Genomic DNA, 1,040,081 nt, shown 5'->3' with positions numbered 1-1,040,081 from the left:
CTGGAGTTCCTCTGTTATTTGGGTGCACATTATTACTCCTGGAGGCTCCAACATCATGGCCGCCTGTGAGCTGCTATGCACCTGTCACAGGACCCCATGTGTTTTAATGGACACATATATTTTATATATATATAATTTAGGATCTGGCACACCATGGACCAGTTTCCTATACACATCATAATATAGCAAATCTGTAATTATAGAGTTAATAGATTGTTTTGTTATTTTAAGTTGTAGTTATATGGGGTGCTACAGTCAGGAGAACCACAACAGCTTGATGTAGTGGTTATGGTGTCTATAGCATGTTCTTCCCAGCTTTTCAGTGTAAACCTTGCCTTTTCAAGATAAGGCAGTGTTTACATTGCTGCCTAGTAACATCACTAGTGGCAGTCACCCAGATGGCCTCTAGAGGTGCTTCCTGTGTCAGTGGTGCACAATGGGCAGCACTGGCATTATGTCAACACGCTCGGCATGGAGGTGCTGCACGTTCCTCATAGAGAGAATAATTTTTTCAATGCATGTCTATGAGGAGATGCTGATTGGCACAGCGTGGCGTTTTGCCACGCATACGCAATTGCCTCCCAATGCTTTCCTTTCGGAAAACATTGGATTGGCTGAGATCATCGCCGAGACTGGCGTGAGGGGAAAAGGGCAATTAAAATCACCTTTAATCTCTGGAGAGAGGGGTACCACCGACCTAATGCTGCATTCCAGCTCTATAGTGTCAGGAATACATGTACAAATAATAATTTTTCCAAATAAAATATTTTGGTCTAAATTTTGCAATTTGGTTTTGAGTTCAATACAATTCAAGCAGCTGGCTTTTGTCTCTGTTAGTAAAGATAAATGGGGGAGAGAGGGGGGGCAGTGTAAGCATCCATAGGCCAACATGAGCTGCACACATTAAAGGAACCTGCATCACTCTCAGAGAAAACCATTCGCCACACAGACAGGTTTATTGAGACAGTTGCTTCACTCAGCAGACTTTTATTTTTTTTTTTTAAGTGTAAATATTATTTATTTTTCTCGATTTTTACCATCTTTTTCATTCTTATGCTTTCCACACCCACTCCAGAGGGTATATTTAATTTAGCAATCAGTGTCGTATCCCTAGGAAGGCTGGAAAAGCACATTGAGCATTGCCTGTCAGATTTAGTCATGTGCTTTTGGAAGATCTCCACCTTGCAGCATCCTGACAGGGAGTATGATAAGTGTGATTATGCAGAGCAGGCGGTCGGTTCCTCTATCCTGTTGCTGCACAATAATGCCCTGTTTCTGTCATTAGTGGACTGGTTTTGATACCGGAGAAACTGACGGAAGCCAAGCACAGAGAGATGGACACAGGTTTCTTCAGGAAGGAAGAGATTCTTTATTCGGTTCACCGATCGGGACTCAGAGGGACTAATGTCACCAAAATACAACAAGATCTGAGCCCCGGACAATAGTGTAGGTTCCTTATATAGGCATGTAACTCCACCCATAATTAGCTCCACCCACACATACTCTTACCCAATCAATCGAACAAGAACTAACTTCCTGTTTGACCGCATGGCTTGCCCAGCACAATGGAGGAGGGGAATACTGCATCCGGTATTCTCGCACATGCTCCGTACACTACTGATCGTATCTTTGCCACGTGCAACCAACCAACCGATACACCAGTATATGCACGTACACATGCCACGTGGTAATCTCGGCCTACTAAATTAATTTTTACCGAGATTCCACCACATTCCCCCCTTTGATGCCTGTGATATTTTCACAATTACAGAGGCATCACTTATCCTTAGTTTGCATATACCTCAGGTTGCCATGAACCAGACCAGACTTTGCGATTAATGATATGAATCCCTCAACATTCCTCTTCCTGCACTGGTTCTCCCTGATTTAGAGCCTCATATCTATATATGGCCATTATCTGTGCAGCAGCCTTTCTCTCTGCTATATTTTCTATGATGCTCTGCACAGACCTAATTACCAAAGGAACAAGACATGGTAGGAGAAGACACAGCATTAAGATTAACATTACTCCACCTACATATGCCTTAAGTCCTCCAAACTGCTCATACCAATTACCAAACCAACTACTTGGATTATACCCTTTCCATATCTGAGTAGGCACATGCGCTAGTTTAACCATATGGCTAGTAAGCTCAGCTATTGCTTGCCCTTCATCATCTATTTGAAGACAGCAATTGCTTAGGTTAAACTTCCCACATACACCTCCCTCTACTGCCAATAGATAATCCAAAGCTAATCTATTTTGGTAAACGGCTGTCCTCATCCTAGTATTATGCTTCGCTAGGAGATTGAGCGCTTGTGATGTCTCATTGGTAATTATCTCAACCACTGCCTGTAACCTTATAATGCGGTTGAGCATATATATTGGGGTTCTATATCCGAAAGTACCATCCTCTGCCCAAGTGGCTGGCCCATAATAATCTATAATACACTGGGGAAGCCATTCATTATCTTCCCAGGTACCTATCTCTAGGGGTCCCCTTTTCTTCCTATGATTCACATCATACACTTTAACTCCCAAAGTCTCTCCTGTTTCAATAGGCAACAAGAAGAAGGATGGTTTGAGCATACCTAACACACATGCCCCTTCCCAGTCCTGTGGTAACTCCGAATAGGCCTTCTTACCACAGATCCAGTACAAATTTGCTGGGGCTTTCCAACTAGATGTGATAGATAGATCAAACCACACGTCCTTTAAATTGGCATAACTTGCAAACGGGTTAGGTGGTTCTGAGACATTTGAAGCCGACCACCAGGTTGTATTCTTTGTACTATCATCATCAGCTTTTTGCCCTAGACAAGTTAGTTCTCCTACAGATGTGTTAAACATTATTCCTTTTCTTGCTATGCAAACATAACCTATGATGGAGGTCTTTAATCGCCACTCAGATTTACCTCTAACACTCATTTGATAATCGGCTTGTGAAGATATTATTTGTTCAATTGTCTCAGAACCGGACATTACCTCCTTTGCTTCCCAGGGCCATTGGTCTCCCATGTTAGTACCTCCACACACATAGCAGTTGGTCACATTAAGACTACCAGCAATACTCTCAGCTAGATCAATAAACAGGTTTTTAGCATTATGGGGGATCTTGTTTTCTACACTCATCTCTTCATAAAAAGAATGGAAAACCTGATGAGTTTGGGATGCTACGGTATCGGTCTCTATTCCTATAAATAATATTGTCCCAGGATCTAAACCCGTCCCATATATCTGGAACCCAAATAAGTTCCCAAACCTATCTATGAATTGTTCAGGATTATTAATAAGTATATGGACTGGGTTACACTCCATAGACTTACAATATGGTTTGGTAGGCAACTTGGTAACAATCATATCCTTATCTACTGTCTGTCCCCAAGTTGCCCACCCCACACAAGACCAATATGGGCAATAATTATACTCCTTATCTGGGCATTTTGGACTTACATACTTATTTTTACTACTGGGACAAATATACTTATCATTAGACCCATACGTTCTCTCCCATTTAAGATCCCCACATACATTCCACGGTTTTCTACCACTCAATATCGCCTTACATGCATCAAATAGCAGAACACCCGAAGAATGTACGGTTTCTAATACTGTTTTATTTATTAGGGTCCCCTGTGGATCTCCATTCCGGAGGGTCAACCAAATTGTACGGGGTTGATACTCTGGATTGAAGCACTTAGGTTCTCCTACTCCTAAATGGCATACACTATATTCTATACCTAAGTATCTACACCTAGACACATATCCTTTACATTCATATTGTGAATGCCAAATTAGGGTCTGGGAAATATGATTACCTGTTATAGTAGTCTTAATGCAAACCTCACAGCTAGGTGTGTCGGTACCTCTACCTTCCTGAATATTAAAAAACACAAAAATACACATTATCAAAAACACTTCTTTCGACGTCTTCATCCTCAGTCTTCGTCTGTGCGATGGCACCTCAGCTTCCAGGATGTAAGGGCTGCAAGGAATGGAGTTCTGCTCTTCCCTTCACAGAGGTCCCTTCGAGACACCCTGGCTATGACACGTGGGTAAGTGGTAAGGCTTTATTATGGCCGTCAAAAAAACACTCACTTGCTGATCTCTTTAAACACACTTGTAATCCCAATATCTTCTCGTCACTCCGACTGAGTCGTGCGCTTTAACCGGATCTTGCAGGGATTCTCTGGATCTGGTGTAACTTGCCAAGAATCTACTGCTGCTGGTTTAACCCTGGAGTGGTGAATCCACAGAGTCACTTCAGCCACCTTTATTGCTGTAGGGGTAGACAAAAGAACAACATAAGGACCCCTCCACTTAGGCCCTAACGGTATACTGTTCCACTCTTTAATCCACACTTGATCTCCTGGATGATAGCTATGAACAGGGGGATAAATATTCACAGGTACAATATCTTATGCTGTCCCCTATTAACTAAAACTTCCTACCCCTGGAATTTCCGACATACTCCTGTTCTAAGACTGGTGAAGTGTACTCATGTTATGTTCTTGCTTGTTATAACTTTGTATCACTAACATTGCGTAGACACCCAAATAGCCTGGAATATCTCGCAGGGGACTCCGGCAAAAGCTCTACGAAAGCCCTACCACCTTGACTGTACTAGGGGTTAACAAGTTATGTATAAGCAGCAGTGCGTATATGGCACACGTAATATCTTATGAAGTCTCCTATTAACTAAATCTTCCTACCCTGGAATTTCTGATGTACACCCGTTATAAGTTTGGTGAACTGTACTCATGTCATGTTTTTACTTGCTATGGTTGTAATACCTCTTGCTATGCTATCCAAAATAAAATAAAAATAAAGATTGTCAAAAAAAAAAAAAAAAATATTCACAGGTAATCTATCTTGTACCCATTTCTGTACCTCCTCCATAGTTTTACCCAACTCTACAACCTGCTGCCGGGTAATTCCTTCTCCCAACTGACTCAAATCCTCCCTTAAGTTACCAAGTACGGGAGGTGGACGCCCATACATGATTTCAAAAGGTGAGAGACCCATTCTTCTGGTAGGTGTACTACGAATACGTAACAGAGCTATGGGCAAAAGAGCATTCCACTTAAGCTGAGTCTCTTGACACATCTTTGCCAATTGGTTCTTAATAGTTCTGTTCATCCTTTCTACTTTACCAGAGCTCTGAGGTCTATATGCTGTATGAAGCTTCCACTTAATACCAAGCATATGAGTCAGTTGTTGTAGGCAATGGTGAACAAAGGCTGGACCATTATCCGATCCTATAGAGGATGGTAGTCCATATCGGGGTATTATTTCTTGCAATAGGAATCGTACAACTTCTCCTGCTTTCTCTGTGCGAGTAGGACATGCTTCTACCCAACCTGAATAGGTACACACAACTACTAGTAGGTAGCGATGTCCACCAGATTTGGGCATTACTGTATAGTCTATTTGAAGATCGGACATAGGGAGTCCCCCCATATACTGGACTCCCGGTGGTTTCACTGGTCCTTGCCTTGCATTATTCTTAGTACATATTACACATCTTCGTACAATGGCTTGAGTCAAGTTGGACAATCTTGCTATGTAGAAATGTTTTCTGAGAGATTCTTCCATACTATCTCTTCCAGAATGTGTCCCGTTGTGATAGTTCTGGACAATTTCTACAGCTAGTGATGCTGGAATGACTATTCTTCCATCTTCTAACTGATACCATTTGTTCTCCAGGTACTTCCCAGTTTCAGTCTTTAACCACTCTTCTTCTTGAGCTGTATAAACTGGAGTCCATTGAGACAGTGGAGTCAGTATAAGAGCAGCTATATGTTCCACATACTCCTGTCTTCCTGATTCAGCGGCACGCTTAGCTGCATTATCTGCCATCCGATTTCCTTTGGTTACGTCACCATCACCTTTCAGATGCGCCCGACAATGTATAATACCAACTTCTTTCGGTTCCCTCTGAATTCAATAGTCCTCTTTCTTTATATAAAGCTCCGTGGGCATGAGTGGTTAAAAATGCATACTTGGAGTCCGTGTAGATGTTCACTCTTAAACCTTCAGCCAATTGTAACGCTCGTGTTAGTGCAATTAGTTCTGCCTTCTGTGCCGATGTTCCTTTTGACAGTGGCCGAGCTTCTATCACCTTGTCTATGGTTGTTACTGCATATCCTGCATAGCGAATCCCTTCTTTCACATAACTACTGCCGTCCGTATAGTACTGGACATCAGGGTTCTGGATGGGAAAGTCACGAAGATCTGGTCTACTTGAGAATACTTCATCCATCACCTCCAGGCAATCGTGTTGACTTTCAGTAGGTTGTGGCAAAAGGGTAACTGGATTTAAGGTATTAACAGTCTCTAAATGCACTCTTGGGTTTTCACACAACATAGCTTGATACTTAGTCATGCGGCTGTTACTAAACCAATGATTGCCTTTATAGTCTAGCAACGTTTGTACTGCGTGCGGGACTCGCACATAGAGTTCTTGACCCAGAGTGAGTTTATCGGCTTCAGCTACCAGCAGGGCGGCGGCAGCTACGGCTCTTAGACAAGGTGGAAGACCACTGGCCACTGCATCCAGTTGTTTGGACATATATGCAACAGGTCGTTGCCATGATCCCAAGTACTGTGTCAATACTCCCACAGCCATTCTTCTTTGCTCGTGTACATATAAGTAGAATGGGCGTGTATGATCAGGTAGACCTAATGCTGGGGCACTCATCAAAGCCTTCTTCACATCTTCAAATGCCTTTTGCTGTTCAGGGGTCCATAGGAAGGGATCGTGTTCTGTACCTTTTATAGCTGCGTAAAGAGGTTTCGCCAATATCGCATAACTGGGAATCCATATCCTACAGAAGCCTGCTGCCCCCAAGAATTCCCGCACTTGTCTTCTATTCTTGGGTATTTGTATTTGGCATACAGCTTCCTTTCTCTCTGGCCCCATTATTCTTTGACCTTCAGAGATATGGAATCCCAGATACTTGACAGTTGGCTGACACAACTGAGCTTTCTTCCCGGACACCTTGTATCCTGCCTTCCAGAGAATGTGTAGTAGATCATGTGTTGCTTGCTGACATATTTCTCTTGTAACTGCCGCTATCAACAAATCATCTACATATTGCAATAGTACACACTCTCCTGGGATGGACTTGAAGTCCAGTAAGTCTTGACTTAAAGCTGATCCAAATAGGGTAGGTGAATTTTTAAACCCTTGGGGCAGTCTTGTCCAAGTCATCTGGCGTTTCAAGCCTGTTACAGCATTTTCCCATTGGAATGCGAAGATACACTGGCTTTCCGCAGCAATTCGAAGGCAAAAGAAGGCATCTTTGAGATCTAAGACGGTGAAATAGGTAGCCCTGCCCGGAATTAAAGCAAGCAGGTTATATGGATTGGGCACAACTGGATGTATACTTACGACCGCATCATTGACTGCTCTCAAGTCCTGCACAGGGCGATACTCATCTGTACCGGGCTTTTGAACAGGCAGCAATGGGGTGTTCCAGGGGGAAGTACAGAATTTTAGGATACCATACCATATGAACTTATCCAAATACGATTGTATATTCTTCTTGGCCTTTTGTGGGATATGATATTGCCTTAAGCTCACTGGATAGACCCCAAGTTTCAGTTCGATTCGAATTGGTGGGATATTGCGAGCAAGTCCTGGTGGGTTGTTCTCTGCCCACACTCCTGGTATATTGAACAAGGATTCATCACTCTTAGGGTTTTGGCTAGTCAACGCTGTATAAAGTCGCCACTCTTCTTCCTTTGGTACAGATATTGTCATTATACCTGAAGGTCCATTGAACTTTAAAGATGTTGTTCCATTTGGTAGGAACGTTATCTGCGCTTGTAGTTTTGACAACAAATCACGTCCTAGCAGTTGGACTGGACATTCAGGCATATAAAGGAATTGATGTTTCACTACGTGGCCTCCCAAGGTACAGAGTCGACTTTTAAGAACCGGTTTAGCAGCCCTCCTTCCAGTTGCTCCTATTACAGTGATGGTTCTTCCAGATGGAGGAGCAACTAAGTCAGTCACCACCGAATGTTCAGCACCAGTATCGATCATGAACGCACTCCTTTTTCCCCCTATTGATACATCGACCATAGGCTCCACTCGGCCAAGGGGGATGGAGCCCGGTCGGTATCAATAGTCCTCCATGACCGTGTCAGCCAATCCTACAAAGTCCCTATCTTCTCTATCGCGGGGTCTCTGCGCTGCTGGATAATACCTGTCTTCTCTAACCCTTCCTCTATAGCTACCATTATTCCCTCCAGGACCTCCTCTAACTCTCGCTCTGCCTCTATAATTACCATATCCTGCCCTAGGTCTGTCTTTCTCATACTGTTCCCTCTGTGGACACTCACTTCTCCAATGCAAAAAAAAGAGGTCTCACACCTTAGATGGTGTCCCTGTTCCACGCAGAGAGGTGGGCCTAACGGGCCTGAAGAATATGCGCAGTGGGTGACTCCCTCCCTCCGGCCTTCCCCGATCAGACCACCAATGGGGAAACTGTCCTCCGGTGGTCCCTCAGACTGGCTGGACACTGTTATGTACTACAATGGGGACCCTGGGTCTTTCGCCAACACTGTACAGGGACTGCCCCCCGCCTTGCATTCTCCCCCCACTTATTTTTTCTTCCCACCCTGTTCCGAACAGAATGGGTGGTGACACCGACCCCTTTGGAGGGATCCGGGGCAGAGTAAAGAACGCACAGGTCTGGACACACTTCACCAGGGCTTTGGGTGGGGGCATTCGGCTCCAGGACACTGGAACCAGGGGAAACTCCCTCCGACGGAGAGCCGGTGGACATGTGGATTGGCACCGAAGGGACAAGGTCGTAAGCTGACTCAGAAATACTCTAAGGGACTGGGCTATGGGCGCACCCACTGACTGGCGCTAGCACCTGGCAAAGAGGAGTCCGATGATGGCACACAGGGAGGCATGGGGCGGGAGGGACCTGACCGGGGGAAGATCCTTTGGCGGGCACCGTCACCTCTGGGGGCTCCCTGGGCTGCAGGCCCTGGGACCCCTATGGGCGAGGGCAGGAAGCAGCTCCCCGGGGGGCGATGGGAATTTTCCTACCGGGTTGGGAGCAGGAACCTGGGGACCACTAGGGGATGAGTAAGGAGATGCACCCTGATTTGCTCTCCTCTCACCTACATCATAGGTAAACCACGAGAGATTGCCCTAGACTGGGAAGGATGGAGGAAGGGGGAAGGGGAGAGTCGGGGGAGAGGAAACCCACCGGACGAGGGACCAGGAGGGTTGGGCACACCACACTAAATAGGTCAAGTTTTGCAAAACCAATGAATTCTTAAAGGATCACTATAGGGTCAGGAACACAAACATGTATTCCTGACCCTATAGTGTTAAAACCCCCATCTAGCCACCCTGAGCCCCTCATGCCTCCCTAAATAAAGAAATCTTACTGAATTCAAGCCTGAAGCTGTAACTCTGCATGCTTTTAGACTCAGAAAAAAAAACAAGCAGCTGACATCATCAGAAGTGGTAGCCTGATCCAATCACAATGCTTCCCCATGGGATTGGCTGAGACTGACAAAGAGGCAGATCAGGGGCAGAGCCAGAATGATTCAAACACAGCCCTGGCCAATCAGCATCTCCTCATAGAATTGGATTGGATCAATAAATCTCTATGAGGAAAGTTCAGTGTCTGCATGCAGAGGGAGAAGACACTGAATGTTTGGATGCATATTAGGCAGCCATGACCCAGGAAGGATCAGGGCCGGCGCTACCTGTTAGGCAGACTAGGCAGCTGCCTAGGGCGCCCCTTGGGAAGGGGCGCCTCCAGGAGCTCCGGCCCCCCTCATGCTGCAGCCGCCCGAGCGCTCTGCAGAGAGCCTCAGGCGGCTGCAGCTTTGCCCGGGCTGGTGCGTCCATGAGGGCGCACCGCCCGGGCGCAGCATGAGGAGAGGGACTAACAGGAGGGAAGCGCTCAGCGCTCCCTCCTGTCACTCCCTCACTGTAGCGTGGCCGAGCCCTGTATGGTCCGCGGGTACAGGGAGCATCTGTCTCCTGTTGCCGGCCGGACTAACAGGAAATGCACACTGAGTGTGCACTTCCTTTTAGTCCGGCCGGGTACAGGAAACAAAAGCTCCCTGTACCCTCGGACCATACAGAGCTCGGCCACGCTACAACAGAGGTGGGGGGAGAAAGAGAGTGGGGAGGAGGGAGGGAGGGGGGAGAAAGAGAGTGGGGAGGAGGGAGGGGGGAGAAAGAGAGTGGGGAGGAGGTGGGGGGGGAAAGAGAGTGGGGAGGAGGGAGGGGGGAGAAAGAGAGTGTGGGAGGAGGGAGGGGGAGAAAGAGAGTGTGGGAGGAGGGAGGGGGAGAAAGAGAGTGTGGGAGGAGGGAGGGGGAGAAAGAGAGTGGGTAGGAGGGAGGGGGGAGAAAGAGAGTGGGGAGGAGGGAGGGGGAGAAAGAGAGTAGGGAGGGGGGAGAAAGAGAGTGGGGAGGGAGGGGGAGAAAGAGAGTGGGGAGGGGGAGAAAGAGAGTGGGGAGGGGGAGAAAGAGAGTGGGGAGGGAGGGAGGGGGGACAAAGAGAGTGACAAGGGAGGGAGGGGGGAGAAAGAGAGTGACAAGGGAGGGAGGGGGGAAAGAGAGTTACAAGGGAGGGAGGGAGGGGGAAAGAGAGTGACAAGGGAGGGAGGGGGGAAAGAGAGTGACAAGGGAGAGAGGGAGGGGGAAAGAGAGTGACAAGGGAGGGAGGGAGGGGGGGGAAGAGAGTGACAAGGGAGGGAGGGAGGGGGAAAGAGAGTGACAAGGGAGGGGGGGAGAAAGAGAATGACAAGGGAGGGGGGAGAAAGAAAGTGACAAGGGAGGGAGGGGGGCAGAAAGAGAGTGACAAGGGAGGGAGGGAGGGGGGGGAAAGAGAGTGACAAGGGAGGGAGGGGGGAGAAAGAGAGTGACAAGGGAGGGAGGGGGAGAAAGAGATTGACATCCATCACACACACACACACACACAATCATGCAACCCTTACACACACAGAAACACACAATGCATTCCTTACACACACTCAATGTACCCCTTACAGACGCACACACTGCATCCCGTACATACACAGAAACACACCTTGCAACCCTTACACATACAAACACAGATTCACACAATGCATTACTTACACACATATCAGGACATCCCCTACACACTCCACCCCCTGTGAACAAACTCATTGGTGGAACATAAAGGTGGACCCTGAGCTGTGTAAAGGACACCCAAAAAAGGGAGCTGCTTCCGTTCTCCCAGAACATTGATTTTTGTGACCACAGTTACAAACAGCCTCCAGAGATCCTGTTCTACACCAGACCAGTGGTGCCAGACTGCAGCTAGAGCCCATCATCATCCTCATCTGGTTGTAAGTAGGCAATCTAGTATATTATTCGTGGCACTAATCTCTAATTTACCTCACATTAAAGAAACACTATAGTCCCCAGAACCACTGCAGCTTAATGTTGTGTTTCTGGTGCCTATAGCCTGTCCCTGCAGGCCTTTTAATGTAAACACGGCGGCACTGCAGCACTGGCGTTAGTTAACATGGCAGATCATATGGGTGGGGCATTGTGATGTCACATGGGGGGGCGGCAAACTTTGCTTTTGCCTAGGGCGGCAAAAATCCTTGCACTGGCCCTGGGAAAGATCTCTAACAGCTATCTGAGGAGTAGCCAGTGAAGTTATCACTAGGCTGTAATGTCTCCCACACAAAACAAGATGATCCCTCACCTGTGCCTGGGAGATAATTGAGTCAGGAACTATACTAAACTCAATTATCTCCAGGCACAGAAAACATACATTTTAACAACCTCCCAAAAGTACCCCCAAAACACATGGAAACCTCACAAAAGTCACATCCCCTTATATCCCTGATCTGGGGAACAAACATATCCATAAATCACCCAGATTGGTTCAGGGGTTCGGGATTTCCATGGAAGTCATAGTTTTGACCGACCGTGCACATGGTCCTATGCCCAAAACAGTTCCAGGGAATTAGGGCTAACAGTCAGTCTCTCTTTCTGGAGTACAAAAGTACATAAATCACAAAGTTTTTAAAGGGCCCATGGTCTTTTGGCAGGAGGCTGGCCAGCAGGCCACTCCAAAAGCACCTCCCACTCCAAGAGCCCATGGCGAGGTTATGTGGGAGGTGCGGGCAGACAGGAAGATGGCAAGTTGGGTGGTGAGAAATCAGGGGAGGACAGATAAATTTGCGTGTCATCTGCATAGAAACTGGAAGCCGAAGGAGCTGATGAGTTTACCAAGGGATGCAGTGTAGATTGAGAACAATAGGTGACCAAGGACAGACCCTTGGGGAACACCAACAGAGAGGGATTGGGGAGAAGAGGCAGAGCTTGAGAAACACCTGAATGAGCGCCGGGAGAGGTAGGAAGAGCACCAGGAGAGAGCGGTATCTCGTAGACCGAGATTAAGGAGGATGAGAAGAAGCTGTTGATGATCAACAGTGTCAAAAGCAGCAGAAAGGTCGAGGAGAATTAGGATAGAGTAGTGACCAAGTGATTTTGCAGTCATAAGATCATTGAATAGTTTAGTCACAGCTGTTTCAATAGAGTGACGAGCGCCGGATCCAGATTGAAGCAGGTCAAGCAGATAGTTGGATTCTACGAAGTCTGTCAATCTCGCATACACAACTCTCTCAGGGATCTTGGAGAAAAACAAAAGTAGCGAGATAGGGCGGCAGTTGGACGAGGAGTTAGGGTCAAGGTTGAGCTTTTTCAGAATCGGGGTTACGGTTGCATGTTTGAAGGGTAGAGAAAATGTGCCAGAGGAGAGGGAGAGATTGAAAGATTTAGTGAGAGGCAGAGCAAGAGAAGTAGACAAAGTGCAGATGAGATACGAGTGAATAGGATTGAGGGAACAGGTGGTGAGGCGGGAGGAACGCAGCAGAGCAGAAACCTCTTCTGCTGTAACGGGGTAAATGAGCATAGGACAGCTGAGGGAGTGTGGTTAGGGCAAAAGTTTGTTGTGGATGGAGAGAGATGAGAGATCTCTTCGCTGATTGTTAAAATCTCAGTAAAGTAAGTTGCAAAGTTTGTGGCGGTCAAGTTGGTAGGAGGTGGAGGCACGACACGGCGCAGAAGAGAGTTAAAAGCATGAAACGGTCGTTTGGGCTCGCGCGAGATAGTACTTTTGAGTGTATTGAAATAGTTTTCTTTTAAAGAGGAAAGAGCCAGATTGCAGGAGAGCAGCATAAACTTATAGTGGAGGAAGTCAGACGCAGAGTGAGACTTTACCCAGCAGCGTTCAGCAGTTCTGGAACATTTTGGGAGGTATTGGGTCAGCCAGGGTTGTAATTGGGGGGCGCTTAGTGGGTTTAAGTGTAGGAGGTGCCATGATGTCTAGATGAGAGGAGAGAGTGGAGTTGTAGAGGGAGGTTGCAGTGCAGTGTCTTATAATCAAGATAATCTTTTAATCAACCCAATCGATACCCAAGGCCGGCACTTCCAGTTACCTGGGAGCACTTCTGGCAAACCTGTAACTGTAATGGTGTCTTGGTTTGTTTGGGCAATGGGGGTGCCCAGTCAGACCCAAAAGTAACGGATGGCAAAACTGGCCAAATGTCCAGAGACCCAATAAAATTCATGATGCAGGCTGGGAACCAGCGGCCACGGCGCTGTTATTACACACCGTGCTGAATTAGATCTTTTGGCTGCTGGCGCCTGGTGCACTCACACTGACCACAACATATCCCATTCAATTGGGCAAGGTGCGTGCACATCGTCCACGCGCACCGCTCCCTGCCCTGTGTGTGTGGGAAGATGTGAAAGGGATGGACCAATGAAGGAAGTGGAGCAGGGCGGCAGACCGGGGAACCTACAAGATCTCTCCCAATAGGCCATTCACTGGAGCACTTTGAACGCCAGCTGCAGTTATGCTGACACAATAATCTTGTCAATGCCAAACTGGGGATTATTCTCTAAACAGCTTGCGGTGAGTGCCATGAATGTCTGCATGCCAGTGAGCTTGTCTGTGTGTCAGTATGAGCTTGTGTATAGTGAGTTTGTCTGTGTGTCAGTATGAGCTTGTGTATAGTGAGTTTGTCTGTGTGTCAGTATGAGCTTGTGTATAGTGAGTCTGTCTGTGTGTCAGTATGAGCTTGTGTATAGTGAGCTTGTCTGTGCGTCAGTGTGAGCTTGTGTATAGTGAGCTTGTTAGTGTGAGCTTGTGTATAGTGAGCTTGTCTGTATATGTCAATGTGAGCTTGTGTATATATATCCTCTATGAGGAGCATTGGATAGGACCATCATCCTGTTGAAATGGCTCCAGGATGACATCACTCGAGGTGGAGGTCGCGGCAGTGGCGAGGAAGACTCAGCACTGGAGAAAGCACAACTAATTTTTTTTATTTTTATTATTTTGTTTTATAACTGCATACAGGTGGGACCTAAATTACAAGGGGCATTATCTGTAGCATTGTGAATACAGATAACACTAAGGCTACAATGTTCCTTTAACAGTTTTACTTCTTCAGGTAAGCTAGTGCCTGGGACCTCCTCAAACCATAAAAGCTTTCATTCTGGTTAAGTTCTTATGCTAGAGTGGTCCTTTCACGAGAGAGAGAGAGAGAGAGAGAGAGAGAGAGAGAGAGAGTGTTCGTTCCAATAGCAACACTGATCATGTCTGCTGAGAGTGTCCCCAATCCCAGTACTTTTTGTGTCTGCTGAAAATGTGTCCTCTGGTCCCAGTGCTGTGTGTCACTGCTGACAATGTGTCCCCAATAGCAGCACTGTCAGTGTCTGCTGAAGTTTGCTGCCAGACTATCCAACGTATAGTTCTGTTATTGCCTTGTCCTATACCCTCAAATCTTTTTCTGTGCTGACAATTGTAATAATTTTTAATTTTACCATAATTCTGTATCAGATCATGAATACTGTAAACAATTAAACTTATAGAGAACAAAAAAGTAAGGTGCAAGAGAGTACTGAGAACGGACAACAGCTCCATTACAAAAAGAACCAGATACATTTGCATATCAGACAGCTCCCACCTAAAAGGGCGGAACATATCCAAAATGCAGGCCTTCTCTCTTGCACAAGAGATACAGCAACACCAGACGATTGTTTTAGCCTTGTTAGGCCTTGTCAGTGAGGTATAACCGATATCCCTCTAGGCACTGTGAGCAAGGGGTCCATATCTGGATTACACTTTAAACTGTGCCTAGACGGGTTTCAGCTACACCACACTGACGAGGCTCTATGCTTCGGAATATGTTCTCTCTGTAATCGCACAAGTGAACAAAAATAATTTTGAGACCTGAGGTAAGCTAAAGGTAAGCCAAAAGGTAAGCTACTGAGTTCCTCTAAGATTTTGCCCATTCTCACAGTGCTCATATTCTTTGTTTTTGTTTTAATTAAACTTGTACTTTCACCTAATCTGTCACAAAGAGCTCAGCGTAAATACAATGCGAGTTTCCTATTGCAACTTGATTGCATATTTCGGCGCTAATGGGCGCAACTACGAGAACGGACAACAGCAAATCATCTTGTGTTCTGAGAAGAAATCTAGAGAAGGGAGACAAAGTAAGTGGAAAGTCCCCTCCGGGTGACAAGTTACTGTCCTTCTGCATGGGCAAAGAACCACTCAAGTGAAGAAGACCGTCAGGAGGCAACAGCAGATAGATACTGGATTCTTCTGCTACCCTCTGCGGGAGAAGGACTTGGTCTGTCTGAGCCCCCAAGTCCATAGATCAGTGAAATCGATTCTCGTGCGGGTCTGGGGTTGGAGCGGTACCCTATCATGCTGCTGCTGGTGCTTTGAAACCCCCACGCACTTCTCTGAGTATAATCTGAGCTTCCCAACAATAGATGTTGGCTGATTTTAATTTTAATCCTGTTTCTTGAGAATCCTCACAGTTTATATCAGATGCCCTTTTAATTTACCTTGCTAATATGTAAATAGGTTTCTTCTTTTTTTATATTTTACATCAAGTACTGCGGTTATGTACTAGCCTATTGTACTAGTCCAGTGGTATTTTCACTTTCATAGTTGCCTAGCATGCGTCATTGCATTATTCCCTGGCTTGTACTCATCATGTCTAGATCGCATTATGTTTAGCTTGTATCCAGCGTACAGACATGTAGGGCCAGCCTGATTACATTCTATTAAACAACAATGAGATGTCTCATGCCATGCCCATTTAACATGCCGCGTGTTTTGTATAACGCATTTCTTCTTTGTCTACCATGTGCTGGTATTCTTTTTCAAATGTTATCTGCCCAAATCTCAATAAAAACTACGATTGGAAGATTTTAAAAAAGCATTTGCAGTTGTAAAATGATTTCCCATTCCGCAATAGTAATACAATAAAACTAGAATATGTCCTGTAAAAAATATATATATTTTTTTAAATTGCAGTTTCCCTTATCTTTAGTAATACATAAATATATGTTGTAACAATGACTGCCATCAGAAATTTTGGGGCCCCACACACAGCTCAAGATCTGGGCCCCCCTGCTTCATACCAGTGGAAAGGTAGGGGGAGAATGCATTCTCTGAAGGTGCGGTGGCATGGTGTGGATCCCTGGCTACCTATTTACTGCAGAAGGGGCCCAGAAATACCATCCTCACTTTCAAGCTGATCCTCTCACTGTAACTCTCGCGATTTAGAGAGAGAGGATCAGCTTAAAAGTGAAGATGGGATTTCTGGGACCCCTTTGCAGTGTATAGGAAGCCAATAATCACTACATATATGTGCGCATAGAAAATGTGGGGCCCGGGACTCCCAGAGCAGTCCTGGTCCCCCCTCCCCCGGTCCGCCAGTCCATGACAATTGTTATGGTTGTCATTCCCTGATGGCGGCCCTGGTTGTAACTTTTTCAGTGTCTGAGGGGTACCACTCACATTGTGTTGCATTGTGCTTGTGTCACATCTCTGGCACTCACTGGGTCAAACAAATGCAATATAACGTTTTTTTGTTTGTTTGTTTGTTTATTATTTTACATCCATTCTGATATTTTAAGTCGACTAGATAAGAAGATGGGGTTTCCAAAGAAGTGGAGTTATACTCCATATGTCACGATTCCGGGAACCCAACACGCTAACAGACACACACACACACAGAAAAGATGCCGTACCGGACCTTAGAGTGGCCGGGCTAAGCACCCACAGAATAGTCAGGAGACAAGCCGAGTCAGGGGAACCAGAAAACAGGATAACGATAAACAAGCCGAGGTCAAAGGGTAGGAGAAAGTCACAGAGTCAGATTAACAAGCCAGAGAGTACGTAACCAGAAATCACAAGTTCAGAATCAATACTATACAGCAAAGACCACAACAGAGCAGGGAGGAACAGGAAAGGTGAGTATAAATACCCTAGGTTAAATTCTGATTGGATAACTTCCAATCAGAATTAACAATCACACGTGGGAGATATCTAAGCCTCCCACTGTGATTGTGGTACTGTTGCTTTAACGCCGGGTCACTCACGTGACCCCGGCGTTTGAATAAATCAACGACCTTCCAGCGTGCAGCGTTATACATGCTGCCGCTGGGAGGCGTGACGGATGCGAGCGGTGAGCGGCGGAGAGGAGACGCCGCTCGCCGACAGGTAGGAGGAGGGGAGACCACGGGCGGCGATGGACTGAGGGTGAGTGCTGCGAGCTGCGAGCAGCCTTCCCTACTAGCCGCCCGCGGACCCCTGACACCATAGGTGGAGTCTGGTGCTCTACCATCTTAAAACTTTTACCAAACAACAACTTACATAACACACGCTTTCTCTCTCATAGCGAACATGTTCTATTGTGGTAACATATTAAAAAATATGTACATAAGCTATCACAAATCTTGACTATCTAAGCGGCGTGAGATAAGCTTACTGTTCAAAAGCTTGGTTCTGGGCTTTATATTTTGTTCTGTTTTTTTTATTTTTTTTTTATTTTCTTTAAAAAGTAAAAGTAAATTGCCCACATCTTGCTGACATACAACAATTATTTATTAGAAAAAAAATAAAGTAGATGTACATTAAATTGCTCATATGGTAACCGCTGCCTTTTTATCTCCTGGTGCAATGCTCCGGAGCTTGGGGGGATGGAGGTTCCTATAGTTTTGTCTAGATGCCAAAACTCTTAAGTATAATATTTTCCCCTTAGTACCAAAAGAATGTGTATTACAATCCATACTGTAAAGCAGAATTGAGATTTTAATGATCCGCATACCCTCTGGCCCGTGCAGCTTCCAATAATCATAGCGGGTCTCACTCAATAAACTATAAACTCTGTTTGAAATACAAGAGGTCTTCAGTTTTTTCACCTTTTCTAGTTAAACCTCCACAGTTATCATATGTTTTCATGTATTTTTGGAAACCAGTATAAGTGAAGATGTGTGTGTTTGATCTATTAAACTCTGTAGACATTTTCCTGTTGGAGGCATATGGATAATTTCATGCCTGCAGCTAAATTAGTTTTTCTTGACTCTTATTCTTCCATTCTATGTTTTTTCTTTATTTCTACAATTCTAGTTTACATTTTTGATGCCATTGTGTTTTGGACATAGCTACCTTGCAAGTTCGAGAATAATATTACTAAATAGTTTATGATGAAGACAGCACTGTGAACATTAGTTATGGGGGGAAAAGTCATTCGGCTGTATCTCAATCAATGGGGGTTATTTATGTTTTATGTGTGAGTCTTATAATGCATACATAGATTGCAGGGTATGGAGTCTGAATCTGAATTAAAACTTGTATTCTGAAACTATGGGTTCCTGCAAGGGTGACCTACTAAGTTGGCTGACAATTTATTGACTTCAGTGGGCCATGTGACTGACGATTTGTCAATTCTAATTCTGAAAAGTCTTATCGAGAAATAACTAACATAATTTCGGTCGAATAGCTAAGCTGAGAAAATATTAGCTTTATCAATATAGTGACAGTACCATTCAGCTGACCTGCAGATGGAAAGTTAACAGAAGTTCCTGCTTAGGAACGTCTGGCTCTCTGGCGTTAGTAATGAAGGTTGAGAGTGGCATCCAGCACTCTGTAGTAGTTATAGTGCTTGGAGTATTCCTTTAAAGTGGCTCTGTCACCATCCAATGTTGCTCCCCTGGATGTCCAATGGCCGTGGGGTGCACAGGAAGGTGAGTTATACTTACCTGAACTTTTCCCTTATGGATATCGCTATGGACGTGGATAGGAGCTAACGTCAGTACTTACTCTTGTGCATGCAAGACCGTGAGATCCTCCATAGACATTTCCTCTATCCCCTCATCTGTCACTAGTTACATCTGAGAGAAATTAAAAAACCTGACAAAAGTAGCTCTTGCTTTTGTCAAGTTTTGTCCCTATGTTGTCTGAGTATATATTTTGACTACGTTGAAATTTCAGTGAAAGTCCAAAACAGTCCATGTATTTCTTTTTATACTTATGAAATATTAATTTTGGGGTGGTGACATTTAGGTACATGGTTGAGTAGATACATAGAAGTGAATTCAACTTTGTACAATCCAGGCGTTAGTGAATGTTTGTCACAGTTTGATAGATACAGATACCTCTCTGGGTCCCTTATTTAAACTGTGGTGGAAGAATTAGCCACGAATATTGTGGCCAGTCAGAGGCCGACGTGTGCGGGAAATGCAAGACGTAGAGGACAATCAATCATACTGCCTAAGACAGTGCCTACATGGAGTCCAAAAGTTCCACCCAATTGGAGGATGGGCTGATAATAATGAGTGCGTAATTGGCGTGCCTGAAAGGAATACAGACACTAACTAAACTATGTGAGATTAGATGTATAGCCTACAATGCTGCACACCCAGTAGGAAACCCAAAAAGATTATATGACAATATGAATATCATAACCATACCTAAGGAGAACAATGGAGTTTATCTAAACCAATTATCAACTAAACATTACACTTGCTAGAAAGCAAACAATAAAGATGAGATTATATGTAGATGACCAATGGTATTTATTCTGAATACAGAGCAAGTCTAAGTAAAGATGGTACAATCGTTTATGGAAGATAGTAAAAATCAGCGAATCTGAATATAAATATATGCACTATATTTACACCAAGTTCGCTATGTATTGTCAATCATCTTTTATGTAGGACTGATGTATAACAAAGTGTTACACAGTGTTGAACTAAACATGATGCCAGTTTGCATGGACAGCCTTAATGAAGAATATGGTTAAAACATAATATTTAATCAGTATAAGTAAACCCTACGTATTATAAAACCCTTGATAAAAAAAACAAAAAAAACAATCATATACTATATGTAAAGCTGGAGGTGAAATGAATAATCTAGAGTTGTATTCTAGAGTTATAATCTATATAAATGAACTAGAAAGACTGTAACAAAGCATGCTGAATGATCTAAGCCAGGCGTAGGCAACCTTCAGTACTCCAAATGTTTTGGACTGCATCTGCCATGATGCTTTGCCAGTATTGTAGCTGTATAAATATAATGGAAGATGTAGTCCACATCTGGAGTGCCGAAGGTTGCCTAACCCTGATCTAAGCACTGATATCTAGCAAACCTATGTTTAGTGAGTGAGTGAGTGAGTGTGCTGGATCTTGTATGTTGTTTTCAATTGGCGGCCCCAGCAGTACCCTTATAATGTATGCATGTTCAGGTAAGTGCGGCCCTCTGATTTCTTATGGAAGATAAACAGCAGTGGAAACACCTGAATATAAGAGGTTTGTCTGGTGACATAAACATGGCCAAACTTACACGTTTACGACTATGTCGATATTTTGCAGAATTATTTCCTTGAAAACAAGCAAATGGAATGTTTCCCATAACATGCCACCTAGATGGCACGTTATGCTTACTGAAACCTCAAAATCCTTCAAACTTAGCAACAAGCGACCTCCTCATGAAATTCAAGACTCCCCATAAGTTTGAATGGATAGACCTAACTTTTTGTTCAGATTTATCTGGAGGAGATTCCTTGGCTCTCTTACGCTATCTTAGTTTCTTCTCATGGCCAGCGATACGTTTGGGTGTTCTACAATCATGGATCATCAAACACCATGGGAGAGAGCTACTGCCCTTGGGAAGCTAGGACTTGGACCCATTGAGACATCCTTAACTGTTCAGCAAACGTGTAGTCTTTATATCAGTGACTAGTGGTTTCTGGAAGAGTAGATAGGTCCTCTACTGGTTGGTAATCCTAGAGTATAAACGTGGCTTCATGGATTACATTTTCACACTGCAAAATAAAGAAAAAAGAAAAAACAACAAAAATGCTTAAACACGATTCTGGTAGTGAAGTGGTTAACTTGACCAAGTTGCCTTATTGTAATGTTATTCTTTTTCTCATAATAAAACAAAAAAACACATATATTCTGACATGTTTACGCTCTTACGATTGCGTGCTATATGTATGTAGAATTGTTACTTCTCTATTTTGTGACTATTATAAGTATACTGTCATGCATGTGTCAAAACATGTCAAAAATAAAGAATTTGTTTAAAACTAAATATCTTTTGCTGAATAATTCCTGGGTCTGTTACTGGAATTTACAGCCATTGAGCAAATACATAAATCAATAAATAATCAAATTAAATGGCAGGTCCCCTATTTACCCACTGACTTCAAATCATAGCAAATAGGGATCCAAATAGCAACATTTCGGCTAATATAGCTGTTTCGGAGAAATGCTTCAACTCTGCTATAGCCACAACTAATTATTTTAGCCTAAATTCTGCTGTTCAGATTCCAGTTTGTTAGAAATCAGAGCTTTGCAAGTAATCCTATTCTGTGAGAGCAGGCACTGGGCAACAATGATGTTAAATAGTCTCATTCTTTTACACACATGGACATTACAAAGAAGAGAACTTCCCTTCCACCAGTAACAGTCTGTACCCTAGTATTTTCTAAACATTGCTCCAATAGAAGCCATTTCTGAACATATGTGATTAGTATTTAAGTTCCCTGGTATGTTCAAGAGATAGACAGACAGACGGACAGATTAAATACACTATTTTATACCACTTTTCAGGTTCAGTTTGTCTTCTTGATTAACCCCTTAAGGACCAAACTTCTGGAATAAAATGGAATCATGACATGTCACACACGTCATGTGTCCTTAAGGGGTTAAAAGTTTTTTTTAAAAGCTTGATACATAGATACCTAAGAATGCAAGACTAACCATCGTCCTCTGATCTCTTGATTAAAACTTGGCTTTGCATTATAAAAATCTCTCTCCTTTTTTTTTTTCTAACCTTTAATTACTAACATGAAATGTTCTTTTTTTTTTTCCATTTTAGATGATAATTGCTATTATTAGGCCCTTGACGGCTGTTACAATGAATCAACGGTTTTATATTGTATCTTACTTTATATTCTATGTGAACAGTGAAAGGAAAAAGTAATTATAGTGTATATAAAAAAATGTCAGTTTCCAGATGTGTTTTCCTCTCTTCATAGGAGAGCTCTTTAGATCATTCCTGTGACTGCACATTCCACGACTGCCGAATAATTGCTTTAAATGTGTGCGTTACACACTCTTATCTTCTCCCCCTCTTGGTCATATTTAATGCTATAGAGGGACATGATCTGTGTGTTTAACCACTCCCTCGCCTCACATGGAATAAGGAAGAAGCTAATATTGACTTCGCCCTGAGTTTTAAGAGGGTCTTATGGACCTCAAGTAGATATACACATAAATATATTTGATCACGTGGGGCTCCGACCTCCTCAAGTTTGTCACGCCATCCTCCCCCCCCCCCCCTAGGCTCTTCTGCAGACATTTCTGATGCTGTGGCTCTGCCTCTTTTTACGACGCAACGTCAGAGCACCAACTTTATCAAAACAAAATGTCTTCATTGCCAACACCAACTTTCCTTTTAGGGGTGTGGCTATCGAGTAAACGTCCCAAACCTATAATTACTCTGGTTTGCATTGGCTCAGTGCCCTGTTGTGGTTTCCTTGTGATACCGATAGCATGTTGCTTATCTGTGTTTTCCCACTTATCCATATAGCCTGATTACTCTGGCCTCTGTACTTCTTGAACCAGCTTGACTTTTTAATGCTGTGTTTTCTGTAATCCCTGACCATGGCTTGCTCTCCTTGACTTCGGTGTTAAGCCCGGCCACTCTAAGGTTTGGTAATACGCTACTATCCTTTGTTTTGTGTAGCGGAGCGGCAGGGGTTAATCCAAGGGCTCTCCGCTGGTACTCAGGATTCCTCATACAGAAGGCAGGACACACAGCATAATTCCCATTCCCAAGGACCACACGACACATAGCCTGGGAGTCAACTGACTATTATTATTCACAGCTCCAGGAGTTAACTGTCAACTTTTAAATGTTCTGCAATGCAGTAATAGCAAGACATACACAAGGGAAAACCATCACAGTACATATTGGAGACACAAAATATAAAACCAAACCTCTGAATACTCAGGGGACATGGCACTTAGTGGCGATGTCCCGCCACATTTTGCTCATGATAAGAATAGCATGTAGGCAGGGCCGGCCTTAGGGGTGTGCGAGCTGTGCGGCCGCACAGGGCGCCATGGTGCAGGGGGCGCCCTGCGGCCGCATAGCTCACACGGCATGTCTGTTAGCCGCAATGCTAACAAGGCATTTGCCTTGGGCGGCATTTTCCAGGGGGCGGCAAAAAAAGCCGCCCCCAAATGCCCAAGGCAAATGTCTTGTTAGCCTTGCGGCTAACAGACATGCCGGGCTGCTGGGCGGTCGGGCGGCGCTGGCGGGCGGCTGGCGAGGGAGCACTTCCTCTGAGCTGTCTGCTCAGCTCCCTCGCGCGCCGCAGAGTGAGGCTGGGAGCCGGAATATGACGTCATATTCCGGCTCCCAGCCTCACTGTGCGGCGCGCGAGGGAGCTGAGCATACAGCTCAGAGAAAGTGCTCCCTCGCCAGCCGCCCGCCAGCGCCGCCCAGCAGCCACTGGACCACCAGGGAAAAAAGATGACCCCCCCCCAGCATTCCCAAAGGTAAGGAGGCTGGGGGGGGGTGTCTAAATAAATTTGAAAAAATGTGTTAATGTGGGTGAGTGTGTGTGTATGTTAGTGTGTGTGTGTGTATGTTAGTGTGTGTCTATGTCTGTTAGTGTGTGTATGTTAGTGTGTGTCTGTGTATGTTAGTGTGTGTCTGTGTCTGTTAGTGTGTGTCTGTGAGTGTGTTTGTCTGTTAGTGAGTGTGTGTGTCTGACTGTGTGTGTGTGGCTGTCTGCCTGTGTGTGTGTGACTGTTTGCCTATGTTTGTGTGTGTGTGTGTGTTTGTGTGTGTGTGTGACTGCGCGTGTGTGTGTGTGACTGCGCGTGTGTGTGTGTGACTGTCTGCGTGTGTGTGTGTGTGACTGTCTGCCAGTGTGTGTGTGTGTGTGTGTGTGTGTGTGACTGTGTGTGTGTGGCTGTCTGACAGTGTGTGTGTGACTGTGTGTGTGTGTGTGGCTGTTTGCCTCTGTGTGTTTGGCTGTCTGCCTGTGTGTTTGTGTGTGGCTGTGTGTGTGGCTGTCTGCCTGTGTGTGTGTGTGGCTGTCTGCCTGTGTGTGTGTGTGTGTTTGTGTGTAACTGCCTATGTGTGACTGTCTGGGCAGACTAGATGGGCCGAATGGTTCTTATCTGCCGTCACAATCTATGTCTGTGTGTGTGTTTGTGTGTGGCTGTCTGTGTATGACTGCCTGAGTGTGTTTGTGTGTGTGTGTGTGTGTGTGTGTGTGTGTATGGCTGTCTGCCTGCCTGTGTGTGTGTGTGTGTGTGACAGGGTGTGTGGGAAGGGGTAAGGAGTGGGGGGGGGGCGCTGTGAAGATTTTTTGCACAGGGCGCCCAAATGCCTAATGCCGGCCCTGCATGTAGGGTTTGCATACTTACATTGAAGCCTACGATCTGATACTTAAAACATTAGCTTAGGGCCAACAGTATCTCAATTAGAGTAGGCCTAATTAACATGGATAGAACTGGCCAGGCTCCATTTCTGGACTCAGAGAGCTCTTACATTGTATCTGCAGGTATAAGTACATTGACATACAGGAGCCTACAGCATCAGTATGGACACATAGAGGCATGTCTGAAAAGATCAATTAAATATCAAGAACCATAATTTTGGCCCAAAATCACAGGCAAACAATATGCTCTGATACCATCTATGAAACATAAACTGTTAATCAACTTTGAAAATTATATAGCAGCAAATACAACTAATATATTTATAGGGAATTAAATTCCTACAATTCGTAAAGAGTCCAAAATATAGAGAAGTTTTGAAAAACATTTTATTATGCTAGACCTCAGCACGGTACATTGAATGGATTTAACATTTTCTTTCTCTGTGGTTTTTGTTTTTTTCTATGAGCTAACAAAACCTATCATACAATAATACATATTTAAAGGGATTCTATAGCAAAGTTGTATTCCTTACACAAAGTTGTATTCCTTATATATAGTTCCCTCTAGTACCTCTATAATTCCTTACTCTATATTTCCCTCTAGCCATCTGACTGAGGGGGGTCTAATGTGCATATGCTACAAGCACATTAGGCCCTCCCTATAGGAAAGCATTGCTTCAGTGCTTTCCTATGGGGATTTCCTTGATGCTGGGTGTCAACATGCAGAGTGTGAAGATGTCTAGCGTCAGTTAGGTGACAAAAGTCAGCTAGCCACCTGGAAGTGCCTTTAGTATCTGTCTGATTGGCAGCCACTAGAGGCTGTCTTAATCCTGCAATGTAATTAGAGATTATTCTAGCTTTAGTGACTGAATAATCTAAATTTTATTAACGACAGGAGGCTTCATATTTGCTTTATCTTTCTTTACTGAACCTCCCAGCAGCAAAGGAACAGTTAACAGTAATGTAAAAAGTTCAACCAATCAGATAGTATAACAGTATTATATGATGTCATCAAACTCCTCCCATATCCTCTTTCTTGATGTGGTCGATGAAATGTCTGTGTCAACCGTGTAAACTGTAACGATGAACTGCGGACTAAGTTGGAGTCCTGAAGTAGTCAACATGTGGAATCTTCAGCGTGCTTGAAGGAGCCGTATATACAAAGGTAGGTATTTTTCACACTAAGGGAATAGAGAAAAGACGTGAGAGTATAGGTTCTCATACTAGGTGAATGCAATTTATGGCATGTATGTTAAGAACAAATTGTAGTTACTCTTTAAATATAATATTGAATATTTCAAACACTAGATTAGAAGTGTTATGGCGTGAACCTATGACAGATGGTGTATAAAGTGTGTGTAACCAGTAGACTGGAATGCATAGTAACTTACCTGGGCGGGTGTTAGAAAGTGAAAATAAAGAAGGGGGGGGAAATATTCGCCTCCTGTCGTTAATTAAATTTAGATTATTCAGTCACTAAAGCTAGAATAATCCCTAATTTTATGGCAAGACAGGAGGCTTCATATTTGCTGTTTTAACGCTCCTATATGATAGAAGATGCAGCATGTGTCATAGGTTTGGAATAAAATGTACGGAATGTGGACTCTCTGGACCAATCTGCAGATGACAAAATGTCTGAGAGGGAGCTCCCGGCGTGAAAAGGCTGAGGATGCGGCTGCTCCTCTGACTGAATATGCGCCAAAATTTGAGTCAATGCCTGCTTGCGCTAGTATCCATCTGATCCATCGTGCGACGGTGGGTGCGGATACCGGTTTGTGTGGTTTTACATAAGACACGAGGAGGGGTCCCGTAGTGGGGCGTAGAGTGGTGGTGGCATCTAAATAATGCCTTATGCAGAGTGCCGCGCAGAGTGACTGTCTATTAGGAAAGTAAGGTAGAATATGGAGGAAGAATTAGTTTTGTTCGTCTGGTGATGTGAAACTTAACGCCTTCAGGCGAGAAGACTACTGCGTGGGGATCAAATGCTCGGATATCCGATTCTCTACGGAAGGATACCAGGCATAGAAGTAAGGCCAGTTGGCCGAAAGTTGACGTAGCGACAAATTTTCATTAGCGGTCCAGGATTCTAAAAGGGAAAAGACTTGAGTGATATCCCAGAAACAGGAGTATTTAGGAAGAGGGGGTCTGGCTAACCTGATCCCTCGTAAAAGTCTACAGACTGAAGGATGTTTCCCTATTGACGCATTGTCAATGGGATTATGGGCCGCAGAGATAGTGGATCTATAGACATTAATTGATCGATAGGATTTACCTTGATCAAATAGGGTAGAGAGAAAATTTAGGATGATCGTCAGAGGTGCTGAAAAGGGATCGGTGTCCCTTTCCAAACACCAGCTGACCCATGTCTTCCATGCAGCGATGTAATCTCGACTAGTGCCTGGGGCCCAGGAGTCCCATAGGAGAGCCTGAGTTGTCTCCTAAAGTCCTGAGACGTTCCAAGATCTCCTGAAACGGTCCAAGCTACAAGCTGGAGCCGGTCCTGAAGGGCGAGTGGGTGAAAGAGCCCTGTTGGGTTCCTGAGGATGTCGGGTGATCGAGGTAGAAGAAATGGATAGTTCACTGATAATTCTAACAGGGTTGGAAACCAAGTCTGGGTTCTCCTTAGTGGAGTGACAATGACTATCGTCACTATTAGGGCTTTGACCCGGTAGAGGGTGCGTTGGATCATGGAGAAAGGTGGGAACGCATAGGCTCCTGTCTCCGGCCAAGGATGTAGAAAGGCGTCGACTGCCCATGACTGGGGTCTGGGAGCCAGCTGATAAAGGCTTCCGTCTGGCGGTTCAGACGGGATGCAAACAGGTCCAGTGTAAGGGGCCCGCGAAGGCAATGAATTTGGTGGAACACGCGAGGGTCTTATTGCCAGTCGCTTACATCCCTCCAATGGCGAGAGAGACAATCCGTGACTAGGTTGTCCGTGCCCGGAAGATATTCCGCTCTGATAGATAAGTTCCGTTCTAGACAGAATTGGTAAAGATCTTTGATCAGATCGGATAGTAGCTTGGATCGGGAGCCTCCTAACCGATTCACATAGTGCACTGCAGAGACGTTGTCCATGCGCAGTACTAGTGAACAGTTGAAACAGTCTTTCGCGAAACTGCGAATTGCGAAAGATCCTGTAATCAATTCCAAACAATTGATGTGCAGTGCTTGTTCGGATGGGGACCAAAGTCCCCCTGTGGACCCTTGGGCGCATGTGGCGCCCCATCCCAGGAGACTGGCATCAGATTCCAGAATGAAATCTGGTTGTGATCCGAAGATGGCTTTGCCATTCCAGGCTTCCATATTGTGAAGCCACCAGTGAAGTTCTATACGAACTTCGTCTGTCAGTTGGATGTACTGATCGTAGGAGGTGGAACGGTGTAGGTAGTATGTCTTGAGCCGTTGCATGGCTCGGTAGTGTAAAGGTCCTGGGTAAATGGCTTGGATAGAGGCAGACAGTAGGCCTATAGTATGGGCCAGATCGCGTAAGCGAATCTGATGGGTTGATAACAATTTGCGAATGTCTTGTGCCATTATCAGGATGTCATCCAAATATATGATGGATCGAATCCCCTGTGATCGGAGTAGCACCATCACTGGTTTCATCAGTTTTGTGAAACATCATGGTGCGGAGCATAGTCCGAACGGGAGGCATGTGAATTGCCAGATTTCCTCTTGCCAGAGGAATTGAAGGAAAGCTAGATGGTTGCGAGCAATAGGAACTGTGAGGTATGCGTCTTTGAGATTGAAGCTGGAGAACCTCTCCCACGCAAAGGAGGTCCCTGAGTAGATGGATGCCCTCCATCTTGAAGTGGCGATACCTGACAAAGTGATTCAGGTTTTTTTAAGTTGATAATTGGGCGTAGGTCTCCAGTTTTTTGTGGCCAAAAAAAAAAATGTTGTTTAGAAAAGTATGCGGGAAAGGGGATTTCTCTATTGGCCCTTTTTTTTACTAGCTTGCGCAGTTCGATTTGTAGTGTCAGGTTGTCTGCTGCAGACATCTGTAGTGGTGTAGGTGGGGTGTCCTGGAAGGGGTGGAAAGGAAATATATTTGAACCCTTGGACTGTGTGTAGGATCCATAGATCCTGAGAAAATAATTCCCACTGTTGGAAAAACTGGTTAATCGACCTGCTATAGGTACATTGAAAGAAGGGAGATTTATTACCTGGAGCAGCTCTTCCGCGTAGGGAGGCAGATCCACGTCCCCGGATAGACCCTCTATTAGTGAATAGTTGCCTGTGGTAGGGTCGGGGTTGTCCCGATTGCCAATAGTTTTCAGAGGGGCGAGGCCTGTAGCCTGTGAAGGCGATTCTGCTGTTAGTTCGGCCTCCATAACGTCCAGCTCTCCCAGAAAAACAGCCTGACTGAGAACGAAAAACCCTGCGCAAGGAGGATTGGGCCTTATTTAGGGTTGTGAACACCGCTACATGTTTGGAAAGGTCTTTCATGAACGAGTCCCCAAACAGTAATCCATTGCCTCTGGTCCCAGTTCTCGGGAGCTCAGATCGGCTAATTTTGCATCCAGTTTGTACAGTGCCGCCTAGCGTCTCTCGGTGGTCATGGCCACATTAGCGTTGCCTAGTAAGCATAAGGCTCTCTGGGCCCACTCTCTAACTGTGTTTGGGTCAAATCTGGCGTGAGAGCTACCTTGTTTGGAATGGTTGGTCGAGGGCACTCGGCTCTGAGTTTTGCCCTAATTTCTTTGTCCAGTGGTTTGCATAACCACATTTTATAAAAGTTGGAAATGTGCTCTGGTGGAGCCCATTCTGCCGACCATGGGTGTCTGATGACCCTGGGGTCAAATAAAGGGACACCCGAAGCATCCAGAAGGATGTCTGAATCGGGTCCTTTTGATTAGGTAGTATAGCATCTAGATCTTTATGTGTGAGAAAGGTTTCCTTGACAAATTCCGATGGGGTATCCCCTAGCGCATTCGCCGAGGGGTCCTCATCAGAATATCCAAGGAAATAATCGTCAACCCCGTCTAACGTGTGGGATGTAGACCCTCTAAGGGGTTAAAGTTAGCTTGAACGGGGCGAGTGGCAATCAATTGGGACTTGGCAGGAGCCTTGCCCTTGCCCGCAGACCTACTCTCCCCTTTCCAGGGGCGTTTGCGTGTAACCTCCTGATCCGAGGGTTGAGAGTCCTCGGAATCAGAGAATTGACGTGCAGTAGGGGTGACTTCGGCCGAAGTCTTCTCATGAAAGGCTGCTAATGCCTTGGGGATGGAATCTGCAATGGTTGAAACCAACCAGGCTCTGAGTACCTGGGATATAGCGGGCTCATTATTGTCAGACATGGTATGTCTTAGAGCGGTTGCCAAACAGTTAAGTATATTAATTTGAAAGAATGGAGTTGAATGGGGTTCACCCAAAATTATTTCAGAGTATAGATGGGGGTCACCCAAAATATTTGTGTAGTTTAATACGTAGGCGGCACTCAATATTTAGTGGGGTTGTCCACTAAAATATACACAAGTGGGTTGTACCACTATGATAGTAAACAGTGGGGTTAACCACTTAATTATAACCATAGACAGTGGGGTTCACCACTGAGTAGTAATAAAGTGTTGTATCACTTAATTATAGTGTATTTGTATAAGGGGATCACCCTTAACAGTAATATTGGTGTTAAAACACCTTAAGAATTGATATTAAAGTGTTGTATCACTTTAATTATAGTGCATTTGTATAAGGGGGTCTGTGTTCTGCAGGGGGATCCTGCCTGGAGTTACTATGGGTCAGCCAATAGGCTGACACATAGTAACTCTGATCGCAGTGACAGGCTGTCACTGCGATCAGATCGCAGGGAGAGGCTGTCTCTGCATTCAGATCGCAGTGACAGCCTCTCACTGCGATCATACTCTGCAGATCGCGGTCACTGACCGCAGGGGGACTGCCTGGGGGGCCAGGCATGTCCCCCGACCGCGATCTGCAGATTAAAAATGCCGCGGCTCCATGTGTCAGCCGATTTTAAAATCGGCTGACACATGGTAAATACCGATCGCAGTGACAGCCTGTCACTGCGATCGGAAGCTGCAGACCGCGGTCCCCAGGCACAGGGGGGCTGCCTGGGGGGCCAGGCATGCCCCCCGACCGCGATCTGCAGCGGCCATGTGCCGCCGGCCACGTGGGGGGTAAGACCGCCCAGGACGTACTATGCCGTCCTGCGGCGTTTAGAGTCGCCCAAATAAGGACGGCATAGTACGTCCTGCGGTCTTAAGGGGTTAAAGGTTAAATGATACAGCAATATAATTGGAGTAGACTCACCTGGGAGGCAAGCAGCAAAGAAAGAGGATATGGGAGGAGTTTGATGACATCATATAATACTGTTATACTATCTGATTGGTTGAACTTTTTGCATTACTGTTAACTGTTCCTTTGCTGCTGGGAGGTTCAGTAAAGAAAGATAAAGCAAATATGAAGCCTCCTGTCTTGCCATAAAATTAATGCAGTTTCTCAAACACTGCAATGATTTACATTGCAGAACTAAGGGGGGCCGAGACACTGCGCTCAGACCACTTCAAAGAGCTGAAGTAGTTTAGGTGCCTATAGCGTCCTTGTACAACAAGTACACATAAAGCTGGATGAGAGCAATAGATTTAGTAGTTCAGTGATAGCTTGCACACTGACATTGCTGCAACGCTGCATTATGATGACATCGCGTGGTCTGGGCACAGTGGTTCTTTAACCTTGCAATTTAAAACATCGCCATTTAGTAGATACAGCAATGCTTACATTGCAGAGTTTCAGTACATCTCTGGTGGCCACAAATGCTCTTTTCATCCCCAATGTTCCTTTCTGAGAATCATTGGATTGGATGAGAAGAAGACTCTTAGTAATGTTGCGGATGGTTGATCAAGCAGCAGCAGGGACTGGATCTCGGTGCTGGAAAAAAAGTGAGTAAAACACTTTTTTCCAATTTTGAAGTTAGATCTGGAGGGGGAGAAGTTAAGTGCAGAGAACACCCATAGCGTTAGGAGTACACGTTTGTACTCTTAGCTCTATAGTGTTCCTTTAAGTAGGTAGCATTGCGCAGAGTATTTTAGTTCAACCCGTCTGAATCCCCTGTCTCCTAAAGACCAACATCAACCCTCCATTACTGGTACAGAAAACATGTGTTGTAAAATGTTTCTGTTATTAACTAACCTCAGAATAAATATTTTTTTTTTAATTATTTATCCATCAAATCATATACATTGTTCTATGTATCAGAATTTTCTCATATGCGTGGGGGGGAAGAAGGGGTGCTTGTAATTTTTCTGGGGAATGCCTTCAATTCAAACAACATCACACATGTGTGTTCATTTTCTGTGAATAATGATCTCTGAGAATTGGACTGTATGTAGCTCATAACAGCATTTAGTCATTTATGAAGTGCTATAATTATTTGTTTGCATTTTTTTGCATTTACAATTAATCATATTGTGCTTTGCTGGGAGGATTGATATAGTTAAACAGACATTTATCTAGGTTACAAACTTCCTACAAATTTTGGTCACAATGATATAGAGTCTGTAGTCTGAGAAAATGTCTGTCAGTCTATCTGTCTGATTGTCATTATCTGATTGTCATTGTAAAGCACCCACTACCATCCTGTCCATCATATGCCTATTTTATTTGTAAGAAGCATTGTGTGCCCCCTTCAATAACAGCTTGTTGTGGGGAATAGTCAACTAGTTTGCAAAATGTAACCAGGAGCTCAAAAAGAAAAGGAAACATTCTGAACTTGGTTCTTTGAGTGTATTGTCGACTGAAGAAAGAGCTAACTGTTGAGTGAATAATCTCCAGCTCTTGCTAATGAGCGTAACAATTGTAATATTACTCACAAACACACACAACTGTAATGGTCATCTATCGAGCATCACACAATATATTTTGCATGGAGCTATATGCATTTGTGGAGAGGGGCTTATTCTATAACCCCACTTCCAATCCAACAGGAGGTTATGAAATTATCTGCAGAAAACTAAAGTAGGAATATCTGTATTTATTGTACACGTATGGTGTCTGCAGTGCATTGAACCCACAACTAAGTGTTTACAAATGTGTGAAATGTATTGGTTATTTTTCCATTTGCCAATGCAATTACGAAGTGTTTAAATGGACTCTCTAAGCCAGCATTTCCCAATTGGTGTTCCGCGGAACCCTGAGGTTCCGCAAGAACACAATTGGGGTTCAGCCGTAATTTCGCATAACAAAATGGCCACCGCGATTTGATTGTTTAACAGGGGCCCGGTCGGGTGCCGCGACCCCTTATGAACACGACCAGGCCCCTGTTGCATCAGCCGGCTGGGAGGAAATTAACACGAGGGTGGCACTGATGTATGTCAGATTGTGTGTGTATGTGCCAGTGTGTGCATGTGTCACTGTGTGTGTGCATCTGTGTGTGTTTATGTGCCAGTGTGTATCAGTGTGTTTTCATGTGCCAATGTGCATGTGTGTGTCAGTGTATATCTGCGTGTCAAGGTCTGTGCATGTGTCAAGGTGTGTATATTTGTGTCTGCGTGTATATGTCAGTGTGTATATGAATGTGTGTGTATGTGTCAATGTTTTTATATGTGTGTCTGTTTGTTAACTTGTTTGTGTATGTATGTACGTGGCAGTATATGTGCATACATCCCAGCAATCAAACACCAACACAACATGCAAACACACTCCTGCAAACACAAACATTACATACAAAAACCCCTGGATTCAAATTTATATACAAACACTCAAACACTAATACTACACACAAATGTACATCCGCATTTAAAAGCCAACATTACATACAAACATACCCCTGCACGCAAATGCAAATATTACATAAAAACACACCCCTGTATCAAAACACTAACATTATATACAAATACCAACTGTACACACAAAAGTACACCTGCCCCTAACTACTAATATCTGTTTACTATCTGCGCTACGGCGCCAAAAATCTTTTGGGGGTTCCATGTCGTTAGCGCATTATGTCAAAGGGTTCCACTGGAAAAATTAATTGGGAACCTCTGCTCTAAGCTATATACATTTTTTTTTTTTTTTTTTTAAGGATTTAATTGAGTTTTCTAAACATTCCAAAGATATTATGGAATAGTTTATTTGATTTCAGAAATGCAAAAGTATAATTTATAATACAACCTAGTGTTTTGATTCAAAATGGAATGATAAGACCTTTGTAGATAAGGAATAAAACAGCGTTTACTATAAGACTGCAATATGTGAACAATGTAGTTAACGTGTCTGAAAGCTACTTGCCTTTCTCTTACATCCAAATAAATCAAATATCATGTCAATGTCAGCAGAGATGCTCTGGGCGCCAAAAGAATCCTGTTATTTTATCAAACCGCTCAAAAATACTCTGATATAAAATGAGCACCCAAAAACTCTGTCATAGATACCAGTACTTTATGCTGTAGTGGTTATGGTGATTAGCATGCCTTTTTAGCAAGAGCCAAATATAGTCAATAAAAAAAAAAACAGGCGTTTCTGACTCTATGAACTCCCGCTTTATAAACTCCCACCTTCATGAACTTTTTCCTGGATGCGCCACCATTTTGTTTTAGCGCCGTTTTGTAGCGGTCCGTGGATCAGGACTGAGGAGCATGCTTTGGAGCACAAACTGTCACGATTCGGGGAACCCAACACGCTAACACACACACAGACACACACAGAAAAGTGTGCATTACCGGTCCTTAGAGTGGCCGGGCTAAGCACACACAGAATAGTCAGGAGACAAGCCGAGTAAGGGGAACCAGAAAACAGAATAACGAGAAACAAGCCGAGGTCAAAGGGTAGGAGAAAGTCACAAAGTCAGTATAACAAGCCAGAGAGTACGTAACCAGAAAACACACGTTCAGAATCAATACCATAAAGCAAAGACCACAACAGGGCAGGGAGGAACAGGAAAGGTAAGTATTTAAACCATCAGGTTAATTCTGATTGGATAATTTCCAATCAGAATTAACAATCACACGTGGGAGATATCTAAACCTCCCACTGTGATTGAGGCACTGTGCCTTTAATGCCGGGTCAGGTGACTGACCCCGGCGTGACATATCTTGGACAGTCTTCCAGCGTGCAGCGTCATGCATGCTGCCGCTGGGGGGCGAGGAGGAAGACGCGGGCGGCATCCGAGGCTGGAGGGATGCCGCTCGCCGAACCCACGTGGAGAAGGGGACCGCGGACGGCTGGAGGGTGAGTGCAGCCGCCCGCGGGATCCTGACATTACCCCCCCCTCGAAGACTGCCCAGAGGGCGGGAAGCAGAAGGCTTCAAAGGAAACCGGGCATGAAAGGAGTGGACCAAAGAGGGAGCATGCAAATCAGAGCACGAAACCCAAGATCGCTCCTCAGGGCCGTACCCCTTCCAATCCACCAGATATTGCAGCCGACCCCTAGAAACACGAGAGTCGAGAAGGGCAGCCACTTCGTACACATCACTGGGGACAGCGCGAGGGGAAACAGGCCGCCCGAGGGGACGAGAGAACCGGTTGCAAAGCAAGGGCTTCAAAAGCGAAACGTGAAACGTGTTCGGAATGCGCATGGAAGAGGGCAAGTCCAGGGAGTAGGAAACGGGGTTAACCCTACGTAACACCTTGTAGGGACCAAGGAACCTGGGAGCGAACTTCATCGAGGGAACCTTGAGGCGGAGGTTCCTAGAGGACAACCATACCCTATCACCCGGAACATAGGAAGGGGCCGCACCCCTATGGCGATCAGCAAACTTCTTCTGAACAGCCGCTGAACGGGACAGCGCAACATGGACCTGATCCCACATCTTCCGCAAAGAGGCGAGGTGCTGGTCCAAAGCGGGCATTCCCTTGTCGGAGAACGCACCGGGAAGGACGGAAGGCCGAAACCCATAAGCAACCTCAAAAGGACTTAAGCCAGTAGACGAATGAGACACCGTATTCCTGGCAAATTCAGCCCACGGAAGGAGGCGAGACCAGTCATCCTGGTGCGCATTAGTGAAGCAGCGCAAATACAATTCCACAGACTGATTAGCACGTTCGGCTGCACCATTAGATTGCGGGTGATAGGAGGAAGTAAACGACAAGGAGACCCCCATCTCAGCACAAAAACCCCTCCAAAACCGAGAGACGAATTGAGGACCCCTGTCAGATACAATATCCTCAGGTACCCCATGCAAGCGGAACACTTCCTTGGCAAACACCTGAGCAAGCTGAATCGCAGAAGGCAGTTTCTTAAGCGGAATAAAGTGCGCCATTTTAGAGAACCTATCCGTCACAGTTAATATCACTGTCTGACCATCGGAAGGAGGAAGGTCTACAATAAAATCCATGGATAAGTGGGTCCATGGTTTCTTGTGTATCGATAGAGGCATCAGGAGACCCTGGGGTCTCACATTAGGGGACTTACACTGCGTACAGACCCGACAAGCCTGCACAAAATCCACTACGTCTCGCTTGAGTGAAGGCCACCAGAACTGTTGAAGGAGGCCCTTATACGTCTTGGTAACCCCCGGATGACCAGCAGTTTTGGCTGTGTGAAATAAAGTTAATAACTTCTTTCTGTCATTCACTTTAACGTATAGTCTGCCAACAGGCGTCTCAGGGGGTGCTTGAGTTTGGTATGTCTTAATATTATCAAGAACAAGAGACGAAACAACCAAACGGGTAGCAGCTATTATCTGTAACGAGTATATACCCCTACACGCAGGATCCAGCCTAACAGAAGACAGTACAGAGGAGAGATACGTCTACCGGACCTTAGAGTGGCCGGACTCGACGTAATAGGATAAAACAGAGTCAGGAACGATCCGAGGTCAAGGGCACAAAGAGACAGCGTAAACGAAAACTAGCCGGGGACTGGTACACAGGAATCAGCAAGCCGGCAAACAGTACAGAATAGGATAAAGCGAAAACGAAGTCAGAATACAAAGCCAAGGTCAAATACGGAGAAACACAACTGAACACAACAAGCACTAAAGGGAACTGTAGCAGAAACCACGATAGGGCAACGAACTAAGGGAAAAGGGTAAGTATAAGTAGCCTTCAAACTAATGTGATTGGCTCCTGTCACTTCCCCTCCCCCAACAGGTAAGTGTATGGGGTGATTGGCATGACAGGAGCCAATGGGAGCCTTTTTGCAATTTAGGCTCCCACTGTCTCTTTAAGAGCGCGCCCGAGATTCGCGGCGCGCTCTTAGCTGCAGGCGGGACACGTGACCGCTTCTCGCGGTCACTGCCCGCCTTCCTGTCTGAACAGTCGGACGAGCCGCGCGCGGCTCGTGCAGCCGCAGGACCGCGCGCGGCTTGAAGAGAGGACCGCGTCCGGCCCCCGGATAAGGTAAGTACCGCTACAGTACCCCCCCCTGAGGACACGCCCTCCGGGCGGGCAGGACCAGGCCTGGCAGGAAAACGCGAATGGAAAGAACGTACAAGGCGGGGAGCATGAACAGCATCCGCAGAAATCCAACTGCGCTCCTCAGGCCCATAACCCTTCCAATGTACCAAGTACTGAAGCCGACCCCTAAGAAAACGAGAGTCAATAACAGCAGATACTTCGAACTCCTCATGACCCTCCACAGAGACAGGAGGGGGAGGGGGAGTATGCCGGGTATAGCGGTTGCGTACGTAAGGCTTCAACAAAGAGGTGTGAAATACATTGGGTATACGCAGATTCTTAGGCAGACCCAAGGCATAAGAAACGGGATTAACCTTATGTATAATGCGATAAGGACCAATGAAGCGGGGAGCCAATTTCATAGAAGGCACCCGGAGGCGAATATTCCGTGTGGAAAGCAAAACCCTGTCCCCCACAACATAGGAAGGAGCCGCTCTGCGATGCTTGTCAGCCTGAGCCTTCTGGCGGGCAGCAGAGTCCACCAAAGAACGCTGAACCTGCTCCCAAGTATTACGCAAACCAGCCAAATGCTCATCCAGAACTGGCATGCCCTGAGAGGAGAATGCAGCCGGAAGAACAACGGGATGCTGGCCATAGACAACGTAAAAAGGGCTTTTGCGGAGTCTGCCGGACTGCCGACATCCCTGAGTGCCCACAGCACCGCAGTGTTCCTGGTTGCACGGCCGGAGCAGGCCTGGAGGGGAACAGAGGGGGACTGATGCACCGGGGGTGATAGAGAGACCTTGCGACGACAGACTGGCTTGGCCAGTAGAGGCACCCTTGGCATTAGCGTACCATAGGACACAGCAGAGAGCAGCCTGTGCAGCTCCAACCTACTTTGCCAGGCACTACTGGGCCACCTCCAGCGGAGAGACTCAATCATTGCAGATTTACGGGTCCACTTCACCTGAGCCCTGTCCCAAGCAAGGAATGAATGAAACAACAAAGGACAGATAAGGATGAAGGGACTGTTTTATGATTTGCCTAAGTAACTGTTCTATACGTAAATTTGGTTTTTACTTGCTTTGCCTATTCGATACAAGTTGGTCATTACTACGGTAGCTTAAAATACTAAAGGAATAAATAGTTTATGCTATAATGCCCCAAGGGGCCAATGATTGCTGCTGTCTATTGCTGCATACACAATTCCTGCCAGCTACATGACAACCGAATAGCTTTGCTATACATTAAGCCAGGCTATCACAATGTGTCCTACATGTTTGTAGCTTTAACTGTACTGCTTATATTCTACCTGACCATGCACTGACTTATTTTAATAATGCATGACCTTTGCGATGCCTAAACTTAAACAGCCTATGTATACATAATATATGTGAATAAGTGCATACAATGACCCACACGCCTCTACGCAGGCAACCGCATGCTAGTCAGATGAAACCATAATAAGTTTGCCTCATGCCAACTACAATTTTAAAACGCACGCCTCAACGTAGGCGTCTAACCGCATCGACTGTACTACACTTGAAACTAATATACAGTTAATGCTTTTTCATACGCTGTCATACTAAGAACATATTGCCTCCCTTTTATCAGCACTATAGGCTTAGGTTATTTTCTGTTATGTAGTTAAATAACACGCCATACCATGATTCTTGGCGCACATGATTGCCTTCACTGACTATGTTATGCTATACAAGATATGATACATCTGCTTCTGCGTAAGCGACCAAATGTTTGCACCTTTATTTGCCGAAGTATATGCCCCTGCGTGGGCAACTACTAGCTTTACCACAAACCAGTTTGATATATGCGTTTATATTGTGAAATCAATAAAGATATATTCAAAACAATATTATAAAAAGGGGAAATTTGGGGCGGAGCTTGAACTCTGAGCTGAGCGGACGCGTGCTGTATGAGCTCCCGACCGATAGATGGGTTTTTTCGGGGAATAACCCAGTAATCTCCCAGCGACTGATGCCACACTGGGCTAAATAGTCAGGATACACGACGACGAACCGGCAGGTACCTTTTTCAAAAGCCTACGGTACCGCTAACCGCGGCTGCAAGTTGAGGCCTGCAGACGGCTAGGGGGGGGGAAGGGCGGCCGACTTCCCCGCCGACTGGTGCGTCCAGCAGATACATTCTACTCCTACCCCCCCCCCCCCCATGACCGGTGGGGGTTATCCCGGTCCCCGCTGGCCGTCACCCCGAAGCCTCTCTGGAAATAGAGTCATCGCACGCGGCGGAGCCGCGCCCTTGATGGCGGCCCGGCGGCACACCACAGCAATGGACACAAGCACCAAGCCAGCCACTTGGCCCCTGAATGCTTTCGATCGGCAGTGTCAGAGCTTCTGGGCGATACTATGCAACCGAGGTCTAACCCTCAAACAAGCGGTGAGAACGGTAGCCCCCTGGGTCCGCCCGGTCACCCGGCGCCGATACTATGGGCCTCTTCCTCAAATCCCCAAAATGGCCACCCAGCAATGCAGAACACAGCGACCGACAAAACGGCCAGGGGAACCACAAGGCACTCATGCCGACGCTCAAACCCATTGCAACTGGAACATCGAACTAACTCAACAAACGTGTACCTTACAGGAAACTAGAAAGGCGGGAAAGAAGAGACTGACAACCCGACACAAATCTCGACTCAGCAGACCCAGACCAGCGATGAGTCCTCTTACCCCCAAACAGGGACTCTGCAGTCTCACCACACTCCGGAAGACCTGCACCCACCATGTGAAGAACCCACACAAAAGACCGCGGAGACATACAGCGGAATCTTGCAGAGCTCCCACAGCACCTCCGAGAACTCATCCTCAAGTAATTGACCTGCCTCACACACCGATGACGAAAGCGGCTCAGAACCAGACACCTCTTCCAACTACAACACTCCTGCACAAGCGGGGTATAGGCTGAACTGACCACACCAACAAGGCACCAGACCCCCCACTGCGGGATGCAGGCAGGTCGGGGGAAGGGTACACAAGCCCTACACACTCGCACTGAGACTCTCTCACGCAGACACCGTTGATCTAGTTGCCTAAAACGCACTCCTAACATGGCTTTGGACAGCTCCTTTATAATGTGTTATATTCATTTATATACTGACCAGTGCACTGTTTTACAAATATGGTTCACTCATATAGCCAGCGTGTAGCCTAATATAAAGTGCTTGCTTACTGTTACCCACTCATGTGGACTGCCTCCCCTACTCCCACTCAGATAATATAAACATGTAAAACTACCTAACAATAGCTAGTAAATAACCACAAGCTTGTTTTATTACTAACAACACAGCATGTCTTAACTTAGCCTGTGGCTGGAATAGCATGTTAAATCATACTCACGTTTCACTTTTAGTATGCCTATTTACGCTAGCATGTTATGATCTAAAAACAATGTTTAACAGCCTGTAATTTTCGTGATTATACAAACCATAATATAAAATGAGGCTATGTGATATTCAGGGATGATGTAAATCGCACTGTATTATACCCGTACTGTACAACACTTTATCGTCTCCCTTTTTCTATTCTGTACCCTATATAATTTTATGCCTCAATAAAAAAGAGATTGACAAAAAAAAAAAAAAAAAAAAAAAGGGCTTTTGCCGGAAGAATCATGAGTGGCATTATTCCGAGCAAATTCAGCCCAAGGAAGCAGGTCAGACCAATTGTCCTGATGGTGAGACACAAAACAACGGAGGTACTGCTCAAGAGACTGGTTGGCACGTTCAGCAGCTCCATTAGACTGGGGATGGTAAGCGGAAGAAAATGAGAGGGAAATACCCATCTCCGAACAAAAGGCTTTCCAGAACCTGGAAATAAATTGGCTACCCCTATCGGATACAATAGATAAGGGAATACCATGTAATCGAAACACTTCTCTAGCGAAGATAAGAGCCAATTCCTTGGAAGTGGGCAACTTGCGAAGAGACACAAAGTGAGCCATTTTGGAAAACCGATCTACTATCATTAGGATGACTGTGTTACCATTCGAAGGGGGTAATTCAACAATAAAATCCATTGATAGATTAGACCAAGGTCTCTCGGGAACGGGCAATGGATGCAACAGCCCACAAGGAACTCTACGAGAGGTTTTCATACATGCACAAGTAGTACAAGCACTTATATAGTCAGTAACATCCTTACGTAAGGTATCCCACCAGAAATACCGAGAAACGGCTGACACTGTTTTGGAAATACCAGGATGTCCAGCAGTCTTAGTATCGTGATAAAGTGACAGAATATCCCGTCTCTCGGGAATGTCAACGAACAATTTATCATTAGGCCTCTCGCTGGGTGCCATGCCTTGTTTCGCTTGTATGGCCTGCAAGAGGGACGAGGAAATAGACAATATAGTAGTTGCTATTATCCTGTCTGGGGGAATGACAGGAGTGACATCAATCTCCTGTTTGTCAATAGTCTCGAATTGTCTGGACAGAGCGTCCGCTTTGGTGTTCCGGTCACCTGGCCTATAGGTGATTATATAATTAAAATGAGACAAGAACAGTGACCACCTAGCCTGCCTTGAAGACAATCTTTTAGCTTCGCTAAGGTAGGATAGGTTCTTATGATCTGTAAATATGAGAATAGGATCCTTAGTTCCTTCTAGCAAATGTCTCCATTCTTTGAGTGCTAAAATGATAGCAAGGAGTTCGCGATTACCCACATCATAATTCCTCTCTGCCTTGGACATTTGTTTAGAAAAGAAGCCACAAGGATGCAATGGCTTGTCAGGAGACTCTCTTTGGGATAAGACAGCACCTACCCCTATATCGGAAGCATCAACCTCAAGTATATATGGCAATGAGGGGACAGGATGCTGTAAAATAGGGGCAGAGGCGAACGTAGTTTTAAGAAAGTCAAAAGCCTGAAGTGCCTCAGTAGACCAGACACGTGTATTGCCATCCTTTTTAGTCATACGAGTAATAGGCGCTACTATAGACGAAAAACCTTTGATAAAACGTCTATAATAATTAGAGAAACCCAGAAAACGCTGGATGGCTTTCAGACCTTGCGGCAGAGGCCATTCTATGACTGCAGCGAGCTTCTGGGGATCCATCCGAAAACCCTCGGCGGAAATCAAATACCCTAAAAACTGGACCTCGGACTGGTCGAATAGACATTTTTCTAATTTGCAATAAAGACCATTAGCAAGAAGGGTCTTCAGAACTGTTGTAACATGTCTGTGATGAGCGTGAATGTCAGTAGAATATATTAAAATGTCATCCAAGTACACAATAACAAATGAGTGAATAAAGTCCCTTAAGACATCATTAATAAATTCTTGGAACACTGCTGGGGCATTGCAAAGCCCAAATGGCATGACGGTATACTCATAATGACCTGACCGAGTGTTAAAGGCTGTCTTCCATTCGTGGTCCTTTTTAATACGTATCAAATTGTATGCTCCTCTAAGATCTAATTTGGTGAATACCGTAGCATGTTTGAGCCTGTCAAACAATTCTGTTATTAGAGGTATAGGGTAAGCATTTTTGATGGTGATCTTGTTAAGACCTCTATAATCAATGCAAGGTCTTAAATCACCTTCTTTCTTTGATACAAAGAAGAACCCCGCTCCAGCCGGAGAAGAGGATCTTCTAATAAATCCCTTGTCTAATGACTCTTTAATGTACTCCTCCATGACACGGTTTTCTTGAACCGATAGGGGGTACACCCTGCCCTTAGGAGGTATAGTACCAGGCAACAAATCAATAGCACAATCGTAGGGTCTGTGAGGCGGTAATTTGTCAGCCTCTCTTTTATCAAAGACAGTCTTTAAAGTTAAATACTGAGAGGGTATTGTCGTAGATAAAGGAGGAACAGTAGGAACGTTAATAGAATTCACAGGCGTGACTTCAATAGTACATGACTCATGGCAGGCTTCACTCCATGATTTTATCTGCCCTGTCTCCCAGTCAAAAATGGGATTGTGGGCACGTAACCATGGATACCCTAACACCAACTGTGAAGAGGGAGAGGTGATGACCTGGAACCGAATGGTTTCATAGTGTAGAACCCCTGTGTACATGTGTAGCGGTGCAGTCTCGTGAGTAACAACAGGAGATATCAATGGTCTACCATCTATGGCCTCAACGGCCAAGGGTATCTCCTTCTCTCTGATGGGAATATTGTTTCTCTTTACAAAACCAGAGTCTATAAAGTTCTCGGCTGCCCCAGAATCAACCAGGGCGTCTATGTTTTCAACTATACAACTCTCTCCCATATGTAAAGAAACAGGGAGAAGCAGTCGGTTAGGAGGCAATGTAGGAGACTTAGAAATCACACCCAAGGCCAGTCCCCTATAAGGTCTTAGGTGCGAGAGTTTTCCGGGAGCAGAGGACACTCCTTTACCATATGGTCTCTCTTACCACAATATAGGCAGAGTCCCTCCCTTCTCCTATGTAATTTCTCAGTATCTGAGAGTTTGGCAACCCCTAATTGCATAGGTTCCTCTTCAGATACTTTAACACTCTCCGGTATATTAACTCTGGGTTGAATAGGTGTAACAAAACGTCTATTCCTGTTCTTAGTATAGAGCCTGTCACGAATCCTATTATCTATATCGATGAGGTAGTCAATAAGGTCCTCTAAGGCAATAGGAAGCTCCTTAGCTGCTACCTCATCCAATATAGAGTCTGATAAACCTTCCATGAAGGCCGTAGTTAACCCATTATTGGTCCAATCGACCTGTGAGGCAAGGGTACGAAACTGTATAGCGTAATCAGCCACAGACCTAGAACCCTGTTTAACCCTCATTAATGCTCTAGCGGCATTCTTAGACCTTTTCATAGTATCAAAAGTTCTGCGAAAAGCTGTTAGGAAACTGTGAAAGTTATGCACCATAGGTCCATTAGCCTCCCAAATAGGGTTTGCCCATTCAAGTGCTTTGTCGGTAAGTTGGTGCATAAAGAACCCAACTTTAGACCTCTCTGTGGGAAATGAACGTGGATACATTTCAAAATGAAACTCTATTTGGTTAATGAACCCTCTGCATGTCTTAGAATCCCCTCCATACCTAGGAGGAGGCGTTAAATGTGCTGTAGCGTTAGGCATAGTCGATGCTTCAGGAAGCAGGGGTGCAGGAGGGTTAGGTGCGGTTGCTGGAATGGTTCTAGCTAAGAGCGTCTGGAGAGCCTGAGCTATTTGATCCATACGGTGATCCTGCTCTACAAATCTAGCCTCATGGGTCGCCATCTGTTGAGCTAAATCTGCGGGGTCCATGGCCCTATCGTAATGTAACGAGTATATACCCCTACACGCAGGATCCAGCCTAACAGAAGACAGTACAGAGGAGAGATACGTCTACCGGACCTTAGAGTGGCCGGACTCGACGTAATAGGATAAAACAGAGTCAGGAACGATCCGAGGTCAAGGGCACAAAGAGACAGCGTAAACGAAAACTAGCCGGGGACTGGTACACAGGAATCAGCAAGCCGGCAAACAGTACAGAATAGGATAAAGCGAAAACGAAGTCAGAATACAAAGCCAAGGTCAAATACGGAGAAACACAACTGAACACAACAAGCACTAAAGGGAACTGTAGCAGAAACCACGATAGGGCAACGAACTAAGGGAAAAGGGTAAGTATAAGTAGCCTTCAAACTAATGTGATTGGCTCCTGTCACTTCCACTCCCCCAACAGGTAAGTGTATGGGGTGATTGGCATGACAGGAGCCAATGGGAGCCTTTTTGCAATTTAGGCTCCCACTGTCTCTTTAAGAGCGCGCCCGAGATTCGCGGCGCGCTCTTAGCTGCAGGCGGGACACGTGACCGCTTCTCGCGGTCACTGCCCGCCTTCCTGTCTGAACAGTCGGACGAGCCGCGCGCGGCTCGTGCAGCCGCAGGACCGCGCGCGGCTTGAAGAGAGGACCGCGTCCGGCCCCCGGATAAGGTAAGTACCGCTACATTATCTGAGACGCAGGTACAATAGGTTCAGGGGTCGGGTTAACAGATTCTAGAGGTTCATACTGTCGAGAGATAGCGTCAGCTTTGGCATTACGGCAACCAGGTCTATAGGTAATCACGTATTGGAAGCGTGAAAGAAATAGAGACCATCTAGCCTGCCGGGCGGACAACCTTCTAGCATCAGCTATATAGGAGAGGTTCTTATGATCTGTTATAACCATAACTTTGTGTCTAGAACCCTCTAATAAGTACCTCCATTCCTTAAAAGCTAACACAATAGCTAATAGTTCCCTGTTCCCAACATCGTAATTCTTTTCCGGATCAGATAACCTTTTAGAAAAGGGATGGAGGGGTTCGTCATACGATGACCTCTGTGACAGTACTGCTCCCACGCCTGATTCAGAAGCGTCCACTTCCATAACAAAGGGAAGAGAAGGATCAGGGTGGCGTAGTACTGGAGCAGAGGCAAATGCCTTCTTGAGAGTGTCGAAGGCCTTAAGGGCTTCAGGAGTCCAAACCCTAGGGTGTAGACCTTTCTTAGTCAGCTTCGTTATAGGGGAGATAAGTGGTGAAAAGTTTCTTATAAATTTCCTGTAATAGTTGGCAAATCCTATAAAACGCTGGATAGCCTTAAGACCTTGGGGAAGCGGCCAGGATAGTATGGCTTCTAATTTAGCAGGATCCATACTGAAACCCTGTTCGGAAATTATATATCCTAGAAATTGCACCGAGGTCTGATCGAACAAACATTTTTCTAATTTACAATAAAGTCCGTTCTGTAATAACCTTTTAAGCACCATCCTAACATGATTATGATGTGTCTGCAAATCAGGGGAATATACAAGGATGTCGTCAAGGTACACCACGGCACAGACATGTAATAGATCCGTGAGGACATCGTTTATGAGGTCCTGAAACACAGCGGGAGCATTACACAGTCCAAAAGGCATGACTAGATACTCGTAATGTCCGCTACGTGTATTGAATGCTGTTTTCCACTCATCATTCTCCTTTATACGAACAAGGTTATAAGCCCCCCTGAGGTCTAATTTAGTGAAGTACTTAGAACCTTTGACCCGGTCAAACAACTCCGTGATGAGGGGAATAGGGTAGGCATTTTTAATCGTTATATTGTTCAGGCCTCTGTAGTCTATACAAGGCCGTAGGTCACCCTCCTTTTTGGCAACGAAAAAGAAACCAGCCCCAGCAGGAGAGGAGGACCTTCTGATAAAACCTTTACATAAGGCTTCCTGTATGTACTCCTCCATTACCTGGTTCTCTTTTTCAGAAAGAGGGTATACCTTACCCCTAGGCGGCATAGTACCAGGTAAGAGGTTTATGGCACAATCATATTCACGGTGCGGGGGTAGTTTATCTGCCTCCCTTTTTTCAAACACCTTAGCTAGGTCTGCATACACAGGAGGAACATAAACAGAAAGTGGTTTGGCTGTGGGTACATTAAGCAAGCCAACAGGACAAACACGAGTCATACATTCCCTTTGACAAGATTTCCCCCAGGAGAGAACCTCCAAACAACCCCAATCAATCATCGGATTGTGTTTAACCAACCAGGGGAAGCCCAAAACGACAGAGGCTGTAGGGGAGTTGATTATTTGAAAGGACAATCTTTCCTTGTGCAAGGCACCCACAGACATAACCAGTTCTTTGGTCTCATGGGTCACCAGAGGTTTCTCCAGTGGTCTACCGTCTATGGCCTCCACAGCCAAGGGAGTGACCTTTTGGATCAGAGTCAAAGATGCGGTTTTAGCAAAACTCTCATCCATAAGATTGTCAGCAGCCCCTGAATCTATCAAGGCTTTGGTAATCACGGTAGTATTACCAACAAAAAGGGTAACCGTAATAAACGGTCTAGTAATGGGGACGTGAGGGGTAAACGACATAACACCCGAGGTCGACCCCTCTATAGGCCTTGGGTGCTGCAGTTTTCCCCGCAATTCAGGGCAGGTTCTTAGAAGATGTCCCCTTTTCCCACAGTAAAGGCATAACCCTTCCCTTCTTCGGTATGATTTTTCTACCTCAGTTAACCCAGTAACACCCAATTGCAAGGTTTCAGGGGGAGGTTGGCTAGAAGGGGGTAATGCCAGTAACGCAGTACTGGGTAAAGCAGGTAACATCTGTGTATACATACGCCTCTGACTACGTCTCTCTCTAATACGATTATCAATACGGATGATATAATCTATAAGATCATCCAGAAGGACAGGTAATTCCCTGGACGCTATTTCGTCCAGGATGTAAGCAGCCAAACCCTCCTGAAAGGCTGTAACGAGGGCATCATTATTCCAAACCACCTCAGCTGCTAGAGTGCGGAATTCGATAGTGTAATCCGCTACAGATCTGTTAACCTGTCGGACCCTAAGCAGAGCTTTGCCAGCAGAAGCAACCCTACCGGGTTGATCAAATGTGCGTTTAAATGCGGTCAAAAAGTCTGCAAAGGACATTGGGGAAGCATTCTCCCACATGGGATTAGCCCATGCTAAAGCTCTCCCTGACAAGTGGTTTATCAAAAAGGCAATTTTAGTTCTGTCAGTGGGATAGGAACGTGGATTCATTACCAAATGGATGTCAATTTGATTGAGGAAACCACGACACAAAGCTGGGTCACCACTATAGCGCTGTGGCGGTGTCATATGGACTACATGAGCAGGAACGGGTACTGGAGTGGCAATGGGTTCGGGCACAGCAGCAGCCACCTCCTGGACGGCAGGCTGCAAGTGTGCAGTACGAGCCAGTATGGTCTGTAAGGCTTGAGCAAACCGATCCATACGGTGGTCCAAGCCATCCATTCTAGCCTCCTGATTAACTAAAAGCTGGGGTATGTCAGCAGGTTCCATTATGGCCCTGTTGTAATGTCACGATTCGGGGAACCCAACACGCTAACACACACACAGACACACACAGAAAAGTGTGCATTACCGGTCCTTAGAGTGGCCGGCACTGTGCCTTTAATGCCGGGTCAGGTGACTGACCCCGGCGTGACATATCTTGGACAGTCTTCCAGCGTGCAGCGTCATGCATGCTGCCGCTGGGGGGGCGTGGAGGAAGACGCGGGCGGCATCCGAGGCTGGAGGGATGCCGCTCGCCGAACCCACGTGGAGAAGGGGACCGCGGACGGCTGGAGGGTGAGTGCCGCGATCGGACTGCAGCCTCCCCTTGCAGCCGCCCGCGGGATCCTGACACAAACAAGAAGAGAAGAAGAAGAATTTGTGGCCAGGAGTAGACAAGAAGAGAGAAGAGGATCAGAAATGCAGTTCCTGAAGATAAAGGGAAGTCTAAAAACGGGTTTACACTGTACTGTAGTCTTCCTGCGCTTTCGTGGGCATACCTGTAATATTATTGCACTGTGTACTATTGAGTAGAGATTTTACTTGATTTGTCTGTGTGTGTCTGACATTGCTGTCTGTGGGTGTGGGTGTTCGCCATTGTTTTGGCAGGCTGTAAAAAAGCTGTAAAAAAAATAAAAGATGGAAACGAAAAGTGATGAAGGAGAGGGGGAAACTGGTAAAGAAGAAAGTGAGTAAGGAGGTCCTAAGAGATATGTCAAAAGGTGGACTGGGCAGTGTCCCCATTAACCAATTAAGGACACATGACATGTGTGACATGTCAGGATTCCCTTTTATTCCAGAAGTTTGGTCCTTACGGGGTTAAATAAGTGCAGCATGTCTCTTCATTTAGGAGGATGATGATTGATGATAATTTGATGAAGATTTCAGTATGGAATGTATTCCTTTAACGTTCCTACGACATATATGTATTTTTTATGCTTTCATTTTGTATTTGTACTTGAGATTTTAGGTTTTCAATGGTAAAAGTTGTTGGTCAAGAACAGAACCCATGTTTATTACATTGCGGTGTATGGGAAATTAGTTCTCACTTGATGAACTCTCACTTTATGAACTAGGCTTTCGAACCTATTAGTTCGTAAATAGCATACAAGATCGAGCGTACTCACTCATTCACTAAGCAGCAATTTCAATGCTCGAGGAATGTAAAAGTTTTTTGTTGTTTTTTTAAAACACCTAAGGCAAAATGATGGGGTTTTAATTACAGTATATGATAATACATTGCATAAGGCAATGTCAGTGTACCCCATTCTTGGCAGGTCCTACTCTAGCAATCTAATGTCTGCTCTTATGAGATTAATACATTCTTCCTCTTGGACTCTCTGCAGTGCAGGGTTAAATAGGGCCCTGGAATGAGGCACCTGTGACAGGGATGGGTGCAATATTTATATATATATATATATATTTTATTTTTTATTTTTTTTTACAGATTGTAATGTATACAGTTTGTTATATGTATGTTTTCGTGATTACTGAAAATATGGCACATTTTTTAAAAATCTTCTAGACTGCTCAGTGTCTGTCTATTGGTTCTACATTGCTTCTGATAGTTGTTATACTTGACTTGGCTTGTCTATTTCTTGTAATGTAATCCTGGCTCCCATGACCTCCGCTCTACCTTGAGTACTCTTTATTCTTTTTTTTAATTCTTTTTTCTTTTTATTCTGTTGTTTTAACTCTTTATTCTGTTTTATTCTTTAAGGTCTTTAGCATTAAATTATGTCGTTTTCTTTTGTTATACTCGTTTCTCATCTACACAGCGGGTTGGATTTCTGTCTTGACCCTGACACAATTTGTCATAGCTACAGAACCAATAGGGTATCTCCATAGACAAAGTATTGTTCCAACCACAATGCCGTCTGACTGGGTGAAAGTACAAACATGGTCTGAATCCTTTTCTATAGGTTAATGTCACAGTATTAGCTTAAAGAGGGAATAATTGTAATTAAAATGACAGTCGAAATGACTCGGATATATTTAGCTGAGCTGTAAGACACATTCATGTAATTAGGGTAAGAAACAGAGAGTAGCATTCAGATACTTAAAATAAATTGTGCACACATTGCAATTTTTTATTAAAACCATCAGTTTTAGTCTTTATCCACGAAGATCTTATCATTTTCAATTTTTGTTTAATGAAAACACTTGGTTGTATTACAAATTAAACTTTTGACTGGAAAAGGTCAAACGAACAAACTATTCCAAAAAATATTCAGAATGTTTTGTAAAATCAAGTTAATCTTTGCCAAAAGCTCAAATATATTTATAGTCGATTCCCCTGGTGAATGTGTACTTCTGGTAGTTCTAACTAACAGTATATTAATGTAAATATGCATGTTTGCTTTGCATATTCTTAGCAGAACCTGGGAGTTCTTCACCTGGATTCTTAGAGAATTTTCCGTAATAAATACTACTGCAAATAATGATATAACAAATGTATTTTTATATACATTTTATTTTTCCCTGAAGGAAACTCAAATTAGGGATATTATTAAGTTCTGGATATGCCTCTGAATTGCAAAAGATAATATTTATAGATAGGTGAATTTTGCCCCAAACTGCGATTCAGTTATTTAAGATAAACCTAGAATATATAACTGATTCAGATAAATTCTATCTGCTGATTAATACGTCCAGGATGGATGGTAAGCTACAGGACTATGTACTCGAGATTAACCTTTACCACATCACAAATAGGATGAAGAAATTGATTGGGTAGACTAAATGGTCTGAATGGTTCTTATTTGCCATCACATTCTATGTTTCTTTGTTCTATGTTTCTAAAAAGGGAAGGCTGGCCTCCTAGTTATTGTGGGTCCAAAAGAACCATATGAATAAGAGGGCACAGTCTGATATTGGAATTTGTAAGACTGAAGGACCCTTACTCAGCGTTAAACCATTCAAAAACAGTTTAACACGGACGCAAGAGGAGCCCAGGCATCATAACCACTTTCATGAGCTATGTCTCTATAACATGGCCAAAACGAATACAATACAGAAGGGGGGCAAAGCCAACTGAGTTGGGTCCATCAGATTCTCCATATTTTATGCAGTTCTACATATAATTTCACATTTCTCAATATTTCTTTTGTCTCTACAAGTTATGCAAAGAAAGAAAAAGAAGTAAAAGGGTGGTAGACTTCGTGGTATTGCAGATATTGGACTGTGATTCACCTGGCAGGGTGGAGAAGAGAGACCCAGTATGTCTTCCTCATCCAGCAGCTATTTATTTAATACTTTATATGAGGTGTCACTCATCAGGCCAATTTTGCAACCATCATCTGCAGATTAATCTTTATTACCAAAAAGTAAGGGGGGACCTACAAAACCCACTTGTAGAAATAAGCAAATTATTTCACTCAGACATACTGGTCTTTCAGGATCTTCAATATTTGTTTGAAGGACAATCGCTTCTCAACCCCCTTCACCCAATATGGCAAAGAACATCATTTGTTTGAGACATTATCTAAAGCTGGTTACTCGGACTCATTAAACATTTTACACATTTACTAATTGTTCAACAAAATGGTACTTCAGTTTATTGGACAGACTCCAAAGAGGCAATGGCCTTTTTTTGACAATTGTTATTCCCAAAAGATCTGCAACGTGTTCATGATACCAAGGTTACTCACAAACCCACATATGGGATCTATCAAATATAATACCATTTCTCCCCACTACTTCCCATAAAGGATTGCTTGCCTCAACCAAATACCTTTATTTGGGGATTCAGTCCACTTAAATTTGCATTTTTTGTCTTACATTATATATATATATATCATACTTTGTTGGCTCCAGGAAGTATTCTCAATTCTCAATATTGAAAATGGACACAAATATTATTTCTTTGGGGGGGCGGAGCCGAGCAACAGAACTGGTCGGACGCAAGGTCGATGGGCTCCGGCCACACCAGCGCTAAGACGGCGAATTTGACCGACATTAACACCCAGAAATGCATCCACAATGTCCCCACTCACCATGGGCCACAAAATAAAAAAACAGAAACCGGACAAACCCAGGTCTGGCATGAATATAGGAGACCTCCTCCGGCAGGCACATGGCGCATATGGGCTGCCGAACTCGAGGACTTCACGGATTTCTTTAGAGGATCTGCACCTGAACAAGGGTATCAACGGGATACTACCTCCACCAAAGCCACAGCCAGCCCCCAAAACCCATAGAAGCCGAACCAGGGATGCTCAGAGAGATGCTGGGCAGCCTGCAGAACACACTGCAGGCAGACATGGCTATGCTCTGCACTGACCTCACTGGTCTGGTTCAGCCGCCTAGGAGCAGCGGAGAAATCTGTGGATCAGCACACGCAAACCATTGCAGACCTCAAACTATTAAGAAACATCAAGCACAAACAGAGCAGCGGTTTGCCATGCTTGAAGAAATGAGGCGCCACAACAATCTCAAGGTTAGAGAGGTGCCAGAGGGGATCCCCACGGCGGAGCTCCCACACTTCATAAAGCGGATAATGGGAGCAATATTGGCCCCCAAACAGGCCAAAGGAGTAAACTTTGACTGGATTTTCCGTTTACCAAAACCCCGGACAGCACCTGAATCAGCCCCTAGAGACCTGGTGGTGAGATTTTGCAACAGCACTGACAAACAAACAGTGCTTCCATATTGATAAAGCCATTACAGGCGAAATGCGTTTATGGACATTTATATTGTGTATTTTATTTATTAAAGATTTTTTTGGTCACTTTTTCGAGTGCCAATAATCTTTTTATACACTCTACTTTTACCTGGCAATTTCTACCTCTGGACTCCAAGCAATCCTTGGTGGGGATTATTCCACCTACGCTATCGTCAAGGAGCAGTCAGCCTGCTCCATCCTTGTGAGTACCATTTTATTTATTTTTATTTCTACATTATTTTATACAGAGAACACTATTGGTTGTGTCTTTTTATTCTCTTTGAGTGGCATTTACCCCTGAAGAAAAGAGAGCTGCATCATATCCTACAAGCGGGGATCAACACCGCTGTACGCTTTCCACACTAGAGCTAGTTATAGCTCTATTAAATATGAGTGCAATATTATTCTTTCTATATCATCTGTTATACTCTAGTGAACATATTACACTATTTTGGTCATCTGTTTTATCTTTTCATATCATTGGATCCACCTGAGGAAGGACAGCGAGGACATTGTTCCTGATTCACCATTGTATACACTATCCTACTTAAGGAAGATCTATTCAGCTAAGACTTATTTTATTTGGACTTTCTCTTTTATTTGGACTAATTTTACTTGTTGATTCTATTTATTTATTGGTTTTATCTGGCGCAGCTTTTACTTTTTACTGTTTTCAAACAGTGCTTTCTGCCCTCAAAGGGAATACACCTTACTCGTTTGAAAAAACAACCCTATCATTCTATGCAGACCTCTCAGGAGACACCCTACAGTGAACACACATGCAACCACTCTTCTCAAAACCCACAGCATACAGTATAGGTGGTGTTAACCAAGAGCACTACAGGTTGTGCATGGGGAGACTACCCACTCTATCTCCAACCTCCAAGAAGCAAAAGCACTCCTGAGCAAGCTGGGCCTACCAGAAGATTCCTTGCCTCCACCTAGACCAAGGGGCACAAACCCGTAAACGCCCAGCTGGGCCGGCAAAGGTCGTACCATTTGTGCCGCAGAGAGCCTTGCTGGAAAACTACACTGCAGCTCCTACCTGAATTAAGGGGACTGACACATAACATCAAGCCTGCTCTCAGGCTCCCAGGACTGACACCAATGGTGGTTCGAAGTTGATTTATTATTTATAATTTTGCTGATGCCTTTTCATTTTATTAAATGTTATTCCCAAAGATCCAACTGCTAGTATGTACCCTGGCCATTGGCTAGACTCTCTTTACCCACCGACCCCCACTCCTTCACTTGATTCCGAGCCACAACCTTGTCTAGCAGAGCCTAGGGGTGCAACCAAGCCCACACTGAAGGCCGGTAAACCTGAGCTTTTCCTCTTGGCTGAGATAAACTTTAACCGACTTTAACCGATAACCGGAACCTTAGCACAGTGAGGCCGATTAGGTACTTTAATGAGCCGTAAGCTTTTCAACCCTTGTACGCCTCACATTATACTCTTATAGTAACAAACGGCCCTCCTGCAACTACATGTCTCATACAATCTTTTTAAATGACTATCTGCAGACTGCAGTCCCTAAAGACATTAGCTACGCTCTACAATAACTGAACCCAAGGCCGGTTCTCAGCATGTCCCCACCAGTTTTAGTAATAGGCCATCATATAAATAAATCCCTCTGCTCATAGGCCTCATACGCAGGATGTCATGAATGGTGACTATGTTTTTCTTTACTATTGTTGCTTTAAAACAGCTGTATGTCCTAAACTTTACGCGCTTGCCCTCTCACACCCGTGAGTGGTGCAAAAATAAAGAACTATAAAAATATATATACCGTATATATATTATTTCCTTTTATTCTGCACTGCTAACACCTGCTCTAATTTACACAAGATAGTCACTCTTATCCCACAATGATGAGGAAAGACATTGTAGACCATTCCACTTGTAACCGTAAGGAAATGATGGTCTACAATGTCTTTCCTCGTCATTGTGGCTATAAAGGAAGGGGGAGATATCATAGTTGCAAATGAAGAAAGATGTGCTTGAGGTACAGTGGATGCAGAGTTGTGAAGGTGGGAATGGTCATTGCCGAGTTATGGGGATGATTATGATGGCTTCCAAGTTATGAGGAGGGAAATGATGAGTTTGCAGGACTACGTGTGGTCTAGGGCAGCTTGCATTTTAATTGACTGCCAATAATGGCCATCGGCCAGGTGTTGCTCTGGATGGTTTTCACTTTAGCTGCTGGAAGGTCAGATCTTTCAAAACAGAAATGAGAAGCCACACAAATGTAGGACCATCCAGGTGCCACTAGCCCCAGGTAAGACTGTGCGCCCACAGCAATCCAAACAAGTAACAGACTACGCAAAAAAACTTAGATGACATCCAACGTAGTTTTATTGAGATGCAAAAAGCAACATGTAGGCTCACAGAAGTCTTTTTCAAGCCTTTTGAGTTTGAAAAAAGCTTATATCCGCCAAAATGTTGCTTTTTACATCTCAAGAGAGCTCACTTGGACTTCATCTAATTTTATGCTCGGTCTGTTTCTTTAAGTTATAATGGGAGATCCAAAAATGGCATCACTTCCTTACTTTCATTGAGCATTTTTTTTTTTGAGCCAACTAGGATGTGGGGAAAATGCCCGGGCTATTCATCAGAACCACATGTAATGGCACAAAATATTTCTGCACATACATCACAGTTAGAAAGAATGTATTAGCTTTTCAGAAACGATAAAAAGAATCTGCCAGAATAATTTGGGGTATGAAATACAAAACAGGGGGATAAGAAATTTTCATCAACTTTTATTACTGAATTAACGAGTTTACATGAAAATGTCTCTTTGTTTATTATTTTGTAATGCATAAATATAAATGAATAATTCTTTCATTCAGAAGCACCACTTATCTAATCAAAGAATGGCTGAAGTCTGCACAGAGCATGCGCATAACATCAGGATTCGTCAACACAAGCTGTTAGCTACCTCCATGTTATTCAGTCTGAGAAGCAGCACTTCTAAACAAAAAGAGGTTTGATGATGGGCCAACCATAAAGAACAAGTGTAAAAAATAAATCATCTGACTTGTAAAAAGCAGGTTTAATATCTGTTATGTACAAAGACTTATAAACACAAACATTTGCAGTACTGAGCAAGTTAAAATATAGATAGATAGATAGATAGATAGATAGATAGATAATAGATAGATAGATAGATAGATAGATAGATAGATAATGGATAGATAGACAGACAGACAGATAGATAGATAGATAGACAGACAGACATATAGATAGATAGATAATAGATAGATAGATAGATAGATAGACAGACAGACAGACAGACAGACAGATAGATAGATAGATAGATAGACAGACAGACAGACAGACAGATAGATAGATAGATAGATAGATAGATAGATAATAGATAGATAGATAGATAGATAGATAGATAGATAGATAGATAATAGATAGATAGATAGATAGATAGATAGACAGACAGACAGACAGATAGATAGATAGATAGATAGACAGACAGACATATAGATAGATAGATAGATAGATAGATAGATAGATAGATAGACAGACAGACAGACAGACAGACAGATAGATAGATAGATAGACAGACAGACATATAGATAGATAGATAATAGATAGATAGATAGATAGATAGACAGACAGACAGACAGACAGACAGACAGATAGATAGATAGATAGATAGACAGACAGACAGACAGACAGACAGATAGATAGATAGATAGACAGACAGACAGACAGACAGATAGATAGATAGATAGATAGATAGATAGATAGACAGACAGACAGACAGACAGATAGATAGATAGATAGATAGATAATAGATAGATAGATAGATAGATAGATAGATAGATAATATAAAATCTGTGTATGTATATATATATATATATGTAAAAAACAGATAAAATTCATATCTTTTAATAACTTGAGAAAGGGTTCTCCCGAAAGCTTGTCATTAAAAATTCTGTTAGTCCAATAAAAAAGGTATTACAAGATACAAATTTTATCTGTTTTTTACATCTACATCACTGGACTAATACGGCTACAATCTCTACTTACGGTATATATATAAGATATATAAGATGCCAAAATACCAGAGTATTGCAGTATGCAATGATACCTCTTTTATTGGACTAACATAATATTTCAAAGACAAGAGATTTTTCCTCTCTTCCTCGGGTCTGAAGCAATACTGAGTTTAACACTTAAAACAATTGATGTTCAAAGCGATAAGAAACCGCGACCCCTGCCAATAGAGAGATTATCCCTATATAATTCCTTTACTCTAGCTAAAACAACCTGCTTTGCTCCGACCATCCCCTACACCCTTACTTTTGCTCCTACTCTCTTCCCCTACCCTCTCTCTTCTTCTTCCTTTCAATGATCTGTGTCTCACTCTTTCCATATCTCTGTACTCTGACTCACTGAGATTTTTCTACTAATAAAACTCATAGAGACCAGGTTACTGCATAGTCCATTCTCAAATTACTTGGCAATCATCTTCCGGTAATGTACAGCGAATTTTTGCTTACACAATCCCCACTGATGCGACCAAAAGAACCCTAATATTAGCTGAATATATAAACACCCGGGGTACATGACGTATGATGTGTAATCCCAATATGTACCTCTGGTTCAACCACTCTAATGTCACTCATTTAAAATTGTAACATGTATCATTATGCATGTTTACCTTTAACCGTTATAACCTATTGTCAAACTGTTTGTTATGATGACACCTGCTATCTGTGATTAAATAAAGAATGAAAAAAAAAGCTGATGTTAGAGAAGGGGGCGGGGGACGGGGGGGGGGGGGTGAGTGGGGTGTCATAAATAGCAGAATATCTGTATATATAAATATATGTAAAATCTGTTTATATAATGGTATCAAATCAGAATGACTAGTTATGTCTTGGGGCACATAGTCCTTGCGTGTCCCTTTAATTTCATTTAAAATAAAGTGATAATGTCATTGATATACAGACATTGGCGGGTAATGTGTGCCAAACAGCCAATAGAGAGGAACAACCTAAATCGCAATTGTCTTATGGGTCGGAATGGATGCAAGGCCAGAAGATGTCACGTTTTAAAAAACATAAAAAATTTGAAATATTTCTGTACAGCACAAAGGTATTTTGTAATTCTGAAAAAAAAAATGAAAAGTCTTAGTCCAATTTTTTTTTTTTTTTTATGAGGGCACATAACATGCATAATCAATAAAGAGAACGTGTTCAGGATAAAAAAAAATGTAAATCAGTTATTTAAAATTAAGAAGAGAATTCTTGTTGGAATCTGTACATTTTTGAAGGTTCTCATTTTTATTGGTGTGTGGTTAGCAGAAACTGCTGAGAGAGAAACAAATTCTTGATTTTAAATATTTATTCATAAACTATATCGCCATTTAATGATTACAGAGAATTGCCTAGAGTATACATTTCATTGAGCAATTTGCTTTATTTTGATGCTGCTCGATAGTCAAATCCTTTACCCAGTCACATGCCGACAATGATATTTGACATATCTTTGATTGATCAACCACAAACTTGCCACTGAACTCCAATTCTGCTACTCAAATCCAGAGAACTTTAAATATTTAGCAGATGGAATGGGTAGAATTCATTCTTTTTTGCATCAATCATATACGCAAAGCACTGACTCAGAGTTAGCTAAATTTCTTTGGTTCGTTTTCAGTTGACTCAGTATATAAACATGCATAAATTAGGTGAATTGTTGGAAGCAGGGTCAACAAATAAAGGTACTGAGACAATATCCTTTTCACATAAAAAGAGATATATCTGATGTCACATTTTCCAAATAGATTTCCAAATAGATTTAAGTTAACACCAGGGGGTGAGCTAGTAAGGGTTAGTCACTATTTTCATCTTAGAGTACGGACAAAAACACTTCGTAGAATTCTCAATGGGGTCCTTACAATTCTGGACCTCTGTAAGGTCAGTGCAAGAACTTTGTTCCAGAATGTTTATCCCAAGTCGTGTAGCTGAGTTGATCGGAATCAAAATAAAGACAGATCAGGAAAACTATACAGATCTTTTTTTTTTTTTTGTAAATTCTTTATTATGACGAACAGGTGAGTACAGAAACACACATAATCATACACCACAACAGTGTATATACGGTAAGTCAGTTCGTAAATCAACATCAAAAATAAGCATTATTGTCTTCTGATCATCTAATATGCAGCAAGCGTCATATGGCTGTTAAACAACCAATAAAGCGTAGGCAATATGAGCAAATTTAACAATTGAACGAATATAGATAGATGCATCTTTAAAAGCTAAAACAGTTCCAGTAACATCAATAACCACTCAAGTAAAGCTAAACAATGGGATATCTCAGAGCCCCCGTTCCGTGGCCCCTCCAGGTGACCCGGTATATAAACCTAATAGCCGAGAGAGTAGGTAATAGCTACAGTCACAGACATGGTTAGGTGTGACATATATGGCTGAGGGACCCTGCGCAAACTATACAGATCTTTGGAAGATTCCTGTCTGCCAGTCAGTAAGCAATGGGCTTCGGGTATTAGTGTAGAATGCAAGTATTTATCTTGCTATATTTGGGCTGACAAATACTAAAGCCATTGGTGCTGCATAAAAGTAGTAGGTAGGTATTTGAGTGCAGGGCTTTTTTCCGCGTGTTTTTTAAAAATGCATTTTTATTACAAAGGCGTGTTTTACTGCGGCGGTGCGGCCTGCCACCCCATGTGTGCCCTGATAAAAGTTAATAATAAATTCACCTTCCTATCTCATTAGAGCTTTTTTCCTTCAAGCTGACAGCAGCCATGTGAATTGTTAGTGTAGGACTCTTTGACTTTGGAAGATGAGCTAACACTTCAGTGGTCAATGTGCAGAGGGATTGGTTATAGTGCGCAGGTAACTTTTTTATATAAATAGATATTTGGGCTGATAAATACTACAGAAATTGCTCACGCCCAAGAGTGATAGGAGTTTTTAGTGCAGGGCTTATTTCTGTGTGTTTTTGCTTTTGTATTGCACAATCATGTTACAGTGCTACCGCCCACATTGTGTGTGCAATATTAAAGGTTAATTAGTGTTGTAGGATTCATAAGAATACCCCTTTATATCTCTTTAGAGATTTTGCTGTTTGGCTGAAAGCAGCGAGGTCCATTGCTTTTCAGACTAAAAATGAAAATGGCAATATATAGTGTAGTAGATGCGTGCGTGTATGTTATACACTGAAGTCACTAACACAATAGGATTACTGTAGAAGATGAAGCAGAGAGGTATGTGGGTAATAATGGCAACAAGTAAAGTATGGTTTAATTTCTTCTTTACTGCCAATACCTGACACACCAGCTGTGTTTTTGGGAGTCATTGCTTTCGTGCCCTCACTGTCAGTGAGTCTCCGTGGTTTTTATATTGTGGTGTAATGTAGAGATTGTGTGCAAGAATGTAACTGTTTGTTAACACGTTTCGGTTATTCAGAATGAATAAGGCAATGGCCTCCACCCAGATCCTTTAAACATACAATATCAGGGGCTCAATAACAACAACGCGGGCCAATCTTTTCCTTGTCAGGCATTTAATCTGTAGATATTATTACAGTTACACATTCAGAGATTAAAAACACATTTCGTTCACACTAATGAAAAGCCAATTTTATTTTAATGTCATTGGAGCATTTGATAACACGCCCAAATCAATACTTAATGAGATTAATAACCTTTTATTATCAGTTTCATGATAGAAAAGAAGGCTGATTATCTGAGTTAAACACGTGATTGACACAATACCATTCTGGGATATAGTCTGCGAACTACCCTGAGCATCGGAGGTTTAAAACTCCCTCAGTGTTATTAACTAATGTGGGAATTGCTAGGTATTCAAAGTGAATTTCAAATTTAAGGCAAAAGTAGCCTCACTGACTGCCTAGTTGGCTGACTGAATGACCATGCTAGTTACAAAGTTCCCTTTATAGTGCACTGTGTGCAGTCTTTCAAGGGTTAGCCTAGTTGGCTGACTGAATGACCATGCTAGTTACAAAGTTCCCTAATAGTGCACTGTGTTCAGTCTTTCAAGGGTTAATAGTTAATGCTAATATCAAGGTGTTTTGACAGTTCTTATAACTCTCAGGAGGATAGTCTTAGCTATGAATTATCAGGAATTGCAATTTTAGGCTCTACATTAGAAATGGAAAAATAATCTCCTTTTTAAGAAGTTGATATAACTTGACTTACTCCTGTTTTAAGACGAGCTTGAAATACTTGTGTTTGCTTACATAGTATAATTAATTACTGGAAGTCTATGTGTGTGTGTGTGTGTGTGTGTGTGTGTGAGGGTGCTGTGTGTGGGTGCAGTATGTGTGTGAGGTGTGCAATATGTGTATGAGGGTGTTGTGTGTGTGGGTGTTGTGTGTGGGTGGGTGTGGGTACAGTATGTGTGAGGTGTGCAGTGTGTGTGTTTGTGCGTGGTGTGCACTGCAGTGAGTGTGTGAGGGTGCTGTGTGAGGTGTGCAGTGTGTGTGTGGGTGTTGTGTGTGGGTGGGTGTGGGTACAGTGTGTGTGTGTGTGTGTGTGTGTGTGTGGTGTGCACTGCAGTGTGTGTGTGAGGGTGCTGTGTGAGGTGTGCAGTGTGTGTGTGTGTGTGTGTGGTCAATTCCTGGTAATTCACTGTTCAGTGAATAACTCATAATTCTTCCCTTATTAACTCTAAAATATTTCCCAATTCAGTGAAAATCCCTAGCAGGTTATTTACTAAACTGGAATTTATGGGGAATTTCACCATCCAGCTGAGTAATTTTTCACCTGTTACTTTGGCCTACAAAATGTACATTCACCTTTCCCCAACTCTCTTTTAGACGCAGTGCGGCTATTTTAGCCCAACTTCCCCAACTCTTTCTGCTGTTCAATACAAATCAGTTTAGTGATTAAATCACTGCATGGTTTTATAAGTTAAACTGGAAAGTTTGAAAAACTGACAAAGTAACTAAAACAATCTATATCCATTGTTGCCGGGGTTTTTCTTTAAATTATACGTAAGTTAAAGTTCGGGTAGACAATACTGGGGGTTTTCAGAATAATTCCACCTTCTTGCCACATATGGGGGTTTTTTTTTCTACCACAATGAAACTTGCAAATTTGCAAAACCTTTATCCTGGAAATTCAACACACTGATATATTAATTAAATGTGCGTTACCGAAAATGACCGGTAGGTGGAGCTGTAACTCTTCGGACTTTTATCTTGTGTGCTATGTGTGTCAGTGCACTCTGCAGCTCTGCATGTAGTATGTGTTCAGTTACCTAGCACAGTGCTCTCACTGTCAGCCTCCTGCAGAGCTGGCTGCCTCACTCAGCATTCATACCCCCTCTAAATAGCTGTGCCCTTTGCTGCAGAATGAATGGGCATTAACAGGGGGAATTACCTAGTGCCCATCAGTAGCCAGGGGAGGCTGGGGCAAGCTGGGATCACTTGCAGTAAATAATACAAGTAGCTAGACCCTTAATAGAACAGGACAGGAATCCAGGGACTGACATTTGCAAAGATAGCACTTTTATTTCAGGACTGATTGTGTGCTTTTAAACCTCTCTGGTCAGTTGTGGGGCAACTGGTTTGTTTTGTTGAAATGAAGCCAAACACCTGGCATGGAACATTAACCCACACACTGGCAAAGGGCAATTAGCTTTCTGTTTCTCGTTGTTTCAGAATGGGTTTAAAGAAAACTAAAGTCTTTTGTGGGAACATGTTGTTTTATTCTCACACTTTCTGATTATATTATTTTTGGTACAGAAACTATAAATTATGAGGACTGCAATTCCCATTATGCTAATCCAGCTAAATAGAGTTTGCGTGTTGTGAGGTGAGTTGGTAAGCATGTATAAGCATGTAATATGTTGTGAGTGAGAAGGTAAGATTTTTTTTGTGGTGAATAGGTAGGCATGTTGTGTGGTGAGTGAGTGAGTGGGTAGGTAGGCATGTTGTGTGGTGGAATGGGTAGATGGGTGCATGTTGGTTGAGAGAGTGAGTGAGTGAGTGAGTGAGTGAGTGAGTGAGTGAGTGAGTGAGTGGGTAGGCAGGTAGGCATGTTGTGTGGTGAGATGGTAGGTAGGTAGGTATGTTGTGATGTGAGTGAGTGAGTGAGTGGGTAGGTAAGCATGTTGTGAGGTGAGTGAGTGAGTGGGTAGGTAGGCATATTGTGAGGTGAGTGGGTAGGTAGGCATATTGTGAGGTAAGTGGGTAGGCAGGCATATTGTGAGGTGAGTGGGTAGGTAGGCATGTTGTGAGGTGAGTGAGTGTGTAGGTAGGCATATTGTGAGGTGAGTGGGAAGGTAGGCATGTTGTGAGGTGAGTGAGTGGGTAGGTAGGCATATTGTGAGGTGAGTGAGTACCCATGCTATTAGTTATGGGATCTGGGAGCTCATGATAAGCATGGCAAGAGATAAAATTAATGTAATTACTTTGAGATTAAAAGAAAACTCCCATTCTGTCTTCAAAGAGTCTTATCTCGTGTTTGCCAGTTTCCACTCCCAGGAGCACACATTCTAAATATCCCATGTAATGCTTATGGAGGTTGCTACAGATGTCTGCATACAGATTGCTATAATACCTTCATGAACATGGCGAATATTTACTAAGCAGCGACTTGTAGAGTGACAGCTCATTTGCAAACTGTAGGCTAAATTGCTGAACAGGAATAAAAATGTGTTCAATTCATAAAAAGCTGCATTTATTTTTACATTTTGTTTGTTTAACTCCTGCAATCTGCATTCTGTGAATAGAAAGACCCTCTATCGCCTGTGACCCAGAATGTAATCATTATATAGGGACCTATTCACTAAATGGTGATGTGTGGAAACCTAAGAATCAGCTTTCTAGACCAACATAGGATTCTGGAGGAAAAAACATTTTAATTCTATTGAAAGATCCCTCTCTAATAATGTGTAAGAGTAATATGTAAGTTACCTAATTGTGCTGTTTAGCAATGAAACCCCATTTAGTTTATAGCACAGACAGAGATAGGGAGAGCCAGGCAGCTGGTCACTAATAGAAGCTGATAACCTGTTTGTGTTAGGATAATAGAGCAGGGTTTGAAAAGATTGTCAGTTTGTGAAGAGTTGAGGATTTTTGTTTCCTAATTTGGCTGTTTAAGGTTACATTGCCTTCAATTCCCAACTCTCTGTTTAGTAAATAAACCAACCATCTCCTCAACATTCCAATAACCAGACACTGTCTTTCCAAGGGCTGGAGAGTAAAATAGATTTTAAAGGGTCTCATCTAAAATCACCCAGTGACATTTCTCTCTTATCGCCTCTCCTCCTCTGATTGACATAGTGAGCATTTTGACTAATTTCAGGTGAATTCTCCCCAGATGGCTGCTCTGTAGGTAACACTCAGTAGAAACTCCCTGGTCTCAAACTGGGGTTCTCCTGCTAGCAGTCAGCCACCTGCTGGACAGCCCTGCCAACCTTTAGGCACTGCAGTGTTTGCAGACTGAGTTCAGTCCCCATGCTGCCCAGGAAGACTAGAGGCAAGCTGTGCATCATGGGGATTGTAGTCAGCAAAACTCTGCAATGTACTGTAATGTAACAGTTACTGTAAAACTACGCTGAGTCGGTATTTACTAAGGTTTGCTGGGATAAATTAGTGCATTATTACCACATATCGGCTGAGGGGTTTTTGTCTTTTTTTTGTCCTGAACAATAAGCTGTTACAAGTTATTGTTGCATCAATATAAAGCAGATTCGTCATTTAAACTTGCTGGATGTTTTCAGGTAAAAAATATAAATAAATATCTTATATATTCTGTATGTTTGTCTCTAGGCGGTAAAAAAAAAAAAAAGGTTGCAATGTTCGTTTCTATAGGCGTATGTGATTTTTCTGGATTTTCCAAATGAATGTTAGCAGTGTTTTATTAAATGTGATCATATAAATAGAAGCCTATACTTGTTCGGGATAAAGATAAATATTGGATGCATTCTCCTATAAAGAGCTCATCTTCTATTTACACATTTTGCAAGAACTACCAGAGTTCCAATGTACTATTACCTCGACTGTTACAAATAGTCATCGAACACTATGGATCTATTCTCTAAACTGTGCAAAATGAGGAAGAAAAATGAAAAATAAACCTCAGCCTTGGGCACTTATTTTACCCTAAACACCTGAATCTCACCTGTCTTCCCACTAATAACTGTTTATTGAATAGACACCCATGCGCACAGGTAACTTGCTTGTGTAACAGAAATGCACTGTGTGCCTCTAGGCAGGGACTATGAGGGGTACGCAATATGCTAATCTCGATAAGCCATCGCTTTCAATGAAAGGAAGCAGTTTGATGATAGTAATGTATCCAGTTTAACACCCAGTTTATTCTACAGATTAACCCATCCCAATCATGGCAAAGCTTGGCACTAAATTGCCCAGGAGCTTAGCCATCCTTTAGGGGTATAATAGTAATATAATAATAGCCTGTATCTTTGTAACATCATTGTACAGCCTAATAGGGCAATGTTTTATTGTGTATGTAATAAAGTGAGATCATAGCTGTAATGTAATATATATGTTCTAATAACATTAAGGGTAGCTGAGAGTAGTGTGAGTTGCAGTCCACAAACCCTTGGGGTGTAATATTTAGCCATGGATGAATTATATAACACAGGGTAGTGACAGTATACAGAGAGGTAACTTCTCATCGGAGTTAGAAAACTTAACTTTTTTTTTATCCCTCATCAGGCACAGCCATATTTCCAGTGGTTCTAATTCCCCATATATTTAAGACATTATGTCTGACTTTACCTTGAAATGTGAGTAAGTGGAGCCTTGTAACGCGAGGGATCATCCTTGGCCCCTGCTGTGTGGGGTCTGCAGACTGGAGTGTAGTAAATAAAATGCAATTATTAGCTCTGCAGCGAGATATAGTGTATGAATTATGACCCTGGAGAGACCCTGTGCTTTGGATGGAGAACATGTGTGTTTGTGATCATATGGGACAGAAGTAATCACTAAATTTTTTTTACAAAAAATACCCTGTGTGTGGTCCTTATCAGGAGATACCAGCTGTGAACCTCGGTTATATCTCCACTTATATACAGTATGTACAGCCACTTACCGGGGGTGCAAGGTGTCTGCTGTGGGTCTCGTGTTTATATATGTAAGGAAATAGTAAGATAATATATATTATACACATGGGTACACGCAGGCTGAGAGCATTTACAAGCACAATACACATATGATTTTGTGTATAAAATTTGAGGACATTTAATTTAACTTGAAATTTAACCTAAATAGGAAATGAATACATTTGTATTTTTTTATTTAGGTAATTTTTTTTTTATTTTCTTTATAAAGCTGATCTTGCTCTGGTCATGGGTAGAATGTCAGATTTGGGAATCACAATGATCAAGGTGTTTAATCCAGGCAGCTCATGGCTGTCCTTGTACGCAGATCCCAAAACAAATGCACTCTGCTTTAAAGCCCACATTCCCTGAGCCTTTGATCTCTCAATATTTTGTGCCGAACAAAAATCAGAGATCATATAACATAAATCCCACCTTTCATGTAGCATCCCTTCCACACAGGAGAGGATTTGCAGGCATGTAACATTTGCCCTCTATATAAAGAATGGGGCAGGAAAAAAAAAAAGGAACAAAAAAATATAAAAATTAAACTGATAGGTTTTACCAAAACATTACTATTTTATTATATATTTTTTGCAGAACATGATTGTGTAAAATAACATTTAGACCTGATCCCAACACAGACCTATCTCCTCTCAAGCCCCCAAACCAAGCTTGGTTTACCCACGATCTGTTCTTTTAAATCTCAGCCTTGGTTATACTACAACCTAGAAATCCAATATTCCATCCTGATTTAACCCTTTCAGGGACAGATGCCCCCCCTCTGGCATACAAACTGTTAAATTAACCCCATGCTCCCCAGAACTTTGCAAAAATTAACACACAGGAAAAAAAAAGGCCAAAACAAATGATTCTTACAAATGAGCCACTTTAGATTCATCGTGTATTATAATTGAGTCAAAATGCTGAAACTCATTGAATTCTAACTGAATAAATAAAAGCAGACACTTGGCTATAGCCCCAAATATATGTATAGGAAATGTTATCTGAAAGGGAAGCCTCTTGAGGCTTTGTAATATGGTGGATGTGTTTTTTTATAGAATTACGCTGCGGTAACAAAGTGGCTGCCTAATATTTACTAATATAAATAAGTCGGTGGATTCGAAATACACGAATGTATCAAGTGGGAGATGGGCGGGTGAATGTGCAGATCAGAAGTTAGTTCATTGTATTTTGCAAGTAATCAATTCTGTTCTTTTATATGATAACATTTTTTTTTTATTATATTTATGTTTTTATTGCAAGGACCATGTTTTTGCAAAAAAAAAAAAAGTGCAATGTCATATTAAGAAGAATCACACAGGGAACTTTGTCCCTATTCATTCCTTCACTTATAGAGATGGAATAGCGCTGACACTGTCAGTAGCGCTGCTCTGATAATCATTTGAAAAGCACGATGCAAAAAAAAAATTGAAATTCAACAAAAATTCATACTTTTTTACGTTTACTCTGGATTGAGTGGAGAGTGGATTTTGTAAAAGTGATGCTAATGGTTGATTTTTTTTATTATTTATTTTAATCCTTATGTATAAATTTATTTTTTTCGTACTTGAAAAAATGTCAATAAAACATTAACGGAAGAGAAAAAAATAAAACATTTCGTTTAAACAAAAAACTTTAGCTAACATAATTAACACCAGTTTGATTAAAATTCGTTATTATAGCTATTAGCTTGTTTGTTTATATAATGTAAAATCTTTTTTGTATCTGCACCTACCTGTGTAATTATATCAAATATTTCCTGGGAGTGTGTACACGAAAATGATTGTTAATTGGTGTTTTCATTTTATAATTAAACAAAAGACTATTTCGACTTTATAATTCTTAATTAAATTAAAGGATTTGGCACCTTGATATTATATGAAACTAATTTTATTATGTTAAACTATGGTATTTTCAAACATTTGGAAGATTTTTAATATAGAAAGTAAGCCTAAAAGTTTCATAATATGTATCAGACTATGCGAAGTAAATATTGATGTAATTTTTGTCAATAAATGTAAGTGTCTGTGTACATTTTTTCTGTTAGTGATCAATGGATGAGCACATACAGCGTGTGATATCTCAAACAAACAAAATCTCTCACTTTCATCATTGTAACATTAACTTGCAACAAAATAACTTCTAATAACCCATTAGGAGTATGTAATAAACATTGATTGATATGCTCAAATAACCCTAGAAAAGTCGATATTTTTTTTGTTACTTTTGGTGTCATGTTAAACCAATTCAGAGAAATTCACTAAAATGAGAATTTAAAGTGAATTTCATATTTAAGGCCAAAGTAGCAGATTCTTTTTAAGCATAATTGATTCAGAGAATTTTTCCAATTCAACTATTTTGACTTTAAATTTGAAATTCACTTTCAATTAATTTTGAATGCTAACTTTAGCGATTAACCCTGAATTGTGTCTACAAGTGAATTGATGTTGAAGTCAATGCGTGGGTCTGGGTAAAAGGACAGTTAGCTGTGCAACAATTTGGGATTACTACTTGCTATCATGATGCCTTGGCTGCATAGCCTGTAATTGCTACAGGATTTCTATCAGTTAAAATGATGATACATTTAATTAGAAGCTGTGTTCATCAGTTCTAAATCAGGATAAGATGACCCAATTATTGCAATCTGTCAAATCAAAGGTGGGATGTTATGTTACCAATACAAATGACAGTAGTGTAAAATGAAATATTTCATCTAATTCATCATATTGCTGTCCTTGTGCTTTGTATCAATCCGTTATGAGCAGTGCTTGTAGCCTGGAATTAGACATTTAAACCATTTAAATAACATGAGTCATGATCTGAGACAGCAATTAATGAATTGCATTTTACATACAGTGCATTGCTGTAAATGTAAAATGACTGTAAATCAGATATCTTCAAAGGTCTCCTAGCAATTGTAATCGTGTGTCATCTATATCCAAGATAATGATTAAGATTTGCACAATAGAAAAATGTACATGCTTGCAATCAATAGCACATTTATGTGATTATACACCAAAAAAAAAGGTTAAAAAAAATTCTTAAAAAATGTACAGACCTCAAGGATAATGTTTAGAGTCCAATAAGTGTACAGTAATTCCGTAAACTGCACTTCATAAAACATTCTTCTGTAAATACATTCCCTCTGCAGTTATTACAGTTGGCATGGCACAAAATTAGTTATAAATAGCCTCAGCCAGCCAAGAAGTGATCATTCCTTTTAGAAAAATTGGAGATTTATGTTTTACCAACAGGGAGGTGTATTATCCTATGCAAAGGCAACTTTGGATTTTTTAGGGTGTAACAAAAAAAAAAAGGAAAAAAAGCGGTTCCTTTAAGACCCAGTTGCTATCCAAACAGAAGTAAACAGAATGATCCATTAGAGATGCTGCTGAGTGGAAGGGGCGTGGCTGCATGATTGCACTGGGCGGGGATAGAACGTTACTACTGCTAACGTTCCATGTGTGGGTGGGGCCAGGAGAGATGTTTGCAGCTGGAGGGCGGGGTTAAGGCTTTGCAAGGCAGTGAGGGCTGAAATGTGATGGATCTTATAGGCTGTTTCTCAGACTTGCAGCAAACTTTTCAGGAGTGAAAGCAGTGAAGTGGGGACAAGGAGCAGAGAGAGGGCTGCAAGCCCTGCCACCCATAGGACTTTCCTTCCAATCAGTGCCCCTGCAGACCTACAGCAGGATGAGTCCTGAGGCTGGGACACACTGGGGAAAGCTTTGCTGAGATTATATGGTGGAAACAATTGTGTGGATCTAATGAAAGAACAGAGAGGATTTGGATCCTTGGTTGAACTTTTGGATTGAGGCTGCAAGGACCCAGCTCCTGTACTAGGTGAGTGTGCAGTACCCAGAGCTCAGGGAGACCTTTACCCAGCCTGGAGCTACTTTTTTGGGGGGCAGAGGGGCTGCAGGGCCTGTTTGATTCTGCAGGAAAAGTTCCTGGTAATATCTCACTTCGTATTACTTGTTGCAATCACAGACACAGTTTCACTTCGAACTTTATTACCAAAACAAGCTTTCTGATACATATTCACTCAAACTGAAAATAACAAAGAAGAAAGGCATAGGTGATCACTAAATACCCACATTGCATAATATATTGAAGGTTAAAATATGTTGTATTTTTTCAATAATATAATTAACAGTCGTTCTAATTATAACATTTATTGATGCTATATCATCGTGGGGGGGAGAGGGGTAAGTACCAAACAGGGAAAAGGTTAAACCCTGGATTTGGTAGGTCTAGATAGATAGATAGATAGATCGATAGATATATTATACTGCATGGAAAACAGGAAGGGTAGGGAGAGGGTTAGACACCAGGTAGGTGGGTGTGAATAACAGATGGGCCCTGTGGCTTTGCACTCCCAACACAGAATGAGAATCCTGATCAAATTATCTCTTTATTTGGATGTGTTAAGGAGCTGTCTGCTGGGTTTCCAAATTTTACCAGGGATAATTAGTAGGGGTGCAGTGAAATCCAGTGCAGAAATGGAATCTTAATAGCTAACCCACAAAGAAATGTAAATCTCACTGTGGACGGTACAACTGGCTGCTGTTTTCCTTATATTGATTCTAATGACTCAGGTTAAGGACACATGACATGTGTGACATGTCATGATTCCCTTTTATTCCAGAAGTTTGGTATTTAAGGGGTTAAGGCTTGTCATACAATTAAAGTGACCATGCCCTTTCTCCATTGATTTAATATTTCTTAGACATGTGTCCATCGCGTTGTACAGATGTTGTTACTAAAATAATCTTCTAGTCTGTTCATCAAATCCAAATTCTGTCTGTCTCTCTTTAAATCTACTGTCAGACTCCAGAAAATTGTAATTCTAGATTAAAATTTGTTTTACGGTTTAAAAAACTCCAAAACTTCTCCTAGACATAACACTGATTGGAGATTGCTGTTTGGAGAGAATTCGAATATCACTTAAATAATACAATATCTCTCATATAGTCAGCTGATATATAGCCACAAATGAACAACGCTGTTTGAAACCGTACATAGCTGTGCATAAGCTTCTTGTGTAAAACATTTTAGTATTTTGGAAAATACAATTTAGTACATTTTAAAGTTTCGGTTTTAGGGTAAAATCTCTGTACTTCCTTCGTGTAACTGAGCCTGTAGTAGTATTTGTACACATATAATTAATAGGCTTAATAAGTGGCATGAAACTCAGGGATGTGGATTTTTAAAAATATATATTCTTGGGGCGCTGGGAGTGTGATTTGGGGTTTGCTTCTAAATGTCACTAGCTGTTTGTATGTCGTTTGTGGTGTTTTTTATTTTATTTTTTTTTTAACGGCACCAAAACCTGTGTTTTTAATATCTAAGTATCATAGAGAATAGGGCATTGGGCTGACGTATTACAAACACGAGTCTTTTTTATTTTTATTTGTACTTTAAAGCATTTTATTTTTTAACAACTGAAACAGACGTAAAACACGAGTTATTTTTCTGATAACTATTTATTTTTTTCTAAGACTGCAAACGTTTACTCTTTTTATACTTTGTAATAATGATCTATTTGAAGGAAAATCCCCACTGATCTCTTGGGAATCAGAATCCTTAATAGTGTATATAGAATTCATAACGCGTTGGAGTAAATTCACTAAACAGCGAGTTTTACTGCGATGACAGCTGATTGGCAGAAACATCAAAAACATGTTTCGAATTCTGTCATTCCCCCCCAACTTATTAAAAGTCCATTGTCCACCCAATATTCCCTAAACAATTAGGTTTAATTTAATTGGGCCAGATTTAATTTTATCTACGGTATAATTAAAGAAATTAACTATCCTGTCTAAATACAGTGTGTCCTAAATGGCTTCAGTCCAATATACTATGGTGGTGGCCATTCAGCTACCTAGACAGGTGGATACATACATACATTGTAATCAGAACGTTGGGTTCGTATACATGTATGGATACATTGTATGCAGTCACACTGAGATATACTATATAATGACTCTATCTCAAAAGGCTTGATACAAGCATGTACACAGCCCCAAATCATGCAATGGGATTAAATAGCCATAGGTATTATATTATGATACAGGTAAGTGACAGGCAGATTAGAGGGTCTCTGGGTGACCTGACAAGTGATCAGGGCTTGGGGACTCTATTAACCCCTTAAGGACACATGACATGTGTGACATGTCATGATTCCCTTTTATTCCAGAAGTTTGGTCCTTAAGGGGTTAAAGAGCTCATGTTCTGGTCTTGGTTCAGTGGTCTCAGTGAAATCTACTGACTGTCACATAACCCCCCCTCCCTCCTCTTTAATTCGGCAACATTAACTGCAAATACAATTGTACCGCGCTACTGTACACGTTGGTGCTATAATTATTTAAACTAATACAAACAGTATTTTATTACAAGTAAAAAATATAGAAAACAAAACAACGTTCTCTGTTTTTCTCTTGACGTGACATTTGTAATGCAACCCACTAAATATTTGTAAGTGCACAGCGCTGTGTACACGTATAGTGGGACATAAACAGGACAGGTTGGTGGAAGAATGAACACATTGCGTGGCGGTATTTTAAATTTAAAAAATAATACATATTGAAATAGAGATATTACATCTACCTGAATGACACTGAGAACAAGACACACAGACCTGTCCCAGTTATGTATCCTTAATTAATACAAAACAATAAAGTACCATAGACATGTTTTCTCATTTACAATCTCCTGTTTTATTTAATAAGACTTTAATGATATTTTCGTATCCTGCTATTTAGCCAGATATGTCTTTACATATAATGTTCATCGAACATTTATTATACTGTTCTACAGATGCGATCATTTTCTATATTATTGAATAGGAAATATTATTATTATTATTATTATTATTATTATTATTATCAGTGTAATTAAACAGAAATCATGTTAAAAGCCTCTTGTCATAAAACCTGTTGGATTCAGAATATCACACAGTTTGTTTTATGATCTTTGTTTAGAAACTTCCTCCTGCTTAAATAAACACATTCAAATAAAAATGTAAAATCTATGTAAATTGGTAAAAGCAAAAATAAGAAATGTAGACATTTTATAGCTGCCGGATGCATAAGGCACAATTAAAAAAAAAATTAAAATAAAACAAATATCATAATAATTAATTATGTACATTTATATAAATTGGCTAGTAACATTCATGTATACATAAATCACCACAGGTAATAATGTTATATATTACACACCAGTAACATAATATAACGTTCTGGACAGTTCCATAAATAATCACATTATTATATGCATGCTATATTGTATGAGACTGGATATTGCATGCTTTGACAGTGCTGCAGTGTAATATATATATTATTACACGGCTTGGCAGTATTAATGTCAGACCACGCTCTATGATGGAATTATTTAAGCGATTGTTACCAAACGTGGCATTTAATATATTATTTGAGAAACAAGCATGAATTCAAATAAATTGACTTTTCACGTATTTTACTTGAATACTAGAAATCTAATCACGTGAAAACCGATAACAACAAATGTTGCAAGTACTGCAATGATTATAAAAACGATTAGACATTCTATCGATATAATACCATATATTATTGCACTACCTGGGATCTATTATACAATATATTGTACTTTACATACAATGTTGTACTATTGTTTTATTGAACTGTTAGCTTGCAATATAAATCTGTATTGGCAGTATATGTAGAACAAATATTGTAGCTGTGTTTTGTAGTTACTATTTATATTTGTGGATCACAGTCTCCGTTATATTGTCGTTTTGTTAGTTAGTAGCAGTTATTTTTCTTAAATAGTTGGGGGATTTAAATGATGGATTTGAACATATTGTAAATAGATAAAATAATTAAATTGGAGGGATGGGGGGGGAGGTGTCAATTTAGAAAAGTTGGGGATTTTAACCACGTTTGCTGTTCTCAGCATAACTTTCTGTTAAGTGAAAAGGCCTGATGTCTGTCTGCCCTTGGTGGGTCATTAAGGGACCCGATTTCCCTGGGTACACTCCGTGCCCCTTGTGGAGTGCTCAGGGGGATTGTGTGTTTTTCTGGCTGTTTGAGTCTGATCTGTCATTTAAAGAACATTAACATGATTGACCCGGTGAGCTCAGATTCCATCGCAGAATTACCCCTATTAGCCCAATTTATTGTCCCCAATTCCCAGAAAATGTGCCATGTCCTCTCCTATGGGGTCTCCCCAGGCTGCTATCTGGCGTCAGTGTCCCCTGGATGTCACATCTGGGCAGATGTTCCAGGTCTTTGATTGTCCCTCCTGGGTGGCCACCTGGAAAGGAGCTGGGTGTAAAGTGGATTTGGTTAGAACCTGCAGAGTGAGGGAAGTGTCACTTTTCTCTCCTGTTTTTGTATTGATTAAGTACTTACCATTTTCTTTTTTCTTTTTTCTTTTTTTTTTTTTGTGTAAAAACAAATAACCTGACCCTGATTTGGATAAATAATTCTCACCTCTCTAGTGTAAGATCGTTAATTAACTGTATCCAAACTTCACTAGTAAATGGTTTATTCCCCCCGAGCCCGGACAATCCACATACAGACCTTCTAATGGCACCCAGGGGCCATGGACTGTCAAAGAAACACAGCAACATCTCCTTAACCCCTTCACCCCCAGGCCCCTCCAATTCTCTGTGTTTAACATACAAAGTATGGGAGCCTGGACTGCTGACAAGTCCTAACAGTGTGTGGAATGAACACCAGTATGTACCAATCACATGCCATGAAACAGATTCTTACACATCACTGACTGTGTGTACAAAGTGAAAGTAACAAGTCTGGCTGTAGTCCATCTAACATGGCTCTAGCCATTAGCACAGCTACTAGTTCTAGTTACAGCAGGGGGGAGCAGTTAAAGAGTTTATTCATTATATGAGTGTTTGGCCTAATGCAGCCCCCCCCCCCTCTCATTTATGCTGGGGAGGGGGGTAGCTTTTGTTTCTAATTTTCCCAGAGGTGAAGACTTTTGCAAACCAGTGTTCCTAATAGCAGAACTCCCAATTATTAGAGCCAACTACATTCTCCCCACGTCTTGAATCACTTTGCCTTGGCTCTTACAATGCATTGAGGAAATGAGATGCACATTGTCAGTAAGCACAATTTTATTTTTATTTTCCCCATAGGCATTTCTTATTCTGTCGGCTGTGGATCAGTTCCAGGAGGTGAAGGTGCTGTGACTGGATCAGGTTGGGAAGATGGGAAGTAAAGCTCTCCCAGCTCCAATTCCCCTGCACCCTTCCCTGCAACTCACCAACTACTCCTTCCTGCAGGCGGTGAACACCTTCCCTGCAGCTGTGGACCATCTGCAAGGACTCTATGGGCTCAGTGCTGTGCAGACCATGCACATGAACCATTGGACTTTGGGATATCCCAACATGCATGGCATCACCAGGTCCACCATCACTGAAATGGCTGCAGCCCAGGGCCTCATGGATGCACGCTTCTCCTTCCCAGCTTTGCCCTTTGCCACCCATCTCTTCCACCCCAAGCAAGGAACCATAGCCCATGTCATCCCAGCCCTGCACAAAGACAGACCCAGGTTTGACTTTGCCAACTTGGCCATTGCTGCCACCCAGGAGGACCCACCCAAGATAGGTGACCTCTCCAAACTGAGTCCAGGTTTTGGGAGTCCCATCTCAGAGATCAGCAAGTTGTCCCCAGACAGAAAACCTTCCAGAGGGAGGTTACCTTCTAAGACTAAAAAAGAATTTATCTGCAAGTTTTGTGGGAGGCATTTTACCAAGTCCTACAACTTACTCATTCATGAAAGGACCCACACAGATGAAAGGCCTTACACATGTGACATATGCCACAAAGCCTTCAGAAGACAAGACCATCTCAGGGACCACAGGTAGTTATTGTCACATATCTGTACAAAAAAAACCACTATTTAACAGATAAGTGCCAAATTAGTGAAAGTGTGTAGCGCTAAAAAGTGGATTACTTACTCCCAACTTATTGGGGATATAGTAGTTGTAAATGGCTGTATAAGAACAAAAGGGAAAAGTATATAGTGCAACACTGTTAAATTAAAAGTGGAAATATATATTCCAAATCGGAAGCACTCACATGGTTTAGAGCCTATTATGGATTGGCTCTAATCACTTGCGCCGTTGTGCACTTAAGGTGGCACACACCTTTTAGGTCCACGTGTAAGATGTTCCTCAAAAGCATGTAAAACAAAGAGGTAGGGGGGAGACAGGGAGAATTGCCCTGGTGCAGAAATCCTTAATCAGGTAAGGTATAGTGTAAACACATATAGATGGCTTCTCACCTTAAAAAGAGCCTATCACTTGGCTCTTAAGTGTATAAGCAGATGAGTCCAGTTCTAGGGTGACTCTACCCTTCTTTAAGCAGGATAAACGGTCCACCAAAGTGTAGATTCAATAAAATTTATATTTATTCCATTAGTGTAAAACTTTAAAAAATAGATTGCAATACATACACAGTGGTGATAAGTCCAAAGTCCAAAGTCCAAAACGCGTTTCGCCGATTCTGTTCGGCTTTTTCAATTGGTGTCACATATCTGTCACTGCAATAGCTTTATATTTATTTATTTAACTCGGTTTTAAAACCCAACACCAACCTCTTGGGAGATACTCACTAATCAGCAAATGATAGTTAGAGATCCCACCTGGCACCTGCAGACTTTGTAACTATATAAAATAGTCCATTTGGAAGAAATGTCTGTCCTGTCTAGTAGGAAGGATGTGTTTAAATTGTGCTGTCTCTGCACGTGTTTCTCCAGTCACCACACTTCGCTATTTTGTGAATAGAGATCCCTGTGCAAACATTGCACTCACAGATTATTCTGCCTTTTATGATGGCGAGTTGGTAGTAAATGATTAAATAATATTAGTGTGAGGAAGGGTTTAAACTGGCTGACAAGGACCTGGCTCGGAGTGTTTGAATGTCTGGGGTCTATGTACTAAAGTATCGTTTCTCACCTTAGTAGATAGATTAGGAAGGGGAGAGAATTCTCTCTGCAGACCCGTAAATGGTCTGCCTGGTCGCTATAAAGAACACACACACACACACACACACACACACACACACACACACACACACACACACACACACACACACACACACACACACACACACACACACACACACACACACACACACACACTCTCCCTCTCTCCCTCTCTCCCTCTCTCCCTCTCTCCCTCTCTCCCTCTCTCCCTCTCTCCCTCTCTCCCTCTCTCCCTCTCTCCCTCTCCTCCCCACAAATAAATAAAAAAAAAAAAAAAAAAAGCATATCTCTTTTACTGAACTGTACACACAGATGAATCCACCCTTCTTTATTTTTTGCTATCACATATTTTGTCACCGTCCGGAATCTGGGTAACAATTTATTATTAGACCTTGCTAATTTGGGAGCTATTTGGCAGGCAGTAATCCTGATCCTGTTTAACTCTTGCAGTTGCTTAGGCAGTTTCCATTCTGTTGAGTTGGTGTTCTGTGTGTAAGGTTGTCTGTCCAGAGTCAGTCTCTGTTTGTGCTATCACAGAACAGTAGGTGGACACCACTTACAGGACATGTAGGTTATATCTAATTGGTGCCGTTTGGTAAATGGACAAAGCTGCTGCTTGTTACCTGGGAGGGGGGACCTCAACTCCCATCATGCTAAGACACTAAAACACAATTTATTTAGTGGGTTGACTAAGCATGATAAGAATTACAATCCAAGGACTACCTGCCTTGGGGACAGTCAATTCAGTAGGATGTCTGACAGTTGTGGGAGTTGGATTGCCAGAGAGGGACAGACTATCCATGGCATGAAATGAAATGATTTCCAGGACCTCCTGAGATCATGGATTGTGTGAAGGTCGCTGTTTTATGCAGTTGAAGTGCCAGATAGAAGCAGGACAATAAATAATGTTTACCTGACACACTAGTGCAATCTAATCATTGCTGGAGAGGGGGCAATCACACTGTGATCAATATTACTAAACTCTTTTCATGTCAATCTGTCTGGTTAACCATACACAGAGTGACACTCTCTCAACCTGTGAGTGTGTCTCATTCTCTCTCTATGTATCCCTCGTGATGACCATATAGCAATCTATTCCTGTGACTGATATCTATTACCTGTTTTTTTTATTTCCAGGTACATCCATTCCAAAGAGAAGCCTTTCAAATGTCAGGAGTGTGGGAAAGGATTTTGTCAGTCCAGGACCCTGGCTGTACATAAGACCTTACACATGCAGGTGAGATGGTTATACACACAAACACATAACATACCTGACCATTTAACAGACACAGTGAATGTATCTCAGTATTTAGATAAAGTGACTGAATTAATTTCTCTAAAACCAAATCTATTACTCTATTCATACACTATATTATTTAGTGTCTTACCACTATTGACACGCACTCACAAATGGATACTGTGTTTCAAGGTTTTAATTGCAATTTGCTGCTCTAAGCCTATATGTAAAAAAAAAAAATGTATTAATAATAAAACAAATAGATTAAAATGTTTAAAAAATATAATAAAAATATAGGAGTGTGATTTTATCATCTCTTCTTCTGGCTTAACCAAATTAACACTGAGAATTAAAAAAAATAAAAAAATAAAATATATATTAAATAGATTGGAAAATATAAACAGTAAAATGTGTTTTGTATAACAATTAAAACAAAAAATTATTCTACTCTGCATTTTAAATTGTAGTTTTATTTATCCCCATTTTTAGGAGCTGTTGCAATAGTTTATTTTAAATATAATAAATGCAGACAATTAATATAACATAGATTATGCAAATGCTCTATTTTTATAGGGAAGGATATATTTTGTGGAATATACAGAATTTTGTATTTCAATGTTACAGTACCAGGAAAAGGGTCACAATATAATATTCTGGTCTCATGTATTTCCCCATCCGAGAATACTAAATAAAATCAGCCTATTTTTGAGATTATTTGAATGTTTTTCCTGTGTCTCATGTTGTCTGATATAGACCAAAGAAAAAATATATAGGACAAGGAGAGACGGTGTGAAGGATTAATCCTTTGCTTCCTTCAAATCTGCACAGGAATCACCCCACAAATGCCCCACATGTGGAAGGACATTTAATCAGAGAAGTAATCTGAAAACTCACCTTCTTACCCATACAGACATCAAGCCCTTCAATTGTGAGCAGTGCGGCAAAGTATTCAGGAGAAATTGCGACCTCCGGAGGCACAGTCTGACTCACAGCCCCAGGCAAGACTTCTAGAACCGGGCCCAGGTCCATCAAAGGGTTAATATCCATGGACTTACTTTAAAGGACTTCACAGACAAAGCACGAGAACTGAAGCCTACCCTTGCATCATCTTGTAAAAAAAAAATATATATATATATTTTTTTTTCTTAAAAAAAAAAAAAGACAACAAAACAACCAAAAAAGCTCATTTTAGAGCTTGTGTAAATAATGTTATTATTTTTCTATTATTATGTCCAGTGTTGGTGCACAATGGTACAGAATTTTTGAAAAGAAAGGTACATTGGAAAAGTGTATTTTAAGTAATAAAATCATGCGGTTTTTGTTTCTTTTTCAAATATATATTTATTCACATTATTTCTGGTCCTCTCGATTTTTTTTTTTGCTTGGCATATATATATTTTAAATAAGGGAATGTATTTATTATTATATATTGTATGAACAATTGCTTTTAGGAAGTTTGTCTTTTTAGCCCTGTGTGTACTGGCTGGTGTTCAAAAGGTTAAAGGATTATTTATCTAGATAAACTTGCTCTTTTATGGCAACTGGTTCATTGTTAAAACACCTTAACCATTTGTGTGATGGAAGACTGGACAATACTCTCAGATACAAAACTCATTATAGAGATGTGTGTCTAAATTCTGGGGGAACGTTCTAAAAGAGGAGCAACAAGTAGGAACGTTCTATTGTTGCCATGGTGACTGCTCCACGTTTAGAACGTTGACACCGACTTGCTCTTTGCCCAGTGTTTGGGCTGAATTAACTTTTACAAAATTTAAAGGGATATTTCTAACCTACATGTTTCTAATCAACGAGGAAGAATGGGTCTATATTAACTTGTGATAAAAGTGGCATAAATTAGCAGCAGAAGAAATACGATTTTTTTTATATATTTGTTTACTCATCACTAAATATAACGGTTTAAATTGTTTCAAAACAAAAATTGTGCAACACTATCTTGCACTATTGTACACTATGATCCACGACACCACGCTATTCACTCCTACTGTGCACTATAATGCTCTGTCTAATAGAAATAAAAAAATATATATAAAAATTGGGGCATATTCACTAAATTACAGCAAACGTAGAGTTAAAAACTGAATTACAAAATTAGGGTCGAAATGTAAAAATTTTACAGTCCCACTGTAGACAGATTTTGTCTAGAATAGCCTGGATTTTGCTATTCTGTTGAAATTTCACCATTATTATTATTATTATTATTATTATCTATTATTTATAAAGTGCCAACAAATTCACAGCTAAGTGAATGCACTCTAGTTATTCTTTTTGTGTGTGTGTGTTTTTTTTAGCAGTCCCCCTTTCTCCTTAGTTAGAATTTAAGAAGGATCATAGAACAAGCATGTTATGTATTAATTGCACATGAAGCAGGTTTTCAGTCTAATAGCTAGTTATCATACATACCTAACTAACCACAGCTCTATATTACAGGGCCTGATTACCAAAGGCCATATCTGCAAACTGTGTACATAGACAGACAGATGCAGGATTCCTTGTTGTAATCTAGAATATATCAAGGTATCAATAAGGAAGGTTTTTCCTTTTGCCCCAGAGCCTTCTTATTTAATGAGTATTGCTCATTAATGCTCAGATGGTGCCTTTAAGGTGTTTTCCATAGTCACAGACATGGCTAAAAATAAATATCTATTTGACTCCAGAGGCCACATACCTTTTAAAGGAACAATATTGAGTTTTATTATTGTGCACCCCCGTCCCCCTGTTTAAAGAGTCACTGGATACCGCCAGTATGGAGTAATGACAGTAATAGTGGAGTATAATATTTATTTATTTTTAAATAAATTCCCAGCACTTTGGTGATTTAACCGAGTAAGTTTTGTACAGTAATTGGTACCATAACAAGTACCAAGATGAAAAAAGTATTTCAAAACAGATCTAAAAAGGAAAATGAATGTAGATTTATAATCCCAGTGCGGGCCCCCAGTATTCCTCGATATAGAAGGTGGCATTTGTTAACCCCCCTGTGCTATGCTGGGACATGCAAGTAGCCATGTGTCCTTCCATACATCAATCGGGAAACAGTAAAAGCTCCCATGCTCCTTATTTACCCCCTTATTTACCATCTATTTTCTTCCAAAGGGCAGGATGATAAATCCTGATGTATGTGACATGCTGTCTCTATAATGCACAATAATAATATTTGGGTTTGCATAAATCAGTAGTGAGTTTTATTGTATTGGTCTCAACCTACAGTACTCATTAATTGTCTATATAAGGAAAAAAATATAAATGGGGGATGCAAACAACTCCAGCCTACAGTGTCCTTTATATAATTTGAGATAGAGGTGTATATAACCCAGCTAATGTCCACAATAAATGCAGGTGTTTGCAAAACAACGACAACAGGCATTTAACAAGAAAACTGTAGAGCGTAACTTCTCATTGGGTAGTAAAGAATTCTTGATCGGTTGCAGTTTCCTGATAAAAGATCTTTAACCCCTTAAGGACACATGACGTGTGACATGTCATGATTCCTTTTTATTCCAGAAGTTTGGTCCTTAAGGGGTTAACCAAGGTTCTAAAACTCTTGTAAGAGGCACAAATCATCACAATAACCTTTCTGATCACAGGAGATGTCAGGTGTCTGTTATCAGATTAACAATATCATGCGGTTATCAGATCGTCTCAAGGCTCTCTGCCAAGGACTCCTGGAATTATGCTATAGGTCTTTTATCTCCAGTCTTTGAACAGAGTCACGAAGAACTCCAACTAATACTCGGCTCGGCTCACTACAAACAAATATCAATATTTGGATTACTAAGCAGGCATTTGGCCTTAAAACCTCTGAAGTTTTTATAAAAAATAAATAAAAAAAATCTATGTATTGCTTTTCAGTTTGGTAAAATCCCAACCTAATCAAAACATAATGATTAGACAAAGAGTAGACTTTTGTGGGGGTTCCTGCGGTCATACGGGATCTTCCATACACCCCATTTTACATTCATTTTCATGAGTGCTAATGTGCAACACTGATAACTACTACTCAGTGTATTGTTTATATTGTCTTGAGTCACTATGTACCGTCCCTTGGATTTCTTTCAAACCATTTAGATATACTTTGACAAAAAACAGGACACTACTTGTACCCCAAGACAATGTCCGCCTTGACTGCATTGATAATGCTGGTTTTACACTTCCACAGTATAAACAGTAACTTCTTCCAGCCTGGACAGCATTGATAGGCAAAGAGTGCTGGGCTACCTTGCCCTCAGCACTGTACGGGTTAGAATACCAAAACAAAAAATCAGGAATAACGCGGAAGTGTTTATCTCACATTATCAGTTTGGCTGAGGACAGGGTAGATCTATAGAAATGAAGCAATTGGTAAACCAAGCCACTTCAGGGATAATAGACAAATCATTTCAGAAAAAATCAAACTGTATGGACGTTCTAGGTACTACAACCATTTAATCTCATTGAAATTGTTATAGTGCCTGGAGGTCTCTGGTGCCATCTCTCTGCTCATTGTTAAACTGGTTGTGAACAGCTTAATGCTACATGAGGTTTTGCTGTAGCCAACAGCCCCGGTCCCTGTGCTGCTCAGGTTACTGAGGCTACATTGGCCCAAGTAGCATTGGATAACTGTGATTGGCTAAGAGTGTCAGATGATCACTCTCAGTCTATTACAGCTGCCAATTGCTGGTATGGACCAGTATGGCTAACGAAGAGTAATCTTGACCCAAGCTCTCCCTCCAGTGAGGGCCAGGCTGTGAGCCCCTGGGCACCCATCTTTTTTAGTGTTATATCATTATAAATAATACAAGAATTGCAGTTCAATCAATTAACACACTATTCATTTTATATCCAGATTGTTGCTGATCTAGGCCATTACCTTCAAAGCTTACCAAGATCACTTGCTCTTCATTGGCCTGTTATTCTGAGTGTACCTTGATGGTTTGGGAAGTGTAAGAGGATTGGTCTTTGTTGGTGTATGTTTATTGACAACACTTCTGTCGTGTGTTCAGAGTCGGGACAATCCGGGGACACAAGGCATATGATTGGGATGAGCCGTGTAGCCCAAGAATGGTTACTTCTTTATTCCCATCTGTATAAAATGTAAAAAGCAAGGAAGGACATACAACACTGAAATGGGAAAATAATCTGGAAATTGCAGGAAAGATAGAAAGTGCTGGGACACTCTCAGAGGCCACAAATTTACACTGAAAGTACACAAGAACATAACAAAGAAAATGAACTGGAAGAAGAATGTTGGAGTGCAATGACTGGCTGTAGGGAATAGCCTTATATGGAAGAATGGAATAAACAAGGAGGGTGATAGGGGGGCAGGGCCGGACCGCCATGGCCGGCTATATCTGCTTCTGTACCTCACCTATTGCCATAAAAAGCTTAATTAATAATATGCTCAGCGATGATATTTGCTGGTTTGCCTCACACTCCACTACCTGCCATCACCCAGTGGCACCATTGTTCACCACCGTGTCAGTATATATCTTGATAATACCTACTGCTCATGTAACTCCTTACTGACTAGGATGCTTTCTTATTTTACGATAATCTTTACTCTACTTTGGCATTTAAATGTCATGTTTAACAGCTTGTTATACCTTTTTTTTTTTTTTTTTAAAGTGCAGTATTTTCGACAAATATTAAGCCTTTTTACTCTTGATCATAATCTTGATGTCATGTTTCTATACGCTTGTACTATTATCACTGCACGAAAAAATAAAGAATTATACATTTTTTTTTTTAAATGGGGAGGGTGATAAACACATTTCAGGGGAAAAAAAAACTATTTACTGTTAACTATCATTCTCCAATTTTATCCCCATGAATTGTGAAGGAATTAAACAGCTCTGCCAGTATCGAAGGCTATAAATCCGATAAAGTAGGATTGTTCCTTCCATTTTTGGGGGGGCAAATGATGCAGAGTAATGGCTTATTACACTCTGTTTGCTTTGTTTATCATATTATCTTTGCTCCCAGTGAAATAAAAAGCCCCCCGGGTATTTTTTTATTTTCTTTCACATTATGTTAAAGAATTGATTGTACTTGATACAGTTTATGAGTTATTACTGTCATCATTTCAGATTTTTCTGGATTGTTATTGGGCGATTGAACCTAAAATATATGGTAAAATATTTTTAAATGTCCCATTTCTATTGACAGTGGTCTTGCTCTGTTTTAAGGGGTCTAGATGTACTGTACTTAATTAGCGTTTAGCACAGGATTCCTAACGTGTAACCGGTGGATTTCTTTCATTTACACTATTTTTTTCTTTGGTAATTTGTTCTAGATTTTCCACATTGGTTCTCAAATCACCATAACTCACCATTTAGTGAACAGGCCCCCAAAGACTGCTAAATAGAACACTGTCAAATCGATCAAGAGTTCAATAAATATTTAAGGGAAACTATACATCATACACACACAAATGGTATAACAGAGAGTAGAAGTGTTGCGAAACACATAAATTAAATCGTTTGGGGTAGAATTCCAAGAGATATGTAATCTGGACATAACTCATAAATTTAGCATTAAACTACTTTGATCTTTAAGGCAAATGAATTCTAGTAAATCTGCGACTGCTTAATGACCGCGTGGCAGTGAACACAAGGAGTGTGAGAAGATAAGGTATCTGGTCAAGAAATGTCAGTTTCTGTCTGCGCATTGATTTACAAATCCACGCAATACTAGGTTTAGTCAACAAGATAATTGCCAATAATGGCAGACTGATTGAGAATTTCTACATTTGGTGTATGGATGTCCAATCCCCTGTAATTCCTGCAAATTACAAGTAGCAAAAAATGTGCTCAGAGAGTTTTTTTGCACTTTGTCAACTTTGGCGTAAAAGTTAGCATTTCCCCCCGTCAATTCTCACTTCAGTGGAAAAACCTTTTTGGGTTCATTCACAAAGAGCAAACTGTGTGTCAATTTTGTTTTGTTTGAATTAATGGGTTGTCTTGTTTTACCTATTTACAGCGCTGCAGAATACGTTGGTGCTATATAACTAATTATCATTGTAACTTTTGTCAACAGAGAACAGAATTGTAAAATGTGGACAAAAAATGCTGATATGGATCAAGTCTCCAACTCCGCTCTAATCACAACTTATCTATTTTAAGTTAAACTTGTTTTGCTTCACTAACGTTTGCACCAAAGTTTATTATTGTCACACAAATATATGTATTTTATTTGAATTTTCTATGACAGCATTTTCAAGGGTTTTCTCTATGATCATTTAGTTTGCAACTCCATACATGGCCACTAGAGGCATCTGGTTTAATATAGAGTCATTGACATATGGATATATGTGATATATGGGTCATTCAATGAGTCTTCATTCACATATTTTTTTTTTTTTTTTTTTTTTTAGAGTCATTGCAGTAATAACAACATATTATGTGAAGTGCATATGAACTAAACTTTTACAGTAGATTAACATACATCACATAACAGAGCAGACTCATTTTTATATTTTGTTAGCTAAGGGACCCAGGTTCTCCTACAACATGTCCGAGTAGCTTGTATCTGGGGATTTGCGGATGACGGGCTTTATGCGTTTTGTGGCTGATTAGCATGTCGCCATTAAACTTAGGCTTAACCCCTTAAGGACCAAACTTCTGGAATAAAAGGGAATCATGACATGTCACACATGTCATGTGTCCTTGAGGGGTTAAAGGGACCCTGCAGGCACCCAGACCACTTCTGCCCAGTGGAGTGGTCTGGGTGCCAACTCCCACTACCCTTAACCCGGCAAGTGTAATTATTGCAGTTTTTTATAAACTGCAATAATTACCTTGCAGGGTTAACTCCACCTCTAGTGGCTGTCTACTAGACAGGCACTAGAGGGAACTTCCTGCTCTATAGCACAGATTATCTGTGCTAGAGCTTCGCTGGACGTCCTCACGCTGTGTGAGGACCTCCAGCGTCGCTCAAATCCCCATAGGAAAGCATTGAAATTCATTTTCAATGCTTTCCTATGGGGAGACCTAAAGCGCATGCGCGTTAGGTCTCCTCGGCCGGTGGGCGGGATCAGTCTCGCCAACTGGCCGACGGAATAAGAAGGAGGAGCGGTGCGGAGGAGGAGACAGCGACGAGGGACATCGTCGCTGCCTCAGGTAAGTGACTGAAGGGGTTTTCACCCCTTCAGTAACTGGGGATTGGGGGGTGGGAGGGAGAGGGAACCTCCAGTGCCAGGAAAACAAATTTTTTTCCTGGCACTGGAGATTCCCTTTAAGTAAGGCAGCTATGTGGTGTTATATAAGCTGTGAAATCTTCGAAAGCTCTGGGATAGTGCTGGTAAGGATAAGCGCCTATGTGGAAGGCCTTTGTCATGGGCTGAGCGTGCGTTAGCTGACTGGCAACTAAGAACAGTGCTTTTGCGCGCACTATGTAGGGGTACAGGGATATGCTGAACTAGGGCTTCTTCGTAAGCCTACAGAACCAGGTTAACTGGCTTGAGGGACCTCCGCCACCTCAGGGTATGTCTAGATATGTCCCGGTAAAATTCCAGCTGTGCCCCTTCTAATAAAATCATGGGAGAGCCCCTGACTGCCCCCATAATCAACCCACGGTCAGAGTCTCGTGTCTCCTGGGCCGAGTTAGTCACTTTAGTGAGCCTGAAGCACAAATCCGCCACCAGTTGTTTCACCTGCTTGGGCAAGTAACCTCCGGCAGTAGAGGGGTAGATCGGTTCCCGAGACTGTCTCCGGCACTTCCCATATTCTCAAGTTACATGCCCTAGTCCGGTCCTCCATGCTAATTATCTGTGCTTGTTGGTTAGCGCTTTGTTTCTGTAGTGCTCCATAGCGGACTGTGCAAGCTTCGAGACCTCCATGCGTTCCTCCACAGCTTGCATGCGGTTCGTGAGTGTGGACACTGTTTCGCAGACTGAAGCCAGACTGAAGCCATGTCCACATTGAACATGGCCTTCGTCTCTTTCATGTTGATGGCCTTCGTCTCTTTCATCTTTTTCGTCTTGATGTCGGCTTTTGAGGAGGGAGCAATGTCCTCTGACTCTGACAGTGTTTGTGGCACTGTGCGCCGCCTGGGTAGAGGGGAGAGATCGGCTGTAATGCTGTCTTCGTCCGAGGACAGTGAGGTATAGGCCTCCGTGGGTGCCATCTTAGCTGGTTCAGGCCTGCAGGGTGGTGTGCAGGAAAGTCACGATATCTCAGGAACTCGAGCCCGGGTCTAAATGCTGTTTTTTATTTTTCTTCCCCATTGCAAAGGGAATCCGGCTGATGCTTTCCGAGCCCAGTGATGGGGCCGAAGTCAGTTAATAAGCTGGTTTATCAGGTCTGGTGTGCAGAGCTGCCTCGATATGCGTTCAGCTCGTGGAGGCGATGGTTCCGCCTCCTTCATTCACATATTTTTGTTTTACTGTTTATTTTTTTTATAAAATATTTTACCAGTAAGGATACATTGAGATTTCTGTTGTTTTCAAGTATGTCCTGGCTCCAAAATACAATAGGGTACAATGTTAAAAAAAATTAAATAATACAATATACAATATATATACATGCACACATATATAAATGTAACACATAACAGGTAATAAATATATTCAACCATGACAGGTGCATTTTGTATTGAGGTATAATTTGCCATAGATCTCTTAAAAGAGTTTAGATTGAATGAAGATTTGACTGTATCCCTGAGGTTATTCCATAATTGTGGTACCCTGTAGGAAAATGAGGATCGATACACTTTATTTTTGTATTGCGATATCCTATAGTAATCCGAATATCCAGGGTACAGGACGTTCACCTTGCAATTTTGGCAGCCATTGCACTTTAATTCAGCCTGATGTACAAGCAATGAAAGTGTCACGAAAAACACATAATATTCGTTAAGGTAAGTTAAATCACCCCCTTTAAGATGCAAACATTTCAGTTGAGCTTCTGAAGTTTTCTGCTTTTAAGGAATTATTATAACCGTGGACAGAAACAAATGAAATATAATTAAATTAATTGGGTGACTAACTCAATTAACATAGGCCTCATAGCTTTCTGGGTGTTTTCCTTCGGGCTGTTTAACACACTGAATGCTCTCAGACTGCCTTGGGATATTTACATCTCGCTTAATGAGACACAATCTACTTCCATAGACTCACTTCATTGCCTGGCTACAAAAGTACTTCAGCCACTGAGCCACCTACATACTAGGGGCAATGTGCATGTCATTTTGCTCTATACATCCCACCCTCTATGCTCTTACCTCTCAATCTGAGGGGTTTACATTTCTGTTCCCAAAATAAATCTGCACATATTGTCATGATCTTGTTTTCTGGGACTTAGTGTTCTATAGAAGAATACTGACACCAACCTGTAACTTCAATAATTAAAGCACAGATTATGGGATGAACTCAGCAGTGTTATGGAATGTTAAGTGAGCATTGTGATTGGCAGAATTTCTTAGTTTGGTCAGCACTTACGATACAATGGGGGCGTTACAGCAAATGCAAGAGATTGAAATGTGATCATGGCTTATCAGTGGCTAACTAGTTTGTGACATCACACCTCTTCCACTTCCAGAACCACCAATATAAAAATGGCTAGACGAGTAATGCGGGCTGTTTAACATTTACAAATGGTGAGGCTTGGAAATGGGGGGTAAAAGAATCGGAAAATAAGATAGAAAATGGAAAAGTGAGGAGTTGAAGAAAATTTAATTATGATTAAGAAGAGGGAAATAAAATGGAGTTATGGGGTTAGAATGAAGGTAGCTGGATTAGAATGAAGGTAGCTGTGGCTGTTTATTTAATTAGGGCCGGGGTTTAGGCATAAACAAGAGTGGGCCTTCAGTAGGAGTTATAGAGTTTTGCCTTGGACTCAAGCCCCAGGTCATTATTTGATGTAGCTACACCCCTTCTATACACGATTATGTCCCCCTAGTCTCCTTGCTGGTTTAAGAAATGGAAGTCTACCAGAGTTTAATAAGGTGCTTAGTGATCTATTCTCAAACTGCTTGCAACAGCCGCAGCACCTGAGAATTCTGCTTGGTGGATCCCCTATTAAACATAAATCTCTAAAATTCCCACAGTTACAATTAGCTATATATTCATCGCGTTCAATGGAACCTCTGCTCAGGAGGTCAATTTTAGGAATTTTTCCAAGTCTAGAAATGCCAGTGCTTTGCCCTCAGTATCAACTCTTTACAAGGGGCCCAAATCTCACATGGAATAATGTTACAAGATGAAATCCTCACAGAGGTTATTGTGTGGCCTATCAGGGTAATTCGGCCCTGCTTACATTGCCCTGCTAACATACTGGCGTTATTAGGTGCTAGAGGATTAACCCTATGTGTGGAGTCACTTAACTTTAATCTTATTACAAGTCTGAGGGGCGGTTGACTAAGAAGGTAATAAAATAGGAAGGAGTTGCATCCTTGATGAAAATAAATTAAGAAAGTATCTTGGGGACGTTTACAGCCACATTAAACTCAATTCAAACCATTATCAAGAAGCGCTGGTAGTACGTTACTTTATATTTTATACACTGCTTTGCTTATAGTATATACAATGGAGTTTGGAATGTTGAGGGTCAATAAGAGATCTGGAGGACAGGAAATGAGCGAATTGGCTACCCCATTAACTCATGTAAATATAAGGGAAAGGCCAGGAGAGAAAACAGCAATAGTTCTGGATAAGAACTGTTCATTCTGTCGTAGTTTTCAGATATCTCCTCCCACAGTGTACACCATGTATACTACAAAATGCCACATAAATACATTGAAATTCAGTTTAATTTTTTTACCGTATAATCAAAACAAAAAATAGCATCAAGAGCCCATTTCAGAGGCTACTAAATTTAAAATGTTATTATGATTATCTAAATATTACATTATAACATTTATTCTACTGTTTTTATTATCATATATATTTGCCAGTTACCGAATTAAAGTGGGTCTGCCATGAGAAAATGACCTTGCCTCGTCAAATAGTGCTATACTAAATATCCATCAAACAGGGGAAGTCCCTTGAGTGCTATGGAATATGGACAGGGCCGGATTAACAGGGGGACTGATGGAGCTGCAGCTCCAGGCCCAGGCCCAGGCCCATGGAATAGGCACATTGATTAAACATTTTTTTACACACTACTCTTAGGGTTGCCAGGTATTTCTCATGTATTTCTTACGGTTGCCAGATATTTCTTAGATATTTGAGGCTGCCTATCCGGTGCCGGTATTGCAGTAAAACTGGCAATACTCTCTGTCTCCGTATAAACAGAGATTATTCTGCAATACCAGCGCCGGCCAGTCGCTGTTTGTGCGGAGAGAGGCAGGGATAAGAAGTTACAGCATCTCCCTCCCTGCCTCTCTCTACACACTGATCCACGGGGGAGCAGCTCTTCACAGAGAGTCCAAACAGCAGCTCCGAGCCTGCGAGACATGGGGACAGTGAGAGACTTGGGGATGCTGAGACATTGGGGCACTGGGAGACATAGGGACACTGGGGAACATGGGAACCCTGAGACACTAGGTGTAACGGTTACATTTATTGATATGGAGCACAACCAGGGCCGGCGCGTCCATAAGGCGGCACAGGCGGCCGCCTTAGGGCGCACCGGCTCTGGGGGCGCAAAATTCCAGTGACCGGCAGGAGGGAAGTGCTCCCTCCTGCCTGGTCACCTCCTGGATCCCCGGAGCGGCTCCCTCGCTCGCCTTTTGCTGATGCCGCGGGAGCCGGAATATGACGTCATATTCCGGCTCCCTGTCAGGGTACCTGAAGCCTCTACCTCTGAGAGAGGTAGAGACTTAGAAGTTTATCCGTCCGGACGGCATGTCTCCTCGGCCCCTCGCGGTTCACTCGGTCTTGCTAACGCCGGCCGCGAGGGAGTCACTTCCTTTTATAGCAGGAGGACCGGAGGTCGACGTCATGACGCCAAACCGGAACATTCTGTCACTCAAATCTCGGGAGATGAATCAGGACTCGCCGGAGGCGTGTCTTCTCTCCCTAGCCAGGATACTTAACAGTGGCTCTCTCATTTACTCATTGCCCTGTCGTGGTTCTAGTCCGCCTAGTCACACAGTGCTTTGTTATTCTCTTGCCTTTTGGTTCTGATCCGGCTTTGGTATTTACTCTCCTGTCTTTCTGTTATCCTTGACCCGGCTTGTCTCTCGCTTACCTGTCTTCTCGTTCCCTCGACCTCGGCTTGTCTCTGACCATTCTATCGTAGTTATACGTTAAGTCCGGCCATTCTAAGGACCGGTATACGTATCTGCTACTCTTTGTACTCTGCGTGTTGGATCCCTGACCCGATCCTGACCTTACGACAGGGCCATGGATCCTGCAGGTACAAATTGTCAGCTTGGTTCTCCTGATCCTAGGTTTGACGCCATGGATCATAGGATGGATCAGATGGCTCTAGCACTACAGGCGCTGCTATCTCGTCCTATTAATCCACCTGAGGAGATGCGTAATATGTCTGCTTCTTCTGTGGGTTCAGGGCTAGAGGTAGCTACTGTAGGTGCTTCTTCCCGAGTTACCCCACCTGTACGTTATGCTGGTTCTCCTGAGAGGTGTCGTGGCTTTTTGAACCAGATCAGTATTCATTTCGAGCTACAGCCCCGTTCATACCCTACTGATAGGGCAAAAGTGGGATTTATTATTACCTTACTCATTGAGAAAGCTCTGAGATGGGCTAATCCGTTGTGGGAGAATGATAATCCATTAGTCTATAACTATAATGCCTTTGTAGCTGCTTTTAAAAGAACTTTTGATCCCCCTGGCAGGAGGGTCAATGCAGCCAGGTTACTGTTGCGCCTTAGACAAGACAACCAAACACTTGTGGATTACGCACTAGAGTTCAGGTCTTTGGCGGCAGAGGTAAAATGGAATGAACAGGCCTATATAGACGTATTTTTAAATGGATTATCCGATGTAATACTTGATGAGGTAGCGACAAGAGAGCTTCCCGAGAATCTGGAGGACTTAATTTCCTTTATCTCTCGTATTGACGAACGTCTAAGGGAGAGGCAGAATACTCGAGATAGAACCGATAAATCTTCCTTTAGACTAGCACCATCATTTCAAATTTCTGAAACCAAAACTCCACAGGTTCCAGAACCTATGCAGTTAGGCCTTACTCGTCTCTCAGAGGAGGAGAGACAGTACAGGAGAAGGGAGGGACTGTGTATGTATTGTGGGGCCAGAGGTCATGTACGTTTGAGCTGTCCCAGTCGTCCGGGAAATGCTCGCACCTAAGTTTCTCTAGAGGACAGACCTTGGGTGTTTCGATTTTGTCCTCTACTCATAACTACAAAGAACATAGACTCCTATTACCGGTCTCTTTAACTTGGGAAAAGGGAACTTTAGAGACTATGGCATTGATAGACTCTGGCGCTGCTGAGAGTTTTATCGACCAAAAGTTTCTCACCAAACACACTATCCCATCCCAGTTAAGGAAGACACCCTTGGCTGTTGAGGCCATTGATGGTAGACCTTTAGTTGAGCCTGTGATTCTCCGGGAGACCACACCTCTTTACTTAACTACTGGTATTCTACACAAGGAGGAAATATCCCTACTACTCATTTCATCTCCTTCTGTTCCCATAGTCCTGGGATACTCCTGGCTTAAGAGACATAACCCCGTTATAGATTGGAGATCAGGGGAAATAGTTTCGTGGGGTCAGGATTGTCAAGAGAATTGTTTAAAGAAAGTGTCACCTCTTTGTAGTGTCAACTCACTTAATAACGCTACCGACTCTACCAAAGTACAGATACCGTCCTTGTATCAAGATTTAAAGGCAGTATTTGACAAAGGAAAGGCTGATACCTTACCACCACATAGGCCTTTTGATTGCAAAATTAATTTACTTTCTGGTACTATGCCCCCCAGGGGTCATGTATACCCTTTGTCTACGAATGAAAACTTAGTTCTAGAGGAGTATATTCGTGAAAACCTAGACAAGGGGTTCATTAGAAGATCCTCCTCTCCTGCTGGGGCTGGATTTTTTTTTGTTAAAAAGAAGGATGGTTCTTTAAGACCCTGCATTGACTACCGGGGTCTTAACAAGATTACCATTAGAAATGTATATCCGATTCCCTTGATCACCGAGCTTTTTGATCGATTAAAAAGTTCTAAGATTTTCACTAAGTTAGACCTTAGAGGTGCTTATAATTTGGTGAGAATTCACGACGGAGACGAGTGGAAAACTGCATTCAATACTCGATATGGGCACTATGAGTATACTGTAATGCCTTTTGGTCTCTGCAATGCCCCGGCGGTATTTCAGGACCTTATTAATGAGGTTCTTAGGGAGTTTCAAGATGACTGTGTGATTGTATACCTTGATGATATACTTATACATTCCAGGGATATTGAAACTCACCACGGACAAGTCAGAAGGGTTTTACACAAACTTCTTCAGCATGGCTTATACTGCAAACTAGAGAAATGCAGCTTTGACCAATCCCAAACTACCTTTCTTGGTTATGTGATTTCTGGGGAGGGGTTTGAAATGGATCCGGAGAAGCTCCAATCCATATTAGATTGGTCTTTACCTAAGGGTCTCAAGGCTATCCAGAGATTTATTGGTTTCTCCAATTACTACAGACGTTTCATTAAGGGATACTCCTCTATCATTGCTCCCATCACCAATATGACCAAACAAGGGGCTGATACTAAGAATTGGTCTACTGAAGCACTTCTGGCTTTTAAGACACTCAAGGAGCTGTTTGCTTCCGCACCAATTTTAGTTCACCCTGATACTACACTACCTTTCCTACTCGAAGTTGACGCTTCTGAGACAGGTATAGGTGCTGTTCTGTCCCAAAGGTTGGGTGTAGATAAACCATTACATCCTTGTGGATACTTTTCCCAAAAATTGTCAGGTACTGAAAGCAGATATGATATTGGTGACAGGGAACTTCTAGCGGTTATAATGGCCTTGAAGGAGTGGAGACATTTGTTGGAGGGTACTTTGCATCCTGTTACGATTTTGACAGATCATAAAAACTTATCCTATATTGGAGAGGCTAAACGACTATCATCTAGACAGGCTCGTTGGTCCATATTTCTCACTCACTTCAACTACGTACTCACTTATAGGCCAGGTTCTAAGAATTCTAAAGCCGATGCCTTATCTCGCCAATATGAACCTGCTGCCGTATCTGAGCCGGTTTTGTCCTCTATAGTACCCAAGTGTAACATTATCGCTAACACTACTCTCAAAGTCCATTCTCCGCTACTTGATCAGATAAGGAGCTTGCAGCATCTGGCACCTAGACTGACTCCGGCTTCCAGACTTTTCGTTCCTCCTGAACTCCAATTGGAGCTCTTACAGTGTCTTCACGAGAGTAAGGTGGCTGGTCATCCGGGTGTTCGCAAGACGTATTCTTTGATCTCCAAGGATTTCTGGTGGCCTTCGTTACGGAAGGATATTAAGGATTTTATCGGAGTTTGTGAGGTCTGTACTAGAACTAAACTACCGCATTCGCTTCCTTGTGGCCTTCTACAACCTCTGGAAATTCCTGACAAACCTTGGTCCTGTGTGGCAATGGACTTTATTGTGGATTTGCCTGTTTCTAAAAGGCACACTGTTATCCTCACCGTAGTCGATAGGTTTACCAAGATGGCACATTTCGTACCTTTGCCTAAACTCCCGACTTCTCCTGAATTGGCGGAGATCTTTGCTAAAGAGATTTTTCGCTTACATGGGATTCCTTCGGAGATCACTTCTGATAGAGGCTCCCAATTTGTTTCACGTTTTTGGAGATCGTTCTGTTCTCAATTAGGCATCAAATTAAATTTTTCGTCCGCCTATCATCCTCAGTCTAACGGAGCTGCCGAACGAACCAACCAGAAGATTGAGCAATACTTACGTTGTTTTGTTTCCGAACACCAGGACGATTGGGTCGGTTTGATTCCTTGGGCGGAGTTTGCGCACAACAATCTCGTTTGTGACTCTACGCATTCAAGCCCCTTCTTCATGAACTATGGCTTTCATCCATCTATTCTTCCTTCGGTTTCTCCTTCCCAAGGAGTGCCGTCGGTTGATGTCCATGTGGCCAATTTGAGGAAGTTGTGGGATCAGACTCGACAGATTCTTCTACACAATTCTATACTGGTTAAGAAACATGCTGACAAACGTAGAAGGGCGGCTCCGAATTTTGTTCCAGGCGATAGAGTTTGGTTGAGTACTAGGAATATTCGCCTTAAAGTTCCTTCCATGAAATTCGCTCCTCGTTATATTGGTCCCTACAGGATCTTGACTCGAATTAACCCAGTGGCGTATCGTTTAGCTCTCCCGGCTACTTTACGCATCCCGAACTCCTTTCACGTGTCATTGCTGAAACCTCTAATCTGTAACAGATTCTCCTCCACAATCGCCCCTCCGCGCCCTGTTCAGGTGGAGGGTCAGGAGGAGTATGAGGTTAACTCCATTATTGATTCTCGTGTCTCCCGGGGGAGAGTACAATATTTGGTTGACTGGAAGGGTTATGGTCCTGAGGAGAGGAGTTGGGTACCACAAGAGGATGTTCATGCTCCTCGCCTTCGCAGGGCATTTCACTCCCGCTTTCCATCTCGCCCCGGCTCCTTCCGCCCGGTGGGCGTATCTGAGAGGGGGGGTACTGTCAGGGTACCTGAAGCCTCTACCTCTGAGAGAGGTAGAGACTTAGAAGTTTAGCCGTCCGGACGGCATGTCTCCTCGGCCCCTCGCGGTTCACTCGGTCTTGCTAACGCCGGCCGCGAGGGAGTCACTTCCTTTTATAGCAGGAGGACCGGAGGTCGACGTCATGACGCCAACCCGGAACATTCTGTCACTCAAATCTCGGGAGACGAATCAGGACTCGCCGGAGGCGTGTCTTCTCTCCCTAGCCAGGATACTTAACAGTGGCTCTCTCATTTACTCATTGCCCTGTCGTGGTTCTAGTCCGCCTAGTCACACAGTGCTTTGTTATTCTCTTGCCTTTTGGTTCTGATCCGGCTTTGGTATTTACTCTCCTGTCTTTCTGTTATCCTTGACCCGGCTTGTCTCTCGCTTACCTGTCTTCTCGTTCCCTCGACCTCGGCTTGTCTCTGACCATTCTATCGTAGTTATACGTTAAGTCCGGCCATTCTAAGGACCGGTATACGTATCTGCTACTCTTTGTACTCTGCGTGTTGGATCCCTGACCCGATCCTGACACTCCCACGGCATCAGAAAACAGCCTGCGAGGGAGCCGGTCAGAGAGATGAGAGAGCTCCCTCGCCGCCTCCTAATTCAGTTCAGCCGCACGCCTCCCAGCAGTCCCACTGGACCACCAATGAGAGACCCACGCCAGCTCTCCAGGTAGGGAGGCTGGGTGGGACATTTAAATTTAATTTAGATTATTAATTACTGTGTGTGTATGCATGTGAGTGTGAGTGTGTATGTCAGTGTGTATGTGTGTCTGTGAGTTTGTGTGTGTCTGTCAGTGTGTGTGTGAGTGTGTGTGTCTGTCAGTGTGTGTGTGTGAGTGAGTGAGTGTGTGTGTGTCTGTCAGTGTGTGTGTGCATGTGAGTATGTGTGTCTGTCAGTGTGTGTGTAAGTGTGTCTATGAGTTTGTGTGTGAGTGAGTGAGTGTGTCTGTCGGTGTGTGTGAGTGTGTATGTCAGTGTGTGTGTGCGCATGTGAGTATGTATGTCTGTCAGTGTGTGTGTGTTCGAGTATGTGTCTGTGAGTTTGTGTGTGAGTATGTCTTTTTCTGTATGCCTGTCTGTATGTATGTATCTATCTGTATGACGGTATGCCTCTGTATGAATGTATGTGTCCGTATGCCTGTATGTCTTGTACGTATGTTTCCGTATGTCTCTGTATGCATGTATGTAACTGGATGTATGTTTGTCTCTGAATGTCTGTATATATGTCTCTGTATGCATGTATGTAACTGTATGCCTTTATGTCTCTGTATGTACGTATGTGTGTGTCTGTGTGTCTCTGTATGCCTGTATGTCTTTGTATGCATGTTTCTGTATGTATGTATGTGTCTGTATGACGGTATGCCTCTGTATGCATGTATGTGTCTGTATGCCTGTCTATATGTATGTGTCTGTATGACGTTATGTCTCTGTATGCATGCATGTATCTGTATGTGTGTATGTCTTTGTATGCCTGTATGTATGTATGTATGTGTCTGCATGCCTGTATGTCTCTGTATGTATGTTTCTTTATGCCTGTATGTATGTGCCTGAATGTCTTTGTATGTATGTTTCTGTATGCCTGTCTGTATGTATGTGTCTGTATGACGGTATGCCTCTGTATGCATGTATGTCTTTATATGCATGTATGTCTCTAACTGTATGTGTCTGTATGTCTCTGTATGATTATTGCTGTCTTTGTATGACAGTGTACCTGTATGACTTTGACTGTGTGACTGAAAAATGATGCCTGTGGCTTGGGAGGAAAGACACACAGGTGAAGATGCATTTTTTTTTTTTTAATGAGGGTTGGGGGCGCCAAAATGCATCTTCGCCTGTGTAACTAAAAATCCTAGCACCGGCCCTGAGCACAACTGCAGATCTCTTAGGACTTAGATTGTTGATTAGGATACTTAGAGAATAGAATAGGAACTGTGTATTCAATTATGGAAAATACAGGTACTGTATCTTTAATTACTTCGCTGTTTGTTTAAATGGAATAAGCAGCTTCTGACATACATGCAATCTAGCACATTGGAGTTTGCAAGTTTTAAGGAAACGGAGGAAGTTAGAAATTAAGTTGAAGCAGGAGTGATTCGTTTTGGAGTTAGAGATAGCAGGCCTGAGAGCAGCTGTAGCATGAATGCTTAGCGGACTTGAGAGCAGGCTGTAGCAGGAATGCTTAGCGGGCTTGAGAGCAGTTAAGCTCCTATTACAAATATAACAATTGACTTAGCTTCCAAGGGTGAAAAATCAGGTTCCCGGAGTTCTCCTCCGGGGAGGGAGGTTTCTCAAACAGGATGAGGAAAGTCCAGATACTAGCCGTGGTCGAGGAGAGGAGAAGGAGGGTAAGTAGATTTCCAGTCCGGTTCGGTACACAAGTAGAGGTTGCAGAGAATCTTTAGCCGGTTTGATATCGCGGTAACGCTGTTCAATAATCCAGCGTCTTGTATCTGGCGCGGTCGCATTATGTAGCGTGGGGAGACCGCGTCAGAGAAGGGGTGTGGCTAAACTCCGTCAACCCGGAAGAGACAAGGAATTACTGGTAGTTAAGGCATGACACTACGCACACAGACACTAGTGTCCCCTAGTGTCCTAGTGACATCGGAACACTTTGAGACACAGGGACACAGACTCTAAGGGACACTGGGAGACATGGGGAAACAAACACTAGGGGACACTGGGTGACATGGGGACACTGAGACACTAGAGGACACAGAGACATGGGGACACTGAGAGACACAGGGACATGGGGTGTCTCCATGTCTCCCAGCCAGTGTCCCTAATATCTCAGTATCCCAATGTCTCCCAGTGTCCCTGGTGTCTCTCAATGTCCGTAGTGTGCCAGTGTCCCTAGCGTCTCAGTGTTTCCTAGTCTCCCAGTGTCTCAGTGTCCCAATATCTCCCACTGTCCCCATGTCTCCTAGTGTCTCAGTGTCCCCTAATATAAAAGAAAAAATCTCAGGCACTCACTGTGATAGATTTAAGCAGGTTTATTGGACACCACAATGTTTTGACCTGTACCCAGGTCTTTATCAAGTCTCCAGTGTCCCCTATGTATCACAGTGTCCCCTGTGTATCAGAGTGTCTCAGTGCTCCATGTCTCCCAGTGTCCCTGGTGTCTCTCAGTGTCTCAGTGTCCCCTAGTCTCTCAGACTCCCTTAGTCTCCCAGTGTCCCCATGTCTCACAGTGCCCCCAAGTGTCTCAGTGTCCACTAGTATAAAAGAAAAAATCTCAGGCACTCACTGTGATAGATTTAAGCAGGTTTATTGGACACCGCAACATTTTGACCTGTATCCAGGTCTTTATCAAGTCTACAGTGTGCCCTATGTATCAAAGTGTCTCAGTGCCCCCTCATGTCTCAAAGTCACCCAGTATACCCATGTCTCCATGTCTCCCAGTGTCCCCATGAGTCTCAGTGTTCCCAGGTCTCCCAGTGTTCCCTAGTATCTCAGTGTCCCAATGTCTCTCAATGTCCCCTAGTGTCCTAGTGACATGGGGACACTGGGATACATGGGGACACGGATATGCCTCCATTTTTGTGTATGTTTGCCCCTTTCGGCAGTTCTTATTATGTGATTTGTGTCTGTGGCCCACCCTTTTACCCCATCCGTAGACTTCCTGCTTTACTGGAAACTGCTGTTAGGGGGTACGGGCTTACTTGAAAGATGAAAGCGTGAGGTTAGCATACGGTATGTGTGTTCTCATGGCTGCTGGAGTTTCCCTCCAGCACCATCTCCATCAAATACATGACGCTTAGGAGGTAGTACTGTTTTAGTGTTTTTGGTCAATAAGATTTTGTAATTAGGTCCATCATAATTATCAGCACCAGGCCCACTGGGCTCTTAATCTGGCCCTGAATACGGACACTATCGGGACTGACAGTTATTCAACAATCTTAGTTTAGGTAATGCACCTACAACAAAGGACCCCAACAAGTACACTATGAAAGAGGAACTTCTGTGGAATGGACACCCTTATTTAAAACACTGAAAAATCTCCTATAACTTGTGTAAACCTTTTTATTTTTTCTTGTGATACTTTGTTTTCTTTTTAAATTGTGTTACAGATCTACCAATTATATCATAATCCAGTTCAGACAAGGCACAACCAGGGCAAACATTGCAAATGAAGAGGAGGAACATAAACATTGTTTATTCTATCTGTATGCAGACTTCCTGGTGCAAAGGACAGAGTTTATAACAATGATTGACAGGGAACTAATATGGCGGAGCCCGGTAGCAGGATAAAGTCTGCGGATTTCTACATTTGATTTAAACGTTCACAACTCAGGAACACATTTAAATATAGGGAGGGATAAGTGAACATAATATTAAAAACTCAGCAATATGATAGTTCCTACTGGGACAGGTATTTACAAAGTTCATGTATTTGATTTAATCGAATCTATTCTTTAAGTATTGTAAGGTCTATTTCAAATCACTGCACGTTGTATTTAAATTCCAATATGCTTATGTACTTGAGTTCTGAAAAGCGCTAGATTAAATACTTATGCCTCGTTTCCACTGAGCGGATCGGTTCGGGTTGGTACAGTTTGGAAGGTTTAGAATGGACCAGCCCATTCTGGTGAGCGTTTCCACTGCAGGTCAGACCTTCAAGGCCATGCGGGGTTTAGAAAAAATGCTCTTCCTGTCCACCAATCAATGGATTGTATAGTAGTTCCGCCCTAACCGAACCGTTCCATTTTCTTTGGCCTTACATCTGAAGCAGGACCCTGAATGAATTGGTACGGTTCGCTTGTATGGATCACTTTCATAATGGAAACACCCAAAATAGCGAACCGTACCGAACTGAACCGAACCGATCCGCTCAGTGGAAACAAGGCATTAGTATTTAATTGAATCCTTTGTTGATGTAAGATGTCGATTATCATCCAATACTACTACTTGCACAAGTAAAACTTATTATTATTATTGCTATTTATATAGCGCCAACAGATTCCGTAGCGCTTTACAATATTATGAGAGGGGATTTAACTATAAATAGGACAATTACAAATAAACTTACGGAAACAATAGGTTGAAGAGGACCCTGCTCAATCGAGCTTACATTCTATAGGAGGTGGGGTGTAAAACACATTAGGACAGGAATTAAAAACTTGACTTGAATCTATATATATATACACAGATAAAGCTACTGAATAAAAACGTGGCATTTTCAGACAGCGACATTTAACCCTGTAGTTGTGGAATGTACAAGATATCAATATCTCAATTCCGTGGGTTCCTTGAGATAAAAAGTGTTTCATTGGCACATTTGAATTAAAAAGGAAGATGCCCCAATCTACCATGTTAAACAGAAAGTCAGATATCAGTGGCGTCACACGTTGAAAGGACTGATGAACATGATCCAGGCAGTCGGTATATGGTGAAAATTTTTTTTAAATATATAAATGGGCTCTGGTTTAAAATGCAAATTTGCCTTGAGATTCCTTTATACCTATTTGTATTTTCTTATATTAGTTTATTTGGGTTGGGATTGTTACATTGCTTCCAGTCTTGACATATTCTTGACCTGTTTATTCCTATATGATATACATTGGCACAGTTGTATCCTATGTGTACAAAGCCTAACAAACTACATATTAAAAAAAATAGATATAAAATCTATATACAAAGATTTGAACCTTCATGTACATACTATTGGCATACTGGGCATTCAACACCATCAGACATTTCATTAAATCTCCGTCCCTGTATAGTGGAACTATGTTTTGCTAAATTATCATTAGCATTTATACAGTGCCAACTTATTTCGCAATGCTTCACTATTACAGAAAGAGAGTATCTAGAGGTGAAGAAGACCCTGATCAAATAAACTAACAATCTATGAGGATTAGAGGCAGGTAGATATATATATATCTCATTAAGTACCTTGCCAGGAGACACTAACTGGTAAGGTAGACAGAAATTTCACTATGCTGGGAATATTATTTTGAAATTATAGAAACATAGAATTCGACGGCAGATAAGAACCATTCGTCCGATCTAGTCTGCCCAATTTAGTAAAATACTTTTATTAGTCCCTGGCCTTATCTTATATATGAGAGTTTCAGTCGACAAGCCCCTGTAAAAAGTTTGGTAAATCTGAAATAGAAATTTAAAATATTGATAGCGCTTCAAACTGCCCCATAAAGAACCAAATAATTTCTATGTCAAGAATAAAATTTCATCCCCCCCGAAAAGAGGAAGCTTATATCTACAATAAAATAAAATGTAAATGTTTTTAGTAAACATTTTAACTGTTTTAGAGTTGAAGATGCACGTTCGTTATCCTTTCAACCAGAACTAAAAATATTAAGCCCTACGCTCCTAGACAGGCCTAGAAGTTATTTACCACTGCAAGCCAGGTCGGTCCAGGCCACACTCACCAGGTCTGAATTCGGACTTAGCAAATGGCCAGTGGAGAGTTGAAATTATGAGCCCTGCTTTACATAAAATGTTATATTATAGCAAAGCTTAGAAAGAAAATAGCATTAGAATTAATTAATCAGAGTTAGTTACCTTCAATTAAAAAAAAAGAAAAGCGGGGGGCGGGCCTGACAGCCAAGATGGCTGGTCGCACATCCTAAGAGCTCTTGCAACAACCGGAATAAATTAGCTAAAACCGAATGATATATTCATGTTAGTGGCACAAGGGGACCGGAAACGGACGCAGAGCAACATGCCAAACAAAACGGTACCAGTCCGGCTCCGGGGCACCGCCGAAAAACCTCTACCAGCCATGCGAGCTCACAAACGAGAGCCCACTACAGCCCTGCTACCCCCCCCCTCTGGACCGGCGGGGGACATCCCGGTCCTCGCTGGGGATGATTACCCCCATACCACCACCTGATCAAGCAACGAAACCCTCAGCCAAACGGGACAAACAGGGCCTAGCCAAGATGGCGGCTCAGTCGCAGCCTCAGACCAAGCAACCGTTTATTAAGCCACCCAAGTACACATTGGAGTTTGTTGGCCAGCTAAGCACCTACCTGTTGGCGAAGCTTAAATCCCGAAGACGGATCTACAAGCTGGCGCTGAAGGAAGTGTTGGCGTGGATCCGGCCGGCTACCCGGCGCCACTTGCAGGGAAACCCACCCTGTACCTCCCGAGCGGCCCCGCGACGGAGACGAAGCCGAAGCTCATCATGGCGGGAACCGGCGCCGGGGCCCTTGAATAGCGGCACTCACGACCCCAAGCTCCAGAAGAGGACCCGCCGGCGCACCCGACCGACCGACCACTCGGCGATTCTAACAACCCTCAACCAGCAAAGCGCAACCCCGCACGGGGATACGCACAAAGCCCGCTGCGACGTTAACCAGGAAGCGAGGATGTCTGCAGGGGGGCGAAACCAGCGGAAAGACCTTCCACAGCCCACAGGAGAGGGAACCCCAATGGGGCTCATACCCTGCCACGCAAGCAAAGCCACTAGACAAGGCATCGGGTGACGCGAACCGGACCGATACACTCAGAGGCCCACGGCCTGAGGCCCTGTTCGAGACGCGGGGATCATTACCTCACTCAGCCGGAGATATAAAGTATCTCAGTGGCCACTTCACCAAGGATTGTGGACTATGGATAAGCAAAGTTAACCATACACACGGACTCAGCAAGACCTTACAAGTTATCTTGACGCATCTTAGACCCACGCAGCAGTCACCCTGCTCGCCTGGACTGTCTCTCCCTCAAAGTCAGAGGCCCTCAGATTAACCTAGCCCGGTTAGGAAGCACCCACTAGGCTCTTATTGTCAGGGTACCTGACATTACGACAGGGCCAATGGATCCTGCAAGTACAAACAGTCAGCTGGCTGCTCCTGATCCTAGGTTTGAAGCCATGGATCACAGAATGGATCAGATGGCGCTTGCGCTACAGGCTCTATTAGCTTGTGCCAATAACCCACCAGAGGAGATACGTAATACCCCTGTTTCTCCTGTCGGTTCAGGTCTAGAGGTAGCCACAGTGGGTGCTTCTTCTCGCATTACCCCCCCAGTACGCTATGGTGGGGCTCCTGAGAAGTGTCGTGGTTTTTTAAACCAAATTAGTATCCACTTTGAATTGCAACCTCGCTCTTATCCTACAGATATGGCAAAAGTAGGATTTATTATCACCCCACTCATAGAGAAAGCTCTGAGATGGGCCAACCCACTATGGGAGAATGATAACCCATTAGTTTATAACTATAACGCATTTGTAGCTGCTTTTAGAAGAACATTTGACCCTCCAGGTAGAAAGGTTAATGCAGCCAGATTACTGTTGCGCCTGAGACAGGAGAACCGAACACTGGTGGATTATGCACTAGAGTTCAGGTCTCTGGCGGCAGAAATCAAGTGGAATGAGCAGGCGTATATGGATGTATTTTTGAATGGCCTATCTGATGTAATCCTTGATGAGGTTGCTACCAGAGAACTCCCTGAGAATTTAGAGGATTTAATTTCGTTCATCTCTCGTATAGATGAACGTCTAAGAGAGAGACAGAACACTCGAGAGAGGAACCAGAGACCTTCTTTTAGGTTAGCTCCCGCTTTTCCAAGTCCTGACTCCACGATATCTTTGCTTACTGAACCTATGCAGATAGGGTATACCCGCCTCTCTGAGGAGGAAAGACAGCACAGGAGAAGAGAGGGTTTGTGTATGTATTGTGGAGCCAAGGGTCATTTACTCTCGAACTGTTCTAACCGCCCGGGAAACGCTCGCACCTAAGTCTCTCTAGAGGACAGGCCTTGGGTGTTTCTATTTTGTCCTCTACTCCTAATTATAAAGATCACAGGCTTCTGCTACCAGTTTCCTTAACTTGGGGGAAGGAAGTAGTAAGGGCTATGGCATTGATAGATTCCGGTGCTGCTGAGAATTTTATCGACCAAGCCTTTGCTAGTAAGAACAATTTCCCATCCCAGCTAACGGAGACACCTTTGGCCGTTGAGGCCATAGATGGTAGACCACTACTAGACCCTGTTATCTTTCGTGAGACCATACCCATTGAGTTAAATGTTGGTATCCTACACGTGGAGAATTTATCTCTTATGCTCATTTCGTCTCCTTCCGTTCCCATAGTTCTGGGGTACCCATGGTTGAAAAAACATAACCCTATTATCGATTGGGAGTTAGGAGAGATACTCTCGTGGGGCCAGGGCTGCCAGGATCGGTGTTTGTGCAAGGTTTCTCCATTAGCTAATATTAACATACCGGAGAATCCTACTCAGTCCACAGAAAGACAAATACCAGACCTTTACCTAGACTTAAGGGCAGTGTTTGACAAGAAGAATGCCGATTCTTTGCCTCCACACAGGTCATTTGACTGTAAGATTAAGCTTCTACCCGGCACTATGCCCCCGAGGGGCCATGTATATCCTTTGTCTGTTCAGGAAAACTCTGTTCTAGAGGAGTATATTCGGGAGAATTTAGAAAAGGGATTCATCAGGAGGTCTTCTTCTCCGGCCGGGGCTGGGTTCTTTTTCATTAAGAAGAAGGATGGCACGCTGAGACCTTGCATCGATTATCGAGGCTTGAATAAAATAACTGTCAGAAATGCCTATCCTATCCCACTGATTACCGAGTTATTTGATCGTCTTAAGGGCTCCAAAATCTTCACCAAGTTAGATCTCAGAGGGGCTTACAATTTGGTGAGAATCCAGCAAGGTCACGAATGGATGACGGCATTCAATACCCGGTATGGCCATTACGAATACACTGTTATGCCATTTGGACTATGCAATGCTCCTGCAGTATTTCAAGATTTGATTAATGAGGTACTTAGGGAGTTTCAGCACGATTGTGTTATTGTTTACCTGGACGACATACTAATACACTCTAAGGAGATTGAGACTCACCATAGACAGGTCAGAAAGGTATTACACAAGCTGCTGCAACATGGTCTATATTGCAAATTGGAGAAGTGCAGTTTTGATCAGTCTCAGGTAGACTTTCTTGGATACGTGATTTCTGGGGAAGGTTTTAAAATGGATCCTGTAAAACTCCAATCTATTTTAGACTGGCCCTTGCCCAAAGGACTCAAGGCTATCCAAAGGTTTATTGGTTTTTCCAACTACTATAGGCGCTTCATTAAAGGATACTCCTCTATCATTGCGCCTATTACCAATATGACCAAACAAGGGGCTGATACTAAGTTCTGGTCTAAGGAAGCTCTCGGTGCTTTCAAGACTCTCAAGGAACTTTTTGCCTTGGCTCCCATTCTAGTCCATCCTGATACGACTCTGCCTTTCTTGCTCGAGGTCGATGCCTCTGAGACAGCAGTTGGGGCTGTTCTGTCTCAAAGGTTAGGGGTGGATAAACCGTTACACCCTTGTGGTTTCTTCTCTAAGAAATTTTCTGGGCCTGAGAGCAGATATGACATCGGGGAGAGGGAACTGTTAGCAGTCATTAAAGCCTTAAAGGAGTGGAGACATTTGTTGGAGGGGACCCTACACCCTATTACGATTTTGACGGACCACAAAAACTTGTCCTATATTGGGGAGGCTAAGCGCTTATCCTCTAGACAAGCTCGTTGGTCCTTATTCCTGACTCACTTCAATTATGTACTGACTTACAGACCTGGTTCTAAAAACTCTAAAGCCGATGCATTATCTCGCCAATATGAACCTTCTACTGTACCTGAACCAGTTCTTTCTTCTATAGTTCCGAAATGCAATATCATTGCTAATACGAATCTCAGGATTCATTCTCCATTACTGGCCGAGATCATTAAGTTGCAACATCTAGCACCTAAACAGACTCCTGCGGGCCGTCATTTCGTTCCTCCTGCTCTTCAACTGGAACTTTTACAGTGTTTACATAATAGCAAGATGGCGGGACATCCTGGTATTCGCAAAACTTACGCGTTGATCTCTAAGGACTTCTGGTGGCCTGCTTTACGGAGGGATATTGAGGAGTTCATCGCTGCATGTGAAGTTTGTACTAAAACCAAACAACCCCATGCGCTTCCATGTGGATTCCTGCACCCCTTGGAGGTTCCAGAGAAACCATGGTCCTGTTTGGCCATGGTCTTTATTGTCGATCTACCTATCTCTAAAAGACAGACTGTTATCCTCACCGGAAGTTGTGGGATCAAACTCGACAAATCCTTGTGCACAACTCTATGTTGGTCAAGAAACACGCTGATAAACGTAGAAGGGCGGCTCCGGTCTTTGTTCCAGGTGATAGGGTATGGCTGAGCACGAGGAACATGCGTTTAAAAGTGCCCTCCATGAAGTTCGCTCCTCGTTATATTGGACCCTACAGGGTGCTGACCCGTATCAATCCAGTTGCGTATCGTTTAGCTCTTCCTAGTACCTTACGCGTCCCGAACTCGTTTCACGTTTCATTGCTGAAACCACTCATATGTAACAGATTTTCCTCCACAATAGCCCCTCCTCGCTCCGTTCAGGTGGAGGGTCAGGAGGAGTATGAGGTTAACTCTATTATTGATTCTCGAATCTCCCGGGGGAGAGTACAATATCTGGTTGATTGGAAGGGATATGGTCCTGAGGAGAGGAGTTGGGTACCTCAGGAGGATGTTCATGCTCCCCGTCTCCGCAGGGCGTATCACTCTCGCTTCCCATCTCGTCCTGGTTCATTCCGCCCGGTGGGCGTATCTGAGAGGGGGGGTACTGTCAGGGTACCTGTGGTCTCTACCTCCGAAAGAGGTAGAGACTTAGCTGTTCCTCCATCCAGACGGTCTCATGGCTCCCTTCCCCGCGGTCTATCCGGTCATGCTAGGCCGGCCGCAAGGGAGTGACTGCCTTTTACAGCATCTAGGCAGGAAGTAGTCATCAGGACACTCCCCCGGAACGACCTGTCAGTCAATTGCTGCAGGACCAATCAGGACGCCTCGGAGGCGTGGTTACTGCTCTGAACAGGGTATTTAACAGAGCTTCTTTCATTAGCTCATTGCCCTGTCGTGGTTCTAGCTTGTTCTAGTCACTCAGTGCTTGTGTATTCTATTATCCCTTTTGGTTTTGACCCGGCTTGTTTACCTTACTCTGCTTATCTCTGTTACCCTTGATTCAGCTTGTCTCTCGCTTACCTGTCTTCTGTTACCCTCGACCTCGGCTTGTCTTTGACCATTCTATACTGTACTACTTACGTTAGTCCGGCCATTCTAAGGTCCGGTATACGTATCTGGCTACTGTTTGTACTCTGCGTGTTGGATCCCTGTCCCGATCCTGACACTTATTAAGCCACATTTTAATGAGTTTTCGGTTGTAATGTTTCCGTAGGGGTCCCTTATCTTTATTATCTTTGCCACAGAACTTGGCCTCACAGGGAATTTACAATTTGCAGTTCACAATAATTTTGCTAGCATATTATCATAGCCTGCAATAAAGTAACCTGATACCCCAGATTAACTAAGCTAGTGTGCCATATATGTGATAGAACCGATTTGTTTAAGCTTGTGTACCACCTATCTACTTACCCTCTCATGCACTGTTACAAGCATGTTACTAGCTATTTCAACGCATACACAAGAGAAAGTTCCTCTACCCAAGCAAGCTGTAAGCATACGGCCTCTTGTACCGTGCCAATATAATTGCAAACAACTTAGACACATCACCCTAAAATACTCGACTGTCTTAAGCCTTGTTTATCACTGTTTATAGCATATCTTGACTCACTCATGGTCCTCTCGTGACCTAGCACTGTTATACTATTCTTAATGCCTTTTAGCTTACCTACATACTGCACTAAATGAATGGAACACTCTTTTGTGCTGCATATTCAGCAGTTCGTTTTACACCAGCGTGTTTACATTTTGCTCTTCTTAGTATAGCATATCGTGTAAGTGTGCTTAACATTCTCGCCATCACAATATACGCAATTGAAAGCCTGTGCTCGCTGTTGTGGCGCTACAGGTCGTTATGTTATATGATATTATACACATGAAAAAGAAAGAATTAAAAAAAAAAAAAAAGCAGCTTCACTTACGCTAATTTAATTTGGACCCACTCCCTAATTTGTACAACGATGCAACAGGTGACTTGTGTTTTGCAATTTCTTTTGAACATCATAGTGCATAGACATATTTGGCTTATATGTGCAGGCATATGACATGTGGTATCACTCATCAGATCCAAATAGAACAAGTTCAACAAACTTGTTACATCACCTGGAAATTCTTAGCAAGTTTTAGCGATGACATTAAATAGCGGAGATCTATGACCTAACCCACACTTTCCTAAATATGTAGTTCACAAGGGAAGCATTTCAATATCCAATAGATGGCAGGCTTTTTTTCATGGTTAACACTCAATTAAAAATGGAAAATGAGGTGTTTCGTTAAACTTAAATGCATTTTGTACGTCAGTTTATTATTCCTACTAAGCTAATTTAAATAAAACAATAAAAAAAAAAAACAATGCTTCTAACTTCTAGATGTGCTCGGTGACATATTTTTAGTTTGTGGAATTTTTGAAGAATATCATATTTCTAATAATACTTTAATTACAGCTGTTCGGAAAATGTTGGCTCATTACAATTTAACTAATAACAAATTATATTTTCATTAGTTTGCCTTCGTTTAAAATCATATTCTTGCATGAAAGACCGAGTTATTATTTTTCTTTTTTTTTTTTCCTGCGTTTTATAAAGTAAGCCTTGTGGCAAGCCGGTCTTATAATCATTTATTAAAATAAACTAGTACGCATGAAAAAAAGCTTTATATTTATAGTTTAATCAAAATTACATTTGTTCTAAATGCTGCGCTTTAACCATCGGACTTTTTTTTTAGATTTCTTTAGGCAAACGTACAAAGAAAATTTCTTTCGAAAATAACAATTTATTTTGTGACTAATACTACATCTGCAGCAAAATGACAAAAAGAAAATACAGTGTAAAAAAAATATAAAATAAAATCCTCATGTATTAATAGTGTTGATAACTTTTTATTATTTTTTTAAACATAACATTTTGCATATAACCTCCCTTTCCTGGCGATAATGTATGTAAAATATAAGCTCTCTTTTAAGCTTTTTAACTTATAAACACAGTAATTAAAATAACGAAAATCCTATAATATAATTTTTCAAAGTAGTGCAGATTTTTTTTTTTTATTATATTGTTGGTGATAAAGATAATAAAACTAAATAGTGATTAAGTTAATTAAATGTACAAGAGGAAAATACAAATAAAAATACACTATATAAATACATTATTTTTCCATCCTAAAATTTGAACGCGTGGAAACATGTTTCTTGTAGCTGAATCATTTAATATGCCATGGTGTGCAAAATTTGTATATTTTTTATATTTTATAATATATACTATACAGAAAACCCATGATGATCTTAATTACCATTTTCTGTCAACAATTAATCTCTTTGATATTAAGTGTGTTTTTATGTAAACTTTTGCCGAGATACAATTAGAAGAAAAACGTAACGTTAAAAAAAACAAAAGCTCATTTGTATTACTCTTCAATATTTTTCTCTCCATTACTTTCTGTTGTATAATTTCACTGTATAACTGTAAAACACTGCACAATATGTTGACGCTACATAATTTCAATAGTAATCCGAGATCAATTCATCCAGCAAATGGACACCTAAGCCAAGCTTCCCCAAACTCCGGCCCTCCAGATGTTGCTGAACTACAACTCCCATGGTTCTCAGCCTACCTATTTAATTCATAGAATTAGTTGTAGTTCAGCAACATCTCTAGGGCCGGAGTTTGGGGAAGCCTGATCATACGTTTTAAGAACGTTGGCTGTGTTTTAGGTATATAAAATTTTGCAGTACATAAAAATAGTTATGCATTCAGAAAACAAAAGTTTACTAATTTTCTAATTGCTGATCTTAACTTTATTTGTACTTAGTGATGGCAAACTTGAAATCATTAAGGTTGACAGAGCATTATGGGACATGTAGTTTAGAAACGTTGTTAGTCTTCAATGCTTGAAGTGATTTATATAACTTTTAGCACTAAGAACTTAAACTCTAGGGAACCATTATGAATATTAGTTGTAGGTGTAGCTTATTAAGGTCATATTCTGTAACGTGTTTTCACCGAGACTTGTTATTATGTGAACGCCTCTTGTGTAAAGTCTCATCCTGCCAGGAATAGCTAGGAAAGTGCTGGTCTTACCCCCATGAGAAGCATGAATGGAAGGATACTTACTTCACTGGTGACCAATCATTCGGGCTTGCTGTGTGTCAGTTCTGGGATCCATAAATGCGTCTAAACATAACATTTATTGTACAGACTGAACAGCGAATGTTCACTTATGAAATACATTTAAAAAAAAAAATCTTGGTCAGGATAGCTGTGTAAATCCTTTCTATGTGACAGAGTGGAAAAAAATACTTTAATAGCTTTTTCCTTTTTTATGTGTAGTTAAAAAAGTTCAGTAGGCAAATAAGAGATTAATTGCTTCTAGAAACTAGATTAATACAGTGATTGGCATTATAAAAAATATATACATAACTAACTAATACAAATAAGAAAAAACTGTTGCAACAGTAGCTACAAGAAAATGATTTACACTAACTGTAGAAGAAAATAAAATAAATAAAAATTCGTAGGTTAAGGGGGGCGGAGTCTGACCACCAAGCAAGGCAGACATGTCTGGCAAGAGCTCCTGCCTGGCGAGCCGAACCCGGGACGAAAGCGACAGCTATGCAGCCCAAAGTCCTCCGGGGGTGTGCCACCCACGTCGGGGGTTCCCCCCGGAACCGAAAGACACCACCCGGGGGTCCGTCGGAGCCGGGAGCACTGACATCCACAAGCGGCCTACTGGGACCAGAGCCGGGGGGAGGCGGCCGCTCTCCTCGGCTCGGGGGCCCTTAAGAGACCTCAACCCAGCAAACCCCCCCCCCCTCTGGACCGGTGGGGGTCATCCCGGTCCCCCCTGGATACATATAGCTGACCAAAGAGATGGGCCAGCTACAAGGCATACAGGGGTTCCAGGACACCGGGCCAAAACCAAAATGGCTGCCCAGCGTGGTCCTAACAAGCAGAGAACCCGCATACAACCACCAACAACACCCCTGGGGTTTTTTGACCGGCTCTGTGCAAACCTCAGGGATGCACTACTGAGCAGAGGGGCAACATACCTCCAGGCTGAACGGACGGTGACCTCATGGATCAGACCCACAGCAAGACGCAGGCACTATAGGCACTTACCTCACGAATCCAAAGGGGCCACACGGCGGAGCAGGTACCTGAGATCCTCAAGGCGGGAACGGGCGCCGTGCTCTATGGGCTCACGCTTCCACTCACTGGCAAACAAGAGCGGAACCACCAAACAAGCGACGCACACAAGCACCTCACCCGACCAAAACTGCGACACTCACTACCGCATAACCCGACGCCTTACAGCCAACGCTGCAAAACTGGAGGCCGAGCGGCCGCTCACCCCACGGAGCGCGACTGGAGCCGACTCACAAAGCGGAATCACCTTCCCCAAGAGCCACGAGGCTACCTGTCCCAGCGCACAAGACCTACCTTCGCTGGGCATAGGCTGAACTGCCCATCATGCTGCCTCACAGTTATTTCGGGCCTGGACTGCTACGAACGTCTGCTACAGCAGTATACCCGGACTCAGACGCCTAACACAGGTTAATTGCGGGCTATGCCCCTATGCCATTCACTATTTTCATAGGCTATATGCCCTCCCTAGGGAGCATTTGGGATGCCCCAAGACTTTAATCGACCTAAAGCTGATTGTTCCTATGCAATGCCCTATAAATAGACTTAAATGGCCAGCAGTATACCACACTAAGATTTATTTTTCATGAAGAAATGCCATTATTAATGTACAGGACTGCAATGCTATGTTAGAATTGTCCCAGAAGGTCAGACCAGCACCACTGTATAATTACTCAGGGAGAGTCAGTCCGCTTAGCGTATGCATTATGCATAGTATATGCAAGTGGCATGACATAGTATGACACTAATAATAAATTTTCGATCCTGTAAGCTTGCGCGCGCATGCATCCACTAAGTAACATGTATAGCCTGCCAGCTCTGTGTATTCAGTCAGCTTTCTAGCAGCATGCTTGCCAGCATCTTGTACCTCATCTGTTGATCTTGGTAATACTCAAACCACTTAATAATGCACGGTTGCAAATCTTAACAGGTCTCAGGGACCCACTGTTTGCTAATGTCTGTTAATCCTGATACATAACTCTACCTACTTATATCTTGTCTCAAGCGTTGAATACTCCTTTAAGCTACAGCTCATACAGCTGACCTCTCATAATAATATAAAAATGTGCAAACTTGCCTATGTACCCCAATGTTATTTTTGTCATTTAAACGTGTGTGGAATGCCGTCGGGGTACCACATATGCACTGTTATACCTTCATGCACAACAAAATAAAGAATTAAAAAAAAAAAAAAAAATTCGTAGGTTAAGCCACATTCGTATACTTTTTGGGAAAATGTGAGATTATTTTTATTTTTTTCGATTTGGCTATTTTGGATTCAAATTGCCATTCTGTGGTCAAATCGTGACAATTCCCATGATTATTCACAAAACCATGACTTGTTGTGAATTGACTAGTGGAGTCCAAATTTTAGAATAGTATGGCTGAATTGGAATCCTTGGTGAGATGACGTCCCACAGTTTGAAGCCCCATAGTCTATAATCTTTTCTCATCGGTTCAGCTATTTTAGTTTAAAATCTGCAATTCCTTGGTCAAATCCCAAACTAATTAGAAACTAACTTTGAAGAGTTGATGAAGTGAACCATGGCATGTAAAATTCTAATAAACGGAGCCCATCACGGTCACACCATGTATACTTTTCAAATATACAAACTACAAATGCTTTGAATGCTCGTATATATAAAAAAATACACCAAAAACAGTATTCACCTAGCTTTACTCATTCTTCGGTCAATATGACAGTAGCCAAGAAGGGTGATATGAGCATCTTTCTGTAGGCTCACTACTTTGCAGTGATTTCTGGTTGTCAATGATCACCCCTCCCCCCCCCCCCAACATGCAAGCCAGAGGGCAACAAATAGTAGTTGAATATCAGAGACAATTCATAACCAGAATAACACACCATAGGTCAAAAAACGCATTGTTGGGTGACAGACACCACAACAGGAAATTGAAGAGTGGTCAGAACGGCCATAAATAGTCCTAGTTAGGCTACCATTGGCCAGCATAAAAAATTACACCAGAATGTTCACAACCTGCATTGCTTGATTGATGCGGATTGGCTCGGCATCAAAATATGACACGGTCTTGGAGTGTACAACTAGAGTGCCAGTGGAGGTGTTCCTCTTCATTATTGATGTCAAAACGCTGCTAAGCATCAGTGCACTCAGTAATGATAGCATAATAATTACGCAGTAATGACACACACTATCTAGAAGGCACTGGAGCCATGACTCTGGTAAAGTTTAAAGATTGTGGGGCACTAGATTGTACCCAAGAAATTTGGCTCGTCCTCCTGATGCTTTCATCCAATGACAACCCATGAAGACAAGACAATAAGAAGGCCCGTCTTACAGGGCATCATCCAGGATCTGACAGCCCACTGCAGAGCCAAGGGACGACATCAGAAATCCTTTTCCTGGACAAACAAAACGTGCCTGAATGGTCTCTAACCAGAAAATTATGAATTTTGCTCTATCAAACATACCACCGATCTTGACTATATGTTTTTTTTCTTTCTGCAGTATCTCCAGCCATTGATAAGAATTGAGGAAGAATCCACTAAAGTAATCACGTTATGGACACACAGTATTAGTTCTTAAAACACTAATAGATTTGTTTTGGGACTGGGGGAGAGGCACTGCCATATGGCCCTATGGACTAGCCACTACTGATACTGTGTTGAAGTCACCGAATAGGTGTATTGCTGTAGTAAGCACGTGCCAGCCATTATGTGGGATGCACTATGTCTCTATGCCTTTGTTCATACGGATAAACACGTGCTCTTATTTGGCACACATACTGAGAAATCTATGTACTATGGAAGAACAGGACTGGGCAACAAGTTATATCAAGGAAGAAGTTTTAATTTTCACAAGCTTTAATCAAGACCACATATTAGCTGGTGAGTTCCATGGTGCTTGTCGTGCACAATTTGCATAATTTGAGAAGATGGAAAATGTGAACCACATTAAATATTTAATAAAACTAACCATAATGCTGATTATTTTGTTATTACTTATACTGGTCCCTTGTCCTCCCTAGGTTTATGTCTCGCTTCACAGTTGGCCTGATTGTCAGACGTTAGTTATAAGAGCTCTATGTGAGTCATTCTGTCTGCTTTACAAACGTTGAGCAGTAACTTGGTGGCTGAGTAAAACGGAATATCAATGAACTCGATATAAAACCATACAGAAATAATTTCAAAATATGCAACAACATTGACAGGGGTGTAAATGGGAGCTCAGTGTACCACGCAGGATGACAGCGTAAGACTGGGAGTATCAGTGACAGAAAACTGGCATCGTAATGTTACATATCGACTCTTTCAATGGCAAGGCAATACTTTGGGATCAAAATAAAGCTGTCATACAGATACACTTAATCAAGAATGTCTCTTGAAGCAATCAATACATAATTTATTAGAAAATTTAAAAATGTTATTGCAATGTTTGCCTATAGGTGTGTTGATGCTGCGGCTGCAAACCTTGGTTTGATCAGAGTTATCCAAATGTCCCTAGGCCTTTCTAGCTCCATAACTTATGCACTTTATTCTGAGAATTCCGTGATGGGTAAGTGAGGATCATATTGCTTTTTGATTTATGCAAACATCTAGACGTTTGTTAGCAAATTTGTCCAAACAATGTATAGATTAAACACACTCTTTTATAATGTAAAATAATGTTCTGTGTACTCCTGATAGGGTTTATATTTTTGGGGCCTGTTTCATCGGGTATACGATGAGGAACATCGGATCAGATAAACTCAATTTAATGCAATTAGTTCTATTTGTCTTGCATCATGGTCACTGTTCTCTCCTCCGTCCATATTTCTTCCTTAAACTTGCCTTTTTATTTAGTGTTTCCGTAAAATGTTGGAATATGACGGGATTGTTATGTCATCTGGTTTTCTCCTGATCTCATGCTTGTCTTGTATACCTGTTTTAAAGAATTAAAAACAAAGACGTGAACATGGTTTTACAGTTGTTTATTTTAAAAAGAGTTATGACGCTCATATAAACTTTTTTGGGGGGTTGGGTATATGTTTTACAGTTATTACATTTACGATGAGAGTATTAAGATTCATATAGAGTGTTTAGTAGCCTGGGATTAGATGACCATTAATGAGAATATACAGTGATGGATTATTTTTATGTTGTTGACCTAAGACATTTTTTTATTTTTTTTTTATTTTTTTTTAGTTTAACATCAAATATAATGAACTGGAAATCAAACAGCAAAAAGTCATGGTACTGTATCCTTCCTATGACTAAACAGCAAGATAGGAAAATAATAAATCCGCTATTATTATTTTTTTTTTTCCATTGTTATTTTTATTGAAAAATAGTTTTCCATTGTATTATACAAATGACAAAATTAGTGTAATTTTATACAAGACAGGACAAGTGTAACATTAACAAAACATGTAACCTGCATTTATTACAGCTTTATGATCATAAGTTAAAGATAATTCCCAAACTAATCAGCTGAGAATATCTTAATAAAAAGATAAATTCTCTCTCATATAGCTATGATCAGTATAAGTATAAGTGAAAACAAGTGAAAATTAGTGAGGGCTGTGGTCGGTCCAAACATCAAAAAAAAAAAAAAAATGATTCATTTATTTTCCAAAATTCGAATCCAATTAGTATAATGGTCTTGTCTGTTTATAAGAAATACGGAGGAAAGTGGTAAATCTTTTTCCATTCGAAATTGGTATAAGATTTGGTTAACAAGCTGACACCTCTGGAAAGGAAGATGTGACTTCCATTGTCTTGCTATTATTATTTTTACCGCCAGAAAGCAATGGTTTGTGAGACACTTGGAAGAGGTGGAGGAAAGTTTCCAGTTTAGATGTAGCAATGTGTCCGGACCTTTTTTAATTGTAATATTAAATAAACATTTAAGTATTTCAAAGGACCATCCGCTATTATTTTTAATTCACTACTGTTCAGTCATCTGAAAATCAGTGGATTCTCCCTTCCAAATACTTACATAGTATCCCATAATCTCTTAGAGTAAAATATTCACTAATTTGGGTGAGTGAAAAAAATTAAGCCAAGATAGAATGGACTTCGAAAAGATTTAAACTCTACTGAAGAAATTACAGTTACTTTGTCGATACATCACTCGTCCTCTAAGAAGACAAACAATTAAAATTTAGCAGAAGTGATGGTAGTTAAATCAGATAAGGGAAAATCCCACAAGTTTTATGGGATATATGGTAAAGAAAAATCATTTTGGAAGAAAAATGTTTATCGTAAATTACGGACATATAGATTTGTCAATTATCGCGCCATGATTTAATACAAGTCTATGGTTTATGTTTCCCAAATGCATCAATAAGCATATCTCATTAAAAAAAAAAAAAAAACATGGTCACCCTGACATACAATTTAAATTCAATAACGGATTATATAAGGGATATGTTCCTTTAATCTTAGAAATAACCTGTTTTCATTATTCCGTGCTCAAGGTGAATCTGGTAACGAGAATGCATCAGGAATATTGCTCATAAAATTAATAATTAATTACATTTATATTTTGAAAAAAAAAACGCACAAATATTTTAGCATAGGGAAGCTGTACAATCCTTCCTTTCTGAAAACATATGCAATCTATTGACCGAGAACAATTGCGAAGGGTCTCTCAGTAATAACTTACATGGCATGGCATGTCTAATCAACTTCAAAATAATTTCGAAAAAGGAAGGAGACAATATTAAACAGACCAAACAATGTCTTTTGTTTTACCAAGTGTTCTGTTCAATAGGTCATTGTAGTATGCGCCATAATTGGAACCAAATTGCACACTAATGTGATTTAAAAGACAATGTGAAAGAAAAGGAAGTGCTGAATGAAGGGTGATATGAAAGGAAGGAAGTGCTGTGATAAAGGGTGATATGAAATGAAGTTCTGTAATAAAGGGTAATATGAAAAAAGGAAGTGCTGTGTTAGAGGTTGATATGAAGAAAAGGACATGCTGTGTTGGAGGGTGATATAAAAGGAAGGAAGTGTTGTGTTAGAGGGTGACATGTAAGGAAGTGCTGTGTTAGAGGGTGACATGTAAGGAAGTGCTGTGTTAGAGGGTGACATGTAAGGAAGTGCTGTGTTAGAGGGTGACATGGAAGGATGTGTTGTGTTAGAGGGTGACATGAAGGAAGTGCTGTGTTAGATGGAGACATGGAAGGAAGGAAGTGTTGTGTTAGAGGGTGACATGGAAGGATGTGCTGTGTTAGAGGGTGATATGGAAGGAAGTGATATGGGTGATATGGAAGGAAGAAAGTGTTGTGTTAGAGGGTGACATGGAAGGAAGTGCTGTGTTAGAAGGTGATATGGAAGGATGTGCTGTGTTAGAAGATGACATGGAAGGAAGGAAGGAAGTGTTGTGTTAGAAGGTGACATGGAAGGAAGTGCTGCGTTAGAAGGTGATATGGAAGGATGCGCTGTGTTAAAAGGTGACATGGAAGGAAGGAAGTGTTGTGTTAGAGGGTGACATGGAAGGAAGTGCTGTGTTAGAGGGTGACATGAAGGAAGTGTTGTGTTAGAGGGTGACATGAAAGGAAGTGCTGTGTTAGAGGGTGACATGAAGGAAGTGTTGTGTTAGAGGGTGACATGGAAGGAAGTGTTGTGTTAGAGGGTGACATGAAGGAAGTGTTGTGTTAGAGGGTGACATGGAAGGAAGTGTTGTGTTAGAGGGTGACATGGAAGGACGTATTGTGTTAGAAGGTGACATGGAAGGATGTGGTGTGCTGGAGGGTGATATGGAAGGAAGGAAGTGTTTAGTTAGAGGGTGACATGGAAGGAAGAAAGTGCTGTGTCAGAGGGTGACCTGGAAGGAAGTGCTGTGACAGCTACATTTCTCTCTAGGTTGTCTGTTCCTGTGCTCATTTGGACCCCTTTGTGTTTTCTTTGTTTGATCTTGACTTTAGTAGCTAATTAGTTGCAAAAGCGACCCTTGGCAATCTCTTAAATAATTATTCAGACATTTCTTTGAAATTTTACTTTACTGCCAGCTGTTTGCAGTGAACAAATAAAATAAAATAAAAAAACAATTGAAATAGCGCAAGCCAACGAATGCTTCAAGTGGTTTCCCCAAATTCAACTGAAAATGCAACTAATGACTTCTCCAGTCTCAAAACTATTCAACCCCTTCACGGCTAGCATCTTTATAACTTAGTAGAGCATCATTTTGCTGTTATGACCTGCTGCAAACAAGATCCATAGCCAGATACCTGCTTCGGGCAGCGTTCCTGAGGAATCTTAGCCGATTGCTAATGAGGAATGGCCTTCAGTTCAGTAATATTCCTAGTTTTGCGCACTGCATCCGACTTCTACAAATCCCACCAGAGATTTTCTATGGGGTTCAAGTCAGATGACTGTGTTTCCTGCTACCAAGCCTTGGTGGAATTTGAGGTATGCTTGTTGGAAGGTCCAATGATGCCCAAGCTTCAGCTTCCTCACAGACGGCATGACGTTTACTCCTAGGATTTCCTGATACTTCAATAAACTCATCTCGCCCTCCACACGCTGCAGGTTTCCAGTGCCAGAGGATGCAAAGCAGCCCCAGAGTTTTCTTTTCAGCGTATTGAAATTAGAATTTGTTGTGTTGAGTTGTTTCAATTTCCTTTTTTTTATTTGTTCATTGCAAACAGCTGAAGGTCTGTAAAGTTTGACAATATACCTGATTTTTAATAAGAGTTGAATAGTTATGATTACAACTGTAGGTGTAAATTGCAATTACCTATAGCAACCACTGGAGGCATTGGTTCACCAAAACATGTTCCTCACAGCTGAGAATATTCTTTTCATTAGTTTGCAGCAAACCAGTCTGTTAACATCGAGGCATTAGGGTTTTTCACTAAAGTGTGAATTGATGGGAATTCAAAAAGTATTCAAAGAGAATTCCAATGGTCAGGCCAATATGGCCAAACTGGGAAAATACTTCAAAGACTATCTTTGAATTCCTGATAATCCACATTTTAGTAAAGAACCTTGTAAGACTTTATTCCATCCACACACAAAATGTGCCACACTTAATACAAGACAGGGCTTTATTCATATTGTCATTGCAGTGAGTACACTGATCAGCCACAACATTAAAACCGCTGACAGGTGAAGTGAATAACATTGATTATATTGTTACAATGGCACCAATCAAGGATATATAGGCAGCAAGTGAACAATCAGTTCTTGAATTTCATGTGTTAGAAGCAGGAAAAGGGGGCATGCAAAAAGATCTGAGTGACTTTAACAAGGGCCAAATAGTGATGACTAGATGACTGGGTCGGGACATCTCCAAAACGGTAAGCCTTGTGGGGTGTTCCAGGTATGCAGTGGTTAGTACTAACCAAAAGTGGTGCAAGGAAGGACAACCGGGGAACCAGCATCCAGGCCATGGGCGCCAAGGCTCATTGATGCACGTGTGGAGCGACAGCTGGCCCGTCTGGTTTAATCACATAGAAGAGCTATGGAGTATGGAGCCGCATAGCCACAGACCTCTCAGAGTGCCCATGATGACCCTGTCCACTGTCGAAAGCACCTTCAATGTGGACATGAGCATCAAAACTGGATCATGGAGTAATGGAAGAAGGTTGCCTGGTCTGAAGAATCATGTTTTATTTTAGATCAGATGTGCATCGTTTACTTGGGAAAGATATAGCAGCAGGATGCACTATGGAAAGAAGGCAGGCCAATAGAGGCAGTGTTACGCTCTGGACAATGTTCTGTTGGAATCCTTGGGTCCAGTCATTCATGTGGATTTTACTTTGACACATATCACCTTCCTAGAGTAATGCACCCTGACACACTGCAAACATTGTTCAGGAATGGTTTGAGCAACATGAGAAAGAGATCACGGCGTTGCCTTGGCCTCCAAATTCCCCAGATCTCAATCCAATTGAGCATCTATGGGATGTGCTGGAACAACAAATCCCATCCATGGAGGCCCCACCTTGCAACTTGCAGAACTTAAAAAAATCTGCTACCAATAGGACACATTCAGAGGTCTTGTGGAGTCGATGCCTTGACGAATCAGAGCTGTTTTGGCAGCACAAAGGGGACCCACATAATATTAGGCAGGTGGTTTTAATGTTGTGTCTGATGAGTGTATATTGTTAATTCTGTATATTTTTTCTGCATTGCTTCATTGCCCTATAATGGAACTCCACCTGTCACCAATACTGTTGCCGCACATGTGTGTTATATTCTCAGTGCTTTTTTAGGAAAAACATATGATTGGACCAGAAATCATCATATTTGATGATCTCACAGTGGGAAGAGCAGCAGCGGAGCACAGTGTGTCCAGGGATTGGATTACAGATGAGTTTAATGTTTTGTTTTGTTTTCAAAAGGGAGAAGGGTGAACTCTCATTCAAGTTTTTAAATAATATCTTAATTTTTAAAGTTAAAGTGTTCATTTTATAGGAATAATAATATAAGGCTTATTCACTAAAGACCAAATTATAGGAAAGAGTGCTATTAGAGTGCTAATTTAGGCCAGCACTAAGGGACACTTACTTGGATGATCTCAGGTATGTATGTGCTAAGTTAACCATTTTTACTACCATAATGTAGTTATGTAGTTATTATTACAATTAATTGGAAAATGTTTTTTTTTCTTTATGTAAATGGTAAACACTAACCGGTGGATGGTATCACAGCCCTAAGTGGATGGTATCACAGCCCTAAGTGGAGGCAGACGTAGCGTACAAACATTAAAAGCAGGAACGGACCATAGGCTGGACCAGAGGTGGATCATAGACCAAACATCTACAGGCAGTTGGGTGTTATCAATTTCTTTTTACCAACAAGCATTGAAACAAGCCCCGTATTTTTCCCTGCCCCTCCTGTCAATTTGGCTGTGTGTACAGCTTTAATTTGTCTTAATTTGTCTTCGAAGTGCATGTCTTTAAAAAACAAAGTTGAACTAAGATGCTGTATGTGCTTGCAGAGGTCTGATGAATCTATTAAGGTGGTAAATGGCAGACGTTCAATGATGCACTCCAAGCAAGTATGAATAGAGCATCCTAACTGGCACAAGATACACTGCTGGAAATTTAATTGGAAAATCTAATAAATGACATCTGTCCCTCTGAGATGTGCCACTGAATTTCATGCAGGCTTCTTGCTGGACAGAGGAAACATCCCGTGCCAGAACAGGGCAGCTTAGAGACATCTCATAACCTAAAATGTCACTTTGACATGCTAGAATTGGCAATTGCACCAGGGTTACCGAAAGTTGTTTTCCGATGCTAAAAAGCACTTGTAAATCAACACCAGCACTAAGAACAGTTTTATGTCTATTTAAATAATCCTGGTTTACTACTTAATGTGCATGTGTAATGTTAAAGGAACTAAATGTGGACCCGCCAGTGGGCTCTACAGAGAGCTGTGATTGGGATAGAAATCTAATTTTGTTTCTGTGTTTCTCAAAAGAGAATAACAAGAAATGCACTTTTTTTTCTAATGTTCTCATGATTATTGAATACTAATGAATTATACTAAAAAACATTGCATAGGGATTTATATACTGAATGATAAATTATAGCGGATTAAATATGGAATTGTGACATGGAGGCGAAAGAATCTCATCTGGAAAAATTCACCTATTTGGCTACAGCAGCAATCTGGCTGTTTTATTAAGAATTTTGCAACTTAACAGGATAAACACTTATTCTAATTCCTTTACAGTGCCAGAGAAGGGAGCCATGAATCACAAATTGTTCGAAAATTTGGGTTTGATACTGAATTGTAAAATCTTGTCATTGTGAAATCTTCATTGTTAGGCAATTTATGGTATGCATTTCCTATGGTTGGTTGATCCGTCTGTGTGTGTCTGTCTGTATGTGTGTCAGTCTGTCTATCTGTTTATCCTCCACAGGCAATTTCCTAGTTAGCAAAAGAAGGGATGGGATCTGGGAGGAGGCGCACAGCCCCCCTGTCGGCACTTCAGCCAATGCATGCATGACATGTTCTGTGGTCTCCCCGTCACCATTCCTTACATATCCGTGAGGGGTGCAAGCTGAAAGTAATTTGTAATGCCTTTTTAAGATCAAAATTAAGAAAATGACGTTTCTTACTTTTGATTTTTTGGTCTGGCAGGTAGCTCCCTAATTTGGTATCAATAAATGTGGCAAACCCACATAGGGAATATGTTACAAAACTGCACAAAGATCAACGTTTAGAAAAATCTATTTTCTTGATTGAGGTCTTTCAACTGTTTAGTAGAGAGCTCCCTAATTTGGTATCCTCATATTTGGCAATCCCACATAAAGATACCAAATTAGGTATCAATCTACTATTATTACCTTCATTTTTTAGCTATATAGGAAGGTGACCCTTAATCCATTTACGGACATTTCATTCAGCCCTCATGCAGAAAAAGGTTGCCGAACACGCAGGGCCGGATTAACATAGGGGCTGATGGAGCTGCAGCTCCAGGCCCAGGCCCATGGAATAGGCCCATTGATTTAAAAAAAAAAAAAAAAAAAATTTTTTTTTTTTACTTTTTTTTTTTTTTACACACTACTCTTAGGGATTCCACCTGCCTTTTATTTTATTGGCACAGCCAGTATTTGAGGCTGCCTGGCTGGTTCCAATATTACAGTGATACTGGCAATACAAATGCTGGTATTTTTCTCAGTATAAACAAGAGATTACTATGCAATACCAGCACTGGCCAGTAGGGGTCGCTGTGTATGGAGAGAGGCAGGGATAGGAAGTTCCAGCATACCCCTCCCTGCCTATCTCTAATCACTGATTTGCAGGGGAGCAGCTACAGAGAGTCCAGACAGCAGCTCCCACCCTGCAGAGACAGCCTACAGCTCAGGGAAGTAAGGGATGGGGGGGGGGGGGAAAGGCTGCAAGGAGACATACACTGAGACACTAAGGGACATTGGGAGACATTATGACACAGAGACACATGGGGACACAGAGTCCCCATGTCTCTCAGTGTCCCCATGTCTCCCAGCCAGTGTCCCTGGCGTCTCAGTGACCCCTAGTCTCCCAGTGCCCCCAGTCTGCCAGTGTCTCATTGTCCCCATGTCTCCTAGTGCCTCCATGTCTCCCAGTGCCTCAAGTGTCTCAATGTCCCCATGTCTCCAAGCTAGTGTCCCTAGTGTCTGTGGCCCTGATGTCTCAGTGTCCCCATGTCTCCCAGTGCCCCCATGTCTCAATGTCCCCATGTCCCCCAGCCAGTGTCTCTAGTGTCTGTGTCCCTGGTGTCTGTGTCCCCATGTCTTCAAGTATCCCCTATTTTCCCAGTGTCTCCATGTGTCCCAGCCAGAGTCCCCTAGTCTCCCAGTGTCACTGGTGTCTCCGTGTCCCTAGGTCCCCCCGTGTCCCCAGGTCTCCCCGTCTTCCTAGTGTCCTAGTGACATGGGGACCCTGGGATACATGGGGACACAGGGAGACATGGGGCATTGAGACACTGTGATACATAGGATCACTAGGAGACCTGGGGACATGACACTAGGGACACTGGGAGACATGGGGCACTGAGACACTGATACATAAGAACACTGAGACCTGGAGTAATCGACACATGGGGGCACTGGGAGACATAGGGGCACTGGGAGGTATCCATCTATACAGCAGAATCAAACTAAGTAGTTTTTTTTGGTGATTTTACAGCATTTTCTCTTATGTCACTCCTTGTGATTTACATCATGTGATGTCACCCATACATAGTTAATTATGCAAATTAGCAAGGCCGGTATGTTTTTCCAAGAAAGGTGGCAACCCTAACTACTTTTCACATACTCTTACTTAAGTATGGAAACTTAAGAGGGATGCATGGGAACAAAACTTGTGTGGACTGGCTGACAATGAATATAGTTAAAGGGACACTATAGTCACCAGAACAACTATAATTTATTGAATTTGTTCTGTTGAGTAGAATCATTACCGACAGGCTATTTGCTGTAAACACTGTCTTTTCAGAGATGCAGTGTTTACATTACAGCCTAGTGATAACTTCACTGGCCACTCCTTAGATGGCTGTTAGAGATTCTTCCTGGGTCATGGCTGCCTAAAATGCATCCAAACATTCAGTATCTCCTCCCTCTGCATGCAGACACTGAACTTTCCTCATAGAGATTCATTGATTCAATTCATCTCTATGAGAAGATGCTGATTGGCCAGGGCTGTGTTTGAATCATGCTGGCTCTGCCCCTGATCTGCCTCTTTGTCAGTCTCAGCCAATCCTATGGTGAAGCACTGTGATTGGATCAGGCCACCACTTCTAATGATGTCAGCAGACTGCTTGTTTTTCTGAGTCTAACAGCATGCAGAGTTACAGCTTCAGGCTTGAATACAATAAGATTTTGCTATATTAATGGAGGCATGAGGGGCCCAGGGGGGCTAGATGGTGGTGTTAACACTATAGGGTCGGGGCGGGGCCTAGCAGCCAAGATGGCCGGACGTGTGCTTTGAGAGCTCCGACATTAAATAATGCAGAAACGCTTATTCTAAACGACTCAACAAAGCCTTTAGCACACGAGGTCTGGAAAACGGAAAGGCACCGTATACAGTGCAGGATGATCCTAATTCCGAGCAGAAACGACACGGGTACGCCTGTACCGGCCACGCGGACTAAAAGGGAGCGGGAGCTGAAGCCAGGGAGGGGCGGCCGACCTCCCGGCTCAGTACCTGGTCACCAGCATGAGAAATTCAAGACCCTGCTACCCCCCCCTCTGGACCGGCGGGGGATATCCCGGTCCACGCTGGGAACAACCATCCCAGCAACGCTGCCCGATAAAACACCAAAGTCTACAGCAAAGCAGGACTCACGAGGCTCAAAAAAGATGGCGGCACCAACGCGCCCAGCGACAAAGCACACACTGTATAAGCCTCCCAAGCACACAATCGAGTTCTTTAACAAACTCTGTACTTACCTCTGGACGAGGTTTCACAGCCAAGAGCAGTCCTTCCGGCTAAGGAGGAGAGAAGCGGTGGCATGGATCAGACCGGCAATCAGGCGACAGATGGGCAGAAACTCCCCACGAACCTCCAGAGAGAGGCCCCAGAGGCAACGCCGGACATCAGCATGGCGGGAACCAAAGCAATGTCCCCCAGGTGCCAACACATGCACCAACACTCACCAGGGCGAGATCCCCATGCAAGCCCGACCCGCCCACCACTCGGCGGTCCCAGTAACCCAGGACCAGCGGAGAACAACCCCACATCTACAGGCACACACAGTCGGCAGCGACGCTCCCCAAGAAGCGGCACGGATCTCTACTGGTGAGAGATACAAGAGCAGGGCCCCTCCACGATCCGCTGGAGAAAGAAGCTCACTGGGGCATCAAGCCTACCCGCAAACACAGCCTGCCAGCCCAACATCCAGAGCCGGCATCGGCTGAACAAATCAACCTACGCCAGGAACTGGCCGCTACCCTGACAACCAGAAAGTAGACAGGACATTATCCCCACCAAAACGTTTATACCCACTGCATATATCACTGATAACTGCATGACAATATTAATGCCTTAAGAGTTTTTAGATAGACTGCTACTGGCCAACTTCATGCCAAATAGCCTATATGTCTGACAGCTTACAGGTTGTCCTGATCCCGAGTTCAACCAAGTCTTATCAGCAAAGTTTTTTTTTTTTTTTTTTTTTTCTTGTTTGTTTTCCTTTTCCTTTTTTTTTTTTTTATTTTTAGTTTAATCGTAGGTAGCCATGCATGCCCTATTGACGCCCCACACTCATTCTGTAATTACAGCACATAGGACAGACATGGTAAGCATGTAAATCAGCAACTTATGTACATGCGGAGTCACAAATCTGTTATCAAACATGTCTCACCTAAACTTCCACATCTTCTATTTTAGCTGAGCCTAGGAATTATCATCTCACAAAAATGACAGTTTGTAATCCTATATTAGTGCCTCATACGCTGTAAAGTTTACCTGGCACATAAGATTAGCTCTAGATATAATTTAACATGTTCATAGATTCACTTATTTTAAACACTGTTATCGCTAGTCTTTTCGATATGTTTAACGTGTGCCTACTGCCATCTCATTATCTGATATACCGTGTTTTTGCTTGTTTATTACTCTTGAAAAAAAAAAAAATGTGCATTTGTTCTTAATTGCCACAGACATATGTCTTTTGAAATGCCTGTAATTATTATCGTGGCATAGTAAACTTGCCTGTCAAGCTTTTGCACAACTAAAATAAAGAATTAAAAAAAAAAAAAAAAAAAAAAAAAACACTATAGGGTCATGAATTTATGTTTGTGTTCCTGACCCTATAGTGATCCTTTAAGGTAATGCAGACTTTGGTCTCTCTAACACTGTGGCATGTTCCCTTTCACTACATACAGCTTTTCTCTGTCCCAGACTATATAACAGGAGCTTCTACCTGCTAGTAAGAAGGTAAGGAGACAAGTGGACCAGCGAGTGCTAGGGGACAGTCCCTAGAAAGCGTTGAGCGAGCGCATCATTAGATGCATTTATGCCAAGCTCGGGTGCTGTCTGCATAGTATGCCCTTAGTTGGCCAGCTGCATGATTGGCAGGCAGCCTGACATGCATTCATGCCAGGCTGGCCTAATTCTTTGGGCAGACATGTCCTCTTTTTGGGCATGTTCGACCCTTTTGGCAGGTTACGTGGTTTGTGTCAGTGGCACACCCTTTTACTGTGCCCATTGACTTCCTGCTTGACTGGACACTGCTGTTAGGGGTTATGGATTTGCTTGAAAGATGAAAACATAAATTAGTGAGAGATTAGCCTAGGGTATGTGTTTTCTTATAGCTGCTGTTTTCTTTCTCTCCAGCACCATCTCCATCAGATACATGACGCTTGGGAGTGTTTTACTGTTTTTGGTCGATATGATCCTGTAATTAGGCCCATCATAATTGTCAGCACCAGGCCCACTGGGCTCTTAATCTGGCCCTGCGAACACGGCCCTAAGCTGAATAATTCAGTCAGGCCAACCGAATAGTGAGCCAGAGAGTTGTGGACATTTAGAATTAAGTTCCACAGCAAACAGCCTAGAACACTAAGAGAGAAAGACAGGGCTACGGAATCTGATGGCGCTATATAAACAATAAAATAATAATAAAAATAATAATAGAAGTTGGAGTCCCTTTGGAATTACTTAACCCTCTTTCAAGGTTGACAGTCTGACTGTCTCAGCCAATTAATAATGTCCAAAATTGATATGCTGATGTAGACGTAGATGTGTATGAACTTCTGCTTTACCAGAAGGACCATGAGCTCCTAAAAAAGTGAGGTAGGTGTCAAACTGTTCAATATTATTATTATCGCCATTTATATAGCGCCAACAGATTCCGTAGCGCTTTACAATATTAGGAGAGGGGATTTAACTATAAATAGGACAATTACAAGAAAACTTACAGGAATAATAGGTTGAAGAGGACCATGCTCAAATGAGCTTACAGTCTATAGAAAACATATACATGGCGTCCTCACCTGGGTCAGGGCCAGGGGACTCCAGGCACCATAACCACTACAGTGCAAGGTAGTGGTTATGGTGATTCATATATATTACTTTAAATACAAGGCCGTCTATTGCTTCTCCTTCCCCTGAACTCCGTTGCTCTTTATGTTTCTTTTCACCATATCATTTTTATACAATTACTTTATGTTTATCATTTTGCGTTGTTACTTTGTTAGTTCACCTATTCTGGTTTCTGTGGCTCAATCAGCAGCACAACATTCTTCACTGCAGGGAAGGGATTTAATGTAAAGGCTGCTGACATCCCTTAATGGTATGCTGAAAAAAAAGACAAAGAAGAACAAGACTTGGATTTCACAGGTTAAACAGCTAAGTTATTCTGTGGTCAGAATAATAATACGAAAACCTCTGTTTTTCTTTCTCCTTCGTTTTCAGAGTCAAAGGCTTCTCCATTACACCATTTTATACATTGTTCTTCCCTCTAAAATTACATTTTCCATTTAACAGGCTCATAATCATATTCTCGGGATTACTGCCTTAATGCACAGGCTTTGGGATGTATATTTTATTTGCAGATTATATTACTATGGTTTCAGTTGGTGAAAGGATCATCATTTTCAATATATTATTTAATGGGATACATTTACTGAGCCTTGTTGCATAAATTCTGATATAAACTCAGCGTGACTTTAGTATATATATATATGTATACATACATACTGCATTGACCTAAGCATGCATACATTAATAAGTTATAAGGGTGCTGCTGGGGATTTAGTTGTATTATTATTTTTTTTTATTATTATTTTATTATTTATATAGCGCCAGCAAATTCCGTAGCACTGTGCAATGGGTACTATATGATCATACGTTGCGTAAGCCTGCCATGACATCAACATACACCATTTTTGGCATGTCCTATCCTAGCAACCTAATTCCTGTTCTTATGAGATTAACCCACTTTTAATAAACTTTTCAAATTATTTATTATTCTTTTGAACACTATTTTTATATATTTTTTTTATATATGATATATGTGACGGTAGTCACCATCACGGCGAACATAAGATGGACACTTCAATTAGATCCCTGGATGACTCTTATGTTTATGTCACCCTGTGCCCATTGTAGGTGCAGGGTGTGTGTATTGTATGTGTATTATGTATGTATTGTTAATTGTTTGTGTGCGCTCCTGTCCTGATGATGTTTGTTACAAACTAGGTGGATTTGGCTATGGAGCCTGTATAGCGCCCTCTGTTGGTAGCAACCGTTATATGCACTACCTGAATAGCAAAGCTTGTTAATTTGCATATTAGGGTAGATTTGCCTATTGCTAATTCTGCAGGCAGGAGATATATTTTGTGTTAATTATTGTCTTCCCCACCCCCTTAGAAATAAGTCATTGTGTTATAATAAGTTGCTGTGTGTTGTCTGTTATGATTTGGTTATTTGTATTTTATTGAAATTGTCACAGCAATCTAAGTGTAATGAACATATGGGCTAGTCTCGAGTAAATACAGTATTGCATGTCAGTTCAACTTGGAATTGACTGTCCTGTGTGGAGTCTACAGATCTGGTGGCTGTTTGCACAAGCCATTAACCCTGGGATCCACAAGTACCTTTGTAGAGGCAATAGCTATCACTTTAAGCAAAGCTGCAGAGGAAAAGGCAGGTGCAAGATTTAGGCTAAATAGCTTAGCAGTGGCTCAACCTGAGTTTAATTTATTTTTCTAGATTCATTGATTCTGCATAAATAGCTGATTGAAATACGTTATCCAACGTCACTGCGTGACTATTTTAGACTAAGGTTTGCACTTTGGTTTTAAATTCACAACATGTTGATGTTTAATGAATAACTGCCTATATCTTACAAGATGATACATCTCTGCTTTGTTCCTTGGTTTTCAATGCCATATTTGTTACATTCATCGATTCGAAATCTTGTACGAGTTTAACCCTGCAATCACACCATATTTTATGTCACAGCAGTAATGAGCAGTAAACGAAACAAATATATATTTTGCTCACTGGGTAGTGGGGTGTAGTGTGCATTTTATTACCTACAAACTAATGTTATCTTATCATTTTTTTATGGACATTCTTTATTTTTCTGCTGTGATCATCCGATAATTTTGAACAAACCTTTCATATCTAATGTTATCATTTAATATAAAATTTCTCAGGAAAAAAAGGTGATAAAGTGATGTGTTTTCTCTTGGCTTTAAAATCTCTTAAACTGGGGGGCGGAGCCTGGGACTGAACCCGACCAGACGCCATCTCCATCGGCTCCCGCCTATAACGAGGAAAACCGTCATAAACGCCTCGCCAACCCGTTTCACGTATAAGCCACGACCATTAACAGACCCGGGGCACAGAGAGGAACAGGCGGATGCCCTTCTTTCAGCCCCCAAAGACCGGGAAGGCCAAGCGCCAAACCAAGGCCTACCTCCAGCCGTCCCTCCGCTCCCTGGAGACATACCTCGAAAGCTACCGGGGATATAACGAACCGGGAGTCGAAGAGGTGAGCGCTGCGGTACCCGTCCACACACCCGCAACGATGAAACGCCGCACACAGAAGGGACAGCAACACCCAATGGTAGAACAACCCGATATCGGGGAAATGCTGCAGCGCCAGACACAACCCAAGATGGCCGCGGAGGAGGCCTCCCCCGCACTAATGCGGCCTATACAGCCAGTCCAAGCCCCGGCTACGCACAGCACTGAGCTACCAGTCCTCAAAGCTATAGGGGAGCACAACCTGGCCACCAAACTAGACCTCCAACTCTGGATGCATGAGCTCCAAGAATTGATAGCCAAAGACATAGGAAACATCAAAGCAGAGGTACGCCAAAACACTGACAAAATAAGCACAGTGGAAGAGATAGTAACAACGACCAGGAGTGAGGTGACCCAGCTTAAAGAAGCAGTATCCACATTGCAAGCGGCCCACCAGGCACTAGCGGTGCAGGTCTCCAATCAAGGAGATCGTCTGCGCCGCAACCACATAAAGCTCCGCGGAGTACCCGCGACAGTCACACAGGCCGAACTCCCTCACTTCCTCAGGAGGCTCCTGACCACTATCTTAACACCAACAGCAGCCCGGAAAATCACACTAGAGAGCTCATACCGACTACCAGCTGGACCCAACTCACCGCCCGCAGAAGCACGAGACATCATCCTGTGCTGCACCACGACACAGGACAGAATTGCCATAATGTCAGCGGTGAAAGGCAAGACACCCCTGGCGTTCGGGAACGCACAACTACTTTTCTTTCAAGACCTGACCAGAGCAACGCTGCAGTGGCGGAAAACAATGTATGACCTGACCAGCCGCCTGAGAACGGCAGGAATACCATACCGCTGGGGGGCACCCAGAGTTTTAACGCTCACCCACAATGGCAACTCGTACAGAGCCACATCGGAGACCGAAATCCCCGCAATCTTAACTGCATTGGGACTCACAGAATTACCCAAGACTGGAGCCATGAACAACCCATCTCAGATGGGAGATCCGGCCACGACAAGCTCATTCACGCCTCGAACCCATGGAGGCACAACCACAGCGCCCTGACAGGGACTGCACAAATCAGATGGCCACAGTTGATACAGCACCTTGGGACTCAGAGACAGACGGAGGGCGCTGACATGTTATCCATGTTAGATACCACATATATCTTTGAGATGTTGTTTGTTTTTGTTTTTGATGGGATTTTTCTTTATTGTCCATGTTGATACCTGTTCTCATGCCGTAGAAAACATGGAAGGGTTCACCAGCCAACACGTAACAATCTCCACGTTAATCCCCCCCCCCCACAAGCCCCCTTGGGTTAGGGGCACCCAACACCACGTAACAGAACACCAGACTAACACCAATTTTCACAAAGCGCGGCGACACTTAGCTTCTACTAGAGCACATAGGCGAAAGCTACCTTCCCCGCAACACACACCACAAAAGTTGTATACAAACAGGCAAGGTCTCCGGAAGCACGTAACAGCCATGGGGCAACAAGCCAACGCGAGCAACACCTAGAGCTAACAAAAGGGTAGCGCGCGCTAACACACGTACCAATAATGTACCGCAACTTGTTAAAGAAATTACAAAATGTGTGCAAACCAGTGTGACGAGTTAAATAATCTGTCTTGTACCATATACCATGCTTCACCTCTGTCACTGCTTTTGAATTGTTGACATGCACCTTTAAAATAAAGAATGTAAAAAAAAAATCTCTTAAACTGAACATTGAATTAAAAAAAATGAAATAGACTCCGCACCAGTGTGAAAAAAAGACTAAGCATCAAAGAGGATAATGTTAATTTCTCTCAGGTGACAGGCTCACGTTATTCTGCTATAACATTCACTTACTTTTGTGAATCACATGAAGGATATACCAATTCTGGAACACCCACCTTTCGCTGTCTATCAACGTCAACTGGATGAAGAATTCTCATATACTGGAATCTGTATCTTTAGAGTTCTCTTGCGGTTCTAGTAGGATTACAAGATCACACATTAAATTGGTGGAAAATATCCTAACGATAAAAAAAAAATAAAAAAAAAAAAATTAACCCCTGACGCTTTTATTCGATATGTGGCAGAATTTATTTTCTGTGACTTTTACGAATTCATTTAACAGAAATTTTCTGTGCCATTGTACAGTTAGTATAAGTCTAAATTAACATGCTTTTCTTAAGTGTGTTTTGTAGAATGAATATGCTATAAGAATAGGTCACTGACCTTATTATACATTTGAGGAATGGGTTGATAAGTTAATAACATTTTACATAATTTAAGTCTGTGTCAAATGAAGCTAAAAATCACAGATCGAACAAATTAGAGAGAGAAAGTGAATATTGTGTAATATATGTAATATTACACAATATGTGTTTTTTCAGCAATGAATTAAGGGAAATATAAACAGTATAGGATTAATGTTATGTTAGCTGGCCTACGTTTGCGTTGATCAGTTTCTCTACTTTGATGTCACGCTGTGTCAGTCTTTCCTGGTCTGAGGTTCAATTAAATGCTTCTTTTTGCAAAGTATTGTTGACCTTGGGCACATGCACGGTGAGGACTCTGACCCACCAATCAGCCTTTTCTAATAGAGAAGCATTGAATCCAGGGGTCAAGTCCTGGGGAATAAAGTGTGGGAACTCACCCAAGATTACCCCCCCTCCCAAAAAAATAATAATATAAACTTGTGTATATATATATATATATATATATATATATATACGCGTGCACACACTGACAGGTGCACACACACAGATACTCAGACACACACACACACACAGACACACACACTCACAGACACACACAGACACTCAAAGACACACACATACACTCACAGACACACACACACACACATACACTCACAGACACACAAATACACTCAGACACTCACACACACACACTCAGAAACACACTCACAGACACACACATAAACTCACAGATACACACATACTCAGACATACACACACACACTCACAAATTATAATTTTTTTAATTAAAAAATGTCCACCCAGCCTCCCTACCTGGAGAGTTGGTGTGGACCTGTCCCTGGGGTCCAGTGGGGCGAGCGCCTGTCTCCATATCAGACGCGGCGAGGGAGCTGTGTCCTCTCTGCTCCCTCTTGCTGCGCGGGCTGTCTACTGATGCAGGGAGCCGGAATATGACATCATATTCCCGCCCGGCATCAGCAAACGGTGTGCGGCGAGAGAGAGCAGAGAGAACACAGCTCCCTCACCGCATCTGATATGGAGACAGGTGCCCACCAGTGGGGTCCATCAGGCCACCTCTTGTGCCCCCCCATGACAGGGGGGACACGGGGGGTATTTGGGGGCAGCATTTTTTGCCGCCCCCTGAGTGCCTGCAGGAACAGCGGGAACGGCTTTCCTGCTGTAAAAAAGTGCAGAAACGCTGTGCCCACGCGTTCCTGCAGGACTTGAGCCCTGATTGAATCCCTATTTTTTTCTTGTATATTCCTTACTCCCTTGTGTGTCTCCTAACCCCTCTGATCCCTTGTGTGTATCTAAACCACAATTTCCCTTTATGTCTCTTCACTCTGTTTTTTGTCTCTTAAACCCCTTAACCCTTGTGTGTCTCTTACCCCTTCTTTACTCTATATGTGTCTCTTACTCCTTCCTTACCCCATGTGTGGCTTTTAACCTTCTTCACCCCTTATATATCTCTGAGTCACATTGTATTCATCTGAATCTCCCTTACTCCTTCTGTGTCTGTTAATCCCCACCTATCAATATAGCAGTGTGCCTGCATGAGATCACATTTCAGGATCTTCACGTTCCTCCACCCCGTCTGCAGGGAGCTCTGAGTAATGTGCAAAAAGTGGTTAGAAAAGCGGGGAAATGACGTTTAGTCTATGTCTTCTCCATTCACCACGTTGCTTGCAGCTCCCTCTCCGACTGGATAGAAGAACATGAAGATCCCTTACTGTAGTCACTCTACAATTGGTGAAAGCACATAAATGGGGTGCTCTGTACACCACTCTCCCACCTTGGGTGAACTGCGACACCTCCTGAAAGGGTGAAAAATGAAGTACGTGACTACTGTAAATGGACAAGACTATATTATTGGAAATAGCAATTGTTAAATGTCAGCTTAAAAGGAAAACCTGTTACAGACCATCAAAGAAATAACTTTTTTTTTTTTAATTCTTTATTTTTGTTGTGCAGATGAACACAATATATCAACAGACGCTACAACAGCGTATTTCAGGTTTCATAAAAGTTTGACAGTGGCATAGTAATTCGCACAATTTTTATGTTTTACATGAGGTTGGCAGAGTAGGATTAAATATAATAAAATAAAATAAAGATGTTAGTTGCTTAACATTGCTAGATCACCTATGCTAGAGAAGGTATAGTATGAACACGTTTTGAAGCAGAGCAGTATCTAGTTATAAGCTAATGCATAGAAACGTTATGCTGTGAGTGTTAAGGCTAGGAGGCATCGTTTTATTGTCATATTGCCTATATTGTTGAGTAACATCACTATTCACTATTTACTATTCACTATTCTCTCTAGGCGTGATTGCCCTGTGGTACAACAGATCATTCTGTGATCTAGCTGGATATGTGTGAGCATAAAACAAATGACATATATAGTAACAGCTTAATGTCTCTGCAGGGGAAGTGCTGGATGTTTGGGCTAGAGCGTCCATTTTATCCGATGCCCCTTGCTGGGAGACGGCTTGCGTCTGTTGGGAGCGTTAAACAATTTTGGTGCAGAGAGGGGCAAGGGTTAATAATAACAGAACATTAGTTCTAGCCTGTACGGCGAGCTCATGCTGCTTCTCCGCATGTGGGTCTGCAAGAGCCCTGTCCGTCTCGGGTGCAGTCCGCCCTGTTCAGCTGATGCCGGCTCTGGAGGCCTGTCTTGTGGGCCAAGGACAATGGCGTATGATGGTAGCAGCGGCCAGATAAAAGCAATCTGGGCCAATCCCCAGGCCCCTGGTCTGGGTGAGGGCCAGCATTGTGTAGCCGTGGACTCGGGGGTTCATGGAGTCCAAGTCCTTCCCTGTAGGGGAATAGTAGGAGGTCCTGGTGGGGTTTCTCTGCAGGTGGTGACGGGACTTCCGACGGCGTGGGTGATGCCGCTGGGTTGATTCCTTAAGGGTCCTCGGCCTAGATGGTCCTAATTTAAGTGTGGCAGGCTTTTGAGTAGAGGCTTTGCCCGGAGGTGTCCCACTCTTATGGGCCTCCTTTGTTTGCTGAGGAGATGGTGTAGGCGAGTGGGTTGCAATTGTAGCCCAAAAGCGGTCAAAAATGTCTTCCAGCCGCCGTAGCGATTGCTCCAAAGAGTAGTGCCTGTTCAGTGGAGGCTGTGCTTGCCTGAGTGCAGGAGGTGATTTCTCGTCCGCCATCTTCGGAGAGTGGGTTACAGGCAGGGCTGACTCTGGTGTGAAGTGGAGCTGTCTGCTGAGGTACCTGTGCAGGCTAGTGGGACTGGGATAACCCCCCGCCGGTCCGGGGGGGCTCTATTAAGGAGAGGTCTCTGAGGGCTCAATGCGGCAGAGCGGGAGAGCGGCCGCCTCCCCGTCTGACCGACCGGAATCCACTGGACAGGTAGTCTTTGGGAGCTCTGTGGAAGCGATCAGTAGACTCCTAGGGTTGTTAGGGGGTAATCAGTCCCCAGGTCAGGCAGATTGGAGTGTTGGGAGGTCCCGTTCCAGGTTAGGAGCTCTTGCGATGTGCATCCGGCGGCCATGCTAGTCAGGCCCCGCCCCCCAAATAAAATAACTTTTAACCTCTGGTTGCAGAAATACATGTTGATGGTTGCTGAATAAGCAATATCGTGTTTATCTGATGTAATCTTGCTGTAACTTCTGTCTATAAATATGTTTGCCTGACCATTAATACACTGGTAGAAGCCCAATGTGAAACACATTGTCTGTTTATCACTGAGAGGCTCTCCCCAAACGTTCGGTCCAAAAGTGAGGTGCATGGAATGCTTTGCCCAGCAGTGTATAATGACCCTAACACCTCCCCACCCCCCTTTGTACTCTACTGTTCCAATGGAATGTTTTTGGTTGAAATCCATGTGCAGCCGTAGAAGGTGAGTGAGGAGTTTGAGATCTGTAGACCACTAAAGAACTGAGTATTAAAGGGACATTATAGGCACCCATACCACTTAACCTCAGTGAAGTGGTCTGGGTGCCATGTTCCCCCTATTATAACCCTGCAATGTAAAACATAGCCTAAATGGTGAGTAGGACACTATAACATTAGGAATACACATTTGTATTTCTAGTGCTATATTGTTCCTTTAATTATCAGAAACAACTAACAGACACTTCAAGTTTTCTTTGCCGACAATTCCCATAACACTCTGCAAACCCAAGGCCAACATTAGTAGAGTTGAGCGGACACCTGGATGTTCGGGTTAGCTGGGTTCAGCCGAACTTCGGCAATAAGTTTGAGTTCGGGACTTGAACTTGACCCGAACTTGACCCCGAACCCCATTGAAGTCAATGGGGACCTGAACTTTTGGGCACTAAAATGGCTCTAAAAAAGTCCTGGAAAGGGCTAGAGGGCTGCAAAAGGAAGTAAAATGGGGGTAAGAGTAGGACAAGTGACTCCCCCCCCCCCGGCCCCCAACCCTGCGCGGCAGGTGGGGGCCCTACATAACAACAAGGGGGGGGACTTACCCATGGCCCCCACCCCTAAGCAGTGGGTGGGGGCCTGAAATAAGAATGAGGGGGGCCTACTGTCCTCCCCCCGGCCCCCACCCCTGCGCAACAGGTGGGGGCCCTAAATAACAATGAGGGGGTGACCTACTGTCCTCCCCTTGGCTCCCACCCCTGAGCGGTGGGTGGGGGCCCTAAATAAGAATGAGGGGGGAAACCTACTGTCCTCCCCCCAGCCCCCACCCCTGAGCGGTGGGTGGAGGCCCTAAATAAGAATGGGGGGGACCTACTGTCCTCCCCCCGGCCCCCACCCCTGAGGTGGGGGCCCTAAATAACAATGAGGGGAGGGGACCTATGGTCCTCCCCCCGCCTCCACCCCTGAGCGGTGGGTGGGGACCCTAAATAAGAATGAGGGGGGGGGACCTACTGTCCTCCCCCCTGGCTCCCACCCTTGCGCGGCGGGTGGGAGCCCTAAATAACAATGAGGGGGGACCTACTGTCCTCCCCCTGGCCCCCACCCCTGCGCGGCGGGTAGGGGCCCTACATAACAATGAGGGGGGGACACCTACGGTCCTCCCCCCAGCCCCCACCCCTGAGCGGTGGGTGGGGGCCCTAAATAAGGGGGGGGGACCTACTGTCCTCATCTGGACCCCATCCCTGCGCGGCAGGTGGGGGCCCTAAATAACAATGAGGGGGGGGGGACCTACTGTCCTCTCCCCCATGCCCCCACCCCTGAGCAGTGGGTGGAGGCCCTAAATAACAATGAGGGGGGGATCTACTGTCCTCTCCCCGGCTCCCACCCCTGAGCAACGGGTGGGGGCCCTAAATGAAAATTCCCCCCCCTTCCAAGGTGACTAGGGGTCCCCAAGCCCCTAGTCACCCCCCCACCCAAATAAAAGTTATCCCCTACCTACCCCCCTCACCCTAAAAATAGTGAGGGGGGAATAAATTATTTAACCTGTAAATAAAAAGAAAACTTACCATTTGATGTCTTCTTTCTTCTAAAATCTTCATTTTTCAGCCCCAAAAGAGGCCACATAAAAAAACCTAATACCCGTCAAATTTAAAATAAAATAAAAATTCCGAGCGCAAAAAATCCAGACGAAAAAGAAAAAAACCTGACGCAAAAAAAAAAATCCATCTTCACCCATGGAGGGCTCCGCGCAGACTGAGCTCTGCAGGGCGGGGGAAGGCTTGCCCCGCCCTGCACTTAGACTAAGAACACTCTGATTGGTTGGTTTAAGCCAATCAGAGTGCTCTTTGTCATTTTACACAGGTGGGAAAGTTCTTTGGAATTTTCCCACCCTGTGTAATTTGACTCATATCACTCTGATTGGTGGGCTTGAAATCCATCCAATCAGAGTGCTCGGTGTCATTTTACACAGCGTGGGAAAGTTCCAAAGAACTTTCCCATGCTGTGTAAAATGACACAGAGCACTCTGATTGGTTAGATTCCAAGTCCACGAGCCTAATTGCAGGGCAGGGCAAAGCTTTATAAGCCTTCCCCCGCCCTGCAGAGCTCAGTCTACGCGGAACCCATCATGTGTGAAGATGGATTATTTTTTTTAGCGTCGGGTTTTTTCCTTTTTCGGCGGGTTATTTATTTTGCGCTCGGATTTTTTATTTTATTTTAAGTTCGACGGGTATTATGGTTTTTTATTTGGCCTTTTTGGGGGCTGAAAAATGAAGAATTTAGAAGAAAGAAGAAATCAAATGGTAAGTTTTATTTACAGGTTAGTTATTTTATTCCCCCCTCACTATTTTTAGGGTGAGGGGGGTAGGTAGGGGATAACTTTTATTTGGGTGGGGGGGTGACTAGGGGCTTGGGTGGGGGGATGACTAGTCACCTTGGAAGGGGGGGGATTTTCATTTAGGGCCCCCACCCGTTGCTCAGGGCCGGGGGGAGGACAGTAGGTCCCCCCTCATTGTTATGTAGGGCCCCACCTGCCGTGCAGGGGTGGGGGCCGTGGGGTAGGACAGTAGGTCCCCCCCTCATTCTTACTTAGGGCCTCCACCCACCGCACCGGGTTGGGGGCCGGGGGGGTAGGATGCACAGGGGTGGGGGCTGAGGGGTAGGATAATAGGTCCCCCCCCTCATTTTACTTTAGGACCCCCACGGGTCCAATAGGTTTTTATTTTTAAAAATTTTTTAATTAAACACTGGCTGCTCACTGTTTACTAGACATGTTTAATGAGAGTTCATGTGACTCCAGCTTATATAGAGGCTGGGTCACATGCTGCACTGGCCAATCACAGCCATGCCATTAGTAGGCATGGCTGTGATGGCTTCTAAGGGCACAAGAGTCAAACGCTTATTGATTGGCTGCCCTGTAGCTTTTCAAAACGCGCCATTAAATCGCCGAACACCGAACTCGAACCCGAACTGTTACTGAAATGTCCGGGCTCAGGTTCGGGGTCAAAAAATCGTAATGTTCGGTAAGTTCGGGTTCGCTCAACTCTAAACATTAGACATTCCTCAGAGAATACAGAAAATTCAGGCCATTTTTCTCATGAATTAATGTCTCCTGCTTCTTATTTGCTCGTTCCGTATCATGCACTATTCATATTTCAACACTTTCTTTTTGTTAGCATATATTTTAAATGGTAACAATCACGCTAAAGCTTTTCGTAGCATTTTTATTCAACACCCGTCAGGTACAATCAAAGATGCTACTTTTTATGTAAATTTCCACCGCTAGACATGGGAGTAGATCCATATTTTATTTCCCGTGTCAGCCGCTATGAAAGTATGATGGATGAAACCTAAGAAATAGCTAAGACAGAAGATAATTTTGGACCATGTGTTCACTCTAAATGTTGGTTGCCGCATACCAAACGACCTGTTAAGTAATGCAGAAGTTTGTGACCTGCATTTGACAGTAATCTCAAGGCAGCCGGTACCAATCCAACAGAAGCGATTTGGCTTTTGGAAAATACACAGGCTGCTTAGCCTCCAAAGAAGAATGCCTGGACTGGAATTCTTAGCCTTAGTCTACATGAACTTTTACAGCAAACAGCAGGGGAGTCAGTTTTCAAACGGGCTGGTGTAATATGTCACTTTGTAGGAATTTTGGATGCTGTGCAACTACTTAGCTCCATTGGAGGTTTTAGGCCCTAATCAAGCTAAACTATTGATTGACGCCCAAGAGACTGATGTTCACAGTATGACAGCCTGCAAGGAATTAGCTGAATGGTAAATATACTTTATGGCCTATAAAAAAAAAAGTATTTGTACTAAGAAAAGCATATGATTATTAATGATAACAATAATAATTAAAATGTCTTTAGCTTTGTGATTTATACGTGTAAGACCGCAGTATTGGAATTTAGCAGAAATCATATATATATATTTATAACCAGAATAGTAAAAAAAGAAAACGCCTTGTAATAGTATTTTTAAAAAAAAACTTAAGAATAAAAATAAAGGGATTTTGGTAATTTTGAAAAAAAATAAATAAAAATAAAAATATTTTAGGCCAATACTGCGGAGTTTGGAATGATTATCATCCAGATAGCCTTAATTCATTATTGTCCCATTGATTCTATTTAAAAAAAAAATAAAATAAATCGAAATGTGCTACTACTACATTTGCCCTTTACATTTAGTTACCATGTTATAAAAAAAAAAAAAAAGTGCACAACGCAAAATATGTATGACTTACGTATACTTCACTTATGGCTGTATGAATATCTCATGTCTATTTTGTTCATCTCATGCACTACCAAATTAAAGAATTTCAAAATAAAAATAAAAAAATAAAACAAATCTAAATGTGGTTAGGAGCACTGACAGTAAAGTGATTTATCTTTTGCATTTTTAACCCCTTGCAGCTCGGGTGAATCAACGAGGTTTGATAAACAAAGTTAAAAGTGCAAATGCGATATAAAATATTCTTCGTCATCTAAATACAAACAGGTATGCAACTGACTACAGCTTAATTGTAGTAGTTGTGGTGCAAAGAGACTTTGAGTAAACACCCTCTGTTTTATGTCAAACTGTTTTCAAATATTTTAAAATATAAAAACGGGGTTTTCCTTGCACCCAAAGCCCAGACTCTGCTGCTACTGAGGTTACTAAATGTATTTTTTATGTGTAAACCATTAAGTTGTCACTGCATTAAAGTGCGACACACAGAACATGTCACATGCTTCTGCATTTTTTTCACGAGTGTCGGCATTTTAGATAAATAATTTGACAAATCTTTGCCTAATTAAATTAGGCGCCTAATTGATTGCGAAGAAAAAAATACGAGTTATGTGACCTTTCTTTGTGTATTTAAGTGGATTTTTTTTCTCTTCAAAAGAAATTATTCTTACAGTTTAAAGAATGACCTAGACGTGGAGTGACATAGGAGTCAGACCAGGCCTGTCTGTGAGAACAGCAAAAAGAAGTGTGCTCATTGGAAAAACACTTACATTTCTGGCTACAAAATCTGTGAGGGAAACATAATTGTGAGCGAAAAATTGTGTACCGTGAAAATCACATGCACAAATCATTGCTAGACATGTACCTGTGTTTCTGTATATAAATACTTTCAAATCTACCCCCAGCCGAAAATCCTTTAAGAGATCCCTCTCTACATATCTCAAAACAGAAATAGCCTGTAATCATGGCTAATTATATTTCTTACCCGTTCTTTGTTAATTTTATATATGTGTTGTGTACTAATATTATTTTGTATTTTTAATAGAATATTGTACCCTATTGTAACAATGAAGTGTTTGTAAGCCCAGAACATACCAGAAAATGAGAGAAATCTCAACGTATCCTTCCTGGTAAAACATTTTATAAATAAATAAATATACCAATACGTAGATATGTAAATATTAGTAGTGTAAATAGATTGTAAACTCATGGGCTGTCTTTCATAGTTCATTGTAGGTGCAGGCAGGGACGTTTTAGCCGCGAGGCAAACAAGGCATTTGATTTAGGCGTCATTTTCCAGTGGGCGGCAAAAAAAGCCACCCCCAAATGCCCAAGGCAAATGTCTTGTTAGCCTTGCGGCTAACAGACATGCCGGCGGGCTGCTGGGTGGTCAGGCGGCGCTGGCGGGTGGCGCTGGCGAGGGAGCACTTCCTCTGAGCTGTCTGCTCAGCTCCCTTGCGCGCCGCAGAGTGAGGCTGGGAGGCGGAGCCGGAATATAATGTCATATTCCGGCTCCGCCTCCCAGCCTCACTCTGCGGCGCGCGAGGAGCTGAGCAGACAGCTCAGAGGAAGTGCTCCCTTGCCAGCCGCCCGCCAGCGCCGCCCGACCTCCCAGCAGCAACTGGACAACCAGGGAGAAAGATGACCCCCCCCAGCATTCCCAAAGGTAAGGAGGCTGGGGGGGTTAAATTAAAACAAGAAGTGTTAATGTGAGTGAGTGTGTGTCTGTTAGTGAGTGTCAGTGTGTGTGTGTCTGTTAGTGAGTGTGTGTGTGTCTGTTAGTGAGTGTGTGTGTGTGTGTCTGTTAGTGTGTGTGTGTGTCTGTTAAAGTGTGTGTGTGTGTGTGTGTGTCTGTTAGTGTGTGTGTGTTTCTGTTAGTGTATGCGTATCTGTCAGTGAATGTGTGTGTGTGTGTATTTAGAAGGCGGGGTGGGGGGAAGGGGTGGTGTGGGGAGGGGGAGGGGGGTGCCTGAGTTTTGTCTTGCCTAGGGCCAGTGGTGTATCCTGGTTTTGTGCTGCCCTAGGCAGGACAAAACTCAGGCACCCCCCCCCCGCGCCACCCCCACCCAACCTTTACCCCGTCCCGCATTCTAAATACACACACACACATTCACTGACAGATACGCATACACTCGCTAACAGACACACTCGCACTCAGTAACAGACACACTCGCACTCAGTAACAGACACACTCGCACTCAGTAACAGACACACTCGCACTCAGTAACAGACACACTCGCACTCAGTAACAGACACACTCACACTCAGTAACAGACACACTCACACAGTAACAGACACACACACTCAGTAACAGACACACTCACACTCAGTAACAGACACGCACTAACAGACACGCACTCAGTACCTAGCAGACACAAACTAGCAGACACACACACTCACTAACATACACACAGTCAGACACACACACACTTCACAGGCAAACACACTAACAGACACACACACTCAGTAACAGACACACTCACACTCAGTAACAGACACAAACTAGCAGACACACACACTCACTAACATACACACACACACACACAGGCAAACACACCAACAGACACACACACTCACTAACAGACACACACACTCACTAACAGACACACACACTCACTAACAGACACACACACACACACACACACTCACCCTCACTAACAGACACACACTCACTAACAGACACACACTCACTAACAGACACACATTCACTAACAGACACACACACACACTCACACTCACTAACAGACACTCACACTCACTCACTCACTCACATTAACACTTTTTTTTATTTTTTTTTTTTTACTTCAACCCCCCCCCAGCCTCCTTACCTTTGGGAATGCTGGGGGGGGCGCATCTTTTTTCCCTGGTGGTCCAGTGGCTGCTGGGCTGCTGCTGGGCGGTCGGGCGGCGCTCTTGGGCGGCTGGCGAGGGAGCACTTCATCTGAGCTGTCTGCTCAGCTCCCTCGCGCGCCGCACAGTGAGGCTGGGAGGCGGAGCCGGAATATGACGTCATATTCCGGCTCCCAGCCTCACTGTGCGGCGCGCGAGGGAGCTGAGCAGACAGCTCAGATGAAGTGCTCCCTCGCCAGCCGCCCAAGAGCGCCGCCCGACCGCCCAGCAGCAGCCCAGCATGTCTGTTAGCCGCAAGGCTAACAAGACATTTGCCTTGGGCGTTTGGGGGGCGGCTTTTTTTGCCGCCCCCTAGAAAATGCCGCCCAAGGCAAATGCCTTGTTTGCCTTGCGGCTAATACGCCCCTGCCTAGGGCAGCACAAAACCAGGATACACCACTGGGTGCAGGCATTGAATTGAAGCCCAGGGCAGATTTATCAAATTTTTTGTAACAGTGTACCCAATTATAGTTTATAGAGTTCTTTTTGCTCCATTTGTAGATTTCGAACAAGTGTGCCATATAGAACTGAATGAACTAGAAATGAATAAGGCATACAAAAGGAGAAGACTCATTTTCCACCCACATAACTGTCTGTCAATCCATTTGTCCATCTATGCATTTGTCCGTCCATCCATTCACAGAACTGATTGGTGTTGCAATCTTGAACAGCGAGCCAGCCATCACATGAGATATTCGTGTAATTAAACGCACAGTCTGAGGTGTGCCTCAAAAGCACTATGAGTATTATACATATGAATCCTACATTATTTATTCATGATCATGTTTATTGATGCATTTATTCATGTCATGTTCAAGTGTCAAACTGCAGTGATTAAATCCTGTCCTAGTTTCTCATTCGGGTTACGATCTGGGCTTTGAGTGCAGCATTCTAAGGAATTCCTGTACGTATTCTAACACTGGAGCAGATCCCTATTTATTATTATTATTTTATTATTTATATAGCGCCTGCAAATTCCATAGCGCTGTACAGTGGATCAAAATATATAATTGATCCCTAAGTTGCAGCTTGAAGCTTTTAATTTGCGTTTATTGTCTGTCTGGAAGATGGCTGTTGACCCAACCCTTTTGGAGAATGAGTCACATTTTCATCTAGAATTGATGCGCGTTTGGATTAACCCCTTAAGGACACATGACATGTGTGACAAGTCATGATTCCCTTTTATTCCAGAAGTTTGGTCCTTAAGGGGTTAAACCAACTGGTCGTCCAGCATGACCAGTTGGCTTTTCTTCTTAAAACTTTGCCGAATTTGCAAAGAACCCTGAAGGTGACATCGTCGCTGCAGGTCCAGTGGCCAGGGGGAGAAGTAAAGGTGGGTTTTACTTACCTGAACCTGCCGTTCATGGGTGCTGCCATCTTCTCTTGGCGGGTCTGCTTTAGAGTCAGGAGCCAACGTCACTGCTGTACTTCATTAACGTCTATTGAGGATCCCACCAGACCGCAGGATCCTCCAAAGACATAGCCAATTCCCTGCAGCCATCACTGGTGGCGGCTGGGTGGATTGACACTTCTAGACAGCGGTAGTTCTGCCCTGTGTCTACAAGTGTTAGGTGTAGGAAATATATAGTCCCTACTTTGTTGCAGTATATCTCTTCTTTGGGTTGGAATTTCAAGTCTATCTTTATGGAATACTAATGTTTCAGGGTTGGGGGGGGGGGAGGGGGGAAGGGGCCGGGGTGACATTGCCGCTTGTGACTCCCACCAATCTTGTACAAGCTGGACATTTTATGTCTTGCCAGTTCACTGAGATTAGGGGTCGTAGCTTGCTCAGTGTCATTGTTAGCTACACAGTGCAATACTTATCTACAAACTTGATTTGAAAGATCGTAAGCTCATTTGACCAGGGCCTTCTTTACCTCTTGTCTTTTGTGTTAATATTTACATGTCAATTGCCTGCTGTCAATATAATTTATCCCCATTTGAAGGGAAATATGGTGGCGCTATAGAAATAATAATCTGCCTAATAGGAAGATTATGTAGTACATGTGTGTCAGACGATTTACACACAGCTATGAGTTTAATCACTACACCACAAAGTGTGGAGAACTAACAAGGGCATCGAAAATATAAAAATATCCAAAAACACTCCCCAACTCAATGCAACAATTTTTTTCAATTCAGTTCTGTTATTTTGGTCTAATATTTGCAAATCACTCAACAATTCCCTAAATTCCCTGGATTACTGAAAAACTGGATCTCTGAGTTTTCTTGTACTAAAATGTGTGTGTGTGTGTGTATGTATGTAAATATATCTACACATATACACAATCATTAACACAGACTGGCCTGCTATGTCTGGGCCTCACAGGTGAAAGGGTTCAACGTAGACATGTAAGAAGTGTAATTGAAAAATGCTGTTTCCAGCCTTCCAATCACTATTTATAGGTATTTTTTCTGCATGGAGGGCATATGTTACCGTGTGCACAGTTACGCACATTTCCTGTGCTAATTTTGGGAATATAATGATAGTGACTGTGAAATTTGAATTGTAACTAGGGTGTTGCGAATATTTATTTTTTTCAGTTTCGTACCTTTTGAGTATTCACGAGCAAGTAACAAACCAAGACCATGTCTGTATCAAAAATCAGGAGTTGTAAAACGTAAAAAAGTTAAATAACACAAATAGAATACTTGTTATATATATATATATATATATATATATATAAAAAAAACGTAATTATTATAAAACGCATTATATATTTCTCCTTAGTTATTATTACATATTCTGTACCCTGTCCAAGTATAGTGCACACACTATACAAGTCTCCATGTACACGTACAGCTTTGAAAACAATTGGAGCATTAGGATAGGCTGGGTCATTTCCTGGTTTGGTAAAAGGTCACTGCAGAAGATGTACACCTTAGAAATGTGCAGTAAATGTGAAAACTTCAAATGTATCATTCTTATTTTATATTTTTTTCTTTGCATTATATAGATCAGCATTTCTTTTTTGCCACAAATCCTATTTATATACACTTTTCTTTGTTGCTTGTCAACGCATTGTGTAAATATAATGATAGTGACTCTTTCTTTGACTCTATGCAGTTAATATAAAATGAAGTTTGCAGTGTTGAAAAATTAAAACATCTTTTAGTGGATTCTTCACAGTTTTATTAGGGTCGCCAAGCACTGGAGGAAGCAATGCATCTACAGCAAACAATGTAGTGTGGGTTATTGTCTAGTGCTTGATAAATGCCATCTACCTATAACCGCTAAAGAATTACCATTAAAGGGATACTATAGTCACCAGAACAAGAACAGCTTATTGCACCTGGTGAGTATCATCGTATCCTTTTTGCTGTAAACACTGTCTTTTCAGAGAAAATGCAGTGTTTACATTACAGCCTAGTGATAACTTTACTGGACACTCCTCAGATGGATACTAGAGACACTTACTGGGGCAGTGCACTTCCATTCAGTGTCTCCACCCTGTGCATGCAGACACTGAACTTTCCTCATAGAGATGCATTGATTGAATGCATATCTACAAGGAGATGCTGATTGGCCAGGGCTGTGTTTAACTTGTGCTGGCTCTGCCCCTGATCTGCCTCCTTGAAAAGCTCAGCCAATCCAATTTTTTCCCATGGAAAAGCATTGTGATTGGCTCAGATCAACACATCTGATGATGTCAGCCAAGGAGGTAGATCAGGGTCAGAACCAGCAGCAGCAGCAGACTGGAATACAAGTAAGATTTTACCATATTTAGAAGATAAGTGGGGCCTTGGGGGTCTAGATGGTGTTATTAACACTGTAGGGTCATTAATACATATTTGTGTTCCTCACCCTTTAGTGTTCTTTTAACAATGGATTGGGATCTAGAATGGGTCTAGAATGGGTCAATATGTCAGTTTAAAGAACCAGATACAGACTTAGAATTAAAAATGAGGACAACTACAGCTGTAGTATTCTTTTAAGCTTTGCATAGCTTAAACATTGTAAGGGAGTTTTTTCTTCTAAAACAAATATAGGCAAGGGTGGGAAGCACTGTATTCATGCTTCAATGCAATCTATAATTTGTGTGTGGGCTTTCATACACCAGATATACTGCCTGACAATTTTATTATAGGATAACACTAGTTACACTCTTGTTCTTTGTAACTGTAAAGTGTAATAATTTTTTTTCCCCATGTGCACGCTATTTAAGTGAATGCACTGTTTTGTAGAAATAAAAGGTTTTGTTCTGTAAAAAAAATGGATTATCTCACAAATGTACAGGATATATAACATGGTTAAACACTTTGTTGTTATTATGATTTCCCTTTGCTATAACTCGAATGTATCTTGTTTCATGTGGACGGGAAAGAACCAAGGAAGGGATTGGATGAAGATGTGCACCAGAAATACACGGGATTTGGGTCGTATCGTTGTTAAAATCTGATACGAGAAGGTAACAGGTAATTTGCATAATTGTGGAAATTAATACTTCAGATGACTCTATAATGCAGTCGAGCAGGTTATCTTTCAATTGTGTTTTGAAATCTGCCTAAATATTTTGGCACTTTATCCATGGAGCTTGTGATGTTAGGACCTCTAAAAAACAATAGACAAAAGGTTCCAAGACCAACCATGTAAGATTGAACAGGAGTCATAGGCATCAGTGTCCTCTGGCATTGGCAGGGTTTGGACTTTCTTGAGGCAACTTCTGTGGTGTAAAGTAGGAGTTCTGAAGGATAATGTGGTATATAGATTGCTAGTATCATTCATGACTGCTGAAAGTGAATAGCTTGTGAAAATGATTTAGAGTACACAAGCAGGCGCTGTATTGGCTTGAGGGTCACCAATGGACCAAAGGAGACGTTCCACAATTTTATAGACTCTATTTACTAATTAATTTGAAGGTTTCAGTTGCACACTCCATATGGAAGAAATCTGAGTTTTGTCCACTTTTTAGCAAACTAGCACCTGAGTTGAAAATATAGCGCCTTTCTAATCACACCCCAATTTCTAAGCTTCGGGGACTATGATAGATATCTAAAATACATTTTTTTAAATTGTTAATTGTTGACCAACTGTAATATTCCAAGAAAATCCTCAACTGAATCTCTCAATCAAGCATAGAATGTCTGACAATTAGATGAATATATTGGTTCTCTTGGTCTCCTAAGCATGCCCTTGTGTGATTATCAATATACGTTAAGTATATTAATATTATTGTTATATTAATAAGGTCGTTATAATTTGCTTGAACATTAATCTACTTGTCGTGCCACTATTCATGTAAGTAGCAAATGTACTAATCTAACCCACTGGTTGAACCTACTGAGATTGAAAGCCTACTGATTGCATTTCAGTACATACCACACGAAAATATGAAAAATGCATCAGAACCAGCACATACTGAGGCCGAAATATCCCAGATGCTGGAGGCATCTGACAAACGTTTTAGGAGTGGCAGTCCACAACAGTTGCTGCACTCTAATGTTGTGTATTCTTCTGCTGAGAAATAATCAGGTATATTACTGCTCAGAGATTTATTATAATAAACTAGAAACATATGGCCGAATTTCCTCCCAGATGTGGGCAGACAAGGAAGGGAGGAGCAAAGGTCATCCAGAGAAATAATTCTCCTAAGGTGCACATTTCAGCTGCTTGCTTTGGCATTGGTGATATTTAACCCCCTGTTTGCTGGTGAGAGGTAGGCAAAAGCACTTGCAACGGAACTAAGTGTAATTTCTCCACAACCACATAACTGAATGAGTTAAATACTGCAGTAGAATGATCAATAAGAAATTACTCTAATAAAATCCTACGCACGCCTGTTTGTCATCTAATGCAAAAAAGAACTATTGTGGCCACCTAGGTAACTGCTTGAAGTATAACTCACATCTGTAGATAAAAATGGTACTCTGGACAGGATGGGGACTGAGATATGTATCCATCTGATGAAATAAAATTGGAGGTGGTTACTGGTGAGTGTATTTAATGGTTTATTTGTTTTTTATTTATTATTGCTATTTATAAAGCGCCAACAGATTCCGCAGCGCTGTACAATTAGTGGAGAAACGTACAATATACACAGACAAATACAAGAGGTAAGAGAGCCCTGCCCGTAAGCTGATATCTAGCCATTGGAGTTCTTTTATACAAAGTGCTTGGCTAGATGGCCCGTGAGCTTACAATCTAAAGGATACCATGGGGATTTGAGACAAGAGGTAGCAGGGTTGCACATTAATAGATGACAAATACAATTATCACATAAAATCCATAATTTGTCACATAGCAAGCAAAGCATTCAAACAAACTGAGTAGAAACAAAATAAACAGCATCTGAATGCCTCATACACTATTAAAAAGAGAATACATATGGCTATTATCTGCTGACATGGATAAACCGCTTAGAAACCTGTAAAGGATTGCTGATCTCTACATGTTTAATAAATTGTAGAAAAAAAAGGGACAGAAAAAGCAAATAATTGCGGAATTACAAATTAAGTATGCAAATAATATCTTGAATTTACTTATTTTATGAATGTTTCACCTTGTATCAAAATAAGGGAGGAACAAATAAGCTGCTTGTTCGGTAACATATAAATAGATCAAGTAATATATATACATATAAAGTGTTTTACTAAGAAGAATATTTGTTTGAGATATCCCTTATTTTCAAGTTTGCCAGATCATAAATAACCCTTAGAAGTTGCTACAGGTAGTATGGTGCAAGGGGGGTCAAGCCAACTCCAGTTTCAGCAAGTTACCACAATTTTTATAGACCCATATTATTATTAATAATAAAATATTTTACCAGGAAGGATACATTGAGATTTCTCTTGTTTTCAAGTATGTCCTGGGTCCACAAAACATTGCATTGTTACATTAGGTTACAATAAAATACAAAAACAATATTAATACACAATATATACAAAATTTAACATAGAACAGGTAGGAAATATATAATCAACCATGACACATGCATTCTGTTTTTTGAGGTATGTAGAGAGGGATCTCTTAAAGGACTTTAGGCTTGGGGAAGATTTTAAATTGTGCGGGAGGTCGTTCCATAATTGCGGTGCTTTGAAGGAGAAGGAGGATCGGGCCGCTTTCTTTTTGTATTGAGGTAGACTAAATAAAGCGCTGGTACTGGATCGGAGGTTATAGGAGGTGGGAACAGCCGGGGAGAGCATTCTGACACTTACCATGTCCTACAAGTAGGATGTATTGAGAGTTTGCAGTTGCTAGCTTGCTTTTTCTTATTTACACCTGTGAATAAACCAGGTGAAATTTAAGTCAGATAGCAACAGTGGTAATAATTATTATCTAGCATAGAAACTAGATATTACATACACACTGAAGCAAATTAAATTGAATTGTGAAAACGGAGGGCAAAATAGAGAATGTTTCTAAATCAGATATTCTGCCCTACATTTTCCAATTCAGTTTTCCACTCAATACAGTTCAATGATTAGTGAGTAAATACTTTCAATTGTTTGTTCTATGTACCTACATTTACAAGGAGAAAAGGAAAATAAGTGATGATTGTACAATAAAACTATTCATTTTTTACATCTCTGTAATGTATTTGATGATTGTAAGGCCACATTATTTTAGTGTTTAAATAAATTGGTCTGCCAATAAACCTCCATATGGTCATTTCTAGAAAAAGGTTAAACAAACTAAAAATCAGTGGATGCCCCGTGTTGTGAATGTTCCCCTGAGAATCAAGGTTCACTTCAGCTTCTGAACAAATGTTTTCAGGGAAGAGGCACTCTTAGACCTCCATTAAACAAGAGGTTTGACAAATATTTCTACTACGTGTCGTTTTTCTTTAAGCATTTCAATACTGATATAGTTTTTTTCATCTCAGTTAGACTAGTACGGTAGAACACATACTGGAAAATGCAACACATGAATAAAAATGATCACAATAAGGTACTGTGCTTATTAGACAGAGCTTTACTATCTTACTTTTGTCAGTTAAATACAAGATAAAGTATAAAAATATAACCATCTATGAAAAAGAGAGAAATTTAAGATACAAGAAACATTGTACATAGGACAATGACTCCTCAGTCCCCTTGAAAGTAGGCACCTTTGGACCTCACACAGTTCTCCCAGCGTCTCTTCCACTGTTCAAAACACCCTGCAAAATCCTTTATTTTAATCGCCATCAGCTGCCTTGTCGTATATACCTGAATCTCATCGACCGACTAAAATCTCTTCAATTTCAAAGGCGATTTTAGTTTGGGGACAGCCAGAAGTCACTGGGCACCACATCTGGGCTGTAGGTGGATCTAAGTCACCAGGGTGATTTTATTTGCGCTGCACTCATTGCAACGTCACCAAATAGCCTTTTGAATCATTCAAATAGTTTCCGAGGAGGAATAATCAAGCTTAACGCAAAATTTGATGCAGTTTCTCAATCAGTCATTTTGAATGGGACATACTCAACGTTCTAGTGCCCCCAATGACTAGTACAGTGAAGTTGTCATTGTTTACGCATGCTCATTCCAGTCCACTCTCCTTAACTGCCAGGTAACATGGATGTTGCTCAAACCGTTCTCCTTATATTAACAATGGCTGAACTTTTTCCAGACAGTATTCGTAGGTGGCTAGAGTAGGACCTGAAAAAAATATGTGGTCAACCCCACCGTAAAAGACTTCACACATTATTCCGCAATTCACGACAGGTACTCCCGCATCGATTACCTCTTTATCAGACAAATGGGGTTGACACGACTGATCTCGGCCAAAATAGAACCCGCCACATGGTCTGACCACGGCCCCGTGGTGGTGGAACTCGAGTCACCACTCTTTCGACCATCCACATGGACGTGGAGACTCAACGAGACTCTGCTCATGGATCCTGGCACTCGGGAGCAGGTTTCCCAAGCCCTGACACACTACTTCCAAGACAACGGGTCCCCGGACGTCTCTCCGATTTCGATATGGGAAGCCCATAAGAGCGTCATTCGGGGCACACTTATACGCATAGCCACTCATAAGAAACGGGCAGCGATAATGGAGATGGCTGATCTCTACAGACGTATTACGGAGCTGGAATCCCAACATAAAAGATCACATCTTCTAGAGACATATCGGGACCTGATGCAAACTAGGCGACAATTACGGGAGCTCCTTCTGAAACGCCATCACCGCTCACTACAGCGCTCTAAGGCGTTTTTTTACACCCACGCTAATAAGGGGGGTCGGTTCCTTGCACGTCTGCTGAGGGGCCAGACGCCCCACACTCAAGTTCGCAGGCTACGCCTCTCCTCGGGCGAGGTCTCTGGCCTACCGGCGGATATCGCGGGAATTCAAGTCGTTTTACCGCTCACTATATAATCTGGATGCGGAGACACCGCAAGCACACTCTGCAACGACCATGGCTCATACATGGGACCACCTCCGTGCCACGATCGGACCGACAATCTCACCGTATACAGCTACCGACCTAGAGGCCCAGATCACAGAGGAGGAACTGGCAGCGACATTAAAGGCGACCAAGAGAGGGAAGGCACCTGTCCCGGACGGCTTCTCCGCAGGCTATTATAAAGCGTTTGCACCAATACTCCTACCGTGGCTCACGAAAGCCCTTAATGCGATTGCTGACGGGGGTCGCTTTGGCGACGAATCCCTAGCGGCTACCATAACTGTTCTTCCTAAACCCGGAAAGGACCCGACGCTATGTGGTAGCTACCGTCCGATCTCGCTGTTGAACGTCGACACGAAGCTCTTCGCAAAAGCGCTCGCGACCAGACTCCAATCTACTCTCCCCTCCCTCATACACAAGGATCAGACGGGATTCATACCAGGCAGGGAGGCGAGAGACAGCACGCTTCGTCTCTTCGCGATACAACACCAGGCGAGGAGAACACGACAACCCCTTCTCCTGATTTCCACAGATGCCGAGAAGGCGTTTGACCGTGTGAAATGGCCCTATATGTTCGCCACACTCGGCCAGATGGGATTGGGACACAGGTTCCTAGCGATGATCCGGGCCCTATACGATAAACCGCGGGCCACGGTACGAGTCAACGGAGCGCTTACCGGAGATTTTGAGATGTCCAATGGAACGAGACAGGGGTGCCCGCTATCCCCGCTGCTTTTTGCTATGTCACTGGAACCCTTCCTTCAGAAGATACGCCAACACCCAGACATCAGTGGCTTCCAGTGGTTGGGCACGACACATAAGGTGGCCGCATATGCGGACGATCTCCTATTCTATGTAACGAGCCCCCGAATTGCGATGCCCTGCTTGCTGTTGGAATTCGAGATATTTGGGTCGATCTCAGGCTTTAAACTCAACCTATCGAAATGTGAAGTGCTGAATGTGTCTCTGCCTGAGGGTGAATACGCGGCCCTGGAGTCACTGTTCCCATTCAGGTGGTGCTTTCAAAAGATGAAATACCTTGGGATCTGGATTACTCCAAACCCCAACGACCTTTATCGACACAATTTTGCTCCCCTACTGAAGAAGGTAGTATCGGACTTGGACAGATGGGCGCATCCACACATTTCATGGCATGGGCGAGTAGCCGTTCTAAAGATGAACATCCTACCGCGGCTGCTTTACCCGTTCCAGACTATACCACTGGCCCTACTGACCACCTTCTTTTCAGTTCTAAAATCCGCGGTCATACGATACGTCTGGAGGGGGGAGAGGGCGAGACTTCGACACGACCTACTCTGTCTCCCCAGACACCGTGGCGGCCTAGCATTGCCTGACTTCAGGAAGTACCACCAAGCCACGGCTTTGCAGCGTATAATTGAATGGCACGCAGTACCTCAGCGAAAGCAATGGGTTTCATTGACACGGAACGACCCTGACACCCCCGTGCAACCAACTATCTGGGGAGGAGGTACTAGAAAAACAATGAGGACGGCCGGGGAGGGAATACTGGAACAAACGCTATATACATGGAACTCCATGAGAGAGGCCCTCCACATCTCACCTACGCCTAGCCCGATGCTTTCCATCACACACAACAAGGGAATAGGGGGCGGATTCCCGCAAACGACGTGGCCTTCTATGGAAGGACGTGATTACATACCCATACACACAATCCTACAAAACGGGTCGATACGACCCCTGGACACCCTCCTGGAAGGACAACCCCAGACGCCGTTAGCAACACTCCGTTACCTACAGGTGAGGCATTACCATGATAGTATGCGGGACAAAGAACGATTACACAGGGCACGCACGTGGTTTGAGGACTGCTGCGAGAGGAACACCATCATGGACAATGCTATTTCCATACTCTACCAACACCTCCTGACAGGACATCTGACAATGAATACAATGTTTCGCAGACAATGGGAGGAATGGTTGGAAACAACCTTTACCCCACAACAATGGGACAAGGCACTCCTGTGGCAACACAAGAGCTCGGTCAGCTCACAATACCAAGAAACCAACTACAAGCTGATAGCCTCCTGGTACAGGACCCCGGTCCTATTACACAGAATCTTCCCAACTGTTGCTCCAACGTGCTGGAGATGTCAGAGGTCTAGAGGGACGATAATGCATATTTGGTGGGAGTGCAGCGAAATAACTCCATTCTGGAATCTGATCAAACATCGAATCACAGATATTCTAGGCGACATACCGGATTGGTTGGCCGCTTTGGCCCTCCTACATATTTCACAGATGTCGCTGTCCTCCTATAAAAAGTCTATCCTTCGACATCTTCTGAACGCGGCTAAGTCGCTCATCCCGCTATACTGGAAACGGACGGAGGTGCCCAGCGAAGAGGAATGAATCCGCAAAGTGGAAGACATCCAAGGTGCAGAGGCACTGCAGGCATCCCTACAGGACAGAGGCGGCAAACATGCCGAGCGGTGGTATCCATGGTTTGTCTTCATATCACGTAATACACGGGGCTAGGTCGGTGAACCGATGACACACGCGGGGATGCTGGACATCCCGTGGTGAGGCCAATGTATGCTTCCCGACGCTAACCCCCCACCATCATCCTCCATACGACTGACGAACCCCTGCTTCCCCTCCACATTCTCTCCCCTGACTGCTTCTCCACACAACCGTTATTGAGCGGCTGATCGACCGAATAGACCCTAACACGCACATCCGATCAACACCGAGGGCTCTGAACGTACATACCCAAACAATCCTGAAACCACCCTATAATAGGCAGGAGGCTACCCACTCACTCTCATAGGACACTCTAGCCTGTAACCATGTACCCTATTGGGGTAGAACCTGAGACATTCTGGACACCCCTTACCCCCTCTCCCCCTCTCCCTCCCCGTGCCTCCCTCTCTCCCCCCCTCCTTCCCTTCTTGTACCCCCTCTCTATCTTTACCCGCTTGGATTCCCACTCTTACAATAGGAACTCTAACACACCTCCACGCGACCCATGCATACGGAGGCATGACGAGGCGACTCCGATTGCCGGACAAGTATTTGCTACGCTCTACGCGTATTTCTTATGCCGTAAAGGGCGATACCTTTAGAGATAAATCATCTGAGCTTACAGAGAACCCTACAATGGTACTTTTCTCTAAAATCTCGACTGGGTAGTCGATGTTTTGTGGCTGATTATTGCTTAATGATGCTATGTAACGCACTGTATTGATTCCCACTTTGTTTAAGAATGATGTTGCACCCTTTCTTTCATTCTGTACCCACATGCTTTCCTGACCTAATAAATACCAGATTTGAGAAAAAAATATGTGGTACATTGGTGTTGTGACAGGCTTGTGCAGTGTATTATCATATATTGTAAGTAACCCCCCATTATTTTTGTCTAAGTCAAATGTTTTTTTAAGTATTACATTCTATGAATTTTGAAGTTGCTGTTTAGTGAGTGAGCTGGTTCGTGTGTGTATCTATCTATATATACACATACACACCCCGCACGTATGTATGACTGAAACTGTCCACTCACCCACTAGCATAGGATAGAAGAAAAGCTCTCAAGAAAGACTCTAAGTATACCATGAGTCCCTTCCGTCCACGTGGATTTGTGTGCTGTTTGGAAGCAGCAGTTTATTATAACAGTAGCAGGTTTGTCTTCTTCTCCCGTCCAATGGTCTTTTTACCCACAATTGGAAGTGCCTAGCACTAGCACAGTTGATAAACAGAGAGGGGCATCAACCCTTTTAACCTCTGCACTGCTTGGCTTTGCTTTACATTAACATCCCACTTATCCTGCTGGAGAAGCCAGGATGTGGCACGAGCACAAGGTGGTACCCAAGGAAGTTGTAAGACCGTACGAAAACAGTTTGAAATCTTCCTCTGTGTCTTCGCCATGTTTCCCAAGACACATCACTTTTTACATAAAAAGTGCTACCCTGTAGGGTTTGTAATTAAATCATTAATAGAGACTTTTCATTCAGGATTCTACTTGGATTAATGAACTGATTCCTTTCTGCAGCATACCCATATCACATAGCTACAGATAGAGAAGCACTTTTCTTGTGCAGTCCATCCAGTCCAGACTCCTGGAGGTGACATGGCCGCTATGAGTGTGGTGGGATGGTGGAGAGTAAATGCTAGATATAAATAGCTTACTCCTGGCTTTTCATCTGCAGGGAGCTCACTTCACTAGTCTGGCTCAGTACAACACTGCTGCTATGGACAATCCATAGTCAAACTTCCATGGTGAGCAATGGCTGTGGAAATTGACTTGAGACCCTGAGGCAAAAACAGCCCTTACTGTGTCCGATGATACTGATCTTTCAATATAATTCTATTTCGGTCAACATACATATTTCATTAAGATTTTATATTTATAGAATACTCATGAACTGACAGAGAAGTTTTAGAGTGTTCATCACTAAAGTGTGGCTTTAACGTGAACCACAAATTTTACACCAAATCAGCAGAATTGGAAAAATAATAGAGAACTAGAAAAGCTACAATTTCTGGGGAAATTGTGTGAAGTGTTCTTGCCTCCACCAGTAGTCTACAACTGGAGTGGGCGGAGTAACTATTATTTATTTATATAGCACATTTAATTGCAACGTTGTTGCCCAAAGTGCTTTACAGTTACATTAAAACATACATTTATAAAAACATTAGCAGGTGTACAAAAGGCCCTGTCTATGACATCACTTGCTGCTGCAGCCTGGCACAGGTCAGAGTATTTTGGCGGTTGCCATATTCAAACGGTCGTATTTTAAAAACTATACATCCTACATTGAAGAGCTTTATATTGTGAGAATCACAAGACCCAGACCTACATTTTGATGAATAGTATGTCTCTGAAGTATTAAAAATGAAGAAACAAAAGAGTTATCAGTCAGAGAATGAACTCTGACCAAAAAACTGAAGAAGGGTTACAGGGGTAGTATAGGGCTTAACCCTCTATATGTAGAAAATAAACAGAGAAAAGGAAGTGAGAAAAGTTCCCCGTGAAAAACGGAGCTCTTAGCCTCACGACCGCTACCCCAAATATACAATGTCAATTGAAAATAACAAAAACTTTAATAAAACACAAATAATATCCCACTAACACACCTAGTATATCACCCAAAAAAAGTGAGGGTTAAAACAATGAAACCATACGACTGCAATGTTATAGTTTCAAGACAGTGCGGCAGAAAGCCTCATGGGGTAAAGACAGCAACAGCCTTCACATAGATGCAGTTTGTTACTAAAGCAATGAAACAAAATTGCAATAGTGAGGAAACAAAGTTGCTGGTAACAACCTCCCACCGAGCTGCAGCCTATGGACCAGAGAAGAGAACAATGAATTCCCCAATTCCAAGCTGTTCTTGGTTTCCCTATACCTTCCGATAATCCTGAGGAATATATGCTTATTCGTTATCAATGAAAAAATTCATGGTCTATCTAAAGCAATCAGAGGATAATAAATCGAAAGGATAGTGAGATAAAAAATAGTAGAGGAAAATAAAGTATGAAAACAATGGCTGAGTCTAAACAGAGCTAAACAGAAGGCTACATCGCCATAAATGCTCCTAATTCAGAGTCATAGTAATCATTCTATTATCTCTCAAATACTGCGAGGTTTTCATGCAAGCTGTCAAGGCAGTAGACAAAAGTTATATCCAGATACAGGATGTTTCAGAAAGCAGTGGATCAAGCTGCTCAGTAAATCAGGCTGCCCAACGCGCGTTTCGGCGGTCTAACCGCCTTTCTCAAGGGCCAATCGTGTATACTGAGCCTCCCCTTGTTTCCCTTAAATACCCAAAGTTCCCTACCTGTTCCGGAGGGGGCGGGGGTCCCTAAGTGGCCGCTAGCCGAGTGTGCTTAATTACGGCTTGCGGTGTGCGCATGTCCGTGCTTAGGTCTTGGCGCATGCGCGAGAACTTTAATTTATTTCTTTGTGGATACTCATCCGGGCATGCGCCCAGACTTTGTCTCCCGACTTTCGATTATCCCACTAAGCCGATACACCCAACCATGTCCAAGTGTCAGCGCATGCGCAAAGACTTCATTATGCGCGTGCGCGCGGACATAGTCGTCGAGTAGAACAATCGATCCCTTAAAGGGGGCATATCCGCTTCAAGTAGAAAGCGGGTCAGCCCTATACGAGGGATTACTTTTGAAAATCTTACAGGGACTTTACTTCTGGTATCGTCCACCAGAAGTACACAAATAAGGGAGGAGGGGCTTTTTCAGTTTCTGATCCATAATGAATTACGTGGCAATAGAGACATACATTAAAATAGTTCAATCAAAAAGTTATACATTAGATTAATATGTACATTAAAAGAGTGGTATATATGCTGAAGGTAAGGCATGGTTCAAAAGAGGACCTGCTTAGTTGGTCCCCATTCAAAAAGGTAATGAGACAAAATACTTATCAAATAAATGGGGCAAAGGAAAAGCCCTCATTAAGGCCACCAGGTTGGAGTGTTTTTAACCTAGCAGTAAACCAAAATGTTTAAATGTCTATCTGTTCCTGTCCAAATCAATAAAATAAATTGCGTATATACGCTGAAGTAATTAAGTCTGACACACAAGGTTCAGGTTAAAATAACTTCGAGAAAATTTATTGGCAAGTGATTAAAAAGCGGACGCGCAGGTCCTTTTAAGAGACATTTTACGTCATCATTGATTATTAGAATATCAGCAAATAAACATCATTAATTGGATTAATTGTTAAGTGTCGGGATTAGTGTCCACCTATCAATCTTATTAATTGGCTTAAAAACTAAGTGGTTAGTCCCGTGTCCACCCACCAAGAGGTGGGATTGTTCTGGACACGGGTGGGGGACAAGGGGTCTTGAGCGTCATTTTACACGGTCGGTGATCTCAGGCCTCGTGGCCAGGTGCAAGGTCTCTTATGAATAGAACATTTCATTACTACTGTGTTCTCATGGCCTTCAAACTATACTATGTTGCAAATCTAAGGAAAAGTCAGCAATTTCTGTGTTAATCATGTCTTTATAGAAAATACAGTCTTTGTTCTATTGTATTAGATGTGCTGGGAAATTCTGTCATGTAAGGTAGTTTTAAAATGAAGAAGTCAGGTTAGGAGGACAAAATGGAGTATTGAAGAAGTCAGGTTAGGAGGACAAAATGGAGGATTGTCACAGTATGAAGTTAAAATGGAGTTAGTGCAATAATTGAATACAAGTACAATAAGGTTTTTTAAATAATCCCACATCAGTCCCCCCTATGAAATGTTAGATTCTAAGAGATAAAACTTTATTAAGTTAGTACCAGGAAGACGTGTTAACCCAAAGGCACAGAAACCCCGTGGCCGCTAGCTTGGTGTTAATGCAAAGTGCAAGACTGTCCCTAGATCTGACCCTTATAGGCTAACTCATCCGTCAGTATGGCTCTCGAACACTTCACACCCACGGGTATCCCATGGCAGCTAACCCACCACTTCTCCACACGGGGCCTTTACCATTCACTGACAGATGCTGTCCCTGAGCTAGTCCCTTCCTAGAATTCCTGCACTTTATCAACAAAAGGGATTGTTTGCAGCGGCAGACAGGGTGAGTTGATGTCTTGGAAATCTTGGTCATCAACTTCGAGATGGGTGAAAGTGGGTGCCGCTTGGTCAACAGTCTTCATGAGGGATTTTCTCAGACATGGGAGGATACAACAAAAGAGAAGAGCAAAGATAAAAAGAAAAATTAGTATAGCCATACCAATATGCATTAAAGCCTTTTGCCATCCTGTCATCCAACCAAACCATCTTTCCCAGGGATCTTGTATCCCAGAATTCCTTTTCAACTCTATAGACAGGTCATTTAATTTCTCTATGGCTAATGTAACTTTACCATTAGGGCCTGTGTTTTCTGGGATATAGGTACAACATGTCAAGGTGTCGGGCAAAATTTTACAAACCCCTCCTTTTTCGGCTAAGATCATATCTAGGGCCATTCTATTCTGGAAAGCCATTTGGGATGTGGCCTGCAATTGTTCGGCCAATCCCTGGAGGGCGTCTCTGGTATAATTAACAAAACGCTGTTGATTATAATAAATGTAATTTATCCAATTTAAATTCTTGTTTGTGGTAACTATGGCAAAAAGTGATTCAAATCCTGCAGCAACTTCATCTCTTGCTTTAAATTCATTGGGTACCCCCCTAGGCACCCCAATAGCATCAATATAAACATGAGGATCAAAACTTCCTTTCACTGGGGCGTCACGCTTAACCTTAGTGTGTCTGGACTCATGGGTGACGAGGTGTGTGTCAGAGATGATATGTATAGGCATAATAGCTTTAGCCAAAGTACACTCCCCCCACCACTCCTTGTCCATTCTGGATCTCAGCTGTAAATCCCCACACAACCAGTAGATGTCCCCTAATGACCTGGTGTGAAACTGCAACAAGTTCATAGAGACACTCCTGTAGGTAGCACAATACCCCTTAGAGAAGTTACCCAAGAATTTACCAATTCCATCATAATTAGCATAACAAGTGTAATTACCTTTATACACGGTAATACCATCTGGGGGTTTGACATCCTTGGTTAGGAGAGGATACTCCTTTGTCCATGCAATACATATGGACCTGTTAAAATCATAGTGATAGGCAAAAAGGCTTAAAACACATTCCTCTATATCTACTGGCAGGATTAGAGGTACAGTACCCAGGTGAGGCCGGGCACCACCACACACATAGCATGCAGTCTTATTATGCTTATTAGCATTATATTTCATCCATTCTAACCATAAATTTACATCATTAAAACCTGTTTCAGCGGCCATGGTATCTTCAAAGGTGGGGTTTGCAATGGCCATCATGTCTTGAAAGGTCTGGATATGAGGTTTTAATGGGTTAGGGACCATATGGGTGGCCCCTTGCCACTCAGAAGAGTTGCACATATCTTTTAAGAAGAAATGCCCTAATTTACGGTAGGAACCCTTTTTCCAATACATTCCCATCACATACTGGTCTGCATCCGTTGGGCTTGGATGCTCAATGTTAAGGATTAATTTCATTGGTGTACCCCCCCCAGGCTTTCTCAAAGTCATTCTCTGGAGAAGGGATCTACCTTGATCATCTACTTTAGATAAGGCACTTTTTGGTTTGTAACCCCAGGCAGGCCCGGCATTCCATCCCGCCGCCCCCCAATGATTACAATTGTGCCCCCATTGTTTGTCAACTACACAAACATATGGATCTTTTGAATGGGGGATATCTCGGTAAATACTCTGGATTTGTGATGTGGGGAACGGGCATTCTACAATATCACAATAGTCAAAGGTGTAAGTAGCCACATGGGTGCATGATGAATTATACCAGAAGGTATACCCACTAATATCTTTGGTGATGGCTACTTGTTGGGCCTTTATAAGGCTGATTAAGGAGAAGGTGTACCAGAGGTACATGCTTGTGCGGTATCTGCTTCCTCAGGGGCTGGAGATTTCTTGCAGTGGGAAGCGTGGATCCAATTTGGCCTACCGGCCAGTTTGACGGAGGTTGCGGTAATCAGGAGAACTTGGAATGGACCGTCAAATCTTGGTTCCAGGGTGTTTTTCCGCACAAATTTCTTGACCAGAACCCAATCTCCGGGAAGCAGGTTATGGGTACCTGTATCCAATTCGGGATCTGGAATTGAAGAGAAAACTTGGGCATGTATTTTGTTTAAGGCACTTGCAAGTTCAGTTACATAATCTACTAAAACATCTGATTGGAGCTGTAACTGTTGCGGATAGTAACAACCTAGTCTGGGTGCTGTCCCAAATAGAATTTCATATGGGGACAGTGAATGCTTCCCTCTAGGTGTGTGCCTAACACTAAACAAAGCTATTGACAGGCTTTCTGGCCAGGGCATCTTGGTTTCTTGTGACATTTTTAACATTCTGGCTTTTAGAGTGCCATTCATGCGCTCTACTTTACCACTACTTTGTGGGTGGTAAGGGGTGTGGAAGGCTAGGGTCACCCCTAGAGCAGTCCAAATTTCTTTAGTCACTGTTGCTGTGAAGGCTGGGCCTTGATCACTTTCAATGACTTCTGGGAGTCCAAACCTACATACTATCTCTGTAAGTAGGCGTCTTGCGGTTGTTTTTGCAGTGATATTGGCCACTGGGTAGGCCTCTGGCCATCCTGAGAACATGTCCACTATGACTAGTGCATATTCATGGGGCCCACTCTTGGGCATTTGGATGTGGTCAATTTGAATTCGCTGGAAGGGGTACATGGGCTTTGCCAGGTGTTTTGCAGGCACCTTGATTGGTCTCCCTGGATTGCATTTTGCACAAATGACACAGGCCTTACAGAAGCTGCTAATCAATGTTGTGATTCCGGGTGCTTCATAATACTTCTGTATGAGGGCGGCCATCAATTCCTTTGACAGGTGTGCAGGCCCATGTGCCCATTGGACAACTGCTGGGCATAGATTTTTTGGAAGACAAAATTTGAAGTTGTTGTAATATACTCCGTCCTTTTGGACGGCTCCTTTCGTTTTCCATTTTTGGATTTCTTCAGGAGTGACGGCAGCTTGCTGTTCTCGCAAAATTCGCAAGTCAGTAGGAAGAGTTTGCAGAGCAAAGATAGGGACTTCTTCTTCTTCTTGTCCGGACACTTCTTCATCTACTTCCTGCAGATCCCTGGCTGCTAGCTTAGCAGCCTGGTCAGCCAAATGGTTGCCCCTTGCTTCATCTGTGTCCAATTTCCCATGGGCCTTTACCTTCAAAACGGACACTTCTTCAGGGAGTAGGAGGGCATCCATTAGCTCCTTGATTGCAGTACTATGTTTGACTGGTGTACCGGCGGTGGTAAGAAATCCTCTTGTCTTCCAAATTAGGCCGAAGTCATGTGCCACACCCAGAGCATATCTTGAATCTGTATAGATGTTGGCACGTTTTCCTTCGGAAATTTTGCATGCTGAGGTCAGAGCCTGTAATTCAGCTTCTTGCGCAGACATTGCTGGCGGTAAGGATGATGATTTGATAACTTCGTCTGTTGTGGTTACGGCATATCCTGTATGATATCTTCCTTCTTCATCGGCATATCTTGAGCCGTCCACAAACAGGGTAAAATCTGGATCTTGTAATGGATTCTCATGCACAGTTGGTAGGTGCACTGTCTCCATCTTCATCTGTTCAAAACAGTCATGAGGTGTTTCGGGGTCATAATCATTCACTATGACCAGATCTTGAAATTCCTTTTCTAGGAAGTGGCGTGGCCATGCTTCCAGAAGGTCAGTTGTTGGGTATTTGACAATACCATTCTCCTGTAGCTGTTCTTCATCCATGGTGGCCCATAGCTTTGCCATGGGCCCAAGATCATTCCATGATCTTGTCTTCAATTTGGTAACAGGAATATGCGGGATAGCAGTATCCCAATGGCGGTAGAGGTAGTTAAGTTGTTGAGGTAGTTGGATAAAGACCATGCTATTGCCTTCAGAGTCACAATAGAAATCTTGAGCAGTGAGCTTCACATCAGTCCAGTGGTAAAGCTCATCTTCATAGCAAGGTTCGGGAGTAATGTCTGGTTTGTACCACATGGTACAGAAGGCGTAATCTGGGCCTTCACAGAGAGGCTTCTCATCTTCATAAAATGTTAAATGTGGATGCATGACTTTCTTGATACATCCACAAAGTAGGTAAATGTAGGTTTCATCTGTGATAAATCCATAATAGGTACCCCCCTCAGGGAGTGGAAGAAGAGTGGATGGGTTAAGAACTTGACATCTTTGGATGGAAATGTTGTCAGGTAGAAGAAGATGGCACTGGAGGCGTAGGTGTCTGGCTGGAGACACGTGCTTGAGCTGGACTTGGTTGATGATGGCAGAAATGTCATGAGGAGCCAAAACAACCAGAGGGTGGCCAAGGACCAGGTCTGAGGTTCTTTCTATGAGCTCTCTTGCAGCAAAAACAGCCCTGAGACAGGAAGGAGTCCCTCTGGCCACAATGTCCAGTTGACATGAGAAATATCCAATAGGCCTCTGGCGGCCTCTTAAGTCATTAGTTTGGGTGAGAACTCCTGTTGCGTGGCCTTGTCTTTCAGAGACAAATAACTTGAAAGGTTTTGAGTAGTCAGGTAGGCCCAAGGCAGGAGCAGAAGCAATGGCACGTTTGAGAGCATTGAAATTGTCCAGAGCTTCATTAGGCAAACAGAAAGGGTCAGACTTAAGTGCGTCATAGAGAGGCTGCATGAGCAGGGAGGCTTCTGGGATCCATGCTCTGCAGTAGGAAATGAGGCCTAGAAAGGCATGGAGAGACTTTGAAGTCCTTGGGGTTGGAATATCCAGTACAGCTCTCACCCGGTCCCGGGTAAGATGTCTGGTACCTTGAGATAGGCAATGTCCAAGGAAAATTACTGAGGGTTGGCAGAACTGTAGCTTGATGAGCGAAGCTTTGCATCCTTGTTCTGCCAAATAACAAAGCAGACTAATTGAGCACTTTTCAGTAGTGGGTATATCATCTCCACAGAGCAGCAGATCATCCACATACTGGAGCAGAATAACTTCTGGGTGCTCAGCTTGCCATGGGTCAAGGATGGTGGCCATGGCCTTTGCAAATTGGCTTGGTGAATTTTGTGCCCCTTGGGGCATGACAGTCCAGGTATATTGTTGCATTTCATGGGTGAAAGCGAACAGGTATTGGCAGGATGGGTCCAGTGGAACACTGAAAAAAGCATTTGCTAGGTCAATGACTGTGAAAAATTTTGCGGATGGTGGGACTCCAGAGAGCAGAGTATGGGGATTTGGTACAAGAGGGGTGTCCAGGACGGTAGCTTCATTAACAGCACGGAGATCCTGAACCATCCTGTACTTCTCAGGCTCACCTTTTGGAGTTTTCTTTTTCACAGGGAATAATGGGGTGTTGCATTCAGATTTACATTTCACTAGAGCACCCTTTTCTAAGAGTGCCTTGATGTGGGTAGAAATGGCAGCAGCCTGTGCTGGTTTTAATGGATATTGTGGTTTTCTTGGTAATTTAGCTCCTGGAATAAGCTTTACCACCACAGGGGGAACATTTAGGTGACCTATGTCCTCTGGGCCTGAGGACCATAACTTGGCGGGCACCTGTGTTTTTAATGCCTCTGGGAAATTGGACCTTAATTCTGCTGCTTTCTCACGGGGCTTTTCTAAATGCAGCATTAGAGGCAAGGAGCACAAGGCTGAGGTGTCTGATTCAGATAGGGGTGTGGACATTTCTACCTGCCCATCCGGGGTGAAGGTGATAGATGCTTGCAGGCGTGAGAGAACATCAGCACCTAACAGGTTAATTGGGCATGTGGAGGATACCACAAAGCGAGCTAGCAGGCTGGAGCCAACTCGGAGTGGAGTTGTTAAAGGGCTATGTCTCGGCTGGCCATCCACTCCAACACAAGAGACATCAATATTTGACAAAAAGGATGGGTCTGGCAGGTCTTGCTCTCGCAGAACACTACGGGCTGCACCTGTGTCAACTAGGAATGTGGTAGGGTGGCCTTCAATGGGCAAAGTCACTGTGGCAAGTGGCCCCCCCTTATCCCCTGTAGACACTGCCATTACAGGGGTTACAGACACAGGCTTGCCAATTTCCTAATCATCGGGTTCTTCAATTATCGGAACCTCTTTCTCGGCTTTGGGGGCCGGGGCAGGCCTGGATGGTTTTCTTGGCTCTCTCTTGGGTTCTGGGCAGTCACTTTTAAAATGTCCTTTGGCTTTACAATTAAAGCAGAAACCATCCTCTGGTTTGGTGCCCCTGGGGACAGGGGTACTGCGTGATACCATAAGAGGGGCAGAGCTTGGCCTTCTGGGGGTCTGGGCAGATTCTAAGCCCCTAGCAACCAAAAGTAGGGTATCCAGGGGAACAACCTTATATTCAGGGCGTGCAGCAATGATTCCCTTGCGTATAGAGTCTTTAACACCTTGGACAAACGCACCTGACAGCATTTGTGAATGAATCTTGTCAGTAAGATCAAACCCCAAATCTGTAAACATTTGATACAGTCTTGCATGAAACCTTTCCACTGATTCTCCTTTATCTTGAATAACATCAGTAAGGCCAGCAGCCTGATCTGCAAGTTTGTCCTTAGCCCATTCTCTCAATTGGGTGCAAAAAGTTACTCCAGAGGGGTAATCAACATCGCTGCTGAGCAGATCTGTACTGAGGTGTCGGGCCATGCTTGGCCAATATGCATCCCCTGCTTTAATAGCACAAATGCTCAGTAGATCACGCCATGCGGCTGAATAAGTCTTTTGAATTTGAACTATCCCTCGGTAGAAGGGCATAGGCTGTTTTTCTGGGTCAGGGAGTGATTTCATTAGAGCACTAGCTTGAGTGGGATTGAAAGCAACATATTTAGGAGGGGCCCGTTCTCCCCGACCCTTGTGGCCGAAGGGATCATCGATAGAACGATGAGTTGGGGCTCCTGCAGCAAGCTCCGATGAGACATGGGACACCCTGTCCATCTCGTCATCATCGAATTCTATGATATTGGCTCTCCTGCGCGGTGCAGGACCCGCATGAGGTGAAAGGATCGGTGGTTGGGATTGAGCCCCAGATGCAGGGGTGGCTAGCGAGTCATAACCTGGGGACAGGTAGTCACGGGGGATTACCGGCATCAGGGCTGAACTGGGGGCCGCCATATTGGAGGCGGGGAAAGGAGTTGCTTCAGGATTAAGGGAAGAAGCGGCGGCCATGTTTGATATGGGCACTTCCGGGGCAGACTGAGCCGGACTGGGCATGACCGGAACTTGGGGAGTGGCTTGGGGAAAGGGAGGGTAACCAGGGTAGGGCAGGGCCATGGGATATGGGAAGGGGTAGGGCCAGGCAGGGGAGGGCAAAAGAGTAGGGTGGGCAGGTACGGTTAAGGAGGTAGGATATTGGACTGGGGCGGAGCTGGTTATGGGAGGAGTCAGGACGGGATTAGTGGGGATGGATGCAGAAAGAGGAGTAGCAGTAAGGGAAGGAGGGGTAGTTAGTTGGGCGGGTGCTGATGGAAGGGGATTAACCATGGAGAGGGATTGCAGGGAGGAGGTGGCAGATGAGATGTTAGGAATAGGCATAGAAGGGAGCGTGGGGATGGCTGAGGATGATGGGACCGTTAGAGAAGGGGAAGGGGTAAAGAAAGATCCGTCAGAATTCAGGACCGGGCAGACAGGGGAGGTGATGGGATGGGATTCGGGAGGATTGGGAGTGGGGAACATGGTCAGCTGGCTATCACCTATGGCTGACTGAACCTTGGGGATAGACATCCCCTGGGCGCCATTTTGGGGCGCTGGCTGAGGGTAAACCCCAGCAACACAATTTTTATGATACACAAACAATTTCACACCTTTGTGATTTATCTCTTCCTCAACCCAACCTTCTAACTGAATAGCCTTCGCCACTCTGTACCATGCTTCAGCAGTCTTTAATAAATCATTATCTGTAAGCTTGCCTTTCATTTCTGCTAGTAACTTGCGCCAACTTTCTGGTTGCAATCTTCCACATGTCGGTACAGCAATTTTACATACTTTTGCAATCTTTTCAACACCTTTAACCATCTCTTCACCCTCTCTGTTCTCTACTAAATCACATGCTAACCAGCCCTTACTGGGCTTATCTAAATCCTGTCCCATAGTCCCTTTACCCCTATACCAGCGTCCTAGATATAGAGAGAGAGAAGGAAAATTGAACAGGAACGTCTACAATGCTCGACTGCCACCTGAGAATCGTGGGACTTTCCCAGGTGCGTCTTCCCAAAACGTAGACTAGTCACTGAATCCGCCTACCCGGGGTGGTAGACACGGATTGGAGCGAGGTGAGAAGTGTGTGACCAATCACTTCTCTTTTAAGAGGAATGGGAGTGGATAGTATAATAATATAGAAAGTGTAGGAAAGATGAAAGGCAAGGAAAAATCCTTAGAGACAGACACAGGAGTACATGAGACTCCTCATTAAACAAACAAGACAACAATACAGTTGAAATACAGTGCATGCATCACAGTTCAAATAAAACCAACAGTAATTCCTTTCCTTTACTCGTGTGCTTACTCCAAAGTCACCTCCCTCAATCCCGTAGTATCTTACTACCAACGGCCAAGGATAACAGCTAACACCGGTCCGAAATCCATATGCCTCCCTCGACACAGCAGCCCACTAATAGTGTCTGCGCTACCCTCACCCCTGTAGTGCCCCTATAAAAACCCACTTTATAAGTCCCACTACTCCGTGGTGATGAAGACAGCAATGCCTGCCCGAATTCACACACCACAAAAATAAAAAAAATTGGAATAGCTCCAGCTCAGCGCTCAAAGCTGGAGGGTACCACCACTCTGCAAGCAGAGTAACGTGCACAGAGAAGCTAGCTAGGCTATCAAAGTGACACAAGAAGGATCCCCAGGAAACTATGAGTCTACACAATCTCCACAGATCCAACACACCTCTTTTTCCCTACAGCCCCAGCCACGAGGCTCCTAAAAGAGTTAAACAGGAAAAGATGACCCCCAGGAACACATCCACAGGTCAACCCCCCTTTTTCCCTACAACCACAGCACCGTGGTTCCTAAAAGGGGTAAAACAGGCAACAGAAGACCCAGGCAAATCCCCTCAGGTCCACCCCCCTTTATCCCAAAAGGGGTAAAATACAAACAGATAGACAGATATACTGAAGACCCAGGCAAGTCCCCTCAGGTCCACCCCCCTTTATCCCAAAAAGGGGAAAACAAGCAAGACAGAACCCCAGGCAAATCCCCTGCAGGTCCACCCCCCTTTATCCCAAAAAGGGGAAAACAAGCAAGACAGAACCCCAGGCAAATCCCCTGCAGGTCCACCCCCCCTTTATCTCAAAATGGGGAAACAGGCAAACAATTCAAACACACCCAGGCAACAGATAGACTAAAATGCAGGTAAACAAATGAGTAACGAGACACCGGGCAAGATATTACCTGTCTTTGATGTCCTCCCGGGAAGCAGTCACAGACACGTGGACGGGTCAATCAAAGGGGCCGGAACATACCGGTGGCTCTGCAGAAGTCTCTACCGTGTACCTGGAGGTGATCAATCTCCTTTCCTTCCCCCTGGATTCCTCCGTCCACCCTTGTCTTCCTTAGGACGGCTCACCGGCCGGACATAGCCCGATGCCCCACGTTGGGCGCCAAGTTGTTATGGTACTTTTTAGCAGTAAACCAAAATGTTTAAATGTCTATCTGTTCCTGTCCAAATCAATAAAATAAATTGCGTATATACGCTGAAGTAATTAAGTCTGACACACAAGGTTCAGGTTAAAATAACTTCGAGAAAATTTATTGGCAAGTGATTAAAAAGCGGACGCGCAGGTCCTTTTAAGAGACATTTTACGTCATCATTGATTATTAGAATATCAGCAAATAAACATCATTAATTGGATTAATTGTTAAGTGTCGGGATTAGTGTCCACCTATCAATCTTATTAATTGGCTTAAAAACTAAGTGGTTAGTCCCGTGTCCACCCACCAAGAGGTGGGATTGTTCTGGACACGGGTGGGGGACAAGGGGTCTTGAGCGTCATTTTACACGGTCGGTGATCTCAGGCCTCGTGGCCAGGTGCAAGGTCTCTTATGAATAGAACATTTCATTACTACTGTGTTCTCATGGCCTTCAAACTATACTATGTTGCAAATCTAAGGAAAAGTCAGCAATTTCTGTGTTAATCATGTCTTTATAGAAAATACAGTCTTTGTTCTATTGTATTAGATGTGCTGGGAAATTCTGTCATGTAAGGTAGTTTTAAAATGAAGAAGTCAGGTTAGGAGGACAAAATGGAGTATTGAAGAAGTCAGGTTAGGAGGACAAAATGGAGGATTGTCACAGTATGAAGTTAAAATGGAGTTAGTGCAATAATTGAATACAAGTACAATAAGGTTTTTTAAATAATCCCACATCATATCCATTTGGATTCTCTCTGCCTCAGGATTCTGTCAAAATCCCCACGTCTCTGGTTCCTCTTAACCAGTCCTCTTAACCTCTTAACAAAGCAATTTTGTTTCATTGCTTTAGTAACAAACTGCATCTATGTGAAGGCTGTTGCTGTCTTTACCCCATGAGGCTTTCTGCCGCACTGTCTTGAAACTATAACATTGCAGTCGTATGGTTTCATTGTTTTAACCCTCACTTTTTTTGGGTGATATACTAGGTGTGTTAGTGGGATATTATTTGTGTTTTATTAAAGTTTTTGTTATTGACATTGTATATTTGGGGTAGCGGTCGTGAGACTAAGAGCTCCGTTTTTCACGGGGAACTTTTCTCACTTCCTTTTCTCTGTTTATTAAAAATGAAGGCACAGTTGCAGTTTAGAAATTGCCCTTCAAATGTGAGCTTTGCAGAGTGGAGTTTCAATGAATGTCAATGGACGGCGTGAGTTGCAAACAAATGGTCATATTGTGAAAACTATTCGGACTATGGCTTAGCCGTGGACATTTTTAGTGACAGCAGGGATAGCTGAACGTTTTGATATAAGATTTGTGTAGGTGGGCTTGAAAATGAGGGAGTGGTGGCAGTTTAGAAATCATGTCCTGATTTTTCAGCTTTTGCCAGCTCCCACTCTAGCTTTGAACATTTTGCCATTCATTCCTATGGGACCAATTTTGCCTCGAGAACGACGATATTCCGTGAACCATTCGTCGAAACGTGCCACAGAGTAATAGCACACCAAACGGGAACGATCCGCACGTTTTGGTATATTTTTGTCTATGTAGTGTAAAAACTGTGGGAGGAGTTAGGGTGGCAAATTTGGCTATAATAAGAATAAAAAAGAAGAACAGTTTATGCAAGCCACATATCTTGCGAGAAGCAGGTATATGGGCTGCAAGGTGTCTGGAAATCGTTTAGTAGTCAAAAAATAATAATAGGTGATAATGATATCCCCTTAGGTCAAAGAGATGATATCTTTAAGGATAGATAGAATAAATACTAATTCTTCCCCAATAGTATCCATATAGAGTCTATCTTGGTATATCGTATAACCAATAAACTGAGCTTTATTGTGTCAGGCTCAAAGGAGGTCCTTACTAGATATACTGACTCGTAAATTGAACAGGGAGGAAGAAATGATGCAAATTTGCCACTTGTTCTAGAGTTGCCAGAGTATATATCTCTATATGTGGAAGCAGATGTATATGCAAAAATATATGCCTCTATGGTTAACAATAAAGCCGATTAGGGCGTGCATAAACGGAGTGCATACATATGCTATATACGTTCCACCTCGGACCTAGAGTATTTGGCTGTATATATAAAGAAAGCGTATAAAGTAAAAGGATATTGTGGATATCGTGATGCTTAGAGTGCCCACGGCATATCCATATAGAGAGTAGCAATACTAAAGAAAAGATATATATACAGATATGGTCCCTTAGGTTGCTAAATTAATAATGCAAGGTACTATGCAATATATTATTTACAAAGGCAACACATTCTCTAAAGTCTATGAGTCTGCTTAATCAGACATCCTCAAGTGGCAAAAGTTGCTAATGTCTATCGATACCCAACATAAAAAAAGAAAAACATAAGTGCCAAAATTATAATATCATACTGTGAATCAGTGCAGAAGAAGTGTATACTGTCTATAAATAAGACAGACAAAAACGCCTGACGCGCGTTTCAGTGCTGTAGCAAGCACCTTCGTCAGAGGCAAATGAGCTGCTGCTCCAAATGTCGAATATATACCCTGTGTGTGTATGCCGCCAACCAATGGATTTCCTCTATCATTATGGGGCGTGAACATTTTTCGGCGCGAATTGCGCTGCCCTATCATTACGGGAAATACGAAGAGGGGAGGCGGAGTATGTAAATTACGTAACATACAGTGGGTCCCTCCCATTTTTCTCCGTGATCGTAGCCCAATATGGGCTGTCTTCTACCACGTTATTGGCATTTGCCGAGATGTGGATTAGATTATGTATGCATATGGGAGGTGCAGCTGTATTTTTATATATATATCTATGGTATTAGCGAATAAGATTTAATCCGTTCTGGGTATCAAGTTACATCCAGGTATATGTGTATTGAACCAGCTTCATGTAGTCAATAGAAAAGTTATTATGTTTGGCAAACTTGTCATAACTATATATATTTCAACTATACCTGGAAAATAGTAACTATGTATCCATACCACAGCCTATATTGTAGGGGTAATTATGTACTTTATAAGGGAGCAGACAGTAGAAACAAAAACGAAAAACAAGAACCTAGGGGGATATAGTGAGACCACGGTAAATGGATCAAATAGAGTAGAGAATAAAATAAAAAATAATAATAATGATAAATCATATGTTTAGGGACTACTTTTATAAATTAAGATATCTGAGTCATGTAGTGCAAGGAATTATATACAGTGTCTAAGAATTTCCTAATATCGGAACATATATATATTTTGATGTATGGATTTTCTAGTCAGAGATGAATGGTGTGAATGAGAATCCCTCATTCAAACCCATTGGTGAAAGGGTTTTTAGTTTGTAGATCCATATACTCTCTCTTTGTAAGAGTTTTTTATCTAGATCACCCCCCCTCAGTCCGAGGGTGACTTTTTCAATTCCACAAAAGCGTATGTTTTGTGCAGAGCCTCCATGATGGATTTTTAGGTGTTTTGAAATGGGGGTATCGGCTAGTCTCCTGGGATTTACTGATGTAACATGTTCTCTTATCCTTAATTTAAATGCCCGTATGGTCTTGCCCACGTACATTTTTTTACAGGAACATGTAAGTAAATATATTAGTCCAGTGGTTTGGCAGTTAAAGAAGGTTTTGATCTCAAACTCATTGATGTTCATAGAGTCAGAGATTTTTTTAGACTTACGTAGTATGAAGCTACATGCTTTGCACCTACCGCACATCAATGAGTTTGAGATCAAAACCTTCTCTACAAACTAAAAACCCTTTCACCAATGGGTTTGAATGAGGGATTCTCATTCACACCATTCATCTCTGACTAGAAAATCCATACATCAAAATATATATATGTTCCGATATTAGGAAATTCTTAGACACTGTATATAATTCCTTGCACTACATGACTCAGATATCTTAATTTATAAAAGTAGTCCCTAAACATATGATTTATCATTATTATTATTTTTTATTTTATTCTCTACTCTATTTGATCCATTTACCGTGGTCTCACTATATCCCCCTAGGTTCTTGTTTTTCGTTTTTGTTTCTACTGTCTGCTCCCTTATAAAGTACATAATTACCCCTACAATATAGGCTGTGGTATGGATACATAGTTACTATTTTCCAGGTATAGTTGAAATATATATAGTTATGACAAGTTTGCCAAACATAATAACTTTTCTATTGACTACATGAAGCTGGTTCAATACACATATACCTGGATGTAACTTGATACCCAGAACGGATTAAATCTTATTCGCTAATACCATAGATATATATATAAAAATACAGCTGCACCTCCCATATGCATACATAATCTAATCCACATCTCGGCAAATGCCAATAACGTGGTAGAAGACAGCCCATATTGGGCTACGATCACGGAGAAAAATGGGAGGGACCCACTGTATGTTACGTAATTTACATACTCCGCCTCCCCTCTTCGTATTTCCCGTAATGATAGGGCAGCGCAATTCGCGCCGAAAAATGTTCACGCCCCATAATGATAGAGGAAATCCATTGGTTGGCGGCATACACACACAGGGTATATATTCGACATTTGGAGCAGCAGCTCATTTGCCTCTGACGAAGGTGCTTGCTACAGCACTGAAACGCGCGTCAGGCGTTTTTGTCTGTCTTATTTATAGACAGTATACACTTCTTCTGCACTGATTCACAGTATGATATTATAATTTTGGCACTTATGTTTTTCTTTTTTTATGTTGGGTATCGATAGACATTAGCAACTTTTGCCACTTGAGGATGTCTGATTAAGCAGACTCATAGACTTTAGAGAATGTGTTGCCTTTGTAAATAATATATTGCATAGTACCTTGCATTATTAATTTAGCAACCTAAGGGACCATATCTGTATATATATCTTTTCTTTAGTATTGCTACTCTCTATATGGATATGCCGTGGGCACTCTAAGCATCACGATATCCACAATATCCTTTTACTTTATACGCTTTCTTTATATATACAGCCAAATACTCTAGGTCCGAGGTGGAACGTATATAGCATATGTATGCACTCCGTTTATGCACGCCCTAATCGGCTTTATTGTTAACCATAGAGGCATATATTTTTGCATATACATCTGCTTCCACATATAGAGATATATACTCTGGCAACTCTAGAACAAGTGGCAAATTTGCATCATTTCTTCCTCCCTGTTCAATTTACGAGTCAGTATATCTAGTAAGGACCTCCTTTGAGCCTGACACAATAAAGCTCAGTTTATTGGTTATACGATATACCAAGATAGACTCTATATGGATACTATTGGGGAAGAATTAGTATTTATTCTATCTATCCTTAAAGATATCATCTCTTTGACCTAAGGGGATATCATTATCACCTATTATTATTTTTTGACTACTAAACGATTTCCAGACACCTTGCAGCCCATATACCTGCTTCTCGCAAGATATGTGGCTTGCATAAACTGTTCTTCTTTTTTGTATACAATCCGGGGTTAAGCCCCTTGAGACCCCTGGAGTCTCCAATAGGTACTATACAAGTACATTGACACCGGTAGAGCCAATTTTGTTAGGCACTACATGGTAGAAGTTTACTTGTTACATATTTGTTTTTGTTATAATAAGAATAATAATAATATATATGTGAGATAACATTAAGTGGTCTTGCTATGCAAGAACACTTAATTACAGTTTTAGCTATTTTGGCGTAAAATCGAAAGCCACTTGAATTCCCAAATATCCACATTATAGCAAATAATCCTGCCTGGAGTCTATTCATTTAACAACTCGGCTTTAGCCACAGCTTGGACATTTGAGAAAACTTTAACAAGATAGCGGCACAGCATGTAAAAGAACTTAATGGAAAAAAATAAGATATCTGGAGAATGAGTATCCTTGTAGTGCAGATTTATTACAATATTAGAGACATGGCATGCCCACCATAATAAACAACAGTGATAAGAATTGCAGCTAACACATCTCTGCACTGAGCATCAAAAAACCTGGGAAGTTGGGGGGGGGCAGCGAATAATAATAAAAAAAAAAAAAAAAAACTAAAATGGGAACTGACCGCGTTTCCACGTTTTACTATACTTTTGCCCTTTTACGCAACCCATTTTAATTATTATTATTATTTTTTTTTTTTAAACAAATCTTATTTTCCCTTATTTGCGTACTTTTTTGTGTGTGGTTATTTTAGTATACATTGTTTATTTTTTGATTTTCAGTTACAAATGTTTGCATTATCAACCCTGATACATTCCTAGAAGTTATTGTTCGGTGTCAGCTATAGTTACAGACTGTCTGTTTTATCCTGAGGGTAACAATTCACAGTATTGGTATGAAAAGTCAAAAATTCACATTTTTCCTTAAAATGCCCAAACTGAAGGCAGGTCCCCCCCCCTCGTTTTATGGCAGTTTTATGGAACTATAACTCCCGTGATGCTTTGCAGGTTTCAGAAAGCTGCAGTCCTATATCAGTCCGTGCTGCAATGCTCCCTCTCGGTCCCCTCGCCACGGCCACTATGACAGGACCCCGGTACCGGCGCCACCAGCTGTTACCGAGCGACTCGCAACCGGATACGCTGACTTCCGGTAAAGGGGGTGAGTGTTGTTGACATGACGTCACGTCCTGCTCTGCCTGGCACACCCGGAAGTGTCGATCTGGTTCCCACGCTGCAGTGGCATCTGCACAGGAGGAGGAGGTGGCGGCTGGATCCTGATGGGGAGCTGTCTGTGTAAGTCTCACACTCACACTCACACTCACACTCACTGCAGCCCCCCAGCACCCAGGGTCCCCAAACAGGGGGCAGCCAGGCCATATACTGACTGTGACAGGCACCCCATGGAGTCAGCCAGCTGCAGGACATATATAATATAGAAATAGTGCCATCATTTATAATTCATGTTTCTGCCCAGGGTCCCCAAACAGGGGGCAGCCAGGCCATATACTGACTGTGACAGGCACCCCATGGAGTCAGCCAGCTGCAGGACATATATAATATAGAAATAGTGTCATCATTTATAATTCATGTTTCTGCCCAGGGTCCCCATACAGGGGGCAGCCAGGCCATATACTGACTGTGACAGGCACCCCATGGAGTCAGCCAGCTGCAGGACATATATAATATAGAAATAGTGCCATCATTTATAATTCATGTTTCTGCTCAGGGTGCCCATACAGGGGCAGCCAGGCCATATACTGACTGTGACAGGCACCCCATGGAGTCAGCCAGCTGCAGGACATATATAATATAGAAATAGTGTCATCATTTATAATTCATGTTTCTGCCCAGGGTCCCCATATAGGGGCAGCCAGGCCATATACTGACTGTGACAGGCACCCCATGGAGTCAGCCAGCTGCAGGACATATATAATATAGAAATAGTGTCATCATTTATAATTCATGTTTTTGCCCAGGGTCCCCATATAGGGGGCAGCCAGGCCATATACTGACTGTGACAGGCACCCCATGGAGTCAGCCAGCTGCAGGACATATATAATATAGAAATAGTGTCATCATTTATAATTCATGTTTCTGCCCAGGGTCCCCCATACAGAGGGCAGCCAGGCCATATACTGACTGTGACAGGCTCCCCATGGAGTCAGCCAGCTACAGGACATATATAATATAGAAATAGTGTCATCATTTATAATTCATGTTTCTGCCCAGGGTCCCCATACAGGGGGCAGCCAGGCCATATACTGACTGTGACAGGCTCCCCATGGAGTCAGCCAGCTGCAGGACATATAGAATATAGAAATAGTGTCGAAGCGAAGCAGACGCGGGCGCCATGAGCTCCTGCTCGACAAGCATTAAACGGGGACAAAAAGACAGCAACGACAACGGCAGACACGAATGGATGCACTACCCATGCTGGGGAAGCACCACTGAAGCGGCAGACACAACCCCGAGGCCCGTCGGCCAAGGGGGTGCTGGAAACCATATGCGGCCTACTCGTGCCGAAGCAAGGGCGGGAAAGCCGCTCGCCCCTGCCCAGACAAAACCAGGCACACACACCAGCACTCTACCCCCCCCCCCCGCCTTTTGACCGGCGGGGGTCATCCCGGTCCTCACGGGAAAGCCACACCACGGCGGACGGCAATCTCACAGGCCTCACTGCCCGCGAGGAAAAAGTGCTGCCAGGACCCTACCAAGATGGCGGCTCGGCGGCAACCTGACTCAAGACCCTCACACAAGCCCAGGCCAACGACAAGGCCCATGGAGGCTTTTGACGAACGTTGCAGGAGCTTCTGGACTCTGCTATGTCGCGGGGGACTCACCCTCAGGCAAGCGGTGAAAACGGTGGCCCCCTGGATCCGCCCTGTGACCCGGCGCCGACACTATGGGGCCCTGCCACGCACTCCAAGAGCATACGCTCGGCGATGTAACCGCCAGCATCTGCTTGGGCGGACGGGTAAGCTGACTCAAAGCACCCGACATGCTTACACCCCGACGGCCCCTGAGAACCTTGGCCAGCAAGACGCCGCCCCGCATATGGGACCACACAAAGCCTACCATGACGCTGACCTAGACACGGAGAGACTGCACACCGGCGGGCGGGACCGACGGAGAACCCAGCTACGACCCGCCAGGGAGGGAATCCCGAGGAGGCACCTACCATGCCGCGCAGGCAAATCCAGCACGCACCAGCAACTGCATGAACTGTCCACACATGGAGGCTTGCTGCCCAGCAGGGGGATAGGCTGACGGATCGCTTAACGGGGCTGGCATACCAGGCTACCTGCCACTACAGATAGCTCTTCACTACAAGTGATGCATGGCTGTGTTACCCGTTTGTCTCTGCCACCTGTTGAAATGTACATGTTTTTGCTAGCTCAAGCTCTGGGTTATATTAATTTAGACCTACTGTTAGTATTTACAATGCAGTCCTCCCACCTATGCACAATTAAGGCTAACAGGGCTGTCGTTTTTAGCGTAGTTCAGCGTGCTTAAAATCTTTTTCTTCAAAAATCTCTAGCGAAACGAACAGATTGATGCAAGCGCTTATGTTTAGACAATGCTGGAAATATTTAGGTTAAATGCATTTATGTTATATCGCTCGCAAATCACACAATTGTAACCTCAAGCGCCAGCAGCATTATTATAAGCGACTTTACTTTGTCTATATAAGCAAACTTTTAAGCATTTCTTGGGCACATATGCACTAGTTAAGAGTTGTATCTAGCGTCTTAAACCGCAATGCTTGTATTATTCCTTAGCTATTGACCTAGCTCATGCACAAACTAATCCTGCTTGCAGGCTTTACTTACATTTAAAATCGTAAGCTCCAACGCTGCACTACTTAAGCATGATAAAATAATAATATAAACTGGGCCACAAAATACACTATTGTCACAAAGAGAATAGAAAAGTCAGAATATAACATCATAATCTGTTTACTCTACGTGTTTGCAATGTTATTCTTGTTAAATTTTATACCACTTTAAAAAGTGCACTGTATTTCTCATGCCATGCCCTTCTATGTCAATTGACGGTTGGCTGTAACTATTGTGGCGCAGCAAGCCAGACTGTAATTTCATGCTCAAACAAAAATAAAGAATTTAAAAAAAAAAAAAAAAGAAATAGTGTCATCATTTATAATTCATGTTTCTGCCCAGGGTCCCCATACAGGGGGCAGCCAGGCCATATACTGACTGTGACAGGCTCCCCATGGAGTCAGCCAGCTGCAGGACATATATAATATAGAAATAGTGCCATCATTTATAATTCATGTTTCTGCTCAGGGTCCCCATACAGGGGCAGCCAGGCCATATACTGACCGTGACAGGCTCCCCATGGAGTCAGCCAGCTGCAGGACATATATAATATAGAAATAGTGTCATCATTTATAATTCATGTTTCTGCCCAGGGTCCCCATACAGGGGGCAGCCAGGCCATATACTGACTGTGACAGGCTCCCCATGGAGTCAGCCAGCTGCAGGACATATATAATATAGAAATAGTGTCATCATTTATAATTCATGTTTCTGCCCAGGGTCCCCATATAGGGGGCAGCCAGGCCATATACTGACTGTGACAGGCACCCCATGGAGTCAGCCAGCTGCAGGACATATATAATATAGAAATAGTGCCATCATTTATAATTCATGTTTCTGCCCAGGGTCCCCATACAGGGGGCAGCCAGGCCATATACTGACTGTGACCGGCACCCCATGGAGTCAGCCAGCTGCAGGACATATATAATATAGAAATAGTGTCATCATTTATAATTCATGTTTCTGCCCAGGGTCCCCATACAGGGGGCAGCCAGGCCATATACTGACTGTGACAGGCACCCCATGGAGTCAGCCAGCTGCAGGACATATATAATATAGAAATAGTGTCATCATTTATAATTCATGTTTCTGCCCAGGGTCCCCATACAGGGGGCAGCCAGGCCATATACTGACTGTGACAGGCTCCCCATGGAGTCAGCCAGCTGCAGGACATATATAATATAGAAATAGTGTCATCATTTATAATTCATGTTTCTGCCCAGGGTCCCCATACAGGGGCAGCCAGGCCATATACTGACTGTGACAGGCACCCCATGGAGTCAGCCAGCTGCAGGACATATATAATATAGAAATAGTGTCATCATTTATAATTCATGTTTCTGCCCAGGGTCCCCATACAGGGGCAGCCAGGCCATATACTGACTGTGACAGGCTCCCCATGGAGTCAGCCAGCTGCAGGACATATATAATCTAGAAATAGTGTCATCATTTATAATTCATGTTTCTGCCCAGGGTCCCCCATACAGAGGGCAGCCAGGCCATATACTGACTGTGACAGGCTCCCCATGGAGTCAGCCAGCTGCAGGACATATATAATATAGAAATAGTGTCATCATTTATAATTCATGTTTCTGCCCAGGGTCCCCATACAGGGGGCAGCCAGGCCATATACTGACTGTGACAGGCACCCCATGGAGTCAGCCAGTTGCAGGACATATATAATATAGAAATAGTGTCATCATTTATAATTTATGTTTCTGCCCAGGGTCCCCATACAGGGGGCAGCCAGGCCATATACTGACTGTGACAGGCACCCCATGGAGTCAGCCAGCTGCAGGACATATATAATATAGAAATAGTGTCATCATTTATAATTCATGTTTCTGCCCAGGGTCCCCATACAGGGGCAGCCAGGCCATATACTGACTGTGACAGGCTCCCCATGGAGTCAGCCAGCTGCAGGACATATATAATATAGAAATAGTGTCATCATTTATAATTCATGTTTCTGCCCAGGGTCCCCATACAGGGGGCAGCCAGGCCATATACTGACTGTGACAGGCTCCCCATGGAGTCAGCCAGCTGCAGGACATATATAATATAGAAATAGTGTCATCATTTATAATTCATGTTTCTGCCCAGGGTCCCCATACAGGGGCAGCCAGGCCATATACTGACTGTGACAGGCACCCCATGGAGTCAGCCAGCTGCAGGACATATATAATATAGAAATAGTGTCATCATTTATAATTCATGTTTCTGCCCAGGGTCCCCATACAGGGGGCAGCCAGGTCATATACTGACTGTGACAGTGCATTAGAATAAGACTTTATTAATGTAATCATATTTCATAGGTACTCGTGTTTATATCTACTCAAATCTGTGTCTTATATGTGCCCATAGACTGCATTCCCATCTGTACTTTTCCTGTGTGGTCTTCATATCTACACACATACACCCACAACAGTATTTATTTACTTATTTGTGTGTTTCCATTGACTCTTTCCTTGTGGTCCATGGTTTTATTATTGTATAGAAACCTGTATTTCCTGTGTATGTGTATACTGTTTTTATCTGTAATTTCTTACGTCATCTTGCCTATATTGTATGTTTGTGCATTGTATGGGAAAATAAACATTCCAGTACCATATTATAACCAAGGAAAATGGTTCTGGTACTATCCATTATTGTCTCTTGTCTTTATTTAACGTTTTTCAGGTACAAAGTATTGGCCAGTAGCTCAGAAAATACACCTGAGCATTAATGTGATCACATAACCTTCTTCATGCTATAATACCTTTTAGTACTTTTTTTCCTCAGAAGAATTCATTGATATGCTTTTTCCCAACAAGAAAATGTCATCTGTTTATGTTGCATGTTCATGGTTGTAATGGACATACCAGGCAAGCTCCCCTTTGACCATTGCGGCATTGACTGGTTGTAACATAAAACATACAATGCATTAGTACGGAACTGGCTAAGTTGCAAATACAGTTCCAGAGTTCCAGTGTTGGCCTGATCTTCATTCTATTATTGTTTCGTATACATTTAAATTGGAACATTGCAGTCCGTTGTTTAAAGTGTCATGCAGAGTAGATTGTACCCTTCTAAAATGCAGCATTGACTTTATATCTTAATTGATATCCTGGTCTCTACAATTTTTTTTTCAGTATTGTGCAATTTTCCATTTTGTAAATACTGTGCAGCTCTTGTTTCCACCACAATCTTCTCTTAAATTTTCTAAAAGTTAGAGGGGAAATCTATGCACTGGATTAAAAATACACCTTTACTTTAGATAAGGTGGGAGCAGTGTTCTCATTCTGTTCTAATCAAAATTATACGAAACTTCACTTTGTATTGAAAACCATTCATAACATGGTAAAATAAAAGATACGCCTTTAGCAAGTATCAATATTTAAGTTGGTTGATCCATGTTCAGAAAAGCCTGCAGATTCTGCATTCTGCACCTTCATTTTATAAACAAATAAAACCACTTGGATAGATAGATAGATTTTATCCCCCCCCTTTTTTTAACCCAAATAAGCAATCAAACCTTAATAATAACTTATCCTAATGCATTGCACTTGGCACAGAGTACAGTGATTCCAATTTTATTTATAATGGTATATTACAGAAAACTCTCTCCTTTTTACACAAACATAAAACAGCCTTTGTTGGATACAATAAATAAATATCCCTTCAGTCGTCTGCAGGTGTGTTTATTTAATCTCCGGTGACATTTTTACTATATGACTTAACATACTTGAATGTTTATAGAATTGCGTGTGACTCACAGAGAGTTGGATCGTTGAAAATCTTTCGTGAAGTGAACATATTGAAAACATGCATTTTAGTACAGACTTCACTCATATGGTATCGACTGTGTAAATAAGCATCTGTGTGTTTTGCTGCATAAACATCCTGTGTGTGTGTGTGTCTTATATAGCATCATTAAGAATGATACTTGTTTTGATTATCTTTACGCATAGATTAGATTTTCTTTACTAACGTATTCAGCAATGTATCATTTCGTTGTTTACAGTACAGGTTGCTCTCCACCTGCCGTCATATCAAATCCCTTGTGATGCTTTGCCAGCCTGTAACTTAGCAAAGCACCATGGAAGGTGCGGGATAAAGGATTTCTGGTGGTAATTTTTTTTCTTATCTTCCTAGGCTTAAAGAGAAGACTGACATTGTGATAATTCCATCATGTTGGAGTCCTATGTGACTCCAATCTTAATGAGCTATGTGAATCGCTACATTAAAAATTTGAAGCCTTCAGACTTACAGCTTTCACTCTGGGGAGGAGATGTGGTTCTCAGCAAACTTGAATTAAAATTAGATGTTCTTGAACAGGTAAATAATCTTACAATGTATTATTCATGTTTTCTAATTCATTGATTTTCATTCTCTAGCACAGGGCTTCCCAAACTTTTATGGCCCAAGACCCACTTTTCAAAATGGTAATTTTTCGAGACCCACTTGCTTTTAATGCATATTTTAAAAAGTGAACACCATGACAATCAGCTTTAGAGGCATGCAATTGGCACACCATAGCAATCCGCTTTAGATGTACACCATGGCAATTGCTTTTAGAGGCAGAAATCTGGCACACCATGGCAAACAGCTTAAGAGGCATACAATTGGCACACTATAGCAATCTGCTTTAGAGGCATACAGTTGGCATACCATGGCAATCAGCTTTAGAGGCTATAAATTGGCAAACCATGGCAATCAGCTTTACAGGCATACAATTGGAACATTATGGCAGCTTTAGATGTATAAAATTGGCACACCGTGGCAATCAGCTTTAGATGCATAAAATTGGTACATTATGGCAATCAGTTTTAGAGGCACACAGTTGGCATACCATGGCAATCAGTTTTAGAGGCTTACAATTGGCACACCATGGCAATCAGCTTTACAGGCATACAATTGGAACATTATGGCAGCTTTAGATGCATGAAATTGGTACATTATGGCAATCAGTTTTAGATGTATAAACTTGGCACATCATGGCAACTTTAGGTGCATAAAATTGGCACACCAGTGCAATCAGTTTTAGAGGCTTACAATTGGCACACTATGGCATCCAGGTTTAGAGGCATACAATTGGCACACCATGGCAATCAGTTTTAGAGGCTTACAATTGGTACATCATGGCAATCAGTTTTAGAGGCATACAATTGGAACATCAGGGCAGTTTTAAATACATAAACTTGGCACACCATGGCAATCAGCTTTAGATGCATAAACTTGGCATATCATGGCAATCACTTTTAGATGCATAAACTTGGCACTCCGTGGCAATCAGCTTTAAAAGCATACAATTGGCACACCATGGCAATCAGCTTTAGATGCATAAAATTGGCATATCATGGCAGTGTTAGAGGCATAATTTGGCATATCATGGCAGTTTTAGATGCATAATGTTGATATATCATGGAGTTTTAGAGGCAGAAACTTTGCACATCATGGCAATCAGTTTTAGAGGCATACAACTGCTTACTCACAGACAGTCAGAATCAGACGTTGTGTCCTGCTCATCCAGGCACCTCACATTGATTATCCCAGTGGTGGAACTAATGTAGAGAGGGCCCTGGTGCAAGTATGCTTTCTGGGGCCCCTCTAGTGCAAGTGTGGCCAAAAGGTAGATCTCCATCTGTCGGAGAACTTCAACAATGCTATGCCAGCTGGGAATCTACCATTTGCCCATCGTTGCAGGGTTATATTTGTGAGCAGTGTTTGAGCGTTTAAATGTAAGCATGTTTGTGTATTAAAAGACCACTGTAGTGCCAGGAAAACAAACTTGTTTTCCTGGCACTAAAGTGCACCGAGGGAGCACCCACCCTCAGGGTCCCATTCCCGCCGGGCTGAAGGGAGAGGAAGGGGGTTAAAAACGCCCCTTTCTCCAGCGCCGGGCTCCCTCAGCGCTGGGGACTCTCCTTCTCCTTTGGCCGTCATCGGCTGAATGCGCATACGCAGCAAGAGCCGTGCGCGCATTTAGCCAGTCCATAGGAAAGCATTCAATGCTTTCCTATGGACGCTGGCGTCTTCTCACTGTGAACATCACAGTAAGAAGCGCTAAAGCGCCTCTAGCAGCTGTCAATGAGTCAGCCACTAGAGGCTGGATTAACCCATTTGTAAACAAAGCAATTTATCTGAAACTGCTATGTTTACAGCAGGCAGGGTTAATCCTAGATGGACCTGGCACCCAGACCACTTCATTAAGCTGAAGTGGTCTGGGTGCCTATAGTGGTCCTTTAAGTATGTGTGTGCATGTATGGGAGTATTTGTATGTACTGTTGCCATTGGAATGTAGTGGTGTACTTGTTTGTAATGTTTGCGTCTGAATGCAGGGGTGTTTGAATGTAGTGCTGGACTTTAAATGCAGGTGTGCTTTTTGTGTGTAGTGTTGTTGTTTGAATGAAGGGGTGTTTGTATATCATTTTAGTGTTTTAATACATGGGTGTGTTTGTGTGTAATGTTTGCCTTTGATTGCTGTGCGTGTGTAGTGGATGCAGTGTGTGTAATGGATGCAGTGTGTGTTTATTGTGTATATAAAATATACATATACACAATGTGTGTTTGGATGTAAGCATGTTTTTTGCATGGAGTATGTGTGCAGTGTATACACATACAGAGACACACAAATACACATACTGACACAGCGATACACACACAATACACACACTTATTTTCCTACACACAGATACACATACACTCATGTAAACAGATACACACTGACACAAAGGAGACTCAGATACACATACACGCAGAGACAGGTGAGGGTGACCGTGTGGTAGGGAGTGTGTGTGCAGGTAACAGTGTAGGGGGGCAGGGTGAAAAAGGGTTACAGTGGGCGGCGGGCAGGGGCAGAAAGTGTTACAGTGGGTGGGCAGGGGGAGAAAGGGCTACAGTGCAGGGGGCAGGGGGAGAAAGGGCTACAGTGCAGGGGGCAGGGGGAGAAAGGGTTACAGTGTAGGGTCAGGGGGAGAAAGGGCTACAGTGTAGGGGGCAGGGGGAGAAAGGGATACAGTGGGGGGCAGAGGGAGAGAGGGCTACAGTGGAGGGCATGGGGAGAGAGGGCTACAGTGGGGGCGGACAGGAAGAAAATGGGTTATGATGGGGGAGCAGGGAGAAAATGGGTTACAGTGGGGGAGCAGGGAGAGCAGGCATTACAGTGGGGGGGGGCAGGGAGAGCAGGGGTTACAGTGGGGAGAGGGGGACAGGGAGTGAAGGGGTTACAGTGGGGAGAGGGGGCAGGGAGTGAAGGGGTTACAGTGTGGGGGTGCAGGGAGAGCAGGGGTTACAGTGGGGAGAGGGGTCAGGGAGTGAAGGGGTTACAGTGGGGAGAGGAGGGCAGGGAGTGAAGGGGTTACAGTGTGGGGAGGGGGGCAGGGAGTGAAGGGGTTACAGTGTGGGGAGAGGGGGCAGGGAGTGAAGGGGTTACAGTGGGAGAGGGGGCAGGGAGTGAAGGGGTTACAGTGTGGGGGTGCAGGGAGAGCAGGGGTTACAGTGGGGAGAGGGGTCAGGGAGTGAAGGGGTTACAGTGGGGAGAGGAGGGCAGGGAGTGAAGGGGTTACAGTGTGGGGAGGGGGGCAGGGAGTGAAGGGGTTACAGTGTGGGGAGGGAGGCAGGGAGTGAAGGGGTTACAGTGTGGGGAGGGGGGCAGGGAGTGAAGGGGTTACAGTGTGGGGAGGGGGCAGGGAGTGAAGGGGTTACAGTGTGGGGAGGGGGCAGGGAGTGAAGGGGTTACAGTGTGGGGAGGGGGCAGGGAGTGAAGGGGTTACAGTGTGGGGTGGGGGCAGGGAGTGAAGGGGTTACAGTGTGGGGAGGGGGCTGGGAGTGAAGGGGTTACAGTGTGGGGAGGGGGCAGGGAGTGAAGGGGTTACCGTGTGGGGAGGGGGGCAGGGAGTGAAGGGGTTACAGTGTGGGGAGGGGGCAGGGAGTGAAGGGGTTACAGTGTGGGGAGGGGGGCAGGGAGTGAAGGGGTTACAGTGTGGGGAGGGGCAGGGAGTGAAGGGGTTACAGTGTGGGGAGGGGGCAGGGAGTGAAGGGGTTACAGTGTGGGGAGGCGGCAGGGAGTGAAGGGGTTAGTGTGAGGAGGGGGCAGGGAGAAAATAATTTACAATGGGTAGCTGTGTCCTACCTTCCTTTAATTCCCTGGTGGTCCAGTGTCTCCCTGGTGGTCCGGTGGGGTAACTCTCCTGTCTCGGCTCCGCTGGGTGCAGTGTAATAAAAGTCTTGCGAGCTCCCTGAGTGTTGCCATGGTAACGCTCTGGGAGCTCGCGAGACTTCTATCATACAGTCTGCAGCCTGACTAGCCGGCGGCCCTGGATGTGTGGGTCACCGCGACCCACTGGGAACCGCTGCTCTAGCACTTTATTTCTTAATCCTTTCAGTAGAAGTATCCCTATCTATCTGGGAAAAAATCTTTAGTACCCCAGTTCCTATCTGTAGGAAAGTACATTCTGTTAGTTGAATGGCGCGGAAAAACTCAGGCAATTCTATTTAAAGGTACATTCCAAGCACCGTAATTGCTACAACCTGCTGTAGTGGTTATAGTTTGTCAAAGTGTTTTTGCACGGTTTGTCCTGTCTTCTCAAGCTGTAAAAGCCAAATGTCAGTTTTGTGCAAGATAGGAGCTTGTTTTATTAGCTGAGAGAGCCCAGCTGACACGCTCAGCCATTGAATAATAATAATCTCCACTATATTTACACTGTTGTATTGAGATTATTAAATGCCAGCCTACCCCACTACCAGTAATGCTGGCTTTTACTGGTACTGGGGAAATTGCCTGGGGTTCATCGCAGCACCCACAAACATTCTGGAGTGGAAGAAAGGGGTAAAGAGATGCTTCTTTCCTAATGCTGAGGTGAGCCGCTCACATTATGGTCTTTAGACAAGGTTACAATGATTGGTTATTAGACGGTGGATGATTATGATACCTTTGCATCTAACTTGTTTGTATTTATACAGAACTGTGTAATAGGCAAACTCATCATACAATTATTTGGTAATGTAACAAGCTAAGACAGTAAGCAAACTATGTAGATGTTGACAGAGTAAGCTTACTGCAGGATATATAGGTCTCTATAAAGATGTGCTTATGTCTTGTTTTATAAGAATAAACAAATCAGATCGGTACTTACATTTGTAACCCTCATGAATTCAGCATTTATATATCTGCAGCTGATAGTGGCTATAATTAAGTGATTGTGTTAAACTTACAATGAGGTGAAGAGTGGATTACTTTTTGGACACTTGATATTACCTTTCAAAACAAGATGTATTACAAAACTACACAATGATTTTTACATCCCAGGTGTTCCTCTCATGGCTTTCCCTGTCACCCCAGTGCTCCCATTTTAGAAGTAAAATGTTCCTCTTGTCACTTTTGCTATGGTTTCACTCAGAGCTCACAATTTAAATATTTTCACTAGCCATTGGCAAGTGAAAATTTAGCCCTGTTAGTCGAAATTGTCAGGCTAGCAGCGTAGGACTTTAGCTTTGGTCTCAATAGCATTTATTGCTCAAAATAATGAACAAGCAGATAAAGGTGATAATTACCAAATTCCAATATCTCTGTTTGGTCATGCCAAGAAAAGACAACTCAGATACTGAAAACAAACAAACTTTATTTAGCTGTGTGTCCGTCATTAAAGGGACACTCCACTGTCCACATATAAATACAAAACACTGTTTAGTAGATATACCCAAAATAAAAACGTACATGCATTTAATTATGCATTTTTTCATTTGAATTCTATCTAAAATCAGCTTGCAAAACCTGCAGTTCTCTTGTATGCTGCCTTTGCAAACCCTCCTCTTCTAACCCTGCCCAAACTTTATGTGATTGTCCAGTCACAGCCTTTCCAATGCAGCTCAATGAGAAGTATTTGCAAGGCAGGTGCTCTCTGCAATTGCTGCCTCTTGAGTTCAGTGCAAATAAGCTAACCGAACCAGGAAGTAATAAGACCTGTTGTCTTCTCCAAAAGCCAGGGGGGTGTAACCAGTATAATTTATAAAAGTGTCATTATGAAAAAATAGCACACATTCTTCTCACACACAAATCTTTTCAACAAGCTAAAGTGTTTTAGGGGGTCTATAGTGTCCCTTTAACATGCAATATAAATGCTTTGTCCCAACTAAGGAGCTCAGACCTGTGTTTCACCCACAGCCCAAACAAAGCCACTTAATATGCAAAGAAGTGGAACTTCACCCTCAATCATGATAATTGATATTTGACTTTGAAGTGCAGTATAACCATGCAGTAAGAAAAGTGCAAAATATACAAACTATTATTTCAAGGTGCAAAATACTAAAGTGCCCTATTAATTAAGGGTCGTGTCATTTAAAAAAATGAAGTGCCCAATTTTGTTTTATATTAAAGCGCATACAAAAATTCAGTACTCCTAAAACCATTTATAACACATTATGCATTATTAATTTATGTCATAGTATTGTTTTACTAATATTCCTAACACTGCCTTAATATATTGCAAAACTAGAAAAAAAATGCAGAGGCGAGCTACAAAATTAGTAAGGGGAATGGAAAACCCTAGTAATTAGGAAAGGCTAGAAAAACTGGATTTGTTTTCGGAAAAAAGGCATCTCACAGGGCAGCTTACATGATAGCACTATACAAATATATACAGGGTCAGTGCAAGCTACTATGTGCTTACCTGTTCATTGGCAGCAATGTACATCAGACATTGAGATTTGAAGAAAGGCTCTTTTGCTTATAGCAGAGGAAAGGGTTCTTTACATTAAGGACAATAAAGATTTGTAGTTCTCTTCCAAAGGAAATTATCAGATTCTATAGATCATCTAAAAATGCTTTTTTGCCTAAACATATTATTCAAGGATATTCTTATAATCCTTTTATATAATTAGATTGTAGTCCCTATTCTTACCGCAGGGCTCGAATGAATTGAATTCCCTCCTCCAAAGTAACTCTCTTTTCTTTAATATTTTGACTCGAGCAAGCGATATGCTCAAATATTTGAACGCAATTAAGTACTTTTGGTACAGGTAGATTAATCTTCCTTATTCTAGTGATAGATATGTGGCATTGTACCAGTTTATTGAAAATTCATTGCAAAATGTAGCATGTTGATTTAGCACAGTCTGCAGATTCACACGCATAAGTGATGAATATCCTGCTTCCTTACCTTTTGTGTGCAGGACTGTCGCTACCCTGGGGTCCAATGGGAACTGGCTGGCCAAGGCTGATGGGACTCTAAGGTTCCAGGCTTCCCTTCCCCCTTGTGTGTGTGTGTGTTTTGTGTGTGTGTGCGTGCCTACTCCTGCCTCTCCGCACAGCTCTCAACAAGTTGGAAGGAAGTGACCTGAATTCACTTCCTCCCAGCAGCCCATGGGGGGGTAATTAATGCTTTAACAGGTCCAGTCCAGTGTGCTATGAAAGGGCCGCAGGTCCCGACCCCTGATCTAAGAACAGGTCAAAGTTGTGAGCTCCACAGGCAGTGTGCTTAACAGCCCTAGTTTACACTAACCTAACTTAGTGTACAATTACTTACAGCTGTTTTTGCGTGGCTGCTGTGCACTCCTTGCCTATCTACATCCATTTATAGCAACGTGGTAAACTGTTCGGGGTTTTATGTAACAGTGCATGTTTGTGTCTTGCCTTTCCATCCATGTGTCAGTGTGCAGTGCAGGCTCCTAGTGACAGTAAACAGATTGTCAAAGCAATGGCAGCAGAAAGCTTTGGAGCCTGACCATTGAGCTTAGTTCGCTGGAACTAGTCTGACTGAGGCAGGGATAGATTTAAACTTTTAAAATATTTCAGATAAGGTAGTAGACATAACATTTTAATAAGGATTATGCTGTACTGGAGCCAAAGTAAATGTCTTTACAGGATTCAATGAATTACACTCAATTCCCATTTTTAGAATGGGATGGCTCAATGTTCCATACCTTGTATATTTTTTATTATGAAATTACTGTAACGGAACAAAGTTCAAACCCATAATTGCCTCTGTTTAACCCCTTAAGGACCTCATGTCCTGCAATTCAGAGTTTTTAATGGCATGGCTTTAAACTACCAGCAGCGTTGGATACCAGCTGGTTAGACCCTGTCCAGCGTTAATCACATTATAGAAAGGGGATATTTAGAGGTAAGAAGGCCTGCTCAAAGGAGCTTACAATCTATAGAGTATTTTGAGGTAGGTGGATTTATAGTGTTGGGTGTCTTGGCCAAGGACACTTACTGGTAATGTGGTTTGGGTTTCCCAGTTCTTATAAAGTGACATTACCACTGATATATCTCTCTCATGCTGTTATTACACAATAGAGGGCCCTCAGTGTTTTTTTCCCTGCCACTTTAGTTTACCTGCCCCGTAAGTCTGAAATAAAGAAGATTACTTACATTTAATTCTTGTCCATGTCTGCTGTTCTGCTCCTGGTAAAGTTCATCTTTAGTAATGATCACAGCCAATCCAATGCTTCTCTACAGAGGAACATTGGAGGGGGGTCCACTGGTCATGCAAAGCTTTTGCCGGACTGCACCAATCAGCATTTTATCATAAAGATGCCTTATTCTTGAGTGTGAAGGCGAATAAAGTGGTATTGTAATGATTACACAAACATAACAGGAAGCAGTCATTAGAAGTGCCCTACATTGCCTTTTCATAGCAAAGGCAGGATTTTAAAAAGAGTGACTGCCAGTCTCTTTGCACTAAAACCACTACATAAAGTTGTAGTGGTTTTGGTTGATAGTGTCCCTTTAAGATCTAGTGGTTTTGGTGTTCGAAGGGTCCTTTTAAGTTTTAGAACAGAATATGCGTATTTAGTTTCTTTAGATTTCTGATTCTTTAAAAGTGCTTTGTGAGTTATCAGAGCAGTCGAGTATTAAATGGCCCAAAATAGCTGATTTGAATAATGGGGGGAAAAAGGATGTTTAGGTTTTTTAATGCACAAAATGATTTGTTTGTTTGAAGAGAGAGTGTGTTTTTCAGATTCTAATCTGGCATTGGATATCATTTCTGTTAGGAATTGAAGTTACCATTCACATTTCTAAGTGGACACATACACGAACTGCGAATCCACGTACCATGGACAAAGCTTGGCTCCGAGTCGGTGGTGATAACCATCAATACCATGGAATGTATCTTGAAACTGAAAGATGGCGGGCAGGTAAGCTCTGTAAACTAGCCTTTTTCATTTTTTTTTTGTTTGTAAATCTTTCTTTTATTGATGCAAATAGGTATACGTTACTGAAAGAAGAAAAGGAGTTAGTGCGTACAAAGAAAACACAATGTCATCACATAGCTAATCATAAATCTCCTAGGTTGTCTGCCTCTTTTATACTATTTGAAAGTGACAGAGGAAAGGTAACAACGGTAAAGGAAAAACATGTGAGGGGTATCGATCTCGGTATGTCTTTGAACTGGCTTGTTTTTCCCCTAGAATTATGTTCCCCAGGCTTAGAGGGGAAGGTAATGGGGTGTGAAAGTTTAAGGTTCGAAGGCACCTTGTGCCCTTTGTAAAGCGTGCGGCCTGTGATTCCCTTTGCATTTAGCTTTTAAGAAACATTGGGTGGGCCATCTATACTGTTCAGCTTGCCTTTGGGGTGTAAGTGCAATATCATCCACTCTGGCAACAAGGTAATTTATGGGCTGGTATGTGCCTCTGTGTAGGTGGGCGCGGATGTCACCCGCTTGTCACGTATGCTTTAAGAGGTTGCCATTAATACCCGATTGAGAAGTGTTACAGATGTTATGATGAATATGTTGTGGGTCCTATCTTAAGCACAGAAAGGGGGGGGGGGGCACGTGGGCACATGATGCCCCATCCTAGGACTATTAAGTGCTAAAATACGAACATCAATTCCCTTAACGTGGAACATAAAAACATAATAAAGAAATAGAGTAATGCCAATTAAACTAAATAGGTATGACTGGTTTAGGACTCAGTCCAGTGTTGTTGTGCTCCCATCTGGGTGTCTGTCCCAGTAGTAGCCGATATCTGCTACTGCTCGTGGAGTGAATGGCACTGCTTTGGAAATATCCCAGGAGCAACTCGGTCCTTCCCCCGGGTCTTTGGTCGATGGGAGGCCCACTTTTCGGAGGAATGTGGCGGCTTCTTCTGCAGAGGTGAGTTGGTAGGAACGCCCGTCCTTGGTAGCCAGCAAGGTGCGTGAGGGTCCCCATTTATAGGAGGTTTCTGCGGAATGTAGGGTTTCAGTGACCTGTAGCAGTGACCGTCTTCAGGCGAGAGTGAAGCAACACAGGTCTTGTAAGAAGTGAGCTTGCATTTCTTTAAATGGATACGGTGTTTTATTCTTCACCACCTCCTGGACTGTGGATCTGTCTCGTTGTGTGTGTGTGTGGCCCCGGCCAGAACCCTGTTGGATTTGGTAAGTCGGAAGAAATTGTTCAGCTGGATGCTTTTTGCGGCCCGGTGAGGTAACAATGAGGCCATGAGGCGACGTATAAAATGCGGTAATTCGTTATCATCAACTGTTTACACAATTCCCCTAATCTTGAGGTTATTGCACCTCTGTGAGTCTTCCAAAGTATTTAATCTGACCTGAACTGCCTTATTTCCTGCCTGTAGTTGGTGGATCAACTCCTTGCTATTTTTCTGGTGGTGTGCCATAGTGGAGACTGTTTCTTCAGTTGCTCGCACTCTTATTGTAATGTCCTCTCTAATTATGTTAAGGTCAGCATCAAAAAAGGCCCTGATGTTCATAAGTGCCTTGATGTCTCCTCTTGTGGCTGGTGCTGTTAAATCCTCTGTTTGTGGAGTGGTTACTAACCCCTTTGTATGGGGAATATCGTCAGGAGCATCCATCACCTCCTCTGAGGAGGTATAGGGGGACTCCGAAAACTATGTAATAGTCATCGGATCAACTGATCACCTTTAGAAAGCCTATTATGGACTATAAGTGCTTGGTGAATATCAAGAGAATTTGCTACAGATAGTTCTCCAGCTTGTCTTCTTAGAAAATACAGAACATGTGGAATAATTTCCTATAGTTGCTGTGATTATTCTCAGCTGAGAGCAAAAGTCTTGGGAATTTAGGAATAGAGTGCACAAGGTAATTTCAATCAGGCACCAATACACTGCTGATTAATATAATATAATAATGTTATAGTTGCAGTGTACCCTTCTTTACGAAGCTCTGTTGTGTTTTCCAAGCAGGAGCAGTTGGAAAGGAAGTATCTGTTAGATCTATGCATAAGTTAGTTTCTGACAGTTCGTCTCAATCAAATTCCTTATAATTCACATCCCATTGAATTGATGTCATGAATTTTATCTGTGGAGTCTTATTCATTAAGTGTAAGAATCCCGCATGATCGATTCGTCTGGCTTTGAATTAAAAGGACTTTGAAATCATTTTTTGCACAGGTGTAGTACATGTTACAATTTAATGTAAGATGGTCAAAATATAAATGATGGCAGCTTCATAAGTGCTAGAGAGGGGTAAGCATTTATTTAATAACTTAGTGCAATGCAATACATGATATACATTTTTTAAATTTATTTTTTCCCGATTTGTCAAGAGATGAATTTCAATTTCTTTTTGTGTGATTTTTTTTATTTATTTTTTGCAAACTTGGATATCATCAACTATCATTAACTCAGTCGGAAATGTCCAAATTTAAATTCATCAACTCTTGTGTGAGTATGTTTTTTTTTTTTTTTAAATTCTTTTTTACTTAAGGTTGAGGAACTTTTCCTACCTTAACGACGATGGGGAAATGTGAGAGTTTAATTAAATTGTTTCTGCTATTACTACTGCGCAGAAAAGTAACACACACTATAAATTACATATTCATTGTATCGGGAACTGTTAATTGTAAATGTGAATCTCATGATTGCTTCTTTTGTGCATGCATATAGATTGTAGAGAGCAAAAAACGGGTCGCAAGAGTATTCTGAGAACGGACAGCAGCTGAAATAGCCTGCCCTTTGGTGGGTCCCCGCTCAGAACTCAAGCTGGTTTTAGCTCATCTTGTGACATTACAGAGAGAACATATCTGAAGCATATCAGACTGGTCCCACCCATATGGGCAGTCCAGATCCGAAATGCCAGCAAGTTCTCTCTGCACGAGAGATACAGCAACCCCAGACGATCGTTTCAGCCTTGTTAGGCATCATCAGTGAGGCATAGCTGATATCTCTCTAGGCACTGTGAGCAAGGGGTCCACGTCTGGATTACCCTTTAAACTTCTGCAGAGCAAAAAACGGGTCGCAAGAGTATTCTGAGAACGGACAGCAGCTGAAATAGCCTGCCCTTCGGTGGGTCCCCGCTCAGAACTCAAGCTGGTTTTAGCTCATCTTGTGCCATTACAGAGAGAACATATCTGAAGCATATCAGACTGGTCCCACCCATATTCCCTTTCAACCCATTTTTTGCTCTCCACAAGTTTAAAGGGATAATCCAGACGTGGATCCCTTGCTCACGGTTCCTACGGAGATATCAGCTATGCCTCACTGATGATGCCTAACAAGGCTGAAACGATCGTCTGGGGTTGCTGTGTCTCTTGTGCAGAGGGAACTTGCTGGCATTTTGGATCTGGACTGCCCGTATGGGTGGGACCAGTCTGATATGTTTCAGAGATGCGTGGATCTGGCAGAAATCTTCCTCAATGTGCCTTTATCTGCACGAACCCATCTGTGCTCTGAATCAGCCACAAATCTCTTAATAGTGCGACGATCACGCTTTTTCGTGAAGTTTTCGTGAAATATCTAATGTTTTCATAACTTGTCCAAGGCATTGAACTATTTCACTCTTTTTGGCAGCAGAGAGATCCTTTTTCTTCCCCATATTGCATGAAAATGGTGCTCTGCTTAATAATGTGGAACACCCTCCTTTAGTAGTTTTTTCCTTAAATTGGGCTCACCTGGCAATCTAATTATCACAGGTGTCCGAGATTGTTTTCAGTGATCAAAAGAGCCCTGAGACACAATGCCATCCATGTTTAAGAGCTAATGGCAAATTATCAAAAATGAAAAATGAATGTCTGTGAAACATTTCCCTTTTCCGTATCCCCACTTTATTTTCCCTGTTCCTTGCTTGTTATAGCTGTAGCAGAGGTATGACATGTTATCAATATAATGTGGGCATACTGTGTCGTACGGATGCGAACAGACTAGGCAATATTACTGCATGATGTGGTTTAAATAGAGTATCGTCTGTGTTAATATGTGGGAGCCATTCCCTCACTTGCTGCTGTGGGCCCCTCAGGCCGTCCATCTTCCACCAATTCTCCCTAAGTCAGATCCAACCTACCAGCGTGGCGTTCTGTGGCACTGTGGGCACTCAGAGTCTGAATCAATCCATTAGACCTCCCCCTCCAAGAGTCCATGCTCTGACCGTCTCCTGCAGCTCCCCAGCACCACATATGCTTCCGTGAAGTGTTTGTACCCACTTGCCCCACTGAGTGCTGGCCACATACTTGGGACTGGGGCACCCTCCTCACGGCGACCGGTGTACCGGAAAGGTCAGTGCGTTACTGTCCCACTGGACTCACGGTGTTGGGGAATGATTTCCTCTGGGCCACCCCCTAACCCAAAGGCAGGGTGTAACGGCACCACAAGTATAAAAGGGGTTAACGCCGTTTTGGAGATATTCCCTTTCCAGATACAAAGGCAGCTACCGAATACACCAATCCGCCGAACAGGAAAACCATACAAATAAAGCCCCCCAAGTACGAGACGAAGCTCCGTATTGAGGGTCAAGCAGTGATCTGGTTTAATGGGGCTACCTAATGAAAATGAGACAAGGTGCTCCCTTGACAAAGGCTTTTCAGCCGAAACGTTGTTTTTTTTTTTGATTGACTCTGTCCCTGCTTCTCACTGATTTTGGTATGGTTTTTTGCATTTTTTATATGTCTGGGTTTTGTTTATACTTAGTATTATAATGGTCTGTTTGCATGATATTTCTTTCATTTATATAGCACGCATTGTGTGTTTATATGTGTCTTAATACATATGCTTTTTTGGTAAATGCTTTATCATAGCATGACTTTGTATTTCTGTGGATAATATTTAAAGAGACAGACCTAGAGTATATACCCATGTAATAAAGTTTTTTCATATATATAAAGATTTTTGGTTGTGCTCCTTACTCTATTTACATTAATGGGGCTACCTGCCCGGTATTTATGCAGGTCTTCCACCAGGTGGACACTCCCCTAGGTGACCTGGTGGAAAACTGTGACAAAAAGTTACAGTAGCCAATCACAAGAGTATAGGTATAAACACTCCCCCTTAAGCCTTACAGAACCCTCCTCTCTATACTGGAGATAATCGGGAAGTAACTCAATTATCTCCGAGGATAGAGCATAACCTCCATTTTAATAGAGACAATAAAAAGACATAAAAATATACAATGGTAAAACTACCGAATGAAACATGCATGTTCAACGTATCCCCAGATAGCTTAGATCTGAGCGCACATTATTACCGAATGGCGCTCAGATCACATACATACAGTTCAATTGCCATGGAGCCAAAGTAAAAGTATGAATGGGCTCCATGGGATAGCTATCTGAGGTGACTCCATTCGTGAGGAAAAGTACCGAATGGGCCGGCGTCCGTATGCTGGAGGAAGAGAAGAAGGGAGGTCGGCGGCTTCAGCGGTGTTCGTGAGAAAATAGTTTCCGTTTTCAGTTCCATGAAATCGTCGACGAACACTGCTGGGCATTCAGACGTCCAAGATGGCCGCCGCCTCGTGTTCGTTCATACGAATGACGACCACCCAGCCGACATTCAACCATTAGGAAGTGTCTGCAGTTAACCACAACGTTCTGATAGGGCCAAGAGGTTAACAAGCAGCACACTTCCCTACTGGGTGGGCGACTGTTCGGCAGTTCTTTCGGTGAAAGGGGAATAACGTAGGGGCTGTACGGACAGGGAAATAGCCGAAAAAACTGATGAATGAAGGGAAAATAAAAGTAATTCACAGACAGATGGGTCTGTCACACAGGGTCCATGACTTCTCCAGGAGGCTGTATGCCCAGGAGTTCTTCCGCAGGATGCAGCCATCTGGATCCCCAGAGCAGTGTAAGAGTGCTTCCTCGCAATAAGGTATATTCCCCTCCATGGCAGTGTCCATGTCTGCTAGCGGGCTGTTCCTCGGGCAGCCTTTACAAGTTCAGATGACCGGCGTGGAACTAACGCGGGAGCTCCCGACACAGTGTGAGCTGTCGCCATGTGGCCGGGATAACCCCCGCCGGACAAGGGGTAAGGGGGGCAAGGCCGTGCCCCAAGCCGGGTATCACTCCATATGTGACGACATCCCTCGTGAGGTGTCCGTCCCCAGCCCTGATGTCTCATTGAGCCGTGACCCTGTGTCATCGGGTTCCACTCAGCGGCCGCATGAGTGCAGGCTTGTGGCGGCTATTAGGCCGAGAGTTGCGGTTTCAGCTCATCTGGTGTGCAATAAGCTTCTTTCAGGTATCGGATTGAAGCTGGGGTTATTCTCCGTATAATGGCATTGGAGAATCTGACTTTGGAGCAGTTGGTACCATCATTTTATGGCATTTCCAAGGGCTTAGAACTGGAGCCAGAGCAGACGGCCTCCAGTCAGCTTGGCGGCCCGGCCCCGCCACCGGCAAATATAATTTGTACCAAAGTGATAAATGATGATTTACGCCTTTCTGCAGTGGTTCTCAAGCATTGAGTTGAGAAGGTACACTAGGGGTGGCCTCAGCCGCGTATGGCTACTATTCGAGGCTGGCACTGCTTCATGGCACCCTAAAAAACAACTGGGATCTATTTTGTGGCCACCACTGGGGTAAACCATTACTTAGGTCTACGAATGTTCAGGTTGAATAGTTGGAACAAATACAAATCAATCTTAATCCCCCCCAATACTCCATACAAAAATACATAGCCTAGAGAGGAATTGCTATGGTTATATTAGAATGGGAATACTATAGCATGAGGTTATCATGAATACATGAACACATGCCAACAATAATAGTTAAACGTATAATATGGCAGCCTAATTAGATCGTATTGCACTCACTCTTCAACTAATATCTGGTATTGGATGTTGAATGGTCTCCTGTTATCAGATATTCTGTTCCCATGGAACATGGGTTTTAGACATTCTTAAATATATTAACTTAAATGGGTCATATGTCACCTGTTTTGGGGGCTTTCAGACATCTCAGCTGACATTCAGACAAGTTATTGGGTAGTATATGCTGTTCTGGAGAGTAACCTCTGGATATTTGCCAATTTATATGTTAATGGCACGTGAATTGATTATACTCTGCAGAATTTTGTACAGGGAGATTCTCTTCCCACTGATTTGTGACTGTTGTAAAATGGTTTGTGTGAGAACACACATTTGTGTTTAAAAACAAAACAAAAAAAAACATGACTTTCCTTTTTGAAAGACAGCAGGCAATTCCCCAAAAAAGGCTTAACCTGTTTCACGACCCAGAGCAGATAGCAAAATTAAGCAAAGTCTGGCTAAAAGGCCGTTAGCAAGTTCCGATTCATGAATTACACCTGAGTGTTCTATAAACTCACTTTACCACCAAAAGATAATCGTAGTGGAATATCTGGTGTTCAAGTGCTCCCATGTTTTTGTTTTTTTAAAAGTAACAGTGCTGCACCGCATTATATGTTGGAATCTATTGTTGTACTTCAAAATAGGGTATTAGTCCAAATTGTTGACACAATTTATTATTTTATAAAAAGGGTCATATAAGTCAAATTGTATACTAAAAAGATAAAAATTAAAAAAAAAAAAATTCTTAAAGGTTTATTAATTATTATTTTTTCTCAATAATTTTCAGGGGACATTAATTTGTTTGCAATCATTTAAGCAATAGTTAAACTCCCCCAACTAAAATAAAAATCAGCTATAAGGCTGGTAAGGTGTAATCTCAAACATAAAAATGCATGTAGTATACACAAAAAAAAAAAAACCCATCAAGGTGCACATACAATTAAAAGTGAAGTAAAATCTGAACTTAACGAAAATTCAGACTAGGAGACTATATGATTTACAAAAGACCCATTTAATATAGAATGGCTTAGAGGGAAATGTCTAACCCACTTTTCAGTGCTTTAAAAAATCCTATTATAAGGTTAAAGGAACACTCTGTGCAACATTACAAGTTCATCAGAATGACGTTGTTATGGTTCCAGGAGGACCCCAGCCGTGGCTTACCTTAAGGGGTTAAACTGTTAAAACAAAAGTGTTGAATCTGGTGCCCAGTTGCTCTGACAAACTATTTCTGCCACAGTCCAAGGCTTGAAGCCTCAGACTTGGAGCCATTGAAAGCGTCCACCTGTGTATATATATATTTCTCCAGCTGTTTTATGAACGGGGAGCTGCTAATAGGCTGAGAGTATCTGCTGCTCCTAGTCCGAGGTTTGTTAAATTAAGATTAGGACTGCAGCAGAAATAGCAGGGCAGAGAAATCGGGCGCTGGGTTCAAAACTTTGGGGATAAATCGTTTGTTAATGGTATTGCTTATTAAGTTCCTTCTCTGAATTGAGACCCCATGGTTGCCTTGTCTGAAGTGTAACGTTCCAGTTGCGTCTCATATTAAGTTGTTTCCTGTATGTGGATTGATATTGGAATGGAAGAATAAAGAGTTGATCAGACCAATTAGAGAAACACTATAGCTTTTACTAAAAACAGCAATGTTTTACATTGCAGGGTACACACTCACACTCACACTCACTCTCGCCTTGATATACACCAACACCTGCCATGTCCCAGGAGAGGCGATTAATAGGGCTGTGGCACTCTTTGGTGGCCTATGGAATCTAGCGGAGAGCACCCTTTTTCTGCATGCTGCAAAAGGTGAGACTGCTTCAGGTCTTCTATCAAATGAAACACCCTGACGTACAGCAACAGAAGGATGTGTTGTGATATAACGTCTTCCCAGTAATGCCACTTGGTAGGCACAGCACTGTGGCATGCTTCTCTGCTACAGGAGCGTGCAGGGGCAGTCTCCTTCCTTGCAGTTCATGGGCGCAGGAATAGATCTCCTGTTTTTCCATTCAGACAGGGTAATAATTCTTTACTTATTTGTGACACCATGACAACCTTGCACTGGGAATATGTCACCTCCTGGTGTTTCTTGTTTATATATGATTATATTTGGAAATGACATAATCTCTATGAAGTAGACATCACCTTGTACAAAATATGTGTTGTGAAAAGGCCAGGAGTACATATTATTAGGTGTCTGAGCAGGCATTCCTTGTTCATTCACCCCACCCTTCACCTTTTCATACAATTCTACATACTGGTATGTAAAACATTCCTAATAAGGTTAGGGAGTAGCAGAACTAAATCTTAATTGTCTGTTAATTGGTATTACATTGGAATGTTATTCTAAATACCGTAATACTTGCTCATTATGCCCTTTGTGCCAAGTTATTCACAGCTTCTGTAATGAACATGATTAACTGATTCTGTGATGTAAACTATTCTCAATGAGAACAGTTAAAAAAACAAACAAAAAAATAAAACCAATTTTTTTTTAGATGTGTGTATATATATATATATATATTTTTTACTTGTCAGGAGATCAATTTCTTTTCACCTGATTTTTGGCAAGCTATGTTATCATCATTTCTCATTTTAACTATTTGTTAACTGATCCATAGTGACTGATCGAAAATGTCAAAATTTAAATTCATCACCTCCCTTTTCTTTTCTATTTGTTTTTATTTTTTTTATTTTTTATTTTTTTGTTTGTTTGTTTTAAACCTTGTTTATTTTTTTAAGGTTGAGTAACTTTTCCTACTACAATAAGCGTGTGGAAATTTAGAAGTGGTCAAAAATTGAGTTATTACCACTGCTCACAAATGTAATAATTCTGTTAACATAATTCTAGACAGTAAGTTTCATTCTTATTAACAGACACAAATAAGTTGCATTCTGTGGTCGTTACATGCTGATAGAGAATATTGATGTTAGGCAGGGACTCCTATTTACACTGTACAGATTGATCATGATCTATGGACAAAGTAGCGGACCAACATTGTTTCTGAACTGAGTGATACATTTTATACTATCTGCTGAATGCTGCACATTCACTGATTCCAAGACGCATATTGACGTACAGAAGTTGCACAATAGTCTGGCTCTGTCGTTGTAGGGAAAAGCTATACCTCCATTAACTTGACAACCTTTTAATGTATTATCCCACCTGGCCATCATATTAACTACATTGTACATTGCAAGCTGGATGAATGATGTCAGTGAACAGTAACCGGCGAATATTTGCAACACGTCCACATGTTTGAGTTTCTATTTAAAGATCTAAGATTTGGGATAATCTCCATTGATTGCATTGCACTATATTTTGGGAGTGTTTTGGAAAGTTTATTGCTTTCTGTTGCAACTTTTTATGATCCCCCTGCTCCCCCCCCCCCCCTTTTTATATCAAAATATTTTGTTTGTTTTAGGTTTTTATTTTCTTTTAGTACAATGCACATATGGTCGCATACATTTTATACATCCGTTTTAGATTAGACTTTTGATAAATGTTTTTTTTCCCCCACTTCTGTAATACTGTTTTGCACAATGTTCCCATAGAAAGAACTGCACATGTTTTCATATTTAAATATTGATTCGTATTAATCATGGTAGACCGGAGTGCCATTTTTTTTTTATTCCTCTCTCCTTTCAGCAGATAGCATAATATTCAACATTTAGATCTCTTCTCGAACACTCATAAGGCATCAAATCTCAGGTGGATTGCACATGAATGGAAACATTCTAGAACGCTGTTGTGACAGCTGTGAGCAGAAACAGACTCTATGTATTAATGACAACTGTCGAAGTGTGTTCCCTCTTGGAAAATGAGGTCTATAGGTCATCGGTTGGGTAAAATAATAACCATCCGTAAACTTTTTTAAAGTAGGGCGTTCTCACTGATTAACCTGTTGGGTGTTAATACAGTCTCTGCAGAATTTCCCAAATGTATACAGTTGTGTTATGCTAACATTTGAATGATGTATCAGGCGCTGCTAGTGGGTCCGCACCTATTTTGGGTTATGGGCACAATCCTAACAGTATTTTTATGCATGTGTTCGTAATTGATTAATTAAAAAAATGATAAGGATACTCCTGCTTTTCAGTGCTAAGAAGTTAGCGAGCACATACATCAGCTCCGCTTAGTGTATTTTCTCACTTTAGAAACTGTATTTGAGTACCTGTATTTGTATTCAAGGTATATGCCCTTTAAGAGACTTTGTAGGTGATTGGCATTATATGTAGATGGGGCAGATATATCTGTTTCTACTGCAAATCTAGCTTTTATTGTGGCTATAATACCGAATTCTCGCAGTAGAATTCTAAAATATACATTTATGTTTATATGTGTATGAGCACACAGAGTTAAACTCCGGGAACCACAGAAAGACCTCTAAAATGCTTACTGTTGGAATAAACTTATTGTTATGTGCATACCTTGCAATCGAGTAGGCTTCAGAGGAACAATCCCATTTTTATAGTCCTACCCTACTATTGTTTGTTACCCGGTGTGTCACATCGGTGACCACCAGGGAAATATCCCCAAAAAGCACAGCACAAGCACATCAGTAGAAGCTATCACACTGCGCAAAGAGGAGAGGCTTCAAAGCCTTGAACCCATGCCAGAGCACTTTAGAAGGAATCCACACTAGGCTGCCCACAGTGGGGATGGTTTGAGAAACTGTTAGTCAGCCAGGCATGTACACATGCCAGACTTACATGCCGCCTTTCTGTGTGACATTCCCCCTTTGCTAGGCATGTACATTCTATTTCAGGGCAAGCCCGCCTATCACCTGCCCCTCATCCCTACCTCCCTGTGTTTGGAGATTTGTTCTCCATCCTCATTTTTATGTTTGCTGTGCTGATTAGATCATCCCTTTTAAATATAAGATTCTTTTAGATTTGACATAAGACCAGAAAGATGTGTGAACTCAGCAGCTGGCCGTAAGTCTCAGTACTCTCACTAACCCATACTGGAAGGCTTGGCCGCTTTTATGGACCAATAATTTTTGGTAGATTAGTTCATGGTTGGAGAAACATGCCTTATTCTTAATTTGGAATTTGGGGGGGGCACACTTTGGAATCGTTCGGTTGTTTAGTAACAGACAAAACCATAAAACAAATAAAGACTTTCCAGGCCAATAAACATATCTTAAATCTTTAGAGATGTAGATTATTTGCTGAAAAACGGAATAAGCTATTTCACACCGCCAAAGCTCTACATGTGGAAATAAATGATGCGCCTAAAATCTGTGTTCATGAAGCAAGACCAGCAGAGCGTCACCTACCATAGAAATATATTGTTTTACGTTTTATTTCATTGTGCATGCATTAAGAACAAATATTGTCACAAAGTGTATGCGTATATTTACATGCCAACTTGCCCAAATTGTCAACTGGACTTGTGGCACCTCTTTTCAGCATATGTCTGTGTCAGAGATGGAAAAAGGTGGGGAATATGGGCCCATCACTACATGCATGCTAGATGCAATCAATGGAGATGCACTTTTTCGCTCATTGAAGTGGTCTGGGTACAGTGTTCCAGGCCCCTTAACCGTGCAGTGGTAATTATTGCATGTTTTAATAAACTACAATTATTACCTTTTGAGGGTAAACTTCACCTCTTGTCTACCAGCCAGCCACTAGAGCGACTTTTGGTCACCTAACTGATACTGGACGTCCTCCCTCTCTGCATGAGGACATCCATAGTCACCCGAAACCCCATAGGAAAGCATTATAAAATGTGACTGAAGATAACTCGGAACATCATCTAATGGCAATTCTACAGGGAGCCTCCAGAGGCGAAAAAAGATGAAATAGTACCCGAGTCGTACATTGTGATAGGCTTCCCCTATTAGGAAAGTTCTGATGCGAGCACCGCGCATGTGAGTTAAATCCCCCCTAGGTGGCGTCTGCGGGGGAGGAGCAGAGGTGGAGCCAGGATGCTGGATCCAGGTGACAGAAGTGTTTTTTTGGGGGTTTTTTTTTTGTAACCTCTTGGAGGGGCACGAGCTGGTGGGAGGGCACTTCAGGGTGCTATAGTGCCAGGAAAACAACCTTCATGGCACTATAGTTTTCCTTTAATATTGGGGGTGTCATTATTTAGCATTATGTGCCATTGCAAATCAGGGGTACAGATTCCGCATTCTGACCTTGGCAATGAGTTCCCAGTCTGCTCATGGCTGACAGGGTTAAATATTTATTCTATTTGTTATAACTGTTAAAAGTAAATGGTATATAGAGATTTACAGCGTCTGCCTCACTCTTTTGGCTAACACTGAGTAACCCTATCACAATTTACAACTCTGGTACTATTTCATCTTTTCGCCTTTGGAGGCTCCCTGCAGAATTGCCATTAAATGATGTTCCGAGTTATCTTCAGTCACATTGGCTCCGTGTCAAGGTAACAATTTTTCACTCATTTCTTCCAAGCTATTTTTGGTATAAACTCAGAAACTGTTATGCGGGATTCCCAAACTGAATTAAACCATATTTTAACCTCTTTTCAGATAATCACGCTCGTAAATACAGTAACATTTGTGGGTATTATAGCACATTTAGCACAGTTCACATAATTCCTAGGTGGCTAGTAAACCGTGCTACAAGTGCAATTATAAAATAAAGGAAACGTTCGGAGTGACTCTTGTTTAGATTGGATAATAATTCGCTGCTTATTCGTGCCGTTGTAAGAGTCTTTGCCAAAATATGTTCTAAAGAAAAGTTAACTGATAAAATACTTTCCTTGAGATGTGGTTTTAAGTGCCTCCTGGGAAATAAATCTATGGTTCCTTTTTATCTGAATGGCTGTATTTCTATATTTTGACAGAATTTTGGCATCTGCTGTGTTTAAAATATCTAGTAAACAGGTAACTCAGGCAGAAGATTTTACTGCCACTAAGTTGATGGGGGGCGAATCTTTTTTATTTTAATTTTTTTAATTTTTTTTTATTTTTTATTTCACTTTCTCGTTATATCTGTTTGAAATGCAGTATTGACTTCCTATCTCCTTACAGGAAAATTTTAACTTTTGTGTTTGGTTCACCATACGCCCATCTCTAAGGATTTATAAACCGAAAGATTCTCCAACTCGACTAGCTATTTTATCTAACGTTATACAAATCAGAATTTAGTGGATAAACCCCTATGATTTTTTTATTTTATTTTTTTAATGTTAGAATTGAAGTTTTTACACCTAAAACATTTGTTTTCAATTTTCTCATAGTGCTAAATAAATGTAAGTTCATTGTCTGTTTGGTTGTGCACACTTGTCAATAAAAGCTACATATTATTATTATTTTTATTTTTATATAGCGCCAACAAATTCCGTAGCACTTTATTCATTAAAGTGGGAATTCAGAGTTTAAATTATGGGCCAAAGCTAACTAGAAACATAGCTACGGTAATTTGGAAAACGTTCCTAATCTGCTTATTTCGCCTAAAAATATGCCATTTAATTTGAATTTATTTTCAGTTCTCAAGCATTCACACTTTTGGGAATAACTCTGAAATTAATTTGAAAATATTCCACGCTTTACATGTAATCTGCTATTACTCTCCAGTTCTGTGTACACCAGTAAAATACAGTGTAATAAGGTAATGTTCACTGGTTTGATGAAAATCCCGTAGTGCAGGAGATAGGGAGGTGAAGTGATAAAATATTTATTGTACTAAAGGAACTCAACACTTTTTTTTCGTAGCAGTTTCACACCTCTTCATCGGAATCTAAGCTTACAGAAGGCATTTGCAGAAGATTACAGAAGATGACTCTGTTACCCTCAAGTAGTGTCTATAAACCAAAAGCATAGCCAGTTCTGACTGTAAAAACATGGTCTTATTGTATTCCTTTTTTTCTATGACTCCTTACTGGATCATGGAATGTGCGTTTTTGGTGCTTTGGGGCCTGAGAATTGAACAACACTTTCTGTTTGTCTTTGTGCTTGTCTTGTTGGTGACACGAGCAGGTGCTAGTGGTCTTGTATGGGTGGTAAAGCTGCACTTTGCTAACATGTGATTTAGATGCCACCTCCGTTATTCTACCATGTGTTTTCAGTGTAGCTTTCTCCAGGACTTGTCTATAGAGCTGTAGAAGTTGGACAGGTCATTGCCAAATCTTCCTATGGAAGTACTATGATATGTATGCATGTCCTTCTCGCTGCCTGTCTGTGTCTCTGCGTAGTTCCACAATCTTTGATAGATGTTCAATGGCCGTTACATGTGAGTGAAGAATTTATGGACATGTGAAACAAAGAATTATGGCCCGGTATGGTCTCAGAATAGCTACATTATTTCTTTCTTTTACCTCCTAATCCACAGGTTCAACATTCTGCTGTGTGTCATGTTATTCCCTCTGGCCTTTGTCTTTATTCAGGTTTTCATTTTATATATGCACTCCTGAAGTATAAAGTAATGAGAATTAATTGGAATAAAACGCTGTTTCCATTATTACTAGAGGAGGTTTCGAGGATTATTATAACGTTACAAATCTGGATCCATCACTTAAGCATCATGAGGAATTGTCAGTGTTAAAATATGCATCTAGACATTATATAAAGCACAGGGAACTTCATTTTCATGGATTACCCAACATATTGCTTTGTTCCCTTTTTCTTTCAGTATTTGTTTTTTAAACCAAACGGGCTGCAGCGTTCTATAACTAGATTGTTCTTTGTCCCAAACATTTCTGCGTTTGAGTGTTTGCGTTGTGTGTAGGGGAACCATGGAAGAGTAATTCGGAATCCAAGGCTAGCCAAATTTCTGCACAAAATAAATGTGTAGATTGTGCAATCTTCATGTTTAAACTACTTGAGCATTTTGTTGAAATGGCCAATTCCTGCTCATCGTGATCTTCATTTAATTGTTTACATACTTCCCTTTATGACAAAATAAATTAATTGAAAACATCGTTTCACGCTTACTCTAGGAAACCATTTTCTTCTCAGTGTGGATCTTTAGAATGTACCTTAGATTAGCAATTTTGGAGTGGTGTGCATGGCTTTTATCTGACAAATATGGTGCTTGTCGATACCATAAAATAGCTGAGAGTTCTTTTGGAGAGACCTAAAGCCACACTCTAAGATAAAATGATTACCATGCAAATGCTCTGCATCTTCCTGCAACTTTTTTTTTTTTATGTTTGACAGCCCTGGAGGGGAATTAATCAGCTGGTCTAATCTCCTCCTGGCTATCAGTATCCTGGTGCCTGGTTCTCAGGAAATCCAAGTCTCAAACATAAATGGGTTCTAGTGTTTGGGCTTCATATGGACAGTAGTCAGGGTAAAAATAAAACACTCCATTCAGAATTTATCCCATCAAATAAAGTGCAAGAAGCCTTGCCCTGCTAGACTACTTAGTGAGACTCTTGCAAGTTTTTCTGGTTTTACAATCATACCAATATTATAAACAACACAACTACCATAAAAGAAGAATAGAATAAAAACAAAAGAGAATAAATTCTGTCCTGTCATTACATTATTCCTATCTATTTAGTGCTATATACTGTATTTTACCATTATGTTATGTTCACTTTGAGCATCATTTCTTTGTCTTTCTTTTTACTAGGCATCAGTCAATTAAAAAACATACAGGCTTTTGGTTACCTGACTTTTAATTAATGTTTTAAAGCCTAGGTTTCATATAATATGTGTTCTACACAACCGGCTCTGCCCCGAATGTCCAAGACCAAGTGTTCCCCATATTTGTAGAATTAACTTTGGCCTTCTCCCAACTCTTCTCTGGCTCTTTCCGACACCGTGCTCCATATTTCTCAAAACACTAACACGAATCTGATAAGAGTTTTATATAGAAACTCACCATTTTATTGGACTCACGACATTGAATACTTAAAAATGGAACTTGCACTAATACAGCCCTGATATATAGATTTTATTAATTTATTTTAATAAAAATACCTAAGTCTCAATATAAAAAAACAAACAAAAAAACAACCTATCTCCATAAGAAGCATTGGCCTGGAAATTCTCTTGAAAATATTTGATTGGACAATGCCTTGCACTAAAGAGGGAAGTAAGTGCTTGGCAAAATGGGGGTCCATTTCACTAGCTGCAGAGGCAAGTTCGGCAGTTAATTAGATAAAAAGATAAACTTTTAGGGTTTAGTAAATATTTGTGCAAATGTTAGTTATTGCATATTTTGTTCTTTGCAGTAATTATATTCATTTAAAAGAAATCTGTGCATTTATGGACCGTTTCCCTTTAAGTTAGTATCGTTCCTATGCAATGCCTGAGCACATGTTTTTGATAAAAGTATATAGCAATACGAGCGGTTAATGGGAGGATATCCCTTTTTAGGTTGATCCACGCTCTACTTTGATGTGGAATCAGATTGGGATTTAATGTTGGGTGCATTGATAACCCATATATTTTAGAACACGTGAATCTGGAGATACAAAGAGCACTGAGTAGGTGAGGCGATAGTGTACATAAAAGAGAAATGTATTTATTACATATAGTGGGCATGATTTCAAAAGTTCACAAGGCAGGCCAAAGTGATCTCTAAAATCATAGTTGTTTCCAAACACATTGAAATGTTTTAAGGCTATGCTTTAGGTGTACTAACAGAATGTCTTCAATGATACATCCCATATTCTGCTATAGTAAATCTGTTCCGAATTGCTCGTTTCTGTAAAGGAACACTCTAAACATAACCTCTTATAACCCCCCAAAATAGGTCTACCAAACCGTAAAACTTTAAAACTTGAGATCTTGAATTTCATCCCAAACTTGATTTTGTCAAACCGGTATCTAATCTTCGATTACTGTGGCTTTATAAAGTTTGGTTGGTTTAGATCTGGTGATAGTATAGGTATTCAGCAGGAAGCTCTCTTACGAAGTCTTGGGACTATACATCTCATGATTAGCAACCCTATCAAAAGAGAAGGACTGTGTCTGTGGCTGAATGATAATCAAACGATTTATTGTTTAATAACTTGAAATTTCAGTTGGCTACCACTAATTTGATCACTTTTTTACTTTATATCTTTATTATTTTAGTCCTATTCTAGTGCATTTCATTGTGAAAAACATACTGATACAAATATAGGTTTGTCACTCTATTCAGTGGAACATGCTTCAAGTGTACAAGTGATTTGAAATGATGCGTATTGATGATCAGCCAGCATGCTTTTGAATTTTTATAAGCCAGGGACACAAAAAAAAAAAAAAAAAAGGAAAAAAGTTTTTTCATTTTTTAAAAAATGTTTAAACATATTTTTGAGCTACAAAAAGGCAGGTCACCTGATCTTTACAGAATTATAAAGATATCCTGCTCGGTGTTTCGGCTCCCGTCTCCAGCTGCAGATTTTCGTTTGGCAACGGTGACCTCACAGCAGCCCAAACATCCAATAGGAACTCCCAGGTTGCCAACTACTCATAGATTTAGGGCGGAGGTGGGAAAAAAATTGATATCTGAATCCTTACTGGGATTTTCTTCTGGGTGTAATGGGAAAATCCTTTAATACAATGGATTTTCCCTTTGTAAGAATAACTGTCATTTAAATGCTCATTTGTGATCCCTATTATTGATGCGCTGACTCTGGGTGGGCCAGGCATGGAAATAAATGGGAATTGTCCATCAATAAATTATAACTAGACCGCGAGGTTGGGATTTAAAGGCTGAATGTTATTCATGTTCTGTTGAAGCTTCAGTTTTGGTATCGTCACCCAGACGACTACACAATCCCATCTGTATGACTGCAAAAGTTATCCTATGTCTTCAATTTAAACTAAGATGCATTCTTTTTGCGTTACACACTAAATGCTCCCTCTGCTTCTCTGTTTGGCATTATATAAGACGATTAGAAGATGTGTCCAAATATTTCTCCTTTTCCCACACTCGTATCTTTTTCCCCAGTTACTTTTTAAATCTTGTTTTCTTCACCAAGTTGACCTGGTTTTGACCTTTTTTTTTTTTTTTTTTTACTTATGCATGTGGTTTTATTGTGCAGTCGAACATTCGAAAAAGCTTATTTTTTTATCTCAGGCTCTTCTCTTGATATAGATACGTATATATTTTTATTTTTTATTTTTTTTGGTTCTTTTTTTTTTTAAATTTGTGCTATCATTGTTACCTGGAAGTAACATAACGGGTTGTTCATAGACTTTGAAATTCCCTGCACCTTTATTTATGTATTTGTATATACTTTAATTGGCCCATCCTGATGTGATTAGGTTGTTTGAGAATAAACGAGTGCTTTACTTTTCTTGTCAATTTGAATATGTGAGATGGAACTGCGTATTTACTTACAAAACTTGCCATTGCTGCGTTCAAGATGTTTCCATATGTTTATTCTCCCTTTTCATAAACTTTCAGTATGCGTGTTTTACGTATCTATGCCTGTAAAGAAAAAAAGAAAAAATATCTCAGAGACAACAGAAAAAAAAAACGATAATAAAACAAACAAAGAATTTGGAGGGGGAAAAAAAACCCAACAAAACGCAGTGGAACAAGGCTACCATAGATTTTTATTCATGAATTATTTATGAATTAAAAATTGTATTTTCTTTAAAAAGCAAAAAACTTAAGGAAACCACCTTGATTTGTGATTTATATCAAATTGGCTCATTATATTAAAAAATGTTTTTTGTGAAATTTAAACTTATTCTGAGAGTCTGTTATACTAACTTGATAAGGATAGCCTTACTCTATGGGGGAGCCTGTCACATGAAATAGGGAGTGTGTTACAGCATGAACTCTGCATACTGCCTCTGCGTAACGCAGGGATAGGGTACATATAACACGTGTGAAAGGTTATTCACTAAACGCCAAGTTTTAGAAAATTTTATCAGAATGGTGAAATAGTGGTTAAAATATGCAAACTGTGGATGTAACTGAGTTGAATGTTTTTGTTGTTTTTTTCTGTTAGTTTAGCATTCAGATTTGATTGTCTAAAATTCAGTATTTAGTACATAACATCGTTGTTGCTAAACTGGTTCAGTATAAGAGGAATCACAAGAGACAATCTATTTATCAGGCGAAACCACTATCATATCAATGTCATAAATTAATAGTGCATGTGGGGGCTAAAATACTAGCACTTGCAAGATGGAAACCATCCTAAAACGCAAAAATGTTGCTGGTAATCCACATTAAAACCTTTGAATATTTCTGCATATAGCAGACCAAATGGCAGATTTTGTAGGTGAATCTGTACAAAGTGCCAATATAACTTTTGCAGGCAAAAACATGTTGTTGTGTTTTTATTTTTTCTATTTTATTAATTTTGATGAGTTTTAATGTTTTCAATCTTAAAGGAACACTATAGTCACCTAAATTACTTTAGCTAAACAAAGCAGTTTTAGTGTATAGATCATTCCCCTGCAATTTCACTGCTCAATTCACTGTCATTTAGGAGTTAAATCACTTTGTTTCTGTTTATGCAGCCCTAGCCACACCTCCCCCGGCTATGATTGACAGAGCCTGCATGAAAAAAAACTGGTTTCACTTTCAAACAGATGTAATTTACCTTAAATAATTGTATCTCAATCTCTAAATTGAACTTTAATCACATACAGGAGGCTCTTGCAGGATCTAGCAAGCTATTAACATAGCAGGGGATAAGAAAATCTTAATTAAACAGAACTTGCAATAAAGAAAGCCTAAATAGGGCTCTCTTTACAGGAAGTGTTTATGGAAGGCTGTGCAAGTCACACGCAGGGAGGTGTGACTAGGGTTCATAAACAAAGGGATTTAACGCCTAAATGGCAGAGGATTGAGCAGTGAGGCTGCAGGGGCATGTTCTATACACCAAAACTGCTTCATTAACCCCTTAAGACCAGAGGGCGTACAATTACGCCTTATTTTAAGCGGCTCTAAACGCCTCCGGGCGTAATTGTACGCCCTCCGGTCTTTTCTTACTTACCCGGTCGCCGGCGATCCCACGCCGGCAATCACGGTTGGGGGGACTCCCAAGGAGCCCCCCGCGGCACATCCGTCCTCTTCCAACCCCCCCCCCCCACCCCGGCCATGGCCGGGATAGCTGGCTCAGGCATTGCCAGCAGGGGGACTAACTGTAATGACAGTTAGTCCCCCTGCTGGCTGGAAATAAAATTAATCAGTGTAGAAAAAATAAAATAATATACTTAGATTATATATATATATATATATATATATATATATATATATATATATAAATAAAAATAAATATATATACACACATACACTGTCTAGGTGTATTTTACTATTAATATATATATAATTATATATATATATTAATATCAAATTACACGTAGACTGATACTGATTAAATATATATATAATTTTTGTTATATATTTATATATATATACCGTCTATACTCGAGTATAAGCCGAGTTTTGCAGCACATTTTTTGTGCTGAAAAAACCCAACTCGGCTTATACTCGAGTCAGAGTCTGTATTATGGCAATTTGCATTGCCATAATACAGACTGGGGGGGAGAGGGGGGCTGGCAGAGCTGTACATTGAGACTTACACTGGGAGCTGACAGAGGGAGCTGCACAGACCGCGCAGAGGAGGAGAGAGTTGACAGGAGCTGCAGAACAGGTAAGTACAGCTCTGCCAGCCCCCCTCTCCCCCCCACTGAACTACCAATCCCATTGGACCACCAGGGAAGGAGCCCCCCTCCCTGCTATGTATCAAGCAGGGAGGGGGGACGAAAAAAAAATATAATTAAAAAAAAAAAAATTAATAAAATAATTAATAATATATCAAAATGCCAACCCCCACCAACACATACACAAACACACACTGCATCACACACACACTCACACTTCATTCATATACACACACTGCACTCACACACACTGCACTCATACACACACACTGCACTCATACACACACACTGCACTCATACACACACACTGCACTCATACACACACACTGCACTCATACTCACACACACTGCACTCATACTCACACGCACTGCACTCATACACGCACTGCACTCATACACGCACTGCACTCATACACGCACTGCACTCATACACGCACTGCACTCATACACGCACTGCACTCATACACGCACTGCACTCATACACGCACTGCACTCATACACGCACTGCACTCACACACTGCACTCATACACACACACTGCATTCATTATATACACACACTGGAAATAAATATTCAATTAATATATACGCACACACACTGCACTCATACGCACACACACTGCACTCATACGCGCACACACACTGCACTCATACGCACACACACTGCACTCATACGCGCACACACACTGCACTCATACACACACACACACTGCACTCGCATTCACACACACGCACTGCACTCACACGCACTGCACTCACACGCACTGCACTCACACGCACTGCACTCACACGCACTGCACTCACACGCACTGCACTCACACGCACTCATACGCACACCTTGCACTCATACGCACACCTTGCACTCATACGCACACCTTGCACTCATACGCACACCTTGCACTCATACGCACACCTTGCACTCATACGCACACCTTGCACTCATACGCACACCTTGCACTCATACGCACACCTTGCACTCATACGCACACCTTGCACTCATACGCACACCTTGCACTCATACGCACACCTTGCACTCATACGCACACCTTGCACTCATACGCACACCTTGCACTCATACGCACACCTTGCACTCATACGCACACCTTGCACTCATACGCACACCTTGCACTCATACGCACACCTTGCACTCATACGCACACCTTGCACTCATACGCACACCTTGCACTCATACGCACACCTTGCACTCATACGCACACCTTGCACTCATACGCACACCTTGCACTCATACGCACACCTTGCACTCATACGCACACCTTGCACTCATACGCACACCTTGCACTCATACGCACACACTGCATTCATTTTATACACACACTGTAAATAAATATTCAATTAATATAATTTTTTTAGGATCTAATTTTATTTAGAAATTTACCAGTAGCTGCTGCATTTCCCACCCTAGTCTTATACTCGAGTCAATAAGTTTTCCCATTTTTTGGGGGTAAAATTAGGGGCTTATATTCGGGTCGGCTTATACTCGAGTATATGGTATATATTTATATATAATATAAAAAAATATGTAAATACGTAAAAAAATAAAATTAAAAATAAAAAAAATATATAGATGTGTGTTATTTCGTTCTAACTGTATTGTGATATTAATATATATATATATTTATATCAAAATACACGTAGAACGAAATAATATATATATCTATATACATAAATATATACTTATATATATATACCTATATATAAATAAAAATATTACAAAAAAATTATATATATGTGTGTATATGTGTATATATATATATATATGTATATACACATATGTATATATACATATATTAATGCTACACATATATTTATGTAATATTTTTACATAATTAGGTATCCTAATTAATTACAATTAGTGGGACCTGCCTGACAACCCATGCCGAAAGTATAGGGAATTTAATTTGCTAGCACTATATTTAACCTTATAACTTTCCAAGACACCATAAAACCTGTACATGGGGGGGTACTGTTTTACACCGGAGACTTCGCTGAACACAAATATTAGTGTTTCAAAACAGTAAACTGTATTACAACGATGATGATATCGCCAGTAAAAGTGACTTTTTTTCACGCACAAACAGCACTTACACGGACGATATTATTGCTGTGATACTTATTACTGTTTTGAAACACAAATATTTGTGTTCAGCGAAGTCTCCCGAGTACAACAGTACCCCCCCATGTACAGGTTTTATGGTGTTTTCAAAAGTTACAGCGTCAAATATAAGGCTTGTGTTTAATTTTTTTCACATTAAAATTCGCCAGATTGCTTACGTTGCCTTTGTGACCCTATGGTAGCCCAAGAATGAAAATTACCCCTATGATGGCATACCATTTGCAATAGTAGACAACCCAAGGTATTGCAAATGGGGTATGTCCAGTCTTTTTTAGTAGCCACTTAGTCACAAACACTGGCCAAAATTGGCGTTTTTTGCATGTCACACACAAACAGTTACTAACGCTAACTTTGGCCATTGTCTGTGACCAAATGGCTACTAAAAAAGACTGGACATACCCCATTTGCAATACCTTGGGTTGTCTACTATTGCAAATGGTATGCCATTATGGGTGTAAATTTAATTTCTGGGCTACTATACAGTCTCAAAGGCAACGTAACCAATCTGGCAAATTTCAATTTCAAATGTAACGTGCTATATTTGACCCTGTAACTTCCCAAGACACCATAAAACCTGTACATAGGAGGTACTGTTTTACACGTGAGACTTTGCTTTTACTGCAATTAAATACACATATTTGTATTCAGCAAACCGTATTATGACATTGGCAGTTAAAATGTAATGAAGAACTAAAAAAAATATTTTTTTTTTTATTTTCTCCCATTTTTTTCATATTAAATTATGTTTCATAGCTAAATATTTGATATTAAATGAAAGCCCTATTTTCCCTGAATAAAATGATATATAATAAGGGGGGGGGGGTGCGTTTAATATGAAAGAGGTGAATTACAGTTGGACAGACATATAGCGCAAATGCCAGGTTTTGTTTACGTTTTGTTCTAGTTCACAACGTGTACATTTGGCTCAGTCCTTAAGGGCTTAAGCTAAAGTTGTTCAGGTGACTATAGTGTCCCTTTACAAAATTGGGATGGAAATGTCAGGAATTATACAGAAAATGGAGCCCACTAAAATTTTGTTTGTGTTAAAAATGCAAAAAAACTATTATAAATGCTAACTTTGGCCAGTGTTTGTGACGAAGTGGCTGCTGAAAAAGACTAAACATACCCCATTTGCAATACCTTGGGTTGTCTTCTTTTGCAAATGGTATGCCATCATTGGGGTAATTCTCATTCCTGGGCTACCATACGCTCTCAAAGGCAACATAACCAATCTGTCAAATTTCAATGTGAAAAAACTGAAAACCAAGCCTTATATTTGACCTGTAACTTTCAAAAACACTATAAAACCTGTTTCAAAACTGTAAAACGTATCACAACAATATCATCAGTGAAAGTGCCGTTTGTGTGTGAAAAATGTGAAAAACTTTTCCTGACAATATCATCGCTGTGATATGTTTCACTGTTTTGAAACACTAATATTTGTGTTCTGCAAAGTCTACCGAGTAAAACAGCACTCCTCCCCTCCCCCCCATGTACATGTTTTAGGGCGTTATGGAAAGTTACAGGGTTAAACACAGTGCTAGCAAATTAAATTCTCTGGACTTTCAGCCTGGGTTGTCAGGTAGGTCCCTCAAATTGCAATCAATAATTACTTAATTATGTAAAAATATTACATAAATATGCAGGTAAAATTTAAATATATTTATATATTTGAAGTCTAAGTGTATATTTATTACATTATTTATAGATCTATATATATATATATATATATATATATACACACACATATATATTTCGTATTGTTTCTATTTACTTATATATACATAGATATATATATATATATAATTTCATTCTAAATGTATTTTGACATATATATATATATATATATATAAATATATATTAATATCAAAATAGAGTTTGAATAAAATTATATATATATATATATATATATATATTGTTATTCTATATATTTTATGTATGTAATTTTACTGTGTATTTTTATATTAATATATTAATTAAAAAAATGCACTTAGTATGATGATGTTATTTAATATATATATATTTATATATTTTATTTACTCCTGCAGGCAGCACTAAGGATGCCTATTCTGGCCGTGTGACCGCTCCTTTAGAGCGATCTTGATGTAGATTAATTTAGAAATAAACAAATATGTTTAAATGTCTATCTGTTCCTGTCCAAATCTGAGATGATTAAATTGCGTATACGCAGAAGTAAGCTCACACTGACACATGGAGTTCAGGTTAAAAGCACTTCAGAAAATTTAATGCCATCTGGTTGGAAAACAGTTATGCAGACCTTTTTAAAGGCAAAATGACATCATCATTGAATATCAGATAATAACAAATAAACATCATTAATTGGATTAAATGTTATGTGACTATATCAGTGTCCACCCATCAATATTATTAATTGGCTCAGGGGTTTGAGTGACTAGCTGGGTGTCCTCCCACCGGGAGGTGGTATTGTTCTGGACAAGGGTGTGGACAGAAGGCTCAGGCGCCATTTTTCCCAGCATGAGTTTTACTCGGTGGAAAGGGGGGCTTGAGCGTCATTTTACACAGTCAGTGATGTCAGGTCTTGTGGTCAGGTGCAAGGTTCTTTTATGAATAGAACATTTCATTAGTACAGTGTTCTCATGGCCTTGGCTCTGGCCTTGGTTATACTTTGTTGCATGTTACAGGAGATTCAATAATTCCGGAGTCAGCTATGTCTTTATAGAAAATACAGTCTCTGTTCATTGTATTAAATGTACTGGGAAATTCTGCCATGTAATGTAGTTTAAGATGGAGAATCTGTCAGGTAATGAGGACAAAATGGAGGGTTTGTCACAGTGTGAGGTTAAAATGGAGTTAGTACAATAATTCAGTACAAGTTCAATAAAGATTTTTAATAATTCTACATCAGTCTCATGGCCCACAGGGGCCTAATTTGCAGAGGGGGGACTGTCTGGGCTGTCAAATAGTCCGCCCTGACCGGGAGGAATACTGATCACCGGCGGGGGAACGGCGGCGATCGGGTAAGTACTAAGGACTGCAAGGACTTACTAGGTACAACCGCTGTCCTTAAGGTCCGTTTTTGTCGGACGTACCTAGTACGTCCTTGCTCGGGTCGGGGTTAATGTCTAAACCGTTGGCAACAAAAGTGAGTACACCCCTAAGTGGAAATGTTCAAATTGGGCCCAAAGTGTCAATATTTTGTGTGGCCACCATTATTTTCTAGCACTGCCTTGACCCTCGTGGGCATGGAGTTCACCAGAGCTTCACAGGTTGCCACTGGAGTCCTCTTCAACTCCTCCATGACAACATCACAGAGCTGGTGGACCTTCCGTTTGAGGATGCCTCACAGATACTCAATAGGGTTTATGTCTGGAGACATGCTTGGCCAATCCATCACCTTTACCTTCAGCTTTTTAAGCAAGGTAGTGGCTGTCTTGGAGGTGTGTTTGGGGTCATTATCATGTTGAAATACTGCACTGTGGCTCAGTCTCCGACGGGAGGGGATCATTCTCTGCTTCAGTATGTCACAGTACATGTTGGCATTCATGGTTCCCTCAATAAAGTGTAGTTCCCCAGTGTTGACAGCACTCATGCAGGCTCAGACCATGACACTCCCACAACCATGCTTGACTGTAGGCAAGACACACTTGTCTTTGTACTCCTCACCTGGTTGCCGCCACACACACTTGTCACCATCTGAACCAAATACATTTATCTTGGTCTCATCAGACCACAGGACATGGTTCCAATAATCCATGTCCTTAGTCTGCTTGTCTTCAGCAAACTTTTTGCTGGCTTTCTTGTGAAGAGGCTTCCTACTGGGACGATTTGATGCATTGTGCGGTGTATGCCTGAGCACTGACAGGCTGACCCCCCAGCCCTTCAACCTCTGCAGCAATGCTGGGAGCACTCATACGTCTATTTCCAATGGCAACCTCTGGATATGGTGCTGAGCATGTGCACTCATCTTCTTTGGTCGACCATGGCGAGGCCTGTTCTGAGTGAAACCTGTCCTTTGAAACCGCTGTATGGTCTTGCAGCAGCTCGGTTTCAGGGTCTTGGCAATTTCTTATAGGGTAGGCCATCTCTATGTAGAGCACAAATTTTTTTTTTTTTTTTTTCATATCCTCGGTTCTTTGCCATGAGGTGCCATGTTGAACTTCAAGTGACCAGTGTGAGAGAGTGTGAGAGTGATAACACCAAATTTAATACAACTGCTCTCCATTCACACCTGAGACCTAATGAATCACATGATAGTCGGGAGGGAAAATGGCTAATTCTGCCAAATTTGTACATTTCCATTTAGGGGTGTACTCACTTTTGTTGCCAACGGTTTAGATATTAATAGCTGTGTGTTGAGTTATTTTGAGAGGGACAGCAAATTTACACTGTTATACAGGCTGTACACTTACTACTTTACATTGTAGCAGAGTGTCATTTCCTCAGTGTTGCCACATGAAAAGACGTAATAAATATTTACAAAAATGTGAGGGGTGTACTCCCTTTTGTGAGATACTGTATATAGATTGATACAGGATTGGCAATCTCATTTAACCCCTTAAGGACCAAACTTCTGGAATAAAAGGGAATCATGACGTGTCACACACGTCATGTGTCCTTAAGGGGTTAAGCACATAGGAACTTGTAAAATGTTTATATTTTTGGGGCGCGCGCAAATATACATATATAACATTTTGTAGATCAAAACATTGACATGACTGTGTTTTTTTTTGTTGTTTTTTAAAATTAATTTTAAATGAACACTACTTTTTTCTTTTGCACGAGATCCGTGATTTCCCATATTCACTTTGTATTGTGGAGTGTATATTGTTTAATTTGGAGTACCTGGGCATGAGACATTGAAACAATATAGTTGAGAGTTAGTGTCATTGCATCACTGGTTTATAGATATATATAGTTCTTTGTATAGTGAGAGAGTGTGTGTGTATGTGTATATAAATATGAAGAAATTTAGAAGAAAAAGAAAACACTTCTGTTGAAAGATTATTTGGGGGAGGGAAATTTTCCACTTTTAAAATGTTGTTATAGTACATATTTTTCGATTTTGAATAAAAAGCGGCTTTCACGTTTCTATAAATGTTGCTTGTTTAATTTGTTTTTATTATCAAATAAATATATATATATGGATGTAGAATTAAAACTGCTAGATTCTTGCTAGGAGAGTGTCATGGGATTTGAAGTCCAAAACACCTGTAAATGGGGGACATCACAAATGCTACGCTTGCCAGATGGTGTAGCTCCTCAAGCAATTCCTGTTTTTTCATTTTTGAAACCCACCAAAAGAGTTTCAGCTGAGCAAACCTTGTCTGTACCTGTCTAGTTCATTACAGAGCAAAGCTGGAACACTTCTAGTTGGCTTGTTCGGAGTCTATGGAGCTCTCCCTACATGGCGACCTGGAAGGGAGAGGTGGCCGATCTCCATCCTTGGGGTGAGAGTGGGCAGAAGAGTCAAGTGCCCATTTTGCATTTGTAAGATGTAAATAAAGTACTGTCTTGTATCAAATGGCTCCTCTAGGTGTGGAAATAGCCATCACGTGTGAAGTTCACTTCTCTCAGCCATATGTAAAGATGTTCTATGTTTTTCTTAAACTTGTGAAGTTATTCAATTCTTCATCTTTAATTTGCTCATCTCACTGCCCCTTACTGATCATGGCATGTGAAGCTGTCTGTATTCTGAAGTCTACAAATGTTTAGGGACTTGGAGAGGTCAGTCAGCCTTTTATCCATTATGTTGAGTAATAATCTCTAGTTCCGCATTACTTAAAAACTAGTGAAAGCTGAATGTAGCAGTTTGATGGATTACCAAATCTCAAGCCCCATCAACTGGGCAAGTGCTGACTTTTTCGCATAATAAGGGCAATGCTATACCCATTGGTCACTCATGGGGTTGAAGCAGGTGTTCTACTTTTCAGACCCTTTTCTTTTGATCATTTCTCCTGTCACTTCCCAACTTCTGTTCTGGGCTCCCAAGAGGAACTGCGGGTCATACATCATCTTCTGCCATTTTACATCAAGGGTTTTCACATTTGAAACTCCTTTTGATATGCAAATCTATACACTTGACCAATTCTTGTTACTCAAAGATTGGTAACTGCTACCATGTGGGATGGGGTACGGCATGGATCCTCTTTAAAACAGCTCTTATTGCTATCAATAGGATCAGTGTGATATTGTCTAAATGTTAGGGCATTATGACAGCTTTCCAAGAGGAACATTTAGCTTCCTTTGTATCACAGGAACACCAAACTGATTTGCAAAGGTATAGTCTAACAGTAAAAAGTTACTTGAATATGCAATTTAATAGCAACCTTGTTTGCAAATCCCCCCTCTCCCCAATGGTGACAGCGTGGCTGGTTGTCCTGTTGCTGGGAGTGGGGTGGTCTCTACATCAGTGACTGGATGATCCTCCATAGATAAAGCTAATATCTCTGCTGCCATCACTGGTGACGGCTAGGAGATTGACACTTCTAGATGTCGGCGGCTCCACCCAGTGTGTAAAAGTGTCAAGGAAAGGAAAAATACGAAGACAAATAGTCCCTAATTTATAGTATATCTTTTGACTGGGTTGGAATTTCAATGAAATTTTAAAACAGTCAGTATATTTTTTTGGGGGGTAGGGGGAACAGGGGCGGGGCGCATTGCCCCTTTAATAATTTAGTTTGGAAATCTGAATTTGAAATAACTATTTGTTTTGATATTATAACTGTGTAATATTAGTTAAACAGACTTGAAATGTTAAGATAACAATATCAAATTCTGAGTATAGCTTCAGTACAATATGTAGCATAATATTCAAATGCATATTTGTGTTGTAAATCATTTTTATTCAGGTTTCAACCGGAAACCGTTCAATAATAAATGCAACAAACTTTTAAAACAGAGAAAGGGGGAGGGGGAGCGGTCACAGCAAAAAGGACAAAGGGTGTGGGGGAAAATACCAGGTGCAATGCATATTGCTTTACTATAAATTACACGGTCCTGTAGGTAGTTCAGAGCGAAGGGTCATGAATGGGATCACTGGGCAACTGGCTGACCCACAGGTGGTGGACGGGCAAATATTTAATCGTACTGCGCTTTCTGATTTTTATTTATATATTTTTGGCATTTGTTATGTGAAAAAAAATCCATATTTTTATTGACTGTTCAAAGCTTGGCAGCTTTCCAAGAGTGTGATGGAAGTTGCAGGTGGAGGGCAACTTTGTTGAGCTGAACATTTTAACTCTTTCAGAACTAGTAACAATCTTTGCAGTCATCACAATTTGGTCCACATTCTTCCTACGCCATCATGATGTCCTGAAAATCAGCCTTTCTATAGAGACTTACTGTAACATAGAAACTTAGAATGTGACGGTACTTAAGAACTATTCGGCCCATCTAATATGCCCAATTTAACTCAATAATGAATGCTTTCCATGCTCACATAGGGTCAACCATATTTCATAGGTTCACCAGGCTAAAAATATATAGTAAAGAATGTTATTTGGATGTTATACCAGATGTATTTTGTATTGTAGGTTTAATATTATTGCATTTATTTCATATGTCAGCGGGCGGTATAGAACTTCCCTGCCGTTCCTCCAATTGCATTCGCGATCCTGGGATCTGCCTGGGAGCTCAGGCAGACCCCCTTTGCCCCATCTGCCACTCCCCAGCCATGTCACTGCGGGCTCATGCAGTGCCTGTAAGGCCTGCCTAAGCTCTCAGGCTGCCCCCCTCATGCCTGTAAAGATGTTAGTAAAATGTATTAAACAGTTTATAAATTAAATAAAAAGTACTTGGATTATATATATACAGGGAGTGCAGAATTATTAGGCAAATTAGTATTTTGACCACATCATCCTCTTTATGCATGTTGTCTTACTCCAAGCTGTATAGGCTCGAAAGCCTACTACCAATTAAGCATATTAGGTGATGTGCATCTCTGTAATGAGAAGGGGTGTGGTCTAATGACATCAACACCCTATATCAGGTGTGCATAATTATTAGGCAACTTCCTTTCCTTTGGCTAAATGGGTCAAAAGAAGGACTTGACAGGCTCAGAAAAGTCAAAAATAGTGAGATATCTTGCAGAGGGATGCAGCACTCTTAAAATTGCAAAGCTTCTGAAGCGTGATCATCGAACAATCAAGCGTTTCATTCAAAATAGTCAACAGGGTCGCAAGAAGCATGTGGAGAAACCAAGGCGCAAAATAACTGCCCATGAACTGAGAAAAGTCAAGCGTGCAGCTGCCAAGATGCCACTTGCCACCAGTTTGGCCATATTTCAGAGCTGCAACATCACTGGAGTGCCCAAAAGCACAAGGTGTGCAATACTCAGAGACATGGCCAAGGTAAGAAAGGCTGAAAGACGACCACCACTGAACAAGACACACAAGCTGAAACGTCAAGACTGGGCCAAGAAATATCTCAAGACTGATTTTTCTAAGGTTTTATGGACTGATGAAATGAGTGAGTCTTGATGGGCCAGATGGATGGATTGGTAAAGGGCAGAGAGCTCCAGTCCGACTCAGACGCCAGCAAGGTGGAGGTGGAGTACTGGTTTGGGCTGGTATCATCAAAGATGAGCTTGTGGGGCCTTTTCGGGTTGAGGATGGAGTCAAGCTCAACTCCCAGTCCTACTGCCAGTTTCTGGAAGACACCTTCTTCAAGCAGTGGTACAGGAAGAAGTCTGCATCCTTCAAGAAAAACATGATTTTCATGCAGGACAATGCTCCATCACACGCGTCCAAGTACTCCACAGCGTGGCTGGCAAGAAAGGGTATAAAAGAAGAAAATCTAATGACATGGCCTCCTTGTTCACCTGATCTGAACCCCATTGAGAACCTGTGGTCCATCATCAAATGTGAGATTTACAAGGAGGGAAAACAGTACACCTCTCTGAACAGTGTCTGGGAGGCTGTGGTTGCTGCTGCACGCAATGTTGATGGTGAACAGATCAAAACACTGACAGAATCCATGGATGGCAGGCTTTTGAGTGTCATTGCAAAGAAAGGTGGCTATATTGGTCACTGATTTGTTTTTGTTATGTTTTTGAATGTCAGAAATGTATATTTGTGAATGTTGAGATGTTATATTGGTTTCACTGGTAAAAATAAATAATTGAAATGGGTATATATTTGTTTTTTGTTAAGTTGCCTAATAATTATGCACAGTAATAGTCACCTGCACACACAGATATCCCCCTAAAATAGCTATAACTAAAAACAAACTAAAAACTACTTCCAAAACTATTCAGCTTTGATATTAATGAGTTTTTTGGGTTCATTGAGAACATGGTTGTTGTTCAATAATAAAATTAATCCTCAAAAATACAACTTGCCTAATAATTCTGCACTCCCTGTATACATATACACACACAAAAGTGTAGAGCTTTGCACTCTCCTTGCATATCAAAAATTATTATACACCTTGCCTGGGTGCTACCCGCGTTCAGTATATATGAAAAATAAAGTAAGGGGTGCATGCACAGGTCTTGTATTAGCGTATAAGTGATTTAATAGAACAAACAAATTCAGTTACATCTGTGCAAATTAATCAATGTTTCGACCCCTACGGGTCTTTTTCGATATATATATATATATATATATATATATATATATATATATATATCTTCTGGTCTCAAGTCAGAGTAGCATATCTGAACAGAGCATACAATGGTAAAGGATAAGAACAGCTTCATGTCGGTGGATCAGTCGGAGTGATTTGTTTACAGTGACTGGCGTGTGTCCACGTGGCTTTTCTTTCTAGTTTCACGGAGGTAGCTGTAGTCAGGAGCACTTGGAATGGGCCGTCAAAGCGTTGTTCAAGTCCTTCCCTCACATGCCTCTTTATCACCACCAAATCCCCAGGCTGCAGTTTGTGAGTTGCAGAGTCTGGATCTGTAATGGAATCACTGTAATGGAAGACTTGTTTATGCACCCTGCCTAATCTTTGGTGTAGGGCCTGTACATAGGCAGTCATCTGGAGGGTCTGGAGAAAATAAAGGCCTGTCTTTGTGGCACATTCATACAGGATCTCAAAAAGGGATAGGCCATGTTTGGAATTGGGGGTGAATCTTATAGAAGAGAGTGCTAGGGGAAGGCATTCAGTCCAGGTCTTCCTTGTTTCTTGCATGGCTTTTGTAATCTTTTTCTTTAAGGTGCAATTTGTCCTTTCTACTTTCCCACTACTCTGGGGGTGATAGGGAGTGTGGAAGGCCTGACTGATCCCTAAGGCTTTCATAATTTCTTGCTTTATTTCCCCAGTGAAATGGCTATCTCTGTCATTTTCAATCACTTCAGGTACTCCATATCTACATACCAGTTCCTTCAGAAGCTTACTTGCTGTGACCTTTGTTGTGTCTTTCAACACTGGGTAGGCCTCAGGCCAACCTGAAAAGTAATCAATGCACACCAACACATATTCATACACTCCTACCGTAGGCAGTTGAATGTAGTCTATCTGCAGTCTTTGAAAGGATAAAGTGGCCTTGGTGTATGCTTACTTTGTGTTTTGACAGCCTGTCCTGGATTGTTTATAGCACAAATCATGCAAGCTTGGGGTGTGTTTAGCAGCTACAACAGTAAATCTGGGTGTTACCCAATGGGTGTTTACTATGCGGTTCATGTGCATCTTGAATAGATGTGTAGGTCCATGGGGCATCATGGTGTACAACACTCGTGGCAAACACAGTCTTTTACCTTTCCTCCACATTCTGTCATCATCAGGTTCTGCATCTTGTTTCTTCCAGAGGTCATGTTCTTCATTGCTTGCCTTTCTTTGTAAGCTCAGCAGGATATTGTAGTCAACGGCGTCATCTGTGAGAACAACTTGCAGGGAGGTATAACCTGTAGAAGGATGTACTTGGATTGCTGCTTGCTTGGCAGCTTCGTCTGCTTTGTGGTTTTCTCTTGTAATTTTATCTGTGATCTTCACGTGAGCTGCCACCTTGATGATGCATACTTGAGTGGGTAGCAGGATAGCGTCCATAAGTGCACACACGGCTTCAGAGTTCTTGATTGGAGTTCCTGCTGAGGTGAGAAAATCACAAGCCCGCCATATTGGGCCAAAATCATGGGCTATACCGAAGGCATTGTGAGAGTCTGTGCAAATATTAGCAGTCTTACCAGAGGCCATTTTACACGTTTCAGCGAGTGCCTTCACCTCCGCCTCCTGTGCAGAGCAATGAGGAGCAAGTGGTTCAGCGGGCCTATTCTGCAATTTGGCCAATTATAACAATTTCAACAGGGTATGTCATTCGTCATATTTTGAACCTTAGAATAAAGCCATTTAGACCCTATTTCTTCAGTGCTTAAGTTTATAGTATTATTTTATTTTTGCATTTTTTACATGCACATTGCAATTTAGCGATTTATTTCATAAACTTGATATATGCTACTCTAATAAAAATCACTAGATTGTGCTCATCTATATCTCCTGATATAGTTCTAATATATTTTTAGCTTTTTTAGATGCCATTTTTTTCAGTGTTTTAATCATTTGTATTTAGAAATTTTACATATATAAAGTATTTTTTATAATTTTGTTATATTCTCATATTTCCCATTCAAATAAAATTATCTTAACTGTTCGTTCTCTCTCTCTCTCTTTATATATCTATAATCTCGTGAGTGCATCAATACCCACTTTGCAGAGGAACAATCTTAAACCCAGTCTAAACCAAACCCTAATTCTAAACCATATCCTAAATCTAATACAACATAACCTTAATCCTAACCCATGCCCTAACTTTAACCTTAATTTTAGGATTCCTTCTGCTGCTGTCAGCAGAGGGGCTCCCTGGCTGGCCCTAATCCTAATCTGTACCCTAATCTGAATCTAATCCCAGTCCTAAAATTTATTCTGAGCCCATCTTAAATGTAAACCTAATAATAAACTGAATACTAAACCTAATATTTATCGTAGACCTGATCTTAATCCCTAATCATAATCCCAAAGGTTTTCATCTGCTAATATCTGTACTGATATATAAATATAAAACAGATTGGTATGTTGCTTCCATCTATTGGCTATTTTCAGTATGACAGCTTTATATCTTTTACATTGGATATAGTATGCGGATTCAAATCAGTGGATTTAAAGAGCTGATCAAAAGAGTTCAGCTGATCAAAAAAGTTTGGGGCTACAAAAATGGAAAGCTGCAGGTATCTACCGATGCCAGAGCAGGTAAACCCTGCTCACACTACATTGTAACATTTGAATTTTAAATCCCCATTTAAATTCTTAATTGCAGTCCCAAGTTTGAACTCTGCAAATAGTGCATAGGTCAGTCTTGGACCACTAATTTTGGCCCAACTCATAGAGGGAACCCCCAGCTATCAAGATACCTGGGGTTCCTTGGTATCCCCTGCTGGTATTTTTACTGTCATGCAATGCAGGGCTTTAATGCCCAGTGACAGGAGAGACCATCTATGCTGTAAAAATCAGTTATGTGGTTCTTATGTGGTTAAAGATGATTAAATAATTTCGAGTTTTGCTTATAAATGTTTAATAGAAGTTGTACAATACATTTCTCATCTTTTCCTCCTGACATAGTAGTCATTCCCAATTTTATGAATCAAAATAAGTCTGATGAAGTGTGTTATGCACGTTTTTGCATCTATATTTGACTTTTTTTTATTTGTTTTGTTTTTTTCCCCTTCCTTTCTTTCTATAAAATCCAACGCTGCCCTTTGAATAATATTTGGCTTTCGGTCCATTTAAGAATCACATCTTTAGATTAGTGGGCTAAAGGGATTTAGTGTCACAAATGCCAAATTATAACCCTCTATGTTAAAACAACATTAAAGCTCCTCATAGCTGGTACGAACGATCTTAAAGCGGACTTTAGTGGTCTCCAAAGCTTATGTATAACAACATCCTCAAAGAATTTTCATGCTGATCCAATAAAAGCGATCACAACTTGCACACAGTTAACTTGTTATGCTTTCTGTGCTATTGAGGTAGCTCCAAAAAATCTTTTCCACTATTTAGTGTTCAGTGGGGAGATCTGGGAAAAGCGAGAGGTCGAAAAGACATAGGCGAAAGCCTTGTTTTTTTTCCCTTTCCCTGTTGCTTCTCAATCTTTTACATCTGGTCATAAAATCTGTTCAAGACTCACAGCTTATCCTTCATTCTCATTAGTTTAAATCAAGCCATGCCAAAAATCAGTCAGGGAGTGCTACCCTTTACATCTATATCCATCTGTAAGCTAACGAGAAGGCCCTTAAAACACCTGAGTATTGGAGACCCAGAGGGCTTTCTTTGTTTGTATTTATTTTTCAGTGTGGTTTAGTAGGTAAGCTGTCCCATATTTCCTGTGGTTATTACCTCTGCAGTCCTTGTTGTGTTTACAGGTGCAGATTGGTTGGGGCTTGGGGTATTACCACGTTTGTGAGAACAGATTACACAACGCACATATTTCAAGTTTCGATTTTGGTTGTTTGATAAATAAACATTGTTTAACCTTTTTGTGCAATGGTTAGGTGCTCATTTACGAGGAGAGAAGTTGGCGTCTTTTAAAATAAGGGTATCCGATTTTCATTTTATTTTATTACAGTTTTGTAATAATAGAACGCTGGAACTTTATGGACATTTTTAATATTTTATTTTCTGGAGTTTATATAAACTGTGCAACTTGACAACCCCCAGCGCATGCATATTTTGGGAAACAAAATGTTTCTTGTTCTGGATACGGTCAGATCTCCGTTAGGGGAGCTGCTTGCTACTTGTTTAGTATTTTAACCATTACTTCTATTTAAAAATAAATAATTTCCAAAATGTTAAAGTTCACAATTTGATAGCCCTACTGCTATATATTATGATATACAATTATTATATGTTCATTTCCCAGTTTTATTTTCTAATTATATTTAAAAAAAAAAAAAAAAAAAAAAAAAGGTAATGGCAGGAATTTTCACGTTTGGATATTCACTTTGGACATAATTTGGGAAAGGAATATAAGCAATACACAGTACATTAAAGTACAAACTTTCTCGTGTATTTTTCTTTTGGGTGTAATATTTTGCCTATCCCTTTATGCATTCCAGACTTATTTTCTGCTTGGATATATCATTTAATATATACTTAACATGAAATGCATGTGTTTTTGTGATGGGATCGTGTAACGTATTGAAAGTATATCTGTGTAAAAATCACACTGCATTTGCATCGCGGCTTTTTCCTGGATGCATGTCTGAGCCCAGCCTGTATATACACCCTTTAACCTTTTGTCATTATTCTTTGTCTAATTTCTGAAAGAATGAACAAATGTTCCTTTTAGACATAAGGTTATCTGGAGTGGGAAACGAGATAAAATAAATATATATAGATTTTTTTGACAGGGAATTGTTTAAATGGCTCTTAACCTCTAACCGGTTTGGGAAATTGTTGTATAACATACAATGTAATAACTTTCGCTTTCTAGAATCCTGAAACTTGAGCTTCATGTAGTGGTTACATTGCCAGGAGTTCCCTGGTGCCATTCTACAGTAAGTAGCGGTTTAGTCTGCGCAGGATACCTGGGTTTCGCCAGGTGTCAAAGCAGCATTTGCTGCGTCCCCTCGTCTCCAGCAGGAGAAGTCAGAGGTTGCTGTATCGAACAAAGCAGGACCGCACTCGCTGGTGGAGAGTGTCAGCAGAGCGCGTTCAGACAACTGTCTCGCTTTGCTGTATAGAGTAATCTGGCTTCTCCTAGTTGAGAAGACCTTATGCAGCGAATGTTGCGCAGGCACCAGGTGGGACGCAGGTAAGTTTTCAAACTTTACTAAAATGGTTTGACATCTTACTATAGGATTTTGGCACAATAGTCACTATAGCAGACTGTAGTGGGTATGATGCGTGGAGTGTTCCATTATTAATAATGGCACCTGCATCACCTAGGCGGCAGATTGAAATGAATAGCCTGAGTCTGTCCGTTCTCCTCCTCGCACAGTAACTGCTACTATATGATGTATTGCTTATGGTGATTTAAGTGTTAAATTATTGTAAAACATGCAATAGTTCTGTATGTTAAAGGTGCTGAAGTAAAGAACTTTACTTTGGCTTCAGAAAGAGTAGCTTAAATCAGCTCTGTTACTCCCCCGCCCCTCAAAAAACAACAACCAAACAATGAGCATTTCATAAAGATAAAATATTTCTGAAATTCTCATAAAGACTGTGTTGGAATTTCATTAAAATGCCCTGAGAGATAGGGGCTACTTTGTCTTCTGAATGTTTCCTACGCTTGACAAAAAGATTGAGCTACTGCAGTCAAACGTTGTCGAGCCCTCTGGGGGATGAAAGGCTCTTGGAGTGCGAATGAACCGCATTGGTGTCGGCCACTGGCAGAAAGTTATCCTGGCGTAGATGGCGGCGCCTGTGATGGTCAGGTTCAGGAAAGTAAAAATTACCTTCCCCTGCACACTTGTGCCACCAGAGTGCAATAGGAGCAGTCACCAACCTGGGTCTTTGCAAAATATTACAAGACCCCAGAAGGTGACAAAGCGGCTTTAAAGGAACACTGGGTGGGTTATATTTGCCGATACAACATGAATCCCATAGTAATAGTCATATCACACCCGTGTGTTCAAGCCATTTTAGCCTGTTCCATTCAATGCATTTAAATGCCAACATCATATAAAAAGTACTATTTACGATTTGTGTAATTACCACTTGATATAACGGTATTTTTTCCCCTTTGATTTAACATAGCTACTTTCCCTTTAACCTGACCTGGTTATTATTATAATTAATTCCTTTTTTCTACCAGTATGGCTAAAAATATATCCCTCTGCGTGTAATATTTCCTTCGTCTTAATTGCTAATTTTGTAAAGCCCTCTAGAAAAATAATGCGGTGTGAGAACTACTAGATAAATACATTTTCCAGATAAATTACAATACGATTGTTTTCATTTGTAAGTATGTCCTGGAAAGAAGACAATATTCCACAAAACTGTCACAAAAATGTGCAATTGAACAATCCGAATAGACAGAATAGGTTGATGTGAAATACGTACGTTGGTGTAAGTTTCAGTTTCATTTATCTCAGAGCGGAGTGTATTTGTAGTGTTTTTGTTCTATGAATAGTTTAAAATGATAACATAGAATGGATGATTACACAGCAACGTTGCAGAACCATTGCACATCATTAATTCATGGATACTTTCATTTTAAAGATGTTTGTGGTGGATTATATTTTTTATCGTTTATTGGAGGCTATCTGAGCAGCATCAGAAATGCTGTCCCTTACAAGAAACTGTGGGGTAAAGGTTATCCATTATTGTCCTATATAGTATGTCAGTTTTGTCATACAGGTAAATGCAGGAAGTACTTGGCACAATATACAGTATACAAAGAAAGTGATTCGTAAAAAATTGCAAAACAACCCTTGTGGCTATCAAACGGGGAAAGTAATATAAAATATAAATACCCCAATATAGGAGGTGCAAAAAGACTCCTCAATGTCTTTGATATCGAAAATATAAAACACTAAAAAGCACAACCTAAAAGGTACAAAGGGAGACCAATAGTGCAGACTGAAAATTCAAAACACATAAATATAAAAAAACTAAAATACACTCACAAACAAACGTAAAAAGTAGGCAGGGTATAATCGGTCTTCTTCGAATGCTTCTTCCCTTCTCAGTGTGGAAACAGATGCTTAAAGTGAAGCACAAAGACAGACCATAGTGTAAAACTGTATAATATTGAAGATAAAGCTTTATTGGACACACTTACAAAATAATGGTAGTAAAAAGGCCCTTCAACTCAAACTCGATGTCTTCCACCAAAGGAACGATATCATCATCCAAAATTTCAAAGACACCAAAGATGAAGGGGTCCACAGTTTAAAAATTAATACAAATAAAACAAAGCTTGCCACCCAGACCGATTATACCCTGCCTACTTTTTACGTTTGTTTGTGAGTGTATTTTAGTTTTTTATATTTGTGTGTTGAATTTTCAGTCTGCACTATTGGTCTCCCTTTGTACCTTTTAGATTGTGCTTTTTAGTGTTTTATACTTGGCACAATATAAACTGCAGATAGAGAGACATTCCACCAGGACCAGCCACGAGTACTAGGGATCAGAGTTCTCACATTTTTTTTTTTAAATTCTTTATTTATTCCAGTACAAGACATCACAAGCACTACATGTACAGTAACATAGGATTCTGAATTAACAAGCGTGTACACTGTGATCATTACATGTTACAGTAGCAAAAAGAGTGAACAGGCAAGGTCTCACAAATCCCACAACCAGAGACCGCTAGTTGCATTTATGTCTCTAGCTTTCCAAGTAGGTCATAACTCTATGGAAGCTTGGATATCCCGCCTGGTTTTTAAGACTATATAAAACAGTAAACAGATAACATATGATTAAAGACGGCCGCTCACGTGTTGCAGAGAGAAGAAAAGGAGTAACACGACAGAGCTTAGTACGCAAGCGTACTATCTTTCCCATGACTCTATCGTCATACATTTGTATTTCCATTATGTGCGGTCTGGCCATAAAAATAAGGAACTAAGAGATGGAAAAAGAGAGAAAGAATGGAGGAAGTGCCCCGATAGTCCGAGGTCACAGAGAAGAGGGTAGAGGGAGAAGGGGAGGGGGGGGGTGTGTGTCTGAGGAGTGTTGCCCTATAAAAAGGCGTCATGGGGAGTGTGCTACCCGTTCGCCGCTGTCTCCCATAGGAGTTTGTAATGTCCCTCCCCGTGGGCCAGGTCGAGGTAATGCAATACACCACCTTTCTCAAAGGTCCCTAGAGGTAAGTTTGGATGCCCTAATCCATCCTGCCTGTCTCAGTCGCTTGCAGGGCTATTTGTCCAGGGGCTCCAAATTTTATCAGATTTCTTCATTGTCCCCCTGACCTGCGCCGTCAGCTTATCCATCAGGAAAGTATCTTTTATTTTTTGTTTTACCATCGCTATCGTAGGGGTTTCCCTCTGCAGCCATACCTGCGCTAGGGCTCTTCTAGCCGCCAGATTTATCTTTTGGACAAGGGTTTGTTCCGTTTTTGTTCAACCGTCCATGGATCTGGACAACAGAAACACCCATGGGTCTAGCTTCACCTCTCTACCGAGAACTTCTCGCTGCAAAGCAGCAATCCGTTTCCAATAGGTCTGTGCCTCCAGACATTCCCACTACATGTGTATATACGTACCCTTGTGACCGCAGCCTCTCCAACACAGGTCCGTCGGGTTTTTACCCATACAGCGTCACTGGGGTGGTGTACCACCAAAATAATGTCTTATAGGATTGTTCCTGCAAGGAGACGCACACTGAAGATTTAGCTGCAGCCTCCCATATATCTTGCCATTCTATTCCCTCCAAAACCTCATTAAGATCTGCTTCCCACTGATTTGTATATGTAATATCTCCCCATTCTAGTGTGTGTGCACTCAGGTGAGAATACAAACAGGAAATTAGCCCATTTGGGAATTGTTCCTTCTTGCACATCCTTTCTAAAAACGTTTATTGTGTCAGCGCGGCCGTTTTGATCCCGGGGTCTCGGGCAAAATCTCTAAGCTGCAGATACCGGAAGTAATCAAAGGGACGTAGTGGAGCCCTGCTTTTTAGTGCATCAAACGTGATAAAGATGCAGTTTTCAAACATTTTGCACAGTCTTTGCAGTCCCGAGTTCTCAATACCTTTGAAATCTCGGGGACACATGCCCGGGAGAAATGCTTTGTTTCTTAAGAATGGGGTCATGGGCGATGGATCGGAGGTCAGTCCGTATTTAAGGGCGGCAGCATCCCAAACTTTAAGGGACTTGCGTATCGCTGGGCATACCACTTGATCAATTGGTCTTTGTTCCTTAGGAGTCCACATAAGGAACTGTGGCATGTCTGGGCCCATCATGGAGGATTCCAGATCCACCCACCTCCTCTCTTCTGGGGGAGAGTGCCATAGTGCGATTTGGGCCAATTGAGCCACCACGTCATAAAAATAAAGGTTTGGAAGGCCAAGGCCCCCCCTATCCGTAGCTCTATAAAGGACATTATAGGAAATCCTATGCCTTTTATTCTGCCAGATGAACTTCCCTATAGCCTGTTGAAGCGGACCCAAGGTGGACTTGCTCAAGTGGACCGGAAGAGCTTGGAACAAGAATAGTATCCTAGGCAGCACATTCATTTTTACTGAATGTATTCTTCCGATCCACGAGATCGGTTTGTCCACCCATTTCTCCATGTCGTTTATCAACTGTCTAATCAGTGGGACATAATTTTGCTGATAAAGTTGAGAGGGGTCCGCCGTCAACCAAATGCCTAAGTATTTAATCTGGTCTTTCGCTATTCGTATGTGATAGGTCCTCCCTATATACGCTGTGTCTTCTTCTGTCATACCTATGGGGATTGCGCTTGATTTGTGTAAATTAACTTTATAACCAGCCACCTCGCCGTATTCCGTCAGAATCCCAGTCAGAGCTGCCATAGAAGCCCTCGGATCTGTTAACGTCAGCAATACGTTGTCGGCGAAACCCGAGATAACATATTGCGTGTCCCCCACAGAGATACCCTTAACATCTGGGGCTTCCCGTATAGCTTGCATGAGGGGTTCCAGCGAAAGTACAAACAGCAGCGGTGACCAAGACCAAGGGCAACCTTGTCTCGTACCATTACTCAGATGGAACGGTACGATTCGTGCTCCTGAAATCAGGAGTAAGGGAGACATCCACGTGATCCGACCAGGTTATGGATCCCACCCTGGATTCCGATACCCTGGGAACAGTTAGGGAGTTTACTAGAAAAAGGTCTATTCTTGAATACGTATCGTGTGGTGGCGAATAAAACGTACAGTCGTTATCGTCTGGGTGCTGAGCCCTCCATATGTCTATCAGACTAGATTGTTGCATGACTGTGTGCAATAATTTATCTTGCCCACCCCTTCTGTGCAATCGTGGGACTCCCCTACATGGCCCCCTATCCATTGCCGGGGATGGTGCTGCATTAAAATCCCCCCTACAATAACTATGCCGTGTGGTAGCGAGTTTACTATGTGAGTCAGCTCCGTCCAGAATTCTCTGGATGGATCGTTAGGCGCGAATAGATAAAGGATATGTATAGTGTGAGAATGCAAGGACCCTGACACCAATACGTAGCGTCCACCCGGATCCGCACTGACCTTGCTGACCCTGATTGGGCATCTTTGATGTATGAGGATAGCTACTCCATTCCTCTTATTGAGAGCTCTGGCCTCATACGAGGTTCGGAATATTTGGTCTTTAAGGGCAAACTTTGCTGATTTCGACAAGTGCGTCTCCTGCAGGAAGGCTATGTCTGGGTTCATGCGTTTTAGTTCCCTAAACATGAGCCGTCTCTTTTTAGGGGCGTTTAGGCCCTTAACATTAAGGGATAATAGTTTCACAGGCATGTCTTATCCTGTACGATATCGCTATATATAAACATACCGTCATATCTGTTTGTAGTCATAATGCTCAGAGCAAAAAGTATCAAAATGTAAATATAAAAAAAGAAAAATATAAAATACAAAATAGTTCCAATGATTTTCTGGAGATAAGATAGGTATAGTCACTTAATTCCGCTGTGGGGGTGGGTACTTTTGTTGTAGTAGTTCCCACCTTCTCGTGATATGAAAAACACAAAGTAGAAGGACTAATCGTGCGGAGTGTATACACTTAGTGTGATAGTATTAAAAAAATATTTGTTACACTCACATTTAGGTGAGCTATAGCCAGCTCAGGGTTTGTAGGCATATAGCGGTATAATCCCCGCTTACAGGATATATTGGTGCTTGTCCACCAAGGGGTTCGTCCAAATCTCAGGAGAAGAGGGAGATAAAAACAGCAGATAGTGCTCTCTGATGGTATTTAAAGGTGGTGAATATAATGAAATAAAATATACTCACAAATAAAGTGCAGGTCACACTGCACTTGAGAAATAGCGTTAGTGGTATAATCCTCACTTCAGGATATTCAGTATAAAAATGCCAGGAAAGAATAAAATAAATAATAATAATAGTGTATAAAAAATGATTTGGTACAAGTATCTAACCAAAAATCATTTATTTTTAAATAACACAATATTAAAAACCATTAACGCGTTTCACCGCTGGGGCTTTATCAAAAATGGAATAACATAAAACCTGGCACATAAAGGTTTTATGTTATTCCATTTTTGATAAAGCCCCAGCGGTGAAACGCGTTAATGGTTTTTAATATTGTGTTATTTAAAAATAAATGATTTTTGGTTAGATACTTGTACCAAATCATTTTTTATACACTATTATTATAATTTATTTTATTCTTTCCTGGCATATTTATACTGAATATCCTGAAGTGGGGATTATACCACTAACGCTATTTCTCAAGTGCAGTGTGACCTGCACTTTATTTGTGAGTATATTTTATCTCATTTTATTCACCACCTTTAAATACCATCAGAGAGCACTATCTGCTGTTTTTATCTCCCTCTTCTCCTGAGATTTGGACAAACCCCTTGGAGGACAAGCACCAATATATCCTGTAAGCGGGGATTATACCGCTATATGCCAACAAACCCTGAGCTGGCTATAGCTCACCTAAATGTGAGTGTAACAAATATATTTTTAATACTATCACACTAAGTGTATACACTCCGCACGATTAGTCCTTCTACTTTGTGTTTTTCATATCACGAGAAGGTGGGAACTACTACAACAAAAGTACCCACCCCCACAGCGGAATTAAGTGACTATACCTATCTTATCTCCAGAAAATCATTGGAACTATTTTGTATTTTATATTTTTCATTTTTTATATTTACATTTTGATACTTTTTATTCTAAGTTTTATTTTATTTATTTATTTATTATTTTTGGCGCAACCTTTTTTCTCTTTTTACTGTGTATCTGTTATTTAGAGGGTTAGAGGGTTACCCTCTAAAAGGTCGCTGCCTGTTCATTATATTATTAGCGCTAACCTTACCTTTTTTTTATAATGCTCAGAGCGCCCTCCGACTCGGCCCCCCCCCCCCCCCCAGAGGAGATATATGAGGGATAGGGGTAATAGGGAAAAAGGGTATAAAGAGTTTAGAGGAGAAGAGAAGAATTGAACAGAACATTTTGTACAAAAATCGCCTGGTCTTGCCTGTAGCCAGGCGTATTTGGGGTAAATGTCCCGTCACCCCCAGAACGTCAAGAGCCCTGGGATGTTAGGGACATGGACCAGCCAATAAAAGCACTACTTGAGTGCCGACTGAAGCTTAATAAGAAAAAACACATTGCACCCTGTACAACTACGCAGGGTATTAAGGGCAGCCCTATAAGAATTTACGAGTCAGGATTCCTAATAGCTGGGGATAGACTGCTATGTACAGTTCACTATATACGTCTATAATTTATTTTGTTGTTGCTGTTTTTTTTTCCTTTTCTACCCCCCCCCTTTTTTTTTTCTTGTTTTTTAAAAACAAAATAAAGTGAGTCTGGGAACAGGAAATAGAAAACCTGTCACAAATACACTTGTACATAATAAGCAAACATATAAAGATTAAGGCAACGTATATGAATGAATAGGATTTGACGGCCACCGGTGTGGAGGGGCGTCCCCTGGGGCCCCCTAAGGCTGGTTATATGAGAGCCAAGGGGCAGGAGGGGGAAGGCCGCACCACGCCATCCTACCAAAGGAATCCTAGTTGCTTTTGTTCGGGGTCGGCTCTGGTTCCCCCCTCCCATGGGCGGACGAAAGAGCCAACCCCAGCTACCGGGCCGCCGCCGCACCCCCCCCCCCCCGCCCGCTCCGCTCGTGGATCCGACTAAAAGGGATTCCGCCATGCAGCCCACCCTCTCCGGGTATCTAGCTGGCTAGGTGAGGAGCTCAGCTCAGGGCCTAACCGTCATAGCGAGCTTAAACATTCCCCCCTCCTAACGACAGTTACAACGCTACCACTCAGGCTCCCCCCTATCCCAACTTTGACCTATGCAAACAAAAATCAGAGCATTAAAGTGGTACAAAAATATATACAGTGTGATGCATACTAGTAGCCATAAACATCCCCCCCCCCCCCTGTAAATACGGAGACCAAATAAACAGTTTCCCAAGCGGGGGGTCGATGCCTCAAGGCGAGGGATCCCATAACCCACCTCATAGCGCCATTGGGGTGAAAAAGTGACCGCCGGTCCCGATCCCCCCTCATTCCTGAAACCCCGCAACCCAAAAAACAAAAGACAATACCGCCCTAACCCGCTGCACACAAGAGGAAGAGAGAGGGAGCGAAACTTAAACAAAAATGGAAAACATCGGCAAAACAGCCCTAACCCACCAGTGCCCGAGAGCTTTCCGTGCAGCTCCAACGGCTGCTCCCAATCAGAGCATCCCATGAGGTGGGCTTCAGAACCAGCCATCCCATCCGCATCCTACGTACCCCCCCAGGAGCGACAGCAACCGAGATCTCCTGCCCGCCGTCCACCGACGGATCCCTGTCAGCCATCCTCAATGGGCCTCATTCTCCCGCCACATACCACTCGCGAGGGAGGGGACAAAGCACCTCCGCGGCCGGGGGAAGCTCAGTCATCTCGACCGGGTCCTGTATACCCAGACTCCTCAGGAATTCCACAGGGTCTCCATCCGCGTAGAGGGTTTTAGTGCGTCCATCTTTGAATGCCAGCAACCGGAATGGAAAGCCTCAGGCGTACTCCACGCCATGTTTCTGCAGGAGGCCCGTCACCGGGCGCCACAGCCTCCGTTTTTGGAGGGTAGCAGGTGTCAGGTCTTGAAATAAGGTAAGTTCCTCTCCGCCATACCTGATCGGGCCTTCCCTGCTACGCTTCATGAGGGCTTCCTTCGTCCGGTAAAAGAGGAACTTGATGATAACGTCCCTCGGGCGGGTATCATTTGCTCGTTTCGCCCTGAGAGCTCTGTGCGCTCTCTCTATGTGCCATTGGTGATCCAGCACGTCGGGTAGCAATGGCTTGAGGATCTTGGTTACCACTTCCATCAGCGGTCCTTCTCCTTCCTGTTTAGGTAAACCCCGAAGCCTGATATTATTCCGCCGGGATCTATTCCCAAGGTCATCCAAGGCAGACTCCACAGTGGTTAATCTGGAGGACAGCCGGTTGATCTGGGCCGTGGACTCCACACGCTGCTCGAGCACCGCCGTCCTCACGCCCAAGGCCTGGATTTCAGCCTTAACCTCATGGGTGTTCCTGGTAATTTAGAGTTCTCACATTTTTGTAATTATTACAGATCAATTCTGACATAACTCCTTGAACTGAGCCCATTATTTACAAATCCTATGCGTGGGAAGTTTACTCGGCTAGGTATAGATTTAATCTATACATTGTGTTGGCAAAAATAGCTTGCAAATGTATAGTTAAAAATAATAATTATCTAAACATAACGGATTTATACAAACTCTCCGGACACCATAACAACTTCATCTCTTTTGCAAATGGTGAAACCCCTTTAAGGCAAGACTTCATTATGGTGCATGGAATGTTCCTTTAAAACGCCCTCAGTTCTAAACATGGCTTCTTGGACAGATTGGAGTGACCATGCACACCGCTGCAACATATACACTACAATTCCTAATGTGCAGGATCCAGAGGCTCATTTGGTGGTGAGATGATCGCACTTATAGTCCTATACAGTACCTTAAAGGGTTACTCCTTTTTCATTAAATAAAAAAAATGTATAATGCCCTTTAAAAGAAGTTATAAACTCGCCTCGCTGATTTTCACACCCTTATTGTCGTCACTGCTTCCCTCATCAAGCAGCGGTTGGATCTTTCGCACTGGATTAGTAGGCATGTGTCCACTCCGAACTTGCAGGGGGAGGGAGGAAAAGGGCATTCAATATTGCAAGGAGGCGGGGAGGGAGGGCACATTGTGGAGCGTAATTAGCGCAGGCACAAAAGTGCAACTATCTCTGTGCAGCGATTCAAGCAGACGTGGTCATGGTGATTGGAGTAACCTTTAAGGTTAAGACTTGGCAATAGAGCACATAATGGTCAAAGATATAAAATACCAAATCATTTTTTGCAGATTGGCTAACTCAATCTCGGGATTAAATGTCATTCTCTTTAAGTGACACAAGGTCATGTTAATCACGGCATGTGTGCTTTTAATAAGATTAAACTGCTGTGGTCTGCCTTGCTGTTAGGCTGCACATTAGATTATACGTATATTGGTTTTTACACCTGTATTATTATAAATATTCTAATGTGTTTTTCTTTGGCTTGCTCTCAGGTCCTTCATCTGTGGTGGGTGGTATTGGGTTGTGAAATATTGAAAAATACTTCTAAGGCTCTGATCATGCTATTAGAGCAGAGAGCCATCTTGTTTATGTAAGTCTGTATTTAGCTTTAATTAGACTTTTAACTTTTTAAGAACATGCTATCCCTTTGCTTCTTCCCATCTCCCACTCTCTCATAATTATTTTCCCAATGTACTTTGTACTAGAATCTATAAATCCCATGAAGTGTTTTGTCTATTAAATATCTGATACCCCTGTTTGTTTATGTAAATATTTCACCAGCTACTATACTTTGTGATCAACATTGTTCCTGCTCTGTCTGTCCCAGGAGCTTTGTTGCAGCTGTACCACAGGAACTGTGAAGGAACTAAGTGCATTGTGGGATTTATTCTCCGCACATTGGAATGTTTGCTTTTGTGTATTTTAAATGTTTTAGTCTGCTGCACGTTCCTACAAATCCTAATGTTCTAATTCCTAGTCCAATTGTTTAAATATGACTGGATTGGCCTTTAATTCCACTTTTATTGTGTGGACGATAGTGTCAGAGCGCCTCTTCAATTTATTTTCATTTTTATGGCGCGGTTTTAAGTTACAGTGACGAACATTAGCTTGGCATAGCTTGCCATTCAAGTGGCTTTATTCTTTAATTAGCAGTTTAGCCCTTGTGATTAAGGCTTCCTGAATCCTCGTTCAAAACATTGCAATTACTTACAACCTTTACCAAGTTGGATCATTCACAGGGGAACAAAGGAGTTTGATGAAGCTACATCTATGGATCTTCAAAGAGCAGCTCACTGGGCTGACATCCATTCACAAGGCCTTCTAAAGGCATTTAGAATAAATATATTTCAAGAAATGTCTAAAATATAATTGGTGTTCCTTTTCCTTTTTCATTTTCTCATGTATATTGTCATCTGGTGTGAGCCAGATTTATGGGACTGCAGTAGTTTTACTGCGTTTTGGCTTTGCTATTTTTTAATGACATCACCTTGATGTATATTCAGTATGTGATTTCAGTTGGTCCCAGTGTTAAATATTTTCATAATTATGCTAGTTTTGGCAGTTCACTTGGAACTTTTTCACATCTCTTTAATGAACATGTTTTACCTCTGGGCTTATGAGACAAGTGCAAGTTTGAAAAATTAATAGTGCAGTTTTAATGTTAAGATTACACAGAAACGTATAAACACAGAAGCGCTTTTTTCTTTTTTTCTAACACGGGTGGTGGAGGGCTGGGAGCTGTTACAGGATACATGTTCCCCTGGGACATGTCCGTAGTGCTGGTCTCTTAATTAAATTGTGACGCTGCCTTCAAAAAACATTTGCATTCCACTTCAATATTTTTTTAAATATGAGGAATTGTTTATCCAAAACTAACTAGGATTTCCATTTTCTTAGTTTAACACCATACATTCTAAGGAGGCCAATAAACATGGGTGCTATCCAGAAGTCAAGTTTAAAATATGTTTTGTTTTCTAGATTAAGTGTAGGTGCTTTATTATTTTAGCAAGCATGTGATGCTTAACAGTGCTGTGTCAGGCAACTGTGATAACTGTCAACTAGACAAATTAAAGGTTATCACAATAATTGGAGTCTTCAGTTGATAAAAGGGGCTTTTGAGAGAGTTTTTATAATCTTAACTTAAAGAGGAAGAAAAACATATAACATGTTCAAGCGCTATATAAATAATAAAATAATAATAACTTGGTTATTTTGATTATTGTACAGTTATATATGAAAATAAAAACAAACTGTAAAATGTAGTTGTAAATGAAGTTTTACTATTTTTTTTTAAATTCTTTATTTTTTTCGCAGTTTACTTGTGATAGACATTGTGTATGACATATTCAATAAAAGTTTTACTATTTTATCACTAGTGTACATGCTGTAGTCTTATCGCGTCCACTAGTTTACACTGATCTAGTGTGGCTTTTGTTTATCTCAGTAGTAATGTGGCTCAATTGATTAATGCTACAACTCCATGACTTGCTTGTACCCATCACCTATCTTACGACCGGTGTTGGCAATTTTTGGCACTCCAAATGTTGTGGACTACTTGTCCCATGATGCCCTTACAGACATCCTGACGGTAAAGCATTAGGGGAGATGTAGTCCACCATATCTGGAGTGCTGAAGGTCGCCTACTCGTATCTTGGGACCTTCTTTACTGACAAAGCTCCTTGAGTTCACTTTGTTTTTTAGTTTTTTTTTTTATTGAAGCCACTTCTATAGTGCCAGTTTACCTTTTGGTTCCTCCTTAGCAGACCTATGGCTCCCAAATTTAACCAGTTTCCGTGATCCCATCATAGCGGGACTAAGAAACATTGCTTTCTATAATTGGTCGTATATGTAAAATTTTTATAATCCTTAATTTTGTAGCGAGTTGGTAATGGTTATCACCATTTTTAAGTATACAGGGGATATGTATGAAGTAACACCCAACAAAATGTATAACGTTAACCTTAAAATAACTCCGTACTCTGGTACCAAACAAAATAGAGGCAAGAGGAAGAGTTAAAATGGTATTAAAAACCATAATGGCAATCATACTTGAAACTGTAATCAATAACCAATAATTGTAATTGGGGTGAATTGATCGATTCGCAGGCACCAAAGTGGGTAAGCGTGTCGTATTATGTATCAAAGATAATCAGAAAAGTAAACATGAAATAATTAATAAATCCAAAATTAAAGAGAAAAACAACATTGTTATAGGGGACATGACTCTGCTTCCTTAATTGGGGCCAGCTACCAAATGGTAAAGGCAGCTATTAAAGCTAAATGGGAAATATGAGCAACGCAAAAATGACCATGAATCAATTTGACATGTCTCCTCGTCAGTCATTGGGGTCAGCATATTGGTAACGTCCCCCCAGGTGAGCCAAGGCCTTAACCGAGCAAGGCACCCGGTCCAGAGAAAGTCCCAGTGCTTTAAGAAAGGCCGGTGGAGTCTGCTGCCTGGACTAGCTTGTGCAAAGTCCCATCTTTAGTGACCTGCAGGGTTTCACCGTATTTTTTAATAACTTAAAATGAACATATTTATTAGAAGACATTTTCATGCACAGCCATGATTTATAGAAGTGTAGATTAGTTAAAGGTTAATTTGAGCATTTAAACTATGGATAAAGGTGCTTGAGTGATTAAGACCATGTGAGCATCAAGTGCGCCAAGAATCACATCGAGTGATATATTGAGAGAACTCTGCGGTTGCTGATACTGTATCAGCTGGTCGACTTTACTCTAGATGTGTTGCTGTATGGCTATTTTCACAGATCTTGCATGTGTTTTTCAAGATTAGGCTGTGCATGACTTACAGGCAGAGTTTAACCCTGGTATTGTTTGTTTTGTGTCTGGTCTGTTTGTGTTAGTTCTACCGAGATCCTCTTTTAATTTAAACTGTGAAATGAGATAATTAGCGTGTAGACCCTGCTCTTCTCATTGATGGCTATTCAGACACTACAAGTAAGTGTTGTGTTTAACTGGGATGAATTTGTCCCTTTGCAGTAGAACTCCTACCAATTGTGATCACAAATGAATGCTCCTTTCCATTGTGGCTAGTCATGAGAAAACACTGTTAATCAAAACAAAAAAACAAAGCAAATTATCTGGTGAGAAAATTGTATGGAACACATGCAATAAATCCCCCACCGGCAATTTTTTTCATTTTTCTTCTATTTTCATGTTATACATGTTGTATGTGTACTTTAATGTGCAAAACATACCCCAATATTTTAGGACCACGATCTGAGCAGTGAGGCTGCAGGGGGCCTGATCTATACACCAAAACTGCTTCATTAAGCTATTTTGGTGCCTATAGTGTCCCTTTAATGTTCTGTATAAAACAGTAAACTAAAACATTCAGTTCCAAAGTTATCTAATATGATAACTAACATTGCCAGTGAGATCTGGAACTATTGCAACTTCACATTAAAAAAATCCCAAACAATTTTAAATAGTTGGAAAAAGTGGTATTTTTTTCTGCAACACAGGTTCTACTTGTAAACTTTTTGGGACTTATAAGCCCATAAACGACACCAATTCAATCAATGGATTTCCTTCTGTTCCCTCATTTTGATACTGGCTTAGTCTAATGATGAGTGGCTACTGTCCATAGTTTAGTAAACAAACATAAATTTTACCAATGAAATTATGAGCATGTAGCCTCTATTGTTACTCTGCTCAGTAGTTGATACTAACACCTATTGTATATGGAAGATTTTTTTCATTTAATGAGTCATTTGAAATGTGCTGTGCACCTATGGACAATGGACCTATACTAGCGTATAGTGTACCTATAAATGTTTGGAGCTTATTGAAGCATTTTAAGAGCCATTGACACTGTATCAAATCTGTGTAAATAAATATAAATCGTAGTAATCGGTATAAAGTGGGTTCTGGCATGCAGTAAATTGTCAGCAGCTTCCTCAGGCTATTCTACATTAATACTCTTCAAGTAATTTACCAATGCTCTGCAGACACCAACAGGGTTCTGGTAAACAGACTCCGATGCTTGTTTATCTGTTTGGTGACCTCTCTGCTTCTCTTACAATCCAACAGTTTCTTATTCCATGAAATGTCTTTAATTAACCCTGTGAGAATAGGGCCACTGGGAAGCTATGGGAGATTATTAGCGAACAAATTCTGAGAGTGTGCTGATAAAGGTGGATTGAGTTTCTTCAATTTATTTTGATAGCCCTGAGTTTTTACCCCCCACTCTTTAACCTCACGACCCCTAATAAACACCTATTGGGCCATTCATTCATTCTACACTGTCAGCTTACCAAGCTTGCTGAATTTACAACCAAATTGTGAGCATGTAGTCTCTGCCTTTTTTTGGAAGGAACACACTCTTTCTTGCGCTGTACGAGTAAGAAAGAGATTTTCTCGGCACATCGTTGTAATGAATTGTAAGAAATTGGAATTAATACAATTTGATTTTCTAAATATCTTGCCAACTGAAATAATGCGCTAATGGGTTAAAGAAACACAAATTAACAAATTCCATAACCTGTTGGTCCTTGTTTCAAAGTCATCTATTTTGATGGCTTCAGTTCGCTCTGATGCTTCTCATTGAGGTCACATGATGCATGCACAGAGAAGCATTGAACACTTACAGCATCACGCTTCTTACTTCGTGAGCTAAAACTAATTGTTTTGGAAGTCGTCCTGGTGATTGTCTGTCTGAAGAAACAGCACAGTCTTCATTTGCAAAGCTGAAGGGGCAATGTCTATGAAGATGAAGAGAATGTGGTGCTTAATACAATATATCAATAATATCAATAATAAAGTTGCATTAATTAATCATTTAGGTATTAAACATATGTTGGATCATACTTCATTATGTTGACTTATTGATTAGGTAAGGGCTCTCCATATGGGGCGGTTTGCCCTTGGGATACCTTGTGTATTGGAAATTGAAAGTGCACAGACTAGACCGTTAACTCTTCACGGTGCAGGCTGTAGCTCCTCTCTAGATCATGCTATCTAATACCTGGATATAGTATAGGACGCTTTCAGATTGCAGAGGAGAACTATGGTTTGTGTTTTGATAAAATGATATTTGGTGTGAATGTGTCACAAAGTTCCGCAGCGATAATGTAAAAAAAAGAAGTGTCTATCACAAAATGTCACAGCACTAAATTTTGGGATTTATTGCGCCCTCTCTCGTATAAAAAAAATAATAATAATAATTCTGTGTATAACTTACCCTTTTGCAAGCATTTAAATTGTCGTGTCTAACAGTTGTAACCTCTGCACTAGTATAAATTGCTGCTTATTTATTATTAGATTGTAAATTGTATAATTAGTGACTGTCCCCTCTTATCCTGATCATGTTTGTGGAATGTGCGCAATATTCCTTAATTGGAACACTCAGACAGTAGTGACGGGGCACAGTCTGTTGGGACATATTCAGTCTTGACTTGTGTGCTGTTTTTGGGGTTTCCTTGCTTCTTCTTACTTGTGGGCTTTCAGTGATTATGTTATTTCTTTATATTTTGTTTTAAAGAAAGTACACAGCCACATCTCGCACCCTATGTTTTCTTTGTGGCTCGTTTCTTGTTTAATTAGATTATTTTCACGCTTTTTCAACCATTTGGAGTAAGCAGAATTTGGTCACTCTGATCCTTATCAGTTACTAAACAAATAACTTCCAAAAGCATATAATTTAGGGCTGACAGTTTTTTGGTTTTTTTTTTTGTCTTAAAGTTGTTCTTTTTTTTTTTTTTGCAATCTTTATTTATAAGTTTACATACACAACAAGAGAGAACGGGATCAACAAAACAAAACAAAAATGAATGCTAGATTAGAACAAGCAGCAAAGCTATTGTGTATATATATATTTTTTATTTAAAAACTTAAAAAAAAAAATGCATTCTATTTGTATTTGTATACAAACAAAAATACAATACAAAGGTAACCAGTGTAGAGATTTCCATTGCAGCATCTAAAATCATAAACTTGTTTAAGTAAAACAATCATTATTATTATTTTTTTATTTTTTTTTTATCATTATACCAATCCTGAAATGTCAGTACTTTGTAACAGAATCTGTTGTGACAGTTATCTTCACAGATACACTGCATCAAAAGATTAAAGGGAATCAATGTGGATTAAAAATCTCATTACAAATAAATACCTCGCAAACATCAAAAACAAGTTTCGTATTGACTAGGTCTCTGTCACCAAAAAATAAACGTTCTTTTCGGTTTCTATATAACTCCATGTGTCTGAATCTTTTCATTTTTGCCGTGAGTGCTCTCGTTTTCATAAAATACACAAAGAAATTCAGGGGCTACTTTTCTTTATGTATAGTAGTTAAAGGACCACTCTAGTGCCAGGAAAGCATACTCGTTTTCCTGGCACTAGAGTGCCCTGAGGGTGCCCCCACCCTCAGGGACCCCCTCCCGCCCGGCTCTGGAAAGGGGAAAAGGGTTAAAACTTACCTTTTTCCAGCGCTGGGCGGAGAGCTCTCCTCCTCCTCTCCGCCTCCGTTCCTCCCCGTCGGCTGAATGCGCACGCGCGGCAAGAGCTGCGCGCGCATTCAGCCGGTCGCATAGGAAAGCATTCATAATGCTTTCCTATGGACGCTTGCGTGCTCTCACTGTGATTTTCACAGTGAGAATCACGCAAGCGCCTCTAGCGGCTGTCAGTGAGACAGCCACTAGAGGAAAAAGGGGAAGGCTTAACTAATTGATAAACATAGCCGTTTCTCTGAAACTGCTATGTTTATAAAAAAATTAGTTAACCCTAGCTGGACCTGGCACCCATACCACTTCATTAAGCTGAAGTGGTCTGGGTGCCTAGAGTGGTCCTTTAACTTGACAAGAGGCAGAGCTTAAAGCAAGCTTCTGTTTCAGTTGCCAATCAGGTTTGCCCACAATCCTATGGAGATTTTGAGGACGCTGGGATTACTCTGCGTATAACTTTTGTTATTATTATTTATATAGCGCCATCAGATTCCGTAGCGCTGTACAATGGGTGTGTTGAGTGTCATACCAATTCATCATAATCTTATATACATATATATATATTTTAAATTCTTTACTTTCATAGTACAAGGGAAGGCATACAGGCTTGTAATGCCACAACAGCAATGACAAGCTTATTGCAAATGCAGAGACATATGCAGTGTCATGGAGTAAGAAGAAGATGTGTTAGGGATGGGATGCTACTGGTCCAAACCACAGACTCGAGGGCGAGGAGAACGACTGCCTCTCCCCGTCTCCGTCCCCGGTAGGCCGCAGCTAGATTTATCCGGCTCCCGAGGGTTGACGGATAGCTTGCCCGAGATTTTCTGACCTTGTGTGGGCACAGGATTGGACGTGTCAGTGGTAAAGCTGACATACTCTATTTTTGAGCAATTCTGCAAGAGCTTCAGTGCCATAAGTCTAGTCGGCTTGAAGGTCGGGCTCTGCGTCTGTCCGTCCGTCCCCCTACCCCCCACCCCCCCAGCCTATTTAGAGCATACAGAGTTTTGAGGTGGTAAAATCAACATTTTGGACTAGACCTGGTCCATAAAGGACAGCTGTAAGAACTTTTCCCAAGATACCATAAACTTAATGTTTGAGGTTGAGTCCCGAGCATCAGCAATTGATAAAGAGTCAACATACTCTGAGCCAAGGGTTTGACTTAAAGCAGTTTAGTTCAGGTGTCAAAGGTTCCTACTAAGAAGGCCTGTGGAGAGAGAGAGCGAACTAGTACAGTTGATAGAACAAGAACTGTAACAGTATAGTAGGTTACCCTGGATTGTATCTGGTAGGCAGCAGGTCATTATCCGAACCAGGGTCCTCACAAAGAATGTTGGAACACTGTCTAGGAATCTGAAGACCCACTGGGGTCAATATAAACAATATAAAGTGTTTTTACTGTTAAAATATTAAATATTTATTTGTCTCCGTAATCATGATGTCTGTTTGCTTTGGATTTTACAGGAGGATCTTGAAAGCTCTGGTTCAAGTTCAACCAGCCGTAGCAATACAGAGAGTGTCAAATCCCAAATCAGACCACGGAAGATTCAGCAAGCAGCTCCGACTGACCCAGATCTGCCACCAGGTAGCTTTTCTATACCTGTTTTAGAGTTTATTTACAGCATAGTACCTACACCTATTTATTTATAGTATGACAGCTGGAGATTTTAGTACCCCTTTAATATACCTTGCATAGGCATGCGCAGGGGATGTGCCAGGTGTACCTAGGCACACCCTAATGCAGGGCCAGACGTCGTTCAGCTAAATTTGTATTTTGTAAAAAAAAAAAATGTTTTTGTATTTTTGCAGTGCATAAGATTAGTACAGACAGAGTTGAGGTACCCCAATGGCATTCCTCAGGCATAGCATCACTTATTACAATTGGGGTAATAGATAAAACATGCACAATTTTATAATAATATAAACAGGAGAGATAGCTGCAGGGCTGTATAAGGCACTATGTGTGCACTGCGACCAGAGTCGGGGGATTGTCCACCTCCCCCAGACACCAGGCTACGAGGTGCGCTAGGCCGCATGGTCGGATTGCGGGACCTCCCCAGCTATCGTCAAGATTCAGGAATCACTATGTGCACGCTTGGAGGGTAGTGCTGCGGTCTCTCGTGGCCCCTATTGGGGCAGTAGTTAGAGGTTCAGGCTGCTTTTTTGTCTCCAAGTGTTGGAGCTGTTAGAGAGCACGTCTTGCCATCTTGGTGGTCAAGTCCCGCTCCCAAATTTGTATTTTTTTTTTTTTTAATCAAAGTTCAGATAGTAATTTCTTCATCCTAATGTAATCTGCTATCCATGCTCGTGATAGCTTGTAAGCAATATGTTTGAAGAAATAGAGGGTGGTAAGTGAAATAGTTGTCATGATATCACTAGAAATTAAATGCTTTTCCTGTCCTTCTTTAGTTTTCATTTTATTTATTTATTAGTTTTATTTATTGTGAAAAAGAAAAAACAAACCCATTAAAGGAAAACTCCAGTGCCAGGAAAACAATCAGTTTTGCTTTCCTTTGAGGAAATGAGCGACGCTGGAGGTCCTCACACAGCGTGAGGACGTCCAGCGACTCATGTGTCAGGAAGTGACAGTCTAGTCTAGTAGACAGCCACTAGAGGTAGAGTTAACTCAGCAAGGTAATTATTGCAGTTAATAAAAAACTGCAATAATTACACTTGCAGGGTTAAGAGTAGTGGGAGTTGGCACCCAGACCACCTGTAAAATATGTAGTTTCTTCAGATTTATTTTCGATCCTGATGCTAATACTCTTAAATGGGCTGCAGACTTATGGGTACTTTTCTGGAGAAATAGATCACTAATTTTTAAATCCTTTGCAATAGAACGGAAATATTTTTTTGCAAAGCCATTTCCTTACTGCATATATTTTTAGCGAATCTGTATTCACTCATCACTGCAGACTGTACTTTCTATGTGTTTCTCTGTCAATATGAAATCATAACTTCCCTCATTTTATAGAGCTATACAATCTTAAAAGGTCACTCCAAGTCCTATCATTTATTTTGTAAAATAATGAATAATGCCCTATTGAGTGTTTTTCTGTAGGACACCTCTCCCCTTCTGATCACATGAAATTTTATTTTTTTTTAGAGAAGGTTTCTTTACTGTTATTCAGTGCCAGGTGAAGCTCCCATGACTTCTTACGCCCCACATCTGTTTCGGGATAGAGAGGGGACTTACAAGTCTCCCCGTGCAGGCAGAAAATCACATTATGTCTGTTGCCAGCCATGAGTGCTGATGACAGACGTGTTTTATGCACAAAATTGACATTGGCAGCCTGGAACAGAGTCCTGGATTGCCAATGTAACGTGGGCTGGTAGTGGAACTTACCCGCGGCACAAATATACTAATTACTCTGGATGTGCAGTTTTTCAAGTTTAAACACTGCACATTCAGACTCCTACCACCATCACTACTTAAAAAAGCAGAAGTGGTCATGGTGGTTGGAGTAACCCTTTAAAAAATAAGTTACAAATCTTTGTAATATCCAGAGTATACGATAAGACTTTGTTTAGGTGCAAATTCACCTTTGGGACATTTTTACCGAAAAGTTTGTGTTCACAGTTAGCCAAGGTAATCACAAACCTTGTCTATGGCGTCATTCTCTTTGTTCGTATTAAGCCACTTTAACGTGTGCCACTTTCTCCATATAAAGAGGTTTGCACAGTGTAGCACATTTGAAGAGTGCTGTCACAGCCTGGGTTCCATTCTCTAGACCAGCATTGGAGCTGGTTTCATAGCCACCTTCCCCTGTCCTAATGTTTACTTTCTTAAATTTTCCTCTGCAGGAGTCTCATTTTTCTTTTGCTCCTGTTCACCTCTCTCTGTAACCCTCAGTAGGTTGACATTAGGGCTAAAGGGCAGACGTGGTTGCTGAGAAGGTCACAGTAAGTTGGAGAATTGTAAGTGGGATGTTTTATTATTGACAGCTCCCACCAGGCCCTCTGCATTCCATCATGCTTTCTAACTCAGAGGAGAGATTCCTCCACACTGCTCCTTGAGATGATGTTTATTATGCTTTAACGCTGCCATAACAGCTTGACGATGATGGAATAATAGAGATATGTGTGAAAAATAGGTCCTCGGGGATGTGCTGCTCTGTTTGCATGTGATTTATTAAAGGTCCTAATTGAACTATATTATGATGTGAGCGGCTAATTCTCTTTCAGCCTGCAGCTGTCCTAGCATTAATTGTTTAATGGGAATCTGTTATCAACATTAGTAATCATTATGTGTAGTCACAGTTTCATAGTATAATTTTCCATTTATGATCGATGCTATTTTGTAATTAGTTTTGTGATTTGAACTTTTTTTCTGTTCTTGGATGTTGGATCTCACTGTACAGTTTGCACTTATCTCCCCTGCCCTGTGTATAGTCTGATTATGGTCAACAAGTGGAGCTCCTTTGCAGCTTTGTGTTATTATATTAAAAACAATTACGAGGTTTTGGGTTTATGTGACCCGTGTGCTCAGATGTTTCGTGGGGTTAGTGGACTCTCCTAAATGTACCCAAAAAATGACACCTTACAGGCCACCTGAATACATTGCTTTTGGCTCCATAGTGTTTCTCAAACATTTTGGAAAATAGTATGTACATTTGCAGTAAAAATTATGGGCTGTAAAATAAAACTGACACCAGTATGGTAAGTATTTGCAATCATGGACCTGGAAACCAACTATTGGATTTAAATCCTTTATACTTTAAAGGAAAACTCCAGTGCCAGGAAAACAATCCATTTTCCTGGCACTGGAGGTACCCTCTCCCTCCCACCCCCCAATCCCCGGTTACTGAAGGGGTGAAAACCCCTTCAGTCAAATACCTGAGGCAGCGACGGTGTCCCTCGTCGCAGTCTCCTCCTCCGCGCCGCTCCTCCTACTGTCTCCGTCGGCCAGTGGGCGAGACTGATCCCGCCCACCGGCCGAGGTGACCTAATGCGCATGCGCAGCAATGCCGCGCTTGCGCATTAGCGCTCCCCATAGGAAAGCATTGAAAAAGATTTTCAATGCTTACCTATGAGGAAATGAGCGACGCTGGAGGTCCTCACACAGCGTGAGGACGTCCAGCGACGCTCTAGCAAAGAAAATCTGTGCTATGATTCAGGAAGTGACCTCTAGTGGCTGTCTAATAGACATGGCATCTAATAGACAGCCACTAGAGGGGGAGTTAACCCTGCAAGGTAATTATTGCAGTTTATAAAAAAACTGCAATAATTACTGTTGCAGGGTTAAGAGTAGTGGAAGTTGGCACCCAGACCACTCCAATGAGCAGCAGTGGTCTGGGTGCCTGGAGTGTCCCTTTAACGACGGTTGATTAGAAACTGATTTAGTTGGATTCACCACCTGTCTCTTTATGTATTGTTTCCATACGTTTATACGTTTATTCTGTAAAAAAGGAAGTAGAAGTATAGATCATCAGGGTGTTACAGTGGATGTGATCTACTTGGATTTTACCAAGGGGTTTGATATGGTTCCTCACGATAGGTTAGTAGAGTTCAATTTCAAAGAAATTGGTTTAGATGAAAATTCTTGTTCCCACGTAGAACATTGGCTTAAAATTAGTTATCATTAATAGTACATTTTCAAGCTGGACAAAAGTGGTAAGTGGCATCCCTCTGGGTTCTGTACTGGGATTTATTATATTTAAAGGAACACTATAGTCACCTAAATTACTTTAGCTAAATAAAGCAGTTTTAGTGTATAGATCATTCCCCTGCAATTTCACTGCTCAATTCACTGTCATTTAGGAGTTAAAATCACTTTTTCTGTTTATGCAGCCCTAGCCACACCTCCCCTGGCTTTGATTGACAGAGCCTGCATGAAAAAAAACTGGTTTCACTTTCAAACAGATGTAATTTACCTTAAATAATTGTATCTCTATCTCCAAATTAAACTTTAATCGCATAAAGGAGGCTCTTGCAGGGTCTAGCAAACTATTAACATAGCAGGGGATAAGAAAATCTTAATTAAACAGAACTTGCAATAAAGAAAGCCTAAATAGGGCTCTCTTTACAGGAAGTGTTTATGGAAGGCTGTGCAAGTCACATGCAGGGAGGTGTGACTAGGGTTCATAAACAAAGGTATTTAACTCCTAAATGGCAGAGGATTGAGCAGTGAGGCTGCAGGGGCATGTTCTATACACCAAAACTGCTTCATTAAGCTAAAGTTGTTCAGGTGACTATAGTGTCCCTTTAAATTTAAGTAAGTAGCAGGTTGTAAATTCTAGTTTCTCTTTAAGATGATCAAGCATCACTTGCACACATCTAAGCATCGAACACAATTTTGCAGCCAGGCATTAAAGAGCTATTAGACTTGTGATTAAACTGTAGAATTAATAAAATAAACTAAAAGCTTAGAACACCATGAAGTGTAATAGTTGGTCACTGGGTAGCCATTAGGGCAGATACACCAAGTAGAGGTGCTCAAGAGGAGAGACACGTAAAGAGCAGATCGAACTGCAGCAGGACAGTCCATGTGGCAGGAGCAACAAGGCAGGGCTATATCCCATACTGTCAGGTCGAGGGGCCCCAGGTTAGTAGCCTGTTCAGCCGATGCCCATTGTGTTCAGGGAGATAGAGAAGATAGCTGGTCCGTGCGATGGTATTCTCCTGTGTTGTGGCTGCGTAATATCGGCTGCATTTAGCCTCAGGAGCAGACCTTCCGGCTTGTCCGTTTGTACGCCACTGGCCTTGCTGAGCGGGAACCCTCAGAGTGCCCGATTTGGTATCAGATGCTTTGGGTCATGCGTGGAAGATCTCTGTATGTGCCGAGGCCCAGACAAGTGGTGTCTGTTAGTGGGTCTGCGTCCCGTCAGTTGGGGTGCCCTCTTCTCTCGCCTCATTGTGGTCAGTGGTTTGACGTTGCGATTTGGTGCAGGTTTAGATTTAAGTGAAGCAGTGAGCAGTCGAGAGGCATCTGTGACTGCTTGTTTCTGTGCTAGCTTAGCCCATAGTTGTGCCCAGAAGTGGTCAAAGGCTTTTGCTATGCGGTCCACGTGGGGGGCCTGGTAGTCAGGGCTCTGTGTAGCCGCCATCTCTACTTTGAGCATGTGGCCCTGTAGATTTTGTTGCTTGGCACCTGTAGGCGCTTTACCCCGGGCCATTCACTCACAGACACCCAGTGGGGACTGGGATAACCCCACCGGTCCAGAGGGGGTGGGAAGGGGGGGGGGAGGGGGATAGGAGTCCAACTCAGTCGGTTGGTGAGTATAGTGTTGGGAAAAGCAGCTGCCTCCAACTCTAGTAAGCCGCAGTGCAGTATTCCGGTCTCCCGGCCAACACGGACTCGAGTGAGGTACCCCCGACCTGCTTAGTGCACCCCAGTGAGTATTTTGGCTAGTGAGCCGCTGATAGTACACCAAAATCCACAGTTTAGGCAGGAGCTCGTGCTGCCCGCGTCTGCACTGCTCGGAGTCTAGGCTCCACCCCCCGAAGAATTGTTTTTTTAGGCTAAATCAATGCACATAATTTAGGTAGCAGCTAGAACATAAAACACTAGTATAGCTCAAAGCATTATGATTTCTAATTGTTTCGGTTACCCCTGCAAATACAGGGACAATTAAATCTCCAAAACATGACAAATACAGAAAGCATTCTGAATTGCAAAATCACTATTAATTTCTTAAAGAAACGTTCCATTGACAAAAGACAAATGGGAAAAAAAAAACAGCAGATAAACTCCAATACTATATTTCTGCATGTTTCATTGGAGGTAAATCTAAAAACATGTTGCAAAAGCTGAAGATCTCTTGTCTGCAGCCTTTGCAATCCCCCCTCTCCTTGTCGAATTTTGGTTGAATTTAGATGTTTCCTTCAAAAACAAATTGTACATGTCTAATAAAACAATTTTTATAATACTTGACTATTTTCCTTTAAATTCACGGATCCCTTTTATGAATATATTTTTTTTTCTGAGCAGATGTAAGCAGTGTAATGTGATTCTACTTTTTCTATAATTGCCTTACATGGACTTATATTTATGTTAAATTTGTATAAAATTAATACCCCTAACCCTCCTTATTGCTGTCATGATTACTGTTCATTACTTGGCAAATGAAGGTTCACAATTAGAATACAAAGGTCACTATTTTATATTTTTGTATAAGATGTTTGTGACAGACCCATCCGTATGGACTAAAAATACTGTGTTCGTCTGTTTTGCCGTTTGCATGAATTCCCCCATTCGTATGCCTGGATTAAGGGAATGCATTTGTTTGCCGACTGAAACTACCGAACGGACCGCCACCCAGGAGAGAAGTGTGCAGCTAGTTAACCTATTGATCCCAATTAGAACGTTGAGGTTAACCGCAGCCACTTCTCAATTAAGACTGAAGACAGGGTGGTCGTCGTTCGTATGTCGACCACGAGGCGGCGGCCATTTTAACTATGCGAAAGCCCATCGGTGTTCGATGATTATTTCATGGAACTCAAAACGGACACTTTTTCAACCGAACACCGCTGAAGCCATCGACCTCCCCTTCTCAATCGACAGAAGTATACGAATACCGGCCATTCGGGAGATTTAACAACACGAATGGACTTAACCCAGATAGACATCCCATGGAGTCGATCGCATACCGAAGAGCTATAACCGACTTTGACTCCATGGCGATTGAACTATGCATATGGGATCTGAGCGCTATTCGCCAATAATATGCACTCAGATCCAGGCTATCTGGGGATGTGTTATACAAATGCAATATGTTCGGCAGTTATAAAGTTATAGATTTTAATGTGTTTTATAACTTTGAGTTAAAATGGCGATGTGCCTCTGCTCGGGGAGATAATTGAATTATCTCCCGAGCAGAGGGTAGGAAACTGTGATGCATGTTGGGAATATTGTGGGGATGTAAGCCTGAAATGTCCCCATGTCCTTCTGTTATTCCAGTCTCCCATTTGGTCCCCTAGGGGAGTGTCCACCAAGTGGGAGACCTGCATAAATACGGGCAGGTAGCCCACAGTAAGTTCAGTTTGTGTTTTACCCTCAAAGCGGAGCTTGGTCTCGTTATTGGGGGGATTTTATTACCGGCGACTAGAGACTGCTTATTGGGATTATGTGCCGCTTGGAACCTAAGTGGCGATTCGTATGTTTGGAGCTCAAGAAGGGAGAGAGCCGTACAGGTACCGTTCGGGAGTTTGGAGTGTTCCCTAGCTGGCGGTTCGCATGGTTATACTGTATACGCTACCAGACCACATTATTGCGACCGGGGAGCATTCACTAAACGGCGGTTTGTGCATTTATTACTGGAGGTACCGTAACAATGTTCTTTTCAAAATCTACAGAAATCATCATTCAAGTCGATGGGAATGTTTTTTATTAGATAAATCATGCCCACATCAAATTGTAATCATTTGATAAGCTTCTACAAGACAATGAAATTGTGACCACTGTAGCAATCTTTTGCCATTCTAGAACAACCTACTGTGACTCATGCATTGTCAATGTGGAGTGGTTAGTGATCTCATTAGAAGTCATTTATTATTCCACAATTAGGATGTACGCCAGAATATTACTGCTTTCTACCTTAAAAAGCCACAATTTATTTCTAGCAGAAGTCTTGCCTCCTCCTCCATTTTCTTTCTTTTTTTTTTTGTGAATCTGTTTTATTGGTGTAACAGGAGAAGAAAGGCACAACTATACATACATATTCGTTAGTATGGACTCGCAGGTCCCAATTGCACGGTATAGAGTAAGGTTGCATTCAGATAGAATGGAATAGTCAACACATTAAATTTATACATAGTATTTAAGAATTTGGTAAAGCATACGTAGTACTGTAAGCATCACGTGACAGTGAATGATGTCATCGGTTTTCTTTTGCGATGGTCCGTACCTCAAGAGGCCAATTTTTAATACACAATATGTCTAGGGGGTACCAGTGGAGTTTCACCTGAGGCGTAGTAAGGAGTGGTGCCGTAGTGGGACATGAGTTAGACCGGGTATAACCGGACTATGCATGTGTGCGTGTGTGAGAACGGTCATAAAGTTCGGTGTCGGTCTATTGACCGTGTCGGCCACTCATTTGTCCGGTGTGCGAAGGTCCCTAGGTTGTCAAGAAGGGTCTCATAGGTAGTGGAGTGGGGTAAATAAGGTGCCCACTGTTTGTTTTCCTAATGTTTGGTCTTTACCGATGTGATGGTGTATCATTACAGCTAGTGTGTCCGAGTGATGTGTACTTAATAGTTTAATCCTCAGATAAAAAGCTTGAATAGGTGGATAGAGAGAGAAGAGTAGTTGGAAAAGAGCGTTAGAATAGAAGAACCGCCCCCAGGTCTGGGTGCAGGTGGGTCAGTAAGTGTAGGAAGGGTAGGAGTAGGTAAGTCCCGCTGGGCCAGGAGTTCCTTTTCGCGTCCTTAACGGTTATATGAAATAAATGTGAACCATGGCCGCCAGAGCTCCGAATGTCTGTCCCCCCTACCAAGCAGCTAGGCCCGAATTGCTTCAGCTCCCTGAATATCCTCTGCTCTACGGATCCATTCCTCCAATTTGGGGGTCTCATTCTTCTTCCAATATTGCGGGATCAATGCTTTGGCCGCATTGAGTAGGTGGCGCAGGATCGATTTTTTATTTATTTATTTTTTTTGTACCCAGCAAGTGACATTGTGGAGACATGCAAAAGGGACAGCGCTGCCGTCCATTCCGTTGTCTCCCCCAAGATGTCTACTATCTTGTTTCTGATCATGTCCCAGTAAGGGACTATGAGGCGACAATCCCACCAAATATGCAGGAATGTGCCCCTTTCCTCCAGGCATCTCCAGCACGTTGGGGGCGTCGTTGGAAAGATCCTATGAAGCAGTACGGGTGTCCGGTACCATAGTGTTAGCAGTTTATAATTTGTCTCCTGGTATTGAGTGCTGATGGAGCTCTTATGTTGCCAGAAGAGTGCGGCGTCCCATTGCTGTGATGTAAAGGAGGTGTCTAATAACGTCTCCCATTGTCTATGGAAAACATTATTCTCTGCCAAGTGTCCCGTCAGCAGATGTTGGTAGAGGGTGGAAATATTGTGTCTCAGTGATGAACCTCTCTCGCATCTCCTTTCGAACCATGTGAGGTCCCTGTGTAGGTTTTCCCTGTTGCGTTCGTTGTCATAGAAGTGTTTTACTTGAATATAGCGTAGCGTGAGTAGTGGTGTACGGGGCGAGTCGCCTAGCAGGGTGTCCAAGGATCTCAGGGCCCCATTACGCAGAACCGTGGAGATAGGAACATGGGTGCGGCCCTCTGCAAATGGCCGCGCTTGTGGTGGGAAGCCTCCGCCTATCGCCGGGTTGTGGGTGATGGGGAGTAGGGGACTGGGTGTGGGCGAAATATGCGGTAGGTTTCTCATGAATTTCCAGCTGATGAGTGTTTGTGTTACAATGCCGTCCGGATCGTCCTTGTCAGCGACCGGGGGGGTACCCGCCCATATAGCGCAGTTCAGGTGTGCTTCTTGCCCATCTCTGGTCAGAATCGCCCACTGTTTCTGGTGTGTGTTCGCATGCCATTCCAGGATGCGTTGGAGGACCGTGGCCTGGTGGTATTTTTTAAAGTCCGGTAATGCTAGTCCCCCGCGACATCGTGGTAAGCAAAGTAGATCGTGTCGGAGCCTCGACCTCTCCCCTTTCCAGACATAGCGGATAACTGCCGATCTTAGTGTGGCGAAGAAGTGTGCGGGCACAGCCCCTCCATTTTCTTGTTTTATATCTTTGGGGAGCTAAATGGACTCCAAGTGTGGTAGCCACCTGCTTAAGAAGAAAAATATATTCTAAAAAATTTCAGAGAGAAAGCAGGCACTGAGACTGTCCATACATTTGGTAAGTATTTTACAAATGGTCACAGCAAATTATGTGTATAACTATGATGTGCAACCACTCTTCTTGTGGCACAAAAGCAGTTCTAAGACCAATGCTGCTTTAAAGGGTGTCATCTTTATTAAGTTTTGCCTTGTTTTTCTTAACTCACGTTCCCTTTAAATGTAAAGGTTTGCGTACCTATCTACGCTCATGGAGGCACGTTTTTAATTCTATTTTTTTTTTTAAAGCTTTAGTGATCTGAGCTCCGTTCATAACCCCAGCAGTTTCATGGAAGCAGTATTTATTAGTTGTGTCTTCACCTTGGAAGTGATTGCCAGGGCTTTGGTGGTCCTGTCATTAGTGCAGCTGTTTTAGAGCAATCTCAAGGTAACACGTAGCTGGGTTAGTTATCATTGCCTTCATTGTCTGTTTATTTAGCCTCTAGTACCCCCTACTGCAAAAACAAATAGAACCCAAGGGCACAACATTATATCACTGTTAAAATGCTGCCCTTTTAAGATGCAAAATGTGTGTATGTGTGCATGTATATATGTGTGTATGTATGTATATATATATATATATATATATATATAATATTTCTGTGTGTTTATTATTTATTACTGGCATTTATTAACAATACAATATAAACAGAGCGATACAAACTGTAAATGGCCGGGCCTTTGAGCTTACAATCTAAAGTGTGTTCTCTATATAGAATGTATGTGTGTATTACAAATGTATATAGACATAGATATGTACATTTCCTGGTCTGCCTGAGATTGGTGAGAGTTACATGTAACATCTGTTATTTGTGGGTACTCCCCTTAATTCAGCCCCTCTCCTTTTAGTTTTTTCTTCGAGAGACTGTGCTGGGGAGATTTGAGTCTGTCACCTAGTTCCTGTCCCTCATATCCAGCTTTTCAGAGAGACTGGATTTGTGATTGCAATGGCTGTCTGCTGATGTTCCTCTCACTAATATCTGTGCTTTACAGCAGAGCTCAGAATTTTAAGCCCTTAACAACTAGAAGGTCCTAACAGTTACTCGTCACTGCCAGTCTGGAGGGTCCAATGCATACTCAAAAGAGGGTGAATTCTGCTCACTATGGCTGTTTTTTTTTTTTTCTTTTCTTTTTTACTCATCACTGGGTAGTGGGTGAGTGGGCATTTTGAGCAATGCTATTGAATTTGAAAGTGTGATCTGCCTATCGAAATAAAGAGCAGGTCATGTAAAATAAATCAATACACATCACATTGTGTATTAAATAAATCTGAATTTAGTATTCCCGATCACTGACTTTCTGCTGCCCTTTGCCTTAAGGTCATCAACATTTTTCTTGTGATGCTGTTTATTCTACGTCTATATTTGCAATCCGTTGTTAATTACTTCCTGCATAGCAGCATGAATATAGGGCATTAAGTAGGAGCCCATATCACAGACGTAATACATTACCATTGCGTACTTAATGTCAAGTCTCGTCGGTTGTAGCACTGTCAGAGCAGGCTAAATGAAGCCTATAATTGATGACAAATCAATACAGTTCTATGTATTGCAAATACAGCCCAGCTTTCGGAACACTGCTTTTATCCTGCACTTATTAATTGATGTCCTTTAACTTCTGTTGGTTTTATGCCTACGAGGACCAGAGCCTATAATATAGGTACTGGGTACAGTGCATCAGTGTCCATGTGGATGGCACATGCCTGCTTTCTGGAAGTATAATTTGGAGCCCTCAAAACCAGTTCTCCATAGAGTGATCCAATTTTAAAGGATTAATATTGTTAAATCTAAACTATTTATTTTTGTTTGTTTGTTCAAGGTATACTACATGTAATAAAGACAGACATGACCATAAGACAGCGAAGTGCAGTTTGAAATGAGGTTAATAGTTGATAAATTGCACGCTCGGGCTGCGTCTGTTAAGGGGGACACTACCCACAGGTGGAGAGTATTCAAATCCTGGAACTGGAAACCTTTAAAATTCGGAGTCCAGAAAGTGTATTTGTTAAATGATGCCTTCTTATTTAGAAAAAAATAATAAAAATGTAAACAAGTAATAGTATCCAGAGTCAATCGCGGGTGTGTCTATTAAAACCACAACAAAAACACACAATTAAATCGAAAAGCAGAGTACAGACTGATCACCAAAATTTTAATTTTGATGTACCCAGGATGCTCTAATTTCTCGAGAACTGCATTCTGAGGGATTGATATCCACATGGGATAAAAGTTAAATATTCACCATTGTTTTTGTCAAGTGAGACCCAATACAGGGCTTGATAAGGCATGTTTCTCATAACTAAACATAAATATATACGGTATATATTTTTCTTACTGTTGTTTAGTAAAGATCAAAAGATCTCCTTTGATTGAGCCCAAAGGTCTGCAAAAGAGAGCCCTCTACTGACTTTGTTATTGCAGCTCGCAGAGACAGCTTGCTTCATCTCATTGTCTAGGCATGGGAGTAGCACTGGGAGGAGAAGGAGGAATAATGAAATCCATTTCCATTGTGTAGTGTGTATGTTTGAATATGTGTGTGCTTGTCTCTGAGCGAGTGTCTAGTTATGTGTGAACCTTCTTTTTTTTCCTGGTCCTAATGGGATGATATTGGGATGAGTAAGACAGGGACAAAGGGAAATAAAGGGATGTGGTGCCATAGCATATTGTGCTGCACAGTTTTTGGTGGTTGCAAATCTTAAGGATTGTAGAGCAAGATTAAATTATGAAAAAAAACACAAAAAAACAATGGCTATGTTTTCAAGTATTTACATTAGATAATGCGGATTTTGGTGGAAATGATAGAACAATTGTTAACCAAACTTAATTGCGCATGAGAACCCTTCCACTGTATAGAATTAACTGGAGGTTATAAACTGAAAGAATTGCGATCTAAGTAATCCATGTAATCAGGTAGTGTGCCCGTCATGTTACCCTGCATCTACAAGTGCCAGCTTAGCTTTGCGTTGTCTTTTTGTGCCGAGGTCCTTACATATTTTGTGTTCCTGGAACTTGCCCCTTTCACTTAGGACAGGCAATCACTAAAGGACTGTGCAAACAGAAATCCAGCTGTGGGGACAGGCCTACCAATAAATTTTCTTCCTGCGATTTTCCCACCCATTTCAATAGTCATCCATTGGGGAAAAACTGAAGCAAAGTTGGAAAGAAACTGTAAAATAAAACACGCAGCACTTCCTAAATCACAGCTAATGTTTTGGACAGGAACAGTTTCTGTGCTACTTGAGTGAAATTTGTAGAATTTGCGAGCAGCAATGCACGGACATTGTATTTATGGAATCTGGCTTTAGCCAAAGATATCTTATTTATTTTGATGGATAACGCACAACACTTTTCCTTTCTATGTTTGTTATACGTCCTGTTAATTTGCTCAACATTTTCTCCCAATTGAGGAGAATTGTGCCATTGTTAAACAAATTATGAAATGTTCTTTGTGTGTGTGTGTGTGTGTGTGTGTGTTGAGTGTGTATATGTACAGCTTTGTTATTAAAACATTAGGGGGGTCATTAATTGCCATATAAACTATTTTTGTTGCACCTCCCCCCCCCCACCAATGTTTCTCCTGGTATTTAAAGTTTAACAGGATACTTTTGTCCCAATAATTCACATGACATCACTGTCTTTGCCTTGCGGCAGTCATATATGCACTCTGTCAAAGGCTTCAATAGATACATATCCTCTAGACAAATATTTTTGTGTGATTAAAGGACCCCTGGACTCCACACACAAGTCCTCTGCCTCTTGACTTGCCATCTACAATCACTTGCTTAGAATCTGGGCATTCACTTTAAGTATGTCCTGTGTCTATGATGGATTACGTACACACCCGCACACTTGTTCTCCTTATCTTCCTCCACTCCTTTTTAGTCTTAACTAAACTCTTTAAAAGCCCAAGTAACTGGGTTTTTCGAGAAACTGGTTTTGTCGTACTATGCCCGTGAAAGTCTTGTTGGAGATTTATTATAAGAAAGCAATTAATAGACTATCCTATATGTGACGTAGCACTTCTCAGTATGTTGTTTGGTTTTATACGTCAAACATAAATAAAGTTATCCTGGTTGTTTCTCTGTGTGAATATGAATAAGGAATTTCTCTCTTTTCTCTCCTGTATTCTTCAAATTCAGATTCCACACATTCATTACGTTCTTTCACTGACTTCAAAAATCAATATCTTTGACATTTTGTGATGTTTCTTTGATCTCGTTCGAAAAGGGTGCATGATTTGGCAACATACATATCAGCAGTTTCCTTGGCACACTTTTTAACTAATCATTTTTCACCTGCACTTTTATTAGGGACAGTTATATGGGGTAACTGAATCCCTATTTCTGTCTCATATAATTCTCCCTGCAGGTCCATGATTGTTGCACAATCATGGACCTGTGGTGGACTTGCTCCCCGACTCCCCCATTTCTCACCATGGTCCTTGATCTCAAGCATTTACTCTGTCGTTTATAGCTCTGTGCATCATGTGGCTGTTTAAAATCTGAATTACTTTATTCAATGAATCTCTCTAATCCAAGCTACAAAAGACGGATATCTAGAGTTCCAAGCCTAGTACCAAACCTCGTTACGACAAATGAAGTAAATTTTCCAATATAGCTGTGTGCACTCCTTTCAAGACTCCTTCAAGAATGTATGTGATTTCCCAAACAGTCTTATCTTCCTACAGAGTATCCCTCTCCTCTTTCCTGTCTCTCACCCTCACTCTTTTATTAACCCCCGCCCCCCACAACCCAAATATTTGCAATTTCTTCCAACTTTTATCATTATTATATTATTTCTTTCATCATTTCTTTCTTTCCACAGTCATTACTAACCGACTTCCTATTTAGTACTTAGGGTGTTTTATCCCTCAATAAAATGTATGTTGCCAAATAATATATAAACTGATGTTTATCACTTTTTATTGTTCTATGACTTTTTTTTTTTAAATCGCCATAATCAATGTAATCTTTGCATTGTCTGAAACTGCTATCTAAAAAGTTAAAGCTGAATATAATATTCCAATTCATTTTATTACTTTGTAGCGACATATGATGCAGTGTATGTTTATATAATAGTGCTTATGCAGTACTGTATACAACAGATTATTCTACAATAGTTACTGCTGCTATATCGTTTGATCTTTATAGAACTCTGGTTATTCTGAGACTGATACAGCACGACAATACACGTCCTATATATTGTACATATCATTTTATAAGCATACAGTCTGGTGAAGTACATAACTTACCTCCCAACATTTCAAATGGACAAACAGGGACACTTTAGGTTCAGGGGTGTAAGTGGGGTGTGACCAGGCGCGAGGCTTTTATGAGAAATTTTAGGTGACTTGAGAATAACAATTTATGCAACTAAACTGTAATTTAGAACAAGAACGATGTATCTTATTTACAGACTGATTTCTAAACACTTTTATTGTAGTTTAAAGGCACAATACTGTGAGTATACTCAGACACACCAACAATATGGAGCTCCTAGAAAAGAGAGACATTATGAGAGTAAACAGGGGTGGTATTAGGGCCCTAAATAGGGATACAGTACTTGCAACGTTTGACATAAGAATATTTGCTGCGCAAAGTCCGAGTTTTGTATTAATGGAATCAAGAGGAATTTTTTTTTTTCGTCAACCAATAAACCTCCTTACTAGTATGATGCAATGATTAGGTTCTGTTTATCAGTGCCACTGTTTGATATTCTCTTAACTGTCTTTGGCAAATCGATTTTATAAAGGGCAGTAAAACGGATTCATTTTCTTTTTTTTTTTTTAAACTATCTTACATCATAGTAATAAGGGAAGGTGAAGGGATATCTTATAGTTGTGATTTTGTACTTTGCAACTGATCGAGTGATGTCTATTGATTTTATGGTCTTAACTGTTACAGAACAAAAAATGTCCCTGTCTACACTAGAATTTAACTGTTTTTATAATCCTACTGTGAACGGGGACATGCCATGCCGTTACCAGTGGCTGTTGGAAGTACTGTTTGTGTCTGTACATTACATATTTGTGCCTGTCTACCATTTAGATATCTTAAATAGGTTATGTAGTGTATGTGTAAAATTTTGATAAGAAACAAAATAAAAAATAAATGAATTGATCAAAAGTACATTATTCAATGTTGCCAGTGTTTTAGAAGCAGGAACACCCCTCCTCCCCCCTTTCCAAATTGCAACTCCAACTGTCCCTTTAATAATAATTATTCTAATGATGATGATGATGATAATTCTGTGTTTGGTAAACCTAGCCAAAAATCACAATATGTCTAAGAGAGGATATTTTCCTTTGCTATGGTGGAAAGGAAAATCAGTAACATTTCACATCTGCTCGATGCAGTTATCTGTTTATTTCTGTGCCCTAATTGCAGCAGCTAATAGTGCTTAATACTTTCCTTATACAGGAAAAATATGAAGATAGGCTGGATAACATTTCTTTCCTGAGCTTCATTGATGAGCTCTTTACCCCTTTTCTGAGAAAGAATGAAGGAGTGTGTTGTTCGCCGGACGATACGGCTGAGCACATTCAAATAGTCTTCTTCCCTTTGGATTAGCAGGTGCTGGCTCAGTGAGAAGCTAGATATTTTATGGTTCCAATAGATCAGTTTTGATGATTATTCATTTCAGTTGATTAGATAATTAAATCAGGAAATTTTATGGGGTAAGGTGTCCCGTGGCTGCTTGTTTAGATAAACCTGCATTTATTAATTAATACAATATGTATGCGATTTCAGAAAGGATTTTGTAAATCTGTACGTGTTCATCTTTAAATATTTAATCTGCAAACATGCATATATGCAGCGGTTTCTATTTTAGGCTTACAATTTGAAGATGAAAACTGTTCTAAATCTGCATGCATTTCCATTGTTTACAAATTAAATGTACGTTCTTTTAAATCACATTTTTGATCTCTGTTCTTTTTAGGTATTAATTGTCTAGTCAATGAAGACATTGATAAATTAAACCTAAAACATTGTCTTTCTTTTTGTAAAGCACAAACAATAAACTTGGATGAATTTTACCTTTTTGGCAAAAAAAACCCAACAAAACAGGCTAATGTTTTATAACCGGAAAATCCTTTCATATTAGAAAAATGTAAAAGCCCAATAAACTTCTTCTTGTAGGTTATGTCCAAAGCTTGATTCGACGTGTCGTCAACAACGTGAACATTGTAGTGAACAACCTTATCTTAAAATATGTGGAAGATGATATCGTTCTGTCTGTCAATATCACTTGTGCAGAGTGTTACACAGTGGATGAATTTTGGGACAGGGCATTCATGGACATTTTGGGTGAGAAGATGCTCCCTCTTTTATATTGCTTACTTATGTAGCCTCTTTTTATCTTAAACTTGCATATTCTGATTGTTCTGATCATTTGCACTGCACTTTTTTTAATGTAGATAATAGGATTGTAATCTGAAACCGGTCGTTAAAATATAATATCCCCAATTGGTTATTGAAATCACTTATTAGGGTATAACATGAGAAACAGGGCCAGTTGTTGCTGTTCTGCAACTCCCATGACACTGAGCCACACATTTGGTTCCCTTTGTAACCGCGACAGATGAAAGACGCACTTTGCCCTGCCCATGTGTAGTCTGTGATTTCTTAAGGATGGCCTTTAGACCAGAAATGACCTCCAGTTGCTACGGTAGCAGATAGAAAAATAAATATGGTGAGTCAGTCATTTAAAGGAGATTATTTCTAATAACCAAAATATTGTTCTAAAGGATATACTTTCTTGTTTTATATTTAGAGTTTCAGTTGCTCTTTGCACAGTTGTTTTATTTTTCCATTTGTTTCTGACACAGCTAACTTAAATCAATTAACTTTTTGTTTTGTGTTTTAGCCACTGAACTGGTCCTCAGGAAAGTTATTAACTTTTCAGACTGCACAGTTTGCCTTGATAAAAGAAACGCCAGCGGTAAGATTGAATTTTACCAGGATCCACTGCTGTACAAGTGCTCCTTCCGAACCCGATTGCACTTTACTTACGACAGTCTTAACTCTAAAATGCCATCGGTGATTAAGGTAAGTTCTGGAAGGTTCGAATTGTTTGTGTAAGTGTTGAAATCTGTGTATTGCAGATCATCTTCAAACAGAAGCCACCATTTTACAGACATCCTAATCTTTATAAAATAAAACCTGTATCTGTGTTCTTCCGTATCACATAAGTAAGGTAATTGATGTTTTTTATTTTTTCATTTTATTTAAAACAGATGAAAGTCTCACATGATGTTGCAGTTCCCTTAAATGATTTTTTGTGCCTTCTAAAATTAGCTGTCTAAATGGAAGAGGAGGAAGTAAAATCAATTTGGCTTAATCAGTTAGCAAGATTATTAAAGACACTCTAGGTAATTGAACCACTACATATTAATGTAGTAGATCTAGGGCAAAGAGACTGTTGTTCCCGGCTGTCCAGTGTAAACGCTTCCTTTTCAGAGAAAAGTAGTATTTACATTGCTGTTTAACACTACCAATAATGTCTGCTAATCTGACCGCCGCTCAGGGCCAGCGCCAATGTTAGGCGAACTAGGCATTCGCCTAGGGCGCCGGCCTGCTGGGGGCGCCCACCGGGATGTTTCCTGGTGGGCTCACCCTGTCTGGGGCCGCAGCGCTGGGAGAGCGGCTCTTGAGCCGCCCCCAGTGCCGGGCTGCTCCTCAAGGTGCCCAAAGGTGGGGGTGCCGAGAGGAGCCCTGTCACAGGGGGGCCAGGAGGCAGGTGCTGGCAGGCGACAAGGGAGGCTGTTCTTGCAACTCCTCCCTCGCGCGCCCTCTGTGATGCCGGGAGCCGGAATATGATGTCATTCCGGCCCCGGCATACTAAATAAACAGCATGCTGGAGGAGTGAGGAGCTGCTTCACACTGGACCCCAGGGAGGTGAGTGTTTGATTGTCGGTGAGTGAGTGACTGTATGTATGTCAGTAAGTGTGTGACTGTCTGTCAGTGAGTGTGTGACTGTCAGTGAGTGTGTGACTGTCTGTCAGTGAGTGTGTGACTGTCAGTGAGTGTGTGACTGTCTGTCATCGAGTGTGTGACTGTCTGTCATCGAGTGTGTGACTGTGTGTCATCGAGTGTGTGACTGTGTGTCATCGAGTGTGTGACGGTCTGTCAGCGAGTGTGTGACGGTCTGTCAGCGAGTGTGTGACGGTCTGTCAGCGAGTGTGTGACGGTCTGTCAGCGAGTGTGTGACGGTCTGTCAGCGAGTGTGTGACGGTCTGTCAGCGAGTGTGTGACGGTCTGTCAGCGAGTGTGTGACGGTCTGTCAGCGAGTGTGTGACGGTCTGTCAGCGAGTGTGTGACGGTCTGTCAGCGAGTGTGTGACGGTCTGTCAGCGAGTGTGTGACTGTCTGTCAGCGAGTGTGTGACTGTCTGTCAGCGAGTGTGTGACTGTCTGTCAGCGATAGTGTGTCTGTCAGCGAGTGTGTGACTGTCAGCGAGTGTGTGACTGTCAGCGAGTGTGTGACTGTCAGCGAGTGTGTGACTATCAGCGAGTGTGTGACTGTCAACGAGTGTGTGGCTGCCTGTCAGCGAGTGTGTGGCTGCCTGTCAGCGAGTGTGTGGCTGCCTGTCAGCGAGTGTGTGGCTGCCTGTCAGCGAGTGTGTGGCTGCCTGTCAGCGAGTGTGTGGCTGCCTGTCAGCGAGTGTGTGGCTGCCTGTCAGCGAGTGTGTGGCTGCCTGTCAGCGAGTGTGTGGCTGTCTGTCAGCGAGTGGCTCTCTGTCAGCGAGTGGCTCTCTGTCAGCGAGTGGCTCTCTGTCAGCGAGTGGCTCTCTGTCAGCGAGTGGCTGTCTGTCAGCGAGTGGCTGTCTGTCAGCGAGTGGCTGTCTGTCTGTCGGCGAGTGTCTGTCTGTCGGCGAGTGTCTGTCTGTCGGCGAGTGTCTGTCTGTCGGCGAGTGGCTGTCTGTCTGTCGGCGAGTGGCTGTCTGTCTGTCGGCGAGTGGCTGTCTGTCTGTCGGCGAGTGGCTGTCTGTCTGTCGGCGAGTGGCTGTCTGTCGGCGAGTGGCTGTCTGTCGGCGAGTGGCTGTCTGTCGGCGAGTGGCTGTCTGTCTGTCGGCGAGTGGCTGTCTGTCTGTCGGCGAGTGGCTGTCTGTCTGTCGGCGAGTGGCTGTCTGTCTGTCGGCGAGTGGCTGTCTGTCTGTCGGCGAGTGGCTGTCTGTCTGTCGGCGAGTGGCTGTCTGACTGTCGGCGAGTGGCTGTCTGTCTGTCGGCGAGTGGCTGGCTGTCTGTCTGTCGGCGAGTGGCTGGCTGTCTGTCTGTCGGCGAGTGGCTGTCTGTCTGTCTGTCGGCGAGTGGCTGTCTGTCTGTCTGTCGGCGAGTGGCTGTCTGTCTGTCGGCGAGTGGCTGTCTGTCTGTCGGCGAGTGGCTGTCTGTCTGTCGGCGAGTGGCTGTCTGTCTGTCGGCGAGTGGCTGTCTGTCTGTCGGCGAGTGGCTGTCTGTCTGTCGGCGAGTGGCTGTCTGTCTGTCGGCGAGTGGCTGTCTGTCTGTCGGCGAGTGGCTGTCTGTCTGTCGGCGAGTGGCTGTCTGTCTGTCAGTGAGTGGCTGTCTGTCTGTCTGTCAGTGAGTGGCTGTCTGCCTGTTTGTCAGTGGCTGTCTGTCTGTCTGTCAGTGAGTGGCTGTCTGTCTGTCAGTGAGTGGCTGTCTGTCTGTCAGTGAGTGGCTGTCTGTCTGTCAGTGAGTGGCTGTCTGTCTGTCAGTGAGTGGCTGTCTGTCTGTCAGTGAGTGGCTGTCTGTCTGTCAGTGAGTGGCTGTCTGTCTGTCTGTCTGTCTGTGAGTGGCTGTCTGTCTGTCAGTGAGTGTCTGTCTGTCTGTCAGTGAGTGGCTGTCTGTCTGTCAGTGGCTGTCTGTCTGTCTGTCAGTGAGTGGCTGTCTGTCTGTCAGTGAGTGGCTGTCTGTCTGTCAGTGAGTGGCTGGCTGTCTGTCTGTCAGTGAGTGGCTGTCTGTCTGTCTGTCAGTGAGTGTGTGGCTGTCTGTCTGTCAGTGAGTGTGTGACTGTCTCAGTGAGTGTGTGACTGTCTCAGTGAGTGTGTGACTGTCTCAGTGAGTGTGTGACTGTCTCAGTGAGTGTGTGACTGTCTCAGTGAGTGTGTGGCTGTCTCAGTGAGTGTGTGGCTGTCTCAGTGAGTGTGTGACTGTCTCAGTGAGTGTGTGACTGTCTCAGTGAGTGTGTGACTGTCTCAGTGAGTGTGTGACTGTCTGTGAGTGAGTGTATGTTTTTCTGTCAGTGTGTGTGTGTTTTTCTGTCAGTGTGTGTGTGTCTGCTAGTAAGTGGGTCGGTGTTTGTCAGTGAGTGTGTGTGTCTGTCAGTGAGTGAGTGACATGAGGGGGCGGTAAAATGGATCTTTGTCTAGGGCGGCAGAAATCTTTGCACCGGCCCTGCTGCCACTACAAGAGCTTCCTTGGTGCGATCTGCAGGCTTCTGCATGGAGATGCTGAATGCTCGATTTAAAAATGCACTTAGTCAGTGCTTCTCTATGAGGAGATTCTGATTGGCAGAGCCCGACGATTGCTGCACCTGCACACTAGCCTTCCAATGCTTCCCTTCGCAAATTGGATTGGCTGAGATCATCACTAATGATGATTTCAGCCAGAGGAGCTACGGCCATGGTGAGATCAGTGCTTCAGCGGTAATAAGATGAGTAAAACGCAAGTTTTTTTTTAATATTACGTCTGAGGTGGGCCTGAATCTAACTAGTTAGTATAACACTCTGTCCCGCAATCTCCATATTGTGAATGCTGAAGTTACTCCTCCCCTTTAGCAATATAAATTTTGGCCATATTTGTATTGGCTGATATTGTCAGCAGGCACACTGAGCTAATCATTGCCTTCCTCTACTCTATTAGCCTACTTGCACCATAACCACTGCCGTGAACTGTAGTGGTTATGGAGCTTAGCGTGTCCCTTTAAATAGGGACAGTCTTGACTGGGATATATTTTTGAATCCAACACATAAAAGCTGTGATTATTTGTGTTATTTAGTATTTTTCACATATACTTCCATTCTGTATATTTTTAACCAAACGGATGACAAATTATGCAGTACTGTATATGGCTGATTATACCACAATAGTTACTGTTGGTGTACTGCTTGATGATGCATATCTTTCTAAATATCATTATACACAGAATGGCCGCATTATATTTTAGTCCATATAGTTTTATGAACATACAGTCAGTCTGGTGAAGTACATAATAATGTTGAGAAAGAAAAGACAAAAATTAGAGGCAAAAATATACTGCAGTATCCGTAAAAATAAACATCAAAACAGAATGAAATAAAAAAAAATCAAAGCAGATATATTCACCTCTGTGTAGCAAGTTCTAAAGCCGCTATCGCTCCAAATAGTGGCATAAATAGTACAAACCAATAAGTGAGGAACAGGATAACCACAAACTAGAATATTAGATGCACCTCAGTGCTGTGGCTTTAATAAAAATGTTTCGGGTCACAGACCATATCAATGTACAGTGTATGATGTTGGCTGCACAAGTTTTAAGTCGTGAAAATTAGCGTCTCCCAGTGCTGTTCTCATGGAATCAATAAGGCTACAAAAAGGCAATTGTTTTATATTTTTATTTCTCATCTGTTAAATTTCTATTCCTTTTCCGAGTACAAAGCTTCTTGCAGCAATGTTTTATATAACAGGCACATTTCATACATTTTTTATATCTCTCACAATGTATCTTATGTAAACACTCTTTGTATGAAGGCATTATTTATTTTGTAAACCTTTTGCAGTGTTATATGATATTTTATAGTTATATGATGTATGGCATTTTTGAGATCTGTTAGAGGGAAGATTTTTTTTTTTCTTCATGCCTTGATGATTGTGTAATCTTCCCCCTTTTTCTCAGGTTGCCCTTATAATTACCCTCGGATATTCTGTGACTGCGTGACTGAACACCTTTTTTTTGTTTTTGTTTCCTGCAGATCCACACAATGGTTGATAGTTTGAAGCTTTCTCTAACTGACCAGCAACTCCCTATGTTCATCCGCATTATGCAGCTGGGAATTGCCCTGTATTACGGAGAAATAGGAAACACGAAGGAAGAGGCAGAGGATCCACCCAGTAACCCTAAGGATACAGTAGTTAACATGCCTGGTAAGTGCCACTATTCTGAAAGAATAACGATAGTGATTGCACTAGTGTTTAATCACTAAATCGGAGCCCTGCAGGTTTGGAAATTAATTGATTTGGAAGGTTAGCGTATCAGTACGTGCTATCTGGCCAACATGCAGTTTTGTTTAATATCAAAGTCAGCATTTAGCGTAACAATGTAGGCCTAATAGTGCCTTGCTGATGGAGAGGTGTACACGCGCTGAGGTTTAGAGAGAGGCTTGCACGCCCTGGTCTGTCTGGAAACAAAACACAACCAGCATTTATTTGGCTTACACTTACACTGGAGATTTCCCATTTATGATGCTACAAAGTAAAACCTTTGTTTCAATAGGTAGGCCAGCTTTGCTTACCATGAGTATATACGGTGTGTGTGTGTGTGTGTGTATATATATATATATATATATATATATATATATATATATATATATATATATATATATATATATATATATATATATATATATATATATATATATTTATTTAGTGAGCATAGATCAATGGACTCCTAACCAATCAAGGCAGTCCACAAGGCATACCTACAGTTCACGTTTTAGCAGTATCTCTATTGGAACAGAATTTGAAAATGTCTGAAACTGTACTGTGGGTGGGCCTCAATGGCTTGGTTGGGAACCACTGATATAGATTGCTAAAATTTCTGATGTGTGTCTTTCAATTTCAGGTAATTTGTCTGTTCACACTTGGCAGATTAGGCTTGTCTATAGGGGCAGTGGGGCAGTGCACAGCCAGTTTTTATATGGCAAAAAATTGTATTTGCAGTAGTTTATAAACACTAAGATTCTTTTTCTGGAAGGGAGGGTGGTAAGTCAATAAAAAAAGAGAAAGAAAAGTGTCTCTATAATTCTGTAATAGGTTTCAGGTCTGCAGGGCCCCTCTCCCATCGTTGGTAGCTGTTTGGAGAAGCTTTCTTGAGAGCATCTCGCCATTTTAACAAAATGGGGCTGGTTTGAAATCTTTTCTGTTTCAGCAGGTTTTTCTCCTATCTAGTTCCTTTAAGAAGGAATTTCCACTGGTTTGCCATTTTTGTGCAGCAGAGCCAGCTGACCATGAGTGAAGGCATGCTATTTGTCTCTCTATTGAGAAGCCATTATTGGCTCATAGCACCAGGGGGTGGGGTTACAGTGAACACAGGAGAGGGGAACAAGAAGCCATCTTGGAAGTAACATAGAGAGAAAACACAGCCGTTTCTGGCCCCTGACCACTATCAGAACTGCCGGGGTCGCAGCTGCGACCAGGCCCGTCACTCCAGGTGGCCCGGCCGCCCTTCAAACCCCGGGGACCGCGTTGCCCGCCGAGATTGTGGTGCGGCCCCCGGCCACACGGAACAATCGTCGTGGCCGCATTGAAGGGGCCCATCGGATGGCCCATGCTCCCCAATCTCTTGGGGCCATACGATGGCAATGAATTGCCTTGGGCCCGGTCAGCGCTGGGGCACTTTAAGAGCATGACCGGGCCCCAGTGATGACGTCAGAGCGCCCGCTGGCGCTGGGAGGAAGCCTTCACTTCCTCCCAGCTAAGAGAACCGCGTGGGTGGAGAGCGCCGGGGAGGAGAGGTGGAATTGTTGCACTGGGGCCCTTTAGTTTCTGGTTATGCCTGTGCCCCTGACATATGAAAGTGTATATTACCTTTTTCTCTCCCCCAATAATCCCAGTGACTTCATGAGGTCTGCCATTTCTGACACAGAGCACTGTGCTGCCTGTCACTAATAGTTTTAATAACTCCTACTGCCCATAACCACCTACTTCTTTAAAGTGCTCAGTCACTGCACAGCTGAGGCAGTCATGCTGTGACTAGTTGAAAGGTTGTGAAGCTTCAAACTGCAGGACTGGGGCTGTGACTCTGAGGACTGATCTGACCACTAAAGATCAGATCATGTGAGGGATAGCTAAGAGAGGGCTAGGAAGATAGACAGATGAGATAGAGATGGAGCATTATACACAGACATGTACTGAGTTATTATCCCTGTATTGTGGCTCTGTGTAATCCATCAGAGTGATTCTGGCTGTGAGGGATAGTTATATTATCTACTTATATTATCTCAGCTCTGTGTGATATTTCTCTGTATTTTACTCGGCTCTGCATGTTGTATAGGTAGCTAGGTAGTCTACCCAGCTCAGTGTATTGTATAGGTATCGTTGTGTTACAGCTATGGGTATTGTATCCTTATTTTTTCCTTAGCTCTGTTAGTGGTATGATTATCTCAATGTATTTTACAGGTACCTTTATGTTGTGCCAAGATTGTTATATTGTATGAGAATCTCTGCATTTTGCTCAACTCTGTAGTGTAGGAGTATCTCTGTACTATACAGGGAGAAGTAACATTGGGGATTGGGTCTGGCGTCCAAATATCTTAAAACTTCACCAGCTGCCACTGACCAGCGCCTAAGCAGTTGTAGGTCCGGGGTTATCCAACAGTTTCTAGGGTGGACCATAGATATTTTGGAATAATGTGTTTTTTTTAAGCTGATCCAACTAAAACTATGATGTAACAGAATAAAGGGCATCGACTTGTAGGAAAGTCCTTTTGGGTCACACCTGTTCTATGGACTCTGTTCTTTGACAACCTTTTTCCAGACCATTCACTAGACACACAAAATGGCTTTGTAATCCTACAGTCATGTCTATTATCACTTAATGAATCATTGAATTGATCAAAAGATAGCATTCAAAATTAAACTTTGCGGTAAATCATTATTATCGTCTACTGAAACCTCAGAGTTTCAATCTTTTGTATTTTAAATGATCACAGGCGAAATGTAACTTTGAACTAAGTTTCAGCTCTGTAAAAATCAGAGCCAAAGAGAGGGGATGGACAATGAGCATCTGTTTTTAACAACTTGCAGATAACGATTGTCATATATGACAGTCGCAATTACAGAATGTAATTGACTGCTGACATGGTTTTTAGAGTTAAATGTTTCAAATGTTCTGTAACCCTTGATTTACTGCAATAGAAAACACCTTGTAGCATTTCCATATCATATAGGTTTATGGAATTGCATTCATTATATCTGTCATCTATAATAGTGTACTACATCTGTAAAAAATAATTAATATGAAAGGAAAAACATTGCCGTAGTGACATTAAACACCGTTTTCCTCCCAATTCTCCACTTAGTGTGTAGATATAGATGAACAAATGTCTGTTGACATCAGTAGAATCCTTTAACTCCTTCGCCTCCGAGTTATTTAAAAAAAAAAAAAGCACTACATTTATTTGAAAACGTGGTGTAAATGCAAAACATATAAACTTAGGACAAAGTAGCAATTTTGTGTATTGTATACTGTTTGGGTATAGGTAAGAAAAAAAAAAATTTGTGTCATTTTTTTATTTTTAAAGGGATACTATAAGTGCCAGGAATACAAAGCTGTATTCCTGGCACTATAGCTCCCACTGCCTACCACCTCCCTTGCACGCCCTGAGGTGGTAAATAAGGGGTTAAAAACCCTTGCTTTATCCCAGCGTCGATGTCCCTCTGTGCTGGGTCACGGCTCACCTCCTCCTCTGTCCTGCGATGAGCGGGTGCTTATGCGCGGTAAATGCCGCACGTGCATTAGGCCCCCATAGGAAAGCATTGAAACAATGCTTTCCTATGGTGAAAAATCTGGCGCTGGATATCTTCACACAAAATGTGAGGACGTCCATCGTCAGATACTGGACCAAAGGTCTGTTTGATGCAGGAAGTGCCTCTAGTGGCCGTCTGGTAGAGAGACACTGATGGCAGATTTAGATCTGCAATGTAAACATTATAGTTTGTCTGGAACTGCAATGATTTACATTGCAGCACTAAGTGCAAAAGGGACACTGCACCCAGACCGCTTTAATGAGCTGAAGTGGTCTGGGTGCTTTTATAGTGTACCTTTAATGTGTTAATTATTTACATAAGTATTTTGGAAGTATGTTTATGATAAACCATTCTTGTTGCACATAGTAGGTATAGCAATAAATAAATAATTTCTGGACTTACGACGAGAACGTATGATCTGCAGTCTGCAATGATTCTCTACCATAGAGGATTGGAGGTTGTGGGAGTTCCTTATTATTCTCTAATTTGTGAATGTGGAAAGTATCCAACCGGATCAGACTCATTGCTGACAGCTACTTAAATTGATAAAAAAATGTTTTACAGGGACACTAACTATGGTTTTTTCTTGCAAAAAGAAGTCTTTTGGTATTGTTCTTTATTTGTTGTTCAATTGTTATATCATATATACCAATATAAATCCTTCAGAACATCTTCATTAGACAGTTCTTCGTGTCATAAGGGTGCCTATAGCACCGGAAAACCACTTGTCACTACAGTAAGTAGTGGGCAGTTACCTGGCGATCGCAGAATATTAGATTCATTCTACACATGACGACCCAGTGTAAGAAATGAAAACTCATGTTACATGAGAAATGTTTTGATGTCATATTCAGTAACCTAAAACAACATCTGAACTTCTGCTGCCTCACTTATTACTTAATTTGAAATGCCTTATTTTTTTTTTTTTTTATTTTTTTTTTTACAATGTACTATAAAATGTGAAATTCATAATAACAGAAATAATTCATCGAAATAAGGGAGTAAAGGCTATCTTGTGATATTTTAACAGGAACAGAAACCAAACCAAATATTGGTATTGAAATTACACTCATTTGTGGGCTTCCTGGAGTAAGCAAGTAGATTGACATGTCTGACTGAATGTGTATATTTCTTGCTGTCACAGGCTTGTGTTTTCACACAGACCACAGGGATTAAGTCTATAAACTGCAAATCGTTTTGTGATCGTGTGGTGGGCTTCTCGCTGATCAGGCTATGTCATACAGAAAGCGACAGACACCATGACATCAGATAAGGGGGCTCGGTACATTTCTCTCCCTTTCAGCAACCTGGGCAAAATTTGTTCTGTTCATAATTCTGCATTAACATATTATTAAAATGTAACGTGATGTCAAATTGTAATGCACAAACAATTATATTTCCCAATATGTTTAAGAATATATTTTTGGGAAACCCTAAACAATATTGCTGTCGTCTATGCATACAGCGTACACTAGGAGTTTTTGGTTTCATAATGACTGAATTACTTTAGAAGAATTAAAGATTTGTTCAAAAATCTGTGACTGCAGCTGAATTGGAACGTTTTTAATTTATGCTAGAATTGGTTACATTTTGGTTTTCAATTCACAATAATAAGTTGTTTAGTAAATAAACCCTTGTATTTTTATATGTATTGACCAAGGGTTTTTAACGCCTAGATCATTACTTAATATTCGGCCCCCGTGCAATTTTATTGGTTTACCAGTGGTTGGGACAGGCGCGTCATATTCATCACACTCTAGGCAACTGTTCTCGTTATATTTATTACACTTGCACACCACTAAAAATGTTGTTTCGTCCTAACCGAATTGTGTCAGTTTCTGAAGTAGCCTTTGGATGAAAACTGGGCATCATTTTCATTTTAGAATTTCGGATGAATGGAATCTGAACCATGCCACGGCTGCCTTCTGTTGTTTTTTAGCAGATAACTCCCTAAATTGGGAGAAATGAACTAAAATAAATGAACTAAGAAGGATGACATTTCTTCCAACAAGCAATTTCTTCTTTGTTTTATTTGTTGTATTTAACAATTCGTCTTTCGAACGAATTGCTGAAACTTCAGCCGAAAAAGTGCTTGTCTAAAAATGAATGCCCAAATCTAATATTTATTGACCTGCAATGCTTTCCTCATTTCACTGAGCAGCTAGATGACATAGGAAAGAGTGAATTCAGAATTTAGAATAAAACATATTGAATAATGGGCCAATGAGCTAAATTTACAGTTGAATAAGTCATGGAGCTAATTTGGGTCCCTGACAACAAATGTTGAAGAACCCCAGGAATACACAGTGCATCCACCTCTAATAGAACAAGCAGTGTAGGGCTTATTATTATTTTATTATTTATATAGCGCCATCAGATTCCGTAGCGCTGTACAATGGGCTTACAGTCTAGAGGGAGTGGGGTATAGTGATACAAAGGGTAAAAGTAGGGGTACGAAGTAGGTTGTTACAAAAGTATTCACTGAGGGCTTAGTAGGTAATTTTTGACAGTTGCAGGAGAGGAGTCATGGAGGGTGGGGGATAAAAACCTGCTAACAGTTTAATTGATATGCTTTCTTGAAGGAGTGAGTTTTCAATGATTATTTGAATGAGTGGAGACTGGGTGAAAGTCTTGATAATGAATCAATGGTCATGGTAATACAGAGGAAGATTTTTTTTTTTATTTGGTTAATTTTAATGTATGTTTATGCTTCAGCATACAAATTAAAATTAAGCAAACAAACAAAAAACAGCATTACTTTTGTTATAGGGGTCTGTAATAATTTTCATGGACTGTGGCTTTAAAATTTTAAATTTAAGATGATGGTAATCATTTTTTAACTTGTTTTCCCTTTTTGGGTCAGTTAATATGCCAAGCATACATATGCAGTTTATTTTTTATTTTTAAACACATCCATTGCATCAGTATTAAATAACATCTGGTGCCCAGTAGCCTCTCTTCCTTTGCAATTTTTTATATAACATATATAACATATGCCTCTATCATTTCTCAGGGATTCTAAGAAAATCTTCAAAGTGCTTTTTTTTGCAGGCAGACACAGTTTATCACAGCATATGGGGTGAGGGGCTGCAACAGGCATTATTTTTTATTTTATAATTCACTCCTCCCCCGTCTCTTTTTGTTTTCTTTTGGCATAACATTGCCATTTCAAAATTAGATTCTAAAAATAGCAGTCCTGGTATCTGGATCAAATTTAGCATCCAAATTGATTTTCCTGATTTATAGAGAGTCAACATTTTCTGCAACACTGTACAACGGGTTCATGAGACAAACAAATAAATTAAACAGCACATAGTTACGTTCTAATATAAGCTGAAGTCTCTGAAGTCCCATTCACACATCTCTGACTCTGCTGTCAATCCAAAAGAAGCAATCTTCTTAACTTTGCAATGGGAGTCCGATTTCTGCTTGGATCAACATTCACCAACTCTCAAAATATTATCCAGATGCTAATTGAAAAATCTTACATAATCTGATAAACACCAGTTTGATTTACAGGAAGAGGAGGTAGCGAGGGTCCAGCCCAAACAAACACCTTTTCTTCTTCTTTTTTTAATCTTTTTTGATAGATATATGGATGGATAGATAGATATATATTTTTTTTACACATTTGATTTTTATTTCTAATATATTTGTAAATACACAGCCAAATACAATACAACATAAAAACAGTCATGTGTATATGTATAAAAAACATTTTACTCCCCTTTACTCCATTTACTTTGCCACATATTCATATATGAAAGTTAAACATTACATCACAAGTCAACATTTAATAATATGAAATTACTCTTAATTATAATTATTTTTTTTTTGTCCCTGCGAGGGAAACGAGTGTGTCTAGGACTTCAACAGATCGTATTACAAATCAACTCATCTTGTAGTATTTAGAGAGAGAGCAAAAACAAAGGGAAGGGTGCGCCTTTAATGTAAATATTTTGTACAAATAAAATAGTTTGGTCCAAATAACTTCACACTAGTCCAGAATAATAAAGTCCACAATAGTAAGGAAAATTTCTGTAGAGCAACGGTGACTCGTCACGGATGCAGACTTGCAATTTCAGTGGGACATATGGAAAAGAAGCAGAAAAACGGAAATCCAATGGTGCAGTAGGTAAATATACTTGGATATAAAGAATTATAAGTAGGTACTACTCACAATTTCCAGAGCTACAATCCAGCTCTGGTATGAAATGTGTGAAGTGGGGGGCGGAGCCAGGCTACTGAGCAGACCAGAAGCATGCTACATGAGCTCCTGTGTTTGAGATCTCAAAAGTGGCAAATATAGTGAACCAAAGGGAAATCCAGATACAACACGAGAAGCTGATTGTTCCTGACTCACTGGCGGTTCCGAAGATACCTCTCGTGGGCCGACCCGCCGCTGTTAAAACGAGACACGAGGCTTTGCGGCCTACCAACTACAGCTTTAATCAGTGGTGGGATACCCGACCTGAGTTGCCCCCCCCCCTTTGGACCGGTGGGGGTTATCCCGGTCCCCCCAAGCTTGCCCCGTACACCCGCACAGTGACTGGCAGACTGATACAGGCCACCCAAGATGGAGGTAGAGAGCTCGACACGGAGGCACAAGCTGCACAGCTCAGAAGGGATCGGACCGAATCCGGTGGACCTCATGGTCCAACGCCTAAACAAAGCATTCCAGAAACTTTGGGACAAGCTGGAAGCTCGGATGGCCACCCAGCAGACCCCACAAAGGAGAAGAACAGGAAACCGTGAAAACCGCAGAGGTCGAGGGCCACCACTGGGCAAGGAGATACAAAGAAACACAGAACAGCCTAACTCAGAACCGCGTGGACTGCGGGCCCCCCCGACCACAACCACAAAGCAACGACCGCGACAGCGGAGGCCAGGCGTCCACAGGGGACCGCAGAACGTCCGGGACCCCAACAACCCCCTAACGAGCAAACAAACATCACAGCAAAGTGCACCCCTACCTCAGGCTGGCGGCGCCCGCAAGAAGGCTCCTAAAACAAAACGAAATCATCTGCGGAGGCTGCACTGCTGGCTGGGAACACGGGCTTCAGACCGATGTCCTACCCGCCACTACTGTGGAGCGCAGAGCCCCATTACAACAACGTCCACCCTAAGCCACAAGAAGAGTTCCACGCAACCACCTGTGAACCGCCTCCCAGGCAAGCGGTGGCCAGGCATCATGTCACCAAGTGAGTGGGTAGCCCCCCAGCGCGTTACCCTCATATTGGACAGCTCTATACGCCGAGAGGGCATAGGCTGAAAGAGTCAATTTGACGGGACACTGTCATTGCTGGTAACAACCCACAGCCCAGACACTCACCTCGCAGTATGTGTACCTATAGAACTGTAAACTACTTCACTCATCTAGCCTTACCTGCAGGTTATTAGCTTTACCTAGCATGTTGACAGGCTATCCTGTGACAGGCCATCCACCCCACCATCTATCTTATTATATTTTGCACCTACACATGTATGTGTTTAGCCAGAGATTAGCCCTGCACAGCCCTATTGGCGTTACCTATTTTGATTAGATACAACATGCTTATACCTACACCATGGGATTGCTGAGCAGTATAATATTTCACAGATTACACCAAGCATGCATGACACATCATAGCGAACCACTCGACAGAACTTAAACGTTTATCCTAAGCTAGTTCAAAACGATTCAACCGTTAATTTAAACAAAAAACTTGTTGTTGCGGTCACCGGCCCGCCGAGCCTCACGGTCGTGCCCGACCGGCACGACCGCTCCGACTACACGAGCTTACCTGCTCGTCGGCGAGCCGGGAACCGCGCACGTAGTTCTTCCGGGCATCGCGCCCAGATCCAAGATGGCGCCGACCGCGTGGTCGCGTCTATTGCTAGCCCCGCCCCCGAGAATTATACCAACGTGTGCGTGACGTCACGACGTCAACGCACACGCACGTTTTGGGGTCAGAGGTCGCCCTCTGACCAATCATAGCCTAGAGAGGGGTATTTAAACCCCTAGCTTTCCCCATTACTTTGCCATGTCGTGGTTTCAGTTTCCTGGTTTCCTGAAAGTGCTATTCTCGTGTTTCTGATTTCCTGGTATCCTGATCCTTGGCGTTTCCCTGGTTATTCTGATCTCTGGTTTCCCTGACTTGGCTTGTTTAATCGGTATTGAGTATTTTCTGGCTTCCTTGACCTCGGCTTTCCCTTTGACCATTCTCTGTCTCTAGCGTATTAGTCCGGCCATTCTAAGGACCGGTTTACGCTCTTTCCTATTATTTTCCTTTTCTTACTTATGTATATGTTTACATAGTTTCTGCGTGCTGGACCACATTACTAGTCGTGACACTTGTGCAATGTTACCAATAACCCACTGTTATCAATGTCATTGAATAAGCAGGAGGACTGCCGTTGGGGTACCACCTGCATGTCTGTCAAAATCATATGCACTGCAAAAAAAAAAAATAAAAAAAAAAAAAAAAAAGAAATGTGTGAAGTGGAATGATCCCCACTCAAGGATACATGGAGTATAACTTGAAATTCAATAATCCAGCAATGGTTCCAGCCGAAAATAAAAAGAATAAAATATATAGTGCTCACTGTATCTTACTGTAGTAGAAGAATAAAAAGTATGAAATGTACTCACAATATATTGAGCAGGCTTTACTGCTCGATGTATAGCGTATGGGTGGTATAATCCCCACCTGCGGATTCTTTTGGCGTCTCTTAGGATGATGAAAAACAATGTTGTCAGGCTTAAGGATAAAATAATATAAGTAATACAATAAAATAGGAAAGGAATATGGCAACCAAAATATTTAGAGCCAAAATTCCTTTATTATAAGAAAATATAGTACATTTTCTACTTGAAGAAGCCTGTTGTAGGCGAAACGCGTCTAGAAAAAGTTTTTAATAAGTCTATATTTTGTTATAATAAAGGAATATTGGCTCTAAATATTTTGGTTGCCATATTCCTTTCCTATTTTATTGTATTACTTATATTATTTTATCCTTAAGCCTGACAACATTGTTTTTCATCATCCTAAGAGACGCCAAAAGAATCCTTAGGTGGGAATTATACCACCCATACGCTATACATCGAGCAGTAAAGCCTGCTCAATATATTGTGAGTACATTTCATACTTTTTATTCTTCTACTACAGTAAGATACAGTGAGCACTATATATTTTATTCTTTTTATTTTCGGCTGGAACCATTGCTGGATTATTGAATTTCAAGTTATACTCCATGTATCCTTGAGTGGGGATCATTCCACTTCACACATTTCATACCAGAGCTGGATTGTAGCTCTGGAAATTGTGAGTAGTACCTACTTATAATTCTTTATATCCAAGTATATTTACCTACTGCACCATTGGATTTCCGTTTTTCTGCTTCTTTTCCATATGTCCCACTGAAATTGCAAGTCTGCATCCGTGACGAGTCACTGCTGCTCTACAGGAATTTTCCTTACTATTGTGGACTTTATTATTCTGGACTAGTGTGAAGTTATTTGGACCATACTATTTTATTTGTACAAAATATTTATATTAAAGGCTTCCCTTTGTTTTTGCTCTATCTCTAATTATCTATAGGGGGTTAGAGGGTACTCCCTTTTCTGTAGGTGTGCTGCCTGTACAATATATTTACTCCTCAATTTTGTGGCATTTTAGCGCTGATACTACTTTGACTTTTTTCATCTTGTAGTATTGTAGTCAGGAGGTTAGATTTAATAGTTTATATCTGTTCTATTTTGCTTAACAATTCTTTCAACCTTTTCTTAGATACTGTTGTAATACCCATTTCAATCTTTATTGGGCAGACCAGCTGTTACCTAAATAAGTCCCAACATGGGACCATAGGGGATTTCTAGTATCTTGCCACTAGTAACTTTGCAGCCATTAATATATGAATAGCTAGAACAGAAAATTGACCAAAAATGTGATATATATTGTAGCGGAGCCGTAGTTCAAGCAGGGGCCTTCTCTCTGCTGGATCACCAAAGAGTAAAATCGGGAACAAGAAAACACCAAGTAGATATCCCACTTCCTCTCAAGCAACTGGACGACACACAGTTCTGAAAGTACAACTGGTTTTATTCCTGCCATACACTTGGTCTCTGTGACTCTGTCCTCTCGTGGTTTTCCTCTTATCTCTCCCAACGCTCATTCAGTGTCTCCTTTTCTAATGATACCTCCTCCCCTTGCCCTGTCTCAGTTGGCGTTCCCCAAGGCTCCGTCCTTGGTCCCCTTCTATTTTCTCTTTATACTGCCTCTCTTGGCAAACTTATTACCTCTTTTGGATTTCACTACCACCTGTACGCTGATGACACCCAGCTATATCTCTCCTCCCCGGACCTCTCCCCTGCCGTCCTGCAACGTGTCACTGCTTGCCTTTCTTCCATCTCTGACTGGATGTCCTCCCGCTTTCTGAAACTCAATCTCTCAAAAACTGAGCTCCTTGTCTTTCCTCCTCCTAATACTGATCCTCCTCTTTCGCTCTCCCTCCAAGTTTGTGGTACCAACATCAGTCCATCCTTGCAAGCGCGCTGTCTTGGCGTCATACTTGACTCTGGTCTCACCTTTGAGCCTCACATCCAGCATGTTGCCAAATCCTGTAGATTCCATCTTAAAAACATAGCCCGCATCCGCCCCTTTCTTGCACCAGATACTACCAAGGAGCTTGTCCATGCTCTAGTAATTTCCCGCATGGATTATTGTAACCCTCTCCTGATTGGTCTCCCCAATAGCCGTACTGCACCCTTACAGTCCGTAATGAATGCTGCTGCTAGATTGATTTTCCTCTCTAGTCGTTTCTCTCACACCTCACCCCTCTGCCAGTCCTTACATTGGCTTCCTGTATGCTATAGGAGTCAATTCAAGGTACTAACTCACACCTATAAAGCACTGAACAACTCTAGCCCCTCTTATATCTCCTCACAGATCCATAGGTATGTCCCTTCTCGGTCTCTCCGTTCTGCCCGTGACCACCTCCTGTCCGTTGTCCGCACTCGTACGGCCAACTCGCGCTTGCAGGACTTCTCGCGGGCGGCTCCCTTCCTATGGAATAGCCTGCCTACCGCCATCAGACTCTCCCCTAGTCTTGCATCTTTTAAGAAGTGCCTTAAAACCCATCTCTTTAGGAAAGCTTATGGCCTCCAAGACTAACCCTTACCTCACATACCTGTCTCTTGCCCTCTCCTAAAGGGCAGCCCACCTTATTTGATTGTAAATTCCTGTCCTAATGTGTTTTACACCCCACCTCCTATAGAATGTAAGCTCGTTTGAGCAGGGTCCTCTTCAACCTATTGTTCCTGTAAGTTTATTTGTAATTGTCCTATTTATAGTTAAATCCCCCTCTCATAATATTGTAAAGCGCTACGGAATCTGTTGGCGCTATATAAATGGCAATAATAAATAAATAATACATCGCCCCCTAGCATGGGGTTTCTCAGTCTCAAATACAGGGCTTTTCTTCCCACGATCCTCTCTGCCTGAGAAATAATTGCGTGAGAAAAGGCTATAACTTAATTATCTCTCAGGTACAGAAAAATCTACAATATCTTAAAACATCCCAAAAATCCATTTTAATTACCTCAGAACCCCATGAAAGTCATACCACCGAATAGCTTGGATCTGCGCGTCACATCTCTAACATCTGTCAGAAATATTTAATGACATCTTTGATAGTCCGTTTGACACTAAATACCATTTATGCATAAGCTTGTATTGTACTTCTGATAAATTGAGACAATGTACCGTATATACTCGAGTATAAGTCGAGTTTTTCGGCACATTTTTTGTGCTGAGAAACCTCCACTCGACTTATACTCGAGTCAATGTCTGTATTATGGCAAATTACATTGCCATAATACAGACCAGGACTGCCGGGCTCATTACAAGCCCGGCGGTCCTTTTGGGGGCTGGCAGCGAGCTGTAACTTACCTTTCCTGCAGCTCCGGTCAGCTCCACTGTAAGTATTGCGAGAGCCGTGGCAACGCTCCGCGCGAGAGTTACAGTGGAGCTGACCGGCACGGAGGAGAAGGGAGCTGACAAGAGCTGCAGGAAAGGTAAGTTACAGCTTCCTGCCAGGCCCCCTCCTACGCAGCCCATGCCACTGGACCACCAGGGAATGAGAGCTCCCTGGCCATGTATCAAGCAAGGAGGGGGGACAAAAAAAATATAAATAAAAATGTCAATAATATTAAAATTAAAAATGTCAATACTATTAAAATAAAATTAAAGTGTAATGATATTAAAAAAAATTAAAATTAAAATAATAATAAAAAAATAAATAAGAAAAATGTCCACCCCCACCAAGGTTACACACTCTGCATCACATACACATACACACACACACTGCATCACATATACACACACACTGCATTTCATACACACACACACACTGCATTCATTATATACACACACTACACAAACACACACACACGCTGCATTCATTATATACACACACTGTCAATAAATATTCAATTAATATAATTTTTGGGGGATCTAATTTTATTTAGAAATTTACCAGTAGCTGCTGCATTTCCCACCCTAGTCTTATACTCGAGTCAATACGTTTTTTGGGGGGTAAAATTAGGGGTCCGACTTATATTCGGGTCGACTTATACTCTAGTATATATAGGGCCGTCTTTAACGCGGGGCAAACGGGGCAACTGCCCCGGGCCCAGTTACTCCTGGGGGGCCCAAAACATCTGCCCCGTGGCCCCGCCGCCCATAGCCTGCATAAGAAAAATTTCCTTCCCTACCCTTGGGCCCGCGGTGCTTGTATTGCGGCTGCACCAGGGCCCATACTCTAAGGGGGCTCACCGGGTGGCCAATACACTTAGGGCCACCCGGTGAGCACTTTTCAGCAGGGGCCCGGTCAGATGCTGTGGCCTTTAACAGCACGACCGGGCCTCCTGCTTTACAGCAGCCTGGGAGGAAGTGACCTCCACGAGTCACTTCCTCCCTCAGAGATGATGAGCTGCGCGGGAGGGAGGCTGAGCCAGGAGGCAGCGAGGAGGGGGACTGGGCAAAGAGAGCCAGTCCCCAACTCCCAACCACCCAAGGCAGCACACTGAACCCCAGGGAAGATAGGAAACTGGAGGGGGGCTTTACAGTTTGCCCATGTGTATGTCAGTATGTGTGTGTTTATGTCTGTCAGTAGGTGTGTGTGTGTCTGTCTGTGTGTGTCAGTCTGTCTGTCACTAGGTCTGTGATTGTGTCTGTCAATAGGTCTGTTTGTGTGTGTCAGTCAGTCTGTGTGTGTGTCAGTCTGTGTGTGTGTGTGTGTGTGTCTGTCTGTCACTAGGTCTGTGTGTGTGTGTGTCACTAGGTCTGTGTTTGTGTCTGTCAGTTAGTCTGTGTGTGTGTGTGTGTGTGTCACTAGGTCTGTGTTTGTGTCTGTCAATAGGTATGTGTGTGTCAGTTTGTCTGTGTGCCTGTCAGTAGGTCTGTGTGTGTGTCTGTCAGTAGGTCTGTCTGTGTGTGCCAGTATGTCTGCCTGGGTATCAGTATGTCTGTGTGTGTGCCACTATGTCTGTCTGTGTGTGTCTGTCAGTAGGTCTGTGTGTGTGTGTGTCTGTGAATGTATGTCAGTATGTCTCAGTATGTGTCTGTCAGCATGTCTGTGTCGGTGTCCATATGTCAGTATGTATGTATGTATGTATGTATGTATGTATGTGTCAGTTTGTCTATATGTGTCTGTATATCTGTGTGTCTGTATGTGTATCAGTGTGTATCTGTATGCTGTCTTTGTGTGTTTCGGTGTGTCTGTGTATCTGCATGTGTGTATATGTGTCTGTATATCTACATGTGTGCCAGTGTGTATATTTGTGTGTCTGCATGTGTTTCAGTGCGTGTGTGTGTATATATATCCATGTGTGTGTATATGTGCATACATCTCAGCATTCACACACTAACACTACATACAAATACACCCCTGCATTCAAACTCCAACACTACGTACAAACACATGTCTGTGTTACACACCAAAATTATATGTAAACACACCCCTGCATTCAAAAACCAACACTACACATAAATACATGCATGCAAGTACGCCAACACCACATACATGCATATTCCATACAAAAACCTGTTTACATTCAAACACATAAAAACAGCTTAGTGCTAAACACAAACCTTCAAACATGGGTAAATGGTAGAGCCCCAATGCAATCCTTGAGTTGCACGACAGATGGGGAACTACCTTTTAATCACCCATTGGGAGGCTCCAAAAAATTCTTGCACCTCTCTACTAGGTCTGCCACTGCGTTGGGATGGAGGACGTGATTGCACACCTGGGGAGAGGGTACCAGGGGGCCCAAGAAAATGCTTTGCCCAGGGTCCAATCAATATTAAAGACGGCCCTGAGTATATACGGTATATTCTTGAAAACCATAGGTGGGGAACTTTTCTATTCATCATAGTTTATATTAATATTTATATTCCTTTCCCATTTGTTAATAGTGGGATGGATAGAATTTTCTGGATCTTTTGCATATAAGTCTAAACATCTTGACACCAATTTTTTTAATAATGTTTTTGTCTAATATTTTTTCAATTTTTACTTGTTTGTTGTATTTATCTTTGAACAGATACTCATTAAGATATCATTTTACCCTTATATAGGTACACATTTCTTTACTATCAATATTATATTCCATCCTTATATACGGTAGTTGTAATCTTTGATTTTACAATTTTTTTTATCATGTCATCGATTATCATAATACCAGAACTAGTCAATTTCTGTATATTTAAGTCCATTATGTTGTTAGTTAATTGACTTATGGGTTGGTCCATATGTTCCAGATCGTTAAAATAATGATAATGTTTTTATCATTATTTAACCAGAATAAGGTGCATGTTTGGCTTTTTGCGTTATCAGATTGAGTAATAATTGCGTGTGCAATATTGCACGCTTTCCATGTTTGTTTTAACCGAGGAATCTTTTGTGATATTTGAGTGCCGTCTATGTCTCCAACTATGAAGCGTATTTGACTTTTTTCTAATATCTTATAGAACGCTGAAATGTAAGAAAGATATTCACATACATAACATCGATGTGCTATCGTTATTTGTAGTAACATTTTCAATAAATTATTATCAATGATAATTATAATCTACCTAGCCCTGCCCCTTTCTGGAACACCACAACTTGTATCTATCTGTCAGCCCACAGGCCGTAAATCCTAGAGAGACAACCTAGGCAATGTGCGTAGGCTACATGTTACCAAGTCTTGAGTAAATGATATCAGGGGAGGCAGCATGGTTAGCACTGAGAAATATTGGTCGGAAATGAAAATCCTTATGCAGCAAAGCAAATTAAATATATATATATAATACATTGGTTAACTGCTCCCTACTCTAGATGAATACTGAACGAACGGCATTTAATGTTCAAATGTAACTTTTCATTGCGTGGGACTTCCTCCTCAATATGAAATACCAACAATGTTGTAATTTACCAAGTGTGCCGAGAAAAATATAAGGAATGAAAGAAAAAGCTACAGAATTTTGACACATTTTTATTTAAGTACAGTAAGTGAAATTGTCACATTTTTTCTTTTTTTATTGTGTGTGTATTTTTAAACCTGTGAATGATTACCTCTGTGTATTTAAATATGCAGGATATTAATATTTTTTTACTGTCATTATTATTAAAATATATATTTACTTTTCTATGAACTACCTTCAGTCTGGTTTAGAGCTCTCGGGACTCATGACAGAAATATTAAGGAACGTTTAAGGATTATTGTGGCAACACCGAAATATTATTAAATTACATACGTATTTTATTATTTTCAGTGACACATCTGGTGGCTCATTGTAGACTCGTTGCCTACATAGACTTCAACATCCGGGTCTATGATTTGCACTTGCCAATAATAAAATTGTAATATAATTAATATTCTACTTCTTAAAGTGATTATGTGTACATCATAAAGTACTCCATATTTTATCTCAATTATATGGTTAAGTTTCATTTTTTAAATCTCTCTGCTTGCACTTTATATCTAGTTAGCAAGTACAATTCATTATTCCATGTCACCCGTGACATCCATATGCCCACTGCACATTTCAATCATCCTTTAATTCATTTAAAGTATTACGATTGGGTTTCTTCCACTGGAAAACTAATCCAGGTAACTCCTGCAGCTTCTGCAAAGAAGTCTATGTCCTTCATTATTTCATCCTCCCATGTAGGGACTGTCTAGGTACCAGAACCACTATAGCTTAAACATAGTACCCATTGTACAGCGCTACGGAATTTGCTGGCGCTATATAAATAATAAAATAATAATGTAGTAGTTCTTGGGCAGAGAGACTGTCACTACAGGCTGTCCAGTGTAAATGAGAAAGTCCGTATTTACAATGCTGTCTAACGCAATCTCAAATGGCTGTCAGTTGGACAGCCATTAGAGGAACTTCCTGATTGCAAAGATTGCAGGGCTGATGCTCTGCATTGAGGATCCTGAACAGTCCTCATAGAGGTGTGCATCTCGAAGAGGTGATGTTGATTGGCGAACGTGATCTAGCCTACCAATGCTACCCTATGAGAAAACATTGGATTGACTGAGATCATCAATATTTCCGGCCTGGGTGGGGTAATTATGGCAAGAACGACATGCAGGGGAAAATAAGGTGAGTAAATTGTTTTAATTTGGATAATTAAGGAGACCATAATAATATAAATAGGTATAATAATCTAGCAAATCAAAATATGTTTGTTTTATAAACATGCTCTCAATTCTAATAGCTATTTTTTTGGTTAATATAAAAATATTTTAAAAAGTATTGCTTTAAAATACATTGACCAGGGGGCGGAGCCTGACCAGCGAGCAGGGCAGACGTGCTCTGCAACAGCTCCTGGAAAACCAGCTCAAAAAACAAGAAAAAAGCGAGAAAAAGTGCACTCACCCTCCTGTAAGTGGGCTCACTGGACCGGGAAGGCTGACCCGAACCCTGAGATGCTGAACGCGAAGTCAGGGACAACCGGGTACCGCACCAACGGATTGAGGCCTACCGAAGGAGGTGGCGGAGAAAGGCGGCCGCTTTCCCGCCAGACGCACATACACACAAGCAAGCTGGGAACGATACCTTCCCCCCCCCCTTTGGACCGGTGGGGGAAATCCCGGTCCCCGCCAGTCGGAGATCCCAGCACCCGGCACTCTCCGAGCAAACCTGCGGCCCTCACTAGCAACACGGAGGTAGGGGCCTCCAAAATGGCGGACGGGCATACCTCAGCCCTGCAACTCAGACAAGGGGGAGAGACACGGCCTGTGGTGAACCGCACGCTCCACCTACCACCCAAGAACACAGAGGAGCTCTATGACAAGCTGTATACCAACCTGTGGACACAACTTCACGCCCGAAGACAGGCCTTCAAGGTGGCGATCGAAGAAGTAGCGGCATGGATACGCCCGGCAACCCGGCGCCAAATAGGCAGGACTCTCCCTCGCGCCCCCAAAGCAACTGCAAGCAACAGAAAGCGGAGACCTACATGGAGGGTGCTATCGCCACGGTCAACAGGTGCCAACACACGCATCCGACTAACACAGACAGGGACTTACCGACCAGCACGCACAGATTCTCCCTCAGCGGCTCTAAACACCCCTGCCAAGCAAGGCACTACCACATGCGGGAGGAGTGGACAGAGGTCCCCCTCTCGGCCCAGGAGGAAGAGAGTTTGTCCCGATGGACGAGCGGTCCTACCACTGAGACCAGCACAACTGGACTTATTGCTCTTACTGAACAACTGGTCACGACACACTGCCGAGCGATCTCCTGCCACTGGACGGCGGGCCTCGAGAACTGGCGTGGGCTGAGGGCCCAAGGCGGACTGAATACACGTGCCCCATACCTGTCATACACTATGACCCACACGGCACTGGGACTTAAAACCAGATGAGTTCTATTCTATATATTCTTCTGTTTTTGGTTTTTGATTTTCAAATGGTTGAAAAGGCAGCAACATGCCTAGTACATTTACGATTTTTACATATTGCATATTATGACTAACAAACGTCTAGTTTACTTGAAAATAGCACATATAAGCAATCTTGAGAACTTCAGCCTACCACACATTTAAGCGTAACTAAATCTGACATACTCACTACTAGCCTAGCATGCTTAATGTGAAATGCTAATGATACACATGATGCCGTTTTCATGTCCATTTTTAAAAGATAAAACAATTTGTGTTGTTTAAAAAATGCTCCAGCCGGTTTACTTACTGTCGCTGGAAAGTTGGATTGCATAGGAGGCGCTATAGGCGTGGGGCTACCTAAGCCTGCTTAGATATAATCGTCAAACGCATAACATAGACAGGGTATATTTCAAATGCTATAGACAACGCTAGCATATTATCTGTTATGTTTTCCCACTGTCTAATCCTTATACCATCAAAACCAAAATTCTGTGCTGTCTACCCATTATCATCTTAGGGGGACTTGGGGCGACGCAACGTTAGACCAAATAGGATCTATGTAACGTGTAAAATTCACCCTATGCAAACCTATACACTTAAGTTACAGGGTACGCAACACTACAGGCTACACGTACCATTACTGTTCAGTTACTATTTTTGCAACTAGTTTTTTGTTTGTCTTTGTTTTTTCTTCAATACCAAGCTACGAACTTAACTATAGATAATGCAGCCATATAACTAACTAGTCTACCATGTTTATTACAAGCTAGCGAGTCTTTATTCAGGGGCTGTGCAAAATGTTACTGTTTAATCTGCTAAACTTCGCGAGGAAAATCTTGGTACTACTTATTGTCTTATATAAATGGAACGTAAATCTATGCTGTCAACTTCCTTACCAAAAAATGTGCAAGACCTACTGTTTACCCTTATGTATTAACTGTATACACTACGCTAGAGGAATGCCTTTGGGGTACCTCTTAAGCATTTGTTACCACCATATGCACTACAAAAATAAAGAATTATAAAAAAAAAAAATACATTGACCAACCTTTTGGCTATACCTGCCTTAGTGAATTATAGATGTTTCCCCTCTAAGATGCACACGATATGGTACTAAAGCCCTTTTTTGGCCATTATTGTTAGTGAGCTCATTACTCATGTTACTTGTTCCATTGAAGTCTCTCTCTAAATTGAGTATGAATTTTGAAAAGTTTGCCTCCAAAACAAGATAAAATACTCGAGCTGCGGTCGTGATGAAGTGGTTTAAGTAGGTGACCAGGCACAGCGGAGGACAGTCCGGAGGTGGGTGTTACAGGAAAAGTAACACCCACAAAGGGCATTGTATCGGAGGAAAAGTGAGTAAATTTCAGTATTTTACATTGAATACACCATTTGTGATATATGGAGCATTCAATGTATATGGGAGTGATTTAAGGTGTGTTAAATTATTCATAACGGGTTCCCTTTAAAATAAATAAAGCAGGAGACAGCAAGAGCATGGGCAAGGGTTGTAATTGCATGAGAAAACAGACCTTTTCCCTAAACTACACATTTCCCTGATAGGTACAGACATCTTCAATGTGTTTAAATCTCAAGCTGGTAACCAAAGTCCTTTGATACAAGCTAATAATATTCCTCTTAGATTCCAATTTGTACACAGTGTGTTTAGAATAAATTCATGGAGAATTCACTAGAAGTGATACAGTTTCCTTTTTTTAAGGCTGCAGTGGGAGCATCTATGCCCAAAATCACACTTCGTTAACATTAAGTAACTTTGGTGCTTAGAGTCTAAGCACCAAAGTTACTTAATGTTAACGAAGTGTGATTTTGGACATAGATGCTCCCACTGCAGCCTTGAAAATGAAAACTGTATCACTTCTGAGAAAAGGCCCTGTTTAATTTTACAATGCTTGTGCCTTCTGGTCGCAGTCATTAAAGCAGCACTGTCATGCCGAACTTACCTTTCCCTAACCGCTTCCTCTTCTCTTCCTCTGTTGGATCTGTTCTTTATTTCTTCTTTTCTGCTCTAGTTTTCTTTAAAACATACGACAAAGTAGGTTTCCTACGCCTGACCATCTATGACCAGCGGAGGAACAAAGTGTGCTCCATTTCCTGTGGTCAGAGAAATTATCCCACAATTCTCACCTTTCCTCCGTGTTCTCACGATGGTTCTTTTCTGTATTCCCGAACGCCAGCAAAACTACCGAAAGCAGTTCGTCCATTCGTGTTATGACGAAATTCAGAACTTTTGTTTGGATCGAATTAATGAAATTCCGATCCGTGCTGCGACTGATTGGTTGGTTGAAAGAGGTTTGAAAGCAATCAGAGGGTTATGAGTCAAATTACACAGCATAGGAAATTTCAGAAGAACCTTCCCGCGCTGTGTAAAATGACTCTGAGCACTCTGGTTAGATTTTAAGCAAACCAATCTGAGTGCTATGACAGGTAAATGTAGAGACTGCAGAGCTCAGTCTGCGCGGTGCCCACGCTGGGTGAAGATGGATTATTTTTTTTAGCGTCAGGATTTTTTTTCCCAGCGGATTTCTTTTTTGCGCTTTGGTTTTTGTTGTTGCTGTTTTTTCTATTAGTTTGACGGGTATTATGTTTTTTTTTTATTTGGCCATTTTTGGGTCGCTCTCCCCCTACTTCCCCATTTTCAATTAGGGCCCCCACCCGCCGCTAGTTAATAGATTCCTTCACCATGGGGCTACTTGGAAGGGGGGGGGGGGGTTATAACAGTGAGCAGCCACAGGCTCCCTTATGCTTCTATGGGGGTTATATTGACCCACATAGAGTGATGGAGGACATGGAGGGCTTAGGAAGTGGCGGGGTACTCTGCTCTCTGACGCTTCTATTTTTACAATTTACAAGCTGGGAGCTGCACGCTGGTAACTCCCACCGTGTAATAAACTGAACGAATGAAGAAACCAACACCGATATTCGGTGTTTGTCTGAAATTTCTATTCATTCGTCTTTCTGACGAATGAATGGCCGAAATTCCCGTAGCAAATGCTCAAGTGTTTAAGTGGGCATGCACGGGAATTTCACAGCACTATCTAGTGTGGGCGGATGACGTATCCCACAGGGACTTCATCGACCCACACAAAGATGGCGGCACAAAGGACCTAGGTCCGGGCAGAAAATAAAGATGAAAAAAATAGGTATTTGGGAGTGACTCGGGGACAATTAGATGTAGTGGAGTCGGAAGGGGGGTGGTTAAAAAAACCAAAACTGGGTGCTGCCATGACAGTGCTGCTTTTATTGTCAGGGTTATTTAATAAAATGTGAATTGAGAGTGAAATCAAAGTAAAATCCAAATTGAAGGCTGGAGTAACCTAATAAAGAAACACTATAGCATTATGAATGCAAACCCGTATTCCTAATGCTATATTTTTAATCTACTTATAGTATTGTACCCTCCCCACCCCACCATGTGAGGGTTTGAAGGGTAAGATTTACTTACCTTGCAGCACTCTCTGTCCTGCAGGTGTGCCTCCTTGCTGAGATCATGAAGACTAATTTAATACTAGATTTCCAATACTTACTCATTGAAAAGCTAGTGTGCATGCTGGCCAAAACTCCATGCTGCACCAATCAGATGGTCTCTATGAGACACTCTGATTGAAATAGCCGACCTAAGATGAAGTGTTGTAGGGTCCTATAGTGTATATTAAGGGGGTATAGGTTTCAGTATGTTTAAAACAATATACATTGATTTCTTTTTTATTACAATGTTTATTCTAGCAATGTGTGTTTGTGTCTGTTTAGGACATCCCAAACAAATTTTCTTTAGCATGTTTCTGCCCCGCTAGCATGGTTTCATTTTGGAAACGGTTGGGTTTATATTACCTGAAATGTTTTGGGGAGAAGATGAATGTGTGTATGTGATTCAATGCATATGAATATACATAACACAGCTGCTCAACTTACACCTTAATTGATCTATTTAGATTGTTTGGACTTTTCTCATTCTTTATAAGCAAACGTTTTCTCCACATGGTATAGAAAGGTCTTTTAACACCTTCAATGCCGAAGATGCACAGAATTTGACTGGCCACTTATAGCTGTACTTTGCCCTTCTTTTACATTTTACACCAGGGTTCTAGAATCTCAAATATCTGATGGAGATAGTATTTTTATTATTGGAAAACTGAGCTCCAAGCTAAAAAGACTTAATCTAAAGCTTAGGGTTTCTAGTTTCACCTTATGTTGCTGTCTTGAACAGTGTTGTTCAGAGTCTGAACTGTCAAAAATGCAAACTGATTTGAAAGTGAATTCCAAGCTTTATTTCAAAGTTTTTATACTTAAAATAGGTGACTAAGATTTTTCTTCCCAGTTTTTGCCACATACCCTTTGTGGAGTTTAATCAGGATCATTAAATAAATACCGCTGGTTTAGTACTGAAGTTCTCAAATCATTGCATACCCAACACCCATACCTATTTTCAGTTTATTGTGTTTGAGAGGGGGTACCCAAAAGATAGATCCCCAGGTATTACAGAACTACAATTCCCATGATGCTTTGCATGCCTTTGGAATGCATTTAGAATGGCAAAGGATCATGGAATCTGTAGTTTTAACATCTGGGGATCTACCTTTTATGTATCCCTGTGTTAGAGGGTTTAAGCCCCAAATTTGTATAAATCTGTTTCTCTTTAGCAGGGTTCACAGAATTTAGCTTTTTATTCATCTATATATAATTCAATTTCGGAGTTTTACCTTTTCCGTTAGTGTTTTCGTTATTATTCCAGTTTACTGAACGGCGCTAAACACAGCAAGATAATCAATACATTAATTGATAAAAATGGATTCAGGGGGGTTTGGAATGATCTTTCTAACACATTGCACATCGGGCATCAATAACAAAACCACCGGTATAAATAATAAAAATATACATTTACTGAATTATATTTTATTTTGAAATGTATTCCTGCAAATGTTCTTTCTTTTTCAAAAGAAAATAAAGACTGAAAGAGTTCTGGAATTGTGAATAACAGCTATTTTTTTTTAAAGAGGAAAAATAGTAAACGCTTGCAAAGTAATGTAATGTTTAGCAGCTGCTTAGTCGATGAAGGGTAGAATATCCTGCAAAGTAAATTCCGCATGTATCTACGGGATCACTGCTTAGAAGCTTACTCACCAATGGCCATCTCAGCCAAAGATGGTGATTTGGAAAAATTATCAGATTTTGATTTCACTGACTGCATTTTGTGGCCAAATAAATCCAGCTTAGGATACAGGATTCTTTACTCAAAGAAAAGATTGACAGAATCTGTAGTTCTTTGTTTTCTTGGCTTTTCGAGTATTTATCTCCTAAACATATAGTTAATTATCCAAGCACATATATTGGGTGTACAGTGAAGTGTAGCTCCTTTTTAGACACTCCTGGTTCTGTATACTGTTAGTATTGTGTTTGTTTTGGATTGTAAGTTCTTATTTGGCTCATTGAGTTTCTGGAGCGTCAGTCAAGCAGCCAGTTATTTAATATGGGCTACAACGCATTAACTCTTTAAAGACCAGTTATATTTCATTCCTCCATGCTATTCTATTTACCTTCAAAAGACTCTTTGACAGCATGGTTTAAAAGACGCTACTTGCTAAGCATTTGCAGCTCTATACAGCAGTGAAAATTTTAAATTTGTGAAGGTTTCCATTTTGAGGGTGTGTAAGAGTTGGTTTATTTAAGAGTTGGTTTGCTATGACTGAACTATTGCATTATTAGTCATTAAGGTGTTAAAGGGAAGAGCAACAGGAAACATACATTTGGATGTTTTTATATTATGGATTGTGTATAGGGTCTTTTTATTCCTCTGACGTGGGCCAAACAATTCTCAACTAGTCATTTCTCATGAAATTTTCCATTGTGTGCTCTACTATAGCGATATTAACCGGTTATATCCATTCCTAGAGTCTCCCCACTCCCCCCCCCCCCCCCCCCCCCAAAAAAAAAATTGTTCTTGACCGTAAGTGCTCATGAAATGTGCCAGTCTATACCACCCATAGTCTTTTCATAAAATACTTATTATTATTTTTTTTATTGGTCTTTTCCTAAGTAGAGGACATGTTTTGCTTACTAATATCCAGCCTGTGGTCTGGAGTGATTTTAAAAGCCCATTAAATTTATATTTTATTAAAAAAGGTAATTATATGAAAGTATTTTAATGTGTATTTCAATATATTGCTGCATCTGACCATCCCTTTTTTCTGATATTCCGCTCTTAAAGCCAAAAGTGTTAGTAAAGCAGTTACCTCACTCTGGCAGAATAAGGGAGATTAAATCCATTTACTAAAATATGAACTCCGCTAATTCATAACAATTGATTTGCTGGAATCCAGAGGTGAAAATAACATAACAGTTTTTCACATGTACTTAATAAAGTACAGTTTTTAATTAAAATCCCCCTTTGATTTGTGTGAACTACAGTATGGGCAGGGTGGGGCAAGAGGACAACCAGCTGCGGAGAGACAGAACATATGATTTGTATGAACTCCTAAAACAATGTTTGCAGGCTGCCTTCTCGCACACCTTCGATATTGCTATGGACTGTGATCAGTTGAATATAGTATTTTTATAGAACTTTAGTGCGCATTCCTCCAGTTTTTGAGATGATGCGCCGATTCCGCCAGTTTCGGATGCTGGAATAACTCCTAGATATGCAGGTATGTCTCTATGGGGAGTTTTCATAGCTTGAAGATGCTGAACGCCAGCCCTGCAATCTTTAAAGGACCAAACCCAGGAAGTCCCTCTAGTGGCTCTCAGAGTGCCAGAGTTGGCTAGAGCTTACTAGAGATGTTGTTAGGCAGCAATGTAAATACTAAAGAAAAGAGTTACGGGCACTATCCCAAATCCCTATGCATGTTTAACTAAATGGAGGTTATTTGTTTCACTGCTATTGCCATTCAGTGTAAACCCACCTGTCACGTCAAGGCAGACCTCTTAGGTTTGTCCTACACTAACAATTCACCTTGCTTCCGTCAGTTAATGGGAAGAAAAAACTCCAACGAGGCAAAGAATGGTATCTTTCTAAACCCTACATACTTGTATTGGGGCTGATGTGTACTATGGTCATTGCTGCTGCCCAGGATTAGTGGGAGTCTGGGCGCAGGGCTTATTTTTGTGTATTTGTATTAGCAATGTAAATACTGCCTTTCTCAGAAAAGAGTTTTCACTGCTCATCCTGCAGGTACAAGCTATATACAGCTGAACCACTTCATTGAGCTGTAGTGTTTTTGGTGCCTATAGTGTGCTTTTAAAGTGTTCAGTAGATACTTAAGCAATCCACAAGTATTATGCTAATGTAGGTATAATTATGGTCAGAGAGTAGCCTTCCAAGCAAATCCAAACACAGGGGCTTGATTATAAAAAATGTCATATCTAAAATTCAAGTAAATCAAGGTGGTCTGTGATTGATGGTTAGAGGGGAGGAGGGGGGTTGATGGTTAGAGGGGGGGTGTACTACATACCTTCTGTCATTCCCTGGTGGTCCAGTGCCGGCTCCCTGATGGTCCGGTGGTGATATCTGGTCTGCAGTTCCACAGTGTGCAGAGCTGCAGACCAAATCTCGCGAGACCCGGTCAGAACTTTGCCGTGGTAAACCGCAGTGATGCTCTGATTGGCCAGATCTCGTGAGACACATGATCTGCAGCTCTACACACTGCTGAGCTGCAGACCAGCGGCCACTTGCGCTCTCGGGCAGCCTGGAGGGGCCTCGCACTGCGCGGAATACTGAGCAAGCCGCCGGGCCCCCTCCTGGTGTCGGGTCCTCGGTCAGTGCGGGAATAGTGCTATCCATAGATTATCAACCAGATGAAATAAAGGGACATTGACAGATTTTTTTTCTTTAGATGAATCTGCAACATTATACTGAATCGCCTCATTGTTGTTTTAACCTCCCCCTTTGTACTTTACTTCGAAAGCGAAGTGTTAAAAACAAACTTAGCAGTCACTGACCGAGGACCCAACACAGTCTGCCCTAAGGCTGTTTAGGCGGCCGCCTGCTGCCATTTTTAGAATAATTTAGGGCGGCCTGGGGGCAGTTGCCTCCCTGCTCCCCGTCCTAGCCCGCCCCTGCCTGTGCTGGAGTTTAACTCCCACATTTGTCTGTGTACGTTCCATCTACAATTGATCAGCCTGAGATAATGTTGTTATAGGTAATGTAGACCTGTACAATGAGTTGGAATATCAAACCGGTAGCATCAAGAAGATAGGTTGGCGTACAGGAGCAAAACGTATTAAGGGCCCATCACAGACGTCCTTAGATTCCAAGGGGAGTTGGGTATAATTATACGAAAGATAAATGTAAGAAGTGTAATATCTTACAAAATGTGAGAACATATTATAAAAAAGTACATTTGTAAAAAAAAAAATATTTCAAAGAGGTAAATTTAAATACACAAGTAATGCAACTCCAGGCAGTGTTGCTTTGCAAAACCTTTGCCTGCCCATAGACTGTCCCACAGTGTTTTATAAGCCCAGCATTGGGAAAATGCAGATAAGAATGAAAGTAAAAGAAGAAACTTCTGCAATAGCGCAGGACTGTAGTGGAATATGTTTGCAAATTGACTACTTTTACGCTTACAAGCATTGAATTAGCTCCTTGAATGTAAGCCTGTTTGAGCAGGAATCACCAAAACCAGCCAAACCGTCCGCATTCATAAGGATCTCAGGAAAACCCACCAGGTAGACCATAGAAAGTGGATACTTCATTGTAGAAAAAAATGGTTAACAACATGCCATAAAAATATGTACACACCTCATCAGTGATAGGCAATCCGAAATCTTAAAATACGTGTCAATAAATGCAGACTCTTTCTTCCCCTAGCGAGTCCAAGGTATAAAAAAAATCTAACAATAGCAAAAATATAGAAAAGGAAATACCTGCACCTGCCAGAACGGGTGGGGAGACAAAAATATGAAAAAAAAAAGCTTACAGTAACTCTGGACGCGTTTCGCGCCTGTCACTGATAAGGTCTGAACTTATTTTTATGGCATGCTAACCATTTTTTCTACAATCAAGAATGCACTTTCTACGATCTACCTTGTGGATTTTTCTGAGATCCCTGTGAATGCGGGCTGTTTCGCTGGTTTTGGTGATTCCTACATATAGGATTGAGCCAGCATCATATCAATATTAGCATCCGCAATACATTTAATCCTGTAAGTGTCCATGTTGTGTAACATTTAATTCCCCTGTGGAATTGGAGTTGCGACAACAATTAACAGAATAATTTTTTCCCTGTAATTAAGCTGGTTTTATCACTGTTTGAACAGGGCCTTCTTGACCTCTCGTATCTGTGGAATACGATGCTATTAATAATAAATTGCTTCTCTGAAAAGAAGAATCTTCTTGACCCAAGATTCTTGTATTGCGTGTTATTGCACTTAGTCTACATTAAAATTATGTTGGCATTAAAAGATAACTGGTTACTGGTTTCCAAACCTCGCATGATGTCCTTCAGATACACTGAACTCCCACCTTATGTGTTTTGTTGATTTAAACCATTTTTTTCAGGGCCAGGTTATACATAAATTATATTAATCAGAACCAATACCATAGGAAACCAACCCTCTGGGACTCTCATTCCATGAAGTCTTCCATTTCAATCATTCTCCAGAACCATGACACGGGGCTATTGAACTCCAGAGTTTGGCTAAAGAAATACAATTTTAGGAAGGCATCGTCTGTGTCCTTTATGATGTGCTTTTTATAGGCTTTATTATCATAGTTTTCAAATAATTATATTGAAGTCCCTCAGAGCAGTCAATAATGTAATAAATAAGTGCGGGAATTGTGCTATCCATAGATTATCAACCAGATTAAATAAAGGGACATTGACAGATTTTTTTTCTTTAGATGAATCTGCAACATTATACTGAATCACCTCATTATTGTTTTAACCTCCCCCTTTGTACTTTACTTCGAAAGCGAAGTGTTAAAAACAAACTTTGCAGCCATGATGTGCTTTTACCAGCAAATTAGGTCATTCTTCCAAAGCTAGCAGCAGCTGTGCTCTTCCTAACCTTTCCTTTCAAAACCTAAATTTGGTTCATGGTACATCTGTCAGAACTTATTTAATTCCCCTCCAGAAGCAACTAACAGGAACAGATTAATTGCTCTCTCACCCCAAAGGTGGTTCCCTGACTTGCTAGTGAAAGGTGATGTCAATCATGAAATGTGTAGGATTCATTTGATTGCCATTCATGGTTATTAAGCATGAAGATGGTGGAAATATCATTTTGCTTATCGGTAAAGTTTTGGGTTTTTTTTAATCACATGTGTTTGCTAATTTCTCAGGCTGATTGTGTTGTTCTTAAACTAAAAGGGCATGTTCCCATGATTACTTTCTGACACTTTTAACAAAAATTCAATGAATTTCCCAAATACCATGTAGTACAAATCAGATATTCATTTCAAATTTCACCCCAGAAAGACGGCGGTCCTTGCTTAACGACCATCGTAGGAGCGGATCTCTGTTAAGTGAGGAGCAACTTGAGTTATAAGGAATTATTATAAAAAATAAAAATGCACAATGTTGTATAATAGAATCTACAAATGTGCGTTACGTTCACCAGTCAAAACAATTTTTAGCTGCCAGGATTTAAAAAATGGGGTTGCGTGTAATATTCAAGTCAATACGGTATCCTCTTTCTCCCATTTTTCTATTTCTAGCATAGAGGGTAAGGATATTCTCAACACATTCTCTATGGCAGCTACGTTTAACTTTGTCTCCAGTGATTCCATGCATCTCTTGATGGTTTACCAGCCTTGCGGGAGATGCAGTCCACGACCTCCTAGAGTGCCGAACGTTGCTTATCCCTGCCTTAAACACAATGGGAATCAATAAACATGAATGGTTTGTGGATGCCTTTGCATATAAAACCGTGGAACTGACTCTTTCTTTAATGAAGAGAACATTGACAAAATGCAAACATTCTAGATTTTCACCTCAGATAAATTAATCTTTTTTTTTTTTTTTAAATATTCTTTATTTTATTCGTGCTTGGATTGACAGTGAGCATGCAGAGCCATGATAGCCGCTGCAAGCAGTTTCATAGCATTACATATCATGGCAGATTAAACAGCACAGTTTTTTGTTTTTTTGTTCATCATGAAACTAACAAGTTATAAGACATTTGTGTTTTGTGATAGACATGCTAGGCTAAGTGTGGACATAGCAAGAGTGTTCTCGCTTAACGTTGTAAAACATTAGAGTGATACTGAGTAGTTCAGGATATTAGTGTAAGCAGGTTACTTTAGTAAAATTTGTGGTGTGCTCAATATTAATTTACCTGACTGACACAGGTTAGTAGTCTGCTGAGTTGTTACATCCTCCTGACATACTAAGAGATTACTTGGGGTCTGGAGCAGAGTAGTCAGTAGAATTATGTGAAAAATAGACATGTGTACAGGCGTTTATATATAGCAAATAGCTTAGCTAGGACTATTATTCAAATATGGTAAAATAAGGTACGATAAAATAAGGGACCACCAGGCAGAGCGCAGCACTAGGGTCATCATCTGCGGTAGTCAGGGTGTTGAGGACCGCTATGTGGTACATGTTTGGCTGAGACATTACTACCAGTTATGTCCGTGTAGCGGTGTGTGCCGCCAGAGTGTCCTTTGGAGAGGCTGTCTGCAGTGAGTTCTGCGGTTGCGTCTGCTATGTCTTCCTTCATGCTGTTAGTTGGCATCCGTTTCACAGGCATGGGGGTATACTCAGCTGGCAGCCAAAGTCCACGAGGTTCCAACGTCCCGCCACCGGGTATAGTGTCAGAGGGTTGCTGTGATTATGCTACCTGGACGTGGGGCGAGTACAGGTGTTGCGCCGTGCAGATCACAGGATCCAGGTGCGCGTAGCTGTGTAGCTGTTGCAGGGGGACAGCGCGTCCGGGTCTTCCCCCAGAGGTGGCCCACAATCATGGCAGTAGGAGGTTGAGGTGAGGCGCTCTCGCTTGGGGCTTGCCCTGTGCTTGTAGTGAGAGTATGCCGTAGCGCTGTAGGTTGCCCTCTCCCTCTCTCCTCCACGTTCTCAGCCCAGGGTTGTTCCCGGAATCAGCCACGTGGTGTGTGGGTTCTGTACCGGCGCTGCCTGCACGATCTGTCTTCCACGGCCTGTGGGGTAGTTGCAGCACGTTCGGCCATTTTGTTGGGGCCGCGTGGTAGTTACTGTCGGTCGGCGCCGAGTCACCCAGGCTCGTCATAAGGGTGTTTGCCTGCCCGGTGGGGACCGGGATAACCCCCACCGGTCCAAAGGGGGGGTGCACGGGGCCGGGCGGGTTCCAGTCGTGTTGTGGTTCGCTGTAACCGGGATGGAAAGCGAGGCAGCGGCCGTCTGCTCCACTCCCCCCCCAGGTAGGCCTCTGTCTCCAATCCCCAGAGCATCTCACCGGGACCCAGATCCACTCGATTTCAGGTGCTCTAGCTGCACCGGGACATTCCAGGAGCTTGTGCCACAAATTTCCAGGGTATTTCAGGCTGAGTTTAGTGGGTTTTTGCCCAATGTTAGCTGGTTTCCTCAGGAGCTGTGGTGACTTGCAGCCTGCTAGCATGGCCGCCCAGCCCCGCCCCCCCAGATAAATTAATCTTAACTCTTTAAACAAGTAGTTTGAAATTATGATCATTTAATTTCTCTAATGTAAACTTTGAAGGTCAGATATAAAAATTCTAATTTATTCATGAAAAGAAAGCGGTAATTTTTTCCCCTTTTAATTTGTTTTGGGGTTTTTTTTTTTTTTTTTTTGCTCGATCTTTAAAGTTTTCAGATAAGTTAGTTTACTTTTTGTTTTTTACTACTTCAGTACATTATTTCATATATTTATCTTTGTGTGGATTCCGTATTTTCACCCTGTTATCTTTCATAAGAATTTTGTCATTGTGAAATTTTATTTTAAAATGCTTAGAAAAAAAACAAAAAACCCACCTTTTGTTGGGGGCAATTTTAATTCTAGATTTTAACCTGTTTTCTTTAAGACTTAATATGACGGGGGGCGGAGCCTAGCTGCGGAGCTGTACAGACGTGTGCTGCTTGAGCTCCTGCGGCTGGCACACTACAATCAACAAATATGCCAAGCCAAATACCTACTGGGCTGCAAAATCGTGCCAAGCTTGTTCCTGACACGCTGGTGGTTCCGGGGATGTCTCTCACAGGACTCTCCTCCACGGGCAAATGTGACTCGAGGCTTTGCGGCCTACCAGTGATCGAACCGAGGAGAGACGGCCGCTCTCCCACGGCTTTAACTGGAGGTACAAATCGACTAATGTTGTCCCCCCCCCCCCTATGGACCGGCGGGTGTTATCCCGGTCCTGCATGGCATGCTCAACACAATCTGGCGGCAGACACCAACCGCACGGAGCAAACGGCTGTCGCATCCCACAAGCAGCCACGATCCCCATGGGCGCCCAAGATGGCGGTCGCACGCGGCCCACACACTATAATGCTCCCCATAGAGTGGACACTCCAACGACTGGACGAGCTGTTTGCCCAATTCTGGGCCAAACTAGAAAAACGGGTGACAAACAAGCAGAGTCCAAAGCACGGAGGCACCCGGAGGGGCGCAGGCCCGAGAAAGAAGGGCCTACAAAGGGGCGCAGAACGTACCCGACACGCTACCAAACCCAAGCGCAACCCGCATGGACCAGGGGACTTGGGGGTACTCACCCCGCAGCTAACCTCACGCAGACGGAGAATCACCCGCTACAGACGGCAATCAAGCACCAGGACCCTCCGCCGCCCACGTGGCGAGAGAGACTTTGACTCTCCGAGCCCCCAGATCCATGGCTTAAAGACACCGGCCCTTACACTGACCCAAGACCGAAAGGGCGAAATACGTTGCCTCCTTCAATCAATAACCCTGGAGAAGCCATCAGCCCCCAGCATGGGAGTCGGTTGACACCGGACTGAATAATTGCAGCGAGCGGCCGCTGGCGGCAACAACAGCCGAGAGCCGTGCAATATTTACAGGACTGAGTGCTATTTATCTTGAGGGACTCTACAGTTTTGTGCAACACAAGCAACCTTTATTGTTGGTTTATGCATGCCTCACACGTTTAGCTAGCCACTATGTCACGCTAGGCTTTCCCTCTTGAGCCTGCACCCTTTTAGACCCCCTGCCTAGACCCACAGCTCAACCTGTTTCAATGTGCCAGTACAAAGAGCACTTTCCTAACACACATCTGACAGACAAGACAATATACAGGGAATGTGCTGGGGAATAAGGGACCTCACAATAAGGCCGACCAACCTAATAAGCCATTTAACAAACAACCACCATCACACACATAGCTCACTCGACCAGTCAGATGTACGGCTCACCTAATTGTTAGTCTGCCTCTCATGTACACCATGCATCATCTTTACCCAGTAAAAAAGCACATATAGTCAGCCAGTATACCGGTAGCTTGTTCTCGCATCACATGTTTGTTGTCTCTCCACTGACTATTGTTCGGTTATTTTTTCTTGACTATCTTATAAAAAAAAAAAAATGTGCAACTATATCTTGTGCCACAATTGTTAAACCGTGTTTTAGCTTGGTACATGCTACTGCTGTTGTGGCAAAGCATGAAACCTTGTAATAATAACTCTTGCACGAAAAAATAAAGAATTAAAAAAAAAAAAAAAAGACTTAATATGACATTTATGCTTTGCACCGAAATGTTGTTTTTCCATAAAAAATAAAATAAAAAAAGAGAAATCTACAAAAAAGCCCCATTGTTAAAACTTGTTAATCTCTTAAAGTAAAGCACACAGATATTTAGTACGGATGGTAATGTACAGCAATTAATGTAATTTTTTTCCAGGCCCACTGTAGCAGTGTGGTCATTGGCATTGCTAATTAATTTGTTAACGTGATGCAATCATGCAATTCACACTTAGATAACTTTATAGATACCAGCCAAGTATCTATAAGGTATCAATGCCTCTATTAAAGGTTCTTCAACATTGCTGTAAAATATTTCAATGGATTATTTAACTTGTTTTATATACATAGTATCTTAGTGCCTATTTTATTTTTTATTTGTACGATTTTTCTATTGCAGAAAACTGTTAGATATTTGCAGCAGTGCAATTTAGGCATTTTATCATTGATGGAAATTTTGAATCAGAAGCATATACCGGTAAATGAAAACTGATAAGGACTAACATACAGTATTGTAATTAGTTTTCTATTAGCTTGTGAAACGCAGCGAGAGAGAACTGTGCTTGGTATTTTATACTCTCCCTTACAAAATATTCGGGAGAAATTAAGCAGCTTGTATTTTCTTTTGCAGTATACTCTACCAGAAATATTATTGTGCCTTAGGTAGCTGCTGTGGGACACTCCAGGAATTCTGAAACAAATATGGCAATAAATGCATCTTTAAATGTTACTTGTGTCTCATCTGCATCTTGTCTCAAATCCCCATGGTATCCTTTAGATTGTAAGCTCACGGGCCATCTAGCCAAGCACTTTGTATAAAAGAGCTCCAATAGCTAGATATCAGCTTACGGGCAGGGCTCTCTCTACCTCTTGTATTTGTCTGTGTATATTGTGTGTTTCTCCACTAATTGTACAGCGCTGCGGAATCTGTTGGCGCTTTATAAATAGCAATAATAAATAAATAATAAATAAATAAATGCAGGGTTCAGCAATGTGCTAGGACTTCTCGTCTAATCCTGAGCGCACTTAAAAGTAGTTTCATTCATGAAGAGACACAAATTATACTACTGTTTGGTGCCGCTACATTTATTTTGCTGAATGTTTTAGTACATGCTGTTGCATAAAAAGGTCAAATTAACTGGGGTAAAAAAAACTAACAAAATAACCAATTTGTGAAAAGCACACACTGCAACAAATCCCCCCTCCCCTCCCCCCCCACCTTTCAATGTATTTCTCTTGTAAATCTACACCTGGGTGCAATATAGTCACTAACTCGCTGATTACAATGGAGTCATTTATGAGGTTAAGTAGAGATGACAATAAAATGTGACCTTACCATCACTTGGCTTTAATCCGTATGCTTTACTCTAGCATTTGTTTTTAGGAATGAATATATGTTATCTCAAGCATGAATTTATACTATTTGTTTTAACGGTTTTTATTTTAGTCTGCAAGACCATTATTTCCTATCGTTAGAATACTTTGGTAGTTATTTTTTTTTTAATTTTTTTTTTTTAAATGTTAATGTTATATTGCTCTGCGATTGCTCATTTAAAGTGGTTCTGTAATCAGACGTAGTCTATGATATAGAATTTTATAAACTGACTAGATCCCATGTTGATGATTTTCTAAATCAGTTAAGCATTTCATTTGTATTTTTGTAAAAACAAAAAAACAAATGTTTTCCAGCTAACACCGATCGTGATCAGAACGGTTTCCTCAACAGTGTAAACCTGGGGTTTTGATTGGCTGCTGACATTTGACTATTATAACACCATTTTGTATGTCTATGTCCACGCTGAAACACTGTCTGCCTATCTATCTGCTTTATATATTTTATAACGGGCAGCTACAGTACTTTCTACAATGGTTTTATACTAAGTGCTAAAGCATGGTGTTATAATAATTATGCTCCTCTTCTGACTTCAACCCCCTTCCATCTTATTTTAATTGGGTTTATTTTTTTAAATTTAAGTAGCTTATTTAATGGTTCTTCAAGTGTTGCAACTGTCCCTAATTTTTTAGCTGAACACAGACTTTGTGACGGTGAACTCGGTGGTCTGCAGTGAAACCATGCGGATTTTTAGAAGTAAATTAATCCCAGTTTGTCTCTCAGTGGGGTTTCACAATCCCTGCATGTGATTCACATCCCTACGTTTTCTGTGGCTGGCGAAAAAGAGCTTTTTTCCTTGTAATGTTTCAAAAGTTTCCTGTTAAATCCGTGAACAAAGCTTCGTCCCAATGGGCAACTTATGTTTCTCTCCATGTTGGCCTCCAGTGCGATTTGTCAATGCTTTCAGCATGTAGAATTAGACTGAAACAACTCTGTTCAAATGGAGAAATGGAAATTACTGTTTTCACGGCTACGTGTGGAAAGAGTGAGAGTGCGGGCTCATTCATTTCACTTAAATACGAGACTCTTTCATGTTTGATGTCTTATCCTTCTGGTTATGCATGTAGACGAATACTTTACACCTGCTCATAAAATGAGGAATTATAGATTCAGGGCTTATCAAATTATTTATGCAGGGCTTAACTATTCCTAAAGGCTTTGATTCCTAAATTATTACTGATGACTAACTTTGGGGGATATAAAACATGTGAATATAGTTTTTGAATGCAACCCATGTCGGCTTTAAAGGGACACTTTACCAAAACAACTTAATGAAGCAGTGGTGGTGTTGGTGTATAGATCATGCCTCTGCAGTCTCACTGCTCAATTCTCTGCATTTTAAGAGTTAAATAACTTTGTTTATGTGTGTCAGCTGACCCTCTTAGCCAATCAGCGGATCTCCTGTCTGTCGAACTCCAGGGCTTCCTGTTTCAAGAATCTAAGTGCAGAGGAAGGGCAGGGACAGAGCTGGATAAAAGACTTTGGGATTAAACAGTTCATGAATGGTTTAACCCCCAAAGGTAAGGTGGTGCCAGGCACCGCCTAGCACTAGAACAACCTAATTCTGATGAAGTTGTTATGGTCCCCATAGTTTCCCTTTAAAGTTACTCCCTAAACACTACAACGACTACAGCTCATTTTAGTGGTTATTAATTAGTTCTATTTTATAGTGTTTTCGAGTGGTATGACAAAAGCCATTATCACCTGTTCTCGTATAATGCAGAAGTGAATTTATGCATTGCCAATTCAGCATTGATAAACTGTGAGCGTAAGACAAACCTGACTCCTGGCCTCACAGTCCACATTTGGACATATTACTCCCAATATTACATAATCCGAGCAGCAGGCAATGGGCTGGGATTTTAGGTACTAAGAGTGTCAGGGTGTTTGTCACACCACTCGTTTTCCCATCGTTTTCACTTTGCTGCAGTCATCTTTCCATTATTGAATCAAAGACGGAACCAAAGGGACAAACTACTCAGTCCACGACTGAGTAACGCTTCCTTTTAATACAAAACATGCATTAGAATTTCTGTTTTAATTTCTTGTAAAACCTTAGGAATTAGAATCGGCCTTGTATTTGTGGGAAGGGCTTGTTTTATATACTCACCTGCACCCCCAATCCAATCTCTTTCAGTTTACCCATGACTGCAGCTTCCGACTCTCCTGACTTTAATCTTCTATTCTTTCTGGCAATTCATTTATTTTGCAATAATTCGTGTTGGCCCCCATCGGGCCTCTACTTCAGACCAATTTACTAATGCTTTATACACTTTAATACTCATGTTTTAAAGTACTCAAAGTGTCTTTGTGTGTGGTCCGGGCCCAAGTAACTGTTATTGTTCTCTCAAAGATGATGTCCTATGGGGGGGCGGCATGTTGACAATTAGAGGTTATTTCCAATGAGCTGTAAAATCGCAAATTATACAAAACCCCTTACAGGTAAGAAGAAATCAGCTCCCCAAAGCAGAGAGAAAAGAATGTCATCCGCTATTAATTTGTCAGAGTTGAAACTGCGGATGAGTCTGAGGGTGCTGTCTGATATCTTTCAAGCATCGATTATAGCTTTGTTGTTTTATTTTTATTACTTTTTTATTTATTTTGGTTCAGGAATCTAGAGTGGTTTCCAAAACCATAAGTTACAGCATCATATTTACATTGCCGTTTGAGATGATAATTCTGTCTTCCAAACATATAACAGATGTTATTTTAGTGTTTAGTGTTTAGGGTTTTTTTTTTTGTTTTTTTTTTTTTTAATCTTCCTGATTACATTTTTAAATCTGTTTTATAGGATCAGAAGAAGAAATGGGTACAGGAATACCATATCAGTCTCAAGAAATGTTTTCTATACCAGATGACGACGATCAGCAAGGTTGGGTGTCGTGGGCCTGGTCATTTGTTCCAGCTATCGTTAGTTATGGCGGCGAAAATGAAGGAGAAGGCGACTACACTGTAACAGAAGATGGAACGATGATGCCAGGTCCGAAGAGCCAGCAATCTAAAGATCCAATTGTTTCAATAGGATTCTATTGTACCAAGGCTACTGTCACGTTCAAGGTATATATTCAGATAAACCAAGGCCGTTTGCTCACATCACATGACCATCTTTACATTATCTCCCGCGTCTGCTACATAAACACTAAAATCTGAAAAAATTACCCACATCAGAATTTTGTATATAAGATTTAAATCCTCACGTCTCTTGTCTTATCCAGTAGCTGCAAAGACATACATGAAGGGAATCCCTCATAGAAAGTTTATGCTTGATATGCTAAAGCATTTAATAATATATGCTACTTATCAAATGTAAAGGATATAGCTACCGTATTTATCGGCGTATAACACGCACCGGCGTATAACACGCACCTCATTTTCAGAATGAAATTCCAGGAAATTTCCCCCCCTCCCATAGTATTCCCCCCCCTCATCCCATAGTGTCCCCCCCCCCCCTCATCCAATAGTGTTCCCCCCCATATCCCATAGTGTTCTCCACCCCCTCCCATAGTGTCCCCCCCATCCCATAGTGTTCCCCCCATCCCATAGTGTTCCCCCCTTTCCATAGTATTCTTCCCCCCCTCCCATAGTGTCCCCCCCCCCCTCCCATAGTGTCCCCTAGTGCACTTTCCCTCTTGTCCCATAATTACTTACCTGTCTTGAAGCGTGGGCCGGCTTCACAGCTCGCACCGCGGTACTGGAACTTCAATTTCAGGTTCCGGTTTCCGGCGGGACTGAAAGGAAGTGTGCACACAATAGTGTGCCGCGGTACTGGAACCAATATATTGAAATAAAATATATTTATCGGCGTATAACACGCACTTTTTCTCCCTGAAAATAGGGGGAAAATGATGGGTGCGTGTTATACGCCGATATCCCATATTTACTTATCTGTCTTGAAGCATGGGCCGGTGTTCAGCGCGCACCGCGGTACTGGAACTTCAATTTCAGGTTCCGGTTTCCGGCGGGACTGAAAGGAAGTGTGCACACAATAGTGTGCACACTTCCTTTCAGTCCCGCCGGAAACCGGAATCTGAAATTGAAGTTCCAGTACCGCGGTGCGCGCTGAACACCGGCCCATGCTTCAAGACAGGTAAGTAAATATGGGATATCGGCGTATAACACGCACCCATCATTTTCCCCCTATTTTCAGGGAGAAAAAGTGCGTGTTATACGCCGATAAATATATTTTATTTCAATATATTGGTATTTTGGTGCTAGTTAACTCTCCATCCAACTCTCCATCCCCTCTATCCCTCCATTGTGTGTTGTATTTCCTACAGATAGCAGGTAACCAGTTTGGACCACTAGAAGCAGTCTGATGTATATGCACTAAAATCATATTTGTTTTATTTTATCCACATGTCTATGGCCATTACAGATTTTCAGATTAGCGTAAATTAGTATATATTACAGCATATCAAAAGACAGTTTGTCATAGCAGTTCCTCTTTATCCCCTTGAGGACCACAGATGATCTATGCCGTCATGACAATCTACACTTTAGGATACCAATTCCATAATGGTAATTCCTACTCCTTTAACAAAAGTTAGGCTGTTTAGTGCTACCAATGCTAAATAAGCTTGGTATTCCATGATTGCATGATGTTTTTAGAGACCAGACTGTGATGTTGGCAAATCTAGTTATGTGTCCCCAGGTCAGGTCTAAATAGAGGATCAAAGGTTCTCTGCAAATATACAGACAAAATGGTATTTTAATGCACCGTTTTCCTCTGTGCTGATGAAATGTTTTGTATGTGTTCATGATAGATGCCTGTTTAACACTCAGGTGATAGTTAAAGGGTTACTTTGAAACAATACGACCACTTAAGTGTTTTGAAGTTGTCATGGTGCAAGTACACCCTATGTACAACATTTCTGTATGAAATGATGCACATAGTGACATATAGCTACTCCACCTGCTGCATTTTTAGTTAGCCAGCACTGAACAAGTGTTCTTAGCTGGCTGCTATTAATTCTGTGCAAAAGGCCTGCCGTGGGGTTCATTCATTGTCTCAGAGCACACTGCTGATGCTCACAGCCAATTAATGAATGGTAGGATTGTTATATGGCTTCTGTCTGGTTTTGAGACTCAGCACCCGCCGGGATCCAGGTATGTGGCAAACCATTATAAAATGGTTTGCCTCATCGCTAGTGAACAGCACTAAGGTACTTATGGAATCATAACTACTACTGTGAGAATGGAATGTTTGTTTATAAATAATAGGAAGAAATTCAATTTTCTAACAAATCCTAACAATTCTCACACCACCAAGTGCTAGACATTAATTGGGTGCTATATGGGGGCGATTCAGCAGCCACTAAGAGCATTGTCACATGTCTTTTCAATGTTTCACGATTCACTTGCTTTGGAGAATGCTACTAATGCTAGTACACACACATCCACATCTATATCCATATTCTTTCTCTTATTCAGAGTAACCTGTTAGATTTCCCGCAAGATGTACTCAGTCTGTCATCCTTCCTAGGTCAATAAAATGGCTAGAACATCTAACCTAGGAAGCACTTGGAAACTAGCAAAAAGTTAAATGTACCTTTCCCTGCTAAATATTTTCACCTCCATCTTGTGGTTCGGCAGATATAAAATGACTTAATATTTTGTTGTTCACTCTTCATTATCCATATTCCCTGGCTAGCAATCCTCTGGTTAGTGGGCATTTAAATAATATTTGGATAACTTCAGGCTGTGTGATAAAATAGCTGCAAATGCCTTAACCCTTTGAATATAGCTAATTATTTACAAGTCTCATATAATTTCTTATCGTAAAGGGGAACCGCTTTAAAAAGCAGATGTTATTGACCATACAATCTGGTGATCGCTAGCCTGGTCACTCCACATGTTTCCAATAAGGCAGGCTAAGCATCTTGGGGAATGTAGTTTGGAACGATCTGGAGTCCCATTGCTGCTTCAGACTGTACATTCTTATAGCAGAAACACTGCTCCTTAACACCTTCTCTCCTTGAATGACCCGACACAAATTAACATACATCCAGCAGTGAAGAAACTGTACATCTGTAGAAAAATGTTCTGTATAAGACTCACATGTTACAGTAAGGCAGAAACATTTGCGTTCATTGTTCTAGTCTCTTGCATGGAATGTATGGAATTAATTTGTGGTTCATATTTGGGAATTAAAAAAAAAAAAAAAAAAAAGGGGGGGGGGGGGGTCAAGTTTCTGCATTAGCATTGTGAGTGGTTGATACTATTCCAGTCTAAGAAGAGGAAGAAGAAAAAAAACATGCCAAATTAAACGTAACATTTTCCTAATACTGTTGAAAATTGTTCTTGTAATGTTTCAGTTCTTTTAATCAATTAATTGCCTTTCCTCTGCTATAATTGCAGACAGCTGATAGGAAGGAAGGAGAGAAATTGTGCCATATAAGTCCATTTATTGCATGCTTTCTCATGTGTTCCTCATTTCTCATCACATTCAGTGACTTCCATGGTCTCATAAAGTAGCAGAAACATTCAACCCTTTGTGTCCCAAAGACCAGTGATGTTAACCCCCTCCTTGCCACACACATATGGACATGTATATGCAATTTCAGATCAGCGATGCCTGCAGGCTCCAGGTTTGACCTTGAAACTGGATTTCAAGCATGACTAGTTAAGGCATTAATTACAGATTGATTGGAGAAGAGGGGTTTGAACTAGCAGACTGAAGGAGATTTATAGAGCAGCGAAAGGCTGGACAGTAAAAACTCCCATGTTACACTTTTTTTTTTTTTTTAATTTTGCAAGGCTACTTAATATCGCCTATCTCAGCAAACAAATATGGGGATTCAGTTCCACCATATGGTCATATCGTGTTAAGCCCACCGCTGCGCCACAGTACCCACTTTTAGATGCCCGTTTCACGGTGACCACAAGAAAGCATAAATTTGAGGAGGGTTTAGATAGCAATGTCACTTTAATAATAATTTTTATTTCATATAGAGCAGATAGATGATATGTATTGTGAGTATTTTCATCAAAGCAGTATCACTTTAATTGTTTCGTTCTGACACTGTATGTTTTTGAGTTGTTTTTTTATCACATTAATTTTGCATCATATTCACAATGCTCTTACAACAGATTCATTAAATACACTTTAGTTAATTTAGCACTAGTGCTATTTAATATGTAAAATACAAAACATGATACTGCACTCCACGTAAAGAAAAAAATGCAGATTTATTAGCAGAACATTGCCAAACGCCTAAACAAGACTCTGATATTAGGGTTTTTATATCTTCGCTCTCTTGATACGTACATATTAGAGCCTTGTTTAGGCGTTTGGCAATGTTCTGCTAATAAATCTGCATTTTTTCGTTACATTGAGTGCGGTATCATCTTTTGTATTTGTATATTCCATTTTTTGGTCTATGGGGGTGGGCAAGATACCTGCACCTAAAATCAGATTGCGTGCTAACACACCTTGTACTATTTAATTTGTTAATTAATATGATATGGCCATATGGTGGAACTGAATCCCCATATTTGTTTGCTGACATGTTGTTTGGTTATTTGTCTATGTATTTAGAATGCAATAAAAGTACCGGTTGGTGTAAAAGTCAGGTGTCCCAATACTTATGTCCATATAGTGTCTGTTCCACTACTGTGGACTCCAGATTTGTATTCTGCGACTGCCGCCGAGTACAGCGAGACTCCCATTATAGACTTTTGTCAGATTTGTGATGAGGTCAAATTACAAATTTGCCAATTTCAGTTTTCATATTTCCAATTTTCACCATTTGATTCACTGTGTCCCTTTTGAACATGCATTCTACTCCCATCATGGCATAATACCATTTGCAAGAGGAGATGAATTAGGGTATTTAATATTGGAAATTTTAGGTTTTTCAATCAATAATTTCTGCCAAATGATCATGCCGAAGATGAGTAAGATCTACACTCCTGGGCAGCAGCTGCTTTTTTTTTTTTAATTCAGCACTTCACCTAGTAAATAGGAGCTAAATAATTCTCTCTCCCCAGCTCCTTTCCTCACATATCACTAAATAGAGAGATGAGTTGAATTAAGGAAAGTGTTTACAAATTTAAGAAAGAGAAACAATTGGATTAAAGGGACACTATAGTCACCTGAACAACTTTAGCTTAATGAAGCAGTTTTGGTGTATAGAACATGCCCCTGCAGCCTCACTGCGCAATCCTCTGCCATTTAGGAGTTAAATCCCTTTGTTTATGAACCCCAGTCACACCTCCCTGCATGTGACTTGCACAGCCTTCCATAAACACTTCCTGTAAAGAGAGCCCTATTTAGGCTTTCTTTATGGCAAGTTCTGTTTAATTAAGATTTTCTTATCCCCTGCTATGTTAATAGCTTGCTAGACCATGCAAGAGCCTCCTGTATGTGATTAAAGGTCAATTTAGAGATTGAGATACAATTATTTAAGGTAAATTACATCTGTTTGAAAGTGAAACCAGTTTTTTTTTCATGCAGGCTCTGTCAATCATTGCCAGGGGAGGTGTGGCTAGGGCTGCATAAACAGAAACAAAGTGATTTAACTCCTAAATGACAGTGAATTGAGCAGTGAAATTGCAGGGGAATGATCTATACACTAAAACTGCTTTATTTAGCTAAAGTAATTTAGGTGACTATAGTGTTCCTTTAAAGAGTAATTTCAGCTGGAGAGTCTGACACCCAACTGTCCAGCTACTGCAACTTTTATTTAACTCTCTGAGACCCACATACACTCACCAATTCTCTCTTCCACTCTCTGACACACTCTCTACTTACTTGCTGTGTGGTTCAGTATGTTTGATGTCAGGAAGACCCCCACCTACAGTGGGCAGCTGTGATAAGTGTACCGTAGTATATTACTGGGATATGTGTGTGTGTGTATGTATATATATATATATATATATATAAACGTACATGAGACACATGCATTTGTATATATGTGTTTAATGTACTTGGTGTCTAATCTACTTGGCTGGGCATTCAGAAAACCTTAGATGAGTGGGTTGAGTGAGTGAAATATGTGTCTTTAAGTACATAGATAATGTCTTGACACATCATGAGAAGGGTTGAATGAGGTTTACCCTTTGCTTTTCATGCAGCTCATTGTCCATGGTTTGTATGTTTGGAGCAGAATGTGGACATCCCAATTACCCAGATATGCCATCATTTTTCACCCCATTTAGGAACAGGGCGTTGAGCGAAAAGGAGAAAGTAAATGTGAAGCCATGCGGTGACTGAACCCACTCCTACCCCACATTAGATTATGTTTGGCATTTTTAACTCCATCATCCTATGCAATAGTGTGGATAATGTGTTGCAGCTGTTACTGCACCTGTTTCCTGTCCAATAATACACTTTAGCCAATAGTGAACTTTAATTTGTCTTCATCAATGCAGTAGAGTAATGACAGATTGCCATGCTTTAATGTAATGCTGGCTGTGCTGAAGGTGTTTATCATATTGTTTTCCAGCTGACTGAAATGCAGGCTGAGAGCAGCTATTACAGCCCTCAGAAGGTGAAATCCAGGGAAGTTGTACGATGGGAGCAAGAAGGAACTACTGTGGAGGTAAATTTCTAGACTAATGTTACCCCCATCCCCCGGGAATGTGTTTAGTTTTACCCATTTTATTTCACTTTATATCTGTTTGTAGTTATGTGTTTATTTATAAACTGGTTATGATGTATGTATTAATCTCACTTGAAATAAAAAAGAGACATTTATTTCAATAGATGGTTAGAGCCCACAAGTCCTGACATATGGGGTAAAGTCTATTCTAACCAGATATGGTAGAATCACATATAATGCCTAATGCTTCAGTCTGCTTCTTGCACTGTAAATCGTCCTCTAAAATCGTCAGATCATTATTTTCCTCCTAGGCAGAAGGTGGGTTTGTTCAAATGCTAAATAATGCGTTTACTATTGAGGAGCACCTGCCACCCCCTACCCTCTCTGTATGGCTCAAGGGTTGACTGAGAAGTGCATGGGGTTGTTAGGCAACATTCAGTGTCCGTTACTTTCCTGGGTCATCTAAAGATGCCCCTTATGGCGGTTGCTTGGGTTGATATCCATTAAATACCGCCTGGCTTGAGTTTCACACTAGGTTATCCTATCTGTTGAAGGTTAAGGTTCCTTATGTCTTCCTTCAATCAGACAACATCAGGATAATGGACTACCTCCAAGGACATGGGGTGCTGCTACCATGAGTGAGGTCTTCAAGAAGCCTGGAATGTAATGCTGTTGACGATTCCCTTTCCTGGTGTGGAACTGGTAGCCAGTATTTTCTCCCAGGGGAGTGCACTATCCATCTAAAGATGTTATACCAGCTTGTTAAGTGCTGGGATCTCACCTATATATACATCATGTCTTCTCGTTTTAATGCACAGCTTCTGGTGTATTGCACCAAGAGCTGAGTCCTAGGTGTCACCCTAATGGATGCACTGTCAGTGCCTTGTAACCTCTGTTTGATCCACCAATTCCTTTGTTACCATTAGGCAGTCACCATGATAAGCCAGAATTCAGCCCCAGTGCTTCTAGTGGCTATTCCGTGCAAGATCTCGTAAGATATGGTATATAACTCTGGTAAAGATGTTTGCAGACAAAGCATGGATGCTGCTTGTGCAGCAGAAGCTTCATTTACAAAGTCCTGTTGGCCAAAGTTTGTCTTTGATGACCTGGAAATTGAATATATGATCTTGCGTTCCAGAGTTTTTACGGACAGAGCTTGCTTCATGCTCACAAACCTCTTTGATCATTTTACTGGACCCTGTTTGGGTCAAATGCTTTGGTGGTCATTCTCGCCAATTGGCTAAAGTCCATGATCCATCGAGCAAGCGTACCTCAGACAAAGTCACTGCTCATTCCTCTTTAGCTTCCTTCTGGGCCTTTATCGATGAGGTTCCTATGGACCATATCTGCAGGGTAGCTACTTAGTCATCCTTGCATACATTTCCCAAATGTTATTGTTTGGATGTTCTGCATCTGTTGATGCTACATTTTTCAGAAATGTGCTCCAAACAGGTGTTCCAATTTAATCATCACTTCCCATCCTACATTTTGAGGTGGTTGTATGTCCTGCCTTGCTTGGATATTTGTAACAACTCATGGGCTCTATTCATCTAAGTAAATAAAAAAATAAACCTGGTAAATTAACAGACACTCTAACATTAATAATATATATATATATATATATATATATATTTTTTTTTTCTTTCTTTTGTGCATAATGGTAATAACATACAAGCTCATGGTGCCCCAACAGCAGTCCTCAAACATATTGTCATGCAGAACAGTAGGAGCATGAGAGATAACCGGCACATTTTTAAGTATAAGAGAAGAATACCAGTAGCTGGAACTAACGATAGACTAAGTATTATAGGCTAGAACATCAGATTTTGATAAAATTATTATAAGACACACAAGTATATGTCTGGGTGTTAGCGGTTCGATATCTTAGTGTAAGTGTGTATAGGTTTTGCGATCTGACAGTGGGATGTAGTTTATGTGTATGTGGTGTCTTGCGTTGGGGTGTAGTTGATTGTCGTACGAAAAGTAGTAGTAGTGGTGCCCCCACCAGGTCCCCTGGGTGGTAAGCGTAGTTTTGTTGTGTCTGAGGCCTAGTGCGTTTAGGTGCGTGGATTTGGCTTGGACATGGTCATGGAGCTACAGATGTGTGTGGTGGTCCCCTAAGACTATGAATTGTGAGCACTCATGTGAGAAGCAGCTGTCCAAATGTCTGTGCAGCTGCCCATGTTATATGGCAGTCAGCCGATGCCTTGCGGGGTCCCGGTATCTCCGTGGTGTGGTGGTCTGTGCCTAGCTCTCGGTGGCCTGGGATTGTAGGGGAGAATAGTCCCAGTGTGGAACTCTGACTCGCTTATAAATATATATTTTTTTAATGTTGAAGTGTTCCTGGGGACTTTTAAATTATCGGGCTTCTCCCTTTTAAAGTGCTAAAAAAAATAAAAATAAATTTGTATTTACTTTTTATCCATCCTCTTATCCTCTTCTGAGTTAACCAACTCTATGGTCTATTTAATGTTTCTCATTATGGAGCATTAGGCACCTGAAAGGCGTGAGTGGCAACCACCTCTCCAGCCATTTGGAGGCTTCTCTCTGTGAGAAACACTCTTAGTTTATGGAGCATCATGCTGTGTGTGATTATGCCAAAGGTGAAGAGTTTACATTCTTCTGTGTCTAGGAAGTACCTCTCTTTGTCACTGTCAGCCACTACAGATCTGGTTATGGCAAAATGTTAACATTGCCACAGGAAAGGTTCAGTGTCTGGTTCACAAAACCACTTCATTAAGATGTAGTGAGTTTGTTGCTTACTGTCCCTGTAAATTCCTTAGGATAGTGAGTCTATGAGCCTCTTCACCTCATTGGGTGCGGGGTGTCGTGGCTTTTGTTCCAACTACCCCTCTTGTTTTGTTGTTTCTTCCTACTTTTCCTCCTCCTATACTTGGTTGTGCATAGAACTGTGAATTCTAGAGGAGGGTCTAGAGGGGGAGCAGCATGCTGAAGCATTGCATTATGGGTACTGCCACCAATTGGGATAGACTTTATCCCATTTGTCACAAATGTTTTTTGTGTGCATGTGTGATGTTAATTTCGTCTTTTATTTACTTTAATACTTGTATGTAATTGCATTTATTTTAATACAGTAACTATCTGTGTAAATACATGTCAAAAATCACCCCCACATAACTATTTACTTGCCTTATTTTTACAATGTTAATAGTGGTCTCTGGGAGCCAAGGCCAGGGTGCATTGTGGTCACCTTGTGTGGCTCAAATTGTTTAAACCTCCTCCTTCTGTACTGACTGTTATGTGCCATGAGCCGCTGTTAAGTGTAATATTATGTCATTATTTGCATGCATTTACTGTGATTGGTTGTACAGACTTACAAATAGCAGGAAAAATAAATATGTGATATTTAACACACAAACTCAGGTCACCTGGTAATTGACATAATGGGCACAGCGGCTTGGCTTGTAGCTACATTCGCTGTAATCTGTATAGCTACACCACAGGAAAGTATGCAACATTGTACTGCTTGGTAGATGTTATCACTTTAATATTAGTTACGTTTTGCTAAAACCTGCGCTTCATCTGAATGGTAAACATCTAGCACAACAGATAAAGAGATTTATCCATTCAAGTATTTTGTCCATAATAATTCTTCTAATTATGAAAAGCATAAAGCACTTCAAGTGTAAACTGAATTTCTCAAGAGTTTTTCAAGTCTTATTGTCTTTGGCTACCAAATTACATGTTGCTGGTGATTTCTCCACTTTTAGTAATTAAACTCAGACTTATGTCCTAAGCATAGTGGTTGATATATCAGTGATGGCAAATGCATGTTATGCAGTGGAGTCTAAACTTTAGACTGATCCAATACTTGTTGCTCAATCAATAAAATAGGAATTGGGTGCTTTTCAGGAAGGGCAATTTTTATTTACATTTCAAATGCAGTGTATATATTTCCACTACTTGAAACACTATGACAAGTCACCAATCAAGGGATTATTTACGATATTTTAAATGTATTATCTTCTGAATTATAAAAATGTAAAACAAGTCATTTAGTTTCTTTGCCTTCTCTTTAGTTTTTGTTCGTTTGTATTTTATTTTGCATTTATTTCTTTCTTACCATAAAAACATTGAATAGAGCAATTCTGTCCAGCAGCATTCACATTAGCTTTTTTTATACCTCATATGGGGTTGTGCTGTTTTGGACACTACCACCAATTATTTAGAATAAAACTGTGTTTCTTAACATTCATGCTAATCGAACATCCACATGTGTTGTGTTAATTTCATATGTTGTTGTTTCCATGAGTGATCTCACATTTTACACATTTCCTCTAGGTTCTAATGAAGGGAGAACCTTTTTTTGACTGCCAGGTTGGGTTTGTGGGGAGCCAAGCTGTGTGTCTCAAAGGAATCATGGGAGTGAAAGACTTTGAAGAGAATACAAACAGATCTGATATGGTATTTTAAAAGTTGGCCTACTAATATTTACAATGCATAGACTCCCCAAAATGTCTAGCATGTTCTCCACGTCATGTAGCACATCTATGAAATGTTTTTTTGTTTCCAAAAAGAGTCTGGGTGTTAAGATGTTTGGCATCTTAAATGATCTTTCAGACTATTCTCTGCTGTTATATTTATTTATATATCAAATTCTATTATATTTCAAGTGTTGCTGTCTTAATAGAGTTTGTGTACCAGGGTTTTGCTAAAAAATTAAGAAAACATTATGGTATTAAATGTTTAAGTTGTCCCTTACAAAAAAGCTATAGGCATGGACACAATCCGTATGGATCATTGAAGACTGCATTGTATTTCTGTATTGCACTCCATGCTGTAGTGGTAATGGTTTGAGGCGTGACCTCCCCCTCCCTAGTTGATGTCAACTAACCTTTAGACTGTAAGCTCGTTTGAGCAGGGTTCTCTTCAACCTCTCGTGCCGATTTTAGCCAATCCAATGCTTTCCCTATGGAAAGCATTGGATTGACTAAAATCTGCCATTTTGATGATGTCACAAAGGGGGCAGACCCGCGCAGCGCTGGAAATAAGGGAATTTGTATACTTTTTTAAGCGGGCTATGGGGGGCAAGCCACCTAAATGGTGGGTTTGGTACTATAGGGTCAAGAATACATGTTTGTGTTCCTGACCCTGTAGTGATCCTTTGAAAGTTGTGGGACCAAAAGCTTTGCTCCGAGTTGTCCTTTTAAAGACTAGCAAAGATAACTGGAGTCATAGAGTAGATCGAGTTTTACCTGTTTGCTAAACTATTCTTCTGTAGTTCTGCCATGTTTAAGAGAGGCAATGGGGATTATAGACTAAACTTGGAATTAGTGGGAATTCAAAGTGAATATAACTATTTTTAAGCCAAATACCCAAACTGGAAACAAAGCTGATTTGGAGATTTTTTTCAAAGTCATATTTTTGTTCCTAAAATTTAAATTTACTTCTAATTCTTGACAATTCACACTTTCATGAATAAACTCTGTATCACAACATTACAATAATGATTTAGCTGCAGTACAAGCTAGAAAATATTTTGTTTGAAATATACCATATTTCTTTCCCCACCATAGGAAGCATGTTTCTTTACCTGTGGGGAGAATTTGAGCAACAAAGGAAATACTTACCTCACCAACTCCCTGTTTGACTACAGAAGTCCAGAGAACAATGGAATTCGGGCTGAATTCATTTTGGATTCAACTCACCACAAGGTTAGAATTCTCCTGTGTGTGTTTTTTGGTACCATGTAGTTTGCCAGTTGATCTCCATTTCCTAGTTGAGAAGAAAAGTATTGACCATGCAGGTGGTGGGTTTTGGTCAGGGTAATATGCAATAGAAAAAAAGAGAACGCTGAGAAAGATTCAACAAAACATCAACCAGGGCGATAACTACAGAATAGGTAATAGTAATAATTATTATCAAAACGCCTGTTTTGGTAAGTTTGATATAATCAGGGAGTCCCATAAATGCACATGGCCAGGCCAATCGCTATTATTAAAATTGGTATTACAGATAATACTCTTCTGCATTAATAATATTTCGATCCAATATTGGTTCAACTTTGTACTTTCCAATGTCTTCTCCAAGACATTCTCCTGACGTCTGCTACTTCTGTCCTCTGGAATTCCTTACCTTTTACTCCACATTCCACAGCTTCAGACATTGTCGAAAAACTCACATTCAACATCACCTTAGCCACCATTTCCTGCATGTATTGCCCTCATGGTCAGACTCTTTCTCCCAAGTAACCCCCTCTTACCTTTTGTGAGCTCAAAAGAGTAGGGCCTACCATGTGTAGCTATGTGTAAATATGGTTAAACTTTATGTAATGTATATTAAATGGCAGTTTGTCTGTAAAACTGTTATATTGTGTAGAGCTGCAAAATCTAATGGAAGTTTAGGCAAAAATTGTGAAAATTATAATAGTTGAAATGTTATTATTCATGTTTGGGACATCTATTCTCATGTCTATTTGATGTCTGTAATCCCTGCCATCCTTCCATTTTGTGTCTCTGTAATTCTACAAATCACAAAACAAAACCCCCCTTTTTTTATTTTCCGCTTGGCAATTTTTCCACTAATACCCAGTTTGCTGGTAAATTGAACATGACATTCTGATCGTCCCAGACACAAATGGAATGCAATGGGAACCCAAGCAGCTAAATTATGTGGTTCACCACAATTATTTCAACCTGTCTTTTCCCTTTTTAGTTTTTTTTTTTTGCCCCAAATAGCTCTCATTTTCTTTTTCCCCCCATCAAAAGGTATTAATTGAAATTTTCATAATAAAGGAGCAACCATTGGTTATTGTTACATTCAGTTCATTTGTATTTTCCATGAGAACAATACTGTTACCTTTCTGAAATGTGTCAGTTGATAAAGCCCTCTACATAGGAGGATTTTATAGTGAAACAAGAGGAAGTGACAAAGTGTCCTCCTATCCTTCATACATATTTAAAACCCCCTTGAATACCTAGGTAATCTACTTCACTACCAGGTATTGTGGTGTCTTGTTAATGCAGTAAAGTTGAACACCTTGTGTATTTCTAGTAAGTGTAACAAGGACCGATTATTGACCAGAACCAATTATTTACTGACCTTGCAATGCTGTTCAGCACACATTGCTTTGAAAATAGAGACTCTGAAAAAAATTGTCTTTCTCCTCCTCTGCTTCCTGTGTTCAATGATAGAATTCAGTATGCTTTATAAACATTGACTGAGAGGAATTTAAGATGGAGACTCAACTTCCAGGATAGGTTTAAATGTAGTTTTGTGAATTGCTACATTTAATTTTATTGTCTAGATCTCTCAAACACATATCTGTCAAACTTAACCTATTATTACAAAATCCTGGGTAGTGACAATTCCCTTAATAATCAATAACTTTTCGATTCTTTATACCTTGAAGTTCTTTGGTTTCGGTTTGTATATGTGTTTCCCCAAAAGTGAACTAAAAATAACTCTCAGGGTTTATCTTAGAAGGTCAAGGAAAGGAATGGCGACCAAGTAAAGGTATTGATTAACCAGGCTTTATTAGTAGTATAGTCAAAATGTCCACCAGACATATGGACCTCCTTTTGTGCAGCTTGCAATAGACGTTTCATTACCTATCTTGAAAGGTGAGTTCTTGGGATAACATCTGTTCTTTTGTACCGAAAAGCTTGTCTGTGTTGACATATAAACCCAAAGATGCGCACGTCTTAGATACTTTGTCTATCCTGTTGTAATCTCAATATTCTCTCCTTTCTAACACTGCCATTGTTTACTGTCTTTTGTTGATTAGGAGACATACACTGACATGGCTGGAATGCAGAGGTTTGGAGCTTTTTACATGGATTATCTGTACACAATGGAAAGCACTGGTGGCAAAGGTACAAGTCTGTTTGTCCTCCTTATTCACGAAGAAACAATCTTTACCTAATTGCCACCTGGTCCTTGACTGCCCATCCTTATGCCCTAAATGTTACCTCCAGTCTTTTTTCTTTGCTCCTGGTGTTCCCTTTTTATTGCTGCCAGATCCAGGTTTGATATATTGTGGACATGTGTGGGATATGAAGTAACTGATATTATTATGTGTCAGGTGCACCATGCCTAAATTTGTTTACGAGAATCAATTAAAACATATTCCAGTTAGACATGATTAAATTTCATTTTTAAATGTTCTGCTAATTGAGATTACGTTTCCCTAGGTTCAATCAACCAGGATTTCCCTTCTGTGAAGACAGAAGACATTGGTGGTTTCCAAGAGATGTCCACAAAGAGCCTAGTTGTAGGTCCCATTGATCTTCAGTTGGACAGTAGCTCGGTGCACAGGATTATGAAGATGATCGCTTGTGCGTGTGACCACGAGTATGAGGCGTACAGCAGCTTTCAACCTGGTATTAATCCTTCCTTTTTGTTTTTTTGCTTTTGTTTTGTTAATTTTTGAGTTAGCTTTTACATGTAAAATGGGGTATTTGTGATATTTTTACAATGGTTCTTTTGTTCTTTTTTTCTACATACCGTATATACTCGAGTATAAGTCAAGTTTTTCGGCACATTTTTTGTGCTGAAAAACCCCAACTCGACTTATACTCGAGTCAGTGTCTGTATTATGGCAATTTGCTGGCAGGAAGCACTTACCTCTCCTGCAGCTCCTGTCAGCTCTCTCCTCCTCCGCGCCGGTCCGTTCAGCACCTCTGTCAGCTCCCAGTGTAAGTCTCGCGAGAGCCGCGGGGTCATAGTGCGGCTCTCGGAGGACTTACAGTGTTAGCTGGCAAAGGGAGCTGACCGGACCGGCGCGGAGGAGAAGGGAGCTGACAGGAGCTGCAGGAGAGGTAAGTGCTTCCTGCCAGCCCCCCTCCACTGAACTGCCAATGCCACTGGACCACCAGAGAGTGAGAACCCCCCTCCCTGCCATGTATCAAGCAGGGAGGGGGGACGAAAAAATTATTAAAAATATAAATAATAATAATAATAAAAAAAATAATAATAATAATTTAACAAAAAAAATTATTAAAATAATAATAATAAAAAAATAATAATAAAAATGCCCACCCCCCACCAAGGCTCTGCAACACACACACACACACACACACACACACACACTGCATTCATACACACACTGCATTCATACACACACTCTGCATTCATACACACACACACTGCATTCATACACACACTCTGCATTCATACACACACACACTGCATTCATACACACACACACTGCATTCATACACACACACTGCACTCATACACACACACTGCACTCATACACACACTGCATTCATACATACACACTGCATTCACACACACACTGCACTCACACACACACTGCATTCATACACACACTGCATTCATACACACACTGCATTCATACACACACTGCATTCATACACACACTGCACTCATACACACACACTGCACTCATACACACACACTGCACTCATACACACACACTGCACTCATACACACACACACACTGCACTCATACACACACACACACTGCACTCATACACACACACACACTGCACTCATACACACACACACTGCACTCATACACACACACACTGCACTCATACACACACACACTGCACTCATACACACACACACTGCACTCATACACACACACACTGCACTCATACACACACACACTGCACTCATACACACACACTGCACTCATACACACACACTGCACTCATACACACACACTGCACTCATACACACACACTGCACTCATACACACACACACACTGCACTCATACACACACACACTGCACTCATACACACACACACTGCACTCATACACACACACACTGCACTCATACACACACACACACTGCATTCATACACACACACACTGCATTCATACACACACTCCACTCATACACACACCCACACTGCACTCATACACACACACACTGCATTCATACACACACACTGCATTCATTATATACACACACTGTAAATAAATATTCAATTAATATAATTTTTTTAGGATCTAAATTTATTTAGAAATTTACCAGTAGCTGCTGCATTTCCCACCCTAGTCTTATACTCGAATCAATACATTTTCCCAGTTTTTTGGGGTAAAATTAGGGGCCTCGGCTTATATTCGGGTCGACTTATACTTGAGTATATACGGTATGTAATTAACACTTTACTAGGCCAAAACCTGCATATAGATGCCAAACCGGTCTTTTTCCATCCATAATGTTGGATCTCTTGTTGTGAATATATACTGTAAGTGCATGGGATACAATTATTGAGACTGAAAAAAATAAGAAATTAATGACAGAACCCCATGCCCTGATTTGTTCAATAAAAAATTATATTCAGTACATAAAATGTATTGAATATAACTTAACCATTCCTTGCCATCTGTCTCTATGTGTATCGAATACATTTTTCCTAGTTCTTCTTAACGCACCGTTCCCTCTCACCTGCCACTTACCATGACAGATATATTAATTTATCTTACTAGCCACAGTGGAGGAAAGTAAAACAATACCGAGCTCTGAAGAAGTGGCATCGTTGGAGGAATACATCCCAACGCGATTGTCTTCTTTAACGCTGATGAAGTGCACCATCACAATTACTATGGCTGAATTCAACTTCCTTGACCATTTAATGCCTGTAATAATGGGTCAGAAGGTATGAACTCTGTGTGGCTAAGTAACGTCAGTAGCGGTTGCCACAACTGTAAAAATTTCCTATAGAATGCACAATTTTACCGACAGCTATTGGACTAATTAATTATATAAACTGTACCATATGTTAATTTACTGTCATCTGCATGATTTCGTTCTCTTTTTGATCTGTTGAAATAAGAACCAATTACCTGTAATGGAATATCATTAGGTGAATTAAGGGCTTAACTATAAAGGGTAATTCATGCAATGCTGGATGGAGGGATTACATATTTTGAGTCATAAACTTCAGATCAGTGAAAGAAAAGAAGAAGTAAACTTGATTTTCTCAATCATCCGTGTTGAGGGGAAGTATTTTTTACCATTCGTAGCAATCACCATTACATTCAAAGACTTTATTATTTCTCAATCACGTACTATTAAAACTGGTTTTATTTTTTTTCTTATTTAGCTCTTGGAGTTTGACTTTTCAAGACAATGAAAGGCACCTGTTTCTTTAACAGATTTCTGATTTTTTTTGTTTCGTTTTTTTTAAATTGTAAAGCTTTGGGAGATGAGAATAGAAATTTTTGTGTGAAAAAAAAAAATCTATGAAATAAATTACCAGTCGCTTTTTAGAGATCTAAATGCAGTTTGATGCATTGAGAACATAATTATTTCACTTGTTCATTATTTTAGGTACATTAAAAATGTGAAGTTATCCTTTAGGACAATCATAATGTTTGCGAACTACATTTCCCATGACGTCTAGATAGCCTGAAAGTTGACTGAGCATTATGGGAAATATAGTTCACAAATATTTGGGGTGCCAAGGTTAGTCCATCTGCCATAGATTTCCTTTAAATGTTTACAGTTGTTGAAGGATAATATAACCCCCTTTTATTGTCACTCAGGTGCATCAATACTCATCAGTACAAATTAGTACATTTCATGATTATTTTTTTAAAAAATATTTTTTTGTAACATTTTAGCACTCCAGTGGGATGTTAAACACAACTAGCTTCCAGCCCATACGGCCTTTACCTGCCATCAAACTATTTTCTGACAAGATCAACTTTGAGCATTCTGTGCCGATGTATGCTGAACAACTGGTACAGACGGTGAGCAGCTTGAGCCAGCCTTCAGACAATCTGCTTCACCACTGCTATGCTCACTGCTATCTCAAGGTAAGATTTCCTCATTTATTTTTTAAATAATACAAAAACATTTAATGGAACAAGCTCAGTCGCCTTCTATAAAATAATTCAGAATATTTGAAGATCCAGACTACGCAATATGGACGAACAAATTCATATTAGTCCTCACATCAAAGATAAGTAAACTGGAAAACTGAGAAATAACAGGGGATTCCACAATTCATGATACAACATTTCCCTGTATGGCACAAACTTTACACTTGCTCAAACATGAACAATGTTTCTATTGAATCATTAGTTGCGTTTCACAGTTCAGTGGATTAGCAGTATTGCGTTGATTCGACATTGCGTTGGTTTGTATATTCAGAGAACTTTAAATTGTTCCTTTTAGTTGTTCAAACTGAATGGAAAATGGGTTTGTCACATCCCACTCTTGATATTACACATCTATTTAAATATATGATTTAATGGAATGTTCTATAAAAAATATAAATAACATATGTTGCACATCAAAAAGATTTAAGAATTTCGAAATCTGAACAAAACAAAATCTGAACAAATATAATTTTTCAAAATATGTTCATGGTGTAGCATAGGACCCAGCAAAACACATTTTATAACATCATTTGAAATAAAATCTTTTAACAAAGTGCCACTCCCCCAAAATCACTGTGCAAAGTCAGGCAGTTTGACATTTCTAATTGTACATTTACCTGCACTCTTCTAGAACATTTTACAATTTTATTTACAGTTGTTTCTATTTGACCATTGTAATGCATGACATTAAGTAGGATTTAATCTATGCTCTATCTATTAGGAACAATTTTCACCAGATGCCATGTCAGTGGTTTGAAGTGGTCATGGTGCCCTTTAGATTGTAAGTGTAGTGTTATGCAATGAAACACTACACAGATGAAGTTGAACCTTTCTGCTGCTAGAGTTGGAGCGTCATTGAGGTGTCATCGCCCAGCCTAAAACTTGAGTGCCAGGCTGCCTTTTGTAAATTCTGTGCGACTTTTATTGCTCAGCATGTCATTTCTTGCCTGGGAGCAGTCAGCGCGTCACTGGAACATCAGGGAGCATCAGTGCCTTGACCAACATACACATGGCATCATAACCACTACAGCGAGCCTTTTATGATGATTGGAAGAACCCTTTAACACCATTTATTTTAGGATCTTGTTGGAATATGCATGCAGACATTATTGAGTCAATTATTTTCTTACAGTTTGTAACATCCTAGTGTAGTCTAGCTTGTGAGTATTCCGTTCCAAAGTCAGGTCAGTAGGTCTTTCAGCTACCTCGGGAAAGATATGTTCTATTGAGCTACTTAATAACGTATAGGCGCCATGCATTGCTTCTGGTTCAAGCTCATGGCCTGCTAAGAAGTGAACTGATGTTCACTGAAAACACAACCATTAGGTTCAATTTGATGTTTGCTTGCATACAACATATAGAATAACCCCCTGATCCCCCAATCCCCCCACCCCCCCAGCCTTTTAGAATGTTTTATACAGTGATAACCAAATTATAATTCATATTTTGTCCCCTAAATGCATCCTTTACTGTAGGGTTGCGGTTTATTACCAGCATTTAGGACGACGGGCATGTGTTTTACCCCCGGCCCATCTTCCCATTCTGTAATGTTATACGTAAATACAATGACCAGTTATTTTAGTGCAGTCCCTGATTGCCGTGTTTACCTCTGCTTCCTGGGAATTCAGGCACATGCTAGAGGTATTAGCGCCCCCTGCAGTTAGAGATTATTGTAAACAGGTTTTTACAATAAATTAATTACATGTGACCATGGATTTTTGGAATCCGAATCCCACCTCAAAAGCAAGCATGATACAATACACTATTACATCAAGAAGGAATTGAGGGTTGGAGTACTTTATAGAGGGGTAAGAGAGCAGCTGTATAATACCCATTATTTCCAGCTGTAGTGGTCACAAAGTTTTATGGAATAATTATTTTTTATAATTTGTTGTTATTTTTATAGTAAAGCCTAGTATTTGACAAAATATATAAAAAGAAGATATTATTTTTGAAACTGGAATTGTGAAGAATCGATAAGAAAATTGCAAATTTCAGGCTGCAATAGTTGAAATTGGGGGGGTGGAAGGAACTCTACTCAGAAATTAAATTTGGGACTGGAATTTCCTTAAATCGTGGTTTGGTGAATAAGCCCCTAGATATTTTTTGTATTATGATGTAAACTAAGGAGGCTTTGCCAGTTGTCATTTTTGCAGGCGTGTGGAGTAACATTTCAGTTGTTTCATAGCAATTAATTAGTAAAACCCAGTTGTTATTAAAAGTGGCACTAAGAAGCCATGTCAGGCGCCAGCTGTGTAGCACATTATTAAAGCAATTTGTAAAATATTTTCACATTGTATTTGTTTGTTTTTTTGTGTTTGCTTCAAACCCTTTCAGATGTTGAGTACAGCTTTCGTTTTGCCTTTCTGCCTTGCTTTTCAAATATTCTGTAAAACCAAAAAGCTGCATTTCTCTGACCCGTAAAACGGAACAAAGAAAACATAACCAGAACGTTTAGGTAAATGGCTAAAACATCAAAGAACTGGAACATCATCATTCCAGGGAAACACTAGAACTCATGTGGACGAATACATGGAACCAATTATGGACCCCAACAGGTCGTTTTAGGACAGATGTTTGGGGAAATATGGTAGGAGAGGATGGTCTGATTCCTGATGTGCAATAAATCATTAACACTTTGAGGTGGATGCAAAGATAAAGACCATCCGCAATTTAATTAGTGGGATTTGAATGTTTTTACCATAATTTCTAGCCAGTTTAATTTTCAAAGAAAGACATACTGAGTAATGACAGTGACCCACATGCCCTCTGGCTTTTGTGGAATAAGCTGAAAATGCTGTTACTCTTTTAATGTAATGCTCCATTTTCTTTCTCAATGTAAATTAAAGATTTAGCAAGTGATATCGCAATCATGTTCAGTCCAGGCTCAGCCATGGCACATAATGCAAATGAGGAGGAAAGCAGAAACATTGTTACATTTTTCCTCTTCCTCCAACACTGTTTAGTGGCAGAAATTGGCAACATGTTTAACAATGATTGACAGGGAGCCAAGATAGAAGCACCCAGTTAAAGAAAAAAATTGTTAAGTTCCACGTTTTAATTTTCAGACCACACACAAAACACTTTTGCTAAATGTAAGGGATTTGTAAACAATATAAAAAAAAAATATTGGCACGTGACAATTCTCCTTTAACACACATTAATCATAATTTGCATTGAAGTTGATCATCCAGCCGTAGGTCCTAAACATTTGATAATAAGCCACACTGAAGATTGCCTGTCTAAAACTTAAAAATAAGCTGTCTAGGTGGGTCATTTATTTTTTTTTTTTTTTAGACCAGTCACAGTCCGCACTCTATGTTTAACAAGCACTCACCAAGCAAAATAATTCTGACACACTCATGTATGTACGTCACAAGGGTCTCAGCTCAAACCTACTCCTTTCACTTGCTGTGATTGTACAATGCACTGATTTAAATAATAAAATGCATGAAGGTTGTAAACCAGTAACACAGAATAATGAATTTCCTTCCCATTCCCATTTTACCCTCTAGACTGTAAGCTACTTTGAGCAGGGTCTTCTTCAATCTATTGTTTCTAAGGTTTTTAAGGGGGTATTTACCTCCTCTCACCTCCATTGCATTTAAATTAGGTCAACCAAACTATTAATCATAAGGTTTAGTGGGTTTCTCAAACAGCTATACAGGATTATTAAAATTAAATACATACAAAAAAAAATGTGTTTACATTCATATTAATACGAATATTTTCTCAAAAGTTGTGCCATAAAGATGTCTCGACATCTATGTTTAATAATGACTGTATGTGTATTTAAAGGACCAATATAGGCACCCAGACCACTTCAGCTTAATGAAATGGACTGGGTGCCTGGTCCAGCTAGGTTTAACCCTTTCTTCTATAAACATAGCAGTTTCAGAGAAACTGCTATGTTTACAAATGGGTTTATCCAGCCTCTAGTGGCTGTCTCATTGACAGCAGCTAGAGGCGCTTCCGCGCTTCTCACTGTGATTTTCACAGTGAGAAGACGCCAGCGTCCATAGGAAAGCATTGAGAATGCTTTCCTATGAGACTGGCTGAATGCGCGTGCGGCTCATGCTGCGCATGCGCATTGAGCCGATGACGGGAAAGGAGGAGGAGAGTCCCCAGCGCCGAGGGAGCCCGGCGCTGGAAAAAAGGTAAGGGATTAACCCCTTCCTCCCCCCAGAGCCTGGCAGGAGGGGGACTCAGAGGGTGAGGGGGACCCAAAGACCCTATAGAGCCAGGAATGTATGTTTTCCTGGCACTATAGTGGTCCTTTAATTTTAGTAATCGTGTATAGTTGTTTGAATGGTTTTTTTTTTATAATCTATATAGTTTATTTGTTTGCTTTGTACAGTAAGTCATTTGAACCTCAGATTTCAATGTTCAAACATTTCAATGTTTACAACGCACATCTGCCACTGTCCCCTTATTCAAGTCCAATGATTAGAAATTATTAGCTATTGTTCAGTGGGAATATTGACCCTTGATTTGACTCTGCTGTTGCCTGTACTTGGTAGTAATATACATTTAGAGGTGCATAACTAAAGTAGCTCCATATATTTACCTCCACTCGAGTGCTGTGTTTTAACACTGTTTTGCATGTGCGGCAGGGCTATTAAAGCATTAGTGTTATGCTAACTGTAGTCAGTCATACTGTGCTTGTGTTTTTGTCCCCCTTGTCACACCCAGCATGTGCTCTTTAATCTTCCATTCACAGTCTATGTACTTTACCTGCTGCCCTTTTTATTTATCTTACTTTCTTTTGACAAAGTTAAAATGTTGGCTTCCTGATCACATTCTGTCCTGATAACAAATAGCCCCTTAAGTGGACTTTGGGTTAATTATTTATATCCAACTCTTCTCAATCCTTTTAAACTTGAGGGTATTTTTTCCCCCTACCCATTCACATGAATCGCAAGCTCTTTGGAACTAGACATTCCACTTCAATGTTTGCATTGCCTGGGAATTTTCTCAGTTTGAATAAATATTTATTTCTATTTAGTTTGTGGAATGGTTCTGTGTTAGTATAATCCAAGGAACTGGGCTTTAGTACATTAAATTCAATTAAAGGAAACCTCTGGGAACCATAACAACTTCATCGTTCCTGGCGCTGGATTTCATTTAGGAGTTTAACCTTGTTTAACGCCCAAGTCTTTTATCCTGCACTGTTTAGGTCTACCCCGTGAGCTTCTCTGAGATTCTTCAAAGAGGATGCCCTTGGACAGGGATGCCGCTGATTGGTTGAGAGCATCATCTTATTCTCTCAGCCAGTCAGAAGCTACACTGTCCTTGGCAATACTTGGCTTCCATTTTGATGCATCTCAGAGAAGTGGAAGAACAGGGGCAGAACTAAATGGTGCTGGAGAGGCCTTGGGGTTAAACTGTTTGCAAACAGTTTGTCCCCTTAAAGTAAGCTGGCACAGTGACAAGTTCATTCTGATGAAGTTTTATGGTGTCCGTAGTGTTCTGTTAATTAGATTTCAAAACAAGTGCTATCCTTAATATATATATATATATATATAATCCAGAGAGGCAACTCTGCTAGCTGCTTATTTACATGGAAACCGACAATGATGTGGGCAGAGACAAGGTGTTAAGATGCATGATCAAATTAAATTCACCTCATTAAAATCTGTCCTCCAGCACCTGTGTTTTGGAATCTCAATATGTGTCTGAGAAAGAATAGAGCAATATTTCTAAATTGCATATTTAACTTTAATATTCTATAACTGGTGAAGGTTCTTAGGGCCACCTATCTGGTGAATATATTGTAATCACTCCATAAAAGTCACTGCTTAGGTGAATGCATATTTCATTGTCCACTGGGTGATGGATCAGGCTGACATCCAAATACAATGCTGTAAATCCCTCATCCCAGGAATAGAGTCCAAGCAAGAAGAGAACCATTGTGTCTTTATCTCGAATAGGATGGACGTAATCTTAGGTGAATCTGTTGCCTAATTTAAGAGCAAAAATCATCCATTGCTAAAGACCAGATGTTCATTACAAGCTATACTCTCTAGAGAAGTGTCCTCCAACCCAGTCCTCATGGACCACAACCAGTCCAGGTTTTTTCAGCATCTCCATTAGAATAAAACCGAGAGATACATAAATCCTGGACTGTTGGTGGTCCATGAGGACTGGGTTGGGGGCCACTGCTCTAGAGAATTGGCTAAAAAAAGGAACGATGAACATCGGAGAAAACAGAACTTATAGCCCAGCGATAGTAGATAATATTATTATAATCATGTATATGTAGTGCCTTTTTGTCACCTTGAAGGTTTACCACAAGACAAACCAGGGCCTATTTTATCTTACGATATTTTTTGGATGTATTGGAATTTCTTTGAAAAAAAAAATTAAAGAAAAAAAACAAACATTTTTAAAGAAGTATATATTCTTTTTTTTTTTTTTTTTTGTAAATATTTTTAGACTTTCTATTCTACTGTACTATCACCCTTTAATGTAATATCCAATAAAAGGCAGACTACAGAGTATTTGTGAATATTTCATGAAGGTTTTATCTGTATGAAATGCTATTTTTTTTTTGTGGAGTTGACAGAGCCACATTAAGTTTAAATGTCTGTATCTCAGTTATAACTGGGAAATCAAATAGGAGGTTTAAAAGAATCCCCGTTGCATAATGAATTATGAGATTTTCTAGAAATTCAAAGTGAATTTCAACTTCTAGGACTCAATAGATGAATTGGAAAAATTCTCCAAGTCAGCTGTGTATTATGCTGGAGTATTTAAAATTTGAGGTTCTGTTTGAATTCCTGACATTTCACACTTTACTCTGTTATGTTATGTTAAATTTGTTTGTGTGGGGAATTAACCGTTCGAAAAAAAGTACTTTAATGTTTGAATTATCTAGGCAAGTAACCTCAGTATCTCTCCATGTAGTATGCAAATAAAGTCTGCCTTTTAATGGAACTCACATTAAAGGGTCATAGTACAGGAGAATAGAAAGTCTAAAAATATTTACAAAAAAACCCAAAAGAATATACTTCTTCAAAAATGTTTGTGTTTTTTGTTTTTATTTATTTTTTGCCCCTCCATCTTGGCTTTGTATAATTTTACCTTTAATTTTGTTTTCTTACAGGTGTTTGGATTCCAAGCAGCACTCACTTATCTCAACAGCAAAGGAACCTACTGCTCTCCTGTCCCGCTGGTACCTTCTTTCAGCACAGCGATCTATGGCAAGCTTCTCAGACTTCCTCAGTGCTGGTAAGTCTGCATTGTATATTCATAATGTATGTATTATATGTCAGAGCATTTGAGGTTCTCTTACTCATCACAACACCGATAAGGTGTAATAGTAGAAAATGTTAAAAACCAGTACATTCTCTAAATTCCCATTTCTGATTAATTGGGGTGGGGGGGGGGGGGGGGTAGGGGGGGACGACGGAGGGTTGTCTTATGCTCAGGAGCTTTTAATCATGCAATTTGCAGCATTGTGCTTAAATTCTTTTGAGTGAGCATTCCGACGCACCAGATTTTACTGAGCCATACAGCTATTGTGTCCTAGTCATGTACACGTGGATGAAAAGCTCTTCTTCTGATAAATTAAACAACTTAGTAAATATGTAATATGCTTGCAGATTTGCCTGCAAATGTATCTAAAAGGGATACAGCCACTAAGGGAGCAGGAATGCATCGCAAAAATCCTAACGCAGCAAACACGCAGATTTATTTCAATGACGCCATGTGCTTGATTTTGCAAAAACTATAGAGGACAATTGATCCATAGCTTCTTCTAACACAGAAAGGCCCCTGGCAGTTAAAAGAAACTCATATAAAGTTTGTTGATATCTTTTAGATATTTAAACTTGTGGCTTTCTAGAATTAGAATACATGTGATGTGCATTGTTTATGAATCTAACCAGTTGCTTATATTGCCATTCTAGTGTTGGTTGATGGCTAGTTGTGACATTGAAGATAATTGTGAATAATTGTGTTAATTTCTAAGCTTGCTGAGCTTTATGGGAAATCAAATTGAGTTAGGAAATGGTTTCATACTTATGTTCGTTTGTTCCTGTTGAATTTTATGTTTAAAAATAATAAATTACACAACACAAACATATGGAAAGAAATATATTAAAATAATAAAAAAACGTACTCGCATGTTATATACCTACATCTGTGCAATTCTTGAAAGGAGCTCTCACCAAATCATGAAGAGACTCAGCTCACTTAAAGGAACACTATAGGGTCAGGAAAACAAATGTGGATTCCTGACCCTATAGTGTTAAAAACACTATTTAGGTTACCGGCCCCACCGTGCTCCCCTTACATAAGGTAAAAACGCACCTTTATTCCAGCTCTGCATGGTCTGCCGGCGCTGACCCCACCCCCCACTCTGCCTCCTTGGCTGAGAACATCAGAATTGAAAAGCATTGGATTGTCTGAGATCATCAATACTGATGATCTCAACCAAGGAGAAGGGGTGGGGGCAGAGCCAAACACCACACTGGCCAATTTGCATCTCCTCATAGAGTTGCACCGAATAATGCATCTCTATGGGAAAAGTTCAGTGTCTCCATGCAAGAGGATGGAGACACTGTAGGTCATCTGATGAGTGACAAGTGGAGGTGTCCCTAGGCTGTAGTGTAAACACTGCCTTTTCTCTGATGAGCAGTCATCCTTTCATACCATTTCAAGTTGTTTAGAAACTTGCTCTTTACTGTAAAGGAATTTGGGTGTAACCCCAGGGAGAACTCTTACTGCCCATTACATGATCTGTGAAATGGCAACCAAATTTTATCTAATTTCACTCCTGCAGCCTAAAAAAACACTTCAAACCCCTAAAGCACGTCATCTTTATCTGAAATGCTTTGTGTAAAGAATGTGTCCTCTTTTCTTTTTTTTTGTTTTCTTGTGCAAAAACATGCAGATTTCAGTAGGAATTGACACTTTTATAAATTAAGCTTTTTACAACCCAGGGCTTGACAAATTTGTTTGGAATCTTGGAGCCAGCTAAAAAAGTTAGGTTAATGTAGTGGTTCTGGTGCCTATAGCCTGTCCCTGTAGCCTTTTCAATGTAAACGCTGCATTTTTAGAGAAAAGGCAGTGTTTACATTGCTTCCTACGAAGACCTCTAGTGGCTGTCACGCAGATGGCCACTAGAGAGTCCTTTGTCAGTGCTCTGCATGAACGCGCTGAATGTTATCCATACAGAACATGCGCTATATCCTCCCAATGCTTTCCTATTGGAAAGCATTGTCTTAGCTGAGATCAAAAAGATTGATGAACTCTGCAATGGAGGCGGGACAAGCCACGACAAAACCTGCACATCGTGGGAAAAAAAGGGTGAGTAGAAACACCAATCGTGATCGCAGGTACCTAAACAGACATACACACACACACACACACACTGACAGGGGCATACACACACACACACACTGACAGAGGCATAGACACAGACACACACACTGACAGAGGCATAGGCACAGACACACACACACACTGACAGAGGCATAGGCACACACACACACTGACAGGGGCATACAGGGGCACACACACTGACAGGGGCATACACACACGCACACACGGTCAGGGGCATACACACACACACACACTGACAGGGGCGCACACACACTGACAGGGGCACATACACACACATTGACATACACACAAATTTTTTATTTTTTTTTATCCAAATAGCCTCCCTACCTTTTGGGTGTGCTGAGTGGACGTTCCCTGTGCTCTAGTGGGGCTGCAGCTCCTCTCTGCTAGTGGGGCTGCAGCTCCCTGTGATGCCGGGTCCGGTATGATATCATATTCCGGCTCCCGGCATCATTAAACAGCGCGAGGGAGCAGAGAGGAGCCGCTGGAAGATCACTGCTCCCTCGCAAGCTGCCCCAGCCGACCGCCTTGATGCTCCTCTCAGCCGGCCGCCTCCATGATGCTCAGAGCGGCTGGCTGCAAGGCTCACTTAGCCGCCCGCCTCCATGAAGCTAAGTGAGCGTTGTAGCCGGCCGCCTCCATGCTCCCCCGGGTGGACGGCCGGCTCCATTATCTGCTTATTTAGATAAAAAGCTGTCAAATCCCAGTCGCCCTGGCAAAATTTTAAGTCGCCATGGATTTGTCGAGCCCTGTTACAACCCCTTGGCTGTAAATGAGACAACCGGCCCTTTTACTTCCTTCTTGTTTAGCTCAGTGGAACTAACCTGAAGAGACATGCATCTCATGGAGCTGCAACTGAAAGTCTGTGATTGGATAGCCGTAGATAGTCTTGGCTGGAGAAGAAAGGGAGGGCTTACGAAGGTTTCAGACAAGAGATCTGCATCTTTTGCAAGCTATTTTAGATATACCCCGAATGAAAATAAATGCTTAATAAAGCGCGTGCGTGTTTTCATTGTGGCTATATCTACTCAACAATTGTTTTTATATCTGGTTAATGGAGTGTCCCTTTAACTACTAGTCCTTTGTTTTTATTGGTGGCACATGCAGGCTGTCACATCCTAAACCTGTGTGTACATCGGTTTTACATCTTTGTTATAAAATTATTTTGTTTCTGCTTTTTAGTTGTAATGCTTATTCTGCAGTGAATGTCAATGTACAATCTAGAAACCCATATTTCATTAATGTTACCTAAATAATAGTATTGTTTATATTTCAACCAATTTTGATTACGATGGTTATTTTTATTTTGTGCCAACAAATTTTGGTAGGAAAGTGTTTACTTTTAGCGAAAGATTATTTTACGTATTGTGATTCACATATGAATTTCAAGATCGCAAAGCTGATTTTTTTTTTTTTTTTTTTGAGAGTCTAATACGTATCCCTAATAATTTATGAAATGTGAGATTAGCTATGTCAGGTTTGAACTGCCACAGTTTTGGTTTCTGGAGGTCAGCGAGACTCCCTGCAGAGTTAAAGTGGCCATTAACATAGTATACCACACTTCAACTTGTTTACCCTTCCCAGTCAAATAATCTCGCCTTCTGTTTAATGTGTGAACATGCACATGGTGTACTCCTCGGTGTAAGAAGAAGAGTTGAAACATCCCAGTCAGAAGCCACTCACATTTGTTGAAAATGTTGTTTTAAGGCAGAGTGCTGCTGTTTATTCTTTCCTTGTTAACTATGCTGGACACAGCAGCAGGCCCCATAAAGGCTGTGTCTTAATCTTACATGAAAGGAAGGACTGAAAAGATCAGCAGAAAAAAAAGGCATAAGTGCACCATTAGAATAACACGTAACAGACACCGGGTACACTCGATGTTCTTTATTTAGCCGTTCCAGATTTTCTATATCCAATAAGCCATTTCTAGTGGTTACATATAGGATCTGAGAGTATCAGTGCATTATGCCTATATTTTCCTTGGTAATCCTTTAACTTTGAGAAAACCATATCGTCCGGCATAGAAAAACATAGCCGGTGTTTATCATTTAAAACGTACATGCCCAGAAATCACATTTTTATTTTTTTGCACAGCGCCCCCTGATGCTGTTTGTTCAATAATAGATTAAATAATATATTGTCAGCTTCATAGATTAGCCAATGACACAAGGGACATGTGTGGACAGCACGTTTTCGAGAAGTTTGCGGGACCTCATTTTAAGCAGGACACCTCTATAGTTTAAAACTGTAAGCCCCACTTTGTAACACTCAGAGCCGTTGATTTTGTGGTTTCAGTCTATCCCTTGGTTTATGTAAGCCATATCTAGCTATTAAGTAGGATTACATTAATCTGTGTTGTAAAATGTTGCAAGGGTCCTTATGTTAATAGCATATTGTATATGTGATAGGAAGGATATCCTATTAAGCAGTATCCACTGTGTATTAAAAGTTGCTAATTGCGTAAGAAAAAATTAATTATTGAAGATAAAATTAGTTTTTTATTGGGTCATCTTAAACCAAAAACAACAAAAACAAAAGGCGAAAAAAGTGGTAGTAATTGCCTTTCACTGCTATTGTTAATAAAACGCTTCCAAGGTGTGAAAACCAACCAGTTTTCTTTTTTAAAAAAAATATCTATTCCCTATTCTGTTTTTCCACCATGAACCAGATCTCTAACTCTGAATATGACGAGCTATTTGCAATGCCCCGGTTGCTTTTTTCCCTCTCCTATATACTTTAAACCAAAGTGAAAATAATCTAAAAACTCTATTTGTTTAATTGCAATGGACAAAATAAAGCCAAATTAATACCAAATTGAGTGATATGTTTTTCCTTAATGACGTACGATTAGACGTTGCTGACACTGCTTGCGCAGGTCGGCGTATCTCCTCCTTGTTCGTTATCTCGCACCCTGCCAAATATCGATCTTCTCACCATGTTTTTTTTTGTCTGTCAGCAATTCAGACACCTCAGCTGTGAATCTAAACAGTGCATCGCACAGCTCTGTTATGTAAACGCAACAATAGCAACGCTCGGGGTAATAAAGTAGAAAAATAAATGAGTAGACCAGCAGCCTACTTAAATGAAGTGTAGTTTGAAGTGAATAAAACACCAGATGAAATGCATCAAATAGCACTTGAACTAAATCGAAGTCAGCGTGAGCGCTGAGAGTTTCATTGAAGTCATGCAGTGAGTGCGAATTAGTCTTCAGAAATAACCTGGTAATGTCATTAAACTCTGAGTCACTTTTCAAAATTATACCACCTGCTTTATTTGGAGTTTCAGATTTTACATTCCTCTGCTTTCTACCAGTACACACATGTGATGCTACATATGTTCTTCTGTTTCTTTCAGTGGAGTGTTTTGTGCGGAAAGTGGGGGGGGGGGGATTGCAACACAGAGGCTGCTGGAACGTATGGGGGGGTTGACAAAAAAAAATCTAAAGAAAAAAAAAAAGCACAAAACAAAGACATTTTATGAACTGTTATGGAATCCCTCGGGTAGTATGTTTTGAGTTAACAGTGAAAATCTTAACTTCATTTCTGACATAAATCAGCGTTGGTCCATTTCATATTGTGTTTAGGCTTGGGGTGTCTTTTATAGATTCCATACTCCCCAAAGAAATCGTTATTTAAAGTGATCTCGCTAGCTTTATTATTTTTTTGTTTACCACATTTTAACGGTATATGCTTTACTAAAGATAAAATAATTGTATATCGAGTCATTAAAGAAGATGGGATAAAGGAGCAAAACAAACTGGGCGCCTGTTAAACTAGATCTCTACCCCTCGTATCATACATTACTGATATCGTGATAAGAAGGGATTTAACTTAAGTTGACGAAAATAGAACGTTTAGGTTGTGTTAAACCGGGGTTCTGCGGCTTTTGTGGCCTATGTTGTCCTTGATACTCAGCCAGAGATATGTCCACAACTGCTGGTTTGTGAAAGGTCAACCATTTGTGATCTTGGCTCTACAGTATGCTTAAAAACTCTTGCTAATTTTGCCAAGTAATCTATCATGGAAAGTCTAGGAATTGACACACCACCAAAATTAACAAAGCAAGACAAGTAAAAAAATAAATAAAAGTAAAGTAAAAAATGTGCCCAAATGAGTCTAAAAAGAGTCTGTGACCTATACCTGTGGATTAGAGGATGAAGCTATGCAGTATATCAACCTGTCACCATTAAATGTTGAGAAAGGCCTTAAGGTAAGAGCAGCTCTTGCCTTGAGAGTCTTAAGGTAAGAGCAGCTCTTAGGAGTATACAACGATATATCCCCTAGTATATATAGGATCTTTAAATTTGTTTCCACTGTTGAATATAAATTGAATTTGAGGTTTAAACTTTGAGATGGCAGTTTTTCTGCACAGAAAAGCAGGGGGATATTTCCCCATGATATCCTTTGGGTCTATTCCATCTAATCTCCATCTAATGTTAATTTGAGTTAAGGAGTCTAAGCCGTAATAACTATTTGAAGATCGTTAAACTACGCCTATAATTAATATCATTAATGACATTAATATCATTATTACTATAATTCTAATTAGCTTAACCCCTTAAGGACACAACTTCAGAAATAAAAAGGAATCATGATGGAATATTTCCGTCATGTGTCCTTAAGGGGTTTACCAGATTTTATTAAGCATTAGAACTCCGCGTCGCCCCTAAAATGAGCTATTACCCTGAACGGGATGCTCATTCCTCCGACCCCCTTACTATGCATCCGAGAATTACTCGGGGCATTTGGCTCCTAGATAAGGAGCAAAATAGGGCGTTTAGCCTACACCAATTATTTTTCTTTTTGTTTGTTTATTTGTTTATTTTATTTTTTATTTTCCTCTCTTACGTTCTTGTGAGGTTTTTGTTTCTCCCCCCCCCCTTTTTTTTTTCTTAACTTACCCAACTTACTACATAAAAATACACACAAAACGTGTTAATAAAGGAAGACGCATTTACTCTGGAATGGATTTATTAAGGGCATTGTACACTGTACGAGCTACTATCGGAAGGGATTATATTATTTATAAACAGACATAATTATGAAATTAGTCTCATATATTGTTAAAGGCTTAAATTCCTTGGGTAAGCGTAGGCTGCTTCTTCCAGATCTCAGAATTGATGTAGCCTGCATACAAGAGACCCATTTTAAGAACAATCACACGCCAACTATTTTCAGCAAACACTTCCCTACACAAGTGCATTCCCTGTCTAGATCTAAATCAAAAGGAGTATCGATTTGTATTCATAAAGACACAACTTATATCCCGCAACGACAATACGTAGACCCAGGAGGGAGATGCGTTATATTGGCGGGCCACTTTAATAATATACAGTTGACATTAGTAGCGGCCTATCTTCCTAATGACTATCCACGGAAATTTTTGAGCTCCCTCCTGAGTAAGATTCTAAAATATAGACAGGGAGATTTGATACTCTGCGGCGATTTTAACTGTATTCAATCGCCAGAGCTAGATACGACAACAATCCTGAAAGGTACATATAAGAAGAGAATGGAAAACTCAACTAAAGCTTTGACTAAGCTATTAGACCAATATGACTTATATGACGCATGGAGAGTTCTGCATCCAGCTGACAGAGATTACACATTTTAGTCATCAGTACATAATACATATACTCGCATAGACACCTTTTTTTTTTTAAATAGAACGCTCTTACCACAATTAATGCAATGCAACATTGGGGAGATAACTTGGTCGGATCACAGTCCAGTGTATTTAAATCTATGTGAGGCATTCCAAGTCAGAGATCGGGGGCCCTGGCGATTGAATGATTCCTTGTTATCAGATTTAGTTTTTTCAGAAGAGATTAGGTTAAGAATACAAGAATATTTTAAATTAAATGCGACTGAGGAAATCTCGGAATTTACCTTATGGTCAGCACATAAAGCGGTAGTAAGAGGTTTGTTTGTGAGACGCGCCTCTTTTCTTAACAAAACAAAACGGACTAGGCTTATGTGATTGTCAAAGACAAATTGCAATTATTTCTAGACAAAATAAAGTTCAACCCTCTACTGAACTAGCAGAACCGCTTACAGCACTTTATACCCGTTTGAAGATGCTTAACACCGAAGGCACTAAGCAGATGCTCCATAAATTAAGAGCTAAAGAATATCATAGAAGGGGAAGGCTAATAAACATTTAGCTTCTAGGCTTTGGAATAAGTACTCCAATCTTAAAATCCCTTATTTAATAGGAAGTGATGGCCTGAAGAGAACTTCCCCTATAGAAATTTGTCAAGAATCTGCAAACTTTTATGCCAAATTATACAGTCTTAAAGAAGACAGTAGTATCCATAAAGTGAGTACACAAGATATAAATGTATTCTTAACTCAGGCTGATTTACCTCAGATTAATGACATTCAATTAGATATATTACTTAAGCCTATCGAGCTTAGGGAGGTGTTAGACACAATTGATAAACTACCACAAGGGAAATCACCAGGAGCAGATGGGTTAACGAACGCCTATTATAAAAAATACGCAAAAAACCTAGGTCCGCATTTATTAAAAGTTTTTCATAAGGCTGCAGTCACGGGTAAGCTCCCAATGGAGATGCTTCACGCCACTATAGTAACCATTTTGAAACCTGACAAATCCTTTGATTTATGCAAAAATTATCGTCCAATATCTCTTTTAAATACAGATGCAAAAATGTACGCAAAAATCTTGGCAAATAGGATTAAAAGTGTATTACCATTTTTAATTGGAGACGATCAGACAGGGTTTGTACAGGGGAGACAGGGGATGGATAACACCAGAAAACTAGCATTAATTTTGGACTATCTGAGAAGGGCCAGAGGAGGCGGACTTTTGTTAACCTTAGATGCTGAAAAAGCTTTTGACTGGCCTTCCTCCAACAGACGGTGTGTGCCTATGGGTTCCCACAGCAGATCATCAAACAGATTTTTGCTTTATATGCAGAACCCATGGCCCAAGTATTACAAGCAGGTTTTATGTCCCCCTCATTTAAGTTAACCAATGGAACGAGGCAGTGTCCGTTGTCTCTGCTATTGTATGTGCTTGCATTAGAACCCCTTTTGCGAATTATTCAAAATAACTCCAGCATACAGGGTATCCAAGTCAACGGCATAGAATATAAGATCAGTGCTTTTGCGGATGACGTCTTACTTTATATTAACAACCCTATAAATACACTTCCGATACTTGTACAGCTAATAAAAGAATATGGGCTACATTCTTACTACCTATTAAATACTACCAAAACGCAAGCTTTGGCGATAGATTTACCCGACCGAGTCAAAAACACACTATATAAAACATACCCCTTTTAATGGAGACGTAATAATATTAAATACTTAGGGATAATCTTCTCTAAGAAATATGCTGATTTGATTCCATGTAACTACGTTAGGGTATGGAAGGAGTGTAAGCAGACATTGGTTAAATGGAGATCCCTTTTTTTCACATGGACAGAAAGAATAGCTGCAATCAAAATGTCCATCCTCCCTAGGCTACAATATATTTTTCGGAATCTCCCGCTGCCTATACCACAGTCCTATTTCAAATCAATTCAAAGGGATCTTATTAATTTTATTTGGTGCAAAGACAGCCCCCGGGTGTCTCTGAAACTTCTGAGAGCACCAGCCAGGGCAGGGGGACTAGCGGTCCCTGATATTCGTACTTACTACCATGCATTTATTTTAGCGGCTGGTATGGCACATTTTGATAATCGCAGTCCTTCTCAGTGGGTTCAAATGGAACAACAAATGGTGTCGCCATATGATATCACACATATTTTATGGCTCCCTAAACAGTTTCAGCCTTTTTTTAAAACTGTTCCGGATCAGATAGCCTTGTTAATAAAAATTTGGGATATACACAGATATAAGTTAAGTAGACAACTAATTTCCCTTGCTACTCCTACGGAGGCTCTCACATATTGCATCCCTACATTTCATGCAAAACCATGGAGGGAGAGGGGTCTTACACATTTAATTAACTTTTATGCTAAATCAAGGTTACGGGAATTTCAGACTCTTTCGATCACTTTATGACATCCCTTTGACCTCTCAATTCTCCTATAGACAATTGCACTCTTTTATGCATAAACAAGGAATACAGCCTTTATCCCAAGATATAATTATGGGAAAAACTATGTATTGATAAAAAATTACCTACGCTATGTAAACCAATCTCCACCTGTTATCAAGTATTATTAGATTATACACCTCTTTCAGAAGCCACACCTGGGAAACAATGGGTAGAAGATTTGGATATTGAGATTTCCAGGGAACAGTGGACTGATATATCCATAAAGACTAAGAAATTGATTAAATCAGCCTCACTTATAGAACAAAATAAGAAAATGATTTATAGGTGGTACATGGTCCCAGCGATGATCCAAAAAATGTATGCTTCTACTCTACCTACTTGTTGGAGGTGTCAATATAATATTGGATCCGTAATACATATATGGTGGAAATGTCCACAAATCCAACCCTTTTGGAAGGAGATACACACTTTTCTACAAGATCTTACAAAAATTAAATTGTCATATGATCCCCTAATATTTTTGTTATTGAATCTCCCTACATATATACCCAATCACCTTAAAAAATTAATTCTCCATGTAGTATTAACGGGTCAACGCTGTATTGCACGAGCGTGGAAGACTCCTAAAATTCCTAAAATTGAGAGGGTATACCTTGAATTGGATGAGCAGAGGCTTTATGAATGCTGCTTTAATAAGGAATATCAGACTACGCAAATTGTGAAAGCAGCATGGGATATTTGGGACAAGTGGAGATTGGTAACGTTAAATAGGGAGGAGCAGCAAGGTTTTTTTTTTAAGAATATACCATATTGTTTATAAAGATATTCTGATCCTAGAATGTTTAGAAAGAGTTAATTAGTTACATATGCAATGTGAACTTAACTTATAAGTGATTAGATCGGGGTATTAAGGTAATGTTAATGCAATTAGTATTTATTGTTGTGTATTGATAATATAAGTTTAAGTGCTCTAGTTGGAGTTAAGTGACAGAAGATATCGGGATGTTCCTTATTATTATTATATTTTATATGTATATTTTTTATTTATTTATTAATTTTTCCCCCCTTTTTTTTGTGTTTTTATATGTTTTGTATCTGTATTGTAATTACCTATATGATGCTAACCTATTCTATTTGATTATTTTTTTTGTATCCCTAATTAATGGGAAAAAAAAAATAATAAAAACATTATAAATTTAAAAAAAATTTGAGAAAGGGACTAAGTTTGATATTTTGGTGGGATTGAGTTATTTACTACACATTGAGCTGTGGCTAGTTGACAAAACAGTTGATTTTTCTTTTAAATAGTAGATTTGGAGATTGTTTACAATGTGGCTATTTTGGGTTACAGTCTGCAATTCCAGTTATTAGTTCACATGGAATTCTGAAAACGTTCAGTCCCATCATGGTGGGGTTTGTCTGCTGTACTTATGTCAAAATTACCGTAGTTAAATTTTTGGGAAAAAAATAATTTCCAACTAATATTCTAGTTTTATATAAACGCCAAGAGAAACATGCATGCATTTAATTCAGTATTTTTCTTGTCATTGAGGTATATCTAAAACCTTCTTTAAAGAAATAAATCTATAAAACCCTACAGATCTCTTGCCCTCACCTTCTTCCCCAGTCCAGATTTTCGGTCTGTGCCAGGGTAATAACCAATCTGAGGCTTCTCAGATGCTATTCAAGGTGACCACGTTTTAGCTAATAGCATGGTAATTATTCCCACACTCTGTCAGTGTAAAGCAAGATGTACTTTTCTACCATAAAACACATTTATTGTTACCGCGTTGTTTCCTTATAACGCACTGTATGATGGATAACGAGCTCGTTGTTACGTGCTATAGAAGTATAAAGCTCCATAATATTCTACATTAGAATTCTCAATTTAGACGTTCTAATTATGCCAGCGGTATGGTTAGAAACTGTGCAAGTTATTTTAAATCCGTATATTAAAAAGCGAAGTTTATTATTTTTTAAAACTTTTTTTACAACATTAAATTACTGAAGAAAAATATTAACTTTCGATGATTCACTCAACTCATTTATAATGTCTGGTGGCTTCCATCATGTTTCTTTCCTAGTTTTGCCCAAGGTAACCTTGTGTGTTGGCAACACATGCCCTGTATATCACTTACTGGCATTGGCACGTTTCAGTGCTAGATTACACGCCCACCAATCACAAGAGGGTTAAAAAGTTAATGCAAGTGCTTAGATTGCCATGGAATTGTGAAATGTTGCAGCAGAGGTGCTTATAGCACTGTTTGCTTTCACTAGATTGCAATCCCACATTGAGTCTCTCACTCTTACTGATCTTATCTCATGTCACTTCCTTGTTTATTTAAAAGGTCACACTGCACAAAAGTTTTCATTAATTCTTATCACCCAAGATGGAAGAGGCACAATCGTTTACACGCACATTAACATCCTTTACTATGCAGAGATAAGTTCTTGTAATTACTTCTGTCAAACTTTTGCTGCAGTTTTCCCCCTAGTTTCCTTTCATGCATTTTAGGTCCAGCCTTTTCTGCTAACCCTCCCGAAAGGGCTTGAGAAGAGATCAAAGGACGGTCTTAGTGAGGTGTACAGTATTAGAGTATGTATGTAAAATGGTCTGTTTAAAACAGGCCAATTGGTTGTTATCTATGGTGAGCTTCTGATCATCAATGAGTCTTTATCAGTATATCAAAGATGTCCAGAAGCTCCCTGCTACCAGAAGTCTACATGCATATGTTAATGTCCATTAAAGACCAACCCTAGGTAGTATTTGCACAGTTTGTGTAAAATAACATTGTCAATAAATACAATAAAATCCATCCAACTGACCAATTTACCCAGATTCCGAAAACATTATAAATGCATTATCTTGTAATAACTAATCAGGACTTCCACTCATTTGGTATTGCTTAATTGTAAAGGTGATGTGCTGCCTTTTAACAAGCATGGTTTTGGAAGCTTTAGCAGCAAGCTATCCCCGACTAATTTACTGCAAACAAATACTAATAAAAAATATTGCAAATAAAGTTCCTCAAAGTTCTGAATCCATAGCAAGCACATGGGGAGCCAATTTTTTTTTTCTTGTTGATTCATATGTTTTCTATGCTAATTGCCCCACTTTTGCATTTGTAACACTTTTTTTAATCTCCCACTTGAATCTCCCACTTTTGTTTGTGAAAGTAATTGTGAAAATCACTTTGCTCCAGGTTTACTTCGTACATGGTCTCCAAAGTTCTACTGGTTTCAACGGTGAAGGCACCACGTTTACATATTTTCCCACGTATATGTATATTGTCTCCTCTTTGTATCAGCTGCTCACATTTCTAAACAATTGTCACCACGTCTAACCGATACACATCTGTACTCCCCATATCCTTATGTTTACTCACAAAACTCACAGCAGTCCTAAAGTCATTTATTTTGCCCTTCACTTTTTTTTTTTTATTCTCTTCCTTTTTGTTTATCATCTCGATTCTGAAAATGGGAAACCTGTATCCTAGGACCTGAGATATATATATATATATATATATATATATATATATATATATATATATATATATATATATATATATATATATATATATATATGTATATTTGTAGTCTGGGAAATATAGCAGTGATGATAAGGTAACATAGCATATTATAACCAATAAACATATTTCAAATGACACCAGTCTGTTGCGGTGTGCCGGAACAGACAATGCAGTAGGCCTGTAATAAAAGAGGGCCCACCTTACAGGGTGATGTGAATAGAGGGAGTGGTGGGAGGGGTGACTCGACAGACCAACAACGGTACGGTGGGAGAGTATTGGCAGCCCTTCTAAAGGGAATTCAAGCCCCTCCCACAACTACAGGCCAAGGCCTTAAATATATGAGAGAGAATCTTGGCACTCACCACTTGGATATTAGTAATATAAATCTTGCCTTGGTGCAACCTGCGTCCAAATCTAAACCAGAAGTGAAGAGGTGCACTCAGAAGTCTTGTTCAGCGTGTTTTATTCAAACAAACTTTAGGTCCTGAGCAGGACACATAGTTTGTTTGAATAAAACACGTTTAACAAGACCTCTGAGTGCACCTCTTCACTTCTGGTTTATATATATAATACAAAAAATAGGAAAAATCTGGCACTCTACCTTAAATGTATTAAACGTTCAGTAAACCACGGTGCTTCACGATGTGTAATATAGAAAAAATGAATGAAGAGAGAGCACTCAGTGGATTTTTAAAAGTTGTATTTGTGTAGAATTAGGTGAATTCTACATGAATACAACTTTGAAAAATCCACTGAGTGCTCTCTCTTCATTCATTTTATATATATTACAATGTAAAAGCCAGAGCAAGAAGGCTTGATTACATTAGAGACACGCATACTTTTAAGGAACACAAACCTGTATTCCTGACGCTATAGTGTTAACACCACCATTTAGGTAGTCCCCTCCCGCCCACTTAGCCTTAAAACTGACCTTTTTCCCAGCATTGTGCGGGTCTGCAGAAGCTGCCCACGCTCCCGATCCGCCTCTTTGACTCTCATAATCAGAATTGATTATCTCAGCCAATCCAAAGCTTTACCTTTTCTCTGAAAAGACAGTGTTTGCCTGAAAATACCTGCAGGGACTGTCTATACTCACCACAAAATCTACAATAAGCTGTGGTTGTTCTGGTGACTATAGTGTACCTTTAGTATTCTCAGTCTCACACATACATAATTGAGCACACTCAAGGTGATGCAACATCAGCCTGCCCGACATCTAAAACACTGTGCGTTGCTACACAATGAAACCCCTAATAACATAGTTAACATTACAACGCCGAGTGTGTACCTGTAAACTATTTGTGGATGACTGGTTCACTTTCGGGTGCATGGAAAGGCGTTAAAAGAGCCCTGCTTTAATGATTTTACAATCTACATTTCAGTTAATTTAATTATTAGCCTAGCTCCAAAAGCTTAGTCTCTTTTTTCACAAAGTATTTAGAGTGGACGCTTTCCAGATCTCCGTGCCCAGTTGGTGTTATTCTTACACTTGTATTAATATAGATCAGACACATTAGAGGTATAAACATTGTTGCTATTAGGTAGAATAGTTATGGTTCTTTATTATGTACTATTTGTGCTGTTTTTCTTATACATATTGGTGCCCTCTTCTGTCAATTTGTAGGATATAAAGGATTTAGGATATAGAAATACATTGACTGCAAAAGGAAGATTATAAAAGTTGCTTTGCTGACCCAAAACAATCTGTGTAAAATTTGTCAGAAAGAGAAAAGTGTGCTTTATCGGAACTCAGTAAAAAAAAACTTTGGCAAACACTAGGGAGTAACCACGCCATGAATTAGAAAAACAACATACAAAGTGAACACTTTTTATACATAACCCATTCAATTAGAGCTCACCGTAGCACATTCTTCTGTTTGTATACAGTTGTATATCTACTGGTAAAAGGACCAATCAAAAATAGTTATTGTAAAAATCTTAAGATTCACTTTTAGTGGATTCATAACTGCATTCTCTGTTTCACTTTTAAAGATTTTAAATGCACATGCATCCTTAAAAGATAAAAATGCTTTGGGGGCGGAGCCTGACAGGGGAGCCGAGCAGACGCACTATCTGTGAGCTCCCGAGCCTGGGCCTAATATTCGACGAAAAACAGGGGCACACTACCTTGGATTGAACCCCAACTTACCTCATCTTGTTATGCAGAAGCAGGGGAACAAGGGGATACCTCTCATGCTTGATATGCCCGCTGGAAAGCCTGACCCGAGGCTTGGGGCCTACAACACGCAGGGCAGGGTAGAGACGGGCGCTCTCCCAGCCCATCACTACAAACAGCCTCCGCGACCTCTGGCTTCCCCCCCCCCCACAGGACCGGCGGGGGTTATCCCGGTCCAAACAGCTTCGACCATCATACCTCCGTGGTCTCCGAGACTCGACACAACTCCCAGCCACGCACAAAACCTGCAGGCCGCGTGCCAGCCTGACATGGCGGACACACGACCCAGCGCAGGAAGCTTGCCGGCGGAGCACCAAAACCTAGCCACAGAGCCTCTGAACATTCGCCTGAACAACCTGTTCAACAACTTCTGGGCAAAGATTGAGTCGAGGTTCACTGCTACACGGACCCAGCAGCGGGAGATCAGGAGCACCGAAAGCGCACAGGGAGGCGACACTCGGAGGGGGCCTGAACAACCCTCGGGCACTACTACGTTGAAACAGCCTGTCACTCATCGCATCAGCCCATCCGGGCCGAAGGCCACTAGGGGGTACAACCCCATCGCATCACCCACGCAGGTGGAGGCCTGCCCGCCGCAAGCGGGGCAAACACCTCAGGGCCCCCAGACCTGTCCCACCAGGGAAGGACCCGGCCTCTAGCAGCTCCCGAGTCCGTGGGAAAACAATGCCGGCCTTGTCGATGGCCCGGAGCTGGAGGGGAAAGCCGGCCTGCTCTTGGCGGTTAGCCAACACCTGTACTTACCCGTCGCCACTGCCACAGATCCCCGCTAGAGGAATAGGATGACTCACCATATACAGGCAACCAACGCAATGGACGCTACCCAGAAACAAGCGTTGACATTTAAAGTCTGATGATCCGACCTTACAAGTTTGTGCACATGCACCTGTACACATTACTGGACTCTTTTCACTTGTCACATATCTGATCTAACTGACCACATACCTGATCTGATCTAACTGACCACATCTGATCTAACTGACCACATACCTGATCTAACTGACCACCAAACTCCCTAGTTCAGACAAGCTACTGCACACACACCGGTCACACACCATGCAAGCTAACTGGAGCTAACCCGGCTAGCACTAAGATACCTGTTATACCCCATATATTCTGTTCCACCATTTAGTGACCCTGTAAATCCCTGACCAAACCAATGGTGAAATACTCCTGTCTCCTGCTTTGGTGGCCGGGGTTACACATAGCTCCACATAGCCACACGCATCTAAACCCACACGGACGTACAAACATTGCCTACACACTTAAAAAAGAATGTATTACCTGCATGTAATCTCAACCTGTTTCTATTATACAAAAAATGTGCATTGTCTAGCAATTACCCTATGTCTTATCTATGCCATGAAGCTCAAGGAATGCCGTTGGGGTACCTAGAGCCTGTTGTGATCACTATATGCACTGCAAAAATAAAAAATTCAAAAAAAAAGATAAAAATGCTTTAATGGAGTAATTAGATTTTCTTTCTCACCAGGGATGGCTTATCTATAGGGGCTCTTAGGGCAGCACCTCGCCAAATAAGAATAGCAGAGGGGGAAAAAAATATATTTTGCCTGTGGGTAAAGCGTTAATTGTGGACACTTTACCTTTGAAATTATAAATATAAACTGTATTGCTATCATTTTTCCTCACCTTCTTACTTGGCAGCAAAAATGAGTCACCGATAATGAACATTGGCTGTCTGGATAAGCTATTAAAGGCAACTGTTCATGTTTAGAATTTGGATATTTTTTTTTATAAATCTGTCCATTCAGAGAGCACCTCAGACATGCTCAGTATGACCCTAGAGGGGATCTTTGAAGTGCCTCATTTAACTTCCAGCAGGACATCTCAATTGGAAGCCCACTGTATGATAGTTCAAACGTCATTACTTACAATGTAGCCTAGTAGTAGTGCACTGATTATAATGCAAAAGTTGTAAGTTTAATTCCTGCCTGTGCGAAGACTTCTGTTTTTTCCCCCCTGCTGATTCTGTGCATGAGATTTAGGGGTTTTGATTTGAGTCCCTGCATTATGTTTCCACAAGTGCAGTGCAACCATCAGATTTACAATATCCTGATATGGTGTCCCACCATCTTAAAGCATCACCAGTCGCCTCTGTTCCCCACCTGAACTGACCAAGAGTACTGGTAAAGGTCTGGGTTTAATGTCTAAGCAATTTGTTCTAGATATCTTTGGCAATAAACAGGTTACATCCCATTATTCCAGGGGGGACAAAATACATTTTAACTTGGAAAACTTCACAGCATGATTTGACCCATTGCTTGTTAAATTAACTGCTTGTTTTTGTTGGTTTTGTTTATTATGTTTTTTTGGCCTGTACCAAAATTGACTTCAAATTATCTCTTGTTACCTTCGAGGATAATAAACAGTTGTCCAAATGCATCCGCTAAAGCCAAGAAAAATAAATCTGTTATATGAATAAATATTAAACTACATATTATAAGAATTGTTTCATCTTTCATTAATTATGGATCTTTATTGCTACTAATGGGAGGCAGACCATAACGTGTCCACATGTACCATTTCCACGTTGTCAAATTGTAGACATAAAGCGTAAAAATTGAGGATGAGTTTGATTCAGCCACAAGGCTGTTGATATTTTTCAAACTTTCCATGGTCTGCCAGGGGAACTGTATCTATTTTCAAGGTTCGATAAAGTGGTTATAGTAATAGCAGCCCTCTTGATTTCATTTTGATATTCTATTTTATTTATAATCTGTGTGCTGTCCAATTTGGACTATATTACTTTTTTATATTCTAGCTAATTGTCATGGCTATTCTAATAATAAATTATAAGGCTTGACATTTCTATGTTTCTGGATAGTCTATGTGAAGAGGATTTTGTCATATTATATTCTATTGTCATTGTTATTAGGCACTTTTCTAAGAAGTTTTTACATTGCAAAGACCGCATCAGCAGTCACTTTGCCTTACAACTACTACATTAAGATGTAGTGCTTAGAATGTCCCTTTAATATTCTCTAGATTTAGATTAAAGCTACAGTGAGCACCATGTTGGTACTTCTCCCATGTATGCCCAATTCCTTTTACCTGGTAGCTGAAGCAACTTCAACTACATAACCCTCCACGGCCAGCACATTGCTAACCCTTCTCGAAGTTTTAAATTATTAATCGTCATGAAATGATTATTCATTTCACAGACAATGGTATTTGTCCTCTTCAGACTTTTTGACTAGCTCTGCGTCAGTATTATTTGATTCTAAGAGGGGAACATTTACCTGGCAAAACAATGTTTAATTTCCACAGCATTATATTGATTGTGAATTGGCATCCTCTTGACTTGCTATGCATTATATTATATTTGGTGATATAAGGGTTAACGTCATCAACTGTATGAAGTGACATATTGCATAGTTACATACTTGTCTCGATTTAAAAAAAACCCAAAAACTAAAGGCTTTCAAGTTCAACTGTGAAGCCCATTTTTTAATACTGTCATTCCAAAAAAAGGGAAGAAACCCAAATGTAGCCATTACCAATTATGCCTAAATAAAAAAGGGAAAACAATGTCTTCTTGACTCCCTAATGGCAATGGGCTTTCTCCTTGGATCAACAACCTGTTTACATACATTTCAATTATATATCCTTGAATAATCTGTTTTTGCAAAAAGGAAAAAGAATCCAAGCCATTTAAAAATATATCTTTTTAGAATCTGAAAACAAAACCTATTTTTTATACAGAAAATGCCACCTCTTTATTGTTATTACTGTAAAGACCACTTTTCCTTTGCTGTAGGAGAAAACGCCTTTCTTTTAGTCCCAATGAGTGACCTTTTGTCTGTTATAATTTCCTGCTTATAAACAGGTTAGCACATGTTTTCCATTCCCCTTACTGGTTTTGTAGCACGCCTGTGCAGAGGCGGCTCTCTAATTAGGCGATTTAGGCGGCCGCCTAAGGCCTCGCGCAGTCAGGGGCCTCGCGGCCGCCTAAATCGCCTGAGGGCAGACTGACATGTCGGGTTCTCGGTCTATGACCGAGGACCCGACACAGGAGGGGGCCCGGCGGCTTGCCCGGTATGCCGCCGGGTGCGAGGCCCCTCCTGTCAGGCCGCCCGGGGAGAGAGCCAGCCTCAGTCTCCAGCTCCGCCGGGTGTGAGCTGCAGACTGAGGTCTCGCGATCTCCAGCCAATCAGAGCATTGCCGCGGGTTACCACGGCAACGCTCTGAATGGAGATCGCGAGACATTCCCCACGTGGTCTGCAGCTCTGCAATCGGCGGAGCTGCAGACCGGAAAGCCCACTGGACCACCAGGGAGCCATCCAGGACACTGGACCACCAGGGACAGATTGACCCCACCAGACCACCAGGAAAAAAGGTAGATTTTGACCCCCTGTCACCCACTCTTCACCCTGTCACCCCCCCTAAACCTGTCACCCCCTCCTCACACTGTTACCCCCCCCCTAAACCTGTCATCCCCTCCTCACCCTGTTACCCCTCTCACCCTGTTACCCCCCCTAAACCTGTCACCCCCTCCTCACCCTGTTACCCCTCTCACCCTGCCACTTCACCCTGTCACCCCCCTCACCCCCTCTTTACCCCCTCACCCTGTCACCCCCCTCACCCTGCCACTTCACCCTGTCACCCCCCCTAAACCTGTCACCCCCTCCTCACCCTGTTACCCCTCTCACCCTGCCACTTCACCCTATCACCCCCTCACCCTGTCACCCCCCTCACCCTGCCACTTCACCCTGTCACCCCCCTCACCCTGCCACTTCACCCTGTCACCCCCACTCACCCTGCCACTTCACCCTGTCACCCCCCTCACCCTGCCACTTCACCCTGTCACCCCCACTCACCCTGCCACTTCACCCTGTCACCCCCACTCACCCTGTCACCCCCCTCACCCTGCCACTTCACCCTATCACCCCCTCACCCTGTCACCCCCCTCACCCTGCCACTTCACCCTGTCACCCCCCTCACCCTGCCACTTCACCCTGTCACCCCCACTCACCCTGCCACTTCACCCTGTCACCCCCCTCACCCTGCCACTTCACCCTGTCACCCCCACTCACCCTGCCACTTCACCCTGTCACCCCCACTCACCCTGTCACCCCCCTCACCCTGCCACTTCACCCTGTCACCCCCCTCACCCTGTCACCCCCTCACCCTGTCACCCCCACTCACCCTGCCACTTCACCCTGTCACCCCCCCTCACCCTGTCACCCCCTCACCCTGTCACCCCCACTCACCCTGCCACTTCACCCTGTCATCCCCCCTCACCCTGTCACCCGTCTCACCCAGCCACTTCACCCTGTCACCCCCTCCTCACCCTGTCACCCCCCTCGTCACCCCCCTCACCCTGTCACCACCCCTCACCCTGTCACCACCCCTCACCCTGCCACTTCACCCTGTCACCCCTCCTCACCCTGTCACCCCACTTCACCCTGCCACTTCACCCTGTCACCCCCTCCTCACCCTGTCACCCCCTCCTCACCCTGCCACATCACCCTGTCACCCCCATCTCACACTGCCACCCACCCTGTCACCCCATCTCACACTGCCACCCCACCTGTCACCCCCATCTCACCCATCCACCCCACCTGTCACCCCCTCTCACCCTGTCACACCCTCACCCTGTCACCCCACCTCTTACTCTGTCACCCACCCTGTGACCCCCCACACTATGTCACACCCCTTACTCTGTCACCTTACCCTGTCACTCCCCACACCGTCACCCTCCCTCTCACTCTGTCACCCCCCCTCTCACTCTGTCACCCCCCCTCTCACTCTGTCACCCCCCCTCTCACTCTGTCACCCCCCCTCTCACTCTGTCACCCCCCCTCTCACTCTGTCACCCCCCCCTCTCACTCTGTCACCCCCCCTACACTCTGTCACCCCCCCTACACTCTGTCACCCCCTCACACTCTGTCACCCCCCTCACACTGTCACCCCCCTCACACTGTCACCCCCCTCACACTGTCACCCCCCTCACACTATGTCACCCCGCTACACTATGTCACCCCCTCACACTGTCATTTTCCCCACACACTCTGTAACCTCTCTCCGCACACACCGTCACCCTCCCTCTCACCCTGTCACCCTCCCTCTCACCCTGTCACCCCCCTCACACTCTGTCACCCCCCCTCACACTCTGTCACCCCCCCTCACACTCTGTCACCCCCCCTCACACTCTGTCACCCCCCCTCACACTCTGTCACCCCCCCTCACACTCTGTCACCCCCCCCTCACACTCTGTCACCCCCCCCTCACACTCTGTCGCCCCCCCCTCACACTCTGTCGCCACCTCCCTACACTATGTCACCCCCTCACCCTATGTCATTTTCCCCAACACACTCTGTCACCTCTCTACGCACACACTGTCACCCCCCTCCATACACACTATCTCTCCCTCTAAACACACGGGCACCACTCTCCGCACTCTGGCACCCTCCTGCTCTTTTACACTCACCCTGCCACAAGTACCCCTTTACTCACCCTGTCACCCCCTAAAGGCAATCATTCTACACGCTGTCATAAAACATAGCTTCATCATGAACTTAATGCCAAAGGCCACAGGCAGTACACAAACATACACATGCTCAGAGAAACATACATACAGATACATAGATAGTCACTGCCAGACACACACTCTCAGGCACACACAGGTAGACAACGCAACAATGTATACAAAGACTAGCTCTCTATATCCAGTGCTGCAAGCTCCCTCTTCAATATATCTACAGCTTCTTATACACACACAAGTCAAGTGCTATTTTTTTCCAATAATGGTGTTAGTGGGGGCCTCATCTATGAGTTTCGCCTAAGGCCTCGCCAAGTCTAGAGCCGCCACTGCGCCTGTGCATTCAAGGTTGGGGTCTTACCATTAATTTGTGAAGAAACAAAATTATTATTGGATCTCATGAATCAAAATAATTTCATATATACAAAAGCACATAACTAGCTTTTGCAATGGCAGACCGGCATTGCATACTGTTGCCTAGTTTATTATCTATAATTGTTCCCCATTCTTTTCATTTAATGTTATCCCTAACTTTACCCCATTTATTGCATAAGTGGCTTGTGGGTTCCTTATTCCAAAATTCATTTACTTAGCATTTATCTGTATTTAATATCATCTGCCGCTTGCCTGCCCAGTCCCCCAATTTATGCACGTCCCTCTGTAAATAAGCTATATCATATTCAGAATGTATTTTCTTACTTAGCTTTCTGTTCTCTGCAGATATTGACAAATGACTTTCAATGTCTTCTTCAATATCATTTGTAAATAGATAGAACCAGAACAGAACCCTGGGGCACTTTTATCCAATTTGAAAATGTCCCATTTACAACTACTCTCTGCATTCTATCCTTAAGCCAGTGTTCTGTTTTTTTTTTTTTTTTTTTTGTCTTATTGAACTGATTTTAGTTATACTAGTACTCTTTAAATCCAAGTAGATCATATAACACCTTGATCTATATTTCTACTAACTTTTTCATAGATGCAAGTAAGTTAGTTTAGCATGACCTGTCCTTCATAAAACCATGTTGATTCCTGCTAATTATATTTTTGTTTAAAATTAATTCTTGGATATTATTCCTTCATGTAATTTCCCAACCACAGATGTTAAGCTCACGGGTCTACAGTTTCTGGGTTCAGTTTTTGAACCCTTTTAAAATATAGGCACCACACCTGTTTTTCTTCAATCCGCTAATACAATTCCTGAAAGAAAATAATACCGACAAATTAAAAACCGCAGTTTGGATATTTCTACACTAAGCTCTCTATGCACACATGGGTGAATATCATCTGGCCCCAGGGCTTTGTTTACATAAACTTTATTTTAACTTCTAAAGCACTTTATCCAGTGTTAGCAAATCACCCGTTTGCTGTAAGATGCTTGTAAGAGGGATTTGCAAATCTACAGCCATAGATTCTGCTTCCCTATAAACTGAAGAAAACAATATTTCGATTTTCTGCCTCATCCTGATCCTTCTTGATTAACTCAACCATCTCACTTTCCAATGGATCAACACATTCACTCTTAACCTTTTTTGACATTAACATACTAAAAAAAAAACAAAAAACAAAACAAAAAAAAACGTTTTGGGGATGGTCTTGCTCTCTTTGGCTACGAGCTTTTAATTTTTTCAAATTCAGTCAATCTAATTGCTCTTTTGCAAGCTTTATTGGTATGCTCACATTTGTTATTGAATGCAATCAACCACTTTGTTTTAAATGTTTTGAATGCCTTTTTCTTATCTTTTATGATTTGACTGACCCTTGTACTAAGCCACATTGGTTTTAATTTGCTCATTTTATATTTGTTTCCCAGTGGTATGTAATGAGAATTGTACTTTGGCAAAATTTGTTTGTTTATTTTGCCAGTGAATATTTCATACAGTCTGTTAGTTGATTCCCATATCCTATTAAATTTAGCCTTTTAGAAATTAAGTAAGTTTTTTTTTCAATTTATTTTTCAAATGATATCATATTAGGGTCACTATTTCCCAAATGCTCACATCTTGCACTTTACGCACGTCTCACATTTTGCGCTTTATGTTAATGATCAGTGTGTTTACAGCTTGTGTTTTGTGCTTATGAAGATGTGTTTAGTTGAATTTCGGTATGCGGTTTAGTCTCACACGATAAAGTTGTATTGTTGAGCATTATGTACTCTATATGTACTAATTGTGGAAATTGTATTTGCAGTTTGATGCACTTTATTTGCACATGATGTATGGTTGGCTTATATTGGACAAGTTTGGTTTAGTTTGGATTGGTGGCTATAGGGTATAAAGTTGTATTTTATAATATTGGTGGCACTATTGTTTATTATTATTATTATCGCCATTTATATAGCGCCAACAGATTCCGTAGCGCTTTAAAATATTATTAGAGAGGGGATTTAACTATAAATAGGACAATTAGAAGAAAGCTTACAGGAACGATAGGTTGAAGAGGGCCCTGCTCAAACGAGCTTACATTCTATAGAAATGTCTATATGTATTATTAGGCTGTATTATTTTTTCATTTTAATTCTATTAATGATTGGGGGATTATATTTCATAGGTATTTGAAATATTATGGCATTATGTAAGGCCACTAACGCTAACGTTTACACGGAGTTACATTCTATTTTATTGTATATTTTATCAATCGCTACTGTATTTCTGATCGGAGGCCAACTATGTTTCTTTGTCTTTGTATGTACTCTGCACAGTGATAATAAAGTTGAATCTAATCTAATTTAAAAACCCTCCTTCCTACTCCAAGACTTCAGCAAGTTTTTTTTAGTTGGTTCTGGGTAGAGGTTCTGTGCTGTGACTTTGAACGGGTTACACACGGTTGAATTCCTCTCTAATAGAATGTGCTTTTACATGGTTTGCAATTCGATTTACCTTTGAACTCTGCCAAGCGGACACAAGATAAGCTGTGTGGAATGATCTGATGAAAAAAAAATAGGTCTGAGCAGAAAAACAGGTGATGAGTATGAAGGCTTTGCCACTTCTCAATGAAAATTGCTAAATCTCTGGTTGATTTCAAGCAGTCTTACACCACGTACTTTGAAGTAACTGCATGTCATTATCCCGACCTGAGTAATGTCTGCAAGCGTTTTAAAGATAATTTTCACCATTTTTTTCTCTTTTCTTTTTTGAATCCACTTTTTTGCCAGCCTTTGCTGTAGCTTGAAAATCTCCGGTTCTAGTGAAGCTGCATTACATCGAACATTCTGTCTGCAGAAGATTAATATGACCGCTAAAAATAACAGTGGGTTAATGCACAATTACAGTTTTGAGACTAAATACAACCACGGACGTTGATAAGATCCTTATCCTTTACTCTAATGTGAATCATTGTGGGTTGTCTCATAATTGATTGCCCAACATAAGAGAAACAAGACTTTAATAAAAAGTATGAATTTGAAATAATTCATATTGCTGTATTATTTCATGAGAAATCCCTGTTGCTAGACTATTGGAGCTATTCACTAAGTAGTGAATTGACCAACAAGATGTAACATTTAGGTTCAAGTAAGTTGCAAATGATGTCCAATTCCTCCTTACTGAACGCTGCTAATTTAGTGTTAAATGTGTGCAGTGTGCTCTGCATTAAATCCATGGACAATCTGTATAAGCAGCTAAACCTAGTCTATATTGTACTTTCTAAAATGTGTTACCTATCTTTTGCTTGGCTTTGTAGGTATTCAGAGAATATTGAATGCCAGGGTTAATGCTCTGTGAATCTATGTCCACCATTGACTGCTAGTTATAGAATGGGACATTTCCTAAAGAGTGTTTTGTCATTTTGTGCTGCATACCATATTCCAAGTGTCATTAACCAGCAGGGGGCTCTGTACTCAATGCATTTTCTTTTGTTACCCGCTGCCGATGCCATTCAGGCTGCATATAATCCTTGTGTCTCTCTCAAATTCTAGAATGTTGAAAATGGAATTTACACGTATGTTGCAGTAAAGTAGATTTTCCTTTAGTTGATTGGGGTCTCCAATGGGCTGCTACTTTACTAAGTTGGATAGAGGCCTTATTTTAACATACATCTACATTTAAACTGAATCCTCTCTTTGGACTTTAATTTAAAAAATAAATAAGTTTTCATATTCTGTCTCAGAAGTTAGAAACAATGTATACTAATTCATGTTCTAAAAATTACAAAACCTTTTTATCGTAATGTATATAAACTATACATGCATACAGTTTATTGTGATTGGACATCTCACTTGACAAGGCTTATTTGAACACACTGTTATCTGAAAAAAACATTTCAATTATTTAGTTTAAAACTATTATGCAAATAAATTATTTTTCATTTAATCAAACTATAGTAGGTTTAGCTGGAATTACCACTTAAAGGTCTGCAATTTTTTTTCTAGTGCGTGGGTGGCCATCTTGGAGAGGTAACACAATATTCAAACTTTTAGTGGCAACTACGAACTTAGAACAAAAATGGCTGCCAATCAGGGCCTTTGATTTCCAGAGTAACTCTCAGCTTTACACTGTGTAGAAAAGGTCTTTGATGTATCCATTTGCTCGTTTATAAATCAGATGAAAATATGAGCAAAATAAATAAAACTTTTTTAAAGTGCTATATGATGGCAAGTAGACTTTTTGTTGTTGTTGACAGAGCCATTGTAAATGGGAGAATTTCCTTATGGCGATTGCTTGCCACTTGAGTTTTAAGTGGAGCCCGTATGAGTTGTGTTTTGGCAACCCTAATGTAATCTAGAACTGAAAAATGACCTTTTTGTTGCTGACAGGTGTAATTGTACTGTGTAGCAGTGTAAGTGTTGGTGAGTGCACTTGATAGCTCACTGTGGTTTGGTGATATTCTTGTACAAAACCCTTTCTCTGCTGGATAAAGTGCACATGCTTCATAAACTTTGCATACGGTTACTGTTTGACACATGTAACTGATAGTGAGAAGCAATCAAATTGACCTTTTCATAGCATAGCGTGTTTGTAGTGTGTAATATATCCCCAAGCAGGGATGTATATAACAGCTGTAGGACCAGTGCTTCAGGGTCATTATCTGGATAATATATTGGATGGTGACATATTGAAAACGAAGGTGGTCCTGGTAGCCTTGATGATAGGGAAACATCCTTCACCCAGTCTATGGTTTGATAAACTGCATAATGCAAGCAATGCGCAGATACATTTGTGCATTTTGGCACTTTTTAGTTTGTGTAATTTGTGTAACATATTTTGCAACACAAAACCTACAAGTAAATGCTGATTACCAAATTAGGCATACAAGTGGGGACAATGTGACTGCCACAAGTAAATGTACAGTTTGAAAGGGAAAAATTCTACATTATATCTCAATCTGATTGTTTTAGGGTAGTGTTCGTATGAACATTTTGTTTTTCCGGCAATAGGTGGAGAGCAAAAATGCCTTTTTTTTTTAATTTCTTAGTTTAATCTCACTTGACCCATGGCGTATTAGCACACCGTGCTCACATGTATTAGTTGTTTCCTAGTGTATAGCGCAACGGAATATGTGAAGAAGGTGGCTTGGCCTGACAAAACCATACGAGCTCCACGTAAAATTGTTTTTGACTCAGCAGACAAAGAATACGTTTCCAATTGACTCATGGCTTAGCAGTGCGATTAGAATAGCTTTTACAAGAAATGTCGGCGCTTTGATAGATAGTTATACATAAATAATTATTTGATGACGAATTGTTCTTGTGTATTAAGTATTGTTAATACATTTTTGTTTTGCACTTTAACCAGATATTGTAGCCATGGAAAGCCTGCTGGACTGTGTATTTGCATATTTTGCAGTGCAGTGTCTGAGATTTGTGGATAGTAAATCAATCAGAGATGCTGAGTCTGATACCATTATTTTCTTTTTCTCTTTGTGTAGACCCTACACAGCAGTATTTTTAAAAATGTATTCTGCTCATCCAAACTCTGTTTTGTATGGTGCTTTATCTTCCTTTGTAAATGGTGTATTTTACATTTCCCTGTACCGATGAGCTGTCAAATTGATTTTTTTTTGCTGTTTATGTTCCTGCAGCCATCTTTTTGGGCCATTTTATCATGTATGGCTTGTGGCCCATAGAAGTCTACACACCTCTGAAGAGGTTAATTATGCCTGGCCTACGTTCAAGTAAAACATCCCCTCGAATGATCTTGAAAGGATCTTTGATATTTGGTAGCAAGCAAACACAATGCTGCGTAAGCCTTGGTACAGTACGTTTATTTAATATCTTTCCATGGGGTAAGCAAGTTCAGACTTCATACCGTTCAAGGGTCAAGAACTTGGACGATTCTAAGCAGCTTTCTTGGGCAGATCAGCAGAAAAGCAGCAACTCAGCCCAAGATCGAGGTTAACGTTTGTTAGTGTGAAACCAAGTTGTAACTTGATAAAGTTTTAGATTGACATGTGCTCTCTAAGGAAGGAAAACGAAAAGAAAAAATCAAGGTCGTAGCTGTCGGGTTGTATTTTTAAAACCAGTTGACTTCCTTACCCCAGAATCTCGGCAGATTATTACAGTGTAGAAGAGTAGCCCACCTGAGAAAATGAGTGACGAGGCTAACTTTTTAACATAAAACCTGAGAAGACTCCATTATGTCCCTAAAAATGTTTTGTCTTTGAACAAGTAAGAGTAATTGTATCCTTTGTATGTGATAAATGATAAAAGATTTAATCTTTTAGATTGATCGTAGTGTAACTTTACTTTATAAGTTGCATGTAATTTGTAGTTAGTTAAAGGGAAAATCCAGACCCCTAAAGTACTGCTTTGTGTGTGAAGAGTGTGTTCTCTTTCTTTTTTTTCTTTTAAAAAGATTTTGATTTGAAATTGTCACTTTTGTAAATCAACCTTATTTCTCCTCCCTACCAGGTGTCAATCGTACAGCTGGTCCAGTTACTTCCTGGTGTTTTAGCTCAGTGGAACTAAAGGCAGAGGCAGCAGTTGCTCAGAGCACCTGCCTTGCAAAGACTTCTCATTGAGCTGCATTGGGAAGTCTGTGATTGGACAGCCACATAAAGTCTGGGCATGGTCTGGACAGGAGAAAAGCAGCATGTGCAAGCTGTTTTTAGATAAACCCCAATGAAAAATAAGGATTTCCATTTTATTTGTATTTGGGAAGTGGAGTGTCCCTTTAATGGTCTCAATGGCACAATATTATTAAATACATGATACACTGGCCAAATGTTGATATTGCATAGTAAATAGGTATACATCATTATCAGGTTTCCTTGATGGCTCTGAGTTTACAGTTGTGCTAAAAAGTTTGCATACCCTGGCAGAAATCGGGAAATTTGGGCATTTACTTTGAAAATATGACTGATGATGCAAACAAAATTATTTTATTGAAGGACAGTGATCATACAAAGCCATTTATTATCACATAGTTGTTTGGCTCCTTTTTAAATCATAATGATAACAGAAATCACCCAAATGTCCCTGATCAAAAGTTTACATACCCTTGAATGTTTGGCCTTGTTACAGAAACACAAGGTGACACACACAGGTTAAAATGGCAATTAAAGGTTAATTTGCCACACATTTGGCTTTTTAAACTGCAGTTAGTGTCTTTGTATAAACAGTCAGTTTGTTAGCTCTCACGTGGATTCACTGAGCAGGCTAGATACTGAACCATGGGGAGCAGAAAATACCTGTCAAAAGACCTGCGTAACAAAGTAATGGAACTTTATAAAGATGGAAAAGGATATAAAAAGATATCCAAAATCTTGAAAATGCCAGTCAGTACTGTTTAGTCATTTATTAAGAAGAAGAACATTTGGGGAACTCGATACCAAGCCAAGGTCAGGTAGACCAAGAACGTTTTCAGGCATAACTGCTAGAAGAATTGTTTGGGATAGAAAGAAAAACCCACTGGTAACCTTGAACAGAAATTAGCTGCATGATCGAGTTGCCAGAAAGAAGCCATTACTGCGCCAATGCCACAAAAAAGCCAGATTACAATATGACCGACAACACATTGACATGCCTTTACAGCTACTGACACACTGTAATTTGAAGTGACGAGACTAAAATAGAGCTTTATAGTCACAAGCATAAGTACTATGTTTGGAGAGTGCTCACCAAGGCCTATAGTGAAAAGAATACCATCCCCACTGTGAAGCCTGGTGGTGGCTCACTGATGTTTTTGGGGGATGTGAGCTCTAAAGTCACACAGGGAAGCTTGTGAAAATAATGACAAGATGAATGCAGCATGTTATCAGAAAATTCTGGCAGACAATTTGCATTCTTCTGCACGAAGGCTGCGCATGGAATGCTCTTGGACCTTACTGCATGACAATGACTCTAAGCACAAGTCCAAGTTGACCCTGCAGTGGTTACATCAGCACTTAATATCATAAATGCTTCCTTTGAGTATTGCATGCAGCACATTTGTCGGTTTGGGGCCTCCAAAATGGCCCCAGCTGATAGAGGGGTGCCAAAGGTATCTATTAATACCTGGGACTCCCTGCTGTGAGCAGGAGTTTAAATCACACCAAAACTGCAGGACGTTCCACGTTGTCCTAACGGAGTTAACAGACATTATATAAAACAACATAGCTACACAGTGGTGCAAAAGGACATAGCGTGGCATGCTCTTGCTAGATTGCACACTACTACGAGTTGGGTATGATAGAGGCAGTTATGTCTGAGTGCTTCTTTATTAGGAAAAGTGACATTCCCATGGACAGTATACAGTATATATGGTGACAATGTTGATCATGGCCTCCTTCTCCTAACTCTTCAATCTCTTGCTCTCTGTGACACAGCCCTCTCATGGTTCTCCTCCTATCTCTCCCAATGCTCCTTCAGTGTCTATTTTTCCAACGACACCTCCTCTCCTCGTCCTGTCTCAGTCGGAGCCCCTCAAGGTTCAGTTCTTGTTCCCCGTTTGTTCTCTCGCTATACGGCCTCTATTGCCAAACTCATTAATTCATATGGATTCCACTACCATCTGTACGCCGACGACACACAGATATAACTCCTCCCCTGACCTCTCCCCTGCTGTCTTAGAACGTGTCACCAATTGCCTTTCTTCTATCTCTGATTGGATGTCCTCCCGCTTTCTGAAACTCAATCTCTCTAAGACTGACTTTCTTATTTTTCCTCCTCATAACACTGTTCCTCCTCCTTCACTCTCCCTGCAGGTTGATGGTACCTGCCTCACCCCATCCTTTCAAGCTCGCTGTCTTGGTGTCATTTTTGATCATAGCCTCACCTTTGCACCTCATGTCCAGTCTAGCAAAAAACAGGACTCATGAGTATACTGAGAACGGGCAGCAGCTGAAATAGCCTGCCCTTCAGTGGGTCCCCGCTCAGATCTCAAGCTGGTTTTAGCTCATCTTGTGCCATTACAGAGAGAACATCTCTGAAACATATCAGACTGGTCACACCCATACGGGCAGTCCAGATCCAAAATGCCAGCAAGTTCCCTCTGCACAAGACACACAGCAACCCCAGATGATCGTTTCAGCCTTGTTAAGCATCATCGGTGAGGCATAGCTGATATTTCTCTGAAACTCAATCTCTCCAAGACTGACTTTCTTATTGTTCCTCTTCATAACACTGATCCTCCTCCTTCACTCTCCCTGCAGGTTGACGGTACCTGCCTCACATTCTTTCAAGCTCGCTGTCTTGGTGTCACTTTTGATCCCAGCCTCACCTTTGCGCCTCGTGTCCAGTTTTTTGCTAAAACCTGTCGATTCCAGCTTAAAAACATTGCCCGCATACGCCCCTTTCTTACGCAAGATGCTGCCGAGGAGCTTGTTCATACTCTACTAATCTCTCGCATGGATTACTGTAATTCCCTCCTAATTGGTCTCCCCAGAAGCCGTATTGTCCCCTTACAATCTGTGAAGAATGCTGTTGCCAGGCTGATCTTTCTCTCCTGTCGCTCCTTTCACACCTCACCCCTCTTTCAATCCTTACACTGGCTTCCTGTCCTCTACAGGTGTCAATTTAAAATACTAACCCTTACCTATAAAGCACTAACCAACTCTAGCCCCTCTTACATTTCTTCACTGATTCATAGGTATGCCTCCTCTCGATCTCTCCGCTCTACTGGTGACCTTCTCCTTTCTGCTGCTGTTTGCACCCTTACTGCAAATTCACGCCTGCAAGACTTCTCACGGGCTGTTCCTGTTGGATTTTGTTATTGTCTCATTTGGTAAATTCCCATCTTATTGTAAAGCGCTGCGGAATAAGCTGGCGCTATATAAATAATAACCAATAATAATTTTAAATATAGTATGCAAATAATATATTGAGTGAAATTTGGTGGCCAAATTTGATATAGGTTAATAAAGGTATACTTTATCAGGGATAGTTTTAACACCCTTTAATATGTGTTTTCGACCCCTAGTGCTGTTCATAGTTTAATTCAATCCATGTTTAGTGTTTTATTTTATATCTTTATTTGTATGGAAGAAATGTGATATTTCTCTGGCAATAAATGAATTAACTTTATCGTTGGGAAATGTTCTGCATTTTAAGTAGAATTAATTCCTTTTTCATGCTATTGGATCTGGCAGTCACAAACATATATATATATATATCTTTAATTTATTTCGGATGTCTTAAAGTTTTGTGGATGCCCCCGCTATTTGCGTGAAAGAAACATCTGGATTTTCTTCTGCAGCCTAATTAAGTAGTGGAAAAAGATGCAAACAATCCTCCGCTAACAGAACATGTTACAGAAATATCTTAGAAAAACACGTTCCCCACTTCCAGAACGTCTCATGTGGTTTTGTGGTGGCTTAAACTACACATGAGTGTATTTCTTGAAGACAATATAGATTGATGTTTTATTCATAAGCTGTTTTCTTTCGTTATTACCCAATGAATATAATGTGCCAGCAGCCTGATTATTTTGAGAAATCCTCCGTTCTCATCATTAACAGTTTGTGACTGCGGCGGAATACTTTTGCCTTATCTTTATTTAATTAAACTTAGAAGCACATTTTTAAAAATGCTTTTTAATTACTTTCCCTTGCTTGTATAGCAACTGCAAATTCTCTAGAATTACCAAGCACTGTTACCATAGTAGGATGCCTGATTGATATTCGCATTGGATGAGTATAAATAAAGAACATTTCTGGGGCTAAGTTCTAAAACTGGAACATTTCATTTGTTTCCATGGTGACTGCTTTACTTTTAGAACTTTACTCCAGCAATGTTCTTTTTACATAACTCACAATATCCTTATATGGTGCAGTGGTACCGATTTTCTGTTGTTATATCTAATAACAATAGAAACAAACAATACTGGTCTCCATACACTTATAATTTTGGAGACGATGCTTGCATTTTATGGAAATGGCACAAGAGACAAGATCTCTAAGTTGCGTCATCTAGTCTACTATTAATTTGAGAAGCTGCATTTCTTGAAATGTTTTTTTTTGCGGGGTGAAACATGAAGACAGTATAAAGAAACATACCACTGCTTCTCTGTGTGAAGAAGGAGGAAGGAGTGTTGAAGAGTTAAGCCACTTGATAGTATAATTGCTTGTTCTTAACGTAAGTTAGTCGTGTTCTCGTGATTATTTTTGTTCCGCCACTATTTGCTCCTTACACTGTACCTATTACCCCAGGATTACCTATCTGGTAGCCTTCCAGTTGTTGAACTGTAATCCATGGGTCTAAAAGATGGCAAAATATTGTGGGAGGTGCAGCAGTAGAGAGACAGCAGTAATGGCGTCCTGTTCTCTAAGCCTGTTTTGTATTAATCGAGCGATTTTAAATCAAAGGTGTATCCAAGTGATGTAATTTTTTTTTTCAGTTTCTCTATGTGCAAGATTCAGATTGTGCGTTTTTTGTTTTTTTAAATAGCTCAGTTTTGTGATTCTGACTCATTTTATTCACCCAGCTGCGTAGTATTTATATACTTATTTGGTTTCATACACTGTTGGCTTCGGTACCCGTTTATTTTTTGTTTTCAATCTATACAGGGAATTGTGGAATGTTGGTTGTTGGATTGGAAGGGAAGACCGAAAGGATTCTTGATTTTATTATGTCAAGGAGTCTCATAAACAGTAGGAAGAAGTGATAGTTTGAGAGATTGCCAGTCCAATAGGTGGGGTCACAGTAGTTACGGCAAGAGTGGGAAAACACCAGATACTTGTATTTTAGTTCAAGGTTTAGATGTTGAGAAAAAAAAATACTTTCAGCTGGAGTCAGAAGTGAATATATAGTGCAAAGGTTGGAATGAATCACTCATTTGACGAATTGAGAGTAAATACCTGGCTGACAACTAGGTGGCGGTTAAGAAATATAAAAAAACAATAAAATGGAAGACTATAAGACAGGCCTATTAGCGAGTAGATTTGAAAAACATCTATATATTTATAACAGATAAAGTATTCTGCAGAGAGAGGCGTTGGTTGGTGCGTGGATGTAATATCTTACGCCTGTAATATCGATTTTTATTAATATAAGAATGTATCAGAAATTCTAAGAGGACATAGCATGATATTTCACAAGATACAGAACAGCATACTTAAAGGAACACTATAGTCACCTAAATTACTTTAGCTAAATAAAGCAGTTTTAGTGTATAGATCATTCCCCTGCAATTTCACTGCTCAATTCACTGTCATGTAGGAGTTAACCCTTTAAGACCGGAGGGCGTACTATAACGCCCTATTTTAAGCGGCTCTAAACGCCGCCGGGCGTAATAGTACGCCCTCCGGTCTTTTGTTAATTACCCGGTCGCGGTTGGGGGGACTCCCAGGGAGCCCCCTGCAGCACGTCCATTCTCCTTCAGCCCCCCCCAGGCCATGTGAGAGTGAGGTCCTTGCGAGGACCTCACAATCACATGGCTGGGTTAGCTGCCTGGTGCATTGCCAGTTAGTCCCCCTGCTGGCTGGAAATATAATAAAATTAATTAATCAGTTTAAAAAAAATAAAATAATATACTTAGATCATATATATATATTATATATATATATGATCTAAGTGTATATATACACATATACATACACACACACATACACTGTCTATACACTGTCTAGGTGTATTTTACTATTAATATATATAATTATATATATATATATATATATATATGTATGTATATATATATATATATATATATGTATGTATATATATATATATATATAAATATCCAATTACACGTAGACCGATGATGATTAAATATATATATCTAATTATTGTTATATATATTTATATTTAATATAAAAATATGTAAATACGTAAAAAAAATTAAATTAAAACAATAATTAAAAATAAATAATTAAAAAATATATAGATGTGTTATTTCGTTCTAACTGTATTGTGATATTTATATATATATATATTTATATTAAAATACATGTAGAACAAAATAATATATGTATATACATAAATATATACGTATATATCACTATATATATACCTATATATAAATAAAAATATATAAAAAAATATATATATATATATATATATATACACATATATTAATTCTACACATATTTATGTAATATTTTTACATAATTAGGTATCTTAATTAATTACAATTAGCGGGACCTGCCTGACAACCCATGCCGAAAGTATAGGGTATTTAATTTGCTAGCACTATATTTAACCCTATAACTTTCCAAGACACCATAAAACCTGTACATGGGGGGTACTGTTCTACTCGGGAGACTTCGCTGAACACAAATATTAGTGTTTCAAAACAGTAAAATGCATTACAACGATGATATCGCCAGTAAAAGTGACAGTTTTTGCATTTTTCACGCACAAACAGCACTTACATGGACGATATTATTGCTGAAATACTTTTTACTGTTCTGAAACACAAATATTTGTGTTCAGCGAAGTCTCCCGAGTACAACAGTGCCCCTCATGTACAGGTTTTATGGTGTTTTCAAAAGTTACAGCGTCAAATATAAGGCTTGTGTTTAATTTTTTCACATTAAATTCGCCAGATTGGTTACGTTGCCTTTGAGACCCTATGGTAGACCAAGAATGAAAATTACCCCTATGATGGCATACCATTTGCAATAGTAGATAACCCAAGGTATTGCAAACGGGGTATGTCCAGTCTTTTTTAGTAGCCATTTAGTCACAAACACTGGCCAAAATTGGCGTTTTTTGCATTGTTCACACACACACACACACAAATACTAACGCTAACTTTGGCCAGTGTTTGTGACCAAATGGCTACTAAAAAAGACTGGACATACCCAATTTGCAATACCTTGGGTTGTCTACTATTGCAAATGGTATGCCATTATGGGTGTAAATTTTATTCCTGGGCTACTATACAGTCCCAAAGGCAACGTAACCAATCTGGCGAATTTCAATTTCAAATGTAACGTGCTATATTTGACCCTGTAACTTCCCAAAACACCATAAAACCTGTACATAGGGGGTACTGTTAAGGGGGGGAGTGCTTTTAATATGAAAGAGGTGAATTACGGTTTGACAGACATATAGCGCATTTGGCTCAGTCCTCAAGGGGTTAAATCACTTTGTTTCTGTCTATGCAGCCCTAGCCACACCTCCCCTGGCTATGATTGACAGAGCCTGCATGAAAAAAAAAAAAAACTGGTTTCACTTTCAAACAGATGTAATTTACCTTAAATATTTGTATCTCAATCTCTAAATTGAACTTTAATCCCATACAGGAGGTTCTTGCAGGGTCTAGCAAGCTATTAACATAGCAGGGGATAAGAAAATCTTAATTAAACAGAACTTGCAATAAAGAAAGCCTAAACAGGGCTCTCTTTACAGGAAGTGTTTATGGAAGGCTGTGCAAGTCACATGCAGGGAGGTGTGACTAGGGTTCATAAACAAAGGGATTTAACTCCTAAATGGCAGAGGATTGAGCAGTGAGGCTGCAGGGGCATGTTCTACACACCAAAACTGCTTCATTAAGCTAAAGTAGTTCAGGTGACTATAGTGTCCCTTTAAATGGACTGGTAGGTATATTACTTGGACAGACCATCAGAATTTCTTACAACGGATTTCCATCTCCCTTCCTCCCTCATTCTTTTTTAGCATAAAAACAATATTTATTTTCGTTGTGTTGCGGGGAGTAGGCTCCCAGGGAGTTCTAAAATAGTCACCTTTCCAAAATCTAAACGTCTTCCTTTATTTTCAGGCTTTGATTTTTTTTTTTTTTTTTTTTTTTTATCACCATAGAAAGGTGCTTTCCCCCTTCCCACAATAAATTGTGGATTTTATTAAAGACACGGAGGCGAGTATTATGCATAACTCTTTCTTTATTTCCTCAGCAGCAAAGATAGAGGAATATAAATATTGTCAAAAAAAATGAAAGAAAAACTGTATAGGCATAACGGGTAGCCAATCACATGGTAGAGGAAGTGGCTATATAAGTCCTGTGTCTCCCACAATCCCCCTCTTTCTTTGCTGCTTCCTCAGACAGATAAGTACTTTTGTTCTCTCTGACTCAAATTTGATGATCGTTTATTTGTATGATATTTCATTGTATAATATTTACGATTGTTTAATTATCTGTTACCACTAGCGTTCCCCCTGGGACCCCCTTGGTGCTTTTCTCCCCCTACCCGGGGATTTCTGTAACCTGCCTGTTTCTTCCCCCTCGTGCTCCCGCACGACTCCCGGCTCTGTGCTTTTGCCGCAACTGCTCTGTTGTCGACCGCGGCTGCGCACGCATCCCTCCCCGCTCGCGGGCGGGCTCGGCGGATCGGGTGCACGAGCCCCTTCCCCCGCCGGGTGCCCAGTCGCGTGCGCCTTCCCTCACGTGCGGCGGCCATCTTGGGCGGACCTCGTTCCTTCCCCTGTGCTGCCGTGCGGTCACCTTTGCTTTGCCGGGTCCCCTGGGAACGCTAGACGGTCTGTGTGTTTCGTTTTCTGTGGGTTACTCAACCCTTTTGCTCTTCTTACCACCTTAGTGTAATTTAGCAGTATTTAATTGCCCACTGCCACTTTGCAGCATGCAGGATAGGGAGGATGGGCCTGCGGGTCCCCCTGGGGACTTCCGCTCAGACAGCGCTGAGGGCGCTATGGCCTCCCAAGAATTTCAGGCCATGCTGGAAGCCACTATGGCCTCCTCCATTCAGAAGGCTATTGCCTCAGCCATGGGAGCTGTTACTACTTCATTCTCACAATCGATGCACTCCCTGGTTTTGCCTACTCTGGCCTCCCCCGCCCCTACGGGCGTGGGGTCCCCCTCCCCTGCTCAGACTGTGCCTGGAGCCCGTAAGGCGAAGGCCAAGTCAAAACACGTCGGCTCCCACTCCTCGATGCAGGTTTTACCTGCCATGACTGACACGCTTGAGGCGGTCACAGATGGCGCGCACCCCACGCGCAAAAGAGCCCCTGGCCGGGCTAAAAAGGCTAGATTATGGAAACGGGCTAGAGCCCTTGATGATGGGTCGGATACCGACCGGAGTGTGGAGGAGGAATCCGACTATATGGAGTATGACTCCTTTGGTGATGACGATGTGTCTGGCGAGGATTTGCCCCTTACGGGCGCTAACCCATCAGAGCCCTCCGCCAAGACCCGGGGTCCAGTCTTAGGCCCCTCCGGGGTTGACGACACTATTCTTGATCCTCAGGGTAACCCCCTGTTCGACCCAGACGACTTACGTCACCCCCGGTCCGCTGAATGGGTTCCCCCGGATCATATTGCCCAGTATGTGGCCAAACGTATCCGCACACCCCTTTCCAAAGAAGGCCGCAATAAGCTGCGGGCCGAATGCCCTCGCCCTTCGCTCCCGGGCGCTGCGGGTAAAACACCAGATATTGACCCACAGATTGCCCAGTTCCTGGGTAAGTCGGGCTGGAAGCCCAAAAAGGGCCTTGACAATTCCCTGAAGGGATGCCAGGACAAGATCCTGGACACACTAGGGCCCCTCTCGAAGCTCTATGAGCTTCTAGATACTGCTAAAACTGGGGATTCAGTTTTGGACGTGGACGTGGCCATTGGTTGGGTCCAACGGGCCATTTGCTTGCTGGGAAACGCCAATACGGCGATATCTGCGGAGAGACGTAAGGCGATATTACTAAAAATCGACCCTAAACTGGCCACTATGACGGTGGCGGAGCCTGACCCGACTGAAGAGGGTTTACTGTTTGGCACCTCCTTCGTTAAAGACATGGGGTCATATGTCAAGACCTTCACGGCGATTGACAAGGCGCAGGCGAGCATGAAGCGTGTGTTCGCGCCTAAGGTTTTTGGAGGGGCCGGGCGTAACAGGAACCGTCCACCCGGCCGGGGTTTCCGAGGCGCATTTCGCGCTACCAGAGGTTCCTTCTTTCCCTCCCGGGGATTTCAGGACCAAAGAACCCCTCCTTTCTTCCCAGCCAGAGGTCGAGCTTGGGGCTCCAGATACCCCCGCAGCGGTGCCACCAGCAGACGTCCTTACGGTGAGTACCCTTTCTTCCCCTCCCGTTCAGGTAGCAGGGAGACTGGCCTTATTTTACCGAGAGTGGGCTCAGCTCACCTCGGATACTTGGGTTCTACAGTGTGTAAAGGGGTATCGCCTAGATTTTGTTTCAATGCCTGTCCAGTTCTACTCCCCCAAAGAACTGTCCCTTCCACGGGAACAAGACGAGATGATCTCCGCGGAGGTCGGAGAGATGCTCTCCAAGGGCGCTATAGAGGAACTGCCGTTCGCCGCCAAGGGCTTTACGAGCAATCTATTCCTGGTGCCCAAGAAAGGAGGCGGAGTTCGCCCTGTAATAAATCTTCGTCCCCTCAACGCCTTCCTACGTTACCAGCACTTTCAGATGGAAGGTATTCACTGCCTCAGGGACCTTCTGCGCCAGTCGGACTGGCTTGCCAAACTAGACCTGAAGGACGCCTACTTCACGGTCCCCATCGCTATAGAATTCAGAGATTATCTCCATTTCACATGGCACGGGCGGCGTTGGCGCTTTACCTGCCTGCCTTTCGGTCTCTCTTCAGCCCCTTGGTGCTTCACCAAGCTTCTGAAGCCTGTGGTGGCATTCCTCCGTACCCGAGGGGTTCGCCTCATTGTTTACCTGGACGACATTCTGATTTTGTCCCAATCGAAGGAGGATCTCCTTCTACACCTAGAATGGACTACCACCCTACTACAGAAGTTGGGTTTCCTGATCAACTGGGACAAATCGGTCCTAGATCCCGCCCAGTCCATAGAGTTCCTGGGGTTCAGAGTGGACTCCGTCCAACAGTTCCTGTTCCTACCAGGTTCCAAAGTGAAAACCATTCAGAAGGAAATTCGAAGAGCTCTGCGCGTCGCAGACTTGTCCATCAGACAGCTGGCGAGAGTAATTGGCCTTCTCGCGGCCTCTATTCAGGCAATCTTCCCGGGCCCACTACACTACCGGGCCCTCCAGCGACTCAAAGGGTCACACCTTCGGTCAGGTCACTCCTACGAGTCTCGGATACGCTTGGACGCAGAGTCCAGAGACGAGTTGGTGTGGTGGTTGGCACACATGGAGGCGTGGAATGGGAGAGCCATCTTCGGCTCCATCCCGGACGTGGTGATCGAATCAGATGCCAGCTTACACGGCTGGGGTGCTCGTTGTGGCGACGTTTCCACAGGAGGCAGATGGTCCGACGTGGAGAAATCATTGCACATCAACTGCCTAGAGCTCCTGGCTGGAGCTTTCGCGATCCGCAGTCTTACCCCAGGACGGGCGAATTGCTGCGTTCTCCTCAAGATGGACAACGTATCAGCGGTCCGCTACATAAACCACCTGGGGGGTACGAAGTCCAAGATGTTGGCAATTCTGGCGAAAGACTTCTGGCAATATTGCCTCTCCAACAACGTCTCGGTGACAGCGGAACACATCCCGGGACTAGACAATTCGGGAGCAGATTGGAATTCCAGACACTTAAGAGACTCTGGAGATTGGCGTCTACACACTTCGGTGTTCCGAAGCCTGGACATGTTGTGGGGAAAGTTCCAGATGGACCTGTTCGCATCTCGCCTGAACACTCAGCTGCCGAAGTTCTTCAGCTGGAGGCCGGATCCGGCAGCGGTGGCGACCGATGCCTTCCTTCAAGACTGGCCAGGGGGCCTGCTATACGCATTCCCTCCATTCAACATGATAGCTCGCACGATCTCGAAATTGGTTCGCCACGACTGTTGTGTAGCGTTAATCACCCCGCTTTGGAGATCTCGACCATGGTTTCCCCGCTTGATGGAGTTGTCGATCGATTATCCTCGGTTGATTCCAATCTTCCAGGACCTCCTTCTGGACCCGGATGGGAACCCGCACGAACTGGTATTGCAACACCAGCTACCACTGATAGCATGGTTCCTTTCAGGGGACCTTGGATTGTCCCAGACGTTCCGCAGACAACTCTCCTACTCCTCGATAACGCTTGGGCCCCAGGCACTCGAACTGCCTATCGGGCTTCATGGAGATCGTGGTCTGGTTGGTGCTTGGAACGGGCAGTGGATCCCGTATCTGCCCCTTTGCCTTTGATCCTCGAGTTTCTCACGTCCCTGTTTGACTCGGGCAAGGCGTACCGCACGATTAACCTCTCCCGCTCGGCTATCTCGGCCGGACACATGGGTTTGGATGGTTCCCCTGTCGGCAAGCATCCTTTTGTGTGTCGTCTTCTCAAGGGTATCCGCCTTGCGCGCCCTCCTCGGCCTCGATTCTCTGCCTTTTGGGACGTTAACATAATGTTGCAGTTCCTCTCCTCTTGGTACCCTAATCAGGAGCTGTCTTTGAAACGCCTGTCATCCAAGTTGGTGATGTTACTCTGTTTGATCTCTTGCAAGAGGGTCTCCGACGTCAGGGCCATGGATTGGGACGCCATTGCATTCACCCCTGAAGGTGTTACTTTTGATATATCCAGGAGGACTAAATCTGCATCCAAGTCCTTTTCGTATCCCAGGTTTCCTGGCTGTCCGGCGCTCTGCCCGGTGGATTGCCTCAGAGTTTATCTGGATGTCACGAGTTCCCTTCGCTCTGCTGATCTCCACGATTTGTTCGTATCTTTCAAGTCGCCTTATCGACCGGTTTCTACACCTACCCTGGCACGTTGGATTCGGGAATTATTATCCTCTGCGGGTATAGACACCTCTGTGTTTACGCCCCATTCTGTACGGGGAGCGATGGCTTCTAAAGCCTCCTCGGTCGGATGTCGTCTGGAGGATATCATGCGGGCGGCAGATTGGTCCAGTGAATCGACTTTTAGGGATTTCTATTTCAGACCTATTGAACACATCGCATCTCGAATAGTTGCACAGCTTTGAACTTGCATAATATGAGCCTCCGTGTCTTTAATAAAATTCCCAGATTTTACTAGTAACATGACGTAAAGTCATGATTTTATTAAAGACACGGAGGCGAGTATTATTCCCTCCCGCCCTCCCGGTGTGGAATGGGGATACGAGATGCTTGAGACTCTACGGATTTGTTCTTGTTCATTAGGTATGTATTGATTATGTATTGATTAGGTATTGATTATGTATGTTTATTTATATGATTGGATGGTTTGATACATCTTTTATGTTCACTAAATTATTTATCCTTTGTATTTCAGAATCCAGCTTCCTTGTTTGTGACTCCTTATGATACTGTTTGGTAAGTCTACAGTTTTGAGTCTGGAAATTACCATATTTCTCTGTCTTTTTTAGCTTGATGTTGTCGCATTGTTCCTGTTTCCTGTGCTGATCAAGTAGGACATCGTTTCTTCTTACCTGGTCTTCGGTTTTCGCAAGAAAGAGGGGGATTGTGGGAGACACAGGACTTATATAGCCACTTCCTCTACCATGTGATTGGCTACCCGTTATGCCTATACAGTTTTTCTTTCATTTTTTTTGACAATATTTATATTCCTCTATCTTTGCTGCTGAGGAAATAAAGAAAGAGTTATGCATAATACTCGCCTCCGTGTCTTTAATAAAATCATGACTTTACGTCATGTTACTAGTAAAATCTGGGAATTTCTTTTGAGAAGGATGCATACCCATTTCTGATGGTCTCATTACAAAGGGATATCTCACCACGCATGCACCCCTACTGCAAAACCTATCCCACCATCCTACAAACTATGAACTTTTGGCATAACTCACTATCTTCTACCTGGATGAGTACTCATACCTTTCTTTTAGTTGCAATTTTCCACTCTCGGTCATTCACATCAACTCTCAAATTCAAATGCATAGAATAGTCTAAGGTGTTTTCGTTTTTTTTAATACTTTAGACACACACAGGTAATCCCTAAATCATGAACTGTTAGGTGTGCTTTGAGGAGAGGGTTGAGAAGCACTTTTATAGACCACACACAAATCTGTCTGCTCCTGGAGCCTCTGTCTTGCGGATATTACATAATTTCAAGTTTTTTTCACCATCATACGGTAAAAAGTTATCTATTTTCCCTTCCCTAAGACCCATTTACCTAAGAAGCTTCTTTTGTTTCAAGAAGACTAGTATATCTGGCTCAGAACCGGTTCCTAGCACACTTTTAACTGTGCATGGCCTCACAGTCTGCTGCATACCACAATAACCCCTAGATATAGTTTGAGAACATGACCTGTCATTGATTCTTCTATTGCCACAGTGGAACAAAATTTCCCACCTAACAATGCTCTTTCTCTTCTAAGTTCCAAGACATCCCATTCAAACTCCTTTCTCATTAAAGGGACACTATAATCACCTGAAAAACTTTAGCTTAATGAAGCAGTTTTGGTGTATAGAACATGCCCCTGCAGCCTCACTGCTCAATCCTCTGCCATTTAGGAGTTAAATCCCTTTGTTTATGAACCCTAGTCACACCTCCCTGCATGTGACTTGCACAGCCTTCTATAAACACTTCCTGTAAAAAGAGCCCTATTTAGGCTTTCTTTATTGCAAGTTCTGTTTAATTAAGATTTTCTTATCCCCTGCTATATTAATAGCTTGCTAGACCCCGCAAGAGCCTCCTGTATGTGATTAAAGTTCAATTTAGAGATCGAGATACAATTATTTAAGGTAAATTACATCTGTTTGAAAGTGAAACCAGTTTTTTTTTTTTTCATGCAGGCTCTGTCAATCATAGCCGGGGAGGTGTGGCTAGGGCTGCATAAACAGAAACAAAGTGATTTAACTCCTAAATGACAGTGAATTGAGCAGTGAAATTGCAGGGGAATGATTTATACACTAAAACTGCTTTATTTAGCTAAAGTAATTTAGGTGACTATAGTGTTCCTTTAAAGGACCACTATAGTGCCAGGAAAACATACTCGTGGGTGCCCCCACCCTCAGGGACCCCCTCCTGCCGGGCTCTGGGGAGAGGAAAGGGGTTAAAACTTGCCTTTCTCTAGCGCCGGGCGGGGAGCTCTCCTCCTCCGATCCTCCTCCGATCCTCCCTTTCGGCTGAATGCGCATGCGCGGCAAGAGCTGCGCGCGCATTCAGCCGGTCTCATAGGAAAGCATTATCAATGCTTTCCTATGGACGCTTGCGTGCTCTCACTGTGATTTTCACGGTGAGAATCACGCAAGCGCCTCTAGCGGGTGTCAGTGAGACAGCCACTAGAGGATTTGAGGGCTGGATTAACCCATTTATAAACATAGCAGTTTTCCTGAAACTGCTATGTTTATAAAAAAAAATGGGTTAACCCTAGCTGGACCTGGCACCCAGACCACTTCATTAAGCTGAAGTGGTCTGGGTGCCTGTAGTGTCCTTTAATATAGATAGAATTCTCACAATTCAACAAAGCAGTACATAAAACCACATTAAAACGGCATTCAAAAAATAATAAATACATAGGGAACATTTCCTTGCTAGTGCTCAAATCAGGGGGGGGGGGACGACAAAGAATAACGAAAATAAAGAAAAACTGGACACATTTTGTGTCTAGTAAATGGTTCTTCCTCAGAAAGAGTACTGTCTTACAAAGAGGCTTTCCAATATGTTGGGGGTAGTTCACAGTTAACAGGCAGCCTTCACCATGTTGGAACCTTTCAAAGATACAGCTGTCCTGAAAACACATCCGACTTACCATCACCACCATTCCTTTACCACACACCCACCACACATGCAGCTCTTAAATATGAATGTGGATTGTGTTAGGGGGCAAATTATATTAAACAAAAAAAAATCCACAAACGTCTCTTGTAAATTGCTTTTGACTCCACTGCCCAAATGCAATTCTTATTGGTTTTTAAACTTACTGTTTACCAGATATACCCCAGTAAAAACATGCATGCATTTGATTATGATTTGGATGATTCTATCTAAAAACAGCTTACAAAAGCAGTCTAACCCCGCCTAGACTTTACGTGACTGTCCAATCACTGACTTTCCAATGCTGCTCAATGAGAAGTCTTTGCAAGGCAGGTGCTCTGGGCAATAATCTGCCTCTTGAATCTAGCTTCACAGAGGTAAACAAACCAGGAAGTAACAGGCCTGGTCTAAACAAGGTTAATTTATAAAAGGGCCAATTTCTATTGAAATCTACACATTTTGTAAAATGAAAAAAAGAGGACACACGCTTCAAATGTAAAGCATTTCAGCAAGCTAAATTGCTGTAGGTGTCCGGAGTGTCCCTTTAAGAACAAATGTAACCAATCCCATCCGCCTCTGAAATTATAGTGATAATAAGTAGTGAAATAGGCAAATAATTGACCCATTTCACCCTGGGAAAAGACACAAGATTGCCATGCATCTGTTAATATATATTATGATTCTGTTTCTCTCGTTGTGTCGGTCATTATAATTAGAAAATGTTTCCTAACGAATATGAGCAGTTTTTCCTTACAATGGTGGCTGCAGTTTAGGTTGAACCTGGTTTGAATCCAACTCTTTCCTCCTGCCTGGAAGTCACTACATCATTCAGTCCTCCAGGTACCGGATAACTCATAAATCAGATTAGCGACATGGCTTTAGATATTGCAGGAAAGGTGTTGCATTTAATCCCAGTTTACATGTTTTTTTATTGAAATGGACTGTATCTTTCAAGGCCTTTTAATTTAGAGAAACCATTTAAATCCTTGCCACTGTAAGACCTGTGTGTCTTTGCTTTTCTAAACATACCCTGGAATTCATCCAAGTACCGTTTAATGAGGTTCCTGTTCAGCGAGCTGAACATCTGAATTTATTTTTCCTTGTAGAACATGCTCCAAATTGATCATTTAAAAAAAAAAAAAGAAAAAGAGAGAAAATAAAATATATATATATTTTATTTCAACCTGTTCTCCAAAGCAGACTTGTAATTCAGTAAGGGACATATTAAGATGGTGAAGAATTGAAGATATGCATTACGGTTAATATAGCTAAATAGTAAAATAGTATTCTAAAGTTCTCCCTTCATAGGCTTAGGTGTTTAGAATATTGCTTGTTGATGAGCAATACACACTAGTAGTTTAGCATGGGCATTCTGTCATAGCTTTCCAAGCAGTTGATTGAAAGACAGATTGACAACTCTTTGAGTTGTAACATTATTTCCCCAGTGTTGTCATACTCTTTAATGAGTAAAAAAAAAATGCCATTAAAAGCACAGAAGTAAGGGGTCAAAGTACATTTTATTAAAGGACCACTATAGGCACCCAGACCACTTCAGCTTAATGAAGTGGTCTGGGTGCCTGGTCCAGCTAGGATTAACCCTTTTTTCTATAAACATAGCAGTTTCAGAGAAACTGCTATGTTTATATTAGGGTTAATACAGCCTCTAGTGGCTGTCTCATTGACATCCGCTAGAGGCGCTTGCGTGCTTCTCACTGTGAAAATCACAGTGAGAAGACGCCAGAGTCCATAGGAAAGCATTGTGAAGGCTTTCCTATGAAACTGGCTGAATGCGCTCGCGGCTCTTGCCGCACATGCGCATTCAGCCGAGGAGGCGGAGAGGAGGAGTAGAGCTCCCCGCCCAGCGCTGGAGAAAGAGGTAAGTTTAACCCCTTCCACCCCCTAGAGCCCGGCGGGAGGGGGACGAGTATGTTTTCCTGGCACTATATTGGTCCTTTAAACCAATGGAGCAACACGAGAATAACAGGGAAAGCTGTACATAGAAATACGGATATTTTGTAGACATTTTCCTCTTTTCATCCAGTGTACCAAAAGTGTGGTGGGAAACAGCAAATTGTTTTAAGTATACATGCTGTCTTTTTGTGTTTTTTTTTTTTTTTCCTGCTTTCTAGCTGCAGCCATAAAGGGACACAAAACGTTAGCAAAACAACTTTAGCATAATTAAATAGTTTTGGTGTATAGATCATGCCCCTGCATTTTCACAGCTCAATTCTCTGCCATTTACAAGTTAAATCACTTTGTTTATGCAGCCCTAGTCAAACCTCCCTCATATGATTTACACAGCCTTCCAAAAACTTCCTGTAACTAGAGATCTAATGTTTAAACTACCTTTCTGTTTTTAAGTCAGGGAAGGTGTGGCTATGGCTAAATAAACATAAACAACTGTGATTTAAATCCTAAATGGCAGAGCAGAGGGACTGCAGGGGCATGTAATATACACCAAAACTGTTTCATTAAGCAAAAGTTGTTTTGACGCCTATAGTGTCCCTTTAAACTAACATTATTTTTGTCAAGGTTAAGCATGCTATTAAATAGTAGGCCCAAATTATATTCTCAAATTTTTTATTTATATATTATCCGAGGGACACTTTTCATTTATGCTGGGTGTCTGTTTTCATTTTTTATCAAATATCTTTGTGTGTCTAAAGGGCGATTATTGATTATTGTTTTGTGGGTTATAATAATTAAAACCTTGCCCTAAATAAGGCTATTCCATCTTATTATATTTTTATATCTTTTAAAAAAAGTTTTATTTTACTTTATTTTTTCCAGGAATTTTTCTGATATCTATGGTAGCCCAGCTATCAAAAATTGTTTACTTATAATAACTTCTGTATTTATAAAACATATGAATATCCGCAGAGTTATACGATGGGAAATGTATAAACGTTTATGATGTATTAAGTAGACAGGTGTTTTGCAGAACCTAGGTTGCTTGAATTTACATTCTAGATTATTGGTGATGCATGCATTTTAATTCCTTTTTTATGTGTTAATATTTTTATGAAATACTACAGTCAAAGTGTAATGTAGTTCTTGTATTCATCCAAATCATATCTTGTGGCCTGCCCTAAGCAAGTGTGAGAAAATAAACTCTAAAACGCACAGCAACCCTTGCATGTGTGCATCTGGAGAATTGTATACTTTTTACAGTAGAACTTTATACCGTTATTCATGAATATCAATCACGACAAACAGGTGCCGTTTGGCAACTAAATTAGTTTCCACTACAGTAATGTTTACATTTAACCCCTGAAGTTTAGCAGGGCCAAATCTTGGCTTATTTGACTTTCTTTTATCTTTTTGTCAATCTCAATTAATAAATTGTTTTATGGAAAACATTTGCTGCACATATGACACGACTTCTATTAAAAGGAGGGCTACACATATAATTTTTCCTGTCTTTTAAAGTAAACAAAAAATAGAACAGAAGTTCCCGTTTCTTTATTTCCCAAGAGAATTTTTAAAATCCACAATAAAAAAAATATTTGATTTTGGATTTTCATATGCATTTATAGTTTTTAATTAACTGCCTGCCATTTATTGCTCATTTGGGGTATTCTGGTAATTTTATTTGAGTCATTTTAGACCCGAATATTACAATACAGTTCGCACCTCGAATTACCTTTTTCTCATTACATATTACGTACTTTCAATCTGTAGGTAGAGGTTTTGTGACTCTATATTTTCCTTTTGTACCTCTTTATTGTTTGTTCCTCATTTAGACTCAAGGTAATACCTTTTTCCTGCTTTGGTTTCAATCTTGTCCATGAGCTTAGGATCGGAGTATTTAAGAGTGTTTCACAGAGTTCTGCAGCTATAATATGAACTGTAATTTGTCTTTTAAATGGCAATCTGTCTGTCCTTGAATCCATCTCACTACTGCCCATATTGGGGCCCAGCAGCTGCATCTTGGCAGTTGCCAGTTTGCAGCCCTCTTGTTGTATGCCCACGGATATTTAGCACACACGTGTAGGCATCTAGTTAACCCCGAAGTGTGAGTCTGTGATGATCATCTATTAGTTGTTCTGCAGTCCAGTTGCTCATTAGCGACTATGCATTATTTCGATATCCTCTGTGGATCAGGTCATTATTACGTCACTCTTTGTCAAATTGTATCTGTTTTTCTCTAATATTTTTGTCCACACATCTTGCCTTCTGTATCACAAAAATAATATGTAATAGTTTTCTAACACAGGGCATCTGCTAAAACAAAATAAAATATTTGGTGTGTGGTTTTGTATAGGGTTTACAGATGTCGGGGTCCCAGTGGAGAAACGTCAGTCCATTTCACAAATTTCATGCCAAGAAAATATATGTCAGGGAAATTCCACTACAACAATTACTTGAAGTAAAATAACAGGACTCCGGAGTATGGTTCACTGCCGTCCTTAATGCAATCTCTTATTAATCGTGTGAGAAATCGTACAGCTTATTGAATAAACACAAGTGTTAAGGTTCTAAGTATTCAATTATCCAAGAACCTAGTCATACTCTCCCTTTATGTTCAAGCAATCATTCTATATACATTTGTTTTGCTGCATTCCATGCTGTAAAATATACTTTACAAAAATATTTTTTTTTGTTCCACTCTCCCGCTTACGGTTTCTAAGTTTCTAAGTTCTAAGCAAAAGCACAGTGCTAGCATGTGACTAAAGGGAGTATTTCAAGTGCTATAACCACTATGGCTTATTGTTGTGGTTATGGTGTTAGGGTACAGTTCATGAATTTTTTTTCCATTTTCAGATAATTTGAGAGGGATGACGTATTCAAGGATCTCTTGGCACCCAATGCCTACCATAACATGGCATTTTCACTTCCATATTATCTGTACAAATCTTCTAGATATGCCGTCCTCATAACTTAGATGGGTATTGAGGGAGTGAAATATCTCCTTTTAGTAACAGCAGGTAGAGGCTTTGATTGACTGGAGAGGGCTAGATTGGTAAAATCACTCATAAAGTTTAAAAAAACAAACCCAAAGCTGAATGGGCTACCCCTACGTCGTCCTTGCTCCTGGTTACTGGTCACAGTATGTAGTGTCCCTTTATTGGTCATAGTATAACATACATTTTCTGACATTTCTTGTTTCTGTTATTCTCATTTGATTTCATTTGTTTTTTTCTAGGACTAATCGAACGAACGTTCCGTTAGTAGAATACATCTTTGAGCTTCCAAGTCTAAGCATTCAGGCAACAAGAGCGCAAACTCTTCTGCTGCAAGTGATTTCCCATAGCTGGCTTTACAGCTCAAAGAATCATGGTTCTTTAGGTCTGAGCGAAACACTTCTGAATGAAGTCTTCCTTACAGCAGGTAAAAATTTGTCTTTTTAAAATGTATTTAACGGCTTAATTCTTCTACTCCTGCGAATTAATATTCAATCTAATGCTTTATCCCGTGACACAAGAAAAATACTACACGCTATAAATGCTGCATTCATTGATATAATCAAAGCTTGTTTTCTTTTATTTATATTTACCGTATTAGTGTGGGCTTCAGTGGAGGCTGATGCAGACACCCACAACCTAAGCCCTGTGCTCGAACTCCCACTACTCCTGGGCAATTTCCTGACCTCGGAAATGCAGCGAACAATTTTAGCTTTTGCTGGGTCTTATTGAGCACTGAGCCTCAAATGAAGGATGGGTGGCGATCCTGCCACTTAACCATTGGCTGAGAGTGCACTCAACCAATAATTGTGCACAGATATATGCACAACATTGACATGATGCAGCCTGTGATTCCACATCCGGCAGGAATTCAACTTCATGTTTTAATTTAAGCCTGGGCCAGGCTAATAAATTCATTGCAACTCCAATTGGAATCATTTTTCATTTTCTTGTCTTAGTATTACTTTTTGTAAAATGTTCTTAAATCTGTTTAAGGATATTGGATGAGTTAATTGTATAGAATTCAATAAAGCTAAATACGTAATTTCTCACCTTTTGAAGCACCCCAAACACCATAACCACTTTAGCTCTCTGTATCGTGCCTGGAGTGCAAACATATGTAAAAAACAAAACAAAACCCAAAACACTGTGTAAATACAGTGCTGATGAGAATACATTTTTAATGCAGATTGTGTACGAAATTTTGTATCTGTGAGCTAGAGTGGTAGTTCATGGAGTGTTCATTTCTCTGATAAACTGGTCAATAAATGCATATTTTTAGCAATCGATTAATTTCTTTTTTTTTTTGTTCTTAGCTTTAGTTAACCCCTTAAGGACCAAACTTCTGGAATAAAATGGAATCATGACGTGTCACACACGTCATGTGTCCTTAAGGGGTTAAAGGACCACATATGTTACCCATTCCACTTCATCTCAATGGAGTGGTCCTTAGGTTTACCATTTCAGTGTAAAATATTGCAGGGTTAAAGGCACACTAAAAGCACCAAAACAACTTTAGCTTAATAAAGTGGTTTTGGTGTATAGTACACGCATCTGCTATCTTAACTGCTCAGTTCTCTGATATTTTTTTTTAAAACTTTTTTTGGATTGTTTATCCTAGTCACACCTCCTTACACATTTTCTGTAAAGGTATATCTAAAGTTTAAACGTCTTTATATTGCACAGTTTAATTTATAATTCCTTATCTCCTGTTCTGTTAATAGCCTGGTAGAGCCTACAGCAGTCTACTTGTGTGATTAAAGTTTAATTGACAGTGTGAGATTAAAAAAAAAACAAAAACAAAACATCTAAAGTAACCACACTGCACTGATTAAAACAAATGTTCATGTTGTCTGTGTAAGTCACAGGCAGGGTAAGTTTGGCTAGAGCATCATATACAGAAACAAGAGTGATTTAACTCCTACATGGCAGAGAAATAAGCAGTGAGACTGCATGGACATGATCTATCCACCAAAACTACTTTATTAAGCTAAACGTGTTAGGGTGCTTAGAGTATCCCTTTTAATCCATGTGCAAGTAGGGCACTGTAGTGTTAGGATTACAGGTTTGTATTCATAACGCTATAGTGTTAATCACTTGTTCTCTTTAAATACATAATGTGCTATTTGACACATCTAAGTCCATGTTTTTCAAGGACATACTAAAGTAATTCCAGTGAGTATATTGATAAAGTGGTGATTTCCTTTGTGTTTCCTCCTCACCAAGCACTTTTCTCATTGAAAATTACTGCCCGAGGGGGGGCGGGGCCTGACCGCCATGCTGACCGGTCGCAGGCTGGAGAGGCTCCTGTTAAATCGGATCAAATTGGGCTACAAACTTAGGCTATTGCGGCTTAATGTGTCACCGGAAGCCCTATCTAGTGTCCGGGCTGCGGCTGGAGCCACCGCGGGCCCCGAGATCGGGAGTGCCAGAGCCCCCAGTGGGTGAAATGGGACTTCGGGGTCTGCGGCCTATGCGGGTGGAGAGCGGGACGGACGGCCGCCGTCCTGCTTGCGAACCTGACTACCACGCAACAGCCTTGTGATGCACCTCACAGGCCTCGCCTCCCCCCCTCATGGACCGGGGGGGGTTATCTCGGTCCCCACCGGAGTGGACCCTCGCCCTACAAAGCCCAACATCGGGCCTGCCTAACGGCGTCCACCACGAGCTGGGCCTCTAAAATGGCGGCATAGCGGCCTGCACGGCAATACACAACCCTATGCGACAACAACCCACGGAGCTGCATCCTCACTTGAGAAAAGCCTACTAGTGCCATCTACCTGCATGGGAAAAGGGATCGGGTAAGAGGCGACGGACACAAGTGGCGAACGCCACCCTCGGAAGTGCAACTCACCTGATAGCCCTGTAACTGGGCCTGAAAAAAGGCCGACCGCAGCGTCCCACACGTAAATCCGAGCATCACTCTCCCACACTATGAGACCCTCACGCACGGACCTCCACACCTCTTCACCCAAAGAAGATTGCTGAACCCAGCCTCGGACTTGCCGACCACTCAGAGCCCCCTATGCAATCTCACGACATCGATGGCACAAAACACATCACTCTGGGGACTGTAACTGGCATAAGGACGGATCCAACAACGGTGGTTATACTTTTGACTTTCTTGTTTTTTTTCTCCTTACACCTTATCTTTTTTACTTCTACTCCTCCTGAATAGCTCTGGACTGCGACACCCTTTTGTATAGGGGACAGACTGCCATCTTACCACTCATGGAGAGATCCGGTACTGACTGTCACTGGCATAGCTCGCTCTGGGCTCCCATGTCCACCGCAATCACACCGGACAACCCTATGCTGCATACACCAATCCAAGAAAGCCAGACTAGCCGGGGTGGAATACTGCTGATGCCCCACCACTTGCAGGACCACATCGGTTAACAATGTGCTTGAACTTTAAACTACTCAGCATAGTATACCATCTACTAAACATATAAGCTTGATGTCATTGATCTCACTCATCTGTGTACCTAGCTAGACATATAATTTTACAAGGAGGGGGTGTAAGATTAATTAGCCCAGATTTTTATGTATGTAATGCATGTCCCTCTCTTAAGCACAGGCAAGCGTAGTTTCAGCGTGTTCATACTACTAATACTTACTTTAAGCTACTGAGTCAAACTTGTTTATACATGTTAGCTACATTGCATGCTTAAAAGCTCAAGCTACTCGAGAACCTAAATGATTGCTAACATATTACTTTAACTAAAATTGTGCCTGACAATCTTTCACCACAACCTGTAATGCAATGTTCAATTTTGTACCTTGATGTCGCTGTTGTGGCGCACCAAAGCTTGTAACTACTCTTATGCACACCAAAAATAAAGAATTAAAAAAAAAAAAGAAAATTACTGCCCGAATCAGTAATAACTACTTTGATAGCACAAAATGACCTGTGACACTGTGTCATCTTTTAGGAATCCCCAGATGTGTATTGAAAAGACTCATGTTTCACTATATTCCCCTCTTTCTTTACCCCAGCTGGCTGAGTCCCAGGTTAAAGGGATATTGTTGTAAATCTTGCTGATATGCAAGATCTGTTTTGGTACTAATACAAGTGGGAGGATGGAATTGAGAGAGCAGGCGGCCAATTGGCTGTCGCTGCACAGCTATTTCTATTCTCAGACATGGTTTATTGAGTTCTAAAACAATAAATAAAAATTATAACCGACCCTAATACATTTGTTTTGCTCTTCCCTAGTAAACCATTTCTGGAGCTATAGATAACTGACAGCCTAATGCTAGACTGATCAGGTTAATGTTCTCATGCACCAAATTATTTTTCTTTTTTTGTTCCACAGAGCAATTGACAATTTTAATGGGACATAACTAGAGTCCATTGGGTTAAGTGGTCCACTATTGAAACAAATATTTTAAGTGATTAAAGCCCCTGTGTCTGAAAGGCTTTGATTTGTTGATTAATTGAGCAAGAAATATTGTGCACAAAACAGATGTGTGAACCAAGCTGTAAAAAGTGACTGCAGCTCAGCGGACTCAATCTGACTGGCATCTTTATGATTTTGTATACATTTTAAATCTGCAAATTTGTGTGATTGTGTTCTCGGCGTTTTAATCGCTGCTACAATATAGACCTAATGATTATTTTTTGTTGATCTGTGTGTTTTATTTCCTTCCAACCGAAAACATTTAAATTCATTTGAATTTACATTTTTCTTATACGTTTTTTATTTTTTGCAGTTTAGGAAATTCCCTAAAGGGACACTCCATGCAGCCCTTTTTACTCACCTCGTTCCAGCGCCGGGAGCCTCGTGAAGCCATGCCCCCTATTTCGTCAAAATGACGAAATAGGCGGGCGCGAGCAGGAAGCAATCAGACGCTTCCATTTGGAACCTCATTGCTCCCTTGTGCGTATGCGCGGCTTCGCCGCACATGCGCACATACTTCATAGGGCGGTATTCATGCCACCCTATGAAGTCCTGAGCGCACTACCGCGCATGCGCGCGGTGTGTGCGGCCGCAAGCTAAGCCGACTGACAGCACAGCTCGCGGTCTTTGCCCGCCCCCTCTCCTCTGCTGACAGGCTGGAGAGAGAAGGCGCACACACAGTGCCTTCTCTCTCCTGCACACGTCAGACGTATTTTAATACGTCTGATGTGTACAGGGCCTTTTTAGGGCCCTGCATGATAGGAAGTCCCTCTGGTGGCCGTCTGAGTGACGGCCACTGGAGGTATTCCTATCAATCGATGTAAACACTGTATTTTCCCAGAAAATACAGTATTTACATTAGATTGCCTGCAGGGAGCTCACCTGAACAACTACATTAAGCTGTAATTGTTCAGGTGACTATAGTGTCCCTTTAAGCTTTCAGGTATATGGAATACTTTTGAGTAAAATTCTTTTTCAAAATTGAAATAAAACGGATTATTCAGTTATTTCAGCGAATGGCCACATGAATTAGAATTTTTTGGCCAAACTAGCCAAATTGTATTGCAACTTATTTTATCTGCTAGGTTTATAGGTCTGCTATTTTAGCTTTAAATTTACTATCCTCATTACTAATATACTGTTCTGATTTTATGTTTTACTTTCAGAGCCAATAATATCAATACTGTTGGCTTTGAGTATTTGAGGCAAGTGATGGGCTGAAATCTTCCTGGTTACTGCAGTGGCTAGAACAAGAAACGAGGAAGTGCTGCCTGGTGCTGAGGACCAACATATTGGTTAAAGCATTGTTAAATCATGCCCAGATGCTCTTGCACTGTTCAGAATAAAAACAACTAATGCCAGCACTAGAGTTTTACTCCCTAATTTAGATTTACCTTATCTCCAATTTCATGCTGGTCCCACTTCCTTCCCAATTACACATCCCTAGTGACTCCATGCGTAATTCTGGCATCGATAGTTACATTATTATTATTATTATTATCGCCATTTATCTAGCGCCAACAGATTCCGTAGCGCTTTACAATATTATTAGAGGGGGGATTTAACTATAAATAGGACAATTACAAGAAAACTTACAAGAACGATAGGTTGAAGAGGACCCTGCTCAAACCAGCTTACAGTCTATAGGAGGTGGGGTATAAAACACATTAGGACAGGAAATAGCAATCAAATAAGGTGGGAGTGAAGCAGAGCTGGAGGAGAGAGTAGAGTGCTGCTCTTTAGGAGAGAGCAAGAGACAGGTATGTGAGGTAGAGGTTAGTCTGGGAGGCCATACGCTTTCCTAAAGAGATGGGTTTTAAGGCACTTCTTAAACGATTGAAGACTAGGGGAGATTCTCATGGTGGTAGGCAGGCTATTCCATAGGAAGGGAGCCGCCCGTGAAAAGTCCTGCAAGCGCGAGTTGGCTGTACGGGTGCGAGCAGCTGACAGGAGAAGGTCACAGGCAGAGCGGAGAGACAGAGAATGGGCATACCTATGGATCTGTGAGGAGATATAAGAGGGGCTAAGATTATTCAGTGCTTTATAGGTATGGGTTAGCACTTTGAATTGACTTCTGTAGGATACAGGAAGCCAATGTAAGGACTGACAGAGGGGTGAGGTGTGAGAGGACCGACTAGAGAGGAAAATCAGTCTGGCGGCAGCATTCATTAAAGACTGAAGCGGGGCAATACGGCTGTTGGGAAGACCAGTTAGGAGAGAGTTACAATAGTCCATGCGAGAGATTGCTAGAGCATGGACAAGCTCTTTAGTAGCATCTTGTATAAGAAAACGGCGGATGTGGGCGATGTTTTTAAGGTGGAATTGGCATGATTTGACAACAGACCGGATGTGAGGCTCAAAGGTGAGGCCAGGATCAAAAGTAACACCAAGGCACTTGTAAGGATGGGCTGATATGGGTACCACCAATCTAAAGGGAGAGCGAGAGAGGAGGATTAATGTTAGGAGGAGGAAAGACAAGAAGTTCTGTTTTGGAAAGATTAAGTTTATGAAAGCGTGATGACATTTAATCAGAGATTGAAGAAAGGCAAGAGGTGACATGTTACAGGAAATCAGGGGAGAGGTCCGGGGAGGAGAGAAATATCTGGGTGTCATCAGCGTACAGGTGGTATTTGAATCCAAATGAGGTAATACGTTTGCAAAGAGAGGCAGTATAAAGAGAAAATAGAAGGGGACCAAGGACAGAGCCTTGGGGGACTCCATCTGAGACAGGACGAAGGGTGGAGGTATCATTAGAAAAGGAGACACTGAATGAGCGTTGGGTGAGATAGGAGAAAAACCACGAGAGGACAGTTTCACAGAGACCAAGTGATTGGAATGCTTCTCTCAATGCTCTGCTTATAGTTCCCACACCAAGCCAGTCTGTGGCGGGTTGCTCACATTCTGGCCATTTTGAAGCAGACCAATTACTTTATAAGGCCTTTCTGGATTCCACCCTTTGCCCTGTCATATTTTCGGTATACCTGAGAGTATGTTCTTACTGTTTTTGATATGTTTATTATTGACCTTGGCCTATCTGACTATTCCTGATCTCAGTTCTGTGATCCCCTGTTGTCCTTGACCACGGCTTGTTTAACATTTTCTCACGGTCTACTTGCAGATATTTTGTTTGTCTCTGGCGCTAGCCCAGCCACTCTAAGATCCATTATGTGCTTCTGTCCTGTCTCCTAGGTTTGCTTGTTAGGGTTCAGCTCGTCTTTACACTTACAAGGTGGTGTTGGCATTCCCAGCTCTGTCCATGTCTAGTGGTGCTGAAACCATATGCATATGGACATTGTGGGTATTGTAAAAAAAAAAAAAAGCCATTGGATCTCCCACCTGTGAAATGAAAGACTTGTGAAGTTAGGCAGCTGCATTACGTAAACATACATTCACGTAATCATTATTTGTATACCTCATCAAGTGTCTTATTTATCAAAAGGAATGCAAATTACTGGAGAATCTGCTTATTTTTTTCCCTTGCCTGGTATAAACCATGACTGTACTGGGGGAAAAAAAATTGTATAAACATGCTTTGATCGTGGTGGAAATGTGTAAAGTATGTTAAAAGCTCCATGGAATTTATGACAAACTAAGTTTCTTGTTATTGTTGCAGCTTTAGGTTCAGAGCCAAGCATTAGGTGCCAAAAATGCAATCAATCCTCCCTACCTTCACATCACCACCTCTAAATACAGCAACTGTTTTTATTTTAAATAAGGTATGGTTTTATATAAACAGCAGGAGGTGATGAATATGCCCCCTACCATAGCTTTACACAGATCACATGCAAGGTTTGTCCAGGGGTGACTCTTATAAGATAAATATACACTGTACAGGTTAGTGTTCATTTTAATGCTACCATCTAGATCAGGGATAGGCAACCTTCGGCATTCCAGATGTTGTGCACTACATCGACCATAATGCTCTTACACGCATAATGCTGGCAAAGCATCGTGAGAGGTGTAGTCCAAAACATCTGGAGTGCTGAAGGTTGCCTATGCCTGATCTAGGTTACATTTTCCATAGCCAGTGCTCCCTTTCCCTAAAGACGAGATGCCTTCTTCCAAATGATATATCCCATGTTCCATCGTTGCCCATGCCTGTCATTCTGTTCTATGTATTTGTTTATATATTGAAGATACTATATGTGAATTCAGAGTGCTTACTGTTAACCCATAATACAATGTGTAATCAAAGCTGCTACAACACTAGTGTGGGTCCTTCCTATACAGCACACAAAATGTACAGATAATAAAAATAATACACTGAGTGACAAAGTGATAAAAGGAACGCCAGTATACATATATAATTGCTCATCAGGTGCTGATAAAATGGAAAAGATATAGGAAATGCCCCAAAAAATGGAAACCTTCTCAACAAGAGAGAAGATTAAGATAGCAATAAATAAATGAATAGGGGTAGAGAATAAAATGAAAAGATGTTCATGTCAGAGACAAGTTGAGGTGAGCAGGTGAGAAGAAAGGAAGAGAAAGAGAGGTCGAGAGCCATTAATAATTTACATTAATGAAAACAAGAAAATGGTGTATATCAATTGTGGATGTAAATCTTCGTCACAGCAAGATATAAGGGAAGCAAGTATAAAAGAGGGTGCACTGTTTAACAGGTTTAATGTTCTAAGCCTTGTTTATTCATGAAGGAAGTAGTTTTACTGCAGATATGTATCTTAAGACAGTAGGAGCAATGTCTATTTTTAAATGCATGGTTGAGTAACCGTCTGTGGAAGAAGAATTAGGAGGTAGGTCTCCATGGAGAAGGATATTAGGCAATGGTTGGGGAAGGGTTCAGGGATCCAATATCTTATGGAATTGGGTCAAATTGTTGTGTGCTGTCACATTTATTTCAAATAAAGAAACAAGGGTATACAGTGTAGTATGGATTTTGTACTGAGGTTAGTAGATTTGCTAGCTTGCCGACGTGTGTAGAATTCACAAATCATAAAAAGACAATCATACTTTTGAGTTTTCAATGAAGATAAAGAAAAAAAAAAAAACTCACGTGTATATATATACTGTTAGAGTCATCACAGTTATTATTTAGGAGCCAATTTTTGGTTTTAATAAAGCAAAAAGCCGCTTTAGACATCTTCTTCGTGCTGAATCTTATAGCGGATGCCACGATGTTGTGGGTTTTGCCATTAACCCCGATGTTGTTCTTTTGCAGATCCTGGCAGCATTTTTAAATAGAACTGTTTTTAAGGTTTGTTGAAAGCAAACATTGTTTTGTACATTCCTTAATGTCATTTTAGAACACGTTGAGTCTGTTTGTGGTTACCTGGTCCTGAACCAGTTAATATTTTAAAGTATTCAGAAGGATTCATGAAAGCAGGTGTACTCTCTTGAGATTTGTGGGGCTGGTCAACGAATAGAAATATAAAGCTTTACATATCTGGAGATTTCACACCAAAACCCGCTTATAGTTTCTTGCCCCTAATGGGTAGTACATTACTTCGCTGACAACAGAGAACTATTAATCTGGTGCTTTTGGTAACAAAAAACAACTTGCAGGCCTTGAATATCTTGCACAACACCATTGTCTCGGGACTGGAATCCCTTCTGCAAATGATGTCTAAAAGTTAAAATGAAATCTACTTTCCAGAGAGCAACTGTAAAACTATTTTATGTAAGATTTCATTTGGGATACCTTAATGGCTGAATAATAAATTTTACCTCATAAAAATGAAATTCAATAATACAGTAGCTTTTCTCAGCGCAGTAGCATCTGGTTGATCCTCTTGGGAGCCAATATTTTCCAACTCATTAGGATCATGTCGTTTAGTATGTCATCAACGTTGGGTTAGCCAAGCTACCTTTACTTACATAACCACCAAACTATTAAATAGGTCTCTTGTGGAGTGAAGTCAAATATTCCTCTTATTTTGCTTTTACTTTGGAAGAAAAGAAGAAAATGTATGTAGTGTAAGATTTAAACATCTGGTCCAAACCACATCAGGGCAGGACTAAGGGAAGTAACAAGAATCTCTATTCCTCCCAGGTGTGCTTATAAAACAGCCCAAAGTCGCTGCATAGTTCTTTAACCACTTAAGAAAAGAAAGGGGGGGGAAAAAAAGGTCTGGAAGGTAGAAATGAGCGTTTGGAATAGCTATTTACTGGTAACATGCCCCGTTCTCGGGGGTGATAAACAAAAAGGATCATTGAGAAGATATGACATCAAAGTTTTCTTTGCTCCGTAATGTGCCAGCTGTACAACCTTGTTTTAGCTAGCGTATTGCCAAGGCTGGCGTGCATATTTGACTTTTAAAAAATAAAAACAGTAATACTGGACTTTCTCAGGATAATTTGTTTGGGGGCTTGGAAAAATAGCTGAAGAAAACATGATCGTTCTGTAGGGGACTTTATTTTGTATTTTTCATTTTGTGAGGGTTGGGGGAGAGTGTTTTATTTTTTGTTATTTGTTCATTTAAACTGTGGTTCTTTTTTAATTTAATTTAATTTTTAAAATAGACTATTAGTGGTCAATATGAGACCTTTACCCTTGCCAAGACCATTTTAACATCTGTTACATTGTATGAATGTTGTATTAAGTTCTCTTCATCTGACTCATGCCCCGGGTGTTTTATAATCTTTGCTTTAAAAAAACAAACAAAAAAAACAATAAAATATAGATAAATATTTTTGTATAATTGAATATTCTAAATTTGTTTTTTTTTTGGTTTTCCTTTTTTGTGATGAGGTAACAATCACCAAAACCTCGGTGGAATGGCATGGATTTCACATCTGAAGATGAGCAGGAGAATTGCCACGTGTATGCAATAAGACTGACGTATAAAATGCATCACGTTTTCTCATATAACCAGTATTGTTGCTAGTTTCCCATAATGACCAGAGCTTTAGCTGAAACCAAATCAGACTCCATTTAACGACTTTTTAGAATCTGCACCAATCGGCCACTTCTTAAATCTGAAAGTTCTTGTCCATCCCCAGATTTTTTATTTTTGTTGTGGAGTGACACAATAAAAGCTGGCCGAAGCCATAGCAATCCACACAGTATTTTTAAATAATAAACAGAAAGACTGCCATAAGCCAAATAGACAAATTGTGACTCTATTTTTTTTTTTTATTATTCAATTCTCATCACACATTATACACATATAGTACAAGAACAGGCACATCTCAATTCCAATTATTATTCCTCCACATATAAAACTGTTTTGAGTGCCTCACCAACTGTCCATTACTTACCTTTAAACTTGTAATCACTGGTCAGAATCCATCATTATCTTATGCACAGGTATTTTTGTTCATCTCGTCTCTCCCCTTTATTTCTTGTGCTCTTTGTTTTTTTGTCTCGCATTTTTGTCTCCCATCCAATTCTTTCTCTCCAGTCCATTTTAGTTTGTCTCTCCATAACTACATTTCTCCCCATGCATCTCATATCTCCCTGTTATCCCATTCTATCTTGCCTTCCATCTCATTCTTGCCTTTATTTAATTCCCCCCACCATTCATCTAAAATCTCCCTTCTTTATTAACCTGCTTCCTCTCCTATTCTTTCCGTTTTTTTCTTCTCTACACATAATTTTCATCTCTTCCCTAGTCATTCATACAAACACGTGTGTAAATATATGTATGCGTCAGGGGTTAATGGAGTGTCCCTGTTTTGTTATGTTATAAAATTGCTGATTTGAAAAGAAATGTTCACTTTTATAAAGTGACAAGTTTGCACCCTCAGACAGACAGTTTGGGAGTTGTGTTCTAGCACAAATCAAAGGCTATGCTTTTTTTTTTTATGAATAGAAATTGCTTCACAGAATAACAGCATGAAGCAGAGTTGTGACGTGGGACCCTCTTGCCTCTGTATTAATGTGATGTAAACGCTATATGTATGGCAGTGTGGGGGCCCAATCATGTTAAAAACACTTCAGCCTAAAAGTAAAGATTTGTATTTGCAATCTCTAGTGCAGTGGTTCCCAAACCAGTCCTCATGGCCCACCAACAGTCCAGGATTTATGTATTTCCCTGTTTTATTCCAATGGGGATACTAACAAAACCTGGACTGTTGGTGGGTCTTGAGGACTGGTTTGGGAAACGCTGCTCTAGTGTTTCCGTAAGATCACTGAGCATCATGGTAAACATTCACAGATATCTGCTGGGTGAAAAGTCGGTATCCATTGCTGGTGTGAGAGAGTTCTTTTTCATAGTATGTTTTCCATTTAACATATTTTTTTTTCTTCTCAAGGATACCCAATCTGTGGTTACGCTTGGTGATGTGACATTAAAATAGTAAGAACGCTAACCTCAGATGGCTTCAGACATTGGTTTTAAAGGGTCTGTTTGTTGTTGAGAAGGTAATGCAGTGCACTGCGTACAATATCTAGTGAGCAATGGAAAGCAGAACTGCATGAGCAAAATCAGAGGACACGTGTCGTGTTACCAACACTCTAATCTACGTACAAAACAAATAGCATAGTAAGCAAATGTCTTGTTTTATGTTGAGGGCATTCTTGACATTAAAGGCCTTGCTTGGTAAAAACAATTGTATCTAATCCTCCCAATAAATTAGCACACTACAGAGGCACTGCAGAGTGTGTGTTTCTGCGAAGGCTTAATTAAATAAATGTGGTCCATAAAACACAGTGCATAAAAGACACACTAAATAAATCTCTCTTGCCGGGAGCAATCTCAAGGAGAAAGGGACCGAATGAAAAATAAAGATATATACTGCTCGATTCTATATAAATAGAAAACAAGAGACCTGAATTCCCTTAGTTCCATCTAATGTAATGTGGGCCTGCTTAAACATTTGTCTCTTTTCGGCCTCTCCCATGAGGAGAGAGGAAGAAAAGCCTATTTTCTATGTTGATAAAATGAGTGCCATTAAGCTGAATAACATTTTGGCATGGCCTGTTTCCTTGCTTGTAAAATACTTTGGTATCATTACTTTCGTCATTACGTAGGTAACATAAATAACATAAGATCTATAATGGGGTTGGTGACACCCAGCTCAGTAGCTGTTCTGGAGCCAGCTGATTTGTGAGAGCATTATGGGGGATGTAGTCTACAATAACTGGAGTGCCAAAGGTTGTCTATCCCTGATCTAGTAGTTCCACAACAACTGTTAACTATCCATCTCAGATCTAGAATTATTCTAGCACAAGACTTGTCAAGTTCCAGGATCCATACCTATATTTGTTTCTCTCCCCCCCCCCCCCCCTCAGCTCCTGAAAAAATATCTAGTTGTCCCCTATGCCTGGCTCCCACTTTATGTCGACACCTGTAGCTGGATAAAAGTAGAATGGAGACCTGCTTGCTTTTTGTTTAAACCCAATTCTGTAAGCCTGACACTTTGTTCCTTTCTGTCAATTTAGCAAACAATTCCTACTTACAGCATTGTTTGACATAATAGCTATCTTTTAATTTAGTTATACAGTTTCTTGAACTACATATGTATATATTACAAATTAGTTTTTGGCTTCTGGAATCTTGTCGGAGCGTCATGGTTTGTAGAAATCGGCCACATTCTCAATAGTGGTTTCCTTGTTAATACAACTTTTCATTATCAGGAGAAGCCTTCTCTGATGTGGATTCTCTCTGGTGCAGAACCAAGCACTTTACGGCCCATCAGCTTTTCACTAGTAATTTAAGGTTTGTGTGGGGAGAGCGGGTATATTAAATCAGCTTAACTGACAGCATTGTGATTTGTGGGTATTTGTACAAGTGGTAAAAAAAAAAAAAAAAAATACATTAAATCAAATAGATGGAATTTTGTTCCGATATGACATTGTACCTTCCCCTGTTTATTCGAGAAGGAATGAGTTGCTATAGGGTAAGATTCTGCTTACCAATTTACAGTTTGTGTATATTGAAAATCTTACAAAAATATGCACCCCAGAAAAGGCTTTTCCTTTTTTCATTTGTTAGTTTGTGGACATGGATTAAAAAAACCCTTTCTACCACTGACTTTCATCTGTCTTTGTCAAGTCTGAAAATCCTGTTGGCTTGTGTGTAAATAATGGTTTTGGCATTTTATTTTCTTCTATATAATCCTCAATATCTGGCAACATAAATAGCAAATCTCTGTAATGTAGAACGTTATTCCAGGGTTTTGACAAATCAAAAAGATGTTTTGCGTGGAGAATTTCTCTGTTGGTTTGAAGTAAAGCAAAATAATAATTAAGTTTCCTTCCACATATACCTTTTTCTTCTATGATATTTCGGTTTAGGGAGGTACATTCAACATGTATGTGACAATGCAAGTAAGGTAAGGCAGGTAAGACCTAGGTAATACAAGGAAGACAGAACAGGTAAGAAAAAAAAATAAAGATAATGTAATTGGGATGGCGGTGGGGGGCTGAAGGCATTATCAATTACTTTATCACTTAAAACTCACAAGATGGTCAGGAAACTGACTGCCTTATTAAGAATGAACTGGAATAAATTCCCGTTGTGGGGTTGAATGTGGGAAACAGTATGTTTGATGATGGGTGGTTACATTAATTTATTCCAAAATAAAATTGCCAGCGTTTGGCTTTGTTCTGTGATGAATTACATACAACCGTGTGTGTGTGGGGTAATAGCCTCATTCAAAATGGTATTTAACGTTTGATCACTAACAAAAGAAAAAAAAAAATTTTTTTTTTCTATTCTTTGAATTTGGTCAGACTACCACCACATCTGGCTGTATTTACTATATTTTATAAAGTCCGTGTTCCATATTGAAGTGGTGGAGTGAATAAATGCAAAGTTTGGTCACTATAATGTATCATCTCACCGTGGGAATGTAGCAGTGTTCCCTACAAGGATAGAGGATGTGCTAGTCTTTATGATTTTTGAAAAACCTTTTGCATCGTTCGTGTTCCTGAATTTCACCTAAATTTCTACTAAGACACAGAATCGGGTTTCTAAAAAATACTGTTTGGGTCTTATCTGAATAAATAAGCAATAGTGCTTTTAAAAGTGGAAGGTTGTGTACACGTGGCCTTAGTCTTGGCTGGAAAGTGAGAAGAGTTTTAGAAAGAAGAATTTTGACGAATGTTACCCCAACGCGCAGGCCATGGGCCCTTCTTTATATATTCAAGAATAAGTATGTGTTACCTGTCTTTAGTGGTGGCCAGGATCCACATATTTTCACATCTAAAGCCGTGCATTGCCAGAAGTTAGTGTGTGATGTCGCTGGACTGATACAGGTCTTTGCTAAAATAATGCAAACGAAGAAGTAATTTGAGAATGCCTGCTTTGGGGAATTTTATAAAGCTTGTATCCCTTTTCAAAAGAGCCATGAAACTCTGTGAATTTCCACATTATGTCATCCAATTATTACTTGTCAAACGACTCCAAAGTAATTTGAAACAAACAAAGGGCAGCACCCATGAACCCTTTGTACCATAACCACTACAGTTAGTGAATATGTTAAACTGGCCCTTTAATCTTGCAGAAGTAAAATAAAATGAATGACTGCAGGCTTTCTGGCAGTTAATGGTGGCTGTTCATTCTATTGCATGATCATAATTCACAGTAGATTCTATTGACATCTGTAAAACGTTGCACGTCGGTCAAGATTTAGCCATAAGGACCTGAACGGGAGATCAGAGTTGCTCAAATTAGTCTGAAAACACTTAATACCTTTGTTGTTTTATAACAAAGCCATAAAACTTTAAATCTATTTGACTGCAGTGCAACTTCCCTTCCACCTCTATTCTGGCGCTATATGGATATGTTTAATTGGGGAACATGAATTCATGGCACGTGACCTGTTATGGCTGTAAATTAACATCTGTTTTGTGGAGCTTTTATTTTGCTTTATGTAAAATTACTGGGACAAATTAGCTTTTTAAAATTCATATAATTTTAATAAGACTCAGGGCTAGCCACTAGTTTGTACCATTTAAAAAAAATAAATAAAATAAAAATTCTGTCTTCAACGTATGTATCGAATCACCAGTTACAGATGTATGCTCAGCAGTTATGAATTTCATATACATTTTTTTTTAAATGTATTTTTTATTTTTTCTTCATGGTAACAATAATAAGAATCTCCATCCAGAACTGGGTTTGCAAACAGTGAATGCGGGATTCAGTCACTATGCCTCATTATAAAAGATATATGAGTTTGGCTCTCTTTACTTACAAATCTTTCCAGACTTGAAATGCCTTACTGATTAATTTTTAATACAGCTGTTGAGTTGCTGTAGAAGGAGCAATGGAAGAGGCTTTTTTTTTTGTTTTTTGTTTTTTTTTTGGGGGGGGGGAAGAGGGTGGATTTAACCCATATATCTCCAGATGAAGTAGCACCTCCTTTTTAAGACAGTGTTGTTTATATATCGAATTAATGAGGTAACTGTGAATTGCAACCTGTTAATCACTAAAAAGGACTTGAGTGACATCATGAACTAAAACAGGGAAGTTTGAATGTTGGATTAGGTCACCTGACCCATGAGATTTGATTACTGCTATTTATATTCACACGTGCATATATTTTTTATAATTCCAGAGTTTTTCTGTTGACAGGCGCCCTTTCATGTCCAATTCTGTCACTTTTGGCAGGTGCTTGAGTGTACAAAAAAATAAGAACTCATGGCGCACAACAAGCACGTTGATGTCCCTTTTGCTGTTGTATTACAGCCCATGTCCTTCACAAATAATCTAACAAGCTCTTAGAAACCTAACCACGGGTCCAGACACAAGTAAGCTATTGATAGATTGTTGCTCCCGGGCTCCTAAACCTAAAGTACTTTGTAACTGACTATCCTTCCAAATTGCATGTGTAGAGGAAAATGAAAAGCCCTCAACCCGCTTTTTGTCCGTAATAGAAATATATATTTGTATATAGAATGTATATATGGTTTGTGTTCTTTTTTTTTTTTTGTTCTTTTTATAAAACATGCATTTTTATATTAATCATGCGTCTACATGGGGCGGGGGGTGTGGTGTGTGTGTGTGATGTGTGTGTGTGATATGTGTGTCGTTTTTGGTAGGCTTGCTTGTTTTTGATATACTACACTACCACACAGCCCTTTGATACTTATTCGCTGGTTATTCAAGCCAAGAAACATGTTTGGCTAGAGGAAGACATTTTTTATATACATAATTACTTTCTTTTTCCTTATTTTGGAAGTAGATTTTATGGAGAGTTTGTAATAATAAAAATACGGGGCAGAAAGAAGGGAACTATTTCAGGGAGCCGTAGTCACCATTTCCATGCCTGCTCCATATGCATCTCTGTTGATTATAATGCAGAGTATGAACATATGGCCATGTAAATTGCATCGATCCCAGTTTCCTATTCGACTAATTTACCGTGATCTGTGCAACGTGGAAGTGCTTGTTCTGTTTTCTTGTTGTTTTTGGGTCGAACAGAATAGACCATTTAAAAAAGATACATAGCTCAATTGTGCACTGATTCATGTTTAACAGAATTACACAAACATTTAATCTGCTTGTGGGTTATGCTGGCAGCACAAACCCATTACTCTCATATTTGGGAACGGGGGGGCTGGAGCAATCATAGCCAATGATTTATTAATTTTAAAGAATCGCTCCAAATCTTTCTCAGCAAAACCAATTTTGTTTAGGGTTTAGCATGCCTTATTGATGCATGCTTATTAGGTTCCCCTATTAAATAGTTTAAAATGAAGATAAACTTACATGAAATCCTGCACTGGGTGAAACTCTCCGTTTGACGCGTGGTCCAATCAAATGCTTCTCATATAGCTCTAAGCTGGTGAGGGAGGGAGCAGATTTTTTATTAGTTTTAAAAATCTAAAATACAGTTTTTAAATCAAAGTAATTGCAATAACGCAGGGAGGAAGAGTAAAGCAAGGCTTGATGGTAATTACATCTGTCACCTGTGCGATTATGACGTTCGTTTTGCACGGAATTGACACTAGGCAGCCCGGGACAGAGTTCTGGACTGCCTATATATCGTATGCCAGGGGATGTAACTAACCACTGGCACAAAAGTGCAGAGTTTCATCCAGGAACTCGGTACATATTATTCTTAATATTTTAAAAGCGCCATCAAGTTCCGTAGCGCTGTACAATGAGTGGACTAACATTTATTTGTAACCAGACGAGTTGGACACACAGGAACAGAGGGGTTGAGGGCCCTGCACAATGAGCTTACATGCTAGAGGGAGTAGGGTATAGTGACACAAAAGGTAAGGGTAGGGTAGAAAGGTAGGTTGCTAGGATAGACATACAGACTCTTACCACCATGGCCCTTTAAGCCACTTATCTCAAAGTGTGCATGTACACTACTTCCTCCTACTTGTTTAAACGGTTTTAAAAAATATATATATATATATGTATATAAATAAAATAAAAAAATAATAAATAAATATATATTTTGTTTTCTTTCTAAACTGGGCACGCCAAATACCATAACGACTTTGGCTTATTGTAACTGTTATAAGTCTGTGGCACCATTGGGGGGGGAAAAAAACAGGTTCTTACCGCCACCCACAGCTGGCCAATCCACAGCATGGCCCATGCAGAAGTTACGCTTCCATATTATCAAGTGCAAATCTATCCACGTTGAATGGCAATGACAGGCTGAGGGTGCTGGGCTAAACGTGGTCAAATGGCCACATAAAATGATCGCATCAAAATTACCCCAATAAGCTGTTGGGGTCCGAGTGCTCCTATAGGTTGTTTGTTTGTCTCTCCTTTTTTGTGGCACAATTTGCTTTTGCCTTTTCTTTTGAGTCAACATCCTAAACAGATGTGTAAAATATCGATCTCTATGGACTTGAGTATTTTTACACCCCAAAACTGATTTTTTATATATATGTTGGCTTTACATAAATCAAAGCCCATAATGTTTACCAGGAAGACTGCATTTGACACTGGAGAGTGTAAATTGTGTAGCTAATTAGAGCTGGTCAGACAATTAATGATTCCATTTTATTTGCATTAATTTGAGAGGATGAAATAATGTGTACAGCTAACTGTACTAATTTCTAGATAATTCCATATTAATATTCTGTTCTTGTTTGTGTTGGTTATATTATTAATTTTGTTTTTGTACCTAGTGCCAATAGAGTTTGCACTGCTAAATCCAATTGATAACAGCTGTTCCCAACATTGACAGATGGAGACACTCTGATACAGTAGTTTGTGATAGTCCTGTCGGCATGCCTAGAATCTCTGGAGCAACCGGGCCAATGAAACATAAGTTACAGAAACAGGAGTATAGCGGATAAATCTTTTCGGTGTAACTAAGTGGTTGGTATATAAAGGTTTAGTTTACTGGTATGACCTGTAAAACAATTTTTTTTTATTTATTTTTTTATGGAGGTGTCAAATGATGAGTGGATGAAAGAGTTGAAGTTTACTTGACTATAGGTTCTAAAGAAAGTGGTGGGGATGGGATGGCTACAAAAAACAACTTAAAGTACTTAAAGTAAAAATAAGAATACAATAGAGAGAAAAGGAGCCTTAAATCATGGAAGCAGTAAAATGATGATGGGAGTGAGTGTTTGCTGATTAAGACAAAGATATTAAGAGCTTTGTTAGATGCGATGAAGAATGTTAATGGGGACATCCCAAGCACCATAACCCTATGATTCCAGCATACGCTCTAATCCAAGGAACACCCTGTTAGTGTCTCCCTCATCCAGTTCAGTGAGCGTGTTACTAGGAATTGTCGCGCAGAAGGTATTATAGACCGCACCTGACTTAAAGGCTGACTTTTTCTGTAGCCTGTACTTAAGTAGGCTGTAATCAAACATGGTCGATCATTGACTAATAAACTGTTTGGGAGTTGGCGGCTTGTAGGAAGTGGCATTCTTTCTTAGGGGCCAATGCTATGTGTTTGGATGCATGCACTGAACAACATAACATGAATGAACAAACTGTTCTCAGTTTCGCCGGCGTTCTGTCTAAATGACAGGACATTCGGAATTACTGACAGGAAGCAGCGAGATCACGGAGGAAAGGTAAGAATTGTGGGGAAATTTCTCTGACCACAGGAAACGGAGCACACTTTGCTCCTCCGCTGGTCAGAGATGGTCAGGCGTAGTAACCCTCCATAAGACAAAATAGTCCCTACTTTGTCTTATGTTTTAAAGAAAACTAGAGCAGACAGGAAGAAATGAAGAACAGATCCTGAGAGAGGGAGAGAAGAGGAATCGATTGGGGAAAGGTAAGTTCAGCATGACAGTGCCGCTTTAAGCAATCTTTTGCTTGACACTGTGAAAGAATCCCTGCGATCTGCATTTTGATGTAAACGTGTTCACCATTTTTTTTTTTGCTATCAGTGATTTAGTGCTTATCCAGTATTCTGTTAGCTACTTTTAGGATTTGTTGAGTGCACAAAAGATTCATTTTTCCACTTCTGCACCTGTTTCCGAGCAGTAATGAGACTTGCAGAGCTTAGAGCTGTAATAGAGTTGTCTTTCAGATTCCCCTGCACTGCGTTTGGGAGCTGTTTGATATTTAAGTTGTGGGACTCTGTTTTCTAACAAAAAGTCATGTGATTGTTAGCAGAGAGGTGCAATAGGAGCTCTCATAGGATTACTTTAAATAGAATAGAAGACTTTGGGTATATAAAGTTGTGTGGCCTTGAATGTGATTTTTATTTGATATATGAGCTGTGACATAGTTATTGCATGACTGAGATGTGCCTGTAAGCAATGCAGTATACAGATGGGGCTCTTCTGAATCAAAGCCAGAAACTGAATGTGCTCATTTAGAGGGGTAAAGAATACTCCACTAAACATAAGGAAACATTTCAGTGCTTTTTAACCCTTTTGTTGCGCCTGCTCTGTACTTTGCATTTTCTAGCCCTTCTGGTGTCATAAGATTGAATGAAGAGAACTGTTAGTCTCACCATCAGTCTTTATGATGTTTATACAGCCACAAGGCCACAAGATGCCCACTTTGTACCAAGGTGATCCTAGTATTTCTGTGAGTACTCTGCTTACAATGCTGGCAAACAGAACTCACTTTAACTCAAGTACTTTGAGAGAGGAATGCTTTTTAATTGTTTTCAAATTAACTTTAGGGGTGTGAGTGGAGGTTTGGTATTTGGCAGGGCCGTTCTGAGAATTTTTAGGTGACTTTCTAATACTAATTTCCACAATTAAAATGTATTTTACTAAGTATCTTATTTACACAGACTGATTTTCTATATACATTTATTGTAGTTTAAAGACTTATTGCTGTGAGTATTTTTGCTGTGGAGCTCTGTTATACACACACACACACACACACAAGCAATATGGAAAGAGGGACAGAGGAATTTGAACCCAAAATAGGGCCTGCCATCCTAAATAGGGACGCTTAGGAGGTATGGTAAATCTGTGTTTATACATAATTGTTTTCTACTTCTAAAACCTTTACGCACTCCACTCTGAGTCTCGGGTACAAATTCTTGGAATCCCATGTCCATTATAACTCTTATTGCTTGTAAGGTGACTGAGCATCACCTGGACCTGTAGTTCAAAATAGTTGAGGTTTCAAGGCTAGCAATCAAGTAAAAATAAGAGATACATGAACTGCTGGAGACGACACATCTTTATCAACTTTCATACAGTGTCAGTCACTTAGATTGTGTGTCTTCTCCATCACCTCGACCAGGACTGCATACATATTTATATATTGTGTTGTAACCTTTAAGTGTATCTTGGAAGTCAACCAAATGCCCTGCCCTCACAGCCTTTCATTGCCCTCTAAGGTTAGTAGGATATTGAGCTCTTCCCAAGTGTCGGAACAACAGGTGAGGGTGCCACGAGACTCACATTTTTTTGTTTAACAGTTTTAAAATGTTTTCACAAAAAGCAGGATGACTGCACCCTAAGACTATGCACCATAACCACAAAAATGAACTAGTGTGGATTTGTGCAAATGTATATCAAAATAAAAGTCCTTAATGTTGTCGACCATTGGTCCTTGGCCCTATTTCAGTGGGTTCCTGGAAATGGCATGTCATACTGATCTGGTCACAATCTATTGGTCACATTTAGTTCTTTATTACTGCAGTAATACTTTCTTAAAGTGGCCACTAAAGTGATTTTGAAGTGGTCATGGTGCCTGGAGCCTGTATTTGCAATGTTCACTGTGAAAAAATGCACATACAGTGTTTTAACTCCTCTGCTGATGGAGGTGTAATCCCACCTCCGGCAGCGTCATTGGAGTGTCCTCCTACAGCCCAGATCTAGAGTTCCGGGCTGGCTAATGTCAGTTCTGTGCAAATTTCATAGGCGGAAAGTAGCTGATGCTCTCAGCCAATAAATGGCCATGGACGTAGTGGTTATGATGATTGGAGTAACCCTCTAAGGAGAATGGAGACAAGTTGGAAACTTGGTAGAGTCTAATGAAGGGGTTTTGTAGGTTTATTTGTGTTCTGTAATATATCACAATAGCATAATAGGTAAAATAATGGATTTCATTTTAACATAAATGATCTGCTCACCAAGTTAATACCACATATATAAATACCGGTATGTTGGGTTTCTTCTGATGGGGAAAAAAAGAACCAGTTAAGAACCAGTTGTGTAGATAATCTAGAAATATTATAATAAAGGTACAAGGACTGCACATGTCTTGACATGCTTTTAACCCCTTAAGGACACATGATATGTGTGACATGTCATGATTCCCTTTTATTCAGAAGTTTGGTCTTTAAGGGGTTAATAAGGTTGACCTAAAAAAAACTTTTTTTCTATGACTGTGAAATATTCAGTCAGTGTAAATCTGAAACGATGGGGCACTGAATGCAAAGTAGTAAACCGGCTCAAAAAAACGAAAGCACATCGTGACACATATTAACCCAAAGTGTTTGTGTGCTTCCTTCCAAATACAACTAGACCACAACTTAAAGGTCACGTAAATTGTCTCAGGAATGTGACGCTCCCTAAATATTCCATCACCCATTACAAAAATAAAAACCAGCTCCCCATGGCCATCTGAAGTTGTTTGGTATGGATTATTCTGATGAAAAATCTTTCAAAATGTGGGCAATATTTGACAAATATTGATGAAATATTCATATTTAAAGGGACACTTTAGTCACCAGAACTACTACGGCTTATTAAATTTGTTCTGGTGAGTAGAATCATTACCTTCAGGCTTTTTGCTGTAAACACTATTTTTTCAGAGAAAATGCAGTGTTTACATTACAGCCTAGTGATAACTTCACTGGCCACTCCTCAGATGGCTGTTAGAGATCCTTCCTGGGTCATGGCTGCCTAAAATGCATCCAAACATTCAGTGTCTCCTCCCTCTGCATGCAGACACTGAACTTTCCTCATAGAGATTCATTGATTCAATTCATCTCTATGAGGAGATGCTGATTGGCCAGGGCTGTGTTTGAATTGTGCTGGCTCTGCCCCTGATCTGCCTCCTTCACAGCCTCAGCCAATCAAATGGAGAAGCATTGTGATTGGATCAGGCCACCACTTCTGATGATAAATAAATTAGAGGTCCGGGCACTCCTTGGTTTAAAAAAAATAGGCACTTTAATGGAACCACAGCTGTTCCATTAATGTGGTTCCATTAAAGTGCCTATTTGGGAGTGCCTGGACCTCTATTTTCTTTACAATATTTGGAATTTGGTGTTTGGTTCCTGTTACAGCAAAAGCACCCTGGCTCAGATTGATGGGAGTGAGTGCAGTTCCCTGCATATTCTACTTGATACCACTTCTGATGATGTCAGCAGGTAGCTTGCTGTTCTGAGGCAAACAGCATGCAGAGCGACAGCTTCAGGCTTGAATACAAGTAAGATTTTACTATATTTAGGGAGGCATGAGAGGGGTCAGGGGGGCTAGATGGTGGTTTTAAAATTATAGGGTCAGAAATACATGTTTGTGTTCCTGACCCTATAGTTTTCCTTTAAGTAGGATTTTCTGTTACGGTAAAAATAAATCAATATTCTATAAACAGGCTAATTTATACATGGATCCTGTATAGATAAGAATTAAAATATTATATATTTAGGAACTTGATTCATAATGACACAGAAGCCAATGCCAAATATCCAAAAACTGTGAAAGCCGAAAGAAAGAAATTGGCCGGCAAGTCTTTCTATAAAGAAACCTTAATATTCTTCAAGTAAGCCTTATGCACATCACAAATATTCTTGAACTACCTCACTCTGGATATCTATTCCTTATATCAAAACTACACTTTTGTCACTTTATCCCTCTTTCTTCCAGGCTCCAACTTAAAACCATTATTTCCTATTTAAGGACTTCCCTCAAATGTGGACCTGTCATTTCAAAATCCATGGATGACAAGTTCACCTTCAGGTAGAAATACACCTAACCTATACATTGTGCCATCGACATAACAAATAGTTGTTTTCTTGGCTAAGTCAGTTAAAGCAGCGGATTTAACTATTAGAAGACTAGGCATAACTAGTTTATAGACACGTGCAACAATTTGGTTTAAGTGCTTGGTCTGAACAAAATTCCTTGTACAATCGTTGAATAAATTGAATATGAATTGTTTTACTTGTGTAGTCTACAGGGGCGATAGATTCGGAATTGATTTGTTCAATTAACAGGAATTGTATTCCGACAAATAGCCTTAAACAAATTTTTGCACAAGACTGCTAGTGCAAATACATTTTAAATTGTGTAGTTACTATACAAAGTTCTAGCATTCTCCAAGAAATGTAAGCCAGTCAAAAAAGAAAAATAGTTCTGTGATATTTGTTGAACCATATTATTTCTATTGTTTGTAATAAAATGTCTATTATGTTAATACGTTTGTTTTACACATACATTCTTGAACATCTTTTTCCTCCACATTTGCCATGGCAATAGAATTGGTGACTGGACATGCCACTGCCTATGACACACAACACATTGAACTTCTAAATATGTTTATACATTATGTTATTGTGCTGCTTTGAGTTAGACACATACATGCTACACTGTGTGAGTTGTTGTATAGGCTCTCTTATACACTCATACATTTTACACTGACACTGCTTTGCATTTTACTGCTTCAGAGCTACGTAATACACTCATACACCATACTCTCTGATCTTCCGGAAAAGGGGAACCCATAATAGGAAATAGAAACAAATTGATTTTGGGCTCTGTGATGAGCTGTTCTTCTTAAAGCCAAACCGTTTGAGTGTGTTTTTAAAGTAGACTTTACAGATTAAATTGGAAATTCTATTGTCATGGAGACCTTCGTAAAGCAGTTGCTGCTTATTGGGTACTCTCACCAGGTCCTATACACCGGTGCCACTTTCCAAGCACCGTGTATACTGCTGAGTGAGTACCAAGGAATATGAGAAAGAAAATGCAAAGCACAATATAGTGCGCCGTCATATTTTACAACCATGCCGTAATGCCTGAATCTTCTTAAAGGTTATGTAAACACACTGCCAAGTGTTCTAAGATTGTAAGGGGTTAAACACAATCACTTTGCTTTTCCTTCTAGTGCCCAACATGTATTGAGTTAATTACGACAAGTAGATGCAAGAGATAGTGTTTCCTACCGAAATAAAAGAACATCTTAGAAATTACAAACAGTTGTACAGTCTCCAAACAAGTAATATAGGACACATTTTCAAGAACAGAAGAAATGATTTAATTTCATTAACTGTGGTCTAATATATTGTGCATCTCTCTCTCTCGGTAAAACCACAGCGGCATTTACTGGCAATTACTTCAAAGTACTACTGTTTTCGTCTGCTTTCATTGGCCAAATGTGTCATGAAACGAGCATTAACGAACTCCTGAAAAAGAAATCTCATGGATCTCTTTTGAACGATAAATTTAACGTACAGCATACTTATTGATATAAATAACTTTCTAAACATAGATATAATGATTTTTTTTTTTTTGTTCCTTTAAAGTATTCTGATCAATTGGAAAAGGAAATAATTTGAAGAGTTTGTTAGCTCTGATTCCAATGCACCATATGTAGTGCTCCATATTTAAGTATTTAAATACATTTTGTGTTTCTATGACGTGTATTGTGTTTTGGAGGTCTTTTGAGAGATTGATCATGTAGTTTCAGCTGCCTTGGCATACATTGCACTTTCCACAAATTTTCTTCTCTCCATCGTGTTTTTAGGAGTGAATTTTCTTTTTTGGGGGTGGGGGAGTGGAGGAACAGACGTGCGCAAGAGTGGGTTAATCGGGCATATTGTAATTAAATTTCCCCTTGCTTAAATGGTAACACTCCTGAGAAAAACAAAAGTTTTGTGCTCTGCCCAAACCGGGAAATAGTATTGCTTTATCTCTCTAATGCCAAAGGGCCTTGTAATTTGGTGTTGGCCAGGCAACAAGTGTGCAGGTGTTTTCTCACTTGCAATAAAATTTACATTGGCACATGAAGTGACCTAATACATATTTCTCCCATTTGTGAACAGGAAAATCTGAATTATAGTGCTGAAAGAAAAATGGCATGTTTCATGCTGTTTCATTTACAAGATGGCCGCCGGTTTAGTCTTAACCTGTCACTAGGCAATATCCACAACTGTACAACAATTGCCTTCCCTTTAAAAAAAAAAATAAAAAAAATTCTGCTCTAGTGTTTTACTTATCCGCAAGTTATTAAAGTTGTGAAAGGAGACAAATAGTGGCCATCTATGATATTTATAACACACCAATTACAATGTGATTTTTAAACCGTGAATTTAGATCCCAATTCACCACACATAACTACAGAGCTGTTTTTGAAAAAAACATTTTAACCCTTTATTTTATACTCCATGCGTCACACCGACATTGGATTTTATTTTGGTGAATGGATCACTTGCATGAGCACATACACAATAAACAGACAGTACCGTTCACATAAAGCAAGCTATAGATCCATAATTGTAAAACAATTATCAGTGATGAAAAAGAAGGGTACACTCACCCGACCTAACCATAAGATGTTTAGATTTCCAATCCAGTCAGTGTTCTCTAAATTAATGGGTTTTTTTTTTTTTTTTGGTCGATACAATACAGTTGAGCAATGTAAAAGACAATTGGTAGTTAAACAATGTGGTTATACATGTGTGGTGGTGTCCTTTAAGAGGTAGCCCCTTTTTTAATTTTATACATCTAGGTGATGGCTAGAGTCATATAGGAGTTTCGATTAGTAGGTTGTTAACATCAAATATCTCGGTCTACTAGGTGGCTTGGTCGAACCGTGAGTGTCTAGGGGTATGGGGTGTAACTCCTGTTAGTGGTATTGTTGCCCCCTAACCTATGGGGCCATGGGGGGGGGGGGGTTGTGATTGTCACTTTGTGCGTCTGAACCCATTTGTCGATTAGTGACATAGGTGGGGGTCTCGATGACATATAGCCGGGGGACATTGGCTCTAGTATGCTAATCATGACATTCTGCAATAAGGCAAGATATTACATTTTATCAGAGACATGAAAGTTAAACGGTCAGCGTAATGACAGTTAACCGTGTAAAACGGTAAATGATAAGGAAACACAAAAGCAATATAACACAGGTTTAAGTCCCGATACGATTCAGGTCACCGATTCGCCGGTGCCGCCGGGTACGAAAGGGTTGATTCTGGAGGCATCCCAGGAGTGGCTTGTACCCGCTGTGCTAGTCTGGGCCTGTAGTCCAAGCGCCTGGAGAAACACAGCTTCCTCTGAGGGTTCCGTTGCCTTGAAAGTCTGTCCATTGTTGGTGACTGTGAGAGCTCTGGGAAAAGACCATCTGTAAGGGAGCCCAGCCCATTGTAAGGTTTTTGTGATTGGCTGCATCGATTTTCGCCAAAGCAGGGTGGCTCTGCTGAGGTCCTGGAAAAACGTACGGGTGTGCTTTTCAAATTGTAATGGGGTCTTGCCCTTTACTGCGTTGAGGAGCCTGTTCTTGTTGGCAAGGGTTTGGCAACAAAGAATGTCTCGCGGGGCCTTAGCTTGGGCTTGTGAAGATTTCGCTATGCGGTACATACCATCAAAGGCTATTAGTTTTCGCGTTTTTTGCGGGCATGATGGAGGAGACTAGGCGCCTAACAAAGTGGGGGAGTTCCTCTGGCGGGAGTGTGTCCGTCACTCCGCGGATTTTGATATTTCTGTTCCGCTCTCTATCCTCCAGCTCGGCCAGCCTGATGCCTTGATGTACTTGCGCTGTTTGGAGGAGTTGCACAGTTTCATTGATGGTGTCCATGCCCTGTTTCAGGCCAGTAATTTCCCCTTCAGTCTGTATGACCCTGGTTGTCACTGCTTGAACCTCCGTTTGCACTGATTTGAGCTCTGCTGAGAACGTTTGCTGGATGTGCACTAGAAGATTGTAAATGTCCTGTTTAGTGGACGGTGCATGTCCATCAGCAATCGCCGGGGCCTCCGGCATGAAGAGCTTTGCAGCAGGGTGGTTGGGCGCTTCTGAAGGGCCTGGGGGTGTTGCTTCCCTGGTCCTGGAGGTCAGCATCTGGCTGATGTCCTGGCCGTCCCTGGTTGAGGGCTGGTTAGTTTTCTGGGATTTGCGCACCATATCTGCTCTCAGGGAGGTTTGGCTGTGGCACTCTAGGGTTGCTTCCCTCTCCAGGCCCACTCCGAGCCAGTACGGGTCGCTTTGCAGACGCAAACTACCCACTTGGTAGGCCCGAGAGCCTCGCGGGAAAAACGAAGGGCATCCTCTTGTTCGTGTACACCTCCTCCACTTGTTGGAGGTGTTTGTATCCCGGTCACTGCACTTATTTTCGCGGCATCAACGATTTTGTCATGGCATGCCACAGAGCTGCGGGTAAGTGCGTCTGCTTCGGATCGCTGCTTGGCTCCGCCCCCCTAAATTAATGTTTAATTATAGTGGAGATTAATCAGTTTAGTCATTGGTTCTGAATCCCCTGGTTGGGACCCACATTTTTTTGTCAATGTACTTTTTTTTGTAGGTTTTCCGCTCGAAATGAACATCCTTTTCACCAGTCCAAAGGGCACTGGTTGTAATTTGTTACCTGTAGCATCATCGAAATAACGAGTCTGATGAAGGTCTGTTATACAATTTATTTCAGCATATTTTAAAGTAAAAATGAAGTATGTTTCACTGAAATTAATTGTCTGATAAAATAATGGGTCCCAGTCTAATTCCATGTGCCTAATTTGTGTTCCTGTTAAAATGTTAAAGGCCATTGCTATGCATAATTAGACTTTTATGCAATGCTGTTCCTTCCAGTGGAGATTAAATTGTATATAAAACACATGAATATCTACACATTCCACATAAAACATGTACTAGATCTCTTATCTTAGAGGCCTTGCCAAATAGTGGGTTCTTTGAGGAGCTGCTTTTGCTTATAACATTTTGGCCATATAAACGTATTCTTGTTTCGGGGTGAGATATCCTCTTTTTTTATATTTATATAAAAAGTCTGGAAAAAGTGTGTTTAGGAACAGCCATATTATGTAACAAAATCTCCATGTTTCATTAGTTTTTATGTAACGTTGATAAATCCATAGCCTTTAATACAGGGTGCTGTTCTCAAAGTATATTGTGCATAATTACAGTAATTTCAAAAGCATACTATTAAAGGGGTAGCCCCATAACTGATACAGAAAAAACTCACCAAAGCATTGGATTGGCTAAAAACACAAGGAGGTGGGATGGGGGCGAGGTCAAACACCTTTTTGGTCAATCAGCACTTCTTCATAGAGATGCATTGAATCAATGCATCTCTATGAGAAACTTCAACGTCCCCATGCAGAGCGTGGAGACTCTGAACGGCACTGCTGCCTACTGTGCAGCACTGACCCAGGAAGCATCTCCAGTGGCCATCTGAGGAGTAGCCACTTGGAGGTGTCCCTAGAGGCAATATAAACACTGCCTTTTCATTGAAATGGCAGTGTTTGCATGAAAATGCCTGAAGGCAATGATTATACTCACCAGAACAACAACATTAAGCTGTAGTTGTTATGGTGACTATAGTGTCCCCTTAATGGGTTGACTTCGATTTAAAAAGAACAAAGGCGTGGGTAAAAATGAGAAAATGTCCTCTCTCAAGCTGAAGCAAATGTCTATCGTTTTTATGCCTGAGGTACGGCTCATTATTATATATATACTGAGAAGGAGTTTTAAAAGGAATTGTTTCGAAATGAAGAAAAGATCATATTCTGAAAGGTGAAGAGAAGAGTAAACATTAGTAGAAAGACAAGTTTGAGGTGACATAGCCTGGACACCTTTACCTCTCCTTAATTATGTAGTGCAGTGACTACACTGACTCTCTCTAATAATTTACTGCATTGACCACAGTGGCCCTGCCACCTCTTTGGCTTTACAGTGTGAATGTAGGGATTCTGGGTAAATCCCCACGACTCTTCCCTCTTGTGGCTGATGTGATTCCAATGATTACATCTGATGTTGTACTGCTCGACCCCAGTGGTTCCTTTCTCTCACACTACATAACTACAGCAGTTCTATTTCCTTACTAATGACCACATAACCTTTCACTCTGAGGATCTGTTTATTTTTCCGCAGTTTAAGGGGGTTCCTTGTTCATTTCCCCATACAGCTGTTATGCTGGGCCATTATCGGGGCATACTACTTTTGTTTTTCAGATGCTGAACATGAGGACAGAAATTAATGTATTTTTCAGAAATATCCCTTTCAATAGCTCATTTCAGAAAAGCCTGGAAAAAAAATTGTGCTGAACTTCAAAGGGCATGTTAATCAGCAGATGAAAAGAACAAACAGCTGTTACTTGGTTTTGTCTCAAAGTGTTGTTAAGACATTGTGGTCTGTATTGTATTTCTGAATCAAAAGCAAAACAGCCATCAGACGTGCAAATGTGCATAGAATGAGGTTTAGGCGAGAATGCAGATTTGTAAAAAGTAAAATGGGGGCATTAGTGAGGCAGGCTGAGCCGTGCAGATGTTTGCAAGGAATTTCTTTTGGTTTATTTCAATAATATTATAATAACAGGCCCCTCCTTTCTGTTTGTAATCTGTGTCCAAGGACAGGTAACAGGTGTAAAACAGAAGGGTTTAACCACTAAAGGAAACATTGAATAAAATGTGCATGACCGAGATGTACGTATTTTTGAGTTCCGATGTTTTTAAATTGCTGTTCTTTTTTTAAGATCTCAAAATTTTTAGTATGAATTCATAACAGAGCTTCACGGCAACACAATTCCCAGTAAATTAATGTGTCGTAAATGATCTAGTAAATTAGTAGATGTTTAGAACTGAGATAAATAGCAAATCTATTTAGAAATGTGTGAAAAAAATAATAAATCACTTTGTTCTTATACGAAATAGAATATGAATTGGTATTCTTGGCTATCGATAGGTAATGAAGTGAACTAAAGTATTTCGAAAGAGACCCTTCCCTGGCCATACTGCCTTAAAGGGGCACTGTAGGCACCCAGACAACTACAGCTCATTTTAAGTGGTCTGGATACTCTATCCCAGTCACATTAAAGGGATACTATAGTGCCAGGAATACAAAGCTGTATTACTGGCACAATCGCTTGTCCTGCCTCCCCCTTCCCTTGTGCCCCCTACCCAGTGAACAAAGGGTTAAAAACCTTTTAACTACTTACCAGATGCCCTGCAAATGCCTTGTGCGTATTAGACTTCCCTATAGGAAAGCCTTTGCAGAGCGTGAGGACATCCACCGTCAAATACCGTACCAAAGATCCGTTTCAAACCAGGAAGACAGCCACCAGAGGCTGACAGTGCTGCAATTGCAGTTTCTCTGGAACTACAGTGTTTAACATTGCAGCACTAAGGGCAATAGGGATATTGTACCCAGACCACTTCAATGAGCTGAAGTTTTCTGGGTACCTACAGTGTCCATGTAACTCTGCAGTTGTAAATATTGCAGTTATTGATAAACTGCAATAATTACCTTGTAGGGTTCATCCACCTCTAGTGCCTGTCTGCCAGAAAGCCACATGAGGCACTTTTGGTCTGCTAAATGACGCTGAACGTCCTTACACTTTGTATGAGGACATCCGGCATCATCTAAAACCCCAACAAGAAGGGGTAGTACTAATGCAAGGGCAGCTCTTGTGGCATATGCGCATTAGGTCCCCCCCACCAGTTGACATTGGCGGAGGTAAGTGACAGAAGGGCTTTTAACCCTTCCAGTGAGGGAGGTGGGCATTATAGGTCACTATAGTGCTAGGAAAACGCTATTTTCCTAGCACTATAGTTTCCCTTTAATGCAAAGTAACTATTTTTGGAAATATTGGGAGATAGGTATTTGTATCACACAATGTTTAGACAACGGGACATGAACAAAAAAAATGTATATCTATAAATGTATATTTTTTTAGTTGAAATTGAATCTGAAATTTGTCCACATGGTTTCGACCAATACTCTGAGAATCAGATCAGAGGGAATAATAAATTATCCTCTGTTACCCATTTCTCCAGGGCCGGACTGGCCCCCCAGGGATACCGGGAAATTTCCAGGTGGTCCGCAGCACTTGGGGCCGGGGAGATAGCCCTAATACCTATAGCTAAGGTAATTTGGTAATTTTCCCCTCGGACTGTGCGGCCGCATTGAAGATGAGGGAGCCCTGCAGGGAGGGAGCTTTCTGGCACGGTGTATACCCGGTATGTGTACACATATCAAGTGGAATTGGTGTGTTGCTGCTAGTCATGTGAGTCTCCTAACTAGACTCATGATTGTGATGGAAGATGACCTGCCTTTGTGAATGTCACTCGCTGCCATGTTGTCGGTGAGACATTTTATATATATATATATATATATATATATATATATATATATATCTTTTTAGTGATGGTGTTAAATATCCCTTTATACCATTTAAAAATATGGCTACGTCTTGCTACCCCAGATTGAGTTATTCTAATAAACATACATTTTATATACATAGACTAACTTGAAAACTTTCCTGGTAAAATATTTTATAAATAAATAAATATATATAATTTTTTTCTAGTAAAAAATGTATGCCATCTCCAAAAGTAATTGTGCCACAGTAGTGTTTGTGTTGTGTCTGTATTTATATACACACACACAGAACACAAACACTACTGTGGCACAAAGACTTATAGGGCTGGCCTACATTTTTTTTCCAGGGCTGCTTTTCATTCCTAGTCCGGCCCTGCTTGCCTCATGTTGCCTTGTAAGAATTTAGGATTAATAGATTATTCTCTCTATTGCAACCACACAGCCTGACAAGAGCATAGAAAGCGTTTGAATTAAATAAGTATTTTTCATGTTCAGTTGGTAGACTTCCGTTAATAAATCTCTGCCATCTAGATAAATTGCCACATTTGTAATTTCTCAGCACAAATCCCACATGCAAGATTTTTCATACTCTGTCAAACTATCATTTTACACCATCACAGGAGGAGTTTGGTGTCTTCTATAGAATGTAATTGCTCAATGTGATTTAAATCAAACAGGCAAGCCAGTAGTCCCGTCTGTGGCCAGGAGCAAGATGTAGGCTACCGGTACCCTTCCCGTTATTCACAGATATCGTGTCTCATTCAGCTCCCAGCATACTCAACTGCTGTCAGGAGACCTTCTAACATCACAAATCATAAAGATGGTTCCGTTTTTGGCGTAGAGAGTTAAGAGTGTACAACTTTAAAATAATGCTAGAGTCCATCTACACCTCAAATACATAGAAATTCACACTTATTTGTGTATTTGTTTTAAGAAACTGGGAGTTATGGAATAACATACTTTTTGGAAAGTTAATTTATTTCTCCTATTCGACATTGTTAAAGAATCGATTCAAAGCCTTTCACTGGCTTTTAATCTCGCTAGCAGCATTTAATTTGTGTTAGACACACACTTCTGGTTTGTTATTAAATCACATAAATATTCATGGTTTGCCCAGTCCCAGGATAAAGGCAGACCATATATATATATATATATATATATATATATATATATAATCTGCTCGTTACATGAAATAGCTGCTGCCTAGTACTATAGCACCCACTAATCTCAGGCAACACTGGGACACATTTGTCTCAATGCAGCCCTTACAGTACATAACCCCCCCTTTAAATCCTTCAGTACCCTAACACACTGCATTACATATTAAATCCTACTCTAGACTGTCGCCAAACTATCATTAACCCCTACAGTACCTTAACACTAATAATCTGTCCATTACTTTAACACTAACCCAGATGTAACATTATAATAATGTAAAACATGTAAAACTGTAAAACATGTGTTAGGGAAAAATATTAATAATGCCATCTTGAGGTTCTAAATTAATTTTAAAATCACTCGACCTTCAACCTTGGTTTACCCCACAATCAACACAACCACACTCAGTGTCTTACTCCAGCACCCATGGCGGGGTAGCCATATCTAGGTTCTAAATTATTCTATCTCAAAATCACAGTTTACTGTAGCATAGGACATACAAATTCAGATAAAATAAGAGAACAAATTGATAAAATACAGTTTTAAAAGTTTGCCCAAATTGATTACTGATAGAGGACAATGGCGTTGCAAACTTAATGCGACTCTGTCATCTGAAAAAAAACATTTTGGGCTCCTCAGAAAGATTGCATGGGAATTGCATTGAAGTTCCAATGTAGTCAAAATATGTCATAAGATACAGTAGGGACTAGTGGCAAAAGTTGACAACAGTCCGAGCTACTGTCGAGTTTTGTCACTCTCACAATGGCAAGATAATGCTGTATTCCCACAGCCATTGTTATCAATGACATTATCAATGGCCCATTGTGAGATAAGGTCTATTGAGGCTCCTGAGGTTTTGTGGGATCTTCCATAGACATTAGTGTCGCACTCTCATTTAAGTGATGATATGGGCTCCTGTCGGATGAAGTACCTGGTGCAATGTCGTCATTGGGGGTCTTTGCAAAATATGCAAAAATATATATATTTGCAAATTATGCAAAGACCCCAGAAGGTGACATAGTTGCTTTAATCGTTTAGCTGCATAAAATATTGCTTTGTTATACAATATGAATTGGTTTATTTTGTACTCATTAGAAGAAGCATATAACCCTGGCACATTACTAGGCTTTAAATACTTCTTGTCACAGTGATTAAGGAGCTGACAATTGTTTGCCAACTTGCAAATCGCAGATTTTATGTTTTAATAACACTTACGGTAACTGTTATGGCATATGCATGAAATGGCTCTGTAATCTAACGTTTCAGGATAACACGTTCACATATCCACCAATCAAAATTGTTTTACTTTTCATCCGGACTGTACCATGATTTCTAAAAAGATGCTGATATTACACTGCTTTTATTTTTACATTTTATGATTTATTTATTTGAAGCGGGGATAAAAATTCTCAACCTTATTTATTTTTTATTTTAAAGTTATTCTGACAGAGACCTTAATAAGTCCGCGTGACATAAAAGTGACACAATCCAAAAGTTATTTGGTAAGACCTGTGCAACCATAAATTTAACATCCTTGGTTCTCCCAAAATACTAACCCATATTGTTCTCCCCGGACCTGTTGCTGGATCACTAATCCAGCTGCTGAGGTCTCCGTTTATGTGTTTGATGGAACACTTGGAGCGTATTGCTACAGATGTGAGTTTATGTGCGTAGCACACCTGCAGTCTCTCGACACAGCTATACTTTGCAGCCTACACAGAATTACCCTGGCAATGCAGCAAACAAGTGAGGTTTTGGGGTTTGAAGTCCATATGTGTCTTAGTTTGAGATGCCAGCTGGGGTATTTATGTTGCATTACACAGATGTAAGACTGCCAACTGATTTTTATACCAAATAAAGCCTAATCTTTTTATACATATTTGGTGTCAGAGTTATGAAGTGGTACTTAAGAATGTTCTCACGACGTAACTCTTTTTAAATGAAAATTGACAGCAAGGAAAATAAATAAATAAAGTCTTATGCTTCTCAGAAACCTCGCTTTGTCCTTTGGCCAATGCAGAAATGGATATAAGTGATCGAAGAAGGAAGCTGAAGAATTCTATCCTTTGTGCTGTGCGACCATTTGCATTTAAAGAGACAGTGATTATTGTTGGTTTGTTTTTTTTCCCTCCTAGAATGCTGTTTAACTTTAAACACAGCTGTAAATTATGTAGATTCTGTTTCTCTAAAGGTGTAGTTTTAATAAAACCATATCTAGCTGCTCTCTTCTTGGATTACGCCCTTTTCTCATATTGAGAGGATAATTACGGTATTAGCTGTATTTTTATCTTTCCCAGAAGACAGAAATACTATTATTATTATTATTTTATTCCACAGTCTGTCACATTGTTCCCCATTGATTTACTTTCAAAGTAATTTTAAGATATCAGTTCAGAAGGAATACTCCTATTTGGTGTGAAAAAGCCTCAAGTAAAATCTGAATTTATTTTATTGAACCACCCACTTATCTTTAATTGAAAGCATTACCTAAACCTAACATTATGTGTCATGTATATCTGTAAGCAGTACAGTTTACCCCAAGCTTACCATTTCTTGTGAATGTTTGTTTTGTTTATTCATACATGCATTCAAAAGGACACTATAGTCATCGAAATAACTTTAGCTTAATGAAGCAGTTTTTGTGTATAGATTATGCCCCTCAATTCTCTCATTACGTATATGTTTCTGAGCATATTATGAATATGTGTACATTTTATAGGCATGATAATACACACATTATATATGTACACTCCATTTCCTCTCTCAGATCATCATTTCCTATCATTTGCTCTCAATAGCCCCCTCAGCTCAGAAGGAATCTGAGTTCTATAAACCTCAGCTGATATCAATTTCCAACTATTATCCAGTCTTGCTCACTCATGTCCCTCACTGGCTATCTCCTCATATAACTCTACCTTCACCTCAGCCCTGGACGCTGCAGCCCCTCTCCAAATACACACCTCAAGGAGGATACGCCCCCAACCATGGCACACTAAATCAACACGCTACTTGCAAAGATGTTCTCGTTCTGCTGAACGCTGCTGGAGGAAGTCTCACACTGAGTCAGACTTTCTACACTACAAATTCATGTTGCGTTCATACAGCACAGCCCTTGCCCTTGCCAAACAGTCATACTTTTCTTCTCTTATTCGTTCATGCTCCCACAGGCGTCTATTTGAAACCTTTAACTCTCTTCTTTGCCCTGCTGTGGCCACCTCCCAAACTAACCTTACAGCTGATAGTCTTGCTTGCTACTTTACGGACAAGATTGAACAGATAAGGAAATAATTCTCACCACCTTAGCCCTTACCTTTTCAACCTCCCCCGGATCATGCCTCTCCAACCCTTCCGACCTTCTCCCAGGCTACTGAACAAGAGGTGGCTGCACATATCCTTTCCTCTCGCCCCACCACTTGACCGCTTGATCCTGTCCCGTCTCACCTTATTAGATCTCTCTCTTGTTGCCTTGTGCCCTCCTTAACACACATATTCAACTGCTCTCTTTCTTCTGGCACTGTTCCTGCTGTCCTGAAACATGCTACTGTAGTACCCATTTAAAAAAAGAAACGTGTCTCGACCCATCCGCTCCCTCTAACTATCGTCCTATATCGTTGCTCCCTTTTTCCTCAAAGCTTCTTGAAAGACTAGTCTTTACCCGTCTGGCCTGCTTCCTCAACTCCTACTCTCTCCTCGACCCTCTTCAGTCCAGCTTCCGCCCCCTCCACTCTACTGAGACTGCCCTTATCAAAGTCACTAATGACCTTATCACTTTTGACACTGTTGATCATGTTCTCCTTCTCCAAACTCTTCAATCACTTGGTCTCTGTGACTTTTCTTTTCCTCTCATGGTTTTCCTCCTATCTCTCTCAATGCTCATTAAGAGTCTTCCTTTCTAATGAAACCTCCACCGTTCGTCCTGTCTCAGTTGGAGTCCCTCAAGGCTCTGTCCTTGGTCCCCTTCTATTTTCTCTTTATACTGCCTCTCTTGGCAAGATTATTACCTCTTTTGGATTCAAATACCACCTGTACGCTGATGACACCCAGATATATCTCTCCTCCCCAGACCTCTCCCCTGATGTCCTGCAACGTGTCACCTCTTGCTTTTCTTCGATCTCTGATTGGACGTCCTCCCGCTTTCTGAAACTGAATCTTTCCAAACAGAACTTCTTGTCTTTCCTCCTCCTAACATTAATCCTCCTCTCTCGCTCTCCCTTCAGATTGGTGGTACCCATATCAGCCCATCCTTACAAGCACGTTGTCTTGGTGTTACTTTTGATTCTGGCCTCACCTTTGAGCCTCACATCCGGTCTGTTGTCAAATCATGCCAATTCCACCTCAAAAACATCGCCCGCATCCACCCCTTTCTTACACAAGATGCTACTAAAGAGCTTGTCCATGCTCTCGTAATCTCTCGCATGGACTATTGTAACTCTCTCCTAATTGGTCTTCCCAATAGCCGTATTGCCCTGCTACAGTCTGTAATAAATGCTGCCGCCAGACAGATTTTCCTCTCTAGTCGGTCACCTCACCCCTCTGTCAGTCTTTACATTGGCTTTCCGTATCCTATAGGAGTCGATTCAAAGTGCTAACCCATACCTATAACGCACTGAATAATCTTAGCCCCTCTTATATCTCCTCACAGATCCATAGGTATGCCCCTTCTCGGTCCCTCTGCTCTGCCCGTGACCACCTTCTGTCCGCCACTCGTACCCATAAGGCCAACTCGCGCTTGCAGGACTCCTCGCGGGCGGCTCCCGTCCTATGGAATAGCCTGCCTACCACCATCAGACTCTCCCCTAGTCTTCAATCATTTAAGTAGTGCCTTAAAACTCATTTCTTTAGGAAAGCGTATGGCCTCCGAGACTAACCTCTACCTCACATACCTGCCTCTTGCTCTCTCCTAAAGGGCAGCACTCTACTCTCTCCTCCAGCTCTGCTCCACTCACCTAATTTGACTTATTTTCCCTGCCCTAATGCATTTTTTTACCCCACCTCCTATAGACTGTAATCTTGTTTGAGCAGGGCCCTCTTCAACCCTTCGTTTCTGTAAGTTTTCTTGTAATTGTCCTATTTATAGTCAAATCCCCCCTCTCATAATATTGTAAAGCGCTACGGTATCTGTTGGCGCTATATAAATCGCAATATTAATAATAATTATATATATATATATATGTATGTGTATATATATATATATATATATATATATATATATATATATATATATATATATATATATATATATATAAAAAAATAAAACAGTTGTTGGCACTCTATATTATTAACATCTGCCTTGGTGCTTACATGTCAATCAGTATTTCGACAGAAATGAGTTACAGGGAGAGCAGGTGAGACGTCCTGCTCTTCAGTCACAGCGCATGAGCTTTGGTTGCCATGGCTCCTCCCTAGCCATTGTTGCTAGCACTGGTTAGGAAGTCTCGGTTCAGATGCCAGCATACTGACAGTGAAGCCAGCATGGTAGAGGCTTGTCATGCTTGGGGCAGTGTCCCCAGATGGCAAAAGAAAGCAGACTTGTGGGTGTTACAGAAGCATCACATCAGGGGTTAAGTCCTGAGGGGAAAAAGTATGGGAACTCACCCAAGATTTTCACCCTCCCCTCCCCCCAAATAAAATTATAAGCACACACACACACTGTATATATTGTTATATTTTACATATATATACCGTATATACTCGAGTATAAGCCGACCCGAATATAAGCCGAGGCCCCTAATTTTATCCCAAAAAACTGGGAAAACTTATTGACTCGAGTATAAGACTAGGGTGGGAAATGCAGCAGCTACTGGTAAATTTCTAAATAAAATTAGATCCTAAAAAAAATATATTAATTGAATATTTATTTACAGTGTGTGTATAATGAATGCAGTGTGTGCGTATATGTGTGTGTATGAGTGCAGCGTGTGTGTATGAGTGCAGTGTGTGTGTGCATGAATGCAGTGTGTGTGTGCATGAATGCAGTGTGTGAATGCAGTGTGTGCAGGGCCGGTGCAAGCATATGTCCTGACTTCCCCTCCTCCTCCCTCAGTGGTCCTTACCTCCCCACCCCCGTGTTCCTTCACTCCCCCCCCCCCCCAGTGGTCCTGACTCACCCCTTCCCTAGTGGTCCTTACCCTCCCCTCCCCTAGTGGTCCTTACCCTCCCCTCCCCTAGTGGTCCTTACTTCCCCCTCCCCTCCCATAGTGGTCCTTATCCCACCCCCTCCCTCTCATAGTGGTCCTTATCCCCCTTCTCCCTCCCATAGTGTTCCTTATCCCCCCCCATCCCTCCCATAGTGGTCCATATACCCCCCCTCCCTCCCATAGTGGTCCTTATACCCCCCTCCCTCCAATAGTGGTCCTTATCCCCCCTCCCTCCCATAGTGGTCCTTACCCCCCCCCCCTCCCTCCCATAGTGGTCCTTATACCCCCTCCCTCCCATAGTGGTCCTTATCCCCCCCTCCCTCCCATAGTGGTCCTTATACCCCCCTCCCTCCCATAGTGGTCCTTATACCCCCCTCCCTCCCATAGTGGTCCTTATACCCCCCTCCCTCCCATAGTGGTCCTTATACCCCCCCTCCCTCCCATAGTGGTCCTTATCCCCCCTCCCTCCCATAGTGGTCCTTATACCCCCCCCCCTCCCTCCCATAGTGGTCCTTATCCCCCCCCTCCCTCCCATAGTGGTCTTTATCCCCCCTCCCTCCCATAGTGGTCCTTATCCCCCCCTCCCTCCCATAGTGGTCCTTATACCCCCTCCCTCCCATAGCGGTCCTTATACCCCCCTCCCTCCCATAGTGGTCCTTAACCCACCCCCCCCCTCCCATAGTGGTCCTTATACCCCCCCCTCCCATAGTGGTCCTTATCCCCCCCCCTCCCTCCCATAGTGGTCCTTACCCCCCCCCCCTCCCTCCCATAGTGGTCCTTATCCCCCCCCTCCCTCCCATAGTGGTCCTTATACCCCCCCTCCCTCCCATAGCGGTCCTTATACCCCCCTCCCTCCCATAGTGGTCCTTAACCCACCCCCTCCCTCCCATAGTGGTCCTTATACCCCCCCTCCCATAGTGGTCCTTATACCCCTTTTTTTATTATTAATTTTTTTTTATTATTTTATTTCTTATTTTATTTATATTTTTTTTTTTCGTCCCCCCTCCCTGCTTGATATATGGCAGGGAGGGGGGCTCCTTCCCTGGTGGTCCAGTGTCATTGGTAGTTCAGTGGGGGGGAGAGGGGGGCTGGCAGAGCTGTACTTACCTGTCCTGCAGCTCCTGTCAGCTCTCTCCTCCTCCGCGCGGTCTGTGCAGCTCCCTCTGTCAGCTCACACTGTAAGTCTCGCGAGAGCCGCGGCTCTCGCGAGACTTACACTGGGAGCTGACCGAGGTGCTGAACGGACGGCGCGGAGGAGGAGAGAGCTGACAGGAGCTGCAGGAAAGGTAAGTACAGCTCTGCCAGCCCCCCTCTCCCCCCAGTCTGTATTATGGCAATGCAAATTGCCATAATACAGACTCTGACTCGAGTATAAGCCGAGTTGGGTTTTTTCAGCCCAAAACATGGGCTGAAAAACTCGGCTTATACTCGAGTATATACGGTATATTAAACACAGATCTGCACACCAGTCAAACCGTAAGACTTACTTTCCCCACAAAAACCTCAAATTTGCAGTGATGTTACTACTGCAAGGGATTCTGGGTGGGCATATGCAAATAAGTTAAAGAAAAAAAATCTAATTTTTGCTTAATTAGCCCAATTTAAACATGGATTCCTTGGAGAATGTGTCTGCTGTATACAACAGCTCTGAAACACAACTCAGGAAGAGGAGCAAAGACAGTGAACCACTCATGGACAGCTGTTTTGTTGTTTTATATATATACATATACATCTTTCTAAGAAATACAGTGAAATATTTTTTATTGGAGGGAGGTATATGTTTTTTTATTGTAATGAGGATATGGCTGTAGTGTGAAATGATGGGGGCTGTGGTGTAGGACACATTAATAAACTAATAAATACTTTGTCTTGGAATAGTGTGTGGAATGTGGCTTTAGTGTGGGGGAATAGAGGCCTTACTGTGGGGCTATAGGAGCAGTATTACGGGAGATAAGGGCTTTAGTGTGGGAGATGGGGAGGAATTGTGGGGGGGGGGGGCAGTATTGTGGGTGATTGGAGCTTTGGTATGGGGGCATACACAGTCAAAGACACTGATAGACACAAACAAACACAGACACAATCTCACACACTCAAAGATTTTTAGTATTTTTTTTTTTAGATACACCCAGTTGCACTACGTTTAGGAGACCTAGAGTAGATTCTCCCATTAGCACCTGTTACCCAGCGTGGGCTGCTCTGCTCTGAGGGAGCTCCGATCTATATCTGCACTGCCAGCACAATTGATAATGCACATATGGATCAGAACTCCCTCGCTAGCCATGCCCTCACCAATTATGCAGAGCAACAGGGAGATGACACATATTTCGAGTGGCTGCTCGGCTCTATTGAAGAGCATCACAGTATTGCGCTAGGGGCAGACTGAGGAACCACTCACCTAGCGCTACTGCGACGGCACAGGAGAAGAGCTCCTCACCGAGAAATTTGCCGGTATCCCAGGTGCCAGTAGGGCCCTGCTTGTAATACCATTTTTTATTGGACTAATAGAATTTTGGAGTGACAAACTTTTGGGATAACTACAATTTCTCAAGTATAAAGCATTTCTGAGAAACGACACAAATAATTCAAAGTTTAGTTGTGCTACTGGGGTTAAAGAGAAATGAGTGCACATAAGACACAGGTAACTCTCCCCCTCCTTGTACCATTTCCTGCCCCGCTCGCTCTGTGATCCTTACACAAGATATTTACGACCCTCTGTGAGAATGGTGTCTATTTTCTATCAGACTTTGTCTGCACTCATGTCGCTTTAACCCCAGTATCACAACTCATCTTTGAATTCTATGTGTCGTTTTGGGGGGGGTTTTTTGCTCCGAAATTCCAAAATTTTATTAGACCAATAAAAAAGGCATTACAAGATACTAATTTCATCCGTTATATGTATATGCACGTACATACACCGGTAATATGTTAGTGGGATATAGCAGTGCCAAATTTGCTTTAATCCTTTATGCACTGCTAAATTGACTTTGGCTGAGATTTGGAACACTTTTAAAATGTGTCTGTAGGGTAATGTTTTGCCCCTAACTATTATGACTGTCAGTAATTCCATTCCCTCAGTGGTAAGAACGGCTTGAGGTTAGGTCTTTATAAAAACTCGGTCTGATTGTGAATTTATGAGCTTTTGGATAACCGTCTATCATCAGCCTCTGTACATTCACTTTTTTCATTAATAATGGCAAGAGACCATATAAAATGTATTCTTCTTTGTTCCAAGTCATATTGATATGGATTGGATTAAAGCTGAGACTGGTAAATGCCATAATGAAAGAACAAACTGGGAACTCCTTAGTAATGTGTGTGCCCAAGTCTCCTTTCAACATCTCTAAAGATTTATAGACCATGCAATCATTTTTAAATTTACAGGGCTAACTGGTGGCCCCTTTATTTTTCTTTCTGGAAAGCTAAAAAAATATATTCTGCAGCAGTGCTAAGTGTTTTGTTTATCCTTGTCCTTGTATGGACACGATTTGTTGTCAGATTGTTGTACTAGATCATTACAGGGAAGATCTACTTGCCTTGTATCCTGCGGTGCACTGGTCTTAGTGTGTAAGCTCCTCCTCCTTGGCTGAGATCAGCAAGATTGATAACCTCAGCCAATCCTAGCCAAGGTTAGTGAGCATTTGCTGCAAAATGCCATGCTGCTCCAATCAAATGCTGCTCTATGAGACTATCTGATTGAATAGCCAAGTTTAACTCTGCTATTCTTCTCTAGCCAAGTTTAACCCTGCAAAACAAACATTGCTGTTCCTGCAAAAAGGCAATGTTTTCAGTTGCAGGGCTAAACAGACTGGGTGTCTATGGAGTCTCTCTAATACAAAAATAACATTGCTTTCAGATAAACAAAATTCTGTAGCAGCGTAAGAGGACATTAGTGATTTGAAAAGTTTGGTGGATATTAAAAAATATTGAATTATAGTAGGGCGGGGGCCTGACTGTCATGGTGGAAAGACTCACTGTGAGCGAGCTGCACCACTTTCTCGATGCAAATTAAGTTTATAGCCCTCATTGAGTTCAGCAAAGATATCCTAGATGCAGCCTTGAATCATCCAACTCATCAGACACACCGTGCTACGCTTTCTTTTGAAACGAGTGCCTTGTTACCGCACTATGACAGATGCAGCTTAGTGCGTACCGGGCGGGAGAGGCGGCAGATCTCTGGCTACAGAGATGCACAGAAGCAACTACCTCTGAAAGAGAGCCCCGTAAGACCGTTGGGTGAGATCCTGGTCCAGACCCTGGAGGCCACTGGGACCTGGCAGTCCAGAATGCGCAGTGGCTGGAGAACCATGCCACGGGCCATTCAAAATGGCAGAGACCACATATTCCCCTCATTCCAGCTCTGCACAACTTACCCTCGAAGCCAAACTCGATGCCATATTCGCGGACTTCTGAAGAAGGTTGAAGCAACGGGCCAGTGAGTGTTAACAACAAAGTGTAAATCAGCATCAGTCCACTCGGAGACTCCTGCAACGGTAACCAGCTCCAATTCAGCGGCGAACATGAAAGCGTCTGAAACACTCAGATCACTGCACTAAACATGAAGCTGGATGCCACTTACCTGCAAAACAGCTCCTACGGTCAACCATCGGGGTGCTATGCCGAGGGACCAGCCTACGAGAGAGGCCTTTGAGGTTGCAGCTGGTACCGCCTTCAAGCTCCACTATGGTCACGAATCCTGTCTCTATCTGGGCCTTCGTATCCGATGACTGCCCTGCTGCACCAACGCTTAGTGGAGCCACTAAGAGGCATTGGCTGAATAGGGGCCTGGGACTTCTGCCGGCTGAGTGTTACATACTGCCTGATTCTTGACCCTTTACAACTATCTGTGGCATTCTCTATGCTTACTCTGTTTTTCTAGCTACTGTTAGATTGATTTACCTGTATGACTTAACAGCTGAATATTCCTCCGGGGGCCTGTGGGGTGTTATAACCTTATAATGTGTCTCTGTTACGCTATTTGCTTGTTGCCTATATAGAACACTTTGAATAGAAATGTTTAGATTGACTACTAGTTCCTACTATATAAAAATAGGTGCAGTGTATATGACATCTCATGTGTATTAACCGTGTACTATCGTATATTACTTTATTGAAATGTCTACACAAAGCGTGTAATCTTTGCACTGAAAAAATAATAATATAGATTTATCCAGGATTGCCCCCTGACAACCTTCAAATGAAGAAGAAAATATGTAGATTTTCTGGAGCAGGTAATGTAAAAATATTATTGCTCCAGTGAGTCCACATACTTTTCTTTTGAATTAAAATTTTGAGTTTATAAAAGTATTTGAGTTTATACAAGTATAAACAGACCATTTGTTGTGATAATGCACACAAGCAATTATTATGAAATATTAATTATCATATAGAACTGAATGAGAGGTAGAGATAGATAATTATATCTGTAAGACAAAAAAAAAAAAGGAAATGGCCCTGTATAGAGTTTTGCTGGCAATAAAGAAAAAAAAGGGGTGAGGATAGGAGAGAAATGGTAGCGAAAAGGCATGTTACAATAGAACATAAAACATTTCTTTCTATCTGCGTACCTTCCAACATCGGAGGTTCTAAAGCTGGATGAGATTGAGAGGAATATGGAGCAGTGGTATTGACCAGTAATGTGGTGCACATAATGCTTAGGAATATTGTACTTTGGGGACTCACTTTTTCTTTCTATAACACTGCTCTATTATCACTTTTTCTTTCTATAACACTGCTCTATTATCACTTTTTCTTTCTATAGCACTGCTCTATTATCAGCGTGTAGTCTGCATTATTTGCTCTGAAGTTTTTCCATGAACTCTTTTCTTTTACATTAACTCTCACTCACGTTGTTCCTAAACTTGCCTCTTTATCTCTGCAGGTCAGGTCCCTCCTGTACTTTGTTAAAATCCTCTTGATTTATTAGACCATTTGTGTCTGTTCCCTCTTCCGCACTACTGATACTAAAGTCTTTAGGCTTTTCCTGCTCTGTGTTACAGATCATCATCAATCCATTTTAGATGTGCTTACTGGTGCTGCTTGCTTTATTTATGTACTTCTAGTGATCTGCTCTCTAGAAGTGGTCTCAGCACTTTGAGTGAGGTCTTACCACTGATCTGTGAGGTAGCATCTGGAATTCCAGCTGTTCATCTCCCTGTAGGTCCTTCCACGCTGCTTGCTTTATCTGTGCATGTGCTCCCTATTTACCCATCTATCTGTTACGTGATTCCATGTTTATAGATACACTCACAGGACATACATTACAGTAGCAGCAATGCATTATTCTGAGGTCACTGTCATGTTTTATACTGTTCTATCCTTTCTTGATACAGCTGACTAAATCCATTAGAACTCTCCCATTCCTTAAAGGGACACTGTAGGCACCCAGACAACTTAATCTCATTGACGTGATTTTTGTGCAGTGTCCCTGTCCCCTTAAGCACCACCTGCCGGTCACCCGGCAACCACGGGCCCCGGGCCGGTGCAACAATGCACCAGACCTGAAGGTATGCCGGTGGCATGTGGTCCCAGGTGTCGCTGTGGCAGCCGGGATCCCTGGCGTGACCGGCCCAATCGCTCCTGTGAGCGTGGTAGTAAGCCCACCGCTTGTGTGTGTACATATGTACTTAGTATCATCCTAATCTCACCCTTCTGATTTGTTAAGAACATGCTTGCTAACCTTTGTGAGCTCACACACTGAGGATATTACTATGTAGTTATTAAGTTGCCCTTTCTTTTCTGTTCAGATTAACTAGCACACTCATTAAATCAGTTAAAATGTACCACACATCAAATAGCCATGCTTGAATGAACAGGTTATGGGCGCAGGGCCGGCCTTACGCATTTAGACGCCCTGTGCGAAAAATCTTCACAGCGCCCCCCCCCCCCCCGTCATCCATGTATGCTGTAATGTTTGTGTTGTCTGTGTATGTGATAGTAGGTGTGATGATTGTGTGTGATATGTATGCTATGTGTGATATTTTTAATGGGTGTATTAACAGTGTGTGATATGCGTGTATTGGTTGCATGTGACACACACACACAGAGTCAGACGGCCATACACACACAAAGGCAGACAGTCACACACACACAGACACACACAGGCAGACAGTCAGTCATACACACAGACACACAGTCATACACACAGACACACACAGACACAGACAGTAATACACACAGACACACACAGAGGCAGACAGTAATACACACAGATACACACACAGAGGCAGACAGTCATACACACACACACAGAGGCAGACAGTCATACACACACACACACAGGCAGACAGTCATACACACAGACACACAGAGGCAGTCATACACACAGACAGTAATACACACAGGCAGACAGTCATACACACACAGGCAGTAATACACACAGGCAGACAGTCATACACACAGAGGCAGTCATACACACAGACAGTAATACACACACAGACAGTAATACACACAGGCAGACAGTCATACACACAGACACACAGAGGCAGACAGTCATACACACACACACACACACACACACACACACAGACAGTAATACACACAGGCAGAGAGTCACACTCACCTGACAATCACACAGTTACCTGTGGAGTTCATTGTGGAGGCAGTGCAGCTCCTGGTGACTGTTTGGTGGGGAAGCAGGGACTCCTTCCTGCTTCCCCTGCAGCAGTTTTCCGGCGCTTTTAGCTCCGCCCCCGCCGCACGGTAAGCTCTGCCCCCGCTGCAAATTAAAAAAAAAAAATATATATATATTTTTTTTAAATCCCGGCCTGCTGTGCGGCCGCTCAGCGCCCCCTGCTCCATGGCGCCCTGTGCGGCCGCACAGCTCGCACACCCCTTAGGCCGGCCCTGTATGGGCGTATATAAATAGCTCATAAAATATGAAGGAATGTAAGCCTGTTTCCTCATTTTATTTCTCTCCGTACAATTTTTTCATAATATATTGGTATTCTATAAATAACAATTAAGCTGTTCTTAAAATAGCATTAATGTTTAAGGACAAACACTAACAGACGTGAATTCCTGACCCTACAGTGGTAAACACATATTTTATCCCCCGGCTCCCCATGACCCCATAAATAAGTAGAAAATGATTCTTATTCCAGTGCCGCATGCATTGGATTGACTGAAATCGTCAACTCTGATGATCTCAGCCAAGGAGGCAGTGTGGGTGGCGGAGTCAAACATCCCACTGGCCAATCAGCATCTCCTCATAGAGATGCATTGAATTGGTGTATCTCTATGGGACAAGTTTAGCGCCTCCATGCAGAGCATGGAGACACTGAATGTCAGTGCTGCACAACCCAGGAAGCACCTCTAGTAGCCATTTGAGGAGTGGCCATGGGAGGTGTCCCCAGGGAGGTGTAAAACACTGCCTTTTCTCTGAGTGTTCACAGCAAAAAGCCTACAGGGACCTACTATACTCACAAGAACAAATATATTAAGCTGTAGTTGTTCTGGTTACTATAGTGTCCCTTTATTTATTATTATTATTTATATAGCGCCAGCAAATTCCGTAGCGCTGTACAGTGGTTGGACTAACAGACACATAATTGTAACCAGACAAATGGACGCACAGGAACAGAGGGGTTGAGGGTCCTGCTCAATGAGCTTACATGCTAGAGAGAGTGGGGTATAGTGACACAAAGGGTATAAGAAGGGGTAATGAAATAGGTTGCTAGAAAAGTATTCACCGAGATCTTAGGTTATTATTGACAGTTGCAGGACAAGAGTCATGAAGGGGGGGTGGGGGGGGGGGGGAGAATGAAAACCTGCTAACCGTTTAGATGATATGCTTTCCTGAAGAATTGTGTTTTCAAAGATTTTTTAAAGGAGTGGAGACTGGGTTAAAGTCTAATGGAGAAGGGAGTTCCACAGAAAAGGTGCAGCCCTGGAGAAGTCTTGGAGGCGATCATCATATGTGGGAGTACGGGCAGAGGATAGATGTAGGTCTTCGGCAGAGCGTAGGGGCCTCAACGGGACATATTTGTGTATTAGAGAGGATAGATCGGTTGGAGCATCATTATGTAAGGACCTGTAAGTAAGCACCAGAATCTTAAATTGAGCCCTATATCTAACTGGAAGTCAATGTAGGGACTGACAGAGGGGGGAGGTGTGGGCGGTGCGGGCGGACAGGAAAATGAGCCTCGCCGCCGCATTCATTATAGATTGCAGCAGTGCAATCTGGGAACATGTAAGACCACTGAAAAGGGGAATGCAGTGGTCAAGGCGAGAAAGAATAACGGCATGGACTAGCACCGTAGTCACGTCTGGTGTTAAATAGGGGCAGATGCGAGCTATGTTTTTGAGATGGCAGGATTTGACGATTGACTGGACATGAGGGGTGAAGGAGAGGACGGATTTAAAGAGAACATCTAGGCATCGAGGTAGAGGTGATGGTGGTGCCGTTGACTTGGAGGGAGACAGACACGGGAGTAGTCAACACTTGAGGGAGTAAAGACCAGAAGTTCTGTTTTGGACAGATTGAGTTTAAGGAAGTGAGCAGCCATCCAGTTGGAAATCGTGGAGAGGCAGTCAGAGACACAAGTCAAGATGGGCGGAGAGAGATCAGGAAAGGACAGGTAGATTTGTGTATCATCTGCATATAAATTATAATGTTCAAATGTAGCTCTGCTCTGCTAAACTCTTGCTTGGACAGACAGCATTTGGAGTATTGGCAGAGAATGCATGGTGTTTCACTGACATGGGACACACAGGATGCATCCAAGATTACCGACATACCATTGGAGTGGTATGATAACGTTTCCCCTTACAACACTAGTCTTTATCATGCTGTAAAAGAACACATGAATTGTACATCACTGTTGCAGGTTCTGTTGCTTTATTATAAAAGAAAAATCAACAAACAAGCCCAGGTACTGGCCAATTGCAGAACTTGTGTATTTCCTAGCTGTTTTGCTTAGAATGACTTTGCATGTAGAATATTAGTTTAGGAAATATAATAAATAGACTTTGTGATTTTACATGACTATGATTGCAGTCTATAAATTAATTAATTTGCAGTCAGCAGGTAATGGTGCTGCTTGGCTAGTAAAAGGTGTTCTATGAATAGCTAAGAGTCCTTTTCTTCGATGTTACTAATGCCCTTCGACAGGACAAGAGATCTGAATCTTTTTAAGAATGTCTATTTACATTTTTATTTGGGTTTTTGTTTTGTTCTGTTAAAGAGTTTTTGGTTAAATAAAGACAGGATTTACCTAATTCTGCAAATAACTCCTTCGAGGTAACGCCCTAACTGATAACAGACCACAAATGCTTTTCTGCCACATTTACGAAATTTAAACAACCTTCTAATAGTACAGAGCTTGAGATTTTATTTAGGCTTTGGTATGGACCATTGTCATGAGCAAACTCCATCCATCTCTTTCAGCAAATAAGCAGCCATCCTTTCACAGATAGAGTACGGTTAATGAGTAGGTGACTTCTGAGTTTGAACACTGCCCTCAGCTTCTTTGAGAAAGTGCCAAAGAGGACTTTATGCTGTTTTTAAACCTATCTGTGGCTTCAAGCTCCGCTTTTAATGTTTAACAGGAAAAAAGGGAGTCTCATCACCGTGGGAAAATAGCTCACGTATTCTCTCAGCAAGTGGAAAGTAACTATGATGGCAAATGAACATGAGAAGTCTAATTTAAGAGAGTACAGTTTGAATAGATAATTGATTAGTGGTGCAATCCCCTTTGCTGTCCTGACAGAAGATTAGACTTGGCACTTAAAATCAATCAATCAATAAAAATAACATAAAAAAAAAATCTTAAACTGCTTTATTGAAGTATCCATTTCCTTGGTCCAAAGAAAACTTGATAAAGTCCTTATACGTGTACTATTCCATAATGACATGGAACATTCCATCCAATAGTCACATTGTTCTTGCAGGTTCCAAACATGTTATAGAGTAGCTTCTAGATCTCCGATGAGCTCAGGCACAGATGTCTTTCAATAACTAGCCAATCATTTCTTCAAATTGCGCAGTTTGTCATTCGCACATGTCATCAATCCCGGTATCGTTTGCTTAAGTCAGACTGTAGAACCTCGTGCTCAGCAGACACATCTGCGAGCAGGTGAATGAGCGGAAAGTAATTTGTGTGTCTTGGTGGCTGTAAGACGAAAGACAGACAATCTGTGTTTCAAACAGACTGCAGACCCCACTAGATCCAGACAAAAGGGATTTTTCCTATTGCAAATAATTTGTAGGTTAACACATTTTCCCGACTGCCATTGAAATATTTTGTAATATTTTAAATTAATTGCTATTGCAATTACACTCTGTACCTTGATTGGTATATATCTGGAGACACGACAGAATATCACTAACATTTACCAAGAGTAAGAACATATTGGCCAATGGAATAGTAACTAGATTACTAGGTTGAAAACGAAAAAGTATCACAATTGGTAAGCACAGAAATGTACCTTATTTTTGACATTTTTATATTTGCTATTTTGGTACTTTTTATTCTTTAGATAACTGTGCTTGGAAATTCTAGATTAATTTCTTGTGTTTCTGCAACGAATTTCCACTTTGATGACATTTTAGGCTGTGACCACAGTTACCTTTTGAAAAAGCCATCAATCATACTTGATTTAGTTTGGCAAAGCATACATGCATTTCTGCTGTCATGACAAAGTAGACAAACAACTTGGAAAACAAATGTCATAATTAAACTGTAAAAACAAGTCAGACTGCTATAAGCGGTGAAAACACTCATTGACATGCTTGTTTGTTTTCTAATGAAGTACTGTATATGAGATTTTAATGCATATATCATTTTAAAATTGCCGTTTCAAACATCAAGCGTCTGATGAAATCGCACTGTCCATTAGACATTTAATTTGTGATTATCAAAGTGCATTTTACGTGGTTTTTGGATTTCAATTTCCTGGGATTTAAAATTGCTTGATAAATCTCTTCCAAGCCATTGTTTTGTGTTGATGGTTTACATAAATTTTAACCTAAGTCCCTGAGCCTAGAAAAAGTAAATGTCTGGACCTGAGTCAATACCGTGGTTCGAAAAACTTCTGGGTTAACACAAACGACCAGTCATCTTATGTCATTTTTTGATGGTGACCTATTTGGTGAGAAAGCCTCCTTCTGTTTATAATAAAGCAGAGTATAAAAAGCTAGTGGTAAAGCAATACTCTACTCACAGGTCTTCTTCTGCTCCACAAATTCACCATGGATGGCAAGAAGTGTAATCTGTGAAACAAGGAAACAGATATCTGACTCTTGTATATGATAATATTGTATATACCTGGCTATTCTGGGTTCTTTGCTCATAGTGATTGACACTTAAAACAGGCCGTCCATGGATTGTACCCATGCCATATTGTAGACTAAGCATGAATGGTCAAGAACATGTCGGACTTTTGTGGGTTTGTTGCTAGTGATAGGAGAAAAATAATCAACAGATAAATAGTTCTCTGGGTCAAACACACAAAAAATGAATAACAGATCTAATTCCAAATGTTGCAAAAAGACATTGTATTCCGAGATCAAAGTAAAAGCTTCTTTGTGTGCCTATAAAAGGGATTATGCTTCAGGTTTATAATATCCCTTGAAATATCTTAACGAAAAGGAGTATCAGAGACCAGACAAGGTAGTCTAACATGTCCTTATTGGAAACATATTTAAACCAGTGTGTGGGGTTTTCTTCATATAAGTTGGCTAATTTCTGCACTCCGATATGGCAGTGATTTCTCTTTGATCTCTGGTTGGATGGTACAGCAATGATTTTAACATGATTTATATTGGAGTAAGAATGCTAAAAGATGTTGCTACAAACCACAGAATTAGGTGCCAAATGATTGATAACGTTAGCCCTTTGCATGATAAATGTTATCTTATATTGTCAGGCAAGGAGTTATGTTTAGACCACAGTTCCGTTATTTGGGAGAAATGGAAACACTGGGTATTTTTGTACAATATTCACCCAGCGATATGTGTTGGTGTATTGGAGCAGTATTCATTCATTCATTTATTACCAGTTATTACGTTCTCCTCCAACTCCCAGACAAAGTTAGCTATACCATCTGCAATGATTTTCAGTGTACCTGTCTGTGTCCCCATCTCACAGCTGGTAGTATATTCTATATTCTGTCAGTTAGAACACTATATAACACAGGCAAATTAATTATCGCTTCATCAGCCTGTTTTATGAAGCTTACTTTATCATTTGAGCTATATGTATGCATGTAGTTGTGTATGTGTATGTTTGTGTGAAAGGTTTTGTTAGTAGCTGTATTAGTTCAGTGATACAGATACAGTACTATTTAATAGTTCATCTCTGGATACATGGATGTACACCATCACATATCAGCACCACCATGTATTGCCACCTATCATCTCTTGGAAACTTTAAATTAGATGAAATTGTACATGCTTATATGTTTAAAAATATTTTTTGTGTATCTCCTTATCTGCACTTACCTTAAATTAAGCTAAACCTACATTGAAAATAATCTAAAAGTGAATACCTGTGCCATCATCCTCTCTGACCCCGAGAAGAGTCTAAGTTTTTTTTTTTTTAGATTTTCTTTTTTTTTTTTTTTTAAATTCTTTATTTTTGGTGCAAATAGGATGAACATACATTCCTGTGGTGCCACAACAGCAGGCACAGGTGGGGTAATGCTTACAAGGTATACAGTTGCACATTTTTATGATGAAATAGGGTAACATGCTAAGGGAACAGGCTGAAAACATAAACTTATCACATAAGATCCGCATAATAACAGTGAGTTGGATCATAGAAATCTGTGCTTAGAGAGGTCGTAGTTAAATTCTCAGTGAGAGGAAGCAGATTGCTGCAGTGTATACTGACAAAAGCTTTAGACTCATCAGAACGTTCAACAGATAGCATGAGAGAATAAGGCAATATAGTTTCACGATTAGGCACATATATAGCATGAATGGCAATAGTGTTGCACATGGTATAAACAATAGGCATGTCTAGCAATCTTGATTACACATGGATTGGCAGACTAAGTCTGAAGGCCCCTCTTGTCTCTGCCCAATGCTAGTGTGGACAATGTGTTAAAGGCTTAAAGCAGAAGGCATATAACAGGGAACATAGTTCAAGTAACAGCTTATGGTTGAAACATGCGCGAGTGTAAGCTGGAATAGTTATATGAGTGTCATGGATATTTGCAATAAGTAATAAGTGTTGAATGCGTTTCTGTGGCATTGTGTGAGAGAGAGATATAGCGTAAACACAGCCACCAACATACATGTGTCAGAAACCCTGGTGTGTACAGTCAGTGTCCGTGAGCGTTTGGGCAGCGTTCAATAGTGATCGTGGGGGGAGCCGTCCTCTTGCTGGATAATCACCCCATTCCTTCAGGTGGGAACCGTGTCTGCAGCAGTGGGGGTTCATGGTGGTAGGCATTCAGCCAGGAGTTAGCCGGTTGCGCCCTCCAGCTCCGGGCCTGTAGCATGGCCGGCATCTTGCGTCCATGGATTCGGGTACCTCTGGGGGCCGGATCCTTCCCTGTCGGGATAGGCCTGGAGGCCTGTATGGTGGTGTAGCGCCGCCTTCGGCGGGCCGGCCTCCGCCTGTGTGGTTGATGCGCCAGGGTTGGGCCCCTGGTGGCCTGCGGCCCAGATGGGCTAGCGTGGTGAGGTGTGTGCTGCTGTATCAAGGCTGTGCCCAAGGGTAGCCCAGGCCTGCTCCGGTCGACACCGCCACGTTGATCCCCTCCACTCCCGTTCTCCTGTTGTAGTTGCTGCTTTGCTGCTTGTCGGGCCTCAATTCGTGCCCAGAAGGTATTAAACAGCGCGTTCAGGCGGGTGGTGAGTGAAACGCTTGGTTGGGGGTTGCATTTCAGCGGCAAGTCTCCTCCGCATGGCTGTACATCCGCCATTTTAGCGTGGCGAGCTGCCTGCATATCTGGTGCGTGATTTGTGCTGTAGTCAGCGTTGAAAGGCCACAGAGGTGTGCTGGTCGAGAGTGTGTGGACCGGGATAACCCCCACCGGTCCTGGGGGGGGGGGAAGCAACCGTGTGCTGCGGGCGTTGCTCGTAGTTGCGGGCTGGGAGAGCGGCTGCCTCTCCCTTGCCCTGCTTGGCATATGCTCCAGACCTCGGCTCGGTCATTCCGGCGGGTAAGTTGGGCGTCGAAGGGTGTCCCTCGGGTCGCCGGTTGCTGCGGAGCAAATTAGGGTGAGTAGGGGTGCAAGATTAGGCAGATAGCCCCCGATTTCAGCCGATATTTAGACCAGGGCCTAGGAGCTCGAAGCATGTGCGACTGTTCAGCTCCACAGTCAGGCCACGCCCCCCCCTAGATTTTCTTTTAACTTAAAATAAATTACAATTAAAGAATGAGTCACAGAGCTAAATTTGCCCCCGGGAAAAATGATCATCCACAAATACCAATGCTATGCACATAGTATGGGTATCTGTCAATCAAGAACCAGAAACGTATATGTTTAAAACCGTACAGTGGACAGTTTTCTATTTGCTTGGATGTATAAAATTGTACAAACAGAAAAAACTCCTCCTCACAAACCCAACAATGTCAGTAGCCAAACCACGTTTTGTGTTTGTGTGTGTGTGTGTGTGTGTGTGTGTGTGTGTGTGTGTACACACTCATACAGAAAGGGAGAAATGTCTACCTAGTTACAATATTCCAAAGAGTATGCAAGCACACTCAATAATAATTAATATGTGTATTTAAAGTGTAATATTTTCCCATATAGGACGTCATTTGCAGCAAGAAGTCCATGAATCGCTCGGATTTTGTTAGTGTTTTGCAGAACAGCTGTGATGGTGTCAGTGTATTTGCAGTATATCTACTTGCATCTTGAAGTTTTCCCCCGAAGATGAGATCACATCCCATGTGCTGTTTTTAATTTAAATTTGAGAATCAAGTGAATGTTGTGTTGGAGGTAGGAGGGGGTAAAAGGCACCCATGCAAGTTGCTGTCTTGTGTCCAAATTACTGATCAGAGAGTCTTTATGTGCGTCGGTAATGTGCTGTGCAACATAAGCTGAAATATATTCCACTGGGGAGGAAAGCGGAATAGGTTACATACGCTCTTCCTAAGTGCGATAAATATAAAACTCCATTACTCACTTTAAGCAGGTGCTTTTTATATGAGGCTTTAAAGAAATCTAAAGCTGCTGGTGAAATGATTGGTTTATAGAGACAACGTTCCCCTCCCATGCTTGTGTCAGGTTTATACATCGTAGAAATTCAATCCCCCCCCCCCCCCCCACAATTTTGTTTAAGATCAGGCTAAGCCATTCTTAAGGATTGTGCGGTATGGCTCGGCCAAGGAGTACAGCTAACACATTATTAGAAATATTGGGCCCAAGTATCACGTTGAATTATGTCATTAACATGAGATAGTGTTTGCATTTAACTTGGCTTATGTCACTTCATAATGTATATATATGAATAGATGTACCTCTACGTGTATATAAGTAGCATTGCATGTGTCAATATGTATATGTAATATTTGCATGGATTTTGTTTACATGGATATTACTATTTGACAATGAAATAGATAATTACAACCATTCTTTAGTAAACCCCCTTTTTGCATTGTGACTTTATTTTTCAGCCTGACCCCAGACCATGTGGATCTGTTTCTTTAAATTACTCCCAAAGTTCTATCAGAGACTCAAACCATCCTGTGCTCCATGAGTAGGACATGGTGCAAGGCAGTTCCTTTTCATTCTGTCCATACATCGTTATTATAATGGAGTTATTTACGTGGTACCCCGGTCTAGCTGAGCTCCTTCCTGCATATGTAGTGTATGTGTCCACTGGGAGAGTATGAAGTGCTGTCATTTTTAAGTTCTGCTGCAGCTTCCTGTGATGAATGGAAACGTGTCTAAGTGCTAAACAGAGCTTTATGTGGTATGGTCTCAACTCCCATTAAAAATAATAGGGGGCGGAGCCAAGCAGCCGAGCTGAATGGCCGCATACATTCAGAGCTCTGAGCATAGAATCAATAGAATAGAATAAGGTAAATTTTAACCCTTTCTAAGTGGCTAAGGGAGGGCAAGCCACCTAAATGGGGATTTTAACACTATTGGGTCAGGAATACAAGTTTGTGTTCATGACCCTATAGCATTCCTTTAATATATTGTATGTTAAATTTGAGCAAACCTGGACAGCAAGAGTTACACTATTCAAAAACTGATTCATGAAAACACCATTTTTTGTTTGGAGTCACCCTTAAACCCTCGCAGTCAATCTGTAGAGAGACTGATCGGCTGCACTTATTTCTGGTGTGGGTATAGCTAAATACTGAAGATTTTGCACCAAAAATAGGAACTTCAGTACCTAGGAAGTACAGTTTTTATTAATTTCATATATTGTTCTAATAGATTACCTAATCCTGGATTCAAATTGGGGATAACTTCCAGACCTATAATTTTGTCTTGATAACAATTTTCTGTTCTGAACTGAAATGTTTGTCTGTCCGTCCATACGCCTGCCTATATCTATCCAAACTACGGTGTTTAGTAAGGTAGAAAATAGTAATTGAATGTCTTGATTTTCTATCTTGACCACACAAATACAACGTGTATAAATGAACAGTTTAACATTATGAACATATACATTTTAACAATATGGTATCCGTAAACATTCACAAGATGGCTGCCATGGCTTAGTGTGACCTGTCACTGCACCATTAAGTTCTTAGTTACTTTAAACTGCTCTGTCCCTTTCCCCTTCCCCCTTCCAAAATAATATTTCATAAATATAAAATCTTTATAAAATACTCACATTGATTTAACTGAAGTAAATACTGACATGGTATAATATACTTCTTACGTTTGGCAAAAGTCTGAGCTACTAGTGATGGTTGTAGGAAAAATACATTGTCTATGAGGAATCCCATGGTCTTGCTGGATCTTCCATAGACTTTAGCGTATTACAACACTGATGTGGACTCTTGGTAGCTGAACCACCAGGAGCTGAAGAAGACTGGCCTGATGAAAATGGCAGCAGCCACGAGTGACAGATTCAGGTAAGTAAACCTCACCCATACCTGCACCCCACGGCCACCTCACTGCAAGCAGAGCAGTCACCATCATCAGCCTTTGTAAAATGTGCAAATACACCAGACCGTGAAAGAGAGGATTTAGGAGTATCTTATCCTAGTGGTGGAGTTACTTTCTTTCCTCTGTGCTTTCATTATTAGCGTATATAGGTCCAGTTTACTCCTCAGCGCTTTACACTTTTGAAGTGAGGACATAACGGCAAGTAAATGTCAAGCAAATTTTATTTTTTCTTCAGATTTAAGAGGTGAAGAGGGCCCTTTCAAACAGGCTAACGTCCTAGAATGGTCAGATATTCTGGTCATTGTATATTCCATTACTTGTATGCATGTTATAAATCCGTTAGAAGTTGGCAGCAAAGTATTAACACATTCATACATTTTCAACACATAACAGTGACTGAGTCACACCACACAAAAACAAACGCTTTAGACTTCATAAAAATAGACTTTTCTAAAAATAGAATATATGTAAAGGAGTCATTATCAGACTGGAGCAATGGAGTCCAATAGATTATTTAAAAGTTGCACTGATGAAGGCAACAGAAAATTGCATTAGGCTTGTCTGTAAAAGAAAAAAATTAAAGCAACCACTGTGGTACTCCGCAGATGTGGCCAAGATAGTAAAAAACTAAAAGTTAGCATTTAGTAATTGTAAAAAAAAAAAAAACAGAGTGAGGAAGATAGACAGATCTATAAGATTAGGCAGAAAGAGGCTAAGCAAGTTAACAACTCCCAGATTCTCAGCTTATCTATTTCATTCATAGAATCATGAGATTTGTAGTTCGGCAACATCTGGAGGGCCAGAGTTTGGGGAAGCCTGTTATAAGAGCTTCCAAATCACACACAGAAGAAAAAATTGCCCAGTCAGTAAAAAAGGGGACAAAACATTTTCAGATCCATAAATGAGAAAAGGAAAGTAAAACATGAATTACCGTATTTATCGGCGTATAACACGCACTATTTTCCCTGAAAATAGGGGGAAAATCGTGGGTGCGTGTTATACGCCGATATCCCATAATTACTTACCTGTCCTGAAGCGTGGGCCGGCTTCACAGCTTGCACCGCGGTACAGGAACTTTAATTTCATGTTCCGGTTTCCGGCGGGACTGAAAGGAAGTGTGCACAATAGTGTGCACACTTCCTTTCAGTCCCGCCGGAAACCGGAACATGAAATTAAAGTTCCTGTACCGCGGTGCAAGCTGTGAAGCCGGCCCACGCTTCAGGACAGGTAAGTAATTATGGGAGGGGAAGTACACTATGGGAGGGGAGGGAAGTACATTATGGGAGGGGAGGGGGGGGGGGGAAGTACACTATGGGAGGGGGGGAAGTACACTATGGGAGGGGGGGAAGTACACTATGGGAGGGGGGGGAAGTACACTATGGGAGGGGGGGAAGTACACTATGGGAGGGGAGGGGGGGAAGTACACTATGGGAGGGGAGGGGGGAAGTACACTATGGGAGGGGAGGGGGGAAGTACACTATGGGAGGGGAGGGGGGAAGTACACTAGGGGAGGGAGGGGGGGAAGTACACTAGGGGAGGGGAGGGGAGGGGGAAGTACACTATGGGAGGGGAGGGGGGAAATACTATGGGAGGGGGGGGAGAATGGGAGGGGAGGGGGAAAATACTATGGGAGGGGGGAGAATACTATGGGAGGGGGGAGAATACTATGGGAGGGGAGGGGGGAGAATACTATGGGAGGGGAGGGGGGAGAATACTATGGGAGGGGAGGGGGGAGAATACTATGGGAGGGGGAGGGGGGAGAATACTATGGGAGGGGAGGGGGGAGAATACTATGGGAGGGGAGGGGGAGAATACTATGGGAGGGGAGGGGGAGAATATTATGGGAGGAGAGGGGGGAGAATACTATGGGAGGGGAGGGGGAGAATATTATGGGAGGGGAGGGGGAGAATATTATGGGAGGGGAGGGGGGAGAATATTATGGGAGGGGAGGGGGGAGAATATTATGGGAGAGGAGGGGGGAGAATATTATGGGAGGGGAGGGGGGGAGAATACTATGGGAGGGGAGGGGAGGGGAGAATACTATGGGATGGGAGGGGGGGAGAATACTATGGGATGGGAGGGGGGGGAGAATACTATGGGATGGGAGGGGGGGAGAATACTATGGGATGGGAGGGGGGGAGAATACTATGGGAGGTGAGGGGGGGGGAGAATACTATGGGAGGGGAGGGGGGGAGAATACTATGGGATGAGGGGGGGGAATACTATGGGAGGGGGGGAAATTTCCTGGAATTTCTTTCTAAAAATGAGGTGCGTGTTATACGCCGGTGCGTGTTATACGCCGATAAATACGGTAGTTAGATTAAAAATAAATGAAGGACACCAGAAGACCCAGCGACAGAAATGGGCCAACTCAAAGCCCAATAATCAGGGACACTCTGTCTCCTAACTCCACAAAATGGCGGCACCAGCATGGATCCGTGGACATCAGAGGAAGGCCCACCAAACGGGCTTGCTAGCCTATGTGGACTCATGCCTCTGTGTTGCCAGCCGGCCATTAACAGGCATCGGCTAAGCATCCTCATGCAGGCCCTCTAATACGAGGCTCACTTGTGGTGCTTACTGGGACTGATGTGCTGCACCATTGTAGGCAAAAGCATTAATAGCCTGGAGTCCCCATCTAACTGATTTGCTGCGGAAGTGCAACCCAACGGTTATTCTGTTTTATTTCACATTATGTCTATATTATTCTGTTTTATGTTATTATTATAATTGACAAATAAGCGTGTCTATATTATTTAACTGTACGCAGCCTGAGGACCCTTAGGTGTACTTATCTTTATACTCTGTGTGTTACACTTACTTTTTGACTAATGCATGTACTGTTTTGACACGCATACCTTATCAGACCAACACTTGATTACTAACATTATAAAATTGTGCAGCCCTTATACTTTGTTTGACAATGTATGATGATGTAACGCTTGTGACTACTGTTGTGGTAACACAGGCTTGTTTGTTATAACTTGCACAACATAAAAGAAAGAATATAAAAAAAAATATGAAGGAAGGTATGTAGAAAAGGATAAAGGTCTAGCTGACTGCCTTAATGAATATTTTTGTTCAGTATTTACAGATGAAAATGAAGGAAAGGGACCTCAGTTAGGAAAAAGGACAAATTAATCATCTGTTACATGTGAGTTTACAGAGGAAGAGGTTCTATTTCAAGTGTCAAAAGTAAAGACAAATAAGTCAATGGGACCTGATGAAATGCACCCAAAGTTATTAAAAGAGCTTAGTGGTGTACTAGCTAAACCATTAACAGATTTATTTAACCAATCATTGTTAACAGAAGTAGTCCCAGAAGATTGGAAGCTAGCGAATGTTTTGCCCATTCACAAGAAAGGTAATAGGGAGGAGTCGGGCAACTATAGGCCAGTAGGCCTTACTTCAGTAGTGGGGAAAGTGATGGAAACCATGTTAAAGAATAGGATTGTTGAACATCTAAAATCACATGGATTTCAAGATCAGAGACGACATGGGTTTACTTCAGGGAGATCATGCCAAACTAATCTTATTGATTTTTTTGATTGGGTAACTAAAGTAATAGATCAGGGTGGTGCAGTAGACATTGCTTACCTAGATTTCAGTAAGGCTTTTGACACTGTTGCACATAGAAGGCTTATCAAATGTATTTAGAAAATTGGGCAGACTAGATGGGCCGAATGGTTCTTATCTGCCGTCACATTCTATGTTTCTATTCAATGATAAGCTGTTTTATTAGGCTACAACTCTCGAGTTTGACCCAACTAGAGATATAGCAGTTGGTCATTCTTAGAATGCACGCACCGTTGTCCATCACAGTGATTGTCATCCAACAGACTAGCCTGTCATGGCTTTATATTGCTTAACATGTATAATGTTGTTATGTTGGATTCATGTTCACAAGGTACATTCTGAACAGTCTGTGAATTCTAGATTCCTAAACAATGTTAGGGGGGCACTTCAATGTTTTAAAGGGTGCAATTTAATAATGCCTGATCATTCCATTTGAAGAACTATGGGACCTGCTATTTTCCCACTGAAATCAAGCACTGCACAGCCACCTGTGTAAAACAGATTTTCAGATTGCTCTGTTGTAAAGATTTTTACATTTTCTTTAAAGAAAAGAATTAGTACTATGAGAACATGAATCCAATCGACTGATGCTGGTAATTAAAAAGAAAAGATTACAATTATTTTTTTTTTAAACGTCCGAATGAATGAAAATAAAAGTATATTACAATTCAGCAGGCCAGTACATTTGCAGTTTTCTTTTATTAGGTGTGAAATCTAAGAATCCCCTGCCAACTCTTGAGGGTTCTATCCAGAATATAGAGTTGAAATTCTGCAGCACATCATTGGTCAAATGTGTCTCCGGGACCGTGGGATCAATAAAAATTTGTGCCAAAGCCCCAGGTATGTGCAGCTGGACCGTGTAAAACTTTATTGCCTGTATCGGAGAATTGGCCTTACTTTTTACAAGGAGTGTTACTGAAACAAGAATTTATTCATTGTTCCTATGAATCAGAGAGATTTTTTTTTTTGTATTTCTTTTTATTATGCCAGGATAATACATTATGGACATAGTGGTCTAAAATTAAATTAAAAATAAATTGTGGCATAAACTGAAAATTACATGCCTAGTACGATAATGATTTTTTTTTTACATATGTATATAGGTTTGTATTAATTATTCGCACCCTTAATGTGTGTTCAGTTTTATACATTAAACGAAAAATATATTTCTGGACTGACTTTTGTGCAATAGACAGTGGGCACACGTTTTAACTAAACAAACTCAATACTTCACAGTATCACAAACAAAAATGTCTTATGTCTTATTTTCAAGAAACCAATTTGGAAAAAAATTTTTTTTAAAAAAAGTTGAATATTAGAAAACTATTTTTCACATTAATACATTCTTACTCTCAAAAAGCAATTAGACCTCTCTATAATCATCTACATTTTACATTTTAAAATAATTATTTAATAAAAAAAAAAAAATTAATCATTTTTATCTGACCATGACATACTATATTGGCAAATTACATTTTAATTTCTTTCTGTTAAACAAACAAAAACAACAATCCATTTACACATAAATATCATATTTCTTTCCTACTCCTATTTTTTCCTGCCAAAAAATTCAAAGGCTATTGAATGGTGATAACTAATAACATGAAATAGATGTTAACCTGTCTAAATCACCTGATTAATAAATCAGTGGCCACCTCAATAAACATAGAATAATTAGTTATGCATCTATTTGCTATAAGGCGATAAAGGGTGCTGGAAAATTGCCAGAGTGATAAAGACCGTGACTGATTTTGAACTTGTGCATACAATAGAGCTTTGGATACTATCTAGGAAGTGCATGTTCAAGTCACTGTTTTATGACCATTGTAAAATCACAAGTTTATTTCCGATTTTAATTCAGTATGAAATTGAATTGCACATTGCCAGCGTTAAAGGATCAATTACACATGGGCTGCTTTCTTTGAATTTTTTTTTTTTTTTTTTTTAATGCACCATTCTGTTTTTCCCTTCTCACACAATCACACCTTACAGTGTTTGATTTTCAGTGTTTTTAAGAATCTCTATATGGATTTTACATTTTTCATTGTTTTTTAAGTTTATTATATTTAATGAAACTTTTATATATATTATTTTAAATAATGTATTTTTTTATTTATTTTTTTGAAAATGCCACTTTTTATATGGCTGAGCAGCTGGGTAAGACTCTACTGTTAGCTGACCAACTGCTAAGCCTGATAAAAAAGTAACCCCCTACTCTCTCCCCCCCCCCCCCCCCCCCCCAAAAAAAAAGAAATATCATTACGTTTCATTAAATGTAATACAATTTTAAGAAATTAAAAGGGAACATTTGATTTCAGTTGTCTATTAAATATCCATGCCATTATGTGTAGTATAGGCCCTTATACTCCCTCTCAACAATGACTGTAGGAGTTGGTTTTACTATAGTAACCACAAATGATTTGCTAAAGAAACATATACACTGCACTTGGCCTTAAATACAAGGGGTTCACATTGAATGGACACTCTCTCTAAACACCAAAACAACTTTATCTTAATGAGGGGGTTTAAATGTATAGATCATGCCCCTGCAGTCCCACTGCTCATTTATCTGCTGTTTACCAGTGAAACCACGTTATTTCTTCAGACTTAGCCACACCCCCTTGGCTGTCAATCACACAGTCTCATTACACACTTCCTGAAAAAAAAGGTTTCATTTTTAAATGTATCTCAATAGTTCTTACCTCTTGGTCTATTATTATTATTTAGATAGCGCCAACATATTCTGCTGTACTTTATAATTATAAAATTAGGATATTTGACAACATGTAATTTACATATGGAATGTAACCGAAACAGAGAATGAAGAAGGTCCTGCTTAAACTAGCTTACAATCTATGACGGATGGGTGAAAAATAAAAACCACATAAGATAAATAACAGCCTACTATTGCCAAGCAGCCCTCTGTGGTTGTAAAAAATAAATAAACATAGTTTATTTAATAATATAATATTTGATTTAAAAACATCTATTAATGCTAATAACATCTTCTTCAAGTTTGTGAATAGCGTACTGCATCCACAAAGCTTAGCTCCAGAAGCAATCGTTTTTTAGGGGTTTAGGAAATTAATCTAATAACTTCATTTTTTATTTTTATTTTAGCAGCCCTGTTCAATTACATTTAAAATATATATATTTTTACTTTCCCTTAAATAGTGTATTCATTTACATTTTTCTTTATTATTCTTGCCACTGAAGTCTGCCTCTTGATGTTAGCTCCATGGAAGTAACAGGGTCTGTTGCCTGCTTGAAAGCCAGGATAGGTGTAACAAGGTTATTTTATAAAAGTGCCAATTTCTATTAAAATCTTGTAAACTTTAAAAATAAAATAAAAAAAAGTGTGCCCTCTTTTTCATTTTACAAAAAGTGCAGATATCAATACAAATTGGCACTTTTATAAATGAACTTGGTTACCACCCAACTGGCTGTCAGTCAAGCAACATGTACTGTTGCTTCCAGGTTGTTTAGCTCAATGGAGCTAAACTCATGAGTCAGAAAATTGCTCAGCATAATTGTGATCTACCTCCAATGAATAAATACATAATTAAATGCAAGCATGGTTTAATTGCGGTTATATCTACAGTGTGATATAGATTATTTTTCTGTATTTGGTCAGTGGAGTTTCCCTTTAATGACTGATATTGATTTGTTCTATAACATGGGTTTGTAGGATACAAAGGGTGCACTTAAAGTAAAAGGGATAGTATAAGTTAAATTTCGTAGATTAACCACAAAAAAACACACACTAGAGTTGTTTATTTAAAAAAAAAAAAAAAAAGGAACACATTTTTTTTTTTTGATGTCCCATTAATTTGGGATAAACTTGAACAATGTTAAAAAGAAAATACACTTTTCTGTTAACTTACTTTTATTAGACATGATTTATGTATACCATAATGAGCCAATATATTATTTTGTTTTCTCAAAGGTGAAAGTGGCAAAGAAAAGCTGATTCCTTTAATTCAGGGTCCTTCTGACACCCGAGACCTCCACCATAGCAAGTGGCTCAAAGAAAGCCGAAAACCAGAATCGTTGTTTGGGCCAGATTTGATAGCCTTTACAATCCAGGTTCCTGAGCAGATGGACTACTGCCACAGCTCTGGTAAGTGTAAAATGTGTAGAACGCTACGCTCAGATTACATCCTCTAATTCAAAGCCATTCTCCTGGGAGATTTACTATAAAATGTGCCAAGTGACAAACTGTATATGTTTCACATCATATTACTACACTGTTGCTTCCACAAGAATAGGAGCCATTTGTCCAACAGTTAAATGCTCTTTTAGCCTCCTTGTAAGTTAAGTGATTGGTATAGACTTGCTGCCAGTTTAAAACACCTAATACTTCTTCTTCTTTTTTTTTCATTGCATTTTAAGAATCTGATCACCAAATTATTAGTGTTTTTTGAGGGGGTGGGGGCCTACTGCTCCTTGATATAGGTGTTAGAAAATATTTTTAGTATATTTTTAAGATTATTGTTTTTTGTTTTTTTGTGTGTGCATTTTTTGTATCTATTTTGCATTTTTTCTTCAGTAATTCACACAGTAAGAAAACATATTTTATGGTTTGAATGTGCGGAACAGTAACTAAACAAATTCTCTACATTCTAAAGCTTTCTTATAGGAATGCTACCAAGAGGTGCATTTATTTTAATTCAGGATGTGGAGGCTATAGAAAGGTACAGTGATTTTATGTTGGTAAATACATTAATATTAATAGAAACACTAGTTGTATGGGTCTCAGAAGAGTATTTTGTGAGGAACGCATTTTAAAGAGAGCGAAAGAACATCTTACTTGCAATGCAAAACTAAATATACATGTAAAACTTGTAAGCCACCATAGGTTCCTGATTTGATTTCATTACTTGAAAAAGGGAAATGCGAATCTTAGGCCAGAGTAGCCAAATTGGAAAATATCTCGAACTATATTCTTACTTACTATCAGTCTATTGGGAAGAGAAGCAATGCTTATTAATTGTGCAGATGGATCTGAACATTATAATAAACATACATAAGCACAACTGTCATCAACAAAAGGTGCTTCTACTTTGTTACTATGGGTAAGTGTGTATAGTTAATAATTTTATGACTTTGGCAGAAATGTATAGATTAAAAGATACATACCCAAAAATTACATGTTCCTTCTCCAAACTGGCCACCATCAATGGATGAAAAGCTGCCTGCACCCTAAATAAAGCATGTGTCCATACGTCATTTTTAGCAACTCTCTGCTTTTTGTAAGTGAGGGTTACTGGGAACAGCTACAGGCTCAGCTGCCAGTCAATACAGAATTTGGCGTGTTTGCTGATGTCATTAGCTAGATCAATATGTACATGCAGTGTCATTGACTATACAGTTACATGTGTTTGATAAAAAATTCTCGACACATAAAGCACCTCGGTTTGCTGAAGTGCATTTTGTGAAGAGTTTGTCGTCTTTTTTGCATTTTATAAATTAAGAAGTCTTGATTTCAATAGTAATTATTTTAATCAGCCAGCCAGGGGGCTTTTCTTCTGTCAATCATAGGTCCCAGGAGCTGTCAGGATCGGGACAGGGATCCAACACGCAGAGTACAAAGAGTGGAAAGGTACGTATACCGGGCCTTAGAATGGCCGGACTAACGTACCGAGAGTAAAGAATAGTCAGAGACAAGCCGAGGTCGAGGAAACGAGAAGACAGATAAGCGAGAGACAAGCCGGGTCAAGGGATAACAGAGAAGCAGGGTAGTACAACGAGCCGAGTCAAAAACCAATAGAGCAAACTAGAATACCAGAGCACTGAGTGACTAGACAAGCTAGAACCACGACAGGGCAATGAGCTGAAGTAAGGAGTAAGCTTAAATACCCTGGCTCTGGATGGAAATCACGCCTCTGACAAGTACCGATTGGATATCGGACACTTGAGTGACAGATCGCTCGTGATAGCGTCATGACGTCACGTATTGAGCGTCCTGCTAGAAAAGGACGTGGATTCCTCGCGGCCGGTGTTTAAGTGACTGGATGAACCGCGAGGAACGGGGGAAACAGCTCGCCTGGACGGATACACCACCAAGTCTCTACCTCCCTTAGAGGTAGATACCTCAGGTACCCTGACAGTACCCCCCCTCTCAGATACGCCCACCGGGCGGAATGAACCGGGGCGAGATGGGAAGCGGAGGTGAAATGCTCTGCGAAGGCGAGAAGCATGGATGTCCTCCTGAGGTACCCAACTCCTCTCCTCAGGACCATATCCCCTCCAGTTGACCAGATATTGCAATTTTCCCCTTGAAATTCTGGAGTCAATGATGGAGCTGACCTCGTACTCCTCCCGACCTTCCACCTGAACAGGACGAGGCGAGGGGACCTTAGAGGAGAATTTGTTGCAAATGAGGGGTTTCAACAAGGAGACATGAAAAGAGTTAGGAATGCGCAAGGCAGGTGGCAGAGCAAGGCGATACGCAACCGGATTGATACGAGTGAGAACCCTGTAAGGGCCTATGTAGCGAGGAGCAAATTTCATGGATGGAACTTTTAGGCGAATATTCTTAGTACTCAACCATACCCTATCCCCAGGAACAAAAACAGGAGCCGCTCTTCTATGTTTGTCAGCGTGTTTTTTGAACAGCGAGGAACTATGTAATAGAATTTGCCGAGTCTGATCCCATAATTTCTTCAGGTTGGCGACATGATCATCAACCGACGGTATCCCCTGAGAAGAGGAAACCGAAGGAAAAATCGAAGGATGAAAGCCATAGTTCATGAAGAAGGGGCTAGAGCGAGTTGAATCGCAAACAAGGTTATTGTGTGCGAACTCCGCCCAAGGAATCAGACCGACCCAATCGTCCTGGTGTTCGGAAACAAAGCAACGCAGATATTGTTCGATCTTTTGATTAGTACGTTCAGCAGCTCCGTTAGACTGAGGGTGATAGGCAGAGGAGAAGTTCAATTTGATGCCCATTTGAGAACAAAAGGATCTCCAGAAACGTGAGACAAATTGAGAACCTCTATCAGAAACAATCTCTGAAGGAATCCCATGTAGGCGAAAAACTTCTCTCGCAAAAATCTCCGCCAATTCAGGAGAAGTCGGAAGTTTAGGTAATGGCACGAAATGGGCCATCTTAGTAAATCTATCCACCACCGTGAGAATAACAGTCTGTCTTTTGGAAGCAGGCAAATCAACGATAAAGTCTATGGACAAACAGGACCAAGGTTTCTCAGGAATGTCCAAGGGGTGTAACAGGCCACATGGGGATGCATGAGGTAGTTTAGTCTTGGCACAAGTCTCACAAGCTGCGACGAACTCCTCAATATCTTTTCGAAGTGAAGGCCACCAGAAATCCTTGGATATCAGAGAGTATGTCTTGCGAATACCAGGATGACCAGCTATTTTACTTTCATGAAAACATTGTAAGAGCTCCAGTTGAAGTTCAGGAGGAACAAAGTTTCTTCCCTCAGGAGTGTTTCCGGGAGCTAGATGTTGTGACTTCAAGATCTGGTCAAGTAGCGGAGAATGAATTTTGAGACTGGTATTAGCAATAATATTGCATTTGGGTACAATGGAAGACAAAAGTGGTTCAACTGAAGCAGAGGGTTCATATTGGCGAGATAGCGCATCGGCTTTAGAATTCTTTGACCCAGGTCTGTAAGTCAGAACGTAATTGAAATGGGTAAGAAACAACGACCAACGAGCCTGTCTGGAGGACAGGCGCTTGGCCTCTCCGATATAGGACAAGTTTTTGTGGTCTGTCAGAATGGTAACAGGATGTAATGTACCCTCCAATAAATGTCTCCATTCTTTCAAAGCCTTGATAACCGCTAGTAATTCTCTGTCACCAATGTCATACCTGCTCTCAGTACCGGTCAATTTTTTAGAGAAAAATCCACATGGATGTAATGGTTTATCAACACCCAACCTTTGAGATAGAACAGCACCTAAACCAGTCTCTGATGCGTCTACCTCGAGCAAAAAAGGCAGAGAAGTGTCAGGGTGAACTAAAATTGGAGCGGAAGCGAAAAGCTCCTTGAGAGTCTTGAACGCAAGGAGAGCTTCAGTAGTCCAATTCTTAGTATCAGCCCCCTGTTTGGTCATGTTAGTGATAGGTGCAATAATGGAAGAATAGCCCTTAATAAAGCGCCTATAATAATTGGAAAAGCCAATAAATCTCTGTATGGCTTTAAGACCTGTGGGTAAAGGCCACTCTAGAATGGATTGGAGCTTATCCGGATCCATCTTAAATCCCTCCCCAGAGATCACATAGCCGAGAAAGGTTACCTGGGTTTGATCAAAGCTACATTTCTCCAACTTGCAGTACAAGCCATGCTGGAGAAGCTTGTGCAAAACCCTCCTGACTTGCTTGTGATGAATCTCAATCTCACTAGAATGAATGAGTATATCATCTAGGTATACAATGACGCACTCTTGCTGAAATTCCCTAAGAACCTCGTTTATCAGATCTTGGAATACCGCTGGCGCATTGCATAACCCAAAAGGCATAACAGTATATTCATAGTGGCCATATCGAGTATTGAATGCCGTCATCCACTCATGTCCCTGCTGGATTCTCACCAAGTTATATGCCCCTCTGAGGTCTAACTTGGTGAAAATTGTAGAGCCCTTCAAACGATCGAAGAGTTCGGTGATCAAGGGAATCGGGTAGGCATTTTTAATGGTTATCTTATTCAAGCCTCGATAATCAATACAAGGTCTCAAAGAACCATCTTTCTTTTTAACAAAAAAAAATCCAGCCCCGGCAGGGGAGGAGGACCTCCTGATGAATCCCTTGTCTAAATTCTCGTGAATATATTCCTCTAGGACTGAGTTCTCCTTTATAGATAATGGGTATACATGACCTCTGGGAGGCATGGTACCAGGGAGTAGGTTAATTTTGCAATCAAAGGACCTGTGTGGGGGTAAGGTATCGGCTTTCTTTTTGTCAAATACTGCCTTTAGATCTAGATACTGAGGCGGAATTTGTGTCTCTGTATGATTGTCAGAGGTATTCGATGTATTAGTTAATCCAAGAGGTAAGACCTTCCGCAAGCATTTTTCTTGACAATTCTCTCCCCACGAAACTATCTCCCCTGATTCCCAATTAATAATAGGGTTGTGTCTCCTCAGCCAGGAGTACCCCAGGACTATGGGAATAGACGGAGAAGAGATGAGCATTAAGGATATATCCTCTTTATGCAAGATGCCAACAGTCAAGTTAATCGGTATGGTCTCATGGAAAATAACAGGCTCAAGTAACGGTCTACCATCGATGGCCTCGACAGCCAGAGGTGTCTCTTTTAACTGGGATGGAATAGCATGCTTGGCAGCAAAACCCTGATCTATAAAGCTCTCAGCAGCTCCAGAATCGATTAGTGCCATAGCCTTAACTACTCCCTTCTCCCACTTTAAAGAAACGGGTAACACAAGCCTGAGCTCCTTGTAGTTGTGAATAGAGGACAAAGTAGAAACACCCAAGGCCTGTCCTCTAGAGGAACTTAGGTGCGAGCGTTTCCCGAACGATTGGGACAATTTAGGCGTAAATGACCCCTGACTCCACAATACATACATAAACCCTCCCTTCTCCTGTACTGTCTCTCCCTTTCAGTGAGATGAGTACTGCCTATCTGCATAGGTTCAGGAATACGTAAGTCTTCGAACTCAGAGATTTGAAAGGTAGGCGCTAGTTTAAAGGAGGGTCTACGGGTCCTATCTCGAGTGTTCTGCCTCTCTCTTAAGCGTTCATCAATACGAGATATAAAAGAAATTAAATCCTCCAAATTTTCAGGGAGTTCTCTAGTAGCGACCTCGTCAAGAATTACATCTGATAACCCATTCAGAAACACATCTATATAAGCCTGTTCGTTCCACTTAACTTCTGCCGCCAAGGATCTGAACTCTAGTGCATAATCCACAAGTGTTCGATTGTCCTGTTTAAGGCGCAACATTAATCTAGCTGCATTGACCTTTCTGCCAGGAGGGTCAAAAGTTCTTCTAAACGCAGCTACAAAGGCATTATAATTATAGACTAGTGGATTATCATTCTCCCATAAAGGATTGGCCCATCTCAAAGCTTTTTCAATGAGCAGAGTAATAATAAATCCAACCTTTGCTCTATCTGTAGGATAAGAGCGGGGTTGTAATTCGAAATGGATGCTAATCTGGTTTAGAAAGCCACGGCACCTCTCCGGTGACCCGCCATAACGTACTGGTGGGGTAATGCGGGAAGAAGCACCTACAGTGGCTACCTCTAGACCTGAGACTGCAGGAGAGATAGAAGGAGTACGTGTCTCCTCAGGTGGATTACTAGCACGAGACAAAAGTGCCTGTAGTGCCAAAGCCATCTGATCCATCCTATGTTCCATGGCGTCAAACCTGGGATCCGAAGAACCAAGCTGACTGTTTGTACCTGCAGGATCCATGGGCCCTGTCGTAATGTCAGGATCGGGACAGGGATCCAACACGCAGAGTACAAAGAGTGGAAAGGTACGTATACCGGGCCTTAGAATGGCCGGACTAACGTACCGAGAGTAAAGAATAGTCAGAGACAAGCCGAGGTCGAGGAAACGAGAAGACAGATAAGCGAGAGACAAGCCGGGTCAAGGGATAACAGAGAAGCAGGGTAGTACAACGAGCCGAGTCAAAAACCAATAGAGCAAACTAGAATACCAGAGCACTGAGTGACTAGACAAGCTAGAACCACGACAGGGCAATGAGCTGAAGTAAGGAGTAAGCTTAAATACCCTGGCTCTGGATGGAAATCACGCCTCTGACAAGTACCGATTGGATATCGGACACTTGAGTGACAGATCGCTCGTGATAGCGTCATGACGTCACGTATTGAGCGTCCTGCTAGAAAAGGACGTGGATTCCTCGCGGCCGGTGTTTAAGTGACTGGATGAACCGCGAGGAACGGGGGAAACAGCTCGCCTGGACGGATACACCACCAAGTCTCTACCTCCCTTAGAGGTAGATACCTCAGGTACCCTGACAGGAGCTAAGTGCAAGTGCAAGTGACAAAGACTTGTCCAAAACACATGTGTCCTGCAAAAAACTTTCCAATGAGCCGTATTACAGCTCCGTGAGAAGTCTGTACTTGGGCAACCGCTTGCACTCATGGTTGGTCCACTGGTGTATTTTTGAGCACATGCGAGAGAGTATGTGCTGAGGACTTGCAGTAGGTGCAGATACTAGATCTGAAGTTCTAAACCTTCACGATGTAGAAGTTTTAAGTAACCTCATAGAAAATAGGCTAAATAAATAAATCAGACCAGTCCTGCCATAATCAGGATAATTGGATGACAACAAGTTGTGCTGGTAGGAAAGTGTTTGTCTTTTGTAAGCCTTAGTTGTGCAATGAACACCTTGTGAGTTAAATGAAAGGGAATTGAAATATTTTATCTATCCATCCATGTGTTAAATCTGCAAAGTAACTCGGCCTTTACTTTAAGGACTTCTGTTGTCAATCAGTGCTCTGAATTCAGAGGGCAAGAGTGGCTTTGTAGGATTCATTAGCTGTTGTATTACACATGAAAACACTGTACTTACCACAGAGCAATGACTTTTATACACCGTACTAGAGAATGATTAACACTTTAGAATGTATGGGTGCTACTTAAAGGAACACTATAGGGTCAGGAATACAAACGTGTAGTGTTTGTGTTAAAATTTAGTTTAGACCCGTGTCCCTGTTAAAAATTGTTAAAACTCACCTTAAGTACTCACATGCCATACACCTTATTAACAAATATGCACCCAACGTGCCAACACTAGAATTCTGGGATAATCTCAAAGACTAACTAGAACGGTTACCGCACGGAATGACTATCGTGGGGTGGGGGCTTCAATGCTGTGCCGTGTCCAGCCGTCGACAGGAGCATGGGATATGGGCAATTGCGCTCCCATGGAAGGGGAGCCCAGGGTCCGCTACAGTGACAACTTGGTTTAACTATCTAATGAAGGGAGGGAACCCAGACCCTGATATCTCATTAGCCAACATAGTGTTACTGCCGAAGCCGGGAAAAGACACCTCTCTGCCAGAAAACTATAGACCAATATCTCTAATAAACCACAATTCCAAAATCCTAGCAAAGTACTAGCGGAAGGACTGTCCCCCGTACTGACGGGACTGATACACGCTGACCAGGTGGGCTTTGTACCAGGGCGCCAGCTATTCGAAAACACTAGACGAAACATAGACCTTATATGGACACAGGCCTCCACACAAACCCCGACATTATTCCTATCCCTAAACACCGAAAAGCTTTCAACAGGGTAAAATGGCCTTACCTATTCGAACTGTTAACACACCTATATTTCCCGTACATCACAACTTTTAGAGCAATGTGTACCAATGTCAGTGCACAAATCAGAATTACAGGAGCTCCTAACACAACCTTCACATTATGCAACGGAACACGACAGGGATGCCCACTCTCCCCGTTACTGTTCATACTCTCCCTGTAACAGCTACTTCAAGCTATATGCATGAACCAAGAGTTACAGGGCATAACGGTGGGTAGACAGAGATTTACTGTGTCGAGCTATGCAGATGATGTTCTGCTGACCCTCACACACCCCAAAGAATCCATGGAAGCCGTGGCACAAGAACTAACGGAATATGGGGATCTTCCGGGTTACAAGGGTAACCTGAACAAATCTAGTGCACTCCCAATAGCTTTGTCGGCGGTGGATGAGGCATACATCGGAGACAAATACCGTATACACATAGCACACAGGTGTATACAATATTTGGGCATCCAGCTGACAGCGGACCCCAAGCTGATGTACACTACTAATTATAATGCCCCTCTTCAAGATCTTACTGGGAGACCTAGATAGGTGGGTGGACAAGCCAATCTCATGAATCGGAAGGGTCCATTCAAAAAAGATAAACATACAGCCCAGATTATTGTTTTATTTCAAAGCGCTACCGATACCAATCACCAAATCTGACCTTGCACCACAACAATAAACTATAGGAGATTTTATTTGGCAAAACAAGAGGCACAGAGTCTCTCGTAACGTTCTGTACAGACCTAAAACAGAGGGCGGCCTGGGCCTACCTAACATATACTACTACTACCTAGCAGCGCAGTTAGCACAGATAGCAATGTGGCACTCCACACCAGACGAGTGCAGATGGGCAGATCTAGAATCCAACATGATGGGAGCTGATCTTCCTCAATTTTATATTTGGTTACCCAGGGAACATAGAGCACTCATTCGGACACAATGCCCAGTGCTTTTGAACTCCCTCCGAGTCTGGGACAAAACGGCACTAAAATACGTATTAACCTCCTCACCTTTGCCAATAATCCCCTTTTTGAGAAATAGGGCCTTTCCCCCGGGAATGAAAGCACACAACTATAAAAACATAGAATACACCGGGCTACAAAGAGCTATTCACCTGTATGAGGGCAGCTAAATTATACCTTTCAGGGAACTGAGGGAAAAGACCTCTTTAAAATCTGCTGATTTCTTTAGATACCTCCAGATTAGGGACTTTGCCCAGCCTACCCCTACCAAGTCACATACAGGGTACTTTACATATATAATACTGCTGAACCCAAACCGAAGGCCTGAGCAATCAAACCCTAAACTCCGAACCCCGAACATATACCCTTCTTTCTTCATCTAAGCAATCTTTAATTTCCCTTTCTTTTTAGTCTTGTATGTAATGAGCTACAAATATGTTACACTATTGAAATGTTCAATTTGTTCCTTTCTTTACAAAAAAACCCCCAAAACTTTGTCAAAATGTATGAAGCCTACGAAACGAAGAAGAGACCACACTCTGCATTAACAACATGACAGTACCAAAAATAACAAATGTTTACAACCATCTGTACAAATTTAAGATGTATAACAAAAGAATATATTCTGTAGTGTTGAAACTGCAAATTATATGAGGGCATACCAAAATAAAGAATTAACAAAAAGAAAAGAAAATGCCTGCATTAAGCTGTAGTTTTTCTGGTGACTATAGTGTCCCTTTAAATAAACTTTAATAATGTTTGAGATTGTTCTAAACTAAATATACTTAAATAAAAATAATAATAAAAAAATGCTTATGTTGAGAACATGCTAAACATTCATGGGGCTATCCAGCAAATCCAAAAATCCATATATGTAATTTGTAATTGAATAACAAAATCAGAAGTGAGCAAGACTTTTCTTCAATAAAATTTAGTGTTTAAACTGTCAAACTGCACCCGTATATTAAGTAGATAAAGGAGCATCTTCTGAGCCTCCTGTCCTATTTACCTTAATCTTCCAGATGCTGAACTCCTCGAGCTTGAGTTTGTCAGAGGATCAGTGAAAACATGTTTAAAGCAATTTTTTATTGTACAGGGTGCATTTTTATGATGGAATAAAAACTCATGAACCATAACATTTGAGATAGGACTAATTATAAACCTATAATAACAATTTTCCAGTTCCCATCACATAGTATGCGTGTATTAATGGCATTGCATATCTCATCTGTTAGTTTGCTTATTTGATCATGGATTGCTACATTTTAAAGAATTGCTATTTTCTGAGAGAAGGCTATCTGTTTCTTCATTGACAATGGGGGCAAAATTATGTACCAAGCTTCTGTTTGTTTCCATAGCTAGACAAATAATATTAAAGGAACACTACAGGGTCAGGAACACAAACATGTATTCCTGACCCTAGAGTGCAAAACCCACCATTAAGGTGGCTGACGCCCCCCCCACCCCCACCCCCCCAGCCACCGGCACTGCCCCGCCCCCTTGGTGACATCATTGGAATTGCTGATTTTTAGCCAATCCAATTCTTTCCCCGATTGGCTAAAATCGGTAGGGGGCAGGGCCAAACAGCATTTTTGCCAATCAGCACCTCCTCATAGAGATGCATTGAATAAATGCATCTCTATGAGGAAAAGTCAGCGTCCCCATGCAGATCGTGGAGATGCTGAACGGCAGTGCTGCCTATTGCCAGGAAGCATCTCTAATGGCCATCTGAGGAGTGGCCACTTGGAGGTGTCCCTAGGGGCAATGGAAACACTGCATTTTCAGTGTTTGCATGAAAATGCCTGAAGGCAATGATTCAACTCACCAGAACTATATTAAACTATAGTTGTTCTGGTGACTAGTGTCCTTTTAATATATTTTGTACTAGCTTCCAAAGTGTTTCAAGGTTATCACAGGTGAACTGAAGTATTGCTCTCCTTTTAAGATCTACCTTCTTAAAGGGACTACAGGTTTGAATTGACCGCCTCCCGCATTTTAATAGATTTTAATTACGTTTTGAGATAGATAAAGCATAACAAATGCTAAAATATTAAATACAAAAGTAATATGTCAGAATTTCCCTTCTTTGTTGCAAACTTGCATCTTCCATAGTGCTTCAGGCATGGTATTATTATGATTATTATTGATATTTATATAGCGCCAACTAATTCCGCAGCGCTCTACAATATTATGGTACTGATATCATAGCCAGTCATAGTGCATGTGTTGTCTTCAACAGGCTCTCTGAATTCTAAATCCTAATTACAGTTGGCTTGAACATCATTCCAACAATATTGGTAAAAATGTACTTCGTGCTGCACATTGTGTCTGTTCTTTAGGTTGCCTATGTGCGTTTTATGCACCGGCTCTGTTAGAGGAACATTCTTAGCGATATCTGCTACCCCCTCTCAGGCTATCATAGCTATCTAGAGTCAAACAGGATAATATGGATGTTTGCACATTGTCCAAGCAGTAGAAGAGAGGCCAGGCTATAGGTGTCGGGAGAGTCCCGCTGTTTGTCAAACTTTATACAAATGTTTTGACATATACCTGGGGGCATGACACCTACAGAGTCCTTGCACCATAATTCCTGTTCAATAAGCTGTAGTGGTTATAGTGCTATGTAGCCACACTATAGTGCTTATATAACATTACATATTCATTTTTGAAACATATATGCAACATGTATGGAGTGTGACTATTTTTTACTTTGATTGCTGCTTGTTATCTGTACTATCTAGTAAATATATCTGTCTTTAGTTTTAATGTTAGCAATTTTGATTGGCTGAAAACCAAAAACAAGCCAATCAGAGCTAGGATCCTATAGCAGAATGGCCCGTTAGAGCCCTGCAAAACTGTCTATATTGTCTTAGAATTCATTTCTGCTTGTAGAAATAAATGCAGAGCAGACAAGTTAATCATGCGTATTTGAATTTGTCATGAATGTGGCATTTCATCTGAAATACATTTTAATCAGGACCTTAACAACTCTTAAATGTGTTTGTGTCTCCGAGAAGCATCCTCTGGAATGTCTTTTGCTAAATGAAATGCATTGTGGGAAAAGTCTCACCATAGTCTAGCTACTTCATCATAACTTGGTCGTACCTAGGAATTGACTTTTAGAACTTACAGAGAGAGATGCAACATTTGTCAAAATATCTGACATCCAGCAGTGCAAGAGGCAAAATTAAAGGCCGTTCGCACTTGTGGCATGTGCACAGACGGAGTAAAAATGATAGCCATCTATCTTGTTACATTTCCTTTTCTGTCTCTGAGGAGTTGAATACTTTCTATGTCTATAATTGTTGCCAATTTTTCTGTCATATTCCCACTGGGCTTCTGGTGCAAAAAAAAATAAAATAAAATTTTTAAAAAAAAATATCCTTTCGATGACAGAGCTTGCCCGAATGATTTCATGCTCCTAGCATTTTTGTTCACGGGAATTAAGGATACAGTGAACATGCAGCTGAATATAGCATCTATTTTTATAATTTTAAAAAGTTTAAAATCCGTTATTGGAACGAAATGAAGAGATGCAGGTGTTCTCTGGTTCTTGTCCTCTGGGAGTATTTGATGGTGGATGGTTGCAAAGAAAATGCATGTGTTTTTGGAGTCAAACAGCAGCTGTGAGATGAGGATTTATGCGTTTCTCAGAACTTTGGGATTTCAAAATGTTACATTTAATCACAAGCACAGAAAACAGAGCAAATGTTAAAGATGTTACATATAAAAGCAGCGGCTGATGTTTTTACCATACCCAGGCAGTTGTGGGAATTCTGAAACAAAGTGATCTTTAATCTTAATATGAGCAATTTGAAAAGGATTATGGCAGTTGCCAGGTTCCCCCTTCCCCCTTATACACATTTTTATACTTCATTTCATTTTTTTATTTTAATTTTCTATTTATTTAGTAAGCAGTTGCACAGCATAAAGTTATTATAAGCTTAATTACTATAAAATCGGGTGTAAAATCAGCATTCTGCTTTTAATGTTGCAGCAAAATGGAATCTGAATTATTCCCATTGCACAAACACACACGCAGACTCTGCAGAGTCTGTGAAACACAAAAGGATATTTAGTGAGGGGTTTGTCCTGCGGAATAACTCGATCAGATCCAGGAAACATATTCTTCGATGAGTGTTAAAATACCTGAAGGATATTTGAAAAAGCTCAGCAAAACCTTCTGAGAATCTTAATATCTGTAATATCCCATTGTACAGCGCTATGGAATCTGATGGCGCTATATAAATAATAAAATAATAATAATAAGATTTCTGCAGCCAGATCGTATAATTGTCTCTTTAAGGGGCAAGTGTAGTATCTGAAAAAAGTGAGAGAAGGGGTTGTGTATGGATTGTGGGCTGAGCACCAAAGCAAACGATTTGCCAAAGAGTAGTGTAGTTTAAAAACCAACTTTATTCTCTCGCCTCTCAATTAAATCCAGAGCGATTTGGTTGTGTTGTTCTATCATATTTGCAGATCCTTCTCAACTTGATCTAGTGTATCTACAGAATAAACAAAAGAAAAAGAATGGAGGAAGCAATCCTAAATAATTGAAAAAAACAGGGAATCACTAAGATGGTTTGCTATGATGTGTAAGATAAAACGTCACTTTTAATCTTAAAACTAAAAACACACCTTCTTTGCTGGGGTAAGTCAAAGAATACACACTATCACACAGACACGTAAAGAAAAAGAAAAAGTGATAAAATAAAAGTTTTATGAATTGTAATATCCAGAATCGTTCGTTGAGCAGGGTTTTGCCGATATTGTCTGCAATTTAATCCTGACAGGTACCACTGGAATACAATTCTTGAGTACAGGTATATATCACTGTTAATTTGAGTGGACCGAAATACACCACTCAGAACAGGGCTAGAGATTCAATAGTTTTTTTTTTATTTATTATTAAATTCTTTATTTTTGAGCAGACGATTTTGAGATTTACCGTATAAGCTTTTACATTCATGCATATGATATCACATTTGCTGGTATAATTTTACAGAGTGTCAGCGGTAGGAGTTACATTATACATTTTATATACGTTTCTTTTCCTGTATACATTTTCGTCGTCTGTTTTTTTCTATTTTGTTGGCAAGCAAAATCAACTATGTACAATAGCATGTAGTTAGAGGGTAGAGTTGGGAAATAGTATATCGGTCTCTGGCCCCGGAGGGTGCGTGACCGTTTACCCGCTTCCCTTTAGTTGTTACTGCTGGTAGATGTTGTGCTTTATTCCCTCATTTGCAGTTTATGAGTTACTAGAGCTTGCATTCAATAAAAGAAAGTTAAGAGGAAAGTAAAAGTAAAGTAGTAAGAGACAAGTACCTAGATATCCGTTGTTGCTGAGGTTGCGTTTTCTTAGTGTTTTTCGAGTTTGATCCCTCACACGTCCGGTGGTGGTGCCGCTGCCACCCGTCCGGGTGATGGGGTGATAGTAGGTAATAATCGTGTTTTTAGGTTTCCGCTTTTTGAGCCGCGTGGATGCTGCCCTGCTCCCCGGGTTGCTCCCCTAGGTGTCGTATTGTTCCCATAGGTCCCATACTTTTTGGAATTTAGGCATTGAATTTCGTACCTGGGCGGTTAATTTGTCCATTATATAGTTATCTCGCATTTTAGTTTTGACCAGGGATATACACGGGAGGTCCGGACAAGACCATTTTTGTGCCAAGGCTCTGCGGGCCGCTAGGTAGAGCATATTGAGTAGCCTTTGTTCATGCCTGGGGAGGCCTTCAGTGGGTCTCGAGAGTAGGCATGCCCAAGGGTCCATTCCCATTCGCCGTTGTAGGATTTGGGAGCTAAGTTCTACTATATTGCGCCAGTAGTTTGCTACCTCTGGGCATTCCCACCACATATGAATATACGTTCCTTTCCCCCCACATCCATGCCAGCAGTCATCTGTGGGGTTCAATCCCATGTGTTTCTGTTTTACCGGTGTCATGTACCACCTAAATAGTGTTTTATAGGATTGCTCTTGGAGTGTTATGCAGATTGTGGTTTTGGTGCATGCTTCCCATATCTCCTGCCATTCCGTGCCCTCTAGTGTCTCCCCCAGGTCGGTTTCCCACTGTTTGGTATAACGCAGTGCGTCTTCTCTGTCTGGGGCCCCTATGAGATGGTTGTACATTAGCGTGATGAGTTTGGTTTGTGTTGTCTCGTTGTAGCATAGTTTTTCGTAGAAAGTTAATGGTGTTAGGGCTGCTTTCCGTACGTCGGGTTTGTGTGCAAAGTCTCTGATTTGCATGTACCTAAAGTAGTCTCTGGTATGCAAGGTGGCTTTGGTGGCTAGGTGTTCATATGTGACCACTTGTTGGTTTATATATAGGTGGGTATATCTTTGGAGCCCTGTGGCTTCTATCCCCTTGTAGTCACCTGCCCTCATTCCCGGGGGGAAGGCCCTGTTTCTAAGGATCGGTGTCATGGGGGATAATTGGGTACTGAGGGTGTATTTTGTTTTAGTTTGGTCCCATATCTGAATGGAGTTGAGTATGGCTGGGTTTGCGGTTCTTAGCATGGCTCTTTGGGATTTGGGTGCCCATATGAAAAATTGTGGGAGGTCCTGACCTGTCATCAGTGACTCCAAGTCCACCCATCTTCGTTTTCCTGGTGGTGTGTGCCACTGTATTATCTGTGTCAGTTGTGCAGCTAGGTAGTAGGCGTAGATGTTGGGCAGTCCCAGTCCCCCCCTAGGTTTCGGTCTATACATGAGGGCGCGCGCTATCCTTGGTCGTTTATTATGCCAGATGAAGGCATCTATCGCTCTTTGGATGCCGATCAGGTCCCCTCTGGTTACCTGTATCGGGAGGGCCTGAAAGAGGAACAAGATCCTCGGTAATACGTTCATTTTTATAGAGTTTACTCTTCCCATCCATGAGATGGGTCTGTCTGTCCACTGTTCTAGTTCCTTAAGGAGAGTTCGGAACAGAGGTGTATAGTTGCGGGTAAATAATGAGGAGGTGTTTGCTGTCAGTCGTATCCCTAAATACATGAATTCATCAGTGGCTATCTTGAAGTGATACATGTCATGTATGCGGACTACGTCTGTGGGTTCTAAGTGGAAGGGCATGGCCACGGATTTGGAGTGGTTTATTTTGTACCCCGCAATCGTCCCAAAGCGCTCCAGTACTTGTGTGAGGTGTCGGAGAGACTGTATGGGTTCCTGAAGCGTTATCATGACATCGTCAGCATAGGCTGATACTGTGAATGGTGTGTCTCGTATTACGATGCCCTGTATGTTTGGGTGTTGTCTAATGGCTTGTAGTAGTGGTTCTAGGGTCAGGGCAAAGAGTAATGGGGACAGCGGGCAACCCTGTCTGGTGCCGTTCCCTAGCGTGAAGGGTCTCTTGCGGGCCCCTGAGATGAGTATTTGCGCTTTTAAGTCTGTATATAGTGCTCGTATTGCTGTGACAAAGGCCTCTGGGAATCCTTGAAATTGGAGTAGTTCGAACAAGTAAGGCCATAGCACTCTGTCAAACGCCTTCTCCGCATCTAAAGAGAGTGCCAGAGAAGGCGCCTTGGAAGCCCCCATGTGCCAGATCGTGCTAACTCCCCTGCGTGTGTTTTCATATAGTTGGCGGCCTGGCATAAAGCCCACCTGGTCTGGGTGGATCAGGCGCGGGAGCAGGGGGGTCAGTCTGGATGCCAAGATTTTAGCGAATATTTTAAGGTCGGTGTTGATTAATGAGATGGGCCTGTAGCTCGGGGCCAGTGTCTCGTCTTTCCCTGGTTTTGGCAGAAGGACAACGTTTGCCATTGCCATGTCACCATCGGGTGTCCCTCCCTGCAGAAAGTGGTTGCTGAGGGTTGTGAGGGGTGGGGCTAATACGTCTTTGAATTGTTTGTAGTAGCTAATGTCATAGCCGTCTGGTCCTGGTGCTTTGTTGCCTTTTAGGGATGCTATTGCTGCCTCTACCTCCATCTGTGTGATTGGTGCCTGCAGATCATCGGCTTCGGCTCCGCTCACCTTTGGAATAGTGAGTTCGGAGAGGAAGCGGCGTATGTTTGCCATATATGTTGTGTTGGTGGTCTGGAGTTGGGGGGAGTGGTTGTAAAGGTCGGAGAAGTAGGACGTAAACACTTCGTTAATAGTTTCAGGAGTTTTGGCTAGTGTGTTTGTTGTTGTGCGTATTTTTGTTATAATTTTGCCTTGCGGTCTCGGGCGAAGGACTCTTGCTAGGAGTGTATCTGTCTTATTGGCCTTTTCATAGAAAAGTCGTTTTGACCATAGAATAGACCGTGAGACCGTCTCCAGAGTGGTGTCCCTGATTGCGTGTCTGATGTCATTGAGTTCCCTGAGGAGTGTGTCTGTTGGGTTTGTTTTGTGTTGTTGCTCCTTTTTGCGTAGGGCAGATTGTAAGTCAAGTAGCTGTTTCGTTTTGGCCCTCTTTTTCTGTGTGGCCAGTTTTATGAAGTGTCCACGTATTACTGTTTTATGTGCTGCCCACACCGTGGTAGGGCTAACCTCGGGGGTAGTGTTTATGTCAAAGTATTCTGTGATGGCGTGTTGGATGGTTGTTCGTGTTGTGTCATCCTTTAATAGGCTATTGTTGAGCCTCCATGACCAGTTGGATTTGTAGCACAAATTGCTGAGTGTGAGTGTGATGTCTGCTGGATCTGACCATGTGATGTTATTAATTTCCGTGTGGATTGTTTTGGCCATCCCTGTTCCGTTGAGAAATATGTTGTCTATTCTGGAGTAGGTGTTGTGTGGTGCTGAATAGAACGTGTAGTCTGTTGTGGTTGGGTGTTGCAGCCGCCAGGCGTCAAGGAGGCCTGTGTGTGTCAGGAATGTGTGTAATTGCTTGTCTTGGCTCCCTCTGCCCTGTGATCTGACGGTGCCTGGTTTCGCGCTTCTGTCAGCTGCTGGGCTGGGTACAGCATTGAAGTCACCCCCTACCAGGAGGACCCCTCCCCCTGTTCCCGCCACCAGCATTTCCAGGCTCGCCCAGAACTGCTGGTCTGGCTCGTTGGGAGCATAAACATTAATAATGTGTATTTTAGTGGTGTAGAGTGTGCCCCCTATGTATATAAATCTCCCCTCTGGGTCAGTTTGAAAGGTGGTAATGTTTAGGGGACAGTTTTTATGTAGGAGTATTGCTACTCCTGCCCGTTTCCGTAGTGCTCGTGCTTCGTGAACTGTCGTGTAGTTTCTGTCCGTCAACCTAGTGGTCGCCGACCTGGGGAGGTGTGTCTCCTGTATTAGTGCTATGTCGATTTTTTTGGCTTTTAAGTCCCTCACCAGCAATCTACGCTTGTTGGGGGAGTTAAGGCCTTTGACATTTAATGATAGTACCTTAAGGGCCATTTGGAGATGTATTCAAAGCATTGAGTGTGGCGGGGTCCCCCTTCCTCCGGGAACCATGGGCTGAGGTGTGCGCTGAGTTGCTTACGGGGTTCCTCCTCGGGGTCGCAGGGAGCACCCAGGCAGCGAGAGCGGCTGAGGAATCGGCACTTGTCTTAAAGAGTAGAGTAGGAAAAAGAAAGATAACTTGAGTAATAAAGAACATTTGCATTACATATTCACTTAAACAATTGACATAAACATTTGTTAACCATCTGGTCTTAACCTGTGCCAGATGAGATTGGGGGTGTTCACCCCCTCCGAGTGGCGTAATAAAAGTCACCTCTCGGAGTCGGTGATTGCCCCGCGTTAATCCACTGTGGTGTGAGTTACAACTATCTTCGTGTTGTCGCCCCTGGGGCCTGTGGGACCTCCCCTGTGAGTGTTTGCTCTAACTTTCATACCCTCCTGGGTTAGTCTATAGAGGGTGTAATTAAGGTTTACTGGATTGTTGCGTGTCTTGCTGTATGACCTCCCGTTCTCCCACCAGCTTTGTTTTTCATTAGTGCATGAGGAAAACATTTCAGCCCTGTGTGTTAGGCGTATTAGTGGAGTGGTGGAGTGAGGTGTAGTTGGGAGTGTTTCAGCGTGTCTATGAGTGTCCCCCTACCTGTGTGCAATATTTGCCTGAGAGTCACCCCCCCTCCCCCCTCCCTCTTGTGCTCGGGTGACCATCCCGGCTCCGTAGTAGGGAAATGCATTAAAGGTGTAATATATTGAGTCGTGATGACATGGGATTTGAACTGTCTTAGTGCATCACTCCCAGTGCAAACAGCACCCTTGCGTTAAGTCCATTCAGGCTGTGTTCGTGGTCTGTGGTGCTGTTGGTGTCAGTGCCGCTGTGCAGCTTGTAGTGAGGTCGTCTGCTCTCTCCTTCTTCTCTCTCCCCCTTGGTTTACTGGAGACAGTTCCATCCAAAGGTCTTGATCAAATTGAGGAGAGGGTTGTCGGGGGTTTAAGGGGTGTGTGAGTCCAGGTGTCTGCTCTCAGAAGAACTTAACTGTCCAGAGTGTCAAAGTTGCTGCAATAAGTCTTGTGGGCGCTCTTTTGATGTTGCGCCTGGCTGTTTGCGGGTCTCAGTCCTCTCGGTCCGCTTGTGCTGCGATCGTGTACCACTCTCTCGGGAGGGGTGTAAGGGCCGGTCGGGTAGGCCCAGGTAGGGCGAAGTCTTGCGGTGGCGTGATTCCTAAGTCCCTGAGGAACTTGTGTGGGTCTCCTCCCGGTGTGTAGGCTATTGTTCTTCCAGCTGTGAAGGCCACAATTTTGAATGGGTGTCCCCAGGTGAAGCGGATTTCATGTTGCCGCAATATATCTGTCAGTGGCCTCCATTCTCTTCTTCTTTGCAAAGTGCTTGGGGCCAGATCTTGGTATAATGCGATGGATTTGCCTTTGTATGTGAGTTCATGTTGCCGATTATACCGCAGTAGGGCCTCCTTGGTTGAGAAGTGATGGAAGCATATAATGATGTCTCGTGGCACATCTGTGTTCGGGCGTCGGGCCCGCAGGGCTCTGTGCGCCCGGTCCATAGTCCATTGGGTCTTAGGGATTTCTGGTAGGAGGTTGCTGAAATATGCCTCCATGATTGGTGCCAGGGGGCCCTCTTGTGTTGCTTCTGGCCATCCTCTGACTCGGAGGTTATTCCGCCTCGTGCGGTTTGATAAATCCTCCACTTGCATTTCCAGGTCGCTGATGTAAAGGTTTAGGGACGTGGAGTGCTGTATCACTGTGTTATGGCCTTGCACTATGGTTTCCACGCGTTGCTCCAGCACAGCGGTGCGGGCGCCTAGGGCCTGAATCTCGGCCTTGATATCTCGGGCGCTACGGGTAATCTCTCCCGCCAGATAGGTTCTCACCTCCGCAAGCTGTTTCGAGATTTGTGTGGCGGTATCCTCACTCTGTTCAGGCTGTCCCTTATCCGTGTTGGAGGATGGGGAGTGGGAGCCTCGTGTGCCTGCCCGGCGGCCATCTTGTGCGGCCTGTGCGGATCTTGAGGCCGCGAACATGTCGGCCACTGTGGGAGAGGATTCTTGCGGTCCCCCCTGTTTTTTCTTGCGTGGGGTGGCTCTGGGACCTTTGTGGGGCATGTGAGTACCTTTTAGCGGTTGCGATGCTGTTTGCCGGTGCTGGATTTAGTGTGGATTCGCGGGAGCTCCCTTGTTAGGCTGCCATCTTCGTCGGCTGCCAGGCCACGCCCCCGAGATTCAATAGTTTGATGATAGACCACACCGTTTGTTAAATTACAGCAATTTGATTTCAATTTCTGGTTGAATGGCCTAAATTTCTGACCATTAGTTAACCTCTTCAATTATTAGATTATTTCCTAACATTGATCAGCCATGGTGATAGTGCACCGGCATGCCGTTATTTGACTTGGAAGTAATATATAGCAACTAACTCATGCAGTGATTAATAGCAACTAGCAACTAACTCATACAGTAATTTTGTAGCAAAAGCAGCTGGTGGATATAGGGCAAAAGTATGTAAATGATAACAAAGTCCGCTTATTAATAAGTCTGAGTGTATAAGTATCAATATACAGCTGTTGAATCTTAGGTAAAAGTGTAGACAGTTGCAAACTGCACTGCTGTTGGTTTTAAGAAAAAAGAGGAGAGGGTTGCTATATGTATATGTTAGAGGTTTTCGTTGTAATTAGCCTGATCCTGATAATGGTATAGGAAAGAAAAAGGAGAGAAAAGAATTACTAAAATAAATAAAGCTCTCCCTACAGTGCCTTCGAGGGCACCCCTTAGTCAAACACTTTCCCTAGCTCGTAGTATATAAATCGAAACCACCCCCCACACTATGGTAGTATATCAAAGGGGAAAGAGAAAAACTAAATCAAATAAACGAGGTATAAGTGTAACTGTCTAATGACTAGTTGGTAATGGTCGGCAGATACGAGAATTCCAAGTTATGAAGTAGCCATATAATCAGGTTTCTTGCTGTATAGTCAGAATTAATGGTGGTCTAATAAATAAAGCCCCGGTCACCCTGACGCGCGTTTCGCTCTTAAGCTCATCAGTGCATTTTTGGGCCGTTATGTTGCTGGATGTGGATTTACCGCTCCAGGAGCAACACTAAATATATCTGTATGTGCCGCCTTTCTTACTGGAATGTTACACATGCATGTGTCTTGCACCATCACCACTTCAAAACACTGAAGTAATCATGGTGCTTGGAAAATATCTTTCAAAATCATTAGATCCTCTCCCTCCTCCCCTATGCATGGGACAGTTTTTTGACTTTGAAATTCTGAGAGTCTAATTTTTTTTGTTTGTTTTTTGTTTTTATTAAAAAAATATATATATATATATTTACTTACTGCCAAATCTTTGTCCTCTTCATAAATACTGTGATGTAGCAGAGTTTAATAGCTCTTTCCTAAGCATCTTGGATAGGTGGAAATTTCCTAAGCTGTCTAAAATCTCTCCCAGTTAGCACATAATCTAGGCCACTAATTAACCAATATTCCAAAGTATGCACGTTAAACTATTGGTGGCAGTTACTTTTATTTCTTTCAAATTTTTCTTGTCATTTTTATTTTAGAAGAACTATCGACCATATCTAACCTTTAAAATTACACACGATGCCTATCTGCATAATTAAATTTACTAAGCTACTGGTAATATATTACTTTAACATATCCCCTTTAATGATTACCTTCGGCTATAACCGTATAATCCTGAAGAATTAACTTTAACCCCTTAAGGACACATGACATGTGTGACACGTCATGATTCCATTTTATTCCAGAAGTTTGGTCCTTAAGGGGTTAAACAAGGGCATTTTGTGAAGAAAACCTTTTAGAATGGTCACATCTTCAGGTGAACTTTTTAATCAATATATTTGCTGGTGATTGTGCAATAGATTATATATAGACATTTTAACAGCTGATTCTTTCATTATTATTATTATTTAATTTATATAGCGCCATCACATTCCGTAGCGCTGTACAATGGGTGGACTAACAGACATGTAATTGTAACCAGACAATTAGACGTCAGGAACAGAGAGGAGGAGGGCCCTGCTCAATGAGCTTACATTCTAGAGTATGTATGTGTTATATGGATGGCAGAGTCCCCTTAATAACGTGGGGCTCCCTCAGTAACGCACAGAAGGAGAATTTCATGCCTCTCCTATGTTTAAGGGAGCTTGTGTAGAACACTCTAAAGTAAAGGGTTTAGTATGTAACTCATTTACCGTCTGTCCTAATGTTCCGAAAACACAGTGGCATTTTTTAGACTTGTTTTCTTAAGTGCTTCTTTTCGGTGATTGAATTAAATGTGCATTTTTTTTTTCTTTCACTTGATTAGTTGCAGAGTTAATCATTCTCACAGACTCCCTCATTCTAATTTGGTATTAAAACAAGTGTAAAAGTTAACCAGGCCGCTCTTTTTGTTGTATTGCTAGCAAAGCATGCAGCGCTTCAGCGTATGGGAAAGATGAGTCGACAATACTTGGATGCACCGAAGATGAAAATGGTCTATCAGGTTAATTCACAAAGCAGCACTACTCCTCCTCTCAAATTACTTATTTATAAAACTTGAGAAGAGGTCTATATGTGGAATGTGTAGATCTGGGAATGTGTGCACAGAATGGATCCAAGAGAATTTTGTATACACAAGACCTCTGTGTTAAACGCTGCTTGGCAGTTCATAATATTACATCTCATAGATGACATTTCGTATGAGAACAGCAGACTTGGTCTTCCCCTAGTAACTGTAACGGTGAAACGATGCTGCGTTGGCTTATGGTGGTGTACATTCTCCATGGTGCTCAGTCTGCCGTTTTGCTAAGGTTTTTGTTGCAATAAATTTAAATATATAATTTTTAAAGATGTATTTATTTAACGTCAGGGAAGCTCTCTATGGGTTCACAATATAAACATTTATAAGTGGCATAGGACGCTACCAGATTTGACATCCCATTACCATAGCGTGCCCTGAATCATAAAGTAGTAATGTTTGGCTTAAACCACATACTTTACAGCCCCAGTCTCTGGTAGGTGTAACTTTGCCCACTTTAAGGATGGCAGTGTTGATATTTGTTCCATTATCACACTGTCCCGCCACCCATGTATTATAGGTAGCGGGAGATCTGTATGTAACTGTACTGTCTAAATTCCTGCCAATAGCCACCTGTAACATATTAAAGAGCCATAGAGCTTGTTTTTTGGTATTTACTTTGACGGGTTTCGACTATTGTGCAGGTTTTACATAAATTTGAACCTATAGTGGAAACAGTAATTATATGATGACGAGATCTCAGTAAATTATTGATGTAAACAGTTTATATTGCTGGGATTGATAAGAATTTTAGAGCGTGAGAATTGGAATGCTCTGGTTCTTAGAGCACCCGGCAATGCTATCCCTGACTTCCATGGACTATTTCTGTGTTTATGGCTTACTGTCTTTATTCAATACTTTTCAGAGAATGTAAGCTGTTGTGCTGTTGTGTGGTCAGCTTTTCCCAGAAAGCCCAGGTGAAAATGCTAAATCAAACAAAGTCCTGAGACCTTACAGCTTTCCTGTATGTTGTTGATCAGTTTATGCCCTGTAATGAGTATTTCCAAGCATGCACAGGAGAAACTCTGGTTATTACCCTGTCACTAAAGTTTGCAAAGTTCTGAGTTAGGCTTTCTTCTATACCCACTCCTCGACAATTTACACATGGCCCTGAACAGCTCAGGTGGAAGCCCTGGATGTCGTACTGTCTCTAATAACTACATGCTACATAGATGGTCTTACAGCCCATTAAAGTGACTGGAATCGTTTGCTCCTTGTTCAATACCTCTAATACGTTTATGACCACAATTATTTGTTATTTTGCACAAACCAATGTAAGGGGCTGGTGTTGTGCTACATGCAATGTGTTCGAGCACAAACGCCTAGATATGCAGATTAAATGGCTAAACCCATTCAAAAATAGTTTCAGATATGGATAACTTAATTTCCCATGATGCTCAGTTAGGTTTGAAAAACATCCTGGCATTCCAACGCTAGCCATCCCTGTTGATACACGTATAGGGTCATTTTATTCCAGAATGTGCACTGCTGCCGCATGTGATCAGCTGAGGAGTATTTGTTTCTTGAAAGGCTCTCTTTTTACGTTTTTGCTGGCCTCCATTTTCTCTGGCTAACATTTGACGTCAATTGTCAGCAGATAATCCAAGACACACTCTGTAAAGAAAGGGAACCAAGAAGCAATGACTATTTTTTTTCTGTAGGTAATCCAACGTATAAGCCTCAACAGGACATGTGTGCAGCGGATACCATTGGAAATTGGAGTAATAATGGATTTGCCATGCTTGGTGGACAAGCAGTATTGTTCTATAAACTGTTGCTGAAAAGCTACATCTTTAGTAATCCCGAACACTGTGCTCTCCATGTTAATATATATAGGTCATAAAATACGCTGTTAGCTAGGCCTTAAGTTACTTCCCACTGCAGGCCTGGAGGGTACATGGAGCATTCACCAGAGATTTATTTCTACTCTTCAGGGCCAATAACTAGTGACAAAAATAAATGTTAAGCTCTGATAAAGCCTAATTGTTATTATCTAAATGAAGTTGTTATGGTGACAGGCGGCACTCTGTGCTTTCTGAAAGGCCGTTTCCGAAGCTGTATGCCGGTGGGTGACCTGGAGATCCAGCACAGGAGGCAGCTGTTGGTATTAAGTGTTCGATCAAGGTTTAGCCTCCTAAGGTGAGGAAGCACCCGGGGGCCTCCTGGGACCATAACAGATATCTTAAGGTTATGGTGATCATAGTGTTCCCCTAAGAGTCACTGTAAGATCATTATTTCATTGGGAAAGTGGAGCGAATACCCTGCTCACTGTTTCTATATCCAAAATATCTTGTATGCAACTTGTCCTTCCAGACATTTACCCATAATCCCTTGCTTCTGTTTAAATGCTCCATATTGAGTGATTATGTGGTAAAGTAATATATGTTTGATCACAGCTCGATCAAAACATATTTGGTTCTCACACCCCAAGAAGGAATGGAAGAATATTATTGTCAGGCTTTTAGATTTTTCCAGAGACAAATGAATGTGTTTATGTTGGTTAGTTGTGGCTCATGTGTAGCATATTTAGAGATAATATTTCTGCTGTGATGTGTCTTATAAGCGTTTTATATTATTTTCTTTAACGATCATGTTACAGACTTGTCTGCTTTCTGTATATATCAAATAAAGTTAATTGCAGAACATCTTCTTCTTGTTTAGTGGTGGCTTGTCAATCAATAACAAAACAAAACAAAGAAAAAAAACAAAACAACCGAACACAATAAACCTGAATCATAGTCTATTACATTGCAAAAAACATCTGTTCACCGTATGTCAATGACTTCTTCTCTGTAACAGTTAGAATTAATACTGAGTACAAGAACTTTGTGCATCCTATGATGCATGTTTGCACCATAGAACATCTTTTGCAGCCCACACAAGACGCTGGTCTTAAAATGTTTCTAGTTTCAGGGTATGAAGCTAGATTGGCAACAGACGAAGGTGGGGAATTGCAAATGTCTTGTTTAGTTGTGTTGCTACATTCGACTCTCAATGAACCTACATGCTAGTTCATGGGAATAATACGTTGGTAGATATCTCCAGTTATTATGTCATCTGAATAATTAATTTAAACTAAAGTTAAAGTAACATTTAAGACATAAAAGGATTGTAGTGTGTAGGAAAGCAAAATATATTTTTTTGTTCACCCCATTGTTGAGGTTATGTTCTAATCCCATTGTTGAGGTTATGGACAATACTAAATCTACTAAGGGAACCTTTTCACGTTTTCCTTCCCATACTTACACTCCTTGCCTTATTCATGGTGGAACACAGGAGCAAGGGTTGGCAATCTAGTGGCAGGAGAGCATGTGTTCTTTCCTTTGTTGCACAAATCTCTCTACCTTGCTCCCTCTAGAAGGTGATCTGCTCATCTCCTTCTAGAGGGAGCAGGGACGATTTTAGACAGTCTGTTCTTCTGGTGTACAGATCTGTCTAGCAAAGACATAGTCACCTAACTGTATTGTAATTGCCTATGTAGGGAAAATGATTCCCCTGGTCTATAAACAGGTGGTTCTAGCACTTCAGAAATCATAAAAAAATAAAAAAAAATCAATATCCTTCTCGTAAACGATACTATCAGCTGACGGCTTTAGTGATTCTATGGGTTACAATGTTGCCTTGCTGGGAAGCCTCTAATAGTAGATGATGCTACATTTACTTACCGGGTGTTTTGGGGTAATCATTCTATCCTTCTCTTAGAGAGGGCCCTGCCTGTAAGCTGAGAACTAGTCATTTAAACTCGTTTAACCAAAAGTGCTTAGCTAGATAGCCTGTGAGCTTACAATCTAAAGGACACCGTGGGGATTTGAGACAAGAGGTAACAGGGGAAGTTTAGAAGTGATGGCTAAATAAGTAAACAGAAATTTGCAGCTATTGGTAGAATATAGAGGGAATGAAGAGGTAATTGAGAGAGAATCTTAATGCACATTAACACAATATGTGCACATTACACACCCCTCTTTTGTGAAGTTGACCGTTCTATTATATAATTCACTCCATTTCATTTTGGGTTTCACATCAAAGGGAAAATACAGCGATACATTGTAAACGCGCTAAATATGAACACGTCAACGGGGAAAATGCAGCGATATATTGGAAACCTGCTAATTATGAACACGTCAACGGGGAAAATGTAGTGATATATTGTAAACGTGCTAAATATGTACACCTCAATGAAATCATCTCACTATCCTTATTTTTACAAGTTTGTGTCTATCAAAGTTTAGGCATTACCTCTCCCTGATTAGTTGCTCATCTTATTATCTATTAATGTCACTTGGTGGTTAATAAGAAAACGGAGCTCCAGTATTTCAATCAACATGTTAAGACCTAAAATTTGTTCAGTGATGCCCGTCTTAAACAAAAGTCCTTTTTCTGTGCCCTTGGCGGAACAAATGAATTTGTATATGGTTGGTTGCACGCAGCTAACTGGTCAAACGTGGGAGGATTATCAGTCAGTTAGTGTGATTGGTTTATTGGCAGAGGATCAGACTTACACCAGATTTTCCCATGTCACAGGGTACTCAGGGAAACCCCAGAAGTTTTTAACAGATTTATGGTGTGGTGTGACGGCAAGCTGCCGAGAAGCCATCAAAGCAAGGCTGTTATTAATTGGCAATTCATTGACTTCATTCCTGCGACCAGTTAAACGTTTTAAGTTTCAAACTGCTCTTTGAAAGCTGTGTGAGGTCTGTGAAATCCGTCAGCAAAAGTGTAATTATTGAACTCAATTACACAAATACATAATTAAAAAAAAAAAAAAAAAAAAAAAGTTGTTCGTTTTGAGAAGAACGTAGAAATCAAAATCCAGGATTATTTTTTTATGTCCTAGAATTTTACAACAAATCACAGTGTCACCTGTTTCCTTTACAAGGATTAGATTAGCATTTAAAATTCCATCTGTTTGATCTTGTTGAAATTATTTAAGAACAGTTTCTACAGGAAGGGAATTTGACCCAAATCAGATTTGATATTGCTCCTGGGAGATTAAATTAATACTTTTTTTTTTTTTTTAAATGTCTTTTTTTTTTTTTTTTATTCCCTTCACTTGTCTGAAAATAATATGTATTCCGTGGCAGTATTTAAGATGTTTGCATGAGTATAGCACATTTTGTTTTGTGACATGTTTAAACAAAGCACATAGTGATTTTATAGATGGGGAACTGTTGGCTAATCGTAGTATCTTGCAGGTATATATAATAGTTTTATAAATGGAGCCCAATAAACAGCACAGAGCTCATGTTTTCTGTTACATCACTAACCAAATGATGTAGAGAAGAACTACATCTGCCAAAGAGATACGTTTCCATGTGGAAGCGGGAAATAATGGCGTGCCTTACAAAAGGGCCCAATCATAAATGCTAATGGTAGCCTGGATCAGATAGGGTAATGCCAAATAGGGCATCATAACGCGTCACTGGGCTTTCAGCGTGAAACTGTGTCTTTGCTCAGCTTTATGCATTTTTTTTTTGTTTTGTTTTTTTGCGATATTTAATATTGTTCATTAATCTAATTTTAATCAGAACATGTAAGCCAAACATGCTGAAATGTTCCACACTCGGATACACAAAGTAAAAGAATAATGCGTCACATTTCCCCAAAAAAACGGAACCACTTTTTTTTTTTTTTTTTTTTACTTGTTTGTGTTTATTTAAGACTGCAATTTACTACGGACAATAAAGTAAATTACCACCCTGCAATATTTACTAGTTGCAGATTGTTTATCCAGTTGACACAAATTCTAATTAATTTACCCATTTTAACGTTCATGTTAATTGCACCGGTTGAGTTTATAATTATTCGGGAGTGTGTATACCTACTGCAAAAGCTTGCATTTGGAAAAAAAATTCCATACCTCTTAAAATATTTAAGGATATATAAAACCACAGCTCTCGGTGTTTTTGCATGTTTGAAGATGTGCAAAAATGTGTGTTAAGAAAAGAAAATCTCAGAAGTAATTGTAGCAAGGGGCTGTCGAAGTTAGGTGTAATATAAATGTGCATTTTAGATGCTTCCTGTTAAAAGCTAACATTTTTAAAGCCTTTTCCCATGGTTTATATGTAATGGATGTTGAATAGAGCTACAAATTTGAATATAACAGTTCTGAAACGCTTATTGTGCATTGTTTATCTTCGGCTGCGCGGGACTGGGGAATATCTAATTTATTTATAAAAAATGTTACCAGTATAAATACATTGAGATTTCTCTCGTTTTAAAGTATTAAATCTCTCTAGTGTCCTTCCATTTTATTCAAAACATTTTTATTGTCTTTGTTCGCCATATAATTTAGCAGTCCTCTTTAACCCACAGATTGCCCAGTGGGACTATTGAAGCTCAGATTGTCAATACTGATTTTAACTAAAAAGAAAATCCACTGTGATTGAGCATGTCGTTGCTGAAACATAGAAAAACAAACCATTTTATGATTTGTTTTACTAAATCAATTTCACTGTCTAGCAAGTTTTAAAACATTTCCATATGAGATAGGTAAAGTGAAATTTCAAACTGTGTTGGTGGGCAAAGCACAATGAGAACACCATTCAAGTCTTGATAGCTTTATTAGGTCATCTTTGTAATTTGTTACAGAGATTGTATCTATAAAAGTCACGAGGACCTAGAACAATTTAGCGATTTGAAGATTCTTCCAGTACAACTCATTATTAAATGTAGAACATTCTTTTTGTCTTCCTTCAACTGCAGCAGTAAAAGAACAGACAAAGGCATCTGTCAAACAAGATGACCTTAACAAGAACATACGGTTTATACAATCTCCGTAAATAAGGCAATACTATATGTATTTATCTTTTTATACAAGGGTATCATTCCTAAGCCTTTATTATATATTAAGCTTTCTTACGATTTTTATTTTTCATTCCATAAATATTTGGATATTAGATTAGGTAGCATTTATAGTATTAGTTTATAACCATAAACTATTTTTATATTGTTTTTTTTCTTGGTTTTTTTTTTTTTTTTTGCTATTTTGGTTATGTTGTGTCTAGTCCTTTGTTGTGCTTGAATGTCTTTATATGTTACGATATCTATGTTGAGCCTGTTATTTTTTTTGCGAATTAATAACTTTGTTTAAATCTTTAAATGTCTTTTTCTGTAACCACACCGTTCCAATTTGAGTGTAGTCTTTTAGATGATAATACTATAGGGAAAAACATTTTTTTACCGAAATCTGCTGTATTTCATTGTGACATTCTAATTGTTGATATGACGGTAAGACACACAGTTTAGTGTGATCACTTATCTTTAATACATTGCTACTAACTAGAATTACTGAGGCCAAGAAAAATTACGGGTCAATATCGATCATAAAAATGTATTTCTTCTCAGTTGGAGAAACTGCAGAGTTCCCAACAGAGCATGTTTACTCTCCATCTGCAGGGGAGATCACAGGCAAAAGGATGCAAAACCTTCTAGGTTTAGTCATTAGGCCTTGGAAAAAAAAGTCAGTTGTGAGGACAAGAAACATTTTGATTAATATTTTATCAAAATAAATTGGTGATAACCACTTAATTAGAACTAAGTTGATTTCTGGTGGAAGAATAAGATAGATTACCAATAGCTGCTCAGGTTAAGACCATGTACGTATCTGATAGTAAATAGGATTTAAATTTGCGACTGGGAGATAAAGGACCAGGTAGATGTCTGGGAAGGTTCGGTTTAGGTATTGTGTTGGATTAATTATAATTTATATAGAATTTTTTTTATATAAAAATAGAAAGATTTTTGACATATGAAAAAGTAGGTGAATAGGGTTCTGCCCAAACGAGCTTACTATCTACAGATATAAAGTATTCCTGTGATGAGAACCTGTATAATATTTTAAGTGATGCAGGACAGTTACTAGGTCAGAGTTGTTAAGAGTTAACAAGCCGTTTCTATGCAGTGCCACATAATCTTGGTAGAAGATCTGGTCCTTGAATCTCTCAGGCGTCTTTGTAGTGGTTTAATATAAATTGTTTTGGTTGTTGTCAATCCTCACCCTTAAGCTTCCAAAGTTTACTAAAACCTTAAAGTATTTACAGTGCAATTTTGGGCTTTTCTTGAGGTTATGAAGATCCTGTACTGGCTCATAAAACCATGTCCGTACTCCAGAAAGAGGTTTCCCATCGTAAGATTTTTCCATATCCTTTTTCATCTCTTAGAACGTTTTCATAATGTCCGTTAGTAATATAGGCTGATTAGACTTTTAATTACAAAATGCCAGAAAGTTAAGTAGTAAATCATTTTGACATTTGCCATCTTTGTGCACCAGTCTGTTAATTATTTTTTAGTTTGTTACTGTTGGCTTTTTTTTCTAGGTATATATTAAATATTAAAGAAGTAAATTATTATTATTTGTATTTGTTTGTGACATTGCTTAAGGAATCATTAATAGTGAAGTTGTGACTTGCCGTTCAACATGAGCTTCTATGAGTCTAACGAACCCCTTTGCCATAATCTGGGTGGCTGCTTAAGACACATTTGGATTGCCATCATTAGAATGTCAGGGCTGAAAATGTGTCATCTTATGCGAATAGCCAGACAATAAAAGTTACTTGCTTCTGCAAGCCATATGGCTGCTCTCCACTGCTAAGTCGGTCCTCTCACACCTCGCCCCTCTGCCAGTCCTTACATTGGCTCCCTGTATCCTATAGGAGTCAATTCAAAGTGCTAACCCATACATTTAAAGCACTGAACAATTCCAGCCCCTCTTATATCTCTTCACTGATCCAGAGGTATGCCCCTCCTCGTACCCTCCGCTCTGCCCGCGACCACCTCCTGACCGCTGCTCGCACCCGTACGGCCAACTCACGCTTGCAGGACCTCTCACGGGCGGCTCCTCTCCTATGGAATAACTTGCCTACTGCCATCAGACTCTCCCCTAGTCTTCAATCATTTAAGAAGGGCCTTAAAACCCATCTCTTCAGGAAAGCGTATGGCCTCCCAGAGTAATCTCTCCCTTACATACCTGTCTCTTGCTCTCCTATGGGATAGTGCTTTGCTCTCTCCTCCAGCTCTGCTTCACTCCTACTTGATATTTCCTATCCTAATGTTTCTAATACCCCACCTCCTATAGACTGTAAGCTCATTTGAGTAGGGTCCTCTTCAACCTATTATTCCTGTAAGTTTTCTTGTAATTGTCCTATTTATTGTTACATCCCCCCCTCTCAAAATATTGTAAAGCGTTACGGAATCTGTTGGCGCTATATAAATGGCAATAATAATAATAATAATAGTGCTGTCTATATATTTGTGGAAATATATATAGTTGGTACATATAGGAATATCAATAAATATAAATGTTAGGCCCAATAGGAACCAACCTGACTATTCATTAATCCAAATAATGTAGGGAATTGCAAATTATATACAAAAAGAAATTAACTTGGGAAAATCTCTAACTTTTTCCTGCTCAAATATTATACCATAACATTTAAATATTTCCAGTTTAGTAAATCACCCCAAAAAAATCATTGAGTATGAATTTATCCCTCCCAGGCACCATAAGACCAGCATGCACAAGCTTATTATTATAAAATAAAATAATTTTAATCTGAATTTTTGTGTTTTCACACATAAGAAAATCATGTCGTGTAAGAACAAAGTAAAGAGTTATGAGAAAATGATATTGTTTAGTCTACGGAGGTTTGCAGGACCAACATTTGGCAATAATATAGGCCACTCAGGGTCTTTGATCAATTCTCTTTGTATATTGTATAACAATATTGGGGAAGTTTATTAATTTAGTGTTATATCATAGCATGAAAACATTAATGATAACGTGCAAAATTCTCTTCTGTAGGAAAAAGAATATTTCATTGGGATTGTGTACCTTCCAATGCCTAATGCCAGTGATGGGTTTCCATGGCAATGCAATGTTTAAAGTACCTTTCCCTTAATGTTCTAGAATGAGCAGCATAGAGGCTTGTTGTTGTGTCGTGGGGTAGCTGTCAGGTCAGTGCTTTTTGGTAGAACTGGTGGCATTTTTCTATTTTAATTATTTATATTTCGTTTTTTTTTTTTTTTAATCCTGACTACTATCCAAAATTTAGACTAATATGCATCGAAATCAATACAGGTAATGAGAAGTTATCTGTTGTTACTGTCTCTCAGGTAGAACACCCGTGCAGTCCCATTTGGCACACGAGTATGCCCTCTAGTGACATTAGAATGAGACAATGAGTGATGCACAATCTACTCATCTGTTTTTACTCTGAACAATCTTTCTACCTAATGACAGTGAAATAATACTTATATATAGGTATGAGTGTACATAAAAATATATCCTAATTTTTGAGGGCTAATAGCATGTTACAAATGGCTATTTCAGAAAAATATGCAAAAAGACAAAGAAGACATGGCGCCCGGAAGAAAGTTGAGTAAAACCCTTAATTGTATTAATTTTATGTCAGATGGTGAGAAAGAGGGACCACTCCAGATAAGCAGTGCACAGAATTTTTTTGTGTAAACTTGCTAACATATTTACAAATGTTTTGGACATACCTCATAAAATTCATTTGTTGACTTTCTTAGTATTTTAAGACTGTCTAATTTACACATTTAAATGGCATAAAATAGATACAATTTCTATTATATTTACTGGTATAGCACTTCAGAATTCAGTAAATGGTATTCAGAAAATATTCCGCCTTCTTTGTGCTAATTCAGAAACCAAGAAGGATCATTGGACATGTTTTAGAATATTTTCTTTTCTTTTTTTTTTTTTTTTTTTTTTCTTGCAAGAAATCATTAAATCCTTGTCCAGGGTAAAATATCTGCTAATCATTTTATAATGTTCTCCTGGGATTAGTCATGGAGTCCACTTGTCTTCAACAAGCAGTAATGTAAGGAAAACACAGCGAAGCTCCCAATTAGTTCCTTCAGTGTGGTTCCTAGGATTGTTTGTTTGTTTTCTTAGTAGAAGCAGGATTCTTGGCTCTGTCTTGACTCCTGCAGGGAAGTTTGACAGGGTCATCCAAACAGCAACAAAAAAACAGCCTAGCATTGAATCACCGGCTTAGCAGTTGGCATAGTCCCTTTAAATGGTGCCCTAAGTATAATTTTATCACGTTTCTAGCCAACTCATCTCTGTTACCCAGCCATAGACTTTCCATCACGAAAAAGCTAAAATAGTCTCACATTACGATCTGTTCTATTACTAATCTGATGGTTAAGGAGACAATATTACAAAAGCTAAAATAGTAAATAGTACAGTAAATCACAGCTATTTTAAAATTTAACGTTGTGGCCGGCTTATGCAATGTATGATCATATAATGTAACTAAATCCCCATTATTATTTTGCCTAGATTAGGTGTTTTAAAAGAAAAAAAAAACAAATAAAATCTGTCAACATTGAAGTTGCTGTTTAGTAGATAGGAGAGTGCGCTGGATCTTGTGTATTGTTTATTGTATAATATGGCCCCCAGCAGCACCCCATTTAAGCATGTTCACGTGAGTGCAACCACCCCCCCATGTTTCTATTTAAAAATTTAACATGTCTTACATTAGTAAAAAATTTTTTTTTCCAATATTATACATGACAGATGGTAATTTATAATGGATTTATGCATGAAGTCATAAGACATTTTATATATATATATTTAAACAACGGACATTACATATGTAAATTCAACTTGTATTCCAAGCTTCTAATAAAAAAAAAAATGATAATGAAATATAATAGGAGAAAATAATCAACACAAAAAAGAAAGAGAAAACATTTATAATGAACTCTATTATGACTTTCAAAAGCACAGCAATGGTGTTCTGTTAAGGAAGTAGCAAGCAATTTGCATAAAAGGATATATGTATATTAGGATACATTTCTTATCTTACTTGTAAGATCTAGGATTCTCTCCTGCTTTATTTTTAGTAGAAAATTATATATATGTGTTTGTGTGTGTGTGTGTGTGTGCGTATATATATATATATATATATATATATATATATATATATATATATAAAGAGAGAGAGATAGATGTGTGTGTGCAATAATTTAATTTGAAGATACTACATTTTGTATACATTATATATTATGTTGTTTTATTCTGCTCTCAAGGGCCAGTGATTAAAGGATCACTATAGGCACCCAGACCACTTCAGGTTAATGAAGTGGTCTGGGCGCCAGGTCCATCTAGGATTAACCCAGCCTGCTGTAAACATAGCAGTTTCAGAGAAACTGCTATATTTACATATGGGTTAATCCAGCCTCTAGTGGCTGTCTCATTGACAGCCGCTAGAGGCGCTTCCATGCTTCTCACTGTGATTTTCACCTCCTTCCTCCCCCTTCAGCTCGGCGGGAGTGGGACCCTGAGGGTGGGGGCACCCTCAGGGCACTATAGTGCCAGGAAAACGAGTTTGTGGTCCTTTAAGTGTAGTCCCACATTCTGTTTCTTTAAGTATTATATTATCAAACGGCTTGGCCCTCTTATTTAATGAGAGCTCGAATAATTGGCACAAGTGCTCATTATGCTGGCATTATATTAGATTGGATTTCTTTGCAATACATGGCAGTAGCCAGAAAGTAGTCATCAAGTTGTAGTATAGCTATGAGAACAATCAAGATTGGACAGCATAGAATTTGGTAAAGTTTAGGTATTCCAATGTCATAGGACTATTTCCTACCCCGGCTGTAAAGTGAGGATTCTCACTGAAAATGTTAACCATATGAATGAACTAAACTCCACCTCATGCCCCATGTGCAGACCTCAGTAAAAGACCATTAAGGAATTACCTGATGGTTTGGAACTTGTTGCCAAATTGGAACAGTCCTGCCGAATCCAGTACAGTTGGCCTAGTCTTATACACCTCAGGAACTGAATTGTCATCTTAGTAGCCAGAACTTAGAAGCCAGAACTAATTGTACGTTAGCAGTTATAAATTCAGTAGTGAAAACTTTATTCAGTTTTGCTCAAAATTGAACAATGGCATTTTAAATTGGAGGCTCCCGTTGGTCCTTCATCGCTAAACACAGAAATAGGTGATGGGTGGGTGTAAGCAGGAATTAAAAGTCACAGGCACTTCCCCTCTCTACATTGTAAATAAAACAAACTGAAAAGACATGTTTTAAGAATTAAACAGCACCACTCTTTCCTTCTACAATGACTCATTTGATTACCTTTTGAGCGATTGCTGAGAATGTATATTTTTTGTATAATTGTATATTTTATATTTCAATATGTTCTCTATTGAGCAGTTAAGGATTCTTTGTTTCTTTCCAAATGCCCTGGAAATAATGGATTAATTGTAAAATGTAGAAAGTATGATATAATAATAACTGACTGCATTAGAGGAAGGATTAAACCGATTGAATTCCTATGGTGCTTGTTAAATGCAAACAAATGTGTGTATTACAGTCAGGTTTGGCCACATTCTTCCGTCCCAGGTTTTAGGATAAAAACTGTTTGATTGGTTTTAGCTTTTCTTGCAAGCATTGTGTTCCATTTTGGGCAGATGTGTACTCGGAAGGGGAATCATGGTAGTGTCCGAGATCCTGAGATCTATGAGAAATGTTGATTGGATTTAAGAACTAAGCTGGGTGTGAACCTGCAAGAGTTCTACTGAATGTTATTATTTATTATTGGTAATTATATGGCGCCAACTAATTCCGCAGCACTTTACAATATTATGAAAGGGGGGGGGGGGGGATTTACAATAAATTAGACAATTACACAGTGACACAGGAACAATTTGCCTCGTTATCAAAACAACAAAGCATTTGAGATTTTGTGTCATCTCCCCATCATTCTCACTGAACAGTATGAATGCAGCAATTACAGGCATTCTGACCATATATACCAAACCATCCAATGTATAGTTCAGAAGGCATGGATTACTCCAAACTTGGACCTGAAAGACGTCTATAAATTATGGAAATGGGCCATTATAGTGTAAGGAATACAAAGCTTTATTCTTAACACAGTAGTGTCCCTCTGCCCCACCCACCTTGTTCCACCCCCTCGGCGGCAAATACAGGGTTTATAAACCTTTTTTTTCCATCGCCAATCTTGCTCAGTGCTGGGTCATGCTCCTCCTTTGCCAACATCCTGAAAATTCGGGAACCCAATGTGCATGCTTGGCAAGTGCAGCATGCGTATTAGATCTTCCCCGTAGGAAAGCATTGAATTAATGCTTTTCTGTGTGGATTTTCTGCATGCTGGACGACCTCATGCAAAGGGTGAGTGTGTCCAGGGTCATTTCACTCCGTCAAACTCTGAGATACAGCAGGAAGCATTAGGAGCAGTATTAACACTGCAATATAAATATTGCATATATATCTAAAACTGCAATATTTTACATTGCAGGGTTTAGGGGACAGGACATTGATGAGATAAAGTGGTCTGGCCACCTATAGTGTCCCTTTAATTACCAAAGCCTTGATCTTAATTTCCATGGCAGGCATAATGGCTGAATATCTGTCTGTATTCTGCCCTTGAGCAGTCTCAAAATACAAGTTATTGGAATTGTATGTGTACATAATAACGGCTATTTATTTACAAAGACGGTTGGATGCCTTTACTTTATTTTCTATACTGTACACACCGCAGTGGTAAAAATCTAATGGACAATTCATTATTGACCATAATCCATTGTGATTTGTGATAGGAACCAGATTAGAGGCATAGGCAGTAGAGATAATGAAAGATGTGACCTAGGAGCTTAAAGATGTCCACTGAAGGGTCAAGAATTTAACAATAAACAGATCTCCATCTATAAAACCTCATTTGATTGCCCTTTTCCTCAATGTAAAGCAGAGCTCTTTCAACCCATCCTAAACCAGCAAAGAACAAACACACATAAACACTTCAAACAAAAACAAAAGCGACAAGGGTGACCTCGCTCCATTAGACCGCAAAGAGTCAGTAAAGTCAATAGACTCCGGCACTGCAGGGGTCACTGGTTTACTTTCAATTCTCAGTGACAGTCCTCCAGGACAATCTTCCCCATTCTGGAATGACTGTTTATCTTGGAAGATGCTTTAAAGAATCCCTTTTGTTTCAAAAAGGGAAAAAAAAATATTGCTCGAGCTACTTGTAATGATTCTAACACACTCATCCAAGTCTATCTTACTGCCCTCTCCAGCAGGCCTTGGGTTTACTGGAATGGACATAAATTATCAGACCCTCAAAGGACAGTGATAAGGGAGGTGTTAACCACGGAATTTGCTATCGCTGGTAATTTCTTCAAGAGACAATGCCGTAAATTAACTGGGAAATCCTAGCATCCATTAGTGACAACAAGACAAGCTAAAGGAGTCTGTTTTGTATCCAAGCAGAAAAGGTTTTAAAAAAACTCAGGTAGACTATGAGTTAGAATGATCCAGGGCTGAGCTTATCACATCAATAAACCACAACACATGGCAATGAAAAGCTCTCTTCTTTTCAGAAGGCCAGATTTTACTGCTTACTGTGCAATATAAATTAGCTACTTATCAACCACAAGGTTAACTGCAATGATTAAGTAAATTCTTCTTATCACTCCATTTCTCACTGTGTTTTTTCTCGCTAGTTTTAACTTGAAATCTTGAGGCAAAATGTCCGTAATCTGCTAATCAGAGTGACTTCAAAGACAAACTACCATGGCAGCCTGATTATTCTTTATGCTTATTTTGAAATGTTATTGACAAAGTAAATAGCAGCAATAAAAGTTCTGAATGTGTTACATCTATTTTAAAAATGTTACCGACCAAAGATGTTCTATGTTGGAAAAACTATCTGTTCCTTAGTGACAGAATGTCTTTCTCAATTTTCTTTAAAAGGTTATATAGTGTTAATATAAAGTTGTTCTTATGTGTTTTGTGTTTTATTTTTTGTGTTTCTATATTTAAGAAACATTTTTATTGTCACTAAGAAACCATATATGTAGGAATGTATATGCTGGGGCCCAAATCAATGATACCTTTAATGGCAGTTTCTCCATTTGTAATTTTTTTTTTGTTTTGTTTTTTTCTGGACCATCTAATGAAGGTTTCTCATGTACATAGTGCTGCCCCAATATAGCTCTGTATATTCCTTTTAATGACACATTGTTTGGGAGGGATCACTGAAGAAAAACAAAAGGCTATTAGGGTGACGGTTCCAAATTAGGACTGTCCTGCCAGATAGGGGATAATTTTGAAGTATGAAACTCTTTAATATTTGATTGTATGTGTGTACGCTACATTTTACAAAATTGCAAATTATTTCATTTTCTCTTGGGGGTGGGGGGGTGGGGAAAGGGGGGAGGATTTCTGAGCATTACATGAAAATTTGGATGTAAGAATATAGAAATTAGAAAAAAATAAGTTTTCAAATTCAGATATTATAACCATTTACCTTGCCAATTTCCCACAATTTCCATTTTAGTGGTATACAAAGAGTTCTAGCACTTATAGGGTCAAATGTTGTTATCCGCTTACGAGGATAAAATGATGAGGTAGCCCAACACACAGCATAATTATCAGCTCATCACCTTGGGACATTACATTTGCACAACATGTTGTGCGATATAGCATGCCTCTTCAGACGATCACCACTTTTCCAAAAATAGAACATCAAGTAAATCAAATTTCTGCTTATTTCAGATTTGCTTGGCATCTATTGCTGATGCTGCATTTGGCCTGTCAGTGTCGTGAAACCAGAGCTTGTATGTGACACAATACGAATGCCGGGCATGCTTTTTCATTTATTTATTTTTGCCTGATAGTCTCTAAGCTCTGGCATTCTTGCGTATCGCTGACGCCACACATCCTGCGGTATCTTTAAATACCTAGAATTATAGAAAGGGATTCCGTTCCCAAAACATTTGCAGATGACAGGTTTCTTGGCGTTAAGGATTGGTGAAGAACGGAATGCCACTTATCGTCACATATTATACAGTAACCAAAGGTCTCAATCTCCAGCTAAGGCAGACGACTCAAGTCTTCTCACTGTGCCTTTCATCACCTGTATCTGAATCCCATGGTGCATGATACATTGTAGAACACTTGCTGTAAAATATACATTACAGTGTGATTCCCAAATATTCTCTTGGTAAACTTAGCCATAAAATTAAAACACACAAACACGGCAATTCTCTTAGTGTGTATATCTATAATAAAACAAAACACAATATAATAGAACTATATTGGCCTTTAAACGATTAAATGAACCCTTTGCATTTGAAACACTACTTGATATGCAAGTTCAAAAAGCTTATTCTGAGCGATCTAAAACTTTTAAAGAATTTGCCGTCACTGGCTTGAAAAGATAGCCAATAGAGCAACATTATTTTTTTAAACATATGGTAAATAATAAAATACAGGAACACTCCCACCCCCATAGGAACGTAAAAGCCCTCCTCTGCCTCCCAGCTCGCTTACTCTCTGTCCTGCCACTGGCGTGGCCGCTGATAGGCTGAGCGCATACGACTAAAACTGTAATCCTATCACTTGGCGCCCATTGAAAGAAATAGTACGTATATCTAAGCAGATCAATGTGCAATTTAGGGCTAGTTGTTCTGATCGTGTTGTGGGATTTCAACAATGCAACCAAAATCTTCTTCTAGAAGGTTGAAAGGAAAATTATGCAATGTACTCATAAAATAAATGCATGCACTTCTAGTTTTGTGAAGGTTTTTTTTTTTTCCTTGACTGCAGAAAAGGCTCAAATACTTCAGTGCTCAATTCAATCTCATACTGCTCAGAGCTGAAGGACATGATGAGGATTATGTGACAGGGAACACATTTCCTATGACCCTGTGCCCATCAACTGTACCATAGGCTTACAAATCATTCAGTGGGCACAGTGCCCAGCAACTGTGCCGTTAGCCCAGTATTCCTATCATGAAAAACCTAGTAGCAGCAATGCCACTCTGCTACAGTAAGCAAACTTCAGGGACTAAAACCTCCACGAATCTAGTGCTGAAATGACATGGATTTTGTATCAAAAATGCACTCCTTGCCAACAAATGAACTAAGTCGATGAAAAAAAATAAAAAAGCAGAGAAGATGCAAATTCCATGGTTTTCATATGAATCTAATTTCATAAATACAGTATTTTTTTGTTTGTTTTGTAAATGGTGAGATTTCATTTGTACACATGCAGCTTTTCCTGATCGGTCTCACAACCTGATCAGACAGCCAATGCCAAATTTATTTTTACCATTACTTCACCTTTATACCATTCTACAATGGTTAGTAGCTCATATACACACACACAAACACACATACTCACACTCTCTCTCTCTCTCTCTCTCGCTACTGATACTATACTGCAGTTAGCTCAGCAAATCATAAAGTGGTTCATGTAATTGTGAATTGGAACAGATATCAAATATAGATATATAACAGATATTTCTCTAAAGAAGTTGGCATGATGTGCACCTAGATGACTGTGTTCCTTTTTAAATTGGGAGAATGCAATTAGTTTTAAATGCCCAATCAGCTAAATGTTATGTCGAAAGCCATGGAAACAGACTAAGAAAATGCAATTTTCACAAATGAACCCAAGCCAGCACTGCCTTTCGTAGCACACTTCATTTTAGATTTTGGTTTAATGAGTCTTAAAGGACAGGTGCTCTCACGTCTTCATGCCCTGAAAAATCATGTTTTCCGAGCTGAGCTCACACAAGATGTCAGAATACTTCATTTTGACTAAAAAATATTTATTTTTGTTTGATTTCTGCCAAGTCACAGGTGAAAGCCGCTTGTTAGCTCTGGGCACGTGTCGTGAGCGATCAGAAAGTTTCCACTGTACGATTCTCTCCTCTAGTGAACGTTTGAATCCGCTCCTATAACTCGCTGGGCAAAGGCAGTAAATGCCTCTGACATCCTGTCTTAGGAAACCCATTCTGACACATTACTCATGGAAATCGTTACAGTCCATTGTTAAACGTATCACTGTGTCATTTTAAAAAGTCATAAGAGAAATAAAAAATATCATTAAACTTCAAAAATAACGTTTGATTGGAAAATTGGACCCGCTTTTAAAATTCTATGTTGCTTTTTACTCAACTTGTATATGTTTGCTTAAAAGCTTTTAAGCTTTTTTTTTTTTTTTGTCTTTAAGTGATTTACTCTAATTTTAATGACTTATGCTCATTTTTACACAATCGATCTACAAGTTTTTAATGGAAAGCAAGATATTGTTTTTAAGTTTTGTTGCTATTAAAAACAGCTCGGTCACCTGAAATGTTCTTAGTGCAAGTTAGTTGAATAGTCTATTCCCAACAGATTTATATTATTTTAGTAAATGTACCTGTCTACAAGTACCTGACTATTTTCATAGCGGGGTTGTTAGGTTGACATCACAACTTTTAAAATCACGGAGACAGTCACTGATATAAAAGAGACCTAGAACATCCAACATATAGCAGGCAGCCAAGCTTTTTACTATGCAAATGTGAGAGGTAATTGAATGTTTGAAATAAAACAATTTAATCACCAGATCTCATGTTTTCAGTAAAAAAAAAATAAAAAAATCAGTTCTCTGAATTGAAATAATTGTTTTTGTTGTTTTTTTAAATTAATGTTATATGTTGTTGGCAAGAAAATATCTGATAAGTCATTTTATAGTGGACCTATTTCTTAAAACTTATCTTTTATGCGAATGTTTAAGTGCATTAGTAAATAGATAATAAAACATTATCTATATCATGTTCTAGGCATATTGTAGACAAATGTATAAATACATTACATATACATATCTGTATTCCTAGCGCTACAGTCATGATGTGGCTAATTAGTTCAGCCCATTCCCCCCATTCCAAAAAAAACTCACAAAACAAAATAAAACATTGGGCATCTTTTCTGCAGAGTCTCCCTCAGCTCTTCTGCTAACTTCTCCTTGGTTGATGTCATTCCGGAGGCGTTCTTCCAGGTTGGCAGTCCAATCCAATGTCCTCATAGACGTGTCTATGATTCTGCCATAGAGGATTCTTAAATACAATGGTTCTCTGTGACACCGTGATAGCACTGCGCATGCATGTGTGACCTTTTGCTATGTTACCATATGAGAGTCGAGAAGTAACAATCCTGCCTCTCATACCCAAAGGGCTTGGAGGCATGCCTTGGAGCTTCACGTCCAAGCCTTCTAATTATTAAAATAAAGAGTTGGTGGGTGTAAGATGGGGTCGGTAAGACTGAAGGCACTATAAGAACTTAAATAAGATGACATTGCTATAGTAACTACAGTGTTCCTTTAACTATAACATCAGTCACAAGATACTCCTATTTCACTGACTATATTTATGCTTTCTAAATTAGACTAATAAGTATTGCATACTGGTTTTATTTTTTTTTTTTTTTTTTTTTTGTAATAAATTTTTATTGAAACATTTTCCTTTTTCACAATAAAAGACAATTATGTTGGGTCTTAAGAGATTCAATTCATGTACAGTGTTACAAACAAATAAATATTTGAATAAATTATTACACATTATTTGACATTGTACAGAAAGATAGTGTCACAATGATCCCATAGGAACCAGCATAAATAACAAAAATAAAATAAATAAAAAAAAAAAAAAAAAACCACACCAAATTTTGGAGCAGATAATTTAGAGCATATAGTCATTTATTTAGATCCACATCTATTTTATATTCTATTTGATTTATCCCTTAGTAAGGCCAACAAATGTTTCACAGTAAAATACAAATATAATAAACTATCTAGCTAGAAGAGTGTCCAAATAAGCCCTTGTATTTTTTTAACCAATCTTTGTACCATTGTTGCTTCTTCGACATAAAAGTCGAATTGTTGATCAGCTCATATTCCATTGACATTTGGAACATGATCTGATCAATCAATAGTTGCTTGTCAAACGGCTTTGATGATTTCCAATGTCGCGCAATAATGATTTTAACAGCGACTAGGCAATGAATGGCAAAACAAACATCCTTCTGGGAATTGAAAGTCAGGTTTAAATGTAAGAGGGCCGCAGCGGCATTCTCCTCAATTCTATTTGTCGTCATGGCTGTAAAAATATTAAACGCCCATAACCATAAATATTTAACCGCAGGACAGGTCCACCATATATGTGTATAAGTACCTGGCTGACTTCCACATCTCCAACACGTTGGATCAGTAGAATCATATATTCTGGCCAGTCTGGCTGGAGTATAGTACCATCTATATAAAACTTTAAAATGGCACTCAGACAGGTTAAGGCAGTGTATATATTTATTTACCATAGTTAGAGAGGAGTTCCACTCCTCTACAGAAATCTGCAAATCTAATTCTAGTTCCCACCTTTTAATCAATCTGTGAGGGGATTCTTTAAGCAGCTCCAACAAGGACGCTGCCACAGACGAAATCTTTCTAATGGCTTGGCTTCGAAAAATAAATTCCAATTTCTTTGCAAATATATTAGATGATTTAATAACATTTTTGTGGATGAAATTTTTTAAGCGAAGATAAGTAAAGATTTCTCCGCCTGGAATATGACGAGTATCTATAATGCTTTGGAAAGGTACGATCTTATCTCCCTGCATAATGTCTGCAATCCTCAGTTTGTCAACATTATTCCAGTGCTTTAACGAGAAATCTTCTATCAGTATTTCCAATATGTCAAGCGTACATGTTTTCGGTATGGAATTATTTATGCTTAGTTTTTTCTTAATGTTTAGCCATTCTCCCAGCATCTGGGATAATATCAACGAGCTAGTTAGAGGAGAGTTTTTAAGGGAAGTCTTTGTAGTTGTCCACAAAGAATGTTGTAATTTATCCAAATGAGCCACTTTGGATTCTATAATATACCAGGGCTCAGAAACCTGTTTAGGATCCTGGAGAAGATAAATATGCCTGATAATATTCGCTTGGTAACTGTATACAATGCTAGGGAAATTTAGACCGCCATTGCTCAACTTTTTAGTTAGGATCTTTTGAGTAATTCTGGGTTTTTTATAGTTCCAGATAAAATTGTTAAAACTAGATTGAATCATTGCCAACCAGGGTACAGGGACTTTAAGTGGTATCATGGAGAACAAATATAGCCATTTAGGTAAAATGTATGAGTTTATAATATTGATTTTACCCTGCCATGAAGTTTCTGAATTTCTCCATTTTTTAAGTTTAAGATTCATGTTGCGAATGAAAATCAAAATATTCCTCTCCATTATTACGGCTGGGTTAGCAGTTATAACTAGTCCCAAATAGTTTATTTCTGAATCTGTCCATATAAATTTGTAAGTGTTGGCTAAGGTAGTGACTTGTTCACTGCTCATATTCATGAACATTACTGTGGATTTATTAATATTTAATTTAAAATTTGAAATAATGGAATATCTGTCAATTTCAGACATTAAGTATTTCAGAGACGACTCTGGAGCGGAGAGCGTAAGTAACGCATCATCCGCATAGAGAGATATTTTGACATCCAGAGTATCCATTTGAACACCTCTAATTCGTGGATTGTTCCTGATATTAATAGCCAAAGGCTCAATGGACAAAATATACAACAAGGGGGAGAGTGGGCACCCTTGTCGCGTACCATTTTTAAGAGCAAACCACCCTGCAGTAATGTTGGGGCCCACAGTGCGTGCAGAAGGAGCAGAATACAAAGCCATTATGGCATTGTGTATCCAACCTGTAAGCCCGAAAGCAGTAAGAACTTCAGCTAAGTAACCCCACCCGACCCTGTCAAATGCTTTTTCAGCATCTAGAGACAGGGCCAGGAGGGGCAACTGATCTCTATTGGCCAAATCTACAATATCTATTATTCTCCTAGTATTACTGGATGCTAACCTACCCGGTACAAACCCAATCTGGTCCGGATGGATCAGGGTCGTAATTATAGACTTGATTCTCTCCGCGATTATAGCCGCGTATAGCTTCATGTCTACATTAATTAACGCTATAGGTCTGTAATTGCTGGGATCGGTACTACTTTTATTTTGTTTTAATATAGGAATGATATTTGCTTGTAGTAGTTCGGTTGGAAAAGACTCGTTTATGGCTATTTGATTGAACATATCCGTTAGAGGTTTAATCAATAGAAACTGCATATGTTTATAATATAAATTTGTAAAGCCATCCGGACCCGGAGTTTTATTTATGGGTAATCTATTTATTTGGAACTGAACTTCGTCCTCCGAAATGGTTTTATTTAAGTTTAATAAATCCTGATACGTAACTTTTGGTATTTGCGTGTCAAGTAAATACTTTTTAATATCATTAACCTTAGGGGACAGTTTTAAATTATACAAATCCTTATAAAATTGGTTAAATCTTTCCCCTATTGAGGAAGGGGTCGAATAAACCTTTTGACCGTCTGTCAGTTGTTCGACTCTATTTTTTGCGTTGAAATTTTGTTATCGTTTGGACAGATTTTTATTAGCTCTATTCCCCGTATAGTAATTATTTAGTTTTAATTTATGAATATTTGTTATGATTTTCTGTTCAACCTTTAGATTTATTTGTTTTTGTAACCCTTTTAACTTTGTGTTTATTTCTGCAGAGGGATTCTGTTTATTAAGTTTCGATAAATTATAAAACTCAATATACAAATCACTTAAGGTCTTTCCAGTATTGATCTTCATAATGTGGGCTAATTTAATTAAATATCCGCGCATAACTGATTTATGTGTACACCAATTGTTTGCTGGAGATGTATCGGAGGAGCTGTTCTCCTGCCAAAAATATTTTAATAATTGGGTTAGTTCCTCCTTGCTCTTTGGATCATTAATAAGAGCATCATTCAGTCTCCAAGTATTTCGGACTGGGGGAGATTTATTTCCGAGCTCCATTAATATAAAACTATGATCTGACCAAATACTGTCTTTAATTTCACTTGTGTTGCATAAAGAAATCGAATTTGCATCCAATAGACAAAAATCAATCCTAGAATATGATCCATGTACACAAGATTGATGAGAGTAATCTTTGTCGGTTGGATGCAATATTCTCCATATATCATGCAGGTTGTATTGTTTGCAGATAGTATGGAGTTTTTTAGCCTGCTTAATACCGTATTTATCGGCGTATAACACGCACTTTTTCTCCCTGAAAATAGGGAGAAAATCATGGGTGCGTGTTATACGCCGATATCCTACATTTACTTACCTGTCTTGAAGCGTGGGCCGGCTTCACAGCGCGCACCGCGGAACTGGAACTTAAATTTCAGGTTCCGGTTTCCAGGGGGACTGAAAGGAAGTGTGCACACTATTGTGTGCACACTTCCTTTCAGTCCCGCCGGTACTGGAACTTAAATTTCAGGTTCCGGTTTCCGGCGGGACTGAAAGGAAGTGTGCACACTATTGTGTGCACACTTCCTTTCAGTCCCGCCGGAAACCGGAACCTGAAATTTAAGTTCCAGTTCCGCGGTGCGCGCTGTGAAGCCGGCCCACGCTTCAAGACAGGTAAGTAAATATGGGACAGAGGGAAAGTGCACTAGGGGACACTATGGGATGGGGGGGGGGGACACACTATGGGGGGTGGAGAATACTATGGGGGGGGAGAATACTATGGGAGGGGGGAGAGAATATTATGGGGGGGAATACTATGGGAGGGGGAAGAGAATACTATGGGAGGGGGGAGAGAATACTATGGGAGGGGGGGAGATTACTATGGAAAGGGGGGGGGAACACTATGGGATGAGGGGGGGGAATACTATGGGAGAGGTGGAAATTTCCTGGAATTTCCTTCTGGAAATGAGGTGCGTGTTATACGCCGATAAATACGGTAGTTCTTTTATCAGTTAGAGTGCCAAATGTATACAACTTATCCATTTTAGGGTCACTGACACAGTTAAAGTCCCCAGCTATAATTAGATGGCCTTTGTGCACTTTATCAACTTGACTCATTATAGACAAAAATTTAGCCATAGGATCTACATTCGGCAGATACACATTGACTAAAGTATAAACCGTATTATCAATGGCACAGACAATAATTATAAATCTAGCTTCTGTATCCAATTCAATATACTTAATTTCAACATTGAGATTACTATTAAAGATAACTGCAACCCCTCTTTTTTTGTTATTCGTTAATGAAGCATGAACAATGGTGGGAAACTTGTCCCCTCCCCATTTCTGGGTACGATCCTTTAACCAATGAGTTTCTTGTATAAATGCCAGTTGTATATTATGTTCAGCTAACGAGGCATACAATCTTCTCCTCTTTCTATTTGTATTTAAGCCTTGTGCATTTAACGACATAAACTTAATCATATTTTTCATGTGGAGTTTTCAAAAGTATTTGATGTGCTTGGACCCCACGTCTAAAGTCAAAGAATTGGACAGCTACCATCATCAAGAGTTTCTCCAAAATATCATATGCTCCAAAATAAAAACAAAAAAAACAAATCAAATACAAAAATATACCACCCATAATAAAACAGAATTGGATCAAAATTGATCCAATAGCCACAGACAACATATAACGAATATAGAAGAACCTAGTTCCCTAGTTCTTCCCGTTTCCTCCTTGTCCCTCTTTTCTCTCTTGCACTGTGAATTTCAGATGGTACTAGAAATTGACAGAAACAATGTAGTATCACTACACCAAGAGGGGCAACCTCCCAGAGAAGACTAACAACAGCCTCTTAGAGTCTTACGTCCACTATTTCCATTTAAGTCGGGGAAAGCAGGATACCCTTAAACTGGTCCCACCTAACGTATTCTGTGTGTATTAGTGTCAATACAGTTAACCAGACAGGGTCATTATATAAATGCAAAGAGGGGAAAAATTTGATATGCCTATCAATTATCTGTATACAGAGAAAGAACTGAGGGTATGATTGGGTCTGGTATGATTTCCAACAACAAGGGCATAGGCCATAGGAGATAAAGTTTACCCGGGCCATTTATCGGATTCTACTGTGGGGCTAGTTAATTCAGATAAGCCCCCTATGACCAGCGCTTATACCTCCCAATATATATCACCATTAGGTAGTCGTGCCATGATTTCTCAACTTCATATTCTATTCGGTGCTTACCCATCTACCCCCACATCTTAATAGAGTAAAATAGCAATGGGTATAAATTACATGCTTCAAAAAAAAAGTCTTATTTTACCTTAATTCGTGTATCCCCGCCAGCATTGACATTTTAAAGAATGGAATTATCATACAAATATAGTACCATTGTGCCCATGCAGATTATTTGTGCACATTTATATGAGTGTGCATAGTAGATTTCTATCTAATCTATCCCCGCGAACATCCTTCCATATTTGTTTCCGAATAGTGATAAATTTAAACTTTGACAAATTAACATTCTTTTCCCTTTACCCATTTTCATATTTACACACAGTGTTGTCTTGTGGTAGTAAAACAAAATTCAATGACTATGACAATTGTTTATATTTTAGAATACCGTGTCTAAATATCTATAGGCCCTAGCAGTTTAATTTGCGAATGGCTTATAGAGTTGCTAATGTATATCAACTTGCCTATACCAATATACCGTGACATCTTTAGTTTATCTGTGAGTTTACAGTTTCTAATGTGAATCTGCATTAGCAGAGTAATTATTAATCTGCACATACAGAGAAATAATGAAAAGTGAATAGTGAATCTATATTAAATCAAACATTTAAATCATACTTTTCTTCTCATCTAGTGAATCGTCTTAAACAAATAAAATCCCCCCTGTTTATAGCCATTGAGTAACCATGGCTAATTGTGATAGCTTTGTAGTCTGATCCCCTATGGGGCCGTCAGCCTAGACGTTCTAATAATAGTGAGTATAGGTAAGTTAACGTATTATCCAATGGTAGTAAAACAGACTACCGTAAGTATATCACTTATAATATATATAGGCTGTTGTATTCGAGAAGTGGGACAATATCCGTATTGTAGTACCATTGAGCAATTGTTTAAGGGAGTTTTTTCTTTTTTTTTTTTTTTCTTTTTTTCTTTTTTTTTCTCTTTCTTTCTGCTTTCTCCCTGAATAATAATCACTCTCCTAGTTTCTTTTTTTTTTTTTTTTTTCTTGTTGCCCTTATCCCCTCTCCCCCCCCTTCCCCAGCGTAACACTTCATTTCTCCCAATATGCGTTGTATTCTTAACCACTTAATGGTGCTGCTGCATTAATTTCTTGCCCTTAAGCCATTCAACAAAGTCCATATTGGTATCAAAAGTCTCTCTTTTGTCTTCATATGTCAGCGAAAGTTTCAAGGGGTGTAACCACCTGTATCTTATATTGTGAGATCTAAGTATTTGGGTTGCAGAACTAAATGTTTTCCTTTTCTGTCTGGTTTCATAGGAGAGATCCCGAAACACCTGAACATTTTGATAACAGCCAGAATTGATTTGATTTGTTCGAGCTGACCGCAGAATAGATTCCTTAAATTCATATGAAACAAAACAGGCAATGATGTCCCGTGGAAGATTTTTCTGAATTGATTGGGGTTTAGATAATCTATGGCAACTATCTATTAATTGGTCGTGTGGATCAAACACAATACCCAAAACTTCTACGAAATCCAGCAAGGTTTTTTTTAGATCTTCTTGTGAGTCTTTCTCAGGTATATTCCTGAAACGTAGGTTTTTACGCCGACTGCGATCTTCCAAGTCAATTATTTTGAGTTCTAATGCCGAAATCTTGATTTGGGCATTCGTAGTTTCTTGCATAAGACTTTTAACTTGAAAATCCATTGGTTTGAATTGATCCTCTATTCTGTGCATATTAGCAGCAAGAGCATTTATTTCTTGTTTAATTTCTGTTTTAATTGCTGCTGCAGTTGTAGCTAATTCGATCTTTATTTCATCCAAGTTCGCTCTGAGGGTAGTTTGTAATATAGTAAGTGTAACTTGATCTGTTTCGACGGATTTTCTGCCTTCAGCCTCGGGAATATCAAGGCTAGTGTCTGTATCATTCACTGTCAATTTAGGCTTTTTATTCTGTTGCGGCGAAAAATAAGTGCTCATTGATTTGTCTTGAGAAAGATCTTTTTTATCTTTTCTTGATGAGATCTTAGTGTCATTAGGTTTTCTTGAAGCCATATTGAAGAAAAATAAATCCGGGTTAAGGTTGCACACCAGTAAATATGGTTGCTCTTTAATTATGATTGCATAGACAAACTTAGCGTTGCGCTTGAAATTACACAGTGGTATACAATTTCCCCGTTTGTATATACGTTGGCACACAAAAATATGTATGTAAAAAATGTGTAAAAAAAATATGAATATGCCCCTCACACTCAGATATATGAAATAATTTGGCTGACTTTGGTGGGGTTTAGTTGTACACTAATACACTAATAGTGTGCATTCCCATTCGGGATGTATGAGTAGACAAATAGAGAAATAGAGAAAAATATAAATCCTTGGTCAGAGGAGCAGCGTTTGCCACGTGGGAAGCGGCCACCGCAACCTTGTGAGGGCATATAGGGAGAGTGTTTCCTCCGGTAGATTACCTTTATCTTTTAGTTAAAAAAGGGAGCGGATAGTTCTCTGTCAAGGCTGGAGACAGGGGGGAATCAGGCAGAGTTTATTCCCCGTCGGCAAACCGTAATGACTCCTCAAAGCTGCAGCGGGAGCACGGACGGCTCATCTCGGAACGGCCGCATCGGCACCCGCCATCCCTGGTGGCTGCCCCTCCTCCTCCGTCACAACGACGCCGCACGCAAAGCACGTCAGCACGTCATAACGACCCCCCTGGTTTTAAATGTATTTGTAATAATACACCTTCAAATCACCAGCTTATGTGGCATCTGTCTCGTAAAACTATTGCCTTTAGACTCTGGACTACAGGAAGAGGGGGGAAAGTCTGAATGCGCAAAAATGACCCAATCAGGGCAAACTCTTCAGCTACGTACAATTCAGTGTTATGGCACGGGATGAGCTCTAAGCATAAAAAATGGTAATGTGGCATTGTCATATAAAGGTCATTAAACTTGCCAAACAATTTAACATAATGTGAATCCATCTCGTTTATTCATCTTGCATTCCTGTAAAATGACATACCTTCCAATACTGAACTGGGATGGCAGTGGGCTAAGGCCAAAAAGAAGACTCTCTCAATAGACACAATTTTTAAAAGGTTTGTCATTCCATCATGGTAACAAATAAAAGTTAAAGTTAGGAAAGAAGTGTAAACAATATTGTGGTGCTACTATCATCTAGTGTGAATCACTCTACACACAAGAATATATAAAGTGCAAAGAAAGATAATGGTGAGAGCACTCAATACATGCAGTATAAAAAGTTTACCAGTACATGTATCTAAAATAGCAAGACATAAATGGACCTTAGGGTAATATTGTCATAGATATATGCAAAGCCTATATATAACTGGTTAAACTCACATGCTGCTGAGTCACTTAAAAAGCTGACTCAGACTATAGGCTTGTAGCGGCGATAAACCTTTTAGAGCAGGACGTTCTGTATTGGTGTAGATGAATCCTCCCCGGATGCAGTCTATACAATTAGTCCAGGATACAGGATCAAATAAATACTTGTTTTATTGATGCGAGATAAAAAAAATATAAATAAAAACCAATAACAGATAAATTGTCCATAAAATATGCCACGACGCGTTTCGGCGATAAAGCCTTCCTCAAGTGCTGCTGTTCGTCCATCTTCCGTTGTCGTCAACCGACGTCTTGATTGCGTCATGACGTCACATCGGCGCCGTATACCGGAAGTGTTGCGGGCGCCATTTTAGAAAGTCCAATATAAGAATAGATGCCAGTCTATTACCAAATCCTCATTATTTATGAAATGCAAAAACATCGATCATTATAATAATTAACCAGACCTACTAAGAGGGAAAAATGAAGAGGGAATATTATAAAAAAAAAGGGAATTATACATAAGAAATACAATTATACATATAAAAACATACACTAAAATAATTAAATAAACACTCTTCAAAGAAATGTAAAATACAGGTAATTATATGCATGAATTAATTTCAAAATCTGCATTCAGACCATATGGGGACAGTGATTCCATATTGAAAATCCATTTCATTTCAGTTTTACTGAGGAGGCTCTCTATATCACCTCATCATGCATGCCCATAGAACTCCCACGAGATCTCCAAGCCAGCCAGTTTGATGCATATGGTCGTGGATTGTGCTTTTTGGAAACAAAAGTAGCAAGAGGAGAAAAAAAATTGGAAAAACATGGCATTTCCCTGATCAGGACTGACGCTCGGTTTTTAGGACACTTATTACATATGGGCAGTGGCAAAACTACTGCGGTCGCAGCTGCGACCGGGCCCGTCACTCCGGTGCCCACCGCCATGTGTTGCTGGCCTGGGCGGCACGGTATAACCGCCGGGGCCACACATTAAGGGGCCCATCGGGTGGCCCATGCTGTTAGGGCCACCTCATGGCTATGGATTTCCAGGGGACCCGGTCAGCGCTGGGGCGCTTTAACAGGGTGACTGGGCCCCCTTTGATGAGGTCAGAGGCTGGAAGGAAGTGACAGCCCCGGTTACTTCCTCCCAGCAACCACCAGGAACTGCGCGGGATGAAGGATAGGAGGGAGTCAGGGAAGTCACCCTCCTGCATCTAAAAGGTAGGAAACAGGAGGGTGACTAAAATATTTTGTATATGTGTGTGTGTGTGTGTGTGTAAAATATTTTGTATATGTGTTTGTGTGTGTGTGTCTGTATGTCTGTGTATGTGTCTGTGTGTGTGTGCGTGTCTGTATGTATATGTGTTTGTGTGTGGGGGCAACGTATGGGAGGGTGGACGTATCGGGTGTGCCCCAGGGCAATTTTTTGCACCGAGGCCCCGTGGTTTCTAGTTACGCCTCTGGATATGGGACATTATTAAATGTGTTTATGCTATTCCAGGAGCTATTGAATTGTCCTTTTTCGATCTACTATTAAGTTAGTTATTTTATAAGCTGGAACAAAAATATACTAGCTGCAACGACATCCCATTCTACTCTTGTTTGCAATCGGTTAAGTATTTAATATTCAAGCTCTGATGTGTTTGCTGGAGAAATATACAGAGTTTTTCCCCTTTTCTTTCATCTCTTGGATAATGTCATGTAACATTTTTCATGACACATTGTGTCATTACCACTGTACTAATGAGTCTTAAATAAAGTGCTGCATTGAGTTTCATTATCTTATTGAATGATCTGTATATCGATAATGTCAGTTCTACAAAGGAGTTTTAAGTAAGGAAACCTGCGTGTTCGGATTTCATCGTTGCAACAGTTGGCGAAAAGCCCATCACATTCTAGCTTCTAATGGGAGCAAACCGTCGTAGATGATATGTGTTTTATGTATCGTTACAACACTCCGTTGCCAGTTGGACAGAATAAAAACAAAATGTTTTTGTTTTGTAAATACAGGAAGCATGGTGGCTTATTGTGCCAAATGTCGCTTTGGCATTGGCTTTAGGACTAAGATATTTGAAACTGAAATGCCTTTTGTGGCATCGCTTGTAAAGTACCACTTAAGGAACCAAATGTGCATCTCGATCTGTACTTCTACGCTTTGTTAGCATTGCACAATGTTGATAGTGCTCTTTGCATTGTAGAGGAATTCCTCTGAAAACTCATACCCTGCTAAAAAAAAAAAAAAAAAAGAGATTATAGTTTAATCGCAAAGGCCGGACAAACCTGGATTACAGAGCTCTGATCCGTTGCCATTTGTCATTCATATTGATGGAGGATCACATTTTGTCACCCTTCGCCATTATGACTGTAAGACGCATTGTTAACGCTTTCCTACGTTTATTTCCTACACACCTATCTTGCCTTACAGGTGTGCAACAGGTGAAGCTAAAGCTGTTTGCAATGCTCCCCAACTGTCTTTTTTTTTATTTTTTCGACCAACTCACTTCGTCCATTTTTCTTCTCTTGGCCCATTTTCCAACATCTCGCCGTTTTCTAGCTCACCAGCCTTGGGTTCTGTTTCACCTCTCTACCTCAATCACATTTTTCATATTTTCTCTCTCTCTCCCTTCCCATATTTTCCCCTGCTTTTTGTACCTGCAGTAAAACACAGACGTTTGACATTCCCAAAATATTGATGCCAAGTTATAACAAAATATATATAAATTGTCTTTGAAATATAGTTAATCCATTTGAAACTTTAATGTTTCAACAAAATGTCTAAAAGCATGCTACTTTTTTGGGGCCGGCTGAGCCTTATAGGATTTGTAATTAACAAACATTTACTGTGAGCAGAACAAAATCCACATGCTTGCTAATGCTAGCCATCACTGATCTAGACAAAATGTAGGGGAGAATTGGAAAAACAAAAACTATAAGCAAACCACAATGAATACATTAAAAATTGAATTTGCTGTTGAGAGTGATTGGAGTTGCAGCCTATTGCATACAGGCTTCCCCAAACTCCGGCCCTCCAGATGTTGCTGAACTACAACTCCCATGATTCTATGAATGCAGTAGATGGGCTGAGAATTATGGGAGTTGTAGTTCAGCAACATCTGGAGGGCCAGAGTTTGGGGAAGCCAGCTCTAAAACCACCAATTTGTGGTTCTGCTGATTTCAGTGTTTCCTTTTCATTATCAGTTTAACCCAGTAACTAGTCAGTGTTTTTGAAGTCTAGCACGCATCTTAAAACAAGACGAAAAATATGTACACATCAAGAAAACTCCTCTAAAAGTGGTGTAAATTGGAGCAAATATTTCATGCTTTCAGAAGCTGTCAGGCACTGGGTGGTCTTGCGAAAATGCTCCTGCAGTAACATTTTAAAGGGGAGTTTGTTTGACAGGCAATAACCTTAATCTTTTGTGTTATTTCCTTTTAGCTTATGGTTGTATATCTTTAGAATTTCATTGATTGTTTTGAGAGAGTTTCATGTGAACAAGTTAATTATGGCATATGGAGGGCATTGCCTCATATTCTCCTACACGTTACTGCCCCCCTATGGAGATCACAGGCTGATGCGGCCCCTTGCTTGACACTCAATAACTAAAGGGATCTGCCTTTTCATGGAAAGTGAGATAAAAAGTGCCCATGCTTTATTTCAAGCTGTCGGACGGAATGCATTTTCTGCAGATTATTGCTAATGGTTAATTTTGGAATCTATTGGTATATAGTAAAAAAACACACACACACAACAAAAAAACAAATGTAACAAGTACAATCTGCATGGGTATATTCTGACTTCGGAATCTACATTAAAACATTTGAAGTGTTAATTGTGCTGTCTGCTAATGTGGCAACGAGTCCTAATAGTTTGCATCTTTAAGTCATTGTATTTTTCCTGACACCATATTTGCAAAGCAGAAAGGAGAAAAAAAAATGTTTTTCAGAACAGTATTGTTAAAGTTAATGTACTTAGGATTTTGTTATTCTCCTGGCTATTTTCTCGCTATCACTCTGCTTAATTCCAACCTTTGAATTGGTGACCTTTTAATTTTTATACTGTATGTCAAAGTAGTTGTACCCCATCCATAAAATGTTTGTCTACAGGGCAAATCATATGGTGGTCATTCTTGATATGATTAAGCCCCAGGCTTGATAAAGACTTGATATTTGAGAGAAACATTGCTTTACTTTGTTTCGGAATAAAGTCTGCTGAGGACACCTCTTGTATTGTCTATGATGGTCTGCTGGGGATTCACCCTCCCTGTCTGGTAGCACTTTAGTCGAGGTGCCCCATCTCATTTAAAAGCATGTGGGAATTTTGTTCGTTGTATTAGCTTTTGCACCGAGCCCGGTTTAACTCTGTATACAGCTGGAATGCCAATTATAATATTTGGTAATGTCACTTAACAGTATTGTGTTTCTGGGAGCCATGATTCTGGTTGGCTCTTCTAATCACTGTTACTTGTGGAGTTGTATCACAGATACACTCTCACATCACTGACTGTATGAAATGGTTATCCATGGAATATATTGCAAGGCACTTTGATCCTCTGTAGTTCTTCTCATGGAAGTCCAGTGAGATATCATGGTAACTGGCAAGACGGAGCAGGCAACCACTGATTGAAACTTTGGCTTTTGCCAAAAGTAGGATTCGACATAGGACAAAGTAGTCAGTTCTCTGTCTTATGGTGTCGTTTTACATCTCGATGAAATTCCAGTGCCGTCTACGTGAGCTTCCCCATAAAGATTCTGTGTTCATTAATTCCTGAAAAGTCTTCTCTTGAAGTTTTTCTGCTCCATTGTACTTATGGCAAGAATGCAAGAATTGTACTTATGGCAAGAATGCAAGAGTGTAGGATTATGTTGATAATCATTTTTGGGGATTGGCACTTTGGATTTGTGTTTTTTACTAAAAGATTTTGACCTCATCCAGCAGGTTTTGAAATGGCGTTCTTTAAATCAGCTTCCGCATAGCATGTATTTGCATACATAGTAACTGAGTTTTCAAAGAAAACAAACCTGACAAACTAAGAAAATAGCCACGTTGCTCAATTTTTCCATCTCCATTACTATTGCCTAAATCAGGGTTCTCCAAATTGTGGCCCTTCGAATGTTGCTGAACTTCAACTCCCATAGCTCTTTGAATGAAATAGCCACAGAATCATGGGAGATGTTATTCAGCCACATCTGGAGGGCCAGAGTTAGAAGAACCCTGGCCTAGATCATGGAAAGCAACTGTCAGCACTCCAGATGTTGTGGACTGCATTTCCCATGATGCTTTGCCAGCAATATAGACTGTAAGCTCGTTTGAGCAGGGTCTTCTTCAACCTATCGTTCCTGTAAGTTTTCTTATAATTGTCCTATTTATAGTTAAATCCCCCGTCTCATAATATTGTAAAGCGCTACGGAATCTGTTGGCGCTATATAAATGGCAATAATAATAATAGGTGCATTATAGGAGATACAGTTCACGTCATCAGGAGTGCTGAACATTGTCTACTCCTGGCCTTGATTTTGCTACTCTGATAATTCACTGCAACTCCTTGTTGGGGGAATAAATAAGACTTTCTTAGACGGAGCGCTATGAGAAGAGGAGAAATGAAGGATATGCATGTACAGCCGTGTTTGGGAACGTGTTATATCTCCACACAATTTAGAACAGATGTGTAATTTATCTTTTATAATATACTAAATGTATTTATTGTAAACACTCAACATCTAATGTAATTGCAAATGTATTATCAAAACTCGTTAAAACTGCTACAATACATTTTTTGTATTGATATGAGAGCGCAACATTGCCAGCACTTTACATTGCACACTACTTACACTGACCATCCACAACATTAAAACCACTGACAGGCGAAGTGAATAACATTGATTGTATTGTTACAGTGGCACCTGTCAAGGGGTGGGGTATATTGGGCAGCAAGTCAACAGTCGATTCTTGAACTTGGAAGCAGGAAGCAGGAAAAATAGGCAAGTGAAAAGATCTGAGTGACTATGACAAGGACACAAAATACTAGAGGGACGCTAATTAATGAGATACTCGTAGCTGGTAAAGGAATAAACATAGAGAAAAATATCCTATTCTTCAACCAGCTATGAGAATCTCCCTCTGGTGTTTTCTTACATCTTTGGGTTCATCCCCAGGATAGCCTGGTACTATCTACACTGACATTTTCTCATTTCAGATCAGGGGGACCTTATCTTTGTGAGGGATCTTCTCTTGGTGGGATTTTTATTTGACTTTGACAAGGGCCAAATAGTGATGGCTAGACAACTGGGTCAGAGCATCTCCAAAATGTTAAAGTCTTGTGGAGTGTTCCCAGTATGTAGTGGTTAGTACCTACCAAAAGTGGTGCAAGGAATAACAACTGGTGAACCAGCATCACAGTTGTTGCGAGCTCCCAAGGCTTATTGATGCACGTGGGGAGCGAAGGCTAGCCTGTCTAATCTGATCACACAGAAGAACTACAGTTGCTCAAATTGCTGAAAAACGTAATGCTGGCCGTGATAGAAAGATATCAGAATTTGCATATGCCCACCCATAATTCCTTGCAGTAGTAACAGCACTGCAAGTGTAAAATTTCCGTGGCAAAAACAAATCTTATGGCTTGACTGGAGTGTGCAGATTTGTGTCTATATATGTGTGTGCATATTTATATATATATATATATATGTTTCTACTACATATTATTTTTAAATGATTTAAAATATGTTTTTATATCGCTCTGTAAGCAGCCATGCAATGGAAAGGCAGTGTTAGCAGTGAAAAAAAATCTCTATAAAACATATTTCATGCTTTATCCGCTCTGACGGACTAATTCCAGTGATGCAGCCCTCTCCTAGCAATAAATCAGAATATCATTACTTCTATCTCCCCATCATGTGAAGAGCCGCGTCCGTTAAAATGAAGTGTCTGAAATATTTCCCTGGCTCACACAGGACTTCTGTTTTTTCTGGAAATTGTTTGTGGTTCCCTGGATCAGCACTGTATTCCCATTTTTGGAATACTTAGATTCAAAAGATTACCTTTAACAAGATGCTTGTATGTGCAAGGAAATCCAATAATGGGGTCATTAATATGGCAGAAATTTACTGTTACCACATCCGCGGCATGCCTACAAGTGCGTACATTTTCCAGGCAAAGTCTTCCTTACACTAAGTAGTCAATTTCCTTACTTATTTTTCTTCTTCTTAATATTCCTCTGGATGTGTTTGCAGAAAAAGCACTTTACAAGTGCAAACTGAATCTCCAAAGAGCCCTCAAATGTTCTTAATGAAATCGCTTATGCAGAATGTTAATACCTTTTTATTTTTATTTTCGGTTTCTGAAGTTAATGTAGTTAAACTAGGATTAAATATTTTACATTTCTCTTCCTCTCTGAGAGCTTAAAGGGCAACTGTCACGTCAATGTCAATATTAGGATTGCTTTTCCCCAATATTTAATAAATCTGTGTTTGTGAAGACTGAAAAAATAAAATGCAAAAAAGCCACACTGTAGTATTGACCTTCATCGTGAAACCATCAGTTATAAGCTCCGCCCTATACGTCTGTCAGCAAAGAGGAGGAAATGTATTAAAGGTTTGTGTTCTAAAGTTGTAAAAGAGGAGGAGTTACCAGTAGATTGTCCCATTTTGAACATATATAGTTTTATACATTTTCCTCCTATGGAATGTGTGCCCTGGCTGTGCCTAGATACTTTGCATGGAGGCGCTGAACTTTACTCTATAGAGATGCATTGAGTCTGCATTGATTCAATGCATCTCTATAAGGAGATTGGTCAGGGTGGCGTTTGACTCCACCCCCACCTTCTTGGCTGAGATCATCAGAGTTGACGATTCTCTATGGGAACGCATTGGATTGGCTGTGATTACCAATTCTGATGATGTCAGCCAAGGAGGTGGATCAGGAGCGAGGCTTGTGCCGGCAGACCCACGTGACACTGGAATAGAGGTACATTTTTATCCTATTTATGGGTTGGGGGGACAAGGGGGTGCTGGCCACCTAAATTGTCGTTTTTACACTATAGGATCAGGAATACATGTTTGTATTGCTGACCCTATAGTGTTCGTTAACCTTTAAAGGGACAATATAGGTACTTTAACTACTTTAATTTATTGAATTGGTTATATTTATTAGGGTCCCCTGGCATAGTCTCTCCATTTAGTGTTAAACCATTTTTGAGGGTCCCTGGCTTACCATAGTCTGGCCCCTACTGCATTATGGCAGAGATTACACACTTCCTTTAAGCCTCCCCAATTCCTACAGCAATAGGCACTGTGATGGGTTGAAATTAGTCATATGCTGATCATTGCTGCTCAGGCCAACACTTCCTCGTCAGCCCAAGCAGCACAGAGGAGATGGATAGCTTTTGTCACTTCTTACAAAAGCCCCACCCCTGTCAGCTCCCCAAATTCTCCACACTTACAGTTACTTGCAAATAGACAGACAGGTGCAGATTGGAACACACAGGTACAGACAGAGACTGGAGTAGTGAGATACACACAAACACACAGGTATGCACACTCCCAGACAAGCACAGAGAGGTGCAAACAGATACAGACAACAAACACACATTCACTCATAGGCACACCCAGACACAGACAGATACACAAAAGTATAATCACATATCTTATTGTACCATCCAATCAGTGAACTTGGTTTGGTGGTGTTTAATAATTGATCTAAAGAGTCAATCAGCACCTTTTCATCTGTGTGATCTTTGGAAGCAGTTTAGCTTTTTCTATAGAGTGCCTTGCAAAAGTATTCACACCCCCCCCCCCCCCCCGCCCCCCCCGTGGCATTTTTCGTGTTTTGTTGCCTCACAAACTGGCATTAACATGGATTGTTTTAGGATTTGCATCATTTAATTTACAGAACATGCCCACAACTTTGAAGATGTTTTTTTTTTTTATTGTGACGCAAACAACAAATAGGACAAAATAACAGAAAAAGTAAATGTGCATAACTATTCACCCCCCTAAAGTCAATAATTTGTAGAGCCACCTAATGCGGCCATTCCAACACATTTAAACGTTTCCCCTTAAACCACTGAACTGTTGCTTTAGCAGTGTGTTTGGGGTCATTGTCCTGCTGGAAGGTGGACCTCCGTCCTAGCCTCAAATCACGCACAAAGTGGTACAGGTTTTGCTCAAGAATATCCCTGTATTTAGCACCATCCAACTTTCCCTCAACTCTGACCAGTTTCCCAGTCCCGGCTGCTGAAAAACATCCCCACAGCATGATGCTGCCACCACCATGTTTCACTGTGGGAATGGTGTTCTTTGGGTGATGTGATGTGTTGGGTTTGTGCCAGACATAACGTTTTCTTTGATGGACGAAAAGTTAAATTTTAGTCTCATCAGACCAGAGCACCTTCCTCCATACATTTTGGGAGTCTCCCACATGCCTTTTCGCAAACTCAAAATATGCCATTTTGAGTTTTGCTGAAAGTAATGGCTTTCTTCTGGCCACTCTGCCATAAAACCCAACTCTATGGAGCATACAGCTTATTGTCATCCTGTGTACAGATACTCCAGTCTCTGCTGTGGAACTCTGCAGCTCCTCCAGGGTTACCTTAGGTCTCTGTTCTGCTTCTCTGATTAATGCCCTCCTTGCCCGGTCCGTAAGTTTTGGTGGGCGGCCGTCTCTTGGCAGGTTTGCTGTTGTGCCATGTTCTTTCCATTTGGTTATGATAGATTTGATGGTGCTCCTGGGGATCATCAAAGGTTTGGATATTTTTTTTATAACCTAACCCTGACTTGTCCTTCTCAACAACATTGTCCCTTACTTGTTTGGAGAGTTCCTTGGTCTTCATGGCAGTGTTTAGTTAGGGGTGCCTTTTGCTTAGGTGCTGCAGCCTCTGGGGCCTTTCAAAAAAGGTGTGTGTATATGTAATGACAGGTCATGTGACACTTAGATTGCACACAGATGGACATTATTTCACTAATTATGTGACTTTTGAAGGTAATTGGTTGCACCAGAGCTTTTTATGGTCTTCATATCAAAGGGGGTGAAAACATACGCACATACCAATTTTCTGTTTTCTCTTTCTCAAAAATAGTTTTAAGTATATATTTTTCTCATTTCACTTCACCAACTTAGACTATTGTGTTCTGATCTATCACATAACATTCAGATTAATAAAACATTGAACTTAAGGCTGTAATGTAACAAAATAGGTAAAAAGTCAAGAAGGGTGAATACTTTTGCAAGGCACTGTAAAGTTGTATTGGAACTCTTTGAGTTGAGACCTTTTTACCCTCCGTGTTATCAATTAAGATTATCACTGCAGTCCGTTATCTGTTAATATAGCAGCTCAGCTTTGGAAGCATGTGCTAAGGCAGAGGCAGCACAGACAAGTGCCTCATTTAATGAGAAGCATATTGGGGTGATACTAAACAAGCTCATATCAAAGCAAGCACTCTAGATCCCTTCCATAAAGAATGAGAAGCAGCTCTGTTTAAAACCATAACAGTGGAATCAACCTCTGACATAGGTAATAGGGAGCAATTAATGCATGTCAGTTCACCAGCCAAGAGGTACATAAAACAATATGTCCAAAATGAGACCTAAAATCGCAACTATTTTCTCCATCCACACAAGATCGGCCTTACAATCTTAGCTTGATTAACCATCTTTTCAATGCCTTTGAGAACTAGTGTACCTCTTCGCTGAGGTATAACATGCAAAGACCTAATGGCATTCACTTACCTGGCCCGACTGCTCTTTGCTCTAACTGGCTGGGCTCCTCAGTTCCAGCCGGGATCAGAAGCAGCACAGTAATAGAGACACAGGGAATATTATAGCATCATATTCCCTGTATCGCTATCACTGCGCTGCTTCCTCTCCTGGCTAAGTCCTATTTAAAGATAGGGGCATTAAGAGCAGTTGAGTTTAATCTCTGCAAAAATATCTGTGGCTTCCGCACTCAGGGCTATAGCTTCCCCAGCCCCTCTCTGTGCTGCCCCAGGCGTGCAAGTAGACGGGCACAGTAACAAAAATAGATACAATATCTGTTGCAAGCTTATCGTTGAGCTATGCCTTATGATAGCCTGTTACATAAGACAATGTTCTGTGATTTCATTGTGAAGTTGTTATGAAGGTTGTCTGAAACCAAAACACGCAGGTTCAGGTGACTGGTGCCTTTTGTTATTTTTTTTATACGAACGCATGTTCCAAAGTTTGATTAAAGAACCTTAAAGGGGAACTGTCACCGACTGGGGACTTTGCAGAATTTGCAAAGCTTTCTGACGGAGACACCACCGATGGGTGTTGGTGACCGGGGGGGAAGAGGGGGGTGCGTGGGCTCAGGGAAAGGTGAGTTTTACGTACCTGATCCTGTCCCTTGCGGTGCCGCCATCGTCTTCTGGACGATCATCTTCTGCTCCTGGCATTTAGGCCCCAGTAGCTGGAACCACTTCCCTCCATTTTCAGATATACTGATCTGATCTAAATAAAGTACAAAAGCTATTTGCAAACATTTTTAAAAAATCTGTGTAATTCTGCCTGATGCCATTCTGTAAGTGCGGATTTAAAGTCACAGTATACTTACCCTACCCATGCTACACATATTGGGAGCAGGATAAGGGGCGTTGTCTGTCGCAGGAGGTAAGACCGTTGTTTACACGCAGAGACAACACACATTGTTTTAGAAATTAACCAGCTACACATGTACAATGTGTAAGCATCAGGCTTTTGCAAATCAAACCAACCAAAAATTGAATAAAGAATCATTTAGTTCCGTATTGTTTCTAATTTGCATATCTACACCTACCATTTTTAAGTGGTTTTCGCTGCGAGGCTTTTGTGTCTTTAGGATCTTCAGGTATTTATACAAAAAAATATTTTGTTTGATTTTAATGCTGTTTCCGTAGAAATTTGTTTTTTCCCTCTACGTTCCCTCTACGTTTCCTTTACTACTGTAAATGATTAAGTGCAATGATGTAAGATATTTGGAATTGTCACATTGCTCTGTTCAATTGCTCAAACAACTATTTGTTTACCCACAAAATATGTAAGTAGGACATCTGGCTTGCAGAGTGATTTGATGTGCTAGTTTTATGTATTAATAGAATAATCTAACACTGGCATTAAAATAATGCCATGTGTCTACCCAATTTCCCCCCAGTGCGATAAGTAAAAGAGTAGTCTCTGATGGTGTGGACAAACTTAGTCATTTTAAGATTCTTCATTTTTAATTCTTTGTAAGTCAATGGTCTAGCTATTCACAAGAATAAAACATAGATGTTTAAAATCAAACATAGATAATTGAGCAGTAAACGGAATAGAATAGCATTGGGGTAAAAGTAAAATTAAACGAGGAAAGAAGCCGTAAAAAGGAGACAAAGTGGAGATTATGGAGACGTGTGGTCGTGAAAAGGTCAGTATGTTAGTTGGAGACCTTATGAAATGTGATCATACTTTAAAGAATCTTTGCTTAGAGCACTTTCTAACGCTCTGTTGAGGAACAAGATGAATGAACACAGGATTGTTAAAAAAACTAAACAAAAAAAAATAAACTGAATTGTAGTGAACGAGAATCAGAATGGCAAAATTTGGGCTAAAATTCCCAAACAGTGACTATAGTTGAGTAAAGGAGTTTCTCAAAATCAGATGTATTTGCCATTCAGATTTCAATTTTCTGCAGTTAAGTGTTTAGTGAACAACAGTGGCAGCCATACTTGAACATTTTTGGCTATTGCAAAGTGAAACAAAGAGTATTGCAGTCTTGTACTGAATAGCAGACTAAGTTTAGCCTGTGGCTAAAGTGGCTAACTGGTGGCTCTGTCATATTGAGTGTCCCTAGCCACAATTCCAGGGTGTAAAAGACTATAGCACCAGGGAACCGCTAGGAGTTATGGCTAACATAAGGATATACCCTCTTTAGGCGTTGTGGATTACAACTGTTTCTGAAAGCAGACATTCCTCAAGGTTCCTTTTTGCTGCTATGTCTCATGTTCTTGGTCGTGGTCTCATGTTCTGACTAGCTTGCATTCTAGGGCAGGGCTAGGCAACCTTTGGCACTCCAGACATTGTGGAATATATTTCCCATAATGCTAGCAAAACATAAGAGGAGATGTCACATCTGGAGTACTGAAGGTTGCCTACCTCTGCTTTAGGATTTTCCCTTGTATAGGTTGTCCATGGACCATGTAGACATATATGAGTCTGTTCCCTCATAAATCGAGACTGCTAGAGCCTCCATGGAATGATTTTCATCCACTGATTACAGCCATTTCTGAAACCCAGTTGACACTACTGCCTCCGAATGGGATCTCAGACCCTATTGTGTCTTAGATTACTTTGTGAACATTTTGCCAGTTTGACACTTGGACTGGGCAGAACCAACAAATGCATATCACCAAATCTTGCCTCTCTTTGGCATTTCCAGCAAAGCCATGTGTCGTGTTCTTTTCTAACATGTCAAGATTTTATTAATTTCCTGAAACATTGAGCATGTGATGCTCTGGTAACATAATTTTGGTTGATTGTTCTTCTGAGGAGTCTTGTTTTGTCTCATTTCCTTTCACTCAAACTTTACTGTCAACAAAAGGAAATAGTGTCCTACATTCTATTTGCAGAATTACACATTTGTTAGAGACGATACCAGCTGAACAAATGTATCCAACAGCAGTATTCCAGTTTTAAATAAAACTTCTTATTAGAATGAACATTTGTAGTTCTCTTACGTTAAATATAGACCAGATTTGCTCCTTCTTGTCCTTAGGGCTTCTCAGGACAGTCACTGAAGTCACCAAGGAAATCTCCAGCTATCCCAGAGATAGTACTTTAGTTTTCAGTTTTGTATTTTTTTCTTCTTCTACGTTTGGATAGATTGTTCCAGTGCTGACACAAAAATCTACGCAGATGAGAACCAGATGCGCATCCACGGCGGTTTGGTTAAGTTTAATGGCCCACAGAAAGAATGTGAAGATTTAGCCACAGCACTGACACAATCTATTTTTGTGATCTAGTTCACGTCATTTACCTATATCTGCAATAATGAACCTGTCGGGTGTAATCTGTCTTCTTATAAACTTGAAAACTGTAATATAGCTATTATTGTGAGGAGCATTTACAAGAATACTCAGCAAAGGGCCAAGGAATGGCAGATTTTTATATCATTTTCCGGACTGAAGCCAGACCGTTTTATGTTGTGATACTTGAACAACATATCTGTCTACGAAACACATACCATGTCCAAAAATACATAATTTATTACGAAAGTAGTGTTTTTTTTATTTGCTTGCGTTCACTGTATTTTGTTCCACAACTTTAGCTATTTTGTTATTAACTCCAGAATGCCCTGTCTGTGAAACAGAGGACTCTGATTAATTTTATTGAGGTTGAATTTAGGAATCCAAAGGCAAAAATGCAATGATTGCCTAACACTAACTCTGGATTGCCGATCCTTTCACTAGGGCACCATATTTTAAGTGGCAGCCAGATTGGATTTAAGAATCCAGTCGGCCCATGTTACTCCTTCAGCGTAATGAACCGTTTCCAGACAGTACGTCTTGTTCATCATTGGCCAATTTAAAAAAAAAAAAAAAAAACATTTTTCATGTTTGGAATGAGTTATTATATTTTCTGTTGTCCAAGTGAAACAAAGAGCTATATTGTCTACACTCTCCATTTATTGTGTCTCATGACAATTCACATGTTTAATTAAATTATCCATGTTGGTTTTGTCTGACATTTGCATAATTGTAATCCTGTTCTTTTTATTTTTTTTCTATTTTACTTTAGATAACAATTATACAATTTAATTATGTATATATGTGTGAAATGATTAACAAAACCATTAAAGAATAAAAAAAAAATTCCATGGGGACAATTACAGACTGGATTGCCAATTCATTAAATTTCTAAAGTGCCACATTTTGATGAGCGAAAAAGATTCTTTATCTCCTGCATGATCTAAGCATGATCTTACCAATGCCGGTAAAAGAAAAAACATTATTATATTTGGCATTTATGTAGCGCCAACTTATTCGACAGAGCTTTACAATATTAAAAAAGGGGTAAATTTAACAATAAATTAGTCAATTACAAAATGTTACAGGAAAAATAGGTTGACGAGGACCCTGCTCAAACGAGCAGACAGTCTAGAAGAGGTGTAGAGACCGAACTCCAAAATATCATCAGATATTCTATTCAGAGTATTTTTGTCTCATATTCCATTGTCTGCGTTCTGTTGTGCACTTCCGCACTACATTTGGGCTTTTATTGAGATGTGCAGATGCCAAGCAATCTCCAGTCCAGTGGTTCTCAAACCAGTCCTCTGAGTCCATCCACAATCCTAATCTGTTTTTATAATGGACATCATTATCACGTATCATGTTGGTATACTTGCTGATGTTTTTGTAAGCAGCCCTGTAAGGCTGATGCAACAGCGTAATTACATGCGCAGTGCTGGTACTTCCTGTAAATGTAACTGTGTTGTAATGCTCTCTTCACAATGACTCTGGTTTCTACCAGAAAAAAATAAAATACAATTTTTTAAACAAAGAAAGTAGTTATTGGGTGAATCCTAAATGATCTATAATCCTACTGATCATCTTAACCGAGACTGTATGTTAAAATACAGTGTGTGTTACTATAGCAACGTGAGTACAGAAGAGGGCAATGTTTAAATTAAATATTTTTTTAATTTCTCGTTAAAACTGATTACATGCTTGTTTGCTACTTTTTATATTCGTTACAGTTTCATTTGGCAAAACATACAGGGCTAAGTGATGGGATACTAGGCTTTTATAAAATGTGCACAATTTGTGTAGTATTGAAAACACTGAATCTTCTGATATGGGGGTGAGGGGGAGGGGTTTGTGTTAAAATCTGCTGTGTGTCCAGCAAAGTCCTTGGTTCTTTTATTTGCCTTTTTCTGCATTTTTCTGTGAGAGTTTATATAGTAATGCTGTGAAGAACAAACACTGATCGACTTGCCAAAAGAGCAGCAAAGGTTACAGTGATTTCTGTTTGTCTTTAACATTTTTTTCCTGGAATACACCATGCAAAATGAAAAGCTGTTTTCACTTAAAAATCCATTTTTTCCTCTTCTGTATATTTAAGAACTTCCATTTTTGCCTGGAGGTCAGTGGACAGGCCCGTGTTCTGTGAACGGTTGGTTTTCATATGTCAGAGTGCTAGGGCTGGGCAGACTGATATCACGACTGAATAAAGTGATTAAATCAAGCAATGTGGAACTAATGGATACTCTTGGAATGGTGAATTGTGTGTTTATTCTCAGTTCCTTGATTACAGATTCACAAAATGCAGTTATTTAGAGCCTGTTTGGAAAGTCATGCATGAGTGACAAGTAAAGAATGAGGAAACACTGTCTTCTGATTTATGGATACTCGTACCCAGTGCAAAGTGCTACTTAGGAAATCCTACGGAAATCCTGATTTGGAAAAGGGATATATCTATAAAAATACAACAGTGATCTGTGACTTCTGTGTTGTAAGGCCCATGCAGTCTCTGAACATCAGGCAACCGGTCCTGGTACTTCCTGGTTGTTTAGCTCCGGGGAGCAACGTTCTAGAGGCTGGAATTGCTCAGATCACCTGCCTTGCAAAGACTTCATTGGGGAATCTGTGATTGGAGAGCTACAGAAAGTCTGGCCTGGGGATGATAAGCTTTCAAATGTTTCAGACAAGACATCTTCAACTTTTGGGATGCTGGCTTTAGATTTACCCCAGTGGAAAAATGTATAATTAAAGGCATGCATATTTTTATTGGGGTTATATCTACTAAACAGTGATTTGTTATTTTTTGTGTGATAGAGAGATGGGTTGGCCCATAACGTTGTCAAATGTGACCGGACAGGGAGGGGGTAACCCTCAAAGTATAAAGTGCAAAGAGAGAGAGAAAAACTGTCCTTATAGGGAAACCTGATAGAGGGATGTTAGTATCAAAAGAAATATAGAGCAGGTATAGTATCCTGTCCCAAAAGGTATAACAATATCATACTTTAATAGGGTAAATAGACGCCAGTTCTGAGTAATAGTAGGTACTGGTTACCTCTTGGCTGGCAGCCAGACTTACTAGCATATCATTATGTTAGTATATACTAAAATCACATAATACCAAACACATATAGAGATAACAAATTGAGAGTAGACAAATAAATAATAAAACCACCCTGTCCTTGCTCATAGGCTGGTCCAAAATGTTGGTCAGTGCCACTGACCAACATTTTAGTATATACTAACATAGTACCAACCCCCTTACCCACACGCCCCGTTCTGTCTTATGCTAGTAAGTCTGGCTGCCAGCCAAGAGGTAACCAGTACCTACCATTACTCAGAACTGGCGTCTATTTACCCTATTAAAGTATGATATTGTTATACCTTTTGGGACAGGATACTATACCTGCTCTATATTTCTTTTGATACTAACATCCCTCTATCAGGTTTCCCTATAAGGACAGTTTTTCTCTCTCTCTTTGCACGTTATTTTTTGTGTATTTGAGCAGTAGCGTGTACCTTTAACTCTGTTACACTGTAAGTAATCGCTCCATTGTAAGGTTCATGTAAGCTACCAAACTACCTGTAATCTAAAGTAATTTCTGTGATCACAGGTCCCTATAAAGTCTTAGTAACGCTCTATATAATCGCTGTGATGTTAGGTCTCTGTAAATTGTAGATTCAGCTGTAGTTTGCCTTTGTGATAACTCTCCTGTACTGTGAATCAGCAGTGATGATACATCCTTGTAATTGCCTTTCTAGGTCAGAGCAACAGGTAAGATCCCTGTAAACAGGCGTGCAGAATCAGGTGGTTTCTGTGATAATCTTATAAACTGCCATTTCAGCATCAATTTCCCCTGCAAATAATGAATTGTTTGAGCTGAGCCCTCGGCATCTTCTGTCCCTGTACGTCCAACTTGGCAATAGGTCCTTGTAAACCCTCCGTAATGGGGTCAATCTTGAATGATAGATCCCGGGAACCTCTGAACGTTGCAGTGGGCTGCCTGTAGCTCTGATGCAAACAGGAATCTAAAAGAGTTCAGAATTTGAAAACCAAATATTTAATTGCATTGTGAGTACTGGATGACCGTGCACTCCAAATCTGTTCTTGCTTTAGTCTCATTCGACAAAGTGCTACTTTTTTATTATAATTACCCCTTTATCTCCCCCTTATAATTACCCCTATTACTATATTGTAATTACCCCTTTGTCTCGTTATTTGTGGAGTCAAGAAACAAACCTCTTTAAAAAGTATAGCTCTGTATATGGATACTTAATCACACATACACACGTTGTTCCCAAACGGCAATAAGTACCTTTTTATATGTGCGTCTGTTTACAGGCCAAGATAAATGTTCGTTGGTTTGTAGTTTGTGCGGTGGCTACAGGAAGCAAATTTACACTCAATGGAACTATGTAGCAAAACCTCTCTGCAGATCTAGAGAGACAATTTCTCATGTTTCATGGTTACAGATGAAACCTTGAATTGACGATTAACTCTGATACTTTGTGTCTTTTTTTTCCAGGATTTATGTGAGCCTCAAATAGCCTTGATCTCTCTTTACTTCAGAGACTTGTTAGCACATTCTGTCTTCACTAACTAAGGGAGAACACACACGTTTCCCCATAAAATCCATCATTTAACTTAATGACCCCATCCCGTTTTTTTGTGTAGTGTGTTACATAAAACCACTCTGCCGTGTCACTGTCTTTAAACATTTGTTGCTATAGTGGACTTTCTGCGTTTGTTAATTTCAAGGTTGGCATGTCCGTGAGTATATGGTTGTCCAAAACCTTGCAGGACTGATTGAGTTTTGCCAAACCTAAAAAAAAAATGATTTTTGTTTTTCTGTATATTAATAGCTGGACAGGCCTTTGCTGGGATGTCATATTGCAGACGTGCTTCGTGGTCAATAAAAAAAGGAATAATAGAAATAATTAGAGTATGATATTATCCTAAAATTTCATGTGGCAAGAGAAGGGACGGTTTCAATTCATAGAAACATAGAATGTGACGGCAGATAAGAACCATTCGGCGCATGTAGTCTGCCCAATTTTCTAAATACTTTCATTAGTCCCTGGCCTTATCTTATAGTTAGGATAGCCTTATACCTATCCCAGGCATGCTTAAACTCCTTTACTGTGTTAACCTCTACCACTTCAGCTGGAAGGCTATTCCATGCATCCACTACCCTCTCAGTAAAGTAATACTTCCTGGTATTATTTTTAAACCTTTGTCCCTCTAATTTAAGACTTATGTCCTCTTGTTGTGGTAGTTTTTCTTCTTTTAAATATAGTCTCCTCCTTTACTGTGTTGATTCCCTTTATGTATTTAAATGTTTCTATCATATCCCCCCTGTCTCGTCTTTCCTCCAAGCTATACATGTTAAGATCCTTTAACCTTTCCTGGTAAGTTTTATCCTGCAATCCATGAACCAGTTTAGTAGCCCTTCTCTGAACTCTCTCTAAAGTATCAATATCCTTCTGAAGATACGGTCTCCAGTACTGCCTACAATACTCCAAGTGAGGTCTCACCAGTGTTCTGTACAATGGCATGAGCACTTCCCTCTTTCTACTGCTAATACCTCTCCCTATACAACCAAGCATTCTGCTAGCATTTCCTGCTGCACTATTACATTGTCTGCCTACCTTTAAGTCATCAGAAATAATCACCCCTAAATAGGACTCTATCAAATATTCTGTACTCTGCCCTTGGGTTTTTATGTCCAAGATGCATTATCTTGCACTTATCCACATTAAATGTCAGTTGCCACAACTCTGACCATTTTTCTAGTTTACCTGAATCATTAGCCATTTGGCTTATCCCTCCTGGAACATCAACCCTGTTACATATCTTAGTATCATCAGCAAAAAGACATACCTTACCATCAAGACCTTCTGCAATATCACTAATAAAAATATTAAAGAGAATGGGTCCAAGTACAGATCCCTGAGGTACCCCACTGGTGACAAGCCCAAGCTTCGAATATACTCCATTGACTACAACCCTCTGTTGCCTGTCACTCAGCCACTGCCTTACCCATTCAACAATATTGGAATCCAAACTTAAAGATTGCAGTTTATTGATAAGCCTTCTATGTGCAACAGTGTCAAAAGCCTTACTGAAATCTAGGTAAGCAATGTCTACTGCACCACCCAGATCTATTACTTTAGTTACCCAATCAAAAAAATCAATAAGATTAGTTTGGCATAATCTCCCTGAAGTAAACCCATGTTGTCTCTGATCTTGAAATCCATGTTCAGGAGATGTTATCAGGGGTGTGGCATTTACTGAATAAATAATTTAGATTTATTTAGATTTTTGCCCTGCGTAAGATATTCTCTAAACACATTTACTATGGTTTAAAGTTGCACCATCTCTTTCCAGGATTTTTAACATTATGAGCATCTCCTCCAAACACATGAGTTTTATAAGTTGCAAAAATAATATCAAACATTGACATACACACAACTGTATTTATTTATATATTGGAACTGACACCTCAATTTTGTTTCTCTGTCAATCATTGTTGTAATCTCTGCCTTTTACACCTGTAAGTCATAGACCGTAAATAGAGGGGTGGAGACAGAAACTGTGTGAGGGGTCGGGTTTATGCATAAAATGTAGTCTAAAGTTTTAAAAGAGGGGCAATGACTATGTAAACCACTAGAACCGGCTAGCATATTGCGTCTCTGTCATACACACCAATAAATCTCAGCTCCTAGAACGTCGACTCATGAGGATAGACAAGAAGGACAGAGAAATTGTGGCCACGCTGACTTACTCCTCCTACAGAAGGGAGGTGTGTACCTTGAAGGGATAATAATGATTTTTATTATTACTTTAGTTTTTATTTAAAACTTTGTGGTTTTTGTTTTATGCTCTACAAAAGAGACCTAAAAAAAGCTTGGAAGAAGCATGGGATATTTGTGGTTAAATCCATTTATAACCAAAACATGCACATTTAAAAAAAGCTCTCTGTGGCATGGTCCAAATCTCATTGTTATGGTATTTCAAAGTTCTGCTGAATGCTTTCTTGTGTTTGTTTTTTTTTTTTTTTTGTTATAAGTAAACCATAATAAAATGTTTGGCTTTCTATTCATAATATTTATTTTTCATTTTCTTTTTGCATATTTTGTGTTGCGGCTCAACCATAAAAACGTGGCCATTGCATCAGAATGACCAAACCATCGGTAGTGCTGTCCGTATAGACTAATGATGATCAGGTTAATTATTTAGAATATTTTCCGAGCATGCAAACTCATTTTTTTAATGAACTATTCTAGCATAAATAATAAATAGAATTCCTTTCTGTTATTTACTGAGGCATATATCTATAATTTCAGGCATTTATATTTCCTGATGCTCTGGTCCCCGCCAGGTGCTATATATGTTTCTTGCTTAATTATTGCACCTCTATTAGGGTATATAAGCTATTCATTTTTTCTTTTCATACAAAATGCATTTTATGTTTTATTTATTTACTGAAATATATAAAAAAATATATCATGATTGCCAAAATGGTATATTATGGTAAGGTTTTTGGAGCCACATATACCACACCGATCAGGCCACTTTTCAGTTATGTTGATACGTTGGCAGTCTGTGAAAAAAACATAGAATGTGACGGCAGATAAGAACCATTCGTCCCATCTAGTCTGCCCAATTTTCTAAATACTTTCATTAGTCCCTGGCCATATCCTATAGCTTGGATAGCCTTATGCCTATCCCACACATGCTTAAACACCTTCACTGTGTTAACCTCTACCACTTCATCTGGAAGGCTATTCCATGCATCCACTACCCTCTCAGTAAAGTAATACTTCCTGATATTATTTTTAAACCTTTGTCCCTCTAATTTAAGACTAGGTCCTCTTGTTGTGGTAGTTTTTCTTCGTTTAAATATGGTTTCCTCCTTTACTGTGTTGATTCCCTTTATGTATTTTTTTTTATTATTCTTTATTTTTGTTGAGGCATGTGATTATAGGGGTACAGAAAAAAGAGAGGGAGACTTTCAAGGGTTGTACAGGATAGGGTCGTCACAACATATTGTCTAAGTCTCCTGTGATTATCAACCTCATTTTATATATATATAGTAACATGCTATAGCCAAATACTGTTATCTCTCGCTTTAATACTGTAATCTCACGCTTTAATACTGTAATCTCTCGCTTCAGTACAGTTATCTCTCGCTTCAGTACAGTTATCTCTCGCTTCAGTACAGTAATCTCTCGCTTCAGTACAGTAATCTCTCGCTTCAGTACAGTTATCTCTCGCTTCAGTACAGTTATCTCTCGCTTCAGTACAGTTATCTCTCGCTTCAGTACGATTATCTCTCGCTTCAATACGATTATCTCTCGCTTTAGCACTGCTATCTCTCACTTTAATCTTGTTGCTTCGTTAAGCAGACTTAGATAAGTGTATGTGGAGTACGTATGAGAGGTTGGATTATAAAGAACTGCACATTTTTCTTGCTATTTTTTGTCGTTTGGTACAAGCAGTAAACATTTTTCATGTAATACCTGTAGTATAACCGTCTTGTTGCGCGTTTGGTTTAAGTAATCTTCTAGTGCTTCTCCTTAACTTCACAGCAGATTATTTCACTTTTAACAAATAGAGATCATGTTTGCTCTATGCTATGCTTTATAGCCACTATGCCTGCTAAGACTTAACTAAGTTACATGCTATATCATGCTAGTGTATATTTAGCAGGCTAAGGGCATCAAGTAAAAAAGTGACATCTAAAATATAATCCTGACAGATTAGGACAATGGGAGAAGCAGGCTAATTTAAAATAGATGAAACAAATAAACAAAAAGCATGAGCATTACACTTTATACATCATAGAACGCTGTGCAAAGTCATGTGAGGGGTGCATATCAGGCGATACCCGATCCATGGTGTCTCTATGAGGGAGTCCCAGCGTGCGAGTGAGTGGGGTCTATAAGCTGATCTGCCGACCTGTCTGCTGCTCGCTGTGTGGGGTTGGTGCCTCGATGGTGTGGTCATTTCAGCCGATGCCCCGCTTATCAGGGGTGTTGTAACTGGAGAGGGTGACTGACTGGGAGCCACTTTAGCCGTCAGCGTGTGCGGCAGGTCAGTCTCTTGGGTATGAGGTCTCAGGAGTGTTGGGAGGTTTCCCTGTGGGGGCACTGCTGTAGATCCTGGTGGCAGTCGCCGCCAGCGGCCTCGGTTATCCGGCGTGTGCGGCTAGTGCTCCGGGAGGCTTTCCACTGTGGCCCTCGGCCCAGGTGGGCCCATTGCGGTATCGGTGTCATCCGATGTGCGCTCTGGGGGGGCCCGCTCTTTCTCGCTCCCCCTCCGCCTCCACACCCCCTTATCCTGCAGGCGTGATATGGGCATAAGGCTTGTCGCGGGGGCTGCTGCAGGGCTCCGCCGTGAGATAGAGTCCAAACTTACTGGTGCGTTGCTTGGTGTCGGCCATGGTGGAGTTTCCTGCTCAGGAGAGGTGGCTGTCGGCCATCTTGGAGTACATCGCTCCAATCTCGATGTGTAGCAAGGCCTGGTTGAAGGCGCTGCGGTGGCCACCTGTGGGGACCGGGATGACCCCCCCGGTCCAGAGGGGGGGGGGTGGCAGAGCGCCGGTCGGAGAACCGGGCGAGCGGCCGTCTCACCAAGGCTCAAGCTCACAGGCCTCAGGCCCTTGTCGGGTTACTGTGGCGCCGCTGGGGTTCTTGTTCGGTGTCCCCGAAATCACCGTCGCCTGAGTGGTGCTTTGGTCACAATTCCAGGTCGGTGTTAGCTTTTGGTCCGCAGTTAGCACCGTTTTCCAAGTTCAGAAGCCGGAGCTCAGACAAAACGTGTCTGATCCGACCGGCGGTCAGGCCCCGCCCCCCCCTTTATGTATTTAAATGTTTCGATCATATCCCCCCTGTCTCGTCTTTCCTCCAAGCTATACATGTTAAGATCCTTTAACCTTTCCTGGTAAGTTTTATCCTGCAATCCATAAACCAGTTTAGTAGCCCTTCTCTGAACTCTCTCTAAGGTATCAATATCCTTCTGAAGATACGGTCTCCAGTACTGCATACAGTACTCCAAGTGAGGTCTCACCAGTGTTCTGTACAATGGCACGAGCACTTCCCTCTTTCTACTGCTAATGCCTCTCCCTATACAACCAAGCATTCTGCTAGCATTTCCTGCTGCTCTATTTCATTGTCTGCCTACCTTTAAGTCATCCGAAATAATCACCCCTAAATCCCTTTCCTCAGATGTTGAGGTTGGGACTCTATCAAATATCCTATACTCTGCCCTTGGGTTTTTACGTCCAAGATGCATTATCTTGCACTTATCCACATTAAATGTCAGTTGCCACAACTCTGACCATTTTTCTAGTTTACCTAAATCATTAACCATTTGGCTTATCCCTCCTGGAACATAAACCCTGTTGCAAATCTTAGTATCCAATACTGCCTGCTGCCTTCTCTCCAGACATAAGTTCTGGCACTGAGCCTAAGGCAGGTGGTGCCTTGGATGAGAGCACTCGATTGATGCTCTTGGCTTAGTGGAGCTCATAAAAGCTCCAATTGGCAGACCCCAGGTAAGTTCTCAGGCTGTAGCAGTTATGATTACTGGAGAGGTGCTTAGAACATGTAATCCTGTTCCTCCTCATGGGTTGATATATTTGCTGCATGTTTTCAGGTTTTGCATTGTTCTATCCTGACATGTTTTGTCTTACTATTGACAGTTTTTGTACAGCACCCCTGGTGCAGTGGGAGCCATGAGGTTTGCAAGAAAGCGTTGGCTAAGGCTTGCTAAACATGGGAGTTGTACTCCAGTAATAGTGTGAATTTATGACCATTTAAGATAATGGCTGCTGTACGTTGTGCGTTTCAATTCCAATGCCTCTCTGTATTCATTGTTTCCCCATGTGCTCAATTTCTTTTAATGTTCTGAAGAGTCCACTGTTTATCAGATCCCACGTAGCTGCCAAGTGCAACTCAGCAACCTCCTGAGCTGCACACACCACAAACCTGCAATACTGGAACGAATCGTACTGTGAAATAATCATTGTAAGAGGGACATGATAAATCTCTCCCTTCGTCATCACTCTGAAAATTAAGCACCACAATGCATAGGCTCAAAACACATGTTGGCAAACGTGCAGTTTGTCAGCAATAAAACAACCAATTTATCTCCGAGTAAAAGAACGACATGCAGAACGTCTGCCAAGACGCTGTCAGTGTGCGAAACTTCTTCCAAGCGCTGTTTACCTGAATTCCCCCTTCTGAACACGTTTTGCCAGTGTTTGCTTTTTTTTAGTTTTCAATAACTTTTTTATGTACTAACCTGAGTTTTATTATTTGTCTGCAATATTTTTATTTTCTTCTGGTTTTTAATAATATAGAGGAAAAAAATCCCCAAAGATACTAAACTTGAAAGGCTAGCTGCGGTGAGTTGACAACCGACTTGCAAAATGTAAGCCAAATTAGCTTACTTACCCCTAACAAAATACATTTCTCTAATTTGGGTAAATTGATTTTTTTTTACTTTTCTTCTCTCCTTGGTTTGCTCATTTTTAATTAAGATCTCACCAAAAGTCACTGTTTATTAAATACATAGTAAAAGTTAAGTGTTTGATCTATAATACCATTTGCTGTTAACTCTTTCAGGACCAGGGTTATTAAAAATATGACTTGAAAGCTGGAATTTATTCTTTCTTTTGTTAAAGGAACATTTCAAGCACCGTAACCACTACAGCTTGCTGGCCCTTTTCCCGGAGCAAGTAGTCAAACCAATTGATTCCACTGGACACCCCCTCGCTTCCTTCTCTGGTGCCATGAAGCTCTTGATATGAGCTTCCCTGAGTTAACTACGGCACTCGGCATCATCTGAGCGCTCAGCATGTTTAGGTCTAGCTCGGAGGAGGTGACTGTGGACAACTCCAGCGGGAATAAGATACATTGTTAACCTGTGCACTCTAAAGTCCCTACAGGTCATAAAAAATAGAAATGATGGGAATAGGAAAAAAATATGAAATAATTGTCCATTGTTAAATTTAAAATAAATACGTTTGTAAGCTAAGTATAATTAATTAGAAAAAAAAATAAATATATATATATATATGTATACACACACACACACGCACACACGCACACACATCATAGACTGCCTTTGGTTTTTGTTCTCTCTCTCTTTTTTTTTGTGGGTATAAGAAGTTCATTTGTAGCCTTATTGATTTAGATGAGAGATTTTATTTTAATGCAAAAATTAATAATTTAATTTTTTTTTTATTCCCCCCTGAATAAAACTTAGTGCTAATTTCTGTATGGCTAGCTGTTTCGTGTGCAGTAAAACCCCACACGACATTTTAGAAATGTTAATAATTGCAGCTTTAATGTATACGCGTCACTCAGCACAATATAGCATTTTATCAGCTGTTGCCACCCAAAGATAAGTATCCGTCTCTGCAGTGGACAGAGAGATGGCTTTAACTTGCTATTGCCATGTTGATCCCTTCATCACTCGTGAACATCCATCTTTTGCGTAGCTTACCACTGCTGATTTTAAAAATAAAGCAAAAAAAAAACGTTTTATTTGTGGCGCCTCCATTTAGACGTGTTGCAGCCAAAAACCTTTCATCGTTATCTCACTGTGGATTCAGTCTTGCTCATATTTCTGACTGTAAGCTCGATGTTGCAGAGTCCAACACTTTACTGCCCACATAACTGTTACCCGCTTGTTTGTATTCATTGTTTAATAATTGCCTAGCTAATGCATACATGTAATATAGACGGGTCCCTATATTCAGGGTTTACTGCCTAAGGTGAGTTTCTGTTCAATTCTAAGCACACATCCACTCTTGTTTTATTTTATTGTCTGTCCTATAACCACTTCTACTCAGGATAAAGCTGCTTGTCCATTTGATTAGTCGCCATGTCCATTTTTGAATATAGAAACCATTATACAATTAATAGCAGCCCCTTAAGGAAGATAACTCTAAAAGAGAGCCAATATGACCTGTTTGTTTAACTAGAGAGAGCCTTAAATAAGGAGATAAAATAAAAATGGGAAATCACCAGCTTTAAACAAATACATCGATGACATAGTTACGTCCAGATGCCTCAGAATTTTTAAACAACCACCTCAGATCAAGATGACAAGGAATTTATGGCTGGTTGGAACAACTAACTAGAGATATGTACCTTTGTACTAATGGAAACACTATTAACAACAACAAAATATCACTACTTGATAAAGACATTAACCAATTAAAAGAAAAGTTGCTCCCATACATAGATACTCAGGAATACAAACACAATTCAGTGCTTATTTAAAGTAAAATAAAAATAAATACAAATTGAAACCAAACAACACAAAAATTAAGTATGTACGAGATAAACAGGATTATGCAAATAATCAAATCAGAACATACCACTAAAATATCAGATATCTCTTTGATATAAATATGAGCTCCCCAAGAGACCGATGTCAAAAAAACAGATACATCAACCTTCAAAGATATGATACATCTAGGATATACAAAAGCCATCGAAATACAAGAACCCAATCCCCTTATCATTACTACTCAAAATACACAAACCACCATCACAAAAACATGTACTATGGCCAATCATCCACACCTTACCATAAAAACAAATGTATTCTTCACATCACTACAGAAGAAATCCCTTTATCATTTCTGACCACGCGACCAAACATTTTTATCACAGACAAAAAAACAAGTGCTTATCCTACATAATCCCAATACACGTTTCAAACCTAAAAAGGATAGACTTCACTAGACCACAAAGACAAAGATTTATCCAAAGAATATACGATTCAATGAACAACAAAAATATTCCTCCACTACTTTCGCAATAATAGAAACCGACTACTTTCTAGTGATTCAGAACCAGAGCAAAAAAAATCATTTTTTAAAAATCCAAATTATATCAATTATATTTATTTTCACCAAGTATATCCAATATTGGGGGATTGTACCATTACACACTTTTACTACTGAAGGTCGTTTAGATGTTCTGTGACATGAGTGGGCACTTACACACTCAACATTTAAGATCTAGTCTCTGTTGAAATATACTATACAATGAGTTTGTTCTTTTTATCTTGTTCTTTTACGTGTACCTGTTGAGGAAGAGCTACACCGTGCAAGAATCCAGACCAATTGGATAAACAACCTTAGACTCTATAACAACTTTGATATAAAGTGCTGGGTACACTTATTGGGAAAATATCTTTATTCACACCTTAGATTAAGATGATGTTTTACAGGTGTACATATTTACATATTCTACAAAGCGTGTGCATCATCACTAGATATCCTACCAGGTAGAATAGCCACTAACCTCAAGCATTAAATAAAAGGCACAATTAAAAAACTAAATCTTTAACGTAGATTAATTATATTTTAATAAACAGTATTGCACATTATTATTCGAACAAGGGTTATCTATACAGTTTGACTGACACCTGGATATCCTGGTCTGCCTCTATGCAGCTGCCTGATAATTAGCATAGTCCTTTCCCAATAATCACATAACAGGAGAGGACCTGAGAATAGAAACACTAGAATTCTGTTTTCCCCACGTTCTTTCTTGGCACTAAATTGTTGTTAAACTGTGTGGGTTAATGGTGTAACTCCCACTAATCACTTACAGGCTTGTTCTGCTCCAAAAGAATAAAAAAGTTCCTTTAAAACGATCCCATTATCCATATACATGCATCCTCTTGATGTTTAGAACCATCCTATTAACTTACGGTTTACATGTAGTACATAGGACAGAAGTTCAGGTGTAGCTTAAAGGAATAGCTAATCAATGTGACTAGCAGGACCTACAGTGAAGACAGTTTTCTCTTTCTGACAAATGCTCCTTATTCTGGACGCTTGCCATGAACTCCTGGAGGAGTTGGAAGCTAGCCTCCTGCCCACCGACTATGGGCCATATACATACTGCCATCCTGGTTCGTTTTTATAGTTTCCCGAACAGAAACTCTTTCCCTGCGTTTGGTAGATACATTTACCGAACGAACACCGATCACCCCCTTGGCTCATTAACTAAAAAGAAACCACAGACTTAAGTGCTCTCTCATCTTTTTGCATGAATGCAGGCAGCGAGACTTGGTCGTCAGATCTTCGTCTCGACCTCGCGAACACCGGTAAAATCGCTCAAGCACTTGCTTCTTTCTGCGACAAGCCAGGAGAGCGTGGTTCGGAAGGTTTGTTCGCACGAACAAACGCTACCTACGAGCCACAGGAACCGTTCCACAGTTTGTTCTTGTAGAACTCCCAAAAGGGACCGACTGCTATCACTGAATCTCTGGAACTGATTTGGGCAGACGCCTCAGGTGTGGTCGGTCAAAACTTTACCCCGGTGGCGATTCGACTGTATTCGTGGAATCTGAGCTTTATTGGACAACTTGGGTGCTCAGATCCAGGCTATCCAGGCATATATTTGTGGAGGTTCCTATATGTCTTATATGTATTTTTAATATTTTATGTAGGTTACGTTTTTATGGCCGTGTTGTGGGAGTGTTCTGGGTGTGTTTTACTGTATCCTTGCTGTGTGTATAAGCAGACCATCTGGCCATAATAATATCAGTCTTCTTGTACCCTTCATCAGGTTTAGGCTAAAGTTTGGGTAGCTCAGAGCTTTAATCACTGCTTCACTTGGGATCATAGGCATGCGTACGGGGTGTGCCAGGTGTGTCTGGGCACACCCTAATCCCCGCGGCACGCCTATGGATTGAGATCCGTAGGGGAAATCTCAGGATCTCCTCTGTCGGCTCATGCAGTGCCGCCGCTATCTGAGCGCCGGCTCTGCTCTAAGCCTCAATGGGCTGGCCCACAGCAGCATGGAGGGAGGCAGGAGAGGACCCGGGGAACTCTAGCCAGCAGCTCCGCCTGTTACCTCTCGCGAGATCTCAGATCTCGCGAGAATGAACTCTAGCCCCGCAGGCTAGAGTTCACTCTCCACTGGACTACCAGGCAGCAAGGCAGCAAGGAAGGATTCCCCCTCCCTACATAAGGTAAGAAGGGAGGGGGGATATTTACTAATCTGCCCCACCTCCACCCCCACAATCCCTCCAAACATACAGCACACATACAACCCACAACAGCACACACGTAGCACGCACACGCAGCACACACGCAGCACCCTCACACACAGCACACACACAGTACCCTCACACACAGCACACATACAGCACCCTCACACACACCACACCCACAGCACCCTCACACACACCGCACACATACAGCACCCACACAAACACAGTACACTAACAGCACCCTCACAAACACACACACACTGCACCCTTACAAACACACAACACCCTCACACACAGCACATTAACAGCACCCTCACAAAGACACAGCACCCTCACACACACACATCACACAAACAGCACCCTCACACTGCACACTAACAGGCCTATAACACAGCACACTAACAGCACCCTCACAAACACCCTCACCCACATAGCACACTACCATCACCCTCACACACACACACACACACACACACAGCACCCTCACACAGCACACTAACACAGCACACTAACAGTACACACACACACAGCAGTGTATGTATATATATATATATATATATATATATATATATATATATATGCGTATATAAGCATATACACACAGTGTGTGTTTGTGCTTTAAGGTGCACACCCTAATGCAATAGGCTGCGCACGCCTATGCTTGGGATTAGGGAGAACTACAGCTGATATACTCAGGTGGATTATAGGAGATCTGTTACACTCTTCATTGGCTCGAACACTAATTTAGCAAATTGTCTAATGGTTGTTGAGGTTACATGCATTCATTCTACTTATTCTATGTAAGATACCACAAGTTGATTTTTTTTTTCTATTTAAATTTTTTTTCTTTTCAGACATAGTTTTGCTGTCTTTGTGTCTTCATCTTCAGTTTTCTAGTGAAAAAAAAGCTTGGCTAGAGCTCTTGCTTTGTGCTTTGTAGTTAAAATCTTTCCAAGGTTTGTGTGAACTATCCACTTCAAACTATATCTGAACCATTAAAGTTTGTGAGAGCTAATTATGCCCAATTAATACTTTTAATATTGTCAGAAATAGTGACAATAAAAGCATTTTTTTCTTGTAACTTATGTCTACTATATCTTGGTGGTTACTGGCAGTTTATGTTAGTACTGACCATGATGACATAATTGTGACAAGGGATGGTGTAATAGTTTACCTTACGAACTTGATGTTTAATCCTTGGGTTATAGAAGTATTGTTTTCCAAAAGCTAAAACATTATTCTGCAATCTGGAAAATAATGTATGCATTTATCATTTGCCAGTGAAGAAAGAGTGGATATTGTTTTTGGGAGACTTGCTACACTGATGTCATGAAATAGTAGTAGTATTTACAGGGTTTAGAAATGACTTAAAATATACCGTTTACGGGGGGCGGAGCCTAGCGCTCAAACGGAATGGCCGCAACTAACTGAAGCTCCGACAAAGGAGACCAAAAGACGGGGCAAAACAACGCTCTCACCACAATATTGAAAGAGCAAAATACCTACCTTGAAACACCCGGAGGGGAGCTACAAACTGATGCCTTTCTTATTCCCGCAACCAAGCAGGAAAATACGTCGGAGGCCTGGGACCTACTCCAAGCCTCGCAATACACGGGCAACGTGGGAAATACCGGAGTGGCCAGAATCCTATCTATACTCCCCTACTTACCAGACCCAGCTCCCCCCACGAACTACCGAAAGTATGGGCAGAAAAAAACAAAAGACTCCACAGAACATTAACAAAGAAACGCAAGACATAGGCGCAATGCTACAGCGCCCGATTGTCACAAAGGTGACGCAGGAGCGGCCCGAGCGATCACGAGAGGCTCGAAGAGGGGCCCACAGGCACCGCACATACCGAACCGCTCACAGCGGAACAGGTGCTGGGACAAAACCAAAACCCAGCCACGAAACAGGACATAGCAGACCTGTTACACGAAATGAGGCAGCTGCATGCCGCAGACTTGGACCTACTCAAAACCGAAATCACAGCAATTACGGCACGTATTCATGCCTCCGAAGAAGACATTCTGGATCTACGGCAGGAGGTACAGGTCCTGAAAGAAACCCTATCTCAACTACAAAACTCCCAATCCACGCTTCTAACAAGAGCGGACCAAGCGGAGGACCGCCACAGGCGGACAAATATTAAGATAAGGGGCATTCCCGACTCTGTAAGCCTAACGGAATTGCCCCATTACATCAGGAGGCTCACCACCTTGATAATGCCACACGCCCAAGCAAAGAATCTCACCTTTGAAGGCTTCTTCCGCATCCCGAAGCCGAAGCAAGCACCAACAGGAGCCTCGCAGGACATGATAGTCCGATGCCACTCGACCACCGACAAAATCCAAGTAATGACCGCGGTCTGGGGCAAAACACCCCTCAACTTTGAAACCGCGCAACTAACGTTCTACCAAGACATCACCCGCACCACGATGCTGTGGCGTCGATCGCTGGGCCCTGCGACCAGCCAACTCCGCAACGCTGGCATAGAATACCGGTGGGCACTGCCACGCACTCTACTAGTCACCAAAGATGGGAGCACGAAAACACTGTCCACACTACAAGAAGCAACACTATACATACAAACCCTGGGACTTCACACGCTGGCTGCGGAGATAGCAAATACCTCGATGCCCTTTACCCCGAGAGGAGCCGAACGCCCAGCGGCCCCAACCTGAAAGAACTGTGTCCACCAATATAAAGATGCACCACACTGTTGAGTGAGGACTCTAGTTATAATTTCAAGTTATTGTTTTGTATATTTGGTTTTGTTTAGACTTACATCGCCTTATTGCCCACTAATCTGACTCGATGTACACATACAAAGTTTATAACGACATAGGTCATACACCGTATACCGGCCAAACACACATCGGCGCACTCTTACGCTCCACACACAAGGACTCTAGAGTAACTCCAGAGTCGCACTCCACTTTTCTACACGGGACCCCGACAGGAGTCGAGATCCACATGTAGGCACCCCTCCAGACACTTGACGCTCCCACTAGCATACACCCTCTACTGACCATCACAGACGCAGACGCACTATTCCTACCGGAACAACAGACGCATAAACCCCTTACAACGCCAAGGTGCAGAAACCATACGGCCCAGCAGAGCACTTGACACCAGGACGACACACGTACACCACCACTTGGCACCCGAGCAAACAACCAATCTTACCCCATAAAACATCAAATACGTGCTAGGGATGCTACCAATGCATTATGTACCTGCAAATGTCAATTCCTCTCAATGTTTACTCAGAATGCATATGTACAACCTATTGTTAAAAGCAGCACATGAAAAATAAAGAATTAAAAAAAATATATATATATACCGTTTACCTTTATGCCATCTAAAGGTTGATGTATTCATACAAATGTGTTTTAATTTCACTTTGTTGTTGGCCTTTGGTGTCATTATCTGTCAAAGTCAACATTCTGATTTCATATTTCCACATCTCTGACACACACACATATATATGTTTGTGTATATGTTATATGATTTTGTAATAATTTTGTTCAGGAACAGTATTGATGGATAATATGTGTGAATCAGTCATCTGGGCCTTACTGCATGCTATGAATCTGGCATGTAATGAGTTTTTGAAGAGCGTTTGTCATCTGCTGAATATGGAAATCATTATGAAATAAATCCCAGTGTATCCACTCAGCTTGCATGAATTTACTAAAGATTAATATTTCTTAGGAAGCCGATCCCGGCTAAAGTCCAGAGTTTAATCAAGATTTGTCAAATGAAAATATTTGCATTGGCAGTGACTAGGAGAAGTCTTGCATCTCCTGTTCTCATCTTCATCTTTAAAGACATTTCATCACTCTTGTGGTCTCGTCTAGTCACCTGTTGATCATCATACATGGAAACTTCACATACGTAGCTTGTAGTGCCTTCTTTTCCCCCTTTTTATATATTTTTTCTGGTAAACGTTAAATGCGAATTGTGTGGGAAAAATGAAACATTAGTCCTAGAACACATCCCGGCAAGAAAAACAATGCGTGCAGCGAAGGCTGTTAATCAGAGGTTAACTTCGGACTTAAACAAATGTGCAGTTGAGTCATCGAGACATCACATGAGTTTAAATGTAAAACATCCAGTTAGGTCGCACAGCAGGTCACTTGGGGCAAACTGCGATGTGGAAATGCCAATGAGGGGGTGTATGCACTAACATTTAAGCCTCAGCTCCTGTGTGTGACATTTATACACAGCCCACCAAGTTTCTCACGACCAAGCAGAGTCAATATTCGCAGTCCCGAGCACACTACCAGATGTAATTAGGCAGGGCCAATGCAAGGATTTCTGCCGCACTAGGCAAAGATCCATTTTGCCGTCCCTCATGCCACTTACTCACTGACAGACACACACTCACTGACAGACACACACATACACTTACTGATAGACATACACTCACACACTCACTGACTGACAGTCAAAGTGCTCCTCACCAAGGCTAGAATTACGTTGTATTCCGGCATCACAGAGGGCGCGTGTGAGAGGCTGCAAAAACAGCCTCCCTCGCCGCCTGCCTTCACCGTTGCCCTCTCCTCCTCTGTTCACCAGCATTTTTTGTCAGAGCAGGCACCTGCCATCAAGGTAAGCAGGTGCCTGCTCTGCCTTACCTAATACAGCTTTGGGGGCAACCTGAGGTGGTCAGATGCCCACCTGCTGGCCCCCATTTGACAGGGCTCCTCTCGGCGCCCCCACTTTCAGGCACCTTGAGGATCGGCCTGGCACTGGGGGCAGGCAGCCCACCAGGAAACATTCTAGGCGATCCCAATTGTGGCGCCGGCTCTGTATTTAGTGCACGTTGTGGCATATGGCCTTTCTTTACCATTTATCCAGGAAGTGGATCATAATTTCGGGACATTAACAAATTAATAGGAATATGATTGCTTTGTAATCTGCACTCGGGTAGCAGTGGGTAGTTAAATTAGAATGCATAATATCTGTGCATTACAGCTATATATATATATATATCACTTTTTGAAGTTGGGGGTATTACTGAAACAACAGCCATTTGGACTTATGAGTTTTGATAGTTCTATTAAACATTATGGTGACATTTATTATCATCATTATAATAATAATAGCATTTGTATTGTTTCAACGTATTCCACAGAGGTTCGCAATATTAATGTAGAGATACAACAACAAATAAAGCAAACTTTTACAAATTTTAACAGGAAACAGCACCCTGCTCAAAGAGCTTACAATCTAGAGTTTGCGGTAATATCCCCGTCTTTAAAGCAAGGCCATTTGTTCTGTTTTATTTCTTTTTTGCTGCTGTGTCTGAAGCTATGGCAATACACCATGATATTAATTGCTTTGCCAGACGTTATTCCCTCTACAGTCAGGTTAAATAAATGTTAACTTCCTCAAAAAAATGCAACACACTCTCCTTAATTATTTGAAAAAAAATATTATTAAATCTGTTAATCTTTTTTGTATCCAAAGTTTTTTGTTTTGTTTTTTTGTTTTAAAGCAAGTGATGCATAGGATACTAAGCACCAAGGGAGTATGAAAGGGAAGCAATGGATAAACCATACGCGTTTCACTCTTTGAGCACTCTCAGATTAAATACTGTATAGCTGTTGGACTTCTTAGAATTGTAATCGTACCATTAAATTATTATGTTCTTATAAAGAAATAATGGAGGCTGTGTGGACAGTTTGGTTGAAACATGTGAGCATGTTCTTTTTTTGTTGTTATGTTTAAATAAAGAACACTGAAAAAATGTTCACATATGTTAGCAGCGTCCAGCCTAAATAAATAGCACATACCTCCCAACATTTAAGATGTCCACCAAAGGAAGGTATTTGTTTTAGGGGTCTGATAAGATTTATGTAATTGAAAATATAATTTAGAATATCAACTTACTTATAGTGACAAATCTAAAAATCACACTTACTATAGTTTATTTTTTTATTTATTTATTGTTTTTTGTTTGTTTTTCTTAGATATTATTATTGCCATTTATATAGCGCCAACAAATTCCGTAGCGCTTTGCAATATTATGAGAGGGGGGATTTAACTATAATAATTCATGTTATCTTGTATCTCTCTAGGTTGATTTATCTAAATGTAGCAGAAAGTGGTCTGTCAGGCGTTTGCAGGACCCCACGCTAGAGTGTTTGTATATAATCATCTGGTGTAATAGAAATAATGTCAAATGGATGGAACGCTATTGCGGAATAATGGTCTCCTGCTTTAAAAATAAACATCTTAGCTATGCCTAAATATTTAGTCCTCTTAAGGGCTTAATTTGCCATATTACAGCAGGAGGCCATTATCCTCATCTAGCAATCCATTCAGGTGACATTACTGCTCGCTGTTCTAACCCTGCTTGGCTGAGACATTTAATAGATTATTTACGGAGTACATCTATTCTCCCTTTTATCACACTATGTCATTATAAACTGTAGCATACAATTTCCAGGGGGAGGTAGCATGCAAGGAAAAGTATGCAGACTTTTCTCAAATGGCAAACTCATCTCCCTTTCTTGGAATGTTTTTTTTCCCCCAAACAACAAGAAATTAACATTTTAAAACACTTGCCTTTTTAAGTTTTTATACTAGGGTTTAAATAAAAATGTTCTTGGTTTTCCTAAGCTGCGGAGTATAGCTTTCAGAGCATCATCCTTCTTGTTCGTAATTGACAAGTATTGGTCAAAAAGAAACCTAACCACTCAATCACAATCTAATCTTTTATAAATATTGTAGTATGGCATGCTCTACTTAGTATTTTTAGTCATTCAATTTTTAAACTAAGAATACTTTTTCTAAGCCAGTTTAGTGAATGGAGAGTCACTGATTGGCTGAGAGCATTAGCCAATCAACGACACGCCCCTGCCCGGCAGAACTGCACGCTTCTTGAATCTGAAAATTCAGAAGCCGGAAGCCGCCAGGGGAGGAGTGAAGACCAGTGCTGGAGACAGCTTAGGGGTTAAACAGTTCGAGGTATGAGTGCCTCCGTTATTTAGATGAAGTTGTTTTGGTGCTTGGAGTGTCCCTTTAAGGGACAAGTCATGTCAAGAAAAGAAGTGAACCCGATAGAAAAGCAGGTGTATAAGCCTAGTGTGAATGCAGGGTGCAAGCGAACATTAACTTTAACTTATGCTTGTTTTTCTTTTTTATTTGTTTTTTTGTTGTGTCTGTCAAAGGTGACCATGGGTTGTGGGCAGCATTTACTAGTTTTGGAAAACATTGGAGGCGATCTGTTAAACTACATCATTAATAATATGTAATGTAATAATAGTAGGTTATTTTTATAACTTATGTCTCCGTTTCTCTCTTTTAGGTGCTATACTCCTTGCCAGCGTTCAAGGCATCGCAATCAACGTTGATCCCATATTATACACATGGCTAACATACCTGCCACAGAAAAAAAGCAGCAGACAGCCACAGCAGGTGAGAATGGGCCACGTTAGATTTCATGGCTTTTTAGCTGATTCCACTTGTGAATCATTAGTATAGTATGTCTGGCTCAACCTTACAAAGCATCGTTTTGGGCCTATGACCAAAGCATTGTTTAACACCTATTTTAACTTTCTCAGAACTTTGAAAGAAGTCTGGCATGTAAATGTATACTGGCTGTATTAACGTCAAAGTCAACACTTCTCAATGCTTAAAAAAGAATAATGGCTCAATGATACATGTATTGGCTGTAGAGTGAAAGCCAGTTAAATGCCACTTTTTTTTCTCTCCTTTTTTTTAAAAAAAAAAAAATGTTTTTAAAGGGGGGTGAGATGTGGGAATTCTGAGTATTGTGTCGTCAGAAATCTTACAAAAAACCTCCCCAGAAATGTTTTCGTTAATGTTCTTGCCTCCCTTTTGCTCTGCTGATGAGGTGACTGAGACACAGGATCACAACACTCACTTTCTCTGTCAATGTTGATTCCTCATCCATCCTAAATTAGCAAAAAATGTGTTGACAAAGCGTTTTCAGTCACCAGATTCTCATACATCATATGATCAGGAAAAGCCGAAATCTACAGCAGATGAGAGCCATTTATCCAGCCTAGGGTGACTGTTCTGTCTGGTGTGAAACCTCAGACCTGATTAGATCATTCCTTTCGTATTTGTATAATCGATGGCATTTGTTTATCCCCTTATTCCATCAGCCTGTTCAATCCATGTGAGAGACTATTTATTGAGTTTTACCACTGTATCCATGAAGTGATACTTGCTAAGGCTTAGCATAGCTATTTATCATGTCAACTACGCCTTCAGCTTTTATTACTTTGTTAAAATAGGCACTACATGGGGTTTATTCACAGAGGCTGAGATGAAAATCGGTGCGTGTTTTCATTTAGTGATGGTCCTTAACCCGTTCAATACTGTGCTTTTTTGTGTTTGAGAAAAAATATTAGCTTAACATTTATTTGAAACAATGCATATATAGCTAATACATAACCATATAATAAAACAGCAATTTGTGTGTCAATTACTTTTCCGATAAATTTTAAAACTAAAATTATGTAAAATTACACAACTTATAATTGTTGTTTATTCAGTTATCCCACATATAATACGGGGGAAAAGAAAAGCGTTAGACATTGTCCTTTATCTTGCAATATTGTGCTCATAGTCCAAAATGTGATTATAAAAGCAAAATATATATTTTTGTGTCACATACAGAAGGTGTGATAAGTAAAAATGGTCAAAAGGCTGCTTATAGGTATTTTTAAGGATACTGAAGGCACATTTTAAAAGTGCAGTTTTCTAAAAATATCAACAGAATGCAGAAATAATGTTTGTGTAAGCATAAAGCCCACATACAGTTAGCAGTGTTTATCAATCTTTGTAATGCTAATGCTAATAGTCAAGTGGGAGACCCCATCTCTGACTTTAGGAGTGGTATCACTCATTGAAACTTCCTTTTCTGTTTGAAAGGAGAGGTCTGGCATTTCAACACATGTGCAGACGTTAAATAAGTGGCCAGTAGTTTCTTGTAGAGAAATTAGTTTTTCTCTGCTTGAGAGAAGGCCAAGGTACTGCCATCAATTTTTGTTAATTCCCCCAACCATCACTAGTGATCCTGTGGTCTGGTGGAATTCTCTGTAGACAGCAGTGTTATATTTTTGTACATGTGCAAGAATATAGCATTGACATGCGATCCTGGTAGATGAAGCGTCAGGAGCTGAAGAAAAAAAAGATGCTGGATGAGTAGAAAAACTATAGGTTAAATCTGTTAATATTCTGGACATGTGACAGTCATCATACATTGTCACTAAAGCTAACAAAAAAAACAGCATAATTATATATATATTTTCTTTTTCACATTTTCCTAAAATGGAGACTTAAAGATGCATACATAAATATTAAAAACACAATTATAAAAAGACTTGGCGTATGTGAAACTTAAAAACATCTAGTTTCTTATGTGCATGGCCGCATATAAATAAAAAACATAAGGCAAGTTCAGACTGAGATTTTATCTCTTTCTTTTTTCCCTTTGGGGATATGGGATGTTATTATCCAATTTATTGGTGCTCTATTCTCTTGGAAAAATGTTTAACTCTGAGCTAACCCCACCGGAAATAAATCCCGCAAAATATGGAGTTGAACAGATAGCACATTTAGTGCATGAACTAATTTGGCTTTTTTCAGTAGTCAATTACAAAAATTTCAACTGTCTTAACAAAGTCAAGTAGCTATTGTAGAACACCAATATACAGTGCACCACCAGAGCATCTGTAGTATGGCACTGTTGTCTTAATAGTATGTGGTTGATCTACAGGCAAGACTTAAAGTATGTTTGTGACGGACCGCCTGGCACCCCGACTGGGTGCCTCTGCCAATCACTGCTTCGAGTACTTCCAAGCACTCCACCAGACACCATCAGCACCGTAGTCCCCACTTCCAGTGTTACAGCTTGGCTGGGGTCTTGCCGTCCTCCACCCACCCTGGACCCAAGACCAGGATCCAGCTTCCAGTGGGCAGACCTCTCTTGCTCCAGAGAGTGTAGCGGGCTGCTCTTACAAGAGCAAGTGATTAGAACCTAGAGGAGTATAGTGATATAGCAATCTCCAGAGCAGATACAGCTGTCCCCCCCACACATAAGAAGAGACTCTATGTTGAGGGTAGGCAGGAACTCGTTTAATGGGATCCACAACTGGCCTTATATGCAGGTCCCAATGCAAGGGGCACTCCCCTCTGGACCTGAGAGTAAACCACAGTAGAAACAAATACACAATTACATTGGCTCTCAGATCCAGGACACTCCCATACATAATAAGATAATACCTCCTCTGTGCCTGGAAGATAATTGGGTGAGGCCCTGTACTAATCTAATCCAATTATCTCCAAGCTCAGAAAAACATGCAATACAACAACACCCCAAAAGTACCCCTAAAACACATGGAAACCCTACAAAGGTCATATCCCCTGATAGCCCCGATCTGGGGGACCAACATATTCAAAAATCACCTAGATCGGTTTAGGGGTTTGGGATTTCCATGGAAGTCATAATTTTGACTGACCGTGCACATGGTCCTATGACCAAAACAGTTCCATGAAATCAGTGCTAACGGTCGGTCAACTTTGTTAGTCTTTTACCGGTTTCCCTGCAGGGCCCATAGTCTGTGGGCAGGAGACTGGCAAGCAGGCTCCTCCAGGAGCTCGTGGCAAACTCACGTGGGAAGGGGAGCTTGTCACAATGTTGTCAACAAGTTATGGAAGAAAGATGTCTGCTTGATAAGACTGTTAGACCTGGTTCAGAGATGTTGTTAAAGGGTAAGTATCACTTCTCTCTAGAATGAATCAGTGAAAATCACTTGTGTTCAATATTTTCAAGATGTTTTCAGGTCGGTTTTTAAATGGATGTTAACGTTTTAGCAATCTTCATAATCCAGCTCAAATAAAGCCTGGGCAAATATTGGAAATGAAATAGAAACATTGTTTCTCTGTACTGGCTCTTTATGCTGACTGATAGGTGCAAAGAATAGAGTTTATAACGAATGACAGTGAGACAAGATGGAGGCGCCCATTTGCAGGATAAAGAGGTTTGGATTTCTACATTTAATTTTATTTTTCATGGTTCACAAATACCCATTGAAGGGACACTTATAGGCACCCAGTCCACTTCAGCTCATTGAAGTAGTCTGGGGCACTGTCCCTGTCGCTTTAATCCTGCAATTATAGTTACTGCAGTTATTGATAGACTGCAATACTTACATTGCAGGGTTAACTCCACCTCTAGTGGCTGTCTACTAGTGGCTTTCTACCAGTCTACCTGACAGCCACTGGTGGCACTTCCCAGGAGTGGAACTCCTCACTCTCTGCATGAGGACATCCAGCTTCTGCCAGAACCCCTGTAGGACAACGGAACTTATAATTTCATCAAAACCAGAACCGCCTGACATAACTGGCCATCAAATGAATGTAACGCCTTGACACTGTTGTGATACTCAGATTTAAATTAATATCACGTCTTGAGACTGACATACACTGAGACATTCTTAGATTAAACTGTGTGCTGTAGACTTATGTTATTTTCTGTTATGTTGTTAAATAATATGCTATACCATGAAACTGTAGAGCTACGTATTATCTTTGATGCACATATCTGCCTCAACTAATGTACGTAAAATTCAAATAAACCTTGAATAAATAAATAAAATAAAAAAATGTTTTTCTATAAGGTAGTCCTGATGCGCGTGCGGTGCTTGCCATGCATGCGCATTAGGTTCCGACGGGGGTGGAGAAGCAAGGCAGATTTTTAACCCTTTCTGTACTTTGGAGAGTGTGCGAGGGAGGTGGGCACTGTAGGGTCAACTTTGTATTACTAGCAATATAGTTTACTTTTAAATATAGCGATAAGTACACCTAATATTACATGCCAGGGAAATGGCAGTTCCTCTGTATCCCTTATTACACTGGCACAGGATAACCCCAAAACATATAAAATTTGGTAATGCTCTGTGCAGTGGGCACTGTCACCTATACTGCCAGTATGTATCAGCTACTTGTTTATACAATTGGACGATGGATATATAGTTCACACTTAAATCAGTTACATATTTGAGGAAATAGAGGACATCAGGCAGTGCAGTAGAGCAATTAGGACTGGCAACTAAACTGTAAGGTTGATTTCAAAGCCTAGTGAAAGCCTAGTAAAGCCAAGTGGAACCTATACAAAGGAGACCCATTCTTTCCTAAAAAAAAAAATGACATTTCCCGGAAGTTCTCTTATTGTGTGACTGAACGGCCAGTGGATCCTACAACTTGACATGGTGTGTGCATTTTGAGGCTGTACGTTGCTGATGACACCCGATTTGTCAGTGGTACGGCTCCTGGGCAGTTGTCATCCACTGTCCGTGAAGCAATTTCCTCGCTAGTTTGTGAACTCTGACCAAACTTTGACTGTCGTTTTCCACCCTTTTTATCGCTGATATATCATCTGCAATGTCCCCGAAGCCAACATTTGCTGCCAGAAGCCTGATGAAATTGGGCTGGGCGTCTTCATCAGCAGCATCAGGCCCTGTTACAGAAAGCTGAAACAGCTGCCTTCCCCTTCCCCTTTAACATTTCTACTCCAGCAATAATAGTTGCCAGCTTGGCCTGACAAAGGTATTTTTCTAAACACGCCTGACATGATGGCTGCTTTGGAAACACTTACAGAAACATGGCTGGATCATGCTTACTCCACGTCAGATACTGTCATTAGTTTGCGGTTTCATCTATTTTATTATTTTTCTATGGGCAGTTACAGTATAAAGGTTAGACAAGGATTATTTTAGGGCTATGCTTTAGCCAAGCAATTTTTTACTGTAGAATTCAAACATCATTTTTTTTCTTGCTTCTAGGAATGAATGGAAATTCAGGTAATTTTAGAGTACCGGTAGTTTATTTAAAATTCAAATCATTATAAAACTCTTAACTTTGCACTTTACACCAGGGATTCCAAACCATTGAATTAGGATTCTGCATGCAAATAGTTGTTTAGTCCTATGGCATATTATCTTTTGTGCCCCTTATTCCCCGGGTCTCCAATACTCCAATCCCTTAGTCCTCTGGTCTCTTAGTACCTAGCTTACTTTAACGTAATACTCTGAACTTTTATCCTTTACTTCAGGGTGCATTATTGGTGGCGTTGCTCAGCAATACTTGGGGTTCTGCGTTTTGGGAACCTCATATTTGCTTCTTCAGAACTCTTATTCCCTGATCTATTAGCCTTATGTCTTCCAGTACCAATAACTGCTACCAAATACTGGGACCTGGTCCAAATTGATTTAAAAACAAAAACAAAGCATACATAAAATGCCTGCAACATGGAGATATAAACAATTGAACATAATTAGTTTTGTGATGACACATTACATGGTTTAGTGATGGCACTTTACCCAACACTGTAGCCTAAAGACATTAAAAAAAAAAAAAAAAAAAAAGAACATTGCTGTTATTTATGTTTATCTGTGTAAATGTATTTCATTTTTTTGAATTCTTTATTTTTGTAGTGCAGTGATTGGAATACATAGTAAATAAGACATGCAATTAAGATTTTACATAGGCAGTAGAATGCTAGTAAATGCTTTTTTTATATGCTAATAAACAGATGCACAAATATCGCAGTAAGAGGTAAGACTTGAAACTGCAGATATATGCTTAAACACTACTATTGATGCTTATGACATCTCAGTTTCACAGAGCCACATTAGGGTGACCTGTCTGCATGGTCACAATCAGCCGATCCCCTTTGGGCACCAAGTACAGTCTCTCAGAGGGACGAGCTGCTGGGAAACTGTAGGTCCAGTGGGGGACTGGCGCGAGGCGTTTATGTGATGTCGGTAGAGACTAACGCTGCTTGAGGGTCGAGAAAGTGCATAGAGTGTAAATATATTATGTTATACATAGGTAAAATAGAGAGATCATCACATTGTCATCCAATTTGCTGAGTGAATTGTGGTAGCCAAGAAGGTCCATGATAACTAATACTCTGTTAATGTTATTGCCACAACTGAGATGGTTCTTTATAAATGTTAACATTTTCTTTTAATTCATTTATATAAATATGCTTGAATTTAATTATTGTTAATTAATTTTTAAAGCCCCCATATTTTGAAGCGTTATACCGTAGAGCAGAGTGTACAAGGTTCCCTTCCTCCCCCCGTGATGGGGTAGAACATGTGATCTCTTCTCCTTAGCCCTTCGTTAAATAACACTACATAAATTATTCTCTCGTCTTCCTCCTCAGGCTCTGGGATCCGTTGCTCTTCCTGTGTCACTATCAAGGAAGAAGGAGGATGAAGTGTCAGTTGGCAGTGCGCCCCTGGGAAAGCAGGCATCGAATCAGCCGTCTGAGTATGCCAGCAGCCCTGTCAAAACAAAAACCGTAACAGGTACACACTCTTCTCAAGCTGCATAAAATACCTATCGGGGACTTTTAGTGGGTCAGCTGTGCAAACATGCTTGTGCACCTCTGGGCTCTGCACAAAAACTCCCTCTGTTAGAGATTTAACGCTTATAATTAAAAGCCATCCGTTTTTATTATTCCTTCGGCTCAGGTTCTGTTTTTTTATCCAAATTTAAAACTTCTGTTTTGCTCATTTTGTTGTAAAATAACACTGAAGTTGTAGCCTCTGTTTTTACATTAATTTATTTAATTTCAAATTATTTATTTGGTTCCCGACTCGTATGATAATATTTTTTTCTCCTTATCTCTTTGTAACATACTTGTCTCGTATGTCCACCTCTTCAGGTTCTATTGGACTATGATTCCCATAGTTCGCTGGACTCTAATTAATTGGATTCAAAGAATTGAAGTTCAATAGCAATTGGAGTGTCAAGATGTGACACCTCTTTACTGATAGGTTTATGCTAAATTTAAAAAAACACAATTTTGGAACTTAATTTTTCACTTGTTAACACATTCAAATGGCCGATAATTTTGCTTAGTGTACAGATTTTTGTTATTTTTATAGCCTGCTTCTTACCCCTCCCTGTTCATCATGTTCGAAACAAAGTTAAAGTTCAGAAATATATTATCCCTCTGTGGATATTGAATACACGAGGCGTGATCTTGACCTAAGTTTTTACATTGTTAGCCAGATGAATTACAGGTCATCCTTCAGTCAGCCTGTGAAAATGTACATGTTTAAATATTTCTTAACTTGGTGTCTCAGGCACACACCAATGAAAGGGACTTTGTCTCTTTTGAGTTTATCCATTTTTAATACTTTTTATTGTGGTCACTTAGCAACAGAGCTGCTAAATTTATGCCAAAATTAGAAAGTAAGTTGTGACTGATCCTCAGCGTGGCTGTTTTTCTTTCCCCAAACTCTTATTTTTTTTTTTTTTTTTTTTTTTTTTTTTTTTTTTTAAATGCATGGTTTACTAAATAGATATCATGATTTTCAGGTATTTTTTTTTAGGATTATTGCGTCCTCTCGTGACATTTCTACTACTGGTGACATTTCTTGCTTGGTTTAGGGTATACTTTGGAAAACATCAAATAAATGGTTATTTGTTTTTATGAATTTTCTTGGTAAATATTCAGTGGAAGGGACAACCAAATAGTGTTAATTGAGATCCTCCTAACAATCCTGAGGTTTCAGATTTTATATGTCGTATGTAGTGGGATAACCTTCTGAGATATATACGGTTTTGTCCTCTGGCCTATATGTAACTGACCCACTGTTCGTGCAACGATAGACTCTTATTTGTATGTATCCATATATTGTTTGTTTCCAAACATGTGACAACAGTGTATATATGGAGGTCAGAGCAGTAGAAGATTCTTTCAAGAAAGCACCTTATAGTTCCTAGAATTGCAGGGTGCATATTCATTACAGATGACCTCTGACTGGTAATAATCAGGAAACATGTAAATGCTCACTTTGAAGTTAGAGGTTGAGTATTGCATCAGCTACAGGGTCATCTTTACACAACGGTCACAAGATCACCCATTTAGGGATGAGAGGAGACTCACATTTAAAGTACTTTCTATAGAGAAGTGCTAACTATACCCCTTACTCCAATTCCATCTGCCAACAGATTGGAAGGCTCAAGTATGGTCAAGCAGGTGTATCTAACTGGTAGCTTATCAGCTGCTGTGGGAAAAAACTCACTTGATGTACATAACCGTGGCATGTAGCTGACGTACAGCACTTGATGTACATAATAGCGGTATGCAGCTTAAGAGGAGCTGCACGTTAAAAAATAAAGTGACTGCATTAGCTGTACATTGCGATTTTACTTCTAAAGTTAGTTGTTTTACTATGAAACTCTGCTTCTTAGAAACTCTCCCCTGGAACTCAGTTCCCTAGTCATTAAAGATTCTAAGACGACATTCTTTTTTATTTCTTTGTTTCATAATGATGATTGCCATTGCTGTTTGAACTGAAACTGTCACTTCTCTGCAAATTGCAATATTGAAAATCAAGCCCAATTGAAGTGATTCAACCTAGAAGCCACAAAAACCACACTATCAAATCAAGGAAACCTCTATGTGTGATCCCTATTAGAAGACACGCTGTTTCCAAAGTACAGCGCAAGAAATTAGAATCCCAAGACTGCCCTATCAGATCAATCCTGTGCAATGCCAGATCAATAAGGAACAAAACAGCTGTTATTGAAACATGCAAATTAGCGTTTGTGACAAACTCCGCTTTCCAAATGAGTTTGCCACAAGCTCCTGGAGGAACCTGCTTGCCAGCCTTCTTCCCACAGACTATGGACCCTGTAAAATGTAATGTAAAAGTCTCCACCCTGGAGACCACCCGGGAGCTTGATAAGCCTAATTGCTATGTTAAAGGAGCACTATAGGGTCAGGAACACAAACATGTATTCCTGACCCCATAGGGTTAAACCCCCCATCTAGCCACACTGGTCCCCTCATGCCTCCCTAAATATAGCAACATCTTACTTGTATTTAAGTCTGGAGCTTTAACTCTGAATGCTGTTTGCCTCAAAAAAACAAGCAGTCTGCTGACATCAGCAGAAGTGGTAGCCTGATCCAATCACAGTGCTTCTCCATAGGATTGGCTGAGATGTCAAGAAGGCAGATCAGGGGCAGAGCCAGCACAATTCAAACACAGCCCTGGCCAATCAGCATATCCTCATAGAGATGAATTGGATCAACGAATCTCTATGAGGAAAGTTCAGTGTCTGAATGCAGAGGGAGGAGATACTGAATGTGTGGATGCATTTTAGGCAGCCATGACCCAGGAAGGATCTCTAACAGCCATCTAAGGAGTGGCCAGTGAAGTTATCACTAGGCTGTAATATAAACACTGCATTTTCTCTGAAACAAGCAGTGTTTACAGCAAACGGCCTGAAGGTAATGATTCTACTCACCAGAACAAATGCAATAAGCTGTAGTTGTTCTGGTGACTATAATGTCCCTTTAAGACTAATTGCTGATTTGTAACAATTTTCACCGCAGTATTCTAAGTGTTTGTCTGGGTGGCCACATTTCGTATGGACGACCACGAGGTGGGGGCCATCTTGTTTGCATGAACACAGGCAGCGGTGTTTGGTCGTCGACTTCATGGAACTATTTTCGGACCCTGAAACTACCGAACACCGCCGGACTTCCATGATCGCCTGTGTTCGGTTTTATAACACTTAGAAAGACACTGTTTTGTGGAAACGTTACCACGAACAAGGTGAACAAGCTCCAGGGTAAGAACATTGACTATGTTTGGTAGTTTGTTTGGTTTTTAAACTACCGAACTAGACTGACCGCAAGCCCTAATTCTCTGGAACTGTTTTGGGCATGGGACAATGCGTGCGGTCGATCAAATTATGACTTCCAGGAAATCCTTGATCTGATCTGGGTGATTTTTGAATAATGGTCACCCAGATCAGGGCTATCAGGGGATGTGACGTTTGTGGGTTTTTTAAATGTATTTTTAAGGTACTTTTGGGGTGTTTGTTAAATGTGGGTTTTTTTGTGCCTGGAGATAGTTTTGTACCGTTCCTGACTCAATTATCTCCCAGGCATAGTGGAGGGATTATCCTGTTTTCTGTGGGAGTGTCATGGGTGTGCTCAACTGTATTTAAAACTGTATAAAACCATGGCCAGATTATAAGTATTCCAGCTTGTACTCCCAGAACTATGTGTCATCTGGTTACTGGGAGGGGAAGGGCTAATCACAAATCACTGTTCCAGTGTGGAGGATTCAACGGGGAAAGTCCTTGTAAGGACTAGAACTCCCAGGACTGAGTGTTGTCCAGTGCCTGGGGGTTGCTAGAACAAGTTCCCCATTCGGCTTCAGGAGGGAGCAGTTCAAGGACCTCAGTCAAGCCACGACGACTGTGAGCAGAAGTGCTGCAGTTTGTCCCCTGTTCTAGCTACAGGGAGCTGCGTTACAAAATTACAGAATCATGGCTAGATAAAAATGCAGAGCCTATTCTAGAGGCAGCTATTCCAGGCAATTACACTGTGTTCCACTGCCCGAGACAAGATGGCAAGGGAGGTGGAGTTATGATCTGTGTCAAATCATCCTTAAATTCCAGACCAATATCAGTCTACAAACCCAAATCTTTTGAATACGTAGATACCAGCGTTTCAATAGATAGAGGATTCCGGATACTGTTAATATACAAAACCCCAGGAGATGGGAAGAGATTTCTTCAGGAACTTTTGACTGGTTTAATCCTTGAACACCCCAGATGGCTTATTTTAGGAGACTTCAACACTTTTGATGACACCCTATCCCTGCTTGGGCAGAATCTCCTCAGCCTGATGAGTGCACTATGCTTCACACAAATCCACCTACAGAAAAGTTCATACACTTGATTTAGTGTTCCAGTCTGGACTAGAAGTGTCACCAGTAACTGTAAATCCAGTTGTTTGGTCAGACCCCCATTCCATTCACTTTTCCATTGTATCACAATCAGCCAGATCCCAGTCTTAGAACCTGGTCAAACACCGCTCATTATAAGTTTTGACGCCATTGGATGTAACATCACATATGGATCTAAGTGAACTTATGGGCACCTGTGAAGACCCCAGCTCCTTAGTCCGACTCTACAACAAAACCATGAGAGACACCCTAGAAAGCATTGCACCAACTCACATATGCACTGTCAAAACCAACAACAATGCTCCGTGGTTTGATAGCACCATCAGAGAAATGAAGAGAACAGGCTGTAAACTCGAGAGAAAGTGGCGCAGGACACATAATCCAGAAGATAAAGCTGCTCTTACCAAACATCTAAATGAATATCAATTCAAGATAACTCAGAAATAAATCTTCATTTTTTTCACGCAAAATTGCACTCTCCCACAATAGACCCAGGCAACTGTTTCGCACAGTAGAAAGACTCTGCAAAACAGCATGCATGCATATCCCCACCAAGGATAAGTGTGAAGCATTTGCGATCTTCTTCAGAGACAAGATTTCCTCAATCCGAGCCTCTATCACAGCAGGCCAAATAGTTACACACCAGAACCACTACAATGGAATGCCAGATTGCCCCAATGGTCCACTTTCACAAATGTGGATATAAAGGGAGTTAAAAGAGCCATACAAAAGTTGCAACCTAGTACATGTGACTTAGACCCTGCTCCAACTCAGCTTATATCCACATGCATTGAAACATTAGACCCAGACTGCATGGCTAATTACAGAGCAGTATCCAACCTTCCATTTCTGAGAAAAATAATTGAAAAAGTAGTGGCAACTCAACTGGAGGCCCATCTATCAAGCTTGAACATCTTTGATCCTTTCCAGTCAGATTTCAGATGCCGCCACAGCCCTGAAACAACACCAGTCTGAGTGCTAAATGCTCTAATTATGGCGAGAGACACAGGTGATTACTCCATCCTAATCCTCTTGGATCTCTCAGATGCATTTGACACCATTGACCATAGGATTTTAATAGAGTGCTTGCTGCACATCTGTGGTCTAAGAGGCACAGTCCCTAACTGGTTTAAATCTTTCCTCACTGGTAGATCACAGAGAGTAACATCAGGATTAAGCTCATCGGCACCAACAGAACTGGCCTGCGGAGTTCCACAAGGATCCATCTTGTCTCACATGCTATTTGCAATTTACTTGCTACCACTGTGGGACATCATTAGGCAACATGGTCTAAGGTATAACTTTTACGCTGATGACACACAACTCTACTTCTCCTTTGCTTCAGATAACACCGACCCAACAGGCAGCATCAACAGTTGCTTAGCAGACCTCATAGAATGGATGAATACTAGTTGGCTTAAAGTGAACCCGGACAAACCAGAATTACTCTTGGTGAGGGGACCCAGGGCAACGAAAATATCCCATGATCACCCAACTGGCCTGGAGCTTAGAGGCTCTAAACTCATTAGTTCATCAAAGGTACAAAACCGCAGAGTGCTGATTGACTCTGGACTATCATTTAAACAGCAGATTTCCTCCATAATAAAATATGCCTACTTTCTTCTGAAAAACATAGCCAGGATAAAACACTTAATTCCACCGGATGATATGCCAACATTAATCCATGCAGTTGTTTCCCCTTGGCTAGATTACTGCAAGGTACTTTACTTGGGCCTCCCAGAAAAAGAACTCCATCGCCTTTAGACTGTACAAAATGCAGCAGCCAGACTACTGACCAATCCAACTCGCTCCTGCCACATAACACCTATTTTCCACTCCCTGCATTGGCTTCCAATTAAATGGCGAACATATTTTAAAATTGGCCTGCTAACCTTCAAAGCATTAAACAATCAAGGCCCAACAGTACCTGAAAGAGCTCCTGACACCCTACATTCCATCCCGTTCACTTCGGTCTGCCAGCAATCCTTCCTGTCAGTGCCAAGAATAAAGACAGACTCAGGTTCCAGGGCATTCAGCCACGCTGCCCCTACCTTCTGGAACTCTTTACCGTGTGCAATCAGAGAAGCACCGTCCTTACATACTTAAAAAAAAAAAAAAAGCTAAAGACCCACCTCTTCCATCAGGAATCAGTCCGGTCAGCTGACCTTCAGAAACTCCTAACATTTATGTCTTTATGTTTGTATATTTGTAAAGTGCTTTGAGTCTCACAGGGAGAAAAGCGCTATAGAAATCACAAATTATTATTATTAAATTAAAAAATTAAATATATTATAACAGTGATTGGCAGGGAACCAAAATGTAGGCACCTATTTTCTGGATATAAATGGTACGATTTTCAGAATTAAATTTTATTTTCAGATCTCATTAAAATAAATTAGTCAAATATAGGGAATAATTAATCATAATATTTAAAAAAGTGACATCTCCCTTTTAACAGGTTAATGTTGATAAAATTCAGCTCTAGTTATTTTCCTAAAATAATACTAAACTCTTATTTTAACGTATATTATGTTTACTTATCTCCTATATTTAATAATTATGTATTTGTGAGGTTTGACATCTCTTTATCCTGCAACTTGGCACATGCATCTTTGCTAGCTCCCTGTCATCTTTGGTACATTGCTCTGTCCTTTGCACATGGCAGTCAGCCTTGAGAAAGCATACAGACAGAGAAATTAAATGGTTCTATTTATTTTCCTCATCTGTAATGTGTGCCCTTGCTGTGGCAGGATTGAAAAGGATTGTGCGGTCATTTGATAAATCATTAATATACATGTAGAAATAAAACCGAGTATTGCATTAACGAGGTTAATGCAAGGTTTGGGTGATGTTCAATGTATTATTTAATGGAGTTAATACAATCTAAATATAAATTCAACGTTTTTGATAATGGTTTTTATCAGTGATGTTGTGCTTTTTCTTTACGAACCAAGGCAAAAAATAAAGTCAAGCCTCGTTACCTCGGTTTGGTTTAATGTGCAGACTGATACTTTAGTTGTCTTCAACATTTCTCATGCTTCGAAATAGTACAAATCTGCCCTGATTGAGTACTGTTTAGAATCGCTGATAAGTGAAAATAAATAGTTCATTACTGTTCTTTTGTACCAAATATATTTTCATATAAACATCAGCTGAAAAGTTGGTTACAAAATGAGAATCCAAATTTTGGCTCTGTGGGATCTTCCCACAAACATTTAAATAGTAACCACCCAAAAAACTCTGAGAATGTATTGAAGTTCCCAGAAAATGCTGACTTTGCTAACTGGATGAGTGACCTTTTTCGAAAAGGTTCCACCGTATTACTGCAGAACATGCTCTAAAGAAAACATCAGACAGGTCTATTGGAACATAAATGGACTGCGTTTGTCCTTTGTGGAGTGCGTTAGCAAGCTGGAATTGGCAAGACAAAGAAAGACATGTTCAGGATTAGCAGAGAACAAAACTGCGTGGAGTTAAACATCTTAACAGTTGAGAAAAATGCTTTGTTATATTGTTGGTGATACGATATTTGAAAAATATTATATCACGAATCAAAGTATTTCTATCGCTCTTTTTTCAAGACCTCAGGAAAAGCGAATTGTTTTAGATCAGATTAGATACATGTCACTTTAATTACTGTTTATCTGGGTATATGATTATATTTAAAGCTAAACGTATTTGGAAATGTTCAATTTGAGCAGGTAATAAATGTCCAATTTTTCTGAAGCTTTACCCAAGAGGTTTGCGTGCTTCTAACAAAAGGAAGTTACTTGCGCTGATTGTGTGTCGGATGAAGATCCTAATTTTTAAACAAGCACTTATTAAAAAAAAACAAAAAAAAAAAAACAACCTACATGATGTGTTTGTGACAATCTTCGAGGTGGCTGGAGGCACATCAGTTTGTCACAATACACTGATTTTAAGCCACAGATTTAGAGCATTACAGAGAAAAACAATACACCCCATGTTTCTTGCCACCAGTCATTACTAAACACTTGAATACATTCCTATTTCTCCAAGCAAGTGTGTTGCTCTTGACAACTTGACGGAATTTCTGAACGCAATCCTTTTCTTGCTCTCCAAAAGAAATGATTTTATTTTCTTTGGACTGCTTATTGCGAGTGAAATGTTGTGATTTAACAGTTATTTTTAGTATTGGGAAGAAGCCACCTCTGCACTTACACAATGCCGAGGTGTGAGTCCCATAGAATGAAGGCATCTGTAATGAATATGCACCCTGCAATTCTGGGAACCGTTTACAGTGGGTTTTTTTCATGTACGGCACAGTTCATTCATTGCTAACATCACACAAAAAGTAATCTACACCCTACTGCCTGTAATAAGGCCATAAATTCCAGCGGGGGGGATCTGGTGATATCATAAACCACAAGAGCAAAACGCGAGTAGTTTAATAATGTCACCGGAACTCTTAGATAGAATTGCAGTCTTTATTTTTATGAAGCATTTGGGTGTATTTTATTTACTGTAATACATGGTAACCAAAAAAATAACACGCTGATTTGTGCATCTTGGGAAACTGTTTACGGCTATAAATTTGATGATTGAATGAGATATTGTAAGGAAAATCTCAAAGCCGACTCTAAATTGGATTTGGTTTTGATAACCTAGTAAAGGCTCCTTACTCATTAAATTTGAATGGCAAAGCACCAATACTTTAAAGCACAAGGGGTATTTAAACATCTGTACAAGCGATACCTGGTTACACAGCTGTAGGAGTAAGCCCCTAGCTCTGTGCACCATCACTAAAGCAAAGCATTGCATCCTTCCTGGAGAGGTCAGGGCTGAATTAACATGTGATCAGAACTTCTAATTATCTGTAATTCTTTAACTAGGAAAAGGCCAATCCTTGCCGAAATAAGGCAATCAATGGAATCTACAAAAATGTTTTATATTTTTATCAATTACGAATTAGTGATTTCCTGTGAGGTTTAAGAAGACTGTGGACATCCTCATGCAAAGCCTGAGGACATCCAGGGTCTTTTCATGGCATCAAACTTTGTAAAGGGCCAGGAAGCACACTGGAGGCATGCTTAACCTGCAATTTAAAGGGAAAGTATAGTGTCAGGAAAACAAAACAAAAATTGAATACTGCTTTCCTATGAGGTTTTGGGTGATGCCGTATGTCCTCGTGCATAGCGTGAGGATGTCCATCTTTAGTTAAACGACCATAAGTCACCTAGCCTTCCAGAAGTCAATCTAGTGGCTGTGTGGCAGACAGCCACTAGAGGTGCAGTTAACCCTAGCAGGTAAGTGTCATAGTTTTAAAAACTGCAATAATTACCACTGCAGGTTTAAGGACTTGGGACACTCCACTTCAATGTGCTAAAGTGGTCTGGGGGGCTACAGGGCCGGCGCATCCATAAGTCACAGCGCTCCCTCCTGCCAGTCACTCAGTGTAGCGTGGCCGAGTGGAGTGGACCGTGGTACAGGAGGATCTTTTTCCTCTACCTGGCCGGACTGACAGGAAGTTCTCACTGAGAGAGCACTTCCTGTCAGTCCGGCTGAGTACAGGAATCAGAAGCTCCTGTACCGCAGTCCGCTCCACTCCACTCGGCCACGCTACAAGAAAGGTAATAAGGCATGCAAGGGAGGAAGTGGAGCAGACCACTAAGGGGGAGGGAGAGGTGGAGGAGGACGCTAAGACAGTGGAGGGAAGGGAAAAGAAACACTAAGGGGGTGGACCACTAAAAGGAACACTATGGGGAGCGGGGGGGGGGAGGAACCACTAAGGAATAGGAAGGGGAGAGGAACACCAAGGAACATGGAGGGGAGAAAGACACACAGAGGGACATGAGAGGGTAGAAAGACACACAGATGGGGCTGGAGATGTAAGAGACACACAGATGGGGCTGTGGATGTAAGAGACACACAGAAGGGCCTGGGGGTGGAAAACAAAGGTGTTGAGGTGAATATGACACAGATAGGTTATTAATCCTAGAAAGTTCTGTTAAATAAGCCATTTAAGGATTTAAGGAGTGCTTGCTGTGACTCTGCTGCTCTGAATACTTTCACTACACTTCTTTCTTTGTACACATGCATTTCTATTCCTGTAGGATAAAATTAATTAGCCGTTGGCCTCAGGACATTCATAGATCTGTATTTAGTCATGTTCCTGCTTATACACAGGTTAGATAATCAGACTCAGCCATTTAGGCTGCTCTAAATGTATTATAAAACCACTGTTTGTATGGCCAGAGTCACCAAGTCCTGACCAAGAAATGATGGATACCCAAAATGATTCTAAACTTCAGGTAGCCTTGGCTAATAGATCTTTTCAACAAAAGAAATATAGGATCTACCTCTTCATCAAATCACCCAACCTGTCTGAGAAAGGATTTTGTTGTGTTCTATCATATATCGAAATCCAACATCTCAATAAAGCATTGTATCCTAATTTAGCTAAATGCCACATGCTCTATTAGAGATGACTAGATCTCTCTAAACTTGACATTATATTTTGAAAAACTCCAGTAGCAATCTTTTGGGGTGTCATGTTTTAATGATGACTTCTGAGTGTACTATAACCAATGTAACATTTCCAACAGGATAGACATATGGTCATTACACGGCTTGTTCCACGAACAGGTAAACAACATTATTCCTGAATATACAAAGAAAGAGGAGCAGAAGGTAATCGTCCTTAGAATTCCAACTAGTGAAATTATCTGTAGTTAAATTAACCTTTTCATTGCCAGGGGCCGAAACAAAATATCACCCTGTAGTCTAGGATTGTTGTCTCGATCTTCGCAGTATACTCATTTTACCTAAATCCATGGGTTTCTACTCTTACATTGTGCTCTCTTCCCCCCCCCCCCCCAGATATTCGAAATATTTTTCAGTGTCTTGGATTAATGCTCTGTGAACTGCGTGATCACGGTTTATTCATGCCTGCTGCGTAGTTCTTGAGCACTCATTAAGATGAGCAAGATCAGCAGGGATTTCATACTGGGGTTAGCCAGCAGCGCATGAACTGAACAATCCAAGTCATTTCTTATAGTGTTCTATTAATTCCCACTGTGCATGTAGCGAATGGCCGAGATAACATGCGCTAACAGTTCGCTTGTAAAAAGATATCTATAGTGAACATTTCCAATTATTGGTGTTAAGTGCTCATTATTGCGAAGTATTGTGTTGTTTTCCAGTAGAGATAGCTGTATCACTTACACAAAAGGATCTACTAGAATCTCTAACGAATTGAGTGACACTGTATTGTTAATCAGTTACGCTGAATATGTAACAATGTCAGCATTTTTGATTGATGGAGTTTATACGTGGTTTGTTACACTGTATAGCTGCTCAGTATGTAACATGGTGGTCACTTCCTTGATAGTTTAGGAAATGTTGCTCCGAGTCTAAATTTAAAGTCCTATCTACTTACCGCGTCTGAACTTACCACAACATACCTCCAGCAATATAACAGCCAAGCAGCACATACCTTCAAAGGACTTTGGTCAGTATCTGACAATTCTCAGCGTGGGGTTGAAGTTTGGAGAGACAGATGTCTTTGGGCACAGCTGCCTGGGGTCTCTATATGTTTAGTCTTTACCTCTATTCCAATGACATCACAGCCACACTGAATACCTCAATTGGTGCTCAGTTTTCCTGTGTGATGCCAGTTGTAGTGCAGTCAGATCTAGCACTATCGAAGTTATACTGTACCAGGCTGTATTTCTAGTCCTGCTACTATATGCTCCCTGGAATCTATATCTCTATCTGTGAACTACATATAGGGAGTGTACTATTAGGCTGGCTGTGTAAAAGAAAAAGCACATCTTGCAAATTCATCTCCTTCTATATTTTGACAGGCAAGCCAGGCCAGCATCATACTTCGAAACATTGCAAAAGAGGGACACATTAATTAGGAGTGTGAGTGAGGGTGTAGACACTTTAGATGACTTACCGATAATTTATGCAGCTAAAATGTCATTTTGAACAAGAATTGTTCACGTTTATCGTAGTTTAAAGACCCATTACTGTGAGCAGTATTGCTTGGGAGTTGTTACATACTCACACACCAACAATTATATATAAAGGGACTGAAGAATTGGTCTCTCCTAAATATAGACACTTGGAAGGTATGTCGCATTTCTACTCCTATAAGTCTTGCAGGAAAGTCATCATGGTGTTATTATTTTTGGAGGGGGAGCCTTTTCCCCTACATTAAAGGTCAACTGTCACTTTTCTCGAATTTACAGTATTGAATAAAACATTGAAAATAACCCATAACTTTTATTAAACATTTTCATAAGATGCTCCATATTATTTTAAATTTATATTACAGATTTAGCAAATTACATCGTAATACCGTAGCAACAACAGAAACATTGTGGCGAAACAAAGCCATTCTTTCATTTCTCTTCTTCTCTGTATGCTTTCTCTATGCTGACTGCCAGGGGTAAAGGGGGCACCAAGTTACAGGATAAAGAGATGCTGAGTTCTCTATTTAATTTTATTTCTCACACCTCACAGTACAGAATTGTTAAAGGAACACTATAGTCACCTAAATTACTTTAGCTAAATAAAGCAGTTTTAGTGTATAGATCATTCCCCTGCAATTTCACTGCTCAATTCACTGTCATTTAGGAGTTAAATCACTTTGTTTCTGTATATGCAGCCCTAGCCACACCTCCCCTGGCTATGATTGACAGAGCCTGCATGAAAAAAAAAATGGTTTCACTTTCAAGCAGATGTAATTTACCTTAAATAATTGTATCTCAATCTCTAAATTGAACTTTAATCACATACAGGAGGCTCTTGCAGGGTCTAGCAAGCTATTAACATAGCAGGCATAAGAAAATCTTAATTAAACAGAACTTGCGATAAAGAAAGCCTAAATAGGGCTCTCTTTACAGGAAGTGTCTATGGAAGGCTGTGCAAGTCACATGCAGGGAGGTGTGACTAGGGTTCATAAACAAAGGGATTTAACTCCTAAATGGCAGAGGATTGAGCAGGGAGGCTGCAGGGCATGTTCTATACACCAAAACTGCTTCATTAAGCTAAAGTTGTTCAGGTGACTATAGTGTCCCTTTAACTACTGTACATTGATCAGTAAACACAATATTACAAATGCTGGACTTTGCCAGTTCACCTTTTATCTGGAAGATCAGAAAATATGCTGTTTTATTCATTAAACTAATTTCCCAGTGTAGATCGACTTCGTTTTGTGACTTTCATGATTCTGTTTCTGGTGCTAAATCGTTTTCTAGTGGTTGCACTGAACAGTGATACTGTCTGTGGTCCACATTATGTGACGTCCAAAAGCCATGTGCAAAATATTCCCTTAGATTTTTTTTTTTTTTTTTTTTTATCCTGACTTGTATTTCTTTTGACATTGACAAAGTGTGGAAGATGTACTCATGTGACCAGAACAAGCTAATGGATATCGCAGAGTGATCTCTCTTCGGAGACCTGGATGGATAGAATGTGTCTGAAGAATTCTATTTGGATTATGTTATTGTTTTCCATTCTCAGTGGAGTATTTAATTTGAAGGATCACTTGTCATTACCCTTTCCTTGCCTTGGGATTGGCACTTCATTTTGGCATCTTCTGCAGGGGATTTTTCTCCAGCATGGCTAAGTTGAAACGCATACAGTTATTTTGGCCAGCATTTTGAAACTAAAAGCAATTGATGGTTTATTTAATACACTATTTTATTTATCAGAAAAGTCTCATTAATCTGACTTATTTTCTATAACTTTATTTTTTTAGACTGCCCTCCCCCCCCCCCCCCAATTATTACCAGTATAGAAAACAATAAAGGGTTACTCCAAATACCATGAGCACTTTATTGATTTGAAGTGGTTGAGGTTCCTGGAGACTGTATGTGCAGCGTTTTGGTTTGAAACACTGCATATACAGAGCTTAAACCCCTCTGCTGCCAGTTGGCTAATGTTAATTCTGTGCAATGCTGGCAGCAAACAGTCATGGCGGAACAGTCGTCCTCCTGTGCCGCCCTGCTTTTCTCTGACCTCCCTCCCTGTCCGGCAAGAAGGAATTACATATTTTTTTTTTTTTTTTTTAAACGTTTAGGGGGCAGGGTGGACCAGCAGGGCAAGGGTTTCTTTAACTAAACTGTTTTATGAAAACACTGCTTTTTGTTTGGACTAACCCTTTAAATGGACCAGTCACATGAGATACATTTACATGAATCAGTATAAGAATTAAGACATTGTGCCATAAATAACACTGGTATTATGGGTACCTCCCATGTTGGAATATCAAAACATTTGAGAGCCAATTAAAATTCAAGGTACACTGATATTGTGCTGTGCCAAGATATGGCCTGTTGGTACAAACAGATCCCCTTGTTTTATACTTGAGATAAATAATTTGAAGTAGCCTTAAAATATTAGATACTGTATATTTGGTGGGTGTGCTTTTTGTATCCCCAGTGGGATACGCAAGTGGAATTACTTCTGCAGAACCAAGGGTGCTATGCAGCCATAGGTTACGAACTGTGTATTATTGTAACTTAATATCTGAGGGGCAATGATTTTCCATTTTCTGTGACTTATCCTCTGGCACATCTATTGTATAGCTGTTAAATCCAAAGCTCAGGAACAGAATGAGTATCACTCAGCTTGAGTGGAAAATCTGTGTGTATGCATGTTAACTCACTCTTTTGTCTGGTTTTGCAAATGGTGAATGACCACAATGTTGTCTTAGCTGTTGAACTAATAAAAGTCCACATTATGTTTTATTGAATATGGAAAATATTTCATAGTAACCCTTTAGCTACCAAGACAAGATAGAATTAGAGATGTCGTCTGGAGATAAACAGATTCATTTTTGAAAAGCTTCAGTTCTCCCAAGCTAGTGGTTGTATCATAGATATCGTTAAAGGACCACTATAGGCACCCAGAACACTTCAGCTTAATGAAGTGGTCTGGGTGCCAGGTCCCTCTAGGATTAACCCTGCCTGCTGTAAACATAGCAGTTTCAGAGAAACTGCTATGTATACAAATGGGTTAATCCAGCCTCTAGTGGCTGTCTCATTGACAGCTGCTAGAGGCGCTTCTCATTGTGATTTTCACAGTGAGAAGACGCCAGCGTCCATAGTGAAGCATTGAGAATGCTTTCCTATGGACTGGCTGAATGCGCGCGGCTGACGGCGATGACGGCGAAAAGGAGGATGAGTTCCCCGCACCGAGGGAGCCCGACGGGGGAAAACAGGTAAGATTTAACCCCTTCCATCCCCTAGAGCCCGGCGGGAGGGGGTCCCTGAGGGTGGGGGGGACCTAGAGACCCTGTAGTGCCAGGAAAACGAGTATGTTTTCCTGGCACTATAGTGATCCTTTAAGGTGAAGTTAGAGAGAGTCAATAAAAAAGAAACTGAGGTGGCCTGTTCAGTGTGTACTCTAAATAATAATTAAAGATAACCTAACTTCGGTCCAGGAGGAGAACCTTAAAGCCAACCCATGGAGGAAGCCTTAAATGGATTATTGCCCTCATTTCTAGACATATTCCTTTTAAAATACTTCAGAGAATAAAGTTATGGTCTGCACTCAGTGATAAACCCCTGTAATCCACAGAAAAACTAGATTTCTATGCAAAGGAATGAGGGAATGAATCTGTTGCAAAAATTCACATTTATTGATAACTAGTGGAAAAAAAGGAAATATGACAGAAAATGTATCATGTCAGTCCTCATACATGATGAATATCAAGGCAGGCATGGTATTATGCAAACAGCATGCAGTGAATTGGAATTTTAATCATACTCCAAGTATCCAGGCAAAAATGAAACAGATTCACAAAAAATAGGAATATTGGATAAGATGAAAAAGTGTCAAAATGATAAGACTGTGTTTACAGCAAAAAGCCTGAAGGGAATGATTCTACTCACCAAAGCAAATGCAATAAGCTGTAGTTTTTCTGGTGACCTTTAAGGCCAGTTATTGGATTAATTCCTGTTTTTCGTCATGTAGATTGCATGCCACTTAGAATTCAAGCATCTTTGGTCAAACGCAGGGGTAGTACAATCTCCCGGTCTTCTCCTCCAGCAATTAATGCTCTTTAGTTTGCCAAGCAGTGGATCTATGATTGACCTCACTGCTTCTTCAATAACCAATTTGTCGGATCCATGAACTGCAGTAGTAGCAATTTCCCCTGGGTTTGCTCAACCTGTTGTCTTTACTAGATTGCCAGATCCATTGAAACTCATTTCTTGGCTAGCTCAATAGACACTAACATATCTAGTGTGTATCTTTTTATAGGAGCGGAGATTCCCCCTATGATATTAGAAAGGCCTCTCTACAGTAGTAAAATAAAAATAAAAAATAAAATAGTCATAGTTGTTGTAATAGTTGTGGTACACAAAACAAATGTGTGTGTATCATTCTAGTCATGACTGCAGTGATAAAGTAATTAATTATCTGTAATCCATACTTTTTGTGGGTGCAACCAAACCTGGGGCCAGCACCAAGGCCCAAGAAGTAGTTAGTGTTCACCAGAGAAAGGGAAAGGTCCAGGCTCTCCAAGGCTTAGATAGGCATTTTTATTTGAACTACAGTGTCCAGCAGCAACGTTTTAAACCAAAGGTATTTTTATAAAAAGTTTTTTTTTTTTTTTTTTTTTTAAAAAAAACCTTTCCCTTTCTCTGGTGACCAGTAATCCATGTAAGTAACTGATTCTGTCGTTAAAACTCTGACTATATAAGCGTTGCGTTGACATCCAACCTGTGAAGTTGCCAGCAGTACGTCACCCTGCTTGTCGGTTTACTTTAATGTTTTACAGAAATAAACCCACAATCTGCACAGAAGATCAAACCTAGTTTATTTTCATAAACGTCACTGTAATACTATCCGCTAGACAGTGGTGTGTTGGCAACCTAGTATCCCATTATACTCCATTTTATACAATCACTATTCTGACCGTAGTTACATATAAGTTAACAGCTAACAGTAGAATTTTTCATATCCTTGTAGCGGTGGGAAGTATCTTCATAAAAAGAGAGAAAACATTGTATATGGTGAAGTATATAGAGCTATTGAACAAGGGTAGGTGTAGATATAAAAGGTGCACTCACATTTTATGGAGCCGTATATATGGCTCCCATGGAAGCGTGTGAAGCAGCTATGGTCCCAGACTCTCTGTAAACACTTTTTGAGAAAGCCTACACGCTAGGTGAAACGCGTTAAGTGTATTTTAAATTTTGTTTTACATATCCATTTTATATTGTTACTTATGTTTATCATTAAAGTTGCTGCTGGATTTATGAACTATATCCTTTGGTGGGGATAATACCACCTAAGCGCATTGGAGTGAGCAAACCATTCTTTGCTCTCAAGCATGTGAGTAGGCCCTTTTTACTTTTTGTAACACGGTGTACACTATTGTTGTTTTATTTGTTTCTCCACATAAATATATCAACTGAAAACCACCATCTACACCTGTAACCTTGAGTGGGGATCATACCACTTTACACGCTTCCCTTGGAGCCATATCTATATCTCCCCCCAAAAAGGGGAGGGGGGACCTTTTATATCCACACCTACCCTTGCTCCATAGCTCTACATACTTCACCATATACAATTTTTTAAATCTATTTTTTGTTTTTTTTTAATTCTTTATTTTTCTTGTGCTTGCAATGACAACAGGCATGTGGAGCCACAACAGCACCCAACAGCATTTTCAAGACATTTTACAGTGTGGCAGGTTGATCAGCACATTTTTGTATAATCGTGAAAAATAGCAGAATAGTGGGCAACGCTTATATATTATAACATGCTAGGACACTTAAGCATATCTAGGTGCGCTTTGGGTTTCATCGCTATGTGTGCAAGGCAGGACAGATTGTGCCGCTTGCAGGATCCTTTGGTACAATGTTAGCTTTTTAAACAAATATACGGGTTGTTGCGCAAAAATACATTTTTTGCAGGCTTTACAGGCTTAAATAGTACGAGTCTAGGTTGGTAATGTCACGAATAATGCAGGAGTTAAACATCAATAAACAGGTTACGCAGGTATGTTTAAACCAGTGGGTGCCCTGAGTGTAAGACCTGAGGTGTTTTTAAATCTATTTTTATGAGTATACCTCCCACCTCTACAAGCATATGAAGAATTCTACTCGCACATAATCATTGGGCGGGGATTATTCCGCCCAGGCGCATAAGTTGGAGCTGCACTGAACATACCTAGTTCTGCATACTTCACTATTGTGTTCCTTTATTTTTTCTCTATTACATATATTATACAGAGGACTATCTAGGGGCACTGCACCACCTCCTTGTCTTTATCCAGTTTTCTTGATCGGAAGAGAGAGACTCCGTACTTGGTGCTAAAGCTGCCATTTGGACTGGACTCAATTGACTGCAAAAATGTCAATAATGCATCTTGAATGTAAAAACCCAAGGGCAGAGTACAGAATATTTGATAGAGTCCTAACCTCAACTTCTGAGGAAAGTGATTTAGTGGTGATTATTTCAGATGATTTAAAGGTAGGCAGACAATGTAAAAGAGCAAAGTATGAAAAAACTAAAGAAAGTATATACACTAAAGATAAGAAAACGTATTACTGGGAGTGATCCCAGGTGTACTCCACAGCCACCTAAGTAAATATGGTTATATATAGAAAAGTGGAACCCACCCAGAATACGTGAAATATAAAACAGAATAACCTGTTAAGTAGATATTCCGGTATATGTTTCTGTATAAATAAATCAAAAAGCTAACATAGCGTAAAAAATATATTAAATATTAGGTCTCAATATATGTGATATAGGTACACTCACAAACGAATGAGAAAAACGAGCCTTTCACCCACTCAGGGGTACTCTGACGAAAATGAGCGGTAGTCTTCCAACCAGATATGTGAATAAAGAATAAGAATATAGTGAAGCACGTATGTAGAAAAGTATAACAAATTTATTGGTCGCACTTACACTTTAGTAGTACTTTTATTTTTATACTGTTTATTTTATGTATTGTTACCACTGTATTACTGCTCCAAGACTCCTACTACGGAACTCTGGATTTCCAAACATCAGGAGGTCCATAATTATTTGGAGATATGCCTCTTTTTTACTACTAAAGTGTAAGTGCGACCAATAAATTTGTTATACTTTTTTACATACGTGCTTCACTATATTCTTATTCTTTATTCACATATCTGGTTGGAAGACTACCGCTCATTTTCGTCAGAGTACCCCTGAGTGGGTGAAAGGCTTGTTTTTCTCATTCGTTTGTGAGTGTACCTATATCACATATATTGAGACCTAATATTTAATATATTTTTTATGCTATGTTAGCTTTTTGATTTATTTATACAGAAACATATACCGGAATATCTACTTAACAGGTTATTCTGTTTTATATTTCACGTATTCTGGGTGGGTTCCACTTTTCTATATATAACCAATGTAAAAGAGCAACAGGAAATGCTATCAGAATGCTTGGTTGTATAGGGAGCGGTATTAGCAGTAGAAAGAGGGAAGTGCTCATGCCATTGTACAGAACACTAGTGAGACCTCACTTGGAGTATTGTACGCAGTACTGGAGACCGTATCTACAGAAGGATATTGATACTTTAGAGAGAGTTCAGAGAAGGGCTACTAAACTGGTTCATGGATGGCAGGATAAAACTTACCAGGAAAGGTTAAAGGATCTTGACATGTATAGCTTGGAGGAAAGACGAGACGGGGGATATGATAGAAACATTTAAATACATAAAGGGAATCAACACAGTAAAGGAGGAGACTACAGGTGATACTCGAAAAATGTGAATATTGTGCAAAAGTTCATTTATTTCAGTTATGCAACGTAAAAGGGGAAACTAATATATGAGATAGACGCATTATATGCAAAGCAAGATAGTTCAAGCCGTGATTTGTCATAAGTGTGATGATTATGGTTTTTATCTATCTTAGATATGAAATAAGGTCAGGGACTCATTTATTTATATTTTATTTATAAAATCTTTTACCAGGATGGATACATTGACATTTCTCTCATTTTAAAGTATGTACTAATGAAAGTGTTTATTAAATTGGGCAGACTAGATGGGCCAAATGGTTTTCATCACATTTTATGTTTCTATGACATAAGCGCTGAATTATAATTGTATGTTATCTAGTAATAAAAATGTGATCAACTAAACTAGATGGAATTGTTTCATTTTATAATACTTTGTAACTACAGCTCAGTACTAAATAAATTGTAGTTAGACCTAATAAAATAAAAACCCCTTACAGATTTATGCAAATTGAAGAATCCGTATTGAACCTTATGTGCATACGTGAAGTAAGATTTTGGAAAAAGGCTGCTTTTGTGTAAAACAATTCCAAGAAATAATGTTTCCACAATTCTCTCAGAATTCTCAGTTCAGCATGCAAATGAGCACAAATGGGCATCATATTCAGACTTACATGAACAACCATAGTGTTAGGAGTACAAAGATGTATTCCTAACACTAAAGTGTCCCTCTGCCCCCACACGCTCCTTCCACCCCTTGTCCGTGAAAGGGTTGGAAAACCCATTTTTTCCCATACCTGATCCTAGTGCCAATGTCCGTTGCCGCTGGGTCAAACTGCTCCTCTGTCTATGTCAGCCAGTGGGGAAAACGAATGCGCATGCGTGGCGAGACAATGCATAAAGCCAAGTACTAAATTGGTTGTGTTGAGACCAACAAACATAAATCTCTTCCTAAATTCATGCAAATTCAGAAAATTACTCTTGTGCATTATCTGCATATGTGAAGTAAGGCTTTGGTAAAACACAATCTCAGACACCTGAACAAAGAGGGGTAGATTTTTCCAGGGTCCTACCTGAGATACACAGATGAAATGCAGCAGTATTTTTTTTTAATTTTATATAGAAATACAAATTCACAAGACACACAGACACAATTGCCGTTAGAACATAAAATATGAATTGTGGTCTGCATGTTTTGGTTTGGTATTTTTGGGTATCTACGGAAATGGAATAGGTGAGAGGTGAGGTTATTACAGATGTGTATATTTAATGACAAAGATGGTGAAACGAGGAGTAAAACCTCTCCGGAGATTGAGGTGGATCAGAGAGAGACGGAATGATGTTTGGTTAGTCGTTAAAATTAAATCACATTAACTCGTAAAACAATGAACTTCACTACTTGTTCATAATAAGCTGTGTAAACCAAGGCGAGATTTCAAGAACTCCTCGAACTGCGCAATTGGACGATATACAGATGACGACTAAGACATTTGTTTTAATGATTCGTAAAAAAAGCAAGCACATTTAATCACTAGAAAAAAGTAAAACCTCCCATCTGCATACATTTTTCATTTTCACTCTATTTTCGTTTATATGGAAAGATTACTCATGTTTAATGATGAGATCTGCTTTAGCAGTGCTCCGTAATTTCCAGATGCAACACGTAATTTATTGCCGAGCTGATATTAATAAAAACAGAAGCAAGGAACGCACCTGCGTCAAACGATACCTACAGGACCAACGTCTGGTAATACTGGAGAATGCGTTTCTTGCTAGGAACATATTACCCACTGTTTTGTGTACGTGTCTCCGTGGCAACATGGTAAACGACTTGATAGATATAGCAATCTAAGTGCAGAAGGCATCGCTGAATTGCAATGACATCACTTCTTTCCAGCTGAAATGGACCCTACATAGAAATAGATTTTCATTGGTGAAAATAAATGCTAAATGTGCTAACACAGTCTGTATTGTTCTTGAAAATAGTTGAAAGCTGTCGTACCTATGTCAATTATTTGGGGTCTGTGATTGCTTCCAGAAAACCGCTAAAGACTGAGAAGAGCATTTGGGAAAGCTTTTCATTTGTAGGTTGTGATCTCTGATAATGGATTAACATACTGAATCATGCGGATTAGTGAATTGCTCGGTGGTTTATTTTTTTTCCCCCTCCGTTCTTTATGACCTCATACATGTATAAACATTAAAGGACCCCTCTAACATTAAAAAATAAAGTGCTCCTTAGTAATTTTAGATAAAGGCTTCCCATTTGTGAAATAAAAAGCCATTAAAATCAGCAGTAATTTAGCACCAGGCAGTCTCTTATGCATCTACTACTCCTCTTCTGAGATCATCCCGACAGATGATCAAATCCAATGCTTCTCCTAGATAAACTCTTGGTCCCATTGTGCATGGGTGACAATCATTGTGTTCTCACACCGAGAAAGACATATACAGTTTTCAGTGATGCCGAACGTCAGTCTGACAGCTATTAGATGCAAGTTTATGGCTGAATGTAAACTTTTATTTTTTTTATTTTTTTTTAAATAGTTACCTGCACACTATCCCAAATCCCTATGCATATTTAAATAACAGGAGGTTTTTTAGAACCACTCCATTAACTATTAATGTGTAATCTCACCTTCCACATCAAGGAAAAAAACCTCTTAGGTGTGTCCTACACCATGAACTCACCTTGCTGCCTTCAGCTAAAAAGCAAAGTCTCGAAAGGGGCGATCTTCTGAACCTCTACAGGCTTATTGCCCTAAATAGGGCACTTGTGGGGTGGGCAGCACTGTAACATGGCTGTGCAATATAGAAGCAAATACAAACACTCAATATTAATAGGGATGCGCCATAAGGATGTGGGATAGTGCAAAGGTTTTCATTTTATTTTTTGTACTATGAATTTGGGCTGGTGAATACGATAGCCATTGCTTCCACCTGTGAGTAAAGGGAGTTTGAGCGCAGGTATTAATTTTATTGTGTTTGTATCTGCTTGTGGCACAGCAGATAGAAAGAGAAAAAAAAACACATTTTTTTTTATTGATTTGTGAACATTGCATTTATTGCTGTGTCCCTCTGTAATACCTAGAAAAGGTATTTGATCCCCTTTTGACATGCATTTTTCTTGATTTTTTATTTTTTTTTGTTATTCTGTCTCTCACAGTTAGAATACACCGATCATTAAAATGATAGACTGATCATTTATTTGTCAGTGGACAAACGTTCAAAATCAGGAGGGGATCAAATACTTCTTTCCCTCACTGTAGACCATATATTTCTGTTATGTTTTTACACTGTGGTGCACATTTCACGGTACTGTGAGTTTTATTGCTGTGGAGCCCTGTGATCATCATACACACCGCAGCTTAATAATTTGCTGTGTAACAATGACCTACCATAGCTTTCTAATTGTTCTCTTGCTTCCCTGTCAATCGAACACACTCTTTCTCTCCCCCATACCACTAATTCTCACTAATCGCCTTTTGTTTGGGCTCACTCTCCCCTCATACCTCTATATCAGGTTTTCTCCAAAGAAATCTCCCACATTGCCTTGTCTGCAAAGACTATGGACTTTTAATGTGCACTAATACAACCTGATGGCATTTTATACCAAGAATAATAACCACTACCTTCAGTAATGGTTCTTGCCTCTTACCAAGGTCCAGGTTGGATTCCTATTGCTGTATGACATACTTCTAACTTCACCAAAGCTGTAGAAGCCATCCCAGTCATCATTTATTGGCTGAGAGCATTAGCTGACCGCTCTCAGCCAGTGAATGGCGCACTGTGCATGAAAATCAATGAAGCGTTCATGGTGCGTGGAATAACGCTTTAAAGGGACACTATAGTCACCCAGACCACTTCATCTCAGTGAGGTGGTCTGGGTGCAGTGTCCCTGTCCTTTTAAAACTGCAAAAAAAAAAATGTGCAATTATTTAGAAAGTGCAATGGTTACACTGCATGGTTAAGTCCAACTCTATAGCATTGATTTACTGCTTTCCTATGGGGAAGTGTGAATACGTGCACATACTCTTACAAGATGCACAAATAGGGCAACAGTATCCTACATTCCCAGAATGCAATGCAGGACCATTGCTTGACCCGTGCAGACAGCTTCAGTGTTTACTGCCATTTTCACCAACTTTTAGGTAAAATTGTATTACTGACTGAATGAATTCCTCTTAGAGAGTTTGTCCAATGGATTAATGGGTTTATTTATCAGATCAAAACTTAAAAAATCGCTTTCATTCAAGTCAAAGTTTGTTTTGAACGATGCTTTTACTCCTTGTTTGGATATTAATATTTATGGCTTCTATGAATTTTCAACGCGCTAAATGTGTAGGTCCTTGTTCACAGATAAATGTGCTCACTGAACCAAACTGTTTTTCTGACCAATCTGTGAAATCACTAGTGACATTGCTGGTTTACTGTTCATTAGCAAAGAGGGGGTGTGGGGGGAAGTTACAATACTTTTATTTCATTTGTCCATAAAAACGCGTTTTTGAAGTAACCCAGGAATTTATCTTGCCTATAAAATTGTCTGTAGCGTTTAGTCTCTGTTTAATAATAAATAGTATGGATGAAAAGTTACTCTCCAGAGTATTAGGTTTGTGTAAGTGCTTCTGCTAGCAGGATATTAATTGCAATTACATGTTAAAATGGGTTGATTATGTTTCCGCTTTGATCATGCGTAATATGATTTTATTTGCTTAACAAAACATTTCTTGGGAACGCCATGTCGTACCGCATCCAACTTTCATTTGGAGAAGGAACCAGTAATTATCTCGGTTTCCATTTGGATACAGCTAATGTGTTGTGGAAAAGTGCTTTATTAAAGGAACTTTGCATAATGAGAGGAAAAAGCAGCCGAGACCTTGAATTCCGTTTACATTCCTCATTAGAGAATTTGCATACGTTTGGAGAGAGAGGAAGTCTGTGGGCAAAACAGTAGCTAATTCTTCCAGATCTGCAGATATTTGGAATGTTTGTGATGAAAACCATACCACCTCATATTTTAAAATAATTCATGTTGATGTTTAATTATTGATTTATAAACTGGTTTATCGTGTTAAATACATTGAGAATTTTCTCCTTTTGCACACATGTTGAGTGCTAGAGTGTTGCACAGAAAGTATGCACGCTTTTCAGAAAATATTGCCTGTTGCATTATAGTGATGTTTTACCTTACATTTTTAAGTAACATTTCACATAGGACAATGACGACTCAATCCCCTTCAAAGTAGGCACTTGGGACCTCACACAGTTCTCCAAGTGTTTCTTCCACTGTTCAAAACACCCTGCAAAAATCGTTTGTTGCAGTTGCCATCAGCTGCCTCGTTGTAGTTACCTGAATCTCATCGACAGTCTGAAATCTCTTCCCTTTCAAAGGTGATTTAAGTTTTGGGAACAGCTAAAAGCCGCAGAGCGCCATATCTTTCAACAGATTCTCGACCATCTTTGAAGCGTTTCTACCACACTTTTATTTGTGCTGCACTCATTGCATCGTCCCCGAAAGCCTTCTGAATCATCCGTATAGTTTCCGAGGAGCAATGTTAACTAAACTTAACGCAAAATTTGATGCAGATTCACACTGTACTCGCTCAGTCATTTTGAATGCGACTGCCACACAGTACACATGGTCTAGCGCCCCCACTTACTAGTACAGTGAAGTCATTATTGTTCACGCATGCGCAATTCAGCCCACCCTCCTTGGCTGCCAGGTTATATTGATGTTGCGCAAACCATTCTTGTTATATTAACAGTGACTGGACTTTTTCTGGACAGAACTCCTAAATAATACATTTTTTTATATGTTACATAGTTACATAGGCTGACAAAAGACATGTGTCCATCAAGTTCAGCCTTCCTCACATCTGTGGTTTACTGTTGACCCAAAAGAAGGCACAAACCAAGTTTGAAGCACTTCCAATTTTGCATAAAACTAGGAAATAAAATATCTTCTTGACCCCAGAATGGCAGTCAGATTTATCCTTGGATCAAGAAGCTATTACCCTACAGTTTAAAAATTATATACTTGAATATTCTGTTTTTGCAAGTATGCATCTAGTTGCTGATTAAGCATATGTACAGACTCTGATAAAACCACTTCTTCAGGCAGAGAATTCCACATCCTTATTATGGTTCGTATGGTTAAAAAAAAACCTTTCCTTTGCCTTAGACTAATTCTTCTTTCTTCCAGTCTAAACGCATGACCTCGTGTCCTATGTATAGTCCTGTTTGTGAATAGATTTCCACACAATGGTTTTTATCGGCCCCTGGATATATTTGAATAATGTTATCATATCCACTCTGAGGCGACGTTTTTTTAAACTTAAGAGATTTGAATTTGTTAACCTTTCTCCATAACTAAAATGCTCCATTCCTTTTATTCATTTTGTAGCCCGCCTCTGCACTCTTTCCAGTTCCATAATTTCCTTCTTTAGAACACGTGCCCAAAATTACACAGCATATTCAAGATGTAGTCTTACCAGTGATTTATAATGAAGCACAATTATATTCTCATTCCAGGAATTAATTCCATTTTTTATGCATGACAATACCTTACTGGCCTTAGCCACTGCTGATTGACATTGCACATTGTTGCCTAGTTTATCTATAACAATTCTTAAATCCTTCTCGTGTGCTGTTATCTCTAACTCACTGCCATTTAGGGTTTAAGCTGCTGTGATATCTGTGCATAACTTTGCATTTTTCTACAATAAATTTAATCTGCCATTTGAGTGCCCAGACCCCCAGTCTATCTAAATCCCTCTGCAGCAGAGCAATATATTGCTCACATTGTATTACTTTATAGAGTTTTGTGTCCTCTGCAAACACTGAAAATGACTTTTAATGCTTTTTTTCAAGATCATTTGAACACGTACCATTTATTTTTAAGCCAATGTTCTAAACAAGAACAAGAATTTTCATCTGGTCCAATTTCTTTGAGTTTGAACACTGATCTATTGTGTGAATATATTTCTTATTTTATCAGATCTTCCTGGATAGTTTTGTCAGGTCCTCCTGCATATCTATGAGCCTTTGGGGGATTTTGTGTTAAATGACAAAAATAAATAATCCTTTATTCTATCTTTCTTTTTCGACCCATATTTTGGGTCAATTTTACAATTTTCAAATACTGCCAATCTATACTTTGTATAGCTGAGTATCTTTACTTCTAATAATGTTGTGTTATTGTGTATATATCGGGAACATCCCTAGAGATTTAAGGTGAGCTTCACGGGTGCAGATCAGATTTAGAAAGTTCCTAGGACCAACCAGATTCCACGATACTTTAGATGCCCAACTGGCATGATTATTTACTAACTTAAGAATTCAAAATTAATTTCAAATTTGAGGCCAGAGTAGACGAACTGAGAACATGGCTGATTTAGAGAATTTTTACGGTTTGGCTATTTTTTTTACTTTAAAATTCACTTTCAATTCTCACTTACGTGAATAACTCTGTATGTTTCTCCCCCAGACCTACCCTAATGGCCACCACCCCTGCATAGAGTTTTTGTCCGCAAAGATATTAGTGTGAATTAAAATTTCTGAAACCGAGGCTGTAAATATTTTACCAGGATGGACACATTGAGATTTCTCTCGTTTTCTAGTATGTCCTGAGTCCACAAATCATTGCATTGTTACAATAGGATACAATATTACAAAAATACAATATACAAGCTATATAAATATACACAACATTGTTAAATTTAACACCTAACTGGTAATAAATATATTCAACCATGACAGGTGCATTCTGTGCTGAGATATATTGCCAAAGATCTCTTAAATTTTTTTAGATTGAATAAAGATTTGACTGTGTCCCTGAGGTTATTCCATAATTGCAGTGCTCTGTAGGAAAAGGCGGATCGAGACACTTTATTTTTGTACTATGGTATGCTAAATATTGTGCTAGTACTGGATCGGAGGCTATAGGAGGTGGGAACAGCCAGGGAGAGCATTAAGAGTGAATAGTGGGGAATTATACAGTGGGGTGATTCTAGCAAATTCAGATATTTGGGTAACAAAATTAAATTGGCATTATCTAATAAAAGTACACAGATTAGATTGTGTGAATATATGCACAGTATATGAAGTTTATTCTAACGACTGTATCCTCTGCATAAGTGTCATTTTAGTTGAAGCAATCAGCGTTCTTTTATTTGAATATTTTCTATACGTTTTCCCTTTTTTTAAAGTAAGAACATGTTCACTCAGTATAGTCGTCAAGAGATACCTCTGTGATAATGCGACTTTTTATTAAATAACAAAATGAAATGGCCAAATTGATGCTCAAGCTTGCTTATTAAAGGAAGGACCACTATAGTGCCAGGAAAACATACTCTTTTTCCTGGCTCTATAGGGTCCTTGGGTCCCCCTCGCCCTCTGTGTCCCCTTCCCGCCGGGCTCTAGGATGAGGAAGGGGTTAAATTCCTACCTTTTTCCAGTGCCAGGCTCCCTCTACGCTGGGGACTCTCCTCCTCCTTACGACATTATCGGCTGAATGCGCATGCACGGCATGAACCGCTCGTGCATTCAGCCAGTCCATAGGAAAGCATTCTCAATGATTTCCTATGGACGCTGGCGTCTTCTCACTGTGAAAATCACAGTGAGAAGCGCGGAAGCGCCTCTAGCGGCTGTCAATGAGACAGCCACTAAAGGCTGGATTAACCCATAGGTAAACATAGCTGTTTACAGCAGGCAGGGTTAATCCTAGATGGACCTGGCACCCATTCCACTTCATTAAGCTGAAGTGGTCTGGGTGCCTATAGTGGTCCTTTAAGATGCAATACTACCCACTTAAAATGAAGATGGGGACTGTTATGTTTGGAACCCGATGTGCCATTCACTAATGTACTATTTCATTTTTGCCATAACCATAAAGGATAAATGTGTTTCTGCAATAATAGCCAATCGAAAAAGCAAATGTTTGTTAGTTTTATGCTCTATAATCTTTGTGTGTGAGTGTTGCATGTATACATTTCATACAGTTCTTCTGCAAATTAATTTATTTGGATAGATGTGGTGCTTTATGATGCTCCATGACATACAGAAAAAACTGTATGATGACGTATTGCACTGCGGTATATGTTTAATCATCAGTAATAACATACAAAACTACTTTTTTTTTTATTTGAAGAATCACGCCCACATTCTCTTCCACCTAAAGTCCTGCAACTGAGTCAAGAAAGCAACAAAACTCCAGAGGAAAGAATGAAAGAGTTTATTGCTATTGTGTGGAATGCAGTGAAACGTCTTACACTTCAGGTAAGATCATGCGATAAGGAGGAAAAAAGAAAGTACAGATATGGGACAGGAGTTACCCAAAATTTGAAATAGAATTGACTTTGTTGAATAGTATAACTGCTGTGTGTTGTACTGTGCTTGCTCCTAATGGTAGGTAAACGACTAGAAAAGGTAAATGTGATAACATAAACAGAACATAACAGAAAGCAAAACACACAAACATCAAGGTTTTCAGTCAAAAGTGTCTTGTTAGCCGTCATTTTAATGAAGTAGTGTTACTCTCGCAAAAAAATCTAGAATTATAAAGTCATGGCATGTTGTAAAGGGATATTTAAATGTTTTTTCTATGAAAATTCTGTATAAGATCAGCGCAATACAAGAAAATCAGATGCAAATGTGAACGTAAAAAGGCATACGGATATGTTATAAAGGAAGATGAATTGACAGCATTTAAATATTTGGTATCAGACTTTGGTTATATTGATAAGCTAGCTCCCCCTCACCAAATCTAGATCAGCATCTTAGTTACGGACTCCTTTATTAGAGCAGATGGTTGCTTTGCTTTGGTGCTGGCCTATAGGCTGCTTAGCACAGGAGGAATGTCTGTGTGATCGATATACTGCTATATGTAGAAGAATTAACTGTAGAGGAAGGAGGTTTGTTGTAAGTACAGGACTGGGACAACCAAAAGGTCAAAACCCTTGCAAAATTTGGCCGAATTAAGGGGAATGTCAGCTTGAAGGGAGGGGTAAACAGAACCATGTACAAAGTCATGAAGAAATTAAATGTATTTTACAAGAAATAATGAGGAGTAAAGACTGTATGGAGAGAGAAAGTAGAACATATCAAAAGGAGAGTAGAGATTTTTGCCCTTTGGGTGTTTAAAGGGTTACTCCAACCACCATGACGACTTTAGGGATTTTAAGTGGCCATGATGGTACGAGTCTATACGTGCAGCATTTCTCCTTTAAACTATGCCCATTCAGAGATATTCGCACTTATGTGCCAGGTTCTAGTTACACCCCCTGCACAGTTTAATTTTGCTGCCCGTAACTCTGTTCCGACCTGCCAATTGCCAATACTGTGCAAAAATGTCATCCTTCATCAGTGTGCACTGCATGCCGGCAACGTACGGAATTATCTTCTCTCTTAGAGGCAGCGTGCCTGCATGGGGAGACTTGCTCTCCCATCGCTCCTCCCTCCCTCGGTAAATTAGATTTTATTATTTCTGAGAAGCCTTTGATTGGACATCCATTGGTGACGTCAGAAGGGGAGTAGAGATCAGCTCTGGGAGCTTTGCCTGGTGCTGGGTTACAGGTGAGTTTTAACACTTTTTAAAGGGGGAGAGGACTAGCTGTTAAATAGGGCGTTGTCAATTTAAAATAAAGATACATTTGAAAGGGTTACAGTAACCCTTTAAGTGAGAACTAAATATTAGTGAATGTGGTATTAAATAAATTAAATAAATACTAAATTAATCAAACTCTAGTAGTACCAGCAATAATTAAATTCTATTGGGTGGTAATTGTTTGAGGTTTAACCCCGTTTTGGGATTATCTCTCTATATTTCTTTTGATTACCTAATTTAATTTGGGTCATGCCCTAATTACTTAGCCAGTTCCTTTTGCATCAGGGCTAGACTTCTCTGTCCAGGGCCGGACTGGGAAAAAAAATTCAGCCCGGGTAGTTAAAGGCTGATCAGCCCAGAAGGAGGTGGTGGGGACAGAGAGGGGGCGTGTCACAATGACACACGCCACCTCAAAGTGAATAGGTTAGTTTGCTAAAAATTTCACGCATGGAAGCAATGCCCTGTGTTTATTTTATACAGCACAGCTCTGCGTTTGCTGGTGACTTGTGTCTGGTGTCCCTAAAAGAGGAATAACAGAGGACAAAAGTGGGGCATGGCCAGTAAAACGTTTTGTGTATGTGTAGGGAAGCGCTGTGTAAATGGAGGCTAATTGTAGGATTGCGTGTGCATAGAGGCGACTGTTTGTGGTGTAGTGTGTATGAAGGAGTCAGTGGTGTAGTATTTGTGGCCAGGGACTGTAGTGTGTATGTATTTGCACTGGGTGTGATGTGTATGCGTCTAGGGGCTGTAGAGATTGTGTGTGTGCGTGCGCGTCTGTCTGCCTAGCGAGAGAGAGATAAATCATGTGTGTGTGTATTTATCTATGGGGTGTAGAGTTTCTAGTGTGCTGGGTTGTGTGTGTACAGGGGCTCTAATGTGCTTGTTTATGTACAAGGGGCTGTAGTATGTGTGTACAGGGTAGTTTGTGTTTAAGAACCATAGTGAGTGTTTGTGTGTGTTTAGAAGGTGTAGTGTATGTGTTTGTATATGAGGTGTAATGTGTGTCTGGAGGATGTGTATGCATCTAGGGGCTGTAGTGTGCTTAGAGATGTATAATGTGTATGTATATGTAATATGTGTATATTAATATAGGCTGTAGTGTGAGTATGGGGTTACAGTGTGCTTGGATTAGGAGTGTTTTGTAAGTGTGTGTGTGTGAGACCGCTCTCAGTGAAGGGACTTTTTTTTACATATATAGGCCGCGCACTCACAGTGTGTCTGCCCTGCATGGCCGACAAGGGAGATCCTTTGATCTCCCTGGTCGATCGCGGCCCACCGGCCATTTGCCTGGTTTGCCCGATGACCAATCCAGGCCTGTCTCTGTCTAATACCTAAAGCTTTTCTTTCTAATTAATTGTCTCTAAAATATATATCTCTAATGTAAAATGTCTGCACGCAGGGTGCCGCTCTGCGGGTGCTTTGGGGACCCCCAGGCTTGGTCAATCTTTCACAGCCTAATGGCACCATAACCACTTGATCGGTATGTTGCGGTTATGATACCTTGACTGCTCTTTTAATCTATCTATTGTTAATTCATATAGAGTATGAACTACAAAACCCAACCACATATACCACATATCTGTCCGTAACCAAGAATAACGAACATCATAATTCTATTCATAACCAAGGTTGGTAAACCTAATGAGAACAGCAGGACTAATATTGTTCCCATCCTTCATGCAACAGAAATTATAGCATTCTTCAAATAAAAAGTTAAAAAATAAATTAACATTTTTCTTTATTGGGGAAAAAAAAAGACATAAAACAAAACCTAAGGTAAGTCTAATGGATGGATTTCACCATAATATGCCAGGTATTTAATGACTGATATTTAATGATGTGACAACAATTGCCTCTTAGGGCAGTACTTGCCTTGGAAGCTAAAGTTTTTACCATATAATATGTTCTTGCCCTTTCTCCTGTAGTTTTTTTTTTTTTTTCACGTTATGTGTTGTTCAAGGGATATCATGTAATAAAAATGTCACCTGTAGTTCAAACAGGTATTCTATTTGCATATTTTGTGACCTGGGAATGGGGCATTCTATGCCAAGGGAAGTATGCTTATTGGCATATAAGTGTAAAGTGGCCCCTTCATAATCTTTGAGCCCTACCCACCACTGCAAAAAACAACTTTACGGAACACTTGCTCCCCACTTTGTATGTACTTACTATGAATCTTGTTACAGAAGGCCAGGCTAGACCCAGATGTGCCATAAGATCAAAATGTCTTTGTTTGTACCCCATAAAATGGAACACCCACTGCAATGTTTAATGAGATTCTCCAAATCAAACTGTGGAGCTGATAACCAATCAAAGGAATAACTATGAAAATTTGGAAATATTCTGCAATTATTGAAATCAATTTTTGCTCCGGTTGCAATATGCATAGTTGTCCAAAGAGTTTTCTTCCATATTGCATGTAATATTCTGAACTTTGATCATTATCAGTGTTTAGATCTTCATTGATCTTGTGATTACTGGTCTCTTTAATAAAGATTTTAACAGCACCAACAGACTAATTTGGGGTTGGAATCTTTTTAGACCTTCGTGATTCAAATCCTTGTTTGGAATCAACTTTAAATTAAAAAATAAAGTAAAAAATTTAGCCACTGACAAAATTATATGTTACAGCAAAACATTAGGGGCTCTATTCACAGGAAATATTATGCACCTATTTCTATCCCACAAGTCAGCAGAACAGTTTTTTATAACTATACCAATATTGACGAGAATCTTGGCTCTGTTGAAGGACTCATGTTTTGATAGCGGAAAAACAGGATGTAACTATAATTATAATATAGCATCTTGTTCATATGATTTAAACAGACTAATCTTTTGTCTTTATCTGTAGATCCTGTTTTATGGTTATTAAACACAGCAAAGGTGCATTTCGTTAAATTTCTTTCATTAAGTGATCTCAGTCCAACAAGAATTACGAGACATGAGAATTTTTTGAAATTCCAAATCTGGAATTCAGCCACTTACTCCCACAAGTAATATTTCCAGTAAACCACACTTCAAGTATTCTGCTATTATGTTATTCATTGAGATATTTAATAAAAAGAGTAGGAATACATACTTTTTTAAAAATTACAAAACAATTAAGGCGTGCGCATATTATAGCGTTGTTGGGTTTCTTTTTATACGTTTTTTTTTACTTTTTTTTCTGCTGATATTTGTAAAACTATTGACAAGATTTTATTTTTTTCTTTCATCCAGAGCAACCGTTGTGCATTTGTATTGGTGATTGGTATGCTGAATACACAGAACCAACACTCTCACACTAGTTATGTGGATGAGTGTTCAAATCCCGTGTTTTGAAATAGCTGAGATTCAGCTTGCAAATGTTAAAAAACACAAACAGCCCCCTCACCCCCTTACTTTGGCAGCAGGGTGAATAAAATCAGCAGTTCCCTCCATAGTCAAAGTCAAAAGTAGAATAATGGATAGACTCATATGGTCCATACCATGATAAGTCATTCTCTAAAGTTTGGGCTCCATGGGAAGATTAAACCATTTTTTTATTTTATTTTTATAGATCTGTATTTTATTGTAATGGTTGCATCATGAAAGACACTGTAAACAGTCATTAGCAATGAAACGTTAATCAATCAGAACATAGAATGTCATACAGGCATAGCACTGTTTCATAATCAAAAGCATCTACAGAATTATTCCATCAGCATTTAGAATACTGCATAAGGCTAAAGAGTAAAGTAGGGGATAGGTCAAGAAAATAGTCCCAACTACGCAGCGTACCCAAGGTCCCTGCACCGATGCATATTCTCCTAGTGCCATACAGGGAACTATTGTCCTTGGAATTTCCCAATGTTGGCAGAGGTACTTTCTGAAGAGACCCATCCGTTAATCAGTGGCTACCTGTTATTACCTTTCCTTGATGCACTGTATTTTTGGCATGCATAAGCATCCCATGGGTTGCAGTTAAACCTTGACCTGTTTCTTTTTTTTTTGTCCTGTATTTTTTCATCTCTGGGTGGATGGAATTTTTTTTTGTATTTTCATGATTTCAATTCTGATCCGCCATATACTATCTGCTTGTGGCTTTAATGTGCCATTCTTAAAAAAAAAATAAAAAAAAAATAATGTAATAAGTAAAAACAATTGGTCCCCTTGTGCAAGTCTAAAAACTCACCTATTCAAAGATGCACCAACCTTCCCTTTAACCTCTCATCATCTTTCATTTTACTCCCCACCTAAGTGATTACTACCTGCCGCTGATTGAGAAAGCAGTAGAATGAAGAGAGAGTGAGTGAGTGGACGTTGGATGAGAGGAAGGATACAATGATCTGGTAAAAAGAAGAGCAGGACAGATGAATAAACGGGAGAGTGCATTGGAAAATGGACGTGGAGTAGAGAGGCAGAGAAATACAAAAGAACAAAATTAAATTAGTTTTTTGTTTTTTTAAGTAGTGGGGTCACTACTATATAATGAAAACAAAAATGTAAAATAATGGGTGATGATTACGTGCTGTTTTCAGTGATTGCCCTTAAAGAGAGTTAGAAGTGCGTCGTGTTATAGCAGATGTTGTTTTAGTACATCTAATTCATGGATGCCAGTATTTCAGTAATCAACATAAATATATTATTTGGAAAATGACACTCCAGTTAATCTCTTTCATGATCTCCCGTTAACTCCCAAGCTGTTACTGTGAAACAAAAATTATTAATACTTTAGATAAATTCTTATGACAAACCGTCAAGTAAATTGCCGGCATACAGTTCTGGTGCTCATCCTTTCTCAGCAATTTTGGGAATAGGTAGAGGGAATTAGGTCACTCATTCACATCTTAATGGCTGCCAGATGGACACCAGCAGAGCTTCGACACATCTTTCACCTTGAATTCTGGATGTTTTGGTTTACATGTGAATCAATATTCACTTATTTCATTGATGGTTGTGTACAGTTTTTAAATATGAAGAATGTAATTTATTTTTATCTGCGTTGTACATTTTTGATATAGGCAGACTGTATTATTATTGTCCGATGTATATTACTGATGCATTTAACATTGGTACTTTATCTCCATAGTCAGATAGTGAGAATATAAATGTAACTACTCAACAGACAAAACAAATGTCGACAGATACAAGAGATGAACAGGTTCTTGCTCAAACGAGCTTAAAGTCTTAACGAAAGATAAGAGGGCAATGTATCGAGGCATGGAGGACTCTAAAGATGTAATGTCTGTGTCAAGTTTAGCTAGTAACTTGCATTTGGAAGGTGTCAGTGACGGTGACTGTAGAGGGATAGTAGGACTCTTTTAATGAGAGAAGCTACGTAGGACAGGGATGGGCAATGCTGTATTACTTTCTAATGTTGTATATTTGTGAATTGTTTGACACAGAAGTAATGTCCGCTGTTGCCTTTCAGCTGCCGTTCCTTTGCTGTTCTGATAATACTGAAACCAGGGTAAAAAATTTACATAGTCTTTCCATGATAGGTAGCCAATGATAGACTGAAATTGGCAGCTATCATGGAATTCTCAGCTGAGCACTATTGCCCCTTCACGGATTGGGTTAATTTTTCCACATTAGCAAATGAGAGACAGCAGACAGGCATAAATGTCTTAACCCTATAAGATAAAACCTAGCCAGAGGACTCCAAGCACTATAGTCACCTAATGCTGACTAGAGTGTAATTTGTTTTGACACTTTGTTTACTCTACAGGTGTTGTGCTAAATGCAAATGATCGGAATGATTTATTTTTATTTTTTATTAATTTCACTAGATTTCCCCCCCCCCCCCCATAATCCAATTATAACGTTATGCTACCTGTAATTTGCCAGCCAATCTGAATCTGGATATGTGAGGCAAACAATGGAGGTATTTGGAGTAATATGAAGATAGCAAGATAATTTGGAAGTACAATCTGAAAATGGAGAGATGCTAGGGAGAAATAGGGACATCAGCAGACAGGCAAAAATGAGATAGCTGGGTACTGAAGGAGAGGGGAAAGTAAGATACTAAAATAAATAGGTGGAGGATTGAAGGTACTGTTTGTGGAAATCCAAAGACCTGGTTAAGTTTTGTTCCCCCAACAGGTGTCCTGCAGAATCTCTTGCACAATAAACCAAACGTTACAGGTCGGAGTTCAGGAAATTTAAATCCAGAATGAAATACAATGCCATTTTTCTTTTCCTAGAACAATCTTGAGAAGTAATTCTACCTTTCTTGGGACCTGTAAATTTTTGATAGCATCGCAAATGTAACGATCCACATTTCTCCGAAAAAATAATCAGGAGGGTAACACTCTGCATTCTTCGTAGCTTCATCATTAGCTGCTGATAGGTTTCATATGCAGCACTTGACATAACAGGAATTAAAATAGGAGGTGATTCTATTTCAAGAATTTGCAATAATTCCTTCTCTTTAACACATAAATGTGTTCAATATTGGCCAGAGAACACGTTGCTACCAAAACCGTAACTCGATCCTTGAAACATAAACGGGGTTGCCATGGAAAAATGAAGTAACGCTCATTGCAGCTGTGATCCATTAATGAATAGGATATTTTTTTATTTTTTTTCAAAGATCATTTGTGTTTGGTGTGGCTCTGAGGGTTTCCATGAACAGGATCTGACCCCCAGCTTGAGGACTTCTGGCGAGCAGATTACTTCACCTTCTCTCGCTCACAGTGTCAGAGCTTTACATTAATGCAAGATTTACTGTTCTATGTTTATATCCAGCAACGTAAATCACTTCAGATTTCTCATTTTAAAACATGAGTGTTGGGTTTTTATTCTGTTTTTATTTTCAATTCCTTGTTGTTTTGAGTCGTAAATAAATTTATGACTTTTCTTTTTTTTTTATTCACGTTGGTTTTTGGGGATTTTGAAGACAAGTTGGTTTTATTTCTGCTTCTAAGAGGTTGTATGGGAAGCCCACATGATTCCTAAGAACCAAACATTTGTACAGCGGAAGTGAAAGAAAAAAGAACTTAAGACGTCAACTGCTGGCTGTCCAATCTGTTGTCAATATAAGACATTTATAGTTTTTGTAATGTGGGTGGTCTTTTAAAGAAATCCACTGTAGACAGCTTAAGATAAACTGCTTTTTCTCTCCTCCTCGTCTAATGACTTGTAATTTTCTCTCAAGGAAGGTGTTAGCGATAAATATGTTTAGATATCGTGCTAATTGGTACCATGTTCCCTGACTGTTGATTGTAAATACTCACATTGCTGCGTTGTTAGAATGTGTTCTTCAGTTTACTCTTAATACTGGACTTAAGCGAGAAGAAAATGTGTAGAATGACATCTTGGAAGTCACTTTACCTGATTATAATCCAAATTAAGTGCCTAGCATGTGTGAAGAATGCCAAGGCCTTTATACATTGATTGGGAGATTCCATGATAATTTACTTTTAATGTTTGTTTTCACATCTACTACAGAACAGTGAGGTAATTGGATCACCAGCTTATTTTTCTATAGACAAATCTAAAAATACTTCAAGCTTGTCTTGCCAATCAGCGGGTTCTTTACATCAGGTGAGCATAGCGAGTCACCTCGCCTGAAACAATATATCCTGAATTTAAAGTTGTTTGTTTCTCCTGTGTTAATAAGGAAAGTAGGGAAAATCATCTTATAGACACCAAAAACAATGCAGAACTTCAAAGTTCAACTTTTCAAGTCCTTTATAAAATAAATATTTGTAAAAACAAGCACAAGAACACGCACCAACAGAATTAAAAAAAAATGTGATAGTTTATCCTAAGAGTAGTGCCCACTCCTACAAACTCCTGGCTGTATTGCAAGCTATAAATCAACTCTGCTACTTTTTTACCCCATCAACAAGATTACATTAGAAATTCCCCAATGCGAACCATTTGTCTCCGGGCTGTTTAAAAATCCTTTCATATACCTTACTTTTTGGCCTGCTGTTACTGTATCCAAGACGCCGCCATCTTCATTGATCTACGAACAGCTGACCACCCAGGCCTGCACTACAGAGGTGTTTTACAAATGCCCAGTGTAGATACACAGAGTGGGGTAATGCATTGTTCTCGCACATTGCTCTCATTGCTCGACTGAAGCGCGGCCTTTGTCAATTTTGTAGTCGTCACTTTTCCTTATGTATAAGTGAGAAACAAAGAAAAATAACAACAAAAACAAATGAATTGTTATAAAAAGTACATATTGAGTATATGAAAAAAGGGGTGCTCAAAACCTAGATCCCCAGATTTTGTAGGACTACAGTGTCCATGATGCTTTGCATGCTTTTAGGATGCTTTTAGAATGGCACAGCATCATGGAAGCTGTAGTTTTAAATCATCTGGAGATCTACCTTTTGGGCAACCCTGCTTCAAAGGAACACTGCAGCAATATAAAAAAAAAAACTACATTCGTTTTTAACATTAGGGTGTTACTTTATTTTATTTTTAGGGACCCCCCCGTGTGTCCTAAAACAAACAAGCTACTTACAAGTTACTAATCCAATGACGAGACTGCCTTCTAGCGGCATTTCCACTCTACCTTGGGAGATCATCCCGAATTATGGTCTCCCAGCAAGTCCAATGCTTCTCAATTGCCATTTAAGGAAAAGCATTGCAACAGGTTTTTCTCTGTGACAAGCCCTCACGTTTACTTTGAGTTAGCTCTAAAAGCAAGTCAGAAAGGAAACCCTCTCGGCCATTTGGTTGACAGCCAGGAGGTGTGACCAAGGGTGTTTATAAACATTCTCATGAAATCTGTACTTTTATAAAGTTTGACAATGTGGACATGCTATTAACCCCTATACTTTTGGAGTATTATTTTTTTGTAGTTCATTTGTTTCTGTTAATTTTGTTGTGTAGATGTGCACAGTGTGTGCTTGTAATGCTATTTTTTTTTTAAATCTATAGATTACAGTATCCGTAGTACGAGTGTATTTTTTTCTTGTGCCTTCAGTGTAGACCGTTGTGGATCTAGCACGCAGGCAAGTTTGTTCTGGGGTTTTCCCCCCATGTGTTTTTACATGCCATGTACGGGGCTGTGTAAGGTTCAATTATTGTTTAGGACCCTGCTATCCAGTATTTTTAGCCTGGGAGGGAAACTACAACTTAGCCTTGTGTGCAGGGATTATGTTTCACATTCTTCTGGTCCGATGGGATACTATAATCATTAGCAACTAAGAGTTTGTGTAATAATTAAATTAATGACATCATTGCAGGGGCAGGCCCGAATATATGTAAAATAAATAAAATAATCTTTGGGAAAATAGTAGATGTCACTTAGGAGTTTAAATAAAATGTCTCAATGTCCGCATATTTAACAAGAATGTTTTCCTAAATCCTCAAGGGTAAAATGTCAAAACAGTTTCTCAATAATGTCTGCTCACTTTACAAACTTCTTCTCAGAATCAGATCAGAATTCTTTTGTTAATATATGTTGCAGTAGTTTTCTGCATGCGTCATTGATAGAGGTACGAAGTAAGCTGTTTCTTAAACCCTCCATTGATCTAGTTGTCACCGATATTTTCCCCTCCGAGAACACTCGAACGTTAAACTTCAAGGTTACCTTTCGTTGTTTCTTGCGTTAATATATGTTGCAGTAGTTTTCTGCATACGTCATTGATAGAGGTACGAAGTAAGCTGTTTCTTAAACTCTCCATTGATCTAGTTGTCACCGATATTTTCCCCTCCGAGAACACTCGAACGTTAAACTTCAAGGTTACCTGTTTTATCCAGAATTTTGCAGACTCCACCGACTCTTATTGAGAACATCGATGCTACCTACAATAAATTCTCCCTAATCTCCACTCACAGAATCTCCACTTGCCAGTCAAGCAATCCCAATGCTTCTCAGCGAGAAACATTAACAGGGTTGTGCATGGTGATGCTGAAAGTCATTAGAGGCATAATCTTTTTTCGCTGAAATGTTTTACATTGCTAGACAAACAGGACAAGGTCCATGCACCAAAGCCTTCTGGTGTGTTTGCAGCTGACCCTTGCGGCCGCTGCCATCATGACCATTCGGTGAATCCTCTTCAGCTCGAGGCACTTCATGTGCCAGTAGACCATGCCACGTGCTTTACTCTCGCACATGTGTGACTATGGGAGCCTCCATAGACAATACCTTCTTTGTCTAAGGAGGCAATAGCTCTTCCTTTTATGAAGTTTTGTCAAGAAAAAAATGCTTTGTCTTATATCTTTTGATTGTGTTGGAATCTCAGACGAATTCTAACACAGTCAATGGGAGTATTTCATAAATATATTTTTTTATGTATTAAAAATACAAAAAACTATTTTGGTGGTGGGTTGACAGAAACGCTTTAAATTGCTGTTTGGATCCTTAGAGTTCCTTTCATAGTTGCTCTAGTTTTCATAAAGCACTCGAGAAAGAGCATGAACTATTTTTTTCTTATATATAGCAGTTAAGTTGACAATACTTGAATGTGGGTGGATGTGGCTAATCAGATTTACCCACGGTTCACCAGTTAAATCCCACGCTCAAAATTGCTGCATACAGATACCGAAAGCTGACATAAGGAAGAAAAGAAAATGAATGTAAATAAAGACAAGTGACATGGGGGGGGGGGATATAATAATTAAGATAAAGGGGGCATAAGGAAAGTAAAACCGAAAGGGAAAAAATAAATCTTAAGTTCTTTGCCATTTTTGCAACTCTTGGTTTTTCTGTTATAAGAGAGATCTGTGGCAACTTAACACCAATAGAAGTCAATGGGAGAACTATTATTTAGTTCATTTTAGCTGTTATAACATAATCTCTCCATCGGTTTTATTTAAAGGAACACTCCACTGCCCAAATGGACAAAAAAAATGCAAACCACCGTTGAGTAGATATACCCCTAATAAAGGCATACATGATTTTTTTTCCTGCATGTATTTATTGAGGGTATGTTTTAAAATAGCTTGCCAAAGCTGCAATGCGCACGCCCACGTGTGATCGGAGGTCTGGAGGAGCTATGTGAGCGGAGATCTGTGTGGGAGGAGGCATGCGCAACCAAGTAGAGGGAAGCTAAAGGAAGGAGGCTGCGGACCTCCCTGGATGTTTGAATGAAAGCTAGAGGGGTGATCCATAATTTATTCATAAAAGTGCAGATTTCTCATAGAAATCCAGACTTTTATAAACTGGGCATAAATAGGATGCCCTTACCCATGAAGGAAGTGCTTTTGGGGTGTGGATTGGTCCTTTAACCCCTTAAGGACCAATCTTCATGTCACACATGTCATGTGTCCTTAAGGTGTTAATTAACCACATTTCACTGCTTATTAAAAACGACCCCTTTTTTCAGATATGTGATATTATACATTTTTCTATTCATTTCCTTACTAGATAGAGAGATAGCTAGGTAGACCAGCAGATAAATCAGACAATTTACTTGTGATCTTTTGTATGTTACCTGTTCCCCCCACCCCCCCATAAATTTCAAAATAGCAGAGCAAAACAAACCAATGTATGTGAGACTTTGTGTGTGTGTGTGTGTGTGTGTGTGTGTGCGTGTGCGTGTGCGTGTGTGTGTGCGCGCGTGCAGAAAGAGTGAGAAAAGTCACTTTAATATCTAATTGTAATTTCTTTTTCATATCCTGAAATAGCAACGTTTATTTAAACATCAAAATAAAATAAATGCTGAAATCTTGTTAAAAGAAACAAAAAAAAAAAACATTGCAATTCTTTGGTGATACAATGACATACCATATATTAGTTAATTGCACCATTTTTGACCACTGATTATTTTTTTTTTTATGTGGGTAACTTGTTAAGAGAGCACTTTTTTTTTAATATTGTATTTAAATCCTGTATTTTTCTTCCATGTAAATTATACTTGTATAATGAAGAGTAGGTGTTACCAGTAAAACTTAGTCTAATCCTATGAAATGAAATGAAATGAAATTACACGAATCTAATGAAGAGTTGGTGCTACCACCTACTCTGGAAGTAAATCTAGGAGTCTAATCGTTACAATTTACATTGTGCAACCTGCAGTCAGATAACCTCTGACCGCCTACTAATGAACCAGAAAATTATCCTGAATGCCAGCAGAAAAAGCCTTGAAAAATTGGTACAATGACTAATTCCACCTTGGGTTTCAGAAATTTCAAATGCTTTACATCTGGAACAATACCGTTCCAGCATAAATAAAGTACTCTCTGCAACCTTGGATCAATAAACTACTTATCAAAGGCATAATTAACTTCAACGCATGACTCAAACAGCACTAACACCAGATACAAACAGAGACTTTGTCAAACAATATATTTATTTTTCCAAAAATTCCACTATTTTCCTGCAATGAATTCTTGTCAGGTTCCCTAAGCAAAAATGTGCAGAATTGTTTAATTGAGGATGCATATTTAGGTTGTGTTTGCCAGATTTTCAAATTATTTATAATGAGGAATTCCATACCCATTTTGCGTTGTGTGACTATAGTAACATCACGCGTTTATGAAGTTTGTTTTTGGGGGATTTTTTTTCTTTTGAAGAAAAAATGAACGGGAAAAAAAACCTGCCTTGGTATAAGAAGTTGGATTTAATAAATCTCTCAGGCAGGGCTGGCCCAAGACATTGTGCTGCTTGGTTCCAAGGATGAAATGCTGCCTCCCCCGCCCCCCTTACCCCCCCCAAAAGCCACAAAGAAACCACAAAAAAACAACAACACATATATGCTTCTTCAATTGTAGAAGCATTTTGTGGGTGTGCTGGGGATGAAGTATGTGTCTGTGTATGCGCTGGGGATATAGTGTGTCTGTTTGTATGCTGGGGATGTAGTAAAGATCTGTGTGTTCTGGGGATGTAGCGTGTGTCTGTGTGAATGTTGGGGATGTAGCGTGTGTCTGTGTGAATGTTGGGGATGTAGCGTGTGTCTGTGTGTGCACTGCAGCCGATACACTTACCTATAGACTGTGTCTGTGTTTATGCATGTGTGTCAGTGATTGTATATGTTTGTCTATGTATCTGCATGTGTTGCAATGTTTGTGGCTGTATATCTGCATGTGCATCACTGTGTCTGTGCAATTGTATGTGTGTCTGTGCATCTGCATGTGTGTCTGTATATGTGTCAAAAATTGACACACATACAGATACAGACATACACACACACATACAGAAACACACACTGCTACACATACAGAATATACAGAAACACACAGATACACATTGCACACATACAGTATACACAAACTACACACAGATACACACATACACACGTTACATAAAAACACAGATACACACTACACATACACACATACAAACACACGTTACACACATACAAACAGATACACGCACACACACAGTTACACACATTAGAAAAATGAAACCACCCAGCAGGTTCTTGCCTTCTGCTGGCTGTGGATGGTGGGAGTCGGGGACCTGCTCTCCCGATCCGGTCCCATCCTCGCAGCTCCCTCCTCCTCTAGCGTGGCTTTTAGAGTGAGCTAGGAGGAAGTGATACGCAGTCACTTCCTTCCAGCTCTCTGTGCAGGATAGAAGGGGCCCGGTCGCGATGTTAAAGCGCCACAGCGCACGACCGGGCCCCTCACTGCATATGTCAATTAGGTGCCCATAAGGACATGGGCCACCCGATGGACCCTCACACAGGTTCCCAACTCGTGTGGTGCTGCTGCACCGCTGCCATGGGTTGGGAACTCCTGCCGCCCTGGTCAGTGCCACCTGGAGACGTGGCTCCACCGCGGTCTATGGACAGGCTGGCCCTGCTCACAGGGGTCACTAATGCTTAAAGGGAAATGTAAGGGTTTTCATCAGGGCATATTGTTTTATTTTTAGTTGATTTATTTTTATTTGATTTTAAGTACACAGAGTAGTTCTCTAGCAACTGTGGTACTATTACAGTGAAAAATGTCTTTAAGTCTTTAAATTCAGAACTTGTATCCTAAGCAGAATATATTAAATGTCACTTATCTTTAGGTAGGGAATCAGATGAATACATAGAATAGATAGGTGAATAGGATTTTATCCATCATAAAAATGTTCAGGTTTTTTCATTATTATTATTTTTTTAATTTTTTTTGTACTCATACTGTTCACCATCATTTCTTAAATGAACGGACTACCCCAAGCACTAGAGAAAGGTAAATGGCATGCAATATCATTGAAACAATATCTAATGAAGCATCAATTATGCTTTATGCTTGCCCATGATAAATATAAATTGCAGTATGTATATATTTTCTAGCTCAAAATATGATAAATAATACAAAAACAAAGATAACGTTTCGACCCTTGATATTGTTTATGCAGGGTCCACATTTTAATCTTGTTTTTATGTGTTGTGTGTCATTCTGATACATGAAAATCTGACTTTTTTTGTTTCACTGTTCTAAAAACCTATGCATGCTACCATCATTTGTTGCTTTTATGTTTACCAAATGATGGTAGCATGCATAGGTTTTTAGATATATTTATATACACACAGAAATTATGGGAGACTCCAGATGATTTAAAAAAACAAAAAAAGAAAAGATTAAAAAGAAATGCTGTATGGTATTATTGAAAATATGCCACGTCTCTCACTAGGGAAAGGACGCTCATCGGTGTGGGTGCTTTCACCGAAAGTGTGTCGGGTCGTGTGGGGTTTTGTAGTGGTATATTTTGTGTATATTTTGTGCCGTTTAGTGCTTCAGAGCTGGGAGAGCAGCACTCATGCTAGCTCCTCTACCCACTCACAGGACTTTTAAGTTAAAAATTAAAAACAATTAATCTGTGAGTATATGCAAATGTGCATCGTCAACATTTCGGAAAATCCATCACCATTGGCCTTAGAGTATTGGCCACCCGATGAGCCTCGACATTGTGCGGCCTGCGGTGGTAGTTCCACGCGGGCCGCACGCACCACGGAGGCCGGAGGACTGAAGGGGCAGCTGCTTTAGGCCCCCTAAGACTGACTGGGCCTGGGGCAGCTGCCCCTTTTGCCCCGTGTTAAAGACGGCTCTGGTCTTATCCTATTTCCAACTATCATCTGAATTTGCCATAAATTACTGCCTAACCACAGACCCACCTTTTGTTGCCACTAAATTCACCTGTACAGTTAATTTTTGGTAAAGAACGTAGACTTATCTGCACTGCTAATGGCAAAGAATAGGTTAAGGAAGTTGATTATGTTACTTGCATTTGTGATAACCCACAGCTTGAATCAATGGAGTATAGCATTCTGAAAATAATCCAATGTCATTGTGATAATCCTTTCCTAAACTGAGCGTCCTTTCCCTAGTGAGAGACATGGCATATTCTCACAAGACCATTACTAACGTTTTCAAATGTAGCAGACATTCAGACTCATTACATTCTAAAGCTTTGTTTCACTATTCACTCTCATCCCATTGTACAGAGCTACAGAATTTGCTGGCGCTATATAAATAATAAAATAATAATAATAATGTTGAGTCACTTTTAAAAATGTATTACCAACAGTAGCTTAGACCTTGCTTTGATAGTTTTCGATAAGCTATTGTAATGATTTAATGTTATGAAAATATGTTCCTGTTGTGTGGTGTGCTTTACTCAGTGAAATTGTATTTAAATCTTTAAATTAATTAATTAACAAAGCTCAAAACATGCACTTTTACAAAAGTTCACATTGTGTCGGATATAGTATGAACTCTTAGATGATGCAACATCTTAATCCCAGCACATTTCTTAGTGAGTAGCTGGCAGATTACTCCATTGTACATTAAAAAAAAAGAAAAGTTGAATTTTTATTCCTCAAATTAAAAACTCCCACTATTTCCCACCCAAAAGTATAATGATGTACTTGTCTTGATGAAGCTTAGAGCAAAATGTTGGACCACACTGACCAAGAGAGCATCTCCCTGCTTAAACATCATGGCTTGCTTTAAAGTGTTAAACGAATGATGTCCCCTCCCGGTAAAATCTAGCATGCAGTAGCTTGGCTTTGTTTCACATAAAGCTAACGAACTGCAAAAAAAGAGGATTTTCTCACCTGTTCTGCCAACACACATTCGAGCGAAGTCATATTTTCTTGGAACAACTTGTGGAAAGGTCGATAGATTTTTCATTACACGCACAGCATATGGCTGTTTCTTCTGGACCCAGTGTATTGAACAAAAATGTCAGATGCATTTTTTATGTTTTTCATCACTTGAAACATGAAATAGAGACATATTAACAGCATTATTTTATTTGCAGAGCTTGAGTTAATTCCAAGAAATCTGTTCTTTCAAACAAGAGGAACGTAGTAATCTTTTGTCACTTTTTTTTTTTTCCAGATGTAGGCAGAGTCCTTGTACTCTTTAGTAACATCATTTCTACATCTTCTAGAACTGTTTGCCCCTAATACAAACGCTTCTCTTGTCTTGCTTGTACACAATTACGTAAATAGGATATGATTTCAGTCTTGTAGTGGCTCCTCAAATAAGTGCATTCTAATGTGTTAAACATCATGTGATGTCTGTCTAGCAAGTTATAGATCTTTGAAAAGACAAGAAACTTGTGCCGACATTGTGTATTTATCATTTCATATGAGCAAATATATGGAACAAGTTTTAATAAGCTAAGAGATGGGGGACATGTATAGCGCCCTCTCCTTAGAGTACCCAGACCTGGGAGACACTACAAGTACTTGTACCCTGAAATAGCTACCTTTCTCTCCTTTAACTCAGTCAAAGCATCACTGTATTAAGCCACTTCACGTTTAATAACATTCCAGATGAATATATTTCCCTATGGACATAAACGTTTTTCCTCGTTGATAACACAAACTTGTACAAACTCTTACAGCATACTGGCCAAGCAAAGACTAATTGACACGACTAAACGTCTTGTGGATTCTTTTCACAAGCTCTTTATTCTAACTTCTAAAACCCAAATTTATTTTACATTTCGATGATTTGACTATTTGATTGAGGTGTGAAATTAGGATTTAAGTTATAGTATGTATTAAGACCAGTTAACTGCGAAATGTTGTTAGTGTCATCACGTGTGCGAAATCAGGTCACAACCACCAGGAATGGAAGCAATTTGCCATATCTTATATTTATTGTGGGCTCTCACAACCTTAAATAAATACATTTATCAGGTGCACATTTCCCCCCAATAAGTTTTTGTTTATTAATTAACCACAAATGCCAATTATCATCTCACTCGCGTTGCAACAACCCCATATACAATAGGAAGAGTTACATTATGCTGAGCATTTGCTTGGTGGCTGGAAAATTGCTTTATATAATAATACAATGACTACGGACTACGGTGACACACAGCCAACGTGCACTAATAGATAGATATTACAAAAACTATAATGCTTGGTCAGTCATCATTCAGAGACATACATGCACAGCAATTTAAAAAAAAAATTGTGTTTTTTTTTTTGTATTTAAGATGTGCGTTATTACCGTGACAGCATATACAGATATTTTCATATACATTTGCATCTAGTGTCTTGTTGGTCAGCCACATACTGCGTGAATGTTCAATGCTATATAGCCACTATTGCTTGTTGTAGTAATTATGGTGCTCTGAGGCTGTCCCAGTTCTTATATTTTAAAAAAACTGGTTGCGGTTTTCTTTATTTTCTGCTAAAGTCTTGAGCCCAAACCGTGACATAATTTGCATAGCGAAGCACTGCTTCACCATTCAGCTATGTAAATTAGCCTACTGAACTTGTAAAAAATAAAATGTGTCAACTCACATTTTCAAATTTTAATTTCTATATCTATTACTGTTTTTTTTGATTGGTTGTTTTTGCATGTTTTTCAATGTGACATTGTTACAATGCAAACAATAATTATGTGAACCAAATTTGAACCACGAATGCACCTTTAATGACTGCTTCGTGTTTTTTTAAATGTTACAGGTTGAACTTCAGACATGCTGCGTGTTCTTTCCAAGCGACAGTTTGCCCTCTCTCAGTACCATTGTATCCAGCGACATTCCGGGGACGGTGAGGAGTTGGTACCACAGCCAGGCCTCTATGCCAGGAACGCTTGTTCTCTGTTTGCCGCAAATCAAAATCATGAGTACTGGCCACAAGTACATGGAACCAATCCAAGAGATACCATTCATGGTGCCAAGACCCATTGTAGAAGAAGGTATAATTTCATTTACTTTTCCACTTTATCCTGTAGTCTTGCTGTTGGTTTTAGTAGGCAGATTTTGCCAGTGCTATGTGCTCAGTGCTTTAGCCCCATTATGGTATTTAAAGGTAAAATGTGTGTTTAAACTGATATATTGAATTTTATAAGGTTTAAACGAGCATCCCTCTGAGTCCTGTTCTGTCTGCCTTATTGTCTATATATATTTTCATGTATATATATTTTCTATATATGTGGCAATTGGGGACATTTTGAAGGACTTGATGACTTGCTGAAAACGAAATCAGAGTATTTTATTTCTAGTTTTTATTTGCATTTTTTTTGCGTCAAGTTGCAATTTTCCGAGGTCTAATTTGCTGTGGAGCTGTGCGCACCATCCACATGAGTCACCTAAATATTAGAATGATTCTAGGATGTATATTCACAATATACAGCAGTTTATGGAAAAACCTTCAAATTTAGCAGATAGTGTTATATTTTCTCCCCGGTTTAGTACCACACTCACTATCTAGTTAAGAGAAAAAAATGGCAAACTTGATAATTATTATTTATAAAGCGCCAACAAATTCCGCAGCGCTGTATAATAAGTGGACTAAAAGACATGTATTTGTAACCAGATGAGTTGGACACACAGGAACAGAGGGGTTGAGGGCCCTGCTCATTGAGTTTGCATGCTAGAGGGAGTGGGGTATAGTGACACAAAAGGTAAGGGTAGGGTAGAAAAGTAGCTTGCTAAGATAGTATTCACTGAGGGCTTAGGGTTCTATTTTGATGACAGTTGCAGGATCGGAATCACGGTGCGGGGAGGGAAAACTGTTCACAGTTTAATAGATATGTTTTCCCAAAGAAGTATGTTTTCAAAGATGTTTTTTAAAGGAATGGAGACTGGGTGAAAGTCTAACAGAGAAGGGAACGGTGTTCCATAGGATCACAGGTTGGAGTACAAACAGAGGTTAGACGTAGGTCTCCGGCAGAGTGTAGGGGCCTAGACGGGGAATATTTGTGTATTAGTGAGGATAGGTAGGTCGGAGCAGCATTGTAATTGAACTGTAACTCCTAAAAAAGAGACAGTTCTCAAGTATATTTTACATATTTCTCTCTATGCCATTCACTGCTAGAATGTCCCCTGTGATATGCTCTTCATCACATCTCATTAAACAAGAAACCGCGTTTTGTTACAATGACGTAGAATGTTCAGATCATATCTAAGAACATAAACTTGACCCAGGATCTCAGTACTGATGTCTAATGTTCTCTTCCCACACAGCCCATTCATGCTTTAACCCCTTAAGGACCAAACTTCTGGAATAAAAGGGAATCATGACATGTTACATGTGTCCTTAAGGGGTTAAAGAGATACATTTTCAGAGGGTATGCAGAGTGCTAGCTCACAATTCTTACTTTCAAAGACTGATTTAAGAACTTTGCTAATAGTTGGTAGGGTAGTTGACTTCCAGTGTCGGGGGATTACAGAGGTGGCAGATATGAGTAGGTGGCCTAACACATTAGTCTTATTTTTTGACAAGTAATCAGGGAATCTCTTAAATATACCCAGTTCCGGTGATAGGGGTACATTATGGTCGATTATAGAAATAACCAGTCAATGAACATCCTTCTAAAATGTGTCTAGTTTGGGGCAGGACCAAAAAATATGATGGAGTGTGCCTACCTGACCACATTCCCTCCAACATGCATTAGTATTTGACAATTTTAGCTTATACAGTGTAGATGGAGTTAAAAACCATCTGCAAATTAATTTAAAATGTGAATCCAAATGATTAATAAATCGTGTAATCCTTTTCAATGACATTAGAAAATCATGCCATTCCTTGACTGTATATACCCCACCCAATTCACTCTCCCACTTCGACATAGAGTCCATTGTAGGACCTGTGTCGCCAGCCAAATAAGCATAACCAGGATCTGAAAGATATAGTTTTTCCAAATCTGATGTATCCAATTTTCTTAAATTCAGATTCTGGTCAGAAATCCCCAAATGCTCGCTAATAAGAAATTTATGTTTTAGTAAAGAATAGATGAAAGGACAGGGTAGTAGCAGAGTCGAGTGAAGACAGAATACATTACCCAGCAGAGGATGAACGTGAGAATTGGTAATTGAAATCGAGGTCATGCTACTGGTTTCTGATCTAAATTAAACAGATAAGTGAAAGAAGATGGAAATTGTGAATAAATGGAATGAATCACAATGCCTGCCAATCAGGGTATGGACGGAAAGTTTAGCTGCATCAAAGGACGAAATGAAAATAAATTTTGTACATTAAATTAAAAACATGTATCTAGATTGCCCCTAAGCAGCACATGACTGTAAATTGTTAGATTGCGTTAATATAGCTCATTGGAACTAGATAGTGCTTGATTAATACAGGGATTCTAGAACAAAAAGTCTAGAATCCGTTTCTGTGTATGTCAGGAAATCTACCTCTGGTTGGACATGAACCCCTGGTTCTCACTCTCTGCTGCTGTGCACTGCTTGCTGTGCCACTATAGAACCTGTTTTCCTGGGTTTATTCCAGATGCTTATCTGTTCAATTCCGACCACCTGATATTTTCTGATTACGGTACTTGCTTTTTAAGGGCACCTAGGTTTTAACACAGGAGCTTCCTTTCTGATCTAATTTCTCCCAGCCAGCAAAAGCCAAGTAGGTACAAGAACTGCCTTTTTAAGAAGAACTATCTGTCCGCTTTCATTGTTCCTGTTTCGTTAGTGGTATTTTGCTCCGATTCCCAGATTCCCAGATTTGACCCAGATTACCAAATATTGTTCTGCTTTCCTGCCGTTGGGTATCAGACATGGATTGTATGATTACCCTCCCATGAGAAAGGCCATATGCCGAAACATTGGTGGTCTAATGTGCCATGCCCGGAGCTCTTGTACATAAGACATTTTAAACACCGTTTGCAGCATTGTTTCTGGCAATATATCGCTATACTTTTTCTTTAGCTCAATATACTTTTTTTGTATTTATTGCTATGTTTATATTAATTGTATACATTCTTTGATTTGTGATGTATATTTAGTCTGGGTATTTATGCCCTCATATAGGATACATGTATGTGTGTACCTGTATATATCTATTTAATGAGACATAATAAAATGCATAGTTTTATAATAATTGGTTTGCAGTTGATTATTGTTTATTGTACGTATTTTGACCACTAGGTAAGAGATCCTTCAGCTTTTGCACCCTAATCACTTGTGATATGCTGCATGTTTCGTTACATCACTGCCTCTCACCTTGCTGAGGATCCTGTAGCCAACACTGACAGGGTAGTAGAAAACAATCGCTATGTTTGTTGCATATTTAAGAACTCTATAAATTTCACAGGTTTATTGCCAGCATACAAAATATTACATTAAATCTCTTGACCGGAGGAGTGATAACTACCTCTGCCCACCCCAACTTGGCTAATTAAAGTTCAACATCAATGGTAGAAAATTAGCAAGTGAATTAAAATGCATAAAACAGAATATGTTAGTGCAGGCAGCAATATGTTATTTACCAATTCTAGATCAAAATGTAATGTCCCATTCACTGAATGCTGCAAATGCAAAAAAATAATACTCCATACTATCGTAGGTTTTTGAACAACCAACTTGTGATCCTTAAGGGGTCATGAATATGGGTTTAATGGGTTAAGGTAATGTTATAAGGGTCAGAAATACAAATGTGTATTAAATAAATATAAAACTCACCTTTATTTCAGCACTGCGTGGGTCCACCGGCACTGCCTCCATTCTCAATATGCCTTTGGCTGAGATCATAAGATTGACTTACTTAGCCAATCCAATATTTTTCCATAGAAAATCATTGGGAGGCTAGGCGCACGCATGGCGAAACGCTTTGCTGCGCCATGCAGCATTTTCTCATAGAGATGCATTGACTCAATACATCTCTGAGGAAAGTTCAGCACCTGCATGCAGAGCGTTAAGACTCTAGAAGTCAGTGCTGCTCGTTGTGCAGCACTGAACCAGGAAGCACCTATAGTTGCCGTCTGAGTGACTGTCACTGGAGGTGTCCCTAGAGAGCAATGTAAACACTGAAAAGGCAGTGTTTACAGTAAAATGCTTGCAAGGACAGACCGTAGACACCATAGCAACTACATTTAGCTGTAGTTGTTCATTGACTATAGTGTCCCTTTATGGGTCATTAGTATTTTATGCTGTTTTAAATCTTTGGTCCACAAAGACTCAATGTCAGTATGGGATATTCTACTTATTAGACATTTGCAAACCTATCTATACAATTTTGTCAATGTTAAAATTGTATTTTAATTGTCTTTGAAAACATTTGCGTGCTTTTTGCTTTCGATATATCGAAACATTTATTTATATATGGCCAACGGTTTATTCAGCACATAACTGAAACGCTAAAGGTTGCCAAGTCTATTTGACGAGAACTAATGCGTCCAAAACATGGCAACATACATATATACACTAAGGCCATTCACATATACACTGCTTATATACAGCTTTAAGCAAACTTCCTTCTGACTGTATATGTGTCGATTTATAATACTGTATAGCTGTAATGCAGTCTTTAATGCAAATCCAAATCACTTTTGTTTGAGATGTATTTTAGCATCATGGAGCCCTTCGCATCAAAATATAAATCGTGACTTAGCAAATGTGAAATTGGTCTTGAAGGCAGGGATCGGTGAGGCCAACATGTGAACAGCCCATGTTTGTACATGTATTCATGAACACATCATCCAGTTTCTATTTTTCCTGTACCCATGTGCACATTTTTGTGGAAATCAAAGTTTTCTGTGATCAATAACTTCCAGGTGACATTATTATGTTTCCAATTAACCATCGTCTCATCATATCCTGTATGGAGTGCCCAGATTTCCACCCTATGCCCTTTTATTCTTTGTACCAGAGAGATCAAAGCAAGTCTTTACCGTTAAAATCACATATGAGAAAATTTGTTTCTTTTCACACCCAGGAATTGGGTCTTGGGTTGCGCTGTTTCCGTTTGAAACACGAGTGCAGCAATCCAGTGTTGTCTTTTAAGTTAAGATGTCAAAGTGTGGGCCGACGCATGCAGAAAGGCAAGGGAGATGAAAAAGACAGGAGTTAAAGAAGCTAAACATTTCACCCGTTTCTCAATCTGGGAACTCGCTCTTCTGAATAAAGAGGGAGGGAGGAAGAAAAAAAAGAAATTCCCCTTACTTATGATACGATAAATCCTTTTTATAAAAAGTTTATTTTTATAGTGGTTTATGCACTGGGAATAATGCCAACCAAATGTTCACATAATCCTGATATTTTCAATTCTTTAATGTAGCTGACGCCGGTTCCCTCATTCCGGAACTCTACCTTATTGAGACAATTATGGTACAAGTTTTAAATCATTCAAGGTGATTTTGTTCTCTCTTTGTGTACATATGGATATCTGTCATGAGATGTCTTAGGATAATGTGGAACGTTTTTTTTTTTCTCCGACTTGTGGGTTTCTGACCTGTAAAGATCGTGGTAAATTTAAAATCTTAAATTGTCTTAAGTTATATGTTTAAGACATTTAACGATAATAAGAATACTAATTACTAATTATATTCTTCTGTCTTTTCCCACCGCACGTATTGGAATGGACAGTTTAATTTATATACGATCTCTTTATTCTTTTTGATTATCGAGAAAAATCAAAAAAGAGGATTAGAAACCTTTTGACAAAATAGCTTAAATGGAATACCATTGAACTGGATTTTTTTTTTTTTTTTTATGGTCCGTTTCTGGTTAACCGAAAGAAACAACATTAGACTTGGTGAAAATTTTGTAAAAATTGCCAAGTCAATAAAATGCACTTAAGAACTGGATCAGTGATGGCGAACCTCAAGGACTCTAGCTGTATTGGACTGCGTTTCCTATGATACTTAGTCAACAATATTTTCCCAGTCCAGTCTACAGCAGCCGGCTATTCAATGGTTAGTCATAACGCACTAAACTGTTTCTTGCTCTATAAATATATACTCAAATCCATGCTTTTCCTTTGTCTTCCATTAGCAAAATAATTTTACTCTGGTTTTTAACCATATTTAGGAATAGTTTGCTTCGGCTCCTTATCCCAGTGCCGCAATAGTAGAAAAATTCATATTTGTTAGGCCCCAGCATCTGTTAATGTGAAAAGCACTGCCCAGTAATGTTTTGGTCCATGCATGACAGTGATTGTTAGTAATTTACATTCCACTCCCCACTAAACTCCGAAACATTTTACTTCTCTCCTCTTCTGCAAATCAAAAGCACATTTGAAAAGGGATGTGTAGGCTACTTTTTTTATTAAAACCTATTCTTCTCTTCTTAAAACCATTCAATGTGTTTTGCTTTTCCTCAAAATACGTTGTCTCCGCTGGTTAACAAGGCAATTTACCAATGCCTATAATCTTTGTCCAAGAAGACTGCTTACTGCAGCTCGAAAAATCACTGCCTTTCAATCAGATGAACTTGTAGATGGACCGCAAAGACATTTCATTATTTTACCCGTTTACATGAACTGATCTGCTGGTGGGGAGGTATATAGCAGGGCATGTGTTGCTTTGACAGAGAGCTGCTTTCCATATGTTCTATCATACTTTGTGTAGAACATCCACTGTACAAGCTACCCTTCTGCATGTCTGGGAGTTGAGGAACGTTTGCAACACAATGTATTCCTCCTCTGAAGTACATTACACCATTTCAGTAACGCCACTCCACATAGAGCTTTCACGGTCTTCAGAAAAGCCTTAATATTCAACCCTTTGATAAGTCCATGATCTACGTACTGATGATGACCTTCTCTGTACTTTGTTACTCTCTTTACTTATTAATCAGTAGGGCAAGCCATAACATCATTATTTGCTTTATCGCTTGGTCTCTTTCTGTAACTTTGAATTTTCTGCTTTTAGTATTTAATGCTATAAAAATTGACAAAAAAATAAATAAATTGTAATCATCATAAAAAAAACTAGGTATGCACTGACATAGACAATATAGACAATAATTCACATACTGGTACCCACCTCAGATGATGCATATACCATACTGTTGAAGACTACGCATGGACATCTACGAGCCCAGCCAGTTTTTTACCGTTTTCTCTATTTTCTGCCTCTCTTGGTACATGTATTAGGTCCTTTGGATTGCCGTACCAACTCTATGCCAATGAAACCTAGATATACCTCTCCAGCACTGATCACTCTCTCTTGCCCTTAAAGAATGTGCCACCAGCTACCTATATTCTGTCCCCAGTATTTGTTCTGCAACATTCTAAACACTGCTTCTCATCTTCCATCCTTATAAAATGGAATCATCTGCTGTCCCTGTACCTGCAAGGTGATGGTACACCCATAAGCCAATCCTTTTAATCTTGAAACTTTGTTTTTATCTTGCATTTACCTTTGCACTTCATTTCCAGTCTGCCACCAAATCCTGTGATTTTCACCTTAAAATCATTGCCTGCATTAGCCTCTTTCTTACACAAGATGTTGCTAAGGAGCGTGGCTGATCTTCCAGTTTCCAGTATTGATTACAGTAACTCTATCCTAATTAGTTTATCGCCATAATCCACAATGAATGCTGCTGCTAGGCTTGTTTTCTTTTCTCGTAGCTCCTTTTACACCTCATCCCTTTACCATTCATCATATTGGTTTCTATGATCTTTACGATTCAATTCAGGACACTAACACTCACCTATAAAGTTCTTAACAATTCTACCCCTAATTGCTTTGCCTCAATAATATAATAATATAAGGGTACACCCTTTCTTGGTCACTCTGCTCTGCTAATGATCCTATCTGGTTCTCTGTTCAATCAATCTTTTAAGAAGTTATTTACAAGGGAAGTCTTTAGTATCCACTAATATGTTTTTCCCTTCTATCCCCCTTTTTCATATGGTTAGGCATATATCTGCTTTGCCTCGGTGTATATATATATATATATGTGTGTGTGTGTGTGTGTATAGATAGATCAATAGAGCTAAAGTGAAGCATCATCTGCATTAGAGAGAGCCGTTTTACATTTTATTTGGATTTAATTAATTGACTGTGACGATCTCAGCCTATGAATTGCGCCCGAATTGAGCAGAGCCTTCAATAACCTTGTTTTCGGTTAACATGTATAATGATTTCATCTTTCATTTACTGTTCCATCCCCACATTGATTTTGTAAAATACTGTAAAACATGTTGGCATCACATAAATGCCAATATTATTTATGCACATACGTTACTTGTTACATTAAAGAAAAGAAAATCTCATCTATACTTATTGCTAGTGAATTTGTAGATTAGATCTATAATTGCTCTGTAAGATATTTTGTGCTTTGTACATTTGTAGGATGCTTCTTCACTTCCTGAACTCTGTGTTGTGTTTGAAAGGGAATTTTCTCCAGTTAAAGGACCACTATAGTGCCAGGAAAACACCCTCGTGGCCCCCCTCCCGCTGGGCTGAAGGGGTTTACAACCCCTTCAGCCACTTACCTTAATCCGGCGCGGGTGACCTCTCCTCCTGACGACGCCCGCGCATTCAAACCGTCCATAGCAAAAGCATTACTCAATGCTTTCCTATGGACGTCCAATTTCTTCTCACTGTGATTTTCACAGTGAGAATCGCGGAAGCGGCCTCTAGTGGCTGTCAGTGAGACAGCCACTAGAGGCTGGATTAACCCTCAGTGAAACATAGCCGTTTTTCTGAAACTGCTATGTTTTCAGCTGCAGGGTTAAAACTAGAGGGACCTGGCACCCAGACCACTTCATTGAGCTGAAGTGTTCTGGGTGACTATAGTGGTCCTTTAAGTATGTCTTTTAATCTATACTCTTGCTGGCAACTCTGCAAGTACAGTGTGTAGACTATAACTAATTGAATGAAAATTGTCAACACGTTGTATGTAAAAAGGTTCACTTTAACAATTTTAAATAACTATAGAATAGTTTGCTGGAACACAGCTGATAATGTATAAACCATCAGCAATTCACCATTATTAAGTTATTCGAAGTCTGAGACCTGAAACCCTCTGTATGTCTGTTTAGTTTCATAGTGACTATAGATAGCAGACCGTAATCCATACCAGGGAGATGTGTCAAAGTTTGCTTGAAACAGGAAGGGGAACAGTCAGTTTAAATTGTTCTGATGAAACAAGCCAGAAATGATTGTTAATCTAATATAAGATTTCACCAGCAAAGGTTGTCCAAAGGTGACCCAAAATACAAGAGACTGGACGTTTACTGTACATGAATATGTCTGCAATAGATATATCTGATGTTTCTTCCTGCGTACTTTTAAGGTATTACAGATAACTATCTCAGGAAGCAATGGATGCTTTGTATCGCAGAAATACAGTTTGAGACATTTAAAGATACATCTGTAGATTCTGAGACACAAATGTGTTTAAAGAGTTTATAAAAGCAATGTACGAAATATCCCATGTCAGTGGAGTGAAGTTGTAATTTAACCCCTTAAGGACACATGACATGTGTGACATGTCATGATTCCCTTTTATTCCAGAAGTTTGGTCCTTAAGGGGTTAAACATTCATGTAGTGATGTTCACAGATCCTGGAGTGTTAACATATGTGTGGCTTGCCCAGGTACATGAAACATATTTGTTTAAAAAAATGTCCATTTGGTGCCTTGCATAATTTAACACTACAGTCCCCTTGGACGCTTGTGTTACGTTTTAAAATTAAAATGAACTTTACTGGAATTTTTAGGATTTGATTTAAGTGAACAATTTGAAGGGAACATAACCAAATATGTTTGCACACTTCCAAGTCAATACATGGTAGAACTACCGTCGGCTGCATTTACTGTGCTTAGTATGTTATGGTTAGTTTTTACAGAACTTTGAATGTCTGTGTTTGGCAATTTTTTACAATTTTTCTTGGCAAAAATGCTTAAGCGTCTTTTTTTTTTTTTTTATTTAGAAAATAGGCACTATACAGCAATGTGTAAGTTTTTCTACTAATGCAATTAGATGCTCTTTGACCGGGTTATTCTGAGATTCTAAGATTCTTATTCTCAGTAATGACTTCAAAGCACTCCTGTTTATCTATAACTCTATGTTTAAGGTCAGTTGGCTTTGTGGCGTTGCACATCTACCCCAATCTCTGGTGTTTGGCATACTCATACAAACTTCGTATATAATGAAATAACCTTTGATTCTCAATCTTTACCAGCTGTCCAGACCCCGCTGGTGATTGTCCACACTACAGGGAGTGCAGAATTATTAGGCAAATGAGTATTTTGACCACATCATCCTCTTTATGCATGTTGTCTTACTCCAAGCTGTATAGGCTCGAAAGCCTACTACCAATTAAGCATATTAGGTGATGTGCATCTCTGTAATGAGAAGGTGTGTGGTCTAATGACATCAACACCCTATATCAGGTGTGCATAATTATTAGGCAACTTCCTTTCCTTTGGCAAAATGGGTCAAAAGAAGGACTTGACAGGTTCAGAAAAGTCAAAAATAGTGAGATATCTTGCAGAGGGATGCAGCACTCTTAAAATTGCAAAGCTTCTGAAGCGTGATCATCGAACAATCAAGCGTTTCATTCAAAATAGTCAACAGGTTCGCAAGAAGCGTGTGGAGAAACCAAGGCGCAAAATAACTGCCCATGAACTGAGAAAAGTCAAGTGTGCAGCTGCCAAGATGCCACTTGCCACCAGTTTGGTCATATTTCAGAGCTGCAACATCACTGGAGTGCCCAAAAGCACAAGGTGTGCAATACTCAGAGACATGGCCAAGGTAAGAAAGGCTGAAAGACGACCACCACTGAACAAGACACACAAGCTGAAACGTCAAGACTGGGCCAAGAAATATCTCAAGACTGATTTTTCTAAGGTTTTATGGACTGATGAAATGAGAGTGAGTCTTGATGGGCCAGATGGATGGGCCCGTGGCTGGATTGGTAAAGGGCAGAGAGCTCCAGTCCGACTCAGACGCCAGCAAGGTGGAGGGCTGGTATCATCAAAGATGAGCTTGTGGGGCCTTTTCGGGTTGAGGATGGAGTCAAGCTCAACTCCCAGTCCTACTGCCAGTTTCTGGAAGACACCTTCTTCAAGCAGTGGTACAGGAAGAAGTCTGCATCCTTCACGAAAAAACATGATTTTCATGCAGGACAATTCTCCATCACACGCGTCCAAGTACTCCACAGCGTGGCTGGCAAGAAAGGGTATAAAAGAAGAAAATCTAATGACATGGCCTCCTTGTTCACCTGATCTGAACCCCATTGAGAACCTGTGGTCCATCATCAAATGTGAGATTTACAAGGAGGGAAAACAGTACACCTCTCTGAACAGTGTCTGGGAGGCTGTGGTTGCTGCTGCATGCAATGTTGATGGTGAACAGATCAAAACACTGACAGAATCCATGGATGGCAGGCTTTTGAGTGTCCTTGCAAAGAAAGGTGGCTATATTGGTCACTGATTTGTTTTTGTTATGTTTTTGAATGTCAGAAATGTATATTTGTGAATGTTGAGATGTTATATTGGTTTCACTGGTAAAAATAAATAATTGAAATGGGTATATATTTGTTTTTTGCTAAGTTGCCTAATAATTATGCACAGTAATAGTCACCTGCACACACAGATATCCCCCTAAAATAGCTATAACTAAAAACAAACTAAAAACTACTTCCAAAAATATTCAGCTTTGATATTAATGAGTTTTTTGGGTTCATTGAGAACATGGTTGTTGTTCAATAATAAAATTAAGCCTCAAAAATACAACTTGCCCAATAATTCTGCACTCCCTGTATATGACTACTGCTTCCATGTGCCTCGTTGGCTATGGTGTTCTCAAGGTGATTCACAGTGCTGGCTTTGCGACACATATCACTTTCCTCTCAGTCAAAACCGTTTTACTTGGTCTCATCAGACCTGAAAACCTTTCCCTAAATGCCTCACCTGTTTTTTGCATTAAACAGGATTTCCTAGAAATATTTGTCTTTATTCCAGCAATAGCTCTCGTCTTGAGTCCTTGCAGTTGAGCTAAGTTATTCCTAGTATCTTGCTTATCAGTGCCTCATGGATGGGTTCTCCTGTCTCAGTTGCATATCTCCCCATCTTATTCAGAGTTACAAGTTGCCTCTCACTTGTATGTATGACTTATGCCCTCCTTGCCCAGTCATTCAATATTTATAGCCTTCTAAAAATGGTTCTGGTTGTATAGGTATACATTCTAACAAATGCTGGGCTCTTAAGAAACAGGTGTATTTATTTCTAGATATTGTGACACTTTCTTTGCACACAGATGGATTCCATTCAGAATCGTGTCTTCTGAAGGCAGTTGGTTGCAACAGTGTTAAATAATTATTAAACCCACAAAGACCATTTTTTTTTAGATTTAAACCACATCAACAATCCGTCCCATATGGGGACTGGGCAGGTAAGAATAATATGTTTATTATTTTTTATTACCTTTTGGGTATTAAACGATAAGTCCTCTTTTTTCTTTCCCAGCATTATGCGGAGAATGTTTTGCTGGGAACTATGCATTTACAGATATTTGTGTGCTCCACATAAATGTACTGATCATGCTTAATTAAGACATAGTGGAGTCCACTTTTGAAATGTCTTCCACCTAGAGCCGATACTTCTTGACTAAGACTCATAGGTAGGTACGTTGTACATCACAAATATATAGGAAAATTAGGAGCATGTTTTACTTTAGAAAACAAACAAGCAAAGCAATCTTTAAACAGTGCTTGAAAATGACAAGTGCGTAGTGCTCACAAAGTGTAGACATTTCAGATAAAAAGTCAGGGATATACAGACAAAAATAAGACTCCATAACCCCTGATGGCTCCTTGGAATCTGCTAGGGAATTCTTACACCACTGCTAGAAATATGTATGCATGTTGCAGGTGTAGGATTATCGTATGGGTATCACATATGTTGCTGTGTTACTTGTATATCTTGAGAATATGTTTTGTGGACTCTTTAATGCCCCATCACTTTCCTGAACATATAGTAAACCTTGGTAATGTAGGGGTTTCTCAGTGGCCTGTAGAAGTATTGTCCCACTGTCTTTGAAAGCAGATACACTTTACGTCAATACCGAGTTGTCAGAATGTCGCAGATTACCCATTTTCTACCTAAAGGGCACCTGTCTCGTGTATACAATACAGGTCAATGATTTTACGAACACAAATGTTGCAGTTCAAAAAGAGACGCACAGTTACCTATGTACATAAAAAAATGTATAGAGTTCAGGGAATTGATGTCTGTGATTTTGATGTGTTTTTTTGTACCATCTGAGATTATTAAACTGTACACTTGAGCAATCAAAGTTATTTTCGATAATGTCAACCATACGGATAATAAAATTAACCGTGGATGTTGTAAAAGCCTTCGGTGAATTGTACATCTCCACACAACATGCAGAGCAGCTTTGATGTGGAGTAATGATTTATGTATTAGAGATTGGCTGCTATTATCCTCCCCGTAGTAATTGTAATCAGTTCCTTTTTACCCAAATCTTGGTATAGGAGCCCATCATCTGCATCCCTTTATCCAAATATCTTGTAGATTATAATATGCATGTTGGATGCAATCTGTTAGTCTGGTGATTGACATTTGTACTGGCTTTCTCGGCAACTTGCTCATTTCAAGGTTTAGTACAAAGTAACATTTGGATAAAGTGTTTTTATTAGATTATACAAATGCTGCCTTATGTATAGACCTTTATCTGAATGTACATAACTCAATAAGGTTTTCTGGATTCCAAATGGGATAGAAGAGGATTGGCTTATTATACAGAGATGTAAGTAATAATATTTAGAGATATAAGTAATAATACTCAGTTCAATGCAAGTTTTGTCATCAAGGGCACAGACTGAGGTCATGTCTGTCTCTATTTAAAGGACAATTATTGTGTTATGAATGCAGTTTCCTAGTACCAAGTTAGATTATTGTGCCCCCTAAGTAAAGTAAGTAAAGATATTTCCTTGTTCTTACTCCATCGCTGTACCATCGTGTGTCCCCACCTTCTTGGCTGACATAATCAGTCCTGATGATCTCAGCCAATCCAATGCTTGCCCAAAAAGTTGGGAGACTCTTAAACATGCAAAAAAAAAAATCACTGCATGCAATGTGCCAATCAGCATATCATAGAGGTACGGTTTACAATGCTTAGCTTCCATTGACAGCTTTTTTGCATTAAAGGAACACTGTAGACACTTTAAAAACGTAAGCTAATTTAAGTTGTTAGAGTGCCTTAAATATTTGCCTCCTTCTCTTACAGTCATCGTCCTGCTCCATGGCTCTTAAAGCGGCACTGTCATGCTTAACTTACCTTTTCCCAATCGCTTCCGCTTCTCTCCCCCTCTAAGGACATGTTCTTCATTTCTTCCTATCTGCTCTAGTTTTCTTTAAAACACAAGACAAAGTAGGGACTATTTTGTCTTCTGTATTATTCCTACGCCTGACCCGCTCTGACCCACTTCCTGTAGGTCAGAGAAATTTCCCCACAATACTCACCTTTTCCTCCGTGATCTCGCAATGCCTCTTTTCACTTTTCCCTGTCATTTAGACAGGACGCCAGTGAAACTACCGAATTTTGCACTAACAAAATGAGGACAGTTTGTCCATTCATGCTAGGACGCAATTTGGGACTTTTGTTCAGATTGGAATTTCATTTGAATGAATTAAACTCCGATCCTATTTGTGCCGCGGCTGCTTAGTAGATAGATCCCTAATTACCACGGTATTAGGGAGCGATCTACCAAAAGGCTGAAAGACCTAAATTAGTCTTTCGGCCATATTTACTAATACTAAGTAAAGTTTACTTAGTATTAGTGAATAGGGGAGTTTGCCTCTCCCCCCCGCCCCCCCATTCCCCACCCATGAGCGGAAGGTGGGTGTCCTAAGTAACAAAAGGATATTGTCTCCTCCCTCCCTGCCCCCACCCCTGAGTGGCAGGTGAGTTCCCTAAGTAACAAAATGTGAGGGAACATGTTGTCCCCCCCCCAGCACCCATTAGCGGTGGGTGGGGACCCTAAATAACAAAGGGGGGACCTATTGTCTCACCCCCCTGCCCCCCATCCTTGAGCGGTGGGTGGGGGCCCTCAGTGATGGGTGTGGGCTAAATGTAAAAAATCCCCCCCACAGATTACTAGGGTCCCCTAGTCACCCCCGACCCCAATAAAATAAACCCTACCTACCCGTCTCACCCTAAAAATTAAGGGGGGGGGGGACAAAAAACTAAATACCTGTAAAAAAAAAAAAAAATCATACTTACCATTAGATGTCTTCTTTTTTCTTAAGCCTTTTTGTAGCCCCAAAAAAGGCCAAATAGAAATCAATTCTTCCCGTCGAACTTATAAAATAAAATAAAAAACTGAGCACAATCAAAAAACATGTAAAAGAAGGTCTAAACAGTACTTTATATTGAATTAACCAAGTTAATTTGAAGACTTAGCCAAAAAAATAATTTAAAAAAATGTTTCAACTTGATTTTCAGCCCACTTTTGGCGGCTTTCTGTTTTTGTTTTTTGGTTTTATTAAACCTTTGACATTTGCATCCAATAACTGTCTTTCCTAATACAACCTCCATGTGATATATCTAACATGAAAAGTAATAAGCATTAGTCTAAATGCAGTTATTTCTATTTCGTTCTACAATGTAAACACACTCTTTTTAGTCTTCCCTATATAGTCAGTTTCATTATTCAACATTTTGGTTGGAAGAATTTGCTGAACTCCTTTATGAATTGGAGATCAAAGTAAGCACACGTATTTCCTAATCCCTAAATATTCAACATTACTTTGCAAGGAATTTTAGACACAACCTAAATAGCTAAATGTTTAACCGGGTTTAAGAAAGTCCCTATCATCTCGACAGCGCTATAAAGCAATTGACACACGCTTGCCATTTCAAAGAATGCTGAGATCATATGTATTATATCCAGTTAAGTAATCAACCATTGTCATGGTTACATAAATTGGATGACAAAACAGTCGTAGACTTCAAGGTGCAAACCATACATATCATATTATGCTATTTAGGACATATTGTACGAACTGTTCTCTTTGACTTATAATAAGCTGAGATATCGAATGGGATGGGACACTCCAGCTTTGTTAATCTATCATCATGCTTTTCATGAAATATATTAAATGGAGGACTCCTTGACATATCATTTTAACTCAGGTCTCATACTCTTTAATTTTTTTTTTATCTAACTGTGCACGGATTTGTTCTACTAATGCAGACGTGAAATGTCCCCATTATCTCATCAACAGCAGAGGGTCCAGAATTTGGATGTTTGGAGTGTCCTGGTTTTTGTCAAACCGTTTTTGCTCAGGACTGATATGTCTGTCAACCTATACTGCAATAAATTGTAATGGTCTCTTAAGTTGGATATGCATGGTTATGTCTCCAAACATTTGTTGAGGAGTCAAAAAAACAACAACAATTTTAATACTTTTTGGTATTGCAATTTTATTACATTTTCTAATTTTTTTTTTGACTAGTATGCTAAAAAAAAATAAATACAAAATTATAGTACAGAAAAACAAGCTAATCGGAAGCATAATATATTTTGAGTTTCTGTAATATTTAATGACATTTATTATTATTAGTAAAAAAAATATAAAGGTAATATAGTGCATATGATATGGGGGAAAACACTGAAAATATTATTTTCCGATGCTCTTTCGCAGCCCACCATTACAGTAATGCGCTAGTGCGAGAAAATGAAAAATCATTTATCTTCATTAGTGAATGCCTTGGAGACTACTCGATGTTTTAAATATATATCGTGCTGTTCTGTTCGATAATTACTTTGTTTTTCTTTGCTGAAATAAACATTTGGAGAAATGTTATCATTGTGATTGGGTTTTTTTTCTTCCCTCTCTGAATCACAGAAATCTTTCGTTTTTAAAATTATTTTAACAAATCCGTTTTTGCTACTTTAAAAAAAAAAAAAAACGTGCACCGGAGAGCAAGAGTCATCCTGTAATGGAAGTGCAAACTTTTTTTTCTTCTTAACTTTTGTAATCACTGAATGTTTGTCTTTTGTGAGAAGAACATATTTAAATAACTAATAGCAACTGACTTTAAAACTTTTTTTTTTTTTAAAGGTCGGCAGCAAGTAATGCTCAGTATTTAAATTTATTAAAATGCATTACGGCAACGGAAAAAGTAACAGAAGAGAGAATGAGAGCAGTTTTTTGTAACTAGAAAAGCTACAATTAATTTCTGGGGAAATTGTATGGTGTTCTTGCCTCCACCAGTAGTCTACAACTGGAGTGGGCGGAGTAACTGGGTGGAGTGGCTTGAGTAACTGTTGTGTGGTTGGAGTGGCTGGAGTAACTGTGGAAAGGTTGGAGTGTGGTTCACTCACTCTACAGCAAGGGCAGATAAGAACTTTCAAATCTTTCAAATCCCTCGAACATTCCACCAACTGCTGCAAATTGCTCACTTCACTGGCGGTTGCCATTTTCAAACGGTCGTATTTTAAAGCAAAGAGCCAGACACAGACCTACATTTTGATGCATAGTATGTCTCTGAAATATTGAAGGCACAGTCGCAGTTTAGAAATTGCCCTTCAAGTGTGAGCTTTGCAGAGTGGAGTTTCAATGAATGTCAGTGGACGGCGTGAGTTGCAAACAAATGGTCATATTGTGAAAACTATTGATATAAGATTTGTGTAGGTGGGCTTGAAAACTAGAAAAGCTACAATTTCTGGGGAAATTGTGTGAAGTGTTCTTGCCTCCAACAGTAGTCTACAACTGGAGTGGGCGGAGTAACTGGGTGGAGTGGCTTGAGTAACTGTTGTGTGGTTGTAGTGGCTGGAGTAACTGTGGAAAGGTTGGACTGGGCAGAGTAACTTTATGAAACATTGATTAGCTGTATTGTTGTAACATTGTATGTTACTGTTTTTCTGTTACAGGTATAACGAATTGACAAACATGGAAATATATTTATTAAATGTGATAGTGCTCACTTTTGTGTTATAAAAGCTGTAGGAATGACAGCAGTTTAGAAAATGTGTTTCATCTAGCAGCCTCTGTGTTCCGGAACACTCTGCTGGCTGCTCACACACCTGGGTTCCTATGGCAACTCACTCTACAGCAAGGGCAGACAAGAGCGGTTAAAAACAAACTGCTCCAAATTGCTCACTTCACTGGCGGTTGCCATCTTCAAACGGTTGTAGTTTAAAAACTATAAATCCTACAGTGAAGTGCTTTATATTGTGAGAATCACAAGACCCAGACCTACATTGCATAGTATGTCTCTGAAATATTATAAATGAAGGCACAGTCGCAGTTTAGAAATTGCCCTTCAAATTTGAGGTGGCTAGAGTGGAGTTTCAATGAATGTCAATGGACGGTGTGAGTTGCAAACAAATGGTCATATTGTGAAAACGATCAGAACTATGGCTTAGCCGTGGACAATTTTAGTGGAAGCAGGGGTAGCTGAATGTTTTGATATAAGATTTGTGTAGGTGGGCTTGACAATGAGGGAGTGGTGGCAGTTTAGAAATCATGTCCTTATTTTTCAGCTCCCACTCTAGTTTTGGACATTTCGTTATTCATTTCTATAGGACCAATTTTGCCACAAAAATGACGATATTTCGTGAACCATTTGGCGAAACATTCCACAAAGTAATAGCACACCAATCGGGAACAATCCATACGTTTCGGTATATTACTGTCTATGTAGTGTAAAAACTGTGGGAGGAGTTAGGGAGGTAAATTTGGCTATAATAAGAATAATAATATAGAAACATAGAATGTGACGGCAGATAAGAACCATTCGGCCCATCTAGTCTGCCAATTTTCTAAATACTTTAATTAGTCTCTGGCCTTATCTTATAGTTAGGATAGCCTTATGCCTATCCCACGCATGCTTTAACTCCTTTACTGTGTTAACCTCTACCACTTCAGCTGGAAGGCTATTCCATGCATCCACTACCCTCTCAGTAAAGTAATACTTCCTGATATTATTTTTAAACCTTTGTCGCTCTAATTTAAGACTATGTCCTCTTGTTGTGGTAGTTTTTCTTCTTTTAAATATAGTCTCCTCCTTTACTGTGTTGATTCCCTTTATGTATTTAAATGTTTCTATCATATCCTCCCTGTCTCGTCTTTCCTCCAAGCTATACATGTTAAGATCCTTTAACCTTTCCTGGTAAGTTTTATCCTGCAATCCATGAACCAGCTTAGTAGCCCTTCTCTGAACTCTCTCTAAGGTATCAATATCCTTCTGGAGATACGGTCTCCAGTACTGCGTACAATACTCCAAGTAAGGTCTCACCAGTGTTCTGTACAATGGCATGAGCACTTCCCTCTTTCTACTGCTAATACCTCTCCCTATACAACCAAGCATTCTGCTAGCATTTCCTGCTGCTCTATTACATTGTCTGCCTACCGTTAAGTCATCAGAAATAATCACCCCTAAATCCCTTTCCTCAGATGTTGAGGTTAGGACTCTATCAAATATTCTATACTCTGCCCTTGGGTTTTTACGTCCAAGATGCATTATCTTGCAGTTATCCACATTAAATGTCAGTTGCCACAACTCTGACCATTTTTCTAGTTTACCTAAATCATTAGCCATTTGGCTTATCCCTCCTGGAACATCAACCCTGTTACATATCTTAGTATCATCAGCAAAAAGACCTACCTTACCATCAAGTCCTTCTGCAATATTACTAATAAAAATATTAAAGAGAATGGGTCCAAGTACAGATCCTTTAGGTATATATGAGATAATAGTAAGTGGTCTTGCCATGCAAGAACACTTAATAATATATATGTGAGATAAAATTAAGTGGTCTTGCTATGCAAGAACACTTAATAAAGGAAGTATTTTAGTATCACTCATCAGCAGTAAGGGAGTTGAAGTTAACTTGTTACCATATATGGAGTTTTGCACATATCACAGACAAAGGTGCTGCTGCCGTCATTGTGACACTGAGTGACAGCAGGGTATAAGACACAGCGAATCACACAGCGATGACACTCTGAGTACATGGTAAGTAGATAATAGGGCTATAATCTATCCTCTCATGCTGGCTACCTGGGCTCCATATAATAAATAGGGAATATATAGTACTTGCTCCATAAGATAACTATCTTTTCTGATACAGGATACAAACAATTTACCCAAAAACATGTTGAAAGACAGTGTAAATAATGTTGACCTCAGGTTCAGGAAGGTGTTACAAACCCTTAGTAAGAAGCATCCTAGTGACCTGGTCCTGGTAATTGGAAGTGGGGTGAGTGCGGCTGTAGCTCCTGGTGTCCCTGCTCTCCGCTCATGGCGCTGTTGCATGGAAGCTGTAATAGATACTGCAGAGCAGTTTGAAGTATTGCACCCTGGCGATGTTGTGGAATTCAGAAAAAGGGTGCTGCGTGAGCAAAACTTAGAGGCTGTCGTACATGATCTGATCAGGAAAATGTCTCCGAGAACCGGTCACAGCAAACCCAGCTTTTTCCAAGACTGCCTAATGGAGATTTTCAATGATCTAGAAAGCCACATCCAGGACCCCACCGTTCTCGAGTCAATTGTTAGTCTAATGGACAAAGGGGCGAAGGTGCTGACCACGAACTATGATAACCTGTTGGAGCTATACGGGCAGAAGATCGGCAGACCCATGGAATCACTTGACCTGAATGCTAAAGTGAAGGTTTTGCAATGGGTACAAAGCTACATCAATTATGGTGTTTTGCATATTCACGGATTGTACACGGATCCCTGTGGTGTGATTCTGGATCCATGTGTGTATAACGATGTTGCCCAGGACTGTACTCTAATGGATGAGCTGCAGAATTTGTATGCCAGAAAATCTTTTGTTTTTCTTGGCTGTGGAGAGAGACTGCGGGATCAGGTTTTCAAGGTGCTTTCCCTCTACACCGTGCAGAATACAGTCAGTGTGGAACATTACATGTTGGTGCGGAAGGAGAACGCAGATACTTTCCATAAGCTTCAGGCCGATTTGCTTCTCAAAGGCATCAAGCTCATGTCCTATGGTGATTCATTCAATACCTTTCCACTATATATAAAAGAGCTGTCTACACTCATCTGCAAAGAGAGGACTGAAAATATCGCACATGTGGAAATTGAAAAGCTGCTTGAGCCTGTTTTTAACGTCCAACCAGCTGCCCAAAAGAGGAAGCTTGATGAAAACACTGGGATTGGAAAACCATCAAAATCGAAGGCTTGACATAAGAGAAGCCTAGCACCTATTACTAAATCAATAAAGGGCTTCCCAATTCTCAAATACCTGTGTCCAATCAAAGTGTAATTTTGTGTCAAACTCAATGAATGTGGCTATGAGTTGTTTAGATCTTTCGAGGACTGGATGGGTAGTGGCAACGGTTTATGTTCTGTCTCTCTATGAGAATAACACATACAACTTTCAGAAACAGCTGTCCATACACTGACTTTAAAGGGACACTCCAGGCACCCAGGCCACTTCTGCCCATTGGAGTGGTCTGGGTGCCAACTCCCACTACCCTTAACCCTGCAGCTGTAATTATTGCAGTTTTCATAAACTGCAATAATTACATTGCAGGGTTAAGTCCTCCCCTAGTGGCTGTCTTCTAGACACCAGAGGGCACTTCCTGGATTATAGCACAGATTATCTGTGCTATAGCGTCCCTGGACGTCATCACGCTGTGTGAGGACCTCCAGCGTAGCTAAAATCCCCACAGGAAAGAGAGGTCTAATGCGCATATGCTGCATAGCCTCGCATGCGCATTAGGTCTTTCCAGCCGGCGGGTAGGATCAGTCTCCCCCGCCGGCTGACGTGATGAAGGGGAGGAGCGGCGGCGGAGGAAGAAGCAGCAACATGGGACATGTCGCTGCCTCTGGTAAGTGACTGAAGGGGTTTTCATCCCTTCAGCAACCGGGGATGGGAGGTGGGAGGGAGAGAGGACCTGCAGTGCCAGGAAAACAGATTGTTTTCCTGGCACTGGAGAGTCCCTTTACAGGTTACTGAGCAGAAAGAAAACAGAGCCATGTCTATCTTGGGTGGACATTTTAACACATTGATTTGTTTTCGTTTCTTATGGCTGTACAACATTTTGGCATTTTTTTTTATAGAAGGGGACTCCAAAAGAAATGCGGCTTTCAGTATCCATTTTACTGGATTGCAAGCAAATTTTAATAACTTTGGTTTTATATTTTGTGACAAATGCCAGCAAACAAGGGTAAAATTGGATGCTGTGAACTCAATGGGCAATGGTAACTTTTCCTGGGTCCTTTACAGAACACAAGAATGAAGCAAGTCTTAAATACAAACACTTTTGTGAATCTTCAAAAAAAGACACTGTTTTACAACCGTTAAAAAAAAGCTTGACGTGATGAATGCAAATCTCTTTTCCTTATTTAACATGTTCAATGTGATTATCTCGCACAATCTCAACATACTGTAATAAAGGAAGACAAACCGCAGAGCTCTACCTTTAAGCTGACATTCCTTTATAGTGTAACGTAACATTTGAAGTATGGTTTTCAGTCACATAGCAGGTATTGGAATTTAAAGGGGGCACTATGCACCATAACTACTACAGCCATCTCTAATGGCTCAGGCTGTGGGTGCAATCCAATTTTTGTTAAAACTTTTGGCAGCAGTTTGACAATAAACAGGAGTCTTTGGCACTGCCCCTGCTTGGCATTCAGTGCACAGAGTGCCACTTTACAATTGCCAAAGGATTTTACACAGACTGAGGAAAGTGTTAATTAAGGTAAAACTAAAATTATGTAAATCCTTTCCAGAGTCACAATTTCTGTGAATAGGTTTTGGTGATTGGTTATAGTTCCTCTGGCACTGTCTCTCCATTCAGTGTTAAACCATATTTTAGCATTTTGACATTGAATGAGGGTCTCTGGAGGTATGGCTAAGGCAGACATGACTAATTTCTGTATCCATATTACCATGGCCAGGTCTGATAGGCCAGATGCGGACAGCTGTCATTTTCAGCTAATCACTGCCACCCATCTCTGCTCAGGCTAATGCTTCCTCGTTAGCCCAAACAGCACAGAACGGACATGGCTGCTAGGAACTCTCATTTAACATGTTTAAAACATTAGAACAGGGATTTTACATATCTGCTATATACTTGCTCAGTCAGCATGCAGGCAGAGGCCAGAATTACCTTGGACCACATTCTCCACAGAGGTGCCTTTCTAGTTTTTATTTTGGGTCTGGTCATGGTAAAAGCATTAAACAGTAAAGGTAGAATATACGAAGTAGAAGGGATAAGTGGGTGTGAAGGATTGAAAGCTGAAAAGTGTGAGTAAAAGTTCATCTCTGACCTCAAACACGTCTAATGGTTTGAATGCCAGAGGGGCATGTAACTTAATGGCACTTAGAGCGTTACAACTAAATAAGATAATGTAAGCTTCCTTATTACAGCTTCCTAATGCTCCTATATAAAGAGCACTGTAGTAACGACTTACAAATTGTTGCCTTGGGTTGTTTTTTTCTGAAGGTCCTGCTAATTCTGTCATTCCAGACCACCTGCCCTCTGGTGTGTCACAGGCTACAAGAGACGACAGCAGGTTGGGCATTAGCAACCCCTTTAAAGACACTGCGTAACTTAATCATTTTCATAAATAATTTATTACAATTAAAGTCATAAGAATAAATGATGAAATGTGACAGCAATTCCCTAATGATGGAAACAGGTGGTAATCTTTATTTTAGGACCAATGACATGTCACGACTACCACAATAACAACATATTTAGCCAAATATGTTTGGCCATTCCGTTACGTTTGTATAGTACCTTCGACATGAATATAAACGTAGCACTAGAAAACGGATGTTTTAAAACAACGAAAATGGCAATGCATTGTTCAAATATTTTTGCAAAATGTTTCCAGAAAGCTAGGTGAGCAATGCATCATGGGAAAGGTAGTTCAGACGCATCTTCACTGAACCTCAAGTGTAAGGTTGTGGGTTGGGGAGTTTCTTTCACACTGGCTAAACAAGCTCAATAAATAAAAAACAATGACCTATTAACATTATACAAATATATTCAGGGCCAATACAAACCATTGTGTGGAAATCTATTCACAAACCAGACTTTACATAGGACACGAGGCCATGTGTTTAGACTGGAAGAAAAAAGATTTCGTCTAAGGCAAAGGAAAAGTTTTTTTACTGTAAGAACAATCAGGATGTGGAATTCTCTGCCTGAAGAAGTGGTTTTATCAGAGTCCATACAGATGTTCAAACAGCTACTAGATGCATACTTGCAAAAACAGAATATTCAAAGATATAATCTTTCAATGTAGGGTAATAGCTGCTTGATCCAAGGATAAATCTGACTGCCATTCTGGGGTCAAAAAGGATTTTTTTTCCTAGCTTGTTGCAAAATTGTGCTTCAAACTGGGTTGTTTTGCCTTCTTTTGGATCAACAGCAAAAAAACAAATGTGAGAGAGGCTGAACTTGATGGACGCAAGTCTCTTTTCAGCTATGTAACTCGTAAATTAAATCGACTTGTTTGTTTTTCAGCAAATAATGTATGTACATGTAGGAATTTTGCTTAACATTAGTAGTGCATTGACAAATATATTTAAGTTGATAAAAAAAAAAGATTTGGAACAAATGAAACAAGTTAATAACAGTTTCCAACTCAGCTTTTATACAATCTCAGGTATTTGGGTCTAAACACTTGCAGTTTTAGCAACTGTTGCATTTGTTTAAAGAAAAAGAAAACCTTTTCTCATTCCATATTCTGTATGAACCAGCTACCATCATGACTGTAGGCTATCTTCCTCCGAAGCTCATCCATCCATTCTTCCAGATGTCAGTGTTGTAGCATTACTAAAAAGCTAATAAAGTTGATTGATCAATAAGCTATGGCTTCACGGCTTCCAGCACATTGTGAGTCTGATTTATCCAGCTGGGCACCTTACCACAGAGGGAGACAACTTAATTGTATTTTACCACTCTGACCAGTAACTTGATTGCTTCCTTAAAACACATTCCAGTTCTCCATGTTCTATCATTTACTCAACATTAGGCAATATGTGCTTACATTTGTCATGATTTAAACTTTTTAAATTTGACATGAAGAACACGTTTAGCACATGGTAAAAACGTTGCCATGTTTGGAATCTCTAAAGTTTATGCCATTTCTGAACCTCTGAATCGATGCAGGCATTTGGCTCCCCTGACCTGTGACAGGTCAATTCAAAGATTAGGGATTAGAGGTTTGTTGATGCATGCCTTTTGAATGAAAAACTAAATTCCTTAACTCTGAAATCTCTAACGCAACCACTTCTATCTCTAACCCTAGTCTATATTCCTAACTCAAAAACCCCTAAGAATAAAATGCCAACCATAAAGCCTAAAATTCATAACTATGTGCTGATGAAACCTGAACATGGAGTGACAGGAGGCCAACACAGACTGGATGATGGACTTGATATCAATAAATAAAGTACCAAGTATGGATGAATCACAATTATTGAAACTATGAATCACAATAATATTCACAATAAATCACAATAAATCACAATAAAAATTGGTTAATTAGCACAGTATTGCTTATTTAGAAGAAGCAATCCTTCAAAAATATTGCATGTACTACTCGTGTAAGTTATTACAAATATAATGATCTTATCATAAAAAGGAAATGTTGAATGCACATGCAGTGTACATAGATAACACATTAGAGACGGACACGTTATGCCTTACTGCTGAGAGACGTTTTGGGCAATCGAAGAATAGATTGTAATAGTCATTCTAATGACTATGTTTTAAAAATAGCAGGTGAAATAAGTCTCGAACAACCAATGTATATCTCTTATGCTTTGTCAATATTAAAATGTTCATCCCCCCAAAAAAATGTAATTAAAACAAATATATATAATGTGCTAACTTTGGGGAAAAGTTGGATGTACTTTTTGAAATGTAGGCCATTTAAACATATATTAGAGTGACGCATGCAAGTTGCCTTTGTTCTTAACACTTGGATATACATTATCTGTGTTGATTGATTTAACTAATTCTACTGCAGCAGAGAGAGACTATCATCTATTAACAGGTACTGCTACCAGCCGCATGTATTTCCAGCCGGATCATCTGTGAGACAGAGGTCATTGTAAAACTGTATGGATCAGCTGAGAAACAGGTCTATATAATGCCATTCAGCTATCATCTTTAACGTTCATGTCTGTTAAAAAGAAAAGCAGAAGTTAACATAAAAGTGTTGTGCCTCCTTAACTTTAAAGAGTCCATTAATCCATTTGATATGTTAAAAGCATGTAATTATCCCCTAGCACAATTAGCGCACACCTAAAAAAAAATAAAAGTAGTTAATGTAGATTAAAAAAAAAAAAAAAAAAGGGTGTCTGATTTACAATATATTCTAGGGTGAATTAAGAAAATGTGATATACAATATATTCAGGGGTGCATAAGTGAGGGGATCTAATATGCAGTGCATTTTGGGGTGCTTGAAAATGTGTTTTTTTTTGTGTGAATTCTTATAATATTCTGAGATATATGCTAGATGTGCATTGTGTTAGTATATTCCGTTTATATGATACACTGAATGTTCCACACAGATTGCTACCCTGTCCATCTCTCTCACTAAAGCACACACACACTCTAACACTAACACACACACTCTAACACTAACACACACACTCTAACTTTAACACACACGGTATGTACGCCACTGCCTCAGAGCATGGCAGCAGCCAGCTTGGAGAGGGAAGAAAAATGCTTCCGCAAACTTAGTTTTAATTCATTCATTGGCTGATGTTGTGGCCTATAACAGAGCCTATATTCTACGTTATATAAGCCTATATTCTACGTTTTGTATACCTACATGAAACTGGATTGTTCTTATTATCATGTGCAGGTAGTAACCACATTGTGTGGTGAATTAATATTTTTGACATGTAAAAATAAATATCTATGTATATGAATTACCTTCCCTAAAGGATGGAACTAAAGTTTTTTTTTCCCTGCAGTGAATTTCAAATAGGTAGAATGTAAAAGTTACATTTGTATAGAGGGCATTGATAAATCTGGCACCAGGGCAAATGCTCCCCCGTAGATACTAGAAAAATGTATATCTGGCTGGCACCGGGGGCTAACTAAAATGCCCGCAAAAGTGCCAGGGCCACCACTTGTTAACTCTGCTACACATACAGGGGAAAGGAGGCATTTCATTGATTTGTGTGGAAGTAATCTAGGTATTAATGTCAGTGTATGTAGGTATTTGGCGCTGGATGTATATTTGTAAATTTCTGTGTATGTATCAGTCCAACTTTTATAATTCGTTACAAAATCCAACACTGCCCCTCCCAGGTTTGCTTTCTGGATCCGCCACGATTGAGCTTCTACCATTTTAAAATAGATTAACATATAAAACAATAATATTGAACTGAAATATATTTTGTTATATAAAATATATACGCCAAACCTTCCAAATTATTCCTAATGGTCAAAGGGGGCGACAGATCTATGTTGGAGAGGATGCGGGGAAAAGGGTACTTATGTCCACATGTGGTGGGGCTATGATAAATGACAACCACTTTGGAGACCTCCTGCCCACTTTTTACAAGAGACCAATTGATCTTGATCCGTGGGCCTTCCTGTTAGCCAGACCGGTAGACGGCATGACAGCCAAGAGCCAGGATCTTATGAATAGGATCACATTGGCTGCCAGATGGGCCATACCAACACAATGGTTGGACTCTACTATGCCCTGCATGACTGAGTTGACCTAAAGGTTTTAAGAAAACTGTTTAAAGGATCACTATAGTGTCAGGAAAACTAAGCGGTTATGTTTGCATCTGCAGGGTTAAAACCTGAAGGACGTGTCACCCAGACCACTTCATTGAGCTGAAGTGGTCTGGGTGACTATAGTGTCCCTTTAATGGAAAACTTACTGCAATAATACATAACTCCACAAAGTCCTTTGAGAAGGTATGGCTCCCTGGGCAGACTTGGGAAACTGATGGGACCTGGTTTGAGTAAGGGGAAGAGTGGTCTTGCGGCGGATCACTAGTGTCTGGGGTGTGGACAATCTAACCACGTATAATTTAATTTACAAAGGTATTACTGATTAGCGACATGTACCGTAATTTAAAATAGTTACCGTATAACATGTTAATATTGGAAGTAGCACGTATTTTGTATTCTGTTTATAGGGTGTGTGAAAATGGAAACAGTGAGGATATTATTTTGTTGGTGAATACAGTCACACAATGTTGAAACCAAATGTGTGTACTAAAGAGGAGAAATCAGGGTGGTTATTTGTAGCAGTATGTCACATGTGGCTTCAATAAAAATAGGTGTGAGCATTTTGAAGATTAAATCAAGATTAAAAGGAAGGCGTTCTTCTAAGTGCTGCATAGTGTTCCCTTCTCCTCTGGATGGTAATTCAATGCCCCAACAACCAGAACATGTTTGTCAAGGTTTAAGGAGGTCAGATTTGTGGTGACATGGATACTGTTTGATGGTGTAGCTCCCGTATTATATAGAAAACATTTGATATGGTAATGCGTTGTAAATAAAATGTCAGTTTTCATCTTTGTTATCCTCTAACATAATCCTTGCATGTTGCTATGATTCTGCTTTTAGCTACAGAGGGCACATTAAAGTGAAAGCAATATATACATATTGGCTCAGTCACGCAAGGAACTTCTCTAACACTACAGCTTTTTGCGCTGTTGTGCTAATGCATTAATATTACCTGTATTATCTTGGGATATTTAATTTAAACACTAGGAGGTGCTTGCCTCCGTAGAGCTGAGTCCCGTAACATGCGAGACTTGCATAACAACTTTCCTCCCTCTTACACCTTCTCAGGCGGCTAATATATATTATTGATAGGGATATTCTGATAAACTAGAATAATATTCTAATCTCACTCTTCCTCTCCCCTGTGTAAGGATGATTATCTAGCTTTATTTAGTAAAGTTTCTCAAATATATGTTACGGTCAATTCATCCAAATCAAATTCCTTTTAATCCACACCCGACCTAATTGATTCACTCGGGATTTTAATCGCCCATACCAGCCGAACCAAACTAATTTTAGCATGAGTCTATTATTTAGGGGTTAATTGCAGTTTTATTTTAGTGACTTGTCTAATAACAAAGTATCACTTGCTATTTTTTGACAATCTTTATTTTTGGAGTTTTTATGTAGAACATGACATAAAGGAAGACACAGAGTTAAAGCATCAGCAATTTTGTAGAGCACTAAACACTCTTGGATTAAATAGTTTAGTCAGTACAGTCCATTCTTGATAAGGCCTATAGATCATAACTCAAAACATGAACACTGGTAAATTATCAACAGAGGTGCACCTGGGGCCTCGTGCGAGTCACAGGAAGAGGCTGGGGAAGAAGGTGGGAGCATAGATCTGCACCAAGGTGCCTGTAGATCCACTGGCATGGTTAAGGACTCATTCTTAGGGCTGGAGGGATAGTATGTTGGTGAGGCAGAACATTGAGGTAGAGTATGTGGAAGCCTTTTTTGACGGCCCATTACTGGGGGGAGGAGGGCAGCTGTAGTTAAGGTGCAATTGGGTCCGACCATGCACGCACGGCAATCAACCCACTCCCTCTTCTTCCATTGTTGAGAGAAATCATGTTATGTTGGAGCCATAGAAAGTCGTGTTACACGCTGCTATTGTATGTGCTATTGCATTTCACATTTAGCACATGTAAGGTTTGCAGCTAATGTTCTATGATGAATTTAACCTAATGAACCTGTGATTCAGATAAATTCAAGAATATCAACATATTGTAGTGGTGATGATGCATGGAGTTTTTGAGTGCAGTTCATCCAGTGTTTGTCAAAACTTTGAGTGAGCTATTTGAATCATTTGTAGCCATATTTATACTAAGATTGAGATGGTAATTCTTCATTATATTGATGGCAAAAGACACAACCCCTTTAAAGGACCTATTCATCAGCTGTTATGTAAATAAAACCGAATTAAGAATTAACCTTCATCAGATTACTCCAGTGTAAAAGCAGCTCTCCGTTATCCTGGGAGAAGGCAGTTGGGTTTTTTGGAGCCTGGATGTATGTGATATGCTTGTTCTAACCAATGAAGACCCATGTAATTTTGTATCTGACCCTGAATTTAACCACTGGGGTAATATAATAAAAAGTAAGTTCACTGTGAGTGTTCTATTTTATTGGTTTGTTTATCTCCTCGTTAGCAGCACTGGAACGAATACACTTGGTTATATAAATATAATTTATCAATTTCTGTATAGTTTTTGTTGCTGTTTTCTTTTGACATGCTTTTCTTGGTTCAGTAAATGTATTATTGAATGTTTTTTCTCTCTTTTTTACCCCCCATTCAGGTGTTGCATTTCCTTGGACCATTAATCTACAACATTTCAGTGTGTATACACTCCTCGAACATCAACTAATACTGAATCTAGTGGAACCCATGGGCTGCACTTCCACCCTCGCTGTCACTTCGCAGAGTCTGTCATCTTCAGAGGCTGACCCTGGTCACTCGTTCGTTGTTTGTCTGCATGTAGACCTTGAACCACTAGAAGTTAAATGTTCAAATTCACAGGTCAGTCATTTTTTATTTTTATTTATTTTTTTAAATACTTTATTTTGCCGTGATGGTTGAAAAATTAGATAACCCAGTACACAATGAGCAAAAAATAAATTGGCATAATACAAAAGACACATAAACATCCGTTACGACACAGTTATTACACGTAGTAACTGACGTAAATAGTGAATGGGTTCCAAGCCTGAAGACGACCCATCGGGGTGTTTTATCAAGAATAAAATGAAATACAATAATATTAACATTGAGAAAGAAAAAATAACTCTCGGTACCTAGCTTAAGAGCACCAGTGAGCAGAAAAGTAATAGTAAGGCACATGTTGTCCCCTTCATACCAGCCCAAATACGTTCCCTCCAGCTAGCATACAACATATAGAACAGGCTGAATTTCTTGGCCCCACCTAAGAGATGTTTGGCACCACAGACAGAAACAAATAGAAATTAGTCATAAAAAGGAAGGGAAGAGGTCAGTCACATTTTCATTATAAAGTTTGCTTAGGCAAGCTTAAAGGGGCTCTAAGTACCAAAACAACTTTAGTTTAATAAAATCGTTTTTGGTGTCATACTCCTGCAGTCTCACTGCTCATCTTTCTGCCATATAGGAGTTAAATCACATTTGTTTCTGTTTATGCAGTCCTAGCTCACACAACCAACACTATTATTTTTTTTCCAATCGGATCTTACAGCACAGTGTGTTTACTGTAGAAGTTCGACTGTTCTGTTACTTAAACTTTAATCACACACACAGGAAGCTCTAGCAGACTATTAATAGAGCAGTAGATAAGAATTGTCAATGAAACAGATTGTGCAATAAAGGAAGTTTAAACATTAGATCTCTCTTTGCAGGAAATGTGTATGGAGACGTTGTAAGTCACATGCAGGGATGTTTGACTTTGGCTGCATAAACAAAATGATTTAACTCCTGAATGTCAGAGAATTATTCAGTAGAGTCAGTAGAGATATAATCTGTAAACCAAAGCTGTTTCATGAATTCAGTTGTAAAGTTGTTAAGGTGCTTAGAGTATACCATGAAGTGCACCCTATTTGATATAGTTTTCAATCTAAAAAGGAATGTTTGCATAAAAAAAAAAATTATATTGCAGAGATGTAAACTCGAAAGCAGAGGGGGCAGGCTATATTTTTATAAAACCATTAACAGTTTAAAAAAACCAACTCTATGAATTCTCTACATGTAATAGAACTTTGAGAAGTTCTGGCATTTCCTCCTTCTGTATGTCCCTTTTTGTTTGTTTTAGACGTGTAAAGAGCTTAGGAGTAAGACTTGTATTTTATAAAATAAATTGAGGTTTCAAGTGTAGTAAAAAATCCCCAGTAGTTGCCAAAGCAATCAGATCACCGAGGGTCCTGATCATGCAGGCTATCTAGTGGAGGTGTTGGGGTGGGGCTGAAATTCTGGAAATATTTATAACTCAAAGGTTGTGAAGTGTCTGGTAATGTAGGGTGGAGACCAGGAATTTTCACTGTGTGTTAACAGCAGTTATGTGAAGTGATGTTACGATTTCCCAGTTTAAACCTTCTCAGTTTACTTTCTTCACACTTTTTAATCGCCACCTTTCAATATAGTTGGGCTGTTTTACTTTCTGCGCCTAGGTGCCCATTGTTTGCTGTTTAGGCCTGGGTGCTGCATTTGCCTCATTGGATGATCTATTAAAAATTTAAAAAGGTTTACTCTAGGCACCATCACCACTTCAGTGCAGGAGTATAGGATATATAAGGAGTTATTCATTTTCCAAGGTTCCGATATTTCCCTACCCCAATAGAATTGCCACATTGCTTTGCTAACTCTAAACCTAGAAATAAGTTTCACCACAGCTGGTGGGGGTCTACCTCTTCACTAGTACCGCACAGCAACTGAATTGTTATACGTACATTGCATTAGACGTGATTAGCTCTGTAGGGTATTGTATCAGACTCAGTCATGGAAAGGTTTGGATCATTATATGACTGTCCAGGATCACGGTTCATTTGGTGTCTTGTGATATAGCTTGGACGGCGGTCAGCTTCACTGCAGCTGGGTGACCCTGGCCGCAATGCGCAGTCTGTCAGATGTCTCATTTCTAGGGAAGATCTTCCTTAATTGTTTCCCATGTGTCTGGAAGCAGCTCGGCTTTGAGCCTTTATAAAATGGTTTGATAATATGATACGTGAGGATCGTTTTTTTTTTTTTTGTACCAGATGGTTGAGTGAAGGCTGTGGCCATAGCAATACTTTAACAATTTGTGTGACGGGAACAGAACACACTGCAAATAGATGCATTGTATGCACCAAGATCTCTTTTATTTTACACTTGGGTCGCTGGCATGCAGAATCAGGTGTGAGTTGCCATAGAATACCTGAAGCTCACGGTCTGCCTTGCAAGTTACTGTGACAAGCTATAGTATTCCTAGGTGCATATATATGCCAGTCTCGGTGAGCTGTGCCAAAGTTCAGCTTTATATTATAACTGATGCCCTCTGCGGCAGCATATACAATTGCACGTGATGTTTATTTCTATTTGTTTTTCCTTTGGCTGAGGTCAGCTTAAAATATATACTTTTTTGATAAAACTAATCTATCGAGTATTATAGATCCTCAGGGTTTTGTTAGCTTTACTTTGCTAATTTCCTTAACCCCTTAAGGACCAAACTTCTGGAATAAAAGGGAATCATGACATGTCACACATGTCATGTGTCCTTAAGGGGTTAAAGTATTTTTTTAAAAAGTAATTGCTTTGTTCCTCCTGACTATAGTATAGTATAATGATAGTAATAATATTTTTTAAAGTGATGTGTAGTGGTTGTGGAGGCGAATACATTGTTTTAGATCTTACAGCTTTTGCGCACTGAACACCCACCCAGTGGACAAGCATAATAAGCAGGATAGGTCTTTCCATAATTGAAATGCCTAGGTTCCAAGAGAACCTTCTGTAACTTATAACAATTATATTGAACTGCTGATTGTCAGAAGCCTTGCCAAAGCAAAGAACGAGAGACCTCACACTAATTTGGGTCTTATTTTCATTGCTTAGCTATTAGTGGAAATGTATGTGGCGATGTTCAAACAATCCATTTGCACAAACTCCAGCCACCAGCACGCTGGAAGAAATCTTTAGGATAATTGACGCTGTGAAGAAAAATAAACAGGGGCTTTGCCATCGCCAGGCAGAAGTGTAATTCTTCTTCTTTTGGCTCAAGATGTGAAATGTTCAGTTTACAGCATGTTATTAAAGATAGTGGGGGGCATGCGTCAGGATAAACTTACAAGAACAGCATGGAAGCCATATGATTAGGAAGCTTTGTTTGGTACTTTTGATTGGTCTGTTGGAGCTAGGCACCACAAAGCAGTGTATGTGATTAGGAGTGTTGTGAGCCATGGAATTAGTATTATAAAGAGCATTTTTTTATGCTTAGTAAAAGTGTGATCTAGATGTAAGACATAATAGAAAGCATGCTGCCAACCCAAAGGGTGAGTGGCAAGCACAGCCAAATGGCCCATAACTCCTTCATGGTAGATGAAATGCCAGGAGCGTCTTGATATCTTAGGATTTGCCTAACCCCTTGCCCTGAAGGCGATAAATATTGAATTCCAAAACCATATTCTAGAACCACAATACCTCTTTTCCATTTCGCATTTCATTAACGGGAAGGGAGCCCAATGGAAAGATCCATCATTGAAGGAATTGCTCCCCCCAATGGTCGTATGTGGAATTATGGGTTGAGGGATGAACTTGTGGCCCATGTTCTTTAAATTAGGGCCACATTAGGACAGTTGTGCCCTTGCTAGCTCATTCCTACTATTAAATTGCCATTTGGTAATGTAATAGGATGCAACATTTGATAACATTCAGAATTGTTACACAAAATTGTTTAAGAATATGGGAAAAGAGAAAATAATGGCTTCTTCATGTACTACTAGTTCTACTTGGTCTGCATTTTGCATTATAGGTCTGCCTTGTACACAGTTACTTTTATTGTAAAAAGCAGTGTCCATTAATGTCCACAGATGGTTCCTTAGATTTGATGTTAAATTCCTGTGTTTGTCTTCTTTTTAGAGGAGGTTTGGCAGCAGAGGGAGATATGTGCCAGGCATGGCACAACCCCTTATACATGTGGAATGGGTAGATGCTGTATAAATGATAACATCCTTGTGGATGTGACATCTCCTTCAGTACTCCGTGCACAACCCTCGTTTGGAAATGTCACTTCCCCAATTACGAGAGATGAAGGAGAAGGGTCTTTCTTATAGTTGTTGACATTTTAGTCTGCGTCAAAGACCCTTTTCAGTCTCAGTCTCAGTCTACTACATAGACATCAGTTTGTAGTAGACTGATAGGTTGGCAACTATGAACCATTTGCATGATGTAATAAATTCACTTACCTTTAAATCATATATATATATATAGAGAGAGAGAGAGAGAGAGAGAGAGAGAGAGAGAGAGAGAGAGAGAGAGCAAAGCGTTTCCTCTCCTTTGCACGCTTATAACAATCTAATAAATAAGAGTTGGAAAATTGACTGAGACACAAGAATAAAAAAAAATAAAATGAAAAAAAGTTCTGTTGTAGATCAAATGTTGATTCACCCCAGTATTTTTCTGCATCTGTTTGCTCCTTATTCGAAGCCGTCTTCGGCGTTTGCATGTGTCCCCAGGCCCCAAATGTCTTGGAAGCATAAAAAAAAAAAAAAATATTCTCCAGTAAAGAATATGGCATCCAGCTGTGATCTGCTTATACATTGTGTTAGCATTTTTGTTCCCATTTTTGTTTTATACACTGCATGGCAATGTGTTGTCATACAAATTCAATGATTAATGCTTATTTACAAAAGCTTGTGTAAATATCTTTGAATTGAGTCAAACAATGTGCAAGTTAAACAGTGCGGTCTGTGAATATTGAAATGACAATTCCCCATGGGGCCACTAAAGCAGGGCAGGGCATGCGTTCTGCCTCATCTGACGGCACAAGGCTGGTACTTTTTATATTTACTTTTACGATTAGCCCCTCTTCAGAAGCAGCCAGCGGTCATTAGCTATTTTTAACGCATAGGAAAGCTTAATTTGATTTGTTTTTTTTTTTCTTTTTGGGTGGTTTTCTGACACTTTTTACTCTTTTGACTGTCCAGGCTTTAGAAAATTATAGGCTCTCTGGGCATCATGGGTAATGTAGTTCACAAACATCTGCAGTGTCAAGAATATGCACCACTGCAGTAATACATTTATTTATTCAATACAATTTTATAAAATTTTATAAGAACATTATTATTCATATAAATTCCTACAGCATAATCTGGTAACAGATATAGGGCTTTTTTTTTTTTTTTTTAAGTGTACTTCAGTTTACTAATGTAATTGTTTTCATTGGGGTTAACATGTTCCTGTAGACCACATTGCTTGTGTGAGACTGTATCCTGTGCAATGGAGGGTGGTATATTTGGCTAAAACCGACCACCACTACTGTAAATAAGGAGCAAGTAACAAGATGTCAAGTGATATCTGCAATGTCAACGAGAGACAAATAGACAGAAGTGAGCGCTAAGCTGATTGTTTTTATAAGATCACAGGACTGCAATCAATTGCAGAACGTGTTATTAGCTCTTCTGCGGTAATGTATACACATTTGAATAGTCCTGATTTGTATATGTGATGTTTTTATTCATGTCTTTACATTGCCCACAGTTGCTTGATGTTTTATTGAGGAAACTTCAGAATCCTCCATACACAACGTATAGTTTTGGAGGAACTTGTGCTACATAAAAAATAAATAAAAAATAATGATATAAACAAATAGTTCCATCCCTGATCAAGAACATAAGTAAAAATAGTGAAAGGTAAATATATCCTTCCTGGTTACATTCACAGACTGACAAGTTTTAGCGTGAATCTCCGTGGAACTTGGACCAATTCTTCTTTTCTACTATTTACTAAACTTTTTACAGGGTCTTCTTGGGGTCCTCTTCAAGAATCAATATGTAATATCGGCCATGTACGATCTTTGTAGCTTGAGACCTTGTTGTCTTAAAGGATCATACAGAACGATAACTGAACATTTTATTTCCTGGCTTCCGTTATGTTTTCTGACTACAACAAAATGATATTAGAAAGTTATATTCTATTGGTTGTCCTTGCTAGTTCACCTTTGTGAGACGGGGATATTCTCTTAAAGTCTGTAAATGTTCCCGTTTGGATACTGACCAAAACTAGTCAGCGACAATTCTGCACATAATATATATTTTCTACTAATCATTTTTCAATTTGGGACTGGCTACAAGCTGACCAGAATTCATATTTGCTCAATGTAATAGTCTAGTGAATGTTTAACTTGGAAATAGGAATGGATTTAAGTAGTGACATTAAGCATCGATGCCGCCAGGTGATCTTGTGCTCAAACGATATAGATATTTATTTATTTATTTTTCTACAGTAAATCTTGAACCTCCTTATTCATCGTGCTAAACTGCCTTTAACCCCTTAAGGACCAAACTTCTGGAATAAAATGGAATCATGACATGTCACACATGTCATGTGTCCTTAAGGGGTTAAAGGCCCTTGGGACGGTGATCAACATAATAGACCATGGCAGTGTTCATGTACAGTTCAAGGTCATAGGTTACAGGAGTCAGTAAAAAGTGTGTGCTCCTAATACCAGGGTCAGACAGAGTACTTGTCTAGTTTGGAACCAGAGATAGAGGGGTCTGAGCAAGATTACACTTCCGAGAGGCTGTGACATTGAGATCTTAATAGCACCATCTATATCCATAAAGGAAATAAGCAGAGAGAGAACTATATCTCTAGACTGTAAGCTTGTTTGAGCAGGGTCCTCAACTACCTATTGTTCATGTTACATTTTGCTTTTGGTTCATTTGGTAAATTCCCCTCTTATTGTAAAGCGCTGCGGAATATATAAATAATCAATAATAATAATATGTATCCGTTCATAAATTACACAGGTGTTGTGGCCTTTCTATGAGTTAGATTAAGGAGTTAAATAATTCAATGCTGCTTTTACTAGTAAAACCAATTGATATCCAGTCCAGTAAAATGTGCAGCATTTTGAAATCTGAAAATAAAATACTATGCAGCTTGGCATCTGAATTGTGCCCCAGCTTTTTATGCACATTCGATATTAATGCAGATTCCCCACTCTCGATTCCTCATAGTATTCCCAGAGTAAGGAATGTTTACACAATCACACCGATACAGTATGCAAATCTACTAATAAACCGCACAACTGTTAATGTGTCTAATAGAAAGTACAGAAAACCATGTGGAATAAATCTGTGTAATGTGTGCTCTGTCCCCTGTTTTTCTTCAGGTCGAGCTATTATACCAGCTAACTGAGACTATGAACAAAGTGTGGGAAAAGATCCAGAGGAGAGGAATCCTCTATCAGCCGTCCATGTACAGCGATTCCTTTGCCGGCCAGACAACCGGCTCTCCCATCAGGAGTAGTGTTGGCACAGCTCCTCCTGATACCAGCACATGCAGCCCATCTGCTGACATTGGGACCACTACTGAGGTAAGTGTTTCTGATAAATGACTCCAGCGTCAGTGTGTAAATCATCTGGAATCCTCTCAAACTGGTATCTTTACACACCCCCAGGTATGCAAATAATCCTTCTGACGGCATGCCTCAATGACCCATGCTGCATGCTTCTTTTTAATTAACTCCTTAGGACCCGCAACACAAACAAATGCCCGAGGCCCCTCGTGACGTTCCACTTATTTAATGGTTGATAACAGAAAGGTGTGAAATCCAATGTATTGAATGGAGCTTGTGGGATGTGAGGAGGGGTTTGCAATACGAGTGGATCACCCCAAGTCTTTTTTTCAGAGATATAATGGGGTTTCTGTTGTTTTTATGCACGAAATGACTATTTTAAGCTTGCTATCTCAGTACCTAAATCTCTGTTTACTTTGAATTGATACTCCAAACTAAGTGATTGTCAAAAAGAACCACCAAAAAGTGAAGAATCCTGGGTGCTGTGTACAGCTGTAAAGGACAGTTATGGGCAGAGTTCGAGAAGTTGAACAATCATACGGATATTTAGTTTGGTTTTTATGACAACATGTAGGGCTTTCTTTCACAATTGCTCTTTGTACATAACTACCATTGTTTAAGTAGATGGTTGTACAGCGCTACGGAATCTGATGGTGCTATATAAATAATAATAATAATAATAATAATAATAATTATGCAGAGGCAACTAATCAGGGGAGTTGCTGGTTGACTTCAGCACATGGGTGAATTTTACAACCCCTCCAGCATGTATTGACTTAACCCTTCTAAATCAGCAATGTAATAATGGCAAAATGTGGCTTCTCAGGGTCCCTCTCGGGGCACCATCCCCGGCGAGCCCCTCACCCCGCAACACCCCTTCAGCTAATTAATAATCAGCTTTAAAAGAATGCCAACTTTTACTATAAATATCATTACATAAGGTGTAGCTGTGGTAACGCCCCCTTTATAAAGGACCATTCATCCAATAAAACCATTTTTATTAGTCGTGTGTTTACATTATATGTTAAAATAGCTCTGCATTTGAAAGCCATGATAATATAGTCACTGGTAATGTACTAGAATAATTTGTTCTACAGAGGTATTCAGGCAAAAACATTTGCAGTTCATTCTCTATCTTCTTTTCAACAATATGTTCCAAATATTTTAAAGCTAAATAAAATATTAATGAATTATTACTTTTAGTAATACAGAACAAGAAAATATATATATCCGTATGAATGTGTGTGTGCTTGTATGCATCTGTTTGTTTTTTTGTTTTTTTTTAGTGTTCCTTTGTGTATCTGTGTTCCTGTGTGTGCATGCCTAAATATGCATGTGTGTGTTTGTGCATTTATGGTTTTACGTATGTATCTGTGAATGTGTGTCTGCACATATTTAACTGTGAGTGTGTGTCTTTATGTATGTATCTGTGAATGTGTGTCTGCACATATTTAAATGTGAGTGTCTATGTATGTATGAGTGTGTGTCTTTATGCATGTATCTGTGAATGTGTCTGCAAGTATTTCAATGTGAGTGTCTATGTATGTATGTATGTATGTATGTATGTATGTATGTATGAGTGTGTGTCTTTATGCATGTATCTGTGAATGTGTCTGCACGTATTTAAATGTGAGTGTCTATGTATGTATGTATGAGTGTGTGTCTTTATGCATGGATCTGTGAATGTGTCTGCACGTATTTAACTGTGATTGTCTATGTATGTATGAGTGTGTGTCTTTATGTATGTATCTGTGAATGTGTGTCTGCACATATTTAACTGTGAGTGTCTATGTATGTATGAGTGTGTCTTTATGTATGTATCTGTGAGTGAGTGAATATGTGTATCTTACAGGTGATATGGGGTAGAGTTTGGGAGGGGCCAGGGATGGTGCTTTGGGGAGGTTTCACCAAGTTTTGGGCTCAAGCACTGGGTCTTTTTTAGCCTTAACAACACACTTAAATAAAAGTGAATGTGTATTATACATATTTACATATTTATAGTGCAGGGCCTTTCTGGGAGAGTTTGTATTTTCTTAAATATTCTAAAACAATAATCTAAACACAATAGAATACAAGCAGTCAGATCAATGTCCTTAAAGTAACCAGAACTTACCGTACTTTACCATTTTAAAAACAGCATTTATGCAATTTTGATACTGTTATGAGAATCCTAAATATTTGCCTTATTTTTCACATTCCTTTTTTAATGCTATTTATTTTTTATTTGTTTGTTTTTTTCAAAAGGACATTCAGGGCACCAAAAAAGTGTTTTGCTGATTATAGCTAAATGGATACATAGCCGTACATCCACAAGTCTTTCCTTACAGGAGTAACAGACAATCATACCATCATCTATTATAGATAATAATCCATATCTGTTCTTTGACACCATTGTTGTATAATCAGCCTGCAATGCTAATTGGAAATTATTCGTTATAATGCAATGATGTGGCCATGCACTAATGCTATGATTAAGGCCTATTAACGCTATAAGATTATTTTGGTACAGCAACTGAATATGATCAACAGCTAATCCGTAAACATGTATAGAGGTTTATGAGTCTATGTAGAGATGTGCATTGACAATAATTACAACCAATGAAGGGAATGTTGGAATAGCAAAGAGATGCATTTATAAAGACCAGTTCTGGAACCAGAAATAACTATAAAGTTCTGTATGGGGAAAACTGTGTGGCTTGATTCTGAAAGAAGTGGGATCACTATGGAAACCAACAGAACGTTCATTGAGAATGTTCCACTTGAAGAATTTCACCCCAGAGTTTGTATTAACAGTTACTGCATTTGGACCAGCAGCGTCTCTTGCCTGTGCTGCTTAACTTGTTTTCTCAATTTTACTTGTAGCATTTATCTGTTGTACAACACTGCTATATATGTTGGTGCTATATAAAAAAAAAAATACATTGAATAGTCAATTTCCAGAGAGTTTTTGCTCATTACAGCTTTGCTTATCCTGTTTGGCATGCAGCGGGTTACAGATGATTACGCTCATTCCTTCCAATAAAGTCATGCATTAGCCATCTTTAAACCCCCCAAAAATCATAGCTATCTAATTTGCACGTGGACCGTGGCCAGTCAGGTGCAATGTGTTAGCACAGGTATCCCAGCATCGTGTTTCCTGTACAAGACCATACACACATGTATAGCTTTCATTCGTTTCCCTCCGCTCCTGGAGAATCAGAAGGCACTAGCGACATTTCCTGCCCTGGGCTGCTTTACTTGGCCGCTCACTATAGTAAACTGGCAGACGACTGAGCGGAGGGTGGGGCGAAGTGCTTGGGAAATGGCTTTTGGCAATTGAAAAATGAGCTGGTGCAATTTCATACAACACCATGAGAGCAGAAAGCAAATGTAAAAACAATCGTTTTTGTAAGCAACGTGAACACATTTCTGCCACATTGTCCATACGAAACTCGCAGATTTGTTTTCAGGCAGTGGAAAATTGATGGTGCACACTAGATTAAGGGCATTTTCCTCTAATTAAAGAAAAAAAAACATATTTATATAGGTGGTTTTACACATACAGATATTTATGAATTTCGCTTTGTTTTTTCAATCTTTGTATAACGCAAATCTTAGGGAAACAAAGCGATTTAAAAAACATATATATAATTTTAGTCCATTTAACAACCTTCACTTATTTTAAATACTGCAATCTCAATTTTTGAGTATTTCATTGATATGATATTCATCTAGGAGGCTACATTCTCCTCTTAAAAAAACACCATCACATTTATCATGATTTCTTTGACTCAGCTGAGTGCAGATCAATACAGCGGTGTATTACTGTTTTGGAGTCTCGGTGTACTTATTGTCCTTCCTATTCTGGACCTACACGGCTAGTTTATGTATTCAAGTTATTCCGAAACATAATTACACATTTTCAAAAAGCTTCAGTAAAAGTGCATTGTCCAGATTCCTATAGATTAGAAATGCTGATTGATCCACAAAACATAGCTCTCTGTCTGTTATGATATTGTGTACTCATGCCCTACGAGTAACAGAAAGTGTAAATCTACTTTCAATCACTGTCTGCCTTTAATTAACTGCAGTGGATGTGGAATCGGGAAGCTGTGTTTTTTGGTTTTTATCATTTAAGAAGAGCTTCTTGCAAAGGTGATTTTTAAGATTTTAGACAACATTACAGAAAGAGGCATGTGTTGGCAACATTATAGCAGTACATAAACGTCTAATTCTGGTAGGTAAAGCAGTAGTATAAAGCATAGTGTACTGGGCATAAATATCAACCCTAGTTGATAATCAATTTTATCTAGTAGGTAGCATGCTATATAAAATACAATGCTATGTACAGGGGCGGACTGACACCTCACAGGGCCCTCGGGAACCTCCTGGTTTTCTGGCCCCCTGCTACTCTTCTCCCCATTCTTTCTGCCGCTTTTACACATATATTATGTGTAGGCTGCCCAGCACACAGAATGGCTGCGTGAGAGCCACACATACCTGAGGTGGGAGCAGAGGTGGGTACTGGGGGCAGAGATGGGCACAGGGGGGCTGATGTGGATACTGGGGGGCTGATGTGGGAGCAGAGGTTGGTACTGGGGGCTGAGCTGGGTACAGGGGGGCTGAGGTGGGTACAGGGGGCTGAGGTGGGAGCAGAGGTGGGTACAGGGGGACTGAGGTGGGAGCAGAGGTGGGTACAGGAGGGCTGAGGTGGTAACGGGGGCTGAGGTGGGAGCACGGGTGGGTACTGGGCACTGAGGTGGGTGCAGTGGTGGGTACATGGGGGCTGATGTGGGTACTGGGGGCTGAGGTGGGAGCACAGGGGGGCTGAGGTGGGAGAAGAGGTGGGCACAGGGGGGCTGATGTAGGTACTGGGGGCTGAGGTGGGAGCACAGGTGGGTAGAGGGGGGCTGAGGTGGGAGCAGAGGTGGGTACTGGGGGCTGAGGTGGGTTCAGGGGGGCTGAGGTGGGAGCAGAGGTGGATACTGGGTGCTGAGGTGGGTACAGGGGGGCTGAGGTGGGAGCAGAGGTGGGTACTGGGGGCTGAGGTGGGTAAAGGGGGGCTGATGTGGGTACTGGGGGGTTGAGGTGGGAGCACAGGTGGGTACTGGGGGCTGAGGTGGGTACAGGGGGGCTGAAGTGGGAGCAGAGGTGGGTACTGGGGGCTGAGGTGGGTAAAGGGGGGCTGATGTGGGTACTGGGGGGTTGAGGTGGGAGCACAGGTGGGTACTGGGGGCTGAGGTGGGTACAGGGGGGCTGAGGTGGGAGCAGAGGTGGGTACTGGGGGCTGAGGTGGGTACAGGTGGCTGAGGTGGGTACAGGGGGGCTTAGGTGGGAGCAGTGGTGGGTGCTGGAGGCTAAGGTGGGTACTGGGGGCTGAGGTGGTTACAGGGGGGCTGAGGAGGGTACAGGGGGGCTAAGGTGGGAGCACAGATGGGTACTGGGCACTGAGGTGGGTACAGTGAGGCTGAGGTATGTACAGGGGGGCTCAAGTGGGAGCAGAGGTGGGTACAGGGGGCTGATGTGGGCACTGAGGTGGGCACAGGGGGGCTGAGGTGGGCACAGGGGGGCTGAGGTGGGAGCAGAGGTGGGTACTGGGGGCTGAGGTGGGAGCAGAGGTGGGTACAGGGGGCTGAGGTGGTTACATGGTGGCTGAGGTGGGTACAGTGGGATCAGAGGTGGGTACTGGGGCTGAGGTGGGTACTGGGGCTGAGGTGGGTACAGTGGGATCAGAGGTGGGTACTGGGGCTGAGGTGGGTACAGTGGGATCAGAGGTGGGTACTGGGGCTGAGGTGGGTACAGTGGGGATCAGTTGTGGGTACAGTGGGATCAGAGGTGGGTACAGTGGGATCAGAGGTGGGTGCAGTGGGATCAGAGGTGGGTGCAGTGGGATCAGAGGTGGGTACAGTGGGATCAGAGGTGGGTACAGTGGAATCAGAGGTGGGTACAGTGGGATCAGAGGTGGGTACTGGGGCTGAGGTGGGTACAGTGGGATCAGAGGTTGGTACAGTGGGATCAGAGGTGGGTATTGGGGCTGAGGTGGGTACAGTGGGATCAGAGGTGGGTACAGTGGGATCAGAGGTGGGTACTGGGGCTGAGGTGGGTACAGTGGGATCAGAGGTGGGTACAGTGGGATCAGAGGTGGGTACTGGGGCTGAGGTGGGTACAGTGGGATCAGAGGTGGCTACAGTGGGATCAGAGGTGGCTACAGTGGGATCAGAGGTGGGTACTGGGGCTGAGGTGGGTACAGTGGGATCAGAGGTGGGTACAGTGGGATCAGAGGTGGCTACAGTGGGATCAGAGGTGGCTACAGTGGGATCAGAGGTGGGTACAGTGGGATCAGAGGTGGGTACAGTGGGATCAGAGGTGGGTACTGGGGCTGAGGTGGGTACAGTGGGATCAGAGGTGGGTACTAGGGCTGAGGTGGGTACAGTGGGATCAGAGGTGGGTACTGGGGCTGAGGTGGGTACAGTGGGATCAGAGGTGGGTACAGTGGGATCAGAGGTGGCTACAGTGGGATCAGAGGTGGGTACAGTGGGATCAGAGGTGGGTACTGGGGCTGAGGTGGGTACAGTGGGATCAGAGGTGGGTACAGTGGGATCAGAGGTGGCTACAGTGGGATCGGAGGTGGCTACAGTGGGATCGGAGGTGGCTACAGTGGGATCGGAGGTGGCTACAGTGGGATCAGAGGTGGCTACAGTGGGATCAGAGGTGGCTACAGTGGGATCAGAGGTGGGTACTGGGGCTGAGGTGGGTACAGTGGGATCAGAGGTGGGTACAGTGGGATCAGAGGTGGGTACTGGGGCTGAGGTGGGTACAGTGGGATCAGAGGTGGGTACAGTGGGATCAGAGGTGGGTACTGGGGCTGAGGTGGGTACAGTGTGATCAGAGGTGGGTACTGGGGCTGAGGTGGGTACAGTGGGATCAGAGGTGGGTACTGGGGCTGAGGTGGGTACAGTGGGATCAGAGGTGGGTACTGGGGCTGAGGTGGGTACAGTGGGATCAGAGGTGGGTACAGTGGGATCAGAGGTGGGTACTGGGGCTGAGGTGGGTACAGTGGGATCAGAGGTGGGTACAGTGGGATCAGAGGTGGGTACTGGGGCTGAGGTGGATACAGTGGGATCAGAGGTGGGTACAGTGGGATCAGAGGTGGGGGCTGAGCTGAATTAAAATTATTTGAAGCTTACCTGTGCTGTCTGCCAGACTGCTGCAGCTCCATATCTTCTGCTCTTCAGGCAGGGCAGGACGTGATGTCACTTCCTGGCCCCGCCTCTTCCTCCTCACACACAGCACCGCACGGCTGGAGACCTGGCAGCAAGAACTGAATACTCACTGCCCGGTCTCCCTGAGAGAGGGGAAACGGGTGAGGGGGGGAGGGGGTTAACTACAGAGTGATATGCTGCAGGGGTCCTGCAGCATATCACTGGAATAAAGGAGAAATCATGTTGTTCTGGTTGAGGAGATCTCTGATCTCCTCAGCCAGAGCATGGCTGTGCTGCCGGGCCCCTGACTGCCTCGGGCCCTCGGTCCATGACCGATCTGCCCGACCTGTCAGTCCGCCCCTGGCTATGTATACGATTACAAAGTTACATAGTTACATAGCTGAAAAGAGACTTGCGTCCATCAAGTTCAGCCTTCCTCACATATGTGTTTGCTGTTGATCCAAAAGAACGCAAACAAACCAGTCTGAAACACTTCCAATTTTGCAAAAAATTGGAAAAAATCCTTCTTGACCCCTAAAATAGCAGTCAGATGTCTCCTTGGATCAAGCAGCTATTACTTCACTAATTAGAAATGAAATCCCTGTATGTTATGTTTCTTCAAGTATTTATCCAACATCTGTATGGACTCTGATAAAACCACTTATTCAGGCAGAGAATTCCACATCCTTATTGTCCTTACTGTAAAAAAAAAAAAACCTTTATTTGCCTTAGACTAAATCTCCTTTCTTCCAGACTAAATGCGTGACCTTGTGTCCTATGTATAGCCCTGTTTATTAATAGATTTCCAGAGAATGGTTTGTGCTGGCCCCGAATATATTTGTATAATGTTATCATATCCCCTCTGAGACACCATTTTTCCAAACTAAAGAGATTTAAGTGTTTTAGCCTTTCTTCATAACTAAAATGCTCCATTCCTTTTATCAATTTTGTAGCTCGTCTCTGCACATTCTCTAGTGCCATAATATCCTTTATCATTTTAGTGCCCAGTTCCCTAATCTATGATTTCAAATCCAAATCCATCAGCTCCTTTGGCTTCCATTATCATGTATATGCAGATGATACACAAATCTACCTGTCCTCTCCTGATCTCTCTCCACCCATCTTGACTTGTGTCTCTGACTGCCTCTCTGCAATTTCCAACTGGATGGCTGCTCACTTCCTTAACCCCTTAAGGACCAAACTTCTGGAATAAAAGGGAATCATGACATGTCACACATGTCATGTGTCCTTAAGGGGTTAAACTCAACCTGTCCAAAACAGAACTTCTTGTCTTTCCTCCCTCAAGTGTTGCTACTCCCGTGTCTGTCTCCCTCCAAGTCAACGGCGCCACCATCACCTCTACCTTGTAGGCTCGCTGCCTAGATGTTCTCTTTGACTCCAACCTCTCCTTCACCGCTCATGTCCAGTTGATCGCCAAATCCTGCCGCTTCCATCTCAAACACATCTCGCTTCCGCCCCTATGTAACACCAGATGCGACTAAGGTGCTGGTCCATGCCGTTGTTCTTTCTCGCCTTGACTACTGCAATCCCCTTCTCAGTGGTCTTACGTGTTCCCAGATTGCACCGCTGCAATCTATAATGAATGCGGTGGCGAGGCTCATTTTCCTGCAGGCCCATACCTTCCACGCCTCCCCCTCTGTCAGTCCCTGCATTGGCTTCCAGTTAGATATAGGGCTTAATTTAAGATTCTGGTGCTTGCTTACAAGTCCCTACATAATGCTGCTCCAACCTACCTATCCTCCCTAATACACAAGTATGTCCAGTCGAGGCCCCTGTGCTGTGCCGAAGACCTACATCTATCCTCTGTCCGTACTCCCACATCTGATGCTCGCCTCCAAGACTTCTCCAGGGCTGCACCTTTTCTGTGGAACTCCCTTCCCTTCTCGGTTAGACTTTCACCCACTTTTCTAGAAACCCATTTCATTACCCCTACCTTTACCCTTTGTGTCACCATACCCCACTCCCTCTAGCATGTAGGTTCATTGAGCAGGGCCCTCAACCCCTCTGTTCCTGTGCGTCCAACTCGTCTGGTTACAATTACGTGTCTGTTAGTCCACCCATTGTACAGCGCTACGGAATTTGCTGGCACTATTAAAATAATAATAACCGCAAAATGTAGTTCATACATAGACCCTTAAATCCTCCAAAGATCCATGAGAAAATACTAAATTGTGCTCCTTTTGCCTAATATTTACATTGCATATATTTTGCGTTTAAAGGAAAACTGAAACTATTAAAATGTTTATAATTTCAATCACCATGGCACATTGTTATAAAGAACCCTTATTAATATCACTTACCATGCTGTATACAAAGATGCAGCACAATATGTTTTTCCTTTTCTATAATTTTAAAGTTTTCTTCTTGTTGTGGGCCAATGCAGTTCAATTCTTAGTGTTCCGTGAAATGTATATAAATTATTATTATTATTATTATTATTAAGCTAAGAAGTAACTGTTCTACCATTTGAGTAAGTGAGAGTTTTTGGAAGCTGTAGAATCCATTTGTTTTTGTCTGTTTTAATAAAAGCCAAGCTTTTTGCCAAACATTTTGGCAGTCGTCATAATATTTGGTTGTATTTGAGCTTAACACCCCATTCTGCCTTTTTTCTGTTGCTTGAAGATAATTATATGAGTGATCACATATTAACTTGAAGCAATTCATTATATTTCTGCAATCAATTTGTTTGTTGACAGTTTGTTTCTATGGGAGATTGCATTTATTCTTTTACAACCATATTTTCTTTTATACCAGACCAAAAACCAAAAAAAGTGCTTAATATACTGATAATTCAAAATGGTGTATATACTACAGGTTCAGCAAAAAAAAGGCTCAAAACTTTTACTGTATAAGGGATACTTTGGTCAGTTCGTACGGTTAATTATCACATTAATTGAATTTAAATAAATAATAATACCTTATAGCTCCACTTTCCAAAATCTTAAATAAAATCGATAATCTGACCGCTATAATGAGACACAGTGAGGTCCTTTAATGCACTTTAGATACCCTGTGATTAGGCTATGTTGTCATTTATCCTAATTTTTTATTACCTGACTCTCCCTCATTGTGTTGAACTGTACTGATTTTGAATTGTTAAATAGTGTCCGCTTTACTTAGATTAATAGAATGGGTATCCATTTATAGTTAGTATATTCCTGATGCCTCTAGTAACATTTTTAAAAATAGTTACCTTTGTGTCCAACATTTCCTCCCCGTCAGTAGTGTTTGTGAAGATGGAATGTTTCACGTTTGTCTATCGAAGAATTCACAACTTTCTCTGATACTTGTTTGTTTAACGTGGATTACTATATTTTTCAAGCAGCCACTCATTCATAGCACAGCATCCTTGTAGTGATATACTTTGTTTCACACTAACCTATTTAATTAAGAAACCCCAGCCTCTTTGCTAAACTTGAAACGTACTAGTTCCATATAAATTGGCTAATTCCAAATAAATTTTATGCAGACTTTCATTTCATTGCTCTTAAGTGCCTTTTAATGCTATAAAGAGTATAATATGAGAACATTGATCTTATTTAATGTGCAGCCTGCAGCCAGTTACAGAACTCGGAGTACCCGTTCTCAGGTTTTAGTGATTAAAGGTCACATGATAAGTTTTCCTTAACTCTTGATTGTTAGTCAGTTCATTAATCAAAGTGCTGACTCGTTAAGGTTGAAGTACCAATCTTAGAATCTGGTTAATCTGCTGAATAGTTACCTTTCCTGACTGCTCCAAAACGAAAGAATGGTGACAATAACAATCACCTCTGTCACTAAAATCTCCCGATTGGGTATAATCACTCTGTTTGAGAAAGCAGCCCGAGCGCTTCGTGAACTGCAACAACGAACAAAATCACCAACATTGCTTTTATTAAAAAAAAAAAAAAAAACTAAATCACATAGTAACAAAAAATTGATCACATAACCACTATTCTATTCTTTGGCTCATTTAAAATGTATTCAGTAATGTACAGAGGTAAATACTATTTTTATATTTTTGTTCGGTACCAATAAAATACTTTTTATTTGATTGCTGTTTGCTGATGGAAATTTTTGTAAAACCAGGGTTAACCTTAAAGTCCATCAATTGTTGGGCTCCATCTGGCACCCCCCGTGATATCTGGGGTGCACCTCGAGACACATTATTTAATTTCCACGTGTGAGTGCATTCATGCACATTTATAATTGGAATGATATTACACACTTGTATATACGCATGTTTGTAGGACTAAGCTGTATCTGCACATTGCTTGTTACTGAAACAAGAAGAGTCCTGTTGTGTAATGCGGTTTGTTGCCATATGAACGCAGCAATACAAAGGCTCAGGTTAACATAATACCAATTTTGATAGGGTCAACAAGTCTGTTTTTCGAGAATCATACTCTGGACGCGTGGGTGAATAGATTTTCATTTTTTTCTGGTTTTTTTTTCTGTGGAAGACTTGCATATCACAAATAGTGTTAGAGGGAAATATTAAGAACGGAACTAGTTCGTCATATGATCTGTATCCCCTTTAAATCAGCTTTAATGATCCCTTCCTGTACTGCATGTGTTTAAAATCATTCTCTGGCCTTTGCACAGCTTGTCAAGTGCTTGGATCTATTGTAGCAAAGTACCCACAACAAGGCATTGCTTACATTAAGTTAATAATGAGCGAATGGAATGTGGCATTCCCATCTTGATCCATGAACATTTCTTAGAGATACCACATAAATAATTAATATTGTGATTTCTACTGTAAACCTGCATTACATTAGTATGTGGTTATTTATATAGAAAATGCCAAGACAATCAATTATCTTCTTCCTAATGTCTCTCACACGATCCCCTAGAGATTGAAGAACAACATTACAACATATAGGCATCGATACAATGTATGCAATGCCCTCCAGGGAAAGTATCCACATTTTTGTTGGGATTATTAATAATAACCAGAATTACAATGTTTTTAACGTTGGGGAGAGAGGGGGGGGGGATCTGTGTGTTTCATTTCTTTCCTGTCTTTTCATATATCACTAAATATGTGTTTGTGTGTGCGCACACATATACCTATTTGACTTGTGCAGGACTGTATACAAATATTGAAACACAAAATGTTCCTTTCTGTAGGTGTGTGCTCACTGGTATAGTGTGATCTGAAGATCTGAAAGGGTAGTTTGGCGTGGACTGATTTGTCTGTGTTTGCCGGCAGTTCTAGTAGCTCCACTTAGTGGCAAACAGGGCAGGAAATGGCCGGATGGTTCGTTTATGTTGCTTGCATGGACCATTTCTGTTGTTTAGACAAGTTTTTTGCTTTCCCGAAATCTGATCATTTGGACTAATTCACAAGTCACTTTTTATTGAATTAGTATTTTACGAGCTGCTTAATCGTATTGGCTGTGATACAGTGGAGTACTCTTTGATGTTACAACACTTATCTAATGTGGGTTTTTTGGAACCACAATATGCCCTGGGTCATTTGCAGACATTTGTCAACATGCCCTTGTTGTACTTGATAACGATAACCAAATCTCCATTAATAGCCTAAATAACTATAGTACTATATAAAAATACAAATCTTATTTTACAGTAATCTCTCGTACATTTTTACATTTTGCAAATGAGTTATTTGACATCTGAATTGGTCCTTGATTTAATATTGCTTGTTGAGTTCTGGAAATGATTTACTATCCAAACATATTAAATCAAGGCCTTTATGTTGTATTCAAATATTATTTTATTTTATTTATAAAATATTTTACCAGGATGGATACATTGAGATTTCTCTCGTTTTCAAGTATATCCTGGGTCCACAAAACATTGCATTGTTACATTGGGGTACGTATGATGTACTTCTTATTAAACCGTTAACACATAGATTTTCATCGATTTACAACTGAATAATGGTTCCAAACATATTTGCGTCCTGGTTATCATTTGGGTCATAAGGCGAAATTTGCAATTACATTGGTAGCAATTTTGTATGTTTCAGACTTATTTATCTTATGAGTCAGGGTACGTACCTGATGCAGAGTCCTTATAAAGATCAGCATGTCTGAAATTTACGTGGCAATGGTTTGTCACAATTTGTGCAAGCTTGTTATTGTACATTGAAAATGACTTGTACCTCTCTTTCATTCATTTCTGTAAAATAAAATGTTTACCCTCCGTTCAAGCAAGGTAGGAAGTCATTTTCCACTAGTGATAGTTAGTCCTGAAAGCTTAGATTTCTCTGGATGACATTTCTCATGATGTTTAGCCTGATTAAACAATTTGGAAAGTATTGTTTAGAAACATTTGGGATTCCAGGGATAATTGCTCTCTCCTATCTTCTCTATCTTTCTGTCGATTTATGTACTGCGTAAAGAAAGCAAGCCGTGCTTCTGTATGTCTGTCATTTAAAAGAAGAAAAAAGTACTTATTTTAGGGAAATGTACTGTGTCGTGACAAATGCCTTAATAGCTTTCTTTCTAAATGTCTCCCTCACTTTACATTAATGCTGTTTTCTTGGAAAAAAAAACTAAAGAAAAATGTCCTGTTGCATCAATATTACCAAGGAAATGCTGTGTAATGTCCCATGGAGGCTTGGAACAGCTGGAGGCCGCAATTCTTTTCGGGATAAACAGTAGCAGGATAATTATTTAATCTGCTACCAACTTGTTTTTTTTTTTTTTTAAGTTAGGATGATAGGAGTTTTTGTGACACATTTCGACAACTGCTGGCCTAATGGGACTAAACAAACCGAATAAAATAATTTGTAACTACTAGGTTCTACAGAGTCGTGGGCTTCAACAGTAAGATGTCCAAGACAATATACATTTATTGGAACTATGTTATTACTATATCATTAATGGGTGAAACATAGATCTCTGGCTGTTGTCAAACTTGTAATTTGTACATGTTTTTAAAACACAATTGTGTATAAGATAAAATTAAGAATAAGTGAATAAACACATATCCCAGGAAAGTTTAAAGAATATGGTAACACCAAGTATCCTAGTAATATCCAATAACAAACTTCCCAATGCAGCTCAATGGGAAGTCTATGCAAGACATGTTCTCTGAGCAGTTATCTGCGTCTCGAGTTTAGCTCCACTGAGCTAAACAACCAGGAAGTAACAGAAGCAGTTGTCTGGTTAACAGCCAGGGAGGTGTAACAAGGTTCATTTATAAAAGTGTCAGTTTCTATTGAAGTCTGCACCTTTTACACATCCATTTCAGCAAGCTAAAGCTATTTAGAGGATTCGAGTGTCCCTTTAAATTTTTATCTGTGGGAGGATTCTATATTATTGGCTTTGTTCGTGTTTAAATTAAGAGGTACTTTGTTTTAGCGTTGTTTTACTATTACGCACTTATTGGGTATGGGGTCACAATGTCAGAATGTGAGAGCCCAAGGCAACTCTTGGCCAAGACTTTCTGACCCTGTTATTTAGTCTGGGCGAGTGAAACATTAATTAAGCAGGGCTGTTAAACAATGTTTACACTTCTGTATTGTGATTCATAACTCTTCTCTGTAAGCGTCTATGTGCTGTAACTCATAAAGAGTTTTACTTAGATTTTTATACTTTTCCATCTGTTCATTGACATGAAGCATTTGTTACAAATTGGCATTTTTATTTAATATCTGATTGCTTTAATGTACTTAAATAAGACTATTGCACCACCGCCATAAACGTATTAGTTTGTAGACACAAATAATCAAATGCTATGTTTACCTTGTATCCCTTTAACCCCTTAAGGACCAAACTTCTGGAATAAAAGGGAATCCTGACGTGTCAGACACGTCATTGGTCCTTAAGGGGTTAAAATTAAGAGGCAAAACTGCACACACGGTGATGTCTATCATTGTATATTGGCTGGTTTGAGCAGTGGTAACATCACTATTTTAGATCTTGGAAACCAAGGTTCCAATCCTTTACCGGTAAGTATCGTTGGGCAAGACACCTGTAGATATATCTTGGTCTTCCTTAAATCCTCATAAGGCCTTGTTCAATTACCCCCTTTCTATAATCGTAAAGCGCTGCAGAATACGTTGGCATTGTATCAATGTTAATAAATCAGAGTTACTTCTAATCCCATCTGAATGTTTGTATGCTCCAAACGAAGTATAGAAATAGATCATTTGTTCTATTTTCCATCTTTTTGTAGAGGTTGTATTATTGCATTTATAATGCACTAACATATTCGACACAGCTGTACAGTTGGTGCATAAAATACACAGCCAATAAGATAGCTTAGCTAGTTAATGTGCCAACTGAAACACCTCTTCAAACATTCATGTTACCAGATAGCGGGCTTTACGCCGCCTTCGTCCTTTCCAATTCAATAAAATGAGTGTCATTAAGTTGGATGATGGTAGCATGTATTAACCACCTATTAAGAGCATAGGCCAAAACACATTGGCTTATATGATGTGCATTTATAAATATAGGTTATTAACCCATAACCCTTCAAGGGATCTAATTAGCCAATATAAGCGAGTCATGGAATCTGATTGAATCCCAACATCACGCGGCCTTCTCAGTACCTGTCAAGTAACAGTATTGCAGTTCCTGTGGAATTACAAGATACCTAAGTGAGAATCTGCTATTTGGAAAGGATGTAGTTAAATAGAAATCTATCTCTTCTCTGTTGAGAATATTGATTTTAATCAGAATTTGGCAAACAACAAACATGCTTAAACACACAATAAGCAAACACCTAGTAGTGTGCAATAACACAAATATATCTTTATGTGCAGTAACGTATGCACAATATGAGGAATGATCCGTCTTTGGATCCCTATAATAGCAAAAGCATGCAATACATAGTGTACTTTGTTTACAATGATAATAAATAAAAAAATAAAGAGAAGGAATGCAACTCACAGTTTACAGAGCCATCCCAGGCTCTGTATGCTCAGCCCAAGTGTGCCTGTGTCAGGCCTGTGGATATCCCAAAGAAGTGGAGTCAGCAGGAGCAGGTAAATCAAAAATCATTACTATTTATTTCAGCAAATGATTAAAATAAAAGCACGTTCTATTTGGACTAGGCAGTGTCTGTGGATATTTGTTTCATCACTGCTTAATTCTGCAGTCCATGTTTTTTTTTTTTTTTTTTTTCGGAAATAAAATTATTTTTTTATTTACCTGCTCCTCTTGACTTTACTCGGTTGCGATATCCACAGGCCTGACACAGGCGCCCTTGGGCAGAGCATACATAGCCTGGGACGGCTCTGTAAACTGTGAGTTGCATTCCTGCTCTTTCATTTTTAGTATCATTGTAAACGGAGTACACTATGTATTGTGTGTTTTTGCTTTTGTAGCCATTCATAGACAGATTATTCCTCATATTGCACATAAGTTCTTGCTCATAAGTATATACTTGTGTTATTGCACACTATTATATGTTCGCTTATTGTGTTTAAGCGCATCTGTTGTTTGCACTGTTCACTGTAGCTGTTGGGGAAACACCTTTCTACAATACACCATTTTGTGCAAAATATATTTTCTATTTTAATCAGAATTTGTCTAAAGAAATATCAGTGACCGTGCTTCCACAGCTTAGTATTTAGTTGCTGCATTAAGCTGAAATCCTTTCTCTAACTACATATTTAAAATCCCTTCAGTGGGTGTGATCCACATTGTAACGCCGCACACCCCATTCTGAGGGTGAGTGAAGAAAGAACATGTCTTGTCTAAATGATATAAATGACTACTGACCACCCAATAATAATCTGTGCAGTGCTTTCAGACTGGGCGAGTGAAAACATTAAACATGAAAGGATCTAGCATGCGTTAGCACCATCTGCTCATAACTGCCGAACTCCCTCTTGGATTCATTTTCACCCCATTCGGCTTCTGCTTTACGTCTTAACTTGTGTTAGAATTCTAAAAATGTAGCAAATGTAAAAGATGCTGTTACCACAAAAGACAACAATAGACATTGTTCTCTCTCTCTCCATCCTTTTCTTTTTGTCCTTCTTTTTGAAAATATATTATTTAGCAGATATTTTACTTTTTCTTTATTTTATTTTATTTATCACAATGTCCAAATGACAGTTTACCAAGTAGAAAAGACAATTGTTTATTTCTAGGAATGCGTTTAGGTACAGGACCACGATAAATTAGATTTTATTACCCACAGGCACAAACCAGCCTACTAGTAAACATCATATGTATGATCTGTTGTAACCTTTGCACTGCACATATTCATAGTCTATTACCCGAGTCACACCTTTGTACATCAATACGTTTTTTTTCACTAAGCCAAGAAGTGACCAGGATACTGCATTATTTTAGGCCAAGCTTACTGCACTTCAGATTTTTTCCAATTCAGCTATTTTCTTCTCCAGAGAAGTTTAATAGCATTTGCCTTCATTCTGTAGCCGATAGTGACTTATGGGAAATGTAGGGCAATGTAAACTAAGGGGTCAAAGTAGGAGATAACTGGGCTGGAAAATGTTACCCCAAAAAATGTAGAAAGAGTTAAGAAATACATTTTTCTAATGACATCACACTGACATTTCTATTGGCTGCCCTTGCTAGATGTGGTACTTTTAATATCTTTCGTAAACGGTTCTCCAACCACCATAACCACTGCAGCCCCGGGTAGTGGTTATGATGTGTGGAGTACCCTGGCCCTGTTCCCTGGTATTGCTTTACAACAATTGTCCCACTTACCTGGTGCAGAGGGTCCCTGGAGTTCTAATGACATGTGATGCAGATGCTGTCACCGTTACAACTCGTGGACCTATGTACATAATTGGAATTTGACAGCCTGGAACTCTAGAGCTCTCTAATGATTTCCCAATTATACTGCTGGAGGTTGAGTTTACACCTACGGCAGCGAAAAGGTTAAACTCTGCACAGACAAACTCCAAGCACCATTACCTCTTAAAATCACTGAAGTGGTTATGGTGCTAGGATCTGTTTTACTGTTTCAGTGATAAACATGAAAAACAAGTGCACAGATGCTAATTGATCAGAAGTCACCACTAAAAATAAAAATAAAAATAAAACTGAATTGCTTTATTATTAAACGTTTAAATTAACCCTTTTTATTTTAAGAATTACACTGATTCCTTCATATATCAGAACATACATTAAAACAGAGATAGATGAGAACATTAATTATTCATCTGTCAAATTCTCTAAAGGGTCATTTTTTTTTTTTTTTTTCTAATTATGACTGAGCAACCTTACTCTTATGGCTGGCTGAGTGTAATTAGAAATATACTCCAAAATAATGAGCCATCACTATTATAATATATAATGATTTTATTTTAACTATCGGCCAAACATGTATTTTCCACTCATGTTTTGAAAGTTAGCCAAGTTCATATTGGCGGTATTTTTGGCTACATTGTTCTGACTTTGCATATGGCTGTTTCACATTGCCGTTGTAAAGCACTCCGGAGTAACCTTTCGTTTAAATGTTTGTGTTTTCAGCCTGTCTTGGGACCCTTTTGAAATTGCTTTTTTTTTTTTTTTTTTTTTTTTACCCCCTTCTTTTTCTATATTGTTTATACGTTCTTCCAATTTGCTTTTAAAACCTTGAGCGCTGTCAAACAAAAATAGGTTTTTCCCTGCCCTTATTTATGAATTTTTTGAACTCTGTACATTTTGCATATAAAGCATCCTCTGTTCTGAAAAGGAGGAGGCTTAGTGATTATTTTTCAAAGTCCTCTTTCAAGTGTAGTGAACTTCTAAATGAATATTTTCAAAGAGGGGGCAGGGAGCCCATCTGAACATTTGTTTACATTAAACTGAGGAAAAAAGAAGCATTTGCTTACAATATCTCTAGACGATTTATATTTTGAGCTTCGAGTAATTCTTTTCACGCTGACAAGTTTATGGTGAGCGTTGAACTCCTGTGTGTGCTCCCATTGGCCACAGTACGTCTGTTCTCCATAGTTTTATGCATTCATTTCAGTCTGGGTGGTGCGTGGGGGTAGATGGACTGAGGGAGGGGGGGTTGTAGGCTGATTCCTGAGCTTTGAGATGATAGCTTAAAAAGAGTTAATCATTTTTACCAGCCTCTTATTAGGCCTGCAAAAGGTAATAGAGACTACAACACACCACTTGTTACTGTTTACACAGGCACAAACAGTGGTCCAAGTGTTTATCCCTTCGGGATCCTGAGCGATTGAACTGGAAGCTGTAGTTATTTTGATAAGACATTGCACCAGGGAGGCCAAAAAAGTTGTGATCATCTAGAGGCAGGCCATGGATGAAGACCCCACATGTTTTGTTCTTCCAGACGAACAAAGATAAATCCTGCTAGCAAAATAAACCTAGTCTTTGGTCCAATTTGCAGAGTATTGGTGGAAGAATTAAAGAGTTTATTTTAGTTGTTAGCGTGAGAAGGTGTGTGGAAATGATGTTGGGTTTACGCGAGTTGGAGTCTTGTTCTTTACAACTGGAACCAGGGCAGAAAATGAAACTGTAAACATGCTTAATGATGCAGCAACACAGATATAGAAATAAGAAATAGGGACACAGTGGAGGCATAACACAGTCAATGTTTAAATTCCTAGGTCACACATTAGCATTTGCTTTTTTCAACCTTATTCGTTATAAATTACTAAAGGTTCTCAAATGACTACCAAGAAAAACACACTTCCTTAATAAAGGTGCACAAACAAGAAAAGCTTAATTCTGCCATGCTTTGGGCTAAAATGTTATGGCATTGAGAGGTCCTTGTGTGGTGACAATGTCAGAAGACACTAGATGCGGTTTGTGTAGGTAATGGGAAATGCTTGTTTTGTACCATTTGGTTTAAAACTTAGAACATCTTCCACTGTCTCAAACCATCACAGAGAAGGAGTTGTGGGTGGTGATTTGACCATGGGGCCAGTGTGTTCTTTAATATTTAAAATGTCTTTATGACCTATTGATAGTTACGTTGTATGCTTTAACCCCTTAAGGACCAAACTTCTGGAATAAAAGGGAATCATGACATGTCACTCATGTCATGTGTCCTTAAGGGGTTAAAGATAGTCTGCTGTTTGTTTTATTGCAGTGGAATTCTGTGATACACTTATGAACATTAAATAGTCTGAGTTCCTGGAAAAGCATAGCAAAAAAGGGTAGACAATTGGGACAGAAGGGTTTGGGTCCTAAAGTGACCTTTCCTAAAATAAGATGGATATTGGGTAGATTTGCATTGGTTCTAATCCCAGTATTCTGTTGTTTCTCTCTGATAAGATTATTAACTCATTGAACAGTGAATTATGGTTCGCTGACCACAGATTTAAAATGGGTAAAGTAAAAACAATCTCCAGTGAATAATTTGCTGAAATATGTTAAAGAGAGTTGGTATACACCCTTGTTACCAGTGAAATGCACAAAATAGTCAGTTTGCATTTCTTCCCAGCAGTACAATAGTTAATGGTGCTCATTGAACTTTTCTAAGTGGCATCCTTAAGTGTGTTTATGGCACTCTGTAACCTTGTAATTGCTCTTAAAATATGTATAGCGTTCAGCAGCCTCTCATGGCTTTGCACTGAGACCACCCGTGCTGGCTCACACTTATTAAGACTCTTCATCTGGTCCGGACAGAATGTGATTTCCACAAATAGAAGGCAATCACGCTAAATGACTCCAGTAAATACAGTGTTTTTTATACCGCGAGTGTCTACATTGTATACACACAGTTTAAAATCAGATAATTACCCTGTAATGATGGTGCTAAATATAAGGCCATAATAACTCCAGGTGTTAGTGTGGGGATACGTAGTTTAACCCTTTTCGTGAGAGAGGAATGAACATCTTCAAGGGTTAATTTGTTTCTGGGTTTGATAAGCTACTGAATTGGTAGATATTGCTATGTAGATATTGTTGACACACTGGAAGAGGTGTCACTAATGCAAGGTTTGGTCAAAGAAATTAACATGTACGTATTGTTAAATGCATTCTTTGTTTCTTGGCATCTGTCTGGCAAATATATTTTAACCCATTACTTTTAACAACACTAGTAATTGTAACAATTGAGTTCCATTGTTACAATTACACTTTCACACACTTTTTTTTAATCATGCAATTTAATCCAACAATTGAGTGCCATTGAAAATTTGGACTCACTCTTCAAACACACACACACACACACACACACACATATATATATATATACTTTACAGTAGACATTTAGTAGACCTGTATATTGGGTGACGTCCTGATCCTTCATTATTCATATCCTTGTTTTTAATTTTTCGGGTTGTGGATCATCTCCAACTCGGCTATCTATGCTGTTCTCACTTTCTCTATTTAGATTTACACTCTATGGGGTTAAATTCTTTCAGGGATGATGCTCTCTGAACTTTGACATTTCACTTATGACATCACTACCTTTTTGTTCACGCAATCTTACTCTCCAATCAGAGCTTAGCTTCACTTTATTTAAATCTACACTTTTCCCGCCTTTCATTGTCTTCTGGGACTGAAACGTCGACTTGACTGTATCTTCACACAGATGTGAATAAAAGAAATATATTTTTTCAAAGAGTGCACTCTTTTCTTATGTGTATATTATTCGGCTGAGGCAGCACCGAGGCAGGCACAAGACCGGCAAATTGAGTGCGGGAGTATCAAGACTACATGATTACAAAAGAGTCTGTTTAGCTAAGACTCACTCCACGCACCAGACCACAGGAGAGTAACTTTTTACTAGGATTGCATATATGGAGGATTTTTTGTCGAGAGCAGGAGCACTTGTGGAACATGCTGAGGTTTTGCAATTTACTGAAGCAGAAGCAGCAGCCATACTTTGGCCACAATCCGACTCAGATCTACCTGTCTCGTCTGAACCACGGGACATTGTGAGAGAACTACAAAAATTAAAACAAAGACAAATAGACCTTGAATTACACGCCACTTACTTATCAGACTACTACCGCATGAAGAAAATTCCAAGGGGATTTCGTATTAAGAATGTTCCAACCATTGGAAGGAACAATCCGGAGGTCTGTCGCAAGTGGATAGGCATACTGAACAAATGTTCATTGGATCTGATGTTGGTCGTCATCGAGGAGGTAGGTCGGGAACTTAAAATTACAAAGTTTAAAATTTCTGACTACGAAGTATCACACTCTACCACAATAGCTGCACCCAATTGTGACTTATTGATACAAAAACTAACTGAAGATTTGAAACAGTATAAGAACGACCTCGTTAGATTTAAGAGAGAGAAACTGGCCAAAGTTCAGGCTGACTATTCCGAGCACAGAGTATACCGATGGTTATCCGGTGAGAATACCAGACCCACATATAGAACATATAAGCCCCATATCAGAAAGCCTATTGCCCCCACAGTAGATTTCACATCGGGTGAATCAGCGTCTGATTCTGACCAAAGGAGTTCACAGAGGGAGAGAATATACTCAAAAAACTCAGAACACATTGACTCAGCTTTTTTAGAACCAGGACTAGGTCTGGTTCGAGAATCAACCAGTGGGGGCCATTTGGGCTCAGAGCACCCTCCAAACATCATCACTACACTAGGAGGGGGCAGAAAGGGAAGAGGCACTGGACACAGGGGACGACCACCACGGAGACGGTAGAGGATCCCATTATTAACTTATCGGCCAGGACCCTCACTACAACAGAGACTATGTTATTAAAGAGGGGTCTATCATTTGTCCCTACGTCCAGAATCAACAGATTTCAATGGGAAATTGATCAGTTTAAATTCAACAGAAAACTTCGTTTAGCAGACCACTTTAAAAACGTGCATCAACAATATCAAACCAAGGAGAAAGACACAGAATGTTGCAGACTACGTAGTTCGTTTGATCCGAGTACATCTAATACTATGTTGAAATCATTCTCACAAATCCTTAAAACTGACACCATGGATATAATTAATACAAAAAGTAACTGTAGATCGAATATCTCTAAATCTGAAAGAGAGGCTCTCCACAGTTTAGCCAATGATATGTCAATCATTATACGCCCTGCGGACAAGGGTGGTGCTATTGTTATCTTACAATATGAGGACTACAGAGCAGAAATTTTGAAGCAACTATCAGACACTAGGGTGTATGAATATACTGAAATCGATCCAGTTAGTGAGTTCAGTAAAGTTATACAACAGTCTTTACAGAGAGGCTTGGAAGCGGGCTTCCTCACTACAGCTGAATTTGAATACTTGTTCGAAACCCACCCGAGGTGTCCAATTATATACACACTGCCTAAAGTCCATAAAAATCTGAAATCTCCACCAGGCCGGCCAATTGTATCCGCGATTGGTGGTCTCTTAGAACCGATTGGAAAATGGCTAGACACTAAATTTAAAAAACCTGTTATGTCATTACCTTCCTATGTGAAAGATTCTGCTCAAGTTATAGCCGCCCTCAATTTTATTGAATTACCTCCACAGGGGGTTTACTTGGCGGCTATTGATGTTAATAGTCTTTACACTATTATCCCTCATGAGGAAGGAATTCTAGCGATGCGACAGGTTTTATCACAATATCAAGAGAAAAGTGAGCCTCCCATTGAATATATATTGGAGTTATTGGAATTATGTCTGACACTTAATTATTTTAGGTTTGAGAGATCGTTCTATATTCAAATTTCGGGGACATCTATGGGTGCTCCTATGGCACCAATGTATGCGAATGCATACATGCATGCATACGAACAGAAATACATTTTGCAAGAATACAGTCAGTATATTTTGAAATAATTCAGATATATCGATGACGTCTTTATCATTTGGTCTGGGGAAGAACAAACATTACTCAATATGCTACAGTCACTTAACCATCTTGATTCACCGGTTAGACTTACATATCAAATCAACAATAAACAAATGGACTTTTTGGATCTCCGCACTTTTATTGAAAACAACAAACTGGGTTACACCTTGTTTGAGAAAAAAACTGATCGTAACACGTTGTTACACGCTACCAGCCACCATCCTCCAGTTTGATGAAATCCTTACCGGTATCACAATTTGCAAGAGTACTGAGAAACAACTCGGATTCCAACAAGGCTGCCATACAGGTACAAGAGATGTTTGAGAAATTTACCCAGAGAGGATACTCGAAGTATACACTGGATAGAGCATACTCAAAGGCACTACAGCTAGACACCGATGATCCCATGGTTAAGGAGAAACCAGCTAGATTGATTTTTCCTCAAACTTTCCATTCACAATCTCGTGACTTGTCTCAAATAGTACGGGATGATTGGGAGATACTTAAAAAAGATAAGACACTACCAACGATATTCCAACATAACCCTATGATTAGTTACAGGAGAAATAAAAACCTGAGGGACTACCTGGTCCACACTGATATACAAACGTCAAGTCGTTCTTCACATCAGAACCCTGGCTGTTTCCGGTGTTTGAAATGTACAGCTTGCAATAATATGACCACAGGAAAATCATTTTTTCACCCACATTCAGGGAAGGAATATAAAATACGGCAACGTATTACATGTACCACAACACACGTGGTCTATCGTATTTTATGCCCCTGTGGCCTTATGTACATTGGCAAAACATCGAATGACTTGAGACAACGAATGAGGGGGACACAGATCGACCATTAGAGTGGCACTCTCCAGTGGTATTGCATCGACCCCCATAGCGAGACACTTCCTTGAAATGGGACACACGTTGCCAACCTTCAAATTTATGGGCATTGAACATGTTCCGATCCCTTTGCGGGGTGGTGACAGAGACAATTTGCTTCTCCAAAGAGAAGCCTTCTGGATCTTTACACTGGGAACAGTTTATCCAGGAGGATTGAACGAGATAAATCCTCTGAATTGCTTTATTCCGAAAAGATAATGATAGATTACAGATTTATTCTTATGTGTATTTTTTGTTTCAAGTATATCTTTAATATATATTCTTTATTTTAGAAATGTTGCTACTTATAGTTAAGCTATGTATTATTAGAATTTGATACTGTCATTTCTCCGTTTGAAACTTTGTATTTGATGTATACAGTAGACTAGACCTGCTCTTGCAACTCTAATTCCTCCATAGGATCCGATGTCCCCAGCTCTAGTTTCATTATATATGTTTTTGTACTTTACAGTAGACATTTAGTAGACCTGTATATTGGGTGACGTCCTGATCCTTCATTATTCATATCCTTGTTTTTAATTTTTCGGGTTGTGGATCATCTCCAACTCGGCTATCTATGCTGTTCTCACTTTCTCTATTTAGATTTACACTCTATGGGGTTAAATTCTTTCAGGGATGATGCTCTCTGAACTTTGACATTTCACTTAGAGGTGTCACTAATGCAAGGTTTGGTCAAAGAAATTAACATGTACGTATTGTTAAATGCATTCTTTGTTTCTTGGCATCTGTCTGGCAAATATATTTTAACCCATTACTTTTAACAACACTAGTAATTGTAACAATTGAGTTCCATTGTTACAATTACACTTTCACACACTTTTTTTTAATCATGTAATTTAATCCAACAATTGAGTGCCATTGAAAATTTGGACTCACTCTTCAAACACACACACACACACACACATACATATATATATATATATATATATATATATATATATATATATATACTTTACAGTAGACATTTAGTAGACCTGTATATTGGGTGACGTCCTGATCCTTCATTATTCATATCCTTGTTTTTAATTTTTCGGGTTGTGGATCATCTCCAACTCGGCTATCTATGCTGTTCTCACTTTCTCTATTTAGATTTACACTCTATGGGGTTAAATTCTTTCAGGGATGATGCTCTCTGAACTTTGACATTTCACTTATGACATCACTACCTTTTTGTTCACGCAATCTTACTCTCCAATCAGAGCTTAGCTTCACTTTATTTAAATCTACACTTTTCCCGCCTTTCATTGTCTTGAAAAAAGTCCTTCTGGGACTGAAACGTCGACTTGACTGTATCTTCACACAGATGTGAATAAAAGAAATATATTTTTCAAAGAAGTCCTCTGGAGTGCACTCTTTTCTTATGTGTATATATATATATATATACTGTATCTCACAAAAGGGAGTACATCCCTCACATTTTTGTAACTATTTTATTATATCTTTTCATGTGACAACACTGAAGAAATGACACTCTGCTACAATGTAAAGTAGTAAGTGCACAGCCTGTATAACAGTGTAAATTTGCTGTCCCCTCAAAATAACTCAACACGCAGCCATTAATGTCTAAACCGTTGGCAACCAAAGGGAGTACACCCCTAAGTGGAAATGTCCAAATTGGGCCCAAAGTGTCAATAATTTGTGTGGCCACCAATATTTTCCAGCACTGCCTTAAAGGACCACTCTAGTGCCAGGAAAACATACTCGTTTTCCTGGCACTAGAGTGCCCTGAGGGTGCCCCCACCCTCAGGGACCCCCTCCCGCCCGGCTCTGGAAAGGGGAAAGGGGTAAAAACTTACCTTTTTCCAGCGGTGGGCGGAGAGCTCTCTTCCTCCGATCCTCCTCTTCTCCTCCCCTTCGGCTGAATGCGCACGCGCGGCAAGAGCTGCGCGCGCATTCAGCCGGTCACATAGGAAAGCATTCATAATGCTTTCCTATGGACGCTTGCGTGCTCTCACTGTGATTTTCACAGTGAGAATCACGCAAGCGCCTCTAGCGGCTGTCAGTGAGACAGCCACTAGAGGAAATAGGGGAAGGCTTCTCTGAAACTGCTATGTTTATGAAAAAATGGGTTAACCCTAGAAGGACCTGGCACCCAGACCACTTCATTAAGCTGAAGTGGTCTGGGTGCCTAGAGTGGTCCTTTAACCCTCATGGGCGTGGAGTTCACTAGAGCTTCACAGGTTGCCACTGGAGTCTTCTTCCACTTCTCCATGATGTCATCACAGAGCTGGTGTATGTTAGAGACCTTGCACTCCCCGACCTTCCGTTTGACAGATGCCCCACAGATGCTCAATTGGGTTAAGATCTGGAGACCTGCTTGGTCAGTCCATCACCTTTACCTTCAGCTTCTTTAGCAAGGCAGTGGTCATCTTGGAGGTGTGTTTTGAGTCGTTATCGTGTTGGAATACTGCCCTGCGGCCCAGTCTCCGAAGGGAGGAGATTATGCTCTGCTTCAGTATGTCACAGTACATGTTGGCATTCATGGTTCCCTAAATGAACTGTAGCTCCCCAGTGCCGGCAGCACTCATGCAAGCCCAGACCATGACACTCCCACCACCATGCTTGACTGTAGACAAGACACACTTGTCTTTGTACTCCTCACCTGGTTGCCGCCACACACTTGAAACCATCTGAACCAAATACGTTTATCTTGGTCTCATTGGACCACAGGACATGGTTAAAGTATTCCATGTCCTTAGTCTGCTTGTCTTCAGCAAACTGTTTGCAGGCTTTCTTGTGCATCATCTTTAGAAGAGGCTTCATTCTAGGATGACCGCCATGCAGACCAATTTGATGCAGTGTGCAGCGTATGGTCTCAGCACTGACAGGCTGACGCCCCACCCCTTCAACTTCTGCAGCAATGCTGGCAGCACTCCTACCTATATTTCCCAAAGACAACCTCTGGATATGATGCTGAGCACGTGCACTCAACTTCTTTGGTCGACCATAGCGAGGCCTGCTCTGAGTGGAACCTGTCCTGCGAAACCGCTGTATGGTCTTGCCCACCGTGCTGCAGCTCAGTTTCAGGGTCTTGGCAATCTTCTTATAGCCTAGGCTATCTTTATGTAGAGCAACAATTCTTTTTTTAAGATCCTCAGAGAGTTCTTTGCCATGAGGTGCCATGTTGAACTTCCAGTGACCAGTATGAGAGAGTAGGAGAGCGATAACACCAAATTTAACACAACTGCTCTCCATTCACACCTGAGACCTTGTAACACTAACAAGTCACATGACACCGTGGAGGGAAAATGGCTAATTGGGCCCAGTTTGGATATTTCCACTTAGGAGTGTACTCACTTTTGTGAGATACTTTTGTTGCCAACGGTTCAGACATTAATGACTGTATGTTGAGTTATTTTAAGGGGAAGGCAAATTTACATTGTAGCAGAGTGTCATTTCTTCAGTGTTTTCACACGAAAAGATATAATAAAATGTTTGCAAAACGTTGAGGGGTGTACTCACTTTTGTGAGATACTGTATGTATGTACATACATACATAAAACACATACAGGGCTATTCACTAACGTGAGAATTGTTGGGAATGCAAAGTGAATCTAAAATTTAAGGCCGCAGTAACCGATCGTAAAAAATCCCATTCTTGAGGGTCTGGTTTCAAGAATCAAACAGAGAAGCCTTATTGCACTGATCTTTCATTTGTTTTTGTTTTTTGCATTTATAGTTAAAGGAACACTATAGGCACCAAAACAACTTATTGCTATTGCTAATCTTATTGTTATGTTGCTAGCGGGTACATTTCTTTTCAAGCCAGTTTTATGAATAGAGAGTCACTAACTGACTGCTCTCAGCCAATCAGCGACGTTGCTGCCCAATTTTCCAAGAACCTTAATTTTTTTTCGATTTTAGGAATCAGAAGGATAGAGAGGCAGTGGGATTCGGTGATGAAACACAGACTTTGGGGTTAAACTGTCCAAGAACGTTTTAGCCCCTTAAAGGGACCCTCCAGACCCCTAAAGAACTTTAGCTTGCTGAAAAGCTTTTTGTGTGAAGAGTGTGTCCTATTTTTTTTTTCTTTTTCATTTTGGAAAAAAGTGCAGATTTCCATAAAAATTGACACTTTTATAAATTATACTGGTTACACCCCACTGACTTTTCAAGCAGAGAACAGGTCATGTTACTACGTGGTTTTCTTAACTTATTTGCACTAAATTCAAGAGGCAGCAATTGCCAAGAGCACCTTACAGAGATACGGAATAAAACAATAGCTATGGTCAAACCATACCTTCTGGCACCATAACAACTTAATTTTGATGGAAATAGAATATACCTTCTACACTGTTTAAATCACCGGTATGCGCTGATGGGTCCACCTCACCCTGCGACTGCAAAATCTGTAAAAACGAGTTGGCCGAAGTGACATGGCCATCTTTGAATCTATTTATGGATGTACTCTGCGATCGGGCATAAATTATTAAAAAGCAGGAAAGCATTATTTTTATAAATAAATACATTTGTGTGATCTACCCAATTGACTGGCAGTGTTCAGGTGAAGTCTGGCATGCTATGCCGATCGGGTAGGTCTTTTGACAGTTTATGGGCCGTGAAAGATATATTAAAGCAATATAAAATGTTTTTTGCAGTTGTGCTCAGACCAGGGTTATTTCTTAAAGTTAGAATGCAACGTGAATTTAACATTTGAGGTCAAAATGGAAAATTTCTCTAAAGTCAGCTTTTCTTTCGGTTTGGCTACTCTGTTTTTGAATTTAATGCTCACTGAGAGTGTTTTGGGGGGACTGGGTGTGACTAGGCGGTATTCTGAAAGAGTTCTATTGAAACTTACATATCATACATGGCACTAGCATGTCCTTGTTATATACATATGTGGTTTATATATGTTTTCTTCGATATGTTGGACTTCACATGAGTTATTGCTCTGCAGTTCTGTGTGTCTTCGCTTTACAGTTGCTGATTGCAATAATACAGGCACATGTCTTATTGTACTATAGCTGTCTGTTCACAAATCCCTTTATTGAGTTGCTCATTGGATTTGGAAGGTTGTTTCCCAATTTATAGACTCCACGCTCTTTCTTTTTGCAGCCAGCAGTAAACTAGAAACTTGGAAACGGTTAAGGGGTGGCAGGGGTTGAGATTAGCACCAGGGCCGGTCCAAGGATTTCTGCCGCCCCAGGCAAAGATCCATTTTGCCGCCCCCTAATGAATGCAAATACAATGTCACAGAGGTTTATTCACTAAACTCTGAATTGCAATTTGTTGAAAACCAAATTGCAAAGTTTAAGCAAAAACAGGTGAACTGTGACTTTAGCCAAATTGGAAAATTAATCTAGATCAGCTATTTTGGCCTAAGTTTTGCCATATGGTTTTCAGTTAGGTCTGCCTAATATACACATACTGCTTAATGTGTACATCCATTAATACATACTGCTGAATACCTACATCCATACACACATACTGCCCAATACCTACATCCATACACCTACTGCCTTATACATGCATCCATACACACACTGCCCAATACCTACATCCATACACACATACTGCCCAATACCTACATCCATACACCTACTGCCTTATACATGCATCCATACACACACTGCCCAATACCTACATCCATACACAAATACTGCCCAATACCTACATCCATACACCTACTGCCTTATACATGCATCCATACACACATACGGCTTAATGCCTACATCGATACGCAAATACTGCCTTATACATGCATCCATACACACATACATCCACAAACACACATACGGTCTAATACATGCATCCATACACACATACTGCCTAATACATGCATCCATACACACATACTACTTAATACCTACATCCATACACACACCCTGCCTAATAAGTACGTTCATACACACATACTGCCTAATACATGCATCCATACACACACACTGCCTTATATATGCATCCATACACACATGCTGCCTAATACCTACATCATTACACATATACTGCCTTATATATGCATCCATACACACATACTGCCTAATGCATGCATCCATACACACATACTGCTTAATGCGTACACCCATGCACACATACTGCTTAATACCTACATCCATACACACATACTGCCTTATACATGCATCCATACACACATACTGCTTAATAACTACATCCTTACACACATACTGCCTAATACATGCATCCATACACACATACTGCTTAATGTGTACACCCATGCACACATACTGCTTAATACCTACATCCATACACACATACTGAATTATACATGCATCCATACACACATACATCCATAAACACACATACGGTCTAATACATGCATCCATACACACATACTGGTCAATACCTATATCCATACACACACCCTGCCTAATAAATGTATCCATACACCCCCCTGCCTAATACATGCATCCATACACACATACTGCCTAATACATACATTGTACATTGAAAACCTAATTTATCGTTGTGGTAAATGATGTATTCAATGCATTTGGTGAATTTAATCTATAAGACTAGCACAGACAAGCACACACACACACAGTCACTGACAGACTCAAACACTCACAGACACACACTCACTGACAGACACACACAGACTCACTGACACACAGACATACACTCACTCAATGACACACATTCTCACACACAGATACACTCACTAACAGTCAAACACACACTCACTAACAGTCAAACAAACAAACACTCACTCACTGACACAGAGACTCACACAATTGTATTTTTGAGGCAAATTCAGCCTTCCTACCTTCCTGGGGTACAGTGTGGGGCAGCTTCTCACTCCTCCAGCGCACTGTTTAGTGTGCCGAGGCTGGAATTATGTCATATTCAGGCTCCCAGCATCACAGAGGGCGCACAAGGGAGGAGTGAGAAGCTGCAAGAACAGCCTCCCTCGCCACCCATAATACAGCCGCCTGCCTCCTGTTCCCCTCTCCTCCGGCATTTCTCCGCTGAGCAGGCACCTGCCATCAAGGTAAGCAGGTGCCTGCTTTGCCAGATATAAGAAGGACAGCATCGGGGGTGCCCTGAGTTAGCCAGATGGCCAACTTTTGGGCGCCTTGAGGATTGGCCTGGCGCTGGGGGCGGCTCCAGAGCCTCGCCCAGCGCTGCGGCCCAAAACAGGGGCAGCCCACCAGGAAATATCCCGGTGGGAGCCACCAGCAGGCCGGCGCCCTTGGCCCTGATTAGCGGTGGCGCCAGCCCTGGTTAGCACACGTGTAAATATTAGGTATCATGGGCCAAAATACTGATGAGAGGAGTTCATCATTCTCTTGTTATGGACCCTCTTTATTTTCTATAACAAGCTCCTGACTTTATACTCTCTATTCCCTTGGTAAAGCATACCCTTTAGAATTCAGTGTTAGATCAGTGCATAAAAGATAACTTTTTTAAATGTTTAAATCTATAAAGTCTGATCTTTGGCTTTTTTTTTTTATATGGTTGCATTTTAATGTGTATACTGTGGTTTGTACATACAGAATGATTTACCTGTCGGGGGTGACTGGGAAGTCACTCAGTCCTATCAACAGGATTTATGTTGACCTCTGGTGTGTTCCACTCCAAACCTCTAATGTATAATTTCTGACTAGGTATTTTATCCCCCATTTGTTTTGTTCTCTTTGAAGCATCCAGCTGCAGTTCTGCACTTGACCCCTATTCCTTTTAAGATTTGCATTGTATCCACATGTCACGAGGACCTCTAGTCACCTTCCTAGGCCAGAGAACCAATGCTTGGGTATTTGGACCTTTGTGAATGATCACATCGCTAGGCTACATCTGGTGGCTGCATGCGCTTTAGAAGAGAACTGGCCCACAGGATTGAGAAGGTTTCCATAGAAAAGCTGGAAAAGCCCAGTACATCGAAATCTAAATCCCAGAGGATTTCCTACAAAAACAGTGTTTTGTTACTGAACGGAAATTCTTTCTATAAAGCGAATGCCGTTACAATGTATAATACGGGAACGCATGTGAAGCTGATATCCATGTGAATTGATATTGCCAGAGTTAATTGAAACACAAATCAGAAACGGTCACATATAAAGGAAAGCATGGTAATCAGGGTACTAGTACTATAAACAGTGTTTCCCTTTGCATGTGCTGCTAATGTTACATACGGCTAATTTTATATACTCTGTGTATGTTTGAGTTAGATTCAATCTTGCTATGTTTCATTTGCTACTTTGTTTTATTCCGTCTGTTGAAAACATAATTGCTTGTGTATGTAATCCACTATTTGAGGTCCAAGCCTTCTTCCTTCAGGCAGCTGATGACAGTGATTTATAAGTATATGACTTTCCTTCTTTTTTCTTTTTTTCTTTAAGCAAGTGCCCCTTGTCATAAAAACAAAAACAATATGAAAGTGAGAAAAGCTATTGCATTTTCCCAGGATCCATCAGTAGCCTTAAATAAAGGCTAACTGTGTTAGATGTATTGTCAATGCATTGTTCAAATTGCATTTACTTTTTTAAATACAATTTTAGAGAACTCTAACATCAGTGACCTTTTTTTTTTAAATTTACTCTTAAATCCAGGGAGATTGTGTGAACGCTGCCGATGATTCTCCTTTTTCTGATTCTGTTACTCTGGAACAAACAACAAGCAACATCGGGGTGTCTAGCGGACGTGTCAGCCTATGGATGCAATGGATGTTACCCAAAATTACTATTAAGATGTTTGCTGCGGATCCTGCCTGTAAAGACACAAGTATGGATATCCTTTATTTATTTATTTTGGTCCTGCACCTTACTTCCCTGGTAAAACCACGACTAGTTAAACATTTGTAGGGAGCTCTTCCTAGGCACGTCTTCCCAGCATAGGGGTTAAGCCGCCCCTCAAAAGTCTTTATTAAATAGATATAACGTCTAACACAAAAATTCCTAATCAGTCGATAAAGGCAAACATTGTGTACAGCATGTCTTGGCACTTACTAGGGAAGGGTTGCACTGTGACAATGTGTTTTCCTCTTGCAGAGATTTGTGTGGTTACTGAACTTGAAGACCTTAATGCCTCAGTAGATGTGCAGGATGTGTACACTAAAGTCAAGTGCAAAATCGAAAGCTTTAACATCGACCACTACAGAAGCAGGTATGTTGGGACAGGTAACAACGTTTAATAACTTTATAATTTGGCAACAGAAAAGTGTGCATAAACTTGACCAGTCAACAAATGGTCATTAATTATCATCTCTAAGTTCAGCACGATCACCGATTCTTTAATTCAGCTGGTATCTGGATATTACACCAGACTGTTTTAACAAAGCAAACTAACCATTTAGTCAATTGCCTGCTAATGAACCCTTATGTCTGGAACCAAAATGTGGGTCCCTATATCATTTTGGGTCCAGAATGATTGGGCCAGATGCATTAAATATTCTCAATGTCTACTATAATTATTTGTGGTATCAGTGCTGTGATAAGTACAATGATGCCTTTTTACAGCGGGGACAGTCTAAGGTGTTTTGCTAGATTTAATAACATTTTAGGCTATGTTCAATTGATGAATGGGTCACTGGGCTAATTTCTGATTAAAATAATTGGTTACCAAAGTAATGTCATCTACATTACTTGGATCCCTATCATGAATGGTTAATAACTTTAGGACAACTGTCATCTAATTTTCACTTCTCATCAGTGCTGGAATGGGGGAAAAAATTGACCCAGGCTTTTCTAGCCATTGAGGCCCACTTGAGCCAGAGAGTGTGTTGTGTCAATTATACAATTAAAAATAAGTTTTATATTCCACCTCCCTTCTTCTTACTTTAAGGCAGGCAGGGGGGGGACACTGAAAGCCCTGGTGTTCCAGTTGTGTCTGGTGTCTCCAGACCTACACTTGTGAAAGATGCAGGCCAAGATCCCTCAAGCTCTGGCTCTGATCTGTGTCAGAGTGTTGCCGTAGTAACTTGCGTCAATGCTCCGAATAGCGGTGCTAGTTGGAGGAATATTCTGCACCCAGAGGTGGATTAGTTTGGAGCATCTCTGGTCCTCCCCTATTTCCCCACCCACAATAAATACACAAAGCAAGGTTGGGTCCGGCTCTGCATTGGCCGACAATGGAGATCTTTTGATCTTCTCTGTCAGTCTTGGCACATGGTTATCACAGACACCGGGCATGTGCACTGTTTTCCTTATGGCTAGTGTGGGTCTGCTTCTTGTTTGTTAAAAGTTTATCATAGTTAATTAAACAATTACATTTTTATATGTGAAAATAATTTATGGTGTGTTTATTGATTTTAAAAAAATAATAATTTATAGAAAATATCACTTTTTTATTGGGTTAGACTATACTTTCAGCTGAGCAACTGCTTCTCAACCTAACTTACCTGCTGCTGTGATTGCTCTATGGAAACTGCAGCTGCAGGCAAGCAAATCGTGTTTAGCATAAATTGTTAGATAACTGTAGAATCATCCCCAACATGGCTCCTTAGGCATATATAGAAAAAGTAAAATGTTCTCCCCAAATCAGTATACATCATTCAAATATATACATTTCATTGAATGTAATAAACTTAAAAAAAGACTAGTAAAAATTTGATTACAGTTGTACTTTAAATGATTACAAGTCACTTCACGTGTTACAATAGATAGATCAAATGATAGATCCCCAAAAGTGGTAGAGCTATAACTACCATTTTACTTTGCAGCCCTTTAGAATGAAAAAGAATTGTGGAAGTTGCAACTCTACAACATTTGGGGATTCTACAGATTGCCCACCCCTGCCTCATGCTATACCATCCCGTGTTGTCATTGGTCAATAAATGGTGAATGATTATCCGAAGTGTAGCCATTCCCAATTGTTGGGGCTGTCCATCAATAGCTATGAGATGCTTCACCTCCTAAAATGACTTTATAAAAAGAAAACAAAAATCTATTTTTTTTTTTAATATGTTTGTTTGCTTGTGATTCACAAGCACACTGTATAGATAATATGAATACAGCCACCTGCAACTTTATAAATATATTTGGCCCCTTCAACACATCACAGAACTTTTAAAATGACATGTGATGATTATTCATAGTTTAATCAAAATAAGAAACATTTTCCTCATACTTACCGTCATTTTCTTTCCTGTCAATTATTCATGGCAGCCTCTTGTATGGGTAGCTCCACCCCTCCAACTTAGACAGGACAGGAAACAATCAATTAATTTGACTGTAGGCATAACAAAAGTTCAAGAATCCAAAGAGAGGTTAACTGGTTCTGCCATGAATAATAGCAGGGAAATGAAAATGATGGTGAGTATGAGGAAAATTTTCATTTTTCCTGGCTAATAGCATCGTTTATAGGTGATACCAAAGCAAAGAAATGGGTAAGAACAAAGACCAGGATACATGCTAACAAATCCAATTTATTATTGAGGGGGTAACAGTAGAAAAAACACCAAAAAGCCACCTCTGCCAAAAGAGGTAATTTAGACAGGCAAATCCAGTCTGTAATGCTTAATAGAAGTCATAGGTAAAGACCATGTGGCTCACCTCTAGGCTCTCTTTTTAGAAGCCATTCTAAAATATAACACATTAATTTTATTAGCATCTATAAAATTTAAATAATATACTAACAATAATAGTAGAAAGGGAGAAAATATACTTGCAACTTAAGGTAGCACACTATGAAGAAGACGCAATACAACTATGTGAAACAAACTGAAAGTATATAACTTTAAATTAATCTTGAAAATGTTGCGGCCTTTAGCTCTTTAAATTGGGTTGGAAACTTGTGCATGCGCTGTAGCATAATGGCTACGCCGGACCCATTGCAGAAGAGAACAGCGTCACCGTGCTGCTCTTTCGACAGAAAGCTCAGGGAAGAAATTTGCAGTAAAAGGAGCTCCGAATAACAGCCATGTCTAATCACTCTATAGCTAGAGCTTCAAGCGAATCAGTCCGTATTCCCTATCGAAGCAGTGCGACAGCTTTTTCTTTCTGCTGAAACTGATGGCCCTCAGGAAAAGTTAGATTCAGACAAAACAAAGGTAAATTCCAAGTCTTCTTCTAAATACTATATTTGAGTATGGTAAATACATGGTAAAGTGCCCCCCCTCCCCCTTAACCACCCCCCAAAAAAAGAATTCTAGGAAGACCTGTCTATTCAACTAAGGACATAAAATAAGTGAGTGGTATGGACAGAGGAGGGACCTTTTATGCCTTTTATACAGTCAAATTAATTGATTCATTGTTTCCTGTTCTGTCTTGGCTGGAGGCGGAGCTACTCATACGTGATGCTGCCATGATAAACCAGGAAAGAATATTATGTACATTGCTTTGGTCACCTGGATTTACGAGAACATTATTTTGGCAGGTATGGAAACAAACTATCCCTACAGTGAGGGAAAAAAGTATTTGATCCCGTGCTGATTTTGAATGTTTGCCCACTGACAAAGAAATGATCAGTCTATAATTTTAATGGTAGGTGTATTTAAACAGTGACGGGCAGAATAACAAAAACATATCTAGTAAAACGCATGTCAAAAAAGTTATAAATTGATTTGCATGTCAATGAGTGAAATAAGTATTTGATCCCCTATCAATCAGCAAGATTTCTGGCTCCTAATCTCTGCTTGTTACCTGTATAAAAGACACCTGTCCACAGAAGCAATCAATCAATCAGATTCCAAACTCCCCACCATGGCCAAGACCAAATAGCTGTCCAATGATGTCAGGGACAAGATAGTAGGACCTACACAAGGCTGGAATGGGCTACAAGACCATCGCCAAGCAGCTTGGTGAGAAGGTGACAACAGCTGGTGTGATTATTTGCAAATGGAAGAAACACAAAATAACTGTCAGTCTCCCTCGGTCTGGTGCTCCATGCAAGATCTCACCTCGTGGAGTTTCAATGATCATGAGAACAGTGAGGAATCTACACGGGAGGATCTTGTTAATGATCTCAAGGCAGCTGGGACCATAGTCACCAAGAAAACAATTGGTAACACTCTATGGCGTGAAGGACTGAAATCCTGCAGCGCCCGCAAGGTCTCCCTGCTCAAGAATGCACATGTACAGGCCGGTCTGAAGATTTCCAATAACATCTGAATGATTCAGAGGAGAACTAGGTGAATGTGTTGTGGTCAGATGAGACCAAAATTGAGCTCTTTGGCATCAACTCAACTCGCCGTGTTTAGAGGAGGAGAAATGCTGCCTATGACCCCAAGAACACTATCCCCACCGTCAAACATGGAGGTGGAAACATTATGCTTTGGGGTGTTTTTCTGCTTAGGGGACAGGACAACACCACCGCATCAAAGGGACAATGGACAGGGAAATGTACCATCAAATCTTGGGTGAGAACCTTGTTCCCTCAGCCAGGGAATTGAAAATGGGTCATGGATCGGTATTCCAGCACGACAATGACCCAAAACACACAGCCAAGGCAACAAAGGAGTGGGTCGAGAAGAAACACATTAAAGTCCTGGAGTGACCTGGCCAGTCTCCAGACCTAATTCCCATAGAAAATCTGTGGAGGGAGCTGAAGGTTCCAGTTGCCAAATGTCAGCCTCAAAACCTTAATGACTTGGGGAGGATCTGCAAAGAGGAATGGGACAAAATCCCTCCTGAGATGTGTGCAAAAACCTGGTGGCCAACTACAAGAAACGTCTGACCTGTGATTGCCAACAAGGGTTTTGCCACCAAGTACTAAGTCGAAGAGGTCATGCAAATCAATTTATAACTTTTTTTGACGTGCGTTATTCTGGATTTTTATTTTTTTGTTATTCTGCCTCTCACTGTTAAAATACACCTACCATTAAAATTATAGACTGATCATCTCTTTGTCAGTGGGCAAACGTTCAAAATTGGCAGTGGATCAAATACTTTTTCCCCTTCCTGTATATCTGCATCACTGACTCCCAAGAACGTCTTTCATTTTCCTCCGATTGCAGTCTGGGTATATATCTACCTAACCTTTCAACCAATAAAAGGCAGTTCTCCATGAGCTGTTAATTGAAAAATACCAGCGACCATAGTTTCTTCAATCCGAATGTTAATTGACATCACAAATTAGTTCCAAGATGAGAGTAATTTGGTTTCCTGAGCAGAACATGTGCTTGTCCTCTGTGCTAATGTATTCTTAATTCCACATACACTGTTGGTTTTCTGCATTGTGTATCCAACCAAAATACCCAATTAAATGGTGTGTTCTCTTGTTTACAGTGTGCTAATCCTGTTTGAAAGTTGTAATGGTAAAAGGAATGGCATCATTTATTTTTGTAGCAGCTTCTAAATGGTTTCAACCTTCATGCTTTGCACAGACCAGATAAGGGTTATATTATGTTTTTCCAGGCCAGGTGAAAGCTGGCAGTCGGGAGATTTTCTTGGGATAGTTCTACAATGCAAAGAGAAACATATGGTGAGGCCGTTATACAGTAATAGGTGAATGGTTGGGAAGTTCTGTCCTACAATCTAATTACAGTGATCTGTATCCCTACAATTCTACTGGTGATTACAAGAATCTAAGGCAATCCTGGCTGGTCTGGTCTTGCAGTGCAGATGTTTATCAAAATTTCACACAATGCTCAGACATACTTTAAGGCTGGCTGAGCGTCATGAGAAATGCAGTTCAAAAACATTTGCAGTGCTTAAAAAAATCTGTTTCTGTTCCTCGTTTTTCTTTGTCTTTACACGGCCCTCTCTTGTAATCATCATTTTTATATCCTAACCAATCTTATCGCTAAATTTGAAAGATGATATCTTTTTCTTTGCAATTTTAATTTGCAAATAACCGATTACATCAAGCTGGGCAGTGGTCATGGTCTCTTGCTGGATTGCTAACAAAATAGCCAAAACATACAAATACGGTGTATGTTCCCATATATTTGGGTTTAATACTAAGAGCATTTTATAGCAGTGATTTTACAGAAAAGTGTTAATTTCATCCACAAATGAAAATGATCAATTATTTAAATAATTTTTTTTAAAGCCCCAAAGGTGATTAGATGATTATGCTCTGAACATATTTTCCCTGAAAAATTGACAGACGCTCCTATTTCATCTTCTCACGAGCAGTATCATCTTACATTAATCATTTAGATAAATGACATTTCTCATCCGTAAGCCGCTCATTTCTTTTGTTTAATATGTTGAATTCCGTGTTTCTTTGAGACGGTAGAGTACAGCAGCCAGCAGGCGTCAGCTTCATTAAGGCAAAATCTCTGAGATTTACTTTAGCACTCACAGCCTTTTTTTCCCTTTTATTTCTCCACCTGCTTTCAACACTATAAGCCTCACTGAAGACTGTTGGTGTCTAGGGCATTATGGAGGGGTCTTCCTGTCCTGTACTGACAAGCTGAACAGACGCACAACGTTGGTTCGACCCGTCAGCAAGAAGGACCCTTTCAGCAATTTCTCTGGCTTTTTCCCCTCTGTAAGAAATAATTTTTTATAACTTTTAACTCGAGAACTTCCATCAGCATTGCAACATTCTTGCCCAGAGTCATGATTTTGTAAGATTAAAACTATAACAAAGTAATTTACAAAAAAAATAAATGAAAAAAAACACCTTGTAATACTTATCTATAAACCCCCACCAATACACTGAGTTTAATTCTACAGTACGGATCTACCTACTAATATTTTTTTAGAATACAGCAGTGGGGGCTTAATGGGGTATTGTTTTATTCCCTTACATGGATGAATTATTTCCCTTCCACGTGTCCGTGTTAAATAAATTATTGATTACATGTTTATGGAAGTTCTTGTGTGATTGGTTTGCAGTTCTACCACAATTTGATTTTTAATCAACACTGCACAATATTTCTAACACTAGCACCTGCTTGTGATTTCTGCTTGAAAACTCTATTGTTGATTTTATTTAGTGGAATAGGTTCTTTCAACACTTTCCATTAATAATGTTATTTTATTTTATTTTTTTGCATATTGCTAGGTATTGGAAAATACAATCGGTACTTATGTAGTGATGGTATTGTTACCACATCTGTAAATTATGGATAGCAAAGTGTGTTGTGTTAATACCAGAAATGTTGTTGAAAGAGCCATTTCTACTTGTAGATAGCATTCAGATAATTACATTGCTAATATTTATTACTCGATTGTAAACCTTACTTAATGTATTCGTTTTAGGTCCACAAAATAGAATTTATATGAACAGAACCGTGTGAACTAAATCCTGTTAAAATGCTGGTTTGCCTTAAAATTCACAAAATCACAAACTTATTTTTAAATTGGCTAGACTAACGCATGGCTAAAAAATATTTTTTTTATTTTTTTATTATTTATTTTAGTTATTATTTTTTTTACATGGGTCATGGTGGCATTGTAGGTGTGGGGTGCATTTCTAAAAAAAGGGGAAATGTATCTAGTCAAAACAGTAAAATCTAAACACTAATTGTTTAACCATAAATACTACCTTGAAATGAGTGTCATATAATAAAGCTTGTATTGGGCTAACAGAATTTTGGAATGACAAGCTTATGGGATATGTTCCCTTGTCCCTGCATTTAGTGCATTGTATATTTGCAAAATGCAACCTTGGATGCTACATTCAGAAAACCAACCTGCTATTAAATAACAGAATACATATCCATAGACACTCCATTAAACACCCAGAAGAAGAATCTTACTGCACTACCATGGGGCACTATTTTACACAGCCTGCTCACTCGTGTCTGGATACCATGAGTATGGGAAAATATAAGTAACATTATGACTGCATGCTTACTCCCCCGGGTGATTATAGGTATACTTACTAGCATTACACAGGCCTTTTCCAATGTATCAGATTATTTTATTACTGACTATAACAAGATAACGATCATATTTCACCTTTACATTAGATCACGTGTATGCTCTCTGTAGGGGAGGGAGTGAGTGTACACTTACCTAAATGTCAGTTAGTCATAATTCTTCTGGGATTTTTTCAGATTGTGCTCTCTCGTTTCCCCGTTGTTTTTTTTTTTCATTTATTTTTTCTGTGCACATGATAACACAAAGGCAATGTGTTATGCAATGCCACGACAGCATAAATAAGCAATGATGTCAACGCAGAACATATACATGGCATGAAAAAGTGGCACAGTTTTTTTAAAAAGTATAATAGCAAGTAACGGTAAGGACGTCGCTTAATATGCGTTAGCGTAGATACACGGTTAATAGGCAAGATTATTGAGGCATGTACAAAGCTAGGGTACAAGATTTATGGGAGACCACAGCATTTTTGTCTACTACACAGCAAGTAACCCATATAGGTGTGGGCCAGAAAGTGGTTCTGCAGCATAGAGGCTGCAGCCTTAGTAGGCAGATTGTGCTTAGGCACATAGCATATAGACAAACAGCGTATGGGCAAACAGCGCATAGGCAAATAGTGCACACATTAAATAAACAAATCAAATTAGAAGAGAAGGTACGGTTGTTGTTCTTGCCAGGTAAGTCCCACACTGTGAGCAAGCTTTTAGCTGGAACGCGGGCAGTTGCATCCCCTCATCCGATGCCATTAATTTGCTTCAATAGATAGTCTGTTTGATAGCCCGGTCTGGTGACTCATTTCATCCTCCAGCTGGTCTGTGCCAAGTGTCGGTCCTCCTTGTGGGCTCCGAGCTTGGTTGATTGCCACTGCTGTGCCGTAGGTGAGCTGTTACCTCCCGGTCCCACACCAGGGGCACTGCATGTCTCTTGTTGCCGCTTGCTGGCAGAGCTCTAGGCTTGGGTGTCTGGTGATGTTTGCGTCTCCGATACCATGCTGTTCGCCGGTGTCGCGGTTTTTGCAGCAGAGTAAGTCTCTGGGTGGGCCTCATTGTGGATGCTTTAATCGGGCACCTCGGCCCCATGTGATAGGGAGTACGGTGCTGCGCTGCCGTTGTAGCTGGCCTCGGAGCGGGAGGCAAGCTCCTCTTCTCCAACTGCTCCGAGAATTTCATGAACACGGCGTTGAACTTAGCCTGGAAGGCCGCAGCCCATTCGTCGGCTGTCTGAGGCGGGTTGACGGCACTGCAGTCGGCCATCTTGGCTTGGCCTCGTGGGGCTGTTTGGTCGGAGGTGCTTTTACGGATATCCCAGAGGTGAGTGTTCTCCGTGGGCTGGTGGACCGGGATGACCCCCGCCGGTCCAGAGGGGGGGGGACATGGGACCTTCTTCACAGGGGTAGTTGGTTGTGGTGGGGGGAGAGGGACTGTCTCTCCCGCGCCCGCTTGTCGAGTAGGCTTCAGACACTTGTCCGAGAGGTGCCTCTCGTTTTGTTGCTTGAGAGGCACCCTGCTGCTCCGCTTCGCGTCCACCTTCATTTGCCGGCCTTTGTGGCTTGATTAGTCGCCGTTTAAGAGATGAAAGGTGGTTTTTAAAGTGGTTAGTTGCAGGAGCTCTGGAGGTTATCAACCTCTCCGTTTCCCCCGTTGTTTGACGATCCTATCTACTATGTCGATAAGTTGCACCAATCCCTCCTGCTATTGGAGTAGATCCAACCACTTCTCTTTTTTCCCCCGTGGATTTAGGCTAACCTATTCGAATGTCAGTAGACTGTACCATTATCTACTTGATTGTTCCTTAGTGCCTATTTGGAGGTACTGGCCTTATTATTTATTATGTTAGCAGTTTTTATCTTAATACATTGTTTCACCTGAATCCAGATCAGTTATGACATGGTTTTTGCATAAAATGAATTTCTACCGACCTATACAATTATCATTTGAATTACAGATGCTATAGGGAAACAGTTTGTCCATAGATGTTTGATTAGCCCTACCATAGTAAATCACGTTATTTACTAGACTTAGTATTTGTGCATTGCAGATTCACGGAATTTGTGATTTTTATCTTTTGATAAGTTAAGTTATATTACAAACTTTGGTAAAATTAACAGTCCTTATCTCTATGTCTGTATTTATCTACAATTTAGAGCTTACCCCCTATTTTTTTCTGTTAAGTTTCTGAAGTTCTAAATGATTAGTTTGCCTGAAAGTCTTCATTTAGTTTGTATATATGCCTACATTCATATTCTAGATTTTTAAATGAGTACAAACATTCTTAGTCTCGCTTTGCTTCTAGTACCATCTCCTTCCATGTTTTTTGTATTCTCTCCTCTCTGGTCCTTACGTAGAATATTTACATCCCTCTGGGAGAATGGTGGCTATTATTTTTTTTTTCTCCTTACTGTAAATCAGAATTGTGCATTATCTACACTCACATCGCTTTAACTCAACTTTGAATTCAGTGTCGTATTGCTCAGAAATGCTTTACAGGGTTATTGCAGAGCATTCAAAGCAAAGTACAAATTTAACCCCTTAAGGACCAAACTTCTGGAATAAAAGGGAATCATGACATGTCACACATGTCATGTGTCCCTAAGGGGTTAAGGTCAAACCTCTCCCAGTCAGCTATTCTTTCAGTTTGGCTGAAATGGCCTTTAATTTAAAGTTCACTTAGAATATCCTTGAATTCTCATATTCGTGAATAAAGCTGTTAGACTTGAGGAACAGAGGATCTCCCGAACGCTTGTCATTCCAAAACTCTGTTAGTCCAATAAAAAAAATGTATTTACAATATATTTGTTTCATCTGTCATTTAACATCTGCATCACTTAACTATGTTTCAATATTTTATTTATGGTTTTGTGTTTGTTTTATAAGTCAAACCAGCATGTTTTATATGTTTGCTTAATGACATTATTCCTCTCCAATGTCTCCTTGTATACTGCCGCACAATAGGACATATTCACTAAACACAGAATTCTAATAAATTGAAAACAAAACTAACTTAAATATTGCAATTCCTTTTTTCATAGGCTACAATTTGGTGCTAAGTGAATAGACCGTATTGAAATTTTAGTAATGTTAGGGTGCTTCTATAATTAAATCTTACTAGGTACAAAGCATGGACATCAATTCTAGTCATCATTAACCTGTCAGAGTTTAATAGCTGAATACAAGGTAACTCTGTGGATTCAACATTCCCCCATAGTCCTGTCTGTTGATCTCTTTATGAGTGATTTATGTTAATATATCTGTCAACGACATATCCCCTTCCATTAACTACTGCACTTCACTTATCTCGTCCCTATCTTTGATCATTACAGCAAAGTGATTAGCAGTGTTAAAAGATGTGTGTGTACAAGATGAGGAAGTGTAATTCTTTGTTGGTTACAATTGGACTTGACTGCTTAACCTCTGCAGCCCACTGAAGAAGGGGCTCTGGATGTCTCCGCATTTAAAACATGCTTTTTTTTCCAAAGAATAAGGCATCTGTATCTCATCTGCATATTATATCCAAAAAGCGATCAAATTAATTGTATTTTCCCTTAAAAATGTTTATTTTTGTGTATAATTAGGCGTGTCTTGTATCCCTGTGGATATTTGGGATTGAATGGGATGGTTTTATAAGAAGTGTTGTATTAAATAAATAAAATCACGACAATTCATTTTAAAGAGCAACATATAGCTAGATATTAAAATTGTAGATTATTAATAAAAAATAACTGCACTTTTAATTTGCGAATTAGCGTTGTGAGTTATTTTGCTTGATAAATGATTTAGCATGTAAAACATGATATAATATTTAGTTATTATATTAATAATATCACAATAATTTAGACAGGAAAGGTACATTTGGATTCTGCTACTTTTCAGGCCCGGTAGAATAAAGGTGGGAAGTTTGCAAGTAGAATCACGTGAATAAAATAAAATGAAAACATTGTATCCAGACATATTTCATTAAATCTGCGTATTGTTGTGCTCTGTAGAAGACCATATTAATTGAATGACTCCTTTCTCTAACTATTGGTGTTTGTCACCTGAACATCTTTAACAATCTATACCAATCTGTTTAACATAATGTTCCCTTAAGTCCCTACACACACCATTTTTATTTATTCTTTCATTTTAATTTTTCTAATTGATTAATAAACATGTTGTCATTCATTTCGAATCCAGTATTAATAAATTGCACATTTCTATTTAGAATTGTAATATCGGCATTAAACAAAAAAAAACTAAAAACATATTTATTGGTAGCAACTATTTTTGTTTTAAAAAACAGATTGCATTTGTGTTATTCATTCTAATATTCGAATACATTGTTCTATTTTTACTTTTGTTATGACACATAAGTGAGATTTAATTGCAGAAGCACCCCAACATGGCTCACATTAGTTATACATAAATGTATCTTATTTTCACTGATGATATGGTGATTTGTAAGCTGTGATTTCTTGTTCCGAAACAGACGACCGCAAAGCTTTTAGAGAGCTCCCACCAGCAGCACGGATTTCTTTCTCTTACTTATACCAAAGCTGTCACCAGGAATGTTCGCCACAAGCTGACCTCAAGGAGTGAACGGACCCCTCGGAGCTTTCAGAAACTTTCTGAAGGTCCAACAGACGGTTCCCCTCACTTCCTTCATGAAATTCTCATTTCAGCTCAAGCCTTTGATGTTGTCCTTCTCTTCCCTTTGCTCAATGCCATCTCAAGTATTTTCGAGGCTAAACGACCTAGGAATCTGAAGGAGAAACGCAAATCTTCAGGCCAGCCAATGAGATCTCACACTCTAACCTCTCGTAATCTGCCTCTGATATATATCAATACTAACGTCATTAGAGTTTTCTTTCCAAAACCAGAGGATATGCAGCCGAGTGCAGGAGGTACGTACATAAGCTACCTAATAAAATCTAGTGGATAAATATCAGTTTTAAAAAATGCTTGCAGTATTAATTTAATACGTGCAGTAATCAATTTACATGCAATGTTGTCAAGCTGTGCTATCAGTACCAGATTCGAACGGACAGCTGCAAGGCCAGATATAAAATGAAGGTTTGCCCACTTTTTAAAAGGACATTCTAAGTACCACACAAGTACAGGTTGTTGTAATGGTTTTAGAGCAATCCCTCCAGTCTTTAAATGAACAATATTCTAGTGGTTTGACAAAAAAAATCTGTATTGCTACCTCTGCTACCAATATGTTTAAGCAATGCTGATATTTTACATTGGAAAATAATAAGCCGCCCCAACTTTCTCAGAATTCCTTTGCTGTCCAGTTTACATGGATCTGGGCTACTGCAGCTAAATACTTGATAAAAACCATAACCACTACAATAAACATTCCTGGTGATAGTGCATTACAAGTAGTCCATGGTGTGGAAGTTGGATCTAATTGAGCAACGCCAATGTTACAGGGCAATGCTATTACTTTCACATAAGGAAAAAGACCATGTGTAGTCAGATTTCCCCTTTTAAATTCAAAAGTCGATTTTTTTATTCTTTACATTGTTTGTAGTCTCTGATTTTTTATTTTTTTTGTTTCTTTACCTCTAGAAAGTAAAACCATGATAAACGAAGACACATTGGTTCTGAAGATTGGTTCTGTTTCCATGGCCCCACAGGCTGATAACCCTCTCAGTAGAAGCGTTCTGAGAAAAGATATTTACCAGTAAGTTTTCTTTTATTGAAATTTATGTTCAAGATTGAAAGCAATATCAGCTGTATGCATACATAGGGTTGGCTATTCACTAAACTCCAATTTGCTGCAAATTAAAATCCAAACGGTAAAATTGAAGTGAAATAGCTGATTGTGGAAAAAATACCTAACTCAGCTGTAGTCACCGCTTAGCTATTTCAGCCCGAATGTTGCCCTTCATATTTTATGTAGATTTCACAGTTCGTCTTATCTGCTAATTTAATGCATGAGTGTGTGGCCCAGTGACTCTTGCTTTCTGTAGATCTCTGGGCATCCAGTCAAGCAACTGCTCCAACTGAAATATAACGATTATAGCCAATCAAAGTCACACAACTTGCATAATATTTAATAACCTTCATTTTGTATATGGCATTAGCTTAACAACCCACTCCTCCACCAAAATACTATACATTACGCAATTCACAAGTCACAAAGCACCTTAATTATAGTCTTTTTAGTTTCCAATGGACTTCTTATACACTGGGGAAGAAAGAGCTGTTAAATTAACCATTGTATTATAGGCAGTTGCCTATAGCCAGAAGAATATGATGCATCAGTTCCAATCACCGGGGATCATGAGGAATTGCATGGGGACCCAACTTTGGATGTTGACCCAGTGCTTAACCATGGATTTAAAGGAACACTACAGCAATAGGAATGCAAACATGTATTGCGAACGTTCTAGTCGTAATATAGCTTGTTAGATTGACACCCACACCCTTCACCAGTCTGTGAAGGTTTCAAAGGTAAGTTTTACTAATCTTTCTACCATCAACGTGCCAGTCACCATTCTGCCTCCAATGGCTGAGATCAACAAGACTGTTGATCTCCGCTAATCCAATGTTTCCCCATAGGGAAACATTGGGAGACTAGAGCTCATGCACGACAAATTGCTGTGCTGCGCCAATCAAATGCTCTCTAGGCGAGTCATATAATTTATCTCTGAGTTTAACTAGTGGAAGCTCCTCTAGTGGAAGCTCCTCTTGTGTCTCTCACTAGAGATGTGTTAACCCTACATTGTTAGCATCGCAGTTTATAAAAAAAAATTGCAATGTGTTACATTGCAGGGTTAAAACTAAGGGGCCACTGCACCCAGACAACTTCATTAAGATTAAGTGGTCTGAATGCCTTTAGTGTAAAGTAGGCATTGTTTGGGTTACCATGCCATGTTGAATTCATGGTTCTTTTTAGTGTTTAATGCCCTATTGGTCAACACAAATAATTCTTCTGAATGAAATATATCCCCTGTTTGGACTCTATCTCACACCTTTCTGGGATTCCTACATTAATTTTTTTTTACTTTAATTAAACAAAAAAAATAGAGAGTGGGTTGAAAAGAGGAAGTAGACAAATGGGGAGCAAATGCTTAAATATTATAGGTATTAAAAAGTCATACTGAATAGTGGTCCTCCTATATTTGATTAAAGTTGATCAGAATCTTATACCTACTTTCTGGAAACTGACTAAGGTGCCTTCGGTAAGGAATTGGATTTTTGCAGTGGAGGATTTTCACTCTTTCGAGCAGCTTATTCTCTCACCCACCGACAACCACCAAAAATACCTGGTTGATTTGGCTCTCTGAGCAGTCTGTGGCCTCTGCAGGTGAACGTGGATGATAACTCCATGTCCACTGCCTACTCATTGTATCTCCCTCAAACAGGGGGTTTGATTCTGTTTGGGCCTGGTCTCCATGTGCCCAACCCACCACTTTCTACCCTAAGCTACAATGCCCTCTCTTTTAATGCTTCTCCTCACTTTCATCCCCTCCATTCTTTCTCATCTCTCTCTCTCTTTACTCTTTCTCCTTTTCTTTTCTTTTTTTTTTTTTAATTTTTTATTTTTGCAGTGCATATTTGATACATACAGGCTTGAGGTGCCCCGAAAGCAGTCCTCAGGCTTTACTTCGTTTTACATACGGGACATGTGAATGGCATGCACAATTTTATAATATAGGCAAGCTTAAAGGTAGTCAGGTGTACCGACATACTGATGGGACGGTGACATGGAAACAGTATATATCAGTGGTTCAGGAACATGCTTAAAGCTTCCATTATGTCACATATAGCAGAAATTAAAACACAAGATTAGAAAACATGCGTATGTGTAAGTTTAAATAGTAGCGGTTATGATTAATAGACCTCTGAGGGTAATACAAGTGTGTGTTTATAGGTGCTGAATGTGTTTCTCGTGGCATTATGTGGAAGAGGAATATAGCATAGTCACAGCTACAAACAGAAATGTGTTAGAGTCCCTGGTATGCATAGCCAGTGTCTGTGAGCGTCTGGGCAGCGTTCAAAGGTGATCATGGGGGAAGCTGCCCTCTTGCTGGATAATCACCCCATTCCTTCAGGTGGGAACCGTATCTGCGGCATTGGGGGTTCGCGGTGGCAGGCAGTCAGCAGTCAGCTGTTTGCATACCTGGTGCGTGGTTTGTGCCGTAGTCAGCATGGAAGGGCCACAGAGGTGCGCTGGTCGAGGGTGTGTGGACCGGGATAACCCCCACCGGTCCTGGGGGGGGGAAGCAACCATGTGCTGCGAGTGTTGCTTGTGATTGCGGGCTGGGAGAGCGGCCGCCTCTCCTTTGCCCTGCTTGGTATGAGCTCCAGACCCCGGCTCGGTCATTCCGGCGGTAAGTTGGGTGTCGAAGGGTGTCCCTCGGGTCATCAGTTGCTGCGGGGCAAATTAGGGCGAGTAGGGGTACAAGTTCAGGCAAATTGCCCCCGATTTCAGCCGTTTTGCAGATCAGGGCCTAGGAGCTCAAAGCATGTGCGACTGTTCAGCTCCACAGTCAGGCCACGCCCTTCTTTTCTTTTTTTAATAATTTTTCTCACTAATGTTGTGTGTCTCCTGGGCTCCTTAACCAGGTTTTGTTTTCCCTGTTGTGCTCACATAATATAAAGAGTATATTTTGGATAAAGTGTAGTTTATTTCCTGCTGGATCTCAATCATCTCTACTCTTTCATATCCCTACTTTATAATGGGGGGAATGTACCCCCCTTTGGTAGGGAATGAGAGTGGTTTTAACAGCTATAAGTAGATGGATTACCAAAGTGAAATTTTATTTTTTGATGTAGAGTGAGACATGGTGCATTCCTTGGGTTGGATTAGGAGGGTGATACTCGTGTGTAACGTTTATATCAAATATTCCAAAGGCTGAGAAAGATTTGTGTAATTGACGAGTGATGTTTTTATGCGTAAGCGTGTGAGCAAGCTGATTGTGTTATTTCCTAAAAGCTTGTGTTTCAAACAGGAGATTTGACAAGAACACCCTGTTATAATTCTGATTATTTGGTTTTACTGTATGGAAAATGAAAAGTGCCTAGTTAATGTTAAATGCACGCATTTGAAACACAGTTTTCTGGATGCAACTTGGATCAAAGCAGTAAAAAAAAAAAAAGAAATATCAAAGCTCTAAAGGAAAAATTACAGTTTACTGATTTTCTGTGAAATCTCATGCTCTGTTTTATGTCACCTAGTGATTTAAACCATATTGATCATAAGGGCAGAAAGCCTGGCAAATAGATGTAATCAAGATCACAATAAAAAAAAAAAAAAGTAGATGACATTGAATGAAATTGGCACGGCGGCCAGACTTGAAAGAACGCACACAAATGGTACCAAGTGAGAAAAGTCACAGAAAACCCTGCTGAGAAACAGCGTAAGCAATCCTTCTTCAGGCCCAGACTCTGTCTGTTTCTCAGATGTGGCTACATTCGAGTTCCAAACTGTTTCCTACTGAACTTCAACAGATGTTGTTTAAAAAAAAAAAAAAAAATGAAATATACGGTAGGTTCCTAGCTGTAAACAATCCCCAATCCCTGTACATGACAATTATTTTGCTTCCTGAATGATATATGGAAAAAAGTAGCAGGCGTGGGGTGTGCTAGAATATGATTGTTTTACCAAAATGGTCTGTTAGTTTGTGAGACCTTCCATGTATTTGGAAATCGATTCTGCCACCCTGCCTTCAGGGACCGGGCTGATGAGATCTGCGAGTCATTGACCAAATCATAGCAGTTTAAAGGGCTATATTGTGACTTTAAAGAGGACTAGTGTTCACAGACTGTAATAGTTGATTTACAAAAAAAAAACACAACCATTAACCAGGTGAATGTTTGAGAAGAGGGAGGAAGTGAAATTCAAGGTAAGGAAACATGCGCCGCATGTTGCAGGCATTTAAGGGGTTTGTATATAAGCTTCACATGTTATTCCATGAGAGAGACACAATCGATATTGTTTGAAGAGGGTTTTTGAACCAGTTCTGGCATTCAGAGTTTTATTCACTAAATAAGAATTGCAGAGAACTGAAAAAGGATTATAGATTTTAGGTCAAAAAAGTTGATTTGGAGAACATTTTTAACTCCATTATAGTCACAGCTGTTCTATCGTATTTTACAGGTTTTTTTTTCAGTTTTCAGTTTGCTAGTATTTGATGTTTAGTTAATAAACGTCTAGGCTTGTGACAAGGGATCTGGAAAATTGTGATCGTAGCTTAGCCTCTAATCGTCTGTGAAAAACATTAAAGGAATTTTTATCATTATTAAAGCCTCGTCAGATTCTGCTGTGTCCGACTGCAGGCTCACAAATCTGATTTTGAATGGGCAGTGCACTGCCAAAGGGGTCTTTAGCTCCAAGTAGCTTTTCACACTGAATCGCTGTTCATATACTCGCCCTGCAGGTACTATTTGGCTGTTCAGTAGAAATCATATATGCTAAGCTAAAGTATTATTAAACACCTCCTCGTAACCCCTAAACACAAACAATAGTCCTAACTCATTACCCCTAGTCTAAAATTACTTTCTAATATAACAGACACATAGTAGTAAAGTGTTAGTTAGAGGGGAAAATGCTGTGACTGGGTACTGAAGACAGTAATATTTATATAAAACGTGCTTTATTGTTTCCAATTGAGTTAAGTTATGGACAACTCACCTTAAAATCCTGACTAAATATCTATAAACAAAATGTATCTTGTTTTTTTTTACTATTAATCTGGCCTTCTAACATTTTTAAAGATCAGTGATGCCGAAATAAAAAGTATGAGATCCAGGGTACGACGTCTCTTTGTCAAACGCAGGGGTGCCCAAAATGCAGATCCCCAGATATTTTAAAACTACAACTTCCATGATGCTTTGTCATTGTGATGGCATTCTAAAGGCATGCAAAGCATCATGGGAGTTATAGTTCTACAACATCTGTTGATCTATGTTATGGGCACCCCTGGGCTACCTGCATACTGTTTGCATATTTTCTAAACTTAAATGTAAAGTTGTTACCAAAGAAGATTGCCGTGGGATTGTTAACTGCAAGCTCCACAACCTCCCAAAAAGTACAACTATAGTTTTGATGTGAAATTTCCTAACATTCTGTAATGTTTTGGCATCAACGGGCAGTTCACTTCACACCATCCACTATAAATAATCAATTCCATTGTTTGCCACATGGTAGTTAAAGGGTTGATGCTAAACTCGCTAGTTGACATTTTGAAGTGATTAGTAAATTATCATGGAATCAATTTAAGTTGCCTAACACCGGTAGCTTAACTTTGGCTCGCCTAATAGAATGTAAATGAAAATAAACTCTGCCCAGATGGCAGGAAGAGACTTCTCTTTAAGAGCCATGACTATGTGGATTGACCTACGAACCAGGGTTTGATGGCAGCAAAGATTTCCCTGTAAAAACAAAACAAAAAATCTAAAAGTCAACTAGACTCATTAGGGAAAATACAAAACTAGGGGATCGCTTTTTGTTTGAGTTGGGGGATAAGTATTGTATGTCCACAAAACAAAACTGTGTTATAGGGCAAGCAAATGACCATAATAAAACTCAAATGTCTTAAATAATATCTGGGGGGGTGAGGGGGGTGAGGGGGGTGGAAAGTATCATAAATGACTCAAGCGTGACTCAATTAAATAGCAAAGTATTGCAGTAACAAATTGAATCATGTTTGAAAACACACTAAATAGTGTTCTCGTAACACATTTTCCTAGCTGCGAATAATCAATAGAGAAAACACAGCCATCTGTGAGTATCACATATCACTAGTTATTATTAAGCCTTTCAGTTCCAAGTGATTTGCCAAAAATGATCACCAAAGTCCAGGAGGGTTTGTGTTCCGGAAAGTAATGTACGCATTTATGAATGACAAAATGTGAGTGTCTTTGTTGATATTTGTATAGTGGAGAGTGAAAGATAAAATCACGGAGTTAAAGATCAGAACACAACATATTTTTTGCAACTATTAAAAGATCTATCTGTCTGTCTGTCTGTCTATCAAATTAAAAAGCAAGTTAACAGTCAGTTCTTGAATTGCACATGTTGGAAGCAGTATATATGAGCAAGCACAAAGATCTGAGTGACTTTGACAAGGACCAAATAGTGATGGCTAAATGACTGTGTCAGAGCATCTCCAAAACGGCAAGTCTTTTGGGGTGTTCCTGGTATGCGGTGGTTAGTACCTATCAAAAGTGGTGCAGGAAGGACAATCGGTGAACTGGCTTCGGGGGTCATGGGTGCCCATGGCTCATTGAGGCACGTGAGGTCCGATTGCTCAGTAGAGCTGCTGTAGCTCAAATTGCTGAAAAACTTAATGGTGGCACGATTGTATCGCAGTTTGCTACGTATCGGGCTGCGTAGCCACAGACCAGTAAGCGCTTCAATGTGAACGTGAGTGTCAGAACTGTACCATGATGCAATGGAAGAAGGTTGCCTGGTCGGATGAATCACGTTTTTTTTAAAAATTATTATTTGTCTATATTTCTATATTGGTATATTACCATATGAGCTTTGAGCAGACAAAGATGAATTCCTTTTTAGTGATTGCCAGTTGACTCCTCGGTTGACAAGTTGCATGGATCTTTTTTCCATTTACTTCAAAATCGACTTAATATGTTAATAATTATTTATCTATTTTAGGAGCTTGAGCTCATGTTTAGCACCCCATTACTCATTACATACAATTAGTCCCTGCATTATTTCCAGGGCCTTTTATGGTGTGGGTTTTATTCTGTTGCATTTTTCTCACATAATATTTCCTCGGGTCATATTGTCCCTTTAGAATGTCATGGTTTTAGTTCATTACTTCATTTGTAAAGTCCCTGGAACAATATCTGATCAATGGTTTATCTCCAGTATCACTTGAGCATGACTCAAACCCATCCTTGAAAGCAAAGTCGTTCTGTGTTCTGACTGAGAACGCAATAAGCCCTTGATACAGGCAAGAGAGAACATAAAGTACATTTAACATCATAAGCCCAACCGTGCCAGGTCTTCAAATGTTCCATGTATCTCCTGAGAGCGTAAAAATCCAAGGCTACGTCCAAGTATTTGTCTGCCACCTGGAAGATAATACTTTTGTGTTTTATATAAATATATTTATATTCCGAATACAATATTCTTTACAGTATCGAAAATCTGGTTGGGCTTTGCACGGGAAGGTTTGTTATAATTTTTATACCGCAGATTTATTTTACATCTATATGTTTACACCAACTCAAACTCAACAGTGGTCCACCGGGCAGTTTGCATTTACGACAAGATGTTTCATCATTTATCACAGCCCCATTCTTTTCTTGGATTTTCCATAATTCAGCTACAGCATAAAAAAAACGTAAAGGAAAAGGAACGTATAACTAATGTCAACAATTTTTTCCGAATTTCAACAGAAGCATTTTTCCTCATTGTAAGCATATTCATGTTATGCAAAGTAAAGTATAAATACAGAAATAAGATACGTCTCCCCATTGTGTGCACAGCACGCATACTTTGCTCCAGTTCTTTGTGTTGGAATTCAACTCAGTGCATTAGTGTATGTTTAGTTTCAGGCCATGATTGGATCCATTCTGGTGGCCACTAGAGGGGCTTCCACAAAGCATTGGAGTTAAACTCCACTATTCCTATCAGGTGATCTCAGTTTGGTGTTTTGCTGCGCATGCACACTTGCCTCCCAATGTTTTCCTATGAAATAGCAGTGGATGTGCTGAGATCATTGCTCTCATTCGTCTCTGGCAAAGAGGCAGAGCTACATGCAGGAGATCAGCAGTGCAAATCACCTTTTTAAACCCTGGCATCTAAACAGTAACTAGGGCACTATAGCGTTAGAAATTCACATGTAACCCCCATAATGCTATAGTGTTCCTTTAAAGATACCCACATTTTGTAATGCAGTATGTATAAACTGCATTGTAAACATGCATCGCACAGGCATGCATCAGCAACAGTGACTGCCTTCTAGACCAGGAAGAGTATACACCAGCCAGTATGGTCAAAGGGGTTTGGTGTTACCCCATAATTCTCTGTCTAACAGAATTTAACTGGTCACAGAGTCCAGCCCCGATCAGCAGTTCTGTTCACATCAGCTAATGTATTGCGAATAGGGCTGTGCACAGTATTTGCTCAACTGACTAAACACACATGCATACGGCTGCCGCTCTGCTCGAGTTCATACCCTCGGAGGGAGATTAAGAGTAAAACAAGAGTTGAATTAGACGATTAACATAATTCCATCAGTTGGGTGAAAATGGACAGCCTTATAACTGCAGCAATTTATGTAAATCGCTGGAATTCAGAGACTGAATCTGCTTCCACTATAACTTGCTCAATGTTAATTTAAGAACCAGAGATTTGGTAAATGTCTGGCTTGTCACTGTTCTTTAAGAAGATTAATTAAGCCAATTCCAGGGTATCTATTTAAACTGAGTGCTGCTTGTTTTCTTACAGCAGGCTTCCCCAAACTCCGGCCCTCCAGATGTTGCTGAACTACAACTCTTACGATTCTATGAATGAAATGGATATGCTGAGAATCATGGGAGTTGCAGTTCAGCAACATCTGGAGGGCCGGAGTTTGGGGAAGCCTGTCTTACAGTGTACATGACGCATTTGCTAAGCCAATATTGAACAGAAATTGCAGCCGCTTACCACTTGTGATATATGCAATGTAGGCTGAGGTAGGGGCATCGTCAGTGACACAAGTCACCGACGACACATATACTGGACGGGTCTGCCTGGATCCGCCACTGAAGGAGTATGGCAGCCTGTTTTGCCAGCCTCTTAATGAGAGGACCATGGGCAGTGATGGCAGGAAACACTCTCTGCATGGTTCTAGCCCCTGCCACACAGTATTAACATGCACAATGATGTGCTGCCTTGGAAAAGCTCTCTCTGGTGTCCCCAGATGGGTAACACCAGGAAACTTGAGCAGGACAGGATCACAAAATTGGGACTGTCCTGACAAAAGCAGGGCTGTTTGGAGACATGTACAAGTGAAATTTCTGAATTACCAGAGTATCAGGCAAGGGTCATAACTCGAAAAAACTATTTCACATGAAATAGAAGGAACAAAACCCAAAGACTTTCTCTGCCATCATCGCTTGAATAAGCTGTAGTGTTTATGGTGCTTGTGTCCCAGTAAAGTCTACTTTCCATCACACCCACCTAACGTCAAGAAAAGCCTTAATATAAAGTATAGCTTTAGACATGAAAATATCTCCATACTGCATGTTTCCTGGCCTCTCAGATTACAGATCTATCTTCTCTCTTTCTCACGTTTCTTTCTTTTCCCTTTCCCCATTCTTGGCAATAAATCACTGTTAGAGGGGATAGAGATTGTTCCAAAAATCAGAAATTATTGCGGCACACCTGCCTGGTGAGAAATAAGCACTACAGGCAAAATCCGTTTCATTCTTTGTAAAATTGTAAAATGGGTTGCCAGCATTGTAATTATTAGCAGAAAGATATCCGTGCCTCTGTGTCTGTGATTGCTAGTGGAGAAATGCTGAGGAAACATTTGTAGTAAATGCATTCCTTATGGACCAAGGCTAGTAGATAAAAACCAATCACCTATCATTGTTTGTATTCATATTCATTATTTATTTTTTATCCGAGAGGTCCCCAAAAATATATATATTTGTTTTTATTCTGTCGAGAGACAGTGTTCGGTTTTCTAGCAGCTCAGAATATTTGCTCCCCTATAATATCCTGCAGTGATGTGTTATAGCTCCACCACAATAATGATCGTCACAGTGATCTGCGGGTTGTACAATAAAACGATAAGCATTTTTTTTTTTTGTATGAGTGTATCACAGAGCTCCAAGACAATCAAACGATAACCAATTTCTGTTGTGTGTGAGTGTATTACAGAGCTTCACAGCAGGACACGCTCAGTTATTTGGTGTGTGTGTGTGTGTGTGTGTGTATTGTGAAACTGTGTCTGGAAACCAATCACAGAGCTCTTTTTTTTTTTTTTCTTTTTTTTTTTAATTAATAAATCATGGTGGCACTTAATGTTTATAAAATTTTATTGAGACGCTCATGTTTGTTGTGATATCAGGTTCATATGGTGATGGGCTAATAAAACAGGCATCTTTCGTATTGTTTCTATTGCTTTGGTGTATTTGTTGTCTAATAGTGGACATAATAATTACACATTTTACAAAGTTTTGTGTGCGTTTTAGCAAATTAGTTCCATGGAACGAGTTGCTAATTTATTGTGTCTGTAAATTACTGTACAATGTGACGCTCAATCAGTATTGTAACAGGAAAATCCCTTTTTACAGTTTTTGCATTGAAGAGAGACAGTTGATCAACATGAATATTGGGGTTTACAACCCAATTTGTATGCTTATAATGTTCTTTTTATGTTACACGATCTATAACTGCTTTATGAGTTATTAATGGAATAATTACCCTCACACCAGCAATGTTGCAGCTGTCATAATCCCAGGTTACGAAGTGTTAAACTAATCTAACATACATCCATCTGTCCCTTGTACTGCCTTCCTCACTCCTACCAGGTTGGATTGGCTTGCAAAGTATACAAGTATAGTAACATGTTTTAAAGTGGAGTGCTCCTTTCCTGTTACACTGACAAGCTGGCTTTGTAACCTTGAGCAATGGTGTCTGAACAGAGTTCCTACATTCTCACTAGATAGTCACAGCTACTACATGCTGTAGTTGCTGTGAAGCAGAACAGGAAAACCACCTGTATGAGGGGTCTCCTGCTACTCTGCTTTCAGTCAATCCTCAACATATATACAACAGCGATTGGATGAATACTTGCAAAAACATAATATTCAGGGATATTATATTTAAAAAGTGGGTTAGCAGCTTCTTGATCTAAGGAGAGATCCGACTGCCATTCTGAGGTCAAGAAGGATTTTTTTCCTAGTTTGTTGCAAAATTGAAAATCGCTTCAATTTGTTTTTTTTTTTGCCTTCTTTTGGATCAACAGCAGAAAAAGGGAAGTCTTTTTCCAGCCTATGCAACTATGTAACGTGCCACGCTTACCACATTGTCACAAATTGTTTGACAAGTGAGGGATTTTTTGTTATATAAAAATAAATGTATGTACCGTACATTTTGGTGCGTCTGTGCTAGGAGATTTTGTAGCTAAACTAGTTTGCACTTTAATATGAGCGTGCAGGGCGTGCGCCCACGACAAGGACATTTGATTTGTATATTTCCAACGTTAAAGGGGCTCTGTCAATCCGTGTATTTCAGAATTATAAACTCTTTATGATATACTCATTTTGACGTTATTGCCATTTCATTCAAATTCCAATGTGATCAGTAAGGGTTACTTTGTCTTGTGGATAAAGGCAAAGTTAACAACAGTTTCATCCATAATGTTTTGTCTATTGCCATCAGCTCTCTCCAGCTACGACTGTGGGCGAAGACTGCTTCACGCACATTGTGCAAGACGTTCTATGAAGGGTCTCACGGAATCATCTTTAGACCTGTACTCTCATCCATGCACCTTTATTTGGTTGTATATAGTTTATAATTCTATATCCTATAGAGAAATGCTTGTTGCCTTTACTAGACATTCCTATTTGTTAGTCCGGTCGGTGACAAATTAATTAATAATAGTGACCTATGGTAAAATTGCATTATTATCTTTCTGTTTTGCCAACCCCCCCTTTGTGTGTGTGTGTGTATTAAGATGTGTGCCAAATATTTTCAAAATGCTTATTAAAGCAAACATGTAGAATTCTGTTTCTGTCAAGTAAGTTGTGTGTTGGAAAATCTCTGTCATAAAATAAGAGATACTTGGAATCTCAGCAATGTTATTACATTCAATGCCCTTTTCCACTGGTGGTTGGAATAATGCACAGAGTGTTTGTGGAAGGCCTGTCAGGCAGGAGCATTGTGTCAATGTTTTTGCAGTGACATTGGAAGGAGGTCTAATACATGGCCAGTCCTGCCAAGGTTACAGAACATCTCAGCTCGTGTAATGAGTGGAGTGTACCCTGTATTCCTGCTAATCTCTCGTGGCTGTATAATGCAAGGAGTTCTGCAAACATTGCAAGAAAGACATGATTTTAAAATAACAAATTCCTCTTTTGTTATGTCATCCGATCGGCCATGCCTTCTAAATGTATTTAAAGAGACATTCTATTTACATGGACAACATACGTGCCTATTAACCCCTTAAGGACCAAACTTTTGGAATAAAAGGGAATCATGACATGTCACACATGTCATGTGTCCTTAAGGGGTTAAAGTTTAAGGTAAAATAGCGTGATCTGATTAGTATGCATGTTATTGCGGTCTATGTAGCTTAATTTTTGCAAAATTCTGTTTCTGTTAGCAATGCTGGTTAGTACCGGATATTCTTGCATTGAAGTTGAGTGCTCATGGCTCTACATATATCAATGTTCCAATGAACTCTACACTGCACATGCAGGTTTATGACATCACAATTACTCAACTAGTTCCGACAGGGGAGCAGCAACAATAAACAGAAGAAAAGGGAAGTGTGCACACTTGAGATCTGAACATTTTCTCTTTATTTTATACTATTTTGCGTTATCTACCTAATGCGTTTACATGGGGTGACCTCTTACCTTCAGTGTCCATTTAAAAAGGAACTGTCTCTTCCTGGGATTTTTAGTATTCATCTTTAATTATCCAAATATTTTAAAATATGTATTTGTGAGGTGTGAAAAAAAACCAAAATATAGAAATCTGTATATTTATCCTGCAACTGGGCTCCTCCATCTTAGCTCCCTGTCCGCCATTGTTGGAAGCATTGTCCTTTGCACCTGGCAGTCAGCATAGGTGCATCTCCTCTTAATTTGCATTGTGTGCCTGGGCATAACTGGATTGTGTGTGTGAAAAGAAGGACAACACCGTTTTTTGATTATTTTTGTTTTTCTCAATGGTGTAAATTCCATAGGAATTTAACAATTCAGTTCCCTTGTAACAAATTGGTTATGTTGACAAGAACACTTTGAAAATATCCTTATAAGGTTGTTCTTCACTACTGCCATCTCATGAATCGTCTTAGTATCTCACATGAAATAAATCAAAATCGGTTTGAGCAGTGCTTGGCTGTTGTCATCATCTTGTCAACTTTTCCATTGTGTATTGCTTTCTGTCTGTATGTGTCTGTAGTTTGCACGTCAATTACTATGAAAAATGTGCTCATTCAGCTATTATCTCAATGATTAAATTATCCCATAACTAAAAGAACAAACAGCCCCAGCCAGTACTGAATTTTATTTTTGTTTTTTTACCTGGAATAGCTTTAACCAACAGGCAGAAGTTGAGTTGACATTTTAACATGGCATTACAATTCACAAACATACTAGTGAATACAAATATTACAAATGGTATGCTGACCTGCGTAGCAACAGTCAAAATAATCAAACACAACAGGTAAATACACTCGGAAGGTGCAGTTATAAAAACCGGTGCTAGGGAAGGAATTCATCTTATAGAGGAGGAGATGAGATAAAAAAAAGTTGTTGATTGTCAACTCACTGCGAATTAAACACAACACAATATGTCAGAAAGTCCCATAAATTAGGATAATATACATTAAATGTGAAATGCATTACGTGGCTGTGTGTGAGCAAGCAGTACAAGTTGGCCATACAGGATTATCCTTTAACCCAGGAACTGTGGAGAACAGACCGACTCAGCTACTTCGGCTTAACATTTTAATATTTTATAGTAATTTTCTGGGATTTCACCATTTTTCATCCAACATTTGAATATTTTTTAGTCACTGTCTGGGAATTCCCAGTTGAATAACCCCAAATATCTGAGTGTCTGTACACGATCTGCTATTTATACTGCTTCCGTGACTATTAGTCTGTGAAAGAGCTTAACACATTATTATTTATTATTATTATTATTATGCTGTGTTCTCTATAGGATCTATAGATTTGCATGCTCCTATTATATATACTTTTGTTTTAAGCTGTACTGCATTTTCCAGCAAGTGCTAGAAAAAGTATTTTTTTGTTTTTGTTTATTCAACAGATATTCAACAAATATATTTTGGTGTTTTTATTCCATTTTATTGTTTGCAGAATACCATTTGTTGGCAGGTATAAAGGATATTTGGTGGACATCCAGGAACTATTACAAAGTGGGGCATCTTCTGGCATTGTTTGTAACTCATTTAGAGCTACGAACAATGCCTCGGGAAATCTTTTGTTGAAGCCGTTCAAACTCTTAATATTTGCTCTAGGACATTATAATTCATAATTATAATGGTCTATTTTTATAAGCTTTATCAAAGAGACAGACTAAGCACCAAAACCACTACACCTTAATGTGCTAGGTTTGCTGCATGAAACCGGTTTCTTTACTTTGACAAATGGAAGCATTGCTGTTTCGGAAAAATGGGAATCTTTACATTTGTCAGTCAGGGGCTGTCAATCAGACATTGACTAGAGGCACTTCATATTCTGCATCATCCTACCCAGCATGATGTAGCCGAATGCTGACGATTGTTCTCATAGCGAAACATTGACGTAATGCTTCTCTACGAGAAGCATTCGATTGGTGCACGGATTTCAGTGCATGCGCTGTAGGGCCTGAGTGCTTCTCTATGTGAAGTATTGGTGTGGTTCAAGATCATCACCGCTGCTGATCTCACAGCTGGTGAAGCAACTGCTGCGTATAATCTTGTCCATCTGTCCAGATGAGAATGGTTGTTTTTGACGTCATCTAAATTCAATATGTCAACAGAGAGATGTATTGGCGCATCTAAAGGTCAGAGAAAATGTTTGTTGGGGGAAAGAGAAAGTTAAGAATCAGACTTACATAAAACTAGGATAAGAAGACCAAAATTATTGTTGTGTAGACATTTTCAGAAAAAAAATAAAAAAGCAGAAGTGGTTGGCGTAAGGTTTACCAGCTTCCATGTTATGATATGAAAACCCTAGTGTGTGTGTAATCAGTCCTTTGTGTATGTGTTTAGATTTCAATCTTCATATGTTAGAGTAAGAAGGTGGCCAATTTTTGGATTTGGCAAAGCCCAACACCTGATGGTTTTGGGCAGGCCTAATGCGCGTACATCTAGGTAAATAGAAAGAATTGGAATTAGTGGCATATTGGGAACATGCAGTGGTGCTGCCATAGAGATCAAAAGAACAGCGAATAGTCAAACTGAATCCCAGGGACCTGTATTTGTTTGCTGAGATTTAGGTGATTTTAAGTTGCCTTGGAAAATTTGAAACTTTTATTTTTGTGTGCACTGTTCCTTAATCTGCTGTTACTAAACCTCCCAATATCGACAGTCTCAGAATTGGCACTCTGGTTGGAGGAGAGTGGGTGTCTCTGCCCACATTACTGGCATGTCAGCCTGGTTTGAATATACACTTAAATGCATGCCAATCATTTTTGGGGACAGTTCCCTGGTGTACTCAAAAGCGGGACACCAGCAGACTAAGCTTGGACGGTGGGACAGGACCTGAAAATCGGGACTATTCCACTGACGTTCGGACACTTGGGAGGCATGTAAGAGGATAGCAATTTGGTTAGGGCTACTTTATATTTACAGTTATAACAAACAAGTCAGTGATTACTTATATGGTAGAACTCCTGATATGTGTAACCACTCCTTAAACTTTACCTCATCTTCCAAAGCACAGCTGAGACTCTGCATGTAGCCGTGCATTGCACTGTGTCCAGTCAACACACAGGATACGCTTCTTGTTTCCTGTTCTGGGGATGTGTGAGCCGGGATCCGCAGTTAACATGTTTGATGTGTGATCTGCTGTAATTTGCTACATGTGTCTGTGTGTTGAGTGTTTTCTTTGTGATGATCTCTCTATTGCTACCAACTGTCACTCGGATGTAGGTCTGTTAATGAATTCTTACATTTTCCCATGGAGAAGCGGTTTTCAGCTCTTTGCCTTAGGAAACACTGTAATCCAACCCTGCTTTCATTAAAACCATTGCACTCACATTTTATACGGAGTCTCTTCACTCTCTTCTATGGGATCTTTTCTGCAAAATGCATTTTGCTTATATATATTTATGTAGCAGCAGTATAATGTGTGTGTGTGTGTGTATATATATATATATATATATGTATTGCCCTGTAATATGTTAATTAGACGGTCTGTCTGTTATCTCTTCTGTTTTTACAAACCCCACACTGCGTGGTGGCTCACATCACACTATGCTTTAAAACTTAGGATGCCGAATCTGTGCAGGGTGGCACCCCTTATATCAGGTCAGCACGGTTATATACATGTCATGGCCTGCCTGAAAGTAATGAGAGTTGCACTTCTGCTCGGCAACTACTCTTGGCTCTCAAAACTATTATTTCTTGAGAGGAGCTTGTGAGACTGGCACATGAAATTTTAATTTTAAAACTGTGGTTTGTTATATAACATACATATTGTTTGAGCCTCTGCTTTATTTAATATGCTGGAGTCGTACTGGACACATAAAATTGTGGATCTACATATATCCCAAGACGGGGATTGTACCGTCAAAGCGCTAAACAGCCGAGCTCGCAGTAGCTCATAAAAGTGTGAGTGAGACACCTATATACTTAACTGTCTGTAAAACCATTAAGACGTATTACACTATTTTTTGTTGTATTTCTGTTTTATTTTGAGGTTTTTCTGGTACCAAAATACAAAATCGCTTTACTCCAGAGAGAGTACGTATATACATAATTTATTACACATTATTGGGTTATTGTTAAAATTGAGTATACCTGTGTGATTTTTTTTCAGTTCTGTTTGGCGCGGCTTATCACCTGTTGTTTTATATATATCTTATCTTGAGGTTACACATTCAGAAATAAAAGTAAAGTAACAATAAATTAATGAACACAGATCGACATGGTTGCATTGAATAGTATATATTTCTACTTATCATTGAGTTACATCTGGGAGGAGGTGGTGGGTGATGGTTACACAGGTGGAAGCAATGGGTATTGACAGGGGATCAGTTAACTTGGGAAGAGAATCAACCAAAGATTGTGCGAAGGAATTCCAGGGAATGCTTTTGTGAAAATGTGCTTCTTTGTGAATCTAAAAGAGGATGAAAGAGAGGAAGAACCCCTCAGTTGTGTGATGTAGAAAGAGATATAAAGGGTTAAAAAATGGTTAAGGCTGTAGTATGGAAGAATGATACCTTTAATTTGGTATAGGGCGCACCGGATGTGCAAAGTTGACAAAATTGATAAAGGCGGCTTCAAACAACAAATTAGTAACAGATATTTCATAGTTCAGGCTTGCAGTATTATGACTGCAGCATTTTTTGCAAATAAAGAAATCACGTGAAAGAATAGGATGGCTGGCTGAGGGTAATCACAAGGACCTGTATTATTCAGTCGTTTGGGTAAGAGGGCACACTAAAAAGCAGTGTGTTATAAACTTGTTTGTTGTTTTTGTTCGTGCTGTTTGGCTTGTTTTATTCTCGAAATGTAAATATCTGACTTACATGGTGTTTCTTTTGTTTGTTTTTTTAATTATGAGTGTGTAATCACAAACAGGTATACACAAATGCGCAGTCACATCATTATTTGAGACATCCCTTGTTGCTGGAACCCAGACAGTTAACTCCTGAAGGAATTCATTTTAAGAAAGGTTGAGGATTTTGCCCAGTTCGAATCTCCTGCTGTGCCAGATTCTTCATCATTCACCATCTGGAACACGAAGCTCTTGGCAGACGCGTAAATCATGAGCTACAGTGATCAATTTTAAAAGCGGTGAAACATTATCAAGATTTTAATTCCATATTTTTAACATATGGCAATATTCGGGCTTCAAAAATGAATAGGAGTATTTGCCAAAATCCCGTTCAAGGTCCATAAAAGCATTGCAATTTTCAACAACACATTGTTGTAACTACAGCTGAAATGGAATTTTAATATGATCCACAAACGCTGTTTTAATGATGCAAGTTTGGGTACTTTTTTGTCACTGAAATATAATCTCTATATTTTATGAATTTTTGCTTTTCACAGACCACAGTTTACAAACTAACAGATAAACGTGTGATTTTACAATACTAGCGCTACCGGACATGACCAGATTTTATGCTCTGTGCAGCAAAAACATACAATAATATACAAGGACCCTTAAATCATGTCATTCCAAGCAAAAACAAAAACCTGCTTACATACAAATTTACCAGCTTTTTGTTGTCTAAACCCTCTCAATGTAACTTACTGCAAATAAATTAAAAAAAAATGTAATGGTTTGTGCTCAAACTTTAGGTCCAGGAGTCAAGCAAGCTGTGTTTTCAAGGGCCCCTACCACTGCCCAAGGCTTGGCATTTTCCTCCAAATTGCAAGTTGAGGCTAACTATGGTAATAAGCTGATACAAGGTTACCACTGCCTCCTCTTACACCCAGAGACTTTGTCATACTGTGTCTCAGCTTCCATCATTTGAAATAGACAAAGAGGGACATTTTAATTTTAGGGGTGTGATTTGGGGGTGTGGCCAAGGGTAGGTCTATTTGGAGGAATCTTAGGTGACTTACTGATTACAATTTATGAAACTAAAATGTAATTTAGAACAAGAACAATGTATCTTATTTACACAGAATGATTTTCTAAAACCACCAACAATATGGAGCTCCTAGAAAAGAGGGACATTAGGAGATAAGAGGGACAAAGGGATTTGGACCCAAAATTCAGACAGTCTGTCCAAAACACTTGGGATGTATGTACGTTTACCTAGCTTTTATATGGCCGCCGCATAACCTGCAAGACCAACAATGACAATCTTTCTCTGTAGGGCAGCACTACATAATATGCATAATTAGCAACTTTTTCTTCTTATCTATATATTCTCCCCAGACGGCATAAAACTCAAAACTGCGCTACTCCTACTGCAACAGTATTTGAAGATTGTTGCATCTTCTACCAATGCGGTTAAAGCGGCACTGTCATGGCCGCATCCAATTTTCTTTTTCCACCCCCCTCCCGACTCCACTACATCTAATTGTCCCCTTAGTCACCCCCAAATGCCCCTAAGCCCCCATATTACCTATTTTTTTCCATCCAAATGTCGACATTACACCCCGCCCAGTTTACATATTCCTTCTTTATTGAATTCTTGTTTGTTGACGTTTCCCTGCCACAACAATGTGACAGATTGTAAAAGAAGAGAAACATGGTGAAACTTAAAAAGCCCAATGATTAAACTAAGCCTCCCTAGATGATATTGAACTACATCTCCAATAATCCCTGACAGCCTGTGGTTCAGAGAACTGTAGATCACCAACAGCTGGATGCTGCAAGCTAACTCTCCCTTTATAGCGAATCACATTTCATTGATAATATTGTGCAAACGAATCGGCTCGCAGATGAACAGATAACATTTCATTAAGCTAGCAGATTTTGTAGTGCACAAAACACTCAAGTGGTACATGGACAGACAAGCACACATTAGACATTATTATTATTATTATGATATTTATAGAGCGCCGACAAATTCCGCAGCACTTTACAATGGGTGGACGAACAGACATGTAGTTGTAACCAGACAAGTTGGACACACAGGAACAGAGGGGTTTAGGGCCCTGCTCAATGAGCTTACATGCTAGAGGGAGTGGGGTAAAATGACACAAAAAGGTAAGGATAGTATTAGACTAGTGACAGTTGCAGAAGAGGAATCAGTTGGGAGCTATTAACAGTTTAATTGATACGCTTTTATGAAGAAGTGGGTTTTTAACGATTTTTTGAAGGAGTGGAGACTGGGTGAGCATCTAACGGAGGAGGGAAGCGAGTTCCACAGGAACGGTGCAGCCCTCGAGAAATCTTGAAGGCGAGCATCAGAGGTGGGAGTACGGACAGAAGATAGACGTAAGTCTTCAGCAGATCGTAAGGGCCTAGACGGGACATACTTGTGTATAAGGGAGGATAGATAGGTGGGAGCAGCATTATGTAGAGATTTGAAAGCAAGAACCAGAATTTTAAATTGAGCTCTATATTTTATAGGAAGCCAATGTAGGGACTGATAGAAGGGTGCGGCGTGGGAGGTGTGGGCCGACAGGAAGATGAACCTGGCCCCCGCATTCATTATGAACTGTAATGGCGCAAGTTGGGAGCACGTGAGACCACTGAGAAGCGGATTACAGTAGTCAAGGCGAGACAGGACAGTGGAATGGACCAACACCTTAGTCGCGTCTGGCGTTAAGTAGGGGCAGATGCGCGCAATGTTTTTGATATGGAAATGACAGGATTTGGCGATAATGAGCTGCCATTGGACTGTAATCATTGTAAAAGCGCTATATTATATCTTTTTGTTATTTCTATACATTAGACATGTCCGACATTCTACATGCTTGGCGTTGTAGGAGTGCGTGGATGTGTGTGCACGCAGTATGAGTTTAGTAGCACAATGTATAGACCACATCCTAAAGCTAAACTTATACAGACCTTGGTACTCCATAATTGACTAAGTTTCCGAAGAATGGCAATGAAATAAAAAGGACTGGGAAAAGGAAAACAACAACACGTATCAAATAACAAACAGTAAGACGAATTATCCTACCTTTAATATAGACGCAGGAGATTTCATTGGAAGTAAAAAAATAAAAAAAAAAGTTATATGTCAGTGTTTTGCTTCAGGTCTCCTTAGAGATGCGTAGTGAAGCAGTGAGTCACCCTATACCACCACATTTTCACCCAATGAACGCAAGATGAGAATTAATATTGCAGAGCAGGTGCTGAGCAAGTGGGCACATCACTGCCCACCTGCCGTTTTTCCCACTGCATGCTGTAATAGGTAATAGTCATAGGGGATTGTATAACAATTTGGGGCTCCCATTGTACCCCCTTAAAGGACCACTCTAGGCACCCAGACCACTTCAGCTTAATGAAGTGGTCTGGGTGCCAGGTCCAGCTAGGGTTAACTAATTGTTTTATAAACATAGCAGTTTCAGAGAAACTGCTATGTTTATCAATTAGTTAAGCCTTCCCCTTTTTCCTCTAGTGGCTGTCTCACTGACAGCCACTAGAGGCGCTTGCGTGATTCTCACTGTGAAAATCACAGTGAGAGCACGCAAGCGTCCATAGGAAAGCATTATGAATGCTTTCCTATGTGACCGGCTGAATGCGCGCGCAGCTCTTGCCGCGCGTGCGCATTCAGCCGACGGGGAGGAGAAGAGGCGGATCGGAGGAGGAGAGCTCTCCGCCCAGCGCTGGAAAAAGGTAAGATTTAACCCCTTTCCCCTTTCCAGATCTGGGCGGGAGGGGGTCCCTGAGGGTGGGGGCACCCTCAGGGCACTCTAGTGCCAGGAAAACGAGTATGCTTTCCTGGCACTAGAGTGGTCCTTTAATATCTAGAGAGAGTCTTGATGTAGTCAGACTGTGTGTATTATCACGTTCGAGTACGCTGGGAATATAAAATGCTTTGGAAATATAGTCATTTACTTATTTCTATTTATTTTTACACTTTGATCTTCTGTCCACCACCCCTCCCTTTAGACTCCATAAAAAATGAAAAGCAATAGGAGCAGAGGTCTCAGAATAGAAAAAAAAGAAGACATTATTTGGCCTCTCGCACACTTCTGTTTTCAAGAAACACCTTAAAAATTGTAAAAGAAGAGAAAATAGAATACCTCAGCTGGGAGAAAATAGCTTGCAGTATTCCACTAACAACTGCTTGACATCATCCTTTCTCAGTACATAAATTGTGTTTTCAGTGCAGTTTGCTGAAACACAGATGCAAAGGTGTGGGAGATATTTTTCTGCTCGCAATATTCTAAGATGTGGAAGATCAGAAGGCTTCAGCCCTGGCAGCGGTTTGGGGTTGGGCTGCTTTTTATAGACGGTTAGCTTTTGGTTCATTGGTTACTAAACGTAGAGGTATTCCCTCAAACAATGATATTTTAACATTAACCTTATGCTTAAAAAGACATGTTAAGCACCATAATGATGCTAGGATGCTCTGGGTGTACATCCTCCTGTTAAACATTTGTTTTTAAGTTTGTCTGCACGCATTGAGGTTGAGGACAATTCAAGTGGCCTCTTTTGGCCAAATTAACATTGATACTTCCTTTGCCGTGAGCATTTTTCACATTGTTGGGTGGTAGTGCCTTGGCTTGATGGTCAACAGTCCTACTCGCTTTGTTGTTTCTTCTTGCTTCTCCTCCTCATATTCTTGGCTGTACATAGAACTGAGGATTCTAGAGCAGGGAAATCCTATGCGTTCTTCTCAAATTATAGATCTGTGTAAGTGAAGTAATACCAAGGTAGAGCCTTCCATCATGGAGGCAAAAACAGGTACGAAGGTTCTAGAGGGGGCTAGAGAGGGAGAATTATGCGGAAGCCAAGCATGATGTTTTTTGATGTTTTTTTTTTTTTTAATTGCACCAGTTTTAAGGGATTTTATTCCATATGTCACGACTCGTGGACTTTCACCATCCAAAAGGAAATTAAGTTGTTTCTGTTGCTTCTAATATTTTGATAGTCCCAGCACTTTTGTTGCAGATCTGCTGTGAGACATTAATGTTTGGATGCATTCTCTCTTATTTTATGGATGATATCAGGAAATCATAAATACTTTACATTGTAAGATTTTTTTTTTATTCATATTGTATTCAAACTTTTTTTTTCCCTTCTCTCAGAGACATCAGTTTAACAGATTGAACCACTTTGGTATCTTGTATGGACTCCGGAAACAAATTTTCATGATTATCAAGCGATTGTAAAAAGACAACGCAATCGCATTACACAGAGATGATTCCCTATAACGAATTAGAGACATCTGTTTGAGATAATATAACTTGCATGAAATTATAAAATGGAAATATATCTTTACTAAATATTTCATTGTTCTTGGCATAGTTTGAAAATTACATTGTACATTATGTACATATCTATACAGGAACTGGTTTTAAGAGATTGTTTTGATGGGTTGTGAGGTCGATGATATTGTCTACATTCAGGGTTTTTTTCCATTCTGTTTTCCAATTTAGCTGTTGGTTTTTTTTTGTTTTTTTTTGTAGAAAACTCTTTTGTCACCATCACAAGGCAACTCAGTCTGGCCCTTTTTACTGCAACTCAATAACTCTCAGTGATCAGAATTGCCAGTCTACAATTTTGGATGTGGGACCTGCAGGGTTGCTATGATCCTAGTTGGGGGAGTGCTTGTCTAAGCTGACTTGCATACTGCCATCTGCCTATTAATCGACTGCATACCTCCCAACTGTCTAGCACACGTTGTTCCTGTTCGTGACCAGACCACTCTCATTTTGTACTTCTTTTCTTGGACCTCCAAAACTTGACGAGGGCTTGTAAATTCGCTCATGAAGTCACCACAAATGTCCCTTAAATAAATCCGCCATCTTCACTACAATTTGTAATGCTGAGAGGTTTTCAGAGGTGCAAGGCTGCCCCCATGAACTGCAAAACGTTTTTTCTCTTTAAAACTAAAGCTGCATTGTCGATTATTATTTATAAAGCACCGACAAATTCCATAGGACTGCACAATAGGTGGAACATGCCCAGGAACAGAGGGTGTTGAGGGGCCTGTTCCAGCGATGTGAGAGTTTCTTGTGAATGTATGAGTTATGAATTAATTGTGAATTAGCAGAAATTCCAGGTTAATTTCAAACTGAATTGGGAAAATTCTCCATGTCGACTAGGTTTTTTTTTTTTTTTTTTTTGTAAATCTTTCTTTTATTATGGCATATACGTCATGGGGTACATAAGAAAGAGAGGGAGGCATCGTGGGATAACATGAAGTAGTAATATCAAGATGGTGTGCAATGCACCTCAAAGAAAGATTGCCATGGTTTTTTTTTTTTTTTTTTGGAAACATTCAAGTAAACAGATTGGTACAAGCTTGGGTAAGTAACAAATCAGAGAGAACAAGTAGCCCTGGTGTGCCATACCATCGTCTTCAGGGTAGACTGGTATACGTTTGCATACATTGCCATGTCATTAGCTAGCTATGCACAGTTTATATTGTGAAGGCTGGTAACAAATCAAATTCTCGCTAATATGAGAAGAGTAAAGGTCAGAAGGTAGGGGTCAGAGGAGTGACAAAAGGGAGAGCACCTGACATATATCTGATTGCTAGCATTCATTAGGTAATACGTGATAAAGGCATGCAAATGAGTTGTTGCTAAGTAGATTGTTGTATACATTATAGTGACATAGCATAGAAATTATCATCGTTAAATCTGTCTCATGAACACATGTAGCTTTGCTGAGTGATCTAGCTATGCGGTCTTAGAAAATTAAACATGTTTAACGGTAACAGTGTCAGTCTAAAGGTGTTAGTGCTGCACATTTTGTCGCTGTTATGGTCAAGCTAAATTAGACATCTGATACGCTAAGAAAAAGTGAAATATAATATAATAAAATAAAGAGCTTGTCCATTCGCCTACCATTGAGCAAACAGGTTTCAACATTATGCTACGTCTAGTCGCTTTATCTATATGCATGTTATTGCTAATTACGAAAACCAACAGGTAACTTAAAGAGAGGGTACTAACAGAAGTCCAGCCAAAGGAGGCTGTGTAGCTGAACAAGTTGTGTCCCAACAGTCCTCAACCAGGGGTGATGGTAATAAGTTAGTCTGTTAACAGGGATAGTTCAGCCTATCCCGCTGCTGGGTTGCGCCGTTGTGCGTGTCTGAGGGGTGGGAAAGACGGCCTCGGTAACTGGCAAATTCCACAGGGGTACGGCTTGGTGTAAACTGGTGGCCGCTGTCTGCCAGCCCCATGCCCCTGTGAAGGCCTTCACCTGTATTCCACCGACTCGGTTGCTCAGAGAGGCCGGGTCGTCCCTTCTTCGGGCGCCATGTGGGGCTCGGATGTTCTGCCGCCGCCAGCGGCGGGTAAGCCTCCGGCGGTGTGGTCGGTGCCTTGGAGTCTGCCTCCATGTGGTCTTCGGCCTGGGAAGGCATTGTGGGCGGCCCTCAGTACCGTGTCCCCGTCGTTGTGGGCAAAGCTCTGGACCGTGAGGCACATCTTTGGGTCTGGTCAGGACTCTGCTGCTTGTGTGAGGTGGTTTTGTGTGCGTTAGTTGCACCCTCTGCTTGTGGGGTCTCCCTGCTTTGAGCTTACTGCCGTCTTTAGCGAACTTCTGCAGGGTGATCCGACTGCGTGGTCCCCGCGGTCTCTTGCGTTGTAGCAGGTTTGTCTGGGAGTTCGGTAGCTTGGGGCGGTCCGCGGGTTCACACGGGCTGGTCTGGGTAGGTGCTGGGTTTGTCGTGTGCTGGTTTGGGGTCAATGCACTCGCTTGTCGCATTGCAAGTTGCGCCCAGAACCTGTTGAAGATCAGGTCCAGTTTTGTTTGCGTGATCGCTAGGTGGTCTACTGGCGTGGGATCCATTATACCCTCTGCCATCCGGCTTGCACCCTGTGGCTCTGCTCGACAGGTATACTGTGTGGTGGTGGTCTTAGCTTGGTGGGGACCGGGATAACCCCCGCCGGTCCATAGGGGGGGGGATCGGGGATTTTGCCTGTGCCTTGCGGTGCTTTGGGGCGGCGGGAGAGCGGCCGTCTCCCCCGCGTCCGCCTCATGTGTAGGCCTCAGCGGCAGAGTGGTCGGGACTCGGGTGTATGACCTCGGGAGAGGCATCATCTCGTAGGTCTTGATGTCCTGAGTCGCTTGGGAACCGATAGAAGTCGGGTCGCTGGTTCAGAGTAGTGGGATTTGGCAGTATTTGCGTGAAGTTGCAGGAGCATCGGCAGCATGCGTCCGCTCCGCTCTGCTGTCAGGCCCCGCCCCCCGTCGACTAGGTTTTAACTTGGATAATTTAGAACTATTTCCTCACTGCAAACTACCCCAGTACATGAATAGTCCATGTTCATTGTGTATACCCATCATTCTAGTCCTGTGTTCTTTTACAATAAGTGAATGTGAAGAGTAAAAGCAAAGTCATACATGAATTTATTAATGCCAGTAATTATACAGTGTCCTAATATTGCTCAGATTCTGGATGACACACCAACAACCTGACATTGGGGCTGACAAAACAAATGACTAGTTTTCGATTCCTTTTTGGTTTCTTGGCTCTTCCATGGATTAGTAGTTTTCTGAGCTTTTTGCTGCATGGAGGCCAAATCCATCATTGTGCAAACAATCGCACCTACAGTCCGCAACGTTCTAAAGTGAATCGCACTGTTCTCTCATTAACTTGGTGCGACAGACTTCTGGGAAAATCCTCGCCATAATACAGTTCTCTAGAAATCAATAGGGCTTTTGCAAGTAATCTGGAATTTCCATTGTTTTTCTTCAGTGAGAAACTGTAAATGATTTTTGTTTTTTTATTGTTTTTAATTATATATCACTGTAGTTGGTGAGCAGTTGCTATAAGGCTCACTAAGAGTAATTTTGTTCATGATGTAATAGGAGGTGCAATGGGTGGTCATTGTGCAGATTCCAAACTGATTATCAGTCACTGCATAACCCGCGCCCTGCTGTTTAACCACGGTATACATTGTGTATATGTATGTATATGTTTATATGTGTGAGTGATCTTGTACAGTGTTCTTATCTCGAGCCCTTTACAAAATTTAGCAGTTAGACATATAGCTACAGACAGCGGAGTATTTACGTAGGCGTACTTGTACAAAAGGAGAACTCTGACCCCGGGCTTCAGTCTAACAGCTGTAGCACTTTTATGCAGAGTGTTATGTTGGATCAGTTTATACTCGAAAGCGATAATGTGCGCCGAGACAAAAGGCAGAGAGTGCACTACCTCCTAACTGTGCCAAAGCCAGCAAAACCATCCGGAATCTTGGATCCAGTTCAGTCGTTCCGGGCTTGTTCCTGGGTTACTAATGCTGTGCAGCACTTTAGGAGTACTGGGGGCAAAGGACATCCCTGAATGTGGAAGGCCAGAGCGACTGTCCGTAACCTTGGAATGCATGCACAACAACTCACACTTTCTCTTTTCAGGCAGACCTGTACCATCTGATGTCACCCCAATTTTCTGTATCCACACCCCCATTATTAAGGGAGGTGTGTGCTTCTAATTTAGATATAAACATTCACACACATTACTTATATAGGATACAAAACAGTAGTAATATTGCAGTAGTTTTGTGAGAAAATAATGCAGCAAAAGAATTCTGCAGACAACATTAATGTTTATGGAATTCTCCAGCATCCCTAGTTCTTGTTATTACTTTAATAGATGCTATGTGGCTTTATATTGCACTTTTTTCTTTTTAAAATTTTATATAAAAAGTTTTGATCCACGTGTGTGTATGTGTGTGTGTGTATGTGTGTGTGTGTATATATATATATATATAGTCCAGTCCAGTCCTTTTTTATTGGGCTAACAGAATTTTATTTGTATATGTGTTTGTGTGTTTGTATATGTGTTCGTGTGCCTATGTATATATATATATATGTGATGTAATTCCAGTAAAATACAAGTTTAGCAGGCTAAGATTGCCACAAGGCATATGTATGTATATGTGTTTGTAGTATCAGTTAGTTAATTACACGTAGCTAAGATACTGTTATCACTGTACTGACCAGGTGCAGGAATGTAAGAACTGGAATTACGCGTCCCTCTCCTTTGTATCAGATGAGCCACGTGGTTAGACCGGATGGATGAGTTTAGACTCTATTTATTAAATAGGTTAAGGGTATGTGTGGGTGTAGTTAATTGTGGGAGGAGCTACAGTGCTATATAAGGAATGTACTCTATGTATTCAGTACTCAGACTTTGCTGTATTTTGGTGACGCTAGTCCCTCTGAGTCCCGATTGGTGATCCAATAAAGAATCTCTTCCTTCCTGAAGAAACCTGTGTCCATCTCTCTGTGCTTGGCTTCCGTCAGTTTCTCCGGTATCATTTGGTGCATTGGCCGGGAAGCTCATCGTTCAACGGTAGCTGAGAGGCAGAGGCGTGAGACGGTCTATCTTTGCCCACGTTCTCTACGGCTGCACCCCTGAACTTCTGCGTGGACCTCCCTTCGTCTCGGCGCCACTGGTCTGTTGTCCAGGAGATCATCGGCCTCTACGTGAGAAGTGCTGGGGTGTCCCCGTCGATGAGTGTGAACTCAGGTTCAGGAACGAGGAGGTAAGACAACTGCTGTTTTAGACGGCAGGACCCACTAGGGGTATACCGATTGTGCGGTAGGCCCAAAGGGGTTTTGAATCTGTGTATCTGCCCCCTCTGTCGGAGGGAAGGAGCGAAGGCGCACCGCTCGATCGGACGCTCTTTAGTCAGACCGTTTGATTTGGTTAGTCAGGCGGGGTCCTGGTGTAAATAGCCCTAGCCGGACACCGGTGTCTTGTCTAGACTAGCGTTCTAGGGTGTATATTACGTTCGCTAGGTCGGAGGGACCGGGAGACTAAGCGGCGCCTGTGTAAATTCGGTTCGCTAGTTCTCATCCTATCTGGGCTAAGTGGGAAGGCGTGTAAATTTGGAACCCACTAGACTTTTGATAGTGCGACTAAGAGGCGCCTGTGTAAATTCGGTTCTCTAGCTCGCTATATATGTGGTGATTGGGCAGTGTGGCTAACCAAAACGGGTGTATATAGTTTTAGGTAGTCCATTCAAGGTACTGGCCAATAGTTTAGTTGGGAATTGTAAATGTGTTAACGATTGTTTTAGTAAAGTGTATATCTTGTTAGATAGCGCGAGCTCAGCCGTCTAGCGAGAGTGTTAATAGTGTGTTGCTGTATTATAGTGCACGGTACCATAACCCTGTATATTTACTGACATTATATAATAAGTACTAATCATTGTCGTCCATTGCATGTTTAACACCATAACCACTAATAATTGTATTGTGACCTTAACTTGTGCTTTGACCTATGCTAACCGTACTGTAACCGCTATTTGTAAAAGACGATGTTACTGGGGTGTGTTATAGACGGGTAATTCGTATATAGAGAATTATAGCGTGGGTGACTGTATAGTTACGCCAAAGGGCATAATATTGATTATATAGTGACTGGTGTAACAGCTGTGTGTGTACGGGAATTCCCTGAGTGTTTATTGTTATTGTGTACGTTTCACTTGGTAACCGTACCACGTGGTGCTGTTGCCAGAGGAAACGGGTGTGACTGTTGAATAGTACGCGTGTATAGTATTCGTTGTCGACGACGTTCCATTGTTAAGTATGGGTGCGTCGCAGTCAACGATTCCGGATCCCTTAGGATGTATGGTTAAGAATTTTAAAAAGGGATTCAAAGTTTGTGATTTTGGGGTAAAGATGTCTCCTGTACGTTTGGTCACTTTGTGTACTAGGGAGTGGCCTACTTTGGTTGCGGCATGGCCGCCACGTGGCAGTTTGGATCCAACTCTGGTACAGCGCTTACACGTGGCTGTATCGGGTAGGCCTGAACTTTACGGCCAGTTTCCTTATATTGACTGTTGGAGACAGGCCGTAAATGACTCGCCAAAATGGCTCCAGACATGCCACGAGGAGCAGTGTCGCCTCATGGTAGCTAGGACTTGCTCGTCCACTAGGACTGGTGTTAGGCCCATTTTGGACACGCCCCCTGAGTCCGAGATCCCTTTGCCGCCCCCTTACTTTCCGTTAAGAAGAAGTGACGCAAACGCAGGAAGTCCTGCACCCCTCCCCTCATTACCCTCATCCACTTCCGCTTCCTCCTCCAGTACAGGATCCACCCCCCCTCGTACTAAATCTCCCCTTCCGGAACCAGAATCCACCCCCATTAGAAACGAATATCCTGATTTGGCGCCACTTCAGACTTCCGGTCAAGCTTCATCTAGCTCGGCTCGAAGTGTTTTATTTACGACCTTTTCCCAAAACCGACCTCCCACATCCCCATACCCTATCTCTCCCCGACCGGAACCCATGACTGACGCCTCTCTACGTAGCCCCATCCAAACCCGACAGTTGACTGGTGCCCAACAATTAAAGCACTATCAGATGCCTCTTCGTCTGAATCCCGGGTCAGCTTATATCGATGCCGCAGGTCAAATGGCACACGCTGACCCAGTCTTCGTATATGTCCCATTTACCACAACCGATCTTTTAAACTGGAAGACCCATAATTCCTCGTATACTGAGAAACCACAAGCTATGACTGATCTGTTCACCTCAATAGTACAGACGCATAATCCGACATGGGCTGATTGCCAGCAGTTACTAATGACTTTATTTAACAATGAGGAAAGGACAAGAATAAATCAAGCAGCCATTAAAGCATTAGAGGATAGAGCCCGTGCTTTGAACCAAGCCAATCCAGCAGCATGGGCCGCGACACACTATCCCAACACCGATCCCGATTGGAACGTAAATGGTGCTGATATGGTTCAACTCAGAGCCTATAGAGACGCTATAATTGCTGGCATGAAAGCCGGAGGAAAGAAAGCCATTAACATGTCGAAGACAGTTGAGGTGATCCAGAAAAGCGATGAAGCGCCCAGTGTCTTTTATGACCGATTATTGGAGGCATACCGCTTGTATACCCCCTTTAATCCGGAAGACGCAGACAATTCCCGAATGGTTAACTCCGCCTTTGTCAGCCAAGCATACGGAGATATTAAGCGCAAGCTACAAAAGTTAGAAGGGTTTGCAGGTATGTCCATCACCCAACTAATGGAGGTAGCAAATAAGGTCTATATGAACAGGGATACAGAAAGTAAGAAAGAGGAAGAGCGCAAGATGCGTAAAAAGGCTGATATGCTAGCGGTAGCGATCGCAGGCGTAGATAAACGGGGCCCAGATAGAGGCAATAATAGATGGAGTAGGGAGCCTTTGAGTAGGGATCAATGCGCGTATTGCAAGGAAGAAGGGCATTGGAGGAACGAATGTCCGCAAAGAGAGCAGTACGAGAGAGACCAACCCAGGGCAGGCTACGGAAACTTTAGAGGTAGAGCGAGAGGTAGAGGAGGCCCCGGAGGGAGTAATGGTTATAGAGGGAGTAATGGGAACAGAGGAAGTGTTAGGGAAGACAGGTATATTCCAGCAGCGCAAAGGTCCCGCGATAGAGAAGGTAGGGACTTTGTAGGATTGGCTGACACTGTCATGGAGGACTATTGATACCGACCGGGCTCCATCCCCCTTGGTCGAGCGGAGCCTATGGTCGATGTATCAATAGGGGGGAAAAGGAGTGCGTTCATGATCGACACTGGTGCTGAACATTCAGTGGTGACTAATCTAGTTGCTCCTCCATCTGGAAGGACTATTACTGTGATAGGAGCAACTGGAAGAAGTGCTGAAAAACCGGTTCTTAAAAGTCGACTCTGTACATTGGGAGGCCACGTAGTAAAACACCAATTCCTTTATATGCCTGAATGTCCAGTCCAATTGCTGGGACGTGATATGCTATCAAAATTACAAGCGCAGATTACGTTCCTACCAAATGGAACAACATCCTTAAAGTTTAATGGACCTTCAGGTATTATGACTTTATCCGTACCAAAGGAAGAAGAGTGGCGACTTTATACAGTGTTGACTAGCCAAAACCCTAGGAGTGATGAGACATTGTTTAACATACCAGGAGTTTGGGCAGAGAACAACCCACCAGGACTGGCCCGCAATATTCCACCAATAAAAATTGAACTGAAACATGGGGTTTATCCAGTGAGCCTAAGACAATATCACATTCCGCAGAAGGCTAAGAAGAACATCCAATCCTATCTGGATAAGTTCATACGCGATAAAAGTAGCCGAAGTAACTCCGTGGATACATCACTCCAGGGTTAAACCAGCAGCAGTCGATTCTTGGCAAATTACAGCAGATCCAGAGAATCCCTGCAAGATCCGGTTGAAACGCACTACTCAGTCGGAGTAACGAGGAATTATTGTGGATTACAAATTTTATTGTTACAGGTGTGAGTGAGAAGGCCATAATAAAGCCTGTCCGCTTACCAACACATAGTGTATAAGCCAGGAAAGTCTCGAAGGGACACCTGTGAAGACGAGCAGAACTCCATTCCCTGCAGCCCTCACATCCTGGAAGCTGAGGTTCCATCGCACGGACGAAGACTGAGGATGACGGCGAAAGATGTGCTTTTGATTGTGTTTATTTATATGTGTTTTTATATTCAGGAAGGTAGAGGTACCGACACTCCTAGCTGTGAGGTATGCATTAAGACTACGAGAACAGGTAACCATATTTCCCAAACCCTAATTTGGCATTCACAATACGAATGTAAAGGAGAGGTATCAAGATGTAGATACCTAAATATAGACTATAGTGTGTGCCATTTAGGAGTAGGAGAACCTAAGTGCTTCAGTCCAGAGTATCAACCTCGTACAATTTGGTTGACTCTCAGGAATGGAGATCCTCAGGGGACCCTAATTAATAAGACGGTGTTAGAATCCGTACATTCTTCGGGTGTTCTGCTATTTGATGCATGTAAGGCGATATCAAGTGGTAGAAAACCGTGGAATGTATGTGGGGATCTTAGATGGGAGAGGACGTATGGGTCTAATGATAAATATATTTGTCCCAGTAGTAAAAATAAATATGTGAGTCCTAGATGCCCAAATAAAGACTATAACTTTTGTCCATATTGGTCTTGTGTGGGGTGGGCGACTTGGGGACAGACAGTAGATAAAGACATGATAGTGACTAAGTTGCCGACTAGCCCTTATTGTAAGTCTATGGAATGCAACCCAGTCCATATACTTATTAATAACCCCGACAAGTTCCTAGATAAGTATGGAAATTTATTTGGGTTTCAGATATACGGGACGGGTTTAGATCCTGGGACATTATTGTTTATAGGAATAGAGACTGATACGGTATCCTCCCAGACTCATCAAGTATACCATTCCTTTTATGAAGAGATGAGTATAGATAATAAGATCCCCCATAACGCTAAAAACCTGTTCATTGACCTAGCTGAAAGTATTGCCGGTAGTCTTAATGTTACCAACTGCTATGTGTGTGGAGGTACTAACATGGGAGACCAATGGCCTTGGGAAGCAAAGGAGGTAATGTCCGGTTCTGAGGCAGTTGACCAACTAATATCTACACAAGCCGATTATCATTTGAGTGTTAGAGGTAAATCTGAGTGGAGATTAAAGACCTCCATCATAGGTTATGTTTGCATAGCAAGGAAAGGAATAATGTATAATACTTCTGTAGGAGAATTAACTTGTCTAGGGCAAAAAAGCTTATGATGATGATACTAAAAATACAACTTGGTGGTCGGCTTCAAATGTCTCAGAACCATCTAACCCGTTTGCTAGATATGCCAATTTAAAGGATGTGTGGTTTGATTTATCCATCACATCTACCTGGAGAGCCCCAGCAAATTTGTACTGGATCTGTGGTAAGAAAGCCTATTCGGAGTTGCCACAGGACTGGGAAGGAGCATGTGTGTTGGGTATGCTCAAACCATCCTTCTTCTTGTTACCGATTGAAACAGGTGAGACTTTAGGTGTTAAAGTGTATGATGTGAATCATAGGAAGAAAAGGGGACCCTTAGAGATAGGCACCTGGGAAGATAATGAATGGCCTCCCCAGCGTATCATAGATTATTATGGGCCAGCCACGTGGGCAGAAGATGGTACCTTTGGTTATAGAACCCCAATTTATATGCTCAACCGTATTATAAGATTACAGGCGGTGGTTGAGATTATTACTAATGAGACCTCACAAGCACTCAATCTTCTAGCGAAGCATAATACCAGGATGAGGACAGCAGTGTACCAAAATAGATTAGCCTTGGATTACCTTTTGGCAGTAGAGGGAGGTGTATGTGGGAAGTTTAACCTGAGCAATTGCTGTCTTCAAATAGATGACGAAGGGCAAGCAATAGCTGAGCTTACTAGCCATATGGTTAAACTAGTGCATGTGCCTACTCAGGTATGGAAAGGGTACAATCCAAGAAGTTGGTTTGGTAGCTGGTATGAGTGGTTTGGAGGGCTTAAGGCAGTGGTAGGTGGAGTCCTACTGATTTTACTGTTGTGTCTACTCCTACCGTGTCTTATACCCTTAGTAGTTAGGTCTGTGCAAAGCCTGATAGGAAGTATAGCAGAGAGGAAGGCTGCTGCACAGATAATGGCGATATATAAGTATAAGGCTCTAGATCAAGGAGAACCAATGCAGGAAGATGAGTGTTAAAAGATTCACATCATAAGATAAGTCTGGTCTGGTTCATGGTAACCTGAGGTATATGCAAACCAAGGTTAAGTGATGCCTCAAGTAATTGTGAAATATCAGAGGCATCAAAGGGGGGAATGTGATGTAATTCCAGTAAAATACAAGTTTAGCAGGCTAAGATTGCCACAAGGCATATGTATGTATATGTGTTTGTAGTATCAGTTAGTTAATTACACGTAGCTAAGATACTGTTATCACTGTACTGACCAGGTGCAGGAATGTAAGAACTGGAATTACGCGTCCCTCTCCTTTGTATCAGATGAGCCACGTGGTTAGACCGGATGGATGAGTTTAGACTCTATTTATTAAATAGGTTAAGGGTATGTGTGGGTGTAGTTAATTGTGGGAGGAGCTACAGTGCTATATAAGGAATGTACTCTATGTATTCAGTACTCAGACTTTGCTGTATTTTGGTGACGCTAGTCCCTCTGAGTCCCGATCGGTGATCCAATAAAGAATCTCTTCCTTCCTGAAGAAACCTGTGTCCATCTCTCTGTGCTTGGCTTCCGTCAGTTTCTCCGGTATCATATATATATATATATATGTGTGTATGTATAAAGTGTGTATATACATGCATACATGTATGTATGTATATGTGAATAGGTGTATGTGTACATATATATGGCTCTATGTATGTGTAGGTACATCTATTAGTGCTTGTGTGTGGATGTATGTATACATGTGCATGTACATATATTTGGGCATTTGGTTTTGTTTATATGTATATTGTATGTACTTGTGTATACTTGTACATATATACTACTTGTCTATATGTACGTGTGTGCATATATATATATTTATACTGGATATAGGCCTTTAATCAAATCCAGTAACTCTTGGATGGGAATTCATGCATTCTTAATATAAGTAATTATTTTGTTTTTACTCCCCCCTTCTAGCACCATCTTCTGTACTGTCTGCTTGTTTTCTCTCCGCCCCTCTCTCCCCCCCCCCCCCCCCACACTGTGTTCTTCACACAAGATATTTACGACCCTCTGCGAGAATGGTGTCTATTTACTATCAAACCTGTGTCTTATCTGCACACATGTCACTTTAACCCCTGTATCACAACTCAACTTTGAATTCTATATGTCGTCTTGCTCAGAAATGCTTCAGACTTGAGAAAGGGAGGTTCTCCCGTAAGCTTGTCATTAAAAAATTATGATACATTTTTTTTTTATACATAAAATATATATATATAAAACCTGCAAAATCCAACAACTTAAAAGTTTATAAAATGTAATGGATTTTGTTTTGTTTTTTTAAATACCTGAATTTGGCAAAAATTATGGGGGTTCAGTTATAATATATGATCATACATTGCATACGCCTGTCACAATGCCAATGTACCACATTCTTAGCATATCCTATTCTATCAACCTAATAGCTGCTCTATGAGATTAATTTAATTTAATGTAATTTAAGAAATGCTTCCTTCTGGGACTTTCTGCAGGTCAAGGTTAAATATGGCCCTGGAAATCTGCACTTGTAACAAGGAGGGGTACAAATTCACAGTTTGCCTGGACTCCACAATATATAATTACATATGAAACCAAAGGGTCTGCACTGACCTGAACATGCATACATTATAAGGCTGCTGCTCGGGACAATTCATACAACATACAAGATCCTGTGCACTCACTAACTCAACATCAACTTCAAAGCTAACAAAATTAGCAGCAATGGAACAGTCAGTTATTGGATTTTACGTGTTAGAAGCAGGAAAAATGTACAAGCAAAGAGATCTGAGTGACTTTGACAAGGGCTAAATAGTGATGGCTAGACGACTGGGTCAGAGCATCTCCAAAAGGCAAGTGTTGTGGTGTGTTTCTGGTATGCAGTGGTTAGTATCTACCAAGTGGTGCGAGGAATACCGGTTAACCAGCATCAGGTTCGTGGGCCCTTAAGGCTCATTAATGCAAATGGGGAGTAAAGGCTGGTCTGTTTGGTCCAATCACACACAAAAGCTACTGTAGCTCAAATTGCTGAAAAACGTAATGCTGACCATGATAAAAATGTTTCAGAACACACAGTGCATCGCAGTTTGTTGCTTATGAGGCTACGTAACCGCAGACCAGTCAGAGTGCCCATGATGACCCCTGTCCACCGCTGAAAGCATCTTCAGTGTGGTCTGATGAATTACATTTTCTTTTAGATAATGTTTTTTACCTGGTTGAGAGATGGCAGCAGGATGTAGTATGGGAAGAAGGCAATGTTCTGCTGGTAAGCTGTGGGTCCTAGCTTTTTATGTAGATATTACTTTGACATGTACCACCTACCTAGAGTTTGTTGCAAACCACATGAACGCCTTAAAAGCAATGGTGTCCAATGATGGCAGTGACCTCTTTCAGCGGGAGAATGCACCCTGCCACACTGCTAATATTGTTCAGGAATGGTTTGAGCAACATGACAAAGAGTTCAAGGTGTTGCCTTGGCCTCCAAATTCCCCAGATCTCAAACTGATTGAACATCTGTGGGATGTGCTGAAACAACAAATACGATCTGTGGGGGCCCCACCTTGCAACTTACAGGACTTAAAGGATCTGCTGCTAACGTCTACTACAGGACATGTTCAGAGGTCTTGTGGAGTCCATACCTCAATGCAACCAAGCCTTTTTTGTTGTTGTTGCACGAGGGGTACTTACATGATATTAGGCAGGTGGTTTTAATGTTGTGGCTGATCAATGTGTGTGTGTGTGTGTGTGTGTGTGTGTGTGTGTGTGTATATATATATATATATATAGAGATAGAGAGTTAACTGCAGATATTGATGGATATATATTGACATATACCAGTTACTGTTAAACGCATTGTTGACTTTGTGATATAGAGAATATAAAACTGTCTTTTTCAGTTACTGTATGTAGAATCTTTAGCAGGAGCTGGTAAGATGCTTGGGGTACTTAGCCATAAATGCTACGTTTTGTGGAGCAGTTAGCCATGAATACTATTAAATAACATACCCACCTGTGTAATAATAAAACCACACTTCAACAATTATATTAAAGCCCAAGAAAATACATATTATTTTCTTGATTATAGAGATATTTTCTAATCTGTGTTGGTTTTGCTTCCAATGTTGCTTTGACTGATATATTTAGTTATTGTGTTGGTGTTCTATAAAACAATTCTGTTTTAGCATTAGTATAGTATCATAGGTCTCAGTGGGGGAGACTTATCAATGTATGGTGTTCTAAAAAGTAGTTTAACCCCTTAAGGACCAAACTTCTGGAATAAAAGGGAATCATGACATGTAACATATGTCATGTGTCCTTAAGGGGTTAAAGTTCTAAAAGTGGGGCAGTCACCACAGAAACCAGTGGAACCAGCAGGTGCATTCCTCCTTTTTTTCATTTCTGCACTGGCTTTTATAACAGAGAACTTTGATATATCATCCACAATGCGTCTACTTCAATTTCCCCTGCCTTTTAAGTTTACACACACACTGTAAACACTCGTGCTTCCCTCCTCGCTGATGATCGACTCAAGCCTGCTCGCAGTGAGAAGTGACTACATGTATCCAAATGGTGCACACATTAAACGCACAGTATTGTGCTGGAAAGCAGGTGAGGTTAGGTGAAACAAACACAACATTAAACAATCACTTTGTGCTGTATTTCACCTTGTACCATGTCACAGATTATGCAACTGGCTGCAGTCCTTACTGTATGTATTTCAATCCTATGCAAGCCGTCACTGATCTTCAGCAGAGTCTTGGAACATGTAATAGTTAAAATTGGCTAATAGAGTTTTTGTAATCCGAGTATCTGCAGCATGGCACAGGCTTAGATGCAAGCTTTGCCAACATGGAAAGAGCCACATGGTAGGAGAGTGAACTGGAGAATTGAATATACTGGCACGCGTGCAGTGTAAAGTGAAGACAGACAGCGGGGACTTAGCTGTGTGACTTCCCTCCTCCATTAGATACTCACCCAGTCTCCACTTCCTCAAAAAAATCATTAAAAACCCACTTCTTCATAAAAGCGTATCAATTAAACTGTTAATAGCTCCCAACTGATTCCTCTTCTGCAACTGTCACTAGTCTAATACTATCCTTACCTTTTGTGTCATTTTACCCCACTCCCTCTAGCATGAAAGCTCATTGAGCAGGGCCCTCAACCCCTCTGTTCCTGTGTGTCCAACTTGTCTGGTTACAACTACATGTCTATTCGTCCACCCACTGTAAAGCGCTGCGGAATTTGTTGGCACTATATAAATATTAACATAATATTATAGTCACACACTGCCAGTTCTATACATTCCATTATGGGCTCTTGATTAAGAGAAATTATTGAACACAGAAGAATTTCTCCACAAACTACTCTTTGTGAAGAACCCCCCCAAATGCTTGCAGCTATAAAGTATGATGATCTGCACAGTTTTGTTATTAGCTTAGTGATTGAGCAACGAGACTCTTTATTTCTCTGCAGATAATTGCCACCAACTGTAGCAATTTACAGACTCTGTTGCGTTTCGCTGCAGGTTTGCGCCACTGTGTGCAACGCACAGTGACAGAGCAGGTGCTAGCACCATATCCTATGTATTGGGAAAAAAATGCTACGGTGCTTAGACAGCAACAAGGCATTTTTCCCCACTTTTACTAGAAGCCTGCAGGTTGAAGGAGGTAGAGATCAATTTCCCAATAACCCGGCTTCTTGTTGGAACTTGTGTGATTAAGATGTCATAATCCTGCATTGTTTGTCTGTGGATTCCACATGATAAATAGTCAGCACGCACCTTCTGGCCTCAAACAGACCACACATAGAAACATAGAAACATAGAATGTGACGGCAGATAAGAACCATTCGGCCCATCTAGTCTGCCCAGTTTTCTAAATACTTTCATTAGTCCCTGGCCTTATCTTATAGTTAGGATAGCCTTATGCCTATCCCACGCATGCTTAAACTCCTTTACTGTGTTAACCTCTACCACTTCAGCTGGAAGGCTATTCCATGCATCCACTACCCTCTCAGTAAAGTAATACTTCCTGATATTATTTTTAAACCTTTGTCCCTCTAATTTAAGACTATGTCCTCTTGTTGTGGTCGTTTTTCTTCTTTTAAATATAGTCTCCTCCTTTACTGTGTTGATTCCCTTTATGTATTTAAATGTTTCTATCATATCCCCCCTGTCTCGTCTTTCCTCCATGCTATACATGTTAAGATCCTTTAACCTTTCCTGGTAAGTTTTATCCTGCAATCCATGAACCAGTTTAGTAGCCCTTCTTTGAACTCTCTCTAAGGTATCAATATCCTTCTGAAGATAGGGTCTCCAGTACTGTGTACAGTACTCCAAGTGAGGTCTCACCAGTGTTCTGTACAATGGCATGAGCACTTCCCTCTTTCTACTGCTAATACCTCTCCCTATACAACCAAGCATTCTGCTAGCATTTCCTGCTGCTCTATTACATTGTCTGCCTACCTTTAAGTCATCAGAAATAATCACCCCTAAATCCCTTTCCTCAGATGTTGAGGTTAGGACTTTATCAAATATTCTGTACTCTGCCCTTGGGTTTTTACGTCCAAGATGCATTATCTTGCACTTATCCACATTAAATGTCAGTTGCCACAACTCTGACCATTTTTCTAGTTTACCTAAATCATTTTCCATTTGGCTTATCCCTCCTGGAACATCAACCCTGTTACATATCTTAGTATCATCCGCAAAAAGACACACCTTACCATCAAGACCTTCTGCAATATCACTAATAAAAATATTAAAGAGAATGGGTCCAAGTACATCACGTGCAGGTGGTCCCCTAATAATTTCAGGCTGTCCTTCAATTTCCAGACCCAGATGGAACCATGGAAACATTTAAAAAATATATATGTATTAATTATGCAAAACAAACTGGACAATAAGCTATTCCTGCCATTGTGACTATAATATCGTGTGTCTATAATTAACTACCAAACAATGCAGAACTTTACAAGTTTAACACAAAACTGAAAATATCAATTTACCCTTACACTGAACTGGTCACCTTTGTAAACCATTGTCCACATGCTGATTCATCTGCTGCTTTGAAATAAAAGATTCTTTGTTAGACAAGACTTGCATTTTTTAAGTGGATTTACTGTCCAATTTGACAGTGTATCTAGAAAACTGGTTACAGTTACTATGCGAATGTTATAAATTACAAAGGTAACACTATTTGCACGGGAAATATCTATTGGAGACAGGGTGGTCTACTTCTTCAGAAAATCTTTAGATGGCTTGTGCCAGTGCTGTTTTGCTTGCAGTAGTCCTGGAGTTAAATATGATTTATGCATTGTCTGCTTTTTAAAAATAGGAGCAATCAAGTCTATTTACAGACTCTGGAACTGTGTCAGTCTCAGAGTTCTTAAGAAGGTTTTGCAATAGTTGTGGACTTGAGCCAGAAAAAAAAAGAAGAAACGAAAAATGATTACTATTGTCTAGACTCTAGACCCTATCCAGAGCTAAGGCCAAGTTACCGACCCACATATCTCTTCATTGTTGATGTCGGGTTCTGCCCAGATGTTGGTGAAACAAATGCAGATCTTTCTGACAAGTCTAGTTCACACTGTTCGATGACAGATTATCCCTGGCAGCAGGTGAAGGACAAAACCCTGAGAATGTTTAATGTGACCCACCGTGCTAAAAAGGGAGTGGATCTCTTGGTCTTCTTTCTACAGAGTAGGCTGTTCCTTTGTCCTGGATATGTTGACATGGATGGGGTTGAGGAGCGGGTGCTATTCCAAGTGTTTATTTTGTTTTTATATATGCTTATCCTAATGTATCTGTCTGGGTGAATGATGTCGTATGGATACAGATTAGAAATCAGAACCACCAAATTGACCCTATGTCCAAGCATCTTTTTTTTCTAGATCAGTCAAGTTGTTTCATGAATCAATCATGCAGCAGTTAATGCATTGAGGGATTTCGACAGTGGCCTGTTGAACACAAAGTCACAGTGTACGCAGATAATTTACTGTGCAATATGGAGCATCCTAGAGTTATTGAAATTCCACAAATATCCCCTGTTGAATCTTAAATTCAACTCTAGCAAGTGAATAGTGCTCAATCTTGCTGTCCTTCATGCAAATATAACCTGTTTTGAGCCCCCATTTTCTCTTTTGATGGTGCAAAGATCAGATGAAATATCAGGGTGCCTGTGTAACAACCAATTTTACTAAACTTTGTCCTCTATTTAATATTTTTGGGTACACTTTTGAAATTATTTAAATATTTTGGGGTAAAATTTTTAAATGATTTTTTTTCAAAATATTAAAAAGTGATCATATATAAAAAAGTATCAAAATATGAAACTATTGGAATATTTTTCCAAATATGAAATCATTTGAAAAGCTTATCCTAAAGTATTAAATGTAGGCCTTCATTAGATAAACCATTTGCACTTCTTACATTATATTCAGAGAGATCTTCTTACAACAGAACCCTTTTATGAGCAGGGCCCATTACCAAGAATGGGGAGGGAGGGCATCCTACTTCAGTTTATAGGATGCAGTGCTCACTTACCAATTTGCAGAGTTCTAATTAGCATTAATATGGATGCCCACATAAGGACAAGAGGTTCTACTACAGTGGTAGTCTTGGAGGAAGAATTGGGGGGCTGAAGCCCAGCATGTGGGGGCTTTAGCCCTAGATCTCTGCAGTTGATGGAGGGGGCAAGAATATATATATATATATATTTTTTTTTTTATGTAAACTTTTTTATCAGGTAACTGGGTTTCAAAGCAGCCACCTATTTTATATATATATATATATATATATATATATATATATATATATATAAATTGCTGCCATGCTACTTAGGGGGACTGTCATAGGAGGTTACTGGAGAGCAGACGTTTGCTGCACACCCTTTGTTAGTTATGTAGCATGGTGTGAATTCATTGAGTACCTGGAGACCCATATGTGCTTGTTTCCGACTATGCTTTCATTGTGCTTCTGGAGAGCATTAGCAACACTTTATTAAAGACTAGACATATCCCCTCCTCTCTATTAGCGTAGGGGCCATTGAGTTTTCCTTTGACCTGAAGCTCCATGTTTTTCTGAGATCATTTTGATCTACCCTAAGGAGTTATTCTAATCTCGTTGACCTAATTGACTGCTACTTGCTTGACCTTAACCTTACACTCCCATTTTGGTAAACCCCACTGTTAAAATGACTTGTAAAACGAAATATAGATTGCAAAACAAAATAAAGATTGTCAAAATAATGTAAAAGGCCTCAACATTTAACATCTTCACAAAAAAGTCTACGCTGATCTCTAAAAATATAATTACGGTATTTGATACAAGCTGTAATCTCCAGACAAATATTTTAAAAGTTAAGTTAAAATTGTGAACGATCTGTAGGCTATTACGGTTTTGTTTTGTTTAATAAATCTGTGCTTTCACAGTGTCACACAATAATGATTAAATACCAGGCATTACCAAAAAAAAATAAAAAATCTATATTGGGTTACAAAAAAATAATGTAAAACTGAACTCTGAATACATCCTTTAGTTTAAGTGTCTCGACTACATCAGCTGTAGTTTGGAAGTGACTTCCCCACATGTATTGCCTTTTATTATGGTTATTCATCATTGTCGTTGAATAAACTTTACAGCATTGTGGATGAGGAGCCCATGTCTGTGCTGAAGTGATGCTGTGAGTATATCTATTCGTCATAGTGAACATGCGTTGGGCACAAGATGTGAGCTTTATGGGGGCAACACATGGACTACTATAGGAGCAGGATTACAAAGGTAGATCCACAGCTGTTGTAGAACCATGAATCCAATGATGAGACTTTTATGAATGTTAGATCCAGCACAGATTAGCAGCACATCATTTAAAGGGAAACATTTCCTTTGTTCCTCTTATATGGGAGAGTACTGATCTTTATTCTATCATATACAGCACTGATAAACACATTGTAGTGTGGCTCCTTGCTAAATGCAGTCTTTATTTCAGTTTAGTAGGATGTAGTTCAGAAAGGAAGTGTAAAAATAGTGGCTGGAGTAAGTGAACAAGTGAAAGAGCCAGCAGAAGTTTGGAGTATTTAATAAGGCATTTCTATTTTGTGATAAATCAAGGTAACTTTGCTTGTTCTTGTTACTCCTAAAGCAGCACTGTCATCCCTGTCCCAAAAAATTAGCATTTCATAAAGATAGTCTTTATCAAAAACTCATTTTGATTGTGTTGGAATTTCACTGAAATTCCAACTCAGTCAAGAGATACACAGAGACAAAGTAGGGACTATATATTTCCTCCGCCTGACTCTTTTAGATTTTGGGTGGAACTACAGTATCCATCCCGACATCAGTCACCTGCAGGGAATTGACTCTGTCTTTGGAGGATTTTGTGCTCTCACGGGGATCCTCCATAGACCTCAGTACTGTACTTTTCCGCATGCGCAAGAGTACAGCAGTGGCGCCGGCTCTAGCGCTGAAGCATCAGGAGCGGAAGAGAATCCGCTGGAATAAGCGAGGGACAGGTTCATTTAACCCATTAAGGACCGCGGACGTACTAGGACGTACCTAGTACGTCCGCGGCATGACCTTATGACTTACCCGATTGCTGATGTTTCCCCGTCGGCGATCGGTGTTGCTCCCGGTCTGACAGCCCAGACAGTCCCCCCTCGGCATATTAGGCCCCCGCAGGCCATGTGATCGGTCTGAAAGAGCGATAGGCCGCAATAGGCATCCATAGTCAGGCAGTGTTCCTGCTGCTGTAAAATAAAAAATAAAAATGTTAATAAATTAAAAATATATATATATATGTGTGTGTGTGTGTATGATATATATATATATATATATATATATATAAATATGCATATATTATATATATATATATATAATATGTATATATATATATATATCTTCTATATATGATGTCATACTAAGTGTATTTTTATATTATATACATATAGACATATATTAATATAAAAAATACACATATATATATAAAAAAAATATAAATAATAAGTAAACATAGATTAAATGTAAACAAAAAATGATATATGTAATTTTATTATAACTATATTTTGATATTAGTATATACATATTTATATCAAAATACACTTAGAATGAAGTTATATATATATATATGTCTATGTGTATATATATATCAATAAATAAAAATACTATATATATATATATATATACATAATTACATAAATAATTTCGTAAATATACACATAGACTTCAAATATATAAATATGTATATATATATATATACATCTACGTGCATATTTATGTAATATTTTTACATAATTAACTTTATTGATTGCAATGTGAGGGACCTGCCTGACAACCCAGGCCGAAAGTCCAGGGGATTTAATTTGCTATCACTGTATTTAGCCCTGTAAATTTCTATGGCACTCTAAAACCTGTACATGGGGGGTACTGTTTTACTCGGGAGATTTTGCTGAACACAAATCTTAGTGTTTCAAAACATAAAGCATATCACAGCGATGATATTGTCAGTGAAAGTGAAGTTTTTTGCTATTTTTTTACACACAAACGGCACTTTCACTGATGATATTGTTGTGATACGTTTTACTGTTTTGAAACACTAATATTTGTCTTCAGCGAAGTCTCCCGAGTATAACAGTAAAAAATTGTATATAATTGATAAAGCAAAAATTAAAATTACCCATTTAAGTAACAATGTTATGAAGTAATGTTTATATTTAAAGTTATTTCAGTGTAAATGTAAGAGGAAATAAGATCAGGCCACGATTGGTAACTGTGTGACCAAGATTTTGTAACACAAAAGCTGGAAAGCAAGTATTGGACACATACCTCTTTTTCTTACATTAGTGGCAATGGGTGGTTACATCTATTTAAAATATAAATTTAAAGATTGTTGTTCACCAGTTATCCCCATCTTGGCCAAGATTGTTTAAGCAATGTTGCCAAGACTGTTGGTCAAATATATCAGGCTCCAGATGTGCAATGCTGATATAATTACCCCAAGAATTACTGTAATTGCTGCCCAAGTTACACAATTCCAAGTATTGACTGAGGGGTGAAAGTGTAGCTTCCTGATTATTAGTGCAACGTCAGAGAATGTGCGCCACTTGTGCTGTGTGGAACAATGTGCTGTAGTGGTTATGGTGTTGAGTGTCTCTTTAACCCCTTAAGGACACATGACATGTGCGACATGTCATGATTCCCTTTTATTCCAGAAGTTTGGTCCTTAAGGGGTTAAAAATGTGAAAAAGCCAATGTATTACACCATAATGTAAATGTTTGTCTCTATACCAGAACCATAATATTCTCATTAACTAGAGTTTGTAATGGAATGGTCGGGACAGTCAGAAAAAAAAAAAGAATTAACACAAAAAAAAAAAAAGCCCATGATTAATAAAAGTAACAGAACCATGTAATACATTGCTCTGATTTAGTTTTTATACCAGGATCTGGAAGTTAATTTAATCTGCATAGTCACGTAGTTCTTAATGTTCTGTGCCGTACGTTTCTTGAAACATGTTCTGCTGTTTTGATGGTTAGAATATTTCCCCATAGTGCCATTGAATAAAGAGGATTTTCACTCTGTAATATTGTAGAAGAGCTAAACGCATAGCTCGGTACGATATGTCATCGAGTGCTTTTTGTTATGGCTGATATTGCCAGAAAGGTACGTCAAACCTTTATTATAAATAGCCAAAGCAAATACGAAGGATAAAGTGCAACCTGATGTCACTCAATGATTTGTAATATAAAGGAGTATGCACGTATTCATAAAACCGCCTTGGTTAAGGAAATAAATGATATCACTGTGACCTCTGGGAAAGAAGCTGTAAAAACTAGGTTTGAGTTTTAAATGTACACAGTAATATTTCAATGTAGGCTGTTAATTGCATGTAGTACACTTAAAGAATTGGTTAAGATTAGATGTTCAGCTGCACGTTTAAAAAAAAATAAAAAATAAATTAACAGTTGGGGGAAAAATTACTGGAAAAGAAATATATTAAGGTCTGTTAAAAACCAAGCTTCTATTCACAGACAAATTCCTTTATGTCTGTCCCAAGAGAGGCAAAAATTGTATATCCCACAAGACTGGGCATACTTGCTCTTTTGAAGATGAAAAAATATTTCCTCCATCTAAAAAAATGTAAATTGGAGCGATGCCCGGATAGGCAAATATTTATTAAGGTTTCAGCAAGTCTGTGTGTCCTGCAACACAAACTGGCAAGTTCACTTAGGGAAACATCACACCAAATGGAAGATAGAAGATTCGCTCATGTTGTTACAGAAAATAAAAACTGGAAAAAGACAAAATGAGAATAACTAAAAGAACAATTTTTTAAATTTTTATTTTTTTATATTCTAAACTGGCAAATAATTGAAATGATAATTTGCAAACAGAACACTGGTTGGTTACAATGTGTTCTAAACCCAAGAGGGGTTAGAGTTAGTTGTATTTGGTGAACTGGACTTATAGCTGCCTAGGAGGAAATGTTAAAATGGAATCTGTATAAACGATGCTTAAATTGGAGTATAGTTTAGTCAGTAGCAATTTTCCACGGCACAGATTTCAATCCATTTGCCACTCATTTTAGATCCCACTTGCAGTTTTCCTTTTTATAACTTAGGTATTTTCTTTCTTAATGTCCTTGTGAACACAATCATACTATGTGGACACTACGTATTGCGAATAACCTGAGGGCGCATTCATTTTTAGACAGTGACTTGGTTTATGGGACCTAGTGATTCTTGTGTCTATCTGTATTTCTGGTTTGGTTTGCTTTGTGTGTCCACATGCCTCAAGCACCACTTAGGTGACAGATTTCCTTTAAAAAATTTATAATTCAACCGCTGTAGAATTTGTTTGATTCATAATAAATATGGATCTGTTGTCATAGTAACTTGTTGTCAACTCTTGGTTGATCAATTGGGACAATTTTTTTCTGCGGAACAGTAGTCCAAGATCATGACTTTGAATATGACGGCAGCTAAGAACCATTCGTCCCATCTAGTCTGCCCAATTTTCTAAATACTTTCATTACTCCCTGGCCTTATCTTATAGTTAGGATATCCCATGCATGCTTAAACTCCTTTACTGTGTTAACCTCAACCACTTTAGCTGGAGGGCTATTCCATGCATCCACTACCCTCTCAGTAAAGTAATACTTCCTGATATTATTTTTAAACCTTTGCCCCTCTAGTAGGAATTATCAGTGTCTTACTTTTACAGTTTTAGTAAGACAGTGTAACACCCCGGCTACTGTATAGGTCCTCTACAGGCCACCCTGACACTTGCAGGCTCTGCTAAGGAGAGGTCAGATCAGTGCGCTGGCCCCCTACTTGTCCCATTTTGGACATTCATGACACCGATTGTGTGGGATGAAACTCCTTTTTTTGCCAGCAGCACATTTCACTCGACTACCATAGTGAAAAACAAAAATTCCTCATGAAAGATATGCGTATAAAGGAATCATCACTACTCTGATAGACCCTTTAACACTTCATTTTTTTTAACTAATTGAACTAAGCATATATATGTGTATTCTTTCATTGTAGACGTGCTTTGAACTTGGGAATCCTGAAGGACCCAGGATCAGAAGTGGAAGACAGGCAATACCAGATCGACCTGCAGTCTATTAACATCGGAACTGCTCAATGGGATCAGCTGAAACCAGAGAAGGAGAATAACAATGGGGGGCTATTGACAGAAGGGGACCGTGGATCCCAGAATCCAGCTCTGGAATGGAATATGGCCAGCAGGTAGGCTTTATTTCCACGGTTTGTTTTTTATACACTTATTCCTCTTTTCACTGTGTTATCATTTATGTATATAGTATTAGTATTTTGCTGTGGAAAATGTAGCAAATACAGCATCTACAAGCTTCCTAGCTAAAAATTAATACAGCCTAACCAAAAGAAAACACATTATATGAAAAAAATGAGAGATCATGGTCCTTTTTTTATGACTCAGATCTAATTAACTCCTCCCATTTCTTGGGAAATACCTAATTTTCTTTCAGTCTGGCACCAGTTATTAAAAACAAAATAAGAGAGAGATGGGCTGGTGTGTGCTGGTCACATAGTAAAAAGAGGGAAGAAGCCCAAACAGAAAAGCATGGTAAGCGTACGTGTCTAAGAATCCAAAAAAAGAGACTTTAAAGATTTTTAAAGATTAAAAAGTTTTGCCCAAATCTGTGATATTTTATTCGACATACTGTAAAGATGCTGACTGCATGTAGCAGCCCGTAGGAACTGAAATATTGTAGACATAATGACAATAAAAAAAGAAAGAAAATCTCTCAGCGGTTACCTCTATATTTTGTGTATTAGCTAGTGGCAGTCGTTAATAATGGCTCACCGTTATGTATATGTCATGGGATTCTGACATTCTAGTTACATTACAGTAAATATTCTGTAAGGATATATCATAGATAATTTAAGCTTTCAGAAAAGTATCCTGGAGTCAGCGTTGAGGTCAGATTTGGAAAGTACAGAAATCCGTTATAGGGGTTTGGCTCAATGCAAACAGATTCTTGTAAATCCTCCTGACACTGATAACATGACCAAGGGTCATCTCTAACAGATGGAGTGGAGACCAGGGGAAACTCCACATGTAACGAACCTCACCACATGGACCATTGTAATGTGGGCACTGCCTGCATTATGTACCCAGCCTTTATTTTTATTTTATTTCTTAACTTATAGTTAACCTCTACTTAATGGGCAGTTTTAATGCCTACCACATTGTATCCAGTCTTTATCGGACCTGTTTAGTTTTTGAAAGGGAGTATAGTGCCCATACGTTGGACTTAGCATGCTGGTTTCTAGGGTTTTGAGTGGCCTATATAAGCCTCAAATCACCGTAATTAAATATTAAGCACGTGGGGTGAGCAACTTGATGCTTCACAAGAATCGAAGTGAAAGCCAATGCAGTTGTACAGTGGCAAAGACAAAATGAGTAGGATGTAAATATATGTGAAAGTTCTGTAAAGTGGAGTTCTATACAGTGGGTGTATACTGTATAAATGTAGTAAGATGTGTGGGTCCTGCTAAATCCACAGCATGGCTTGTACAAAGAATCAGGTCCATCTCTGGAAGAAACTGTGCACAGCCTGGCCTTGATTACTTCCAACAACTTCCCTATGTTATAGCTGACATCTTCTGAGCCACCTTCTCATTTCTGCCACAGACATGAAGATTCCCACTGGCAAAGAAATCATTTCTTTTATTATACTTCCGGTCTTTGTTTAATTTTGTTGTAGATCACCACCATCTAGTGACTCTCTAATGTAGGATGCAGAAATAATTAGAAATATGAGATTAATCTCTGCTTAGCCTTATATACTTCTCCACGTATGGTGTAATTGTATCATTCAGTGCTGTATTTATCACAAGGCTAACAAGGCATTTGCCTTGGGCGGCACTTTCCAGGGGGTGTATTGTATCATTCAGTGCTGTATTTATCACAAGGCTAACAAGGCATTTGCCTTGGGCGGCACTTTCCAGGGGGCAACAAAAACCGCCTCCCCAAACACACCAGCAGATGCTCTGTTAGTCTCGTTTCATGTGAGGCCCCAGAGCTGGCTGGCCACCTTAGGGCCAACCAAGGTGCTTGACCATGTCTATTGTAGCCGGGCGGCGATGGAGCGCTGTTCTCCATGTTGTTCTTGCTCTGCTCCCTTGCATGTTCTGCTGTGATGTCGGAAGCAGAATATGATGTCACTCTGGATCAGGCATCACTATGCGGAACATGAAGGAGTAGAGCAGGGAAATTACAGATTAATCTCCCTGATTACTGCCTCCTTTGCATGCCCGCCTGCCTGCCCAGCAGCCAAGCCAGCAGGAAGCCCTGCAAGCAGCCAGCCCAGCCATCAGTCAGCCAAGCAGCAGCCAGCCCAGCAGCCACACTGGACCCCAGAGAGATAGGGAAATAATGCACTCTGTGTCTCCCAAAGGTAGAAAGGCTGGGTAGATTTAAAAAAAAAACAACAAATTAAAAATTAAATAAATATATAATTTGTGAGTTTATGAGTAAGTGTGTGTAAGTGTGTCACTATCAGTGTGGTTCTGTCAGTGAATATGTATGTTTCTGTCAGTGACTGTGTCTGACAGTGAGTGTGTGTGTGTGTGTGTCTGCGTCTGTCAGTGAATGTGTGTATGTGTGTCTCAGTTTGTGTGTGAGTGATTGTGTGTCTGTCAGAGTCTGTCAAAACAGTGTGTGTATGTCAATGTCTGTGTATCTGAGTGTGTATGCCTGTCAGTGAGTGGGACACTTTGTGTAGGTTAAATAGTGTGTGTGCCAATGACTGTATCTGCCAGTGAGTATGTCAGTGAATGCATCAGTGAGGGCGTGTGTCTGTCAGTCAAAGTGCATAATAGTCTTAAACAGGAAGAGGTACAGCCTTGACAGGAAGTGGTGGGGGAAATTTAGATTAAGGGGTGCCCAAGTTTTGTCATGCCTAGTGCAGCAAAAATCCAACATACACCACTGGTATCATTCGTAGTAATAATATTAGGAGTATAATTTGAACTTGTCAGTTTTGAGACCATCCTTTTGTTTATTAGATAAAGAATTAAAAATAAATTGTATATTCATACAGTAGGTTAAGCCAGTGGTGTACACACAACCCATGGGGCCCCGGTGCGAAAACTGATCCGCCAGCCTGCCTGCCCGCCCGGTGATCCCAGGGCCAGCCTCGGGGGCCCCCCAGGAGAAGAGGCTGGCCGTACTGGGTACATACCGGGTCGCAAGGCTGGCCGGGCCCCCTGGTGGTCCGGGCCCGTTCGCAGCCACGACCCCTGCGACCCCGGTATGTACGCCACTGGGTTGAGCTGTAAATGCTGAGTGTTATAGGGCAGGAGCTAAAGTAATTAATGACAAATGGAATGGTAAAAAGGATCAGAGCTCAAATATTTCTACCACCAATCATCAGTAAAATTAGCAATATCTTAAAGCTGTAATCATAAACCTGTGCCGTTTCTGCCATTTTGTATACAAGACTATTCACAACTGGTTTACTTCTAAAAGACCATTGCCTAGTTTCAGATCATAATGCAGCATCGGAACCTGACCGCATATTTTATTCCCGCGTTGGTGGTCTGTCAAATCGAACATCACGAGGCTAGTGTTTTAGCAGCGACCCCATCTGACTTGTAAAATACTCCTGGTATCCTGTATATTAACAAGACCAAACCTTCAGCCAATCGCCATTATTATTGCAATAGAAAACTTAGTCATCTAAGCTGAATAGAACCTTCCAAATCCAATAGTTCTGTTATTATATTCAATTTTTTAAGAGTGGAAAGTAATATAATTTGTTTGAAAATGGCGTAGCAGTGACCATTAACACCCGCATGTAATTCCTTGCTGATTATTTGTTTAAGTCAGAACGAATGTTACAAGCCATAGAGCAAGATTAGCTGGAAGAACATTAGACCCGGACTAGGATTTACATTTAAAATTTGACTCATGCTCTTTGTATACATTGTGGTGGTGTGTTTATTAGACTAGTCCCGCTGAATGTGATCAAATGATGTAAAATATTCCAGAACACATTATCTTCTCTATGATGTGACGTTTTATGCCGTGTAACAAGGCAAAATCTATAACTTACACTTTTATAAAAACAAACCACAGGTGGGCAGCTTTAATATGTATGTACTAGGAATTAAACAAAGTGCTTTAAAGCGATTGTGAGCTGGATTCTACTTATCTTAAACCAAACCTTGAGATAAATTCAAGGAGAGCATAATACTGTTGCTTGAAGCTCACTTAAAAATTGGATCAGTGACAGTTTAAATATACCAAACAAGCTCCTGCTTTCAAGTGTTATCTGAATGGAAGACAACATTCGGCTAAGAACAAAGCAGTATGGGAGTGCGTCTGGCGAAAGTCACTTGATCATGTGTAGATGTGTGTTTATATGGACATGTTGGCCCAAAGAGTCAGACAAATTATTAGTTTAGGGCTTCAATGTCCTCCTCATTCATTCTCAGCTGTAATGTTATCGTACTGAAACTTCGTTATTTAGGCTAACACAGTATCGCATTTAGATACACTGACCCAGACCAGCTGCGGAGGGCCATTGTGCCAGAACACGTATGTAGCAATCTAATATCACTTTCAAACATTGGAATGTTCAAAGACTTTGCATGTATTGAAGACTATTTTAGAAGCATATCACTCTTAAATGTTTTGTTTCCTGATATATTGTTTTGGTTTAGTACTTTTAAATAAAACACATCAGCGTTAAGAATTGATCATTTCATACAAAAACGTTTAAATTCAAAAAAGAAAAAAATTTACTTTCGACGGTAACCAACAAAACAGGTGTTTGTCATGTCTCAGATTAACATGAGAGCCATTGCTTAATGGCAAAGTTTCTATATTGTTTGAAACCCTGTAACTACTTCTTACTGGTCGGCGGCTATTTGCCGCACAGGGTAAAGTACGTCAATTATATTTATCAATATTAAGGAGGGCTATCTTTGGTTTGCAAAAATATTTTGCATATTACTGGTCAATTTGGGAACTATATGAGATCCACAAATGAAGTGCATTCATCCAGGGATCTTAGATGCTAAGTGTAAATGTTTCATACGTATTAAAATAAATTCCGCTCACACCTATTTCACAAACTCCATCAGATTTTCTAAAGCTTGAAAAAGAGAACTAAACATTTTTATTCTGAAAATCTAAAACCGTACTATCCACCAATATTGGCCTGTTGGTTCTCTGTGTCCGAGGCTATGACTTTGTCCTTTTCTGAACCGTTTGTATGTAACCATTTATTGACCACTCAATTTTTTTAAGATTTTCCTCGAAACCTTACTTGTCTGTCAAACGTCTGTTGTTAAACACTCCAAGAACAAATCGAACTAATACATATTGCATAGCTTATCACGGAAGAATGTCTCTTTTCAGACTTTTTATTCACATTTGTTAGTGAATTGAACCTATATTTAATGATTAATAAACAGGGGTTAGTTCTCATAGTGTCCTCTTAATTCCACTGGTTATTCACCCAGAATGTGGTGCAAGAAATTCTCTCATGCTTTTTTTTTTTTGGTAAATAAATGCAGAAATGTGCTGTGAGCAAAGGTTTATTTCATTCTCTGGGGTCTCGTGATCTTTATATCCGATTACCAGGCTGACAATAATTTGTCACTTTCTTCCACGTCTTGGATGATCATTTTTCCACATCCAGTTTCACAGAAGGTCTCTGGCATGAGTGCTTTACGTGGCCAATTTTCTGATCTCCCCTACTGCCATTATTATTAGTGTCTTGATAGTTGCTAAATTTACACGTGCCCTGTCCTCTGTGTACCAAGCCATGCTAAACATTTACCAGTATTTATTACAGGATTAGGTTCTGTCCGTTTGTGAGAAGCTATAAACGGAGAAGTCCCTGTCTGACTCCAGTAAATCTGCTCTGCTTGGAAATTCCCATGTGTGAAGCGATGGAAGGTTGAACCTTCTGCAGTCGCAAACATCTTTCTCCTCCAAGCAGACTGTGATCTTTGCTCTGACATTAGGAAGAGCAGTCACTAGCAGAGTTTCTCCCTCCTCTGCCAACTCTACTTGTTTCAAAGAAACCATTTGTTGGCCTGAAAACCACAGTCAGCCTCTGAAAATATATCTAACAGATGGATTCCGTCATTGCGAAACAGTAATGCTCTCTTGTAATTGGCCGTGTCATACTTTAGATCCCCATAAAGGAACCAGAAACGACAGCTTCCCTGTTCATTTTCCTCCACACCCTCTCCGTTAACTCCACTTTTTCGGCCTTTCTCCAAGACTAGCCCCAGCAACAGCTGCGACCGTGGTATTTTGTTTTTTGGGTATAAGCTGTTGGAATTGATTCCAGTCTCTGCTTTTTATACATTTCTCCATCTAAATGAGAGAACTACAGATGTATAATATGCCTTGAGTTATGTTTCTTTGCAATAGCTCATTGGTGATAAGGCACTGTGCCCCTGCACATGCCAGCACAACTTGTTCTCATTGAATGCACATGTCTGTGTGCTTTATACAGACTGCGTGTGCTCTATGAACTATTCTGCCTCCTGGAGCGTCGTAGGGCGCCGGAGAAAAAAGGAGGCTTCTAAATGTTAATGCCACATTTAATGTTTCTGGAATTTAATGAAACATTCAGACTATTGAGGCCCCCCCACTCCTCCCAAACAGAATAAACTCGCCTCACTGGTGTATATTATAAATGATATAGTAATATTACTTTGAAAATATATTTTTTTTAATTTATATGACTCGATCCCTACTGGTCCCCATAAATCACAGTGCAGATTTTGTTTTATTTTATTTTTATGCAGTTTTGGAAAGGTTCTTAATTGTATAGAAAGGCTTATAGATAATGTCCCATGTTCCTTAGTGTTCCTTTTAAATTCTATAACCGTGTGACAGCATGTCTTACGTAGATACGCCGCAGAATATGTTGGCGACGTGTAAGTTAATGAATAATAGTCTGGAAAACCAAAGCTGAAAAATCCATGTATTGTTAAGTAGGCTTACATGCTGCTGTAATACAAGCATAGCAGAGAGCCAGGAATGAAACATATTCCACTATTAACCACCTAAATGGTACTTTGGACAGAATGAAGAGAACTAAGCAAATAAATGAAATGCTACTTTGCCTCTGCAGTTAAATAAATGAAATGTGGTAGTAGGGACACTGCCGGTCCCCTAGTTTGTGCATATGTAAAGCGTTTGTGTGTGTGTGTAAAATATATAAATTGTAACTGAGATGTATCTTTAAAACATACTTAAAAACGCAGTTTCACATTTTTCTGCTTAAAAATAATTGTTCTATCTCAAAAAAATAGTAACAAAAAATAAAACTAGAAAACAGCCAGTGATTTCAGAACAAATTCATATACTTAAAGGAACACTCCAAGTGTGGTTGTGGACTACAGCATACTCTAGCTTACTGACTGAAAGCATCAACTGATCACTCTCAGCCAATTTGCTAAACCATGCACCTCCAGGAGTAGCAAGGCAGAGAGCTTCCGGCTCTCTGTCAGAAGTAGTGGCGGCAGAGAGTGGTGCCTGGCAGTCCTCATGTTAGGCATTATTTTATCTTACATTTTAGTAACCATTAGATGATGGCAAGCTGTTATAGTCTTGTTTCGTTGTTTACAATTTTGTATTGTTCTAAAACATTTTTATAGCCAATTAAAACATTAGATGCAAAATCCACATTATTTACAAATCCCTAAACGCTTCACGGAAGTAATTAATTATCTCCTATATGACGATAATGTGTCAGGAACCTGTTGGAGAAAAATAACGTACCTGGCACGATGAGATTAATAAGGGGTTATACAAGCGCACTCCTATTAAACTGTATAGCGGCCAGCTCCAATATGAAAGCTGTCCGTCTGCATTGTTTATGCATCCATGTGATCCCTGTAACAGCAAAGCATGGACGAGGAAGGGATCATATGGCACAGCGAAAGTGATTTTGGGAGAGAGAGATTGACAGGAGCGAAAAACACAATATTCTGAACGCTCTCCCAACATTTTTTTCATAAATAAAAAATATTCAACATAGTGTTTCCATTGTCCAATGAGATCAGTGCCGTGCTCTTTCTCTCTTTTTGTTTATTTTACTTTATATTATTTTTAATAATCCAGTTTTATATGGTCCTGTGTGTTGTAAGTAATTGAGCCGTAAGGGATGGCGTAAACCATAAATAGTTTTTATATAAAATAAATGGTTTGATTTTGTTTCTTGTCAATTTAGGCCTCTGTTTATTTCGTTTGGATAAGCCATTCAAATGATCACAATGTGTTACAAGAAATAAATCAATAATAAATTCAACTGATTTACCCACAGAAGTCATCATTAAAATCCATGGGAGTTCTTGTAAATAAATAATTTGAAATGTTTTTCTAGCAGATTGTGATCTAAAAAGCTTATCCCGAGATTTAAAGTGAGGCCCTCGGGAGTAAGTATGTTAGTTTAATAATTGGTTAATAGTGTAATGCTTGTGTGTGAATGTATTTTTACATGTGTAAATGAAATTAGTGGACTAACCTACTAATAACACACTAAAAGCACATTTCCAAACAGATCTGGATACCAGTCTAATATGTCAAGACCAACTCATATTAAATTGAAAATCAATTTATCTAGAGTACTGGCTGCATCGCCAGTGGTCTCAATGTTGTGATCAGTTGAAGATTTAGAGATTTTTGGATTTAGTTCCTCCTCGTAGGTGAATGAAAAAGAAAAAAAAAAAGATTGTTACTAATGTATCACCCAATTTTTTTCATCTTGAGACGGTTGGAAATATTTTGTCTTTCCATCTCCTACCCACCTGTCATACCTTCTCTTCTGATTTCCTTTTTGTTTTGTTTTTTATTCATTTAGTTCTTATCAACTTTTTGTTATTTTTCTTGTTTATATAGTCGAAGCAGGACATGCAGATACACTTTCTTTTTGTGCTTTTTTTTTTAAATTGTACTCTTGTCCGATAAACTGTTAGTTTCCACCAAGAAAAGGATCATCGTAGGACTGTTTTGCAGTGCACTAATCTAGAAAGCAATGCATCCTCTGATATAGTGTGTACCCTTAGAAATGCTAGGAAAATTGTAACATGGTGCAAGTTTTGGAATTTTTAACCTCCAAGTTTCAGAACCTATCGATTCATTAAAATAAAATGCAATTTTCATGTTGCCGAGTGTTGGGCAAAGTTTATTTTATGGTGTATAATGATTATACTGAAATGTTATTAGTTGTACATTTAGTAAACATAGTAGTTAATGTCAGACCAGGTTCTTGAGAGATTTCCCCTGAATTGTGGTGAGTATGAACCAATGTATTTTGGAAAAATCCTGAGCCTGAACCCTTTTGAACACCTGAGGGGAGAGCTGAGCTTTGGGTTGACACAAGGACAACTTTCCAGCTGTTTTCAAACTACTCTCAAACTAAATAAAAGCAATCGGAAAGATTACTGAGAATTATGGTGGTTGCAGGTCAATGGTTGGATGAGTAAATGACTAACTGCTGGCCATCCTCAGGATAATCTACAATGACAAGTATGGATGCACTGCATTGCACCTGCTACTTTAGTAATTGTTGCTATCCCCTGCTATCAGTTCACAACACATATAATAAAAACCATCCTTAGATTAAAAACATATTAAGCTTTTGATTTTAGAAAAAATATCTTATGATTAATGCTAAAGATGAAATTCCTGCAACACAATATTAATGATATTGTCTCTTTTATCTTACTTTGGCCTGAGATGTCTTCGGAGAAGCCGATTTTATATCAGCTTGGATTTCACTCTAAAAAACTAATTTAAGTTGACAGAAACAATATGTCTTCTGAGTCCGTATCAGACATCTTGACTTGGCAGAAAATGCTATGTTATCCCCCTCTTGTCTCCATCACTTTTCAAAGCCATGGGAAAAACAAGTTCAAATACATATAAGCTGAAATGGCTTTGTACTTTTTCCAAATCACAAATTATGCTTCTGTGCGTTTTTTATTTTTCTTTTTTGATTAATAGTTAATAAAATTTGCTATGATTTTTTTTTTTTTTTTTTTACCCTCACAAGTTTCTCTTCTCTGATCAGTGCTGACAATGAATCCCTTATCACTTGTAACATTTATTACTTTGATAAAGAACTGGAAAGACATAGGCCTGTTAAACAAAAATAAAATGTTTTGGATGGGTAAAAGTGTATTAAAACCTCCCTTGTAAAATTATGGCTGATTTATCTCTTGTAATAAAAATAAATAAATAAGCAAAACTGATAGGCCAGTTGAACAGGTGAGACCTTATGTTACATGAAGTAATATTGTGTTAGCTCTGTAGTTATTCTTCTATTTTTATTTATTTTTTACAACATCAGAGATCCAGAGTTGCCTACTGCATGAGACAGTGCAGTCATAGACAGCTGAAGCCGCTATCAATCCACGCAGCCCCACTCCCTGTGCATCGGCTGCTGTAATGTAACATAATATGTGTCAGAGAACCTGCAGCTATGCTTAAAGTCCAGGGTATAAGGAATGGGTGTTTGACAATGGAACGGGAGGAGCCTATAGGAAACAAGACCTATGAATATAGGAAAGAGATATGTTTGGAGTGAATGAAGTACGCAGAAAGACAAGGATGGATGGAAGTCATGTCATTATGGGAATAGGAACGGGAATGATAGGAGGTTACAAAGCATGATGGTAGGGGTGAGATTTTAGGGAGAGGAAGGGATGAGTAGGATTGATGGGAGGAAGTAATAAAAGGTTTGGGAAAGAAGAGATAACTAGGAGCAAGATTGCTTTTAGAGACTTGGGGCTTATAATTGTGTCCATGCCATGGCAACAGAAAAGATAAATACATTAATCATAACCAAACTCACTTTTTTTTTCTATGATCTGCATTTGCCCTTCCAAATCTAGTTCCTAATCATGATGAAGGGGCACCATGATGACACTGTTCTAGTCTTCATTTTTTCCTGCGTTATGTAGCTTAGTTGTGAAGTGTGCCGGACCTTCATCTGCTAAGTTCTCCACTTTAGATGAGGTATTCTAATGCTTTTCTGCCACAGATTTTCATGTTTACATCCGTACAACGATGTGTCCTTGGACTTGGCAAAGTAAACCTCTGAGAAATGGATGCCAAGGTTTATGGAGATATTTCCATCCTGGCTTTTGAATGACCTGGGTTTCAAATGGAAATCTACTTGTTTTGGGTGACTGTTTTAGTTTCATTTTCAAACACAGATATTATAATTTCAGTGTGTAATTATGAAAAGATAAACTTTCAATCCGGTGTATTGAAGCATTTAACTGGTGCTGTAATACATCGTAATCCAAATTCACTTTCAAAAAATAAACCCATTAATCTCTATTTTATTAGCAGGTCGGAAAAATAAAACCGATTAAATAGATACTACGTGGGATAATATCTAGTGTTTTGTTGTGTGAAGAAATAAATATTTGGCTCCTGGATTCATATTGCCACATTTTGCACTATCCAGGCAGTCCGACAGTCTACTATGGAGTCACCACATCATACTGAGCAGATTTCTGTCTTCAGCAGGCATCGAAAAAAGGGAGAATGGATGATATAAAACCATGCTGGATTCTTCAATACAATAGAATGTATTAGGTTCAGTCAAGATTCCAAAGTAAAGGAGGAAACTCACGTTGCACAGAAACGCAGAAGTGGTTAAATTAACATTCCTTCCAACTGTCCTGGATTTGGCAAGACCATCCCAATTCGGGATTCATGTCCGTACTATCCTCTTTTTTACAGGAGACACTTTAGAAACTCCCTGGGTAGCTCAAAGTAGGGCCAGTGCAGGACATTCTGCAATGACTTCCTTTCCGGCTGATATGTTTAACCAGCGATATCACCATTTTTTTGAGGGTGTGCAGAGATCTTGAATGCCTTCTCCCCCACCCTCCCTTCTCCCCATACCAGCAAGTAGAACGGTGCAGAATGTCTAAGTATGAAAGGTGAAGAATGCAATGTGCATGCTAGTAGTAACCACTACAGTCCACTCTAGTGTTTATGGTTCCAGGATATCCCAATGTTGTTCCCCCAGAAAGTGGTGAACCCACTTCAGTATCACTTTAGCAACATTGAATTGGCAGTCCTTAGCAAACGGTTTGGCCCCATACTGGGGGACAGTGCCAAGGTGCTGTTATCACCATAATCATTATAGTGGCCTGTATAGGTTTTGATACTTAGAATGCCCCTCTACGTAAATCTTTATTTCATACTTATAGAATTGTTAATATCAGTATAATAAATTAAATTACGAGTTGCTGTTGAATAGGACGACATTAAAAAACAGAGTAAATAGTGGGAACCGCACTCAATCCAAACGGCCAAGGGTGCTCCAGGTCAGGACCAGCAATCCCAGGACAATATACAAAGAAGAGAAGATCACAGGCACTCCAAATGTTAAGCCGTATGCAGCTTTAATGTAACAAAATGCAACGCAACGTTTCGACCAACAAAGGTCTTTTTCAAGCTGGTTGAGCAGCTTGAAAAAAAGCTTGAAAAAGACCTTTGTTGGCCGAAACGTTGCGTTGCATTTTGTTACATTAAAGCTGCATACGGCTTAACATTTGGAGTGCCTGTGATCTTTTTTTCTTTGGACATTAAAAAACAGGTGACGGGCAAGTATGAAAACGATAAACATCCATCAGTTTTGGGCAAGTTTACATTGTCATTAATCCGTACTATATTTTTGTTGTTTTTAGTTATTTTTGGGAGGTATTCTCGTGTAACATTGAATGCAATGTATAATGTATTAAACAAACATGAATTCAAAAGTGTCTCTTTTCCGCTTGGAATTCAATACACATTTTTGTTCAGTGTTTTTTTTCCCAGGATCACGCTGACCAATTAAAGTATTCTAGATGATATTTAAAATGCAACATAACTCCCAATTCTGTCACTGTTACGTCTTAATTTTGTGTGCTGGCAAGGTAATTGATATAATTATGGGTCAAAACATTAACTTAGCAGTAAGTAAGCCAAGAAGTAAATCCTATGGGAAAGTCGCTAGCTTTTGACATTTTTTTTTCTGCTACTTTCTTTAACATGATGTCAAATGCCATTCAGAGTTTCTGTAATTATCTCTCTCTTTATATGGCCAGTGGTTTGCTAATTAAACCACCACTGGGAGCCTGTTTAAGGTTACCTAATGATAATATGTGTTCCCTTACTGTTCTCAGCATTAGGAGGCATCAAGAACGGAGAGCGATTCTCAGTCCAATTTTGACCGATTTCACGGTTCGAGTAACTGCTGCACCAGCTATTATCTTCAGTAAAATGTCCCCCGAGAATACACACACAGAGGTAAGTTCACATGGCAGACCATTTTACTGGGACTAATGGTATACCCAGAATACTGTTGCACTGTAATTTATCGTTCACAGAGCTACTGTGCAGTAACTACTGATACACAAAATTATTATACTGTGACTAATGCTCGCATTCATTAATACTTCTATAGAACACTGCCTCATCACTACTGCTATGAATAGTACACACTACCCCATCCTATTCCTATTAATGGCACACATTGCCCCATCCCATTAAAGGTGCACATTGCCCCATCCTATTAATAGTACACACTGCCCCATCTTATTAATAGTACACACTGCCCCATCCTATTAATGGCACACATTGCCCCATCCCATTAAAGGTGCACATTGCCCCATCCTATTAATAGTACACACTGCCCCATCCTATTAATAGTACACATTGCCCCATCCTATTAATGGTACACATTGCCCCATCCTATTAATGGTACACACTGCCCCATCCCATTAAAGGTGCACATTGCCCCATCCTATTACTAGTACACACTGCCCCATCCTATTAATGGTATACACTGCCCCATCCTATTAATAGTACACACTGCCCCATCCTATTAATAGTACACACTTCCCCATCCTATTAATGGTATACATTGCCCCATCCTATTAATGGCACACACTGCCCCATCCTATTAATGGTACACACTGCCTCATCCTATTAATAGTACACACTGCCCATCCTATTACTGGTATACATTGCCCCATCCTATTAATGGTACACACTGCCCCATCCTATTAATGGTATACATTGCCCCATCCTATTAATGGTATACATTGCCCCATCTTATTAATAGTACACACAGCCTCATCCTATTAATGGTACACACTGCCCCATCCTATTAATGGTACACACTGCCCCATCGTATTAAAGGTGCACACAGCCTCATCCTATTAATAGTACACACTGCCCCATCCTATTAATGGTACACACTGCCCCATCTTATTAATGGTACACACTGCCCATCCTATTAATGGTACACACTGCCTCATCCTATTAATGGTACACACTGCCTCATCCTATTAATGGTACACATTGCCCCATCCTATTAATGGTACACACTGCCCCATCGTATTAAAGGTGCACACAGCCTCATCCTATTAATAGTACACACTGCCCCATCCTATTAATGGTACACACTGCCCCATCTTATTAATAGTACACACTGCCCATCCTATTAATGGTACACACTGCCCATCCTATTAATGGTACACATTGCCCCATCCTATTAATGGTACACACTGCCCATCCTATTAATGGTACACACTGCCTCATCCTATTAATGGTACACACTGCCTCATCCTATTAATGGTACACATTGCCCCATCCTATTAATGGTACACACTGCCCCATCGTATTAAAGGTGCACACAGCCTCATCCTATTAATAGTAAACACTGCCCCATCCTATTAATGGTACACACTGCCCCATCTTATTAATGGTACACACTGCCTCATCCTATTAATGGTACACACTGCCTCATCCTATTAATAGTACACACTGCCCATCCTATTAATAGTACACACTGCCCATCCTATTAATGGTACACACTGTCCCATCCTATTAATAGTACACACTGCCCCATCCTATTAATGGTGCACACAGCCTCATCCTATTAATGGTACACACTGCCTCATCCTATTAATAGTACACACTGCCCCATCCTATTAATGGTACACACAGCCTCATCCTATTAATAGTACACACTGCCCATCCTATTAATGGTACACACTGCCTCATCCTATTAATGGTACACACTGCCCCATCCTATTAATGGTGCACACAGCCTCATCCTATTAATGGTACACACTGCCTCATCCTATTAATAGTACACACTGCCCCATCCTATTAATGGTACACACAGCCTCATCCTATTAATGGTAAACACTGCCTCATCCTATTAATAGTACACACTGCCCATCCTATTAATGGTATACATTGCCCCATCCTATTAATGGCACACACTGCCCCATCCTATTAATAGTACACACTGCCCATCCTATTAATGGTATACATTGCCCCATCCTATTAATGGTACACACTGCCCCATCCTATTAATGGTATACATTGCCCCATCCTATTAATGGTATACATTGCCCCATCTTATTAATAGTACACACAGCCTCATCCTATTAATGGTACACACTGCCCCATCCTATTAATGGTACACACTGCCCCATCGTATTAAAGGTGCACACAGCCTCATCCTATTAATAGTACACACTGCCCCATCCTATTAATGGTACACACTGCCCCATCTTATTAATGGTACACACTGCCCATCCTATTAATGGTACACACTGCCTCATCCTATTAATGGTACACACTGCCTCATCCTATTAATGGTACACATTGCCCCATCCTATTAATGGTACACACTGCCCCATCGTATTAAAGGTGCACACAGCCTCATCCTATTAATAGTACACACTGCCCCATCCTATTAATGGTACACACTGCCCCATCTTATTAATAGTACACACTGCCCATCCTATTAATGGTACACACTGCCCATCCTATTAATGGTACACATTGCCCCATCCTATTAATGGTACACACTGCCCATCCTATTAATGGTACACACTGCCTCATCCTATTAATGGTACACACTGCCTCATCCTATTAATGGTACACATTGCCCCATCCTATTAATGGTACACACTGCCCCATCGTATTAAAGGTGCACACAGCCTCATCCTATTAATAGTAAACACTGCCCCATCCTATTAATGGTACACACTGCCCCATCTTATTAATGGTACACACTGCCTCATCCTATTAATGGTACACACTGCCTCATCCTATTAATAGTACACACTGCCCATCCTATTAATAGTACACACTGCCCATCCTATTAATGGTACACACTGTCCCATCCTATTAATAGTACACACTGCCCCATCCTATTAATGGTGCACACAGCCTCATCCTATTAATGGTACACACTGCCTCATCCTATTAATAGTACACACTGCCCCATCCTATTAATGGTACACACAGCCTCATCCTATTAATAGTACACACTGCCCATCCTATTAATGGTACACACTGCCTCATCCTATTAATGGTACACACTGCCCCATCCTATTAATAGTACACACTGCCCCATCCTATTAATGGTGCACACAGCCTCATCCTATTAATGGTACACACTGCCTCATCCTATTAATAGTACACACTGCCCCATCCTATTAATGGTACACACAGCCTCATCCTATTAATGGTAAACACTGCCTCATCCTATTAATAGTACACACTGCCCCATCCTATTAATGGTACACACAGCCTCATCCTATTAATGGTACACACTGCCTCATCCTATTAATGGTGCACACAGCCTCATCCTATTAATGGTACACACAGCCTCATCCTATTAATGGTACACACTGCCCCATCTTATTAATAGTACACACTGCCCATCCTATTAATGGTACACACTGCCTCATCCTATTAATAGTACACACAGCCTCATCCTATTAATGGTACACACTGCCCCATCCTATTAATGGTACATACTGCCCCATCTTGTTAATAGTACACACTGCCCCATCCTATTAATGGCACACACTGCCCCATCTTATTAAAGGTGCACACAGCCTCATCCTATTAATAGTACACACTGCCCCATCCTATTAATAGTACACACTGCCCCATCCTATTAATGGTATACATTGCCCCATCCTATTACTGGTACACACTGCCCCATCCTATTAATGGTACACATTGCCCCATCCTATTAATGGTACACATTGTCCCATCCTATTAATAGTACACATTGTCTCATCCTATTAATAGTACACACTGCCCCATCCTATTAATAGTACACACTGCCCCATCCTATTAATAGTACACGTTATCCCATACTATTAATGGTACACGTTGTCCCATCCTATTAATGGTACACATTGCCCCATCCTATTAATGGTACACATTGCCCCATCCTATTAATGGTACACACTGCCTCATCCTATTAATGGTACACACAGCCTCATCCTATTAATGGTACACACAGCCTCATCCTATTAATGGTACACACTGCCCCATCTTATTAATAGTACACACTGCCCATCCTATTCATGGTACACACTGCCTCATCCTATTAAAGTAGTACACACTGCCTCATCCTATTAATAGTACACACTGCCCCATCCTATTAATGGTACACACTGCCCCATCTTATTAATAGTACACACTGCCCATCCTATTAATGGTACACACTGCCCCATCTTATTAATAGTACACACTGCCCATCCTATTAATGGTACACACTGCCTCATCCTATTAATAGTACACACAGCCTCATCCTATTAATAGTACACACTGCCCCATCCTATTAATGGTACACATTGCCCCATCCTATTAATGGTACACATTGCCCCATCCTATTAATGGTACACACTGCCCCATCCTATTAATGGTACACACTGCCCCATCCTATTAATGGTACACACTGCCCCATCCTATTAATGGTATACATTGCCCCATCCTATTACTGGTACACACTGCCCCATCCTATTACTGGTACACACTGCCCCATCCTATTAATGGTACACATTGCCCCATCCTATTAATGGTACACATTGTCCCATCATATTAATAGTACACACTGCCCCATCCTATTAATAGTACACGTTATCCCATACTATTAATGGTACACGTTGTCCCATCCTATTAATAGTACACATTGCCCCATCCTATTAATGGTACACATTGCCCCATCCTATTAATGGTACACACTGCCTCATCCTATTAATAGTACACACTGCCCATCCTATTAATGGTACACACAGCCTCATCCTATTAATGGTACACACAGCCTCATCCTATTAATCGTACACACTGCCCCATCTTATTAATAGTACACACTGCCCATCCTATTCATGGTACACACTGCCTCATCCTATTAAAGTAGTACACACTGCCTCATCCTATTAATAGTACACACTGCCCCATCCTATTAATGGCACACACTGCCCCATCTTATTAAAGGTGCACACAGCCTCATCCTATTAATAGTACACACTGCCCCATCCTATTAATAGTACACACTGCCCCATCCTATTAATTGTATACATTGCCCCATCCTATTACTGGTACACACTGCCCCATCCTATTAATGGTACACATTGCCCCATCCTATTAATGGTATACGTTGTCCCATCCTATTAATAGTACACATTGTCCCATACTATTAATGGTACACATTGTCCCATACTATTAATAGTACACATTGTCTCATCCTATTAATAGTACACATTGTCCCATCCTATTAATAGTACACATTGTCCCATACTATTAATAGTACACATTGTCCCATACTATTAATGGTACACACTGCCCCATCCTATTAATGGTACACACTGCCTCATCCTATTAATAGTACACACTGCCCATCCTATTCATGGTACACACTGCCTCATCCTATTAAAGTAGTACACACTGCCTCATCCTATTAATAGTACACACTGCCCCATCCTATTAATGGTACACACTGCCCCATCTTATTAATAGTACACACTGCCCATCCTATTAATGGTACACACTGCCTCATCCTATTAATAGTACACACAGCCTCATCCTATTAATAGTACACACTGCCCCATCCTATTAATGGTACACATTGCCCCATCCTATTAATGGTACACATTGCCCCATCCTATTAATGGTACACATTGCCCCATCCTATTAATAGTACACACTGCCCCATCCTATTAATGGTACACACTGCCCCATCTTATTAATAGTACACACTGCCCATCCTATTAATGGTACACACTGCCTCATCTTATTAATAGTACACACTGCCCATCCTATTAATGGTACACACTGCCTCATCCTATTAATAGTACACACAGCCTCATCCTATTAATAGTACAAACTGCCCCATCCTATTAATGGTACACATTGCCCCATCCTATTAATGGTACACATTGCCCCATCCTATTAATAGTACACACTGCCCCCTCCTATTAATGGTACACACTGCCCCATCTTATTAATAGTACACACTGCCTCATCCTATTAATAGTACACACTGCCCCATCCTATTAATGGTACACATTGTCCCATCCTATTAATGGTACACATTGCCCCATCCTATTACTGGTACACACTGCCTCATCCTATTAATGGTACACACTGCCCCATCTTATTAATGGTACACACTGCCCCATCCTATTAATGTTACACACTGCCCCATCCTATTAATGGTACACATTGCCCCATCCTATTAATAGTACACATTGCCCCATCCTATTAATGGTATACATTGCCCCATCTTATTAATAGTACACACAGCCTCATCCTATTAATGGTACACACTGCCCCATCCTATTAATGGTACACACTGCCCCATCGTATTAAAGGTGCACACAGCCTCATCCTATTAATAGTACACACTGCCCCATCCTATTAATGGTACACACTGCCCCATCTTATTAATGGTACACACTGCCCATCCTATTAATGGTACACACTGCCTCATCCTATTAATGGTACACACTGCCTCATCCTATTAATGGTACACATTGCCCCATCCTATTAATGGTACACACTGCCCCATCGTATTAAAGGTGCACACAGCCTCATCCTATTAATAGTACACACTGCCCCATCCTATTAATGGTACACACTGCCTCATCCTATTAATAGTACACACTGCCCATCCTATTCATGGTACACACTGCCTCATCCTATTAAAGTAGTACACACTGCCTCATCCTATTAATAGTACACACTGCCCCATCCTATTAATGGTACACACTGCCCCATCTTATTAATAGTACACACTGCCCATCCTATTAATGGTACACACTGCCTCATCCTATTAATAGTACACACAGCCTCATCCTATTAATAGTACACACTGCCCCATCCTATTAATGGTACACATTGCCCCATCCTATTAATGGTACACATTGCCCCATCCTATTAATAGTACACACTGCCCCATCCTATTAATGGTACACACTGCCCCATCTTATTAATAGTACACACTGCCCATCCTATTAATGGTACACACTGCCTCATCCTATTAATAGTACACACTGCCCCATCCTATTAATGGTACACATTGTCCCATCCTATTAATGGTACACATTGCCCCATCCTATTAATGGTACACACTGCCCCATCCTATTAATGGTATACATTGCCCCATCTTATTAATGGTACACACTGCCCATCCTATTAATGGTACACACTGCCCCATCTTATTAATAGTACACACTGCCCATCCTATTAATGGTACACACTGCCTCATCCTATTAATAGTACACACAGCCTCATCCTATTAATAGTACACACTGCCCCATCCTATTAATGGTACACATTGCCCCATCCTATTAATGGTACACATTGCCCCATCCTATTAATAGTACACACTGCCCCATCCTATTAATGGTACACACTGCCCCATCTTATTAATAGTACACACTGCCTCATCCTATTAATAGTACACACTGCCCCATCCTATTAATGGTACACATTGTCCCATCCTATTAATGGTACACATTGCCCCATCCTATTACTGGTACACACTGCCTCATCCTATTAATGGTACACACTGCCCCATCTTATTAATGGTACACACTGCCCCATCCTATTAATGTTACACACTGCCCCATCCTATTAATGGTACATATTGCCCCATCCTATTAATAGTACACATTGCCCCATCCTATTAATGGTACACATTGCCCCCATCCTATTACTGGTACACACTGCCTCATCCTATTAATGGTACACACTGCCCCATCCTATTAATGGTACACATTGCCCCATCCTATTACTGGTACACACTGCCTCATCCTATTAATGGTACACACTGCCCCATCTTATTAATGGTACACACTGCCCCATCTTATTAATGGTACACACTGCCCCATCCTATTAATGTTACACACTGCCCCATCCTATTAATGGTACACATTGCCCCATCCTATTAATAGTACACATTGCCCCATCCTATTAATAGTACACATTGCCCCATCCTATTACTGGTACACACTGCCTCATCCTATTAATGGTACACACTGCCCCATCTTATTAATGGTACACACTGCCCATCCTATTAATGGTACACACTGCCCCATCTTATTAATGGTACACACTGCCCCATCTTATTAATGGTACACACTGCCCCATCCTATTAATGGTACACACTGCCCCATCCTATTAATGGTACACACTGCCCATCCTATTAATGGTACACACTGTCCCATCCTATTAATGGTACACATTGTCCCATCCTATTAATGGTACACACTGCCCCATCTTATTAATAGTACACACTGCCCCATCCTATTAATGGTACACATTGCCCCATCCTATTAATGGTATACATTGCCCCATCCTATTAATGGTACACACTGCCACATCCTATTAATGGTACACACTGCCCCATCTTATTAATAGTACACACTGCCCCATCCTATTAATGGTACACATTGCCCCATCCTATTAATGGTACACACTGTCCCATCCTATTAATGGTACACACTGCCCCATCCTATTAATGGTACACACTGCCTCATCCTATTAATGGTACACACTGCCCCATCCTATTAATGGTACACACTGCCCATCCTATTAATGGTACACACTGTCCCATCCTATTAATGGTACACACTGCCCATCCTATTAATGGTACACACTGTCCCATCCTATTAATGGTACACACTGCCCATCCTATTAATGGTACACATTGCCCCATCCTATTAATGGTACACACTGCCCCATCTTATTAATAGTACACACTGCCCCATCCTATTAATGGTACACATTGCCCCATCCTATTAATGGTATACATTGCCCCATCCTATTAATGGTACACACTGCCCCATCCTATTAATGGTACACACTGCCCCATCCTATTAATGGTACACACTGCCTCATCCTATTAATGGTACACACTGCCCCATCCTATTAATGGTACACACTGCCCATCCTATTAATGGTACACATTGTCCCATCCTATTAATGGTACACACTGCCTCATCCTATTAATGGTACACACTGCCTCATCCTATTAATGGTACACATTGCCCCATCCTATTAATGGTACACACTGCCCCATCGTATTAAAGGTGCACACAGCCTCATCCTATTAATGGTACACACTGCCCATCCTATTAATGGTACACACTGTCCCATCCTATTAATGGTACACACTGCCCATCCTATTAATGGTACACATTGCCCCATCCTATTAATGGTACACACTGCCCCATCTTATTAATAGTACACACTGCCCCATCCTATTAATGGTACACATTGCCCCATCCTATTAATGGTATACATTGCCCCATCCTATTAATGGTACACACTGCCCCATCCTATTAATGGTACACACTGCCCCATCCTATTAATGGTACACACTGCCTCATCCTATTAATGGTACACACTGCCCCATCCTATTAATGGTACACACTGCCCATCCTATTAATGGTACACACTGCCCCATCCTATTAATGGTACACACTGCCTCATCCTATTAATGGTACACACTGCCTCATCCTATTAATGGTACACATTGCCCCATCCTATTAATGGTACACACTGCCCCATCGTATTAAAGGTGCACACAGCCTCATCCTATTAATAGTAAACACTGCCCCATCCTATTAATGGTACACACTGCCCCATCTTATTAATGGTACACACTGCCTCATCCTATTAATGGTACACACTGCCTCATCCTATTAATAGTACACACTGCCCATCCTATTAATAGTACACACTGCCCATCCTATTAATGGTACACACTGTCCCATCCTATTAATAGTACACACTGCCCCATCCTATTAATGGTGCACACAGCCTCATCCTATTAATGGTACACACTGCCTCATCCTATTAATAGTACACACTGCCCCATCCTATTAATGGTACACACAGCCTCATCCTATTAATAGTACACACTGCCCATCCTATTAATGGTACACACTGCCTCATCCTATTAATGGTACACACTGCCCCATCCTATTAATGGTGCACACAGCCTCATCCTATTAATGGTACACACTGCCTCATCCTATTAATAGTACACACTGCCCCATCCTATTAATGGTACACACAGCCTCATCCTATTAATGGTAAACACTGCCTCATCCTATTAATAGTACACACTGCCCATCCTATTAATGGTATACATTGCCCCATCCTATTAATGGCACACACTGCCCCATCCTATTAATAGTACACACTGCCCATCCTATTAATGGTATACATTGCCCCATCCTATTAATGGTACACACTGCCCCATCCTATTAATGGTATACATTGCCCCATCCTATTAATGGTATACATTGCCCCATCTTATTAATAGTACACACAGCCTCATCCTATTAATGGTACACACTGCCCCATCCTATTAATGGTACACACTGCCCCATCGTATTAAAGGTGCACACAGCCTCATCCTATTAATAGTACACACTGCCCCATCCTATTAATGGTACACACTGCCCCATCTTATTAATGGTACACACTGCCCATCCTATTAATGGTACACACTGCCTCATCCTATTAATGGTACACACTGCCTCATCCTATTAATGGTACACATTGCCCCATCCTATTAATGGTACACACTGCCCCATCGTATTAAAGGTGCACACAGCCTCATCCTATTAATAGTACACACTGCCCCATCCTATTAATGGTACACACTGCCCCATCTTATTAATAGTACACACTGCCCATCCTATTAATGGTACACACTGCCCATCCTATTAATGGTACACATTGCCCCATCCTATTAATGGTACACACTGCCCATCCTATTAATGGTACACACTGCCTCATCCTATTAATGGTACACACTGCCTCATCCTATTAATGGTACACATTGCCCCATCCTATTAATGGTACACACTGCCCCATCGTATTAAAGGTGCACACAGCCTCATCCTATTAATAGTAAACACTGCCCCATCCTATTAATGGTACACACTGCCCCATCTTATTAATGGTACACACTGCCTCATCCTATTAATGGTACACACTGCCTCATCCTATTAATAGTACACACTGCCCATCCTATTAATAGTACACACTGCCCATCCTATTAATGGTACACACTGTCCCATCCTATTAATAGTACACACTGCCCCATCCTATTAATGGTGCACACAGCCTCATCCTATTAATGGTACACACTGCCTCATCCTATTAATAGTACACACTGCCCCATCCTATTAATGGTACACACAGCCTCATCCTATTAATAGTACACACTGCCCATCCTATTAATGGTACACACTGCCTCATCCTATTAATGGTACACACTGCCCCATCCTATTAATAGTACACACTGCCCCATCCTATTAATGGTGCACACAGCCTCATCCTATTAATGGTACACACTGCCTCATCCTATTAATAGTACACACTGCCCCATCCTATTAATGGTACACACAGCCTCATCCTATTAATGGTAAACACTGCCTCATCCTATTAATAGTACACACTGCCCCATCCTATTAATGGTACACACAGCCTCATCCTATTAATGGTACACACTGCCTCATCCTATTAATGGTGCACACAGCCTCATCCTATTAATGGTACACACAGCCTCATCCTATTAATGGTACACACTGCCCCATCTTATTAATAGTACACACTGCCCATCCTATTAATGGTACACACTGCCTCATCCTATTAATGGTACACACTGCCCCATCCTATTAATGGTACATACTGCCCCATCTTATTAATAGTACACACTGCCCCATCCTATTAATGGCACACACTGCCCCATCTTATTAAAGGTGCACACAGCCTCATCCTATTAATAGTACACACTGCCCCATCCTATTAATAGTACACACTGCCCCATCCTATTAATGGTATACATTGCCCCATCCTATTACTGGTACACACTGCCCCATCCTATTAATGGTACACATTGCCCCATCCTATTAATGGTACACATTGTCCCATCCTATTAATAGTACACATTGTCCCATACTATTAATGGTACACATTGTCCCATACTATTAATAGTACACATTGTCTCATCCTATTAATAGTACACACTGCCCCATCCTATTAATAGTACACACTGCCCCATCCTATTAATAGTACACGTTATCCCATACTATTAATGGTACACGTTGTCCCATCCTATTAATGGTACACATTGCCCCATCCTATTAATGGTACACATTGCCCCATCCTATTAATGGTACACACTGCCTCATCCTATTAATGGTACACACAGCCTCATCCTATTAATGGTACACACAGCCTCATCCTATTAATGGTACACACTGCCCCATCTTATTAATAGTACACACTGCCCATCCTATTCATGGTACACACTGCCTCATCCTATTAAAGTAGTACACACTGCCTCATCCTATTAATAGTACACACTGCCCCATCCTATTAATGGTACACACTGCCCCATCTTATTAATAGTACACACTGCCCATCCTATTAATGGTACACACTGCCCCATCTTATTAATAGTACACACTGCCCATCCTATTAATGGTACACACTGCCTCATCCTATTAATAGTACACACAGCCTCATCCTATTAATAGTACACACTGCCCCATCCTATTAATGGTACACATTGCCCCATCCTATTAATGGTACACATTGCCCCATCCTATTAATGGTACACACTGCCCCATCCTATTAATGGTACACACTGCCCCATCCTATTAATGGTACACACTGCCCCATCCTATTAATGGTATACATTGCCCCATCCTATTACTGGTACACACTGCCCCATCCTATTACTGGTACACACTGCCCCATCCTATTAATGGTACACATTGCCCCATCCTATTAATGGTACACATTGTCCCATCATATTAATAGTACACACTGCCCCATCCTATTAATAGTACACGTTATCCCATACTATTAATGGTACACGTTGTCCCATCCTATTAATAGTACACATTGCCCCATCCTATTAATGGTACACACTGCCTCATCCTATTAATAGTACACACTGCCCATCCTATTAATGGTACACACAGCCTCATCCTATTAATGGTACACACAGCCTCATCCTATTAATCGTACACACTGCCCCATCTTATTAATAGTACACACTGCCCATCCTATTCATGGTACACACTGCCTCATCCTATTAAAGTAGTACACACTGCCTCATCCTATTAATAGTACACACTGCCCCATCCTATTAATGGCACACACTGCCCCATCTTATTAAAGGTGCACACAGCCTCATCCTATTAATAGTACACACTGCCCCATCCTATTAATAGTACACACTGCCCCATCCTATTAATGGTATACATTGCCCCATCCTATTACTGGTACACACTGCCCCATCCTATTAATGGTACACATTGCCCCATCCTATTAATGGTATACGTTGTCCCATCCTATTAATAGTACACATTGTCCCATACTATTAATGGTACACATTGTCCCATACTATTAATAGTACACATTGTCTCATCCTATTAATAGTACACATTGTCCCATCCTATTAATAGTACACATTGTCCCATACTATTAATAGTACACATTGTCCCATACTATTAATGGTACACACTGCCCCATCCTATTAATGGTACACACTGCCTCATCCTATTAATAGTACACACTGCCCATCCTATTCATGGTACACACTGCCTCATCCTATTAAAGTAGTACACACTGCCTCATCCTATTAATAGTACACACTGCCCCATCCTATTAATGGTACACACTGCCCCATCTTATTAATAGTACACACTGCCCATCCTATTAATGGTACACACTGCCTCATCCTATTAATAGTACACACAGCCTCATCCTATTAATAGTACACACTGCCCCATCCTATTAATGGTACACATTGCCCCATCCTATTAATGGTACACATTGCCCCATCCTATTAATGGTACACATTGCCCCATCCTATTAATAGTACACACTGCCCCATCCTATTAATGGTACACACTGCCCCATCTTATTAATAGTACACACTGCCCATCCTATTAATGGTACACACTGCCTCATCTTATTAATAGTACACACTGCCCATCCTATTAATGGTACACACTGCCTCATCCTATTAATAGTACACACAGCCTCATCCTATTAATAGTACAAACTGCCCCATCCTATTAATGGTACACATTGCCCCATCCTATTAATGGTACACATTGCCCCATCCTATTAATAGTACACACTGCCCCCTCCTATTAATGGTACACACTGCCCCATCTTATTAATAGTACACACTGCCTCATCCTATTAATAGTACACACTGCCCCATCCTATTAATGGTACACATTGTCCCATCCTATTAATGGTACACATTGCCCCATCCTATTACTGGTACACACTGCCTCATCCTATTAATGGTACACACTGCCCCATCTTATTAATGGTACACACTGCCCCATCCTATTAATGTTACACACTGCCCCATCCTATTAATGGTACACATTGCCCCATCCTATTAATAGTACACATTGCCCCATCCTATTAATGGTATACATTGCCCCATCTTATTAATAGTACACACAGCCTCATCCTATTAATGGTACACACTGCCCCATCCTATTAATGGTACACACTGCCCCATCGTATTAAAGGTGCACACAGCCTCATCCTATTAATAGTACACACTGCCCCATCCTATTAATGGTACACACTGCCCCATCTTATTAATGGTACACACTGCCCATCCTATTAATGGTACACACTGCCTCATCCTATTAATGGTACACACTGCCTCATCCTATTAATGGTACACATTGCCCCATCCTATTAATGGTACACACTGCCCCATCGTATTAAAGGTGCACACAGCCTCATCCTATTAATAGTACACACTGCCCCATCCTATTAATGGTACACACTGCCTCATCCTATTAATAGTACACACTGCCCATCCTATTCATGGTACACACTGCCTCATCCTATTAAAGTAGTACACACTGCCTCATCCTATTAATAGTACACACTGCCCCATCCTATTAATGGTACACACTGCCCCATCTTATTAATAGTACACACTGCCCATCCTATTAATGGTACACACTGCCTCATCCTATTAATAGTACACACAGCCTCATCCTATTAATAGTACACACTGCCCCATCCTATTAATGGTACACATTGCCCCATCCTATTAATGGTACACATTGCCCCATCCTATTAATAGTACACACTGCCCCATCCTATTAATGGTACACACTGCCCCATCTTATTAATAGTACACACTGCCCATCCTATTAATGGTACACACTGCCTCATCCTATTAATAGTACACACTGCCCCATCCTATTAATGGTACACATTGTCCCATCCTATTAATGGTACACATTGCCCCATCCTATTAATGGTACACACTGCCCCATCCTATTAATGGTATACATTGCCCCATCTTATTAATGGTACACACTGCCCATCCTATTAATGGTACACACTGCCCCATCTTATTAATAGTACACACTGCCCATCCTATTAATGGTACACACTGCCTCATCCTATTAATAGTACACACAGCCTCATCCTATTAATAGTACACACTGCCCCATCCTATTAATGGTACACATTGCCCCATCCTATTAATGGTACACATTGCCCCATCCTATTAATAGTACACACTGCCCCATCCTATTAATGGTACACACTGCCCCATCTTATTAATAGTACACACTGCCTCATCCTATTAATAGTACACACTGCCCCATCCTATTAATGGTACACATTGTCCCATCCTATTAATGGTACACATTGCCCCATCCTATTACTGGTACACACTGCCTCATCCTATTAATGGTACACACTGCCCCATCTTATTAATGGTACACACTGCCCCATCCTATTAATGTTACACACTGCCCCATCCTATTAATGGTACACATTGCCCCATCCTATTAATAGTACACATTGCCCCATCCTATTAATGGTACACATTGCCCCCATCCTATTACTGGTACACACTGCCTCATCCTATTAATGGTACACACTGCCCCATCCTATTAATGGTACACATTGCCCCATCCTATTACTGGTACACACTGCCTCATCCTATTAATGGTACACACTGCCCCATCTTATTAATGGTACACACTGCCCCATCTTATTAATGGTACACACTGCCCCATCCTATTAATGTTACACACTGCCCCATCCTATTAATGGTACACATTGCCCCATCCTATTAATAGTACACATTGCCCCATCCTATTAATAGTACACATTGCCCCATCCTATTACTGGTACACACTGCCTCATCCTATTAATGGTACACACTGCCCCATCTTATTAATGGTACACACTGCCCATCCTATTAATGGTACACACTGCCCCATCTTATTAATGGTACACACTGCCCCATCTTATTAATGGTACACACTGCCCCATCCTATTAATGGTACACACTGCCCCATCCTATTAATGGTACACACTGCCCATCCTATTAATGGTACACACTGTCCCATCCTATTAATGGTACACATTGTCCCATCCTATTAATGGTACACACTGCCCCATCTTATTAATAGTACACACTGCCCCATCCTATTAATGGTACACATTGCCCCATCCTATTAATGGTATACATTGCCCCATCCTATTAATGGTACACACTGCCCCATCCTATTAATGGTACACACTGCCCCATCTTATTAATAGTACACACTGCCCCATCCTATTAATGGTACACATTGCCCCATCCTATTAATGGTACACACTGTCCCATCCTATTAATGGTACACACTGCCCCATCCTATTAATGGTACACACTGCCTCATCCTATTAATGGTACACACTGCCCCATCCTATTAATGGTACACACTGCCCATCCTATTAATGGTACACACTGTCCCATCCTATTAATGGTACACACTGCCCATCCTATTAATGGTACACATTGCCCCATCCTATTAATGGTACACACTGCCCCATCTTATTAATAGTACACACTGCCCCATCCTATTAATGGTACACATTGCCCCATCCTATTAATGGTATACATTGCCCCATCCTATTAATGGTACACACTGCCCCATCCTATTAATGGTACACACTGCCCCATCTTATTAATAGTACACACTGCCCCATCCTATTAATGGTACACATTGCCCCATCCTATTAATGGTATACATTGCCCCATCCTATTACTGGTACACATTTCCCCATCCCATTAATGGTACACACTGCCTCATCCTATTAATGGTACACATTGTCTCATCCTATTAATAGATCACACTGCTCCAGCCCATTACAATTTGTATTAATGTTACACACTGACCCGTGCTATCCTGTGAATGATACAAAAATATTTATTCTATTGTTAATAAAGGGTTAATAATGCACGGATTTCCCATGCAGTTCCTAAGAGTGAAATGAACAGAATTAATGATACATTTATCAATGTGTTATAAGAGTACATGTAAATAAATTATACTATACCCTTTAGAAGTTTTTAGATGTTTTTTTGTAGCCGTATGAATGGGGGCATTTTTTGGGAACATGTCAGATTTGGTCGATTCTGGAACGTGGGTATTGATTACAAATGAAAATAAGCTGTGTTTGAAGTATTTGGCACCCTGGTGAAGGCATTTCAGGTGCAGTTGATTTAAGACATGTTAGACATGCACAGTTTGTGAGGCTTGTTTAGTCCCCCAAGCTCAAGTAAACAAAAATGACATTAGATCTACCTTTTCACCTCAGGATATTTTAGTGTGTGGCCATGCCTTGGAAGTGAATGTGACCACAAGCTTGGACTTCTTCCTAAGTGTGGCTCAAGTACAACTTCTGCAACAGCTGGTACAAGCTAACATGGCTGGATTTGAACAAACAAACATGGCCGCTGAGGTATGTTATGAAAAACCTTCATTAACCCATTGAGAACATGCAACACACTGTGCTTATCTTTTTTTTTATTTATTTCTGTTCTTTCTTTCTCATACAATGTAAATACGGTATGTTGTGTAAGTGAAAGGGTTACTGTAACCATTTTTTTACAATTCTTATTTATTCATTATTTATACTGCTCTTTTGGGCACCACTAACTACGTCCAACCACTTTTTGTGATTCAAAACCATATACATAAAGTCTTACCTCGCTGTCCTCGAGCGTGTCCAGACTCCATGCGATTTCATTCCGCAAAACTTCGTATTCTAATCGTATGCTTCTCACAAACAAGTATTTGATTGGACCACTTTCTCCGGCTCAGGGTGCATGCAAGTGCTCTGAGCCAGGAGAATGATAAAATGGGAGGTGGGAGGGAGCGAGGGTGGACAACATAAAAAGAAAAAACAAAACAACAAACCTCAGGTTTGTTAATATAGGGAGGTGGGAAATAATACATCCAGTACTGTAGTCTTCATGGGTTAGACATACAGGTAGACATGTATATCAAAGTATTCTGTTCTGAAAAGTATTATAAAATATAGAAAGTGGGGCAAATACAGTGAAACTAGCAGGCGCATTCTTTTGATGACGCCTCTCTTTTAAGTTTTTTAACCACTTTTTAGGACCGAAAACTGATTTGCAAATTTTTTCCCAAAATAACTGATTTCTATTAATCCTAATCTAACTTTAGTCACAGGTTGACTATTTTGCCTAAATTTCACAAGTCGGTGTTTAGTGAATAAATCCTGAAGAGTTGTGACAAATCGATAATCCAGTCACAAAATGCAAGCCACGAATGGACATGAATACAAACATGTATTCCTGACCCTATAGTGCAAAACCCACCATCAATGCACCTCTATGAGGAAAATTCAGCGTCCCCATCCAGAGCGTGGAGACACTGAACGGCAGTGCTGCCTACTGTGCAGCATTGAGCCAGGAAGCTCCTCCAGGGACCATCTCAGGCGTGGCCACTTGGAGGTGTCCCTAGGGGCAATGTGTGCATGCAAATGCTTGCATATAATGATTATACTAACCAGAACTACTACATTAAGCTGTATTTGTTGTGGTGACTATAGTGTCCCTTTAAATCCCAGGATTGTGGCCCAAGTAAGTCATCTTAATTTCATACAGTGAAAATGGTAACAAATAAAAGATAATATACAGGGAGTTAGAGGTGATACTCCGGAGCACCTTCCGTTCCACTGGGCCATGAAGTCCATTAAATACCTGGGAATCAATATCACTAGCAACAAAGCATAATCATGCCAGTCAAACTTCCCCCAACTACTACACGCAATACAAACTGACCTACATAAATGGGACAAGCCCTACTTCCGTTGGTTGGGAAGGATTAATGTGATCTCTATGAACATACTCCCTCGAATCCTCTACCTAATGAACACCATCCCTATAAGAATCCCCCCAAAATTCTTCAAACTAATCCAAACACTTTTCACCAACTACATATGGGTGGGAAAGAGGACCCGAATTGCATACCACACTCTTACACGACCTAAGCACAGGGGAGGAGTTGGTCTGCCAGATATCCTCCACTATTACTATGCTATACACATGGCTAGAGTATTTGACTGGACAAGTCAATCCCCAACTAAACTGTGGATTGCTATAGAACAATCGATTTTGCATACTCCGCTAGAAGCCTTACCGTGGGCATACACGGGAACAGTAGACTTTCCAACGTCCAGCCACCACACCCTAGACGCTACCATATCAGTTTAGAAGAAAATTGCTCATCTCCCAAACATGCCCCCAGGGATATCACTGAGATACCCCATATTCCATAATTTGCGATTCCCTGTAGGAGCCAGAGGCCTTTGACTCCCTTTACAGGTCCTCTGTGAAAACTCCCCGTATGTGCCGCTGGACAGTTTCTGGAGCACACAAGGACAAAAATCACTACTAAACATAACACAAACATCTACACACACCCTGGCTCAGATGTTTCAGTTCTTCCAAATGACACACTTCCCCAAAACCCTTAAGATACCTGAGGGACCCCTCAGAGACGCTACCGAATTTAAACAATTATGCTTAAGCGCGACATCAGTTACTAATGCAATATCAAAATGCCTTAAATTACTCCAGAAACATATACACAACAGGCTCCCATGGTTCACGCGCAAATGGGACATGGGGGGGGTGGTTGCACTCACCTGAACATGCTTAAATGTGGTGCTGCTGGGGGCCATATTATACAATAAACAATACACAAGATCCAGCGCACTCTCCTATCTACTAAACAGCAACTTCAATGTTGACAGATTTTATTCGTTTTTAAAAGTTTTTTTTTTTTTTTTTTTTTTTAAAAACACCTTATCTAGGCAAAAAATTATGGGGATTTAGTTACATTATATGATCATACATTGCATAAGCCTGCCCCAACGTCAATGTACCCCATCTTTGGCAGGTCCTACTCTCACAGTCTAATGTCTGCTCTTATGAGATTAACCACTTACTTGGGAAAAAAATTCCATCTGAGGCTCTCTGCAGTACAAGGCTAAATAGGGACCTGAGATGAGGCACCTGTGGCAGGGAGGGGTGCAGAACCAAGGAGTTAGGGGCTAGACTCCCAAATATATATATATATGGAACATGGGGGGGTGGTTGCACTCACCTGAACATGCTTAAATGTGGTGCTGCTGGGGGCCATATTATACAATAAACAATACACAAGATCCAGCGCACTCTCCTATCTACTAAACAGCAACTTCAATGTTGACAGATTTTATTCGTTTTTAAAAGGTTTTTTTTTATTTTTTTTTCATAAACACCTTATCTAGGCAAAAAATAATGGGGATTTAGTTACATTATATGATAAATAAATATAAATATAAAAATCACTACTAAACATAACACAAACCTCTACACACACCCTGGCTCAGAGGTTTCAGTTCTTCCAAATGACACACTTCCTCAAAACCCTTAAGATACCTGAGGGACCCCTCAGAGACGCTACCGAATTTAAACAATTATGCTTAAGCGCGACATCAGTTACTAATGCAATATCAAAATGCCTTAAATTACTCCAGACACATATACACAACAGGCTCCCGTGGTTCACGCGCAAATGGGAACACTACCTGGGTTGCATACTGAGCGAAAGGGAATGGGAGTTGATCTTCCGCAGAACCTTCTATGCCCACACGAGTGTTTCCCTTCACAAGACTAATTATAAGCTCCTCTCGACATGGTACTGAACCCCACAAGAAATTCACAGGTTCCACCCAGATACACCCCCACTCTGCTGGCGCTGTGGAGGAGGAGACGGGGATATCGGCCACATGTGGTGACACTGTGGGAATCTAAGACCCTTCTGGGAAATGGTAAACCTTAAAGTGGGGGAAATCATAGGCTTTACAGTGCCGTGTGAAATAGACACAATGCTACTTCTCAACACAGATATGCCCCTACAGAAATTAAAATACTCCCTTCTATTCTTTATGTTAGAAGCTGCAACATCGGTAATAGCGATTAAATGGGAATCTACATCCCACATAGGGTACCGAGAATGGGCTGCCAAAGTGGAACACTTTCGGGTTCTGGAGGAACTCAGGTGGTCATCAATAGAGAGGATCTCACGGTATACGGACATCTGTAAACTGTGGATCACACACATTAGAGCGAAGCAAGGGGAACGCCTGACCTAATATGAGATTGCCCATCTGACAATATGCCCTCTTATCAGCTAGATAACAAGAGTCTGACTCCCATATCACAAATGCAATATCACGAGAGATTTGAATTCAGGGATGTATGATCCGTTATAGTCTGCTAACCTATCTGTTACATCTACGAATGGTATCGCTTTCTTGCACAAATATGAGATAACGTCATGTCATCATTAAATGTATAGATTTATTGTCTCTCTTCTTTTCCTTTCTTTTCTTCTTTTTATTGTTCTTTCCCCCCCTATCCCATTTATGGAGTACCGACACGGAACAATAATGTGAAGTACGCTGTAATGTAAAATGTGGTTCGATTGCTATGTTGAGCTTCATATCCATGATTTGTACTCACCTTGTTATTTCTAAAACTTTTCAATAAAAAGAAATTAAATAAAAGAAAATAAAAGATAATATACAAAATCTAATTTATCATCCAATCAATATGAATTAAGGAATCCGCTTTAGACAATGTCATCCTAAAAATGTGACCAATCACTAGGGCTGAATGTCATACTCCGAGAGTGCAAGTCATTTAAGAAAGGGTTTTTTGAAATGTGTCGGCTCCAGCTGGTCTAACCTTCCATATCTCTATACCGGCCATAGCCTGAAATAGAGTTATGGGAGTTGTAGTCCAATAACACCCTTGGTTTAGATTTCAGTTTTAATTAATACGTTTTGTCTTGTTTAAAACATACCAAGTGTTACTCATTATTATTTTCAGCATAAACTTTGAACGGTGACCTTATTTACCTCCGATAGTAAAATGAATGAGTGATAATGTAATAAGTCTTCACTCAATGATATTAACAGTTGGGTAAAATATGTGGAAACAATATTTAGTGTCCTCCAGACGGCATTAAATATGTTTTGAGATTTAAGGCTTGCGCAAAATCCATTGTTATTGTAATTTTATTGCTTGTGTGCATGTATGTCTCTGATGTTTTTGTGGTTTGTACGACGTCTCAGTTTGATGCTTTTTATGTCCATGTGTCATCCTTCTAGATCCTATAAATTTAATGTTTCCTGATAGAGGCGAGCGCCTACTGTTTAGGAATGTTCCTATAGCTTCTTGGTTTGCCAATCGTATAGCCCTCAACAAGCATAAACATAAAAAGGGAGAAAAAAAAAAGAAACGATTTCTTCCCCTCTGTTTGCGTAAGATGTCTTTAAAGGCAGAGGCAACATTTTATTAATAAAATGTAGCAGATCTTGTCTGTGCGTTTAACAAATTCATTTTAATCACAAGATTTTGTGCACAGCTCTACTGTCTTACCTGCTGGTGGAGCTTGGTGGGACGTTCGATCCCACCACTAATACTTTTAATCAATGGCAGTAATAAAGCCGGTCTTTTAGGGCATCCAGGATCTGGTAGTAGTACAGGTATAAAAAGTCAATTGGAGATATTCACAATCCTCTTAAAGCATGTCTGAGGGATCTGTACCCAGAAAATGGAGAAACACTACCAAAGATCATTAGTTGTTCAATCTCTCATCAGCATCTCTATCTATCAAAGGGAGGGGAAAGGAAGCTACAAAATAATGACTGACAAAAATGTTAGTTTTTTTAATATACATTTATCATTATTCTTTACCATATCAATAGATTTATTTTTTTTAATGTTATTATTAATGTATTTATTATTTCAACACATACTGGAGGGTTCTGCCCACCTGCCCCTATGGACCAGTCTCCGGTGGTCTTACCTGTGGCATAACAAAATGGCCCTGAATTTTGGAAGCATCCTATTATATGTTTTAATGTAAAAGCGTTTTGTGCATTATTTAGTTTGCATTCATAATGGGAAAAAAATGTGCTACAGTGTAGAGGACTTTCACACAAAAACAAAGAAGAGTACAACAGAGAACAAAAAAAACAAAACCTACACTTTAGCATAGGCTTCAAAAAAGAATCCAGGCAATCCATATGTGGGAAAGATGACCATTCATGGCTTGATTTGTTCTTGGTTACTAGTATAGACAGACAACTCGCTTACACTTTGGCTGCTCGGATAGCATGTATGGATAAATAAATTATTTCAATACTGTTTTACTTAAAAAAAAAAAAAAAAACGTGTAATATGAGCAAACTCGTGCTCTGATATTGTCTCCCCAGCTATTAAACTACTTCTTTCATGTTATTCTAAGAGAAATGCTGTGCCCATGTTTGCCATCATGAGTGGTTTAGTTCAATCATGAAGCCTTGCCCTGCACCTGTCTGCCCTCACATTACATGTAAACGTAACTCTTCCTTTAACATAGGGCGTTGTGTTTGACATTTATGTATTTTTCCCATTTCAAATCCTAAATCCTAGAACATGTTTTATATTTTGAATGCCTCTTTAAATTGTAAAACAGCTGCACCAGCAGCATTTGTTCATGTTTTTGTTTCAAAGCAATGAAATTTATCGCAAATCTGTCCTATTGTTTCCATGTTTTCTAGCAGTCACTTCCCATCAGATAATAAGCCATGTATCCTTCTGAAAATCTCATTGAACAGCAACACACCCACGATTCTCTCGCCAGACTGCTTTTAGTTTGCTCATTGCTGTTGGTATAGAGAAACTAACTAGTGACAGTGTTCGAACAATGCTATTGTTGATAATGACTGTGGTAGGACACTTTTAACATTGAACATATTTGCCTTGAGCTGTCATAAATTAATATTTCAGTTGTTTGTGACGCCCCAAGTCAAAACAAAGTTCTAGGTTGTATATCTGGACACCTGCACCTGTAATCATGGTTAACTATATTTCTTACCTGCTCTGTGTTAAATGTATGTGAGTGTATGTGTATATACATACAGGGAGTGCAGAATTATTAGGCAAATGAGTATTTTGACCACATCATCCTCTTTATGCATGTTGTCTTACTCCAAGCTGTATAGGCTCGGAAGCCTACTACCAATTAAGCATATTAGGTGATGTGCATCTCTGTAATGAGAAGGGGTGTGGTCTAATGACATCAACACCCTATATCAGGTGTGCATAATTATTAGGCAACTTCCTTTCCTTTGGCAAAATGGGTCAAAAGAAGGACTTGACAGGCTCAGAAAAGTCAAAAATAGTGAGATATCTTGCAGAGGGATGCAGCACTCTTAAAATTGCAAAGCTTCTGAAGCGTGATCATCGAACAATCAAGCGTTTCATTCAAAATAGTCAACAGGGTCGCAAGAAGCGTGTGGAAAAACCAAGGCGCAAAATAACTGCCCATGAACTGAGAAAAGTCAAGCGTGCAGCTGCCAAGATGCCACTTGCCACCAGTTTGGCCATATTTCAGAGCTGCAACATCACTGGAGTGCCCAAAAGCACAAGGTGTGCAATACTCAGAGACATGGCCAAGGTAAGAAAGGCTGAAAGACGACCACCACTGAACAAGACACACAAGCTGAAACGTCAAGACTGGGCCAAGAAATATCTCAAGACTGATTTTTGTAAGGTTTTATGGACTGATGAAATGAGAGTGAGTCTTGATGGGCCAGATGGATGGGCCCGTGGCTGGATTGGTAAAGGGCAGAGAGCTCCAGTCCGACTCAGACGCCAGCGAGGTGGAGTACTGGTTTGGGCTGGTATCATCAAAGATGAGCTTGTGGGGCCTTTTCGGGTTGAGGATGGAGTCAAGCTCAACTCCCAGTCCTACTGCCAGTTTCTGGAAGACACCTTCTTCAAGCAGTGGTACAGGAAGAAGTCTGCATCCTTCAAGAAAAACATGATTTTCATGCAGGACAATACTCCATCACACGCGTCCAAGTACTCCACAGCGTGGCTGGCAAGAAAGGGTATAAAAGAAGAAAATCTAATGACATGGCCTCCTTGTTCACCTGATCTGAACCCCATTGAGAACCTGTGGTCCATCATCAAATGTGAGATTTACAAGGAGGGAAAACAGTACACCTCTCTGAACAGTGTCTGGGAGGCTGTGGTTGCTTCTGCACACAATGTTGATGGTGAACAGATCAAAACACTGACAGAATCCATGGATGGCAGGCTTTTGAGTGTCCTTGCAAAGAAAGGTGGCTATATTGGTCACTGATTTGTTTTTGTTTTGTTTTTGAATGTCAGAAATGTATATTTGTGAATGTTGAGATGTTATATTGGTTTCACTGGTAAAAATAAATAATTGAAATGGGTATATATTTGTTTTTTGTTAAGTTGCCTAATAATTATGCACACACAGATATCCCCCTAAAATAGCTAAAACTAAAAACTACTTCCAAAAATATTCAGCTTTGATATTAATGAGTTTGTTGGGTTCATTGAGAACATGGTTGTTGTTCAATAATAAAACTAATCCTCAAAAATACAACTTGCCTAATAATTCTGCACTCCCTGTATATTGTATTATTTTTTGTAATATTGTATTGTAACAATGCAGTGTTAGTGGGCCCAGGACATACTTGAAAACAACAGAAATCTCGATGTATCCTTCCTGGTAAAATATTTTAGAAATAAATAAATATACTGCCTTTACACAGATAATTGGTGTATAAAGGGGGGCATTCCACATACAAATTGCTCGATGCTGGATAACTTACCGGTACCTGTTTTTTGACCCCTGTCTTCTTGTAGCCCTGTTACATTATGGGCCCCAGTAACTAACAGCCGCTGCTGCCTAGTAACCAGACACTTACTGTCACACGATGCAAGGCCTAACTGTAACAGACCTACCTTAGTGGGCTCGGAATAGCCAGAACGGAATGATCAAGGCCTGATGTCTGGTTGAGTTCATTCGGGTCTATTCTCAAAACGATACTGTGCGGTTTCAGCCGTGGCGCATCATTTATGAATGGACAAAAACCTGCCATAACACCAGGGAAACATATTGCAGTGCCCCTGTATGCCAGTCACGTCTCCAAAGGGACCGCAGTGCACAGTTTTTGAACTGCTGACTTAACCCATTCTTTTTATTTAAATTACCAATGCACTTCTGCATTACAGGTCCACTTTAAGAATCCCTGCGCGCTTGGCTCTGTTTAGCATTGGATCCTGTTTTCTACTCATAGTATAAAACCTCCCCCCCCCCCCCCCCCCCCCCCAGTTTTTAATTGTTTTATTTTGGTGCCACATATTCCATTCAAGTCTGGCACTGTGAGGCATACAGCCAGGTAATATGCAGAGCCAAGATACCTTTTGGCTATATTGTAGTTTAAAAAGCACAGCATTAATCCGAATTGACATATGATGAGAGCTTGTTAGCCTCTTCCAACTGCTTTAGTATTTTGTTGTTTTCCAAGGAATGTTTATCGTTTGCCCGTTCCAATCCCAAAAATGAGTGTGGCTTTTCATAGTACAGAACTCCTATTACTATATGACCCAAATAGATGCTCACTGTGAACTAAGGAGAACCTTAAATGTGAAACATTATATTCCAAAAGTTTAGCAAATGGCTTCTGAATATTTCCATTCAACTCATGTCAGATCGCTACATCTTTTTACCCAATTTACTAGTAATTAAACTGGAAAATGAGACTGAGGATTTGTGGCAAATAACCTGCAATTTTACGTACCCAAGAAACGCAATAAAACTCCATTTTTTTTTCTTGCCCTAAACTTGACACCAAACACTGTTTAGAACACGCTAAATTACAGGGTTATTCACTAAAGGGAGAATTCAATTTGAATTTCAAATTTAAAGTCAAAATACCCAAACCAGAAAAAAGTCAGTTTTGCTTTCAGTTTGGCTATTTTGTCCTTGAAGGATCACTAAGGTCACCCAGGCCACGTCATGTGAATGAGGCAGTGGGCCTTTAGTTTTAACCCTGCAACGTCATGTTTTTTAGAGTTAATTCCACCTCTAGTGGCTATCATACTGACTGGCACTAGAGGCGTTTCCGCAGCTCTGACCAAGTAAGCCCCTATAGAAAAACATTGGTGTATGAGGAGCCTGGAATTAGACATTGTGGGAGGCGAAGAGGTGAGTGGCTCAGAGGGAACCTTGGCCCTGGAAAAAGGTAAGTAAATCCTTTATTTTATTAATTTTGATCACAAACATGAAGAAGGAGGGAACCTATATGACTAGAGACAGGGACACTATAGCGTTAACAATGCAGGTTTACCTTTGAAATTTGCTTTGAATTCTGACTTTGGTAAATAACCCTTTGAATATGGTATATGGTCAGGACCGGTGCTAGGATTTTTAGTTACACAGGCGAAGATGCATTTTGGTGCCCCCCACCCTCGTTTAAAATAAGGTTCATACAAACACAGAAATAATCATACAGAGACATACAGACACAGACAGAGACATACATGCATACAGAGACATGCAGGCATATAAAGACATACATACAGAGGCATACCGTCATACAGACACATACATACATACATAGACATACAGAAACATACATACAGAGACATCCAGGCATACAGACACATACATACAGGCATACAAAGACATACACGCATACAGAGACATAACGTCATACAGACACATACATATATACAGGTATACAGAGACATACAGGCATACAGACACATACGTACAAAGACATACAGGCATACAGACACATACATTTGTACATACAGAGACATACAGGCATACGGACACATACATTTGTACATACAGAGACATACAGGCATACAGAAACATACAGACACATACATTTTGTACAGACATACAGGCATACAGAGACCTACATACATACATACATACAGAGACATACACAATTACATACTTACATCAGTTCAATCTTGTCCCCTGGATGCATGCTGTCTGGCTCCTTGGAGTCCTGTCCTGCAGCCCAGCCCCATCACAGGGCGCCAGCCACGCTGTGTGGTACACAGGGAGCAGGGATATGATGTCATTCATATCCTCGCCCCCTCCACACAGCCTGCGGCAGACACCAGGGTAGGTGCAGTGGCGTACACATGACCCATGGGGCCCCAGTGCGCAAATTGATCCGTGCCCCCCCCCCCCACTCTCGCGCTTACTCTGCGCGGGCCGGGGCCGCAACACATGGCGCCGGGCACCTGGTCGCAGGGGTTGCAGGGCTGTGACCCCTGCGACCGCGGTATGTACGCCAGTGCATGCAGATGCACACACACTTAAAGGACCACTACAGACACCCAGATCACATCAGCTCAATGAAGTCGTCTGGGTGTCAGGTCCCTCTAGTTTTAACCCTGACACCCTGACAGAGAAACTGCTATGTTTCACCGAGGGTTAATTCAGCCTCTAGTGGATGTCTCACTGACAGCCTCTAGAGGAGCTTCCGCTATTCTAAAACACTGAACGTCCATAGGAAAGCATTGAGTAATGCTTTCCTATGGGCGGTTTGAATGCGTGCGCGGCAAGAGCATTCGGAGCTGAGAGGCGGAGGAATCCCCAGCGCCAAGGGAGAAAGGTAAGTGCTGAAGACACACACACACTCTCACGAACAGATGCATACACACCAGCTAACGGACACACATTTACTGACAGACACACTCAGCGACAGACATACATACACACTCACTTACAAAACATACACTCTCACTGACAAACACACACTCACTAACAGACAAACAGACTCACTAATACACACACAAACACACTCAGTAAGAGACTCACTAGCAGACACACTCACTGACACACACTGACACTCACTAGCAGACACACACAGACACTAGCAGACACACTCACTGACACTAGCAGACACACTCACTGACACTAGCAGACACAATCACTGACACTAGCAGACACACTCACTGACACTCACTAGCAGACACTCACTAGCAGACACACTCACTGACACTCACTAGCAGACACACACAATGACGCTCACTAGCAGACACACTCACTGACGCTCACTAGCAGACACACTCACTGACGCTCACTAGCAGACACACTCACTGACGCTCACTAGCAGACACACTCACTGACGCTCACTAGCAGACACACTCACTGACGCTCACTAGCAGACACACACAATGACGCTCACTAGCAGACACACACAATGACACTCACTAGCAGACACACACAATGACGCTCACTAGCAGACACACTCACTGACGCTCACTAGCAGACACACACAATGACGCTCACTAGCAGACACACACACTGACGCTCACTAGCAGACACACACAATGACACTCACTAGCAGACACACACAATGACACTCACTAGCAGACACACTCACTGACGCTCACTAGCAGACACACTCACTGACGCTCACTAGCAGACACACTCACTGACGCTCACTAGCAGACACACACAATGACGCTCACTAGCAGACACACACAATGACGCTCACTAGCAGACACACTCACTGACGCTCACTAGCAGGCACACACACTGACGCTCACTAGCAGACACACTCACTGACGCTCACTAGCAGACACACTCACTGACGCTCACTAGCAGACACACACACTGACGCTCACTAGCAGACACACACACTGACACTCACTAGCAGACACACACACTGACACTCACTAGCAGACACACACACTGACACTCACTAGCAGACACACACACACACACACACTAACACTCACACTAACACATGTTTTTTTTTTTTTAAATTTAATCCCCCAGCCTCCTTACCTTTTTGGAGTGCTGAAGGGATTCCCTGGGGTCCAGTGGTGCTGCTGGGCTCCTGGGCGGGTAGGCAGGCTGGCTGGCGGGCGGGTAGGCAGGCTGGCTGGCGGGCGCGAGGGAGCACTCTCCCATGTGTGCTTCCTCTTCAGCTCCCTCGCGCACCGCGTAGGGATGCCGGAGCCGCTCCGGTATCTGTATGCGGCGCGCGAGGGAGCTGAAGAGGAAGCACACATGGGAGAGTGCTCCCTCGCGCGCCCGCAGAACCGGGCGCTCGGCCACGCTACAATAGGTCGTCGGTTGGAGGGGAGCGCAGTGCCTGGGCCGCCTTATGGTAGCGCCGGCCCTGTATATGGTACTTTTTCATATAAAGCAAAGTCAGCATGTTCTGAAAATGTAACAATGCTTTGTCATGTGTGATACATATCATGTTTTTTTTTGTTTTTTTTTTAAATCTAGCACCTATTACTTTAATTATGTTTTAACTCATAAACACTATAAATTAAATTAAATCCTATCTTGAATTCAGGGCTTGGTGAACCTCTCCTCTACTGTTTCCACACCCCCGTCCTGATGTCATGCCACATCACTCCTTTCCCCTCCATGGTCCAATCGGTTCTCACAGAGAAGCATTTGATTGGGCCATTTGCATTCACAGATAGCATGCGCGCGTGCTCTGAGCCGGTGTGGGGAGGAAGAAGAAAATTAAATAAAACACAGAGAGGTGTAAATGCAGGGAGGCAGGGGAGACTCAAGCTTCCTCTTGCAGTCGTGTTCCCTGCAAAAATAAAAGCTCATTACATCTGCCAACTGCACGTTGTACGCACTGAAGACAGATGTCATTTTTGCACAGAATTAACATTAGGATCCAGGCTGTCTAAATCACGTGAGCCATGGGTTCAATTAGTCACGGGCACAGAAGTGCAGACATCTCTGTTAGTGTCATTTACGAAAGTGAGAATTCAAAGTGAATTCCAAATTTAAGGTTAAAATTTTTTGGAATTTTTTTTTTATACCAGCTATATTTTCAGATTGGCTACTGAAGCCTTAAATTAATTTTTTTAATAAAAAAAAATCACTTTGAATTCACCTTAAATTAGTAAATAATCATTTGTATGCACAGTGTTTGTCGCAGGAATACTACAAATGCAGATTTTTTTGTGTGTGCATATATATATATATATAGAGAGAGAGAGAGAGAGAGAGAGAGAGAGAGAGAGAGAGAGAGAGAGAGAGAGAGAGCGCGCAAGAGAGTATAATTATAGATTATATTTAGAATATTATCGTTTCAAAGCTAAAATCATCTGGGGCAGAGCAAAACATTTTGTTAAGTTGTCACAAAGACATCAGTGGTTGTAGCTAAAACCTAACTGATCCTGATTCTAAATCTGTTTTGTAAGTGAAGCTCATAGATATATCTAAGTTTCCAAGAGAAGCAGAATTAGAGACAGTTTGAGTTCTATATCACTGTTCCTGAATACCCGAAGACTGGTGCCCAAAAGGTAGACCCCCAGATGTTGTAGAACTGCAAATTCCATGTTGATTCGCATGCCTTTGAAATGCATTTACGGGAGTTGTAGTTTCAAAACATCTGGGGATCTACTTTGTGGGTATCCCTGCTCTAAGAGCTGTGAGTTCCCATTGACTTCAGAATTACCTTGAGACAACCTATAGGAAAATGACGTCCAGAGCATCACCGAATAGGGGTAACAAAGTATCTTTGCAAAACCGATTCTATAATACAATAGGAGAAGGCCATGTTATGTTAACAACAAGAAAAAAACATTCTTAAATTATCATTGCATTTTTTTCAATTGTGCTTTTTAAATCCTATAAACTTACAGTAAGCTGACATTTAAGACACTATGTTTATGGATTGTATTTGTTGTACGGGAGGGAATGCACATAATATTATACTACTTTTTGCTGCACAGTGCCGCCTGCTGGTTAAGTGATTCTTTTTTCAGTCCTGTAGCAGCCGTGGATTAGAGCTGGGAAAACTGCCGGTTTTAATCCTCATCATCTGCCTTGGTGCACAGGATTTAACAGTGTGCCTCCTGTGATCACAGCAGGGCAGCGCTGACCCAATCCGCTGCATTCCCTGGTGATGAAATAGTTAGGCCAGATTCCGACTTGCCGTGTAATTATGATGTGATTACTGCCGACACAGGTTCTTTAAATCTCATGGTCCAACGCCACAGGTCTTTTCATTATCCCAGAATGCCTCCGATCAGTGCACAAAATCAGAGCCATTCTGTGCCATCGCAGCAGCAGGTTATGGGCATTTTGCACGCTCTCTCAGCATGCTCCAAGGGCAGTCAAAACTATTATGCAACTCCTGCAACTTGCACATGTTCTTCATTGCTTATTGGTCCTTCTGATTAAAGTTTACTGAAGGTGGTTTTAACCAGCACCATTTAATCAGCTCAGGGATGGGTACATGCAAGGGGTGCCATAAAACAGTGGGTACCAATCTGGCAATCACTGTATCTGCCCGGCAGTTTAATGAAATGTTTCCCTCTTACATAGGACATTTCAACACGCAGTTCTGCAGGTGGAAGAAAATGCTTTATGGTGATTCATGTCCCATTTATTTTATACCCAACCCTTGTCCAGCTCTGTCCCCTAACAGTGAAATGTGTGTGTGTGTGTGTGTGTGTGTGTGAGCAAATCTGAAACGTTAAATACTTAAATAAAAGTTTATTTTTTCAAGAAATCTCCTCTTTTGCCGTATTGTGTCTGATTTTGCCAGGTTAAGCACCACGAATATGGATTATTTTGAGCTAACCAGTGAGTTCAGATGTCTATATAATTCTATCTATATGTGATATCGGACACATACACTCGTATATATCACTTTGGATGCACATTTTTTTTTTTTTCTTGTGTCTCACTAGGATCTTGATTCAGTTCTTTCCAAATGCATTTCACTCACTGCCGACCTCTTGGCAGGTCGAAACGTTGCTGTTCTTTTTTTTTTTGTACCATTCAAATCTGCCTGCAGCTTGACCACTCTGAGTGCCTGGAGATTTTCTTTTTCTTGACTGATACATTGTGACACTTTGTGAATACAGCACGATAAAGGCACCACCTTTGGGGTGCGTGATTAAGGGAGCCACACTTTACCCTTCCGTCTTGTTCTAGCTACATTCCTGCAGACACTTGGTAGAGTGATGGGTGCTTGTGATCTGGATTCTGTTCCTTCTGAACACACTACTCTCTCTGTTCATACAGATCATTTTATGGATTTTTGGGAGAGAGCTGAGGGGGGTAAGGTTTCAAAACTTTTGCTTTGCAGTAATATGCATGAAATATTTTACTGTGTAACTGTTTGCTTGTGCCTCCCTTGTATTTATATCCGGTCGGATCACGGGGGGGGGGGGGAGGAAGAGACAGAGGGGCGATCTAACTCCTAAGAGATATATAGAACAATGATAGGTGTGTTGAACATTAAAGGATCACTATAGTGTCAGGAAAACAAACCAGTTTTCCTGACACTGTCATCCTTTGGGGACCCTCACCTTCAGGGTCCCCCTCCCGTGGTGCTGAAGGGGTTAAAACCCCTTAAGCCACTTACCTTAATCCAGCGCCGGGCTCTCTCGGCGCTGGTGACCTCTCCTCCACCGCCGCCATCAGCTCCAAATCCATTTTGCATGTCGCAGAAGCGCCTCTAGCGGCTTTCAGGAAGACAGCCACTAGAGTCAGATTAACCCTGCTCTGAAACTGCTATGTTTACATGTGAAGGGTTAAAACCTGAGGAACCTGGCACCCAGACCACTTCATGTGCCACTATGGATTAAACAACATATTCCATTGAACATATTTAATTGAATTATTTAACAATTTAGATATAGTCCAGGGATAGGCACAAGGTGACCACCCCAGGTATAGCAGAACTACAACTCAATTCATAAACCTTTGCCATCTGCTAGGCTTGAGCTTCACTGATGTTTTACAATATTTGGAGGATCTGTGAAAAATGTATACTGTTTTTTTAAGGTCAACAGTGCACCCATGACTGGTGAGAAGAAGTGTGAGTCAGAACCATCAATGAAAAATATCACTCACTTTTTTCATGGTCTAATTTGATCGTGTCCAGAGCTGTAAAATATCTAAGTGGTCTGTGTCATGTTCTTGGTAGACATATAGACAGGTGAACTGAACCTAATTGGAATTTAATTGAAAAGGTTACTGCCTGACTTACGATGGATACACAACTTGTAGTAACCCAAGGTCACACGTTAAGTGTTTGTAACTGAATCTAAACACTTGTAAACTAATTTAAAATTGTAATAGGTTGTATTAAGAAAGAAATATGTTGGATTTTTTTTGCGTCATCAAAATAAGTTTTAATAGTGGCCCAGTTCCATCTTAGACAAACTTTAACTGTATAGCATTTTAAAGCTTTTAAGGACAGGACTGGTTTGGGGTTTGACATCTGGCCTTTGCTTTGATAGCCGTAGGTTTATGTTCCTGCTGAATGACTATGTTTGCCCTGTTCAGGCCTGGGAGTTGTCCTGGTCGTTATAGTTTGTTTTTGACCCCACCTGCTTACCAGGTCTTAATTGTTCCCACTACCTGTGGCCAAGGCATGCCGCAGCTGTCAGCGTACTAATCTGCTATGGATCATAATAACTTGTTCTATTGCAGATTGTGTCTTATTTTTGGTTTTGATTAGTTTGTTGCACATAGGTGTAGGGTCCTTTTGGCCCACATACAATACATGTTCTACAACCATTCTGGGTGCTTATCAGAGATACGTCAATGGTATTCCCATGCAGTCCACATGTTAGTTTAAAAAAAACTGTCTCCTAACTTTTTTTAGGTGGCTCCTAGATTTCAAACAAATTTGTCAAGCCCTGGTATATTATACGTACTAGTTACTATCCATGTGGATTGAGGCATTTTGTTTTTCCCCGAGTGAAGGCCGGCTGCTCATTTCCCAGAGTCGCCCTGGTTTCTGTAATGACCAACTCTAATTAGCGAGGCTATTTTAAATGGCTTCTAGAATTTATCTTTTTGTTTGTTTTATTTGCTGGGCTGTATGTGAAGATCATCTCACTATACTTTGCTTACCCTTATCATACTTAAAGGAACTCTATAGTGTTAGGAATACATTAGTGTATTCCTAATCTAATTGTGTCCCTCCTTTCCCTCAGCAGCAAATAAAAGGTTAAATAACCTTTAAACACTTACCTGATTCTAGCATCAAGGTCCCTCGACGCTGTCGGGCTCCTCCAATGCTGACGTGCATTAGGCCTTTCCCATAGGAAAGCATTGACTCAGTGCTTTTCTATGGGAGATTTAAAGATACTGGACATTCTCATGCAAAGCACAAGAACATCTAGCATTGTTTCATGGAGTCGAACTCTGTATAACTGCAGGAAGTGCCCTCAATGGCTGTAGTAGTGTCTGTTAAAGGACCACTCTAGGCACCCAGACCACTATAGCTTAATTAAGTGGTCTGGGTGCCAGGTCCTTCTACGGTTAACCCATTTTTTCATAAACATAGCAGTTTCAGAGAAACTGCTATGTTTGTGAATGGGTTAAGCCTTCCCCTATTTCCTCTAGTGGCTGTCTCATTGACAGCCGCTAGAGGCACTTGCGTGATTCTCACTGTGAAAATCACAGTGAGAGCACGCAAGCGTCCATAGGAAAGCATTATGAATGCTTTCCTATGTGACCGGCTGAATGCGCGCGCAGCTCTTGCCGCGCGTGCGCATTCAGCCGACGGGGAGGAGAAGAGGAGGATCGCAGGAGGAGAGCTCTCCGCCCACCGCTGGAAAAAGGTAAGTTTTAAAGACTTTCCCCTTTCCAGAGCCGGGCGGGAGGGGGTCCCTGTGGGTGGGGGCACCCTCAGGGCACTCTAGTGCCAGGAAAACGAGTATGTTTTCCTGGCACTAGAGTGGTCCTTTAAACTGTGATCTGGTTGCCTGTAGTGTCCCTTTGGAGTTATAACTGGTGGTGTACATTACTCCTAACAGTCAATCAATGTCAATCAATCAGTGTTCTATTCTGTTTTATTTGGGATTTTCTTATGCGTCTCTGCAGAGTAGTAATACACTTAACTTCTTATTTTTTCTTTTGAATTATTGTGACAAATGGTTAGACCTGCCATTCTATAACGGGGACAGATTGATGCCTCTACGCTCATCATCTGATGTGCACCAGAGGGGTCCCTAGTCTCCTGAGACTTTATTGAATGGTTGAATGCCTGCAAATAGCAGGGCTATTGGATGTACAGAGCCCGAGAAACCATCATACGAAGTCTGTGCTCAGGGCTCTGTACATCCGGGAAAATAGTTCCGCAGCGTTGCTTGGTTTAGTCTGGTGAATTCAAACTTGCGCCTAAAGCAAGCAACAGCCAAAACCGCTGAAAGGTGCAAAACCAATTTGCGCCAATTGGCGCTCAGTTAGGAGAGGGGCTTCACCGCCTAATCAGGAGAAAGAGCACGAAACCCATCTGCACCAATCAGCACGAGGAGAGGAGAGGGGTTTCGCCACCCAATCTGGAGAAAGGGTGCGAAACCCCGTTTGAATGGGCGCTCCTTCTCTGATTGGTCACCCGCTTCCTGCAGCAACCAATCAGCACTCACTTGTGCCGAACCATAAGGAGAATGGCATGAACCCAGTTTGAATGGGAGCTCCTTCTCCCGATTGGTCGGCACGGACTTCCAAGTGGACAGCGGGACTCTGCGGTTGTGAAACCAACTCACAGCCCCAAGGTCTCTGCTGGGGCCTGCACCTCTCTCTCCACTTAGGCAGCCCCAGGGAGAGTGCTCCTTGGGCAGCTACAAGCCTGGCCTTGCAGCTCCCGGGAGGGGAAAGTAGTGATTATAGCTCCGTTAGGAGCAGGTAGGGCGATCCCAGACATGGTGACCTGAAATAGTGCGGGCAGGCCAGTTCGAGATACAAATGCTTGCCCGGGTTGGCGTTCGGCTATACGAACCGGCGGCCACCTAGGTGAGCATTCGTTAATGATTTCTCTTATGGTCTCAGAACGTTCTAATTAGCGTTCTAAATGGGAAATCAAGGTGGTTCCCATTCGGGAGACAAACTGGTTCCGTTCGTATGAGCTCTTCCGAACAGGGAACAGGCAAAATACATAACAGATACATGGGGAAAACACACGAACAACCCCTATTTTGTTTTGTCTTCTTAGAATTTCTCACTGTTATAAAAAGAAGTTTAATAAATTGTATTTGTAAAGCTGTGCTTACACAATTTTCCAAACATGTTTTTTCGCCGATGTTTCACACTTGTAGCGTGCTTTGTTTCTGATGCAGAATCCCTTAAAGTTCGTTTTTTGGGTTTCTTTTTTCGGCTTTTTATTCTTTTTAATAAACCACTATGAAATGACAGCCTGTCAGTAGACCTGTCAGCAGTTGTGATGACTGAAAAAAAAAAGAAAAAGAAAGAAATCTCAGACTGCGGCAGATAAAAATAGCTGTGGAAACTCTATATCAAATATAAAGAGACAATTTTGTTTTGTTAATCCTGAAATGTTCATTTTACATTTTGTGCTTAGTAGGGAAGTAGAAATCTAAGCTTTATTTAGTTTGCTGTCAGTTAAGGCAGCAATTGATCTATTTACGTCCGTAGAATTTCCGAGGTTAGAATGCCCGTGCCCACAGTCAGGAAATTAACCCATGGACTGGTTATACTGGCTATCAATACACCTTTACTTTATAGAACTTTCTTCATAAAATCAATCCCCAAATCCTGTCACTTTCACCTTAAAAATATATCTCGTGTTCACCCCATGCTCTTGTTCCCCGCCTTGATTATTATAACATTCTGCTTGTCGGCCTGAGAAGTGCCTAGATAACCCCTTTACAGTCCATAATGAATGCCTCTGCCAGGCCCATCTACATTACGTCGCACATCTCGCAAACCTCACCCCTCTATCACTCTCTACCCTGGCTTCCTGTTTCATTTGAGGTTTGGTTCAAAGTTCTCGTGCTTACTTACAAAGCTCTACATAACTGTGCTGACATCTTCTCCCTCATTAGAAGACACCGCTGTATGTCCCAGCTCGGCCTCTTCGCACTGACAACGACCTGTTACTGTCCCATTCTCGCACCCACACCCAGGCTCTCAGCCTCAGGGTTCCTCCATGGCTGTTTCCTCCTAGTGGAATGCCCTCCAAAGCCGAATTCAACTCTCCCAGTCTCTACAGTCATTTTGAAATCTTCTTAAAAACACTCCTTTAGTGAAGTCTTCCCACTTACCCCTTAACTCCTCATCCCAAACACCCCACAACCCATTCAGGTATTTACAGAACATTTTATTCCATCACTTCCCACTGTGTATTTGTCCTTCATTCTTTTAGATTGTAAGCTTGTTAGACCAGGGTCCTTTCACCTACTGTTCCTGTGTGTCAAACTTGTTTTGTTCAAATTCTTGGTCTTGTTTTATGTATTGTACAGTGCTGTAGAATATGTTGGCTCTATGTAAATAAATGTAAATTGTATCTCTGGAATTTCACCTGACACAGTCTATAATTCTCAGTCAGCCAAAATGAGTATGTTCCTTTAAGTGCAATCCCACGTGTAGTACTTATTAGATGAATTGGTGAATACGTTAATAAATAGTTCCCTTGGTTTTATGTATTTTTTTATGATCTGTGGATTTTACATTCTTTGTTTTTAAAGGTGTACTCTCTGTGGAGTCAAAGCATGACTAAAGCCTCCTTTGATCTAATGAATTCATCAATGTGGAGTAATTTGCCACTTGGCTTAAGTTCATTTGGCAGATATCATGCGGTACAGTGTTTAACTCTGCTGTTTATATGCTGCACATAAAAGAGGCTCTTTGATGGTAATTCGGAAATATTCAAGAGTCAAAGTGCATTAATTTACCAATAGGTTACCATGTGATTAATGGATATCTGTGTCATAAGAGGCTTTTAGTTAGGTGATTTACTGATCAGTGTGTATGTCAATATGTAAATTCCATGGATTGGATTTTTTTTTTTTTTTAGAATTGTAATAAAGCTGCTAAGCTTATTCACTAAACTGTGATTTGTCAGGAATTCAAAGTGATTTAATTTTTGGGGTACGTAATTTAACATATAAGCGTAGTAGTCTACTTGAATATCATAGCCTAAAATTCATAGTTTAGTGAATAACCCAATCCGGGTTAGGGGCACTATAATTGTAATGTAACATAGCCAAAAAAATAACAAATGTTTGGAAACGATTTGAGGCCATTCGGAAGCAGATATAAAGCCTTTATTTCAAACATATAAAAATTTCTGATTTTAGCAGAGCACCTTGCAGCGTCATCGGCTGAATGCGCAAGCGCGGCAGGAGCCGCGCTCGCATTCAGCCGGTCGCATAGGAAAGCATTTACAATGCTTTCCTATGGACGCTTGCGTGCTCTCACTGTGATTTTCACAGTGAGAATCACGCAAGCGCCTCTAGCGGCTGTCAATGAGACAGCCACTAGAGGTTTTGGAGGCTGGATTAACCCTCAGTATAAACATAGCCGTTTCTCTGAAACTGCTATGTTTATTAAAAAAAAGGGTTAATCCTAGAGGGACCAGGCACCCATAACCACTTCATTAAAGGACCACTCTAGGCACCCAGACCACTTCAGCTTAATGAAGTGGTCTGGGTGCCAGGTCCTTCTAGGGTTAACCCATTTTTTCATAAACAGCAGTTTCAGAGAAACTGCTATGTTTGTGAATGGGTTAAGCTTTCCCCTATTTCCTCTAGTGGCTGTCTCATTGACAGCCGCTAGAGGCGCTTGCGTGATTCTCACTGTGAAAATCACAGTGAGAGCACGCAAGCGTCCATAGGAAAGCATTATGAATGCTTTCCTATGTGACCGGCTTAATGCGCGCGCAGCTCTTGCTGCGCATGCGCATTCAGCCGACGGGGAGGAGAAGAGGAGGATCGGAGGAGGAGAGCTCCCCGCCCACCGCTGGAAAAAGGTAAGTTTTAAACACTTTCCCCTTTCCAGAGCCGGGCGGGAGGGGGTCCCTGAGGGTGGGGGCACCCTCAGGGCACTCTAGTGCCAGGAAAACGAGTATGTTTTCCTGGCACTAGAGTGGTCCTTTAAGCTGAAGTGGTCTGGGTGCCTAGAGTGGTCCTTTAAACAAAAAGAAAAAAAGAAATTGTAACTAGGTGAGACAGAAAACACAAACCAATGTGCACATACAGTCTCCAAGCACCAGGACAACTTAATTTAACTGAAGTAGTCGCTGTGCTTGGAGTGACCCTTTAAATTTTATAGATTTGACATTGTATCAAACTAAATATAGAAAACTCAAGTATAAATGTATGTATAGCTTGCACACGTATGCATACACAATTTACCATTACAAAAAGTTATATTTACACGGGATAGCATACTTTTATTGGGTTTTATTTGCTTCCTAGGGTAGAATATCTGTTTATTTCTAACTAAATATGACACTATTTCCAGCTTCCAGATTTCTCTGCCACGGTGCTATTTCCCATCTAGTAATCCCCGGCATTTTATGGCTTTTTTTTTGTGGTTAGAATGGTGAGTGCTTTATATCAGTAGATTTATATAGCACACTTTTTTTTTTTTTTACTACAATTACACATTGATTTTATTCTGGAGTTATATTTCTTTATTTAATTAGTGTGTTTACATTTGAAATCTATTTCACATAGCTCTGTATGGAAAGCTGGGAAAATCATAAGGAAGTCGGATCCTGTGTTCTGACTTTGGAATAATCTGTCTATCTGATATATAGCTTTAACCTTCCATAAATCACAGCGAGATTAGCTTCTCTGAAAATACATCTGTCTGGGAGCTTTCTACCATGGGGGTTTTTAAAGGCTGGATAGGAAGTTTGAGATAGAGATGGAAATGTTTTGCCCTCTCAATCTCCTGTTTTGTCTCCTTGATAGGATCCTTTTATGTAAACCCATGTTCAGGACCTGTTTTCATAGGACCAAGGAACAGATCAGGGGACAGGTTTAAGAGAAACCTGTTGCATATGGACTAAAACAAAGGATTCAAACTATGTCCTCTTTGAATGAAAACGGCCCAGCATTTTAGCAAATGAAATGTTACATAATTGGGGATACTCTAAACATCAAAACAACTTAGCTTAATGAAGCAGTTTTAAGGTATCGATCATGTCCCTGCAGTCTCAATGTGAATTATCTGTGACACAGCCTGCATGAAAAAAATGCTTTCATTTTCAATCAGATCTCAACTTACTTTACTCTTAACTCTGCAAATTGAACTTTAATCACACACAGGATGGTCCTGATGGATCTAGCAGACTATTAACAGAGCAAAAGATAAGAAATTCTAAATTAAACAGAATGTGCAAAAAATGAAGTTTAAACATTAGATCACTAGGATCACACTGGACCTTACCAGCAGAGCAATATTTAATGACTCCTTACACAGATCCATACTTTTTGTGTTCCAGAATGCAGGGTCAATATTGTCATTTGATATTTATAACACAAACACCAGGAAATGCCCAATCTCATTGCCCCTGTCTCCTAACAGTTTAAATATTAGTGCAAAAGTCTGAAAAGTATTGAGGTTGGTTCACTGAATAATACATAATGGTGAGTTGACAGAACACAGCTACTTTCTGTTGAATTTTGGAAGTCAATTGTAAGCAGACCACAACTCATTGCCCAAAAGACCATTATTCTGCTGTAGGGAATAAATTGACTATCGCTATACATTAGCTGTCATTATATTTGTTTATACCTCATACTGTGTTTCTACTTAATCAGTTTAATAATTGTACAGCGCTACGGAATCTGATGGTGCTATATAAATAATAAAATATTAAATGTTGTCTACAGTAACTTTATTGCGTTAGGATAAACATGAAGTTCTTTGTAAGACTTGTATAGTCTGCACTTGACAGATTCACTGTCAAATTTATATAAATAGTTTTGTTTTTTTAAGGCAACGTTTCTTCATTTGTGTTTGTTTATATATCATACAATATATATCCTCATATTTCCCATACTTGCAAAAGCTCCTCAGGCTTCTTGGTATTACAGTGATGGCTGGTGACGTTTTAAGATGGTGGGGTGCCAGACTCCTGCCCCAGAAATGTACTCCTCGCTTTACAGTATAGAGACTCTCATGCAATACAGAGATGATTATACATAAAGATATCTATAGAATACATAAAGTTGAGTACAATATAGAGATAACAATACCACAAACAGAACTGAGAATAAAATAGAGATCTAATACACAGAGCTGGACACAATACAGAGATACCTGTATAATACACAGAGCTGGGCACAATACAAAGATACCTGTATAATACACAGAGCTGGGCACAATACAGAGATACCTGTATAATACACAGAGCTGGGCACAATACAGAGATACCTGTATACTACACAGAGCTGGGCACAATGCAGAGATACCTGTATAATACACAGAGCTGGGCATAATACAGAGATACCTGTATACTACACAGAGCTGGGCACAATGCAGAGATACCTGTATAATACACAGAGCTGGGCATAATACAGAGATACCTGTATACTACACAGAGCTGGGCACAATGCAGAGATACCTGTATAATACACAGAGCTGGGCACAATGCAGAGATACCTGTATAATACACAGAGCTGGGCACAATACAGAGAAACCTGTGTAATACACAGAGCTGGGCACAATACAGAGATACCTGTATAATACACAGAGCTGGGCACAATGCAGAGATACCTGTATAATACACAGAGCTGGGCACAATGCAGAGATACCTGTATAATACACAGAGCTGGGCACAATGCAGAGATACCTGTATAATACACAGAGCTGGGCACAATACAGAGAAACCTGTGTAATACACAGAGCTGGGCACAATACAGAGATACCTGTATAATACACAGAGCTGGGCACAATACAGAGATACCTGTATAATACACAGAGCTGGGCACAATACAGAGATACCTGTATAATACACAGAGCTGGGCACAATACAAAGATACCTGTATAATACACAGAGCTGGGCACAATACAGATATACCTGTATAATACACTGATCTGGGCACAATACAGAGATACCTGTATAATACACAGAGCTGGGCACAATACAGAGATACCTGTATAATACACAGAGCTGGGCACAATACAGAGATACCTGTATAATACACAGAGCTGGGCACAATACAGAGATACCTGTATAATACACAGAGCTGGGCACAATACAGAGATACCTGTATAATACACAGAGCTGGGCACAATACAAAGATACCTGTATAATACACAGAGCTGGGCACAATACAGATATACCTGTATAATACACTGAGCTGGGCACAATACAGAGATACCTGTATAATACACTGAGCTGGGCACAATACAGAGATACCTGTATAATACACAGAGCTGGGCACAATACAGAGATACCTGTATAATACACAGAGCTGGGCACAATACAGAGATACCTGTATAATACACAGAGCTGGGCACAATACAGAGATACCTGTATAATACACAGAGCTGGGCACAATACAAAGATACCTGTATAATACACAGAGCTGGGCACAATACAGATATACCTGTATAATACACTGAGCTGGGCACAATACAGAGATACCTGTATAATACACAGAGCTGGGCACAATACAGAGATACCTGTATAATACACAGAGCTGGGCACAATACAGAGATACCTGTATAATACACAGAGCTGGGCACAATACAGAGATACCTGTATAATACACAGAGCTGGGCACAATACAGAGATACCTGTATAATACACAGAGCTGGGCACAATACAGAGATACCTGTATAATACACAGAGCTGGGCACAATACATAGATACCCATACAACAGGTAGAGCTGAGTAAATACAAAGAAATAACACAAAAGAGCTGGGCAGAATTCAGGAGATACTCATAACTATCTCACAGTGATGGATTTAACAGAGCTGCAATACAGAGACATCCATATCTCTCTCTGTCTACCTTCCTGGCCGTTTCCTAGCTCTCCCTCTCATGGTCTCGTCTTCAGTAATGCTGCTGCAAATGGATGATATTTGGACAAGATTTGTTTCTGGGTTCCTGCATTATTAGGGGTGCAGAAAGGACGGCTTTCTGTACGCTCTTCTATAATAAACCATGGTCATTGATAAAGTGTCACTTAGACACAAAACACAGATTTTTTTCTTCCTCCTCTCTTGCGTAATGGGGCTAGATTTTTAATGAAGATTTAATATGTCTTATATGCCTTATACTGCGATGCTATAGTAAGACCGGCTTCTTTGGTGTCCCTGAATGCGATTAAACTATATGTTTATTTTACTGTACTGCATACTGTAAACCGTATTGGTTACTTATTTTTCAGTGGCCCCGTTTTAACTTGAAAACTTAATCATTTACATAGCTGATAGGAGCTAGTTTTCCTTTTATTGAAAAAGGAAAAGCAACTAATTTTTCTCTGTGCGTAAGGGGGAGACCTGCTCTGAATCAAAGCCTTATAATCTGCATTTTTTTAGCTGGACACTGGATTTATAATGGGGGAGAGATCAGATAGCACAGTTCTTTTATGCTGCTTATCTATAAACGCAGCTTCTGGCGTACATCTGGAATTTTCATATGAACGATTTTGCTAAAGTTCATGTTTCTAGACTTGAGATTTTTTTTTTTTTTTGCTTTTTGGGATAGTGGCTTAAAACAATTTTCCATCTAATACGTGTGCTCAAAATAATGTATTTTTTAGTTTTACTAAACTTTTATATATATATATATATATACATATAAATATCTAATGTATCAATGTGTTACAATAACTTTTTTTTATATGTGCGTTCTTTGAAGTATTCATTATGCATTATTTGTATATCACACTGGCATGATCAAAAGCTATCTCTTTTAATTACATTTTACTCCCTTCACAAAGAAAACATAAGAATAGACTGATTTCAGGCCACACAGTTTTACAATTGTTCTTTTTGTGGAAAAAGTGAGACCTATAATCAGGTGACTTGTTAACGCTGCAGATGGGATGTGTTCATATCATAACAGTTGGAGACATCTTTCCCCAACCTTTCCTCCAGTTGAGTAGAATCCTGTGATGGTCAAGAGTATGGAACGGGGATCTATTTCACTAGCAGTAATGACTCAAATGGAAAGTGTGTTTGGTGTGTTTGGGGATGCTTGGGGATGCTTGCAAAAAACTCACTTACGCCATGAGATTTGAGCGATGCTTTATGTGGACAGACGGACGTCACATTTGAAATGAGATCTAGTTATGACTAGAAAAGCTAATATTTCAAAAGACGTGTTAGTACAGTGATATTTTGTCATCAATATAGTATAATTAACTTTTCCTTTAGTACTCAGAAGTAAATACGTAAAGTGGGATTTTAATTTTGTTTAAATTTTTTGGAGTCTCTAGTTTTGCTTCCCACCATCTTTTTTTTTTTTTTTTTTTTTTAAATGCCTAGCCACAATTTTCTCATAAATGCTATAATTATCAAAATAAACAGATGAGAAGCAGACCTCTTCCTCCTCTAAAAGTCCTTTTTTGTTTTATCTCTGTGATAAAATTTCTTGTAAGCATTCAGATCATGGATATTACATATGCCCCTGTTTATGTACCATAAGTAATTATAGTTCTGAAAGGATTACTGGTTTGTTTCTGCCTTTAGCTTTTTATGTCATTGAATGACCTATTCGAGGTTCCATTAGAGGTACTGGTACCACTCATTGAAGAGAATTTGGAAATATACCTTCTCATCAGTTTCCTCACTGAATGAACAATAAAGTGAGGGTTAATAATCAGAGCGATGGCTGGCCACATTTTAATTCCCCTTGTACTTAGGTACAATATCAGGATTAAGAAGAACCCCTTAAACCAGGGATGCCCAAAAGACAGATCTGCATTTGTTTAAGAACTGCACCCTGTATGACACTTTTCAATACTTAGGGCTAGCAGTGCTTCATGGAATACTTGGTTATTCAGTACCTAGGCATTTTGAACACCCCTGCCCATGGACAGATTAATATAGGTGCTAAGGAAGCCATGCTTATTGAAAAGGCCATCTGACCCTGTAAAGATTTTTTTTTTATATATTTACACTTACTACATCCACCTATTTCTTTGTCCCATGCTACGTACCAGAATCAAGCTTCAAGCTAGTGAGAAGGGAGGTAGAGTTTGCAAGTAGTGATTGAGACATGAGAGCTGTGGGGCTTGTAAGATTGACAGGTAGACTGGGTTGTTAGATGGAAGAGAGAGCTTGAAATAGTGTATGAGTATTCTTAAAAATGCATTCTGCAAGTGTCCCTCCATCACCACCTCCACAGATACAAGACACTCTGGAGGCATGGTTATGATATAGGGGTACATGTTATCAGAATTTATGTGCAGTGCACAAATGTAGGGAGTGCTCTTTGAGAGTTCTATATTTGGGCAGTCAGAGCAGCGAGATGTGGTAACTCTCTCATCTTTTGTGTTGATTTAAAACCTGAAGAGCTGTTTCTCCAGAGATCTTTTTGTGGACTGAAGACCAGTGGGCACCACCAACTTGTGTTTTGACTTGATCTCAAGAGTGTGCTGCAATAAAACTAAAATATTTCATCTTGGTCAATCAAAATCAGGAGGAAAATAATTTGGGTTAAAAATGATTGGAATTTCTGTAGCTCCTCTACAGTGAGATAAGCCGACTACAGGCATATGGTTACATTAAATAATCTGAACACTGTGGTTTACTGGTCCACAGGAAAACTAGGGCAGCTTCAGTCTTCTTTAAAATAAACTAGAATCTAAAAGAAGCCATTTGTTTGCTTTCTCCCAGGTATCATGGTATTGGAATATATTAAAGGCTTGTGACAAGATACCCAAAAATATATCCTGTTTTCTGAAGTGGGCAGATTTACTTCCTTTTTTAATTTCAGATCCACAAGATATTTAAAGGCCCTGAGGTTTCTAATGGAGCAATTTTTCCCTAATGTGGGACCATAGCCCAGTTTACTTGGGAAAATGTTCTCTATAACCACAAATAATGAGTTTATTTTAATGTAGAATGTGAATTATTGGTGTGTGGTAGGAGAACAAACCCGAACTATTTCTATTGGAAGTCTCAGGTGGCAAATTTGATTTAGCATAGTTTTCTTTATCCGTTCTCGTAATTAATATTATGTCGTTTTCACATCTTTGTATATGTTGGCAGTCAAACAAAAGGAGTGTCTGTAACAAGATAGCCTTATTATAAATGAATGTGGGCAGAGATTCCAGGGCTAGTGGTGAGTCACTGAAAAACACATTTATATGCATTTTACCATGTATCATCTGTAGCTCGCTTTATTTTTTCAGATGTATCTTTTTTTTCACCTGCTGCTCCTTTTTCTGCTACAGTAATTAGAACCCACCCTGAAGGTATTCACTGCAATCAACTAATTGTTTAACAAAAATTGAAAGGGGTAGGTATGGAGATATATATATATAGGAACATATGCAGTTTTATTGCCAATTTCATGGTGTATATAATCTATACATATTGTGACCATTAGTATAACAATGTATCTCCGTTCTAGTGAGTTGTAGTTCAAGTAATTGAACTCTTTAAGCAACAAAACAACTTTAACTTAATGGAGTGGTTTTGGTGTATAGATCATGCCTGTCAGATGTTATAAACTGCTCAATAAACTTTGTTTGTGCAGCCCAATCCACACCTCCCCTGCCTGTGACTCACCAACCTACACATGTCCTGGAAACCAGTTCTAGAAAAACCTAATTTTGAACTTCTGCTCTGTCAATTGCTTGCGGTAACCTGCAGCTGCTTCCTGTGTGTGACTAAACTTCAATTAACAGAGTGGGAGATTTAAAAAACTTCTAAAGTAATCACACGGTGCTGTAAGATCAGTTTGAAAATTGAACTTTTTTTTTCATAGAGGCTGTGTAAGTGTGGTGTTGTGTCCTCTAATCCTACTGGACAGAGGACATACTGTAAACAATAACTATACTTGGTTGAGAAGGATAGGAGTTACGTAAATGCTAGTTCCCCCCAACATGATGTTAATGGTCTGTAAAGATGTTGCATTGTTCTTATAAAGTCTTAGTAACCTTGTACCCTTGCATATCAGCCCAGTGAGCGATATAGTCAATATAAGAGTTTAGTAGTGGGAGGGACTGAGGAGATGTCACTTCTGCAGAGGAGACACTTCCACTTTTAATGCACTGTTTGATAGCAGCACTTTTTAAAAATGATTTCTTATTAAATTTTTAAACATAATGAAATAAACATGAACGCCTTCAATATACACACGATTTTGTGGATTAAAAATATTCTATCGTATATAGAAACATATATTATTGGTACCTGTGTTTCTATGCATTTGTATTTATTTCAGCAGTAGACAAAAATGAACGAAAATTTTGGTTTATGCTACTTTCGTCCAAAAACTATTATCGGTCAGTAAATTAACAGATGACCAAATCAGCTGCTGAACTAAATTTGTTTGGCGTCATTCAGTGAACGCTGCTTTTATTCTAGGATATAGGTGAATGAGCTCCATTATCAATGCTGCTTCCCCTGGCTTCCTGTATTTTACCTGATATAAAGTGAATTCTATTTCCTACAACTTAAAATGTGTAATACTGGCCATTTATTATGGGAAATCGTGCATGAATGATGTTTCCATCTATTCAGTACAGAGTTTAAAAATATGATTTGCCTGTTAAAATATATTTAAAAATATATATATACCGTATATATATATATATATATATATATATATATAGAGAGAGAGAGAGAGAGAGAGAGATACACAATGGTTAAACACTCTTGTGAGTAATAAAATATACACTTTACTCCCACTATTGTGACTAGTATCATTATCTATTATTTGTTTTAATAGTCACAACCCTCTCCCCCACCTTAATCAAGTCATCTCAAGAAAAATTTGAGTTTCTGACACACACTCAACACTAGAAGTATTCAGCATTCTACAAGCTCATTCGTATATATGTAAGACAAGGAAATGTATATCTAATGAATAATACATCTTTCATCAAAAAAGCACCTTTGTGTGTTTATAAAATGACTCAGTATTTTGTGTGGCCTGATTAAAATGCAAAAATGAGGAAATCTGAGCAATGTCGAGCTTCTTGCAGGAATTGCACTTATAGCAATAACTATTTAAATAGGATTGTTCTCCTTGCTGGACTCAAATATAAGGCTTCTGTTACAGTGTATGTCAGATAAAGATAAAGGAGCACTATAGTGTTAGGAATACACAGCTATATTCCTGATGCTATAATGTCCCTCTGCCACCGCCTCCGCCCCGCAGCTGTCAATAAAAAAAACCAAACTTTAAAACACTTACCTGGTAGACAGTCACTAGATGCAGTCTTAACCCCTTAAGGACACATGACGTGTGTGACACGTCATTATTCCATTTTATTCCAGAAGTTTGGTCCTTAAGGGGTTTTAAAGGGACACTATAGGCACTCAGACCACGTCAGCTGATTAAAGCGGTCTAGATGCACTGGTCCTGTACCTCTTAGTTCTGCAATGTAAATCATTGCAGTTTTTGAGAAACTGCAATGGTTACCTTGCATGACTAAGACGGCCTCTAGTGGCTGTCAATTAGACAGGCACTAGTTGCACTTCCTATTTCCTAACAGACTTTTGGTCGCCTGATGCTGGACATCCTCACGCTCTGCATGAAGACATCCATCATCAGAGAAATCCTCATAGGTTGTTTTTAACCCTTCAAATGCCAAATGGTAGGGGAGGGGGTGCGAGTGAGCGTAAGGAATACAACTTTGTGTTCCTTAACATATAGAATCCCTTTAACCCTGCAATATAAACATTGCAGTTTATCTAAAGTGGAATTTTTTTTATTATTTTTTTTACTTTAAGGGTTAAAGGGAATGGGACACTGCACCAATACCACTTTAATGATATGAAGTGGTCTGGGTGCCTATAGTGTTCCGTTAAGATGCATGCTAAAGGGTTTTACTCAAAGTCCAGTGATTCTCTTTAAAGGAACAGTGTAGTAGATATACCTCTAAAGAAAATATGCATTAAATTTGTTTTGCATTTTTTTTTTTTTTTTTGGAGGGGGTTCTTGGCATGTGATAGCGCCAGCTCTACAATATGCAAGACTTTCTGTGGCTCTAATCACAGACTTCTCAATGTCATTCATTACAGCCAATTGAGAAGTCATTGCAAGGCAGGTACTCTGGTCAATTGGCTGCCTCTTGAGTTTAGCCCCACTGAGCTAAGTTACCAGGAAGTAACAGCACTGGCTGTCCGACAGCTGGGAAGTTATGTGAAGGTTCTTTTATAAAAGTGCACATTTCTATTGAATCCGCACTTTTATAAAAATGAAACAAAGAGGACACCCTCTTCACACATAAAGCTCTTAAGCAAGATACTGTAATTTGTGTGGTTGGAGTGTTCCTTTTAACGTTTCCACTGAAAGAGGAGGTTTGTGTTGGGGGGGTACATGGCTGGGATAAACATTTATAAAATGAGAACATCATAGAAAATCACCAATTTTTGTTTTTTGAGACACAAAAAAAGAGCAGAGAAATTGAGTGAAAACTGATTTCCTTATTTCTGTTGTAGACATTTGGCCTTATATTGAGCTTGCAAAAGAAAAAGAGATCCTAGGACAAAATGTCCAGGATCCACGGGTAGGATATATCAGAGTGAAATGCTACTGATAAAAACCATAAATGTATTAATCATCATAAACATAAACAAAAAAATAAAAAAACACACACACATTACCCCATAAAGAAGAAACAATGAAGCTCAAAGGGCTAGGAGAGGAAAACCAAATAGAGGGGCAATACCAGAGGTTAAGTACTCCTATATGACATATGTGTCACCTATGAACAGAATATAAATATCTGTAAAGCCTATAATGTCTATAATGGAGACAAAGTGGATCTCCCTAATGTACAGTAAATCAGTGGTAGAATCCTAAATGGAATAACATCCACACTATAAAGACATGAGGCTAAACCTGCAAACCCTCTGATCCCAAATGTAGCAAACTCAAGGAATAGCAGAACTATTGCTAAACACAGATAAACAGCTGTTAGGAAGCAATCCCCACTGCACTGTTGCACATATTAGCCAAAGACTATCCACTGCTATTCCTATGTGTAAAGCTATAAGATCATAGAGAAGGCTAAGTCCCTTACTAAGCTATGTTTAATTACGGCTTCAATTCCCCATAAAATAAACAAATAAAGAAACACCCCAAACAGTGCTAAAAATAAAGGTGCTGTGGATTAAAAAAAAATCATCATAATAAGCCTAACGCGTTTCGGCGCTTAAACGAGCGCCTTTCTCAAAGGCTATCAATGAGGACACTGACCTGAGTGTGTCTTTATACCTAGAACATTGTAGTGGAGAGCCAATCCGCTGGGCAGTAGGCGGCGTTTCTTTTTCACGCCCCCCAGATCAGAGTGGATAATACCTTCTATCAATCATCCGATAATGGACCAATCGGGTTAAAATGGGCGGGGCTTAATGCCGATAACGCAATCAAATGTATATTGTGTTGCTATAGACACCCACTCGCATCCTACATACATAGGATGATGTCCTAGGCAACAGAGCCTAATAACTCAATTAACACTGACCACAGCAAACATTCACATAGTGATATAATAGGCAACCAAGCACAATGTCTCCATTAACACAGAACAACTTATAATAGAGACCTAGAGATAAAACGTATGCCTACAGTCCCCTGGTATTGGACAATATATGGTACTATGTATTGTAATAGAAAGGTTCAACAGCCTTAAGAATTACAGTGAACCATAGATTACCACCGACAGGAGTGAATATGACATGTCTTATCTAGGTTAAAGAATGACATGTACAATATCTTGAGGCAGGTTAATTTAGAATCACAGTGTTAGCTTGCTATAACAGTTTATATATAGATAGATAGGAGATAATAGAATTTATATACAGCAATATCGGACGTCATCTCTTAGATTAAAGAGAATAGCGTAGACAAATATGTAGATATGGATATATAGACTGGCCCAGTAATACAATGTAACGAAATATTGTCCTCAGCGGTCCATGGTTATGATGCAATTCCTAGAACGGTATGGGTAGTAACACGTAAACTAATATATACTCATTAAGATATGGGTTAAGATTCAATAAAGGGGGTAAACGGAAAGCCTTCATTGAGGCCGTTTGGAGACAGCGTCCAGCTTGTGAATAACCTCTGGTATTGCCCCTCTATTTGGTTTTCCTCTCCTAGCCTTTTGAGCTTCATTGTTTCCTCTTTATGGGGTAATGTGTGTGTGTTTTATATTTTTTTGTTTTTGTTTATGATGATTAATAAAGTTATGTTTTTTTTTGTTTTTTTTTATCAATAACAGTCTACTCCGATATATCCTACCCGTGGATCCTGGACATTTTGTCCTAGGAAGATCTCTTTTTCCTTTTTCTTTTGCAAGTTTATATTTAGGGTTACCCCCTTTTGGGATATTTTCAGGACACACTTCATAGTCCCTGTTTTAGGGATATTTCTGCTTTTTTCTTATATTGAGCTTGAACCCCAAACTCCGGTGTGTTGAAGATGTGGTTGGCACCTCAGACAACTTTCCTTCATGCCTGTGGTAGCCATTATATCACGCACGTGTAACTTGTAATGGGTGGTCCAGCAAACCATGAAATGGTGACTCCGTGTGAAAGTGAGGAATAGTTTGCGTTTTCTAGTCCTGCATTCTCATTCCATCGTCACGCATTTCACATTTTTATGCAAACAGCAGAAAATGGATCACGAGTAAAAGAGCTTAACAAATAAACTATCTTTTCATGTTTTCTTTCTAAAAGATAGTTCGTCCCACGTGGGCTCTGTTATTTAAAAAAAAAAAGAAAAAAAAAGCGTCGGACAACAGTTTTTCTTTTTTATACAAACAACTGCACACAGCTACATTGAGTGTTATGCCATGTGTACCTATAAACAATCTTAAGTTGAATCTTATCTCTTCATCTTTTTTTTCTACTGAATAATTATCTTCTAATTGACCGTTGTTGAGCCAGACTTTCTTCTTTGTCTTGTCCTTGAATACCATTTAATTGAAGTTATCATGCCAGCCATCAGCTTATTTTACCAATACGGTATAATTTAGCCCACGCCATATGGAACCACTAGCCATGTTTCCTAAAGTGAATGCTTGGAAAATCTTACATACATATGTTAAGAGTACACATCCTTTCCTCATTAGTCGGAAAGTAGAGCGATTTTGGCACAGTTTCTATGTGGAAGCATTGTGCTTCTTTTATATGGATTTTGTTTTTAGCCTTTGATGACACTGTTTATAATAGGAAGTATCTAATAAGTAAAGCATTTTGTCTAATGTGTTGCCAGTGTGTTTAATATATGCCCGGAGGTCTGAAATACTATCTTCTTCACTGCAGTAATATGCATTTAATTCTCTAAAAGCAGAAGGTCGATCTTTTTAAAAGAGGCTCAAAGTACATTTTCAAATCGAGTAATTTAAAACATCTGGATTACGGGTACAGGAGTAATGTACAGTTGTTTTTTATGGTTTAATCATGGTCATGTTAATGCACACCAGTAGCTAATTAAAGAAAACTTTTATTGTTTGTTTTAAGTGGGATATATATATGGAATTGCGCATATATTGAGGCCTCGTACAAAGATCTGTAAACAACAACCACCTGACACTTTGATGTAACAGGATGGTCATTTATGGCAGATCAATTGAGGTTCAGTTTAATTTATTTAATACTTTTTTTTTTTTTTTTTTACTGCTGTGTTGTTTGTTTTTTTGAGCTGGGCAATTCATGTCTCAAATATATAATCCCGCGGGAGGCAACTGTGTTTATTAAACAGGTGATCACTCGCCATACTTAAAGGGACATTCCAAAACAGGGAGAGCAGTCTGGTTTTGAATGCTTAATGTAGATAATGTATTAAAAATATGCCTAATATTTCCAAAACAGGCTATGATTAGTAGCAGGCAAATCCATCTTATTCCAGATAGTGGATCTAGCTACCAATCAGGAACTTCTCATTCTGAATTCTGTTTTTATGAACCCCTACTAATATCCATTTATTCTATAGCTTTGTGAATAAGCTTCTAATTACTCATGTTCAGCTCTGGCTCTCTCCTATGCTAACGACAGAAGGGGAGTGATGTGCCGGAGCATGAGCTTACCAAACGCATCTTGGCGACAAAGAAGGATGTTAAACTTCCACCTTTGACGTCAGTGGGAGAGAGGGCAGATCACTACAGTTGCAAGTCAGTCTTTGCAAAGACAGTGACAGGGATCTTCTTGTAAGTAACGAGCGTAGATTGCTATGGTCCTTTGAGTGATCCTTTAATCCTGTTCAGTGTTGAGCTCATTGTTTCCATAATGAAATATTATCTTTTAGTATGCTTAAATAATCTCATATGAATGCAGATTTTGCTGTCTAATGGAGCATGACTACAATAAACCAGGCTGAATATTCCTTCCTCTGCACCTTTGGTTAAACAATTCAAACAACGATATTGGATGTCTACTTATGTTTGCAATTTGACATCCACAATGTCCAGCTGTTTAGGCAGAATCTGGGTTATTTGGGTGGTCCCTAGCTAGGTTCAGATACTAGTTTTTGTGTTTTGTTGAACTAGCGTGTGTATTTTGGATTTATAGTTGCTTGCTGGCCCCTGGCATAAATGGTGAATTCACATTCATCTGTTTCTGACAACATTAACTCCTTAATAAACAATGGTTACCAGGTGTAGGCAACCCTTTGGCATTCCAGGGGTGGTGAACTACATCACCCCTGATGCTTTGCCAGCCTTAATAGCATTATGGGAGATGTAGTCCACAACTTCTGGAGTGTCGAAGGGCTTCCCATGAGTTAGGCAAATCCCTTACGTTGTCCAGGCATGTTGATAGTCATGTGAGGTTATACAGGTCAAAATTATATAGACTGATGCCTGCATGAAATACATATTGCAATTGAGTTGCCAAGCTGATTCCATGTCCTGTCAAATAGTCGAGAACTGGAAGTCCAAAGACAAATTGAGGAAGTAAAGTATAGTTTGTGCAGTTTGCCCAGCTTGGAGTGCTAGTAGAGTTGTTGCAATTCTTAGATTAATGAATATTATTGAGATTAACTAACTATGTAGAAGAGACATTATGGCTAGCTGAGTAAGAGGTCCTATGCTGTGCTACGTAGGCAGTGTCACAGGAATCTCCACATTAATTAACTCTATTCTATTTATTTATTGTCTTGATTTAAAATTTGGAGCTAGGCTTGTGTCATAAATCTTCATTGAACAAAATATTCCATTTGGAAGCAATGATTCCATAGTTTGAATAAAGCAATAGTTTGGCAGAGTAGAGGGTTTGAACATTAAAAAGTTTCATTTTATTAAGTACAGTATTTTGGGGGGGAGAATGTTTTATAATTCTGATCCTCTACCCTTCTGTACATCTGGTTACATCTAGCAGAACTCACTGTTACTCATTATTCCCTATTATAAAGGTAGGACTTTTTTTTTTTTTTTTTTAAATCAACTTTTATCTATTTGGCTCAGTGGGTCAAGAAATCCCTCACACATTCTCCATTCTTTTCCCTATGGTTACCCAGTGCAGATAAGGAAAGTGAACACATGTCAATTCGTCAATTTATTTTAACTTTTAAAGATATATATATATATATAGATGTTGAGAAAGGCCCAAACGTCGGTCACAGCAATTCTAGTCGGTCACAGCAATTCTAGTAATTCTAGCAAATATTTTTGGTTGATTAAATGAGGATTATTTCAGGTGCTGAGAGCTCCTATTTTTGTTTAATATATTTATATACTGTGTTGGAAGCACCAAGGCATATGCAAGTAAGGTAGCTAGTATTTGTTCTATATATATATTCAGAATAAAAACATGACCATAGTTAACATACACCAGATGACCATACGTAATCTAATGCCTAACACTGTTGCTAGAACAAAGTGATACTCTGTAATCCAATCTATCTGCTTACAAATTATTCTAATATTTGTTTTTGGTTTTTAATATTAGTCTGTACAATGCAGAGTATCATAAATAGAAAAAGGTCTTGACAGTTCTTTTATCACAAAAACAAACATTTGTTGGTTGGTAATCTCCTTTGTGTTATATATTTCACTGTTTTTAGTATACATGCTCATGTACTGCTATATTCTTAGTAATGTGTTGCTTCTCTTGTATTGTAGTCTTCTAAACAAGAACAACAGAAGCCAGATGTCACTGATGGTTGTGGAGTTGACACCTCGTCTCGTTATAGTGGCGCTCAGGACAGTGGCATTGGCAGCGACAGTGTGAAGATACGAATAGTTCAAATTGAACAACAAAGTGGCACCAGTCATCACAGAATTGCCCGGCCATCCAAGCAATCCTCGATCGTAAAAAATCTGAACTTCATACCCTTTGATATATTTGTGACAGCCAGTCGCATATCTGTGATGACCTACTCATGCTCTGCAATGCCTAGAGTAAAAAATGTTGTTAGTGATGGTGACAAACTAGGAAAAGGTTTGTTAAACATTTCAAGCTCTGAAGCAGATGGAGCCCCAGAAAAGTCTGTTCAACCCTGCATCTCCACACTCACCGCAGAAGATCTGTTGGCTAGTAGCACACCTTCTCCTAACAGTGGGAAAACTGGAATCCTTTCCCTTGAGCGTCTCCATGCATCTACAAGGTCTTCGGCTCGGCAAGCACTGGGCATCACAATTGTTCGCCAGCCTGGACGAAGAGGGACTGGTGACTTACAGCTGAACCCTTTTCTGCACCTCGTTGTGTCCCAGCCTTCTTTGCTTGTGAGTTTTCATCACAGGAAGCAGAAAGTTGAGATGTCCATGTTCGATGCACTTCTCAAAGGAGTAGACCCACAGTACAGATGTGCAGGTAAGAATTTCAATGCAATTCTCATTCAAAGAGAACACCAACACTCTTATCACACTGTCAAACTGTCTAAATATATATATATATATATATATATATATATATATATATATATAATTAATTGAGTTTGATGATGGTTCAGTGGGTATAACTAATATGAAGGGCAAACAACTCAGAGGAGCTTGTGAAGATCTCTCCTTTGCTGCTTTTCACTGGGGTTTCATGAGCCAGCCCGGAACAAGACTTCTTGGCTGGGTAATATCAGTTTTTTTTTGCAGATTTATATACACAGAATGTCATTCAATGGCTATGAGTGCCCTGCTAATGCTTTCAGCCAATGACTGTCCGATGGGATTGGCATCTGCAGCTCTGAAGAAGCCAGATGTCATTCAGCCAGCAGGACAGGATGCTCGGTGCCTGGCATGGCCCACGTAAGCCATTGCAAAATGGTTAGCATTGTTACTGGGAAACAGCTCCAGAGAGCTCCTAGCATTATACAAAAGATAGCAGGCAATAGTGGTTATGGTGCAAAGAGTAACTTTCAGATAAAAAAATAAAAGATCAGGCACACCATGTTATATCCAGTGTTTAACAAGGAAACATAGAAACCTTTCAACTAACACATCAGTCTATCTCAAGCTTCAAATAAATGTTCAAAATTGCCAAAATAAAAGTGACTATAAGTGAGTATAAACTTTTTTTACAAATTGATATTTAATTGTGAGTCTTAATGCGCTTCATGTGTTGTAGAAATACCAGGTAATGAGCATTACAGACAGAGGCAAACTATAAAAATAATGAACTGGGAAATGTAAAGTCTGATCTGTGTTCTGATTGGCTACCTTTTATAAGCCAATCAGAATCTATAGAATTAAGAACCACAATATATATAAATGTAAAAATTGTGAATCGGAACCAAAACATTTTAGGAAGATTATCATGAATGATAACTCTGTCAGTATAAATTACACATTTCCAAAGCAATAGACATAAAAATGTGCAAACTTCATAACTTTTACTTAAAACATAACTTCATGAACGTTATTGTTCTGGTAACTGAATTAAAGTTGAACTTTACCAGAGACAAAAACTACTGTTTCGAGTTGCCCAGGACATACTTGAAAACGAGAGAAATCTCAATGTATCTTTCCTGGTCAAATATTTTATAAATAAATAATATGGTTATAAGCTAGTTTTACATTTTGAAGGAAACTGATACAGTTTACTTTGAAAAGTTGTATTTTTCTTTTTTTTCTTTTTTTTTTTCTTTACAGTACTGGAAATTATTTTTAAGTCCCAAACAAACCATTTGAGTTACTAATTGGCATATAACCATTAATCTTACACCTTATATGAATATTTAGCATCTACAGAGATGTGAAAAAGATTAGCAATTTGCAATGAGAAAAAAAACAGCTCATATGTTTTTCGTTACAAGTTCTAGGGTTTTAAAAGAAGATTTAACTTATCCTATTCAAAATAATACAGTAACCTAATATGCGGGCTTTAAAAGCTTGAGGAAGCAAATGGTTCACAAAGGATAAAGAGATTTGATTCACAACTACATTACTTTAAAAATAACATTTTCTTAGCAGATTATCCTGTGAGAGTAGGGCATCCAGTTATTATTATTTTCTTTCCATTTTTAGGGTAAATTCTCCATGTAGTGGAGAATTTCCGCCTTTAAAAACTCAGGATATCCACAGCTGTATGAAATAATTGACAGTTTACTTTGCTGTTACACCTGGGGCAAAGCAGAAAAAAAATTATTGGCTAGTTTTGATTTATTTCCTTCAACTCCTTCATCCAATCATGGGTCTCGCCAACTCCCCTCATCCCTTTGGTGTGACTTTCCAGTCCCGCTCACCCACTTTCCCTTGCCCCAACCACTTTGTGTGTCTTTCCATTCCCCTAACCTCCTTTTGTGTCTTTCCCATCCCCCTAACCCCCTTGAGTGTATTTTCTGTCCTCCAAACCTACTTGTGTCTTTTCTGTCCTCCTCAAACCATTGTCTTTCTTGTCCCCTCACGAGTCCTTGTCCTTTGCACAACCTTGTGCATCTTTGCAGCCCCCCTCTATTCCCCACTCCTCCTGTGTCTCTCCAGCACACCCTTGAGTGTCTTGTGTAAACTTTCTGTAAAAAAAAACAGTCCCTGGTGCTCTCATTGCTATCCAGATTGGACAGAAATGCATAATGTAAATTGTTGTTTCCATTTTATTAGTGTGATTTAAGAGGGCTGGTCTGTAGATGCTGGGGATTTTTTTTTTTTTTTATTGTCAACCACTACAAAACATCTTGGCAAAAACACAAGGGACATCACTTATAGACATATTGTGCCATAACCATTGCAGTGATCTGTAGCAGTGCTTAGAGTGTCTCTTTATGTGAGTTTCAAATTGCATGAAAATGGCTCAGGTACCTAATATGTCCTTTAGCCAATGCTTTGCCAGTATTACTTCTAGAGTTCTGGCATTGTTAAAATGTATTATAAATACCTTGGTGGCGTTCATACCCCCTTTTTTGCCACCTCATCCTTGAATTCGCTTTCAAACACAAATAAACCTACCTCAAATCAGCATGGTGCCCAGTCTACCAATAGTCCAATTACTTGACACTACGGGGCTACACAGGCATACGCCTCTCTCAAGATCACACGAGTATGCACCAACGTCAAATTGCATTACGATCATCAGGACTCATATACTCAGTTACGACCCTTCAGCATTTTCAGGTTATGCTAGTAGTATGTAGCACTGGGCCTTTAATGCCTGGTTTAGCCCACCCACCGCTCCCCCTTTCTAACCATTTATTTGGTGGGCCTTCTTTATTTACAGACCTACCCGAACGTCGGTTCCGGCACACCACAACCAACTTGTACCACATCCTACTTATAATATTATCAATACTATTACTCAACTTATTGTCCCCGACTACAATAAAAAAAAAAAAATATATATATATATATATATATATATATGTATACATACATATCTATATCTAAAATTAAATGCTATGGGTGGTATGTTTATTCCTCATTCTTGGGTCCTCTACCAGAGACCTGGGAGTTTGAGGGTTCTGCACAGTATCTTGGCTGTTCATAGAACTGCACTCTTCTGGACAGCGATCTCAGATGTCCCACCTGGAATCTGTAGAAGCCACTCCCCCAACTTGGGAGTCACAGCACGAGTGCTTCTATCACAACTGGGACTACTACTGCCTTCCACATCCTTTCTAGTTCTTCTTTTAGTCCTTGGTATTTATCCACCTTCTCATGTTCCTTCTTCCTGATTTTATAGTCCAGGGAGAGGCAACCTTCGGCACTCCAGATGTTGTGGACTGCATCCCCCATAATTCACTTACACCCATAATGCTAGCAAAGCATTATGGGAGGTGTAGTCCAAAACATCTGGAGTGCGAAGGATGCCTATGCCTGTTATAGTCACTGGGTATTGCCAAATCCACCACAACTGCAGTCTTTCGTTCCTTGTCTACCACCACGATGTCTGGTTGGTTGGCTAGCACTTGCTTGTCTGTCTGGATCTTGAAGTCCCACAAGATCTTAGCCCTGTCATTCTCAACTACCCTCTGTGGTATCTCCCATCTGGAGTTAGGCGGGTCCAATCCATATTTTGTGCAGATGTTTCAGTACACAGTCCCAGCAACTTGGTTGTGTCTCTCCGTGTATGCTGTTCCTGCTAACATCTTGCATCCGGCTACTAGGTGCTGGACTGCCTCAGAAGCCTCTTTGCACAGTCTGCACCTTGGGTCTTGTCTGGTGTGGTAGACTCCAGCTTCTATTGATCTGGTGCTGAGTGCCTGCTCCCGTGCTGCTAAGATTATAGGATTAGTGCCTCACTGCTGTCTTTCAGTCCTGCCTTTTCTAACCACTGGTAGGATTTTGTAATGTGAGCCACATCCACTATCTGCCGGTGGTACAGCCCATGGAGAGGTTTGTCTTGCCAAGGAACCTTCTCTTTTTCTGCATCCTCCATCTGTGGATGTCTGAGGCATTCCCATAGCAGTTCATCTTTGGGAGCCATCTTCGTGATGTACTTGTGGATGCTCTGTGGATGCAGGTGTACAGTCCCTGGGTGATGGATTTCGGTTTGAATCCTCCATTTATAGTGAGTAGTTTCCTGGTCTTGACATCCATGGTGACCAGGTTATTGTTCCAGCTGGGTACCTTATGACCGGTAGGGCATATGTGTTGATGGCTTGGATCTTGTTCCTACCATTGAGCTGGGACTTCAGGACCTGTCTGACTCTTTGGAGGTACTTGATGTTGCTATCCTCCTTGCCTCTTCCTCATGGTTGCCAGACGTTTGTGGTACCCCCAGGTACTTGTAGCTGTTGTCTACATCTTCTATTTGGCCTTGTGGAACTTCAACACCTTCTATTTTGATCATCTTCCCTCTTTTTGCTATCATCCGCCCGCACTCTAGTCCGAACGACATTCCGATGTCCTTGCTGTATATCCTAGTTAGGTGCCCACTCCTTCTATTCTGGTAAAAGCCAGTTTATGCTGTTCTTTGAAGGGAGTAGTACACAAGTTTATTGTCAATTTGTCACATGGCACAGCCTAATTTCTAAGAACAAGAATAGACTAACACGTTTCAGTAGAAATTTCTTAATTTCTGGCCATTTTGAGCATGTAAACGAACCCAAAATTGCTGAGATACTCAACTAATTACTCCAATATTGGCCATCATCACTACAGTTTTCAGCTGTACTAACATAATTTGAAAAGGGTTTTCTAATGATCAGTTAGCCTTTTTAAATTATAAACTTGGATTAGCAAACAAAACGTGCCATCAGAACACAGAACAAATGGTTGCTGATAATGGGCCTCTCTATGTAGATATCCCATTAAAAATGAGCCATTATTGCATCATCATATTTTGCAGAATAATCATCCTTGAAGCATCATACGTACGTGCAGGCTACAAACTTTACTTAGCATAAGGTGGGTGTGATTTTACACCCAAACTGGTAAATTTCGGAGGTTTGGAAAAGAACGTTCTAACACTAACGTTGTCATCTCAGAGGTTTCTGTATTCTGTTTCCAAATGATCCCAAGCAAGTCTGCAGGCTAGTTTAGAGTAGCAACGTATGTAACAGGCTTTCTATGGTGCCATGGTTAAACATTACTGGTATCCACTGAATGCAGTATACAGTATATCACTGTTTTGTTTATCTTTCTTGTATCAGTCTAATAAACACCATGGCATCCTTCGGTGCCCTGGCCACTAGCCCTTCTAGACAAACTACAATATATAAATATAAGTTTTGTTTCCTTAAATGTTATCCTATGCATCTCTGACCAAGGTCCAGCGTTCCCATCGAAAAATCGTTATCCAAACTCATCTGCATGTTTATATACAGCTTAACAGCCAGGAATGCAAACACTTCTCCCCACCCACAGCGGCTCTGTGGATCCATCTTTGATGATTTGTATCTGCCCGTTATGCCTGTTTCAACTTAATATTAGATTTAAGCAGATTGAGGTGTTTTGTTCATTCGCACTAGAAGAGAAACGTACCCTTTGCCCTATAATTTAAACAGGTCGTTGAATTCCCCAGATAATGATCCCAGAGACATCTTGTGCATGGCTGACAGTTAACACATGTACTGTACTTCCACGTGTGGGATCTGGTCGTAAAACACATAACTCCAGGAGCAGACAGTCCTTCTTTTATCTATCGTACTGACAAATACACCTTTCTTAAAAGTGTGTCTACTTAATTGAAGTGTGTCAGCAAAATAAGGCAATGTTATCACACGCACAGTATATTTATTTATAAAATATTTTACCAGGATGGATACATTGAGATTTCTCTTGTTTTCAAGTATGTGCTGGGTCCACAAAACATTTGATTTTGTGATACTGTGTGGATTTTTTGTTGCATAGAATTATCTAATTGCAAAGTGTATGTGATCTCAGGGTTAATATTCAGTGTGGAACGCAAACAACTATTTACAAAAGGCAAGTTTGTTTATTTCGGATGCATTTTCACTTCGGTTAGCTATTAGTATCAGCCGACTAGATGGGCCGAATGGTTCTTATCTGCCGTCACATTCTATGTTTCTATGTTTCTATGTTTCAGCCGAATCGCTTTCATACTTTGGTCATTTCTTCTACTGACAAATAGCAACTCCGTTTTTACGGGGTTATTCGCTAGCTGACATTAATTCAAAGTGAATTTAACATTTAAGACCACGTGGAAATAAAAATTCCAATTCAGCTATGTCTCTAGTTCGGCTACTTTAGCTTTGAGTTTGAAATTTACTTAGAATTCCTGAAAATTTCCACTTTAGTGAAATGTCATTTTTTTAGTCAAGATCGTTTACAGAAACATCTTTTGCGTTAAGACATAGCGACGTCATCATTTTAAGTTATAATCCTTTGGTTTCAGCTAAGGTTGTTTGTTGTATAAATGCACAGCATGTGTGGATACTAATGCTAAATATGGCAGCTGGAATGACTGTGGCCCCAAACGCTCCATGGTTTAATAGTATTTGGAGGGAGGTGGAGAGGGGGCGAGGGATTGGGGAAGGTATCTCGGAACCATTGATCACAGCTTGATTCAAGCCTACGAGGATGCTAGTTATTGTCCGTCAGAAAAAAGATTGTGTGCTTTGATTTTTTTTTTTTTTTATGCACACTTTTTAAGTTTTTTGATGTTCTACCTTTAATCACAGAGTAGGCAGCTTTTTTTGGCAGTCAGTCTTGGCCATGGGTAGGAGCTTGTGAATTATGCCACATTCTGCACATGGAACTTCAGATGAACTCATAATAATGTGACTCCTACAGAGATAGGTTCTGTTCCCAAACTTACTACTGTTATTTTTTGTTTTATGGAGGTCTAAAGGGAGTCTCAGAAGCGGTTTACAATTGCACATCCACTTTGGTGTCTAATGGCTCTCAGTGCCCATATGCAGAAAGAACTAATGCAATGCTTTAATTTACGGTTTGTTGATTTGTTCCTCTAACAATCTCAGCCTTTGTAGGAATGCATTTTTTTGTCATTATTACTCCCTTTTTTAAAGCCTTAATTGTTTAAGTGTATCTGTCATGGAACACGTATCGTTCAAATGAAAAAGGAAAACAATTTAGTGTATATTATGTACCAGCAAAATTGTCAGCAATGCAATTTTAAGTAAAAACGAACAATTGAAAGCGGATATTAGGAGAACCTGATTCTAGCCTAGTTCATGCTCTGTATCACAGCAACTACAACGCATGCACTGCAGATGCTGTGATAATCCCTCTAGCGCAGGGGTAGGCAACCTACGGCACTAGTGCCATGCACGGCACTCAAGGTGTCTTTGCACGGCACTCAAGGCTGCTAGAGCCAAACAGGCTCTGGCCTATCAGGAGTCCCAGTGAAACTTCAGATATCTGCTAATACGAAAAGGTGGTGAAGGACAATCCTCAATTTATATATTGCAGCACGTAGAGGAAGTGACCTCAGATCACTTCCTCCCAGCACTTGTGAATGGGAATCCACACTGTGGTAGAGCAGCCCACAGCGGATATTGCAGCTCCTGCCCTTCACCTGTACCTGGCCAGCCTGGTCTCCATTGGAACCTAGGGAAGCCACCCACACTGCTAGATATACACAGAAATGCACAATAACCCTCCCCTCATACAAATAATATGAATAGCCCACAAACATACTCACAATCCGCACATACGTAAGCCGCTAACAATCCACATACATGCACACAACCTCTCACATGCAATACCCCAAACAGCCCCCACACATACACACACTACCAAACACACAATGTGACATATCTCTCCACACACACAATTCCACAAGCAGTCCCCATACACAGTCCACATTCATAGGTACACGATACCACAAACTACTCCTGAACCTATACAATATAACAGCTCATATACGCACAAATACAAAGACACAAAGCAATTATAATATAAAAAACACAAGTAGAATACGGCAGCATACAGACCTCAATTTAAAAAATAGGACCGGCACGCTACGGGACATCACAATCCTATATCGGCACAGTGCTGCTAAAAGGTTGCCTACCCCTGCTCTAGCGTCTCACACTCTGTTAGGGGAATATAGTGGGACAGACATCACTCCGTTCAGATACTATGTCCTGGCAATAAAGCCTATGCTTCGCCACGATGGACAAGTTGCTCCATGTTTGAGATATCTTTCCCAAACATTGCTAATCTTTTAAGAGAAGGGTGGGAGGTAGAAGGAAACTAGCGTGGCTGTTGCATAAATATAAAACCATCAAACCACGAATAATGCTGTTCTTTTCTTCATTTCTGGTCTATTTCTCTTTAAATAATAAGACAAGTAAGGACTACTTTGCCATGTGTATTTTTTCTACGTTTTGCAATCTTGACAAAGGATGGAGCTTAAGACAAACTCTGCTATCTTGACCGAGGACGTTGTGTTTGCCTCAAGCTCCACCCTTTGTCAAGATTATTAGGTGTAAGAAAAATACATAAGTGAAAGTAGTCCTTACTTGTCTTATGTTTTAAAGAGAAATAGATCGGACATAAAGAAAAAGAAGAACAGATTTTGAAAGAGGAAGAGAAGAGGAAACAATTGGAAAACAATTGTTGCTTTCCCAAGTTTTGCAAATTTGAAAGGAACCTAATGGCATGTTTACGAATGTAGCGTCCTAAAAATGCCTCCAGGATGTAAAAATGTTTGTATGGCATTATAATACAGTGTGTAAAGTTCTGCCAAACATCTGTACTATACCGTGCTTTGTAGGTGGCGGATGCAGCCTGCAGTGAATCTCTGTAGTGTACTTGTGCTCTAATCAGCTCCCCAGCTGTTACAAAGTAGTAATGCCATTTTATGCAGGTGTGACCTAGTGCCTACTCTGTGCAGAGCTTACCGAATGAAGCTGCAGCTCCTGGGATTTATAACAAACAATAATGCATTATAGGATGCCATTGGCAAGTTTGCATGCAGTTGCCTACATCAGTTACAGCACTATTGTGGAGAAGGCTTAAACTATCTTCAGTTTAATGTGTATGTTCCCTGCCTAACGAAATTCTCTGTTAAACAAAACACATTCCAGCATATAATAACCTACGGTATACCCCATAGGTAATTGATTCTCTCTGTGGACGATGCTGATTATTACTTATCCGGCGGTGTCTTCTATAGTCTAACGGTAAACATGGCATTGATTTGTAGCTAAATAAAGTACACATGCAGCAGCTTCAGGTGTGTCTGCAGAACGTTGCTGCAAACCATAAGTGGCATCCAACCCCATCTAAAATAACCCTGAATCGTCTTATCCTTCCTTAATACGGTCATTGCTAACACATACAGCCTGGGTAAGCTCTCGGAGAAGGACAGCATGCAGCCTTTTAAATAGTAGATAAAACAAATCAAGGCTTCCTACCATACCCAGAAACTATCCATTCCTTTTACTTTGAAACGTACCAGATCCTTTTTTTTATCTTAATTGTTTTTGGTTTCCTGTACTCTGTCGTCATATTCACCCTATACGGAGTAACAGTTGAGTGAATGCGTTTTCTCACTGCGTTTATTCATTTTGTTGGAACTTTGTTCTCTCAGTGAATGCGTCCTTTACTGTGAGCAATGTGTACGGTGTTACGCTGGCCTAGAGAATGCAATGAGCAGGACCCAAGATGTTTATTAAAGAATATATCATTATTATAGTGGCAAGATTGTTTTTATAATATTTTTTTTGTCATATGGATAGCATACGTGTGTGTATACACAAAACTCAGTTTACTGACCTCATTTTATTCAAACATGGTGGTTTGGGTAACGTAAAGAGATACATTGATTGAATGGGGTCTATGGTAACTAGGTACCTTGGAGTACTCTCCCATTGTCCGAGTTAGGTTTCATTAGACCACGGGCAAACGTCAGCACTCCAGATGTTGTAGACTACATCTCCCAAAATGCTTTTGCAGCCAAAAGCTTGCGGGCAAGTTTCCTACCCCTGCATTAGACCCTTGTTTAACAAATAGTTTGGGGTAATGTCAAATAACTTTTTATGGCCTCTTCCTATCACCCGTGTTCTCCAATGTGGACTTGCCCCGGACTGATAGTCACGTTTTTCCACTCATAACCCATTATGGAAGCAGTTCCCAATATCACCATACCATAGGAGAAACAAAACCGTTCTTCTTTCCCCATGCCTTTGCTCTTTAATCTGCTTTTCAAAAGCTTCAAAGCTAATAATGAGTTTGTCCCACGGAGTTACAGTCACAGAACTGAGTGAGACTACATCTTCTGTAGCACTGCTTAACTCAATGGTTCTGCTCTTGCTTGGAGCTTTTAGGAATTCTAGAAGATTGTTGTGTAACTGCCTGTTGCCCAGCCATGCACCAGGTAATGGGATTACCAAAACATCTCTGTGCACTTCAATAAGCACATTCAAAAACAGGTTTCTCCTGTTATGTGAAGCATTTCTGGAGTTTGAATCTGCTTACGAAAAATAGTATATAGCGCCAACATATTCCACAGCGCTGTACAAGAGGGGGAAAAAAACAAGTATTTCATTCTGACAAAATAATACGTATGACATACGGGAGTAGTAGGTGAAGAGGGAACGGTCCAAACGAGCTGACAATCTAAAAACCAGTATCTATGTTAAATGAAAATAATAGTATAGGGTGACGAGCAAGGTCTACTAAAATGGTGTTATGTTCACAAGGCAAAAAAAATTGGAACTGGTTTCCAGGGGAGAATACATATTAAATATGGGCAAGAGAAAGGCTGGCATGTAATATGATAAAATTCTGCTCCAGTAAAAGGGTGGTGGATATATTCATATTCATTTACTCAACAAATCGTATGTAGCATTCTCGCCCATATGGTCGTGTAGGATGCAGTGCAATAAGATGACAACAGACGTAGTGGTTGATACAGTTTTACATTGCCAGAATAGGCTGAGAGGTCTTCTGGACTGTAAACAAGTGCATCAAGTGTGGTCAAACTGCAACAATGCATTCCGATTTTACACAAGGATTTCACAAAGTAGAGGATTCGGAGAATTCACAAAGCACTGGTTTAACTAAAATGTGGCTCTGAACACATCCTGCATGTGGAGGGTTAGAGCTAGTTAATAAAGAAAGTGGGGGGGCATCCTAATGTCCCCTCCTCACTCTAAGGTAGGTTCAGAGGGAGGGGCCCTAATTATACTATTTATAGCTTTCCCCTAAATGTTTACTAGTGATTGGGCAGCCCTCTCAGCAGATAACCAGTTGCTAGTATTGAAAGGTTAGCAGATATACCGATAATAATATGGGGACTTACTGATCCCCATAGGGTTTCATATTTTTTTTAAACTTTTTTTATTGTGGCAATTGGCAAGCAAGCCACCACATAATTAACCTTTGCGCTGCCAAGATTATTTTTTTTAACTACTTGCCCACAGACTGCTAGCGCTGCTAGTGGCCAAATAGTTCAGATTTCTTTGAAATCCGAGCCTGGATTTTGAAGCATCCAGTCCCAGCTTTGAATCATTCATGTCAGGATTTCAGTAGTCAGGCAGTGATCGGTCCGCTTGTAATCTGGATCCAATTTCAAAATCCAGACATTGTTAAACAGTGTGAACAGCGCCCACCTTTTGCAGTCCAAATGGCCCCATTTGCAACTGGATCATTTTGCACCATTCGGTATGGAGCCATTCGGACCTGTGTATTTTTATCATGTTTCCTACATTTATTAAAGAACTCTCTGGCTGAAAAACATGAATAATGTATTTAGAACACCTAAACATAAACACGTAGGGACAGAGAATATAACGAATTAGGCAAAGATCATTTGGATTGAGTTTTCTTGTGATACAAATCCAGAAATGATTTTCCAAATCTTTATTTGACGTTTTGGTTGACGATACTTCAATATACAGGTGGCAAAATGCACCAAAGATCTCGGAATATAAACCATTGGCTGCTGTGCTTCTGAAAAGAATTAAACCGTTTCAAGCAGCAAAGAAATATTAGAAATTAAAGTGTATAATAATAATAATAATAATTGATTTTTCTAGGAAAAAAACACTTATGCAAAATTCTTTTTGCAGAACCATATTGTGTGAGAGAGAGTGTCTGAATTCATCCACAGCCTATGTCTTCTGCTTAGGAGCCCTAATTGGATATAGTTACAGAAAGCAAGCCTTCACTGTGGAATGAGGTTTGATCTTAATATGTATATGCTGGTCTAAGGGCATGGTCAATTGGTTTCAATGTATCATTAGAAATCACATGAGGGTTGTATGACTCACATGATAAAGTCAGAGATACAGAAATTCCAGAGCGGGTTTTAATTGCCCAATTCACATACGGCAGTGATGCAGCATTCCCATATGTTCAGCGTAAACAGGGTGTAACCGAGTTACAGATTGGAAGAGGAATCCTACAATTAAATAATCGCCAGTATAAATAAGTATTTCTAAAGGATTGCAGATTGAGGAGAGTAAGAAAAAATAAATAAAATAAATAAGATAAGTACTTAAACCAGCTATAGCTAACCTACCTTGGCAAAGCAGTCTAATGCATGTTTGTGAGCTACATTTCACAAAGTCGAGCCAAGCTTAGCATTGTGGGAAATGTAGTCCACAAACATTTGCATTGATTTCCTAACCTTCCCCCCCCCACCACCACCACAAATATTTAGCAGATTTATTCTTACATTGCTATAATAAAAAATACTGTGCTCCTCCCCTCTTGATAAGTCTAGTTAAGTTTAGTTTGTTGGAAAGGAAATTCAGCATTTTTTTCTTTTTTCTCCAGTTCAGCTGTGTTCGGCTGAGCACAATAAAAGCAAGGCACCGCAAGGAAAAAAGCCCATGTGATGCAGGACACAAAGGGAAACCCAGGGAGAAAGGTGAACAGGAGGGAAAAAAATAGCACAATAAAACCCTATATGGTTGAGAAACAAATACTTTGACCTTGTATGAGGTTCAGCAGGAAATGATTGCCTCTTTTCTGTTTTTTGATTGGTTGATTTATTTTACTGTTTTGTTAGCAGTGCTCGTTCCTCTAGTGGCTGTCAAACTGTAATAGATTCAGTTATGTAATTTATTTCATGATGCACACTGTGTGTGTGGCCATTGCTTCTCATAGAGGAGCATTGGATTCCAGTCTTGATTTTGGAAGATTGTGTCGATTGCCGAGCATGGTTCCATGTATCCTCAATGCTTCTCTGTGAGAGGCTTTTAAATTGGCCAAAAGCCCCCAGGATTGATGACTTCACGGGAAGATTATTGGGGTATAAAGTGAGGAAACTGTCCTCATTACATGCAATTCTTAAGGCAAGGGGCCCTTTCACAGCTTTTTAGACCATCAGGGCCCTTTCACAGCTCTGTCCTCTACAGTATTTGCAGTTCTAATCCATACTGTAGAGCTCTTTAGTTCAGAATATGTATTTATAGTCGTATTAGTGAGTGTAAGCATTTGTTTGGCAGAGTTAAAAGTCCAATTTGTAGTACATCTACAATTTCCCGCAAAGGTCTCTGTGAACCCTGATCGTCGACCCCAGATAAGTTCATATTCTCCTTCATTTTCTTTAATCTTGTTTAATGGTTTCCAGTTTCATTTTGATATAATCTTCACATCTATTAATATTCTACTATCTAAGCAGGTAGAAACATAGCAACATCGAACGTGACTGCAGATAAGAACCATTCGGCCCAATTTTCTAAATACTTTCATTAGTCCCTGGCCTTATCTTATAGTTAGGTAGTGCTTGGAAGCATAAGACAAATCTAATACAACACACAGGAACAGTTTAAAATAAATAGTTATAATAAATATAAGGGTTATACAGTCGTGTGAATTCTGTCTCAAGTTTCAAAAAAATTGTGGCATACCATTGCAGGTTTGGAGAAACTAAATATTTGCACATTTTTTTACAATTATACATACCCTAATCAGAATAGTAACTCAATCTGTATTCTCAGGGGCAAAAACAATTGGTTTTTTTTTTTAATGTTGGGGGATTTAAAGTACATAATTAATTACCTCTAGAAGGCAGATATTCCCTATAAATAGAGAAAATCTGAAAAGAATAAATAATGCACAAATTATACCTCTATGCAAAAAAAAACAAAAACAAAAAAAACAACGAGCTAGCAAAAGCTATAGGCAAATTAATTTATTTTATTCAAATATTTATACACAAGGCTGGTAATTTGGTATTTTGCTTTCATTTTAGGGACTTTAGAAGTCAAGGTCTTTTCCAAATTATTTTTATGCAAGGTACTTACAGATTTCTAAACATTTATCCGTGCAAACGGTGCCATGGCTTTGAAGTTTCATTTTACCCAACGCTAAGTGGGATGTTGGCATACACAGCCATAGCAGGTTAAATCTTACTAAGTGATGGTTACAAAATCCAACCACAGGAATCTAGAAAACCTTTTTCAGGATGCAATAGGATACATAATATATTTAATGTAATTCGGATTTTATTACAGAGTGTGTTTTTTTTTTACTATCTGATACTGAGGAAAATAGGCAGTTTAATCTTATACACCGCTCAGTAATTCTTCCTATAAAAGGTGAAATGTTTAAACTTTTTCTGCCTCCGTTCCACTCTCGCCATGTTCCTCTTCTCATGATCCCTCTTGTTTACTACGTTTATTATCACTTAGGCGCCAGTCTTGTTAAAACTCCAAAAGACTTTTACTTTGTGATGTTTCCACTGGAAGCTTATCTTACGCTCAAGCTTTGAATTGCAGATTTTATTTTTTTAAATTATATTTGAAAACTACACAGTCACAAGTTCTGATCATTAAATTGTAGCTCTACGCTGTTGCCCGTGGGTTTACATGACACCAGGCCGAGGTATCTGTGCTGTAGGTACAATCCGAGCCCTGCTATAACAGTTCTGGCGTGATTATTTGCTATCATACTAGCAAATTGGAACATCTCTTTGAGCCCCTTCTTCCGTGTTAACCCATAGTGTACTTTCCTCCCCTCCCATAGTGTACTTTCCTCCCCTCCCATAGTGTACTTTCCTCCCCCTCCCCTCCCATAGTGTACTTTGGGAGGGGAGGGGGAGGAAAGTACACTATGGGAGGGGAGGAAAGTACACTATGGGAGGGGAGGAAAGTACACTATGGGAGGGGAGGGGGAGGAAAGTACACTATGGGAGGGGAGGGGGAGGAAAGTACACTATGGGAGGGGAGGGGAGGGGGAGGAAAGTACACTATGGGAGGGGAGGGGAGGGGAGGGGGGAGGGGGAGGAAAGTACACTATGGGAGGGGAGGGGGAGGAAAGTACACTATGGGAGGGGAGGAAAGTACACTATGGGAGGGGAGGGGAGGGGAGGGGGAGGAGGAGGAAAGTACACTATGGGAGGGGAGGGGGAGGAAAGTACACTATGGGAGGGGAGGGGGAGGAAAGTACACTATGGGAGGGGAGGGGGAGGAAAGTACACTATGGAAGGGGAGGGGGAGGAAAGTACACTATGGGAGGGGAGGGGGAGGAAAGTACACTATGGGAGGGGAGGGGAGGGGGAGGAAAGTACACTATGGGAGGGGAGGGGAGGGGGGAGGGGAGGGGGAGGAAAGTACACTATGGGAGGGGAGGGGGAGGAAAGTACACTATGGGAGGGGAGGGGGAGGAAAGTACACTATGGGAGGGGAGGGGGAGGAAAGTACACTATGGGAGGGGAGGGGGAGGAAAGTACACTATGGGAGGGGAGGAAAGTACACTATGGGAGGGGAGGGGGAGGAAAGTACACTATGGGAGGGGATGGGGAGGAAAGCACACTATGGGAGGGGAGGAAAGTACACTATGGAAGGGGAGGGGGAGGAAAGTACACTATGGGAGGGGAGGGGGAGGAAAGTACACTATGGGAGGGGAGGGGGAGGAAAGTACACTATGGGAGGGGAGGGGAGGGGGGAGGGGAGGGGGAGGAAAGTACACTATGGGAGGGGAGGGGGAGGAAAGTACACTATGGGAGGGGAGGAAAGTACACTATGGGAGGGGAGGGGGAGGAAAGTACACTATGGGAGGGGAGGAAAGCACACTATGGGAGGGGAGGGGGAGGAAAGTACACTATGGGAGGGGAGGGGGGGGAGTACACTATGGGAGGGGAGGGGGGGGAGTACACTATGGGAGGGGAGGGGAAGGAAAGTACACTATGGGAGGGGAGGGGGGAAATACTATGGGAGGGGAGGGGGGGAAATACTATGGGAGGGAGGGGGGAAGAATACTATGGGAGGGGAGGGGGGAAGAATACTATGGGAGGGGAAGGGGGAAGAATACTATGGGAGGGGAGGGGGGAGAATACTATGGGAGGGGGGAATACTATGGAAAGGGGGGGACACTATGGGATGAGGGGGGAACACTATGGGATGAGGGGGGGAATACTATGGGAGGGGGGAAATTTCCTGGAATTTCTTTCTAAAAATGAGGTGCGTGTTATACGCCGGTGCGTGTTATACGCCGATAAATACGGTATATAGTATATTATTATAAAATATAAATAAGTAAATAATTAAATATATGTAATTTTATTCTAACTGTATTTTGATATTAATATATAAATACACTTAGAATAAAATGATATATATGTCTATTTATATATACACTCTGTTCCAAATTATTATGCAAATTCTTTTTAAGTGTCACAAAGATTAAATATTTTGTTTTTCAGTTTAACTCATGGATGGCATTGTGTCTCAGGGCTCTTTTGATCACTTTAAACAATCTCAGACACCTGTGATCATTAGATTGCCAGGTGAGCCCAATTTAAGGAAAAACTACTAAAGGAGGGTGTTCCACATTATTAAGCAGAGAACCATTTTCATGCAATATGGGGAAGAAAAAGGATCTCCCTGCTGCCGAAAAGAGTGAAATATTTCAATGCCTTGGACAAGGTATGAAAACATTAGATATTTCACGAAAACTTAAGCATGATCATCGCACTATTAAGAGATTTGTGGATGATTCAGAGCACAGACGGGTTCGTGCAGATAAAGGCACATTGAGGAAGATTTCTGCCAGATCCATGCATCGGATCAAGAGAGCAGCTGCTAAAATACCATTACATAGCAGCAAACAGATATTTGAAGCTGCTGGTGCCTCTGGAGTCCCACGGAAATCAAGGTGTAAAGTCCTCCAGAGTCTTGCAACTGTGCATAAACCTTCTATTTGGCCACCACTAACCAATGCTCACAAGCAGAAAAGGCTGCATTTGGGCAGAAAAATACATGAAGACTAATTTTCAAACAGTCCTGTTCACTGATGAGTGCCGTGCAACCCTGGATGGTCCAGATGGATGGAATAGTGGATGGTTGGTGGACGGCCAACCTGTTCCAACAAGGCTGCGACGTCAGCAAGGCGGTGGTGGAGTCATGTTTTGGTCCGGAATCATAGGAAGAGAGCTGGTCGGCCCCTTTAGGGTCCCCGAAGGTGTAAAGATGACCTCTGCAAAGTATGTGGAGTTTCTGACTGACCACTTTCTTCCCTGGTACAGAAGAAAGAACTATGCTTTCTGTAATAAAATCATCTTCATGCATGACAATGCACCATCTCATACTGCAAAGAATACCTCTGCATCAATGGCTGCTATGAGGATAAAAGGAGAGAAAGTCATGGTGTGGCCTCCATCCTCCCCTGACCTCAATCCTATTGAGAACCTTTTGGAGCATCCTGAAGCAAAAGATCTATGAGAGTGGGCGTCAGTTTATATCCAAACAGGAGCTCTGGGAGGCTATTCTGACATCTTGCAAACAAATTCAAACAGAAACTGTCCAAAAACTCACAAGTTCAATAGATGCAAGACTTGTGAAGCTGCTATCAAATAAGGGGTCCTATGTTAAAATGTAACGCAACCTGTTAAAATGTTTCAAAAGTTAAAATGTTGTTATAAGTTTGATTGAAATAGCTTTTGATTTCAGTAAATATGCTGCAAACACAACAAATGACAATTTTCAGTTCTTTACAACCTATAAAGTGGTTTGAAACTTACTGTGCGTAATAATTTGGAACAGTGCATTGTAAGTTTTTTATGTTTTAAAAAAATACTGTTATCATTAGGAGGTTTGTTCAATAAAATTTGAATTGTACTCTTAATAGTTGATAACATGAGAATTATGCTGACTGTTACGTAAATCAATTATTTAGGTAAATGAGAAAAATATCATTTGCATAATAATTTGGAACAGGGTGTAAATAACTAAAAATAATATGAAATATATATATATCCATATCTATAATTACATAAATATACACGTAGACTTCAAATATATAAATGTATTTATATATATTTAAATTCTTCATGCATATTTATGTAATATTTTTACATAATTAAGTAATTTTACTGATTGCAATTTGAGGGACCTGCCCGACAACCCAGGCTGAAAGTCCAGAGAATTTAATTTGCTAGCACTGTATTTAACCCTGAAACTTTCCATGACACCCTAAACCTGCCTGTACATGGGGGGTACTGTTTTACTTGGGAGACTTTGCTGAACACAAATATTAGTGTTTAAAAACGGTAAAACATATCACAGTGATGATAGTGTCCGTGAAAGTGAAGTTTTTTGCATTTTCCTCACACAAACGGCACTTTCACTGGTCATATCATTGTTGTGATACGTTTTACTGTTTTGAAACACTAATATTTGTGTCCAGTAAAGTCTCCCGAGTATAACCCCCCATGTACATGTTGTATAGTGTTTTTGAAAGTTACAGGGTCAAATATAAGGCTTGATTTTCTGTTTTATCACGTTTAAATTTGCCAGATTGGTTATGTTGCCTTTGAGAGCGTATGTTATTTGCCAGATTGGTTATGTTGCCCCCATGATGACATACCATTTGCAAAAGAAGACAACCCAAGGTATTGCAAATGGGGTATGTCCAGTCTCTTTTAGTAGTCACGAACACTGGCCAAAGTTAGCATTCATAATTATTGTTTGCATTTTTAACACACAAACAAATTTAAATGCTAACTTTGGCCAGTGTTTGTGACTAAGTGGCTACTAAAAAAGACTGGACATATTGAATACCCTGGGTTGTCTACTTTAAAAAAATATGGTGTGATTCAGAGATTTATGACAAATAATTTTACAATGTCACTATTGATACATTTTAAATGTATATATATATTTTGAAACAGCAATGTCCTACTTGTACTTATAGCCCTATAACTTGAAGAAAAAAAAAAAGCTAAGAACATGTTAACATTGGGTATTTCTAAACTCAGGAAAAAATTTAGAAACTATTTTAGTACAGGTGTTTTTGGCAGGTTGTAGATGCGTAACAGATTTTGGGGGTCAAAGTTAAAAATGTGTGTTTTTTTATGTTTTCATCATATTTTATATAATTTTTTATAGTAAATTATATGATATGATGAAAATAATGGTATCTTTAGAAAAAACATTTAATTGCGAGAAAAATGGTATATAATATGTGTGGGTACAGTAAATGAGTAAGAGGAAAATACAGCTAAACACAAACACCGCAGAAATTTAAAAACAGCCCTGGTCCTTAACGGTAAGAAAATTGAAAAATGGTCTGGTCACTAAGGGGTTAAACCCAGTATTTTATGCTGTTAATCCAAAAGAACGAAAAAAACAATTGTACCCATTTACTTATGTAACGTTTAAGCATCAAAAAGTCGAAGTGTCCTAATTTAGTGCCTGTTTGTCTCCTACTATTGCTAGCATTGTGCTGTCTTTTACCATGGGCAGCTGCAAACCATTTATAAAGAAATGCTGGGTGCCAATCTGTGAACTGTATTGTAGTAGAACTCCTGGCACTTAGTACACGTGGTGGGAGTCTCAATATCAGTAGTAATACTTTATTTAGTATCTAGTGTGGGTTCGTTAGATGCTAAACCTCATGTTGTCTTCTCTTTGCAGACGCAGGGAAGACTCTACCAGAAGGTCTTGATTACTCCAAGACCTGGCTACAGACGGCAGCAGGAGAACTAAATCCTAGATCCGGAATTCCCCCTCCATTTCTTACACTCCAAATCAAAGATTTTCTTAATGGGCCAGGTATGATATTCTAAATTATTTACTATATACAGTTGTAATCAAAATTCAACCTCCATTGAAAATCAGGTTTATTGAACAAACTCCATTGAAATAGCTCAACACAAGGAATACGTCAAGTTGTTTCCCCAATTTCAACTGAAAATGCAACTTATGCCTTCTCCAGTCTCAAAATTATTCAACCCCTTCATGGCAAGCATATTTAGTACTTAGTAGAGCACCCTTTTGCTGTGATGACCTGCTGCAAATGAGATGCATAGCCAGTCACCAGTTTCTGGCAGCATTCCTGAGGAACAATGAACAATGGCCCCCTGTTTAGTAATATTCTTGGGTTTGCGTGCTGCAACAGCCTTCTTCAAATCCCACCAGTTAGCTGACTGTGATAGCCAGTGTAGAATTTTCCAAGACTTCTTCTGCAACCAAGCCTTGGTGGAATTTGAGGTATGCTTGGGATCATTGTCTTGTTGGAAGGTCCAATGAAGCCCAAGCTTAAGCTTCCTCACAGGCGGTGTGACATCTTCTCCTAGGATTTCCTGATACTTAAATGAATCCATCTTGCCTTCCACACACTCCAGGTTTTCCAGTGCCAGAGTATGTAAAGAAGCCACAGAGCATCACTGAGCCACCGCCATGTGGTCTGGGTGCCAGGTCCCCCAAGTTTAAACCCTTCGGATGTAAACATAGCAGTTTCAGAGAAACTGCTATGTTTACATAGCAGGGTTAATCCAGCCTCTAGTGGCTGTCTTGCTAGAGGCGCATCTGCAACGCTGGATGCGAAATTTGCATCCAGCGTGCAAAACATCCATGGGAAAGCATTGAGAAATGCTTTCCTATGGACTGTTTGAATGCGCAAGCGCTCCTCCCCCGCCAACGGGAGCTGGCGTCGGCGGGGGAGGAGAGGTCACCAGCACCCGGTTTTAACCCCTTCAGCTCCAAGTTTAACCCCTTTAACCCCTTCAGCTCCAAGGGAGGGGGACCCTGAGGGTGGGGGCACCCTTAGGGCACTATAGTGTCAGGAAAACGGGTTTGATTTCCTGACACTATAGTGATGCTTTAACTGTAGGCATAGTGTTCTTTTTAGCATGCTTCATTCTTTTTCCTCCAAATATAGCATTAATCCATTGGGCCAAAAAGTTCCAGTTTTGTTTCATTGCTCCACAGAACAGAATCCCAAAACTTTGGTGGCTTATTTGTATGATTTTGAGCATATTGGTGCTTACTTTTCTTGTGCTTTTGGGTCAGTAGTGGTGTAAGTATTGGAGTTCTGGCATGGAAACCTTCTGCATTTAGTACATGACTTACTGTGCTCACTGAAACCATAGTGCCTGTTGCCACCAAGTATTGCTGCAGGTCTTTTGCAGTCACTAAAGGGTTTTTCACAACCTGCCTTCTCAGAAATCTGGTTGCAGCCATTGATCACTTCCTTTTTCTTCCCCGTCCAGGTAGTGTAACCACTGTTCCTTCAACTTTTAACTTGCAAACTATGCTCCCAATGGTGTCTCGGGACATTCAGTGCCTTTGCTATTTTGTATCATGTTCCTTGTTTGTGAAGGGCAATGGTCTCTTTTCTTAACTTTGTGGACCATTTCTAACATGCAGTCAAACGTGACACTCAACAAATCCCTAACCAGTTCAGGTATTTCAAGTGTTCCAGCTCAAGCACACCTAGTGCAACTAATGAAGCCCTTGATTGATTAGGTGCATCAACTGTGTTTGAGACTACACCTGCTTTGCATAATTCTTTTGTTGTGAGGAATTCTATTCAGGGGGTTGATTAATTTTGAGACTGGTTAAGTTGCCTTTTCAGTTGGATTTGGGGAAACCACTTGAAGCATTCATTGTGTTGAGCTATTTCAGTTGCTTTTGTTTGATTTGTTCATTGCAAACAGCTGCAAGTCTAAAATTTGACAATAAACCTGATTTTCATTGAGAGTTAAAAAAATGTTGATTACAACTGTACATGTACAGTATCTCACAAAATTGAGTACACCCCTCACATTTTTGTAAATATTTTACCTTCGTATAGCCTACGCCATCTCTATGTAGAGCACTAATTATTTTTTTTTCAGATCCTCAATTCTTTGCCATGAGGTGTTGAACTTCAAGTGACCAGTATGAGAGAGTGTGAGAGCGATAACACCAAATTTAACACAACTGCTCTCCATTCACACCTGAGACCTTCTTACACTACAAGTCACATAATACTGAGTCACATGATACTTGTGAGGGAAAATGGCTAATTGGGCCCAATTTGGACATTTCCACTTAGGGGTGTACTCACTTTTGTTGCCAACGGTTTAGACATTAATGGCTGTGTGTTGAGTAATTTTGAGTGGACAGCAAATTTATACAGGCTGTACACTTACTACTTTACATTGTAGCAGAGTGTCATTTCTTCAGTGTTGTCATATTAAAAGATATAATAAAATATTTACAAAAATGTGAGGGGTGTACTCCCTTTTGTGAGATACTGTATATGGGAGTAATGAGGTATAACCACAGGCCACCTAGGATCTGTGGGATGTCCATCCTTTCTTTGATTAAAACAGGAGCCACTATGTGGTTATATTTTCTTTTAGTTTTACTTTTGTTTAGCTATAGAGCACTGTGGGCATTACCCTAAAATTTTTTTTTGCTTTACTTTTTTTCATATTTTAAATTCAAGGTTAATAGGCACTTAGAATCCCCCCCCCCCCCCCCCCTCCAGAAGCCAAGAAAACCAAAAATAATAAGACATTTTTAAAAGTAGCAAATTGTTTTAAAACAGTACCTTACAAGCTTTAGAGGTAGATTTTACACCAATTGTTATACATTCATGAAATGAGCAAATTAGAACATATTGAAACCACCTCCCTGGGTAAGTGCCGCTATATTACGAAGGTTTACGGGACTCCTTCTTTCAGTGACTTTTCCAAATCCTTTCTTCGAATCTTGTTTTGTCCTTAAATGAGACACAGAGAAACAAAAATAATTTAATAAATAAGACAGAAAAAGAGAATGTGTTAAGGACTGTTTGGGATGGAAAAAATGTACAAAGAAGAAAAATGTCATAAACTGCTCTATGGGGGGAAAATTACAGAAATGTTTACATAGTTTTCTTAGGAAGTCTTATTTAAGGAGAAAACAAGGTTTTCAGCATCTCTTGTGCAAAGTAGGGAAGTCATCCAAACAAAGGGGTTCACTAATCTTGCGTTTACAGCTGTGGTTTGAGATGTCAGGTTTTTTTTTTTTTTTTTTTCTTCAATATACATTTTTCTGAACCGTTTCTTCTCTGTAAAGGAGAATTCATTGACACTTTCTTCTGTGTACATGAGAATTCAGGAACCATTTTTACCCTATTCAGGTTAGTATAATCATTCTCTTCTCCCGGTAGAGAGGGGTTAACACGTTTTTATCTTTACTGCACACGAACGTTCCTAAACTTCTCTTTTCAATTTAGTGTATAGTTTTTTATACTTTATCACTGTACAGTACTTTGTCTATTACAAATAAAGTTGAATATAAGTACATGAAAGTGGGAAAAAATAGTAAAATAGTAGAAACTACTGTTGTTCATCTTCTGAAATAGTTGAAAGTGTTTTATTTTTATTTTATTTTATTTTTTTGTTCTGGGGCTATGGTATGTAAAAAATGATCTCCATAGCTTGCAAATTGCTTCCTTTAAAATAAGAAAGTTGCAACAGACCATACATGATTGAAGTTTAAATCTGGTCATATCTTTGAAAGCCTCTGAGTGCTCAAGATTTTTCTGAAGCAACAGTGCCACCTAGGGGCTGTTTAGATCCACAGTGCTCTCGAGTCTATTGTATATTTCTTAACTGCATTCCTAACAACATAGTTGACCCAGTAATACCACATAATACCAGATAGTGTAACCCATGCATCTTTTCTTTTTTACATTTTAAGAGATATGTGGAATTTGTGTGCCAATTATAAAAAAAAAAAACAGCCCAAAGTGTTGACACTGTTGTGTTGTTTTTTTTTTTCTTTTTTTTTAAGATTCTCCAAACTTGTATTGACAGGTCATGTATGTCCTGAGAACTTTTGACAGTTCTGAAATAGTAATTTGTTATCTGACACAGTATTACGAAACAATTAAAGATATGTTTTTGGAGATATGCTGAAATTGCAGTTAATTGCACAGTGTCAAGGAAATGATCCTTATCTCAGCCTTGGACTACCACTTTTATTATTTCTCTGGGTTTTGTTACTGCACACGTTAATGTATTTCATGCATAAAACAGTTCAGGCATTCTTCAGTTATTGCATCGCTACGGATATCGCAGGAATTCTAAAACGTAGACTTTGATTGATGGATGGAACACTGGCGGATGAGTGGATAAGATTGGATTAAATAGATTAGATTACATACACTAGATAGATAGGTTAGATAAGAAATTGTCAGAAATTATGTTACCAGTTACTTAAGGATAAATATTTCTCTTGTAATTTCATACTAAATTATACTCCTGCTTGTGGGACATCACAGACCTGAATATACAGTGCTTCTTTATTTGAGTGTACACCTTCTTATATGTGCTTTAAATGCCTTAAAGTGGCTTTGCCTATTTTTCCCCTCTTTCAGTATTCCTTTCCTTTTACCCCTTGTATCTTAAAGGGACTCTCCAGTTCCAGGAAAACAATCAGTTTTTATGGCACTGCAGGTCCCCTCTCCCTCCCACCCCCCATCCCAGGTTGCCACCCCCCATCCCAGGTTCAGTGACATACCTGAGACCACTGCCGATGTCCCTGGCGGTGGTTCTGGGTCCGCCCACGCTCCTCTCCTTTTTGCCATTTGCCTTTATTTAAATTTATTCTCTTTTCTTCCTTGTGCCTTAATAGCTGGGCGCCTCCATTTTGTCCTCCTCTGTCCATGGTGTCTGCAGTTTGCCCTTTTGTGGGATTGACTTTACTGATGGATTGTGGGTAAACTAGCTAAGCAACTAAAATGGAACTTTGCTTAAGCTCTGCCCTTTGCCAAAAGCTCACGCGCCCCATGAGGAAAAGTAGTCCCAGCTTTTCTTTTGTTTAACTTAAAAAAAAAAAATGGTGCATTTTAAAAACATAAAAACAAGGAGAGATAGATGGACAGAAAACCATTAATTTAAAAGCAAAACCTGCGCAGTGACAGAGCTGCTTTATTGGTTCCCATTCACTTGCGTGCACTGTATTGAACATATTGCAACTCTTTGGCCAGATGAAAGTGCTGTCAGTGCGGCGGAGGGAGGAGTAATGATATAAATGAAAAGTCTTGAATATTTATTCCAACATTCTTTCAATCTGGAATTTCCCTTGAAGTTATTACAATTAAGAACTGCAGGAAATGTATACCAACTCATGCAGAAAGAAAGAAATTGAAAACTAATGGGACATTCTAAAGATTTCACCGACTGCATGAGAGGCCATTTTTACTTGCTATAATTGTGAATCCAGATAGGTGCATAATAGTTTAGGTCAGACTCGAGAGTTTTAAAGGAACACTATAGTCACCTAAATTACTTTAGCTAAATAAAGCAGTTTTAGTGTATAGATCATTCCCCTGCAATTTCACTGCTCAATTCACTGTCATTTAGGAGTTAAATCACTTTGTTTCTGTTTATGCAGCCCTAGCCACACCTCCCCTGGCTATGATTGACAGAGCCTGCATGAAAAAAAAACTGGTTTCACTTTCAAATAGATGTAATTTACCTTAAATAATTGTATCTCAATCTCTAAATTGAACTTTAATCGCATAAAGGAGGCTCTTGCAGGGTCTAGCAAACTATTAACATAGCAGGGGATAAGAAAATCTTAATTAAACAGAACGTGCAATAAAGAAAGCCTAAATAGGGCTCTCTTTACAGGAAGTGTTTATGGAAGGCTGTGCAAGTCACATGCAGGGAGGTGTGACTAGGGTTCATAAACAAAGGGATTTAACTCCTAAATGGCAGATGATTGAGCAGTGAGGCTGCAGGGGCATGTTCTATACACCAAAACTTCTTCATTAAGCTAAAGTTGTTCAGGTGACTATAGTGTCCCTTTAATGCACTTTTATTACACCTGCATAGAACGCAGTTTGTGCGTGTTTGTGTATAACGATGTAGTAACAGCCTGTCTACCCGTGTGAATTGCTGACTCTGCAAGCTATTAAACAGCTTAACTAACTGTTTCCAGGCAGGGTGATTTCACCATCATTGGATGCATATAATGTATCTCTTTCTGCTTTTGTATTGTTTTGTATAATATATTCTGTTCAAATCTCTCTTATAAACACATAAATAATAAAACCGAAATAATCCCAAACTGAGAAACAAAAAATCCAGTGCAGTAATTACATGCATGAAACTTGTATAACCATAGATTTCATTTAAAAAATTAAATTTAGTACTTGCTAATCATACGTCAACACTGAAAGCAGGTTTTGTCTTTTTCTTTGGTATAATTAAATTGTTTATTATTGTCAGTCATTATTACAAATAAATCCAAAGTAGCGTGTTTTTATAAACACACAAACTCGATAGGAAAGCAATTTGAAAACTTTCTTAGGGAAACAAGAAGAAAAATCTAATTGAACCCTGTCTCAGCTTTTAAAAAACAAAGACAATGCTTTAACGTGATCACGCCCTTTTTATTCTTAATTGTAGGGGGTTTATTTGCTAAACAGTTTGTTGGGGCCCAAAACTCTCTTGGAAAGCACCTATGGAACAAAACAAGATTTCCAGCTCAGCTCTTTTATTCCAAATTCAAACTTTTGTAAGCCAGTTGCCCAAACTTTTAAGTGAATAGAGTTTTAGAAAACCGGAATAAAAATAACAAAAAAAATAACAATGAAAGTAAATTCCTGTATATTTTACAGTAATATTTTCTGAAGCAGAAACATTCTACATGTCCAGTAGCTTTCAAAATAAAGTTTCTAATACTTAAAATGCTTTTTATTTTATTTTTTCTATTTTTTTTTTTTACATTATCACACTTTGACATAAATATTGCAATTTGTCAACTCACTCTTATTTTGTTACTGTTTCGTTAACAAACCCCAAGTTTCCAAACTTTGAGAGTAGAAATTATCTTTTTTTTTGTTGTTGTTAAAGTTCCCACACTCACCTCTCTAGCAATGAAAGTGTTAACGTGCCTTTGACTAATGGAATGAAATTCAACAAATTGCTGGCTGTATGACCGTAAAACCTGTTTCCCCCTATTTTTCCTTTTTTCTTTTTTTTTTTTTATTAGTTACCTCATAGCAATTTGTCAAGAAATATATGGCACATTATTTTTTTTTCTGCCACAAAGATATTTTGCTTTTTTTTAAAAGAAAAAAGGCCAATTACACCCATTAGCTTAGCTTAGCATTCTATAAAAGGCTGGGAAAAGCACAGCTACCAGAAACTCTTTGGAATAATATATCCAGCAGGTGATAGATTAGTTGAAACAAATTGGAACCATTGCACTTAGCGGGTCCTGCTTTCCATCAAACTGTTTTTAAAATGTCGTCATTATAATACACAAGCTGCAGCCGTGGAACAGTCCACACCAGGTTAATTTGAATCATATGATATGTCACTGCCCTCAGCTGACATGGTGCTGCGTTCCATGTGTGGAGCCACAATAAATCCATTCCTTACCCAGGAAAATTCTCTGCAAAGAGGTGAACAAAGCCAGGCCTCACACCGGCATTCTGGCCCTCCGTAATTGAAAGCAGGGCCACCGGTTGCTTGCCACAGCTAGCCCAAGGCTGGTCGCTGCTAAGACTTGAGGATTTTGGTTTGGCTGACATTGGTGAGAGTTACTCTCCCAGGCAGCAGTTGCTATATTCCTGTCAGTTCCGTCCCTTTCCCAATAGAAGGCAGCTAAAGAGCTGGGTAGACCTTTCTCTATCGCAGCTAACAAACATCGTGAAGGCTGAATTAATATAAAAAGCATAACTCTCTCTAACCTCAGGCAGATCAGGACATGTAGATCCAGGAACCACCAGGTGAGATCCGGGTCCTTTGTACTGCAAATGGCCCATAAAAACAAAACAAAATCAGAATTAGTGGAAAATGCCCAAATGATACCTGTTTAATTAAACATGGATTGATTTTATAGATATAGTGAAAGTACTAATTAAAGCATTTCTCAATAAAAAAAAAAGACAATCCATAAAAGCTTATCAGTGGAAAATGATATACCGTACATGATATATGTTAATTTAAATGTAATAATATGCTTTTTTTTTTTTTTCTTCCCCTTATGAAGTTAATAAAAACTTAAAGTAACACTGTAGCGTTGGATTAGATTAATAAAAACCTGTATTCTGATGCTATACTGCCCCTGTCCCTAGCTATATACAGGTGTTCTCCCCCCCGGTTCTACTTACCTTTTTCCAGTGCTGAGGCTCCTGCTCGGTGTTGCTTACCTCTGCACCTTTCGCAACACCATAGAGGAGGCATGGCTTACTCCACCGAGGTCCAATCCCGTTCTCCTCATAGAGGAACATTGGGGACCTGAGGCACATTGTCTTACTTGACTTTTACTTCGTGCAGCGGACGCACACTGACAGCCACTAGAGGTGGATTTAACCCTTCTATGTAAAGATATCCGTTAACATTGTAGGGTTACAAGGGCAGGGCCCCACTGCACCCATTCCACGTGTGGGTGACTTTAGTGTCCCAATTAAGCCATAGAGGAAAAAAAACATCCCAAAAGTGCCCTAACCCAGTTTTAATTATTCAGTTTATCAATGCCGATAAGCTCATTTTTGCCAAACTATATTACAAAGTATGCGTTTATTGCCTTACCCTGTCAGGGTAAATCTAACAGACGTATTCACAAATTCCACTGAAAGTTACATAATTGTATTTTATTTTGCATAAATCAATGCAGTAAGCATATAAGAAAAACAATCGCATTTTAGTAGGTTTACGGAGTATTTTGTCCTTAGGTCCAAAGGCATTTTTTCTCCCTTTGTAATGTTTATTTTAATATTTGCTGCATGATGTGTCTGTATTTTGTAAGCCAGCTTTCGTACACACTTTACTCTGGATTAAGAACATAACACATATTGTGTAATGTTTATTAACACATCTGCTTAAAGGAACAATATAGTGTCAGGAATACAAACCTGTATTCCTAATGCTAACGTGTGCCCTTTCCCCAACTTACTCGATCCCCACCATCCCTACTCTTGAAAGGATTCAGAACCCTTTTTACACTTGCCTCCTTCCAGCGCCAAGACTTCATCGGTAGTGACTAGGTACGCCATAGGCATAGAGTTGGATTTAACCCTGCAATATGGAGACTGAAATGTTTAATATTTTAACCAATGCTTTAAGGCAGTGGTCCTCAAACTGTGGCCCTCCGGATGTTGCTAAACTACAACTCCCATGATTCTTTGAATTACATAGATAGCCAGAGAATCATGGGAGTTGTAGTTCATCTGGAGGGCCACAGTTTGAGGACCCCTACTTTAAAGATTAGACTGTTGAGGACGGAGCTCTCTGCACAAGGTTTTCCGGTTCTCATAATTTACTTTTCAATTTATAAAAGCAGTTAATTGAACTAAAACTACCAGAAACTTTGCTGTGCTTCCTGATGACATTTACATCTATGTTATTGATCACAACATGTTAGGGAGCGACAGAAAGAGAGTACATTGGTGCGGAAACAGAGAATCCAGGGTTAGGAGGCAAAATGAAAAAAATAATAATTGTATTTGTCTTGTTTTTAAACAATAGAAAATAAAAAATATGTAATGAATACAGCTATGTATTTAAGTCATAACCTGTTAAACATATAAAAGTAGTGTTGGCACCTCGAGTACCGATTTTGCTTTTAGAATAAGATTTTTTTTCTTCTTATTTTCTTAATATGATTTAACTAGTCCTGACATGTGAGAAGTGGAACTGACTGCAGAGCAGACTTTTCTAATTAACTGAGGGTCATTTGCTGAATTATGTTACAGCTCCTTGCTAGTTTTTCATTAGTGCTCTTTATAAACATATTTGTGCTTGTTAGCACAGTGGCCTGTATAATTGTACTCGCATACAAAATGTGAGCGTTGCAATCACTGGCTACTACATCATTACTAAATAATACAATGCCACATCCACCTCTGACAAAGACCTAGTTGTTTGGTGATATACACAATTGCTTGGGTGCAATACGCTACAAATCAAAGCATTAGAACCACCGGTTTCGACTCTGCAGTGGAATACAGGTTCTCTCTCTGGAATGTTGGCATTTTCTAGATTCTAAAATGTAATTTCCATACACTGTGCTATCCAAAGAGTAAAATGTTATAGTAGGCTTTTCATAAGATTGCTCCAAGGACAGCTAAGTGTACTATTTATGGCTCTCTTTTATTATTATTTGTTGCTTTGTAGTTACTTGTTTCACAAAAATCTTCAAACAACTGTAATGCTTCAGTTAAAGGGACATGATGGTGTCAGGAATGCAAACGTATTTAGGTCACTAGCCCTACTCCGGTCATGCTGAAAAGGTGATTTTACTCACATTTTCTCCTACTCCATGCTTGATGATCTCAGCCAATCCTATGCTCTGGGAGTTAAAAGCTTGGGAAAGCATTAGGAGACTATTGTGCATGTGCTGCAAAATGCCACCCTGTGCCAATCAGCATCTCCTCATTGGAGACGCAGGAGTGTAGAGGCTGAACGCCAGTGGCACTGACCCAGGAAGCACCTCTTGTGGCCATCTGAGTGGCAGTAAACACTGCCTTTTCTCTGAAAAGCTTTTAGGGATGTGCTATAGACACGAGAACCACTACATTAAGCTGTAGTGGTTCTGGTGACTATAGGGTCCCTTTAATAAAATATCTGTTTGATGACCTGAGTGATGTAAAGATTAAAAAAAAGATTTGTTCTTTTAAGACATTTATATTTTGTATTACATTTTTAGCTCTGCCTGATTCTTTATTTATTCATTTTTTTCCCATTTTTTTCCCCCTTTCTGTATCCCATCTGGCTTGTAGACCTATTGCTGATTAATGGGTCTATGCCAAGTGAGAAAGGTGAATGTAATTTCTAAATAATCGCAAAGTCTGGAAAATAAGTTGGTTTCGTAACACTAAGTGACTTAGTGTTACCCCAGGGAACATTTTCTGCTAACAGTTGTTTCATATGTCTATTTCTAAATTGCTTTGTGTTTCGACTCCTTCCATTCCATTTGTTATATAGTACTCTCAGTAAGGCAAGCGATGTCAAGGTCTGCAAAAATTCACTTTTTACAACTCGTATGAAAATATGTTCAGAACTGCTACAAATCAGGATTTGGAAGCACTCTGAGCCCAAAACCAACTTTTATCACATCCATGGTGATCGGATCTCAGCAAAGGGCAATCTGTTTGAGCTTTTATCCTTTCTCAGTATTCTCTTGTCAGGATGTCAGTCATGGCAAATATAATGTTAAAAGGAAAAAATAAAAAATGATTTTTATATATATATATATATATATATATATATATAACTGTGACATGAGATTTTTGCACAACTAAACAGCTTATATATATATGTAGAAATAGAAATAGCACAACCAATAGCGAACGTTTTGTTAGCTGTCACAGTTCATCTTTAATATAATTATCTATATTTGGTATTTGTAGTTTAATATAATATTTTTTTTTTTTTTAAACATAAAAGCTTTATTTGCAAACCCTTTAATATAGCAGAGCTTGAAAGGAAGTTATTAGCGAGAGCAAAAATTATTTATCCAAAAAGGCAAAACACTAAGCAGCAGTTGTGACATATTCTATTGTAAGTTTATTTGTATACATTTTTCCTACCTCAGGAAATATGTAAGAGTATACATTCTTAGAATTAAGCAAATCACCCGGCATAATACTCTTTCACCCTCTGAGAAATGAAAAGCTGAACAGGACCGGCTGGGAATAGCATCTGGACTGGAACCAGAGATCTAAACAATTACTACAGGTGCTGCACTAACCAACCGAACTATCTCACACAAAAGGATAAATAACAGCGTTTGAGGTAGAACAGAGACAAGCACAAAGGAAAATAAAAAATGATCATATAGACCTGCCCTAGCTGGGATAGAGAAACTCAAATGTGTTCTAAAGTTTGGACATTTATTTGATCTGTTTTTGATTGTTTCTACATCCATCATATGATAATTTCATACATCTATAAAACCATCATAGGGCTATATCCCAGAGGGTTATTGTTGTATGTTTTTTAATTATTATTGTTTATTTTTATTTTGAAATGTAATGTTAATAGTGATCATTATGCAAATGTGAAGTATGCCACACCAGGCCTGCTGGATTTGAGTATAAAATAACAAATCGGTGCATATTCTATTCCTATGTGTCCTGTAGCATTGCTATTATGATGTTCATAGAATTTGTGAAGGAATTAGATATAAAAAATGAAGGAATTAATATAGAGTGTTTGTTTTTTCTTACATTTTATCAGCTGATGTCAATATAGAAATATCAAGGCCATTAAAAGTCAACCTGAGTTTTGTCAAGTTGGATCAGATAAACCATTTCATAGAGAAGATATTTAGTAAAAGCAGCAACGATACTCGAGCAGAGGACATTCCTTCGGTCAGTATGGAAGAATTCTCAAAACCTAAGCCTGGAATGAAGAAAGAGACTGGTACTTCTGTAAGTAAAGAGACCGTTAAAAACTCTTCTGCTCAGGAGGATCCTTGGTTATCAGTATCCTGTTTCCAGAAGATCTCTTTCCAAACTACGCAAGTGGTATTGTCTCTGGAGACTGTTCCACACCCTAATAATCCATGCATCTTGACATCATTCTCAAATCTTCAGGGATCTCTTGCTATCCAAACCGGAAACAAAGCAACAGGTACGTGAATATTTTACATTCCTTTTTCTTTATCATAGTAACATGAATGTTTGGGCTAAAACTATAAAAGCAAATGTGATGTGATGTACACCCAGAACATGCATTTTTCAGCAGTGGTGCTCCTGTACCAACCAAAATACAGTTTAACCCCTTAAGGACACATGACATGTGTGACATGTCATGATTCCCTTTTATTTCAGAAGTTTGGTCCTTAAGGGGTTAAGGAACAGTGCTCACACCAAAAAAATATTGATTTAAATCTTATAAGGCTATTTAAAATTGTCTATCATAGCAACCAAATATAGGGATTTGGTAACATCTATGGTAAAATTAGTGTAGGACCCATCAGTATCAGGGTACTGTGACATAGTGGTGGGCTTAGCATATGGCCATATGGTGTAACCAAAGTCCCACACGTTTGCCATGATCTGTGTTTTTAAGTAGCCTTGTAAGATTTAAAATTGTATTTGTTTTTGAGTTTACGCTGTTCCTTAATCTGTATTTTATAATGTGAATGGCTACCAGCCACAAAGCCTTGCCCACAATGAGGTACCCCCTTAAAGCACTGCTCTGTTGTAGCCTACAACTGTCTTAACAGTCAGTGCTTTGCCATAATGGCCAACCCCCAAAACTGGTATACCCCTCTAGTATACAAGACTTACTTCCCACTACCCCAGATAGCTTTCACCCCTACAGACTCCTGAGCAACTGCAGGTTAACCTTCACACCTGCAGGGTAACACACCAATCTCAGAATTACAGGATTAGATCTTAGGTTTGTCAACAATCAACTCCAGAAAACAGTGCACATAAAAGGGATACATGATACAAAAAGCAAATAAATGTGAATGACATGAAAACTGTCTCACAGTCTCACTTGTCTATGTAAAATAATTCAATGCACTTGAGGTGTCCCGAGTAATAAGGAGCAGATTCCTAAGTTAGTCTCAGGTGTCTTTGGGTGTTATACAGTGTAGCCTACACAATCTGAACTGCCTGAATTGAAATCTCACTATTCCTTCAAGCATCTCACTTCCATTCAGGATTACATGTGATTATATACACCCAATCACTGGACAACCAGTCAACCATGACCGCTTCCTGACAAAGGAGCACAAAAACTGGAGGGGAATTGTGCACCAGCATTGGGGGATTTTAGGTGGGCACGTGCAGACATTTGAATACACAATTTAGTTCAAGTGGGATAGGAAGTCACCCAGGAAGGACTTGTAATTGAGGTCCTAACACCAGAGGGAAGTATCTGAAAGGTGTGAAAGGCACATCTGCAACGGAGGCGACCATACGCCTGTCTGTAATGCATGGGGAAGAGCATTAGTCATACTTCCTACATGAATATGAGTGGAGGGAAGCATGCATATTAACTAGAACAATATACTCTGTATTTTATATGGAAATAATGGCAGACCCTGTACACATACTTGCCCACCCAATGCTTATTTGTCAGAGCAAGAACTACCACTCTGGAATGTGAATAAAAAGATGAAAATCACTTATAACCTATGTTAAACTTTTCCATGAGATGCTCCATTTTATTTTAAATATATACGAATGATATTGCAGATTACATCATGATTTAATTCAGACAAGGCGAATCCAGGGCAAACCTTGCAAATGAAGAGGAGAAATAGTCGGAACATTGTTTTACTTCTCCTGTTCCGTAAATGCGTTCTCTATGCAGACTGTATGTGGCTAAGGATAGGGCATATAACTATGATTGACAATATGGAGGGGCCCAGCTACAGAATAAAAACTTAGTGGATTTCTAAATGTCATTTTATTTTTTACTCCTCGCAAATATTATTATATATATAATATATAATAATATAATATTTTGTTCAAAATAGAGAAAAGTTAATATAATAAAAATCATTGGAAGTAACAGGTTTTTTTTTAATGTTTGTTGGTTTTTTTGGCATTAAAACAAAAAGAACATGATCATATATAAGTAACAGTTCTTCTTTAACTTACAGAATGAGTATGTGTTTATTTTGTCCTTTTGATGTGCTCATTTGCCTAAAGAAATGATATACAACTTTTTCTAAATCTTTATTCCAGTTGCATTTAATTTGCTTCGTATTAAGAGTAAATTCTATTGGAATTGTAAATATATACAAATGTTGGGCTATCTGTTGACACATCTTAGAACAATAAATATGTACGAGATATGCATGAAATGTAGTATGTATTGGGTAATGGGGATCACATCTTTAGACATAGAATATTAGATTTTAGGCTATCATTGCTGCTATAATTGAAATTATCATTGAAACGCTAATGTTCATATCAGAACTATGTGAGTGAAGCAGTATTTCAGGAGACAAAAAAAATGTTATACAATTATTTGTTGTTGACACATAATGGTGAACTTTTAAAGAGACCATGCCAGAGACATAACCACTACAGCTAATTGGAGGTTATTGTGGGGTACAAACAATCCCTACAAATGGCCCATTTTTGAGTGCTTTGGCCTATCGCCTCTTCCGCTAACAGAACCATGAATAAGATTCACTTCCTCATTTGATGACCAAAATCTACGCAGCAAGACCTGGCATCAGTTTGACTCCCTCAAAAGAGTAAATGACCGTTCATCTCAGCATAGTCTGATAACCCACTCAGATATCTTGGAAACTGCTTTGATATCATATGGAAATGGGCTTTCAAAGCTGTGGTGATCCCAATTTTCATCATACCACATGGAAATGTTTTGCTAAAATCAGAGGGACTTCGCTCATAGTCCATTTACCACAACCTCCAAACTAACCTGTATTGGTGTTTGGGATGTCTCTTTAAAAAAAAACACCTATTTGGATACTGCACATTACAGCTAGCTGATGACATCTCAGTTAGTTCTGCATTGTAGATGTGGTACATATTCTGTACACTGCCCTCCCTATTCAGTAACACATTGAAGCAATCTATTTTGTTCTGAAGTGTCACATCAATAGCCTGGAATAAATGTAACATAAAAAGGGGGCTTCCACGACAGGGCTGCACGATAAAATGCCAAATGACTAAAGTCTGTGAAGATGTATAACTTGGAGCAAACAATGCATTAGATCAGGCTTCCCCAAACTCCGGCCCTCCTGATGTTGCTGAACTATGAATGAAATAGGTTGAGAATCATGGGAGTTGTAGTTCAGCAACATCTGGAGGGCCGGTGTTTGGGGAAGCCTGCATTAGATATTTAATAATTTAATAGCAGTATCATGCAAACATATTATTATTATTATTATTATTATTATTTTAATATTTTATTTATATAGTGCCAGCAAAATCCGTAGTGCTGTACATATATATTTTTTAACAATGTACTAGAGGGGCGGCCAGCGATACCTAATGATGCCGAACTTGATATGTTGATGCCTTTTTAGCCCAGCTAAGCTGCCTACATACCTAAGGGCTCATATAAGACATGACGAGAAATGTTATGACAGAATAAAGGTACATCACCCAGAGCTCTAAATATTTGGGAACATGAAACTTTGATCAAATTTATGAGTAGACCGCTTCATTACACGCTGTGATTGGAGTAATGTTTATGACTATTTGCCCAAGAGAATTTCTAAAAATGTTTTAATGAAGCCATTCCAATGATTATGCTCCAAAATATTTACATTACTAAACTAATTGCTATGGCTATACCTATGACATCACACATGTCATCATAAAATGTTGCTGTGTGTATTTTCCTTCTCTTAAAAATGTCTGCCACTGTAAACTAATAATAATTGGTTTATGGCTTGTTTTAAATCCTGGAATTTCTGGTAATATTTGCCTGTAGCAGATGTATTGTGTGCTATTTTGTGTTTGTTCTGTTCTAAGTAGTTCATTATTTGTAGCCATAATTTTATTTATAAAACTATATTTTGTTATATTTTCATCACAGTAAAATATGTGAGTGTATTCATTTTACGCAAGGGCCTATCATATGAATGGATGCCACTGTGTTTTTTCAAACTGTGTATCGGTTATTGTATTTATAGTCTGAGCTAAAGGACTGTTAGAATTTTCATGGCATTTAGAATGTTGGCATGGTTTTAAGTAGTTCATCTAAAACATCTTAAACTGTTTTGGCACAAATGTCTTATTTGACGAAATTCCAGGGGGCTTCCTTTAAGAGGCAGGTTTGGTCTGAATTGGACCTGGGTACAGAAAAACCTCTGTGGAGACATGGAAGGGGGGAAAAAAGTGGCCTTAAAGACATTTTTCATGACCGATCTGGAGATGCCAAGGGCGCCTAAACTTTTCTATAATAAGATTACCTTATAAAGAAGAATAGCAGCTGAAATTCAACATAGCAACATAACAGATACAGGAAATGTTTTGTAACTGAGAAGTACAGATTATGGGCCAAACGTAGGTGATTTATTTCCCTTTTACTTAAAATAATCTGGCACAACTCTATACAATTCAGAGCATTTTGCGAATGCTTTCTAAGCTAAAATGCAACATTAAAGGGTTTGGGAGTGCTTTGGGCCGGCATTCTTGATTTAGCCATAAAGATATTTTAGAACAGTTCTCGACATTGTGCACATTCCCACGCTTACCTTATTAAGGTCAGTGTTTGAAAGCCAAAGACACATAGCCAAACAATTAACGGGCCACTGTAGTGGATTACTTACCCATTATATAATGCATTGCCGTATTTCATGCCCTCCATTGCGGATTGTACATGATTCTGTGCCTCATAAAACGGGCACATCTTCTAAATAAATGTCTGTGGTGGGTTAGGTTCTACAAAACCCAGGCATTTTTTTTTCAGGCTAGTTACTTGGTAAGTGAACTGTAGTTGGAACGTGTTGCAGGAGTCGAGCAGACATTAAATTGGCTTTGTGCATGCTAAAATGAATAAAATGCTGTGTGAAGCAAGAAAACATGATGTGACCCATAGAACGAAGCCAAAATAAGAAAGACTGACTTCCCCTTCAGACACTTTATTAACCCTTTAAATGCTGCAGTTGTGTTGTTCATGGAACTGCAAGACAACAAGGAAACAAATAAATGAGGGAGGAAATGAAAAAAAATCATATTAATAATGTGGTTTTATAAAGTACGGCTTGGTTTTTCTTTTTTTCATGTTTAGGTTTGCGTTGTTAGTTATGTACTTACATTATTATTATTTTTTTATGCTTAATGGGCCATTCCATATTGGATACATCATATTGGTAATGCACTGAAAATTTAAATAAAATATACTCTCCTTTAATGTTCCTGCAACTGTAGCACTTACACTGGCAGGTGTTAGCAGTAAACATGTTTAGTACCCCGTTAGTGTAAATAAGATCCATTGTTTTATATTACATTTTAGTTGCATAAATTGTTTCCACATGCCTGGTCACAACCCCAGTATCAGCCCTAAAAGTAAGGTGTACCTCCTTGTCCATTTGAAATGTTTGGAGGTATGGTTAAAGGAATACACTAAGCACCAAGACAACTTTAGGAATTAAGTTGTTTTGGTGTATAGATCATGCCACTGCAGTCTCACTGCTCAATACTCTGCCATTTAGGAATTATTATTATTTTATAATCTATATAGCGCCAGCAAGTTCCGTAGCGCCGTACAGTGGGTGGACTAACAGACATGTAATTGTAACCAGACAAGTTGGACACACAGGAACAACTTCAAATTACTTTTATTTATGATTTTGCAGCGCAAGCCACACCTTCCCTGGCTGTGATTCACAAAGCCTGCATGAAAAAAAAAGATTTCATTTTGAAACAGTACAGTGTGTTTACTTTAGAAATTTGTATCTATTGCTTTATGAATGGAACTTTAATTATACACAGAAGGCTCCTCTATGCTATTAACAGAACATGAGATAAAACATTCTAAATTAAACAATATGTGCAATAAAGGAAGCTTAAACATTAGATCTCTCTTTACAGGAAAAGTGTAGGGCCGGAGTCTGTGTAGGTCACATGCAGATGAGGTGTAACTAGGGCTGCAATAACTTAATGATTTATCTCCTAATTGGCACAAAATTGAGTGGTTAGATCTATACACCAAAACCACTTCATTAAGCTAGTTATGTTGCTTATAGTTTCCATTTAAATCCCTTTCACACCAAAGAGACCAGTCTTTAGCCTACAAGTGGAAACACTGTTTATGTTTGACTTTTCTTACTTCTATTCTCCTTTTTGACTCTATTATGATATTTTTATCATTCATCCTTGTGAATGTTAGACCGGTCACTCTAAGGTCCGGTATATGTTATCTTTACTATTCTATTACACTGTGCGTGTTGGGTCTCTTTGTATTCCTGACAGTAAGACCTGCACACCAGGTGAGATTCTCCTGATTGGTGGAGCCACTTCCTGATCAGGTGTGGGATTGTCTAGTGTTAAAATTTGCCTCATCAAGAATAGAGGATTTAGGAACCTGTAGGGTTTATGTTTTTATTTTATTGTAAAAAGAATGTGCTTTTTATTGCGTCATTTTAAGTAGTCTCTATATAACAGGGCTACTTCAGTCTTGGAAACAAATCTTCCAACCACCACCACCCACACACACACCCCGAAACAGTTGTTATTATTATATATAATTGTAAATGAGTTTCTTTTGTTTTAAAATATATTTATTTATCTACATTCCTTTAAATCCTTCTTTTCACTTCCTTCATGTGAGAATTTCTGGACTATAACAAACCCCTGCCTCAGTTGGCAGTGTGCTGGTACTTTGCTGTTAATGTAAGCCACAGTTCTACGATTAGCTGAAAGATGTCCTTTGTACCACTTACCATGAAAAAGAATCAGTAGCATTCTTACTGTAACCTGCAAAATGTTCTCAGTGAGTTGTTATACTTAGAACCAGTTAATCAGACTCAACAGTTAAAGTGAGCGAGAACATGCAGTGTATATATATTTTCCTAATAAATGGAAGTCTGAGCATTTTCTCCCCCAACCAAAATGTCATAAAGTATAGAAACATAGAATGTGACTGCAGATAAGATCCATTTGGCCCATCTAGTCTGCCCAATATTTCAAAATACTTTTAATTAGTCCCTGGCCTTATCTTAAGACTAGGATAACCCAGGATAGTAACAGAAATAAGACTTTGAATAATCATTAAAGGTACACACGTTATAAATAGATCTGAGGAAGGTCCCCAGCACCACAACAACGCTGTATTTTATTTTTTATAGATACTCATGATGAATAGATCACTATTCCAATGTCCAGATTAATTAGGAAGCAATACTCTCAGCGTATCCACACCAAACCCATCCATTTCCTAATTCAATAAAAGCTAGATCTCATATAAAAGAAAATCCGGGTAACATTTTATCGATTCTATTTCATACATCTTCCACTGCTTATTTTTCGGAAATCAAATGATGTGTGGAGGGGATGCAGTTTTTGGGGGGAGGGTTTTCTCCATTTTCTTTCTTTTTTTTTTTTTTTAAAGAAAAAAATATTATATCTGTCGACTGAGCAAATATCCTTAGCATTCCGCATTAATATCAACCTTTTTATAGCATGAAACTAATACATGAATACTTGACTGTGTCTTTGATTTTATAGTCGCTTAATATTGCGGCCATCTGCAGCAGCTGCATTTTACAAATTACTTGTTGAACCAAACTGAGCGCAGCAACCAAAGTTGTCATCTCGGATATACAGAGAGAACAGGAGAGCGAAAACGGAGCATTGTTATTAGGTCTTCGGCCATCTGCTCTGCAGATGTTATTATATAGAATTACTTGAGATAAAATGATAGTAGCGTTTTTTTATAATACGAAAACCTCAGCAATTCACCCTCGTTTACATAAATCTGCATTATCTCCCTATGATCCAACATATAATACACTTGAGGATTTGTTCATTCTCACCGGTATTGCCATTCGTTTGTGATGTGCTGACTGTTATAAACATGCTCAGGAATCCTATCCTGAAACCATAATGGAAAAAAACCCCTACAAAGTAACGATGATAAAATCATGGGGGGGGGGGGGGGTGGGGGGGAGGAGGGGGAGTGTTTTGCTCCTTCTCTTGGGCACACTATATTTAGTGAGTGTGCTTGTCTTCCTTACACTTTTTATATGACAGTACCATGTAAACAAAACTGACCTCTTCTCTATTTTATTATTTGGAAACCTAAGATAGGTGATATGTAATTGGACTCTGGGCCTTGCCGTATGCCAAAGATTTTATGTCCTTAGTTGAACGCCATGGGGTTTGCATGCACAAAGAAAACGGTCCAGGTTATTTAACTTCATATTTGATTTAACAGTTAGGTATACAAATCAGTGGTGTTTTGATGACTTAGATCTGTGGCAGCGTTTAACAAGTCAAGATCGGGGAGCTACAACCGCACTGAAACAAATTTTGCTGCCATAGCAAGTTGGAAGGCTCTAGTTGTTAAATGAGAACACACTTATCTTAAAGGGACACTATGGTCACCAAAACAAATTTAGCTTACTGAAGCAGTTTTTGTGTATAGATCATGCCCCCGCAGTCTCACTGCTCAATTCTCTGCCATTTAGCATTGACTATCATCTCATAATTCATACTATCCATAGAGGGTGGATACATTTCCATTGTTGTCATTAGATTTTACCAGCGAGAGTGGGTGTAGCGCCTTTAATTTCCTTTGTAGTATATGAAATGACAAAATGGCAAAGAGTACAGGAAGTAATAGTGTCGTATATCTTTGATATTTGAAGGATAAGAATAAAGAGGTACATTTTCACTTTCCAGGAGCTGTGAGGTAGCAAGAGCTACACTAATCTCCATAAGCGGGGATCATACCGCTCAAGCGCATAAATTGGAGCTACGTCATAGCTCCAGAAAAGTACAAGTGTGTACCTCATTATTCTTATCCTCCAAATATTATCAAAGATATACAACATGCTTCTGTACATCTCACTTTTTTCTAACATATACTTCATTTTAAGTAAATTTAAAAAAAAGATTTGAAAAAAGAAATCTATTCCTTTCAATACTTGATTAAATGATTATTATATAAAAAAATATTTATAGGTGACAGATGTCTTTTTTATTCTTTTTATTTTTATTTTTGTCTTTTGGACGTGCACAGATTAGTACAGACATGCCTGAGGTACCCCAGCGGCATTCCTCCAGCTTTGTATCACGGGTTACAATAGGTTAATGAGTAATACGTGCGCATTTTATAAATTGAGATACTGACAACGTTAATTGTACTCGGCTAGCAAACATAAATTAACTCAGTAAGTATAAGATAGAGCCTATGTATCAAGATTGTAAAAACAAGAGGAATAGGCGCTCACTAAATAAACTAAAGGTGGGCAGCAGTGAACTGAGCAGGAATTCCCAACGCCTACTCAGAATAGTGAAACAAACAAGGAAAAAAGTGGTAAACCGCGCCCAAACAGTACAAGTAATAATAAAGATGTATACATACAAACTGTCCTATAATAGGGATGTATGGAACCTTCAATAGAAAAATACAAAACAATAATAGTGCAGTATATCAGGCAAGTAAGAGTAGTTAAAACTTATAAAAGACTAACTCACACTTTGCAGAGCTACTCAGAGCTCTGCCGTATAGCGCCTAGATGGTACAATCCCCGTCTCAGGATGTCAAGTGATGGTGCAGTGCGGGGTCCAATCCTCCACAATAGTACATGGAAACAGTGTTGGTAAAAAAAGGAAAAATATCATACTTACAGATTTCAGAGCAAATATCTTGCTCTAGTATGTACAGCATACGGTGGTATAATCCCCACCAACGGATATATGTCAGGATTCAGGAAAATCAGGAACAGCAAATAAAGTAGTAAAAACTGTAACTTTATTTAAATATAAAATATGTCTATAATAGAACAAATGAATATAAAATCAACTACTTAAGTAGAAGTAGTTGATTTTATATTCATTTGTTCTATTATAGACATATTTTATATTTAAATAAAGTTACAGTTTTTCTACTTTATTTGCTGTTCCTGATTTTCCTGAATCCTGACATATATCCGCATATATCCTATTTTTTCCATATACTATTGTGGAGGATTGGACCCCGCACTGCACCATCACTTGACATCCTGAGACGGGGATTGTACCGTCTAGGCGCTATACGGCAGAGCTCTGAGTAGCTCTGCAAAGTGTGAGTTAGTCTTTTATAAGTTTTAACTACTCTTACTTGCCTGATATACTGCACTATTATTGTTTTGTATTTTTCTATTGTAGGTTCCATACATCCCTATTATAGGACAGTTTGTATGTATACATCTTTATTATTACTTGTACTGTTTGGGCGCGGTTTACCACTTTTTTCCTTGTATGTATCAAGATTGCATTATGTTATGTGGATTAGTTCAGTAGTTAAACAGTTAGTTGAATGCATAGCCCCGGACCAGGACAAACTAGCGAAGCACTTTACTTCCGAAGATGAAGATAGATCATTATTAAATGCAGATCCTGACATTGAGCCTGTTAAAGCGGTTTAAATGCTAAACACCCCTTATATGTTGGCAGTCACACATATGCTAGACAATATTTATATGCTATGCCACGGTTATGCACATTTATGGTCATGTTCCGTCGGTTGCATCAGTAGAGGTGGAGGTACCGGATCAGACAGGGAATGGTGTAACTTTATCGTGCCCTTCTGCGTGGAGCCCTGTGGAGGCTGTCAGCCCACTCCGCATAACTGCTTTGGTGGAGAGACTGTTGCTTTGGGACGCAATGCCGGTAGGACGACAGAGTGGTATTGTTGTGTATAGTCCTCTCGAGTCTCCGCGTTGTCAATGCCCTCTGTAAGTATATTGCAGTCTAGATGCAGGCCAGCAGTCATTTTGCGTCGTGGTCTTGTCAGGGCTGGCTGTGAGATGTTGTATGGCAGGCAAGTAGTGGAGTGTGACACCTTGCTCCCCTGACATATTTGGAGGGTAAGTTGGTGTCTGCTGAGTTTCGGTATCCTGTGCCGTTTTGCGCTCTTTGGCCTGCTGTGTCTCCGACCCTTTTGTCTTTTTCGGGCCTGCCCCTGTTCTGGAGCTGAGGTCCGGCATAGCATCTCCTGGTGTAGGCGCCTTGCTTGGGTGTTATGATATGTGCCTGTAGCTTGCAGTGGTAGGCGTCGGGCCAGCCTGTTTCTGGAGGCCTCGTTGCTCACTGCGGGCTCGGGGAGAGAGCATATCATCCCTCTGGCATCGGCACATCTGGCAGCCGCCATTTTGGTTGAAGCGCTCGGGCCGCATGTCTGAGTGGGAATTTTGCTGGGCTTGGATTGCGTTGTCTCGGTCTGGGCCACAGGGTGCAGACCGGGATCACCCCCACTGGTCCAGAGGGCGATGGGGGGTGGGAACAGGGCCCGGTCCACACGGCTTCTGGGCTCTGTTAGGCAGGATAGTGGAGCGGCGGCAGTATCTTAACACGGCTTGGAAAAGCTGCAGATCTATTGTCTGCAGCTTTTTCAAGCTCTCCTTTTCTAACACCACCCAGACTTTCTGTGGCTGTCCAATCACAGACTTCCCAATGCAAAACTGTGCTCTGGGTAATTGCCTGCTTCTTGAGGTTAGGTCCACTTAGCCAAACAACCAGGAAGTAACAGGACTGGTTGTCTGATTGAAAGCCAGGGGGGTGTAACAAGGTTAATTTATAAAAGTGCCAATTTCTGTTGAAGTCCGCACTTTTTGTAAAATGAAGGACGGACAAAAGACGACACTATTCACACATAAAGCATTTCAGCAAGCCAAAGTGCATTAGGTGTTTGGAGTGTTCCTTAATAGCTCTAAAATATTTCTATGGGAGTCACTAAACGCCATTTAGTAATCTCTTACTGGTCTCCAACCCTTCTACTGCTGTTGAGATCTGAGTCCCTAAATAAGTGTATGCGTCAATTCACGTTGCAGAATTTCACCTCAAAAGTTAGATGTGTATCCGGCATAGCACAAAATCACTGTTTAGTACATTGTATACACTGTCGCTATCTCCTGCTATGGCCATTCACAGAGTGAGCCCTTTTTTTTTTGACAAGCAGTGGTTGCTATGCTAACAATTTACACAACACGTTGCTTCAATTCTTAAGCAGCGAGTAGCTAATCTGCAGGTGGTCAGTATCTTTATTGGGGTTTAAAAAAAAAAAAAAGAAAACGCAAGATTGAAAGCCAGTTGATAACTAGTTTCCCCTAACTTCCAACTGTTGTTAACAGCGACAACTTACGTCCACTATTTAGCGACAATCTTGGAATCTAAGCCTTAGTGTTTCATTCCAATAAAGACTATAGAGGTAAAATATCCCGGGACAGATCATTTTAGTCATTGAAGGGAATTTCAAACAGGAGTACAGATATTGTAGTAATTAGTACTTTATTTTTCCAAAGTTAGATTATTCTGGCTCTCTTGCACATTTGAAGTCGTTAAGCTATCAGCACACAAGCACTGTGTTAACATGAAGTTCATTTCATGTTGTTGACTATGAAGCAGTTTCTAAGCACCGTGTGGATTTATCACCATCCTTTGTTACATACACCGATTGTGCTTTTTTTTTTTTTTTGATCTTCCCGTTTTAGCTCTTGTACACGTTTATCTAGCACATAATTCATCATCACAAGAGAGATGAACAGGCAAACTAACAAGGCAAAGAGAACACTATACAGATTAACCTGACATTCCCTCATCATCACCTCTTCCCCACCTTTCCCATACCCAATGCACAAAACAGATAGACAACTTCTTTTAAATCTGTCGACCATGTTTTACAGGACATCTGGGTTTCTGAAGAAGCAGCACATGCACTACAGATGTATCATTTCAGAAAGCCTTTTAAATAGTTGCTACTGAGTTTTGCCTATACATGGCTGGCCAGTCAGTGCAATTTTCCATGTAATTTAAGAAAATACTATCGCTTGTAAGGCCGGTGCTTGTTAATCATTGTTATGTGATATAAGGCATCTGGTTTAAGCATGTAGTGTCTGAAATCTAATGCTCCAAATGTCAAAGTCTTCCATCATATGAAATCTGATACAATAAAAATACACAATGTCACAATTTATTCACGTAATAATTCCAAAAAGGTGAATTCCTTAATCACTCTCTCTATCCTTCTGCTCTTTTTCTGTATGATTCTTTTCTGAAAGGTGTGCTTCAAATTTTTCACTTTCATGTATATCTGTCTTCACATACCTTATTTCTTGTTGTAACGGATGCTTACGTTTCTGGAACTCGTGTAGAGGATTGGAGGCCAGCCTCCAAGACTATGGACCGTGTATTGGAAAATATTACAAAATTTAAAAACTCTTTTATTGCCACTGTCTGAGAAGGAAAGACTTAGCACAACTCAATTATCTTAGGTTGATTCACTTAACAGTTCATACTCAGACTTGGTAGAACTGCTATTGTTCTGTTAATCGCACCCTGCAGATGTACCCTGTATAAATATGTGTGAGTTGGTTGACTAAAATATACTCTTTTATTCACCCTTCATCAAGTCTCGACTGATGTTTGGGTGAACTGCTATAATAACTGAAGGTGCCCTGCTGGAAAAGGAGGGATATTAATGTAGATACTAAGGTTCTGTTACATTGGTGGCAGTGGTGGGATACCACTGCGCTCCGCTACATTGGTGGCAATGGTGGAATTGACTTCCACCATGCAGGATACCTCTGGAACACCTTGAGAGACCTGATGGAGAGCCATCGGACCAGAAATTCCTCTTTGTGAGGGTTTGACGAATTGGAGGTCCTTAGAGAGGTGCGATGTTAGCTGGCCTTACTGGGTCCACACCCATCTGAAGAGATCATTTTTCAGGTCATGTCTGAGGTGACTGCATTGCTGCTGGCAGAGCAGGACTAGTAGATCAGGATGTCGGAGAGTTTAGGGATAGTGGCTAGAAGGCTCTAGCGAGAGAAGGTTTTCAGCACCTCTCCCCAGCGGCAGAAAGAACTCCGGGGAGAGAATGCAGATAATACCTCTCCCCAGTGATAGAAAAAGCTCTGGTGAGAAAATGCAGATAACTTCTCTCCCCAGCGTCAGAAGGAGTTGCATGCATGTGTGGTTCGTATAACCTTTGAGGATATGCTGTTGACACGTTGGCACTCACCTGCAGGAGGAACTGTGATGGCGGTGAGTGGAGGTCTGAAGGAGAGCCACGTTCCACTTACTGGGAGGACGGAGAAAATCTGTTTCCTGACTAACCCAGGCACAGACACAATTTTTGCAATTGATTGCAATACAAAAGTTACAGCATAATTATAGTAAAGTATCTGATTACGATCAGTGTACAAGTGTGAAACAAACCTAAATGTAGAAAAAAGGGTGAAAATAAACACTCACCAATCATGTGAATGCTGTTGGCTCTGTTCATATTACCCAGGGAGTGCAGATCCTGTGTGCCAGCGTGCTGTTGTGATGTGTGGGCATGTAGTATACATTGCTTATAAGCTGAACAAGTGCATATAAAATTAAATATGACCGCAGGGAGGACAAAGGATTCAGGGCAAAGAGTGATAACTATACAAAAAAGCCCAGAAAATGAACATTAAGCAATATGATTGGCATGTAGACCATGTTTGTAGGGAAACATTGAGAGTCCAAAGTGAATGGGTGTAAGCAAATGAAAAACCACTTGTGAAATGTTATGTGTGAGACTCCTAATAAGCATGTTTTTCATAATTTGTTCTATATTAGGAGACACAACGTTCATATTAAGTAAGTAACTCTTTTATTTGTTTTTTATTTTATGGGGCTGATGAGCACTATAGTCATTGCTGTCACCCAGGAGTAGTGGGAGTTTGAGCGCAATACTTAATTTTGTATATTCATTGTATACTGTAAAACTTATTTTTAGTACGTTTCCCGTGTCCCTCTGAAACAAACTCGCTAAAGTATTAGACTGAAAATAATGCTCTCTAGTAAATTGTGCTAGCCAAAGTTAGTTCCAAAGGCAGATTGAAAAATAATGAATTTATGACCCCATTTCCAGTTATGTGGTCACAAAGCCTTTTTATTTATTTTAAGAAAATCGGGTTCAAACCTTTGAAACATGAGCACTCGCTATGGAAACCAATGGAATGTTACTGATAATTGCTCCAATTTTAGCAATTTTTCTCACAAAAATTCTAGAAAGTAAACTAGTTTTGTGAGCATGTTAAGATACACTTTACTTGTGACAGCGACGGCAAGAGCAGTTGCAAGAGGTTAACAAAAAAGAATCTTGGGTCTAAGAAGTCCTTACTTTGGTGTCCTTCTACATTTGGATCTGCCAATAACAAGGATCTGGTCCTCGCCACCTTCGCGAAGCATCGTGAGTGGCGATGTACCACACTACATTTATGAGTTTATTTTATAGCAAGTGTGGTAAAATATCAAATGCTATGAAATGTGTTTCTTCATAATAGGTTTTATAAAGGAATAAAATAATTACATAAGTAAATTTGTTTAGTGCATCAATTTATTATTATTAATTTTTAAAATGTGCCTAAATTTATGCATCAGTTGTGCCGAATTTCTCAAGCAGTAATTAGGTTAATTTTCTTTTTTAGGGAGCAGCTGGATAAGTGTTTTTTTAATCAGTTACCATTTTATACCTACACACACAGACAATAACTTTCTCAATTAAATGTTTCTTGCATAATTCTTGTTTTTATTTTATTTAGCTGTCCCTTATAAAACCAGAATATAATCATCCTTTTTAAAGGAATACTATAGGGTCAGGAACACAAACATGTATATCCTATAGTGTTAAAACCACCATCTAGCCCACCTGGCACCCCTTGCCTCCCTAAATATTGTAAAATCTTACTAGTATTCAAGTCTCCAGCTGCTGGCTCTGCCCCTGTCTGCCACTGATGTGCCTACTGTCTGCTGACATCATCAGAAGTGTTGAAGCCAATCCCAATGTGTCCCCATAGGATTAGCTAAGATTGTCAAGGAGGCAGATCAGGTGCAGAGCCAGCACAAGTCAAACACAGCCCTGGCCAATCAGCATCTCCTCATAGAGATGAATTCAATCAATGCATCTCTATCAGAAAAGTTCAGCGTCTCCATGCAGAGGGTAGAGACACTGAATGGCAGTGCTGCTCACCATGCAGCACTGCCCAAGGAAGCAGCTCTAGCAGCCATCTGAGGAGTGGCCAGTGGAGTTATCACTAAGCTGCAATGTAAACAATGCATTTTCTCTGAAAAGACAGTGTTTACAGCAAAAAGCCTGACGGTAATGATTCTACTCACCAGAACAAATGCAATAAGCTGTAGTTGTTCTGGTGACTATAGTGTCCCTTTAACTTACTATTTATTGAATTGTGCGCAGTTTAAATATGCAATGTAAACCATGTATCAAGAGAAATACATCTTTCAAATGCAAGTCACAGTCGGATGAATCCGTTTTACAGGACATGTGTAAATCAATGTATCTCAATACTTAAATGTAAATAAAATGAAAGAGTAAGTATGAGAAAATGACTAAAAGTGGAGCAATTATTAGGAACATTCCATTGGTTTCAATAGCAGTTGCTTTTCTTTCAGAGGTTTCTTCCAGAATGGATTATTAATAACCCTTGTTGCTTTTAGCATAACTGCAAATGGGGTCACAAACCATTTTTCTCAATCTGCCTTTGGCACTAGGTTTGTCTAGCACGATTTATCATAGAGCATCATTTCAGTCTACTAGAAAAGGCTAGTGGGAAGCCAAGGGAACCTCATGGGTCGTAAGTGTTGTAGTATCATGAAACATGATGATTTTGAAAGCCCAAAACCTTGCCATTTGCCAGGTTAGTTCTGGATAAGAGACAGACAGCAAAATGTTCAGAGACTCTAACCCAAAATATTTTCCAGAGGAAAAAAATAATAATTAAATAGAATATGGGAAATCTGAGCAAAATCTCAGTGGAAATAAACAAGAAATGCAGTTTTCAACCAAAATTGGTCAGAACCCGCGTTACTGTTCTATTGCAAGTTTTCACAAATAAATCAAACAAATTAAAACACACAATTTTAACACTAGTGTTTTTGCAATAAATAAGGCTTTTTTTTTTTTTTTTTTTTTTTAAGAACTATAACCATATTTGCGTGATATTAAGTAAATCAGTTTCAAGTTTTGGCATGATTATACAACATATACTCATCATCATATGATGATCATCATTTTTTTTCTTGTTTTATGAGCAAAAATCCAAAGGATCTTGTTATCTCTACAGTATTACCAAAGTGTCACTAGTGATGTCCAAGGGCACACACAATGTTGAGAATTATAAAAGTGGTACTAACAAAAAAGTGGGTCAAAGTTCTAAAAGTGAGGCATCTGACATGGAAACTAGCTGAAGATCCTAAAACGTGATTTTAGATTCCATGGTGACTGCACCCTAATTTTCAATAAACGGCATTTTCATAAATCTCACCCAGTTTTTCACTTGAAGATTTCTAGTCATATTTTTATGAGCTCCCGTAGCAATGACCTCCAAGAAGTTGTTTGCACAAATGTTTAAAGTTATACACCAAGGATTATTCACTAAAGCGAGAATTGTCAGGATTTCAGCGACTCAATTCAGCGATTTTGTTCATATAATTTGAATCTTACTGTGTTTTTAATCACGCACTCGTGTTAACAGTGCAAATTACATTTTCCTTGCACAGAGCTATTCCTCTTTGGTTACTCAACAACTCAGATCTACGGAAATTGATATTAAGATATTAAATGTAACATGGATAACTTCCAAAAGAAGGACTTAATGGCCAAAAAGCCATATATATATATGTTACCCTTTTTGTCAAGAGTTAAATCCAATTATGAGCTGGCATAATTGTTAGGTATATAGAGTTTCTGGCAGAAAATCATTCAATAAAAGTTTATCATCAATAGAGTCCATTCTGAAACGTAATTTTCACAGCTAAGCCAACTGATACGATCACCGATTGTCCCTTCTCCAAAATGAAGAAAAGGCACATTGGGAACCAGTAGGGAAATAAAGCATTAAATTAAAAATGACTACCTACAATAATAAGCAACAGAAACTGGCCATTTAAAATACCCCAAAGGCTTGTTTAACTTTTACAAAGAAATATAAACTCTCTCCAGCACTTGAACAATAGGAAATGAAATCTCCGTCGAAAAAGCCAGAGGACAAGTTAAGTAATGTAAATGGCCATGAGGGATTAAGGTGGAAGCTCGGTATGGCGGACAGCTAAACAAATTACTAACAAAACCTAATGAATATTGGGTGTGGGCATCAGGGTTCTGTCAGAAATGACACCCTGACCCAAGTAGCGTAGACCAAACGTTCCAGAAAAGGTGGAGACCTCATCAGCGTTTTAACATCTGGGATTTTATTTGTCATTTTGGCATTCTCTGCAAGTGCAAAAAAAGAGTAAAAGGGGGATTATCCTGACAATGAAGTGAGTTACTGAATCTTGTGATAATGAAAAGCAGAAGAATTCTAATTCCTTTCTATGGTCCCCGAGGTGGAGGTACATTTATAGCTGAGCAGAAGTAGAATGTAGGAGGGAAGAACAGATGGCCAGCAATCCATGAAACAAGACACCATCTAATCCCAAGGCTGAGTACCACTATTAATCCTGGTCCGTTCCCTACCGTTAGTTTATAACAGCTTTCTGAGTGGCTACTGATAAACTAGTGAAAAGCTATTTCTTGTTGTCCTGCCGTTTAGAAACATTGCAACCTTTTAGAACTGGTGTCAGGTGGAATTTGTGTTTTAAAGTACAAGGATAATTGATGCCAAATAAACCTTTACATAGAGCTTTTTATTAATTGCATTGCTAGTCTTCTGAAGAAGTTGGAGTGTTAAAGTTTAATATTACACTTTGCGATTTGTCACATTAAAGATACATTTTCATCAGACATCCCAAGAACGTCCTGGAAATACCCTCCCAAATTATCAGGGGACTTCAGGTACTCATGGCAAGCCTTGGATTGCTTTCAGTGTGTTCTACAGCAGCTGTGGCTATGATACTTATTGCATTCCCTACCTTGTTGGCCATTAGTAGGCTTTATGAGAATCCAGCTGTTATATTTGTGCTGTTACACACAGCTGAATTAGTCATCATTCAACTCTGGCAATGTTTAGCGTATCGTAAAAAAAACACATTTATTATTTATTATATTTATGAAAATATTTAGCTGATATATCCCAATCCCTAGGGTATTTATTGCCAAAAATTCGAGTTCAGGGAAATAAAGGAAATTTGAATGACAACATTTGGTTCAAGACAATGACATGGATTTAGTGATGATTGTTCTGACCTTACGTAATCCAGTCTTCATCATGCGTCCTCCTCGTCATCCCCCTCAGTCTCGATCGCTCACTTTTATTCTCTATTTCCCATCATTGGTTCTAGTAGGATTGTGTTTAGATAGGGCTCTATCAAATTAACAATTCAGCCCTTTGTATTTTTTGTGTACTAGCAATTCAGCATACCTGCTTGATAGCAATGTCATTCTTTTTTTAATTGTATTAATTTGTTTCAGTTTTATGATTTTTATTTCTAACCACAGTGAAGATGGCTCCATGATAAAAATTTCAGCTTTCATTGCATACTCTGCAAATATTGGTGTATCATACCCTCTTTATACCAGCTGGGTATTTTTATATTTCATGTAAAATCCTAAATACCAATGGTCTTATTAAATGAGAATGGCCGACAAATTGAGACAAATGGGCAGATATTTTACACACAGCTCATCCTGTGCAAAACATCAATGTTTTCAGTTACAAGGGTAATTGTATAGGGGTATGGCACCAGACTACTTCATTGGTGCTTATCGAGTCCCTTTAAGCACTGTGGAGTACCATAAAATATGAATTCATCACCCTGGTATAAGCCTGCAGCTGAAATCTATTTCATAAAACATATTTCATACCATCTCATGATGTACGTTAGAAGATTATAAATGGCGAGAGACTAGTACAGATATGTGGTGTCTTTTGGCCTGGTGCAAGTACAAGAAAATTGCCCTTTTTTGCAACCAAATCATCTTACCTCATTCCTTTTTTTATAATATTTTTTTTTAAGTTTGGAGGCCATGCAAAAAAAGTTGCATATTAAAGGAACACTATACAAATGTATATTCCTGACACTATAAGTCTAAATAACCGTTGAGAGAAAGGTGATTGTAGTCACCTATTTTCATCACCGTGCTGCTCCTGTTGCAGCTGGCTTTGCCCACGCTCCACCTCCTTTGTTGAGATCCTCAAACTTGATGATCTCAGCCAATCCAATGCGTTTTCCTATAGGAAAAACACCGTACTGCGCTTGTCAGCATCTCCTCATAAAGATGCACTGACTCAATGAATCTCTATGAGGAAAGTTCTATGCAGAGCGTGAAGACACTGAACGTCCGTGCTGAGTGTTGTGACTGCCGCCTGAGTGACTGCTGCTGGAGGTGTCCCCAGGGAGCAATGTGAACATTAAAAAGCCTGCAGGGACTGACTATACTCACCAGTGAGTCTGGTAACTATAGAGTCCCTTTAATCATACAATTCTGTGACTGCTTGTGTCAGTAGGCTGTTGATGTGATGCTTTAACTTAGGCAGAGGATAATTTAGAGAGATGACCAGCAGAGGAATCGGCTGACTCGGGCCCCTCACACAAGCATGGAGGTCTAAACAGCAGAGGCGGAGTGAGGACTGACCTGCAACAGCTGCCTTAAATCCGTTGCCAATCTTTTATGCCATTTTTTGCCTCTGAGTCCGGGCATAGTCTGGAGGGGACTTAGCATCTCAGAGCGACTGTTGGAAGTCATTTAATGACCTGCATGACGGTCTCAAGCATGAAAATCGATGGTTTTCCACATTGACTGTCCTAGCACCAATACAGTCTTCAATGCCCTAGTCTTTCATATGTTTGCACCCTGTTATGCCGTTACATTGCTTTACGTAGACATAGAGGGGGGCTTCAGTGGTATCTTGCATATATAGCATGTTATATTGCCAGTTCTGTTACTCACACTTAGCCTAGTACGTGACATTTATTCAGAATGTTCTTTTTTAACTCGCTAGACACGAACACCCTATATGACATCGTAACATACTGGGCTCACGTTCTAAGCCTGCTTTCATCATATTATTCCTATACTGACATTGATCACCATGTCTAACGCGCATAGTTCTAGCCTATGTATTCGCTAGATGTACCTTGCTTGAACCTACTTATAAAAAAGAAAAGAAAAAAAAGTGCGGTTTCTGCGGGCCATGACATGGTTTCTTCTATTTGTTTTCATTAGCTTGTGCCTGCTTTTGTGGCAACCACAAGCCAGTTTGTACCTATAAGCATGGCAAAACATAAAGATTGACAAAAATATTTTTTAAAGAGGCACTTCCGTGGTTCTAGGGTCCACGCTGTGTGTTAATGGGAGTGTGGCTCTCTCAGTGTACCTGCCAGTGGTGCTCTCTCTGTAAAGAGATAAGAGTCTCTGACTTTCTTTATGATTCATCTCTGACCTGAACTCACTGTGAACTGTGTTTAGACAGAAAACAAGCAGGATTCCTGGCCTGTGTTTTAAAATGTAATTAAGACCTTTTGAAATCATGTGTGCTGTGTAAGAGCTCTTCTTAGCCCCCACTTACATCCCCACCACAAGCAATAAAGTCTGGGCACTGCCTGCAGTGGATTAAAAAGGTTTCCAGACGGTACTTTGACTGTTTGAAATGTTTGATGGAATAGGTTCTTCACAGCGAGTGTAAATAGATTATTCATTTCGAAAATGCAATGTATCAAATTTAAAGTGGAACTGTCACCTGTGGATTGGATTTATACACAATGCCAAGTTAAAGCAGCACATCCTATTGGTAAATTAAATTGTGACATGAATTTTAGTTTTTACCTACCGTGGAGACGCCATAGAAGTTGTATGTGGCATGAATTAATGTCCCATTGTACAGCGCTGCGGAATTTGTTGGCGCTTTATAACTAATAATAATAATAATAATGTACGGTACTCATTAACCTTTACTCAATTGGAAAAGAACAACAAACTGCCTTTTTCAGCCACCCCAAAAAGTGACCTGACTACGTTTCCACCCCTTTGTGTCTTTATCAAGCCTTTGAAGGCATTTTATTTCAAAATAGTGTTTAAAATGATTTTGTGGAGGTTCGGGTTGATGTATGTAGCTTGTGTATCTCTGTATATCCCAATTTCATAGTACTTTAGCAATGGCTGATGAGAAATACGAAGACCTGTTGGATAAGAATTAGAAATGTGGCTGCACTATTCTGAACCCTTAGTACTTTTTTCAAACACACAAATTAAATCTCTAAACATAAAAAACATAGAATGTGACAGCAGATAAGAACCATTCGGCCCATCTAGTCTGCTCAATTTTCTAAATACTTTCGTTAGTCCCTGGCCTTATCTCATAGTTAGGATAGCCTTATGCCTATCCCACGCATGCTTAAACTCCTTTACTGTGTTAACCTCTACCACTTCTGGAAGGCTATTCCATGTGTCCACTACCCTCTCAGTAAAGTAATACTTCCTGATATTATTTTTAAACTTTTGCCCCTCTAATTTAAGACTATGGCCTCTTGTTGTGGTAGTTTTTCTCCTTTTAAATATACTCTCCTCCTCTATGTACAATTAAAAACCTGTAGTGAAAAAAAGTTTTATGCTTACCGCTGGAAGAGAACCGTTGGTGCCTCTCTTTTTCCGCCACAGATCCTGGCAGCCTTGCATGCCAGGCGTAACATCACCGCACAAATTACTGTAATATTCGTAGATTACATCATGGTTCTCTATGGAACATCTTGCAAGACGTCTGATGTCATCAAGATGTTCCTGCATGATAAATCCCAATAGTAATTGATGAGTGATTCAAATAGTAATTTAAAGTGACCCTTTGGGTCTTTGCATATTTTGTAAAGACCTCTGATGATGACATCAATGCATATGCTCAGAAAAAATATCTTTTGTATTGCGGGGAGGGGGGTTGGTGACAGAGCCTTTTCAAATATAAAAATCTCCATCTCTTTATTTAATGGTAATATATTAACAATCTCTTTTTTTTAATTTATAATTATTTTAAAATGTTCCAGTGCACTAGAAGCGATTGTGCAGAAGTTTTTGGATATGAACCAAGCCCATGTAGAATGTCATGAGAGAGCTGGGATTGGCTTAGATCAGGGCTGCCCAACAGGTAGATCCCCAGATGTTGTAGAACTACAACTCCCATGATGCTTAGTCCTACTAAATGCATTCTAAAGGCAGGCAAAGCATCATGAGAGTTGTAGTTCTACAACATATGGGGATCTACCTGTTGGGCAGCCCTGGCTTACATGGTTCAGCCTCAACCTCGTCTAATTAGAGCTCGCTGCAACAGCTGAAAAACGTGGGGATGTGTAAAAAAAAACCCGCCTGCTGCATTAGGGGGAAAAGTGGAGGGGGGAAGGGGGACAAGTCTAGCATGAAGTGTCACTTTAAGGTTACAGTGGTCACAAAAATGAATTACATTTGTAGAAAAGCGTATTGGATGTCACTATAACATTATTTAAAGACGCACCTGGACGCTTTATAAAACATTCCTTAAATAGAATGTTAGCCATTTTAAAAAAAATGTTTAATCAAGAGATGGATTTTAATGTTGTTGTTTTTTTTTTAAGTTGTTTAATAATTAATTCAGAAGTCGTTATCCCATAAATATGCATTTCTTCTAAATCTCTTTTTAACGTCCTAAGAGCAGTGTGAGAGGATTTACACATGGTTTCGAGAAGCCATCTGACTTGGAAAACGTTTCAGATTATTGCAAATCATATTACTTCGAATCCAGTTTGGCCAACATGTTGTAAAAATTAGCCGGAAAATATGAATGGACTGCATGCATGAACACATTACCAAATATTCTTGGTCCTTTCTCCTAATAATTAGTCCCAAGAAATGACTTTACTCCACGTTTTAAACAGGTTGCATCCTGCTGTTTTCCGTGATATTAGTGTCCGTGTTTCTGTAATCCAGTGTCTTTCATGTGGCCGTTCCAAAATAAACAGCAGGAAGGAAAGAACAGCTGAGACGGATTATTTTCCTTTAGGTTACTAGTTTATAAAATGTTAGTTTTGTATAAAAATATAAAAAGGGTGGGTTTTGGGGGGAAACGCACAGTTTTCTCCCGATGGAATGTAACCAAGATTAAATGTTTTTCCTTAGCAACCCTAATAGCAAGCTGTATAATTACTGAGATTTCATCAGTCCTGAAGAAGTCCGTGTAGAGGGTATGATTATTATTAGCAGTATATAATAAATATACGCACCTTAGTCCCCATGTATGTTATAAAGCAGAAAAGGAACTGTATAAGAATCTCAACGTTCACATCAAAAGGGGCTCCCTTGCTTAGTAGTATTGTTGTATCTGAGATTGCAGCTAAATTGGAGGTTCCCAAGCAGACAGGATATTCTTTGAAAAAACATCTAACAAAATGGGAAATAATTCTAAAGCCAAATTTGTAAAGGAGAGCAATCACCTTAGAAAGCAATGGAATGTCCTCACTAAATGCTCCGCTTATCACATTTTCACAATACTTGCTCTATACATGGTACTCAGCAGGTATGTAAAGTGAAAATATTGCACTATTAGATTCTTTGGAGCTCATAGCTAAAAGTTCCTAAATATAAACCAAAATTAAGTTAGAAAAAGTTTCCAGTTCTGCTGTTTTGGCAAAATTTTGCAACTGTTTAAAGCTGTAGAATAAATGTGAACATTTGAACTTTTAGGATTTTTAGTCCTTTGCAGTGACCGCTCCTGTGAAATGCGCAGGGGTGGCACAATCCCATTGTAATGTTTCCTCGAGAATCATTTGGTTCCCCCAGTAATTTTCCATATACCCTTTTCATCTCAGATATTGTTGTAATTGACCATGGCTTTGATGGTCTAGAATTGAAAGGTAGCCAATCTCCTTGATGACTGCACAATGCCCATGTGTGCCACTTGACAGTGCCTGGCATAGTAAACACTCCTGAGGGTTCAGAAATATAACTTCTGTGTACCTCTTGTCTGAGCACTGTTTAGACATTGCCTGGAAGTCATAAAGACTAGCCTAAAATCTCCTGCAATTCGAATCTTACTGTTCAGCCCCTTTAAGAGACTGGAACTTGGATTACTAAGGCCACATTAAACCACCAGGTATCCTCCACCTTAGTACCCAGAAGAAAGCGCCTTTCGGTTATACTGACACCTCTGGCCCATGTTCTTCTTTAGAGCTTAAAAAGACACAGTAGTTTGGATGTTGGATGCAGCTCGTTAACAAGACTTTTACTAAAGCACAAAAAAAGTACAAAAGCCCCCCAAAAACCCTATTGGGCAGCAGCAATTGCTATTCCATTCAGCCTTAATATATTCAGAATAAAACCGAGCCAATAAAGATCCCACAGTGCCATATGCAGATTACAAACCTCCCCAATCCTTCTTTACAAATATAGAATGGGGAATGTGACCAAGCTTTGCCCAGTGTCTCCTTAGTGACCCAGGTTCCTATGCAGTCCTCTTATGGTTAATGTAGCTGCTCTCTTGTTCATGCTAGCGAAGTTCAGTGCAGAAAATCTATTTATCTGGGTGGAAAAGGCTGCTTTTAGACATATGAACAATAATGCAAAGTGAGTTTGTTTAGCTGCTGTTTTTTTACCTGGTTCATTAGAAGCATATGATCCCAGCCACCATGTAGAATTTTATAAATATATTGAGGAATTTGAAGTAATTGCCCACATTCTTTTTGTTATTTCCCATTGGATGTGTAATGGTGCATCTAGTGTTACTCGGCTTATTCACATCACACACCCCTGAATCCGGAAGAGATGAAGGTCGGAAGAGCAACACATGTAAATGTAAGGAGAGATCTCATCAAGGAAGTTGTCATTAAAAGGTTATTGAGATCTAACTCCAGCTTCTGAGGACTTGAGCCCTCATGAAGCTCAGCCAGCCAGCCAGCCAGCCAGCCTATTGGGAATTATTTTCTATAACCGGTAGACAGCCAAAGTCAGTGATGATGGTGTTAGGTTGACAGCAGTGTAAGGGAGTGAAGACTTTTAGATTAGAATATTTAGAAATCTGCAGCTTTAACTCAGCTGGCTCCAGCTTTTGGCATTCAGCTGCATTTTTATGGAAAATGCGATTTTGTTCATTGTCTCTATTTCAAGAGACATTTTTTTTCTTTTACTGTGTTTAAATGATTTTGCCTCAGGGAGTGTATATAGTTAGCGAAGAGGCTCACTCATGCCAAACAATGCTTTTACGCCTAATATAACTGTTCTCATGTATAAAGGGCCACAAATCCTTGAAAATAGTCATTACATCAGGTTTTGATCACTGGTAAACATTGTACAAAATATGTTCCGTCCAGATGGCATGTACAGGCGGCTTATCACACTTTCTATCGGTTTCACATATCACTGAAGTGCTGTGCATTCAGACCAATGAAAAGGTCCGCAGAACCCTTCAACGTTCCTTACACTACAGTAAGTGGGGTTGGTCTGAACTAAATCATACTATATCTCCAATGCTAGTTAAAAGTTAGATCCATTGTTAATACTTATGGGCTGGAGTTCAATCACAGTAGAAGTTGGAGTCCCACAAAGAACAAGCAATAGCTCCTGATTCTGGGCTTCTGAGTGCCAGGGCGACTGTACCCCCGTGTAGCCTGTGGTTATCTGATGATCTAGAATAGGGTGCAGGTGATCCGTATTGCTCATACTCGTGCCCTAATTCCATCTAGGGACTTAAATCTTCTGCTCCCAGTGGTTGGAAGGGCATCCCATCCTTAAACCATCATGGTATGTAAAACAGAAGGCTGTATGTAACACAGAAAATAACACATACATGGATCCCTGCATTAAATTTATACCCCTACTTTATTTTACAGTTTCCATAATATAAACAGGAGCCATAACATCAACAGATTTTTATATTATGTTTAGTTTTCCTTTATATTTAACAAATATGTATTTATTAGGTCTTTATATATAAATGTAGAGATCCACACTGCTATTTGCCTCTGTCCTGAAACAGCATCCATGTCTCGTTAAAGTGTTACTCCAAGCACCATGATCACTTCAATGTTTTGAAGTGGTGGTGGTGCTTGGAGTCTGTATGTGCAGCACTGAAACACTGCACCACTGCACATATAGAGTTTAACCCCTTTGTTGCTGGAGGTGTGCTGGCAGTGTCTTTAAAGGCTTCAATAACCTAGGACTAAAGAACTGTTCCAGTCCTGCTAATGTGAATTCTGTGTATATTTCTATACACTGAGGGTCATTCATTGGCTGAGAGTGATCCGGTGATCGTTTTAGCCACTGATTGGCTGGTGAGATAGGCGGATGAGGCTTGGACCCATGGTTTGCCACATTATCAATGGTGCAGAGATACTCCTCACTCCATAACCACTACAGTGGGCTTGTATGAAGTTATTAGTAACCTTTTTTTTGTAAACTGCAAAAACATGAACAGCAACATTGAATTTGGCAGACCTTCCGTCTTTTCAATACAGTGACAATGTCTTATTTACCCAATTATCAGTGAGACAAATCTTTGGGACAAGCTCCAAAATAGACACAGTCTTTGCTTCAAATTTTATAGATGAAAGTGTCGGTGTGTGTTCTACACCTTGGGGGGGATTGGGCAGAGTAATACTGCAGAAAACCTCATACATGGTGAAAAGCCATTATAAAACAAGAGTATACCCAGAAGATATTTTGTGACTTAATGGAACGAGTTGAGTAAGTGATGAGAACCGCACTCAGTCCCAACGGCCAAGGGTGCTCCAGAGCAGGACCAGCAATCCCAGTACAATAATCCAAGAAGAAAAAACTCATAGGCACTCCAACTTCAAGCCGCAGGCAGATTTATTATGACAGAATGCAACGCAACGTTTCGACCGGAAAGGTCTTTTTCAAGCTGACACCACATGGTGCAAAATGTGCTTATATAACAAACACTAACAACTAAGAAATCAATCAATCAATTACTGCTAATTAGTAGAAATTCCTAATTGATGAAAAGGCAATTTAAAAAGGCATTGTAAAAGAAACAAATATCAAATGTGAAATATTACAATATATACATAAATCAGATCAATAATGCACACTATATCATTAACTTCATACACACAAGACATGAATCATTCTATGATCATATTAATGCTAGGAATTCTAGAATGTATATATATATATATAGGATAACCTATTATGCCATGAGTATTCCCTGGTTACAAATACTATGCCCATAGAGGAGAGAAAACAAGAAAACGGCAAATAAAAAGAGTAAATACATGCAGCGTATCCTCCATGGTATCCAAACGTAACCCACGTCCGGGTCTGTGAACCACACGTGACAAGCTCCAAAATAGACACAGTCTTTCCTTCAAATTTTATAGATGAAAGTGTCGGTGTGTGTTCTACACCTTGGGGGGGATTGGGCAGAGTAAAACTGCAGAAAACCTCATACATGGTGAAAAGCCATTATAAAACAAGAGTATACCCAGAAGATATTTTGTGACTTAATGGAAAGAGTTAACAAAAGCTGAAAAGTTAAAAGGACACTCAACTTCCAAAAAACGGGCAAATTAAAAATCATAATTTAGTAGGTATACCCCCAATGAAAACATGCTTGCGTTTTATAATGCGACTTATGATAACAGATTAGACATTGCTTCTAATAATGTGCTCACTCTACGATTAATGGGAACAATTCCCTCAGTGTCCTTCCCTTCTTACCAGCAGGCACAAGCAGGGCTGATGCAAGGATTGTTGCCCCCACTAAGCAAAAGTTGGTGCCCCACGCGCACCACCCATGCTGTGACCTGAACCAAACCCCTGTATGCTTAAACCTTGGTGTAACATCACAATGTCCCACCCATTTAGGTGGGACATTGTGATATACAATGTCAGACACAAGCTCACTGGCACAAACATATACGCACAAGCTCTCTGACACATTCAAAACTCATTGTTCACTAAAGGCAAGTTCACTGAAGCATACAGACACAAGTTTACTGACATGTAAAAGCTCACTACAGACAAGCTCGGTGGCACACACACATGTTCAGTGTCACTCACTACATGCTAGCCATTTTACACTTATTAATACGTTGATTGTGGACTGAATGTGGTAGGTTGCCTCATACTTCTGGAAGCCATTTCCTTCTTCTGTCAGGTCTCAGTTTTTTTGTGCTTGGGGGAGTTTTGGGGGGCACTGGAATCAACCTATATAGAACTCCCTCTTTTGTCTCTGTTGGTCCTGCTGCCCACCAGGTCCTGTGCCGCATTGCTCCACTTCCTTTCAGCCTCATTGGTCCCTCAATGCTACATGTGACTTCAGGGCAGGGAGCAAGAGCACACGGGAGAGCCGTCAGTGTGGTGGGCACCGGCAGCCAGCAGTTGGATATGGCACTGCATCTGCATGAGTGATGGCTGCGCCGGCGGATGTTGACACCTGACTGACATCCAGTAAGCATCCTTTACTGTGTCTGTGGAAATGGGTCTGTTTGGGAATGTAGTGTGTTTGTGCCTTTGCGGTCTGTCGAGTGTATGTGTGTGTGTATAGGGGCTGTAGAGATTGCAGTTTGTAGGGTTACAATTGTAGAAAGGAGAGATTTCTATATATTTAAATTTAAACAATGGGCTTCCAGCTAACTTTTTTAAACCAGATATTTTTATTTTTTTATTTTGTGGTGGTGTAATGATGCTGCGGGCATACACCCAATTCATTGTGGATATTATGACGCTGCTTTTTAACGGGTGGTGTTTTAAATGTATTTGCCACAGCTGGGAAATTGAGCATATATTGTTGCCTTTCTCTGATCTCCTTCTATTGCCTAATTTTTGCTATACATTTTAAAAGTGGAAACATCTGTGTTCTGCCTGTGCCTCTCCTAAGGCTATTGTCTCTCCGTGTTATTTCAAGTTATCTTATTTCATTAGGTCAGTGAGCAGGCCAGTCTTGCAGAGCTCTGTGCAATTCAATATATGACACTATAAAGTTCAATCTGTATCAAGGGTAAATAAAGATTTCTTATTTGGTTATTAAGTATATTTATAACAATATATTTATATAGATAGAGAGTTTGTGTATTATGTATATGTATTACTGTGCGTTTTGTACACATATGGTATGGGATGGCCTACATACGGTAGACATAAAATGCAAAGTTCTCGAAACGTTTTAGTATTGTCAGTCTGAACTAATCTTAATTTCTTATTGTCCCAATCTGAATTCTTAAAATGTGGATTAAAGCATCATGATGGAGATACTGAGGGTTATTTTAATTACTAAGCATATATTTATTTGATTTGCATTTCAATCAGAAATGCAAAAATACAGTAAATCCATTGATCACCTCTTTATGTAGAAACATTCAATTCAAATATTAAATTATCTGTTCTAAAATTATTATTGTAAGAGTATGCCAGTGTACTAAAATATGTACTTTATTTTAAACAAATTTACAGATATCTCAACACTTGCACGGGTAGGTAGAGGTATGTTGCCGCTGAACGGGGTAAAAATTTATCATTAATTCAATGCAGACGAGGCTAAGGTTTTATGAAGGGGTGACCGTGGAGCAATATAATATTTAGCTCTCTGTACATTTAGACCTTATATCTGATACAACTGAGCACAAATTTGACAAAGCTCTGTTTTTTTTGTTTCCCTAGACACCATTACCAGTGCATCATTTACCCTGCAAATTAATGATTTCCTTCTAAAAACAAGCCTTAAAGAAAGACTGAGGAATCTGCTAGGCCCCGTCTCTGGCTCTGTTAATCTAGAAGCCAACTGGTGTAAACACAGCGGAAACCCCAGCCCCAAGCTCTCCATTCCTAAAATACTTGTCGATTTCCAGTGCGGAGTTATGCAGGTGAGTGAACAGCTCTGTGTTACTACTTTCATCTCCTTTCCCTCGTAATGAATATTGTGGGATTTATATTAATATCTATACAGGAAAGATTAGTCAAATCAACGCTCAAGAATAGAAGTTTGCATGGTATTAAAGTGCAATTCCACTGGTGTTTTGAACCCTAGGCTGATCCCTAGAATTTTAAAGGTAACCTCTAAGCACCATAACCACTACAGTGTGCTATAGTAGTTACGGTGATGCAGTGGTCTGATGCCCCCCTCCACGATATAAGATATCACTCTATTTTCTTAATGTTTTGACTCCTTGCCCGGGGTCGACCTGGCACCTCTCCACCACTCATTGACTGAGAGAGATCAAGCAGATCTTAGCTCAGGAAAACTAACAGACACTCCAAGCATTAATTCCACTATGGGTTTGGGATCTTGATTGGATGAACACGATTCTGGTTGTTAGCTGACTGGCACGTGTAAATGCGAGGAAGGACAAGAACTCTATATCATCTGTAACTTTTCATCTATTGATAAAGGAGTCCACAGGTTATCAGTCATTGAGCTTAGAGGCTGTTACAAAGCAATGTATGCTATCCATGCAAAACATGAAACTTGTGATATACATTAGGTGTCATTGCATTTTAGTCTCTTATAATTAGAACGATTAGTATCCGTAACATTAACACAGCCGAAACAAATTCCTTATTCTTAGTAGAACTCTTCTGGTTTTAACTTTTACCATGAACTATAGATGAGCTGTTGCCAAACAAAATATATGATCAACATGAATAACTTGTGTTTAGATCAGTTCCAGATTTTGCTGTCTCACTTTATACCTTTACAAAAACTTTATTTTTGTAGGTTTTCTGGGGTCAGGAGAACCTGAATTGTTTAACACTTTTAAGTGAGCTTCTCCAAGAATACTTCAAGAAAAGTTCCAGACTGGGCCCAGTGACTAGTGATCAGCCCTTGTCAACAGTCCCTCCTGCAACAGGCAAACCTCAAAGCTCTAAAACGGAACATAGCTCTGATGACTTGAGAACTGGGCTCTTTCAGTACATACAGGATGCTGGTAAGACACAAATCAATTTTAACGAATCCATTCTACCTAATATTTCTGTCTGTCTTGGATTAATTCCATTTGTGAAAGTAGCTTTGTCACTTTCGTGTTTTTTGGGATGCGTTAGCTGTATATTGCATTGGAATTTTACTAAAAACTTCAACACAATCACAAGATGTGTCTAACTACAAAGACAAATCAGCACCTGGTAGCCTCATGTGTCTGACATTGAAGAAAAGAAGACTTCGGGACTGAGGAAAGGGAGTTCAAGGTGATAAGATCTCCTCTTCCACTAGATGATGTGTGATGGTCTTGGCACTGAAAAAAATAAAAAAAAAATAATGCAAGTACCCCATAAATGACTGCCCTACTTTATTTGTGTACAGATTCTCACATGTCACTGTTGTACCAATAAGCACTAACCATGAATACAGTAAAAGGGGGCACACACTGAACGTCATATGATGGGGTTTGTTTATTTGACATGGATTTTGGAGAAGTGAAAAGATAATGGCACATTTTAGGTCAATATATCTAAACCGGAATAATATGCTCTTTTTCCTGCTAAAATATTTTGGTCTACAATGTGCCTTCCTCGTCCATTCTCCTCGATTCCCCAGTTTTGTAAATACAACCTCGTGACTAGTGGCAACGATTAAAAAGAGTAAAGAAGGGAAGTTCTTCAACTCTTGTATCTATTAACAGTATTGTGTTTGCCATTACTTGCTGACATACATTTCTAGCCAAAAAAACTATAAAAATTATAAAAATAATAATATCATTATTTTAATATTACTTCTTAAATTTATATAAATTGAAGAATATGTTGGCTTTAGTGTACTAATAATCTTAATTTTAATAATGACAGGATACAGTCCACTTTAACAGGCGTGTCCAATCATACTGAAAGAGAGTATAAAAAGTTTTAGTCTACGGAATGGGTTGCATGAAGCATATACCCTGACTGTCCATAACAATACCATACAAACTAAAATCAACCCCACTAACATAACTAACTGTGCATAACAATGTCCAACCAAATACACATCAAATCCAAAACGGAAGAGTGAAGCATAACAAATGAATCGTAGTATACATGTAAACTTACCAGGCCTATATAGAATAAACCATACAGTGAGTGATACAGATAAAGAAACTAGTAGATACAAGGGGGGGAAATATTGGTATTCACGTCACTGGAGTCCTGCAATAGGTCTCCGACGTGCCAGGAACCCCAGAAAGCGTCCAGGCCACCAGTGGAAGGTGACCTTTTATGAGGAGTGCATGCGGATGTCCCATCGGATTCTGGAGTATTGTCGGGCCGGAAGGCAAGAGGTGGGGACGACAATTCCAGAAGTTCCAGGAACCAAGGTTGGTCAAGTCTGTAAGTAGGCATCCACCGCAATGCTTTCTGGGTCCAGTAACCAGCTGAATAAGTCCTGTGTCTGGCAGTTGGTGCGAGAGGTGAATAAATCAAGGGAGAATGGATCCCTCTGGTCGTTCAGTGACGCAAATATCCGTGGGTCCAATTTCCAGTCGCTGCCATCCCTCCAGTGACGTGAATACCAATCTGCCGTGAGGTTCGATTCTCCCTGCAGGTGTTCTGCTATCAGGGTTATGTTGCGGGGTAGGCAGGAATTGAAGATCTCCTTCGTGAGTTCCACTAGCGTTTGTGAGCGCGTGCCCCCGAGGTGATTGATATATCGCACTGCCGACACATTGTCCACCCGAAGAAAGCTGCAATAGTTGGACTTCCGCTTTGTGAGACTGCTGAGTGCGAATGAGCCCGCTAGCAGTTCCAGGCAGTTGATGTGCATGGAAAGTTCCAGACGCCTCCCATGGAGACTTTGCCATCTGTAGTGCCCCAGCCTATGCAACTGGCGTCTGACTCTAACACAAAGTTCCGAAAATGGCTCGACCATTCCAGGCTTGCATTGGAGTTCCGTCCGTATCTCGTCCGACATCGGGACCGGTTGGTCGTACGTCAGATTCTGGCGTAGGAAGCGTGCATTGAGTCGTTGCATGGCTCGGTAGTGTAGGGGGCCTGTAAATATCGCCTGGATGAAGGAGGATAGGAGCCCTACTATCCTTGCGAGCAGACGAAGCAGTATGGGTGGCATGCGCAAGACCTTGCAGAGTTCCTTGCGGATGGAGGTCACCTTCGTGGTTGGAAGTCTATTTAGAATCCTAGGAACTAAACCGTTTGGGAGGGTTCCAGTGCCGACTTGGCGTGATTGACCACGAATCCCAGCGATTCCAGTAGCTGGACCGTGTAGCCTGCGTGATCCCGTAGGGGGTGGGGGGATGCAGCGCAGGAGAAAACTGGGGCCCAGGAAGGGTACATGGAACCCAGAGGGAGAAGGGGAACCAAAATGCTCCAAAAGGAGAGGGGCAGTAGAATGGGGAGGAGAAAAGACCCCAAGATTAACGAAATAAGAGGAGCCCACTAGAAGGCGTCGGTGCGCCCTAATGCGGCTGCGTGTTCCACCTTATGGACGCACAGGCCGTGAATGCGCTGGCCTCTGACATTATCGGCAATATTGGTATCAATAGTGCCCGATACCGATATTTGCCAAAATCCGTAATATCGTCGGTAATATCGGCCAAACCGATAATCGGTCTATCCCTAATATATATATTTTTGGTTTGTTTGTTTGTTTTAGATTATTATATATTATTTTGTATTTAAATTTTTTGCACCAATGGTGTTTGGGTTTTCATCTCCGGTAACACAAATGTTGACAGGTAACACAAATTTAATACACAATCACCAGGGTAATTTGTATTTCTTATTTATTTGTATGCAGATTGTGCATTGCTTACAGGCTTTTAAACCTAGGTTCTTCCTTACTAGAACTTCATGTCTATGAACTAGTCTGTCGCCTCCTCTAATTTGCATTATTTTCTCAGATGCACAGAAACTGCCCAATGCATATGAAGTGGTGTTTTATAATGAGACAGAGGACAGCCCGGGGATGATGCTGTGGAGATATCCAGAACCTCGAGTTCTGACCCTTGTAAGAATAACACCTGTGCCATTCAATACAACAGAGGATCCAGATATCAGCACTGCAGACCTGGGAGATGTTCTTCAGGTATGTCAGAGTAAAAGTGCCTTATAATATTTTACTTAATGCTGAGACATCAGAACTAGCATGTTCTATCGGTGTTCACCTTGGTAACTTCAATGGAAGAGATTTACAAAAGTATCGCTTAGGAAAAGGTGCGTTAAAGGCCTAAAAGTGCAGTGGTTACCATGGAAACCTGCTAATTCCATTGATTTCCACGGAGATTGCAACACTTTTACAATGTTGCCACAGTTTATGGCTAGTGAGACTCAACAGTGTGTTACAGAACGGTGACACATCCACTTCCACTGGGCAGTATAGAAATGTATGAAATAGCCCAACCTTTTTCTCTTTAAATGTTTCAGAATTCATTTTACATTAAGGTACCTAGTGTCACTTTCCGGTAATGCAGAGTACACACCGTTACTAGAATTGTTCCTCTTCATAGATTACTTTCTCAGTAACAATAGTGAATGCTTAAATGTGTTTGTTAACTATGTAGTTAATGTGCTAACCTTCCCCCATACTCTCCTTATATGGCCTACGCTTAATTTTTTTTTTTAATGGAATATAGAACTACTAAAAACTTACATACTTCTTGATTTCATCCATTGGGTTTATGTTTTAATTTCAGCAGCATTGAGTTTTCCCAGTATTGTAATAAAAGTGTGATCTGAAAGTGACACGAGCCGCGTTGCATTGATAGCTACGCCAGTTAATATTCGTAGAAAGAAGATCATTATATCTCTGGCCTCCCTCCTGATTGATGGAGAATTTGCACAGCCTGTCCGCCACTTGTGATTATCACTGAACAGTGTCAGGTAGCACTGCCCCGGTTCTGAAAACGAATTCAATGACCTAACCGAAAAGTATGGTGGAATTTTAAAACTTCAGCCAAATTAATATTCCTGCTATTGGCTTTAGCTCCCCTGACGACTGTGTAGAGTTTTGCCCCAAGTGTCTGTAACAATTACATTAATTTACCTTTACAATATGTATTTCACGTTTATTTTTATATCTTATACAATCATTGGTCAAAATAATTAATACAGGTTTCACTTTTACATGCCAATTACAATTCTTAAAAGAGTCAGGAGGATCTTCGCCATAATTAGTTTACATTACTCAAAATATTGTAAGAAAAAATTATATGCTTTGCACCGTTTTATTTTTTTTTTCTACGTGTTTTAGTACGTTTCAGCATCAACTCGTGTGCTTAGAACTCTTTGACTATCTTAATACTTCCTAGTAGTAAAATGACTATATCTTCCTGCTTGCTTATTTTGTGTGCTTTAATTCATTACGATAAAGGTGAGCTGTAGGAGGGAACATTTTTAAAAAAATCGTAGTTATTATATAGATACTTTTTTTTTATCGTTTGTAAATGTATTTTACGACAACAGTTCCACTTTAAGGGCTAACAGATTATATCTGTACTTGGTGAAGTTTCTGTTGTAAAAAAATAATAAATGTAGCTAGGAAATCATTGTGTAATCATTCAGCCCATATTGGCATGTAACATGCCTTTAGTATTGTGTGCAATAGCCATCTTTCTAGCCATAAAATAGTTATAGCTTGCAGCCTTGCACAAACAACAAATGGGGCTCTTAAATGACAATACTTCTTTGTCTTCATTGGGAGGAATATGTCAAATTTATTGAGAATATTACTTTGTTATCCAGGAAATAAAATATTTCCTTTGTTACTCATGGCAGTTCTGGTATATGGATTAAGTAATGCATCAATGTGATAAACATTATACAATTATAGTAAAATTATAATGAAAAACAGGTCACAATCTCCTCCAGCCTAGATATATCTTGTGTTGTTGACGTTATGTTGATTGTGTGCCATTGCTGGAAATCGATGTCTAGATCTTTCATTCAATCAATTCATGCAAATCGGGAACGATTTATGACTGCTGTCGTGGGCGGATGACAAAAACACCAAATATCAAATATAAAAAAAAAAAATACAGCAGAATTCCAAATCAAGTTCGTCAAGTCCATACCAAGTCCTTCTGAAAGTATCCTGGTAGAAAGCCCTAAAAGGATCCAGGCAGGGAACAAGGGCCTAAGTTGGACCAGGTAGCTAAAACTTGGTGAAGTACAACTCATATAAATCTCAAGTCAGCTATAGTATTCAAATAATTGTGGGAGTTGTAGGCTGCCAACACCTGGAGGGCCAGATTTTGACAGAGGTCCCTGTCGTAGTTGCTCTCTCTCTTTAATATAGATAGATAGAAAGATATAATTATAGGCAATACATGGGGATAATTTTTTCTCAAATACGATAAACATTAGTCTGTTGTGTTTAGTAATCAACACAATGCATCCCAGACCTTTACATGGTAACATATTCAAATGTTTCCAGTTCTATGGATAGCATTTAATAATGATTACTTACTGGGGGTGAGGGACAGGAGAAATATGGTTGATGGCTTTTACTTTTTTTTTTTTAATTATTTAAGTACAGCGTACTGTACATAATCTGTAAGTAAACTTCTATACAGTAGTTTCTTTTTCAAGTTTAGAAATTTAATTATTTTTAGTAATATATATTTTATATTGGCATTACTCTCTTTTTTTCAGCTCAATGCCTTTCCATTCCTGCAATAGTTGCAGTGAATTTCTGGTGTTCTTGGTTAGTTCTTTCTGTAGGTTTTTATAAAATAACTGGTGCAAGACTGTTTTTATCTGTATTGCTGCATCTTTGCTATGTAAGCCCTTCTTATGTGACCTTTTAATTTTTTTGTAGGAAGAGGAGATCTCCGCAAAGGATTTTTTTTTTTTTTTTTAAAGCAGACTTTCAAGGATAGGCTGCCTAGGCATTTGTTGTTCCTGAAGCCTAAGCCTTATGTTTCCATAGAATTGGCTTTAATTATACTAGATTTTAGAACGGTATTTGTTTTTCTATTTAATATAATCTCCAAGTCCTCATTCAATAGTGATAACACATTTTGTATCAATGCTTAAGGCCATCATGTATATATATTTATATGCTATAGAGCAGGGGTAGGCAACCTTTTAGCAGCACTGTGCCGATATAGGATTGTGATGTTCCACAGCGTGCCGATCCTATTTTTTTAAATTGTGTGTATGCTGCAGTATTCTGCTTGTGTTATTTTTACTGTTATTGCTTTGTATCGTTGTATTTGTGCGTATATGAGCTTTTATAATGTATATGTTCATTATTACCATATATACTCGAGTATAAGCCGACCCGAATATAAGCCGAGGCCCCTAATTTTACCCCAAAAAACTGGGAAAACGTATTGACTCAAGTATAAGACTAGGGTGGGAAATGCAGCAGCTACTGGTAAATTTCTAAATAAAATTAGATCCTAAAAAAATTATATTAATTGAATATTTATTTCCAGTGTGTGTATATAATGAATGCAGTGTGTGTGTATGAGTGCAGTGTGTGTGTATGAGTGCAGTGTGTGTGTATGAGTGCAGTGTGTGTATGAGTGCAGTGTGTATGAATGCAGTGTGTGTGTGTGTGTATGAGTGCAGTGTGTATGAGTGCAGTGTGTATGAGTGCAGTGTGTATGAGTGCAGTGTGTGTGTGTATGAGTGCAGTGTGTGTGTGTATGAGTGCAGTGCGTGTGTGTGTGTGTGTATGTGTGTGTTGCAGAGCCTGGGGGGGGGAATTTTATTATTTTTTTTTTACATTATTTTAATATTTTTTTTTCATAATTTTTTTATTTACTTATTATTTTTTTTAATTATTTTCATATTTTGTTATTATTATTTATTATTTGTAATGTTATTTTTTTTTTATTATTATTTTATTATTAATTTATTTTTGTTTCGTCCCCCCTCCCTGCTTGCTAGCTGGCCAGGGAGGGGGGCTCCTTCCCTGGTGGTCCAGTGGGGTTGGCAGTTCAGTGGGGGGGCTGTGGGGGCTGCAGAGATGTTACTTACCTTTCCTGCAGCTCCTGTCAGCTCTCTCCTCCTCCGCGCCGTCCGGTCAGCTCCCTCTGTCAGCTCACACTGTAAGTCTCGTGAGAGCCGCGGCTCTCGCGAGACTTACACTGGGAGCTGACCGAGGTGCTGAACGGACGGCGCGGAGGAGGAGAGAGCTGACAGGAGCTGCAGGAAAGGTAAGTAACATCTCTGCAGCCCCCAGTCTGTATTATGGCAATGAAAATTGCCATAATACAGACTATTGACTCGAGTATAAGCCGAGTTGGGGTTTTTCAGCACAAAAAATGTGCTGAAAAACTCGGCTTATACTCGAGTATATACGGAAGTTTATGGTATCGTGTATGATACATATGAATGTGGGTTGTGTATGAGGGCTGCTTGTGGAATTGTGTGTGGATGGATGTCTCATTGTGTGTTTGGTAGTGTGTGGGGGCTGTTTGGGGTATTGCACATGAGAGGCTGCATGTGGGGTTGTGTGATTGTTAGTGGTGTTGCGTTTGTGGGGATTGTGTGGTGTGTGTGTGTGTGGGGGGGGGCTGTTCATATTATTTGTATGAGGGGAGGCTTATTCTGCAGGTCTGTGTATATCTAGCAGTGTGGGTGGGTTCCAGTGGGGACCAGGCTGGCCAGCTACAGGTCAATGACAGGAGCTGCGATAGCTGTCGAGGGCTGCTCTACTACAGTGTGGATTCCCATTCACAAGTGCTGGGAGGAAGTGATCAGAGATCACTTCCTCTATGTGCTGCAATGCATAAATTGAGGATTGTCCTTCACCACCTCTTCATATTAGCAGATATCTGAAGTTTTACTGGGACTCCTGATAGGCCAGAGTGCGTTTGGCTCTAGCAGCCTTGAGTGCCGTGCAAAGACACCTCGAGTGCCGTGCATGGCACTAGTGCCGTAGGTTGCCTACCCCTGCTATAGAGTGTGCGTGAATATTGTGTGTTCATGTCAACAAGAAAGGATAATATAGTAACTCAGTCTTATGTGTTCTCTCAGAATGCTGCTACACACATGTAGTGTTTAATTGGCAGAGGGGAAGCCCCGCTCTGTTTAAATTTGTTAAAGTAAAATACATTTTTTTTTTGATAGGCTGTTTGAGCAGAAACCATGCTTCATTCCCCTAAGACACCATCCCTAATTTACGGTTTTGTAAAGATCCTGGGAACGTATTATTACTTACAATAGTCAACCGTAAAGACGCTAAAATTTCATCTATATTAGTAGTTTCAAAACTAGTCATCCAGCCACAACAGCGTTCCTGGGTTTGTCAGTGTCCCCACTGGAGCATAACCTAGACCAGGGATAGGCAACCTTCGGCACTCCAGATGTTTTGGACTACACCTCCCATAATGCTTTGCCAGCATTATGGATGTAAAAGCATCATGGGGAATGTAGTCCTAGACTTTGGGCTGCTGGTGTTTCCCCAGCAATGGGTTGAAACATCTACACATCAGGGCCAATCACTAAAGTGAGAAATCGGAGTGAATTGAAACTAAATGTCAAATTTAAGGCCAGAGTAGCTGATTGGAAAGCATAGATGACGTAGAGTATTTTTCCAGTTTGGCTATTTTGACCTTAAATTTGAAATTCTCTTTGAATTTGCCTCAAATTCTCACGTTGGTGAATAACCCCCTGTGTACATTGTGCTGGCTGGCCACATTGTTAGAGAAGAAACTGGTTCAGCTGGCAGAGTTTGTTTTATACTGACACTTACTGTCTGTCAAATTCCTAAATATCATTATTACATGAATAAACACTGTATATTTATATACTGAATATTAAAAAAAAAAAGTTTACACTTCATCTGTAATTGGCAATTTATATTCCAAAATATCATCGTTTTATATTTAAAGGACATATCTTTGAACTATAGTTAAAGGGGAACTGTCAGTTTTCTGGAAATAACTTAATTGGGGGGAGGGGGTACTATAAAACATTGAGAATCACCTATAACTTGCATTAACCTTTTTTCATTAGATGCCACAATTTCTTTATGATACACCGGGGGCAGGGGGGGTGTAATAAATGACATCAAAATCCATTTCAGTCCAAGCACAGCCAAACTTTGAAAAACAATGTTGAATTTCTTCTCATCTCATCACATATGCTTTCTCTAAGTTGATTGACAGGTGCAAAGGGTGGAGCTTATAACAATAATGGACAGCCATGCCACTTCAATTCATCTCAGTATCTATATAAAAGAAAAATCCTATTAGTCTGGCTTCTTGCAGATCGCTTGGTGTATCCTTCCAAAACGGCCAATGTGTCTGGAGACTCGCACATACTAATTTATGATGTACTACAGCACACAGTGAGTCTTTGGAACAACAAATCAATATTTGTTTGTTTGCACAGCTGCAGACATTCCTGGGTATGTTTAAAAAATGTCCTGTTGGAAGTGAGAGCTGCAAAGCTGCACCGAAGATGTTATTACAATCATTGTTTTAGAGGAAATTGGGATTTGATGATCCTGTCTGTGCTTGAGGAGTCCCTCTTTGTATACGGCTTAGAGAACAATGAATACATCTGAGAAGGCACACATATCATTACAAGGACGTATTTGTACTCCGATCCCAAGACTGTATCTTTATTAGATTATCTAATATTTCCACATGTCGGGTTTTTGAGTAGCTTGCTTCGGTATGACTTTTTCTTCTTGTATGTTTTACATTTTTATTTTTGTTGTGCAAAGATAATCTGTTACAACAAGTTTCATGTTGTCTAATGGCATACAACAGGTATCAGATATAACAATATAAACTTGACTACGGTGCTGCACAATTGAAGCTCTAGAAGAAGAGAAACGGTCTTGTAACCAACAGAGCAACACACCCAGGAGACCCCCGGAATGTTCATATTAACCCCTTAAGGACACAACTTCTGGAATAAAAGGGAATCATGACGGAATATATCCGTCATCTGTCCTTAAGGGGTTAAAAGCAGAAACAGAAAAATCCAACAAATAAAATAATAGAATGATTTACAGTTACTCATTTAGGGAAGTAAAAGTAACTGGCAAAATGCCAGAGTATGTCCTGGAACCCAAATGAGTCTATGCCCTCCAGGGGCAGAAGTAGGGTACATAATCGCGTATGTGGAGCTTGATCAAGACTAGAGATGCTTAAATGTTCTCTTTAATTGCCATTTAATCAAAAGTCACCCAAAAAGCCGTTAATAATTGTATGAAAGCCTAGAGCCACTCAGGACATGTTTGTCCAGCATGGAAGTCATGTTCTGCCCTCCCTCAATATGTCTTTTTATGAGATGGGTTTCAGATAAGGTCCAATGGATATGATTACCACGCAGTGGTCTGAGGTACAATCTGCCAATTTCAAATTCACCTATTTACCTATTTACCAAATACAGCTTCTTATCTAAATGTATGATTAGAATATGCATGATAGAGCACAGGTAGGTAGAACATTTAAAGCCTGTAGCTACTTCTTGAATCATCTTCCTAACCACATGCACTTGTCATTGTCAATATTTGCTTTCCCTGGTAAGTGAGTAGAAGAAAGCTGTGAGATCAATGCCTCATGTTTTAAACACTTTGTTTCTCTTGAGTAAAGTTAGTTTGTCGATTTTGTACTTATTTTTTTTATTTTTTTGGTTGTTATGTTTTTATACACAAAATATGCAAATATACCAGAAGATGACAAAACTACTTTTAATTAAATCATCATTTAAAGTGGCACTGTCACCTTCTGGGATCTTTGCATATATTGCACAGACCCCCGGTAGTGACATTGTCTCTTGAGGTACAGTTGCCCAGGAATGTAGCTATGGTGAGTTACACTGAACTAATGCAGTCCCCCGCAGGTGCCATCATCTTTTTTTTTTCACGTCAGTGCTGCACTCTCGTGCATGTTGACAACATAATGACTGAAGGATCCCACGAGACAGTGATAGTGATGGCTGGGGGAAGTGACAAACCTTGGTGACGGTAGCTACTCATTATGTCAAGGTAGGATTTTACCAAGACAATGTAGTCCTTGCTTTGACTCTATATCTTTTGACTGTATTTGGAATTTTAATGAAATTCCAGTACAGTCTGTCAATTTAGGAATATTTCATAAAGGTTTTGTCCATGAAATGCTTAAAAGAAAATCCTGATGGCAGAGCCCCCTTTATTAGTTTTGCTTCACTCTTTCTTTACCAGTTATAGATGCACATGGTATTGTAGTTAAGCTCTCTACTGTAGAAAACACTTGCACAGCAAATCCCTATAACCATTTTCTATAAAGTACTGATTATCGTATAAGCACAATAGTGCTATAGGAATTTAAGTTTGCGTCATGTTTTAAATCCATTCCTAATTTGGTGAGAGATTTCTGCAGCAGCTACACGTCTAGGGATTTTCAGCAAATACAGGAACTTCAAATGTGAGTATCTTTTTCATTTCTATTTATTATTTTTTTTATATATGTGAATGCACTGCCTGTATAATACATTATAAAAAGGGCTATCTCCTCCTCATAGTGTTCCCTTGAATGGCACCAAACTTTGCTATGGATAAAAGAGTAGTCTTTTATTTCAATGGATAAGCTTTTTAAACTCGTGGAACTAAGGTCCATTGGATCTATTGAATAAGGGTGAGTGTGAAACAAGCTCTCCCTGAGGTGGTATATTTGGGGGGTGGGGGGTGTGGGGTTTGCACCTTAGTGTAGAGTTTGCTAAGCCACTGCTCAAAGAGCACCAGGTTTTACTGGTTGTAACAGTATACCCCTTGGAGCCTAAATCCTGGACCACCATCAGCCTTTTGAGAAGACCCATATTAGTGCATCTGGTCCAAGCAGCTAATCGTATTCATCTTTTCATTCAAGTATGCTCCCCCCCCCCCCCCCCGTTATTTGGTTGTTGTTTTTCTTTAATTTAATGTTCAGTATCAACTTTATTTAAGAGCAGAACAAAGTTGTGATCAAAAGATAATCTACGTGTTTCTCAAGCAATGGACAGGTGTCTCCATCACTATTCACTCTTCAAGCTGAACGGGAGGACCCGGGGATGTTAAAATCATGGAACACGTTGATCTGGTTTTGACAGATGAGTGCTACAGGCTGTTTGGCAGTGGGATTTGTACTTAGGTTTTGTAAATACGTGGCAGATGTGAATTTCCAGAGCATTGGAAAGTTAGCTTATTGCCCACATAGTAAATAGAAAACAAAAGTTTACACAAGCAGGTTGAAATAAAGGTTATAACTATTTATAACAGGCTCCAGGCTTGCAAATTAATAAAAAAAAAATATATATATATATATAAATATATATATATATATATATATATTTTAGTTAGTAGTGTGTATATATAGTCTGTTTTGATATATTTTGTATATTCTTTTTATTGGTGAATCCCGGATGATTAAAACCGCAGTTGACGACATCTTTGTATTTAGTAATGTAGTTCCACCCTACCAGTCACTGCTACATGCCGTTTCCTTTTTTTGTCATTTGAGTCCTGGCCGTGCCAAAAGTCATTTTTGAAATCTTTAATATACCTTTAGGAGAAAGCAGAGATCATGTAAGAAAATGTTAAACGTAATTAAAATTAAGTTGTTATGGTGCCAAGAGGTCCCTGGCAGCGGCTTTCCTTAGTTGGTTAAACCGTTAATTAATGGTTTAACCCCAAGGTTTTTTTGTCCGGCGCTGTTCAGCTCTGCTCCCTCCACATCTGATTGAACTGGCACCCAGTCTGAGGCTACCTGATTTAAGCTTCAGACTCAAACGGATGTGGAGGGACCAGATCTGAATTTCGATAGGCAGAAGACTGCGGTTAAACCGTTTGTAACCATTTAATCCATGATTATAAGCACCAGAGAAATCCTGGCACCATAACAACTTAATGTTATGGTGCTTGGAGTGTCCCTGTAACACATGTTATAGGTGATTCAACATTTTTATTCAATGTTGTAACATATAGTTCAACACTTGGCAGCATAGCTTGCATAGCATTCATGAGCTTCCTCCTGTAATATCTCTCACGGAAGGGACAAGTTTATAGCCAGATACGTTTTCACATGTTGCTGCAGTTAATGGGATTCTTTAGTGTAAGAAATACAAAGTTCTATAATGCCCTCTGGACCCCACTACCTCACCTCAAGGGGAACAGGGATACTGCATCCAGACCACTTAAATGAGCTGAAGTGGTCTCAGTGCCTATAGTGTCTCTTTAAGAGTACATTTGTGCAGGCTAGCAGGAGCAGGGACCTCCTTGAACCACAAGCCAGGCAAGGATTATAAATTGTTATGGTGCTTGGAGTGTTCCTTTTAAGAATTTACTTTTCTTTTCCATTCTATTTTTAATTGCAGAGTTAATTTTTTATTTTTTGTGTTGGACGGTGGTTTGGCAATGCATCGGTCTGCTTTCTGAGCGTGAAAGGGTTAATTATGATTGATATTATCGATATTTATTCTTTGCAATGTAAACATTGTTTTAAGAGATTTACCCGCTGCTATGTGGCTTTTCATTTGCTCAAAGTTATTTTTAAACGTTCGGTGACCGTCAAGTATTTTCAGATGATTTGAAAAGAGCCAAGAAATCCATCAAAAAGCATCTACCTTAACCCTTTGCACGTACATTTAGTTATATGAAACCTTGCCACGGCCTCTGTGAGAAACGCTAAGCCCTCTTTCTGATCCCTCGCACATTCCACGCAATTCAGCTGCCTGTATATTGTTACTACAGTTATAGACATTTCCCCAAATGAGATCTACCGATAAAAAGAAGAAAAAAAAAACGTACAAATCTTATCTGTTTTACATTGCACACCTGCATTCTGCTCTGCTAATAATGAACTTGATCAACTGATAAACTTGGGTCACATATTAACAAAAAAAAAGGAAAAAAAATGGAACGATGGAAAAAACTAACATAAGATCATTATAAAGAAAAATAGTTACATATTTCATTGAAAAAAAAGTTAAAACATATTTCTCAGGCCTCTTGAATTACCACGGTGCAGTACCAAGGGAAAATAAAACCAGGTCTGAGATTCGTGTTTGTACTTAAAGGGGTTTCCGGACAGGAAAGTAATCTTGATGCAATGCAGTAAGCCGCAATACCAGCAGGGAGGTACAGGTGAAATATCTGCAGCTGTACCCAGCGCTACAATGTACGGCAGCAATACAGCACAATATTTCCACTGCTCAAAGAGAGGGTTGGTTTGCTAGGTTCCCAAGAGTAGATCACATTAAAATGTTATAAAATCATGATTTCCTGCACTTGAATGCTTGTGGTTTCTCAACTGTTTCCAATATTACAAAGGAGGGAGTTTTATGGATTGCATTAGCTGGAGATGTATGGAGTCCTCTCATATTCTAAACTCATTGTAAGGCAGATTTAGAAAACATGACTTTTTAATAAGGCTGCAGGCACGGTTGCATTTGAGTACTTCGGTAAGTGTTTACCTTGTATAGGGCAGAGCAAGCAGCACAGGGAATTGTTAAACGATAGAGAGAGGTGCTATTGGCTGGGCAGTACGTGGAAACAAGGAATCGACACTTATCTACAGTATCTTAGAACTACTGTTTAACAGGCAATGTCTTGGCGTGAAATGAAAATCTGTCATCACATGTGTATGCACAAGGAAGGCAAGGACGTAAAAGAAAATCTCAGAAAATCTAGATTGAATGTAAGGACTTTCAATCATTTATTATTGTTCGTTGTCAGATAAATAATGGTTAATTCTACCGTAGGTTTAATATCAACAGATCAGCTCTTTACAATACGGCTTAAGCCTGACCCTCTGCAGGTCAATCTAGGGGTGTAGGAAAGCTGGGGACTTTCTGATATTATTATACGGACTGGCTCGGAAAAAAATAAGCAGGGTCATACTCCGCAAATCCCCAGCTATTGTCACAACTTTGCTATTTAAAGTGAACCTTTTTTCTGTTTTGCAACTTTAGCTAATCTCCCCTTAAATGCATTGAAGACATCATGCATCAGAGATACTTGATGTATTCAACATAAATTCTCAATATATGCTCACATTGCCTCCTTTTCAGTGCCGTCATGTTCTGCATTACATTTCGTGTGACAACCATTTCTGGTCTATTTTTTTCTTTTCTTTTTCTTTTCTTTTGTAAATGTTTTTCTTTTTCTAATTTTCTTTTGTGCATTTCTGGTTTGCCCATTACTCTTCCTTGTCTCTTGATTGTTTTGCCCTGCTCGGGGACTCTTCCTTAAGCAGGGCAAATCTTCTTCGTGACACTGACACATTTGCTTTCTTACCAGCATGCCGGCGTCTGAATGGAGTAGCGTCACTTACTCCGTTCGTATACTCCTTAGCCAGCGCTAGCAGCATTGGCTATGGAGTGCATGCACTGTGATTGCCATGTGTAGAGAGCAGGGAGAAAGACTGTCAGTCAGCTATTCATCAAAAAGTATATGTTTAAATATTTTTTTTTCTCCAAATCTGTACGTTTGCTAGCAAGAATAGATAGAACCTTGACAGAATTGTTAAATTGATCACTACCGGTATCCTTTAAACCTCAGTTTCAGAATTTGGATTTTAATTTTCTACAGTTGGAGTCCTGTGAACAAACTCTATGCCACAATGTTAGATTTATGACTTTAAAAAAAAAAAAAACTCACTATCCCCGCTCCTTTTCATCCTCGCTTTAGAACCCCTAGCCCACAAGGTCAGGAAAGACCCGCTTATTTCAGGCATACACATAAAAAATACAGACTATCGATTATCAATGTTTGCTGATGATATTCTAATAACTGTCAGCAACCCAGAGTCATCCTTGCCTCGCATCATGGAGCTGTTGCAGGACTATGGGAAGATATCATATTATAAGCTTAATAAAGCCAAAACACAAGCTCTACCATTACACCTACCCAGCACACAAAGTGACAGACTACGTCAGACCTTCCTATTCGACTGGAGACAGACACACATTACCTATTTAGGAGTGAAACTAGCCCTACATGCCCAAAAAACTGTATCCCTAAACTATGGCCCACTGCACCACATCTGCACTTCCCATTTTCAGACTTGGAAACGTGTCCACCTATCCTGGCTGGGTCAAATCCAAACTATCAAAATGGTACTACTACCTAAAATCTTATACATCTTCCGAATGCTACCAATATATGTTCGACCGCATATCCTTAACACTCTCCAATCCACTCTAACCAGATTCATCTGGAACAAAACAAAACCGAGATTACCTATCGCCTTACTCCAACTGACACCACAATCAGGAGGCCTAGGTGTACCAAAATGACGGAAAACAGTAGTATACCAGCTAATCATAAATAATAAATCTGCCAAATTTGAAGGGGTTCCAGGTGAACCTCACTAACACCCAAAGTGATAAAACAAGAAACAAAAAAGTGGAAAACACCTTCAAATAAGCATATAATTGATACAACCTGGAGAATATATCCAGAATATGAATATTCTATATAAGAATATAGTGAAATCTGAAATAGTAAAAAATATATATCATAGCGTAATACAGTAAAGTATGATAGTGGGAATGTGAAGCAAAATGACGCGCTTATTACGAAGCGGCCATCCTTGATTCGGCTATTCGACTTCACGTTCCCAGACACACTTTCCAGTGGGTGGATATGGAACATGACAAAGTACACCCACACTCCATGCTCCAGATAATGTGGTCTCCAAAAATATACAGACCGCCAAAATTGGCATTATACCCCACCACTACTTTAACATTGACATTTTGGGATAAGGTACTAACCGATATTTCTGAAAAAGGGAAATTCTGCACATATGCCCCAATCGAAGCACTATAGAGGTTGACCCCATGGTTATCATTGAAAACTTGGTCCACATATGGTATCAAACACATCAAAGACCTATGCCAACAAAATAAAATCAGGGCATTCCCAGATCTACAGACACAATACAAACTACCTAATTCTCTTATTTTCCAATATCTACAATTAAAAAGCATTGTGAATACTAAGGTGACATTAAGACCCCAGACTACGCCACAAGTTACGACCAATACTATAGCTGTCATCTCTAGATGCCACTCTGCACCGCTTAAATCCAAATCAATATCGATATGTTACAAAACGATAACAGACAGAACGCCTCCTCACTCTTTCAAATACGTAACACAGTGGGAAAAAGAAGGTTTACACAAACTTACTGATGAGCAATGGCTCCAGGCACTGAACGCCCTTAGGGGCATCACATCATGCTTTTCCCACATAGAGGCCCACAAAAAGGTAATATATAGATGGTACCTCACTCCGCAAAGGATCCATCAAATTTACCCTACCGAGAATTCCGTTTGTTGGAGATGTAACTCGAAAGAGGGCAATATGACACACATCTGGTGGGAATGTGAAGAGATTAGACCTCTATGGTCACACGTTCAACGACTTTTGAACAACATAATAAACCACTCAGCGCCTGTCACTCCATCTCAAACGCTCTTACTCCAATTCCCACCCCAATGGAGTAAGGAAACAAAACAAATAGCTTCCCTCATTGTTTTAGCAGCGAGGCCCCTACTAACCCAGAATTGGAAAAAGCCACTATGCCCCTCCCGAAAAGAGTTACGGAGCAAAATTTACCAATATTATAGATATGAGGTTCTCGCCTCAGACTCATATAAAAACAAATAAGATAGTACAAATGTGGAAACCATTGTTGGGTCACTGAACCCAGAAGGCCAATACAGGCAAACACACTACGATCCAGGGTGGGGACAACGGGGCAATTGCCCCCCCGCCCCCCCCGAGATTGAAGTGCAGCACGAAGACAGGGCTTTCCATGGTCCTGCTTTGCTGCTGCCCTTCTATCCACAGCCCTTGTACATCGGGAGCACCAGTCTCCGCCCACTCATGGCAGTCTCCGCCCCCTGTTTAGGCCCCGCCCCACCCAGATCCTTACCTCAGCGGCTGCTGGAAGGAGCTGTGTGCACAGCAGCACATCTCCCACCGGAACAACAGGGAACAGGATTCCCCCTTCCCTGATCCAAGGTAAGCCTCAGGGAGGGGGAATACACTATTGTTTTTTTTCCAGCCCCCCTATGTGCAGCCCCTATGCCCTAATACACCCCTTACCATCCACTACAGCCCCTAACACCCCCTTCTAAAGCCCCTTACTCCTTACCCCCCACTACAGCCCCTACCACCCCCTTCTAAATCACCTTACTCCTTACTACAGCCCCTAACCTCTCCTACTAAAGTCCTTACTACAGCCCCTAACACCCCCAACTAAAGCCCTTTTCTTCAGCCCTTAACACCCCCAACTAAAGCCCTTTACTTCAGCCCTTAACACCTCTATTAAAGCTCCTTCCATTTTACTGCAGCCCCAAATTGCAGCCCCTCACCCGCAATTGCAGTCCCTGTGCCCTACAGCCCTAAGCCCTCTTCTACAGCCCTTTTAACCAAACAGCAGCCCATACTCCCCCTATGGCAGCCCCTACAGTCCCTACCCTCCAAATGTAGCACATATGCACCACTACAGTCCCTAATTCCCTAATGCAGCTCTTACCCCCCCACTACAGTCCCATTCCCCCACTACAGCCCCTAACACCCATACTACAGTCCCTAACCCTTCTACCACAGTCCCTTACTCCTCACTGCAGCCCCTATCCCACACTACAGTCCCTACCCCCTATATGCAGCCCATATCCCCCACCTTACAGCCCCATTCATCCCAACTTCAGCCCATACCCCCACACTACAGCCCCATTTATCCTAACTTCAGCCCATATCACCCCACTACAGCCCCTGTTCCCTTACTACAGTCGCTACCCCCACTACAGCCTCTCTCACCCAATTGCAGCCCCTATCCCCAATTGCATCCATTCCCCCCACTACAGCCCCTATCCCCCTACTACATTTCCTAACCCCCCCCCATTTACAGTCCCTAACCCTCCCACTACAGCCGCTATCCCCCCATTACAGCCCCTATCACCCCACTACCAGTGCCCCTCCCGAGATTAGGTTCTGGATCCGACCCTGACGCCAACAAACTCATAGCTCTAGAGTACGCCGCACATATCACTGAAACAACCCGGACCAGATGCCAAGCAAGAGTTTCAATAATAGGACCACGGGGTAAAGATAGGACAGACACAGGGAAGGATAAATATATATTTGAATGTTCGATGTTTGTTTCCAACACTGTAACGTGCATTATGTGATGTCAAATTGATACCGGAGAAACTGACGGAAGCCAAGCACAGAGAGATGGACACAGGTTTCTTCAGGAAGGAAGAGATTCTTTATTGGATCACCGATCGGGACTCAGAGGGACTAGCGTCACCAAAATACAGCAAAGTCTGAGTACTGAATACATAGAGTACATTCCTTATATAGCACTGTAGCTCCTCCCACAATTAACTACACCCACACATACCCTTAACCTATTTAATAAATAGAGTCTAAACTCATCCATCCGGTCTAACCACGTGGCTCATCTGATACAAAGGAGAGGGACGCGTAATTCCAGTTCTTACATTCCTGCACCTGGTCAGTACAGTGATGACAGTATCTTAGCTACGTGTTATTAACTAACTGATACTACAAACACATATACATACATATGCCTTGTGGCAATCTTAGCCTGCTAAACTTGTATTTTACTGGAATTACATCACATTCCCCCCTTTGATGCCTCTGATATTTCACAATTACTTGAGGCATCACTTAACCTTGGTTTGCATATACCTCAGGTTACCATGAACCAGACCAGACTTATCTTATGATGTGAATCTTTTAACACTCATCTTCCTGCATTGGTTCTCCTTGATCTAGAGCCTTATACTTATATATCGCCATTATCTGTGCAGCAGCCTTCCTCTCTGCTATACTTCCTATCAGGCTTTGCACAGACCTAACTACTAAGGGTATAAGACACGGTAGGAGTAGACACAACAGTAAAATCAGTAGGACTCCACCTACCACTGCCTTAAGCCCTCCAAACCACTCATACCAGCTACCAAACCAACTACTTGGATTGTACCCTTTCCATACCTGAGTAGGCACATGCACTAGTTTAACCATATGGCTAGTAAGCTCAGCTATTGCTTGCCCTTCGTCATCTATTTGAAGACAGCAATTGCTCAGGTTAAACTTCCCACATACACCTCCCTCTACTGCCAAAAGGTAATCCAAGGCTAATCTATTTTGGTACACTGCTGTCCTCATCCTGGTATTATGCTTCGCTAGAAGATTGAGTGCTTGTGAGGTCTCATTAGTAATAATCTCAACCACCGCCTGTAATCTTATAATACGGTTGAGCATATAAATTGGGGTTCTATAACCAAAGGTACCATCTTCTGCCCACGTGGCTGGCCCATAATAATCTATGATACGCTGGGGAGGCCATTCATTATCTTCCCAGGTGCCTATCTCTAAGGGTCCCCTTTTCTTCCTATGATTCACATCATACACTTTAACACCTAAAGTCTCACCTGTTTCAATCGGTAACAAGAAGAAGGATGGTTTGAGCATACCCAACACACATGCCCCTTCCCAGTCCTGTGGCAACTCCGAATAGGCTTTCTTACCACAGATCCAGTACAAATTTGCTGGGGCTCTCCAGGTAGATGTGATGGATAAATCAAACCACACATCCTTTAAACTGGCATATCTAGCAAACGGGTTAGATGGTTCTGAGACATTTGAAGCCGACCACCAAGTTGTATTTTTAGTATCATCATCATAAGCTTTTTGCCCTAGACAAGTTAATTCTCCTACAGAAGTATTATACATTATTCCTTTCCTTGCTATGCAAACATAACCTATGATGGAGGTCTTTAATCTCCACTCAGATTTACCTCTAACACTCAAATGATAATCGGCTTGTGTAGATATTAGTTGGTCAACTGCCTCAGAACCGGACATTACCTCCTTTGCTTCCCAAGGCCATTGGTCTCCCATGTTAGTACCTCCACACACATAGCAGTTGGTAACATTAAGACTACCGGCAATACTTTCAGCTAGGTCAATGAACAGGTTTTTAGCGTTATGGGGGATCTTATTATCTATACTCATCTCTTCATAAAAGGAATGGTATACTTGATGAGTCTGGGAGGATACCGTATCAGTCTCTATTCCTATAAACAATAATGTCCCAGGATCTAAACCCGTCCCGTATATCTGAAACCCAAATAAATTTCCATACTTATCTAGGAACTTGTCGGGGTTATTAATAAGTATATGGACTGGGTTGCATTCCATAGACTTACAATAAGGGCTAGTCGGCAACTTAGTCACTATCATGTCTTTATCTACTGTCTGTCCCCAAGTCGCCCACCCCACACAAGACCAATATGGACAAAAGTTATAGTCTTTATTTGGGCATCTAGGACTCACATATTTATTTTTACTACTGGGACAAATATATTTATCATTAGACCCATACGTCCTCTCCCATCTAAGATCCCCACATACATTCCACGGTTTTCTACCACTTGATATCGCCTTACATGCATCAAATAGCAGAACACCCGAAGAATGTACGGATTCTAACACCGTCTTATTAATTAGGGTCCCCTGAGGATCTCCATTCCTGAGAGTCAACCAAATTGTACGAGGTTGATACTCTGGACTGAAGCACTTAGGTTCTCCTACTCCTAAATGGCACACACTATAGTCTATATTTAGGTATCTACATCTTGATACCTCTCCTTTACATTCGTATTGTGAATGCCAAATTAGGGTTTGGGAAATATGGTTACCTGTTCTCGTAGTCTTAATGCATACCTCACAGCTAGGAGTGTCGGTACCTCTACCTTCCTGAATATAAAAACACATATAAATAAACACAATCAAAAGCACATCTTTCGCCGTCATCCTCAGTCTTCGTCCGTGCGATGGAACCTCAGCTTCCAGGATGTGAGGGCTGCAGGGAATGGAGTTCTGCTCGTCTTCACAGGTGTCCCTTCGAGACTTTCCTGGCTTATACACTATGTGTTGGTAAGCGGACAGGCTTTATTATGGCCTTCTCACTCACACCTGTAACAATAAAATTTGTAATCCACAATAATTCCTCGTTACTCCGACTGAGTAGTGCGTTTCAACCGGATCTTGCAGGGATTCTCTGGATCTGCTGTAATTTGCCAAGAATCGACTGCTGCTGGTTTAACCCTGGAGTGATGTATCCACGGAGTTACTTCGGCTACTTTTATCGCTGTAGGGGTAGACAAAAGAACAACATAAGGACCTCTCCACTTGGGCCCTAACGGTACATTATTCCACTCTTTAATCCACACTTGGTCTCCTGGATGATAACTATGAACAGGGGGATAAATATTCACAGGTAATCTATCTTGTACCCATTTCTGTACCTCCTCCATAGTCTTACCCAACTCTACAACCTGCTGCCGGGTAATTCCTTCTCCCAACTGACTCAAGTCCCCCCTTAAGTTACCAAGTACGGGAGGTGGTCGCCCATACATGATTTCAAAAGGAGAGAGGCCCATCCTTCTGGTAGGGGTACTGCGGATTCGCAATAAAGCTATGGGTAAGAGAACGTTCCACTTAAGTTGGGTTTCCTGACACATTTTAGCCAACTGGTTCTTTATAGTTCTATTCATTCTCTCTACCTTACCAGAACTCTGGGGTCTATATGCAGTATGAAGCCTCCACTTTATACCAAGCATATGAGTCAGTTGTTGTAGGCACTGATGAACAAAAGCTGGACCATTGTCCGATCCTATAGAACAGGGTAGTCCATATCGGGGTATTATTTCTCGTAGCAGGAATCTTACAACTTCTCCTGCTTTCTCTGTACGAGTAGGACATGCTTCTACCCAGCCTGAATAGGTGCACACAATTACCAACAGGTAACGATGTCCACCCGATTTAGGCATTACTGTAAAGTCTATTTGTAGATCGGACATGGGGAGTCCCCCCATAAACTGGACTCCTGGTGGCTTTACTGGTCCTTGTCTTGCATTATTCTTAGCACACGTTACACATCTGCGTACAATGGCCTGAGTCAAGTTGGACAATCTTGGTATGTAGAAATGTTTCCTGAGAGATTCTTCAGTACTGTCTCTCCCAGAATGTGTCCCGTTGTGATAATTTTGGACAATTTCTACCGCTAGTGATGCTGGTATGACTATTCTTCCATCTTCTAGCTGATACCACTTGTTCTCCAAATACTTTCCCGGTTCAGTCTTTAACCACTCCTCTTCTTGAGCTGTATAAACTGGAGTCCATTGGGACAGTGGAGTTGGTATAAGAGCAGCTATATGCCCCACATACTCCTGTCTTCCTGATTCAGCAGCACGCTTAGCTGCACTATCTGCCATCCGATTTCCCTTGGTTACATCACCATCTCCTCTCAGATGCGCTCGACAATGTATGATACCGACTTCTTTCGGCTCCCACACTGCTTCCAATAGTTGTAGGATTTCAGCTGCGTACTTGATTTCTTTGCCTTCTGAATTCAGTAGTCCTCTTTCTTTATACAAAGCTCCGTGGGCATGAGTGGTTAAAAACGCATACTTAGAGTCCGTATAGATATTTACTCTTAAACCTTCAGCCAATTGTAACGCTCGTGTTAGTGCTATTAATTCTGCCTTTTGTGCTGATGTTCCTTTCGCCAGTGGCCGAGCTTCTATCACCTTGTCTATTGTTGTCACTGCATATCCTGCATAGCGGATCCCTTCTTTCACATAACTACTGCCGTCGGTGTAATATTGAACATCGGGGTTCTGGATGGGAAAATCACGAAGATCTGGTCTACTTGAAAATACTTCATCCATTACTTCCAAACAATCATGTTGACTTTCAGTAGGTTGCGGCAAAAGGGTAGCTGGATTTAAGGTGTTTACAGTCTCTAAATGCACTCTTGGGTTTTCACACAACATTGCTTGATACTTGGTCATACGGCTGTTACTAAACCAATGATTTCCTTTGTAATCCAACAACGTCTGTACTGCATGTGGGACTCGTACATAAAGTTCTTGACCCAGAGTGAGTTTATCGGCTTCAGCTACTAGCAGGGCGGCTGCAGCTACGGCTCTTAGACAAGGTGGAAGTCCGCTGGCCACTGCATCCAGTTGCTTAGACATGTAGGCAACAGGTCTTTGCCATGATCCCAAGTACTGTGTCAATACTCCCACAGCCATTCTTCTTTGCTCGTGTACATATAAGTAGAATGGTCGTGTGTGATCAGGTAGACCTAATGCTGGGGCACTCATCAAAGCCTTCTTCACATCTTCAAATGCCGTTTGCTGTTCTTGGGTCCATAAGAAGGGGTCGTGCTCTGTACCTTTGATAGCTGCGTACAGAGGTTTTGCTAGTATCGCATAGCTGGGAATCCATATCCTACAGAAGCCTGCTGCCCCCAAGAATTCTCGCACTTGTCTTCTATTCTTGGGTATTGGTATTTGGCAGACAGCTTCTTTTCTCTCTGGCCCCATAATTCTTTGACCTTCAGAGATATGGAATCCTAGATACTTGACAGTTGGCAAACACAACTGAGCCTTCTTTCTAGACACCTTGTATCCTGCCTTCCAGAGAATGTGTAGTAGATCGTGCGTTGCTTGCTGACAGATTTCTTTTGTAACTGCTGCTATCAACAAGTCATCTACATATTGTAACAATACACACTCTCCTGGGATAGACTCGAAATCCAGTAGATCTTGACTTAGAGCTGAACCAAATAGGGTAGGTGAATTTTTAAACCCTTGGGGCAGTCTTGTCCAAGTCATTTGGCGTTTTGAGCCCGTTACAGCGTTCTCCCATTGGAAAGCGAAAATACATTGGCTTTCTGCGGCAATTCGGAGGCAAAAGAAGGCATCTTTGAGATCTAAGACTGTGAAGTAAGTAGCCCCGCCCGGAATTAAAGCAAGCAGGTTATATGGATTGGGTACAACTGGATGTATGCTAACAACCGCATCATTGACTGCTCTTAAGTCCTGTACAGGTCGATACTCATCTGTACCGGGCTTTTGAACAGGCAGCAATGGGGTGTTCCAGGGGGAAGTACAGAATTTTAGGATACCATACCGTATGAACTTATCCAGATAGGATTGGATGTTCTTCTTAGCCTTCTGCGGAATGTGATATTGTCTTAGGCTCACTGGATAAACCCCATGTTTCAGTTCAATTTTTATTGGTGGAATATTGCGGGCCAGTCCTGGTGGGTTGTTCTCTGCCCAAACTCCTGGTATGTTAAACAATGTCTCATCACTCCTAGGGTTTTGGCTAGTCAACACTGTATAAAGTCGCCACTCTTCTTCCTTTGGTACGGATAAAGTCATAATACCTGAAGGTCCATTAAACTTTAAGGATGTTGTTCCATTTGGTAGGAACGTAATCTGCGCTTGTAATTTTGATAGCATATCACGTCCCAGCAATTGGACTGGACATTCAGGCATATAAAGGAATTGGTGTTTTACTACGTGGCCTCCCAATGTACAGAGTCGACTTTTAAGAACCGGTCTTTCAGCACTTCTTCCAGTTGCTCCTATCACAGTAATAGTCCTTCCAGATGGAGGAGCAACTAGATTAGTCACCACTGAATGTTCAGCACCAGTGTCGATCATGAACGCACTCCTCTTTCCCCCTATTGATACATCGACCATAGGCTCCGCTCGACCAAGGGGGATGGAGCCCGGTCGGTATCAATAGTCCTCCATGACCGTGTCAGCCAATCCTACGAAGTCCCTACCTTCTCTATCGCGGGACCTTTGCGCTGCTGGAATATACCTATCTTCCCTAACACTTCCTCTGTTCCCATTACTCCCTCTATACCCATTACTCCCTCCGGGGCCTCCTCTACCTCTCGCTCTACCTCTAAAGTTTCCGTAGCCTGCCCTGGGTTGGTCTCTCTCGTACTGCTCTCTTTGCGGACATTCGTTCCTCCAATGCCCTTCTTCCTTGCAATACGCGCATTGATCCCTACTCAAAGGCTCCCTACTCCATCTATTATTGCCTCTATCTGGGCCCCGTTTATCTACGCCTGCGATCGCTACCGCTAGCATATCAGCCTTTTTACGCATCTTGCGCTCTTCCTCTTTCTTACTTTCTGTATCCCTGTTCATATAGACCTTATTTGCTACCTCCATTAGTTGGGTGATGGACATACCTGCAAACCCTTCTAACTTTTGTAGCTTGCGCTTAATATCTCCGTATGCTTGGCTGACAAAGGCGGAGTTAACCATTCGGGAATTGTCTGCGTCTTCCGGATTAAAGGGGGTATACAAGCGGTATGCCTCCAATAATCGGTCATAAAAGACACTGGGCGCTTCATCGCTTTTCTGGATCACCTCAACTGTCTTCGACATGTTAATGGCTTTCTTTCCTCCGGCTTTCATGCCAGCAATTATAGCGTCTCTATAGGCTCTGAGTTGAACCATATCAGCACCATTTACGTTCCAATCGGGATCGGTGTTGGGATAGTGTGTCGCGGCCCATGCTGCTGGATTGGCTTGGTTCAAAGCACGGGCTCTATCCTCTAATGCTTTAATGGCTGCTTGATTTATTCTTGTCCTTTCCTCATTGTTAAATAAAGTCATTAGTAACTGCTGGCAATCAGCCCATGTCGGATTATGCGTCTGTACTATTGAGGTGAACAGATCAGTCATAGCTTGTGGTTTCTCAGTATACGAGGAATTATGGGTCTTCCAGTTTAAAAGATCGGTTGTGGTAAATGGGACATATACGAAGACTGGGTCAGCGTGTGCCATTTGACCTGCGGCATCGATATAAGCTGACCCGGGATTCAGACGAAGAGGCATCTGATAGTGCTTTAATTGTTGGGCACCAGTCAACTGTCGGGTTTGGATGGGGCTACGTAGAGAGGCGTCAGTCATGGGTTCCGGTCGGGGAGAGATAGGGTATGGGGATGTGGGAGGTCGGTTTTGGGAAAAGGTCGTAAATAGAACACTTCGGGCCGAGCTAGATGAAGCTTGACCGGAAGTCTGAAGTGGCGCCAAATCAGGATATTCGTTTCTAATGGAGGTTGGTCTATCTGGTTCCGGAAGGGGGGATTTAGTACGAGGGGGGGTGGATCCTGCACTGGAGGAGGAAGCGGAAGTGGATGAGGGTAATGAGGGAAGGGTTACAGGACTTCCTGTATTTGCGTCACTTCCTCTTACCGGAAAGTAAGGGGGCGGCAAAGGGATCTCGGACTCAGGGGGCGTGTCCAAAATGGGCCTAACACCAGTCCTAGTGGACGAGCAAGTCCTAGCTACCATGAGGCGACACTGCTCCTCGTGGCATGTCTGGAGCCATTTTGGCGAGTCATTTACGGCCTGTCTCCAACAGTCAATATAAGGAAACTGGCCGTAAAGTTCAGGCCTACCCGATACAGCCACGTGTAAGCGCTGTACCAGAGTTGGATCCAAACTGCCACGTGGCGGCCATGCCGCAACCAAAGTAGGCCACTCCCTAGTACACAAAGTGACCAAACGTACAGGAGACATCTTTACCCCAAAATCACAAACTTTGAATCCCTTTTTAAAATTCTTAACCATACATCCTAAGGGATCCGGAATCGTTGACTGCGACGCACCCATACTTAACAATGGAACGTCGTCGACAACGAATACTATACACGCGTACTATTCAACAGTCACACCCGTTTCCTCTGGCAACAGCACCACGTGGTACGGTTACCAAGTGAAACGTACACAATAACAATAAACACTCAGGGAATTCCCGTACACACACAGCTGCTACACCAGTCACTATATAATCAATATTATGCCCTTTGGCGTAACTATACAGTCACCCACGCTATAATTCTCTATATACGAATTACCCGTCTATAACACACCCCAGTAACATCGTCTTTTACAAATAGCGGTTACAGTACGGTTAGCATAGGTCAAAGCACAAGTTAAGGTCACAATACAATTATTAGTGGTTATGGTGTTAAACATGCAATGGACGACAATGATTAGTACTTATTATATAATGTCAGTAAATATACAGGGTTATGGTACCGTGCACTATAATACAGCAACACACTATTAACACTCTCGCTAGACGGCTGAGCTCGCGCTATCTAACAAGATATACACTTTACTAAAACAATCGTTAACACATTTACAATTCCCAACTAAACTATTGGCCAGTACCTTGAATGGACTACCTAAAACTATATACACCCGTTTTGGTTAGCCACACTGCCCAATCACCACATATACATAGCGAGCTAGAGAACCGAATTTACACAGGCGCCTCTTAGTCGCACTATACAACGAGCTAGAGATCCGAATTTACACAGGCGCCTCTTAGTCGTACTATCAAAAGTCTAGTGGGTTCCAAATTTACACGCCTTCCCACTTAGCCCAGATAGGATGAGAACTAGCGAACCGAATTTACACAGGCGCCGCTTAGTCTCCCGGTCCCTCCGACCTAGCGAACGTAATATACACCCTAGAACGCTAGTCTAGACAAGACACCGGTGTCCGGCTAGGGCTATTTACACCAGGACCCCGCCTGACTAACCAAATCAAACGGTCTGACTAAAGAGCGTTCGATCGAGCGGTGCGCCTTCGCTCCTTCCCTCCGACAGAGGGGGCAGATACACAGATTCAAAACCCCTTTGGGCCTACCGCACAATCGGTATACCCCTAGTGGGTCCTGCCGTCTAAAACAGCAGTTATCTTACCTCCTCGTTCCTGAACCTGAGTTCACACTCATCGACGGGGACACCCCAGCACTTCTCACGTAGAGGCCGATGATCTCCTGGACAACAGACCAGTGGCGCCGAGACGAAGGGAGGTCCACGCAGAAGTTCAGGGGTGCAGCCGTAGAGAACGTGGGCAAAGATAGACCGTCTCACGCCTCTGCCTCTCAGCTACCGTTGAACGATGAGCTTCCCGGCCAATGCACCAAATGATACCGGAGAAACTGACGGAAGCCAAGCACAGAGAGATGGACACAGGTTTCTTCAGGAAGGAAGAGATTCTTTATTGGATCACCGATCGGGACTCAGAGGGACTAGCGTCACCAAAATACAGCAAAGTCTGAGTACTGAATACATAGAGTACATTCCTTATATAGCACTGTAGCTCCTCCCACAATTAACTACACCCACACATACCCTTAACCTATTTAATAAATAGAGTCTAAACTCATCCATCCGGTCTAACCACGTGGCTCATCTGATACAAAGGAGAGGGACGCGTAATTCCAGTTCTTACATTCCTGCACCTGGTCAGTACAGTGATGACAGTATCTTAGCTACGTGTTATTAACTAACTGATACTACAAACACATATACATACATATGCCTTGTGGCAATCTTAGCCTGCTAAACTTGTATTTTACTGGAATTACATCACAAAATGAAATGCTGTACTGGTCATGTCGACATTTTCCCCTTTCCCCTTCTTTTTATTCTGTATCCCTCTCACCTTTTTTTTTTTGTTTGTATAAAAATAAAAAACTCTAAATGAAAAAAAATAAAAAAAACTGACAAGGTTCCTCTTGGTGGAGGTAGTGCACAGCGCCTGGCAGACCTCAGGGTATTAGTCAGACTGTTCAAAAATGGTTTCATTCCTGGAAATGGATGGACACCAGGGCACTATTGCCACCCTAACACTATAGAAATAGGTAGTGATTATGGTGTTCGGAGTGTTCATTTAACATAATTTGTCGTTTGTTACTCTAGTTGTTTGTGCTGGCCTGGTAAAATGTTGCTTCCCGCTTCTGCTCTTTATTATTATTTTTATCATTTTATAATTTATATAGCGCCAACAAATTCCGTAGCACTTTACAACTTATAGCAGTGGTTCCCAAAAATAGTCTTTCCCCCAGGTACTGCAGAACTAGAAATTCCAAATGGAACTGACGTGTGAATTATACCATGGTATTAAAACATAAAGATCACCTTTTTTGTGATACTTCATTTTTATTTAAATAAATATTAAATACTTCAAATCCAGTTGGGTCCTGGCACAGCCAGAGCACACACTGCATTAGTTTCCCACTTCTCCAGCTCCACATACTGTTTGCAATGATAGAAAAGGGCAGAGCTTACCTACATGAGGCTATTTAACTCTCCCCCATCTCGTTGTGCATATCGTTCTCATATTACATGTGTTTATATCACTATGATTGGCAGGGATCCAAGATGGAGCTGCTCAGTTACATGATGTGTGAATTTCATCAAAAACAAATTTGTTAGATATATGGCATAATTAAATACATTTAAATTTTTTTTTCCAGAATATGACCGTCACCCTTCAAGGTTGTAAAAACAAAACTGGAGTCCTCGATCTTCAATATCTAGGTGGTCTACCTTTTTGGCACCCTTCGTTTTATAGTAATTCTACGTATAGGTTCCTGTACGTCAGTGCACGTTTTTACAGGCCTGGGCTGCTCTGATACACTGACAAAAGCAATAAGCAATGACAACATCCGGCAATGTGCTAAGTGAATACACCTAAAATCTTCTAGATTAATCCCATTAAAACCAAATGCTGTCAGCATCTTGTCCGTTCTGAATGATCATGAGTCTAGATGTAAGCGATTTGTGTGGAGATAATTAAGTTCTGTTTGTGAAGCTTTGTTCTGTTAAACAGCAAGGGTACAGTAAAAAAGCTGCATACTATCCGCGACCTTTTTTTGGATCCTCATCAGAAGTTTAATGGATTGATCTTACAGATTGCAGCCCAGCCAAACCTGGGTCTTTTTTCCATAATGTTCTAGATATCATCTTGCCTTCTCAGTAGGAAGTCAAACAAAAATATAGAAGGCCCCCGAAGGCATTTGTGGGTCAGTGCAGTGGGTTGCTTTACACTGTGCTTTTTCGAGAAGTTTGCTTGGCAGGTGCACGTGTTACAATGTGATGGCTGACTTTGACATCCTGCATGTTACTGAACCATATTTCCCATTACACTCAGCCAGCCTTGGGCCTGGCTGATGAAAACGTAGCTCAGAAACATCTGGGGTGCCTACTCCCACCCTTAACTGCGTAATAAGCTGCAATAATTAGGAAACCATGTTAACAATGCAAAGGAAAGGTCATCTTAGATCACAACTGGTAAATGATACAGGAAACTTCGATTTTTTTTGAATTTTTTTTTAATTCCAGAAATATGTTTTACGTATATATTTTTTTTGTTTTGTTTCATATTTGGTATAATTATTGCAATAGCTTTTGACAAGAGACTTTTGTCAGCTCTGAATTACCTTCAGCAGAAATGATAAAGATCAGTGTTAGATGAAAAATGCTTGTACCGAGTTACAGTGACGTTTGCCAAGATTTTCCTTGTTTCGAGACATGTGGACATTTTGTTTTTCTTTGGTTGAATCCGTGGAAGGTTTATGTTTTTATAGAGCTGGCTTCAGAACAGAAAAGAAAAGAGAAGAACATGAGTGTGATAAGCAAGCAGTTTGTTCATCCTCAGGAAGCCTGGATTCTTAATATCCCAGTGTGAACTGGCGTCCAGCTCCTTATACAACATGACATTGTGTTCAGCCTTCACGTTTTCTAGGTGGCCCTGTTAGAGAAGATAAAACACACACTTCCTGCCTCCTCAGTGCATCTTACTGTACGGTAGTTATTTCTGGAACAAGAATCATGTTCTCTCCAAGGAGAGGCCCACCCTGTGTGTGAGACAATCTAATGAAGGTTACCAGCAAAATGGTAACAAATTAGAGACCTCCAGAGGAAATGGACAACTCATTGCACAATAACCCAGCTGTGAGCGTGTGTGTTTCTCAAACTATCTTTCCCACTGTAGATTTTGATGAGATTCATCCCTGATCTTTGAACAGGTGGTAGGATCTGGAACATTTTAGATGCAGCAATTATCAGTCAGTTCATTGTTACGCGTGTTATTCCAGAACCCAGTTTGTGGCCTTGCTACTTCTCATTCTGACCTCTGCGTTGAACAAGATCTTCCTACTCTATTATTCTTATTGCTTTGTTTTTATTGTTTGTAATATGACCTACCTTTAGAATTATGTGCAGTGTATGCAAAGAAAAACATATGGAGAGAGAAAAAAAACAAACCACATATCGTAATCCTGTTTAATGTCCCAGTAAGGAACAGAGGTTAGCCCAATACATACACTTTTTTTTTTCTTTGTTCACAAAAGACCATTTTATTTGTGGTTTTAAAAAAATAAATGCATTCTTTCCGTTTTTATTTGGAAGTTTTAAAAAGCAACTTAATTTAGTCATTGCCAATATTTTAAAAGCTACAGTTTACAACATGCCACTGTCTTTTGTTTAAAAAAAAGTATTCTCTATTTTTTCTTTTTCATTTCTGTGTGTGTGTGTGTGTGAAATGAAAAAGAAAAGACAATAGATGCAAATGGGGTCTTCCAACTTCCAAAATCTTGATAAACATCTTGATAAAGACCTGAACAGGTCGAAACATCTATTTGATTTATTCGGAAAAAAAAACGGTTGTTAAGGACCGTACTAGGTACGTCCATGGCAAAAATGATCCATGTACTTACCTCTACCGGCAATCACGGTCGGGTGGGACTGCCCCAGACCCCAGCCGTTCCCCTAGCAGCAGCTCCGGCCACCACAGTCCTCCAGGGTTATGTGATCACCATGATCACATCGCCTCAATAGGAGTCTATGGAGATGCCAGCAAAAGAGAAAATAAAGAAGAAAAAAAATAAAATAAATATAATATGCATATATTACATATGTATAATATATTATAAAATAATTAAAGCATTTTATAATACATTATATGTATATAATGCATACATATGATTTCATTATAAGTGTACTTTGAGATAAATACATAGATCTCAAAATACACTTATAATGTAATCATATATGTGCAATTTTATAAAATATTCTACATATATAGAAAGGAAATAAAAGTGTGTGTGTATATATATAAATTTAAAAAAAAAAAATATATATATATATAAAAATATTAACTATTAATTATAATTTAAAGGGACCTGCCTGACAACCCTGGGCAGACAGTCCAGATAATTTAATTAGCAAACCCTATATTTAATCCCATAATTTTCCAAAACATGGTGGGAGGTATTGTTATACTCGGGAGTTTTTTAAAAAGTAAAACTTATCACGGCAATGATATTACCAGAAAAAGTGAAGTTTTTGTTAAAAAAAATAATAATAATTTAAACGCTAGCTTTCGCCAGCATTTGTGACTAAGTGACTACTACAAAAGACTGGACATACCCCATTTAGAATAACCTGGGTTGTCTACATTTTCAAATGGTTAATTCACATTCCTGGGCTACCATGGTCTCAAAAGATAACATAGACCCAGCAAACCAATCTGGCAAGCCCTATATTGACCCTGTACTTTTTCAGAACACCATAAAACCTGTACATGGGGGGTATTGTTATACTCAGGAGACTTTACTGAACACAAATATGAGTTTTTCAAAACAGTAAAACATATCACAGTGATGATATTGTCCGTGAAAGTGAAGTTGTTTGCATTTTTCACACACAAACAACACTTTTACTGCTGATATTGTTGTGATATGTTTTAAGTTTTTTAAACACTAATATTTGTGTTCAGCAAAGTCTCCCGAATATAACAGTACCCCCCATGTACAGGTTTTATAGTGTTTTTGAACGTGTCAGGGTCAAATATAAGGCTTGATTTTCATTTTTTTCACATTGAAATTTGCCAGATTGGTTACGTTGCCTTTGAGAGCGTATGGTAGCCCATCAATGAGAATTACCCCCATAATGGCATACCATTTGCAAAAGAAGACAACCCACGGTATTGCAAATGAGGTATGTTCAGTCTTTTTTAGTAGCCACGTAGTCACAAACACTGGCCAAAGTTAGCGTTCATAATTGTTTTTTGCATTTGTAACACACAAACAAATATAAATGCTTACTTTGGTCAGTGTGGGACTAAGTGGCTACTAAAAAAGATTGGATATACCCCATATTGAATACCCTGGGTTGTCTACTTTAAAAAAATATTTACATGTGAGGTGTGACTCAGAGATATATTGATACATTTAAAAAATATATATTTTGAAACCACAATGTCCTACTTGTACTTATATCCCTATAACTTGCAAAAGAAAAATGACATAACTTAGAAACTATTTAGGTGTTTTTTGGAGGTTGTAGATGCGTTTGACAAACGCCGCTTTCCACAGACGTTTGCCACGGACTCCTGGAGGAGTGTGGAAGCTGGCCTACTGCCCACCGACTATGGGCCAGGTCAGCGACTGTAAAGACCCATATTTTATTCCCCCTGGTTCGGCAATTTCCATTCATGCGCATAGAACCGAACGCTAGCTCCCTGCCGGACGTTCTCATGGACCAAAGCATGAAGACTTTGCGGTACCCATTCAGTCGCCAGCGGCACTTAGTCGCGATTCTATGGAAGTATTTTCGGCATGGGACCATGCGGGCGGTCTGTCAAATTATGACTTAAAGGAAATTCCTGAACCCCTGAACTGATCTGAGTGATTTTTGGATATGTTGGTCACCCAGATCATGGCTATCAGGGAATGTAACTTTAGTGGGGATTTTGGTGTTTTTTGTAAAAAAGTGTGTTTTTTTGTGTCTGGAGATAATTGAGTTTAATACAGTGCTGACTTAATTATCTCCCAGGCATAGGGGAGGGATTGACCTTTTTTTGTATGGGAGTGTCCTGGACCTGAGAGCCAATGTAATTGTGTATATGTTTTTACTGTAGTCTGCTCTCAGGTCCAGAGGGGAGGGCCTCTAGCATGGGGACCTGTCTTCTTACTCTGTCTTCTTCTCTTTCTCCACCTCTCACTAAAATTCTCAATCTATCTCTCCTCTGGCATATTTCCATGGCCCTTCAAACTTGCAACTGATCCTCCCCCTCTTCTTACCCCCTCCCCCTCTTCTTACCCCCTTCTTACTCCCCCCTCCCCCTCTTCTTACTCCATTCTTACTCCCCCTCTCTTCTTACTCCCCCCTCCTCTCTTCTTACCCCCCTCCCTCTCTTTTTACCCCCTCCCTTTCTTTTTACCCCCCTCCCTCTCTCTTCTTACCCCCCTCTTCTTACCCCCCTCTCTCTTCTTACCCCCTCCCTCTTCTTACCCCCCTCTCTTTTTACGCCCCCTTTCTTTTTACTCCCTCCCCCTTTTTGCCCCCCCCTCTCCTCCCTTTCTCTTTTTGCCCCCCCTTTCTCTTTTTGCCCCCCCTCCCCTCCCCTCCTTTTCTCTTTTTGCCCCCCTCCCCTCCTTTTCTCTTTTTGCCCCCCTCCCCTCCTTTTCTCTTTTTGCCCCCCTCCCCTCCCTTTCTCTTGTTGCCCCCCTCCCTTTCTCTTTTTGCCCCCCTCCCCTCCCTTTCTCTTTTTCCCCCCCCTCCCCTCCTTTTCTCTTTTTGCCCCCCTCCCCTCCCTTTCTCTTTTTGCCCCCCTCCCCTCCCTTTCTCTTTTTGCCCCCCCTCCCCTCCCTTTCTCTTTTTGCCCCCCTCCCCTCCCTTTCTCTTTTTGCCCCCCCTCCCCTTCTCTTTTTGCCCCCCTCCCCTCCCCTTCTCTTTTTGCCCCCCTCCCCTTCTCTTTTTGCCCCCCCCCTCCCCTTCTCTTTTTGCCCCCCCCTCCCCTTCTCTTTTTGCCTCCCACCCCCCCACCCCCACCTGTAGCGTGGCCGAGCTGCTCTCCGGTCCGCGGTGCCCGGCCGGAGTGATAGGACCTTCCTATCACTCCGGCCGGCACCGCGGACCGGAGTGCAGCTCGGCCACACTACAGGGGAGGGGAGGTGAGAAGCTGCAGCCGCCTGAGCGCTCTTAAGAGAGCGCTCAGGCGGCTGCAGCATTTAAAGGGGCGGCCGGACCATGTCCGAAGTGCCCGACCGGTCAGTCCGCCCCTGCTCATTGAGCAGGGCCCTCAACCCCTCTGATCCTGTGTGTCCAACTTGTCTGGTTACAACTACATGTCTGTTTGTCCACCCACTGTAAAGCGCTGTGGAATTTGTTGGCGCTATATAAATAATAACATAATAATAATAAGGCCAGTTGTGGCTGCCATTAAACAGATTAGTTTTACCCTTCATGAAGTCTAGGCTCATGTTTGGGGGATTGCTATAATCACTATACTCCCTTAGATCACAACAATTGCTCTTGTAAGAGCAGCCTGCTTCACTCTCTGGACTAGGAGAGGTCTACCCACTGGAAGCTGGATCCTGGTCTTGGGTCCAGGGTGTGTGGAGGACAGCGAGACCCCAACCAAGCTACGGCGGTTTGTGGGGTTTACGGTGGTTATGGTGTCCATTGCGGTGCTTATGTTACTCAATGATTACTAGGAAGCAGCGATTGATGGAGGTACCCAGTCGGGGTGCCAGGCTGTTCTTTACAATGCGTAACAAATGTTGGGGTCAGAGTTAGAAAAAGTGTGTTTTAAAAAAAAAAAATGTCATCATATTTTATAATTTTTAAAATTATGGTATCTTTAGATCATGTAATGGCGAGAAAAACGGTATATAATGTGTGTGGGTACAGTAAAGAGGAAAATTATAGCTAAACACAAACACCGCAGAAATGTAAAACCAGCCCTGGTCCTTAACAGTAAGAAAATTGAAAAACGATCTGGTCACTATGGGGTTAAAGTGCTGCAGTTAATAATAGAACTATATTATTAATCTTAAATACAAACAAATTGGATAAAAGCATCTGGGTTCCCCAGATTTTTTAAATTCAAGAAAATTACAGGATATGTGAATGATAATCAGGACATGAAACCCACGCTTTGCAAAAATAAAAGTCCTTTGTGTCTTAAAGGCAGACAGTCATACCTCCATGTAGAATAAGTACCATATTTAAAGACAATAATATGGAAAGCCAGAATGGAGTCCTTCCACTGGTTGGAGTTGGGTGGTATGTGCTAGACAGGAACATGGCCTGTTGATTCTCAACAGATACAATTAGTTGAATTTCTTTGCAAGCTACATGAATACAGTCAGGTCTTCATTGCTGTTATATACATATTTTAGTCCATTCATCACACTGCCCAAGTCTGTTCTTGACCTCCTCTTTGCCAGGCAACCCTTTGGCCTTTATATACCAACTTTCTTCTACAACCAGAGTCGACCTTGGATTGGTCTTTACTCTACTCAATCCTTCTATTGCAATCTGCTCAACTCTCATCCATTCAGTCTCTTGATGCGGCTGATCCACAGAAGCTCCTAAATATTAAATATTAAAATATTTTTTAATAAAGGGTAGTTTGTACATCTTGCAAATTGTCCTTTTCTATGTAAAGCACATTACGGACAATGTACGACCTTCAAAGATGCTTCAGTGTAATAATACAATAAACATTTGTAACAGAATGGCAGTATCCTTAATGAGAGCAACATATATACTGGATAGGTACATTTACCAAAAAAATCATCATAAATAGACACAGTTACCAAATATAAGACAGTATGCGGTTTTATATAGTAAAATATCTGTCACCATAATCAGCCCTTCCAATAAATGCAGCCATTCTTGGTGTTTTTTTATGTAATGATATATTTTGCAGAAGTGAAACATTGAAGTGGAATTAAGTTTTTGTCTGCCTGACACACATTTAACCTAAATTGAATTAATCAATGAAAGGCTGATCTCTGGTTTCCAATAGCCTACACACTAGCGCTACAGTATGTAACCATAATGTAGCATTTTATACAATTTGCTATGCTTCTTGATTAGCTAATTTTTGTTCTAGGATTCTTCTTTTCTTTGTGTTTTTTCCCCCCTTTTGTTAAATTTATTCCATTGCGAGTCACGCTACTCTGTGACTCACTCCTAAATAATGATTTCTATGTATGGTTGTGTATTTTTCATATTTATTTATTTAGACTTTGCAAAGGTCTTTTAAGGCAAGATTTGCATGCTTGCATATTTTCTTGCATATTAAATTTTAAAGCTGAAATAACTGGAGTTTTCATTGTTTTTATAGATCCCTTGTAGCCTCGAGTACTGGGATGAACTCCAGCGGTCATTTGTAGGCTTTAGAGAATTCAGTCTATCTGAGAGCAAAGCATGTGATCTACAGCTGCCCAGCATCTCCTCGGTAAATGACCAAAAGGAGCTCATAACCTCTGACCTTTGGCGGATTGTCCTGAACAGTAATTCCAGTGGAACCGATGACCAAAGGTAACCCTACTCTATGTTGCCACATTACATTACGTGTTGTGTTTATGACCTCGCCCACAGGTCCATCGTTAAATTGTCTACAAACATACATTTTTACAACTGGGTAAAGTAAATTTGCCGCGCATGTGTGGTTTAATGTCCGGCAACAGTTCTTTGGCATTGTGTTTATTTGTTTACGAAATTTTCCTGATTTCAGATGATGCACGCTGGGTCCTAGAAAATCATCTTTTTCATTCAGTAATCATAGATATAGGGGGAAAAGTCACGAACAAATAAATTTAACTGTAATTGTGAAAACAAAATTGCTGATGATTGTAGGAGGTAATGTTTAAATGTTAGTAACAGTCAGGTAACAGTAACAACTAGTATTCATTGGCTGCCCATGTCTCGATGCTCCTTTTATAACCTCTCCCAAGTCTGTGCAGATTTATGATGAAACCCAAATATAAGGAGGGGTGAGAACTGTCAAAATGTCCATATCTGAGAAGCAAAATCATTTTGTCCTTCTTTATTTGAAGTGCCACATTTTTGGGAACTCAGACTGTTTGGTGTATTGCAACAAGGAATGAAGAACACAGTTATTTGTGTTTAAAACTAGACAGAAACTTATCTTCAGAAGCAGAAAATTGTATCCAGTTCTCAATAATTAACATGGCCATATAAATAAGTACAAGTAATGGGTTCACAGCTTGAGCTAAAATGCAGAATTACTATTAAAATAGTCTGGTCATCATTATAGCAAATGAAAAGCAAACACCCAAAGGATAGACAAATGATAGTGTGCATCGGCCTAAAGTAACAGCTAACAGTAGCTGCACTCTAAAGACCAATGGTAAGTTGATAAGTAAAACGCCACACTAAAAACACAAAAGAAATAAACTATCTTGTGCTTTATGGGCTAATGGATTGACTACATACCACGCTCACTAAATGCAAATCAAAAGTCTGATAAACTAAGGCCCTACGTGATTACAGCCATACGTGCCAGTCTATCAAAGAAAACCCAGAGACCAAGAAGACAGTGGAGCAATCGAAATATTATTGACACAAGATAACAGAAAAATAATATATATATAAAACCAAAACTCTGTAACCAATCCGTATCAGTGATTTCAATAAGGAAGTGTTGAGTCTTTGAGGATAAGATCAGACGACCATAGGTCACACTTTACACTTTGTCCTTCATGACCACTAGGCTCAAAATCCATAAGGGTCTGCGACTTACTTTCCGTGTGTGTGTGTGTGTGTGTTTCATACACTATCTTGGCTACAACTAAAGTGGCACCCTCATAAAACACTAGCAAAAGTCCATATATTAATAAAATGTGTGCTTCCATAATGAATGGTTTACTCCAAGCCTTTACCATGGTCAAGATGCTTGGATTCGGTATGTGCAGCAGAGTAGGATAGGTCTGTCGGGTATTCCTGGCCTCGGTGTTGGAATGAAGTCAAGTTTTAGCCCACATATTAAGAGTTACTCTGACCAGGAACATTATTTTATTAAAACACTGTTTTTTCGGGGGGGCAGGGGTGGTTTGAAATAACCTTAAATAATAATCTCGGTTTAAGAAAACTATTTAGAATATCTTCCCCCAAGAAAAACAAAAGATACAAAAAGCACAATGTGCTTCTTGTATGTTGTGTATCCATAGATTTCCTTTCGTTTTTGTTGAAATTGAAGATTGTGAGGAATCTTGAAATCTCTACAGATTATTGAGAATAGGAGAGTAATATCTCTTCTCACTTTTTTACACTGGTGTTGTAATATAAAGTGCTGAATATATGAATTTTTTAAAATCTTTTCCCAATGTATATATTTTAATCAACTCTGTGGGGATCTAAACTGCAAACCCGATTGGTTACCTCCACTATTACCTTCTTTCAGCCACTCTGGAACCATCAGCACAAGTAAATACCCATTCCCCCAGTAACCAGATGAAACATAGTCCTGGCAGTCAACTCAACTGAACTGTTTAATGGGACATGGTACAGACCTCCATACAATTACACAAACCTTTCCCCAATGGGAATACAGAACAGGTCACCGAGAAAGAACTACAAAGCAACAAAGTGATTCCTTACACTAGTTACCACCTCCCCCTGTGCCAACACACCGTGACAAAAAAAGGTTATCTTGGTTGGACCCCCTGTCCTTTCAGAGCTATCTCTGGTTACATCAACTCAGCCCTTTGCTAGTCCCTTTGATAGTCTTGTTGGCTCCGCATTTAACTTGATTAGCCCACAGAATACATTTCACACCTAATTATACTTTATGGTTTATAGAGCTGCTGCCCCTCCCCCCTATTGCTGACCCACAGCTGCATATACAGACACACACTGCTCTATGTAGAATACAGGTACACAATACAGCGATATCTAGATACATGGAAACCTGTCACAGAAATGGTGCCGCAAGCTTGTGGCTTGCGCCAAACAAAACAGGCCATCCATCACATATCTCTCCCCCCCCCCCCCATAGAAATATACAGACTTGTGGCCAGACCCAAATCTGAAATCTGAGCACAATATACAATATACAGAGCTGAGTAGACTGCAGATATACCCATACAACAGGTAGAGCTGAGTAAAATACAGAGAAAAAACATACAGAGCAATAAGGAGACACTCATAACTATCAGGATTACTGTGATGGATTACATTTATCTGCTGGATTACACTAATCCGCTGTTATAAAACATGTCAGCTACTCCATTAGCTCTCAGCACACAGTGTGCACATGGTTAAAGCGTCAAGATACTGATAGACTCCTTATTGCTTTGCGTCTGGTAATATAATTCACCTGCAGTGGAAATATGGAGCCAAGAAGTAGCTGACATGGTTAACAGAATCAACAATCATTGCATATTGAAACAGATTGAAAACAGAATCAGATCAGTCGTCAGAGTCTCAGCCCCGGTCCTGCATTTTGAAGCTTCACAACTTTTAAACTAGTCACATCATGAGTGTCTTAGGTCTCAGCTGTAGAGTGACTGAGAAATGTAACGAAGAAGATGGGTATGTGCAATATGAGCTATTAAAACTATTATTGACAGTCACTACAGTGCACTGAGCCAGAAATGTCTCCCTGCACTTGTCACTCCTGGCATTCCCTGGTTTTATATATATTGCTTATATATTTGAGTAAATGCACTTGCTTAAGCAGCTCTCCGGTAGTCACTAATGCTATTGGGGGGATACAAAGGAAATATTATAGACTTACATTTGGCAGGGGCCATTAGCTGCTGCAGTGCTTTCTCTGTGTTGCTTCCAAAATGGTTTCTTGTTCCACTCTCCTGTGAGCACTGTAATCCCACCCCCTGGTGCTACCAGCCAATAATGACCCCTGCAGTTGAGAGGACAATAGCATGCCTCCACTAATGGACAGCTTGCTCCTTTGCCCAAATGACAACTTAATGGAAATTCCTTCTTAAAGGAGATGAGGCATGTGCAAAACCTGATTAAACATGGGAGATTTCAAACAGCCCCAATTTTTTTGACACGCCTAGATGCTCTCCAGTAAGATTCTCCAAACAGCTGAGCAGGGGCCTTGCAGAACTGAAACCTATTATAGAATTAAAGAGACACTTTTTTTTTCCCCATTTTGTTTTGGCTTACCACCCTCCCCTCCTGAAAAAGAATGAATTTGCTTCTATATGACTGCAAACAATTCCCCCTACATAAAAACTGGTAGGGTGTTGTCCCCCCTCATTATGATTGTTACAGATTATTGGTTGGTTTTAGGGTGTTGGGAAATGCTCTGCCTGAAAATGGTTTGACAAGACCTGGAGAGATAAAACCCATTGTCTCTTTGCACCATAAACATTACAATAAAAATCTATAGTGGCGATGATGCTCGCAGTGTCCCTTTAAATATTCACAGTAAGAGAATACATAGGGTATTCACACATCACCTGTGTCTTTTCATATATTGCTGTATATATCTATACAGTAAGGTTTATTAACTAAATAACCAGGGATGCGATCTTGACAAACTTAGACAAAAATAGACAAATTGGAATAAAATAACTAATCTAACTAAAAAAAAACAATTTTGCAAGCTGGTTCTTTTGTCACCACACCTCACTATTGCATATATAGACTCCAAAATGTATGAATCATATGAATAAGAAGAGGCCCACATATAGAGTCACTGTAACATATTAGGTTCAAGTCAGATTGCCCATTTCTGATAAATACAGTAATGGGTTCTTCTTTGTATGCTGGAACAGTAAACAATGACTGTTGCAGACACCCTCAGGCATAGCATATTTCCTGATATACCTGCCAAATATACGAGTGTTTTTATGCCTTCAAAGATGCAAGTTTTGAAGGCCACAGAGACTGTGGTCTATCTTCTAAGTGACACGCAAGCCTCTTCGATCACCAGACATAGTAATTGCAATCTGCATCAGAGAGTATGTGCCATGTTTAAAATGTATTCATTCCACACTTCCACCCACTATTTCATTAAATATATATGAGAGAAGATAGGTCCCATGAACGCCTTAACTAGTGAATGCAACCTAGGTAGGGCTTATAAATCCCATCTCCCTCCCACTTGGGCTGGTGGAGGTTATCTAAGCATTAAAACAGAATAGTTTGATCTGGACCACGTCAACACCATCATTCAGGAGCATCCCACATGGCAAAAGTTTCTAATCGTCAGTTCATCAAACGGTTTCTTCAACATTGGTAAAATAGTGTTATTCTAATTACTTTCCTAGTCAATCTGTAGAGGACAGGGCGTCTTGGAGGTCACAGGTCCTGTCTGGCCCGACACCCAAGATGCAAAAGAACGAGCCCTGGAAAATCTTTGGAAAAGCAAGAAGAGGCTTTGCTAGTTTTAGTCATCACTGGCACCCATTGTGTAGATTATTCCATCTAGGAGGGTAGAAAATTGGAAGTTGCGGTGTAAGGGAGAATGCACAACCTTTACCTGCTGACTAACCAGAGGCATCTCCTGGTTATGTCTTTGGACTGGCACTAGGTGTAGTATGGAAGGACACTCTTAGTCTTTTGGAATGTTTGGAGTCCTCAGCCTGGCGACTTGACTTTGGACAAGCGTTAAATTGCAGACACTATCCTTAGTGTTGCTATGTTTAGCACACCTTCAGTGCCCCAAAGCATAATCAGTTACCTATATTCTTCCAATTTGGGTGCATACGTTTCCACCATTTATGCCTCTGTCTATCATTGCATGAATAATTAAATGGATATTTTTTTTGTGCCACTTGGTATTGTTTGGGGGGGTGGGGTTGGTCTTTTTTGTCTTTTGCATTCTCCAGTATTTTCAATATCATTGTAATGTTTGCCTGTTAAAATATGTGTGTTTCAAGTTGTATAGCAGACTTTCCAAGATTTTAGTATGCGGTGTATGTACTAGTCGTAATCCTTGTTTTGATATTTGTTACAAACAAGGTATGCCAAACAATATATGCTCAATACAGGACGTGGCAGGTGAATAGGAGTTGCACCTATATCACAATTGTATAGATTTTGAAAACACATTTTTATGTTATCCTCCCTCATTGTTTTCTGTATGCTTCATGCATGTTTTTTCATTAGCAAAACATTAAAAACTTGAATTAAAATAAAATGCCGCTGTCACTTCTGTTTTTTCAAAATCTGCTCAGATCTACTGACTTTACACGACGTTAGGGAAAATCTCAACAGTCGGATAAAAAAGGACAAATTGTCAGCAGTGAAGCAGTTTTTGTTGTAAACAAGAAAAAAAAAATCTCTAAAACTATTTGGATGCTGTTTGATTTGCGCTCCCAGAGCAGATATATGTTGGATGTCCTTTAACAGTTTTAAGCTCTCCTTGGAGATAGATGGATTTTTTTTTTTCTGGGGATTATATTTGTACTGGGTTGACAATCCAATTTGACACTTTGTCTCCCAGTTTTGCAAGAAGAATATTTTATATGAATGACGGAGTTCTTATGATCCTTCAGTTTTTGTGATTTATATTCTTATATTTTTTTAATTACATTTTTTTTGGATAAAAGAGGACCACAGTTATCAAGGGGATCTGAGAAAGTGGTGCACTGTGGATCTATTTATAAAAACAAAATAAAAAATCTATAGCAAAATTAAACATCTGTTTTCCATTAATTGGATAGGGTAGGAACTGAATTTTTGATATTAATTGTACAAGAATGCCTTTTTTGTCATTGAGAAGTTAATTGTTTTCGACAGGGTTAATTCTTTGGAGTTTGAGACCACCACAAAATTACCTTTATGCGGTCAACTTGGCACCGCAGTAACATGAATACTGTGGGAATGATAAATGCAGTTGGTGGAAAAGAACAGTTTACTGTTTTTAAAATGTTCAACATGCTGTGTTCTAGCAGGATATCAGTGCATTTAATCATAACGGTGGAAGGCCAAGAGATAATTCAGTTAAATACTACTTAAGGGCAATCCTGAAATAATAATAATAATATATGGTTTTTGGGTAGTCAATGCTTTATGGATCTTCATCCTACATTCTATTTACTATAACTGCAATTTCTTACAAAAAAAAAAAAAAAACATCAAAACAAAGTCCCAACTAGATATCCTTTAGAGCAGTGTTTCCCAACCCAGTCCTCAAGGCACACCTACCAGTCCAGGATTTAAGGATTACCCAGTTTTGTCTAAGGTGTTTTTTCTTTTTTCTTTTTTTCTAAAAACACCTTAGACAAAACTGGGTAATCCTTAAATCCTGGACTGGTAGGTGTGCCTTGAGGACTGGGTTGGGAAACACTGCTTTAGAGAGCTCGTAGAGTGACCACACATACCTGTATTCATGAAGAAGAAAAAACACACTGAATGAAACACTGTGGATTCTGTTAGTTTCACCCATGGCTTTTCATTAATGAATCTACTGTCTACTAAATGATATATCCAGCAAACATCTGTCGGGAAGTTGTTGTTGTTTTTTGGTTATTCGCTAAATTGTTGGAAATTCAGAATGATGCAAAGTGAATTTTAAACTTAAAGGGTTACACAAAGCACCATGACCATTAAAGTGATTGAAGTGGTCATGGTGCCTGGAGTCTGTATGGGCAGCATTTTGCTATGAAATACTACACGTACATTGTTAAACATCGGGTTATCTGTGCATTTTTTCCTGTTCATTATGGGGAGTAATTGCACAGATGATTTCACCATTCATGTATGGGATTATAAAACATGACCTGCCTGTTGAATGTCTGTGTGTACATGAATAGATATATATACACATATACCTCACCAACAACCTGTCAAAAACAACGCAAATCAGTCACTTTTTGGTGTCGCTTGGGAGATGTCAGACACCAGGGCTATTTAAACTCTAGTCCCCCGGAGAGTGTGTTCTTACTGTTTGCTTATTCTGCAATTAAACCCTGGCTTGTTGTTTGACTGTCCTGATCTCTGTGCTCCTTGACCTTTGGCTTGTCTTATCGTCGTGTTGTCTCTCTGTATCCCTTGACATAGGCTTGTTATAATGTTAAGCCTGGCCACCTCTAAGGACTAGATCAGTAACACATTCGGTCTTTCTAGCATTCCTATATTTGCATGTTGGGCAAATCCTGCCCATTGTTTGAAATAACTTTCCTGTCAAGACCTAACATTATTTATAATAGTTTTATGGGCTTCATGGAGTTATTTTTACTTTGTGGTACTTGTTGTTTGATCCTACCAGTAGTAGAACTCACTGGATGAAACATTAAAGCTTTGTCCTAACAAGTAATAGGTCAACTTGCTAACAACATGTTAAAAATATATAAATGTAATAAACTATGTAAAAATATAGGACACAGATAAGGTGGATATAGATAAAATATCTTATGAATTGATTAACCTCTTTTACATTTGCTAATTTATTAAATCGTTTTAAAACTCTCAATTTAATGTTATAGATTCAATTATTTTGATTTAATTGAGCTTTCAATATGTGTATTTGGCTACCAATCCTACGGTATTTTATTTAATTAACGTCTGGAGTCTGAGATGCTGACCTTCAGAAGGTCAGAGAATGATCTGGACAAAATGACCCTTCAGTGCTTGAGCTTTTTTTTTTAGTGTTTTTACACACTTTTGCTGGACTGTGTAGTTTGATATTTATTTTTTTCTTTAAGATATGTCTATATTGTATGTTTCTCAAGGTTTTTTTTTATTATTATATTTTGTAATTAACTTTTTGACAACCTCTTGTTGGCTGGTTAAGCTGCCATAGTGCACACGGGGACAATGAATCCCATGGCAGGCCACACCGCAGGTTTTCTTTCACACCTCGATTTAGAAGATGACGTTCTCACAATTTCTGTGATCATTTAATGCATTCATTAATCATCCAGACAGGCCGGCATTAGGAACGCAGTTCTATCTAACTCATTATAAACATACTTGTGTGGGGAGTAAATCATATTTCACAACTCAGCTAATTTGAGCCGAGTCTACAAGTAAACACTTCACAATGGAATAATTTCAGCATTGTAGGTTGGGACATAACTGTGAGAATATAAACAGCTTTTCCCAAACTGTGCCGGGCTCCAATGACAGTTTAAATGCAATTTAAATTGAGGCCTTGTTTGTACTGGCCAAGTGCAATAGCAAGAGAAGTATTATTATCTATCATTTAATGTTTCCAAAAAGACGGCAGTTTGATTCTCGGGGTCAAGAACTGATATTAGTCTGGAGAAATCCAATGGGAACTTTCAACGGTCAAAGTAAATTCACAGTTCTTGCAGTGATGGCCTCTTGGTGAGTTCCTCTGAACATGAAGCAAGGCTGTGTCGTTGCTTGACCTTAGGCTATGGGTGGTCCACAGCAGTTCTGAAAGCTTACGTTTTGGTGAAATATGAAATAAAGCAGTACTGCTCACATGGCACCTTAACGTACAGAATGTGTCTTTTGAAGCTCTCTGTAGTGAACTTGAACTGTTTCCACTTCTCAGTGTTGGTTCCCATACTCTGCAGATTGACAGAGTTCCGTTTATATTTAGATTTACTGGGATTTATTTATTTTGGTGTGTGGAGTGACAGCACCAAGCACCAAGCTTTGAAACTTTTTTTGTTGACGGTAGGTTTTGTAATATTACCATAGATTTCTTATTCAGTGTATTTTTTTAGATGGGTGTTATAATATTAATTTCTTATTTTGTGTATTTTTTGGGAGATGGGTACAATAACATAATAAGAGATATTTATTATATGGTAATTTTTTTTGAGTATGTGATAATTATTATACTATATTATATTTAAAAAAAAAACGGTATAGTTTGTATGCTGATAGTTTGGGGATTTATAAAATATTAAAGTTTCTCATATTAAAGGAACACTATAGTCACCTAAATGACTTTAGCTAAATAAAGCAGTTTTAGTGTATAAATCATTCCCCTGCAATATCACTGCTCAATTCACTGTCATTTAGGAGTTAAATCACTTTATTTCTGTTTATGCAGCCCACACCTCCCGTGGCTATGATTGACAGAGCCTGCATTTAAAAAAAAAATAGTTTCACTTTCAAACAGATGTAATTTACCTTAAATATTTGTATCTCAATCTCTAAATTGAACTTTAATCACATACAGGAGGCTCTTGCAGGGTCTAGCAAGCTATTAAGAAAATCTTAATTAAACCGAACTTGAAATAAAGAAAGCCTAAATAGGGCTCTCTTTACAGGAAGTGTTTATGGAAGGTTGTGCAAGTCACATGCAGGGAGGTGTGACTAGGGTTCATAAACAAAGGGATTTAACTCCTAAATGGCAGAGGATTGAGCAGTGAGGCTGCAGGGGCATGTTCTATACACCAAAACTGCTTTATTAAGCAAAAGTTGTTCAGGTGACTATAGTGTCCCTTTAACTATTAGTTTCTCAAATTTAAAAAAAAATCATTAATTGTATTAATTAAAATCGAAGCATTAAAACATTCTGGAATAAGCCTGACTTTTAGGAAAGCAGTTTTCACACAATTCTTGTCTCCTCACGCAACATTATATTGTGTATTGGTTTTCTTGCTGAGATATCTAGCTAGAATCTTAAACCTCATTAGAGTTTTTGCTTACGCAGTGATGCTTTTAAGACAATTTAGTCAGTAAAAGTTTGACTTATATTACTTATACTGTCAACGCAGGTCAAATAATGAAGGAGAGTTGACCAAGCTTTTAAGTATAACTCTGCGGAAACGAACAATTCACTTGACTCTAAAATCTCCACCTTCCTTTTTTTCACATGGGGAGTAGTGGGAGAGAAAAAAGGGTGAATTAACTGTAAGGATCCATAGCTGGAATAAAGGTATGCCCAACAGGTGGAGTATGTGCAAAACTCCACTTGCACAGTCTGGAGAATGGAATGGAGTGGAGTCCTGAGTCCTAGAATCAGCAGCATTTTTCTTACCATCTACTGCAAATCCAAGGAGCTTATCTATCGGACCTAGTTATAAACTTCTGTTATTATTTTATCTACCTATCTCACAGGTAAACGGAAATATTACCGTTAATGCGTCCGATTATGGACATTTGGATCTATATATACTTTTGTCTCCTTGTTTTGTTAAGCAAATAAACTACAGCTGTTCCAATTTTTTTGTCTTGAATCTTTTTTTGGCTCATTAAATGCAGAATTTTAAAATAAAAATAAGAAAGAATAACAGTATTCGGATATAATTACACAATTGAATGCCACTTGTTCCAGATAAATATGTATGCAAATTCTAATGGTCAGATGTGAAATTAAATCTAATATTTTTGGCTGCTCCTTCAAGAATATTTTAGGCAAGTGGACAAGACCATCTGCTCTTATCATATAACATGTTATAATCCTGGAATTGACGAATAATTTTTTTTTCTTTGTTTTATGTTTCCCACAGCTCTGAAAGCGAATCTGGCTCACAAAGTGGCTGCGACCAGCTCGTAACTCCCACGGCGTTAGCTGCCTGCACTAGAGTTGACTCTTGCTTTACTCCCTGGCTTGTCCCGTCCCTTGGTATCTCGGTACACTTTGCTCACGTGGAGCTCCACCTTTGTCATCACCTGGATCAGTTAGGCTCAGGTAAAACTCTGCTTTTAATATAATATAATATTTAATATAATATAATATATGCACTGTAAAATGCTGCAGTAAGTTAACGGACACAGATTAGTGAACAATTCCATCAATCACGTTCTTTACAAAATAAATATTTATTTATTTGTTAAAGTGGAGCAACTAGATAGTATTTAATCCCATAACAACCAATGGCGTATGAACATGCCACTGAAAAAGATTATGAACGGATCAATGATGTGACAAAAGGTCGATGCAGCGCCAATCTGTACTCTGGAATCACAAGGGAAATGTTGATCTGTCACTTAACTGTCACGTCTTAAATGACATGCCAGAAAACACTTTACCCACATAGACGGCATTAGTTATGTTGTCTATGTGTCCCCCTCTCTCCCACCTCCCCATGCCTCCTCCGATTTCTTTTAAAATGTCTCTAATGCTCACTCATTCCTGTTGTGAGTGTGTGAATGGCTCAGAGGTTAATTTAGAACTTTCCTCATTGTTAAAACATAAAAAGTAAGTCCTTGATTCCTTGATAATATTATTATAAATAATTCCTTGAAACCTGTCTATTACTCAGTGATGTTAAGTGTAAGGAATCATGGATGCATTGTGCATTACAAGTGCTCCTGTTACTATGTCTTGGTTATAGTCTTTTGCATCCCAAACACCTGGGACACCAGAGAAGTAACCTAGAACGTTTTTAGATGGTTCTCAATCAAGACAGTCCTGTTAAACTTAGAAAGTAAGGATACTAGATCCTAAACGTACCAGGAAATAACTAGTATTTCCTGGTACGTTTAGGATCTAGTATCCTTACTTTCTATTGTATCTTTTAAGCCAATATAAGGGCTTTTCTATACTAGTTGAGATTTGTTGTGAGTTTGTGTCTAATTCATTCAACGGGTTGTTACCCGCCAGTAGGTCCACGTTCATTACCAACTTTCCACTCTATCTGGACAGTTTTTTCTGTCCGTACTTATTTCATTTTAGAAACTTAGAAAACTAGGAAAATTAGGCACCAAGTCCCAACTTTTATCTTTTGTTTCCCAGCTAGTCCACAAGTCAACACATGGGACAGTCGTACAACAAACAGCTGAGGTTCGATAGAACCCCAGGAAAGTGGCTGTTAATTTCCTTGCTATTCCTTTTTCTTGGTTACTTATGTAAATAGGCAGAACAGCGTGTTAAAAAATGCCTGGAACGTAATTTGCTTTTGGAGCACTTCTAAAATAAAATCCCTTTTGTTTTTTTTGTTTTACAAACAAAATGTGAAGAGACACTTTTTTGTTCATCTAACATTTTTTAATTTCTCAACTTTTTTTTTCTAGCTCCACCCAAACGCTTACAGCCTTTCATTTCGGATAAGACTATTCCAGGTGACCTGGAGTACGTGATCATCTCATTTGAAGAACCCCATGTATATATACGGCAATGGAGCGAGGTTTCTGTTTGCAAAGAGATACAGTTTTCAACAAAGGCTGATTGCAAGTTATTGGAATTCAGGAACCTCACCATGAAGCAGTTTATAAAACAATTTCACATCCAAGGACAATTGGCCATTTCTGACAGTGCTCTGGAAAAGTTTCTTGACCTTACTGTCCTGGTGGATCCAGTGTTTGTGGACTTTGGGCAGCATTCTGTGCAGTCCATTAATACTGCAATTCAGGCTTGGCAACAGGTAGGAAAAATGCCATTTAACAATTTTCATTATACGCAGAAATCTCAAGGTGTACACATATTTGTGACATATCTTATCTGCCTAACTCTGAGTCTCGTCTTTTTTACCAAATGTATCAACCAGAAAACTAGTACATAGTCAGTGGTCAAAACATGTTGTATATATTTAGTATTTTTATAAAAAAAAAACACCAAATGTAACGATGTGGCCTTTTACAAGAGTGATCCAAATAAATCTATTTAAATCAGTCAAACGGCTGTGGTTTGCCAGTGACAACATGAAATACAGTTGATATAACCATAGACAAAAGTACCCGCATTCTAATTCTGAGCCTAGTGATAACGAGAAAAAATGGTGCATGTGATGTAATCCAATATGGAAGAATTAAATACAATACTCTGTAGACATGACAAATAAATTGGTCCTTGAATTTACAAGTGTGGTCAGGGATAAGGACCGTGTTTTCTCCATCCATCTATTCCTTCCAAAATCTTTCCAAGTTTGTGTTTTCTTTGTGGGTTTTTTTTTTCTTTCTTTAATGCTTAAGAAATTATAGAAATGGTGCATCAAATTTGTTATATGTTAAAGATTCATAATTTCCATATTTTGCACAAACCGTTATCACGTTGGTGGCGCCTGCGTTGGAGAGAAATACTAGGTAGGAATTTATACTGTTCTGACATTGACCTGTCATGCCAGCATGGTATAGTGTCACTGAATATATCACTAAGAAATGTATAGATCAATTTGTTATTTTACATTTAGCAACTTATACTGTATACTACCTTGCTCTAAATGCAGGGGTAAAACCTACAAATATATAGCACCTCTGTGCATGCAGGTTCATCTGTTTCCTCCCACAGTGGCAAACGAGGTATCCCACAAATTCTAGCTTTTGGGATGCTAGAGTCACTAACTGATGACACCTCGCATTTAACCTGGAGAAGGCAAAAAAGGACAATTAGGGTCTAAGCCGTGAATTAAAGAGAATTATTCCAGTTTGACTGTTTTAACCTAAAATTTAAAATTTCCCTTCCATTCCTGAAATAATTCCTGAAATAATTCCCAGGCAAGCCGAGTGAAAATATATTACAGGAATGCCCAAGGCCTGTAGCGGTCAACCATTTACAAACGGTTTGCTTCCCATCAACCCCCTCTTCAGGTATCACTACAGCTTAAGGCACTACTTTAGTGTCATTAATTCTCCCAGTCTTTGTACAAAATTAATTGACTGAGAGCATCGAATGACTCTTCCAGCCAATTATTTGTCTTCCAATAGGATGGAACATTACTAGCATTCACTAAAATAAATATAGACTGACCTGTAATTATCTCTAGCATATAAGCTCATTGAGCAGGGCCCTCAACCCCTCTGTTTCTGTGCGTCCACTTGTCCGGTTACAATTACGTGTATGTTAGCGCTATATAAATAATACAATAATAATAATTTGTATGCTGAATTATTTAGCTTCCAGCACACACACTTTTTTTTGGCATCGAGAGTGTTAGAACTCACCTAGCTGCCTAGCAAGCCAGTAGGGGAAACATGGCCCCTGTGAGTTGCATTATTGGTAAAACGCCTTTATTAACAGTCATACCTAACACTTGAAAAACACGAGTCTTTAAGAATGTTACATACAAATACGGTTGCTTGATCTCTATTGCAGTTAGGAACATGGAAATAAAAAATAACACACAGTTCAGATCTGTATTTGAATCAGTACAGCCCTGAAGTATACATTTTTTTATAGGTGTCCCTCTTTAAAATCCAGATCTGGCAACTCTACATACAAGGCATGTGTTGGCCTTCTATTCCCTCATTTGCGACCTCGCACAATACCGCGGCTGTCCTCTGCTCGGTTTGTCTCGTGCAATAAATAATACGTGTAACATTGGGAGCCAGGATTCCTAGTTGGAAACCCTTAGCTAATAAAGTGATCTTCTCTATCTCCCCCGGGGCTTACTGTGCGCTCCTCCCATGAATTAACTTAAGGAAAACAAAGTCATTTTTATTTATATGCCTGCAGAGCGCTAGAAGCTTTTGGATTAATTACCCAACATGGCACTACAACAGCAGGACTCGGAGAAGATAGAACATCTGTTTTATATCAAACATTCTTTTTTAAGGGCATTCCATGCTTTTCTATTTGCAGGGGGATATTCATAAAACAAGAGCTAGTGTGATCTAAACCCCGTCAGCTGGTTCAAATATCAATGTGAAAAAGAGAAGAAAAAAATCTCTGCAGCTCCAAATCCTGGTTTTTGTCTTATTTTGAAAAGTACGCTGAAAGACCTACTACAGCAAGGATTCCTACATGACTAATTGCCAAACAGGATTAGAGAGATACAATAGATATAGTTACAATAGACAGATATGACAGACAGGTAGATCTAATAGATATGATTATTTATGGTTTTGTACAAATGATAGACACAATAGATTCAATACAATACATACAAACAAAAGGTATACATAATACTATATGATATAATATACAATGGATAGGTAGATGGGTAGGTCCCCACTGGCCCTGTAACAAGTGCTGGTAATTTAGACACGTTACAAATCGCTATTTGTAACTGGCCCTTTAAATGAGAAATTGCCCTGCTTCCCTGGATTGTGGAGAAGCATGTTTGCCAGCCTCCTGCCTCATGACTATGGCCCCTGGAAGATTGTGCCCCTGAAAACTTATTAACATTTATTGGGTGTGTATGGCCCTTTAAGAACCGTCTGGGGACATATTGTGACTTTGCTGAACAATGCCCCTTTAAGACTATGTCCCCAGACCGGTAAAATAACTTGTTCCTGGCTTTCCCCCACTTGGTTCAGTAAATAGGGCTTACTGAACCAAGTACCACACAGGCAGACCACCCAGAAGCTAAAGTGTGCAGGCAATTTACCTCCCAGGCTGTGAGGTTACTGCCGGTCAATTGCACGTGGCGGCGGCCATCTTGGTTTCCTCGAATGCGGTCAGCGGTGTATGCTAAAGATTCTGTGGAACTAAAATCGGCTACACATTCTGCCGAACACCGCTGACCCTTACCTTCTCCCATACTGAACTTGCAGCTCCAGAGACTAAGTCCCGTTCGAAATGGGACTTAGTCGTTTTTTCGCATGAAATTGACCGACCGCACAGCCCAAATCTATGGAACTGTTTTGGGCAGGAAATTGTGCTTGCGGTCGGTCATAAAGGACTTCCAGCTAACTTTTGATCCACTGGAGGGATTTGGCTGATTTTTGGAAGGGTTTATGTTTGATGTATGCTGAGTCTGAATATGCAACTTTTATTGAAATTGAATATATGGTTTTAAAGTTACAGTGTGTGTGTAAAAACTGTATTTTTATTGTATGTAATAATTGGTTTAACTGTTTATCTGAGGGGAGGGAACCTGTGGGCTGTACTATGCTGTTATTGGTTAATTTCATCCTCCCCCTGGGAGTGTCCTGTGTGTACCTTATCCTAATAAAAAGCAGGCTGGGTGTTCCAGTCCTCAGACCTCTTCTGACCCTCAATACGTAGCCGTGTCTCGTTATTGGAGGGAACTGCTATATCACACTGGGGATTGCTATGCTCTGCATATTCCCCTGAGCTCTTAATCACTTAGCTCTTTTAAGAGCTTGTTCCAGATACGCTCTCCTGGAGGAGAGGTCTTCCCCACACGGTCCTGGAGGACAGAAGCCGATCCAGGGTGGAAGGAAGACGGCGCGGCTCCAGTTAAGCTACGGCGGTTGTGGAGTCTGCGGTGGTTGTGGTGTCGTCTGCAGTGCTTGGAGTCCTCTGAGAGCGCTAGGAGCATCCATCAACGGAGGGTACTCGGTCGGGGTACACGGAGCTCCGTTACATTGGTGGCAGCGGTGGGATGGCGTCCTAGTGCGAGGAGAAGCAGCTCAGAGACACTGGTAACGTTTGGAGTTACAATTGAGGGCAACGCTAGCCATTGGGCAGCGCCCCTGGCTACAACAGGATGGAATCAGCTGGTTTGCGGACAGCATTCCATGATGAGGAGGAGAAGGAGGCCGCAGATTACAGGGATGCAGCCAGAAAGGAACTCTGGTATGATGCCCTGGAAGACGCCCAGTGGCGGCGAGGTGAGAGTCTCCCCAGTGATGAGCAGCGGCTACAGAAGCGTGTGGCAATGCGAATGTGTCTATTGGGAGAGCAGCCCCTGGATGAATGGGTGGCAAGACTAGAGACCCTGGTATGGCGAGAGATCGGGTTAGACAACGCATACCAGGCCCTCTGGTGGCATACCATTCGACTTACTCCCTGGACAGCCGAGCACGACTTACCGGAGGGGGATGATTATGATGGTCCTGGTCTACTTCTGGACGCCATGGAGGAGGAGCCTGATTTCGGCAGCACGGAGGAGTCTAGGTTCTGGGACATCTACGACTACCGGATGGGCATGTATGTCTGGGCTGACGAACGAGAGGTGAGAAAAGACATGACCCACCTGGCAACAAGGGAGTGGGAGCTGGAGCAGGACTACCTACACCTGCTCAGCTTCGTGCAGCCCCAACCTACCCGACAAGCAGAACCAGACCTCCCTGACTGGTCCGGCGAGGCCCTCCAGATGGCAGGTAGAGATGGGACCGAGGTCTCTCTACCGGCCCTACAGGGATGCTGGGCAACCAACCCAGATCTCCAGCGGCAGTGGGAGTTACAGGGGGACGAAGGTGCCGTCCTTCCCCCCCAGCAGCAGTGTGTCCTACAGAGAGCAGAGACAGTTGGTCCCTCTCTACAGCAACAGGACAATGGTAAGGGAGTGGAGACAGGCGGTCTCCCTCTCCAGCGGCAGTGTGTACCCCAGGGGGCCGAAGGTGCCGTCCTTCCCCCCCAGCAGCAGTGTGTCCTACAGAGAGCAGAGACAGTTGGTCCCTCTCTACAGCAACAGGACAATGGTAAGGGAGTGGAGACAGGCGGTCTCCCTCTCCAGCGGCAGTGTGTACCCCAGGGGGCCGAAGGTGCCGACCTTCCCCCCCCAGCAGCAGTGTGTCCTACAGAGAGCAGAGACAGTTGGTCCCTCTCTACAGCAACAGGACAATGTTACGGGAGTGGAGACAGGCGGTCTCCCTCTCCAGCGGCAGCCTGTGTTTCCGGGAAAGGAGCACAGCACCCCCTCTCCCCAGCGGCAGCTTACCCTAACAAGGGGAGACACCAATCCCCCAGACGGCGCAGATGGGACCGTGGTCTCTGTGCCTGACCTACAGGGATGCTGGACAGCCTTTCCAGATCCCCAACTACCCTCACCGGGACACCCAGAGGAGGGGGTAAGTACAAATTCCCCTCCCCAGGTAACTCCTAGCGTGGCACCAGAGTTAACAGAGGCAATGTTAACCCCTACTGACGTCCATGTTCCCTTGGCTACTGAGCCGGACTATGTCCCAAGCATCCCAGCAGACGAGCTGGCAGCTGGGCAGAGTGCAGTCGGCCTCTGCCCTACCTTTGTCCCTGGTCCAGAGCCTGATGTCCTGCAGGCTACCCCAGCAGAAGAGCTGGCAGCTGGGCAGAGTGCAGTCGGCCTCTGCCCTACCTTTTTCCCTGGTCCAGAGCCTGATGTCCTGCAGGCTACCCCAGCAGAAGAGCTGGCATCTGGGCAGAGTGCAGTTGGCCTCTGCCCTTCAAGTACCCTCGGCATGTGGCCTCATTACCACAGCCAAATACCCAGGTGCAGTGACTGTGTGTTGTGGGTGGGCTGTTCCTGTACTTTGATGTTGTGGGGGGGCTACTCGGACATCTGTTTATTGTGGGTTGGTGGATCGACTAACGGAGGCACTGACCGACAGAAGGTCAGTTGCCTGGTTAGTCTTCCCCCCAAAGGGGAGATGTGTTACAAATCGCTATTTGTAACTGGCCCTTTAAATGAGAAATTGCCCTGCTTCCCTGGATTGTGGAGAAGCATGTTTGCCAGCCTCCTGCCTCATGACTATGGCCCCTGGAAGATTGTGCCCCTGAAAACTTATTAACATTTATTGGGTGTGTATGGCCCTTTAAGAACCGTCTGGGGACATATTGTGACTTTGCTGAACAATGCCCCTTTAAGACTATGTCCCCAGACCGGTAAAATAACTTGTTCCTGGCTTTCCCCCACTTGGTTCAGTAAATAGGGCTTACTGAACCAAGTACCACACAGGCAGACCACCCAGAAGCTAAAGTGTGCAGGCAATTTACCTCCCAGGCTGTGAGGTTACTGCCGGTCAATTGCACGTGGCGGCGGCCATCTTGGTTTCCTCGAATGCGGTCAGCGGTGTATGCTAAAGATTCTGTGGAACTAAAATCGGCTACACATTCTGCCGAACACCGCTGACCCTTACCTTCTCCCATACTGAACTTGCAGCTCCAGAGACTAAGTCCCGTTCGAAATGGGACTTAGTCGTTTTTTCGCATGAAATTGACCGACCGCACAGCCCAAATCTATGGAACTGTTTTGGGCAGGAAATTGTGCTTGCGGTCGGTCATAAAGGACTTCCAGCTAACTTTTGATCCACTGGAGGGATTTGGCTGATTTTTGGAAGGGTTTATGTTTGATGTATGCTGAGTCTGAATATGCAACTTTTATTGAAATTGAATATATGGTTTTAAAGTTACAGTGTGTGTGTAAAAACTGTATTTTTATTGTATGTAATAATTGGTTTAACTGTTTATCTGAGGGGAGGGAACCTGTGGGCTGTACTATGCTGTTATTGGTTAATTTCATCCTCCCCCTGGGAGTGTCCTGTGTGTACCTTATCCTAATAAAAAGCAGGCTGGGTGTTCCAGTCCTCAGACCTCTTCTGACCCTCAATACGTAGCCGTGTCTCGTTATTGGAGGGAACTGCTATATCACACTGGGGATTGCTATGCTCTGCATATTCCCCTGAGCTCTTAATCACTTAGCTCTTTTAAGAGCTTGTTCCAGATACGCTCTCCTGGAGGAGAGGTCTTCCCCACACGGTCCTGGAGGACAGAAGCCGATCCAGGGTGGAAGGAAGACGGCGCGGCTCCAGTTAAGCTACGGCGGTTGTGGAGTCTGCGGTGGTTGTGGTGTCGTCTGCAGTGCTTGGAGTCCTCTGAGAGCGCTAGGAGCATCCATCAACGGAGGGTACTCGGTCGGGGTACACGGAGCTCCGTTACAAGACATTTATAAGCCGAACAGGCAGCTAATATTTTACATACATAATACATAACTACCAGCTGTTGTGGATCTGATAGAACCATTCTAACTCAAGAACTACTGTCCCTGGGTTACGTCTCTGGGGGCCAGCTTTGTTAGGCTTGAAAGGCAAAAAGGCAAGTTCTCCACCCGTGAATAATAACTGGAATATTATAACATTGCTCACAGGTGTTCTGTTCAGCAGGCAGTAAATCATTGAATCTCCCACAGGAGACTTTAAAGCACACAGAGTGATATGAAGATTTATGTAATAGACAGATAATCCCAAGAAACTGCAGGATACACAATCGATAGATAGAAGAGGGAAGGCTGGCTAAAAATATAGCGTTCTAGATCATTATTGAGAACCCAGTGTCCTCGTCCTGTACAGAGGACAGGTGCGCCATACTGGTCTGGATTTAGTATTACATTTCTTCGTTTTACAAAGAAGACGAGCGTGGTACCATCATACACACAATATGACACATAAATATTTATATGTTCTAATCCACATCACTGTGAGAATGGGTAACGTGAACTAATCCTTCAAATGGTACAGAAGAGATAGGAGACGTTATAGCTCAGTAAGTGAAGCCATATGTCTCCCTATGTGCTGCTGACAGGGACATTTTAAGAATAGTGGATTCTGATTTATGAAGGGATTTAGAAAGGTTAACACGAGCCTCAGGAGGACATACTGTATTTCTGTAATTGTTTCTGTAATTTTCTTGTTTCCTCACATGTCATGGGTACTTTCTGCTACATTCAGTAAATTCAGCCTGTGCTTCCCGCACAGATGGTCATTTTATAACACGGAGGGTGTTAGATCCAGTGGTGCTTTAAATCAATACCCTATTTATTATATCTGTAGATCTAGGTGTACAGGTAAAAGGAAATCCTTTCCTATAATCAAAGTATTATACACAGAAGGAAATATTAAGACTTAAAGAGCATTTCAAACACGTAAAGCACTTGAGCTATGCTAATTTTATTTGCAGTTTATAAAGTGCCGATTTCTGTTTTAAATTGCTACTTTCATAAATGAATGCAGAGACCCAATTCTGTTAGTTCTACAGAGCAAACGGAAGTGTCAAGCACGACTGCCTTCTCCCCCAGGTCACAGTGAGCCTGTGAACAAGCGCCCACATGGCTTATTTTACCACTGCGTCCTCCCTGGCTCACCGCACACTCGCTTGGAAGTACGCGTGCAAATTTGTGACTCAAATTCATCATTTCCCAGGCACGGTCATAAAATCTCAGTCGAGGAAAAAGGAGAGGGCTTTCAAAGGCTGCAGACAAGATATCTGCAACTTTAACAAGCTGTTTTTAAATTAACCCCTATTAAAAAAAAAGTATTATTAAATGCATGCCTTCATTGAGGGTGCATCTACTAAACAGTGATTTATTTATTTTTACTTTTTGGCAGTGGAGGTAAAGAACTAACACTGATTCTGACCTACGATACCTAAAAGCAAAGGCGTTATTTTATTCAGTGTTACTGATTTTATCAAGCTTAGAAGGATAAGAAAGTTGATTTGGCCTTGGCATTAATCAGACCTGCAAAGCTGAGGGTTGAGCAGATTCTACAGTCTACGCATTAAGCAGGGGAGCTAGGTCACCATGTTAGTTAGTTAGTTAGTTAACTTTGTGTTTGTTTTCTCCCTAAAAGCATCACTCTGCTATTCATTAAGGCAGCCAGTGCTCCAACAATAATACAGATGAACTGCTCGTTAAAATGTCACCAAGTACTTATCTTCGCAATTATTGTAATAAGATTGCAGTAAAGAAATATGAAAATCATCACACATCTCTCTCTATCTCAGATTGCAATTTCCATCATATGTTGCCAGAAAAAAAGCGGGTGCAACCTTTTTTAGGTTATTGAGAGAGGTCTCTCTAGTCTAAGAATGATAGGGTTTGCATTCCACTCAGTGTTTAAATCTTTTCTCTGTCCTAGGAGATTTAGTTAACCTAACCGATCTTGATTTGAAGTAAATAGCATTGGCAGATTTCGTTCTGGAAAGGTTAGCGCTTGAAGTAAATCCTAAGGACACAGAGAACATATTATGGCATTTTCTATATTAAAGCAATGTGTTCTTTTTTTGTTTTAGAATCAGTGCCCCGAGGCAGAGGAGTTGATCTACAGTCATTTTGTCATCTGTAATGACACACAGGAGACACTGCGGTTTGGCCAAGTGGATACTGATGAGAATATAGTATTGGCCAGTCTCCATCACCACCAGTACTGCTGGAGATCACACAAGTCCCCACAGGTATTATATCAAAGTCTTTTCCAAGCCACCAATATATTTTGTGAAGTCTTGAATATATTTTCTCATGCTTTAATTTGTTTTTTGAAATACCATTGTTAAGTCAAAACAGTGCGTTGTTTCCCCAAATGAATCTACAGATCCGAGAAGAAAAATTCTTGTTGATAGTGAATTAGTAACAAAAGAACAATATACTGCTTTTTATACTAATTTTGCTGTTGCTACTGAAGCTTCGGCGCCACAGCAGCATTCTTCTGCACACTCTTCCAGGAGAAACAAATAGTCTTGTTGCTCATATTTTGAGCGTCTTTGTTTTTAGAAGTCTAAATAGGAAATTCTGATTGGTTACACTTTCCATTATAACAACTAATGTGGTGTTGCGGATCGCTACATTCACAGTCACAAAGAGCCTCTCAAGCATCTTCTCCAGGGACTGAAAAATTTTTTTTCACTATATTTCTGTATTTCTCCTAAAGATACACTATAGTCACCAGAACTACTACAGCTTATTGCATTTGTTCTGGTGAGTAGAATCATTACCTTCAGGCTTTTTGCTGTAAACAATATCTTTTCAGAGAAAATGCAGTATTTACATTACAGCCTAGTGATAACTTCACTGGCCACTCCTCGGATGTCTGTTAGAGATCCTTCCTGGGTCATGGCATCCTAAAATGCATCCAAACATTCAGTATCTCCTCCCTCTGCATGCAGACACTGAACTTTCCTCATAGAGATTCATTGATTCAATTCATCTCTATGAGGAGATGCTGATTGGCCAGGGCTGTGTTTGAATCATGCTGTCTCTGCCCCTGATCTGCCTCCTTGTCAGTCTCAACTAATCTTATGGAGAAGCATTGTGATTGGATCAGGCTACAACTTCTGATGATGTCAGCAGACTGCTTGTTTTTCTCAGGCAAACAGCATGCAGAGTTACAGCTTCAGGCTTGAATACAGTAAAATTTCGCTATATTTATGGAGTCATGAGGGGCCCAGGGGGGCTAGATGGTGGAATACATGTTTGTGTTCCTGACCCTATAGTGCTCCTTTAAGGACGCCAAGGTGACTTGTGTGTAATTATAGCTTTGGGGGGAGAAGCTGCTATAACATTCTCCTTCTGCATAACAATCTCTCCACCCGTCTCCAAATATACGTGTAAATCATGTCCACTCTTAAGGAGATTTTAATAATGGGGTGCTTAGAAAACGTCCAGTTGTGGATGAAGAGCTGACAAAAGTTAATACTGCTTTTTCAACTTCACTATCCAAAGGTTTGTATTACATGGTACGAGGGACGTGGTATATGCAATATGAAGACTGTCCACTTCTCTTTGATTTGTGCTGGACTCAAACGTCCGCATGTAGTACCTATCATTACTGAGACAGGGATAGACTTTGCTTTTGCTTCTCCACCCAGAGAAGCACTTGCACTTCCCTTCTTATCAGCATGCCATATGCTCAAAAAAGGCCTTGTTATGTCATTGTAACAATTTATACAGTTTAAACACTGCAGTATTGGTATCCTGGCACCATAACCACATCAATAATCGTTATAGTGGCCCGATTGTCCTTTTAGTTTGGAAGAAATTGTGTGTACATTGACTGGAGAACTTTAACATCAGAGCAGCTTGGGGGCAATTGCTCTTGTATCGTTCTTTCAGATCTCTTCCTCCTACGTTATAGTTTATCTACATTCCAAGAAAAATACATATGTGACGTATGGATCCCATTGAATTGAGAAAACACTATAAAATATAATCTGGAAATATAGTTATTCTATAATTGAAACATAATGAGAAGCATTTGTGATTTTGCCATATAAGGGTTGTTTTTATAGATTTTTTTTCTTAAAGGAATATTCCAAGCACAATAACCACTACCGTGTGCTCAGGCAGTGAGAAAAGTCCTGCACTGCCGGGCTTAGCTCAGACTGAGATCTTCAGGCTCTCTGGCTCAGGTACTGGAGGTGGGGAGCAACTCCCATGGAACCCCACTTAGGAATTCAAAATTCTTCTAAAACGTTTTGACTAAGTAAGGGATGGTTGCACCAGGTTACTCCTGGCACCATAACCACTACAGAGTACTGTAGGGGTTATGGTGCTTGGAGTGTATTTTAAAACTCTAATAGTGTGCCCTCCAATTATATGATTCCTATTTATAACCTGCATATTAATGGTTAAATGTTTGTGTTCTAAGCTGAATTGGTCTAAAATAATGACTCACAAGTAATGTTTCATATGTTTGTAAGAGAATTCTGAGCATGAGGCAAATCAAAACTAGTCTAAACTAAACAAGAGTCAAAAACAATAGGCATACCAGAAAGAGGGTGTTTTATCAGATTGTGGAATAGAATGCTTTAAATCACCTTCTAAAAATTCCATGGCTACTCCTAGTTTCATAAACACCTCATTACACCAAGCTTTCATTGTGCAGAGAGGTTATTTTCATGATGAAAATGATATAGTTTATAAAACTTTAATTTCAGAATTTTCTACATTTTATTTCAAGAGTTCTGGCAGAAAATCCTATCTTCAGCTAGTGCTGGCCAAAAATCTCATGTTTTAGAAAGGTACAGACCTCGGCATACACATGAACTTCAAAGTGAACTGAAGAATATGGAGAATGTCGTGAAAACTTAACAATTGTTCTGGTGTATGTTGTGTTTCAATTTGTCTTTGGATGGGACATCTAACGTGTCAGAAGATGCAAGTAGTAGCATCGAGGTACCAAACCTGGGACACACGTGCAAGTCATCTAGAAAATTGAGACTTCAGAATTTCACTCTTAGACCATAGAAACACCTGCTGTACTAGCCAATCACAGCCAAGGTACTTACATGCACTTAAAAATAATGAGTGGGGGGAAAGAGAAAGGGAAGTGTAAATCCACAAATGTTTAAATAACATGTTCCCCTTCAGGTAGGAAGATATTTAATGTCTACATTGTTTTGATGTGAGCTCTCTCCCTAAACCTTCGAGGCGGCTATTGTAAGTGGCCGGGCCATGCTAGGAGAAATGCTGTGAGTACATGGCATGGCTTCTTGGTTTTCCTACGGTTGGGAGTAATCCGGTGTGCCACAAAATTACTAAATGTCTGTTTTTAAATGCCCATTAAACTTGACTTCCATGTGATACATATTGTCTGACAGCAACACATTCATAAGATCATAAGTGGATGTAGTTGATGGAGTTAAAGGGATACGTTCTGAAAACATTTTTTCCATGAAAGTTGTGTCCGTCACAGCCAGGGGAGGTGTGGCTCGGGCTGCATGAACAGAAATAAAAGTGATTTCATTTTATTTAGAATGATGTGATCTAATTTAGAATTTAGCAGTGAGACTGCAGGGGCAAGATCTATATACCACAACTTCTTAATAAAGCTGAAGTTGCTTTGGTGCCTATAGTGTCCCTTTAAGTAGGGTCCAAGGAAAGTCTTTTCTGTAGACTCCGACCATTGCTCCTGTTCATTTTGCCCTGCTCTTGGTGTGGCTCTTGTGTACTTTCATTGTCACCTATTCAGGGGCTTACTGGTTGTGTAGGACATGCCACATTTATGTGGTTCTCATTTGTACTCTCTCAGTGAGGATATGTACTACCCGAACGTCTTTCATGCAGAATTCATGCCCACTCTGTATATTTCACATAAATATTCACAGCTCCACCACTCAAACCTCCATCTTGTGTTCTTTGGATGGACCATGTCTCGATGCTGAAACATCTGTGCTTATATTTCTGCGGCAGTTTAGTTAACTGCTACCAGTTTCAGGAATTGCTACTCAAACATATTCTTGATTCAGAGGTCATGCACCTCTACGTGACACAAATGGGCGCAGCATTACAAGATGAACAGACCGACAACTTATCTTATTTTACAGTTAATATATTCACTTATTGCACATGATTTATACAACAGTATTACAATAGCTGGATTTAGCCTAGTGTGACAGACTATGCACAACAAAATTAGAAGAGAACTAGACCTAAAATCTCTGAAAATATTAACACATCCTGGACCAATTGCAGGAATTAACCTGTAGATTTACCACGAACTAGAAGTTCCGGATGTCTATGAATTCTCGGTCTCTCCACTCTGCCAGTGACCTTCTCCTGTAGGCTGCTCGCACCCATACGGCCAACTAACGCTTGCAGGACTTCTCACAGGCGACTCCCTTCCTATGGAATAGCCTGCCTACGGCCATCAGGCTCTCCCCTAGTCTTCAATGGTTTAAGAAGTGCCTTAAAACCCTCTCTTTAGGAAAGCTTATGGTCTCCCAAAGTAACCTCTACCTCACATACCAGTCTCGTGCTCTCTCCTAAAGGGCAGCACTTTGCTCTCTCCTCCAGCTCTGCTTCACTCTCATATTATTTGATTGATATTTCCTGTCCTAGTGTGTTTTATACCCCACCTCCTATAGACTGTAAGCTTGTTTGAGCAGGGCCCTCTTCAACCTATCGTTCCTGTAAGTTTTCTTGTAATTGTCCTATTTATAGTTAAATTCCCCCTCTAATAATATTGTAAAGCGCTCCTTTACAATCTGTTGGCGCTCTATAAATGGCAATAATAATAATAATGTATTAAGAATGCAATGTCGTAAAAGTCCTTGTTGGTGTAATGATCAGGTATCCCAATACTTGAAAAAAAAAATAGAACAAGCAAGATAAGAGATCTAAAAAGATTTTTTTTTTAAAAATTACAAATATTATTTGGCTTTTTTATTGTTTGTTTTAGAGATATTTTTAGACCTCTTATCTTGCTTGTTTTCTTTGGCGCCACCTGTAATTTGTTCTACTTGCTAAGTTCTTTTTAGGGTTTTTAAGGGAATCCCCCTATACTCAGGTGAGCTGCCTCTCCTATTCACTTATTATTCAGTTGTTTAGCACTGCTCCATCCCCTTTGTTTGCTTTGTATCCCAATACCTTTGTCCATAGAGAGTGTGTGTGTGTGTGTGTGTGTGTGTGTGTGTATGTGTATATGTGTATATATATATATATATATATATATATATGCTTTTGAAATCTAATAACCATACTATTTCAGATCCCTTCTGTATTTTAGATTTTTCCATTTCTCAGTTCTGCATTCTTCTCGCAGGATTTGGACATATGATATTATAGGACATTACGCCCATGTTTAATAATATTGGTGCAGTGTTGAGACTGTGAAGGGAAATGCAGATTATCGCTTATCCGGTATATATTATGAATTCCACCATACACACGAAGCACTTGTGGCTTTCCTGACATGCTTAACCCCCTCTGCCTCTAGAATAATTTCCATGTTAAATGAATTAATGAAGTGGGATTACCTGTAAGTCAAAACAGTGCCCGGGCCGGGACAATCGCTACGAGTGTCAGATTCATGGAATTTAGAATGATCTCATAGTTATGAAATTATTTCATTTCTCATGATAATTCCCCACTTGCCAAGTTAGTGAATTTTAAGAACTCTGAGAGCAGATTGTGAGATAAATGTGAATAATCCATCCTTTTTGTAGAGTGGGGTGTCCCCCAGGCATTAGTTCATACTTGACTTACACTTGGGAATATTGTAAGACTGGACAGGCTCTTATATACCACATTGTGTTACTGGGAAAGAAGACCATCTTACCTCTCTGGCTGGTTCATATTTCTTATGGTTTCAACAGCAAAAGGCAGTGGTTGCTATAGAATACTTTGTTTAACCTTTCAAAATGTTTTCTTAGTATGGTAACATAGTTCATGTCAATGAAAATTGTTTCACGGCCATTGCCTTTCTTTTACCTTCCGATCAATTAACCTCTTTATTTTCTTACTGCAATTAAAATGAGTATATGGAATTTCAAAGGGCACTTTTTTAGGAATCCGGAACAAAAAGTCTACAGTATTGGGTTTACTTAGCTGATCTGTTCAACATTAAAAAAGTTGTAGAGAGAAAGAAAATAATAATTTTTATGCCGATTACCCTATTAACGAAAAAAAAAAAGTGGACATAGAAAATATCACAAGACAAATTATATCTGGCGATAAATTATTTAAGCAAGCATAAAAATGTTAAGTGCACCTGTTTGAATAAAGCCAAAAAAATATTTGTTTCAATATATGATCTTATTTCATTTTCAAAGTTGATTACATTTTAATGAAGCATAAAGAGTTTCGGAGACTAGTAGTTGTTTTGGAATTTATAATAGGACACTCCTTTTCTCATTTCTGCTTTTTTTTTTTTTTTTTTGCCATCAACCAAACTGAAAAAAAAATCCTTTCTCCGTCCATCGATCAGCACTAAATCAGCAGTGGACACATTTATTCAGTAACTTGTTAGAGATATTGAACATCTGTCCATTTGAAATATCCCATATGTAGAGTGGGTGGGGGGAGATTAGGATTCTCTAAAGGCAAATGTGTTTTTGAGTTGCAGAATAGGATACTATAACATGCAGGAGGACATCTCTATTTAGCTAAAAGTTGGACAAGTGTCCCAACCCAATTAGATTTTATTGCTCTTATTTAACCTTTTCATGATTTTTGGATGCGCCATCATGTCCTCGAAAGCCTGGGGCGTTCTAACGTTCTGGTTAAATTAATGCTCACAACATGGAGACCTAGGTATTAGCCCATATGCTCACACCCCGGAGGCCCTGGAGATCCCCTCTGTTAGCTATTTTTTGACTATCTTGTGTTTATTAAATAATTTTCTTATTTGTTGGTTGTAGTACAAATAAGAGGTAATAGACAGTAATAACAGTAAGTAACAGCAAGTAACTTCCAAACAGTCATGTATGTATTCCATGGTCCAGCAGCATAACAGACATGTTTCTAGAATTCCCAGAGTCATGTTACGGGCATCCTTAGCTAGTCGGACTTACCGAAGGACTTCATTAACCGCTCAGGTATGCGCTGTCTGGCCGTATTTAAAGGGGATTGTGTGTCGGTGATTGTCGCTTCGGGGGTACTGGAGAGCTGTCCATGGCTGCCGGAAGAGCCAGTGTCTATGTGTGGTGTTCAAGTGGGGAGGGACTTTTTACCCCTGTGCGTCCCCATGTAAGCCTTCCTGATTACCGCTGTGCTACATTTTTAAGTCCCCATGTAAGCCTCCCTGAGTTTGGCCCTTGCTCGGGTCTCCATCAAGCACTCCGCAGCCGCAGCCTGTCTGTGATGCTCAGTTTTGTCCCAACCTTCCCCTGAGTTAGTGATTCCTTTGCTCGTAGGAGGATGTTCCCCTCCTGGGTCAATGACTGCCTCCGCTATGAGCAGACCATGAAGCTGTAAGATGGCATAGCAGTATAGAGGGAGGGGAGTAGGGGGAGCATAACGTTCTCAGTCTTAATTATCACAGTATTCTTGCTGTGTGTAAAAGAGTAAGCAGGTGTTTGATCAAGTAGTGAGGGGAGAGAAGGTGTTAGGGAGGGAGAGAACAAGGTGAAGAGAGTGAGCACGCAGCCCTGTCATGGCCATCAGCCATCCAGTTCCTAATAGGACCACCCCGAGCCCACCTTACGCTTCTATATCCAAACCGCTACCTCCCCCGGTTGTAGTGTATTTAGTCTTGGGTGCACAAGTACACCATCCACGTCCTTTCAGACCACAGGGCACGGAGCACCCTATGTGCTCTGTCTAGCTGCTGGACTTCACCAAGCTTGTCATTGCCCATTATGGTAGTGAAAAGGGCTTGCAGAGTGGCTTCCAGGAGTTCGCTCTGGGGGGTTTCAGGCAGGCCGCAGATCCAGATGTTACTGCGGCGCCCCCTATTATCCAAATCTTCAACCTGGCGCCTGATATCAAGAAGCATGTTGCCTTGCTTTGTGGCTGCTAGTTCGGCAGTCTCATGGAGGTGTTCCGAGCGTGTGTTGGAGGCTTCCAGTGAGGTGAATCTCTCCTCAAGTGCCGCAACGTCAGTCCGTATGCCAGCCAGTTCCGTGCGGATCGTGGTGGTCAGGGAGGCCTCAATTGCGTTAGCGTCCGACTTAGAGAACATGGCGGTGTGGATCTCCTGCAGATCAGCACGGAGCTGCGACAGTTTCCCCTGTTTGTGAGGTTCCCGGGCTGGAGGGAGTGGACATGTATCCTGCAGGATGAGAGGATGCAAGTCCCTCGTGGGCCCATGAGGTCTGCTGGGGATAAATGGAAGCAGTCTGTCGGGCCAGTCCACCCGTGATGCGTGGGGAGCTCCAGACCTCCTGGTATGGCACATTCAGAACCGGGATCACCGCTGTTTTCTGCTATTATCGGGTACAGGTAGCGGGTGCAATTAGCTTACGCCACCATCTTGACCGCATGTCAGACCACGCCCCCCCCCCCCCCCCCGTTAGCTAAAGCCATATTTAGTGGCCCCAAAACTGTCAGATGAGCTGTATGCAGCGCTGAAAGTAACCCTTACCTTACACTAACCCACCCCTAACGCTAACCCTAAATCCGAGTGATTTCCTCTACTAACATAAGCAAAGGAATTTCCACGCTCACACTGTGCAGAGTTCTCTGATAACTGATCACTATCGGCATGAGGGCTTACAGGGAATCCCAGTCATGGAGTGTCTCTCAGACTGGACACAATATTACATGTGAATAAAATATTAAAAATGGGGAAAAAATTTAAAAAAACAAACTATTTTCTTTCAGATTTTTGCATATAATAATATTTACACATCCAGTGTAACACATTAAAATAATTCAAATTAGATTTATATATCAGTCCTGATTATTAAATACCTAATATGTTTAGTATCTAAATTCATTTTTAGTTAACCCCACAATAACGCTATACCAGCCATACCCCTTATCCAATGCTTACTCTGGCTCTATGCCTACCATTTCTGATAGCAGAATTAAAATAGTAGTGGGTTACCTTAACTTTAACCCTAAAACAGTGTTAACCCACACCCAGCATTAACTCTAATCTTACCTTACACTAACCCTAACCCTACCCCAACAATAAGTGTAACCCTGCCCCACTCTTACCCCCAAATCTAATCCAAACTCTACCCTAAGCCATACTCCACCACTATCCCCCACCCTAATCCTAAGGTAGCCCACTGCTAATATCAATTCTGCTATAAGAAATGTTTTTTACTGTATTTAACACAGTAGAGGATGGCATGTTGCCACAATCTATTTTCCATTTTCGTTGTTACACTTAGTGTAATAGTGAATGAGTCTAGTTCCCAGCCGAATATATAGAGATCGGTGCCGGGAACCTGGCAGAGTCCAGCAACGGTCCATATCTGCTGGGACAGGCTAGTTGACCTCACCAGTGTCTATTCAGACCCTGGAAGGTCTCCCCTTAGCAGTCTGCACCCCACAAAAGCCACAAAGGAGCAGGATTGATCAGCCATGGTTTTTAATCAATTAATTAAAGGTCAACTTTGACTTCCAGCGCACCCCAGAGCCTATCGGTCAGTCTGGAGTTCGTGGTGTGACAGGGATTTAACTCTGCTCACACACCGCAATTTCTAAGTAGGTATTTAAATGCCTATTAAAAGGGCCGTTTGCAGCGCTGGTTTTCCATCACTGCAAACATCTAAACTAAAAGTCTGGGGCCACTAAAAATGGCTTCAACAGACAGAGGGGAACCCCTGTGATCGATACCAGGGGTACCCTGGTGGTAGCAGGGATTTCCCTGGACACATCAAATATGCTGGGCGTTCTATGACGCTCTATAGGCTTTAACCCCTTAAGGACACATGACATGTGTGACATGTCATGATTCCATTTTATTCCAGAAGTTTGGTCCTTAAGGGGTTAAAGCCCACTTTATGTTGGAAAGCATAGAACAAGCAAAACAACATTAAGGGGTTAGTCAACCAAAATGATTTAAAGGGGTGAATGCAGCGCTCACAAATGGTATTTGAGGGCTAAGATCCTGCAAGTAGTGGCCAACCAACCTGACGTGCTGGTAGACAAGGAACGGTGGTGGTGGTGGTGGTGGTGGATATGGCAATACCCAATGACTATAACATCAGGAAGAAGGAACATGAGCAGGTGGAGAAATTGAAAAACACCATGGACTGAAAGAGGGGCTAGAAAGGATGTAGAAAGTGAGGTCAGTAGTAGTCTGAGTTGTGATAGGAGCACTTGGGGGAGTCGTTTCAGCAGATTCCAGGTGGGACATCTGAGATCGCTGTCTAGAAGAGTGCAGTTCTAAGAACAGCTAAGATACTGCACAGAACCCTCAGACTCACAGGCCTCTGGTAAAGGACCCGAGAATGAGGAATACACAAAAAATACCACCTGGAGGGGTGAGAAAGTCAAGCTGTACAGAATGATAAGATTTGTGATATGCACTATGAAGGATCAGATTAGGATAAAATTCATGAAAGATCTGCACGCTGTTACAAACTATTGTCTTTTTTTTTTTCTTCTTCACTAAGCCCCTTGTTTCCCCCTTGTTTTCTTTCATTTGTGAACCATGGAGTCACAGAAGCATTAATCTTTGTAATGTATGGAATAGGCTTCTGTGCCAACAAGTATGAAATAAAGTCTAACAAATGCAAACTGACAAGTATATTCCTCAGTGACACTAAGTCAGCGAATACTCTGTTTATACAGGCTAGGTTTTTGCTTTAGCCGATGTTGCGCAGTAAAGTAATATGCGATCTGCTATATTTTTACCGCATGATATTTATCTTCCTTAACCGAGTTATTCTGTGAAAATTATATCAATTTCTGTCCTACAGACAACTCCTGACCCCAGTTCATACATGGATATAAGTATTATGAGCCTCTTTTTTTTTCCCCCTTTTCTTGTAAGTGATGTACTTCACTTTTGGCTGGTGCATTGGCTGACAGATATGTTTATTTCTGAAATTATTGTTTTACAAAAAGATATAAATATTTTTAATACACTGAACACCCTACGTTTAGATTCATAGGTTTATTCACTATACTGTGCATTGTGCAGAGTTCACATCTGATTGTTAATTGAGGTCAAATTAGCACAATATTATACATGTTGAACTTATCTAATTTGAATTAATATCTTTACCTTTTGTAACCTGACCAAAACTATTTTATCAATATGTTTTATATGTAGTACATATTTATCACTTCCTGTTTATACACAAAATATAAAAATAAATTTAGTTTTGTATTTAAATAATCCTGTGAATGCTAAACTATAAAGCCTTTGTAATTTCGATCTTTAGTAATGAACATGTGCCATTGTGGTCACTGTAAAGCCCCCCCACTGCCCTGTTTATGTCTGTTCTCCGGTTGATGACAGGGACATCACCAGCCGGCCTAATGCCTATACTCTGGGGCTTGTGTTATTGATGGCTGCCAGACTAAATCTTGAAATGTACAAACTCCCACAGTGTAATTCACGCTCAAATGTTAATTCTTTACTAAATCTTGTCAACAATTTTTATTGGATAAGGTCACAGTACAAAGCCACTGGATATTTGAACATTTCATTTATTTTCTGTTATAGGAGTCTTTTTTTTTTTTGTCTTTTTATTTCTTTTTCTGTCTTTATTAAATGTCACATGTGGGAACACAAACAATTGTACATATTTAAAAAGTAAAAAAATAAATAAATAAAAATCCACAAAAATAACTAAGAATAAATTATTCAGCATAAAACATTTCACTAGTCATTGTAGAGACAAATAATCGTAAACTAATTTTGTTTTAAAAAAAAAAAAAAAAAAAATTGGTCACCTAACAAGCATGCCTGAAGGTCAACCGTATAATACTGTCATGTCAGAACGTGAAAATACCTAGGCAATGTTAAGTCACACTGTTCATAACTAGATACTGTTCTTCTCTAGCATAGGTGATCTAGCAATGTTAAGCAACTAACACCTTTATTATATTTTACTATATCTAAACCTACTCTGCTAACCTCCTGTTTAGTTCAGCATGTTAAACTTAAAAAATTGTGCGAATTACTATGCCACTGTCTAACTTTTAAGACACCTTAAATACGCTGATGTGGCGTCTGTTGTTATATTATGTTCATCTGCACAACAAAAATAAAGAATTGAAAAAAAAAAAAAACAGATTTTGTTAAAAAAAAAATATTTTGGTTCCCCCCAGTGATGGAATATATTGCATATAATGACTCCAAGGACTAGACTGGCAACAGTGCAGTGTATGAAGTTAATGGTACTGAATTGTTAATATTGCACGTAGGAGTATGTCTTGAGACAGAGAGTGTGAAAACACTGTTACTAAGTGATATTTAGAATATTTCATCTTATTACAGTGCTGAATTAATGTGAAATGAAGTTGTATTATTTACTCCCCCTTGACACAGCTAACACAGAAACTCTTGTTTCCAAAATGGACGTCCTAATGATATTACTAGAGTTGAAGTTACACCTCCGTCAGCAAAGGGTTCAAACTCCATATATGCAGCATACAGACTCCGGGAACCATGACCACTTAAAATCATTGGAATAATCATAGTTTTTTAAGGCAGAGACAGTACATATTAGAAGTATTTCTGCAACTAATAGGAAAAAATAAATAAATGAAAAAACCTTTTCTTTCTTTTTTTTTTGGTACAGGTTAACTATACTTTAACCCCTTAGTGAGTACGTCCAAGTACGTCTGCGGCAAATATGAGTGCTGGAAGCATCCAGCAATACCCCCCCCTTCACTGCCGGGCCACCAGGTTGCTCCAAGTGGCGCCCGCCAGTGTGGCAGAGCATCAGAAGCCCTCAGGCAGGCTTCTAATGCTCTGCGTGCTGAGTGCCTCTAGGGGTCGAGGCACTTATTTAATTAAAATTGTCAGATTTAAAAAAAATAAAGAAATTACATTTGTAAACATTTTTTTACAATTTAAAATATATATATATATATATATATATATATATAATTAAACTCCCCCCTCGGACGTACCTACGCCGAGGTAATCCTAATTACTTACCTGATCGCTGCCGTTCCCCGCCGGCTATTGGTCTTCTTCTACATTTTATCTATATATAAAATTACATATATTTATAAATATATATATATATATATATATATGTATATGTGTGTGTGTATATATATATATATATATATATATATACATATGTGTGTGTGTGTATGTATATATATATATATATATATATATATATATATATGTATATGTAATTTTATTTTAACTGTATTTTGATATTAATATATACCGGTATATATTTATATGAAGATACACTTATAATGAAATTATATATGTGTATATATATATCTATGTATATATTAATAAATAATATACATATGTCCATATACATAATTAAAAAAAATATTTAATAAATATACACGTAGACTTCACATTTTTAAGTATGTATATATATTTAAATTCTACATGCATACTTATGTAATATTTTTACATAATTAAGTAATTTTATTGATTGCAATTTAGGGGACCTGCCTGACAACCCAGGCCGAAAGTCCAGAGAATTTAATTCTGTATTTCACCCTGTAGCTTTCCAAGACACCCTAAAACCTGTACATGGGGGGAGGGGAGGAGTGCTGTTTTACTTGGTAGACTTCGTTGAACACAAATATTAGTGTTTCAAAACAGTTAAACATATCACAGCAATGATATTGTCAGTGAAAGTGAAGTTTTTTGCATTTTTCACACACAAACATCACTTTCACTGATGATATCATTGTTGTGATACATTTTACTGTTTTGAAACGCTAATATTTGTGTTTAGCGAAGTCTCCGGTGTATAATTTTTGAAAGTTACAGAGTCAAATATAAGGCTTGATTTTCCGTTTTTTCACTTTGAAATTTGCCAGATTGGTTGACTAAGTGGCTACTAAAAAAGACTGGACATACCTCATATTGAATACCCTGAGTTGTGTACTTTTAAAAATATGTACATGTGAGGTATGACAGATAACAGTGTTACAATGTCACTATTGATACATTTTAAAAAATATTTATTTTAAAACAGCAATGTCCTGCTTGTACTTATAGCCCTATAACTTTTCAAAAAAAGCTAAGAACATGTTAACATTGCGTATTTCTAAACTCAGGACAACATTTTGAAACTATTTAGCACGAGTGTTGTTTTGGCGGTTGTAGATGCGTAACAGATTTTAGGGGTTTGAAAAAGTTTTTTTTTTCAAATATTTTCTTCATATTTAAAAAAAAAAGTAATAGTAAATTATGATATGATGAAAATTGTATCTTTATAAAGACCATTTAATGGTGAGAAAAACGGTATATAATATGTGTGCGTACAGTACATGAGTAAGAGGAAAATTACAGCTAAACACAAACGGTAAGAAAATTGAAAAGCGGTCTGGTCACTATAACAGGATGCAAAATGCATATGTTGAGCTTGTTTAACCCTTGGGAAATGAGTCGGGTGCAGTGTACTTCTATTTTATAGAAATTAACTAAAAGGAGTGGACCCTATAAATGAGGAAATATCCCTACCAAAGAAAAGAAATCGCCTAATAAATAAAATCACCTTTATTAGATCATCATACAAACATGGTAATCGACAGTCCCTTTCAATTAGTTTTATGTTTATATGATTTTTATTTTTTTCACCTACACTGTTTTTGTTTATTATGTCGATTACCTTGTTTGTGTGACGATCTAATAAACGTCATGTTATTTATTAGCCAATTTCTTTTCTTTGGTGGGACTGCTTCCACATTTATAAGGTTCATTTCTCTAATTTTGTGGGTACATGCCCTGTTAATGCGTTTTTGACAGACTACTTTGCATTATTTTGGATGCCAAGATTTTGATTTATTTTATTCTATATTCGGTCACTCAAAGAATGCTTGGACTCCATTTGGTAATGATGCAGACATTCTATGTGAATAAAAATTAGGAGGTTACAAACATTTCACTTCTCTTAGGAATCTGTAAACTTAAGTCTTTACAGGGGAGTGGGAATGAATACTTAATGACAGAAAGCAATGTATTTATGGCCCTAACCTTCTCATGGCATGGCTATTGTATCTCTGCAGCTGCTCCACATCTGTATCGAAGGCTGGGGAAACTGGCGTTGGTCAGAGCCATTTAATGTGGACAATGCCGGAACATTTATCAGAACCATTCATTACAAGGGACGGACAGCATCTCTCATCATCAAGATCCAGCTGCTGAATGGCGTACAGAAACAAGTAGGTGATTGTAGCCATGGAAAGGGTTAACCATCTGCTCCTGGAACTGGCGTCACTGGCTTTATGGCTTAAAAATACACTGTGAAACATAAGAAATCACGTTAAGGGTTAATAATAACATTTATAAATCAGCCTTAAAACCTTTCCTTTACATCAAGGATAAATGTTAAGGGTTAATAGACAGTCGGCTTTATATATGTATCCCTTACATTCAAGGTTATTAAGACCTCAGCAGTAAATTTTATAATCTTTCCATTGGGACAAATATTCCAAGCCTAAATGATTAAGACTCGCTTCTCGATTCCGTCCCTTATATTTGTTTTAGACTGTTTCTCTGACTTTTTGTTCAATCATTGTACAGCACTGCAGAGTAGGTTGTTGCTAAAGAAATGAAAATAGAAAAAAGTAGAACATACAAATAATTTTTACAATGGGCATGTCTGGCCGCCAAGGAAGATGGCCGCTTAAGCCTTTGTGCTTCCCGTCACATCAGCAATAATTAGCTGTCTTAAGCCCCTTTTTTACCACTAATCTTCACAAATTAATCTGAATAAAAGAATTTCTGATCAGTGGCGTACGCACAATACATGGGGCCCCTACTTTATGCATTATTAACAATAATAATTGTTAATAATGCTCAGCTCCACTCCCACCTAATTTGACTTCTATTCCCTGTCCTAATGTGTTTTTATACCCCACCTCCTATAGAATAAGCTCGTTTGAGCAGGGCCCTCTCCAACCCTTCGTGTCTGTAAGTTTTCTTGTAATTGTCCTATTTATAGTCAAATCCCCCCTCTAATAATATTGTTAAGTGCTACGTAATCTGTTGGCGCTATATAAATCGCAATAATAATAATACAAATAATAATAATATGTTGATCCAAAAGTAAATCCAATTTGTCTCCCAAACGGGGACCACCCCAGTGCCCCATTGGAAGGCTCCCACCAATTATCTAGAACGTTTGCACTTGCAACATAAGTGTGAAGCCACAACGTTCACACTGGCAACATAAGTGTGAAACCGCAAGGGAAGTAATTATTGAGTGCTCCCCTGGGTGGCGGCCATTTTGTATAGACGAACACCAACCATTCATACCCCGAAAGGAGACACTTCCATTGCAGGTTTCAGCACAGGAACCCCGCGAACTGAGGTTGATCGGAGAATATGCCATTGTGAGGTCACCTGAGGTTGGTGGGGACACTTTTGGGGCACTGGCTAGTTTGGCGGGCTTTTATGTGCCTGGGAGACAAAGGGACAGTCTCTTTTCCTGCACCTTGACTCCCAGACACAGAGGCTCATGGGATGAAGATCCCCCTGTCTTCCTGTGCAGGAGACCCCTCGTCTGAGTGGCAGACTTTCCATATTTGGGAGACAAAGGAACAGCGACCCCCCAAGTATAGAGGAGCCTGGGATACAACCCCTGTTTGTGTGTGTTGAAGACCCCTTGCATAAAAGCCATGTGTGGCAATAAAATTGTGTTGTACTCCCAGAGCTGTGTCTCGTCCAGTTACTGGGGGGAAATGGGTCTCGGATTATTCTGAGTGGTTCCTGAGCGTTTGAAGAAGGAGACTAGCAGAGGCAACCAGTCAGGTTACCCGGGGTCCGCTACACAGATCCTTAAGACCTCTAAGCTCAGAAAAGCAGAATCCAGACATAAAACAGATCGCACTCCTAGATCACAAAAACAATTGTGAATAAAGGAGGACAAGGCCCCTGGCTCAGATGGCTTTGAAAGCTCTTATTATAAAGTTTTTAGTGATCAGTGTTTAATGGAGCAATAAGATGTGACTCTCTATCCCCTGAGATGACACTAGCTAATAAAATATTACTACCAAAGGAGGGGTGAGCTGATACTATGGTAAGTAACTATAGACTCATCTCGTTAATTAACACTGATGCCAAAATGTTCGCAAAGGTGCTGATCACCCAACTTAATCCATTACTGCGAAAATTAATACACCCAGATCAGGAAGGATTTATATCTCACAGACAACTATACGAGAACACTAGAAGAGTAAGTAATTAACCTTTGGAGAATCGTGAAGACAAAAGTGTTCTCTCAGCTACTCTCTTTGGATGCTGAGAAGGCTTTCAACAGTGGCCATTTTTGATTGACTTCTTTAGGATTTGGGGTCCACCCCCCTTTGTAGAGTTTTATCTCCTGAGCGCCAGCAGAGGTGCTCACTATCCCCTCTACTATTTGTTCTCTCCTTGAAGACCCTCCTTCACTTCGGAGAACCACTCGATAAAGGGGATTGAGGTGGGAGGCAAAAGTTTCAAAATAGCAGCATATGCATTGATGTCCTGAATTTAGTGTCGTTATGGATATACTTAAATAAACATATAAGTTGCAGATCAAATTCTCATTTCAGAATTTGGTCATCCAGATTAAACGACCCAAAAGCCTTATTTACAGCAAACTATACTGTCATGTTCTGCAAATTTAATAGAGACCTGGAGTCATGGGGGGGGGGGGGGGGGGTGAGGGGGAGGGGAGAAACCAATCTCTTGGATCTCTACAATGCATAGCATAAAAATGAATGTCCTTCTAAGGTTGCTCTTTCTATTTCAGGCTCTCCCAGTTCGAATCACAACGCGTGACCTAGAGGGTGTACATAGCGCAATAGAATACAATTTATACAATTTTGTATAACTCTAAAAATATGAGACAGCAACTCAGAAACATTTGTCAATAACTCTGGTAATTGATAAGATTGTTTCAGAAATAAAGAACTCAAAAAAGTGATCAAGCATGCTTGTACCATTACTAGTGCAACATGAAGAACATTCCCTGTTTATAACCAAACCATTGATACATTGTTTATGGCATTTTCTTTGTTTCATCTAGGTGACAATCTGTGGAAGGCAGATTATTTGCAGCTACCTATCAGAGAGCATTGAGCTGAAGGTGGTACAACATTACATGGGACAGGATGGCCAAACTGTAGTTCGGGAACATTTCAACTGCTTAGCAGCCAAACAGAAGCTGCCTTCCTATATCCTCGAAGACGGTGAGCTGTCAGAGTTGTGTGTGAAGGCAAAAGATGATGAAGATTGGTCTCGAGATGTTTGCCTACCATCTGATGTTACTGAGCACAGCATGATCATTCAGGTATTGAGAAGAGATCTCTGTGTCAGGGTCATCCATCACAATTGCAGAACTCAGGGCAATAGATTTGTTATATCCACCTCTGTGTGCAGACATCATGGATTCAATTAGGGAAACATGACCGCAGTACAGGCCTTTGCATGATATAGTCTATACATCCTTCACTTGGTCTTCTTCAAGTTTTGCCTCCCTGATGGCAGGATTAGCCTCTGTGTGCAATTAGCAAGCAGTGTTGCACACGCACATTTCTCACTGCTCTCTAAAAACATTCGTTTTCCCAAGTCAGAACGTTGAGGAACAAGAAAAGAGGGCTAGGTTCAACAAGCAGAGTGATTGTGTTCTGCCAGTGGATTTTGTTAAATTGCTTTTGCTATTAGTCAGTTCTCCAATCTTAATAGTGAACACAATTAGCATCGTTTTTACTGTTTTACTTATACCCCTTTTCTATGTGAAAATATAATTTTTGGAGCTCAAATAATCTGTTATCCTGGGAAACTTAAGATTGAGTACTCAATATAGCTCACAATTCCTGCCTTAAAGCAACACATTTATGATGCTCTGATTTCTGACTCTTCGGGGACTCAAAATTGCGCTCCTCATTATTTATTTTTTTAATGACTTGTGAGACTTGTTTAAACATTCGCTACAGTTGGGCACAGCTATATATATATACATTATTTATATACACTGTGATTCCTGCTGACATTTAGGTTGAAAGGTTTCTTCCAAATGTTTAGTGTGTGTGATCAGAAAAGTGCTATTATGGAGTAGAATAGTCAGATCACTGTGGGCCGCAGTAGTGATATGTCTTGATCACATTACATGACAGGCTACTGAGACCCAGCATGCAGCTTGTATATGAGAGAATGGTTGAACGTTGCTCTAATTTACACACCCTGTGTTCCTGGCTTGTTTAGAAGTTGGCAAAACCCTTGTTCTTTGATTATGTGGTGTAGATATCATACATCTGTTCGGTTTACAGTTGTTAGACATGGATTTCCTGCGCTTGAAAAAAGAAAAAAAAAACCTCGCTTGACAAAATAAATTCCACTCTCTCCTAGGATTTTCATTTGGTTGTTTAAGGTGAAGAATGTGGTCAGTGAAACTTGTGTAGTGTCGGTGCGGTATGAAGTGTGCATATTGTGTGCGTTGTGGTGTGCGTATGGTGTGCATATGACCATCTCAGTCCATTTTTAGAATGCAAATTGAGTGCGTTAAAACTTTATCAGCAACTTAGAAATGATCTATTTTCTGGCCATGCGTGCAAACGTTAAGATTTTATATTAAAATGTAGACAAATGTAATATGCTTTAAAATGATTAGTGTTATTATTTACACATATCTGTATCCATTTTAAGATTTTATTATAATGGAGACAAATTTGACTTGCTATTGAAAAGTTATAAGATTATCAAGTTATCAGAAGCATATGCGTCCGTCCATCGACACGAATACCCCAGCGCAGCTGTAATTTACTAAAAAAAAAAAATAATATACACTTTGATCTAAAATCACAGCAATCAATAGAATACTGTTGATGCCTGCGTAATAAACTAATTATTATAACCAATAGAGCTCCAGAGGATACCGCGATGTTGTGCCACAGTTTGCCAAGTGACTATTTGTAAGCTGCAGTCTATCCATAACACCAGCTAGTACTGTAAGACTTGTGAAGTTACCCTAAATAAGTATAAAAGTAGTCTAAAAGGGAAATATTAGACTAGAAAGGGAAATAAGGTAATTTAATAAATATCTACTGTTTCCCCCACAGGTTCCATCGTCCAACCCATCCATTATGTACGTGTGGTGTACTATTCTAACTCTGGAGCCCAATTCTCAAGTTCAGCAGAGAATGGTAAGTGCTTCCCCTCCTGGCTGTAAATTGCGTATTGGAACTGACCCCTCACAAAGTGGATAAAAGGAAGGTCATGCTGACCTAGAAAGTTGCAGATTTATAACAGCAGACAGCTGTAAAGAGCCGAGAGTTAATGTCATTCTGTACTTTTGTGTTTTTTAGATCATGTTCAGCCCTCTGTTTATCACGAGGAGCCATCTCTCTGATTCCATTATCATACATTTAGAGAAAAGAAGCCTTGGGTTAACTGAAACACAAATGGTTCCAGGAAAAGGATTGGAAAAAACACTCGATAACATAGAGCCAGACATAACCCATCACCTGACATTTCAAGCGAGGTATCTCTCCAACACGATTATCTTTTGCTAATTTATTTCTTTAGTTTTAATTAAAGTGCAAACATGTTCTTGTATTTTGCTGCATGCTCTTTGTGAATTGGTTTCACTGTATCAGCAGAGAGAAGAGGATATTTTTTACAACAATAATTTTGCACCTCTCTCAGAATGAGGTGTTTTAGGTATTCATAAAGAGCATTCTCTTATACAGAGTCAGTTTAGCACCCTTAGCAGAAAGGTACGTACGTATTCAGCAAAAATTATGAAAATTAGACCTTTATTGAGAAAGAGTGAGTGTAGTAAAATTTAGATCAAAAATAACAGTTTGAGAAATACAAAATATCTGTTATTTTGAATTAATGTTTGCAACTTAGCTGTCAGCGTACCACCAGCGGTGACCATAACACAGCAATGTAACACCCCAAAAATAAACCCCACAATCTACATGCTTTTTTTAAACTATCAGGGTTATTCTCTAAATTGAGAATTCATGACGAAATTTCAAATATAAGACCAAAAGAGTCAAACTGGAAAAATTCTGTGAGTCAGCTATGCTTTCAGGTCGGCTACTCTGGCCTTAAATTTAAAGTTCACTTAGAATTCTCAGTTGTGTCAATAGCCCTGTATGTGTCTGGCTATCCAGGCACAAATGGAGCTATGGGAATTAAGTTAAGCCCCATAGCACATGTACATATAGCACTATGGAAGGAATACCTGGGCGCACATGCACTTTGATGCCCCTTCCCAGCAGATGCTCAGCACACGAGGGAGCAATGACGCCTCGTACGCATAAAGTGTGTTTTTTGCTTACTATAGTAAGAGCTACAGTAGCATTGTGACGGAGCTCCCGTACTCCGCCTGAGTACCTCCGCCAGATCAGATTCCTAGCTGCTACCAGGGACTCAGGACCACTACAGACCCAGTCACAAAGCTTGACTGTAGTCTCTGAGGTCCTCTTCCCCCGGACCAGGTTCAGTAGACCTTCTCTCCTGTAAAGCAGAGATTATAGCTTTCCCCCCACACAGCAGATGAGTCTGAATGCAGGAGGTATAATGATATTTATTGCACAGCATACAGCTATTTATACTTAGCAATGTTGACTCTCCTTTGCAGATGGCCTTTTATACAAAGCTATGTACAGTACATTTGTCCTTCTCTGGTACCACCCTATTTGGGACTTAAATATATTATCACTAGAACCCCCTTTCTCTGGACCATATCCCCACACAATACATATCCCTGGAAAGCTCATCAAGCACCCTCACTATCCAAAGAGCACCTTAATTGAAGAATACATACCCAAGTTAATACGTGCAAAATTGTTACAGTGCTGCAGCTATCCTCTGATCTGGTGAGGAATTCCAGGCGTGTAACTTAGTCCCATCCTCACAAAAGGGGTTACTCCACCCCTGTGAAAGGCAGGGCACTTAAGTCTCAGGTATACTCCAATGCCTCTTGCCTGCCCAACTTCCCCTTCAATCTGTTTGGAGGTCAGGGGCCGAGGCGATACCAGTTTTAAGATTTACCGGATCTCGTGCAGTCTCAATCCAAGGAACAGTTCCAGAGTGTTTCAGGGTATCTCCCGGTCAGGCATCATGGTGTGAAACAAGTCCAGGTGATCCCCAGAGATTCTCAAGTCTGGCTGGGAAGCACAGTAAGTGCCTGGGCCCTCATAACCTTCCCACAATAACATAGCCCCTTTTATGGGCTCTGAGGACTAGGCCCATAGTCCGTGGGCAGGAGACTGGCCTTCAAGCCTCTCCAAATGTCCGTGGCAAGGGAACTTCTGTCACAAGCATTTACTTTTCTGTGGGAATGAGCAGCTGTCTGCTCCAGAGAAGAAAATACACATAGTAAGTATTGTTAAAGTAATTTTTCATCACTGGAAATGCAAAATTAAAACTGAACTGAAGGGCTCTCTAAGCACAAACCACTTATGGTGCAAGGAATATTTGAGTGCATGTTACAGGGGACGTTTTTATTTTTTTATGCAAATCCTTCTAAATGTAACATTAAGGAGACATGATTTACGTATTGGCTTTAAGTACAGGTCTGTACACATACATGAACATACGTAATTGAAAACATCATAGCAAGCAAGGTACAACATTAAATGGATTTTCCCCTCGTTGCTTTGGTAACAATGCATTCTGCTGCTGTTTTTCAGGGAGGAAGATGACCCTTCACAATGTGCTGTCCCCATCTCAACCTCTCTTATCAAGCAGATCGCAACAAAAGCACATAGTGGGTATTCTGCAAATCACATAATTTCAGAGTTCTATGTAGGTGATAGCAGCCCTCAGCCTGTTTGGCCATATAATAAAAAGGATACAGAAGGGTAAGTTGATGTCTGGATATATATATATATATACACACACACACCACTGTTCTCTCTTATATTTCTGTGAGCTTTAGCTTCACTTCATCTTATTTACTGAACAGTAAGTACTGCTCACTTACCTCTCAGCAGTGCAAGTAACTGGTTGATTCTTACCGTTAATGTTACATTGATGTACAGTGGCCTAGACAATATGTGAGTAATATATTTAAATTTTCATTGCTAAATGAAAATGTTAAAAAGATAATGGATTCTGTAATACCTTGTAATATTTTGATTGACTCTTTGTCATGTACTGCGTTTTGTAACTTATTCTTTAAAAACATCAATAAAAATTCGTTTAGAAAATAAATACATTTAAAGTCTCTTTAAATGCATTGTTTTGTGGGCCTGGCTGCAGCTACTGGCACGCTCATTCCTAAATCAAGCATATCCTGGACCAAATGAATCTGTCTAACCAAGAAGATCAGACACCCCCCTCCAGCTGAAGTGGTTTGGGTTCCTAGAGTGACCCTTTACATTAACTCTGCCATTTGTATATTATTTAAATATTTGAAACATAAATTAGATGAGAGACCATTTTGGCAGAGTTTGACAAGGCTAGAACAGAAATTACTGCAATATTCATCCACCTGTGCGCAAGGCTATTATGCGTGATATTACAACAAAGTCGCCTCAAGCAACTCACACTATACGTATGAATCAGAGGGGTGTAATAATTCAGGTGATTTTCGCACATCGTTGCTGACATACCGAATAAAAAGTAGGAAGAGAAACAGGAATCCATCATCACTCTAGAACTAGCGTCAGTAAATAAGAAAATATATTTTTTACAATATTATACCTTTCTTGCTATATAAAATTAAAATGAAAGAATAAAAAGATGTTTTGTCTAATTATATTGTATATATGTAATCTCCTGTTCGGTCCATTGTGCCCTCTCTTAAAGGACCACTCTAGTGCCAGGAAAACATACTCGTTTTCCTGGCACTAGAGTGCCCTGAGGGTGCCCCCACCCTCAGGGACCCACTCCCGCCGGGCTCTGGGGGGAGGAAGGGGTTAAACTTACCTCTTTCTCCAGCGCCGGGCGGGGAGCTTTCCTCCTCCTCTCCTTCTTCCTTGCGACGTCATCGGCTGAATGCGCATGCGCGGCAGGAGCCGCGCTCGCATTCAGCCGGTCGCATAGGAAAGCATTTACAATGCTTTCCTATGGATGCTTGCGTGCTCTCACTGTGATTTTCACAGTGAGAATCACGCAAGCGCCTCTAGCGGCTGTCAGTGAGACAGCCACTAGAGGTTTAGGAGGCTGGATTAACCCGCAGTATAAACATAGCAGTTTCTCTGAAACTGCTATGTTTATAAAAAAAAGGGTTAATCCTAGAGGGACCTGGCACCCAGACCACCTCATTAAGCTGAAGTGGTCTGGGTGCCTAGAGTGGTCCTTTAAGGGGACCTGTAATTATACTTTCAATCAACCTGGAAAAGCACACAGAATAGGCACATTTATTACAACAGCTCTATCACTATCTGGAGTCTTTGCATAATATGTACAGTTACATTGCCGCTGCGGGGCTGGTGGCCAAGGTAGTCACAATGCTGCATTGTGAAATTCCAACACAGCATCATGAGTATTTCATAAAGATTTTGTCCTTAAAATTGCTTTAAAGAATTCAAGGAAGTGTGACAATAAATAATGTTATATTTTCAGATTGCCATTTTAAAGTAACACGTATTCTTTCTTTCTTTATTTTTTTTACTAACAAACTCTATCATGCTAATAGGTGTGAAGTGTTTATTTTAATGTTACTTGTTTCTAAGTATATTGCAGTAAAAATATATTTTTCTATGTGCTTTACCCCCATTTATCCGGCAGTGGCGAGCATTTAGCGCAGTGGGATAGTCCAATGCGGGTGAAACTTTCTCTTTGGAAGCCTCATCTGAAGACGTTACTTATTGAACTTCTTCCATGGGCCCTGCTCATTAATCAATCCAGGTGGGACCTTTGGCTGTTTGAGGGGGAGAACATTGTCCTCCAAATTCCTGCTGGGAAAACCATCATACCTCCTAACTTTCAGGTAAATAGTTCTATATCGCATTCCATAAGCAATGGCTGTTTTGTATTTGATAATTTTGTTGTGTTTTGTAATTTAGTGTGTGTTAATGTGTGACCATCCAGCTGCTATGCTATATTGTTCAATAATCTCCGCAGAAGTAAAATAACGGTCCTGGCAGCAGGATGCAGATCTTGGTGGGGTCAGTGAAGAAACTCACTGGAATTTTAGGTCAAGGATTGGAAATAATCAACATCCCCAATGTCTCATTGCAACAATGGCCACAGAAACTCAACTACAATCGAACCAAGATACCTGCCTATTAGTGATATAGTGATATTTAGGTCACACATCAATCCATGGGGGATTCCAATAAGTATCACAATCTCTTTTAAAAAAATAGTCTTGAATCCTGGGAAGCTGGTCGGCTGTGAAGACTAGATTAGGCAATATACGATCTGTAGTTAAATCCTTGAGATGTTGTCAATATTCTTTCTAATGGGAGTATGTCAGTATTACAGAGTCCTCTCGTGGCCAGTTTTGAGCCTTTGGCATGACCAGCATGTCATTGTAACATTAGACACTGTGTTTGCCCAAAATCCTTCCATGAGCTTCTTTACTTCTACAGACCAAATTTAACTCCTGATAGAAGACTATTATGACCCTAACTAAGCATGGGTTTTCTGGAGCTTGAGAAAACAATCAAATAAATTCCCAGTGACACAATCCAAAGAGCTACTAAGTCTGTACAAGCAAAATGAACAGCAATTCACCAGGCGTTGGCTAGTATTCAGCATTTAAGATGCAGGTGATTTTTTATTGTGGCCCATATAATCATTCACAGTTGTTTGAGTCTTGCAATGGTAAACCACTCGTGTACCCGTAATGCATGAACGTGTTTGGCTCGCATTTATATGTGTTACATTTTATCAGATATTCAAAGTGTGAACCATGCAAGCTATTCTCATTTTCTCCTTCTCGTGGTAAGTATACTAAGACATAAAATTGTGCCTATCGTCCTCAACTTTTCAAAGTAAAACAATTCCCCACTCAACCCCTCAAATGTATCAGGCTTTAATTAGCTGTTAAGAAAAATAACTTTCAAATTAGCTGCCTCTGTTTTGCCTCAGCAGCTACTGAATGAGTGAATTGTTAATGTGAGGTCAAATATCTTTCTGTGATCCTTTACCTTTCAATGAAGTGAGGACCTTTAAAATTAAAGGGTCAATGTTGCTCTCGCTCCTCAATGTTTAGCTAAATCGCTGACTTTGTTTTACCTGATGTAAGCATTAAACCTCATTAACATTTCCAGAGTTGAAAGTGCCTTTTAAGTACTACAAACATGGTACCTCTTATTTGATCACCAAATGTATTTATTTATTTTGTAGGGGTTTTTGTTTTTTGCTTTTTTTTTTTTTAATTAAGTGCTGTCTGTATAGCATTCGTTCATCTATGTTTTTATAGCATGTGCAACATTCTGTCTGCATTAATTAAATTCTGAAATTGATTTAATAGCTGAAAGAATTTAAAGCTTTCCTTTAGGTACATATCTTTGTAGATATCGGTATGTCTGGACTGTATCGGGAAATTATAGCAGCAGGCCACAGTGCTGTGGAGCAAGATGACTACAGATGGTTCCTGATTGGGTTTATCTAAAAATATGCTGTTTTACAGAGATAATGGAAGATGCATTTGATATTTTTCCTTTAAAAGTGGTTAAACTGGGGATGTCCATCTTGGATTCTTATGCTTTGATGGCTGTAGATAACTATGGGAAATGTAGTCCAACAGCAGCTAGAATAACAAATTTAGAAAACTTTGTGCTGGGGGCAGAGTTTTTCAGTGCCCTCGTTTATTCAAAGCTACTGACAAGGCTTGGAGTTGCTGGTTTAATCAGCAAGAAATCACTCAGAGGGACTCAGGGCCAGATTAAGAGCCCAGTGGGCCTGGTGCTGACAATTATGATGGGCCTATTTACAGAATCTTATCGACCAAAAACACAAACAACCATACCTCCCAAGCATCATGTATCTGATGGAGATGGTGTTGGAGGGAAACTCAAAGGATGCAGCTATACGAAAACACATACTCTATGCTAATCTCTCTCTAGTCCAGTGAAGTAGGAAGTCAATGTGCAGGGTAAAAGAGTGTGCCACTGGCGCGAATCACGTGATTAGAACTGCCAAACGGCGTGAATATGCCCAAAAAGGGGGCATGTTTGTCCAAAGAATTGGAAGGCCAGCCTGGCATGAAAGCATGTCAGGCTGCCTGCCAATCATGCAGGCTGTCCAACTAAGGGCATACTATGCAGGCAGCACCCTGAGCTTAACATAAATGCATCAAATGATGTGCCTACTCCATGCTTTCTAAGGTCTGTCCCCTTGCACTCACATGTCCACTTGTCTCCTTACCTTCTCCTGGTATATAGTCTGGGACAGAGAAAATGTGGATGTAGTGAGTGTAGAAGAAAGGGGACATGCCACAGTGTTAGAGAGACCAAAGTCTGCATTATCTAAACTAATTTTATTGTCAGCCAGTCCACACAGGTGTTATTCCCATGCATCCCTCTTAAACTTCCAAATTTAAAGGGACACTATAGTCACCAGAACAACTACAGCTTATTGTATTTGTTCTGGTAAGTAGAATCATTCCCTCCAGGTTTTTTGCAGTAAACACTGTCTTTTCAGAGAAAATAACTCTGATATCCACTCCTTAGATGGCTGCTAGAGGTGCCTCCTGGGGCAGTACTGCCTAGTGTGCTTCACTGCCATTCAGTGTCTCCACCCTCTGCATGCAGAACTTTCCTCATAGAGATGCATTGAATCAATTTATCTTCATGATGAGATGCTGATTGGCCAGGGCTATGTTTGACTTGTGCTGGCTCTGACCCTGATCTACCTAGTTTACAGTCTCAGCCAATGCTATGGGGAAGCATTGTAATTTGCTCAAACCACCACTTATGATGATGTCAGCAGACAGTCAGTTCAGAGGCAGACAGGGACAGAGCCAGCAGCTGCAGACTTGAATACAAGTAAGAGTTTACTATATTTAGGGAGGCAAGAGGGGGCCAGGGGGGAGGGGGAGGGGGCTAAATAGTGGTTTTAACATAATAAGGTTAGAAATACATGATTGTGTTCCTGACCCTTTAGTGTTCCTTTAAGCAAGAGTATGTGAAGAGTAGTTAGGGTTGCCACCTTTCTTGGAAAAAAATACCAGCCTTATACATTTGTATAATTAATTAGTTATGCGTGACATCACATGATGTAAATCACAAGGAGTGACATAAGAGAAAATTCTGTAAAATCACCAAGAAACTACTCACAGTTTGATTCTGCTGTATAGATGGACTGCTCCCAGTGGGGTCTCCCTGTCTCCCAGTGTCTCAGTCTCGGAAGTCACCCAGTCTCTGTGTCCCTATGTATCACAGTGTAAGTGTCCCTATGTCGCCCAGTCCCCTAGTCTCCCAGTGTCTCAGTGTTCCCATTTCTCCCAGTGTTCCCATGTTTCACTGTGTCCCCATGTCACTGAGAGACCCGGGGACACTGAGACACTTGGGGACACTGGGAGACATGGGGCACTGAGACACTTGAGGACACAGGGAGACATGGAGACACTGAGTCACTAGGGACACTGGGAGACATGGGGCAACTGGGAGACATGGAGCAACTGGGAGCCGTGGGGACACTGAGACACTAGGGACACTGACATGGGGACACAGACACTGGGAGACTAGGGGACACTAAGAGACTAGGGGACACTGTGTCCCTAGTGTCCCAATGTCTTAGTGTCTCCCAATGTCTCTATGTCTCAGTGTCCCCATGTGTCTCAGTGTACCCATTTCTCCCAGTGTCCCCTAGTGTCAGTGTCCCCCGTATTTTCCAGTGTCCCCAAGTGTCTCAGTGTCCCCATGTCTCCATGCTGCCTTTCCCCCATCCCTCACTGACTTGAGCTGTAGAGCTGCTGTGTGGACTCTCTGTGCTGTGTAGCTGCTCCCCCACAGATTAGTGAGTAGTAAAGAAAGGCAGAGAGGGATATGCTGTTACTTCCTATACCTGCATCTCTCCACACACAGTGACCCCTACTGGCCCGTGCTGAAATTGCAGAGTAATTTCCGTTTATACTTAAAAAAATAACTGCATTTGAATTGCCGGTATTACTGCAATACTGGTACTGGACAGGCAGCCTCAAATACCAGCTGTGCCAGTAAAATAGCAGTTAGGTGGAAAACCTAAGAGTAGTCTGTTGAAAAAAAAAAATGTGTAAAAAAAAACAAAAACATTTTTTTTTTTTTTTTAAATGGGCCTATTCCATGGGCCTGGGCCTGGGCCTGGAGCTGCAGCTCCATCAGCCCCTATGTTAATCCGGCCCTGGAGGGACTCATGGTGTATTTGACCCACCATTATTTATAAACAGTGTGGTGGGAATGGTGGGGATTCAACAGCAGTACAAAGTGTGTCTGGTAGTTCTCAAGAAAGATATAAAAACGTCCACTGGTCGAGTCAAGACTGTTGAAAAAGATGTTTTAGACATGTAGGGACACCAATCCAAAAACGCCTCTTATTTCTCAAAGCCAATATACAAAAAAATATATAGGTTTTACAGCTCTGGACCGAAACTCTTGTATGTACGTAGTGGGGTATTACGATGAAGCATAAACATAATTAACCCCATTCAACCTTCCCCCCAATAACGACAGACAACGTGGTATGGATGAACAGGCCACAGCATTTATTATAACATAAATAAATTACTGTATAACACACCCATTACTCCATATATTAAACTCTTCTTTCTGTAACGAAATTGTTAGAAACAAATAATCATAAATAACTTATATATATCTACAACTCAACATACAGTGCTATACAGAGAACCCCCCGTCCTTGCCAATGAAAACCTGCAGTGGCTCCTAAACACCACTGCCTCTCACCTCCCCCCCCCCCCGTCATAAAAACATATTCCAATGCCTGCCATCAGCCGACCTTATCCACTCTCGATGGGCATGAGACCTCAGGCAACCTAAAGTTAAACCTTTTGAAGCAGGGGAGGCTGAGACCTGTAAACATGAGGAACTTATCATCCTTAACATAACCAAACTTAATTGGCAAGGACATACCCCCGACTCGCTGTGACTAACGAAACCTACGCGCGGTGGGCGGGCGGGAAGCTGTTTACTGGCCCGAATCCCAAGTGGCACTGAGGTAAGACCTCCCCCCTACTAGCTCACATAGCCCTAACCCCACCCACACGATACACCCACTATCAAAGACCCTCCCCTGCATCTATCCCCACACTCCTACATGTGCCCTTGTCCGCTTAGCTGCGCTATCTCCCCAGGGCCTTGATGACGAACTAGTGATAGAGTCTGAAAGTGAGCAGCATTGCATCAGATGACTAAAGGAGTTACCCCATTTCTTCAGCGACCATGCCTTTGTTGCCACCCAAGCAGTTCATGACCCTAAAACCTGCCGGCATCTTCAGACTGAATAAGTACCCAAGGGCACCTGTAGCAGCTTCTTTAAATGTTCTTATTGGATTTCAAAATTATGCCTATAAAGCTGCAATTATCTCTGATGTGCACAAAAAGACACAACCACTTCACAACCACTCTTTCTTTGTGTTAAGCCACACTGAAATTGTAGCAGTCATTAGCATCAATAAAATTGTGCGACTATAGCGTCATGTATCCCAAAATCCTTTATAGTTTTTATTTTTTATTTTAAATTTTTTTTTTTGCAGTGCATTTCAAAATTAACATGCTCACGAGAGGTAACCCAACGGCATTCCTCATGCATTGGCGAAACAGGTGTAACAATGGGTCTACCGAAGGACTTGCACAATTTTTCATTTTTACAGTTAAGTAGATACATGAGGGTAGGAACATTTTTGACAAGGGTCCAGCTGGGCTGATAATCCTGCCTAGTTATGTAATCAGAGTGTGTTTGCGATTATTCAATTGCATCACATGCTAAGAAAGTTGGGTAAAACATCGTATATAGCAGGTACAGTCGTAATATTTTTTGCAAACTTATAACTGAATAGGCAACGGATTAGGTAGGGTATTCTCAGGATCATATACTTGTCTACGCTTTTGGCAACATGAAGTTGAACATGAAACAAGCTGTTCCTATCCCCGGTTGAGTTATAGAGGTTAAAGACCACTGGCTCTGTATCTATATGTCACTTTAGTATATACAGCAGAGGTCTGGATAGAACACTAAACTAGCAAGCATAAATGAGAAAAGCATAAACATAAAAATCAATATCTGGCAGCCGTCGTTAGTGTGCATATGGAGAACTCAGGCAGGTTGGCATGTGTGGGTAGAATATAAGAGTCCCTTCAGTGGCATCTGCTATTGTGGTCTGTCCCATAGTGATGGCACTGCTTTAGGCAGCAAGCCTGTGTTCAGCCTATGCCCGAGGGCGGGAAACGAGCGTCCTGTGCACTGGGGGTTAAGGAGGCTGCAGTGCTCTGGTGGCTCTGATGGGCATCCCTCCTGCCCCAGGCCGGTCTGCAGGCCAGCATCTTCTTGCCATGGACATGGGGGCTCCAGGGGTCCCAGTCTTCCCCTGTACGGGGTAGACCGGAGGTCCTGATGGTAGGTAGCCGCTGTCTGCGGGCGATCCTCCGTCTGTGTGGATGATGCCGTGGGGCTCTACCCCTAGTAGCCCTCGGCCTGGGTGATCCCTTAGTGGAGGGTTTCTGTGCTTTGGAGGTGTGTGTGATCGGGGGGGGGGGGGGGGCACTCACCACCCGGCCCTCAGCCTCCTGGTCGTCCTCTTGATGCCGCTGCCTTGCTGCAGCTTGGCGAGCCTCCAGCGCGGCCCAGAAGCGGTCGAAGATTTCATCCAGCCTATCCTGTGTTAGCTGCGCAGGAGTGAGAGGCGCTGCCTCGGATTGCTGGATGTCTGAGTCCCACTGGGTATTTCGTGCCGCCATTTTGTGTGTCTGCTAGGCTGTAGCTGTAGTAGATTAAGTTGCTTTTATGCAGGATACAAGCCAGGGTAGACCGGGATGACCCCCGCCGGTCCAGAGGGGGGGGGGGGGGCGAACAGGGCTGAAAGGCAAGCTTGGAAGGTCCCAGCGTCGCACGGAACTGGGGGTCGGCCGCTCCACCCGTCTGTGCTAGGCTCATTCCAACGAGCTCCGTCTGATGTGCCGTGCACCCGCGGGCAGCGTACCCGGGGTTCCTTGGCTGGGTCCAGAAGCAGGTGAGTCTTGTTTTTGGCGTTTTGGCTGGCTGGCGTGTGGTAATCAGGCTAAATACGAGAATTGAGCTCGGAGCTCACACGATGTACGTCCAGCCGCCATGCTGTCCAGGCCCCGCCCCCAAATCCTTTATAGTTATTAAACTCACTTCAGTCACCGAAGCTACATTCCTTTATCCACCATGGGCTTCCTTGGGGCCATCCAGTTCTGACACTTTGGATGTATCTCCTTTTTTGTGGTGGGTCAAATGGTTGGTGTAGGATGAGAAATTTACAGGTGCACCATCTGCATCTCTTTAAAAACAGAATTCTTGGCACTGTTCCTGCGAGTTAGACACATTACCTTATTTTATTTTGTTCTGTTTTCTTCACTTTTCATTTTGTTGATTTACATTTTTGTTCTGGCAAGATGTATCCTTACTGTATCTAAAAAACACAATATTACTGTACTATATGGGTATATTACACCCACCCCTCCCCCTTCTCATGACTACTCAGCACTTCAGACATTGAGTGGAAGTACGGAGGCAAGGAATTGAGCATCCTCTTGGAGACCATGGGGTTAAACTGCTTGCTAAGAGTACAGTGCTAATGTCTGCTCCTGGCAGATTCTGATGGTGGTGGCTGTAAGGGACAGATTCAGATAAGTAAATCTCACGTTCCACTGCACAGCATAGACACCAAGTGGCAAAGCCATCATTGTTGGTTTTTGCAAAGACGCAAGAAGGTGACAGAGCTGCTTTATGACAGCAATAGATTTGATTTCTTTTTTTTGCACCAAAAACTTGGGAGCTCTGCTCCACATGCCTTTAAAAAGCAGCCTTCATTGCCTTAACGCACATAGTATGGGTTCAATCACATACTATTTGAGGTACCCCTTTTTAAAATAAATCTAAGGAAAGAAAGGATTTTCAGCTGTTGCTCCAAGTTAAAAATTAGTCTTACTATGAGGTTTTATCCCATTACCGTAAGTTGTTTTTTTTTTTTTTTACTAACCATAAAAACGTTGTTGTGTTTTTTTGTTTTTTTTTTAACTTGCATAAAGACAAGTCTTGGAACATTGTTACGATATTATATACCAATGTGGGAGACGGGATGCGTCAGAAGATTCCCTCATACACTCATTTCCTTTTAATTTAAGTGACCACAATCCAAATGTGTTCATTTTATAGTGACCATAAACTACAACAACATGGCAGAGCACTTATAAACACAATAAAACAAAGAACTCCATAAGAGAGTTAACTTAAAAAGATTTGTGCTTTGATAATAAATTACATCAATTTATAGCATTGTGAGAAAGATTTCAAAGCAGTTCTTTATATCAGGGTGAAATTAGATGAAGTTTAGGATATATTGACTGCACGTATTTATGTCTTTGTTCTTCTGTTTTGAATTTTCTTTGCCATCCAGCAAGTCCACAGAATTATATTGTTACTCGTCCTCTGGCAAGGCCACAGCATTGCTCTACAAAAAGAGCCAGTGAAACTATTTAACAGCGAAAGTTCTCATGGTCCATAAATTTGACAAGTTAAATTGGTTTGTCTATGTCCGCCGCAGGTGAAATAAAATGTTATAGACACAGTACCCAGTGTTGATGTCATTAAATAGATATTGTCTATAAAATAAACAGTTGATTACCTATGTAATACATGTTTGAAGAAGGGGCCAGCCTGTGCCAAATTATGCCATTGGGAAAAATATATTCGCAAAAATCAGATGAAAACAGACAAGTATTGGATACCTTTTGAAGTTTAGTCTTTTGTTTAGTTTTATTTATCGACTTAGCAGGTGTTTATTAAAGGAACACCAAACGTTAAAAAGAAATATAATAATGCCAACATTGGGGCGTTCCATCCCTCCCATTCCCTTTTTATTAATAAAATAAGATAAAATCACATTTTACTTGTCTTCTCACCAAGGCAGTCAATGTCTCCTCGATGTATCCCAATCTGCCTTTGCTGAGTTTACTGGAAACTTAAGCTACATGCATGGCAATTGCCCTTAATCCAATGCTTTTCGTATATAAGCATTGGTTTTAATACGTCTACATGAGAAGCCTTGCTTTCGTCTTTAACGATAGTTTAAAGTGAGTGAGGCAGGAAACCCTCCCAACTGTTTGATGGACAACTGGGAGGGTTTAACTAAGGACATTTATAAAATAATACGGAGGGGATCTTCAAGCTGAAGTGCTTCAGGAGAATGGAGTGCTTCTTCAATCAAAAAGTGTTTGTCAAATTTAGAATGATGAAGATGTGCAACACAATGCATTGTTGTTGAAAGTCCACATTAATTGAGGGACAGACAGCCCAAAAAGGCAAAGTTTCAGCTTAGGTGAGATGTAATCATATTGCATGATTAAGGTTCATTTAAAATTTATTTTTGGTGTGGTCTTTCCTTTAATAATGTGGATTTACACTGAATTGTGTTGCCTGCTTTAACGGAGCACCAACACTGTGGAAGGGGCCATGCAAGCGTTGTCAGTGTGTGTGGTGATTGTTTGGCAATTGTGTCCTTTATCCATCTACAATTTCTTGTTATTTGTTTAAAAAGCAAGAACAGAATCTAAACCTGAATACAACGTAATGTCGACGTGCATTCATTGTTACATGGAATAAAAGGCCTGTGTGCAAAATGTAGTTATAGCAAGGATATGTTTTTCTTTTCTTTACTATCCGTATTGTCCATATTGTTCCCAATATAAGTACCAGATAGAGCCCTTTCGAAATTCTAATTATCATCAAATAATTAAATTATGTGGTTGCAATAATACAATTTGTAGTTGCTTATTTATATGTTTCTTGTAATTTTCCTACAGGGATATTTACTAAAAAGAGAGTTGTCTGGAATTTACAGTGAATTCATAGTAAATTTAAAAATTAAGGCCATAGTAGCCCAACTAAAAGCACAGCTGACTTAGAGAATTTTACCAGATTGGTTATTTTTGACTTAAAGTTCAAATCCACTTTCAATTCCTGACAACTCCCCCATTAAGTAAATAATTCTGTTAATCTTGTTTTGAAGTTGTAATTCAACTAGCATTTAAGATTCTGACTTGTTTTTGTTTGAGTGTGAACAGTTTACATAATCCCATGGAGCATTTAATGTAGTTATAACTCAAAGGACTTGTGAGGCTATCCTGGAATGTTCAAGTTAGACAAGGTTAGATACGTCGGTATGGAAAACACCAACATCAGACCTTGGGAGGCTATGCAAGCCAGTCACAGTGAACAAGCTTTCCAATATAGCTTGCCCGTTAATGTATGCATTTCTATAATCGGAGAAATTTTTTCTGAAAATGTCTGCTTTGTGTATATGTCGGTCAAGTTGCTGTTTTTCATCACATTTTGACAACATTCTTGAATTGTTTCTTTTTGTAAGAAGCAGTGGCTCGTTATACTTTGAACGTTCACTGTAGGTATTGTGGCCTGGACGCTGCTAACAAAGAGGTATCGATGCCCTGCTCTGTTTCATCAACCCACTAGGTTTTCAAGACGGAAGCAGTATGAAAAAAGAGCCAACATTTATCAATATGCCTATGTTATTACTTCTAAGAACATTCTTATTTTTTTCCAAAGTACTGCTTAAGACCCTGTGTTATATTTAGTAATTCAATCTGTCAGTGAAGATGTTCGCAAAGCCTTTGAGGAAGGAAATTGAATGGTAAGAAAGACCCCGTAGTGTTTAATGAGTATTGCTTTTGTATTTTTTAGGAAGCTTTTCAAATAGGGATTTACTGGGCCAACACAAACACCGTGCACAAGTCTGTGGCCATAAGACTGGTTCATGACATGACGTCACCAAAATGGAAGGATGCGGATAATGGGGAAGTCGTCACCTTGGATGAAGAAGGCTTTGTTGATGCCAGCATCAAACTGGGTGCTTTCCCAGGACATCAAAAGGTTAGGGAAATTGAATTAAATTGCTATTACTCTATTGAAATATTTTAGTGGCCACACTGCTTCATTTATGTTTTGTGCTATTGAAAAAGCTGGGCTTATGTACCCTTATTATCAAGTACCAATGTAAAGGAAATGTTTGACATTCCGTTCCCGTCTGTAAAGTAAATGTGAATATAATCAGGGAGGTGTGGCCCCTAATTGCCAGCAGTTGACATTGCTGAAAAGGACATTAGATCTTTGAGTTCTACATTACATTGGTAATACATCATTGCAAAAAGACTATAAATGCATTTGTTTAATAATAATACAGAGACAGGAGTTTCCTGTTAATTATTTAGATTTTAGATTTTTTTTTTACCTGCCCAGTACTATTACTAGTACTGTATGAGGCTGATAACACTAACTGGCGAATCCATGGAATAGTTCTAACTTGCTAAGCCTCCTAATACAATATTGTCGTGCAATGTAACCCTTGTAACCCATGCTTTATGCTATATGTGGTTTTATACTTCTGGAATTTATCCAATATTAAAGAATCTTACCATGAAAAATAAATAAAAAGGTTTGAAACTAAAGAAAGTTTTAATGCATATGGTGACATAGTCGGTAAAGTAAAGCAATAAACATGTAAAGAGAGACACTCTGAGGAACCTGCAGATTATTATGTTATCATCCTAAACTGATAACTGACTGTAATCCAGTTTGGGCCTACCTACCCTCTGCTTTGCACTGATTTGATGCAGTCTCACCTCTTCTAACCGCAGTTTCTGAATCTGGATTTAATCCGTTAATCTTCTGAGTCTGACATCAAAACCTTAATATTGCTCCAGAACTTTGTTTCTGTTGGCCCTGGCTTTATTTGCTACTGTTTCTGAGCTACTAGTCTTGAACATTATTTATCTTGTGTTGATATCACCATCCCTTTTACCTCACTAATAGTTTAGACAGATTTCTTCTCCTCACTTATCATTCTGATTTCAGTGTCTGTATCGGTCGTCAGCCCTGCCTACTACAGCAGGTATTTGTGAATAGTCTTTTAAGAGTAACTGTGCTGTCTAACACTCTGGCCACTGACTCATCTGGTGTAACAAAAAAAGCAGAACTACAGATAAGTAGTTGTAAATTTGGATAAATTGGGGGATTGGGCATGCAGGAGGCAGACAGGTAGGACATTTGTTGATACCTTGACGTGAGACACATTGGTTACTATGCGTCTGACTGATTCCAGGATACCGTATTCACAAAGCATTGTCAGGGTTCTCGAAAGAGAAGCTTGGAATTTGATTTTCACAGGTGGGAATGTAGCTGATTCTAACTGTAGCTGAATCTGTTGGTAAAAACTGTAAAATGCAGACTTATGGTGGTATCTGATTGAAATGATGTTCACAATGGATTGATGGGATGTGTATTCTTAACCGCACGGTAAACATAGTGGACATCAGACTCAACCTTGTGTTTCTCAAGGAGCGCATAAGCATCATTTTTATCTCTCTTGGCTCCAATTAATTATATTTAAAAATTCTTTAAAATGTAACATTTTAGGATGCTAGAATTAATTTAACTACAGTTATATATCTCAAAGGTAAAAATCAACCATCTACCATCATGGGTGGAGAGGGGAGAATAATCAATTGGTATTTTATGTAAATGCTATAAGATGCATTTTTGCACTTGTCTACCTAGTGTTAGTAATAAGGCCAAATATTGCTGTCAAATGGAACAATTGTGTTCTTTTCACCTTTTGCGAATCGGTAATGGCAAAAATGAAATACAAACTATAAAACCCTGACATTAAATTTTCTCCAACATCCTACGTGTTGTCAACTGCATTTTCAAATATATTGAAATATCTGCCGTTTACGCAAGGAGGGAAAATGCTCAATCATTCTTCAGTCTGTCGGTTCTTAATAATCCTCAGTACGCAAGAATTAGTCCAGAATCCATGTCTCGTTGAACATTTCCTCATCTCGTCTGTGCTTGGCTTCCATTCCTTTAACTGAACAGCATATACACCTGTTCTTTTGGAATTGTGTTCTTGTCTTTCAAACTACTGGCCTTTCCAGTTCTTTTTCTTCCTTCTGTTTCCAAACGTCATAAACAATATCGCGCCTCACATACTTCCTCAAAATCCTCTCAGGTCTCTTTCAGACGGCTCCATTTATCAAACTGGCCAAAGAAACGTAGCTGCCGATCCATGTCAAAGTCATTACTCTCTTCTCAGGTTGTTCCCTCGTATATTTTAAATCATGGCTGAACTTACTAGCCAAAAGAGTAATTTGATATAAAAGATTTATTTATCTTTTAAACAAGTGGAGAATGTCCTGGAGAAAGGGGGAAAACAGAACATGGTGATCATTTATATTACAAAGTGCTCTGCAGATGTCATGACGTATACCTCGTAGCTAAACTCTTTGCTTGCTGGATCAGTGAACGCAGTGTTCCAGAATCCTGAGTGTTACCATACGAGAAGCTTAAATCGTTGTGTAGGTTACATAGTCGTGTAGTATTCTAGTTTGTAAAAGACCATTAAGTTCAACTTTTCACAGATCTGTTTATGCTGTTGCTTGAAAAGAAAGGAAATCCTTTGAATGTGCCACAAAGAGGGACTCTTGACTCCATACTGGCAATCAGAAATATGCGGGGATCAGCATGATATTCATCTGCATATTAATTATATGCATGAATATTCATTTTTTTTCCAGAAAAGTATCCAAACTTTTTTTTTTGTATCTCTACCAAATAGAGATAAACAACCTATATAGTCAGAGTTTGCGTCTTTTATTCTTGAGCTTCTAACCAGTAGAGTTACCTTCCTACACAGAGCCCCGTGCTGCAAAGCATTGTGTAGCCTTTTTTCTTACAGTGTTGCCTGCTTTCTCCAGTAGTTCCCTGTACAGCCCTCTCCTCCCCATTATCTATTTCCTACACATCGCTGCCCACCAAGTGCTTCTATGTTCTGATGGGTGGATTGGTGTGAGCAGTTGCGGAAATAATGTAGAGAGCCCTGGTGCAAGAATTTCGTTTGGGCCCCCCACTAGCGTGAGGGTGGCCGAGAGATCCATATCTGTTGTATAACTTGATGTTTTGCTGGCTTGGGATCTACTATTTGCTAATCCTTGCCTGGATGTGTTTGTGAGGTAATGTTTGTGTGTTTGCATGTCTTTGTATGGACTATGTGTGTGTGCATGTAGGGGGGGTGTATTTGTGTGTACTGTCGCCACCTGATGTGCCTCCCGCCCCCTCCAAGGTGTTGGCCCAGGTAGTTCTGCCGCTGGGTGTGAGACGTTTTAAGGCAGAGTAGAAGAATGGACCAGTGGGTGACATAATGCATGCACATATTGCTGTTGATGCACAGCAGCCGGTGCACCTGAAAAGGGTCATGTTAGTCAGTTAGCGAAGGCTTGCATGCCCAGGTTGTTGTCAAAGCTCTCTTGCAGAGGCAAAATGCCCTGTCCTAGATCTGGACACAAAAAAAGGGATTCTTGTCAAACTAACAAAGGAAGTGGAGCCTGCCTTAAGATTCACCCTTTGTCAAGATTGTCAAGTGCAGGAAAAATACATAAGACAAAATAGTTCCTACTTTGTCTTATGCTTTGTCTTATGCTATTAATGAAGAAAAGAAACAGGAAGAGAATAAGAAACAATAGGAGAAAGGTAAGTTTGAGGTGACAGAGCCACTTTACGTTTCTTGTGTAAATAATGTTTGGTTATGTAAGGGATTGATTCTATGGTCTAAGTGCTTGGAAAAAAACTGAGGTAAAACAGCTGATATGGAATATTATCCAACTCAGCGATAGTCACAATTTATGCCTCCGTTTTGGATTTCGTGAAAATTTGGGGTTTAGTTAATAACCGTGCATGTATTGATACCATGGAGCCCACATATGGTTAAACTTTTCAATTGTAGCAACATAGGTTCAAGAGTTGTGGGTCAGTCCCGTTATTATTATTATTGCCATTTATATAGCGCCAACATATTCCGTAGTGCTTTACAATATTATAAGAGATAGATTTAACAATAAAAGACAATTAGAAAAACGTACAGGAGCAATAGGTTAAAGAGGACCCTGCTCAAATGAGGAGAAATAGGACAATTTTACCACAAGACCACCAAATACATAGTCGTTCCCACCCCACCCTGGCAACACCTCATTGAGATGCATAATTCCCTGGTATCCTAAATAAGCATGTGGAGTCCTGTACAAATGGGTTATGAGTTTATGATTCATCTTTTGATATCTGGAGCAAATAGAGCTGGTGAGATAAGAGGATCATCTTCCCCCAGAGAGAATCACGGATGAGTCTGCCAAGTTCAACCTGACATTTTGCATCCCTTTCCTGTAACACCTGATTAACTTCAATCGCAAGGTTTGCAGCACGTCATACATACAGAAAGCCTTGCAACACTTTAAATTAAGTTCATTCTAGAGTTTTGCCACCATTCCATTAATACTATGATACTTGATTTTGAACTTAGGGGGGGGGGGGGGAGCAAAGAAGGACCTATAACTGATATAGAGATTGTGGTGGGTTGCTTTCCTCGTCCCTTCCTGCCTGACATTGTTGTTTTTGCAGCTCTGCCAATTCTGTGTTTCTTCGATGGTTCGACATGGAATCCAGATTCTGCAGATTGAGGACAAGACCACGGTCATTAACAATACCCAACTGAAGGTCTATTACAGCCCACAGATGTCTCTAGCACCCCAGGATTCAGAAGAGGAGGTTAGTCTTCATTTGTTTTGGGGTACTTAGTGAAAATATTTTCCATTTACCAACATTACAGGACGTAACAATTAAAACAGGGTTCTCAACCCTCCCTCCCCCTCCCTCCCCCTCCCTTCCCCGCTGCCCCCTTGTTAACTAAGGGTAACTAAAAACCTTGAGTCGGCGTGGATCCGTTCTGAGCATTCCGCTTAAATCCTGTGTTGATATAAGTTGGCCGGCTAATAATAAGAGCTGATATAAGTTGTCCGGCTAGTAATAAGAGTTGCTATAAGTTGGCCGACTAGTAATGTGACATGCTTAGTTAAAGTTGTAACATGTTCTTTACCTCAGTTAATTACGTTTAACTTTTCTTAGTGCACCAGTCCACGGCTGTCTAACACTGCAATGGCACGCATATAGGCTAATAGAGTTCTGATTACTTACTCTAAATGATAAATCGATGCCTCCTTACGCGTCACACTCACTATAGCTATATATACTAATTTATTTGAATAATATATTATTAATATTAAGGGTTAACAAGTATGTAGGGGTGGATATATAAAAAAATCCCCCTCTCTGTCTCATTAGAGATATCTTTGCCAAAAGCTCAAGGAAGCAAGGTGAATGGTTGGTGTAGTACCCACCTGAGAGGTTTGCCTTGACGTGGCAGGTGGGCTAAAGTCCCTCATGGCCATTGGAGTAACTAAAAACCTCCATTTGTTTAAATAAACATAGGGGTTTGGGAAGAGCGCAGGTAACTCTTTTCTTTTGGTTTTTACTGTATGTATTGGGGCTGATGTGTACTATGGTCGTTGCTGCCGCCCAACAGTAGTGGGAGTTTGAGCGCAGGTTTCAACATACGTGATAATGAACGCTAGTCCATCTTAAAGTAAAGGTATAAGGCTAGGTGTAAACGCTTGCACTGCTACTAGTTATTGTACCACGATTTCAAAAAAATATGTGCAGTTCCTCTTGACAATGTATCTTATCTATATGTCAGTGTCACTCGGTGTATGTTTAACTGCACCTCAAAAATAAAGAATTTTAAAAAGTTTTTGTGAAAATTAAAACAATTGCCTGAAACGGGATTGGGTTAGACACATATATATATGCACATGACTTGATAAGTAAAGGGTGATGACTCAGTATGGGACATGTCCACAGCTGTGTGAAGGTTATGGTGGAATTTGTCCAATATCAAGTGCTTGCTTGTCGTCTACTGCGTTTATCTGTCTACAATATGCTAGAAACGTAAGTGTTTTTACAAAAATAATTGTGTTTCACCTGTTACTTAGTCAAATGCTGATCGGCATTACCTTTCAGTGAACTATGTTTAAAGCCTAAGGAAAAATGATATCTTTGCACTCTGAAATCTGGCAGTCCTTCAACAATCCAATGTTTGGCTTCAAATGTCCAACTCATAATAATAAGTCAAAGCTCGGTGGACTGAATCATCTGTTTCTTTTGATCAAACTTATCATTTTTGTATTTTTTTTTTTCTTGATTTTTTTTTCTTTCTTTCTTCCTTTCATAGTATGTGCCTGTACCAGATAATGCTGTTTTCAGTGTTAGTCCAGCTGGGGAACATCCTACCATAAAGTCCAACACACTCCCTTGCTGGGATTTAGTGTCCGACGCAAGTCACGTAGCAGTCGAGGTGTCGTCCCTTCAGAAATCCGTCCTGCTGAGCCTTTGCCCGAGTGTCGGAGCGGGTAGTGCCGAATGTTGGAGCTTGCCAGTCATGATACGTCCAGAGCTCCCCAGGCAGAGTGTGGCAGTGCCTGTGGCAGAGTGCTGTAAAAGTGAATTGTGCACAAAGTATGCTTTTATCCTTTTTCTTTTACCTATCTCATACCATCTTCATATTAGACAATTGCGTATTGTTTAATGGAGCACTATAGGGTCAGGAACACAAACATGTATTCCTGACCCTATAGGGCTAAAACCACCATCTAGCCACCCTGGTCCCCCCCATGCCTCCCTAGATTTTTTTAAAATCTTACTTGTATTCAAGTATGGAGCTGCTAGCTCTGGCTCTGTTTCCTTTAGACCTTCCCACTGCCTGCCAGCAGAAGTGGTTGCCTGATCCAATCACAATGCTTCCCCATAGGATTGGCTGAGACTGACAAGGAGGCAGATCAGGGGCAGAGCCAGCATGATTCAAACACAGCCCTGGCCAATCAGCATCTCCTCATAGAGATGAATTGAATCAATTAATCTCGATGAGGAAAGGTCACTGTCTGCATGCAGAGGGAGGAGACACTGAATGTTTGGATGCATTTTAGGCAGCCATGACCCAGGAAGGATCTCTAACAGCCATCTAAGTAGTGGCCAGCAAGTTATCACTAGGCTCTAATGTAAGCACTGCATTTTCTCTGAAAAGACAGTGTTTACAGCAAAAAGCCTGAAGGTAAGGATTCTACTCACCAGAACAAATTCAATAAGCTGTAGTTGTTCTGGTGACTATAGTGTCCCTTTAACTTATGGACTTTTATATACCATTCAAGACTAACTCTTGTCTTGGCAAGCTTGGTTTTGCATCACTAGAAATAGCGTTCTAAAATGTCTAAAGGGCTCAAAGTTATCCATCCCTGATATAGAGAGTACACAAAAGGTAGTGCACTATAGATGAAAGTACCAAATTAAGACAATTGCTATAACTAGAGTAATATATAAACTTGGAGAATGTTAACTGTATACGTTTACATAAATAGATTGTTACATTGTAGTTAGTAAATGACTGATACACTTTTAATCAGTAGACAATATTTTAATGGAATGGATGGGTTCCCTCTCTCTTTCTATAAAGGGCTTTAGTGCTGACTTATCAGGAGCATCTCGGTGTGACTTACCTAACTCTTACTGAAGACCCAAGTCCTCGCATTATAATTCACAACAGATGCTCAGTTGCATTGCTTCTGAAAGAAAACATTAAAGGTATTTTTTTGTTTGTTTTTTTTTTTTTAATCAGAGCTGTGTTTTAGCTCACGTTTTCATCATTGCACTATCATATTCTGTAGAAACTGTAATTTCAGTAGTATTATTGTACAAGAGACAAACACTTCTTATTCACCAGGGTTCTTTCAGTAAAATGTAAAAAAACAAAACTGAAAAACCTTTTTTCTAGCAGCAATGTCCTTCTTAGTGACTGTACACTTCTTCATTAATAAACCAACCAGTGATCGATCAGTCTGTCACTAAGGAGTCTTTTGGCCTGTCTGTACTTTTCGTTCCTCTGTATGAGATCCACAGACTAATTAATACATCATCATACATTTTTATTGTCAATCAATATTAGTTAATGATACCATTTCACAAATACTTTAAAAGTCATGATTGCAGTGCATCTGCAGTGAAACAGGACATTATTAGTCTGGTCTGTACATTAGTTTTTAGGGGTACCTACTTACCCCACTTTTTTTTTGCTAAACTTCCTCTACGTGTCTGTCTGTCTTCACTAGTCAATTGTATTTACACCCCTCACAATCCCCTAGGCCTGTGACTATGTGATGTACTAGGTAAATACAGAGAGTTGTTTGAAAAAGTACAAACACAAGTATATTAAAAATAACAGTAAAACCTTTTTTAAACAATCACAGATTCAAAAAGGTCAAAAAGAGGGACTGACTATTCTGTAAAAATCCTGATCACTTCGCACCCGGTGTGACCTGTAAATTAGAGTATTTTCATTCCATTCCATTTGTACCTGTCCTTCTTACAAACTCTTCAACAACCCTGATGAAAATTCTTGCTCTGCTTTTCTTTCAGAAACGCCAAAGTTCAAAGTGTATTGCAGGAAAATCCCAGCCGACTGCTCCGTTCACCATGAGTTTTATCATCAGTTGTCAAATTTTCCTGACTGCAAAACCAAAGATTTACTGCCGAGCATTTTCCTGAAAGTCTTGGCGTCTGATGAAAGTACAGCAGAATGGAGTGACATGATGGACATCAATAACCAGGGTCCTCAGGTAATCCCTTAGAGCGGTGTGCCCCAGCTGAATCATCAAAGTTCTCCCAGTAAGGCAGGCTTTCACAGTGTTATCATGTGACACTACAAGTAATGCCCCCTGTGTAAATGACATTTAACAGGGCAGTAGTAACCACATGGACTTCACACCACTACTGGTCCTCCACACGTTTTGATTTGCTTTTGGTGCCAGGAAAATGAGAGGTTCAAAATCCAGGATGATCTGTCGAAGGAAGCATGGTATCGGTGCCTGGGAGATATAGATTTGTCATCTCTCCTCCCACAGAATATGGCATGGGTATATCCTCATATTTCTATACTCTGTGTGTAGTACAGGATGTGGTGACTTTGAACAGCTCACATAGATCCAATCCCATGCATCCTCTGATAGAACATAAGGTAGACGTTAGATTTTGGATCGACCACTCCTCTCAGAATCCAAGAATCAGGTGCAGCTGACCATCTCCTCTCCATGGCATTTATTGTGATGGTGGTTACCTGTGCTCCTGAAAACACAACCCGATGAGGATATCTTCAGGAATGTCTTTGAGGAGCACTGCCTCTAAGCAATCACTTAGACGTAAACTATTGTCTTGGTACAAGCTCTGTCAATTTGTGGTGTATAAGGGGAAAGTCTTATTGAGTAAAACATATTTTAAACAATGTTCATCACATGTCAGTGAGCACATACAGTATTTTATAAACCATTACTTAAATCTGAATAGGCTTGTCATATTCGTTGAATTACCATGTATCATAACAAAAAAGCATCATCTCATTATCTGCTGGAAGTCAAAATTTGTCATCTTAGATTTGCCTTATCGTTTGTGCTCTGATGGAAATTATGTCTCAAGGGCAATCAAGCAGAATAAATGTATATTGTTTGTGACATAACGGTTCTAGTTACAGGCTTAATTGGGATTTATGGAAAAGAAGACTGAAGACATCTGCTATAAAACATGTTGAGCAATGCAGACAATGTTTTTTTTAGCAGAATGTAAAGTACTGGCTATGCTAGCACTCTAACATTATCACCCATGTTTGTAGGTGGTGTTCCTGGCAGGATATGGATATGTGCATGTGGATGTGGTCCAACACTGTGGCACAATGATCCTTACCCTTTCGCCAAAAGGTAGAGCAGGACCTGTGCTAACAAGTCTTAACAGGTATGTAGCTAGCAAGTTTTAATGTTTATTTTTTTTATAATTCTTAATTTTTGTTGTGCACATTATCGCAGAGAGGCTTTTGGTGCCACAACAGCGAACACAAGCATATTCATTTCAAACATAGGAATACTTATGCATGGCATTGAGACAATAGCACATTTTTTTAGGTAATGATATTAAATGAGAATAAACATATTGCATGGCATGAGTTGGTCCTACTCTAGATAGATCTAAGAATGCTTTCAGTAACAAGTTGTTAACGTAGAGAAGGCGTAATGCCAAAGTTATAATCATGTTGGGGTCATAGAAAAGATATAGGCCACTAGTGCCAACCTAAATGTATTACAGGAAACATAGATATCTCAGGTCACAGTAACAGCTGCTTAGTATGAGCTTAGAGGTCTACAGCAGGGAAAGTACAGGGAAACCAACAATGGTATGTGAGCGCTCCAAATCAAAATATGACCACTAGAAATTATACTCCAAAGCAGCAGCTGTTGAATAAAAAATTTAAATATACACAAAGTATTTATTTATACATATATAAACAATAAAATGAATCAAACATGAATACAATGAAAAAAATTAATGTTGCCACAAAAATATATGTCCAGGCCAAAGTTCAAAGATACACAGTGTGGGGCCCCCAACACTAATATTGATAGTGTATCAAAAATAAAAACCAAAGGACTGTGCACATCAAAATTAAAAATTAAAAAATGTAGAACATCAAAAAATAAATATCAGACCCCAAACACATATATCGTTCCTGGGGGAGGGAGCTCTTAAACCCGCCAAACATCTAGGTAAAGGTAGAGGGTGCCGCTGTGAATAATCTCCCAAAGTTGCAAACCTAGGGAGTAAGTCAGAGCAACTTACCCTATTCACCCGACCTTCGTGTAAGGTAAGAGGAGCACGCCAACTCCCTACCACGAGATAGGATGTGTAGGTCCGAACTCTTTTGAAGTTTAAAGTACAGGGAACCCAGACCCCAATGCTAGGAAGGGTGCTTATCTTATGCCCGCCAGAGTAGCTGTACTTGTAATCCATATGGCAGTGCCCTGCCAGCCCCTGGTGCTATCACAGTCCTGAACATGTGGCCCACGGTCTGATTGCTGTCTGCAACCCGGGCGCGAACCTGGGGACTCTCATCCTCCCCTGGGTGTGAGCGGTATCGGTGGAGTCTTCTCCATGTGTACTGATACCCAGGTAGGTGTCGGCTTTGTCTGGAGCAGAGTCGTTTTGAACGGCGCATCTGCCGTGGTTTCCGTCTCCGCCTTCCCGCTTTAGGTGTCAGGATCTGGTGAGTCACAGCAGGTTTTGGGTCGAGGGTTCCACCTGGTTGCGGCTGTAGAGAACTCTCCCCTTCTGTATCTCGTGGCTTGGAGGCTCAATTCAGCCATGAGTCGCTCCCACATCCGTGCAAAGGCCTGGTCAATGCACTCCTCAAGGAGGTCCCAGGATATGACAGCAACCATCTTGGAATGGTGGCGTTGGTTGTTCGGCCCTGCAGGATTAGTAGAGTATCTCTGCTGTCTGCTACTGCTTTGTAGGATCAGTTCAGCACAACTGTGGGGACCGGGTTAACCCCCACCGGTCCGGTGGGGGGGGGGGTGGGCGGAGTGCAGAAATCTGCAGTGTATATCCGAATGTGTAATCCAGAGAGCGCCTGTCTATCCAGCGCCCGTCAAGTTTAAAGGCCCCAAATATTGAAGGGAAGTTATTCCGGTTCAGAATGACACCTAATGTATTATCAAATGGGTCCCCACGATGCGGTACACTTGTTTCAAGTTTAAAAAGCTTATCAGGCAGGCTATGAGCAGGAGCTAGCTTATCATGTGACTGCTCTGCTTGCCAGTCAGGCTCTGCCCCCCAAGTTTTAATGTTTTAAACCTTACATGTGCTAATTGTACTCTGCAAGCAGGGAATAGTTGAGAATTCACAACTGATTCCATTGCCTTTAAAACCAAGTAATGTGATGAGAAGGGACAAAGCAAGAACATTTTCTTTATTTATTTTTTAAATTTATTTTCAGACAATACATTGAGGTAACCTTTTATAGTTGATTACACAGGATCAGTAACAAGGAGATATATTAGAACTTTGACAATTGCTGTGGTATTGTGTGTTAGATGGAGATGGGGGGAGTCTGAGTAACAGAGATCGCATATGATGGTTGGCTGTTGATAACCATTTGTGTGGCCAACAAACATTGCACCAGACCCAGTACACTGTACTTCTAGATGTCACCATAACCTCTACCTCTTATTGGAGCAGAAGAAAAGTTGCTTTCTTCTGCTCCAATAAACCTGCTCACTTTGGATTTACCTTGAGTGACTGGACCATCATTTATTTCTGGAACCTAAAGAGAACTGACCATCATGGGGTTACAGATATTAGAGCTGCCAAGGTGAGTCATTACAGCTCCATGCTTTTTAGTGTGTAGGAGAGGTCCATTTCATGACCTGGGTTATTTTATAGAAAGGAAAGTCTTTGTCCTATGTGTCAGTACCATGGACAGAGGAATGGACAATTAAGCTTGTCTATACCAGGACAGATCTTACCCTTTCTGCTATATTTGAATTCAATGTATTGGCAATCTGTCTTGTGCATACAATGGGTAGAATGAACAGCTGGATCGATTCTATTCCAAGCACACATTTCGATGGGAGTAAAATGTTCTACATTTAGAAGTCCAATATTTTTCATTCTAACCTCCAAAAGGATGTAAATTATGTCAATAAATATTTAGAAGATAACATGGCACCGTTCTTTGATCTGGTTAATTGATCAATAATCTCTACACCAGCACATGTCCAAAATCACACTGTGCCATGCACACAATGGGCTATACTCGATCTACAAGTTATTTTATTGAGTAATGTATGCTACCTAAAACAATCAGCACACAGTATGCTAAAGAACTATCTAAAATAAAATTTGAATTGCTATTTACAAAAACAAACACACACTAAATAGAAGATTATCAAAAGCACTATCATTTTTTTTTTTTTTAAAGCTATTGCTTGCTTAACCTGCAAAATATTTTTTTTCTCCTATCACTGGGTGCACGTTGAAAACAATTTACCAAAATGAGAGGTTTGTATCACCTGTCTATAACACTCACAAGCTAAGGCTCCCTGGTATGGTTTTGGCTCTGTAAGTTTCCCAAGCTCCCTGCTAAAGCCGTGAGTGCATACAATCACTGGAAAAAATCACTCATCGGCACTACTTAACTTGGCATTTGTTAGCTAGTGCCGCCATTGGCTTTTTTCCATGCATTAATCTGCATTAGCACAGCACTAGCTGCCGATAGAAACACAATACAGAATTCATAGTTGTTTTAACTAATGTGAAAAGGTGAGTTTCATGCCAAAATCAAAATGTAGAGCAAACTACAGTTTCTGGTAGTCTGCAGCTCCTATTACTCTCAGGCTATCCAGGCTGTAGGGAATCAACTGGCAATATCCAATTTATTGATTAAGTGAATAAGGAGACTTTAAATTGGATTTATTGAATACGTCTGTTAATTCCAGTTCTTCCCTACACTAAGCTCTTGAGCACTAACTGCTATATTTATTGTGACCACATAATCCTTAATGATATTTACAAGAGGATTGTAAGCTAAATATCCTTATTACCTTGCTGGTCCCTGACCTTCAATGACAAAATTTCTAAGGCATGGTTTAAAGCAATGATTATTATCCCTTGTGTTCGAACTGAAAACAGTCTACATGTTATCTTAGTGTATTCACATTGGCAGAAAAAGGCACCATGTATTTTTAGAATCCAGGTAACTGGGCACAATAGCAGCTCTGCAATCCCCAATGAAATAGAGGCATCCTTGGTATTGGAATGAGTCTAATGTAATTTGCCAAATTTATTTCAAATGAGTAACGTTTCACCAAGCTAATTCAATGTAAGGTAATAATTGTTCTGCTCCTTGAGAAAAATATTAAGATCTTCTGGTTTAGAGCAAAGAGTCTTTATTCTTTGTTTTTCTGCAGTTGGTGGAATGTTGAGTGTAATTTAAAGTCTGAAGACACCTAGTTGCCTTTAATATTTTTTTGCATTTGCCTCATTCATAGGAAACAAAGTCAGAGGATTGTATTCAAATTCTTCATCACTCAGCTCAGCCTTGGAATTTTTGACGATGTGACAAACTACAAGATGTCCTCTGAGCTGCTACGCCTTACACTTGACAGTATTTTCATCAGCATGGCCCCAGTCAGTAACTATCTCAGGCAGCCATGTCGAGAACAGCAGACTGATGTTATGTGTGGCATACCACTGTTTTATAGCCTGGAGGTCTACTGCGGAGACTTGCAACTGGACAACCAACTCTACAACAAGTCCAACTTTCATTTCCCGGTACTGGTATGCCAAGAAGAAAGAGGTGATGCTGCCAAGTGGCCAAAATCAAGTAGTCTATACACTTCTGCAAAAGAACTAGAAGATTTTAAAGATTGTTCCTTCATCAAGCTCTTTATTAACCTGACAGTCGAGCCAGACCTTTATGACCTGAACGAGCTAAACTTTGAACTCAAGCCATCCCGACTCTACGTGGAAGACACATTTGTCTATTATGTTAAGACCTTGTTTGACACCTATCTTCCAGATAAGCTGTTTCATAGCACAGTGAAGAGCCCTGGAATCACAGTTCCTCAGACATTACCTGAACAAGTCCAACAGTATGCTGTGGCTTTAGTTCGCCCAGTGAAGCTCAGGAAACTAACAGTACAACCCGTGAATCTACTGGTTAGCATTCACGCCTCTTTAAAACTCTACATTGCCTCTGACCACACTCCTTTATCCTTCTCAGTGTTTGAACGAGGACCAATCTTTACCACTGCCAGACAGCTTATACATGCCCTTGCCATGCATTACGCTGCAGGTGCCCTCTTCCGAGCAGGTAAGATTCAAAACTGTTCTGCTGGCATCAGTCATATTTTAGTAAATACAAAATCAGTTTTTATACTTATGTATTTATGCTTGTTCAAAAAGTGTACATTACAAATAGAGTCTGATTACTGGCTGTTTTTTAGATTAGCCAAGTAACTTAAAGGAGCACCTTAACATTATAAATAAATATTTTATATTACACCGTGATTAAAGAGATGCTTAAAGAAACATTAACAGAGTTCAGCATCAACATAAGGAGAAGCCTCTAGTGGATGTAACCCTGCCTTACACTCCAGGAGTGCTATCAGACAAATATAAACACTGCAGTTTTTGTGAAATTGCATTGTTTTACATGTTCTTGAGTGAGGGAGAGCATTCGTGCACCAAAACCACTTCATTATAGTGGATTGTGGTTTTTTTTTGCCTACAATGTGCCTTAAACACTGCAGTTCTCCCATTAATATATCCAGAATAGCACATCTACTGCAGGGTCCCATTTCAATAATACCATCCTACTGTTATTGGCATAGGTCAGGCTTCCCCAAACTCCGGCCCTCCAGATGTTGCTGAATGATTCTATGAATGAAATAGACAGGCAGAGAATCATGGGAGTTGTAGTTCAGCAACATCTGGAGGGCCGGAGTTTGGGGAAGATGGCATCGGTGAAAATACTCAAAACTATTAACCCCTTGAGTGCTGTGTGGGAGAGCAGCATTTTGATTTCCCACATATTGATCCATCCAAAACTACTGATGTTAGTCCAGACCAGAGGATGTAATCGTTCAGCCTTTTTCTTGCAGAATGTTAAGAAAAAGTCTGCTCACTACAGAGGAACTGGAAGGGTTAATATGTATCTTGTAGTTTTACAAGCAAGGTTGGTAGGTGCTGGTGTCAGCTGATTCACACCGTGTTACTTAGCATATTCACAATCTCTTCTAATCTCCCTGGTACATGCCCAGAGACTGGACTTGTGATGGACGTAGGGTAAAGTTTGTTTGTACTGGAATGAAAGTCTGAATGGAAGAGGCATTGTATGACTGAAGCCAACCTGACAAGCGTGCAGAGCCAGGAGATCAATAGTGCACAAATGTCCCTAATTAGCAAGGTATTACGTTTAGCACCATCATGCTAGACATTGTTCTGGGTCACTGATCCAATTAATGATAAACCTTGATTTTCACACAAATAACTGCAGATAAATTTGACGTTTGATCAAATCCGACAGCTTTTTAGCAATGGTAACTTTGCCTCTGTTTTGTAAACTTCTGATCCTTTCAGAATAATTATCCCTCCCTCAATAAGATTATCTCAGCCTTGCCGAATTATACCAGAATCCGTGTTAAAAGCATGGCTTTATGACCCGTTTCTACTGTTTGCCCAGGCTATGGGTATATATTGATTGTTTTATTTATATTAATATGTGACATTGTGCAGAACACCGTGTATTACTATATCTAAACAAAGGTTCTTCTAAGTTTATTATGTTGGCTTACACATTGGATGTTACAGATTGTTTAGATTTACTATTCCATTGATTTCCACACTAATAGCTCCACTTTAGATCGTTGCCCCCAGCTTGGCATCATTACCTAAACATCATGTTTTATATAGAATGTTTTACTTTGTCAGATATGGTACCAGTCTCTACCAACTCTGATGGCTTCACCCTCTGTGTTCCTTTGGTTGATTAAAAGATTACATCACAACAAAAGTTAGCATGTTTTGATGGCACGACGGGGCTTCTGATCTATATATCCTATTTCAATTTACATTATTGTTGGAAAAGTGCTTTGAACCAATCCAGTACAGGGTGGGAAGGGGGGCATGACAAATTCTAAGCCAAACCAGCAACGAATGACAAATAGCATTGCAGGTATACCATATGGTTCCTAGAAGATGTTGAAGGAATACAATTTAAACTTGCCTTGATTCATAGGATTTCACTAAATATTAAGTGAAAGTTTGAGCCGTCAGTGAGAAGTGTGGAACGGTGGTTGATTAAGATAATCAGATGGATTATATTCATTTATAAGTGATGGAAAATGTATAAACTTTTGAGTGCCCAGGGAGGGGGGTTGGGACTTGTTTAGTGCCTTGCATTACTCATGTTCGTGGACCTTATAGTCATCTACAAAATCATCCAAATGAATAACTTTAAATCGTAGGGGAATAGATATGGAAAAAGTCTAATTAATTCAGTCATGGCTATTTATGATAACAAAAAAAAAACAATCATAAGCTATCACTATAAATCAGCCACAAATTGAGTAAAGTAGATGGCCGTATCTATCAACATGCAAATAAACACTGGTGAAGCTTATGGGAGTTACGCACAAAATCTGTTTTCATTGGACGCAAAGTGTGCATGTTTCCAGGATAGAATGAGCCAGGGTCTGGGTAGTATCTCTCCTAAGTACACTTCATTACTTAGGTCAGATTTTCCAGATAAATCACTCCAACACGATTACTATAATTTATTTATATAGCGCCAACAGAATCGCAGTGATAGAAACAATAACTAAACAGAATTACAAGCATAATTATACAGAAGTAAGCAAAACTGTTTCACAGTCTCGTATAGTAGTAGATGACAATTGCTTTACACAAACATTAGTCTCATCAGTATACCCCTACCAACCACTGATACACTATACACAAAGAGTTCTAGTATATCTGGATCTATGATATCCCAGCCGTGGAGTATACCATAATGCACAGCCAGTTTAGTCATCAATGATCTTCAAGGTTTGTATAACCGTAATAATGTGCCTGTATACTTTGTTCAGCTGAACAGATATGTGTTTTGGGTTTTCATTTTATTAAATATCTTAGGACCGCCGTGTAGTTGTCTCAGAGCCACTCTTCTAGGCCAACTAATGAACCTGGCGTATGAGTCGTGTGTCTAACCTACAATGTTACACTAAAACAAACATGACAGCTGCTATAGCTGAATATATGAGGAATCACATGAACGTTTAAGGTCCAATGGCACCACATAACAAATAAATGATAACTAAAAGCAACAGTACATTGGTATGTTTTGTGTCTTCACTTGGATCGTCGCTTCTAACGGTTTCATATGAGTATTCAAAACAAGAAACCTCAATAGCAAGGTTTTAGCAGAACATCGGAATTGTTACTGCAGTTGAGAGAAAACAGACGTGTGTGCATGCCAGAACTTTAATGAGCCATAATTGTCTAGGACACTGGATTGGATAGAACTCTGAAGCAGATACAGTAACATTCCTTCTATCTTCACAGTCTTCAAGGTACCCCCTCCCATATTGGAGGGATATTAGTAGACAGCTTTGCTAAGCAATAACGGACAATACAAGGAGGGTGAATAATTATGCGCTTTTTACGTGTCCTCCTCTCACACACTTGTTTTCACTTGATTTCAAATATTTTCCAGTTATACGTCCACCGGTCATAAGGTTTTATCCATTTTGGAGTGACCCTGCCAAAACCAATCTACTGTGATGTAATTCCAGTAAAATACAAGTTTAGCAGGCTAAGATTGCCACAAGGCATATGTATGTATATGTGTTTGTAGTATCAGTTAGTTAATTACACGTAGCTAAGATACTGTTATCACTGTACTGACCAGGTGCAGGAATGTAAGAACTGGAATTACGCGTCCCTCTCCTTTGTATCAGATGAGCCACGTGGTTAGACCGGATGGATGAGTTTAGACTCTATTTATTAAATAGGTTAAGGGTATGTGTGGGTGTAGTTAATTGTGGGAGGAGCTACAGTGCTATATAAGGAATGTACTCTATGTATTCAGTACTCAGACTTTGCTGTATTTTGGTGACGCTAGTCCCTCTGAGTCCCGATCGGTGATCCAATAAAGAATCTCTTCCTTCCTGAAGAAACCTGTGTCCATCTCTCTGTGCTTGGCTTCCGTCAGTTTCTCCGGTATCATTTGGTGCATTGGCCGGGAAGCTCATCGTTCAACGGTAGCTGAGAGGCAGAGGCGTGAGACGGTCTATCTTTGCCCACGTTCTCTACGGCTGCACCCCTGAACTTCTGCGTGGACCTCCCTTCGTCTCGGCGCCACTGGTCTGTTGTCCAGGAGATCATCGGCCTCTACGTGAGAAGTGCTGGGGTGTCCCCGTCGATGAGTGTGAACTCAGGTTCAGGAACGAGGAGGTAAGATAACTGCTGTTTTAGACGGCAGGACCCGCTAGGGGTATACCGATTGTGCGGTAGGCCCAAAGGGGTTTTTGAATCTGTATCTGCCCCCTCTGTCGGAGGGAAGGAGCGAAGGCGCACCGCTCGATCGAACGCTCTTTAGTCAGACCGTTTGATTTGGTTAGTCAGGCGGGGTCCTGGTGTAAGATAGCCCTAGCCGGACACCGGTGTCTTGTCTAGACTAGCGTTCTAGGGTGTATATTACGTTCGCTAGGTCGGAGGGACCGGGAGACTAAGCGGCGCCTGTGTAAATTCGGTTCGCTAGTTCTCATCCTATCTGGGCTAAGTGGGAAGGCGTGTAAATTTGGAACCCACTAGACTTTTGATAGTACGACTAAGAGGCGCCTGTGTAAATTCGGATCTCTAGCTCGTTGTATAGTGCGACTAAGAGGCGCCTGTGTAAATTCGGATCTCTAGCTCGCTATGTATATGTGGTGATTGGGCAGTGTGGCTAACCAAAACGGGTGTATATAGTTTTAGGTAGTCCATTCAAGGTACTGGCCAATAGTTTAGTTGGGAATTGTAAATGTGTTAACGATTGTTTAGTAAAGTGTATATCTTGTTAGATAGCGCGAGCTCAGCCGTCTAGCGAGAGTGTTAATAGTGTGTTGCTGTATTATAGTGCACGGTACCATAACCCTGTATATTTACTGACATTATATAATAAGTACTAATCATTGTCGTCCATTGCATGTTTAACACCATAACCACTAATAATTGTATTGTGACCTTAACTTGTGCTTTGACCTATGCTAACCGTACTGTAACCGCTATTTGTAAAAGACGATGTTACTGGGGTGTGTTATAGACGGGTAATTCGTATATAGAGAATTATAGCGTGGGTGACTGTGTAGTTACGCCAAAGGGCATAATATTGATTATATAGTGACTGGTGTAGCAGCTGTGTGTGTACGGGAATTCCCTGAGTGTTTATTGTTATTGTGTACGTTTCACTTGATAACCGTACCACGTGGTGCTGTTGCCAGAGGAAACGGGTGTGACTGTTGAATAGTACGCGTGTATAGTATTCGTTGTCGACGACGTTCCATTGTTAAGTATGGGTGCGTCGCAGTCAACGATTCCGGATCCCTTAGGATGTATGGTTAAGAATTTTAAAAAGGGATTCAAAGTTTGTGATTTTGGGGTAAAGATGTCTCCTGTACGTTTGGTCACTTTGTGTACTAGGGAGTGGCCTACTTTGGTTGCGGCATGGCCGCCACGTGGCAGTTTGGATCCAACTCTGGTACAGCGCTTACACGTGGCTGTATCGGGTAGGCCTGAACTTTACGGCCAGTTTCCTTATATTGACTGTTGGAGACAGGCCGTAAATGACTCGCCAAAATGGCTCCAGACATGCCACGAGGAGCAGTGTCGCCTCATGGTAGCTAGGACTTGCTCGTCCACTAGGACTGGTGTTAGGCCCATTTTGGACACGCCCCCTGAGTCCGAGATCCCTTTGCCGCCCCCTTACTTTCCGTTAAGAAGAAGTGACGCAAACGCAGGAAGTCCTGCACCCCTCCCCTCATTACCCTCATCCACTTCCGCTTCCTCCTCCAGTACAGGATCCACCCCCCCTCGTACTAAATCCCCCCTTCCGGAACCAGATAGACCAACCTCCATTAAAAATGAATATCCTGATTTGGCGCCACTTCAGACTTCCGGTCAAGCTTCATCTAGCTCGGCCCGAAGTGTTCTATTCACTACCTTTTCCCAAAACCAACCTCCCACATCCCCATACCCTATCTCTCCCCGACCGGAACCCATGACTGACGCTTCCCTACGTAGCCCCATCCAAACCCGACAGTTGACTGGTGCCCAACAATTAAAGCACTATCAGATGCCTCTTCGCTTAAATCCCGGGTCAGCTTATATCGATGCCGCAGGTCAAATGGCACACGCTGACCCTGTCTTCGTATATGTCCCTTTCACCACTACCGACCTTTTAAACTGGAAGACCCATAATTCCTCGTATACTGAGAAACCACAAGCCATGACTGATCTGTTCACCTCAATAGTACAGACGCATAATCCGACATGGGCTGATTGCCAGCAGTTACTAATGACTTTATTTAACAATGAGGAAAGGACAAGAATAAATCAAGCAGCCATTAAAGCATTAGAAGATAGAGCCCGTGCTTTGAACCAAGCTAATCCAGCAGCATGGGCCGCAACACATTATCCCAACACTGATCCCGATTGGAACGTAAATGGTGCTGATATGGTTCAACTCAGAGCCTATAGAGACGCTATAATTGCTGGCATGAAAGCCGGAGGAAAGAAAGCCATTAACATGTCGAAGACAGTTGAGGTGATCCAGAAAAGCGATGAAGCGCCCAGTGTCTTTTATGACCGATTATTGGAGGCGTACCGCTTGTACACCCCCTTTAATCCGGAAGACGCAGACAATTCCCGAATGGTGAACTCCGCCTTTGTCAGCCAAGCTTACGGAGATATTAAGCGCAAGCTACAAAAGCTAGAAGGGTTTGCAGGTATGTCAATCACCCAACTAATGGAGGTAGCTAATAAGGTGTATATGAATAGGGAAACAGAAAGCAAGAAAGAGGAGGAGCGCAAGATGCGTAAAAAGGCTGATATGCTAGCGGTAGCGATCGCAGGCGTAGATAAACGGGGCCCAGATAGAGGCAATAATAGATGGAGTAGGGAGCCTTTGAGTAGGGATCAGTGTGCGTATTGCAAGGAAGAAGGGCATTGGAGGAACGAATGTCCGCAAAGAGAGCAGTACGAGAGGGTCCTACCCAGGGCAGGCTACGGAAACTTTAGAGGCAGAGCGAGAGGTAGAGGAGGCCCCGGAGGGAGTAATGGTTATAGAGGGAGTAATGGGAACAGAGGAAGTGTTAGGGAAGACAGGTATATTCCAGCAGCGCAAAGGTCCCGCGATAGAGAAGGTAGGGACTTTGTAGGATTGGCTGACACTGTCATGGAGGACTATTGATACCGACCGGGCTCCATCCCCCTTGGTCGAGCGGAGCCTATGGTCGATGTATCAATAGGGGGGAAAAGGAGTGCGTTCATGATCGACACTGGTGCTGAACATTCAGTGGTGACTAATCTAGTTGCTCCTCCATCTGGAAGGACTATTACTGTGATAGGAGCAACTGGAAGAAGTGCTGAAAAACCGGTTCTTAAAAGTCGACTCTGTACATTGGGAGGCCACGTAGTAAAACACCAATTCCTTTATATGCCTGAATGTCCAGTCCAATTGCTGGGACGTGATATGCTATCAAAATTACAAGCGCAGATTACGTTCCTACCAAATGGAACAACATCCTTAAAGTTTAATGGACCTTCAGGTATTATGACTTTATCCGTACCAAAGGAAGAAGAGTGGCGACTTTATACAGTGTTGACTAGCCAAAACCCTAGGAGTGATGAGACATTGTTTAACATACCAGGAGTTTGGGCAGAGAACAACCCACCAGGACTGGCCCGCAATATTCCACCAATAAAAATTGAACTGAAACATGGGGTTTATCCAGTGAGCCTAAGACAATATCACATTCCGCAGAAGGCTAAGAAGAACATCCAATCCTATCTGGATAAGTTCATACGGTATGGTATCCTAAAATTCTGTACTTCCCCCTGGAACACCCCATTGCTGCCTGTTCAAAAGCCCGGTACAGATGAGTATCGACCTGTACAGGACTTAAGAGCAGTCAATGATGCGGTTGTTAGCATACATCCAGTTGTACCCAATCCATATAACCTGCTTGCTTTAATTCCGGGCGGGGCTACTTACTTCACAGTCTTAGATCTCAAAGATGCCTTCTTTTGCCTCCGAATTGCCGCAGAAAGTCAATGTATTTTCGCTTTCCAGTGGGAGAACGCTGTAACGGGCTCAAAACGCCAAATGACTTGGACAAGACTGCCCCAAGGGTTTAAAAATTCACCTACCCTATTTGGTTCAGCCCTAAGTCAAGATCTATTGGATTTCGAGTCCATCCCAGGAGAGTGTGTATTGTTACAATATGTAGATGACTTGTTGATAGCAGCAGTTACAAAAGAAATCTGTCAGCAAGCAACGCACGATCTACTACACATTCTCTGGAAGGCAGGATACAAGGTGTCTAGAAAGAAGGCTCAGTTGTGTTTGCCAACTGTCAAGTATCTAGGATTCCATATCTCTGAAGGTCAAAGAATTATGGGGCCAGAGAGAAAAGAAGCTGTCTGCCAAATACCAATACCCAAGAATAGAAGACAAGTGCGAGAATTCTTGGGGGCAGCAGGCTTCTGTAGGATATGGATTCCCAGCTATGCGATACTAGCAAAACCTCTGTACGCAGCTATCAAAGGTACAGAGCACGACCCCTTCTTATGGACCCAAGAACAGCAAACGGCATTTGAAGATGTGAAGAAGGCTTTGATGAGTGCCCCATCATTAGGTCTACCTGATCACACACGACCATTCTACTTATATGTACACGAGCAAAGAAGAATGGCTGTGGGAGTATTGACACAGTACTTGGGATCATGGCAAAGACCTGTTGCCTACATGTCTAAGCAACTGGATGCAGTGGCCAGCGGACTTCCACCTTGTCTAAGAGCCGTAGCTGCAGCCGCCCTGCTAGTAGCTGAAGCCGATAAACTCACTCTGGGTCAAGAACTTTATGTACGAGTCCCACATGCAGTACAGACGTTGTTGGATTACAAAGGAAATCATTGGTTTAGTAACAGCCGTATGACCAAGTATCAAGCAATGTTGTGTGAAAACCCAAGAGTGCATTTAGAGACTGTAAACACCTTAAATCCAGCTACCCTTTTGCCGCAACCTACTGAAAGTCAACATGATTGTTTGGAAGTAATGGATGAAGTATTTTCAAGTAGACCAGATCTTCGTGATTTTCCCATCCAGAACCCCGATGTTCAATATTACACCGACGGCAGTAGTTATGTGAAAGAAGGGATCCGCTATGCAGGATATGCAGTGACAACAATAGACAAGGTGATAGAAGCTCGGCCACTGGCGAAAGGAACATCAGCACAAAAGGCAGAATTAATAGCACTAACACGAGCGTTACAATTGGCTGAAGGTTTAAGAGTAAATATCTATACGGACTCTAAGTATGCGTTTTTAACCACTCATGCCCACGGAGCTTTGTATAAAGAAAGAGGACTACTGAATTCAGAAGGCAAAGAAATCAAGTACGCAGCTGAAATCCTACAACTATTGGAAGCAGTGTGGGAGCCGAAAGAAGTCGGTATCATACATTGTCGAGCGCATCTGAGAGGAGATGGTGATGTAACCAAGGGAAATCGGATGGCAGATAGTGCAGCTAAGCGTGCTGCTGAATCAGGAAGACAGGAGTATGTGGGGCATATAGCTGCTCTTATACCAACTCCACTGTCCCAATGGACTCCAGTTTATACAGCTCAAGAAGAGGAGTGGTTAAAGACTGAACCGGGAAAGTATTTGGAGAACAAGTGGTATCAGCTAGAAGATGGAAGAATAGTCATACCAGCATCACTAGCGGTAGAAATTGTCCAAAATTATCACAACGGGACACATTCTGGGAGAGACAGTACTGAAGAATCTCTCAGGAAACATTTCTACATACCAAGATTGTCCAACTTGACTCAGGCCATTGTACGCAGATGTGTAACGTGTGCTAAGAATAATGCAAGACAAGGACCAGTAAAGCCACCAGGAGTCCAGATTATGGGGGGACTCCCCATGTCCGATCTACAAATAGACTTTACAGTAATGCCTAAATCGGGTGGACATCGTTACCTGTTGGTAATTGTGTGCACCTATTCAGGCTGGGTAGAAGCATGTCCTACTCGTACAGAGAAAGCAGGAGAAGTTGTAAGATTCCTGCTACGAGAAATAATACCCCGATATGGACTACCCTGTTCTATAGGATCGGACAATGGTCCAGCTTTTGTTCATCAGTGCCTACAACAACTGACTCATATGCTTGGTATAAAGTGGAGGCTTCATACTGCATATAGACCCCAGAGTTCTGGTAAGGTAGAGAGAATGAATAGAACTATAAAGAACCAGTTGGCTAAAATGTGTCAGGAAACCCAACTTAAGTGGAACGTTCTCTTACCCATAGCTTTATTGCGAATCCGCAGTACCCCTACCAGAAGGATGGGCCTCTCTCCTTTTGAAATCATGTATGGGCGACCACCTCCCGTACTTGGTAACTTAAGGGGGGACTTGAGTCAGTTGGGAGAAGGAATTACCCGGCAGCAGGTTGTAGAGTTGGGTAAGACTATGGAGGAGGTACAGAAATGGGTACAAGATAGATTACCTGTGAATATTTATCCCCCTGTTCATAGTTATCATCCAGGAGATCAAGTGTGGATTAAAGAGTGGAATAATGTACCGTTAGGGCCCAAGTGGAGAGGTCCTTATGTTGTTCTTTTGTCTACCCCTACAGCAATAAAAGTAGCAGAAGTGACTCCGTGGATACATCACTCCAGGGTTAAACCAGCAGCAGTCGATTCTTGGCAAGTTACAGTAGATCCAGAGAATCCCTGCAAGATCCGGTTAAAACGCACTACTCAGTCGGAGTAACGAGGAATTATTGTGGATTACAAATTTTATTGTTACAGGTGTGAGTGAGAAGGCCATAATAAAGCCTGTCCGCTTACCATCACATAGTGTATAAGCCAGGAAAGTCTCGAAGGGACACCTGTGAAGACGAGCAGAACTCCATTCCCTGCAGCCCTCACATCCTGGAAGCTGAGGTTCCATCGCACGGACGAAGACTGAGGATGACGGCGAAAGATGTGCTTTTGATTGTGTTTATTTACATGTGTTTTTATATTCAGGAAGGTAGAGGTACCGACACTCCTAGCTGTGAGGTATGCATTAAGACTACGAGAACAGGTAACCATATTTCCCAAACCCTAATTTGGCATTCACAATACGAGTGTAAAGGAGATGTATCGAGATGTAGATACTTAAATATAGATTATAGTGTGTGCCATTTAGGAGTAGGAGAACCTAAGTGCTTCAGTCCGGAGTATCAACCTCGTACAATCTGGTTGACTCTCAGGAATGGAGATCCTCAGGGGACCCTAATTAATAAAACGGTGTTAGAATCCGTACATTCTTCGGGTGTTCTGCTATTTGATGCGTGTAAAGCGATATCGAGTGGTAGAAAGCCGTGGAATGTATGTGGGGATCTTAGATGGGAGAGGACGTATGGGTCTAACGATAAATATATTTGTCCCAGTAGCAAAAATAAATATGTAAGTCCTAGATGCCCAAATAGAGATTATAACTTTTGCCCATATTGGTCTTGTGTGGGGTGGGCAACTTGGGGACAGACAGTAGACAAAGACATGATAGTGACTAAGTTGCCGACTAGCCCTTATTGTAAGTCTATGGAATGCAACCCAGTCCATATACTCATTAATAACCCCGACAAGTTCTTAGATAAGTATGGAAATTTATTTGGGTTTCAAATATACGGGACGGGTTTAGATCCTGGGACATTATTGTTTATAGGAATAGAGACTGATACGGTATCCTCCCAGACTCATCAAGTATACCATTCCTTTTACGAAGAGATGAGTATAGATAATAAGATCCCCCATAATGCTAAAAACCTGTTCATCGATTTAGCTGAAAGTATTGCCGGTAGTCTTAATGTTACCAACTGCTATGTGTGTGGAGGTACTAACATGGGAGACCAATGGCCTTGGGAAGCAAAGGAGGTAATGTCCGGTTCTGAGGCAGTTGACCAACTAATATCTACACAAGCCGATTATCATTTGAGTGTTAGAGGTAAATCTGAGTGGAGATTAAAGACCTCCATCATAGGTTATGTTTGCATAGCAAGGAAAGGAATAATGTATAATACTTCTGTAGGAGAATTAACTTGTCTAGGGCAAAAAGCTTATGATGATGATACTAAAAATACAACTTGGTGGTCGGCTTCAAATGTCTCAGAACCATCTAACCCGTTTGCTAGATATGCCAGTTTAAAGGATGTGTGGTTTGATTTATCCATCACATCTACCTGGAGAGCCCCAGCAAATTTGTACTGGATCTGTGGTAAGAAAGCCTATTCGGAGTTGCCACAGGACTGGGAAGGGGCATGTGTGTTGGGTATGCTCAAACCATCCTTCTTCTTGTTACCGATTGAAACAGGTGAGACTTTAGGTGTTAAAGTGTATGATGTGAATCATAGGAAGAAAAGGGGACCCTTAGAGATGGGCACCTGGGAAGATAATGAATGGCCTCCCCAGCGTATCATAGATTATTATGGGCCAGCCACGTGGGCAGAAGATGGTACCTTTGGTTATAGAACCCCAATTTATATGCTCAACCGTATTATAAGATTACAGGCGGTGGTTGAGATTATTACTAATGAGACCTCACAAGCACTCAATCTTCTAGCGAAGCATAATACCAGGATGAGGACAGCAGTGTACCAAAATAGATTAGCCTTGGATTACCTTTTGGCAGTAGAGGGAGGTGTATGTGGGAAGTTTAACCTGAGCAATTGCTGTCTTCAAATAGATGACGAAGGGCAAGCAATAGCTGAGCTTACTAGCCATATGGTTAAACTAGTGCATGTGCCTACTCAGGTATGGAAAGGGTACAATCCAAGTAGTTGGTTTGGTAGCTGGTATGAGTGGTTTGGAGGGCTTAAGGCAGTGGTAGGTGGAGTCCTACTGATTTTACTGTTGTGTCTACTCCTACCGTGTCTTATACCCTTAGTAGTTAGGTCTGTGCAAAGCCTGATAGGAAGTATAGCAGAGAGGAAGGCTGCTGCACAGATAATGGCGATATATAAGTATAAGGCTCTAGATCAGGGAGAACCAATGCAAGAAGATGAATGTTGAAGATTCACATCATAAGATAAGTCTGGTCTGGTTCATGGTAACCTGAGGTATATGCAAACCAAGGTTAAGTGATGCCTCAAGTAATTGTGAAATATCAGAGGCATCAAAGGGGGGAATGTGATGTAATTCCAGTAAAATACAAGTTTAGCAGGCTAAGATTGCCACAAGGCATATGTATGTATATGTGTTTGTAGTATCAGTTAGTTAATTACACGTAGCTAAGATACTGTTATCACTGTACTGACCAGGTGCAGGAATGTAAGAACTGGAATTACGCGTCCCTCTCCTTTGTATCAGATGAGCCACGTGGTTAGACCGGATGGATGAGTTTAGACTCTATTTATTAAATAGGTTAAGGGTATGTGTGGGTGTAGTTAATTGTGGGAGGAGCTACAGTGCTATATAAGGAATGTACTCTATGTATTCAGTACTCAGACTTTGCTGTATTTTGGTGACGCTAGTCCCTCTGAGTCCCGATCGGTGATCCAATAAAGAATCTCTTCCTTCCTGAAGAAACCTGTGTCCATCTCTCTGTGCTTGGCTTCCGTCAGTTTCTCCGGTATCACTACAGCAAACATTGGTAACGGGGAACTAATCAGCGGGAGGGTGTCACTGTTTTGCACAAATGGAGATGAAATAAAACAGTTCTTTGGCACCAAAAAAATGGGACTTCGCAATAAAATCTTCCTTCTTCCAACAGCAATCTGTGTAATGCTGTGTTAGCATTTAACCCGTTCCTTGCCTTTTTTATTCACTTTGTTCTGTGTGTTTAATCTGAACACGCCATACTGTCCAACTTTTGAGGATAACTGATGAATGGGCCAAGAACCCAGGGCCAATAGATCACTATGGATGATTAGTGTACACTGCAAAACAGGTTCATTATAGCTGGTCTATACAGATCCCCACCTATGTTATATTAAAGCTCAGATTACCGATCACGTTTGTTACAGAACAGATACTGTACCCTGCCTATCTTATTATAGTGCAGATTCCGTACCCCTGTTATGTTACAATATCGATTGCTTTCGCATTTTATTACAGTGCAGATTCCCTAGCCCTGTTTTGTTACAGTGCGATTCATTTACTCATGTTTATTACAGTGCAGATCACTTACCCCTATTTTGCTATAACGCAGATCACTTATCCCTATTTTGTTACAGCGCTAATCACTTTACCCCTGTTAAGTTACCCCCCACCCCCATTATTTTACAGTGCAGATTCCTTACCCTTGTCAAGTTTCATCCTGTATTGTAATATACCTGGGTTAGGGAACCTGTATTGTAATATACCTGGGTTAGGGAATGTGTATTGTAATATACCTGGGTTAGGAAGTGTGTAATGTAATATACCTGGGCTAGGGAATGTGGATAAACATTCCCTAACCCAGGTATATTACAATACAGGTTCCATATGCCCTGTTTTGTTACAATACAGGTTCTCTTCGTGTATATAGCAATATAGGTTCCCTCTTTGATGTATTTTGTTAGTTCCCTTTCTATATATTGTGACTTAGTGGTTCATATAGCTTGACTGTTACCAACATAATAGGAATGTATATGACGTTTGATTGCTGTATTCGTGGTAATCTCAGTATTTCATCCTTCCAAGGTTGATAAAATGAGTACCGTTAAGTTGGGTTATAACTTGTAACCCTGGGAATTACTTGAAAGCTAAAACCCTTAATTTACCATCTTTTATATTGTACGAGCTGCGGAATATGTTTGCGCTATATAAATAACATTTTGTGTTAACGCAGGTACCAGCATCTTTATTGTTTAGAATACACAAGGGCCCAGAGAAATCTTGCCAATTATTTCACGGTGTGGCAGTATTGAAGGGCTGCACTAGATTTGTTACTCATATCTGAGCCGTTTCATAAAACCCATTACCGTGTTTCACACGAAGTACCCTGTAAAGTCGCCTGGATGCCGAGTGTGATACAGACGTTCCTCTCCCTGGTGTTAAAACAGTCACACTCAAGCAACTTAATGCTTTATGCATCACTTCACAGCTAGCCTACTCTTCAGAGTTCCTAGCTAATTGCCCAGTCTGCAAACACTGCGTGTGTTAAACGTGCTCTCGATGCTTTATTGTGATAGAAAACTTAACAATGTTCATTGCGGTCAGTGAACCAGGAATGGAAATTTAATAAAGAAAAAGCAAGGTTTTGAGGCCAGCTGTTATATAAACTCAGTGAAAGTGGGGAATCAGTAATTTGCGCGAGTGGTAGAATTCTTCACACCCTTGATTGAGAGGAAGAGCAACATTTCGATGACCCTGGTATTAAATCCAGTTTTGCTGTATAGTGATCTGGTAAATGTCCTAAATTAGATTTTGGATTAGCGTTTGGGAGATATGATGTGTTTGTTATGCATTCCATACTGACCCTACACAATGATGGGCTGTCAGATGCTCTCAGCTAGGGGTAGAACAATCTAATGTACTAATGTGAGGGAATCTTCTTTATATGCAGGGACATGCTCTGCACAGCTTAATCCGGTGGTTTGATGTTACTATGAAAAAAAAGTACAATGTTTTGTGTTATTGTTATTATATTTAAAGTCGGTAATACCATACCTTTCAAGTGTTCTTATTTAGGAGGGAAGGTCGCTGTTTTTGGACCCAAATCCCTATTTTTTAGGAGTTCCATTTTGTTGGTGTGTCTGAGCGTATAACAGAGCCCCAACACAATAATACTCCCAGCAATGTGTCTTTAAACTACAATAAATGTGTTTATAAATGTTGTTGTTTTAAATTAAATTTTAGTTCTATAAATTGTTATAATTAAGTCACCTGAAATATTTTAGAATTTCTGGTCATCCCCTCTAAAATTAAAGTGTCTCTCTTGTCCATTTAAATTGGAGGGTGGTATGGGTAATCCTCACATTTTAAAAGGGACTTTTTAACTTGAACTATTTTTTCACCATGCACATAGAGCACTAAAATTCTAAAAAATAAAACCAACCTATAACTGCCAAGAGCCAATGTCAGCCTTGTGTATTCCCAGCTGGCAAGGATCTTTGGGGGTTGTAGTTTGCGTAGGTAGAGGTCCGGTGTTTTTAATATGCCTGACACCGGACGTGAGAATGCAGTCAGCATCATGCTAGGTTAGTCATGACTCTGCTTTGGTACAGCAGAGAAGCTGGTCTGTGTTTCCTGAGATGCTTGCCAACTTTGCCATCATGTTATGCGTTCTGACATATCTGATTTTATTGTATCACCGTGTCATGGCTATGTGTAAATAATTTTTCTGTATTTTACTCATTGATTTGCATGCCGTGCCAGAGTTGCACCACCAAACTCTTTTCTTTTTTATGTTGCGCATTGTAAAAGTGCTCATTTCGAATACTGTCTTTATTCCTTCCCGAAATTTTCTTTCCTAAAACAGCAGCCTAAAGTAAGTCACGTATTAAGCCATCCTGTCTGGAATTGGCAAAAGAAATCGTCTCACACTAAACAAATTAGTGTGGGATGGCAATGCATCATGGGAAGTGTAGTTGATAAACATCTGGGATGCCAGACAGGAACATCTGACAAATTGCTCTGGAATTCCACATTTATATTTGAAAAGTCCAGAACCTCATACCAAAGTCCACTTCTCTCAGATGAAATGCCATGTTGGCATCCCCTAACTAACTTACTGCTTTTTGTTGATTTTTTTTTTTATTTTTTACTTTTTAATAAAACACCACTCAAATTAGTCTTTTATCTGCAACACATATGGAACATTTTTCTAGGTGTGTGGAGTTTTCCTGGCAGGTTATTGGGTGTCTCTGGCTTGTGGAGAACACGGTGCGTTAATAATTAAGCTGCAGTTTCCTGCTATTTCCTTAAGGTCTGATGGTCTTTGTTAAAATCTGACATCTCCTCTATGTTTCATGTGAATCCTTTTTGAGTTATTACAGGTATACACATTAGCCGTCAGACATGAAAAGTTATCCTGCTTGTGTTTCTTCTCACGCTAAACGATATGTATTCTGTTCTCCCCAGGCTGGGTGGTGGGGTCTTTGGAAATACTTGGAAGTCCTGCAAGTCTGGTAAGGAGCATTGGGAATGGAATTGCTGACTTCTTCAGGCTCCCGTACGAAGGACTCACACGTGGCCCAGGAGCTTTTGTTAGTGGAGTCTCCCGAGGCACCACTTCTTTTGTAAAACACATCTCAAAAGGTATTGTCTTTGTACTAAGCAGCAATTGATTAACTACAGTCAAATGGGGTTCGTCAGAACATGAGGGTCTCTGAGTGGATATCATTTTCCAATCCTAAAAGGCAGTTAGTAGTAGGAGATTTTTTTTGAGAAAATTACATTTTAACTTTTTGCGAGACCCTGTTCTTTGGGGCCTTTTCACAAAATAGAGGATTTATTCGATAAACAAAGAACTGTGCAGAATTTACAAAGGGAATTGCAAATTTTAAACCTACATTTCCGAGCTAGAACTATTGCTGAATTGGATGTTTTTTTTTAAGTTTTGCTATTTCTACCTAAATTTTGCAGTTGTCATATCTCCACAATTCTCTGCTAAATAAAATCATTTGCGGTCATTTGCAAAAGTGAATTGCAAAATTTCGGCAAACATACCGGAGTTGTAAGAATTCTCCAGTTCAGCTTTTTTCCCCAACTTGACGTTTTTAGCTTAGTTTTTGTAATCCGGGTTTTGAGTTCACCACAATTCCCACTTTACAGTAAATCAACCCTCCAGTGGTAAAAATCCCCAAAAATACCAAGTCAAATACAAAGTGAACTCGGATTCACAGAACATACTGAGTGTTTCTATTTGTAAATTTGTGTTGGGCTGCAGAGTTCCTGGTGAATACACAGAAGTCCCCAATAACATATAATAATAGAAATATATATTTGCAGTGTCTGTTAAAATATGGCAAGTTACACCAATTTGTGCTGGCAAGCTAAATACCTGGCACTCTGAGCTGATGGTTTATAGCAATTCTAAGACTAGATTAATTAATGTTATTAAATTATGGATTACAAGGAATTCAAGCGAAAATATGTGTACAAAATAAATAAATACATTTCAGAAATGTGAATTTCATTCAATATTCCAGACAACCTATATTTTATTGAATAACCCTGCTTGTCTTGCCATTGTTATACGTGATAGAACAATTTCATTGTTGGCAAATTACATTTCTGTTACCTAAACACATTCTCCAAAAAGCTGACTATTGATTTAATTAAGGTATGTCGCTACTGACATAAAAAGATTCTCTGATCTAAAATTAGAATTTGAGCCATTTGAGTCTGTAAATGTCTTAACAGAAGGTGGCAATGTAGCAGTTTATAAGTGTAAAGGAAAGTCGATTTTCAGGATTGGGTTCCCTTAGAGTGCAAATTTCAAGAGCAATTGTTGTCTAGAATGCCATAATATCACCTAATGGTAAGTGTGGATGGTTGAAACGAGAAAATAGCCAGTTGTCACCTGCGATTCTAAAGCACAAAAACTAACAATTTTTTTTTCTTCAAATCAACATTCCCCGAAGCCAAGGATTATTGTACATTTTGATTGAGGAATTGGCAAATTGTTATTCTGTTTCCTTGAGTGAGAATTCTTGGGGTGAAAAGAGAACTTTCAACAAGGAAAACAGAATTTTCTAAATGAATGTACCTGAGATGATTATTGATAACCCCCAATGTCCTGATCTATGTATATGCCAGAGGTATTATCACATCCCGTTATCATGTCCCGAATACCTATATACCAGTGTTATTCCATTCTATTAAGGGTATAATGTATCTGCACAGATGAAATGTTTCTGTGTGGCTGAGATATATCCCATGTACCAGGAGGAAGACAGTATTTTAAGTTCACAGGAGTATATAAGATCCTAAGTGAGGTTTTATATAGATCTTCTTTGTGGGAAGCCTTCAAAAAAATGATCCCCCTCTCCCCCCAGTAGTAATGTGATGCTGGCTGTAGAGCATGCTGCACGTGATATATAAAGAAACATTAGGGATATTCAGTTTTTCTGCAAACCATTAGAAACTTTACCCTGTATTGGCCCAGTCTTCTAACATGGATTTGTGTAGTCACAGGCTCACTCCTGCATTCTAGATACAGCAGGAAAATACAGAAACAGTGACATCTGGTGGAATGATGTAGTAACGATACAAGTGTTTAAGGAAAATTGGGTAAAAAGCTGTAATAAGCATAAAATAGTATGTTACTTCCAAACCAAGCCTGGACCTGAGAAACCTCCTGAATGCACTTTGCCTTCTGTTAACACACAGGTTCTTAAACCCTGGGTCAGGGCCCAAAGTTGGTCCACATGCTCGTTTTTCAGTGGGTCACCATTGGTTGGAACAAGCATATTCTATTAATCATACTCCTGGCAAATGCCCACAGTAAATTGCTTATACACACACACCAGTGGAGGAGTTAAGTTTTCAGTTTATTTTATATATATATTGTCTCTGGTACCGACACCGGACATTACATTGTTTCTGGTATCTACACCGGCTATTACATTGTCTCTGGTACGGACACCGGATATTACATTGTCTCTGATACCGACACCGTACATTACATTGTTTCTGGTACCTACACCGGATATTACATTGTTTCTGGTATCTACACCGGCTATTACATTGTCTCTGGTACGGACACCGGATATTACATTGTCTCTGATACCGACACCGGACATTACATTGTTTCTGGTACCTACACCGGATATTACATTGTTTCTGGTACCTACACCGGACATTACATTCTCTCATACCTACACCGGATATTACATTGTCTCTCGTACCTACACCGGATATTACATTGTCTCTGGTACCTACACCGGATATTACATTGTGTCTCGTACCTACACCGGATATTACATTGTCTCTGGTACCTACACCGGATATTACATTGTCTCTGGTACCTACACCGGACATTACATTGTCTCTGGTACCTACACCGGACATTACATTGTCTCTGGTACCTACACTGGATATTACATTGTCTCTGGTACCTACACCGGACACTACATTGTCACTGGTGCCTACACCAGACATTACATTGTCTCTGGTACCTACACCGGACATTGTATTGTCTCTGGTATCTACACTGGGCATTGTCTCTGGTACCTACACTGAACTTTACATTGTCTCTGGTACCTACACCGGACATTACATTGTCTCTGGTACCTACACCGGATATTACATTGTCTCTGGTACCTACACCGGACATTACATTGTCTCTGGTACCTACACCGGACATTACATTGTCTCTGGTACCTACACCGGACATTACATTGTCTCTGGTACCTACACCGGAGATATTAAATTGTCTCTCGTACCTACACTAGACATTACATTGTCTCTGGTACCTACACTGGACTTTACATTGTCTCTGATACCTACACCGGACACTACATTGTCACGGATACCTACACCAGACATTACATTGTCTCTGGTACCTACACCAGACATTACATTGTCTCTGGTACCTACACCGGACATTGTATTGTCTCTGGTACGTATACCGGACTTTACATTGTCTCTGGTACCTACACTGGACTTTACATTGTCTCTGGTACGTATACCGGACTTTACATTGTCTCTGGTACCTACATCGGACATTACATTGTTTTTGGTACCCTTTCACACTCTCAATCAGTGGAGAGAAGGCTCTTTTTTTAAAGATCTAAAGAGAAGGCTCTTTTTTAAAGATCTAAATACTTTATTGAACATGTATGCAGGAAGAGAGAAAGCCAATTAAAAGAACACTCCAAGCACCATAACCACTACAAAGCATCACAGGATTACTCTTAGTGAATAAACTAAGCCCTGGAATGCAGGACATTACCAAAAGTTCCTGCTGAGGATGTAGTGGAGGTGGGGAGTGGTGGCCAGTGAACTTCATGTAAGAAGCTAAACCGATCAAAAATGGTATGACTCCTTACACAAGAGGGGTGCCAGGACAATCATGGCACCACAAACATTAGCCAGCTGGAATGGTTGTGGTGTTTGGAGTATCCCTTTAAGTTCTAAATCGCAGATTTGGGAAAATACCCAGCTCTGTAAAATTGGGGAATTTATCCAACTCTATTTTGGCCATAATTTGGGAAGGAATACTACACATACGTTTTTAGTAAATATAGGTAATTATTCAGACATGTAAATGAACTGGTTTTACGTGATTTCATATAGGGAGATCACCTAAACTTAATTGGACCTAAATTTCAATGTGCTAAGTCCCCAGTGAATCCATCATGCAATGCTATCAGACCATGAAAAGTTATATAAAGTTTCAGAACAATAATAATTGGGTATTCTGCATGTTTTCCATCACTACTAATCAAGTCTGGTCCTTCAGGTGTCTAAGGAAGAAGTAAATAGCATTACTTGGCTAGCACTTGTGTCCAAAGTTTTCCACGGAGCTTGTGGGTTGCATAGATAAAGCACAATACAGTATTATTTATGTCGGCAAATGTTGTTTTGTTGTTTAGTGTTATAGTGGAGGTTTATTTCCCGATGTCTTTTTCCGCAGGTACATTGACATCTCTCACTAACCTAGCCACAAGCTTGGCCCGGAACATGGACAGACTGTCTTTGGATGAAGAACATTACAACAGGCAGGAGGAGTGGAGGAGACAGCTGCCAGACAATTTGGGAGAAGGGTTAAAACAGGGACTGTCCCGTCTAGGAATAAGCCTGCTCGGTAATCTAACCTGAACACTTCATTCTGCCATATTTACATGGTATTTTTTCCATCTTGCTCACAATGGTCATCTCTCTTTCTTTCTTAATTCCAATTCTATTGAGTTTTCTTTAATAATATTGCAGTTGCAGCTATAGCCAAAATTATAATTTACAATTAACCATAAGTATCAGTGGGTAAATATCTGATTATAACTGTATTGTCAGACCGTGCAAATGGAGTCAACCATGAAATAGCCTACGTGAAATTAATAATATGTTTGTAAGTAATAATGTGTTCTTCACAGCAGAACTTGGCCTACAAGTCTTTATCTCTCAATATTCCTTGTAGCTTTGCTGACAAATCTTTTGTTCATTAAGTTTAATTCCTTTTAAATCATTTGTGGTAGATCCTTCTACTATTATCATTTCCGTACATTTTTAGTCTTACCTGAGGCAGTCGTCTTCATTTCAATGTTGGCTTCAAATTTTTGTGCGTGTGTGCTTTCTACTTTTAAAATACATGTGGCAAGAAATGCAGTCATTTGATTAAATTTACCACTGTATGTATATACATATGTATTCAAATGATTGCAATAAAAATTGAATAACCGATACAGCAGGGCTGTCCCTCCTAAACAGGGATCATTTGTAGCAGACTGGTTCAAATATGCCAGTGAAATCGTCCCCTGCTAAAATATGGAAATATAGATTTAGATGCCATAAAAAAATAATTAACCCATTTCCCTGCTCGTTGACCTATTCTTAATTCAGTTTGATGCTATAGACAGCATGTTGTCTGACATTTCTACTCTCTGACTTTACCACCTTCACGTGAAGACTTTTCCTTCCTAATCTTTCCAAAACCTGTTTTCCTCCCTCTAACTTCGTGTTACTACACCTTGTTCTCACAGTGCTCTTCCACCTGTGTGTAGATTAATCACTTACTTTTGTACTTTTCGATCTTCGGTCACCAGATCCGTTCACTGCTTTTAGCTGGATATATTTGTACTTAGACATACAATCCTTTTTGATTCAGAAATATCACGGTAAAAATAATTGGTGTTGGTTGAGACCCTCGGCTTCTTTATCTATTGAGTTGCTCCAGTGGGTTCCTCTTATTACAAAACATGCAGTCTGGAGCTAGGTTTGTATTTTGTTGATGTGTTCAATTAACTTTTAGAGGGTCACACAATGCAATGCATCAAGACAACTCACAGTGGTAGACGTGACTACTGGGGAAGAGAAAAAAAAAATACCGTACCACTGTGCTAACTAAAGACTTACCTCAATCCGAAATGTGGACCTAAAGCTATTTCTATCCCAAACACTAGAATACTGAAAGGGACACCATAGGCACTATAACCATATCATCTAAATTAATTATTTATACAGCATGGAGTCCCCTGGCATTGTCCCTCAATCCAGTGTCCCTCATTACTGCTCCGGCTAATGCTTCCTCACTGGCCCGAGCATTACAAAGGGGCTGAATTGCTGATAACTCTTGTTTAGCATTAAAATATTTAAAACGTTGTAATGCTGAACAGAAGGACAGCACCAGGGGACCCCAAGCACTATAACCACTTCAATGTGATGAAGCAGTTGTTGTAATGCTGAACAGAAGGACAGCACCAGGGGACTCCAAGCACTATAACCACTTCAATGTGATGAAGCAGTTATGTTGCCTACAGTGTCCCTTTAAATAATGCTTTAAGAGTTAAAATGGAGGTTTTGTGGGGGTTTTTTTTTACAATTTTTTTTGAATTCTTGAGATGGATATTATTAAGCTCTCTTGATTGTGCTTTGTGGGAGGGGGCTATCCCAAAGTGTGTCCCCCTCATTCTCTAGTTCTGTAGGACTGTAGCTCAGTATTTAGATGTACTGTTATAAGAACACAGAGGATAAGCCAGAGTCAATTGTCTAAGTCACTGGTTTGTGTGACTGTAAACATTTAGCAAAAATGAATGTTCATTCACTGTGCAAGCCAACAGAATGAACACCAATATCTCTTTATTTCCATGTTAATCACTCTGCTTTTACAGTGTTGCCTTACTTTCCTGTTAGCACTATTTTTTTATAAATGTCCCTTCGTGCACGTTAGCCCACATCGCACTAGGAGTAACTATGAAAGGGGCTCAGTTGGTGCTTATGGTAGCTTGCTCGGCCGAGATGAGGAGTCAATGTTATATTACATTAGTGCAGCATTCTACCTAGAGCTTATCATTGCACAAATTGTACAATATTGTTTCACTTTTCTGTTTTTCATTCTTCAATCACAATCTCCCTCCCACGACTACAACCACCACTTTCACTGTATGCAAATCCCCACTGAAATGACATGCTCATAGTCTGTGTTCCTGTGTGTGTTCCATATGTCACAATTGTTATTATTTATTTTTAAAGATGTAAAGCAATGAAAGAATGTCTTGTTTGTGTATTTTTAATGTTAGCACTGTTCTGTGTTACTGTTCTGTAGCTCACACCGGATCATTCCTTCACAATCTGTCTATCTGATTCACTATACGGATATATACACACAATGTGTCTGCTGTGTGAATGTGACATAAAACGAGAGGTTAGAGAGGGTTTTTTTTTATTTCCACCAGCCTAATCCGCTGCTCTTAAAGAAAAGGACCGATCAAAGTGACCATAGACATTCCACAACTACAAGTTGCGGCGATGGTCCTGTAAGGGTTTGTAGGCTTTCCTAATCTTTGGTGCATTGGTCCTAAAATTTTAACCACAAGCCTCAAAAAGGAGGAAGTGGTGAAATGTTACATGTTGAGCCAGACGTGCTGGAAGTGATTTACATTCTAGCATCATATGATGCGCGTCATTGTCATTTGTTAATCCCTGCACATTCCACGGAGAAGTGATGAAAAGGTTATTTAGAGACACACAGAAAAATCACTCTAAACAGAGACCTTCCCCAGGGATGAGATTAAACCTTTGACTGACTAAAAGACAGTCCTGCTTGACAGTCCTCCTTAGGAAGTTCCCTAGCTTAGCTTAAAGGAACACTATAGTGTCAGCAATACAAACATGTATTCCTGACACTATAGATCTAAACATGCAGCGGCCTCCCTGCCAGCAAAGTAAAAGGTGAGCTTGCTTACCTTTTTTTCCAGCACCGCACCGGTCTCCATCAAACCTGATGATCTCATGCAATCCTTTGCCATAGGAAACCTTAGGGAAACTATTGCGCATGCGCTGGAAAACGCAGCACTGCGACAATCAGCATCTCATCATAGAGATACATTAAATCAATGTATCTCTATGAGGAGCATTCAGTGTCTCAATGCAGAGCGTGGAGACACTGGATGCGCAGCACTGACCCAGGAAGCCCCTCTAGTGGCAGGCTGAGTGACTAGGCAGTAATGTAAACCCTGCCTTTTGTCTGAAAGAGCATTGTTTACATTAAAAACATTGTGTGCACAAAGCCCCTATCTGTTAATCTCTCTACAGTTCGTATGTATATTTCTGTATGTTGTATCAATATATCTCCTTTTACAGTGTCCCTGTTTTGGAACCAAATCCCTCTGTCCCTCTATTTTTTTATCTTAAATGTCCCTCTGTTCTAGGAGCTCCATATTGTTGGTGTGTCTGACTGCCAGTCGGTGTAAATAAGACACATTGTTCTTGTTCTAAATTACATTTTAGTTGCATAAGTTATTAGTAAGTCACCTAAAATTTCTTAGAACAGCCCTCCTCTCCCCCCCCCCCCCCCCACTAGTACCCCTATAAGTAAAGTGCCCGTCTTTGTCCATTTGAAATGTTGGAAGATATGTGTAACCCTGACATTACACAGGTAAGTTTGTTTAAGCAGAACCGTCATTACTTCTGATTCCCGTTCACTTTAATTTGTTTTACACGGTACAGTTCGTCCTCAATGTTCTACAACATTACAGAACATGTCATAGGTAAGCTAGATTCTACGGCTATATTGTAAAGAGCATTGGAGATAGATTCAAGCTGTGTCTGTGGTTGGTACAGAGAGTTACATGGGTGCAAAGTGAACACATTGTTCTAGGAATCGGTGGGAGGAGGTATCTTCTCACAGCTCCACACATGTTTTCTCTAAACACGGCTTCATCTTTCGATTTATTTGTATGCTTCTTTGCAATTTACTGTGTGGTTTTGCCTGTCTATGGATCATCAGCTGAGTCAGTTGAACATTGTATTTCTCTGATCAACCACATTCAACCTCTTTGTTTGTCCCAACAGTTTTGGGTGGGACCTCATTTCATCTGGTAATTACTTTTTAAAGTCATTTTTTTACTGCACTTTTTCTGAAATATTTTTCCAGTAATATATTGTTTTGTTTACATTCAGGGAGTTCTATTTTAGAACTATTTTTTTTCTATTTTATTTCTATTATACCTTTCTAATTTATTTGTTTTATATCCCTGTTGACTGCTGGTTAGTCAGGATATGATATAATAACCCCAAGCAAGCCCATTAAGGAACTCTCTGGGCACTATAACAACTTCATTGAAATTAAGTTGTCATGGTGCCCGGAGGCCCCTTGCGCTGGCTTACCTTTATGGGTTAAACTGTTCATGAATGGTATAACCCCAGAGTCTCCTTTCCATCGCTGCTTCTCTCTGCCCTCTCCACATCCACTCCCCATTCATAAAAATGGGTTTAAAAGGTACGTAACTTTTTCAAGTCGTTTTTATGAATGGGGAGCTACTGATTTTCCTAGAGCATCAGATGGCCACTTTAAGCCAGTCAGCAGCGCCCCGGCCCAGTGGCTCTTCCAGGCTTCTGTTCTGAAGCAGATGTGGAGAGGACAAAAAGAGGAGACTTTGGGGTTAAAGGTAAGCCGGCACCAGGGACCTTCTGGCCCCATAACAACTTAATTTTAATAATTAAAAATAATTTAAATGTTTAATTATTTAGCGTCTGGCCATCGCATCCTAGGAAGACAACCCATTAAAAATTAAAAAAAATAAGATAAATAAATAGTTTACAGGCTTAAGACCCATATATTAAATGAAGGTGTTTTGCCTCCATATGCGTCCACCTGCCATATCTAGTAAATGTTTAAAAACTAGTAAATGGGCAGCCTCATGGGGATGGGGCCTGGGAAATAACAAGTGGGACACTGCCATGGACATCCAGTGGGGACTACTTTAAAGATTTCAAGACGACCTGGTGTCCTCCTGGCCTCACCCATGGTAATGGGTAAGGGGCCCTAATATTAACAATTATTAAAGGTGGCGATCTATCCTCTCTCCAGGCCCTGCTAGGTCCTCTAGCATGAATTTTTAAAGTCCCCGGCTGCCCAGTTGCTAGTTGTTTTTTTTATGTCTAGTAGATATGCTCCACCTGCGCACGATAGGTGAGCCCATATGGAGTACATTATCTTCATTATAGTAATATGGGGGTATTATTGACCCCCATAGGATTTTTTTTTTTCATCCGACCCATAATTACCCTCATGCCGCCGACGTTTTTTTTTGTTTTTTTTTAACTATTTCATTAGAAAAAAAGAAAATAGTTATGTTTTTATGGCACTTTCTCAATAACTGCTTTATTAGGTTCGAGGCGCCCTTAATATTTCAGTATTTTTCCAAGGCACCCCAAGTCAAAAGTTCTAGGTTGTATATCTGTACAGCGCTGCTGCATTTACTAGCGCTATAGTATAATGTACAGTGTTGGTGTTTGAAGGGGTGCTTGAATACATTTATTTGTTTTATTACAGGGGTGTGTGTGTGTGTTTGTATGTAATGTTTGCATTTGATTGAAGGGGTGTGTCTCATGGTAATGTTTACTTTTAAATGTGGATGTACATTTGTGTGAAGTATTTGTGTTTGAGTGAAAGGGTGTGTTTGTATATATATATATATATATTTTATTTATTTTTTTGAGTTTGAATGTAGGGATGTGTTTGTAAAATTTGTGTTAGATTGTAGGAGTGTGCTTGTATGTTGTGCTGGTGTTTGACTGATTGGATGTATGCACATACATACACAGATATTCATGCACATTAACACACAGATCCATATAAATACACTGACACATACACACAAATTCATATAGACATAGACACACATATAGATGCACACCGACACATACAGACACATAGATACACGACATACGACATACACACATGCACCCTGACACACACAAACATTGATACATGCCCACACCATGACACAGATACAAACACTGACATAAAAACACACACCCTGACACACAGAGGCACATACACATATGTGTGCGCACTGACATATATATATATATGTATATATATGTATATGTATATATATATATATATATATACAGATGCACACCCTGACACACACACACACTCATGCACACACACACACACACATACACACTCATACACACACAAACACTCATACACATACTCATACATATACACACACTCATACTCACACTAATATACACACTTACACTAATACACACACTCAAACTCATACAAACACTCGTATGGCTTGGAGTCCTGGTCCTGCTGGGGGGAGTTAAGGGGTCTGGAGCTCTTCATGCTCCTCTTCCCTCACGCTGCGGCTGTCTCCTCTCCCTCCCGCGCCGGCTCTCTGCATGACGCTGGGAGGAAGTGACAGCCAGCCGACATTACAGGGGCCCGGTCGATGGTCTTAAAGGACCGCAGCACTCAACCGGGTGTCTGTTGAGCAGTAATGTTTCCCCGGTTCTATAATCATAGCATCAGGGAAACATTCCGCGGCACCCCTGTGTGCATGTTGCGGTGCCCCAGGGCACCACGGCACACAGTTTGGGAACCGCTGGTTTATTAGTTTATCTGACTGCCTGCGGGTAGATTGTGAAATAAAAGCCATTTGATAAGGAAGTCTTTCTGGCATGAGGGGGCATGGCTACGGAGGCAAGCTTTTGATGCAAAATGTTTTGGGTGCAAAAACTATAAAGATTTGACCTTGCAAAAAATACAGGATGAAAAAAATGAGTCAAAACTCTATCAGATGCATTAAAGGGACACTGTAGGCACCCAGACAACTTCAGCCCATTAAAGTGGTCTGGATGCCAACTCCTATCACCATTAACTCTGCAGGTGTAATTATTGCTGTTTTTATAAACTGCAATATTTACCTTGCAAGCAGGGGCGGACTGAGAGCCTTTGGGGCCCCCGGGCAAAATTAGATCCCAGGCCCTTTGAATGCACAAATATATGTGCATTAAATAAATGTTAAAGGATCACTATAGTGTCAGGAAAACCGCTTTGTTTTCCTGACACTATAGTGCCCTAAGGGTGCTCCCACCCTCAGGGTCCCCCTCCCGTTGCGCTGAAGGGGTTAAAACCCCTTCAGCAGCTTACCTTTATCCAGCACCGGGCCCCCTCGGCGCTGGTGACCTCTCCTCCCCCGCCGACGTCAGCTCATGAGTGGAGCGAAATGCGCATGCGCGGCAAGTGCGCTTTCAAACAGTCCATAGGAAAGCATTTCTCAATGCTTTCCTATAGACGTTCTGCACGTCAGGATGACACCCACTAGAGGTTTGATTAACCCTGCTAAGTAAACATAGCAGTTTCTCTGAAACTGCTATGTTTACATCTGAAGGGTTAAAACCTGAGGGACCTGGCACCCAGACCACTTCATTGAGCTGAAGTGGTCTGGGTGACTATAGTGTCCCTTTAAATACAACTCTCATATAATACAGCATTCCTTTGGATGTGTATATTGTGAAGACCTGTGTATTAATGCATGTTTGTATTTGAGTCTGTGTGAATGCACTTGTGCATGTCTGGATGTAGTGTCAGTGTGAATGCATATGTGACAGGTGACAGAGTGTGTGAGGGAGAGGGTGACAGGTGGCAGAGTGAGGGGGTACCTGGAGTCAGGGAGGGAGGGGGTGACTAGTGACAGAGGGAGGGTGGGGGTGACACAGTGACACAGGGAGGGAGTGATTAGTGACACAGTGACGGAGGGAGTGAGTGATTAGTGACACAGTGACGGAGGGAGTGGTGACTTGTGGCATTGAGGGAGGGGGTGACACAGTGACAGAGAGAGGGGGTGACTAGTGACAGAGGGGGGTGACTAGTGACAGAGGGGGGTGACTAGTGACAGAGGGGGGTGACTGTGACAGGGGAGGGGTGACTGTGACAGGGGAGGGGTGACTGTGACAGGGGAGGGGTGACAGTGACAGGGGAGGGGTGACAGAGGGGGGGTGACAGTGACAGAGGGGGGGTGACAGTGACAGAGGTGGGGTGACAGTGACAGAGGGGGGGTGACAGTGACAGAGGGGGGGTGACAGTGACAGAGGGGGGGTGACAGTGACAGAGGGGGGGTAACCAGTGACAGGGGTGTGACTGTGACAGAGGGAGGGGTGACCAGTGACAGGGGGGGTGACAGTGACAGAGGGGGGTGACTAGTGACAGAGGGAGGGGTGACAGTGACAGAGCGGGGGTGACTAGTGACAGAGGGGGGTGACTAGTGACAGAGGGGGGTGACTGTGACAGGGGAGGGGTGACAGTGACAGGGGAGGGGTGACAGTGACAGGGGAGGGGTGACAGTGACAGAGGGGGTGACAGTGACAGGGGGGGTGACTAGTGACAGAGGGGGGTGACTAGTGACAGAGGGGGGTGACTAGTGACAGAGGGGGGTGACTGTGACAGGGGAGGGGTGACAGTGACAGGGGAGGGGTGACAGTGACAGGGGAGGTGACAGTGACAGAGTGGGGGTGACAGTGACAGAGGGGGGTGACAGTGACAGAGGGGGGGTGACAGTGACAGAGGGGGGGTGACAGTGACAGAGGGGGGGTGACAGTGACAGAGGGGGGGTGACAGTGACAGAGGGGGGGTGACAGTGACAGAGGGGGGGTGACAGTGACAGAGGGGGGGTGACAGTGACAGAGGGGGGGTGACAGTGACAGAGGGGGGGTGACAGTGACAGAGGGGGGGTGACAGTGACAGAGGGAGGGGTGACAGTGACAGAGGGAGGGGTGACAGTGACAGAGGGGGGTAACCAGTGACAGGGGTGTGACCAGTGACAGAGGGAGGGGTGACCAGTGACAGGGGGGGTGACAGTGACAGAGCGGGGGTGACAGTGACAGAGCGGGGGTGACAGTGACAGAGGGGGGGTGACAGTGACAGAGGGGGGGTGACAGTGACAGAGGTGGGGTGACAGTGACAGAGCGGGGGTGACAGTGACAGAGGGGGGGTGACAGTGACAGAGGGGGGGTGACAGTGACAGGGGGGGGTGACAGTGACAGAGCGGGGGTGACAGTGACAGAGGGGGGGTGACAGTGACAGAGGGGGGGTGACAGTGTGACTAGTGACAGAGTGGGGGGGTGATTAGTGCCTACCTGTCTCTCTGCTCCCTCTTCTCTCCAGGCTGCTGCTCCCTCCCCTGGTGGCTGTGATCAATCTCTGTGTGAGAGGAGAATACAGGAAGTGATGTCACTTCCTGGCTCTGCCTCTCCCATCACACAGAGCCGCATGGGACAGGAAGGAGGAGACCTGGCAGAGAGGAGGTGAAGCTGCCAGGTCTCGGGTGAGGGTGAGAGGGGGGTGATTTAAAGAGCGGTAGGTTGCTGGGGCCCTGCGCTGCATCAGGGGCCCCAGCAACCTAATAAAGGAAAATACTTTTTTATTTTTTTGCCGTTCCAGTTGGAGAGATCTCTGATCTCTCCAGCTGGAGCATGGCTTTGCTGCCGGGCCCCTGGCTGCCTCGGGCCCTCGGTCCATGACCGATATGCCCGAGTGGTCAGTCCGCCCCTGCTTGCAAGGTTAAGTCCTCCTCTAGTGGCTGTCTACCAGACAGCCACTAGAGGGACTTCCGGCTTTTTAGACGACTTTGGGTCATCTAAACCAGTGTTCCCCAACCCCCGGGCCGCGGACCGGTACCGGTCCGTGGATCAAACGGTACCGGGCCGCCCAGGGGTGTGGGGTGTGCGAGCCTGCCGGCTAATGCAGGGCTGGCATTGCCCAAGTGCCAGCCCTGCAATGTGCCTGCGGACCGGAGGGGAGATCAGAGATCTCCCTCCCCGGTCTGCAGGCACATTGCTGGCAGCCGGCAGGGGAGAGAGAGAGGACCCAGGAGCTCTTACCTGCAGCTCCTCCGGGTCCTCCTCTCGCGAGATTTGGAGCGTTGCCGCGGTAACCACGGCAACACTCCAAATCTCGCGAGAGTGAACTCTAGCCCTGTAACTGGGCTAGAGTTCACCTCACCACCACCGGACCACCAGGGAATCCCCACCGGACCACCAGGGACTAAGAAATGTCCCCCCTCCTCCCAGTAAAGGTAAGAAGGGAGGGGGGACATCAATATATTAATTTTAATTAAATAAATTTTAAAAAAGCCTCCTTACCCCCCATACACACACTGCCCCCACACACACTACAAACACTGCCCCATGCACACACTACACACTGCCCCATACACACACTACACACTGCCCCATACACACACTACACACATTGCCCCACAAACACTGCCCCCATGCACACACTGCCCCACAAACACTGCCCCCATGCACACACTGCCCCACAAACACTGCCCCCATGCACACACTACACACACTGCCCCATACACACACTACACACATTGCCCCACAAACACTGCCCCATACACACTACACACATTGCCCCCATACACACACTACACACACTGCCCCACAAACACTGCCCCCATGCACACACTACACACACTGCCCCACAAACATTGCCCCATACACACACTGCCCCACAAACACTGTCCCCATACACACACTGCCCCATACACACACTACACACATTGCCCCATACACACACTACAAACACTGCCCCACAAACACTGCCCCATACACAGACTGCACACACTGCCCCATACACAGACTGCACACACTGCCCCATAAACACACTACACACATTGCCCCATACACACACTACACACACTGCCCCATACACACACTACACACACTGCCCCCATACACACACTGCCCCACAAACATTGCCCCCATACACACACTGCCCCACAAACATTGCCCCCATACACACACTACCCCACAAACACTGCCCCCCACACACACACTGCAACTCTCACACACACTGCACCGCTCACACACACATACACACAATTTTGAGTCTATGTCTTTATGTGACTGTGTTTGTGATTTTCTGACTATGTATGTGTCTGCGTGTTTTTTTTAATATATGTGACTGTTTGGTTTTTTTTTTGTCTTATTAAATCAAAACAAGCGGGCCACGGAAAAATTATCAAACGTTTACCGGTCCGCGGCGATAAAAAGGTTGGGGAGCACTGATCTAAACGACACTGGAAGTCCTCACGCTCTGCATGAGGACCTCCAGCGTCGCCGGAATCCCCATAGGAAAGCATTGAATAATGCTTTCCTGTGGAGAAGTCTAATGCACGCGTGGGAGAAGCGTGGGCGGAGCCTGACCTAGCGCCGAGGGACATCCGCGCTGGATTGAGGTATGTGTCTGAATGGGTTTTACCCCTTCAGCGACATGAGATGGGGGGCAGGAGGGAGGAGGGCACTCCAGGATTCTCTAGTGCCAGGAAAACGTGTTTGGAGAATCCCTTTAAAGTTGTATTGGTGTCAAGAGGGTCCTTTTAATGATTTCTCCAGCACAAAAAAAACTAAACAGTTTATAAATTACAAATATATTTGTTCACAATTCTTGGGGTATATATATGGCAAGTAATGGTCCTACCACAGATTTTGCAACCTTCGCAAGGATGCTGATAAGTGACACTTTAAAAGGGGTCGTGAGAAACCATTTGTGTCTTACAGACTATGTCCTATTGCCTCCAAAACAAATAAAACATTTTGATTCCCCTATCGATGTCTCGTTCCATGATGCAGAAGGAGAAGTATTTTCGGTTATTGGAGATAGTAGGTGGGGCCGCAGCAGTGACAGATTTTTGAATGTCACCTTCCTATACAAAAGCCTTTTAAATCTCTGTAGTACAAATATCTACAGAATGGAAACCGAGGAGACGGGGAAAAAGCAATATTATAAAACTGTAAGTAACAGCTCTGTCCCCTGATAAACTTAACATTGCGTTGTTCGCTCCAAAGAAATGAAGTGTTTCAGTACCTAGCCGAAAGGATCGCGTTTCACAGCATCTATTAGGTTTTTTTTTTTTTAAACAACAAAGTCAGAAGCAGAAAGAATATATATCATATATTGGCTGAAGGCGATCTATTCTTCAACTCAAAGCTTAGGTTTACAAAGGGATGAAAATTTTTAATTCCCGGACAGCAGGACGGCTTCCAACGTCTGCTCAAGAGTATACATACATCGTTAGCCAAACTGTGTTACAGCAAGTGCTTAAAGAACAGCATATGGCAGCAAACAAAACTAAATGGATGATGGGTGCTGTAGATATTTAATAAAACAAGGCTCTCAGGGCCACGACTTTAAATGTTAAAAGCACTGTATCATTGACATAATTGGAAAATGCATTAAGCAAAAAGTTGGGATCTCAGTTTCATCCAAACATAACTCTATTCCAAAGCTATATGTATTCCCACTTGGTTTGTATGTGTCTCCCCCTTATCTGGTTGTAATCTATGACTGTTATTTCAGGTGCAATAGCTGGCATTGTAGATCAGCCTATGCAGAACTTCCAAAGGACCTCTGAAGCCCAGGCATCTGCAGGGCACAAGGCCAAGGGGGTTATCTCCGGTGTGGGGAAGGGGATTGTTGGCGTCTTCACTAAGCCAATCGGAGGAGCCGCAGAGCTGGTGTCGCAGACAGGATATGGTAAGTTTCACTGTTGACACTAATTGTTCAGAGATGAATGTGTAATAAATGTGGGGAAAAGGACCAAAAATAGCATTTCTTAGAAACTAATTGTTGTACTTAAAGTACCGCGTGCGAGCCTTCTCCTTGCTCAGAAAATAGCAGTGTATGCAAAATGCACTGCTGTGTGATAACGAATTCTGTGTTGACACACAGACAGTGAGTAACGGTGGTTAATAAAAATAATTATTATAATTACCAATATGGATACCGCACTCTCCTGGATCCCAGGGTGCAACCGGGCCTGAGGTTGCACAATCCTTTGAACTGTTATAAGTTTAAAGTTTGTTGGAAGAACTGTACGGTGTACAGAGACAGTGGTAAGAAAATAGTTTTATAAATCACACTTTATGAGTTAGGTATTGCTGATGTATTCATTGTTGTTGGTTTTTTTTCTTCTCCAAATTGTGTTTTTTTTTCACTAGAATCCACTCAACAACAGCTCCCTCGCTCCTCTAGTGATCAATAGTGGCTAGTGGGTGTTGTAGTTAAATAACTGTAGGTTGCCTTTTTTGAAACAGCATATTTGTAATCAGTAGCAGTGTGGCCATGTTGTTTAATAAAAGTCACTGACGTTATTTAGTTTCTTGGGCTATAGATTTTTTTTCAAATACAGAGTTTCATTTATTTGTGTTGCGCGTACAGGTCTGGCCGCTGTGGTGATTGTTGCTGTGCGGCTAATCGTGAATGTGTACGGCCAGTTTGCGCTGGATGCTATAAATGATCTGTCGTTTCTTTCATACTATTGAAAAAAGTACAATTAATATTATTATTGACTTTGTCATTAATGGGTCATTTCAACACTGCAGACGTGTACTACAATTCCCAAGCTGCTCAGCAAGAACCTGCCGTGCCAGGGAAAGCCATCACTAATTTATTCTGTTTTATTTATTTGGGTTTCAAATCTCTATTCCTGGTCTGAGTGTTCTTTCAGGACGTTCTGTTGCGGCGTTGGGTCTTTTAAGAGCCATATTGTAGTGACAGCTTCATTTATCCTGAAGGAGTTAAACAGAGTAATGTGTTCTTTTAGACAAAATAAGCTAAATTATTGGCCATGGGTTTTATAGGCTACAAGTTGAGTGACTGCATGACATAAACTTTAATAGCAAGGTGCACCGCGCATACATAATGGAATTACTTAAATAAAACCATGATTAATTTTTGCTGCCATCGAGCTGCCGTACCGAGCGGTACATAAAAACGAATGAGCAAATGTAACTTTTTCCTCCATTTAAATCTTTATGAACTGGTATTTATATATACTTTGTAGTGGAAAAAGAGCGAGCACCCTTGCTAAGATTGTAGCAAAAAAATGTCTTCTCCCTCTGTAAGTTTCCGAGGGGTTCGTGCCCCCGTAAAATATTTTATGATATTGCTGAAGGTTTTACAAACCACTAATTCATGGTATAATGACCATGCCTCGTTTATATAGAGCTTTACAAGCCATCCAGATGCACACATGTTCTATCATCTTCCTCTCTTAAGTTTTCCACATTGAGACCTGTTTAAATACTCTACGTTCAATGTCTAATGTGTTGGCAACTCCGAAGAACATACACTGAACCACATGTCTCCAGGGAGCTCATAAATGTATATGTATCAATGTTTAACAGCTGGATACAGTAACCTCACTATAAATACCGTATCTAGGCAAACAGTTTGTTTTTTCAATTTTGACCATCCATGACACATATATAGAAGTATTTTATTATTAAGCAAGAACAGTTAACTACCGCCCTGACTGTGTTCTGTATAAATTGTAAACTCTCTGTGTGTGTGTGTGTGTGATACCATTTGGGGATGGATAAGTCTCAAGGGTATTAGGTTTCCACTAATTGCTAGTTTACGTTTGGCTTTCATGCATTCATTTTTTGGTTTGTAGCTAATGCAAGATCACTAGGGTTAAGTGCACAGCTCTTGCATTTTCAGCGTTTAAAGAATTATCTGTAAGCACCGCACTGGCTTCCAAAGATGTGACATCATGTCGATGCCGTGTTATTTTAAATGCACAGTTTCAAATAGATAGATGACATATCCTAAACATATTGATTGCTTAAGAGCTGTAGTAGCACTTTAACCCTTCTGAAGATCTGGCTGCTGCGCGATCTGGAATATATTTTATTGGAACAACTATGATATTACTCATACGCGTTGTCCTTAAATATGGGAGGAGGCACTGAATACTGTGTAGTTAAATTATTGGTCTCTTGAGATTGGCCTAATTCTCCCAGCTACTCACAACTATTTAATTCCTTTGTGTAGCTGACACAGCTCTGATTATCCATGGCTGAGCTGGACAGATAGTATCACAATATATATTACTACAATGGGTAACGGCAGCTGGTTTTTAAAATTCACTTCCAGAATTCCAGTGGCTAACTATGGCATTCTAGAAATGTGTAAATGGCATTTCACAAGGTGTTCTCCCACCGTGAATGTTACATTAGCACTTCTGCATGTTTACAAAATGTATATGTTTATTTCTGAGCATCAGTCGGTACAAAATTGCCCTTTGTTAAAGTTCTTCTTTTTCTTCTCTTCAAATAGCTTGGCAGTGTAGGAGTTCAGGAGGCCCCAGAGTGGTTAATGGGAGATATATCATTTGTGCTTTTAAAACATTATCACTTGTCAGCGGCTTGTGTGCACCAGCTGGCTGTTGTGTAGTCGTTGTGCTTTAGAAACTCAGGGAATCTTTCAGACAGACTGGTAAAATTCAAACCAGAAGCTTTAATAGATCCATGGGTGGCCATCGGTTGAAGTCTACATTTTCCAGGCTCCTTCATTGCTAAACTGTGCCTGACAAAAAAAATCAGAGGTCCCCTTTTCTCAGGGAACTACTTGTGTATGATATAATCCATGTTTTTGTATATGAAAGCTTCATTTTATAAACCCGGTTCTCTGTTTGTCCCGCAGGTATTTTACACGGAGCTGGACTCTCGCAGCTACCCAAGCAGCGACATGTGTCCAACGATGTACAGACCAGTCAGGCCCCAAACAGCCATGTGAAATATGTCTGGTAAGATCATTCAACGTTGATGGTTTTCCTTTTTGCTTCATATTTTGCGTCAGTCTGTAGTCTGTTCATAATCTACACAGAAAGACGAGGATATGCTGTAGTTATCAGTAAATCAGGACAATTTTTTATTTTCTTGTGAACAGTCCCGAGACACTTCATGTTTAAAAAAGGCAAGTCACCACATGTTGCATTAACTCACTTCAAAGAAGATTTCATGGAGTAAAAAGTGAAGGCCAGGGTTTGGGCATAAATTCCTTTGGAATGTCGGACATATTGTTTTAAGAATCCGTATTTATCATGTGGTTATTTTCCCCTGGTCCGTATACTGCTCTACCGTGTGATAAAATATGATTGTTCTTTACAGTCAATAGTTTCGACATGATGTAAGTTAACAACTGAATGAGAAATTAAAGGAGCACTATAGGGTCAGGAACACAAACATATATTCCTGACCCTATAGTGTTAAAACCACTATCTAGCACCCTTTGCCTTCCTATAGATAGTAAAATCTTACTTGTATTCAAGTCTGAAGCTGCTGCCTCTGCCTATGAACTTCATCTGACCTCTGACATCATCAGAAGTGGTGGCCTGATCCAATCACACTGCTTTCCCATAGGATTGGCTGAGACTGACAAAGAGGCAGATCAGGGGCAGAGCCAGCACAATTCAAACACAGCCCTGGCCAGTCAGCATCTCCTCATAGAGATTAATTGAATCAATGAATCTCTATGAGGAAAGTTCAGTGTCTGCATGCAGAGGGAGGAGACACTGAATGTTTGGATGCATTTTAGGCAGCCATGACCCAGGAAGGATCTCTAACAGCTATCTTAAAGGAATGGCCAGTGAAGTTATCACTGGGCTGTAATTTAAACACTGCATTTTCTCTGAAAAGACATTGTTTACAGCAAAAAGCCTGAAGGTAATGATTCTACTCACCAGAACAAATTCAATAAGCTGTAGTAGTTCTGGTGACTATAGTGTCTCTTTAAGTGTGTGTCAGCTATTAATACCTATTTAGCTTTAATAAATGCAGTTTGGGTTTTTTAGATCACATGTCACAAGTGTGTTAAGCTGAGGCCATTGGTTAGAAGGACTCATTCAGCCTAGTTGGATTGGTAGCATTCTATAAGGAATATCTTAAAACATATTCTCATAGTCCAATGGCCATAAGGACTAGAAAGACGTTTGCCTTATAAGAGAACCTGGCAAAGCAGAGATAACAGCTCTCTGGCTATATTTTTGTTTCAGTGAAATGAATTAATAGGAAAGGTGTTGATAATTTCGGATTAAACGGCCGTAAATTGCACTTTGTTACACAGGATATAATAAAATAATAATACCATTTGGGAGTTTGGGTCTTTCCTGATGGGTTGCAGAAAATGTAATTTGATCTTAAGCTGTCTTTCTTTACAGGAAAATGCTGCAGTCTCTGGGTAGACCTGAAGTCCACATGGCCCTTGATGTAGTAATTGTCAGTGGATCTGGACAAGAGTATATGGGCTGTTTGTTGCTAACATCAGAAGTACTGTTTGTAGTTAGTATCAGCGAGGACACGCAGCAGCAGGCCTTCCCGGTCACTGAAATAGATTGTATGGAGGACCAGGACATGGAAAACTGCCTGATTGTACAAATGAAACAACAACCAGCTACCAGTGAATTAGAGGTTAGTATTAACCCACCCATCCTGATCATATAGAAGTGACTAATAGTTATAGAAGTGTTTTAAAAGGGAGTGCCTAGCCCTGGAGCAATACAACCCCCATAATACTCTACCACATTATGAGTTGAAGTAAAAGGGGCACAAACATGTATTCCTGACATTATAGCGTTAAACTATTTAGGTGTCTGCACTTAACTTTTTAAGTTTAACTTTTTATCCCACGCCGGTCTTGCCATGCGGCTGGCCACACCTCCATGGCTGAGATCATCAAATCCTATTATCTCAGCCAATCCAATGCTTTTCCATATGAAAGCAATGGGAGGCTATTGCGCACATGCGGGAAAATGCCACGCTGCACCAATCAGCATCTCCTTTGCTTTGATTCAATGCATCTCTATGGGGTACATTCAGCGTCTCCTTCAGAGCCAGGAGACGTTGAACGCCAGTGATGCACTCTGTACAGCACTGACCCAGGAAGCACTTCTAGTGGCCATCTGAGTGACTGCTACTAGAGGTGTTACTAGGCAATAATATAAACACTGCCTTTTCTCTGAAAAGGCAGAATTGACTGTTTTTAGCCTTCAGGGGCAGGCTATAGACACCAGAACCACTACATTAAGCTGTAGTGATTCTGGTGACTATAGTGTCCCTTTAAACTGTTTAAAAATGGGAGCATTGGGGAGCTAATGCGCATGCACGGCAAAATGCCGTACTGCACCAATCAGCATCTCCTCAGAGGTGCATTGAATCATTGCATCTCTGAGTGACTGCTACTGGAGGTGTCCCTAGGCTGTAATGTAAACACATGAAAATGCCTGCAGGGATATTAAGCTGTAGTAGTTCTGGTGACTATAGTGTCCCTTTATGATGAAGATGCAGCAAGCCTGAAGTATTATTTGTGCTACCAAATGTAAATATTCACTGTTTTTGAAGAGGTGTTTTTGGTTATGTGGGTGGTTAGAAAGTATTGTACAGTATATTCTGTTCAGTATTTTATTTGTGAGTACTTAGGGTCTTATCGCACGTCCTGCTGGGCCCATATCCTTAAAGCAATACAGAGTACTTAATAATTCAGGCCCTCCCTAATCTTTCTTTAGATTTTCAGTCTATGTATCTATACCCCTTTCTGGGCAGAGGAAGGGAAGATACATTTAATTGTGCAGTGACATTCTAAACATAAGGTTTGATAGTTGAAAAGAAATAGACAACTAAAGTAGGGGATTTCAGTGCAAATAGGAGGGGATTTCAGTGCAAATAGTAATCCGTTCATTATTCGATGATGTATAACTAGCCCTGATCTCAGGTAATGGGTGGGCAAGTACCTGGACAAAATCATTGTAATTCTACTTACATAGCAATCTAATAACACTATGAGGCTGTGTGTGCTATTATTACATGGCATATTCCTTTTCTGAAGATAGAATATAAAAAATGAAAAGTATATCTCATAAGACAAATATTTGCAATCTCTTTCAGTCTGATGGAGCCAGAGAGAGACTGTCTGAACAACAATACAACCGGCTAGTGGACTATGTTTCAAAGACGTCCCAGCACTTCACGCACAGCATCTCATCTCAAAACGTGGCATCGCAGGTGGTGGTGGCCAAGCCTCCTACCACCAACACCAAGACTTATCAATACCTCGTGGAGAGTCATTACGCAAGAATATTCATCAGCAAATTCAGAATGGTAAAAAGCAAGGCTCTGCGCAGAGGGTTCTACTAGTATCCACAAAGGAAAACAAAAAGAAAGCAATGCTTTTTCTAAAGATCAAAGCACTATAGGTAGTGATCCGAGGGTAGGTTTTGCCATGTTCACAGTTGGGTAGGTACGTATATATACGTTCTGTATATACTGGAAGTTCTGTACATTTCCCAAAGCCTTATATTATAGCACAATAACACAAGTTGACAACGTATTCTGTCTATTCATAAAATGTTCCGCTAAATACAGTCAGATACAGAGACGGTGCATTGACACACGTTGGCAAGAAAAAAACACTTTATTGAACATGCAACTGATTTATTTCATGATATATTTAATATAACCTCAGATTTTTTGTAAAAAAAAAAAGCCAAATCAGTTGCCAACTGTAACGCAATGCCAATGACTTGGCTATTAGTAGTGTAGTTAGACCAATATAGAATTTCTCAATGTTTATAGAATAAATGGCTCAAAGTTGCCATTAAATTATATTCTATTAAAGCCATGTAGTCTTCTGTGTTCACATGAAAATACATATTTTTGGTAGGGCAAGGGGGAGATAACTTTATTGTGGGTTAATAATATTAGATGGATCTGATGTTTTATATATATATATATATATATATATTCTATAGATCTGCATTGTTTAGAGTGGAATATTGGTGAAAAGCTTTAAGAATAATCTGTAAACGTGAAGGTAAATGCTGCTATTACTTGTATAAGAAGCTGTTTGAATTCACAGGAAGTAACGGAACACAGAAGTCTGTTTTGTAATTGGTTTACTCCTTTCAGTACCACAAGGGTGAGCAATACCCCCAAGTCCTGAAAACATGATGCAAGTTATTTGCGATGTGAACGTTTGTTCTAGGCTACGAGGTGGCTAAGCTTTGACACTCCAGATATTATGGCTTGTTCCTTGTGCTGCACAGCCAGCCGTGACCATCATGGAGAATTTAGTGTTAAGTCTCTCTGTTGCCGTTTCACATCATGGCAGCTGAGAACCAGATGTAAACACACGTGTAGCATGGGTTAATATAGCATGCACTTTCTTTATAAAGGACCCGCACAATTTGAAATGCACATAATGTATACAGCAAGCTATGATGATAGCTTGTGATTTTATAATGTGATGTTCTGAGTGGCAGGTGTCCAGCGCTGTCATTAGACATTGTAACCCCTAAACCTGGCCCTGTTATGGGCAGAGACGTCTGCTCACATAAAGGGTAAACTTCTGGAGCCCTAATAAACCCTGAAATCAACAATATGGTTTTATAAATCACCTGATTGTTTATAGCAGGGGTGCCCAAATGTTAGAAAGCCCGATGGTTTAAACTACAGCTTCCATAATGCTTTGTCATTCTAAAGGCACGCAATGCATCATGGGAGTTGTAGTTCTACAACATATGGGGATCTACCTTTTGGGCACCCCTAGTTTATAGGATCATGTGTCTGCTTATTAAAATAAGACTAATAAATTAAAGGGGCAGTAATGCATTACATAGAGTAGGTTATTTGAAAGTAAACCTAGAACTAACAGTTGCGCTCTTAACTAACTTTTAACCCCTTAAGGACACATGACATGTGTGACATTTCATGATTCCCTTTTATTCCAGAAGTTTGGTCTTTAAGGGGTTAAGGAACACTACAAACACCATAACCACTGCACTAAAGCATTACTAACTCTTTAATGAATAAAATCCAGCTCTCAATTCTAATTCACTGAATTATCTTTTAAATAAGGGGTATTTAGATATTTATACGGCTGTAAGATGTTTCATTGCATATAAAATTCCCGTAAATTAAACATTGTTTTCAGTTCAATCATTACAGTGCATTTTGTCCTAAATAAAGTCATTAGTACATGTTAATATAATTGTAAATATATTTTTTGTCCTGTATTTTGAATTTTAAAAGATAGGGTAAACCTTTGTAAACTATTTCATAGAGCTAATTTTCAATATATATTGCATTGGTCACCTATGTTTGAATATAATAAAGTAATTGTAAAATCACTCCTATGTTTCTTGTCTCCTGCATGGATGATGGGAATTTGTTACAATGTACAATTTGAACTCTGTACCCAGAATGCTGCTTGCTTCTAACCCTTGAATCAGTACCTACGATGTAGCACTTTGGATGGAAGGGCACTACATTTACACTATACACCATACTCTACGGCAGTGCCAATGATTTCTCTTCCCCTTCTTTTACTATAGCAGTCTTTTACTATATGGCTGTTGGGTAAACAAATTAGCTGGAGATATTTTGCATTTATGTGATAGCAACAAATACCCAGTATGAGCCAACTTCAGACATGCTCAAACACTAGCCCTTGCACCATTTACTGTCCAGTGCTGTGTGCAAGATGTATGACAGTTTACAAGTCTCACGAAGCTCATGCTATATCACTGTTTAAAAAGTAGCCTAGAGACAGGGCCGGCGCTACCTGTTAGCCCATCATCATCCTCATCTGGTTGTAAGTAGGCAATCTAGGATATTATTCGTGGCACTAATCTCTAATTTACCTCACATTAAAGAAACACTATAGTCCCCAGAACCACTGCATCTTAATGTAGTGGTTCTGGTGTCTATAGCCTGTCCCTGCAGGCCTTTTAATGTAAACACGGCGGCACTGCAGCACTGGCGTTAGTTAACATGGCAGATCATATGGGTGGGGCATTGTGACGTCACATGGGGGGGCGGCAAACTTTACTTTTGCCTAGGGCGGCAAAAATCCTTGCACCGGCCCTGCCTAGAGAGAGAGCAATGAGCTTGTTATGTAAATCTTAATATTCATTTTGTAAATACGATTATTGAAATGTGGTCATTCAGCATTCATTTCATCTACTAGTTTCTATGGAGTGGAAATGCAGAGTAAAAAGATGCTAGCGCCCGTAAAGTAATATATTAACTCTGTCACAAATGTTTTTGTCTCATTTAACAAAAATCATAATTCAAAGATAAAACATATGCCCATACAAGGAATTGAACCAGTGTTTAGGGTAAAAATGGAACCGCTAAGATATAAGCAAACTTGCATATTAACAAAGCTCAGTTCCAGTACGTTTACTGCATCTGCTGATACTGTGGCCCCCACGTGAGCCTGTTGAAGTTTGCAGCCAGACTATCCCAGGTGCAGTTCCATTATTGTATTGCCCTCTATTCTCAAGTCTTCATTAAACTGGATGTTTCTGTGCAGACAATGGTAGTAACGTTCTATTTTAACGTAAGCAAGAATTGCGCCACTCATTACTCCGTATGCAGAACACAATTATGTTTTAACCCTTTCAGTGCTAGGTGTGCGATTTACTGGGTTATCCAAATGACTGTTATAAATAAAAAAAAATATATTTTTTTTATTTTTTTTGTCCATTTCATACGATGCAAATAGATTGGTAGGTGGGATTTTCCAGAGAGGGTCTGGAGTCAGGAACCCCACCATTTAGAAACCTCACCAACTGCAAATCCGTTTTAATACATAGATCACTAGATTACAAATGAAAACGTCATTGCTTGCAGTCATTTTGGTGTCCATAAAGAAAGTCAATCAAAATGGCTATTTGAGAAACGCAGTAATGGTGTGTCCATAGAAGCGTCGTGTTAGCATGGTGATAGAGTTGGAGGAGGGGAGGAGGAGAAAAGATAAGCTCTTTTTAAAGACCAACAGCAACATACATTTTGAAACGCTTTTTTTTGGGATGCCATTTTCTCAGCTCATCTTCTTTAAATGTGGCAAAAACGAGCTGTACAAATTCTTTTTTTTTCTTCAGTTTATATCTAAAATGGGCAAAACATTCATGAAAAATGCCATACTCTACACGGCTTCTTGACATGAGCAGGGTCTCAGGCCAGCCGGGAATCCTCTCCTACATGAAAATGGACACTATAGTCATTACTGCCTAGAAACACCTTTAGATATAGTCACTCAGACAGCCATTAGAGTTGCTTCCTAGTCCAGTGCTGCTTCATCTAAGTGTTGCTTCTAAGTGTGTGGTTGGAGATATTCTGGAGAGTTTTACAGAAGCTTCAACTGTCTAAGAGTTTGCTAAGATTTTTCTTTTCTACTGTTACAGTTAAGATTCATCTGTAGGAAAAGGTTACTGATTGTACAAGGTTTGATTCCCTGTTGGTAATTATAAGGCATTTGATTTGATTAGCTAGTTACTTGCTATTGATTGTTGGCTAATAAGCTATTTTTTGCAAATAAGCATAGGCCTATCCAGGTGTTAAACATTCCTAGTGGGTGGTGATTTTAGGAGTTATACAAGGGTTGTTGTCATTAGCTTGGCTGCTTCATCTAAGTGCTGCTTCTAAGTGTGTGGTTGGAGATATTCTGGAGAGTGATGCTTCTAAGTGTGTGGTTGGAGATATTCTGGAGAGTGCCGCTTCTAAGTGTGTGGTTGGAGATATTCTAGAGATAAACTGGAGGTAATCTAAGGTATTCAGGAGAGCAAAAAATGTAAGATTTGTTTGATTTAAATTATTCACCTCATTGAAATTGCAGACTTAGTTCAGTGTAATAGTTTTGTTATGCATTTGTTTCACATTCCACTTTTTGGAGATTTGGATGTTGTCTAATCTGTAGACAGTTCTCTATATTGCGGCAGGAGATTGTATTTTTGAAATCTGAGATTTGTAAATTATCTGTTAAACAAACTCAGGATGGAACTGCTGCAAAGCCACTGCCGCAGAGACGTACTAGGAATGGCAGATGGATTACTGTAGGATCTTGTAGACTTTGAGTTGTGGATAAAAGGCATATTGCACAGTCTGTTGCTCTACATAATTCATTTTCTGCACTTTCAGAGTGTAATGGTGTTATGGAGACATTCTCAGGCACCAGGTGTATTGTTGTTATGGAGACAGGCACTGAGGGTAGTGTTGTTGTGGAGACAGGCTCAGGCACTGAGGGTAGTGGTGTTGTGCAGACAGGCTTAGGCACTGAGGGTAGTGGTGTTGTGGAGACAGGTCAGGCACTGAGGGTAGTGGTGTTGTGGAGACAGGCTCAGGCACTGAGGGTAGTGGTGTTGTGGAGACAGGCTTGGAGACTATGGTGAGGCCTAATAGAAAGCAGTTGTTGTTGGGGGATTCCATCATAAGAGGTGTGGAGATGGACAATGGTGGTCTTGTGAGATGTCTTCCCGGAGCTACTGCTCACAGAGACAGGAGACGTATCTGGAACTAAGTGTTCTTGCAAAGCAAGACCACTTAATGTTATCTCACATGTATTAAGGCCTTTTGGCCTGTAATTGTGGGAGGGGCGTATGACACACCTCTTCCCTACTTAAGGGACACCCCTTACCTGGCTCCATATCGTTCGAGGTCAGCGCTGCATCATTTCCACTTCCGGGTCATCCAGACGCCATTTTACCTGATTACTCCATGAGGTTTTTTAAGCAGAGCTGTGTCAGGAATCCAGCCACAGGCTTTTCCGGCCTACCACCTTCTTTCTTCAATCCATCGCCGTGGATGGTGTCCAAGTGACTCACAAACTGTAAGTCAACCTACCCGCTATGCCAGGCATCAGTCCCACGGCACCATGCACGGGTCAGGTCCTCACTTTACATATCATATCATTCGTTTAAACCCCCTACCGGTCTTTGGGTGTACTACAGGCTTCTTAGACATTATCGCATTTCATGTACAAACCAACGAACCACTGCATTTTCGCCTACACACTGACCCCTACCGGTCATTTGGTGTACTACAGGCTTCTCAGACATTATTGCATTTCATGTACAAACCATCGAACCACTGCATTTTCGCCTACACACTGACCCCTACCGGTCATTCAGTGTACTACAGGCTTCTCAGACATTATTGCATTTCATGTAAAAACCAACCTTGCTTCATTTAAACGATTGTCATTTCGGTTTGTGTTTTCTGGTCGGCACTTGTTCATAGTATATTCTATGCACGATTGCTGTTCGCATTAAAATGCATACGGTTAAGCTATTCATGCTAACTTCTGTTTCCCTTCATACTAAGATTCGGTTATTCTGCTATGTATTCACATAGATCTTTTTCGTGAGTTACATTTCATCATTTCATGTATTTACATTTGGTTAAAAAGTTGCTTGGTTAAATAGACCATTTTCATGCTATTTTTAAGGTATCACTTATTACATCAAGGGTATGAAACCAGCTAACATTTCTGTATAGACATTGGACCCCCACGCTTACTGGAGTTTTTTTTTTATATATAATTATCAATTTCATTACAATTAAATCAGCCTACGTTACAGGCCTCATTTCTTTGTTGTTAACCATGACACAAGGATTTAATTCCTTTTCATGCATACTCGGGTTGAATCACACGTACTGATCCAACCAATCATACGTTTCCTGCACAGTAATCGGTTAAACTTTCAAATACTTATTTTACACGATCTTAGGTTGTCTATTTTGTTTCAGTTTGCTTATTATATATATATATATATGGTTTTAATAATAATAGTTATTTTATTTTACAATGCAGATATTACATGTATATTACTGTTATGGTTAGCCTACATTACGGCTCCTTTTTCTGTCATGCTCGTACGACATACCACGAGTTCAAGGACACGGTCCTATTTTCAAAGAGTATAATGGAGATATGATGTTATTACAACCATGTACATTACAATTACATGGCACTAACTATTCAGGCCATTTCTTATCATGCTCATACGATATACCACGAGTATATAAGAACACGGTCCTACCTTCCACAGAGGGTTTCGGGTTGAATCACACGCATTGGTTCAACCACTCATACGTCACGTTACAAAATTTTCTGCATAGATTGTCATTTCACATAATTTCACATGGCATTTACAAACTCAGGCCTTTTCTTGACACACTCAGACGACGTAACACGAGTATTCAAGAACACGGCATATACGTCTCACAAGACTTTCGGTTTTTGAATCACACGTTCTGGTTCATACATTCATACGTCACTTTACAGCAACATTTATGATTCTGCATATTGTCACTTCACATTAAAAAGTCCCTTGCATTCCCAGATCAGTTTAGTGACATGCATATCATCTGATCACCTTCCATATATACACATTACATGGCCAATCCCCTGCTGCCAGGTATCGGACTCAGCGTAACGCTTGTCACCAAGCATGGGCAGTCATGTCACTATCATACTCATAGATTTTACACCTCCCACACATACTGCTAGAAGCCCTAATCCCAGCCTATACAGATTACACAGGTCTCACAGGATCCATTCTCACTCTATCCCTTTTTAGGTTTATCCAGGTTTTCATACCTGTCGAATCTCAAAACGTCATACATACTACCAGGTACGTAAGCCTGCTCACGTTGTAGTTCACATACGTTTCATTCTTCTAGGCCATAGAGTACTGGCAAGTTAGGGGTATAGGCCCAAATAGGTACCTCCCTTCTTGGCATTTCTGCCTATCGTTTAGTGGTCCGCGAGGCCAACACCCCGCCTCAACGTTTCGGAGGCAAATGCCATCGGGCCACACGTGAGTTAGCCGCCTCGCAATATTATAGAGAGGGCCTCACCTGTCACTCCCTCCCCCTGTTTTCTTTTACTATCACTGAGAGGCCTACGATTCCTGCCACTACGACGGGTGGCCTCAATAACCCCTCGCGCCAACTCATAGACAGAGCCTCTCATAGCCACTTGGCAACTAGCAGGGCCTCACCTGTCACAAAACAAGATTCATTTTTCGCCTTTCAGGCCTAGTTAGCCTGCCAGTATCACCCCTGGGGAATCGGTCACTACACCCCTTACCATGGCTGGGTCGGCCGCTGCGACCCCTCCAGCACTGGTTGAGTTGCAATCACTTTCTCCAGCCATCTGTTTCAGGGCACATGCTAAATCTGTGTCCAAATAAAATGTATCCCAAAACTATACTTAACATCAATAAACATTTCTGTACTTACGACATTACTGCCACATCATCCATCTAGACATTTGGTGGAATTCATTATCTCGGGTCTATCAGAAGGATTCACACAGGCCTCATACACATGCCTTCCGGAATCCTGGAATGTCCTAATTTACAATCCGCACAACAAACCCTACAGCGGTGGAGACACTCATAGCCAGGAAGTGGCAGAGGACTTCCTATGGGGGCCCTTCCAGTCCCCTCCGTTCACCACATAGCGGACAAACCCCATCGGTATTGTCACGGGGAAATCTTCTCACAAACAGAGACTTATCATTGATCTATCAACACCTCACACCTCTGCCACTCCTAGTCTGAACTCCCTCATACCCTCTGAGGAATTTTCACTGCAATATTCCACCATAGATCACGCCATTACGGCTATCATGCAGGCAGGGGCCGGAGCATGGCTCAGTAAGACTGATATCACAATGCTTTCAAGTTACTGCCTATCGACCCTACACTGTGTCACCTGCATGGTATCAAGTTGGCAGGGAACTACTATTTTGCTCACGTTTAACATTTAGGTTCCAAAGTAGTCCGGCCATTTTCGACGTATTCGCCGAAACCCTATGCTGGTTTTATTAAATATAGCCAGATGCCCTACAGTTATACATTATCTGGATGATTTCTTACTGATCGAGGAGAATATTTCCCCTCCCAGTAGCCTAAAAGAAACCATCATTCGAACAGGTGGGTGTCCCAGTCTCCTCCACCAAGACTGAAGGACCAGATACCTTCATCACATTCCTGGGTATCATACTAGACTCAGCCACCATGCAAGCTAGCCTGCCACGCCCAAGGTAGAAAACATTCTGATCAACATAATCTCTACATACAACTCGGTACTTGCAACCGCAAGAATTACAGTCTCTGCTTGGGTCACTGAATTTTGCCATTTGCATCATACCTCAAGGCCGGGCTTTCATCTCACAACTCCTTTACATGTTTCCCACTTTTAGACATGATGGACACAGGTCACCCCTGGATACCCAAGCCACGGCAGGCGTAATTATGTGGAGAAAATTTTGAACCACCTTGAATGGTAAAATCATGTTCCTTCCAAAATTGTCTGACTCCTCACCTACCATTTGGTCAGACACGGCGTCTACCACAGGTTTTGCAGCAATTTTTCAGGAACGAATGGCTTTGGGGCAGCTGGCCTTCAGAAGTTAAGGACCTGGAGGGTTTTTCCACTACCTCAGCTCTGTTTGAGATATATCCCATCGTGACGGTTGCCGTGGCATGGGTGCATTTATGGGCAGGTTCGTCTGTACGTTGCTACTCAGACAACCAAGTAACTTGTCACATTATAAACAAGGCCGATCCAAATCACTGACTATTATGAGATTCTTGAGGAAACTCACTTGGCTGGCTGCATGTCATAATTTTCTCTTGTTTTGTATTCATGTTCCAGGTGTATGTAACACTGCTGCTGACAATTTGTCTCGCTTTAATTTCCAGGCTTTTCGTCAAATACTCCCGTCAGCCGCACTCACAGCCACGAACACCCCACTATTCCACCATCTAGTAATGGACTAGATGCTATTATGCAACATAGCAGAACATTGTCCCAATTAGCACTGTCTACTAATACCCGGGAAACTTACGATAGAGCTTTCATTTGATTTAAAGATTCCTTTCTGAACACAACATCTTACAACCTTTCATCGTGACATCCTGGTTGGGCTTTGCTTCTTTTTGCCACCTCAAACTCAAACTATCATACAACACAATCAAACCATATCTGACAGGCATCCAACATCACATGCTAACTTTACAACCAGACAAATCAAGTGTCCTCCTACCAATTAAGAACATCCTTAGGGGTATTCAGAGATCCGAACCCCCACGTACGGCCCAGAGGCTACCCATAGATTTCCATATTTTTAAGGCTTATACAATTCACTAGATTTAAACCCTTTGCCAACAACACAAACCTCATCGTTAAAACCGCCATATACGTAGCCTTGTTTATGGTTTCTTGAGACCAAGAGAATTTACCGCAATCAGCACAACACAGTCCACTCACATCCTACTTCATTCACACTTAACAAAACACATGGACTATTATATCTTGACTCTGCCTCACTCCAAAACCAGTCAACATGCACTTTCAGTAGAGGTTAAGTACTATCCTACTCACAACAGGTGGAGCCCCGTCAAACTACTGGACTCATATACCCAGCATAACAACGAACCACCATCTCAACCACTTTCAGTCTACAAGGTTCGGTACTCACTACCACCACCTTTATGACACTCGTCAGGTCTTTACTTACACAGCTGGGCCTCAAATCAGCTAACTATTCGGGCCACTCCTTCCGCATAGGAGCGGCCTCCACAGCATCCAGTGCAAACATTCCAGTTCATGTTATCAAGTCACTAGGGCGCTGGAAATCATCGGCTTACTCTAGATACATACCTAACCCGGTACAAGAAGTAAGAAATGCCTTTCAAGACATGTCTGGTTAAAGTATGTATATTGCTGGTATGTAATAAATTTGATTTTCTACTTTTGCCCTCTTTATTTACAGGCCTACCTCATCGTCGGTTCCGGCACACCACAACCGACTTGCTCTTTTAATACCATCCTACACTTATCAGTGTTTGTATCTTCTGTACTATCATGAGCCCTTAACACAAGTATTAAGGCCTTTTGGCCTGTAATTGTGGGAGGGGCGTATGACACACCTCTTCCCTACTTAAGGGACACCCCTTACCTGGCTCCATATCGTTCGAGGTCAGCGCTGCATCACCCTCCCACCCACTCCTCATTATTAACTCCTTTTCTCTTTACATTTCTTCTTGGTGGGCCCTCTTTATTTACAGGCCTACCTCATCGTCGGTTCCGGCACACCACAACCGACTTGCTCTTTTAATACCATCCTACACTTATCAGTGTTTGTATCTTCTGTACTATCATGAGCCCTTAACACAAATATATTATTAAGTGTTCTTGCAAAGCAAGACCACTTAATGTTATCTCACATATATATTATTATTATTATTATTAAGTGTTCTTGCATAGCAAGACCACTTAATGTTATCTCACATATATATTATTATTATTATTATAGCCAAATTTGCCACCCTAACTCCTCCCACAGTTTTTACACTACATAGACAAAAATTTACCACAACGTGCAGATTGTTCCCGATCGGATTGCTATTACTTATCAAAACGTTCAGCTATCCCTGCTGTCACTAAAAATGTCCACAGCTAAGCCATAGTCCTTATAGTTTTCACAATATGACCATTTGTTTGCAACTCACGCAGTCCATTGACATTCATTGAAACTCCACTCTGCAAAGCTCACATTTGAAGGGCAATTTCTAAACTGCGACTGTGCCTTCATTGTTAATATCTCAGAGACATACTATACATCAAAATGTAGGTCTGGGTCTTGTGATTCTCACAATATAAAGCTCTTCACTGTAGGAATTATAGTTTTTAAAATACGACCGTTTGAAGATGGCAACCAGCAAAATACTCTGACCTGTGCAAGGATGCAGCAGCAAGTGATGTCATAGACAAAGCCTTTTGTACACCTGCTAATGTTTTTATAAATGTATGGTTTAATGTAACTGTGCAACAACATTGCAATTAAATGTGCTATATAAATGATAACAGTTACTCTGCCCACTCCAGTTGTAGACTACTGGTGGAGGCAAGAACACTTCACACAATTTCCCCAGAAATTGTAGCTTTTCTAGTTAAGTGTTCTTGCATAGCAAGACCACTTACTGTTATCTCACATATATATTATTATTATTATTATAGCCAAATTTGCCACCCTAATTCCTCCCACAGTTTTTACACTACATAGACAAAAATTTACCAAAACGTGCAGATTGTTCCCGATCGGATTGCTATTACTTTGTGGAACGTTTCGCCGAATGGTTCACGGAATATCGTCGTTCTTGTGGCAAAATTTGTCCCATAGGAATGAATGGCAAAGCTAGAATGGGAGCTGGCAAAAGCTGAAAAATCAGGACATGATTTCTAAACTGCCACCACTCCCTCATTTTCAGGCCCACCTACACAAATCTTATATCAAAACGTTCAGCTATCCCTGCTGCCACTAAAATTGTCCACAGCTAAGCCATAGTCCTTATAGTTTTCACAATATGACCATTTGTTTGCAACTCACGCAGTCCATTGACATTCATTGAAACTCCACTCTGCAAAGCTCACATTTGAAGGGCAATTTCTAAACTGCGACTGTGCCTTCATTGTTAATATCTCAGAGACATACTATACATCAAAATGTAGGTTTGGGTCTTGTGATTCTCACAATATAAAGCTCTTCACTGTAGGATTTATAGTTTTTAAAATACGACCGTTTGAAGATGGCAACCGCCAAAATATTCTGACCTGTGCCAGGCTGCAGCAGCAAGTGATGTCATAGACAGGGCCTTTTGCACCTGCTAATGTTTTTATAACTGTATGTTTTAATGTAACTGTGAAGCACTTTGGGCAACAACGTTGCAATTAAATGTGCTATATAAATAAATAATAGTTACTCCACCCACTCCAGTTGTAGACTACTGGTGGAGGCAAGAACACTTCACACAATTTCCCCAGAAATTGTAGCTTTTCTAGTATTGTTAAGCGAGCAAAGCAGGAAGGGGAATTGGATGTACTTGTCCATCTAGGGACAATTGACTTGGCTTGCAATGAGGTTTCAGAGGTTAAGGAAGTTTTAAGTGTTTTTGCCAATGATATACGGCAGGTTGCTTCCACACTGTCATTCTCTGAAGTTCTGCCTGTGCATAACACTCAGAACGACATGCTGATGCGTATTAGGGACTTTAACGTGTGGCTTGGTGAATGGTGTCTGGAACAAGGATTTGGCTTTATTTCTCATGGTAGCTCTGTTTGGAATGGAAATAAACTGTACAAAAAAGATGGTTTGCATCTTTCTCAAAAGGGAACAAATGTTCTCAGTGAGCAGTTCAGAGGTTTTGCTAGGATGTATTTAAACTAGGAGAGGGGGGCAAAAGGGTAATAAAACATCAATCCAATTTCCCACCAAAACAAGGACAGAAGGTGCCTGTAGCAAGTGTGTTAAAAAATGATAAGCTTAGAGTCATGTCTACAAATGCTCGCAGTTTAGGGAATAAGATCCATGAACTTGTGGCAATAATGGCAACTGATAATGTAGATTTAGTCGCTGTTGCTGAGACATGGTATAATGAGAAAAATGACTGGGACATAGCAATACCAGGGTACTCTTTATATCAGGGCCGGACTGGGAAAAAAATTAGGCCCGGGCATTTTTTAATCAGAGCGGCCCCCTAAGAAGGGGGCGGGGCCAGAGAGGGTGTGTTTTGTCATCACTAATGACAAGCACACCCCCTCTCAAAGTGAGCAAGTTGGTTCAATGCGCAGAGCCGCGCTGAAGAGCTCTGGCATTAGAAAAAGGCTTGCGCTGTGTTTGCTTTTAAATTGTCTCTGGTGTCTCCACAAGTGGGATACCAGAGGACAATTGGGCCAGGAAAGTGTATGGTGCATGTGTTTGGAGCCTGCTTGTGAAATTGCGTGTGTGTTGAGTGTGGTGTGGTATTGTGTAAATAGGTCAATTTCATTTGTGTTTGTGGTGTAATATGTGTGGCTAGGGGCTGTAGATAGTGTGTGTATAGGGGGCATAGTGTTATAGGGGATGTAGCGAGTGTGTGCATACAGGCTGTAGTGTGTGTGTGTGTATAGGTGACGTAGTGTGTGTAGGGGTTGTAGAGAGGGTGTGTAGGAGATCTAGAGTGTAAAGGACCCAGAGTGTGTATAGGAGATTGTGTGTGTGTGTGTGTGTGTGTGTGTATATATATATATATATATAGAGGATTAAGAGTGCATATATGGTAAGGGATCTAGCGTGTATCTGGAGCGTAATGTGTGTGGTGGTGTAGTGTGAGGGGTGCTGTAGTGTGTGTGTTTGTATATATATATATATATTTGGACGTATTGTATGTGTGAGGGGCGCAGTGTGTGTGTATTTAAGAGGGGTGCTGTGTGTGAGGGTGTTTTTATCTGCCGTCACATTCTAGGTTTCTAATTTTCTTTGTCTGTTAACTCACTGAGGGTTATTTTATATATGTGTATGTGTGTGAGCGAGGGTGCGGTCTGTCTGAGGGTGCTGTCTGTCTGAGGGTGCTGTCTGTCTGAGGGTGCTGTCTGTCTGAGGGTGCTGTCTGTCTGAGGGTGCTGTCTGTCTGAGGGTGCTGTCTGTCTGAGGGTGCTGTCTGTCTGAGGGTGCTGTCTGTGTCTGAGGGTGCTGTCTGTGTCTGAGGGTGCTGTCTGTGTCTGAGGGTGCTGTCTGTGTCTGAGGGTGCTGTCTGTGTCTGAGGGTGCTGTCTGTGTCTGAGGGTGCTGTCTGTGTCTGAGGGTGCTGTGTGTGTCTGAGGGTGCTGTGTGTGTCTGAGGGTGCTGTGTGTGTCTGAGGGTGCTGTGTGTGTCTGAGGGTGCTGTGTGTGTCTGAGGGTGCTGTGTGTGTCTGAGGGTGCTGTGTGTGTCTGAGGGTGCTGTGTGTGTCTGAGGGTGCTGTGTGTGTCTGAAGGTGCTGTGTGTGTCTGAAGGTGCTGTGTGTGTCTGAAGGTGATGTGTGTGTCTGAAGGTGATGTGTGTGTCTGAAGGTGATGTGTGTGTCTGAAGGTGATGTGTGCTGAGTGACTGAGGGTGCTTTGTGTGTCTGGGTGCGCTGTGTGTCTGGGTGCGCTGTGTGTCTGGGTGCGCTGTGTGTCTGGGTGCGCTGTGTGTCTGGGTGCGCTGTGTGTCTGGGTGCGCTGTGTGTCTGGGTGTGCTGTGTGTCTGGGTGTGCTGTGTGTCTGGGTGCGCTGTGTGTCTGGGTGCGCTGTGTGTCTGGGTGCGCTGTGTGTCTGGGTGCGCTGTGTGTCTGGGTGCGCTGTGTGTGTCTGGGGGTGCTGTGTGTGTCTGGGGGTGCTGTGTGTGTCTGGGGGTGCTGTGTGTGTCTGGGGGTGCTGTGTGTGTCTGGGTGCGCTGTGTGTCTGGGTGCGCTGTGTGTCTGGGGGTGCTGTGTGTGTCTGGGGGTGCTGTGTGTGTCTGGGGGTGCTGTGTGTGTCTGGGGGTGCTGTGTGTGTATGGGGGTGCTGTGTGTGTCTGGGGGTGCTGTATGTGTCTGGGGGTGCTGTATGTGTTTGGGGGCTGTGTGTGTCTGGGGGGGCTGTGTGTGTCTGGGGGGGCTGTGTGTGTCTGGGGGGGCTGTATGTGTTTGGGTGCTGTGTGTGTTTGGGGGTGCTGTGTGTGTTTGGGGGTGCTGTATGTGTTTGGGGGTGCTGTGTGTGTTTGGGTGCTGTGTGTGTTTGGGTGCTGTGTGTGTCTGGGGGGGCTGTGTGTGTCTGGGGGGGCTGTGTGTGTCTGGGGGGCTGTGTGTGTTTGGGTGCTGTGTGTGTCTGGGGGGGCTGTGTGTGTCTGGGGGGGGCTGTGTGTTTCTGGGGGGGGGGGCTGTGTGTGTCTGGGGGGGGGGCTGTGTGTTCTGGGGGTGATGTGTGTGTGTGAGGGGGCTGTTGGTGTGATTTTTTTTATTTAAATATTTTAATTTAAATATATTATTAATAATAAAAAAAAAAAAAAAAGTTAGATCCCCCCCTCCCTTCTTACCTTTAGCATGGGAGGGGGGGAGCCGTTCTGCCTGCGAGGAGCCAAGGAGCCGAGGAGCAGCTTCCTTCCCTGGTGGTCCAGTGGTGAGAGTGAACTCTAACCTGCCGGCTAGAGTTCACTCTCGCGAGATCTGAGCGTTGCCGCGGTAACCGCGGCAACGCTCAGACCTCGCGAGAGGACCCAGCGGAGCTGCTGGATTGAGCTCCGCCGGTCCTCTCTGCTGCTTCCCTCACACCCCACAGCCGGCGGCCGCCTGTCAGTGTCTCTGGGCCGGTGAGGGAGATCTTTGATCTCCCCACCGGCCCATGGAGGCTCAGAGCAGGGCCGGCGCTCGGATAGCGCTGGCCCTGCTGGGGCTGGCAGGGGAGATCCTGTGATCTCCCCTGCCGGCCTCGGCCCCACGGCCATCGCGGCCCACCGGGCATTTGCCCGGTATGCCCGATGGCCAGTCCGGGCCTGCTTTATATAGAAAAGACAGGGAATACAAGAAAGGGGGAGGGGTGGCCCTGTATTTGAAAGATAGCATAAAATCTAGTCTAATAAAAGATACTGAGGTGGGAGGGGAGGATGAAAAAAATAAAAAAAAGATAGTGAGGTGAACATAGAGTCCGTTTAGGCTACGTTAGAATTTGGTAATCACACAGTGACTCGTGTAGGTGTTATTTATAGGCCCCCAGGACAAATAGAAGAGTTAGATAATCTACTAGTTGAGGAATTAGCTAAAATGACAATGAAGGGGGAAGTTATCATCATGGGTGACTTTAATCTTCCTGATGTGAATTGGAAAACAAAAATAGCTGCTTGTGCCAGGAGCACACATATTCTAAACTCCATACTGGGATTGTCTCTAAAACAAGTCGTTGAGGAGCCAACTCGTAAAGAGGCCATACTAGATTTAGTGTTAACAAATAGAGATTTGGTATCAGATATTACTGTAGGTGAAAGTTTAGGATCCAGTGATCATCAGTCAGTGTGGTTTAATAGAAGAACAGTGACTGAGTCACACCACACAAAAACAAAAGTTTTAGACAAACAGACTTTTTTAAAATTAGAATATGTGTAAAGGAGTCATTATCAGACTGGAGCAATTTAAATGGAGTCCAAGAGAAATGGGATTATTTAAAAGTTGTCAAAAAGAAAAGTCTACAGGTGGTGGCTGTCCACTTGACCTGCAGATTTGTACACCTACCAGACACTCCAGAGGTGTCTTGGGGCTTAACCCCTATAATACTTAGAACTGCAAAAGATACTCTGACTGCTAGATAGGAATTATAGACAGGAGAGTGTCAGCTGGAAATATAACTAGGGTGAAAATAAAGAGTTAAATTAATAGATAAATTAAAATATAAATAAATGCCTATTACCCCAACTCCAAAACGAAAAGGTTGTGGTCAGAACAGATAGGACATAACTAAAGCCAAATGGCTAAACCTCCGAATCCCTGGTTGCTAAAATTCCTTGATAATTCAGACTCTAGACTTTAATTGTAATTACAGGGTTAATGTCTGAAGAGTAAATATATACATATGCCGGGAAATGGTCAAGACCTAATACTGTCCGTACACACTCAGTAAGGTAGATAGCTTAATTTTAAATAATATGCGTTAGGAACAGAAATAAGCTACCTTATCAGTCTGAGGATACAGATAATCCCATAAATAGTAAGTGGAGGGATGAACTTGTGTGGATACTTTAAATCCAAAATCCACACAATATTGCTGTGAATTAGATATTGTTGTTGATAATAATATAACACGTTGAAACCACGTATCTAGGATGCCACCAGCTCCAAACAGAGGCTAATCTAGTAACAAGCAATTAGGATTCAGTTTGTGAAGTCAGAGAATCTTGCATATTTTGGATGTCAAAGACCTTGAATCGCTATTATCATTGCCCCTTCTCTACACTCACAAAAAGCAGTGAGTACTCCACTTCTAAAAAAGGTTCAAGACCAATGAGGAGGAATAGAACAAACAGAAATTAAATAGCTAAAAGTGCAGAACCATACTTAATTGTTGGTTGCCTGCACTTTGTGATAGAGTGCCCTGTGAGAAAAGCAAAAAGGAAAAAACCCGACGCGCTTTTCGGTGCCTTGGTAGTGCACCTTCGTCAGGGGCCAACACTGTACTGACCAAAGGGTTTCTTATATATATATATATACTTATGCCTTGCTGAGAATAAACTTTGAACCAATCCGTGATTGGTATATGTCCATTTTTGGGTGCCAAAATGGTAACGTCACATTATGCAACTTAGAATTTTAAATGGTCCAAACACCTAGGAGCCGTTATCTAGCTTGCTCAACTGCGATAAAATCGTCAGGTTAACCCTATATCTCCCTGGTGCTATTGTTTGATCGGGTTAGGTGGCTCTGTGCTGACCAACTTTACTTCTAGTATGTGCGCAATTCACGTGCTTACAGAAAATAATTTTTTATTATTACCGTATATACTCGAGTATAAGCCGAGGCCCCTAATTTTACCCCAAAAAACTGGGAAAACTTATTGACTCGAGTATAAGACTAGGGTTGGAAATGCAGCAGCTACTGGTAAATTTCTAAATAAAATTAGATCCTAAAAAAATTATATTAATTGAATATTTATTTCCAGTGTGTGTATATAATGAATGCAGTGTGTGTGTATGAATGCAGTGTGTGTGTATGAGTGCAGCGTGTGTGTATGAGTGCAGCGTGTGTGTATGAGTGCAGCGTGTGTATGAATGCAGTGTGTATGAGTGCAGTGTGTGTGTATATGAGTGCAGCGTGTGTATGAGTGCAATGTGTATGAGTGCAATGTGTGTGTATGTGTGTGTTGCAGAGCCTTGGGGGGTGGGCAATTTTATTATTTTTTTTTACATTATTTTAATTTTTTTTTTCATTATTTTTTTTTATTTACTTATAATTTTTTTAAATTATTTTCATATTTTTTTATTATTATTTATAATTTGTAATGTTATTTTTTTTTTAATTATTATTTTATTATTAATTTATTTTTGTTTCGTACCCCCTCCCTGCTTGCTAGCTGGCCAGGGAGGGGGGCTCCTTCCCTGGTGGTCCAGTGGGGTTGGTAGTTCAGTGGGGGGGCTGTGGGGGCTGCAGAGATGTTACTTACCTTTCCTGCAGCTCCTGTCAGCTCTCTCCTCCTCCGCGGCTCTCGCGAGATTTACACTGGGAGCTGACCGAGGTGCTGAACGGACGGCGCGGAGGAGGAGAGAGCTGACAGGAGCTGCAGGAAAGGTAAGTAACATCTCTGCAGCCCCCAGTCTGTATTATGGCAATGAAAATTGCCATAATACAGACTATTGACTCGAGTATAAGCCGAGTTGGGGTTTTTCAGCACAAAAATTGTGCTATACGGTATTTAAATCAAAGAAGGGAATTTGTCCAACTATGTTGCACAACCCAATATTGTCTAATGATATATGCAAATAGCACCATTAACGGTAATTATGATGTACCAAGTCAGTGGTTCTCAACCTTCCTAATGCTGCGACCCTTTAATGCAGTTCCTCATGTTGTGGTGACCCCCAACCATAAAATTATTTTCGTTGCTACTTCATAACTGTAATTTTGCTACTGTTATGAATCGTAATGTAAATATCTGATATGCAGGATGTATTTTCATTGTTTTGAACATAAAATATAGTGATTGGGGCGGAGCCAAGCAGCCGAGCAGCCCAGACGTGTCCAGCGCGAGCTCCCACGTCTGGGCACTAAAAACGGGGTATCACACCCAGCCATAGACACCTACAAGCCGCAGACCATAATACCGGGAGAGGTTGCTGCGTCGACCGGTGCCTCTCTCGAGCCTCTGCGCAACTGCCCAGACTCACCAAGGCTTGCGGCCTACCTAAGATTCAGCCACGGAGAGACGGCCGCTCTCCAGGCACATCAGCAAAGACTGGGACCCCGGTGACACCTCCTCCCCCCCCCCCCAGGACCGGCAGGGGTCATCCCGGTCCACATATAGCTGCCTGACTCACCCAGCTGACAATGGGCTGCTGATTCTGCACAAGGCAGAGGAGTAACTCCATCCCTCAAAATGGCGGACGCACTCTCCCCATGCAGCGAGCGAGACGGGTGCGCAACGGTAGACCTCATGCTACAGCACCTGGACGAGTTCTTTGCCAAGCTATGGCAGAAGCTGGAGGTACGTGCTGATGGAAGGGAAGGGAGTCAGAGGGGCACTCGGAGGCACACAAGAGTTGGGGTGCAAGAGGCCCCGCCGGGCGTGATCACTCACCAAGCACTTAAGCCATACAAACTTAGCCCACCCAGGCAGCGTGCCGGCAGGGGTCCTTCACCCCAGGAATTTCTGGCTGAACCTGCAGCACAGACTCTCCACCACCACCGTTACCAACAAGCTAGGGGAGAGGGAAGCCTGGCAACGACAAGTGAGGGTGCCTGCTGCCAGAACCACACAGAGGGGTAAACCCACTCGTCCCCCGACACATACAGCTGTGAAACTTAGTGCACGCCGCCTGCCCAAGCCGAGAGCGGCAGAAGCTAAATATCGAAGGCTCCAAGCAAGGAAACGCAGGGAGGCAAGACAGCTTACGAGACCTGAACGACCGACCCACAAAGCCCACTGTCCTCTCCCACCAGAGACAAGCCTGAAACCTGCCATATCACAGACCACTGCGAAACCAGAACCTGCTAGCCTGCGAATCTGGAGCCGGGACAGCTCCTTCTATAGGCTCCGCATTGTCAAGGAGACCAACGCTGACGACGTCCATGCACTGGGCATCGGCTGACGAGCCTACCTCTGTCCCTCTCAAGTGAACATGCCACACTTGCATCTAGAGGACACATTCACAGCCGGCAACAACCATCGACATATGGACTACCCACACCTCGTAAATATAAATATAAATATCACTGCATGGACTAAGCGTTTTAAGTGGACAATGCTAGCCAAACATATAGCCTAGCTTCACAGAGATGCCGTGAAGTATGCCATAGACTACCTCTCGTTATTTTTTTTTTGTTTAGTTCAGGACCAGATAGTCTAAGATCTCATCTGCGATTTATAATCACCTATGTGTCCACTTGTAGTTAAGGTGCAGCAGACTAGCATGTTACCACATACCCAGCAGCCAAATAGTCTAATCGCAATAGCCTGAGCTACTAATTAGCATTTTGGTACAACGTTTAGGCCTCAAAATTGTTTTAATAATGTTTTATAGTTCCATAAGCAATAACTACACTGTTGTTTTAATAATGTTTTATAGTTCCATAAGCGATAACTACACAGGGATTAGCGACGGCTATACAACTATTTACTGTGTACCTTGACTAGCCAGTGTTAATGCTACCCATATCACACGTGTAACTCACTCTCTAAGTCACTGGTCTGACCATAACAACCACTGCCTAACAATCCTTGAACCTGCTATCACATACTTGACTAATATAACGTACACCCGGTAGAAAGCTACTACGTGACTTCAACCCGGATAGGGGACCCTGGCTAATAGCCCAGCTCCTGAAAGTATCTTATATAAGCGTTAACTACACCACAAGTTTTACTTAATTCTCCAAGCAATCAACAGTAGTCGCAGAGCTAAAGCTTTACACAGCACTAACTATCCTAACTATAAGATTTAAAGCCTAAATATGTGCTCATGTTATTGTGATAATGCTGGTTAAGAATGCTAAACGATTGGTAGGTTGTGGATATAAAAATTGTGACTAGTAACTCTCAACACTCTATATCACGGTTCTTCTGATTTAGCACAGATTAAGATAGTCACTAAGATAGTCAAGGCAACCGATGTTAACTCCTGTTATGTTTCTACATTTATATACAAAAATGTGCATTGCTCAAACGCCATCATTGTAATATCAATGTGCTATGTTGATGCTTGCGAATGCTATTGTGGCAGACTGAGCTGTTTTGTCTACTTATGCACTCAAAAATAAATAATTAAAAAAAAAAAAATATATAGTGATTAATTCCCTTATGTTTTTTCTTTAAAACCCATACTGTCTCTCACTAACCAGGCACCACCGCTTAGCTCTTGGCCTACTTAGACATGGTGACTCAGCTCAGAAATGTTAACTCACTCTCTGTTTTACCGACTAAACCTGATTTAATATGTTTAGGTACTGTCTTACCAAGTTTTCATAAGGCTTTAGCACTGCTTAGTTAATTTTGATGTTACAACGCTAACACACCCTAGCTCCAGACTACAGTAGCTTCTAAGAGTAAGTGTAGCCTGCTTCGACCAAGCCTGAAGCATGACAAGCCTTGTTAAATCTATATACGTGTTTATGTTTCTCTAAGCGATATAACCTACAAGTCACACTCAAAACCTTTAAATTGTGCATGTTCCTACAAATGTCAAGCTATTATAAAACTATAAAATTGTGCTCATATACTCATGTACCTCAATTGTTTGCAAACTGTCGAACCTGTGGACTGCCGTTGGGGTACCATGGGTCTGTATGTACTACCTATATGCACGGCAAAAATATAATATTTAAAAAAACAAAACAAAAAAACGAAAGAAGGTATGTAGAAGAGGATAAAAGTCTAGCTGACTGCCTCAATGAATATTTTTGTTCAGTATTTACAGATGAAAATGAAGGAAATGGACCTCAGTTAGGATAAAGGTCAAATGAGTCATTTATTACATGTGAGTTTACAAAGGAAGAGGTTCT

At 40.6% G+C, this 1,040,081-nt stretch overlaps 3 protein-coding genes across 7 annotated transcripts; all 3 read left to right on the top strand.

Annotated features, from left to right (window-relative positions):
* Positions 1-69,178: 69,178 nt before the first annotated feature.
* Positions 69,179-79,207, top strand: OSR2 (odd-skipped related transciption factor 2). Of its 3 annotated transcripts, none has more exons than XM_063450300.1 (4): positions 69,179-69,465; positions 74,765-75,492; positions 77,755-77,854; positions 78,608-78,773. In XM_063450300.1, exons 2-4 carry the CDS (start codon positions 74,837-74,839, stop codon positions 78,653-78,655), a joined length of 804 nt encoding a protein of 267 aa, XP_063306370.1. In that variant the 5' UTR covers positions 69,179-69,465; positions 74,765-74,836; the 3' UTR covers positions 78,656-78,773. The 3 variants fall into 3 exon arrangements, with proteins under 3 accessions (XP_063306370.1, XP_063306369.1, XP_063306368.1); XM_063450299.1 differs by having other exon boundaries at positions 69,180-69,465; positions 78,765-79,207; XM_063450298.1 differs by having other exon boundaries at positions 69,180-69,465; positions 78,683-79,207.
* Positions 79,208-176,710: 97,503 nt separating this feature from the next.
* VPS13B (vacuolar protein sorting 13 homolog B) lies at positions 176,711-1,019,898 on the top strand. 3 transcript variants are annotated; one of them, XM_063451210.1, is made up of 62 exons: positions 176,711-176,799; positions 183,477-183,659; positions 192,318-192,461; positions 249,551-249,671; positions 267,005-267,172; positions 267,732-267,913; positions 272,813-272,984; positions 311,330-311,595; positions 317,985-318,080; positions 322,383-322,505; positions 323,618-323,755; positions 325,828-325,915; positions 326,234-326,422; positions 328,507-328,676; positions 329,644-329,838; positions 337,010-337,134; positions 387,551-387,735; positions 449,892-450,026; positions 453,133-453,306; positions 542,861-542,970; positions 549,758-549,902; positions 579,173-579,300; positions 598,414-598,648; positions 628,951-629,171; positions 636,481-636,684; positions 669,938-670,109; positions 670,376-670,490; positions 675,680-675,746; positions 682,565-682,979; positions 683,650-683,764; positions 731,564-731,767; positions 744,725-744,848; positions 762,540-762,683; positions 801,107-801,797; positions 821,650-821,787; positions 834,189-834,584; positions 865,167-865,369; positions 866,221-866,431; positions 869,330-869,514; positions 904,221-904,417; positions 915,253-915,434; positions 916,760-917,109; positions 926,355-926,516; positions 941,401-941,556; positions 944,406-944,669; positions 946,438-946,521; positions 946,684-946,859; positions 949,024-949,194; positions 951,068-951,269; positions 962,168-962,356; positions 966,932-967,078; positions 968,598-968,881; positions 969,873-970,000; positions 970,832-971,031; positions 972,078-972,196; positions 976,285-977,108; positions 994,106-994,282; positions 998,607-998,777; positions 1,011,291-1,011,467; positions 1,014,420-1,014,522; positions 1,015,936-1,016,185; positions 1,017,659-1,019,898. In XM_063451210.1, the coding sequence occupies exons 2-62, from the start codon at positions 183,513-183,515 to the stop codon at positions 1,017,905-1,017,907; spliced, it is 12,003 nt and encodes a 4,000-aa protein (XP_063307280.1). In that variant the 5' UTR covers positions 176,711-176,799; positions 183,477-183,512; the 3' UTR covers positions 1,017,908-1,019,898. The 3 variants fall into 3 exon arrangements, with proteins under 3 accessions (XP_063307280.1, XP_063307281.1, XP_063307282.1); XM_063451211.1 differs by lacking the exons at positions 675,680-675,746; positions 683,650-683,764; positions 731,564-731,767; ... (29 more) ...; positions 1,015,936-1,016,185; positions 1,017,659-1,019,898 and having other exon boundaries at positions 682,565-682,681; XM_063451212.1 differs by lacking the exons at positions 449,892-450,026; positions 453,133-453,306; positions 542,861-542,970; ... (40 more) ...; positions 1,015,936-1,016,185; positions 1,017,659-1,019,898 and adding an exon at positions 387,910-388,067.
* On the top strand, positions 618,755-619,925 carry LOC134607753 (protein FAM118A-like). The gene has a single exon (XM_063450297.1). The coding sequence runs from the start codon at positions 618,768-618,770 to the stop codon at positions 619,818-619,820; it is 1,053 nt and encodes a 350-aa protein (XP_063306367.1). The 5' UTR covers positions 618,755-618,767; the 3' UTR covers positions 619,821-619,925.
* Positions 1,019,899-1,040,081: the final 20,183 nt, after the last annotated feature.

This window comes from Pelobates fuscus, chromosome 4, assembly GCF_036172605.1.
Source record: "Pelobates fuscus isolate aPelFus1 chromosome 4, aPelFus1.pri, whole genome shotgun sequence".
NCBI lineage: Eukaryota > Metazoa > Chordata > Amphibia > Anura > Pelobatidae > Pelobates > Pelobates fuscus.
Note: the sequence above shows the minus strand (reverse complement) of the source record. Positions and strands in the feature narration are given on the sequence as shown.

Excerpts from the sequence above, each read along its gene's own strand:
- OSR2 (XM_063450298.1), top strand. The coding sequence starts at position 74,837 with ATGGGAAGTAAAGCTCTCCCAGCTCCAATTCCCCTGCACCCTTCCCTG. Across the intron at positions 75,493-77,754 it reads GACCATCTCAGGGACCACAG|GTACATCCATTCCAAAGAGA; the intron begins GTAGTTATTGTC and ends TTTTATTTCCAG. Across the intron at positions 77,855-78,682 it reads ATAAGACCTTACACATGCAG|GAATCACCCCACAAATGCCC; the intron begins GTGAGATGGTTA and ends AAATCTGCACAG.
- VPS13B (XM_063451210.1), top strand. The coding sequence starts at position 183,513 with ATGTTGGAGTCCTATGTGACTCCAATCTTAATGAGCTATGTGAATCGC. Across the intron at positions 869,515-904,220 it reads ACCTGGGAGATGTTCTTCAG|ATCCCTTGTAGCCTCGAGTA; the intron begins GTATGTCAGAGT and ends TTGTTTTTATAG. Across the intron at positions 972,197-976,284 it reads GTGCTAACAAGTCTTAACAG|GAAACAAAGTCAGAGGATTG; the intron begins GTATGTAGCTAG and ends CCTCATTCATAG.
- LOC134607753 (XM_063450297.1), top strand. The coding sequence starts at position 618,768 with ATGTTGAAAGACAGTGTAAATAATGTTGACCTCAGGTTCAGGAAGGTG.